This window comes from Phyllostomus discolor, chromosome 10 (assembly GCF_004126475.2).
Source record: "Phyllostomus discolor isolate MPI-MPIP mPhyDis1 chromosome 10, mPhyDis1.pri.v3, whole genome shotgun sequence".
Taxonomy (NCBI): Eukaryota; Metazoa; Chordata; class Mammalia; order Chiroptera; family Phyllostomidae; genus Phyllostomus; species Phyllostomus discolor.
The window spans coordinates 31,433,310-32,586,742 of NC_040912.2; the positions used below are offsets into that span (position 1 = coordinate 31,433,310).

The following is a 1,153,433-nucleotide window of genomic DNA, read 5'->3' on the forward strand; positions in this document are numbered from 1 at the left end:
CAAATACCAGTTGAGTACGTATGTAAGGGTTTATTTCTGGGTCCCTCTTTTATTTTAAAAATTACTTACTTGAATCTTCTTTTTCTTTTTTTTAAAAGATTTTATTTTATTTATTTTTAGAGAAAGAAGGGAGGAGAAAGAGAGAGAGAGAGAAACATCAATGTGCAGTTGCTGGGGGTCATGGCCTGCAACCCAGGCATATATCCTGGGAATTGAGCCTGCAACACTTTGGTTCGCAGCCTGTGCTCAGTCCACTGAGCTATACCAGCCAGGGTGCGAATCTTCTTTTTCTTAAGACTAAGGGTTTGTCAATTTTGTTTATCTTTTCAAAAGACCGATCTTAGTTAGTTTGTTTTTTTCCTATACTTTTTCTGGTCTCTATGTCATTTATTTCTGCTGTGATCTTTGTTATTTCCTTCCTTCTGCTAACTTTGGGCTTAGTTTGTTTTTCTTTTTCTAGTTCCTGGAGGAGTAAGCTTAAATTGTTTATTTGAGATACTTTTTGTTTCTTAATGTAGACCTTACTATAGACTTTCCATTCAGAAGTGCTTTTGCTGCATCCCATAAATTTTTGATGTGTTATGTTTCCATTTTTGTTTGTTTCTAGATCTTTTTTGATTTCCTTTGTGATTTCTTTGACCAATTGGTTGTTTAGGATCATGTTGTTTAATTTCCATATATTTGCAAATTTTCCTGTTTTCCTACTGTTTTTGATTTTTAATTTCATACCATTGTGGTTAGGAAATATATTTAGTATCTTTTTTGAAATCAAATGATTTAAATTTAATTTTCTTAAATTTGCTAAGACTATTATGACCTAACATTTGATCTAACATGGAGAATGTCCCGTGTGCACTTGAGAAGGATGTGGACTCTGTGGTTCTTGGATGAAATGATCTGTATTTTTCTATTAGGTACATTTGGTCTAAAGTACAATTCAAGTTAGATGTTTCCTTATTGATAACCTGCCTGGATGATTGGGTCACTTTCATTGTTGAAAGTAAGGTATTGAAGTCTCTTACTGTAATTGAATTGTTGTCTATTTTTCTCTTCAGATTTATTAGTATTTGCTTAATATAGTTAGGTGTTCCAATGTTGGGTGCATATATATTTATAATTATAACATTCTCTTGATTAATTGAGCTCTTTCTCATTATATATGACTTCCTTTGCTTCTTGTTACAGTTTTTGACTTCAGGTCTTATGTAAATATAGCTACTACTTCTCTCTTTTGGTTTTTATATGAATATCTTATTTCCTTCAAAGTCTTTAACTTTTAACCTATGTGTGTTCTTAAAGCTGAAGTGGATCTCTCGCAGGCATCATAGTTGGATTTTTTAAAATCCATTCAGCCACTGTCTGCCTTTAGATTAGAGAATTTATTGTATTCACACTTAAATAATCATTGATAGATAAGGACTTATTAATGCCATCTTATTGTTTTCTGGCTGTTTTGTAGTCCCCTGATCCTTTGCTTTTTCATTGTCTTCCTTTGTGGATTGATGATTTTCTTTCTTTTTTCATGTTTATTGATTTTAGAGAGAGAGAAAGGGAGAGAGAGAGAGAAGGAAACATCAATTGGTTGCCTCCCATGCCACCACAACTGGGGGAATTGAACCCACAACCTAGGCATGTGCCCTGATTGGGAATTGAACCGCAAACTTTTAGTGTATGGGGTGATGCTCCAACCAACTGAGCCACATCAGCCAGGGCATGAATTGATGATTTTTCATAGTGGTATGCTTTGATTCAATTCTCTTTATCTTTTGTGTATCTACTGTGGGTTTTTGCTTTGTGATTACCATGAAGCTTACATAAAACATCTTATAAACATAACTGAGCTTTTAAAGCTGATATCAGCATTTTAAGCTGACAACTTTGCATACAAAAAGCTCTACCCAAATTTTTGCATGCAAAAAACTCTACCCAGTTTTCCCCCAATCTGCCAGAGAAGTTATATTCTTTAACAGTATGAGTCTGGGAAAGTAGGGTGGGGAGATACGATAAAAGTTGGGGATGCTGGAGTAGATAAACCTGTGTCCCTTCCAGGAACAGGACACTGATCAAAGCAGTTTTCTCCAAGACAAAGAGGTTTGGGTCCCGTTAGTCCTGCCTGGAACTCTGAGGGTGGGCAACTTTGCCAACGTTCCTCCTGGCATATGGGCAGAAGAACTTACGATGCTAGTAGCTGAGAAGGGCACTAGAGCAGGCAGAAAAGCTGTTTGCAGTTCCTGTCTTTCCTGAAGCCTCATAAGGCACTACCCTTCCCTTTATTCTTGATCTCCCCTGAGCCCACAAGACAGAGAAGGAAGATCTGTCTGGGGGTGAAAAGATGATGATTCTGGGGCTTAGAATGAGGCGGCTTCAGAGGGCACAACTGCATAGACTTAGCAGTTTTCCCAGGATTGCAGCATCTCACATACACTTAAAAAAAGAGGGGTGAAGGAGATAGAGGCAGAGGCACCTGAGAACAGAGAGTTGGGACCATAGAGGCTAAAATGAGTCACTTCTGGCCCCAAAGACTCGTCCTGGCAGTTGCCCACACCACTAGGGATTTAAAATCAGCACCAGGAAGGGGGTGAAATAACTCGGAGAGGGCGAAAACTCCTGAATGGACTGTGTTTTAAACTTGTAATTCAAATTTCCCTTTGGAGTGAGGAAATCTCAACTGGAAATGAGAGCTCTGAATTTAAAATCAAAATGGTTAGATTGAGTTGAGATAGGGTGACCCTGCCTTAGGATGTGGGATTTTGGTGGCTAAAACCTAAAACATCTTGGGCAAACCTGGATGATTTGGTCATCCTCGTTGCAGACATAAGGAAAGTGGGATTTTTGCATGCTCAAGTTTGTGACTATGAAATTCATACCCATTGACATTTAAAAAGGCCAATCCTGAACTCTCCAATCTGGAGGGTTCCCACATACACACTGGAGTGGACCCTGATGCCACCACCGAATTTGTCTTTTAAAAAGGTCTTATTGTTCCAGCACCTGGGAGTGCTGTTGGTGGACAGCCTCAGCTCTCAGGCCCTACAGGGTTTGCCTCAGCAGTGAAGCCAGCTCACTCCTTCCTGTGGCGGTGCTCGTGCAGTGACTGACTGATCCACACAGGAGTATACAATCTGACTGTCTCCTCCCAGCTCAGGGCAACAGTGAAGGCCCTTCTAACTCTATAGCTTTCTGATGAGTAGACTGAGGTTGTTGTTGCACTGCAGCCCAGATTCTCCCTCTGCCCAACCATGCTTCCTTCCTTTCCCTTCCCTTCCCTTCCACAGGTGTTAATGCCAAGGGCACTCACTAATAGATTGTGCATATTAAGCTCTGTCTCAGAGACTGCTTCCTGAAGAATCCCACCTCAACCCAAACCAATGCCATTCTTCCAAATTGCTTTCAGTCTGTTGCCTGAGACCACCCCACAAGGACATGTAAGTCATGGGGACTCACTGGCTGAGCCTGAGGAAACTGGTCTGCCTTGGGAGCTGTCTAAGGAACTATCTTCTTTTATTCTGCTTTTAAAAAAATCAGCTTTTTAAAAAAATTATTGAATTTATTGTGGTGACATTGGTTAATAAATATAGGTTTCAAGTGCACAATCCTACAGGTGGTACATCACCTGTATATTATTATGCTGTGTGTTCACCATCCAAAGTCAAGTCCCCTTCTGTCACCATTTATGTCCCCTAAACCCTCTTCTACCTCCCCCTAACCCCTTTCCCTCTGGCAATCACCATACTGTGTCTGAGTTGTTGTTGTTGGGTTTTTTTTGCTTAATCCCATCACTTTTTTCTTTTATTAAGTTTTATTTTTAATTGTGGTAAAGTACATGTAATATACATTTTATCATCTTAACCATGTTGTAAGTGTGTAATTCAGTAGTGTTATGCATGTTCACACTGTTATATAAGCAATGCCGGGAACTCTTTTCATCTGTATACTGACAGTAGTATACGCAGCCTCTGGGACAACTTCAAGAAGTCTAACATTCACATCATAGGGGTGCCAGAAGGAGGTGAAACAGCAAGAAATTGGAAATCCATTTGAAAAAATAATGAAAGAAAACTCTCCTAATTTGACAAAGGAAATAGACGTGCGGGTCCAGGAAGCACAGAGAATCCCAATCAAGTTGGACCCAAAGAAGACCACACCAAGACACATCAAAATTAAAATGCCAAGGGTTAAAGATAAAGAGAGAACCTTACAAGCAGCAAGAGAAAAGCAGAGAGTTACCTACAAAGGAGTTCCCATCAGACTGTCAGCTGATTTCTCAAAAGGAACTTTGCAGGCAAGAAGGGACTGGCAAGAAATATTCAAAGTCATGAAAAACAAGGACCTTACAACAAAGATGACTCTATCCAGCAAAGCTATCATTTAGAATGGAAGGGCAGATAAAGTGTTTCCCAGACAAGATAAAGCTAAAGGAGTTCACCATCACCAAGCCATCATTACATGAAATATTAAAGGGACTTAAGAAAAAAATATAAAAACTATGAACATTAAAATGACAACAAACCCACAATTATCAACAACTAAAAACAAACTAAGCAAGCAGCAAGAGCAGGCACAGATTCATGAGTATGGGGATCATTTGGAGGGTTGTGAGCTGGGATGGGGAAGGGGGAGAGAGAGGGAAGTGGTGTAGAGATTGGGAAGCGTAGTTTGTAGGAATAGAGTGGACAGGGGGATGTTGAGAATAGTACAAGCAGGGAGAAGCCAGGGAGCTTACATGCACGACCATGGGTGTGAACTAAGGGGGGTGATTGCTGGAATGGGTGTGTTGCTGAGCAGAGGCGGACAATGGAAAAAAATTGGGGCAACTGTAACATCAAAATTAATGAAATATACTTTAAAAAGCCACTCCTTGTTCTCCGATCCTCCCACACCCTCACAACCACCATTCTACTTTCTGTCTCTATAATTTGACTACTCTAGGTACCTCATAATAACTATACTCATACAGTATTTGTAGTTTTGTGACTGGCTTATTTCATTTAGTATAATGTCCTGTAGCTTCATCTACGTTGTGGAATGTGCCAGAATTTTCTTTTTTAAGGTTGAATAATATTCCACTGTTTGTATACATCACATTTTGCTTATCCGTTCATCTGTTGATGGACACTTGGATTGTTTCCACCTTTTAGATATTGTGAATAATGCTGCTAGGAACATGAGTATGTGATTATTTCTCTTTATTGAATTTATTGGGGATGATATTGGTTAATAAAATTATATAGGTTTTAGATGTACAGTTCTATCATACATCATCTGTACATTGTATTGTGTGTTCGCTACCCCAAGCCAAGTCTCCTTCCATCACCACTTATCCCCCCTTTATCCTTTCCTACCTGCCCCCACCCCTCTTTCCCTCTGCTAACCACCGTGCTGCTGTCTGAGCCTGAAGTTTTTTGTTGTTGTTGTTAATCCCTTCAATTTTTTCACCCAGACCAGCAGCCCTCTCCCCTCTGACACTGTCAGACTCTTCTCTGTATCTATGAGTCTGTTTCTACTTTGTTTATTAGTTTAGAAAACTGAGTCCTGTTTCTGGCCATCCTTGCTTCAGCCTTGATTGCACCTCTCTCTGGGTCCCTTTTAGAATAACAAAATAACTAGAATAACTAGATCCCTAGATCCTCAGATAACTTTTGGTGGTTCTTTTAGAAAATCTCAGAGAGAAACAGGTGTGCACACTGTGCCAGGAGGAGAAGGAGAGCCAGCTTTTCCTGGGCCTCCATGTTTTATCTGAATGAGGGAGATTGGCAGCTTGCCAGGAGCCCAGGGGCAGTTCCTAGCCTCTCTGTTGCTGAGCTGGTGGTGAGCAGCCCTCCACCGCCACCTATGCTTTGCCCCATCTTCCTGGGTGACATCCATCTCTGAGGGAGGCTGAGTTTGGGGGCCTTTCCTAGTTTAATGGCTGAGGCAGAGTCTGGAGATTAGAAGGAGAAAGTCTGCAGAATACACGGTGAATTAAGAAACCCCAAGCCAGGTCTATGGGATAGAGAGACCTGGGGCCAGTGGGAGGAGGAGGTTAAACTGAGGGGGGCAATTTTGCCCTGTTTCCTTGCAGACCCTCTGCAGTGTGTCAGACTCTGCCCTGCTGTGAGGATATGCCACAGTTGGCCCTTGCCCTTTACAAATCTCTCTTATTTATTTATTTATTTACTTATTTTTTCAGAATGGCCTTGCTCTGGATTAGTGAAGAGATGCTGGACAGCTTTCTCTCTCTGCCTGGCATTATGCTTTCATAAGAATACTACCCTAAATTTTAATCAAGAGAGTGGAGAGGAAATAAAAAAAAAATTACAAAGAAAAAGTAAACCACCATAATTAAAAGAGACAGAGTTAGGCATAGAAGGAAGGACAGGGAAACACATGGCTAAAAATGTCATTTAATCAGGGATTTGGCAGGAAGTAGGTGAGACAATTCTAGAATGACAAAAACCAACCTGAACCCTTTAATGGAGGCTTTGTCAAGGTTTGCAAATAGTCCAGTGGGCTTTAAAAACCTTTCCCCCCTCTGCCCTTAAGTTTTTGTCTAGGCCCAGAGGTGAACGTGAAATAATCGAAAGAGAAATGCAGGTTCTGTTGACTTTTATTTTCCAAAGGGAAAACAGGCCACAAGTTTCATAGGAAATCCTCTTTGTGAGTGTCTGACCCTTGAGAACAGGACTGGCTACATAATTTACAAAGGTCACTGCAAAATAAAAACACGATTCTCTTGTTCAAATTATCAAAAATTCCAAGATGACAGGAGAGCAAATGTGGGCCCTTTCTGAGCCTGGGGGCCCTGTGTGGACTACACAGGGCACCCTCGCAGAAGCTGTCCCTGTGTAGGAGTCTCCAAAGGTTTGCATTGTTCGCATTTTCTGACTTAATGCTTCTTCTTCCACATTAAAAGCATCAGGAATATGATTATTGTGTTTGTGTACGTGTGTGTATTTCAATACTGTTTATAGGCACTGAATTTGATTTTCCAAATGGCTTTTTGAAACCTCAAATATTTCCTCAACAAAATTGATGATGTCAGTACTACTCTTAGATCTAAATCCGAGCAAGAGAGACTGGCCCTATACTTTGGAGGGCTCAGCTGTGACTCTTTTCCTGCTCAACTCAAATCTGAGGGGCCAAGAAGACATGCCCTCCCAGACAAATGCCCAAGTAGCTGAGGCTCCAGAATTCCCTGCCCAGATGGTTCTGACCTGCTACCAGGGATGGGCAGGCATCTTCCCTGGGTACTTGCTCCCAAGGGTGGACCTCACTACTAGTTAAGGACACCCCATGGACTAAGATTTGGTCAAAGGACGGCTATTTGTGGGGGGAGGGGTGCTGTTGACAGAGCTTGGTCACTGGCTAGTTTGGTAAGACTCCTCCCAACCCCCTGTGTGTGTATGAGGCCCCTCGCTGTGCCAGAGGGAGCTGGAGGAAGAGCTGTGGGTGGGTGTTTTCCCCAAACTGCCAGTACCAAGCAGGAATCCAAGGAGTCTGGGGATTCTAAATGATACCCTGACTTTTCAGGCCATTATTGAAGCTATGAGTATATTTGTCATGGTAGATCCACCACTTTATTTAACAATTTCTAGTTTGATTTACAACTTATAAACTTTAGAGTTACAGTATGTAGGCTTCCATTTCCATTCTTGCCATGGGTTCTGCAACATTAGGAATAGACCTGGGTGGTGGGGAGCAGAGAACATGTGTATTTCCATAGTAAAGTTGAATGGTAGCTTCCACATAAACCATTTTATAGTTCAATTACTCTAACTTTGTATGTGGTGTGTGTACTATTTAAACATTTTGACAAAGCTTCTATTTTGATTAATGGGATACAGGAGCTTTTGGGGATGCAATTATGAATTATATATGGATAGTTCTGCTCCAAAAGTTTCTCAATTTAGCAAAAATATTATTTTTTTTGCACACTGTTCTTCACTAAAATTTGTATTTACATACCAAAAAAAATTTATTTTTAATGTTGAAATTTTTACCCATGCTATAATATTAACAATAATGTCAGATATTTCTTTTTGGCAGAATGATTATCTGAAAAAAAGTATTTTTATTTATGAACTGAATAAAGAAAAACGAACTTTATTGGAACTGATTTTTGCTTTGCCGTACCCAGGACAATGGCACCAAATTGGCGTCCTTCAGCTGTTCGCACAGTCCTTCTGCCAGAGGAGCCAACACACGAATGGTTATTCCTTCTCTTCCATGTGTCCAAAAGTGGGTGAACTCACTGAAGAAGAGCAGTCATTTGAGGTAAGTGAAAAGTCCCGCTTCACCGGGTGATGTGAAAAGGCACTTCCTGGAGATGCGCATGTACAGCAGTCACTTTCAGATGAAGCTGCAAGGTAACTTCTCACTTTGGGAATAGATGCTGGTGCGTCACAAATAGAAGATTTGTGCCCTCTGGTTTTCATATGGTCAGTGGTATCACTGACCCTTCATAGCAAAGGCTTTCTTTGCAAGTTCCATACTCATCAACAACTTGATCGTGAAACTGAAATTCAGAATTTAGTTTTTTGCTTAAAATGTATGCTTTTGGTTTTTTGAGCTTTGTGCTGCAGAAAGAGCTTATGGCAAAATAAAAATGCATCATCAACTGATAATTGCTATTGATATATGTATATAAACCATACAATAAATAATGAAACCACGTAATGAGAGTAATCAGGCCACTCTCTGTGAGTTCTGTGACGAGATGGCCCAGGCTCTAGCTTACATGCATGTTTTCCACCTCACATTTCTTCTGATCTTGCCAGCTGATGGTTCGTGGAGTCGTGCCTTTTGAAGGGTGTAGGTGTGGTGAAGACCGCACAGTTGCCTAGCCCAACAATGACCAGGAGGAGCAGTGGTGTCGAGTCTTTCTCCCACCATCACCCAAATGGTAAGGAATTAGCTTCCTGAGCTCTCTCTTGCCTGAGGGCACTGCAATTACCAGCAAGTGCCATGCCTGCTGTCCTCGGAGAGGAGGTGCTTGTTATGCTCAGTCTGGAAAAAATAGGGAGAAGAGAAACGGATTTTTCTTGAGCATCTTTTAGATTTAATCACATATTAAAGTAAAGAGAAAAACCTGTTCATTTCGCATACAACTCTCACACTGCTACACAAAACCATGTCGGAAGCTGAAAATACAAAGCAGAGATCTACCAGTGCAGCTATGGAAATAATTCTGCATTAAAAAACTAAAAACCTGAAGGAAATGTTAGACCAGTTGGGACACTGAGACAACAGGTGTAAACTGGGATTGTCTCGCCTTGGGTCACCATAGTTACAGAAAAATAAAAAAGCTTCATTTTCTTTGCCTCTTTGAGAATGGTGTTTGTCATTTTGCTAGCTGGTATATGGCTGTACCTGGTTTTTCTAAAGGTGTGGTTTCCTGCATAAGCCCAGGATGCCTGCTTGATACCTGTGGCTGTGTGACCATCTGCCTATCTTTTCACCATTGAAAGTAATTTAAAAGACAGTAATTTAAGAGACAGTGATGCTGCTTGACGTACTGGGTTGTCTTTGTCATTAGTTAAAATGATAGAGCTGAGCAGGCCAGGGGACAGAAGACCCGCACATGGTGTGTTCTTAATAGATATTTCAGTAAGGGAATCCACTGCTGGAGATGTCACTGAAAGCTACCAGCTTCCTCAGGGCTATTTACCTTGTCACAGTGCTGGTTTCAAAAGTAGCTTCCATTCCCTGGCTGGGTGGTTCTGTTAGTTAGAGCATCATCTGGTACACTGGAAAGATGGGAGTTTGATTCCCACTCAGGGCACATACCTAGGCTGCAGGTTCTATCCCCTGTTGGAGTGCATACGGGAGGCAGCCGATTGATGTTTTTCTCTCACATTGATGTTCCTGTTTCTTTCTCTTTCTCTTTCCCTCCTTTCCTCTCTCTGGAATCAGTGAACATATCCTTGGATGAGGATAAAAAAAAGAAGTACCTTCCATGGTTATGTGTTTATGACTCATATGGTCATATGGATATTTCATGGACGTCTAAGTGAAGAATTGAAAAGTAATAGCCCTCTGATATTTCCAGTACCCAGCTCTATGATCGTCTAACCACTATGCTATATGCCTGAAACTAATACAAAATAATATTGAATGTAAAGTGTGATTGCAAAAATGTCTTAAATTTTTAAAAAATCAATAAAGTAATGTCAGTAGTTTCTTGAAAGTCATTGTAAAATGACCTTACACCATTCAAAATGTCAATGAATAGCTGTGCCATTAGGGCATCAGAACCACAATATTTTGCAAGGAGGCTTACAGCAAAAAAAGTGAGATAGACTGCTTCTCTCAGGATCACTGGTAAATTGCTGGGTGAAGACCTGCCTATCACATTCTACTGTTTCTGGAATGCTGACTGCAGTTTTTGCCTCTGCTTCACATGTCAAGCTAAGTAGCTAAATGCTGATATTCAGTATTATTTGATCTCCTAATCAGATGCTCATTCAATAGCAGTCACTGCTGAATTTTGCAGACTTGCAGAAATTAAAATTCGACTTGCTTATGTTATTCTTAGCTTACTGCTTTGGTTCCAGGCTTTAAGTTGATTTTCCCCGCCCCCCAGCCTTTTAATTAAGCAGATTAAGAAGAAAGTGGTGGGGCAGTGATTAACATTAGGATTAGTGTTACATCTCTCATCACTCACCAACCACATCCTGCTTCAAATCTTTTTTTAATTTTTATTTCCTCTGCACTGAGGAGAGCTGATATCATATACATATTTAGCCTATCCCAAGAATGTTATAGGGAGACCAGATATATTTTCTGAAAGGGCATAGAAGCACAAGGAAAAATTTCTAGTTAGTCTCTAAGAGTTAGTGATGCTGTCATGTGTTCTGGAATTGAGTTGCTTAAATTCTCTGACATAATAAAATAACTTGTGTTGCTACAAAAATGACACAGGTAGAAAAATACCACATTAGCATAGGCTTTACCAAAACATGTTGTATGGAATATGAGTCAGTCCATGAAAGGAGGGTTCTGTGGCCAAGACCCTCCCACCACGGTTTCTTAGAGGTTCTCAACACATGTTATACATAGTGAAGAATTTGATTGGTTATGTGATGTAGAAACCACTTACATTTGCTTAACCTGCAGTTTTCTAAAGCTTTCTAGATTGTATCACGAAGCTCTCCTTCTGTGTGACTTCCCACAGAAACACTGTAGTGGTATAGCATCATTTCTTTAAGTCTGTTTTTTTCCCATTCATTGGGCTAATGACATACACTCATTACAGACTCCAGTCCCAAGACATTATTGCCTATTTATTTTATCTACACTAAATCTAGACCTATTTTCTTTCACTTCTTTTCTGCCAAGAGACTGTGATAACCTCTCCAAATGCTCCTAGTATCATGTGATCTTATAAAATCAGTGACTGTCTCTCCAGAGCTCATGAATGTCTGTTACCTAATCTCATTTCTTACCTTTCCTTGCTTCTTGATTTTCAAAGCTTTGGTATCTTCTATCCCACACCAGAACCATTGCAATTTAGCTGGCATTTGGTCATTTTTGTTTTCATTCCCATTTCTCTTACTGCCAAATGTCACTTTGCTCTCAGATTTGATCAGTACCATAAACATTGGTCTATTTTATTTGTGTCAATCATTTTGATAAAAACAAAAACATTCCAGAATATGGATATAATCTCTCGACAGACCAATATTGACCTTATTCACATTCCCCGCCCCCATCCCAAATAGTAGCTATACTATACATTTTTCCCCTCAAGTGCAAGTTTCAATGCCTACTGAAAGTGCAGAATCCAGGCCAGCATCCTGGATGGTATGCTGTTGTAGGAGTGAAAATCTGGATTCAGTTAATTTGCTCAAAAAAATGTGAGTGTCTTCCACATGCTAGGCATTGGGTTATATCTGGGCATTGGGGTGCAGTGACAAGGAGAATGGTACAGGCAGGTTCCTACTTTCATGAAATGTAGATGAGGGTGTTGTGAATGAATTCTGTTATAGCATGTGACATAGTTCTTTTTAAAATGATGCCTTGATCTAATTTTGCAGCTCTGAGTATATAGGTTAGTCAGTTCTCCTTTTGAGCAGCTGATGAAGTTCACAAATCCAAGGACTTTCCTTAAGGAACTCTCACATTATTGGTGTCTGTGTAATAGGGAACTCAAGAGTTAAAGAGTTTAGCCTTTGTTGATAGGCTTAAGTGACTAATCCATGTGGAAAACTGTTATTCCAGGAACTGACTCCAGGAGGTGCACAAGCAATTCAACCTTTGTACCCAAGGGGGTTTGCAAGCTGGTGGAGGTGGTATCTGAGCCATTGAGTTCCAGGGAGGGGTTGACTGTGAGGCAGATAAAGAATTGTTGATCAACAGATAAAGAAATGCTGGGAAAATCATTGCTGGACCACAACTCTTACCCAATTAACCTTAAAAAAAAAACTTTACTTACCTTCTACCCAATTAACCTTTTCTCAAACCTCTTACCCACCCTTTCTTCTCCCTGTAAAAAGGTCAACTGAAAAGGGGTATTAAAATGGTTTTTGGCCATCTGAGTAAAGCTCACATAAGGACTCAACCCTTGTCTCTACTTATTGGTTCTGGTAGTGACAGGCAGCATGAACACCAACCCTTCTGGTTTCATATGCACTGGTCCTAGTCACCCCGGGGCCAGGCACCAGAGAATCTAGCAGTCTCTAAGTCCTGGAGCCTGTGAAATTAACCAGCCAATGCACAGGGAACGAGCCAAACCTGGTTAACCCCACCCTGCTTGCCATACAGAAGCTGCCCCAGCCCTGGGTGTAACCCTCTGTGTGGCCCAGCCTGGCAGCCCCCTCTGGTTGGGCAAGTAACAAAAAGTTCTGCTTTTCATCTATCTAAGTGTCAGTGTGTTGTGTCCTGCCATCAAAGAACCTTTAAATCCAATAAAACATAGCTGGAAGCAAAACTTTGGTTTTTCTCATTGTTACGAAAATTTCAAAGGACTTAGCGGTACTAATTGGTGGTAAAAAAGAGGTGGGATGAGGATTTGAAGGGAAGAATTCTTTTTTTTTTTATTAACTTTAGTGACCTAATTCCCCTACCAAGAACTTTAGCAGGTTAATTTGCTCCATGTAATCAGTGATTTTCTATGTGCTTATTAACAATTATTTGCTGTGGCCCTTGTATTATAATACTCTAGGAGGTATGCAGGAAAAGAATATGTGTATCTAACCTTGAGAAACCTACAGCTTAATTAAGAAGACATGGTATGTACCTAAAATGAGACAAAATCAAATGTGTAGTAATATAACTAAACCATCTCCAAGTCCTGAAAAATGACAAAACCATAAAAGAACTGGAGCAATAAATTTGCTTGTAATTTTCAAGGACTGCTAACTTAGAAATAATTTTTAACTTTTCTAGTTACTTTGCTGGAGAAATGTTTGTGTTGTTGTTCATGTCCTCAGTTAATTCTTCCCAGCTCTGAAACCCTTTCTCTGAGGAAGATAGGGCCTGGCTTTTTCTAGCTCTGCTGTGAAACGCTTAGATGCTTTGGAGTCATGTGGATTTTGAGCTGAAACAGGTAACAAGTTATCTTAAGGGATGGATTTTGGAACAATATGTTTGCAGTTCAGATCAGATGAAGCTATTTATTTTAAAACTTGGATATGTTTCAAAAAGCATAATGGTTTCAGCTCAAATCCATTTGCAATGCCAGCCTTCCTGGTTGGGGAATTGAATGCTTAGCTAATTTATTTTTGATGAGCAGGCTTCCGCGTGTTTTAAATGATGGTTGACAGGCCTGGAAGCTGGACTTCTCCAGAAGGCATTTGGTTTTGGTCCATGATCTTCAAGGGAACCCACAGTTTTCCAGGAGGAGAAGCAGGAAGCTGTAGTTGATCAAGCCTCTGCCCCTTCTCTAGACCCACTATCCAGTGACTTGCACTTAGTCCTCCTATTAATATTTTCTTTGAACATCTACTGTGGATAAAGGACTGCAGTGACTTCTTCAGGGAATGTCAGGCATGCCCACAAGCATGAACTCTGTACAAGGCAGCATGTGGGCACACCCATGAAAGGGACAGAAAGTGTTGTGTGCACGGAGCGAAGAAGAGTCTCTTCAAACTGGGTGGATCAAGGACAGCTTTACAGAGAGTAACACTTGAGCTGAGACTTGGAGAACAGGTTTGATTTGGCAGTGAGAGAAGGGATCGGCAAACTACAGCCTGTAGGCCAAATCCATTCTCTCTCCCTGTTTTAGAGATAGTTGTATTGGAAGTCAGCCACGCCCGCTCATTGATGTATTGTCTATGGCTGCTTTCATGCAACAGTGACAGAGCTGAGTAATTGTGACAGAGACTATATAGCCCTCAAAGCTTAAAAATTTTACTATCTGACTCTTTACAGAAAAAGTTTATGACCCTGGTTTAAAGTCAGTTGCTTGAGGGATTTAATATATGGCTTTGATATGTAGATTTGATGTAAGCCAAAATATGAGACTTCATTCCACAGACATTCTGGAAACAGAATGCTGCTGAGTCCCGGGAATATTTGAGTGTTCACGGTGGTACTGCACTTCAGGACAGGGAGCATGCTACATGGACTGTAGGAGGGAGGTGCTACCGGTAGGAAGAAAAATTGTGAAATTCCTTCTGTCACTAAGTAAAAAATAACAACTCTGGACCTGGAGGACAGCTGTGATGGAAGGGAGAGGATGCAAAAGACACTGTGGATAAAGCTGTAGGAGGGTGGACCAAAGGAAAGAGACAACTGAGGATGACTCTGGGTCTTGACCCTGGATAACCGAGTATGTCAGTGATCCCTTCTCTGAAAATGTATCCACCTGGTCCACGGGATGAATTGAACCTTCCTCCCACCTACCCCAGTGGGGAGGAGGAATAAAGATAAAGGAGCCCCATCTCACCAGGGTAGCTGGTATAGGGAGGAATGGGGGTCATAAGCTATTGTTATAGAGGAAGTGAGACCACAGCCTTGCTTAAGGAAAAACATCTGTCACTAGATAGAAAATCAGCCTATGTTGTCTCTGGGGAAAAAATATTTTGTGAGTTGGAGGGGTATCTTGTATTTTAGGTTACCTTGCAGGATTGCAAGATAAAATATAAAATGCCCAGTAAATTTGAATCTCAGATCAACAAGGCATAATAATATGTCCAAAAATATTATGTGAAACATATTTTTACTAAAAATTATTTGTTCCTGATCTGAAATTCAAGTTTAACTGGATCACTTGAAATCAACAGTGAATAACTTTTTAGTGTATGTCCTAATTATGGGATATATTTATACTAGAAAATTATCTGCTGGTTATTTAAAATTCAAATATATGTGGGCTTTTTCTTTCTTCTAAATCTGACAACCGTATTTGTAAAGTAAGCAGACAGATCTTTCACTTTGGCGGGGACTGAACAAGAATTGAGACCCCTGTATTTGCTTCACGTCGCAGGAGCGGAGCTGACTTTGCCAGCCCTTCTGGAGCCCACAGCTGAGCAGAAGAGATAGCTCAGTGAACACCAGGCCTGCATAGGGGGCGCTGTTTCAGAGTGAGGATAGAGGGTGGACCGCAGGGTGTGGTGGGGTGACGTTTCCAGTGGGGGCAGTTTGGGCATCTAACTGAGGGACCTGAATAAAAGGATGCGTGTAGTAAAGAGCGTTTGGATAAGAAAGGGGGCGTGAGTTCAGGGCAGGGATAGATTCTTTTGAGGAGCCTTCTTTCAAAGACTTACTTTTGGAAGGAATTTTCTCGGGGCAGAACACTTCTTTAACACTGGCATCTAAATCTTTGATATGTTGGCGTAGTGAAGGGATTGACATTATTCCGCCCAGTTATCTTACACAGCTGTGTGACGGTTCATTTTGTGTGTCGCCAGGCTAGGCCATGGCACCCAGCTGTTTGGTCAGACACCAGTCGAATGTTGCAGATTTTGGGCTTGCCAGCCCCCATAATGACGTTAGCCAATTCCTCAAAATAAACGCCTCCCACTCTCTCCTTTCTCCCCCCGCCTCTCTCTGTCTGTCTGCCTGCATGTTTATTCTCTCTGGTGTGCTTTTCCACGTTAGCCACTTTCCATTTGTGTGATCCCCTTTTGGCTGTAAGAGTTACAGCACTATTATGCAGCAAGCAGTCCTGCTTCCTAGCTCCCTTCGAGTACTAATGTTTCATGGTGGCAAAATACAGGTATATTCAACAGAGAAGTAAAATGCTTAGTGGGCAGGAGTGTGACCCGGTCAGATTTCCCCTCCTGGCAACAACAGAAGCCTGAGCATCTCTAAAGGAAGGCATATGTATCTGGGGGTGGCTGGTGATGTTTATCCTTAATCTGGTCTCTGTGAACCCCAAGAGTAAAGTTCTTAAAGAAAAAACAATAGTTATTCTTAATTTATGAAGGTTTTGTCATTGCCCTAAGAAACTTTGAAAATAGCAGATTTCAAAATCTGCTTTTACTTTTGCTCTTTTTCTTTGACAAAAATTGAAAAACAAAAATCAGACAATTTGAATTAATGAAGCCATCTAATTCTCTTTGTGCCTTAATGGCTGACATTTCTACATTGCATCAGAAAAGACCCAATTAGAGTTTAAAAAAAGAGAGAGAAAGAAATGACTTTCCTAGAGTCCTTTCCCTCTCTACCACTAAGAGAAGACAAAAAAAAAAAACCCAACAACTAATCTCCAAGAAATCTTCCAACCGAATGCTGTTTGCACACACACGTGTGCCTTCCTCTGGGTGCAGATGGCTACTCCAGGAGCAGCACCTGTGGGCTGTGTGTGTCTGAAGACTGGCTTGGTTGTGCACATGGAAAGAAGAAAACAAGAGAGTGAGGTAAAAGCCACACAGGCCGAAATCAAAAGCAACTGTTCTGCCATAAGGAAAGCAGGCAGCCCTTGCTCTGTGCACACGCCCACTCCTCTTTGCCGCCCAGACTGATCTTTGAAATAAATAATAGAAGTGTGGCAAACTAACTGAAACATAGGTAGAAATAATATATTTGGGTTTCAGAAAGGGAAAAAAAAATAACTTGGCATCGCTTAAAGGCGCCCATTTCATAACAACACATGTGCAAAGAATTACAATAATTGCAGTGCACACATCGGTAACAGACAGAGTGAACAATGAATATTAAAAACACATTCCTAGAGCTGGCTCCGTGGCTTGGCAGCCATGCACAGCGTGGAGACCTGCGCAGGAGTCAGGGAAGGCTCTCGGCTTCCAGAGCCATCAGGGCTTGGCAGGAAGAGAAACAGAGGAGAGAAGGAGGTGGCAGTGACTGTCCCCAGCACTGTGACTCCTGTCTCCCACTGGCAGAGCCCTAGGATGGCTTCAGGAGGGTTTCATAGAGGAAGTCTGCCTCGGCCCTTTGAGGCTCTGGTTCAGAGCTGAATTTGAGCCAGGCGGAGAAGGAGGAGGGATGGGGCTAGAAAAACAAACAGTAAAGAACAAACAGGCAGAAGGTAATGCCGGGAACACCCAGACAGTGGCCCGGACAGCATTCCAGTCTTCTCCTCTTAAGCGCTCGCCCACAGCGTGACCCAGCATGGTGGATCTCACTGCTGCAGAGGCAGAAACCGGGAAAGTGTTATCCTCCGTGGATTGAACGTATTGATCTGCCTTTCCCCCTTCAATATTTGCTGCGCTGTGGCATGAAAGTCTGTAGGGGGATGAATTCTCCCGATGGTGTGTTCCAGAGCCTTCAAAGGCACATTAACCAAACATCCAAGGTACACAATGATCTTTTCACTGTGAATCTCTTGCACTGTCAGCAAAGACAAAGGTCCTTCTCTTAAGTACAGCTTTGGCTTTGAGTGCTCAGATTTTGCCTCTTGCCATTGGCAAGGAATTGTTTCACACACTGGGAGTTGAGGCCTCAGGATTCTTCAACTATGTGCCACAAACATCCAAGAGGTCCGTGAGGTAGAATTCAGGGAAATGCATAAACTTGGGTGGGGAAAAATGACATTGTTTTATATTTGCTCATTGCTGAAATAAAGCATTCCTTTAATTACAAATGTAGGAAACAAACCCAGTATTATCAATAGTATTAGTGATATTTATGACTTGTACCTGTAAAAATTGTGGATATTTCCATGTATTTCACTGTGTTTCAGACATATCCAAATTTGTTATTACTGTTATATACCATTTCTGCTCATCAATACTTGGAATTATGATGATCAGACTTGGCACAAGGTCTTGTTTTAGGGTTAGTGAAGAAGCATGTAGCATGACAAAATAACTGTGATAACTATACTTCAACATATGGGTTTTCCCTTGACATAGTGTGTATTATGTTTTGTTCTTTTTAAAAAGATTATTCTGAGAAGGGTCCCAAAGACCACTGGGCTGCCACTGCAGGTAGGTTCCATGGCACACAACCACACTCCAGTCTCTAGAAGTCCACGGAGGAGCTTGGCGCTCCACACAGTGAATCCATACGGGGCTGGACGCACGTGTCTCGTCCCACACAGGGGAGGAGAAGGGAAAGGCACACATGTCTCCAGCCACAACACTGAGGTATTTAATCAAAGGAGCTTCATTTTTTAAAGATTTTATTTATTTTTAGAGAGAGAAGGGAAAGAGAGAGGGAGAGAAACATCAATGTGTGGTTGCCTCTTGCGTGCCCCCTACTGGGGATCTGGCCCACAACCCAGGCATGTGCCCTGACTGAGAATCAAACTGGTGACGCTTTGTTTTGCAGGCCGGTGCTCAATTCACAGAGCCACACCAGGCAGGACACAAAGGAACTTCTTGCATGTCCACTCTTCAGGTGTGCTCAACAAATGTTAGTATTTGCAACACAAAAATTAGCATTTTTCTCTTCAATGATTTGTAGCAGAGGTCCAAAATGATTTCATTAAAAAGAAAAGAAAAGAAAGAAAGCCTTCAAACAACTTCTTCAGTTTCACCAGATGCTAGCCAAGAGGGTTTGCCATTGAATCACAGTTGATAAGGTAGAGAAAGGCTGATGATGAACTAACTGTAGTTGCCAGTTTCTGCTCCAGGGATGGCAGGACAGAGAACAGCTGTAAGGGTAGTGGTGAAGACAACATAGCAGTGACAGCTCTTAAATCAAGGCATCAGCTAAGAGAACTGACAACACCCATCGATATCACAGAGGCAACTTGAAAGCCCTTTTACTTCTACTTGTCTTCATGCTGAAAGAGAGGATAGTTCAGATTTGGAAGCAATGATTCATTTGATTTACCAAAACCTGAAATCCAATTGAACTCTTGTACCAATGCAGAATCTAGAAGGGGTGTTGGGAGAAACCGTTTTCAAAGATATGAGTCTTGCCCTGGCCCATGTGGCTCAGGGGGTTGGAGTGTGGTCCCATAATCGAAGGGTTGAGGGTTTGGTTCCCGGTCAGGGCACATACCTTGGTGTTTTTCTCCTCCCCCTCTTTCTTCCTCTTTCTCTAAAAAGTGATGGAAAAAAATGTCATTGGGTGAGGATTAAAAAAAGTGTATATGAACCTTAACTTCTGGCTTACAAGGGACAAAAACTGTCCTGAAAGAAGATGTGTGAAATATTAGAAATCTTTATAGACACTTTTTTTTAACTTGGAGAGAAATATTGAGATAAGGTAAAGAAATAGATAGATGGATAGGGACAATAATTTTGGTGAGTCCTGGGACTATTGTTATATACCAGGACAGTGTACTGGTTTTAAAATACACTTACCTATTTCACTTAATCATTGCAACATTTCTATGAAATATTATTAGCCCCCAGTTTTCAGATGGGGGGCAAGCTTAGAGAATGACCCAACCTGGCTGAGGTCACAGAGCACACAGCAGTGTGATTTATAACTCAGGTTGTTGACCACCAAAGCTGCCATTTTCCATTATTTCAAGTGTTTCCAATATTAAAAAAAAAATCGCTGTGACTGAATCCTTAAAACCAAGAAGTTGTTATAGCCACTTGAAGGATCAACTTTCACAGTTAGGAACATATAATGGCAATGTGATAACAGATTACAGATGATAAAAGAAACTTTATGATATCAAACAAAATTGTTTCTAGGCTGTCCACCTATTTGAATCGTTAACTTAAGTAAATATAAAAGCAGGCACCTGGAAATAGGAGCTCCTCGGTGATTTCACTCACCAGCAGAGCAGTTCCCTTGTAGCTGTTGTCAGGACTGTCAGAGTGCAAGCCTGTCATCTCTATTACCTGTTTATAGGAAATAGGAGAACTGCCTGGTGCATGAAACCACATGTCATCGTGTTAAAAATGTGCTTCTGTGCCAATTGCCCTCTCTTACCTACTGGATCTGCATAGCACCCAGGGCTGGAGTGAAGGCCATGACCACAGCTATCAAAAATAAGGAATAAAGTAACAACAGCTCCAGGTCATGCCAGAATATCCACTAGAGAGGTACTGTTCTTCATCACCCATTTGCCTCCTCCCATTTTAAGAAGAGCCATAATGAGAGAGTGCATCTATTTTAGTCCTCTTAAAATAATTTCTCTCCAAATCACCACAAGATATTGTAGCATACGAGCTGCATACATTAAATGGCATTCCGGATGATCTCCAAGGCCTTGTCCAGCCCTAACTTTCTCTGATTTCAGGAAGTTAACAATTGCTAAGGTAGAAAAGTTGGCAGGGGGGTCTTTATAAGGTCTTGTAACCATCAGAATTTAAAGGGTCCTTGACTTGAGCTGTTTTATGCTGCAGGAGTTACTCAGTCAGTAAGACTAAGTGGGGCAAGTTAGAAGATCCTTCAAAGACCTAAACGAATAACCCTAATGATCAGATAATTCAATTTGTTCGTGAGGTGGAGAAAGGCCATTCCTGCCATTAAGTAGCTCAGATGGAAAGCATGCAAACCACAGTTCGTGGAAGAGAAAAGAACATGAAAACGCTTGCCCCAAAAGCCCAGGCAAGTTCAGGAAACATGCTCAGCAAAGTCACATGTCATTGTAAATGTGGAAGCGGAAGCCACAGCACTGATCTGAAATTCCAAACTGCGAATAACCAGAGACATGACTCGCAGGCCAATCCCCTCCCATGGTGACCACTGGGGAACCTCTGAGAGGCACTCATGGATGGGTTTGGAAGGGAGACTCTGGTCAGGTGTTCTGGGAACCAGGTACAGCCAGGCGGCAAATTCCAGTGATGGGCAAGATGGCAGAAGGCACAGTTTGACATGGCCACCGTGCCCTTGTTTGGCAAAAAGTTAAATCTTCTTTTAGGAATAGAAAAAAAGAACTAATGAAGCACATAGTTATTGCGTGTACAGCATCTCAGAGAATTGCTGTAAATGGGGTGGTAGCAACACTTGTATTTGCATTAAGAATTACTGCATATCCAAAAATGGATACTAGGTAGTGCTAAATTTGGCTGTCTTTTACTGCCCTATTTATTATTCTAGTGCACCCTCTTTTCCACACCCAAAACTCTGCAGTGTATAAAATCAGACCCTGTAAGGCTGATCTTGCTGTAGATTGGCGTCTGTTGTAATGTTAAGGTAGTGTTTGTTATTAGGGCCTCTGCTAGCCCCTTCGGCACTTTGGGGCTATTTTGAAAAAGAACTTCCCTTTTCCAGGTAGAGCTTCCATGCCAGAGCATACAGTTTAGTAACAGAATGGGGGCTGGATTTCAGTCCTACTCTCCCTGTCAGCTGGATGGCCTTGTGCAGCCCAGGTGCAACATTCTCTCAGTCTCTAGAGGGTGGGTCCTGCTAGGAATTAAGTTTCATTATATACCAGTGGATACAGCAGATGCTATGGGTGCCTGGCTCTATTCCCTGTTGCTCTAGAGGTCTCCTGCAGTGTCAGTGTTCAGCTTTCTGTATAAACAAAGACTTCTTACCTTAAGCTCCTGTTTCTCCCTGCCCAAGGGCATTTTCTAGCTCTCGGAGCATGTTGCATGAAACAGGAATTGATGTCCAAATAGTCTGCAGTTAAAAAGGGTGGAATGGAGTTGGTGGGTACATTCCTAGCACCTTGTACCAGGGGGTCTGCACAGAGTCTCATGGGGTCCTCAGCAAGATAGAGCCCTTGTGGACCAGAGTGGCTGCCTGCTCATCAGCTTACTATTTGGTACCTTACTTTCTTACCTTCTTTGTTTCACTTTCTTACTCCCTTCTCCTGTTTCCTGGGATCGCCTTCTAAATCCTTGCACCCAAATCCTTGTCTCTGAGTCTGCTTTGGGGAAACCCAAATGAAGACTCAGGGCATCCTTACTATAATTTTAACTCTTGGCTTGATGCAGCTGCCAATGTTTGGAGCTTTAAATCTCATTTGACCAGAATGTGAAATTCTTCATGAATGAGAGTACTCTTTCACAAATCAGATAACATTAAGAAAGGAACAAACCACATCATAAAGAGAGAAGAAATAAAATGGCCAGAGACCTTATGATGAAAAGAGACTTCTACCACTGTCTTAAAGAAAATGTGCTTCAAGGAAAAGCAACCAAGTGTCCTTGAGGTCAGCAGAGGATGGGGAGAGGGGGAGAGAATGGAATGACTGTGCTTACTAGTATCTATGCAGTGGAGCATGGGCTTCAGGTTTAGTGCTATTGTCTCAGTTGTGAGCTTAGGAAGACTGAATGAGTCAAGGGGCAGGAGCCCAGTTCACTGACCCTCATTGCAGAAGCTTGTGAAAGATGGCCAGAAAGAGAAGCAAATGAGTGTGGGCAAAGACAGTATGTGGAACAGGTGCTGTACACCCATCCATCAAGTTTTGACATAAATTCCAAAGTCTGGGGACTCAATTCCAGCATTCATGGAGCCATTACTGTACTGATCAGTTGGTACATGGTGGGCACGGCTTCATGGGGGACCAAGAGGGAACTGGACACAAACTATGGCAATGAGGATCCTGCAGTCTAGTAGAGGACATAAGACATCCCAAGCCATTTGGTACAGGACAAAATAACCATTCAGAAAAATAAATGCCTGCTACCCTCTAAGAATCTTAAGAGCAGGACTGTATTTTCTACATCTTTATACAGCCTGCAAGATAGTGCAATGATTACGGTAGGTGCTTATAGATGGGTAGTGTTTGAATAACCCAAGGAAGAATCTAATTCTATAACACAGAGTTGCATGAAAAAGCAGGGAAGGCAGAAACCCATTTTGCCTGGGGAATATGCGAAGGCTTGGAGCTGGTTGAAAGTTCCAAAGTAAAACATGCCAAGTAAAATGGACTCTATTGAATTTTCCTCGCTTGTCAGCAGAGATCTGGGCTTTATGTTGGGAGATATATTTATTCTTCCATTATCTCTTGGTATCTAACGGATACCTTTTTAACTTCGGTCTTTAATATTTTCTTAAGTGGTTAGCTGTCAAAACATCCAAAGTCGGAAGCTATTCTTCTCTTGATATCAATGGAAGGATATTATTTCTCTGCTTTTACTGAAGCTAAGGAGCCATTGTTAGTTTATTCTTCATTGTTGCTCAGAGATATGCTTATAGACATGAGGATACATTGAAGATGAGAAAACAAAAAGATGAGAAAATACACCCTATACAGGAGATGCCAAGCCTCCCAAAGAAGAAGCCAGGGGCTGCCAAGCAGACTTGTATTTTAACTTGTACTCCTTCCTGCTCCCAGCTTGTAGCCACCTAACTCCTTCACGCCCTCTCTCATTTTTCCTCTGCCAGGAATTACAACAGTGCCCGCAGTAGGTGCTTCGTGGATGGCAGGGGAATAGCAAGGGCTTATGTGGAGGATCTTAACTCAGGGAAACCCTTGACAGGCAGAGGTCCCTGCTCATCCAGCAGGGTCAGCATCTGTTAGGTGGCTAGACCATCTTTTCATTAGTTGGTAACAACACGACAATTGTCATTTCTGTGGTTCAACAAATGGTTAATAGCAGTGTTGTACATGGTTCTAGTTAATAGTCTTGTAGGACAACTATCCCCCTACTAAGAAATTAAAAATAAATAAATCTTGAGGTTTTTTCTTTTCTTCTCTGATTTCAGCTCTGGCATTGAAATCTGTCCATGCAGCAGGGATAGGCTGCATGAGAATTCTTAGTAAGTCTAATGAGGTCACCAGAGGAAGCGTAGATGTGAATCTCAGTCCATGGACAGAGATGGGCAGGAACATCAGAGGATGTGCCTATTCTTAGATCAATCTAGTGGTCATGCCTCTCTGGATGCTTCCTGGTGGTGCTGCCAGAATCCTCACCCCAGTTCCGGTCGCTCTGGGATCAGCCAACATCTCTGGCTCCTGCTCTCTTACTCTGGACATGAAGAAACTCTTTTATTTTGGTCTCCTGCTTTCTACCCACAGCTCCCTTCTCTTCCTTTACCTCTCACTTATGACTTTCTAAACATTTAGGCTTTTGGGAAGCAAAAGCCAGAAGCCTTGGAGACTTGCTACTTTAAAATGAACTTCTCCCAGGGCCAGGTAAAGCAGAGCCTAATTAAACGGGGAGGGGTACTGGGAGAAAAAGTGGAGGGAAAAAGTAATAAATAAATCACAAAATATTTAGACACAAAGAGAAGTTACAATAGAGTAGTTGGAAGTAGAAATGTATTAGGAACGTCATCTCCTTAATGATTTTGCCCAGGGCAGACTTTAAGTCTCTCGAGGCCTTAAGTGCTGTAAGAGCCAAAGAAGAAGGTCCTGCAACTCTTTTTCCAGGCACTCAGCCTCCGAGGAAGCAACTTAGCTCAGGCCACACTTCATGGAGCATGCGTGGCTGCTGTGGGTTTGTGAGATGGATTTGGGTGGCTTTACCTTCTCTGCCTTCTCTGAGCTGGTTCATGACAAATAATCCTAATAAAAGTACAAGACTCATCACCAGACATTCAGAAGCAGAGCGGGACAGGCCAAAGGCACTTCTTATCTAAGCCCTAAAGTATACCTCCCTCTTTGTATTTGGCTTTTTTAGGACCACTAAGAATTTTTTGTCTCAAGGCTGCTTCAGGCTCTTTGAGGCCCCACTGGTTTATGTTTAGATATATCTATATTTTTTACTTGACTCTCTATTTGTCCAGTTACCCAGGTGATGGATTCAGCTATTTTAAAAGCCACTTTCAGAAGCCTTAGCTTTCCATGCACCGTTGACAGCAAATATTTCAAGCCTGAGTCAGAGAGCCACGGGCTTTGCAGAGGGCGCCATGACGCAGACTTGTCTTCATTGGTGTTCTCTCCTGCATGTGGTCCTGCCAGGGAAGCTCTAAAGGGAGAATAGGGGACGCATTAAAAGTTAGGGTTTCAGCCAGGCCTCCTGACCGTCTGTACAAAGGTGCACTCGGGTTGCTATGGAGAAGACAGAGAACAGCAGAAATGAAAGGCTTCTCTGATATAACACTGCGTGAGTCTTCTGTCAAACTGTTGTTTTCTGACAACTTTGGGAAACAGATGCAAGGGCCACACAAGAGGCGTGTGTATCAATTAGAACACTTTTGTGCCAGATAAGAAATGAGATACAGTAAAAATGGGCTATAGTATCCTGTGGAGTTAGGAAGCAATAAAATGTTTATGGATAGATCTTCATTTGAGGCCAAGAGTCTGAATGCCAAGAAAAAACAAACCGAACCTGCATCTCACTGAGTCAGAACATGTTCTTTCCTTGGTTTCTCAGTGTGTGAGAGGAGGTGAGGAGTTTCCTGGCTCTTTGTGATGAAGAAGCTTCAGAGGGAAAGGAAGGAGGCAGGCCTGGGGCTTGTCGGGGTTGAGCCGCGAGCAGATGAGAAACTGAAACAACAGTTGGGATGATGAAATGCTTCTAAGTGGCCTCAGAAGGACTTGGAATGTGGCCCTGTGTGCGCTATCTGACTGTGCAATCTCTCCGAGCGAAAGAGGAGCCCAACACGATTTTCATCTTCCCTTCTGTGCAAAAGGTGGTAGAGGTTGAAAGATGGCAGTGAATGGCACCTTCACCTCATGAGTGTGGAACTGAAAGGTGTTGAAAACTGAGACAAAAATCTTTTTTTTTGTAATCTATTCAGTAGCACAATTATACAATTGTCAACCTTGAGGTCATAAGATTTCCCAAGCTTTTTTCTACTTACAGGAAAAAAAGGTTATGGTTGGGGGGAGGTGGAATTTAACCTTTTATTGTATTTTACCAAGCTCTTAGGCAAGTCATTTTTCACGGCACTCAGAGGTCTGGGGCATATTTGAACTTCCGTGCTCACTCACTGAGCAAAGTCGGCATGGGCACGCATCTCTGTTCTCATGACGCCACCTCAGGAGGATTGTCATTCCAAGCACGGCATCACGGCAGAGGGGTTCGAGGGGCCCTTCTCTGGGCTCGGGACGAGGACGATGAGACCCGAGGCCCAGAACCCAGAGAAGAACACAGATCTGCTTCGGGGCCTGGCCCCTTTCCTTTCACCGTTAGAGTTTGGGCAGTCTGGCAGACACCGAAATTGTCCTGGGGAAGATCAGCCTCTGATACTGATGAGACACCAAGGAATGAAGTTGCTTGTTACGGAAAGATCATGACCCTCTAAAGAAAGGTAATGAATAACTGTAAAGGGGATATTTTACAAGCGATATAAGCTAGATAATTGGGGGGAGGAGTTATTTCCTCCTGTGCACACATGACAAGTAGGAAGATTAAATCAAAGTTCTGGCTGGACTACAAATGTGTGCCTCAGAAATGGCCACTGACGGTCAGTTTTCCCCTCTGGTTCATGGCTACATCCCTCCCCCACTTTTCACATGGAGCCCTGGTACCTTCGATGACCATTGTGGCAGAATGGGGCGAGCTAGAATTTTATAACTGGGGCGTATAATCAAAATACGTGCTTCGTCACTGAGTAAATTCATTACCTTGGACAAATTGCTTACCTCACCCGAACCTCAGTCATCTTATCAATGAAATGAGGTATGCTCACCACTGGTCTGTACCAGAGGCCGCTCCGAGGTCAACTCTCTTTGGCAACTGAAGAGTGCTGTACTGCAAGTGTTGAGTTCGACAGAAAATCGAGCCGTGAGGCTGTCATTCTGTAGAACACTGCTTCCTGCATAGAGAATCCGATCAACCATGAAATGTAGAGAAAGCTAAGTGATGACACTTACAAGAGCTGTCGAAAGTGTCTGTGGACTTCCACTGTTTGACAGGCGTTCGTTCTTATGAGCATAGGTACTTTTAGCTTCTAGGCAAGACACCACGTGGCCGACACTCTGCCATTTATCCTTACGAGGTTTCCCGACCCTCTCTTTTGTTCCATGTCTGATTTTTTTAAATTGAGCCATAATTGACATATAACATATTAGTTTCAGGTGTACAGCATAATGAGTCAATATATGTATATATAACAAAATGATCACCACATAAATCTAGTTAACATCCATCAGTACATATAGTTAAAAATATTTTCTGTCATGAGAACCTTTAAGATCTTCTCTGTTAGTAGTAACTTTCAAATATACAAGATATTATTATGAACTCCAGTCTCTCTTCTTTATGTGTCACATAGTGCCCATTTTCCATGAAGGAAAGTAAGGATTTTTTTTTAACTTACCAGCATTACTTAATCTTCCCAACAATTGAGATTTTATAATTCTTTTCATCAAAGCTATATTTTTAGGACCATGCAGGAAAAAGGGGTTGTTTTCCATTGAGAACTGGCAAATTTGCATAAATCCTAAACCCTATGTTATTCAGATTTCAGACTCTGTAGATCACTCTCAGTGAAACAAAGAGGCAGAAGAAAAAGGACATCACCCTTGAACCATTTTGTCATCCGCTGAAAGCAGTGAGGTGTGTTTCCCTGCGCTCTGCCCCTCCATTTCAGTTTTATGTGCCTTTGCCCTGGGGCCAAATTTGGGGCAGGGCTGGGGAGAGAGAGTAGATGCCAGAGGAAACATACATTTTATTTTATATTCACACAAATCTCTTCTTCAACTTTTATTGCAGGGCTGTGAGCTCCCTAGGAAGAAGGAAATTTTCAATGAACTCAGCTTTTAGTGACCAGGAGTGGAGACATTAAAAGAGCTATTCAGCCTCTCTGGTTACAGAGATAAGTACAAAGGGTAACCGGCATTAAGTTGGTAGTAATAGCAGCTGTAAGTACTGACCATGATTTGAATCTCTCGATAACTGATTCTGGGGAGGCTGAAATATTTATCAAGCCATTAGGAGAAGCTGTTTCTTGCTGATAAGATGCCTACAACTGATGGGGTGCACCTGAAGATGGGAGGTGGTTGGGCTCAATTTATAGCCATTTGTAGCAAAAGCAAAAAAGCGTTCTCCTTAAGAACCACATGAGACATTCATCAGCAAATATCAATCTGTCCCCTGGGGCCAGCCTACAGAATCTTCACGAAACAGAGTTGGTGAACACCCTGACATATAAGGTGATTGGCTACCACACTGAGACTGGCCAGCAAGTCACAATTTCACTGATTTGGAGACCGAGGAACTATGGGGTGGGATAAAGGAGATGGAAGAGTTATTAATCTGTGGGTCTCAGTTTTCAGAAAAATCTCACACTGAATTATAAAGTGCCAGACATGTGATTATCCTCAGCTTTAAAATAATGAAATCACCAATTTTGTACAACTCTGGGGACTTTTTTGGTTCATTACTGCAGTAGAAGAAGTTGCAGTATAGGCAATATTGAAGTTAAAAACAAACAGGAGTAAAGCAGTCACCTGCATTTTATTTTCCACTACTGTGACATTTTCAACCGTGGGTCACCTCAGTGCTAGCTTTTAAATTTTGAAAATAATTGCCTATCTCACACTTAAAATTTATGACTTCAGTGACTTTTGAAATTTACACTTGTGTTTCCATATAAATTATATATTTAAAAATAGCCCCAGCTGGTGTGGCTCAGTGGATTCAGTGCTGGCCTGTGAATCAAAGGGTCGCTGGTTCGATTCCCAGGCAGGGCAAAAGCCTGGGTTGCTAGCTAGGTCCTTGGTGGGGGGCAAGCAAGAGGCAACCACACACTGATGTTTCTCTATCTTTCTCCCTAACTTCCCCTCTCTCTAAAAATAAATAAATAAAATCTTTTTTAAAACTTCAAAAAATTTTAAAAAATATAAATAAAATCTAGGATGAGAGGCAGATATGCCAGCAGTGTATGGCGGGTGGGTGCCTCTTCAGCAAACCATTGAGCCACATCCCTTAACGTCTTTAATGGAATAGCCTTCTTAGCTCTCTCTGGTTGATTTTTCAAAAGCATATAGATCTGCTCTTAATTAACAACACAAAATTTTCTTATATCTAGACTCAAACTATTTGCTGCTCAACATTTACCTAACATTTTCTTATGAGAAATGATATGTATGGAGAATTGCCTGGAGGATATGTAGTTATTTTACTCTACTTGATAGCCTAGATTTTTATCTCAGGATCAAACAAAATCATTAGAGAAATGGCTATTTGCATCTTCCTGGATTTCTGCTGCCCTTAAAGAACCATTTCAAGAATTTGGATTGGTATTATAGCTTTGGCCTGCTTTGAAGAGTTCTTTAACAAATAGCCCTGCTGTGGTAGAAGACATTGGCTTTCTCCCACCCTCCCCTCTGTCCCACCCAAACCCTTACTCTAGGGAAGGGGAGCTTAGTCTTCCAAGGTGGGCGAAGCGTGTGTGTGTTCATGCTTGTGTGTATGTATGTATGTCCCTAGCATCTAATACTTTCATGGGCATCTGTGGCCTCTTGGCTTCCTGTTTGGCTCTGGTTATGAAGACTGACAGCCACCCGTGTGGTAACTGCCTGTGACTGTCACACCTGTGATAGGCTCTTCTATTTCATCTTGCTCTTCTCATGGAGAGTATAGCATGGCTATGAGGAGCCTAAACTCTAAAGCCACATCTCCTGGGTCTGAATTCTGTTCCACCAAATGTGATTTAACCAAACATTAGGCTAGTAGGAATAATCCAACACTCAGTTGCCACTCCTAGAGCAATTTCCTCTCCTCTCCTACTGTGAATTGACTGGAGTACTTTTCATGTCTTCAAAATGTTGGAGGGGTTCATGACAAAAGTGCTTTTTTAAGCTCAAACTCCAGTTGTTGCTCTTCTGCCAATGACTTGGCAGCATTCGAACGAAGGACCACGGGATGGGTCGGGGGACCCGCCTCTGACTAGCTGCTGCTGCTGCACAGACAGCCTGGATCCCCTCTTTGGAGGCTCCACTCCTCCCAGGCCCCACAGGGCAGCTGTGCCCAGACAGCATGGACTTTGCTTCAGAAGCAGAGAAATGCAAGAGAAAAATGACTCCTCTTTCCCAATGTGCCTTGCTCTGGGACCAGTTCAGTGTCTTCTAGAGCAGCAATTTCAGACACTAGATTCTCAGTTTGGGGCTTGCTTGAGGTGTAGCCCTTACATTGGTGCTAAACAGATAAAATATTAAGCACCACTGTGCTCCCTGAATCATTAGCAGCGAGTCCACAGGTAATTAATTCAGCCCTAGGCTATTTTGGGGCCTGTTGTTTTTATTTCCCACCCACAGCACACAATTTTCAGTAATGAACTCTCTCTGTACAAGATGAGAGACATACACCGTGTCCCCAGAAGGCTTGGAATGTCTCATTTCTGCCAGAAACTCTGGCCCTGAGGGCTCCAAACTCTGTCAGGAGCAGAGAGGAAGAAAAGACAATCCTGTAGCTATCTAGCTTTACTGACTGACTGGATGAGAAAACTCTCTTTCTTAAAACAAATTACTGATTTGAAACAGTTTGGGGGGTTTACAAAATCTATAAAAATAAACTGAATTTAAAGTATACACCTTTTTCTTTTTTCATAATATTTTAAATTACTTCATTAGTTTGACCAACATTTTTCTTTAATCTTTATACTAGCCCTGGGAGGCTGATGGCTTTGACCCCCACCATTTTTGAGCTCCTGATGGAGAAACCAAGTCTCAGGACAAGTTACGTGGGTTTCCAGAGGTCTCCTGATAAGTGAGCGCAGATAGAATTTGAAGGTTGTCTCAGTTGCTGGTCTGGTATTGAAACTTCCAATGTCTTCACAGTCTAACATTAACAGCCCCCTGAGAAAAGATTAAGTGGGGAACAGCAGTTCACTTTACACAGGGCAATCCAAATACTTTCAGCAGAAGGGAGAAGCATATTTCTAATTTAGACAAGGTATCAGCTAGATGGATAAATTATGTAGCCCGAAGTGCATTGCTGAGTTGCAAGACTTTGGAATGGAGTAAACTCCATGCATTAAACTGTCAAAGAAACTTTGTTTCATGTACATTTGTAATCACTGGGTGTGTGTGTGGGAGGGTGTTGTAATATCAGAATTTTGCTGATTGCCCTTTGGAATATAAATATCATGCAGTTTAAATACAAGGTATTATGCGAAACTTGTTTCTCTGTACTAGACTCATGAAGTCAGCTACTAGTTATTTCCTGCCTGGCCTTTACAAAGGCCGTATTGATTTTTTAGTTTAATGTTCTGAATCATAGTGAGGGGTGTAGTGATTGTGTTTAAGGAATTATCTTCAAATATACAAAACAGTAAGTTAGTGTGTTAGTGTGGAGTGAACTTGGCTATTTGATCTTTAAATCCAGAAGAAAACTGAAAAAAAAAAGAATGAGGGGTGAAAATCGGGAGAGAAAATCATTCTGTGCTCCCGTAATGTGTTGGTGAATCCATTTGAGGATGAATGCATTATGGCTAAGGCTGAGCAGTGGCTGATGTAGTGTGCAGAACCATTTAAGTTTGTGAATGATTTTGCCTTCAGTAATTATGAGGTGTCGAGACTTTTTCTGTCATGACAGAAAACCCAACCCAACCTGATTTAAATAAAGAGGAATTTATTCACGGATATAACTAAGCATTCTAGGTAAATCTGGTTTCAGGCAAGTCTTTTACTTAGTAGGGATACCAAGACCCGATCTCTTTATTTCTGGGCTTGTCTCTGCTCTGTTATGTGTTGTATCCATTTCTGGGTTTCATCGGGTTTTGAGGTGGTTATTGCAACTATTTATTCTCAAGATGCTTAAATTAAGGTCCTAGAAGTTGCGCTGAGAGCTTCATGACAGACAGCTCATTGTCTCTGATGCCTTTTCCTGAACCAATCACTGTGGCCAGCAGAACCTGCCTCTCTGATTGGCTGGGATTAGGTCACATGACATCTATGGACTGGGGTGTTGAATCTGTCCTGCAGTTACTACTATGGATGGAGGGTGGAGGAAAGTGGGTGCTCAAAACAGAATGAGACGCTGGTAAAGAAATGAGGGCAAATGAATGCCAGAGGGCCCAAATGCAGTCATTAATGGTAGCAATAAAGGAAAAATACATTGCTACAAACATTTTTCAACAGCATTAAGAATAAAATAGCACCCCAATGAATATGAGTCCTCTGTGTTAAGAGACCCCCATGTATCTTTTTGTAGCATATATATGTCTCAAAGACCATGGCATTTAGTTGTGGTAGAAGACCTAAAGTGTTTCTAGAAGTTGTTACCAACTGGTACAGAAGGCTGTTACGATGAAAGTTTAGATGTACCTCGTTACGCTTAACTTTCCTGTATTGAGCCGGGATATTTGCAGTGAGAAAAATAATGACAGCGGGTTCAGGGAGTCTGCCGGTAGCACTTACGCTGGGACCTGATCATTGTCCCGACTGCTGCCTTTCAAGGGCATGCTGGGTGAGCCACCTGAGTGAGCCACCAGTCCCAAGGCGCCTGTCTTAGCTGGATGTGTGCCAGGGCGATGGAACAGTAACAAAAGCAACTTGAATGTGCTGCGCAAACTCCGGACATGGAGGCAGAAGTTGAGCTCTTGCAAAAAAGCTTGAGAAACAGCTTTTGGACTTAGTTTGCCAGCATTGTGACCTGCGGTGGCCAGTCTAGGGTGGAACACCATGGGTTTTGCAGCCTTGGTGCATTTGTATTTGCATTTCCTCTGCCTGGACTGTGTTGCCCACACCTTTTTCCGTGTTTGGTACGTGCTCGTTCTCCAGACCTCAACTTTTCAGAGTTTGCTGATCCTCCCACTCTGCCCCATTTACTTAATATTCTGTGGATTTCTTTTACAGAACTTTTTTCAGTTTGAAATGACAGAGTTTGTTTACTTGTCTACTGCTTCTATCTTCCCATAAGAATTATGCTCCTCCAAGGCAAAGGCCTTTCCTATAGCACTTAATTCCGAATCCCTAACATCTAGAATAGCGCCTGGCACACACAGAAGATCTACAAATGTTTGTTGAATAAAGTTTAGGACACAAAAAGAACAAACTGTGCTGGAGATAAAACAGCCCACTTTGCCAAATAAACTCAATAATATGAATGATTACCTCTTTTGACAGGGGGGATGAACTTTCTGTGTGCAGTGGACCCTTCTGGCAGTCTGTTTAAGCCTATTAATCCCTTCTGAGAATATTTTTTAAAACATCAAAAAATAAATAAATAGGGCTTTCCATTGAAGTCAATTATATAGGAGCACAGTTATAAAAATATTTAAAAATTTATGAAATAGTAAGATATGTGCTTTTTATTAAGGTATAAAATAAGACAGTGGTGGATCAAATAACTAACATAATTTCAAAGTAGTAATGGGAGTAAACACTATTTTGAGATATTTATATCACTTACAATGTGATATAAAAATATGTGTGGTTTCAACCACATTGGTGACAAAGTCACAGTTTTGCTAATACTACTGTGGCTTGTTCACTGCTGTCGTAATTGAAGGAAATGCTGAATGTCATTAGAAGTTAGTGAAAAATGATGTAATTTTTTCCCATCTAAGTTTGTGGACTTCCTAAATTCTATCTACAGACTTCCTAGGAGGACTCTGGACAAAAAGGTACAAACTTCCAGGTATGAAATAACTGAGTTATGTGGGTGTAATGTACAGCATGGTGGTTATAATGAATAATGTTGTGTTGTATATTTGAAAATTTTTAAGACTGTAGATCTTAAAAGTTCTCATCACAAGCATAAAATTGTAACTGTGCTTGGTGATGGGTGTTAACTAGACCTATTATGGTAGCCATTTCACCATACATGCAAATATCATTATGCTGTACAATGGAAACTCATACAATGTTATATGTCAGTTTTAAAAAAAGAACCTCTAGGCTAAGGACTTCAGCATTCTATAAATGTGGCAAGATTAAAAATAAATATTAAAACATTGGTAGTTATGCCTATGTCTTATCTTTAATCGCCCATTTGTGGCAATATTATATATATACACACACACACACTTTTTCTAATCATTAGAAAACTGTATATAGCTTATCCATAGAAATTGTTTAGCTCCTATTTAAACAAAATTTTCTCGTCCTCATGGAGTACCGAGTTAAAGGACTTCTCAAGCACTGCTAAGCAAAATAACCTGTCCAGGTAACCCCACACTGTTGCTGTTACTCTGCTGGTTCTGTGATTGGAGGAGAGAGAGAACAAAAATTTACAGACCAGATGCTCCTACAGGGATAAGCAGTGTAGCTCAGGCAGGTCAAGACCCTTAATATGTGCAGAGAAGAGTTTAGGACATCAGACAGTTCTCTTCTATCACATGCTCACACATCACATCTTCCTTTTGCATGAGAAAAGAATCCATTTAACCTGAGTTTTCTCTTTTCCAGTAAATAAAATATAAATCCCGGTGGCTGTGATGAAAGGCAGTTACCTTCCTGACGTTGTGTTTCATGATGATTTCTTTATTTCTGTCTCTGTAGCTTGTACTAAATTTCACAGGGGAAGAGATTCACTCACTGCTAGTTTGGAAAGTTGTCAAGGGCTGAGCATCACAGATTTTATTCTTTCTTTTCACTCTTGATCAGAAAAACATCATCCAACATAGGAAAGGCCCAAAAGAGAAACAAGAACTCAGAGGGCCTGCAGAAAAGCATCCTTGATGCTCCTCACACGGGCGAATGAGGCTCTGTGAGTGAGTGCATCCATTCCAATAGGGTCTCAAGGAGATATTTAAGAGTTTACTTTTCATTCCGACTCCAGGACAAACAGAGATTCTCATGCAAATTTTTTCTTGATTCTTCTAAGGTATCATTAAGAATTCAGCAACATGGTTATAACTTCAAAGCTTTTCACCCATTGTGCACTATAGTCATTTCTAATGTGAGTTTCTCATTTTTCAGGGTTTTTTTTTAACAACACCTATTCCACCAAGGGCCAGGATTTTCTAATTCATTTAAAAATGTGCATTAGTCATTGTATAAGTAGGTTTTGTCACAGTAACACAGAATCCCGAAATCTCTGTATCTTCAACCAAGAGAAGTTTACCTCACACATTTTTTTCTGTGGTCAAATATAGGGGCTTTTGCTCATCACAGTCACTTGGGGACATCCTGATGAAGGCTTCACCTTGGCTTGTTTCCATGATTTGTACGCACAGGGGAAGGGGATGGCAATAACGAACTGGCCCATAGAACCACCCATCTCTCCTGCTCATAGTTTGTTGCATAAGGAAAGTAGCAGGGCCACACTCAACTTCAAAGGGTAGGGAAAGTGCAGGTTTACCATGTGTCTGGGAGAAGGAGAGCTGGGCATGCTTGTGAAAGCCCTTAAGACTACTACAGCCCACCTTCTGGTTGCCATATATTCTGCCTACTTCCTGTGCCCCAGGGAGACAACCCAGAAGTCCCATTCACTGGGAACATCAAGCTCAGAGCTTAGAATCTCTGAGGGATAATCAGTAGCCTCTGTATCAGGTTTGGATGTGACTCTTCTTAAGCCAGAGATCTGTGCATTGAAAGATGTATTATATTCTCTCTATGCACTCTCTACATAACTTCAATAAATATTAACATTTAGAAAGGAAAGCACGGGCTACACATAGGAATTCTAAAACCTCTGTGAGCAAAAGGGGCAGGAGCCTCTTCCCCTGAGCGTGGGGGCTGTTCTTTCATTAGACCTGATTCTGCCCTTGTTTCTCCCTCTGAGATGCTCTCTCTTCCCCATGATCTTCTTGGTTACACTGGAAGTGAGCATCAGAGATTATGCTTTCCTTGGGCACTAGCAGCTTGTCCAGCCTGCCCATCCTCTTCTCCTCTTCCTCCTTTATTGTCTGTCAACCAGCTTTTCATTTTCCTACACACATGTTTTTTTGTTCTAACTCATGCTCCTCTGAAGTAGGTTCCTTTTTAAATTTGTTGGTTATTTTGGACTCAGATCCAATACCTTGAGTGCAGCAGCTCTTAAGGTGGAGAAAGATGGTGTAGTTTCTCCCTGCTGGGCCATTGGTGAAGAAGCAGGCAGGCACAAGTATCCTCACGATTGACTGGAGGAAGCCTCCCTAGTCTCCCGACATGCTTGCTAGCTCAGGCTTGGGAAAGCCACAGCCTGCCTGTTCAGTCAGCTCCTCTCAGCCTCTTATAGGGAGGAAGAACCACTCATGTACAGGAGACCACACCTGATCTTCCTCTCTGGGGTCCAGGTATGTTTCTGAGCCAAGCTTTCCAGAATCCACTACTTTGTGGTAAGCAGGAGAGTGTCTGATTATCTTCAATCATCCATGCGGCCTGCAGGTGAAAATCCTGATTTCCATGAAGGCTGAAGCTCTCTTGCCCAAGGACGACAGTGGGCTTTCCTCCAAGGAGAAGGATGAAGGAATGAGGTGGGTATAGCTTTCCATCAGGTCCTAAGTAATCTTGATGTATTCCAGGAAATAACCCCAAATGGCAAAATATAATTTTCGTGGTGGTTGTGTTTGTGGTGATGAAAAGTCAATATTTCATGACCACCCAAGAATATCACATTTTAAAAAATTTTCATATGAAACAGTATCTGTTTTCTATTATCTTGTTCTGAAACTTTTTATGCACATTTTTTGTGTGTCTGAGGTAGACAACATGATCAATTCCTGGCTTGATGACATTTCTTTAGTATATTATTAATTATGAAAAGATAATTCAACAGGTTGTTGCTGGAAATACTGAAATCAGGTAGATGTCAAGTGTTATTTTAGCCACGATTGAATAGTCAGATTGAAGCTTTTATGCTTACTATATTGGAGTTTAGGGAACTGCTCTTAAGCCCTGTAATGAGTGGACTGTTCTTGAACTCATTTCTCAATAAACTACTTTTCAATTAAAAATGCATGGAAAACAAGAGTAGCTGAAGACAATGGATAGCTTTTCAGTGTGATTCTGTTTATGGTGTGTGTGAGCAGATGACATGTCATTATGTACTAACAACTTCAAAAGTTACCAGGGAAGCAATTGGATTTAGTAAACAATTTGATCTTTCAATCCTTTTAAACTAATATTTTAAAAAAATTTTATTTATTTATTTTTAGAGAGGGAAGGGAGGGAGAAAGAGAGAGAGAGAGGGAAACATCAATGTGCGGTTGCTGGGGGCCATGGGCTGCAACCCAGGTATGCGCCCTGACTGGGAATTGAACCTGCGATGCTTTGGCTCACAGCTCACGCTCAATACACTGAGCTATGCCAGGCAGGGCCTTTTAAACTAATTTTTAAGTTTAGACAATATCTTGGCTCCTGAAAAAATGGTTTCTAGTTAGAAACCACTGGAAGGAACCTTATATCTTATTTTTGAAAAAAAATCTGAATTTTAATTTGTAGATAGGAGAATCTATTTTTAAATAATTAATAGGTTTAAATCCTCCAAAGTTTTCTTGACAGTAATATAACATTCTATAAAAATCTTGGTTAGCTCATGAGTTAAATTTATAAACACATTTTAAAAAATCATAGGTTTTTGCTGTGTTGTCATCAGCAAGTCTTTAATTGTTGCAAAACTTAACTTCATCTTACAACCTCTGCAGAATGTCTTTAGAGAACTGGAAAGGACCCAAAATAACGAGATGAAGGCACAGTTCTCCAGGCACATAAAATACTCACTCAGCTGCCTATACCTTCAGTTAACGAGATATTTGATTGTGCAAGGGGCATCCTTTTGTGACACTGCAGTGTCAGGTTCACAGGAACAGGGTCTAGGTCAACAGTGCCATGGCCAGAAAAGAGCATGTTTCTTTCCTTTGTGTCTCTTGTGAGTTGTGAAAAACGTGTAACAAAAATCACCAGCACGGTGCCAGTGAGGTGGTTTACAAATCAATTTGCTAATGCAGATGCGGTAGATTTGTCTAGAAAAAAAATATCATCATGTATTTTCTCATAGTTAATTGTAATAAAAACACCAATGCATAAAGACATAACATAATTAAGGTAGTGCTAGCTTGTTAGGTTTCTCCAGAGGATATGTTTCTATGTTTTTTCATTGTTCAGTCATCTGTGATTGATTGGTTGATTGATTGATCGACTGAATAACTTGGCAACACCACTTTTGATTCTCTGCATGCCTATGTTTTAGGGCACAGGGCCAGAGTGCCAGCTGCTGACTTGGTAGGCTCATTGCTTCTTCTCTCTTTCTGGCTCTAACAGGAACAGAACGGAATAGAGTCACTGCATTCATATCAAATACTCCCTAAACACCTTTCATATGCTTTACCTCCCACTTGCTGCTTTGGATGACAGAAGGATGAAGAATGGTCCCTGTATTCAGAGTGCTTGCAGCCAAGGGAAAGGACCCATACCTAAACCCTGGACTAGGAAGACCAGCCTGGTCACTTGTGCTTTTGATAAGCTCTAGGGTTGAATATGGTTCATGCCAAAATTTAATAATCCTGATTTTAGGATGAGTTTATAAACTTCACAAAGTTTTACCTTACTGATAACTTTTCTGGTGTTCACCATTGGTTTTGAGATCATTTCTTTGTTTAGAAGCTCAAAAGTTCCTTCACTCCCTTTCCATAGAAAAAATAAACATGATCAGCTTTAAAGTGACTTGATATAATGTCTCCCTTTTATAGGCTTGTAATTCTTCATTGCATAAAATTACAATTTGAGGGTTTTTACTAAGACACAAGTGCTTAGAGCACTGATTTCCATTGGTCTCATTCATTTAGTTCTTAAGAGACAATGGAGACATTGCATTATGGCTAATGAGAAGCTTGACCAATGAGGAGTTTATTCTTACAACTTTTGTTCTCATGATCTTCTCAGAAATCCTAAAGAATACAGCATGGCCTCAACAACTTGGGCAATGTGCTCTGAGGAAAATTACTATGGCTGCGTCCTCTTGACTGAATTATCCAAACACTGCAAAGAGAGCACAAACTCCATATTTCACTCACAGCCATAGATGGGCACTGCTGTGAATACAGAAATACCTTGCCCTAACATCTGGGCTTAGATCAGAGGTTCTCAGTCCTGGCATAAGTCAGTGTCTGGGGCAGGTGGAGGGGTGAGGCCTCAGTGTTTGATTCTGATGTGTGGCCGGGTTGAAACCCAGAGTCATAGGCCACCTGAATGGGACCGTCTTTTGTGAGTGCCGTTGCCTGTAATCAAAGTACGAAGCCAGAAGATGCTATGAAATTTCTTGGTTCTCGTTATGATAGCTTTCCAATGGTCTATTCTCTTACAGTGTTACTTTATTTGGCAGAAGACTTTGTCTTCTTGAATCTGTAGGCTGGGAAGGATAATTCTCTACATCTTGAGCTGTGGTAAGCATATACAATGATCTGCGGGTGCTATGAAGCAGAAACTCCCTGGAACTGTTGGTTGTTGGGTCAAGAGAGCATTCTGCTTGCATTTTATGACTGGTTTTGGAGGTAAAGGGGCCTTTCCTTTTGTTAAAATAATGATCAAAATTTTCATTATTCATCAGCTTTTCTTTTTTTCTTTTTTTGTTTTCATCAGCTTTTATTATGAGTTTAATTATGTCTTCTAAAAAGATATGTTGGAATCTTAGCCCCCAGTACCTTAGAATGACCTTGTTTGGAGACAGGGTCTTTTGAGAGACAATCAAATTAAAATGAGGTGTAGAATGGACCCCAGAAACAGAATAATAAAGTCCATTTGGAGTGTACATGTAAATACAGGGGAAAGATGAGAGAAATTACTGTGAAATTAGTTTATCTCATTGACAAGCACCTTAAATACCACAGCCAGAGGATTTCATATACAAACTGGCATTAAACAGGCCACAGGGAGAGGAGGGTTCTTAAACAAGGGCGTTTGAAGAGGCACCTCTACCAGCTTTTATGGGATGGATTAGTTTTGGGAAAGACTAGAAGCAGAGACTTAGTTGAGAGGCGACTGCAATAGCCCAGGCAAGTGGTGGTGGGGGTGATGACAGAGGGGATGGAGAGGATGAGGCAGGTTTAAGAGGCATTACCACAGAGGAAGAAAGATATGCAGGAGCTCCAGGCATGTGGCAGAAAGATGTGGAAATGTTTTAGCCATGTGGGATTTCCTTGCCAGTTACATCACACCTCTGTGGGCCTGGGCATAAAGCTAGCCTGCAGAGACTCTGCAATTGGAAAAGAATCAGGATTCTAACCCATCAGGATCCAAGAGGGAAATCCTCCCAGCGTTCTTGCAACCTGGAACATTCAAGATATGTGACAAAGGACATGGCAGTATGACACCAGTCAGGCAGCTGTGCTTGACACATCTGTATCATGGGGCATGTAGATATATGAGCGAGAGCATCTAGATATTTCAGTTCTACCCTAAGGCATCTGTTACACTGGCCAACTACGTAACACAGTCGAATCATTTGATATGTTCATGCCTGAAGTATAACCTAAGTTATTTCCCTTTTGCATAAAGAAGCCATTTGTTAGTTTTCACACTTCAATCATCTTTTTACCACTTTCTCCTGCAGCCAAAAATAAACCCCCAGCAAAGCAGGGCAACTCCCTTTGGAAGTACGGAACAGTCACAGGTTTCATGGATGACTAGGGTTTCCTTGGCCACAGTGCCGACGGCTGCCTAATCTGCTTAGGCAGCTCAGTGCTCACAGGTAAGTTAGAGATGACAGTGCCAACTGGATGGGTTATAGTGTTCAAGTTTGGGTCACTCTTTCACTTGCAGTTCTTTGTGAATATGGACAAGTCTGGAGCCACAGAAGCAGGACAATCCTCCGCCTTGGGCTCTGCAGCCTGAGCCAGCTCTGTGGCTGCCTGGCTCCCTCCTCTAGGCATTAGACATCAATTCTCCACAGCCTTAGTCCTGTCCTAAGGACAGAGCAGATTTTTGCTTGTTGCTAGAACAGTCCAGGTACAGGAGCCTGTAATAGGAGATGCTGGGGGCTGTGAACTGCTCTTCCTTATATATATATATATTATATATGCTCATATATTTTATTGTTGACACTGTTACAGTCGTCCTCCACTTCTCCCCACCTTTGGCCCCTCCACCCAGCCCCAACCCCCACCCCGTCCCCGGCCTTCACACTGTGTCTGTATTTACCATCACTGAGGGGAGGGCAGCAGCTCCCTCTAGGTGCTCTGTAAAGCAATCCTCAAGTCGAGTTGCTTACAGAGCCGGACTCTCTATCTGATCAGTAACTTCTCAGCAAATGCCTAAGAACAGGACTTTAGTCTATTCCTGCTGCCATTTTCATAACCTAAAATATGCACAGCTGAAACATTTGTAAATAAAAGCTCTTTGCATAAAGGATTAAGGATCTGGTGATCATGAAGAGGATGGAATCTACTCTCTCCTGTTTCTCAGAGGCGCAATCAAAGGCAGTCCCGAAGCAGAGTTCAGTCAATGACTGAGGGCATGAGTGCAGTGAGCCAGGGGTATACATTTCCCCTTGCAGCAAACGACAGATTCTATCTCTGCTAACCTCCGGAGTTGTGGGATTCACCATATACTATTGCTTTAAGGACAGAGAGGATGGGAGGATGGAGAGGCAAGGGAACTATTGGGGAACATAGATTGTGTGTGTGTGCGTGAAAGAGAGAGAGAGACAGAGAGAGAGAGGGAGACAGAGAGAGAGAGAGAGACAGAGACAGAGACAGAGACAGAGAGACAGAGACAGAGAGAAAGAAATCAAACCAACAGAGGAAAACAGAACTAACATAGAAGATTCCTTTTGGCTTTACAGTTTTTAGTTCCAACAATTTGTGGATTTTTTTTAACTCTGCCCTGGTATTCCAAAAGGTACTCTTATATCCTTATAGTAATTTCTCCCTTTTTTGTTTAGACTAGTTCAAGTAGGTTTCAGTTGTTACTGTCCAAGGGTCTTAACAAGTTATGGGTGTTTCTTATGGTAGACCAAGCTAATTTTCATGAAAATACAATTACAGCAGTCTCCTTCCAATTCTCAGAAAAAAATGTAAGTTAATGAATGATCTCCTTGATTTCATGTTTTGCTCTCATAAATTATTTCTCAAATCATTGATGCTTGTGACCTGTTGCCTGGTTGTGAGCACTAGCAGGTGACAAACTGAACAAGCTGAGAAATGTTAATCGGAGAATGGAGAACGAGTCCCATGTGTTGAGTGCACAGCTTGTTTCACTAGATGGACGGTAGTAATAATTTTGTGTTGTGTATTTATATACATATATATTTATATTTACAAATAAAACATATACCTATAGTCACCTTTTCTGCTAGTAAAACAGCTCCTAGTTTATGTGTTAGAAAGAAACAGATCAATAGGGGTGTTGGTGCCCGCACAGGTGTAGGAACCACCACTGCAGATCAACCTCACTCTTCCATTTCTTCATTCTCACCAACCACCCAGCCCCCAGGCACTAAGGAGCCATGTGGGACCTAATCTCTCTCTCTCACCACTGTTATCTCCGGCTGGCCTGATTTCTAGCCTTTCACAATGGGAGCATCCTCATAACCCTCACTGGCACTGCATGAACACAGGACTTCTGTTGTGTACTGCACAGAGGGCTGGAGCCTCGGCGCATATTTAATCGGGAGAGGAGCTAGTGCTCACGGTGATGTCGTGGGCAGGAGGCCAGACCATGAGAGCTGTAGGATGGATTTCTTAGCAGTTTGCTCAACCCTGGGTCAGTCCCTGTGGAGAACACCTACTCATTAGATTGTTTCTTTGTCTGGCTTAATGGTTTCCAGTATTTTTTAAGTTAGACCTGTGAATGGGGTTTGGAGGCCCTTATTAAATATAATGAAACTTTTCACATCAACCATAAACATAGGGTTCACTTGTTAGATGCTTTTCCTAAAATATTTATTGAACTCCTTATAAGTAGTGTTGTGAAAATAAATGATAGTTTTTATGTTTGTGGACTTCAGAACTAAGTTGATTTTTTCTCGTGTTTTAATCAAGAGCTAAATGCTAATTATTGAATCTCCCTTTCATGAACATCTCTGTTACTCATGTAGATAACTGGCAAGTTCAATATTAATGAAGCTTAGTTTTCCATAAATAAGGAGATCTGGCACTTATAACTCTATTTGCTAAAATTTCAAAGGAGCCAGTTTTCCCTTGGGAAGGTCATTTATTTATTCATTCTAATTTGGCATTTAAAACACCAATGATTATTGGATCTTCTACATAGTTCTTGTGGTTTAGAAAAACATATTGCTCCAAATGAAGTCCTTCCTTTTTATTTGGTATTTTTAGATAGCATTTAGATAGATAAATCTTTGTCTTTATTTTTTTTCAATCAAAGATGTTATTTATTTATTTTCAGAGAGAAGAGAAGGAGGGAGAAAGAGGCAGAGAGAAACATCGACATGTGAGAGAAGCACCTATCAATTGCCTCTCATATGTGCCCTTAGCAGGACCCAACCAGCAACCCAGGCATGTGCCCTGAGGAAGAATTGAACTGGTGACCTTTGGGTTTGCATGGACAATGCCCAACCAACTGAATCACACTGGTCAGGGGAATCTTTGTCTTTAAAACTACACTAATATATTGGGTTAGCCAAAGAGTCTGTATATTTTTCTTTGCATAAGATAAAATACATTTTCCGTTTTCCAATGACTTTATTGACCAATAACTTTATTGATTTGGATATTGTGAGAATGCCAGCTGTTTCCCATGTGTTATAATGTTGATTGTTCTCAATTAATGTCTCTTTTTGATCATTATCAACTTCAACTGGTCTACTCAAATGTGGAGCATTGTCCAGTGAGAAATCTCCAGCACGAAACTTCACAAATCACTTTGGACACATCAGATCAGTCACAGCACCTTCTCCATACACTGCCCAAATCTTCTTTTTCTATTTTTGCATTTCAGTTGTGTTTTTACCTTTCTTGAAATAATAGAGCATAGTGTGCCAAAAACATTGCTTAATTTCTTCCACCTTCAATATTAAAATAGCTACACAAAATTCACCAATTTTGACTTTTTTTAATGCACGCTGATATGACAGCTGTCACAGTACAATCTAACAAACTTGTTTTGAAGGAAGTTAAAGACAACTAAGCACTAGTAGAGTCACCTGATGGAAAAATTGCAAATGAACTTTTTGGCCAACCCAATAGTTCTCTGCTACATTAATATAGTTTAGAAGTTTACATTTTTAGAACTACTATGTGAGACACATGAAACATTTTAATAAGCTTTTTCTATTAAATGTTAATTTCTAGACATGAATTACAGTGTATGTTATTTTACAGTATTTGATATTACATGGTTTTGTTTTTTCCCCTCTGACTTACCACACTTTTACCTCTAATTGTTCAGGGCCTTTCTCCTAGTGAATCTGCTCTTTTCTATAGTGGCTCTCTCACTGGTGATCCAAAGGCTCTCATTGGTGATGGGAGGATGAGGGATAAAAATGGGGTTAATGGGCACCATTCAGGAGGTGATTTTCAAATAGCCACGCCTGGACCCAACCTCAGATATATGATCCATTTGGTCTGGGTGACACTCAGGATGTATATTTTTAAAAAAGCTTTCCAGGAGATTCTTTTATACTCTTGGTTTGGGACCACTGCTTTAGCGTCTGCCTCTGTCCTTGGTATATCCATCTGGTATCTTTCTTTCCTCCAATTTCTACAATTACAACTTATAGAACTCCATATGCAGGCCTTATGTAATTTGTATTCAATATCTCTTAATTGCAATCTGCTTTATCACCCCATTCATGTTAATTTTCTTAAAAATTTTTGTTTTATTCTGATTGCAAAGTGGTGTCTGTCATAAAAATTTCAAAAACCAGAAGTATAAATATGATACTTAAAGTGGAAGTTTACTACTAATCATATCTTCATATCTAAGCAGATCTAATCAGGGAAACAGAAACCTCTATGGCTATTTAAAATACAAGGAAGTTAATGGTGGTACTTCATTACAGCAGCAATAAAAGAGGATGAGAAGTTTATCAACGCTTTTGGGGCACCTCAGTGATTGGTGACATTAGGAAGCTGCCTGGGTCCCAAACTGTGAGAGAAAGGGAGAAGCAGTGTCACCAGAACTCAGGGCAAGAGTCACCGAGGGGAAGGGAAGAAAAGATGCGAAGGCAGTGACACAGTTGTCGCTGGAGAAGTGTAAGGAAAAGAAATAGGGTAGGAATACTCTGGCTTTCTTTGCCATTCACTCCTTAGCCTTATGCACCAGATTCAGCTAGTGGGATTAGCTCCACTATGATGCAGAGCAGGGAAAAGGCAAAAAATAGATCTGAGGGCAGATAGGCATTGCCACTATTCACAGTTTTATGTAAGATCGATTACTTCAACGTTGGCTCTGAAGTATCCATTACATGGTTACTACATTAACAATTGGTTTTGGGCTTTGAGTTAATGTCCATGTAAAGCCAAATTCCTAGACCCTCCAAGATACGGTGTTTTCCAAACTTTGTAATTTTTTTCTCTTGTTCTTAAATATGTGCCGTCTTTTGCTCACGGCATCTTCTTCTCACAAAGGCCTCCCTGTCCTTGCCTCATTTACTTTACATTTTCTTTTAGGCTAATTTGAAATCTTGTCTTCCTTACAAAGTCTTTTCTAATCCCCAGGGCTCATGCAGAATACTTCTTTTACTGAGCTATATTTATTTCTGGTCTCAGTCATTTGGCATATGACAAAACCTATTTTACCACATTTTAATGCCCTTGAAGGTAAGGATTTTAATGCCCTTGAAGGTTAGGAATGTCCATATAGCTTTTTGTGTTCCCAGACAGTTCAGCCTCCATAACGTTGGATATTCAGTATGTTTACACTGTAGTTGGTGCTTCTGTTCTGACTGAAAGCTGTGATCAGAAGAATTTTTGGAACTGTTTGCTTTTCAAGGAGATAACAAAAAATATATACCCTTCAATAAAATTTGAATACAGAAATAGCCATCCAGAAATTATAAACTTAAATCAATTTGGGGGAGTTTTGTAAATCATAGATAACGTCAATATAATTAAAAATTTAAATCTAGGAGAAATCTGTGCTATTAATACTTTATCTCTCTGTAACTACCAAAAAAATACCATACAGAGGAAAGAAAAATAAACAAAATAAAATAATGTTCTACTTGTTCTCGAAATCCCGTTACATGTTGTTCAGAATACAGTAAAAAACTTAACAAGATATATGATGAAGGAAAGAAGTGTGACCAAAAATCAAGAGAAAACATAGCAAATTGAAGGAAACACAAAGATGATTCAGTTTTAAGAATTAGTCAACAAGGACTTAAAATTTTTATAAATATATTAAAGAATTCACTTGGAATATTAACATCAAAGATGACAGGAATATAGACACGAAAGATGAATTTCATTGAGTATGCTGATATCAGTTTGGACACTGCATAGGAAAGAATTAGTAAACTTGAAGACAGATCTGAAGGAATTATTCAAACTGAAACAGATTTGTAATAAGATTTAACAGAAGAACAAAACATCAGTAACTTGTGAGAAAATATCAAGCAGTCTAACATATCCATAATTGGAATCCTGAAAGATGAGGAAAGAATGGGACAGAGATATATTTGAATAAATACTTGGTGAAAATTTTCCAAACAAGCAAATAGCATAATCTGGGTGGCTTAAACAACAGGAATTTGCCCTGGCTGGTGTAGCTCAGTGGATTGAGCATGGGCTGCAAACCAAAGTGTCGCAAGTTCAATTCCCAGTCAGGGCACATGCCTGGGTTGCAGGCCATGGCCCCCAACAACTGCACATTGATGTTTCTCTCTCTCTCTCTCTCTCTCTCTCTCTCTCTCTCTCTTTCTCCCTCCCTTCCCTCTCTAAAAAATAAATAAATAAAATCTTTTAAAAAAACAACAGGAATTTGTTTCTCTTAGTTCTGGAGGCTGGGAGTCCAAGATCAAGGTGCTGACCAATTCAGTTTCTGGTGAGAGCTCTCTTCCTGGCTTGCAGGCAGCTGCCTTCACACTTCATCCTCTCGTGCCCTTTCCTCGGTTAGTGCACGTGGAGAAAGAGCTCTTCCTTCCTTTTCTGCATCTGAATAAGGGCACCAGTTCTATCAGATTAAGACCCTACCTTATGACCTTGTTTAACCTTAATTATCTCATAAAAGCTCTGTCTCCTAATATAATCACATTGGGTATTAGGGATTCAATGTATAATTTGGGGGGACACAATTTCAGTACACAGAGGGTGTATTTATCCAGTGGAATATCACTAACAATGAAAATGAAAGCCAGACAGTCATAGACATTATGAATGAAAAAAGCCAGATGGTAAGGAGTAAATACTTTTTATTCAAATAATTGCAGAAATCAATTACAGAATGGTTGTCTGAGGAGGGTGTGGTTAACTGGGAAGGAGACAAGGGGAATCTTCTGGGAGGATGGCCATGCTATGTCTTGACTGGGATGATGTTTACATGGGGTTGTGTTTGTCAAAATACATTGACTATACATTTAAGATCTGTATATTTTACTGCATGTAAGCTATATCACGAAGAAAAGACAACTAAAGACAAATAACTGTGTTAAGTTATATCTTAACAAAGAAAGACAACCTTCCCTGGTGATTTTAATGTACTTCTAGGTCAGGGAGTACTCTTCTGTAGAAAGTTTTCCATTTTAAAGGTTCTTACAAATGATGAAGGAGTTAGGGGATTTCAGATTGACACAGTTATTCTCTGCCTTCATACAATAGACTCTCCAATTCACAGATGCAAATGAGAAGAAGGAACTTGTTCCAGATCACATTACTAACCAACTAATTATAGAATGGGGACCATAGTACTAGCTTTTAAGTTTAGACTATTTGGTATTAGAGAAAAAAATAGTACAGCACACCAAGTAGGTATAAAGAGGTTCAGGATATTAGAGCTTTTGGTCTCCCAGGATGTAATCCTCAACCTACGTTTGTGTTGCGAGGAGCAATTTAGGAGCAGGCAGATTTTCTGTGGTGCCGAAAAAGGCTCGTGCTGACCACACAGAGGCAGGGAATGTGATCTCAGCAGGAAGTGTCTCCCGTCTCCAGCGCACCTCTCAGTCCTGTAACTCTACCCGACTATTTCCCTGAGACTTTCAAGTTTTTCCTTCCAGGGATGGGTTTTTCAAGCTTAACCTCTGCGGCACTGGGTCCACCATTAGTACTTCCCTTTCTAAGGCATTTTCAGTGAATGTTTTACCACACATCTTTGCATTCTCCGGGGGCAGAAATCGCGGCTCGCACATCTAACACGATAGCGGGGGCTGAATGTTTGTGGAATCGCTGTAAGTATTTAACAACAAAGAGGAAACCATCCACATTTCCATCAGCAACAGCTTGCAGTGTTACTTACGCAAGCACTTTGACGCAGCTCCATGGACTGCAGAATTAAATCTGCAACCACAAAAGAAAGAAGCTGATTTCTTATGGCCCTTTTGTAATTTCAGAAAGGTTTTGGGAAGTCTCTAAATTGAATTTAACTGTTGAGCACAGGCTGAACTTAAAACCCTCATCTGTTTTAAGTCATCCCCTACCTCCCATACCCTGTAGGCTCATACAGGGTCTGAATCCTGAGTGCTTTGGCGAAGGACATGTGCCCTGTGTGAGAGGCCAAGGAACCCAAGGGGCTGAGATTACTTTACTGCCTGCATCACTGCATTCCTTTGTTTGAATTCACTGTGATGAAAACCACTGAGTGGCTGTAGAATGTCCTGTCTGGAGCACTGGGGTCCCATCAGGCCACAAAGGTGGGCGGGAAGAGCACAGCCCCTCAAAGGACGGCGTTATTCAGGAGGCAAAACAGGAAGATGGCAAGAAACATAGATATTTTGCAACAAAAAGGTGCCAAAAATTTCCTGCTTCAAAATAAGGGTGTAATTGGCTTCTACCTTGAAGCTAAACGCCATGTAGTTAATTTCATTGTGTCCTGGCATCAGCCATGCCAATTATCTCATTGATGCTTCATGAACCTTTCTGAATACAAGGGAAGTGCGTGTATTAATCAGGACAACTGTTGTAACATGCCACTGATATTTGGGGCAAGGAGAGTCCAATGATGGTAAGGAGGGGTATGGGTGGTAGCCACAGGAGGCTTAGGGGCCAGGTCCAGCACATCGCTTCTGCCCACATTCCATTGGCCGTGACTTTGTCATCTGGCTTCAACCATGTTCACTGGAAGCTGGAAAATGTGGACTAGGTTTAGGCCTAGAAGAAAAAAGTAAAGAGATTTCATGAACACATAGCATTGTCTTTGCCACAGTGTATGACTGTAGGTGGCAACAATATAAATTCTATCCTTACTAAGATACTTAAATATCTACTCAAAAGAGGAGGAAAAGTATGTTCCATTCTAATCTTCCCAGTTAGTGTTGGTGCTGTTTCTGAGGATGTTAATTGTAGACAGAGGCCCGATCACTCTTGAACCATCTTCCTGACCAATGACTATTCCTGAACTTACAATTTGATGATTAGCATTGATTATATAATGGTCGCACAGAACAGATTTTTGCTGCGGAACTAAAATCATGCATGTTTTGGGGGGTATTCAAAGCCTTTAGCTGATTGGGAGGCAGGACATAATACTCTATTTTAGGACGTCTAAATTGTTTTATTCCTTTGCTTTCTAATATTATACCACTAAGTAGAGTTATTAGCTAATATCCTATTGTAATTAAAATAGAAGATGGAAAAGATGAGTCGGAAAAGAATGCCTTCAAATTTCAGTTTTACTAGTTAGATGGTAACAGATCCAAAACCAAATCAGAAGCACGTGTTAGCAGGGAGGCCCTCACACAGGTGTGAGGTCCCGATCTGGAGCTCTGGGAGGCGACACATGGCTGGGAGGCCTCAGCAGCACGGGGGGAGGCTTGAGCCTGTATGAGTCCCTGCAGAAGTTGGAAGTAGGGAGAAAATACAAGAAGCAGAGTTGATAGGTGCTGTTTCTGCTTTCTCTGGGCCTGTGCCATATGCATTTCCCACTGGACTCACCTCTCTTGGTCTCCACTCAATGTCTGGATTAAGGATTGGTGAATTCCTTTCATCTCTCCCTCAGCTGGGTTCTCATGGATAATCGGGCATCTGAAACCTATAGGCACTGTTTTACACCGTGCCTCAGTCAAACCATATTCAAGTTTTTTTGTTTTGTTTTGTTTTGTTTTTAGGTTTTTTATTGAAGATCTGACATTGAGCTGGTGAATTAGAATAGTTACACTGGTGATAACTAAAAATCCAGGCCCAAGTCTTTTCCTGTCAGAGCTGTCACTCTCAGGAAAGTCACAATATCACTTCCTAATGAGAGACAGCATTCTCTTCCTAGGGCATTTTAAGTGCTTACGGCTCTCAACAAGCTCTGTGTGTTGTTGTATGGCAATGACTGAGTAACTGTGCAGGGCGCTGGCCTGCACATTCCCCTGTGGTTAATTGCAACAGCATGTGGCAGAAGTCCTAACTGAATATGTAATCTGATGCCACTAACCTGTGATGGTGTCAGGTGCATTAAATGCTCCAGATAGTTGAACCTTTTCCTTCCCCACTTCATTGGGAGTTTGGAAACTTGCCCAATAGTTTTTGAGGGCAGGGAAAAGTTTACCATTCACGGTGGTAGTAAGACGAGAAGGATAAAAGGAAAGGTATCTAGAAACCCCGCATATGGGAGTGATGAGGATAGAAGTGTGACTAATAGGAGGGAGCAAGGAGATCGAAGCCTTTGGGAGCAGAGAGGAAAGAACAGCATAGAGACTCTGTGTGGAAAGGGCTAAGTATATTTCATTCATTCAAAATAAATGCAATAAATGAAAAAATCATCCCATTAATATGAGGTCCCAAGTCAGAAATGTGGTTCCTTATCAGATACTTTAGCATAGACCAAAGAAACCCCCAAAATGGATATCATCATTACCAGTGGACAATTCATATAAGCTCTCCCAGTTTCAGTTTTCTCATATGCAAATTGGAGACACTAATAGTATCTACCTAATAAATGTGGGAAATTTCTAAGAGATGATTCATGTAAAGCACCTGCCATGGAACCTGGCATAGAGTGAGAGCTCAATGTAATTTAGTGAGGAAGGTGATGGTGATGAAGATGATGGAAGACATTCAAAGGATGCCAAAAGAATAAGCCAATAAATTTTATTTGAAACCATTGACATGCACTTAAATAAACATTTCATCGAACTTAAAAATTAGTGGGACACTTCCAGCCTCATGGGACAGCTAAATGGTAGCTCCAAGTTCATTTGCAGATTTTCCACCTCTTTTTCATTTTCACAATCCCCAAACACATGGACAAAAGTAAAAGCTCGAAGAAATGCCAGTGCCTGCATATTTGGGATATACAGTTACAGTGTTGGAGGAAACATCAAGAAATTGCCTTTTATGGGAAATTATATTTAAATAACCAAGACAGGTGAGTATCTACTGTGTCTTTAAAGACTTTTAAAGGTGTGGCTTTTCTTAATAGTTGGGTTTAGGCTCTAATTATGTAGATGTTTAACTTCAACAGCATTGCAATCTGGTTCTGATCTTTCCCTGGCAATGTGCAACAGCTGGAGTTCTATAAAATAACCCGTGACCCACTGGGTCGGAAGATAGGAATAACATCCATACTATAACCTTGCTGTGCTAAACCAGGCTTAATACAGATTCCTAAAGGTGAGCTTAAGGTCAGGTGTCATCTGCCTTCAATCAGGGATGTTTGTGGGGAAAATGAGAAGCATATCATGCCACAATGTAGTCCAGATGTCTGAAGAACCTCCAGGGAAGAGAATCAAGAGGCAATAATGCAAAGCAGGTGGAGTTTAAGGTGACTCATGCGAGCAGTTCTGCATTGGCCCATTCTGACATCAAAATAGCCACACACACAAAAAAAGATTAGAAATCCCATAGTGGAAGTTCAGTTTGGACAGTCCCTTTGGGGACTCTTATGGGGAACATGCTTTAATTCATGGTAGAGCTGAACGTGAATCCAGCTATGATGGGGACCTACTGTTTCTTCCACCAGCTCCTTCAGAGCGCTATTTAGCAGGCTTCATCAGCTCTGTGGATCTCCACCAGTCTCTCCCTAGGCTCCCTCCCACCTCTTAAGTGGCGGAGAACAAATCTGAACTCTGGGCTATAATTAGAGTCTGACTCATCATGCACGCAGCCCAAGGATGTCTCTTCAGGTGTTATATGCCACATGTCATGTAACATGTGATTCCTGCTAATTCATCTGAGGGCAATTCTCCCCCCCAAACAAATAAAACAAGAGTATGCTTTTTCTGACTCATATGCATCACGTGTTCCAACATGTGGATCTTTCCCATTTAATTAGTTGAATCTCTCACTCTTTATGTTTTAGTTGCATAGTTTGTTTGGGGTTCTTAAGCATATAACTTGTGCCTGGCTGGGGAAACAGGCACATATCTTTTATTTTTATTACCCCATTGTTTTAAACAGTGCTAACACCATAGCTGAATGGCAAATGCTTTTTGAGCACATGAATGAATGAGGCATGAACAAAAAGCATCCATCATTTTGCTCACACTGATTTTTATTTCATATCCTAGACCAGGGGCTTTCATTCACCAATACGCTTACACACAGCTGGATGCAATACCTTTAGTTTTCCTGGTACCATCTGCCAGCTAAGTCATCCCCTGAAGGCCAAAAAACACAGAACAAAAGGAGCATTGGAAAAGGGAGGAAGGAGGTGTGGAAGGTGGACAGGAAGAGGTGTTTAAGGGAAATGGAGTACATTAGCAAATGTCACAGAGATTTATTTCTTTTTCTACGGGGATTTACTTTAGTGAACGAATTCTGCTTTCAGGAGTTATTCCAAAAGGTTCTTGAAGCATTTATCATTTGCTATGGGGACTGCTGTGTTGGCTGTACTTTCCTTCTTCTCAGATTTTGGATTCAGGTTTTTGACTTGAAATATTAAGAAGAGCAACACCTCGATATTGCTGACAGAAAGAAAGGAGAAAGCTCAGGGTGGGGGAGGGAGTGGTCAGGGTAATTTCTCTGGGTACCTTTCTCAAAAGCATCACTTCTCCCACTCCTCACTCTTGGAGCAACCACTTCAAAGACATGTAAGGAGTGAAGGCCTCAGCCCCTCTGTGTGGCAGGGAGATGTGAGCGATTTGAGTGTTTGGCATGCATTTTAGGCCACATATTAAGACCAGTGGCCAGATAAAAGGTCCTGTGTGTTCTGGAAGGAGCATCCTCAGTGCTGAGGCTTGAAGGCCACCAACCAGCAGGGAGGCCCAGGGATGAGCTACACCCAGAAGAAGTAATAAATCCTCACTGACTAATTCCTAGCCCCCACTCCTTCCCCAGTCAGGGATGTAAATTTTGCTCAAAAAATGTTTTTGAGGATGGGAGGGATTTAAAAGATGGAAGTCTTTAAAATTATTTTTTGGTCAGGTATCTGTTTATTTTACAAATGACTATAACATAAACGTGTTTTTATGATATTTTTGTTTAGGTACCATAAATAGAATATAGGAAAGCAATGATCATTAACCTTCAACTAGTGGAAAATCAAGGAACAGAAAGGGAAGTCGCTGATAAATGGCGCTCCAGGGTCATTTTCATTTATCAAATAAAGTCAGCGAGTTAGTAAACAAGAATTTATAGAGATTTGACAGAAATAATAGAAATATGAATTCTATTCTTTAATGAAAAACATATTCATTTTAGACAGGGTACTTCCAGCTGCTATAATAGACAAGCACCTCAATTTCATTGGCTTTCATAAGAAACTTTTTTTTATAAGTTTATTTTTTTAAAGATTTTATTTATTTATTTTTAGAGAGGGAAGGGAGGGAGAAAGGGAGAGAGAGAGAGAAACATCAACGTGCAGTTGCTGGGGGCCGTGGCCTGCAACCCAGGCATGTGCCCTGACTGGGAATCAAACCTGCGACACTTTGGTTTGCAGCCTGTGCTCAATCCGCTGAGCTACGCCAGCCAGGGCTGTAAGAAACTTTTAAAACAGATTTTATTTATTTATTTTTAGAGAGAGGAGAAGGGAGGGAGAAAGAGAGGGAGGGAAACATCATTGTGTGGTTGCCTCTCACACACCTGCAACTGGGGACCTGACCTGCAACCCAGGCGTGTGCCCTGACTGACAATCAAGCTGGCAGCCCTTTGGTTCACAGGCCGGCACTCAGTCCACTGAGCCACACAAGCCAGGGTGAAACTTATTTTTTTTTCTCCTGTAATAGTCCATGGTGGATAGTACTGGTTAACAAGCAGAGTGGTGGAGGCACAATTGCTCTGTTTTTCAGGGACCCAGGCTCAGCGTCTCTGCCATCTCCTTCATGCGCCTTCTGAGGAAACTTGGGGCCCAACACAAGCCAATGGATGGGGAGAGATTGGAGAAGGCATATCTGCTTCTGACACAAAACACTTCTGCTGCTGAGTGCTTATCACAGGGCCGCACCCACAGGGGCGTTGGCTGAAAGTGCAGTTCCCTGCCTAGGCCCAACTCTCTGCTCTGGAATGGGTGAGCTTGAATCCACTGGGAGACAGTTAGGCAACTCCTCTATGAGGAGAATTTGGAAGTGTATTGAAATGGAAGAAGCAACGAAGTCAAGTTTTAAAGCCACGTTAGACTTCTGGCTCTGCCAACTGCCAGCTGGATAACTTAGTCTCTTGGATCCACACTTTCCTCATCCAAAAGTCACGGACACAAGCACAGCTTGCAGGATTTTAGTCCAGGATTGCACCAAGGACTAAATATAGCATTGAGTGGGATGGTTTTTGTAAACAAGAAAGGTTTATGGGGTGCCCCTGAAGCTGTGGAAAAGCAGAGTGGATTTTTAAAAATTGGATTTACTACAAATTATTGAAAGCTTACTATTCAAGTCACTGGCAAATTAATGACTGAAGAAAAATATCTGTCTTTATGCTTATATTATAGTTTTAATTGTTACATGAGAAAAGGATAGTGCATTTTCAAAAGTATAATTTAAAATTTGGGGGCTGTGGTAATGGAAAGAAAGCTGGTTTCTAATTGCAGCTGTGACTCTGGCCAGCTGACTGACCGCAATCTGGTCACTTTATCTGTCTGGGCTCCAGTTTCCTCAGAGGCAAAAAGGCAGTGGTTAGCTAAATGGTCCTTTCCTGATTGTGAATGAGATATTCTGAGGGGAAAACTCATCTAGATGACTAACCCACATTACCGGATTATGACCACGAGGATACCATTGGAGAAACAGCACCCAATTTATATAAATTTACAAATAATCTTTCCACAGACTGAGGGAAAAACAAATTTATTTGCTAGCCTCTTAATGTAATGACTTCATTACTGCATTTAAACAGGTCTAGCATTTCAAAATTTTATTGTGTCATTTGCCCCCACGTTCTCTCTCTGGACTTGCCTTTACGTTTTTCTTTCTTAGCTAATATGAGGGCAACTAGTGTATAAAACACAGATATGACTTGGTAGGACATGGTTTCAATAACAAGTGAGCATGAAACTCTCACAAAAAATGATCATTCGTAAATTATATATAATGATTTTAAAAGAAAGATGGAGACCAGAAAGATGTCTTATGTGATTGAACTGATTTATGGTGATTACCAGAGGGGAAGGGGGCTGGGGTGGGGGGTAGATGATGGTAACGGGGGAGATAAATGGTGATGCGGGAATACTTGACTTTGGGTGGTGAACACTCAGTAGCATGTGCAGATGATGTATTACAGAATTGTACACCTGAAACCTATATAATGTTATTAACCAATGTCACCCCAATAAATTTAATAAAAATTTAAAAAAACGAAATGACCATTCACACACGTTTAATTTCTTTTCTAGACACTAATGCAAAGCATTGGGTTGTGAGGTTAAGTAATACCCAAGGCAACTCCCTGATCCTAGCAGATGCTGAATAAATAGTTGATGAGGGTAGTGAATATGTCAGCAATTAAGTTATTAGCGATACTTTAATTTAGTCCCTGCTTTTCTAAACTGTTAACTCTGACCATCTAATTACTTAAAACATATTTTATTCATTACATGCATAATCATTTTTATTAAACTAGCAGTATAGCCTCAGCTTAGTCTCATAGTATCTCTGACCCTCAGTTTCTTGATCTATAAAATGGTGATCTTTTTTCTTTTGGAGTCACTGTTCAATTGTACAAATTAGAGACAGTGTTTGTAAAATGGCTGGTAAAGGATCTGTCACATGAAAGGGGACCAATAAATGACAGCTATTAGCTTTACCTTTATGATATAATCAATGATAACCTACCTTGTGCTTTCCATACTGTGCTAAGTAATGAAGGCTAAAAGAGAGTTAAGAAATTTGTACAGATGCACAGACTAGCTGGAGAGACAGGGCAGGCTAATAAAAATACAAGCGGGCCTTTGCCAAGTGCCAAACCACTGTTAGTAATGACACCCTCATTGTAGAGACAGCCAGTGTGACTGGCAGGGGTTTCATAATGTGTACGGCGTATTTAAATGGCAGCCATTATCCACATTTTAATTTCGGGGATGGTTCTTTTATTTGCAAAAAGTTTTGTTGGTGCTTTGTGATAAGCACTATGGCTATAACGGGACCAGCCAATTATCACCCATTTTACAGAGAGAGACCTGAGATGACAAGAGTCCAAGTTTTTGTGAAGTCGCTCAGGAGGGGCTTTGCAGAGGGGAAGATCAGAATGCAGATGTGCTGATACCTTTGTTTATGTTCCTCTCTCTGTGTCCCATTGGAGTTCGGAGGACTGAGGTTAAAAACTGAATCTTATTTTTCTGTCTTTTGAAATTAATTACATTTATTCTGAAAAGACTGATGACTCAGACAAACCCTGGAAACTGCCTCCACCTTTCATCTCCTTGCAATCCTGCCAGCAGAAGCCTCCAGCATGCTCCACTCCAGTTTACCTCCTCGAAAGTTTCTTCTTCCCTGGGTGACGGCAGTGAGAATCATCACTTGTTAACATGCAAAGGACTCCAGAAATTTCTGCACTTCAAAGTGAATCCTTTATTCACCTGAGTGCTTAACTGTGTCAATGAGTTCTCGTTATCAGGTTTAATTGAATAATTCAACAAGGAAATGTGCCCAGTGCACACACAGTACAGAGGTGTTTGCCAGAGTTGTCTTGGCTTGTGGAGAGAGTCACCCTCCAATGCCCTGAGTTACACAGAAGGCTATTGCCAATGTCAACATAAGATGGAGAAGAGAGATGCCCACAGTAATACGTAAATGGCAAAATTCATCGCTGTTTTATTCCCATATCATACCAGTAAGATGGTATGATATGCTGGAGGTGTATAAGTGAACACCTGGTCATGAGGAAGTTGCACTTCCTCTCCCACTGGGTAGTCTGTTATTCTCGGCCAACACGAAACTGTCAAGAGAGGCTGTGCTCTAAGGTGAAGTAGGGGGTCCTGCGTGTGTGAAGACCTTGCTGGGTTCCTGACCTGCAAGTACAAGCCATACATATTTCCACTGCATTCACCCTAGTGTGGTCATAAAAACTGTGCAGTACAAGCTACTTTTCTTTGCCAGTTCATATGGAGTCTTGCTTAAACTGGACAATCAGATACATGATTTGAATTAAACCTACTATGTACCAGGTAAAATGTAGAGTATGCAAGAATAATTTACTACAGGACTACTGTATTAGTCAGCTTTTTGCTGCAATAATGGTATATAACAAACAATCCCCCCAAATCTCACTTGACTTTTAACAATAAACATTGGTTTCTTGCTCACAGGTCTGTGGATATGGTGTGTGGCTCAGCTGGACTTGGTTGGGCTGGGCTTGGCATCAGGATATAAGTTGAATTCAGGTCTGTTCTCATGTCTCCTCATTCTGGGACTCAGAATGAAGAAACTGTGGCAAGATGGCAAACACGAGAATACACACAAATTTGAAATGTAGTTAAATGTAGTGCACATTATGTCTTCTTAATTTCACTGACCAAAGAAGTCACCTGGTCAAATTCCAAGCTAATGACATTAAGAAGTATCTCTGCTAAAAATATGTCTGGGCTGAGGAGGGAAGAAATATTGGTACTGAAACAATATAATTTACCACAGCTGATTATTGTAAGCAGCTAAATGAAGTTCAGAGCAACTGGACCTCAAAGAAATTTTAAGTGGGTATGTTTAAAAATATTAAGTCAAGGTATTTTAAAAGTACCTTTAAATCATTATGCCATGTGATTTCCCTTCCACCTAATCGATTGGTTTCAGTGGTTTAGGGCCAAAAGATACGTCATTACTCACCCTCAAGCTGGGCTTTTTGAATGGTAAGACATTCATTCTGAAGATTGAGATTCTGTAGGAAAGAGAACAGATTTCCAAATTCCAAAATCCCCTTTCTTATTCAGACACAGAGTTTAGGAATCTGAATGACTGTTTTTATTATAAGACACAATTAGAAAGAAAAAGGAAGTTCCTAACTGCCTTGGAGGAAGTGACCAGCTCCAGGTCTTAGAGATGGAAGGACATCAAAGAAGGGCAAATCACCATACAGGTGGGGCCTGGCAACCTCCTTGGTGGAGGGAGTGAGCGAGCATTTTCAGGTAGGCAGGGAGGTTTTAAAAATAGTGAGGCTTGCCCCAATGTACAACAGTATTATTGTAAAACCTTCTGAGGAGCTTCATGTTCATGCTAATGCTAGATCAACTTGTTGCAAATGTAGGTCAGTCTGTCAGTCATGATTTTCAAGAGAAACAAACCAGTAAATAAATGTGTGTGTGTATACTAACAGATTTAGTTAAAAGAATCAGTTTAAGTGATTTGGTGGACTGGCAAGTGCAAAACCTGTAGGACGGACTGAAATGCTCAAAATCCTCAAGTAGAAGCTAAGGCTGCAGTCTTGAGACAGAATTTCTTCTTTCTCAGGAGAACCTCAGTGTTGGTTTTAAGGTCTTTCAATTTATTGGATGAGGCCCATACACATTATGAAGGATAATTCCCTTTACTTCAAGTCAAGTGATTGTAGATGTTAACCACATCTACAAAATACCTTCACACTAACACCAAGATTAGTGTTAAACTGAATAACTGGGTACTGTTGCCTAGCCAAGTTGACACATAAAACTAACCATCACAGTTTCCAACATTTTAGGAAAATTTTTTTTTTTTTTTAAGATTTTATTTATTTATTTTTAGAGAGGGAAGGGAGGGAGATAGAGAGAGAGAGAGAGAAACATCAATGTGCGGTTGCTGGGGGTTATGGCCTGCAACCCAGGAATGTACCCTGGCTGGGAATCGAACCTGGGACACTTTGGTTCCCAGCCCGTGCTCAATCCACTGAGCTATGCCAGCCAGGGCTTAGGAAAATTTTTGATGTCTAGACAGGAATTTCGAGAACTCCTGCTTTCATGTGGTCTGTACTTGGTATATAAAAAATCCAGATATTCCTGTGTGGCTCACAGAAAGAAGATAGATAGATAGATAGATAGATAGATAGATAATAGATAGATAAACAGATAGAGGTGGGGAGAGAGAGAGAGGGAGAGAAAGAGAGAGAGAACATAACAAGGACAGGATGTTTTGAATCTGGGAATATAAAGAGTCAACTTTCAAAGACTATTTGTCCATGTTTAATGTTGGGGTCTCTCTAGCACCTGAGATGTCTTTATTGCCACTATAGTCTTGGAAGCAAGGGAAGACTCTTCTTCTCCTGATGGAGCAGCAAAACCTTTGTAAAAATGAGACTAATCCTTGGTCAGTCAAAGAAAACACTTCTGAATTCTAGGTTTTACATTTTAGGCAAATGGACACTATTATTAACAAGTGCGTTGAGCCACATCCATTTGGCCTAGCATTCTGAGCTAGGTTGGGTCATATGTGAATCTCAAAGCTTCCTGTCATCTAAATTAATTATTAATCCTTTTCCCTAAAGATTCCATCTTGGCCTGGTGCTATGTCCTAATACTCTGACTGAAAAAGAGACAGAAACAGGGTGTTTTCATCAGGCCTGGATCAGAGCTAGTTTAAACATATATTGCAAGCCTTCTTTTCCCAAGTTCCTACCCTGGTGGCCACTGGGACTTGAATCCCTACTCTAATCACATAATCATAGGAGAAGAATGAGAAAGATAGGTTGTATCATGAACAGGAGGTCTATTCTAAGCGATAAAAGGTGAACGCATAATGTCCCATTTAAATTCTTTGAGCATCACGGTTTAACTGAACACCTTTCCATTTGCTCAACTTTCTTAGGAGTAGCATGGATGATAGAAAAGGAAAGACTTGAGCTTTCTTAGAGGTTCAAGTTTGTGGTCAGGGCCATATTAATTCCATCTCTGGACTATTAGGCATCTGCAGGATCAAGATGTTTTAAGGTGAGTTTTGTTGGTTAGGAATCCGTTTTCTATTTAGCACTTGGAATAAAAATGTCAATTTTGAACTTTCTAGTTTAAGAGTAGTTGATCAATTATATGCTGTTTAATATATAGTGTTTTTTATTGTGCTTGGACTTTATAGTCAAGGAGATAGAATTAATATGGAATATTATCTATAATTTTATTTGTTAGCACTGCTAAGTACAGACACAATAATCATAATTTTATACCTGACACAAAGTGATTGAACCATTTGATTTGATCATATACCACATTTAACACTGATCATGTAAGTTCATGAATATAATTTTGAAATAAATAGGAATTATTTCTATCAGGTTTCACTGATAAAATTATTATCAGTATTTAAAGAAAACAATGTAGAAATGTATGTATATATTTGTATGTATGTGTAGAAATGTGTGTATATAAATGTATGTATGTATATAGAGTCAAATATCTTTGTACATAGAATTGATGAAGAAAGGCATTAAAAGAATGAAAAAAAATTTCAAGTTGATTTTTTTGAAAACAAACTATGAATAAAATATAATAGCTATGGACATTTTGTACTTAATTTAAAAATTGAAATATACAGCAAAAATGAGTAGAACTTGGTGGGCTAGAGCTCATCAAAATGAAAAAAATTTGTGTTTCAAAGGATACTATCATGAAAGTGAAAAGACAATGCACAGAGTGGTAGAAAATATTTGCAAATCGTATGTCTGATAAGGGACTGGTATCCAGAATATATAAAAATCTCTAAAATTTCAACAATAAAAATACAAATAACCTAATTTTGAAAATAGGCAAATTATTTGAATAGTCATTTCTCCAAAGATATACAAATGGTCAATAAACCACATGAAATGATGATCAATATTATTAGCCATTAGGAGAATGTAAATTAAAACCACACTGAGATGCTACTTTACATCCACTAGAATGGCTATAATAAAAAATACAGAAAACAACAGTTGTTGCTGAGGATGTGGAGAAATTGGAACCCTCATTTTATTGATGATAGGAATGTAAAGTGGTCCAGTCGCTTTGGCAAACAGTTTGGGACTTTCCTCAAAATGTTAGACGTAGAGCTGCTATGTGACCCAGTAATTCCACTCTTAGGCCCCGAAAGGAATGAAAATATATCTATACCAAAACAAGCACATGAAGAGTCATCAAAGCTTATTCATAATAGCCAAAAAGTAGAAACAACACAAATATCTATCAACTGATGAATGCAGTATATCCATACAGTGAAATACTATTTGGCAATAAAAAAGTATGAAGTACCAATACATGCTACAAGACAGATGAATGTTGGAAACATTATGCTAAGAGAAAGAAGCCAGATACAAAACTCCATATGACTCCACTTATAACAAAAGAGAGTAACTTGGTGATTGCCAGGGTCTGAGGAGAGGGGAGGGAATAGGCAGTTTCTACTAATGGGCATGTGGCTTCTTTTTGGATGAAAATATTCTGCAATTAGAATTGCACACCTGTCTAAATCACCTAAAACCCTCTGATGAGAATTATATGTGAATAAAAAATAAATAAATTGTAGCTGTAAGGGTAAATTGGCAAACATTAATTATGTAATTAATAAGCTTGGGCTGATTGATTTCTATTTAAATTTGTGCCCCTCAAAATAGAGAATATGTATCATTTTCAAACACATACAGAATCAATCACAATGATTTACTAATATAAGATGAACCATGTATTAGTATAAATAAGAAATACAAATTCTGATAGTTTATCATACATAGCCAAATTCACTGATGAAAATACAGAAAAAATTAGAAACAAACTAATTGACTGGTGTGCAAAAAAGTTTCCTGTACCATGCAAAAACACTTCTAGGTAACTTTTGGTTTTTAGAAAATAAAAATTAAGCTACAAAATATTTTGAAACTAAACAGTAACAAAAACATTTCATGTCAGATTTTATGGCATGTACCCAAAGAGCATGTTGAAGGAAAATTCAAAGTCTTGAATATCATTTTATTTGTTTAATAGGATATAAGAATTAATAAAAAGAAATTGGCTAATTTTTAAACTTAACACAAGAAAAGAGAAGGAAGGAGTTAATGAAGGTAAGAAAAAATATTATGGAAATAGAAAGCAAATATACAGCAAAGATAATTACAAAAATAAAATCTCATTATTTGAAAATACTCACAAACACCAAAAGATAGACATTTACACACAACAACAACAACAAAAAACAGGATACCCCCCAAATAACAAGATTTAGAAAAAATGGAACATATATATGGGAATAAAGTATTATAAATAGGAGCACCAATAAATGTAAATATCAAATGAAATGGACACTTTTTAAGAAAATGTAAATTGCTAAAATTATCCCAGTAGGATACTGAATACCAAGCTCAGAAAAGAAATCCAAATGGTAGTTATTGATTTGTGTCTACTAGGGTGACTCCTGTCAACTCTTCAAACAGCAGGTATAGTCAGTCCTCGTTATTTGTGGTAGTTAGGCATTGTAAAGTCCCTGCTAATGCTGCATTAGTACACATTGAGTCATTGCTCCCTGGGGAAAGGCAGGATTCGTTCTGTGAGCCCCTGGCCACAATATTTTTGTCAACTGATCAATATATAACTTGTTTTATGTATGTGTATATTTAAAGACACTTTAATATACTGTATATTATTGACATGTTAACATTGAACTCATGGCCAACAGCACAAAAACTAATGCTGGAAGAAAACTTGTATTTAACACACACATTTTCTCCATGAGGCACATCACACCTTGTTGTCCTCAGGAACACTAGACAACATGCCTTTACTATGCTTGAGGGCCATTTGAAACTGCAAAATCACCAACGAAAAAAAGCACAAGAATGCAAAAAACACATTATTTAAGTAGACCACAAAAAAAGACATTTGATCACAGCATGAGAGCTGAAACAAGAGACAAAGCATCCTCCTGTTTGACTTCAGCTGGGAATGAGCATGTAGGTTGGTTCAATTTTTCACCTCTCAGTGTTTGTCTGCAAATGACCACAAAAGTGCTGCAAGTATTGATTTTCAGGTTAAAAATCAATTTTAGCTAGTAGGAAAATTTACAAAAACAGGATGCATGAATAATGACATCACCTGTAATTTCTAATGTATCAAATTGCTCTAAACATAGGAAAAATATGTGAAATTGTGTCACTCTGCTTAACCCTAGTGCCAGATTAAGGTGAGGACCACAAAATGAACAAAAATTATTGGCTCATTTTGTTATAAACAAAAATCCAAAATATTATATAAAACATTAGCAAATTGAATTCAGCTAGAGATTAAAAGAACAAAACATTAGGAATATGCTCATCTGAGGAATTCAAGGACAGTTCAAAACTAGAACATATATTGGTTAACAAACTAACAGAAATGGAAATTAAGAAAACAATCCCATTCACAATTGCTTCAAAAAGAATAAAATACCTGGGAATAAACCTCAGCAAGGATGTAAAAGACCTGTACTCAGAAAATCATAAGACACTGAAGAGAAAACTGAAGAAGACACAAATAAGTGGAAGCACATACCATGTTCATGGGTAAGATAAATTCACATCACTAAAATGTCCATACTACCAAAAGCCATCTATAGATTCAACCAAATTTTTATCAAGATTCCAATGACATATTTCAGAGAAATAGAAAAAATTTTTCAAAAATTTATATGGAACCACAGAAGGCCCCGCATAGCAACAGCAATCTTGAGAAAGAAGAACAAAGTTAGAGGAATCATGCGACCTAATGTGAGACTATACTATAGAGCCATAGTCATCAAAACAGCATGGCACCGGCATAAAAACAGACACATAGATCAATGCAACATATTAGAAAACCCAGAAATAAACCCATACCTTTATAAACAATTAATATTTGACAGAGGACGCAAGACATACAATGGGCTAAAGATTGTTTATTAAATGATGTTGGGAAAATTGGACAGAAAAATGAAACTAGATCACCTTCTTACACCACACAAGAATAAACTCAAAATGGATTAAAGACCTAAATGTTAGACCAAAACCCATAAAAATCCTAGTAGAAAACATAGGCAGCAAAATCTCAGACATTGCTTGTAATAATATTTCATTGGATATATCTTCCCTGGCAAGAGAAACTACAGAAAAAATAAACAATTGGGACTACATCAAACTAAAAAAGTTTTTGCACAGCAAAGGAAAAATCAACAAAATGAAAAGACAACTCACAGAATGAGAGAACATATTTGCTGATACATCTGATAAATTTTGGATTAATATTCAAAATTTATAAAGAACTTACAAAACACACCAAAAAACCAAACAACCCAATTAAAAAATGGGCAAGGGTCCTGAATAGACACTTCTCCAAAGAGGACATACAGATGGCCAATAGATATATGAACAGATGCTCAATGTCTCTAATCACCAGAAAAATGCAAATTAAAACCACAATGAGATATCAACTCAAACCTGTCAGAATGGCTATCATCAATAAATCAACAAACAACAAATGCTGGCAAGGATGTGCAGAAAGGAGAATCTTTTTGCACTGTTGGTGGGAATGCAAACTGGTTCAGCCTCTGTGGAAAGCGGTATGGAGATACCTCAAAAAATTAAAAATGGATCTGCCTTTTGACCCAGTGATCCCACTTCTGGTAATATATCCAAAAGATCCTAAAACACTAATTATAAAGAACATAAGTACCCCTATGTTCACTGTAGCATTATTTACAATTGCCAAGATATGGAAGCAACCCAAGCATCCATCAGTAGATGAGTGGCTAAAACAACTATGGGACCTTTACACAATGGAATAGTTCATTTTTACACAGCTGTAAAAATGAAAATTTTACCTTCCCAGCAGCATGGATGGACCTGGAGAACATTATGTTAAGCAAAATAAAACAGTCAGAGAAAGACAAATACTTTATGATTTTACTCATATGTGGAATCTAACAAACTGAACTAACAAGCACAATAGTAACAGATTTATAGATAAAGAATAGGATGGCAGCTAAGGGGGTGGGAGGTTAGGGGGTGGAGGGATTGAGCAAAAAGGGAAAAGGACTCATGGACATGGACAACAGTGTGGTGATTGCTGGGAGCAGGTATAAGGGGACTAAATGGTAATGGAAAAAATACATTAAAGATCAGATCAAAAAGAAAAAAATACCCTGGTATATTAATTAACATTTTTAATGGAATATAATAGTATTAACTCAATAGATGTAGAAAAAGCACTTGATAACATTTAACATTCAATTATGGTGAAAAATTTCTTACAAATTTCTAGGAAACCAAGACTTGCTGTGATGGTTGGCGGACAGCCTGAGGATGAAGGCAACAGAGTATAACAAAGCAAAGAGACTTTCACAAAAGCAGAGCTGGAGCGTGACATGTTATACATGCAGCCACTAGATCTTGGGATTTCCTGGTACATAAAAGAATATATTCTTGTGTTATTTAAGCTAACTTTAGTCACGTGTTTCAATTTCTTCCTGACTAATATGAAAAAAGCAAGACCTCAGTCAATAATGTCAGATGATATGATTATCTACCTAAAAAGAAAAGGGAAAAAATGGATCTCATAACTATTGAAACAAATAAGGTTTTAATAAAGGGCCAGAAATGGGATGAAAGAAGTCAGCTATAAAAGAATTCATAATACATGAGTCCATTTATATGAAATTTAAAACCAGGCAAAATTATTACAGGTAGTAAATGCATTACAAGAAAACATCTCATTCAAAACAGGACTAATTTGTACAATGCACTTAGGAGCAAACCTATAAGAAAAGTTACACATACCTTTGGAAACAATGAAGACTTTTTGTTAAATTAAGATACATACTATGTTCATGATGAGGAAACTCCCTGTAGTTCAATTGCTCAGTCATGCCTGTGGAAACTGAGCTGCAGTGGGAAAAACCCTGCCCTCCTCTACCCAACATGGGAAGCTCTGAGATTAATGGAAGATCAGTGCCAGCTCTGAGACTCAGAAGAGTGTAGACTGTTGAAGAGTCTCTCAGTTATTTGGAAGGGTTGTAAGAAGAGCAGGAAATACATGGGCATTATGTGGCATTCTGCTTGATAAAAAATAAAGGGAAATTGAAACTTTCTGACTAGTGTATGTGTCCTGGTGTTGTGTAATTTCCATCTTATAAAAATGAATTAAAGTGTGTGTAGTACAGAAAGGAGAAATAGCTCTAATTTTGGCATCTTTTAAAGATATGACAAGATCCATATTGTGCTAGATATCAAGGTACAATATAAAACTCTAGAAGTTAAAACAACGTGGAATTATCTCAAGGATAGACCTCTTTAGAACCAGTGCTTTAAACTCTGCATCTAATAGATTGCTTATCTCCATTTTGTTTAGCTCTTTTTTGTGGAGTTTTGATCTGTTCTTTCATTTGGTCCACGTTTCTTTGTCTGCTCATTTTGGCTGCCTCCCTATGTTTGTGTCTATGTATTAGGTAGAGCTGCTTTGATTCCATGTCTTGGTAGTGTAGCTTACAACCCTTCCAAATAACTGAGAGATTCTTCAACAGTCTACACTCTTCTGAGTCTCAGAGCTGGCACTGATCTTCCATTAGTCTCAGAGCTTCCCATGTTGGGTAGAGGAGGGCAGGGTTTTTCCCACTGCAGCTCAGTTTTCGCAGGCATGACACCTAATGTAGTAGGTGTCCTGTAGGGTCCAGTGGTACAGCTTCCCCTATCACCCAAGCTGGGTATTTGAGGTGCACCCTTTGTGTGGGCTGAGTACACCCTCCTTTTGTAGTTGAGCCTTGGTTGCTGTTGGAAGATCAATGGAAGGGATTTACCCAGGCCAGTCAGCTGCAAGGACTGGCTGTGACCACTGACCGCCAGCATCCACCCTCCACGGAGGATCAGCTATGCAGGGGCGGGGTGGTGGTGCTCTGATATGGTCTGTTGCTGTCTGTGAGTGTGCTGGCCCTGGGGTTTTTCAGGTGGTGCAGGCCAAGGTCAGCTCCCACCTGTGTTTTGTCCTGGGCACTTGCCTGAGCTATAAAGCAATCTGAGATGGCTGCTACTTGTACTGGACTTGGAGGTTCCCAGTGGAAATCAAGCTGTGAGTCTAGGCTGGCTGCTGTTAGTGCTGAACCTGGGGCTCACTGAGGCCAGCTGTCGAGCTGTTGTTTGTTTGAGAGGATTTAGGAAATTGTGAAGCCTGTGCCAAGACCAGCCTTTCATATGGAAAAGCAGCTTATGGTGGCCCATAAGTTGGGTCGGGTGGAGTTTCTGGGGATCTCCTAGGTGGGTCAAATAGTGTTAGCCAAGTTGATGGAGTCTCAGATATGGCACCAGCTTGCCAGCTCTGTGGTCCTGTCGGGGGAAGGTTTAGAAAAGGGACAATGGCTTTTGCTTGCTTTGATGCCAGATACTTCAGTTTCTCCCAGCATGCCACTGGTACCTTTCAAGCTACTACCCAGTACTGGAGCTCAGAGGGAGTGAGTCTGAGTAGGTAAGTCTGTGTGTGTGTTCTTTAAGAGGAACTGCTTGGGACCCCAGAAGTTTCTTTCACTGACTCAGTCCTGGCTGGGATTTGAAGCCAGAAGTTGCCGGCATTTATCTTCCTGGCACTGGAACCATGGCCTGGGGGGCCTGGTGGGGGCTGGGACTCCTTGTTCCTGAGATATCCCCCCCAAATTTTTATCCAGCACAGTTGGGTGTGAGACCAGACTGTTGCGCATCTGTGCCACTCCTACCAGTCTGGATGGATGTGGTTTCTTTAATTCCATAATTTGTCAGACTTCCATTCAACTTGATTTCATCATTGTCAGACTTCCTCTTGACTCAATTTCAGATGGTTCTGAGTGATGGTTGTTCTATACTTTAGTTGTAATTTTGATGTGGTTGTGCAAAGAGGCAAGGCTTGTCTGCCTACGCTGTCATCTGACTGGAAGTTCGCATGACCTTTTTACATGCTTCTTCCCTTTCTCCATTTTATTGCAGCTGAGCCTAGTGAACCTTAAGTCCCATGTTCCACATAGCAGAGCCATAACATGGGAAAAAACCTGTAATCTTGAAAGACACTGAAGGCTACTGCCAGGAATTCCTCCTTGTACTATTATATGAGCAAGAAATAAAGTTAAGATACTAAAATTTTGGGAGTTGTTTGTTAAAACAACTAGTACTACTTTAATACAAATGCTAACATATGTATTCAGCACATAATTATTTGAATAAATATCTAACTATGTTTCCTTCTCCCCTAGGACCCTAGGAATAATTCAATTAGCAGACAATATAATTGCATTAGTATATTATATATAGGTTTTCCCTTTTCAATAGTTAGTAACGCATGATTCCTGAGTTCCTCTTAGTGCTACTTTTCATTTAGACAATTGTTTTGATCTACATTAAGATTTGCTTGCAAACAAGTAAGCTGGTAATTTTTTTGTAATGATGGGAAAAAGTATGAAGTTGAGAAATTCAAGTTGATGGCTAGTAAAATTCTGTGTCTTTGGGAAAATTTTGAGTCTTTTACATAGGCTACCTCAGACTAATTAATGGAAGGACCATCATTGTCCTGGAGAAGCATGGTGGGGACTGGTCTGAAGGGGCATAATGTGAGGTCCCCTGCCTGAATCCTGTGCATCTTACAGGAAATGACATTGTCCTGCCCATTAGTTCAATGATTTGACAATAAGTGAGCAGAGTCAAGCCACTGAGTGAAGTGCAAGACTATACCTGAGCTCTTGGCCCCCACTGTGGACACAGCCACATATGACAAAAATGACACAGACTTTGGTGAATTCAAACCCTAGTGAGAATCCTCATTCTTCCACTTGCCTTGGGTGCTTTTAAACGACTTGAACTTCAGTTTTTCTCTGTAAAAAGAAAGTGATAATATCCGACCCTCAAAAACGCTGTGAGATAATCATAATGACGTTGTTCAATGACTGAAGGTTACTGGAATTGGTGTGCTGACCACTTTAATGTCAAATCACTATGTTGTACACCTGAAGCTAATATAATATTGTATGTCAACTGTGCTTCAATTTTTGGAAATGCTGTGATTTTTAGAGGCACTGATTTTAATGTGTTAACAAATAAAGTAACTTAATATATGGTAGACTTATTAGATTTATTGTTAATTGCTCTGATGTTTGTAAAAAGCATACAAAGAAAGCTTGCACCGTTTGCATCAAGATGTAACATGCAACCACTACATGTTTGGGTGCTGATTTTACAGCTTCCTTTCCCATTTGTACAATAGCAAAATTAGGTTCAATTTATTCGGTATTATTCATTGATTAAGGCAAAACCATGGCAATTGTTTCTAGTAGTCTCTTGGAGATACAATTCAACAAAACTTTTCTAGTGCCTTTAGTATGCAACACAGGGTTGGTTTCTAAATATGTTGCACCCCACATTTTATTTGGCTCACAATGATTATTGCAACCCTCTCTTGTCACCAGGATATGAATTATTTTATCTCAGGACCATTGCAACATAAAAGGGTTTGTTGCTATTATTGCTAAAATTTTATTCAACAGTCAGTATGTCAAAGTAAATGAACCTCTTATAAAGGACTGAGAAGCAATGAGTAGAGGTTAATTTATATCATGTGTGTATTTAATGCTCAGGAATCATAAAATAACACTAAACAAATTAGTGAAAGAAGGACAAAGAACAAAGAAGACCCTTCCTTTTTATTCCCTTTTTGTCATTGAGTGAGTAAATTCCAACATTTCCATGACCTGGAGTTGACCAGACAGGGAGGCAGGTATGTTCAGTTTGGGCATGGTGTAATTTTGGGGTTCAAGATTTCCCAACGCTGGGACTCTGGTCTTGCAGATGTTTTAAGCTCTTATTAATCAGGCTTACTCCTTTATCATTCTCCAATATTTGTTCCACATCTACCCCATGGTGAACCATCACCTTGGTTGCCATTAAATGCAACTTTTGAGGGGACAAGAAATTCTTGCTTCCCCCACCTGCCTGGATCCCACCTCTGACCGATTGGAGAAGAAGGAGGAAAGTGTGAAGCTTTTGGGAGCAGGTTTGCGGGGCACGGGCAATAAATCATATTAGCGATAACAGAAGTGCACTGGTGTCCCCTCCCCCTACAGAGCGCCCTGGAAAGGCACTTCGCCGCACATCTCTTCGGAGAGCAGTAGTGATCTGAAGCAATGCTTCCTCTTGAAAGAACCCTTTTTGTTCACAGTGGAATACTCTTGAATTTTGCAGATCGTCAAACACACACAAAAAGTTTTTTCTTTAATAGTTGAGGAAATAAGCCTAAAGAAAATGTGTACCTAATCCTATTAGCTGACTTAATATAGAATTATTAAAAGCCTTGATATACAGGATTTAACACAATCTTTCTAGCAGGGTGTGATGTAATCTGTTTTTGTTCCTCAGCTAGCAGATGGCTTACCTTTAAGTAATTTCCAATATGTTAAGAGATCAAAAGCCATCCTCTCGCCACCGAGGCAGTAATCGTTCTTCTCTGCTGGGGGTTGCTTGGGACTGTGGTAGGGATATGCAAAGGCTCCTGGCATTTCCAAAGATAGAAGGGCGACATTTCTTCAGACTTTGAAGTTAATAATCCGTCAGAAGTTAAAAAACTGAGGGATTTTTCAAAACCCTTTTAATGTTCTATATGCCATGTGTGAAAGTAAATATCTGTAAGAATCACTGAGGGCTGGTGTGGAGCTCGGAGGAGCGCCCTGCCATCTCCCGAGTCCCGGACTGGTAAAATCTCTCGCTACTGAGAGAGGGAATAGGTTGTGCCTCCATCAAGTAGCGCTATTTGAGGATGTGTTTTCTCAGTTGAATGTTTTGTGAATGATGCTGGAAATCAAAATGTGAAATTTGTTGCCTGTGCTGTCATTGACGAGCCCAAGCAGTGGCATTTATGGCAGGCCTAGGCCCGCCATCAAGACGTGCCTCCTCCTGAGGCGTCACTTGCTTCCTCATGCATTTGTCTCATTGTTGGGAATGATCTATTGGCGAAGAGATGGGGTAAATTAGCATTTGGGATTCTGTTTGATATTTACCACAAGAAGGAAGAATATTCTGTATCTCAGCAGTTTAATATGTTCCTGATAGACCAGAGCCCAAAGTCCCTTTTTTATTGTTGTTGTCAAATCCGCTTCAGATCTTCATGATGTGCTGAGTGATAGAACCCTGCTGAATTTTGAGTTCAGACAAACCTAGGTGTCCCAGGGTTTGTTTAAGGCTCCTGCTTTTGCCGCAGAGAGGTTTCATTTTATTCCTTGCATAAAGGCTATTTTTTCTGCAAGGCTACTTGGGCTCACGATGTTATTTTCAGGCTACTTAAAATAAGAGAAAAATCTCAGTAGGAAAATATGCTCCTGGGCATGCAGGCCGGCTCTTCGTCTTGGTGATAAAATGAATTGCTTTAACTTAAATGCCAGGTCCCTCTGCTATCACCCCTCCTCCTTTCACCATTTTGGTTTATGAATTTGATGACCAGAATGTGATAGACAGTGGATGGATGAATGAGTACCTAATAGTCATTAAGAGAGATAGAAGAAAAAAGTCGAAATAGAAATTTAGATGTGTATGCAAGAAGCCTGCTGTCACCAAGTTTAACTTGGAAAGGGCAAGTGGCCTGGGAAAAGAAGGATCAGAAGATGAGAACCTGAAATGTCATAATATCATTATACTCCACCAGAAAATCACACATGAATAGAGAGTACCTGTTTCTTCAAAAGAGACTCACGTTCGGAGCTGTAAGTGATATCTGTTCTCTGTCCTAATCTACAGCCAACAAGGAGCACTATTATTCTTCATAGTCCTCAAAAGATTCCACCCCTACTATTCTACCATGTATTCTCTTTTTGAGAATTTTCTATTTTAAGTACCCTGAAATAACTGATCCAAGGAATAAAATGAAACTTCTCCATATCAAAAGCAAGTGCTGGTAAGAGGAACTGATTTATCCTGACTTACACAAATCTTTCCAGAATGATTTCAACACAGCTGCTTCTCATACTCTCTGGAATCTCTTTCCTTGTCCTTGAAAACCATTGTTATGCCTCTGCTGTCTTCTCTTTAGGATTAAAGGACCTATTGTTTCTTGATCTAGCTTTATTTAGGGCCTCTTGCTTCCTCATAGGTCTCCCCTGGGTACTACACTCCATGTTGTGAATGAGGGCACAGGATGTGGTCATTCAAGTAGAAGAAGACTATGGCAGGCCATGGATTTGTTCTTTCTTCAGCCACATACCTAAAAATAGTCTGACTTTAAATGGGGATGCCTAAAACCTAGTCATAAAAGACTGAGGAGTCTGGGAAATTTGGAAGGTCAGTGATTCTGTTGGAATTTTGGTGTATCGGCTTGGATAAGAATTGCTCATTCTGTTAGATGGGAGAGGTCAATGGTCAACTCTCACTGAACTGGGTACATGAGGTTGGGGCAGGAGTGGGAAAGTAGTCATGGAAAACAAAACATCAAGCATAAAGATGAAATGAATTATTGCCCAATTATTCAACATTGCCATAAATGTCATTAAGGAGCAGCACTATCCACGGCGTGTTCACCCATGAAGATTGCTTATCACTTCAGAAATAGTTCCCAGTTCTTCTCCTACCCCCACCCAAAAGAGATTCGAGGCTTGGAGTTTCTGGGCTTCCTGTTGGGAAAAAGAAATGAGTAGCAGGCTGGGTGGGGGGACTGTTTCTTTGGCTTCTATTCCTTGCAACCAGAGCTGCTCTGCTCACTGCACCCACCCCATGCTCATCTCCAAGGAAACTGCAATTAGCAATAATTAGCCAGTATCTAATTATTCAGCTCCCTCTTCCTATAGGTGTGTGCTCCACATCCCACCTGCATCTGAACCATAGTTAACTCATGAACCCATAAATTGACACTGAAAAATGTCAAATTGATTGCATAAGACATTTGTTGGATGCTGGGCATCTAGTTTTGAAAGATGGAAGAATTTTAGGTCATGCACCAGTGTGACACTCAGCTCACAGGAAAACTGTGACAATTCTCAAAGAGCTCTGGTTCCTTGAAAGAAAAATACCACATAAATCACGAGGCTAGCTCTCTTCCTGGCTCCTCGGGGCATAACAGTGTTCTCTCTCAAGCCGCTGGAGAGCATTGACAGCCACCAACATCCTCCCCCATCTTTCCATATCACAGGCCAGAGAAAGGGTTAATTTTCTACACTGTGGACTCAGACTTTGGATTCCTATTCTTGTCCCTTTGTTAAAATTACAGGGGGAAAAAAACCCTGCCCGTAAGGAATGCAGAAACACAGTACCAAGAAGGACTTTTGGAGGTCAATAAATTCATCTCTCTGTCTTTCTGTAGGACTGTACCCCTTGCTACTTGGTCAAGAGCTCCTGGGATTTTGAGGCAGTATAGGATGAATGCGGGATGTCTGACTCCAGCACACAGTCAAAAACTCAGCCCAGCAGTGGCTGCACAGCACTTTCTGTCTTCCTACTGTGCCCCGAGTAAAGACTTTTCACTTCATACATCATTCACAACTTGCTACAGGGATTTCACAAAGCCAGTACATACCCTTTACACAAAGAAAAGAAGAAAAAGAACAGGTCTAGGAAAAAAAGCATGTCTGCCAGGTGTAGCACTATGAACTGGGAAATTAACAAGGCACAATGTAGTTGAGGATGTTAATTAAACAAGTGGAGTTTCTCCTTCTGTTCACACATTTAAAGAAGTCTAAAGAACTTCAGAGTCAAACATAGTTAGGCACTTTCATTTACTTGCTCAGCTCTGGTGCCATGAGGTGCAAGAGAGAAGATGAAATTGAAAGCTATTCTTCCCCTAGAGAGATCTGGTAAACAGATACCGAGTCCTACCATATGGTTCAGAAAACTTCAGGGTCTCAGAGGAGGGTGCCACCTGGAGGTGCCAGAGATACTGTCAGTGGTGGGTGTGCTGCCCAGTGACTGAAGGGAGAGGACCCAGCGCACACAAGAGGATAGAATGTCTTCACCTGAGTCCTTGGATGTTACATGATAGGATTCTTCTCCACAAAAAGATGAAAGAACGGCTTATTTCTTGCTAATTCTTGAGGGATTTTTCTTTTTTCACAAGATGATTCCTTATGAATGTTCATGGTTATTTTCTAATTAGCACTTCTAAATGTTAATTGGAATTCTCCACCAATTTTATTATGTTATGTTATTTTACACTACATTATGTTATGTTGCATTGCGTAAATATTTTGATTGGGTTTCATAGTGGCTTGATGGGCAGATTTTCATGGAAGAAATTGAGCCATAGAGAATTAGTCAGATGAATTAATCAGACACAGAGTCATTAGTTTCCAAGTAGTGAATTAATTTAGGAAAACCACCAGATATGTTGTCTTCATTGTCTTTTCCTCTTGAGAAATAAAAAAATGTTTATCTTTGAAGCTTAGTGCAAAAGATCTGTTGTGTTATTAAACCGAGTCATCTTAAGCACCAATACCTTATTTCACTCTTCTCTCCACTTACACTCACCCATGTCCTTTTCCCTAAACCTTCACGAAGAATTTGGAGCAAGTTGTTTTCCATGTCTTGGTCCTAGACCTAGAAGCCCACCACATTCATGTCTATGAAGCTATAGACAGAGCCTGAGTTACCAAAAACAAGGTGCTGAGTATACAGGGTCCCCAGATGTGATGCCTGACTTCACTGTCCTTAGCCTCCAGGCCTGGGAATCCCTCCCACACCACACTGCACAAGCACACAAAGAGCCTAGGTAATGGCTCTACTTACTCACCTAGTTATGCCCCTTTCTTGACTCTTTGGCTTCCTGATCCCTGTCTTTTCTTGGTCTTTTCCTTGGCCTCCCACATTCTCTCTTGACCCTGAATTTGGGACATCTATTCTAATTACTCTTTCTGGATTAGGATAAAGGAATCCACAGGCTCCTTCACCACAACTCTGAGGTTGACCCGTTCCTCTGACTCTGGAATCCCCACAGTTCTGAACATATCTCCCTCCATCAGACCCACCCAGTGGGATCCTATTGCCTCTGATCCTATTTGGACAAAAAAGGGAGTTGAGGGTTTCCATCTTGCACTGAACACTTAGGGGAGTAGAGTGGAAACTTTTCAGAGAACTCTGAATTCAGCTTCCCATTCTCATACAAGAGGTCAGTCTTTCTAGAGCAAACTGAGGACTAGAAAATCTTTCAGGGAGAACAAAACTCACAGTGTCATTTATTCAATCATTCATTCAATAAACATTTGTTAAGTTTCCACTCTATGCCAAGCACTGTGTGAGATTTAAGATGCTGCTAGGTTCCCCCATGTTTGTGCTACTCAAGAGAATAAGGCTAACGCCTATCCCATATGAACAGGCTTGGAACGAAATCACTGCAGAGTATTGCAATTTTATTTGGACAACCACCAATCAAAGTGCCTGATTTTTATCATGGCCCAGATGCCAACAATATGTCACTCAAAGGTCACAATGACAGACTGCTTATAGGAAAAGTTATGTGTAAACCTTGGGCAGAATGCGTAATGTTAAGCTGATGTCCAATTCCATTTTCTCTTCCTGTGGTTACTTCTAATGATTATTCTGGGATGAGACATCCCTATATGAGTCAAACAGGGCTGACTCCTCTCTTTATCATCATTCCGCTTTTGGATTCTAATATTCACCATGTGTTTGATTGGCTTATCGCCTCTTGCCTGGAAACTTAGTCAGGAGGAAATCCAAGATCACAAGATGATGGAACAAATATTTAAATCTCTCAGTACAAGAGACTGGTTTTGTTTTTCTTTATTTTCCAGAAAAGAAAAGCAAGGCATAGCTGCTATTGGGTAGTGCAGTCTATAATAGTATTCACACATTTAGGCTCCCTATATTGAGTTACCCTTAAAAGAAACAGAAGCATCACAGTAAGGAATAAAATCCATGACAAGGGGAGAGTAATAGAGTACGCTCACATAAAAATAGGTTTTGAGTACCTCTCTGGGAGCTTAGAAATGTGACAAATAATGTAAGACTTAGAAATGAATAGGGTTCTAATGATTTCACCATAGAAACACTACAATGGTTTATTTTCAATGGTACTGCAGGTAGAGACCAACTTAATGGCACTTGTTCATAAAGGCAATGTAAATGCATAGTTTGGAAACTGAAGAGAGAAATCCTTTAGATAAAGAAAATGTATAGGGTTTTTATGGGTAGCTTCATTCGATCAACCATTATTCCCTCAGAAGTCTTTAATAACTGTGGTGCCTGTAATGAAAAGCTTTCCTTAACAAAGGTATTGTTACTTGAAAAAGAAAACTTTTTAAGACTAGCCTGAAAGATACAGAAAAGCTATTGAAAATCAATTGAAGAACCATAGGCTTGTTGCCTTATGGTGATTGCTAGAGATTTGGAAGGATTTTGTCCAAATTGTGCTAGATTTGTAAAGATTTTCATAATAGTGTTTAGATGCAGGCCAGCTTTTGTTCAAAGCGCTGAAACAATATAAGATGGGTATGCAGGAGAGGGGCACAATTAGGACAGTAGATTTTAACTTTGAGAACAGAATGGGTCTCCAGGGAGACACTGACTACATTTCCCCCACATATGTCGAAGGGAGAAATGCTGGATTCTTGGAAAGTGAGCAGAGGGCTGCCCAGCTTCCTGGTGTATGAGAGGAAAGAAACACCAACAAAACCCAGCAGTCATCCATGAGTGCTCCCAGCAGTGCTCTAATTAGAGTGTCAAGAGCAGGTGCTTGTAATGTGGGCCATGCTCTATCATTTGAATTAAAAGTCATCACACATCCTTGGCCACATGGGTCAGTTGATTGGGATGTCGTCTCATACACCAAAAGGTTGCGGGTTCAATCACCAACCAGGACACGTACAGGATGAGCTGATCAGTGTTTCTCTCTCACATTGATGTTTATCTTTCCCTTTCTCTGTTTCCCTTTCTCTCTCTAAAATCAATGAATAGGTCCTTGGGTGAGGATTTTTATAAAAAAGTCAATACACATGCACTGCTGGTGGGAATGTCAATCGACTCAACCATTTTGGAAATCTGTTTGGCAGTAGTTACTGATACAATACTGAATACACGTATACCACATCACCCAGACATTTCATGCCTAGGTATATACCTAATAGAAGTGTATACATGTATTCACATGCACACAAATGTTCACAGGAGCACTATTTAAAATGGCCTCAGAGTATAGACTACTTAAATGCCTATCAGCAGTAAAATGGACTAATTGAGGTAAATTTACAAAAGAAAATACTATTCACCAGTTAGTTCAACAACTACTTGCAACAACGTAAATGAATCTTATGAACATCATGTTGAATGCAAAAAGGCAGATACGAAATCCTGAATGAGTCCATTTCTTTAAGTTCTAAACAGGACAAGTTATTTCCTGATGCTAGAAGTCAGATAGTGGCTACCCTTAGGGGTGTAAGTGACAGAAGGGAGGCTTTTTGCTCTGATCTAGGTGTTGATTAAAGGGGTAAGTTGAGTTTGCAAAAATGTACTGATCTATCCACTTATGTTTTAAGCATTTTTGTATATATGTGTGTGTGTTAGGCCGTTTGGGCTGCTATAACAACATACCATAGACTTGGGGGCTTATCAGCAAAATTTACTTCTGCTAGTCAGACCATGGGAAGTCCACGATCCAGGTACCAGCAGACTTTGTGGCCTGAGAGAGCTTACTTCCTGGTTCCTAACAGCCAACTTTTCACTGTGTCTTCACATGGCACAGGGGACAAGGTAGCTTTTGGGGATCTCTAATCCCATTCTCAAAGGTGACCTAAGCACCTCCCAAAGGCCCCACCTCCAAATACCATCTCACTGGAGATCAGGTTTCAACATATGAATTTGGGGGAGGACACAAACATTCAGCCTACAGCAGTATGTTTTCCCTCTATGATCTCCCTTCCAAAAGACTGATGCAATAAAAAATCAATAACCTTCCTATACAGTACAAATGATGAATATATAACAGAAGAAAAGAACTTGCTTACATATCACAAAAAATACAAAATACCTAAGAACATACCTACAAGAAATTTTCAAGACATATTTGGAAACAAGAAGTTTTGAGTAAACAAAGATACATGCAATGTTCATAGATGAGAAAACTCTCTGTGGGTCAACGACAAACACTTTCCTGCAGAAACTTGGCTGCAAGAGTGGACCTCCCATCACGGGAGAGCAATGCCAGCTCCAGGGCTCAGACTAGGTCAGACTCAGAGTGGAAATGAATCCCACACTCGGCAGAGAGCTGGAGGCAGAAGTGGTAAAATATGGGAATCACCTGGCATTCCTTCCACTTGATAAAACATAAGCAGAAAGTGGAAATTCTCTGATCAGTGTCTGTGTCTTAATGTTATATAATTTCTACCTCCTTACATTTTTTAAAAAAGAACCAAAGTACAGTATGGTCCAGAAAGGAAAAATGTGTTTAATTTTAGAAGAACCTTAAGATAAAAATCATGTCCTATTAGATAGTAAGACAATAATAAAACTCTAGTGGTTAAAACAGTGTGGAATCATCACAGAAGTAGATCAATGGAAAACAATAAAGAGTTAAGAAAGTAATCCACATAAATGAGGAGATCGCATCTAACACCTGTCTTGGCAGACCATTCATTTATTTACTTTTATCATCAATTTAACTACATTTTCTAAGATAAGCACAAATTATAAGGTGTCAGACATACTATTTCTATTCTTGCTTTATCCCCAAATAATAGGGTTGAAATAATGGGTTCGGTTAAAAGAGAAATACCCGGATTGCCACCACCTTATTTAACCTGATGTTTACCCTGGTGTCAATAAAATATCTACATTTTTCTCTTCTGTTTTCTATTGGTTTGTTTTAGTTCCAAAAACTAGATTTAACTAATATTACATATAATTCCTCAGAAAAAGAATAGAAGTTAAACTTGTAACACTATACTCCCATCAAATTGGCAAAACCTGAAAGTCTGATAATAGCAAATACAGGTGATGATATGAAGCAATGACAACTCTCACACACTCCCTGTGAGAGTGTAAATTGACGCAATTCATTTGACATTATTTAGTTACATTAAATGGATGTCTAACCCATGATGCAGCAATCCCACCCCTAAGTGTGTATGCACTCTTTCCCACAGGTGCACCAGGAAACATGTATATGAAAGTCCATAGCAGCATTGTTTCCAAAATGCAGAAACAGCCTACATCTCCATCAATAGCAGAAAGGATAAAGAAACTGCAGTACAGCATGTAATGGTATACCATACAGCCATGAAAATCAATGAATCTCAGCTGCAGAAAACTTCATGATGTCGAGTGATAGAAGCCAGGCAGAAAAGAACATGTACAGTATGAGTGCATTTATATAAAACTTCGAAACAGGCACTATTACTCTTTAACAGAGATACACAATTAGGTGGCACGGGTATTGAGAAAAGCGAAGGAGTGACAACGAAAAGAGTCAGGACAGTGTAACCTTTGAGGGAGTGGAGGGGATTGAGTCTGAGAAGGAACCCACAGAAGCTTCTAGGGTATTGAGAATGGTTGGTTTCTTGATCTGGTTCATAGCCACACTTTCCTCATGACTTTATATTTTATCGCTTTTCTACATATGTGCTTTATTTTCTAATCCTTTCGTTGAAGTAAGTGAAACATTTTGGGTACTTTTTCTTGGGCGGGAGTAGAGGGCAAGGACATATGTCTCTGGACCCTGACTTTCCTCTCCCTTGGGCTGGGCTTCCCCCGAGGCCCAGAGCTCCTCGTAATTCAGGTTTACTGCCTGCAGCACTCAATGTTAGGGAATAAATAACGCTTGGTCCTGAGATACTTCACATTTCACATGCAACTGAGCTAGCTCAGCATTCTCTATTTTAGAAATTTGGATTTATTTCTCCTTATGGGATATATCATGAGCCTGTAATTGACTTTTTTTTTACTATACTTTTAAAATGAATCCAGGCTGTTTTGAAGTGTATTTTTGATCTAGTGAAATACAGAGTGCTATTGATTAGATACTCTGAATGTCATCTGTTTGTTATCATTTAGTAATGTGATATGCCTTGTATGTTCACTTTGGGGGCTTTTTTTTTATTTCTGTATTCACCACTATTGCAAAATCAATCAAATGTGAGCAAAAGCAAAGGCAACTTGAATGACCCAGAACTGAGATTTGAGCTGCCAAAACAAGCAATAAAACAATTTTTACTAGCTCTAGTGATTGTCAGAAAGATAAGAGTTATAAACTTTATTTCAAGTAAGTTTCTGAAAGATCTGGAAATGTGGTTATCAGAATGCAAAATGTACAGAACTTTATGTCCCTTGATTATTCACAGATGCAAATTATCATGCAATTGGAAGCATATTAAGATATTGCAAAGATGTTCTGACATTATTACTATGCTGCCTTTGTTAGTTTAGGGTTGGTCTGCTCATTCCTTCCAAAGGAAGAGCCTTAAAGTTTGTATTCTTCCACATATGGAAAGTGATCAGGTAAGAATTTTACTCAAACACACCCAACCAGTTAACTGCCCTTCCTTCCAGAGAATGGTAATTTGTTGGGGGAGAGGCAAAAAGCAGTCATTTTTTTTCTGTACACATTTTGAAATTGTTTGATTTTTATTAAAAGAGTATTTTATAGTTGTATTTCACTTCATATTTAAATTTTATGTTAAAATCAAGATTAAAGAAATGAAATTGATCCCCTTATCCCCATAGCTTCTCCTTATTTTCATGATTGGCTTCATTTGATTCTTCACTGCCAGTTTAAAAACCATCTCTCTTCCTAAAGTAGATTCTTTCTGTTATTCTCCGCCATGGTAACTTTTTCTTCCAGTTTTTAACATTTATCACATTTTTAATCACATGTTTATTTGACTGTTTATTTTGTCTTCTGTCATCCCCATTGACTGAAATCTCTGCCAGGGTAGCTATAGCATCTGTTTTACTCAGCATTCATAGCCCATGCCTAGCATAGTACAGTGTAGTCATTCAGATATGTGGTGAATGGATGGATGATGGATGGATAGATGGATGAAAGAAAATTAACAGATTGAAACTACCAGATGAAAACTGCCATTTTAGCCTCTTGAACAAACTATGATGTTGTAATCCCAGGTATGAATTCTTCCTTGCATTATTTTGCTAGACACTTGCTCACAGTACTAAAGGGAGTTTAGACTAGGAATCAGTATTATGGACTCCATTTGGCCATTGAACAAACCCCCTTCATTAAAGCAGGCATCACCTTCTGTCAGAGATGACTTTCTCCTCTCCTAATGCCATCATCTTACACGCTTACATGCTAACATGCATGTCCTCCTTCCTCCTCCCAAAAGCAAAGTAATGAAGATAAATGGAAATTTTACAGACAGGTAATCTCATGATAACAGACACTTGTTATTTACACCAGCAAAGCCATTTCTACAGTGTCGGGACTTGCCTGCACCCACTAGGGTCAGATCCTGCCAGTTCGTGATTTGTAAAGGTGGAGGGTTCATTAGGGCTCTGAGAACAGCTGTCCCTGATGGCTGTGGATCAGATTACAGGGATCTCATTAGTTTACCTTCCTTGCCTGCTTCAAGCCTTTTGTTAGGACCAAGACCTATTATTTCAACTTGTCTGGTATCAAGAGGGCCACAGGCTGAGAGTTTTGTTTTACCTACTTCTGGTCAGCATCATTTAAAAATATATGGTAAGGGAAAGCAATAACAATAACATTTATTGCAAATGTTGCCATGAAATATAGATTGTTTCATATCTTTGAGGAACTAGTTATTATTTGAAATTTCCTAGTTATCTAGTTAAGAATGACACAGTTTAAATATTAATCTGCAATAATCTGTGAAATATAAGGACATTAATAAAAATCCTAGGAAGTTTTATTGTTTCGTGTTGCTTTGTTTTTTTTTTTTTAAGTTTGCTTTGGTAACTTATCTGAGGAATGAAAGTGGCCTGAGTGTTATTAAAGGAATGTGTGTCTGCTTGGGGTTTACTCATGACAGACTCAGCTCAGAGAGTGGACCAGCATTTTAGTTCTTCAAAGCACAAGTGCAAGGGCATACTGGTCTTCTGCAAGAGTCTGCTGTGGATGAGTGGAGGGTGACTGGAGAATGTTCCAAGATAAGGGAAAATATATGTGTCCAGTCTTGGAGATGAGAGAACATAGAGAAATTCAGAAATTAAAGGAATGCTGTGTGCCAAAGACTAGAGTGCAGAGGAAAGAGTGGAGTTAAGACAGAGGAAGGATAGGTATAGGCCAGATTATGCATAGCTTTATAAAGTGTTTTAAGGATGTTGCTCTTTAACCCAGAAGCAAAGGAAGTGCCTTTGAATGGCTTCCACTGTGCATGAAGGTAAGAATATGATCAGATTTGTTTTCTGAGAAAACATATAGACTTAAATGGGTGATTAGTAAAAGTGAGGTTGGGATGCTATTGCAGTGATCCAGGTTGAGAAATCATGGTCGTTTGGATTGTGATGTTAACTGTGTAGATAAAGAAGAATGGAAATGAAAGGATTTAGGTCACATTAAGGCATAAAAATGTGTATTATTTGCTAGTGAACTGGGTATGTAGTATGAAGAGTAAGGAAGGGTCAAGAATGACTTCTATATAACTTTTCTGCAACTGGGTGAATAGTAATGCCATTCACTGAGAGATGACACTGGAGAAAACTGCATCTGAAAGAGGAGGGAAAGACTTCAGGCTTACACATGTTGAGCCTGAGGTCCTTATATCCAAGAGAAGATGTCGCATAAGCAGTCAGGTACAGGCCGAGGCTGCCATCAGCACTGGTAATTCAGGTGATGGGAATGGATGAGATGTCCTGGTAAGAGGGTACAAAGTGATAAAAGAGGGCCTGGATCTGAGGTCTAACAAATTCTAACATTTAGTAGTTGGGCAAAGAGTCAGAGAGTTAGAAGGAAACGTGAAGTGTGGGAGAGGGGAGAAGGAGAACAGAAGCCAAGGGAAGAGGGTGTTTCAAGATGGAGGGAGTGATGGATGGCGGTGGGCCAGGGTTAATGCTGCTGAGCTGCAAATAAGATGAGAACTGGAAATTTTTCACTGGATTTAGCAGTACGGTCACATGTAACTCTAGAAAGAGCCATTTTGTTGGCTGAAAGAACAAAGGCCAAAATGAAACGGGTCTTTAGAGGAGTTAGTGGCATGTGAGGAAATGGAGAAGGTGGATACAGGGTTTCGACACATTTCATTGCGAAGAGAAGAGGGAGTGTTGGAAGATGAAAGAAAAGCAACATAGAATGGGACTTCTTCACCTGTTATTAAACAGGAGAGGCCAGAGGCTATTTAAATATTGGTGACCACAGCCCAGGTGAGAGGAAGGGGTTGAACACAGGAAAGAGAAGGGTTCATTTGTTGTGTTGTCAAAAGATGTATGCTGTTGCTGATGTGTCATCCTGTGTTGGACTGAAGACTCCCCTGTATCTTCCTTTTTGTCTATTGGTGGACACTGCAAAAAAAGAGCCCCTTTGTCTTCCAAACATTGTCTCCATGTTCAACTTCCTGAATCAGCAACCTCTGCTTTGACCAAGTCTCCTGTTGATTCTTCCAATTTTAATGGGCTCTTACTTCCTGAGATTAATCCCGTCCAGCCCTCCAAATTTACTTCCCTTTTGCTCCAAGAATACAACCACAGAACCACCAATGCTTTAGCCATGGATCTTGGAAACTCATCTTTGGTTAGAGCCCCATCTTTTCACTTGCTCAAGATGGGAAGTGAAAAGAATAAACACTATGCTCACAAGATATTAGTACTGTTCAGTGGCTGAAAATACTTGCCCCATATCATAGAAAGGGCTTATGACCCATCTCTTACTCTATCTTAGAGAACACCCAACTTCAAGGACAACCTACAGTTGTAAGCCAGATGTTGTACACTCTTGAGATTCTTTATGCATGCTTAATGGATTTTCCTTTTGGGTTTCCCCCTAGCTAGGTTTCCATTAAATTCAATATGGCTGTAACTCCCACAAAAATATAGTCCCATCTGTTTTACGTTTCTTTCCTGGACCTTTAATGTCCTAACTTACTAGTTTGGAGAAAATATTGAAAGTTGAAAGTAGTAGATAAAGATTTGTGTTCAGGAAACAAGCTGTCAGCACAGATGTATGGTATAATTTTTACCAAAAGTTCAATATTACCTTAATGTGTATTCAGGGAAAAAGCCATAAATATAATGTTCACTCTAAATGGGATCATAAAACAATAGAATATTCTCATGGTTTTTTACTCAGACATTGGGTTGAGGCATTTTTATAGTCTATTATTTCTGATTCTTCTGTGATTACTATTGGGGTTTCATAATGAAAGAAAGAAAGAAAGAAAGAAAGAAAGAAAGAAAGAAAGAAAGAAAGAAAGAAAGAAAGAAAGAAAGAAAGAAAGAGGGAGGGAGGGAGGAAGGGAGGGAAGGCGGAGAGAGAGGGAGGGGACAGGGAGGGAGGGAAGGAGAAAGAACAGGAGGGAGGGAAGGTGAAAGGGGAAAAGAGAGGAGGGAAAAGATATGCTTTAAAATATGCTTTAGTTTTTGCTCTAACAAGCTGACAAGCACACAGGCATCTAGTTTAAAAATCCAGAATCCTGTGATATTTCCTTTGGTTTCATCTCTGCTCACCTCATGCTTAGAGGTAGCACAATACAGTGATAAAATCATGAACTTTAGAGACAGATAGATATGGGCTCAAATGCCAGCTCCATTGTTCACTGTCTATGAGAGCTTGGGCAATTTCTAACTCTCTGAGCCTCAGTTTCTTTGTGAAATGTTTAATAATATGAACCATGCTGGGTCACTGTGAGGATTACATAGGATTATGTGTGCAAAGTGAATTATATATCAATATATGGCAGCTATTGTTGTAAAATGGACTGAGACCTAACATATGCATGCTTGTCTATTCCCTTCATGAGAGAAAAATCTAATTGGGGTAAGAGCCACCTGTTGCAGATGGAGCCATTCACAATGAGTGGGATCATTCACACTCAAGTTGTGACTCTGATAATGGAGGGGGCCAGATGCTCCTTAGCATGATGATGTCAACATTATGGTTTCCCATGAAACACACTTTCTAAGAGATTGGACTGTGAGGTTTTGAGGAGGGGGTGGTAGGGGTGGTGGTGGTGAATGAAATTGAATGTTGCTTTGATGAATAAGCTTACTTTAAAAAGTAAGGGCCAGAGGAAATCGGCTGCAATTCCTGCTGGTAGGGAAATTGAATCAAGGCACTTTCTACTTCTTTAATGCATAAATCCAGGGCAAACCTCTATCCCTTTGGAGTCTGCAAAGCCTGAGAAGCTTGAGTTCATGACACCAGGAAGAACACAGAGGCGGAAACTGCAGTGAGGAGCAATAGAGATTCCTGCAGGGAGATCCGTGTCAGAATTCTGGCTTACACCACGAAGACAATACATCTGCATTGTTTTAGCTTCTAAATTTGTGGTATTTTGTGATGGCAGCAGTAGAAAACTATTGGTGAGAATGTGCAGGCACAGGAAGTCTCACAGATTCTGGTGGGAGTTTAAAATGGTACAACCACTTTAGAAAACAGATTTTTATATACCATATGTTTTTGGACTATAAGATGCACCTTCCCCACCCCAAATTCTGGAGGAATAATGGTTGTTAATGTTGCTGTTGAGTTCTGTTTACATTTACATTAGTGAAATATTATGTTATTTATGTTATTAAATATTTTACCACATTTTTTGTTTCAAAGTTTTTTCCCCTGTTTTCCTCCTCTAAACCCTAGGTGTGTCTTATGATCCGAAAAATATGGTAGTTAAATTTAAACTTACCCTGCGACTCAGCAAATCTACTCTTATGCATTTACCCAGAAAAGAGAACATATGTCCACAGAAAGACTTTTACATGAATGTTCACAGCAACTTTATGCATAATAACCCCAAACTAAAACAACTGGAATATCCATCAACAGATAAACGGGTATTATACATTTTGGTATACTCATACAATGGAATATTATTTAACAAGAAAAAGGAAGAACTACTCTTACAAGCAAAAACATGGATATATCTCAGAAATATTTAGCTGAACAACAACAACAACAAAAGCCAAAGATTACCTACTGGTATTTTGTTCCCATTTATATGAGGATAAAGAACAAATGAAACTAATCAGTCAGAATAGAGATCAGGTTAAAGATTGTTTGGGGCAGGAGGTGGAGTGGGATTGACTACAAGGGGCATGAAGGAACTTTGTGAGGTTTTGTGTATTGGTCAGGGAGGTGGTTACATAGTTATGTACCATAAAACAAAACTCATCAAGCCCTGGCCAGGTAGCTCAGTTGGTTAGAGCATTGTCCCGATAAGACAAGGTTGTGGGTGTGATCTCTGGTCAGGGCACATACAAGAATCAACCAATAAATGCATAATTATGTCAAATAACAAACTGATGAATTGATGTTGCTCTCTCCTCTTTCTTCCCCTCTCTCTAGAAGGAGTCAATAATAAAATTTAAAATGCAAAAACCAAAATTCATCAAGCTACATATTAAAATTGCACGTAAACTATACCTAAAAGAACTGATAATAAAGTTAAACATGCTAGGTGACATTGTACATGACATAAAATCTTGGCTGCATGTAGGCAGACAGACATAGGTATTCATTCTTACTTTGACATTAACTAGGCTGTATTAACTGGAACAAAACACTGAACTTCTCTGAACTCTCATCACATTCTTATTTGTAAAGGAATGGTTACACCAAATCAGAGGTCCTCAACCCTGTCTGCACATTACAATTATTTGGGAAGCTTTTAAGAAGTACTGATGTTTGGGTTACTTGCCCAAAGACTATCATTTTAATTGTCTCTGACATTGGGCTCAAGCACTGTCATTTTTTCCAGAAGTTTCTTAGCTGATAATAATGTGTATTGGTATGGGACTCAGAGCTTTAGAAAGTTTAGTCAAGGAGAAGTCTACAGTTTTGTCTCCATGGAAATTGGCCTCTGGTCTCCAAGAATAGCATTATGGAATACTGGACTATGGCTTAGAAATTGTGAAAATGTTAAATGAGAGACTTAGAATAAAATAAGTGACATACATGTTTCTAAAATATTAAATGGAGAGTCATTTTTCTATGAAGAATATTCAATAATCAGCACCAGGTTCCTCCATCATTATCCCAGACTAAATGAATATAAAAGATATATTATCTGATTTACAGAAACCACTTTCTAAGATAAAAAATCAGAATATTCTCAAATTTATAAAATTTTAGATTTATTTTGAATCTGTTGTAGTTCAAATTTCCTTTTTTATATAATAGACCTAACTGGTTAGGAAGCTGTATCTTTCCTGATGGCATCTTCCAAGAGGCGGTTTAATTGCTACACTCTTAAAACGATTGCAGATCTATGGAAAAAGCTTCTGAGCTGGTTCTCAGTGAGTCACCAGAAAGACTCAGGAGTTTCTCTAACATGTTACAGCTAGTCAAGAGTGCAATCCAGCTCGGTAATCCAAAGAGTAATTGTTCTCTTTGTGGATTATCGAGATGTCCTGTCTCCATTATTTCTTTGGTTGTTTGACCATCATTTGTCTGTTTCTCTGCTGGAAGAGAGGCGTGGGCACTTGAGAAAAACCAGGTCATAGTTAAATATATCTGTTTACTTGGCAAATAGCTCCCTTTGTGGGAAGAAAGGAAAGCTGTCTTTTAAATAGTGGTTTTCGAATTATCCTAAAATCATTTAATACAAACTTTCCACATGTGATGCTATTGATGTGGGGCATGTGTGTGTGTGAGTGTGTGTGTGTGTGTGCATTGGGATGGGGGATGGGAGAGATAGTTGTGATAAACAGTGGATCCCTTAAACAGCTCAAACCTGAAACATGGACTAATTCTATTTTTAAAAGCTGTTATTTGCTGAAGTGTTTTTCTATTTAACTTGCTCCCTCTTAGTCATGGAGTAGCTATGAACACAAGTCAATGTCATGCTTTTAAAAATTATCCCAATGGGGGCAATAGGGGCCTCGAGAAAGAAAGCCCACGCTGGTACAATAACACATGGTCTAACAAATTCACAACTGAGTGACTTTTCTTGCAGCTGTGGTTCAAATTATAGGCATTTCAGATGCTTAATGGTCACTTTAGTTTACAGTGAGGAAGTGTATGCTGAGCATCTGGAATGACATGGTTTTTCTTTAATCATTTTGATTTAGGTGACACTAATTACAAGTATCATCATGGTCTGTGGAGAAAACATTGGTTTTACTGTTACCTGCCAGGACTTGTTTCCGTCCTCCACTGGGGCATTTTTTCTGGGACCAAGAGGGGTTAAATCACTGCTCTTAAAATGCCCTTTGCTACCAAAGTGCCTGGCATGAGCATGGATTCATAACAATGGAGCAAATTGGTGAATTTGCTTAACCAAACTAACACATTAAAAGATTAAGAATAGTGGCATTTAAGGTAACTAGAAAAAGCAGTGTTCATCTGCCCTGGAAATTTTATAGCTAAATAGCTGTAGCAACTTGAAAGGCCTTGGAGTAACACAAATTGTTGCTGTCTCTGACTACACAGGTAGTTTTGTGAAAAGCTCCACTGGGTATCCTGCCAAGAAGGCATTAAGTATGGAATGGGGCAAATGCCTTAGTCTGAGCTCTTCAGTCGTTCTATTTCCTGTTTTAAAGGCATAGAATAGAAAGGTTGGAGTAATTGCTTAACTCTAAATCCCAAGAAGAGAGTTAAACTCAACATCAGAATATCCCAGACAACCAGAAGGGTTTTCAAAATAGAGGGAAGATCCAGAAGATATGAATAAACGTACTTCAATGGGGAGACATAATTAATGTGCCAATAAATATTTATTGAATGAATAACTAAGAATCTTAACCAATCAAATCTTTATTAGAAGCTGTTTAACAGTTCCTAGATCTTAAATGTGTCTTACAAATATGAGCACCTCAATTGTTTAAAAAATAGGTAGAATCCCACAAAGACGCTTTCTGTTAAAAAGATCCAGCTCCATTGCCAGCTCTGCCAGCATTGTGTTATAGCTCTGGGCTCGCTGAGTCTCGTAGTTTTTGTTTGAGGTATATAAGGGCCATAACATATATTTTTTCTTCATCAACAGGTTAAAGTGAAGATTGAATGAACAAATAAACTAAAAAAAAATTCAAAAAGGCAGTTTTCTATATTATTGGCAGTTTATGTTTTTCTATTTAAAAATGATCTTTCCCTCTGTTCCTCTCCCACACACACACTGATAAAGGTATTTGAGATCCAGACTCTGCATCTCTTCTGGACCTTATAAACAGCAATGCTTTCAGTCACGAGTTCATTCAGAGAGGTTGTGCTCAATCATTCCAGAGACGATCAGGCCCAGTCCTGTTCAGTTGGATTTGTTCTCCCTTGTTTATATGCTTTGAAGCAATTTTTTTCCTTATTAGCACATCCTTCCAAAAAGAGATAGCAGAAATTAAAGAACACCATCATATATGCTTAGAAGTAAAAAGGCATTAAAGACCCCAGCCCAGATCCTCCTGCTGCCTAAGCATAAGGTCATGAAAGACCACATCTGCCTACAGCAAAGCTGGGTGTTCCGCAGGCCCCTGGACAGAGCTGCTTTCATTACTGTAGTTAATTAATTTGACTGACAAAAATGCTGTTGGCATAGAGAGGTGGAAGGCCTAGTGAAAATGGGGATAATCATTTCCCCAACCCTCCTTGTCCTCCTCTTGGCATTGGCATTGATTGAGAAATCTCAGAGCCTATACTGAAGATATTTAAAACTATGGACCCTCTGTAGCTTTTTGGTTCTGTCCTTCAGTTTCATTCTTAGAGAATCCATAAGACAGAGATTCTATGAAGAGAAATCCCCTAATACTAGATGCTTTTAATATCTTGGTTATAAAAAATTATCAACTTCATTATAAACAACACTCAAATTAGAGTATAATCTGGATTGATAAATTATGAAATACATGCTCAAGGAGATTTATGTTACAGAAATTTGAACTAAATATTCCTCAGGTAAAGGTGTCATGGTGGCAGTCTCCCAACATAAATTCTTCTCTATCTGATTAGTCTACTGATCATGCGACCCCATTCACCTTGCCAGTGTGTGGGTGGTTCAAGAAAGACATGTGACCTATTCTATGAGGTAAGGTCTGCTAAGAGGAGCTAGGCTTTCTGGAAAGTATTTCCTTGCTCCTAAAAAAAAATCACAAGAAAGTTATGGTCCCTTTTCTTCCTGTGGACATAGTTATGTTTGCATGTGATGCCCAGGCTGCTGCGGCCATCTGGATGCCCATCTGGGGATGAATCCCACACGTAAGCATTGCAGAGCTAAGGAAGATGTCAGAGAGGTGGAGGTAGAGCCCTGAGGAGCTGTGTCTCTGGGAAATAAGTTATTTTAAACTGTTTAATGGAGGTTTCCTGTTAGCCTATAGCTAACTCTAATTGAAAATTTGGATGATGAAATTTTAACTTAATAATTTTACTTTACCTCTGTGCAAATGCAAAACAAGTAGTTTGCTGATCCATGACCATTCCTAGCAAGTTTCTCTGGAAGCAAATGTGAACCTCAGAGAAGATAAATGATATTTCTAATGATTCTTCCTGGATGCTTCAGGTGGGCTGCCCAAAGGATAAAATCAACTGGATATAAAGGGGAGGGAAGGACCAATCAATAAGTTTTTATTGAATATCTACTAGTGCCAATCTTTCATGAGAAAGATTGTTTATGCTCAATTATCCATTTCTAGAGGAAGTCTTTTTAATTTCCAATCAGACAGCTCTTATGCTGTCAGAACATACTTCAGAGAAATATGGCTGATGAATGTGTGTTGACTTTTCTTTGCTATCCAACATGAAGGTAGCCAGACCCTGCCAAAGTCAGCAATAAAACTATTTCTCCTGAGTGATAACAATAATATTCTTTTTCTTTGTAACACCTTTAATCCAAGAATCTCAAGCCTATATAAACATTTGCCCAAAACAATACACACAGCATTTCAGTATTTGGTTGATGGGGAAGTTCTTGTAGATGCAAGAACACGGAAATAAAAATAGAACCCAGAATCTTGACTCATACTGGTCTTTGAGTCTATTGTTCCTGCCTAATCATTGAAGAAAAATAAAAAATTACAGAGTTTCAGCAGGATAAACAACGAAGATTTTCCAACTCTAACTGATGATTCATTATTTCTCTTTTCCTGCCTTGTAAAATTATTTTTAATTTTAAAATTTGGGTTACATTTTGTTTTTGACAGTAGGAGTGCTGAATGTCAAAGAATGGGGAAATTAATCAGATTTGACTATCTCAATATCTTGGGTCTGCCAAAAAATTTGGCAATATGTGAGGAATGAGGTCTCTTTGGATATTTACTGAACTTCCTGTTGGACTGAAGTATTGTCAAAACAAACTCTCTCTTTGTTGTTAAGCAATTCTCTTTTTAAATTGAAAGAGAAGAGAAAATAATGGAATCAAATTTTGGAAGAATGAAAATGATGATTAATTAAATTTCTAATACTCTGAGGTTTAGCAGATTATGAAGAGAGCTTTGAATTCCACTACTTAAGATTGAGGATAAGTCAGCAGAAGTTAAGGAAAATTTATAGTGAAACTAAAATTTCATGTCATTATATTTGACAACAAACTCTTTGAAGACAAGTGAAAATTAATAAGCTAATTATAAATTAATAATTTTCTAATAAAGTAGACCCACCATGGTCTCAACTTGGCAACATTTTGATTAATCCTTTGTTGGTCGGTTGGTGATTACTCTGTTTTGATCCATAAAGGCTTTGAATGACAGTATCTTAGAAAGTAATATTGTATTAAAGAGTAATTCTATTTCACTCATTCCTTTGTATATCCCTCCACTTAGGGCTATGTTAGCAGCAGTCCAGTTCTGTGTAGCACACATCCAGTCAGCTTTCAGAAAGCAGCTTGCTAGTGAGGATCTTACTAAAACATCCCCACATTTCCCTAAAGCTGAGTTCACAAGGAGAGTACAGAGGAATGTGCAGATTTTCATCTACTTTATATTTTGAGCCTCCCATCAATAACTCTCAATGATCCTTGCCAAGGACCTACACTGAAGTTATGTCATAAACTGCTTAAAAGGGTATATTAAAGCTGAAGCTTAACATGGAAACCCAAGGTACCACAGGAAACAAATTTAGTAAGTGGTACCACTTACGTTTAGTGGAATGCCAAATCATATGTATTATGGAGGCATTTTTTTCTTAGATTGGGCAAGATCTGTCCATTTCTGATTGTTAATCCTGCTCTGAAATAACAACTGATGGGTAATTTCTAATTTTCAGAGAACTTTATTATTACCTAGTGCATTGACTGCTCACCTCACAACTGCCATAGGAAATCACATGGACAAGCATCACTGTCCCTGCCATTGTCACTTCTTCTAGGTGGGCTCAGCTGCAGAACTGGCCTTAGAGTCCAGTCTTCTGACTTTTCATCCATTTACCTTTTCTCTTCATTGTTGTTATTTTCTTAGAATCCTGAAATGATTGTGGATTAGCTCTAATTAATTCATTTCTATTAAAATGTTACAGTCTTTATCTTTATATTCCTGTATGTTACCACACAAATCTCCTTTTCTAGGTGTGATTTCTTTTTAGAGTTGCTATAAATTATTCAATAGATTTATGCTGCATCTCAAAGGCTGATCACCTTCCTTGTGGGGTATATCTCTCCTTCACTTAAAAACCACTCAAGACTTAAAAAAAAAAGAAACCACATGCTATTATTGTTACCCTATTGGACCAAGTCTGCAGACAAAATCCTCTGTAACAACTTTAAAACTTTCTGAAATTACTATAAGCTACCTCACTCAGAAGGGGGAAATACTAACACTTCACTCAGCTGCTTGAAATAGTTAAACCAAGTTTACTATTGTACCATGGGAGAAATACAAAGACCAACAAACCCAGGTCCTCTATAGGTCTCTTTATTATTATGCTCTCTGCTATAACAAAGTACTTTATCTGGCATCAAAATTACATTAATGCCCTATTCACACTGCTCTTGCAAAAAACAAATACTTCTTTGTGTCTGAGTTTTCCACATGGTTGCTCTGATGAAACATGTGCCATTGGAGGACCAATATATTGATGCAAATAAAAAAGAGCAAATTAATTCCAGAACCTAGTTAGAGATAAAAGATGCCATTTTCTTATTTTCTGAAATGCAATTTATATAAAATGTCACACTGGACTTTATTTGTGGAAGAAAAGCATGCTGAAACTTTGCAACTGGCAATTTTTCTAATTTGACACTTTATCCGTTCCAAAAATGCTGAGCAGAATTGTGGGCAACTTCTTCCTGCCACTTCTGGCTATAGCCCATTCAGTAAATCTTAATGTTATTTTGAAGATGAATGAGCCACCCAAGATTTTTAGCAAGTTGATTCCAAAAATCTCTGTAATGTGTTGGTACAAATGCAAAGAGCCAAATTTTGAAGTTTTCTGGATCAGCAAGAATACCCTTTCCTGGGAGGACTTGTAACGCTTCCTTTTTCTGGTTGATCTGGGATTCTACAAATCCTCCTTGAACATTTTGGTACCCCTGCCAGAAATTGGAGAATAAAGGGAAGAAACTGTAAACCTTTCTTAATTGTTATCCAAAAAATTATCAGTAAGCACATATTTCATTGAGTAATTATTTTCTGGAACACAAGATCAACAGAAGATAGATTTTTACACATGAATAAGATGCTTTTACTCTCAATCAGCACATCTGAGCCACTCTGCTTCCACATTTTAGACTGAAGCTCAGGTAAAACTATTTTCCAAATAACTGGGTGAAAAATGAAACTTAAAGCAAGTTTTAATAGTCATGCAGAGCGCAATCTGAATGAATTGAAGACTTGTGCATTTTTATTTTTATTCAGTTGACTTCTAACAGTTTGTAAGGTTAGACATAACCTTGGATATTTCCGTGGTCTCTGGCAGAAGCAACATGCTGACCCTGAATTTCTGAAACGGCATTCGCTCATTGAAAACAACACACACGTCTTCCATCACCGTGCAGCCCACTTCCTGGTGTATACAGGGCAACTCATAAACTATGAATGAATGAATAAATAAGCATGGAGTGTTGGCTGTTTGGTAAATGATGCCTTCCTTCTCTTAGGAGATATAGCCACTCATTCTCACACAGAGTGATCTTGGGGAAAAAAAAGATCTTGACACTCATGGTCAAAGTGCAAGTTGGGAGAAGCAGAGGGAAGCATTCAAACAAGTGCTAGTAAGAATTTAACTAAAACTGGTAGTCATTTCCTATGCCTGCTTCAGAATTTGTCTCTATATTAGTCAAGGAAAACAAGAAATTGATGGAAAAGACAACTGCTTTTAACTCCCAATTGAAGACATAAAACAAAAACCCAAACCATAACCCTTCTCTGAAATTTGAAAATTGATCTTGAAATAGTTTGGTCCATGGCATTTTGGAGTTGAAGCAGCACCATATCACATCCTGGAGCAATAGGACTTTTGCAGGTTTACAAAAGGTTTCTGTATCACCAACAGCTGAAAGTCTCTCTTGGGTAACATTTGCCTAGCATAACTGACTCTCCCATATGCTGTTGGTTTCAAGCGAATTTTGACTAGACGTAGATGTGAAATCCCAAATCCCACTTAAAAGAAAGAAACACATTTCTCTTCTGCTTTGACTTTCTACTCACAAGTATTTCTTATCTTGTTGAAATTAATTGAAAGGTAAATCATATCACATTAAAATAAGAAAATGTAAGAAACTGATGGATTGTCAAAATTCAAGCACAGTCAGTCATAGAAATGAGCCTTCCAATCAAAACTATGTTTGTGTTGGGTTTTGTCAGGTAAAGACAAAGAGAGGCACGGAATACAAATGGCTACAATATAATAAGAAGTAATAGACTACTATATGACAGAGTTACTAACTGTAAAATAATATGTGAGTGACAAAATGGTTTTGCTCTTCAGATAGAATTAGGTATGGAGCTTGTCATTTCTAATATGAAGGAGAGGTTGAGAGACTCAAGGGAGGAGAGAAAGAGGGATTTATTGAATATCTATTATGGGTCTACTACAGGTACTACTTTACTTACTTCTTGCACAAACTATTCAGAGGTGTAATTGCTTCTAGACACAGTTTATCTTGAGATTTACAATATTTTAATTTCTTGAATAGCTCACCCTGTTGGTGCTCTGTAGATGAATGAATCTGGTTATGTAGGCCACTTGCCTCTATATGACTGGGAATCTCCTTTAATTAGCAATCGTCTCGAGTTAATGAAAATGGCCTCCAGGTCAAAGGAATTGGATTGTATTCCCTGTCCTGTGTTTAATGCACTACAAGGCCTTTGGTGGTTAGTGTATACCTTCAACCTGCACTAGAGCCCTGAAAGCCTGACTCATGCCCACCAACTCACATTTGAAAACCGGCTGTTTTAGGGAAAGAATCAAGCAAGTTGCAACTGAATAAATATTAATTTATTCAAGTGCCTCATCATAAAACCCTAACAGATGTAAAATTTGACTCCTGGTATAATAGTATCAAGGCTCTAGGATATATTTTTCCTCTTTGTTAATGTTAATTGTCATCTTTCTAATAAAGCTTTGAATTTATATCGTTTTATTCCTAAAATGCAGCATCTCTTATATAGGAATTAGCCTAAGGATATGATCTATATAAATTCTGACTATGAAAGTGTTCACTATAGTGTTATTTATAATAGCCTCCATAAATATTCACAAATATAACATTCATTGACTAAATTAAGGTTAAGACAAGATATAATGGGAACTGATATTTTAAGAGAATGAAGAGATGTCAGTAGGAAACTCCAAGGGCTCATCCCTCAACAGAAACCCTGAAAAGGCCTGCTAAAACGGTCAGAATTAACTTTTTGGAGCTATGGAAGATAACCAAACATTTGTAGCCACCAAATAAATGCCTAATCAAGAAAGAGGTAACTGCCCTGGCTGGTGTAGCTCAGTGGATTGAGCACGGGCTGCGAACCACTCATTGCAGGTTCAATTCCCAGTCAGGGCACATGCCTAGGTTGCAGGCCACGGCCCCCAGCAACCACACATTGATGTTTCTCTCTCTCTCTCTCTCTCTCTCTCCCTCTCTTCCCTCTCTAAAAATAAATAAATAAAATCTTTAAAAAAACTAAAAAAAGGAAAGAAAGAAAGGGGTAACTGAAACCAAGTAAGAGAGGTTTGTGGTGTTTTACTTACATATGTGCCACCCCACATGCTCTGGGACAAATGCAGTCCTGAGGACAGCAGCCCACAAGCTGGTGTGGATTTCTGGTGCTGGTGGAAACAAAGAGGACTTAGTTCTCAAATAATTCATTACCTTACATGTAAATGGATCAAATGTTCCCATTTAAAAATGTGCAATTCAAAAGATTGGCAGAATGACTTTTTAAAAAATAATCAAACCAAATGCTGATTATAAGAGACTCACTTTAGATACAAAGACACAATTAGATTGAAAGTGAAAGGATGGGAGAAAAATCCATACAAATAGTAACCAAGAGAACTAGGGTTGCTCTACTAATACCAGATAAACTACATTATAGGTCAAAAGTTGTCATAAGAGATGAAAAAGGACATGATATATTGACAAAAGTATCAATACATCAAGAAGATATAATGATTATAGACATACGCACACCTAACAACAGAGCCCAAGATATGTGAGGTAAAAACTGATAGAATTGAAGGAAGAAATAAGCAGTCCTACATTGATAGTTGAAGACTTACATACCTCACTTTCATGAACAGAAGAACAACTAGACAGAAGATTAATAAGGAAATAGAGGGCTGGAACAATATCATAAGTCAACTAGGGCTAACAGACGTATACAGAACATTCCACCAAACAACAGTAGAACAGACATTCTTCTCAAGTGCACTTAGAAAATTCCCTGGGTTAGACCATATATTAGGCCATAAAAATACTCTCAACAAAGTTTAAGATTGAAATTATATGAAGCACCTTCATGGGCCACAATGGAATGAAACTGGAAATCAATAACAGATGGAAAACTGTATCTCACAAATATATGGAAATTAAACAACACATTCAAACAACCAATGGGTAAAAGAAGAAATTACATGAAAAATAAGAAAATACTTCGTTGAATGAAAGTGAATCTAACGACTCTGAAGGATTAAATAAAATCATTAAAGCTGAAGCAAAAGTATATATATTGACATGGAAAGATGTTCATATTATACCAAGTTTAAAAACAGAAAAACCAGCCTTGGCCAGTGTGGCTCAGTTGGTTGGAGTGTCCTCCCATAACCAAAGGCTCACTGGCTTGATTCCAGGTCAGGGTGCAGACTAGATACCTGGTTGGGGCTTGTGAAGTGTTTCTCTTCCCTCCTCTTTTATCTTCCATGAGACTAAAATAAACCTTTTAAAAAGAAAAAGGCAGCTAAAAAAATATAGGTATGTATAGGAGGATCCCACTAAAATACCTCATGCATGTGCATTTACGTAGAGAGAAAGGCAGCTGAATAGACTGTGGCAAGATGTCCATAATAATCATCTTCAGTTGATCACTTTTGATATTGTTATTTTCTTTCTATTTCTCTATAGTTTCTATTTTTCCTAATAAATGTGTATTAAGTAAATTTTAAATAACATTTGATAAAAATAAAATCAAATAAAAACTAAATAAGTGTTTTTTTTTGTTTTTTTGTTTTTTTTTAAAGATTTTATTTATTTTTAGGGAGGGAAGGGAGGGAGAGAGAGAGGGAGGGAGAGAGAGAGAGAGAGGGAGGGAGAGAGAGAGAGAAACATCAATGTGCGGTTGCTGGGGGTTATGGCCTGCAACCCAGGAATGTACCCTGGCTGGGAATCGAACCTGGGACACTTTGGTTCCCAGCCCGCGCTCAATCCACTGAGCTACGCCAGCCAGGGCTTAAATAAGTGTTTTTAATAAATGCTATTAAAAGCAGTTATTTATTTGACATGGTTTTGGACAGAATTTTTTCTTCAGTTACTAGTTTTTAAAGCATAAAGTCACCGAAACAAGCAGACAAAGAAAGAGACATGAGCATTATTTAAAAGCAGTAAAATATTGCATGTATGTAACAGGCAAATTTCAACAACATTATTACATAATATAGGCTTTTGAATAAATTTTCAACCAGAATATTTAGCTACTGCCCTGATTTCTCCCTGATATGATTTGCAGTTGGGAGACTGAGGCTTCAGGGAGAAAGTAAGTCCGAGCATCAAAAGCACCACTTCGGGTAATGAATTGTTTCACTGCTACCAGTATTTGGAGCAGGCATTTCAGCCTGATTGATCCTCTGGGGAAAAGAAAGGAATTTCCCCTCTTTGACAACCTGGGACTCTTTAAGACTGTCAGCAGGGCTTGCTGTGCTTCACATTGTCGGAAATTCAGTTTTACATTAGATTAGTTTCAAGGATAAAAATTTTACGGGCATAAAACATTGAAATACATTTTTCTCTCTGGAGCCTTGTCTTTATTCTAATATCAGGAAACGTTTATCATCTCAAAGTCATTGTAAATTTGGTAGAGAAAACCTCAAGTCATAAAATGCAAATCTAATCACAAAGAAGGACTTAACTGGCAAAAGGAAGGAAGGTTTCTTTTGTTCTTTTATTTCTGAGCTTAGTACCAAGTATGGATCATCTTTATGAAAGAATTAAACTTGAGAATCATTGTACCCAATCAAAGATCAGAGAACAAGGGAAGTGACAGTACTCTTTCCAGTATTTTCTGTAAAACAAGGTACTACTTTCTGGGCAAGTTAAAAAAAATTCTAAATTAAAAAATATAAGAAGAATACAAGAATTTAATCTATGTTTCTAAACACTTTCAAAATTTTTCAGAAGAAATTCAGTTCTACATGATCCCTTACATTTCTAAGCCCTAGTCAGAGAATTAGGACCTCATTTTTCTCCAAGTCCTTTACTCACCATGCTGCCTTTTCTAGTTTTCCACAGCACTTAGCTAAACATGGGCTTTCCCCATTTTTTTAAAAAAGATTTTATTTATTTATTTTTTAGAGAGAGGGGAAGGGAGGGAGAAAGAGAGGGAGAGAAACATCAATGTGTCGTTGCCTCTCAACTTGACCCCCCCCAACCCATTTTTTTGTGTGAAGTATGCCTTCCTCTTTGGCCACACATACATGTGTTAGCTGTTATTGAGATCTATTTTATGATGGTGACATGACATTGCATATTAAATTCAAAGGAGGACAAAAATGACAATTTGTAATGTCTCAGAGCTATCTTCCTCCCAAAGATGGGGCTCTGAAAATCCAAACAAAAGTGACCTGGATTTCTCCAGATTCCAGAGGATACTTTTGATTTACAATGCTGGAAGAAGAGCAACCCAATTGCAAAATTTTTTGCTTGTCTTTATCCCTTTTCATTATACTGTGGAGTTTCACAGTCAGAAACATTTCCTCAGACATATCCCAGTTCCCCATATGTATTAGACTCAATGAATTTTGTGAATTCTTGCCTCTAATGATTCCCTGCAGAGTTGGGAATTCAAATAGGCAGCAAGGGCAGAATCCAGCCAGGAGGCCAGCATAGGCTCCTCTCTGATTGCCAGTGTGGGGGCAGATGACAAAGCCAGCAGCAAAATCAGAGAGCCCTCTCCACAGGCTGATGCTGGTGTTTCATCCCCTACAGACCCACAGCTCTTTAATACTCAATCCATTCCTATTTGCTCTTCCTGGTTTCTGGTTTCTACCACAGGCAGTTTTTGAAATAAGATTCACTTTAATTATCTTTCTTAGAAATCATGTGATTTTTGTCTTTCATTTTTAAGTACACAAAATAATAGAAAAGCATTGGAATATAAAAATAGTGTTCAGGGGAAATAATAATTATTTACTATCAATTGAACTTTAATGACTGAGTGTACTATTCAGTACATTTTTCCTTCTGTTAAATCTGTTGTTCTTCAAACTAAAATTTAGAGGTAAACCAAGTGTTTTTGTTTGTTTGTTTTCTTTTTGTGAGTCTGTTTCTTAACTGTATTCTATTTCTTTGGTTAATGTGCTTAAGGAACTCAGTAAGGACCTCAACAGCATAAAAAAGATTCAGTCAGAAACAAAGGATACACTAATTGAATTAAAGAACAATTTATAGGGAAACAACAGTAGAGTGGATGAGGCTGAGAATCAAATCAATGATTTGGAACATAAGGAAGGAAAGAACAACCAATCAGAACAACAAGAAGAAAAAAGAATCCAAAAAGATGAAGATAATATGAGCAGCCTCTGGGATAACTTCAAGAGGTCCAACGTTCACATCATAGAGGTGCCAGAAGCAGAAGAGAAAGAGCAAGACATTGGAACTCTATTTGAAAGAATAGTAAAAGAAACCTCCCCTACTTTGGTGAAGGAAATGGACATGCAAGTCCAGGAAGCACAGAGAGTCCCAAACAAGATGGATGTGAAGAGGCCCACTCCAAGACATATCAAAATTCAAATGTCAAATGTTAAAAATAGAGAGAGAATCTTAAAAGCAGTGAGAGAAAAGAAATTAGGTATGTACAGGGGAGTTCCCATAAGACTGTCAGCTGATTTCTCAAAAGAAACTTTGCAGGCCTGAAGGGATTGGCAAGAAATATTCAAAGCCATGACAAGCAGAGACCTACAGCCAAGATTGCTCTGCCCAGCAAAGCTATCATTTAGAATCAAAGGGCAGATAAAGAGCTTCCCAGACAAAGAAAAACTAAAGGAGTTCATTATCACCAAACCACTATGTTAGGGGATATATAAGGGGATTTTTTAAGAAAAAGAAGATCAAAACTATAAACGATAAAATGGCAAAAATACGTATCTATAAACAATTGAGTCTAAAAAAGGAACCAAGCAAACAAGAAGAACAGAGACAGAATCATGGATACAGAGAGCATTTTGATGGTTGGCAGGTGGGAGGGGGATAAGGGAGAATGGGTGAAGAGGTGAGGGGATTAAGAAGCACAAACACATAGTTGCAGAATAGCCATGGGGATGAAAAATATGGTATAGGAGATGGAGTAGCCAAAGAACTTACACACATGACCCAGGGACATGAACAATGGTGGGGGGATTGCCTGAGGGAGTGGGGGCTGCTGAGTGGACAAGGGCAAAGGGAGAAAAATCAGGAAAATTGTAATAGCATAAGCAATAAAATATAATTTTTTAAAAAGACTTCCTTAGTGGCAGCCCTGTTGATTATGCATGCTCATATTGGCTCTCCCTCTTTTCCTGCTTCACTCCCTTTGCCCCTCTCTTTAGCTCCCTGGGAGCTGGGAAAGTAGTGGCACAGAAGCTTTTGCCTCAGGCTCTCCTTTCAGGAGAACCCAGCTCAAGCGACTGTCCCACTGGTAGGTTCAAATATACTTACTTGCTGGGACAAAATGTATATGCCAGCACTTTACTTAATCATCATGGTGATCTTGAGACGTAGAATCATTATTACTATTCTCCACATAAGGAGACAGGTTCAGATAAGTCAAGGATCTTGCCAAAGGACATAAAGTTTATAAGTTGCAGAGGCAGGTTTTTGGCCCAGGTTAGTGTCTCACTCTAAACCTCAATCTCTTTTCTTTACATTTTAATGTTTAGATCAGTGATAATACTGCACATTCACAAAGAAGGCAATTTCTTCTCTTATAACACTCTGATAACCCCCTTTATACTAGTAGTGATTGGTTTTCACCTTGAAGTTTACTTTTCTTTTCAATATGCATGTGAAGATACAGTGCACTTCTATACAGGCATTTTAGGAATGTTAAAGGAAATGGAAGGTTTTCATCTGAAACATGTTATGGAGGAAATCAGAGAATGTTCTTTTAACAAATCGAAATCTAAAAAGTACATATAAAGATAAAGCAAAGTCAGCTCATTAAAAATTTTCACCTTCAGAAAATAATTTGTTTCTAAATAAATTTAGCACAGTATAAACATGAGAGGAGAAGAAAAATGTGAAAACTTGTATAATTTTAGTTTGATTACATCACCAAATAACCTAAATGGTGGTAGAGTGGAAAGAAATATAATCCATAAAGGAAGTGAGAAAGGTTAAAGAAGTCAACACTAATTAAATAATGACTAAACTGAATGGATATTGATCTGTACTAGCTGGAGGCTATTCCTGCCTTTCAGAATGTTATATATCAGTAAAGAGAGAGAAAAAAGCTTCTGCTATTTTGATATGAAAATATGTCACTCCTGAGCCAGGTTTGCTAATTCAAGACAGCTGTAGATTCCCAGTACACACATTCTAATATTCCACACCTACTGGCAGGTATTGAAACAGATAAGATCCTTTAATAAGGCTGTGTGAGACTGAGTCATAAGAACCTATGATTTGCTGGCCGTTTACCCATGTAGAGGCTGAAAGCAGATGGACTTAATCTAATGTAAATTAGAGGCGAGAGTGACAGCTCGAGCTTTTAGCTATTATGGCCTCTGCTGGATGGTTACCTGTCCCCAGGGTTATATCCACTCAATAGAGGCTCAGGTGACAGCTGGGGTCTGGAAAAACTTGTGCTCCACGTAGGATTCTGTGATGGTGTTGCTCTTGGATGTTATGCATTCTTAGGAAACGCATCTAGTGGGAAATAAAACTATATGATGTTTACAATTTTTAATGCTAACATTATAAACAATCAGTTATAATTATTGATGATGATGTCAGTGACTATCATTTATTAGTGGCTACTATATTCTGGTTCTTTGATATGTAAATTGCTGTATCTACAACCCTGGAAGGTAGGTGTTATTATTCACACTTTCTACCTGAGGACACTGAGGCTCAGAGGGGAAGAATATCTTGCCTAAAGTGGACACTGAAATAGCAAATCAACTAGGCTCCTCTCTGTTCTTTCCATTATGCAACATGGCTGCCCATTCACTCCCCTGAGTCCAGGTAAGCAAAAGCAGACTTCAATAAAATCCTTCGTGTCACAGAGAAGAATTAATGCACATTTTTGGAGTGGTGAGTAAATATGGTTAAGACCACTGCCATAGAGTATGGTTGAATCAATAACAATAGCAAAAATAGAGTAGATTCATTATGATATTTGGACTGCAACTTTTGTCAAGTGATGCAAAAGATGCATAGTCAATCCTAGAAGGCTATTCATTCACATGAACACACATGCGTTAAGTGAATTCTAGGTGCTAGAGTTGTACTAGATGCTAGAGCTTAGAAAAAATAAGAAAAAATACAGAAATGCATGGCATTGTTAAAAGGAGTTCTCTTGCTTTAGAAGTATTCATTACATCAGAATGGCACTATACTTACGGTAACTCTTCTAACTTTTAGCAATCATACAAATAGCGGTCTGGGGCCAGTATTTCAATCTGAATAAAATTTCTAGATCTACACTTTGCTTCTAAGGTAATTCTTCCAGAACCAGGCGGTCAAGGTTCTCTTTATGGATCATCATCGAATACCATGGACAAGATGGCCAGTTTATCACTAAGCTTATTTTCTCTTCTTCCTGACTATGTAGTTACTACATAGTTAGACTATGTTTACCAGCCTCCTTTGCAGATATATATGGCCATATGAATGACTTTTAGCCAATGGAAAGTACATAGGGGTGATGGGCACCAATTCTTGTCCTAGTCCATAAACATCTCCCATGACCCCTTTTCCTTTATTGTATTTTACTGATTATGCTATTACAGTTGTCCTGATTTTTCTCCCTTTTCCCCCCTCCACTCAGCAGCCCCACTCCCTCAGGCAATCCCCCCACCATTGTTCATGTCCCTGGGTCATGTGTATAAGTTCTTTGGCTACTCCATCTCCTATACCATATTTTTCATCCCCATGGCTATTCTGCAACTATGTGTTTGTGCTTCTTAATCCCCTCACCTCTTCACCCATTCTCCCTTATCCCCCTCCCACCTGCCAACCATCAAAATGCTCTCTGTATCCATGATTCTGTCTCTGTTCTTCTTGTTTGCTTGGTTCCTTTTTTAGACTCAATTGTTTATAGATACGTATTTTTGCCATTTTATCGTTTATAGTTTTGATCTTCTTTTTCTTAAAAAATCCCCTTATATATCCCCTAACATAGTGGTTTGGTGATAATGAACTCCTTTAGTTTTTCTTTGTCTGGGAAGCTCTTTATCTGCCCTTTGATTCTAAATGATAGCTTTGCTGGGCAGAGCAATCTTGGCTGTAGGTCTCTGCTTGTCATGGCTTTGAATATTTCTTGCCAATCCCTTCAGGCCTGCAAAGTTTCTTTTGAGAAATCAGCTGACAGTCTTATGGGAACTCCCCTGTACATACCTAATTTCTTTTCTCTCACTGCTTTTAAGATTCTCTCTCTATTTTTAACATTTGACATTTGAATTTTGATATGTCTTGGAGTGGGCCTCTTCACAACCATCTTGTTTGGGACTCTCTGTGCTTCCTGGACTTGCATGTCCATTTCCTTCACCAAAGTAGGGGAGGTTTCTTTTACTATTCTTTCAAATAGAGTTCCAATGTCTTGCTCTTTCTCTTCTGCTTCTGGCACCTCTATGATGTGAACGTTGGACCTCTTGAAGTTGTCCCAGAGGCTGCTCACATTATCCTCATCTTTTTGGATTCTTTTTTCTTCTTGTTGTTCTGATTGGTTGTTCTTTCCTTCCTTATGTTCCAAATCATTGATTTGATTCTCAGCCTCATCCACTCTACTGTTGTTTCCCTGTAAACTGTTCTTTAATTTAATTAGTGTATCCTTTGTTTCTGTCTGAATCTTTTTTATGCTGTTGAGGTCCTTACTGAGTTCCTTAAGCATCCTTATAACCAGTGTTTTGAACTCTGCATTTAATAGATTGCTTACATCCATTCTGTTTAACTATTTTTCCTGGAGTTTTGATCTGTTCTTTGATTTGGGCCATGTTTCTCTGTCTCTTCATTTTGGCAGCCTCCTATGTTTGTTTCTATATATTGGGTAGAGTTGCTTTGGCTCCATATCTTGGTAGTGTGGCCTAATGTAGTAGATGTCTTATGGGGCCCAGTGGTACAACCTCCCTTATCACCCAAGCTGGACACTTGAGGTGTGCCCTTTGTGTGGGTTGAGTATACCCTCTTCTTGTAGTTGAGTCTTGGTTGCTGTTGAAAGATCAATAGGAAGGATTTATCCAGTTATGGGAACCAGTGTGAGGGAACCAGTGTGAGTTCTTTGTAAGCTGAAAAATATATTTATACCAAAGATAACACTCAGAATGTAACAAATAACCTCAAGATGGGCCTGTGAACACTTTGGACCCACTGTGAGACAACCTTGGACCAAAAGTTCATTATTATAGTGCTTAGATGAGATTCCACTCTAACTGGAGCACCTTGATGGTGCTTAAGGACCCTTGGTATTACTTCAGCCAAGACTCTATCTGAAAAACTTCAAAAGGTCTGGGTTTTCCTCTTTCAACAATATATAGTTAAACTAAGAAAGGGCCGAAGGTATATTTAGGAGAAGAATCAGAGGAAAATTTCCTGAATATACTTGTGGTGACATCAAAGTGTCCTTTCTCCAGGGATCCTTGCTTTCCCATCAATCACCGAATCCATTTAGATATGAAAACTGGGCAATGAGCTGTGATTTTCTACCATGGTAATTGATGTTAGTATTCTCTTCACCAAGCTTCAAAACACATCTAAACAGACTATTAGGGCTGGCTCCAGGTATTTTTTGTAGGATATAAAATCCCAATCATGGATGGGTGCCCCATGTCAATAACTTTTGTTCTATCCAATTTCATATTCTGACCTCCTCACTTTAGTTCAAGACCCTCAAGCTCCTTCTCTCACATGTAGCCTCTACTCTTACCAGATCATATTGGCAAATTTCTGCAATTCTTTTGGTCAGCTATTCCAGGACTAGTCCTTGAACTGGGCTGAAACTTCACCTTGGCCAACAGTTTAGAAAACAACAAGGGATGCTGGGTCATATCTCAAGGAGAAAAATTACCATTTTATGAGGGACTTGCCTTGGAAAAAATCCCTGAACTGTCTTCAGACATGCATCCACTTCTGTCCTCTAAGTGTCCTGGAAGGTTTAGTAGGAGCTTAAGATTCTCAGTCTGGTTTATCCAGACATTCCCATCCTTTTCCTGCCAAGGTCTTGACTTCAACATAAATTTATTAAAGCTGCATGTTTACTCTCCTTTGTGGTTCTGCCACCTTTACAATTAGATTTTCAGCATGGTCTTCCATGTTTCCAGGACCTGAACATTTTCACTGAAGCTGCTATAGAGGATTTCTGGCTTTCAAAGTTTGGCTTGAGTTGACAATTGGCTTCTCTGAGTCTTTTATTTTCTGAGGTTTTCAGGGCAGTTGACAGCAATTATCTCTATATCACAGTTTCTATTGTTATCATTTTTATTCCTGCTTTTAACCATCATGGTCCCTCATTTCCTACCTACATCACAGCTCAATTACCCGCAGGTGAAAGTCTTAGTTATTACAATGCCGCTACATCCCCAGGGTTATCATCACCATACTTTCTGCTAGCAATAAGGTCCTTCCAACCCAGATGCAAAATACCCCCTAAAGAGCTGCTTTCTGGAGCCACTCTGATATCAATTGTCTTAGCCCTGATTCTCCAGAAAGCAGATCTTGAAAAGTCCTTCATTATAGTGCTTTATTAGACAGTGTGATCCAGAATGGAATATGAGGAATAAGGTAGATAAGGATAGAGGAAAATATAAGAACACTAATCAAGCTGGCAGTTGCTAAGTTCAAATTATTGCTTGATGTTGCAAGGCCATCCTCTGAGAAGACATAACTGCTTCTCACGATACTCTCTAGGGGGAAAAAGAAAAAATAAATCAGTTCATGGCCTCTGGTCACACACTGGTCAAATTTTCATTCCACATGGGTGCAAATGTCATTGAAGTTCCAGATTGTATTTGCACGGGTACCTAGCAGGTCCTGTGGCATTTTCAACTTCTGCATTAATGTTGAGACCCTTCGGCAGAAGGTGCAAAGTCAGGATAGAGAGCACATCACTGTCAGGGTGAGCCTGGGTGAATTTTATTAGAAACCATATAGCAGTAGTCACCACAACAGGGGCTGGAGTTAGAGATGAGGAAGACAGAAAGTACTAGAAATGATGCATGTCAGGTATCTAATACAATGGTATTTACAGCTTCATGGGGTAAGAAATTACTTAGCATTACAGAAATACTCTGTATTTCTATGTCACCTCAAACAACCAAATAACATAGTTAAAGAAAAAGTACTGAGAGGTCAAAGGCCTGTGTGGTCATTCACTTTTTCCTCCAAAAAAAATCTAGTTAGGGGGTATGTTATAGTGATGTCTCATTTTATTTTCACATCAGAGCAATACCTGTTAGTCCTGTATGAAAAAAACAAACTAACTAAAGCTCAGAGAGGCTGCATATTACACAGTTAATATAGCAAGTGAGTAGCATGTCTGGAGTCATAATCTAATTTATTTACCCATAGTGTGTGTTTTTTCCATGCACCACATAGCCGATTCATCTTTTCTTTCTCTCTAGAAATTCTCGTGACTTTTATCTTTGAAAACAGGCAACGGTAGACATTCATACGTCGAAATGAGTCTAGGAGCTAGAGTGTTAAGGTAAGCTGGACTTTAAAACACCTTCTGTGGGGTTCTGCCTTAAATCTTATCTTTCTCAGTGTGCCTTTGCTTATTGTTTTTAGGGCAGAAGAGACTTGAGTGAGGAGGTAACACAGGAGAATGATCCAGACAAAGGGCAGCCACATGCCAACCATGTCCTGTTCTGCAATCCATATTCAGCTCTTCCCTTCCGAGCACTGTGGATGTCACTCTAAGTCTTCTTCAAGAAAGAACCATGCAGTCCCTCCCTCCATTTTCCTCACCCTTTAGGTACTTACCCACACACAGCAATGGCTTCATATAACTTTTGGAGGGAACACATAAAAAGTTCCTCTCCAAGCCCATGAAACAACCACTCCTTGCCCCCTGTCAGGGGTGAGGCTAGCCTTTCAGGCCGTATATTTTATAAAATGCCCCTCACCAGATGAAGCAATTTTCGAATGAGTAGAGTCATCTCAGACATTAGGAGGACAATTAGGGAGGACTTTGTATAAGAGGATTATTATAAAAGCCTCCTGTGGGTTTCAGGAAAACTCCAGCATCTTTTTAAAATGTTGAGTCCACACATGATGGTACTAGACAGCTAAGGAGTAGAAAGATTCAACTGCCTTTTTTTTCTAATGGCCCTAATAGTTTTGCACCAGCACTAAAAGTGACCTCTGAAGGGAACATGTAATTTCCCTTTGGGCTCTGGATCATGAGACCAGTGTCAGCACCACTTCTTTCCGGGATGACTTTTCCCGCTTCTGTGACATCCATCTCTTTAGGGTTCATGAAGCCCAGGAGTGGAGGCTGCTAAACACGCTCCACAGTTGCCCTCCCCTTGCCTCCTGCCTCTGCTGCAGTGACCAGTGCCAAGCAGGGGAAAACAGGAGTCTTGACTTGTTCCTGAGGGTTGAGTCATGATGAGATGCTGCCTAGAACACCTGCTGCTGCTGCTGTTCTCATTTTCTTGGTAGTTATTTTCCTAGACTTCTCATTAGCAAAGGAGAATGCTCAAAATTAGGGGGAGCCTATTTATTTTTCCTGATTTCTTTTTAGCCTTTGAAAGCTTCCACACCAGCCCCAAACCAGTGCAAAGGGGGACAAGCTGGGGTGAAAGTGATGGGATTCAGGACCTAACAGCCTGGGTTTGAGTTCTGTCTCTGCCACTGACTGGTTGCATGATGCTGCCCTCATTACTGCACATCTCCAAGCCTTAACACCCTTACCTATAAATACAGATAGAAGTATGAATACATAGATGAACGCAGGTAAAAATGTTGACTGCATGTGAAAAGAGAGGTCACATTTCTTTAAGACATTAGGTATCGTTTAGCACAAATCCCAGAGGGGATTTAAGTGAATATTCCTTTCTTCATATTTTCTCAAAGGATCAATCCTTCATTTGGGTAAATACCAGACTCCAACTCAGAAACCTTACTCAGATTGGCTCAACTGCTTTCCATCTTGAATTGGGACTATGTGCGATCCAGTCACTCTAGGCTCTCACTGTACTGTGAATTATTTTCAAAGAAGAGAGAAGCAAGAGAACCCAGTCACTATGACTCAGCAGAGTAGTCTTTAGGAATGGTCCTTAGTAGGGCAAGCTGTTTCTAAAGCAGCCTGTGTAAAGAACTTCGCCTTTTGAACCAACCAAACCATTTCTTTCCTTGAGTTGCAACTCTCCTAAATTCAACATGTATGACCACTGAATCAGACCCCTGGCAATCCAGTTTGTTTTAAACATATGCAAGTAAAGATGTATATATAAACACTCAGCTAAAATATTTCTAGATATGTATGTGCATGTATGACACATAAGCACATATAATATACATGCCTTTTTATGTAGAGAGAGGCTTGGTTTTATATTTTGCTTGCAGCCAGTTCTTACCTATCTTTTGGTCTTGTAATTAAACAATTAAGTGTCATTTCTTATAATTATGCACTTCAACAAAGTAGTAAGGTAGGCATTAACTCACTTGAGAAATATGTTCTATCTTAGAGCCAGCACAATATAGTAACCAAAGCCCAGAGAGCATTAGTGCTTGGCGCATGGCTCGGTGTTAGCATCCTTGTGGACAGACAGCATGTTACTCCACTCTCCAATGACTGCACCAGAACACCCTGCTAGTTTCACTTGTAAGTAGTTCATGAGATACCAATTTCTGTGCCACTCTTGAGAACTGGGGGCGGAGGTACATTTGCCCAGTCTTCCACATGCATTTAAAAAGATACTTTATTTATCTTAAACCCTGTATGTAGATGATTAAGACTGCCAGGCTTAAATTAGAGGAAGGAAAATGCTTGTTTTCTTAACTTCTCATCCTACACTGAATTTAAAGATACTTCATGAATCTCCGCTTTAGAGCTCAAGAAGTTCAAGGCTGCATTCCCATATGACCCCTGAGAGAAGAGGAAGTGAAGAGACTTGAAGTGGTAACACTCTACACCAACCTACCTGGCCAGTTCTTTCTCTGCCATGTGCTGCCCAGCCGTGCCAGCATCTGCGACCGATCAGGGCTGGATGCCTTCAGTGTGGCCAGGAGGATTAGAAGGACTGCAAGGATTGCAGCAAGCCCCTGCCCCGACTGGCCAGCTAGAAGACATAGACATTTTCACATGTCTTACTTTAATGTGTAAGGTCATAGAAAGCTTCTAGAAAATTATAACCTCTGGCAGGTGGATGATCATCATACCATTAATATTTGCTGCTGCTATTGATGAATAACAATACAGTAATAATAGGTCTTCTTGTTTGGGCCATTATTTACACTACAGTGTTTTAGTTATTGTGGTTTGACTTTAAGTCACATACTCTTAAGGGCTACACTATATTGTCCATGTAACCTAATCACATGTTGGTACATGAAATCTCTTACTGGTTACCTACAAGATCTTGAAGAAAAGGAACACAGGATACTAAAGTTTTGCTAGAGATCTGGCAGGCATTTCAGTAAAGGGGATGGAGTGACATTACTCAGAGAACTATTTAGGGGAGTCTGACACTGATCAGATGCTCCCATGAGGTTACTACTGGCCATTCAGGGATGAAGCATAAAGGGGTATCCGAGAAATAAGATATAAAGATGAGAAGTGTCCACAGACAAAAATCACCTGGGTTGCAACTTTGCCTTCTATGGTGTTGAGGTTCAACTTGAAGGCCCAGCCCAAGCCTGGCTGGAAATAAGACGGGCACTAAGATACTAACTCTGTCTATTAATTCTAGTAGTTTGGGTAATAACAGATAGGGTTGTTTTATAAAATAATTTACTAAGTTAGGGAAAATATTCTAAGGGTACAAAGTACCCTTTAAAGGGATCTATAAAGTTGCTGTCACAAAGAGCCATAGTTGTGGGGAACTTGTGTGACATCTCTGTTGTAGTTAGGCTGGAAAAAAAAGACTGAGGAAAACTTGGAAGAAGTTTTGAAGATGCATAATTTTTTAAAAAGATTTTATTTGTTTATTTTTAGGGAGGGGAATGGAGGGAGACAGGGAGAGAAACATCAATGTGTGACTGCTTCCTGAGTGCCCCCCTAATGGGGACCTGGCCTGCAACCCAGGCATGTGCCCTGACTGAGAATGGAACCTATGACTGTTTGGTTCACAGGCTGGCCCTCAATCCACTGAACCATACCAGCCAGGGCTGAAGATGCAGAATTCTTAAACATGGGTTTTATTTTCTAAAAACCATTGTGTTTTCTACAGCATTGTTTCTGCAAAAAGGTTGTGGGTGCCACACTTCCATAATCCTGGGACCTTGGCTATGACCACCAACAGCACCAGCTGACAGAAGTTGCAGAGAGTCAAACATGGCTGGTCATGGGCCGGTTGCCAATTAAATACCATAAAACTCATGATCTTTGCCCTTCCCTGTCAACAATAACAGAATCCAGAGCAAAGAGCCAATAATAAGATGAAGATGGTATGAAACTGGAACTTTGGAGGAAGGATCTCTCTCATCTGCCTTTCTAGAAAGATCTCAGAAATACAGCTGTGGTGGAAAAAGGTGGGAAACGGAGCAGAAGTGTGTGGGTCTGGAGAATGCATGGAAATTACCACTTGACCCTTTGTCTATAGACAGAAGAAGTTTGGTTTGAGGTAACCAGGACTTTAAAATACCTTTCTGGAGACAAAGCATGCCATATATCAAGTATGAAATCATAAAGTTGGATCTCTCTCTCTCCCTCACCCTTGTATTACATAAATCATATAGCTAGAGCTTTTGTTTTTCAACAAGCGATTCTCACCAACATTCAGAGAAAACTTAAAGCTGACCGGCTGGACAAGGAAACAGGAGAAGGGGAAGCTGAGGATGGTATAGATGAGTGTAAAGGGAGACAACTGTGAGTGTATAGTCTAGAGCCTGGGTTAATAGACCCACTGGTGCTAACAAGGGTCCAAGCTCTTGGGAATCAAGTCACACCAAGAAACTACTGAGCTGCTTTATTCTCAGTTTAAATCCAAAGCAACAAAGCCAGGTATTTGAAAATCCTTTTTTGAAACACTGATTTTTACTGTCCAGCTGACATTTTTATTGTGATATAATCTTCCATGCTTCAAAATGGTTTTGGGAAATTGTTTCGTTTACTTGGTAGACTGCCAATTTGAGGCAGAGCTGAAAGGATGGTGGCCACTGTGTTTCCCTTTAATTCTGTCCAGTACCAAAGATATCATATGGAGGCAGTTATTTATATGATTCTAGTCGCAACTATGGTGCAAGATTTTCCTCAGCAGATTCATGGGGGAAGGCTATGGGGTAGATCATCAGGAGTCCCAGGCTCATAGCTTTTTCCAGACGGGCCTTAGTTTCTATGAAATGAGACAGGATTAGCTTCCCTGCGGTCACTTTACAACTCTGATTTTCTAACCTGGGTAGTATTTTTTCAAAGATAAATTGCTTAAAATTTATTGTAGTATTTTCCTCTAAAACTCCATCACATCATTTCTTAAGACACTCAAAACATAGTTGCTCATTAGTTTCTGCCTGGTGAAAAGGCAGGTAAGCCTAACTACAAAACCCCTTTTCAAAGAGTAAAAATGAGAACCAGAAAGTCTTTCTGTGTGAAGGAGGCAACACCAAAGTGCTAAGTAACTCAGTATTAGTCCTGGACAAATCTGGACGTGGTCAACTCCCTCTTTGGCCTCTACTCAAATCCCTTTTCCTGATTGTTTTCTGTTTCTACAAAATGGTTTTTGTGCTCTGTTATAGTAGTGATTAAAAAAACAAAAACAACTCCCAGGGACATTGTGTGCAAATAAACTCTAGAAAGTGGAAAATCTTCACATTCCAAAGGTGGAATCTGAGGAAAGGAAAGTCCTTTGAGCAGAGAGTCAGGCCCACTAACAACCGCATAGGCTACCACACTCTGCTTTCATGTCTCGTCTCGATTTGTCTTCATGAAAGAAGTTTAGAGATTAGAAAGAAACAAAATGTACAGCTCTTCCCTTCCATGCCTGTAGCAGTCTCCTGAGCTGGCAGCTCCCTGTTCTCAAACTATGGTGATGAGGAAAGGGATACTACAGTCAGGCTTCTCTAGCTCCTCATAGGCTTTGACCCATTGCTCAAAATTCTCTCAAGGTGTTTGGATTCTCTTTAACTTGCTGCCTCCACAAGGAGAAGCTATGCCCAATGGTAACTCAGGACACATCTGACCAGTATAAATATTATTAATTTAATTAATCTACTTCTTTTTCAATTGATTTTTTAGAGAGAAAAAGGGAGAGGGAGGAAGAGAAACATTCTTCCACTTATTTATGCATCCATTGGTTGTTTTATACATGTGCCCTGACTGGAGATTGAACCCGCAACCTTGGCATTCTGGGACAACACTTTAACCAATCAAGCTACCTGACCAGGGGTTTCATTAATCTACTTCTAACTGCCCTTTCTGTTTATAGGGAGCATCAAAGCCCTGAGAAATAAACTACAAATAGCTCCACAATAGTAGCAGGATGGCACTTCAAAAGACAGCATTAAAGAAAGCTCACTAACAGTGATAATTTTTCCTAATGGTTCTGGGAGGATAATTAAGTTGTTTATCACCTTTGATGCTTATAACTCTAACACAGGTGTTCCCTGGAAACCAATTAAAAATACTTACAGCTGATAAAGAGTATCTCTTAGCTCAACAAATTTACTTATAATTCCAATCCCATTTGGAAAAAAGTCTTGTCAGGCCTTTTGACACCAAAAGACAACTTTCACACTCATTTACACTCGGTGATAAGCCATACAGGGCATTTACTCAGCCTCCCTTGATCCAACAGTAGTGTCCTCCAGAAAGCTTTCCTTGACTACTGAATGACAAACTTAGTTTCGAAGTATCAGTTGTGGTCAGTAGTTCCTTTCTGGATGATGGAAGGGATTTCCTTTCAAAGGAAATGGACTGGGATCTCTCCATGATATCTTTGCCTAATTGTCAGGAAAGAGTGGTGCCTTGGATCTCTTGCCCTCACTTTGCAGTGAACACCAGGTTGATGGTTTTTAGTTCCTTCAAAGACTCATGGGAGAAGAAAAGAGTTCCTTGTGAAAATCCCAGGTGTTAACAGGTGGCCTATGTGGCAGACTCATGAAGGTGAGCTGTCAATTAATAGTTTGGTTAAGACCCACTCATTTCCTTGTATGCTGAGTTGGTACACCAAGGCCCAACCCTGGCCCCATCCCTGGCCCCTTCCCTGTGTATTGACTATTATTCTGGAATCTGTCTATATCAGGCCTTTTCTACTATCTTTTTAAAATTATTTTTTATTTATTTATTTTTAATTATTATTTTATTTTAATTGTTGTTCAAATAGTTTTCTGCCTTTTACTCCCATCCTAGCCCACACCCCAGCCCTCCCTACCTCTCTCCCATTTCCACCTGCCCTGCCTTATTATTGTCCATGTGTCCTTTATATTTTTTTCCTGCAAACCCTTCCCCTTTTCCCCTGAAATTCCTTCCTCTCTCCGCTCTGTTCTTTATCAAGCCTTTCAACCTGGTTGAAAGTTTGTTGACAAAGTTCCTGATTTTTGTGTCTGAAGGCTCATGAGTTCTCTTGTGGGGCTGTTTGCTGCTTCATCGGTGGATTAGTTTTCATCTGCCTTAGCCTTATTTTGATCTACTCCTTCATGCCTTTAGAAGTATGCTAATTCACAGGCCACTTTATTTCTCATTAGTTATGCCTTCTTCAGTTGGGGCAAGGAGTATGACTTTGGATTCAGGCACTCCTGGCTCTGCCATTAAATAGCTAAGTGGCATTGGTTGTTTCCTTCTTCTCTCTTGAGCACTTACTTCCTCATTTCCTTATTTGGAGGGAGAGAATAAGACCAGGGGATGTATGAAGGACTTTTTAGCCCTTAAATTTATAGGATGTTTTTGGCAGATGACTGATTTTCACACGAAACACTATTCCTTACTACACACCTTTAAATTAGTTATTGTAATCAGTTTCTCATTTAGCCCTTTTTAATCTTTTATCTTCATCTGAGGACATGCTTATTGATTTTAGAGAGAGGGTAAGGGAGGGAAAAAGAGAGAGAGGAAGAGAAACCAATGTGAGAGAGAAACATCAATTGGTTGCTCCTTGCATTCACTCCTGACCAGGGACTGAACTGTAACCTAGGCATGTGCCCTGACTGGGAATTGAACCCATGAATTTGGGGGGCATGGGACACTGTTCCAACCAACTGAGCCACACCAGCCAGAGCTCATTTAGTCTTTTTGAATGTATAGTTTGCATTTAAGAAGCTGATTCCTGGGCAGTATTGCTGCAGTTGAGAGAACAAAGAAGAGAGTGGCATGAGATAAAGCTGGAAAGAGCTTGGAAAAATCACTTTAGCCATTAATGTGGAAAACAGATTCAAAGGAGTTCTGAGTTGGTGAATTTAGCTCTTTTGATTTAAGCGATTACAGTGCTCTAGCAAGAGGTAATAATACTCCTTTGTAGTAGGTGACTACGGAGATAAAGAGAAATGAGTTTTTTAAGAGCTATTGGGTGGTGAACACTCAGTACCGTCCATATTATAGAATCGTGGACTTGAAAGCTATTTAATTTTATTAACTAATGTCACTCCAATAAATTTAATAAAAATTATTTAAGACATAAATAAAGGAAGGTAATAGAAAGTATCTGAAGGGAGGAATACTGCTTTATACAGTGGGTGGTCTAAAATGAACTTTGGTGTGTGGCTGCCACATTTAGCAAATAAAGATACAGGAGATGCCCCATTAAATTTGAACTTCAGTTAAAGAACAAATACTTTTCAGTATAAGGATATATCCCATGCAGTGTTTGGGACATATTTGTACTAAAACATTATTTGTCGTTTATCCTTTATTTAATCTGGTACACCCACTCTGGAGAGATGACATTTTTGATATTTAATGTCAGTGGAAACCCTCCGGTTAAAAGGAATTAGTTAACTATAAAGAAGCAAAGGGAGGCTATACCTGAGACTGATACAAAGCACTTGAGAAATATGAGGGACTGGGATCCAGAGCCCAGGTGAAGGAGGGGTTTACCATAGACCAGAGAAGGAAGGGGGTGCATGTGGATGGGCAGTGGTTTGTTAGCATGGTGGGGGGGAAAGGGAAGGGTCCTGTGAAATAACTCTGATGTTTCTTTGTCAATAGGTTGGGAAAATGGGCTGAAAGGGAGAGGTGTGTAGACAGGGGAAGCACTTGAAGGTTGAAGAGAATGGAGACACTGAAAAAGGAGGAGCAGGAGTTGGCCTGACAGGTTGAGAGCTCTAAGGTACTACATGAAGTTGGTTGTTCATAGTCTCCATGACCATTACTGAGTGACCCACCCGGCCCATGGCTCTTGTATCGACAGAGCTTGCTAAATACTTACTCCTATGTCTTTGCCTCGGGGGGCCATTAAGTATTTTAGCGATTTTCCTTTCGTTGGAAAGATTGCTGCCACTGTAGAAGCTACTTTAATAGCCCTACTTAGGAAAGGAGATGAATCTGAAGATAACATCAAAAGATCCATTTATGAAGCATCTAATTTCAACACAAACACCATCCACACAGCCTGAAGTAAACTGGAGATTTGGCAATTAACCCACTAATTTGAACAATATTGACAGTCAGTCTGCATAGATAACACAGGGCGTGACTTTTTGTTTTTTTTCTCTGTGGTGTTTAAGTTTCTGCCTTTCCACACTCCTTCGATGTGGCATTTTTCCTTGTCTGAGCTGCACATACTGCCTTTTAAAAAGAAGCATATCATTTTAAACAAGTTAAAACGTATTTTATTCATTAACTCTTGACATTTCATAATCATATTAGTTCATTCTTAACAAGCATAATAATTGCTTTGCATTATTTCATTTATATGCAGAGCTTTTTTTTATGACATGTGTCTTCATGTTTCATAAACATGGGGCTGAATACAGAGCTCCTTTCCGGGGTGAGAGTAATGTGACATTTCCCTTGCACTTGTGCACTGGAGTGCACATGAGGTCACTGTTCTGCAGGAGAGGTGCCATGTTCACCGTCCCGAAAAGGAGTATTTGTGGTGGGAGAGTGCCCTGCAAAGAGCTCCACTCTTCCCATCTCCCATGGTGGTGAGGGCAGCACTGAGAGCTTTCAAAGGCATCCTTTTAGCACCATCTCTGGGAGAATTCAAATAGAAGAGATTATTTGTGAAAAACCTTTAGTTGGTGACTTAGAACCCCCTAAAAGGGAGTGTGGGGAGTGATCAAGAAGGGGAAATTTGATATTTTACTTTCCACTATTTGGCCTTGTTGGCTTCCTCTGAGTCGCAGGTGTTGTGCTCTGTGGGCCTTCCGGGCAGTACATGAGTGAACCCGGCTTTCATCCACTGTCTGTAACCATCTCATAACAGATGCAGCTCTAGGCAAAATAAGTCCTTGGGAGTTTGTTGAGGGGGTGGGAGAACATAGGGAAATTTTTTCCAGGCCACGTGTGGAAGAGAAAGCCTGTTTCTGAGCCAGCTTTCTGGGAGTTTCTGTGCAAATCACTATGCAAAATAATATCAAAAATTGCTGCTGGTTGTGGTTGAGATTATTGTATCTTTTATAGAGTCAGAGAGCTCAGATATGAAAGAGACCTAAATAGTTAACCTTGTTTAATGGTCTTCAGACATTGTATTGGCCATGCTGGTGGATCACAATCATTTGTGAACAAAATATCCAAGTTTTGCACATCAGAAGGCATTAAAGATTACCATCATGTTAATGTTACTTCCTCTCACTTGCATTCTGATGTATTTTCTTGACTGGGACAGAGTGAAGGCGCCACTTCCCATAGCCTGTGTATGTCTGCAAACAATATCCACCATTATGATATGGAGGACATAAACGTTGAGAATGACAAGCACCATTAACAGAAGTCCTCCTCACTGTCCACAGGCCCACCCACAGGGGTCTAGGCTGTGCTAGTGTTAACCCTCCTTCTGCTTGGGGGTGTAACGTCAGAGATATAACAGGCAGCCCGTGGTTTTGTACTTTTACCAGGGAGGTGGGCAGTAGCAGAAGCCACCTACTCTTGAACCTCTGACTTCCAGCCATTGGGCAAGAAAAAGGATCACACTGGTTTTTGGGGAATTGCAAACCAATATCCTAGTCCTGTCTTTAGGAGAGGGTCCCATTAGTTGTCACTGCTTTCCATAACTCATAGGAGTCAGACAAATTTTGTTGGGTACCACCTCTTACATTTGCATAGACAAATGAAGTGGAGAATGGTTCAGTTAATTGAAGTTCATTAATGCATATGAAGAACTTGGAAAATTAAGGCACCAGCCCACATAGCTCTCTTATAAGCAGGCTTGCTGGCCCTAATGTACAGTGAAAACTTTATTGCTCCATTTTATTTTACATCTGTGAATAGCATATCAGAGATAGAAAATTCAGCTTCTGTTTTCTTGGCAAAAAAATTCAATTCTGTCCCCTTACAAAGAGACCTGCTAATACTCAACTTCTAGTTCAGGGGCAATTTAAAATAAAGTAAAACAAACACAACACAGGCACATACTCAAAACAAACAAAGAAAAAGCTCATCTTTATTCTATATATCAGATGAAATCAATACATCTTTTTTTACACATGTCACTTTATAGTTTCTAACCTTCTGTTTTATAGTACTTATAAGAGCAAGGTGTTGGATTTATAATTTTTTGTAGAATATTATTTAACAGTTGAATAAATAGAGGTTACTCATTGAAAAAAAGATTTTCCCTTTTGAGAGAAACCACTAGACATTGCATTGTACACTCAATTATTAACAGTTCTTTCTGACTTCATGCGGTAAATCAATTTCCAAATGGTGGTGGTGACTCTGCGTTACAGCAGGGTGTCACTTCTCTGCACATCTACAACGTGCTACACACATTTAGAGCTTGGAAGCTAAAACCAATGCTATATATTAACTAAACATGCTATATATTAACTAAATATATAGCATGTTCTATATATTTAGTTAATAATCAAAATAAGACATAATATTTAAACCGTACTTTAAAGTTTACAAAGCACTTTGGCATGTATTATCTTCTTTTGGACATTGCAAAAGACCATCAAAAAAGAAACTGCTAAACAAATTATGTGAGACTCACGCAGTGTAATATTTTGCAGCCATTAAAGCAAGATGAGTGCAAAGTGAAACAATCCCATATTGTTAGTAAAAGAAGAAATTGCAGAACCACACCTACAGATGATTCTGTTTTTATTAAAGAGTTATAAAATATGAATATTACATGTACTTGTAAATATGTGTACATTATGTATTTGTATGAACTTAGAGAAATATGCTTCGAGCTCTGGGATGGCATTGGAGGGGCAGAGAAGGGGCATTGCTCCTACTTCTTTCCATATGTACTTCCAGAAGTGCAGTTAGATTATGGATGATTCAACGGCTTCATGGTTTTCTGCATTTTACTAAAGAAAGCTTTCAAAAATCTTGGCTTCATTTTAAGGATGAAAAAACAAAGCTCAGAGATTTTCAATGATTTTTGCAAAGTCATGCAGCTTATCCCTAAAATCCAGGCCCCTCCTTCTCCAGCACCTGCTTTGGCTACCACATCCCTGGGACAGAGCATCTGAACTGCAGACGAGGCTGAGGGATACTCACAAGTGTCCATCTCTGCCCCAAGGTGTGCTGCCACCTTAAGACATTTTGGCCTACAGCAGCAGTGTTTTAGCCTAGTTAGCATGGAAAAATGTAAGTTGCTAAATGCCTGTATTTTCTCTTTCTGTGAAGAAGGCAGACAAGTTAACTGTGTCTGGTTGGAAATTCAGAAGTCTGTGTTACTATCTGAGTGGCAGGTGTTGGGTGAGCCACTGAACACCGTATCTCAGTTTCTTCACCTGTGAAAATACTGGGCTGACCTACTTTCTCAGGATAGCTGGGTGGGCTATTCATGATTTAAAACTGCTTTGAAAATACAAAGCTCCATTGAAATTGTTTGTCAAGTTTCTCCTGGCTCACACCTTCCTTCCTTCCTTCTCATGCCCTCCTCTGGCATATGAGCCCTGAAGACTTGATATTTTTTCTATCTGATCTAAAAGCTTACAAAATTCAGCAGTAATTTTCCAATTGGAAAAATGTCTCCTAGTATTTTCTTCAAATGAGAATGGAGTTACTATTTCTTCCAAACCTGAATGTAAAGTGTGTGTGTGTGTGTGTGTGTGTGTGTGTACAGATTTTTAAGACAATCAAGCCTGAAGGCAGTGTGGGATTCTAGCACCAGGTGGGCACTTCCGGGTTTCATCTGGCATTGAGAGGCTTGACATCACCTGGACAGTAAGAATTAGTGGTAAAGTCTTCAGGGTAAGGGAAGAAACCATTATCTCTTCTTCTGTCTCCCATCATGCACTTTACCTGCCTGTTGTGGTTGCCCTCTCTGCCAGGCTGGGCAGAAAGTAGAGGCAAAGCACCAATAAAGCACCATGGAAATAAAGAAAAAAGATCAGGAAAAGGAAGGCAAGAGTTTGCTGGAGTTCCCCTCACCAACTGAAATGTTGTTGAGTGAAGAGAAAAGCCTGCACCAAGGCTAGAGTTCCTCCTCCTTCTACCACCCATCTCAGACCATGACAGGGCCAGGGATGCTAAGAAGGGGGTGTGGGTGGTCACATCACAGGCCTACACCCACGGAGCACTGCATCACAGGTATGGCGTGGTTTGGGGAGTGCTGGCCTTCTGTGTTACAACTGGAGCCCTCTTCAGTTTCCCTCTCTTCTTTCAAGTTTGCATAGTTTCAGAATTTTCTCAATGTCAATTTGAGTTTTTGGTTAGTGAAAATGCCCTTCCCTATATGTACTACACTCTCCTTGGACCATAAACATCTTGTAATTCTCTCAATACCTACAGCAATGCTTTGTGTATAGCAGGAAATTCAGAATGACTAATATGAATACTTCTAGATGCTGTCCAGGGTGCGTCAACTGCTCTGTGACTCTGGGATCATAGCTCCAGGCACCTGCCAGCCTGCTCCGGTATTGGGAATAATTTTTTGTTTAGGTGGTTTTCTTTAGTTAGTGATCATCCCCAAGCACACACATGAGGACCCCAGAGGATCTATTTTAAGCAAAAGAGAATTAAGCTTTCTTCCTCTCTGACATGCTGTTAGATTCTTTTAAGTTGTGTTTTCTTAGATTTTTGAGAAAGAAAGAACTCTTCATGGTGTTCTAGCCCAGTAGGCTTTCTGGACTACTGGTGGGCTTTCAAAGTCTCTTCCCAGCTTCTTCCTGAGGCAGGCTCCCAGTGTGTGGTTAACATCCTCTAGGGACGGGGACCACAGGCCCCCCTGCGGCAGCCCACTCCATTTCTGAACAGCTCTGTCTGAAAGACAGGTCTCCACCACAGTGAGTGGAAATATGTCCACCCTGGGATTCTGTCTTATGTGAGAATACGCCTGATCTTCTTGAAGACAACTCTCAAGTGCCTCCTCTACCGCGTAAGGCATCCCCACATCTCTCCTCCCAGCAAACAGCTGATTGGCTGCTGCAGGTGTCATGCTTGCCTTGTGGGGTAGAGAAGAATTTGTATGACTCCTAGAACCCCGGAGCAGGCCCGTTTATGGAAGAAATGTGAACATTCTGTACCTCTCTCCTTTGCATTTGAGGAGTCCATGCCCAGTACTTGTGCTGAGGACGGACGCTCAGGGCGTGTGCCCAGGCAGGGCCACCTCCCTTCGCATTATCCAAAAGTGCCCTGGGAGGCAGGCCAGTGCACACTCCACACCTGCTTCCTACCTGTGGCATGAGCAAGAGTGAGCCTTGGCCGGATGACTGACAGTAATAACACTAATGCCTGACTTCTTACACCACAGCCACCACCCTAGGAGCTCATATTTCAAAGTATAAGGAGAAGCATGGTTTTCTCTAATGTAAGACCTCAGTTTAATTTAGCTGGTAAGAGTGATTACAAGTCATCTATGTGTTTCTGGGTCTGGTGCACATCATGGTGAGGGGTCATCATGTTCTTCACCACTGGAGATGCTCATAAAGACAGCAGAAGGAGACCAGAAGGATTGTATAGAGCCAGGCCAATGGAGGTTTGGGTTCTCCTTTTGTTTTAAAGTTAGTCATAGAATTATGGCCTATGGAGATTAAAGCACCTAACACATCACCGGTTCCAGTCCTTAACAGTGAAGGATAAATAAGTAGGTAGTATGTTCTCTCTGGGCTCATGCAGTAAGGATTTTGATTTTGGGTGGTTTGTGTAGGACTGCAAGAGGCATATCCAAGTATATCTTGTGTGAACTATCCTATAATCTTTGGTTCTGGAGGCAACACGTCAAGAATTACTCAAGGCTTGAGCTACCTACAGCAGGAAATTCAAGTGCTGGCCTGTAACATTTAGTCAGTGTGATTCCCCCAGTCTCTTCTCCTCAGCCTCTCAGGTTGGGTCACTCTCTGGGTCCCAGCTGTGCTCCTTGGCAGCAAAGACAGGTCAGTGAATTGTGATAAAGTTTCCACTTTCCCCATTTTGATGTATTTACATAAATTGGGTCTCCAGCTGTAAGAACTAATGCAACAAATGACTTCCAACACATGCACAACAAATAAAACTCAAATGTACAGTATAGGGTCTTTTTTCTTCAGTGCATCTTCCTCTCTCCTTCCTTCCCTTTCCTTCCTTCCTTCCTTCCTTCCTTCCTTCCTTCCTTCCTTCCTTCCTTCCTCTGTCCCTCCCTCCCTCCCTTTCTTCCTTCATCCCTCAAACATTTTATGAATGCCTATTTCATGCCAGGCATTGTGCTGGGCACTGGGGACACAGGTGAGATGGTGTGAAGGTTCAGCTGTGAAAACCCAGTGTATGGACTGCTGCAACAGAGGGTGCAGGGGCACGCTGGGGAGAGGGCTGGGGTGATGAGGCTGGGGTGGAAGGCAATGGGGTAGACATGAACCTTCAACTGAATCTTGAAAGATAGAAAGGAGTCAGGCTAATGGCTGAAGTAAAGAAAAGCATAAGGGTAGAGGGAACAGCATATGCAAAGGCACTGCCAGGGAGGTAAGAGGAATATCAGAGAAAGGGCAGGAATAGGAACGTTAGGAAGAAGGGATGATGATTCATGTTAAATGGCACAGGGTCAGGTAAGAGCAGGACTGAAAAGTGTTCCCTGGTGACTAGCCAGAGCTCTTGTCCCTGCACATAAGCCTATGGCAGTTACAGCATCAATTGCATGGAATTGCAGAGTTGGGGGAGATCTTGGAGACCCTCAAGTCCAGTCTTCCCCCCAACATGGGAATCTTCCTATGACCTTCATATCAGGTTTTTCAGTCTTAGCTTCATCACTTCCAGAGTCATGAAGTACAACCAAGTCCCTTCTCACATCCCCCAACTGGGGACCTGACCCACAACCTAAGCATGTGCCCCAACTGAGAATTGAATCAGTGACCTTTTGGTTCCCAGTCTGATGCTCAATCCACTGAGCCCCACCAGCCCAGGCACAACAACTACCAATTATTGAACACCTATTATGTGCCAGATACTGTGGACACATAAGGACAGCTGGTTGTTTGTTTGGTTTTAGGGGATAAGCTGTGTTTATTATAGTCTAGGGCTTATAAAAAGAGACTGGTAAGCACTTAGAACTAGAACACACAATTTAAACAGCAAAAATTGGTAAAGCATACATAAGACAGTGTCAGGGGCTTTACGTATATTTTTCATTTCATCAACTTAGAAACTGTATTTAGGTACATGTACAGATACAGTTTTTTCTCTTTGCAAACCACAGAACCTGATGCAACTAACTTATGGAAAAACACAGTCTATTAGAAAAACATGGGTTAGCTCACAGAACTAAAGAAGAAGCTGAACAACCAGGCCCCAAAAAGGACAGCAACCTGGTAGCTCAGGAATGCAGCAGCAGGCTCTAAAGAGCAGCCGTTTTCAGGATGCCATCCTTAGAAGAAACCATTTTCCAACCATTTTATTTTCTTTTTAAAAAAATTATTTACTTATTTAGAAAATGTATTTTTCAATTATAATTGACACAGTCCAGTCACTTTCCTTCCTGGAGTCACTGTACCCAGGATTAGAAATCCACAGAGGCAAAGTTGGATCGTCCAGGCATTTGCAGGCCACCCTGATTGACGCCAGGACTTCACTTACACTGTGGAAAATCGAGGTGCTTTTACTAACACAGAGAGAGAGAATGCTGAGGGGACCTAAACAGCAGTCGTCCATCAGCACAGCTGATGCTATCCCCGTGCACAGATCAGGAAACTGCGACTCAGAGAAGCCAAACAACTCTCCCACAGCTATACAGACAGTGCACGACAGGACCAAGGGTTCAACTAGACCTTCTGACTCTAGAGTCTGGGTGCTTTCCATTCCTCCTCATTGACTGTTTGCCTGAACTGCATATGGATATTGCATTTGGAGTCAAGCCATATCTGGTAGGCTGAGACGTTGCTGTTAGTCCCAGAGCTGGGTCAGTCTCCTCAGTTCCTATCCCAATTTCTAGGGAATATCTCCAGAAATAGCTTCCTGTCTCTTTACAGGAGCCTATCTTGCTGTGAGGAAACAGCCATGTGCTGCTTTCCTAGTGGGAGACAAGAGAATGTTAAACCACAGCCTGTCTCTCCAGTGTCTACCCATTAACTCTGTTTTGCCCTGAGAGCAACACGCAATACTCCCTTCTCCACATACTGACCTTCCAAATATTTTAAAAGAGCTATTGTCTACCCAGATCCTGTCTTTACAAAGCTAAATATCCTCATGCCCTTAACGATTCCTCATCCTGCTATCCCATGTAACCACATGGGGATAATTTCCATATGTCGGCTAATTCTCCAAGACTTACATCAGATGAGAAACTGGCCCTGTATGAAAAGAAACCATTTCCCCTTGCTTTCTTTTTCTGATCCATTAGATTTCATATAAACCCTTCTGATGACTACCTGCTGTTTTCAAACTCAGCTGCAACCCAATATGACTCACTAGGTAAAGTCTTTCTTCAGTCTTCGTTTATTGTTTCCCACAGCCCAAGGCCCCCCAAAACGCCCTTCAGCAGCCACAGCCAATGGACAATATATGTTCACAAAAATGCCAACTTTGGGTTTCTTGCCATGTTTTAGTTTATATATAATCATATGACTTTTTTAAATCAAGGATTTTTTTGTTCAATGTAAATAATTTTAAGCTTAAATAGCTATAATCATATCCTCCAAAGAAAATATCCTGAAAGGTGGTTGAAAGTGTTGTATGCCAGGCCACCCCCCACAATCTCTTAATTGTTCTTTCCATTTTTTTAAAAAAGAAGAAAGTAGAGATTTGAACATTGTTTTGAGGTTTTGAGCATTTGCAGGGAATTTCCTCACAAAAACATTAGTTGTGCTGTGTCTGAAACAAAGTGTCTGATTATATAAACAGTCATGGAACCTCAAAGTTTGATTTGGAAGAAACAGAAGAGAAGGAAAATTGCAAATGTAGGGAATGAAGTTTAGAATTTTTTTGGTCAGAGTCCTATAGCGGTAGGCAGCGCTGAAGATTGGGTCTGGCATGTCACAAAATTAAGTAAATATTGGAAGAGTCGGACTGAGTGAATTTCTGTCCTAGGCTCAGCATGTGACCAGCCACAGTCAAATATTCCCATTCTCCTGCTCTTCAGAACATGAATCAAAATCAACCACACGCAATCTACACGTCATGGAAAATGAACTGAACTCAAACAGTGGAGGCTATTGTCTGAGCTCTGCCATCAACGAGTGATGTATCTTTGAACAAATTACTACATGATTTGGAGTGCCCCTGCCATAAAACAGTTGGTCAGTGACCAACACTCTAGAGAGATAATCTTTAAGGATAAGTTTGTGATAAGAGGAAAGAACAGTCTCTATTACCATATTGTGTTGTTTTTCTGAAACGAAAAAAAAGTCTTTCCCAGATCTCTGCTTGATAGACTTAATACATGCAGGCTAAAGAGTGAATTGCTAAATGCAAGTGGTAGCTTGAGCAGATTTATAAATATGGAACCTCAGGAGTGGAGGGCTTGCTAGAAGTCACTTGGTGCAAACCTCTGCCTGATGCAAAAATGCCTCTGCAAGACCACGGAGCGGTGGTGTCTAAGGTGGAGGCTACTTCAACACATGGGGGAAGGGCTCCTGTCGCTCTCCAAAGCAGCTCATTCTATTCTGACATGGTTCTAAATGTTATACCCTTCCTACTTTGAACTGAAATTCACTACCTGTTGGTCTAGGGCATACCCTCTAGAACTACAGAGAATAATACCTGCAACATCCCTAAACTTGCCAATTCCTTTCAAATGCTCTTCATAGCACATAATTCCCAGACCCTTTACTTTGTTGGTCACCCTTTTAGTGCACACCCCATTTTGCTGCAATCCTTTGTGCATAATTTGAATCTAATCCTTCCATTGGGTGAGCATCCCAAACATGTGGAAGCTGAGACTATAAGTTTTATGAGGGTAAGGGCAGTATTTGTTTCACCAGCAACTAGTAATTTCTGAAATGTTGTAGATACTCAAAAAATATTTTCTAAATGAACGACTCTGATCTTTTCTTTAACTGCCTTGGATAGAAGTGCAAGGAATGTCAAAAGTCTAGCTTCTCCTAATAGATTGGAAATCTAGCCTTTTGTGTTTTAACTTGAATAAAAGGAGTAGCTCTTTCTCTTGTAGGAAGAGCCATGTTAGACTTACTAGAAGGCTGGAAGGCTGGTAACTTGTGCTTTAAAATGTTAAACTATGTGGAAACATCTTTACCAGAGAATCATTTCAACATTGAACAACTTTGGCTCAACACATGTTGTACTGATGTTTTTCAGGGTTCCTCTGTGATTCCTACAACTAGTGTCTTTTGACTAATAAAAGAAAGATTTGTAAATCAGTAAAAGAGGAACAGTGGACTTTTGCCATGCTCCATATGTAAAGTAATCACCTGAAATCTGCAGAAGACCACCTCTGGCACCTGGCTCCAGAGCTAAAGTGGATAATTCACTAATTACTTTGTTGTGTACCCCTCTAAGTGACTTTTGGGATGGTTGTATGTTTGGGGAATTCCAGTGGACTGAAACACAGCTAATTTGACATTATTTGTGTTCACCTGAAAAGCACACAAAACAACACATGATTTCACCTCAACCAGCTTCCATGAACAGACTCTGGCTTTTCCTTAAGCAGGAGATCCAAGTCTTGTCTCTACCACACCCAAATACCAACAGAATATCTGACTTGACTCTCTGGGAAGTGCTGTCCATCAGCAAGAACTGCATTTTGAGGACAAGAAAACAATCTATCTATTAATGGGATTTATTATCCTCCTTATCATTTCCAGTTCTAATGGGATTAAGTTAACATCAACATACTTTTCTGTGGCGCTTTCTCACACTGGGCTGTGTGGGTGTGTAGACATGTGCACTTTGTCACATTTTATACTTTTGCAAATAGCCAGGAGAATGCAGAAGTCATGGCCAATCAGTCCTCTGGTTCCTGGCAAGAAACAAACTGAAGGAAATCAACTTTAAAAGCTTTTTTGGCCCCTCACATTATTATTAAGCTAAACTTAAAAATATATGAGACGCAAAAGTAGGCAGTATACTTTCCAAAGAAACTAGCCTGAAACTATTTAGAGACATATCCACAAATTCTATTTAAAAAAAGAGTTCTCAATATCTTCTCTTCCTAAGATTGAAAATAATCCTTAAAGCCAATATAACTACAGCATTTATTTCCAGTCAACATCTCTTTTGTTCGCCTTCTTTAACATCAACCTTACATATTTACCACCACTAGAAAACACCGCATATAATCTAAAACCCAACCAAAACCCAAACCAACAAAAAACCTTTTAAAACAGAAAAGCAAAGACTCAAAATCTTATATGGTTCTGATTCTTAGCAAAGACCAACAGTCTGATTGTCCCATAAAAATATAAATTAAATGGCTAATAACAAAATCTGTTTTTTACTTGGAAACCTTGGGCTGACCTTTTCCTAAGATGACTTCCATTGCTGACACAGGGAAGCAATTCCTATTGAGGGACAGGATTCAGTCTGTAAAGAAATTATTATAATTCAAAGAGGAGATGAAATGTTCACCAACAAACTTTCCATTTATCTTAAACTTCGTAGACCAAAGAAAGCCTGACTGGACTCCGCTTCTGCAACACCTGCGGAGGGATTTCACTAAATGCTTGGGCTCTCTTCCTACTGCTGTCGGTTGGAATCCTCCAGCAAGGTATCGCTACTCTGACTCACTCTAGGGACTGACGATGGGGGCCTCCACATTGCGATGTTCGCGGCTTCTGTTCAAGAAGGTCAGACAGAGTAACCACAATTGGTTAAATGAGGCCCCGGGGAAGAGGCAAAATCATTTTGGGGAAAACTCCCAGGTTTTACTGAGGACTTGTTGATTTTAGTTTTCCTTTTTGCTTTTATTCAAATAAAAGGTTTAGTGTAAGGTGTTTATATGTGGCTTCTTGACCTTCTAAGTGATTATTGAAAAGTATGCAGTGGGAAGACATTAATCCCAAACTTCCTGTCTCTATAGCATCGGATCATTACAATTTTTTTGGGTGCACAGAGGACAAGGCAGAGAGCAAAGCACTCCATTGTAATGTTATTTGCTTGTTTATATACGTCTGTCTCTCGTACTCAGCTGGAAGCTTTATCAAAGGCAAGCACTGTGCCCTTTGCATCTTTTTATCCCCAAAGACTTGTTTAATGCCTGGTACCTAGCCAATAGGTATTTGTTGAGTTAATCTATGAAGGTAAATAGAAAGTATGCCATCAGCGTTTAATTGTTATTACTGGCAAGACCTTCTGTGGGCAAGTAACGGGCCCACGATGGCCCTGGTGTCCACAGTGTCTTTTGAGGCCCAACATTAAGCCCCTTTTCATTCTCCTTGCCAAGCCTGGTGCCTAAGAAGGCCTCAGTTTGATTTCCATATTTGGATCATGCTGAGTGCAGACCCCAATTCTATAATCTATTTCTTTGTGAGGCTGTTGGCATCTATGGAGTCAGGAAGTAACATCTGCTTCAGTGAGTTGATTACCAATGAGAAAAAAGAGGTAAAGGCCAGCGTTAGGTGGGGTCTGGCTTAGCTTCAAAGGAGGCATATGGCTTGTATCTTAATGAGAGAGTTTACATATTCAGGGAAGATACATCTGAAGGGCAAATTAACTGGTTCAAGACTGAGTACATAAGTAAAATGTTCCCAATTACATTGCTTTAAGTCGATGGCACATTGTCCTGTGAAAGCCCTGAGTTCTAAGTTCCCACTGCAGCACTCTTATTGGGGTCTTGGTTGCTGAACTCTGGATTATTACAGTGGTTCCTCTTGTGATCTATCTTTGCTAGATGTCTCTTTGCACCAAATCCTGCTTCACAAAGTAATATGTTAATCTCTTTAAAACACCGTTTTTATTTGCTCAAACACCATCAAGCCTTCCCTCTGTTCCTGGCATTTAAGTATTTCCATGACTGTCTGGTCTTAATTCATATTTTCATTCTACCTCACAACAGAGTTTCAATCCAAATCTCCATCCCACCAGGCTGGTATACTGACTTACACATAGTTTCCTGATTCCTTTCTGCTGTCTCTGTCATATTTGCCTACAAATTTATATTGATGTTGCTTCATTTTTCCAAGTTCTGCCCATCCTTCCAGGTACAATTCTAGCTCCATTATGTACCAGGTCTTCTGTTGTCATTCTAGTCCTCAACATCACTTCCTTCTCTGAGAAGTTAAAGAACTGTAGGACACTGGGAAGGGACTCATATGTATCTATATTTTAAAATATCCTTTGATTCAAACATTATTAAGTTGGACAAAAGCATAGGTTCTTTAGAAATCTCTACATCAGCTTACACCCTGTATAATGTAGAGACCTCCTGTGATGCAGAGAACAGAGACTCCATCTAACACGATAAAACCTGTGTGGCAGGATGGGATGTTTTCTCCCCTTCATCTCATTTGTCCCTTCCCATCGTTGTTTCTTTTAATCACAACAACACATTAGAGTAAAGTTGTGAGGAGTGAGTGGCATCAGCCAGAGAGAGGTTTTAGTCTTACAGGGACTCTTAAGAATAGAAAGATCTAGCTGAAAAGAATCTGCTAACTCAGATTTGAGTGGCAACAGCTCAAAGTGGGACTAGCTGGCTTGAGTGTAAGGAGTGGTGGTAGAATGAAGTGGAGTTCCCCAAGAAGAAATGGGTAGAAAAGGATGGAGGAGGGAATCCCAAGGGAGAGGGTATTCCCAGGCACCCACGGCAAGGCAGGACAACACAGCTGAAGGGGACTTGAAGAGGAGAACAAAAGAGATGACAAACACCTGCCACATCCTTTACCGTATGTAGATTCCTGAGCAGCTATGAGTAAGACGGAGTTATTTCTGGTGGTGGTCTGATCATGTGCCCATTTTCAGGACACAGAGACTAACAGCAGGAGTGCTCCACCCTGTAAGGAACCAGATCTGGGGGCCCAGTCAAAGAGACTCCCCTATGGAAATATCAGGAAGAGGAGTAGGTGGTGGTAGAGATAAATATGACATCAAGGGAAAATCTAGCTGATTGGTTCATGCAGCTGTAACAGAAGGGAAGATCATTTATCTAATGGCGGTTACATTTACTTTAATGGAAATGTCTAGGAGAAAATAAGCTCTGAAGTATTAGAATTAAACCTAAAGTCTAAACCTTGCCACTTATTCCATGAGTATTCTTGGCACTTATATGTAAGATCTTGTTCTTCAGAACACGTTTTAACAACATTTTTGATGGCCACCCACACTTAAAATTATCTTACACAGGCTAACGTTTCATGGGAAAAAAATTCTTACTAAGGATAAGTGTGATGAATTTTGAGATTTCTATTCTAGTATTGTCTTTTTATTTAAAAAATGCTGGCCAACACCTGCTAAACTGACTTCACGACCTATTGATGAGAAAACTATGTTAGAGCAATTAGACATGGCTGATTTCGAAGGCCATAAGACAAATGCTGAGAGAAACACAGCAAACCTAGCTCTAAGAATTTCCTGAGGGATCACCAGTGGTATATGGGAGGGAGACTTTAAAGGTTTCTTATGAGTTTTAAACGGTATCTTTTATTGTTTTGACCCTAAGGTGCAGGCAAACTCCTCAAGAAGGCATACAAGGATAGATGGACTACTTAGGAACAGGGGCATAATCTAGAATTTGACAGTCTGCATCTCATTCCACAGTGGTCCTTGGAGGAAGAACAGACATTCCAAACAGACCAAAGCTCACTCTCTGCCCCTAGGACCATGTCTTCATGGAACACTTCCATAAAGAAAGGGTGCAATAAAATTTTCATCACACATTTTGAGATTAATGAAGTCTAGAATAGTGGTTTCCAATTTTAAAGGATACTCTTCCTTTTGATAACCATGTGCTCACATTTGTAATCATATACCCAGATTCAGACCCTAGATGTTTCTCTCCTACCACTCCATTGGTGGTTACCTGTTCTAGACAATGAATAGAAAAGGAAATGAGCATTTGCTAAAAACCATTAAGCTTCAAGCACATACTATAATTTATTTCACTTAAATTGTGTAGCAATTTTATGAGATAGGACTTATTTTTCCCATTTCAGATGAATAAACAAGAGCTCCATGAGTTTAGGAGATTTATCAAAGACTCAGGGCTAGGATGTTCCAGAGCCAGGACTGCATCCCCCATCTGGATGATTCAGAAGTCTACGTTCTTTCCATGCCTTCAAAATAGGTCATAAATGGAAGTTAGGCCTCAGGTGTTGGTGAGATGGATACTAGTCTGAGTACAAATGTCAGCTCTTCTGAAACTCCTGGTAATATTGGTCCACCCCCTGGAGTTTCAGCTTTTCCATTTCTAAAATTGGGATCATGCCCTCTTCACAACAGGACCATCACGAAGACTAAAGTGAGGTAATTTATATGAATTATAAGCTGTGGACTATTTTATTAATGTGGGTTACTGCTTAATGCTTTGGCTTCCTGTAAGAAGTGATGGCTTTTATAAATTACCTAGCTCAATAAATTTTCCTTTCCTTTCTTCTTCCTTAAAGTGTTATGTGAGAAATCCACACTGTAGCAACACAATAAAACCATGTAGATAAATGCTAGACTGGCAAGATACAGGGCAATATGTCAGGTGTACCCAGGAAGACAGGGTCCGGAGCTTGAAAGTCCCATGTTTGCTGACATACTTCTGCCTTGGATTCCTGTCTATAGATCACATGAGTGACATCCAATGGTGAAGGTTTAAATTCAGGTTGCCAAGAAGCAATTTTAGAAAGGGCCTCTTTCTTTACCTTTGGAGAATTAATGTGAAGCTGGCTCAAGTAACATTCCATCTCAGTCTGTCCCAGATAACCCCAGAAGTATGTATTAGCTTGGGGGGGGTGTCAAGGAGGTAAGAGACATTGAGTTCCTATTCAAATTAGAGGTCATTAATAATATTTAACTCCCCCCCTCCACAGTACCAGTAGGTGTTATCATCTTCTTCAAATGCTTTCCCAGTGCTCCAAGTGCTGCAATTCCACTTCACTACCAGAATACACTATAGTTTATTACAGATGTCTGAACTAGACTCTCTCAGTTGCCTGGAAGTCAGAGAACCAAAGGAATGAAGACTTGCTCTTTCAAAACCTCTTTCTCATCCAGCATTTCTGCTACAGCTGCTGGATTTCCACCCCAATCACTTACGAATCACATTCCTTTCTCCTGTCACTTCTTCTCAACTACATTTTATCTGCATCTTCTTCTACTTATGCAACTTTGTCCCTCAGTTCATAGGGAAGATCTGTTTGAGAGTGTTGCTGAGGAGAATTCTCAACTGCAGTTCAGAGGAACAGGACAAAAGGACTCTTGATCAAGTCACTGCCAAGGACCAACTTCAGGATACAGTAGAGAGAACATTTTCTTGGTGTCAGAAGACCTGAGTCCTTTGCCCTGAAAAGGGCAGGGGTAGGAAGGTCTTAACATATCTCTCAGCATTCTGAGGATAAGTGAGCTACCAAAAGTAAGTATGCCTTGTAAAGTATAAAATGCTTCGCAAATGTAAGAGAGTTTTTGTGTCAAAGGCTGGAGAGCCCAAGATTCACCTCTCCCCTTTTCTATGTTTTGACTGATAGAGAATAAGTGTAAAGATAACAAGCCAAAGGGAACCAGGTATAGTCTTTGCAAATGGCAGAGAATATACCCAACATTCCTCAAAAGTCAGCGGTTGGTAATATCTGGGTTAAAGAATACATCTTGGCCTGGAGGCCAACATGGAATCTTTTTAATACTTACCTGGAAACAGATCATATGTTTTACCTGATTGACTTGGTCTGTGGAACAGGCTCCAAATCCACTTTCCCAAACAACTGTGGTCCTAGGAGCAGAAAGGAGCTCTTCAACTGAACTATGGAGAGACTACTAAAACCATGGCTCCTGAGTGACATGGGCTTTGGCTAATCAGCTTACTCTTACTCCAATGGAGAGGAAAGCATTAGGTAAGTGAAGAAAAGCCCCCAACAATCCCCAAGGGATGAGAGAGCAGAATTTTAATGGAATATAGTCCTTTTTCAACATTTCCTGGAGGGACCAATGATATAAAAATTCATATTTGTACATGCAAAGCAAAAAGACTCATAATTAACTTAGATGACTGAGTTCTCTATTCCATCTTGGTCTCTCAATTACCCTCCCTAGATTTGGTTTATTGTGATTAGTTGGAAACTATATTGTATGTAAAAGTGCAAGTTCAGGATCAAGGGTGATAAAGATCAAGAAGCTCCAAATGGGGGGCTCAAAGGAAAGTGCAGAAGCCTTAGGTCCTTTTAATGAGTTACACTTACCAGTTATTATATCCACTCACAGTAACAAAATACACTTAGAGCTATTAAAAAAACCTTATCCTTACAATTCATGTAGGAAAAATAATTTATGACCTTAAATTTAACAGCTACACCCCCCATGTTCCATTAAAATAATTGTTTTTGTCACACAGGTTTTCTCAGGGACACAATGATCATATTATAGAAGACAAACAATATTTTATTCATCACATGTCTGCTATGTATCTGACATATGATAGATGTCATGAGGGATTCAGAATTGAACAAGACATGGTTTATACTCTCTAAATAGTCAGTATGAGAGACAATGGAAAGCCAAAACTAAAATAACATGAACTAAATGTATAGAGCTATAACTCAAGTTGGAATGGGGTAAGTGCTCAGAGTGGGGTTCATGGATATATTAATTAATAGAATGATTACTAGTTTAGGGATAGGAAGGACTGTGGGAAGGTCAGAGAGACTCATGAAGGACTTCAGGGAGGAGATAGCATTTTAGCTCAGTCTTTGAAAGGTGGGTATTATTTAGATGTATAAAGAGATAGGTAAGAAATGATAGGCAAAGGGAGTAATGAGAGAAAGGCACTGGGTAAGGTGCAAATCAGAGAGAGGAGCTCCCATTGGCTAGGTTGTGTGGCTCACCAAGAAGAGCATGAGAAATAGGAAATTCAGTAGACCACATAGAAGAGAACTCTTCATGCCAGGTAAGGGATCTCGGACTCTGGCTTCTATGGCAGTGTGGCTTTGTAGCAAAGCCTGGAGCAAAAACTGCAGGCTCTCTTGCCTATTTGGTATGTATAAACCTTGGCTTTCCCCGCAAAGAACTGGAGATGAAGGGAGGCTCTTTGGGAAGCTGCCAGGAAGGAGTTGTGTTTGCCTGAGCTAGGATGGCAGCTGTGAGAATGACAAGGAGAGAATAAATGAAAAATGTCGGTGCTGCTCAGAAAGAACTGATGGGATTTGATACACTTGTCAACCCAGTAACTCATGAACCATTTACTTTAACAGAAATTTCCCTCAGCCATATAAGTTATAAATCTTTTAAATTTTTTATTTTTATTTTTATTTTTTAATCTTCACCCAAGGATATGTTTACCAATTTTAGAGAGAGAGGAAAGGACAGAGAAAGAGAGAGAGAGAAACATCGATGTGAGAGAGAAACATCAATCGGTTGCCTCCTGTATGTGCCCACTGAAGGGGGGTTTGAACTTGCAACCTAAGTATGTGCCCTGATTGGAGAATCAACCTGCGGCCTTTTGGTGCATGAGTTGATGCTCAATCAACTGAACCACCCAGCCAGGGAAAAAATCTTTTTTAAAATCAAGAACAAATATTAAAATTATTCAGGCAAACAGAAGTTGGTTTTCATCCATTCATTTTCAAGGACGGTTTGTTGTGCTGCCCCATCCACAGAGCAAGGCAATACTCAGGGAGCACAGGAGTTTCAAACCTGGCGCTCACCTTAGCTTGCCCTCAAGAAGTGTCTTTTTATTTCTTTCGCATACACGGCCACATGTACTGTCTTCTTGGCACAAAGTGTTCCAAAGCTGTAAAGTAGTTTGAAGATCATTAGCTAATCCAAACTTTAGAGAAGAGGGAGTTGGAAGACACCCCAATTTCTGGACTCCAGGTCAGATCCCAAAAGAAGTAAATAATAAAACCCCTTTCAATAAGCTGAATTTTCTATTTCTCTGTCAATGTTGGGACCCCTGCTGTGTTTTATTATTCTCTTTTTCATTCTGGCACAATATTAACATCAGAGCTCATTATAGATCAGTATTCAGATGTGGAAAAATCAATCATTTACAAAAAGAATGCCAGTATCTTGATAGAGAACCCCGGAGCCACTGCTGTGGAGAAAAAGCAGAGATTCTGGGTGTTCGCTATCTTGTTTAATTAATTGTGTGCAGTAACTTTTTACTCAAACACCTAATATTTCATTTACAACTCACATTGTAGAGTCAGGTAATTATGACTTTCTGTTTGTGGCTGGAAATTAAAAATATAATTATAACTCAATAATGCCCATAGGAGGTTGTTGGCATAATCAAAACATAATTTAGAAATTCAGAAATGGGTCGGAAGAGTTAAAGAGAAAAAGATATGTAAAATGTATTATCCTTCTTTAAAAATCTTAACCCAAGGATATGTTTATTGATTTTAAAGACAGAGGAAGGGGAAGAGAGAGAGAGAGAGAGAGAGAGAGAGAAGCATTGATGTGAGAGAGGAACACTGACTGGTTGCCTCCCATCCACACTCCAAACTGGGGTTGAACCCACAGCATTTTGGTGTATGGGATGATGCTCCAACCAACTGAACCACCTGTCCAGGGCAAAGTGTATTATCTTTTTAATAAACTCGTACTACCTGAAGAAATTCAAAAAATGCTAATACTGTGACACGAGTCATTAAATTTATAAAGAGGATTAATGGAATGCAGCTTTGGCAAAGTTTAGCTGAGCTCTTTTTCTGTGCCTCATATTTTTGATGACTCTGTTGTGTGCTTTCTGCCCCTGTCCGAACACAGTACTAGGGTTTCTCAAACTCCAATGGGCTCACAGATCAGAAGAGCATCGTGTCAAAATGCAGATGCTCATTCGGGGGCCTGCATGAAGCCTGGGATTCAGGCAATGCTGCTGGTCCCAGGACTGTGTACTTCTCTGCTCTGACTCCATGGAACCTGGCCACCTTCCCAGGATTTCTACATCCACGATGCAATTTTTTCAGTGTTTCCTGAAATCCTAGGGAATACTGAGTATTGTCGAGGGTTCAGGGGAAAGTCCAGAAATAGACTCAGCAAACAGGGCTGGAAGCTGAACCACTCTGCTACAGTAGGCCCATGTTTTATGGGTTTAACTTACAGGCTATTGTTCAAAGAGTTTCGGTGCTTAAAAAGAAAAAATCTGGAAATGATGGCTCTACAGTTTCCATCTTCTCTTCAAGGAAAGCCAACCCTCACTGACAACTTACAGTGCAACAGGCTTAGGCCACAGGGTTGATCAAGGTCACACATTTGGGAAGCTGTGGAGAAGATAGGATGAGGTCCCAGAGCTACCTCCGCTTTCCTAGGCCTGGAGTATTTCGCAGCACCTTGCTTTTCCTCCTGTCCTGCTTCTGTGCTGTGTCTTAGCCTCAAGGGGTTTAGTTCTGCTTTCTCTGGTGGGAGCTAAATGTTATGAGAAACTGTTCAGCATTAGCCAATGCTGAACTCTGTAAACAAACAGTGGACAAGACTTTAATAAAAAGTAATATATTTAAAAACTAAAGTTAGGTTGTCAATTCATTTCATTTCTGTGATGCCGGGAAACGAGGGACATGGAGGCCAGGCAATTTGATACTGCTGTTCCCAGTGCGAGTTGCCAGAATTGAAGGCTTAGCAAGCCTCTGGGTCAGCAAACTGTGGTCCGTGGAAGGCCCACAAGCTGTTTTTTGTATGTTTTTAAGAGTTATAAAAAAGATTAAATGATAGAGACAATATATATCCAGAAAGTCTAAAATATTTATTGTTTGTTCTTTTATTGAAAAAGAGTATTGATTCCTGTTCCATTCCTGATTTGAACAAAACAAAACAAAACAAAAAAATCTTAATGGCTCGACCTAGATGGGAGTTCCCTCAACCTTATAAAATGTGTCCACAAAGAATCTATAATTAACATCATACCTAGTGGTGAAAATCTGAAAGTTTTCCTTCTAAGATCAGAAAAAGGGCTTGGATGTCCACTTTATTTCTATTCAGCATTGTAGCAGAAGTTCCTTTAGTTTAATAAGGAATGGAAAAATTCAAGGCAGTCAGATCGGAAAGAAAGAAGTAAAATTGTCTTTATCCACAGATGACTTTATAATCTAAATAGGAAATCCTGTAGAATCTGCCCAAAACTACAGTAAATGAGTTTGGCACAGTTACAAGATATCATATATAAACATTAATTATATGTCAATATATTAGCAACAAATAATAGGAACTTCAATTTTAACATTTTAAATAACATCAAAATGTGAAATACTTAGGGATCAAGTTCACAAAACACAAAAACATGGTGGAAAGAAATTGAAGAAGACCTAAATAAATGGAGAAATATAGTGTGTTCATGAATTTTAAAAATCAATATTGTTAAAATGTCAGTTTTACCTAGAATGGTGTATAGATTCAAATTTTAATACAAATTAAAATTCAGCAGGATCTTTTAGATAACCTAAGAAGCTAATTATGAATTTATATGGAAATGCAAAGGGCCTAGAATAGTCAAAACATCTTTTCAAAAGGACAAAGTTGGATGAATTACACTACCTGGTACAAATTTTTAGAAAACAAACAAACACCTGTGAAAGTGAACTGGGGGAGGTACTGAACTTCATTGCACTTTGCAATTGTAAGGATAAATTGAAATGTGTTTCAGCTCTGACATTGCATTTTAAGGCACACACTGCAAACATAAAGATGGGTGATATGGCTAAATATCATACTAGTTTGGAAACTGTTGAAGTAACTAGTAGCATTTAACCTAGAAGAACCAATGGTTCCTGAAGGAGACCCAAAGATTATATTGAAAATGTAATGGGCTATCATAACAGGAGAGATATTTGACTTATTCTGTGTAGCTTTAGAGGAAAGAGACTGGAAATATAGGAGGCCGAGAAGGACAAGGGAAAACTTGCTAAAAACGGAATGAGCTGCTTTGTGAGGTGGTGAGCTCTCCATGGCTAGAGGAATCCAAGCAGATACTAGAAGTCATGAAACAGACCAGGGTTTCTCACATTGTAGTTTGAGGTCCACTTGCACAGAGAAGTTGTTAAAAGTTCAGATTCTTGAGTCACATCCCAGACTGTAAATTTGCATCTCCGAGGATAGGATCTAAGAATTTGCACCTCAACAAGTGTACAGGTGATGTTTATGTTCATTAAATTTGGAAATTGCTGGTTGAGATAACTGACAGAGATCTTTTTGAATTCAAAAAATCTCTGATTTTCCCTCTCTTTTCCCAAATGTTTTTTTTAAATCATTTATTCTATTGGGTCAATATGAGAGGTATTCTATAATTTGCAATTAATTCTGCATCCTGAACAACTCCATGGCAAATGAACCTTTGGGCAATGTTGAATAGTGGGATGACTCAATGTGTTGTCGTGCATGTGATTACTGTCATGATAGAGCATCAGGACCGCATACCGATTGCTACCTCGACCTTGGTGTCAGGATTTCAGCAACGGGTGGAACCAACTGTAGCCTAACATCCACAAAGAAACACCAAAGGAATGGCCTCACCACAGGGTATGCTGTGGCCATGACATTAACTGCCTTGAGCTGTTGACCCAGCTTATTGTCCAAGTCACAACTCTTGGCTAAAGAATTCTTCAAAGGACATCCTTAAATATAGTTCATGAACTTGGAGTTACACCCATTAAAAAAAGTAACATTTTTACTTTCAAGTTAAAAAAGAAACAAAGAATTACCACCTGACATCCAAATGTAGTTTCATGGCAGGAAGACACATACCATTCAGCTGCATTGCGTATACAATTACACTCCCCATAAACATCATTTTAGTCATCTCTATACTCACAGCATTCCTCACTCTATGAGTACAACAGCCACAGAAGGTTAGGAGCTCTAAAAAAATAAGAAACTACTTCATCACTCAACTCAATTTTATATGCAGCTTAATGAATAGATGCAGGTACACTTACTATTATTGGGTCTTTTCATCATCATAAAATAATCTGTGTTTCTTGTAATACTCTGCCTGGAAGTCAAGTTTGTCAAATATTAATATGGCTATATCACCTTCCTGACAATGTATGTACATACTGTATCTTTTTTCCATCTTCTAACTTTCAATATGTCTTTATATTTAAAGTGCCTCTCTTGTAAATAGCATAGAGTCGTTTTTTTTTCCCAATCCGACAGTCTCTGCCTCTTAATTGGAGTGTTTAATCATTTCACATTTCATTTAATTATTAATATAGTTGGGTTTAAGTCTATCATTTTTCTATTTATTTTTATTTACCCCCACTGTCCTTTTGTTTCTCTTTTCCCGTGTTTGCGTGTGTGTGGTAATCAAATAATTTTTAATATTTTATTCCACTTCTCCTCTGTTGGCTTTTAATCTATACCTCTTTATATCTTTTTAATTTTTTTATTTTTAAAGATTTTATTTATTTATTTATTTTTAGAGATAGGGGAAGGGAAAGAGAGAGGAAAGAAACATCAATGTGTGGTTGCCTCTCAGATGCCCCCTACTGGGGAACTGGCTTGTAACCCAGGCATGTGCCCTGACTGGGAATTGAACCAGTGACCCTTTGGTTCTCAGGCCAGCACTCAATTCACTGAGCCACACCAGCCAGAATTCTTTACATTTATACCTACAATTTACATGCATAACCTATCATAGTCTATGTTGAATTAATATTCTAATAATGGGTTGGCCAAAACATACATTTGTTTTTTTTCCACGAGATGGCTATAGTAGAGCTTAGTTGTCTTTAACTTCATTCGAAACAATTTCGTTATATTGTATTGTGACAGCTGTCATATCAGCATGCATTTAAAAAGCTTGTCAAAATTGGTGGATCTTTGATTAGCCATTTTAATATTGACAATGGAAGAAAATATGCAACATTTTTGGCATATTATACTTTATTATTTCAAGAAAAGAAAAATGCAACTGAAACACAAAAAGAGATTTGTGTAGTATATAGGGAAGGTACTGTAACTGATCCAACATGTTAAGAGTGGTTTGTGAAGTTTCGTGCTAGATATTTCTGGCTGGAGGATGATCCTCAGCTGGGTATACCAGCTGAAGTTGATGGCGATCAAATTGAGACATTAATTGAGAACAATTAATATTATACTATGCGGGAGATAGACGACATACTCAAAATATCTTAATCAAGTGATGAAAATCATTTACACCAGCTTGGTTATGTTAATCACTTTGATGTTTGAGTTCCACATAAGTTAAGTGAAAAATACCTTCTTGACTCTGTTTCCACATGAGATTCTCTACTTAAATGTAACAAAAATGTTCCATTTTTAAAACAAGTTGTGATACGTAATGAAAAGTGGATACTTTACTATGATGTGGATCAGAAGAGATTGTGAGGCAAGTGAAATGAACTATCACCAAAGGTTAGTCTTCATCCAAAGAAGGTGACGGTGTGTATATGGTGGGATTGGGATAGAGTCCTCTACTATTATGAGCTCTTTCCAGAAAACTAAACAATTAATTACAACAAGCACTGCTCCCAATTAGACCAACTGAATGCAGCACTCAAGGAAAAGTGTCCAGAATTAATCAACAGAAAAAGTATAGTCTTCCATCAGGGTAACACAAGACCATGTGTTTCCTTGATGACCAGGCAAAAACTGTATTACAGTTTGGCTGGGAAGTTCTGATTCATCCGCTGTATTCACCAGACATTGCACCTGCAGATTTCCATTTATTTCAGTCTTTACAAAATTCTCTTAATGGAAAAAATTTCAATTCCCTGGAAGACTGCAAAAGGCACCTGGAAGAGTTCTTTGGTCAAAAAGATAAAAAGTTTTGGAAAGGTTGAATTATGAAGTTGCCTGAAATATGGCAGAAGGTAGTGAAACAAAACAGTGAATACATTGTTCAATAAAGTTATTGGTGAAAATGAAAAATGTGTCTTTTATTTTTACTTTAAAACCAAGTAAACTCAATACTTCATGGATAATGTAAGTACCTTGCAAAAGTACCATTCTATTTATATTCTGGCTTTTTTTTTTGCCATTTTTGTCATATGTTTTACTGCTACATATGTTATAACCCTCCACAATAAATTGTTTGTTGTAACTATGAGTTGACTCACAAAGATGTGTTTAAAGGCAAAGTAGTATTTTATAATTACCCACGTATTTACCATTACTAATACTCCTCCTTTCTTCCCATAGATCTGGATTTCCAACCTTATATCATTTCCCCTTTGAAGAACTTTAGCATTTTTAGACTTTACAAATTAAATTTTTTTAGACATTTAGAACCTTTAACATTGCTTGTAGTCAGTTCTGATGGTGCAAATGTTTTCAGCTTTTATCTGACTAAAAATGCCTGTATTTCATTAAAATTTTAAAAGATATTTTCCTAGGTATACAATTCTAGATGATGTGTTTGAAAAGATGTCATTCTATTGTGTTCTAGCTTCCATTACTTCTGAAGTCAGCAGTTACTATAATTATTATTCCCTTTGTTTAATGTATTTTTTCCTGGTTGTTTAAGATATTTTCCTTTATCACTGGTTTTCAGCCATCTGTCTATGATGCTCCTAAATGGGGTTATCTTAATATTTATCCTTTTGGAGTTCTTAAGATTTATCTACTGGAATTTATTCAACATCCTTGATTAATGGGATGCTTGGTATATTTTTTTAATTAAGTCTAAAAATGTTACACCATTATTTCTTAAATTATTTTTTCCTCTGTCTATCCTTTCTCTCTTCCCTTCCTGGAAATCAATTTACACTTATATGAGGTCACCTGATAGTGACCCACATATCACTGGGACTATTCATTTTCGTCCTTTTATTTCTTTCTGCATTTCAGTTTGGATGATTTCTATTGATCTGCCTTCAAGTGCTCTAATTTTTTTCTGTGTATGCTGTTAATTCCATTTAATTATTTTTTAAAGTGTCAGACTATGTATTTTTCAGTGTCAGGATTTACATTCAGTTCCTTTTCAATCTTTAAATGTCTTTTGAAATTCTTATCACAAATTCCAGTATTTGGATCACTTGTCAGTCTGTTTGTGCTCTTTGAGTTTTTTCTTGACTGCGCATCACAATAAAAATTTCTTTGTATGCCCACTAATTTTTAATTATTGAAATGACAATTGCAGAGACTGTATTCTGTAATCTTATTCTGAAGAGTGTCAAATTTTTGTTGAAGCAAGCAGTCAAATTACTAACAGATCACCGTTCATTTCTGGGGGCTTGAGTATGTGCTTTACTGATTCTGTTTTCATTTTCTCTTAGTTCCAGGGTGAACTCATTAGTTCTGTTATATGGTGTTTTGTCTTAAGGTCTCTCTGCTGTTTCAATGGAAATCTCAAAGAGTTTACCCAACTCTTTTTACCTTGTCAAGACTCCAACTACAACTTTCCTCTGTGGTCCAATTGCTGCAATCTTTCCTCAGCTCTTTTGGCTGGTCTGGATGTCATTTTCTCCTTGGGATATTTGGAATCCCATGAATTCCATTCATGCCTGTATTGCTCAGAAGTCAATTATGGATTTGAAGGGAGCTTATATGCAGAATTTACCCCCTTTGTCACATGGCTTCCTTCTTTCTGGGATCTCCACCCTCAATTACCAGCCATTCTGTCTATTCCACACTCTGCTCTCTGTCCCTTCACACCAAAAAGACTGAATGGTGGCTTTTTTTCTTTGAGTTCTAGCACCCCATATAGCATGCAGTGTGGGATTCTCCTCAAGGGAAAAACTCCCTTCTTTCATGGGTCAAATGCTCCCTGTTTCTACCTAATCTGGTCATTGTGCAGTGCCTTCAAAAAGGTGATATATATGTAATAGTGCAACAAAAGCTGTTCTTCCTTTGCAGGAATGGGGCCTCCAATATGTACTTTTGGTATTAATTATACTAATTCCTTCACAGGATCTTTTTCTAAGGACTGTTTTCTGCCCCCAGTTCAGAGATAACCAGTTAATGGTGTATGAAACTGCACCAAAATCTTTATAACTTTCAAGCCAATTATTTAGTGCTATAAATTGCCCACCCAGTTAAGGTTTATCAGTTTAATTATTTTCTCCTCTATTGTAAAGGAATATGTTGTATACCAAAATTCATAGGGCGTGTCCAAAATAGAGGTCCAACAAATCCAGTGCAACTGTCTTTAGCCACAATAACTGCTTCTTAGTATAATTTACCACTAATTTTTTTTCAAGATTCTTTGCCTCCAGCTTCTTCCTCTACTTCTTTTTCTTTCCTATTAAGATAGATTCATCAGATTTATCTTATAGGTTAGGAACCTGTTTTGTTCAGAACATATAGATTCATCATTGCTATTGCTTCCTGGTGAATTGATTCATCATTGAATCATGAGTGTCTTTATTCAAATAATGCTTTTCTGCCTTAATACTGATTTTCCAGCCTTATTAGTATTTTCCTGTTTTATCTTTTCCCACATCTTTTCATCTTTAAGCATCCTCATGGTTTAGGAATATCTCTTGCAAACAGCACATACATGAATTGTGTTTCTTAAACACTGATCTCTACCTTTGAACAAAGCAGTTGAAGATGTCTACACTTACTTAGAGTACTAATATATCTAGATTTTTCTACAATAGTTTTTTATATTTGTTACGGTTTCTCTTACCTTATTTTCTTTCTCTTCTTCTTCTTATGAGATCACTGTAGTGCTCCTTGATACTTTCTCTCATATACACTTGTTTAGACATTACATACCTTCTTTTTTCTATTTTTGAGCATTACTCTTAAACTTTAAGAGTTTAAAGTCATGCTTAAAGTATAAAATGAGCCTATTTCTCTTACTCCTAAATAATACAATGAACTTAGAGTTATAATTTCAGCCTCTCCAACTCCCTTTGCCCATATATTGTCATCTAGCATTTTAGTTTCTTGTTATTTGAATAACTGCCTAATTAATCTTGTTTTTTAAAAGAAAAAAACAGTGCTCCTTTAGATTTACAAACATGTTTACTGTCTTTTTTTTCTTTGCTCATCATCCTTTCTTGCTTTTTAGCTTTCGACTTAAAATTCCTGTTTCCTAAAGTATATTCATTACGTTACCCATATTTTCTGACTATAAGACACATGATCCTTCTCCCCGCCCCCCCAAATTTGGGAGGAAAATGAGAGTGTGTCTTAGAGTCTGAATGTGGCTTACCTGCTTCGCTGTGGAGGGGGTGGGCGGCTGTGGTGGAGCAGGGTCACAGGTTATTAAATACTATACCATGTTTTTGCTTCAAAATTTTTTTTCCTTTTTTCCTCCTCTAAAACCTAGATGTGTCTTATGGTCTGGTGTGTCTTATAGTCCAAAAAATATGGTATTTTAGTAGGGGTTTAAAGTTGGTGAACTCTCTCAATCTTTGTTTCTCTGAAAATGCCTTCTCTATTTCACCCCACGCTTGAATAATAATCAAGCTTTGTATATTATTTCAAGTAAATATTTATTTTCCATCAGCATTTTAAAGGCATCCTGTTATCCTGTGGCATCTATTTTTGCTAATGGGGGTATTGTTAGTTTAATTTTTGCAAGTCTTATTAGATAATCACATATAATTTTCAAAAGTGTTCATATTTCTTTATTCCACACATCTCTAAAGCAGTGTTTCTTCATCTTTTTTTTGAGAGTTCTGGAAGAATCTGATGGCAAATGTCATCCTCACATTCCCCTTTATACAAAATCAGGAGGCTCAAAGATCTTTCTTTTCACGTCTATATTTGAATCCTGTTGTGAATCTCTGCTTAGAACTACCCTCAAACAAAAGAGTATTCAATAAATATATGTTTGTTAAACTAATTAATTAATGGGTGTGAATCTGGATGGAGGTCTAGAGGTGTGGCGCAATGCATCCTGGGTGATCCTGTGCAGATGCCTTTACTTCAGACATTCTTGTCTGTTATCCTGTTAACATGACCAAGAAGAGATGATCTCTTAAGACTGTTAATGTGAAATGTTATTTGAACAAGAATAGAACAAATATCACTTCTTTAAAATACAGTTCTCCTTTAAAGTGGCAATTTGATTATTATTAATAGTACACTATAAAAAAGATAGCAAATGTTTGCTTTTTTAAAAGTTTCCGAAGCATTTTCACTATATTCTTTTAGTTCATTTGATTATCAGATAAACCTAGTGAGTTCGGAATACTTGCCCTCATTTTTTTCAGCTGAGGAAACCAAAGCTCTGAGAGAATTTGAGCAATTTGCTTAAAATTATACAACCAGATACCTGGACTCCACTCAGATTTTCATTCCAGGCTCTCTGACCTCTCCCTTGGCTGCTCTTCCCTTCTCATCCATCCTTCCCCTTGCCTCAGAGGGCCAGACACCAGCGCTAAGTATTTGCACGCCCCAGCAAGGGCAGCCAGATGAAAGGGGGGCATGCCCAAGGCTCCAGAGTGAACTTCAGACCTGAGTGACCCTTGAGCATGCACCGGGTGGACAGAAGCAAAAAGGAAAAGGCCTGGGGTGATTTTCTAAGACCATGATATGTGTTACAGAGGAAGACAGAGTGGACGATAAACATCCAGGGAGACCTCTCCCACCCACTAAATGACCCTAGATGTGACTACTTCCTCCCTCGGGCTACTTTCTCTGACTCCATCCTTTCCTATCAAGGCCATATTGCTAGAGTCCTTCTACTAGACTTACTCTTTACTCTTCTTCCTTACTCTGCTGTATTGTCCTTTTAAATTTAGCATGAAACATTTAAAATTCTTCAAAACCTTCATCCTAGTTTTCTACTAGTGCTGGTCGGAGTACACACTGGTAGGGACTGTTCAAGAGACTGGTGGTATCTACTAAAGCTAAAGATACACATACCCTAAAATTCCACTCCTGCATCCCATAGACCTGAGTGAAGTGTGTGCATCTGCTTACCAAGAGATGTGCATAGTACATACAGCAGCTTTAATCATAACATCCCCAAGCTAGAAACTATCCAAACACTTATGAGCAGTAGAATGATAAATAAATCATAATGTATTCACACAATGGGACACCATACAGCAACCAGGGCTAACAAATTGCAACATTGTAGATGAGTTTTACAAGCATGACATAAAATCAAGGCAGCCAGGCACAAAGCGACACGCACCGTGTGATTTCATTTAAGTGTAGTGTAAAACAGGTACAGCTGACCTCTGTTGGTAGAGGTCAGGATAAGAACTACCCCGGGAAGGAGTAGAAATTAGAAGGGCGACCAAGGAAGTTCTGAGCCCTTGGTAATATCCTGTTTCTTGCCTTGGGTGTTGCTTATTGGTTCATTTGTAAACTGTACAATTATGATATGTATACTTTTATATATGTAAGTTACATGTTTAATAAGTTAAAATATTTATCTGTATCCACACTGGACAATTTAAGCTTACATGTATAAGAGTTAGAGATACCACACAAATGTGCATACAATTCTTGTGCTTATTATCCTTCCATTATAGATAAATTTGAAGGCCCTGGTCTACTTACTCTCTCAAAAAATAATCACAGTGAATCACCAGAGCTGCAACTTGAACATGTCTATTTCAGGAGACATTATATCAGTGGCCTCCCACCACACCACACCGAGATCAGTAAAGGAATTATGTAAATACAATAGCCAGCCCTGGTGAAACAGCAATTATATATCTTAGCAGCTGTGTGCTTCTGTTCATGTTAGATAATTAGCCAGAAAATTGTTTGCATAATTATTTAACTCTGAAGGCTTATCCAAAAGTCATTAAACTGTTTAGAGTGGTAGAGATCAGAGTTGGTGCTGCTTCAGCACACATAACAAAACCCAAATGGCCTCAGAATTCCATGGATTTCTTCTGTGCAACCAATCACTGCAGCTGGCAGGTCCGAGCTAGCTTTTGCTTTTAAAGTTTTATTATTTTCTCTCTAAAGGACATATGCGTTGACTCTTTTAAAATGATATACAACCAAAATGAGTTCTTGGGGCTGCCACTGCTATTTCTGATGAGATGAAAGTGTACATGAGTCATTGCCTCGGTTATTAAATCCATGTGCTTCATTCCCTGTTTAAGGATAGGAAATACTGAGAAAGAGAAATCAGGAGAGGATGTGAAGGGAAGCAAAAATAAAGAAGGGAAAGGGAAAACTGACTTTGGAGACTGGTTTGAAAGGTACTTCTGGTTCACCAAAAGTATAGCCAATCTTATATTTTGGTAGCTTTCCCATGTACTATTAATGTCATAATAACAATATACTTGATAATATGAAGCTTCAGTAGGGAATATTTTCTATTCTCTCTTTGGGGAGTGGGGTTAGCCAAAGAACTTCATTCTGTGTACCTGGCAAGATACTGAACTGAGCCTAAGTCATTGATGGATGCATGTTGCCTCGTTAGAGTGTCGTGGGCTTGGGGTCCAAACGCTTGTATTCAAGTCCAGACTAGTTCCTTTCATAAAGTGTATCCTCCCAAAGCCTCAGTCCTTCATCTCAAATGGGAGCACTGAAAGAAATTAGAGTGGTGCTTTGCGTTCAGATTGGAATCAAAGTACATATGCTCACATCTCAGCTCTGTGTGCACGAGCGTAGACGCCCTTGGGCTTGTCATCATTTAACCTTCCGCATTTCTGGCTAATTTTAAGAGCCTGTCTCATCTGATGTTTGAGGATTAGATAAGTTAATGCATGTACGGGAACTACTTAGAACTGTCAGGCACAGAATAATAGACACTTTATAAGAGAATCCTATTGTTATTTCTGCTTCTAACTGCTGTTTGGGAGAATAAAATAACATCGCATACATGAAAGTGCTACTAGAACCATAAATCCTAGGAAAGATAATTCCCATAATCCTGTCATTTCCTAAGAATATGCCATTCATAATTCTCCAGAGAACAAGTGAGAAGAAATTCCCAGTCAAAATTCACTAAGCACAAGTTCAGGTTAGTGCTCCTTAGGGGAAAACCCCCACTGCATAGCCGCCATCAATTAGTTCTGTCTTTTCAGAGAGCCCGCTGCAGACACAGCTCATCTGGAAGATGGTGACTAAGTGCTCACGTGGTGGACAAGAACAAAAGACGGGTAACTGTTGCTCAAGAAACAGTGTCTGCCATTTTTTAAACAACCCCATGGGAGTTACTGCCAATGGGGGTGGGGTTTCTTTCGGGGGTGGTATATAGACCCTAAAATTGATTGCGGTGATGGTTGCACAACTCTGAGAATCTACTAATACCTTCAAATTGTACACTTCACATGGGCAAATAGTATGGTTGTGAGAACTAAATCTCAATAAAACTGTTATTTGAAAAAACAAACAACTTCTTGTATTTCAATTTGTATCATGGGTTGAGAGAGAGAGAGATGAAGACAGAGACAGAGAGACTGAGAGACGAGGGAAGAGAAGAGGCATTTGGCTTCTTCTGGAGTAGAGTGGGGCTGCCGCCACCAGGACTGAGCCCAGCAGCTCTGACACTGGACGCTAAGTGACTACAGCAGGTATTGTAGACAGAGGCAGCCTAAAATTCCACTGGACTATGGGAAGACAGAAAAGAATGACAACTCTTCTCTACTTAGTTTTCCCCCATTTGTTTCCAAATAAGAAAGCAGAATTTGAAAGGCAAAGGCCAACCCCAAGGGTGAGTTCTGTCAGACACAATGGTGGGCTCTCCCAGCAGGTAGGAATAGGAGGGGAAGGAAGTGGGGTGAGCACCCATAGGACTGTGGTGGAAAGATGTGTAAAAGGGGCAGGGATTCCTCCTGAGGAGAGGTGTCTTAAGACACAGCTGCCAAACTCTGAGCATTGTATAGTGTCTTCTGAGGAATAAAGGGACTGAGCTTTCACGCGGTAGTGGGTGGCTTTCTCCTCGCCCTTCTGATGGCCCCCCAACTGGTCATCAATCTAGTCTACCAGTTCAGCTGGGGCTCAGAGCTTAGGGCCCTGCCAGATGCTAGGGTTAACAATTTCCAATGTAAACAGTAAAAAACATCATAAAGAGATCCACAGACATGAAAACACAAAAGCACTGCAAAAACCCTCCAAAATAAACCACCAGACTGCAGTCTCAGGGATGGGAGAGTCTCTGGAGACCGGCAGGCAGGGGGCCAGTTTGTCCCAACGCCAGCTTGGGGGACCGACTGAGAGAGCCCTCTCCCAGGGGGAGTGGAAGGAAGTGTGAAGGACACAGTGAGCTTGTGAGACACCCAGAGAGAACAAGTCTGGTCTTCGGGCATCTGGGCTCTGTCACGGGGCTGCCTTGTGTGCCTTAAAGTGCACTCTTCCTATACATGGCTTTCTGTGGAGGTGGACTTTAATTAATAGTATAGCTTTGTTCATTTTAACCAAAAGTTATAAAAAGGGGCATGTTCTAAAACATTTTAGAAGATAAACCTAATAGATAAAAGTTTGAGGAGAAGCACAATATTTAGTCTCAAACTATGTATCTCCCCACCAGGTTTTTATGAATTACAAAGAGAAAGATAACATCGTGATGAGCATGGTGTAATAGGGCTAATGAACATCAGGTGCTGTCTGGCGTGATGTCTGAGAAAAGAGCCCACATATCTTGCGTGGTATTTCTGCCGAATTTGCATAACTGGAAAATGGCTGTGAGGAAACATCAGATAAATCCAAATTAAGGGGCATCCTAAAATATCAGTGTCCAGTACTCTTCAAAAACGCCAAGGTCCTAAAAGATCAAGACAGACAGAGGAAGAGTTCAAGGATGAGGGAGACTAGAGACCGAAGGCAATGCCTGATCCTGGGTTGGGTCCTTTAGCAATCAAGTCTATGGCAGAGACACTGGGGAAATTCAAGCAAGGACTGAAGATTAATAATGGTGTCATAGTCATGTTAATTTCATGATTACAATACTTGTACTGTGTTTATGTAAGAAAATGCCCTTGTTTTTTAAGAAATACACTAAAGTAGTTAGGGGCAAAGAGGCATTATATCTTCTACTCATTCTCAAATGATTTAAGAAAATAGTAATGATAATAATTATATATAATTAGAGGGAATAAATAAAGCAACTGTGTTACAATGTTTGAGGAATTTACATGAAGAGCATAGAAGATCCTTTTGTATTGTTATTGCACCTTCTTTGTAAGCTTGAAATATTTTTAAAAAACAGTTTTTTAAAAATTACTAAATTTCCTAGGAAGAAAAAATGAAGTAAAACCTCCAAAAGGTGGGTGCAATGTGGGTGAAGCCTATTTCTGGAGGTTCCACACACGGCGCTGTGTTCCCGGCAGGGCTCTGGAATTCCAGAGAAGCCTCCTCAGGAGGCTGCGCCGTGGGTTGCTAAAACTCATCTCTTCCCCGAAGGGATCCAAACTGTTTCATGGTTAGGGGAATAAGAAACACGCCCCTGATATTCAACACTTGGAAATAAAATCTAATGTGATAGAGAGGCTGGGCGCCCTGTCCAAGGAAATTATTTCCCATCCTCCTCCTGTGTGAGGCATCAGAGGGCTGTTGTTTGGATTATTAATGAGATGCAGATGAAAACTTAAATGACAAGATATAGGCTCTTGAAATGTTTTCTTAGCATATCTCCGCTACCTCCTCCTTCTTGTCCAATTTTTCTTTTATCTGTTTATGTTTATCAGTTCATTAGCTGCTATTCCCCAGGACACTGCAAAAAGAACCTTAGGACTTTGTAATTCATCATTTGCCAAATGCTTTTAGGAACTTCAGTATAACGTTGTGCCCTCCCAACTGTCTCTGCCCCCTGCAAGTTGTATTTTTAACTGGTGAAAGGAACAAAAGGGAAAGGAAGGGAAGAGATTTAACAAGTGGTTTACAGCAATACCTCATTTAATCCTCACACCGTCTTGGAAGGGACGTGGAAACATCCACTGATGGATGGAGACTGAGGTTCAGAGAGGTTAAGAAGAGGCTAAGACCACACAGATCATAAGGAACCAAGAACCGAGATTCAGTAGCCGGGTTTGTTTGAGTTTGTGGCTTGCATTTTACGTTTAATACTAATGAAATCTGATTTGTTCATTTCTCTTTAAAAATAGCACTTTCTAAGCTTGGGGCAATTATATTGAAAAAAAAACCTAGAAAACTTAGAAAACATGGAAAACCACAGTAAAATAAAAAATCCATTCATTCTACCACCCACAGTTAACCTGCATGGTTTGGAAATCAAGCCTAATTAAAAATAGCACCACATTTATCATTATTAACAATCCAAATCTGATATTAGGCATCTTTTCTCTTTTAAGTAAATCAAATTTCAGCAAAAAAAAAAAAAAAAGAAAATGCATTTTAGGTGATCCAGGCAAGAAGTCTCCTTTTCGGGGATGAGACTGCTTCTGCCTAGCAGGGATGCGGAAACATCAACTTGCTCAACTGAAAGAGAAGCTGGATCATATGACCTGAAAGTTTTCTTTAAACTCAAAAATTTATTGATTTGGAGGCTTGTGTTTGTGTGTGTGTGTGTGTGTGTGTGTGTGTGCTTTGCCTGTGCTGCTAACCTGGATTTCTAAACTGGACACTCACAGTTTTTCCATATCCAAGAAAGTGGAAACTCCTACCCACTGATACAATGAATTGTTGTTTTGTTTTTTAAATTTTAAAAATATTTTTAGTTATTTTTCAGAGAGAGGGGGAAAGAGGGAGAGAAACATCAACTGGTTGCCTCTTATATACCCCTAACTGGGGATGTGGCCCACAACCCAGGCATGTGCCCTGGCCGGGAATCAAACAGGTGACCTTTCAGTTTGCAGGCCAGTGCTCAATCCACCGAGCTGCACCAGCCAGGGCATATACAATGAAATTTTGAATATGACAGCAATCCATCAGTCTTTTCCACATCTCTTGTCTAAATAGCATACACAGAGGTTAAGAAAATGGGTTTCAAAGTCAGTCACTCTTGGGATCCAATTTGAGATCGACTACTTTCTAGCTGTGGAATGCTGGGCAAATCATTAAATCTCTCCAGAACTCCTTCCTTCTTCCATGAAATGGAGGTAAGTATAAAAAAAATGGAAAATACTTCAATGAGACAATGCATGTATAGGGTTCTGTACATTTCCTGACACACAGGGAGTGCGTAACAGTTAGTTCTTACTCTCAATAAATGCTGGGATTAATGTGGGTAGATAGCATCCCATCGTGAAATAAGTGTCGGTACAGGAGTAAAACAGGAACAGGTCAAATCTTGGCATAATTTTTCTACTTACAAGCTATATGACCTTGGTCAAGCAACAAACTCTATACACTTCAGTTTCGTCATTGGGAAAATACAGTAATAGTGATTCAATTCAGGTCTATTTGACTCACAAGCTTAAGCTCTCAACTACCACCCTGAGCATGAAAATGACACCTGCAGGGCTGATGTGAAGCGCTCTGTAGGGAAAGTGGCGCCCAGGTGGATTCAGTAGCAGCAGACGTGGTACTAATAGTGGAAGTAGATATTGTTAGTGCTGCAGGCACACTTATATTTGCCACAGTCCTCATTTGGTGGTCTAGAATGGTATTGAAAGACAGAGCCTGGCTGGTCTGAAGAGGTGATCAGGGTTGAGCCAACTGGTCAGAGACACAGCACTGACATGGCCCTGGTGGCAGGGTGGGCCCCCAGGTTGTGCATGCGCACTCCAGCTCAGATTCCCCACCCATGTGATGTAGACTATGGCGGGGGAGAGTCATTTCCACATTTCATAGGTTTGTGTTTGTGTTGCCAGTCCCGAAGGAGAAGTTGAATATCTAGTGAATCTAATAATATCCTTTAGGATACCCTGGTTCTGAGCCACTTAACCTCTCTGATCATACGTTGTCATCTGCCAAATGGTGATGAGACTGCCTCCCTCCCCATCCCTGGCGGGGACCACTTCTCCTGTGTTTCCTGAATGCCTAGGGCGGTGCCCGACCCTAGGGTAAGGATGTAAGTCTGTGCTTGAAGAATGCCAAAGAAAGGCAGGTGGGGAGAAGATAGGTCTCTGCCAAGGCATCTACCCTCTTACTGTCAACAAACAACCCTTTCAGATAAACCAAAAACACATAGAGGCCGTTCACCAGCTCTGTTCCTGGGAAATCTGTGCAGCTCCCCCCAGAGGAAGGCCCTTCGAGGATGGAGAACACCTGGGGTATCCACATGCTCTTACATACAAAGGAAATCGGCCTGCAACATTTGCAAGTAAAGTATAGCTCAGCACCTCTGAATTCCCCGTGGGGTGCCAGCTGAGCCTCCCTCAGTGCTCACAGACCAGAAGGTGATACCCAGGAAGGGGTGCTGGGCTTGCCCATGACGGCAAAACCCAGCCTCCTTAAGTGTTTCTCCACGCTGCTCACCAGCCACCCACGGGGGCTATTTTTTAGCATCAATGAAACTGTAGCCTCTGGTTTTGTGCTTCCACCTCCCATTCCTTCTCCCTCCCCAGTCCACATCATTATCATCATTCATTGCCTTTATTAAGGGCCCGTCTGTGGGCCTCTGGCCGTCTGTGCACAACAGTGGACGGGCGCCACTCTGCTCCAATGTCAAAGGGAAGTGCACCCCACTCCTCTCAGCCCCCAAGGGCCTTCACCACTGGTTTTACTTAGTTACACACACCACACTCACAAGTCACTATTTTCAGCCAAGGGGTAGAGAGCTAGTTAACTCGCAAATGTGACTAGAGATTGGGAGCACCTTAAAGCCAATTCAGTCCAGATTCTCCTGCCAATTCTTCAGGGCTGGGGGACTCAGAAGCAGGTATGAAAAGTGTCTTTATGGGTAGGGAGGGGTAGCTTTGGAAGGGGGAAGCCTGAGACAAAGATTTGCAACCAGGAGCAGGCCTGGAAGACAGCCCTCTGAGAGGAGGGGCGGGGGGGGGGAGCATCTTCAAGGTCATTTCTTTTCCCCAGAGCCAGCCTGCCGCTGCCTTCCAAGTACTTGTAGTAGGATGCAGGGAGTCATCCCCAAAATTGAGCTCAAATAGAAAAGGCGTTGGAAATAAAGTCAATGTGAGTGACAGCATTCCTTGAGGCAAAATCTCCCACACCAGATGGGAGAATATGTGGCCTCATTAGCCAAGCCCACGCAGTTCTCAGGGCTGCGTGGAACTAAGGCTTGGATGCAGCTGTGGAGGGTTGGTTCTCGAGGTCTGAGTCCAGGAGTTCATCCACACTTCCCAGTGTACTTGGAGACAGCCACGAAGGCAGCACAGTCCAACAGGGCACCCCCTGCTGACTGACTTCATGCTCCCAACACCTCGCAGTAGGCGTTTTCTAGAACTAGAAAAACAAAGAAAACCAAAACTGATGAGGAGAAAACACCTTTCTCCTTGTAAGAAAGAAGATTTGCTGTTGAACTGCTCTTAGGGTGTTAGCAATCTCATTATTAATTTCCTGCGGCCAAGTCTTGAGTCACAATGCTTTTATTTCTAACTCAGCCACCCTCATCTGGGTGGATGGCAATGCCATCTTAACCCTGATTTCCTAAGGGCATTTTTCCTGTTCTTGCCCTTGTGCAAAATAACACTATTCTTTCCAGCAGCGTTTCCAAGGAGCCGGAAATGCTGCCGTCTGACTTGAACTAACGAGTTCACTGTTGGGACAGCACCAAGAAAGAGTGGAGCTGGGGACCTCCTGGCTCGCTGTCGAAGGGTGTCATTTATGAGAACGCGTAAGCCATGATCAGAGCGAGACAGCAGAGGGTTATAAAAAGAACTTTGTATTGTTATTTGGGGTGAAGCGATGGGGTAATCTTACTGAGGAGTCCCTCAGCAGCATTGTTAAAGCTTCAAATGTACAAAGACGCTTACATGAGTTGATGTTTTCGAAGCCAGGGAAAACGAAACAGACACGAATGCGGGAAAGTGTTTGAATGGGGAGGTGCTGTGCTTGGCTTGCAGAAATGACTTTCAAGATCCCAAAGATGGGAGGAGTGGGAATTGCTCATTTCAAGACTTCAGAAATTTTCATCTTGCTGTTCTTGTGGAAGGAAAGCAAATCTGTCCTTGGGAGAACTTGTAAGACAACCTTCTCCTTAAAAAAAAATCTCAAAAAACAGATTAAGTGCCACAAAACTTTGAAAGAACTAAGATCAACTTGGTGTTTGACAAAGCTAATATAAGAATGGTAATCAATCCCATGGCAATGGAAATTTTAAATTTAAAATAAGCCTCAACAAAGCCTTTGAACCTTCAAACACTTTATCCTTAAGAAATTAATGGGTCCCTGAAGAAGTCACATTTCCTTTCTGTTTCTGTAATATATGCTTCGATTACATTAATCAACAATGCAGCAAAATAACTGACACCCACCAACTTCCAAGTCGCATTTCCAAACTGAATGCCCCTTTTCTCCAGCAGAGACTTAGCAGTTAAAGACAGCTGACTGAGGTTTAAATCAGCACGAACACATATTTGGTAGAGCTGGGTTTTCCCACAGTGCTGTTGCCCTTTGGTCACCCAGAACAGTTTTCCATCCTTTTCTGCCTTCTCCTGTCATTTCTGTTGAATGTGGTAAACTGTGTTACCGAGGGAGATATTGCATTAAACTCTCCTTCTGCGGTGTCTGCGAAGGTGCTGAAACACCGTTCAGGTGGGGTTCCTTTTAAAGCTCACTGGGATTTGTGAGACGTTTTCTTTTTCTCCACTGAAAAATCAGCTGAGGTTTCTCCAGTTCCCTGTGCTCTCCTTGCTCAGGACAAAATTAAAAAATGAAGTTTCATGTCATTAATCCTTTTAGATGTGATTGTCTTTGTAAATTGGATTTTGCTTTTATTGTATGTACCCTCAAGTCTATCCCTAGAAGAGTTTTGGTTTCACTTTTCTCAGAGAAAGTGACTCCAAGAGCCTTATTTTTCCATTTTGGTTTTATCTCTCTCTCTCTCAAAAATAAAAACCTCAGAAATAAAAAACTCCAGATATGAATTTTACTAGTATAGTATTATATGTGCACACACATGCATATGCAGAACTTTAGTTTTCTATTCGGGTATTTCCCTGTCTACCTGAGAGTGATCCCTGTCTGGTGGGAGGTCGCTTCTCCTTTTTGCTGATGGTTTATGGGAGAACACTGCTGGCACTCTGGGGACCACAGAGATGACCAGTCCCACTATGGGGCTCTTTCAGCCCCTGGTGGACATTTCCACATTTACGATTGTTACAGAACAAACAAGGGGGGCCTGGGACGATATACTATTATTGAAAAAAAAAGCACCCAGGTCCCTTATGTCCGCCGCCAGAGGAAAGACGTCTCTCAATGCCAGAGATTTGTGAAAAGGAAAGGAAATGTTTATTTAATGCTATACAGACTTAAAGTAGTGACCTAATGTCTTCACCAAAATCCCAAAGTCCCTTAAAGTACCCACAAACAGACACAGTCTTTCCTTCCTTCCCCCTTTGCCCAGTCCAGAGTACCATATCTCAGGAAAGGAAATAGAAGTCCATGGCTCAGGCAGTCCTCTGATTATTCCCAGTTAGTACTCCATCTCTACTGGGAGACCTCCCTGGGTTCCTGGCACCCTCAGCTGAGTCGCCGGGGTCTCTGCTAAAACCAGGTGGTGGTTCCCCCTTCTAAAGCTGCAGGGGTCCCTACTCTGGCAAAGGCACATGATCCTCTCTCCCAGGACCACGGGAGTCCCCACTCAACCAAAACTGTGTGCTTCTCCCTACAAAGCTGTGGGAAGGGGGAGTCCCCACTCTGCCAAAGCCATGTGGTTCTCCCCTCAATGGCTGCCGTGTCTGGGTTTAAATCCCCACGCCAATCTTCCTCTGCAGCCCCATTTCTGATTCCTCCTACACTCAGGCACACTTGCCCTCAATCTGCTGTCTTCTCCAGCTTTTCTGGTCACCATCATGGGTCTGGGCAGGTGTGACCCCATGTCATGGAGTCAATCTTATCCGAGCTCCCACGCAGGCACTGTAACTCGGGGGACCTGCCCCCCACTCCCATCTTGGGGGGAGGTCCCTTTCCATCCCCCTGGCCTTGAGCATGGCCATAGCTATTTAGCATATCTAAGTGACCAGCCAAAGGCTATAGGTATGTTAAATGACCACACCATGGATTAGCTGCAAAGCTGCCCTGCATGTTCTTACTCTGTGTGCCCCTTCCCCCATCTCACACCTGTGGGGGAAGGGGTGGAGACATCTTAAAATCTCCTGGACACCTTGAGTTCTGGACCCCATTTCGAATGCCCATTTGGGGTCCCCCCTCTTGGCTGCACCCTGTAACATCATCTCCTCTCCACAAGGCACAGCTGCTAAGTCCATTTCACTGAGACCCTTGCCTTACCCATCATCTTAGGAAACACTCTAAGAAAGTTACCCTTTCTAAGGTGAATCACCTCTTTCAGGGACTTTCAGATTTTAATAGGAAACTTCCTGAGGAAAAAAAAAACAAATTATTCTGGTTTCTAAGGAGGAATTACCTGCACAGGGCAGTGTAAGGGAATTTTCACAGCTTGTGGAATAAGGTAGACCTTTAAGTCATATCGACTCAGCAGCTTCAACCCATTCATTTACAAGGCTTATCCTTTGTAAAAATAATGATGGACTATCAACTATTTCAGAAGTTTCATGACTTATAGTTCAATATACTGCAGGAGAACTCCATGAAATGAGAGACCTGTTGCATGACTGATACTTCCATGGATACTCACCTCATTTTCAAGTCTGCTAGTCACCAAAGTGGAAATCAGGACATTTGGTACCACTCACAGAGCATTTGAACACACGAACTTTTCACATGGGCATTTCAATCAAAAGCTAAGATGCGGAAATTCATGATTCAGTTGGCAATGCTGACAACCCCCTCCAGTCCTATCTAATGGAATCAAGAGACTTGAATTCCTTCCCTCCAGCTCCTGGGAGAAGAGGCTTTTTTCATATGCTCTTTCCTTCCATGACTTGAACATCACTTTTGTTGTTGCATACCTGTGTTTTTGTTACTTTCTTCTACAGGTGTACCTCTTTTCATGGCACCTCACTTTATCGCACTTCACAGATGTTGTGTTTATTTATTATTTTTTCAAATTAAAGGTAAGACCGTCCACCGGCAGAAAGATTATGACTTGCTTCATTGTGATACTCACTTTAGTGCCGTGGTCTGGTACTAATCCAACAATATCTCCGAGGTTTGTCTGCATTTAATGAGTGGCAATATACGTAAATAGACCAAGTTGGATGAGACTATCTGCCCACAGAATCACACCCAAAGAGAAACTGTTTGGGTCCAGATCTTCACTAGAGTTTGAAACTGAAATTCAATAAAAGGACTCTATGAACAGAGAACGAGGTTCAGACCATGCCCAGAATTTGCACATCAAGGAAGGAAATGCTGCACATTCAGCTCCTCAACTTGGCCACAAGCAAAGCTCAATCTTCCACAGTCTCTGGGAAAATGAGATGTTACATGTTCTTAGCAGGAGCTGACAATTAAGCCAAGTGAACAATCATGCGAGGCAGGGGAGTGAGAGTTCATGCTGCTTAGCCACATGCCTCAGGTGTTCCGTGAGTGTGAGGCCCAGGGCCAAGCGCTTTCAACCACCCAAGAAGCTGGGGATCCTGAAATCTACAACCCTATGGCATGCTATTCTGTTTATTATCATGGAGGCTGCCCTGTTCCTTCCAACTATTTCCTTTGGCACGATAAGGATTTTGTGAGGTGCCAGGGGAGATATAATTTATTAGAATCAAGTAATGATTTGTAATATTTAAACTATTCCATTAAGCCAGGAAGCAGGTCAGAAACTAACCTTTAAATGCAGCCAAGGGAGAAAGTCAGCCCAGCAGCTTAAAATATATATCTTTTACAGGAAGCATGGAGCATATAATTAGCTGTAATTTCTGCAACTACTGTCAGGAAGCTCTAGTTTTTGGCTGATAGGCAGTGTTATCTCCTGATGGCCTGGGAAATGAAATCCTAGGGTTACATTCCTGGCTCCCATATGGACCCTCGTGGGTGGTTTTTGGGGAGAAAATGTGCAAAAGAGCAAAGGAAAGGAATGGGCAGGGTGGGGCTGGGAGCTGAAGAAGTTACAGGGAGGGATCTGGGGATAGCCTCTTTGATTCCTGTGTAAGGAGTCTCTAGGTGTTGTGAATTACAATCCAACATATTCTGATTTCCAGTGCGGCCACTTCCCCGAGACATTTTCAAATTTTAATATATTGGGCCAAAGCTGTGCTCCTTGGCTCCTGCTGGTAGTTGAGGAAGTTAAATGTGCTGCTGTTAGAGGATCACTTTTATTTTTGGCTGTTTCAACAAGCTCAGATTTTTATTTTTTATTATTATTGTTTTTTGCAGTGGGCAAATCTCAGTCTGGTTGAGGCATTAAAAATTAGTAAAGGTGGAAATGCTTTGAAACATTTGATCCCTTCTCAAGGAAGCTGAACAGAGGGGAGGGGAGTCCCTCAGGAAGCCTTGCTGTGTGGATGCACACACACCAACAATGAGGTTTTCTTCAGTAGCTCCTCTGGCCTTGAATTCTCCCCTCTAGTTAGGCACCAAAGGGGCGAAAATCCAGCTCTCCTTTCTGACATTTGATCTAAATCTCCCGGAGTCTCAGGGGATGGCAGGGAGGCCCAAGGTAGGGAGCACTAGAGCGAAAACAGCAACTTGGTTGTAAATAAATCTAATTTTTGTCCACTGCAAAAATGGACATTGCTGGCTTCGTTTGCTGAGAACGGAGTGCTCTCCCTTTTGTTTTTCTGCAGACTGTCAAAGCCTGCCTCACCTTGCCCTCTGAACTACAGAACCAGCCAATTATCCAACAAAGAGTTACACTAACAGAAATGTACCCTGTCTTTAACAAGAGAGACAGTAATTGGCATTTAAAAAAATTATGTCTCCCAGTTATTTATCAGGATTCTGCAGTGTATTAACCTCTTTCCTAATTATTTATATAAAAAAAATCTGCAGTCTTTTTGGGAAAGAAGAGATACGATTTTAAAGGATTTGATCTGTAAAAATAGTGTAGTCTTAGCCGAGCACCAGAAAAGCCCAAACACCATTTCTCTCTTCTGCTTCCCGGAATGGGTTCTCTTTGATGGCAATCACGTTCACATGTGTATTATACTGATATCCCCCAGATAACCCATCTTGAATTACAAACTCGGGCATCTTCCAGGTACAGAGGAGGAGAGGATAAAGCAAGAAGGTGAACAAACACTCATTAGACGAGAAATGGAGAGCGAGGGAGCATCTTTGCAGGGACCTCCATCGCCGGTATTTACCCGACATTCGCAAGACACAAATAATTGCCTCCCGGCCCTGACTTGGTCAGATAAATCTGCTCACTGCCTAATAGGAGCAGCCCGAGACCATTTCTCGGAAGGCTCCCGTCTCTTCCACAGCAGCTGCTCATCTCTAATGTAACAGTTCTGTGCTGTCCTCCGGAGTGGAGCGGCATTGTCCCAGCTATGAATAAATCATTAACCTATTTTATTAATAAGGCGAAGCGAACAATACTCCTAACCTGGCCCTGCCCTTCCTTCCAGCAGGGCTTCAGAAAGGAGAGCCACAGATCTTCCTGTGGGGAGAAAGGCTGTGAGTCAGGGATGCGCAGGCAGGATCTGGGGTGTGAGGAGCCAGCCAGCTGTCGGCAGATGAGACAGACTGACTCTGAAGCCTCAGAGGTTCGTGGCTGATGACAGTCTGCTTTCCACAGAGGCAACTTCCCTGGGAGAGCGCAGCTTTCATGGGACCACGGGAGAGGAGGGCACTGTGCAGTGTGTCGGGGGAAGAATGTGGGCAAGGAGGAGCAGAGAAACAGCTTACCTTGGTCTCATTTTTAAAATAAAGGAAAACAGGTTTTAGCCCTGGCCGGTGACTCATTTGGCAGGATCATTGTCCCATACACCAAAAGGTGGCAGGTTAGATGCCCCGTCAGAGCACAAACCTGGGGTGCCGGTTCCACTCCCCATTGGGGTGCATTTGGGAAGCAACTGATGGGAGGCAACGGATGGGTATTTCTCTGTCACATGTCTCTTTCATACATCTCTCTCTCTCTCTTTTTTCTCTCTCTCTCCAACACACAAACTCTCCTGCAAGAATATTTTTAAGGAAAAAAAAAAGAACAGTTTTTAAAAAATCGTTCCTTAATGAATAATATTTTTACATTGTCTCGCCTCTTGTACAGTCTCAAATTGTACCACCTCCCCCATTGGAAACAGGTGAAAACAGATTATAAATTTTATTTTAAGAAACTTTATTAAACGTAAAGTACTTTACTATGTCATCAGTTCTGTTATGCCATTGGCTGAGTTATATTTCTTATTGTACTGGAGGCAAGTGAGAGAAACCCAACTTACATACATTTAAACAGTAAGAAAAAGGGAGAAGTTGTTGACCCTGGTAAACAATACTTGAACAGGTGGGACAGACTTCAGGCATGGGCTGAATATAGGAGTTCAAAGAATGCATCAGACCGTTCTCTGTTTCTCCCCAGGCCTCATTTTCAGGGAGACTTTTTCCCATGGGGACTCCCAATGGGAGGCTGTTGAGGTTTTAGACACCTAGCTGCTCTCTGCACTACCCGAGGAGGGGACTTGACATTCCCATGGCAACTCTGATGAGGAAAGTCTTCAGCATCTCCGACCTACTCTTCTCCGAGTCTCCCCACTCGGTAAATGATAGCCGGCATCCACCCAGGGCTCCACCAGCACCCTTGGAGTCTTTCTTGGTTCCTCTCTTTTCTTTACCCTCTGCTGAAATCTACCAGCAAGTCCTACCAGCTCTATCTGCAACGTGTATTCCAACCACTTGTCACCACTTCTGTCACTACCATCCTTGTCTGAGCCACCAGCACCTTTTTCATAGACCAGGGAGAGAGTCACCATGCAGCAACGTGTCTCCCCACCAAAGCTTTTGCTCTCCCCAAACCATGTTTCCATGCTTAGCTACAGGGGTCATTTTCAACTGATCATAAGCAGGACTGTGTCCATATCTGATTAAGATCTTTTAAATGTATTTTCTCACTCTTTTAAAGGCTGGAATTGTTAAATCAAGGTGTTGGCAGGATCAGTTCCTTCTGGAAACTCTGAGGGAGTATCTGTTTCCTATCTCTCTCCTAGCTTCTGGAGGATGCTAACAATCCCTGGTGTTCCTTGGCTTGTAGCTGCATTATTCCAGTCTCTGCCTCCTTCACCCCCGGCATGTCTCTGTGCCCCGAACTCCCTCTTATAAAAATACCAACCATTGGGTTGGGTACCACCTTAAGCCAGTATTACCTCAACTTGATTACATCTACAAAAACACTATTTTCAAATAAGATCACAACCACAGGTACGAGGGGATAAAACCTGAATGTAACTGTCAGGGAGACACAATCACTTCAGTGCACTTATCCCCTCTGACCCTCCCAAAACTCATATGGGCAAAATACATTCACTTCCTTCCCAAATCCTGAAAAGCCTTAACCTATTCCAGGATCAACTCAAGTCTAAATATAAAGTCCCCATCTTATCTCCTAAATCATCTAAGTTAGGCATACAGGTGAGACTTTGAGCACGATTCATGCTGGAGAAAAGTTCCTCTCCATCTGTGGACCTGTGGAACTTAGGAAACAAATTATCTTTCCAAAATACAATGGTAGTACAGGCCAGTGAGAAGCATTTCCATCCTAAAAGCAGAAATTGGGAAGAAAATGGGGGTTACACATCCCAAACAAGCCCAAGACCCAGCTCAGCAAATTCCATTAGGTTTTAAGGGCCCAGAATAGTCCTCTGTGGCTCTACGCTCTGTCTGCTGGGCCAGCTGGCAGCGGGGCCCCACCCCTCAGGAAATTGTAGGAGGGCCTGGCTCCCTTGGAGATGGGGCTGAAGGGATGGTGGCATGCACTGAAAGGAGAAAATGGAAAATATCTGAAAATAAACTACTCATTTTTATATGTTGCTGAGGATGAAACCTGAGGAGGGTCCTTTGGACTGGCTTTAGCCACATCTGCAGCTGCAAACACTCTGGCAGCCCCTGAGCTGCCCTTGAGGCCAGGAGAAGGGAAGAAAGGAGACAGTCTCGCAGCTGGTAAATTGTTTATGCTGGAGGTTAGGGGACAAGCGGGATGACTTCATGGCTTCGCAGCCTGCACAAGGCCCCACACTTAGAAGGGCCCCACAGTTGGTTTAAAGTTCTTCTGTCACCATCTTGAAACTCTTAATATTAGAACAAGGAACTCCACATTTTAATTTTACACTGGGCCCCCTAAATAATGTAGCTGGTCCTGAGGGTAATCACTACCCTACACTTACGACAACTTTTTTTAGACATAAGAAAAAAAAACCTGGAATTGGTAGCAAATTATTGACATGGTTATTTTTGCAATGTGGGACTGAGATCCTTTTAAGTGCCCTTTTCGGTTTTTTTGCTTATCTATATTTTCTAATTTTCTATAAAGAATATGCATTACTGATACAGGGGAAGATATTTTCAAAATAAGCTTTGTAAATTATAGGTGAAATAAATTTCTCCTCAAGTATCTTCTCCATCTCTGACTCAACCAGGTGAGTCCCATAGGCCTTGTTTTGCATATAGAATTTCCAGGGAAGGAGTCAGCTATGGAGAAGAAGCCATGTCAGTCAAGAATGCCCCCCTTCAGAAGCATGAAATGGAGTAAAAATAGCCTCTTCAACAAATGGTGTAGGAGAGCTGGACAGCTACATGCAAAAGAATGAAACTTGATCACCATCTTACACCATACACAAAAATAAACTCAAGGTGGACAAAAGACATACATATAAGTTGCGACACCAAAAAAGTCCTAGAGGAGAACATAAGCAGGAAAATCTCAGATATTCCACGCAGCAATATTTTCATTGACATGTCCCCTAGAGCAAGGGACATAAAGAAAAGAATAAACAAATGGGACTTCATCAAAATAAAAAGTTTCTGCACAGCAAAAGAAAACATCAGGAAAATGAAAAGGAAACCAACTGTATGAAAAAATATATTTGTAATGATACCTCAGATGAGGATTTGATCTCTAAAATATCTAAGAACTCACATGACTCAATTCCAGGAAGACAAGCAACCCAATTAAAAAATGGGCAAAGGACCTGAACAGACACTTCTCCAAGGAGGACATACAGAGGGCCCAGAGATATATGAAGGGATGTTCAGCATCACTAGCCACCAGAGAGATGCAAATTAAAACCACAATGAGATATCACTTCACACTGGTCAGAATGGTCATCATAATCAAATCAGTAAACAATAAGTGCTGGTGGGAATGTGGAGAAAAGGGAACACTAGTGCACTCTTGGTGGGAATGCAGACTGGTGCAGCCACTGTGGAAAACAGTATGGAATTTCCTCAGAAAACTAAAAATGGAATTGCCTTATGACCTGGCAATTCCACAGCTTAGGGATTTTACCCTAAGAATCCCGAAATGCCAATTCAAAAGAACCTATGCATCCCAATGTTCATAGCAGCACAATTTACAATAAGCAAGTGCTGGAAGCAACCTAAGTGCCCATCAGTAAAAGAATGGACCAAAACACTGTGGTACATTTACGCAATGGAATACTATGCAGCAGAAGGAAAAAAGGAGCTCCTACCCTTCATGGCAGCATGGATGGATCTGGAAAGCATTATGCTAAGTGAAATAAGCCAGGTGGTAAAGGATAAATACCATATGATCTCATCTGTAAGTGGAAACTGATGAACAGAACAAACAAATGAGCAAAAAAGAACCAGAGACATGGAAATAAGGAACAAATTGACAGTACCCAGAAGAGAGGGAGGAGGGAAATAATGGAAGGAAAAAAGGGAAGGGTGGTTGAGGAGCATGTATAAAGGACCCATGGACAAAGCCAAAGAGGGGTAGGATTGAGGGTGGGAGGTGGGGATGGTTGGAGTGGTGGGGAGTGGGTGGGGGAAAATGGAAACAACTGTACTTAACAATAATAAGAAAAGTAAAAGTAAAAATAAATAAAATATATATTTTTTAAAAGAATTCCCCCCTTGGGGGCAGCTGATGGGTGGAGGGTCATGAAACGTGGAGCCTACAAGATCCCCAAGCTGTCTCCACAGACACTTCCCCAAGAAAGGAAAGAAAAACACACCTTCAGTGCTCACACCCATTCCTTCATGAAGACTTAACTGCCCATTTCTGTTTCTGTCCCTGCTGCCCGCGTGTTATAGAAGAAAACCATACAGCTCTGCCCACGGGCAATGCTGCACATTTATGAGTCCAGCCTCAGCGGGGCCCAGTGCTTGTCAGCATACCATGTCCCCATACTTGGAACCATTTCCCATTTTCCACAGCATATGCCAAACTTAACTCTGCCCTTCTCAACCCTGAGTAAACAATCATTCTTCTAACTACCTCAAGAAAATGAAGGGCATTCAGTAAGAACTTGCACAGCCTCTCCTCTAAGCTTTTCTTTAAAATGTCTCCCTCACCTCTGACTTCTCCCCTTAAACTTCCAGATGAATAAGGTCCTGTTTCTCTTTTCGTATGACAGCATGGTGCCATCCTCCCCTGGAGTACATTTCCAGGCTGAGAAACCCAAGGTCAACCTCATCCAATTCTTTGTCATGCAATAATATGCCTTTCAGGATTAAAAAAAAAAGTTCCCTACTCATGCATGGTATGATTTTCTGGACTGAGGCTATCTATGCTTATATGGTAGTTAACATGCACTAATCTACAGATGAATTAGCTCTTTCTGTCTGTCTAAGCTCAAAGCTTACCTTCTCTATATTTTTGTCACTGATATGACCTATGGTAGCCAGTATCCAAAGAGGGTTACCTGTGAACCACACCTCTCAGAACACATGGCCTTGTGTAGCCCCCATCTTTCGAATCTGGACTGGCCCTATGACTCGCTTTACCCCACAGAACACAGTGAGAGTGACATTGTGCACATAGGCAGTCTACACATTGAAAGAAATCCCAAGTGGCTGAAACTGTATCATGTATCTTTACTTACACAGTTTGAATTTCTTTTGGGAAGTTCCTTCCTAACCTTTGAAGGCCTAGCCCTGGGCTGCCATTCAAACATTGCCTATGATCTTGTAAGTTTAGCGGTTGTAGTTTGCCTGACATTTTTGTAGACCTCATTTATATTTAAACTACTTCAATATGGATATAGTAGTTATGGCTTAAAACACGGAATGCCTTTTAAAATTAATGTGTTTTGATTGCTGAGAATGCCCTGTCTGGTACTAAGGCAATTCATAGATGATATGAGACCATTTTTCCAGGGTTTCAGGCTGTTCTGTAAGTATATTATTTCTAGCAATGTTTTGCAAGCTTTTGAAAGTAGTAGTCTACAATGCATGCCAGGGGGAAATGCCAATTTGACAGATTGAAAAGAAAACTATAACAAACCGCCATATTTGTTAGCATTTTGAGGTACTAAAATCTTTGTGAAATTGCAAACAGTATTGATTTCCTCAGGCCTGTATGTTTCCAAGTAGTAACATTACAAATCAGAACTCATAGGCCTGCAGAAATATTTGCAAAGAAGGTCTCTGAGTCCCCAGTAAGGATCCTATGTCCACTGTAGTGGGCACCCCCTCTTCTCTGCTGTGTTTCCCCAGGAATCTGATGGTGCTGCCATAACTTCCCGGAACAGATGTTTTCCCCTCAGCTGAGGCACCAAACCCTCCATATGCCAAACTGTTCAGTGTTCTGTTTCATTTCACATCCTGTTAGGTAAACATAGCTGTGCTCCTTGGACAAAATTTTTGTAAAGTTTTCCTAAAACAAACCTTTCAGGTTTACTCACTGCTCCACTGCTTACCACAGGATTCACATATAAACTTACTGGGCTCTGAGAGGACTCGTCTTCATGGACATGAAATGACAGACACTGTTCTGCTCTCAGAGCTACTCTCTATCCCCAAAACCTCAAGTTTTAGGATTAGATCACACTTTTTGACTTTGTCTCCCCTTCAGAAGAGGCTTTTCTCTTCTGGTAGAGTCTTCTAGCTGACTGCTTCACCACTAACTCAGGAATACGCAGCCAGTCTGCATTGTAATCATGTGCCAGCTTAGGTTCGAAGTGGGTTTCCCATCACAAAGATGTATTATATATAATTGCATGAGACTCCGAAGACCTGAAATGTAGAAATCATTCACTACATTCTCCATGGGGAACGCAAAGAAAGTGGAAGCGGGAGACCAGAAGCTAGGTGTATTCCAAACTCACTCACTCGGATAACTCAGGTGAGTCAGTGAACCTCCTCAGCCTCATTCCCAGATGATTTCAGTGATATCATCCCATAATTCTGCCTGATGACCAAAGAGACATGGTTTTCCTTCTCTATTGCTGAGAACACCCATCCCAGGGAAGAATGTATACATGGATGAAGTCAAAGCAGGCTCCCTCCTCACTAATATAACACATGGTGCTATGATGCAGAGGGAACAGGCGGGCAGCCTAGTCCTTGGAAGGTAGTGTGGAATCTGTGAAACATAGAAGGTAGACATGGAAAATGCAAGTGTAAGGCAAAAAACTTTAACTTTCTTTTCTAAAGCAAGATGCAGAAAAAAAAGGTGAGAAAGAAACATGTAAGTGAGACAAAGATAACTGCTCCTGAACTTCCTAGTGGACTAAGATAAGACACTCTTTTAGGATTAAGATGAAGAAAAACTATTCCCTTGGATGGCATGAACTCAAGGTGTCTTCTTAAGACTAAAGAGAAGCCCAGCTGTGCCCCTAAGGCTAGAAGGGCTCCATATAATAAAACAGCAACTAACATATGGAGCGCCTTCATACCAGACATTGAGCTAAGCATTTTATGTATATTAATACATCCATGACATATTACTATTATCATCCCATTTTAAAGATAAAAAAACTGAACCATAAGGAATTTAAGCAAGTCACCCAAGGCCCATAGCTTGTAAGTTGCAGAAACAGGATTGGAATTTAGGCGATCAGGACAAGAGCACTAAAATCACGTGGCACCAGAGCTTCTCAAGCTTCATGCTAGTGACACTTTTGGCTGGATAGCTCTTCGTTGGTGGGGATTGACCTGTGCATTGTAGGATGTTTAGCAGCATCCCTTACCTCTACCCACCAGATGCCAGTAAGAACACCCTGCAGTTGAGACAATCAAAAATGTTTGCAGATATTGACAAAATTCCCCCTTGTTGAGAACCATCAGTTGGTACTAAAAGTCCCTACAGTCTGACTCTCACAGCTCTGACCGAAGTTCCTGTCCCCAGATTCTTTGGTATTACAAAGGAGTTTGGTGTAGGGATTAAATAAGGTAATATGTTATAAGGCTCAGGAGAGCTCTAGGCACATAGCAAGCACTAATAATGTAAGTATTAGCTATTATTGGTCCAACCATCAGCCTGGCCAGCAGTGAGAGCTTTGTAAACAGTCAAAACATGAGTTTTATCCAGGCAGAAGAGTAAATCATCAGGAAAAAAATTAATTTCTCTCAGTGAGTTTTCATTAAAAAGTCATTCTGAGTATGTAGTAACTTTCCCATTCTTGTAATTAATGCTTTTGATTTGAGTCTTGGTTATATCCTGCCTTGATGTAATCAGGCCACTGTGACCCAGACACTGGCCTGCAGTGTCCACGGTATTATGGATGAGATACAAGACAAATTCACATGGACTACTGAGTCCTGTGGAGGAAAAGGGATGGCACGGCCACTCTCTCAAGAAGAGAGCGACCCAACCCTTGCCTTGACAGATTTTTATTGGGTTTCAATTTGCACAGGAATATAGGCAAAGCTCATTAATCATTGTCAGGCAGTAAGGATCAAATAATCGATAGTATAAAAGAACTACAAGGGCTTATTCTGAGTCAGGGTCTGTTAGCTAAAGGGCTACAAAACTTTGGGAAACAAACTCATTTCCTTCTCAGACCCTTATCGTTTAATGGATAGCATTCTTAGCAAAGCAGGTTTCACAGGATTTTATGTATTTTTTCTTAGGCTTGATAGCCCTAGGGAACCTTCCCTTTCTAATGACAGAGCTGCACCCACTGCCGGCATTGTTTCAGGCTTAAGTCAGGCAGGGAAGTAAGGCAGCCAAGAGATTAGGAGACTTCTTGCAGACAGAAAGAGGACTCGGGCTATGTCAAAGCTGAGGGGTGAGGGTCCATCACCCCCTTTTGCTATAGCCCCCCAAGTCCTTCCCTGGGGCCTTCCCATGATCATGCCTGTCTTAGATTGTTCCTCCCTTGAGAAATCTTACCCGTCATTGGCTAACCGATAATGCATTGGGCCAGGCAGGGTGAAGTAAAAGGAGCAGAAGCGGCACTCTTGCCAGGAAGATAAGCTTTGTTTCCTTAGTGGCTTATGGTCTGAAGGTTGCTCACTCAGCCTTAGCCATGGGGGGGTTACAGCTTCTGATACCAGGCAGAGTAGTTCCCAGTACCACTGGGCTCATTGAGAAGCACATCTTGTGTCAAGTAGGCAATGAGTGAGGAAGGGAAAGGGTAGGTCTGCACAGGAGCAAGAAAAGGAGATCACATTGATGCATGAAAGGGCAACACAATAAAAGGAATCATCATATTTTGTTGCCCTATTGCTCATAATGAGTCTACAAGTAGGTGGCCATTTTTAGTTGGTGACTGAACAGGAAACCCTAAGTCAGGGAGGCTGGCGTATTAACACACATGTGTGCAGTAAGCACTGGGACTCATTCCAGAAACAGCCTCAACAGGCTTTCAAGACACACAGTGACTCTGAGACACTAGGGCTCCCCTGAGTCAGCTCGTGAACTGCTAAGTCAAGTACACCCTAAGCCTTCTCCACTAAGACCAAGACTGACAGGGTTCAATGACATCAGCTACTTGAAAGTGAGAAATGTAAAAAAATTCAAGGAACGTGAGAACACAGGACATGTGAAAGGATTTTGCCATTTTCACTAAGAGCATCGTGTCAGCTTGGTGATATTTACAGACACAGAAAAGCCACAGAGTTGGAAAGAAATCTACTCACCGCAATGAAACGACCACCTTTCTGGATGCCCATTTAACTTCCTGAAGTCTCAGTTTCTTTATCTGAAACTATAGCCACATTGTACAATACCTAGTTTTACTTTTTTCACATATAATATTTAATTCAGTTCTCTCTACTCCTTGAGAGATGGGCATTATTGTCCTTAATTGAGGCTCTGAGAGGTTAAGCTACTTATTCAAAATCCCATAAACTGTCCTGGGTACACCAGACTGTTTCCTTCTGCATATGAAACAAGACAGAAATGAGAGACAGGGAAATTACTCTTCTGGGATGCAGTTCAAAGAGGACCATATACATGGGGGAAGAGCCAAAACTGTCTGCAGGGTTATTTTAGAACAGGACACGGTTCTCCATTCAGGGGAAAAAATGAATTTTTAAAAGCTGCATAGCCTATCTTGAGGCACATTTTTTTTGGATTTGCAAACATTTTTAAAATTTGCTTTTACATGAAAAGCCAAGATTAAACTATACACAGAGCACCGAGTTGGTTCCCTGAGTTATGGAAGGGTCTGCGCTTAGTCTTTGGGCCCCATAAATATTAACGAAGGCCCAGATAACAGATGATAATGACTGTGGTTCTGGGTTGGTTCTCAGGCCTTATGTTTCTACCCAGGAGGGTTGGCGATGATTTCACATTTAAAGTGAGTTTCACAGGACAATATACAAGTCTCAGTGATGTATGTCTTCCTGCTACTGAACAATGAACTCTGCAAACTCCTAGCTAACAACATACACACACGCACACGCACACTGAAATCAGTAAAAACTGAACTTGTTAATATATGCAACTACTTATTTTGTGTCTGAGTTTCATTTTTGCCACTGAGACCACATTTTTGCTTTAATCTGATTATTTTATTGATGCTTAAAATGCCTAGACTTGGTGCTTTCTGGGAAAAGCAGCTAGCATCCCTAATTTTCCCCAACCTGTCCCCAAAGTGTCCTGTACTTTTCTGCCACCATGACTCCTTCACCCCTCCCCCATCACCACAGGACACTCTCAGTTCACCCACCTTCTGTTTATTCATGCGACTATGGACTTGTTTCTCTAGCAATGGGCATCTGTGTCTGCATTGGTCTTCATAGCAGGTTTGAACATATATGCTGCCTGCTGCCGGTCAGAGGCTCCATTTTCAGACTGAGTGGGGATGAGTCACCCCAGGCCTCTGTCTTGCATTCACATTACATTGTCCATAGGAATCATCTAGCCGTTTGGGAATGGAAACAGCAAAGCAAATCCAATATATCATATGCCTGCCTACAAACTATCCTAGTCACCATGCCCACGCAGCGTAATTACCTTGAAGGCACAAAATTATACTGAAAAGTATGGAGACACTTTTAAAAATGACCATTCACAATTTTACTTTTAACAGAAAATAATAAGTAAAATTCAGGAACTGTAAAAAGGCAATTAATTTGACAAAATAATTATCTGATTATAGTATACCTTTTCTTTCTAAAAGCATCTTTACATAGTATTTAGATTTTTTTTTCTGTACCTTGGAAAGGCAGGAAATAAATATCTAACTCCTTTTTTTAAAAGAACTTGATATATCCATGCTACTTATTATGAATGACTTTATAGAAGACAATATAACACATCCATATTTCAAACATTCTTAATCTTCAAATCAACAAGTCTACCTCTAGAAATTTACCCTTAAAATGTAATAAATGTGTGCAAATAAGTGCTCAAAAGTGCTTTATAATAATGAAGAAAGAAACTGTACAACTAATACTAAGAAGCCATTTGAGAGGATGGTGTAGAACTTAGTTATGGGCATGGGAGTTTGGGTATAATATGTTGCTAAATGAAAAAAAAAAGAGTTTTTTAAAAGAACATATGTATTTCTGTTTGTGTACATATATAGAAAAAATACCCAGAAAAATATTTATCAAAGTATTCAAAGGGTTACCACTGCGTGGTATGATTAAAGATTATTTTTACTTATTTTTTTACACCTCTTTTTATTGATAAGCTGTTTTGCAAGAGAATAAAAGTAAAGCGACTAAAATTTGGGGGTAAACATATAACAAGTATTAATGCCAAATTGAAATATGTTCAAATCAACCATCAGCATCTATGTATCACAGAATGTAAGGGGCCTTATGTAGTGATTAGACCCCCCTGTGCTTACCCAGGCCCACGGACTTGGCAGGGATTAGGGAATCACAACTGTAGAAGAGACTTGGAGCTTTTTCAATGGTGTCACTCCACACACAGCCTTGTCTCATTAGTGATTTAATATTTGCCACCTCCCCCCACCTTCCCCAATATTCCTGAGCAGGCTGCTGGGGACTGATGGTCTCTCTACTGCCAGAAAGATGAGCTGAGCTGTCAGGGGAGTGGAGGTGAAAACGAAGAGGGGTGCATCCCTCAAGGCAGAGGAGATCTGGGAGAGCCTGCCCACGCACCACAGGCCTACCACATCTGGAAATGCCTTCGCTCATTAGGATGCAACGAAGTAAAACATTCAATGCAGCCATTTAACCTTCCACTGCAAAAAATGAAACAGGCACAAAAAGTAAATCCAACCTTTACTTTTTTCTCTCTTTCTTTCTCTGGCTCTTCCTTTTAACTTTTCTCTCTCTTTTTCTCTCTGGCAAATTTCAAACATTTCTTCTAACCTGCCATATGGGCCAAGCCATCCCTGGAGAGAGATACTGAGCCTTTCTGAGTGGCATGTGGTCATATTCCAATATAAAATCTCCCTTTCCCCCCTGCATCCTGGTCCCAGAAATAGAGGGAGTCCACTTTGCACATTCTTGGCCACAGGCGTGACCAGCATCCAGTTTGTGCCTCCCAACACTTCTGCAAACATCTCCAAACTGATTGCTGCCTCATTTCTCACCTGTCTTGGGCTCAGACACTCCACAAGGCATATGATGGGCCAGTTAAAGCTGCATGCCGAGGAGAGAAAGAGCATGTAGGTTTTATTAAAAGGACACAGGGCTCTCCATGGAAGAGGAAGTGTTGTCATCCTGGTCAGGCCTGGATCCAATCTGTGTCAGAGAACATGAAAGGACCCGTGGCTACAATAAGGAATCGCCACATGCTAATAGAACCTAGTCAGGTTCACTGCTATTTCTTGCCATTTTCTTTTTTCGTGTAGGAAGGTTGCCATCATTTCACACACATTTGGCATTAAAAGGTAGTTCGGTTTCTACCTGTCTCATAGGGATAAAGGAGCAAGGCTTTTATAATTGGGTTTCGATAACTTTGAAGTTACTTCCTCAAATCTCTCTCCACCCTCACTCTGTCCTCTTTATGTGACTTTTTTCTTTAAATATGAATATTATGTTTTTCTCTGTGATGCACAAACATACAAAGTCTGGACAAATAGCCAAGGGTTTGGGAACTGTGCTCCATTTTTGAGTGCTGAAAATGGGATTAGGAAACTCAGACTGTGACTCAAAGCAATTTGGAGGTGAGCCATCACCAGATTAATGAGATGTAGGTGAAGCAACGACCCACTCAAAATGTCTCAGAAGTCAGGGATAGACCCCGCAGCCCCAAGTCTCTGAAATTCCACCACCCACGGATCCTGAGAAGGATCCACTCGCCTTCAGACCCAGAAGGGGACGGCCAGTGCCCAGAGAACATGGGTCTCACAGTGCCATTGTTTATTGTTGCTGTCGCTTCTGTGTTTTCAGCAACACGCTGCTCATGAGGTTCTTTTATGACATGTTCATTCTCCCCTCCGTGTTATTGTTGTGACACTCGGTGGAGAAGGGGAAACAGTCAGATGTGCAGTAACTACATATGCTGTTGGATTTTACAGATTGCCTCCCTCCTGCCAGAGGGGAATTGCTGTGCCTTTCACCTTTCAGGTGTGCTACAATGTGTTTGAGAAATACAAAGGGGATAGAACAAACAGTGTTCACCATCCAGCTAATCGACTAAAGGAGCAATCGTCGTTGGCAATGACATTCACAGATATGAACCCGCAGTGCTGAGCAACACAGAAACAGTGAGATTGCTTCCATTTCAGTTACAATCACAACAGGCACCAGGCCCAGGTGTTTGTATCTTAGCGGTGGCCGGGGACAGATTGCAAAGCAAGTCTAGATTCAATGATCAGACAGGAATGAAGCCCTCCTCCTGAAAATCAAAATGAAATAATTGCCAGTGGCGGCTTGCCCTAGGTTCTAAGAATTAGGAGGCAAATATTTTTTGTAAAAGGAACCATGAGGGAGCAAAATGAAAATAAATCATTCCAGTTCAAGGCTTTCTTCATGCCTGCGCACTGGCTCTCTTTTATACAACCCTCAGAAGAGTGGATGGTTCAAAAACAAAACCAAACCAAACATGTTAAAGGGCCATATTTTTATCGTCCAGCAAGTCAGGTCTCCCAAACAGGTGTCTAGGGTGTGATAAGGCTGAGAATTTGCCTTTAACATTTCTAGTATTTCCTCTCTACAGTTGAGTCAAAACAGAAAGAACTCCAGTTGCAATAGAACTTTCTAAATTAACGCTACACGGAAAAAGAGAAATCAATATTGAAAACTTTTTTTAAAAAAATGAGTATGTATTTAGCTTTCATGCCAGGCTGAAAACAAGCAACCCTGAGGAGGTCTGTTCACTTGGATTTGATTTTGACAGTTTGAAATCCACCTTCTCCTGCCTCTGCCAAGTCAACCCCACCCGTCCCTTCCACTCCCACTCACGGGCCCTTTATAATTTCCTCCCTCCTTTACACCCAGATGCAGTGTGAAGTGTGAAAAACTGTTTAAGCACTCTTAACTTACTTGGAAAGGAAACTATCTGGACATTTTTTATATTCTATGATATTAAAGTAATTCGTCTGAGTTTGTGCTAATGACAGTAAATCTCTCGTGCTGACAAGCTGTGGTCAATTATCCTTTCTACAGCCTTTTAAACCCGAAGCACTAGGAAGTGCGTCAGTGTTGGAAACTCGTGGCTTGCTAATTCAAATGAAGCAGCCAACCAACTGGAGAAGCACTTTCAATGGTTCAGCACCGTGCTCCTCCTGCAAACAGCTCTCCCAGGGGCCTGACAACGCTGGGGCCCTTCCGCTGGAATTTACATGAGCTCCATGAATGGAGGAAATGGTTTAAATGAAGTGGTGTGTTATTTATCCCTGTAATGAGTAGTTTGATGGCGACAATTAGGAAGGAAATTCTACAAGCCCGAACTCCAGTTACTTATTACTGCCACTGAGAGTCAATTAAAGTATCTAAGTAATTACAGGGATTGGGATCATCTGTCATCTGGCAAATCATGTGAGAGGGAAGAGGCACTCGGTTTGTTTTGAAGGTGTGTGATCTCGTCTTCGCCAAGTTGGTTAATTTTCGGACAAGGGAGTGTGCGAGGGGGCTTGCACCCACACATCTGAAGATTCGTTCACCTGGGAGTGCAACAAAAATGTTTGCTGGATTTCCATCCAACCTCAGCTGCTGTGCAAGGAGCAAGAGTCAGGCAGGAAGTGGGTGAGGAGGGGCCCACCCTGCCAGATCAGTCACCCAGGACATCTCTCTTCAACTCAAGGGCAATGGCGCCTTGTTCCTCCTTGTGCTCCTACTATGCCACGTCCTGTTCCCTTGCCCACTTCAGAGTGCTCTCTCCCACTCTCCTGCACCTCCCTCAGTCATCTGGGTCACCTCCCTGTCTCACACATGTTCACATCATGATTTAAAGCACTTCTGTGATTTGTTTCATCCTGTTACCTAAGATGCATTATGTCCCTCTCTTCTGTCCAGCCAAACCCTCGTCACCCTTCGAGGCCCAATCAGATTCCTGACTCCTGCTTCATGTGGAATCCAACATGAGACCTCTCCTCTGTGACTTGCCTGTGGAGTTCCATGCTTATTGCACCGTGATTCTCAGATTGAGAACACCTAGCAGGGGCTGCATCTTAAGTCTCCACTTCTTGCCCCACTCGTGGGAAGAGGTAACCTCCTGACCTTGGTTTTTGTGGTTGCTGAAGTTTAGGCTCAGGTTTGGTGAAATGTCTTCATCAGGCTTAGCTGACATTCCTTCATCTGTCTACTCCATCATTTATTCTATAGCATGTTTTGGATGGTTTCTTAGAGCAGGACACCAGACCTATGGCCTCTAAATTTGAATCTAGTGCTTACTCTTGTACCACTTGGCCTCGATGGGAAACTGCATTAGTTCACACCACGCTGTGCAAATTAAAGAGTCTGTCAACGCTCATCATTCCTTTCTTGGCTAATGCTTGCAGGGAAATGGTCATAAAAACACATACAAAAGAAAACATGAGCTCTTCTCCCCATGGTTCCACATGGCTCTCCTCAGAGCCCTCTCCGTCCAAATGAGAAGACAAGGAGAGGAAAATATTTTCAAATGATCTCCAAATGACTTAAGTTTCACATAAGGTTCAAGTTTAGTTCAAGGGATGGGCAAAACTTGGGTCAGCCAGCTATGTTAGGGTCAGCCAGACACTGGGGTCAGCCGGCCATGTTTGGGTTGAAGCAAGAACACTCGCTGTTCTTCACATCCCAAGACAGATATTGGAATTTTAACTTTCCTTCTTGCAGCCTCTTTATATTCTGAGAGTTCATTTCATCTTAGAGTGAGACTTCCCTGAGGAGCTATTTTCTCAGTCTCCCTTTTCATGCCATGTCCTTTCGTAGCTCCTGTTCTGCACCTGTGGTGTTTAGATTTCATATTTCCACTTGCATTTGCCACCAACATACTGTTTGTGTAAAAGTGAGCCTGCTGCATGTGTCCAAGGAAGCTGATGAGGAAGAAACAAGAAGTCTGCCTGATGGGAAAATCCACGAAATGTTTTCATTAAAGCTTCTCACTGTTTTCTGCAGGAGCCCAGCCGCAGCCCAGGCCGTCCACACTTCCCCCGGACGTAGGTGAGGACGGGGCATGAGGGCGCTGCCGCAGCCCCCGAAGTCTGTGTGGGGATGTGAAAGTCTGAGATTAGAAGGCTGAATCATACTCCCTCCAATGCCCATTGTTTCTCTTCCTCTGTGAACTCTGTGACTCACAGGAGCTTTTGGAGAAGCAAATGCTATAGCCAGAAGCATGAGTTCTATGACTTCTATGTTAGTCTGAGATTCTCTAGGAGCTCCAGTGTTTTTATTGGGGAAAGTTACATTTTGAAATAAAACCAACAAAAGTAAGGTTTCCTGTTCTGATGCTTACCAGAATAGGATCCATGAGAGCAAGTCCAAGTGGCCCCGCAAACCTTGAGGAAGAGCTGTGGAGGATGGCGCCGCTCTCAGCGGCTGCTGGCGAGGCTGCGTGTGCCTCTGCGCTGGTCATCCTCGGTCTCCATCAGGGGCTCTCCTTGTCCTTGTGAAGATCTACAGTTCCAGCCATTTGTGTTCCAACCGAAGAGGACATAGAGACGTTAAATAAAATGTCTTACCAACAAGGCGATCCACATTTTGTTATTTTTTTCAATCTGTGTTGTCATTATAGCCCTGATATTAATCTTTTTGTTAGGGCCTTACCATGAAAACAAACGTTCTTGTTGTGTAACCATCTGCTCCATAAGTGGAGTGATTTTAGCTGGTTATGTGCAGGGCCTGGGAATTGCTTTAGAGAACATTCTGCTGGAAAGGCTCAGCTGAAACACCCTTTGGCTTGGATTGCTCCTGCTAATCTGCATAGTCTCAGTGAGCACACAGATTAACTATCCAAACGGTTTCATGAACATATTGAACTCATATACAGAAATGCCAATGGATTATGTATTCTTTATAGTGTCAGTTTTAATTTGATCATCTTTTCTTAAGAAGGGGCAAGATGTACCTTTTGATGACATCGTTGATACCTGGAATGGCTTCCTTAAAATTCAGCAAGGGTGTCATAGTTGCATGCCTTTAAAAGTATGCATTTAGTCTGACAAGATTGCCCATGTAATTTTGATAAGTTGAAAAAGCAGTAGATGTAATCTCTCCAACATTCTTAATATCCCTAATAGAGTCAAACCTCGGTTCTCAAACAAGTTGTTCATGGGAAAAATGCCTTCGTTGTCTAACAAGACCTCAGGCCTCAGTTCTCTACCCGACAGCCCTTTCCTGCTGATACCTGTATGATCAGTCACACGTCTCTCAGGTGACAAAGATCTGTTTTTTGAACAAATCGCTTCTCCAACGGTTTCCTGGAACAAATTAAGTTTAACCTAGGTTCCACTGTATTCTTAACAGCAATGAATAAAGTTTAACCTGAGAAATTGAACAGCTAACTGGTGACAGTATCTCCCAAAGAACTGATGGGTTTTTTGAGCAATGAGTTTAATTAAGACATTATTCTTTAATTCTGCTGTGAAGTGAGTTTGAATTTCAGAATGTGTCTAAAAATAAATAATAAATAATTTCAGAATGTGTCTATCATTGTCCTCTTAAATGATATTCTCTAGATAATATTTTTTAAGATTTCACTAATTTGGACCAAGAAAAGTTAATTTGCTTATAGTTTAATTGTAGCAGTTAACTAAAATGACATATGTGGTATTTCTATTTTTATTAATATTATATTTTTGTAGATGTATTTTAAGCCTTCATTCCTTCATGAAAAACTAATGTATTGAAGCAACCTAGATGCCCATCAGTAAATGAATGGATTAAAAAACTATGGTACATTTACACAATGGAATTCTATGCAGCAGAGAGAAAGAAGGAGCTCCTACCCTTTGCAACAGCATGGATGAAGCTGGAAAGCATTATGCTAAGCAAAATAAGCCAGGCAGTGAAAGACAAATACCATATGATCTCACCTTTAACAGGAACCTAAACAACAAAACAAAGAAACAAGCAAAATATAGTCAAAAAACACTGAAATAGAGGACAGACTGACGGTGACCAGAGGGGAGAGAAGAGGGAATTTCAGGGGAGAAAGGGAAGGGTTTACAGGAACAAATCGAAAGGACACATGGACAAAAACTAGGGGGAGGGTGGTAATGGGAGGAAAGTGGGGATGGTTGGGTGGGTGGGCTGGAATGCGAGTAAAAGGGAGAAAACTGTACTTGAACAATGATTAAAATAAAATCGATAAAAGAACTAATGTATTAATGCCAGTTTTTACATGTAAAAATTAAATGCCCAATTTCTTTATTTTCAAAAATAAATACATGTCTCTGCAGCACAGGATTGGTGCAGAGCAACCCACTAGCCAGATAAGAGTAGATCTTTTTTCAAAATATTGGTGCAAATTTTTGTTTGTTTGGGGACATTAATTTTAGAGGATTTTTGAAAAGCCTCTGAAATGCTGTGGAGTCCGGTCTGATAGATGGAGTGGGTTTTCTAACTTTGTGATAACTTTTGGGGGGATCTGGGACTTATGAAGAGACTGATTTTCTTTTTGGCTCAGAGATGACTCTACCAAAGAGCAACTGTGATCTGTCTGGGGAAGGGGCAGAACTGGCAGAAGACACAGGATATGTGCCCTCGTGTGTGACTGCCTTGAGGTGACTCTCACTCAAAGTTAATGATTATAAGATGTTTACTAACATCAGTTAAGGAACAGAATGGGAGAGGCCATGTTTAAAGTGTCTGATTATCAAAAGTGAGAAGTTTGATTTCTTCAGTAAATAAAACTTTTTGCAAAGAATATCAGAATGAAATTATTCTAGGATCACATTTTAGAGACCTCAAGTACTTTTTATTTTCTAGGTTTGAAAAAATTCCCACACACCCAACATTCCTCTCTATGCCTGAGAGATTAATTTCTCACCACATTGAGTGATATCAGCAAAGTCATTCTGGGGTTAATCAAAAACTTTAATGCAGGGAATATATGATATGGAAACACTGGTATATATGTGCCACAATTAACGAAGAAGTGTTTTCTGTATGCATAAGTAACACCAGTAACTGAGCCATCCATTAAAAACAAGAATAAAAAAGCCTGGAAACTTGGCAAAGTCTTTGACTTAAAAATGCAGATTTATCTGTTCAGATACATCAAAAGAAATTCTGTCTGAATCTATCTGTTTTATAAGTTTATTGATGGTAAATTGGGTCTAAAATGAGGCACATATATCTAATTGTACAATTTAGTAACTTTTGTCACATGTAAATATCCATGAAACTATCACCACAATCAGTGCAATGAACACACTCATCACCTTAAACAGTTTCCTCTTGCCCTTTCTAATTCCTCCCTCCCCAGACAACCACTAATTTGCTTTCTATCATGATCCATTCTGACACTATAGGATTTCATATAAATGGACTTATATAATATCTACTCTCTTGTTCTGCTTCTTTTACTCACCATAATTATTTTGAAATTCATCCATGTTGTGTATATCAACATTTTATTTCTTTTTAATGCAGATGATTGTATTTATTCCACATATTCCTATTCATTTCATTTCTTTTTTAAAATGATAGCCGTATGGCTCATTTAGCTGTACCTCAGTTCAGGTGCGGGGCTTGCCCATGTTCCTGATGTACAAAAGCCCAGTTCTTTTTGAGCAGGGACACCAGGAAACCGACAGCTCAGTGGATGTGGTACACAAGCTCATCATCTGTCATCTTCACGTGGCCAATGGCCACTGCCAGACACAGCACTTTCTTCATCTGGAACTTGACTGGATTTCATTCCACCAACTCACCACGTTCTTACTATGAGTCAACAGACAAGGGGACTTGCCAGCTTTATTCAGGCCTAGGCCCAGGATTCCTGGGATCTGCTTGATCAGAGATTCCAAAGCCAAAAAGACATACTTCTTGACCAGCTCCTTGACAAGTTTCTTATTCTTGTTGAGTTTCTTCAGTACTTCAATGTCCATGGTGGAAAGCAGGGGGTACCTTTGGCCTTGGCCTTGTCACAGGACCGCTGGTCCTCCAAATGCAGACAGAGAGCTTGGAGTGGGGAGCAGATTTAAGCCTAACAGTGCCCAAGAGTGTGTGTCCTGATGGTCACAGTTCTTCCACTGTCTTCAAAAGCTTCCCACGCTTGTGCTGGCTCCTGAGCAGGACCTTCCGCCACCCTGTAAAGGTTGTCCTGAGAGACTGCTGCTCATGGTGCCACATGCACCATGGTGTCATGGTGTCATGGTGCAAAAAGTGGAGAAGACACTCATTTAATTTTGCTACACGGACCTACCAGAATTCCTTATTCATTCATCAGTTGATGGTCACTCGAGATGTTTCCAGTTTGTTATTTGTATTCATGAAGCTGCTATGAACATTTATGTACAAATCTTTCTAGAAACATACATGTTTTCTTTTCTCTCTGGGGCTCTACATAGATAATTTTTATGTAACTTTTTAAGAAACTGCCAGTTTTCAAAAGCAGTTATTGTACCATTTTACATTCCCATCAGTGGTGTATAAGATTTTTGGTTCCTTCATCTCCTTCCCAACACCTGCTACAGTCAACTTTTTTTCAATTTTAGCTGTTCTAATGGGTGTAAAGTGTATCTCATTGTGGTGTAATTTGCATTTCCTTAATGGTTAATGATGTCGAGCATCTTTACAAGTTTTTACTTGGCATCCATACGTCTTTAGTGATGTGTCTCCTCAAATCCTACCAATTTTTATCATTATACAAAGTCTGTCCACAACATATCCAGGCATATAAAATGAAAAATAGGGACATTTATTGAAGAAGAAACAAGATACAAGAAACACATAGGACAATGATACCTCAGTCCTTTCAAAGTAGGCAGCTTGGGACCACACTCAGTTCTCCCGACATCTCTTCCACTGTTCAAAACATTGCAAAATCCTTTGTTGGAATCGCTATTGGCTGCCTCATAATATTTTCCTGAATCTTATGGGTGGTCTGAAATTGCTTCCCTTTCAAACGTGATTTTAGTTTTGGGAAAAGCTAGAAGTCACAGGGAGCCAAATCTGGGCTGTAGGGGGCTGAGTCACCTGGGTGATGTGATGTTTCACCCAAACACTCTGCACGAGACATGATGCATGAGTGGGCATGTTGTCATAATCAAGCTCCAATCACCAGTTGCCCACAACTGTGGCTGTTTTCATCATATTGCATGTCTCAACTGACAAAGAACATTGAGGTGGTACTCCTTAGTAATTGTTTGGTCTGGAGGGGTGTACTTGTGGCAGACAATACCTTCCCAATCAAAAACACGGTTTACATGGCCTTGATCTTGCTGAGACTTTGCTGTTCCTTCTTTGGGTGCGGAGAAGCAGGTCACTTCCATAGGAATGACTGGGTCTTTGTTTCCAAATCATAGCCATAGTCCCAGGATTCTTCTTAAATTATAAGCTTTTTGAGGAAATCTGGTTCATTGGTAGTGGTTTGAATCAAGTCATTAGCAACTGTAGCATGATGTTCCTTCTGTTCTGGTAGCAAAAGTCACAGAATGAATTTTGCTATGACACATTTCATGCCAAGATCCTGTGTCAAAATATCGGACACAGTAGTTTTTGGAATCCCCAGATCAGCTTCTGGTTCTCACACTGTCAGTCATGATCTTTGTTAATTGCATCCTGCACATGTTCAACATTCTCCAGGGTTCTGCTTGTTGCAGGTCTTCCAGAATGTGGATGACTTTCAACAGATTCTTGACCATCTTTTAAGTGTTTTATTTGCACTGCACTCATTGCATCATCCTCGAAATCTTCTGAATCATCTGAATAGTTTCCACAGAGGAACGTTCAAGCTTAATGCAAAATGGGATGCAGATTCCTTGCTCTGTGTGCGCATTTTGAATGCGACAGCTGCACAGTACACATGCTCACTCAGCGGCATCTACCACCTTCCACTGACTAGTAAGTAAAGCTGTCATTGTTCACACATGTCCTTTCTAGTCCACTCCCCTTGGCTGCCAGGTTACATCAATGTCTAATAAACCGTTCTCGCTATGTTAACAATGGCTGGGCTTTTTCTGTACTGCAGAGTAGACTTTTAAAAAGACAAATGACTCAAAAAAAATGAGAAAAAGATATGAAGTTGCATTTGCAGAAGAATAAAAATGTTCAATTAGCATATTAAAAGATGCCCAATCTCAATTTTAATTAGAAAAAATCAAATTAAAACAATAGTATCATTCTTCTCAGCCATCAGATCAGCAAAAATTCAAAAGCTTAATCAGCCTAGTGAACTTGGCCTGTCACGTCTAGGATTTTGAGCCCACTGTTATAAACAGAAACATCATTTTTGACAAGATAGTTCAAAACAATGACAAAAATTCCACAAGTGGACACCGGGATAGTCTACAGTTGGAGCAAGAACAGTCTGTCGTTCATTGAGCAAATGCTTTTTGTCCCTCTGTTTTTTTTATTTATAAATTCATCCACTGATTTCTAAAGATACATAGGTTTTTATCTCCCATCGTTTCAACTTAATTCTGGATCTTCATTCTCCTCAGTTCTTGTAAATTCTTCCACTCATTTCTCTAGAAGACAAAGCAAGCAAGCAAACCATATACCCCCTTTATTTCTCATTTCCCCAGTCTCTAGTAAGCTGTCCATTTTATTATGGACAGCATTTATTAAGCATGAGTATATGGGTTCTCTAATGAGTAAATTGAGATGCCCTGCATTTTTATCTTCATGTCTGAGGTGATAACTCTGCCAGATACATGGCAAAAAAGGTAAACTTTGGACCCTAGCCAGAGTGGCTCAGTTGGTTGGAGTGTCTTCCTGTAGCCTAGAGGTTATGGGTTCGGTTCCCAGTCGGGGCATGTGTCTGGGTTGTGGGTCTGATCCCCAGTCTGGGTGAGTATGGGGACAGCAGGCCACTGCTCTCTCACATCTATGTTTCCCTCTCTTCCCTTCTCCCACAGGCTAATTACAACTTGCTCTCTCTCCTGACAGTCTTTGGTTTCTCTAACCTTCCTCCAAACTCCTGTTTTCCCTGATCTCCATCTCTGGCATCAGTAGGTATGACCCAAGGACAGTCCTTCTCCCTTCATCCTTTCCATTCTGTCATCCCCCCTCAGGTCTATTCTCCACTTCCTTGCCCCTTCAGACATGGATGATGACAACTGTTCCCCTCTCTTCAGTGAGTGGCATGGAACATTGCACAAGAGGCAATGGGGTATGGTAGTTTTAAGGCACACACTTTAGACTCTGGATTCAAATCTTGGCTCTACCACTTACTATGCATCATTGGACAAATGTTTTATCATTTTGTGCTTCAGTTTTCTCATCTGAAAATGAGAATAAAAGAATAGTACTTACTTCGTAGGATTGTGGCACGGGTTAAATGAGTTCATGCATGCCAAAGGCTTAGAATGTTATCTGGCACATGGTGCTATGTTTTTGTTCTTCTCTCTCAAGTGCCCTCAGAGCCCCCATTTTATGGTGACTCAATCAACAAATGCATAGTGAGTGCCTACGACCTTCCAGTCACTGAAACAAATTGCTCAAACTTTTGCAAAGTCCTTCCACCATTTTTTATGACTTGAGACCTGGCCTTCACTGGCATCAGGCCCCTTCAAACCTTCTCTAGGGAGAGTTTCACCTGCTAAGTTAATGGTAACAATTAGCAGTATCTGTGGCCGCTTCCAGACCCTTGCCTTCCCTGTCTCCAGCAAACCCCTTGTCTGAGGATGTTATTTCTAAATGGCAACCTCTCCTCTCCATTTTCACAGGGGCCCCCAAGTCCCAGACCAGTGTCCTTGTTCACAAGGGATGCCATTGCCAAGACCTCAGGCTTTCCCCCTTTTCCAGCATGTCAGTGGCCTTAATGCATGTTTTTTTTTTTTTTTATCTTCACCTGCGTATATATATTTTTCCATTGGATTTAGAAAAAGAGGAATGAGGAGAGAGAAACATTGATGTGAGAGAGAAACACAATCAGTTGCCTACCCTATACAACCTGACTGGGCATCAAACCCGCAACCTCTTGGTTAAGGGACAACACAAAACCAGCTGAACCACTCCAGCTGGGCTTAATGCATTTATGATGATGATCTTTCTGACACCCTGATCTCACAGTTCTTTAATCTTTTTAAGAAAAATGAATTTCACTTCACTCCACTTTAAATGGAACTATACTGTACATCATATTGTAAGATCATTTGAAACTTCCACTTCTGCTTTCCAAAATTCCGAAAACTATTCCTCTGATCATAGCCTGTTGCCCATCCAAACTGTGTCACTTAGGATTAGATCCTGTGCTTGTGACAGAAATGCTAACATAACAATGGCTTAATCAAGATAGATGTTAATTTCTCTTGGTGTGTCAATGAAGTCTGAACGTAGGTAACCCAGGAACCCAGGGCAGATTTGGAGATTCCATGATTATCAGAGACCCAGGTTCCTTCCAGCTCATTGCTCTGCCATTCTTAATGTAAAGAGTCTCATTTGCATGGTCCATTATGAAACCCAGAGTTCCAGCTGTCACATCCATCTTCCAGGCAATAGGAGAAAGAAAAGGGGAAAGAAGCAGTAAAGGTAATGTGCGGCCTGTTACGTAAAGAAGGTTTATTGGAAACAATGCATGATGCTTCTGCATCCCTTCTCTTCAATATTGCTGTGAACCTAAAACTGCTCTAAAAAATAAAGTTTTTTTAATGGAGCATAAAAAACAAACAAAAGGAACCCCCATTTTTACATGTTTTACTTGTTAGAATTTAGCCATAGGGAACAAGAATTTGGAAAATGTAGCCTTTATTTCCATTAGCCACAACCCCTGGTTGGGACGGGAAGTTCTAGTACCAAGGACAACGTGGAAAATGGATAACAGGGAGGCAAACAGCAGCCTTTACAACACACTTTCACCCATCTCTCCTTCTGAGCCTTTATCGATTCCAATTATACCAAGTCCCTCCCGTTCTGCCATCACCTGTATCCCTGCTGGCTTCATTTTTCTCCCTACCCAGCCCTGTATGGTCAAAACCACTACAAGCAAAGTCAAAATGCAAATAACAAATAGGGAACAAATACTTGTAATTCAAAGTGTTAATCACTTTGTTCACGTTTTTATTCATTTAAATATTGTACTAAGCTTTTTTTGTGGAATATAAAGAGCCTGGAAAACACTAAAGAAAAGGTCAATAGCCTCATAGAAAAATGGGCAAAGGCTATAAAGAGGTCATACCAAATGAAATGCAAGTGGCGCCTGAAAATAATGAAGTGGTTCTCAGCCTCACTCACAGTAAGAGAAATACAAATTATAACCATCCTGAAAATCCATTTTTCATGTAGAGTTTAGTAAAAGTTAAAAACTATGACAGCAACCTTGGTTGGCAAGGCTGTGGAGAAACAAACACCACTGCACATTGCTGACAAAATGTGTAAATTGGCACAAAGCCTATGGAGGCAATTCAGCAATGTCTTTCAAATCGCCAAGTGGAGATTCAGAGACTTCATGCTACAGATACACATAGGCATGTGTGATATGATGTAGCTATGAAGTTTTTCATCACAGCAATGCTTGCAAAACCAAAATTTTGAAATACTGTAATGTCAATCAATAGAGAGCTAGTTAAACGAGTTAGGGTACACCCACACAATGGAACAAACACTATGGCCCTGTTAAAGGCACAAAGAAGTCCTCTCCACAATAATCTGAAAAACTCTGCAAACTGCAATGTTAAATTTTTTTAAACCTACCAAATAATGTGTAAAATATGCCACCTTTAGAGTGAGGGAAATCATGTTTGCCTGCACATGCATGGAAAATCTCTGCAACAGTACATGCATAACTAATAACAATGGTTGCCTAAGGATGGAGTGCTGAGATCAGAAGGAAATTTTTCAGTAGATTTTTTTTTATACATCTTAATTTTTAAAACAGAAATAATTTACCTATTAAAAAATTCAAGAAACCATTAATAAATTTAGTTTACCATCAACAATAGTGGAAGAAGACGAAGATAGCTACACCAAACAATCATGAAGATCAGATGACATCCCAGCTCTACCTCATTCTCGTTATGTGACTCCAGAGATGTCACTTACCCTCAGGGAGCTGTCATTTCCACATCTGTAAAATGGGGTTTCATTTCTTCATCTCAAAAGTTGTTGTGGACACTAAATAACATAATACCTAGTACTATGTCTTGGAGGCAATTAATGAATATAATTCCCTTCCTACACTCCCTTGAAAAACTCTTTAAAAAACTATGAAATATTATTTACTGTGTATTAGAAAATGATTTATCACTTAGTACAAGATATAAATAAAGCAAATATGGTGAAACATTGGTGCCAGGAAGGTTTCCAGGGCGTATTTCATCTACCTCTCTTTTCACAGAGGGAGGTGAACCCAGGGCGCTGATGTGACCCACCCAATGCCATTCACCAAGAGGAGGCCCAGATGGGCTAGAACCCAACCCAATCCTTAACCCTCATCTTAGTTGTTGCCAATCATCACTTAATTGAAGAGTGGACTACAAACAACATTTCCAGAGTCAAAACCACCATGTGCATTGAAAAAGAACTGTCTTAAAAGAGACACATAGTAATTTCCTCACATAATTATTACTAATTACATCTTATAGCCTAAAAGTATTACCACACAATCTTCTAGCCAATAAAATTGAGTTCTTTATAGGTGGCTATTAAAATATTTGAAAATAAATGTTAGAAGTAGATTTATAACATTGCTGAATTTGTTTTAATTAAAAAGAGGAAAATATTTCTATATTTGGCTATGTGAAAAATTTCAGACTGGCAAAAAAAGACACAATAATAAGAATTTTTTAAAAAGAGACAATCTGACAGGCTATATAATAGGGAGTGGACTGATAATACAGAACAGGCTGTTGCAGATCTCCAGGAAAAACAGGAAGGCCCCAGCAGGAATAGGCAGAGGGTAGGTATAAGCATGTCTCAGATAAAGAAACACACAGAACCATTAGGCAAAAGGAAAGAGTGTCAACCCACTCATATTTAAAGAATCACATTTTAAAACAATGATATATACAATTACCTCAGACATTACCGAAGGTTAAAGAGGGTAATGATGTCCCACACTTTGGATCCAATGTGGGAAAAGGGACCTTTTCATACATGCTGTTGCCATGAGCCTTGTTATTGACATAACTTTCCTGGAGGGCAATTTGGCAATTTCTATGAAATTTCTGTGAAAAATGCTATGAAATTGTTGACCCAAAAATGCCATTGCCATGAATTTATCTTATAAAAATACCCAAGTGCCTAAAGATATTTTTATGAAGACATATATTGCAGGCTGGGTTATGATACCAAAACTGGGAAACCAACAAAATGCCCATTCATTGATGAAGAGTCTAAAAATAAATAGAGGAATGATGCATTCATCTGACATGCTCTGCTGACTTAAGAGTGAGGTTGCTCTAAATGTACTACCTGGAAAAGTGCCAGTGACGCAGTAAGTGAAAAAGCAATATATATAGAATGATCCTATTTCGTAGAAGTAGGGGAGGGGTCAATAGGTGTTTGAATATATGTCATTTTACCTTTGAATCCTTAGTTCAAAGTGGCAGAACTGAGCAGAACTGGCATGAGCCAAATGGGATGGTTTGGCTCACATCACGGGGAACCTATAAGTGGAGTTGGCTGAAGCAGCAGCCAGACTGGGAGCACAGGCAATGTCCTCAGATTGTCTCTCCACTGACTCTGCCTCTCTCTGTGTTTTGTTCTTCTTGTTTATTTCATTCCAGATAGCTACCTCCATCATGCAGACCCAAAGCAGAGCTACTGCTAAGGCTGACTTTACATCTTCTAATGAGATGACCGGCAAGTGCAAACTACAGAAATTTCCTGCTTGCTCTGGCAGGAGCCCCAGGTAGGACTCAGAAAGAACCTTCCTCCCAGTCAGTGAGGGACCAAATCCTCCTAGAAGCAGTGGCTGGGGCGGGAGCAGGGCCAGGGCCAGGGCCAGGGCTCATTCTCAGAGGCTGGTGAGGCTCCTGATTCCATCCCTGAGAGCAATGGGGCCATAGAAATGGGGTTGGTAGGTCGGCAGGTGGGGTATGGGGGTTGGGGGGGGATGCTGGTGGTTCTCCAGATGAAGGAAACAGCTAGTAAACAACCCGTCTGCTATGCCCTGGACATCTTTACTAACAATAACTTTAGGGAATGGGCTACTACTGTAGTTGGAAAAGTGCAAAGGTTGGAACCATAGAAAATGGAATTTAAACTGCCCCCCACAGCAAATGGGGAGTCCTACCTCACCTCTGATTTTGTTTTATGTAACAACTGAATTTGTAAAACAAAATGAACAAACAGAATAGAAACAGACTCAGATATGGAGAACATTTGGACTCCTGCTAGATGAGAGAAGAGTTGGGGGTTTGGATGAAAAAGGTGAAGGGATTTAGAAGTACAAATTGGTTGTTACAGAATAGTCACAGGGATGTAAAGTACAGCATAGCAGATACAGTCAATAATATTCTAATAACTATGTATGGTGTCAGATGGGCACGAGATTTATGGGGATGATCCCTTAGTAAGTTATGTAATGTCTAATCACTGGGGTGTACACCTGAAACCAATACAATAATGGATGCTAACTGTAACTGAAAAATAAAAGTTATTAAAAATTAAAAAAATAAAGCTGGGTTTAAAAAATATTTTAAAAACTAAATTCATGGCACTAGCATGTAGCTGGGTTTCTGGGCTCAGGCAATGTCTTCAGATGATGCCCCTTTTGAGATTTAAAAGCACAAAGAACACACACACACTTTTCCATTATTTGGTCAAATTGTGGCCTAATTCTTCCTTGGCAACAAATTGGTTAATTTCTTCTGGAAAGATACCGGGAGAGGAATTTTTATTGAAGAAGCTGATTCAACCTCTTTTTGTGAGCAGAGACTCGGCTTCCGTGACACAGGTGAAGGGAGTGCACAGGCCTGGGTCAGTGCTGGGGTGGCTCTGCCAAGCTTGTCCTGGAGGCCCCCTGGGGTAGGAGGACTGGAGGGCAGGGCCAGCCCCGTGGCTCCGCTGCAGCCCCCAGGGCTTCTGACAGGTTCTGAACAGGCTGTAAACAACCCCAGCTCTTCAGACTTTTCTCTCCAGTGAGCAGGCGGAGCTCTCTCTGTCACACTTGAGCTGACTGCCTTCTTTTTCATCTGCACAGGCACGTCAAAGAGAAACAGCAATGCAAGACCTACCAACCAGTTCAACACATTAGTTTGGATTCCACAAATCCAGCATTTGAGGTAATCAGATAGGAGCTATAATGAAGTTCCTGTATTTCTTACCTCTCAATGAAAGATTTATTTTGCAAATCACAGCATAAATAAGATTGCAGAGGAATGAGGAAAGCTAGTTTTGAAGCACCCTTCACTATTTCAGAAGCATCCATTGACAGGTAAATCAGCAGATAAACCAATGACTAATTATAAATCACTGCTGTCTATTCAAAGAAATATTTTTTTTAAATCCTCTTCTACTGGAAACATTGTAGCTGGGTTTCTAGTTATTTTATATATCCTCAAAAGTAATTAAACAAGGTATAATTCAGAATATTTTACTACTTCAGATTACTGGAGAGTTTTTATTATAGGGTGGGTAACACTGGTTTTCAAATATGATATCTGGCATAGTTATAGTGGTTAAAACTTTTGAGTCAGACAGGTCTGACTCAAGTTCAGGTTCTACCATTTCAAGCCACCTTGGGCAATTTGCTTGCCCTTCTGAGGCTGTTTTCTCATCTGTGTAATGGGATAATGGAAGTGCTGTGAGGATTCAGTGGGAAGCTTAACACATAGTAATCCATCAACAAATAATTAGCTTTTAATCTTTTTAGTTGCATATTGTGTTTTGAATGTACCTGACTCTCCTAGGTCCCCAGGACATTTTCTTAAAAAATTTTGGTCTAATAAGAACAGAGTAGGCCTGGTCCTAAATGCACTTCAGCCAAATGCTCAATTGAACACTCCTTAGTTCAGCACAACAGGTCGTGTAGTATCCGAGGGGCAAGTAATACCTCTCACTCTAAATCAATCTGTCATCATCAGTTCACTGATTTTGCAGGATCTGTGAATTCTTAAGAAACTAACGTTCCCTACTATCTTTCCATTAGCAAACAAACAAAACTCTTTTTTTTTTTTCACAGAGTTAGGTGTCTTTTGATCTATTCAACCTTGGAGGAGTCTACCAGCATAGCTCATTGCATTTCAGCAACATCCCAGTGTATGGCACATGCAGGCAGTGTTTACCCACAGGCAACACTGAGTGATGAGCTAGGAATTCGTGAGGCATATCAAGCAACTCCAATAAAGTAGAGTGAGTGGTGAGAAAGTAAAATGACAAGTGACAAATTGAGAAAAATATTTGGCATACACGTAACAAGCAAAGACTATAAAGTACTAATATCAAAATGTAAACATGTAAAAGACTCTACAAATCAATCAGAAATGTCAAACAATCCAACAGAAAAATGTACAGGGTATCTGCTGCCCAGTCAGAAAAGAAGTTCAAAGGGTCAGAAGCATATGAAAAGAACCCAAGCCTCATCAAGAATCAGGGAAATTCAAATAAAAGCAATAGTGGCTTGCCATTTTTTACTATCAAATTTGCAAAAGTTAAAAAGGCTGATAACTGTCTAATATTAAGAATTTTGAGAAATGGATATTCTCTTACATGAATTATATTTATTTTCTATTGCTGCAGTAGCAAATTGCCAAAAAACTTAGTTGCTTAAAGCAACAATAATTTGTTATCTGACAGTTCTGCAGTTCAGAAGCCCAACATGGGTCTCACTTGGATAAGATCAAGGTGTGGGACTGGGGTGCAATCCTTTCTGGGGGTTCCCTGGAGGGAACCCATTTCTGTGCCTGTTCCAGCTTCTAGAGGACAGCAGCACACCTGGCATCCTTCATCCATCTTTAAAGCCAGCAGTGCTGCATCTCTTTGATCACTCTTTGTAGTCGCATCTCCCTCTCAGACCACAGCTAGGAAAGATGCTCTGATTTTAAAGATTCACATGATTAGATCTGGCCCAATTAAATAATCCAGGACAATCTCGCCATCTCAAGATTCTTAACCTTAATCACATTTACTAAGTCCCTCTTGCCAAGTAAGGTAACCTATTCACAGAATTAGGACCCGGACATCATGGGAGGAAGCATATTCTGCCTCACACTAATGGTGATACTGTAGCCTATTTAGAGGACAGGCTGGCAGTATATGCATACCCACTGACACTGGGGTGTGTATGCTACAGAAACACATGCATCTTTGCATAAAAATGCATGTCCAAGGACATTCATTGCAGCATCATTTGTGGAAGCAAGGGATGAAAACAAATTAAATAGCCTGCAGAAAGGTTACCTAGGTAAATTATGGAATGCCCATATTGTGTTACTAGGTAGTAGTTTAAAATACAGGGAGATCTCAAGTGCTGATAAAAAGATCTCCAGAACATATGGTCATATGATTATATGAAAAAGAGAAGAAAGGAAACATCTGGAGGGATTCCCACCAAATCTTTAAGTAGAATGAAATTGAGAGTAGGGGATGGAGGGAATATTCACTTTTTCTTTCATAGATAGATAGATAGATAGATAGATAGATAGATGATAGAGACAGATATATGGATATCTGCATATCTGTATATCTGCAACGTTTGAATTTTCACAGGAGTATATTTACAGAGTCACATAGTATCTTTAAAATATTAAATTTCTTTTTAAAAACAAGTGCACTGAGCTCTATGTCGGAGCACAGCTTTGTGACTTGGGCTACTCTGTCTCTTAGTCTGTAAATTTAAGAGATGTACCCAAGGACTCTAAATTCCAACTCTAGATTATATGAATAGATGTAGCAGAAAAAAATTTTAACTCAATCTACTAGTATTTTGGTCATTTGTGAAAAGAAAATTAGTACTTCACTGATTCTTAATATCAAGTCCTAAATTTTCTGGACTTGAGTCATGAGTTTAAATACAATTTTTGATTCTGTAAATGTATTAGTGCTTTTCAAATTGTTAGACTCAGTTTGGATTTAGAAAACATTATCTTCACAGGCATTCTACTACACTGCTGGGTGGTAATGTCAATCTGTGCATCCTTTCTGAAAAGCAAATCTCAAAAGGCAAAAGATTTAAAGCAATTTAATCTTTCACTATTTAACCTAGTAATCCCAAGCAGTTTAAAGCACTTTAACCTGGTAATCTCACACTTATAACTTAGTTCTAAGAAAAATGTTAAAAGCAATCTAAATGTTCAGAGAGTAGGGGAGTGATTCAATAAATTAAGCTGTATGTTCAGGGGACATTATTATACAGCCATTAGAATTATCTCAAAGAAATGTTAATAACACGTGAGAATTTACAATCAAGTTTTGAGGGAAAAAACCTAGAGAGATTTATGTATATTTTCTGTCCACTGTGTAAGTTTTACACATATGAGCCTAAAATAAAGATTAGAAGGGATGTACCAAAATGTTAATGATGGTTAATTCTGGGTTGTGATATTTACAATACTTTTAGGGACTTCTTATTTTTAAACTTTATTTTTTAAAGATTTTATTTATTTATTTTAAGAGAGGGGAAGGGAAGAAGAGAGGGAGAGAAACATCAATGTGTGGTTGCCTCTTGTGTGCCCCCTACTGGGGAACTGGCCCACAATTCAGGCATGTGCTGACTAGGAATCAAACCAGCGACCCTTTGGTTTGCAGGCTGGCATTCAATCAATCCACTGAGCCACACCAGCCAGGGCAGGAATTTTTAATTTAGAGTCACTTTGGTAATCATAAAATAAAACTTCAAATGATCTCTATACATAAAAATTTATAGTGACCTCTTCAAATGAAAAATTTCACTGAGTTTATAGAGAAATCACTAATTCTCTTAACATTTGGAAAATCATTTTTCTTCTTCCTTCCTTCCTTCTTGCTTCCTTCTGCTTGCTTTGGGTTTACTCTTGGTTTTTCAGTTGGTTAAAATGGAAGGTTAGTTTTTGATTTGAGATCTTTCTTTTAAAATACAGGTCTTTATTTATTAGATTTCACATATAAGTGAGATCACATGGTAGTTGTCTTTCCCTGACTGGCTTATTTTGTTTAGCATAATAACCTTCAGGTCCATCCATGCTGTTACAAAATGTTGGGGGGCTGGATGAAAGAAGGTAAAGGGGTTAAAATATATGTATATACATAACATATAAAAAATAAAATATAGATCTTTAGGGCTATAAATTTCCTTCTAAGCACTAATTTAGCTGCATCTAAAAGATTTTGATATGATGTATACTTTATCAAAGTACTTCCTACTTTTCTTGTGATTTCTTCTTTGATCCATTGGTTATTTAGGAGTATGTATATATATATATATATAGTACTTATTATTTTATTATTTATTGTTTTTTTAAGATTTTATTTATTTATTTATTTTAGAGAGGGAAGGGAGGGAGACACACAGAGAGAGAGAGAGAGAGAGAGAGAGAGAGAGAGAGAGAAACATCAATGTGTGGTTGCTGGGGGCTGTGGCCTGCAACCTAGGCATGTGCCCTGACTGGGAATCGAACCTGCGATGCTTTGGTTTGCAGCCCGCTCTCAACCCACTGAGCTACGCCAGCCAGGGCAGGAGTATGTATTTTTTAAAAAAATTTTCCATATAATTGTGAATTTTCCAAATTTCCTTGTATTATAAAATTTTTAAATTTGTCCTGACTGGTGTGGCTCAGTGGATTGTGCATTGTCCTGGGGACTGAAAGATCAGCAGTTCGATTCCCAGTTAGGGAAGCCATATGCCTGGGTTGCAGACCAGGTTCCCGATTGGGAGTTTTCGAGAGCCAGTGCTTTCTCTCACACACTGATGTTCCTCTCTCTCTCTCCTTCTCCCTCTCTTCCCCTCTCTAAAAATAAATAAATAAATAAATAATCTTCAAAGTTTTTTTCAACTTAATTCTATTGTAGTTGGAGAACATACTTTGTATGTTTTCAGTCTTCTTAATGTATTGAGACTTGTTTTGTGGCTGACATTTAGTCTGTCCTGGAGACTGCTTCCTGTGAACATGAGAAGAATGTGTGTTTTGCTGCTGTTCATCAGTGTTTTCTATAGATGTCTGGTTGGTCTAATGGATTTATGGTGTTAGTCAAATCTTCCATTTCCATATTGATATTCTATTCATTTTTGAAAATGGCATATTGCAGTTCCCCCTATGATAGCTGAATTATTTATTTCTCCTTTCAATTTTGTCAGTTTCTGCTTGATGTACACTGGGGTTCTGTTATCAGATGCATATATGTTTATAATTGCTGTGTTGTCCTCATAGATTGACCATAAATTGATCCCTTTATCATTATAAAATGACCTGTTTCTCTCTAGTAACAAATTTTGTCTTTTTTTTCCTGATATTAATATAGCCACTCCACCTCTCTATTGGTTATTCCTTGCATGGTCTATTTTTTCCATCCTCTTCTCTTTCAACCTGTTTATATCCTTGAATATAAAATGTCTTTTGTAGCCAGCAAAAAGTTGGAACATTTTTTAAATCTATTCTGGCAATCTCTGGATTTTAACTGGACTGTTTAATCCATTTACATTTAATGTATTTACTGACAAAGTAGGATTTACAGCTACCATTTTGCATTTGCTTTTTATGTCTGATCTTCTTTATTCTTTGATTCATTTATTACTGCCTTATTTGTGTTAAATAGCTATTTTCTAGTATACCACTGTTTATATTACTACATTTGGGGAGTTGTTTTCTTAGTGGTTGTCCTGGAGATTACAATTAACATCTTAATTTTAAAATAATCTAGTTTGGAGTATTACCAATTTAATTATAATAGCATACAAAAATTTTGCTTCAATACAGCTCCATTTCAGCTATCACTCTTTCCTGTGGCAGACTAGCTTTTGAAGGCATGTTCACTGTCTCACTTCCACTACTGCACACTGGTTATGTCTCACTGCAACTAATAAGCATGTCCTAAAGAATTTCTAATTTCTAGTTAGGAGTGAAGTGAGGAGATCAAGTAACCAGCTTGGTCATTTAAGCAAGGAACATGGAAGCTCCATTCTACTTAGGGGTTTTAGAAGGAGGCATCCCCATTCACAGAGCCTTCCTAGCTTTCATTTGGTAGCTCATAGAGTGATTTTGTGTGAAACTAAAAAAAAAAAAAAAAAAGTAAAACTGTTTCCCACAGTGTTTTAAGCAAGGTATAATGCATTTTCAGACACAATAGGCTATGGGGAGATTTCCTGAAAAGCTTAAATAAAGGTGGGGATTTCAACTTTTTTAGAGATTCTTTAAGCACTGACTTTAATGTGGCAGCAGCAGGCTCGCTTTTGCTAGTTATGAGCACGTTGTAACTTCCAAGGTGAAAAGGGGTAAATGAGCCTTCCAGGATCTGCAAATGGAAAAATATATGTGCAATTTGTGTGCCACAGAAACAATTATTCTTCAAGGTTCATCATTGGGAAGTTAGAAAGGCAGATCAACTACTGCATATACATTTACACACACAAATTTGTACAATGTGTAACACATCATTTTGTACTGCAACAATATTTGGTCATAGACGGAAATACAATGTATGGCTGACATACAATACATTCTGCATTGTCTTCTAAACCATGTGTTTCATTTTGATTTGGAATAGCTTAGTGTTGGCTTTAGACATATCTGAACTTGAGACATAGTACTGCCACTTACTCCCAGTAAGTTTTGGTGCTTCATCTCTTGATCATTTAATCTCCCTGTGCCCCAGTTTCTTCAAGTGAAAGACAGACTTACAGATTTGGTGCCCACCTCAAAGAGCAATTGAGATAAGAAATCAATGTGATTAGCTATTGCTAATAATATAGATAATAAAAATAATGGCAGTAACTATTTTGCATACCCACTACATGCAAACCATTGTTCTAGGGCTTAAAGGCAAATGGCAGGTGGAATTTACTGAATGCATTCTATTCAAATATGCTTCAGGATGAGTGAGAGAAATGAGGAATAATGACATGGAGAATGCTGATGCAGATCAAAGCAAATCCAGTGGAACTTTTAGGGAAATTAGGGGGAATAGGATTAGTGTAGAGATAGAATTGGAGTTGGAATGTGTCTATTTACCAGTTTTCAACACACTAATAATAAGAAAATAACTTCACTGTACTTCTACTTTCTTTAATGCCCTGAAGAAATTCTATTAGTACTGTTTGGAATTCAAGGTCAATAATAGATTACCTTCATTTTTTTACAACAAAAGTTTCCTTAAAAGTATACATAAAAATATTTGTAAAATTAAATGTTTTAAATGGTTCTGAATGAGCTCTTATGCTTTCTAGTCATCACAAGTTGTTCATTTCACTCCCTATTTAAAATAATTTCCCACTTTTTCTCTGTCAACTCAAATCCTATCCAATCTTTCAAGCTCACCACTAACACCACTTCTCTGACCTTTCTCTAGTGTCATCCCAGTCCTCAGCTTTGTATACTCCTGTGAATTACTATAGGATCTGCATTTAATTATAAAGAAATCCAGCAAGCAACTGTTGTCCAATTATAATGAACCAGGCACTGGAATTGGTGCTGGAGACACAGAAATGAACAAGACAGTCCTTATCTTCCTCTTAGAGGGTATAGAGCCCAGTGGCTGGAGATAGACATACTAAAAAGTCATTATTTCAAGAAATATTTTTAGAAAATGAAGGGTACATTTATAGAGGAATAGTCCTTCAGAAAGAAAACCAATCACTCATTCATTTGTTTGGGTTTTTTTTGATAAATTTGGGTTTTCATCTATAGCATGTTGCTCAGCCGAGCTTTTAATTTTTTTCCAGAAGTGGGAAAGTGGTCATTTAAAAGTAGCTTCTGATTTACTGTCTCTATAATTAGAGGGAAAATTCAACTTTATAGGAAGACTTGTCTTTTTATTATGAGAAAGCATTAGAACATGCATTTGATTATGCAAGGATCAAGCCACAGTGCTACTCTGGAATGGGGATACTCAGTTGCCTAACTACTTTGCATAAGATGTAAATATTTGACTTTGCCATGGAAAGAGCTATATCTTATAATAATAGCTTTTGCCACAATAATGGTATATACCACACAACCTCAAAATGCAGTGACAAAAAAATTATTATAGTGTCACAGATCTGGGAGTCAGCTGGGCTGGTTTTGTTTCATATTGCAGTCTGCAGATCCGGGTCCTCTCAACATGGCTTTCATCTCCTTGGTCCCAGTGAACTATTCGGGACACATTCTTCTCGGTGATGGCACAGGCACATAAAAGGGCAAGTCCAACCATATAAGCATGTTTCAAGCTGAGTTTTGCATCACAGCTGCTAACATCTTACTAACCAAAGCAAGAACACATGCCCAAGCCCTGGACAGTGTGGCTTGGTTAGCAGGAGCGTTGTCCATAACCAAAAGGTTGTGGATTCAATTCCTGGTCAGGGCACATACCTAGGTTGCAGGTGGATCCAGATCCTTGGTCTGGGCACATAGGATCCCTGGTCCAGGTGTATAAGATCCAGTCCAGGTAAGCATGGGAGGCAAACAATTGATGCTTCTCTCTCAAGTTGATGTTTCCATCTCTCCCTTCCTCTCTCTCTCTAAAAGCAATGAAAAAATATCTTTGGGTGAGGATAAAAATAAAACAAAATGTATGGCCCAGCCAAAAGTTAAGAGACAGGGAAGTATACTCTATCTTTAATAGGAGAGAAGGCAAAATCATATGGCAAAGAATGTGTAGGAAATGATGAAGAGTTGGGTCCAATAATTCACTCTACCAGACACCTCCATAAAGATATTGATTGAAATGTGTTAGAAACTTGAGAAAAAGAGTTAGGGTTTGGGGTCCCTCTTAGTGGATCAGAGAAAGGAGTAATTTGAGAGATGTAGAAAAGACGTGCCTACAGCAGGATGTAAACAACCCTCACAATGGTGGAACAGGTGGAAACCAATGAAGCGCTGGCTGAGGCCATTTTGCTGTATCCAAGTTCCTTGGTAGTGCTTGTTAAATGTTCCTGCGTGGGATTAGCTGGGTTTGGGGAACTTAAGACAAGGCCATGAGCAAAACAAAGTCAGGAACATTGGATAGACAACTTATTTTTGGAATAATTTTGGTATTCATCTACAATAAGATGCCTGGTCAAGCAGCAATGAGAGTGCATGAAAGGAAACATGAGTTTTTCCTCCAGGGGGTTTAAAAATATTCAGGATGGACAACACTACAGAACACAAGACTTTGTGCTAATAGGGCATATAGAGTCTTCTTTTTGAGATAATCACAGTTGAGTAATAACTATGATACAGGATATAATTGGGGTTTGCTTAATTCAAGCATCTTCACCAGTGATTTTATTAATTACAACTGATCTGTTTGAGATTAGACCAAGTTTTAGTCACCTCCTGGACTTCTGAGCCCAAACTCATCTATTTGGATACACGAGTAACATTTCCCTGTAGGCTCAAATCACACATCTTATGATCACTTGTATCTCTTATTGTTTATTCATTTTCTAAATATGAAACCCAAGCTATACACAAGATAAACATCTATGCAAGGTAAAATTTCTAATTTCAAGTTATCAGTCTAAATAAAGTAAGAAGATTATGAGATAAAAGATGCCAAGTCTCTAAATGTTTTGAAGATACAGAGGCACAGTTCAATGAAAATCTTGACCTACAAAAGTCTAAAACAGACCTGATCATAGTAACAAATCCCTTAATGTTTTTAAATGAACCTTGACAATCAGTAAGTAGCTGGTTTGGCATTCAGAATATCAAGTAAATAAGTCAAGTATATATCATCTAAATGTCAGAACCTATCATAGGACTCTAAATGAAGAATATACCACAGAACCCCAAGACAAATATAGACATTCACACACACACACACACACACACACACACACACACACATATATATATATACACAAAAGCTCCATCGGCCTTTAGCTGGTTGAGGGAGGAGACATACAATTTACCAAGCAAACATACAAAGTAAACAAATGCATTTTAGGAAAACCTAACTACTAGTAAGAAATTAAAGCAGGATGCTATGGTGAGCATGATGTGGAGAGCTACTTTCTGCTGGGTTATCAGGGAAGGCCTCTCTGAAGAGTCACCCTTTGAATTGTGCCCTAATTGGAGCTAATTGTGCAAAGATGATCTGGGACAAGAGCACCTCAGGCAGAGGGAATAGCAACTGCAAAGGCTTTTAAGTAGGTATGACAGCAAGGAGAATTATTTGTTTTTGACATTTCTTACTTTTACTTTTTGCTTAGTTTAATAAAATTAGTTTTTAATGACTAATAATAATGGAGAGAGTCAATGACTCTTTTAGCCTAAGACTCATTTATATTTCTTAGTATTTTTAGATTTGCAATCAATTTTGTAGACAGTAGAAAAAGGCTATGTCTGACATTTTGGAAATTTAATACTTTTTCTTAAAAGAATGAAACAGTAGCATGAAGTGTCAACTTTGAAAAAAATGAAGATGCTGTCAAACCATCCCATCTGGTTTACCCTCTTTCTTCACAGGTTCTTACCTCACACTTGGGCTGCACAAAATCACCTCTTCACCTAGAAAAACAGCCCCAGCAGCAACCTTCCCTCCTTTGCTTTTTTTCTCTAAGCTTGCTGTTCAGAGTATCCTCCTGATGACTCCTCAGGACTGGGAGGAAGCAGGTAGTAGAAGAAGAAGGTTTTAAAAAAGCCTTGGGAAATGTTAACTTATCTCCATGGTAATGAAACTGGAAAAGTTGGCGTTCATGTTGCCTGTCACTACCAGAACCAGTAAGTAGAGGCAAGGATTGAATCTCTATGGGCACTTCATTCAGATGCCAGTGATCTGAGAAGACGATGGGTTATGCATCCTCAAAAACCATTTTAACATCTTTTGATGTTAAGATCTTATGATGTTAACATCTTTTGATGACCTTTTTATAAGGAGAAGGAAGGGGAGGTAAAGGGTTTGGAAAAAAGGTTAATCAGATAAAAACACCTGTGGTGATTTCCCTAGTACTTCTTTATCTGTTGATTAACAATTCTGCAGTCACTGTTGTTCCCTCCCTGGAACACAATGGCACAGATACCATCTCCATAGCTTGCAGACCTCCTGGGGCACAAAGGTTGATTTGCTTATGGACCTCCTGGAGTCATGCATTCCACTTCTTGGAACAACAGCTTTCCACAGGTGTTAATCCCTTAAGCCTATCAACTATGACTGAAGCTAAAATCTTTAACTCTTAAATTTCCCTACCAGTAAGGATGAATGCCAAATCATCTCCTCTCCTCTCCTCTCCTCTCTTCTGTTCTCTTCTCTTCTCTTCTGTTCATCTCCTTTTTTAATTTTTAGGTCCATTTTTAATTGAGAATAATGGCCCACAGCTTGAGTGGAATTTTGCCCCTGTCTGGCTGGTTAGAGCTGAAAGATCTGTACTATGGAGCCACAAAGCAGACACTATAAATTGTTTCTAGTGTGAAAGGATTTACACCTAAAATGGAACTGGAAGATATGAAATGAAGAATCTCACACATGTGCCCTCAGGAAAATGCAACTTCAGAATCAAAAGACTGATTTTCTATAAATCTCTGACTTACGGAAAACTGGAACTTATCTCCTGACCAATGAATATCTGCCAAGAATCTCCTCTCCATCCTCAAGATTGGGAGGAAGCAAGTCGTAGAAGTACAATCAATGTACTGCTTGCACACTGGCTGGACTTTCCCCCTCTTTGCTCTCCTTGCCTGTAGGAACAGCCCACCCCAAACCTTCTAGCCAGTAGCTTACTACAGTTTGAATTTCTGCAATTGCAGTTACTCTGCTATTCCAAAATAAACTCAATTTCTGGTAACGTGAGCTTTGCTCAACTCACTGTTTCATTTAGGTTGACACTAGACAACTGATTTTAACTATTTTTGTATCTAAAGCACAGCACCTGTACAAAGTAGGCATTCTACAGATATTTGTTGAAGTGATGAATAAATGGTTAAGTGACTATGAATCTATGGGTCAGTGAAGAAATATTCAAATAAAACAGAGGACAATAATAAATAACCCAATGTTTTCATTGTTCAATATTCAGTTTTCAACCTGAAGGTGTGGCCATCCTACATTTTGTCTTATACCAAATTTCCTGGTTCCATCTCACTCTTTTTAAAGTAAACTCTATTAACACAGGAAGTTTAAACTAAAACATATTCAAAGAAAATCCATAGCACTTTTGTTAAATTTTATTTTTTAATTACAGTTAGAAAATTCATAGCACTTAAAAGAAAAAAATCTTTTTCCAGCAAGCAAACATTTTAAGAATGTAATTGGAACAATTTTATATTGCAATCTTGTGTTATATTATAAAATAATTGCTAACCAACTACAGGGATTCTGTTGCTGATAAGGCATTGTTGTTGGCAAAATTCACTGACTTTTGTATATGTAAAAAGATAACACCTTCTAAAAACTGTTATGTATACTTTAAAACTCAGTTACTTTGAAACTAATGTTGGCAAAATGGTAGTCTAAGGGATTACTCAATTTATAATTTACCATTCTCATTGATAGATTAACTGACTATGTAAAGAAAATGCATACTCTTAAAGTGTTAAATTTTAAGAGTTGATTTTACGTAAGATCCTCTGATTGCAATTCAATTACATTAAAATTCTATAAACAGTTTCTTCCTGTTCTCAAGAAAACTTTCAGGAGTTTTGTGGAGCTGTTGTAAAAACATCAGTCCATTAATATAAATAAAAGTATGTAAACTTACAATTAAATTAAAAATAAAACAGTGGTAATAAATACTGAAAACTCATAATTTCTTATGACTTTACTACATCTTAATATTATTCATGTTCTCAAACTTATTTACACCCATCTATCTGTATGGAGGAAATATATATAATGGGATGCTATTGAGCAGCTTTTTCCAACTTTATGTTCAGTGATGTCACATTGAAGTTGGCCGTGGTAGGCATATTTACTCCATAAAAATTAGAGAACACTAGACATTGGGGCTTGATTTATTGTTTTCTTGATTGTCCAGACAAAGAAAGTATTAGAGATGATAAGAATAATAATAATAAGAAGAAGAAGAAGAAGAAGAAGAAGGGGGAGGAGGAGGAGGAGGAGAAGCAACAAATTTAAAAGTGTGTCCATTAAATACATTGGAGAGCCAGTTATGCAGGAAGAGCACTGTAGCTTAGGATTTGAAGCTTTCAGGTACATTAACTGGAAGTCCCACTCGATGTGTTAGGGTTCATTCTGTAATAATGAAGGTCCTGACCTTGGGATAGAAAACGATCTTTGGTTGGGAATTTAATATGCTTTGGGGTTTGTCATCTCCTGTAATCAAGTCATAGGCCCTTGATATATCTCCTTGGGCAAGGGAAACAAAGCTATAAATAAATAATGGAACAACACATAATTAAAAGGCTTTTACACAGCAAAAGAAATCATCAACAAAATGAAAAGGGAACCCACTGAATGGGAGAATATATTTGCCATGCCACATGTGATAAGGGGTTTAATTTCCAAAATATATAAAAAATGTATACAACTTAACACCAAGAAGACAACCAAACTAAAACATGGCCAAAGGACCTGCATAGATACTTTTCCAAGGAGGACATACTGAGGGCTCATAGACATATGAAAAAATACTCAGTATCACTCATCATCAGAAAGATGCAAGCTAAAACCACAATGAGATATCACCTCATGTCTGTTAGAATGGCTATTGTCAATAAAGAAACAAACAACAAGTGCTGATGAGGATGTGGGGAAAAGGGAACCCTAGTGCACTGTTGGTGGGAGTGCAGACTGGTGCAGCCACTGTGGAAAACAGTATGGAGTTTCCTCAGAAAACTAAAAGTGACCCAGGAATCCTATTTCTGGGAATATATCCAAAGAAACCTGAAACACTCACTTGTAAGAATATAGCACACCTACATTCATTGCAGCATTATTTACAATAGCCAAGATTGGAAAAAGCCCAAGTGTCCGTCAGTAGGTGAATGGATCAAAAAGTCATGGTACATAGACCCTGGCTGGTGTGGCTCATTGGATAAAAAGTTGTGGTACATTTTCACAATGGAATACTACTTGACCATAAAAAAGAAAAAATTATGGACCTGGAGATTATTATGCTAAGTTAAGTATGCCAGTAAGAAAAAGACAAATACCACATGATCTCAGTTATATGTGGAATCTAATGAAGAAAATAAACTGATGAACAAAATAGAAATAGAGGCATAGATACAATGAACAGACTCACAGCTGTCAGAGGGCAGGGGTGTTGGGGAGGCTGGATAAAAGAAGGTGAAGTGATTAAGCAAGAAAAAAAAACCCATGTATACGAATATATAACACAGATACGGACAATTGTGTGGCGATAGCCAGAGGGAAAGGGGAGTAAGGGGTGGTAGAGTTGGGCAAAGCAGGGATAAATTCGGATGAAAAGAGGCTTTGCTTAGGGCGATGGGCAAATTGAAAAACCTTTCCCCAGAATGTTAAGTTTAAGAACAGCCACCATCCAATTCCAAAGTCCTTATAAAATTGATTTGTTCCATAGTTCTCAAATGCTTATGCAATATACCAACTAATGCATTTAGTATCACTAGTATGAGGTCTGCCCAAAAAGTATCCAGCCATGTAATAAGAAAAATAGAGACGTTTATTGAAGAAGATACAAGACACAAGAAACATTGTGCATAGGACAATGATGCCTCAGTCCCCTTCAAAGTAGGTACCCTGGGAGCTCACACAGTTGCCATCAGCTGCCCCATTGTGTTTTCCTGAATTTCATTGATGGTCTGAAATCTCTCTCCTTTCAAAGGTAATTTTAGTTTTAGGAAAAGGCAGAAGTCACAGGGCACCAAATGTGGGCTGTAGTGGGGGTAATTCACCTGGTGATTTGATGTTTTACCAGAAAACTCTGCATGAGACTTAATGCATGAGCAGGCATGTTGTCATGATGAAGCTGCCAATCACCAGTTGCCCACAGCTGTGGTCTTATGAATCATCCAAATAGTTTCTGTGGAGGAATGTTCTAGCTTAATGCAAAATTTGATGCAGATTCGTTGCTCTATTCTCTCAGTCATTTTGAATGTGACAGGCACACAGTACACACATTCAGTCAGCACCTTCTACCACCCCCCGACCAGTACAGTGAAGTCGTCATTGTTCACACATGCACATTCCAGTCCACTCTCCTTGGGCGCCAGGTTACATCGATGTTGCACAAACTGTTCTCATCATATTAATAATAGCTGGACTTTTTCCGGACAGACCTCATATACCACCCTGATTTACCACCAATAAAAGTTTTCACAGTTGCATCGCTCCCTAGTGTGAGGGACATACCACATACCACCAGTGTTGGCGTCCTCACTGCCTGCCAGCTGGCATATGATTCTTCTCCAAAATCTCATTCACATCTATTTTCTCAGTGCCACTCTTGATGCCATCTCAGGTCGGGTGCCGTGGGAAGCAGACTATGAGACAGAGCTCAGCATGCAGCGCATCGACTAAGGAGTGCTCTTGAAATCAACACCTATACAAAAGAAGGAATGGAGGCAGACCTGGGCAGGAAAAATAAGTTGAGCTCTGGTATACTCTCAAGGAAAGCTTCAGCCAACCGTATGGAAAGTTCTGGAACTTGGGTGGCCTTTCAGGTTGTCTCAGTTTGGGGTTTGACCCTCCTGCATTGATCAATCTTTGCAAATGAGAAGGAGAGTGAGCTTGTGTGATTTTCTTGGCTCTAGGCAATCTTTAGCAAGGGCTGACAGCTGAGAACTGTCTTTCGTCAATACTCCCAGTAGTCTTCATTCCTGAAGGTGGATCTGGGTGGCAAAGCACCTACTATGTGCCAAGCATTATTCTAGATGCTGAGGGTGTGAACAATAAACAAATTAATAAGACACTATGAATGTCAGGTGGTGATGAGTGTTACAGGGAAAAACAAACCAGGGTCACTCAACTCCCACCATATAACATCTATGATGTTCTTCCAAATCAGCCTGCATGTTTCCAGTCCGGGATCTTTACTGTTGTCTGCCTAGAATGCTCTCCTTCCCACAGCTTAAGGTCTCACTCCCTTTAGGTCTTGGCTCAAATTTTATCTTCTCAATAAAGCATTGTCTGACATTCTATTGACAATTATAGTGTTTCTCCAACACAAACCATCCCAGCATTCTCTACCTTTTCCTCCTCACCTGGCAGTGATTTTTCTGTTCTCCTGAAAAACCTGTACTCTGCTCCCCTAACTACCTACAGCCCTGAGCATCCTTGTTAGGGCCTTGGTAAAATACTTCTTTTATTTTTCTTTAATTCCCCTAAACAAATCAAACATAGCGGCATTACAGAATGGGAGATATTACTCTGCTCAGCTCCCCCAATCCCTTTCCGGCCCCTCCTACCCCACCCTCACCATCAAGTGATAAAGTAATTTTTCTCAACACTGGAAATCTACTGGGAAAGAAACTAATACGGAACTGATTAAAGCAGATCAGGAGGAAATGATTTTAAATGGCTGTAGCACAGAGTGTAAGCACAGGGTGGGTTTCCTGTGAGGCAGTTTGGCTCCTGTCTTCTGCAGGAACACACTTTCCTCAGCAAAATCCTCCTGGGTAAGTCCAGTCTTACTTCTGAGTGCTCCTTGACTAAAGCAGGTGTTTGCTTAGTGCCTGCCCCTCCCGTCTCCCCGGCTGGATTCAAATGCTTTCACACTTGAAAAGGATCTCTTTAAATCCCTTTCAATCTGCTTTTCCCCAATAGATTAGTGGTAGCCTGAGCTCAGGCTCTGGAACATGGGGCGTAGGTGAAGTTTAAGCATATCCTTACAGTTCGTCTCTCAGTGTAAGTTCAAAGCAAACAAAATATTTCAGCTCTGAGGGGAAGAGGGATGCTGTGCTTCCTCAGTTGTGCAGTAAGTGTGCATCACAATTTTCTGTCAGGAAAACACAGGCATTTCCAACATGTGACGAAAGCCTGGTCATTTACAAGGGTTAGGTAGATAATGCCCTTTCTAGCACGTCTATTCTCCTTCTATTTCACTTTCCACTCCCTTTTCCCAGCCAGCCCCTTGCCAGGCCCCCAACCCACCACCCTCCATGCTCCAATTCACAAATTAAAGCATTTCTACTGGGAACTATATATTCCACTGGATGACAGGGGTTCACCGCAGGAGTTCATGTAGCTGAAATGTCCAGATGGTTGTCATAATTCTTCATTTTACTTTGCAGTGTGCCTGGCTATCTTTTCTCATTTTATCCATCACCAAAACATTTTGAGTCATCCTCTCCAAAGAATAGAAAGGCAAACCTTCAAGTCAGGTACTCCAAACCAAAATTAGGAACTACATTTGAATTCAGAAAGCAAGCTTTCCAAAAAAGAAAAACTGACTGAAGTAAGATTAACATGCCTTATTTATTAAAGTTCTTGAGCAAATATTTATTGAATACCCACTATATGCCAGACATTGTTTTTCAGCTCTTGGTATATCTCAGTGAACAAAATGAAGATCTGGATACCTTAAGAACTTACAGTTTAGATAAGAATGCTTATAATAAACACAAACATAATAAAGAGGTACATTACATAGCTTGTTAGAAGTTTCCATGTGATACAGGCAGCTTTCCCATACAACACAGGGATAAAGAGAAGAATGAAAAAACAGTAAGAAGGATCAGGGGAACAGCAGGTGTTGGCCACCAAGGGTTCATTGAGTTCATGCTTGCGAATTTAAGGTGAGAACAATCAGCCCCGGTGTGTTGTTCTTGGGCCGCGATAAGTTACCCGGGTGCAGATACAGTATAAAGTGGATTTAAGCAACATTGTGGTTTTGCCAAACAAACACGACAACAGAAAAAAGGGCAAGGGAATGGAAGGCGTGAGCAATTGAGAGTGACTGTTGTGGACGGAATTCAGCGGGGAAAAGGGAACGGGGCGTGAAGGAAGTAAGAGGTGTGAAAAGGTGGTAGAATTGGAGGTCCAAATGGGGCTAAAGGGCCTGAGTCACAATACTAGGAGAATGACTCAGCCAGTCAGGGGCACGCTGGCTAGAGTGGGATACATGACGTGTGGAGAGTGAGAAAGACACGATCTCTGAGGTCTGGCCTTAGAGTGTGTCGCTTTAGAAGAGAACAGCCAGGGTCCTAAGAACCCAAGTTATTGGAAGGATCATTCATTACATATTGAAACCATCAAGAAACTAAAATCCCAAATGCCAAACTGAGATAAACAAAGTTATGGTATGATGAAATATCATGCAGGTGTTAAAAACAGAATTTAGGAAAAACATTTAAAGACATGAGGAAATGATGAGAGAATGCTAAAAGAGGAAAAATCTAAGATACATAGTTTTACATGTACTATAATCTCATTACTTATAAAAGTATCTTTTATGCATAAAGAAAAGACTAGAAGACAAAAGAAAATGTCCATGGGATTTACCTTTGTGGGGAATTTATATTTTTATCTGTATGTATTGTGGTTTTTCTAAATTTTCTACAAAAAAAACCCTAACTATTAACAAAAAGTAACAAAAGAGAGTACATATTACATCTGATGCATTAAATTTCCTAAGAGCATTTTTCAAAATAAGAAAATTCGTCACAGCTCTCAGATTCCTACTGTCTTCTAGATGACAGTTTACATAGGTTATGTGAAATATGACACAATTTGTGACTAAAGTTTGAGTGTTTTTTCATCTTCAGAGGATTTTTTTACACAATAGATTTTTTTTCAGTCAATTGGGACTCTAGGAATTTGCTTTTCTGTCCAAAAGTTTTATAAATGGATGTTCAAATTTGAAATGATCTTTCCTCCTGGAGAGGACAAATGTCTTTTACAGAAGACATAGGAACACAGTAGCTATATTTCTAAAGCTTTAAGCATCCAGGTCTGGCATGGAGAACCAGCGTGGTTATAACTTGGATTACTTCTGTAGAGCTGCTGACAATCAAAGCTAAGTCAGGAGAATGAGGTTTCTCTTGAGGGGCTGGGGGGTCTTTGTCTCTTAGTAAGGCATATTGTGACTGGGCATGTTTAAATGCGGTTAATTTTAAATTTGCTATTAAGTCTGGCTGAAAATAAAAGCACACACACACACACACACAATTTTCTCTTCCCAGAAACAAATAAATGTCCGTGTTTGCCAATCTAGTGGTTGTCTTAGGTTGTTTTACGTTTACTTACAGCTTTCCCCAAAGGATTTTTTCCTGCCCTATTAAGGGAAACTACAGGGGAGAAGAAAAAGGCCTTCTTTTGACTCTCACTAGAATAATAGATTTCTACCAGTCCTTATCTCTAACACCCGTGGTAGTCTCATGTTGAAAACAGTGGAATAGGTTAGGGAAGATATTCTAAGAAAAGATTTAGGGTGAAAGCATATGTCATTTTGGAAAACATTAATCTCATACTGATCCAGCCTGAAAAAGAAATCCCGTTTACCATTTTAAAGATTTATTTTATTTTTAATATGTAAGGTTAAAGGGCAAATCTTTATTTTATTTTAAAGCCATTTACAGTACAGTTTACAAAAGGAAACTAAAAAAGGTAATTGAACTTTTGTCATCAAAAGTTTATGTAATCTCTGCAGAAAAGTCTCTGGGGGTAATTATGACAGGGGAAAAACATTTTCTAAAAGCTGAAAAATATCAGTTTTATACATAAAATGCTGTAACTCTTGGAGATCTGGAATCACATTGCTGTGTCCTCATAAAAGCTTTGGTACCCTTATCCAAACACCTGGTTCCTACAGGCTGGCCAGGGTATGTGATGGGATGGTCGACTGTAAAAGATGGCCTGTATCTCATCTTGTCATTGTCTCCATCCTAGTCACAAAGCCAAGGCAAGGGAAAAAGAAAACTCCTATTTCTACATTCACCTTGACTTAGATCTTCCACTGAAAAATGTAAGTTTGAAGTGTCTCATGATAATTTCACTTTTTTCATTCTACTTTTATGGTAGTATAAGCACCCTGAAAGAAGGATGAACGACCTAAGAAGCCATCTGGAGACTCAGGAGGCATGTGACTTATCCAAGGTCATGAGGCTGAGTAGCAACTCCTAAATGAAGACGCCAAAGTGGGTTCTCTTGTGTGCATGTAACTACACTAGAGATTCTCTCCCTCACACACATGCACAAACACACACTGCTTCAAAATCTTCAAATAGCTCTATATTAAAGAATAAAAGAAGCAAAAACTAAAAACTTGGCTCTAGTTACTGCTCAACCATTTATCTACCATAAACTGGAGTCTCTTCCTATTTAAATACAACATTTCAATTGCAAAAGTTCAGACACTTTGTATTCTGAACAACCCTAAACGTCCAAATTCTTCAAAATCATGTGTTAACTAGAAAAGCTTGTCTTTAGTATATTAACATGGAATTTTTCATTTTATTCTTTTGCAAGTTCATGAAATCTTATTGATTCTAAACGGAACAAGTACTTGGTTGCACAATACTGAATAGTCAAGAAATTTTGGCCTGCATTGTTCTAAGATAAGTAGAAGTTGGTACAACCAATGGGATTTGGACAAAAATATAATTTTGAAATTAAAAGAACTATATAATTATATAAAGAAGCTATTTATGTTGAAACTGAAGTCAATAACAGTAATGAAAGTCAATAACAATAAAAATATGGACCAAGTGATTATCATGCTCCAGACACTGTGCCTCGCATTTCACACACATTGTCTCATTTCGTTCTCCCAACAATCCATGGGGAGGACCACTGCAACTATGCTCATTTCATAGATGGAGGGACTGGAAAAACTACAGAATTTGTCAAGTTAACAACCTACCAAGTAGCAGAGCTGAGATTGGAACCAGGCAGTCTTAACCACTGCTTCAACCAGATAGAACAGAACAGTTATGACTCGTAATTAGAAAAGTATGCTTTTGTGTGAATTCAGTTCTCAGTTAAATGGGTTATATGTAACTGATGGCTGATTCTATGATTAGCACCATACATGCTTTGGAAATGTTGTTTGTCAAGCATGGAAAAGTAAAATATCTGTGCGTGCTCCTTGGTACCCAAGACTAATTTCCAAAAATTCCACTAACTTGTTAAGATAGCAATAATGAAAAAAATTAATTACATGATCAAACCATTAGGCTAAGAGTCTACACAAGCATGACCTACGAATTTTCCAAACTGATGGTAGAGATTAATGGGCTGATGGACTTTAACCATGGCATAAAAACAACCCAACATGCCCTTGTAAATCATTGTTGAACTCATTACTCATTACAGTTTGTAGTTCTCATGATTGCGCTGCATGCAAAATCTTGACAGGATTTGCCTGACACCCAAACCAACTCTTACAGCTCACACAGCACGTTTCCCTGGTGTGTCGGCCCACTGCAGGTGTTTCTCTATCACCATGAATAATTACATCAAACAAAGACAAGAAATGTTCTAAAGATGACAAAAACCACACATCTGAAATCTGTATTTTCTACCTCTTGGGAAATTAAAATCTACAAGCATAGGGGCTTCAGTGCCCATGTCTTGGGGCCATTCCAGGTTTATAAAGAAAGATCTTTTCTTTGCAAGCCCCAAAATTGCAATAATACAGGAAATTAAACTATATTTATAAACTGGACACCAGTACACCAGCATGCTTTCTCAGCTCCCTGAATCTTGCAACAAAAACACCAGCAATCAAACACGTGAGCAAGAAATGACAAGTGTTTTGACAGCTCTAGAATACTTTGAGGTATTTTTAGCGTATTTCTGAGTTGTATTAGCTTAACCTGTAATAGAATATAAATGAGCCCATATGGCACAGATGTAATTATGTTCCACGGGAGGAATCCCTGTGGTAGGTTGGGGAGGGGGGCTGGAGAGAAGAATACACCGACCCCATGCCCCCCACCCTCTCCCCCTCACCACATGTGCCTTCTGGAGGGCATGATTTACACATCATTTGCATTGAGAAGAATACGAAGAAACACAATGCTAACAACACAGCACTGAAAAGGGCAATGGAAAGATTGGGGATCCCTGGGGGTCCTGCTCTCTGTGACTGACATCCAGTCAGGAGCAGAGGCAGCTTCCCCTCGGGATCACGTGTGATGAAGCGATCTTTGATTATGTGGGCACAGCAATCATAAGGCGTAATTATTATTACTGCAAGAGAATGGGCAATGCATCTCTGGGGAGAGCCTCTGTCACAGACACTTTGCTGGCGCATGCTGGAAGCAAATGTTCTCCCAAGGATCATTTTCATTCCAACCTGATATTTAGCTGAAGCTTCTTTGACTACCAGTCATGAAACATTAAATATAGATTAGAGCCAGAGAGATGTTGAAAGTTGAAATTCACCGGAGGTGCATGCCTGTGTCCTTGAGAAACAAACCCGAATGCTGTCCAGATGTTACAGCAGCAAGGCAGAAGGTCCCAAGCTGCAAAGAGGCCACAACACAGGAGAGAGGGGGATGTTTAGCATTCCTCGGGCCTTCTGTTTGGTTTATTTGTACTACATTGATTTAGCAGAGGATCCTAACAGGCTGTTAGTGGTAGATGTTGCAAAGTGTTCACTCTCCCGAAAGAATGAAGAAATGCTTTTGTGCCAGGGAAGGGAGTAATTCAAAGCACGTAATTGATTTTCTGCAGTTTCAGATCGTGATAAGACTAAGGCGTAGCAACAGAAACATATGTTAGCAGTTTTGTCTGTGTCTCTCAATGAATCCACAATAAAGAGCACCCCCATAACTCGTAGATGGTTAACTTGCTTTGAACATCTCAGTAGATATTAACAGACACTTGTGCTGGAATTTGGAATAAATTGGCCCGCTCGGGAACAGTTTGCAGAGGGACAGCTGTGCTGTGCAAATTCATCCTCCAGGTGTGTGATGGGAACACCTCTTCCACTTCCTCAATGAATTTTGAGTGCTGCCTTCCCATGTGAGGATCTCCCCACTCCCCCAAGTTCCCTACCTCACCCACTTTTTCAGACCATGAATAGAAGTAGGCCCTTCTGGTATAAGTTAGAAACATGTAACTGGCGTTATTCAGGGAAGACTCTTACTTCCTAGAAATCCCAGTAAACAAGCAATATAGTACCAGTTGCCCTAGAGGCAGGAAATGGAGTTAGAAGTGAGAAGGCTGGCAGCACTGAGACCCAGGAAGTCCTTGCAGTTGAGGACTGACGGTGCTGGCTTGGATGAACAAAGGATTTTTTGTTCCTACAGACCTTTGGAAATAGGAGGCACTGGTTAGTTCCTTAGGTCTTTCTGGAAACAAAGAGTTGAGTTAGATGACACACTGATCCTCCCCATTTGAACTCTAAGATTTTACCTTTCTATCAAACTAGCTCCCAGGATTTCTGAATCTCTCTCCCACCCAAAGCAAGGGGGGACAAAAAGCTTTGTCTGAAGTTGCTAGAGTCATTAAGGGTCTCTCATGATTGTGCTTCAGGGCCTAAGGTGATCACTAAGAGTCAACAAGGCGTTAGAAAGCAGGGAGGTACAGAGAGGACTCTTACTTTTAAACATTCCTCCTCTAGCTCAAGATTTAGGGCCCTTCTGCAATGCCAATTCTTGTGTTTATACTGATGGTGAAAATAAATTTGTACTGAATAACCTTGAGGTCATGTTAAACAAATATAATTCACCAAAAATGTGGGGAGAGCCACTCCCTACCAGTTTTCATCAATCTTTGTTCCACTTATATAAGAACTCATAACTGCGCACAAAACTACAAAAAATATTGCCATACTCCATCACTGGATAGCCCTTCTTACAACAGTCTTATGGTAAGGGCAAGAGATGAAATGGGAAATGTTTCCCCAGAGAGGACCCCCTTCAGTTGGGTGTTTTTGTGGATGAATGGGGGTTGAAGGTCAGCGGTGCTAAGAAGGGCATTCCTATAGTTAAAACGGCACAAGGAAAAGCACAGGGACTTAGAATTACAAGTTATAAGGGAGCTGCAAATAGCCTGGTTTGGCTAGAAGGTAGCATGTAAGTGGGGAGGTTAAAATGAGAAGCTGGACAGAGAGACAGTGACCATCTTAAGGAGTTTCCCTGCCACTGAAGGGTTTTGAGTGGGTGGAGAAAGAATCGAGCAGAGGGGGTAAGATCAGTTTGATGGTGTTACCATGGTCCAGCTGAGAGAAGATGAATTCCTGAACTAGAGCAGTAACTGCAGATGGACAAGGAATGGACATGAGAGTAGTTAAGGTGGTGGAATCTACTGGACTCAGTGGATCTTAGAATGTGAGGAATGAGGGAAAGAAGTCTAGGATGATTTGTAGGTAGAGTGAGCAAATAATCTCCAATTCATTTAAACTTCAACTCCAAATTGATTAGTGGATTACTCAGGTGGCCTTTTATGCTCTTGCGTCCTCGGTGGCCAGTAGAAAGGAGGCACATGGAGGAAGGGGTGGGGAATGGGCACCTGGGCTGGGAGCCTCTGGATTGTGACAGAGGAGGAAAGGCGAGAATAGTCACTGATAGAGCCTTTTGGGAAAGTAGTGTGACAAAATGGACTAAAAGTCTTTAAAATTGTACTTTTTGAGCCAACAAATTACACTTATAGGAATCTGTCCTAAGAAAATGACCCAAACTACTTAAACTCTGTACAAATGCTAAACTGCAACATTCTAAGTGATCAATAATCAGGATATAGTTATGTAATTGTTCTAGAAGTAGTCCTTGATATAGTTACATAAGAGAACAATATATGAAACATAAAAATTGGAAAGGAGGAGGCAAAACATTCATTATTCACAAATGAGATGGATGTCTTTGTGGAAAACCCCAAGAGAATCAACTAAAAACAGCTATAAACTATAAGAAAGTGCAATAAAATGACATAATATTTATAAAAAAAATGTTCACAGCTTGAGTTAGAAATAGAATGAAAAAAATCTCATTTGCCAAGGGGACATAAAATGGTTGAAAAAATTAAAAGACATATCCTTACTGAAAAAAATTTAAATAGCCTATTTGGGGGAAAAATAATCCAACAGTAGCCAGATGTCAATTCTCCTTAAGCCCAGCTAGAAATTTCATGAGTTTCCCAATGAAGATACTAGTAGGTTTTTTGTTGGTGATAGTGGTTTGGGGGTGTTTCATTCTATTTTGCTTTTGAATAGGCAAAATGATTGTAAAGGTCACGGGAGGGGGAATGGAGTTCAGTAAATAGTCTGGACTTCTTTAATAAAATTAAAAATAATAAAGGGGGCTAGTTTTATCTGTCATAATAGTTCAGCAAATAAAGCCCTGTGCACTGGTAATCAAGTACGTGACCTGATCAATGGGAGAGGTTGAGAGTATAGAAATAGAACCAAACACTGGAATTTGGCTTATGATAATAGTCTAGCATTGGTCTGGTCTTAAATTCCAAGGAGATGACAGTCTCTTCAGTAGCAGTTGTACAGTATTTCAAAGTTCAGTAGGTTTTGAGTAATTATTTGCCTGTTGAAAAATATTATAATTTGTTTCCATTCTTTACAAAAATCAGGAGTGGGGAGTATGTTTGTTTCACTACCACTGTTTTGGACAGTTGATGTATATACTTAAATAGCCGTATGCATTCCCTCCATTTGTATTTGCACACAAACCTGAAACATGGTGAGCAGTGTGTGTGTGATGTTTTTGCTCGATGCATGCATTCTTGGGTTCCCAGAGAAACAAAGCCATTGCATTATCATCTTTAGCAGAGGGTTTGATAAGTGAGGCACTGAAAACTTCTGGCTAAAATAAGGTTTGGGGATTATTAACGGATTTAATTTCTGCAAGCCAGCCTCATGACACATTACCATGGCTAGCTAAGCATTAACCGGATTTTCTCTCCATTTCCCATATTGTTGGGCTCAACCTTAACTTGTCAGCTTGGGAAAAATCCCTTAACCCCTGTAAGTCTCAGTTTCTTCCTCTGTCAAGTGAAGGGGTTAGGCGAATTGATCCCTCAGGCTCTGCTCCCCGCAAAGTCTCTGTTATTCTGGGCACAGTCAACTGCGGCCACACTCTGGTGCGCTAAGCCTAAGGTGAAACAAAAGGAGAGGTGTGCTTAGTTAAAAATGGTGCAGACATTTTAGGGGAAGTGCTTACCAGCTAACAACAGTGGTTTCCAAGCTTTTTTGAGCCTGCAATTCTGTGTTGTTGTTTTTTTAAAAGAGCACGCATTCCAGTGTTTGTACATACACTTATAAATTGTACAATAAGTTACACACATTTATTGCTATACATATGTATGTATATATGTATTAAGGTATACTGTAATGCTATAGTATGTCCATTTAAACATATATAAGAATATAAAACTGAAAAACTAATATTTCCTTCCTATACCCATACAAAATGGATCATCTTTTGAATCCTCCAGAACTACTACTGGTCTAGAGAATAGAACTAGTTTGCTCTTCAATTAGTACATGTAATAAGGAGCAAACTGGTGGATGGAACACAGAATGTTTTCTATTTAATGGCAAAAAGAAAAAAATACTCTTTTTCAGCTTGCCAGATGCCACCAATTAATTTGTGGTTGAGAGGCAGCCAAATACAGTTAAAAAAAATCCTTGAATCTAAAGTCAGAAAACCATGGCTTGAGTGCCCATCTGCAGGGCCTTCTACCCCATCCTCACATCTTAATTGTTCGTTCCTTTGTTTCTTCATGTGTTAAATAGAGTTAATATTATATAAAATACAGAGCTATTGTGATAGATTGCATATGTTAGATTAGAATATATAAAGGAATTATATAATATATATTATTTATATTGCATATACAAATATGAAGTATGAAAATTATTATTACCAAACAAAATGTACAAATAGTATAAATTTCAAACCAACTTAACCTTCTCCAACTGATCTGGTTCTTACATACATAACTTAACAGAAGAGTAGCATGTACTGTATCCTAAGTTTAAAAAGCTATTAGGAAAAGGAACAGAGCAGTGAAATAGAAACCTGAGAATAATCTTGAGCTTCTCACCTTTGTAACATGATGTATCCCTAAGTAGACAATAGGTATTTTGGTAACAGATCCCTCCTACCTGTTCTGTTCACATATCTCTCCCTCCACCTCTCAACCTTAGCCGCCAGCAGCTGTCCACGGACAGCACTCCTCCCTGACAGGATGGGGCTGCCCCTTCTTGGGCACTGTTCTGTGCTCTGATGACCTCTGTGCCTCATTATCAAACTTACTTCCCACATGGTTTATTCTCTCAGAACTTTGCCATCTCCTCACCAAGAGAACAGTATGCCAGGGCAGATGAAATAAATGCCTTTTATTGAGAATGAGTTACTGTAGGACCTCCAGCCCCCACGTATTTGCCTGTCAACAGAGAATAGATACTGAATACACAATGTATTAAGTCAGAAGAATAGGGAACTGAGCCCTGGCTGGCGTAGCTCAGTGGATTGAGCGTGGGCTGCAAACCAAAGCATCACAGGTTCGATTCCCAGTCAGGGCACATGCCTAGGTTGCAGGCCATGGCCCCCAGCAACCACACATTGATGTTTCTCTCTCTCTCTCTCTCTCTTTCTCCCTCCCTTCCCTCTCTAAAAATAAATAAATAAAATCTTTAAAAAAATAGGGAACTAATGGTTGAATCATAAACAAGCTACTGGAGGGTGGGGGTGGGAGAGGGCATTTGACTGTATCTCCCACACCTTTGCCTTTGCTTCTATTGTCACCAGTTTTCTCAGACCCTGCCCCTTCCTCCATCCTGCTTATTCTGTAGTGAAGTTCAAGTTCAAACCTGGGCACAGGAGGCAAGGACTGTAGCATTCTAAGCAATTTTCCTTCCCCACAATCAAGTTGGACTCAGCAGGAGCCACTGTTACTGCTTCTCAGGCCCAGGGTTGCCCACTACTAGGCTCCTGCATTGTTCCCCAGTTTTCCTGGATGCCAGCCTCCCTGTCTTGCAACTGAGGACCACATGCTATGAGTCACATTCTATTTTAAGTTCTGTACCTGTTTGAACTCATACAATCCTTAAAACAACCCTGTGACATGGAAATTGTATGCTAGAATGGCAGATACTATTACTATCCCTGTTTTAAAGATGGAGAAATATTATTTTATTAAACAACTCTTCTTCAGCTTCTACTATGTACCAGGAACTGTTATAGAGATACTCCTGTAGACAAAACACAAAAATCTGTGCCCTCATAGTTTTTAGATTACTGGAAGGTTAATAAAGAGAACTTTTAGAAAGACTCTTAGCAGAGATCTTAAATCAAACCAAACAGTCAATGACCCGCCTTTCTAGGCCTCGCCTTTTGCAGTTGTAGCTGTTTCTCAACTTTTGTGGAGTGATCAGACCTGAGTCAGTGGATGAGCAGCCCCTCTGCTGTCAGATATCGACCGCATCAGCTCCAGCACCATGGGCACTTGCTTGGGCACTGGGGAGCTAAGTCGCCAAACGTCATCTCTCTCACAAAGGCTGTGGGTTGTTCAAAGAAGTCAGCTGGGACAAGGGCAGAGGACCGCAGAGTTCATCTGTAAGAGGAAGAGTTCAATTTTGGTTGCTGAAACTTTATAAAAGTTATGAAGTCACTTGAAACAAAACAAGTCAGTTTGTAATGGAAACTTTAAGCTGCATGTTAGGATTCATTCAAAATAAAACCTCCACTTAGTTTTTAAAAAAGAAGTCAACTTTGTGAATTAGGAACAAAAGTACATGAAGATCTTGATCTCATGGGGACTATATCTGTAAAGAAATTTTCTCCCATTAGTATCTTGACAGAACTGATGGATGTGACCAGCTGTGACGAGAGGCATTGTGTTTCTAAACTTGACCCCCAGGATTTTAATATAAAAACATCCCTTTGGGCCTTCAAAGGCTACTATCCCAGAAGGATCACAAAGCAGAGAGTAAAATCAAATAACAAAAGTGGGGCATACCACAATGGCAGAGACAGTGTGACCATGGTAGGCAAGATAGGATCCTTAGTGGTTGCTGGCGAGTGATGAATAACTGACAGACATAATAATTTTACAGGCACAATTTTTAAGACTATAATGTGGGGTCAGGAAGGGGGTTACTGGGGTCAGCAAAACAATGCAAATATTATGCTTCTATCTTTGCCTTGTCATTCTTGTGAGACCTCATTCTCCTTACTTCACTTAGATATATAAATTCACATATATTTTTCTAATTAAAAAAAATAGCTCTGGCTGGTGTGGCTCAATGGATTGAGTGCTGGCCTGCAAACCAGAAGGTCACTGGTTCGATTCCTGGTCAGGGCATGTGCCTGAATTACGGGCTGGGTCCCCAGTTGGGGACGTGCAAGAGGCAGCCGATCAATGTATCCCTCGCACACTGATGTTTCCCTCCATCTCTTTCTCCCTCCCTTCTCCTCTCTCTAAAAGTAAAGAAATAAAAACTTTAGGAAACACACACACACACACACACGCGTAGGCTAAAGCATCAAACCTTACTAAACTAACAGAGTTGGAAGTGACAGTCCTCATGATGTAATACATGATGCTATACATTCCAATTTGTCCAGGACAGTCTCTTTGCATCTGCTGTCTCAGCATCATTATTAGCAGTACACACCATTCATTCTCAAAATCATCCCTGATTGGATGACAAATTTCATGCTACCCTATTCATAACCCCAACCTAGACTTAACCATGGTTAACTCTTTCAGTCCATTTTCAAAATTCACCTTTGCCCAGTAATTTCAAGAGCTCTGTAAGCTGTCTCATGTGTTTAAGAATGTGATCCCCACAGCTATTGCATGATGCTATCACTTTCTTCCTCCTGAGATGTGCTTCTGAAGCTTGTGGCATCCGTGGAGCACCTATGAAGGCACTCCTGCTACCCCTCCACTGCCCCCATTGGCACTGGGCCACTTCCCTTTACTGTCAAAGGCAGTCCCTTCCTCCTGCTGTGATGATGCTGCAGTGTGACAGCTCTAAGTAAACCAGATGCACCCAAACAGCCAAAGCTGCCAGTGAGCCAATGCCATCAGTGCTACAAAGTCACAATGAACTCTCCAATGATGTAGGGTGCCCCGCTCATGGTGTGCTTTGTGAGTGTTATGGTCTTTTACAGATTTTAGTGAAAACAGCACTTTTTTAGTGTCCAGTTTCGGGCTGACTTCTTGGTAGGCTTTAGGTATGATTTCACGGGGATCATCCAAGGGCAGTGCCTGTAAATCTCACTTCTGATCCTTCATCACTAGTCCTCTACCAAACTGGGGGGATCTGACTCATCCTAAGGTGAGTTGTTTCCTAGAAGGTGCCTCAGTCCTCATTAAGACAAAATTTCGCCAGTGCTCTGGTTATTTGGACATGCTGGAATCCTCCTGTGGTCTCATTTGCTATTTGCAATCATTTCTTAATCTATTGATACCCTTGGTCTCCTTGTTCATTACCTTTTGCTTCATTTGTTTTCTTCCCCCTTCCACATTTTCTCAACAGTTTTCCAAACTGTGGATTTTTTAAATTTATGTAACATTTGTTCATTTCCTTAATTCCTGTACTTGTTTTTTTTTTATTATTTTTATGGTCGTAGAGGGAAGTTGGGGGAGGGTCTTTCTTGTTGAGTAATATCTTGTCAACTGTAAATTTCTAGAGAACAGAACCATGTCATGGCCCAGACTCAATGCTGTGTGAATGTGAATCCATACTGGTTGCTGTTCTGATTCAGAAAACAAAGCTCAGGATTTATAATAAATCCTTCTTATTGTTAATTTTGGGGCAGAACATAGATATAGCTGCCAAGATATTAAGAATATTAAAAATATTGAGTGGGTTCAGGAAATATAGACATATTTTCTCTTTCATGGCATCCAATAGCTAACTAAAAAGGAAGAAAGCAGACCAGAAGAATATTTTTGTCTCTTTGACACCTGCTAACAGATTTCCTACTTTTTAATAGAACTGCTTATGTGAATGTATGTTAGGAAGCGAACCATATCTGAAAAATTGTAGTTTTTGGTAGTTTTGCACTTCTTACATTTTTCTGTCTTGATGTTCCAGAAGTTTCTCTTGTCAGTTAGCCAGTACCTGGCTACTGCATCCTGATGATATATTCAAACCTAAGAATTCAGTGCAAGGTCAACAGAAAGGCTCTCTCAGATTCAAAGGGAGCTCGCACAGCCCGTCCACATTCCTGCATGCAGCAGCTCTGCGTTTCTTAAGGCCCCGGCTTGGTTTGTCAAGGGGACAAGTTAAAATAATTTTAAGCAGCCTTAAATGGCACTGCAGCATTTTGTATGAAGGAAGTGAAATTCTGTGCTCATTAGGGATATTTATATCATGGGGATGTGTTAACAGAGTGGAAATTTTAAAAACCGAATTATACTGAGTTCTCACCACACTTTCCTTAGACTCACCGCTGCAGGACCTCCGCTGGGGTGTGAGTGGCTTCTCAGGAGGTCCTCTTACTGCTTCAGGAGCAAACCCCTGGAATAGTGCCTAAGATCCCCGACCGATTCAGCATTGCAGCCTAGAATTATGTGAAAGTTTCAGATCGACAAATAAAAATAAACCTTGAAGTAATTAAATTCCAAATTACTGTTTTATTTATTGATACATGTTATATTCCATACTTTAGGAGGTTTTAAATTTTGCTGAATGTAAGTCCTTATTTGATTAGTTTATAGTAAACCTGAAAAATGGTACTATCAGAGAAATCGCTTGATTTGCTGACTGCCTTAACTGTTCCTCAAATAACGTCTGTCTTGCTATTTTGAGATAGCATACCTCCTCTGTTTAGTTACTGATCCAGTGGTGGAACCACATGAAAGAATGTAGTATTTGTACATACATATTATATAATTGATCTAAAGTAGACTTGGCTCCAATAAAATTTTAGACAGGCAATGTGCTAAGCTATTGAGATACTGAGTAAACCAGGTCGTCGTCCCAGAACCGTGGCAGGTTCTGGGAAATGAATGTGCAGGATGCTACAGGAGCGCCGAGTGGGGACACGCCAGGTGGCCCACGGAGGTCAGGGAGACACAGGGAGAGGACACACATATTAAATGGTGACATATTTTGTCACATCTATGTAAAGCTTTGGTGGGAGGCAGAGGGGGAGAGAAATGTGATGGTTTAGAATCTTAAGTCAGGAGAAGGACAAAAATTCCCCAGTAAATAATTAAATGGACTGGATATTTCTCCCCTTTGGCACTAAATCAATAATTACATGAAAAAGGCAAATAAACGCACATATTTCACACCATTCCCCCATACACAGATGACATCAAGCAGCTTGACACAGCAGATGTGACATGTGACAGAATTAAAAGTGAAGTTGATCGTTTTAGTCTGGCAAGATGAAGTTATCTTTTCCTGCAGGAAACAAGATTATGTTTATCAGGGATACAAATGAAGGCTTCCATTTAGGCCAGAAAGTGGAAGCTGAGGGAAACCTGGTTTCCAGAGCAGATGGTGAGCTAAAACCTGAAAAACATTTTTTTATTCTGGGGCCACTTTTCTAAAGGACAATAACGAAGCGATGTGCATTCAGAGCACGCCCTCACGACTTCATTCGCTGGGTGGGAAGTCAGGAGTGACAGAGTTAATCAACTTGACACAACCGCCCTCCGCCGAGTGCCCGCTTTGTGCCAGGGGCTGGCTGGGAGTGTGGAGATGAAGACACTTCCCTCTGTGGAAGCCATCGCTGTCTGCTGGAGAAGACTGACTCGTGAACAAATCACGATGAGAAATTCTGTGCAATGGCTGCTTACAAAGTGCTGTGGGAACACAGAGAAAGGAAAATTAATTCTGTCTGGGGGCATTAAGGACCAATGATGTCAAATAACACTGCAGTTTGCATTTCCTCAGGGGTAGAGGAGGCAGGACACAGAGAAAGAGTGCAGATAAGGACCAGTGGAGCGGAAGGAAGTTGGAGGCCACGTTTAGCTGTCTGTCACCTGCAATAGTCAGCAGTGGGAAGGGCTGCATCAAAATTAAGGATCTCCTTGATATTACAGGAAACATGTAGAGAATGATGACTCTAGATAGTGAAGAATTCTAACTTGTTTGTAATGCTATGAGCATTATGGGTTTTATAGTTTGTCTCTTCACCTTGGCTCCTGGGAAGCTCAGACACAAAATTTTAACCTGCCTCTGGTGAGCATACAAAATTTTATAATATGCCCATTGCACTTTACAAATTACCTCACCTGTGTTTTATTCACCCGATACAGTGAGTTCTATTACTATGTAGCAGTGATTTTCAATCAGTGTGCCACAGAATTTTTAAAACATGCAACTCCTGACTATTTAGTCAGGGGCACTGACTTCTTTTCTTTTAGATTTTCAAATTAAAAAAATGAAAACAGCCAACACAACAACATAGCACAACAGAGCTGTCTGGTGTGAATGAATCAAAATTATACCTATTTTTGTCAGATCAGCAAAAAATATATTTTTTGGTGTGCTACAGAATTTTAGTAGTTTATGTGTGCCATAAGATGAAAAAGGTTAAAAATCACTGCTATATCGTAACATTTTCTATTTTTCTATATTTGTTACACTACACATTTTGGAAGCCACATGCATCCTTTTTGTTAATAGTGATATCTAAATGAGTAGGTAAGTTACAAATGATTCTGGAGTTGCTTTCTTACTACAGTTTTGGAGGTGTGACGACCACCATGTGGTTCTTCCTTTCACCGTTGACTTAATTTCAAAATTAAGAAATTAATTTCAAAATTAATTTCTTTCAATATTGAAAGAAAGCAAAATGCAAATCAAAACCACAGTGAGATAACATTTATGCTTATAGAAATGGCTATGAGAAAAAGACAGTAACAAGTGCTGGAGATGATGTGGAGGAATTGGAACCCTTGTGCATTGTTGGTGGGGCTGAAACATGGTGAAAACACTTTGGGAAACAGTTTCACAGCTCCTCAATAAATTAAACAGAGTCACATGACCCAGCACCACTGTGAAGTGAAAACACATTTTCACACACACACTTGCACACAAATGTACATAGCAGCATCGTTCATGATAGTACAAAATGGCGACAACCCAACTTGATGACCAGGCAAGCAAAATGTGGTAAATCCATATAGTGGAATATTATTTGGCCATAAGAAGGAATGAAGTGAATGAACTTAGAAATCATCATGCTAGGGGAAAAAGCCTGACACAAAAGTCACATATGTGGTTTCATTTATAGGAAGTATCCAGACAGAAAACAGATGGGGAGAGGAAGGAGTGTTCACTAATGGGTCAGAGCCTCTTTTTGACATGATAAAATATTCTGAAATTAGGTAGTTGTGAGGTTGTACAACTTTGTGAAATTTCAAAAACACACTGACCTCTTCACTTTTTAAAGGGGTGACTTTTATGGTATGTGAATTATATGTCAATTTTAAAAAAGGAAGTTTGAAAAATTAATTGGGGCAAGTGGGATATGTGGGAGATAGATCAATTTTATTTCCCTACGAAGGACTTTATTTGATTATCATTTTGACCATATCTCTACTTAATTCAGGTACTTTCTGTTATAACTTTCTTTAAAAACCTTATAAAAATTTTGGGTTTTTTATCTTTGAAGTTTATACAATTTGTTATTTGGAAGGAATAATTGCTAAGTGACTAAATCTTTTTTTTTTCTTTTTAGTCATGAACTGTGTGTTCTTTGAATTTGGTATTCAGACTATGCATCAGTAATTAATTAGATCTAATAAATAGCTATTTTTTAAATCAATATCTGTCTTTACTTAGACCATGAAACATTTTAATAATTTAAAAAACTACCAAAAATTTTTCTCCGTATTCCCGAGCTGGACACTACACGGCATTCACTATACCTGGAGGAGGTATTTCTTCCCAGTGTATTCCCAGCACAGAGGAAGCGGCTGCTTGAAACTCTCCAAGCTCCAGTAAGTTGTGTGGAATAAAATTACTTCATTCTGAAAAGATAGGACGGCCCTCTCCTTTGTACTGTGATTATTCCTTCCTACGAAGCAAGTTCTTAACATGCTGAAGACAACATGAGTTTAGATATCTTAGGTTTGGGATTGTTTTTTAATCTTGTAAAATCAGCTGGGATATACTTTAGTCCTGTCTTACATTTCCCAGGAACCTGGATTAATTGATGTGAAGAGCGACAATGCTGCTTTGAAGCACCCGGTACAACAGTGGAAATGATCACATTTCTTAGTTAATGAAGGAACCGCTCTTTCATAGGCTTTGTTTATGAAAACAAATTGAGTGTTACCTTGATTAGTGAATTCCCTGGGAAGGAAGAGCCTTCTAAGAAGTCAGCTGTATGAAAAACCAAACCGAACAAAATCAGCAAGGATGGGAAACTGAGCCACCGGAGAAAACTCGGTGCCCAGCTTCTGCCCATGACTGCCCCACTGAAAGCAAATAGGCCCACCCCGGGGAGACCAGGAGCCTTTTGAAGTCCCTCCTCTGCCTGCCCATCGAGCCTCCACCTGCTGCACTGTTCCCCCTCTCCGTGTCGCTGTCAGAAGCTGCATCGTGGCAAGAGAGAATCCAGCTCCTTTTCCTTCCCTACCTAGTGACTGGTGAACAGATTTTACCCTGCAAGTCATCTAGGGATAACTAGAAGTTATCCCTTAGAATTTTAGGCCTGGGCAGACCACTCAGTGGTCTTGGAGAGAGGCTTGTTGGGCACACCAGGCTGTTCTCGATTTAAATCAGGACAAGCCTGGTCCGTATTGAGAATTTTAAAAGGCTAGTTCTTACAGTTTTCAGGCTCTGAATTCGGTGAGGTTCACACAAGTCATTATAAGAGGAGGCTTGTTTGGAAGTTGTGTTTGCTAAACACTTCACACAAGCTTGCGAAATACCATTTGTCCCTGTCAAAGACTGGAGGACAGGGTGGTGGAGCTGAAGGTCCTGCCAGTGCTGCCACTCTTGGGTACCTACCTTGTCACCATTTTCATCCGAGATCACCGTGCCCCACCTGGGTCTGCTAGTGTGTTCCTTCTCTAAGCCATTTTTCCCTTTCTATCCATCCTTTCCCCATTTCCTTAACTTTACCTGGCCCAGGATTTTGAAGACCATCTCAAGGGCCTCCAGCATCAGAATCATCAGAATGGAAGTTCCTGAATCTTTCCCCCTGGTCCACAAAACATCAGTGTCTCTGAAAACAAGCTCAGACATCCTCATATTCAATGAGCTCCTTGAGTGATTCTTATGCACAATCAGTTTTAAGAATTCCTGGTAACCCTTTGCCACCTCCAATAAATATTGTATCTTTTGAGGATCATCTGGTTTTATTTTAGTTAGCATTGAATGAGGTTTCATTATAACTTGCCCTACCTGAGATCTTTAACATGCCCTGCACCTCCCACATTAACTTGACTAGGCTCTAATGAAGCTCTATATTATTGAAACATATCTTTTTTATTTATAGAGCCATTACCTCGTTCAGGTGACCTCTGGTCTGTCACTGAATTATTCCTGCTCAGGAAAAAAGCTACAGGAAGTAAAATGATGTAAAATTTTAAAAGAAGATAAATGATCGTAGTATTAAATTCTTCATATATGTTACTCATTACTGATTTCTAGAAATACTACTATATTTTTATGTAAACCCTGCAAATCCAGATGCTTACAAATAATGTGTACTTGGGAATAGCTATAAAAATTTGAAATCCTTTCTCTTAAATAGCTGCTGAATAAGGCATATATTTGTCAGACAGATTTATATGCATATGGGAGGAAAAATGTAATTTTAGCCATAATAGTCTATATAGAAAAAAATCTTGCCCTTGGTTGCTAGTGTAGACTAAAAATTTCATTTTAAAGAACATTTTTACAGATGCATTTGTAATGCTGGAAAATTTTCTTCTCCAAAAATATCAACATAATATTTTAAACCAGGGCACACATATTCATTACTTGAATTCGTATAAAATGCAACTCAGGCAATCAATATTTCTCTTTTTTTAACAAAATATTTAAAGACCATGAGAAAAAAGTTTTCTCTATAAATGTCATGGTAACTTCACGAACAATTAAAATCCATGATCACAGCCAGAAACGCAGATGGGATTGCCAGAGACGAGACGTGCTGGCCCGCCGTCTCTCATATCCAGCCCTTCGCCGAAGGGCCGGCGTGCAGTAATTTGACAGACATGATAAAAACCATGTGGTTCTATCACCTGTAGTAAAAAAACATAGAGGGGTTATAAGTGTTCACTTGGTGATTTAGTCAATCACCATCTGTTTCTGAACTGTTTCTGGGATAGAAAGAAAATATAAATCTAGAGAGAGATGTCTTGAAACCACATATCAGGTAACAAAAGGGCAGCAAAGGAAAGGCTACATAGCAAGGAAGAGGAAGACAGATGACATCTGGAATATTAAGAAATACAGGAGACTTAGAGGATTAGGAGTGGTCTGCAGACTACTTACCAAGAAAGGGGGGTAAATGCAGAGGGAGAATCAATGAGGAATTGACCATTGATAAAAACATATTTTGAGCGAATGAAATGGAGAATAGAAGAAATTTAGGAAGCCAGTTTTAAAAATAAAGAATTATAAAGAATAAGAATGAGGTGGGAATACTTTGCAAGAGCAAGATCATCTATTTCCAACAGCTAAAAAGAGATGTGGCAGGTAGAGTGTTGGTCTTCCAAAGATGGGCGCACTCTGATCCTGGGAACCTTATTCTGTATCGATCAAATCATGTAAGTTCTTCATAGAAGGAGACCATTCCCAGCTGCAGAGAATCAGACAGTGAGAGAAAAGACTTAACCCAAGGCTGCTGGCTTTTAAGATGCGGAAGGTGCCACGACATAGGAGGCAACCTCTGGAAGCTGGAAAAGCCTCCAGAAAGGAACACAGCCCTGCAACACCCTGACTGTGTAGCCCAATGAAACCAATGTGAGACTTCCAACCTCACATTGGTTGTATATGGAACATTATTTGTGTTATTTAACCTTATGGCTTCCCACAAACTTAATCTTTTGTCTGAGTAAGTCCTGTAAAACATGCTTAGCCTGAAAAGAAGATGCAGGAAAAATACAACATCAATTTGCATTATGCCTTTTCAATTTCCATCAGCCATAATGGGGATGGAAGAAGGCAGTGAAGGGAGAGGAAATTCTGGGAGATGAGAGGGAAGGGAGGGGGAGTAAAGAATAGGTAGAAGAGGAAGAGAAAAGAAATATACAGGGGGGAGAGGAGGACTAAGATTTGTAGATGACTAATGCTAAAAAACCACTATACACTTTATTTCTTTGATCCTCCCAACAGCCAATTTAGTAAAGTATTGTTGTTGTTACCATTTTAGGTGAACGAATCTGAGGCTAAGAGCTAGTTGGGATTCAAGCCAGGTTTCACAAGCCCAACATTCTTTCCAAGATGACATTCAACTTCTCTGTTTTCAGTTCCCTATTATCTTGACATTGATTTTTTTTTTTAAGGAGAATGAGGAAAGAAGGTGTTATTTCCAATCCAGCCTTATGGCTTTATTCAAGAGATGTTTCCATTCAACTACTTTCCTCACCTCCATGAGGGCTAGCCCTGGGAAAGAATGGTTGACTTTGGTTTTCATTATACCCCTTTCTTTCTTGTCCCTTTCAATGACAAATGGCCTCAATGTGTCTGCCTTCAAGACAGAAAGACGACCCCCCTCCCCCTGCCCAGGCTGCTTCTTTCTTCTGCCTCAACTCCTCAATGAGCAAATGGACAAACGGAGCCTAGGACAGCTGGGCCACGCTGTGGGGGCTCTCAGTCGGAAGTGTCTGCTTGTGAATTTGCCACATTTGTACCTAGAACATCATCATAGCCCTCCCACTCCTCTGACCTTAAAACACCCCTGGAGCAGAATTCTTGCCTCAAACCAACCCTTGCAACAAGAGCCTCCTTTCTTCTAACCAGGGCCCTACCTCTCTCAAATGGCGCAGTAGCTGCACTGCATATTGATTTATTAAATTTAACCAGAGCCTCATAAAAAATGGGAAAATCCTACATGTGTTCAAGACAACCCAAGTACAGTGAGAAAGATAGGGGGTGGGTGGCCAGGAAAACTGCAGAAAGGCCCCCATCACCTTGGGCACCTTCAGCGACTAGAAGATCCTTTTCTAAAAGCTGGGGGAAGTGCGGCAGTCAAAACTGAGGAGGAGCCCTTAAGGTGCTTCAGTCTCCTCCTTACTTAATTAGCTCAATGCGGATGATAGTAAAAACCCTCACATTTGTACAGAGCTGTACTCTTTACAAAAGGACTTTCTCATTCATTTTGTCATTAGTGCCTCCACTAGACTCACGAAACCCTATGGGTGAGGCTCATCCAAAGTACCTTAACCTCGTTTCCCTAGCCAATGCTGGAGCCCAGGTTTTCTGGCTCCCCGGCCAGAGTAATTCCTCTGCACCACAACACCTTCAGTGATGCAGGGAAATGTGTAAAAGAAAATGAAAATATGGAATATAAAGTATAATAGCACAATACCGACAGCTTTAAGAGGTTTTTCAATAAATTTGTTATTTACAGATTGATTTCCACTGAAATTATGATGTTCCATGTCCCTGTCTAGATCTACATAATAAAAGCACATTTATATGATTGGCTGTTGAGGGTTGAATGTTTGCTTTCCCCTAGATTCTTATGTTGAAGTCCTAACCCCAAATGTGATGGTATTTGGAGGTGAGGTCTTGGGGAAATAATGAGGCTTAGATTTAGTCATGAGTATAGGACCTTCATGATGGAATTATTACCCTTACTTGAAGATATCTTTCTCTCTTTCTCCCCCTACCCCCATGAGAGCCTACCATGAGAAGGTGGCTGTCTATAAGCCTGGAAGCAGGATTAGAAACTGTCTCTGCTGGCACTTTGATCTTGGACTTCCCAGGTCTCCGAACTATGAGAAACAAATGTCTGTTGTTCAAGCTCCCCGGTCTATGATACATTGTGATAGCAGCCCAGGGAGAGGAAGATACAGACAGGTCTGCAATATCATTAGCTACTCATCAATTTAAAATGAAATTTGCAGGTCCAAAGTAAAGCCCACGCTGTAGGCACAATGAATCCGTATTTTCCTCAATTCTATTTTATAAATTTAAGATATTTCATTGTTCAAATATGTATTTTTCAAAATTTTAAGTATTCCTCTAAAGCAGGGTTTTTCAACTTTGGCACTTTGGGTCAGATAATTCTTTGCTGTTGGGGGCTGCCCTGTGACTTGTCCTGGTCTCCACTAACTAAACGGCCTTAGTAACCACACTCCCAGCCATGACAATCAAAAAGGTGTTTGAATATTGCCGAATGAAAACCATAGCTGTACAGTCTAATGTGTAGGTACCCCCTGAAATAATTACATTATCTGCACATCTTTTTTAATCCCTTTACATCGAGTTGAATTAAGAGATAGCAAGAATAGTATGTTTCAACCACAAAGGCAGTGCAATTTTATGTGCATTTCCGAGAAGGATGACAGGAATGGACAGATGAGAAGAATGACAAGGATGAACTTAGCATAGAAAGGGGTGGGCAATTCTGACCAAAGAGTTTGATGCAATGGAAACCTGAAGGCCCTGGAGCGCCCGGCCCACACACTACATCTGATGATGACCAATGATCACAGAACCCTACTTGTCTACTTTTTTCTTTCCTGTAGACAGAACTTTTCATCTTGGGAGAAGTTTGGGTGCTAAACTTAACTCACCTCTGAGAAAAAGTTTATGTTGATAAATAGCCATTTGGAGTAAATCCCTGCTTGAGTTTGTAATCTCATTCCTGCGGGTTGCATTATTATGCAGGAAAACATAAACACATGCAAAAACCAGACAGTTCCTCACAATTTGACAAACTGTAACATCAATTAAAAAAAACTCTATGCATTCCAAGGGAATACTTTTGAGAGACTTTTATAAAACTACCTCTTTACCCTGATTTCATAAGGAGCTGGAACAGAGCTCAGATTCCTTTATCTACAACCCCATTTTTTCAGGAGGCAGAAGGCTCAAGTAGAATGACCAAGATATCACTGTGGCTTGTTCCATTGCACCTTCGCCTTCCATTCAGCTTCTGTTGATCGGTTCTGGCTGTGAAGCCCAGCTACAAAGAGTTAGATTCACTGGCTTTTGATCCACTAAGGCTACAGTGGAACACTGTTAATGCTGAACTAGTCACCAACCTGCAAGCTTTTACTCTATCTTGGAAGAACAATTTAATCATTAACAGGGTGGCCCACTGTCCCAGTTTGCCCATAATGTCCCTTGTTTTACCACTGAGTTCCACATCCCAAGAAACAAACCCCTTGGCCCCAGGGCAAAGGTGGGTAGTGTGCCCCGCTCTGTGAGTTTTGGATAGAGTATTTATTAAAGTTAACTTTTAAAGGATGTTTTTCAAGAGTTGGAACTACAAGGTCTAGAATGGTCTCCAAATCTACCTTTAAAGAAAAAAAATCCTTATAAAAGTAGCACTGGGCATTTGGAATATGCATTTAACTAGCCTGTATGACTTCCAGGTATTTGCCGCCAGTTTGTGAAGATGAGCATTTCCAAGGGCGAGAGAACAGTCTGTCTCCGAGCACTTCGTTTCAGCAAGGACGCATTGCCAACTTGAAAAGAAATGAAGGCCACACTTTGTCTATGGGGGGATCCTGCAGTTATTCCCCTGCAAATTTAATTCAAACAGGTACTGACATCTGAAACATGGAGATACTCACAAATTAGAGGATACTTGGTTTTTAAAAAGAAAAGAAAAGAAATCCGGGCCAAAGAGAACTACCTCAAAGCAGCAGTAGTGGTTCCTTTTCATGTTCATCACTGTGTTCCTATGAACATGTTTTGAAAGTCAATACTGCGAATGAAAGCTCTTATGTGAAATATGCATATGATACATTTTAAAACTTAAAACTGTCTTCAAGCCAATTTTATTTTAAAAAATAGAATGCGTGTGTAAAATGTTCAAATCAATGCTATTCCAATACTTTGCTTTTAGAGTTATTATACAAACATGCCATTTAACTAGTGTATTAATGATCCCGTTAGAAAACGTAACTTGATTTTATCACCCCCAAATATGCCTCTTTAGAATATCACTATCTTAATATAAAATGTTTTAGAGAAATCTCTACTGGAAAATGCTCATTTTTTAAAGCAATCTACAAATCTGCTTGACATAAAACTGATGATAACCTTTAGGATGTTCCCTCTATGTCCATTATAGGATGTACTTGTAGATTGCACTTGAGACTATCTATTGCACGAGAAAGGTTTCTGTGAGGAGCCCTTTGATTTGACCTGCTATTAGGGTCCCACGCCAACTCATAAGTAAAATTACACAAAGGAAGTGTTATTATGTTTAAACAGAAACTTGATTCTATAATGGAACAGAGAGACCTGTCAGCACAAGTCATGATAAACCTTAATAAAATTAGTCTAGGGTCTATCTGTCTTTTAATCTCCAGGTTCCAAACAAGCTTGTCACTGTAATTGTTATGGTTTAATATACCCATTGTCAAAAAGGTACGACCAAAGTGAACAGTAATATTTAAGCCCAGAAAGCTTAAGGGAATTCTGAGTCATGACTGAAGCTCAAGTACTATTTTTGAAATTCTACTGGTACCTGCCAAAAGTTCAAAATATTGATGTAAATCTTAGGAGTCACCAAAATAAACAGCACCTTGTTTGGCACTACCCTTGTAAGACCCCCATGTCAAATGTAAGGGCCTTAAGATAAGAGCCTTGAATTTCACACAGTATTGCCATTTCTTCTTATAAGTATAGAGTTCTTATATGTAATCCATGTCTTATTTTGGCTCCTATAGGTTAATCCTACAAAATTTTGAAGTTAGCATATTCTGTGAAGTACTCAATAACTACATTAGTGTCCACCTTAAGACACAGGTAATGACCACGTTTGGATTCTTATCTCTCAGGCCCCGGTTACACAGAATATTATAATCAGAAATGTATCAGAGATACCCAGTGTCACACCACTGGTTTCAATTAACTGCATGTACGTTACACAAAATGTGGCCTACAGCCAATAGATGGATTAGAAAGCAATAAAAGCTAGAGTAGCTAGAGTTGAACTCACACATGCACACTAAATACATGGCAACTTTTAAAAAAACCAAAAGTACACCAAGATTGAAACACGATATCAGGGAGTGATTGGAAGCCATCCAGGTCCAGAAATGGTTTGTGGTTTAGGCAATTTTTTTCTCTTAATTGGACACCAAACTCTTCACTGTGGTCTCCTTTCCTAGTTAAATGCTGGACTTCAGAAATGATGCAACTATAACAGAAGGAGTCAGTGCTCACTGGAGACAAAAGGGCAAGGTCTGTAAACTCAGGCTGACAAGTGACTACCCCAGCCAAGATGAAAAATCTCTGGTCCAGCTGTTTTGCTATACTTGATACTGGCTGGCTTTGAGATTAAAAATACGACTTTCTGTCCCCACAACATTTAAGTTAAAAATGGCTTTTTTAAAAAAGAGCATCAGAAGGCTTTGTACTATGTATAAAAACTGAATCAAGCACACCGTAAGGGAGAAAACTGACTCCCATTGATAGCTGGTTCAAAAAAATAAAGTAAGCAAACCAAATCATCTGAAAATAGGTTTATCATGGAAACAGCATGTTAATGGAACCATATTCCCAGCAGCTTTACAATTTTCCAGGAAAGTCTTATTTTGCCACCAGTATTTAAAGAAACAAATTAATACACTGGCTTTCTATATTCTACATAACTTTAAATTAGTTGTTTCCTAAACACAAAGCCTGGTGTCGACTTAAATATCTTTTAAAGGTATTTAATTCCAGCATTATCAAATTTTTCTGCATCAAATTTATAGTTACATCACATTAAGGACACATACAATAAGAATGCTTTATATTTATTCCTTGGATAGAGAATAATAATCTTAAATTTTTTCCCCCAGAAATTATCTGATTGAATTATCTTGTGAGGAGACATGTTTTAATTTGTTGTAAGAATTGCTATTTTTTTGTGTGTGTCTATGTGATAAAACTTTCTCATCTATCTACTATAGTAGATTAATGTAACAAAGAACAAAATATGAAACTGCATCTTGGCACTTAAAACTGAATGCTATGTTTTCAATTAGATTTATCTTTTGCATTTGCCTTAAAATAAATAACGATGACTTATAGACTATTACCTTATAACCATGAAAGTAACTCTATTGTATCAATGGTCATTTTAGCCCCTTATCATTTTACCATGAAGTGTTTTCATGGAAAATGTAATCAAGATATTTCTAGACTGTAAAGAAATAAGAGACTTGTTTTTCAAAGGTATTTGAGGTTTTCTATCTGGTATTTTCCACTTCTTATAGCCTTATTTCCATATTTTAAAGTGTATAAGTAAACTTTGCATCTTTTTTAAAAAATTAATGTGTACATATACTTATATGTATACAGGTATTTGTGTATACACATATTATATATTTATACGTATTCATATACATAAATTCTGACTGAGAGTAGATCAACTAGATAATGCCTCTGGAGAAGGTTCCTTGAACAATATAAAAATGGAGTCTTCAGAAGCAAACAACAAAACAGTCTTATACACCCAAGAGCTGTTTAAAATGCTTATAAACACAGTCAGTTAACCATTTACTGAATACCTATGTATGGTTTTAGAATATCCAAGATTATGGAAAATATAAGATAATACTTCATAAAAATTGTGATAAAGAGGATGGCTGGTGATTTAAAAATAAACCTCCATATTATAAAAAGTCATGTCAATTTCCCCCTTGAAAGAAAAAAAGCTTTAGTATTAAAATTAGAGTTTTCTTTTTAATACTCTTCTTTGAGTAAAGAAATAATTTTCAAACTTCTATTTTATAGTTACTATCATGAATGCATATCTTTCCTAGGGAGTTCACAATGTCAATCACAATGCAAATAGGATAACTGCTCAGAAAGATGGCATGGAGGTTTAAAAACAGGCTTTTTCATTGAATTCCTGAATTTATATATGGTGGGACTGGCCACTAGACACTATAAAATATAAAGATAATTCATAGTTTAGACAGTTTCAACTCTATTATTTTCAGGCACAAAAACCATAGAATTTTGTACAAAACTTTGATTTTTTTATTTGCGAAATTAAAAATATGGTATTATATATATATAAACTTCTATTCCTCTATAAATATAAATGATTTTGTGATAGTGAACAGAATAAATGCATACCAAATTCAAAGACCATTGTCATTTTAGGGTATGACAGACATAGATAAATTTAGGTCCTAGGTACCGGCATTTTGATAAACTCTTAAAGTTTACAATACAATCAGGAGGATTGCTTTTCTCGTCTTTTTCACAGAGAACTAAAGTGAATATTTTAAAATGGCTTTGAAAGATTTACATTTGATACATTTCTGTAAATCCAAAAAAGGAGTGCACAGGGTTTGATGCAGCAGACCTGCTGATATTTTGAGCATGTATGCCCATATTTTGTTTATTTCAGGAGCTAATCCCATCAGTTATTCCACCTCCTTTACCAGGTTGTTACTAATGATGTGGATTATTCCTCCCTCAGAAGATGTTGCCGAGTAAGAATCGTAATACGTTGAAAATACAACTTTTACATTTTAAAGTTTCTGATATATGTCTAATTATTATTTCATTAAAAAATCGTAAAGTACCACTGCATTTTGAGGAAGCCCATTACACTGAAGTCTCCTTCAAGTTTTCATATTTAGTTTACGTTTTGCTGTTCCGTAAAGGAGAGCAAAGATCAACTCCTTGACAAAGCTTTGCAGGTGACCTCAACGTTTCCATTTTACGGAACGCTAAAATCTAAACGCGGACTCAGTCCTGAAGGCAAGTTGCCAGGCATCGGTGTACAATTAGAATGAGCATTTTATAACCCCCATCTTCAGTCTCTTCCAACCCACACAAAGCTTCGTGCCTCTTCCCAAATCTCAGTAACTACATCTTTCCATGACGCTGGCCAAACTCATACCAGGTTTTAGACGCTAGAGAATGAAATGAGCTCATCCACCAAAAATCAGACTTTAAAAAGTTTGGCATTGCTTATCCCACTCACCCTCTAACCGACTTAGGTGGAAGGAGGGAGTGTCTGGGCTTTGGAGGCCAGCGCGGAGGGCGGGAGTCTGGGACTTTCAGTAACCGCAAACCACCAGCCTCCTAGAAGCTAGGGGTAAGGTTCTCGACAGTGAAAAAATCAGCTTCGGCAAGTCAAAGGGACAAATCTGGGCCCGAACAAGGGCAGACTCGAAAGCTTGAACGGTCAGGACCTTAAGATCTCCAAACTCCAGCAAGAAGGGGAAGGGAGGGAGCAGAAGGAGGAGGCGGGAAGTGACCCGAACAGAGCAGTCCCAGGCGTACCCCCCCAGCGCTGCAGGGAGGGGCGCAAGCCAACCTGCCGGAGCACCCAGCGGGTGCGCTCCGCCGGTCTAGGCAGTACTCCAAAAAGGGAAAGGGAAAGCCTCAAATGGTTAGACCGCCCTAAATAATTCAAGTTAAATCAAGGAAAAAAAAAAAAGGAAAGGAAAAGAAAACGCAAGATCAGTCATTTAAATACAAATATACTTACAAAAATCTTACACAGGCTATTTACAATCATAAAAGCATACAGTGCTGGTACCAGCAAGAGAGGTCGGTCCATGCCCCCCCTCAAGAAATTGGGCCCTCAAGTCCGTTTGCCCCCAGGGACGGAAGCTTTTGCAGGAGTTACGCTGTTAAAAGAAGCCTGCGAAAGTGTCTAGTGAGGAAGCCTGTAGTAGCCAGGCTTGGTCAGAATTCCATGGGGGAAGGTTTTCGGGGTAGCTGGGGACGGGCTGAGGGCTGGGAATGGGCTGAGCAAGCCCCCCAGGTCTCAGACGGTGGTCTCCCCTTGTTTGCTGTTGGTGAGTCTGGTGTAGAACTTCCTCCAAGAGTTAAGGGTCTTGCCGGACCAGATCCAGAAGCCGGACGTGATGCCCACGATCAGCGTCATAAGATACTTGATCATGAAGACTGTGAAGTCGGGGCTCATGGGCGGGTGTGGTGGAGCCCCTCCACCGGCCTGGAGGTGGGGGCAGGGGATGGCGTAGGTCTTGCAGCTCTGGGCCACCCAGCTGCGCTCCCACTGGTCCCGGAAGGCCTGCTCGTAGAAGTAGCAGGCAATGACTATGGTGGCTGGCACGGTGTAAAGCACGCTGAAGACGCCGATGCGCACCATGAGCTTCTCCAGCTTCTCGGTCTTGGTGCCATCGTGCTTCATGATGGTGCGAATGCGGAAGAGTGACACGAAGCCGGCCAGCAGAAACGACGTGCCGATGAACAGGTACACGAAGAGAGGCGCCAGGACGAAGCCACGCAGCGCGTCCACGTTGTTAAGCCCCACGAAGCACACCCCGCTGAGCACGTCGCCATCCACCTGGCCCAGCGCCAGAATGGTGATGGTCTTTATTGCCGGCACAGCCCAGGCAGCCAGGTGAAAATACTGCGAGTTAGCCTCGATGGCTTCGTGGCCCCACTTCATGCCGGCCGCCAGGAACCAGGTAAGCGACAGGATCACCCACCAGATGGAGCTGGCCATGCTGAAGAAGTAAAGCATCATGAAGAGGATGGTGCAGCCCTCTTTCTTGGTGCCCTGCGCCACTGTGCGCGCCCCGTCCTCGGAGAACTTGTCGTTACACACCACCCGGTCCTCCAGCAGGAAGCCGGCGATGTAGGCCACGGCCACGGCGGTGTAACAGCCCGACAAAAAGATGATGGGCCGCTCCGGATAGCTGAAGCGCCGCATGTCCACCAAGTACGTGAGCACGGTGAAGAGCGTGGAGGCGCAGCACAGCACTGACCAGATGCCGATCCAGGTGCGCGAGAAGCGCAGCTCTTCGGGCCCAAAGTACATGAGCCCGTATACCTTGGTCGGCTCACAGGGCGCGCCGCAGTCCTTCTCCCCCAGGAAGTGGTAATTGAGGTAGGAAGGCACCTTGAGGGCGCGCGGGCAGGAGAATTTGCCTCTCTCCGATGCTCCGGCGCCCCCCGGGAAGCCGCCTCCGCGGTGTCCCCCGCCGCCGTGCTGGGGGTTGCTGGTCCAGAACTCCGGCAGCAGGGAGGGTGTCGGAGTGCCCTTGTCCGAGGTGTTCTGGCCCACGCACAGCTCGCCGGCGCCGTGCACCGGGAACTTCTCGCACTTGAGCGTGTCGGGCCACTGAAAGCCAAACTTGTTCATGAGCGCCTCGCAGCCCTGGCGCGCGCGCTCGCAGAGGGAGCGGCAGGGCGGCAGAGCCTGCTCCAGCACGGTGCACACTGGCGCGTACATGGAGCACAGGAAGAACTTGAGTTCGGCTGAGCACTGCACCTTCACCAGCGGGTAGAACTGGTGCACCTCAAGGCCCGCATCCTCCTGGTTCGTGTGGCCCAGCAGGTTGGGCATAATGGTCTGGTTGTACGCGATGTCCGTGCACAGCGGGATGGAGATGGGCTGGCAATAGCCGTGGTCCGGGATGGAGATGCCCCGCTCGCCGTTGTACTGCTGCCCGCTCTGTTGCTGCTGAGGCGGCGGCGGCGGGGGCTGCTGACCCGGCCCGGGCCCCTGGCCGGCTGCCTGCGCCCGGACCCCAAGCAGCAGAGGAGCCTCCAGTAGCCAAAGCAGCAGCAGTAGCCAGCGCGCAAAGCGCCGGGAGTCAGCTGGGGGGCAGCGGCGGCGGTGGCCAGCGTCCCAACTCCCCTCTGCCGCCAGCCCAGGCGGGAGAGACCCGGCACAAAGTTCCCAGCACCCGCCAGCAGCGGCGGCGGCCCGGGACTTTTTAGGCGCCTCCTCCTCAGCCATACTTTCTCGGCTCCTTTCTTTGCACGGCTCGGCTGCGGCTGGAGTTGGCGCGGCGGGCGGCGGCTCCCCCTGCGGCCGGGGATATCTCCTCCGCGCCGGTTCCCTCCGTCGAGCCTGTGCCGCGCTCTACCCGCTCCTCCGGCTCCCGTTCCGCGTCCTGCAGCCGCCGCTGCCGCGGAAACTTGCGATTCATGAAGCGCGGGCGGCGGGGAGAGCCCGGGTGGCTCGGGCGCGCCGGGGTCGCGTCCCGCCTTCCTGGCCCTGGGCTTGCTGGCTCCCGGCTGGCGGCGCCGCGCTAGTGGCCGCGGCGCGATAGAGCGCGCAACTCTCGGCAGCCCGGCGGCCTCCGCTCCCCCCTACGCCTCCGCCTCCTTCTCCGCCGCCTGACCATTTGTGTCTATCCCTCAACTCACTAGCTCTCTTCTCCCTCGCGCGCCCTCGGACCGGTTTCCAGGCGCCCCGCAGTCTGTCTTTCACCAGAAGGGAGGAGCCTTGAAACCGACGCGAAACTGGAGGCTCAGGGACCGTCGCCCAATCGCGGCTCTGGCTTCCCCGCGCAAAGGGCTCCCGCCGCCTTCTTCCCTGAGCGAAAGTCCGCAGCAGGCGGGAGGAGGAGGAGGAGGCAGGAGGCGGGGGCAGTAGTAGTGGTGGCAGAAGCACTGCTCAGGCACAAAGACTGGGTTTGCTGCGTAGCGGGACAGGCTCGGTTGCTTTTGCTTTTGAGGAAGAAAGGAAGAGGACAAGTAGGAGAATGGTCCCATATGCTGCTGGAGATAATGAATAGGAGTCGGCGGACCGCAGGACTTAGCTTTTCTTTTCTGCATTTTCATGTTTAAAAATCCTGCTCTTAATGCTGGTTACACAGGGCAAACCGAGCGAGGCAATCAGATGCCTTTGACTTAAGGAGCGCACGGCTTCTTTTGAGTTTATGTCTGTCGAGGTTTTGTTTAAAATATTACTCTTAATAAACCCTAGAGCTCTCAGGCTTGGCTTGGCGGACTGTGGATGCTCCTTTTCCCCCAAGGAGAAGTTCATGGGATCACTGTAAAATAAAAGCAAACACAAACAAAAAAGCAAAAACAAGAACAACAAAAACTTTGATGGAATTTTAAAATTCAAGCCAGATGCGTCGTCTGCTACTATTCTTGTAGTCAACTCCTTTTCCTCCTCTTTAATTAAGTCAGAAACAGAAGCACAGGGAAACTACCCATTAAATATTTAGAGAGAAACACTGAAGAACCCCACCCCCTTCCTCGGCCCCCAGCATCCTTGCTACCCAAGACCCTAGAGGTGGCTCCGAGCTCTGCTGGCCCAGGGCCTGGGCCCTGGGTAGCTACTAGGAGCCTCCCAAAGCCCAGGACACCCATAGCTCTAAGGGAATTTCTGGGAGTGTCAGACCTCGGCCAGTAGGTGCCAGAGGCGTGGTCTTCCGTCTGTCTGCAGGGCTGAGGATGCCAGTTTAGAGAACAAAACAACGCAGTATGAAGGCTGAAAGCAGACTGCACATCCTCTTCCTAATTTCAAGCAACACAATCAGTCTCAGCTGGCTTACATTCCTCTCGTTTTCTGTGTAAGATTTTTTTCAAATCATGGTTTAACTACATGACTCAGTTTTATCAGTAAAGTGCCATTGTGTTATTAATTCTATGTAGGATTTGTTGGCCTATGATTAGACTCTCCCTGCATTCTTTTCTACAATTATTTTCTTCCTTCCATCTTTCCTTTCTTTCTCCTCAGCCGATGACTTTTTTGTTGTTGTTGTTTTCACTGACTTTTAGAGAGAGAGGGGAAGGGAGAGATAGAAACATCGATTGAAGAGAAGCATCAGTTGGTTGCCTCCCAAATGCGCTGTCCAGGGATCAGAACCCACCACTTAGGTTTGCTCTGACTGGGAATCAAGCCTACAACCATTCAGTTACTGGATGATGCTCCAGCCGAGCCACACTGGTCAGAGCTACAATTATTTTCTATCTTTTGTTTATCCATGTATTTGTCTAATGACTTCTTACCAAGCACCTTTTATGCTATCAGCACTGTTAGGTAGAAGAGTACAAAAATAAAACATGGCCCAGCCCTGCAGGAGAGCAGAATACTGTGATGGCACCGGTGTGTAGATCAGTTATCTGAAGGCCCACCTCAAGCTGAAGGATCACAAGGGAAGCAGCCAGACTGTGGAAGGGGTGGGAAGGGTTCTGATGGAGAGGTGGGTGAAAGGGGCCAAAGACAGGAGGAGCTCTGAAATGCTTAAATTGCTCAAAGGAGTTGGGGGTGGGGAGGAGTGTGTTTGAGATATTTTGGGGAAGGCAGGAGAAAGTTTTAGTCCATGCTAAAAAAAAGGTTTGGGCTTAATTATACAGACAATAGGGAGCTACTAAAGGCCACTTTTACCCCACATAAGCAGGGGATAGCTTTAAGATGACTTTGAAAGAAGAGGACCTGAGACACACTGTTACTGAAAAGCTTGAAGAGTAGTCTATGCATGAAGGTCCCTACTTCAGATGGGTATGATTGTTAGATAGAACAAGTGTCTCAAGTTATGGGGGGTTCTTACTAAATGCTATTCTTGCTAAGTGTAAAATATAGCACAGTATTTTGCAGATGCAGCTGTAACTGAATGAGCTTGACCAGAACCCAGCCATAAGTTTAGCCAACTGTAAAGAAGGAATCAAAATGTAAGTGACTAAACAGTGTATGTAAGCAATGGCCAAGCCTCCTTGGGAGAGACAGAGCTTTGGATGTGAATCTCTTGTCTCCTTTACTCGCTGCAAGTAAATACAACTACCTAAAAACAACCATATTTCGTTCTTGAATGCAGTACCCCAGGCGGCAAACCCCTTGAGTTGGACAACATTGATGCCCAACTACACGCGAACAGCGCACTGCATTTCATCACCATGCAGGCTGGTGTCTCTAAAGAATGTGTAGTCATATTTTTATCCGTTAAAACAAAATGACACTGTTTCAGACACATATATTATTATCCTTCAATATCCACGGGTTCAGCAAATTCATAAAATATGTATTTGTTTTAAAGTGTTTAGGCTGAATGTCAGTAGTAACCAGGGCTAAAAATCCGGTTCCAATTACACACACTTGAATGCACATGGACACCCAAGCCGTCAGGTGAGTGCCCCAAGTTCTACCTGGCAGACCTTGAGCTTCTGGGTGAGTTGTTCATTGCTGGTTTGTGGGTGGGAGGCTTGAATCATCTTTGTCAAAAAAATAGAGATTGTGTACAACACTGGTTAAGACTAGATTTCTGAGCACCTACCATATGTATTTGGCATTGCCTTCCTTTTATTTTATTTTAGTTTAGTTTAGTTTAGTTTTAGGGAAGAAAAAGATTACATTTATTGCCTCATAAACTTGGTAATAAAAATCATGAAAATTCCCTCTGGAAAAAGTTATCACCACCCCCACCCCAATCTATACTGTCTAAACTTTGGACAGTTTAGACCTATTTTTTCTTTTTTCCCCTATTTACTTATTTGTTTGCAGAGTGTTTATTATATTTTTTCCATTGCCATTCAGTCACCTTATACCCGCTCCCCCGGCAATCCCCACACTCTGCCCCGTGTCCGTGGGCACCGCTCTGCTTAGCACACACATCGTGTCACTTCAACTTCGCCACGCTTCGAGGTAGGTACTAATTATTATGCTCATTTAACAGATGAAGAATCTAAGACTCATGGACCTTAAGTAATTTGTCCAAGGTCCTCTAGCCGGTAAGTGCCAGAGTAGGCCTTGTTTCTGACCAGAGTCCGTGGACTTCCATTGAGTCAGCACGTCTACTCCTAAAAATTATAGGAGAAAATGTGGTTTCTGGGTGTAGATGATGGAATTCCTCAGTGTTTAGCATAGTTTTCTACACTGGGATAGAGATCATAGGAGCATCAGTGGTGGGACTCACTGATGAGTTAGAGCAGCACTTTCCAAGCTGTATTCTGTGAAATACAGTAGCTTCCCCTGAGGGTATTCTGTGGAGTAAATTTGTTCCAGTAAGTTTGGAAAAGGCCATACTCTTTGTCCTTACTGGGGACTCCTGTTAACTTAATACAATCTGAGAAGAAGTAAGCTAGAGAACCCTTTTAAAATTTTATGTTACCTAGCATTTCCTACATTTGGAATATACTTATGTACCTATCCACTTATAATACACACACATACACATTACTGTATTTTTGGACTATAAGATGCACCCCCCAAATTTGGGAGGAAAGGGAGGTGCATTTTGTAGTCCAAATGTAGCTTTAAATTTACATTGGTGAAACATTATGTTATTTATGGTATTAAATATTTTTCCCACATTTTTTGCCTTAAAATTTTTTCCCCTATTTTCCTCCTCTAAAACCTAGGTGTGTCTTATGGTCCAAAAAATAAAATAGTACTCTGCTTGACACTCATGTATGATCGCATATATTATAGTTTGAGAGTTGCTGGACCAGACCTAACATATTTTGAAACTAAACTATAAGGTTGGATTCCCACCTTTGTATCACTTTTGTGTGTCCAGAGTGGAAAGTGAGAACTTGGCCTACTCTGCTTTGAGTTCTTCTCTTTCCCAGTGAAGGGTATTATTTGGGTAGGGAGCTGACAGTGATTGAGAAAGCTCAGACTATGTGATCCCCTCCTGCCTGGGAGGCACCACTAGGAGCCTATTAGGTTGTTTTTATAGAGATGCCTTAGGTGTAATTCCATCTAAGGTTTCAGCATAGATATCTACCTCATTTTTTTCTTGAATTTCCCACCCAGAAATTTCTACATTAGCTAATTCTTATCTTCCAAAACATCTGTATTCTTTTGCTACAATCCTAAATCTAAATGTCTTTCCTTTCTTTTTTGGTGCACAAATCTGTTCTTGACATTGGTGAGAGAGTTCTTGGATTTATTTACACACAGAGCCTCAATTTATAGACTCTCTTTGAAAGGTCCATCTTTTAAAAAAATACATTGCTTTCCTTAGAACAACTTATCAAAAGAGATTGTCAGTTTGATTATATTAACTTTTATCTCATAGGGCACTTCTGGCTGATTTATATTAAGATCCTAAGCTAACTTATCTTTTGAGAGTCATACTTTGTTAGAATTTACATATTAAACATGATAAGACTCAGAGATTTCATATAGATGAATATGTTCAGTAGGTCTTAATATGAATCATGGATTACTTACCCTACCAGGTAGGGTAATAATTATCCAAAATTTCTTATAATTCAAAGGTTAAACTACAAAAGAAGATTTTGCTAAAGCAAACCTCAGTATCTCAAAAAGTCCAGAAGAATTACCTTGTGACTCTGCTTTAATTAGTTGTTATTATGCAATTGGAAATAGTATATATGATCTGAGAAAACTTTTGCAAAACATACAGGCATTTGTATTGAATTTAAAATGTAGTCTTTCTGTGAGGCCCTGGAAAAGAAATATAGATGATCCCTTGTAAATTAAAACCTTATGTTTCATGAACTTGAAGAGGCCTCTCTGATTGGCCAAGATTTAGGGAACTGAGTTTGGAATCATTTTGGTGCAGAAAGAAGTTTTTAAGAGAACAAGTAAAACTTGTGCTTCTATAAGTGGGCATTTCTGTTCTACCTTGTGCATGACGTGATGTGTGTGTGTGTGTGTGTGTGTGTGTGTGTGTAAAGGAGGTAATATTATACATCTTTTAAAATCAGAGTCTGGCCCAGTTGGGGCTTTTTGTTTGTTACTTGCTTTAACCTGAGGTCCTCTGGCTGAAGGTGACATGAAAGTCCAGCCACAGTTTCTAAAGGACAGTACAAATTCTTCTTAAAATAACATCTTTGGAGTTATGGTTAAGAACAAATGGAAGATGCAACCAGGTATTGTCATTTTGGATTCGACAACCTTTTTTTCGGCCAGGGTAAAGAAAAACACTGGTTATTTATACTTTATTAGACATCTAAGGCTAAAAAGATCCTGGTACTTGATAAAATTTTTAAAAGAAAAAACAATTTTCACCCATGGAAGTCTGCATCATACCCTAGTGTGACTTAACCTTCACCACAATGCTGATGAAGGTGACAAGATGATGACTCCGAGTTAAGATGCAGAAATGGAGGTTTGCGAAGTTGATGTGTTCACACAGCTGGTCAGTTGGGGAAACCAGAATTCAAGTGTAGTTACCACATGCATTAACACAGTCCCACACCAGAGGAAACAAGCTAAATTCTGCAGGATTTACAATATAAAGAAAGTTCATTAAGAAATACAAAATTCTGCCTTGCTTTAAGACAGTTATTTGGATGTGTTAGTATACACGAGATCAAACACCTAGGGGCATTGTCAGATGACCATTTCTTATACCCACTCATGATAAAAACTGAGATATAATGATGCACCTTAGATGGGGAACATGTTTCTGTAAGGAGGCAAAAAAAAGATTCAAAGTATAGCTTTCCTGTGATCTGATTTGGTCCAGGGCGAGGCCTTTAGGGGATGTACTTGACATTCTTACATTTACTCTGCATCAGAAGGAAGGCCTCATCCTTGGCAGTTTTCTTCCAGGCTGGGTTAAAGGCACCATTGTTTCTTTTATCATGGCCAGTTTTCTTGCTTTCCTGAGTCTCAGGTTCTTCTTCACTATCAGATTAGTATGATACTCTAATGGGTATTGTTTATGTGTCTTGATGGCTTTACTATACCGTAATTCTAATCACAACAAAGAGATGTGCATGCTTACATTTAAAAGTCAGAATGTTAATCAGTAGGCAAGTGCATCTGATAAAATCGCCTCAACATATTGATTTTAGGAGTCTCTGCAATATTGATCTGATAGGTCGAAGTGCAGTTGGGGTCTGTTTAAACCGAGGTCTTTTCAGCTTTCATTTCCCCTCAGTTCTCTGCAGAACAGAAGAGACGCCTCTGTCCCCACGGGCTGGTGTGCTTCCCCTGCGGGCCTCTCTGTCCGTGGCATTTACATGGCATTCTGTGTGCTGCAGGCCCTTCAGGGGCCCTTCAGTCACGTTAACACGTGACTTTGAGCTTAGAAAGAAGAAAGTAAACTTTGCCATCATTAAAAACTGATATATATTTGAAAAATATGCACCTAGATCAAGATAGGTTCTGCTGATTTTTATATGGTTAATATTCCTTTTATCCCCTTATTACCCCCAGATCCATGATTTTATAAATGCTCCATATACCTATGGTTATGTAACAACCCCCTCCCCCAATTTAGCGATAAAATAATAGCTATTCTAGTATGCTCGGAATTCACGGAGCCAGGAATTTGGACAGGGACAGCAGGAATGACTTGAACTCAGCTGGGCAGACTCCAGCAGCTAGGGGGTGACACAGGCTGTTAAGAACTGGAACTGCTGGTACTGGAGGATCCACTTACCAAATACCTCCCCTAGTCAGGGACAGCTGGATTCTGATGGGACTGTCACCCAGAGTTCTTACAAGTGACCTCTCCAGACAGACTTTGTCCACGGCAGCTCCGTGTCCAGCAACCATGGCAGTCACTGTATGCTCTCTCATGGGCTGGCTTTGGAAGTCACAGAGTGCCATTTCCAAGATAGTCTAAGGTCAAAGCAGGCACAAACCTGATTAGGCTCAAGTGATGGAGACATATGACCCTGCTTCAATGGGAGCAGTGTCAAAGAATTTGTACCGATTTTTTGTTACACTGCCACACTAAAATATCTGAATTTATAAAATTATTTTATATGACAAGATTAGAGATGGCTATAATACGTTTACTGAGTGCTTACTATGTGCTTGTAATTCTCACAATCATTCCATGAAGAATGCTCTATTTTATCTCCATTTCACAGAGAGAAGAGAGAGGCTTAGAGAGCATGAGAAACTGGCCACACCCACATGAACAGGAGAACAGAGATTTGAATTGAGTTTGTCTGGCTGTAGACTCTTGAGAGCTTAACCACTGGGTTATATGATTTCTCCTTAGCCAACTACACTAGAGCTATTTTAGAACTATTAAGCAAAATTTTAAAGCTCTAGGTATTTACCAAATATTAAGAACTGTTTTAGATAAAATTGTTACTGAAACAAGTTTGATGGTCTCAGACACATAGTAATTGAAAAAAATGTCTCACCTCTACATAGACACCTGTGTGTTGGAAGAGTATTTTCCTAACAGGATCGGACAGGCTTGAACTTGTAGTGTTGGAACCTTCCCTAAGAAGAATGAGGTGAGTCATGAGGCTTGAGGGTGACTGTGTTGTGAATGCTGGGAAATTGAGCTTTCTTCTCTGACTCTTAGTTGAACATCATTCCAAAGTTCACAGATGGTTTTGCAACCAGAATTAGGCGGTTATCAAGACATATTCCAATGCAAATTTGTTTCATCTTTCAGGGCACTTGGGAAGTAGATAGCTAAAGCACAGACATATAAAGCTCCCATCTTTTAAACTCCATTTTCATACATCTGACCAAGTTGTCTAGCAGGTTCTTGTCCTACAAAAATTACAAAATTGCAAAGACACACCTCTGGGATGAATTAAAAACCTGTGTCTTGCTGGTTCCCTGCTTCTTACTAGAATACCTCGGCATGCAGCTCAGAGAGTGTAACCCTTGTGACACCAGCCTGGATATGCTAAGAGCTTGGGGGCAACCCCAGAACTCTGTGGTTGTAGAACCATGTGGATATTGAAATTTCAACTCTGCCAGCCCTGTTTCCAGAAAGTTGCAGCAGACAGAAAATGGGACCTCCTCCAGCCCCTCTCTTCCATCCACCCCTGGCTACTCTCCCTGCTGCAAACGGCTGGAAGTGTGGCTCTGCCCTCACGCACAGACCACCAGAGGCGTTCCTGCTGCACACCTGCCCACCCGCCAGTCAGGCGGTGATGGGCCACACAGCCCTGCAGGGCCCACTGCTTCACAAGGCCACCGTTCTCCTCTGCCACACTGCATGAGTTTCGAGAGTTTTTCCATCTGTGTAAGAAAACTTATTTCAGCAAATCTTAGCATCCAAAGGTAAACAGGGAATTTGTACTTTACTCTTATTGCCATCCGCTAATACAGGGTGTTTTTCAAAGGTTGAACTATGTGACTACCTGAGCAATTCAATGAAGGGTTTATATTCAAAGCACTTCTCACCAACTGTAATCCAAACCCAGGATGGTCCTTTGACCCTCCTGCCCAGCCTTAAGGAAGTCTCCTCCTTTCCCAGGTACTTCGGAAAGAGCTGTGTCAGTCTTGTACTTCCAGCACCAGTTCATGGCCTGGGGGTGGGGGACCCCTGCATTAGAGGAACCAGGAGAAGTTCTGATTTGGGCCAACAGCATGCCTTAATTCTGGTGGGTTGGAGGTCTTACTTCCAGCCTCATTATCTCTTTCATCAACCTCCCAGGAAGGCACGGAGACTCCTGGTGTCTAGTAAGGGTGCCACCAAGTTCCCGGATGGGCCGTCCAGAGCTGGCTCTTCTCTACTGTTAGTAATAGAGCTGTTTGACCCCCAATTTATGGTTGTTTTTGCCTTCCATACTCATCTTCTTTACAGAAATATATTGGCTTTTTTTAAAGGTTGATTAAAATTCACTTCACCTACTTTCTCTAGATTTATTAATATGCCACCTGATCTTTGTATCTACAAAACAGACCTACATAAATTCTAGCATAATTTTCAATAGTTTTGAGGGCAGCCCTTGAATTTTAAGCATCTACAAAATTACTTTTTCTAAGGCCAGAAATTGAGCTATTTTGTTTGGAGAACCAGTAACTATTAGGAGTCACATATGATGATCTGACGCAGATTTATGAACACTTTAAGGAATAATTCCAAATACCTATTTGTGATCATCGTGATGCTTTGGGCTAAGTGAATGTGGCGGTCTGTGGTAGGTTACAGATGACCGCAAACTCCTTGTCATTCCTCCCACTCAGAGATGGAGTCTATTTCTCCTCCCCTGGAGTCTGGATTGGCCCTCAGACTTGCTGTGTAACCAGTAGCACAAAGAAGAGGAAATGACAGTAAGCTAGTTGCAGGCCTAAGCCTCCAAAAGGCCGGAGGTTTCTGTTTCTGTGCTCTGGGAAGCCAGCCACCATGCTGCCCAGCAGCTCCGGGACTACTGAATGGGGAACGGGGACCCAGAAAGGGCCCGGAGGTTGAGGCGCCACCTTGTGCACTCCAGTGCCAGCCATGCTCCCAACTGAGTGCCGCTGTGGAGTGATCTCAGTTTATGCCTTGTGAGCAGGACGCTTGCCCGGTGGAGCCCAGGCAACCCACAGAATTGTAAGACATAATACATTTTCATTGTTTTAAGACATTAAGCTTCAGGTGGTTTTTACATAGTCACTGAAAAGTTTCCATGTGAATATTTCTTTTCCATTTCTTTAGGAGGCAGTGAATTTTCTGTTATTGTTGGGATTTTCTTAAACACATGTTTGTTTTGCTAATACTTTTTAATTGGTTTACTAAAAATTAATTGCCAAAAGTCATATAGCAAAAAAAATTTTTTTCCTCTGACCCTTTTTGAGTCACCCAGTTTCACCCCCAGAGGCAGACACTTTCAGCAGTTTCTTAGGTATTTAAAATATAGGCACAAAAAGAAAATTGTCTTTTTTTCATTTCTTTTCTTTATACACATGGTTTTATACCTTCCTCTCATTGCTTACTCTTATATGTTGGAGGTAGTGCCATACTCAGCATATGTAAAACTCCTTCCTTCCCTCCCTCCCTCCCTCCCTTCATTCCTTTCTTCCTCTCTCTCTCTTTCTTTCTTTCTAAATCCTCACCCAACCTGTATGCACCCTGACTGGGGATCAAACTTGCAACCTGTGTATGTGCCCTGACCAGAAATTGAACCTGCAACTTTTGGTGTCAGGATGATGCTCTGACTAACTGAGCCACCCAGCCTGAGCAAAGCTTCCTCATTCTTTTTAATAACTATAAAATATTCTACTGCATGATATAATGTATTTATTTAACCAGTCCTCTATTCATGGATGTTTGCCTCTAACCATTTATTACAAATAAAGCTGCAATAAATATTCTGTATTTGTATCATTTGTATATGTGCAAGTATATAACAGCATATTCTTAGAAATCAAATTGTTAAGTCAAAGGTTATGCATATTTTCATTCTGATAACTATTATCAAAATGCCCTTTATGTAAGTTGTACCCAATTATACTCTCACCAGTAAAGGTGAGAGCTGCCTGTATTTTATGCATTGTCTAATACAACTAGATCACATTTCTTAATTATGTTAAAATTTTCATTGATTCTCTAAGATTTCTGATAACCATTATTTTACCTCTTTCTCTTTGCTATTTTATATTTCATTTCTTTCTCTTATCTACTTGTGTTGGCAGGTACTTTTAGAATAATGTTAACTAATGCTAGTAATAATTGTCTTATTCTGATCTAATGAGAGTGTTTTCCCAGTAAAAATAAAGTAAAACATTTGAGATAAGAGACATTTATTTTATTATGTTAAAGAAATAATATCCATCTCTTCCAAATATTGAGAGTTATTATTAGAGCGGATGTTAAATTTTATCAAATTTCAAGGTCTGTGGGATAATTATGTGAGTTTTGTCTCCTTCAACCTGTAAATATGGTGAATTTATATTAATAACTTTCCTAATACTGAGCTATTCTCCATTCTTAGAGTAAGTCTCATACACTTAGTCATGGCATATTAGTCTCTTGATATTTTGCTGCTTCCTGTTTGCCAAAAATTTTATTTAGAACATTGCATTTTTATTTATAAATGAAACAAATCTGCTGTTTCAAAGTGAAATTGACAAAGAAAATATTACGTCAGACACAAAAGTGATAACAATGTGATGGATAAACCACCAAATGAGAAATTCTAGAACACAGAGAAAACACTGAGGACCAAATTTTGGAGCGTAACTATGTTTAGCTATGTTTTGGAGTAGAGGGAGAAATGTAACTGCAAAGAGACAAAAGTCAGTCTTTAATGACATAAAAGCCAGTAAAGACAGTGCACCGTGAAGAATGAAATAGGAAAGAATTAAACCTCTTGGCGGGTAAAGGAAAATACCCAGTAAAGAGAAAGGCTGAGCGCACAGTGGGACGAGAGTGTCAGGGAGAGACATTGGTAATGGATGGAGTAGAGTTCTCAAGGAGACAGAGGGTTAGGGAGGGGTCTCTAGCAGAAGGGGAAGTTGGATGAATGCAACCCCTCCATGAAAGAGGGACTGAGGGAGAAAATCCAGGGAACCCCGAGGTGGCAGATAAAAAAACCGAGGAAGCTGTCTTCAGACAATCTGATCCCAGGCAAGTGGAGGTTAACAATCTTATACAGAGGAGGGAAGGCACGATTGCTTGCAATAATGACCTTTTATTATTGGAGTAATGTCAATAATAAAAAAACTAATAAATAGGCAGACTAAGTATAAAAAATCTTAAATTATAAGTAGTAGATTCACTGCAATTGTTTCAGCAACTGGAAAGGAAAAAGAACCAATTTTCTAAAGAAAACACTTAATAGGAAAAGGAAAAGTTGCAGATTTGACCTCCAGGGGCAAATGACCAGCCCATATATTACTCATCCAAGGGAACTGCCTTTTCATTCCTTCTCTAGTGGAACTAATCTTCCGTCACTCAGTGTCTGTAACCAGGGAGAAGGGACACAGCCTGAAACGAGGCTCTTCTTCAGACCTCTTGACGATGGGCAGCCTCTGGGCCAGCAAGCCAGCCCAAGCCCCAGGTTTGGTGAAAGTGGCCTCATGGGAGCTTGTCTCTTTTTGATGACCCTGGAAAGTCAGTGTCATGTTCTCTCAAACAGGAGGAGGGAGCTGAACATGGGAATCATTAAATGTTCCAAAGTGTCCTGTCTGCAACTCTAAGAAGGAATCACTCTGACTTTTCTTTCAATGTCTGGTTTTAGCAATGATATCACCAGAAACTATTAAACTTAATAGGAGATGAGATAATTTACAGGGATTATTAAGATGTGACACTGGACATACTCTGTTCCTGTAGCTCATTAGCCGGTGGTTTTGGACAAGTTTGTTTAATGACGCTGAGCCTCAGTTTTCTCATCTATAAAATGGCTGTTATAAAAACAGCTTCCCTGATTATCTCACCGGACGGTTGTGTAACGATCAAATGAGATAATGAACATCTGTCACACTTTGAAAACCCTCTCTAAACATAAGGGGTATTGCGTAAGTCACTTGTAAAAAATATCTTTGCTTACTGTAAAAACTCATCCCAATCCTGGGGCAAACTGGTGGGAGAATTTCTGTCTTCTTCCTTTTCCAAAGCACAAATAAAGAATGCATTTCCTTTCTACTGCCCTTTTGAGAGGTGTCTTGTTGAACTGTGAATGGAATGGATTGATGATTTGCTGAGTTTCTGAAATCCCCTTTCTCAGTCACTGCTAGAATACCAGCAAGTCATCCATCTAGACTGTAAGCACAATTTGGGGAGCTGGGATTATTGGCCGAATGGGAAGTGTCTGCCTAGAATAAGGTTAAGAGGATAACCACTGACAGGAAAAATATAATTTTGGCATGAGAAAGAAAGAAATAGTACATTTTTAAACAAACAACTCCTAAACGCTTGATGGATACAGGATGTTCCGATTTACAGATGTGAACTCAGGAACCAGATTGTGCGCATTTGAATCCCAGCTCTGCTCCTTATCAGCTGCAAGAACTCGGGCGAGTGGTCGGCCTCTTCAGTTTTCTTCCCTGTGCAATGAGTCACATAATGGTACGCTCTTCACAGGGTTATTATGAGGTTTCAATGAGTTAATATTTGTAAAGCACTTGGAATGGCGCCTGGCACATGTAAATGCTACATGCGTTAATCTGGAAGGTATTTAGTATGTCAGACTCTGGCATTAGACCTCTATGTTTGTTTGCTAATTAGAGAAGGCACAACCCATCGATGCCACACTGCAAGGTTTAAAGAGTTTGAATTTGCAGCCCTACATGTAAATATTTTCAGAGACATGCCCCACGTTTTGTGTGAAATGAATACCCAAACATATTACAGACACCTTCTTTAGGCAACATCAAACCAGGGTGCAGATGTGGGATCTCAGATCTGGCGGCAGATTGGGCAGTGCATGTAACCTCCTGACGCCTTAGCTGCTCTCTCTGTAGCAATGCAGTAAAAATGCTGGCTTCACGAGGGTGTCATGAAGAGGAAAATGAGATAACGTTTGTAAAACTCTCAGCACTTACTGGGAGAGGCGCCACCTAAACACAGATTAAAATTATTAACAGCATCTCATATCCTAATGGAGACTGGTTTGAATGCCATTATCTTATTAAATGACTAAAGCTGGCCTTAGAAATTATAATGGTGGGGGGTTGGGTAGTTAGGAACACAGCACCAGACAGTTTCCTGTGGGAAAGCTGTTAAGAAGGCGACACCAGACCTCGCTGTGTGACAACTCACTAATAGCACTACCTTGGTTCCCCTGGGGCAACTGTAAGAGCAGAGCTCCAGCACTTTGCAAATATGGGTCTCTCGGGGTTACCCTCTGTGATTCCTGAGCATTACCTAGTACACAGGAATCTGGAGCCAGAAGATTTGGAGCGGGAGTTTCCTACTGGAAATTCAGTAGCCATATGGGCTCACGAAGCTTTTGAGAGTGGCTTAAGATTTTTGTGGAACCAATGATGTTAATCTTATCCTGCCTGTTCCAGTTTCAGATGAGATAGGCAGTAGGTGACAAATGCTCAATGAGTAAATTAATAAACTGAGAGATACAGAAAACATTCCCATGAAATTCTTTCCCTGAAAAGAAGAATATTCCAAAATCTTGGGACACATATAATTGCTGATAAGCAAGGTGATTAGGTGGTACACAGATGAATCTTGTATGCATTTATGTATATGCATATATATTAGGTCTGTCCAGAAGGTATCCAGCCATGTAATATGAAAAATAGAGACATTTACTGAAAAAGATACAACAAACATTGTGCATAGGAAAATGACACCACAGTCCCCTTTAAAGTAGGCACCTTGGGGCCTCACATAGTTCTCCCAGTCACCATTAGCTGCCCTGGTGTATTTTCCTGAATCTCACTAATGTCTGAAATCTCTTCCCTTTTAAAGGTGGTTTTAGTTTTGGGAAAAGCCAGAAATCACAGGGCGCCAAATCTGGGCTGTAGTAGGGCTGAGTCACCTGGGTGATTTAATGTTTCACGGTAAAACTCTGCACGAGACGTGAAGCATGAGTGGTCACGTTGTCTTGGTGAAGCTGCCAATTACCAGTTGCCCATAGCTGCAGCCTTCTGACTCATCTGAATAGTTTCCACAGAGGAATGTTCAAGCTTAATGCAAAATTTGATGCAGGTTCATTATTCACTCATTTTGAATGTGACAGCCACACAGTGCACATGCTCACTCACTAACGTCTACCACCCCCATTGACAAGTACAGTGAAGTCATCATTGTTCACACATGTGCATTCCAGTCCACTTTCTTTGGCTGCCAGGTTACATCAATGTCGTGCAAACCATTCTCGTTACATTAACAATGGCTGGATTTTTTCCGGACAGACTTTGTATATGTGCATACACACATACATACATATACATGTATGTGTGTATATAAAAGTTAAATATTAGGACCTGAAACCTGTGTATTCATGGATATTACTGCTTGGGACAAATAAACTTGATGGTTGGAAAAGATAGTTGGTAGTAAGGAAAAAATGTTATTTGACTTAAAGAAAAAGGCTAGGTAATTAATATTAATAGAAAATAATAATGCAGTTTTTATGGCAAAAATCATGACTAAAGTTAAGGAAACACCATCTTAGAAGAAAGATAAGAGAGCCTTTGTTCCTTGGTTTCAAATTTAGATTCCAGGGAAGAATTTAGAGAACAGTGAATTTTTTTTTTATATCTGGATTGATTGCCACTGTTTGTAAAACATTTTTACAAGCTTTCACTTATTTTCAGGTCAGGCATAATTATTTCTGTTTAATAGATGAGGAAATAGACGAAGTGTCCTTGAAAAGTTGTGCAATAGCAAGCTGGCAAATGAATAAAATTTGCATATGTTGAAATACTATTTAGGGAAAAGAACCATATGCGCAGTGGTTTTTACACGGTAGAGAATTATTTACTAAAACTAGGGATCAGTCTTTTAAGTTCTTGGAAACCTGCAGTGCTTGCGGCGGTCCTGTTTCTCCCCCGACTTTTCTCTGCCACTCGCTGAGTGCTGTGCAGGAAGCTGAGCCTGAAGGGGGGTTGCCAGGTCTGTTATGTGAGGGGATGAAATCTGGACCTCAGTAACACACCGCTAGCCCAATTGGGTCTTCTGTCATATTTTGCCTTAATAGTAGGGTGTTAATGATTTTTTAAGAGTGTGTCGTTAGAATCTAAGAATTGAGATTTCATATAAAAATCTGGTGCCCAGCTTGGCCTACAACCATATGAAGATCTGACAAGACCAGGTCGTGGGGTCCTGCTTAGTTGGCCCTTGGTGGGGGCTGGGTCCTCTCCAGGCTGACACAGCCCTCTGTGGACTCACATCTTCCTTTTGGTGCTTTACAAAATTGTACAGGAAGATTTTCTCCCTTTACCAGTTAATTAATTTACTAACTTTTTCATTCAATGCCTTTCACTTGGAGAGCCCAAGTACAGAGAATGATGTGGACAAGTCAGCTTTCATTAGAAAAGGGTAAAATGAGAGTGGCAGACATTAGCATCAAGTGTATAAAACACAAGTTGGGAGAGATCAACTGTATTCTCATAGAACATAAGGTTAAATATTACATTAATATATCATGTTGCCTGCAAAATATTTTTACTGCTTTGGCTGTTTACAGAATGTCTCCACATAATTTGCCATTCATACCACAACTTTGAGAAATAAACTAGGCAGGAATTGTTATTCACATTTTATTAATTAGGAAATTGAGCGTGTGAAGTTGAAAGTCATTTCCTAGAAGCAGGGCCTGAGGCAGGGGTTTGGGTGCAGGTAACTGCTTTTTGGGAGAATCTTGGGAGGAAAGGAGTGAAGCAGGAGGCGGAAAGGGAGAGATGTGGTCTCTCCTGGACAAAGTCCACCCTGGCCTGGACCATGGGGAGGATGCTGGAGCAGTAACACGCCACGGAATTGCTGCCTCTTGGAGTCAGGATGCCACCCTTTTGTGCCCCTTATCAATCAGTCACTGGGTATGGCCTCCCTCCACTAACTTCCTGGGTGAGGGGGCTCTTCACTTGGCCCAGGGCAACTTCCCCAGCAGTGGGGGCATCTGTGAGCCCTCAGCAGCCGTACACTCAGAGCAGCTGGGGGAGCTTCACCAGCCCAGCAAACAGATGCCGGTGGGGGTGGGGGGGCACCACAGGGCATGTTCCAAAGTACAGAGCACACAGCTAATCACAGGGAGATTCAACTAATGGCCCTCCCTCCCCAGAGAGTACATCACACACAGACACACACCGCACACCGTGGGTTTCATGGGGTGGAAATTAAAAAAAAACACACCGGAGTTCCTTCCAAAACCAGAACGTTCTCAATCTGCATTCTGAGAAATTGAGAGGAAATGGTACCACCTTTATAAAATAAAATCCAGTTTCATAGTTTATTCTGTGAAAACTATCAAAAGACTTGAAATGTAAAGTCTAAGATTTTATAAATTGATAAAGATGTATGTGTAGATATACATAAACATACGCATATGTAGAATGTATATGTACATAGACAAACACATACTACATACATAAAATATATGTATGGCTATGTAGTATATGTGTAGATATAAATATAGATATGAGATGTCATTGTTGATGTTTGTCTGGGAAAAGTATCTTGCCACAGAAAATGGAAAAAGCGTTGTGTTCAAAGGTTTAGAAAATAAATTCTTCTTCAACAGAGCCTAGCCCCTTGGGATTTGTTTTATGAAGGAAAAAAGCATTTTCAAGAAAACCAGGTTGTCCTCTGGCATATTCCTACTTTGTTGTGAAACAATTTGAGCTCAGAAGCATGTTTCATCAAGTAGAAGTTATAGGTTTTTCTAAGTGAAGAGAAAGAAATAAGATGCCGGATTATGTTTTAACCTTAAACATTTGGATCAAGATTTCACAGAGTGCTACTCCTTATTGAAGGATGCTAGTTAAGTGTCCATCCTTCATGACAGGACATTGTCAATATCAGAGATTGTGCTCTCAGGGAGAAAGCAAACAGGCACAAATTCAAGGTAGAAAACAGTTCATTTTGTTTTATTTCTTCCCTGATTTTTTTCCATAACACCTTCAAGATACCATCCCAAAGCTATTATCATAACTGCATATTTTACTTAATGGAAAGCACAGGCACCTCAGATCTTCTTTTGCATGACAAATGCTTAATTAGAAAAATAATAGGATGGAAATGAAATTGGTATTTACTATGACTGGAACAGAGACTTTTCCTAGAGAAGAAAATTCAGTTTTAATTCACCAAAGGCAAGAAAGAAAAAAGAAAAATAAGCAAGCAAGAAAGCAAAGACCTTACATGATGAATGCTGGAAACAAGCCGCCAGAGACAAAAGCATACGGCTCGTGCCTATAATTGGGATGCAGCCCCTCTCTCTCTCTCTGTCTCTCTTTCTCTCCCACCACGTGCACAGAGCCTAACACAATAATAAAAAAAGTGATATTAAAGTTCTTAAATTGAAGAAGTCCTATTTAATTGCTTATCAAAAAGTCAGGCCCTCTAAATGTTGCATCTATATCAGATTAGATAAAGTGTATACTAAATTAGTGTATTGTCCAATTCTGCACTGCATTAGCAACCTAATTATAACTGTGAAATAATTCAGTGTGGAACCACATGCTAAAATATGATAATTGCTATGGTATGGGTTTTTGAAGCAGTGGTTGTATTTTCCTTTGTCTTTTTGAGTTCTTGGTGGTGATTCGTTGCCTTTGGCTGGTGAGTCACAGGCCATAAGGCTCTTCCTTACCACAGAACCTGAGAACGACATTAGTTCTCCTCTGCAGTTACTTGTACATTTTCATTTCTTCAACAGGAATACATCTTGTCACAGGCAAGCAGATAGGGTTTCACATAAGTTGGGTCCCTGTATCCGATTTCTGTCCACCTGAGTTCTGCTCTTCTGAAGGTTTCTGTAAGTGTGCATGGGATGTACACAGTTGGTTGAAATTCTTCTTTTATTTGGAGGGGCGGGGGGGCATATGTACAAAAAGCCAGCCTTGAGTTATTTGCTAAAATGCTGGGCCATAGAACAGTATGTGCATTTCACTCCATCACAGCTGACATCACTGAGTTAATTCCACAGTTGTTTGCTCTGATTTAGTATGTTCTTGCCTTTTTTTTAAAGACAATTTTTAAAAGAGAAGTTTCAGGTTAACAATAAAATTGAGGGGAAAATTCAGAGATTTCCTGTACACCTCCTGCTTCCACACCTACATAGCCTCCCCTATTATTGGCATGACTCAAAAGAATGGTACATTTTTTCAATGAGGATGAACCTACATTTGACCAAAAGTTCACAGTGTATGTTACAGTTCACTCTATGGTTTGGACAAATGTATAATGACTTGTATCTATCACTGTAACATCAAAATATTGTCACTGCCCTAAAACCCCCCTGCGCTGTGCATGTTCAGCTCCGCACCCACCCTGAACCACTGATCTCTTACAGTCTCCATAATTTTGCCTTTTCCTGTTGGAATCATACTGTATGTAGCCTTTTTGGATTGGCTTATTTTACTTAGTAATATGCATTTAAATCTCTCCATGTATTTTCATGACTTGATAGCTCATTCCTTTTTAGTGCTAAATAATATTTCATTGCCTGGAGGTACCCCAGTTTATTTATCCAATCACCTGCTAAAGGACATCTTGGTTGCTTCCAAATTTTGACAATTGTGATGAGTGACTGCTATAAACACCTGCATGTAGGTTGTGTTTACTTTTTGACATTTTTACTTCTAGATCAAGGATCAATTAAGACTACCAGATAGGAGAAGCTATTCAAATTATTAGCTATAAATTGTGTTGCTTCAAAATGCTACATAGTAGGTCTGCAACTGATAGGAATGACCCAGCTACCTCTTTGTGTGCTTGCTCAATTCAAGTTGTCACCGTCCCACCAGATTTGACCCAATTAAAAAAAATTTACTGATTTGAGAGAGAAGGGGGGAGAGAGAGAGAGAGAGAGAGAGAGGGAGAGACATCAGTTTATTGTTCCACTCATTCATGCATTCATTGGTTGATTCTTGTATGTGCCCTGACTAGAGATTGAATCTGCAACTTTGGTGTATCAGGGCAAAGCTCTAACCAACTGAACCATCTGGCCAGGGCTGGCCCGGTTTTTAACTGGGAAAATTATGAAGAGAACCCATCCCTGCCTCTGAGTAAGTAGGAAATTGCACAGAATTACTCTCTTGTATTCCACTTCTTTCTCTTCTTGCTCTCTTCTTCTAGGGTCTGGGGTACATAATGTTTGACGTCTATCACGTAGTGTCAAATCCAAGACGGAGAACATGATACTGTGTATCAATCAAGCAGGATCTGCATTGTGATTGCCAGATTGCTCCTGTCTCAGTCTTGATCAAAACATCCATCCAGCTTTCATATCACCTTTGAATGAGGACAGCAGGAGGTCTTCAATGGTCAATACTGCAGGTTTTATTAAATAGGATTAAAATCAGAAACCATTTCAGTTCATTCATTCTTTCATTCAACACTTTTTTGTTTGTGTTTTGGTAAGTGCCTCCCTGCTATGCTAGGTTCTGGGAGTCAGAAACAAAATGAAACGAAGTAGAGGCTGTGGGGGTAAGGTAACCCCAGGTAGATTTAAAGATATGAGATTAAAAGGAGTCACCCTGACTGGTGTGGCTCAGTGGCTTGGGTGTCCTCCCACAAAACGAAAGGTCACCCATTCTTTCTGGTCAGGGTACATGCCTCGGTTATGAGCCAAGTCCCTGGCTGGGGGTGTGCAAGAGGCAACCAATCACTGTTTCTCTTGCACATCAATGTTTCTCTCCCTCTCTCTCCCTCCCTTCCCTTCTCTCTAAAAATAAATGAATAAAATCTTTTTTTAAAAACCCAAAACATTAAGAGGAATCCTGGAGCCTGAGCTGTAGGTACAATGTTGGAAGGAGGTGTCCAGTAGATGGAGCTACAAGGAAAAGGTGTGGGAGGTCCCTTCCTTTTTGTGCCTATTGCCTGGTGTCCAAATTCAGGCCACCATCACTTCTTATCAGGGCTACTGCAAGGGGCATCCAACTGATCTCCCTGTCCCTGGTTCTAATCCATCAAATCCATTCTCCTCACAGTTGCCAGAATGGTCTTTACAAAATGCAAATCAGACCATTCCCCAACATTACTCAAAACCCTTCACCAACCCTTCATGGCCTTCACCTTGAGGGCCATGGCCAACCTTACCAGCAGGGCCTCCGTGATCTGGCCCTGCCTGCCCCTCTCCATGCTTCACCCCACATGCATGTCCTGGCAAAAGCAACTGCTTGTGTGCCTATCACACAAGAGCCATAGGATTCCCCCTTCCACTCAGCCTATGTTTGAGATCCTGGACTTTGCTGTCACACAGCTCTGGGTTTGACCACAGGCTGTGCCACCTCCCGGCTCTGTAACTATGTGTGGGGAATTTTGACTCCCGAGTCTCAGTTCAAAATGTGGGCAGGATACTGGAATCTGCTCCATAGGACACTACTGTGGGAATTAAATTCAATAATGAATGTACAGTAAGTCTTCACTTGATGTTGTCAACGGGGTCTGTAAATTTGGCAAAGTGACAGATAATGAAACCAGTTTTACCACAGGCTCCTTGACCTAAACGAGAGTGAAGTTCCTGAGGTATCTCATCAATGCTGTAACAAAACAAAGGTGAATGAAATCACATTATTCGAGGACCTGATGTCCAACACATGTGAAATTCCTCATATACGTAAGTGTTCAATAGATGTCACCTATTTCTATTCTCTCTTTTCTTAAAACTTAATTTAAGCTCAATCTTCCCCAGTAACTTTTCCCTGGGTGCCTCCAGTTTCACAGGCTGCATTAGACTCTTCTCTCAAGTGGTCTTTATGACCTTGGGTATAGTTTCTATCGTAGTGTGCTTGCCACTTTGCCTTGCACCCAAATTATTGTTTCAGATTGTGAACCTCACAAGGGCAGGTACTATGTCATTGTAAACATCCTCAGACTCACAGTGTCTGGCCTTGTGACTGGTAAAATTAATTTCACTATATGCCATTTTGCTTAAAGTTACAGACCGCATTGACAATGTTGTGAGAACCTCTAGTATATTCATTGAATTTAATACCCACAACAGTATCCTATGAAGCAGATTCTAATATCGTGCCCACATTCCAAACCGAGGCTCACAAGTCACAACTCCTCACACACTGTCACGGAGCTGGGAAGTGACAGAGCCTGCAGTCAAAGCCAGAGCTGTGTGACAGCAGTCTGGGCAGTACTGTGTTTGTGCTCGTATGTTCGCTGGATGCAGCCCTGAGAAGACAGCTGATGCACGAAGGAGCCTGCATGTGCTTTGTATGCAGAGGGATGCTTTTGTAGCCACACCAAGGATCTAAGCCAGGAGATGGGGTCCCAGAGGGCAGGTACCACAGAAAGTGCCCAGGAGAGAAGCTGGCAAAATTCATCAAAAGAGACTCAGAATCAAGAGGCAAGACAGCAAGCTCAAGGCTTCCTGAGGCACGGCTGCCCCTGCTCCCTTTGGGGAGAGAGGCCCCTGGGGTTCATCCTGACTGGAGCTGGGAATTGGGGTAGGGAGTAGGGCAATTTCTCACAACAGACACTGAAAACAACAAAACCCTGGAAAATCATCAGAGCTTTCTCCACTTGATTAACGTTTTCTTTTTATAATTAGAACTATCAAGAAAAGAAAGGATGTCCCCATTTTGGAAGTGCCACATCAGAGCAAAGGTTATTTCACTTATGCAACCTGCATCCTGGTCTTGTCATTCCAGATTCTGACTAGAGGGGAAAAAGGAGTTCGGAGAAGGTTGTGGGCCTTTGCAGGTGCCCAGGCTCAGCCCTGCAGACAGAGAACAGGGCAGCAGGTTGAGAAGAGAAATGTGACGTCAGCAGAGACAAGCCACCCTCCTGCTTGTGGGTCACCAACTGTACGTGTGCCCCTTCTGGGTAGTCCTAGTCTGGGTGTTTTTTTCCACGTGACCAAGACTAAACAAAGTCAGAAAGGCAGGAAGTTCTGAGGGTCGCTTCGTGGTTATTGTTACTAAGGAAACCAGTTCTTTAGTATTCATGTGCTCAGCACACGGCCCGGCTGAATCTCTGAGGCTGAGGCAATATCACAGAATGGCATAAGAAAGGAGAAGGGATGAAAACAGCCAAACCGGTAAATACAGGAGCAGCTTAAGAATATGTTGATCATTTAGCCATCGCCTGTGGTTTCCAGTGGCTTTAAAAAGGAGAACGTTGTCAGCATCAAATAATTTAGAGAGTGGTCAGGAGCCTGTGGTCCTGCTGCATTTACGCGATCACATGCACACGCTATCTAGACACCGAGAAGAAAAGCCTCTCCGGAGGGGATGAAGATCCTTGACAACTTGGGTCCATTTTGAGAAAATCATTAGTGTGTGAAAAGGGCCTCTGTAATTAAACTCTGTCTGTTGTCCCTGTTCCAAAAGGCCTTTCCCTTAGTATCTAAAAATAGAGGTGGCAAGTATATTGTTAAGGACTCCAAAGGCAACATTTTCCCTAGCAGAGGGTGCAAGCCTTTACCATGATTGTTGAGCATCCATCCCAAAATATGAGAAGTCACAGTTCCAGAAGGACACCCATAATCCTGCTTACCAGCTTGCGCTGGGGCAAGGGCCTTCAGGACAGTGAGAGCAAAGCTGGGGAATATGGAGCCTGAGCTGCTGACCAGGCTCTGAGTGACAGAGCAGAGCTGAGAAGGACGAGGGAGAGAGCATCCACCCCACAGCCCCACTCGTCCCAATTGGCAGCGTGATGCTCAGTGAGTCTTGCCATTGAGACTGTGGCCAACTAGCGGCTCTCTTAATGAGAATCTGGACAAGGGGACAGCTAAGAACTCTTTGCCTCATGGAGAAGTATTTCTCAAGTGAGAAACAAGGCCCTGCCCCTTCATCTCTCATCTGCATGGGTGAGGGGAATCCACTGGGGGTTCTATGGTCTCTTGTTTTGGAGATACAAGTATCCACTGACCTAGGCCGTCATTCACATCCCAGTGCATGGTCACATCGCTGACATCCTTTCCCACGTTCAACCAGCAGTAATTCCTCACCACCTGCCTTCAAAGCCCTCTGCTGGATGTGGTCAGAGATGTGAAAATGAGTATGATGCAGCCCCCTAAGTCAAAGAATTTGCAACTTTGTTGCTGGACAACAGAATGAAAAATCGATCCTATCTTTCACCAACATCTTTAAACAGTAGTAATGTGATGTGAATTTCCCTGGACTCCATCCAAGTCTTGTCCTCAACTTTACCGGCCTGTAGTCTGGGCCACTCCCCACATTGGCTTCTTTGCTTCTCCTGCCCCTGCCTCCTCCTCGCAATGTTCAGACCTTGCTTCCAGGGTCCCTTCCTTTAGGAAGCTTTTCCTGATTCCCAGGCTGGGCCCCCTGCTATAACTTCTCATTGCATCCTTGTTTTCCTTTGTTGCAGTACTTATAGTTTGATTATATATTTATGTGGCTGTTTGATATTGTCTGTCCTCCCCCATTAGACTCCAAGTTTAATGGAATCAGAGGCCAAGGCAGTTTTTCTCGTCACTGAGTCCTAAGTGCCCATTGCCAGTCTCTTGGCAAATATTGTTAAATAAATGAATAAATGTATACAATGAAATAAGTTAGAAGATAAAAGAAAAAAGACCCTGAAGCAGAGGACTATTAAACAGTGTGTGGCTGTTCTTCTAAATGTTTGCTGTGTATACAGTGCCCTGTGCATAGAATGCTTGTGGAATGTGTAAAATGAATGGATAAATAAATGGCTTGTGAACTGGGTGAAGTCACCTCTCATTTTCCTCCTCTGTTTGTTTGCTTACATGATTTTACTTTACATAAACAATAATGTTCAAAAACCCACTTTTATGTGCCTCTACCTGGTGAAAATAGAATGAAAAATAAAAGACAATCAGTCAAAAACCCAGGATCTGGCTGAGTCACATCTCTTTGCCATTTCCATCGAAGGTAGATTCTGGCCCACAAACCCTGTGGTAAAACACTGGCATCTTCCATCCTCTAAGGAAGACCTCCTGTCTGCTGTGGCTGCGAACGCCGACCTGAGAAGCTTCGGCCTCGCGTATCTACAGAACCGGGGCTACAGTTCATTCATTCGTTGACTAGTTCACTCATTCACTGAGTCATTCAACACACGTTTATTGAGTATCTTCCAATACTAGTCACTGAACCCTCATATCCACCACAGAACAGGGAAGAAGAAAGCCAAGCCTTCTGACAGTTTACTTGGGAAACTGGATCTGCTGAGAGATGATTTTGCCCTTGCACGAGAGCTGGAAACAGATGCCCTTGGCACGTGGCACCTTCCTCACTGGTAACATTCGTCAGACTCATTTTCACACTTCCAGTATCTGATCTCCACAAATGTGAGCCTGCCTTTATCTGGCCCACCTTTGTACCTCCAACAACTGCCAATACTTCTCTATTGACTAACTGCAGCTAACATTTATTACATGAGCTAAGCCCTGTGTTCTGCATGTTAATGTGCAGTGGGTGTCATTTAGTCCTCATTTATGATGTAGTTGCCATTCTTATTTCCATTTTACACATAAGGAAACTGAGTCATGGAGAAGCTAAGGAGCTTGACAAGGACACATAGCAAGTGAAGTGACAGAGTCAGTATTCAATCTAGGTCTGTCTGATGTCTACCCACTATGTGTTCCTGCTTTTCTATTAGGTTGAACCATACGACATTGTTGATGTTTGGCCTTTTTAACCTACAGAAATAGCAAATACATAAGTAGATAAGTAATAATATAAAAACTTATGACCTGATATAAGGAGATGAAAGAAAATAAATGAAATGTTATACGAGGGGAGACCCCCGAAAACTGGAATTATCTTCTGGAGGGCGGGCCCCTTGTAGTGCAGGCTTCCCCCACTAGGTGAGGGTTCTAGGAGCCCATCTGTATCAGTGCACCAGCTGATGTTGTTGTGAGAGGCTGCACTCAGCTTCAGTGAATTTTTTTGAAGATTCTTTCAATGCTTTTGCCCATTTCATGATGGGTGATTTATGGGCACACCTGCCCACACCATGCTGAGTGTTCATCAGTTTTTGACCAAAAATGCCATGACCCCAGTGCCCCACCCTTCCTATTCACCCAATCTCCCCCTGAGGGATTTTTCTTTTGTTTCCCCAGATGAAAGGAGCCCTCAAAGAGAAACCTTTAGCCAATGTGGAAGAGGTGAAAGGAAGAACAGCAAAGGCACTAAAAAGCATCAAAATCAACGAGTTAAAAAACTGTTTTGAGCAGTGGAAAAAAAACGTCTCCATAGGTGCACTGCATCAAGTGGAGAGTACTTTGAAGGTGAATAAAGTTTAACCATGTAAGAATAAATGCACAAGTTTTTTACACATAAATTCCATTTTTGTTTTTGTTTTTGATCTCCCCCCATACTTGGGGTGTTAGGGAAGCAGAGGAGGGCAGGTCAGGGGAGGCCTCCTGGGGCAGCCTGCAGAGAGCCAGGGATTAACTGGCATTTCAAGTAGAAGAGCAGCATAGGCACTTACCACTTCCTCACTCAGTGCAACTTTGTTGTGGTCCTACTGTGTGCCAGACCCTGTGCTCATGTAGAGAGCCGGCAGAGCTTGGAGTCATGCAGAGTAGACAATCATCTAAAGAGTGTTAATGGTGTAATGCATTTAGTGAAGATCAGTCAACCAGAGGTTGTCACAGAACAAAAAAATTAGGACATTAAAAAATTAAGACAATTCACCAAAAAGCCATATTCTGGTTAAGTGCGTGATCATAAATTTAAACATGTTTTCTGAGATTCTCTGATCAAAAACAGGGCTTGACCATTGCACTTTCCCTGGCTGTAATCAAGGCAAGCTGTTAGCCAAGGGACTCTAGTCATGAACAAATTTTGGGGTAGAGGTGACCAGAGGTAACAACCTCCTCTGTTATCCTGGGAGGCTGAGCAGACAGGAAGCTGTAGAGTTGCTAATTGGTTAACTTTCATCCCAGCATTAGCTTTCTATTGCTGTTGTAACTCCCACAATCTCTGCCAACAAAATTCCCCCTGAAACAATGCAGCATCTTAACTTCCTGAAGGTAAATCTCAAAAGAGCCTTTGTGGGAAAGAGTCACCTCGAATGTCCCATTCACCGCAGACAGCAGCAGCAGCTCTGGGAATCCTCTGAGGGAGGAACAATAGAGATTTATGTTGCCATCTGTCTCTGGTAGATTTAAATGTTGATGTCACCTGTAGCTGAAGGGTTTTGGCAGCAATATTGTTGGTACCCAAGGAGGCAAAATGTGACTGAAATGAACAGATTAAGAGCTGGAAGTTGATCTGATTCAATATGATATTTTGTCATCATAGTCTGCTCTCTCCCTCTCTCTGTCTCTGTCTCTCTCTCTCTGTTTCTCTCTCTCTCTCCTTCTGTGTTCCTTAATGACTTTTTCCTTTCACTCATCTAAAATCTACACCAGTGTTACGATCTCTGAGGTTTACCTTTGCTGAATCCCTATCAAAACTGCCTAGGCTCCAAACAATACACGTTAACAGTGAAGGAAAGAAAATGAACAAGGTGGCACGGACCAGTTCCATGAAACAATAGATAGATCCTCAGCATTCAAAACAACACTGACATCATGAAGAAACTTTTTAATGAAAATTCCCCTGACTGCTTCCCCACAACTTTGTGGATTTCAGTCATTTTTTATCTGGTCTCCAATACAGTAGTCTTTCGTTTACTCAAAGTCTGTCTCGTTTTCTGCACAATTTATTTCAGTATAAAATAAATCTTTATTCACCAAATAAAGAATGTTCACAAAAAGTCTACACCCCATCCTTTGCCCACCCCAGAGTAACTCACTCTCCCTAAGGATGTGAACAATGGGATTTGTGTTTGAGCAAGTTGTTAAAAATAAGTCTTAAGCTTTAGGAATGAATCACATGTGACTTAGTTATTTTTAAAAATAAATAAATAAAGCCTGGATAGGGGTGGGGGCAAAGGGAGAGTCATTTAAGGGGGGAAAGAACAAGCAATTCATTTTCATGAATGGCAAGATGTAGTCTAAATATAGAAAAGAAGCCTCCCGTCAGTCATCTCAGAGGGGTGAACGTCACTCTGCACCCCCACACTCCCATAAAGCCACTTGCATTGGTCAGCCTGCGAAGACAATCTCTCCACGGCTGGAATTTCTTTACTCTTGGAAAATGGATTGCACACTATCCTAGTAACGGCCACAAAACTTGCATTCCACAGCATAAAAAACCTTGCGGAAGAGAGATTGTGTTGCCTTGAATGAGGTGGGCTTGAAAACTGGCTTGTCTGTCCCCAAAGTTGTTATTTTAGTCCCCTGTGAGGCATTTAAAGCTAGACAATGGCTTATTTAATTCTTTGGCACAGTGGGGTTTCTAAAAATTAGTATTACAAAGCTACTTACCCAGACTAAGTCAAGTCCAAGCATTAGGAAGTCTTAGAGACTAGAAATGGAGAGAATGCTGCGTGTTGGCTACTTGAGGAGGATTCTTTTTCCTTTGAGACAGTGGCTGCCTGGCTTTGGGAAGTAGGAAGCTAATGAGGGACAGAGAACAAAACTCCATTGTATAATGCATGGTTTCCTGTGAGGCAAGTTATCACCTCCAGATTCAAAAGCAACAGGGTAGGCAAAGGATTCCCAAGTGCTTATGGGGGATAATATTCACTTGCAGATAATTTTAAAAACAGACACCTAACTCCCAGAATTCCCAAAAAATCGCATTCTTGGATTTCTTCCCAGTCTACAAAACCTTCCCTGACCAGCAAGTGAATGCACACTAAGACAGAGCTTCTATGTTGCTCAACTCTGGAGGTGTGGTGGTCTTAACACAAGCGTGCAAGTGATTTGAAATACATCCTCATCAAGAGGTAGAATCAAATCCCCCTTCCCTTAAAATATCAGGCTGGCCTGAGTAACTTTCTCTTTTTTTTCCTTTTTATTGAATTTATTGGGGTGACACTGGTTAACAAAATTATACGGGTTTCAGGTGCATAATTCTACATCATCTGCACACTGTATCGTGTGTTCACTACCCCAAGTCAAGTCTCTGTCCATCGCCATTTATGCCCCCTTGACCCTCCTCCACTTCCCTCTACCTGCATTCTACTCCCCGTCCTTCCCCACCAGGCACTGTTGTCGGGGTCCACGAGTTTTTCTCTTGCTTTTTTTTTTTTTTTGCTCCATCCCTCTACCTCCTCTAACCCCACGCCCCCTCCCCCACAGCTATCAGCCTGTTGTCTGTCCCTGAGTCTGTGAGTGACTTGTTTCTGATTAAGGATAAGTAGCAGGAGTGATTCTTACTGTACATTCCTTTGGAGCATGGAAACCACTACGCTGGAGAAAGCACAGCGAGAGACCACGTAGGCAAACAGAAAGATGCCTGCAGAGACACAGCAGTCCTAGCCCCGGCCTTTCAAGTCTTCCCAGCCCACGTGCCACATATCTGAGTAATGAATCTTCCGAATTGGCCCCAGCCCCAGCAACATATGACTGTAAGAGATCTTGAGTGAAAACTGCTCAAACAAGCTGATCCAGAATGTTGGATCCCCAGAAACCACGAAAGACGACGCTCATTAATGCTGCTTTTGGCCCACCAGTATTGGGGGTGGTTTGTTTCACAACAATAGATGACTGGAATTTGGGGGTACCTAGAAGTGAGGCGTTGCCATTAGAAAATGTAAAACATGTGGCAGCGGCTCGGTGCCTGGGTGGAGGGTGGAGACTGCAAGAGCTTTGAAGAAGCTGTCTGTGAGCGATGAAAGCAAAGTGAGGAAAGTGTGTTGGAAGCTGGAAGAAAGCAGACCATGGCTTTAGGGCGATGGAAAGTTGAGCAATATTTTCACCAATGGTAAAGTGAAAAATAGAAAATATACCTTAGGAATTCATGATCTAGTGTAAGTGTTAAAGGTGTCCCCTGACTCGTCTACCTGCCCCTAGTAAAATATGAGAGGGATGACCTAACGACATTCAGAAAAAATTTGTTAAGTATAAGAGTCCAGCCCTGGCTGGTGTGGCTCAGTGGATTGAGCACTGGCCTGTGACCCAAAGGGTTGCTGGTTTGATTCCCAGTCAGGGCACGTGCCTGGGTTGCAGGGCCAGGGCCCTAGTGGGTGGCACACAAGAGGCAACCACACATTGATGTTTCTTTCCTTCTCTTTCTCTCTCCCTTTCCCTCTCTCCAAAAATAAATAAATAAAATCTCAAAAAAAGTGTCCACATTTTTGGAGTTCAAAAAATAAAACTGCTTCTCACATTCATCCACTCCAGACAGATAATGAGGCTAACATTAAAATAGTGATTTCCACCTGAACATGAAGACTCTGGTGTGGCTCTAGAACCCTTTGTTAAGATCTCAGACAGACTTAAGGTAGTACTTCATAGATTCTCTCAGTCAAAATTTCTCTAAAGATCTTAAGGGCATGCCTTTCAAATGTCTCCATTATACAGAAATGTCTCTAAAAATCTTAAGGGCCTTTGAATAAGTCTAAGGAAGAGAAAAGCTTACCTCAAGGAGATCTGTGGATGTGGTTTCTGTCCAATAGAGTGGATCTCAACAAGACTGATGGAAAACACATGAAGTGTTAGAAAGATTTGTGCTAATGAAAGCATTGCCCTTTTACAGGGGTAGTTAGAATAAAAGAAGATTTTAGACTCCCAAAATTCTATGGGAAAGAAGTGGGCTGAGAAAACTACTCAGCTATAAAAGTGGGGGTATAAAAATGATAGGACAGGAAGGATAATTCAGAGGGAGGGACCCAGAGCTTGGAGCCGGAGCCAGGAGACACAGAGAATCACTCCTAGGGAACAATATTGAGCGCTAATCAAGGAGTTGGCAACATGGGCCTGGCTGGATTTCAGACTTGCTACAGACTGCTGATTCCCTGATGGCCACAGGCCGCTGAGACGTCTGTAGCAGTAACCCATGCTTATACCACGAAAGTGTGTTGAGTGAAGGGAGCAAAAAACTCATCACTTGAGTTCACAGATCTGATTAAGAACGACACTCAAGAAGCTGTCACTGAGGCTCTGCACTTAAGGAGACCCACATGCAGCCCCTGAGCCTGGTTTGGATGATGAGATACCGGACGCCGAGCCCCCGATGGATGCCATCCAGGTGACACATTTGGGGGTTTTTGGAGGGGGAGTTTATTTTGCATGTGGGATCAATATAAATAACTTGTGGCTGGAGGGCAGAATGTTCTGGTTTTAAAACATGCCCATAATTCTTTGACATTCTTTCAATCAAAAGGTGCAGTCTGATTCTCCTTTTTAATATAGGTTGGCCTTAGTGACTCACTTCTAGCAAACAAAATGCTAGGTCATAAAAAGCAATATATCTTCCACCTGGTTCTCTTGTTCTCTTGGCACATGCACTTTAGAGCCCTGAGCCACCCTAGAAAATGCCCAGCTAACCCGAGTATCATGCTTCAGAGACCTTGTGAAGAAACCACATTAAGTTAGAAGTGCCCTGCTCTAGATGTTTCAGGCCCCAGCTTTGAGTGTTCCTGGCTCTGGCACCAGGTATATGAGTGATGAGCTTTAAAGATGACACCAAGCCCAGGCTGGATAGCTAAGTTGGAGCATCGTCCCAGTATGCCAAGGTTGTGGGTCCGATCCCCAGTTAAGGCTCATATAAGAATCAACTAATGAATGGGGTAAATAAGTGCAACAAGAAATCAATGTTTCTTTCTCTCTCTCTCTAAAATCAATCAACAAAAAAAGTTTGAAAATATGATTCCAGCTAAGCCCCCATCCGACTGCAGCCTCATGAGAATTCACAAGCCAGAAGCAGCTGGCCAAACTTCTCCTGACCCATGAAATTATGAGAGATAATAAATGATTTTTGTTTTAAGATACTAAATTTTGGGAGATTTGCTATACAGCAATAGATATTCAGAACAAGGGAATTCCAGTCACATTTTATTCTATGTGAGTAGAAATCCTTGGAAATCCTCGGCAAGCGACCCTAGCAGTCTGTGCAAACCCTGTCGTGTTGTTGGCATCTCCACACTTTGTCCAGGCTCCTCTGTTTCTCACTTTTTCTCTCCTCTTCCCTGTTTTTTAAAACCTATTATTTCAATCCATTTACCTTCATCTGACACTAAGCTTCAAGGCTAGCCCCTAATGAACAGGTAGCCTGGCTTTGCTAACCTCTTCCGGGCATTCTAGCCTGGTTCCCCTTGGGGATTCCCCCAAAGGCTGCCCTGCTGTCCACGTCAGCACGCCCATACTGGACAAACAGCAGATGGAGGCCCCTTCTCTCCCATTCCTGGTCCTCTCTGAACTGTGCAGGATCTGGGAGGTACACACATTCAAGTCTAGTCTCCACCCCATGCAAGCAGCTGTCTCTTGTCTATTCCCCAGCATGGGCTTGGAAGGTGGAGTGTCGCTCCAGGCTTCCCAGTGAATCCTCAGCCCAACCAAGCTGCTAGGATAGTCAGGACCTCAGCGAGTAACTGATAGATGGCCTCCATGGAAAGTGGTAACATGCAATTAAACTTCACCTGTACTCTCAGGTTCTGCTTACTGGCCCGCAAAATGAGATGACCCAAAATACTGTGAGTTTGATGACAAATAACTTATGAATAAACTTGAGCATAGAATGACATTGGATAAGCAGTAATGGGGATTCTTAGGTGGCATTATATAGAGCAACATATTGGGTTCTCAATTTTAGTAAAAACTGAAAGCATGCACACTCACCTGGACATTCATGACCTGCAGCAGAAAAAAAATATTACATTCTTCCGCCTACACTTGGCAGGTGATTAACACAGAGACTGAAGGGTCATTCAGCCTCCTTTCCCAGGACAGGGCACCCTTCTGGGGTCAGTAAGACAAGCATGTCAGAACCCATGTTATAACTCTGGCATCCGTATCAGAGGAACATACATTCAGTAATGTGCCCACTACTTCACAGAACATGGGGGAAAATGGGATTTTATTCTATTGTTTCACTTTGTCAAGACATAGGAAATAATTTGTCAACATGCTCTTCCCTGTGGGCTTACAGTGAATCTCTCTTTTTACCTCAGAAATCTGGGAGCACCTGAATTGTGCTGGATACAGCCACAGGAATGAGGAAGACTAGGTGACCACTCTAAGGAAGTTCAGGTTCCCCAGGAGGATCAGAGAGGTACCGCCCACGGTGGGAGGGCAGGAGGGAGGGGATGGCACTCCGAGGAAGGAGTGTGCAGAATTCCTTGGGCATGTTTATTATTTTATAAGGCACCTGGAATTATACCACCTAGCCCTGATAGATAAAATCAGGAACCGTGATGTTTTTACGACAGAATCTTTAAATTGGTGTTGAATTACTATGAGGGGAGCATCTGCTGTTCCATCCCTCTTCATGTTGGTATTTGCCCAGAAAAGCCTGTCCAGGCCCCTGGAAAACTCTGTGTGCCCTTCCCCAGACACCCTCCCCACTGCTCCTGTCTCCTGCCCCAGAACCAGGGCAAAATATCATGCCTTCTCTGTATACTTCTGTAACTCTCACAACTTTTGCTGCATTAAACTAATGTCTGCACCATTGTCTGCCCCAACTAAGTGGAGGGCAGGACAGTGTCTTACTGGTTCCTGTACCCTCAGCGCCCAGCCCAGTGTCTGGCACGTCAGCATTGAGCAGATGTTTGGTTCAGTGAAAAATGGTGAGCAACCTGTGCAGAGTGGTTGTTCCCAAAGTAGAATCCAGATTGTGCCGTTTCTTGGTGTGATAACTCAGAAGAAAGTTCACACTTCTTGGAGTCTGGCACTCCACACTCCTTCTCACACAGCTATGCTCCAGATAAGCGGAGTCCCTTGATAGTTTCCCAAATACCCTGCCTTTCTCTTGTATCTTTGTGTTCTCCCTCGTTTCTAGTGTGACTTTCTGCCTGACCTCAGTTTACAGATGCTGAAGTGGTCATCTGTTTTCAAAGCTCAGCTTCAGTGCCACCTCCTCCCTTAAGACTTTCCAGTTACTTTCAGCCAGAAGGGCCCTCCTCCTTTTAAGGTTTTCTCCCCTTACACTGTGCTTCATTGCCCCTGTCACATTATGCCTTGTGAGTTCATTTGTTTAGCCAACTTTATTGACAACTTACACTGGAGCAAGCTCTGTCCTAAGAATTAGATATAGAAAAATAAAAATTATCTATCTAGGACTTGCCTTCAAAAAAATAGGCACATAAAAAGGTAGTTTTCAGAAAGGGTGACAATTGATGTATTAGTAACTGGGAGTAAAATGATGAATAAGACCAGAAAAAGTAGTTATTTATGGAAAAAATGCACTGGTAGAGGAGTTCAGAGTTTTTTTGTGGCACTTATATGACAAAATGGTGTTCTGTAGTTTTAAATTCTCTCCCCCACTATGAGAGAAGGGCTGTTCACCACCGTGTATCTTCAGCACCCAGAACACTCCCGACATGTGGTAATCACTCAACTGTTATTTGTCGAATAAATTAGAGTAACACAGGTTTTGTTTTCATAATTAATTCCAATGGAAGTTTACATCTTGCTCACATAGAGTCCCTAAAAAACCTTCTTGACCATCACGTGGTTCCATCCCAAGTAGCAATTCTTCCACATTGTGGTCCAATCATCTAAAATATGTGATTTCCAACTGGCCATGCTCATGTGCATGAAGATGGCACAAGGGAAAAATACGTGGGAATTGTATATGAGACACTTTCATGGGCCAGGCCTGCAAGGGGTTTAATCATTTCTGTTGATATTCCATGGTCAGTCCTCGCAAGGGGAGATGTGAAATGTGCTTTAGCTGATCTAGTCCAGGAGAACACTTCGCCAGCCTCTACCACACTGTGTGAATAAAGGGAGGGAGTCATGAAGAGAAGTAGGTCAACTAGCCAGAAGAAGGCACTTCATCAGTGAAGGCTTCATGGAGGAGGGAATGCAAATGATAAGTCTTAAAAGAGGAGTAGGATGCAGCTACCTAAGGAGGAGGGAGAAGGTACCCCAGATAGAGGGAAGGAAAATGGGGGACCCAAGCCAGCATTCACTGGGGCTAGAAGACAAATGAGAGGTGAGGAGAGGAGATGAAAATGGAGAGGAAGTAAAGGGAGATCATAGGGCATGGGTGGGGGGAGCTCTTGATGCCATTCTACAGAGCTTGGACTCTACTTTGGAGGTCAAGAGGAGCCACAGAAAAGTTCGAAGCTGGAGTACCCTTCAACTGATTTGCAATGTGAACAGAGGCTTTAGGTGAAGAGTTTAGAGAGGAGACTTGAGAGGAAGTCAAACAAACTGGTTAGGAAGTTATGCATCTAAACTTCCCTACAGGGTGGTTCACGGTCATGGCTGACTATTGGTATCACTTGAGGAGATTTAAAAATGTACATACACCTGAGGCGCCACCCTGGCGACTGAAATTCAGTGGGAGTGTTTAGAAAGTCCCCAGATGATTCAGCCAAGTGTAGGATTCACTGCTTCAGTGAGCTCCTTGAGGACAAGCAGGGATCTTTTCTGGTTTCTTTCTCCCAGGGATCCAGGCAGTACCTTGCATAAAATTGGAGCATACACAATAGTATACATGTAGTATATTCACATTTTTTTGCAGATTTCTGAACCCTTTCTTAGGAGAGTAAACTAAATTATATTTGTGTTTAATCTGAATTATCCTTTAATAATTGATTCATTAAAAAATCATTAAACATCTATGGTGTCACCATTTTTGAGCTTGAGCATATAGAGATTGAAAAAAAAAGACTTGTGTTACTATTTTCAAAGTGATGAGGGGACGTGAAAGAAGGAGAAACTGTTCTGAGGAAGTTCTAAAATGGTTTATAGCAGAGATAGTTTGAAACAGGGTCTTAAAAGAATTACTAAGAACATGCCTGCTAGAGAAATGGGAAGCGAATTCCAAGCAGAGGAAACAGTGTGTGCAAACGAACAGGGCATGAGGGGGCTGGAGTGTCCTGGCAGCAGTGGGAAGCTCAGCACGGTGCGTGTGGAGGATGTGCGCACGGAGAGATGGGAGAGAATCCTGGAACAAAAGAGATCTGGAGGCAGTGGTGTGCTGGGCAACTGGCTCTCAAACAAATGAGCAAACAAACAAACAAAGGACCTGATTTGTAGAGTTTGCCGATTACTGTGGTGTAAGTATTCCCATCTGATTTCAAGTTATCTATGATTTAAGAACTGCCTCACAAAAACTCCTAAATTTTCAGCAATTAGATCTTGTGAACCGGTACCAGTAAGTCCCATTATACAACTGACAGGGGCCAGACCCTGACATTCTAAGCTTTGGGAGCAATGTGTTGCCTTTCCTCAGAATGGTTTTACTGCACATTATGAGGTCTGCTTTCATGGGTTTGGAGTAGGTCCCGCCAGTGCACCTGGGACCTGAAAACTCACGGCAGCTGATTCTCAGGCACCTATCACCCCCCACCCCCCAACGGGTGCCCTTAAACTCAGGCAAGAGGGCCCCTGTTTTGGTTCCCATGTTCAAAGGGCCTGACTCTGATCCTCCACAGGCATAGCCCTCCCCTCACAATAAGGAATCCATGGAGCCGTGACCAACGGGAGTCTACTTCCCCCACCCTTCACATATTCCAGATGCCCAGGACCCTGAGTTCTCTCTGCAAATGGCGTCTTCCCTAAAGCGCCCTCCCTGAGAGCGTGCACCTGATCCCCTTAGGGCTGGCCAAGGGGGCTGTGTAAGGGTATGGACAGGCAGTGGAAGTCCGGGCCGGGTGGCTCCTCACACTGGAGAGACACCCCTACAGGTAGGAGTGGGAAGTGAAGAGGAGGTGGTGTCTTGAACTGGGCCAACTTTCCGCTTGCCGCCACGTCTTGGTGAACTTTGAGGAGCCCAAGAATTCTAAGCAAAACCCTAGCCCTGTAGGTCATTCTGAAGACGTATGTGTCAAGGTAGGGGAATTGAACATATTTAACGTTCTGTTAGTCATGTTTGTATCACTAAATATTCAGATATATGGTATGTGAACCTCTATTGGCTCTACCCTGGGCCTGGCAAATGGTGGGGGTGGTCCTTCCCTCCCTCCCCCTTACCAGGGCTGCAGGCCATGCCAAGATAAGCAAGCTACAGCCCCAGGCAAACTCTTGCCCACTGCATGTTTTTATATAGGCTGTGAGCTAAGAATAGGTTTTACATTTTTAAATAGTTTTTAACAATCAAGAGAAAAATATTTCGTGACATGTGAAAATGATATGAAATCCAAACTTCAGTGCCCGTGTGCTATTTGGCTGGAAGCCAGCCCCGCTCATTCCTGTGTGCTGTGCGTGGCTGCTTTCAAAGTCCGACAGCAGAGCGAGCAGCTGCGACAGGCTGTCCAGCCTGGGAGACCAAATATACTTACTGTCCAGCTCTTCCAGAAAAGGTTTGCCTGCCCTCCTGTAGACAGACTGGAGGGAGGGAAGAGCCTAGTACTCCCGTGCAGGCTGTATAGTAGAATCACCTGTTGAGCTCCCAGAACAGGCCAATGACAGGGCCTCACCCTCAATATTTCTAGAATGAATCAGTCTGGGGTGGGGGTGTTTTGAACCCTTCATGATTCTAATGAAAGCCAGGGCTGCAAGCCACTAGGCTAGTGAAAGATACATGAGGGTCTGAGTTCCCCAAATGTTAGGCAGAATAATGTTTGCAGGACTTGTGACAGCTTTCCCCAAGGATCTGAGTGGATTACAGCCTTTCTTTGAGGATGCAAGATACCCAGTTCCCTGGCTTGGCTGGAGAAGGAGAGAGGAAAAGGAATCATTGATTGTTTCACACTGTATTATGATGCATAAAGCTAAGTTTCAATTGAATCCCTTTAAATCCTCGAACCCCTGGCTCAAACACGTGTCCCTAGCCGTCCCCAGCATTGTCTGCATCTTCCAGGAGGGCACACCTCAGACTGTCCTAGCCCAGACCTCTGTGGAGACCCCCACTGGGTCACTTCTCGGGATATACTCCAACAGGGAACCCTTACCCCATCTCTGCCGAGCGTGACCTCCGTAATTATTGGCGGTCTTGCAGGGAAGGAGGAAAAAAGACAACTCTATCAGAATCCCATTCTCCACCAGCACAGTCAGCACCACTGGCGGAGGCAGGCTCCAGGGCTCCGCGGCTGCTCCCAGCTATTATTGTGCAGGGTTCTCTCTCAGCAGGACTCAGCGCAGACAATATAGCACACGGAGAGCATGGGGGACGGGCGGTAAATATGAAGCCTTGGATTTTTTAAATCTTGTCAGTTTTCCCCCTGATTTGTGTCCTTTATCCTAGACCCCTCTGCTGTATAAGCTTCTCAAAGCTAATGCCCATAACGCCACCACCCACTGGTAGCAGCAGGCTGCTGGGCCACGGTGGGGTTCTCATTGCGGAGATTTACAATCCTGCCATTATGCGGCATCTGTACGTGTTAGCCCGGCGGCACAGGACTGCTCTCACACCTTCCCCACTGCTTTCTTTTTACTGGGGGCCCAACAGCAAGTATCGGAGCGCACAACTCCTGTCCCTCTCTGCCTTTTCGAGCACACACCACATCCTCCAACCTGGCAGAGTGGGCTACCCATTGCCTTAAAAAAAGGAACAGTGGGCCCTACGGAACTAGGAGCTGATTGTCATCTCTACTGCCGCATTTAAAGAGTTAAAAAATATTTTCCAAAGCTATTTCTTTGCCCCCTTGTAGACCAGTCCCTGCCTTCATCTTTCTGTTAAGGGCTCATGGGATTAAATCAACCCTGGCACATAGCCAGGCTCTAAAATGTGAGCCCACTGCTAAGGCTGCCGGGAAGACCTCGGAGGGGGGGGAGGTGCTCCTGTAGCTGGGTGGGGGAGGGGTGGGGCGGCAGTGACATACATTTTGCTCCCTTGAAACAACTCCGAGAAACAAATTGTTCTTTTGACATTCTATAATTTTAATCAGTTTCCAGGGTCATATTTCTTCCCCATTTGGAATTCATCTATTACCACTACCTTGGGTACCATGAAGTCTTCCCCATTTCATGTCCCCCAATCCACAGGTGGTGGCAGGACTGCGTGACAATGCAGTGCCTCTGGCACAGATGAGTCGCTGCTTTAGGGGAAGTGGCAGGGACAGGGGCAGGGAGGAGGATGCAGCGGCTCTTGTGAGCTTTGCTGGAGTGGAACATGCATCAGCTGAGAATGCTTTTGTTTGCTTTTGTGAGAATGTGAGTTTGTGGAGGGCCTGTACACTATGTAGACACAGAAGTTCTACCAGAGGAACCAGGGGAGGGAAGTCTGAGGCAGGTGACGGTCTGCTCAGGGGGAAGCCAGGGGTTCTGGGTCCTTTTTTGTTTTCTTTTTATTGTTGACACTATTACAGATGTTCCTCCCTCATCCTTTGCCCACCCTCAGAGGACTTTTAACATGAGACTTGAACTTTGATTTTTACCTTCAGGGGTAATTATTTTTAATTCACCAAATATCATAGTCATACACTGATGACTGTATCTGACATGAACTTTAGCCATTTATCAATTCATGGGGGTTCGTTTGGGGTTATTGAAGCTGACAGATCTGACAAGAAGTAAGTGATGATAGAAATGACACCAGTCTTCCAAGGCGACACTGTCAATCCCCGTAGAAGCTCCCTGCCCACTCAGGTGCAGGCCCCACTTAGCTGGTGCTCAGGTGTGCTCAGCAATGGGAACAGAAATGCTCTGGCAGAATGTCTGTGGGCTGAAGCCTTGATTTGTATTCAGTGGAGAGTAATCTATATACCTCATCTTAGGATATGTGCAAAAAAGAAAAGAGAGGGAAAAGAGGTAAAAAAAGATAAATAGGGTTGTCATTAAACAAAACCAGATTGGCTCCAGATGCGTAGAACACATGGTGAGTGTCAGTAAGGAGCTGGGGGGATACCGTGAAGATTCCATCCAGCTCACAAGATTTGATTTGCAGAGCCTCTACCAATTTACCTAGATCTGGCCTAGCAAATCAAGGACCAGGAGAGTTTCAAAGACTCCTGGAATGTTCCAGCTAACTCCCTCCTTCCCACACCCAAGAGCAGTGTGTGTTTGGTCTCTTATTTCCCTCTTTGAGAATGGTTGTGTCTAAGAGTTTTCAAGATGATGTTTATTTGACACAGTATATGGTGTTTTGGGTACCCACCAAGAAGATGTACCAAGAACATTTACAGAGATTCTGCTATATTTTATTCCATATCATGTTACAAGAAAACAACAGTGACAGCTGACAAACCATTACATCTTTCATAATACAGACAAATTACAATTGGTAACAAATATGCAACATGTATTATTCCATTCTCCTTGCTATGTGTCATTTTGAAGTATAATAGTTTTCTGAATGATGCTAGCACATTTCTTAGGTACCAACCCTTGTTAGAAAGTACACATCTCAGTGTATCAAACAGGAAAAAAAGATAAAAATAAAAATAAAAATAAATCCACTCCCAATTAGAGAATGTAGATTTTATATGTGCCTCTAAAATATGCTGCTGCAGGAAGGGAATGAGAATAGGAAATTGCTGATTTTTTTTTTGCCTTTTGTGTGTATGTGTGTGTATGAAAATTGCAAGGCAGTAACATATGTGGTTTCCCCTGCCTACAAGCCAGTAAAGGAGATGGAGGTTATGCACAATTATGCAGCATATTTCTATGTATAGGGGGCAGGCAATATTCTACCCCAGTATGTACAGCCTAAACATCCTCTTATATAACAAAGATTACAAAACCAGTAATATTCACAGATGAGTATCTTATAGAGACGCATAACCTAGGGTATGGATTACATTGCCATCAGGTACACACAGAGGAAAGGACAACCAGAGGCTTGCTGTCCCTGCAAGCCTGGAGGTGCCCCTGGAAACTTTTCTCATCGCTCTTACGAGGTAGAAATAGCTTCTCACCCTTGAATCAGTGGATGGACAGCCACCCCTGTTTTATGCCCCCCGTTTCTTTTGAGCACTGCAAAACAAACATTTTTTTCATGTCCTTCGTATCTTGTATTTTTAAGTCAGTCATACCGTTCCTTTAAGGACGTGGAAATGAAGCCCCACATATCCGGCCAGAATACTGTGTGTGCAGTGATGCCGCGCTGACATGATCCCCATGCTAACGCATTCTTACTAGTCCAGCTGTTTGAATTCAAACTACTCCTTCATATAAAAATATCTCACAAAACAGTCCAGTGCTTTCTCAACAGAATAATACATCTGCTAATGGACACATTCTGCCACGATTTTCATGGCCTTCCTCAGCTCCAGAAGGTGGGTAAAGAAGGCGAAGGAGAACGTGATTGCAAATGGGAGAGGGAAGGAGAGAGACAAACCAAACTCGGGATGTTCTGTCCTGGTGGCAGCGACGGGAACTGAAAGTTCCTAGGGAAGATCTTCTGAGTGGTATGTCTCTGCAATAAAACAGAGCCCCCCGCCCCGCCCCTGATGCTGAGTACTGTTCTGTTTCATTTCCCAAGGGAAGCTGCCTGTGACAGGGGCCTAGATCTCTGAATGACTCTAACATTCCTAATTGAAGTCTGTTAACACTGAATATTTATTAACAGCAAGATTTAATCATCAGTTGCTCTTGGTTTACACTTAGTAAAATACAAAGTTATGCTCTCCCACAAATGAATAATTCAAGACAAATCACAGGCCGGGCTGTTTTAAATTGCGCGTAAGGTTTTCTTCTCCATATTCACTGTAAAAAATACCGTAATTTCAATACATGTTAAGTCAAAATACCTCCAAAGACTTCCAGTGAGTTGGAATGTATGAAAGAAAAATGGGAAAGATTTTCAGATAGCGAAGAGTAAACACTCAGGCCTTGGGTAACCTTTGTTCTCTTTAACATCCACCAGTAAATAATGCATCACTTAACACTTAGAAGCTTACAATGAATGCTACTTCTGGATAGCATGGATTGTGGCCTTGAATATATTATATACTCACAACCCGCTCCAGGGAAGGTACCATTTTAATGTTTAGGAATTCTGGGTCCGATTCTCTAGGTTTACTGGGTTCAACTACAGAAGAGCTTTTCCCTTTCCTGACTCTCAGAGAAAATGTTTGTCAAACTGGCTCATAATTCCCAGACCTGATGCCCCAAAGTGTGGTGCATTTCAAGTTCTTGGTCTCTCCTTCTTTCTAATAGGAAAATGTAAAACAGTGTACATGAAGTATTTCCGTAGGAATTTGTGTCCTGAGGAGCTGGGTTGCATGCTTTAGATGAATTTCCCAACCACCCCCTCGGCCTCAATATTATCTGGGATTCTGCAGCGAGGCCTGTCCCCCTGGCAGACAGCCTACATCAGACAGCCTTCCCTCCGGATCAAAGCTCAGCAAATGCCCAACCCACTTTCCCTTCTATGTCACATACCTGCCTTCATCCTCCAACGTCTCTCAACTCCTTAAACGAGGGAAGCCGGGCCTTTCTTTTTCTCCTTCCCATGTTTAATGCAAGACTCCTGTATTGCTTCTAAAACCTGTATTCAAACAGTTTTTCCAGGAGACAGTTCAAAGTTAGCGTACCCAATGATGGCTTCCAGTCAGCTTGGAATGTTTAAAAAAATGTAATTGAAAGGTGCTCTGGTGTAAATGAGCCAATTTTTAACTCTGGATCACTGTGTAGTTTGCTTTTTAAATGTTAACTAGCAAAGATGGCTTTCCGAGCTCACCCAACAGATCCAATTCTTGTGCACCCAAGGTTTAAACATTCTGTTCCTCACTCGTTTCTCCACCAACAAAACACAAAGTGCAATAAAAGAGTGGATGGAAAAAAATAAGATGTTGACAAGACCCAGAAAACACATAAAAAGTTACTTCAATCTCCAGAGGTTGTAAAGTAAGTAAGCGATTTATCCCTGTCTTTGTTCTTAATGCTGGATAGTTGTTTCTTCACTTCCGACCTACTTGGAAAACAGTCATGCTATGCAGCTTGCAAATGCTAAGCAGATTCTGTTATCCTATATAAATGTGTGGTATTTCCAAGGGAAAAAAACCACACTTGCAAACGTCCTCAAAAGGTAGGTGAAAGTAGGGGCCCCAGGGCCCGGGACCAAGCTGTCAAGTCAGTGAGAGAACATGGGTTTGCTTTAGCTGCACATTTCCTTCCTAGTTGTTGCGAAATGTGCACCGCTGTCAAGGAAAGCACACATTGTTTCAGGCCCCCATGTGGCTTTCAAGTACAGATATTACTGAAGAAGTGTGAACTCCAAATGTGTTGTCTTAATGTATTTAAGACATGGTTGGTAAAAGCATAAAAACCTTTACAGAGACGCTGTGCTGCAGAGGGAAATCAAACAAAATCATACACAAAAGACTGAAAAATACATGCCATGTGTCAGTAAGCAAAGCTTAATCTTCACATAGTTCTTGGAAATCACAAGGTATCCAAATGCGTGCAAGGTTTTCAATAAATTGCAGAGAAAACAGGGTCTTGCCAGCTTCAATTTCCTTGTAAGGGAAATCCACCACAGGGAGAGAAAGGAAACCAATCCGCGATTCCTTTCCTATTATTGGCCACTTCGTTAATGCTTTTTTTTTTCTTCCCAGAATGATGACAACTTAATCCTGAAAGGAGGAAAAGAGCAAATTGTTATACAGTTAAAAAAAACCCCAAAACTTACATCATTCATTTTTCCTAAATTACATGAGACTTCAAAATTGGTTCAGCCAAAGGGAGCCAGCCTATCTGCTTTCTCCACAGCCAGCCACCCCGAGCGCATGTATCTGAGGCAAAGTTGTCTCTTTCACCAAACCAGTTCTTATAATACGGTAAACAAATGTTCTGACTGCACTCACTTTCCTTCAAAGAATTTAACTCCATGGACTGAAATGATCTAACATCCTCTTGGATTAATATAGAGGACTCAGCAAATTTCCTTCCCCAAATCATCAGTAGTGATACTGGCCTTAATTAAGTGTCCAGAGCACCATACAGACCATTCAAAGGACATAGTATCACATTCATTTTTATGAATAAGAAACAGAAAAATGGACCACATAATGCTTTTAAAAAAATCCAGCTGTCTATAACATCTCTATTGCCTATCATCAGACCTAGTTTCAGAAGAAAGAAAATTGGCCAGCAGGACCTGGACTGCCAGCCTCTTGCCGACTTCCTGTATGTGACTGTGCGTTTTCAATGATGCCTGCTTAAACTTGTAACTACTTCCACGTGGATGGTTCAAGAAGAGGGACGGTTTGCTCTGCTCCTGTCTACATTTCTTTTTGGTCCTTAAGCATTATCATTGAGTCTCTAGGATGGGGAAGAAAATGTCTTGCCAGGAAAGGTGAAAAGGAACACTCCTAGGTTCACGTCACATAACTCAAGAGTTTCGACCCATCAGTCCACCGAGTCCCAGAATCAACTCATCTCCATTCAGAAGCTCGAGGTCACACGACCAGATCAGGCCTGCCTGTCCCCTCTTACAGTGGCACACTGTCATCTTCTGGGGCAGAGAAGAAACCTTGGCTTCCTGTGGAGAGCTCACAGCGCAGTCACCCCTGCTGCCCATGGGGGCTGTGGTGCCAAGGACATCACCCCCGCACGGCGCTACCTTGACCGCGAGAACGCAAAACTCCAGCCTTACAGTTGAGAGTGGCACCCTCTCTACCGTCCACTCATATCTCCTGCTTACTATGATGATTTTTTGGAAGGTTAACCTTCCATCTTTTTTTTTTTAAAAAAGGAAATTGTGCTGAAATTCATACAACAAAATTAACCATTTTAAAGCATATATTGACAATGTTGTGCAATCATCATCTCTATCTTGTTCCAGAACATTTTGTCATCCCCCAAAGAGACCCCATATACTTTAAATGGTTACACCCTTTCTCCCCCTGTCCCAGCTCCTGACAACCATTGATCTACTTTCTGTTCTGTGTATTTATCTACTCTGGACATTTCATATAAATGGAATCATACAATATGTAGCCTATTGTATCTGGCTTCTTCCACCTAACATGATGTTCTTAAAAATCATCTGTATTTTTTCACGTATCAATACATTTTTTATGGTAAATAATATTCCATTTTACAGATATCCCACATTTTGTTGATCCATTCAGCAGCTGGTGCACATCTGGTCTGTTTTCAAATTTTGGATACTGTGAATAGTGCTGCTGTGAATATGCATGTACAAGTATTTATATGAATGCCTGTTTTCAATTCTTTTGGGTAAATAATACTTAGGAGCAACATTGCTGGGTCACATGGCAATTCTGTGTTTAACTTTTTGAGGAGCTGGCACACTGCTTCCCTTGGGGGCTGTACCATCTATATTCCCACCGGCCATGTACAAGTGCTCCAGTTTCTCCAAACCCTTGCCAACATTTGTCACTTTCTATTTTCCATTTTTTCTTGATTGTAGAGAAACATCCTTGTGGATGTGAACTGCCATCTCACCGTAGTGTTGATTTGCATTTCCCTAATTGTTAGTGATGTTGATCACCTTTTCATGTGCTTCTTGGCCAGTTGGCTATCTTGGGAGAAATATCTATTCTAGTCCTTTGCCCATTTTTAAATTGAGTTGTTTGTCTTTTTGTTGTTGAGGTGTGGTATTCTTTATAGAGTTGTATCTTTTTTTTTAACCCTCACCTGAGGATAATTTTTTCCCCATGCTTTTAAAGAGAGAGGAAGGGAGAGAGAGAAACAGTGATGTGAGCAAGCGAGAACAATCGACTGGTTGCCTCCTGCATGCACTTGCATGGGCCACTGCCTGAACTGGGACTCAAACTTGCAACCTAGGTATGTGTCCTGACCAGAAATCCAACCCACAACCTAGTGGCTATGAGCGGCACTCCAACCAACTGGGTCACCCTGGCCAGGGCTATATATTGTATCTTGATTTGGAAATATTTACTGACTTTCTGTAGATTGCCTTTCACTATGTTGATAGTGTTCTTTGATGCACAAAAACTTTTAATTTGTATGACATCCAATTTATCCATTTTTTATCTTGGTGTCGTATCTGAAAATCCATTGCCAAATCTAAGGTTATAAAGATTTACTCCTATATTTTGTTCTGAGAGTTTAGTTCTTAGATTTAGATCTTTAATTCGTTATGAGTTCATTTTGGTATGTGGTGTGAGGTAGGGGTAACATTCCATTCTTACGAGTTCTCTGTCCTCAGTGACTGAGCCAAATGTAAACAAAAGTCCTTACCTTAAGTTTCTAGGAAAGGTGTGGGGCCGGAGGGAGGTGCCTGGGGTAAATGGATACCACACAGGCACTCTTTGCTACCACTCAGTTTCAACTCCTAAGTTTTCATCTCAAATACCTGCTACTTGTGGAACAGTTCTCCACGTGGCTCACTTGGCCACCCCTCTCCTCTGCCAGGTTGCCCAGATGTACCTTTATCCAACCTTTTCTTAAAACGTCACTGCCCTGGCAGAAACAATTATATGGAAACTACTGCCTTAGCTCCCATCCCACACTGTGCTCTTCCAGGGAAATGAAGAAAATCTACCTTTTGCTTTACCTGTTGCTCCCATGTAATCCTGCATTCTGATCGAGACCTACGGCACCTTTTCTGCAGCCCAGAACATCAAGGTGAAAAAGAGCACTAGTCCCTGCAGCACTTGACCACACCTGTCTACAGGCATCTTCATCTGGTCCCCAATCCCACCACCAACCTTGATATTTTTATTAAGCAGATGACAGAAATGCCCTGTCTGTTCCATGTCACTTAGCAACCGAGATTCAAGCTCTTCCAGAATGCCTTCCCACCCTGGCCAAACCAGAGTGTGGGTTTGCCCTGATACCTGCTTGCCTAGGCATGGAGGTCCTCCAGCCACATCCAAATGATACTGTCATTCTCTGGCTCTCCTCCACTCCACCACTTTAATCAACAGGATGCAGACCTGGTCTTCAAACTGACCTTCTACACTAGTCACCCCGTTTAGTTCCTCTTCAGGTGTAGGATACTGCCTGCGAATGATCAAGTAAGGGGGCAGGTGGCATCATTGTGTCCTTGATTAAGCTTGGTTTTCTTGACCATTTTGCCTTTAAAGCGTAGCTCAGACCCAGCTCAGGTACGTGGTACACAGTTGTTGAACGGTGGAAAGGGAAAAGTTAGAATCTGAACACTTGGGAGTGGAAGATGTTCTCCGACGCAGAGTTTCCTCATGGCACACCAACTGAGGGTGAATGCTGTGCCTGCACTCTTGCTGGAAGAGCACGTTGCTGGGGACAGAGCAGGCCACCCACAGAGAGACTGAAGACCGAGAAAGGTGCGTAGGATTAACACCTTCCTGTAGGCCAACCTTTTAAAACCCCATGACATTCTACTTGAAAACCATGCTTTGCTTTTCAGTATATCTGATTTCAGGTAACAATAAACTACGTTGTCACCATAGTCCATGGCATGTCACTATCCTGTTGGGTTGATATAAAATTTTTATTTTTAGCCATTGATGGTGTTTCTCTTTGCCTCTGTCCTGATTCTTTAAGTGTAATCTCTAGAAGAATCATGTGTGCCTAACGCAGGGCATAAGCAGAACTGGATAATATGGGATAATATATAATAATAGTAATCGGATAAAAATGGCAAACACAGTGATTGTGGATAAGACCAGGTAGGTAGGTAGGAAGTCAGACATAGAATGAAAGGATCCTATAATTTTTAAAAAGAAGAGAGGTGTCAAAGAGAGCTAGGTGCTTTCCCACCTCTGTGAGGTGACTCTCCAGCCCACACTGTGCCAAGTGCCCTGACTGACGCTGTTCACCAGCGGCAGGTGCTGTCCCTTCTCCCTCCTTCGGCAACGTCTGTCTCAGTTTCAGTTTTCAAGGACTACATACAAGGTGGCTGAGTTTACTGCTAGAAAAATTCTTTCAAATTGAAATGTAATCTTACATGTGATGGGCAGGGATGTAGGTGGAAGGATAGAGGGTATATGACGTTCACAGACAAACAAAATATAATAGCAATGTGAATCCTTACCTTATAATTAATAGATTATTAAGAGACTACACACACAATACAAATGAATAGCGAAATAAATTATAAGCTCAACTATGCACACGTCAACTCATAGGTATATGAATCATTAGATTAATGGATGTAATTTTTTATCTTGCTTTCTGCTTTTACAGTGTTCTTTCTCCAGAAACGAATGTTTTAAATAAGAAATTGGATATTATTGATAGAATCCTTATTCAGAATATCTACATAGAGCTTCTTGGCTATAAATATTAATTAATTGGATTGCTGGTACCCATAATGCAACTTTGTTCTGACCCATGTGCCCTATGAACTAGATATTTTTTGGATTCAATTTTCTTAAAACCAACTGTCAGCATCACGTGACGGAGGAGATGAAAAACGAAAATGAGCGGCCCCGCTGTGCAGGTGGGTGACCCGTGGGAGAGAGTCTGCCCGGTAGGACTGTTACAGGAACCATCAGACACAGACCAATTGATTAGATCATCTCATACCCGCCACCAACCAGGCTCAAGAGACTAATTAGAGAGAGTACTGCCTGCGCAGGCACCCCATTGACACCTAATTTGCTCAGCCAAAGCCTTTGGGGAAAATGTATTATCTCTGCAGCTGCACTTCATGCATTTCTGATTTGAGGCATAAGCAAGGAGTGCTTCATCACTCTTTTGACCAAACCGAATACAGAGCCCTTAAGTGCTAAAAGCAAGCAAACAGACCCAAATTAAAAATGGGCCAGGCTCTTTCTAATTCCCTTGGTGCTCCCCGTTAAGTCTCCTTGTGTACATACACACGCACACCCCTGGCTTACACACGTGAAGTTTACTCGCCAGTGGGCTGATGCAGCCGAGGGCCCCAGCTCGGGGTGCTTCCGTGTGATCGGATGGTGTCTCTTTTGTTAGCCTATTTACCCACTCTAAGGTATTGTGTTTGTTTTATTGTTTTTCTTAAACTATCAAAAAATTTTTTTTCCTGCTGTATTGCCCCTCCACAAAGTATTCGTTTTTCTACAGGCAGACTCTGCCCCATTCTTTTCCCCCCTCTATGCCTTCACTGGGGAGAAGTGATTGTTTTGGTTTCAAATGAAAACAACTGTAGGTTTTCCTTTCATCGCCTACATTGTGAAGAGGATATTCACCAGGATGTATGTGGAGCTGTAGGGTAATCCGCTCATTTCTATCTGAGAGACTTCTTTGTAAAGGTGTCTAACAGAGAGGGTAAGATGACTAAATTTGATGGAAAGAAAGCTACCTCACGATAGTAAAGACAGTAGAGAATTATAAAGTAATTAAGTTTTCTTGAAGTTTCTCTTCAAGAAAAACAATGTACATCATTTGACCAAGTTTAGCTTTTATCTGCTTCTACCCCTGGAATAAAACTAATGCCAACCTTCTTTTCTAACGTAGAACCCAAGTGACTGGTATATCAGGAAGCATTTAAAGGTAGGTATGTAATTAATTACATGCTTTAAAAAAAGGAAGTAAAAAATTAAAAATCCAGAGAGTGTGAAAAAATTAGGGCACTTTTATGCCAAATCCAGTGGTTATGGCAAATGAAGTCCCCTGATGCTGGAATAAAAACAAAGCCAAAAAACAGGCAGGCACTGCTATGGCGGTGTTCTAGGGTAGACTTACTGACCACACGCCTTTCCACTCATGCACTGGAGGAATTATCGTACTCACATGTTCTGATAAATTAAAGTGCTGCTTTGTAATTTTCACATGTATCTTATTCTTAATAATTCAGTGAAGACTTTGGGAGATAATTTTAGGTACTTTTTAAAGCGCATCCAAAATTGGCCTAAATTGGCATCCAGGTATTCTGAGGATTTCAGTAACCATTGGAGTGAATGTTTGTTTTGAAGGTATTTGGAGAATGATTGTAGAGGGGAATGTTGGAAAATAGTTAGAAAACCTTGGCCTTAACTAACATATAAAACCATCTACAGAATTTATTCTGTTTTCGTGGAAAACAGAGCTCAGACAGCTTCTTTTCCTCAAGTACCATATTAATAAGAGTTCTTAGGAAAAATAAAAGCTATCAGGATGTGCCACCTTGGGTTCAATTTTACTTAAAATACTAAGAAAAATGCCCAAGCTAATATTTTGTAGCCAATTCATCTTCAAGCAGAGTTGGCTGAGTTGGCTACTGTAGAAAATTAAGTCTACAAGTAAGGTTGCTAAAACCTAAGCACCTAGGCAAGTCCAACTCTCTCCGAAGTAAAAATACCCTGTTATACACAAACACACACACGTGACCTTTACCAGTTCTATCTGCACAGCACATTCACCCCGATTTCGTCCTATAGCCCTTAGATGGATGTTGGACTCAAAATGACAAATTTTAAACTTCATATTGATTTCAAAAAATCTGCGACAGTTTACTTTCTTCACTTTTTTTTGAGTGAGTTTAATTATGTTACGATTTGGCTGAAATACAGGTTTCCTTTTAGAACACCTAAAATCAATGTTTTCCAGTTACTTGACATTGCATTGAAGCTCTTTGGGGGGTGGGAAGAAATGGGATGAAACAGAAGGGAATAGAAAATTAGTCAAATCTACTGCTGTAACTTATTTCTGATTTATGATAATCATGCTTCTTTCTCTCCTCGACGAGAGCTCATCTTTGAGACCAGCCAGAGAATATTAATTAAAATGAATGCAGAGATAGACAGGCTTTTGTTTTAGGCTTAACAGAAGGTCCATCATTCAAAATAGCCTAAATCCTTTAAGTTGAAAGCTGTTTGGTAACATCCATATGGATGTACAATGCACTAATTGCAGCGACTTTGCACATTTTAAGCTTCACGCCAAAGTGGTGATCTTCATTAAAATTTTTTAGGCAAAGCTATAAGTCTGACATTTCAAAACAAAGCATTTCTCACACGAGGAGACTGACTTAACATATCATTTTAATAATCATCATTATCAATGGACATTTATTGAAATCCCCATTAAAGACCAGGCATTATATGATGTGTAATTAGCTGTGGTTGAAAAGAATGCTCTATTTTAATGGTGTGACTACTTATTAAATCAAATTTATGTAAATAGAAAACACTGGTCATATTTTAGACACATGTGGACTAAAAGGATGGCAATTCTGGGAGTATGTCCTATCTCAGGGAGGCGGAAAAAAGTGCAGGGAAGGTAATGATCTAGGTCTTGTAAGAACTAGCAAGACACAGTTAATCTTTTTAAAAGATCATATATATGTATTCATGTACAAAATCATATACACATAAATATACTGTAAGGTTTGAAATAGCTCATTGAAACAGTTTTAATTGCAAAGCTAAGAATAGAAAAGGCTTCATCAAACATGGTTCATTCTTTTCAAGGATTTCATATTTGAAGCTTTATTTGTTTGGCATACCTTTACAATTGACTGGCTCCCAAGTGGGCATAAGTTAATTAAATAGGGTTCTATACTTTAACCTTTTTTATATATTATAATCCTACTAAACTATATTTGAATAAACCAAATACAAAGTCATGTAAGCCAGCAATGTGTGCATATTTAAAAACTTAAAACATAAATCTCATAAACACTTCTTAAGTATTTAGCAGTCAGAGAAACATAAGGGTTCAGGTCTGACTTTAATTAAAGATCTGAGAGATGTGACTTCACCTTTGGGTGGATTTTTTTCATATTAAAACTTGCCTAGTATTATTATCCAAAAAGTGTTGAGGCACAGAAAGTGTTCATGCTAAAGGCTTTGAATTAAATATATGTGATGACCTACAATTTGAATCTGTCTCATGAACCATCTGATTCAGCAGAAATTTGCAAAGCTAACACATGCATTTCTGGGGTGTAAAATAGATGACCCACGATTGGTAAATAGAGAATGGTGTCAGCATAAACTAAAAGCCATGTTGGTTCATGGGAGAGGTTCCTTTCCAATGTGAAGGTCTGAGCCACCAGCTGGCATTAGCCGTGTGCAGGGGACAAACACATTTGCCTGCCAGCTGAGGAGGTCTATGGAACGGCACTCGCGGTCCGTTTACCCCACATGCTTCCTCTTGCTTGGTTGGACCGCATGCTCTGTCTTGGAATTAACTGTTTATTGTACGGTTCTCCTGGATCTTGGCACATTTTGCCCTTTTATCCAAAGTTTGACATCCCCAAACCTTTCTTCCAGCTTCTTCCACCTGTAAGTTGTGCTAGTGTTTTTATTAGAGTTTTTTTAATGGCTTGTGTGAGTGCTACATGCTGGAGATGAAATGCTTGTATCCCCCAAGATTCATAAGTTGAAATCTAATCCATAACATGATCATGTTTCGAGGTGGAGCCTTTGGGAGGAAATGAGTCATGAGAGCAGAGACCACATGAATGGGACTTGTGCCTTTATAAAAGAGACCCCAGCAAGAAAGGGGAGAGAGTCCTCACCAGACACCATCTGCCAGTGCCTTGATCTTGGACTTCCTAGCCTCCAGACTGTGAGAAATAAATGTCTGTTGTCTACAAGCTGCCCAGTCCATAGTATTCTGTTACAGCAGCACGAACAGATCAAGTTAAGCACATTTTGATTGGTCTGCCCCTTATTCTATTTTTTCACGTAAGCTATAAATTTTTATTGTGGTGTTTTGCTGAACACAGGTAGGAGCATGGATGTCATATATCACAGAAACATCTGTTCTTGTGGGGCATATTCGGATACTGTCACGTGGTTACACATTATGGACACTGCCATAGCACATCATTTCCACCAGGACGTGTCTGCCGTCAGCAAGAAGGGTCCAACAAGGCCGCGCTGAGGGCCGCCGACACCAGAGAGCCAGCTATGTTCCCCACCAGCTCTTTCCCACGTAGTGTGCTCCAATACAAACAGTGCCAACGGACAACTCTTGACAAAGGACAAACCACTGGGTACCGCCTCACGGAGACTAAGCCTTTATCTACATGCAAAGTATCTGATATGTACTCTCCACAAAACTGTAGTTGGTTATTTTAAAGTATTCTGATACTAGTTATTTTACTCTAACAAGTTGCTATATTTCAATAATACCCAAGATGAATTCTAACACATATAATCATGACATCTAACAATCTAATGAGTATCATCAGGAGAAGCAAACACCAGCACTGTGCGCTCACGCAGCGTTTTCTCCTATCCAAAGTATACTTCCGCTTATTCCCTCATTCAGTGAAAGTGCCTGAGAAATAGAACCCTGACCTTCAGAAGAGAAAAGGTTTTCTAACTCACTTAAAAAAAAGCTCTAATCCTTGTAGTCGCTGGTTCAGTGTCTTCTGGCAAACCGGCAGCCAGAGGTCTGCTCCGGGTCCAACTGCCCACAGCACTCACTCTACAGCACTCCCAGACGGGAGCCACAGCCTTTACAGGAACTGGGCTGACTGCCTGTCCCAGGTTTTAGGATGAAGGGGGTTTCCAGGATGCAGAACTTTCTGTCTTGAAAGTGGGGAAAAACCAGAATGAGTCGGTCATCCTAACAGAAACAACAGGACTGATATGTTGTAATTTCCAAGTTTATTAGAAAAACAGAGCCAGCAAGCTTGGCACTTTACTACCTGAACTAAAACACATTGACATTCCAATCTCAACATGCGCGTCACCGAAGCATTACAGATGCTAAACACCGAGGGCGGCAAAAGATTTGATGATGAGAAGGTGGGAACTGAGCCTGAAGCCCTCTCTCCTCTCAACCCTTCCAAGGGAATTTTCACTTCTTGACTCTGTGTTTTAGGCTCTACCCTCCAAGTTTCTCATTGAAGCCACAGAGGATCCCGCTCCTCTCTAATGAGGCCACTGAGTTCAAGACCACAACTCTCAGTTGCACTGTCAATAAATCTATCTATTTAAACACACACATGTGTCATGGGGGAGATGGCTAAGGCCACCACTCTCAAGTGACAAGAAGTGTAAATACTGCCTGCATCTCTGCAGCAAATGCCCCCTGCTCAGTGTGCAGTGGCAGAGCCCATTTCAATGCAGGAAACACTTACTGAGCATCTATTTTTCAGCAAAGCCCCTGAGTTTAGCGTGAAAGGGGAGAATGATACAAAAACTGTTAAAGCAAATACGGTGGTGGTCTGGAGCTGGCTTGAGCTGGCTCACAAGTGTCGAATGCTAAAATTTTCAGGAATTTTGCAAGCTGGTTGTTAAACACAGTCACCCTTGAAATTGGCAATGGAGGGAGGGATTATACCATGAGCTACAAGACAAGCATGACCAATTAGGGCTTTTCGGCTTTCTTTCTGGAGAGCTGGCTGTTAAATATTTACCAACATCCCACTGCTGTCCTTAGGAGCCACAAAAGTTTGGAAGGGAATGCTGGCCAAGACAACCTCTGAGTCGAAATGGAAAGTGTCATCCTAGAGGTGCCATACAGTGAAGAAGAACTGGGCTTTGAAGGAAAAATGAAAGATTAATGTGTAGAAAGGGAGGAAGGAGGACATTCTCCAATGTCAAGGGCCTGCAAAGGGGTAAATGGCCAATGAATGGAGCAGGCGCATAATTGGATGTCAGGAAACATGCAGGGGAAGCTGAGACAGCAGGTGTGGGTGGCAGAGTAGAGGGCCTTCCGTGCCCTGATTACCAGTGGGGGTTTTATCTGTGTGTAGTGAGGAGGTCTTAGAGGCTGTTGAGTGGGGAGCCTCCAGGTTCTAACTCCAGGACAGCCACGTACTCTTCACACAGGTGAAGGCTCGGCTGCTTCTGTGAAGTCTGTAGGTGAGCAGCTGTCTTCTTCAGAATGCTATTGAATATGATAATACAACTGGTTCTTCAAATAACTGGTGGCACTGCCCACAATGTAGCACTTAATGGTGAAAGGTCCTGTTTGCCTGTGAGAAATACCCAGCGTGTCCTGGACTAACGATGACAGAGTAACCAAACTTTTTTCCAAGGACGGCATTTTTCAAAATGTAGCCCAGGGAGCTAATGTGGATATTTTCATGCACCAGAGAGATTCTTTAGAAAATATATAGTTTGTGTCTTATATTTATCCATGCACTTAAGAGAAAAGGAAAAAAGATGCACTAACTCCTAGCTATACTACTCTGCTGTCCTTTATAACTCAAACATGATTTACTGTTTTTGATTAGCACACAACCTCAGACAGACTTTAAATTGCAGCCTTTGGGGCTATGAAACACTGTCAAACCTTTTAAAAAGCAACTGCAATGAATTAGAAAACGTCATCACGGCAGTCTTGTCTTGCTTCACTGTGGTTGCACGATGTGGACTAGGAGTTTCAGCTCATTAAAAATGTGAAGCCCGTAATGTCTGATGAATAAGACATTCACATCAACCTAATTGGTTTCCTCCTGGTATAAAACAATTAAAGTGCCAACAGCTCAGTGGTTTAGTGGCAGAGCAAAGAACAGTGGTTGCAGGCCTGGGGTCAAACACTTCCCCTGGCAACAGAGCTGGAGAATGCAGTGGCAGTAGCCAGCATCCACCAGGCTCATGGGATTAAGCGATGCTTCACGCTTTTTTTAGTGTCCACTTGTGGCAGACTGAAACAAAATCACCAATGGAGTTAAGTGTATTGAACTCTGACTGTTCGAGGCAATGCAACGAATACCCTTTTGCCTGGCCCCAAAGCAGAATCCCACACACAACGTGGTGAGTCAGGAATGTGACGCCTTCTCTCCCACACCTGTGAATGGCAGCACATCCCAGAAAGCTCTTATTTCCTCTTCACACAGATGCTAAAGAACAAAGTCATGTCTCGTCTGGGGTATGTTGTTTGTTTTCCAGTCTGTTGGCATTAACATTGTACCCTAAGCACCCATCACGTCTCATGATGCTCTGTTAAGTTCTTTTCAAAAGTTGTGATTTTGAACACTGGGGTCTTTTGGAAGGAAAAAAAAAACCCAAACAGATTTAGTGACTTTGTAACACTGGGGTCATTTGGAAGAAGAAAGAAAAACAGGAATAGTGCTTCATGTTATCACGGGGTGGGGGTGGGGGGTGGGGGGTGGGAAATCACCACAATCCCATCTTAAACACAACAGCGAGATAGAAGGCATATTGTATGAAGCATACAAATGTGACACAAACAAAGCAAAATAGCCCAATTGGCTCCAATAGGCTGTTTTGGTTTTGTTCCTTTTGCAAGTCTTAGAAGTATTGGCTCTGCATGAGATGGTACGAACAATAAGCCAGAGCCTGAGATGCTGAAATGGAAAGGCTCTCTGTTTTCCAATTACTAATCTCCTGAATTTTGGTGTTAGGGTTTATAACATTCTCATAATCGATTGTTGAGTACCTTGGTCCAGTCAGGATATAAAACTACTCATGCATGGGTTAACATGGTAAAGCGAAATCTCATCTCTCTCAGTCCTTCCTTATTAGGAAAAACTCTAACAGGTTGATTTTTAGGGACTGACGTAAGTCTGGTAAAATGTAAAGAACAGAACAAATCTTTTTTTAGCTCCATGGGATATAGTACGTTTAAGGCCACATACTAGAGATGGGTGATTCAGATAAGATAAGACATATCTGTAGCAGATAGGGTAGAAGGGAATTACTAAGATTAATGGTGTGAAATCAAGCAAAGAAATATTTAGAGGGACTGAAAAACAAGTAATGGCAAGAAGAGTTTTATGGTAGAACAAGCTCCAAGTAAAACTGCAAACACTACCCAATCTGGAAAAAATATGCAATCGCGGTCGCTGTTGGAGGTCGCTGTTTGGAACACTACACACATATTACAGTAAACCTCTTGACCATAAGTTCTTTGCACTTGAAATCTGAATACAGTCCCTGACTTTCAAGTAGGAACTGGACTTTGAATTTTGATCTTTTCCTGGGCCAGCATTATTTGGCACAACTACTTTCTTGTGATGCTGGGCGGTGGCAGCAGCAAGATGGTTCTGCCCAACTGAAGGCCAGTGTCGGTGTTCTAAGCCTGTTTTAGGTAGGCTAGGCTAGGCTGTGGTATTCAGTTGGTTAGATATATAAAATGCATTTTCAACTTATCATATTTTCAACTTATGGTGGGTTTATTAAAATGTAACCCCATCACAAGTCCAGAAGCATCTGTATATGTAGATTTCTTTCTATGGACTAAAGAACTACTTCTGAATTAACTCAATAAATAAGTTACAAAACCAACTTTCATTCATCCTTTCGACACTTGTTCTGTCTACTGTGACATAAACAGTTGTAAGTACTCTAAATGTTATGGCCACATATTTCCCCAATGTTTTTTTTTAAATTTTCAAACAGAGAAAAATGAAAGAATTAATACAGTAACACCCATGTACCCACTACATAGATTCTTCAATTAATATTTTGAAATGTTTGCTTTGTAACATAACTACTCATCTGCCTTTCCTTCTATCCATCCACTAATTCATTCTATTTAAATGCATTTCAAAATAAGTTGCAGAAATCAGCACAATTCATCCCTAAACATTCATATCACTAATTAGAGCCTAATACAGATTTAGGATTTTTAGCATAAGTAAACTTTACTTATGCTAAAATGCACAAATTTTAAGAGCATGATTTGATGTTTTTAATAATATTATACACAAAATGTTACATTGCTATGTAATAGGAGAGATTTATTTATTTATTTATTTATTTATTTTTATTTATCTGAGAGAGGGGAAGGAAAGGAGGAAGAGAGGGAGAGAAATATTGATGTGAGAGAGAAATATCAGTTGGTTGCCTCTCACACATGCTCCAACTGGGGACAGAACCCACAATCCAGGCATGTGCCCTGACTGGGAATTGAACCTACAACCTTTTGGTTTATGGGATCACACTCCAACCAACTGAGCCACTCTGGCCAGGCCCCCCCATTTTATTTAATGTCACCCTTCTTTTCTACTCTCATCAACTCCTCAGGGGGCAAAACACTGATAAATACAATGTTAATTAAAAAAAAAGGCACACAGCACTCAGATTATGATAATTCCTAACCATTTTTGAGTGAGTGCTACACTTGAGAGCAGCTGAACACCAAGAAATTCTCTCCAGAAGAGAATTTCTGAGAATTCTCTCATGTAACTACATGCAGATTTTTTCATACCATTTCAGTTGGTTAGCAGACCTTCTGGATCCCATCAATAGACCAATTGGCCCAGCTCAAGGACCTCAGGATTGGCACGTGAGAGTGAAGCATCAAGCAGTATTTCCACCATCTAGCCATAATTTTAGAGCATATTGCAGAGAAAATACCTTCCATGAAAATCAAGTACTTCAAGGTAATTCCTTTCAAACAAGCGGCACAGTCTAGGGACACTCCTGTTAAGGGAAAAGGCTCCTGTGATTCCCTATACCCTTTCTCAATGATAAACATATAACCAACCAACCAAAACAAAACACAAGAAAACCAAAATCTCATCCAGTCTATGCATCGCGTTTCCCTCCAGAGGGGTGGAACCTAGACTATTCCATCTGATGAAGGACCTGCCAACAGGAGAAGCCTGAATGGGCGTTGTGGATCCCTATATAGGGATCTAAGTTGATGATCCTCTGAGCACAAGGAGCTTAGTCAAAAATCCTTTCCCTCCAAACACAATCCTCCACTCTTCCATCCTTTATCTTCTCTATTAGAGTCATCAATGATGTACCCACGTTAGTGTAGGATGAAAGATAAATGGAAACTAATTCCATAGTAGGCATTCTTACTAATTATATGAAATACCACTACTAAGCACTTTATTTCATGTGCTATGCTACTACTTTGTTGTTATGAATGCAAAAATTATTATGAGGGCTTCTCGTAGCTTTGTCAATAACCCTGAACTCTTATTTTCCCTTTTAAGGTAAAAATAGTATGTAATATACAGATTGTGTATCATAGTAATATACACTTGAAACCTATGAAACAATGTCCCCTCAGAAATAAAAATAGAAAACAAACAGTAGCAGCAGAGAGTTTGCCATTGGTTTTCATATGGCCACTCACTTGCCCCGTCAGAAGGGTCATGGACAACTCATCTGAGCAGCTGAAGGGGATTTCCTGGGCCTCTGCTGCCCACAGCACCCTTTAAGGCCGGTACTTTATTCTACGGTTGAGAAGCTGAAGCTGTTAGTGATGTACTCCCCATTTCTACTGTCTGGACAAAGCTTTGTTTCTCTTACCATTCATAGCATTTCTTCCTATCACCAGAAGACCAAGTCATGGTCTTCTTTATCTGCTCTCCTCAGACTGATCTGGCTTCTGTGGGCTGACTTTGGTTCTGTCTTTCAGAGTTGTGGTGTACCCAGACTTGACCTTGAACTTGGCATTCTAAGGATTATTGCTCATTTTCATCTCCTTGGTTAAATCTTATTTACATGTGTACCCTGTTCCTCCCAGGCACACAAATTGCTTGTGCCTTCCTTGCTAGGGGACAGCTGTACCTGGTTACACTGTGTTTCTCTGGGACGTGTCTTCATAGCACCGAGACCCCGAGGACTGCAAATCTGTAGGAGCCAGTTACGAAGGGAAAAAGAGAATGTAAAGTCGGAGGAATCATGATTCCTCAGTCTTATTCCAAGCAGCACAAGGTTGTCATGGCAACCACACTGAACTGTCCCTCTACCTTGTTCCTCCCACTGATCTGCTTGCTGCTTTGGGTGCTAAAGGGAATTTGCACAGAATTGCTGCCATTCTCTGATTCACATAATTTCACTTTTATATAACCTATTCTTATACCATTTCTTCCCTTGAGCATTAAATAGAGATTAAAGTCCAAAATCAAAATATACATTTTTTTGACCCCAGTTTCCATCTCATCAAATGCAACAAGACCAGTCCTCATTTGTCCTTCTCAAAGCTTCACATTTCCCTCGATTTGCCCTTTCCTCACCACACGCACACACACACATACACCCACAGCATGTGAGTGCCAGTTGTTGGTATTTTTGAAGGAATATGAGGTCTGTTTGGGAAAAGTCCAGTCATTGTTAATATGAGAATGATTGGTGTGACATCAATGTAACCTGCCAGGCAAGGAGAGTGGTCTGGAATGCACATGCATGAACAATGACAACTTCACTGTACTAGTCAGTGGGGGTGGCAGACACCACTGAGTGAGCATGTATACTGGGTGGTCGTTGCATTAAAAATGACTGAGCAATTACAGCAACAAATCTGCATCAAATTTTGCATTAAGCTTTAACATTCCTCCATGGAAACTACTGGGATGATTCAGAAGGCTGCAGTTATGGGGCAACTGGTGACTGGCAGCTTCATCAAGACAATGTGCCCACTCATGTATCACATCTCATGCAGAGTTTTTGGCAAAACATCAAATTACCCAGATGACTCAGCCCCGCTCCAGCCCAGATTTGGCACCCTGTGACTCCTGGCTTTTCCCAAAACTAAAATCGCCTTTGAAAGGAAAGATGTTTCAGACCATCGATGAGGTTCAGGAAAATATGATGGGGCAGCTGATGGCAATTTGGAGAACTGTGTGAAGTCTCAGTCTCCTTTAGGGGGACTGAGGCTTCATTGTTCTATGTATAGTATTTCTTATCTTGTGTCTTCAATAAATCTTTCTATTTTTCATATTACATGGCTGGATACCTTCTGGACAGACCTCATATCCTGAAGAGAAATTTTAAACATATAGATGTAAGATCTTAAGCATCTCGTAAACTTGTAATCCTTCTACAATTAACCAAAACAGGAAGTTTAAGGAAAAACTGGACTTGGCATAATGAAATCTAAGCTTTTTTCATTTGACATATCTTCCTCTTCAATACTAAGACAGGCTCACTTCCTTAAATTTTAAGCACCAAGGAAACAGGATGCTCTTTAGAAGGTGTGAGGGAATAGAGGGAGAGGAAACCCTGATCATTTTAGTGGCTTATAAGGTCTGGTGGCCACGGTGCTGCAAAGCCTGGACCAGTAAGTGATGTTCCACAACAGAGAAGCACCAGGCTGAGCAAAGGCCAACACAAAGACGCAGTGCTGACAGAGGCCAGATGCCAGAGACACTGCCAGGAACCGAGCACAACGACTGAGCCAAGTGGCTCTGAGCTCCTTTGTGTGGGCAAGCATGCTGCCTCTGACGGTGTACTGAGGAGGCTGAGGACGAGTTCACCTCGGCTGCAGCGTGCAACCCTCTTCAGGTCCAGGAGTGTGGGGCTCGATCCCTAGTCACACGTGGGGACACAGCTATTTCACTTTGATGCCATCTCTTCCCTCACTTTCTTTTCTTATTGCTTCCTCCATCTAGGTTCCTTTCCATGCCTGACACCCACACAAGACTCCTGTTTTTGTCCCCAGGCTTCTTTTCTTCCTCTAGAAAACTTTCTTGAATATGTCTGGGAGCAAAGAAAACTAGGAATGACTTTCACACCCTGCCCTAGAAATGCTTTACATTATCTTTAGTGTTTGCCAATATTCCTATGGGTGTGTTAGCACTCTTCACTAACGTCCAGCTCCCTGCTTTCTGGACCTTGGGTGGAAAGCCCTTCCCAGCCCCTTGGAAGTTAGGCATGCCATTTAACCTTCTCTGACCAATGAAATGTGCACATTCATGGGGCTGCTGTAAGGGCCACTACTCATCTTGCTGTGTCCCCTCCCCCTGCCAAGGTGACTGAAGAAGCATGTGTGGAGATGCAGCCTCTGTTAACCTGTGTCACTGCACAGAGTCCCCCAGTGACTCACACTGGACATAAAGTGTGAGCAACAAATAAACATCTATTATATTAAGCCATAGCAAACTGCAGCCCATCCTGAGTGATACAATGTCAATCACATCTAAGATAAATCATAGGTCCTTGGACAAAAACTGTAGCTGACCTGCTCTTCAAAGTAATCCTAGTGAGGTAGTTGGTTCTGTCATTCTTTATTCCAATAAGGAAACTGAAGGGTGGAGAGTACACATAAGTGAAGTTCCAATAATGGTATTCTTTGAAATACAAGCATGAAAGGTCAGGTATATCAAAAAGGATTTGGAAAGATACATACCAACTGTTAATAGTGGCTACCTTTGGGAAGGAGATCAAGATATACTGCAGGGTGGAAAACTGAAAGTTTTACTAGCTAGTCTTATGTGTTATTTGGATACTTTCTAAAAAGAATGCATTTGTTAATTATTTGTGTAATTCACACACACACACACACACACACGACAGATAACTGCTGACTCCATGATTGTGCCTTGTTGAGATGGTAACATTTGATAATTGCAATGAAAAACTGGACCTGTTTAGTGCTTGGTTTAGTTAAGCAGCATTGTTTAAGCTTTGCTAAATATCTCTGTATTTAAGAGAAAATTGTTCAGAGGGAAAAGTAAGAAGTAAAATATGGTTCATGCTGTACATTGCATACCCAAATTGAATTATTTTGTGATTTTTTGCTAATGATATTTATTAGAGACATTAACAATAAACTGAAGTGATAAAGAAGAAAAAGAAAGAGATGATACCAGATTAGAAAGTAATGATGAATATCAAATACTGAGCAACCTCTTTAACTACAAAAGCAGAAGACACATGTATAAAGAAAGAAAATCAAATAACTACATATTTGTAGGTACTTGGTCATTACTAAAATAAAGATGAACCTTTCAAATTTGCTTTTTCAAAGCATGTTTGAACCTTTCAGACATGCTTTTATCTTATCCTTTTCTTTACAGAATGAAAACTAGATTTGACTCTCTTCTAAACTGATCAACAATTACACAACATATTGACTGTTCCACAGTCACACCTTATTTTGAGGCATGATACAATGTTGGCAACAAGGCAATGAAATTATCTTTTTCATCCAATAACTAGTTTCTTTGTAACCATATTCTATAATGAGCACCAAGACAAAAGATTTGGATGTGGTAATTTTCATTTAAAACTTTAACTAGAGATTCTGCAATTCTCACTGTAAACATAATAATGTCATGCTTCTTATGATTATCTATCTACCATCTCTTTTTCCAATCTATATCTAAGCTACCCTATCTATCTAAACACATACTACACCTTGGTCCTGAGCCTCTAGCTCTTAGCTCATGAACTCAGAATTCAGGGGAAGAAATTGATAACTGAGTACAACTCTAGGGAATCCCACTAACACTGGGGCTCGATTTTGTCTAGAAATTGCTTTTTGTTTGGGAGGAAAGAAACACTAGATTCTCTCTTCTACTTCTCTCCTTTCAATTCCATCAAAGGTTAACACTTGCACCTTGTTATACTGTTCATCATTAGGGATAAAGAGCATGAGTTAAAATACCTGAGGAACGTTTGAAGTGACACTTCTTAAAATTATAGGAAATGATGGGAATGCAGACTGGTGCAGCCACTGTGGAAAACAATATGGAATTTCCTCAGAAAACTAAAAATGGAACTGCCTTTTGACTCAGCAATTCCACTGGTAGAACTATAGCCTAAGAACCCTGAAACATCAATCCAAAAGAGCCTATGCACCCCAATGTTCACAGCAGCACAATTTACAATAGCCAAGCACTGGAGCAACCTAAGTGCCCATCAGTAAATGAGTGGATCAAAAAACAATGGTACATTTACACAATGGAATTCTACACAGCAGAGAGAAAGGAGGAGCTCCTGCCCTTTGCAACAGCATGGATAGAGCTGGAGAGCATTATGCTAAGTGAAATAAGCTAGGTGGTGAGGGACAAATACCACATGATCTCACCTTTAACTGGGACATAATCAACAAGAAAAAAATCAAGCAAAATATAACCAGAGACACTGAAAGAAAGAACTATCTGACAGTAACTAGAGGGGAGGTGGGAGGGGATAATAGGGGGAAGGGTTTTCAGGAAGTACTATAAAGGACATGTGGACAAAAACAAGGGGGGTGGAAACAAAAGAGGGAGGGGGATTTGGCCTGGGTGGGTGGGGGGAACTGCGTGGGGGGGAATGCAGACAACTGCAATTGAACAACAATAAGAAAAAGGAAAAAAATAATTATAGGAAATCAAGTGTCTTTTTATTTCATTTATTTTTTAAAATTTTACTTTAATTGTTGTTCAAGTAGTTTTCTTTTACTCCCAGCCCAGTCCACCCATCCAACCTTCCCCAAAATCAAGATTCTTTAAAAAAATTACAATGGATCACACAGTGAGTCTCAGCACTCAGGGATCACTCAACAGACATTGGTTCCCTTACTTGTCCTCATCTGAAATTATTACAATTCTTGAGAAATAAAGGTAATATTTCATAGTAGAAAGAAGGAGAATCATGGGTTAATATGAAAGGAACACTACTGCGTTCAGAAATATGTTCAGAAGTTGTTGACCATGTGTCCCAAGAGACTTCCATGTACTCCTTGTAATATTTGCCTCCGCTGAAGTTTGGATGTACAGCTAACACTGAAGTGGCTGTTTATTGATTCTCATGCGCCTTGACTGCAAAATGAAAAAGAGAGGAATGTCTTCACTGTGGCATCTGGCAAAGAGTTTACCAGAGAAGTACTTGACTGTACTTAATTCTATATTTTTAATAAACTAGAATAATTTATTACAAGGGCAAAGAGTAATTATTATGTTTAAATGAGTTACAGAAAATTTTAAAGAGGTGATGATATAGACATAATTATGTACCATTTTTAATAATTTAAATGTTCTACATCACTGCTTTATTTAATCCTGACGCTGTTGTCATACTTTGATTGAGCTAATATTTCAACTTGAACCTGTTTCTGAAGGTATTTCTCTCCAGCAGACCTATTATAGTCTGTCATTTTCAGAAGTATTGCCAAGTATAAGATCTCATGTGCATGCTTTTCCTTTCCATTCAAGGGTATAACTAGCCCTCCAAGAGAATGTTTTAATAATCACAGATTCTATAGGATCAGCAATAGTCCAGAGCTACTGAGATCTAAATTCAGGCTCTTTCCCTGCGTCAGAATTAAGGAGAAAACAAACAAACAAACAAAAACACCTTTTTGGATTCATTTGATTGCTGAAAGAGAAAGACTACAATCCAAGCATGCTTCTTTGTTGAAGAACATTAACCCATACAAATATTTTTTTCCTTGAAGAGGAGCGTTCCCTCAAAAGCAGCTTTCCAGACTTTACTGTAACTTGGCAGACAAAGCATTCGTAATTTGCACATGGACAATGGACAGTGTCAGCAGCCATCCCGAGGACCTCAGGGCCTTCTATGCCAGGGTGCAGGCAGCTCCCTCTTTCAAAGGAACGTTATGAGAACGTGGAGGCACTGGAACTGCCCTTCATTGCTGGTGGAATGTAAAATGGCACAGCCACTTTTGTGTTCACACCAGCATTATTTGTAATGGCCAAAAAGAAATAACCCAAAGATTTGTCCACTAAAGAATGGATAAATAAATGTGGCATTCCCTAGAATGGAATATTACTTGGAAAAAGAAAAGAAAGAAGTATAATACTGGTGCATGTTATAACATTGATGAACCTTGGAAACATTATGCCAAGTGGAAGAAGACAGTCACCAATCATATTGTATGATTTCATTTACATGAAATGTTCAGAAATGGTCAAGTCACAGAAACAAAAGTACAACAGTGGCTGTCAGGGGTTGCGAGGATGAAGGGAAGTGGGAACGGGGAGTGACTGCTAATGGGTATGTGGTTTCTTTTTAGGGTGATGAAAATGTTCTAGAAACAGTAGACTGTGGTGGTGTTTGCACAACTCTGTGAATATACTAAAAACAACTGAACTATATACTTTAAATGAGTGAATTTTATGGTATGTGAAATATATCTCAATATGGTTGTAAAAATAAAAGAATTCTATCCTCTCTCCAGGAATAAAGTCTAAAGCCATAATTTCAGAAGTAATTTACCCATTTTATAACAATGATGATAGAGATGAAGATGATGTGAGGATGATACTGGGGCGGCAGGGAAGTAAAATATCAGAGGAATGCGTACTAATGGAAAGTGGCTGTGTTTAGTGAATGAGCTATAAATGTATTCTCCTCACACCATGTACTGGTGTTTGAATTTGTGTATTGAAAGCGTTATTTCTGTAATCAGAAAAGTTTAAGTATCAGAATTTTTAAAAAGTGTTTTAAAAGTAGAAGGTCTGGGGATGGCCATCAGTTGGAGCTACAGCTGGGGAAGGTGGTTGGGACTGAGCTGTAGGATGGGTAGAGCTGGAGAAAGACAGGCCAACAGCCTTTTAAATAGGTATTTTATTTCAAGCATCATCACTCATTTCCGCTGGGCTCTGAGGGTGGAGATGAATTTGTCTTACTTAGCACTGAGTCCCTAGGGTCTAGAATGCTGTCTGCGACAAAGGAAGGTCTCAATAAACATTAACTAAATCCATAAAAGAATATTTGTTGCTAGAATCCTTTTGCTAAAATACAGATAAGAACTAGGGTTACCACCTGCAACATATGTGTGCTTTTATGCAAACTCGGAAAAAGCTGTCCCCTTCTCTTAGGTTAATGCAGCTCCTCTCTAGGACTTGGGGCTGGGAGAGTCAATCATTTGTGCAACCATGACCTGTCCCAACCCTGCTGCTGGGCCAACCTTTCTTCTAATGGCCCCCAAATGCACACAGAATAAAGTCCATGCTCCTGGGGCTGGTGCTCAGAGCTCTTCTCAGCCTGACCCCAACTTTCCTGTCCTATCACCATTTCCATCACCTATTCTATGCTTAAGCTTTACTAATACTATGCTTCCACATGTTGGCCCCCACTACTGCCTTCATCCCACCGATTCAATGCTTTAAAGCCAAATAGCTACTACTCAATAAAGATGAGCCCTCCACATTCTAACGCTGCTTTCAGTGGCTGTCCAGGACTCACCCTCTCATCTGTTCTCCTCCCCTTCCATCTGATTCTTGATTGTTTCTGCATTGGAAGTTCTGGCCCTGTTCGTGGGGTTTAGATCTGGACTTTAGCACTAGGGAGGCACTCCAGCTTTTGGTTCTCAGCTTTTCCCTTCCTTTGGCCTGGCCTTGGCTCCCTTTCAACATCCCTCTGGATGAAGTCATCAACCTGCCTCCTCAAATGGCATCAGTAGTCACCTTCTTCTCTGAACTTACCCAGTGTATTGTGCAAACTTTTACAAAACCTTGATCATATTGTATTATGCCATCTCCTTACATCATTTCCATTTTCAGACTTTTGGAGATCCTAATGGAAGGAACCATATCTTATTCTTAGGTGCTTAGAACTATGCCTGACATACAGCAGGTGTTCAATGAATTAGTATGCAGAAAAGGAATAAATGAAACAGACACAGATTCTGGCCTGTGTAGAGAGAATAGAACTTCAGGGGCAAATTCTAGTAGAATGGGGTCAGAGTGTAAAAGGCCTTGATATTCAAAGAGAAGAGCCTAGAGTTGCAGTGGGAAAAAAAATAAGGGGTCACTCAGATACCTGAGAAGGGCAATGACATGATGCAAAACAGGATGCTGGAAGGCTTGTCATGTGTCACCACTCAGGGTGGAGGGGAACAAGCAAGAGCCTGTGGTCATAGCAAGCATGCAACAAATGTTTGTTGTTTGATTGGCTGAGCCAGAAGAATCTCTTACAGAAACACAGGTTTGAGGTGAGAGAATGAAGGAGAGTGTGGACATTCAAGAGACTGCTCAAAGCAAAGATGGGTGGGTCTTGGAGGCTGATATAGGCAAAAGGAGACTTAGAGTCACCATCCACAGAGTGGGACCAACATGCAGAGAAAAGCTGAGAGGCGTAGCTGACTTATAAGGGGAGAAGAACCCAGCTGTGACTATACTGAGGCGCGGTGGCTGGTCTGTGTGCACACATGTGCTTATGTGACTGTATAGTGAGGCATGTCTGTGACATAAACCCTGTGCTGTTCCAAGAAGTCCCCCCTCCCACTGTGCACCACTCCTGCCCCGGCTTTACTTTTCAGCCAACAAAAACAAAATTACTCATAAAATTAATGGAAACAATCTGCTTTTGAATCATATATCCTGTAGCTTGATTAAATCCCTTACAGTCGGCTAAGCATTAGAGGTTTGCAGTGTGAATCTCGGAGCTGATGTTTACTTGTCACATGTAAGCAGATCTGCCCTGGAAAGCTGCAATTCAGCTGGGGTAATGAACACATGCTCTCCCTCTCTGGTGCAAAATTCACTCCTCAACATCTTCAAACAACTAGGATCTGGTAAAATGTTAATAAAAACCGAGTCTCCGGATAATCTCTCAATGTAGAGTTAGGTTTTGTAATACAAATTTTTTTTATCCTCACCCAAGGACATTTATTCATTGCTTTTAAAGAGAGAGGAAGGTGGGTGGCAGAGAGAGAGAGAGAGAGAGAGCGTGCACATGTGCCTGTGAATGAGCCAACCGAGAATTGAACCAGCAGCCTTTCAGTGTGGGGGATGAGGCTCCAACCAACCGGGCCACACCCACCAGGGTTCTAATGCAAATTTTTAAACATCTGTATAGGTCTTTTTTTTAAAAAAAGTGCTTTTGTTGTCTCAAATTCTCCTAAAAGGAGGCATGGCAGGAGGTACAATCCCCATTTTAAAGATATCTCCTGATACAAACTGAGACATTAAAGAACCATCCAGATGATCTAGCTTGTAAGGGCTGGAGTCAGGTTTCAACTACAAGACCAAGTTCTCTCCATTCTACCAAGCTCCCTTCCCTAAACCACTGAGGGAAAAAACATCAACATATTTTTTAGCAACATATAAAGCTGAAAGCAGTGTAGGACAGAGGCCAAAGATAATGGGGCACTAGGGCGGTACACAGAGACCCTAACTGGATTCAGTCCAGTAGACCGTGGATGGCCAAGGCCACAGGAGACTCATGGTGGAGGGTTTGCTTCTGTCTCCTATCCTTCCTAGCTTTCCAGCAAGAATGGAATTTGTTGCCCAGGAACAGAGACCTGAATCTGGTTGACACGAGTAAGCAATGGATGCTTGGCCTTCTTTACGAGTAGGGTCATCTATGCTCTGACCGCCAAAAATGGTCTTAAGAGAGGTGGGTTCTCCTGTTTGTCTTCATAATCTATTTTCTTGTCTACAGCCCAGTGCCTCACACTCATATCCAAGAGTCATCCCCAGGCCCAGTGACAACAGCTTTATTACCAAAGGGATCCTCTCATTGTAGAAGTTACAAAGGAGCAAAAAAGCAGTTAAACTCACCCATGATTCTACTTGATCAAGAGAGAAATAGTGTTAATATTTAACTTCCATTTTTCTGTTTTCTTTCTATGCATACGGGAGTATATTTTAGTTAGTGAAATAGGCTTGTATTATACACAGCTGTTTTGCAACCTACATTTTGCACTCAGTGATAAGCACAGAGCGTATTTCAGCATGTCACTAAATATTGCTTTCATGACTATTTAATAGCCATGACATAAACTGCATTATCATTTAAACTTTTCATTGAAACAAAAAGTAAACTCCTTGAAGGCAGGAGTGATGTGAATTTGTAATGCATTTAGCATCCCAAGCCTCTAGCAAAGAATCTTTCACGGTAAACATTGATGAGGTTTACTCAAGGAGGGTCATCTGAAGGAGTTAATCATGTGGCTGTGCTCTGGCAGCTCAGCTGACAAGGCATCTGAAGATTGTGGATCCTGTTACACATTTAACCCAACATGCATCAGCTCCTGGTATTTGAGTGCAGTGAAAAAATTCAAGGCTAGAAAGTTGTATATTTAATGACAATGTTGGATGTCATTGATTTCTCAACTATGTAGTTCTAACCCCGCATAAGAACACTGAACTCTTGCCCTAGCTTCTTTCATGCGACATCAGCAGCAAGAACAGGAATTAATAAAGTTGGAAAGAGCAGTCATGTGCTTACATAAGAAATCCAGTAAGTTCTGTATCCACTGGAGATTAGTGGGGCCATTGGCTTAGGCCCAGCTACAGGGATTTGCAGAAGTCCTGCGTCCTGGGTGACCACCGATGGCCTTTGGATAATACAAGTTGTTTGCATAACTCGGTGGAAAGCAGTTTTGTCTACTTATCCATTTATCATACTAAAATAACGTTAAAACAACTCTCTTTAAGGTATAAACTTTCTATACATTTACTCAGCATTTCTAGGATTGGAATCTCATCATTTTAATAACTGTCAACATTTTTTGCTTGAATATCCCATGAATGTTTTAGTTAAACTATGTACTCTGTGCATTTTAGGTTGAAATAGGATATTTTTATCATAAATTTAAATAGTAGCAAAGGGGTATAATGTTTGGCTTACTGAAAATATTGGCATTTTATTTTATTTTTTAATTGTTGTTCTATTACAGTTTTTGTAATAGAACAGTTTTATTCTAGAACAGTTGTTCTATTACAGTTTTGTCCTGATTTTTCCCCATTGCTGTCCCCTGTCCCACCCTCCCCCTTCCCCCTCAGACAATCCCCATCCTGTTGTCCATGTCTGTGGGTCATTTATATTTTGTATCATTCTTTAAAATGGGTTCAATGGAATGTAAACAAATTTGATCTACCATCCTCCTTTTTAAAGAAGTATGTGAATAAATTATTCTTTAACAGTGAGATATTTTACATTATACATTTTTTCCTTTTAATAATATTTCCATTGTACTTCCCTAATAGGATTTTATCCTAATATACTCTTATCCTAGAATGTCTTTACCATTCTATAATACTTTATAGCATAAATATACATAGAAATTTAAATGTAATTTTAAAAATTTCCCCAGAAAAATTGATCAAAGTGACGAAATATTACAAAATTGAAAGTAATTATTAAACATAAAAGTAAACTTTTGTTGAAATGCTTTTCTTAATGAGGTAGAAGAGGGTGGCCCCTTGTCTCTCCGAATTAGTTGCTGCATCTCTGGAAGAAAAGTGTTTATTACCAGAATGAGTCTGGGTGCTTTGACTAGAGGAGGCTTTCTGGGCACCTATAAGGGGATCCAAGCCTTTGTTCATTAACTAGAGGTTTGTAAAGCTCAAGACAATTCCACACAGTAAGGCTGGGATGCACACAAAGATGCCTTCTTGGTAAAGAGGAAGAAGGGCCACTGGGAAAGGAGAAGCAGCAGGTCTGGGTTGAGAGGGGCACGATCAACCTAGGTCAAAAACTGCAGGGGTAGGAGGTAATCCATGCTTCATAGGCATTCATAATTTGACAGGAGAGGCATATAAATTCACAAAAATAAAATTTGATGTGAGTGTAGTGAGTGTAGGTCACAGAGAAAGGACAATTATCAATTCGTGGAGAAGTAAAACAAGGCTTCTTAAAAAAATGTCTGTAAGAATAAGGAAGGAGGCATTTCCATGCATGGGAAACCAGACTCAGGGAATGGGACTGTGAGGCCTGTGCAGCACCCCACGCATCTCCATGGCTGGAGCACTAAGCGGGTTTGGAGGAACAGGTGGGGGTTTAGGTGGGAAGATCAATCAGGCCAGATTATGTAGGTCTCAGTGTTTTTCTACTCCACCCTTTAGTCAATGGGACTCCCTGGAACATTTTAAAGCAAGGAATAACTGGTCAGATTGGTGTTTTGGAAAGTAAACTCTCTTAGCATTAAGGAAAACTGTTGGTGGTAAGGGACAGGGGCAGGAGTAGCTAGGGGCAGAGAAACAATTTAGGAAGCAGGTGAGGGATAAAGAGGACCTCAACAAGGCTAGAAGACAATGGGGAGTGTAGAAGAGGAAATGGATTCTGAGATAATATTAGAAGGGATTGACAAGTCTTGGTGGATCACTCAATGTCTTGTTAAGAGATTGGACAAGTCTTGGAGGATGCTGAGCTTTCTACTTTAGGCAACTGTACTGATGGTGATATAATCAACAGACAGGAAAGGAAAAGCAAAATCTTCCACTGATGGTAGCTCTCACTGCCTCATGTTTGTTCCTACACCACCTAACAGATATTACTGAATACATGAGTACATCTGTCAGTGTATTTGACCTCATTGACTCCAAGTACAATAACAAGGTGGTACCTCAAGACAGAATTTAAATATTGTTTTATGAAAAACTGTGGACTGCACATAACTGACCCTTAATAAAGCAACAATCTAAAATCGAGCCCAATTGTTGAAAATACTACTGCACATTTTGGAAAAATCTATAGTTGGTATATTCTTCAAGAAACAAAGTTGTCAATAATAGAAAGAAGAGTAAAGAGAGTAAAAAAGAATTACAAGCAAACTAAAGTTATTTTTAATTAACAAATCCATTTTCACTAAAGTGAAATGATTTAATTGTATGTCTCCATTTAAAAACTGTCTTCCTGTGTGGACAGGACCCAGGTGTCTAATACTGTGATCTTTAAACAACTCTAAATATTACTTTAATATCAGTAAAACTGAAAATTTAGAATGCATGTCACCTATTACACACACACAGGCACACATTTCTTTCTGCCGTCATCAGAACTGAGCGGTAGATTCTGACACAGTTAGTGGAATCCTCCATAATATGCAAACAAAATACTTAAAATCAAACATTTTCTCTGGCCTTGACCCATTTGGCTCAGCTGGTTGGAGCATCACCCTGCAACACAAAAGGAAGCCGATCCAATTCCCGGTCAGGGCACCTGCCTGGGTTGCGGTTTGGTCTTTGGTGGGGACACCTACAGGAGGCACCAGATCGATGACTCTCTCACATCGATGTTTTTCTCCTCTTTCTTCCTCCCTTTCCCCTCTCTGAAAATAAACGCATAAAGTCTTAACAATGTTTTTCTATGTATGTAAAATTAATACACAAGTACATATTTTAAAGAGACCCAGATCCAGTATTTTGGGGAGCAGGATGCTAACATGAGTGTTTGTCACTATTGTTAGGCTTGTGAAGGAGTTCGAACCCCAGCCCCTTCCCTGTCTGTGAGCACACAGGGATCAACTTATCCTGGAATCACTGTTTGACCTCAGAGGAACAGTGCATGTCATCGCAGAGCCAAAGTGCTGGCAAAACATTTATCTAGATGAAAGACCTCAAGCAGTTAACCTGCTCAGCAGAGGCAACGCAACCAGGCAACAGGATAATGACCTCTATCCAAATGTGGAAGGTACATCAATTTAATACCCTGACAGCCTGACAAAAGATGATGGCAGCTCAGCAGGAAGACATTAGCCATGATAACGCAGGGCACTGTATGTGAAAAGAATGAATTATAAAGCACAATGCTATTTGGACCGAGTAGGGATTTTTTTTCCAAACCAACTTTATATTTAGGACAGTAGTCATGTCTAAAGCCTCCTTCCATTCTTTTCTACCTGAAGAACACCCTGATAAAAGTAAAGAGGCAGTGTGGATTAAAGCGATAGCTTAAACACATCGACTTTCCTAACTAACCCAAGAGATGCTGCACCTGATTCCTGGCAGGCTGGTTACTGTCTCCGAGTGGGAAAATCTGGGTGTTGGTAAACGGCTTAACCCATTTGAAAAAGAAAGGTAACTCAAATAAGTGTGGACAAGACCAGGCTGATTGGGCATGTTATTTTATTTTGAAAGGGAGACGGCACGCGTAGGGGTGCTTTGGATTTTCAGCTGTACAATTTCTCCACTACAAATTCAGTTTAGAAAAATTAATTTTAGAGGACTAGCATGATCACGCTTGTATGTTTATTCAAGGGCCTTTCCTCTGTGACAGGGTTTCAGCCTGTGAGGTTTTCTCTACACATGGCAGGCAGCTGTCAGAACCAGTGTGAGGGGTGAAAGGGCAGCCCGGCTGCTCTGTTAAATCACGGGGTTCCATCAACATCTCAGAATTCCTGCCGAGTGGGAGCTGGGAGACCGCAGATTAGAGTACACTGGAGTGTGTATATTAGGTCACTCAGTGTCTATCAAAGCGATATCACGCCGGCGAGCTGTACAATAGATTTTACTGTGTTCTGTTCAAAGAAAATGCAAGGAAAGTGGACATGTGTGTAGCAGACCACAGCTGAACATTGAATTCTTCTTGTCTTTAAATGGATGGATTTATTATCCACAAGATGAACGAAGAAGGGGGACACAATCAATAGCTTTGGAAATCATGCAAAGCTGGTGGTTTTATTCAGTTCTTGGAAACGACTGTTCTGCAGACATGGGATGAAGCAGGAGTCCAGAGCCCGGCACAGTTAAGGGGCTGAAATCGAGGTCCTGTGCAACCGAGGGCTGGGTTGTGGCTGTGGCCCTGGACCATGAACTTGTTTGATAATCTTGGATAGTCACTTCACCATGGTTTCATAAAACTTCAGTGTCCTCATTTAAAAATGGGAAATAATAATGTCTTATTATTCCTGATTTATCTATCTCCCCAAATGGGTAAACAAAAAATGAACTCTTAAATGATAAAGGACTTCTAAAAATTTGAAAAGAAAGCAGCATGATGGTATAATGTGTGATATTTAAGAAATATTTAAGAAATGAAATGTAACTCATATCAAAGTATATTTGGTTTACATATAAAAATAAACACTATCTATTCTTTCTATATATAATTCTTTTTAACAAAGTAAAATATATGTTCCTCAAGGAATCATGTAGTTTTTAATAAGATAAGGGATATAAGGTGACTAGCAACATGCCTGACAAGTATAATGTTGAAAAGGTTAAATAATTTATTTTATATTTTATTTCTCAATTGTGAGTTCTGCAAGGGGCTCCTTGACTGTGATAAGTACATACAGAATTTATTTTTTAAAAGATTTGATTTATTTATTTTTAGAGAGAGGGGAAGGGAGGGAGAAAGAAAGGAAGGGAAACATCAGTGTGTGGTTGCCTCTCACATGCCCCACACTGGGGACCTGGCCCTGTAACCCAGGCATGTGCTCTGACTGGGAATTGAACTGGCAACACTTTGGTTCGCAGTCCACGCTCAATCTACTGAGCTACACCAGCCAGGGCTGGTATGAAATTTTATAAGATTAGAAAATGTATTTAACACAAAGGAAAATCATAATGCAGAGTCTGATTTTTTTTTATGTAAGATATGTATCAAGCCTAAAATCTGATGAAAGTACAGCCACTTTATATATGGTTATGACTTGGATAAATTAATTTTGTGAAGTGGTTAGAACAGTACCTGGTGCATAATCAACATTTTACTAGTGTTAGCTATTAATAAATTCAGGTATGCCCATAAAAATATATCATACCATATGGAATAGATACTACTCTGCACATTTTTTAAGATGAGAATTTACTTCCCTCAAAGTTAGGTGATTTTGCAAAGCAACTGAGTAGCAAACTCAGGATTCACTCACACACACACACACACACACACACACGTGCATGTGCACACACACACACACCTTTGTCTGGTCCTTACCATGCTCTACTACCTCTCTGCATCTGAGGCCCACAGCCCCCTCCGTGGGAGCAACATCATGGTGTTCACCAGGCTGATCTGGAATCCACAACCGAGATACCCAGTTGAGACCTAGTAAGTCACCTAGAAAATTGCTCAGATGCAACATGGCATTGAGACTGGGTTCACATTGGAACCTTGGCCCTGTCTACACTGTAGCAATCAGCAGGGCAGTTACTTGAAAAGACACCTATGGCCGCATGTCCACCTTCAACCAGGTGAACTGCACCTTCAAATGTACTTCTAACATGTGCCACTGGGAATGTAGAAAATTTATGTAATAAGGCAAATTCAGGGACCTTTGTCTTTTTCTTTTGTTTTAATTAGAAATATTTTTCATCATTGCTTGGAAATACGTCTGAAAAAATGCTTAAAAGGGTAAAGAAATTCTTAGATTTGATTCCATTTTATCTGTTACTGTGAGTGGGTGACAAAAGAGAGTGTGAAATACAAATAGGCATATACAGAGCTGCACGTAACAGCTTTGTAGCATTCCCTTCAATAAATTCAGAGACTGTCTTTGTAGCTAGTGACCTTTTAGGGGTAATTTAAAATAAGAACTCAAGAGACACAGTATAATTTGTCTATACCAAAGACCCAATTATAATTCTCAGCCTCAGCTTTCATGGTTACTTCTCAAAATTCAGTGTAGGTGAGCAAGAGCTGAAAATATTCCTCTTTCCCAGATAATATTCTGAAGTGAGGATGTGGGTGCTTCCTTCCCAAGCCCTTGTGAATGGATGCCCTCATTCGTGATTGATTCTTTAATGAGATTCACTAGCAGATCCAGGAGCAGAGGCTGCTCAGCTCTCTAAATTTGAATCAGTGATCAATTCAGACACATATTGAGCCGAGTTGTTGGGACAGGGCAGTGAAACCAGGGAGCATACTGGATGAATAACAAAAACCCAAATTCAGATGCATGTACAAACACAGTATCCATACTCGGAGACCTTATAAACAAACAGAGAAAATGCCACCTCATTTGGAAGGTAAAAGCAGCCCTAACTTTCAGCTCCTAGGCTGGATCAGCATCTTACTCAAAAACATAAGGCTCTGTATTATGATCTTACTCTAGGTTAAATTCATTTTCTAATCTTGCAAAATGTGAACAACCCAACTGCCTTCTACCAAACAATTTCATTTCACAGAGTTTGCCATCAGTAGGGCAGATACAGGCTGCTGTATTGCTCTAAAAACTAATTAAGAGGCACTTCAAGTATAGCTTCTTTGCAAGGCCATCCTATTTATTTATAAATTTGATTAATTCTGAAGCCAGTTGCTGCTCAATGGTGTATTCATGTTCAACTAGGTCAGGTCCGCTGGGATGGTGTTTGGTCTCACACAGCAGGCACACAGCGCCTGTGCGGGCAGCAGGCTCAAGCTACCGAGCGCACTTCCTCTCCGAAGATTTGACTACATGAATTTGTTAAGGCTTTTGTGAAAAAAATCTACATAGAAATTCAGATATGCATTTCATAAGTCTCTCTGCATGAGGCCTTCCACACATAAGGCTGTCACTGAACACATTGCCTCCTTGTGAGAAAAACCGGCACTGGGCAAACGGTCCATTTGTGATTCATGGGGCCTGATTGGTTTAACAGTGAAGGGCACCCACAAACACAAGTGAGGCAAACACTAAAAATGACTCCTCCACATCACCTTGGTTTTCTCGAAAAGTATGCACTTGCTGACCTAGCCTGTAAACCACAAATTTTCAAGTGTGCTGTAATAGAATAAAGTTTGGTATAATATAGACTTAGGTGAGATAAAAAACACTCATGTTTTTATTTCCCAATAATGCAGTAATTGACTAACTTTGGTATTGAAAATGCTGTAGAGTGAACTACAGCACTTTTTTTAAAGAAAAAAGAAATGCAGAGGCATTTGACATTTAAAACACTAATGTGAAAGAATCCTTGCAGCCCTATGCTCATTGCAGCATTATTTATAGTAGCCAAGATATAGAAGCAGCCCAAGTGCCCATCAGTAGATGAGTGGATGAAAAAGTTGTGGTACATATATACAATGGAATATTACTCAGCCATAAAGAAGAATGAAATTTTATCATTTGCAACAGCATGGGTGGACCTAGAGGGTATTATGCTAGTACAATGAGTTGGACAGAGAAAGACAAATGCCACATGACTTCACTTACATGTGGAATCTAAAAAACAATATAAACAAATGAAAAAGAAACAAACTCATAGATACAGACAAGAGACGGATGGTTTCCAGAGGCAATGGGGGTTGGAGACTAGGTGAAAAAGGTGACGGGGTTAAGAAGTAAAAATTGGTAGTTACAAAATAAGATACAGGGATGTACAGTACAGCATAGGGAAAGGAGTCAATAACGTTGTGATAATTATGTATGATGTCAGGTGGGTACCTGAAATGTCGAGGGACTGCTTTGTAAAGTACATGACTGTCCAACTACCATGCTGTATACCTGAAACTAACATGAAATAATATTGACTGTAATCGAAAATAAAATAAAAAATAAAACACCCAAAAGCACACCAACATTCTTGCTTCTCCTTTTAGGAAAGGAGTATGTGACTTGCTTTGGGAACTATTTGAGCCACCCCCGGGGGGACGGGTAAGCTGACAAGCACCTGGGATGTCCAATTTCTCAGTCTCCCCACTCTCTCACTTTACTCCATGGAATGAGAGTGGCATTCATTCCACTTTGAACCTGTTTTGAGCCAGGACTCACTGATGACCTCACATAGAATATTAGAGTTGAAAGAGCATCCAGAGACCCAACACTTTATCCTTATTTTACAGAGGGAGAGCCAGGGGCCTCTTAGAGATTGTGACACACTCCAGGTCACAGCTAGTTGGTGACAAGGTTAGATTTAGTTCCAAACCCACGTCTTTGGACTCCTAATATGGCGTCCTTCACCCTCACACCCTAAAGGCGATGAAACACAGTTATGACACAATTCCTTAGAGTTCCTATGTCAGCACGTGATTGTTAGATGTACACGGTTGACTGTGAATTCTCTGAGGATGGAAGAAATGTGCAGCAATCTAAATGTCACAGGCCTGGAAGTAATCAAAAGGAAGCTGAATGGTAGATACTACTGCGCATAATGCTTGCAACATATCTTGTGGTCGGTTGCAATGTATTATTAGAGCTCGGGTTTTGTTGTGACTGTATGAACCAAGCCACATAGGGAATGCTGAAGAATGATCACAAAAATACCTTCCTTCCCTACCGTCCCTCAAGCAGCAGGGATCAAATAACTCTTTCTCAGCTGTCTGTCTTTTAAATAAAAATATCTCCTTCACTCTACATATATCTGTGGTAAGTTGGTGTTTGCTTCCTCTTCTCAGTTATAGTCTATTTTTTAGACCCCAACCTTGGGTCACGCAGGGGATACTGGGACTAGAAAGGGCGTGACATGATGTTTTACAAATTTATCTCGGATTTCTTCAGTATATCACCATTTTTGTTCCATAAAGGCAGGCAGTGTTGAGCAGGCAGGCAGAAAATAGTCTGCAATTGAGTACTGGGCTTGCAGAATCACTGGCCCCCAATCTTGATACTTTAAGGGCTTTCCACTTCAAATACGGCAGTTTCCATCTGCATTTTGGGCCAACTGCTATAATGCCAACACTGCAATAATGGTGCATTTCATTCATCTAGGAAATCATAGAGCTAGATGAGACTTGGAGGAGGCATCTTTGGTCCAATGTACTTCCTAACAGCATACAAAGTTCCCAGTTCCTTTACCCTGACTCTGGCTGGCCACTTGCTGACTGGACATGTTTCTGATTCTTACTTTGTCCCATCTAGCCTCATGTGTAAAATGGGTATAGGTAATAATATTCTCTGTCTTAGGATTGTTCTGAGGATTGAATGAGTAGAACCTGGTATATAAGCACTATATAAATATTAGTTACTGTAATTATTCTTTTCACTCCACAAAGTTAAGATTTCCTCACAGTTTTGAAACTCAGCTGGCTGTAACTGCTTTCACATCAGGGTAGGAATAGCTGGTTAAGCTAATGAACATCATGTGGCTACACCATAATTGATTCAACCACTCACCTATTGTTGGACTTTGAGTGTTTCCAATGTTCTGCTATGTAGATAATGTTGTATGCTACCTGCCATGAACAGTAATCTATCCTTATAGCTTCCTTATGAAGTAGATGTTCTTAATACTGTCATTTCCCAAATAAGGAAACTAAGACTCACACAATAAATATATAATATGATCACACAATTAGGTAAGTGGTATATGTAAGATTCAGGCCCATGCTTTTGGATCCTTTCTATCTAAAAATTTTTTAAAAAGATTTTATTTATTTATTTTTAGGGAGGGAAGGGAGAGAGATGGAGAGAGAGAGACAGAGAGAGAGAAACAATCAATGTGCGGTTGCTGGGGGTTATGGCCTGCAACCCAGGAATGTACCCTGGCTGGGAATCGAACCTGGGACACTTTGGTTCCCAGCCCACGCTCAATCCACTGAGCTATGCCAGCCAGGTAAAATTTTTCTTATATGGACCATCTCATCCCTCAACAATTGAGAATAACTGCAGTGTCATTTTTCCCTTGTGCCCAAACTCCTCAATTTAAAACCTTGACCTATTATTAGGAATGCCCACATTGCAAAATCACCAGCAACTTCATGAAACCTTATACTGGCTTCTGAGGGACCTGGGCACTTCCTTGTACCAATTCATTCCAGAACACTTTGACCAGCAAGACACGGAGTGGACACGAACAGCCCGAAGAGAGAATATAATGACACTGCAGCAAGAAGACCTTCCCTGCTGCTTTCACCTGCTATGGGCTTGTACAGCACGCTCAGTAAGATCTGACTTATGGGCCTGGTTGTTCAGGAGGGAAATTCCTGTCCTCGCTATTGGGAGCAGTATGAATGAATCACACAGGTGCACTTTTAAGAACATACAGATATATTTGGCTTTTTGAAGATAGAAATAATAACTGAGGAACAATTATGTGAGTACACTAAGAGTATAATTTGTATTATCGCATATGTAATATTTCTCAGGGAAGGGAGTCTGGAATGGCTTTGACCACACTACACATCCAAGCTAGGGCTGTCCCCCCTGACTACCTGTGCCTTCTCCAAGAGGACCTATAGCTACAATAATAATGGCTAAAATTCATTGTTCATTTACTATGTACCCAACACTATTCTAACTACTTCATATGTACTAATGCCATTTAATCCTCACAACTACCCTATGAGATAGATACAATTTTTATTATTACTATTATTTCCCCATTGTATGCATGAAGGACTAGAGGTGCAGGAAGGGTAAGTAACTCCTTCAGATTACAGTCAGCAAGTGGTAAGGCCAGGATTTGACCCTGGCAGCCAGATCCTGGGGCCTTTGCTCTCTGTCACCAGCCTGGGCCTATATGCGCCCTTGATCCCTGGCTCCCTTGCCCTCCACCCTCTCAGACCAGTTCATGGCAACCTCCTTCCATCCAGTCCTCACATTTGTTCTTCAGCGGGTACCTTCACAGGGCACTCCCCCAGCCGAGACCTCTTAGTCTGCTACTGCCTACCTCCCTCTCACTCTCGTTTTTCTACCTGTTCTGTGGAACCTTCCCTGAGAGTGAAAAGAATTTAAATGTATCAGTGAAAGAGAAGAAAAATCACTTCCCCTAAACACAAAGCTTAAATGATTACTAGGAATACACGGAGAAGAAATATTTAATATAAAAAATGAAAAAGTTCTCATTAACACAAACACATATTTTCAGAGAAATCAGTGCTTAAAGAGACCACTGCAACTAGTAAAATGTCTTACACATGCATAAATAAGTGTGCACTGGGTGACTGGCTGAGGCCAACCTGGAACCATGGAATTTGGAGTTGGATGTTTCTGTTGGACTGCTTTAAGATGCTCTTCTGAAAGAAAGACCATCTTATCAGAATGTATATAATCTAATGTTCCCACGTTATAAAGTCCTTCATGGAGGGTTTTCTGCTAAGTCTGTCCACGCAAGTGCCACTTGCCCATCCGTCAAAGAAGGCTGTGACTGTTCTTTTACGTGCCCTGCTTTTACCAGTTTTTTAAAAAAATAACATACATTCAAGATACCAAGAGAAAAGTTAATCTTTTTAAAGTATCAAGCTTGGAGAAAGCAAAATAGCTAATTTGCTTTCTTAACTTTTGTAGAGATTTTATTACTTTAGTGTTATATAAAAAATGTACTTATAGTTCATGCTGACATGCCATTTTATGAACTGTTAATAGAAATTACTGACTCACAAATTGAGGGAAAAAACTAAGACCAGTATTTTATTTATTATGTTCTAGCCATATGCTCAATGCCAAGAAGCATTTAACAGCATTTATGGCTTTGTTGTTTTAATATTCAGTTTATTTTGCAATTATATCTCGGACTTTAAAAGTCATTTTAGGCTCCTTGGTTTTATTTATTAAATACAAGTTGTTGCCTCAAACTGTTTTGAAACTGTAAAGGCAAGGAGTAATTTGAAAGGTCATCATTAAAATTATGAAGTTGATGACTTCATTGTAAAAACATGATTTTGGTACTTTTCTTCCACACCTGTTTCAGGACTAACCTACCACAGAAATAGCTTGTGCAGTTACCTAGAATCAACATACATTAAGTCTTCAACATTGTTGATAGTTCCATGACTTTCAGCAAAACAATGATGCATAAGGAAAGCAATTTTACCATAGGTTAATTGATATAAACAAGAGTCAAGTTAGTGTGGCATCTCATTAACATTATAATACAATGACATTGAACAAAGAAGAATGTTATTCAAGCATCTGCTGTATAAAGTTAATTTTCACTCTGCTCTGGTATTCTAGAAAAATGAGCAATAAACCTTACATTTTGGGAACCACACCTGTCAGATTTTTCTTGGCATATAATAGATGTACACATATATGTAAATTATATGGAGACTGACTTGATTTATAAAAGAAGTGAAGTCAGAATTTTGGCTTTATCTTCCACTCTAAGAAACGCATGCTCTGGCATCTGCCTGCGCTGCCTCGTCATACCCTACCTGTTTCACCCCGGATTCTGTGGGGGGACAGCTCCTGCCTGAATCTTGTCCCCACACCTATTTCTAACCCACAATATGCATTTTCCTACTGACTTGTCCAGATCCAGCTCAAATTCTGCCTCCACTGAGCCTTCTAAGACAGGAGCAGTGTCCCCACATTCAGGATACTGACACCCAGGTCAGTATCTCTTCACATTGTCTTTCCACGGCTGATGTGGTCTCCTTATCTCCTTGCCAACTAAAATGGTAACTCCTGCAGATAAGTGACTCTGCAGACTGCTAATAATTTATCTTCGTATTTTATATGAATTTGTGAGCTGCCGTCAATCACATAACAAATGACCGAAAGCTTATGAAAGGATTATAAAATTAAAAATTGTGGATGGTCACATATGGCCTGTAGGAGCAATTGCGTTATTGTGTAGTGATACCTTGTACTCTGTCAAATTTGTAGCATCCTTGTATGTAAGTGGAGCTGATAAACACATTATAACAAAGGACATTAAAAATAAGAACATAGCAGGTATAGAATATAGCAAAAGATGTTGGAAATAGATGAGGAAAATCTTTAAAAATACACACAGTGCAGAGCAAGCACTTGATCACCTGGAAACCTGGGCAAGTGAAATCAATAGATAACTACAAACTAAATTTTAGCTATAGTTTCAATCATCTGTTGAAATGGACATTTCTGTATAAGTTAACTCTAAGCCACAAGTTGCTTATTTGACTTTATCTCTCCTCGCTGTCATAACCCAATCTTTATATTACCCAGATAGTAGCTGGAACTTTCCTGCCTTTAAGTCTGGGTAAAGAGGGCAGGGAGCCTCCAATTCCTCAGCCCCCAGTCCATGGAATTGGGAGCCCAGAGTCTCCAAGATGTTTCTAACTGGCAAGGACAGGGGTGTGGCTTATGCTCTCAGGGCTCTCCCCGCCCCCCAGGACACGCACACACACTGGCATTCCGCTCGCAGTCCATGCTCAGTGAAACTGGTTGAAGATCTGGCAAAGGCAGAGCCAAGAGCACATGGTCTATCACTGCCTAGATGGCTCCTTTCTCCCTATTATCTTCTGGTCATTCTCTCCATCCTGGATAGAGTAATTCAGGTTTTCAAGAGGGAAGTTTGCTACCATCTCACTCTCCCAGCTAGGTGAATCTCATTTTTAAAAGGAACCTCTAATCAATATTTCTCAGACAAAAGTAGTGTCCTTGAGGCTAATTCTGATTAGCTGTTCGACAAAAACATGTCTCCCCATTACACTAATGTTCTAAGAAAGTAGTACACGGCCAAAAAGCTGGAAACCGGGGGAGAACCGGGAGCTCATCTGCCCTGTTGCCCGAACCCTCCCTCGCCACCCGTGAACGAAGCTCAGGTGCCCTGTAAACACCACTGCGGGCAGACGCTAGACCCACCATCGAGCTGCATTGGGAACCTCCTGTTCTGGGCTGGTACCCCCAGTTTTGGCCCCATTGTATGTCTTCTGGATTCTTCCCTTCTTTTTTTGTAGACTCTCAGTTGTGATGTGCAACTCAGACTTATGTCCAGTTTTGTCTCCTGTCCTCCCTCCTGAGGCCCGTGGGCCAGTGTCACATCTCCTTGCTCCCAGCACAACCTCTGCTCACATCCGTCCAGACAGCAAGCTTGGGACAGTGCTTTCGATAATATGGTTCTACTTTAGATTTCAGATATCATGTTCAAATATCCAAGTGTTCATGATTCGTATAATGGTACGCTATTCATCTTTGCAGTAGGCTCTCTTTTTCAGCGAGACATTAGGCGGAAAGAAGGGTCAGTGACTGTACCTTAGAAAATCACAGCAGACGACAGCGTCACCATGCTGAGCCCTTTAGTGAGCAGAGCAGTCTATGGCCGTGAGGCTGTCAGATACGAGCCTCGGACGCGCTCCATTCCATACCTCCCAACCACCTTCATTGTTCTTGGCAAAACTGTCTCCACAATTTGTTTTTAGTTAGAAAACACAATATCCTGTAGTCATGACACCAGGCCAGCATTTTCTCTGCTTCCAGTTAAAGGAAATATAAAGATGCCAGAAATTATTGCCCAAGCAGCACTGTTTTTCATTAGAAGGGTAGTTTTAGAGCCTAGTTACTGCACTATCAATTCTGTATTGTTCTGTTACCATGAAGCACAAGACTGAAATAGGCATTTTTTTTCTTCTCTATCAGCAGCATATAATATTTATTGGGTATTAAAGAAAGAGTTCACAGATATTAAAAGTTTTTCTCCTCCTGAGAGAGGCATATCATTGAGAATGTAACACAAATTCCATTCTCTCTTGGAGCTCTGAAGTTTAAGGATGTAATTTTTCTGAGTTGCTTCAGAATAGCCAGGACATTAAAGAGCCCCTCCCCACCCCACCCCACCCCACCCCATGACCTGGCTATGTCTGAGCTGGAGAAAGACGTCACCACTTTGCTCGTCAGTTTTCTAGCCCCGGTCAGGGCAGAAGGCTCGCACACTCGTACACCTGTCTTGGAATGGCTGCTCACAGTCCTCCTTTTCTACAGCAGTTTGCAATATAACGTAACTTATCTTGGAAAGGACATATTACTTTTCAGAGAAAACTGCTCAGAAATTAGAGAACATTTCCCAGTCCATTTCTATGTAAGCTGTGACCAAGTCCACATCTCCAAAGGAACACGTCTAGAAGTGCCAGAGCCTGACTGGATGCCAAAAACGTCTGTGTTTGACAAATGGCTATCAGGAGAGAAAAAGAAAGTTTCCTGGGAGCTGTGGAACTCACCACGGCTTTGGAGAAGGAGAGCCACATCACAGATGGTAAGTGCCGGAGCAGATGCTTCTGTGGCCACGATGAACTCCAGATTGCCATCCAGGGGTGTCAAATCCAGAGTGCTCACCATGAGGTGGGACCCCGCATTGGATTGCTTTTGGAGGACAGGGATCGCAGCTGCTATTGACTGTTTGTTCATGATGTGACAGGAATCATAGACCCATCGGCCCAACCACCCTATGGGAGTGCTGAGCACTTTCCACGTACCAGGTAAGCACTGGTCTAAGTACCCACAAGGATCATCCCACTCAATGCTCATCACAATGAGCTATGGAGATGATTACTATCACTGGAGATAGGAAATGGGGACTCTGTTCCCAAGGCCACAGAGTTGGGCTTTGGAAACAGAACTCTCGATGGCCATGCCACACTGCCTTGCTGCCTCTCAGGTAATGAGGCATCGACGGCTCTTCTCTCTTATGTAATTCTCTGACAGTTTTGTAAGATGAGTGTTACTATCCATACTTGGAACTGAAGAAAACTAGCCTCCGAGAGATTTAGGGACTTGCCCGTGGACACCCAGTTAGCAGAAACATGTTGCTGGGATTTGAGCCCAGGTCTGTAAGAATCTGAAGTACAGCTAGGAGCCCTGTGTGTGTGGCTTCTGCAGGACAAGCCACAGCGAGCCTCTTGCTTGTCATGGACAAAAGCTGATTGTGGCCAGGGTCCAGCTGCTCATATCCCCAAATCTCCGCCAACATGAGATCATTTTAGTTAGACTGCCTTTCATTCTCACACACATCTCTTCTTCTTACAGAGAAAACATGAAACGTGTGATTCAGCAACTTCCCTGACGAACTTTACCCTCCCTCCTAATCTGGACCCAAGTTCACAACTCCCTTTCCACATTTTTCACTGTTTGAAAATTTTTGAGCACTTAAGACACCTCAGTCACAAGGGTAAAAATTAATCACTGGAGATATGTAATGCACAAAATATGGAAATGATAGCTGCTTATAATAAAATGTAGGTTGTCTCATCCAAACGAAGGCCGATCCAAAAATGGCGAGTCAAACTGCTAACATTTCCTCAAGTGCTATTTGCATATTTTTTACTTTCGTCTCCAGTGCTTGCAAGGGTCTGCCCAGGCTCCAAGTGGAGGCTGTGCCAAGAAGCTCAACATTAGTGCTTTCAAATGCACAGAATGTGATGGGAATCTCATTTGAAACCATATGGCTTTTCACAAATGCTCCAAATGGCCACTACTCAAAGGTACAAGATTTTAAAAACCACCCTGCCACCATTAAAAATATATGAATAAATAAATGACGGCAATGACTTCCTTTTCCCTATTGAATTTGTGGATGGGTTGAGGACTATGAATCGCTTCTGTTCTGTGGCTGATTTTCAGTTCAGATAACTCATCTTTATTCATTTCCTTTCAGTCGTGATGGGCCATATTGAGAGCAGCTGTAGGCAAGAGGAAAAAAAAAGGATCTCCTCACTCCCTCCTTCAAATTGTTGTCAAACAGCCCTTATAAAAGAATCCATCTGGGATCAGTGCTGTGCTGGGCACCCAAGAAATAATAGGAAACAGGAGAAAAAAAAAACAGTTTAAGCTGAATCTAACAAAGAGATTTAATAATTATCCAACCACATGTTTTGGGAAAAATCAACCTCAGGATGATTTAATGCAAAGTCAGATATACCAGACCTACAGGAAAATAGCATCTCAAATTAAATTCAGAAGTAAGACAAAGCAAAGTATACTTTAAAGGTGATGGGGAACCCCAGTAGGCAGGTAACCAGTAACAAGAAGTCTGGTAGCCAGTTCCAGTAAGAGCCGCATACAAGTTAGAAGGTGATAAGTGAGTGCCAATAAGCTGAGCCTTAAAATGCAAGAGTGAAAATGGCCATGGGAAAACCACTCGCACACAGTGGGATAAAATAAGACGATTTACATTCGTGATTGAGTTTTTATATCTGAAAAAGTCTTTCCAGGATTACACAGCAAATGAATTGGGGATCAAAAAACACTCAGTTTTGTTTTGTCTTTTTAAATTTTGGATACATGATGGATATTTTTTGGATCAAGCTTGGTCTGAATTAGGAAGTAAATGCTTTTAACATTTTACTTAAAATGATTTCATCTGTTTTATTATATAAACCCAACAGAAATCTTGTTTATGGATCATTCTACTATACTTAATGACACAAAAATGGCTTCAGTTTCAAAGGAGAGACTTGGCAAGTGATTACTGCATAAAATATTGCAGCCTTGTTTATTTTACAGCATTTTTGTTCCTGCGTTTTTAATGCTTACATGAACCAAATGCTTAAGCAACTGCGCCGAATGAACACGGTGAGGGAGAAATGGAGGTTTGTTCATCGGTGAATTGGATGACTAACTGCTGTGCAAGTTTTCTTGTAACTTATAACTGACATAGTAAAAGAGAATCCTAAGTAATGTTTGAAGGTGTCCAAGAAAACCTGATGACTAAAATTCACAAAGAATGTTTTAAAAAACTAGAAGGAAAATCCACAAAAAAGAGCCATCATAGAACACACAAAGAAAGTTCAAACTGTCTTGCCTTCAATTGATGAACTACATTTAGTAACGGTTTTTCTTCCCCATCGTGTCTGAACTCTCTGCCATTTGGCACTGCAGAAGCCCCTCTCCTCTGAGACATTACCCCTCCCTGGAACCCACAATTCGATCCTCTGTCCGCCTCTGCAATGGCATCTTCTCAGTCTCCACAGCTGGTTTCCCTTCCTTCCTACCACACCCTAGCTCCACCCACTGCCAGCAGTCTGGGATCCTAGGCCTTGCTCTCTCCACCCTCACTTTTCCTGGAGTCCATCCACTTCTGCTTGGCAGGTCCCTTCTGATCATTCCCACATCGACATGTCCTTCCTCATTCTCCACCCTGTAACCTACGGACACCAAGCAGCCTATGTCCCTCTCCTGCTGTGTCACCTTTGGTACAGTCATAGCCACCTCTACCACTGAGAGATGCACACCTCTGGATGGCTGAGGTTTAAAACCTCTGACTCGTTTTTAACTCTTTTCTTCTCCTTTGGCTGGGACAGCCCATCAGTCGCTGAGTTCTACTGATTTGTCAAAGGTTTCTCTCTGTGTATGTTTCCTCTCGGTCACTGAATATAGGTTCTCATCACTTCAAACCTAAATCACTGTCATAATAATACTAACAACAACTCAGTGATGTTGGTTATTTGGTGCCAAGCACTGCTCTAATTGCTTCATGTTAATCACAGAAAGGAACCAAAGCATGGACATGAACTTATCATACCCCAAGGACAGCCAGGATTAGAACCAAAGCCATCTGATCTTAGAATTCTTCAGCACTAGATTGAATGCCTTCCCGCTGAATCTTTCATCCACACCATGTTGCTCCCTACATCCACTTTATTATTCTAAAATAGTGTTTTCCGTGTGCCACTGTGTATGAGTAACCACAGTTATCCATACCTGTTGGCTTAAAATCTGAGTTAAAATTTCTGAAAATTTATCTTATATAAATAATTAGTAATGTGTGGGAAGATTTATATATAGGGATCTTCCCTACAAGGTGATTTATAATGGTTCAAAGTTGGAAGCCACTTTAGTGTTGGACCGACGGTTGGCTAAATAGAACTATGGCATATTCATATGAGGGAATACACATCATTAAGAATGAAATCATATAAAGAAAGAATGGCGTTGCAGAAGAGTATAGAAGAGTATTTGATGACATGTGAAAATGATCAAGATTTACTAGGTGAAAAAATTATAAAAACAATATTGTAATAACTATGATGTATGGTGCCAGGTGGGCACCAAAAATATCGGGGGGAACACTTTGTAAGGTACGTATTTGTGCCTGACCCTTGCAACTGCACACTTGAAATTAACACAAAATAATACTGAACGTAAACTGCAACTTAAAAAAATAAAATTAAAAAAATAAGTTATATGGAGTAATCTAAAGTATGAATACAATTTTTTAAAAGAAGCAAACACAACCCTTCAAACCCCCAAACACAGCAAAATAGCAACTAAAACTATTTCTCAGGTACTAGGACCCTAAGGGACTTATTTTCATGTTTTTCCAATATTTTACAATGAATGTATAACACATGACAATCAGAGTCTCCTCCCATGATAAACACTATTTTAAAAATAACATTCTAATCCCAAGACTTTTATGGTGTCATTTCCCTGCTCAGTGACATAACAATAAACACTTACTCTCTGTGACATTGGGCTGAAAGTTTTTCTGCCTCCAGTCCAAGCTCTTTATCTAGGGCGACTTGTTGGTTCTTCAGTCCCAACCTTTGCATTTTGCCAGGAGTATGTTGATCCCAGCCAGACCGGTGTCTTCATTATGCCTCCCTCCCCCGTCCCCTCCCAGCCCTGCAGTTGGTCAGGGCCCAGCCAGAGCCCCACTCCATCACTCACCTCTCAGAGGCACAGATGCATCAATTTCTCCATTGGATTTTTAGAGGATAACTTGGATTGACTTATAAACGTTTGGTACCTCTTTCTAATTTTACCATGTGTGGAAAATGGCCCACTCAACCTGGGCGCCATGCAGTTATTACAAAAAGTCACCATCACCATACACAGAGCAGGCAAATGGTGTTAATAATGCTTCCCACATTTATGCACTCTTTTCTTATTTATGTGCTGGTCTTAGTTGCTATCCTGTCTCCTACACGACATTTTTCACATTTGGGCTACAGCACTTCCCACCTAAATTAAGCTGAGATATTTACATGTATGTCTCTCTTGCTCAATTGTCAGCTCCTTTAGCTAATTAATAACATTAGCTAATTAAGTTTTACAGCCCCGACACATAATAATAAGTATCTGTTGAATGAATTATAAAATTAGAGGAAATGGGTGAACCTGTATCTAAAATAAATATAAGATACTGGAGGAAAACCCTGGAAGCAACTTTCACATGACTTATAACTAGAGTATAACACCAACACCAGAAATGATTAAAATCTCCAACAGTGAAACTAGTAAAGCTAAAAAAAATGTGCTATGTCTACTTAGCTCTACCAGATATCCACGAGATGAATAAAAGTTAACCTGAAATATAATATAGATTTATCCATCATAATGATTTCTTACATTATGAGGTTGTTCCTATCTATGATTTGGTGATAAAATGACTGAGGAGGGAGGAGGAAGGAAAAAGAACTTTACTGGTTGTGAAAATTCCCAAATGGTAATTCCAGTTGCTACTTTTCCCCACTATATTCTAAATGACTCTGAAGTTCCTATGTATCTGTGGAGACCGAAAGACCACACCACAACTCACAAGACACAACGCTGCCTGAAGAAGTGGTCTATATGGGAAGCTGTAATTTTTCTGTGGTGTTTTGGAGAAGTTGTAACCACATGAGGAAAGTCTGACTGGTTAATATGCCAGTTGAGCCACTGGTTGCATTTAAGGATACCATAATCCCTAACACACAGGTTTGGTTTTATATAATGTATGGGTACAACTCCAACCGAGTAGGCAAGTATTTTTCCATTTCATGTTGGCTCTTATTTCCATTTCTTTAGACTACTTTGCTTCTTTGAGCTCTGTGGGCCATAACATTACATCATAAGTGGGCAAAACTAGGCTCCTTTCTACCTTAGTGGCCACGAAATCTAGTTATTTAGCTACAGTGAATCAAAGGGCGAATACGCAGAAAGAAAAAGAAAGTCATTTTCCTCTTCTTCAACTGTGGGATAAGGAACCAAAATGCCTTTTTAGAGCCAAATGCGAAACTCCAAGGGGGAAGCCATTCCAAACCGGTTTTTATTTAGATTGCTGTAAAATCATGGCAAACATTATTTAAAATAGAAGTGCTAAGAATCAGAAAAATAAAAATCAGGAAACAAAAAAAGTTTGGTTTTAAATGAAACCTCATCACCATTCTAGAGTTATGGAAACTCAGGTCCAGCCCCCCACTTTATAAGCTAACTGTTGATGCATTCACTCGGGCTTTTAACTGGTGCAGTTATTTCGGTTGAGTCAGAGCAGGAGGAGATCTATAGTATCTGGATTTGAATAACAATGAGCCACTTTTAACAGGGCCATTCTGTACCAAGGATATGGACTTGGATGAGGATGCTCCCCCTGGACCTGTAACATTGAACTGGAAGCAAACACCATAGTCTGCAAGAGAACTCCAGTTTTAAGAACAAATTATGCCTGCTTCATGAGATGCACAATCCTCGGAACATGGCGGGCATTGAATAGCCAACATTAATGACATCTGTGTCCTTCGCTGAAGCGTTCCCCATATAAAATAACAAAATACTTTATGCATTACTGAGGCAAATAATAAAGGAATATCAGTCTTGTGTTTATTATAGTAAAATCTAATTTGAAAGACAGAGCTTAATCAGAGTCCAAATTCTGATACTCTTTAAAGAGTTACAATTGTAATAAGTACACATGGAAACTAGATGATGAAATTTTTATTAATTTTATCAAGTGGCGGTCCTTTACAGGCTCACTCGGACTTAGCATATTAACAGTATTTTAACACGCCTGAAAACGGTTTTCTTAATAGGATAAACATTCTCCCTCGTGTTCCTCTTCGGAACCTTAATTGACTTAGCAAATGACCTTTGTAGATGGAGGAAAGGCCAAATTCAGCAAGCTGTTCAACGTAACAAATATTATTATATACTACAGTTTAAATGTTTAAAAAGTTGCGAACCTTTAGTGGTGGCCCCACGCACCCTCGCAGACACGGTTGCACGTGACTGCACACACACAACTGGCACAGAAACATTCAGTGCTTTTAGTTCTTTTACCCTAATGTGTAAAAAAAGTCACCAATTGTCTGACAAAGAATGCAAATATATTACATTATCACATTATCTTGCTACAGAACAACTTAAGAGAATGGATTTCACCTTAATAGATAATTAGTTGATCTCATATATTTTAATTTAAAAGAAGACTTAGAGGAATTACTTTTAAAAAATGCTTTAAACACAAAACACCCCCTTATAAAAAACCAGCAAGCGGGAGGTCTAACATCCGTGGCATTAAAAGGGTTAAGTGCACCACTGAAGATCTCTTCTACTTCCTCCCACCTGGAGGATGTTGTAATTTTTCGGATTTATGAATTGGCCAGGCCAGTTAGCATCTTGAACACGACAGACTTTGTCTAGATCTATCCCTTACCTGCTGGGAAGAGACAATTCCCTTCACACTTGGAACCCTGAGGCTTTAAGCTGCTTGCTCTGTAACCGTGGCAGCTGGGCCTCACACAATCCTTCATCTCCTGCCACTGGGTCTCACTAAATAAAAACTGTGGTGCCTTGTTAGCCAACAACAGAGCGTGAAATCACTACATTGCAATCCCCTACTCTCTGAGTCAATCAATTTTTTTTTTCCATTATAGATCTGGAGGCATTGGGTCAATAAAGAGAGGGAGGAAAAGTGGAGTAGAGTAAAATGAATGCATCAGGCCAACTAAAACACACCCAAAAGGCATATTTAATTCCATATGGTGAAATTAGTGCCTTCATATAAAAGACTTCAGAGCTAGAGAACAAAACCAAGACACGTGCTATTTAATGTCATCATCATGCTTTGAACTTGCACAGGATGCACAATGGAGACAGATACGCGGCCAAGAACAAGCTTTTGTCAGGTCTAAAATTGCTAACAGATTGGAGTGTGTTTGACAAGGCATGGAGATTGTAACATATGTTCTTTTTAAGAAATATTAACATTTTATGCACTAGCTACAAGCTCACTGAGAGAGCCTGGGCAGCTAGAAACGATTAGACTCCCATATGCATCCGTCGCAGCTCTCCGGCACATTGGGGGATCCTGTGTGCGCATGCGCAGAGGACGGAGGGCGCAAGGAGGGTGGCAGGAAGGGGGTCAAAAAGGACAGAACACGGAGAAGCAGGCATGTGCTGACGTGGGGCCAGTTTTTTCTTAAAGAAGCTCCCAATGTGGAGGGCGTGTTCAGAAAAGGGAAGGGATATTTTGAAATAAAGCTCTTTTCAGCATTTTGTCCCTTCTAAATAATATCTCATACCTAGTACTCCTTTCCTTGTTGCAGGGCCATTTACTCAGTATCCTGAACTGGCCCTTTCACTTCTATTATTGAAATGATTCTTTTTCAAGAGGGCAAAAATCAGAGTATTGAGTGAATATTTGTATTAAAAAGGAGCTAGAACTACTGGTCCATCCAGAACACTCAAAATTCATTAGGCCCCTAATACATAGTAGAAATAATCTCCCTAATTGTAAATTTTCACATATGGCATGTTATGTTTTTATATAAAATTTCAACAACTCTTGCTGTTACAAACAGCCGCTGTCTATACATAACTCATCCCCCTAGGTGCCTGGCATATAGCAACAACTGAACAGTTATTTGTTGACCTGTATTGATGCAGGAAATGGAGTAAACAGAGTAAGACTGCTCATTGAGGAGTCCCACGCGCAGCCTTCCTGACACAGCCCTCTTTGGTGCTCCCACGGGGCTCCTGGGCACGCTGACCACTGTCTTCATCACTGTGGCAAGGCTCACTGGCTGCTGGCTGCCTTCCCCACAAGACTGCACTATCCCTAAGGGTGGCCACTCAGACTTACTTGAATTTGTAGCTTGAACATCCAGAACAGAGGTGTGGTCACAGGGGTCACTCCCCTTTCTGCCCTAAGGCACAAAGCTAATTATTACCTCACAAACTTCATACTCACCAAAGCAGCTACAGTCCTATCTTACTAAAGGGACTGGAAATGGAACATTTTTGTACAAGTGAAATGATGTGTCCATCACATCTGATTTACGAGTTCTCTTTTAAAATAAATTTTTCACTTTATATTGCATAGCTTTTTATTATTTACATGTTATTCAGAGTCCTCAAGTAGTTACTGATTATATATGTACATGTGAAAATACACATATGTATGTGTAGGTAAATACAGAAAAAGATACATAAACTTTTGACCTTAGGTCTCTTTTTACTTCTTGACTGATTCCCTGGTGGTGATTTTAATGTTAAACATGCTCGTTTTAAGGTTAGACACCATTAGAAACACAGGTTGGAAGAATAAAAGTGATGAAGTATTATTGCATCAAAGGAGGAATAATTTCTGAGGTGGTGGTTGTTATCCTGGATAATTTAAGCACCTATCCAAATTTTTATGAAAGAAAAAGAGTTCAGTTTGGATCCTGGAACTAATAGCCTCACTTCATATGTGGCAAGTTGGTAACACCTATGATATGGTACAAGATACTTATCATATAAGCAAGCATAATCTGTTAGGGAAAAGCAACACGGTTTATATATAGAGAGGGCATGTCTCTGCAATCATTTAGAATTCTTTGAGATGGTAAATAAGCAGGGCACATAATTTATTTAAACTTTCCAAAACCATTGACGAGGTTCCACTTCAAAGACAGATTTTAATAAGGGTTAACATTGGACTGGGGAGAGTGTTTTCTCAGGGAGAGGTACCCGATTAAAGATGGGAGATAATGAGTAGAGCCCACAGTTTCCATTGGAGAAGTGTGAAAACTTACTAGGAGCCAGCATTGGCTGCATTTTCTTTTTAATATTAAAAATTACCTTGGAGAGAAAGAGAGAGAACACTCCCCCCACCGCAAAATAACCAACCAAACAAAAAAAACCCCACCAAATCTACAGGACCCATCTGCCTCTTAAACCATGAAAAGCTCTGTGTGTATGTAAGGAAGAGACAGACAGAGGTACAGAGAGAGAGCCTGGAGATTCAGATGCCAGTGGAGGTGCGGCTGTTGGCCCCAGAAAAATGAGGAGTAGAAGATGCCCTTACTGTTGTACCAAGGTGGCTTATCTGCACCCGCCTGACATGTACAAATTCAATTATACTATGTCCGGCAAGAATCTTGACTTAAAATGTCCAGTGAAATTGGGAAAATGAAATATAGTAGTAGTTTTAAACATGGAAGCAAAAAAAAATCCCCTCATTGATATAGTTGTGTGTGTGTGTGTGTGTGTGTGCATGCACGCAAGTGCATGATAAAAAAAAATCAGGGGCATAAAACAGGATAGAAAATAAAGATTGTTCGGCATAGGGACACAGAAGCTGGGAGGAGCATCTGGAAAAGTTTATACAGTCACAAAGGACACGAGTGGGGGTATCCATTGTACACATTGTCTGAACAGCAAAGCCAGGTAAACCCCTTTGAAGTTTAAAAGGCTCTCTTAGGACACCTGATAGGGTGGGTGAGTGTAGATTTACACAACAGGTGTCTCTTCAAGAGAAAGCATCCAGGGAGAAATGGAAATAGGCTTAAGATGTTTGAGACGTTCAGGGACGTCAGGAAATCAAGAGCTTGGAGCTGTATCCCCCACCTTTTGAACTTGCCCTGCTCTCCCACCCTCCCAGACAGCGGCTGGAGAGTGGCGGGCCCACCGCCTGGCTGCTGTTCCCCTCCACTAATGCAGAAAATTGAGCGTGGATTATGAATGTTGCATTAGCCACTGATGTTGTCAACACCAGTCACTAACGACCCAATTTGGGAGAAAGAGGGGCAGAAGAGAGAAGCTTCCAGTCAAACAACAGCACTGTCTAAAGATGTAAAAAATCTTTTTTTTCCAGGTAATTAAAAAAATTTTTGGCAACTTTAAAGACTGGCTTTCTCAGGTGCAACACGGCCTAGAACAGCTTGTAGGCTGCAGATCAATAAATTCCAGTTAACTTTCAAGTCATGTCGGCATGCAGCCCTGGCTGGTTTATTAATTTGAATTTCAGCCGTCTAAAAAGGTATGTTTTAAGAAATAAGGCACTATATGGATCGCAGTGAGACTGCTCAATCAGAACAGCCCTCGCCGCTCCTGGCGATCAACATCAATAGGAAGTCTCACCATACTGAGGACCACGGGTCACCCCTCCTCCGTCTCATTCAGCCAGTGTTTTTCTTAGCAGACTGGAGTACCATTCCCTTTGGCTTTGAAGAGCACTTGGTACCTGTGCAGCAAACACCTATGGCTTTCCTCATGAGAGCGGCAGCAATCAATTTAGTAAGAATTTTAAAAAGGTAAAAACAAAAAAGAGAACACACCACCTCAAGATTCAAGTCCCTGTGTAGGGAAGGGATGTCTATGAGAGTCTCCCTTCGTCTATCCCTTGTCCTTATCGTGTCCCTGGTACTACTATATCTAACTATAAGGGTATAACCTAAAAGTCTGATAGTAAAAGTGAAAAGCTAGCAAGTTTGTTTCTCCTTCCAGTCACCTTTCCCTTGCATGTTTTCTTCTCTTTGATTTTTTTTAACTTTATTTCCTTTAGTATATATATTTTTTAATGCCCTCAAATATCTGTCAGTGGATTATCTCTTTTGTGGACTTGCTCCAGGCCTCAGGACATTCTAGAATTCTTGCTCCAAAATGGTTAGTATTTGAAGAAGCACAGATTAAGCCATGGCTGGGTAGCTCAGTTGGTTAGAGAATCTCCTAATACGCTAATGTTGCAGGTTCGATCTCCAGTTAGGGCACATACAAGAATCAACCAATACATGTACCTCCCAATCAATCAATCAATACAATTTTTTAAATGTTTTAAAAAGCACAAACTAACTTTACCATGAGACTATGCCTAAAATTACTAAGATACTACAGCTGCAGTCCAAATAGCGCAGCCTCCAATACACTGATTTCTGAATTCTCTGCCATTTTTCCTCTGTGTTGACAGAAATAAAACTGCCTGAATCTATGGATACTGGTCAGAGATGAGAGCTGCAGCTGAATTCTACAGTAGCTACTGCATTTTTAATTCTGAAAGAAATATTTATAAAATGATAATACCATCTGAATATGCCCCATAATAATAGTATCTTAAGAATATGTTGTAAAACATCAATGCTGATGTAGAAATCTCAGGCGTTTTCAGACCAATTGTAGCTTCATGAAATTTATATAGAACATTGTCACTTTATTAATAACTGTGACATGTATTTTAAGAGCCAACTGAAACAATAGGAGACACCACATTTTCGTGCTGAGAATTTTAAAGACAAATTTCTACATTTTATTTCTGACTGCTTCAGTTTTAATCAAGGTTCCTGGAGCTGCTCAGTAACAGTGAGATTGTATTTAAATAGGGCCTTTAGGGTGTTGGAGTTACGGATTAATTAACTCAATTTGGACAGGGTTTGGGGGGCTCTGTAGTTCTTGCATTTCTAATTTTATCTCCAGAGGTAGTCAAAGTTCCTCTAGACATGAGCAACTAAATAACTGCATAGTCTTAGACTGGTTATGATTGAAACATCCAAAATGAGGCAGGCCTGTCAGAGTCAGACCGGAGATGAGGGCCGCCAGATGACACGACACCCCCTGCATCTCGAGCACTTTGCTGAACTGGGTACCATTGCAGCTCCACCACTTAGCTGTGCGAGGCCGGGGATGTGAACAGACAGCTCATGTCTCAGTCCCCTCCTCTGCAAAATGGAGATGAGAATGCCAACCGTCAAGGGCTGGTGTGGGGACACATTGAGAGTATTCATGTCACGTGCTCGACATGATGCCTGGCGCACAGTAAGCCTCACAAAGTGAGAAGGTGTCACTGTCGTTGTTAGTAAGCTGATTACCGTGCTTTATGGCAGAGCAGAGTTCTCTAGAAACAGTAGGCATAGAGAAAAGATTAAGGAAAAGAGGAGCTGGTGCTTGTTTGGACATTATAGTAAACGGTCTTCAGTCAGATTTTCTTTCCAGACCTTCCCCAGGTACCCATGTACCCACGCATACACACTGCTGTTAGAACCATTACCTTTCTTGGTCAAGCTTCTAACACATCCACACAAAACGGATTTGCAGCGTTCAAACTCGACTGACGGAGAACCATAAGAACTGTAAACTGAAACTAGAAGTATCTGGGAAGAATGTGAAAAGACAACGCTGGAAGTAAAAAGGAAAGAAAAAGCAAGATGGATGATGGAAGAAACACCAAAAATTGTTAGAGATAGGCAGGAGGCAACTGTAAAAGGTGATGATAGCCAGGTTAGAATGAGGAATGCAGTTTTTCAATGACTATCACAGAGAGAGAGAGAACTATTGCAATAGTAAAGTGATAGAAGAGGACAACAAGAATGGAAAAATAAGAGATCTCTACCAGGAGATTCGAGAAACAAAAGGGAAATCCAAACTTAAACCTGAAATGCTGAATGACCCACAGGGGAAGACATTATGTAACCAGGAGAAAATGAAGGGAAGGGAGAAACAATTTACTGAAAATCTAAACAGAAGACACAGAAGGATGAGAGATACCTTAGAAGAAGATCCCTATGAGGAAAAACCTGTAATTCTAGAAAGTGAAGCAAAAGCTGCCCTGAAAATATTGGGAGGAAATAAGCCACCAGCGTTAGATGGGATGCCGACAGACTTATTTCAAGCCATAGAAGATGGAACCTGTCAACATCCTAACAAGATTATGTCAACAAAAATGGAAAACAAAACAATGGCCTACAGGCGGGAATGTTCAATATACATCCAATCTTCAAGAAAAGAGACGCCAAGGAGTGCAGTAACTTCAGGACCACTGTTCTCATTTCCACATGAGTAAAGTGATGCTAAAGGTGGTGCAACAAAGACCTCTGCCTTACAGAAAGCAAGAAATGCCAGATGATCAAGCTGGATTTGGAAGAGGAAGAGCCACTTGAGAGCTAACTGCAAGCATCTGTTGGATGCTGGAGGGCTCCAGAGAATTTCAGAAGCTTAGTGTATGTCTCACAGACCACAGTGCAGCCTTTGACTGCAGGGATCATGAGCAGCTCTGGGTTGCTCTGAAAGGAATGGGTGGGTCTCAGCATTTGATTGTCCTGACATGTAACCTGTATTGTGGTCAGGAAGTCACTGTCAGGACAGAATATATATAGAGAAAATGGTTTCCTATGGGCAAAGGTGTCAGACAAAGGTGCACTCCATTTTCCCATTTGTTTAATCTGTATGTAGAACATATATGAAAAACCTGGTGAGGCTCCAAGGAAGGAGGAGTGCAAACTGGTGGAAGAAATCTCAAGATATACAGATGGCATCGTCTTACTGGCAGAAAGTAGCGATGCTTTGAAATGACTTTTGATGAAAGTGAAAGAAGAAAATGCCAAAGCCGGATTGCACTTCAACCTCAAAAAGACAAAAATTATGACTACAAAAGAAATACACAACTTTAACAATGGAGGCATTGAAACCATTAAAGACTTTGCTTACCTCGGTTCAGTCATCAATTCAAATGGTTTCTCTTGACTTGAGCCAAGAAGTCAAGAGAAGGCTGGGACTCAGAAGGGCAACAATGGAAAAATTAGGGAAGATCATCAAGGACAAAGATGTGTCATTAGAGAACAAAGCTAAGATTATTTATACCTTCGTTTCCCCAATTACTATGCATGGATGTGAAATTTAGACAGTAAAGAAGGCTGATAGGGAAGAAATTGACTCATTTGAAATGTGGGGTTGGAGGAGAGCTCTAACAGTTACCCTGGACCCTCAGAAAGATGAACTAGTGGGTCCTAGAGCAAACTGAGCCTGAAACATCTCTGAAGGCAAAAATGACAAAACTGAAGCTGCTCTACTCTGAGTACATCATGAGAGTGCAGGGTTCTTGGGAAAAGACAATACTGCCAGGAAACTAGAAAGCAGCAGGGAAACAGGAAGACCAAATGTGAGATGGGGTGACTCCACAGGAGAAGCCTCAGGCATGAGTCTGCAGGAGCCGAGCAGGGCCGCTGAGGACAGGGCCTTGTGGGCACCACTCATTCATAGTCTCCAGGAGACAGAGCCCACTCAGAAGCACGTAACACACACAAGAGTGTCTAGCTTTTTTCCCCCCATTTTAGGTAAAGGGAATGGAAAGACAAGTAAAAAAATTATCATAAAAGAGTTCAAATAAATCTTTCATTTCTCATGAACTTCTTGAAATTCAGGATCCACAACAGTCATTAAACACATTTAGTACAGGGCTTGCTTGTTATGAGCAGCAGGGAAACAGGAAGACCAAATGCTTTACATTTGTCATCCCATTTACTATCCACAGCAAGCTGATAATATAGGCACTGTTCCTAATCCTGACTTATAGATGAGGAAACTGAGGCCTAGAAAGGTTCAGACTTAGCCCAGGTCGCAGAGGTAGTAAATGCAGTGAAGTATCAAAATTCAGGCTGCTGGTCCAAGCCAAAGATTTTAATCCCTACCCTACAAGGCTTCGGGAGTTAAAGAATTTGCTACACTGAGTGGAGTCTACTGCTAACAGGACTGAAGTTAATGAAATGAGTGACTAATAAAAGGTTCACCAACATAATGACCAAATAAAGGAAGCCTGTAACTGCTTCGCATGTTTTTGGAAATAGGCACAACAGAACTCATAATTAAACAGAAGAGCTCAAAGTCAGATTCCAGAGCTTTCTGCACACTGCGTGTCACTTACATCCCCCAACAACGTCAAGGACTGAGAAAGCAATTGCTAAACCTATTTCAACTTTTTGAAGGAAATCATATAACGAGCACTTTTAAGAGAAGTCAGTTTGTTTTTCTCATTTAGTCTTTCTCCTCTTACTATTTCTATTAGAGAGAGTGCCTCTCTCCGTGACCCTCAGTTCCAAGCACCTCATTCGGGTGTGTGAGGAGGCTGCCCAGATCCTTCCCACTCACATCACCATTGCTCACTTCTGCCTTTCATTCCTCCCCAAAGAAATGAACAGGAAAAAGTGCAGGGAGAAGGACTCACTGCTTCCCCCTTTTTAAATTGTAAGCTGTTTAAAATCCATTCAGATTTAGTGTTGTCCTGGTTATATGCTAAGTCTCAGAGTTCTTTTTTTCATGGGATTAAGTAGGGAAACTGCATGTCATCTTTAGAAAGAAAGGGGAAAAAAACCCCAAATAACTGAGGGCTGGATGGTTTCCCAAGCCCTCCCTAATACAGAAAACCAAAATAATGCTGATCTGATTCCTGTGGCTACTATACTTAGCTCTAAAAATCCCAGGAAGGGACCTGAGAAGTCATTTATTCAAACTTCTGTCTGCTGCATCCTTTGTTTAAAAGACATCTTAGGTGGAAACATGAAGTATAAAGCAGATTAAAGTAGAGCTACTTTGATGGGGAGAGTGATGGGCTTGGAGCCCTGCCCAGTGTTGACTTCCCTCCCCCTGCCTCCCAGGAGAAGCCTTTCTGAAAGGGATCTGAAGAGCAGTCACTGGCGTTCAAACTTCTTGTGGCCACCACTGACTGTAAAAACACATTTTATTAAGTGACTCAGTATAGGTACACACACACACACAACTGAAACAAAAAATCCTTAAAACTATACTTATTATTTTTCTTCTTTAGATTATTTATTTATTTTTAGGAGAAGGGCAAGGGAGAGAGAAAAAGAGGTAGAGAAACATCAATGTGTGAGAGAAACATTGATTGGATGGTTGCCTCTCACAGGCCCCCAAGACAGGACCTGGCTCACAACTCAGGCATGGGCCTTGACTGGGAATCAAACTAGCAACCTTTCTGTTCACAGCCTGGAGCTCAATCCACTGAGCCACAACAGTCAGGGCAATACTTATTCTTATTACACATGCAATCTCTGAAATTTTCTTTTCTCAGCTAGTCCATTCCACTTAAGAAACACTATTTCCAATCCACTAGATTGATATCACTACCCATCAGGGGAGTTGAAAAAAACCATATTCAATGACTTTGCCCTCACAGAAATTCTACAAACTTTTGCTTATGTCTCTATTTCCTCCCTCTCTAAGGAACTGAAGAGGAAAAAGTGCAGTAACAAGTGATAAGTAGTACTTCTAGACAAGACAGAGGCGTGGATAGACATGCTTCACCTCCTCGCACAACTGTAAAAAGGATCAAAGCAGCTCTATCCAGTACGTAGAAGCAAACACAAAGAGGCTGCCAAACTGAGGAGACAAAGAAATATGGCCCAAATGAAAGAACAGATCAAAACTCCAGAAAAATAACTAAGCGAAATGGAGTTAGCCAACCCATCAGGTGCAGAGTTCAAAACACTGATGAAAAGGGTGCTTAGAGATCTCATTGAGTATAGCAAATTGATAAAGGAAGAAATGAAGGACACACTAAGTGAAACAAAGAAAAATCTGTAGGTAACCAACAGTGAAGGGAAGGAAGCCAGAGTTCAAATCAACAATTTGGAATATAAGGAAGAAATAAACAGTCAACCAGTACAGAATAAAGAAATAAGAGTTAAAAAAAAAGTAGAGAATAAGAAGACTCTGGGATATTTCCAAACGTGCCAACATCCAAAACATAGGGATACCAGAAGGAGAAGAGGAAGAGCAAGAAATTGAAAAATTATTTGAAAAAAAAAATGAATGAAAACTTTCCCAAGTTGGTGAAGGAAATAAACATATAAGTCCAGAAAACACAGAGAGTCCCAAACAAGTTGGATCCAAAGAGGCCCACACCAAGACACATCATAATTAAAATGCCAAAAGTTAAAGATAAAGAGAGAATCTTAAAAGCAGCAAGAGAAAAGCAGAGAGTTACCTACACATGAGTTCCCATAAGACGATCAGCTGATTTCTCAAAAGGAACTCTGCAGGTAACAAGGGACTGGCAAGAAATATTCCAAGTGATGAAAAGCAAGGACCTACAACCTAGATTACTCTACCAGCAAAGGTATTATTTAGAATGGAAGGGCAGATAAAGTGCTTCCTAGACAAGGTCAAGTTAAAGGAGTTCATCATCCTTAAGCCCTTATTATATAAAATGTTAAAGGGACTTATTTAAGAAAAAGAAGAAGATCAGAACTATGATCAGTCAAATGACAACAAACCCACAACTATCAACAAATGAATCTAAAAAAATAAAAACAAAAACAAACTAAGCAAACAACTACAATAGGAACAGAATCATAGAAATGGAGATTACATGGAGGGTTATCAGTGGGGAGGTGAAGAGGGAGAATGGGGGAAAAGGTACAGGGAATAAGAAGCATAATTGGTAGGTACAAAATACCTACCAATATTAAGAATATTATAGGAAATAGAGAAGCCAAAGAGCTTATATGCATGACCTGTGGACATGAAGTAAGGTGGGGAGGGTTGCTGGAGGGAAGTGGGGGAACTGGGTGAAGGGGGTCAAGGGGGAAAATATTTGGACAACTGTAATAGCATAATCAATAAAGTATACTTGAAAAAAGAAGTGACAAATAGAGGCACCTAAAATTTAGATGTTGGACTAATTCACTTGATCCAAGAAGGGCAGATTCCCCTCGGAGGGATTGGGAATGCTGACCTAGAGTGATGCCTGGCCTTTTATGACAAACCGTGAGACAAGTCAACTTGGTTTCCACCACATGGACCAGAGAAGCAGGGAGCTTCAGAATGAAGGCAATAGGAAAAGACAGACAAAGAGAGAAAGCCTCTCTGTGCTTAGGTCCCTGCTTCCAGTTTATGCCTGAGGCCTATTTTTATTTTTGTCCTTGGCTTTATAAAACATCCTGTGTCCTTGTGATCTCCCATTGACTCAAAACAAAAGAAGGAGAAAGGAAAAGAAGTCACAGGACAGTTGTGACAATAAGTTCCAAAACAAATGGTCATTAATACATATAAACTCTTTTCATGCTACAAAGTTATCATGAACATTAAGGGGGAAAAACCAACCCCCTTTCAAAGAACAATTCAAAACATATTTCTGGTGGACTCAGGGAAGGTGAAAGAGAATGCAAATGCACATTTGGGAAAATTTGCAAATGTCTACTACTTTTTCCCCCTTTAGGGACTGTGCACTCATATGTCAATCCAGGGGCAGGCACAGACCCTAAAGATTTCATTGATCTTTCTTCACTAACTTAAAAGATCATCTCAAATGCCAACTATTTAAATGTGTGTCCCTTTTCACCTTCCATGTTAGCAAGGGGCTATAAAAAATACACCTTAAAAAAATCTCGCCATGTTAAATCTATGACAAGCCTTCAAACATATGTACTCCCACACCAAGTCACAAAATGTACTTTTACAAATTTCTTTCTACAAAAACAAATCAGAGAAAGTAATAAAAAAAGATAAAGCCTCCACACAGAATTGCAGCAATTATATCCCCACAGCTACACTATAACCCAAAACTCTGCAAAAGCTTTGATTACTGAACCGTGGCTGAAGTGAATAATTTGCTTTTCACTAAGAAAACAAGCACATTCATTCTCACCACAATGGAGAGAGGCAGTTTTAATTAAACCTTATCAAAAGATGAATAAAGAATAAGCTCAATACCCATTCCACAGAACTCTATTTTCGTCTGTTTAGTTTAAGCTTGCCATGTTCATGCAATAATTATCCACTATCCAAGGAATGCTGGAGTTGTGTTAATGTTGGTAAAGATTTAATTAGCTCAATTATCTGGAGAGTATTGAAGTGAGGCTCAGCACAGTACAAATTTCTTCAGGCTTTATACATACCCCTGATCAAAATACATGAAACTGAAATCTAAGTGAACAAAAGACTCTTACTTCTACAATTCTACTATTGAAACAGTTCCATACTTCATAATTTTCTTACTCCAATTAAAAAAACCCCACAACATAAGTCTTTAGAAGTATAAATCACAAGTGAATGCTTACCTTGGGGTGTGTGTGTGGTGCACACAGTGCCTATAGTTAACTTCCTGAATCTGTAAATACATTCTTAGAAAGTTAATTAAATTTTCCTCTTAGATAAATATTAACATCCAAAGTCCAGTCCCTTCTAAACATTTTATCTTTTCAACGTAGCCTATATATAGTACCATTTCCCTGGAAAACGAGGCATTTAGTCAGCATTGAAAGCACAGTAACACAGACAACTGTTTCGATCTGTCAGACACCAGGGACAGACAGTAGGGTTCATTTCAGCAAACAGATTGGCCCCCAGCGGCCTGACCTTCCTGGTGGGAAAGAGAACACAGCGCTGTGCTTGACAAGCTCAGCAACAAAGAGATATATTCAAGTCCCCCCCGATTCAGACACGCTTCTCACAGGGAAAAATGCAAAGCAGGAAAAAGAAATGCACCATTTCCAGCAAAGCAGAGTTTACTTAGATCAGAGACAAGCAGTTCAACCATGACAAAAACATAACGCATTTAGGAAAGTAGCAGGCACATTTTATCCACTCATTTATAACTTCAGAAAGCTCTCATTTGGCCATTGTCAATGTCCTAGCTTCCAACTTCACCTGTGATCCATAGTCACTGGCATCATTAACATCAGTGGAAACCCAAAAATATGATTACCATGATAAAAAGTTTTCCCAATTTACTAATGAAGAGGGCATAACTTTTCTCTCAGAAGCTGGCTCATGTTAATTTCAAAGTAATCTTTCTCTTTCTTTTAACATGTTGCAGGTTTTGCCTTTATTTTGAAACTCAGATGGATACTTCCTTGTCTTTTAGACCATAGACAAACAGATTTTTCATTACTTATTTTTATTTTGAATCTGTATAGGATCTTTCATGAAGATCTCCAGATGTGCCAAAAATCCAGGAAAAGGATCAACAATAATAACAAAAAAGGATAAAGCAATATCCTTAAAAAAATCTAAAGCTAAATCAGTTGGTATATATAAATACATGTTTTTTTCTAACCTCCAAAATCAAGTTTTATTGTATATCCTGCTTGATCAGCTACCAGCTATATTTTGTTTGTATGTTTTCAATTCTACACATAACGTGTTAAGATCATACATTTACAAGGCACTCACAACTGTCCACACTACCCTTATAAACATGCTCATTGTTATATTTAATACTCAGATTCTGTGTTTTCAATACATACTTTCCCCGAGTATAAGGATTATGGGTACTTAGGCTCAAACCAACTAGTGAAGTTGAAATGAGTCCTGATTTCTCGTGTTTACTGGGTAAGCAGGTATTACAGATCTACATCTTCACTATAAATGTGTAGATTATTAGAAAAACTTGTGGTGAAGAGTGGAGTGTCATTGTTTAGGAAAAAAGGCACAGTTTTGAAAATTGGACGCAGACCGGAAGCATCAGCTTGGGTTACCAGATAAAACAGAAGGTTGGTGGTGTGGTCACAACAGTTGCACTGCTTAGTGATGCAAATAATCTGCCTCAACGTTAGACTTAAACACTTCCATCACAAACACTTTGTAAGGAAATAGGGCAAAAATGATCCAAGCCAATCAAAAACTGCTTGTTATCGGCCATATTATTTTGAGCCATCTTGTTTTTGGGCAATTACATTATGGCCTTTTCCGAGCTGTCAAAGGAAGACGTAAGTGTGGGTTGGTTTTTCCTTGTTTTCTAGCCTGCAAACCCCTTTATGCTACAACTCACTCAGTCTGCCTCGGAAAGACATCCTTGGAACTTCAGAGTATTTTGTGCAAGAACAAAAGGTGCTTGGGTTCAGTTTGCAACACGAGTCATTTTTACCACACAAATTCCCCTCTTTTGTGCCGGCAAAGGAGGATACTTTGAGCCCTTTGGGTTTAGAAGATCTTCAAACACACAATAGTGTGCAAACAGCCCTCAAGAACATAACTTTAGTAGAACAACCTCAAGGCTGAGACCAAGGCTTTGAGAAGGGCCCCTTCAGCAGATTTCCTTCTGCTCTTCCCCCTGAACAAAGCCTGCCTGACAATACTGAAACCTCCTTCTTTCTTTGGATTAAACCTCCTTTGCAGGAAAAGTATGCAAATGCTATCCGTGGCTCCCTCATCCCAGGCTACTCTCACCCAGCTATCTTTTCTCTGGCTCTCCGCAGACCATCCACTGCCTGACATGGAGACCAGCCTTCTAATTCCACATCCTTCACAGCTCTGACAGTCAGCTCCCTGGGCCTAAAAAGGGGGCTCATTTAGTTGTAATTAACTATTACATAATTAATTCCCTGCATAATTCCTAAGGTGCTAAAAGCCAACAAGTGAAAGCATTCATTCCATTTCTCCTTTAAATCTTTTTTCCCCCCAGCAGTCTTCCTCCCGCTGCCTTGTTTTCACCTCCCAGCAAATACACACATTTTGCTTTTCTTTTTGATCCTCTCTGGTAACATTTCAAGTCAAGAAATGGATTGAAGGTCGAAATTGGAAAATGCAAAAAAAAAGTTCAAAAAGCAAAGCTTTCTGAACGGTGAAGTACCGCAGAAAGTCACAAAGGAAGTGAAAACAAATTGCTTTTGTGACACAAACATATAAATACAAGTTTTTATGTTTGAAAATTATTTATGTAAAATGACCACATACTAAGCTGGTTTCAGGTCTCAAATATGTTTGTGCAAACACACAATATAACAATTTTGCAAACTCACTTTCTGCACATATATCTTTTCAAAATTCATTTGTACCCTGTGTTACAAATATAAAAGGTACAAATAAGTGGAAATGACTTTTGTCTCACCAGCCTCTCTCCCTTACCCTCAAACTTAGGACATGACAGAGGTAAGGGTAAGGATCTTAATTTCTGACCTCTTGCAAACCTTTCAGGTCCTGGCAGGTGGGTAGTGGACCACTAAGGATTGTATTAAGTTCTCACAGGCAGACTAACACCTATCATGATGAGGAGATATTTGGGGGTGGGGGTTAATAAAGAAATTATTTACCTTGAAGTCCTTCCATCAGCCAAGAGCTGTTGAACTATAGTTAAATGGATCAAACTGGGAGACAGTCATGGCTTTCTTGCAATGCCTCCATCCTCTCAACCCACAAAACAACACTGAGCAGTTAGTGTTGGCATAGGAAAGATGATGATGTTCCAAAAAAAAAAGACTCAAAAAGCAGTCTTTGGGAAAATGTATTGAAATAAGCAGTAGGTTGAAGGAAAGATCTGGAGTCTCAAATTCTTATCTGATGTGCTTACTCTAGCTCTTCTATTTGCTTTGGGCTAAATTATGGTCTCATGTTGTTCCTTAATCATGTGGACATTGCTATCTCCAGTGTTAATGTACCAGCATTTCTTAGTATTAAGACAAATACTTTAAATGTTAATCATGAAATGCTCTGTGGTTGTAAATAAGTTTGTTGGCTTGGTATTTGGTTCTTCACCATATACTACTATCTACAGAGGAAAGTCTGATAATGAGACAGCATCAAAAAACTTGGCCTTGCCCTGGCTTGTGTGGCTTAGTTGTTTGAAGCATCAGCCTCCATACCAATAGGTTGGTGGTTCCATTCTCCACCAGGGCACATCCCTGGGTTGTAAGTTTGATCTCTAGTTGTGGTGAGTATGGGAGGCAACCAATCGATGTTTCTCTCTCTCTTCCCTCCTTCCTCTCTCTCTAAAATCAATAAATATACTTTAAAAAACCAAACTCAAACACATCTAAGGAGAGTCTGAGGTTGGAATTACAGTGAGAAACTACTTTGGCTACAAAACTGTACAATTATTAACTTTATTAAATATACAATAAAATTGTAAAAACCATTTTTTCTGCTAAAACAGGTATATAACAGTTTAATGTATTTCCTTTGTCATTTTTCTTTACATACATATTTTATATGTGCAAGTATTATACTTTTTCACATTATTACATGTATTTCTCCTTGTTATTTGCTCTTGACTGCAATTTTTGGCTGCATAATATTCTAGCTAGTTTGGTATACTTTAGTGTACTTAAAAACTCCTTTTAAAATATTTAAGTCATCAATTCTAAATGATTTATGTTTAATCTGTCTTATGTTAGTCATTTTAACATCTTTTTATTTGTCACTATCAGCACTACCATCAAAAAGTTATTGAGTTACTAAATATTAGGTGGTTTAAAAAACTGGTTAGACACATTTTAAGATCCTCAAATACTTAAAATTTTATTTGTATTTAGGCAAAATGGACATAAAAACTGGAGTTAATTCTTATAGATACTTAAAGTACATAAACATTAGTATGAATTTCTTCATGAAAAAACTTTTGCACACCTACTGAGTGCTAAGAACATTACAAGCAAGATCATGAAGATACTAAATTCTTTAATATTTCTTTCAACTTCAAAAACTGCCCATTTTATTCCTGAAAAATCAGTTATCTCATTTTTTAGTTTTGCATTTCTCCTAAATGTTGTCAATATATCTTAACATGTAAAATTCTACGTATTCACAAAAATTAAATTAAATGGGTCATCATTCATTTTACAAATAGGATATGAACACAGAAAACATATTCTTTTAACTAAAATAATTTGTGCATAACTTTTCAAGAAGTACATTACATGCATATTGAAAAAATGTATACTAGGGGAGCCATTCCCAAAATAGATTCACATAATTTTAGGGCTAGGGGATGAATAGGTTTCAGCTAAAGAGAAGGGTAAGTGTTGGTTTAATTTCTAATATTCTAATACTATGTTAGATACAAGTGTGAATAAAATTTTATGCATTTTCTTTACTTACTTTCAAGACATGATGGACCATAATCAGAAGTTCCAAAAAAAAAAATCACATCTTCCTTGAAGGTTGTTATATGATCCTTAAAGAATCTTCCAACTTTAAGATGTTTGATGGCCCCGTGCCTGACCAGGAGGTCATGTATATTTCCCCACGGGCAATCGCATTAAAATCCAAACTCTTTAACGTGTCATTCCAGACCCTCCACAATGTAGCTTCAATCACTTTTTCAGTCCTGCCTCTTCTCATGCCCCCTCCCAGTGCCCTGTAGCTTCACAGACATTCCCTAAGATGCTTTGTGACATGGCTTCACTCCCAATGTTTCCTCTGCTTGCAAACACACTTCTTTTCCTCATTTTGTACCCATGGAAAACCTAATTCCTTCTTTTGCTCAAAATCTCTTCTTTGGTGAAATATTTTCAAGGATATCTAGAGTACTTATTTCAAGAAAATAAAAAATTAATTTTTACCTCCTGTGTCCTCCCATGTAGATTCATGGGAACTCCTGCTGTAGCCTATCCTGAAATTTAAATGTATCTGTCTCTCTAAATTGTGTCTTCCAAAAGCAAAAAAAAAACCAAAAAACAACCAAACAGAAAAACACCCACAAACAATCCAATTATAAAATGGTCCAAAAATCCCAAACAGACACTTTTCCAAAGAGGACATACAGATGGTCGATAGACATATGAAAAGATGCTCAATGTCACTGATCAGCAGAGAAATGCAAATCAAAACTACAGTGAGATACCACATCACGCCTGCCAGAATGGCCATCATCAGTAAATCAACAAATAATAAATGTTGTGAGAATGTGGAGAAAAGAGGTACCCTGTTGGTGGGAATGCAGACTGGTGTAGTCACTGTGGAAAAGAGTATGGAGGTTTATCAAAAAATTAAAAATGAAACTGCCTTATGATCCAGCAATCCCATTTCTGGGTATATAGCCAAAAAAACCACAAAACACTGATTTGAAAGACTATATACACCCCCATGTTTATTGCAGTGTTATTTATAACAGCCAAGCTATGGAGGCAACCCAAGTGCCCACCAAATGACGACTGGATATTTATATACACTGGAATATTATTCAGCCATAAAAAAGAACAAAAACCTTGCCATTTGTGACAGCATGAACAAACCTAGGGGGTATTATGCTAAGTAAAATGTCCATCAGAGAAAGACAAATATCATATGATTTGACTTATATGTGGAGTCTGAAGAACAATATAAATAAGCAAACAAACAAACAAACCAGACTCACAGATACAAAGAACAGACTGATAGTTGTCAGAGGGGAGGTGGATTGGGGACTGAAAAATGTGAAGGGATTGAGAAGTACATGTTGGTAGTTACAAAACAGTCACAGGGGTATAAAGCACAGCATAGAACATACAGTCTATAGCATTGTAGTAACTATGTCAGGTGCTAGGTGGGTACTGGAAATATAGGGGAATACTTAATAAAGTACATGATTGTCTAACTGCTGTGCTGTACACCTGAAACTAATACAATATAATATTAAATGTAAGCTGCAATTGAAAAAAAATTTAAAAATTAAAAAAATTGTGTGAAGTTAGACACTTTCTTACTCACTGCTGCCTAAAACAACACCCATATAATGGCTACTCAAAAACTGCTTGCAGAGAGGACAGAAGATTTTGGTATGGTGAGTTTGTTGGATATTCACTAATTCCAACAATGTCTAAAAAATATTTAATGGGCATAAATTATGTTCCATACTAGGAGATGGAGATACAATAGTGAAATGGGGATAAGGCAGTAAACAAATTCCTCTTTTCTGAGACTGGATTCTGGTGAGGAAGACAGACTCCCAACAGGGGACTTCAGTATGGAGAAGCAGAAGCTCTGGCTTTGTTCCCAACATGTGTGAGATAGCCACACATTTATTCATGTCCACAAAATATATTTCACCCTCTGTTGGGCATCTTGCTAAATTCTACCACTGATCCTGAGTCACAGGCTGGGACATTTCAGGACACTGTCCTCTCCATCCATGAACTCCTCTCCTCCATTTCTGACAATTTTTGGCCAGGCCTAACCCTTGAGAGTCATTTCTCTGTCTCTCTTCTGAATCTGTCACCAGGTGGCTCTGTCCTCAGTTCAGTAACTCATCTTGAATTCCTTCCATTGATTGAGAACCCATCCCAGACCTTCTGCCTCTCGGATTTTACTTTCTGGATGTCATGTGGTCTGTGGAACCGAAAATAGTGATCAAGGTCAACAGGACCAGTGATAGGTCATGTGGGTGTCATGTACTTCCTGACATGATGTGATGAGAAGAACATTTCATTTTGGTGGTATTCTTCTCCAAAACCCATAACCCCATCTAACCATGAGAAAACATCACACAGAACATTCTATAAAATACTTGAACGGTACTCTTCAAAAGCTTCAAGGTGATGGAGAAAAAAGGGAAGATTGGGAAACTGCCACAGACCAGAGGAGACTAAGGAGACTTTATGATAAATGCAATATGGTACCCTGGATGCAGTCCTGGGGTAGAAGAAGGACATGAGTGTGAAAATAGGTAAACTACAAATAAAGTTGTATGGGACTTAAGTTAATCTCTTAAGGTGATAACTGTACCATGGTTATAAAGGTTGTTAATACTCAAAGTTGGTGAAGCGTATAGCTTTCTACAAGTATTTCAAAACAAAGAATTAAAAATAACCCACAACCCTAATCTGACTGCTACTTGTGCTGAGTAGGAACTGTCAATTAGCAACCCCACAAGGCATGCCGATTTCCACAAGCTGCTGTCTAGTAGGTGGGCGGAGAAAAACCTGAGTCCCTTCTGAGAGAAACTGCATTTACACTAAGTCTGATCCAGGCGCTGTACTGAAAGTCCTCCTGAGTCCTATAAACCAGCTACGAAAATGGCCTGACGATTTAGTGTTTTACAATCAGAGCCTCTCCAGACAAGGTCAAATCTAATGCACATAAAAAAGGAAAAGTTACAGCCCAAACCACTAATATATGGCAAAGGTCTTTTAAGACTTGGTCTACTAACCATCAAGGGTGTAGTAAATGGCACTATACTGTAGGTATTTGTGTGAACATAAGAACAGGGATTTTTACCCACTGTGCCCTCAGAAAAACCGAGATATTCAATCAGATGCATAGAACTGGAATAATTTTATATAGCCAAAACATTTCAGTGAACAGTCATTTATACATGGAGAAAAAAATGTTACCCACATAATTAGCATGTTAGGGTTAATACTTAGCCCTAGTAATACAGGGTGGTGGTTCTCACGCTTTCTGATCTTAAGGACACTTGATATTTTAAAAATTATAGAAGATCCCCAAAGAACTTTTCTTTACATGGGTTACAGCTATTGATATTTACCATATTTATAATTAAAACTATTTAAAATATTTATTAATTCATTAAAAATACATCCATTACATGTTAATATAAAACCACTATTTGAATAAAAAGAACTATCTTTTCCAAATGCAATTAGTGAGAGGGGTGGCACTGCTTTATTACAGAAATCTTTTTAATGTCTGCTGAACAGAGAACAGCTAAATTCGCTATCCGCTTCTGCACTTAATCTGTTCTATGATATGTTGTTTTGGGTGAGGCAACTGAAGGAAATATGGCCTCTTACAGATATGCAGTTGGAAAAGAAAGAAGTGTTTTACTAGCCCTTTCAGCTAACTGTAGGTATACATTCTTCTTCTACATTACAGCAACCCTCAGGCAGTGGTAGTTTCTTTAGGGTTAGTTGCACTGGGAAATCTGAAACCATATCAATGAATTCGAGTTCTGTTACTTTAAAACTTCTTGGTTAATTTTACAATTTTAGTAAATATTTTATTCATGCAATGATTTTCTAAATCATGCATTGGCCCTTTGGAAAACCCTGGTTGAATGAGTTACGTGGATCTTTCAAGTGCTGACACATTTCACTACACAATATAAAAAATTCCCACTTGCTTATATCACCGTCCATCTCACTTGAAAAGCATTTGGGAAATTGACAAGCTCAGAGTGCCAAACACTGTTTTCTAGAGTTTCCCCGAACTCTAATTTTCTATTGAAAGCTTTAATTTTGTCTTTGGCAGCAAACACTATGAGCTGTTTTCCTCAGGTGACGGGCTCAATTTTTTATTATTTTTAAGAAAATGTCTGCCAAATATCCCAGTTTAAATAACCACATTTCTCTGTCAGTTAGTCATTCTTTCAAGTTGAAAACCATGTTTCAGGAAATAAAAGAGCTTATTCACCTTGCAACTCAAATACCTGCACCAGAGCTTTCCCTGAGACAGCCTGAGCGACTGTGGGGATGGTTTATGCAAACTTCCCACTGAGTCGCAACGAACTCTAAAAACATATTTACTCAAAATGAGAGACTAACAAAATGAATGATTTTTACCTCTTCATCAAGAACAGCATTAAGTGGAACTGACTTTTAAAAACAATTACCATTGTGAGGTGGTAAAGGAAACAGTGCCTAGGAATACAGTTTGGTGGCACCACCTTGATTCGTGCCAAGGAGACAGTGGTTTTTCTCACCAAGCTTTGCACCCTCAGGGCAAATGTCAACACAGTGCAAAGGGCAAAGAACATCTTAGTACTTTCAGGAAAACAAGTTTTGACCCCATGGAGTCTCTGAGAACCCCCAGGGTACTTGAGCCGCACATTGAGAACCGTTGAGAACCGATACAGAGGACAATTACAAGGATGCCATTTCTTCAGAACCTAGGGGCCTTATCTAGTGGAACCCACAAATCTGAAGGTGAAAATTTAACAACAGGGCCAGTCAATCCATATTGTGGAAAGATGCAAACCAGGGAATGATAAATATACGAATGTCAATATGTACCAGGCACTACTTTAATGAGTGGAGAGGGGGTTAACTGAGAAGAATGCAAGATCAGTGGAGAGGAAGGCCTGGTGGAGGGCAGGGAATGGTGAAAGGGGCGGGCAGTGAGCGGAGGCCTGCGCAGACACCGCCCTCCACCTGTGGCTCTGAATGCAGGACACCTGTGGCTTGCCCATCCGAGAAGTAAGGACATCTTACTTAAAACTAGTCTGAAACTGCAAAATCCACTTGGACCCAACTTAGACCCAAATGTCTTACTTAAAACTTCTTCACAATGTTTTCTCTTAAAATAGTTGATTTATTCATTCTTCTAATAAATCTGTCAGTTACGAACAAATTGAGTTACTGTGGAAGAATAAAAAAATCTTAACTGTAGACGAACTGTTTCAAACACTATTTCGTAATTTTTTTTTCAAAGGCCAGCTTTTGAACCACACAATAAAACTCCCAAACGAGGGGATGAGTGGATTCATACTGATGTTTAAATTTTTAGATTTGACAAAACGAACACAGTACATCTTGACAGCTATATTCAGTAGCTTAATGCTAAGCTTTTTATGCTGAATACAGAACAGAATGAATTTTCCAGCAGTGTTTTGACTAGGAGGTTTTCAGATTCCTCCTCACTTAAGGCAGCAGTCTGAGGCTGCTTGATAAAACAAGCTTTAGCTACTTCATATCTGCCTCATAAACTGTCTCAATATTTAAGAGAAAGAAGAGAAACTCAAGGCAAAGACATTTTGAAAATATGTCTAAACCAAAATCTGGATGCTAAGTAAACATCCTTTAGTGCTCATCCAGAAAGACGTACAGCTGTGGCGTTTGTGACTTAACAAATGAAGACCTCCACGTGAAAAATAAATGATATCATAAAAGTTTCTTATCAAAAGAAACACTTTCTGTTGGAATATATGCAGAAAAGGCTTTACACTAAAGCCCATTTAACATATTGTATGAATACTGGAACCTTTAAATTTGGAGTTTAATTTGAGTACATACTAGGCATATTATTTTTTGTTTTGCCATTACATTCTCCTTTTACAAACTGCTCATTAATTTTCCCTGTTAGGACATCTTTGTAGCTTCCTTTTGTTGACAGATATGGCTACTGTAATTTGCTAAGTTTATGGTAAAATATCGAATTCTAGATGAACTGACAACTAGGAAGCCATGAAACTGGAGAGCCCCCCCCTTTAAAAAACAGATCAAAATTTTAACATTGTACCAAAATATGATACAGTCATATCCTAAAATATACATATATATTTTAACATGGATTGGATCTAAATCTCCCAAAGGGTTTGCATAAGAATCAGGAAGCCCAGGTTTGACTGGTGCAGCCTAGCTCACCACAGCCCTTTTATAATTCAGTATGCAACTGAGCTAGTCTTCCACACCAGCAGAGGAAAAAAAAAATCCCTCTTATTTTCTAAAGTTGCCCATCTCTGTTTCTCTTGAATTGCCACATCGCCCAGATAAAACATTTGAGAGTATGTCAGCTTTAATTAATGTAACATGACCTGATCATTTCCACAGTTAAGAATAAAGAAGTTTGCATTCTTTAAATCCAAAGCTCAACCTGGAGATTATGCTAAGTGGCTTCATTCATAGTCCACACTTCTCTGCTCATGTCAGAAGGACAGCATTTGTCCCCTCTAGTGATAAACAAATTATACATGAAATCAATTCCACTTCACAATCATTTTTCCTATTGGGTATTATCTTTCCTCCTCTGCTCCCTCCAGTTAAGCCCGCATCCTGTAACTTGCTAATGAGCTGGGGGCCTTCTGTTCCAGGTGGCACCCCCTGCCTCGAAGTCATGACATTTCCCATTTCGAATGCTGCTGGCATTTTTCGACAGCTCCTGCTAACTAGCCTTTTTGACCTGCACTAAGAGGAACTCATCTGATCGAATCCTCTAACCTGCCAATCATTCCAGCAAATGATCTTCACAGTCACTCCCAAGGCAGGAATGAAAAAAAAAAAAGGAAATTCGAGTGAGAGAATAAGGGAGTAGGCAAGCGGCTGCCTCCGCAGCTACCTAATGAGAATACTTTAAGTCTCTGAGGCAGCTGAAATACTGAAAAACTGATGGGAAAATTAGGACACAACTGAATGCCTGGCTCTGTAATTACTGATTTCTTTCCATCCTGAGATCATTTTGAGAGCAACACCTCTGAGATGTGCCAGTTTCTGAAGAACACCCTACCTGACGTAGAGAAAATAGATTTATTTCTCCTGCAACTATCAGTATGCAATTCTCATATCCCACTGTCAAAAAGCATCCTTTGCAGAATTAATTATGTGTTATAAGCTTGTTAAGTGTGCATTTGTAAACTAGGGGTGATTATCATGTTTGCCACAATGAAGGAAAGACCTCTTTCCCCCACCCCCATCCTCAGGCATGTTTTAAATGTTACCATCATTTAGGGGTGTTGATTTTTGCTCATTTACATAAAAACAAACAGGTATGGTAGAACTTGGCATTGGGCTCAAGAACAACTGAACACTGAACACAGGATAATCTGGACATTGTTAATTAATGGAGGTAAAATATATTTTTTTCTTTCCAGATTTTTTCTTGTTCATGCACAATCAATAGAGGAACTCAATTACCTTAGGAAAAAAGATCCAGTACCCAGGTCTTTGACAATGGATCACAATTCTAGGTATCTTAATGTAAAATAGATTTCTTGACCAAGAAATGATACAATATAATTAATCACTACACCATTGTATGTAATAATGCAAAATAAACACTGTACATGATTTAATTGCACATGATAATCACACATCTTTCCTCATTTATAGTAATTAGGCCAGTAGCCCCATTTACAGTAATAATTATATGTAATTGAGGGCCTTTTACTAATTGCATTGAATATGATAATCCAGAGCAATTAAAAATCCAAGGGCACTGTACATAATGCAAACTACATTAAAAAATGGTAATAATTTAAAGGGGAAAAATTCATCCAAGTATGGCAGTTAATAGCCACAATATTTGATTTCACGCTTGGCATACATGGTGATATTTCTTAGGAGTCATATTTCCATCCATTTCTCCTACGTTTGCATTGTTTTCTGTTTGAGACCTTGTGCATTATTTCCTTAGGTGGAAAAGCAACCCTTTGATAATCTATGATGTTATCCTAGCAACTCCAGGACTGTTGAAAAATGATTCTGTTTGGCTGTGTGAGCGTACAGAGTGCGTGTGTTTGCATGCGCGAGTGTGTGTGCTGGTAGAGGAAACAGCTATCCTAAATTCCAAATGAGACCTGGTAAATTATTCATTTGCACAACCGATTTGATGTTTTTAAAAGGTTTATTCATAGAAGCATCTCAGAGTATTGCAAACATTTTGTTAAATATACTTGCAATAATTTAGCTAAGATGTTTAACTTTGTTAAGACTTGAAATACATTTGGGTTGTGCTTTTCATTACATCTGCTATCTGTCTAGAATGTTAATGCATCTAAGAACCTGAACCCCTGGCTTTTGTCCCAAAGCCCCAGTGAGCACCCTTCCTGGTCCCACTCCCCTTTTCTGCTCAGACAGAGCTCCCACGGGAGGAACAGCTCAGGAGGAGTGATGAGCGTCACTCCTCCTGGAGTGGCAGGACAATGGGAGTAGTTTCAAGCTTCCTTTTGCCTTCCCTTCCCGACATTATCATCTCGACATTGCCCTCCATGCATTCAAATGTCATCCCAGACCATCAGCCCACCTCAACTCAATCAGCCTCCTTTCATGCTCAGACATTTCTCAGGGTATCTGCAGACCACAAAGACTGTTAGGGGGACTCGGCTGCTCTCCTGGTATTAATAATACAATACAGTGTGCTTAGGGCAGAGACGATTCCCTCTGTATCCCAAATTCGTAAGACTCAACATTAAATCAAAAGGAAAATAGAGCACCTGAATCGATTATAACTACCTATTACAATATACGTGACTGCTAATTTCATCACAGTGTGGCCAAGCATTGTAACACACTTCTTGCTTACCAGCCACATCCCATCCCCTGCCCACTATTTTTATAAGAAAGCTTCACTCATATTATGCTGCTGGCAAAACAGTCCCTAAGAAATTAATTTGGGTTTAAAAAGACAGAGATACAAGTTGCAGTGCCATTCCCACCCCCATTTTGAAAGCTCATCTGACCTAAAACACTGAATCACAAAAATATAGCCAATTTTTTAGCATTTTTGGGCTGATGAACCAGTTTGCAAAGCATTAAACATTTCTTCTCTTTTGGCCAGTTTGCTTTTAAAAATTCTCAATCACAGAAGGGAAAGCAAGGGCAAAAACTATTATTGTTTTTAATTAAAAATATCACTCTGAATTCTTAAGAAAAACACATTGAAATATTTAAAGGTAATGGAATGTCATGTAAGTTAAAAAGATGGTTTAGCAAAACAACATATATGTACACACATTTGTGTGTGTATGTGTGAGAGGGAGAGAGTAAAAGAGAGAGAGGGAGAGAAAATGAATACAAAATAGCAAATGTTGTAAAATGCAAATATTTGGGGAAAGTGGATAAAGGGTATCAGGAATTCTTTGTACTATTCTTGCAACTTTTCTATAAATCGGAAATTATGTCAACATTAAAAAACTGAATAAATACTTAAAAATGCACTCTGAATGAAGCATGATACCTATATTGAACTTTATTTTCATTCTGCTTTGTCACAATCCCAGGATATGATTAAGCAGATTAGACAGCGAAGGCCTTAGAGTCCTTTGCAAACCCCTACACAGGGTTGGCAGCGATGGTGCAGAGCACAGATCAGAGGGGATTCACAGAAAGGGAGAAGAGGAGAGGCAGAAAAGGGAGAGGGAAGGGAGAAGAGACGAACTTCCATGTCGTACTAATTTGTATCACAGTTTAGAGGAGACAACGGACTCTCCAGGGTAGAGGGGACACGGAGGAAAGGGGGTGGGGATGGGGTGGGGAATCTAAACCACATTCTAGCCTCTTCTCTGTCAGGTGTTCATACGCATTATGCGTTTGTGGTTTGAAGCACTGTCAGTTTTGGAATAAGATGTATTTTTTAATGTGCAGCAATGTAGGGGTAATGACACGAACCAGGGATCCTTTCCGAGAAAACCTTCGAGGAACACTAAGGTTTGTTTCCCTCTCTCCCTGTTATTTCCAGAACTAGTCTTGTCAACTACATGAGATGACAGGGAATAAAAATGTAGATGTTTCAGAGGAAAAAAAATTGCAGAATCATGCAGAAAATAACAATTCTTGCAGGAAAAAAATCAGAAGACGTCCTGCTACTGAAAGAAAGCTAGATCCAACCTTTGACTTTTTTATAGTATGATAAATACTAACTGGTGTGTTTATAGTTGAGAAAATGCAACACAGCCTTAAAAAGACCTTTAGGCAAAAATACCACACCATGAGGATGAACACTGGAGTGTCCCTCTGTAGTGGACTGATGTTTTCTTTGGTAGTGTCCAGGCAAGGTACCTTCAGACTATGCAGCTTGTTTCACAGAAGCTTCAGAGACTGCTAAGCCCAGAGCCCTCTCCCCAGGCATCCTGATGAAAAGGCTGGCCACCCAATTCACAGCTCAGCTGATTGAATCAGGGCTCTGCACCCGACCCAGTGTTCCACCGTCTGCCAGCAGCTTCTGGGGGAGACTCACAAAACAGCCTCGCTTGACGCCTTGCTCTCTACTTTATGATAATGACCAGACCAATCAGAAAAGCTTCTGTGGACCAACTGAATCTGAGGAAAGGAGCTCAGCAACAGACCGCCCCAGAACAAGAGAGACAAAGAGCAGGATTCATGCACAAGCAGAGACAAGTCAGCACAAGCTATGAGAGGAGAAGATGAAAGCCATGTTAGTGGATGCAGCAACATGAAAACTGAGCTGTGTAAAGCAGAGCAACAGGTGGCTGTTTCTCCAGGAGCAGGTAGCAGAGCTGAGGTGGCGGTTGAGGGGGCAGACAAGCTAAAGCCCCTGTTGGATTCTGAGGGGCATTCTGTTTTTGTGCACATACGTGGACTGTCAGCCTGTTCCTCCTTACTTCCCAGAAGCAATCTCAGCGAAGACTGCCATTAACCGAGGAAAGCTGACCGTGTCTCTTTCTCCTGAAAGATCCCCAAACCCACTTTCTTGTGGTCTGTCCTGTTCCCGGGGCAAAGCCTTTTCTGTCACTCTAAATCATCCATCTCCGTTCTTCTCACTTCGCTACCTGCCTCTTTCCTCATCTGAGAGTTTCTCTTCCTCAAACATTTCAAGCTTCTCTTAGGAGGCTATAATCTAGAACTGACACATCTTTTTACTGATTGAATCAGTTTAGTTTTCCTGATTCCTCCGTTAACAGGCAGGCAGGCAGGCAGGCAGGAGAAATGCTCTTCACCAGTTGTCCTCTAGACTGTCCTGTGGTGTTGGAAAGGTTCCACATTCGTCCCGGCTAATTGGGTGGCCACTACCCACATGTGGCTATGAGCACTCGAAATGTGGTATTGCTACTGAGGAAACAAAACTGTAACTTAACTTAATTTTAATTAATTAAAAATTAAATTAAAAAAGGCACATGAGGCTAGTGGTTACCTTATTAGTACAAGTCTACACTGCTCTTCCTTTAGAAAAAGGAACAGTTAGGTGAGATTTTCCTAGTTTGCCTATATCTAGTCCTGACCCAAATAGTTGATTATTTTACTTTATAAACATGCAACTCTTGATATTTACTAAATATTTCATTATATGCAGTTGAGACACTTGTATCGACATGCTTTGGGGGTCTTTAAAATGCAGATTCATGGACTTCAGGAACCTGGATTTTTAAAAAATCTCCAGGGTTTTAGCACCCTGGGGTGTGTGCATACAGCTCTACTGAATGTTTAGCACCAGTGCAGTGCATTCGGTTTGGAGTTTGCTTTTTAAAAAATCTTTACCTCATTTGATCAGAATTCTTAGCAATTTATGCATTCTACTGTTTACCTGGAAGACCACTTGTAGCTAATTATTGCTTGATGACTAAGTCAAGCTGAGAGAGTCTAACACTTTTTTTTGGTTGTCATATAATACTTAAATAATGTTGATTAGCAAAGATAATATTCTATAAGGCAATGGGAAGGTCTTTAAAATGTGCATGCAGTTAACTTCTTGCACTTGAACCAACTACAATTTTTTTCATGCACTACACAGATAGTTGTATATTTAGTACACATTTAACAGGGTCTGAAGACCAACTGATTCATCAAAAAGAGATGTACCATAATGAGCACATATCATTTCAGAAAAAATCATAAAGCATCTGTTTAAAAGATTAGAGGTCCTTCTTATTTCTTGTCTTCAGCAAAAAAAGTAGTAGACAGAGCGCCTGTGCACTTCCTGTCTGTTTAGAATGACTGGAAAATTAAGCTCAACATAGGGCTGTGTTTGCATGTAAGTGATACTAATGGATGTGGTATTCCATATAGCTTCTAGTCTGTTCCTTGGGGGAAATGTCTATGCACACTTAAGGCATTGAGAGCGTCTTACCCTTCAATGCGGATTAAAAGAGTGGGGGCAATCTGTGAACTCCTGAGTCTGTCGTATCTTCAGAGGATAACAGAGTGCAGGGAGCACGGTGCTTCGGTCCTTCAGCGGCACCGATCCCATGTTTACCTTGGCTGCATGTGGTTTTTCTTTTATTTAATTTGGTCACAGGACTAGGAAACCAAATTGCTTTCTGCTGCAGTGGAAATGCTTCTCATTATCCAGTTTATGCAAATCCAGTTCTCTTAACTAAATAATGAAGTGACCTTAGTATGCAAGTACAGAAACAATTTGGCACTGAAGTATCATCGGGAAAAAAATTAGGACCTAAGACATGCCTGTCTATCAGCCCTCCCTCATTTCAAAAACAGAAGTGATACCATGTATTTCCCACTGTCTTACCTCCCAGGAGAGCTGGCTGAAATGCCAGCCTCAGCCTATTTGGGCCCCAACCCCTCCCACTGCCCTCTCCTTTCCAATCCTTCTGGACTTTACAAAGAACTGGGACATCTGAGAAAAATTTAAGATGCCACACCCTGCTCTAGACAGTTAATTAATTCATCTACAGTGAAATTAAAATCTAGGAAATTCCATGTTTTTTTTACGAATACCTTTATTTGTGTAGAATTTTTGCTCTGTATGTCTATAACTTGATATTCAAGTATTGGTCAGAATAAGCTCTATTGTGCAGGTTGCATTAGAACAATGTATAGGCTGTATATATTGATCTCCAAGATGGCTCCCTTTGATTAAAATTCAAAATCCACACAGAGGAGAAATTACAATGATTTCTTTTGCTGCTGAGAGAAAACTCTTAGAGTCCAGTCTCCTTGCAGCTTTTCTAAGAAAAAAAAAATCAGATGTTTTCTCAGTATACTGTTGAATCAAGGTGAGGTATTTAGATGTATAAGAAAACAACAAAAACAGTAATGATATTAAAGCTTTACAAGTTGATGTGAAAAAGACAAAACTCATAGAGAAAATATCTGTATCATTACCAAACAATTCTAGAGGAAGAGCTTCCACCATGCAGACATACCCTGACATTAGTTTGTAAAATATACTGCAAAGAAAATGCATTTTAAAAAGGCTTTCAAATTCTAACAACTGCAGTTCTGAGCACCTTTTAAAATCTTTTTTCAAATAGTGGTTGATGTTCTGTGAACCTGATTTCATTTTACCAGAAGCTGCCCTGACCTGCGTTCCAGCAACTTCGACCGGCCAGGCTCAGGTCGTAGAGATCTCCGAAGAGCAGAGAGGAAAGAACACGGCCTTGCCGCTGACATCCGTGTGTGCTTGTGTGCTTGTGTGTTTGAGAGAGCAACCCAGATGAAGTCCACTTTCTGCTTTGCTGAAGGACTTATAAAGCCAGGGGCCCTCATTATGGTAATGTAGGTTAAAGACTTTCAAAGGCCTATGCTGCAACCCTCGTGAATTAAAACCACTCTCAGAACCAGGAATGGTCAAAAACTCAGCCCACTCTCTCCTGGTCTGACCAACTGAAATTCAGAATGGGAGTATGAATGCTACAGGGCGGTACAGTTGTGCTTCCAGGTTACATTGTATCCAGCAGGGAAAACTGGCCTGAGGAATGAAGAATCTCACTCATACCAACAAACGACGTGGCAGGTTTACCAGTCCTGGCTGATATTTACTCATCCCCTTTCACCTGGGGATCTTCTCTCTCCAGCCATTCGTTAACTCATCACCATACTCCCAAGAAGCCAGCATTGGCCCCCACACTGAGTGCCGGCAAAATCTAAAACCAAAAATAGCTCAGGGTACTGGCATTTCACCCATAAGACAAGGTAGACAATATTTCTTTATAGAAATAATATTTCTTTGTTACCCTCACCTAAGGACATATTTTTTTTTAACCTGAGAGAAAGAGAGGCACTGATCTCTTGCTTCCCATACACACCCTCATTGGGGACTGACTGGGAACTGAACCCACAACCTAAGCATGTGTCCTGACCAGGGATACACCCGAAACTGTTGGGTGTACAGGATGATGTTCCACCCAAATGAGCCATCTGGCCAGGACGAGGTGGACCATTGAATTTGCTCTCTTTGCCAGGCTGACAAATCAGCCTGTAAATCTTTTTCATACTAAGAGACAGAGGAAAAGAAGGAGGAGCTCCTGCAATGCTGTATCCATCCTCCAGTTTGCTCGAATGTTGAACTACTGAGCATCCACATGAGCAAGGAACAGATAAGGACTAGCAAAGAAAAAGCTTTCCCCATAAAAAAGTCGATTCTCTATTTGCTTAAGAGGGTCATGTGACATTGACAGGGGCACACAATTCCAAAAACCCAGACCTTTCCACCTGACAGTAAGGAGGGACACAGCCTTTTCCCAAGCTGCTGTCTTGTGCTCGTGTCTGGGAGGTGTGTGTGGTGTCTGAGACAGGCTGACGGGCCTGGAGAGTGCCCTGTTTAGATGCTGCTGCCCATCTGCAGAACAGCAGAGGTCACCAAGCCATAGAGGAAGACGAGCAAAGCTGCATCATGATAAGGTGTGTACGGGGCCTGGTGGGAGTCAGACCTTGGATGGAGTGGCCCACATGGCCCTTGGACAACACCAGGGAGCAGGGAGCACACGCCCTTCCCCAGGGAGGCAGCCACCATCCACTCAGACTTCCAGACTTCCGGCAGGGGTAGGAGCAAGGAACCGCAGAGTTGCTGACTTTTCAAGAAAAGCCAGAAATCCAGATTTTGTATAAAATCTCCCCATTGTAAAATGAGAGCATCTAATTTAAAAAATTGTGTGGGTCAAACAAAGCAGGTCTGTGGCTCAGATACAGCCCAAGGTTAACCTTTTTCTCTCCTCAATGAAGAATGTGTGACTAGTTAAAATGACTTGCTTGGACTAAATGGTTTGCTCCTAACTCTACACATGAAGTAAAATTTTGGTTGGGATCTGGAAGTGCTGGAAAACATGTAAAAATGACTGACTGTACCCTGCCTCAGCAGGATCTGTGAGGGATGCCACAGTGAACATGAGAGACTTGTAAGATGGGGAAAAGGAACCTGAAATATTCCATTTAAAAGATCTCTTTCACGTCTATTCAGTGTTACTTTCCAAGTAAAGTGGGTCATCTTACCTGTGCTCTCTCGAGGATGCTGTGCTCATCAGTGCTTGCTGTTCGATAGACTTTTCCCATAACTATTGTTTTTCCCAAAGGCCCGCATGCTTTCTCCGGATTCTGGTTGCAATCTTACATTTGGGACGGTAAAAATAGAAGACACTGTGGACAGAATGAAAAGTTATCATTTACATATTTATTGATGTATTTATAATCTTCTCTTTTTAAACATGGATACTGAGCTGCAATTTTGTACAGCTGGCCCAGGGAACAGTATTAGCCTCTGAAAGTCAAGCAATCGAGCCCTGGCTGGTGTGGCTCAGTGGATGAAAGTCAAGCAATCGCAGCCACAAACACGTGTACACCGATGCACACGCACATGACAGGACAGTCTGCCTTCCCCACAGAAGCACCGCTCAGGTGACAGAAACAACATACTGCCCTCCCCGCATCCTTCCTTCCCTCCCTCCCTCTCTCCCTCTCCTCCTCCTTTCCTCCCTCCTTCCTTTCTTCCCTCTGTCTTTCTCTCATTCTCTTTCTTTCTGAATTCTCACTTGATATTTTTTATTGATCCTAGAGAGAGAAGGGGGAGGAAAGAGAGAAAGAGGGAGGGAGAGTGGGGAGCAGGGGGAACTGGAGTGGGGAGAGAGAGAGAGAGAGAGAGAGAGAGAGAGGGAGAGATCAGCTGCCTCTTGTACGTGCTCTTACCTGGGATGGAACCTACAACTTCAGTATATGCCCTAACTGGGAAATAGAACCCACAACGTTTTTGTACATGGGACAGCACACCAACCAACTGAGCCACCCAGCCAGGGCTATTTTTTCCTTTCTTTATGGCATACTTTCATTCATTCATTAAAGAAATATTTATTGAGCCCACACGGTTCTAGAACTTCAGAATCCTGCAGTGTATAAATGAGAATGAAAAGAAATCCCTGTTCTTGTAGATCCATTTGGGGGAGAGAGATGAAGACAAACAAATATAAAATATCAACTAGTAGTAAATGTCACGATGAAAAATAAGTCAAGGCAGAGAAACTGGACATGTAGCTACATTTGAGCAGAAACCCAAAGGAGGTGAGAGGGCAAGCCATGCCCGTGGAGAGGAACAGGGAGTGCTAACGCAGAAAGAGGAAGTGGCAGGAGCTGACTCTCAGGGAGCAAGAAGAAAGGCAGGCCAAACAGCAAGCTATTGTAAAAATACCAGTGACACATGGGTAAAAAGCTGTGGTACATGAATACAACGGATTATTACTCGGCCATGAAAAAGAAAAAACTCTTACCCTTTGTGACAGTATGGATGAACCTAGAGGACATTATATTCAGTGAAATAAGCTAGTCACAGAAAGACAAATACCATATGATTTCACTTATACGTGGAATCTAATGAACAAAATAAACTAACAAACAAAAGAGAACAGGCCTTGCAGACACAGACAACAGACTGAAAGTTGCCAGATGGGATGGGTGTTGGGGGACTGGATGAAAAGGTGAAGGGGTTGAGAAGCACAGACTGGTAGTGATAGGGAGGTAAAGCACAGCATAAGGAATGGAGTCAATAATACTGTCATAACTATGTGTGGTGTCAGGTGGGCATTGAAAATTTGGGGGGAACACTTTGTAAAATATGACTATCTAACCACTATACTGTATACCTGAAACCAATACAAAATAAATTGAAAATAAAAAAATAAAAAATAACAGGCGAAAGAAGACAGTGAGTGACTTGGAGCACAGTGAAAGCAGGAGAAGTGAAAAGAGGTGTGATTCTGGGTACGTGAGGCCTATCTGGAAAAAGACCAACCACTGCTAATATAACGAGAATGGTTCATGCAACATCAATATAACCTGGCAGCCAAGGAGAGTGGACTGGAATGCACATGAGTGAACAATGACAACTTCACTGTACTAGTCAGTGGGGGTGGTAAGACGCTGTTGAGTGAGCATGTGTACTGTGTGGCTATCGCATTCTAAATGACTGAGCGAGTGGAGCAATGAATCTGCACCAAATTTTGTGTTGAGCTTGAACATTCTTCTGTGGAAACTATTCAGATGATTCAGAAGTCTGCAGCTATGGGCAGCTTGAGATTGGCAGCTTCATCACAACAACTCGCCTCCTCACACATCACGTCTCCTGCATGGTTTTTTTTTTGAGACACATCAAATCACCCAGGTGACTCAGTCCCCCTATAGCCCAGATTTGGTGCCCTGTGATCTCTGACTTTTCCCAAAACTAAAATCACCTTTGAAAGGGAAGAGATTTTATAGACTGTCAGTGAGATTCAGGAAAATATGATAGGGCAGCTGATGGCAACTGGGAGAACTGTGTGAGGTCCCAAGGTGCCTACTTTGAAGGGGACAGAGGTGTCATTGTCCTATGCACAGTGTTTCTTATATCTTGTATCTTCTTCAGTAAATGTCTCTATTTTTCATATTACATGGCTGTATACCTTCTGTACAGACCTTTTGAAGCTAATACCAACAGGGTCTGTGGGGGAAGCGAGTGTGGTTGTGACAAAAGAAGGTGTCAGAGATAACTTTCACTAGATGGAAGACAATATTGCCATTTATTGACAAGGGGAACAGAAGGAGCAAGTCTCGGGGGAAAGATCAGGAGTTCAGTTTTGGTAATACTAAATTTGAGAAGCTTAGTGGATGGCCAAAGACAGGATCTGAGTAATCAGTGGGATATGTGATCTGGAGTCAGGGAAGATGGGACTGGAGATATAAATTTGGAAGCTGTCAAAGTATAAGTGATATTTAAATCATGAGACTGGATGAGATCATCTGAGCTCTACCGAGTGAATTATAGATAGAAAGATTTGAGGATTAAGCCCCAGGGCTCTCTATCAGTGAGAGGTCTGGCAGATTAGAAAAAATCCACCAGAACCTGCAAAGCAGAAGCAAAAGCAAAACCACGGGAGAGCCCTGTCCTAGAATCCAAGTGAAGGAAACATTACTAAGAGGAGATGGTGGTCACTCGTGTTAAATTCTGCTGATGGATTGAGATCAGGGCTGGGGAGGGTCATGGATAGAGACTTTGAAAACAGTGGTTTTGGAGTCTTGGGTGCCAAAGCCTGGTTCAAAAGGATCCACGAGCGTATGGAAATCTAGGAACTGGAGACAGCAAGCATATTTGAATTGGGTGTGGCTTTTTTTTTTTTTAAAAAAGATGACATGGAGGTATGGCTACAAAGTTGCCCGGCTGCTCCACAGCAGAGCTGAAGCCAGACCCCGGGGGTCTGAAGAATCCCGGGGGACCGGTCTCCAGTTCAGGGCTTCTCAACACGGCACCAATTTGTTGACCCTCTTTATGGCGGATCTGAGTTTTGTGAATTAACAAACGGATGTAATAAAATCAAGGACTCTGCGCTATGAAGTGTATTTTGTTCATTTACTTTGACAAGGGTAGTTCAGCTTCAATAATTTATGTTACTTGATAGTATACACAGGAGAATGCCCTATGGTGTATTTGGGAAAAGTAATGAATTTCTTCCAAATCAGCCTTCCATTTACTTCCTTGCAATTAAAATCTTTGTGAGGAAGTGGGGCAAGGCTGTTGGGGTTTCAGGACAGAGGGAGAATGGCAAGGTGCCATCAGAATTAGCCAGCTTTTACCACGAGATCCCCAGGTAACTGTACCATTATTCTTGCTTGATAAACTTGTAATTCCTGCCTCACTGGCACACTAACACATTGCTTCTAAGTTTTGGTATTATGTAAACTGGTGAGGTTTTAACGAACAGCATAATAAAGAAAGGCACTCTATTGTTACATGTTCTGCCAAAGCAAAGAGGAGTCTGGCATAAGTATACAACTTCAGTTTTGTGTATACCCCATGAACGACTACAATATTCTATGTAACTGAGACACTTGATTACTTGACACTCTTTTCTCAGGGTCTGATATATTAAAGTGGCCAAGAAGGCTGGGGCCCACTTTGAACTTATTTTTATTGCACTCTTCTTCCTTTCCTACTGGTTTTACTTTGTGCTTGCATAAATGTTTTCTTTTTGTGGACATTCTTTTTTTAAAAAATGCTATGAGCTGTCTTTAAGAATGTAAGTGCTCTGGACCGAAATATGTCCTCCGGATTCACACGTGGAAGCCTTGAACCCACAGTGCTCCGGTATTTGGAGGTGGGCCTTTGACTACGAATCACAGCTCGATGAGGTCATGAGGGCGGGGCTCTGATGAGATTAGTGGTTTTATAACAGGAGGAAGAAAGACCACTCTCTTTCTGCCGCGGGAAGGTACAGCAAGGTAACTGTCCACAGTCAGGAAGAAAATCTCACCAGGAACCCAATTTGCTAGCACTTTGATCTTGGACTTCCCAGTGCCCAGAACTGTGAGAAATGGTTTGTTGTTTAAGCACCCCTGCCCCCACTCCTTCCCACCTTTTATGGTATTTTGTTATAGCAGCCTGGGCCAACAATGCAGTGAGGTTCCTGGAACTGATGATCTAAACGGTGACCTGGTTGCTAAGACAATCCATTTATTGGTTCTGTGACTCATCTCCCCAGGTGGACCTCCTACTGAGTCTCCTTGAAAAGGAAGTGCCACGCCACTGCTGTTTGCCGGGTGGTGAACTTCTATGAGACTCCATCCTGATGTAAAATTGGATGCTAAGAATTTCTGAATACAGCCTGCAGAGTATTAGCCGAGATAACGGTCACCAAAACTAGTCACCTCACCTAAAAGGACTGGTTTGCAAAGTCTCCAAAGTCTTGGAATTCTTTGTTTTGTAAACATGTTTACAAGGACTACCACGTTGTTCAAAATGGAAATGACTCCAGTATTTAATACTGGGATTGTCCTTTCTTGAGACTGGATTTATGCTTCATAATGATTATCTACTAGACACAGAAATAGCATTTCTGTAACTCAAAATTTTTACCAGAGGCATTTAGCAGAATCGTGCTTTAAAAATATAATGATTTTTCATCTTTATTCTCCCCCCTTCAAAAGGTTCCCCTGCTCCTGATGTTTAACGTTATGCAAAGACGTGTTTCTGCCAACGAATATCACCTTATGGTTATGCTTCTGCAAATAGCCTGCTGTGAGCTGATAAAGGGATTAATGCAGCCAAAATTCTTAATCTGTGAAATTACAAATTAAATTCTCATATTAAAAATACCACCCCAAGGTATTTTTTGTGGTTTTAATTCCCCTCTGGTGTTCTGCATACATTGTGCGTGTTAATGACGGGGACAAGGCCGTCTCCGTTGGCAGCCTGCTACCCAGTGATAATGTGTAGGCATTTACTGACTGATAGGACCTGGGTTTATCCACCGGCTGATAAACTAAGTGGCAAGTGGGTAATAAGCCCATATTAACAGAAAAGTACGGCTGCAAAATTCAGGATTCATCGACCATCAAAATCCTGGCTTAAACGCAGTCATCAAGTCCGATGGGACTGGGATGGTACCGGGGAGGCGCGACATCGAGTTACAAGTTGTTCTCCAAGGAAAACAAACCGTACGTTTCAGTTGGATGAGCCATAAACTAATAAGCCCATTTGCATCTTTTTTTTTTTAGTATAAAAGGATGTATCACCAAATCATTATTTTCCATAGGGATTTCATCTTTAATTTTTTAAAATAGAGGTAGCTGTGGTAGTGGTCAGTGAGTAAACTTTCAGAAAGGAAGTAGAGCTGAATACAAAATGTGTGATGTTAGAAAGGGCTGACAAAGCCTAGGGATCAGCGGATCACAGATCTGCCATCACTTCAGGGTGAAAAAGTACCACATGTTGCCGTGCATAACTCGCTCCCATGTATAATGTGCACCCATGTGCTCGTGTGTGTGATACATGGGATTATTACACCCATGTATAATACATACCCATGTGCTCATGTGCATGATACATGGGATCATTACTCCCATGTATGATGCACACCCTTAATTTTCCCTCAGAAATGTAGGCAAAAAAAGTGCATGTTATACACGGCAAAATATGGGTAATTAGAATTAATTGTAGGGTTATAAAAAAAATTGGGATCAGGATACCCAAGAGTAGTTGTTACTTTTATGACCTAGTTGCAAAATAAAAGGGTTACTGTTGTCAAGGTGACTCTGATACAATTGGCGGGGGTGGCCGGGGTGGGGGAGTCCAAATTCCAAAAGATTAAGGAAATAACTGTGCATATCCATGATAAGTGATGTATATCAAAGAATTAATAAGTATATTATAAATATCTATGCGTATATGGAGCACATTAATTTCAAGGCAATGAGACTGGGAAGAAATACGTGTAACCAGCATGTGGGAAGAACGTGTCACCACTGAACAACAACGTTCTTACTACAACAGTGTTTTGCAAAATTTCACAAGAATTCTGTTTCACACTTTGGAAGAAAGATGAGGTCCTCCCAGCCATAAATCCTCCCCCAAATATTTAAAATGTAATTGAAAGAGGCTGTGTAAATATGAACACTTTTGTAAAAGCAAAACAAAAACCCACTCAGGAATGTGTTTTGTTTTAAGAGATCTAGAGAAGATCTGTCTGCATGAACACCAAGAGCATTTGCAGTTGAAATGAATTATGTCTTCGTTTCTTACATGTCAATTCAGTGCATTAGCCAACTGCCAACTCTGTTCGTCAGCTCGCTGCATAGCAGCCCTTTTTAAGGTTATTGTTACAACCAAGATGGTCTCTGAGAATCAAACAGAAATGAATCATTTCTCCTCTGTACTGCAGCCAGTTAAAAAGTACTGTATGCATAAATATGTAAATCATATTTTCCTTTGCGTTTACGACTGCTCAGATCATTTTTTGGACACACACATAATCAAATACAAAGACTTGCGGCTGCAAACTGCACAGCAGAGATAGCAAAGAGGGAATCCATTTTCTTCCTGTGTCTAGTAAGCTGGCGTTTGAATGGCAGGATTCCATTAAACACACACACACACACACACACAGACACACACACACACACACAAAACCCCCTTCCCCTGTGTGTTCTCCCCCCCACATGCACATACATATACACAAACGCATACACAAGCTCATAATCTCACACATGCACATGTAAGCATCAACCTCTCTACATGTATGTTATACACAGATGCTAAAACAATGTCCTTGTTTTGACTGGATGGTGTGGATTTGTCCTACTCACTGTCAGTCAGTTCCCATAGCCGTGGGGGCAGGTCACTAAAATACTCGTGGCTCAAGGCAGCCTGTGCCGATAGTCTGTTCTTTGGGGAACATTGTAGGAGCTTGGAGGCCAGATCCTCTGCATGATTCACATAGCTGAGCCTGAAAATGTAAGCACAAAGGAGAGGAATCAGACCAAACAGGAAAAGTCACTAAATAAGACATAAGGCTCACCCAAATGTTCTGGACTTATTTATCCCTGGCCAAGAAAACAAGTTAAATTACCCACTGAAAATAAACAGAAGGTGAATTCATGTTGGTTTTTAGAGTATTTATTTGTTACTCTAAACTGGCTTTCACTCTGGTAATCTCGTCTCATTGACTTAAAATATTCCTACTATAAGCAAAGGGTTGATACTTTCAGGCTAGTACTAGGTCCAGAGGTAGAAAACTTCAGACGATAATTTATCAAATAGATGCCAGAATTTGTTCAGAGGACCCATGTAGTACAGACACATCTGGATACATTTATAGGAAAATTAATACAAAATAACTAGGAGAATTAAAAATAAAACTGCTATTAAATTCTTTAGTTACTAAAGTTACTCTTTCTCTAAGAATTCACATCTTCTTACATTGAAGATAAAATTATTGGAATAAGTACCCTGTCAAATGTCAACAATCAAAATATTAACATGCAGGTTAACAAAGGGGATATGCTTAAACCATATGGGGCTGAATCAATTCAAGACGACCTTTAAAACAACAGTAGACAGAAAATATGTGTCTCAAGATTACAAAAAAAAAAGCAGAGAAGTCAAGTCCTCCATGTGGTACAGCTTTCAGATGGGCAGCAGAGCACACAGCCCAGCCCAGCCCCGCTTTGCATGGAGTCTCTGTTTCACTGCTCAGGGCCATCAAACCCAGATAATTCACATAACAATAATGGAAGTCTTCCTGATAACAGCTGCCATTTACGGATAGTTGGCTATGTGTCCAGCACTTTCCCAAGTACTTTCTGCACTCTCTCCCTTATGATAGCCCACTGAGATAATTCCCGTCCCATCCAGTCACAGGAGAAGGTAAGAGGGAGTCAGAGGAGGTACTGGGTGGCTCAATTAGCAGGCTGGGTGGATTCAAACTTATCCAGAATTATGACTCTAACATGGTAGGAGGTGTAAAGTACAGCACAGAGGAACAGTTAATAACACTGAAACAACTAGCTATGGTGCCAGGTGGAAACTGGCTTACTGGGGGCATAACTTCCTAAGTTATGTAAATGTCTAACCACTATGCTGTACACCTGAACCTAACATGATATTGAATGCCAGCTATAATTTAAAAATAAAAATGTTTAATAAGTAAAGTGGTTAGCATTTGCCAGGCTCTCATATTGTTTCTAAAGGCTTTTATCCTTGGATTCCTGCGTTTCTGCAATGAGGTGCAGTAAGCACAGGCTCAGAGGCAGCCAGACAACTGTGAAGAAAGTTGCACCTGCCAGTGGGTATTTGTGCAAAAGCCTTGAAGCTACTAAACACACAATCAGCCAATAAACATCTTTCCTGGTGACCAATGACTCTCCCCACTCCCCCCCTCAAGCAGCTTTTTAGTATTGATTTTAAATTGTTATGGGGGCAGGGAGGATTGAGAATGCGAAAGAGGAAAGGAAGCAATGAACTTGAGTAGAAGAAGACAAAGGGAAAAGAGCAAAGAAAAGAGTTACTCCAGAGATCCAATCTAAGAGAACTTCTCTCTAAATGGTCACCCATGAAGGTCTCACAGATGGGCTCAGTGTTTGGCTGCTGCAATGACTATTTTTAAAAATACTGATCATTAGATTTGCTTTAAATGTCTCTGCCTGGCAAAGAGAAGTTTGCCCACAGGAAAAGGAGGCATTGCCAAGATTCTCTATAGTTTTTTTTCCCTTTCTTTTAAGAAGGGCCAGGGCCATCCAAAGTGTTCTTTCCTCTTCCTAAGACACTCTCACTATTATAAACCATTCATTAATAGTTTAAAACTATTAAATGTAAAGCTTCAGATAGGTAGACTTCATGCTGAAAAATGCACTTCCACTGGATGTACAGTTTATACATAATCATGGTAAAAAACACGCTTGTACTCATTTTCTACAGCTTTGATAGAACAGAACAAGGCCGGCCTAGGCTAGGTGTGCACTTTGGTCCTGAGTCTGTCACGGGAATGACGAGTTGCATACTGGGCAGTCCCTGCGGCTCCAGTGAGCCCTGGTCATGCTTGGGGCCTTGGCGTCACCATGTTGAAGAGTTAGATTAGATTTGCAGTTGTAGCTTTGTTTTTGCAATAGATTGCTGGTTATGTTTAAATTTGTTTTCTACTACATTTTTATTTATAGATTTTAGAGAGAAAGAGGAAAGGAGAGAGGAGTGGGGAGTGAGAAACATTGGTTTTGTTGTTCTACTTATCTGTGCATTCATTGGTTGATTCCCATATGTGCTCTGACTGGGGATTGAGCCCACAGCCTTGTCGTATCAGGACAATGCTCCAAATGACTGAGCTACCTGGACAGGGCTGGTCACATTTAAATTTTATACATATGTACCTAAATATAAGGCATTTACCAGTATAAGACAATCTTATTTCTCATGTCCCCATCTTACTACCCTTTAATAATGTCAATGAAATAATCCAATGCTTAATTGTGATATTCTGTGTACAAATATACACATTATATATATAATTTTAATTTAGAAAGTTTTCTGTTTCCTCACTTGCATTTTAAGAACCACTTTTATTCCAGCTCTCCATATGCATTTTCAATATCAGAGTCTTTGTCATTACCAGAACCACTTTTTGAGTTCATCTAAGTGGTTTGAGACATGATACTTCCAGGATATCATACTTGGAAGTTTTACCCCCAGCCATAGGTATACCTTATCAGAATGTTACAATGACTGTGGCTATTGTTTGCAATCTCCCATTGTGATGGTAGATTTTTTAAAATGTTCTTGTAATTCCATCAAGCCTTATTTTATATACTCTAGAGCTGAGTAATTAAATGCCTAATAATGTAGCACTGTTATCTCTTCCTGGTAAATGAACTCATCAATCTTTTTGTAATGACTGTTTTCCTTTTTAATAAAGCTTTCTGGGCTAAAGTTCATTCTTCTTCTCATATTAATTTAATGACTTTAGTTTTCTTTTTAAAGATTTTATTTATTTACTTTTAGAGAGAGGGGAAGGGAGAGAGAAAGAGAGGGAAAGAAACAGCAATGTGCTAGAAATACACCAATCAGTTGTCTCTCGAATGCCCCCAGGCGGGGACCTGGCCCACAATCCAGGCATGTGCCCTGACTGGGAATTGAACCAGTGACTCTTTGGCTCCCAGTCTGGCAGTCAGTCCACTGAACCACACCAGCCAGGGCTGACTTCAATTTTTTTTAATTCACTATTTGCCTAACATACTTTTTGTAACCCTATTACTTTTAATTTTTTGTATCTATAATTTTAAGGTATCTTTTTCATAAATACCATATCTCTGAGTTTGTACTTATTTAATTAAATAATCCCGATATTCTAAAAAAAATTTAGTCCATTTACATTCTGTGATTACTGGCATATTTATGTATGTATTTATTTTTTGATGTAATCTTTATTGTATTTTTTCCATTACCATTTAGTCCCCTTACAGCATCCTTCCCCCAGCAATTACCACACTGTTGTCCGTGTCCATGAGTCCTTTTTCCTTTTTTGCTTAATCCCTCCACCTGCAACCTACCCACCCACTGGCTGTCATCCTGCTCTCCATCAATGGGTCTGTCCCCATTTTCCTTGTTCGTTCAGTTTGTTCATTGGATTCCACGTATGAATAAAATAAAATGGAATTTGTCTTTCTCTTATTGGCTTATTTCACTTAGCATAAGGTTCTCCAGGTCCATCCATACTGTCATAAAGGGTCAAATGTCCCATAATTGTTTTATCTACTCATCTACTGATGGACACTTGGGCATTACTGATAGAGCTAAATTACTGCTACCATCTTAATCTTGCATTCCATTTTGACCTGCTTTACCTTTTTTTCTTTTTCTGCCTTGTTTGGATTGAATTTTAAAATTCTAGATTTCCATCTTCTGTTTTAGAAGTTATATATTCTATTTCCATGTGTTTAGTAATTACTTTTAACTTTTTAGTTTTTGCACTTCAATATTTATTTAGATATTTAAACTCTCACAGTGAGTTTTTACAAAGCTGAAGGACACTGAGAAATTATTTTTCCCAAATAACTATAATCATACATCCAGACAATATAAATATGTGATTGCATTAACAGCAGTACACAGTACCATTTTATCAATTACATAATAAGACAAATTGTCATGTATTCAAATATAAAATTACACAGTTTAACAGGCACATAAAATGTTATATATGTATTCTATATATATATTCAATTTACTGAATATAACTTCTCTTTATGGGGGCATATTCCATATGTCCTGCATAAGACAAGCAAACTATTTGGCTAAAAATCCTGTAACAGCTCACTCCCACTCTTTCCTAGGCCCTCTCTTTTAAGTTGCACCCAAAGTGCAAACATTAAATCAGTTTTCAGACGTTCTGTCTGGAGACAGTAAGGATATGTGCTTCTGTACAGTGTGGATTTTACATGAACTTTTCCACCAGAGGTTTGTGATTTTCAAAATGGAGGTTTTCATAACAGCACAAAATGAGATTTATAGAAAGACATTAAAAAATCATCATAGACTTGGTCCCAAGCCAACAAAATCAGCAGTTACACAAACCTGATGTCTCCTGTTTTAAGTGCTGGAGTTATAAACATAGAGTAGCAGGCAAGTAGCCATAAAAGCCCCACTATCAATGCTTGACACAAATGAAGGGATAAACCACAGGCAATCGACACTGGTTTTCATAGTTCCTGAGATTTTAATGCTGTGTGATATTAAAAACACGTACGCATTGTGCCAGGTATTTCAGCACCCACTCTCTCTAAATTCCTAACATTTTGATAAGATTCTGGCACGGAACTAGATTTGAAGAAGATATACCTCAATACTGCATGGTTTCAGGAAAGGTCAATTGATAAAAATGATAAGCATGTCTCAAATGCTGAACAGCAAGAAATTTTTTGCTATGTTTCCAGCTAGGCTGTTCATAATCCAAACAGAGAGGCTGAAATTCTGCCAAGCTTGAGGCCTGATAAAACTGCTTATCAATGCTCCCATGAAAGCTTCATTAGATTTATCATTCACCAAGCCTACATTTTGGCTAATAGTGATGATAAATTGGATGCTGTCTGACGTTCCATTTCCAAGGCAATAATACCCAGCAGCCCAGTTTCATTGATTGTAATGGTAATTTCTATGACTACTGGTATCTATGAAGGGGAGCAAGATTTTAGGACAGTGCTTCTCCAAATACAAAAGTTGGCTGCTTTTAAATGCTCCTTTCTACTTTTGTCTTATGAACTTGACCACATGTTCATATTTCATTCCATCTTCAATTAATGCTAAGGCAACAAGCATTAGTGCTCTCCCGAGACCTGCAGCACAATGACGACAATACAACCTCCAGGGTCTTCAAGAAACAAGGCATAACTAATCAATCATCTGTTTGGATGGCAGCGGGCCATCAGATGGTCAGTCCAGAACCCGACTCCTTCTTCTCTACATGATCAGTGCTGTAAGTTGCTTCACATGGTCTTGTGTTGTGTTAATGCCACACACTTTAAATTCCTCTATACATTTATTTAAGGTTGCACTCGTTGGACTGTCTTACGTATGATGTCACAAGAGTTGGTTCATCCTCTTGAGCCACATTAACTAAGAAACACTTTATAGGATCATGAGAGAAGTGAAATAGTTTGATACAGAAGTAAGCGAAGAATGATAGAGAAACTGAAGTCATTATCTAGAGATACTTCACTGCACTATGCACTTGAACTTCTCAGCACTTTGAGTATGAGGTTGGGCATAATGGGAAGTGAAATGAAACTCCTAGCAAACAGCAGCAGATTTTTAATTCAGTAATGAGGAGACAGGAAGGATGTTCCCTCAGGTTTAGGCCATCTAGGTTAGAACTCTTGCAAAACATTTTCCTCATTTTAATTCAATCCTCTTGTGCCCCAGTTAAGTCCTTTTATGGAGCTTCTTGGTGGAATAGTAATGAACTTCTATAGTTTCACTTGTCTGTATAGAAGTTATACTGTGTTCCAGGTAATAATGTCCACTGCCACCAGAAACTTAATAAACATCTGAACAAGGATGTCACAGACCCACCCAGTCTGTGGCTAGCGACGTTCTCTTTGGGGGTAAGTTAGCTTAGTGTTTTGTTTTGTTCTTAACCATTCTGTTAACCATAACAGAAGAAACTTCCACACTTTTTGCCTTCCTCCTCAGTTCTCTAAGTGAATGGCTCTTTACCTTTTTAACATTTAACTATTTAGAGTTAAACTTTATCTTTACCATCCTGCCAAACAATACAAGAACATTAGACCACTTTAATTCTGATGAGATGGGTTCCATCTCTCCTGTTGTTATTGTCTAGTATTTTATTTCTATTTTCTATGCTTTTAAGGACACAGATTAAACAGTTATTGTTATTATTATTCAGATTTACCCATGTTTATCATTTATTCAGTCACCTTAGTTCTCATGTTTCAGATATTCTTTCTCAGATTATTATTTCTGTATCTGAAATACAAACTTTAAAAGTTCTTTCCATGATGAAAGAACTCAGTGGCAAATTCTGTTTTGTTTTCATATAGGATAATAGTTAGCTGGGAATTAATTCTAGGTTCAAAGCATTTTCTCTTAACTCTGAATACATTATTTCACAGGCTTCTGTTTGTCTCAGCCTGATAGCTCTTCTCTCCTTCCTTAGAGGTCTGTTACTGCAATGTAAGATATTCTTTTGATTTAACCTGCTTGGTATTCATAGTGTTTCCTGAATTTGAAACTTCATGTCTTTCACCAACTCTGGAAATAATCTCAGCCATTACTTTTAAACAGTTGCCTGTCCTCAATTCTCTCTTTTCTCATTTTCTAACGCCAATGCAATGCCACCTTATCACATTTCCCATGTATTCATGCATTCTCTCCTATTCTCCATCTGTGAGTCCCCCTGTTCTCCACTCTACGTGATGAGATCAGAGCCATCTCCCAGTTCAACCAATTCTCTAATCAGCTGCACCTAATATGCTGCTTTCACTGTTTATTTTCATTCCTGCCAGTTCTTTTGACAAATTTACATGTCAATTTTGGATGGCTTCAGTTTCAAGTTTTAAATTTGATCTTTTATTTCTTTACAACAGTTTAAATGCAGTTATGCTCTATGTCTCATAATTCCCAACAGCCGGAGCTTCAGGTGAGGGAGGAGTCCAATTTTGTGGCTTATGCTACTGACTCTCACTCATGGTGACTTTTTCTCATATGTTTTACAATTCTGAATTGTGAGCTCATGCTCAGCTCATATTAATCTTTGGAAATGCTGAGGAGCCCAGGTGAAGAATATCCTTCTCCACAGACATTTCCTTCCACCAGGAGTCCTGGGGTTCTCTCAACAACTGGGCACTCCATGTTCTTTCTATTGGCTTCTAAGACCATGGCTTTTGTACAGATTCTAACCTAAACTCCAAGAATTCTCAGGGGAGACGGTTTCATTCCCATGCAGAACCAAGGCCAACACAATAAACTGGCCCTTGCAATCTCCTTTTGCTGGAAGCAGATTTTATTTCTTTTGAGTCAGCCTATTACCGAGCTAAAGTGCTTTGAGGGTCTTGACTCTACCTGAGGAATCTTAATTCCTATGTTCCACCTGTCTCAGTCCCAAAGCCTTGTTTCCCGACCCCCTTAAGTGGTTCCATTTCCTGTTGTAGCAACACTACCACGAGGCAGCTGCACTTAAGCACTTACTTATCCTCTGGTTTCTTCATCCTAGGCCCCTGGAGGTTTCATTTATTTTCTTCTTGGTTCAGGTATGCATATATATATATCTGGACAGATGTACTTGAGGTATTTTACCCAATATTTTAGGTGATTTTTAGTGATGGTAGAAGATAATCCCAAATCCCCCACCTCACAGGTGTATATTTATAATCTCCACCATCTAATTAGTTACTATAAAATAGTTTACACTTGTAATTTTTAGGTCTTTCTCCTTGGAATAATCACTAAATCAGTATTGTTTCTTTGACTTAAAAAAAAACCTATTTCTTTTAGGTCACCTCTATTAAGCTTCAAAAACTAGCTAAATGAAGTTGTTTCAGGCTACTCTTCCTTTACCCCTTGATTTATAGATGCCTCTCAAATGCATCATCCTAAGTGAAAGACGCCAAAGCCTGCATAATATATAATTCCATTTACATGACACTCTGGAAAAGGCAAACTTATAGAAACAGAAAAGTGAGCCGTGGTTGCCCAAGCCTGGGGGTGGGAAGAGTTAACAAAGAATGCAGAGAATTTTTTCAGATGGCTCTGCATCTGGATCGAGAAGGCTGGGCATCGGGCCATCTAGAGATGTGAGAGGGCAGGGTCAAGGGACCAGTCAAGGAAGTTCAGTGGAGGGAACTGTTTAGAGAGATGGGTGTGCAGGTCTTTCATATGGAGCATTCAGGCACTAGGGGAGGAGTGCAGACCCTCTGTGAGTGGCTGCACAGGGACTTGGGGAGGAGGGACCCTGATGCCTCAAAAGGAATGTTCTGGCAAATGGGGCAATCCTACTGCCAATGGCAAGGCCACTCTTTTTATTTCAAGGCTCAAACCCAGGTCACTGAGAGGGGATCGGCCTCATGCTACCAGAATTGTGCCCATTCACTCAGAAGCATACTCAGTAAACTGTGTTCGTGAAGGGTCATATAATCCTGGCAGGGTGTGTGGGACAGGAGACTGTCATCTTCATTCCATATTCATTTTCTAAAAAGTAAAAGATGTGTTTGTGGAAACTCTCTGGGAAAAAATCTAAGAAATTTTTAAATTATAAATCTTCATGACAACGAAGAGAAACAATCCCTACTGAATTCAAAGTGTGTGTGAAGAGAATCTTATGAGTAACTTTCAAACAAATGCTTTTAATGTAGTTGAAAATAAAGGAACACTGCTATTCTAACCATAATGAATTTTCATTTTCCTAGTCCTTATCCATGCAACACACACACACACACACACACACACACACACTCTACCTGCCTATGCGAGAGGGCACACAAAACACCTGAAATTATCTTCTGGAGGGCGGGCTCCTTAAAATAAAGGCTTCCCCCGATAGGTGAGCATTATACAAACCCATCTGTATCAGGGTACCAGCTGGCATTGTTGTGAAAGGCTGTGTTCTGCTTCTGTAAATTTTTTTGGAACACTCTCTCAATGCGTTTGCCCATTTCATGATGGTGCATGAGCACACCTGCCCACACTGTGCTGAGTGTTCAACAGTATTTGACCAAGAAGCGGCACAACCTCCATACCTCTCCCTTTCTATTCTCCTGATTTCACCCCTAGCAACTTGTTTTTTGTTTCCAGGAATGAAAAAAGTCTTCAAAGGGAAATGTTTTGCAGATATGGGGGAGGTGAAACAAAAAATGGCAGAAGAATGGCATCAAAATCAACAAGTTCAAAAACTGTTTTGAGCAGTGGAAAAAAATCTTAATAGTGTATTGAATCAAATGGAGAGCACTTTGAAGGTGACTGATGTTTAAACATTTAAGAATAGATATACATTTTTTGACAAATTCCATTTTTAGTCCCCTTCATATAAATATAGATTACATATACATAAATCATATATATAATCTATGATGATAGATTATATGAAAGAAGATAACATGTTTAGTGAAAAACAGCCTTTAAAAGCTCACCCAAATCTCTAAGGCATCCTTAAAACAGACAAAAAGAAAAGCAAACACAGACTCTTTTGCCAGACTAAAGAAGACAGTCAAAGTTAAGAAGAGGAAATTAAAAGTGGAGAATAAAAATAAAGGTGCGAAAGGAGGAAGACCTGTTCTACAGCAAGGTAGAAAGGGCCACTTCCTATGAGGCATGGTTGCTGGCACAGTGAAGGGCACGGTGTTTGTTGACTGACCAAGTGTTTGCTTGAGGACTAAGTATATCAATTGTTACACTTACAAAAGTTTTGCCTTACCTGAGAAACACACATTTAAAAACTAAACAATCATTTTTTAGCACAAAGACCTTAAGGTCATGTCGTGGTCCTTAAGGAACATTCAGAGCACACACTCTTCCAGAGGATGGCATTTTCATTTTTTTTGGAATGGGAAGAAAATTTGTCCTTGTCTTTTTAAAGTTACTTCAAAAACTGGGACGGTATGTTTTTGCTTTTTTTTTTGGTTCCTTATACTGTTCCAAAAGATTCCCTCTAAAATTGATGATATGTCTGCTTCTTGAAAACTAAGATCAGTTACATTTTGTTCTCAAGAGCTGACTTGTAAATATCTCTATAAAAGTCTTCATTGGGACTTATTAATGTTTTAGCTCATGAAAGCTGGACATAAAGTATAAAGGTGTAGTAGGATCAACTTATTAGAGCATTCAATGGCAATGCTGATTTCCATAGGAAAGCTTAAAAGGAAACAAAAGGGAACAGAAAAGTTCTAGAATATTCCTCACTTGCACTCCATGGTGAGACAGAACTGCACACACTGTGGGCCTGTGTCTGAAGCACAGTAGCGTGCTTCGTCTCTGAGAGTTGGACTCAAGTGGCCTGGAGGGGGTGATGTGGAGGGTGTCCCTCTTCATGCTTCCTTTACGGTCACACTCTTCACAGAGCAAAGCCACGGGCAGGATCCTTTCATTAGACAGTGGACATATTGTCTCTGTGCAAAGTTGCCGGCACGGGCACTGGCCACTGGATGATATAACTGATCTCCTGAAAATGATTTGTGAGGAAGTCCACCCGCCCATAAAGACAAGCCTGACTGGTTCCTCAGCTGAACCGCACAGACCTGTCAGGGGCTGCACGCTTTCTGTCTGTACATCAGAAGCAAAATGGTCACTTAATCACCTTCTTATCAAAGCTTCTGACATGGAGGGAGAACTGTGGTCATAAAACCACTCTGATTTTTCAAAAAGTGGCTTATTTTTACAAAATATGCTCAAATCTATTCATTTTGCAAAGAGGGGTCAGTTATTGGTCAAGTAGAACAGGAAGGGAATCCCTAACATTGGAATAAACTCTTGGGGAAAATAAAGACTAATATAAGGAAAGACTCAGGCCAGTGCAGTGAACTTCTCTGTTCACTGGGCTGTGCAGTGAAATGAGAGGCAAGACTCTTAGTTACATTAAAAATGAAGAGACACAGAGTTATTCGATGCTGAGATTTTCTTTGTCAATGCACTGCTGTAAAAAATAAAGGAAATACAACCAACCTGAGATTAGTTTTTATATGAGTCTTCCTAAACAGGTTGTGTTTTGTTGTGCATAGAAAACTGTTTGGTTCTCATTCATTTACTCCAGTGAAACTGTTTAATGACACCCTCTCCCTGCCAGACAGTCAGTCACTCCTACCATGGTCAACTCACCTGACTGTCAAATGAGTATAACAATAATGTTATTTGTAAGGACCTCCACAGTTACAGAGTGCTTTCACATGTATTATTTTATTTGATCCAGATAATCAAAGGGTCATATTTACAAAATGGGGGGCATCCAGATTCTGACTCTCAAATTTTAGGGTCCATTACATTCTCTGCTAAAGATTTGTTGCTAAAATGTACATATACTGAGAACTTGCTAAATCCTCTTAAATAAGCAACAGCCAGCCTCAGGGAGGCCCCAGCCCCTGTACCTCTTGTTAAGTGGCCCCAGGCCCAGCGCTAGCAGCAGCCAATTTAGATTCACAGTGTGGCTTCACCTGGGAATCTACAAGTCCAGCAAAAAGTAGCAGCCATCTCAAACTGCTCTACAGTCCAGGCAGGATGGCCCCAGGCAACATAGGGAACTGACCTTGGCCTGCACCACCCAGGAAACCCCAGAGCTTGCCACCCAGTGGACAGCTACAGACCTCATTGGAATACCACTACCCTGTTCCTGCACAGCTGATCCTCAATGGAGGGCAGAAGTTGGTGATCAGTGGTCACAGCTAGTCCCTGCAGTGACTGGCCTGGCTAACTCCCTCCCATTGACCTGCCATCAGCAATCAAGGCTCAACTACAAGAGGAGAGTGATCTCAGACCACATGAAGGGTGCACCCTGAGTACCAATCCTGGGTGATAGGGGAGGCTGTGCCACTAGACACTACAGAACACCTACTACATTAGGCCATGCTACCAAGACAGAGAGTCATAACAGCTCTATTAGTACATAGAAACAAACACAGGGAGGCTGCCAAAATAAGGAGATAAAGCAACATGGCCCAAATGAAAGAACAAATCAAAACTCTAGAAAAAGAACTAATCAAAAGGGAGGTAAGCAATCTACCAAATGCAGAGTTCAAAGATTTGTTGCTAAAATTTACTGGTTATAAAGTTGCTTACAGAACTTAGTGAGGACCTCAGCAGCGTAAAAAAGATCCAGTCAGAAATGAAGAATTCACTAACTGCAATAAAGGACAGTTTACAGGGAAACAACAGTAGAGTGGATGAAGCTGAGAATCAAATCAATGATTTGGAACATAAGGAAGGAAAAAACAACCAATCAGAACAAGAAGAAAAAGGAATTGAAAAAACAAGGATAGTGTAAGAAGCTTCTGGGACCACTTCAAATGTTCCAACATTTGCATCATAGGGGTTACAGAAGGAGAAGAGAAAGAACAAGAAATCGGAAATCTATTTGAAAAAATAGTGAAAGAAAACTTCCCTAATTTGGTGAAGGAAATAGACATGGAAGTCCAGGAAGCACAGAGAGTCCCAAACAAGATGGATGCAAAGAGGCCCATTCAAAGATACATCATAATTAAAATACCAGAAGTTAAAGATAAAGAGAGACTCTTAAAAACAGCAAGAGAAAAGAAATTAGTTGCATACAGGGGAGTTCCCATAAGACTATCAGCTGATTTCTCAAAAGAAACTTTGCACGCTAGAAGAGATTGGCAAGATATATATTCAAAGTCATGAAAAGCAGAGATCTACAGCCAAGACTACTCTACCCAGCAAAGATATCATGTAGAATAGAAGGGCAGACAAAGAACTTCCCAGACAAGAAAAGACTAAAGGAGTTCATAATCACAAAACCATTAATGTATGAAATGTTAAAGGGGCTTTTTTAAGAAAAAGAAGATCAAACCTATGAGTGACAAAGTGGCAATAAATATACATCTATTAACAATTGAATCTAAAAAAGAAACCAGCAAACAAGAAGAACAGAGACAGAATCATGGATCCAGACAGTATTTTGATAGTAGCCAGATGGGTAGGAGATGTGGGGGAATGGGTGAAGAGGTGAGGGGATTAAGAAGTACAAATAGGTAGTCACAGAACAGCCATGGGGATGTAAAGTAAGTGTAGGAAATGGAGGAGCCAAAGAATATACACATGACCCATGGACATGAACAATGGTGGGGGGATTGCCTGAGGGAGTAGGGAGTGCTGGTGGAAGGAGGGCAAGGGGGAAAAACTGGGACAACTATAATAGCATAGTCAATACAATATCATTAAAAAATAAACTGTATATAATCCAAGCTGTACATCACCCAGTTAGTAAAGGGATTATTGGGTTATTTTAAAATTTTCCATAAGAACACCTTACATTTTTCAACATTTCTCTCTTCCTTTAACTTTGAACTCCACTGTTGTAGAGAATATTCTTGTTAACACCCCAACTGCCCTATATTAAATAAATAGAACAGGGAGCATATACCATTAACATGGACAAGACGAAAACTCCCCGAAGTCCACCATAGTAACCTGCCCAGCTCGGGTAGGTCTCTCTTTCAGATCTACCCCTACTCAGTACACAGCCACCCCTGCAGTAAGCCAGATCTGGTGGAAAAGTACAGAAAGTACTAAACAGCCCTCAGCAGGATGTTTGGAAAACGTTAGCACTGACACTCTTAAAGTTATTATAAACTGCCAAAAAGCGGGCCAGTAAAAGGAAAACATTAAATTCTTGCTTTGGATTTCAAAGCTCAGCTAGATATTTACCCCAAATTTTCTAGCTTTGCTTTTTTTACTATTTTTCCTGGAAAAAGAGATGTCATTGAATATGTAAGTTTACCCTGAAATCAAAAAAAGGGTGGTTTGGTTTAAAAAAATTGGTTAAACTATGAAGTAATTACATTAGCCTTTCCAATGTACTAATATGAACCTATAGATTTCCATATTCATACTTCATAAATCCACTGATGTAGATATTATCATAAAATATTCAAAAGCTAATGTAAGTGAACTTGATGTTATATTCTTTTCAATACAAGTCCTTGTGTGAATATTTAAACTTATTTATACTTAATAACCACAAAAGAAGATCACACTTCCACTCAACCCGATCCTTATGGGAAAGGATCAGTTAACTACTTCACTACATTGTGTATGTGGTTCTTTTTTAAGATTTTATTTATTTATTTTTAGACAGAGGGGAAGGGAGAAAGAGAGGGAGAGAAACATCAGTGTGTGGTTGTCTTTTGCATGCCCCCTACTGGGGACCTGGCCCACAACCCAGGCATGTGCCCTGATGGGGAACCCAACCGGTGACACTTTGGCTCTCGGGGCGGTGCTAAATCCGTTGAGCCACACCAGCCAGGACCACTGAATTGTTTTTAAGAGATTCCATTTTAATGCCCTCTCCTTTTCCAGAGCCTAGCAGTAGTGAATTTTGTGAGTTGTAAAATTTTATTTTTTAATAGCTTATATAAAATGCTACAACCCATATGCACTTAACCTATAATTCTACATGCTTAAATAATATAATTTAAAGAAAATCACTCTAAGATTTGTTAGAGCTTGCCAAACTTTGACATTTTTTCTCATATAGGATAGTACAAACCTGTCATGAATTACACTTGCACCTCAGTTCTGTTTTAGAAAAGATTCTTAGATTTAGCAGAGTAGTGATTATGTGATTCTATAATTGTTGTTCAATGTCTTACTTTAATAATATGGTTAACAGCAGAAAAAGCACAAGTAGTTACTTTTGAATCCTCTGACTGAAGGATATGATAGGAGGGGATATATTTTATTTTGTTAAAGGAAATAATAATAACTACCCCTTCTAATCAGAAGGCTAAAACTTATAGAATACTTATAAGAAAATTCTAAATTCACAAGTCCGTGTAGAATATCCTCAAAACCAAAAGGCTGTGCATCCACCAGAACTGATTTCCAGCTTGCCAGTTATTCTGCTTCCAGTTCCTTCCAATCATAAACCCTACACCTTCAAAGGCACATGATCTTGCCCCACATGGAATTCCACTGTTACCCGAAGGACATCAGGCAACTCGTAACCTTTCCAACTTCTGGATATAGATCAGGATAAAATTAATACCCTCTCCCACTTCACAGGACTGCTATGAAGATTGACCTTTTCCTACTGTAACTTGCTTAAGTCTTATTATTTCACCTATTTCACAAGTTTTCAAAACATTTTTAGGCCATCAAGAGTGAAGCAAAATAAATTGCCAGTGAATGTTCTACCCTGTGGTGTCATTGAGATTCATGTTATTTAGAGAATAAAGATTATCCAATTTTTCTGAATTCACAGTAGTTGATGACAGCATTATTTCGGGTGAAACAGATGACTCACATTTTTGATTATAAAAGATGAATTGGGAGTTTAAATTCAAATCTTCATTTATCAAAAAAAAATCAATGTATATTAAACCTTAGTTATTGCTTATGCTTTACATTTGGAGGGACAGATTATAAATATTTAGTTCCAATTGCATGGACAGCGGGTAAAACATATTGGTGCTCCTGAAAAACTTATTGCTCCTGAAAAACTTATTGGTGCATCTGTATTATGGTCAATCAAGCTAATGGAAATGGTAACTTACAGCCTTTCAGTCCCCTGAAGCCCTATAGAAGTTACGACTCTGGCCATCGGAGACCAGCTTGGGAGGCTGGTGCCTGCTTCACAGGAATGGCCTGATGTGTCCCTTGACTGTAAACAGTGCTAAAAATAGCTCCTGAAAGGCATCGTTTTGCTGTGATATTATTTTGCCAAAAGAGATGGGGAAAAAAATCTCTAATCCCGAACAAAACCTCTTCAAAGTTTATGTTCTCAATAAACCTTTCACTGAGAACTGAAAATATAACTTGGTAATGCAATAAATACCCTAACAAATATATCAGATTTTTCACTTAATGCTTTTTACAGGCTTAAACCGAATGGAGTAAAAGGAAGTCACCTTTTACAGTCTGACTCCTGCAGGAAGAATGCCTTGCTGTTACGCTTTTTAAAGAAGGCATGGTGAATTTATATCAACTTTGGTGAATCTTGGGGCATGATAAAAGGAAGAAAAATACCAGTGCAGTTAACATTCCACAGAACTCTTTCTTCACATGTTTATTTCCTTAGAGACTGGACATGATCCAAGATAATAAGAAAAATGTAAAAAGGAAAGTATTTTTTAAGTCAAAAGATACAGAGCTTAGCATCCAATGATGATATAGGATAAATAATGTTTCCCTATTCCTTAAAAAAATAACTGTCTTGCAAAGATATGATGTGCTTAGGATTGGAGGAAATCACCAATAACAGTTCTCTCATTCAAACCGATGTGAAAGAAAATTCGGTTAGGTCAGAGCTTATGGCTTATTGAAGTTTTAATTCAAGGCAAATGAGGAATCGATTGCTGGGGACTAATTTCAGCTTCCTTCTCTTACAATATCGCATTTGGGATTTGAAACTATCAGTTCATTATGATAGAAGAAGAAATGGTCTGCGTGTGCTTATGTCTAAAACAAGGTCTGGATGAAGACTGCTGAATGGTTGGGCAGCCTCTACGAGGGTCTGATGCTCCAACAAGAAAAATCAAAATACCTTTTAGTGCCTATGAATAAACACTACAAGGAGCCTCCTGTCTGTCTCTGTCACGCCGTGTCTTCTAGGCTGCACTCTGAACCAACTACCTGTTGAACTGTCTGGTCTCTGATTCTCACAGAAGACGTGGCACACCAGCAAACGACACCCTTGTCTAAATACAGCTGTGGGAAGATAGACAATGGAGATGAAGCATTTACTATGTGCAAGAGACTTTGCATATGTTCTCTCTCTTATTCTACATACCCAGCTACAAGGTGATTCTCATTATCCCTCAGCATGCACGGGGGAACTGAGACTCAGAGGGGAGGAGCAACACCGCAAGTGAGGGGTGAGCATGTCAGGGTGTCTCGTATGCCGATGCTGTCTTCGCCGTGTCATCCTACTGAAGACTCTATTTATATCCTACAGTTTCCTCACTATAAAAGTAAGATATGATCACTCTAGAGAATTTTAAAAATCTTGAAACATTCAAAAAAATAAAAACATGTTATAAGTCTGTCTGTCATCCTGAGATTATGACTTTTTTTGTCAGGTTTACTCTTGTGTGTATACATCTGAGCACATATATAAGTTTATTTCTTTGTAATTTTTACCACTATGTACATTTGTTCTCATGGTAAAATTTCTTCCTAAAACCTGAATTTTGAAAGCTCTCTTCGAACTCCTGAGAGTCAGACTTACTCCCATTTTGAGGTCATTTTAGCTTTTCGTTTATCCCCTAGTCATCAAAAACAATTTTTTATGGAACCAAAAAATTCAGATCCATAAATACTGTATTCTGTTGAGGGTGTATTTTTCCCCCACTTGGGGTATTTACATTGACTCTCACTTTGCCCATCGATATTCCTTTAACAGTATAGTTAGTTTTGCCAAATCTCTTTCCCCATGCAAAAGCATGACAGGCACTTTATATTAGACCAAGTCCTAATGGTGCTCTCTGCTCTGTGACTCTCATACTATGGGTGCCATGATGAAATTTCTTTTCCGTTTTACTACAGCTTTCTTAATACACTTGTATTTATAAGGTTGGCTGCACCAAGAACTTCCACTAAATGAGGAGAAGATAAGACTTCAAGGACAGGAAAAACAACAGTGGGTAATTATTGCATACCCATGAGAACATACCCATGGAAATTCTATTGGAATTTTTGCATTTTCTTTGTATAAAACCCCAAATATTCATTATTACATACTTTCAGGTCAGAAATCCTGAAGCAGCCTGACTGGGTATTTCTGGTTCAGGGTCTGTCACAAGCTGGCAGTCAAGTTGATGTCCAAGGCTACGGTCATTTGGATCTTGACCGGGCCTAGTGAATCCACCCCCATGGTGGCTCGCTCACATGGCTGTTGGCAGGAGGCCTTAGTTCGCCACCACCTGGGCTTCTCCACAGGACTATTAATGAAACGTGGCATCTGGCTTCCCCACAGCCAATGCTTAGAGGGTGGGCAGGGATGGGGAGAGTCAGAGCTAAGATAGGAGCCTCTATCTTTTGCAACCTAACCTCAGAAGTAATGTGCCATCATTTCTGCAATATGCTCTTGGTCATCAAGACCAGTCCTGATGCATTGTGGGAGGAAGACCCAAGGGTGTGCAGACTAGAAGAGGGGGACCATTGGGGTCATCTTGGAGGCTGCTGACCATGCTGATGATTATAAAAGACACCTGTTTTTTAAAATTGTGGCAAAACATATATAATCTGAAATTAGCCATTTTAACCATTTTTAAGTGTGCAATTCAGTGGCGTTAATTATATTCACAATATTATTCAACACTCACAAATATCTATTTCAAATCTTTTTCATCACCCAAAGAGAAACCTTATACTAGGTAAGCAACATATTTTATTATTAAAATAGTGACAATAATATTAAAGATAATTTTTGGAAAGCAGAAAAATAATCACCCAAAATTCTACTACCCTAACACCATTATTTTCATCTTATATATTACATTTTAGTCTCAGTGCACAATATAATTCTACAGTTAATGTTACTGTGTATATAATTTTTCATTCTGCTTTTTTTCAGAAAACATATGAAACATTCTTTGTGTTTTCAGAATCTTCATGATACCATCTTAACACTGTTGTGTAATATTTCACTGGGTTCATGAATCATGACTTATTAAACCCTTCTCCATTCCTTTAATCTTAGTTAGGTTAGTACAAAGTCTTTTTAAAAAAGTTAACATGCAGTTAGGTAATGAGAATTTTTGGACAACTAGGATTTTACTCTGTTGATTTACTTCTTTGGCAGACACCAAAGAGTGAAATTACTAGGTCAAAAACATAGTACTCCAGGCTTCTTGATGGGAGGCAGGTGAAATCCCAGCTGTAGCCTAGGAGACCGTGCTGCACCTGACCTCTGCCTCCAGCCTGCAATCTCCTCTCCTCTCCCCCTCCTCACACTCGCTTTCTTCTGACCACTGAGCACCTTCATTCTTCCACTCCTAGTTCCAGAGTGCCTGCTGTGTGATGGGCTCTGTCCTAGGTGCGAAGACTACAGGAGTCAACAAAATGGTCAAAATCCCAGCCTCATATGGCTTACAGCGTGCCCGTGCTATTCCTTTTCCTCAGACTGCCCTGTTATTGTCTTCATGTATTATCGCTCTTTGAGATGGCTTTGTATATTTTATTACTTGTTTATTGTCCTTGGTGCTCTAGAAGGTAAGCTCTATGAGCACAAGAACCTCATCTGTGCACTCCCAACTGCCCAGAACATTCAGATGATGTTAAATTAAATTCTTCAATGTGCCACAGATGAATATGTTACACCTTATAACACATTTCCATAATGTTTTCCTCATTGTTTACCAGTTTACAGTGCCCCCGGCAGTAAATAAATGGGGCCATTTTTCCATGACCTCCGCAGCTTCGGTGTTTAAGGAGGAGGAGGCTGTGGGTCTGGGGGAGGGGGTGCTCATGAACCATTGTTTGATGGACAGCAAAGAAAACACTGAGCTATGGCTTGACTTTTTAAAATATTGCATTAAACTTTTATTTATCTCATTTACTCTATTTCAGGCGGGGCACCACCATAAATTCTGAATCCCGAGAGAATGCCTTACCTGCCTCACCCTAGGCTCAGCCCTGCTCTGTATAAAATGACGAATGAGGGATTTATTTATAGATTTGCTCTGAGGCTATGATATAATTGAAGAAAGGGAAATCAACTTTCTAAAATAAGATTAACTGTTCCTATCTGAAAAAGATGGAAAACGATTTGAGCGTTCTGTTCAGGATTAAATTAGATAGTGCAGACCAAGCATCTGGCCCGCTGCCGGCACACCCGTGTGCGCCACGGACAAGCGCAGCTGCTCGTATCCGCAGTCAGCACTGCTGCTACGTCTGCGCCCCTCTGTGCATGTGAAACACTAAGCTGACCCTACTAAGTGCAGTAACACAAGTGTTTTTAAAGGCAGGTTTGGAGACTGGGTGAAAGAGGTGAAGGGACTAAGTGCAAGTTGGTAGTTACAAAACGGTCTCAGGATGTAAAGCACAGCACAGGGAACACAGTCAACGATGTTGGAATAACCATTTGTGGGGCCAGGCGGTATTGAAAACGTCGGGGAAACGCTTTGTGAAGTATATGGTTGTTTAACCACTATGCTGTACCCCTGCAACTAACACAAAGTAATACTGAAAAAAAGTAAATAAAAAGTGATTTAAAAAAAGATTAATATTCTTTTCCAAATCAGAGTACATCCCTGAAAATCCTTTGGTAGAAAACACCTCATGGTGAGATTTACAACGAATGGAAAAAATAGGAGGATTAAGGTCATGAGTAAATTTATACCAAAAAGGTCTCATACTTTTTAAATCTTCATTAAAATAAAACATAATGATAGTTATACTTTAGGACCTGCCTCTTCATTTTAAGATTTTGTCCGTGTGTCCTGCTGTGTGTCACGCGCCAAGGCGTACCCCCCTCTCTGCCCATCTCCACTTCACTCCAGCTGCGTTTGCCCGCTTTCTAAGTGCCCAATGTCCTCCTCATTTTATGGCTCGACGTGATTGCTTCCTGTTTTCTGGGCCTGTCTCACATGTCTGGATTTCCTCCCACCGAGCAGGCACTGGGGCGCTGGCTGACCTTCAGTCAGATTTATCAAGACAACAGTAAGAAATCACGCCTCCTGCGCAGCCATCCTCATTCCTCCTTGCCTAATCCCAGTCCTTCTGTCCCAACAGTCCCCAGAGAAGTGACTTGCAAACATCTGAACCAGAGCCTCAGAGCTGTGGACTATCACATGGACATCTACTAGCATTCTGAGTAACCGTAACCTGGGTTTGGAAGGGATTACCGTAACTTCATATGCAGCTGGCCTCATATGTGGCTAATGCTAAAGCTGGTATGGAGAAAACACTTTTTTGTTGTGTTTTAGTTTTGTGGTTCAAGAACTGGAAAGTAATAATTTATTCTACTCTGTGATGTGATGTATACTACCAATATGAGAAGCCATTAGAGAAAACATTTTTAAACTCTTGGGGAAAAAAAGTCATCCATTTCTACTACAAGTTATCATTTCCTCCTACATTAAAATGTGTAATTTAAGGAGTGATTTTTAGCAAGAAATCATCAGGATGTATTCCAACTCAAAAAGAGATAAAAACTGGCATCTTACATTCTTCTCCTAGTTCCAAGCCCTTGCCTTTGCCTATTCACTTTCTCTGTCTTAGCACCTACATGAACCTGCAGGATTGCATCTCTGTTAACAAATAATCTTTTAAAGTGCTTCTGGAGTGCGCAAATGGCATTCCCAACGCAGAAACAGTTGCTACATTATGGAGACTTCAGTCTGTACCTGCAGTAACTCACATGTCCATTGACAGGGAGCCCACCAGTCTGAGAACGTCAGGGACCCGGCTTTGTGCCTGGGAGCCCAGTCCCACAGCCCGCTCCTAACAAAGTATCGATGCTGACAAGAACTTCATGACCTTTCTCTCTTTCTTTCGCTCTGTTGTGCCCTGTGGTGCAGGCATTCCTATGCTTTCCCAGGAGGCTGGTCTCTTAAAGAACCATGTGACTACCAAGCGTCCCTGCTTTCCTCTCTCGCTGAGTGGAGAAGGCTGTGGATCTGGGGGTACGGGTGCTCCAAAGGGTGGTTTGATGGTGAGCACATAATAGTCTGAGGCTGTCTTCACTGAAAGCCAACACAACCTTTGAGTGACACGTTCCTTTATTCTTGCCTTTAACTCTGCATCTGGCTCTTTATAGAAAGTGATGTATAACGGAAGGATGCTGATGTACACCATGGTTTAAGGAAACCCCAAGTTGGCATGATTGATAGAGCTGTTTGTCTCTTTGAGCACTAATTTTATCTTTACAGCTAAAATGCAGATAAATGAATAGCATTAAAAAGCTGCACACTTATCTTTTGGGGGTGCAACTACTCATAATTACTAGGAACACGTAGCGAAGAGTGTTTTCTGGCATGTCTGTGACATGAGGCAGAAGTTGGTGGCATGACACAAACCATTATACAAAACCAACCGCATCAGCATAATGTAGAAAACTGAAGACATGCATTTGCAGATCACGTGTAAAGATATGGAAGCATTTAAAAAATGATGGCTTGGGTTTTCATAAGAACATGTTAAAAGAATATTGAGGTTGCTTCAGAATGGATGAAACAAAAACAGGCTTTATTTGTAGTCAATATAAATAATTATTTTACCTATCTATCTGTCCATCTATCTGTGGAGTGGGGAGGGGGTGCACATGTGCTCCAATTCAGGAAATATGCTAATTTGTATTGAGCTTATATGTAGCTTGACAGATACTTGCACACTTCCTAAATTTGTGTCTGCATTTAGAAAATAACTAGATGTAAAGAGGAGACTGAGCTTAGACCAAGAAATGGCCCATGCCCACAGAATCAGAGATGCTGAAATGCCACGCTTTGAAACTCCATTCTGGGTACCCAAGAGAGATATGTTCAATATTCAACAAAATCGAAGAATTTGAAAACTGAAAATCTCTCAGATGTTCTGAGAGAGGAAAACTCTTGGAGCCGAGTCAGAGGATTTGGATTTAAGCCTACAGCTATATGAGAAAAAATAAGCAAGAGAATGAAAGCCTGGGCAGTAGGTTTTTAGCTGCAAAATCTAATCTACCTCACAATACAGCTTGTTAAAACATTTGTTATAAAGTGATCAGAAGTCATGTTCTATTCTGCACTGCCCAATTCGGTAGCCACAAGTCCCATGTGACTGTTCAAATTTAAATTAGTTAAAATTAAATATGATAAAAAATTCAGGTCCTTGGTCGCACCAACCTCTTTTTAAGTTACTTGCGAGCCACGTGTGGTGAGGAGCTACCGTACCGGGCAGAGCAGGTACAGGACCTTTCCATCAAGGCACAAGAGCTGCTGGATGGTGCTACTCTATTATCCTTAAGCAATCTGCTGCAGCTTCTAGAAATTTCTAAAATTTTTAAAAAGACCTGTGTAGTTTATACACCAGGAGGATTTGGTTCTCTAGATGAAGAGGGAAGATTGGATTGACAGACTCTGTGAATGTATTTATAGGGAAGAGCGCTGGGTCAGGGATTACTCCAAAGATGAGCAGGCTGGTAAGAAAAGGAGCTTAAAATCATGATGGAAAGAAAATGTCCCTGTGGAAATGTTTTTCACCCCCTTGGGAAAAGTAACAGACATTAGAATTCTTTCCACAATCCCAACGAAAAAGTAAGGGATGTGAGGTAGCTGGATTCTAAGATAGGAGAGGAAAGCCTCTTTTAACCACCCAATAAAATTAGAACTGTGGGTATAATTTGACTCAAATTCTAAACTTCAGTCCAGGGTGACAAAAACGGGAGACAAATGGAAAATCCCATTTGTATTTATCTTTATAGATAAAATGATGTGCTTAGTTCCACTTGGTGGCAAAGGCATGGAGCCTTGTGTAATCCTTAATCCAGTAGCCTCCAAGACAGCGCAGCCAAGTCATAAAAATATCCACCAGCAGAGGCCGAAAGTGGCAGAGAGGGGCAGCCAATCAAAGCATGAGGCAGCTCAGGTTTTTCTACTGGAGATATGTGACCCATTTTACTAAAGCAAAAAAAGTCAGTTGCTTATCTCATCTTTTATGGTGGTAAGTAGATGTCCTCTAACCGACCCCCCCCCCCAAACATGCTGCCCTCTGCAGGACACATGAATCTACACACATGTAAAGATATGTAGAAATCAGGGTTCGATTATATTCACAATAGTAGGATCAGTAGTAAGGTGTGATAGAAAAGAGGGGAGGTGGTTGGTTATATCTGTTGTCTGAAATGCTTTAGGATCAAGATGAGAGACGATCAACATTTATAAGCCTCTAATAAGTCTTACCTCTTGAGCTTTGCATATGAGAAACCATACATAGCACTACAGTCCTATTATGGCATTTTTCCCTGAGAAACTTAGCAGTGTGTGTCGATAGCCATTTTTCTTTTGTTTTAACTGGAGAGAAGAAAGTATGGAAAAAAGAGGAAAAGGAATGGTTGACATGGTTTGACAGCTTTCACTAACATCTCCAACGTACATCAGTTTTGATGGAAAATTCGATGTGTTAAAACTGGGCTCTAAGTTGGGAAATAAAAGCCAACACATTGAAATGAATACAACATACATGATTTTATTCCTGCTATGAGTTTAATCTTTTAAACCTTGGCTGCAGGAAAGTGGGCAAAATCTGGCCTCAGAAAGGAAAACTACTCGTCATCTTTACTGCAAATCAATTCTTCCCCAACAGTCATGCCATAAACATGCACACACACACACACACACACACACACACACATCTGGGATGTTTATTGGTTTAGTCACTAAAGGATTTAGCTGGACAAACATCACAAAGATGATGGCTTATTTAACTGAATTTATGATCAAATGTTTTCTCCATTGCAGGAAGAGTGGGAAATCACTTATGGGGAGATTTGAATAATTTAAGGCAAGTTCTCTACTTGGCATTATGTTTGTATATTGAGTCTTGAGGGATTAAATACAGCTGAGGACTAGCAGAGAATTCACATGCAGATACACAAAGATATGCTGTATAACAATGCAATGAGGGCCGGAATACTGATCCCCTTGTGTTAATATTTCTATTCATTTATGTCTTATTTATAGTCTGAGTAATAACACCCACACACAAATATACTCCCTGACTGTGAGACTTCAGTTGTAAATTGTCACTAGATTTTTCTGAGACCCTAAAAATGTCAAAATGGTCTAAAAATGCTCTTTTAGATAAGACAAAAAAATAACTTGGGGGTAGTATATGTGTGCATTTAAGGCATTTAAAAATCTTTATTGTTAAAGACAATGAAAGTTGCTCCCAAAGATGGATATAATGAGGTAACACGGGATTTGTGCCTAAGGGCATGAACTTGGCGCAGGGTCTGAAGGAAAGAGGCCAGTTACCTTCAGAGTCTCCTACTTACTTGCTCCCAAGCCATGACAGGTGCGCCAAACCAAGGCCACGCTCCCAGCCTTTATTCACTGTTTCTTGAGATAAGTCATCTACCCTCCCTGTTTAAAAGCTGTAACCACTACAAATAATTACTTTCCTTTTCACCACTAAACCCCTCAGGTTACGTGGACATCCAGGGGCTACCCACCTGGTTTAGACTTCCCCATCAGTTCATGTACACAGAGCATCAAGGTAAAGGTCTACCAGATGCTTTGAATTTGGTAATAGTGTTTTTCTATGGGTTTCTTTCATTGTAATTAGAAAAACTGACCAATTAACATGTTTCAAGACTTAGGATAAATCACAGTTTTACATTAAGTATATACAATGCTATTTGTTAACATACCACTCTTCCGAAGGAACTGTTAGGGAAGAGGGAATCTTGTTTCTACATGAGAAGTATTTTAAAAATGATTTGGTGACTGAGCTGTTTAGTACCCGCTCCTAGAAAGGTGGGAGGAACATTCCAGACGTCTGGGGAACCTGTACAGCAGTGGCATTCATGTTGAAGGACAATTCCTTATTTGGAACTGAATGAAATGCTCTGACTGGCAGGGGAGTCAAAGTGTGATAAAAAAGTAGAAGTCGGGAAAGCTCATGTTCACCGCAGGCGCCCCGTCCTTTACTCCCCTGCCCTCTTCAGTCCTTGCAAAATCCTGAACAGGGTTCTGAAGATGGAAAAGCTGGGGATCAGACTGGTTAGTGAGCTTCCTGAATATTATATGATTCAGAAGTGGATCTACTGTGGGAACTTGGCCTCTGTGATATCAGAGATTATGCTGTTTTCAAGTGTTTTCTTGCCATTTGTGCCAATAATAGGCTTTTGCAGTCTTCCTCTTTCCTACTTTTTGAGGGTTCCTCTCAACAATGTATATTCTTACTCGGTCAGTAGGACCACTGTCTGCACAGCAGATGTCAGCCACACATGTCAACACGAACAAGTCTACTGACCGTGTCTTCACAACGAGCGGAATTTGAGCCCCCAAATGATGGTGGGGGGGGGACTTTTTCCTATAAATGACTAGGACCCTTGTCCAATCCTAATTTTCATAATAGGCAACCAAGGTAAAGTGTGAGGTAGGTAACAGTGGATACAAAAGATGATGTTGCTAAAATCATATTACTCCAGTGACTCTTATATTCACCTTAATTTTTAGGCTGACAGTTTATTAAATTCATATTCATTTTCTTGCCCTGGCTGTTGTGGCTCAGTGGGTTGAGTGTGAACCTATAAACCAAAAGGTTGCTGGTTCAATTTCCAGTCAGGGCACATGTCTGGGTTGTGGGCCAGGTCCCCAGCTGGAGGTATGTGAGAAGCAACCAATCTAAGTTTCTCTCTTACACTGATGTTTCTCTCCCTCTCTTTCTCTCTCTCTTCCCATCTCTCTAAAAATAAATATATAAAACCTTTAAAAATGTTTCAAAATCAAAAGAAAATGATATAAACTAATGTTGAGGAAAGGGATCTCATATATGGTGTTTCTTATACATAACGAGCAGTAAAAACTTCTGCATTTCTGTTCGTACTTCACTTTTTCAAGTGTGGCAATTTTCAATGCCTGAAGCTGAAGAATTAACATATATACCCACAGAGGCCTGTAGGGGGCTCACTGAGGAAATGGCGCCCCTCTCAATAGTACCTTATAGGTGGGGAAGCGGCAGCTGAGTCTTTATAGCATTTTTTGAGTCGAGTTAGGGAAGATCAAGGGGGCTGAGAACAACAGCAGAGAGGTGAATTCTTAAGGGAGTTCAAAAGGGGAGAGAGCTGTGTGTCTAACCCCTAGCAGTTCCCAAGAGAAGAGAGAGAGAGAGAGAACAGGAGAAGGAGAAAGGAACAGAGACGCTCGCAACAAGCAGTGCCCCTCAGGAGGGAGCAGCCCGGCTTCCCGAGGGGAGGAGGGGGGAAGAGTATATGCTTGATGGTTTTTGATGCTTCCACCATTCCCCCTGCAGATTCATTACACTTATTTGGTCCTCCAGAGCTATTATCTCTCAGAGTGTTTACAAATAAAAGACAGGGGCGAGAAACAAAAATATAAAGCAAGATCTCTGGATACTTGGGTGCAACATGCAAGGGCTCTTGAATGTACATTTCCCAAAGCATCTGTCGCCCACATGTGTCTGACACTGGTGGCACCTGAAAGGAAGGGACAGTTTACACGTGATCTGTAGCTGTGCTGCCCAGCATGGCTGCTGAGCACGTGGGTGTTTACATTTAAGTTGATTATGTTTACATGAAATATAAAATTCTGTTCCCGAGGCGCACTTAGCCACATGTCACGTGCTCAACAGTCGCAGGGGGCTAGCAGTCGCTGCCGTGCAGAGAGGCTGTCGTCAACGAGAAGGTTCTGTTGGACAGCACTGACCTAGAGGGGACAGACATGTCAGGACACACTTTCAGTTCTCTCAGTGACTACCAGCTTTCCTGAGAACAATCTCTTTTTTCTCTCTGCTGGAGGTAGAAAATAACTTCTCCCTCACATAGAATTTTGAGAGTAACGACTGTGAACCAGGCCACGTGGAACCATCAGTCCAAGGCCTATCCTGGTCACCGAATGGGCCAGAGACTGGGCACAGCAGTGACTGCCACTGAGGAAGGGGCCTGCGCCTCTGCTCCTCCTACCCCCGTGACTCTGCATGGGATAGGAAACCCCGGCACCAACACGTGGAAGGCAATGACCCAAAGATGGACAATGCCGGAAGCCTGTGAATACGTCACCTTTTATGGCAGAGACTTTCAAGATGTAATGATGGCTACACCTTAAAGTAGGGAGATGAACCTGGACTATACTGGGGGGCCTTTGAAGCAGAAAGCTGTCTCTCGCTGGTGGCAGATGTGGGAGTGGAAGGGGAAGCGAGAGAGTTGAAGCATGAGAAAGCCTTGCTGCACTGCTGCTGGCTGGAAGGAGGGGACGCGTGAGGAGGACAGTGGTCTCCGGGAGCTGGTTGAGGCTCCCAGCTGACACCCAGCAGGGACACAGGGCCTCAGCCTGATGACCACAAGAAACTTAATGCTGCCAACAGCCCAAATAAGCCTGGGAACAGAGCCTCCCTGAAAGCCTCCCAACAGAGCCCGGGCCTTCCAGCACCTTGACTTTGGCCTTGTGACACCCAGATCAGGGAATCTGCTGAGCCCTCCAGCCTCTGCCCAACAGAACTCTGAGATGACACCCTGCGGTGTTTTCTGTTAATACATTTGTGGTAACTTGCTATGGCAGTCACAGCGTAGAAATACACTGTTTTATATTTTGGAGAAGCCAAGATTTTCTTCAGTTCATGCTTCCAGAGTCTGTCCAGAATCGGAGAGCAGTCTGAAGAAGCCTAATTCTATGGGTCTCCTTTCCAGGAACGGTGTAGCCCAGCGGCTCCGGGAAGCTCTGTGCCGCCTCAGAATTGTGGCTGGGTTTCATTCCTTAATGAGCTGGACGCAGGAGGGAGGTGTTAGCTGTACCAAGAGTGCGCTTTTGGATGAGGAATCCAACACATAATCTGAAAGGATGAAAAACAATGGCCATTGCCAACTCCTAGGTCTGGCACATACTGCCAATTAGTGAGCAAAAAGATGGATATTTTTTATCAGAAACTCGTGCCCGACAGCTAACAAACAGCATGGGGCCTGCCCTTGGCCATCACCAGGGGTTATTAATGACAGTGAATTCTTCGCTTCAGAAAGAAGGACATGGACAAGAAAGCCGGCAATGACACAAAATGACAAAGGATGATCCCCTGGGTTCAGTGGGAGCTGAGTGGAATGGGCAACAAATCTCACTACCAGGGTCTGAGTGGGTGGCCGGCAGACCTGCTGTCTGTAGCTCCGAGACACAAGCCCACCTTTATCTGAATGGCACACTACCCAGCGGTGGCACCGGAGAGGCGTGAGAGGGTGGGGGTGGTCAGCCTGCTGCCAACACTACTCCCCAGGACAGAGGAAGTCAAGTTTCCACTCCATCCCAACTGTCCAGATGCCTAAAAACTAGGCTGAGAATGAATGACTTCAGTTCCCAGAAGAGCTCTCTCTGCCCAGAATGGTAGTGAGAACAAAATAAAGCCAGATATCGATAGGCCCGCTCAAACATCAGGGTTCTTAAACTGGTAATATTTCTTTCCAAAGACTCACAATAGGGTATAGATTCCAAGTTACAATTTCTAATAGCATTGATCACATAACCTCACTGAGTAAGTTTTTTTATTCAAGCTACAAAATGTCGATGTATCTTCCATGACTACCTCCCAAGGGTGTATAAGGATATGAGGATGGGACAACATATGTGAAAGTAAATTCTATATTGCCAAAGGCTGCCCCAGCGTTAATTACCATCCTGTCCCCATCACAGCTGTGCCTATGAATCAATGAGTGCACGTGAGGTCTCTGACTAGTAACATTTCCTATGTGATTGCATTAATGCTTTGCTGGTGTTAGTGATTAGGACTAGGCCTTGGGCAAACTTGCCAGCTCTCTGAGATGGCTTTCTGTCTGTGCTGCCGGCATCTGTCCCCGGCCCACATCTTTGGACAGACCTTCATGCCGTCTACTTTGAGGCTCTCTGGTTCTGCCATCAGAGCCCGGAAAGCAGCTCCTATTTTAGAGCTTCCTCTTTTCCCTTTCAAAATTCCACTCTGCAATTCTAGAATTATTCTCCATTCGGTGGCAAGAATTTTAATGGATCCAATAAACATCACTGAACTGTAACTTTCAAGGAGGCAGGTGACAGTACGAGGTCTCCCAACAAGACCATGTGTGGATATCCACAGTCAGGACAAGAGACCTGTTTTGATTTGAATGCCCAAGTGTGGGAGACAATATTTTCAAGGGTGTGGTGAGGAACTAGCCCCCACGTGGCCACCTAAGCAGGCTGGACTCAGATCCAAAGAGCTGGGAAGTTGAACCTGGTGACCCCAGCTCATCCTCTGAACTAAGAGAATGAATTCAGAAATGTCTGCGTAGGGTCTGCTTTAGAGCTTGTGACCCGCACCCCCTCCCCAAATAAAGTCATCCCCCCAAAAGTGCATTGATGATGTAAAGAATAATGTCTTTGAAAATATTGTGAGAAAACTCTCCAGGCACTAAATAAATTAAAACTTTTACTTTGAAGTAAGGAGAATTATAACAAAAATGATCAACAATGAAAAAAATGTGAAAGTGGAGAAAGATAAAGGTTTGGCTCAACTCAACTGCTCCCCCTAGTGTCAATAACTGCTACCTTCCTCGAACATTTCTAAACTGGCAAAGAAATTGAAAGTTCTATCTTTCTTTGCAAGATATTATTTTAGAAAATCTTAGATCAACCTAGAGTAAGTTAGAGTAGAAAGCAGGGCTATTTTTTTCTTGAGAAGGCAATTATTGAATCCTTAATGATAAGCAATTGAATATGACAATAAGAAAAATACAGTAGAGAATATGAACACTGAGTGAAATTTGTTATTGTTCCGTACATTATTTTAAGTACTTTTTGTTTATGCACATGTGACACAACTGCCTAGCAAATCATCTTTAAAATATGTATTGGAAATTAATCATTAAGTTAGATAAAATATTTTAACAAAAGTTCAAAAACACAATGTGAGGGCCTGTGACTCGCCAATACATTCAAATACACACAGGTACATGTTTTGTCCCCCGTCTTTGCACTTTCATGAAGGTAGCTTATTTGCAACATCTCTGTGTTTATTAGACAAAGTATCAATTTCTTTTTTTGTTCTTAGGAGAAACCCAGTTGGACCTAACTAACCAAAAGGAAGGATTACAAGGAGAACCAGAGCATGGGAGGGAGGGCAGCCAGCAAGACGAGGTCCGCCTGCACCTCCGCGAGCCTGTGGGCCGGCTCTGCTCTATCAGCCAGGAGCTGTGTTTTCAAGTCTTGTCTTCTGTGACTTTGGTGCTTTATCCTTAGTTCTCTTTTTGCTACTTTCAAACCTCCAAAAATTGTTCAGCTGTTAAAAGTTCCAAAACAAGCAAATGGGTTCCTGGAATCCTACTCTTAACTTTTCTGGAGAACATATACGAAGGCTTCTTCTACAGCCAAAATAATAAAAGATCTTTCTTTTAAGTGGCTGAAATTCTTCGTTGATTGCACATACATGCCAATGTCAAACAACTATAAATAGAGAGATTTGGAAGAAAAATAGGGAGAGTCTTTATAACGCCAATGAAATAAAATGGAATGTTTTGAAGGCAGTCAGAAAACAGTACACGCATTTATAAAATTAAGATTTGTGTCCCTTCAGTCCAAAATCCCCTCTGAGCAGGAAGAGCCCACCCAGATCACGCACTTTCGGTGTAAGGGAATAAAACAACTTTCTTTTCTTTATTACTGTATGTTTATTATTCTCAACCCTATAATTAAGATTTCTTATTTATATTATCCTCTTGAGTTTAGATAGCTGGCAGATCTTTTGATATTTCTCTCCCATCAGTGCTTTGTTTGCCCAGAGTACTGAAAAATCCTTCAAAGGATAACAGTGCGCCCAGGGTTATTGGTATAAGTGAAGTCAGCAGGGAGTTGCCTGGGTGTCACTGGGGCAGACCAGGCCCCCAATAATCTGGGTCACATGTTAGAGCTATTCAAAGAGACTTGAGGACTCATTTCTCAAGAAATTCTTACTCTCTTAGACAGGTTAACATATTCACTAGCTTTAATAGCTGAGTAAATACATACTTTAAAAGACATTGTTACTTAATTTTGAACAGTGACTTCCTTCTTTTTGTTAACCTACCCATCTTTTATTCACCCATCTAAACTGAATTCAAATTAGTTCTTGCGAGTTCCCTTGATTTTGAACCTATTACTGTTGTATAAGAGAATTTAGCAATTGCTACAGTTTCATAATTGTGCTGTAGACAAGCAAATTAGTTAGTTAGCAGCGATTGAGAAAGTCAGCTCTTGCTTAATAGTGTTTAAATGCAGTTCTTCTGAATCCAGGCCTCATTCTGAAGTAAGAAATGCTGAAATGTCACACGATGGTTGCAGGGTCACAAGTCCACTTGGAGGAAGAATCAATAGGATAATTAATGTCTCTGAATTCTCAGTTCCCTCTAAATTGCGTGGGGCTTGAATTGGCTGGAGGCTACCGCTTGGCTCTAAGGATTCAGTATGTAACACTGGATAACCAGAAAGTAATGTTTTTATAATATTTTTGGTGATGATTTTATTACTTAATGCTTTCTGAAATAAATCCTTAAGGCAATAAAAAATAAGACTTACAGGGACTTAAAATTAGCATGTTTCTAAACAAGTCATGTTTATAATTTAAAAATTTTACCTCAAGCTCAGCTTTTAATATTCTCCCTAAAATGTTAAAAAGTAATCTAAGATTGGAACTCAGTGTATTAAACAACTGAATTAATTCTCAATTTTTTTAAAAAAGCACATGTGATGGTGGAGATTAAAAGAAAACCATTAACTACAATTCTATCAGCTGATTAAAAAACTTCATATAAAAATGTCATACTTCCTTCAGTATTTTAGACCTTATTTTTGGTAGAAAAATTATAAATCTTATATTCATGGAAAATGCAATAAAGTAAGGTCAAGATAATAAATAAAGCAAGGTAATAGATAAAGTAATCTCTTAAAGAGACACTGTATTCTTATTTTGTGAATAATAATATGCCTAAGAATTCTTATTTGCCCTCACAAGTAAAAGCACATTTACTAGTATGTAGCACCTTTTAAGAAAAATTTAAAGACTGAGCACAACACACATAGTTTTTTAAAATTTCTAAAGCAGCAGTACCAGAGGACTGTACACCCTACTTTGGTCGATGAAGTTACCACTTTTGTTGTGCCATAAACAATACCTCCCAGAGAGAGAATCTGGTGGCAGTTGGTCAGACTGAGGCAAAACAACGCAAAGCTCAAATACAACTTTAATTTTCTTTTTCTTCTTAGAGGACATGAAATAACCCGGTTTCTCCTGGGATAGAGTAATGTAAATGGATGAAAATCTCTTCTTGGAGAGGCATCCCACCAGTCACCACGCAAGGAGGGAACAGGAAAGGCCACTCGTGGCAAAGGTGTGTCAGTGTGCCCACGGTGGCAGGAGCTGAATACAAGTTGCAGCAATGAGTGACTGCACAGGCCACATGTAAACGGTGAGGGGTCATATCCACAAGAGGGCGGTGACAGGAATATCACAGCAGCATCCACAGACCCTCCCTCCCCCATCTACTATTTTGAGTGGATAAGAATTGCTATGTATTTTTTTCTTGGGCAATTTCCAGGCCATTCTGGCTTTGTCTGTCAGAAAGAAGGAAAAGGAGTTACCTAAACTGGAGGTGATTCTCCACAAATGCTATTACGTGTGGATGTGCCAGATTTTCCTGTTCCTTTAAAGATAGGGCTAGAGATGCAACTGCCTTATCACAAATTGTTTCATAAAGTGGTCGCCTGGCTGAACAAAGCTTTCTGAGCAATTACGAGAGAGGAATGTGTTGGATCATTTCACTAAGGTAGGAACCGCATACTGTATGTAGCCCCGACGGAGGGAAGTAGGTGAGACCACTGGTCAGTGAAGTGGTGGGGGGGTGGGCGGAGGCTCAGAGAAAGGGTGAGGAAGACACACAGGATGCTCCCGGCACAGGGCGAGCCTCCCTCCACAGCACAGAGACTCCAGATCTGGAGAACCGACTCCTCAAAGGCAAATGCAAGGCCTCATGTGAGACAACAAGAATTATACTAGAATGTTCTTTTAAGTATGAATTTAATCAAAATAAACTGCCAAATCTTTCAAATAAACAACTGCAGAACTTAACGTATTCATTCCACGAGTTCCTCACAATAAGCTGTCCACTGGATCACCCGACAGTATTGATGAGAGACATTTTTATTCAAAAAGGTTTTGTCTTACTACTTATTTTCATAACTTATGGCATCTGTAATTAAAATGTGATAACAGTAAAAAGGGAGACAATAACACTAAATTCCTCAGAGAACAAAACATTGTTATGACAAGTTATAGTATGTTTTATCAAAGCAGTTCTAGTTACCTTTTTTCTAGCATAATGCTTGAAATGTGATACCCACCATAACATGAGTGACTCAATTACTCCGCTTTTCAACTTCCAATGATTTACTAACAGGTTGGCTTGCAATAAAAGACCTCTGTGTAACTTGAGAAACCCAGATCTACTGATTTCATCAAATTTTGAAACCAATAAATAAAACTATTTTAACAAGGTCAGGTGACTGAAATTAAATAAGTGGAGTCCATATACTTCGAGTGATGTATGTACTTAGTTTCCCAATAAGGCTTAGTGGAAAAATAAGTAAACTGGAAAAATTTGGAAGATTGATTTTTATCTAGTTCAAAAGCTGTCGCCAATTTTATTTTGATTGTAAAGTCAATCATTGTACTTAATAAATGCTGTTTTGCTGATGCCAAAATGCCCCTTGAAATCAAGTCACAAGGGAATTGACCAAATCACGCTTAGGCTTCGCAGCCCTGAAGCAGCACCACACGGCTCTGGGAATGCCAGCTCATGGGTGCGACGGTGTCGGCGCAGGCAGACCCCGGACGGAGGCTGGCACCTGGTCGGGGCTGAACAGCTGGTTAACGGTGAAATGAGTGGATGAGTGAATAATTGAGTGAACAAATGAAACAACGGATGGCAACTTATCAGGAGCGTTTTTAAAAGTTAGAAGAGAGGGAGAATGAGCACGGTCTACCAGAAGACTTACTTATTCCAGGCTTGTCTAAGGTGTTTAGAGCTGTACACGGTGAAGCGTTCTGAAACAGAAAGAAAAACGATAAGCAATCTTTGTTTCAAGTGCATATATTGTTCAAAAAGTATGTTAAAAAACTGAACTTTTAAAAACACAGGGGTTGATGCAGCCACCTTGTACTAGCCACATAGCAGTCTTCACCTTTAAAATCAGAAGACCTTAACATTTGAAACGACGAATCATCGTTTTCTTTTGTCTAAAATGACTTGTTTCATAATCTGGTCTTGTGATTATTTCTCAGAGTAGCTAAGTTTTAACTGGGTTGAGAAAGGAAACGTAAGCTCCAACCCTCCAACCTTGAAGCAGGTTTCCAGGAGAAGACTGGCCCAGCAGTCGAGTGGGACTCGCTGTTCTCCTTACGGCCAACCCACCAACACCCGCTTTCCTCTCCTTTCTTTCTCCTTCCTTTTTTTCTCTTTCTGGTGCCCTGACTGGGGATCCACCCCCACAACACCGGCACGGCAGGAGACGCACTAGTCCTGGGGGGCTGTCCTTCCTTACACGGTGACATTTACACTTGCTCAAAGGCAAACTATCCATGCCCTATACTGCAGATTTATATTTATCATTGAATGACCTTCACCACATTTTAAATGAAAACATAACGCTTGTTTTACCGAGTTAAACAACAAAGTGGCGTAGACCAGATATAGATAACCTCTCTGCTCCCATTGTTCACTCCCGATGATAAAGCAACTGCTAATGGCTTCGAACGTCTCTTTCCACATTATTTCTTATGTTAATAAACATGAACCCATTCGTATATGCAAATATATATATACCATATATGCTATTTTAATTTTTGGATAGATTGTATAATAAACATTCCCTAAAAATCTTTATGTACTTAGTAATATATAGTAGATTATCCTTCAAATCAAGAAAATAGATGTAGACATTGTTCTAAAACTCTTAATGTCCCATAGGATAGGAGCACCATAAATCACTTGATCGCTCTCAAGCTGATGGAAATTGAGGTGGCTTTCTGTTCTTTCTCCTTAGAAACAATGTTTTAGTGAATAGCCTTGCACATCTACCCCTGTCCTCTGAGGCTTTCATATCTTTTGGGTGGATCCCCCGAATAGTAGAACTGCTTGGCAAACTGTATGCACATTTTACATTTAAATAGATGTCAACAGATGTCGACTTTACATTTTCCCACAAGCAATGAAAAAAATAATGTCTCTTTAGTAGTATGCATCCTGGGATGTAAGAATGATTCAACATATGCAAGTCAGAAATATATCACATTAATAGAAAGATAAAAATCACACAATCATCTCAATGTAGAAAAAATCTTACAAAATTCAACATCCATCCACACACAATAATAACTCTCAACAAATTGGATACAGGAGGAAAGTACCTCAACACAATAAAGTCCGTGTATGACAAGCCCACAGCTAACACTATAGTTAACAGTGAAAGGTAGAAAGGTTTCCCGTGAGATCAGGGAAGAAGACAAGGGTGCCGATCTCACCACCCCTGTACAGCATAGTACTGGAAGTCCAAGCCAGAGACATTTGGCAAGAAAACAAACAAACAAATAAATAGTATCTAAAACAGAAGGGAAGAAGTAAAATCATCTCTGTTTGCAGATGACATTTTATATATAAAACATCTTAAAGACTCCACAAAATAAGTTAGAACTAATAAACTCAGTAAAGTTGCAGAATTCAAAATCAGTATACAAAAATTAGTTGCGCTTCCATATACTGACAACTTAACCAAGAAAGAAATAAAGAAAGCAATTCCATTTTTAATAGCACAAACAATAAAATACCTCAGAATAAATCTAAGCATGGAGGTGAAAGATCTGTTCAGTGAAATGGATAAGACAGTGCTGAAAGAAGCTGAAGAAGATACAAATAAATGAAAAGATTTTCCATGTTCATAACTGAAAAAAATAATATTGGTAAAAGTTTCATACTACTGAAAGTCACTCATAGATTTAATGCAATCCCTATCAAGATTCCAGGGGCTTTTTTTCACAGAAACAAACAAAAATCCTAAAATTTTTATGGAATCAGAAAAGACCCTCAATAGTCCAAGCAATCTTGAGAAAGAACAGAGTTGGAAGTTTCAAACTTCCTGGCTTCAAACTGTATTACAAAGCTATAGGAATCAAAACAGTATGGTACTAGCATAAAAACAGACATACAGAGTAATGAAACAGAAGACAGGGCCCAGAAATCAATTCATGCGGATAAAGTCAACTAATATTTGACAAGGAGCTAAAGTAGTCAATGGAGGAAAGATAGTCTCTTCAACAAATGGTGCTGGGGGAACTGGATATTCACATGCAAATAAATTAAAACTAAAACTGGATACCTATCTTACACTGCTTATAAAAATTAACTCAAACCCCTCCTCAAAACAAAACAAAAACTAAAAAATGTAAGACCTGAAACCACAGTAAAAAACAGGGAATCTTGGCAATGATTTTATGGATACAATACACACAGCACAAGCAAAAGAAGCAAAATAAACAATCAACAACACAACAAGTGGGACTATAACAAACTAAAAACTTCTGTACAACAACACAATCAATCAACAAAATGAAGGGCAACCTAAGAAATGGGAGAAAATATTTGCAAACTTCATACCTGATAAGAAGTTTTTCTCAAAATACATAAGAAACTCATATAACTCAATAGCAAAGAAACCCCCAAATAATCCAATTTTAAAAATGGACAAAGGACCTGAACAGACATTTTTTTCCAAGGAAGCTATTCACATAGGCAACAGACACATGAAAAGGTGCTCAACACCACTAATCATCTGGGAAATGTCCATCAAAACCATAATGAGACATCACCTCATTCCTGCTCAAATGATTATTATCAAGAAGAGAAGAGAAAAGTTCCAGTGAGGATGTGGAGTAAAGGGAACCCTTGTACACCCTTGGGAGGAATATAAATTGGTGTAGCCACTATGGAAAACGGTATGGAACTTTTTCAACAAAAGTTAAAAATAGCCCTGGATGGTGTTGCTCAGTGGATTGAGTGCCAGCCTGTGAACCTAAAGGTCACTGGTTCGATTCCCAGTCTGGGCATATGCCTGGGTTGTGGGCCAGGTGCCAGGTCCCTGGTTGGGGGCGAGCAAGAGTCAATTGATGGATGTATGTCTCACACAATGATGTTTCTCTCCCTCTTGTTCTCCTTTCTTTCCCTCCTCTGTAGAAATAAGTGAATAAAATCTTAAAAAAATAACAATGGCCCTGGCTGGCGTAGCTCAGTGGATGGAGCGCGGGCTGGGAACCAAAGTGTCCCAGGTTCGATTCCCAGCCAGGGTACATGCCTAGGTTGCAGGTCATAACCCCCAGCAACCGCACATTGATGTTTCTCTCTCTCTCTCTCTCTCTCTCTCTCTCTCTCTCTCTCCCCCTTCCCTCTCTAAAAATAAATAAAAATTAAAAAAAAATAACAATGGAACTACCATATAATCCACTTGTTGGTACATATCTGAAGGTAACAAAATCACTATCTCGAGGAGATTTCTGTATCCCTATGTTCATGGCAGCATTATTTACAATAACCAAGATATGGAAACAACCTAGGTATCCACTGGTGGATAAATGGATAAAGCAAGTATGGTGTACATATACAATGTAATAGTATTCACCATAAAAAGAAGAAAATCCTGCTATTTGCAACAACATAGATGGGCTGTGAGGGCATAATTATGCCAGGTGAGGTCAGTCAGACAGAGGAAGATAAATACTCTAGATGATTGCTTCCATGTGAAATCTAAGAACAAACAAACAAACAAAAAACAAAACAAAACTAATAATAGTAGAGAACAGAATGATCATTGCATGGGGGTGAGGGGGTGGGTGGGTGGGAGGGAAAGGTGAAGGTAGGCAACAGGTACACACTTCCAGTTATAAGGTAAGAAAGTTCTGGGGATGTAATGCACAGTGTGGTGACTACTGATAGCAACACTGCATGGTATATTTGAAACTTGCTAAGAGAACAGATTTTAAAATTTCTTACCACACACAAAAAAAATAATTAGGTGAAGTGATGGATGTGGTCAACTAAACTTACTGTGGTTGATCCCTCTGTAATATATACATATATGGAGCCACTATGTTGTGCACCTTAAACTTATACAATGTTATATGTCAATTATTTCTCCATAAAGCTGGGTGGGGGGGGGCAGTGTTCTGGCAAAGTAAAACAAGATGTGTAGAGTGACCCCCGCAGGTGCCGAGGAAAGGGGAGTTTCAAACAAAACAGACACCAACAAAATAAACCCAGTTTCCATTGCAAATCTGGCTGGAGTTTCATTAAAATATATATATTTTATCTGAAAAGGATAACACAAATCTCTACTCATAACAACATAATGTGTTTTTCCATTTAAACAGGATTTGTGTGTACATCCTCCAGCAAAATTGAATGGTTTCTTTTTTTCATAGTGACCTAATTTCTTTCTAATAATTTATCATTCAAAAGGCATAAACTTGCTTAACATGTACTGGTGTCTTTTGTCAGTGTTGTCTGCTTTTAATTATAAGTTTTTGAATGAGAGACTAAACATTATTTGTATTGTTTTTGTTACAATATGATTCATGTAGAAGAATACCATTAGACAAGAACAAAAGAAATTTAAGAACACACTCAGCTTCCTATCTCCAAACACAGAGCTTATTCAAAGGAATCACTGGAAATACTGTGCAGCGATTCATTCATTCAATTACTGCTTATTGAGCAACAGCTGTGCTTCAGGTATGTCAACTGGGGCAGAGGATACAGGAGGGAGCAGACAGAAAACTTTCCTGCCTGCAATCTGGTAGGGACTGTGCCCGGCTGGAGTGAGCCTGGAGGACGGGTGGCTGGAGCAAAGAGCCCGGGCAAGATGAGTGGAGGCTGAGACAGAGACAGGCAGAAGACCTGTTCAGGAGACAGATGACTTGGGCTCTGGCAACAGCATGAACATAGTGAGAAAGGGTCAATCTGAGACTTAGGGAGAGCCAGTACAATTTCTTGACAAATTGGCCACGGGGTATGACAGAAAGGTAGGGTCCAGGATGACTAGTGGAACACTTGTTGATCTCCGATTTCCAGATTTCAAAGATCTGGAATGACATATACAACTCAGACATTCCCCTCAGAATACATTAATCTTTCCATGATGATTCTGAGGTTGTTTCAAGTTCTCGTGAAGCCTCAGAGTCATCACTCAAGCAGGCGTAATTGTCAACATGCTTAATAACCTGTGAGGCACAGGTGCTGGCCGACCAGTGCAGAAACTAGCCGCCGTGCTATAATGATGCGCACTGGCTGGAGATCAGGCCTGATGACACTTGTCCAATGTTCTAAAGCTACAGGCAAAAGTGCTTGCCAACAATGTATGTACTTGTTTCCAAAGACTGTCTAATGTCTGCATCATTCTCTAGCAGACTGCACTATATAAGATGCAACAGAATTCAGCCAGTTGGTGTAGAGTAGCAATTTTCAACCTATGAACTAATTACTAAAATTCTGTGGCAGAAGAAAAAAAATTTTTTTTGCCTTGCTGACAAAAAATGGATACAATTTTTATTCATTCACACTGGATACCTATTGTTGTGTTGACTGTTGTCATTTTTTTAAATTTGACAATCTAAGGGAAAAGAGGTGGGTGTCCCTGGCTAAATGGTCAGGTACTGCATGTTTTAAGAATTCTTACAGCACACCAGTTGAAAATTGCTGATGTAGGGCAAAAATGTAAAGGCATATTCCAGATTTGAGGATTAACTGACAACGTAAGGAGGAATGGGAAGAATATTTCTTTTTATAATGTTTTTAAAAATTATAATCTAAAGCCTCATATTAAAAAAGCAAGATATATTTTAAAATTTCATTATATCAAGTGTCCTTGTAAAACAAATTTGATCTCCTTACCTTTGCACTACCCACAAAGCAATTTCAATAATTTGCTAAGATTTGGGGACGAACAAGAATTCCATTACAGATAAAGTTAATACAATCTTGCATTTACAAGTAAATTATTATTCTTAGCAATTAACGATTACACATAAATATTAGTTCCAAGAATTGCTTCTATTTAGAACTTGACAGGATATGCTAATAGAATTTTTTCCCAAAATACAGCACGTCAATTTTAGCTGTGCATAAAAGAGCCAAAATTGACAGAAACCTGCTACATGAAAGTAGACAAAATAAGGAAGAATGAAGTCTTCCTATATTTCCCTTCTACTTTACACAAACTCTTAATTCTTTTAGCGATGGTCACCAGGGTGCCTGCCTGTGCGCCAGGCATTGCACAGGGCAGCGGGCACACGAGAATGAGCAAGACCTGGTGATGTAGTTCAGTGGCACAGAAACTAAGTACAGAATTACAAACACAGGGTCAGAAGTGCTACAGTGTGGGTATGGACCCCGTTCCCCGAGAGCCCCGAGACATGGCTGCTAACTGCATGTATCTCTTTTGCAAATGAAGACAAGACAAACTCAGACACCAGCAGCTAGTTGGAGTAACACACAGGACCTGAAGTCTTGCAATCAATAGCATCTTTCAGATCTCAACCACTCAAGCACACAACTCTAAATGGAGCCATTTCTAACATTTCCTGCCATAAGCACACACTACATTTGAATTGTATTTTAAAACTATTTCCATCATAACTAAAAGTAATGTTCCATCAGAATGAAAGCAACATAATTAGCCATGCAAGTTTTGAAAATAAAAAGGGGCTTACATTAGTGCCCCAAATTAATAACAGGTGTGTTCAATAAAATATGCAACTGCCTATGAGTAAATTTATCACATTGTTCGAGCATGTGCCTGTGCGTGTTTTACACTGTTCTTCAGCTAAGTTTACACTGTCACTTGGTACTTTAATGTCAGCTTTCTCTTTCCAATTATGTTTAAACTAGAAGTTTAGAATGTTGTGATTTAAAGCATTGGCTAACTCATAGCATGACTGGGGAGTGCAATTAATTTAAACCTGCAGGCTGAGTTTACCTTCGCTTATTGCAGGGACACTGCAGAGGATGGTCACACACAGCGGGAGACCAGGGAACAAATCACTTGCTCTGCGGCATGATGGGGATGGACTGGGGACAGAAGGCTGGGAAGGTTTTCCCTCAAACTGCCAGCTATGTTTGTGTATTGCAATTCATTGAAATTCCATAGGAAAAGGACTGGAGAACAATGCTGTAGATTCCAAGTCTCCCAGCTTAAAAGAGCTACACCTAAAATGGCCCAAGGCACTGTGAAAACAGACTTGAATTCAGGTGAAGATACAACCTAATTTGGAAATTACTTATTTCCTTATCGGTATGTACAGTACAGCACAGGAGAATTATTTCGTTATTCTCCACACTCTTTTTTCATCAATGGTTGTGTGTGTGTGTACACATTATAAGACAGTGCTGTGTTTTTAACTTCAAGAACAAGAAAACAAATAGTTAAATCAACCAACAAATAAAAAAACATCAGTATGTTCAAAGGACTTGAAAGGTGAAACCAGAATTTGTAAACTAACATTTTCTTTCCCTCCCTCCCCTCCCCTCCCCTCCCCTCCCCTCCCCTCTCTTCCTTCCTTCCTTCCTTCCTTCCTTCCTTCCTTCCTTCCTTCCTTCCTTCCTTCCTAGTGGGGAGCTGGGAGGGAGGGAGGTGAAGGACAACTAGCAATGGTGGCAAAATGGTAAGAAGTCTCAAACTTTAGTATATCTTTTGCAAATGGATTTAACATTATCCAATTTAATATAATACCATGGAATAAGTATAAGTCAATATAAAAATGAGTTTGTACAAAATGCCATAAAGAATATTAGATGGATGACATCTGTCCAGAAAAAAGTCCAACCATTGTTAATATAATGAGAACAGTTTGCACACCATCAATGTAACCTGGCAGCCAACAAGAGTGGGCTGGAATGTGTGTGAATGAACAATAATGACTTTACTGTACTAGTCAGTGGGGGCAATAGATGCCACTGAGTGAGCATGTGTACTATGTGGCCATCACATTCAAAATGACTGAGCAAGGAGAGCAACAAATTTGCATCAAATTTTGTGTTAAGCTTGAACATTCCTCCACAGAAACTATTTAGATGATTCAGAAGGACACAGCTATGGGCAACTAACTGGTGATTGGCAGCTTCATCATGACAATGTGCTCACTCATGTATCACGTCTCATGCAGAGGTTTTTTGAGAAACATCAAATCAACCAGATGACTCAGTCCCCCTACAGCCCAGATTTGATGCCCTGTGACTTCTGGATTTTCCCAAAACTAAAATCACCTTTGGAAGAGAAGAGATTTCAGACTGCCAATGAGACTCAGGAGAATACGATGGGGCAGCTGATGGCAATTGGGAGAATTGCGTGAGGTCCCAAGGTGCCTACTTTGAAGGGGACTGAGTCATTATTGTCCTATGTACAATGTTTCTTATATCTTCTATCTCCTTCAATAAGTGTTTCTATTTTTCACATTACATAGCTGGATACTTTCCAAACAGACCTAGTGTTTTATAATTAACTCTTCTAAACCAGAGATTTTGAACTGGTATGCCACAAGAATTTTTAAAATTTGCTATATTTGACTGTTTAGTCAGGGATAGTGCCCTCTTTTCCCTTAGATTGTCAAATTAAAAAAAATGACAATAGCCAACACAACAATAACCATATGGTGTGAATGAATCAAAAATATACCTATTTTTGTCAGATCAGCAAAAAACATTTTTGTGGTGTGCTGCAGAATTTTAGTAATTAGTTTATGTGTACCATGAGATAAAAAAGGTTGAAAATCTCCACTCAAAACCATATTTTCAACTATTCACAATTGAATTCCTGGGGATTCTTTTGTATTTAAACAGATGCATTTACTCTTTCTCACTGACCTTGTATGAGTAGTAACGATATAAGCAAAGAGCTGTGGGCATCCTATTACCTGGCCGAAGTGTGGAACCTGAAGCCTCTCTCAAGACTGCTTCAGTAGAAGGAAAAGGCTCCCGTCCTTTGTCACAGTGAACCATGAACATGGTCACAGTCATGAGTCACTCTGGTGACATTTCAGATCATCACTCTAGTTAGTTGTTTACGCAACAGATGACATCCCTCAATCCCTCAGGACAGAAGGCACGAGTATTCATCCATTTTCTTATCCATTCTACAAATACTTACCGTGTACCTGCTGTTTGCCAGGCACTGCTCTAGGCACTGTGGATAGAGTAATGTGCAAAACACACACGCTCATAAGTGGCCCACAGTAAATCATGGGAACCAATACTATGGGACCATCAATAGAAGAAAACTATATTTACAGGTGTTCACAAAATGTTACCTTCTTATATTTATTAGGAAAACCAAGCCAATGGTATCAGTTCATACTCTGATCACGATACGACAAAGCCGGATTGAAATGCTCTATAGAGCTCAGAACCAAAGTAAAGTGGAATCCACGCACAGTAGAAGGTCTACCCCAATTAGAGAAGGCTAAGCCTGTTCCAAAGTGTGCAGACTTTAGATATCTCAGCTCCAAAACAGCATAGTGATCCAAACAGGGCATTTTAGAAACTGCGCAGTTGCAAATCACATCTCTAAAACACTTGATATCCCCAAAATATATGACCGAGATAAGACATGGCTCTCGTGTTTATCAGTGAGAGGCTCTGATGCGACATACTAACACTGAACAAAACTGCACAGCCCTGTAACTGTCACCCAGAGCAGCTTCCTGGAATGCCGATAAGCCTTCAGTCCCGACACCAGGAGACTGCAGCATCCCGCCCCGCACTGGCTGCCGCAAACTATCCTTCCATCACCAGGGGTGCACACTGTAAAGTGAGTAATCTTTGAGCAACTTTTAGAAACGAACTTTCTGCTATGTTCATTAAACTCTGACTTTGGACAGCATTTGGCTCTTCTAGTACACATGCAAATGTGGGCTTGTGAGCATATATTCTCATGTGAGGTCTTCGACTATCCACATCTTTCTTACCCTAAAAGTTAGGGAGCACTTCTCTTTCCATAAGACATTTTTCTCTAGAGAGGTAAAGTTTAATCACTTAGGCATTTACTAAAGTCTAAAGTAGTACACTTTAGACTTTATGAATCAGAATGAATCTGTACAGGTCCCAGAACAGACAGGAGAAGGGAGATTTTGTGTCTTACTCTTCATGTGTCCTCACCCATCCCTCCATCCAAACTCTGCAAAGGGGGAAAGAGATCAGATCAGACAGGGCACTCAGAACCTCCTCAGGGCAGTGTGAGCTGGGCAGGACCCCAGCAATCAGGTAGTCTAACCACTTCATGTTACAAGAAAGTAAACTGAAGTAAGAAAAGTCGAGTTGCCTGAGGCCCTGATGCAAGGGCTGAACGGGGACTCTGCTCCCAGCCTACCGTTACCAAAGAGCTGGAACACATAAGAAGCACAAACAAATCAAAGCTTTAACCAGCAATAAAACACTCACTTGCAACTCCGTGACAGTCTGGAAAAGGCAAACTCTGGAGGCAGTAAAAAATCAGTGGTGGCTAGGGGCTAAGTGGGAGGGAGGGCACAGAGGATTTTTGTGGGGCAGTGAAACTACTCCGAATGACACTGTAATCAGGAATACACGTCATCTCACATTTGACCGAACCTACTGAATGCACAGCACCAACAGTGAACCCTAATGAAAACCACAGACTCTGGGTTATAATGATGTTTCAATGCAGGCTCATCGGTTGTAAACAATGTACCCCTCTGGAAGGGGATGCTGATGTTGGGGAGGCTGTGCATGTGTGGGGACAAGGGGCATTCGGGAAATCTCTGTACCTTCTGCTCAGTGTTGCGGTGAACATAACACTTCTCTAACAAATAAAGTCTGCTAAAACACACATGCGAACAAGCACACAAGCAATGCTCTCCTTGCTCCCAACTCTCCATGTGCTTCGAGCGTCTCGCCCTTTTAAGTCCAGGAGAACAAATCCTTCTTGTGTACACAGGACATGTCAGACAAATGTCTTGCAAGCTCTAGTGACTTTAGATATATTAGTTAAGCCCTCCCCTCAAAAAAAACACAACCTTTCAGTGCCTCAATTTCCCTGTATTACATATACCATCATAGCAGGACTTACCTCGAAGAGTTAACTATGAATGTTCAATAAGAAAATGCATCTCAAGAGCTAATAAGAGTGCCTGACACATAATAAACATTCAATACCTGTTAGCTATTATTACTACCACAACTGTTATTAATAATATGCTTGAAAAGCTGAGCATCTGGTGCAGTTATGTTATATGTATACAAGGCAGACATGTGGTATATAAAAAGCAATATTACTCCAGGGAGGGTAAATGCTAAGCTACCCTAAATATCCATCTTGAAGCAACAGTTAAATGAATAAAATCCCAGACATGTCGATGCTTTTCTAACTCCTCATATGTGATGCCGTGATTCTAATGCACTGGTGGTGAGCAAGGACTGGCATTCTGAGAGAGTATCAACTGTCCTTTTTTACAGTCAAGAGATTATTAATTACGTTTACAAGGCTGGCTTTTAGAAGCAAAAGCACCTGTGTACATACATACTTAGGTCCTTTTAAAATAATCTCCTCTGCAAACGTCATTGAGTGTTAGCCTCAAAGGTGTTCTGACAGCACTGTATGAAGGACACATGTGAGGAAAGAAAGTTTCATCAGATCTTACAGCTGAGCTCATCATTAGTAGTCATAGTTATCACCTTGTGTATTGGTCTGACTTGAATATTGTGGTGGGGGAAGCTAAAACATTACTCGAGTATAAACAGAAACCAAGACTTTTTCTTTCACCCATTAGCATAAGTTATTATTGCATAGTCATGCATCTGTCTTGCAGTGAAGCTTGATGATAATGGCTTAAATGGGTTTTAAAAGCAACATCATTTTAAACAGAAATGAATTTGACTCACTTATTTTAGCCTGGCGTAGCCAACAAGCCTCCTAAGTTAGAGGACCTAGTATGGGACACTCAGAGATTTCCTTTCCCCCATTTCCCGCCTTCACGAGTGGGGTATACCTCTCCTGCCCCACTGGTATTTTGTGTGTGTGATGGGACATTAGTGGCATTGATGCAAACCAGGGCTTGAAACGTGCCTGTGGTGGCAGGTGCCCCATGCCCCTGTCTCTTGCCACAAGAAGAGCGCTATTCTGCATCTGCCGTGCACATACCTGTGGAACGACCTGAACCAAACCTGCAGCTCTGAGGCAAGCCCCAGGCAGGATTGGCTGGCCCAGCTCACCACACAGGTGTCCACAGTTAGCGAACACTGCTGGGCCTACAAAACTAGCTTTGGAGTGGCGTGTTTTGAGCTCAATCAGTAGAATTGACTCTGACGTCTGGTTCTGGCCCCAGGCTACTTTGGACCATGAAGTCGGTCTTTCCTCAACAGCCTTCAGCCTCATCCGTCTTCCCGTCTACCTGCCCCGATGAGAACCTCGTGAGGTGGTGCATGTGAAAGCATTTGGCAAACCGCGAAAAACTGTACAATGCAAACACCATCACCAACCAGCACTTAAATTTGTCATCATTATTCTGTGTTTCCAAGAATTTCCAAATGCAAAAAACTGACACAAATTCTCAGATTACAAACACCATGCTGTTCTCTGGGCTTCCAATGCCGCAGAGACAGAGGAGAGAAAATCCTCCCTTCATCGGACCCCTGGTTCATCCACTGGGCCCCACAGAGGCGTGGGATCTCTGCTCAAGAGGCCCGACCGCCCGAGGCTCTGAGCTCCTGTGGAATCCTGCTCCTTTCCTGGAGGCAGCTTCCTACTCGAGGTGCTGAAGTCAAGACTCAAACTGAAAACAGGTATCAAGTTTTCTTGTTTTAAACTTTCAATCCCCTGTCCCTCTTCCTGAAATCTTGATGTTTTACAAGTTTTTAGAAAGATGTTTAAAAGGTCAGGAACAGGAGATATGGAGGACTATTTTGCAATGCATAGGTTTCTAGCTATGCATTTGCTGGCATGCATCATGAGCAGGATAAATATAAACTATCAAGTTACAAATTTAAGAAAGCAGTAAGAAGTGTATGGCTGGTTTACGGTAATGCCAATGGTATGTAACAACTTCAATGTTCTACATTTAAGGAGATGACAATTCTTTCAGCACCTTGAAAATTTTTCTCATCTTCACTTAATTCTAATCTCTACCCTTAGGCTAAAACTGTAATTCTTTTCTTAGATATGATATTAACCGAATTATGCAAATCGGACAGTGTACAAGGACTTTAATCCTCTTGTGGGGGGAGAAGGATTATTGAAGAGACACAGAAATCTTTATGTAGTGACTGGCATTCGATATCAACTTTGGTGGGATGAAGTCTGCAGAACTACCAGACTGAATTTTACAACATTCCAAAAGTAGGAATATGAACCCAGTCTACATAGGACTTCATTGTTGTTATTGTTGTTAAGGCTGAAATTAGAAGTTCACTTCTCCTTGAAAATTCAATCTCACTACTACATTTCTCAGACATTTCCTAGACAGTCTGGCAGTCTCCAACGTTACCGATGCCCTCTAGTGAAAATAAATGTAAAATTCTTCAAGCAGATACAGAGCAAGTCAGTACAGAGAATCTCTCTACTTTGCACTGAAATGGATTCCTATAATTCACAAAGATAATTTCATGCATAGGCCTGTCTTTTGGGGAGGATGTGAATTGTTACAGACGTCCCCCTGACCCATCGGGAATGTGGTCCAGGATCCAGCAAATGCCTGAAACTGTGGATAAATACCTAACCCTGTACACACTGTTTTCCCCTATACATGCACACCCTTCACTTAAAGGAAGCAGTTTCCAGCTTCTCTTTGCTATGTCTGAATCGTCAGCATCACTACTCTTACACTTCTGGGCCATTATTAAGTAAAATAAGAGCTATTTGTACATAAGTCCTGTGTTACAGGACACTCGAGCTGATGAGCCATTAAGTAACTAAGGGGTGGGGGCATCTACAGTGTGGAGACAGGGACGAAGGGGCGGTTCCTGTCCTGGGTGGGACGGGGCGGGACACAGCAAGGATCAATCACAGGGCGGGACACAGCAAGGATCAATCACGCCACACAGAACTGCACAGGACTTAGAACTTATGAATTGTTTATTTCTGGAATTCAGCGCTTTCAAGCCTCGGTTGAGCACAGGTAACCGAAATGCAGAAAACAAAAACTGAGGGGCAAGGAGGGATTGCTGCTGTATTTTACTTTTGAGTGGCTATCAAGATTTTTGGCCGTTTCTTATTTTCATATTATAGCACTGGCCATATCTATGACTTATCTCAAATTCTTGGTCAGCTATGGACCTGGGGGGAAAAAAACGCCCCCATGTCTATGACATCACTGCTAACTGGGGGAGAGTAATTTCTCCCCAGCCAGGACTTGCCCTCACAGGCCCCTGTCAGCCCGGAGCTGTGGGCAGGGACTGTACTCAAGGGGAACAGATGGAGATGAAGCCTCTTCCATTTCCTCGACAGGTCTGTGAGTTTTGTAGCCAGAGGTCCTTCTGAAACCATAAAACATCAATCTCTTTCTCTTCTCAAAACCCTCCAATGGATCATCTCATACTTCAAATCAATCGCAATTCCTCACCTTGGCCTTTCAGGACCAGCGCCTCCCAATCGTCCCCTGCCCTCTCTGTGGTCCCACTTCTGCAGCCTCACAAACTCGCAGTTTGTCTGTTATCTGTCTCCAGCTGGCACGTCAGCTCCACACGGCCAGGGGCTGTTCTGCTTTGCGCACGACTGACCTTCAGCACCCAAGACCCTTGGGCACCAGGTGCCCAGAAGCACCGTGGCCACTGACCACAGAGAGGCCTCTGGGTGTCCACGCTCTCCCCCGGCCTGCAGCCACCCGTGCCCTTTCAGTGGGACTGTTCCAATCAGAACGTACAACAGTGCTGACAGTCTGTCCTTCCTGTCATGTTTAATGTTTTTATTTTTTCACTTCCTCTGCTCTATAAAGTTCACTTATTCCATGCATTTATTTACTAACTAACTGGCTTTTTCAGCATGTGGCCGAGCTGAAGAAGATGCTGGGTGGTGGTGGGGTGGGGGGAGCACAAAACGTCCTTCCTAAGCAGACCCACAGGGTTTGGGCAATAAAATCTGAGATGAGTCAGATATTTATTTACATCATAATGTTTGAAGTCCATTGTATAACCATCACATAGTTACACTCTCACACATTCAGATGCAACCCGTGATCATTATAGCTGCTCTCAATCAATTTTAAAAAGACATAAAAAATAAAATCAAGGCATAAAGAAAGGTTCTTGAGGTAAAGCATAAAGGACCAGTGGGCAAGGAGGTACTGGACAGAGAACACTGTGGGAATGATACAAATTGTTCTTTTGTAGTTAGTTGCCCTTCACAGCTTAAAAGCACTTTTATATCAATTGTTCACTTAGCTCAAATCTTCTTAAAAATAGAGTATAAGTAAATAAAAATCAATAAAGAGAATGTAAAAAGGGATGATCTCATTTAATTTCCACAGGCGTTCGGGGAGTCGGAGACAGCAGATGTGGTTCTTCTGGGAGCGGGAGGCAGGTGTCCCCTCACCACAGGGGCGGTCTGGGCAGGACGGCATGGTGGCTCGAAGACGCCCTGTACTCACGCTTCCTGCACTGGACACGCCCCACCCAACCACGTCAGCGGCTTCTGCAGCTTTTCCCACTTTCTCAAAGACGAGGGGAAAGCCCAGAGCGTGACTGAGGCTAAGGGCTCACTTCTTCAGGGCTGCAAACCATGGACGTGGGCAGTCTCCACACCAGGTACTAAGGACTGCACATGTGAAACTAAAGGTCCCCAGAGGGCATTCTGGAGGCGACAATTTACTGGAAGCGCAGGTTTAAAGGCCTTAAGAAGACACAGGTGGACGGTGGGTTCTAGCGTCCCCCAGAAGACACACATCTGTGCCAGAGTGCCACAGGGCAGGCCGAGAGGAGCCTAACAGTTCCCCTGAGTGCTTCTTTGTCTGCACTCAGGGAAGCTCGCTTGGAGGGGTGTGGGCAGCTCCAGGTGGGGACTTGAAAGACCTGGTTTTGATTTTGGCTGTGCTATGTATTGGAGATGTGGCCTTGGCCAAGCCCCACAATCTCTCTGAGCCTCAGTTTCCTAGTCTGTAAAGTGGGATAATGGAATTAGGACAATAAAATTATAATGGCTCAGACTTATTTTAAATACCAATTGAGATAATGTATTAAATTGCTTTGTAAATAGTGAAAGACATGATAAAACGTAAGCCATTATCACCATAGTGATGGGGGGGAGAGGGAGAAGAAGGTAGTAGAGAGAGGGGACACGTTTACTTTTGAGACCATCAGCCACAACACCATGGGGGTGAAGGAAAGGAAATGCAAAGGCAGTCAGGTGCAGAAAAGGGACAGAAACACATTCCATTTCACTTAAGAGAAATTTACATGGAAGTAATGACGGACGAGCAGCCGCTCCCAAGTCTGGGCTCGCTGTGTGCAGTACACACACTTCCACACACGCGTGTGCATTCCTTAGCTACCTACTTTATGCAGCCGTGCTCTGTCCCAGCTGCTTGGCTGCTGTGGGGAAACACTGAGGTTAAAGCATTTAGCATAAATGTAAGAGCAGAAGAGGATATACATAGGCTAGGTACTACAGAATGAAACACAGTTGTCATCTAATTGTGCTTTTAATATTCTAACAGTTCTTCTTACAACGTTGCTCCAGTTTTGCCCTACTTTCCAAGGGAAAACCACGCAAAGTTCTGACTGAAACAGAGCAGCTGAGAAGGTAGGTAACTGAATTCATGGCACGTCTCCTCGCCTCTGCCCTACGTTCCTGTCTGGTCCCTTCGCTGGTCTCCCTGACCCTGCCCTGCCCCCACTCTGGACACAAGAGCCAGGCACTCTTACCATAACCCCCAGGTCAGGTACTGTCTTGATCAAAACCCTCCAGAGCTTTCTATCTAATGCAGAATAAATGATGAACACTACTAGCAGCCCTCAAGATGCTACACAACCTGCCCCAGTCCCTGTTGCCTCTGATTTCATGTTCTACCCCCTTCCTCCCACTTCAGGCCCTTGTACTGGGTCATTCTGCAAAGTTCCTCCCTCAAATACCTAGATGGCTCTTTCATGTCCTTCGGTCAAATGTCATCTTTTCCGTGGGGGCTTCCTTGATCCCAATTACAATTAAAAACTGTGAACACCCCCTTCCCTGGCACTTCCTGAACCCATTTCTAGCTCTGTTTCCCTCCCAGGACCCTTCAGCACCTGCACCATCGCTGGTAACAGGGCCCGGGTGCCCCCTCTTTGGACAGCTTGCCAGAAGTGTTCAAAGTTGTAACCACATACACTTATTCATTCTTTAACCTTACTTCTGGTCATTTATAACAGCAAAATGCTAGAAACAACCCAAGTGTCCCTAAGCAGGGCATAGGTGAAGGCCCCAGAACAGCAAACAGTGTGGCTGTAAGAGGACAAGGGAGCCCCACCGGCCTCCTCTGTGCAGTGACAGGAAAGCCTTGCCGGATGCATGAGTAAGAAAAGTGATACTGGAAACTGTGTTTAGTATGAGAAACTCTATCATCTATCTATCTATGTATCTATGTATCTATCTATAAATAATTTCCTACAGTTACATAAGAAAAGACACATAAGAAACTAATAAAATAAGCCTGAGCTGGGGGCAGTGATTCTGGGGAAATGGGCACATGGGAGGAGTTACACCACACTCCTTTTAATATTGTTTGATATCCTGAATTGATTAAATGTATTACTGTTCAAAAATCAAGCAAACCATGTCTGACCTATCAGTCACACCCCTTCATATTTGCCCAAAGGAACGGAAAATGTATGCCCACACAGACACCTGCCCACAGGTTTGTGTAGCAGGTTATTTATGTATAACAGCCCAAACGTGGAGCAACTGGGGTGGCCGTCAGCAGGAGAACAAACACCCAGACAATGGAATATTCAACTCTAAAAAGAAATCAGCTGTCCAGCCACAAGGAAACACGAAGGAACTGAAATGCATGTTACTAAGTGAAAGAAGCCAGTCTGACAAGGCAACACCCTGTATGATTCCAACTGTATGACTGTCTGGAAGAGGCACACGTGTGGAGACAGTCGAAAGATCGGGGCTGGCAGGAGGGAGGGATAAAAGACGGAGCACAGGGGATTTTTAGGGCAGGGAAACCACTCTGTATGATACTATCATGGTGGATACATTTGTCCAAACCCACAGAATACAAAACACCAAGAATGAATCCAAATGTAAACCATGGACTCTGGGTGACACTGATGTGTCCACGAAGGCCCATCAGTGGGACAAACTGCCACTCTGGTGCGGGTGACGGGGAGGCTGTCTGCACATGTGTGGGGGCCTTGGTACATGGGAAATCCCTGCACCTTCCACTTAATTTTGCTATGAACAAAAACTGCTCCAAAAATCAGACTATTAAACAAAAGAAAACAAAACAAAGTACGGCCTCAAGGCTCAGGCTTTTCCGTTTTCCCTCGAATTTCTGAGGCACTCCTGGGGGTAAAATAAGGAGGTGAAGAGTCGGGGTAGGACAATAGGATGGAAGGACCCCGCCACTGATACTTCCTCCTCTGGGACTGTGCGTCTTCCTCCCCTGGAGTATGAGGTCCAGGCGGCAGAGGCTAGGACCCCCAGGTGGTCTGGCTGCTGGGCTGCATGAAAGGACTCACAGACTGGCTTCCTTTGCCTCAGTCTACTAGCTTGTCTTCCCCTGACCCCTCTCAAGCCAACTCAGGAAGCACTGACCACATCTGCTCTCATCCTCAAGCCCCAAGCTTTGCCCATCATGTCTTCCTTGTCTGTCGGCTCCCATGCCTCACGCCACCTGAACATGTGATTCTTCCAGACGCCCACTGCTGATCTGTTGTGTCTGCAGTGACACTTGTCCATAATAGTAATGGCTAAACACGTATAACCTAACTTACATATGTCTGTCAGAAGGGTCACATAAGTAAGGTCTGTTTTAATCAATATAATTCAGGACAATAAACATTTGTGGAACACCAGAATATGGATTATGTGCAGCCACTGATCTCATGAAGTTCCCAAGCTGTTAGCTTATTTTCCACTACATCATATTACTTCCCAGGAAGCATTTAATAAATGCTTTTGTATGTTGTTAGTGAAGATAAATTGTATTTGCACCCAAATAAACAAATTGCTAGAGGTTTTCTGGTGCAGAAACTTGGCAGGCCAAGTGACTACCTTAATTGTTCCTTTCTGCAGCCATCTTTACTCATTTAATTTTTTTTCATACTCTCCTCTGTTTTATTACCTTTTTCAATTTTTTATTTATTGATTTTAGAAAGAAAGAGGGAAAGAGAGTGACAGAAAGAGAGAAGAGGTGGGAAAAAGAGGAAGAGAGGGAGAGAGAAACACTGATTTGTTGTTCCACTTATTTATGCATTCATTGGTTGCTTCTTGTTTGTGCCCTGACTGGGGATCGAACCCACAACCTTGACATATCAGGACAACGCTCTAGCCAACTAGCCTATCTGGCCAGGGCTCCTTGCTTCATTTCTTCAGGGCTTAATATTTTAGATACTAACATGTGGTAGCTAACCTTCTTTAAGAGCCACATTTAGAACATTTATAAAGAGCTTTGTTCTCACTTAGACTCCTGAGAGACAACTGGAGCAGTTAGAGGGTGATTCTTGGTTGGTTAGAAAAAAAGAAGGGAAAAAATCCATCTAAATTGTTAAGTCACTACAGTCTTTCAGAACATAGAAGTTATTTAAAAATTTCAGTAAAAGTACAAAGAGTCCTTGGGCCACTGAAGAAGATAAAAGAATTCTCAGTACACTACACTTGCAGAAGAAAAATATTAAGACTAAAAATAGTTTCCTAACTCAGTCATTCTTTAGGGTTGATAATTTATTCCTGATGGTCCCCCAAAAGAGGGGAAGAGGAGAGAAAGAATATACTTGGCTCTCACAACAGAAATTATTCATAGCTCTTTTCCCTCATAAAATAATGAACTATTAGATCTCCCATAAAATCCCTTTCAGTAATTTTATGGTGGGTCTGCATTTTATAATGCACGTTTTGTAACCAAGAATTTTTTTAAAAAACCAAGAGAATCATTTTACAATAATTCATTCCACTGATTTTTATTAAATTTCCAATTCCAAACCTTTCATCCCTCCTCTAAAAGTTAAATAGACCAAGTTTGAGATTCTTCTGGTTAGTGTAATTATTAAAACTGAAAGTTTCTTGACTGCCACCTACTGGTGAGAAAAAAAGTGACAGCTTATTTTTATAAATTCTGCATTTTTCCGATTTTCTGGTTTGGGTGTTTACATATTTTACATTAAAAAAAACACAGAATACTGTACAATAGGACATTTGGAACATTTCACATGTTTAAAGTCAAATTAACTGACCATAAATTTCTAGTTTTTAAAAAGGAAATTAAAATGTGACATTTTCCTTTGTTGCTATTTAATACTTTTCCTAGTATTAGAACAAGAATTCACACATCGTTGTACCCCAATTTAAATTTTGTTTCCATAGATGTGGATACTAGTCTAGCTGATGATAGCATGAATGCTTACTTCACAAGTAGCCCATCAAATGAAATGCAGTACTATCCTCAGAATGAGAATCTCTCATCGTGAGTGACGTCATTTATTGTATCTTTACAGGCAAATAAAATGTGAAAATAAAAGGACACATCCACTAACAGGTGGGATACACAATGGCACAAGTAACTAGAATTCTTCAAGGTAATATATTAGCTTGAGGGTTAGCATTTGTATCTTCAGCCTTTGCATATAGGAAGCACACAGTCATTTATAATTAATGAAACATACCTGGCTTAAAATGTGGTAAAGAATGAACTCCAGGCCAGGTGTCCTCATTTGGTGTTCCAAGAACCTAGTGAAGAGCAGGAAATTGTGGAAACAGACTTATTATTTCCAAAGCACTCAAAATTCTCCAGTGTAGAAAACAGCACACTGCATATGATGAAACTCTGAATTTTTTTTTCCATTATCGTGTGCCAGGAATTTTATTTCAGTAAAAAAACAAACCCGGCTAAAGAGCCACCCAAGACGAATGTCTGTGTTTTAACAAGTATAGCCGAATGAGGTAAGACAAGTTAAATCGGCTGCATTTTATCAACTCCAAACTTCATAAGTAGATTTGGGACTCAAACAATAAGGTCATCTTCATGGAACTGAATAAGGTATGTCCCTGTCCCTCATGATTCTTTCAGGAGCTTTTGTCCTTCATGCTCGTATCAGATGTCTTGTCAGTGAATGGTTCTAAGGATTCTGTCATTTCTTACCCCACACCCTCCGTCTGAGCATCGTTAAGTGTCAAAGAAACAGGACAGCCAGCTTGGGAGGCTCCCAGTCTCTACTGCCACGTGCTCATTACAGTTACCATCTTTAATCATGTGATTTACAGGTTCCTTGTCCCAATACTGTTTTCTCTAGACTTTTTCCATTCTTTCCCCCCACACTTCTACCTTCTTTCCCTGTGTGCTTTTCTCTCACCACAGTGCTTGACCTGGTTACAGGAATGAAAGGGCAATCCCAGCTTACACGGCACTGGGCACACTCCGTTTGAATTTCCAACTCCACCATCTGTGACTATTACACTCAGTGACCACGGCAAGTCACTGAGAGAGAACGGTGGGGTCGAACGGTTCAGAGCCCAGACCCTGGAGTCTGTCTTGCACCTCTTCTTACTTACTAGTTACGGGACCGTGGGCAAGAAACAACTGCCCTGAGCTTCAGCCTCCTCTTCTGTAAACTGGAGGTGAGAACACCACCTGGCATGCAGCAAGCACCGCGTCCCTATTAGATGTTACTCAAAGCGCCCACAGAAAATGGGGTCAGGTGAAGGAGGTGCTGGCCCTGTGGGAGAACCTCGTCCGCCTACTTTTTCTGTAGTGACTCCTGGTCCTGGTCAGGGGAGGCAGTGAGTGCCACATGCTCTGACTTCAACCATGAACCAGGACAAACAGTCGGAGGCTAGAGAGGGCAAGAGATAAAGCCAGGAGCTGGCAAAACAGGAGGAATGGCAGGTTTCATGGGAGGAAATGAGGCATATCTGCTTCACCTCTGAGGGTTAGCAGGCACTTCTAGGCGATATGGAAACAGAGAGCTCTGATCATTGGTGCATTTCTTTTCTGAGGGGACGAGGTGTTGCGTAAAGGAGGGCACACACACAGTGAGCGTGTCCCTCACTGCTTCCCATCTGGTGAGTCAGGGTGAAACACATACATTATGTTCCTCACGGAAACACTGAATCTGAGTTTTTCTTTAAAATTGTGGTTGGTTAATTTTGTAAGCACTAATTAACATGAACATTAATAGGCAGATCTACATAAACTGGGTCACACTCCGGATGGCTGGTGGGAGTGGGAAGGAAAACTGGCGAGAGGGCCAGAAGAGTTGTAAGACAGGGAAAGAGACACGGACACTGGGTCTGACAAGAACAAGTGTGACAACAGTGTCTCAGGAAAAGGCCTTCCCCCATTTCTGTTCACTAACTCCGACCACCGTTTCAAGACGGGGAGACAACTAGGTGCGCAGACAGTGCACACAGCTCATCAGGGAAGCTCTGCATGGAGCTCACACTGAGTGAGTTCTGATGCAGGGCAAAGGAGTTCAATGGTATTAAACGTTAGCAACTAACGAGGTGAACTTTCAGCTCAGAATCATGACTTGATCACAACTAACCCATCAATATGAAACACACACTCCAAAAGTTTCATGAACAACAAAAAGCCCAGCCAGAAGCTGAATCTCCTTCTCTCCCTGCTAATAAAGGCACATTGTTACCCTGACTGTATGTTTCTACAATGTTTGTGTTTGAAAAACTTTTTATAGGCATTACCCTCATCCAGATCCAGGGTTCTGTTTCAAAGTGATTATCAAACATCATGGCCATCTCATAAAATTTATTTGCAAAGAAGAAGTATATGACTTTTTTATGAGTTATTATAGCACTGACTGATGAGGTTCCAGACCTCAAATTCTCCTCCTGCTTATATCTCCTGGGCCATTGGCACAGGAAATCCAAGCTGGACAGCTAGTGGGCAAAAGAAAAGAAGAATTAAAAGTCAATTCTGCTTCTTATAAAAGCCATTTTGGGAAAGACAGTTTGGGTAAAACACATGATTAGAGACGACAGGGTACTTGAGCAATAGAGAGAGTGGGCGTGTGTTGTCTCTGATGTCAGAATTTCATTTATATTAATCAACTAAGAAATTCCACAACCATGATGCTTTTAAGTTAGAAAGAAAAGAAGTATTCTCTAAAAGCGAAAAACAGTCTTTTGCAAATAAAACAATGAAAACAATTGCATCCAGTGTGCCATCAACATCTAAATTGTAGTTACCACATCTGTAAATAAGCATCCCAGGCCCTGTTTAATCTTTTTTTGTAAATCCTCACCTGAGGATATGCTTTTATTGTTTTTAGAGAAAGAGAGAGAGAGAGAAATGTCACTGTGAGAGAGAAACACTGACAGGCTGCCTCTCATACATGCCCTGACTGGAGATCTAACCCACAGCCTGATCAAGAATGGAACCCACAGTCTTCTGGTGTACAGAACTGACTCCAACAAACTGAGCCAACTGGCCAGAGCATGCCTGGTTTAAGATTAGAACAGCATGCTTTGATATACTCAGAACTCTTCTACATATTCATCTAAGCACTTCACCTTAAACCTGTGCTGTGGCTTATACATCTCCCTGTTCATTTATTGGTACATCTCTTCACTAGGCTGACATTTTCTGTGTTCACAGAAGACAGAGGGAGGGCCCTGGGGCTCTGCCTGGAGGTGCTCCTGCTCTGCTGGGGCAGATGACCGGGGCAGTGATGAACTGTCTTCAGTAAGTACAGTAAGTGTTCTCTCAGAGGGAGAGGGAGGGGAGTGTGCAAGGCAGGGAGTGCTGGAGTCTGAGGGTGGGGAGGAAAACTACACTGCAGAGACTGTTTGTGTGGTGGGAGAAGGAACCCCGACTAATGGTTGGCCAGCTGAAGAAAGGCTGGGAGTGACAGGATAGTATTCTGGTTAAAAGGAAAGGCTTATGTCAAAATACTTTCTCCAAATACCCATGCTGCTCATGCCCCCTAACTGGTCGGGGTAACTCCTAGCTCTGATTCTCACTTCAGGTCATGGTTCCCTTTTCCTGAAAGACTTTCTGGATTCTCTGGTCCAAGTTACAGGTGGTGATCTTTGTAATCTCTGAGGGCTCTTTACAGACTTTTATAAGACCTACCCACTGCCTTGTAATTGTTAGGTCACTTGTCTATCTTCTCACTAGACTGTGAACTGCAGGGTGGAGACCATGATGTTTGTCCTTGGATCCCTAGCACCTGCCATGTGCCACACACTCAGTAAATGTTGACTGACTGACTGACTGACTGACTGACTGAATGAATGAATGAATGATGTTTCTGGGCAACAGTGTGAAGTTTGGTGTGACTCAGCTATAGACTAGGTTATAGGATGGGAGACTAGGGCCAGAATCAACTCCAAAGAAACTATATTCTGTTTCAGATTTTCCCAAATTACAGATCCCACGACCCACTGGGGATTGTAAATATCATTCAGTGTAACATCAGCATTTTTCAAAAGAGGAAGTAAAGAGAAAATGTCAGCGGGCCACACACATGGGGAAGAGACGCAGTGCTTTATGAGACTTCTGTTCAGGTTGCACGTGAGTATGTGAGTGCACATTGTGAGTCATGATGTAAAATGAATCTCTTACCACTTCAGAGCCATTCTGTAGGGAACAAAAAGCTATCAGCTGAAATCAAGAATGCAGGCTGTAAAGTGAGTTTGAGGCCTGGGGGCAATGAGTTTAGTTCTGGGCCTGTTAGTGTCAGAAATGCCTGCAGGTCAAGGTAGGGATACGTAAAGGGCAGTCAGAAGTACAGACATGGATCTGAGGAGGGGATTTAAGATCCAGAAAAACATGTGGAGGTTTCTAGCATACATAGTAGTGGAAAGCAAGTGTCAAATTACAGCAACAAAATGGTCTTCCCCATAGTCACATATATACAGCTCCCAGAAGCCTGTCACTGTGAATTCCTGGACTTCTAGTATCTGTTAAGAAAAACAAGAGGGGCTCTCACCTTGTCAGTAAGGGTCTGCACTGCCTGGCCCCGAAGAACTAGGATCTAATGCCCTCAAATTTACACTCCCAGACTTATCTACGGGCCGACAGGTACGGCTTGAATCTCACCAGTCATGACGGCCTCTGTGAGGGGCAGAGGAAGAGGCTAAGAAAAAAGGGCCTCTGCTAAAACATTTACTTTACAAATTCTAGAGTTCAGAGTCCAAGAACTACTGTTTGTCAGAAACATTTATTTACCCTTCTAAATTTTCTAAATCTTTATTGTGTTTTTTCCATTACCAGTTAGTCCCATTATCTTCCCCTCCCCCCAGCAATCACCACACTGTGGTCCACATCCACAAGTCCTTTTTCCTTGATCCCTCCACCCGTAACCCCCTGCCCCAACATCTGTCATCCTGCTCTCCATCTATGAGTCTGTCCACATTTTCCTTGTTAGTTTATTTTGTTCCATCTGAGTGAAATCACATAGTATTTGTCTTTCTCTGACTTGCTTATCTCACTTAGCATAATGTTCTCTAGGTCCATCCATGCTATCACAAAGGGTAAAATTTGCATCATTTTTATGGCTGAGTAGTATTCCCTTGTGTAAATGTCCCATAGTTGTTTTATCCACTCATCTACTGATGGACACTTGGGCTGATTCCACATCTTGGCAATTGTAAATAATGCTGCAATGAACATAGGGGTGCTTATGTTGTTTCGAATTAGTGTTTTGGGTTCCTTTGGATATATTCCCAGAAGTGGGATTGCTGGGTTTACCATTCTAAATTATTAACCACTCCACTAATCCTCACATTTGCTAGCTTTCGCTTTGGCCCAGGCCCTGGGGCTGCTAAAGGGAGTCCATGGGTTTTCCCTGGGTAAAGCCCGGAGTGTAAGTGGACCACGGGATGCTGACAGTTCTTCCTGGACCAAGGGATTCAGAGAATATGTAGCAGATGGATTCTGACCAATCAAACGCAGAGAAAACTGGGTCATCCAAGTATGTCCTGGCGAAGTGGAACATACTGGGTTCCCTCTTTAGTTCTCCGTTTGATGAGACGGGCACTCTACAGGAGTGCTGGTGATTCCAAACTGACTTAGTGATGAATCTAAGGAAATGGAGAACATCCAAATAGCTTTTATAGTTTTTAAACAGAGTCTCTGAAAGACGACATATACCATATATCTCTAAAATAATGATTTGCTGTACTACTTTAGGTTCTGGAAATTTTTTCCTGGTTCCTCGGTGAGAAGTTGTAAATGAAACCTGTGCAGAGGCTCAGCACAACTCGACTTGGCCATCACTCACTCCAATCTGGAAGAGATGGTGTCAAGTTCAAAGATGAGCCAGAGAGAAAACAGAACTTCCTAACTCTTATCCTGCTGTGTGCTCTTTATCTAGAAAAATAATTGTCACGTGGAGCTGGCGTTCCAAACCAGGTTGGTTTGACTAGAAAGACTACGCCCTTGAGAGATGCCCAGTACGCTCCCGGGAGGACGCGGTGGAGAGACAGGGCTCGGATGGTATTAAATGACGCACAGCCACTGACCAGATGCTACAGAGAGGGAGTGGGTGTTAGAAACTAGGCCCTTTCATTCTCTCTCTCCCTCCAGCAGGCACGTGCACACACACAGACATATCCATACATACCTCTTCAGCGACTTAAACACAGACATAGAAAAATGTCTTAATTCTCCGATGACACAAAATAAAAGGACTGCATACTATTCTGATGGCTGAGTCAGGATTAACACAAAATATTTAATCAGGAAGGAACAAGTGCCTGAACCTAACACAGGGAAACCTAATACCAATAAACATAAAGTCCACTACTTATAGTAGGTTCTATTCATTAGCTATTCAAGATGGGAAGACCTGGCTGGCAACCATTTGTGTAGAAAAAGACTCATGATTTTCAGCTGATGCAAATTCCATGCGACCTCCCAGTGGATATCAAATGAGACTGGGGTGGACTGACTTTAAGGTGGCCTGTTGTCCCCACCTGCTGGTGTTCATACTCTTTCTCTTGAGTGTCAATAGTACTAGGGACTAGTCAACACAATATGACAAATGTCACAAGATGTCACTTCTGTGATTATATTGTATAAGATGCTAACTCCCATTTTGCTGGGAGACTCCCCCTTGCTGGTTTAAGTAAGCAAGTTTTCATGCAGGAAGGACACAAGACAAGAAAACGAAGGTGGTCTCAGCCAACAGCCAGCAAGAACCTGAGGCCCTCCACCCAACAACCTATGAGAAAGTGAATGAAGGTTGCCAATGACCACAGGAGCCTGGAAGTGGACCTTTCCCCAGCTGCCCTCACATAAGATTGCAGGCCCAACTGACACTGTTATTGCTGCCATGGAGGACCCTAAAGCAGACCCCCCAGCTAAGTGAGGCCTAAGTGTGGGTCTCTTGGCCCACAGAAATTGAGAGCTGATAAACATGTGCTATTGTTAAGTTTGCAGTAATATGGCTATGCAGCAACAAACAGCAAATACAGATGTAATCACTGAATCATATCATATAAAAATGGGCAAAAATAAACATGGCAGTCTTCTACAGGATGCACCCAGAAAAGTCAGGGAATGGTGGACCCATGTGCTGTGAGGTGGACTGGAAATGCTTACTCTCGATGAGACTGGGACATCACCTTGAATAAACCCAGTGCTGCAGAGTCCGTGTGGGGCTGACTCCTGCTGTGCTGAGTCAGATGGGAAACAAGGGCAATGGGGTGAAATATCAGTACACAGCAAAGAAGGGCACGCTAATGACAAGAGCTGTACAAGAGGGAACAGACAGCCCTACAAGGTCTAATTGGCACTGAGGGTTGGACTGCACCACAGTTTGTGTTCAGATATAGTAAGAATCAAATTCTGCCTCCACGGACACAAGGGTCCTGGGCAGTCACATTCTGATGTAATGCTGCAGCAAACAGTCTGGACAATGGGAGGGGGTCATGCATTTACAGCTACCTTTGTTTTCATCTGTCCTAATGAGGGTCCCTAGGGAGAAGTGAATGGAAGAGGAAAAGGGTGTGACTAAGTGAAGAAGGGTAGAGAAGGTACGAATGAAAGCTTTCCTTCCCCATTTTCTATGCAAAGTAGGTATCAATGTCCATTATTTTGCAGAGAACCAGCACAATCAATGGAAATTACCAAAATATTTTCTAGTAGCAAGATAAACAAAATATATGCACCTACGTGGTGTGTGCACACATGTACACACACGTATAGCTCCTCTCCCTTATCATTCCCTTAGGCTTCAACTAAAGTGCCACGAGACAAGGGGCTAGACTTCGAATTGTTCATTTTGGTCAACAGCCAACAGTGTACAGGCGGATGCAGGATGAGAAAAGCTGCTTTAAAATGCTGATTTGGGGTTGTGTTTCACAGAGCAGTCGAACCTGTAGTGAGATTCTACAGAGCAGGGAGCTTTACCTAGGAAAAGCCAGGAGGGGGAGCTACTGGACTGAGAAAATGAAAAGCTGCAGTGGCTTCAGAAATCTTCTTGAAGGTTTAATCGGCTGTTCCAGGGAAGGTGCTGGATTAAAGAAGATGGTGCTTCCAAAATATTATGCGGAGTTTTCAACATGGCAAAGGTCTAGAGGAGAAGTAATCCAAGGAAGTAAAGGATAGCTCTTAGAGTTTTATTTTAAGTGAATTCAATTCACATGCCAGAAAGTAAAGGTCGGGCTTAGTGGTACTTGGGTGACCATGAGAACCATCTGGGAAGTATTAAAAAAAAAAGCAGATACAAAAGACTAGGACACATCCCAAAGATTGCCATTTAACTGGCCGAGTTGCGGCCAACAAATGTGGAATTTTCTAAACATCCCCAGTGATTCTAAAGTCAGATAAGGTTGGGACCACTGAGTAGCCCAGTGTACCTAGAAGTCTCTTAGACGGCCTCAGTTTAGTTGGGTGGTTTATAGATTTTTTTTAAAGCCTTTGACCTGGATCCAGGGGCCCACAAAAGATTTTCAGTAGATGAATGAGCAAAATAAACAGTTGACTATTAGAGAAATTAGAAAAAGCTCTTAACTGGAAAATTCTGCAGCTGATTTAAAATGTTTTCCTTCAACTAAATTTTCATTTGTTCCCTCTTTTTTCTCCTACTGTTCTATTCCCTGTTTCCCTAAACCCTAACTCCCTCATCAATGTCACTCATCTCAACAGCTTCTCTTCCTTTCCATTGATCAGTGCTATCATGGTTTCAGCCCATCAGTCCCTAAGTGTGGGCTGTGGGAGCCGTGACAACAGCAGAAAGGTTCACGTGGCCAAGGAGCCAGAGGGTGGAGGCTGCAGAGGCAAAGGGGTGATGTCGCAAAGTGAAGGCTGCAGAACTAGATTGACTGCCCAAGACAGTGGCACAAATGCAGAAAAATGAAGCCAGGGACAGGGACCTGGAGGGTGGAGCACTGGGCACTAGAGCACAGGCGGCCCTCCACCTTTTTTTATCCAGCCCAGCACCTTGTTTCTACCCGGCGGCAGTGCTGAGCTCCTTGCCCCTAGTTAAGGAGTAGTTACATTTACACAGTCCTAAAATTACATCTGGCCTTTTGAAGGCAACCTCAAGGCTGATGTGGCCCCCAGTGAAAATGAGTTTAACGCCCCTGCGCTAGAGCCTTGCTACTCAAAACGTGGTCCAAACCAGCAGCAGCAGCCACTGCAGAAGCAGCAGCAGCGAAGAAGGCTGCTCGGGCTCCACTCCCCACCTGGTTCCACTCCCCACTGAGCTCCACTCCCCACCAGGCTCCACTCCCCACCAGGCTCCACTCCCCACCAGGCTCTACTCTCCACCAGAAGAATCAGAACCTAGAATTCAACATGGGCCTCAGGTGATGCGTTTGCACACGGACGTTTGAAAAGTACTGTTTCCAAAAATTCAACTGGACTTTTTAACCTAAAAAGCACAAGCAGTACAAGAAAGTTAGGGCCACGGGTCCACTTTCATCCTCATTTGTTAAAATAAGCATTTGGAAAGGAGCAGTTGTGGGCAATTTCACGTTCAGCAGCATGGGCAGCTCACAGGAGGAGCTGCTGCAGGTGGTCGCTCGGAGGGCTGGCTCAGCAGTCCACCACCCAGAGCTCACCCCCAGCACCTGCCCTCCTGTCCTTGCTTTAATGGTCTTGTACCCCAGGTGTCTCTTACTGCAAGGGGCTTCAGATTATTTCTGGAAACTTGCAGGATATAAATAGTGATCATTTAAAAAACGCTGAGTTCATCCACTGATGCTCCTTACTTCAGCTGCAAACTTGAGGCCAGTTAAAATCCTATGACAAATATGTGCCATACGGGACACATAACACATATCCAAGCCCATCGCTATTTTCTTTTTCTTGAATGAAAGTTTTCCTATCGACTGTGTACAATTGTGTTGATTATGGGGAAACACAAAACTGCAAAACTGCAACTTTTTCCCTCAAAAATGTAGTATTGTATTTCTTTTTATCACATTAAAATTTAAAATGACAGAGCTATTGAACTGATTCATAACACTATGAAGCTTTGTGTTTTAGAAAACTGTTACCTTCAAAAACATGTTAATGGGAATGTCTTCATCTCTTGTGGCTGCTGTAACAAACAACCACGAACTTGGTGGCTTAAAAGAACAGAAATTTAATTCTCTCAAAGAAGTTCTGAGGTTGGAATCGGAAATCAGTGTCATTGGGCTGCAATCAAGATGTCGGCAGGGTCGCTCTCCCTGGCCCTCGGGGAGAGCTTGTTTCTTGCCACTTCCGGTTCCTGGGGCTAAGAGTGCTCCTTGGTCTGTGGCCACATCACCCCGATGTCTGCCTGTCTTCACCCTGCCTTCTCCTCTCCTGGATCGAATCTCCTCCTGCCTCTCTCTTATAAGGATGCTAAGAGCTGTATGTAGGGCCCACCTGAATAACACAGACAAATCTCATTTCAGATCCTTAATCCCATTTGCAAAAATCCCATTTTCCGAATAAGGTAAAATAAGGTCTAGGAATAAGGGTAGAATATCTTTGGGTGTTCTCTATTCAGCCCCCTACAGAGCAAAATTACAACATATTATTTCTAAATGATACTCTAATGGGTTATTTATACATAGAAAGCAGAAAGTATCTATTTATAAGTTTGTTTTTTAGAATCTATATATAAATGAAATAATATGGTATTTGTCCTTTTCTGACTGACTTATTTCACTTAGCATAGTACCTTCTAGGTCTATCCATGCTGTCACAGTGGTAAGATTTCCCTTTTTCTTTTTTTTTTAATTTTTATGGCTGAGTGATATTCCATTGTATTTATGTATCACCTCTTCTTTATCCAATCACCTATTGATGGGCACTTAGGTTGCTTCCATGTCTTGGCCATTACAAATAATGCTGCAATTAGTGTTTCGGATTTCTTTGGACGGTTACCCAGAAGTGGGATTGCTGGATCATATGGTAGTGCTATTTTTAATTTTTTAAGGAACCTCTATACTGCTCTCCACAGTGGCTGCATCAGTCTGCATTCTCACCCACAGTGCACTAGGGTTCCCTTCTCTCCACACCCTTGCCAACACTTGTTGTTTGTTGATTTTTTTATGATACCCATTCTGACTGGTGTGAGGTAGTACCTCATTGTGGTTTTAATTTGCATGCCTCTGAGGATGAGTGACATTGAGCATCTTTTCATATGTCTATTGGCCCTCTGTACATCCTCTTTCAAGAAGTATCTATTCAGGTTGTCTGCCCATTTTCAATCAAATTGTTTATCTTTTGGTGCTAAATTGTATGTGTTCTTTATATATTTTAGATATTAATCTCTCTTCAGATATACCATAGGCAAATATCTTCTTGCATTCAATAGGCAGTCTTTTCATTTTTATGATGGTTTCCTTCACTATGCAAAAACTTTTTAGTTTGATGCAATCCCATTTGTTTATTTTTTCTTTTGCTTCTCTTGCCTGAGGAGATATGTCAGAAAAAAATATTGCTAAGAGCAATGTCAGAGTTTACTTGCCTATGTTTCCTCCTAGGAGTTTTATAGTTTTGGGTCCTACATTTCAGAGTTTAATACATTTTGAGTTTACTGTGGTACACGGTAAAAAGTGGTCTAGTTTCACTTTATGCAAGTATCTGTCCAGTTTTCCCAACACCATTTATTGAAGAGACTGTCTTTACTCCACAGTGTATTCTTTTCTCCTTTGTCAGAGATTAATTGACCACATAGGTGTGGGTTTATTTCTGGGTTCTCTCTTCTGTTCTATTGATCTACGGAACACAACCTGGATTCATGCCTGGTGCCCTTCCCACCCCATCGCTCAGATGCTGGTGCAACATTATTAATAAGGCTGTTAATTCATCTCAGTTGATCCCTAAATCAAGTTACACATGCAGGACCAGCAGAGACGGAGAGGCTGGAGCTGAGCGGTCAGTCAGTCAGGCGACCTCCTAGGTAAGGGACTCCGTTCCCCCCAGCTGGCGCAGCTGTGCTTCTGCCGACCTACTGGACCCACTTAGAGTGGTTTCAAAGTCAAGGACTGATGGTCCTATAATGCTATTTACTAAGAAAACCAATTTTGTTATTCATTCTTATTCAATCCTGAGAGTCATAGAAGTGTTTTTCCCTCAAACAAAAGAGAAAAGAATGTACTTATTATTTGTCTTTTCTGTGGACCTAGTGCATAGAATTTTGTTTTAATTAATGTAATAAGCCCCCATGTGCTCACCACCGCAGACAAGAGCTGGGTTATTTAGCTTTCAACAACCACCAGCAAGTTCCTTCCTGAATCAGATTCATTATTCTTTCCTACTTATATAATTTTATTGTCCTTGTAAACATTATAAAACATTTTTATTTTATTTTAAATACAAAACATAATGCTGTGGCTAATCTTTTTTTAAAGATTTTATTTATTTATCATTAGACAGAGGAGAAGGGAGGGAGAGAAACACTGATGTGTGCTTGCCTCTTGTGCTCCCCCACTGCGGGGACCTGGCCCACAACCCAGGCACGTGCCCTGACTGGGAATCAAGCCAGCGACCCTTTGGTTTGCAGAACAGTACTCAATCCACTGAGCTATATCAGCCAGGACTCATCTTTTGGGATTATTGTTTGTAACTTATGTTGCTAAAATTCATCCAAACTCTTTTGTAACTGCTATATGAATGGAATATTATTCATCTACTCTCTTACTGATGGGCATTTGTGTTGCTTATAAGTTTCTACCCAGGATTCAGGATTCGGGAAGGAAAACTGCATTAAATAAAAATGACAAGTTGAAAGCTCTTCAGCCATCTCATTATCCCTTTACCACCATAAAATTCCACAATGAAAAAAAATAAATAAAAGATTGACTCCTAGAATGAGGCCGTGTTCCACCAGTTTGAGAGCTGTTGGGACTTACAATACATTTCTCCAAAGAAAAGATTCTGTATACAGTGGTTAGTCCCCTGGGTGACACACAGAAGGCTGGTAAATTCATAACAAACCAGAGAGCACTGCAGAGGGAAACCATCACGTACTACAGCACTTCCGATGAAAATGCAGCCATCAGGGAAATCACAAGACTCCTTCAGTGGAGAAGACTGGGGAGCAGGACAGGGCTCCTGTCCCCAGGACTCCTGAAGCTCTAGCCTGGGGCAGCCACCCCAGCCTGGAGCAGGAAACAGGCTGGCCTGAGGCTTCCAAGCCCAGGGGAGGCTGGGAAAAGACTGGGGTCAAGACCACAAAGGGAGCTATGACTTGGGAGAAGTGACAAGAGCTCTCCTGCGAAGGATGAGGGACGGTCAAAAGGTGAATCATTTTCCCTGCCTTTTTGGTTAGTAGGGGCTACACAACAGCAAGGTGGGGTCCAGAGGCTGCCGGCACGGGGATGGGCTGAATTTTCTTTCTCCTCTTCACAGCCTTTTACCTCTTCTTTCACAGAAGCACCTACTTGCACTTAGAATGGGGCACTGTGAGGCAGCAAACAGGGCTCCTGAAAGAAGTGGAGAGTGTGAAAAGGGGTGACCCACCCCTGCGTTGTGTCCGCAGTGGTGGAGCTGGGTTGGGGGAGGGGGGACAGGACAGAGAGAGAGGGCTGTGCCTGTCCTGGGAGTATGTAGGTCAGGGCCTGCCCAGAAAGGAGATCCATACATTATCTGCTCTAAAGAAAGATGTTGCTATTTTTAGAGCTTTGAACAAGGGTATGCAGGAATGTGTGAATTGCAACTAAACCTCTGGTAAGTTTACCAGCACAAAGGCTGTTAAAAAATTTAGGTCAAGAGAATTCTACAATATGTGCTACATTGGCAATATTTTATTATAGCTTTTGCAACTGCATACATACTATTTGGATATATACAATTACAATTTCAACATATGTGAGTATTATATATTTATTCATAAAAGAACACTGCAAGCCTGTTATGGATAAGGACTCTGCTGTGGATGCTAGGATACATCTACAGAAAAGATAGTCCCTGGTAAAGGGACTGTCTTTCATGAGAAGAGACCTTCACTGTAAGTGGTAGGTCCACCAGCCACAGAGGCCCAGCAGACTCCCTGGATGCATCACTCTCTTGGCAACTGACCTGCGATACCACAGACTCACCGACAAATGAGCTACTTATTTCTAACCAGTTGAGTGGGTCAAGAGATGGTATTTAGAGCACCAATGTTAAATTTGGTATTTCTCTTTTAAATGAGCAAATCAGAGTGGGAAATGAGGGATTGCCTCTGGAAGTACAACTGCAACTCGGGCCTGACAGCTCTGGCTGCTCACGCCAGCCACCTGCATGTGAAGGGAGCTGGAGACCGGCAGCTCCCCAGAGAACCCGGACTATGGGCTCCTCATCAGAGTCATGACGAGTTGGGTGGAGCTTTCAGCTGCTGTTATTCTTGACTGTAAATGCTAAAGTGCTGTTCATTTAGCCTCATCAGCACCAGCTTAGACTTCTGTGAGCTCTCTGGTTAATTTCACATTATATATATATATATATATTTCACACATTTTCATGCATTCCTGCATCAATGGTATATGTAGCCAATTATTTTCCAATAACCGGAAATTATTACTTATGCATTGTGGGTTATATATGAACCAGCTAAGAGACTAATGCAAAAGTAGACATATACCTATATCTTCCCCACTCCTTACTGTTTTATGTAAACATTTATTTCTATGGACTGAATATCTGTGGGCTCCCAACCCCAAACTCATTATGTTAAAACCCTAACCCCCGATGTAATGGTATTTGGAGATGGAGTCTTGGGAAATTAGAATTGGACTAAGTCAGGAAGGTGGGCCCTCATCACGGGATTAAGGTCCTTACTTTTTAAAAAGGAGATGTGGGACCTCTCTGAGCACTCCCTACAAGCCAAGTCCTGTAAAGACATAACCAGGACAAGGGGCCTCACCTGGAAGCTGATTATGCTGGCACCCTGATTGTGGACTTGCGGCCTCCAGAACTATGAGACATAGATGTTTGTTATGTAAGCCACCAGATCTATATTCTGTTAGAGCAGCCAGTACAGACTGAGACACTACGCACTGTTATCTCCACAGTTAAACAGGAAAGGGTGAGGTTGGCAGCCGAGGGGTCTGCTGCCTGCCTGACTGCACCGCGGAGGGAAGGTGTGAGCCTGTCCTGGGGCGCCAGGCGAGGAACACATGACTCCACTCATCCCGAGTCACTGAGAGTTTGGATGGAAAGTTTTATAACATTCACCGGGGCTAGGGGAAGGGGCTTCAGTATATGGGAATATGAGATGTGATATAATGAATAATAAACCCTGAATAGGGATCTCTGATTTCTATAGAGATATACAAATGATGTCTGGACCAGGCTGAGTGACTGGCAAGGGTCGCACAGCTAGTGGTGACTGGTGTGGGGAGGGGAGACAAGGTGGTTGGTCTCTGAACTCCAAAGAACTGATAGGTTCCTTCCTATTGGACGGTACCATCAAAATAATTTAAACACATGTGTTGGCCTTTGAGCATGAATTGTATCCTCATTGAAGGACAAAGTGTAAGGTTATAGATGGGCAGGCAAATCAGGGGTTGGGCCAACGACGAGCGTCTCTTCCCAGGCCCCATCATACTGCCCTTAGACCATCCTGCTTTCTTAGTTCTTGAGAACTGGCTTCCACTCTGGACTGTCAACACCCCGCAGAGCACTGCCTGGATGCTTTCTTATTTTCAGTAGAGAGTAAGGTTGCCCCCGAGTTAGGAATCTCAATATCGATGCAGCGCAGCTTCCCTACACAGCTGAAGATGTCAGCAGCTGCTCTTCCTCCGATCTCTCAGGAAGGCAGTGTCTCATCATTCCCTCTCCTGTTCTGCCACCAACAGGTTACAAGGGACAAAGGACAGCCTTACAAGACAGCCTGTCAACAAACAGGAGCGAAGGGCCAGTCCAACCAAGATGCAACGTCATCTAATGATCACATTCACTACAAAGGCACAGGGTGACAGTGCTTTCAAAGAGCTCACCAAGTTTTTAAAACATTCAGCCACCTCTGTCTTACAGATTCTTGTGATTAAAATAGGCTCCTAGCACAACAAAGTGAGGAATGGAGATTAGTGTGGGTAGGCATTTTTGAATGATACAAAATTAGGGCTTTGACCTATGACACCGCTGCCTAAGAGTACTGGGGACTCATTCTTTTAGTAGATGTGAAATTAAATCCAAAAGGAGGAAAACACTAATTGCCCTCTTATTTTCCTCATGTTGTGTTAGAGACAGTGCACAGGCAGTTAGCTCCAAGTCTTGCCTGTACAAGATCGTCCTCCGCAGATGCATTTATGGGCTGCACTATAATTTACAAACAGAGCTATTGTGCCTGTCTTTCTCCTACCAGCCTTGTCAGCAGCAGCCGTATGATCGAGTCACGCACTGCCCCTTAAAGTACCAGACTTGAGTCCAAGAACAATCACCCTAATTTTTAGCACTTTCTCATTCCACGTATTGTACTATGCTTGTATGCATGCAAATTAATGAGACTTAAATCATAAAATTACTGCCCTCTACCAAATTATTCACTGAGTAAGCCTTAAACCACCTTCTACTTGAAGTGACAAGCTTGGTTTCCCCAAGATGCCCTTGAAAATGTGCTTTTCTATTTTTGAACAATCTGCTGCTAGAAACCCAGCTCTTCCTTGATTAAGGCTCTTCTGTCATTGACTTTAGAGTTAAGAGATCTGAACACAGTGGCAGGTACTATAGTACAGAACAAGGCAACTGAGTTTTGTTATAGCGGTGTTCATAATATAAAGCAGAATTTGATTCCCTTAATAATATGTGCTATGAAAAGTTCCGTTACTAAACTAGAAATAAACGCTTTGAAAACACACAGACCGTCCCACCTCCGACCAAGGAAACCTCGCTTATTATAGATGATGCCAGTGGTGATGCAGGTGCGGCAACAGAACACCTCAAGACACGGACCCCCAATTCTCAAGTTACTTGAAAATTATTCATCATGTGCATTTCAGGCCAGTTTGGAGTGAGGGGAGGGGAGGAAACTCTTGGTTGGTTGGGTACAAGAAATGTTTATGGTTACAGACTTCAGGGGGGGCATAACAAAGAGTGCCTGCTTCATTAGGCTCCTGATAAGAAGATTAAATAAGGTGGTATATGTATAGTACTTAAGTACCAGAGGACACATAGTAGTACTCAGTGAATGTTAGTGGCCATCACAATCGAATCACCATCGTCATCATTATCTTTTTGATGGCTTTCTTAGCTTCTTTAAGACACACTTTTCTTTTATGGCTATGGGACAATAACACCTATTACACAACATTGTGAGAGTTAATGAGATAATGCTTAAAAATGCTCACTATGTCATTTTGATAGCTAATAGTAGTAGTAACAATAAAAATAATTTACCTATCTAGTTCCCCATTGTTGGACTTTTCTAGTCAGAAGTCTTTGTGTCATTGTGACAATTTAGCAACTCTGAGAAGGCTAGTTTCTGAGCCAAATGATATGAATGGTTTAAAATGTTCCTAATTTATTCTGTATAATCATTAAGCCAATTTATAATCCCATCAGTAGCATGAGAGTACTTATTTTACCTTGCCAAGAGTAGGAGTCATTAATTTGAAAAATCTTCCCTGAATTATATAATACATACACAGTTGAAGATACGTATTTTGCTGAAGCTGTGAAAGTCAACTTTATGGGCAGATCACCACCACCATTACTATGACCAACAAAAATCAAACTTAAACTTCATGTCCCTATAATACAGAAAAGGGATTTATGAAGTAGCAGAAACAGCAGTGCACTTGCTATGAGAACGGTACACCAAGTGCATACTGACAGGTGAGCACGCCTTGATAAGAACACGTGTTCCACTGTGTGAGAAGGTGCTGTGCTGTGAGAACTACAACCTCATGAGGCAGGAAGTATCCTCAACAGGACGAGGAAATCAATAAAAATCATGGTTCCCATACTCCCCACAAAAACCCAGCTGTTAGTACTTTTGAAGGATTCCGTTGTTTCATTAGATGAAAAATGTCTCCATGGAGGGCTTCACATGTTGAGGCCCCAAAGAGTTCCTCCTTCCTGCCACATGGCCCCCGCCCTAAATGAGATCACTGTGAGAGGCTCCAGAGGCCCCGGGGGTTCGATAAGGGGACGCAGCTTCTCACTGCGCAGGAAGTGATTCTTCTTGAGGGACTATCAGTCCAGAAAGAGCTGACAAACTTTTTCTAAAAAGCACAATGGAAAGAAAGGAAAGGAGATTCATTCCAGTCATTTCCTTTTCATCTTGAACATGGATGAAAAAATTGCTAATAAAAACGTGATACACATGCCTGCGTGTCTTGCAGTGACTGGATACCCAGATCTGCATTTAAATCAGTTTTGGTGCCATCTCCAAGACCTCTGGTGGCTACATAATGGTGACAGGTTTGCCTCTGCAGGGAGACACCTGGTGCTGGGGTAGTGGGGCAAGAGACATATTTTTACTCTTTACCATTTTGCACTGTTTGAATTTTTAAAAACCATGCCCGTTTTTAGTTATTTCTTTAAAACACAGGATAATGGTGTAAATGAATAAGTGTCTAAAATGTATTGGGACATTTGGCAAGATCTGTAGACATTTTTGGTTGTCACGGTGCGGGGCAGGGATTGCCTTTAGTGGAGAGAGACCAGGTTTGCTGTTAAACACCCTGTAGTGCACAGGGCAGCCCCTAAAGGTCCAGCTCAAAAGGTCAGTAGTGCTGCCGCTCTAAATCATGGGCCTTTACATGGAGAACATTAACACACAGGGTGTGAATTATACAAACAACAATGACCGACATTGCCTCTTGGCTCCTTGCTACTCCAGACAGAGTAGATCATCCAAAGAGACAGGGAGTGGGGAGACTGCCCAGCCCCCAGCCCCCACACCCAAGCTGTTTCCTGTCTGGCTGGGGACAACCAGCTTTCATCACGGGCCCTTAGCAGGGAAGGAGTAATAACAGCAAGCCTGGACCTGTCCTGCAGCCTCAGGAAGACGTGACCATAAGGTCCTCTCTCCATGGGCCATGTGGGTGGGAGACGGCATTTAGGGGCCGTAGTTCTTCAGTTATTCATGTTTAAGCAAGTTTGGTTAAAAGTCAACCACACTTTCACCTCCCAAACATGGCACTAGCGCCTCTATTCAAACTGTTACATTATATAATTCACTGGCATCATCCAATGGTCTGTGTGACATCCATAGGCTTCAGTTACTTTAGGGACAGTATGGAGACCAAAGGAGGAAACTTTCTTACACAGCACGACTTGCTTGGAGAGTCTCTGGTCCCCCAAAAGATCCCTGGCAAGACAACCCACAAAACTTCACATCAGGAAGTACTTAGGGAGGTTCTTCTGTCAGCAACATACAGGAGGAATGGCTCTTGCCTCCTTGAAATGAGGTCTATTTAGGTTAATTTAAAATTGTCCCTATATTGTGCCTTCTCTCACTCTCTTTTTAAATCAGTTTCTTGTCCTTGTTCATTTTTGCAATATAGTGTATTATAATGAAACCATATAATGTTTGAGCTGAAAGGGATCTTAAAAATCATCTAACAAAATCCTCACATTTTACAGATAACAAAATAGCTAACACATATAGGAATTTCTCTGCAGCAGGCATTGCTCTGAGTTACTTCAGTTAATACCTTTAATCCTCAAAACCACCTCGTGAAGTAGATATCATCATTATCACCCCCATTTTACTGATAAGGAAAGTGAGACACAGAAAGGTTAATTCCCACATTGTAGCAGACAGAATTTTAAGTGGCCTTCAGTGAGCCATGCCCTTGTCCAAGCGCCCCTGCTGCAAGCAGGCAGAAGCTGTGACTTGCTTCAAGTCAGTAGTCAATAGCAATAGTGATGGGAGAGTCCCCGCCATGGTTACATTATGTTATGTAAGACTTTATCTTAGCAGACGTGGTAGACTAAAGGAAGATTCTCCCACTGGCCTAAGTCTGTAGGGGCCAAGAGCAAACAGTAATAAAATGAGGACATCATTCCCATAACCATGAAGAAATAAATTCCGCCAGCTACACCATGAGTTGAACAGGAGATCCTGAGTTCCAGAAAGAAATGCGGTCCAGCCAACACCTAGACTGTGGCCTCGTGAGACCCCTGATCAAAAGACCCAGCTATGCTGTGGCCTGGACTCCTGACCCCCACACACTATGAGGTCATACATGTATGCTTCTCCAAGGCGGTAGTTAACTTGGTGGGAATCTGTAATGCAGCAGTGGAAAAATAGCAGACATGCCCAAGATCACAAAGCAAGTGAAAGGAACAGCAGGATTCAAACCCCAGTGGTCAGACTCCACAAACCACAAATACTGAACTGTTAATAATGGCAGTCTACAGGGCTTGGAGAGGTGGATTACATTACTTAGCCTATTTAATTTTTTTCATTGCACTTTTTTACTCTCTGATATGTTATACACTCATGAACGCATGTACAAACATATACATTATTTAGTTTCTGTCTCTATGACTAGAACATGGAACCTACACGGGTGAGGATTTCTCATCATTTTGTTCACTGTTGTATTCCCAACACCTAGACCAATGCCTGGCACCCAGTAGATGGTAAAATTATTTGTTGGGTGCCATGAATGAATGCAACCACCGAGAAGCTGAGGCTTGGAGACTTGTTTGAAGTCCCTGCCTGGCTGGTGGCAAAGCCAGATGTGGTTGGTTGTCTTACTGATCTTGCCTCCTCACCTGCTCCCGTAACTGCCCCCTCTTCCATGCAACTGCGCGGCTCCTCTGTGGTGCTTGCCCTAGTTTGGCCAAAGGCTGGATGTGAAAGGCACAGTTATAAACTCAAAACTTAGGAGGCAACACCTGTTTCCATTCACCCTTCTTGCCCTTTGCAATTGCCAGAGAAAAGCATGCCCTGATTAGCCCGCTAGCCCAAAGAAGAAGAAAATACGTGGAGTGAGCCTGGTTGACGAGCTGAGTTTGAATCAGCCAATTCCAACTAACCCATGGGCATTTGAACAAGAAGAAATCATTGTTCTTAAGCCACTGAATTTTGAAGTTATACAGCATTATCAAGGATGAGGAAGAGCTCTTTGCACTTCTAGTCCACCTGAGGAGTTATTAACGTGAAATTTCACACAATGGCATCATGGGGAAGACAGCCCTAAGCAGTAAAGGAGGATATGATTAATGCTTTAATAGTCCCTTTGTTGGCTATAGGGAGCTTTGTAACCATTACACATTTTAGGATAGAATATACTAAAGATCATAATTTGTTTCTTAACAAAACAAATACATAGATATCCTCCTGAAATTAAGGCACTACAAAAAAAAATTATACAGGATTAAAGGGAGAATGGAGGCGTGAATTGGAGCCAGGAGTTCAATAGCCCAAGTCAATGCAGAGCTGACAATGGTTAATCATCTACTTTCAAGATCTGAAAGGACTAAAAGGGGCTTGAAATTTTGTAGCCTGGAGCCTCTGGCTATCCTTTAAAATACAGTATTATTGTCCATAATTCAGTCAAAAATTGAAAATAGATCAAAGCTAGGTCTATTTGGTGTAATTTTCCCTGGATAAGGTGTACAAGGAGCATCAAAGCTTAATACTATAGACATGAAAGAAGAAATGGCATAAAGCTGCTAGCTGGATGGGGCTGTCCATTCACAGAGCTGAGCCAGCCCACTGGGGCCGATGCAGACAATGTGAGTGGGAGCCCGCTTAGCCCAGGGGCTGCTCTCTCTCTCTGTCAGTAAGAACAGCAGAGTTATTCTTACTCACTGGGGATGACTATATGGCAGGCGCCCTCTCCTACAAAGTCTCTCTGTATATTATCTTCAATCATCACAATAATCATAACAGGTTAGGTACTCTTGTGTTAATGATGCAGACAAGGCTGAGAAAGTGAAGTTTGCTCTATGAAGACAAAGAGCTAAGTAAATGAAGAATGATGAAACACAACAGTGAGCTCTGGCCCCAAGGCCCAAATCTTTCTGCAATATCACGACACTCCTGAGGTTTCGGAACAAGGATGGCTCCCTTTCCTTTCTCTTTCTTCTTGCTTCTTTTGTATTGAGGACTTCAAATTTACCCAGTGTATATCTGCTCATCATTAACATTATGAATTGTATCATAAATTCACTCAGAAATACCGCTGTCCCTTTGTTTAGGAAACAACACCACAGTTATCACAATCATTTGTCTACTGTTTGCCAGCACAACCTCTGGCTGATGGAAAGACAATCTACTTTGGTTTCAAGTCCTGAAATTGGATGAAGCTGGTTAGCAGCACTGTCTTTAGTTATAGAAATCATCTGGCTGGCTCCTGCACCCTGGTGGCCCTGTCATTCAAAATGCTCTGTTATCTTTGTGCACAGATTCGCCTACTTACAGAACACGGGTAAGCTCGGAATACAGTGGGGTTGGCCCTTCCTAACAGAGCTCCTTGAATGCAAGGCCTTTCCAGAAGCTCTGACACTCATACATCATAAAGCATTGCTCATCTGCCCTGCTTATGTGAAGCACAAACGCCTATTCAGGCAGCTGAAGCAATCAACGACAGCAACACACTGACCGAAAGTCCCGCATTCGAGTGAGCATCACCAAGCATTCGGCCTACTGTCCGGCTGAAAGTTTATATGAAAGCTGACGGGGAGATATGTTGTTTTCCAAGGGCTCTCGTCTCCAAGAACTTTAACTTTAATCTGTAACATTTTTAATGAAAACATTATATGCAAACAGATAATAATAATAATAAACAGTACATAAGATTATTTGATAAAAAGTGACTCTGTCAGCACCGCACAGTCCTGAACCCTGCAGGAAGCCTCCATCTGGAAGCAGCTCTGCGCCCTGGCTGGCGTCACGGCAAACCCATCTGTTCAGCAGAACATTCTTCTTTCCACTAATGGGCACTTAGACATATTTTATACTTTGCCTTTTTTCTTTTACATATCTTAGAAATCTTTCTATATTGTAGGAAGCAGTGGGGAACAATCTCTTTTCAAAAGGTTAATCTCTTTTGAAAATTGGAATGTATGTCACTAAGAAAGGCTAACTTCGGAGGAACTAGCCCTGTGTCCTTAAACCACTCTTGCTCGTTACAAACGGATTCCAGCAGATAGAGTGAAGCTCAGGCACACCGCTGGGCACCCGAAACAGACACCCAAGCGTCCTGCATGGAGTGAGACTGCTTTCTTCCTTGATGTACAGATTTGTTTCTTATTTCCTTTTCCTGTTTTTCTTAACAGGAACACTAGGCATATTGATGTTGGTGGAAGGCTTTAACAAAGGTCCCTTCTAAGTCCCTCTCCGTGTCTCTGTAGACACTCAGCATGTGCATCTACAGTTACCATAGACAATGCTTTGTTGAGTTTTGTTCCATAGTTTAACAGATGAATGAAAGTCATACACACACACACACACACCCTCCCACTTCTGTAGAATTTGGTTTCCAAAACCTTCAAACCTGCCATAAGTGATGAACATAAAAGGTATCTTGCATATGGTAGCACTAGATTCATCACAGCAAGGCCTAAGATAAGATGTACATAGATTTCAAACACACCTGCAATTCTGCTTACGATCTGGTTGGAGATGGGCTGGGTGGGCTGCAGAGGAGCAGTAAGAACGCACAACTCACGTTTCAACAGAGGCTGGCCATCTGGGTGGAGCCGCATGGAGCACATTAAATAGAGTGTGATCGATAAAGAATATAAATGAATACATGTAAACATCTGTCTAGTGGACTGAACCACCTCTGCTAGCGGTTTGAGGGGTTTTCATCAATCCTAGAGAGCCTGTTTGGAATAGTCTTCCCTAAAATGGACAGAATCACAAAACTCAGACCCTGAGGACTGAAGGGCTGCCCCAGTCACAGTAAAATGAGAGGCTTGTGTGAAGGGAGACCGGTGGAAACATGCTTGAGTATTATGGCTTGCTGGCAGAGAAAACGTGTCAGATTTCAAATGTTCCAGATCAAAATCCACAAGGGCAGAGCTCTGACCTGCAGGGGTCTGGCTGGCAGGCGGAGACTACCCGGAGGGCTGATTCCCCCTGGGCAGCTCTCTGTCGTTCCACAGCACCCTCCTGCGTGACAGTGGGAGGGATCTGTTTATTTAGTGACTGTTAGCATGAGCCTTGCTCACTTTTGGTTGGTAATCCACATCTGGAAAGCCAACGTTCTGCATTAAGTGCTAACTGAGAGCCAATTCTCCATTACTTTACGTGGGAGAAATTTCAGCATGCTACATGCCAATCCTAACTCCCTCCTAACCTCATGATCAAGACTTCAAAATGTGACTGAAACACAGTCAGCTACTAACACATGTCACCAACTATCATTTTTAGAATACATCCTGTAAAAGAAAACATGTTTCGTGGGATGTTCAAATAAATTTATTTTCATATGAACATAGAACTGAGTCTTACCTATATTTTAAGAAGTAGGGTATGAAAAATAAGTATGTGTTTGGGGAAGAAAACGCTGTCTATTGGGACGGGAAATGCTGCTGGATACATCTGCAGCTGCTGAGAGCAATGCTGGGTGCAGGTGGCACATTGGATAAGTACAACCTGTGTGATCTGAATTGTGAGTGAAGAGGCATTAGCAAAGGAGGAGCTTCCTGAGGCTGCAGATGCCACAGTGGCAAAAATGGATGGAATGTTAAGTTAGGGAGCAAAATCAGGGAGTGCTTTGAGGAAGGGGCAATGGCCTGAAAAAAGAAAGAGAAATAAGCCCTGACCGGTGTGGCTCGGTTGGTTAGGTGTCGTTCTACAAAGCAAAAGGCCACCAGTTGGATTCCTGGTGAGGGCACGTCCTTTGATTGAGGGTTCAGTTCCATGTCACGCACTGATTGATATTTCCCTCCCTTGTCTTTCTCCCTGTCTTCTCTCTCTAAAGAAAAATACATACATACGTACATATGTACATACATGCATACATACATACATAAAACAAGCTTTGCAAATAAGGGGGTTTAGTAAAGAGACTGACCAGATTTGATTTAAAAAAAAGGCATGGGAGCTTGAGTCACATAAGGAGAGATTAAGGTGTCTGGACCTCACCTAAGCAGAGAGGCAGCAAGCGAAAGCACAGTAGACTAAGGCAAACTCAATTACACATTACACAGACCTCTCTCTGTTAGATGAAGACAGCATGCTCGAAGAGTAATACAGTATAAGTATGTCAATAAATATTAGTGACAGTGGACAGACTTTTCAAAATTTAGCTTCAAGAATTATGTGTTTTAATAAGAATAAAAAACAAATCAAAGACTTTGAGAACTTTAAAGGGCCTTCACAGTTTGCCGCATTCAACAGTGAAACTTTATCAATGGTTGGTCCTTACGGCTGGGCAAGTGGGCACTCAGGCTGCACCTGAGTAGGCTGCCCCCTCGCACGCGCTGGGTATGCACCCCAGTGGGATTTAATGCTTATATCTCAAGTGAAACAAGACTGTTAACAACAACAATGATGGCGAAGCTTTACTGGCAGCTAACTTAGTTCAATGACAATTAACCTATGGTTAAGTTTGTGCAAAATATTAGATGCACAAAAAATCCCTTTGCTTTGTTAGTACTATTGCTACCTCTCCATCACATTCATCCTGGTGACAATATATGGTCTTCTAATAAAGATCTGAAAAAAACCATTGTATACAATGGCATGTTCAATGCTGTGGTGTTGGTGACATTTATAAGAAATCAAGGACAGCCCTGGCTGGCATGGTACAGTGGACCAAGTGTCAGCTTACCGACTGAAAGGTCACTGGATCGACTCCCAGTCAGGGCGCGTGCCTGGGATGCAGGCTGGGCCCCCAGTTGGGGGCATGCAAGAGGCAACCAGTCAATGTTTCTCTCACACATTGATGTTTCTTTCCCTCTTTCTCCTTTCCTCTTTTCTCTCTAAAATTAAATAATTTTTTAAAAACTGAGAAAAAAAACATAGACTAGACCATCATTCTAAGAATGATCTCATGTTTTGACTCCAAGAAAAGAGTGAGAAGTTCACAAAGTAATCTCTATTTCTGTTCTGGACTGCCTTTGTGTTTTAGTTTTCCCATGTCTATAATAAAGCATTGAGTTATGAAATGGAAAAACACAGAAAATCCCTGAAATAGAAACTAATTTGAGAAAGCAAGGGGAGGCAAATAGTAACACCTTAATGTAAGCAAAAGGAAGTCTTGCAATTAAATTACGTTCCCCTCTTCCCCAGCCCTCAACTCCCCTCATATCAGGATTATAAGTATCAAAAATTGGTCAACCTAGTGTGTGACTTCAAATATCAGCATTGGATTAGGATAATCTGAAGGCAAAGTTTGGTGATGGGACCAGCAGAAAGACATGTCATTGAGTGTGATGTTTTAAGGTTACGCTATCTTGAAAACTAACAAAGATGTCATCAGCTTAAACACTAGAAGGGTTTATGTGAGATACTCTCAGCACACGCGTAACTATAAAAGAAATAAAATTAGGTCACCTACTTTCCAGTCTGATTTTCTGAATGTGAATGGCTGTTTCACTGTCATAGAAACTGATGCAGGGCTGGAAATCCTCTCCAGCATTCTCTCCTGTGAAGGGCTGACCCTCTTTAGACTGAGTCTTAGTTACATGTTACCTCAAAGTAATCCTGTTATATACAGTTCGTGATGATTATAATTCAACACTAAGATTCTCCTGACACAGAACTGCCTTTTCTTACCTCGAGGTAAATAAAGAAGAAACATCAGGAATAGAACACAACAAGGACAACGAGACTGTGTGGTCTACAGAAAGAAAGATTTTTCTTAAAAAGCACTGGAGTATTAATAGGATAGGAACCTAGGCTTCAGCCAGGTTCACTGGAGTTATTTGTGAAGAACAGAAACTCAAATATTCTCGGTGCTAGAGTGACATTTCAGGAGACAAGGAAAAGAAGGAGACAAGGAAAAGAAAAAGGCCCCATGCAGAAAATAACCTGGCAGTTTGCTTTGAAGATTTCTAGAATGCCTTTCTTTCAAACTTGACAGTTTCTGGCCTTGTAAAATTTTGAGAGGCATAAGGAATAAAATAAAATACCAAGTTCTAATAATTGGTAGAAGCAAGTGGACATAAGCAAAGAACAATCAACTGCCAGAAAGCAGAACTCCCAGTACGAGGGCAGTGAAAAATGTTATCAGTTCAACAGTAGCTGATGTAGAGGCATCTGTCTCTCACTGAAGGACAAATCAGAGGCCCTGGCAAGACCTCCCTGGTAGGAACCTGGAAAGGAGAAAGGGAGGGAACAAAGGAAGGGGTGAGTTTGGCTTTTGTTTACTATGTAAATTTGAGCCTGTGTTTGGGGTGGTGATAACTTGATGCCTTTTGTGGTGGCTTGGATCAACCAGGTTAAGTAATAAACTCCCTACTTTCATTCCCACATTAATTGTACTATCTGGCAGCTCTGGAAGAAGGTAAAATTCAGATGCCCTGGTGCTCTATAACTGGCCAGGGCATGGAGTCGTCCGGGAAAGCCGGGCTCAGAAAAGCCCTGTGGGCTGACATTTCTTATTTACTGCCACATCCTCTCAGTAAGTTACATATTCTTTCATGTGCACACCACCCACTTACTTGTATGTGAGTCTATGTAAGTGACTCATTATAGTCACTCCTTGAGGAATATCCACTGTATCCTCAGCAGCATGCTAAATACCCAGGGCCTAAGGAAACCTTCACAACTTTCAGCCACAATCAAATAACACAGATCAAAGTTTTCTTCCTGCCTGAAACAACTAAAACACCAGTGAAAATATGTGACATGCTGGCTCTCAAGTATGTAAATATCAGGCCATAATGGACAGTGATTACAAGAGACAGAAAATAAGCCAGGTGAAATCTACTTTTATGCCTGGAGAACATTTCTAGGTCACAATGCAGACAGGGGAAAATCTAGGAGAGTTTAGTGACCTCTCTCCATTGAAAACACGCAGCTGACAATCAAGGGAAGCAAAGGCTGCTGGAAGTTGTAGCGCAGACTGTCAGAGAGGAGAAATCAGTGTTGAAAAAAACTCTGATGGTTCTGATGATTCAGCTAAGTACTTCCCAATGCGAGGGAAAGAACTACCCAAATGATTGAACAGTGCCCAGAGCTCACACAGGGCTGAAAAGAGAACATATTCTCAAGAGTCGAGTAGAAAACCTCTTAATTCACAAAGCATTGTTTGGACTACTAAGCAGGATCTTGCTTCAGTTGTAGAGAAAACTTCATCCCAGGCTAAACACAGCTTGGGACCTGCCTACCAAAACCCAACAGCAAGACCTGAAAGAGTAAAACTATTTCAAGTAACCTCACCATGTCACAGAACAAGCTGAAGAATATTTATTGGACTACAAAAATACACAGCACCGGGAAAGGGAAAAAAAATCGCCCTTCATGACACTGAATAAAAAAGTTACCAGTCATACAAAGATGGAGGAAAATACAACTCATGAGAAGAAAAATTAATCAAAAAAGCAAACTGACTCAGAAAGGAGAAAGATGGTAGAATTTTTAAAAAAGGAAAGCTGTGGAAGAGATAAAAACCAAACTCCTACACAGAAAACCCACAATGTGAGAGATGTAAGGTGCACTGGATGAGATGAATGGCAACTTAAACAGCAAGAAGAAAAGATGAAAAACCTGAAGACACAGCAACAGAAGGCTCCAAACGGAAAAACATGAGGAAAAAAGAAAAATGCCAACAGAATATCAGGGGCAATCAGTGATTCAAGTGGCCAAACAGACATGCAATTGTAATTCCTGGAGAAGACCGGTAGAATAAAATGTATTTAAAAACAACAGCCTCAAAATTTTCTAATTTGATGAAGATTTTAAACTGACATACAAATTTAATGAACTGTAAGCACAAAAGTAAAGCAAAACCACATTGCAATCTAATTATTTAAAGCTAGTGATGAGGAGAATATTTTAAAAGTAGCCAGAGACAAGACACACAATCCATGCAGCGCAACACAGGTAAGAAAAACAGCATATTTTTTTTGTCCAAGATGATGCAAGATAATATGATCATCTCAATGGATGAGAAAAAAAAACATGTTTAACAAGATCCAACATCCATTCCTAGTAAAAACTCTCAACAAAGTAGGAATAGAAAGGAACCTCCTCATCCGACAAAGCACACCTGCAAAAATCTAAAGCTAGCATCATGCTTAATTGTCAAAGATCAAACGCTTTCCCTGAAGATCAAAACAAAGACAAATATGTCCACTCTTGCCACTTCTATTCATTATTGTACTGGAGATTCTAGCCAGTAAAATAGAGCAGCAAAAGAAACAAAAAAAACTACATGGTGTAAAGGAAGAGGAAAACTATTCAGAGATGACATTATTTGCATAGAAAATCTATGGAAGCTACAAAAAAATGCCACTAGGGCAGGTTGATTTTAACAAAGTTGCAAGATATAAGATCGATATGAAAAAACCAATGATATATTTATATACTCGCAGTAAACAACTAGAATTTTAAATAAAATACCATTTATGAAAGCATAAAAATATTAAATAATTACAAATCTGTCAAAAGATGCATTAAGACCTGTACATTTCCAACTATGAACCACTGGTGAGAGGTACAAAAGATGATCTAAATCAAGGTAGACATTCACTATATTTATAGATTGGAAGGTTCAAGATTACAAAAAATGCCAGTTATCTCCAAACTGATCCATAAATTCAACATGAGCCCATTCAAAAATCAGTAAGCTTTCAGTGGAAACCAACAGGCAGATTCTAAAACTCATATGGGAATGCAAAGGATCTAGATAGACTAGCTAATCAACTGTGGGGAAAAAAGTTGAAAGAGGTACAAAACGTGACTTCAAGACCGATTATGAAATTACAGCAATCAAGGCAGTGTGGTATTGGCATCCAGATGGAACAAAAAGCAATATGCATACACGGTCAATGGATTTTCATTAGGTTGCAACGACAATTCAGTGAAGAAAGAATAGTCTTTTCCTTTAGTCTTCTGTTTTCCACAAATGGTGCTGAAACAACTGGATAACTCTATAAGGAATTTTGATCTATCCTTGATCTATCCCAATTTTGATCTATCCTACAAAAATTAACCAAAAGTGGATCTGAGACCTAAATATAAAACCCAAAGTTATAAAATTTCTAGAAGAAAATCTTAGTGGCCATGAAATAGACTCAAGATTTCTTTGGACTTCATCAAAATTACATACTTTTGCTCTTTGAAAGAAACTGTTAAGAGTGACAAAAAGACAAGTCAAAGAATGAGAGAAAAAACTATAAAATCACATATCTGATAAAGTTATCTATTTAGAATGTATTTTTAAGAACTCTCAAAACTTAACTGTCATGAAAAAATAAAAAATGCACTAAAGGTTGGAACAGACACTTCATCAAAGGAGACATACAAGGGCAAGTAAGCACATAAAAATGCTCAAAATTATTAGTCATTAGAGAAATGCAAGTAAAACCATTATGATATCACTACACACCCATTAAATTGTATAAAATTATGATGTAGAGCTGGAACCCTCATACACAGCCACTGGCAATGTAATATGGTACAACAACTTTGAAAAACAGATTGGCAAGGTTTTTTTAGTTAAACATACACCTGCCATACGATTTGGCCTTTCCAATTCTAGGTGTTTACCCAAGGAAAAAGGAAACATTGTCCGTATTAGAATTCATTCACAACAACTTCATGGAAACAACCAAAATGTCAATAAGTGAATGGATAATCAAATGGTGGTATATCCATACAATGGAATGCCATTCAGCAATAAAAAGACTGAACTACTGACATTAACAACAACATAAATGAATCTACATAGTTATGCTCACTAAAACGCACCAGACTCCCTCATCAAAAAAGAAGGAAGTGCAGACTCTGCATTTCCATTTATACAAAATTTAAGAAAATGCAAACTCACTCTAGTGACAGAGAGCACATCAGTGGCGGCCTGGGGATGGAAGGGAAGAAAAGGAAAAGGGAGGAGGGATCACAAGGAGGTATGGGGGTGGGACGTGCAGGGATGAGGGGATGCGTTTGCTAGCTTGATTACGGCGGTGGTTTCATGGCAAAATTGATTGTGCTGTGTACTTTACACATAGCATGTCAATCATACCTCAAAAGCAGTTAAACTTTTTGAAAACAGTCATCTTTAAAAGGTAAAAATTTAGCATGAAATGCAACTACAAAGCATAAACTCTTGTTCTAGGGTACTGTTTCTAAAACCTTAGTTAAGTCAACATCCCCTTTTAAACATACAATCCTCATGCCTTCCACAAATGTTATGTAATATTTCGCAAATAATTAAGCATTCTGACAGGAACAAAGACAAGGTAACTGAACGTGCTTTTTTAAACTACAAATTTTCCTTCCGTCACTTTGACATGCACCAGTCCTTTTGAGATTATGATTTTAAGGGTTTTTTTAGCACTGCCAATTAAGCATTGGAGAATATACTCCGAATACAAGGAAGAAAGGAAGTAAGGAAGGAGCAAGATTAACCGCTAACAACACGCAAGAAAAACTTCAAAGAATGACCTCAAATGTAGTCTGAATTCGAGAAGATTAAGTTTTGGCCTTTATTCTAAACTTGAATCAAAAGCTGTGATGCTTATTTTGTAGTTCTTTGTTCATTTTCCCTCACCTGCCTGTCTTCCACTCACCCCTGGTTACTCTGATTAGCCCTGCAGCCGCACTAAATTCACAATTTCAGGCAGCTAGTTGGCTTCGCCTTTAGTCAGCAGAGCTTTATGACCTGTCAGACAAATTCCTGAGTGTAATTACTGCCACTAATGCCACCGCCACCGTGGCTGCTTTCTGGCGTTTTCCCTCCCCTGGCTCACATTTCCAGACTCTCTGTAAGGCTCTGAGGTGCCCCGAATGAGCAATTCTAGTCCAGCAGTAGCACTTTTAAAGTGGCATGTGTATTTTCTGGGGGGGCCACCACTATCCTTACCTCAACTAACACACACTGACTTCAAAGGTTGCAACTATTACTTAAAATATCTAACAAAATGTCATGTTGAAAGTGGAAAAAAATCAAAGTGTAAAATGATATTCATAAAAGAATTTTAACCACATAAAATTACTGACAGATGAAATACATTAGGACATGTGTAAAGATGAAAATAAAGTAGTTGTTAGGTTTTTTTCCCCATTCCCTCCTGTTTTCACTGCCTTTATTGATGTTATATTGTCTTTATGGGGAAAAAAGTTTATTAACAGATGCTAGCTTGAAGGGTTTTTTATTCTATCCACTGAAATGACTCTGAGGCTTCTATTCATCTGGGAAAAAAGGAAAAATAACAAATTTATTTTGCTCCTGTGGTGGGCGGCTGTAACTATGGTGGATTTGTCTGACTGCCAATTACTGGTAACAGTTATCTGATTGTTATACATTTTATAAATATGTCTAGCAGTGTTCTGTCTGGAAATGCATATGGTTTGGGGGGAAAAAAACTATCATAACTTTGTCTCCCATTCACCGAGATGAAGAAAATGGACCCTGGTTAATTTAGTAACATGGCACATACTTTTTACTTCAAGACCACTCCTAGGAAGGTCCAGTCTCCAGGGAACAGTGCTGCCATGGCAAATTGTCCGAGACAGAAAACAAGCTTTTGTTGGCTTTATTCTGAAAGGTAGCAGAATGTGCCATCCCAAAATATACCGCTTTGTTATATTGATTATTTTGAGCTGGAGGCACCTGAAAAACAGCAAATGCAGGGAGAGGCTTTCTCTGAATCCCCCTTACATGCCTACGGACGCATCTGCCAAAAGGAGTGCAAAGGTCATCGATCCCTCCATGGGAGGGATGTCATCAAGCAGTGAAGAGGGACTCTTGTCACACAACGGGAGTCTAGAAGTTGACACCACACCTAGATAAACTGTGTCACAAACTATCACACTTCCCACCCATTCACCTTTCCTAAAAATCGTTTACTCTGCTCTACGAGGCCCACATCTCCCCCACTCCTTTCCTTATTAAGAAGGCACACTCTTTAAGTCTGAATTCTCAGATAACTTGGGGAGTTCTTCAATTTTCCCTGGGCATCTCCCATGTGTACATGAGGTACACATGTTAATGAACTTTTGTTTGTTATTCTCTTAATAATCTTTCATTACAAGGGTCTCAGCTAAGAGTTCAGAACAGTAAGGGAAAACCACTTTTCCTCCCCCACAATTCTGTCACAGGAAAGCAAATCACAGGCTGAACAATGAGGTGGGCCTGAGTGCTGAGGAGTCCCAGTGGAAGGGAGGACAGCTTTTAGGGGGAATCCATAATATCGGCATCAGAGTGGGACAGGAGGGCATGTATGTCGTTGCTGATGGGAGCAGAAGCTGGTCCAACATTTTTGGAGGATGATTTGTCAAAATCTATGAAATGTTTAAAGTGCACCCAACAGTGCTCTAGGAATCATGTCTGCTGAGATAACGCACGACTGCACAGAGCCGTGGTGGTAAACCAGGCTGCTATCATCCATGAAAGGAAAAACCCGAGAACAGCCTGATTTCAAGGACGAGGTGGTATAAATGTGTGACAGCCATAGACTAGATTATCATGCAGCAGTTAAAGCAAAGTAGAGTGAGTTGAAAACAATGCCTGTAACATTTTTTAGCAAAATACGTATCACTCATGAACACGTACTATTTATGCATAGACACAGAGGAAAGAATGTGCATAAAGTTTTTAATCAGAGTTACCAGGGAGGGGATTACTGTGATGTTGGAGAGAATTTTAACTTTTACATGCACATACTTGCGTAATAGGGTGGAATTCTAAGAGCTTTTTAATTAAATAATTCAAAAGAGATAAGATTAAATAAATGTAAAATAATGGAACAGGATATTAATATGGAGAACCAATGGTAAGAACGATGGAACATAATCCAATTAAGAATATGTACTGGGGTTGGCAGTAAGGGATTTCTATCAAGGAGAATGTGTAATGTTTTGGGGTGGGGGAGGAAGAGCACATGTTAAATGACTTTCTCTCCCCCTCCCTGCTGACAGCTACAATCCAAGTTTCTAGATCAATGCAGTCCAGGTAACAGAGAGAATCGACCAGTAAACAATGAAACAAGGGGACCTACAGGGAAGGGGGGTTTCAACATTAAGTTATACCTTTAAGAACTAAAAAGAGCTATGGTGAACAAAATGTTCCTATTTCCTTTTCAGATCAAAATAGGCATGGTTATGCTAATTATGAACACTGCCAGCAGGCTGAGCTCCCTGGCAGTCTAGTCTGGGGCACTACCAGTCAGCAGGGTGCAGCCGGTCCGCCTACAGGGATGGCTGGTGCCACCTTGCAGCAGAGTCTCCGGAGTCAGCCTGCAGCCATCACCACCTCTAGGGTGGGGCAGGACAAGCCTGGTGTCTTTCCGAACCACTTCAGATCTCAAACCACAGCCGCCCACATCACCATCTGTTTTGTGCCATGTGGGCCCGAAAAGAAAAATCCGGTTTGGTCCTAAAAATACTATTTTGCCTCACAAGGAACGTCTCCTCGGGCTCTGCCTCCCAGTCCCCTGTTTTACATAACGTTAATTCGAGATGCTAATTCTGTGTCAGAACGGTACAGTGGCCACACCCTGGAATGGGAAACTGTAGACCTTAAAATTCTGCCAGAATGTGTCATTTTTTCCAACTGTAGCAGTTTGAAATTGCTTGTGTCCCAAGCCTCACTGACCAGAAGTTCTAACTGGACTGGAGTCAGAACCTTGGACTGGAGTCCACTGTGCTCGTCCTTTGATTCACAATGTGTAAGATTTTCTTCCTCTTATTTAATAATAAAACTACCATTTAATAATGAAATGAGCCTATGTATTCACATTTCACTTTGAAGGAAATATAGTCCCTCAAATTATTAATGAGTACTCAGGGCAGAAGTGAAGAACTGTTTCCTTTATTAATGTAATGTTACCTGGCTCCAAATGTACCTCCCGCTGCCTGCGTGTGATGCTGGAGTGTTTCTCCCTTGCCAGCAGGCACAATTTTAAATTTTGTCAGTAGATGGTGCTGGAGGGATCATAGAGGAAGAAGGATCTTAGCTTGATCCAGTGATGCCTGACCCCAGCAATGCACAGCCATAGCACCCAGCGGCCTTCACCTTCCAGCTTACCAGCTCTAGCCAGAAGTTCCCTGTCTGCCTGCCAGAACCAACAGGGCATGCATCCTGCTTACAACGCCCTGCCCGCAGCCTAGGCCCACTGGTTCCCCAGGGGCAGGCTCCCAGCTAGCTCGTCTTGATTGGAAGTTCCAAGCCACCTGTGGACCAGCTCTGGCCCTGGGTGACCCAAGCAGCTTCCCTGACATCCAGGGGGCTGAGCAACATCTTTCCCACTGAGATCTGAAACTCACATTTGGGAATGGAGATTCCTTCCAAGTTTGTTCCCTTCTTGGATTCTGTTCCTTCAGCCTTAGGATAGTTTTTAGAATTCTCTTAATAGAAAATCTCTTGCAAATAGTTAATGACTCTCTATATGAAATCATCCTTGTTTAAATTACAGTGTGGTTTCTGATTCCAGACGGGACCCTGACTGGTAGTCATCCACTAAAGGGAGCGCAGCTTTAAACCTCGCTTGCTCTCAATGCGGTTCATTAATTTCATCATTCATTTCTCACTGTTGGTCCAGCACATTGCTCACCAGGTTACTGCAGACCTTCCCTTGTATCCTTTAGGCTTTGATTCAACCAACTTACCAACAAACTAACTACCAGAAGATGACATCCACTGATACTCATTGAGCAAAAGTAAGAGCTTCCTTCAAAATCCAAATTTCTAAATCCTTGATTTGCCCTCATATTGATCTTGCTTACATTCTTGTCAGGTTAAGGGAAAAAGCCAGTGGCACTACATCAAACTAAAAAGCTTCTGCACAACAAACGAGACCATCAACAAAATGAAGAGGGAACCCACTGTGTGAGAGAACATACTCAACAATATATATCTGATAAGGGGTTAATTTCCAAAATATATAAGGAACTCATATCACTTCACTCCAGGAAGACAAACCCAATTTAAAAAATGGGCAAAGGACCTACAAAGACACTTCTCCAAAGAGGACATACAAATGGTCAACAGACATATGAAAAGATGCTCAACATCACTAATCATCAGAGACATGCAAATTAAAACCACAATGAGACATCACCTCACACCTGCCAGAATGGCTGTCATCAATAAATTGAGAGACAAGAAGTGCTGGCCAGGATGTGGAGAAAAGGGAGACCTCACACACTGCTGGTGGGAATGCAGACTGGTGCAGCCACTGTAGAAAGCAGTGTGGAGATACCTCAAAAAATTAAAAATGGATCTGCCTTTTAACCCAGCGATCCTACTTCTGGGAATAATCCTAAGAATCCTGAAACACCACTCAGAAAGAATATATGCACCCCTATGTTCATAGCAGCACTATTTACAATAGCCAAGATCTGGAAACACCCCAAGTGCCCATCAGTAGACGAGTGGATAAAAAAAGCTGTGGTGCACTTACACAATGGCATACAACACAGCTGTGAAAAGAAGGAACTCTTACCTTTTGTCACAGCATGGGTGGACCTGGAGATTATTATGCTAAACTAAAAAAGCCAGTCAGAGAAAGACAAATACCTTATGATCTCACTCATATGTGGAAGCTAAAGAACAAAATAAACCTATGAACAAAATAGGACCAGAGGTACTGCTATATGGAACAGACTGACAGATCTCAGAGGGGTAGGGGATGGCAGGGCTGGGAGAGATTAGCCAAAGAACACATATTCATATATGAGTAGCCCATGGACACAGATAATAACGTGGTAAAGGCTGGGGGGGACTTAATGAGGGGGAAAATGGGGACAAGGGGGACCTCTATAATAGGGGCAACAATAACAATAAATAAAATAAGAAAGTCAGAATTTCCTATTACCAAAGCTCATCCCCCCTCCAACTTGATACTAACATAGCAGTTCTTTATTTTAGATTTTATCAGTCAGGACCCTCCTTATAGTTGTTGCCTTTTCTTTCAAAAGATTAAAGTAGGAGATCAACTGAGAGACTTGACAACAATATTGAGTCTTCTAGCTGATGAACACAACATATCTCTCCACTTATGGTTTCATACTATATTTCTTGGAATTGTGTAAGTTCTTGGAAGCACACCCTGGCTATTGTCGTTGGGGGTGGGGAGGGAGGTCAAGCAGGTGGGAATTGGGGTCTCGGGATTATAGGTGAAGTTTATTTCAAAAAGAATTACATTACTGAGTTTTGGAGGGGGGGAGCTGTGGATGCTCTGCAGCCCTGCTCCTTGGTGGAGATGGGTGAAGGGGCCCTTCAGATCTTCAGACGGGGGAGGAGAGGGCTATACTCTGCAGGGGCACCGTGGCTTCAGGTTAATATATCCAAAATACACCACACCTAGCAAAAGTGACATCCTGCATTTATTGTACTAAAACAACATGTCTGCGTCTGTGACAGTCACCTCCCAGATGGCCCCAGTATTCCTGCTTCCTGGCATTCCCACCCATGTTGTCCCTTCCCACAATGTACCAGGGTGGGTCTGTATGAAGAATTGAATATGGCAGAAGTGATACTATGTCACCTTCAGGGCTAGGTTATAAAATGTACTTCGAATTTTCGATATTGTCCCTATAGGTACAATATTGTCCCTATAGGTACAATATTGTCCCTATAGCTAAAATACTATAATATGCACTTAAAATGTTTTTAAAAAGATACTTGGGCTCAGCCTTGCTCTGTCTTAGATTACTCTGGGGAAAACCAGCTGCCATGTGATGCGGACAGTCGAGTGCCCTATGAAGAGGACCATGTGTCCAGGGACTGAGGCCTCCTGCTCACCACCGTGTGAGTGACTGTCTGTCTCGGAAGCAGACCCTCCAGCCCCAGGCAAACCTCAGGTGACCGCAGCTCTGGCCAACGCCTTGAATGAGGCTTTGTACCAGACCCTGAGCCACAACCACTCATCTAAGCTCTTCTGATTTCCTCAGAAAATGTGTGAAATAAAACATTTGTCGTTTTAAAGCACTAAGTGTATGACTTGTGACACAACAACAGATAATGAACACATTCTCTACCCTGAATTTCATTAGAAATGACCCTCATCCTCGAGCCATAGCCTCAATTTTTGCCAAACTGGCAAAAAAAAAAAAGAAAAAAAAAGAAAAAAAAAGGAATGGGTGGCTTATGGCAGGAAAAGCCTGACCAGCCACAAAACAGCATGGCTCTGCACTCTGAGTCATAGCTCCTCCACAGGAGCCCTGGGCCCAGACCCTCTCTGAGCACTCAGTACCAGGAGCCTGCATCTCAGTGTCAGCCCTTCCGGAAGTCTAAAGAGTGACACTCAAAGACAGGCCGGTATCTCCTTTCCTTCCTCCTTAAGGTCAAAATAAAGGCTGCAGGAAACCCTTCCGGGTCTGGAACTCCCACCTGCACTGGGTCCTTCTCCATGCAGGACTGCCCGTGGCAGCACCAGCAGAAACTTTAAAACTAAAATTCCAAATTCTGAAAGTATGTTCACGCACTTCCTACACTCAGGCCTATCTACTTGCTCTTCTTTCTCTCCATCCTCCCTGCCCCTGTATGACAGCTTTGAAAACTCCCCCCTCCCCCCGCTTCTGCCCTTCACCCTGTCTCAGGTGAAGAGAAACAGAATTCGATGGAAGGGGTGAGCTGAGACAGCGAGACACCAGGTGTCTTCGGACATAAGCTCCCCAGGGTTGACAGGATCCTGCCTGGCCTAAGCTTATATCCAAGGGCAAAATGTTCTTCATTAATCACATGGGTTAAAGATACCGCTGGAGCCCAGGTCTAAGCATCATCTTCAGGATCCACGACCTCGTCCTTTTAATCTAGTCTGGGGGTGTTTAACCTTTTGGCATCTCTGGGCCACATTGGAAGGAGAAGAGTTGTCTTGGGCCGCATTAAATACATTGCACATTAAATACATTGCAACACATACTCACAAAAAATCTCATTATGTTTAAGTAAATTTATGATTTTGTGTTGGGCCACATTCAAAGACATCCTGGACTGCGTGCCTGCGGACCGTGGGCTGGACACTCCTGCTTAGCCTCACTCTATGGCTGAAGAAATGAATCCTGTTTAAGTGCGTCCAGTTACAAATAGAGACAAGACTGAAAGTCAAGTCTTCCGGTAAGATATCATAAGCTTTCATTCCAGAATAAAAAAAATCTCCACATACTTTCATATTTACTATCTATCACAACTTAACATCATAAATTCCATCAATGTGTTACAGATGGTTATGTTGCATCACTCACATTGGGCTTGAACACAGTGTAAGGCAAAGAGAAAGAGCTTTGAGGACAGCAATTGGGTTTAAGCTGTGCTGGCCACAGTAGCGGGGAAGATTTATGTGTTATTTTGATGGGGGCAGCAGAGAGCCCAGGCCAACCAACTCTGTTCTTCAGATGTGCCCGGAGGTGAAAACACAGATTACTGCAACATATCCTAATTTTGCCCTTGGGTGTCAGTGGAATTAACTAACTACTAATCTTCTGATTAAAGTATGGAGTGAAAGGAAAAAAAGAAAATCTCTTTCTCTGTTCACATTTTTTTTTAAAGGATTGCCTTTTTCAAGAAAGGAGAAAATAGAAAGCAGAGCTACTACTGAAGGTACCTTCACGTTATGTTTCCATTATCACAACGTTACTCCTACAGCAGGTTATGCCACAACACACGGTTGATAAAAATCTCTTTGTTTGCTTTCTTCTTTCTTTCCTGAGTGAGTGTTTTATCTTAGCATCTGAAATGAAAGGCTGGTATTATCAAAGCTGTGCATCCTGAGAGTCAGCAGCGGGCCTGGATTTCCTTTATTCATTATTTTTGGTAGAACATACAGGCCTTAGGGGTAAGCCATCAGCATCCCTATGTCTTCAGATCCTTACCAGGTTTGCTTAATGGGAAATGAAGGTAATTAATCTGTCATCCTAGACAGTGTACCATTCCTTCAAAATATTTAAAAACCTTTATCATAAATAGACTAACTAGAATAAAAGAGGAAGCATTTCTAACCAAGAGTTGCTGAAAAGCAAAAAGGTAAACACTGAGTTTTCAGAAATTCTAAAAGTAAAACTCGAAAACAAAACAAAACAAAAACAAAAAATAATACGTTTTCCTGCTGATTTGTACTTCCTTTCCTCAGTTACATATTTCTGAAAACGGACCTGCCGTTTGACTACCTTGCTCCCATAAGTGTTATTCTAATGAAGACCAAACAAATATTAATAGAAGATTTGGCATTGCATTGATTTTTAAAATGTGCCACCCTCTGAGTTAACATGTTGGTCTTGGTTAATATGCTGAGTTTCCTGAAGCACAAAGAAGCATTCTGAATCATTCCCTTTATGAGCTACTCTTCTGATGTCTCTAAATGTGAAGACCTCACTTAGAATACCTGTATCTCCTTTAAGAGTTTGAGAGAGGCTCTTAACATGAAATCTCAGGCCCTGGCTGCATGGCTCAGTTGGTTGGAATATCAGCTGGTAGGTACACCAAAGGGTTCTGGGTTCGATCCTTGGTCAGGGTGCATACAGGAGGCAGCTGATTGTTTTTCTCTTGCTCGCTCTCTCTCTCTCCACCCCACCTTCCCTCCCTCCCTCTCTCAAATCAATAAATATATTTGAGGGATGGGTTAAAAAAAGAAACCTTATTTTTTTTCTACTTTCTAAAACAATATGTCCTCAATATCATCACAGGCAGCTCAGAAGCATCAAAGAGCATCTGGGGAATATGGGAGGAAAAAGTCAGAGTGGTCGTCTTTGTCCTTGGAGAGCACCATGATAAACTACTTACACCAATGGGAATCTCAGCGTCTTTTCTTGTACCTGCAGGAAAGGCCATGTCCTTCTAATACCTGCTTGGCTCCTATCCCAGTGCCATAAACATGAGGCTTAGCCCGTCAGGCCCGACTGACACTGGTGGAAATAATCTGGGATAAGCGTGCACATCAGCGAAAACAAAGCACAGTTGTTTGGGGGCCGGGTCACATGAGAAGAGACAGTAAAATACCGAGCAGTGAAATGCAAGTAGCCAACAGGAGACACATCTGTAGTTCTTTTTACCTTAACACAAAATTCCTCTTGTGGAAGGTAAGACAAAAGGCTAGAAGAAATGAGAATTCTGTTGTGTTTCATTCAGCTCCAACTTTCCGAACAAAGGAACAGCAAGTATTAGTTGGTTTAAAAAACAAAACAAAACAAAACAAAACACCTTGCTTCTTGCAGGACCTCATAAACAAAATCATTACTTTGGAAACTGAAGACAAAGAAACACATATATCAGAGAAAATGAAATCATTTATGGTATACTTGAATCATTTTTTTCAAAATGGTATTAAAAAATGCTAAGTGGTGGCTGGGACAGAATAGTTTACTAGTAAATAACAATTCAATATTTTTTTTTAGTCAGGAAATAATCTGTTTTAACATACAGACCACTCTTTATCTTAAAACTCAAAAGTAAACAGTTCACTGATTTCTATTAAAGTCACTGAGTTTACATGATGGACAATATGGTATAGCATCTCTTACCTTTTTTGAAATAATATTGATATAGCTCTGTTCAAATAAGTCAGTGCTCCCATTTTAAGCAATTCATAGCAATGTAAATACACAGGAAGAAGGATCATCAGCAATGCCCCCCCAGCCCTGTTCTGTACTCCCAAAGTAATGATTACAGGTTCTCAATGCCTAAACTTGACCTTGTTACTATCCAGCTAGCCATGTTGCTTCAGGATATGTGCACTGCCTTGCCCCGTCTAGCACAGCTTTCATTCAGTTGCCAGGCAATAAATATTTTTACTGCCTAAGTGTCTATTTCCTTGTACAAAGTGGCTCACTGATAGAAGTAAGACAAGATTCCTGAAAGGAGAAACCTTCCTACTGACTCAGAAGAGGAGAACTGATTCTTTTGGACAGTGTTCCAATGTGATTTATCTACAGCATCATTCCCCCCGCCGCCCCCCCCCCGCAACAGGCTGTATTTTAGAGAGCAGTTTCAGGTTCACAGCAAAACTGGGTGGAAGTTACAGAGATTTCCTGTGGAATATTATCTTTACTATTTATAAAAATTGAGGTTAATGTTTGAAAAGATAAACAAATACTGTTTTCCATTTGTTGAATTTTTTTGCTAGCTGGAGGATTATAATCTCACTGAAGTTAGTGCCCGTCCCATGTCAGACCCAGTTTGGTACCAGGGTGTATCAGGAAGCTCATGATGATGAGACAAGCCACTGTGTGCACTACCTGGTATTTATGTCTAAGTGTGTTATTCATTATAAGGAAGAAAATTAATAACGACTTGGTAACCATACGGTTTTAGCTTGTGTATTTCCACTAAGTAGTATTCCTAGTACTAAGTACTAAAAAGAAAACTCAATAAAAATTGTGCTAAACTTCTTCAAAGTAGAAATTGACTGAAGCCCACTGCTGGGCATATCATAGGCACTCACAACCGCTTTACAAAATGAACCACATCCAAAGAGTCAATAATCAGATCAAAATGGGCATTTATCACTACTCTGTGTGAGAGAGAAACAGTATTTTACTTTATTGGGAATAAGATGGGATCTGAGAAATGAGCCCAAATATTATCCTCACAAAAAGGTTTTATTAACACTTTTTAGCTCTTTACTTTTCACATGGCAAACATGAAACATTTTTAATTAGAGCATATTGATAGTGATTTGTTCTACAGAGCTTCAATAAAATGAACTATGTAACTGAATGTTAGATGACAGTGACTTACATATTATTAGAACAAGAACTGCAAAAGGAGAAACTAAAGGAAAATAAGAACTCACATCTATTTTTAAACACATAAATGAAAGAAAGAAAACTGTCATTTTTAAAGTGGTTTTTAATGTCATCCCCATAGAGTTTCCCCCAAAGGTGCATTTTTAAGAAGAACCCAGTGAAGAATTGGGCGTGCAAATCGGTGCAACCACAGTGGAAAAGCATGGAGGTTCCTATAAACATGAAAAATGAAACTGCCTTATGACCCAGTGATCCCACTTCTGGGCATATATCCAAAGAAGCCCAAACCACTAATTCAAAATAATATATGCACCAACATGTTCATAGCAGCATTATTTACAATAGCTGAGATGTGAAAACAACTCAAATGCGCATCAATAAGACAAGAGAATAAAAAAGCTGTGGCATATATATACAATGGAACAGTACCCGGCCATAAAAAGAAGGAAATCTCACCATTGGCAACAACATGGATGGACCTCGAGTGTATTATGCTAAGGAGATAAGTCAGTCAGTCAAAGACAAGTACCATGTGATATCACTTACATGTGGAATCTAAAGAACAAAACAAACAAACAAACAAACAAAATAGAAACAGACTTACAGATACAGAGAACAAACTGAAGGAGGCCAGAGTGGAGTGGTGTTGAAGAACGGGGTAAAAAAGGTGATGGGATTAAGAAGTATGAACTGGTAGTTAGAAAACAGGCATGGGGATATAAGGTACAGCATAGAGAATATAGTTAACAACACTGTAATAATTATCTATGGTGGCAGGAGAGCATTTGAATTATCAGAGGGGACACTTTGTAACCTATATGAACATCTACCTGCTGTGCTGTACACCTGAAACTAATAACCAAAAAAAAAAAGGGTTAAATACAAACTGTAATAAAAAATAAAATAAAATGATGCAATAATTCTCCACAATAATTCTATCATTGTGAGTCTATTTCTGCAGCATGAGGGTGCATGCTAATGCTTGATTTGCACAAAGTACTCCTTTCTCCCCAACCCCTACTCCCTAGTCCTAAACTCTATTAGGGAACTAACAGCAAAAATAACAGTACTGCAAGGTCAGAATTGAAGGGAGAAAGCAGAAAGGTCTGGGTAAAGAAGCCAGGAGGTCTAGGAAAAGAAGAGAGAATTTATAATTGGGAAATCAGAGAAAAATTCCCTAGAGGGGGAAATGTTTCTAATATTTAGAATGATGGGCTGTATTTAGACATTCGGGATAGAAGAAGTGTGATTCCTGGCAGCTGTAAAGGCACAGAAGGTTGCTAGCACAGGGTGTACCCCTAAACCAGTTTCTGCATCTTTCTCACGGACTGGCCAACATGAAAGGCAAAGTAAGACACTGACATTTGCTCTTGTCCTGAAGAAGAATGTATTCCCAAGTAGAAGCTCAAATTCACTGGCAATTTTAATATTTAGAGTTATTCAAAAATAACAACACCAAGTAGAAATTTTTAAAAAATGGTACATTTAAAATAGACAATTCTTAGGAAAATGTGACATATATGTGTGTGTATAAATACTACTCAGTCCTAAAAAAGAAGGAAATCTTGCCACCTGCAACTACATGGATAAACCATGAGGGTATTATGCCAAATGAAGTAAGTCAGACAGAGAAGGACAAATACCGTATGACCTTACTTCTATGTGGAATCTAAATAACACAAAACACCAACCCCACAGACAACAGAGGACAGACTGGCAGTTGGCAGAGGTAGGGGTGAGGGGTGTGTAAACTTCCATTTATAAAATAAGTAAGTTGGGGATGTCAAGAAACACATAAATAATAACATAAAATAAAAAGTAGGCAGTTCTCCACACCTGTCCAGTAGGACTGAATTCCCAAAGAGACTTTAGGAGAATACAGAACGCCAGAGCCACCACACTCCCTGGTAAGCACAGGCCTGTCCTTTTCAAAAGAAATGAGGGAGGTGAGTGAGACAGAGGACAGAGTCAGCTCCAAGGTGAGGCGATCAGTTAACCTGACTTAGGATGAGACTGCTCTCCAGGGGACATGCTCCAATGACTTGGGCAGATTATTCTTATGAGAAATTTCAATCAAACAGCCATAGCATAGTTTTCTATCATGATACATGATAATGAGACAGGAGAGATCAATTTAGGATAGAATGATTTGAGGTGGCTTTTTTTTTCTTGTACAGGGTTGGGCAAGAGATGATACAAGGTCAGATTTTAAATGAACTCATGCCTCACAAAAGATTAACAGCCTGGACAGATGTATCCTTGAGAGTAAAGTCTTCTGAGGCATAAGGAAAGGGAGGGAGCCAGAATGTTAATCAAGTGATCAGAACAGATATGAGCTTATAGCTCTGGGATATGATGATTACAGATCTTCATTTGCTGTGTACACAATTCAAATAATAGTCACCCAATATTACTAACACAACACCATGTGAAAGAAACCTTCAAAGATACTTGTTATAAAAGCATGTCCCAAGAAGGTCTCACCAAAAGTGTCCCTGTAAGAAACATAGGACTTAGTTTGACTGCATAATGATTTCTATATTCTAGAGAGTATGTGTACACTATGTAGGTTTTTAGGTTGCCACAAAAGGCCAGAAAATTTAAAACATGCATAACATTTTGAAGCCCGATATGTATCTTTAAGGTGGAGTTTCTTAACCAGGAGGACCCCTCAGGCACAGCTTGCCTGTGTGACTGCCCAGAGGCCTATGCCCGGAGACTCTGAGGCCCCATGTGGGGCCTGAGACTGTGCACTCAGAAAACGATTCTCAAGTCATTCTCATGCACACTCCTGGTTACAAATCGGAGCAAAACAATCAACAAAATAACTACAAAACAGTATTTTGGTGGAAGGGTCAGTGAATTTAGGATTTAGTCTCAGTTCTGGCACTTATTAAACATGCCTTCTTAAGCAAATTCTTAATCTCTGAAGATAGTTTCCTCAGCTACAAGACAAGAGCAGTAGTACCTACCCTTTCTTGGTCATGGGATCAAAGGAAATGTATTAGTTACCTACTGCTGTGGAACAAGTTACTCCAAAACTTAGTGGCTTTAAGTAACACACATTTATAATATCACAGTTTCTGTTGGTCAGGAACCCAGGAGCACCTCAGCTGGGTGCTGCTGCTCAGGGTCTCTCACAAGGTAGCAATGGAAGTGTTAACTATGGCTGTGGATTCCCAGGAATGCTCAGCGAGGGGAGGAGCCCCTTCCAAGCTCACTCACAGGGTCGCTGCCAAGTCTCTGGTTTTCACTGTTTGCGGGCTAGAAACAGCTCCTTGACATGCAGGCCCCTGCACAGAACAACTTACAACATGGCCGCTGGCTCACCTCAGAGTGAGCCGCAAGACGGTAAGAGAGGACAAGAGAGAAGGAAGTAGGGATCTTTTTGTAATGCAGTCTCAGAAGTAATATCTCATCACTTTTGCTGTAGCCTGTCCATTAGAAGCAAGTTCCTAGGTCCAGCTCACACTCAAGGGGAAGGGAGGACATTAAGACATGAATACCAAGAGGAGGGGGCGTTGCTGGGAGCCAACTTCCATACCACCTTCCACAAGAGATAACACATGTGATGTTCTGAAGAATAAAAGACTTATGTGGAAGCACACTGCAAGGGAAAAAAATTAAGGCATAATTTGAATTATAAAAATCTACTTTAAGGATAACATTCTGAGAATTTGCTATAAGTATCACCACCTCCTCACTTGCCTCAGATGTGTCACAGTGTGGCGGTATTTCACCACCCTCTTCAGTCTGACACATCTGTGACCCTGTTAGTAAAAAAAGGATGAAAAGGGGGGTGAGCAAATGAGGGACCTCATGACCCACCAGATAACACTCTGTGACAATTCACACTTTCATATTGTCCTGGGAAACAGTACTGCAACAGCTGTCAGGAGCATGGGGAAAACAACAACAAAAAATTAGCAGCTTGAAAAATTGTTCCACAGATTATTTTTTCCTACAAAGCTGTTTATCAGCTCAACTTGGTGATATGACTTAATGAAAAATTACATAATTTCAGTTTTGGAGTTTTAAAACATAGCCTTAGCATTGTTGCCTTTCTTTCTGTCTAGAACGAGGGTTGATGTCCCCTCCCCTCTACTCTGGGTGAGGATTTGTCACTGCTTGGGTGGACAGAGAGCCGCTCTATGACTTCTGAGGCTAAGCTAAGAGAAACAATGAAGGTTCCGGGTGGTCCTTTTAATGGAACCCAATCAGCAGACCATGAGGAAGCTCAGACTAGTCTCCCCGGAGAGAACCATTTAGGACCTTAAGACTCCATGAGGAGAGAGGTGTTGGCCAGTTCCCAACTGCTCCAGTTTCCCGTTGTTTCCACTCTGCCCACCATCTGTCTGAAACCATTTGAGAGTTCCCAAGCCCAGAACCACCCTGCCGACTCCTCACTGAATTCGTGACTCTGAAACTATGACAAATAACTTTTTAAATGACTGTTATTGGTTTTACTCAGAGTTCTCAGGTGGTTACATGAAAAGAAATAATTGTGACAGCCAGTAAGTAGTCATATATTGACAATAAAGTCATGAATAAACAAAATGGTAGTCTAACACAGAAATATATTAGGTTGAAACATTATTGGAACATGTAAGACTGTCAGACCACAGATGTGAACCACTGCCTCCAGGAATGTCTTTGGTAAAACCACTACAGTTGGGAAATAGTTACAGGTAGGATGGATACGCCTAAAACCAATCTTATGTTAATACGATGAACATAATCCATCATATAAAGAACATAACCTATAAAGAATTACAGAAATTAGAAAGAGAGCATTCCTATTTCTGTAAAAATGTATCAGATCAACAACTGGCCAACAAAATATGGTCAGCAACTATCTCCTTCTCCTGTCCTATCACAGTTGCAAACCATTCGGTATTACACCAGCACTTCAAATATTACCTGTAACCTCCAACACCTGCCCACAGTGTCTACCACAGCACCACCCTTTCATTTAAGAGTCAGGCGCATCATTGATGCAGTCGATAAATTTTTTCTTGAAATTCTCCTTCTGATTTTACAAAGCAAGTGCCCTCTGTCTCTCTTCATCCTCTGGATAGTCCTTTTCTGTTCTCTCCTGTAAACCAACACCCGCTCTCCAAAACAGAAACATTTCCCGCTTTCTTCTGTCTACACTGACATTTCTGGTGAAGTCAATCAGGAAGCCCACATCTCTAGCTGCAGCATAATTCCACCCAAAACATGCACACGGGTATTCTCAGACTCCCTTTGTTGATGTTCCCAATCTGCTTTCTGAAGAGTAAACAATACAGGAATTCCGATGCTTCACAAAAAGCAAAGACTTCTCATATATGAAATACTTTATATAAAGGAGGGCAAAGTAACAAGAATATTAGAAATCACCTTCATGGACTAGCAAGAATGATCCTTAATTCACCAAATCTGGACTTGAGAACTCAAATATTATTATCAATAAGCACACACAAACTGCTATTCCCTCCTCTTAATGCTCTGATCCCAGGAGTCTGCATGTATTGTGCCTTCACTAACTTCCCTCAATGCACACGTCATCACCTTCTGAGCGAGACCTCCCCCGAATGCCATATGTAAAGTATGATCTCTCCTGCAACACTTAGGAGTCACGTGACATATGCACTTGTTTATCGTCTATCTTCCTGCACAGGAGTACAGGTTCCCTGAGAGCAGGGGCTTCGTTTTGTGCACCGCTGTCTCCTCACATTATGGAAGAATATTTAGCCCATAATAGCCACATAATAAATATTTGTTGAAGATATAAATAACTGAACGAGAAAGTGATTCATGAAAATGTTCTCACTTTCCATTTATAGAATAGTAATACCATAATGTAAATGCAAGAACATGGGGTAAAAAATATTTTTTCATCATGTGACCTAATTCCAATCTCTACATCACAACCAGCTAGTCTTCAAATAGAAGTTTCTTTGCGAAAAGGAATGTGATTAGCTAATCTATAGTGGGATATCCCACTGTCCTGGTTTTTTCTTAAGACCCTACTAAAGTTTGCTACTGACGCTTCTATTGGCTTATTAGCACAGGACTTTATTAGACTATCTACCTAATGTCTCTGTGTATAATCTCTCAACTTTTCTTTCCCTAACATCTTCATTTGTACCAGATCTCTCTTCATTTTTCTTCTATGTGGACTTTTTTTCTCCCACAGAACTTTTGACCTGGGAGGACCTGAAGGCATTATTCGTGTGGGGTTTTTCACCCTTTCTTTCAGCAGTGGGATCTGTTTCACAATCAAAGCCTGAAAGAAAGCAGAGCCAGGGCTGGAGGGCCTGGAACAGGCCTCCTTTAGGCCACGCCCACCCTCACCCCAGCATCTCCCAGACACCGAGGAGGACCCTAAGCCTCCTTTAAAAATCAGGGACAGTCTTAGCTTCCCTAATGAAACCCAGATGTGTCTTCTGTGTCAACTTTTCCATTCCTTCAGCAGAAAACCCTTCCCCTCCTTTAGACTAGGAGCATCTGATGAACAAACACACTGTGCCACCCCCTTGCGGCACAGGCAGTGAGAGGGGCGTGCTGTGGGACACAAAGGGAAGGCTCAGGCCTTGTAATTCCCATCCACCATCTAAACAGACCTGAGTTCATCTACAGCTTCCCGCAAGGGAGTGATGTCTCTCTCCCTCCTGTCTTTCTCTTCCCTTGGACTTTTATGCCACTGTGCTGTTCTCTACTGGTCTAGCTCCCACCCACGCCCCATGCTGACAAGCTGTGAGCATCTCTAAGGTTTGGGCAAGGCTCCCTGGCACTTCCCCCTCCACCTTCTCCTTAGTCGAGAACTGCTATGGTTTGGGCAAATGAGCCCTTGGTCCTCATCTTTCTCCTCCTTCTGTATGTTTTGTGTACTGGACATGTCCACCTGGGCTTACCTGCTATCACAGGAAGTGCAGGAACCTAGCTTGCTTCTTCAGGTCCCTCCACTGGCACTCTTTTTCAATGTTCCCATTATTTCAATGATCTCACTAATCACTATGTCCACGAGCTCGAAACTCTGTGGGTATCTTTAATTCCTTTCTTTTCTGTGCCCTTTCTAACTAGGATGTAGCAAAACAATGTTGCAACAAAAGCCTTCTGTTCCGACTTTCTAGAAGCTATTCAAATGTAGCCCAGATGACAGTACTTTTGCAGGGAGCAGAGCCGGTGTCTGCTGGTTCACCATCATGTGCAGGCACAGTGCCTGGAACAGAACAGATGTGCAATAATCCTGCTGAAAGAATAATGGAATGGGATAAAACTATGTGATGCTTACTGCAGCATAAAAACCGCGAGCAAATTACCTAATAATAGGGCAATGTATTAGTACATTTGGGCACATTTATAAGACATTATAGTATAATTAAAATAATATTTTCAAGTATATTTTAATGGCTTGGAAATGGTTCCTTATTTAATGTGAAAAGAAAGAGAAGCTGGATACAAAAACCATACATTTATTATCAACCCAATTGTGAAAAACTAAAAAAAATAACAAAAATGTATAACACTGGTTATCACTGAATGGTGATTTTTATTTATTTTCATACTGCTTTTAAATCTAACTGCTTTATTTTTTATAAACTTAAGAATCTGAAGATTTGCCTCTGTGTAGAAAACTATGCCTACTGCTAAGGCTTGAGAGAAGCATGCACAAATTAAAAAAGGCATTTGTTCTCCTACTTTGTTTTGCTAAAATAGACTTTAAAAATTGTTATTTAGTATTCTCAATATCCTTCACCCCAACATGTATTGCTTAGCTCTCTAACTCTGTCAGTCTTTGTACAGTTGAGTTTTTCACTACATCATACTACGTTAATTTTGCTAAATTCATTTTAACATTATTATTCTCTTGTTAAGATATTGTATTATCTCATTATCACTTCATAGGTAAAATAAGGTAAAAAGTCCTTACTCCATCGAAGTCCAGTCCTGAACATCCACGCTCACCTTCCACCCACACAGAACACACCCCACTCCTGCCCACTGCCCGAGGTCTGCTGTCTCCCTTGTTCCACTCAAACCTGCACTTTAAAACTTTTTCCAGTGCTTCTCAAACATACACAAACAAACTTTATGCATAATCCTGTGATATCATGCAGTTTAGAATTTAAAATGATTAGAGTTGCAAGACATTACTAAAATCATTTAATTCAATTCCTCCCTTTATAGATGCAGAAACTACAACACAATTCGAAAAGTGAACTTGTTTAGGGGGAAAAAAAACACCTAGGATTAGAACCCAATATTCAACTCTTAGAGTGCAGTATTTTTAACTAATATAGGATCTATTACTAATACTGACTCTTCCATTTGCTGATCAACTGTTCAGCCATTATTTATGGATCCATTCTTAGCAATAATCGCGCCTCGGATAAACCTCATTGGCTATGATACTGCCACTGCGCAAAACTATGGCTCCATTCTTAAAGATATGCTCGCCTGCCCACCTTCATTGTTGTTACTCCCCCAGGGCAGACACCCAGCACACATTCCTTCACATCTCCATGGTGCCTTGTGCGGCAGAGTGGGTGCTGAAGAAGGATGGTGGAAATGACCTCAAGTAAATCTAATAATGGTAGTGAAGGACACAAATGTGTGATGTCAACATTTGATCTTAACAAGGTGGATGTTCCATCCAATTGGATGGTGATGGCCATCTGAGGAGCCAGTGTTGGCTTTCTCCTACATTCTGCACAGCTGTCCTAGCCAATCGGGAAACCTCGGGGTGATGGTGCCAGGTTAGATCCTGGACACGGAGCCAGGATTGGGAAACGGGACTGGAAGCAGGTCTGCAGACTACTTCTCTGCAGTCAGTCCGCTGCAGACAGAGGCTGGCTTCAGGAATGATCTAACTCAAAGGCCAGTCTGAGTGGTAGCTTTCTAAGTTGCAAGTGGGACTTTTCACACAGTCTCATACACATACACACTTTTAAATCTTGAATCGGACACACACACGGGAGAAAACATTTTAACAACTGTACCGATCAAATAATGTGAACTAGGTTAACAAACAACTGGTGCAGCCAGAAGACTCAGGAGACAGGGAAAGGTGAGACCCTCAGGGCTAACAGCAAAGGTGGAGAAAACAGGACAGGCTCCCCAAACAGAATCCTGCCAGTCCTCTGTCCTGCCTGCTGTACACAGGGCTCTGGACCACCTAAGCCCCGAGTGTCTGCCAAAGGCCGCAGGCAGCTGTGCAAGCACTCCCTGCCATTTGTTCAGCTGTTGTGAAGTGGGAGAGAAGCGTATTCCCAGGCTCCAACAAGCAGATTTTTTTTTTTAATTCAGAATAATGTGATTAGAATGCAGGTTTTTTCTTAAATTCTCATTTTGTCACTCTGAGCATATATTTATTTGGATGAATTCAACTACTGCTTATTTTTGCAATTAATGGAGGTGAATATAATATATGATGCCACATTAAAAAATGGGTAGAGCCGAAAAAAGAAAACAAATCACTCTTCACCTAAGCACAGAGTTATTGCTTAGAGAACTAGGTGCCCATCAACCTGGCATTTCAAAGAATCTTAAATATAATTTGCCAAAATTCTATCACTTTCCTTCTTTCTTGCAAATGAGCATCACAATTTCAAGGAAAATGATTTGATGGTGAAATCTTAACTTATAGCACAGCCAGATCAATTTCTATGTATCAACAATTCTTATTTTGTAGAAAGGGATTCATTGGACTTGTTAAAAATATGAACTTCTCCTTTCCACCACAACAGAGGAAGAGAAACAAGAAAGAAAAAACCATCAAAAGAAAAAATAAAGGCTTTACTCATCTTTGTTTCTTTTTGCATTTGTTATAAAGACTCAGTGCGGGGGAGTTAATTATATTAGTTACCTTGGGTAACAAGCTATTAATTTTGTACTTCAAAGTTATTAACCACCTTTATATACACAGTTCACAGGGGAATAAACAGACTTAATCTTGGTATTAAAATACAACCAAACCAAACAATCCCATGTTTTATGACTTCTCAAATTTGATTATCTCCTTGGCAGAGCTTTTACCAGAGGCCAGGTACATGGCTGCTGCTTAAAACACAGTCTCTGATTCTACAAAGAATTTAAGGAAGAGCTAACCCACATCCTTCACAGACTATTCTAAAAAATCCAAGAAGATGGAAGACTCCCAAACTCTTTTTATGAAGCCAGCATCATCCTAATCCCAAAACCAGATAAAGACACAACAAAGAAAAAAACTTCAGGCCATTATGCTCATTGCCAATGAACACAGACGCTAAAATCCTCAACAAAATATTGGCAAACTGCATCCAACAATACATTAAAAAGATCATATACCATGACCAAGTGGGATTCATCCCAGGGATGCAAGGATGGTACGATATTCACAAATCAGTAAACATATTACACCAAATAACAAAAGCAAAGACAAAAATCACATGATTATATCAATAGATGCCGAAAAAGCATTTGATAAGGTACAGCACCCATTTATGATAAAAACACTTAGCAAGGTGGGAATAGAGGGAACATACCTCAACATAATAAAAGCCATATATGAGAAACCTACAGCCAACATCATACTCAATGGGCAAAAACTAAAAACTTTCCCACTAAGGTCAGGAACAAGAGAAGGTTGTCCACTTTCATCACTTCTATTCAACATAGTATTGGAAGTTTTAGCCACAGCAACCAGACAAGAAAAGGAAATAAAAGACATCCAAATTGGAAAGGAGGAAAAAATACTTATTGTTTGAAGATGACATGATAGTGTACATAGAAAATCCTATAGACTCCACAAAAAAACTGCTTGACCTAATAAATGAATTTGGCAAAACAGCAGGACACAAAGTCAATAACCAGAAATCAAAAGCATTTTTGTATAACAACAATGAAACAGCAGAATTAGAAATCAAGAAAAAATCCCATTTGATATAGCAAAAAGAAAAATAAAATACCTAGGAGTAAACCTAGCCAAGGAGGTAAAAGACCTGTACTCAGAAAACTACACAACACTGAAGAAAGAAATTAAGGAAGACACAAAGAAATGGAAACATATACCACATTCATGGATCAGAAGAATTAACATCATCAAATTGTCCATACTACCCAAAGCAATTTATAGATTCAGTGTAATATCTATTAAAGTACCAATGGCATATTTCACCAATATAGAACAAATACTTCAAAAATGTATATGGAACCATGAACAACTCCAAATAGCTGCTGCAATTTTGAGAAAGAAGAGCAAAGCAGGATGGATCACAATACCTGATATCAAACTGTATTACAAGTCCACTGTAATCAAAACAGCCTGGTACTGGCATAAGAACAGACACATAGACCAATGGAACAAACAGAGAGCCCCAAAATAAACCCAAGTCTCTATGGTCAATTAATATTTCACAAAGGGGGCAGCAGCATAAAATACAGTAAAAATAGTTTCTTCAACAAATGGTGCTGGGAGAGCTGGAAAGCTACAGGCAAAAAAAAAAAAATGAAATGATCACCAACTTACACACCATACACAAAAATAAATTCAAGGTGGATAAAAGATTTAAATGTAAGTTGTGACACCATTAAAGTCCTAGAGGAGAACATAGGCAGGAAAATCTCAGATATTTCATGCAGCAATATTTTCACTGATATGTCCCTTAGAGGAAGGGACATGAAGGAAAGAATAAACAAACAGGACTTCATCAAAATACAAAGCTTCTGCACAGCTAAAGAAAACATCAGGAAAATGAAAAGGGAACCAACTGTATGGGAAAATATATTTGTAAATGATACCTCAGACAAGGATTTGATCTCTAAAATATATAAGAACTCACACAACTCCATTCCAGGAAGACAAGCAACCCAATTAAAAAATGGGCAAAGGACCTGAACAGACACTTCTCCAAGGAGGACATACAGAGGGCCCAGAGACACATGAAGGGATGCTCAGCATCACTAGCCACCAGAGAGATGCAAATTAAAACCACAATGAGATACCACCTCACACCATTGGGAATGGCCATCATAAACAAAGCAACAATCAAGTGTTGGAGAGGCTGTGGAGAAAAGGGGAACCTAGCGCACTGTTGGTGGGAATGCAGACTGGTGCAGTCACTGTGCAAAACAGTATGGAACTTCCTCAGAAAACTAAAAATGGATCTGCCTTTTGACCCAGCAATTCCACTGATAATAGTATATGCTAAGAACCCTGAAACACCAATCCAAAAGAACCTATACACCCCAATGTTCATAGCAGCACAATTTACAATAGCCAAGTGCTGGAAGCTACCTAAGTGCCCATCAGTAAATGAGTGGATCAAAAAACTGTGGTACATTTACACAATGGAATTTTATGCAGCAGAAAGAAAGAAGGAGCTCCTACCCTTTGCAACAGACAGCATGGATAGAACTGGAAAGCATTATGCTAAGTGAAATAAGCCAGGCGGTAAAAGACAAATACCATATGATCTCACCTATAACAGGAACCTAATCAACAAAATGAACAAGCAAGCAAAATATAACCAAAGACACTGAAATTGAGAACAGGCTGACAGTGACCAGAGGGGAGGGGGGGAGGGGATTATAGGGGAAAAGGGTGAAGGGTTTGCAGGAACAATTATAAAGGACACATGAACAACAAGAGGGAGGGTTGGAAACAGGGAAGGGAGGGGGGGAGGGATGGGGGAAAGGCAGAAAACTGTACTTGAACAACCGTAAAAAAATGAAAAGTAATAATAAAACATAGTCTCCAGTCCTTTATATGAGAACCTTGTGAAAGTGGATTTAATTACACATTACTAGTCATTTCTCTTCAGACCACACATAATAGGTCACCAAGGAAAAACATTTTTTTCCAGTGATTCGGTCCTACCGGGTTAGTAGAATGTCTTTCTCTGGTGATCACATGACTCGGGAGAGAGTCTGCTTGTAGAACACGGCATAGAGCTAGCGTTTGCAAATTTAAACAATTCAGTGGAGGGTATTAAATATGTAAGAGGATAACATTTACTGTCAAAAGTCTATAGATTTCTTTTTTTGATCATGTGGAATTCTTCAGGGTAAACATAACATTTCAATTCTACAGCATCAATTTTAGATGATGATATTTATCTCCTAATTACCAAAGGACAATTTACTTGTAAAAAGCACTACATATACAGTAACTACAGTGAGAGGCAGAGTTATTACCATCAATCACGATGCTCATCTGCATTTAGGGGCCTCTGTGCTCTAGCAAGAGCACACAGGAGGTCGGGATGCCAATGTTGTCATGGGAAATTTGTAATGATTTCTTTCTTTGATTTATTAAAAGCCTAGTCATAAATCAAAGGCCTCAGAATACCCATAAAGTTAGGAAACTATTGCCATAAAATGAAGAAATAATAACAAAATCTCCATACAGGAAGTAATTCAACAGGATATGACTTATTGGAAATTACTTGTATTACAAAAAGGTATTTAAAACTAAAATTCTGACCATGCAACATCAATAAGCTAGGATTTCATAAAACTCATTTCTTTGTTCTATTGCTACAGAAAATACTTCATTTCTGGCATAACCAGGCACCTTTTCTTTTGAATTCACTATGAAATAATGTGTAAGTAAAGATACTTCTTTCTATATGATTCCCTTTTGAAGTTTTCTGATTTCAAATATAGTAAATTCATGATTTTAGCATAAATGTCAGTAATTTGACAAGGTTATATAAGTATTGTTGGTAGCTATCAGAAAGTGAACAGTTAAGTAGAATCTAAAGTTTTTAAAATTATTCTCAGAGTAATTAAGTGGTATTATAATTATCATGAGCTTTAATTAAATTAAAAAGCTAAATATTTAAAGGTGTAACATAATAATTTGTGATGCAAACATTAACCTTTCCTCTTCTGCTATTATTTTTCAACGATACAATATATGAATGAGTTTATTATATTTTTAAGAAAATAACTGGAGAAAAGTTATTTAAAATAATTGAATGAAAATAAAGAGTAGAGTAGAAAAAAGGAAATGAAGGTAAGTCGATAAAAACAGAACATTTATGCTAAAGGCCATAAAATATGAATGAAGGAATATAATTTATTCCTAGATAGAAAAGGTCAATTTTATGTCATTTCTTCCCAATGTAATTTACAGGCTCAGTACAACCTCAGTGAGATCAGTAAGAAGAGATTTTCTTGGGAACAGGGAGAAGGAACTGTTCCATGAGTTTAGACAACGGGATGGATGTGTAAGAATAGATTTAATAGATTTATGAAAATTGAATTTTAATAAATTAAGAACTTTCAATTCTAATAATTCTTAAGCAAAAGGCAAAGGATTGGTTCACTTTGAAGAGAAACCATAGTATTAATTCTTAAGTAATAGGATAACTATACAAAGGGTAGAACACTCTAGAAAAGGGTGTTTCTAGTAGCACCTCCTAACAGTTGATAACTTTAAACAAACTATGCAAATAATATCTCATCCATACAGTAAAACACTCTCCTGTCATTAAGAATGATGTTTCTAGATTTATTTTTCAATGAAAGATATTGAATACACATTGTTAAGTAAAAAAGCATTACAAAACAGTACATGAGATATGACTCAATTTTCTTAACATGTATAGAAATGGAGGATATCACAGTACTAAATATGGTTCTCTCTGGATAGTAGAACAAAAGGTAATTTTTCAACTTTTATACTTTTTAATGTGGGAATCTTCAATTATAAAGATACATTATTCTTATAATCATAAAACACTATTTTATTATTCTGTGTGAGAATTTATGAATAAGAAATAATAAGCAGAATTGAAAAGAAGGAGCTACAAAACAAGACCTGTACAGAGGTTGGGCAAAAGTTGTTTTTTTTTGCATACGGTTGTGAGTATGCAAAACACAGTTTATTCTTATATTATTATTTATTAATTATTGTATTATTTTCCATATGAATAACTATAGCCCTACTTTTGTCCCACCCTACATATGCTGTTTAGAAGAGACCCACTTCAGACTGAAAGACACACAAAGTAAAGGGATGAAAAAAGATACCTCATAGAAATGGAAACAGCACGCTCGAGTAGCAATACTTATATGAGAAAAAATAGGTTTTAAAACAAAGGCTGTAATAAGAGTCAAAGAAGGATATGACATAATGACAAAGAGATCAATACAACAAGAAGATGTGATCATTACAAATATTTATATACCCAACATAGGAACACCCAAGTATATAAAGCAAACACTGATGGACAAAAAGGGAGAGAAGACTAAAGCAGTCACAATAGGGGACTTCAATGTCCCATTGACAGCAATGGTAGATCTTCCAGACAGGTAACCAACAGAGAGTCTTTATTATGTGTGCCAGACATTGTTCTAAAAGCACTTTATGTATATTAAGTCAATATTCCTTAAAACAACTGATGAGGTAGGTGTTACTATTGTTCCTCATTTCCCCCATGGGAAAACTAAGGTTCACAGAGCCACGTCCCTTACCCAAGGTGACAGAGCAGGTGATAAAACCAGGTCATCTGGCTCTAGGACACACTTTATCTTTATTTTTTGCATATTTAAAAAAATTTAATATTTTAAATTTTAAAATAATTTTAGACAAGTCACATAAAATAACACAGAGAGTTCCTGTATACCCCCACCAGTTTTCCCTACTGCAAAAGTCGTACATGACACGGAACATTTGTCACAGCTGGGAAACACACGTTGGCATCCTGATCCTAACTGAACTGCACGCTCTCCTGAGGTTTAACTGGCTCTTTTTCTAATGTTCTCTTTCTGCTCCAGGATTCCATCCAGGGTACCACATTCCAGTGAGTTATCATGTCTTTGTAGCCTCCTCTGGGCTACGACAGCTTCTCAGACTGTCCTTGTTTTTGATGGCCTTGACAATTTTAAAGAGTACTACTCAGGTATTGCGTAGACTGTTCCTCAGTTTGGGTTTGTGTGATGCATTTTCCATGATCAGACCTCAGTTATGGTTTTGGGAGAAAGATTACAGAAGTGAAGCGTCACTCTCTATACACTGGCTCAAGAGTACTGATGACGACAGCCTTGAAGTCCTGGCTGAGACACTGTTTGTCTGGCTTCCTTCTCCTCCCCGCACCCTTTTCCGATGCTCTGCTTTATGGGGAAAAGGCTATGGATCAAAGCCTGCATTTACGTTGGTGGAGACAGGAGGAAGTTAAGCTACACTTACTTGAAGGGGAGACATCTATATAAATAATTTGCAATTTTTCTGTCAGAGCTCTCATTTTTATCCGTGATTCTATATCGCCTCTGACCTCCTGTCCTTTCTTACCATTTTGCCATATTATTAATGTGCAGTAGTTTAAAAACATAACAATTATTAACAAATGTCTTGCTTTTTCAAAGGTCCAAAAATATGTTAGAATTAAATGTGATGATCAATGCTTTGTTTAAAATTATTTTCCACTACCCCTGCGGAATGTGTCACTAAGGGATGGATTAGAAACCAATGTTTCTCAAAAGCACTCTGTAAAGAACTTACCAGAAATATCCGTTCAAGTTGATCCTGAATGTCTTTCATTCCAGGAAAAGCAGCAACTCCTTGGATCATTTCTACAAAGATGCAGCCAACTCCCCTAAGGAGAAGAGAAATACGGTTACAGAAACCGGTGGATTCTGCTTAGAAAACTAAATCTGGAATTAGAACCTCTCTTCTTACGGAGGAGAAAGAATGAATAAATAACATTCTCAATGAGCACAAGGGCTGTGATACACCCCTAACCCAGCACACCCAGTGTTTTTGCTGGACTTCTCTATCTTCCAGCAATTCTCCAGGACTTTTTTTTAATGGCTCTACCTTGAATGAGTTCATTTCCTGAAAGTATCCTAATAAAATTATGAACATATTGGGGTACTTCTTTAATTGTTACACTCAGATTCAGTTCAAAGTGAGCAAATCCTTGTGTCTACCTTATTTCACACCCTCTAGAGGTTAAAGACAAGGGGACTACTTCTCTAGAGCTGCCCTGGTTGTTATCGCGATTGTATGTAATTAGTGCTTTGAATTAAAGAAGTAATGCATTTACAGAACTCTCATCTCTATTATACCACATAATTTGTATCCAAATTAAACACCAATGGTACATAAAGTCAAAATGAATAAAAGCAAATGGTACTTTATATAGAAAAATAATTCAAGTAGTAAACAATTAATTCCAAAATCAATGTTCATGGCAGATGGCATTGTAACATTTTTTTCATATAAGATTTGAGAGACAACATAGGTATCAAGAATTATTCTATTAGCATATTAAAATGCAATGATATTGGGGCTTTAGAGGTCCAGTTAGGTATAAGGTTTCAATCTGGTGATTTTCTACATTTTAATGCAACAAATTCATTTCTAAGACTATATTTTTCATTGTCTTCTTATTTAACTTTACATGAAATACCTTGGGACTTAAGTAGCTACCCACACCTTTTTTAATATTCAGAACATATCCTCTATTTCTCCACCTTTCAGCCTTAGTATCTCCCACCACAAGCTCCAACTCAAGGTGCGAAGACCCTCAGTAGAACACACCACCACACTGCCCTCCAGCCAGCCTGCCCTGCTAGGCTGGCCAGTGAGGTAACCATACACTGTCAAGACCACTTACAGAAATTCCTTTACCACTGCTTGTGCTTAGTCTATATCATCTCCATAATATGATACTTAGAACAATTAAAAGACAAATCTGTGGTGTAATTCTACTCAGTTGGAAGGTGATGATGCAGCACACCTATAGGCTCTTATCTGCTTAGCTAGCTAAGGGACTTGAACTCTCATTTCTAATGGATGTTTCCAATGACATCATTTTTCAAAGATGCATTAGGGTACACTAATAAAGCTGAGAGAATTGTACTTAAAGGCTTTTTAAAAAGAGATAGGAAGCTCAAGAAAATTAAAAAGTAGAAGTATAAAATATATCAACATATTAACATAGCAGAATACTTTATTACTGGAGCTGCTTTACTGTCAAACAGCAATAAAAGCCCTTCAATTTCAAATGAAGGAACTATTACCTGCTTTCCTTTTATTTTCTTCACACTACATTAGCTGTGTGCTCCCTCTCTTGATGGATTAGGTTGAGTGGCCTTAGTAATTTACTTAGAATTCATCCACTTAAGTTCTATACTTATGATATATAAACATTTCATGAAAGGTCCCCTTTAATTTGTTGCTTCTATTGATAATTTGAATAATTACATAATTATCACTCAGTCTAAATTTTTCAAGAATAAGAACTGGTCACAAAAACCTACAATTAAAGCTGTCATAGAATACAGTGTTTTTAAATTCTTACTTTAGGGTTAGTTACCTGGTAAGGTAATATGTAAAACATCCAGCCATGCTTACTCACCTTTCACTTCTTTTGAACTCAAAAGTTCCAAATTTAATTTATGTCACAGATGTATAATTTGTTTTTTAAATCACAATTAATAAAAGTTTAAGCCAAACTGGTAATTTTTGTGATTATGAGCAGCAATGAATAATTTTTTAGGCCCGAAGTTCATACAGTTTGGGAGTTCTTATTTTGACAAAGAATACAAAATCTTGAATAAAAAATTGGGTACAAAAGTGAATTTAGAATGAGAAAATAAATCAAAAGAACTCATATATTTTTTTAAACCTAACAAGTGTGACAAATAATATAAAATTTAGAAAAGTACTATAACATTATTATCATTTATTGACATACCTCTCCAATACTTTTCTTTCTAAAATCTTGTCTGCATAATCTTTGTTTATGTTTTCTATAAAAATTCTATAATATTAAATGTAAAGAAAATACAGAGAATACAGAGATAAAACTTAGTCTTTCCTTTAGCATAGTGATGACCTTCTTTTCTGATAGTATAGAGCTTCTTGGTTTTCTTTCAGCTTCGCTCCCCATTATTGATATAGCCATGGAAACTTTTAGGATGGCTGTCAATTTGGGGGAAACTTCTATGAAGTTCCTTACAAGTATGTCTGTATACTATAAACAGTAATTCTAAAACACCCAACCCATTTCCCAGGTAAGGTACCAGAGGCACATGAGAGGATATGCTCAGCTCAATGTGCAGAGTGGACTTGCACTCCCGATCACTTAAAGGACAAGAAAAGTGGAACGTGATGGATTATGGGGTGAGGGTGCCAGGGGTCAGAATGGGGCATCAGGTAGAGAAGACAGGAGCCAGTAAGTGCGAAATCTTGAGAGAGCCATGTGCTATTGTTTTGTCTCTATGTGGAAAATGGAAGGGAAAGTTAAAAAAAGAGAAACCCATATTCTATTCTAAGAAGTTTGTGTTTTATTCCTAGGTTGGAAAGTCAATTTTTTTCTGCATCCCAATGCAGTGGATAAAGAAAGCTCCCTGGACGCATATATGGAGAACCCAGATTATAGGCACATAAGCAGATAAAATGGCTTTGAGGACAGAAGCAATTACAACCACTAGTTGTAAAGCCACTTTGTTCTTTCCCACCCATGGCAGCAAATGAATGAGATAAAGAGTAGTATGAGCCCTCCCTCAACTGGGCGCAGAGGGACGACATGCAATAATGCACGGGGGCCCACAAACTGTGGACCACAGGCCAAATCCACCCCAGTGCCTGTTTTAAACAGATTACAAGGCAAGAATGCCTTTTACATTTTTAAATGTTTCAAAAATAAAAATGAAGACTAGTTGGCGAAAGATGCACATTATAGGAAATTCATGCTTCAGTGTTCATAAACAAGGCTGTACTGGAACACAGCCACGGTCATTCATTCACGCTGCCTATGCTGCTTTCTCATCGTCCTGGCAGAGTTGAAGAGCTGTGCCAGAGACTGCACACCCCGAAAAGCTGAAAACATTTCCTATCTGGTCCTTTACAAAAATTGCCAAACCCTTTTCCACATTACGCTCCACCTGCATAAAACTTACTTAGAAATAGAAGAAAAACCACCATTACCAGTTATGTAAAAAAAAAATCATATATTACGATTATTTGTGAATAAGTAATAGAAATGGGCTCTCAACTACGAGCTGGTTTTTCACTATTTTCCTCAGCAGTTTTCCTGTGATAGCTGTTCTTTAAAAGTTTCCATGCATTTTGCCAAAAATTGGTAGATTTCTTGAACTTGATTTAAGGTGAATATTTTGATCTTTAAAGTATTTTTAACTTAGAAATAAATTGGGAGAAAATATATATGGTGATTTTTAATAATAGTGCTTCTACAATAAGCACTATAAGAATTTATTCTCAAAATGAGGATTTGGTGAGATCATTTCAATAATGCGTTGGATGGAAGGAGAAGAGTTTACTTTATGAACTTTTAAATTTGCACTTAGAAGACTGGGGAGCAAAATCTTATTGAAAATACTACCTACTATTTTCATAAACAATAGGAAATGTCACTTGGCAAATGCAAGAGTGCTGTGTTCTGAAACGATTCCAAGTTCTTTTCTATCCACATCCAGTGTCAGTGTGTCTGTGTTGATGAAAAGAGAAATCAGATTTTTAAAATGACACCTGAGCCTTTTCTCTTCCTTAAAACAAGAGTGGAGACTGGGGAGAATGAAGGCCCCACATGTTCTCCAATTGCCTGTAAACGCCTTTTGCCACGAGACGTCCTCTCCGGCAGTGCTGCTGCCCCAAGGCCTGTCCCTGAAACATGCAGCACTCTCTCCCGTGTCAGGACCTCTGCTGTAGCTTTTGTTTGCTCTGCCCACAACACACCCCTCACTCTGTGCACGGACAACTGCTTCTGGTTATTCACGGGTGGGGGTGGTTAGTAACTTTACAATGGAAAAAACTGGCAAACGTTACCTTGACCATGTGAACAAGGTTAGCACCATCACTGATAAGTCATGTGGATAGCAGGTACCCTTGATACAGTGTGATGATAAAGTCATTTAAACTCTGTAGTCTTCCTCCTACAAACATTAGACAACTCCAAGTAGAAGAATATTCTACAAAATGCCTGACTAATACCCTGAAAACTGTCAAGGACATGAAAAACAAGGACAGTCTGAGACACTGCCATAATAAGGACATAGGACAGCTATATATAATGTGGTATCTTGAATGGGATCTTAAGATAGAAAAGGGAAATTAGGGAAACACCAGTAAAATCAAAATAAAGTTGTAAATAGTAATGTATCACTGTGGTTTCCTTAGTTGTGACAAATGTACAATAGGAGAAACCAGGTAAGAAGTATATGGGAACTCTCTATTGTCTTTGCAAGTTTTCTATAAATCTAAAGTTATTCTACAATCAAAAGACAACCCACAGAATTGGGAGAACATGTTTGCTGACACATCTGATAAGGGGTTAATATCCAAAATTTATAAAGTACTTATGAAATGCAACACCCAAAAAACAAACAACCCAATTACAAAATGGGCAAAAAATCTGAACAGACACTTCTTCAAAGGGACATAGAGGTGGCCAATAGTCATATGAGAAGATGCTCAATGTCATTGATCATCAGAGAGATGCAAATTAAAACCATAATGAGATACTATCTCACATCTGTCAAAATGGCCATCATCAATTAATCAACAAGCAAGTGCTGACAAGCCTTTAGAGAAAGCGGAACTCTTTTGCACTGTTGGTGAGAATGCAGACGGGTACAGCCACTGTGGAAAGCAGTAGGGAGATACCTTAAAAAATTAAAATAGAACTGCCTTTTGACCCAGTGATCCCACTTCTGGGAATACATCTGAAGGAACCCAAAACTCTAATTCAAAAGAGCACTAATAAGCACCCCTATGTTCATTGCAGTGTTATTTACAATCGCCAAGATATGGAAGCAGCCCAAGTGTCCATCAACAGATGAGTGGAAAAAACAACTATAGGACATTTACACAATGGAATACCACTCAGCTGTAAAAAGGAGAAAATTTTATCCTTTGTAACAGTATAGGTGGACCTGGAGAACAGTATGCTAAGTGAAATAAGCCAGTCAGAGAAAGACAAATACCATATGATTTCCCTCATATTTGGAATCTAATGAACAAACTGAACTAACAAGCAAAACAGAGACAGACTCACAGATTGAGAGAAAATGACAGCTAGAGTGTGTGTTGGGGGTGTTAGCAGGTTTGAGCAAAAAGGAAAAAAGGACTCATGGGCATGGAAAACAGTGTAGTGATTGCTAGGGGTGGGGGCTTTAAGCAAACCAAATGGTAATAAAAAACACAATGAAAATTAAATTAAGAAAAAGAAAAATGACACATTTAAAATATTTTCTACAAAAATCTTCCTTCAGAAACAATGTTTCATCAATTTTTGTTGACATCCATAATAATGACAAAGTATCCTTATATATTTTCATGTTTTATTTTCTAAATAGTATAATAAAAGCTGTCAGTTACCCTCTCCCTCTGCAAAAAATAAAAAAAGTTTATTTTTTAAAAAGAATGAAGAAGCAAAGCATCTTTTTGGGACAGTATATAGAATGAAGTCATTTAAATAGAAGGCCCACAGCATTTTGAATTTTCCCCATATGAGAAAAAAAGAACCCCACTGCATTTTGATGAATTTTTTCTTGAAAGCAGTGTGAGCCACTGAAGGCTAGAATATAAATGACAGTAAGAGGTAAACTTAACTTGGTCAGCAAGCTAATTGACGAATAAGTTGGATGCGAAGGTATTCGAAAGCTGACATACATTCCCCATGGTAAAGAAATTCAGGATGAAAAAATGTATCTAAACTATTGATTTTGGGAAATGGGGGAAGTTTGGAATGCAGAGAAAAAATAGTATTCACATGGAAGGGGCAAGAAACTTCCCTCCATCTGAGTAGGGAAGAACAAGTTCATTGTCACTTCCCTGGGAAGGCTGCCTGTTCTCTCGGGCTGGCTGGGTCAGTAATCTCCTAATTTCATGCTTCTCATAGCTCTTCCTGCTACTGTAATTTATTAACTTGTAAGTATATTAGCCACTATCATCTTTCTCAGAACATAAGCTGTTAGTTTTAAATACAAAGTTCAAAAAAGCCGAGGAGTTATGGCACTGTAACAGCCCTCCCAGACCTGGATCAAAGAGGGTTGGGTCACTCCATCACCAGCTAAGACACAGTGTTACCTACCTGTGCATGAACTACCTATTTTATTAAAGTCCTGTTGGGACGCCATGGTGCAGGGCAACTTCGTTTCTTTCAACTACAACAGGGATTAACTGAATCCATCACCTCTCTACTCCAATAATATCTGCATTTGACACATGGCATTTCAATTGTAGTGTACTCAATTTTCTCATGAAGACATTGATGTTGCAAGATGCCAATTAACCCAATAAATGAAGTATATTATAGGACCTAGACATTATTATTTATCTAAACGACACTAATCTTGTTTTGGCCATCACAAAATAAAACACTGTTCTCCTTCTCCCTCATTCTCAGGGCACTTCTGGGGAAACGGTCTGGTTTGCTTCCATCTCGGTAGACAATGTAAAAAGACTTTAATATTTGAAAGCATGGTTCAATTAAAATCTCAAAAAAAAACCCTCTTAGATTAAAGCTTCTAATTTCATCCATTTATTACCAAAGGCTTAAGATTCCCCAGGGTAGAGAACTTCAAGCAGAGAGTGACAGTTTCGTTCCCATGGGGCAGCATTTGACCAGAGCCTGGATTCGGACACATTGCAGCCTGGGCATTTGAGTTATGTACAGAGAGGGCAGTGACCCCGCCAGCTCACGCTCTCACCATGGGGGAGACCTGCCTGCCCCTTCTCATTCCACGCTCCCTAATTGAAAGTTATGAGGCCTCTACTTCAGTTCAGAGAATCGGGAAGAGGGCTGGAGATAAAGACGGTGTCAAGCTGCTTCTGCCAGGAGGACAGATGAACAGAACCATAACTCGCCGCAGGTTTTGCCTTCCCCTCTTTCAACATTATGCCACCAGGAGAAATCCCCTGAAAGCCTGTGTGTCTGCTGTGAAAACAAAAAAGCATCTGAAAGCAGCTCTGCTCAGTCTTTCATGTGGACGCCCATCGCATGGGGACCTGCTTAGAGGAGGGCTGTGACTGGGCGGAGGACTCAGATCCTGCAGCTCTAACAAGCCTGGAGGGAGGGCTGATGTTGCAGGTTGAAGACCAGAACCTGAGCAGCCAGAATGGACAGGAATCTAGGTAATTCTGTTTTGAAGGGAGTTTTATAGCTTGGATTCATTCTCTGAATAAAGATTCAGGCTCCAGTCAAGGGAACAACAACAAAAAATAGTAGACTAGTGAAATAAATTATGTCAAATGCTAAACACAAGCTGAACTTAATATGCAATAGGAACTCAGAGAGGTTCCTCATTAATTAACCTAGTAGGTCATTTTATTTAGCCATGGTCCACGGAAGTAAGCCATTATGCAATCACAGCTAGTGCGAGCCGATGTACCAAGACGTCCATTTGTTTATCTCACTTCTCTCTGTTGAAATGTATATGTTTGTATAACAGACTGGGGTTTTGTTCCCTAGGAGGTTATCTTCAAAAAGATCAAAATTTTAAAAAAAATGTTTTTGCAATAACTTATAAGGAAATTTATTACACATAACAGATGTGTTCTTTTCAAGTTGGTACTTGCAGTATTTGAAAAGTGAATGATTAAAAAATTACATTCCACATGCCCTTGGTGACTACTGAAGGGACTGAATTGATTAAACTGTCACTCAGCAGTCACCGTGGTTAGTGCTTCATTAGGCACAGATAGGCACAATACATCTTAGTCAAATACTTCTACGGAGTGCTTCGTTCTCCAGGAATGAAAGCCAAACCAAATTTATACTGTGGGTAAAAGCCCATCTCAAAAAACATTCAATTCAAAAAATAGACTTTTTATATAATGGGCAACTCTTTATTTTTCAAATGATGAGACAAAATTATATCTCTAAGAAGGCACACTTACAAATTAAGCCCATCAGAACAAAAGCATGAAGTCCAGGCAGCTAATATAGTTGAGTAAGGCCAAGGCCCAGGGTGGCCGGCTGCTGACTTGGGAAGAGGTAGCAGGCAGGTGAGTGGGACCCCCCTTACCAGTGTTGACATCTAAAATAGGAGTTCCAAGGGAGCTCAAGAACCCAACCACTGAACATAGCAACCAGCATCAATGCTCCAGTTACAGTAATAATTCTTGCTCACACATATTAACATAAATCTATCTCTCTTATATATATATTTCAGTACACATATATTCTAGGATATATATATTTGGATGTAATTGTAATATAGTATATGTATAATATAAATATATAAAATATATGTATATATATTTTAATCAAATGGCAAAGCTTTTGCTTTCTGGTCCAGTTCCCTGAGCCAGAACATGGAATCACCCAAAACCCTTGTCTTCCTTTACTGCTCTCATTCCTTTATCACGTTGTCATACCCTGACTATTCCTAAATATCCCTCCACTGTGGTCTCCAACCACCATGCCCACCCCCGTCCTTCTTTTGCCTCTACCTACTTCTTAAACAATGTCCTTCTCCCACCCACAAATATCAGCTGTTTCCCCAGCTGGTGGGATAGTCTATCTACAGCATGGCCTTCATGACCTTCAACCCCGGCTTTGTCAACTGCAGATGGCTTTGACAAGTCAGCCCACATAAATACCACTTTGTGACACCTTCTCTGAACCCCCACCTCTCCTCAACAATCCAAGGATAAATTTATCACCGTCACCTTGGAGCCACCAGTGTACCAACTGTATGCCTGTGTTATAGCTCATCACACTCTTTCCATCAGACCTTGAGGGCATGAATGGGTCCTTTTCATCTCTATAAGGCCCAGGACCTGACCCAGTGCCTGGTGCAAAATACGTGTTCAATAAATAACTTTAAAATAAATGAGTGGGTTTCATAAACTAATCTGAGCAGTACACAGAATAAACTGCAATAGAGAAAGAAACCTGTTGTAGAATAAATAGTATTATATAAAATTAAACACTAAAGAAAAATCAGTTCAGTTAATTTCATCAAAATACCTAAACCCTAACTTGATTTATAAGTCACTCTGAAGGAATTCCAGCAGTCTCCATGGAAACCACTGGTTCAGCAGCACAATTCACTCGAATGGTAAAATTTAGAGATAGGGGAATTTCAGAGAATGCCTAAGACAATGCTGTGGCTTTTACATCTAAGGAAACTGTATTACATGTTTCAATGTCTTAGTTTCAGTCTCAGAACCTGAAACCTTGACTCCGACTTTGGGGCCAATGGTCCCTTCATGATGCCGTGCTGCCTCTGCAGGTAGAACAAAGGGGTTTTATTTGGTCGGTCTGTTGAGAGCACAAAAGAAGAAATAGAGAAAAAAAAGAAGAAATAGAGGTAGCAAATTTGTTCTTGTTCCTGGTGGCATAAGTGTTATGAAAGACAAATATAATACCAAAATCAAGTCCTCAAAAATCAGGTTTGAGCACACAATGAAACTACCCTTAAAAACTAGCCTACCACCATTGCCAATGTACTGAAAACAGGCTGGCTATCTTTGTTTAAAAATGCTTGAGAACTCAAAGCAGACTCCTATAGATAACGAGGATCCTATGAAGTATTAAAATAATAGCCCCAGTTTCTATAGATAACTGAGAACATCCAAACTGGGAACATCCAGAGCCAGGCACAATTAATTTTAAAAAATGTAAATAGGAAAAGTCCTTACCGAAAGTCTTCAACAAGTAAACAATGTAAAACTCCAAAGCTTGCATTCAATAGCAGAGAAACACTGTCTTGTACTTTGGAACAACCAAGGAAGAGCACAGCCCCATTTGATTAGTCATTTAAAATGCTACCAGCGAAAGCACTTCTCCAAGGAATAACCGCAGACCAGTCAGGACAAGAAAAAAATTAATAAGACTTGTACGTCTTTAGTTTTTGTTTATGTGACAGCTGATGTAGGACAAGGAAGTCATATTATAAGATTTCTCCTGCAAATGTATTAATCCTCCTGCATGAATGTGGGGAATTAGGAAAAAAACTGTTCATGGTTAACTATGTTAAAGGTCTTTTTAGAGAAATTATATCTAGCATATCATGAAGTGAGTAACTGAGAGAATATTTGACAGTAAAATATTTGACAACCATCTGATGTCTTAGATAATATATGCAAAATCTGAAGGCAAATACCTTTGCATTGTAAATCCTCATTGTCCATTTTTTGGTGAAGTTTGTGGGCTTCTTGAAATAGTCTCAAAGACTTTCCCCAGAACATGGCTATGTAAACTGGACATTGTACATAGAGTGGAATGTGAATGAAGCCCCCTGGAGTTGTGCAGAGTAGTAGCACCAGTGAGTGGTGATTGAGGACAGGAACTAGGTCTTTTCACTGCCAAACCTCTAAAAATTCCGTAAGGTTCTGTTGAATGAATGAATGAATGAATGAAGATACTCATATTGTGTAAGAGAGACCTTTGTGGGCAGGGGGCTGCCCTGGGAATCTGGAGGTGTGTCTGCTGTTGTTGTTTTAATTCTGTGCTACCACCAACCAGCTAGTGTGCGCAGCATAAGCAAGCCCCATCAGAGTCTGGTGAGTCGGGTATAAAACAACCATACAACAACAATAAAAAATCATGAATTTTTCACTGGGTTACTAAAATTCTGAAACAATTTCTAAATTGAATATGCTACGCTTAAATATATGAGACAGATGAAAATTTATATAGTTGATAATTATTTTTAATTTGTTGAGTTTACCTTAGACCATAAATATACTGTTTTCAAAAGCGAACCTGGTAAAAGCTAGCAATCAAGGAAGAACATTAAAGTATCAATGAGAAAGAACAGAAAACCCTTTCTAGATTTCTATACAAAATGCAATTGTATATAAACACATCATTCTTGGAGTCTGCTGTCTCACACGGAAATACAGAGAAACATAAAATGGCAGAGCAAAAGATAAACAACCCACACATGCATAAAAAATGAGGATGCTACTCAGATTCTGTCTTTAGTAATTTACTCAATGCTTGTAAGGCACTATGATTAAGTTTTATTGTTTAATGGAATTTAGCAGGTTGGCCACTAGTAGGTTATTTTAGTTAAGTTTGACTTTAATTCTTTTTCAATTACTGTATTATTTCTTTTTTACCCTTGATGGCATCTTTTACCAATAGGAATCCAAGGACAATACGTTTGATGAGCAAAAATAAAAAAATAAAACAAAACAAATATCTAAGTTTATCAGTTATATAACATGGCATCTAAAATCAATAAAGCTACTAGTAAATTGAGTTATATTAATTCACACAGCAGAATACCAGTAAGTAAAAATGTGACTCTTAATGAAAATACACTGCAGATAATGCAGTGTCCAAAGGAATTAATTCAAATGTCACAACAGAATAGAAGTCCCTACTTCCATCCTTCAAGGAATAGTATGAGCTAGACACCCAAACCCCTTTACTAACCATAGTCACACAACAATGTTTACCCAAGCTCTCAGTTTCTCTCCTATCACATTCCCATTCAATCATACCTTTCCTGTGGATATAAATTAACAGTCTACCTTTTCACCATCTTTAGATTAGAAACTTTATATTAAGTGGAACATTTATCGAAAGTTTCACTAATTGCTTCTGATCTTTTTGATAGCAAGTTAATATTGGATTCACATATATCATTGATCCAAAAGTCTACTTTCTACAATCAATTCTTTAAATTCATGTAAAACTTTATCTTTTTAAGAAGTATCACTTCACAGTCAATTCCCTTTTACCACTAGCTCATCAAAAAGCATATGCCTTTCTTTTTAAGTTTTTTTTTCATAAGTAAGATGCCACTATTTCACTAACACTTAAGTGATTGGGATTACAAATTTCCACCACCACTCTAAGATGCTGGCAGTCAGGCTCTTGCCTGCATTTTGCTGTTTGACTCTCACCCATCAGAACCTGCAGTTCAAATCTGTGTCTAAGAAAGTCACAAATTTCTGCAGGGCAAAGACCTTAGCAGTCAATCACCCATAGTTAAAGCCACAAATATTAAATTGTCACCATAAGCAGGACAGGCAGACAAATGTGCATAGACACCCCTTCTCTCCCCAAAGTGACCAAAGTGTCAGTTAAGGAATAACATTTTAAACAAGGATAAAATAAATAGATGAGGGGACAAGTGAATGAGGGAGAACCTTTTTCCAGAAACTGTGGATGAAGTTGTGGTAATCTAGGCAGACCATAGGGAGTTACATTAAAGGTAGAAATCATTAAAAAACAAATTCAAGGCCCTGGCCAGGTAGCTTAGGCAGTTAGAGCGCCATCCCTATACACCAAGGTTGCGGGTTCAATTCCCCTGAGGGCACATATGAGAAGGAACCAATGAATGAGTAAATAAGTAGAATGACAAATTGATGTCTCTCCCCACACCCTTCCTCTCATTTTCTAAAATCAATGAGTAAAAAAAATTGAAGAAACTTTCTAAGAACTGAAACAGATATCTTTATATTTCAAATTGAAGGAAACATACCCAGCACCAACAGAAAAAGACACATCTAAACTGAATTATCATAAAATTTCAGAACACCAGAGATAGAGAGAGCCTAATGTTCTCCAGAGAGAAAGTATGAGAGGCACACAAGTGGGTGCAAATCAATCGGAGTCAGACTTCTCAGCAGCAATACTAGAAGCTTGGAAGAAATTAAGCAAGGCATGCAGAACTCTGAGAGGAAAAGCCTAACTACATAGTCTGTTTGAAACTTTATCGAGCATGCGTGGGAAGTAGAAGAAAGAGATTTTCAGAAAACTACGAATTTGAAAACTGTAACTCTAATGGATTCTTTCTTAGAAAACTAGAGGAGGAAGACAAGGAGTTCAGGAAAAGGGGGACTCTGTAAGTAGTAAAGGAGAATCCAACCCAGAATAGACTTGAATGAAGCGACCACCTCCAGAGGTGTGAGGGAACCAATAGGACATTGAAACACTAAGAGGCTGGCCCCAGCAGAAAGCCATGACCTGCCTTAGACCTAAATGCCATTATTCCCCCTAGAATTAAAAAGGTCAAGTGTTATTGAAATCTTCTGACAGTGAGATCCATGGAAAAGGAGGGGCTTCCCCATACAAGCTGTATGGGGAGTCAGCCATTTCCAGAAATACGGGCTGAAAGTAGGGAAGAATTAGGAAAAGAATATTCCATCTCCCTCTCTTCCCACTTGTCCATTGCCTGAACTCAACTGGAATTATAGCCAAGACAGCTTGGAGGATGTTGGATGTATTCCCTAGGGGTTGGCCATCCAGGACACAGGGCAGAACAGAAGAGGGTGGAGAACAGACTTGAAGAGAAAGAGAATAACCAACTTAGGACCTACAACAACAGGAGAGGGGCAGGCAGAAGTCGAAAAATGGCAGCTGTGCTAAAGCGAGAAATCAAAGTGCTGAGAGAGCAAAACTCCAAGGAAAAGGTTGACAGAGCAATGGCAAGAAAATTTAATGGGACTGAGAGTTTTGCTGATATGTTTGAGCATTTGGAATTTTTTCATACATAATTAACATATCTCTCATACCTATAAATAATTAAGAATAAGAACAAAGACAACTAATAACAATCAGAGACAATTATAAAGTCTAGGAAGAACAAAAGGTTATATAAGAAAATATACACATCATGAACACTAGTTGACTTAAGTATGAATATTCACATATTAATGTTTCAAAATGTGATATAGCCTCTATATTGGGAGAATGGGGTGAACTGGGGGGCAGCTGATGGAAGAAAATTAAATCTATATTTATCATAACACCTACCTAGTAGATAACATCTAAAACAGTAAATCAATAAATAACAATATAAACAATTATTTAAGACATATAGAGGTAGACACGAAAAGAGCTGAAAGTAGTTATTTCTGGGAAATTAGAGGGTGAGCATGAGTGAGGCAGGAAATTACTATTTTTGCTACTGCTACTGTTGTGCAGCTATTAATTATTAGTTGTACCTGAAATTGGTTTCATTGTCAGAGTTTTCTGAATAGGACACTGAAGATAAAGACGGTTAATGGATGTGGTCAACCAAGGTCATGTGGGAAGGTGTGGAGGCGACAGAATCTAATTTAGGCTTCCAATGTGTCTTCTGCTACAAGACTGACTCTCCTTTACACAGCAAACCACGGGCATGACCAGAGAACTGATTTCTACATGAATACATACACAACTTAAAACACAAAAGGTGCCAGTATACACCCAATGTTCTCTAAACTTTGAGCACTAATTTAGGTATTTACGAATTAGCCCCTCTCCTCCCCACCCTCGCACACATGATGAGAGCATCCTGGGCCAAATTTCTAAGTCTCTAGACAGAAATGGTATGCTGATTTCTCAAAAACCTAATATAGCAGCTTCTATTGTCTTCAATATATCCTGTGACACCCTTGGATGCTATACAGGCACACTTGGATTTATTGTGCTTCACAGATGTGTTTTTTACAAATTGAGGGCAAGGCCCTCCACCAGCAAAATGTGTACAGCTCGCATTAGTGTGATACTTGCTTCGTCGTGGTGGTTTAGAAACACACCCGCAGTATCTCTGTGGCATGCCTGTACTCCAATAAAAATGCAATGTATTTTGCTTGGCTGATAGACTAAGACCAAATAAGAACACTATTCTCAACATTTGTGGAGTCATATTTCTTAAAGAATTTCACATTTAAGCATCTCTTGCTATTCTCACAAACCAGTGAAGCAGGTGAGTATACAAGGGCTATCTCAGTATCATGAAAGTTAGTAATGGGGATCGGCTATTTAAAACCCATCCAAAAACTAATTTGTGGGTTCCAATTACTTTGCCAACATTGATAAAAGCAGGGACATTTTTATGCAAAAAAATGATTAGTAGTGAAAACTACATACAATGCCTCGCTTTATATATTATTATTCAGCAAACATCACTAATGACTGACCAAACATATCCACTGAAAACACACACACACTCTTTCTCTCACAAACACACACTGATAAACAACATGAGGTGTGAAAACCATACCATGCTAAGCTTTTGACAGAAAAATAGAACTGCTTCCCTTCAGCACACCAAAGCCATCGCTATATTCTGCACTTCAGCAGCCACTCAATAATACTAAAAAAATCTAATGTTAGAGAATTGCACTTTTGGAGATTATTCATTATTAATCAATGTTACAGAAGTTTCCCACAAGAAATTTGACTTTGTAGCCAGCAGTCCTTTGTTGTGAATTAAGCACTCACATGCATGAGGTCTCTTCTGATTACTAGTACTTAACGAATTACTGCTCCAGTGCTTTATGAGAAAGATGACCACATGTCACGGTTAAATCTCTGTTTTTACATCTACTGTTCTGGCAGAATTATTATTAATTCTCAAAGGTACTTTGGAATGGATAATGTACTGTATGGTCACCCTAATTTTAAGAAACGTAAATAGTAGAGGTGGACTCAGAAACCACGGCTGCCACAACGAGCTCAGCTTTCAAGCACCCAGAGGCCTGCTGACTGCCCCTGTTCCTTTGTTGGATGTCAATGACGACACTGGCAAGTCACCTGGCTCATGTACTATTTGAGAAACTCTCCAAAGCCTTAAAGAGTCTTTTGACCAATTCAATCTTCTTTGGGTCTTATGACCTGATTAATTATAAATGTGTAAATAGTGTCAGCGGCTAGTTGACCTGATGTAGCTCATGGACTCAAATGCTCATGCTTACCAGCACTCTTTTTTCAAATGGACTCATTCATTTTAGCAGAAGTGATAAAACAGTAATGGTTAGGAGGTGGGAAAATACATGCCAGCAAAGATATTGGTCCCATAAAATGTGTTCCATCCAGTGACTCACGGTTTAAATTTATTTTCAAGAACCTCCTCCTTGATACAACTATATAATACAGAATACTAATGGCGGGGGGAAGGCGGTCCTCAAGGCTGCTGAGTGAGAGTGAAAGCCATACCCTTTCTCTGAGGCACACAAAGGATTCAACATGACCCAGAGTACAATCTAAATTAAAAAACAGGAATTTTACTGTATTTGTGCCTTTGAATAACTTTACTGGTAAAAGAAAAACCAATGTCTTACAATCTTACGCAGTATGTTGTAAAGGAAAGGGCTTCGGAGTGGGTTAGCAGTAAATTCAGATGTTGGCTCTACTCTCCGACTATATGACCTTACTTACTATCTTACTTGGTTGGCCTGGGTTTTGCTCTCTTCCACTGTTTGATAGTACATAGTTAAAATGCATGAGAGCTTAGAATACAGTTTGTGTTCAATAAAAGTGTCTACTGTTATTATTATTACTATTACTTATGTTAAACTATTTTTATTGCCACTCTTACTCAATTACTCAAGTCAGGACTTCACATGTAACACATTTATTTTCAGGATGGGGCTATAGTAGGATCCATCTATGATTCTCTCTCTTAAAACACTGGTAAACAAACCTGAGTCTTCAAAAACCTCATTTTATTACATAAATTTCCTTCATCCAAGAGAGATCATTGAGAATGATGGCAACTCTGTATGTTGCCAATATGTATGGTAACCAAGCTTACTGAATGAAAAGCAATGCTAAATGGCCTTATAACAGTCAATGAATAGGCCATTTCTTTTCTGATATATGTAAAATCAATTTTGATGCAGATGCATTTCTATATATTAAGACTGGTATGGAAATTTTTTTCTAACCACCCAGCTGCTACAATGTTAAATAAATTAATTTTAATCTTAAATCAGAGATGGAATACAGAAAAGGGTGATTTAATATGCAATCTCATTACATTTGACAGGCTTATTTATAAATGATTTGCCCCACATTTTGACACGTGTAGTTAATATGTTAATTAGCTTTCAAACAGATGAGGAGAGGAAGGAACTGACACACTATCATTCTTCACACAGCATGTTGGGGAGCACGATGCACGATACCACGAGGTAGTGTTAGTAAATACGGTGGCCCCCCAAAGCACTGGGATCTTGACGAGATAATTATTTATTAGCTAACGATAACTTAGTCACCTTATGTTAAAAATTAATCCCTTCAAATAATCCCAAGTGACCTTCTGCTTTAGAAAACAAATGCTACTCTAAGCATATTTACGAGCTTCGATAAAGGAATGGAAAGCTTATTTAGAGCAATGACCTCCATGGTTAGAACAGAACTTCCTGACCAGGGAGGAACTAACTACCCAGATCATCTGCCTTTCACCTCTGTACTTCTCTTAATATGGTTTTCAGCACTTGGTAAGCCTCTTTGGTTTAGAAACTTAAAGGCTATTTCCAACACTTTGACTTTCAAAGAGTTATAAAATCCAAGAATTAAGAGAAGTTATACACGAGACAATGTCCAATTTGATTCCTCTGCCTCCTTCATGGAGGGAGACCGAGGTATCAGAAACGATCTTGCTTGGTGAGCACTCAAATCGCATGGCATATTCACACCCTCCACAGGGCTGGAGACCTTGAGCAGTAAATGATAATGCAGTGAGCTGATTTCCCTCCCCTGCTGCCAATGTTAATGCATATGTGTCTTCAGTAATAGTTTTATTGCCTACGGCTATTAAACAGAAAACTGGAAAATGTAACACTATGTAGGAATCGTTAGGTTTTAGTTACTACCCTACTGCCCCAGGATAGTAAATGAACTGTAAAACTCACCTGAAACTGTTGCCACCTGCCTCCCTGCTAGTGTCCATGGGTTAATATTTGCACTTCTCTTTGGTGCTGCTGAGCCATGACTCAATTACAGCCCCATTTCTAGATCTTCATGTAACCAGCATTGATGTCACTGGTCATGCAAAAATCAGTGCCTTGTGAACTTCTCTCTCACTGGAAAAATACATATATTTTACCTGATTTATAGGATAATAACAAAATGGCTTTTAGAAAACAGCTTGGAATGAAATCAGATGCAGAATGACAGGCATAGCATTGACATAACTCAGATTTTAGGGCTTGGGAATGAAGAGCCAAGAAGCATAGGAAACAGCTCAAACAACACATTTATTTCTTGCTTTTGCCAATGAATAATTTTTGCATGCAGACAAAAGGGCATTTGGGGTCTACTATTTTGTATCGGTTTTCCTCCCTTCAACTTAAGTAGCAGTCTTCTTCTTCTTATGCTTCACTATGTCTGTTCAAAGCAAATGGGCAGAAAGTGCCCAAGCCTTCTTCCTTAAGAGAACGAGCACACATGTGCACACACAGGCAAAAGAAAAAATGGGAGGTGTGGAGGAAGACAAAGACTGCAGATCAAATACTAATTATCAGAAACAGATGTATGAGCAAGTCACAATCCATGTGGCTCTCTGTAATGTAAACAGCACTTTTAAGGTTTGGGAAAATTAGTCAATAGTGTATAAAAAAACAGCTTCTTCCGATTATGAGGGTAGAGTCTTCATGGAACTGCCAAGCACTATGACAAAGCTGGCTCCAAGCCACACATGTTTCCAAACTATATCCCATTAGCAGAGTCCTTAACTGACCTCACTGAAAGGAAATCCAGAATTTCCATACTCAAAAAACAGAGAAAACCACTCTATAACTCAAGAATATTAAGTAATGATCACTTGCACAAGCCTACTATAAAGCATAAGGTAGAAGGAACGAAGGGAATTGGAAAGTAACTAATGTATTGATGCATTCTTTGACCTTTATTTACAATTTTCTCCTCTATTATGGCTAATGATCAAAATGTCTATTTTGCCCAAGTGCCTGTCTTGAGGGGAAAAAATTTCCAAAGAAAACCAACAAAGAAGCCAGAAGTGGGATGAAAAAAATGATTAGCTCAGCTCCTCAATGAGATGGTCATCTTTCCTCTCAGTGTGCTGGGACATGCGTGATGGTATTACATGTATTATAAGGCATCACAAAATTTATGGCAATGGATCTTAGGCTGCTTGATGACCCAGATTCTTTCATAGCTTTACTGAAAGCTAACAATCTACACCCCATAAAAATAAATATGTCCATGTGTACACAAAATATTGCATATAATTTCAGTGGTTTCAAAGATCCCGAAATTCTACTCCTAGGGGGTTTGCTGGAACCTAAATTAAGAAAAATCTATGCTGTGCCCTACATCACAAGGAACTTATTTTCCAACCATAAAATATCTGAATCACAAACATAAGGGAAGAAGCCAGACCTCATCACAGCCAAATTTGCTAAAAGCCAAGATAACTGAGGGCAGAGCTGTGAAGTAAGCACAAGGCAGTAAGACAAACAAAATGTGCTACAGTTTTATTGAGGTCATAAACATTATATGAACATGTAGCTGAATTCTGTATATGGGCACAGTCATTCATGGAAGATGCTTCCTGCTAGAAAATAACCACATGCTATTGTGAACTGTTTTGTTTTAAATACAGTTGAAAGTTTAGAAAGGGATTTTTTTCTATTAATAAAGGACATTCTCAGCAGTCACTAGTAAGCCTTTCCTGAGTGCTAAAAAATATTCTCTTACTTGATTATTTGATTTAGATTACACTGGACTGGGAACTCATTTGTATTTCTTTTTCCTTTCTTTCTTTTTTTTCACTAAATCTTTAAAATCTACTGGTATTTTATTTATTTATTTTCTTTTTTAAATTTAAAAAAATTGATTGTTGTTCAAGTACAGTTTTCTGCCTTTTACTCCCATCCCAGCCCACCCCACCTTCATTTGTATTTCATCATTAATAATAATTATGCATTAAATCTCACCAGTCTCCGGGCCTCCTGTTACAATCGATTTTTAAGTTATGCTAAACCATTGTCTGAAACTGAGACTGTATCGAATTAAATTTACTGTGAACCTTTCAAAGAGTAGTTGTTTTATTTTAGATAATTGGTACCAACAGTTCTCAGAAGCACACTGCACCGAATTTAGTGCCTGTCAGTGACAGTGACACCAAAATTTTCAGACCACTTATGTGAGCTTTGTTGTGAATTGAAATGTGCTTGCTACTACTTCCAACCCATACTGTTGTTTGGAGATATAAATATACATCCTTGTTATACAATAGAGCTATAAATTAAGACCCTTAGGGGGAAAAAAACCACCACACTGACAGTTAGAAAAAGGTCTCTGCTCCTGTCCATCAAGAACCATTACCAGACCCCATCTGCAAGGCAGTCTCTGATTAGGGAAGAGTCCCAATCATGTTTTTTAGAAGTCCAGCATCATTGCCACACACAGGCAAACACTCCTCTGCCATTAATCTTCATTCAGACTGTTAGAATGTTTGTCTAGTCTTGACCCTGGCCAAGCACCAGAGAGAGATTAGCTGGAGAAAAGCTTCCATTTCTCACCACATGTCAAGGCAGGTGGAATACTCTGTGGAGCCCAGGAGGACATCTGGAGGTCTGTACCATAGGGTAACCACTTCATTGGAGTATGTGTGGCTAGGGACCGATTTTGCTCTTGCAAGACCTGTGGGTTACATAAAACATAAAGAAGTTTAATAGGCATTAATGGGACAAGGGAATTTAAGTTTGAATCTTCACAATTTCAAAAGGTCAAACATGACATTGTAATACAGAATCATGAATTCGATGTCAAGGTTACAAGAGAAGTCTACCCGTTTGAAGCACATGCTAATAAATCATTTACATTCCTAATAAAGCATCAAGAATTTAATAAAATCCCAGGAGAGTGAACAAACAATTCATCAACGATTAGATATGACACAGAAGCACAGAAATCTTCTGGACTTTCCAAAGAAGGTGTCACGGAGCTTTAGTTCTGAGAGTTATAAATAATGTTATTAGAGAGACTTCCATACAGCGAGACTGCTCAGTGCCCTTAGTTTTCCTACCGTGTACTGTGAATCTGAAAGAAGAGCTATGACAGTTTTCTGAAGGGATGTTCCCCAAACTCCTTTTGGTTTCAGTCTTCTGCCAAACACTCACTAGGAAATGCTACCTGGGAAGCTCATCTGAAAACTACCTAAATAAATGATTATAAAGGAATATATTTAAGTCAATTAAAATGTTTTCTAAGAATTTTTTTAAACTGGGAAAATGGTCACAGTACAGTGATCCCTCACCTATCTCGGGAGTTACATTCCAGAGACCCCCACAATAGGTGAAAATCCTTGAAGTAGCAGCATTATATTTATTTTATTATTTATATATATTTAAGGTTGTATAAACACTTCCCACACTCCTATAAACCTTTCCCATTCTCTTATTAACTTTTTCCACACTCTTATAAACACTTCATATGCTCTTAAACACTTTCTACACTCTTAAACCTACATAGTTTTAACAACATATGAAATTCTATATGGGTACTCACCAGTGAAGTATACCAGTCGTCCCTCGCTATATCGAGGTTCACTGATCTCGGGCTACCATGAAGTGAACCTCGATATAGCGAGGGACGACTGTAATATGTTAACCGATCATGTATGTGCAGTCTGCCCTCACAACCATCAATACTTATGCACAGGAAAAAGAATGACAGAAAATATATTTTCCAAGTTTTTTGCAATGACTGTACTTCTTTTGAAAACACAAAATTGAAAGGTGTTATTTTTAAAAGAATAAAAACTGCATGACAGCCTCCTATCTGGGTGTGTTCATTAATGACAAGTGTGAAGCGTTAGTTGTTACTGTGGTGCTGAAAGCACATGTAACATCTTCATAGTATTTTACCATAAAAATTCATTTTCATGTTCTGCTTATTTAAATTGTTATGTAGTACTTAGAAATGTGGCTTCTTCCTGTTTATTAAACACTTGGTATTCCCTTTAGTACATTCTATGTACATGTTAAAATTAATAGAACAGCTGGTGAGAAAAAAATTTCTAATTAATTCAACTATGGTCACAGTACCTCAATTTTCCTACAATGTAGTTTCTATAATGATACAAAGGCATGTTATAAATTGGTTAACATCTATAAGTATTCCATACTACAATGTACAGATCATAAACACACATACATAAATATATGTGGTCCCCAAGTTTTTTTCACATAAATAGAATAGCTTTTTGACAACAGATTTCTGAAACCTCTACTTCTTTTTTTTTTAGTTTGTGGTAATTAGGCAGTTATACACTTACGAAGTGGAAACCCCGATAAGTCCAGTACCCATCCGATACCACACATAGTTACTACATTATTATTGATTATATCGGCTATGCTGTACTTCACACTCCTGTGACTATTTTTATAACAGGCGATTTGTACTTCTTAATCCCTCTCATCTTTTCCCTGCAAGGTTTTCCCTACCTCAATTCAGGCAAAACTGAAAAACAGGACAACAGTGAGGGTCCTTGTGTTTCCAGAACTTAGTAATCCCATCAAAAGGTCTAGTTCCTCAAACGAGCATGTTTCTGTACAGAGAACAAACAGCTCAGCACCAGTCCTGAAACAGGACCTGACTAGTTCCATATGCTGCTGTCAAGTCAAAAGGGACGCCGAAGACACCCAAGCTGGCTTCCCTTGGCTTTCCTGAGGCCCTGTGACAGAAAGCAAGGCCAGAGGGGTGGGAGAAGGAAAACATCTGAGATTTTCTTTGACAGTTCAGAAAACCAGGCTAGTGATAGAAAATTATGATTTTCCCAGTTTTAAAGGAAGAACGAACGTGACCTGAAAATAACGTAGAAATAGTATAAATCTAAATAATTATACATGATTTCAGGTCCATTATGTGCACTCTGACTATAAGTTTATAAAACTGGTTAAATGTATCTGGAAAGTATAATTAGAAAAGGCTTTGTCTACATTATTTTCCTCTTTCCCATATGTTTAGGTCAAGGACTGCCCAAACTCTATTCATGTGGGCCACATAATTTCCCAAATTAACAGCAAAAATGAGTTTTCCATTTCTAACTTTTCAATGTGTTAAGACAGTTTCTTCTTAAAATAATTTCCATGTAAAGGTACCATGTATTAAAGAATGTTATAATTTTAAGATATGGTCTTTTGCATTGTTTGAGAAAACATCATCTCACTTTAATAAAATCAATTAAAACTCTTTCTTGTGGGAAGCATCCTATATCCTGATAAACAAAAGACTTTCACCCTACTAATATTGCTGTTCAGTTAAAAAGATAAGTAAATCCCACAACTTTTTAGGGAAGGAGCAAATTATTAAAACAATGACTCAAAAACAAGAAAGTATACTTTGAAGTAGGAATATATAACTGTACTTTCTACAAATATTTTTAGTAAAGATATTGTTAGGTATTTATACAGTTCATGCATCAAAACACACTTACGCATGCAAAATTTATTGAACTGCATCTTCCAGCTGAAGGAAAACTGTAGGACAGGATTAATTAGCACAGCATGTGTGAAAGCTTTCTTTCTCTGGTCCTTGTCAGTTGCTATGGTTACACTACAGGAAGAGAGCTACACTACCTTTTAAAGAGGATGAAATTCATGGGTTATTATCAAAACTTCTAGCATTAATGTTTAGTGTGAATTAAAAGTCAAAAACAGCTGAGTGAAATGCTAACCAGATGGGTCCAGGTTACGTGCATGCTGCTGCCTTGGCTGAGTGGGTGTGCACGTGAGCAGGTGTGTGTTGCTATGGACACCTAGAGTGGTTCGATTAACAACTGAGTATCCAACTTTAAAATGTTACCATTTGTAACAGTCAAAGACCTTAAGTACAGTTAAAAAATCCTGCTATTCAAGCCCTGTTGCCCATTATTCAAAAGTGGGCAACCTCTGAATAATAGCTAACACAGCAGAATCTTAGATTTCCAGAAGAGTTCAAAGCTTTATAGTTCACCTCCTTACCCAATGAAATAATTCATTTTCATACATATTTAAGATGGTTCTCCAATGTCTTCTGCTGCCTTGAGCCTGGTTCTGCCCTCTTGCAGGGACACAGAATAAATCACAGGGCTTCTAACATTTGTCCTAAACTGACCAGTCATCCAGCCTCGATCGATGCAGTCTCTCCAGACCTTATCTTAACAGCTCTCTCAGCTGCAGTGGACTTGACCACTCTTCTCCTTTTAAGTCTACTCCTGTGACTACTCAGATATAGAAGTTAACAGGAGTGACTTGGTCTCTTCCCGGGATCTTCTTCTATATGCTGGTTTTGTCTAGGGTTTTATTTCAAACCAGCTCTTTCTCAAATGTATATACTCTGTAGGCAACTGTCGCTAATGCCCTGTTTGACTGTCATGGACAGTGATTTCTCATAAGAGTTCATCTCCAGCTTCTACTTGTCCATGGGCTTCAGATCTGGGTCTATCCAAGTCCCCAGCAGACACAGGAACAAGGACGCCCTGCAGGCACTCCACACAACCCCAACCATAAGCCCCTACGGCCATCCGCACTGTGAATACAGGCATCTGCCCTGAGTCCGGAAGTAAACGCTTTTCACTAGTCAACTGTCACACGTTCCCAAAACAGTAAAAGTTTGTTTTAGCCATACACAGATATATATTGGATTTTATATTCCCTGTGTAATTATTATTTCAAATTCCAATCCATCCTTTTTGCAGGTGGTAAAATTGCTTGGAGACTTTGAGTACTATCTCCAATGCTATGGAGAAAAATCACCAAGCCCAGGTTAGGAGCTCAAGAATGATAATGCCCATATGTCTACCTTGACTAAGGGATTGAAAAAGAACTGGTAATAATGGCAAAAGCTATATGAATTTGCAAAAGTCAACTCAAATAAGATACAAAGGAGCATCTTTCACAACCTCAGTCTCTCCAGAGAGTGGGCCACTGTTTGGTGCTTGTCATTGGTTTCTTTTGTTGGTGGTGGTGGTTTTTATTAGAGCAGCTCCCATACCCCTCTCTCAACACACTTTATTCTCCAAATTAAACAACCAGGAAAAAACGGTTATGCTCTTAGTTCATCACAAAATCAATATGTCTGAACCAGGGGCTCCTTTCTTCACAACAGGAATCCAAACACACGTGAATTATTTGGGTAACAGTTTACCACCTGGCAGTTAGGCGAGAAAGGGAGGTCTGCAGGAGGGCGGAGGGAGGCTTTTCCATTTCCTTCCCATGCCACAGTCCTGGGGGCCGACCAGCAGTTTCCTCTTTCACACCAATTTTTAACGCAGTCCTTCTACGGAATTTACGTTAAGTATCTTAGGATGTACTAAAGCTGTTTCAAAATCCTTTATTGCCGCTCTTAAAGTATATCAATAAACAACCACCAAAACAAAACAAAAAGATTTTTTCTGGTGTTTTCTTGAGTTCTGGCTTTAACCTCTTTCCTCCGTGCTTGACAAATTCTCCTGAATGATCTGATTTAATCCTGTGGCTCTAGCTACTCTCTATATGCTGACGATCTCGAACACATTATCTTTAAAGTTAATCTTCCCTAAATCTTTACATTTCTACATAAAAAAGAGCCACTTGGATCTTCCATGGCTATCTTGAACATAACTCACCACTAATTTTTGTCTATCTATTCATCAAAACCAGAAGTCTTGTTTCATTATAGGCTCCTTCTACTTAAAAAATTATAAAATTTGGTGGATTTTACTTTATAATTTCCCTCTTTTCTTCCTTGTCCTTAGGCATTCCTCATCATCTCTTACTGGATTGTTCCACTAGCCTCATGTCTGTCCATGGCAAATAGTTATCACCTTCAAAATACCTTCTAGATCTAGACAATAAATTATCTACATTTATTAACATTAATTTTACTGACAAATCAAAGTTTAATGGAAACACTTTAAAAATGTTTAAAATATGTTTACTGATTTTAGACAGAGATGAAGGGGTATAAAGAGAGAAAGAGAGCGAGAGAGACATCAATATGAGAAAATCGATTGGTTGCCTCCCCTGAGTCTCAACCAAGTACCAAACCTGCAACATAAGTATGCACCCTGACTGGGAATCGAACCCCCAGCCTTTGGGTGTACCGAACAATGCTCCAACTGAGCAGATGGGTCAGGGCTGGAACACTCTTCATTGTGAAGAATAATAAAAGACTTCAATGCCCAGTATTCCCCAGTAAGCACTATGAAAGTTGGACATCCACCAATTTTTGCCCCATATTTACCATCACAGGAAGCAGGAAATGAGGGCATTTTAGGGCCAGGTCTCTGTTTTCTCATACTGCTGATGATGGAACAACATGGGTTTGAACTTATAAGTGCAAGCCCACTTATATGTGGGTTTTCTCAATAGATACTATAAATATATTTTCTCTTCCTTACAAGTTTCTTACATTTTTCCTCTAGCTTACTTTATTGTAAGAGCACAGTTACATACACACACAGGGTGGGACAAAGGTAGGTTTACAGTTGTGAGTACGTGAAATAGTCTATTCTTGTATTACTATTATTTAGTATTATATTTTCCATATGGGCAGTGTTAACCTACTTTTGCCCCACCCTGTATATATATAATCAAGAAAAATATGCATTTTGACTGTTATGACTAAAGCTTTTAGTCAGCAGTAAGCTATTAGTTGTTAAGTTTTGGGGGAGTCAAAAGTTATATATAGATTTTTAACTGTGTGGGGGTGTTGATACCCCCAGTCTCTACACTGTTCAAGAGTCAAATGCATTTAACAACATGGTGTTGAAACTGGAAAAAAGTTTTGAGAATAGAATTAGATATTTTTCTTTCTTTGAATGCAACCTTTTTGGTTTGTTTGTATCCAGACTTCTACTTTAACAGAAACTACTCTTGCAGGATAACAAAATCCCTTAAAAATGTTTTGTTTGGCACTTCTCAGAGTCTTTCAATTGAATAAGAGGGGTTTTTGAAAGTCAAATCTAATAAAATAAAATTAAGTTCAGAAGACATTTAAACATGTTAAGACAATGGGGTTTTTTTGCTCTGATTTTATTTAATCATCTTTGAAATTTTTTAAGTAAAGCCTAATTTCTGGCTATCTTAAAGAGCATAGATTTTTTTATATATAACGGAAATTATCATAATACTTTAATACATTCTAAATAAGAAAAAATATTCAAGTAATTAGATTTCATATATAGAACATTTTTATTTTTTTCTATTTTGTATAGAAGATAAAAAATATACTTCTTTGGTAAATACTGCATTAAATGAAATTAATAGGTGTGATGGGAAGACCAATTAGTCAAAATTCTTTGGCTGAACACCATATAAGGAACATGCCTCTTTTGATCAGAGCATTAGGCTACATATTGGAAGACTTATAATATGAAAAAACTAAATTCCTAATAGTGGTTTAGACACAATTTATGTCTTCTTGATGAAGTCACTTAAGCAGTCTAGCTTATGTTATATGTAAAATAATGAGGCGGAGATCAAAGTCAGCAAACTATGGCATATAGGCCACTTACCGTTTTCTTTGAAGACAAATTTTGCTGACACACAGTTACACACATTCCTTCACATACTGTCTATGGCTGCATTTGCACTAAATAGCAGAGCTGAGGAGTTGACAGACACATAAGGCTACAATAAATAATGTCTGGCCTTTTAAGAAAAAAAATGTGCGGACCCATGGGCCAGACAGGAAACTCCAGAGTCCATCCAACTACAAGCATACCTCATTTTATTGCACTTCACTTTATTGCACTTCACAGAGTTTTTTTTTTCAAATTGAAGGTTTGTGGCAACACTGCAAGAAGCATGTCCATTTGCACAGTTTTTTCAACAGCATTTGCTCACTTCATGTTCTGTGACACATTTTGGTAATTCTCACGATACTTCAAACTTTTTCATTATTTTTATCTTTGTTATGGTGGTCTGTGATCAGTTACTTTTGATGTTACTTCTGTAATTGTTTGGGGCACCAAGAACCTCACCCACATAAGGCGGCAAAGTTAATCATTAATGTCATGAGTGTTCTGACTGCCCCACAGACCAGCCATTCCCCCATCTCTCTCCCTCTCCTCGGCCTCCCTATTCCCTGAGACACAACAATATTAAAATTAGGTTAATTTTAATGGCCTACAATGGCCTCAATGTTCAAGGAAAAGGAAGAGTCACATGTCTCTTACTTTAAATCAAAAGCTAGAAATTACTTAGTGAGGAAGGCATGTCAAAAGCCAAGACAGGCTGGAAGCTGGGCCTCTTGTTCCAGTCCGCCAAGTTGGGAGTGCAAAGGAAAAGTTCTTGAAGGAAATCAAAAGTGCCACTGTAGTGAACACATGAATAATAAGAAAGAAAAACAGCCTTACTGGGGAAAGTTTTAGTGGTCTGGATAGATCAAACTACCCACAACATTCCCGTAGGCCAAAGCCTAATCCACTGCAAGGCCCACACTCTCTCCCATTCTATGAAGACTGAGAGAGGTGAGAAAGCTGCAGAAGGAAAGTTTCAAGCTAACAGAGGTTGGTTCATGAGGTTTAAGGAAAAAGGCCATGCCCATAACATAAAAGTGCAAGGCGAAATAGCAAGTGCCGATGTAGAAGCTGCAGCAAATTATCCAGAAGATTTAATTAATGAAGGTGGCTACACTGAAAACACATTTTCAATGTAGACACAATAGCCCTATATTGGAAGACGATGCCATCTAGGACTTTCAAACTATAGAGAAGTTAAGGCCTGCCTTCAGAGCTTCAAAGGACAGGCTGACTCTCTTTGTCAGGGGCACATGCACCTGGTGACTTTAATGTGAAACCAATGCTCATGTAGCATTCCAGAAGTACTAGGGCCCTTATGAATTATGCTACATCTATTCTGCCTGTGCTCTGTAAATAGAACAACAAAGCCTGAATGACAGCACATCTTTTTACAACATGGTTTACTGACGTTTTAAAGCCCACTGTTTCAATCTACTTCTCAGAAAAAGATTCCTTTCAAAATACTACTATTCACTGACAATTGCCCTGGCCACCCAAGAGCTCTGATGAAGATATAAAACAAGATTAATGTTGTTTTCATGTCTGTTAACACAACATCCATTTTGCAGCCTAAGGGTCAATGAGTAATTCACCTTTCGAGTCTTATTTATTTAGGAAATACATCTTGTAATGTTATAGCTGCCACAGATAGTGATTCCTCTGATGGACCTGGGAAAAGTACATTGAAAACCTTCTGGAAAGGATTCACCATTCCAGAGGTCAGTAAGAACATTTGTGGTTCATGGGAAGATGTCAAATATGTGAACATTAATAAGAGATTGGAAGAAGTTGATTTCAACCCTCATGAATGACTGTGAGGAACTCAAGGCTTCAGTGGAGGAAGAAACTCAAGATGTGGTGAAAATAACAAGAGAAGTAGAATTAGGAGCGAGCTTGAAGATACGACTGAGTTGCGGCAATCTCGTGATAAAACTTGAATGAAGAGTTGCTTCTTATGCATGAGTGAAAAAAGTAGTCTCTTCTGAAGGAATCTACTCCTGATGAAGATGCTGTGAAGATAGTTGAAATGAAGACCAAGGATTTAGATTTTATGTAATATCTAAAGCCATGGCAGAGTTTCATAGGATTGACTCTAATTTTGAAAGAAGTCGTACTGTGGGTAAAAGGCTATAAAACAGTATTGCATAATAGAAATTATTTGTGAAAGGAAGAGTCAATCAATGCTACAACCTTCACTGTTGTCTTAAGAAACTGCCACAGCCACCCCAGCCTTAAGCAACTTCCATGCTGATCAGTCAGCAGCTGTCAACATTGAGGCAAGACCCTTGACCAGCAGAAAGATTACAGCTCACTGAAGGCTCAGATAATAGTTAGCCTATCATAGAAATGAAGTATTTTTTAATGAAGGCATGTACATTGTTTTCTTATACATAGTACTATTACTGGACACTTAGTAGATTGTAGTATGGTGCAAATATAACTATTGTTTTATCATTTACAGTTTGTGTATATAAATATTTTATTGGTATATTGTAATAAATTGGATAAAAATAGAGATATGACTGGAATTCATAGCCAGAATCCATGATATCAGTTGTACACATGCCAAAACAGCCTTATTATTCTCAATGGATGATGTTTAATCATTTTAATGTATTTTAACTTACAACAGTACAGAATACAATGGTGCCTTTTTATACAGATGTAGTTAAAAAGATGTTATTTCAAATAACAAGGATTCTTCTGCTATGTGAAATAAGCCACAGAAAGATAAATTCCTTATGATTTCACTTATATGTGGAATCTAAAGAACAAAATAAAGCAACAAACAAAACAGAAACAGATTCATAGCTACAGAGACCAAACTGATGGTTGCCAGAGGGGAGAGGAGTTGGGGGCTGGGTAGAAAAGGTGAAGGGATTAAGAATCTACAAAATAGTCATGGGGATATAAAGCACACCATAGAGAATATAGTCAATGATATTTTAATAACCATGTGTGGTGCCAGGCGGGTTCTAGAATTATTAGGGGGATCACTTCATAAATTATGTAATTGTCTAACCACTATGCTGTACATCTGAAATGAATATAAAATAATACTGAATGTCAAACTGTAATTCAAAATTAAGAAAATAAATGAACTTTTTTTAAAAAAGGAAAGCGAAATGAAGGCACATTCTAACATAAACGAAACCAGAAAGTTCGTGTGACTCTCTGCCTCGCGGTGGTCCGGAAGCGAGCCTGCAGCAGCGCCTCCGACATGCCTGTACCAAAGCTCAGTGACCCTGAGAAACTATTACTAAAAATCTTGTTCATTAAATGTATGCAGGTCATATGTGCTTAAGTTCTTTATAAAAGCCCTTAAATAATTTCGCCTCAATGATCCTATCGCATCACATCTGCATTAGCCGAGAATGCAAAATCATTTTCAATCAACTGTATGTGACTATATCAGCATTTTCACAGTTCACTGGTTTACATTTCATTTTGTAGTTTCTGCTGCTCAGTTTATGAAATCTGGTGTTATTATTCTAAGACTGGATGACAACACAATAAAGAAAATTAATTTCATAACCTGACAAAATCAGCAATTTTGATGAATTTCCATTGTTCATGCTGATTTGTTTCCAACTTTTTAAAATTAAAAATAAACCATTCTAAATTCATCATAAGAATCTAAGTTTCAAATCAAGACAGAAGATTCAAAACTTTCAGGACATTTGCTTATACATTAATATGTACCCCAAATATTATATAAGTATGGACCTGTATGTGTTAAAGAGAGATTATTAACTGAATGGTCACATACATAACTAAGTCAAATGACACACAAACAGTTATAATTTTATGCCAGAAGTATGCTTTGAACTTAATAGGAAAGGAGCCAACCTACAAAGATATAAATTACCACATGTACATGACATTTGAGATGACAATATATGCTTTAATTTTTTTTTTTAGTTTTTAAGAAAAGAAATTAGAGTGAGTGGCTTAGGAGAAAGCATTCCTATTTCCTTCCTAAACCACTCAATTAAAACCGAAGTGTGTGTGTGTGTGTTGGGGGGCAATGTCCTTAGCTGGCCTTACTATGGATAATACTAAAATATGGAAATCAGCGGACATGCCAGTACTTAGAGGCAAACTGGTGAGAATTTATTGGGCAGAATCTGTTAGGTACTCTAAGGGTTTTTAAATGTACGATATAATTTAATCATTACAACAACCCAGACAGTAGTATGATTACTAGCACCCCAATTCAACAGAAAGGAGACTCATGTACTCCAGGTCACACAGCTGTCAGTGGCCGTGCCAGGATCTGAATGCAGGAGGTGCCACCGTCTCCCCAGGAAGACTGGGAATTAGGGGACCAATGTGTTCCTGGGCTCCAGGTGTGCAGGGGCACAGACCAGTGGGCCCGAGAATGGTGACAGCCAGTCTGGTAAGGGAGGGAGATAGGTGGGGTGAGAAAAGGGGGGCAGGGGAGATGGGAAAGACAAGTGATGGAAAAACACAAGCTGGAAGGAGGTTCCAAAAATACAAGCAAAGAGAAAATGACTGATGTTGCCCAGAAAGCTGCAGGGTTGGTTGTCAGACAAAAAGTCCTCAAGGAAAAGAGACATTTGATAAGGAAGTACTCAGGAGAAACACTCGGGAACCTTCAAGTAGGGTCTGGGTGCTGAAATGGGAACATTTCTTATCTGCCGTTTGCTTTCTTTTAAAGTAGAAATGATAGAGGGCTTGGGGGTTGGGGAGGCCTATTATCTTACAGGACCCTGAGGGCCCCCTTTTTATTCCCCCAGAAACCTCAAACCTGGATGTGGTTATAGCTAATCTGAAGAATATATAACGACACATTAAAAAAAAGTTCTGAGGTATCCTTTCTGAAGTGAATTTTTACAATATTTCATGAGACGAAAACAGGCAATTACTTTCAAATTGAACTAAGAGGTTTTTATGTTTTTACAACAGTAACGTCCAACTGAATCCATTCAAATTAACGAGGCAGTTATTGAGCCAATGCAAGGAAAAAGAGGTTTGAGTCATACTGAATCATTACATTTTTTAATTTTATGGTTGCTGCCCAATTTTTCTGAATATTTTCTCTCATGCTTTCAGCTTTGTCTTTTATCATACTCTTTGAGCAGAGGTCAAGCTAAATTTGGGGGAGTCTCAACACTGTCCTCAATACAGGATTGCATACACTATAGTCAAAAGAAAAAGTCTATGAACAGATATGCAAGTTTGTTTGATAATCCTATGAAAAGTGACACTTGGTGACAATCTTGGTTAACCTGTAATTGGAGTTGGGCACCAGTATGTAGTAAATAAATAAACTGCAAATCTCCTCTAAAAGGGGGTATATTGAGCACTTAGGGGATAATTTTAAAGACGCATTAATTGCAAAAAATAAATACGTATCACAGTCACTACAGAGAAGAGTCGCAGAGCTCCCATGCTGGGAAGGGTGTAAGACGGTCTGTTTCAGAGCTCATGAGAAGGAAGCTGAGGTCCACAGTTCGGTCTGTTCTGCCTCCACTGTTTCAAACCCTTTCCCTTTTTTTCTGTCCTCACTGCCACTGCCACTTTAGACCAAAACTTACTCTTCCAGGTCTCTAACCCATTGGGTCTCCCAGCTGCCATGTTCGCTGTCCTATTCCTTTTCCCCAGTCCCAGGAAGAGACAGATCCATGTAGCTAAGGAGAGCATCCTCTGTGGGCTCACGTGGGACCACCCACCAGCTGTGTGATTTCTTGACTCTCCCCCTGATGCCCCACCCCAGAGGCTGACCTTAAAGACTAATTACAGAGTCCGTGGGCCCTGGTCTCAAGTTGGGTTTGGCCAGTGGGAGGCACACTGCCCAAAGATCACAGGGAAAGGAAAGAGTGAGGGCGGCGTATTTGTTCCCTGGCTCCTTCCCAGCTGGACGGGGAAATGGCAGTGACTAAGTCCTCCCCTGGAAGGCTACTGCTCTTCCTCAGGGGGTTGCAGAATCTCATCCTCTCTTAATCCTGCAGTGGAGGAGTGGCAAACGCTTCCCACATTGCCAACCCGAAGGGGCTTCGCATCTTTAACCCTGTCCATTTTCATCAAATTCTCCATCAAATTCTCCTCGATCACCCCATTTGAGACAATAGGCCCCCGAGACAATGATCACATCTGAGTCATAGGGTATTTGCGTGAGTTAAATGAGAAATGCACGGAAAATGCTTAATTGGGCACTTGGCCTACGGAGGCACCAAATGCAGAGTGGCTGTTATCAATCTGATCAGGTCGCTCCTCAGCCAGCCAGCTTAATGGATCCCCTGGGCTTTATCCTGAATGTCTAAACTCCAATAAATAACCCCCTTGCAATTACTCCCTGGTTTCTTCTTATTCCTCTCTCTGTTCTAGCCATCTGTTAGCAGCCCATCCTATTACCTGCCCGTACCTGCTTTCGCATCAGTTTCTTTGCACAGCATAGTCTCACATCTTGAAATGCCTTACTCAGCTGTGGATTCTACATGTCTTTCTAAACCACACTCTGGCCGAGTCCTCCAAAAGCTTCCCTGATTTGCCCTCTCCTCCCTGGTCCAGGTAATGAGCCTTCCTCTGTTCTCTGATGGACTGCAGCCTTGAGCTTGCACAGACATCCTAAGTCATTCATTTACACGCCAGCCCCCACCTGCCCAATACAAGACTACAGTTTCCCCGAAAGTAGGATCATGGTTCATTCACCTCCTTGTCCTAGTTCCTGGTGTGGTGCTGGGCCCTAAAGAGCCTACTGCTGGACTGACACATATAGGAAAGATGGCCACTGATCGTGAAGCCTGCCCACGGTGTTCCCAGAGCAGGTGGCATGTGTACGCTGCCCTGGCCAACAGGGAGAAGAACCCAGCCTGGCCTCAGCCGGCGTCCCTCTGCTTTTACCTGTTTACACCTGGGGACTGGGTGTCAGGTTTCCATCGAAAATCAGTCCCTGGATTTTAAAATGTCTATAAACCTAATGTGAGTAGAACTGAATCACAAAGAAGGTCATGATCCATATTTTTTGTTAATAAGTACACAAAAACATACACAAAATACTTTAATCCCTTTATGATGCTCACATATATGTTAAATGAAAATACAAAAAAGATGTCATACCATAAGTCTAACAAAATACAAACTACTGGTTCCTAACCAACTTTCCTAACAAATGCCATAATTTCTAAACTGTATCTAATATGATATTTAAAATTTAAATAAATGAAACTTCAAGAATCAATTTCTCCTCCAAATTTTTACATTACATCTGGCTCTCTATTCGGCTCACTTGACAGTAAGCATGGAAAACTGTTTCATTCATCTTCTTATCTCTATGTTTATCCCTCCATCTATATTAGAAACCCCAAGAGCAAGTACCATTTCTTATGATTGCCCCACCCCTTACCACCACTCCCCACCCTTCTGCATCCTCACCTGACACTGAGTCTTCTGTCCAGTGCAATACTTGAGCCAAGACTAGGCCTGTCTAAAGCACATTAAGACACAGGATCAACTTGCCTCTGCTTCCTAGAGCCCACCCAGGAACGGCAGATGTGCTAAACCTGCTTGGACCCCTGCTACTGCAAGGTCGGCCGTCTCTGACACTGCATGGCAGCTTAGCTGCCTCTCAAAGAGTTACCCTAAGCACAGAAAGAAGTGCGTCCAGACCCGAGAGGTTTTTTTTAAACCTTGATGAGCAGAAGTACAAAAACATTCATTTCAAAGGTTGCAGCTGTTCAGTTTTACTGAAGGATGATACCTGAGTTTACCTGTGAGGCTCACCATTCCTTTAATCTAAGAAAACCAACTCAATGGCAATTTCTGTTATGTAAATGTAAAGCAAGTCCCTACTCACTGTTCTGGGGCAAGTTGTGAAATTAACCTGGATCTTGACTTTCAAAAAGAACAAAAAGCTTCATGTAAACTGGGTGCATGTTTTGTCAGATCTGATAGGTTTCTGAGGCTCTGGGTTTCTTTGAAGATGTTTGCTGCCTCGAGAAATACGACATGTAAATATTTCCCCCAATTGTTGCGCAGAGGGTTTTAGGAAGCCAGAGGACTGAAAAAAAAAAAAAAGGTAGGTGATGAGAGCTGTTCTCCGCCCTGCAAAGGACTGGACCAATAAAGACCAACTTGTAGGAACACTTAAGTCTAAATCCCATTGAGCATGCTAATACTGTGTTATTTGTTGTGTTTGGGTACAAATATTAAGTGCTCTGATTCTTCACTAGGGCTGCAGGCCAATGTCCCCAGTCCTGGGGCTAGGGGATGAAAGGGGGGATCCCATGACCTGAAATTAGACCTTCCAGGGCCTTAGATTCTTAGAAGGAGAGAACTTCCTCTTTCTAGCGTCTTGAGGCTTAAATTCCAGGTGCATCACCAGGGTGCACTCACATTGGGGAGACAGAAGTCAGGGTTAGGCAGAGAGAAACATAAGCAGGAGATAAACAGAGAACCTTTTTCTTTCACACTGGGGTGGGGCCTCTAGGTGCTGAGCAGAAGACTTCAAACAGGAGCAAGTGGTACCTCTGAGTGGCAGTGCACAGCCGTTCACCAAATGCTCAATCTTCATTAAATCTGCTTGGAAATGACAGCCTGATGTCGACTACAGTGCCGCAGCCGAAGGGGAAGGCCTTCCCTTCCTTGGGCAGATGGCCGAGGAGTCTGGAATGGCCACGACAGTACACAACACCAGGCAGGAAGCAGCTGTTCCATGAGGCCATCATGAGAGGCACCTCCATGGGCCTGGAGCACTCGGGCAAATAACCAGATTCCGTGCTGAGGCACCCCAATGCCCTGTGGGCATTACTGTAAACCAAGAAGGCCATAAAGAAATCTAGGAGAAGTATTTCAGGCAGAGGGCACAGTGATTGCCAACGTTCTGCAGTGGGGCGGGCCTGGCACATCACAGGCGTGGCGAGAGGCCCGTGTGGCGGAGGTCAGTGCACCTAGGGCAGCCACACTTCCTGTCCCCTCCCCACATGCCCTTCTCTGCCACCTCCCACATCTAATTCTAATTCTAGCTCACCCTCAAACTCCTCCATGACCCCCAAGGTCAGAAGTCCTTCTTGTTGTCGGGGATATCCACAAGATTCAGCTGCACCTTGAATGTGTCTTGAGGCACCTTACCTTGAAGCACTGCAGTCACTGGAGAGTGACACTAATCTATTTAAAGAAAGGCCTGTCTGAGGCTTGCAAGTCCCCAGGGTCAGCACAGGTATAGGATAGGTGATGCGTTCACCGAGTGGACTAGCTGAACTGAATGTGAAAGTCACTGGGTATGTTTCAGAAGTTTCAGAAAGTGATCAATGGCACCTTTATTCTACACGTTTATCCTCTGTTTATACCCACAAAGACTCATGTGCATGGATATTCACTGTGACATTGTTTATAGCAAAACACTAAAATTCCAGGAAGAAAATAGCTGAATAAATTATGATATAGCTACAAAATGCAGCCAATGAGGCCGGTAAGTCTGTATGTACTAATATGAAACCAACTATTGTCAAGGGAAAAGGCAAAAAAAGAAAGAACAATGGGCATGTTACGTACTATCAGCATAAAAAAATAATAGCTTGTATATGCATATTATATCTCTGGAGGACCTACGAAACTAGTAAAAGCCACTGGCTGTGGGGAAAAGAAGGGAGAAGGAACTTAATTTTCACTTTACTACTCTTCCCATTTCTTATTCTTTGAAATGTCTATTACTGTTTGTGCATTTTGCCTATTGAAAAAAAATAAGATGCTGTTTTTAAAAGAGAGAAAGAGAAAGGGTCAAATGAGTCCTCACCCAGCTCTGTGCGGTCTTAGCACACCCACCCTGCCTCGGACCTACGATTCCAGTGTGTTTCTTTCTATTGTATCATTTGAGTCCCGAAATAGTCATCAGTTCTAAATGCCAAGCTTTTGTGCAGCAGGGAAACTCACAGCACTGAGCTAATGACTGGGTGGCATGAGATGAAATAAACTATTATTTAAATATTTTCACCACTACAACCAAATTGCCTTCTAAAGCTTAGGCTTTCTGCATAATAGCCAGTTTAGCTACAAGACCTAGGATAAGCTGGCATGAGCAATTTGAATCATTAGGCAATTTCCAAGTTTTTTAAAAAGTCTTCCTTGAAGGGAATCTTGGTTGCAAGTATAAAACTTATAATAGATTTCCCTAAGATGAAAGTGTCAAAACTGCCCAGGCAGCTAAAATTTGTTACAAAATGTATAATTCATACAATGAAGCTTTCATTTCTACATCCAATCTAACTACGTGAAGTCATGCCATCTAAATAATTAAGGACTAATGGGTGTAAGAATATACTGGAGTTGGGTAGATGTTGAGAAGTTCAGACTCCGAATCAGCAACCTGACAATCTATTTATCTGTACTTGTCAGCAAACATCACACATGCTAAGTTTGAGAGGCCGGAGAATGCTCCCAGAAGACTGCCATGGTTTTAAAAGAGCTGTCAGCTATAAAATGTAAATCCATCTAGGGCTATACGAGACAAATGTCTTATCCTTTCAGAATGAAAGACAGAAACCTAACATTTGAAGCACATGCCCTTTTTAGAATCTGTTAAATATATTTGAATATTCCCATCTTGTTAGTCTAAATAACTTGTCTTTCAAAGCATTCATCTTCACCAATAAAGCTTTATTTAAAATCTTACAATGCAGATGAAGCCATTTTAAATTTAGAATCTTTCTTCGAGCCAAACTTGAGTTCCAGAACCAGACAAGTGCTTTCTCTTTTGCTAGCCACTTGTTTATTGACCTCACTGTTTCCATCATTGAAGATTTCATTGAAAGAGCACAAAGGGGAAATTCTATTTGAAATATAGACCTGGAAGTTAAGTAAAACTTGCTATATGAAAATCGATTAATCTTCAAACTCATGACTGCACATTAAAATTCGAAAGTACAAAATAATACTTCATGGGTACTAAATTGTTCTAAACCCATGAATGGCTTTAAAGATGACACTACATTAAATGTCATCAACAAATGCAGTATACATTTCTCAAAGTAAATTTCAAGGGTTTTAATCTTCAAAAAAAAACACCCACAAACTTTTTAAAGAGATATCCTTTACATTATCAAGCATTTTCTATAAAACTTTTTTGTCTTAAAAAATAGCAACTTTGCACATTACTCACTTTTAAGTCAAAAGGTAAGTCATATGACAGTTTTCCTTAAAAATACTTTTTCTATGTTAACATCCATTTTGGGGGGCAACATTTTTATTATGAAGTAACAAGTGGCTGTTTTCTATTGCAAATTGTGGACTTTACCTAGCTCCTATAATAAGCCCATTCTTGTGTGAAATAATAAATTCGGGCTGAGTTTTTATGAGATTACTAGGTTTCAACTTAAAAATGGTCTGGTAGAGCCCTGGATGGTGTAGTTCAGTGGACTGAGTGCGGGCCTGCCAAGCAAAGCATTGCCGGTTCAATTCCCAGTCAGGGCACGTGCCTGGGTTGGCAGGCCACGTCCCCAACTGGGGACATGTGAGGGGCAACCACACATGATGTATCTTTCCTTCTCTTTCTCCTTCCCTTCCCCTCGCTCTAAATAAATAAATAAAACATTTTAAAGAAACGGTCTGGTAAAGACAATATAACATTGGACTTTTTCAAGCTGGACTTCTGAGACAAGAGAAGATGGACATGACGAAGGCCACATGCTCAGGAATTAAGAGCCCAGTGAGTCTGGGCACCCCGCCCCCGCAGCCCGGTCTGCAGGTGTGCTCCAGGCTCCGGGCTGACGCTCTGTGTCCACAGCTCTCAGGCCTCAGGACTGAGTGAGACTGTCTGGATGGCGATGAAACACTGACAGAACAAAGGCAAGCTATTCATTTTCCAAATGTGCCCTTCAGTGCAGCCACATTACATGAAAAGAAGATACAGTGTGACGTAGGTCAACAATTGCTGAAATGTTTATGGGTTAGCGGCATGATTTAGGGTTTACAATTTGCATTTTAGTTTTCAATTCAAGTACAGATTCCATACTATTTGTTTCCATGATCCCTTTGCTATTACAAAAAAAAAAATTGGGCAACATCAACTTATTCTTGTTGCTCTTTGTGGGTTTTTAAAATACCACATATATTGGACACTTCCAGAAATAACTGCTTTTAAAAGACAAGTGTACTAAATTAAAAACACTACAAATTATTTCATTATCTGATGCATTCTCTGAAAAACTCACTGAGCTAAATGTTTTATATACCGCTCATTGGCTATTAGAAAGAAAAACTGAATTACAAGGTCTAGAACAGAGGTTGGAAAATTACATCTCACAGACCCCAGCCAGCCACATCCATCTGATGAAATGGTTAGGGCCTATGGCTGCCTTTTCACTAAAACAACAGATTTGTGTCGTTGCTACAGAGACTTTTGGGATCTAAAAATTTTTTATTATCTGGTCCTTTACAGAAAATGTTTGCCAACCCCAGTGTAGAATATCTCATGAGACAGAGATTTTGTTTTCCAATCAGTGTTTTATTACTTGGGATTCCACTCTCCCAGACTGACTAAAGTCTGAAAAAATTAAAAAAATAAAATAATAGTAAGAAAATTAATATTTACTTGACTGTTCTAGGGAGCCAGGTGAGTTTCTGAAGTGACAAAAGTGTTCTAAAACTCAACTTGTGGAGGTGGTTTTACCAAAACCAGACCATACATTTATCAAACTCATCAAATTGTAATAGGTAAATTTCATTTTAGATAAAATACAATGCAATAAAAATACTAAAAACATTTGAAGACAAATTCACCTCGTTGTAGTTGGATAATAAAATATTAAAACCTAAAAGTACTAGAAGAACATAATGAGGAAAATCAGCTAGTGATGGGATCTATGTGATTTCTGAGAGAAGTATTTCTAGTGTATGATATGAATTATAAAACACATGAAAAACTATTCTTAAATATTATTTATAATGCCCTGCACTTCGAGTTGTTAAAAATAATTTAGGATCCAGATTCAACTGGAGTATTGATCCTACCACCGGTGTTGGTGGTGGTGGGGGGGGGGGGAGCAAGAAATGAGGGAGCAGGAATTAATTGTTTAGTGATAAAAACTCTTCCTGAGGGCAGCCAAGCTGAAGTTTCAGAATCCAGAATCAAAGGGTTTGAATAACTATTCAGCTTTAGATACACATTAAAATTAAAAATAACACCCATTTAACAAGTTTGAACAAATCTATTATCTATGAAGAGAATCTAATAACTACAGTGAGTTCCGAGAGAGAGAGAGAGAGCGCGCAATATAGGAGACTACCCAGGTTTTCTGCATTAAAGTTTTCTCTTCTTAAAATCTGAGCAGTATGTGTTATGCATATTGAAATAAAAGGAAGCAAATGACATATTCAAGTTGAAATACAATATTACTAGATTTAAATATAAAGTGTGTGAGCATTTTAGAAAAATGTTTGTCCATTTTCTACTGCATTTCCAGCATGTCACATCAATCTCCATTTTACTATGAATGTCATTGGTGATTGCTTGGTGAGAAAATTCACCAATTTAATAAAATCATACAGCATTCAGAGACCATGTATGTGCTGTTAAACAATAAAGCAAGTTACCTTTTTTAAAAAGTATGTCATTATGTGAGGTATGTTAATAGGGGCTATCTGAGCAATGAAGGGTAATAGGTAATGCTTATTTTCTTCTTTATAGTTGCTTATAATGTCTATGTTAAAGCAAAGAACACGTACTACTTATAACTGTAGAAGTCAATATATGCAAATAAAATATGAAAAATCTCACTGTCTCTGATAAAAACAGAATGCATGGTCTTGATGATGTAATTGCTAATATGTGAAGAAGTGTATGTACATCATCAGGAAACTGAAGAAATTTTGAAAAATTTTCAATGGCTACTGTAATTAGATTCACAAGATTATGAGCCAATATTTTTAGATTTTTTTCCCTCTGGCATTTTATTTTTGTTCTATTCTTGATGTTTAGAACAATACGTATGGAAAGAAAAATACAGAAAGGATTTTACAGTCTCTTTTGGCTTTCTAGATTTGGCTTGAATTTACTTTAAAAAATGACACTTTCTGAAATCATTAAAAGTTCTTCACCATTCCTTTTCCTAATTATCTAGTAATAGTCATTGGAATGATTACACTAAGAAAGGTAATAAAATCTCCATTCCAGATAAGCCTGACAGTCACAAAATTTTGTACTTGTTGGGTCCCTTTACTTCTTCATGGGAAAAGCAGAGAAGATTGTTTTGAAGCTGGTAAAGGTATTTTTAAGAAAATGACTATAAACTGTATAAACACATGGCAACAAACAGAGTAAACTCTTTCAGGAGAAGAGTTTCTAAGAAAAATTTGGAAATGTTAAAAAATAAAATTTAAAGAGCATTCAATCTAGTTTTATTTTAACTTACAGAAGACAAAACTGCCCCTTTAATTGACTAGTCCAGGGTCAGACAGCTAATTAGTGAAAACAGGAAAGCAAGTGCCTAGACTTCTCACTTTGGCTACCCTGTTCTTTTTACTAAACTGCGCCTTTTTTAAAAAAGATTTTATTTATTTTTTTAGAGAGGGAAGGGAATGAGAGAGGGGGGAGAGAGAAGAGAGAGATAGATAGAGAGAGAGAGAAACATCAATGTGCGGTTGCTGGGGGCTGTGGCCTGCAACTCAGGCATGTGCCCTGACTGGGAATCAAACCTGCAATATTTTGGTTTGCAGCCCACGCTCAATCCACTGAGCTATGCCAGCCAGGGCTTAAACTTCACCTTTTGCCATTATCTCTGCTCAAGGATTGGCTTCCAAAGAAGCCACTGGCTACCTGGCTTTTCACCCCAGCCTTGCCCATCATTCTGCTCTTCCAGAGGACTCATAAACTGGACCAGGACTTACTCTAGCAGCTCCCAGATCTGTCAACAGGCTCTGCGTGGCAAACTCTGTGTTGCAGATGCCTGGCTCGGTGCCCTGCTACATACCCCAGGGGCTATCTGTGAAGGAATTGGGCCTGGCCCAGGTCCTGCCTAAGAGGCAGCAGGTTCTAGATGATAGGAAGCAGGAGACACAAGTGCTAAAACCATCTGTGTGCAGCCCTCCAGCCCCTGGGACCTTCCAGCACTGGTAGCCCGTGCCCATCCAGTTACAAGTGACTGAAGGTAGAACTTGAAGACCAAACCTGGAGGGTGGGGGCAGAGCAGGGCACATGGTGGATGGAAACAAGTCTCCCTAGAGCAGCCAGCAGGCTAACTAAAGATAAAGCAAGCAGACCATTCGATCAGCAGCTGCTTCAGTGACATTTTGGAAGGAGGCCAAGGATAAATAAATAATAAAAAACATAACCAAATAGTCGCCATCTGCTACTGTGGCCACCACCTAATTGACATTTAATCTGCGCTCTGGCTTTGAAGCCCATATGTCCACCAACATCTCTGTCTGTGGCTAAACTGTAAAGGCTCTGTTCTTTGTCACGTTACTTGTAGAGGGACTGTAGGCTTACCGTTACACAAACCTACTTACCTTTACTTTTACTGGACCCTATCCCTGCCCTTGTCTCAGAAACCCCATAAAACCCTCATCTTCCTTTGAAAAGACTTATCTGGGTTGTCCCCTCTAAGTCTCTCAAGCAAAAAGTGCGGCACCCTTTTCTGGCCTCCCTTCCTGTCACCTGTTGGAAAACATAATTAGGAGCATAAATTGTCTCGTCTCAGTAAGCTGCTTGAGAATAACCTCTAGACCTATTTACTGTCTACTTAACTTCTCAAGCTTTTATAGTTTTTTGTTTTTGTTTTTTTGGAAAGGAGGCTTGTTAAGTAAGATACTTAAGCAGAGTTCTCACCCCAGTATCTGACACATGCATCAGTTAATACGGCCTACTTATCATTAGCATTTATCATCATCATCACCACTACCGATACTCTTTATACACCTTTACACCCTAGCTGAATGCTTTATCAGTCCAGTTCATTGTTATTGTTTATGGAAAATTATATCACACGGTAGAACGACCATGAAACAACTGGGTAGTACTTTTTTATATCAACAGCAGCTGGCAGACTCTGGTTTCCCTGAACCCCCTGACTCCTGGTATTCAGACTTTTGTGGAATCTCCTTTCCTTGAGTATGGGCAGGACCTGTTACTTGTTTCTAAAATATAGAATATGTCAAAGGTGATGGGATATCATTTTCATGACTAGATTTACTTAAGAGTGTAACTGACTGGCTACACACTCTCTATGTATTGCCTTCTTGGTTTGCATGCTTTAATGAAGCAGGCAGCTGAGTTGGAGAGGTCCTCATGGCAAGAAACTGAGGGTGATGTCCAGCCAACAGCTTGCTTGCAACTGAGGCCCTCAGTCCACCGTACTACCAGGAACTGAACTCTGACAACAACCATGTGAGCTTGGAAATACATCCTTTCCCAGCAGACCCTACAGATGACACTGTGATTACAGCCTTGTGACAGACCTGGACACAGAGGCTCCTGGCTAAACCACACCCAGATCCCTAATCCACAGAAACAGAGAGATGATGAGAGTGTGTTGTTTTAAACAGCTTGGTTTGTGGTAACTCATTATACAGCCTAAGATAACTAATACACTAACACTTCCCCAATTTAAGTTTTATAGAGTCAAAAATTTGTCCTTAATGAAATAAATCTGGGAGCTACAATGTTCAATTTTATTTTAATTGCAGAAAGTTAAAAAAATAAATTTTTATATGTGCTTTTAAAAAAATTATTGTTTTTTTTCACTGATTTAATCTTTATTGTATTTCTTCCATACCATTTAGTCCCCTTACACCTCCCTCCCCCAGCAATCGCCACACTGCTGTCCACGTCCAGGGGTCCTTTTCCTTTCTGCTCACTCTGTCCACCCTCTCACTCCCCGCCCCACTAGCTGTCGTTCTACTCTCCATCTATGAAAATTTCACTTCTATTCATTTTTTAAAAATATTTATTTAAAAAATATTTGTTTAGAGCTCTGGTTGGTGTAGCTCAGTGGATTGAGCGTGGGCTGTGAACCAAAGCATCGCAGGTTCGATTCCCAGTCAGGGCACATGCCTGGGTTGCTGGCCACGGCCCCCAGCAACCGCACACTGATGTTTCTCTCTCTCTCTTTTTCTCCCTCCCTTCCCTCTCTAAAAATAAATAAATAAAATCTTTAAAAAATATATTTGTTTATGCTATTACAGTTGTCCCAATTTGTCACCCTGTGTCCCCCTCCACCCAGCCCACCTCCCATTCCCGTAGTCCATCCCCACACCATTGTCCAAGACCGTGGGGCTTCCATGAGTGTTCTTTGATTAGTCCCTTCCCTTCTCTCAACTAGTCCCTTCCCCTTCTCTCAACTAGTCCCCACTTCTCCCTCCCCTCTTATAGCTGTCAGTCTGTTCCATGTTTCCATGCCTATGGTTCTGGTTTGCTCATTAGTTTATTTTGTTCATTAGATTCCTCTTATAGGTGAGATCATATAGCATTTGTCTTTCACCGACTGGCTTATTGCACTTAGTATAATAGACTCCAGTTCCATCCATGCCGTTGCAAAAGGTAAGAATTCCTTCTTTTTTTACTTCCAATATTTCTATAGTTTTCTCTGGTCTTTTACCTCTCTAAACATACCAAGTATGACATTTTTTCTGAGCAAAAGCCACAACTTTTTCTCAACAAAACAATTTACCACTATGAAAAGGACAAACAGTAGTTCTCATTCTTTCCTGCGCCTTCCCTTCCTCAGGGACAGTGACGTGTCTCATCTGTAACCAGCATCAACAGTAACAGGGGGCTGGGGTGGGGGTGAGGGGCAGCCCGGAAAGAGGATGAAGTGGAAAGTAGTTTAATGAGCATTGTGTTTGATGTCTCATATGTTTGAAAAAGGTTTTAAGTTTGTTTTTTGCTTTTTAACGCCTTCTTGATTTCCAGAAATTTCATCTTTGGCAATGAAATGAATACACCTCAATGTTTTACTGCCTTCAATGTTTGTGCTTTTAGTTTCTAGACAACCCTTTAGATCTGGTGGGTACAAATGCTGTTTATTTTGCATTCACTTAGTGATTAAAGGACAGTTTCACATTTGCATCAAAATTTCTCTACTTATCAGGGGGAGATCAAAGAGCTCATTTATAGCTATTCCCATGGATAAAGTGCTGGATAGCAAAACGTATTTATCTATAATTTTCATATTTAAAAGATCACTGATCAGAATAGTAATAAGAATCATTTGAACACTCTTCATGATGTTATTTAAAAGATATAAAAAGAGTTATATGATCTTATAAAATGATTTCAAGATGAGTTATTTTTTAGTGTACAGACTCAACAGAAATGCCAATGTTAAAATGTTGGTCAATCTGATGTCCACGTTGAGCTAATATTGCAAGCATAAATCAATCTTCCCATATTAAAAAGAGAGCAATGAGACCTGTACTGTCTACTTCACAGGGTTAAAGGATAAATAAAATAACAGCTATGAAATCACTTCATGAACTATAAAGGGCTGTTATTATTATTAGCAGTAGAAATGACAGAGGTTTGAATCAATTTCATTTCCTAAAAGCAATCGAATGTCAAGTGCTTCAAATAACATGTTTCAATGATTCAACTATGAGAATGCTTTCAAAGGTTGGATTCAATGTTCAAAACTAGAAGTGCTTCAGAAACTGGAGTCTCAGCAAAATGCTCATCCTTTGTTTCAATGTTGTACAGCACAGATGCCCATGTCCAAAGCAGATCAAGACATGTCACTCACAAAGAAGGTAAAATAAGCCTTTCTTAAAATTTAAGAAGTGACTAAGTTCGCTGTCACAGCCACACTAACAAAAGGTAGGCTGTTGATACTTTTATTGGAATGAAGGCTGCATGCTACAAAAGTGTTAAATGTATAAATTTGCTTTATAATATCTACAATCTATCATTATCTTGAATCATTCATTTTCACAATCTATGCATCCCCCTTTTTTTGAAGATTACAAGTGTATTCCTTTCTTTATGCATACTTCTAGTTGTGTGTTTTACCTCTTGAGATTTTAAAGAATGGTCAAATGAACTTTGACATCAAATCTAATTTCAAAAAAAACCTTGCCACATAAATCTTATAAAACAAGTTATAGAGGTCTGACATTGTTTTCTAGAAACTAATTTCATTGCTTTACACAGCATCAAGCCTCTGAAGACTCTTAAAAATCAATACGCCATTTTTCATTTAGATTTCTGCATTACCTGACAAGGTAAAAATAATTTCCACAGCAAGATCTATGCCTAAGAGACTATAAGCATTGAGACCAGATGGAAGTCGTGTTCATTCTAGTAGTGTTCAAGGGTTTACTCATTTCTTTATTAAAATGTACACGAAGGTGTAATTATAGTTTCAACTAAGACTGGTTTTTCTTGTGGTTCACAAAATTTTCTTATCTCACAGGTCTCTCCTAATGAAACATCTGACAGAAGGATTCAGTTGTTTACAAAAAGAGAAATGCATAATACCAGTAGATTCTTGGTTAGTTAACAAAGTGTTCTGCCACTTCAAACATTAACATAAGTATAATTTTCTTCTCAAAGAATGACATTAGTGCTATATATCTGTCATAAAATTTTACAAGAACAATGCCTTTTTATTAAATTATCCTTAGTTCCTCTGCCAGAGAAGCTAAACTGAATGTTTCTACGATGAGATATTTTTAAGTCTGAACTGCAAACCACAGAAAGATTTTAACATTGATTTGTAGATAATTGCTTTTAAAATCTTACCCTGCCCAGTAGTTATATTTTAAAATTGACAAATGATAATTTCCATGAAATATACAAGACTGGTTTAAAAATCAGATTGTTTAAAAGTTCATTAGTTCCCAGGGCATCTCTGTACACCACAATAACTGATACTCAAAATGGTGACCACAAGACTGCAACAAAAGTTTACAGCAGGACAACCACAGCAGTGCTACCGAGATTTACCATCCAGCCAAAACACAGTGCTGGGGATACAGCAGGCACTCAGTGAGGATCTGTTGAATGAAAAAGTGGGCAAAGGACCTGAACAGACACTTCTCCAAGGAGGACGTACAGACAGCCCATAGGCATACGAAAGGATGCTCAGCATCACCAGCCATCAGGGAGATGCCAATTAAAACCACAATGAGATATCACTTCACACCAGTGGGAATGGCCATTGTAAACAAAGCAACAAACAAGTGCTGGTGAGGGTGTGGAGAAAAGGGAACCCTAATGCACTGTTGGTGGGAATGCAGACTGGTGCAGCCACTGTGGAAAACAGTCTGGAATTTCCTAAGAAAATTTAAAATGGAACTGCCTTTTGATCTAGTGATTCCACTGCTGGGATTATACCCTAAAGGCCCTGAAACACCAATTCAAAAGAACCTATGCACCCCAATGTTCACAGCAGCTCAATTTACAATAGCCAAGTGCTGGAAGCAACCTAAGTGCCCATCAGTAAATGAGTGAGTCAAAAAACAATGGTACATTTACACAATGGAATTCTATGCTTAAGAAAGAAAGAGGGAGTTCCCACCCTTCACAACAGCATGGATGGAACTGGAGAGCATTATGCCAAGTGAAATAAGCCAGGTGGTGAAAGACAAATACCATATGATCTCACCTATAAGTGGAACCTAATAACAAAACAAACAAATGAATAAAAAAGAAGCAGTGACATGGAAATAAAGAACACACTGACAGCGACCAGAGGGGAGGGGGAGTAATGGGGGAAAGAAGAGGAACATGTACAAAGGACCCACGGACAAGGACAATGGGGTAGGCATTGTCTTTGGAAGCAGGGCTGGACAGGGCAGGGGAGAGCAACGCGGCGAAAAATCGGAACTGTAACTGAACAACAATAAAAAATAAATTAATAAAATAAAATGGAAAAAATCTGTTAAATGAACTATTGAAGAATATTTCATATTATATCCTTGTTCAAGAAAACAAAAAAGTACATTAAGCATTTTAGGAAGAAAGTCACATTAAAAATAAAAATTTCTAAATCTTCACCTGAGGATATATTTATTGGGGGGGAGGGAGAGAGAGAGAGATAGAGAAGGAGAGAGAGAGGCATTGATTGGTTGCTTCAGGGATGAAACCACAACCCGGGTACATGTCCTGACTGGGGTCCAAACCCACAACATTTTTGGTGTTACAGTATGATGCTCTAACCAACTGAGCCACCTGGCCAGGGCAAAAATAAATAACACTTTGAACACTTAAACCCTAAATCATAAACAGTTAATAATAAACAAGGCATTTACAGGACTATCTATAAGCCAAGCACTGTCCTTACATGATTTATAAGTATTGAGTTATTTAACTCCTTAAACAATTTTTGAGGTGCCCAGTATTACTATCATCATCCCCATTTTCAAACAAGGAAATTGAGGCACAGAGAATTTCAATAACTCACCCAAGGACATAAGATTTGGAATCTGACCCTGAGTTGAATCAGACTTCAACTTGGGCATCTGACTCCAGAATGCTCACCCTAAACATTCTGAGATATTGTTCTTTATCCTGTCTTTTCACGTGGGTATATTTGCTTCCATGTTAAAAGTTTCCTCTTTCAGACTTAAACGTTTTTAGTCAGTACTTCTGGTACTGCTCACCTTCCTGGAGTTGTGTACTGTTTATTTCCAACCCGTGGGAAAGGTAACATTTGAACAGAGGATTCTTCTTCCCACTGGGGGCATGAAGAGCATTTTTCAGCTGCTGCCCAGCACTGCTGAGTCCTAAGGGGAACACTGATAAAGCCAATTCAGCTTTCATATGTCCAGAGGGCTTCTCAACACTTTAATTTATACCAGGAATATAATTAGAGAGGTGGTTCTTTCTAATTCTTAAATTACTGAGGCTCCATTCCAACCTGTATTTCCAACCAGGCTACTCACACGTCTGCTGTGAAAATCACTCTTTATATTGTTTCCTGTGGTTATCTCAAGACCCACGTTCTATGCAGGTCCAGTGTTTAGGGGTGAGTGACAGCTAGTATTCTGGATCCCAGTCTCCTGACAGGGATCTTGCTGTTTTGCTCACAGAGGTCATCAGACCAGCAGGGGTTACTCTGAGCCTGACGTCTGCTTCCGGTTCACACTTCTACCTTCTCAAGTGTTTGGGAAACCGAGACTACATGTGTGCTAAATAAGGTATCAATATTCTAATGGGGGCTACACTGGGGTTCCAAAGGTGTCAGTAATAAAAATAAGTTAACACATCACTTACTAAATAACAGGCACGGTAGTTAACTTCTTTTCCATTCTCTGGGTGGGCCAAAGTAAGTACATTTTTATGATGAAAGTTTGAAGTAGATAATCTCAACGGTTCCTTCAAAATTCAGAGAATATCTAAAATAAAAAATTCTGAAAATGTCTGTCATAGGTTTTCCTTTTCTCTCATATAGTTATCACATATTTATTTTAATTTTCCCATCATAGATTTGCAACTTTTATTCTGGAAAAAAAATCACACAAGCCTTTCTCCATGACATGATTCTATCAATATGTGAATGATAATATATAATATTATCAACAATCATATTACATTTTGCTTCTAACTGTTTGGGCAAACACTTGAATATCATACCTATTTTATGTTGTTCTTATAATGTTAATACTAGTGATTCTTATTAAATGCTTCCAAATTATTCTAAGTAGGGTATGAGCTTACTGGTAATTTTTCAGAAACTATCATGACCACATAATCCTAAAATCTCCCAACTTCCTCCTGCCTCTGTGCCTCTGTTGCCGCCCACCACTCCCCATTCTACTCCTTGCAGGTGGTTCTACACAGTTTCCACCTTTACCATCAGCTTCCAGATTAAAAATTGAAATTTCAATTAACTTAGCAGATATTTAATAGATGTCTTACTTTTAAAGTTTGAATCTTTGCAAAAAAAGTTGTATTACTTTAGATTTGTAAGCTTGATTATGCACATCAAAGTTATTTTTATAGTATGTGATAAAATAAACATAGATTGTTTTTCAGACATGTATCTAAAATTCCTAAAGCAGCACCACCCTGGCTGGTGTGGCCCAGTTGGTTGGAACACTGAACCATAAACCAAAGGATCAGAGGTTCCATTCCCAGTGAGGGCACATGCCTAGGCTGTGGTTTGGTCCCATCAGCATGTGTCCCCTGTTGGGACTCACACAAGAGTCAAGTGAGCAATGTTTCTCTCTCACATTGATGTTTTCCTTCCTTCCCCTTCCCCCCAGTCCCCTCTCTCTAAAATCAATAAGCATGCCCTCTAGTGAAGATAAAAAAATCACAATAAAATAAAATTCCTAAAACAGCACAGATTATGTTCTTGTATTTTTTCAAAAAAAAATTTCCATTCATTATAATAAAAAAGTCCTAGTTTCTATGTTTATCTATTACAACAGAAAAAAAATCACTCAAGGTGAGAAGGAAGTTTTTAAATATTACTGTAAATGCACACTACTTCAAAAGTAAACCAACATATGTGGCATTTAAAAACTTACAGAACAAACAGGAAAGCAAACTAATATTAAACTGAGAGTATTAAAGTGAGAAAATAAAGGTTCAAAATTACACATTTTTCCAGTATGTCTACCTTTCAGAACTTATAGCATATCTCAGATTTCCTGTATCACTGGTCAGTTTTTCTTGCTTCCACTAAAACTTTCAGAGATGTTCTTTAGACTACAATGACTCACTGTCTACAAGATTCCAGTATAAATCAGGCACATTGACATTTGGATCAGTGAAGTCTGGTTTTGGCTGCATTTTAAAATGTGTCTTCTTGGAAGGTAAGGAGCAGGAGATGAAGGAAGATCCATAAATAAGGGACATTAATGAATTGCTAAACTCTAAGTAACCTTTTACACATACCCGTTGGCTAACACAACTCATGTTCAAGTGCAATCATTGTTGTCTCGAATAGCACATGAGTGTTACATAATTCTAATGTTCATTTCAGTGCTATTCCTGCAAACATCATCCGTACTGTTTCCTATCTGGTCGTCATGAGGGTTCCAGTTGTCCCCTATACAGATTTTTTTAAGAGTACATTGGTATATTTCAACACATATCCTGCATCACGTATCTGATTTACTGCCAACAATTTTGTTCTCATATTATATAAGGAAAAAATATTTTTGCATATTGAACTTCTTTGCCCAGAAAGTTTCCATTGACATAGAGAATAAGACAACTGGTCATATTTGTAGCAGTCTGTTCTACATTTAAAATGTTTTGCTATGCATGATATGGCTAAAAACGAACGAAACTGTTTTGAATTTTCTCATTTCCATGGAGTATGAAACTGCCATTTTAAGCAATCAACCCCTATCCACATTGCTGCAGTCTGTTTAATGGTGACTGAAGAGATTTCTTACAGAGTAGAATATGTATATTAGTTGCAGTTCATATATTTCCTTCTTATTCCCATTTACAGCTTCTAAAAAACTCATGCAGATGAGATTTTAGGATATATTTAGGGGCAGGGAAATTCTTCTGCATGATACTATAATGCCAAATAAATTATATGTCATTATAAATTATCAAAACTCATAGAATTTACAACACCAAGAGTGAACCCCTCATGTAAACTAAGGACACTGGCTGATACTGATGTGTCAGTGTAGATTCATCAATTATAACAAACATACCACTCTGGCGGGGGATGGTGATAACGGGAAAGGCCATCCAGGTGTGGGTGCAAGGGATATGGGGGAATTCTCTGTAATTCCAGCTCAACTGTACTAGGACCTTAAAATTGTTCTTAAAAATAAAGTCTATTTAAAAGGAGAAAAAAAGCTCACATATGTAGCATGTTAGTGTACCTGGGAAAAGTCCTACTGTGATAACACAAAACAATACAAATGAATCTCATCATCATCCCTCTTGAATGCAAGGAAACTTGGGAGGAGAGGAGTGGAATACTAAACAAGACTTAAATAATGAAGCCAAGTGATGATTTCACGGTCAGGGAGAAGACAATTTCCGTTTCAAAAGGGTTACCACATCAATAAAATAATGAGTGGGGAAAATACCTTTGTGTAGCTCACAATCAAAATTATACCTAACATGTAATCTTGATAGTCTGATAGATTTTAAGACATGCAGATTTTGATCTGGAGATTAATGAATTCTTGATAAATTAGGAGGGGATCTCTTCTTTTGGTTCATATTGTAGCATCAATTATTCTAAAAATATTCTTTGGTTTTCAGATCTATACAAAAGCACCTTCCTGAACTTGGCATTAAAATTGCTTATGCATTAAACTGTTCAAAAGGCATTTTAAAAAGTACAGTGGTACCTCACTACTAGTAAATATATTTACTAGTAAATATATTTACTAGTAGATAGTAAAGATATTTTTGCTAACAGAAAATATATTCCAAAATAAAGATATAGCAAAATGGAATCCTACAGGCCATAATGAATGGACTAAGTGATATCTAACCTTGAATGTATAACTATGGCTTCAATGGTGAATTTTATTTGCTAATGATAACAACATAGCTAAAGGTCTATACTTTTGGGACTCATGGGCTTTTTTATTCAGAGACTTTATATTTATCAAGCTGACAGACTCCTCTCTGCATCTGAAAGCCCTCGATTTCCTTGTTTTCTAGTATTCCCTATGTGAATTCTGAGAGGCACATTACAGACAAATCCTGCTTCACCATGGCCTCTGCAGAGTTACCACTCTGGTGTGTTCTGCAAATTAATCTAAAATGTGATTTACAGTAATCTCCGTTCTCACATTAAGACAAGGAACAGCCTGGAGGAGGAAACTACCAACATTAAGATGGTAATATTTTAGACTTCTGGTGGGAGAGACCTGTGTAATTTTACTTGATTAAAACCACTGAGCTATTTAACTTGGTTCCTACATTAAGAAAGTCAGTGCAATAAGCCAAGACATTAAATACTTCTATTACAGAATTGTCACTGTCTCTTTTGCACAGGGGCAAATTTAACCCCGCTGCCCTTCCATGTAGCAAGGCCATGACCTTTAAAAATAGCAGAGGAATGGCTGGGGGATGTGAATGACACCATCATTATCTTGCAAGATTTGCAGGAAGCTATAACTCTATGGAATCATCTATTTTGTTTTAATCTCATTTATATGAAAAAAAATACCTTTGAGTTTTAATACTATCATACTGTGAATGAACATTAATTTCTTGGTGAATTTTTTTATGCACTTACTTGTCATACTTGGATAATTTTCTTTTAATGTGATCTCAATGCACATCACAAAAGTGTTGCTCTCATCTATTTGAACTTTGAGAAGCTAGAATAAAACATTAGATTCTAGGGAGAGATGGTATAGCGTTGATTCCAGAATCAATGGACTGATGTTTATCCACCAGTGAACATCTGGTTATTAGAAAATAAGTTGACAATTTCAAAATGTACAACATAAAAAACCAGCACTGAAAAGGGTTTTAGACCCTTTCAGTGTAGGTTCAATATTCTTATTTTTCCATTGAGGAGGCTAAGGCTTAGAGGGTATAAATCATTTCTCTCTTTCTTTTTTTTTAGCATCATGAATAATGACTTCTTAAATGTCATACGCTATTTACAGGCAGAGCCAGGCCTCCTAATTCAATGTCCAACACACTTTGTTCCCAACAACAGTACAATTAGACAATCATTCAAGGTCTGCAGAGCAGGAGCATCAAATCTTATACATCTTCTGTACGTGTTTCCATTCACTCAGTGGCATTTGTCTCTGCAGCCTGAGGCAGAAACATAGTAAATACTAAACAGGTGTGTAGAGCCCATGTGTGAGAACCTCCGCACAGGAGAAGCTCCAACACCATCCAAAATCATTGAATCCCATTTACACTCCCGACTGTGCCTGGCCAGGGCAGCTTGGGTGAAGGGAAAATTCATCGGTGAGCTGCTGGTGTGCCAAAATAAGTCAAGCAGAAACCAGTCAATTCAAGTGGATCCTCATCTTCACACTAATAATCATGGTAATTGTGCCTTTTTTTGTTTATTCCACCAATATTTACTGAGCAGCTACTATGTGCTAAATGTGGTTCTAGACATAGCACAGACAAGAGTGAGCAAGAAAGGACAAGTCCCTGCCCTCAAGGAACTTAGAAGTAGTAGAATAAAATAAAAACCAAGTAAACAAATGAACAAAATAATTTCAGTGCGCTGTAAGTGCTAATAAAGAAGTTAGACTACCGGATGACAGTAATGGGGAAGGTCAGATTTTTGGAAAGGTGGCCTCTTTGAACAGGTGACATCTGACCTACATTCTGATGATGAGAAAGTAATAACCACAGTGAGAATGGAGGAAGAGTGTTCCAAGCAAAGAGGAAGGCCAAGTAAGAGGGTCTGATAGGGGAACCAATTTGGGTTTGATTGTACCAGAGCAGGCAAAAAGAAGCAAGGTGGTGAAGGCAGGCTGGACGAGAGACTCGAAATGTTCTTTTCTCAGAGATAATGTAAAGACGAACCCCTCTTTAGAAATGAGTCTAAATGCCTCTACATAATTTTATCATCATACACTGGCAGGACAAACCTATGTATTAGGAAAGCCACAGTGACTCTAAGTCATGTGTAATTTATGCATAGAGAAAATAAGCCTCAGCTAAGTCCTTAAATATGACTTTGCTTACAAGAAAAAAAAAACAGTTACAGTGCTCTGACCACCTGGAATTCAGAGCTGCCCTTTGTTTAAACTTGAACAGGTCCATAAATACATCATTGTGTGGTTTACTTTGGCCAGCAGGTAAAATCTCCAAAGGACTCAGGTTAAATTCACTTATTTCTATTGAATTATTCAAATGGTAAAATGTTCTTTCAATTATGTGATACTTTTTTGGCATTAGTGCAATTTCCTTTCATAGCATGGGTATCATATTTGTTGTATGTAGAAAATTGCACATACATGTGTAATGACTGATAATTTACTAGAAATTAGGCAGCTCAAGAAAATTGCACATACATGTGTAATGACTGATAATTTACTAGAAATTAGGCAGCCCTGTAAGGTAACATGTCTATGTGTATAAATACAAAGGCTCTGGGCCACCTGAGATTGAAGGATCAGGAACCTGAAGGCCAGCTCTTCAACCACAGACCTGTGTGATCAAGCCCGGGCATCCTAATCCTCCCTGAATCTCATGCCTCTCTCAGAAACACATGTGTCTAGAGCTTAATAAATTGAAGAGGCAATGAAACAAAAACATCTATGTGCTGGCACCTAGAGTAAGTTTAGTGTTTTTTCCCCAATATAGTTTTCTAATAAAGGTAGTAGCATTTACAATATGGGAGCAATAATCATGCAGATTTCCTTTGTCTCTTTTAATGAAAACTCTGTGGTATTTTTCACATACAAAAAGGATGTAGGACAAAGAAGCTGTTTCTAAAGCTCTTCATACATCAAATCTGAATTAAGACCTAATTTTCTAATTGTTCTGCTGCCTGGCATCACCCTATTTTGACTGTCTAGTTTCTCTGCAGCTTCCACTGTGTTTCCTTCATCTCAGACACAAACACGTGCCCCAGCACAGTAAATCATAGTTAATTGCATGTCTTAAATTAAAAGACAAAAAATAATGCACAATTAATTGGGGGAAATTGTCAGTTGGTGAATGAATCTCGCTCATTACACTTCAGGCACAGGATGCACGCCAAGTGTGTGTCCCCGGCAAGATGGTTCGGTCCCCGACGCTGAGGGGAGGGCACCACGCAACCTCTCTGCAGAGCAGGCTGGTCTTCAGATTTACACGCTTTAATACATTCAATGTTGCAGTGCAGCATCTATAGCTTTCTCTGCAAGGGTGCTCCACACAAGACTGTGCATCACAGTGAGCAATAAGAACGAACTAGAATTTTAGTTCATAAGGGCTAGAATAAAGAGACTGAGTTTGGGCCATTTAGAGAAAAATCTAAGCTGTCACAAATGATTTTTCCATATTTGATAATATGCAAAAATATTTGTAACATATTCTTATGTGAAAATGACTTACAAAACAAACTGGTTTTTGAGGACTTATAACAGGTGGAAGAAGCAAGAAAAGAGAGGAAGAGAAAGGTACTTGGAAAATATATAACAAAAATGTTAGCATTTGCTATCCCTGAGTAGTTTATACTTTCTACATTTTCATTAAAACTTTCTAAGTTGTTTAAAATTATACTTCAATTTATTTCTAAATCTGATATTGTAAAATGTCAGTTTTAAATGTCCATAAGAATCTTTTAAAATAAACTTAACTGCTATGTTAAAATGTCATCATAAAATTAAAAAATAGCCCCAGTAAACACCTACACACAATTCCACTATATCCTTCATTATACAAACAAAAATCAATTCTGTAAAAATGTATTTTAAAAATATTTAACAAAACCATGTTCAATGAAATTGAATGTTTAATGCAATAACTTATTCCAACATGTACCTTATCATATATTAACACACCAGAAGAAAATCACTATAAATCCTTATTAATTTACTGATACTGACAAACTACAAATATGCTCATAACAAATTCAATAACCTTGAATGTAAGGAATTGCAAATCTCTCCTCCCACCTACTTTCCCATTATTTTCCACCCAGTAACAGAAAGACCCAGTATCATTCTGATGCTAAAATCTGCAATAAACAACACACACACACACACACACACACACACACACACACAGTGTCATCATTTTTACCAAACTACATGAGGACAGATGACAACATTTTATAAAATACAAATGCTAACTTTTGTTTTATTTTAAATATAAAAGAAAAGAATATACAACACCCAACAGTGTAGATTCATCTGAAAGATACTGAACAGCCTACTAACCTTGAAATAAAAAAATAAACATTGCCTGCTGCCTTTTATTTATTGGGAGGGGCGGAAGTAGAGTGGGAAAAGCTAATAATATTTCAGCCAAAGCCCAGAGCTCAACCTCAGGCATCTTTATGTCCCAAGGGTAATATTTCCATTCCATTCTTAATGGAACAAATTTCTAATCAGAATATGTATTCAAAAATAATTGAGGCAAGGCCGTGTCAACACATCATGCTGCCGTCAGCATCCCCTGGTGCTAGGAATCAACTCAGCGCACTCTCTGGCGTGACGGAGAGCCAGGGCCACGCGGAAACGTCAGACCTGACCACGGGAGGGGAGCTCACAAGGGCGATGCAAGCACTCGGCTCCTCACTGGGTGCTGCAGACAGTGTTTGGGAGAGAGCTTCTCTGCTGGAAAGCGCCAACCTCAGAATGTTTCCTTAAACCTCAAAGCCTTCAAAGAGATGACTTCAAATGGGTCCAGACCAGGAACTCAACTTTTGAATGAGAAGCAATGTCCACTTTTATAACATTACTGAGAATTCTTAAAACAACGGTCACTTCCAAAAAGGTGAACACTGCCCCTAGATTTTTAAAAATTTTAAAACCTTAGGGTACCACGTACTTTTGAATATATTTTGTGATGCCCTGAAAAAGTCCAGAGGCTTAAACTCAGGTTTCTTCAAGTGAGCCAGTATACTGATCATCATAGTGGCTGGGTGGTGAATAGTGGGAGTTCATTATACTAACCTTCCACTTTTAATGGGTTGACATTTTCTTAATAAAAAGTGAAAACAGATATCTTTGATACATTTTATGTTCACAATTTTATGCTTTTCCTTTGGATCTATGTGATATATGAGATGTGATATATGCTTATGATTACTTAAGACTCTAACAAGCAGTCTGAAATTTTTAAAAATCCACCAAGCATAATGTTGATCATAAAAAAAAATTCCTTCATTCCTGAAAAAACTGTACCATAATCTCTAATGATAGAAGAAGTGCACCTAAACAAATGCAGTGCCACCATCTGCCTGGCATTCTCACAGTGTGACAAAATAGACTGGTAATTAACTGCTTTCCTACCGAAATCTGCCAGCTTTAACTCCCCCGTGTCACTGATCAGAAGGTTCTGTGGTTTCAGGTCTCTGTGCAAAATATAACGCTGGTGGATGTAAGACAGCCCTCGCAGCAACTGAAATAAAAACAACTGAAAAATAGGGAGACAAAAGTTAAAATCTGAACACAGATAAATGCCAGTTTCTACATACAGTCTGCCAAGTACTTGCATTTACTGAAAATGGGTACCCATCACTGAATTGCCTACCAATTTATTCAAGCGAAATGTGTATAAAGGTATGGAAATCCCTCATTTATTAAGAAATAAATCTGAAAATTTCTAACAAGCTATCATATCAACCCAGGGAGCAATACCTCCAATCTATATTCTATAAGTCTAACAAAACATAAAGAATCAATTCTTTATAATATTTTATTTTCTCAGGCCTAAGTTAATGTTTGAGAAAAAACACTACCTGTAACATTATAAAAAGTAAAATATTTTTACCAAGTTTATGTAAATGCGTGCATATTTAACTCTATAGAAATGGTATAAACATGATACCCAAGGTTCGCCCATTAACATGCTTTAAGGAATGAAAAGATAAGATGATCTGAAATAATTAAAACAAAAACAGTCACATGGTCCAATTAATACTACATTGTAATTATATTGCTTTTACGCGTATGGCCACAGAGATTAGCCCATTGCCTAAAGAAAGACATGTCCCTTCACTAATTACAGAGCAGACCCTTCCAAAGGGAAAAGAAACTCAGCAAACAGAAAAATCAAGAATTCAAGAATAATGCTTTTATAAGAAATCATTTTTAAGAAGTGATGGCCGTGCCTGTTTAGTTTCATGTTGGATCATAATCAAATGTTTCTATTCTGATAACAAAAAAAAAATGTGATTCACTAGGCTTTCCAATATTCTGTTTATGAAAAAACGGAATACTTTTAAACAATTTACTTGCCAAAATAGTCCTAATTGATATAGTTTTTAAAAATCAATCTCCCCAAACAAAAATAAAAACAAATGCTTGATATGCCATCAGTGAGCTGAGCGATATAGTCAGCTGGTAACAAAAGGGCAGTTTCAGAAAACTCTTAAATGAGTTAGTTGTCATTGATAGTATCAGGATTCCAGGATATTCAAATGGAAAAAAGACTGGCAAATCCTTAAGGACCCTGAAAGTCCGCATTTGTGGAACATTTTCCAACTAACTAGGGACTGTAAAAGCCAAGTAAATTGTTTGCAGGGTAGATACCTTGAAATAATGGTAAAATGAATTCATTTCAAACTGTCTGTAATAATATGCTGTGGGGCAGTCAAAACCAAGGGTCGTTATTTCCAGAACCTAGGCATGAGAAAGCAGAAGTCCATTCTGTATTATACCCCATTACACTACTGGCTCAACAACCTTGGGAAGCAGACATTTTTCTAAGAGTCCCCCTCTCGATCCTTCCTGGGCAGCAGATGGAAAGACTTAACACCATCACCGGCGGCTCCCAGCCTCCTTCTTCCCTTCGAATAACCTCTGCATCCTGAAGCCTACAACTGAGGCGAACAATTTCTAAGAAAATTCATATTCCTTCAGTTCAGAAGGGAAAGAGAGTGAGCAAATAAAGCCACTTTGTTTCTCCAAAAGCTAAAAACAACAACAACAACAACAATAACAAAACCCACAAAGGCAGGCCACATAAATTTAATTGGTGAGCACACAATGCAATAGTATACAGATGATGTATTCTAGAATTGTACACCTGAAACTTATATAATGTTATTAGCCAATGCTACCCCAATACATTTAATTACATTTTTTAAAATTTCAAAATCTGATTTGGACAAAAAAGCGTTCAGCAAGGTGCTAATTTGGGTGGCGGAGCAGAGGCTTCTCACAATGTGATTATCTAGCCATGACAGTGCATGTTAGTGTAACAAACACACTCCCAGTGCCAGCTGCCATTCTATGCATCACAGGATATGAGCCCATTTAATCTCTGTAACCATTTTAATGAAGAAGGCACTTCAATCATCTCTGCATTAGTGAGGAGGAAACTGCACATTTCCTCAAAGTCACACAGCAATTAAGGGGCAGAGCCGGGACTCACAACAGGCAGCCGGGCCCCACAGGCCATGCCCTTCAACACTGCACTACAGGAATGTTGGCCGAAAATCAAAACAAGGAGGCGAAGTGTTGCTATGGAAGCTGCTTTACAGGATAAAGCCTGGGCAACAGGTACCATGGCCTTCAAGGCCACTGAGCTGAGCCCTGATCCCTCTGAGCACCTCCCCAGGCCTTCGCTCCCTTCCAGGTGTATGTGAGGTGTGCCACCTTTGGGCGCTGATGGCAGCCTCCACACATGTCTTGGGCAGTGTGGCATCAGCCTACCCACCGCAGACTGTGTGCCTTTACCACCCTCCTAATGTGGCACGCAGCCAACACTCATGCCAGAAATGTGAGTTCTGAATGAACGTAGAGACTTCTGGGCTAAGCAGGTACAAAAATAACAGGAATGATAGGATAGAATTCTGTAGAAGCTAAGTGCAGCAGTGGGCACATCAAACCATCACAAAAGGCTCTTCTTTTCCTATCTTTGCTAACTAGTGAAAATATGTAACCCATGTGCTGATAATACAGAAGCTATTCAAATGGATGCCGTATTACAGAAGATTACAAAAACCAGTGTTACGAAATGACACAATTACCACTTCAATAACAACTACACAAACCAGGCTCCAAACATGGCAAACAGAGCCACAAGCATTAAGTTATAGCCCCAAACAAACGTTTAGACCTCTGAGCAATACACAAAGGAAGAACGAATCCTCAGAATAAATTCACAAAGGATTTATTAGGTGTCAACCATGTGCCAGGTGCTGTTATGTAAGAGGGAGGCGAAGATGAGCAGAAAATAAGATGTGTTCCCTGGACTCTCAAACTCGCAGCCCGCAGGGTGTGAGGGGCAGATTAACAGACAATCACCACTTACGGAGGTCTGTACTGTGACAGCCACACAGCGTGTACCGAAGACACAGAAGGAACAGGATCTAGCAACAACAACAACAAAAATATAGAACTGATCCTGCCCTTATACGAAGAGTAGCCCCATGGAAGGGATGAATGACAGGAAGCTAGTCACTCTAAAAGCAGAATTCGTTACACATAAAATTTTAATAGAAAACCAAGTGGATCATTCACTAGATGCACAAGTTGAAATGATATGTCATACGACAAACCCCCTTGTTTTACTGAGGGAAAATATTGAGGAAGCCAAGCAAGTAGATCACTAGATAAATTAAGAAGAAAAACTTAGGTAAATGAAGATAACAGCCCTGGCTAGTTGGTTAGAACCTCAACAATACACCAAAGTTGTGGGTTCAATCCCCTGTCAGCGCAGATACAAGAAACGATCCATGAATGCATAAATAAGTGGAGCAACAAATCAACGTTTCTCTCCCTCTCTCTCAAATCAATAAATAAAATTTTTAAAAATATAATCTATGAAACTGTAAAGCTACCAATTCACCATCATAAAAGTACTGGTGACCAGAGGACCATAGCAGGCTTACTGGAAACATTAGAAAATACATCCGAACGTGAGGAACAGAGCATGCGTTGTTCACTAAGGGTGGGGAGGCTGTAAGGCAGCCGAGGTCATCTTGACTTAGACAGAATGTCCTACAGAAAGTCCTGAGAACTCAAGTCTTGGGGATTTCTTCCTTTAGACAATTAGGCAAGTACCTAACTTTCCCATGTAAATTTCTGAGAAAGCCACTTCACCTCCTTAAATCACCGCACAAGGTACACCTGATCTTTGTGAAAACCAGAGGACACATGAGAACAACAGGAACCACCAAAGAGGGGTCGCATGCAAAGAAAGAATAAAAAATCCATCTTTGGTATTTGCGAATAAAACAGTAACAATCGAAGGAATCTCAGTTCCTCAAAGAAAAGAAGGAGGACTGACAGTAACCAAAGGCCAGCTCCAGGTCGAAGGCTGTTGCAAGTACTTTTACATACATCTTCAGTCCTTTCCATCTATGATGCTGTGGTTTTCCATTTCATCAAAACAAATGAGGAAACTAAAGCTCTAAAGGCACAAGAAACTTTCTCAAATTCACCCAACCATCACACAGTGCTTGTGAACTTTCTACTACCCCCCATCTTAATGAAGTCGATGCTTAATAAATCCATGGACGAATAGTTATGTGCCCAATATAAGCAAAATACTTTTATCAAGTGAACCCAAGTTTGTAAAAGTCCCAATTAGCATGTCGTTTAAAGAACATGTGATTCTTGTATCATGATTCTTGAACTTAATTTTTGCTGTTTAAAATCCTCTTAGAAATAAATAACAGTGGAAGACAGCTACTGTATTGAAGCTGATAATTCAACATATTTGAAACTTTTTGTCTTTTTATTATAGTAGCCACAAGATCTTCCTAAGAATGCTTTGTCACCTCAGGATATTATATACTCAACTTTCTAAAAGGAGACTCCTCCAAATTCTTCACTATGATCACTTAAAATCTGTATGCTAGTTTGAGTATGTTCTCCTTCTACAATAAAAACCCCAAAAGGGAAATGCCTGAAATAGCAGTGGTACGATGAACAGGGACATGTGCCAGCAGCAGATCCATCTCTAGCCCGGCTGTCCTGCCACCTCCACGGGAAGTGCCACGGCGTACACTGCTTGAGAAGAGCCTTTAATACTTCATCTATTCCCTTCTGAAATGCTTTGGACTTCAAGTAGGTAAAAAATACCAAGATAAGGCCTTTGCTCAAAACTTTTAGAGTAAGTTGGTAAAGATATGTTGTGTACAAATATGTTGTATTTAGTACTGAGAAAATTTACTGGCACTTGCAACAAGCAACAAGTTTTATATTTCCCTCTCCTTCAAGGTCTAAAGGTGTGTGATCCCACGGTCTTTGTCTCAGTGTTTAGTCACTGAGTTCCAGGAACAGTCTAAAATGCATGCATTATTTAACATATGTGGTTCCACTTAATATGATACTAAGCACAGGGGTCATCTTCCTTTAAGGAATGTCCAGGTTCTCTTAGGGCTTATAGAGCCATTAGCAATGAAAGTCATGCCTCATGGCACACAACCAATTATTATAAAACCGTTAGTTAAGCTACTTTTCTGCCACCTGGGGACCAAGCTTATTAGCACCTCTGTTTTTAGGTTTCTCATCTTGAAACTGGCTGACAGAGTCTTAGATACCTTTGATAGTTAATCACGCTGTAACATTGTATCATCCCATTATTGCCCGAGTAACAGAAATGGAAGGCATCTACCAATCAACAACTATAACAACTGCCATTTATTAAGTGCTCACTATGACAGACACTGCACTGCTTTATATTCATGTAGATAATTTAATCCTCCTGACACCTCTGACAGGCAGATATTATTATTCCTAAGATTCAGAGAAATTAAATGAATTGGCCAAAGGGACACATCACAAGTTAAGAGCTATTACTGGTAATTTGAACCCATTTTTTGTCTGGTTCTGACACCCACAATTAAGAGAATGGCTTCTGTACTATTTGATTTTTTAAAGTATGTGTACTATTTAATTAAAGTAGTTCAAATTATGTGAACCCAAGGCTAGAAAATACGACGCTAGCAAATAAAGCAAAGTTATAAATTGATAATAAATACTTCAAATAATATGCTCCACGTTTAACACTGTATTATTTAAAAACCCATAAACCACACAAACATTAAATTATCCATCCATGCATCAAATTTCCTAAAAATAATTAGAAACTTAGAGACACTAAAATATCTAATAAGAGTCAAAATATTTTATAATATGCATCAGATAATGGTTCCATTATATAAGGTCTTCTTCAATTTTTAAAAGACACAGAATAATTCATCACAACTCACACCATTCAGTTGAATTTCAAATTTGCAAATGCTTAATGCAAATATCATATCATAATTTGTAGTACAATGTACACAATTCACACTTGGTTTCTATTTTTCAAAGCATCATTACAATTCCACATGTTGAATTTTTTAAAAAGAACACTTAGGTTGTACAAAGATATAAAGGAGCCCTGGCTGGTGTGGCTCAGTGGATTGAGCGTCAGCCTGTGAACCAAAGATATAAAGGAGACAGAAATAAAATCCTACATATTCGACATTATGGTATAATCCATGTGTCACTTTGGATATATGTGACAATATTAAGTCTGCTACTGGGATGACGTAAGACAGAAATGGCATCAGGCTGGTTTCCCTTCCTGGTGTCTCATGTTTGTCTTAGGAAACATGCAAACCAAGGGGTCACATGCAGAATCCACCTTAAAGGAAGGAAGCCAGGTGAGTGGTTTGAAGCTTGAAATCCAGGAGGGTGTACTATTTCCACTGGGTGCTCCCCAAACAGGGTGTGCCCATCTTAGAAGTAAGGTATCACATGGCACGCTTCCAGTGATGGTCTCTTATAAATCTTTGGGGTGATTTCTTTTCAGTCTGGCTTTTAAAGCGGCTCCAGGATCAGCCGATGATGCCAAAAATACAAAAGACGTGTTCTGAACATTGGCTGCAGGCACCGCATCTTAACCAGAAATCCACTGCTTAGACCCCCGCTCTGACTGTCCAACACAATATGAATTGATACATGAAATTATACTTTATTGTTAATCCTATACTTTTTAGATACAAAAGATTATTTTGTTATAACAAAATAGTATATAAAGGCTCAAAGGAAACCTAGACAGGTGCTGAGACTTGGTGTCAAATTTTTAAAACAATCTTTAATGGCATCATAAAATAGTCATATTTCTCAAAATACAGAATGAGGAAAGGCACCATAATATTCACAGTAATGAGCACTAGAAAATCATTACCGGCTAACTGAAAGCTCTAATTCAGAACATGGAGAAAATCAGGTGTTATCTGATTTTCTATTTGAACATCAGAAAGTCTCATTTAGGAATCAATTCTCAGTGCCATCTGTATGAGACAATCTTAATTTGGCATAACATCATTTTGTCTGTTACACACCTGCTTGTTCTCTGGACGATGAAAGAAAAACAGCAATTTTTCAACTATAATGACTCTCATCTTTATAATTAATATAGATACTGAAATAAAAAAATAAAACACAGCTTTACGCCAACAGGAATTCAGACACTTCACAGAATAAGGTAGAGAACTCAGAATTATTTTGGTTATTTTGAATTATTCCAAAACAGTTCTGTAAAAAAAAAAGAAGAAGAAAGAAAGAAAGGAAACAAAGAAAGATCCAACATCATAATGGTAATAAGATTTAAGCATCTATATTTCTGGATATCAACTGGAGATAGCATCAATTAATCTCTTCTTTTTGAATGAACCTTGGCTTTCATTCTCTCATGCTTATCAATTTTTAAAGACCACATGAAAAACTGAACAAAGGACAAAACTTAGATTAAGGTCATTTTTTAATACAGTGATCAATCTGGACATCACTGAGAATTATGAAATGAAGAACTAATACAAGTTCTGCATTTGACTCAACTATGAGGCCAAAACCCTATAAAATTCACAGCAAATGGTTTGTGAAAAGGGGAAAAAAACTGAACTACTCTACCAAAACTTTTTAACCAGTTTCTTATATACCAATTATCATGTTCTAACAATCAATTGCTATACCTTTAATCATCATAAATATTTATAACAAGGCCAATGCCCTCAGGCTTTTGATTCAGGTTTTAAATTGCCCTCTAAGTAATTAACTGCCAAAATTACCCATTTGTCTAAAATTGATGTTATACCAAGAAAGGAACCATTAGTTAATAGTGAATATTTATTTCAGAATGCCACATTGAGAAGATACATTTTGTAGGCAATTAAAGTAGCAAAGTGATTCTAGAAATTTAGTTAAGTTGTCGATTTTTCTTATGAGTTTATTCCAGTACATACAAGAAATACACATCAAGAAAGATAAAACTTTAACAGATGTTTTGCTGGGAATTGGTACAAAATTTCCATGGACCATTCCATGCTTTATTATGAAACCACAAATTACATGCTGTTCCAATTGTTCTTTCCCCTCCATTCTTCAGTGATACGTGACCTTTGGAATGCTTGGACTTCTACCAGAGTCACACTAAAGAACTATCTTCTCAATTCTTAGGTGCAGGACACTCCATATTTTTACAATAACCAAAGATATATGAAATATAAACAAAGATATGTACATTTTTAGAATCCAAGAAAAATATTCAAATGCTTCTATATATTGCCATACCGCATAGTGATGAAAGTCAAAATTGCCACATTCAGAAGCAAATGTATTTGGTCATTGTGTTTTCCTTCTGTTCGCCATAATAAATATTCAGTATTTATTATGATTCAGTCATTTAATGATCTACGAACAACTTAGCCAAATACAAAGTGTTGGAGTTATTAAAAGAACACTGTCTTTCAAAGATAATGGCTTGTCTCACTTGGTTTTCACATCTCCTTAAATTTATAGAGAACCGTTACAAGGTCTTATTTTAGCTCAACTGTTGTTGTTTCTTTTTAATTAACATCTGGCCCACCATTATGAACAGCTATTAACTTAGTAAATATTATTCTTACATTCTTCATTTTGCATTCATAGATTTAAGTGACAATAAATATCACCCCATGAAAAAAATATGCCAACACATCAAACAGAAATACCCATGAGACATCTGTCACTATGTCATAGTCAGACTTCTTTGAGAATAATTTCACCTGCAGTGCAGATCCTAAATGTAACCCCGAAGGAGGGAACTGTCTCTAAGCAGATGCACGGTGAAGAAAGTCAGTGCATAATTAGGTGAGTGGCCTCCCATGGAAACCAACATGTAACAAGGGCGGTCTGCTTCCATGCACTGCAGTTCAAATGCCAAAGCACAGGCATTAGCAAGCTGCTTTCTATTTTTTAACTTTCCATACGCTCAGAGAAGGTGAACCTATTGTCTCCAAGAAGAAAATGATGTTAAACCTATATGACTGCATATAAAGTCACAAATAATAAGCTAATGACAGTAATTGAATGTATTAATCATGGCATGTAGAGAAAAGAATGATGGACAGTCAAAGAGCCCTTTTTAATTTCAATGATCCTGATCTTTATTTTATATGAAACGTGGCTGCTGAAGTGGACAGCTATTCTAGGATGCTAACCCTGAATGGGCTTGGCTTCAGCAGGATCACTTAAAGACGCATTTTTATTTTTAAATTATATCAACATTTAATGTTGAAATGATAACGACCATGGAAATGCTATTTTCAGCCGAGGCATTGTTTAGTATGAATACTTTCCTTTTCCCCTGTACAATAATTTGTTTTGTTCTGGCGTTAGCAATGATCTAGTTCTTTTGCTTATGGGTTTGTTTTTCTTTGTTTAGTTTTCTTGTAGTTACCACCAATCCAACACCAAACTCTTCTCTACTCCTGTAAATCTGCTTAAACACATTACGTGATCTACCAAACAACTTCATCTTCTCGGAAATCTCTCCTGGAGAGTTCTGACTTGCTCCACCTGGACTGGTGGGTCACCCTCCCAGGCAGGCAGACATAACTGGCATCCTGGGATTGTTTCCATCATTGTCCTCAGGATTCCCTTCACCTCTCTCCTGTGGTGGCTGCTGTTACCTGGTTTCCTTGTCTTCTCTGCCTTGGCTTATGCTGAATTCTAGTGAGGTAGTACATGCTGAAGTAGCATCCTGAGAAAAAATTCAAGGTGGGCAAGATTTCCAATTCCTTGAACATCTGAAAACATTTATTTTACCCTCACTCTTCATTGACGGCCTGTATAGAATATTAGGTTGGAAATAATTCACATCAGAACTTTCAAGCCATTGCCCACTGCCGTCTCCCTTCCAGGGCTGCTGTGGAGAAGCTGATTGCCACTGCAATTCTTGAACCTTGCAGTAAACCTGCTTCCTTTATGTCGGACTTTTCTTTGAAAACAGTGTTCTGAAATTCAGCAGCAATGAACACTACTGTCAGTCTCTTCTCATTCAATGTTCTGGGCATTTAGTGGGCCCTCTTAGTCTTGAAATTCTCATCCTTCACATCTTAAAAAAAGTATATTTTAATGATTTTAACTTAAATGATTCCCTCTTGTCTATTTTCTCCAATTGTTCAGATGTTAGCTACCCTGGCCTAGACTTTTGGATTTACTGATACTTTCTCACTTTCCAGATTTGTATTTTAGGCTCTGTTTTCTGGCAAACTTCTTCAACTTTATCTTTCATTCTTTTTTTATTTCTGTTGTTTTAATTTCTGTCATCCCATTGGGTTGGCCAAAAAATCTGTTTAGTTTATTCTGTAAAATAAAACATACATTTTTCATTTTCAACAATAACTTTACTAATTTGGATACTTTGAGTATGTCATCTATCTCCCACTATTGGCTATTAGAGGCCAGGGGTGCTGCTGAACACTTCCAATGCATACAACGGCCCCACAGCAAAGAATTATTGGCAAAAATGTCAATAGTACCAAGAAGCTTTGCAAACCACTTCTGACATGTTCCTTCACTCACTGCACCTTGCCATACACTGCACAAATCTTTTTCTGTGTTTCAGTTGTGTTTTTATCTTTCTTGGAATAATATAGCATAATACACAGAAAATGTTGCCTATTTTCTTCCATCATCAACATTAAAATGGCTGCACAAAAATTCACCAATTTGGTAATTTTTTTAAATGCACCCTGATATGACAGCTGTCATAATACAATCTAACAAAATTGTTCTGAATGAAGTTAAAAACAAGTGAGCACTACTAGAGCCATCCTACAGAAGAAATGAAATGAACTTTTTGGTCAACCCAATATTTTTCATTTCCAAAGCTACTTTTGTTCACTAAGTTCTTTTTTAAAATAACATATTCTTATTTTATAGATGTACTATTTTCTTCTACCTCTTTGAGAATACTAATTGTAATTTCTTTCAAAGTTTTCTCTCCTATCTTTTTCTACCTAATCAATGCAAGAAACATTTCATTGCCCAAATTACTCATTTGTCAACTGCGATCTTCACTGTAGTCTCCTAGATTCTTCAGGTCTGTTCCCTGGGACGGACCTGACTCTCCACCAAAGATACTTATAATTTTCTGCCTTGTGGCGTGGGTCTGACACCTGTTTTTGAAGCACCACAAGCTGTTCCTATCTCTCGTGGTCTCCCCTAGCCCCTCCCACCTGCCCAGCTCTGCCATACTCTGGGATGCCCCAATACGACCACCTGGATGCAGAGTGAGGAGCAATGGAGACAGGAAGGCTGTCTGGCCGTGAGAGTGCGACAGGCCAGGACTGCCAGCAAGCATTCATGGCCTCTAGGCTGGCAGTAGAGCCATGTAGGGGCACAGGAAAGCGAGGGGAGGCTGTGCGTCCTGAGAGGAACCCTGGGCTCTCAGGCTCGGGTCTGAGAAAATGCATACTTTTTTCTACTTCAGTGATTTTTTTAAAAATTTGATTGTGATTTTGGGAAATGAGGATATATTTTATACACACACATAAAAATACATATATATTATATATTATAGATACAATATATATATTATATATTATAGATACATAGAACAAAAAGGAGTTATATGAAAGAAACCAACAAATTATAAGTGCCAAATCAATTCTATTATTTATAAAACAAGGTATTTCAGAGGTTTTGTATTTTAAAATTTGTAAAACATAACTGACCATCAGAAACACCCTCATTGTTAATGCCACACATATTATTAAGCACTTGCAATGTATTAAGAGAAAACCCCAACAAATTATGTGTATATATATATATGTGTGTGTGTATGTATGTGTGTGTGTGTGTGTGTATACATTTAAAGCTTCACAGGCAACTCTGCTGTCTAGATGGCTACTGAGGCTTCTTGTCCTTGTGTGCCCTTAAATCTTCCAAGAACTAAGACTGTCCAGTGCATTTTGGCAAATCCTCAAGGAGCCAGGACTTCAATAGCTACAAGGAAAGGAATCCCATATATCCACATATTCGCTGCCTTTCAGTTATTGCAAACAGCATAAGAAGTAAATCACATCACGTTCTTTCAGAAGCAAAAAATGTGTAGGACATCAATCGTGAGCACATTAAACCACTTCTGTGTGGGAACAAGGAGTACTCCCTGCTCTGCATGACTAATATCTAGACCTGCTTTTGGTGTTGCATTTAAATTTTGTAATACTATTTTTACGCTCACTGCACATCTCATTCACCATTAAGTTTCTCACCACACCCCAAAGGATACCGAATCTTGCAGGAGTAAATCCTATTTACTGCCATAGTACAACCTGTACTTGGAATAAGTAGTAAACATGAAGCATTTAAAGTCTAACAAACAATCACGGGGTGAAAGAAAAGTTTACAAAACTTGAATAAGAGCCACTGAAATACAATTTCAAGGAGGGAACTTAAAAATGCTACAAAAATCGCCAGTGACAGTGACTGAAGGAGAGTGAACACAGAGATACTTTGTGGAATGATCTTTCTTCCTTTGTTTCACCAACAAAATGTTTCATTAATACCTGCCCAAAACTAATGACATGCATTTAGTGGGTGAGAAAACCAAGCAAGAACAGTAACAATCCAGTGATGCCATCATTCTTTGAAAAGATTCATTCAGATCTTTAATCTCACTCCTGTCACTGAATTTGTAAGTCAGTAAATCAAAACTAATTTAGAGTAGCTGTTGATTTCTGCTGAGGCTGCTAGTCCCCTGGGCTCCCAGAGCAAAAGATCTCACTGGGTGGCCTCTCTACATATTCCCAGGTTTGAAGTGGGAAACACACAACTCCACTCCAGGAAGGCAAAAAAAAAAAACCCCAGTTATAAAATGGGCAAAAGATTTGAACAGACACTTCTCCAAGGAGGACATATAGAGGGCCCAGAGACACATGAAAAGATGCTCAGCATCACTAGCCATCAGAGAGATGCAAATTAAAACCACAATGAGATACCACTTCACACCAGTCAGAATGGCCAACATAAACAAATCAACAAACAAGTGTTGGAGAAGATGCGGAGAAAAGGGAACCCTAGTGCACTGTTGGTGGGAATGCAGACTGGTGCAGCCACTGTGGGAAACAATAAGGAATTTCCTCAGAAAACTAAAAATGGATCTGCCTTTTGACCAAGGAATTCTACTGCTGGGATTATATCCTAAGAATCCTTCGACACCAGTCCAAAAGAACCTATGCACACCAATGTTCATAGCAGTGTTATTTACAATAGTCAAGTGCTGGAAGCAACCTAAGTGCCCATCAGCAAATGAGTGAATCAAAAAACTATGGTACATTTACACAATGGAATTCTACACAGCAGAGAGAAAGAAGGAGCTTATACCATTTGCGACAGCATGGATGGAACTGGAGAGAATTATGCTAAGTGAAATAAGCCAGGTGGTGAGGCACAAATACTATATGATCTCACCTTTAACTGGAACATAATCAACAAAAGAAAAAAGCAAACAAAATATAACCAGAGTCACTGAAATTAACAATAGCCAGAGAGGAAGGGAGAGGGGGCAGTGGGAAGAAGAGTTTTCAGGAACTACTGTAAAGGACACATGGACAAAACCAAGGGGAGGGTGGAAGCAAGGAAGGGAGGTGGGTTTGGAGGGGGTCAAGGGCAGGGGTGGGGAGAAAAATACAGATAACTGTAACTAAACAACAATAAAATAATTTAAATTAAGAAATAATAAATAAGTAAAGTGGGAAACAGGGATAAGGATGTACCATGTGGTTGAGTTTGAACCCAATCAGCCCTAGGGAGAAGACATTCAGTGTATAAATGAGACAATGTGAGATGTTTAATTGTAAAAAAGTAAAATAAAATTATGCTCATATTATGACAGTAATGTTTATTAAACATGGGCAAGATTAATAAAAAGAGTCTCTTCATCTGATGATTTTTCCCCAATCTAACTACTAAAAAAACTATGTCAACAGATACAGATTTTGAAAAAAAAATGAATAGTGAAAAATTTTAAAGAAAGCTATCAATAACACTAAATTTAAAAAAGGAGGTATATGAAAGGAGCCAACAAACTATAAGTGCCAAATCAATTCTATTATTTATTTAAAAAACAAGGTATTTCATAGGTCCTGTGTTTCAGAATTGTACAATGTGACTGACCACCATAAACACCTTCATTATCAATGCCACACATATTATTAAGCACTTGTAACTTATTAAGAAAAAGAAAAACCCAATAAAAATGGACAATATATAAGAACGGGCAACTTATAAAAGCAGAATTACGAATAGCCAAGAAACTTAATAAAAATTGCTCATGGTCACTAGCAGAAAACACCAACATAGTAGTCATTCCATTTGTACTTATCAGAGTGGCAAAAATTGAAATAATTGGTTACAGTCACTGCCAATGAGAGCAGAGAAAAAAATTCTTCTTTAATTTACAACCTTGTGGAAAATATTCCAGTCAAATGCATTCAAACTGAAATCATGCTCTTTATGTAGTCAAGAGAACCCATTAACTAGGTATCCAAGAGAATGAAGAATTTAAAAGTGTTATTATACTAATATTTACTCTAAAATTATTCATATCATTAACATTTTAGAAACAACCCAAAGATCTGTTTGTAAGAAACAACTGAAAATTATCCATACTATGGACTAATCAGCAGCTATTAAAAAGACTGAATGACACAGTCATGTGATGATTTTAAAGGAATACTAATGATACATTTTACATTAAAAATAACACACATAATATATAAATTGTTTTATGAAACAAAAAATAAATACAAAAACTCATATCAGTGTATACACTTCTACAAGCAAAAGGAAAAGTACAATACAAGAGAAAAAAACATGCCATGTTGTAAAGAACGGTGCAGATAAAGAACGAGAGGAAACGGAGACAATGTTACTACTCAGCTGATTCTCAGGGTCATGAAATGTAGGCAACTGAATTACAAAGTGAGAGCACATCATTAAACATTCAGATGTAACTCTTCTAACTCCCTAACTTATGCCAAAGAAGACTCTTCTATTTTAAGCCTGAAGTTTTGGGATAACTTCCCAAGTTAATTGAGATCAAATCATTAAAACTCAGTTCTCTGGACACAGTAATCCTATTTGTAGTAAAAGAAATAAAAGAGAGTGGTAGGAAAGAGAACCATTTTTATCTGTTTGTACATACAAGTGAAAAGTTTGCTCTGTGAACTCACCACAATAGTATGTGGGGTCATAATAATTCTTTCTATTGAATCAACTGGTACGACAGTATGGGGTTCCCAGGTAGAGCTACCTGAGATTCTCCTCTACTATAAACAGTGCTACAGTAGGATTCCAGTGGACCTCACCCATTATTGGTGAATGTCTATCCCTGAAGAAAAAATACAATATGACCTAAACAATAACACTCCAGTGAAAATACTTAATTGTTAGAGCTTGGTTTCCAACTACAAATAACAGCTATGGTTCACTTTGACATTCTCTTTACATAAAAATTTTTTTAAAAGGAAAAGTATGGCAGAGAGATTAGACTTAGGCTAAAAACATGCACCTGAAGAATGCTAATACTTGGCTTAAAAAGCTCTTTTCCTACCTTCACGTTGTCGGGATGGAGCCCCCCGGGGTGCTTGTCCATGTACTGACACAAGTCAGTGTGCTAGAAGACAAAAGGGAGACACGTGAACATCCCTCTGGCTCTAACATAATGAGTCAATATTTTTCTACTTCAAAGGCACCATTACCTGTGAAACAAAGCGAATATAAGACAAGTGGGTAGATTTTTTACTTTATGCAATCACGTGCCCCTCCAACCCCCATGTTTAATCAAACTGAATCATTACCTTTACCTCAAGGCTCTGTCTTATGTTAAACATATCTGTGTATTAGAAGGAATCCATGTCTATAAGTTAAGTGCCTAATTTCCACCCCATTGAATATAAATCCTTTAATTAACTCCCCCGCCAAAAACTAAAAAGAAATTCCTTAGCTATAAAAACTAAACACAACACACAATTAACCAATCCATTAACAATTTCAATTATCTTCTATTTTTCAAGTGCAAATGCAGGTTATGATTCTTGTGTGAAGTGAAAAATACTAGGTCATTATAGTAAAATTACTTACTGGATTTATTTAAATTTCTCTTAGATGTATTCATTAAAAATAATTTTCATGTTTCCAAAACTGCTGAACATGTTTCAAAAAATATACTTTATAAAAGAAAAATACTCTCAAAATTATAAATTAAGACAAAAATGCAGCTAGATATAACAAAAAAAATCCCTAAGAAACATGTTATTATTCTTTTAAATATCCCAAACTTGATTTGCCCAGAATTATGTATTTGCTTCTTAAAACTTTTTGTTTCTGAACTATGAGGAATTTTGAAGAAAAAAAAGTAAAGTTCCTATTTCAATTTTTCTTGTCTTATTGGAAGATACCATAAAATTTATAACACTTAAGCCCTGGCTGGCATAGCTCAGTGGATTGAGCACGGACTGGGAACCAAAGTGTCCCAGGTTCGATTCCCAGCCAGGGTACATGCCTGGGTTGCAGGCCATAAAACCCCCAGCAACCGCACATTGATGTTTCTCTCTCTGTCTATCTCCCTCCCTTCCCCTCTAAAAATAAACAAATAAAATCTTTTAAAAAATTAACTATTATAAAAAAAATTTATAACACTTAATTATTCTGTAAAAGCCAATAAGCATGAGTATATGAGTCCCAATATCAGTAGTTAATTATTGAGAAATCATGAGTTTTATGACCTATTTTAGAACCTTGCTGTGGCTGTGGTAATTGATGAGGATATAGAGCAGAATTTAGCATTCATTTACTACCCATCATGCATTTCTTCAACTCTTATTATGTTTCAGGCACTACTCTAATCATTAAGGACACATCAATTGGCCCACTGAAGTGCACAGGGAAAGAAAATAGGCTGCAGAAATGCTCTTAGATATGTTCTGAGACAATTTTGCCTTTATTTTGAACTATACTCAAGGTGTTTAACTTCTAAATCAAAGGCAAACTCCCTGATGATAGAAACTATGTTTAATTTGAAAATTACTGTCTCCACTCCAATGAAAATGTCAGACACAGGGAACTGAGTATATACAAGTAGAAACAGTTTTACATTAGTGAAGCTCATTAAAAGTGACTGTAAAATGTAATTATAATGAGTTCCATGGAATTTTTCCTGAGCAACTAAAGTTTGTATATGACATATTTAATAAACTAATAAATGGAATCTCTACTCCAAATGGCCACTTTATAACTCCATATTATTAATTTCTCTGTCCTTCCAAGGATAATATCCCCCTTGAAAAGATTTCTGAAGAATAAATAAATAGTACATAAGAAGTACTTTCAACCTATAACATGATACACAAAAATAAGATATTATTTAAGATAGTGGCCATCACACAAGATCCACGATAGAAACAACTACCTAATTAGTTTACTGCTACTCACACAACAAATAAAGTGGTAAATAGAAAGTACATCCAATCATATCAATTATTATATATCCATGACATGCTAAAATTCTTATTAAAAATGTAAAAACTCAATTTACAAAACAAAGAAAATCATATTCCACTGTTCCAAGATACAAACTAAGAATAAAAAAATAACAGAAAATAAAGAAATAATATATTTTCTATTATGCATTTATATTTCATGTTAGTTATACTGGTAAATATCAATAAAAATGAATCAGCATATCAACATAAATATCAAATAGAATTTAAGAAAAATTTAGTAAACACTGGTACATTTAACAGCATGACATATCTATATAAAACAATATAAAGATCTAATACAACATAAAAATATAAAACAATATAAAAATAAAAGAAGAAACAAAACTTCACAAAATCATGAGTGGTTTAGCTCAGTTCTATCAAAAATAAATAAATAGAATTAAAAAAAGAAAGGTTATAAAGGACATGAATACCACAGTTAAATAGCATGTTTACTTTTGTGCCCAATAAACTTGTGCTATGGGTTTTTAAAATATAAATGGAATATTCACAAAAACTGACCATGTATTAAACATAGAGGAAATCTCAAAAGTTATTAGAACACAGAAGTCACATTATATCTTCTCCCACAAATAAAATAAGCATCAATGTACACTACTTCATAAACTCTAAGACATACATTTTTTCCATTTCTGACATTGCAATAATAGCATTAATTCCTATAACCCAGTCAGTAGTTGGAATATAGATGTCACTGCCTAAACAGTATTTTAAACATCTTTGAAGCAATACATTTGATATCTAGAGAAAACATATGTCTTTAAAAAAAATGAAGGGGACTAAATTTGATTCCATGAGAGACAAGAATGGAAGAATTATACCTAAAAAGGTACCAAGTTGAGGGAGTTTTCATGAAAAATGTTCCAAAATTTCAAATAATGGGAATAAATTACTCCAGAACAAAAGAAAAAGATGCTTCCCACCCTTTCTTTAAGGTTACCATGTCAAAGCAGGCAAACCCAAAGGACAGCTGGAGAGAACTCAGCCAACCTCTTCGTGATAACAGATGTATACATTCCAATCAGAGTAGGTACTGGAGTTCAATAATGTGCATATTGAAAGACTAATACATTAACAAGGTGACACCTAAGAATGCAAAAATAGTTCCACATAAGAACACCTGTTAATGTGATCCACTAGGACTTTTGTGGTATTATATATGACATATATGTATTAAATGCTAATTTTTCATAAATAAATAAGACAAATGTTTACATTCTGTGGATTTTACATTCTTCTATGAGATATCTCTAGAAGGTATCCAGCCATGTAATATGAAAAAGAGACATTTACTGAAGAAAATACAAGAAACATTGTACACAGGACAATGGCACCTCCATCCCCTTCAAAGTAGGCACCTTGGGACCTCACACAGTTCTCCCAAATGCCATCAGCTGCCCCATCATATTTTCCTGAATCTCATCAGAGTCTGACATACCTTTCTTTTTAAAGGTCATCTTAGTTTTGGGAAAAGCCAGAAGTCACAGGGTGCCAAATGTGGGCTGTAGTGGGGCTGAACCACCAACTACTACAGTGAAGTTGCCATTGTTCATGCGTGCACATTCCAGTGCACTCTCCTTGGCTGCCAGGTTACATGATGTGGCACAGACTGTTCTCACTATTAACAGTGGCTGGACTTTTTCTGGACCAACCTCGTAAATTATTATAGTTTTTTACCCAGAGCAAAGTATTCAAGATTTTTTTTTAATAAAAAAAGCAAAACTATAAAGAAGGAAACATATCAGGAATGGGGAGCAGATTCCTGATCCTCAGGGTACATGCGATGTCCTTCTGAGTCTATGCCCAATGGCATGAGCATCATGAATCATGGAAAGGAAGCTTCTACAGAAATGAGATCTTGGGACATTTAACAACAATTTTAAATTTTTTAAAGAAATCTTTAACATTTTTAAATTCATATTTACTTAGATATATGGTACAGAAATGTGTATGCGTGCATGCACATCACATGCACACACATAGCTGGATTTACTGTGTAACCTTGGGCACATTCTGTCATCTCTGTATATCAGTGTCTTCATCTAGTGAAGATAGCTACTACTACACCTACTCATAGACATATTGTGAAAACCAGTGACTAAGAATGGTTCCAGAACACTGCCCAGCACATGGGAGACAGTATAGATGATGATGCTAGTGATGATTTTCTGTGGTGTGTTGAGAAGAGAGAGAAATATTTGGAAGGACAGCAGTTAAAAACTGAATGATAATGATCATTATCATTAGACTGGAAGCTCTACCAGAAGCTCTACCAGTCATACCAGAAGACTGGAGCTCTTAAGGGTAGCATCACGTTCTATCATATGCCTTCCCATTGGCATGCCCAGACATTCTCATTCACACTCCACTGCTCTGGGTACATTACCACTGAGGCTACACCTAGCAGGCATACTATTAACCTTCGATTGCTCGGTGGGATTAAGAGTTAGAACCTGAAGAATCTCAGATGGAGGAAGAGAGATGAGATAGTACAAGGTCCCACTTTGTACCCTAGCAAACTTCTGTTCCACCTGCATTAAAAATTATTTATTTTCTCTCTGTTTTTTAACATATAGCACTACATCTGGGACTGCATTGGAGGTGGCAAAATTACAAATTTCTTTACAGCTCCTTTGTTTTTCGCTTCTCTCCTTAGCACAAACCATTGGATTATGTGCTCCTTATGATTTGTTCTGACCCATAAACATGAACTAAACAATAATACTAGAAGGCACCTTGTCATCCCATTTTCTAAAGTCACCCTGGATAGAAAACTTCTGAACAGAAGGCCCCTAAGACACACAACCAACAGATCAGTGTCCTCCCATGACACATGAATAATCTCAGATCTACATGGCTTGATCTACTCTGGCTATTTTTGCTGTAATAATAAAAGGGGCACCTTTAGACTCGATGCCTGGTGCCTGCAGATCACACACAATCACTCTTTGCCTTTCAATCTCTACCTTGGCCATTGGACATTTCTAATCGATGGTCTGAAATCTCTTCCCTTTCAAAGGTGATTGGGGAAAAGCTATAAGTCAAAGGGCACCAAATCTGGGTTCAGGGGGCTGAGTCGCCTGGATGATTCAACGTTTCACCAAAAATCTCTACATGAGATGTGATCGTTGTTATGATGAAGCTGCCAATCAGCAGCTGCCCACAGCTGTGGTCTTGTGAATCATCTGAATAGTTTCAGTGGAGGAATGTTCAAGCTTAACACAAAATTTGATGCAGATTTGTTGCTCTACTTGCTCAGTCATTTTGAATGTGACAGTCACACAGTACACATGCTCACTCAATGGCATCTACCATCCCCACTGACTACTATCATGAAGTCATCATTGTTCACACATGCTCATTCCAGTCCATTCTCCTTGGCTGCCAAGTTACATAGATGTCACACAAAATGTTCTCATTATATTAACAATGGCTGGGCTTTTCCGGACAGACTTTGTATTTCTTTCACATTTAGGTTCCTCCTTCCTCACTGTTGATTGCCCATGCATTTGGTTATTTATATAGGTTCAGGAGTGTTTCTAGGGGAGGGAATTTGAGGAACAGATCTGAAATCATAACAGCTTGTACAGAAATGTTCTCTGTAAAGTCTGCTACATTTACAAAATGGCTTTCCCCATATTGATTTGATTACTCTGTGGTTGGATCAATTTAGAAGGAAGGAAAGAAATTTCCCTTTGTAAAAAGGCAGGATATAGAAAGACCACAGAAAATCGAAGGGTTTTTACTCATAAGTACTTTCACACAGTAGAGTCTCAGTTAAGTTCAATCACGTGTAGTGCTGAGGGCTCCATGACTAATAGTACACAGCCATGAGACTTAAAAGAGAAGACATGAAAGGAAACTACAAAGATAAATTATGACTATAATGACAATTTCAAAACGAGCCAGAGTGGAGAACAGCCCTTTAAAAGAGGACTAGGAAAGAGAGGCCTGAGGAAAAGATGAGGAACAAGCTGAACTAGGACATTCATTTTGCCGTGTTTGCCTACTCTCTACCCCTCATTCTTTCTGAAATTCACGTTGGGTCAGGGGAAAGAAACCACCTCCACCCTGACCGGTGTGGCTCAATTTGTTTGGGTGACGTTCTATAAACCTAAAGGTCACTGGTTCCATTCATGGTCAGGGCACATGCCTGGGATGTGGGTTGGGTCCCTGGTCAGGGTATGTGCTAAAAGCAACTAATTAATGTTTCTCTCTCACGTCCATCTTCCTCTCCCTCTCTTCTCCTCTCTCTAAACATAAATAAATAAAATCTTAAACAAAAAAAAAGAAGCAGCAACATCCCTTCACTGAAAACTACTGGCAAAAAGGCTCTCTGAATACCACAAGCTCCAACGACCCCTTGGAGATGACAGTTACCGCTACATATGCCAGGGTGCAAACAGTTATGAGTCAATTGTTAAGTCAGCTTAACCCTTCAGTATGTGCTTATGTTTCTTATTAATCAATGTAGTATCCACAAGGTGAAGTTTTTCAATTGTTGCTTCTTTATATGATCAAATTCCCTATTCAAGAGATACCAATATCCTCAGAGAAATTATGCTTTTGCATTAGCACTGGCCTCGAGACTGGACTTGCCTCATTAAGCAGCAATCCAAATAAAGCCCTTCCCCCAAAACATGCATCGGTTCCAGTCCCCTATAACATTAATTAAGCATGGTGTCCCCAATATTTGTCAGCTAATTTGGAGGCTCTTCAGAAGCATTGCCAAAATATGACATTGAAAATAGCACAGACCTATTTTTAGTATCCAGACTAAAAATAAGAAAGTCTTTCTGGGGATAACCAACAGAAATCCTGACTGACGTTATGTTTACCATAGCCTCACATCCCTTACTGCTCTTTTATTTAGTTCTCCATTTTGAGAGCAACGGGGAGTAAGTATATTCAAGCTTGGTATAATTTTTATGATATTAAAAAAACCCTCTGCTTTACAACAACAGGACTATGGAAAGATTCCTGAAAATAAAACTAATTCTGAATTTCTTTGTTCTGAAAGGATAGGTTTATGTTATGTTTAAATAGCAAGGTTCACTTATACTTTCATTTTGAAATAAATGAAAACTTGTTTTTATAAAACAAAAAAATTAAGTGGAACCATGTGGTAAGAGCTAGTTGATAACATGTGCAAATTGAAAGCATAAAAATGTAGAGCCGCCCCCCCCACCCCAGTAACTGATTTCTGATTGTCTAAGAAGCTCCCTCGTCTTCATCCTGGTTTGGCTGCAGACACCCCTCCAGTAAGTGACCCCATTATAAGGAATCTCCAGGTAAGTGACCCCATTATAAGGAATCTTTAAATAGTACTCTGCCTGGTAAAAGATCGTATCAATAAAGTTGCAAATTCCTAAAGGACAAGACCAATTATTGTGACTCCTCAGTGGTACTGTATGTGGTCCCCAAATTAGCGGCAACCACGGTCACTGTTGCTGTGACTGCGATGACGTGTAGCAGGTGCTTACTTGAGCTACTTACTCCTCTAGTGGCTAAGGCCACCTTCACTACCGCTGTCCCAGGTCTGGGACGCACCACACACCTTCTAAAGAGAACCACACTTGAAGGGTAGGTACTTTGGTAGAAATCACTATCATTTTAGTTTTTAATCTATTTCACCTGTAGCTCATGAAAGTTGTGCAATTCACTGGGGAGTAGTTGCTACTAGAGGCAACTGAAAACTTACAGACATTCAGCCCTCCTGTCTTCTATACTGTAATCAATGCCATTTTCCTCTAGCTCTAATCTGTTTTAATCAGCCTGCATTCCTGTAAGAATTAATACGTCAAATTACTGAGCAGTTAGTTTCAAACTGCTCTTATATAAAGTCCACAGGTTTAAATTGACTTTGAAATTGCATTTTTTCTCATTAAGCTTTATACTACTCATCTATTTCATTCCCAAATTATAACTAATGAAATTTCACATTATGAGTTCCAACATGTGAGCATCATTCATTAGTAAGAAAAAGATGAAAAGAAACATTAATCAACCTTCCTTTAAATCAAAATCACAGCCACTCGAGATACTTTGTAGAGGAAGTTTGTACCCACCATATATCAAAGGGATCAATTTTTCAAACAGTGGTTAAAAAAATAAAACTTTGTAAGTATTCTATCAAATGTTATTTAGGCTTTATACTAATGCATTGAAATCCCTTATCTTTAATGGCAAAAAAAAAAGACATTCACAAACAAGCACAAAATTGCTCTCTCTGCCTTCTGAAGGAGAATGGCTGATTACAACTAGACTATTCTGCATCATGTTGCATCACAGGGCATGATACAACAATAGAGAGAATAAGGTCTTCCGATGTATTCCATCATCCCCCAAAATATGTTCTCAAAGAAATAGTCCCAAATATTCCCCTGTTCCTGAGCAGATTTATTTTTCATATTTCAGAGCCTTTTTCTGGATTGCTTTATTTTTACCTGGTTCTCAGCCACTTAGGAAATGTTTGAAATTCTACGAATAAACCACACGCATTCCCCAGGGAGGGCAAGGGTAAATAACCCACACACATGCAATCGTAGCACTATGGTTTATTCCTAATTCAATTAGTTGTTGTTTTGTTAAAGTATAATGTATTCTCCTTCTTTATGGTCATGATAAACCTACATGTGACTTAGCTATCCCATAATTCTGCCTAACTGGTTTCAGCTGTCATTTCTGAGTCCGAAATGCATGGGCAGCCCGAGGCTGGTGACTGGACGGGAAGCACTTCCAGCCACAGTCTCATCATGTAAAACCAGCAACCTAAAAGATCTTTCCCATTGCAACAAAAAGCCTTACTATTTGGCTTCTGGCAATGGTATCAGGGGTAGACAGATTGTGTAGCTGTACCCAGGCAGTAAGACTGCCGTGGGCCATTCTTCTCACATCAACCAAAAGAATGCAGACATTCATGCTCCAATAGTTCAAGTGCCTGAAGTATTTCAGTATCAGAGGGGCCAGTTCACAAACCTAACATATATCTATATCTATGTCTCTATATCTAGATCTATATAATTTATATACATATCAATAATATCTACATTTATATAATGTATAGCCATATTTCTATATCTATGTAATGTATTACTTTATACAACTTCTAGGAGATATAAATGATTTTCCTTTGTGAAATTAAATTCAAAGTATAGATTTAGGAAGTTTCAAGAAATTTACAAAACTCTGTAGAAGTAGAACGTAGTGGTTCTTCAGCTCGGTATGCTATTCCTACATTTAAAAGGATGTGTAAAATATGCTCTCTCAAAACAGTGTTGGGAAGAGCGACCCAGGATGGTTTCTACACCCTCTGGCAAACCACTCACAAGCCAAAACCATACAATAAATTTTAATACAGTCAGATAGCCACTTTAAAAAGGTGTTCATGTTATTTTGAAGCCAGGTGGATTTTTAAAAGGAAAAATAAAACGTCAGTGGGTATAAAGAATGGAATGCTCTGATCATCCAATAGCCTCAAGAATTTGAGAAAAATATATAAAAAAGATTAACAAAGTGAGCCATGTAAAATTCTTGAGCCAAAGTATGTGATGGAAGAGAAATAAAGGAACTGGAATAGTTTTCAGGAACACTTTAACTCAAAAATATCTTCTGGATTTGCTCTGTAAGAAATATAGAACATTTTGAAATTACAAGGTAAAAGCAACAAACACAGAAAAACTTAAAAGCAGAGAACTGAAGTGGAAGAGAGGAGAGAAAGAGGGGAAGGGAACATACAGAAATCAAAAGTGGCCATTCTGGAATTACTTTTCCTGATTACAAAGTAGAATGGAGGGGTCTTTTTTATAATCTTGGTTCTAAAGGGTAAGAGTAAGAATCACAGAGAGACAATCATACACTAGATGTGCGCATTAGAACTTTATGAACTATACTATAATGAGGTTCAGGTACATATTTTCCTTTTCTTTTTTTTTACTGTTGTTCAATTATAGTTGTCCCACTTTTTCCCCTCCCCCCATTGCTCTTCTCTGCACCACTCCTCTCCCCACCCCCAGCTCCACAGTCAACTCCCACCCCATCATCCATGCCCACGCGTCCTTTACACATGCTCCTTGACTTGCCCCTTCCCCTTCTTTCCCCGTTATCTCTCTCCCTCCTCCCCTGTCAGTTTGTTCTTTATTTCAATGTCTCTGGTTATATTTTGCTTGTTTGTTTTGTTGATTAGGTTCCACTTACAGATGAGATCATATGATAATTAGCTTTCACCACCTGGCTTATTTCACTTAGTATAATGCTCTCCAGTTCCATCCATGCTGTTGCAAAGGGTAGGAGTTCTTTCTTTCTTTCTGCTGTGTAGAATTCCATTGTGTAAATACACCAGTTTTTCTTGATCCATTCATTTATTGATGGGCACTGAGGCTGTTTCCAGTGCTTGGCTATTGTAAATAACACTGCTATGAACATTGGGGTGCATAGGTTCTTAGGATATAATCTCAGCAGCTGAATTGCTGGGTCAAAAGGCAGATCCATTTTTAGTTTTCTGAGGAAATTCCATACTGTTTCCCACAGTGGCTGCACCAGTCTGCAGTCCCACCAACAGTGCATTAGGGTCCCCTTCTCTGCACAATAATTTTAAAAATACTAGTTTTGGAACACAATCATAACAATAAAAGTAAACAATTATAGTTTGTTAACTTGTCATCTACCTTTTTTTCATAATACTAACTGAAAATTAAAATATATTTTCAAACTCTTGTAATGGGTGAAGTATTTAAAAATATATAAAGATGAATAAAAATGTATATAATATTTAGGAGCTTACTGATGACTCAAAGGAAAATAAGAATAACAATCAAATAAATGTGAATAATCTTCCTCCTCTTACATACAATGAAACATTTATAACTTTTTGTTCACATCACTTCACCAAGCAATAATGATTTTAGGAGGTTTTTATCCCCTGCAAGGAAATACAGGGGGAAGTACTAGAAGTAATGTTTTACAATTTTACAATCCAAAGTACTTTGAATTTCTTAAACATGGTTATGATTATCTGATTATTTATGGTGTAAGGGTTGTAGGCTATCGACTGCAAAATGGGATAAATAAAAAACTCTTTAATTGGGACAATAGTTGAAAAATAAACATATCACAAAGTCAGAGTTCATTTACTCTTTCTGGCAGTTGGGAATACATAGAGTACAGAATGACAAAGCTTTTGGAAAAAGTCCTGGCAAAATAGCAAAGTCTGCGAAATGTCTGCTTGTTATGCATGATTAAAGAGACCACTTATATTGTTATTCTTTTTTTAAAGTATATTTTATTGATTATGCTATTATAGTTGTCCCATTTTTCTCCCCTTTACCTCCCTCCATCCTACATACCCCCTCCCACGAGCATTCCCCCCCACCCTTAGTTCATGTCTATGGGTTGTACATATAAGTTCTTTGGCTTCTCCATTTCCTATACTATTCTTAACCTCCTCCTGTCTATTTTGTACCTACCATTTGTGCTTCTTATTCCCTGTACCTTTTCCCCCATTCCTCTTCCCCCTCCCTGCTGATAACCCTCCATGTGATCTCCATTTCTGTGAGTTCCTGTTCTAGTTATTTGCTTTGTTTGTTTTTGTTTTCTTTTTAAGGTTTATTGTTGATAGTTGTGAGTTTGTTGTCACTTTACTGTTCATAGTTTTGATCATCTTCTTTTTCTTAGATAAGTCCCTTTAACATTTCATATAACAAAGGCTTGGTGATGATGAACTCCTTTAACTTGACCTTATCTGGGAAGCACTTTATCTACCCTTCCATTCTAAATAATAGCTATATTGTTATTCTTGTGACATACCCAAAGCATAAGCAAATTTATATAAGTTCTCTGCTTCGAAGAAATATTTTGCCATTATTTTAATTTAGTAGATAAAGAGGCCTAAGTAATTTATATTTCTCAAACTCAATGAGTTCAAGGATCACACCAACATTATTTTAAATTCTCACTCAAGGATATGTTTATTGATTTCAGAGAGGGAGGAGGTGGGACAGAAACATCGATGTGACAGAAACACAGATCAATTGCCAGCCATAGGTGCCCCGACTGGGGATGGAACCCACAACCCTTTGGTGTATGGGATGACGCTCCAACCACCTGAGCCACCCAACCAGGGCAACATTTTTTTAAATGCATATTTTTACCTGCAGAATGTGATGCTCTGAAGCACAGGAAATTGAGGAGTAGTGAAACATGGTAAGAAGCCACAAAAACCGTAGAAGTTTTGTTTTAAGTGGCTCTTTAAGATTTTACTTATTTATTTTTATAGAGAGGGGATGGGAGGGAGAAAGTGAGGGAGTGAAGCATTAATGTACAAGTTAATCAGTTGCCTCTCATATGCTTCCAACTAGGCACCTGAACCGCAACCCAGGCATGTGCCCTGACTGGGATTTGAACCAGTGGCCTTTCAGTTCACAGGCCAGCACTCAATCCACTGAGCCACACTAGCCAGGTTTTAAGGAACTCTTAATAGCAAACAATAAAAAGACCTCACATCACACAGGGAAAAAAAGCAAGCCTCATGAATTTTTTTATTCTGAGTATTACCAAGTTAAACTGTAGTAGAAATTCCAAAGTATTTCTTTTTCAGGATCTATAACCAAATATCAAATTGCTGACTTACCTGTCATTAAAAAAAAATTTTGCCAGAAATAAAACCATCACTTTTTTTTTGCTACTAGCTTTGCTGAATTTGTAGATAAAGAAAATGCACTTAATTCCTTGTTAGGCATGAGTATAAAATTTAAAATACTGGTACCTTGGAAAAAATCTCTTACTTTTCCCCCTCAATCATTAGACACTTGCACACTTGCCAAGATAATAACTTTCCTAGGAACTTGACATATTTGGCAGATACAGTTGATGTTTTGAATAGGAATCCTGAAACTTCAAAAAGCAAAGACCTACATTATTGCTCCTCATCTGTTTTAAACTTTTATGCCAAAATCTAGATATGTATTCAGTGAATCAGAGCTAAATATATCTTTTCATGCTCTTGAATTAGTGCCATTTGCCATAAAAAGGTTACTAAAAAATTTTCAAGAGAAAGAATAAAATTTCACCAAGTCTGTTGGGGATGAAGTCAGGTAGTACTTTTCTCAAGCTGTGGTTGAAAGTACCATTTGAAAGTCAGTCTTAGCAAAATTTAGAAGTTATTGGTGCTCAAATTTAAAACAATTACAATTCTTTTTTTTTTTTTTTCAGAAAATCATACTGGAGAATTTTGCATGAAATATGTGAATATTGTCTTCAAAATAAATTAGTAGGCCTGGCATGTAATTATCATAATCAACCTACACAGCTAGCTGTAGTAGTTACCATTGAGAAAAGCAGAGCAGAAACCATACTTGACAGGGAAGGCGACCGCACTGAAGCCTGACACTGGACACTGTGATACAAAGCTTGTGGTGAGCAAGCTGACTCAGAGCCAGAATTAAGTATCTAACAAAACCTTTTAAAATCATCATTATTTGAATGTATTTTATTAACAATTTTAAATTTATCCTAGACTTAAAATGATATCAAAGCATGGGATTTTATCAATATAAAACGTACAGGCCTTTTAAAATGGATAAACATTGATACATAACTACATTTACTGATTTGAAACAATAGTAGCATTGACTTCTGTGAGTACAGATGGTCAAGGAAACAGCTAAAAGTTTAAGAAAACATTGTATGTAGTATATGAATATATCATACATATAAATAACTATACATGGACACGTACACCATGCATATGAGTATGAATCATAAAAGGAGGTAGCAATTGGTAACACTGGCTTCCTCTGGGGTGGCTGGAAAGTACACAATTTGGGACATACCAGCAGGATTATGCTGGGTTATGCTGAGATAATAGATGACACTTGCTCACAATTTATTAGCTAAGGCAAGTCATGTGGCCACATCTATATTCAAGGAGATAAACATAATCTTCCTGCAGGTATTGGGATCCAGATATCAGAGAATAGTCATAGTTTTCTACAGTAAGTAAATCACATCCAACTGTTCACTGATAATACACAGTAAGAATATTAGATACACATATGTATGTATTTGCATTAATTTTTTTCATTTTTTATTTTTTAAACTTTATTTTAATTATTGTTCATGTACAATTTTCTATCTTTTACTCCCATCCCGGCCCACCCTCCCAGCTCTCCCCACCTCCCTCCCATTTCCACCCAGCCCTAGTTTTTGTCCATGTGTCCTTTATATTTGTTCCTGTAATCCCTTCCCCTCTTCCCCTGAAATTCCCTCCCCTCTCCCCTCTGAACACTGTCAGCCTGTCCTCTATTTCAGTGTCTTTGGTTATATTTTGCTTGCTTCTCCGTTTTGTTGACTAGGTTCCTGTTAAAGGGAGATCATATGGTATTTGTCTTTCACCATTTGGCTTATTTTGCTTAGCATAATGCTTTCCAGCTCCATCCATATTGTTGCAAAGGGTAGGAGCTCCTTCTTTCTTTCTGCTGCATAGAATTCCATTGTGTAAATGTACCATAGTTTTCTGATCCATTCATTTACTGATGGGCACCTAGGCTGCTCCCAACACTTGGCTATTGTAAATTGTGCTGCTGTGTACATTGGGATGCATAGGTTCTTTTGTATTGGTGTTTCAGGGTTCTTAGAATATAGTCCCAGCAGTGGAATTGCTGGGTCAAAAGGCAGATCCATTTTTAGTTTTCTGAGGAAATTCCAGACTGTTTTCCATAGTAGTTGTACCAGTCTGCAATCCCACCAACAGTGCACTAGGGCTCCCTTTTCTCCACAACCTCTCCAACACTTGTTATTTGTTGATTTGTTTATGATGGCCATTCTGACTGGTGTGAAGTGGCATCTCATTGTGGTTTTAATTTGCATCTCTCTGATACTTAGTGATATTGAGCATCTTTTCATGCATCTCTGGATCCTCTGAATGTCCACCTTGGAGAAGTGTCTTTCAAGTCCCTTGCCCATTTTTTAATTGGGTTGCTTGTCTTCTTAGACTGGAGCTGTGTAAGTTTTTTGTATATTTTGGAGATTAAACCCTTGTCTGAGGTATCATTGGCAAATATGTCTTCCTATACAGTTGGTTCTCTTTTTATTTTGATACTGTTTTCTTTAGCTGTGCAGAAGCTTTTTATTTTGATGAGATCCCATTTGTTTATTTTTCCAGTTGTGTCCCTTGCTCTAAGGGACATATATCTGAGATTTTCCTGTCTATGTTTTCCTCTAGGACTTTAAATTTTAATAGAATATTTTGTCAAGAATTTGGTGACTTCAAAAGGATGCTACAATTTTACAAATTAAATTACTGCTTATCAAAGCTAACTTTCTAGAATTCTTGCAAAGCCATGTTATTTTTTCCACTCCAGATTCTAAAAATCTTTTTCATTTTCTAATATGATATCTAGTACACTTGGAAGCTTAAGTCAGAACCCTGTATTCTAACAGTAACTTCCCTGAAAGATAACACATCCTTGTTAAATGAATGGGTTAGATGTGTTTTTTAATTAATCTATATGACTCTGTGTTATAAGTTGGGTTCTCCATATGGAGTCTGGGGGTACTATATGCTTATTATGTGAAAGAAAGGCAATATGTTAATTAGATGGAAGGAAGGAGAAGGGAACAGGACTGGACATAGGATGTCGACCTGCAATGCAAGACAACAAAGCCTTGGCCAACCTGGCCCAGAGTCACTGGCACTGGGCAGAAACGACCAGGCCTTTACACCCCTGACTTACGCAGTCACCAGATACAGGATGTCTGAGGAAAGCCTTGACCTCAGTCAAAGTCAGTCTCCGAGGCTGACACAGAGCTGGATATGGAATGCTTCCATAACTGGAAGCATTCTGATAGTCATATTTCCTGGAGCTATGTAGCAAGTCCCCATATCTCTGTGTGACACAATCCCTAATGATGTTTTAATAAAAATCTTGAAAAACGACTCCACATTTGTGACACACAGGCGCACACATAATATGTCTGATGCATCTATTCTATGGGAATAACCATATCAATCTAGCACATATCTACAGTTCCCACTGTAACTGTCCTATGAAGAACACCAAATGAGAAACTCAGCCCGGGCCCTCAGGGAGGCTGGCTGCCCACTCCTCTTACACAGTGTCACGATGACAGATGAGAGTGACTGTCTTGCCCTTTAACCCTTTGCAGGATGCCACTCAGTTCATGGTATTTTTACTCAGATGAATTCTGATTACATTAAAAAAATCTTTAGTCCTTTTCTTCTCTTCTAATAAATATTTTGTCACTAGTCATCTCTCTCCTCTTCCTCTTTCCCCCTGCATTGTTGACTTTCTATCTAGTTATTAGAATAAGATCTCTTTCCTCAGTATATTTTCCCCAAATTCTAGACAATGTGCTCAACATTTTGTCTTTACTTGCTGTGTCTAACTTTCTTATTCAAGTAGAAAGGGTACAGAAATAGGAGGAGAAAAAGAGAACCAATTCTATCTTCTGAATGCCCCTGACAACGGCTGAAATGAAAGCTACTAACTGAGATCCAAAGCTTTAAAATGCAATCACATATTCAAGAAAAAAAGGGAAAACACAAAGATGGAAAATTCTTACTCGGCAAATAACTGCCATGACAAATTAGTTTTTCCGTTCCTGAATTACACAATAGAAATGAGGCATGAGCATCTGTTGGGAATTTGTAACTGGACTTGTATCTGCCAGTGAGAAAGGAGCAAGTTATTCACTTGAATTTGGATGTTCACACAAAACACTAAGCTTCGCTTTCTAAATAAGAGGTTTCTAATCATATACTACACTCAAAAACCCAATGAACCTGCAAAATGGGCAATGTATACATTCTTAATATTAAGTTTTAAAATCAGACCTCTTTAGCATTATTTCCTCATGCATACACTTACATTGTAGAAGTGTTGTTGTTGGCTTCAAAACACTATCAGATGTATGAGCGTGCCTCCACACAGTGCATCAACATTCCACAGTCATCAAAACAAATTAAAGCAAAAAAAAGAAAGAAAGCTCCACAAAAAACTAAAAGACCATAACGAGAATAAGTATTTTCCATCAAGATAGGACACTGTAATAAAGGCACTTTCACATTTTAGACACTGCTGGTGTGACAAAAATTTTACTGATGGAACCATAATCTAATAATAGTTCAAATACCTTCAGTTCCAATTGCCTTATCATATTTAATAATTTCTGACAACTGATAAATAGCAAAGATTCATATACTTCACAACCATTAATGTAAAAGAATATCTTTTTACATAATGGTATACACAATGACAAGCTCAAGCATTTGTTCATATTTTAAACTTACTAAGAATGGATGAGATTCCAAGGTAAACATGGCAAAATGAACACATGCACCTACATTTTACTCTCTTTAATCCCCACTCACCAAAACATAGAAGTTTCAAAACATCAAGTTCAGCACCAAGAAACAAACCAATGGATTATTAACCTGGCTGTGGGGAAAGCACAGACACAGTCCCATTCGTACAACAGAGCAACCAAAAGGCCCCCTGGGACAGTGGCGCCAGGATGTGGGAATGGATACATATGGTCTCACATACGTGAGGGTATAAAATAGGAAAAATTGTTGAAAGTCTTTTCTGTAGTTATTTAATCCTTAGATCCCTTCCCTATCTGTTTGCATAGATAACTGCCTGTCCAAAACGCAGACGGTGTAAAACAGAGACTGTCTAAAGTAGACAATCAACCAGTTAGGGAGAAGGATCACCATCCTAAAACAAGAGGATTATGAGAGGTCCTGTCCCCCATTCTACTGCACAAGCCTGGCAGCTAGACCTCCATCCTCCAGGCAGGAGTTTAGAAGAAAGTACACGGGTAGTCTCACGGCACTGCGGGGAAGGTGGATACGCATATCAAGGGTTTCTAAACAAAATGGTTTAGTCGGTTTCTGTGGTGAAACGCATGGTGAGCCAGCCACCCCACACACTGGGAGCTCCCAATCAGGTCATTCTGTACCACTTTCAAGTATGACTAGACAGCCAAGAACCACAGCTATCAAAAACCAAAGCCTATAATATTAAAGACAGACAACAAAGCAAACTGAAAGATAAAAACAGCTTGGCTGAAACAGAGAATACACTGCTAGAAAAGCTTCACAAAAACTATTATTAATATTTCCAGTGAGGTAAGAAAAAAATATTGCAGCCTTGAAACAAGAAAAGGGTATTATAAAATGGAATATGTTGAGAACAAAAAAGTTATCTTGAAATTAATAATAATAAAACTTAAAAATTTCAATTGAATATATGAAACACAAAGTTGAGAAAATGTCCCTAAACACTCAGCTAAAAGAAAAAAAAATAATTTAAAAGTAAAAGAGAAAACACAAGAAAATTAGAAGAGCAGTCTAGGAGGTCTAAAGTTTACATAAAATAAAATATCCAAAGAGAAAAAAAGATAATGATGAGAGGAGATCATAACTAGTCAATTTAAGGCAAATTTTTGAAACAGAAGAAATGCAGACTGGTGCAGCCACTGTGGAAAGCAGTATGGAGATACCTCAAAAAATTCAAAATGGATCTGCCTTTTGACCCAGCAATCCCACTCCTGGGAATATATCTGAAGCAGCCCAAAACACTAATTCAAAAGAACATAAGCACCCCTATGTTCATTGCAGCTTTACTTACAATCACCAAGATACAAAACCAGACCAAGCATCCATCAATTGAGTGGATAAAACAACTATGGGACATTTACACAATGGAATTCTATTTGTCCATGAAAAAGAAGAAAATTTTATACTTTGCAACAGTGTAGATGGACCTGGAGAACATTATACTAAGTGAAATAAGCCAGTAAGAGAAACACAAAGACCATATGATTTTCCTCATATGTGGAATCTAATGAACAAACTGAACTAACAAGGAAAATGGGGACAGACTCAGAGATACAGAGCAGGATGACAGCCCTGGGGCAGGGGGGCAAGGAGGTTAGGGGAAGAGGCACTGAGCAAAAAGGAAAAAGGACTCATGGACATGGACAACAGTGTGGCGATTGCTATGGGGAGGGGTAGTACATGGGCTAAATGGTAATGGAAAAAGAATGCAAAAAAAGATTAAATTTTCAAAAAAGATGGTTAACATCATTAGTCATGAAGAAAATGCAAAACAAATGACCATGACAAACCACAAAACACCCACTGTAATAAAAAAGACAGACAGTAACAAGTACTGGCAAGGGTGAGGAAGACCTGAAACCTCCGCACACTGCTGGTTAGATTTTAAAGGGGTGCATGCACTTCAGAGAGTAGACTGACAGCCCCACAAAACTTAAAGATAGAGTCCTCTGATGGCTCAGCACCCAGCTCAAGAGAACTGAAGACAGGTCCTCAAACAAATGCTTGCATACAAATGTTCATAGCTGCACTATTTGCAACAGCTAATAGGAAAAAACAACCTAAATGTCTACCAGCTGATGAACTGATAGACAAATGTGGTATCTCCATACCATGAAATATTACTCAGCCATAAGAAAGAATACTGATATATGCTGCAACATGGATAAACTTCAAAAACATTATGCTAAGTGAAAGAAGCCTACCAGAAAACTAACATATTAATGATTAATTTATATGAAACATCCCAGGAAATCTATAGAGACATAAAAGCTAGGGGTTGCCAGGGTAGAGAATTTGAAGAGACTGCTAACATATTTGGGGCTTCTGTTAGGACAATGAAATTTTCTAAAACCAGTTAGTAGTAGTGGCTCTAAAACTCTGTGAATATACTAAAACCCACTGAATTATGCACTTTAAAAGTATAAATTCTGAATGGTGAATTGAATCTCAATAAAATGGTTATATATTTTTAAAAGGGGTGAAAGACATGAGTTTCCAGATTGAAAAGCGGCACCCAATGAAAATAAAGCTGCACACTGATCTATTTCTTGCTTCATCATAAAATTTCAGAAGTCTGGAAATAGAAGTATTTCAAAAGAACAGTAGAAACTAGACAACAATGGAGTGAGGCCATTGAAATATTCATGGAATTATTTCCAACCAAGAATTCTATAACTAGCCAAAATGTCAATCAAGCATGAGTGCAGAATATAGATATTTTCAGAAATGCAACGTCTCAACAACAGCAAAAAATCATCCACACACTATTTCCCAGGAAGCTATTAAGAGATTCTGTTCCCCCAAAACAAAAAACAGTTTGAAATGGAAGTAAAAAAAGAGCTCCAGCCCGGGAGAGCAGGGAGGGAATCCCAGGAAATCTGTGAAGGGGATGAATCAAGCAGAGGTTTGGGAAGGTCTTGAATTAATAACATAAATAAAAAATGGGAAATTATTATTAATTTCAGGGAAACCTAGAGTTGAACTGAAGGGGAAAAGGAATCACAATATACTACAGACCTCAGCTACAGACAAGATTTATATCAACATAACAGTGCAAATACTGAATTTTGGATTTAATCAAAATTATGCAATATTAAGAGAATAGGAGGTTGGAAGGAGGACAGGATAGGATGAGTTCACTTGTTTGAGAGTGGAAGAATGAAAAGAGTCTATTGAATTTCATTTTTCAACAGATGATGCCAAAATGTGAATAATCAAAAGGAGGCAATAAAAGAAAGTCCTCTTAGATATGCAGAGGAAATCCTAAAGAATTAGCTGAAAGAGTTGAAAGTTGAAAGGAAAAACTGCTGTTTTTCACAACAAACCACAGAACTGAATCTACACTCATGTGATGCATAACTTGCACAAAACAGTCAATCACATCAACAAAGATGAATGATGAAGTGGGTTTAATGTCCCTTTACCAAAGCATAAAATGCACATTAAACTAAAACATGTTAACCAAAGATTCTTGAATTGCAAGAAACAATAAGGAGGAGGAGGAAAGAGAATCTTAAATGGTCATTATAAGGACATGCATATATCAATTTACTAAATCTGAAAATTGGTGGAAATAGCAGATACCCTGTTTTGTATAATATATAATAATGTAAACTTTCTCACTCAAAGGTAAATTTGCTATTGATTTTTTTCTCCAATTATTCAATGGCCTAGTCAAACAAAATGTAAAGGAAACTGGAATTTTTTCTCACTTTCATCCTGACCTCTGGCCCTTCCATCAGACAGCAACTTGAGGACCTCAGCTGGATGGCTTCTCTGATTTCTCCACACTTACCATCACTGTCAGTTTCATTACACTTAATGTATCACTCTCTTGCCTCCCAATGCCCCCTGATACATGAGCAGTTTTTAAAAGATTATTGTTTTCCTAAGAAATATGGAGATAACGCCTATGAAAAAAACAACTAATTAATATGTGCAATGTGTTCTTTCCTTTCCAAAGAAATTCTCTTTCTATTACTGGTCTTATGTTCCCCGTGTTTCCCCTCTTTTGGTGGGGAGGGGTCTGTTCTCTGCAAATAATACACATCACAGCTCCTCCCCATTAAACGTCTCTAAGTTTAAATAATAAAATTCTAAATTAAAGAAAGAAAAATAATAAAATTTTTAAAGGCCCATAAACGTACAGTATACCTTCATAAAGGTTTCATTTATAGTGAAATATAGTCATAAATCTTTGTGTTTTTGTGGGTCAGCCAAGATTTACTATAGCAGAGTCAGAGATCTGACATGCTTCATCATAAATCATGTGAATTAAACTAATATATGATGAATACTTGCTAATAACCATAATTATAACCAGTGTTTTGAATTACTACATCTGATAGATTGCTTATCTCCATTTCATTTAGCTCTTTTTCTGGAGTTTTGATCTGTTCTTTCATTTGGGCCATGTTTCTTTGTCTCTTCATTTTGGCAGTCTCCCTGTGCATGTTTCTTTGTGTCAGGTACAGCTGTTATGACTCCCTCTCTTGGTAGTGTAGCCTAATGTAGTAGGTGTCCTGGTGGGTCCAGTGCCACAGCCTCCCCTATCACCCAAGTTGGGTACTCTGACGTGTCCTTCCTATTTACTGAGTGAACATTCCTGCTATAGTTGACCCTTGGTTGCTGTTGGCAGATCAATGGGAGGAATTTACTTAGGTCAGTCAGCTGCAAGGATTGACTGTGACCACTGACCACCAACATCCACCCTCTGTGGAGGATCAGCTGCGTGGGAGCAGGGTGGTGGTGCTCCTATGTGGTCTGTAGCTATCCACTAGGTGTGCAGGCCCTGTGGTTTCCAGGGTGGTGAAGACCAAGGTCCGTGCCCACTTGTATTTTGCCTGGGGCTACCCTGCATGAACTGTAAAGCAATCTGAGAAGGCTGCTACTTGTACTGGACTTGGAGATTCCCAGGCAAAGCCAAGCTGTGCATCTAGGCTGACCGTTGCTAGTGTCAGTCTTGGAGCCCCTTAGCAAGATATATGGGGGCTGGGAGCTTAAAAGAAGCCAGCTGTTGCTTATTTGATAGAATTTAGGAAGTTGTGGAGCATGACCAAGACCAGCCATTTGTATAAAAAAGACACGGATAACAGTTTGGGTGGCCCCATAAGTTGGGTGAGATGGAGTATCAGGGGATCTCCAGGGCAGGACCAAGAGAGTTAGCCAGGCTGATGGAGTCTCAGATATGGCACCCCTCTGCCAATCTGTGGACGGACAACTACACAGACAACTACAATAGCGCAATCAATAAAATATAAATAAAAACTAAATAAAATACAAAAAAGTGACTTCCTAATAAGGATGACAACCATATGAAATAAAACTAAAACATAGAGAAAATGAGTATGATGTAAAGAGAGAGAAAAAACTAAAACTAAAATCTCATCCAACATGATAGTGAACAAACACAGTTGAAAATAAGTGAAAGACCATGGTTCCTCACTAGATGAGGAGAAGCCATTAGGGGAAAGGACAGTAAGTTAACTGACTTTATCCTACCAATCAGGGAAAAGAAGTTGTTCCAAATAGAGCACCGATTGAAAGCTAGTTGGTTTCCTTTTTATTTCTTTAGTTTCTCCTTATGGTTCAGAATGCTTTTACCTTCTGCTGCCCACACACTCAGCCATCCACAAGGTTTACATTTGTTCACATTGGTACTTGGTTCTGAATAACCACCCACCCCTTCAGAATACAGAATCAGAGTATTACACTGTATTAACTAGTTCTCCTCATAGGAAACTACAACATCTTTGAAATTCTTCCAGAATGAAAAGTCCTTGAATCAAGTCCAGTTTTCCTATTGTTTTCACTACAACACAAATACATTGTACTTCCATGACACATAAAGATCTGTGACAGCAACGTATAACCTAAACGGCACATACAGATTATCTTGTCTAAGACTGCAGTTCTCCACAGGATTTCAACCTCTTTAAATACAAGGGCTGTATCTTTGTATCTCTAGAGTTCAAGGATAAACCCTGGCACAGAGAAGGCAGCTCATATATGTTAGAGGGGAAAAGTGAATGAATGAATGAATGAATGAGCAAGTGAATGAACATAACAAGTCATTTTTCTACTCCCAAAAATAATGCCAAAGGGGATGAGTTTAGATAACAGTTGCAAAAGTTTGGCAGTCCATTACTACAGACACTTGGAGTTACCTGGATTCCTGCCTGACACAGGAAATGATGGGGTGCAGCCACTGGAAAGGGTGTGCGTGGACTGCAGGAGACCCCTGAACAACACGAGGCTTTGGGGTACCAATCCCCTGCACAGCTCAAATTCTCCATACAACTTTGACTCCCCCAAAACTTAACTGCTAATAGCCTACTGCTGACAGGTTTTACTGATAATGGTCCATTAATACTTGTCTTGTATGTTATATGTGTTATATCCTCCATTTTTACAGCAAAGCTATAGAAAAGAAAATGTTACTTCAAACCTTCTAAGGAAAAGAAAATACATTTACAGTACTGTATGGATTTATTGAAAAAAATCTGCATATAAGTGGACTCAAGCAGTTCAAACCTCTGTTGTTCAAGAGTCAACTGTATTTGAAATCTTTGCCTGAATCTCCTCACCTGTGAAAAGAGAGGGAACTACACCACTTCCAGGTTTCAGTCGGGACTACATGGAACAGCACAGCTAAACTACTTGTTTCAACCCCCAGTGCGGGTTAGGAGCCCGCCCTCCAGTATTTCCGATGTGGATCCTTCTGTCCACCTCCTGAATACTTTCAGGGACAACATGCTCATTCCGTCCAAGGCACCGAATTTATTTTACCAGTAACACAAAACATTTGAACATTCTTCCCAGGATTAAGCCCAAACTAGCCTCCCCAAGACACTCACACTTGGGTTTCTCCCTCTGTCTGGAACAGATACGTTAGTTTTTCTGTACTCTCCAGTATGTCTTTAATTCTCCTGAATAAGTCTTCTTGGAACTTTTCCTGGTTTCATGTTGTATACCAGTGGTTTTCACCCCCTTACATCTCATGGCACACATAAACTAATCACAGAATTCTGTGAACACCAAAAAAAGTTTTATTTTTTGCTGATCTGACCCAAAAAAATATAGGTATAATTTTGATTCATTCACACCAGCTATTATTATGTTGGTTGTTGTCATTTTTTTTATTTGACACTCTAAGAGAAAAGAGGTCAGTGCCCCTGACTAAATAGTCAGGTATTGCATGTCTTAAATATTCTTGTGGGGAGACCGGGTGAAAGAAGGTGAAGGAATTAGACAAAGAAAAGGCATGCATAACCCACAGACAACAGTGCGGTGATGGTGGGTGCGGGCTGGGTGGAAGTGGGCAAAGGCAGGGGTGGTGGGGAAGTGGGCAAAACGGGGACATCTGTAATAGTGTCAACAATAAAAATAAAGGTAAAAAAATTCTTGCGGCACACTGGTTGAAAATCGCTGTTGTACACGGTTCACAGACCTCTTGCCATCCATTGTACTGGCCCTCCTCGGTATACACTCCTGTTCACTGCAGTTCTCTCAGCCAAAGAAATAACTAGTCTCTTTCCAATGAGTTGTTCTCTTTTTGTCTTTGTAGAATTTCCTGTGGTGACACTGGCTAACAAAATTCCCCAGGTTTCAGGTGCACGGTTCCAACACATCATCTGCACTCTGCACTGCATGTCCATCACCCCAAGGTGGGTCTCTGTCCATCACCATCAGATGAACTGTTTTTAATTTAACGTTCCTCTGCTCTGTTTTCCTGTATTAGGTTGGGCTCCTTTTTCTTGTTTTTAAACTGAGCAGACTATTTTACTGTTCACCACAGCAATTCATCTTGTAGCTTCAGCCAGTCATTTCATCAGATTCCTTTCTGACAATCCAAGTATTAACTATGGCTCCCAGTTACAGCACACATACAAATAGGTCAAGCACATCATCCCCATGTCTTTATCTGAGTATTAATGAAAAGAGCAAATAGGGAAAGGTCAAGGACAATGCCCTCCAGCACAGCCTGATAGACTCTCCTCCACCCTGATGTCAATTCATTAATCAATATGCTTTGGGTGAAGTTTTTCAACCAGAAATAAACTGAAAGGATAATAATCTTCTAAAAAGTGAATTTCAATTTTATTCTATTTATAAGGATCTCATGAGAGTCCCTGTCATAAGCTTTGCTGAAATCAAGAAATACCACTGTTTCTTACTAAAAGAAAATGAAGATTATTAGACTTTAATGTCTGAAAATCTATTTTAGAATTTCACTAATGTTCTTTGGTAAACTTATGTGTCTATAGATTCAGAGGTTTGTTCCCTGCCACCCTTTAAAAATCAGCATTACTTTTGCTGTCTTTCTTGATGATTTCTTAAAGATTATAAACAATCGTTCTATGAATATACCACCCACAATTCTTTTCACATTCTAGATGTAATTTACCTGGGACTACATGATGAACTTATGGATGTTCATGAGGTGTGTTTTGGGGGGCAAGGAGGTTGGGAAGAGCAGAGACCTGGGGGAGTGCAGTCCTGCATCTCAATGTATTCCCTATGCTGGGAAAACCCCCTGCATTGTAAGTCTGGGTGAGAGGCAAGACCCACCAGCCATTCCAAAAGCCTGAAGGTCAGACTGTTTCTCAGGGGGCTGTGCAGTCAGAGCATGGTGGGCATGCGACCTAGTACCAGCTAACCAAACACAGACAGCCCTCGCTTAACCACTAGGAGCTAGCAACCCAAAGGTATAGGAAGAATGTAGATGCCATTCTGACATCCCCAGCAGAGGTAATAACACTGGTCACCCAGGGCAGTGGGCCAACGAAGGAAGAGGCACTGTCTGTGGCTCACAGCCCTGGTGGCGGCAGGGTGCTCAGTGCCCAGTTCCACAGCACAGTTTCGGTTCTCCTGCCTCATGCTACTTTTGTCCAGTGTTTCGTCTTCCCAGCAGGTCCGTCAGCCACATGACATCCTCTCAATACACTTTTCTGATTAATTCAGCCAAAAAGAATTTCTTTTGCTTGCAATAGAGAACTCTGACTGGTAAATTTGTTCAGAGTGGCCAGACACTTTAACTCATTTGACACAACTGGGTAGCATTGTCTTCAGCCTGCTCTAACTGCTATAAAGTTGTAATTGTTCTAAATCTTCTGCTTAGAAGACCATTTGCTTTCATAGAAAAAATAAAGACTATACATAGAAACTAAAGATGGAATATAGATAAGTAGAAAGAGAAGCTTCAAAAATATGAATTAAGTAGTTCTGCTTTCACTGTGGTTTGCTTTAAGTAGTCAAACTATTATAGTCTCTTGCTCTTCCTGAGAAAAACATCAATCAGTTGCCTCCCATATGTGCCCCAGCCAGGGATTGAACCTGCAACCTTTTAATGTACGGGACAACGCTCCAACCAACTGAGCCACCCAGCCAGGGCCCTTCAGTCTATTCTTAATAAAGCTGCCAGAGAGATCCAATTAAAATATAAGTCAGATCAAATCATTTCTCTGTCCAGAACCCTTTGATGGCTTCCCAACTCATTTCTGAGTTACATCAAAATTCACTGAAACAAAACCTTACAAGGCCTGACAGCATCCAGACCCTGCTGTGTCTCGGACTCAGTCTCATCCTTGCCTGCTCCGTTCCAGCCACAGGTACCCTGCTGCTCCTCACACAGTCTCCGCCACGGAAGACCCTTGCCTAGAATACGCGTCTCCCTCCTTCACCTCCTGAACACCTCTCACTCTTTCAGCAAGGCCTTCCCTGGTACCCCCATTTAAAGTTTGTATGTGAATGGACATGTGTGCCTATATTTTTTTCTCATAGGAAAGCAGAAAAACATTCAATTGCCCCAGGATAGTTTAATATGGAAACCAGAATGCTGATGGAGAGCTGCAGTTTTTGAGAACAGATGTGTCATAAAATCATGCAAATTAAAGCATTCTTCATAGATTTAGAAATCAAGATGTATGAGGCAGAGAAGCCAAACAATTAGGTAGATTGTGTGACTGAGTTAAAAGACAGGATATAACTTTCAGCTGAGAGTTCCAGATCCTAAACTCACACATACCTCAGACCATTACATCAAGCTACGCAGATGGCTAACGCCAGCAGGCTGCAGGGTGAAACGCAGCGGCAACAACCTTCAGGCAGAGAAGACTTCGAGGAAAGTCTTATCTGTGCCCTGTTAACTTATCTGAGTGAGTTTAGTAAATCTGTTTTGAATTCTCCCTAGGCATTATTTTCCCTCATCAATAAAAACCTGGATAACAATATTCATGTCTTCTATACCTCAAAGGGGTATAAGGGGAGTCTACTGGAATAATATTTATGAGAAAGTGCTTTGTAGAATGTAAAGCAATATAAAAATAAATTACGTGATTTTTGGTAATACATAATTCATTTTCTATGACTTTTGGTGACAGCTTTATTTTCATGTGGAACACAGATTTTTGTCTGACTTGATGTTGCACATTACTTTTCAATACTTCATGAGTGTATTGCACAGAAGAATAAATGAAATGATTGCTCCAATGAATATCATGATTAGCTATAAGTCTGTGCTTTTCTTCTTATACATAATTATTAAATATGTAATGAAAAGTGCTGCTGCATATAGTTTGTTCTCATTTCGTTGAAAATAAAACACAGTAGTTATGCACTGAAGCTAATTATAATATATATTTATGTAATCATGTTTACTATTAATATTCTCATTTCCACTAATGGAATCTGTTTCAAATTTTTTAGCATGGTGTTAAATAGGGTAACGTGGCACTTATTTTTCTCTGGCAAAAAATAAAAACTGAATTGCTTTGCTTTCTGGTTAAGTAGGAAAAGAACTGTGTTAGCACTTTCATTATTTTTTATATTTCTTTTTCAAGTCCCAAACCTATGCAGAAAAAAAGATAGCAATAACAGTTTTAGAGTTTTATGAAACCAGTTGCCTTTTCGAGCTAACTGAGCCTCACCTTCGTGGACAAGGCCCCTTCGCATTTAACAACTGGAGGGGAGCCGTGTCTCAAATTGCACATGTCGCTGGGTCACGTGAGCGATGTCACAACTGGGACGTGAGCAGCCTGGGCAGCACTTTCCCATTGTGTTCCCACCCGTCAGCTTTCAGGTCATTATAGCTACACATTTTGAAAATGTGTAAGAATCTGTATTTCAAGATGTTTAAGGAGCTCTTCCCAGTACTTAAGAGAGTAACAACACGCTATCCAAATCACTGTAATAATGGCCTTCCAAGTCACTTCCTCAAGTATTCTTTCACATCACAAACTTTTCACCACTTATGTCATTATTCTGGCCCTCAGAAAGCTTTTATGTAACTTGACATGTCACTGGTGGGGATAATAAAAAGCAGTTAGGCTTAGAATTCTCTTTTAAAGTAAAGAAAAGAAATATATTATACAATGTATAAAATATCATAAATAACAATCTTTCAATTTGTGGAACTCAAATTAAATAGGTACCTCAAAAAAGAAAAAAAACAAACCTTGAATACTTAATTAATTCTAGTCCAAAGAAAAGTTCCAATAATACCTAATGAATTTTAAATTATTTTACTTTCCTTTCATATCTAGGGTTTTAATGGGAATGATTTACTAATTTTTCTTACACTGTTTAAATTATTCCCCTCTCTCAAAAAGAGGTACTATAAATTAATGAAACTACAAAATCAACATATTTTTACATTAACAATTTTGAAATGTGACAATATTATCAAGTCCAGGGAACTGCAGACTAGAATGTTTGGTGCTGATTTGGGGGCTTGCCAGATAACACAGTCTCCGCATGGGTGTCTGTCTGTGTGTGCGTGTGGTTAAGTAGACCTAGTGACATGCATGGGACAACACTGTCACAAGTTTGCTTTATTGAAACTCAAACATTTCATGATTAAAATAAAATCTTAAATGGCTAGACTTGTGCCCAGTCTATAAAACTGATTCAGGTTAGGAAGCAGTTTAACTGTACGTAGGGTTTGCTGCACTCCAGACCTGCTTAAGTGCAGATGGTTGTGCAAAGAGGAGTGTGAAGGGAGAGAAGATTTCCTTTCCCTCCACGACCAAAGTCTCCACCTCAGTAAAGCTGTGAAAACAAACAGGAGGTATAATATTGCAATTAGGGCTCAGAGTAAGGTGGGTCTGAGGCTATCTTAATCTACAAGACCTGGAGAATCACTTATTCTCTTTAATCTTTGGGTTTTTCCTTTGTAAAGCAGTGATATTCACAGTTCCATAAGGCTGCTGAGAACATCAAAAGCAATAATGACTGTAAAGCACAGTGCTTGACATAAAACAACAAATTTTAGTTGTGGTCTTTAGCGTTGTGGTCATACTTGTCAAACATTCTTTCTTTTCCCTTTCTGACCCTTCACCATCAGCCCAAGCTCCCAGCGTGCTCCTGTGTCTGACCAATGTCCCTCACCGGACAGGCGCTAACTGCCCAGGCAGGTCCTGCTTTGAAACTGCCATTGCCTTTCCACTGCCATAAAGCATGTAAGGAAAGAACAGAATTTGTTTCTGCTACTTCCTGTGAGGAAAGCCATCTGATTAAACTAATCCATTAAAGCATGTAATAACCTTGATTTTCCTCAAGATATTGGTATATATATATATATATATATATATATGTACAACAAGAATGAAAAAGCAATGTACTTCACAAAAATAACAACTTCAGGAAATATTCAGCGAAGTTACTTTTGTACTGGGAAGTCATACCTTTGCCACTCTAACTGGGAAGGCTCCCACCCCAACTCTGATTTCAGATATTCATTGAAACGTATTTAAAATAAACAAAACCAGACAAACTTCAGTTGTAGCAGCAAAATGTGCTTCAACTGACAGCAAAGGGATAGATAAATAAAAGAGAGACAAAAAAAGGCAGAAAGGAGAATGGACAAGAAAAATGGGAAAGTAAGGAACTAATGCAGAGTGGAGGACTGAAGAGGCAAGGCCGGGCAATCGGAAACCATGAACAATAGAAGGTTGCCTCGTTTTCTAGAAGAGAACGGGTTCATCTATGTCTTACCTCCCACGGAGAAGTTAGGAATGAAATGTTGGGACTGCATTCATGGATGCTATCATGTGGTAGAGTTAAGAGGACTTAGGATGTATCCACAAGAATTGGGACCACAGAAAATTTCACTCACACAAAAAGAGAATGATTGTTTAAAAGTTGCTCTTAACCAGTTAGCAAATATTGCAGTGCAGTGAATTTCTTCTCCTTGTATGTGACAACTTCCACAGAAAATCATCAAATGACATCTGACTTACTGTACCTTTTTTAACGTCTCAAATATGTTTAATTTTCTTTTAATATTTGGAAGACATATTTTCACTTTATTTTTGTTAGTTTATTATTGTTTTTTATTTTGGGGGCCAAACTACTTTTCTTCGTTTTAATTTAATTATTCAATATTGGGAGAGGGGATAAGTATACTTTTGAAATATATTTTCTACAAAACATTACAAAAGTTAATTGTATACTAAGCAAAAAAACTAGATTTAATAGAAATGTTGCAACTAGACACACAAGACAAAAATGAAACAAAAACTCCAGTTCTAAGTCAGCTGAATACATTATTAATTCCAACATCATCGATTAAACAAAAGAAATTATATTCGCATTGATGTGTGAATCTGCATCCATTCTTGGTAGCATGTAATATATTCAACTGCTCGGCTCTAGCTGTCCTTGTAGCCACATTACCATATTATTCAAATGTATCTATCATTTATATGTAAATAGACAATATGAATGGCTTCTTCGTAAGACAACAATTTTTCAAATGACACATAGACACAGGCAGACATTATTAGCAAGATAAAAATGTTGCAAATATTCATTCCGTTATGTATTTTTAAGGAAAACTGAAAACTATTTCAAGTGTTTAAAAAAGCAGCATGGTAATTATAAGTGGGATCTTAATACAGTCACAATACCAACAGCTCTTCTCCTCAATAAAAGTCTCCACCAGTGTCATCTGTGTCTTACAAATTACACGTTCTCAGATCCATCTGTGAAAATTGAGATGCTAATTATCATGGTTACATTTCATGATTCCACAGTTAAATGCTGAACTGGTGCTATACAAATACCATATGTTTTTCTAAGAGAAATGGAGAAAGATTAATTAGGAGTTCAAGTCCAAGTCTTGTAAAAGTAATACTCTTAACACAATAAGATCATTACACTATATTATACAAATTGGAAGTTTTAATTAATAGCTGAAATACCATGTGGGGGGGGACCTATGAAACCTAAATTGTAAGTATCGGGCATTCCTACACACACACATACACAATCCCAATAAGTATGCTTTTGAGAAACAAAGTTAAAAATCCCCCTCCCCAAAATAACACTTTTTGACCTGTTCTTTTGACGGAGCGATCACCATCGTGCTGTTTAATCTTATTTGCTAAACTTAAAATTTATATTGTATCCTAGTAACAAACAGGTTATACATAGATAATACATCTGATGAAAACTCAAATTAACATTTTAAGAATTTTTTCTTTGAGATACATATCATTCCAAATTATGCAAAATTATAAGTCTCATGTACTCAGCAAAAATGCTCATTAATATAGCAACCTAAAAAAACAAACTCTCTGACAATACTAAAGATTTCTATTCCTATTTATAAAATCTGATTTCTTATTTTACTCACCACATATTCAAACACAAGCGTCAGGGTCTCCTTAGTGTGGATGATATCATGAAGCAACACTATGTTAGCATGTTTTAGTCCTTTTAACAGAGAAGCTGTAAAATAAAGTGGACAGAGAGACCCTTTATCATTGGTAACAATCAAATGACATGTTTCATTATCATTTTGAGACACTGTCAGATGAAATGCACCTATTTTCTGATTTTCCAAGTCAATAACAATTCCAGATCAAGGGCCAAGGAACTAGGTTTTCATTTAGATGAAGCTCCCAATCCCCCAAACCCTCCCACAGTTATTCCACCTGTTATTTGTTATTATTAATCTCTAGTTAGAGTCCAGTACAGTCAGAAAACATGCTTGGTGTGATTGTAATTCCTTTAAATGTATTAAGCTTTATTTCATTAGCCAGGATATGGTTTATCCTGGTAGGTGTGACAAATGCATGCAATGTCCAGGGTAGGGCAAAAGGAGGTTTACAGTTGTGAGTATGCAAAACACAGAGTGTATTCCTGTGTTATTATCTATTAATTACTGAATTATTTTCCATACAAATAACTGTATTTTGCAGGTGTTGGATGGAGAGTTCTGTAACAGTCCAGTAGATCCTGCTGGTTGACAGGTTCCATCAATGGCTAAGAGAGGAGTGTTGACATCCCCAAACGTAATGGGATTTGTCATTTTCTCATTTAAATTCTACCAGTTTTTGCTTTTTCTTTACTATATATACATTTAGGATAACTATGTTTTCTTTGTGAATTTGCCTCTTTATCAAAAATATAATGTCTCTCTTTGTCCCTGGTAATTTTCTTTGCCCTGAAGTCTGTTTGGTGTGATATGACTATAGCTACTCCAGCTTGCTTTTGTTTAGTGTCTACATGGTATATCTTTAAGTCTACCAATATCGTCATATTGGAAATGAGTTCCTTATAGACAGCATATTGTTTGGTCATGTGGTTTTTTAAAACCATTGTGCCAATCTCTAACTTTTAACTAATATTAGACCATTTAAATTTAATGTAAATATTAATATATTGGGTCACCTGTTATTTGAATATATTTTCCCTCAGACACCATGTAGCCCTTCTTTCTTTTTTTAAAGAGTTTTTAAAAGATTTTATTTATTTATTTTTAGAGAGGGAAGGGAGGGAGAAAGAGAGAGAGAAACATCAATGTCCGGTTGCTGGGGGCTGTGGCCTGCAACCCAGGCATGTACCCTGGCTGGGAATCGAACCTGCGACACTTTGGTTCGCAGCTCACGCTCAATCCACTGAGCTACGCCAGCCAGGGCTTTTTTAAAGATTTTTTTAAAAGATTTTATTTACTCATTTTTAGAAAGAGGGTAAGAGAAGGAGAGAAACATCAATGTGTGATTGCCTCTTGCACACCCTCTACTGGGAACCTGGCCCACAACCCAGGCATGTGTCCTGACTGGGAATTGAACTGGCAACCCTTTGGTTCACAGCCCACAGTCAATCCACTGAGCTACACCAGCCAGGACTAGCCTTTGTTTCTGATTGGATTTTGTCTTTTCTCCTATATTTCCCAGGAGTTCAATGAACTCTAATTTCACTTCACTTTGGCTTTTGCTCATTTCTATTGTTAGAATTTGTATATCCAATTCAAAGTGGGTTTTTAATTTGTTAGTTTCATATAGAGCCTGAATTAAAGTTTAATTTTGAATTCAGCACTGTGTACCCTTTTCTTTTAATTTCATGACTGATTTTCTAAAAAGCATTTTTATCAGCAGAAATATAGTGACTTATATTTTCTGATTTTTTACAGCAGTCTTGTAGTAATGCGGACCACTTTGTTTTATTCCTATTCATTCAGTGGACTGGGTTCTTAGTTTGAGGGGTGTTTTCCATCAGTTCTTCCCTCTTCTACGCAGTTTTTTATGGGTGGTGGTAGCAGGAGAAAGGGGAGGGGTTACTGTGTCTTGTTTCTTGTTTCTGCTGAATCCTTAATTTCTCCCCTTTCTTTCCTTCTCTACTTTCACTGCCATGTCTTCAAGGGGTGGCATCCTTTCCTCTGTAGTACTGATACGCCTGAATCTCTCCCAGAAGCAATGTTCCCAGTCGCTGCCAGCTTCGGTCCCGCTCCCTTTTGACCACCTTCCTGTAGTCGGTGCCGGGAACTGTATGGAGTCCCAGCTTTCTCTTTCTGGAGTGATTTTCTCTGCACTTTCTCTAAGGCCTCCATGCCCCTCCACTTTTTTTTACAGTCTCTTAAACCTCTTAGATGCCTTGTCCTAGACCAAGGCCTGATAAACAACAGCAAATCAATAAATTTACTGAACACCATTCATCTAAGGTCCCCAGTGGGAAACACACATGTAAAGACTGACTCCCCTGCCCACTGTGGGCTGGGCCTGGATTAATCCTTGAATGGCAAAGGGGCCTGCTGTCATCTAGCAGGTCTTCCTCAAGTCTGACTTCCTTCCCTTTAGACTACGAGGCCAGCGCCAGCCCCAGGTCGCAGTCTGACGACAGATAACACTCATCTTTCAGCACAAGTCCCCTTGATATCTATGCCCAAAAAACCTGGGGAGGACCAACTCACAATATAGGCAATTTCAAGATCTGAGCAGGAACAGTTGGTTATGGCCCTTAAATTCCCCTTCTTCTTCATGCAAGCGTCCTTTCTAAAAAAAGGAATGAGACAACACCAACCCCACCCCCAGACTCACTGAGACACTGCTCATCCCCCCAAAAAAGCATTCGATTGTTTAAAATTTCAGTTTTTATAAATAATACCACAAAGGATATACTGAGCTTTGAAAAAATATTTTTAGGATTATCTCCCTATAATGAATTATGAAAAATGGAGTTCCAGGGTAAAAAGACATGACACATGTGTAAGACATTTCTTATAATTAAATGATAAGTGGATTTGGTCTTACATCTTTCTCTGTATATGAATTGTACATGAAAGATGGGGAACATACATAAAAATTACTGAGCCATGCAAGGAACCCATTTATCAAATAATCAAATCCAAAACCCTTATTAATACATTCATGAGCATTTTATATACTAAACTCACAAGTATTAATTTAGGAATGAATTCCTATTCATTCCTCAGTAAGACCAGAAATAAACAGGATTATCCCCCTTTAATCCATGGCTATTCAGGTATAATACTCAAAAAATAAAAGCTTCCTCTATCATCATTATTTATTTTAGTGACACTATATCTTCAATTTTGGGTTTTGGTATAAAACTTGACAGAAAAAAATGTTCTGCATGTGTTCTGTCAAACTTGTAATCACTCATATTTCAAGTATTTACTCAGAACCCAGTAACTGGCATTTCTGGCTCTGGACAAACTAGGAACCCTTGACACTCAACAATACTGTGAAACCACATCTTTAAAACAAGGCTTATAACATTGAGCATGAGCCCTGATGTAAACTGTAAGCTCTGGACAATAATGATGTGTCAGTGTAGGTTCCTCAGATGTAACAAGCATGCCCCTCTGGTGAGAGATGCGGACAGTAGGGAAGGCTTGTGTGGGTGGGGAGGGGTCAACAAGGGGTATGTGACAATTCTTTGTATTTTCCACCCAATTTTGATGTGAACCTCTAAAACTGTTTTAAAAAAAATCTATTTTAAAAAATAAAAGCTATACCCATGTTTTAACATACTAAAAGAAAGAAAATCTAACTTATTTGATCTAAATATTTTAGATTAAATATTTTAGAAAATCTAAATATTTTCCTCAAATAAAATGGTGTTTTAGATACACAATCACCATGCAAAAGAGGCTGTACTGGGCAGTCCCCAAAGAAGAGAGAGAGAGAAAGCATGTGGATGGTTGAGTTCTGGTAGGACCTCAATAAATGTGAGCTCCTGTTCTTAGAGTTACTGTAATTGCTATGAATTTCCATTGTTTTCCCTAGGCAAGTCTGTTTGAGGACAACACACTATCTCTATAATCCCAAGACAAACTTTAATAAATACATAGTTGGCCCAAAGAAGGCTATTCGAACTGAAAATTATTTGGTGTGGATGGTTCCAACACTACAAGACAAGAAATGTGTTCCTTGTGAAAGGAAATCAGAAACATCACTGTATACACATAGTTCAAGGCCAAGAAGTCTAAGGTACCAGCCACTACTGTGAGGAGGCCAGAGGCCTTCTCTTTTGCCTCATGTATACATGCCATGGCGAAGTTAGTTTTACACACTATAAACCTTAGGGTTAAAATATCTACAAATTAATTTTATCTCAGCTTTGTAAATTAGCATGCATGAGAAAATACTTACAAAAATCAAAATTAAATCACAGCATATGAACTTTGAAGAAAAAACCAATACACAGACTTAAGGTAGTTTAATATTGTTCATTCCAATAATTTATAGGCTTCCTTCTTCTACTTAATCTAGCCTATCAGCCTAAAAAAATTAAAGCTTTATAGAAAACTTCTAGTCAAGATGGTGATGTAAGTACACATGGTTCACCTCTTCACTCAACCACATCAAAATTACAACTAAAATACAGAACAATCATCACTCAGGAATGTGTGAAATAGAGTTGAATGAAAGTCTGACAACTACAGAGTCGAAGAAATCATATCCATCCAGACTGGTAGGAGGGGTGCAGATGCAGGACAGGCTGATCTCTTACTCATGAGTGGTGGACAAAAATTTGGGAGGGATATCTCAAAAGTGAGGAATTCCAGTCCCACACCAGGCCCCCCAGCCCAGGGTACCAGTTCTGGGAAGATAAGTCCCCACAACTTCTGGCTATGAAAACAAGTGGGGATTGAGTTGGTGGAGCAGGCTGCTGGAGCCCTAAGCAGTTCCTCTTGGGGAACCGACACATAGACTCACCTACTCCGACTCGTTCCCTCTGAGCTCCAGCACTGGGGTGGCAGCTTGAAGGACATCAGTGGTACACAGGGAGAGACTGAAGTGTCTTCCATCAGGGTGAGCAGAGGCCACTGTCCCTTTGTGGAGCCCTCCCCTCCACTGAGCTCCACAGGAGATCCACAGAGGCTCTACCCCACCCAATTTATGGGCCTACTCAAGCTGCTTTTCCATAAGAACGACTGGTCCTGGCTCCTAAATCCTATCAAACATACTTCTATTTGCTCAACAGCTGGCTTCAGTGAGCCCTAGACTAGAGTCACGGCTTGGCTTCACCTGAGAATCTCCAAGCCCAGCACAAGTAGCAGCCACCTCAGATTGCTTTACTCCTCAGGCAAGGTGCTCCAGGCAAAACACAGGTGGGGGCTGACATTAGCCTGCATCACCCAAGAAGCCCCAGGGCCAGCATACCCAGTGGACAGCTACAGACCATGTTAAAGCACCACCACCCTGCGCCTGCACAGCTGATCCTCCACAGAGAATGGAGGTTGGTATTCAGTGGCCATAGCCAGTCCTTGCTGGTGACTGGCCTTGCTTGGTACATCCCTCCCACTGACCTGCCAACGGCAACCATGCTCAACTACAACAGAAGGGTGTACTCGGCCTACACAAAGGGTGCACCTTGAGTACCCAGCTTGGGTGATAGCAGAGCCTGTGCCACTGGATCCTACAGGACACCTACTACATTAGACTATACTACCAAGACATGGAGTCAAAGTAGCTCTACCTAATACACAGACACAAACACAGGGAGGCTGCCAAAATGAAGAGACAAAGAAACATGGCTCAAATGAAAGAACAGATCAAAACTCCAGAAAAAGAGCTAAGCAAAATGGAGATAAGCAATCTATCTGATGCAGAGTTCAAAACATTATTTATAAGCCTGCTCAAGGAACTTACTGAGGACATCAGAAGCATAAGAAAGACCCAGTCAGAAATGACGGGTACACTAATTGAAGTAAAGTAAAATCTATAGGGGAACAACAGTAGAATAGATGAAGCCTAGAATCAAATCAATGATTTGGAACATAAGGAAGCAAAAAACAACCACGTATAACAAGAAGAAAAAAAGAATCCAAAAACATGAGGATAGAACAAATAGCCTCTGAGATAAGTTCAACAAGTCCAATATTCACCTCATAGGGGTGCCAGAAAGAGAAGAGAAAGAGCAAGATATTGGAAATCTGTCTGAAAATACAGTGAAAGAAAACTTCCCTAATTTGATGAAGGAAATAGACATGCAAGTCCAGGCAATGCAGAGAATCCCAACTATGATGGATGCAAAGAGGCCCACTCCAAGACACATCATTATTAAAAGGCCAAAGGTTAAAGATAGAGACTCTCAAAAGCAAGAGAAAAGAAGTTAGTTACTGGAAGGTTGCCAGACGGGAGGAGACTTTGGGGGAATGCGTGAAGAGGTGAGGGGATTATGAAGTATAAATAGGTAGTTACAGAACAGCCATGGGGATGTACAGTGCAGTACAGGAAACGGAGCAGCCAAAGAACTTACACACATGACCCACGGACATGAATAATGGTGCGGGGATTGCCTGAGGGAGTCGGGGGTGCTGGGTTAAGGGCAGCACAGTGGGAAAAACCAGTACAACTGTAATAGCATAATCAATAAAATATTTTAAAATGAAAGAAATTAAAGCTTTCTTAAATAGCTACCTTTCAAATATTAACCTGGGGACCACCTGCACATTTGCTCGTTTTTAAAATGGACATCTGAAATGTTAAATGGCATTTTAAAAAGGACAGTTGCCCCTGCACTGGTCTTCTGAGGCAGGCTCGTCCTCAGAGATCGATACTTCAGACCACGACTGGCCCTTTGAAAATGATGACCAGGTGCTGCATTTCACACCTAGTCCACAGGAACGTGCAAAGGTGAAATGAATTAAGGGCCAATGAATCTCATGCTGTATGAAAGGAACCTGGCTTTGCGAGGCATGTTTTAGAAATGTATTACATTGTATCGTTTGTAATCCTGTCCAGTTTCATTTTGCAGGTTATCCCTCAGCTTGTCAAATTAACTGATGACCTGTCCTGCCAGCAACGAGTGCAAAACTGAACCGAAGCTGAGACTGCAGTGAGAATCCCATCCCCTGAGGATCCTTCACTTTGGATATTTAAAAGTTTATTTATATTGATTTATCTATTTATTCCTCCTCCCCAACTTTCTCCTCTCACCACTTACATCTAAATTCTTTCTCATTTCTCAAAGTAATGTCTTCATACCCATCACTTCCCATTGTGTTTTTCCTACAGTTTCAGTAAAATCAAATTACTGCCATCAGTCATCTTGGGGGAAAATACTTTTCCCTGACAGTGACTAATATAGAAAAAATTCATAACATTTTTATATGGTAGTTTTGACCATTTCTACAAGAGGACTCAAAGCCTCCATATTTAATTCTAATAAGCTTCCTTTACTACAGATTTTAGTTTTCTAAATACCTTTACATACACTTTATAAACACACTATCAAGCCCTGGCTGGCGTAGCTCAGTGGATTGAGCATGGGCTGCAAACCAAAGTGTCTCAGGTTTGATTCCCAGTCAGGGCACATGCCTGGGTTGCAGGCCATGGCCCCCAGCAACCACACATCATTGATGTTTCTCTCTCTCTCTTTCTCTCTCTGTCCCTCCCTCCCTTCCCTGTCTAAAAATATATAAATAAAATCTTTAAAAAAATACACACTATCAGTTACACAAGTACTGATATCTGCATTTGAAAACAAGCCCTCGGTCTTTTGAGATTAACATAAAGAATGCACATTTGGAAAAGTCTAGCAACAGTTATGCAAAGTTGATGGCAGAAAAACGGCCAGGAAGGGCAGAAACCCTGCCGAGACACCCACCACCATCAGGGCAGGGGGCAGACCCAACTGACTTGGAGGCTCCCGTGCGCTGCCAGATGCTGTAATCCTGTGTCTCCAGGGCTTGCCAAATCGGCTCAGTGATTAACACCTACCACTCCTAGCACCAGTATGTCTCCCCTTTCAAGACAAACACTGTCAAAATAATATTCCATGTAATCCCAATAACACCATAAATATGCCACATGTTATTTTCTTTCCGTGTACACACAGGACAAATCCTGTAATGCTAGCATTAGTAATTGCGGCATGCCTGGCTTCCTCACAGATTTTAAGTAAACATATGGCAGCCTTTAAAATTCATTTCCCCAGTGAGGTTTGAAAAGGTGTAATTGTACATGATGTAAAAGACCTGTAATTAGGGTTGAGGGTGAAAAATTCTAACAGTAGTTTGGGGGTTGGGATGTTAAAACAATACAAAAACAGAAAACACTGTTGCTCATCGAGATAACTGTGTCTCTGACGAAGTCCCAGTGGGATGTAAGGACACAGGGAGTCTTCCTTTAGTTCGGTGGCAGGATTCAGAAATCCACCCATTAGCCACATTGGAACCTGGACTTCTCACTCGAGAGTAAACATCTCAGGTTTTCACTCCCATTTGAAAGAGATAAATTCCACCTTACTCCAACCTCATCATGATTAAAATGGATTTTGAGTTAATAGAAAAATTCAGAGCACACTGAATTTCATTTTATCAGGTTCACATTGCAGGGGCTATTTTATTTTTATTATTATTATTTTTAAATCCTCACCCAAGGACATGTTTATTGATTTCAGAGAGAGGAAGTGAGAGAGAGAGAGGAAACATTGATGTGAGAAAAAAATATCAAGTTGATTGCCTCTCATACATGCCCTGACCAGGGATGGAACCTACAACCTAGGTATGTGCCCTGACTGGGAATCAAACCCGCAACCTTTCAATGTATGGGACAATGCTCCAATCAACTGAACCACCCAGCCAGGACTGTAGTGGCTATTCAAAACAACAACAACAACAACAACACAAAAACAATGTTAATGAAGAAAAGATATAACCTCTCTTTAAAATTTCAGAGAGTTTTCTTGGCCATTATGTGACATGCTACTAAAAAAGAGGAGATCACAAATAAATACCTCCCATCCTTGCCTACCCACCCTGCTTTGGCCTCTGGAAAGAGTATATTTACATTTTCCTTCCAACTTTTGTATGTGCTCTTTCTCAGTGGGGCAGACTGGAGGGGCTGCTGCCTGACTTCCCTCAAAGTCAAAAATTACTGCCCAAGGCGTCAACCACGTCTCAACCACAATGGACAGGAACTTTTTCTTCAAGCCCACAGCTAGACAGCTCTAAGGCTATAAAATTCACTGTGTACTAGAAATAGTAAAGCTATATATATGTATAGACTGAGCACCCCCTCGCCCATATGGGGCACGGGCTCAGTCTAATCCTTGAATGAGAAATGGGCCTGCTGTCATCTGAGGTTTTCCTCAGGTCTGATCTATTGTCCTTTTCCTGTGAGGCCAGTACCAGCCCCTGATCTCAGTCTGAGGACTGACGACACTCGTTTTCAACACCAACCTCTTTGGTAGCTACGCCTCCAAAACCCCAGGGGGGACCAACTAACCATATTGGCAAGGAGAAGCTGGTTCTGCCTCTTAAATTCCACTCTGTCCCCACGCAAGCTTCCTTTCCTCTGATTAAAAACAGGAATGAGACAACCTCATCCCACCCCAACCCCAGTGATCGGACTCACTGTGACATTGCTCATCTCAAAAAAAGAAATAATTAGATTGTTTAAGATTTCAGTGTTTATAAATAATACCACAAAGGACATAACTGAGCTTTTAAAATATATATCTTTCAAATTATTTCCCTATAATGAATTTTGAGAAATGAAATTTGCAGGATAAAAAGCCATGAACATAGTTATAAGATATTACTTATTAATTAAATAGTAAGTGGATTTAGTCTTATATCTTTCTAATTCTGTGTAAGAATCAAAGAACCATGAAAGATGGGGGGGAATCTAATAAATAATGAAGAACTCCTCACTAGCAATGAGAAGTTCTGTCTCACTTACTTGCCAGCGGGTTCTGAATATTTTCACCAGGAAAATATTCTGGATGGGAAAATCTTAAAGGCAAAGACAGCAAAAAAAGAATACACGCAGAGACAAGACAAGGCTGTTTAATGGTGTCGGTGATGAGGAGATGGTCTAGGCAGAGAAAGCCACGTACATGTGCGTACCCTGAGAACGGGCATGCAGCTCCGGGTGAACCTGCGTGTAGTGCTGCGTGGTGTGCTGCCTGCTTCAGCCACATACTAGGAGAAACGCTGTGGTTCTACGCCCCTTATGATATATTATCTGATGCCCCCCGCACACAACACACATGTGCATACATACATCATAAACCACTAAATGAGAAAGTGAAATAGTGAGGTTAAAAAATGACATTGCTAGCCCTGGCTGGTGTAGCTCAGTGGATTGAGCGCCGACTGGGAACCAAAGTGTCCCAGGTTCGATTCCCAGCCAGGGTACATTCCTGGGTTGCAGGCCATAACCCCCTGCAACCGCACATTGATGTTTCTCTCTCTCTCTCTCTTTATCTCCCTCCCTTCCCTCTCTAAAAATAAATAAATAAAATCTTTAAAAAATGACATTGCATTGCCCTGGCCGGGTGGCTCAGTCAGTTGGAGCTCATCCCATTCACCAAAGGGTTACAGGCCCAGTCCTTGGCCAGGACACATACCTCAGTTGCTGGTTCAATCCCCAGGTGGGGCACATATGGGAAGCAACTGATCGATGTTTCTCTTTGCATCAGTGTTTTCTCTCTCTCTTTCTCTCTCTCTGTCTCTGTCTCTCTCTCTCTCTGTCTCTCTCTCTCTCAAATCAATAAACATATCCTCAAGTGAGGACTTTAAAAACATGGAATTTTATTTTTGACTCAGTTTTTGCTTTTTATACTTTATACACTCATACAGACAAAGTGAACTCTATCATGGGAAAACGAGGTCATAGCTAACCCAAAGCAAAGTTAAAACAAATGTGATGTCATATAAACTTAATTTAGCTAAAATCACATCCAGAGTTTAGAAACATGTTTTTTGTTCACCAGATGTTGACCAAATGTGGAAAGATAATACAGTACAATCAGTTGGGAGTATCTTATAAGTATCATATATTGTTTTATATCCATCAAAAAGTGCACCGTTTTTATTTGCTTCTTAGCTGAGTTTTTCTATTTTGAAATGGGAAAAATTTCAACCCCGCTTCACATTCCTCCTGCTCTGCTACCCTCCTGAGTTCCCCAGTGTCGCAGACTTGAAATGAAGTATTGGAAATTACAATCTCAACCATCCCCCCAGCCATCGATACCTGTTATCCACTTGACTACTGGCAAAGAGCAGTCACCTGGGGGCTGTTTCCACACGCAGCTTCACATGACCACATCGACTGTACTAAATCACCTCAAAGGACAAATTCCTCCTGATACTATCGCTTAACCACATTAAATTGCCAATATTTGATTGATATTTCTGACCTACTAACACAGCTGTTTTGCATGGTTCAACCTAACTGAGTTTACTTGGTTCAAAGCAATTTTCACTTTTTCACAAATGCATTGCTGCTTTTACTACTGTTAACATTCAACCCAATTAATCTGCCACCAAATGACCAAGGATGAACTCTGCATACAGCAAAAAAGTTAGGAAAAATCTGTTCATCAAACTATAGTTTTGGCCGAGGGGAGGGATACAGAAACAACTTACTTTTCTGCATGTGCCTTTCTATATAATTTGAATTGTTTGTGATAAAGAACGAAAAGTTTTATTCCTTTTTAAATAAAAAAAGTTTCTTCTAAAGTTCTTGATAACAAGCTAATTGGTTAAAGAGACAGAAATAACACTGTAAAAGGCATACAGATGCTTAATTGAGAAATGAAATGCAACCACCATGCAATGACAATGATGAATCATTACAACTGCAGTGTGATTCTTCTCTACTAACCCACCCTCACTGGGGGACTGGTACAAATCCTTGCACTGTAAGAGTCTCTTTTCCTATCCTGGAAACACAGCAGGTCCTGTATCCATCTCTAATTTGTTCTATCACATATTAATCCAAAATGCAGAAACTATTTCTTGTCCAAAGTTACATCCCTGCATTAAGATTAATTTGCTCAATGCCAAAGACACCTACTTTTATTGTCTCTGATTATCTCCAGTTGAACTTGTAAATGACCCAGCTGCCACTCCATACTCTAACTCAGGGGTGTCAAACTCATTTTCACTGGGGACCACATCAGCTTTGTGGTTGCCTTCAAAGGGCTGAATGTAATTTCAACTCCTTAATGGTTAAGGAGTAGTTACATTTATACAGTCCTAAAATTATTTTGGGCCTTTGAAGGCAATCGTGAGGCTGATGTGGTCCCTGGTGAAAATAAGTTTGACACTCTGCTCTAAGTAATCTCATTCCTATTTGCCACTGGAAAGATCCACGCATATGCAGGTAGTATGTGAATGATATACACGTGTTTATTCTTGAATGTCAATATCTTGCTAGTAAGTTCTGCAAAAACAAATCTTGTTAAATAAGTAACAGGGTTGGAAATAATGCTGGTTATGCTCCAAGTATTGTCTTTAGGCAGAAAAGAGACCACTTAAGAGCTAAGGGTTACTAAAAGGCTTGATAATAGGAGAGTTGTTTTTTTGTCTGGCTATAAAATCTGGGTTTAGCAGCTGTTAGGTGGTTTGCTTTATTTGAATTACTACATACTACTATACATACATGTGGGCTGCATGTACAGTTAGTAAGACTAGTACAAAGTATGGAATAAAAAAGACAGGTTGTTTGGCACCAACCCCTTTACGTCCTCTGGTTAAGAAAAATAAACATTTATATCCAAATAGCTATCACTGTTTGACTGTACTTAAATCAACCTCTCCTTACACAGAAAGTATAAGTGAATAGCTACTATCATAGTCCCTTACAAATATAAAGAGAAGTTGAAAGTATGAAAAAAACTTTCTTTGCCGTGACTGCAAGTCCTAGTGCCTGAGGGCCCATACATGGGACACTCGACTTTGTAAGACACCAGTCAAGTGTGGAGCACTGTCAGAACCCTCCAGAATCTTCTATAAGGCAGGGCAATTAGGCAGTAGGTTTCCAGCACATGGGACTCTATTCCCCCTGCCCTTCGTCAGGAGGTAGGCTGTTCATGCCACCACAGCCACGGCCACAGGTCCGCAACCAGGTGCTTCTCAAAGTGTGGTTCTTCGGCATCTACATCAAAGTCAGTTGTTGTGCTCCTCCCAAGGCAAATTCACTGGGTTCTATTCCAGACCTGCCAGACTGTAATAGATGGGGATGGGACCCGAAAACCATCCAATAAATACTTAGTTAATATCTACTGCATGTCAATCACTACTCAATGCTTATGCATCCTCAAGTTTAAAAGTCACTGTGTATGGTTTGACATGGAGGAATGGGTGGTGTGTTTATGAGTGTGCAGAAGGGTGGGCGGATGTGTGTATGTTTACGCATCTAGTTACATTGAGTCTACTTACTGTTCCACAAGCAAATCAATAAGAACAGTAGTCAGTTAATGAGTTCATTTACCTAGTGCCCATCCCTCCCTCTCTCATCCTCTCTCTCCTCCTCTCTCCTCTCTCCTCTCCTCTCTCTCTCTCTCTCTCTGTCTCTCATACACACACACACACACACAAAGCCACTGAGGCAGATTCCACTGAAAGACACAAAGTCTTGAGCTAGAAAGCAGAGAAAAACCTTTATTCTGAAAATTTGATGGTATTTTGATGTGTGTGGGTTTTTTCTGTTCATTTCAAATCCTCAAAAAATGTCAGGTCATAACATTTTTCAATATGAATAAAATGTTGATAAGGTCATGAGTATATGGCCTTTTCAATCCCCCAACAATTTCTAAAATCTGTGAAAGAGTAAGGTTTTATGTGAAAGCACTATACCAGACCCAGTGCTTTCAGAAACAGATACAATTAGAAGGGTTGAGACACTGTAAACAGACAGTGAGCACAGTAGGAAGAGAAGTGAAAAACTATTTAAAAACTGAATATAAATTTTGATGGGGTTAACTCTTGCCCTTGAATATCCCGAGTTGAAATTCCAAATACACCACTACTTCATTTGACTGAATAACAAAACCCAAGGTATGAACATCACAAACAACAGTATAATTCAGTGGGAAGTGCACAGTCCCAGAGCCCTAAGTGTCTCATGGCATCAGTTAACCTCCACACAGCCATGTGGTCTTCACCCCTGCAACTCTGTGACGAAACTCAGTCACCTGTCCATAGGCCTGGAGAAGGTCCTGAAACCCTCCATGCTGCCTCCAGTCAGCAGGGACCTGGTGGGAACCCGAGTTCATTTCAGCTCTGAGGGCGCTTTGCCACCGTGGGCAGGTCACTGCGTCCCATTTCCCTGCCCCCACCCATGCGTCCTCCTGCTCAGTGTCCAGTGATGCTTGGCTACTCATGACACAGCGCTGAGCCCATTCTGGCACCACTGAAATAGTCAGAAGCTTTACAAGGTATTTAATTTAAGAGAAGCAATTAAGGACCCAGTCAGGGACTGCCTTCCCATCACATGCTGGCAGGCCAGCAAAGCCCAGGTGCTAACTGCTCTCATTTCTCTCTCCTCACATTCTGCCAGCTCCTGCAGCATATGAAGGAGACTTGTCTATATTGGGAAACACACAGAAGCAAGAAAGAAAAACAAATACACCTATGCGAAGGGCAGAGGGACTCTCAAGTGTTCAGTACTCAGGAGTCTATTGGTGGTAAAAATAAAGCTGTTTATTCAAATTACATGGGCAGGATGTTATTTGATAAAGTGGGAAAGGCTCCTCCCAACCTTGCCAACTCTCTTCTACACTAGAGAAGCCACTTTGGTACAAAAATAATAAAAATAACTTAAAATTTTTATTAAAGTCTCATTATCTTTCCTAAAGTCACTACCTACTTGTCAGAAACTGGCAACTCCTTAGCAGGGCTAGATTTCATGAAGTGTATTACAGAAATGCTTAAGATAAAATATTTATCTACCATGGTAACTATATAAAGTAAAAGAAAGTTGTACATTATATATTTTATGTTCCTAAATTAGCAAGGTAACTTCAGATTGTTGTGGTTGTTAAAAACAAAAAAAACCAAAGCAAAACAAACAAACAAACCAGCCATTAAAGGAAATAACAGAAGGGAAGAAAACAGGTTTCTCTAACATGGTATCAAATTTTCTAGAAATTATGCACTTCTGTCTCTGCCACTGCCAACCAGGGAATTGGATGAAGGATAATTTGAACATACATTCACGTAGCAAGGAACCTGTCTGAGTCCTGACACTTTGAGACTAAAATGTTGTGACAATGAAGGAGCTTTTCTTACTGTCTCTATCCCTCAGATGAAATCACCCTCGCAGAACTGTAAACCTGAGTGTCACCTTCAAGAGTATCTAATCCAGGGCTTCATTAGACAATTGGGAAAATAAAATATACAGAAAGTTGGCCAGAGGCCTCAAACCCCGATGCCCTGACTCCTAACAGTACAATTCTGTTTCTCCAATCAAAATAAGCACCTTCTGCTTCTTTCATTGTCTTAGTTTTCTCATCTTTCTTCCCAGTGTTTTGCTGTGACTGTAGTTTCCCTTTATCTTCACATCTTCCCAGATGTTTAAGGAAGAGAAACCTGAAGCTAAGAAGACTAGAAGAACATCAGATACCTGAGATACATAAGTGCAACTGCTCAGTTGCAGCATTAACACCGAGACTAAAGAGGTTTGAAGAGATAGTAATATGTAAAGAAGAGAGCCAAAGGAGAGTTTGCTGTTCAAATTGGTTTTCGGAAATTGCCTTAATCACCCTGGCTGGGTGACTCAGTTGTTGGAGCATCGTCCTGTACACCAGAAGGTTATGAGTTCAATCCCCAGTCAGGGCACATGTGAGAGGCAGCCCATTGGTATTTCTCTCTCACAGTGATATCTGTCTGTCTCTCTCTCCCCCTTCCTCTCTCCCTCCCTTCCTTCTGTCTCTAAAATCAATAAAAACATAGCCTCTGGTGACAATTAAAATTGCCTTTATCTGATCAAAACCGCTCCATTTCTCTTAAACCGCTCCATTAGCTGCTTCACAGGACTTACAAGGACCTGCACAACAGGACTCCTGAGGGAGCTCTGCCCTCAGCTCCTCTGACCCCCATCCCACTCTGTGCTCCAGCCATATGGTGCTTCCTGCAGATCTCCAATTCACTATGTCCCCTCAGACCTCGAGGGTGTTGTCTCTTCTGTTCCCTCTGCCACAGCTCTGAGCCTCACACATTCTGACCATCTCTTCAGATCTTAACCTAGCTATCACTTCCTTTGGAAGCCTCTGCTGACCCCCAAGGCTCAAGGTAGGAGCACTTTCTATCAATCTCTCAGCACAAGTTATCCTGTTATAATTACCTGATGACCCATTTCCACCCATCTGCATCCCCCACTCACTCATTATCTGCTCTTACTCCTGCTGTGCTCATTGCACTCAAATCAGTGCTGAGTTTAGAGAAGATGCCTATTAAGTAAGTGAAGGTTGACTAATGCATGCACAAATGAGAAAAATAAAATCCTGAAATGATCTCCCACAAATAGCCGTAAGCGGCCCGATTCCTTGTATCGCACTCCGCTGCAGCTCGGTTACCTCGTCACACTGTGTTTAGTTCAGCCCAGAGACGTTGATCAAAACAGATCCATTCTTATTTCTGTAATAACTGATGAACACACTGAGGCCATATATTTCACTCAGTTTTAAAGAGAAGCAGAGAAGCATGGCATAGGATATCATTAAGAGTTCTCCCTTCATAAGGAAATGAAATGCATCTACTAATGCTGTAACTACAAGGCACTATGTTATTTCCACTCATTTCAGATTGTGAAAAGATGGTAAAATGTTTGTTTGAAACTATAATTTATTTCTAAAAATTCACGTTAGAAACTAAAATTACATCGTAACATTTTACCCAGCATGAGTTAAGCTTATAAACAAGAAGGCATTATCAATGACAGAGGGAAGAAGATGTTCTAAACCACATGTGGGTTTACAGCACAGTCAAATCCAACCTACAGACCTGGTGTGGTTGACCTGTGCGCTGCTTTAAAACTTTATTAAGTGTTTTAAAGTTGGAGGATTTCACACAAAATGCACAACTTCGGATTTTTTAGAAAAACCAAATGAGGGTAAAAGTTATGTGTCTAAAGCTATACATGCAGCCCCCTCATAAAAGACATCACCACTATGGTCCCCGACTTCTGTACCCGCCACAGTGACAGAGGCTCTTATAGCCTGTTATATGATGTCCCTCGAAATTTGTGATCTCTGAATTAATGTTTGAATGTCTTGTGTAAAAGTCCAACATCACCTTGACAAGCTATAGTGACAATTATGACACGACAGGAAGCAACCAGTTTAAAGTGGGCTTTATGAATCCCACGAACCAAGAGCAAGAACAGGGGCTGGAAGCAGAAGAAGAAAGGAGTATCTGTTATAGGAAGATCGCAGTCTCTACCAAAGAGGGGCAGGCAGAAATGAAATTACAGCCATTTGAAATTGTTCATCTCAAAGTCCCAATAAGGCCCACCTGGTAGAACAGAAATCCCTAGGATTACTAAAATGAGATTTTTTTCCATGACATTTTGAATAGAGACTCATTGACAGAGCTACACCTACTTTAGAGGTATAGACCTACTGATGCAGAGAAGAATACAAGGGCGGACAAAAGTAGGTTTACAGTTGTATCATATTAATAATATAATAATTAAATAATAACAATAAAAGAACAAACTACCTGTTTCGTGTATTCACAACTGTAAACCTACTTTTGCCCACCCATGTACTGTGGTCCCGAGAGACTGTCAAAAGTCACGTAATTTGGTGTGTCGCTTCCCCTCTCTGGCCCTCATTCTCTGTAATTCATTCTCAGAAACTTAGAACAAATGTCAGGTAAGTATCAACCATCTGGTATTTATATCTTAGGAAAATGAGAAACAGAGAAACAAAGTGGAGTTATGCAAGGTTGCAGGAGCAGGTTTATAGCCGGAGCCACTGCACCCAGGCTCCTGCCTGTGCAACTGCAGGTCTGAACACTCCAGGCCATGCTTATGGCCTGACGACCCCACCCCAACATGGGAATGGAAGGATGCCACTGGGCAGGAAGGCAACCCTCAGGGAAGAACCTGAAGCATGAAACTCAGAGCGAATTTATCTAAATAATATTTAGCAATGATAAGGATGTAGGAAATAAATATATTCCTGCACTGTATGAGGCCAGATGTTACTGGGAGAAAGATGGGTCAACATCTCTCAAAAATTAAAATATTTCTTTTTTTAAAGCTTTTATTTATTTACTTTTAGACACAGGGGAGGGGAGGAAGAGAGCGAGAAAAACATCAGTGTATGGTTGCCCCTCATGCACCCTCTAGTGGGGACATGGTCTGCATCCCAGGCATGTGCCCCAACTGGGAATCAAACCAGCGACCCTTTGGTTCACAGGCCAGTACTCAATTCATTGAGCCACACCAGCCAGGCAAATTAAAATATTTCTTATTGCCCTTGAACCAATATTTCTCCTAGGGATTTACAGACAGATGCAAAAATAAGCAAAGATACCTTAATAAAAATATTCTCTGCAATGTTTTAATAAACATTGCAGTGAACAATCTGAAATAATCTAAGCTGCCCATTCATGGCATTCTACTTAAGTAAAATATGACACATTCATGTGACAAAAAATTTGTGTAGCCATTAAAAAATGCAGTAGTTATAATTAAAGGACTATCATCTAAACACGTCTATGAAATATTTAGTGGGGAAAGTAAACATCACGTTGAAAGCGATACATATGTAAAAGGGCAGTGAGAAGGGGTGCACATACGCAGAGGCTGTGACCAGAGGCTTCCTGCGCTGAATGCCTCTCGGTCCAGGGAGGTATAAGTGGAGCGGTAGCTTACTTTTTCTCTTAGACTCATTTAGTTTAATGCTTTTTACCTAGATCATCTATTATTTTATATTATAAATGTAGCTAATAATAGTGAAAAATATTTTCAAAATTCTCTTGCTTTTTATTCTCTTCTTAGGCAGATATCTATTTAACAAAGTACTTATTCATTCAATATTTATGGTACACCCATGATCTCTAACTCATGCAATTCTCTAACCTTGAAAGATGTGGAAAAGCATCATTAAGTACCATCAGACTTTAAAGATTTAACTCCTGTAGCAATGCAAGCCAAAATCATACCACAGGTAGTTTAACTATGGAGTAGATAAGCATCCAAAAAACATTCCATATTGTCTGTTATGACCTGCCTAGGGAAATATTTTGACAAGTACAATTACCAGCCCTGCTTTCCTAAGTAAGCTAAAGCAACTCGTTTCCTTGTTACATGCTACTCCCCTGCCAAATCTGATGGAGTCTTGAAAGGAAAGATGGCAATGGGTCCTGCTTGCCCCTCCCCCATTCATATGCAACAACTCTGGAAAAGGCACCAGCCAGAAAGCAAATTGCTCCTGATGAAGGTAAGGGGAGAGGAGGGCAGGATAGAGGCTGAGCCTCAACATGAGACCACCAGAGCCATTCTGGTTACTCAGATGATGTCCATTTATTTCTCAACGAGTTACTTCATAAAACCAAGGCATGTGATGGACCCACAACAGGTGATGATGGATCATATCCGCAGCTGGCCACACCTATCCTCTGCCAAGATCACAGTCCTAACCTGCCCTGCTGTAGGGGACTAGGCAACTGAGCTGTCTGTATCTTTTCCCTCTTTTCCTGCTACCTCATTAAACAGATTTCTTCTTCCCACATCAGCACCTGAGGTACCGCTCAGGTTGTTGGATACGTAGCAGTGAACCAAAATGCTTCCTGCAAACAGGCCTGGAGCTTGTGCACAGAACATTCGGTGCCGCCACACACTGTGGCACCTAAGAGATCATCTTACCTAGACCCTCGCTTTAAGCCAAATGCCTACACTCAAGTGGGTGAGAAGAAGCACACAGATAATTTTATTGCCACAGAGGTATGTAAGTGCCAAGGGAGAGTAACAACTGAACAACAAGAATACTAAGGCAGTGAAGAGGAAGGAGAGAGAACTGCAACTGAAACAAAACATGGAAATTTTGTAACACAGGTGGTAGGGACCTTCTCAGGAAGAACCTGTGTGTGTGCTATAAGGAGGGGGAACATCCCAAGCCCAAGGCACATGTCTGTGGGGAAAGAACAAGAGTCATAAAGGGAGGATCTTATGTACCTTAGTTTATTTTGGCTAAAAAATAAAATGTCTGAAGGGAAGTAATAAGGACAAGGTTTGAGACAAAGGTTTGCATTCCCATTTCTCAGGTTCTCATGGAGCTTAATTATTTTAGTATACAAAAAAAAAAAGGGAAGGAAGGAAGGTTAAATGGGCCCCGATCTTCTAGAAAATTCACCCAGCAGGAACAGACAGAAAGGACTATTGTCTGAAAGGAAGAGGCCCTTTCCCATAAAAGTAACCGCCTGAATGTACTGTTCTAGTGACAATCTGACCGAACAGCAGTTAATGGTCACAAATCAGATTACTGCCATCCTACCTCTGTGACATAACAGTGTCACCAAGGGGGATAAGCAATTCTCATTGTATTTTTCAGGAAAATTCATATACGTATTATACTAACTGAAATGAAAATGTACGTGTCTAATAAAAGGTTAGCATTGAGTGGTGGCTGCTACTTGTCATTTAAATAATATAATTTACTACAAGTCTTATAAGAAGGTTTGTTGGGAATGTATTCAAACCAATGGCACTAGAAAAGAGAGCTAGCAAAAACAATCTCCGCTTGCCTGCACAACTGTGCATTTGAAATTGGACATTTTATTTCCTGCTAGTTTTTCATTACCACTTGATTTTGAAGAAAAAAATGGATTACAAGTAAGAATTCAAGTAAGAAACCCATTCAATTTTCTGATGGAAATTTCCCCCAGAAAATAATGTTTCCATTTAAAGACTTTATTTTATTTATTTATTTTTAAATAATTTTTATTTTTCAATTACAGTCGACATACAATATTTTATTAATTCCAGGTGTACGGTACAATGATTAAACATTTAAATAACTTACAAAATGATCACTCCAATAAGTCTAGTACCCATCTGGCATCATATATAGTTATTACAACATTTATTGACTATATTCACTATGCTGTACTGTTTTTATAACTGGCAATTTGCACATCTTAATCACCTCATTTAATGATTTTAAAAGATGAAGAGTAAAATGAAACCTTTAAAATAAGTGAAATAAAAACACTCATATCCATGATAACACTTCACACGGATCAGAATGGCCATCATAACCAAATCGACAAACCACAAATGCTGGCAAGGCTGTGAAGAAAAGGGAACCCTAGTGCACTGTTGATGGGAATGCAGACTGGTACAGTCACTGTGGAAAACAAGATGGAATTTCCTCAGAAAGCTAAAAATGGAACTGCCTTTTGATCCACCAATCCTACTGCTGGGATTATAACCTAAGAATCTTGAAACACCAGTTTGGAAGGACCTATGCACCCCAATGTTCATAGCAGCGTTATTTACAATAGCCAAGTGCCAGAAGCAACCTAAGAGCCCATCAGTAAATGAGTGGATCAAAAAACAATGGTACATTTACACAATGGTATACTACACAGCAAAAAGAAAGAAGGAGCTCCTACCCTTTGCAACAGCATGGATGGGACTGGAAAGCATTATGCTAAGTGAAATAAGCCAGGCAGTGAAAGACAAATACCATATGATCTCACCTATAAGTGGAACCTAATCAACAAAACAAACAAACGAGCAAAAAAGAACCGGTGACATGGAAATAAAGAACAACTGACAGTGACCAGAGGGGAGTAACAGGGGAAAAGGAGAAAGGCCATCAAGGAACATGTATAAAGGACACATGGACAAAGCCAAAGGGAGCTAGGATTGAGGGAGGGAGGTGGAGATGGGTGGGACAGGGGGAGTATTGGGAGAAGAATGGAAACAACTATACTTGAACAGCAATAAAAAAAAGAAATATAATTTAAAAAGAAAACCACTCATATCCAAAAACATTTAACCAGATTTACATAATATAGTTTATATCATTTAAATACCTTCAACAAACAAGCAAGAAAAATAACCAGAGATATTGAAATTAAGAACAATCTGAGTAACCAGAAGGGAGGTGGGAGGGGATAGTCGGGGGGAAAGGTTGGAGGGTTTTCAAGAACAACTATAAAGGACACATGGACAAAACCCAGGGCGGGGTGGAAGCAGGGGATGGAGGTGGGGATGGCTGGGGTGGGGGGAGTGGCGGGGGGTAAATGCAGACAACTGTACTTGAACAACAGTAAAATAAAATAAAATGGAAGAAAAAATGTAAAAAAAAATACCTTCAAAATTTAGACTATATAGTTTTAAAGCTCAAAGATATATGTAATGCAATACTTTCTTATAAAAGGTTGAGAAAACTCATTCATTCACTCAATAGAAATTCACCAAGAAGATACTACGGGGGGGCGGGCACTGGAGACACATAAGTGAACAGGACAAAAACAGCAAAAATCCTGCTCTCATGATGTTTATCTTCTGCTAGTGAAGAACAAATAAAAAATAAATACAAAAATAAAAATGCAAAGTATATAATTTGTTAGAGTATGGTAAGTGCTAAGGAGAAAAATAAAAGACTTCGTGCTTGGGATTTCTCTCTCATTCCTTGCTAGACATGACAAGGGAGCATTCAGCCACCGATGGCCATCGTGGAAAGGAGTCAGACTCGCCGTTTTAGTTCAGGAAAGATCAAACTTCATTAGCTGAGGCAGAACTAATATATAAGAACTATCTAGATTATTTACTGACTATTGAATCTTCCTGTAAAAGGGTTCTCCTCCCTCTCATCAGAAACTAGACTTTGGCTTCCAGACTAGAAAGTTCTCAAGAGATGGCTCCTGGCTCCCTTAAGCACAGGGCAGCAGTGGGGGGGGGGGGGGGGGGGTTGTTCTTCATTTCCAGGGAACTGGCCTCCTGCTCCGGGCAGCCTCAGCACAGGTGCGAGTCCAAAAGTGCCACCATCTTCGCACTAAGGAGACCAGAGCCACAGTGGCTTTCACATCCAGATGCTTTTCCTTCAAGAATGTGGTTAGAACGCTTGCTGGTGTGGCTCAGTGGATTGAGCACCAGCCTGAAAACCAAAAGGTCACCAGTTTGATTCCCAGTCAGGGCACATGTCTGGGTTGTAGACCAGGTGCCCAGTAGGGGATGTGTGAGAGGCAACCACACATTGGTGTTTCCCTCTCTTTCTCTCTCCCTTCCCCTCTGTCTTAAATAAATAAAATCTTTTTTAAAAAAGCATATGGTTAGGTAGGTTGTTTGTTCCTAACAAACATTATGCTGAAAATTCAGAGCTGTACAAATATCTCCCACACATACAAGGTCAACCTACTGAGATGGAGATTGTTCATTCCCAGTGGTTTAAGAATATCACCATCAGTAAACCTTAATGAATAAAATAATCGTCATTAATCAATTTTCTGATAAAATTACAAAATGAAAATAAAAATATCAAAATAAATCACTACTTTTAAATTTGAACTTGCATCTCACTGTGTGTGACACATATAGGTAGTGTACATTGAACTATAAATATGTACTTTTTGAAGGGGAAAAAAGGCTGAAAATGATGACTAGCAAGCCAGATGAGAGCTGAAAGAGAAACAGCATTATTTTATGCCAATTTTTGGTTTATATCAAATTCATATGACCCCTAAGCAAACATCAGAAGCTCCTGTTGTTATTGAAGATATGAATTTAAGGAGTAATTACAATTTATGTCACCTACTTAAGACAAGTAAACTAAATAATTAACAACAGGACAATAATAATGTCTTGATCCAAATAAAACAAAGTGGGAAAATTACCATCACTGTGCAAATCTCTCTAATAAAATCTACATTAGCAATAAGGAAGCTTGGCATTCCTGTGTGAGATACCTACACTTACAATCAGCCAACGCCATGATGCTGCTTCTGTCAGACCCATCCAACCCAGACCCTAAGAGGAGGGTTAAGGAGTTTTACAAAGCAGGATTCTAGGCCCTAACCTTTATTTCTAACTAAAAGAGTGCTCAGTACTCAACCATACCCTTGTTAATTGTGATACCGACTGTTGCTATGGAGAGTGTCAATTGTGTGTGTGTGTGCGAACATGTTCGGTCACACATAGATGTGGGTGTTTAACTGTCAGACTTTGTCTAACACACTTTGGTACTTCTGAGGGAAAGACGTGTTTATTGATGGAAAAGCTTTTCCAAGCCACTGCTGCTTTCTCCGGTGTGTGTCACTTGTTTCTAGCCCCCTTCCTATCTGCCTTCCTTTTCCTAAGCTGTATCACCAAACTGTTTGTTGGTGCATACTCTCACTGCCCTCTTTTGCACAGTTCACTATTAAGTAAACATTTCCCACCTTGTGCTGGCTTCTTTCAAACTGTTCCCAAGGCCTTCTCTTGGAGATCATTAGACAAGAATAAAGAAAAGGAAGTTAGATGCCTAATATTATTGCCAAAATGTCAAATGAGAGTTTATAGGATCAAAAATGGCATCTTGTGGGAAAATACATAAAGTCAGGGGCTAAACTTTTGGCTACTGCATAACTGAGGATTAGCACTATAGGAAGTCAAATGAACATAGGGGGCTGGATACACCTGAATTTTAAGCTCTGGCCTCTGCTAGCTTGTGACGTTGCTCAGGTTCTTTCCCATCTATAACATGAGGAGCACAAAATCTATGTCACAAGGATGCTACAAAGGGGAGTTGAGGACAAGTGAAACGCCAGCACAGTGTCCACCACAGAGGGGCCACTGTATAACGTTTAGGTTCCTCCTTTGCATAAGCACGTGTCTGGAACTACTAGGGATCTAAGAGGTACCCTCGGTTTACCACAGTCCATCCTCTAATCCTCCCAGTATGTGTTGTGCCCCTGGGGAAAGCTGATAGCTGGGCATATACAGTGACAACACACTACTCCATCAGAAACAGGCACTGTTACAGGTGAAGTTTTGTAACAGAGGCAAGCAAGCAACAAGATCAGTTACCATAAAAAATTTAACAATATTCTATTACTTTTATTGTTAAATAATAGAATGTACTTTTAAAGCAGTTTTTAGGTTTATAAAAAATTGATCAGAAAGTTCAGAGGGTTCCTATACACCATATACCCTTTTCTTCTCCCCTCTGCTTTCCACAGTTTCTCCTGTTATTAACGCCTTTCATTAGTGTGCTACGTTTGTTACAGTAGATGAACTACTACTGATCATCGTTTTAATTAAGCCCATAGGTCATGCTCTGTGCTGAACGTTCTCTGGGGGTTGACAAATGTGTCCACCATGACAGCATTACACAGAAGTTTCACTACGCTAAAAATGCCCTGTGACTTTTAGTTTTAAACAGAAATAATATATTCACTTCAAAAATTTTTTAACAATTTCAAAAAGTAAAAAGCAAAAAGTTCCATCATAATCTCAGCTGGCAGATAACTGCCAGGAGCCATTCTTCCTTTTTTCTCCTACACATACAGTACATATTATACATGTAGTGTGCATGTGTGTGTAGTCTCTCGTATCTTCTCTCTATTCACTTGCATTTCAATTTCAATAGACATAATGTCAATGAAAACATAAAGAGAAACCCCTCAGAATTTCTATAAATACAGTGTGGCTTAAATCTCTCAATGGAGACTGGTTGTATACTTTTCTTTATATGAGAATCCATTTGTTAAGTGGTCCGACTCAGTTTGAATTTATACAACCCTTTCTTTTTACTTTTATTTATTTATTTACTTACTTACTTACTTATTTATTTTTAGGAGTGCATGATAGATGACAAAATTATATTAAATATTATCAATTAACATCATTTAACTTCACTGTCTTTTTTAACCCTTATAATTAAATAACTTATTTTACTTTCTAAGAACTTCAGTTACAAAGCAAAAAAGAAAGAAAATATTATACATGAGAAAAATTTAGTAAGTAAATGAAGCTGTTTCCTTGTTACTAATCATTTCCTCTGTAATAAATTTAAAAACTTCTAAAGCTTCATTACTTTTTAATTTAATTCATCACCCACTTATTGTATTCCTACCTGGTGTAAAAAATACCAGGCTCTTTAAAATTATTAATATATAATATAGTAGTAGCTGATGAAGAACAACTAATTGACATGGGAAAGAATAAAGACATATAATAGTATTTCTCTACCCTTTTCCTTAAAACTAGTCTTATAAAACTATTTATTGGTGACATTTACCTAATGTGTTGATCTCAATCAGGCTGAGTGTACTTTTTCTTTCTTTCTTTTCATAAAGACTTTATTTATTTACTTTTTAGAGAGAGGGGAAGGGAGGGAGAAAGAGAGAGAATCAATGTGCAAAAGATAAACCAATTGGTTGCCTCCTGCATACCCCCCAGGAGGGACCTGGGCTGCAACCCAGACATGTGCCCTGCCTGGGAATCAAACCAGTGACCCTTTGGTTTGCAGGCTGGTGCTCAATCCACTGAATCACACCAGCCAGGGCTCTTTCTTTCTTTAAAAAAATTGTTATTATATGTTATTCTATTGCCATTTAGTCCCCTTGAACTCAGGCTGAAATTTCCCCTTTGTTTTCAACTGCCAGCCAAGCAGCGCTGCCCAAGCAAAGGAAGGGATGAGCGAGACAACAGTTAAAAGACAATAAATTATTCTAATTCCTGTTCTCCTGCCTACCTAAGTTTTAGCATATCTAAAGGGGTTTTATCATTGTTTTTAGAGAACATCCCGTTCTAGCAGTTCTTTTAGGTGCTTCTGGCAAATCGGTGAGGCTTTAAAGAAAACTAAAAGCCTTCTGATACTTGTGTGTCATGCACTTTCCAAACTTTACTGTCCAAATGACAAGGAGAAGTTGAGCTCTGGTCATCCCTCGGTTCTTGAAAATCGCTGTGACAACCTTCCCAATGGGGATAACTATGCAGCTATCTTTTTCACTCATTTAAAATAACTAGGGGCTTTGGAAGGAAGATAGAGATTTGCTAGGCTAGAGAGGATAGGAGAAAAGAATATCTTGGTTTGAGGGTGACAGTTTCTGGTGACAGTGACAAGGTAATAAGACAGCTGGTCCCTTCTGAGATGGAAAGTAGATGTAGCCTGTCCTGAGAAGCAATTTATTCCCAGCCTCTCATCCATCTATCTCAAAGTTTAAATGACAGCTTAACTCTCACCCTTCAATCTTTCATACCTTTCCAGATGTCCACACAGTAGGCACACTGTAAACGTTAGATGCACTGCGCTGAGCATCCCAGCAAGCAGCCCTGTGTGCCAGGCCAGAAAGGGCGGGGGGCAAGAATCACCGTGATGCTGAGGAACAATGTCAAGCAGGGAAAACATTCACTATTCACAAGCATTCCACTTTGATTCTGAATGAAAACCATGAATAAAACTGTAATAAATTACATTTCACTAAAACCAGTGGTTTATACTAGATTAGTGAAAGCAAGCACAGTACTGAGTAATGCTATTTGGGAGCAGTCTGATAGATGACCAGAAAATACAAGTATTTGTTTCTTACAGGTAATATGTGGTTTGTATAAGCCCTTTCTAAACTCCTGAGGCACAAATGTGCCATTCGTTTCTGAACCTTGAGAAACACAACACAGCAGGTAAAAGAACAGATGGGGTGGGAGGTGGTAAGCAAATGGGCTTCCCTACTTACAACCTTTAGCACTAGAAAGCTGGCTTGCTGTGGATTCCACCACACCGGAACAGTGGGACTGTTCATTACGGCTAATGAACTTCTCTGTGGGGAGCCAAGGGCGTAAGCACAGGGGGAAAAGGACAGGAGCAGAACTCTGGAGACCAGCGAGAGTCTCAATCCTATACTACTAGCTATGCAACCTCGACTAAGTCATTTTCACCTCTGGGATTTGCCTGAGTCCTTTCCTTACCTCTTACATAAATAGATGGGACCAGATCTCAACATTTTTTCACTCTAGTGTTATAGAAAACTTCTTCACTTCACCATCAGCACATCCGCTGCAGCCTAAAGGATTTCTATTATGGACAAAACAGTCATACTGTACATGTTTTATTATTATTATTAAAAATTTTATTTATTTATTATTAGAGAAAGGGGAAGAGAGGGAGACAGAGAGGGAGAGAAACACTGATCAGTTGCCTCTCACACACGCCCTGACTGGTGCCCTAACCAGGAATCAAACCAGTGACCTTTTGCTTTGCAGAACAATGCCCAACCAAGCTACACCAGTCAGGACTATATATGTTTTTTTTAAACAACACAAGCTTTTCCCTCCACAACTCTTATATGCAACCCACACCAGGCTTGAAAATCACTATATTAAAAGATGTTCAATATGACTTCTAACACTAAAGTTTTCACAATCTATAAATCTAGGGCTCGTACTACAGAACCCAGGAACACCTTCAGGCCAGAGATGGTGTCCACACATCCCTCTGAATCTGTCTGCTCACCTGCCCTGACAGGGGCAGGCAAGAACCTGAAATGTAGAGTCTGGTGGGGAATAAAAAGTTAGAAAAGGATGGCTCTTAGAGCTTCCAAATCCAACTCTGATACTACGGCCATGCTCCTCTGGGCCTAACATGGCTTTCTTCCCTCCAGAAATGACACGTGTGGACACAAAGGACAGAGGCATTGATGGGAGAGTGGCCACTGACCTGTCTCTAGTACCCTCTGTGCAATCTGTTATGACTCCTATGTCATGTTCTCATATACTAAGCTGATCATTCTACATTCTAGAATATTATTTCATTTGTACATATTACTCAAAAATATTTTTCAGAAGCATACCACATCTAAAAACAAACTCTCCATGTCACAGAAACTTTCACACACATCTGGCACTCGGTCACGGTGCCCAGGAATGATCACTGCTCTGCAGTCCACAGGACTGAGGGGCATGGCTCTGTTATTTCATTAAACTCAAACACTGAGTCTTCAGCTGGGGACACAGGAAAGTGCCAAGTGTTCAAGAAACCCCTGAAGTGTGTGCTAATTTTTGTGACTTTGTAATTTCCTGATAGCATACAGTTGATTGGTTATATCAGGCTTTAATAGTCTGTAATCCAAAAGAAGTGATCCAATAAAATTAACAAAATAAATAATTTTTAAAAAATCCTGCTATCCCAGTGAGTTTACTATGTACTCTCTTACCCAACTCTCTAACCCAAGAATAAATCAAAGACACCCAACCCCATGGTGTCTTCTCCTGACTCCCCTTCATTCCCATCAACCAAATAAACCAAAAAATCAAATTAATCACATTGTCTAATTGTGTCATTCATTTTTATTTTTTTCTAACTAGACACAAGAATCTTTTCTAAAAAAAACTGAGTGACACTGGTTAATAAAATTATATAGGTTTCAAGTGTACAATTCTATGATACATCATCTGTAAATTGCACTATTTGGGTGTTCACCACACAAAGTCAAATCTTCTGTCACCATATATCTGACCCCTTTTATCTTTTATTACCTCTGCCCCCTTGCCTCTGGTACCATACTGTTGTCAGTGTCTATGAGCTTTTATTTATTTTTCTTGTTTATTCATTTGTTGCTTTACATTTTTATAACCCAAATATGAGTGAGATCACATGGTTGACTTCTTCGGTCTGACATATTTCTCTTGGCATGACACAAGCATCCTGAAGGCAGACTCTATGCCCTTTAATTCTCAGTGTGTCCCCGGAACAGTGGTTTAAACATCAAAACTTAAGAAATGAGGACCATGTAGCTCAGCCCCAAAGACTCTGAGTCAGCCTAGCTGGGTGCATGCTGGGCACTATGGAGTCATGCTCCCACTGTTGCCCACAGGGTTCTGGGGTGCAGGATGTTCGAGTATCACGGCCCCAGAGCCCTTCCATGGCCTTCAAATCATAGTCATCATGTGCTTAATGGTTTCACAAATCTTAAAAATGAGGCGGTTTCCAATATCAATCTATAAAATGTTGGAAGGACGGGTTTCCATAGAACGTAAACGAGATCTGAAGTGAAATAAGCCTGGGAAACAGTAAGCAGCAGAAGCAGAGGCTGCCCTCAGACCCGGTGACCCTGAGCCTCACTCTTCTGCTGCTTCCCCGGAGAAGACAAGGGCAGGGTCCGGAGCTAAGTGCTGATGTGGCGGATGACCAGGTGCGGACTGAAGGCATGGGAGGCACAGGGCTGCTAGGATGAGAAGAGACGGGCAGGCTGCCATGGACAGATCTAAAAAGTTCACCGAGTCCTTACCTGCGTGACCTTCCCCTGTCCACTGCACCACCCCAGGGCTGGGAGCCACTAGTCTAAGTGCCTTTCTCTACAAAAACTGCTCCAAAGCCGTTTATGGAAACTCCTCTTAAGGACCTGCATTCTAAGCTAAAGTATTTTTATCAATTCTGATCTCAGGCCCACATCCACTTAAGATACAGGAGGGGAACTTGCTTCATGTGGCTCTATTCAAACATAAGGGTTCGTTTTGTCCTACTGATACTTTGATATTTAGCAACATGTCCTTTTTTTCATCTTGGATAATATTTAAAACATTCAAACTTTAAGGGATTCTCAGATTTTTTAAAACAGTTTTAAATAGTAGGTATTTACTATAAATTACACTGTATATGTAAAATGGCTCTAAAAAACCGTACATGGCAACATCTAATGTAAATTCCATGCTGAAGATGTCAAATTACTTTAGCAACCCTAAGTCTTCAATAATTTCAAATTTTCCATTTTATTCTCATCTCGATGCTTATACCACTGATTTTGCTTCTGGTTTTATACAATACAAAGATGCAGGACACAAAGAAAACTAAATCAATGAGCTAAGGGCCCAATGACAAGTGCCTCAATCAGGCTTTCTTATGTGTAACTTCCAGAAGACTCCCTTCAGCCACTTCATCATTGGGGAGGGGGGCAAGCAGCAAAGGAGTTAGGGGAAAAGGTTACTGTAAGTAAGACAAGGTAAAATGCCTCATAGATGCCTGAGCCCAAATCCACCCATCATTCCTTCAGTAAATATTTACTGAGTGATTGCTATAAACCAGGCAGGCAAAACCCCTGCTTTTATTGGACTTTCATATATACTAAGGAAGTCATTCATTCATTCATTTACTCATTCAGCAAGTATGTTGTGTTACTTACTAGTGCCAGGAGCTATGGTAGGTGCTGAGGATATAGTAATAAGCTAAAAACTATGAACAAATAAATACAGGGGAAATGCTAGCTAATGGTAAAAATTGTGAACACAAATTAATCAGTAAGAGACCACAGAATGATGGAGGCCAGGGCAGGGTGTGGGGGGTGCGCAGGGAAGGAGTTCAAATGGAATGGCGATGAGGTACATTCTGACTACGTCCCTGAAGAGGCGATCCATGATGTGAGGGGCAGGCTAAAATGCCAGGGCAGAGAGTTGCAGGAAGAGGCACAGTAAGTCCAAATGTCCTGAGAGAAAACCTCGCATGTTCAAGGAACAACAAAGAGGCCAGTCCGGTTAAGGACACTGATTGGACATGAGGTTGGAGAGAAGCCAGGATCTGCAACATAGAGGCAAAGAATCTCAATTTCAGTCCATTATGATAAAGCCATTGGGCTCATAGTGGAAGAAAAACTATCTGATCTATGTTCTTAAAAGTCATGCCAACTGGTGCGTAGAAGGTAGACATGGACAGAAGGGGGTAACTATGGAAACGAACTAGCATAAAGCCATCAAGAGGTCGTTTAACAGCAGGGCCCAAGATGGAGATAATGGCAACCACAGATGTGGTGAGAAGTTACTAGATTCCAGAAATTTCTGCAGATAAAGCCAACAGAATTCATCAATAGACTACCTGTGGGGACTGAGAGAAAGAGGCAAGCCAATCCTAATAACCAAATCTAAAATTGTACTTCATAGTGAGTCTTTTGAGAAAAACCTTTAGTTCTGTTTGACACTCATTCTATCCCTTGTAGATACCCTTACATACAATATAAATGTCACACAAGACCCCATTATCTGAATTCTAAAAGGACCCTACTTCTCTACTTTTCCTCAGTAAGAATGATCCATGCCCACTGTTCTGTCATTCAACAAGCAGACGAGTATCTCAGTCAGACAGAGCTGGAGACCAACAGCACAGCCGTCGCGAGCAAGACGTTAGTGCAGTGGCTGGAGACAGACTGAGGAGTGAGAGAGAGGGGGCATTAAGGGCCCTGTATCAGCTTAAAATGTCTTTCAGAGTTCTGACCTAATGAGACAGGGAAAGTATCAAAAGAATACAGAATTTCATGGGAAGACGAAGAGTTTAGTGGAAAGTGAAGTGCCTCCTGCTTTGGAGAACTGCAGGTCCAAATGGAATAAAAGAATTATTTTAAAGTATAGTCCTAGAATTCTCTGGTTGTCAAACTGACTACACAAAATAGTCCAGCTTGTCCTTCAGTGGCTTGGGGAGGTGCCCCTGGGCGTCTGCAGCAGCTCTCCACCAGGTCTCAGGTCTCGACTGGTAAGTTACCTAACTCTCATTATGTAACAAGCCTGCTTCTCCTGGGATGCTAACTACAAATCACTCTAGGTGACAAGAACTCTGGGAATACTTAGTTTTAAATAGAGGTGTAAGGATCAAATCAAACCACAGTGTTAAAACCTCTGAGGTTAAGTTTAGAAATCAATGTGTAATCATTTGGACATAGTTTGATATTTACTTGATATAGTATTTATCTTGTTTTAAGAAACTGTGATACATTGACTGAGTAGGCTAGTAGTTCCAATTTAATTTATTGTAAAATTGTGATTTTAGCCCTGACTGGTGTGGCTCAGTGGATTGTGCACCAGACTGCAAATGGAAGGGTCGCCAGTCAGGGCATGTGCCTAGGTTGCAGGGCAGGTCCCCAATAAGGGGGCACATGAGAGGCAACCACACATTGATGTTTCTCTCCTTCTCTTTCCCCCCTCCCTTCCCCTGTGTCTAAAAATAAATAAATAAACTCTAAAAAAAATTGTGATTTTAAATGGAAAGGTGTAAGAGAGTTTTACTAGGTTCTTACCAGCACTAGAATTCTTAAGAGAAACTATATAAATTTTGTTTTATCAGATTTACAAGAATAGTTTAAGACTTGGAAAAGTTCTGGTTGTTAGAACAAGGCATCTGAATGCTTAAAAGAACTAAATATATTAAATGTATAAACATAATTTAAAAGTGTTTATGGGAATTTAATTATAGGACTCTAACTGGAACTGATTAAAATTGTTTATTGGTACTCCTCTCAATTGTTTTAAATGGTAACCATGCAGGGAAAAACATCCTTCCAGCCTCTCCACCTTCACCTCCACGCCAGTAACCCACAGGCAGGAGACAGTCCTGCGTTTGCAAACCTTTGCTGGGCCCAAACTTTACATATGAATAGTCAATCTTCCCTGCCCTCCCAGCCCACCAGAATGGTTTATCTTGATCCTCATCTCTATACTCAGTGTGTTCTCATTCTCGAAGTAAGAATAAATTAAACACCTAAAGGGGTTGCAAACTTGTGTCCACACCACATCCTGCACAAGAACACAAATAGCAGCTTTGTTCATAGTTGCCAAAAGTTGGAAGCAACAAAGATATCCTTTCTGGATAATAAAACTGTGTTACATCCCTACGATGCAATATTACGCAGCACTAAAAGGGAACAGGAGAAAGCTTAAATGCATAGTAAGTGAAAAAAGGCAATCTGAAAAGCTACATAGTCTGTGGTTCCAACTGTGTGACATTCTGGAGCAGGCCAAACCACAGACAGCGGAAAATATCGGCTGCTGCCAGGCGGTGACCGGGTGGAACACAGGGCAGCTTTAAGGCGGTAAAGCTATTCTGTGAGAGATGGTGATGGTGGGTACGTGCGACTATGCATTTGTCAACTCCCACAGAACTGCACAACACAGAGTGAACCCCAATGTGAGATATGGACTTTCGCTAATAATAATGCATCGATATTTGTTCAACGATAATAAATCCCATGCCAGAAGAAAAGGAGTATGTGGAAACTGTCTATGCTTTCTGCTCAATTTTTCTATAGATCTAAAACTATTCTAAAGAAAAAAAAATATGTTAATTTTTTTTTGAAAAACCATACATATACAACTGGTATTTAAGTTTAGAGAGAAAAAATTTAATAATAATAAGTATAAAAATTAGAAATGAAGGCTTTTTTTTTTTCACTTCCCTCAACATTATCTTCCTACCAGAACTGGCAACTCCACAGAGACAACCAACAGCAGCCAGAAACACTGAGCTCATGGAAAAGGAAATAGAGAAATCAGTGCTTCAGTCAAATGAGGGGACAAATGGCCCATAAAGCTTTTTGGTTGCTAAATTATAGCATTTAAGGGCTTCTCCCTAAGTTACTGGAGGTTGAACTCAGATTATGTACATACAATTCACTCCAACAGCTGGAATTAATTGGCATCCTTGCTTAGCTTCTCTAGAAAGAATTCTTTTAAGATACCTATAATTGTAAAAGCAATTTCTTGAAATTTCTATCCAGATGACTGATAAAAACTTTAACTTGAAAAATAGAACTGCTACGAGTTTTGACTAACAAAAGCAACACTACCACATTCTGAATGGTCATTTTTATGTTAATCTGCTCTCAAAGGATCCTTTCCAAAACATGAGTAATAAAGTTTTTAAGCAATGATAAATTTATGATACAAGAATTTTGCCAAACAGAATAAGTTCTACTATCAAGAGTTTATTAAAAATAATTCACACTTTTTTCCAAGTCCTTAATATTAAAGTCCATACAATCTGAAAAATTCTGTTAGTAAGTACTATACTTGTTATAATTTACATATTGAGGTATCTTTTTAAAAAAATTATCCAAAAAATTTTGATCTAAAAACAATTATGTCTCCACTACTTATATCACAGCAAGAGGACTTTCAAGTGTTCTGAATACAGTTTTACCAAAGTGCAGGCAGGCATGTACACACACATGCACATAGTTTGGGTTTTTGTTGTTTTGTTTTGTTTTTGAGAAAACCAAAACAGAAAACCACACAAAGGAAGCAGAAGCGTAGTCTTTGACAAGAGGTGAAGTCTTGCTTCCTTCTAGACTCTCAAAAGCACCGACCTAGTTTTAAGATGTGGGATAAGACAAAGAGTTCATCCAAAGTGAGGCCCAATTTTTTTTTCCGAAGTTTTGAAATACAGGGACTAACTGTCAAATATTTAAAGTTTGGAAAAATGGCTACAATGGCAGGCATTTGAGAAACAGGAATAATTCTTTTTTTTTAGAGAGAGAGAGAGGACGGCAGGCAGAGAGAGAGGGAGAGAAACATCACTCTCATGAGAGAGAGAAACACTGATCGGTTGATTCTAGTACATGCCCCAGCGAAGGACAGAATCCACAACCCAGACACATGCCTTGACCCGGAATCGAACCAGTGACCTTTTCACTTTCTGGGATGACGCCCAACAACTGAACCACACTGGCAGGGTAAGACACAGGACTAATTCCTGAGTGACTTTTATGATCATCTGTTTCATCTCCCACTGACACCTATTCGGCACCTCTGCAGGGGCAGGTCTGGGCACTGCTGAGTGGCGCCCAGGAAAATCTCCAGTCCAGTGACAGCTTGGACTCCGTGCTAGAAGCTAGTCCCTTAAATATCAGAGTAAATGTAAAATCCTGTTAGTACAATTCATCATAGTAAAATTGGCCTATAATATCTAAAGTAAAATAAAAACTAAATTTTTAAAAAATCATTTCCAAGACATCAGTTTGTATACACATCTTCACTACTTATACCCCATCAAAAAAGACCAGAGCAATGACTACTGAATGTCTGAGACAAACGTTCTCTAGCTCTGAAGAAGTCCTTCTAAGAGTACTTGAATTTAATTTTTAGAAATAGTGATGCTATGGTTTTAGTGGTTTTCACAAGGCATTTTACTCTAAGAGGCGATTTGCAAATGACTGAAATATTGCTATTATCTCTCCTCTATACAAAAATTTTCCTGGAGTGCCCTAGGGGCCCTTTACAAATCTCAATTGCTAAATTAGAGCATCTTTCGTTAAATTTAGCAAGCTCTGGCCCTAGTCAGATGCTCACTTACATCTAAACACAATCCGACCCCAGATGGCTGCATTTCAGTATTCGAAACAGAGTACAGAGTATAGAATACAGTCTCTATCTCCTGGCAACACTATGAAACTCGAGTCACTTTAGCTAAGTACATAAACTTTAGTTATGTCCATAATCCTCCTCTTTATGAATAGGCCTCAAGTGATTCAGATGTTCATTTGGCCATGAATCTTGAACTGAAGCCAAAATTTTAGCAGTGTCGGCTGTACACTAAAGGTAACCTTTCATGATTTCCTGAGGAGAATTTAATTGCTTGTTTGAGCCAAGAAGGGCATAAACTGCAAATCTACCAAAACAACTTAATCAGCATATATTTGAACCATTGCCAGCAAGGGCAGTTCAATCCTTGTGGCCATCTGATGCAAGGCATTACTGTCTATTTTTTTACCACTATTTAAAATTATTATTATAGTTGTCATCATATCATCACCAGCATGTCTATTACTTATACTATTAACACAAATAACTACTTGGTAGCACTTGACCATCTCATAAATCCAGGAGATATTTACAATGAACCTACAGAGCAAAATGACAAAGTACATTATTTCTTAATCCTTTAAAACAATTTTTATTGTTGACACTATTACAGATGTCCCTCATTTCCCCCCACCCTTTTCCCCCTTTACCAAGCCCTGGCCCCCCCTTCACCACATTGTTGTCTGTGCCCAGAGGCTCAACATACATGCGTACAAGCAGGGCACATATACCTGCTTTGGCTAATCTCTCCCAGTCTCCCCCAACACCCCTGCCCCCTGAGATCTGTCAGTCTGCACTACGTGTCTATGCCCCTGGTTTTATTTTGTTCATTGTTTTACTTTTTTACCCCCACATATGAGTGAGATCATATATGGTATTCGTCTTTCTCTGACTGGCTTACTTCACTGAGCAAAATATTTTCTAGATCCAAAGAGTAAGAGCTCCTTTTTTACAGCTGTGCAGAATTCCATTGTGTAAATGTACCATAGCTTTTTTATCCACTCACCTACTGCTGGGCACTTGGGCTGCTTCCAGATCTCGGCTATTGAAAATAACACTGCTATAAATATAATGGTGCATATATTCTTACTGATCAGTGTTTTGGGATTCCTGGGATATATTCCCAGAAATGGGCTCACTGGGTCAAAAGGCAGTTCCATGACTGAACTGCTGTTTTCCACAGTGGCTTTTTGAAGATGCAAACAGTCAGCTCTGTGGAGGACCTTGTCCTTGGACACACAGCAACCAACAAGCAGCAGGAGCTTGAAACTGGTTCTGTTTACTCAACATCCACATTCTTTCCGCTACACCAGGCTACCTTTCATTAGTTACTATTCTGTGGGGCTTCATGAGAACAAAGGTAGAATTATTAATTACCCAAAGGACTCACAGCTCCCCTGACAGCCATGGCTTCCCTAACAACTTCAATGATGCCACTGCAGACACCACGGTCACTCTTAGAATAAGGCCACCGGCTGCCAGGGTTTGGACGTCTGCCACGCTCCTTCACTCGAGCTATGGTTTTCCTTGCCTGCAAAATGAAGATATCCAGGAGGTATACCTCACAGGACAGTTCTGTGGACTGGATGCGATAACACATATGAAGCAGGACCTCAGGTACTTATCACCTTGGAGTCCATGAAGAATCAGCATGGTCTGTCATCATTATGATCACCGGTACTTTCCCAAACTCCGCTCCGGGCACACACTTCTGTCAGCACCTGCCTTTCCAGACAAACTGCATCTCATGAGAATCTTCATTTACTTTGAATCACCTTTGCATTTATCAAAGATTTTGTACTACTTGCTGATATGAAGGAGAATCCCCCCTAAATGGAATTTTTATAAAAAATTATGTGTATTCGTACATATTTAAACTTCAGTCACCCTCAAAGCTCACTCCATTTGATGCAATCACCTATCAAGACAGTTTTCTCCATTGCTCAAAACAGTTTTTGAACTCATCGGTTTTGATGCCTTGTAGTACTTCTGACATTTTTTGTTTCACCTTTCCCACATCGGCCAAATGTTTCCCTTAAAGGGCATTTTTTCATCCTGGGAAATGAAAAACAAAGTTGCTCTGGGAGGATGGGACATGGGGGTCATGCCGTTTTTGGTCAAAAACTGCTCAACACTCAGCATTGTGTGGGCAGGTGTGCTTATAAATCAGGTGGGTTTGTCTCTTTTGTGAAGGTGTGTCCCATCACAAAAGAGACAAACCCTTTGAAAGAGTGCAAAAAAACCTCACTGAAGCCAAATTCCGCCTCTCACAACACCAGCAGCGGGTACACTGATACAGATGGGTTCCTAGAATACACCTAGCAAGGGAAGCCTGTACTACAAGGGGCCCGCCCTCCAGAAGATAATTCCGGAGTTTTTTAGGTCCCCCCTCATATGTGACCATAAAATCGTTGTCCAGTTCTTTCACAAAATTCTGTGTTACTGAAGGCCAGAATCCAGATTAGAGACTAGGTTTGGCATTTTAGAAAAGGGCCCAAACCTCCTCTTCCTCACTAAGGCCTGCTATCCACACTTTTCCCGTCTGTGCCCTTCCAATCCGATTACATTCATTTACACCACCCAGGTGAAAGGGAAAGTTCCAACAGGGTCTCTTCTCCGTTGCTAGAAACCTTTGTACCATAGGTTCTATTGGAAAAAAAATTCAAGACTTCGAACCAAGGTTTTTTATTATTAATGTATAATAATGTCCAGTAGCAAATGGATAACTTCGATGAGCCCTCACTGCTCCCCAGAGCCCCTGGGACGAGGGCGAACAGAGAGCCAGCCTCATGCCTCCTCTTGTCCCGTCACCTCTACCCCGGTGCTTCTGGGAGGAGTGCCACATGCCCCTCGTCTCAGAACAGCCCCTAAAGTGATCAGCTTGCCAGTTAGAAAGATAATTTTTAAAAGCTTTTGTAATAGGAATAACATACATGTAAAGAAGTGCCAATCCTAAGTACATAGCTCACATCACTGCAGTTAGCACTAGATCAAGAAATAAAGACTTGCTAGCATTCCAGAAACCCTCCCATGTGCCCTTCTAAAGACTCTCTCCCCTAAGTTACCGTCATCCTGATTATAATGAATCATAACATCACAGATTGGCTTTGCCTACTTTTGTGACAATTATCATGTACTCTTTTGTGTCTGGCTTCTTTCAGCCAACATTACACTTTGTTGCCTGTAAATGTAGTTTGTTCGCTGATACACATAAATTTGGAAGAGGAGTTGGCCAGACAGATGTTCAGGAGCAAAGCCTAGGGGAGGACGCTCTGGGGGTTGAGGGGGTTACTGGACCACAGTGCTGGGTTGAGAGATAGGGAGAACGTTCCTCGAGTGGGACTGGGGTTGCAGGCTGGAACTGCAGGCTGCCATTGGCCCCAGCACAGGGCGGGAAAGTGAACTGGGGCAAGAGGGTGAGGAAACTGCTGTGAATGCATCATTTTACTTCTGGAGCCACACAAACCCTTAGAAACTTATCACTCTGAAATTCTTTAAGAAAATGTCAGCCCTTAAGCTTAATCTTGTATTATCTCACCAATCTGTGTATTAATTTTTTAAATATTTTATTTATTTATTTTTAGAGAGAGGGGAACGGAGGGAGAGAGAGAGGGAGAGAAACGTTGATATGCAAAAGATACATCGACTGAGGACTCAGCCTGCAGCCCAGGCATGTCCCCTGACGGTTTGCAGGCCAGCACTCAGTCCACTGAGCCACACCAGCCAGAGCCTGAGTATTAATTTTTTTTGGCTGTGTCACTTATAAAACAACCAGGAAATAAAACAACCATAAATCAATCCTCTATTAAAGGAGTAGCATTTTGCTAGATTCTATCAAGAATACCAAAGAAATCAAATGTCTCACCTTCCAAAATAGTGTTAAGGAAAGCACCCACAAAACTAATGAAAATCATGATAAAATAGACAATGAAGTCCAGAATTGTCAGGTACTCACAGACTGGGAGTGAAAACAGAATAGAAGACATGGAAGAGAAAGACACTGCAGGAGGGAGGAGAGCAGAAGCAAAGGCCTGAAGGCCCAGGGGAAGCGGCAGAGTGGACAATGGGTGGGCGGGGATTTCAAGGAGGCTGCAGACCAGACTTCTTCAGTGAGGCAGCACTGAGCGACTGGAGGGCAGGCAGGAAAGATGGTAACTGAACTGAAGTTCAAAACCAAGTAAGAAAAAAAAAACAGGTAAGCTGAGACTGAACAATGGAGGGATCCTCAAAGTCAGACAGAGACATCCACCTTGGTGAAGCAGACAGAGGGGTTCCTACACAGGGAAGTGAAACGTTGAATGCGACTGTGGTGGAGCCTGCGGGGCTCAGCTCGGGCCCTCTTCAGCGTGGACACACCATCCATTGGCTGCGGCTCCACAGTGTCCCCTGCCTCCATGCCTCTTCCCAGGGGGAGCTGGCTCACAGGCAGAGAGGAGATGAAATTAGAGGATCTTTGAAATGGATCACACCAGCCAGGGACAGCTAATTGGCATAAGAGTCTGGCTGTTTGCCTCAATTTGCAACTGTGAAAGCCCACTCCAGCTGTAGGACACACCGTAGGATCAGCCAAGGCTTCAGGTACAACTACACTGAAGGTCAGCCTCTCTTTCTGTCCAGTCCTTCCTTCCTCACCTTCTTGAAGGTTCATCTCCTGAAGCACTCCCCAATAAACCTGCATGCAACGTTGCCTCCGGGACTGTTTCCAGAGAACCCCACCTAACACTGTGCTTAAAGGGGACTAATCTTGTGGTACAATGTAGGAGCAACTGAAAGGAGGAACACTCGAATCAGAAGGACTCAGAAAGGATATTATTTCAAGGGCCTTCACTACTTCATACCTGGGCAGGAAAATAGCAATGAGAAGGGGGAAAGGGAAGGGACAAAAGGAACAGCCATTCTGACGAAAACTCTGCAATGGTGACAGATTCCTTACAAGGCAAGAGAGGAGTCTAACGTGACCCCAGCACAGAAAACCTGATTTCTTTCAGTCTGTGAAACTAATGTTGACCTTGAATGCCATGGGATCATTGGTCCAGGGCATTCAAAATAGAATTTGGTTTGTTCACGTTGAGTTGGAGACAGTGCCAACACATTCAGTAAAGTTATACTGAGGTGTCTGGATTCGGAGGCTAAACTAGTCAAGGCTAGAGATGTGGACAGGGAAATCAGCACAGAGAGGTGACGGCTACCACCACGGGCGAGAGGGACTCTGGCGAGGAAGTGAAGGGAGCAAGCCCGTGGGTCTGTGGGATGCCCAAAGGAAGTGGAAAGAGGAGGAAGACTTCACGGAGAAGAGAGGGGATTTCAGGATGGCAGATGTAACAAACAAAAATACAATACAGGAGAGCCGGTTACATACTGCCAGGGTCCTACATTTCCTCGTGGCAGCAGCAAACAGTGTCAAATAACAAATACAGTGAAGGATAACCCAAAATTTGAGAAGTACATGAGTTTTTGCTAAGTGGAAGAAACTAGTTATGTTTAAGGAAAAACATTCCCGTTGTTATTTGAAAAATCCTATACAATATTAATTGATTCCTATGTTTGAATTACTGTGTGTGCTTTCTTAATTTGATTTCTAATCAAATTATTCTTTTACCAAAATTATCTCAAAGGGGAGGAATTTCGCTGCCCCTCAAGAGAAGGGGCGAATATTCAGCATTAAAGTCCTCCTCATCCTACTGAGGAAGGTTAATATTCCCCCCAAAGCTGAAAACTCTCAGAGGACTAGCTGTCTACCGTAATATTATAAATGACTATTTAAAACATAAAAGAAATATCTTCTCTTTCTTCTCTAAGGGCCACAGATTGCTGAGAGTGATTTCCTGAACTCAGGGAGGCCCACGGCAATTAAAAAGAAGACAGTTTCCTACATGTTTATTTTCTATGAAATTAAGAAAAAAGTCACACTCACCAGGGAAATGAATTGAATCACACTTATTAAAGCTGAGTTATCTAAAATAAGCTTTCAGTTTGCAGGGGTGTGCCGATGTATACAGTTATGTGCACGCAGGCAAGGCTGTGTCCTGGACATGGCGGCACTAAAGAAAGCTTGCTAGATATCCCCTGGGTCACTCATGCATAACAAATCACCTCAGTTTCTTCCTTATAAACAAAGAAAAATAAACATTTCATAAGAAAAGTCTATAGGCGTGAAAATCTCAGCTCTTGACTGTCGTCTCAAATTTGCTTTTGCATTACAATTCATCTGTGATATATAAAACGCCGTGCACTGCCCTCCAATGACACATAAAGCTTCCACTAACAACTCCACGCACACACCAAAGCACTATATCACCATACTTAAGGATTTTCTTAGATGCTTTATGAAGCCCAAAAGCAATACATGGATTAATCAAATCACTGAAATAATTTACCCACATATTTCTTTGGTCATATTTTTGCTCCAAGTGCCATAATATATGTAGCAAAATGACAGCAGATAAAATGTTTCAGTTGCAAATTACAGACATACAAAAATATTGGTCATATGCTCTTTATGGGTTTTAAAATTTTGTTGTATCCAAAACCTTTTAGATTGATGAAGGTTCACTAGAGCAGTAAGGCAAGCCTTCCTGTTCCACATGGCAGATTTAATGCCAGTGATTTTTCCATCTCATGCATAAAATTCAGAGTTGAGCAAAAATATTCCTAACAAATCAAATTTACTATAATTCACTTGCTTAGAATATTTTTATTACTTTATTTTTAATGGCTTAGGTAAATCTGAAATTATGATAGGATCAGCTTAATGGCAATATTTGCAATAATCTACTGCTGACGTCAAAGTCTTCTGGAAATATATATATATCTGGAAGTGTACTTTTTCAAGCTGTAGCTAAGCTACCAGAGTTCCCCAATTTTGAAAATTTTCAAGCAGGCATTTGTAAATAAAATTGTATAATATGCAGCTGTACTTTCATGGTTTTCCATTTTCAGTTTGATTTAGTTCCCCGGATAGAGCACCAGTTCAAAAATATTTTCTTTTGCAGTAATTACTCCACCATGTATGACATCAGTAAATGCTGCCATAGTAATCGCCTTATGAAATAGCAGGGTCTAGTAACTGGTTAATCTGTGTTTCCAAAATTTAACTGATTATGGGTGAAGCCCTGTCAGGTGAGTTTTGATTGTTTTCTATTACATTCATGATTCTGCTAGAGAAGGCTGCATGTGTTGGGCTAGGAAAGGAACTCTGGAACTGGAGCTGAGTACTGGTCCGTGGCTCTGGGCCAATCAAATAGCACATCACTTGGAAGTCAAGTCTTAACCTCTATGATTCGGCCTCTGAGAAGTGGCATGTCCTCGTGGTAAGTAAAAGCTGTGCTATCGATGGGCTGGACTAGGTTTGAATCTATCTGGCAATCCATCCTATGGGTTTATGATCTGCTGGTGACAATGGGTATGCAGGAGGATTTACTGGTTCCCTTTACCCTCATCAACCATCTGCAACATTCCATATATACAAACATAAGAGGGGCAGATCCAAATCCACCCTGGAAGTCCCTGAGAGAGTAGAAATGTATCTCTTTCAGCAAAGCTTACAATCATTGTAGCATTAGGTTGGCCAAAGAGTCTGTTTGATTTTTCCTGTAAGATGGCTCTAGTAGCTCTTAGTTGTCTTGAACTTCATTCAAAACAATTTTATTTGATTGTATTGTGATAGCTGTCATATATCAGCATGCATTTACAAAAAAACTTATCAAAATTGGTGAATTTTTGTGTTGCCATTTTAGTATTGAAGATGAAAGAAAATATACAACACTTTCAGCATATAATGGTCTATTATTTCAAGAAAGGCAAATATAAGACATTCAGAAAAAGATTTGTGCAGTGTATAGAGAAGGTGTTGTGACTGATTGAACATGTCAAGAGTGGTTTGTGAAGTTTTGTGCTGGAGATTTCTCACTGGACAATGCTCCAGGTTGGGTAGACCAGTTAAAGTTGATAGCAATCAAATAGAGATATTAATTTCTGCTGTTTATTAGCTAATGAGTGTACAACATTTTGTTACAGCAGCCTGAACCAAGGCACTATCATTTAAGCTCAGCCCAAATCCTATCTCTCTGACGACCACACCAGAGGTCTTTGTCCCTTTAATTCAAAAACTACTATGACTGTTTTCATTACTGCTTCAATTCCATGAAAACGCAGACTGGACTCTGTGTTAGTTGCATTTTGGTGTAAGTAGGGAAAGAGCTGGGATGTGAGTAGTCAAAGCTCAATTCCCACCACAACCCTCAGAATAACAATCAATATCATACCATGCAGGAGAGAGCTGACATACTCAAAATATCCAAAAAATAAGGTTATTGGTAAAAATGAAAAAAATGTGTCTTTTATTTTACAGAAAAAAGCCAAACGGACTTTTTGGTCAACCCAATATGAGGCATTCAGAAAGCAGTGACACAGGCAACTACTTATGAAATGACTATTATGCATATAGAACTTCTTAAAAATATTACCCAGATCATCTTAAATAAACAAACACAACCAATTTGCTACTCACAACAAAAACTGCCTCAAATCTGGCACACACACCAAAAAATGATGTCCTTACAGAAAACTGAATACTGGTCTTCATCAAGAAGATGTGATAATCATAAGTACTTCTATGAAACCAAATTGTCACCATTAAAACTGACCCCTGGTTGCTGGTTCCTACGCACACTAGCCCTAAACTAAAGGGCAGAAGGAAGGAGTCTCATGAACGACAGAACCACTGCCAAGTTCTTGCTTATTATTTCCTTTAATTCTTTTTCTTGGGCCCTATTCAAATTGTTAGGGCTGTGTGTGTGTGTGTGTGTGTGCGCGCGCGTGTGCGCGCTATCATCAATTCAATTCTTATGAGTGTACTACTCAGGGACTTGACTCAGATGGCATGTGTCCAAACAATATAAATGTCCTACATGAACTTTCTACTTCTAATCTTTTCCCGTTATAAACTATATGGTACATTTTCTCCACATATGGTATTAATTTGCTTTTAAAAAATTAAAATGAGAATTACTTGATGGTCTTTTGAAGAGTTCCACCACATTCCAAAATGTCAGAGGAAAATGAGAAATACAGAGAAACCCAAATGACATATCTTTTTGGCACGTCACACCGAGATCAGATGCGTTCTGTGGTGAGGGCTGCATTTTAAAGCTGTGATTCACGCCAATCTCTGACCGTCTTCTCTACAGTAACGACTCCCAGGACTTTCACTCCATGCCTGAACTCTTCTGATCTTCGCCGTTCAAATGACCTACTGCACTCTCCAGGTCTCAGTTGGTTCTTTTGTAAAATGAAGGAACCAGACCACATAATAACTACAGTTCTTCTCAGCTCAAAATCTATTCAAACACTGACCCCAAAACTAGGGCCACTCCTGGCTCCTTGTTTCTGTAAATGGTTCTATCCACTTCAAAGATGCGCTGCTTAAGACATACACATCCTCAGCGCCTCTGGTTGGGTGTTCTGCCCAACCAGGCACATTCTTCCTTTTCAGCATCTTGGTTTTTTCTCCTCTTTCCCAGCCTTCATGACATTCACTTATAGGTCTGTGGTCCCTTGGTTTTTCCCTCACCTATTATCCCAGATGTGCTGGCCATATTAATGACCCAGCATCAACAGTGAAGCTCACGCCACAGGAACAAATGTGAGAGGAATAAAAAACAAAAGAACAGAACTCCTAGAAACTAAGATTTTGCACAAAACAGCACCAACATTATCTTTTTAGTATAATAACAGTGAACTCAACAACTAGAGTTTTCATCAGAAAACATTTACGAGCAACCCATACATCTCACCAAGATCTTTAACTTCCTCTAGATCAGTCACACTGCTGATGGAGTTGGGGGAGGAAGCGGTATTTCCCATGTTAGCCTGCTACCCTAGCAGGCATGCCTTTCTCTGTTCATTTCCCCTTGTATGAATCCTATCTATCTGTGATAGTATGAATATTTGTGCAACCCTCCCCCTGCCTCCAATTCCTAGGTTGTAATGCTCATCCCCAAAGGCAATGGTATTAGTAGGTAGAGCCTTTGGAAGCTATTAGGTCATTAAGATATTACCCACAAGGATGGGATTAATGCTCTTAAAAAAGATCCCACAGAGCTCTCTAGCCTCTTCCACTACAGAAGGACACAAGGAGAAGTCTTCAACCCTGTAAAGGGCCTTCACCCACCCATCCAGGAACCCTGGTGTCAGACTTCCAGACTCCAGAAATGTGACCAATAAATTTCTGCTGTTTATAAACTAATGAATGTACAACATTTTGTTACAGCAGCCTGAACCAAGGCACTATCATTTAAGCTCAGCCCAAATGCCACCTCTTCCATGACCACACCAGAGGTCTTTCCCTTTAATTCAAAAACTACTATGGCCCTTTTCATTACTGCTTCAATTCCATGAAAACACAGACTGGACCCTGAATTAGTTCCATTTTGGTGTAAGTAGGGAAAGAGCTGGGATGTGACTAGTCAAAGCTCAATTCCCACTACAACCCTCAGAATATAAAGGCTTAAGGGTTATCAATAGTTAATGATCAAACACAATTGACCATATCATAAAATATAATGGAAGTGCTAAAAGATAAGTTTATAAACAAAAAACAACAAAACAAGCAAGCAAAGAAGAACACAAAAAGAAAAGTATTCCTCTGTGAAAGCCAGGAAGTTTTCAGGGAAAAAAAACCCAAGCACCTTAACAAGGTCTTAAAAAATGGTCATAGCAGAGATGAGGAGGGGTTGGAAGGCCTTGGGCTTGAGAAGGGACAAGGGACAAGGCTCCAAGATACAGCTTCTCTGGTTGATTCTCCACAATGGAGTCATTAAGTTCAACCTGTCATTTCCAAGCAGAAAGTTCAGTTGCCATCTACACGCGGCTTCTTGGCTGTGTAAGTTATATAGTGATTTTTGGCAGGTATTGGGTTACTTTATCTCCCTGAACAAGCAGTATGCTGTGATGAAAGCTGTTTGTCACAAACGGACAGCAATGACATACAGCTTCAAAAGCGCAGCTGTAGGAGATGTCTCTATCCCCTCTTCCCGTGGCCAGGGCAGGCCACGCAGGTGCTGCCCTGCTGGTGCTGCCCCGCTGGAATGAGGAAGGCCACCAGAGGACGGATGCCAAAGCTGTCAACCAGGAGACTTCATTTCTCACTAGTGACACAGATGACGATTCTTAAGTTCTGATGTAAAATGTGACCCGTGTGCCTTGTAATGACAGGACAGGGTGGGTGGGACCAATGTGAGACCCACAGAACCTTCCTTCTGACCACAGTACTGCTCGGGTGTTGCCTCTTCTGTCATGACTGTAAAGGCTCTTTGACTTACCAACAGTCTCCCTCTCTTTCTTTCCCTCAACAGGCTTTTGTGACCACGGTTCTATAATTCAACTGATAAAGCTTTGTCTTCTCCACTAAGAAATTTTAATATCTTTGAGAACAGGAGGTATCCGTTTTTATATGCAACAAAATGAGTTAATTTCTGTTAATAAAAGCAACACGAGTTTACGGAAATTGGAAGAAACAAAGATTTTATAGATTTTATAATTTAATAATTAATTTATTATTAATTAAGACTTAATACTCACTAGTTGCTAACAAACTAATTTTCTTTTATTGTAGCTAAGCATATATTTTAATGAAATTAGGTGAAAATTTGAGGTATAATTCATAAATCATAAAATATGCCTACTGTAAGTATAAAATTCAAGGATTTTTAGTAAATGTAGAGAATCCTGCAGCCATTACCATGACTCAGATTTGCCCCACCGAAGAACACTCCGGCAGTGGAACAAGTTCATGTTATCAGAGAGCGGTCAGAACTTACAGTCAATCCCCCTCCCAACTCCAGAAGGAGGCAGCCGCCAATCTTTCTGTCTTTATGGATTCGCCTTTGCTGTAAATTTTATGTGTGTACACAGGGTTTAAATTTCAAAGTATAATGTTTTTGACGTTTAGATATTCAACATTTTGTTTAAGAATTCCAAGTAGATGGGTGTTTAAACTGTTCCCTGATTTGGGCTATTCTTCATAGTAATGTTAGAGGCATTCACATATGTGTCTTTGTGTGGAAGTATTTTTTTCTTTTTTCCTGGGTAGATAATACCAGGAGTGGAGGTGCTGGGTTGTATGGCAATTTAATATTCAATTAAAAAAAAACTTTCAACATGTTTTCCAAGGTGGCTGTACCATTTGACATTCTTATCAGCCACGTATGTGGGTGCAGTTATTCTACATCCTTGGCAATGCAGTGTAGTTGGTCATTTCAATTACAGCCATGTACCATGTGTATAGCCACTTCTCACTGTGGTTTTAATTTTCATTTCCTTTATATCTGACAACTTTACGCGTCACTTCATGGGCTCATTAGCCATTTGTATATCTTGTTTGGTGAAATATCTGTTCAAATTGTTTAGCCATTTAGAAAATTTTGGGGGTCTTCTAATTACTGAGTTTTGAACCTTTTTAAATATTTTATATATGTTACATATAAATCCTTTATCAGATATATTATTTTGAAATACTGTCTCCTAATATGCAGCTGATCTGAAATGTCTTTAGCCTTTATTTCTGAAGGACAGTTCTGTTGGATGTGGAAGTTTTGGTGAATAGATTGTTTGTTTTGAATATGCCTTACATTGCCTTCTTGTCTCTACTAGTTTGGATGAGAGGTTAAATCTTAAACTATTTTTTTCTCTTCCATGTAATGAGTTGCTTTACTCCTATTTTTTTTTCAAGATTTTCTCTTTGTCTTTCAAAAGTAAGACTACAATGGTTGTAAGTTAGGGTTCATTTATCTTCTTTGATTAATAGGTTAATCATATTTTCCAATAAATTTACAAAGTTTTGTAGCAATTATTTCTTCAAATATGTTTTTGCTCCTTCTCCCTCCCTCCTCTCTTTCTAGGGCTGCAAAATTCCTTTCTATAAAGTTTGTTCCAATATACATGACATATCTTTTTTTAAATGAAGATTAGAAGTCTCCTTGTTTACTATTGTCCTTGACTGTTCCTTAAACATTCAAGGAAATTTACCTTAATTTAGAACTTGAAAATACATGACATTGAATCCTATCAGTGGTCATGAATTACTGCTCGTAGTGTGTCATCCTTTGATTTTTCTGTGATACTAGACAGTGTATAGTTTAGGCAGCAAAACAATGTAACAGCTTCTCAAATATTGAATAGTTCAAAGATATGCCAATGGACTGCATTTTTACAAAGCAACTTGTAGAGGCTATGGCAATTTAATAACATCATAAGAAATTTATACATAGATTATGAATTCCCATCGCGTTTCTAAATTAGTCAAGAAATTTTGAAGGGAAGAGGTATCATCTTTGGAACAAGCACCTGAGTTAAAAGACCCCACCCCGTTAAAATCCTAACAGCCATTTACTAGCAAATGGTTTGAAAAAATGCAATTTATTTATCTGTAGGCCTCAATTCCTCATCTGTAATTCTGAGATGGTGATACCTATATATACCATAGGATTATTGTGGGAATTAAATGAGGGAACGTTTTCAAAAGATTAGCACAAAAAAAGTCCATGCAGATTCTTAGCCAGTTATAAACGCCTTCAGATTAGAGCTAGTTACATAATCTTTCTAAAAAGGTTTGAAATATAAATGTATTATAGTTTAATTTATATTTCCAAGAAAATATTTATATATCCAAGTAATTTAAAATTTATATTTCCAAATAAAAGAGGACAAAATGCAATATAAATTTTTTACTAATTTAAAACAGATAAGAAATAAGTTACTTGGTTAAAAAAAGCTTTACCCTTAAAATTAGACATAAAAATAAAACATATGACTTTCATAGTTTTTGAAGTCATGATATAACAGCTTGCAAATTTTTCATTGATATCGATGGGCAGAAATCCATCAAATTACTCATACTTACAAAGAATAACAATTTTGTCAATTTACATAAACTTACTTAGAATCAAAGTCTAGATTCATGGATCTTTATCTTCCATTTACAAAGTTTTTGTCTGTCAATAGTCAAATGCTCTGAAGCACTTCATGTTAATTTTTGTAGCAACAGACATAAAGCATTATTAGAAGTTTTCAAAGACATATTTTAAACACAGTAAAGGTGCATCATAAAGGTGCAACATGTGTGTATGAAGAATACTGATGATAGAATTCTGGAACTTTTATCCAGGTAAAAATTCATGGTAGTGCTAATCAGATAGTCTAACCCCCTCATTTGAAAGAAAAACATGTCAAGTGACTCATTCATAATCACAGAGCCAGCAGCACAGGCTCTATCAAGACTCAAAGTTCTTCGCCTTGCTCTATGGTGCTTTCCCAACCTCACCTCCATGCTTCTTAGTAGCCTGAAAAGATCTATGTACAACTTCGATCATACCGGTTTCTGTGTCACCCATAATGCAGTGCAGTAGAATGAAAGAAGTGATCCGGAGTTTACTGACTCGCTCATTCATCTGCTCACTCACCCGCATGTACTGAGCGGCTATCATGTGCCAGGCACTGCTCTGGGTGCCGGGGAGAAGACTCAAATCGACTGCACATCTGCCACATGATTATTTGCATAATTCTGTACAAAAAGTTCTTTAGATCCCAGCTTCTTAATTACTAAAATGAAGATAATAATATCAGCCTTCCTCATAATGTTGAAAGATTAAATGAGACCATGCACTTGAAAATGCCAAGTAAGGTCCCTAACACAGGTAACAAATGACCTATATATAAATTGTACCACCATATAAACAACTGCCACATGAATATCGGACCTCAAATTAAACACGTGAAGACTGTGCTGTTATCCTTCCCTTCTGATACCTGCCGCCACTCTGTGGTCCCTTTCCTATTATTGGCTCCACTATCTACCCAATTACTCAGGCCAGAATCCTGGAAGTTGTTCTGCACACCTCCATCTCTGTTGAGCTCCGTGCCCAAACACAAAGCTCCACAAGGTGTCCCTCTTAAGTCCCTCCCAAACACATTCATCTATCTCTCTCTGCTGCCAAGGCCTTGTATAATGAGGCCATCATTTTTTTTGCATTAAGTACTTCAAAACTTTTTAGTCCCTCTATACTAGCAGCATGACCTGGACTGAAAATAAGGAGATTCATTAAAACTCTGCAAGTTGAAAAGAGAGAATCCCCCCACAAACCTGGTCCCTTACTCAATCACTATGATCTGGGTGGCGAACTTAAAATCCTCCAGGCAGGAGATTAAATAATCCCTTCTACAAAAAATTAAGCCTCTTCCCAAAAGAACACCCTCACATACTGATGTCTGAGGGGGCTGTGAGGGAGAAAAAACTGGTTAACTCACCCTCACCACCCTACAATCAACAGCATTCCCCACCTAAGAACCGAGTTTCTGTTCAGCATATCAGAGTCTCACTCTATAACTTGACAATCAAGCTGAAGAATGCTTCCAATAAGAAAGAGGCAGAAAATAAGTGAACCAAAGACAATAGAGAAGAAAATTAACAGGAACTGTATTGCTTATCCTCAAAGAGATAAGAGACAATACCTTTTCTTGATCTTCTTTTGGGAGTTTTCCTTGAGATTACCATCCAAATCTTCTGAATTTTTAATTCTTGTTCATAAATTTTTTATTAGCAAGAAACCATCATTATTTCTTGATTGGTTTCTATTTTATGGCCTCATCCTTGTACTGAATGATTGCAATATCCCAACAATCCTGGGAGGTTAGTAGGATTTGCATCCTTCTTTTACAGATGAGGAATCTGACGCACAGGAAGTGTAATAGACTTGCTCAAAATCACACATTTAGGTGGGAATGGAGGCCAAATCTGAACCCTGGCTTTTAGCCACAAGTGAAACTAACTCTTGCTGTCTGGTCATTTGTCCAACTTATTACAATCGAATGCAAGAGCCAAACATGCAGTCTGAGCACCACCGGTATGCAGCTGAGAGACCCTCACACAAGGTGATCTCTCAAGTCTGACTTAGTTTCCAAATTAGCTCCTACAGGATTAATAGATCTCAAACAATAGTGGCATGAGGAGTGCCTTAAAAAACATTTCCCACTAACACAGCTGATATCAGAAATGTCTAAGCTGAGCACAGAAGTACTGAATCCAAAGAGTTATTAAGACCCTTCTAGCCCTGTCTGGTGTGGCTCTGTGGATTGAGCACCAGACTGTGAATCCAAGGGTCACCAATTGGACTCCAAGTCAGGACACATGCCTGGGTTATGGGCCAGGTCCCAGTGGGGGCGTGTGAGAGGCAACCGTGTTTTGATGTTTCTTTCCCTCTTTTTCTCCTTCCTTTCCCCTCTCTAAAAATAAATAAAATCTTTTTTTAAAAAAGACCCCTCCTTGAAAGATACCTAATTTAACCTGCCACCCAATGCATAGGTAGGGTAAGATGTTGCATTATCACAGGGGAAAGCCTCACTAAAAATGTTTATAATCTACTTGTTAATGTAGAAACGATTACAAGATGATGAACAATTCACAATGCTGCTATTGATACAATGCAACCAGGGGAACAGATGGCCACCTCTCTGCTCCTGCCCCAGCACTGTGGTCTGCCTCTATTACAGAAGGAGCTTATGCTCCGGGAGCCCCACTTCCCATCTGTGCCCACCTTCTCACACTCAGCTTCCAGGGGCCTGAAAGAGAGATTCCAGGTCCAGGGGAAGGAGGGAATGAAAGACCCGACTTCGCTGGCAGAGTCCCTCTCTCACCAGGAAGGTGTCCAAACATTTGAAATTCAGAAATCATCTTGTCAAAGAGAAGCTATTACAAAGAATACTTAGGTTCTATTTGATCCTAAGAGCTCTATAAGTTGTTGGGACTGCATATCTGGATTAAAAGAGACTCCTGTGGAACAGCATAGGATCCCAATAAAAATTTATACTTTGTCTTCGAATAAATGTGATTCAAGTCCCAATAATCAATAAACAGAGTTGTGGAAGTAGACATTGCCAACATTTCATATCTACTTAGTAGCCTTAGGGATCTCTATTGTATCAGCTCCCTCTGCTTCCACCCTAACTACCAATGCCTCAGTCACATCCATACCCTGCCTGGCGTAATCTCTCTCCACACAAGCTACAGTTCATGAGTCCTTCAATCATTCAGGAAAGTGATGCTTTTTAAAACACAAAAATTCAAAGCAACTATAGAAGAGCCTATGTAGAAAGGACAAGAACTAATCACCTAGAAGAAAGTTAACACATCCATTCATTTGTCTAATATATATACACTTAGTAAAAAGAAAAAAAATGAAGAATATGATCAAAGACACTGTATGGTCCATTTTTTTAAATCTTATTTATTTGTTAGAGATGGGGGAAGGGAGGGAGAAAGAGAGGGAGACAAATGCTAATGTGTGAGAGAAACATCGATCAGTTGCCTCTCGCACGCCCCCAACTGGGAGCCTGGCCCGTGACCCAGGCTTGTGCCCTGACCGGTAATCAAACCAGTGACCTCTCCGTTCACAGGCCGGCACTCAACCCGCTGAGCCACACCAGCCAAAGCTATATGATCCATTTTTCTCCTAAGCTCTACAAGGTGCAATGCCTGTCCCAGTCCACTATTACCTATAACTCCCTCTGTGAAACAGAGAGGAATGAACACCTGTAGGCGGTTGAATTAGTGTCTTCCCAATATTCATGTCCACTCAGAACCTCAGAATGTAACCTTACTTGCAAATAGTGTCTTTGTGGATATAATTAGCTTAGATGAAGACGTAGGGTATTAAGATAGGCCAAATCCAGCAACTAGTGTTCTTATAAGAATAGATGACACCAGGAAGAAGGCCACAGATTGCAGAAACAAAACACCCAGGATTACTGGGAGCCAACGCAAGCCAGGAAGAGGCAAGAAAGGATTCCCCCCTAGATCCTTCAGCATGTCCTGCCGACACCTCGATTTTGAACTTCTAGCTTTCAGAACTCTGAGGGTTTAAAGGAACATTTTTCCTGTTCTTTTAAACCATCAAGTTTGTGGTAATCTATTACAGCAGCCCTAGGAAGGTAATCCAATACTGCAAACATGAAATGCAAAAAATGAAACTTACATTGGTTAATTACCAACTGAATAACAACTCGGATATCAAACACTCAATCTTTATAAGCAATCGTATCAGACAGCTACAAGAAAAAGGAATTGCATGCTTTGAAAAAAAACAAAAATAAATAAAGAACCTGTGACATAAGATTGATGTGATAACAAAAACCAAAAGCAGTCAAACACAAAAATTTTTAATGCTCAATTAAATCAGCCTTATTTTCCATTTAACAACTTTATAAGATTTATAAAAATGATACCAATATGTTAGATAATTTATATACCAAACTCACTATGCTATTAAAATATTTAATTATATAATTAAAATATAATTACACATTTAAGTAACAATTAAAAGATCAATTATTCATTTTACTAGCAGCTTAACTGTTTCCACATTAAAAAATGTTATTTTTCTTCCTTAATGTCCTCTTTCCTTTCTATCTATCTCTGCCTTCCTAAGTACTTCCATTTTTATTAGAAGCCTAAAATGTTTCCCCAGAATTCCAATACGATAAACAGTGGGGGTAGGGACCAACTGAGGAATAAACCAAACAAAAGGCTTGGTTTCTGGGAAAGGGTAGAGTGGGAGCGAGAGAAAAGCTGGGTAAAACATATGGGACTATTCAAACAGGTATTAAAGAACACTATATTCAATAATGAGCACACTACACAGTTTACCATTACAGGGTCCTTTCTTCCACACGCCTAGACGGCCCCAGAGCCACACTGCCGCTCCTGTTTCCTACCCACCTGCCCTGCATGGGTGCTGCCCCACCGTATTCAGTGAATAATGTGCCTTCAGTTTCATAAACAAGCTTCCTGCCATGTTCCCCCCCGCAAAATCTTTTTTGCTTACCTTAATATAATGGCCTAATGTGACCCTCTGCATGAAACAAAAATGCAGTATAAATTCAAAATTTCTACTTAAAATCTCTTTATCAGAGTATAATGTTTAAGTGTAGGCTCTGGGGTGTAACTGGCTGGATTCAACCTTGAGCGCTGCCACACACTAGCTGTGACTGTGGGTGAGTGACTTAAGCTCTCTGTGTTCTACTTTCTACACCTTAAACTAGAAATAATGGAACTGTACACCTTAAGGGTTTAGTGAGCAATAGGTAAGACTAGGCCCTGGCTGTGCATGTACAACGTGTAAGCACAAACTCAGTACTATTCCTTGATATTTCTACTATTGTTCACTCTAATAGAGAATAATTGTTCTCTATTAGAATATCTAGATTTCTCTTTAAGCATAACTCTCACCTAAGGAAATCATTAGATATTCAAGAATTCACAAAAGGAGACATTGGTTCCCTCACGTTTATTCCTTGTCTGGGAAAATCTTGGCCAAAAAAATACTTGGACATCTACAATATAACATCATAGAGTAAGAACATACACATTTTCAAGGGGACTTAAAGCTGGAATATCCTAAGAAATTCCATCTACTCCCTTTCAAGTCTATCTCCTGATTCTTTAGCAGTACCATTACAAACCATGACGATATCATATAAAGATTTTAAATTAAAAGAGAAAAGCTGGCCCTCAGTGCTGCTACTTAATTCTCTAAGCTGCCACCAAAGATGAAATGAGTTTCAAAGCACCTGACACTGAATTAAGACATTAAGCACTCTAGCACGATGAGATAAAATTCAAAGTTCACCTTTGGACATAAATCTAGTAAGATTAGGGTTGCTTACACGCATTTCCACTTCAGGTGAAAATTATGTGTTAACATCTAAATTCCCAGGTAAGCTTGTAAGTGGCAAACAGCCACTTGAAAACTGTCTTACTGTGAACAGGGCTTTCCTACTTCGAAATCTTCCTGCTGTTGACATTCTGTGAATAAGGAAATTGACCACAACAGCAGAAAAGAGGCAAACCAAAATTGAAGTGTTTCGTTGCAACTGAGCAAGCCATGCTACTCCCTCATCAATGCAAAAATGTAAAAATGAACACATCCCAAGCATCCTCCACTTTCGTCCTAAAATATTTCACTCTAACACTAGCCACACAGAGGAGTTACTGTGCCAGATTTCTTGGAGTATTAAAGGCAAAAGATTACGAACACTGGTGATAGCTTTCGTTTCCACACATAAATAGCAGACAAATAAGACTACAAAAGGCAGAAATAGGCACAAATAACCAAAAGGCAAAAGAGGAACAAATAACCAAAATTAGCTCAGAGTTTAATTCTTCTTTTTATCAGAGGGCCATTTATTTCCACTAAAAATCACTCAGAAGTCAGCTTTTATTAGGAAAAGCTCAAAATACTTTTATTCCAAAAAAAAAAATTCAGTGCCATTTTGTGATCAGTTCCTCCAGGCTTCAACAATTTCTGTATCATTTTCTGATATCCAGGACAGTCTAACCCTGAGTTTGAAGAGCACTTGGGGCCCTGGCCAACTGACTTAGTTGGTTGGAATGTCATCCCACACGCAGAAGGTTGCGGGTTCAATTCTTGGTCAGGGCACATAGGTAGATTGCAGATACGATCCCCAGTTGGGGCACATGTGGAAGGTGACTGATCTCTCTCTCCCTCTCTCTCCCATCCCCCTTCTTTTCCCTCTAAAAACCAATAAATATAGCCTTGAGTGAGGATTAATAAAAAATAAAAATAAAGACTCCTTGGGAAAAGGCACCCACAATGCAGAGGTACACAGTTTCTAAGATACAACACAAACCAGCCCTTGTGTTCCACAAGCGGTGGAGTTATGGACTGAACTGTATCCCCTAAAATTCATACGTTGAAGTGTTAACCCAGCACCTCAAAATGTGACTATAGTTGAAGATAAGAATTTTTCGGTGGTAATTAAGTTAAGGAGAGGTCATTAGAGGGGACCCTAATCCAGTGTGACTAGTGTCCTCACAACCAAAAAAAATTTGGACACAGGCAGGTATGGAGGGAAGGTGATGGGAAGACATGGGAGAAGGCCAAGGAGAGAGCCTTGAAACAGATCCTTCCCTGGTGGCTCCCAGTAAGAGGGCCTTGACCTTGAACTGGTAAACCCCAAAACGATGAGATGATACATTTCTGTTGTTTAAGCCTTTCAATCTGTGGTACTTTGTCACAACCCTAGCAAACTAATACAGGTGACTTGCCTTTTATTGTACAGTGATGAAAAGCAAAATCAGAACTAAACCCAGTTCTCCAGACTCTAATACCCACAGGGCCTTTCACACTGCCTTGCAGCTCAACTCCCTGTTTTCACTCAAAGTTTTCTCCCACAAAAATATGATGCTTGTTCAACTTGTTAAGAACTATGCTAAATATACACTATTTAAGCTGAATTCTTGTGAGCTATACTCCCACACTGCCAACAAGACATTGCCATATAGATGTCTCATGGACTCAAAATGACTAAAACCCAAATCAACTACCCCTCAAAGTTAGCATGACACTGTTTTGATCTAAGACCATCTTGGTCCAAAATGCAGCTCCTTGGACAAGTCATCTGACTTCTCTGAGCTTCAATTATAGCCTGAAGCATATTGATAATACAGGTTCTATAATCAATATGAATTCTATACAAAAAAAAAACCTTCGAAGAGCTAAGGTGAAGATTAAATCAGATAACAACCCTTTCTTTTTTTCTTTTTTTTTTATTTTAATCTTTGTTCAAGTACAGTTTTCTCCCTTTTACTCCCATTCCAGCCCACCCACCCAACCCTCCCCACTTCCCTCCCATTACCACCCTCCCCCTAGTTTTTGTCCATGTATCCTTTAAATTTGTTCCTATAAACCCTACCCATTCTCCCCTGAAATTCCCTCTTCTCTCCCCTCTGGTCACTATCAGCCTGTCCTCTATTTCAGTGTCTTTGGTTATATTTTGCTTGTTTCTTTCTTTTGTTGTTTAGGTTCCTGTTAAAGGTGAGATTATATGGTATTTGTCTTTCACTGCCTGGCTTATTTTGCTTAGCATAATGCTTTCCAGCTCCATCCAAGCTGTTGCAAAGGGCAGGAGCTCCTTCTTTCTTTCTGCTGCATAGAATTCCATTGTGTAAATGTACCATAGTTTTTTGATCCATTCATTCATGGATGGGCATCTAGGTTGCTTCCAGCACCTAGCTATTGTAAATTGTGCTGCTATGAACAACACTTTCAAAAAGTAAAGTGTTAAAAGCAATTCTCCAGGCAGTCACAAACGATTTCTCCCTGTGGTGTCATTTTTTTTCTCATTCAAAACCATTGATATTTCCCGCTCAAATCATCTGTAACCAATAATTCACCTAGCTCTGACAGCTTTTCCTCTACCCATCATTTCTTGTCACTGCTTTCCAATAAACTGGATCCTCATAATTTCAAATCTATACTACTCTGAATGACTGATTTATCAGCTTTCAAGCTCCTTCTTATCTAATGAGATTTATCTTTCTAATACACTCAATTCAAAAGTCTTCAGAGGCTCTCTAACCCACCAAACAAGGTCCCAGCTACAGAGCCCGGCATTCTACAGCAGAACTGAATCCTAGAGCTGGTTCCTAAGCTTATTATCTCAAGGCTCACATGCGCCCAAGGGCCTTGCCTTATATCCAGGCAGTATAGACAGCTCACCAACCACTTCACTTGACTCTACCTGCTTCTTTCCTTGAACTTCCCACTGAATGATCCAGCTGTCACAACTGGAGGCAGTAGTGTCATTATGAAATGTCTCTTAACGGGCACCAAACAGCAAGGTTGGGCTGGTTAATTCCAGCGCACAGCCCACATGCCAGGGAGCATGCTTGCTACGCAGTTTCATTTTCCTCCTGCTTCTCTCCTGACCCAGCACCTCTTCCCCTCTCTCCTACTCCCTAACACTCAGGGTCTACCATAAGCAAATTCAATACACTCTTAACCTTGCCTCCCGCCACAGCTCAACTGGGACTCACTGCTCCATCTCAGCCCAATGGTTGAGACTGTGGTTTCCAGTCTCATCAGACCCAATACCCTCTGTATAACAAATAGTTTATAAAGATGCTATACCACAATGAAATGAAATTCATAGATAATAGGGTCTGTGTGCACACATAATTTCAAATATTTATATATAGAATTTCAAATATATATATACATAAATGAAATGCAAAAGAGATACAAAAAATAATTTATAATAAAATGATGTACTTAAATACATAAATAGTAGGCACTGGAAATCATAATAAAGAGTGATTCTCACATCTGTGTATAGAACCAGCATGAACAAAACCACTACAATTTCACACTGTTTGAGATGGTTACATTAGTGACTTGAAGTGCAAGGAGTACTGTCATCAGATAAGTAATTTTTCAAAATGGTAAACAAATTTTAGTAAAGTGTTAAATAAAACAAAATACAACTTTCCTTCGACCTATACTGTAGTTGTACCCCTGGAAAATGTGTTGCATATTATCTGTGTGCGGCACGTACTTTGGGTTTACAGTAGTTGGCTCATGGTCGAAGACAAATATAAACAGGTTTTCACCTGCATGAATGCCCAGCAGGACATTCAAAAGGCTTATGGGGCATGAAACAATTGTTCATTGTACTAAAGCAGGGGGTGGGGAACTGTGTGAAGGGCCAGTCGGTACACACTTGAGGTTTTTGTGGACCACGCGCTCTGTCACGACCACCAGATTCTAAGAAAGCAGCCACTGACAATACATAAATGAATGGGAGTGCTGGGTTCAAATGGAGTTTATTTTTAAAAACTGGCAGAGGACTCACATTGTGGTTTCCCTATGTCTGTGTTAGAGTGTCCTACATATCCCTGAATGTCCAGCGCCGACACACTGAACAGCAGTTGCACTGACCAATTATGGTTGGTGGTATCTTCTGTGGGGCAACAACCATCCCGTCCTCCCACATCCACCAAATGAGAACTCCTGACCTATTCACTGCACTTGAGCTTTCTGGCCTGAGCTCCTTCTACGGCTCTCTGGAAGGCAACTTGTCCTCAATCTACCCTTCACTTCTTTTGCCTAATTCAAGACCCAGCTGACACCTTACCTCTGTTGACAAATGGAGGAATTTCTTTAAAACTTACATTCTTTTAGAAATGATTTGACATTGAAATGCCACCTAATATTATTTCTCAAATTATTATCTATCTGTTCTGTCTCCCACCTGGAAGGCCGGTTCCTTGAGGGAGAATCTGCGTCTCATACTCGGTTGTATATACAGACTATAACTCAATGATTTCGCTTAAGTCACAGAATGAATATTATGATTACCATGCTAGATGTTGAGGACACAGCAGTGAACTGTCATACAAGGTCAAATCTCACTGAGATTACATACTAGTAGAGAGGAGTGAAAATAATTAATTTCAGATTCCAATAGGAACTCTAAAGAAAATAGGTGAAACGGTGAGTAAAAACGAGGAAGACGATGGTCAGCTGCCAATTTAGATGTAACAGCCAAAGGAAATCTGTGTGAAAAGAAAACAGCTGAACTGACACGTGGCCTAAGAGCAGAGCAGGGAAGAGCACGCCGACCATGAGGAACAGCACGTGTTCAATCCCTGACGCAGAAAACCCTGCAGCATGTTTGGGGACAAACAGGTCATATGGTACTTGAAACTGAAGCTTTCAGATAAGAAGTGATGTAACACAATTTAGGTTTGTTAAAAGATTATATTGATTACAGAGTAGAGAGGGGATAACAGGAAGGTAAGAGACAATATGGAGAGAGCAATCAGAGCTCTTACGAAGTCCAAGCAAGAACTGGTGACACCCAGACCTGGAGGTGGCAGTAAGGGCAGAAAAGTAGACGGACTTGAGACATGTTTTAGTGAAGTAACTTACAGGACTCCTTCACGGGCAGGATCTGAGGAGGAGGAACACTGGTTGCACTTTTACTAATATTGGGTGGAAACGATGTGAGTGATGGTAGGTAGGGGGACCATGAGTTCCATTTGGATGCATTAGGTTTGAGATGACTGTTACACATCAACTGATTCTTAAGGTTGAACCAGCCTTGCATTCCTGGAAAAAACCTCACTTGGTAGTTAAATATTAACCTTTTTATATATTACTGGATTCAAGAGGAAATGCCAAGTAATGGATATATGAGAATGTAGACAAAGACAAAGTCTTAGCTAAAGAGTGGCATGTGTAGGTCATCAGCTCATAGTTGCTATTTTAACTCATGAAATAATAAGTCACATTGAAAATGTGCTCATTAGAGAAAAGGAGGCCCCTTCTGTGTCCCAAAATTCCCTAATATTTAGAAAAGAAACCAGCATAAGAGAAAGGGAAAAAGCTACCTACTTGGAAAATCCAGTATCACAGAGGACAATGATTCAACCACTTATGAACTGCTAAAAGCTTTGGTAAATCAAGAAGGAGAGGTGTCTATTTGATCTGGCAATACAGAGGTCATTGATTAACTTCATAAGAATATTTTTAGCTAAATAGGAATTATAGAAACCAAATTGAAGTGGTATGAAAAAGAGAATGAAAGGTAAAAAAGTGAAAACAGAAAGACTTTCAAAAATAATGTAAATCATAAAAATAATTGTGGAAAACAATCAGACCAGTAATAGACTACAGTGAGGTCATGAGTACATTTATAGTACAATTGCAGCAAACCATGGATATTTATACCATATTGTGGTTCAGCAGAACCAGTAGCTATGGTTCCTTCGGTGCAAAAATAAACTGAAGTTTTATGTCAAGATAATTTGTACTTTTAAAGATGTAGTAAAGGGAAAGCTATTAATACTAAAAGTTCTAAAACCGAACTTCAAAGATCTCACTAATAAAAGACGATATTTTATCATCTTGGAGCAGAGCTACTGTCTCCTTCCCACACATGAGTATGCAGCAGGGTGCTCCTGTCTTATCTAACGGGACTTCATACGACTGCAAGAGGTGCTGACCTTTAAACTTCAGTTTACACACTCCAAGAGATATAAGCATATAATTTAGAAACTCAGCCTATTCAGAGGTGCATAATATTTGAACAGCTATGGACATCATGCAAACACAAAAGCAGAGAGAAAAGGAAATGCCTACCTTCCCTGATAGCTGTAAAAGGTGTACCTTCTTCTTCCTGCAGCCTGATCACCTTCAGGGCTACCAACTTCCCATTAACCCTGGAAGAAACAAAAGAGAAAATGAGAAGCAAATTCATGAAAATCTGTTCCTGTTATGGTTCTAATTTTCCTCATTACAATATATATTTTTGCACTGAAAATTTCAGTGACTCAATTATGCCGCCACAACAAGATTAATTTCAGGAAGTCTGGGAATTCTATATCATCCTCATAAATATTCACACTTTAAACACTCACATATTAAATATTCACTTGCACAGCCTAAAAGTTAACTGAAGTTTTTCTGTGATTCACTCAGTGTTCCTTCCAGAATGAAACTAGTGCTTAACAAGATCACCATATTCTGTCAGTTATTCTCAGATTAATTAAAATCAAGAAGTCAAATTCATGTTCTTTGTTTCTCCGATAACACCTCTGTTTCTTTTGTTGAAATGTCTTCATCTTAAGTCCTAAACTGAGGTCATTCAACCCCCAAGGACAGAAACTTGGCACTCGACTTACTCTCTTCCTGCTCCTCCCCTCCGCTCCCCTCCCCTCCCCTCTCCTCCCCTCACTTCCCTTCCCTTCCCTCCTCCCTTCTTCTCTCTCCTCTTCTTTTCACCCTCTCTTTCCTCCTTTTCACAATTATTTTCTTACTAGAGCATCCTAAAATTATATTTGGTCTGACTGTGTTTTATAATACAGTGTATCATCAAAATAAAAGTTATGAATAGTTTACTGGTACAAGGTTACACAAGACCTATCCAAAGCAGATGGTTCCTCTAGATGCATTCTAAATGTGTATTGGCTCTAATTAAAAGTAAGAATGCGCTAGGCAGACAACTTTCTACCAAGTCAATTCCGTTAACAAAGACATGTCTAGCTGTTATTAGTCTCCTCTAAAGTTGAGTGCTCAACTCTCTCTCTCTACCTTTACTGGGCTTAGAAGCATATTTTGTTAATTTAAATAGGTAAAACATGCACACATTAAAAATTCTGTAAAAGATATAAAACAGCATTTGATGAAAAGTAAATCTCCCTGCCACACCCTCCCTCAACCACCCACCTCCCATCCTCTGAAGTCACCACTTGCCGTGGTTCATACTAACACACACACACACATACACACACATACACAAGAGTGGGCAAAGTAGAGTTACAGTTGTCCATATGGGAAACAACACAATACTACATAATACAATAAACTCTGTTTTGCATACTTACAACTGTAACCCTATGTTTGCCCACCATCTACATGTACACACACACAAAAACACACATACATACATAGAATACATACACACGCACATATACAAATGGCAGTGCGCCATACAGAGTACACTGCATATAGTTTTTATCACTTAATACATGTTTTGGCAACTTCCTCTTAAAATCATAGGCATGCTCCCAATTTTTTGTTACTAAGGCAATGATGCAATAAATATTTCTGGACATGTAATTTCATCTACATAAAAATATGTCTGTAAATTCCTGCAAATGAAATTGCAAGATCAAAATGCACATGCATGTCTAAATTCTAATTCTGATGAATATTGGGAAATCATCCGGCACAGTCTGCACAATTTACACTTCCCGGAGCGAATGACATGAGACCCTGTTCCCGCTTACTACACCAATTCAATAGATGAAAAACGGTTTTTATTTGCTATTTAAATTGCAACCAAAGTGAGGTTATGGAACTTGCAAAGGAAAACTGAGTCTGAAATAAAGAATATGAATATCTCTTTTTAAGAACTGAATCCACTTGGTCTGTTTTTACTCAAAAAAATGGCCATAGACGCGAAACTTGAAGGGCCAAGGAATGTACCAGAGCCCAAGCATCCTAGTGGCCTTCCTCATTAAACTCATTGCTGAAATGCATTAGTGGTTACAGTAATCAAATGAGGATATCTGATTATAAGGCTCACAATGTGCCATCTACATTGTGTTTACTCTTCCTTGTATTTCAGCTGGAAGGTCAGACCTGCTGCCTTTCTGCCCTGCAATTCTCCACTCTGAATATATGACTTAAATATTCTAATCCAGATTGCGCTGTAGGTACCCAGGTGCAGGCAGAACATTAATATGCATACAGGGTTCAGCTGGAGACTGTACCTGTGCTCTCACTGTGTCCTCTACGATGAAGGGAGACCTCTGGCAGGGCCCAAGCCCAGGATGCAGTCACTGCTGACATCTGCACCGGTTTTTCTCAGCCAAGTTGAGCTCATCACTAGCTCCCTGAGGAGGCAGTAACTGGTTCCAGGAACTGCTGGGAATTTTCCCTTCATTTACTGATATTTTCCCCTCACCCATAAATACACACACACACACACACACACACACACACACACACACACCCCCTTCTTCCCACAAAACTTTCCCATTTCCCTTGAGTCTGTTAATGTATATGTACCATGAACTGAATCCCAGGATGCAAGGAATCCATGTTTTTCAAAGGTTATATACTTAAAACACTCTTCAGACCATGAAGCTATGAGGGTCTTATAATGAACCTTCCCCAAACTCACTTTTCACATGCAACTAGAAGTGGAACAGCTCCAAGTAATCTCATAGACTGATGGGCATGATTTTTGTTGTGAAAATATTTCTGAACATATTTACTGTGAAAACTGTGTAAAAGAACAAGATCCAGATTAAAGGGATTCTGATTCTGAAGCATAATTCCCCAAGAATTAAACCTTCAAATGTTAATTTCTTAGTTATGATAATCACAACAGAGACACTGAGACTGCTTATATCATATGAAATTAACATTTCCTTAAGATTTATACGAAAATATTAGCTCCGGGAGCAAAGGGAGTTTTTCTGTTTTGTTAATTTTTATGTGCCCAGTGCCTAAAACTGCCTGCTATAGAGTAGACTCTCAAAGTATTTTATTGAAAGAATATTAATAATGTTAATATACTGACATTTCCTTCCTTATACCTGCAAGATAACTCAAGAATAAAGAACCTTACTCAACATCACTAATCATCAGGGAATTACAAATCAAAAACCACATGACATGTCACCTCACACCTGTCAGAATGGCTGTCATGATGAAGAAGACAAGAGCCAAAGGCTGCTAGAGAGGATGTGGCGAAAAAGGAACCTTCAGACATTGTCAGTGGGACTGTGAATTGATCCAACCACTGTGGAAAACAATATGGAGGTTCCTCAAAAATTCAAAATAGATCTACCATATGATTTAGCAATCTCCACTTCTGGGTACATGGCCAAAGGCAATGAAAGAATTTTGACGAGATATGTGCACTCTCTCATTTATTATAGCATTACTCACAATAGCCAAGACATAGAAACAACCCAAATGCCCATCAACAAGTGAATGGATAAAAAAGAAGTGATACACATACACAATAGAATACTATTCAGCCATGAGAAAGGAAGATATCCTCCCACTCGTGAAAACACAGATGGACCTGGAACATATTATGGTAAGTGAGAGAAGCCAGTGAAACACAAGTACTGAATAATATTACTTCTGTAAAATCTAGAGAAGTTAAACATGTTAAAAAAAAAACAAAGTAAAATAGTAGTGACCAGGGTATTGCAGGGGTGGTGAGGGGCGGTGAGAGATAACAGTGATTGGTTTTGTGGGCACGCATTTGTAGTGAGTAGCATACAAGCCATAGAGATCTACTGTACAGTATAATGAACACAGACAATAACACTGTACTGTAATTATATGATGTGATAAATATCCCTACATTGGCAGTCATATTGCAATAGATAAATGTATCAAAGTAACTTGTTGGACATCGACACTTATACACTATTGCATGTCAAATTCCTTCAATCACTGCTTTCAAAAATTTCAGAAATCTCAAATTTTTATAAAGTGTGGACATCTTTCATGTTTGGTTTAAATACTTATTTTTTCAAATTAAAGATGCAGTTTCTTTGTTTTTGATGCACGCAGATAAAGAAATTTTTCATTTCCTTAAAGTTTGATAATTTAGAATGACTTGCTAATTAACCATTTTGCATCTAACAGACTTGTTTCGAAACTCTCACTCTCCTTTAATAATATGAGCCCAGATCCCTGCATCTTCCTCTTCTCCAACTGCTTCATTGGTTTCCCATTAAGAATCATATTGATTATCAAGTTGCTCTTTAACCTAAAAGCCTTTGTGACTTTTTCTTTCCTTAATTAGTTTTCCCTACATGTCTAGACATTCACCAACTACTGAATCACTCAGTTCTAAAATCCAGTAAAAATGTTAAGTCACTGGCTCTACTTTTGGGAAAGATACTTTTGAAAAAACAGTATGAATATTCTAACATTCAATTTTTGGTGCATATATTTTTTAGTATGCATGCTTTTGGTGCATATAACTTTAGTATGGACTGAAATAATTGAAATTCTGAGTTACTACTCTAACAAAATGTCGGTTTTTAAAGATATCTAAGGAAGACAGCTGTTACTCTATGAAAAACAAACTAAACATTGTATCTAATAATTACCTGTGGGTTTACACTATTTTATTAAAGATTCAAAACATACACTTCAAACACTGATTTAAGTTCTTTAGAATAATTACAAAATTCAAATTGAATCAATAAATTAGAGCTGTTTACAAGAAAACATTTGATTCCTCTTTAACGAGTCTTATTAATTAAATCAAAAGCTAATAACAGAAGGCAATCAAGTCTTGATTGGCAATGGAGACATAAGTCAGGTAAATAATGCGATTAAAAATAAATGCCTTAAATTGTGCTAATATTACCACAGAACATTCTGTCAGAGATAATTGTCAGGTTAGGGTCTAGTTGCTCTAAACTATATAGGGAGCCTTTTTCATTTCAAAGATTCTTCTCTATTCCCTAATTCTTCCAACAACTACCACTCCCAGCTTGGTCTCACTGTGAAGCTCACGTCAGGCCTAAGGATGAGTGACTCACTGCTCTACTCTGTCCATCCAAGTGGACAAGCTGTCGAGTGCGGCAGGAGGAAGCGCTGGGGAATGCCCACACCTGCACAGAGCTGTCCACGCACAGAGACATGGGGACACTGGGTGTCCCAGCCGAGCCACGCTAGAGTGGACCCGGCTTTCAAAGTGGTTCTAATCACAAATGCCAATCCCTGTCAACTACACAACTCTATCCACAGTTCTGTGTGCCCCAAATTTGTAAATAATACAATTCTCTTGTGAAAGTGAAGTTTTTAATATGAATAGCCTATTCATTTTTTCACTCATTCCTTCAATACCTTCACTTGTCCAGTCAACATTTTGTAAAACATATAATGGGAAACGCCTCAGTTAGCTCAGGGTACATTTTCCAGGTTCAAAAGGTGATGCACAAAGAGAATTTCGTTACAGGCAAGCAACTCTCACAGGAAAGGCTGAAGATTTTCCACTTTATTAGGTACCTGAAATTAATAGGGTAAGTTCGTATAATAAAACAAAATTACAAATATTATCCAGGTCATCTTTGAAAATAGTGTCCATGTGCTAACACCTAGAAGAAATTATGTCTAGAGGATATAAAGGAAATTAAGGCAATATACCTGAAAGAAATTTAATATACTCTGGGAAATTTAATATATTCTCCCTCACTCTTCCATTATGATTTTGCCTCAAGAGAAACTGCTAAGGAAAATAATACCGAGTTCAGGCAGATACAATACTTTTGTTTCCTTACTGTGCTGGCTTAGAAGCAACAGAAGAAAATATAGATTATCACTAGGGGAGTTACAATGACAAGACGCAGTATGTCCAGGACAATATTTTGGACCAAATTTTTAAGTTTTTGGCAAAGTCACTAAAATATTTTAAAGGTTTTCCTAATACCACTTCTGTTAAGATGCTAACAATGCTGTATGACCTACATAGTCAAAAAACTAAAAACTAAGTATTCATGGACTTGCTGTCACTAAATTCAATTTTTTATTCACGTGTGAATGAGAAATCATTTCAGTACTATTTAACCTTTGCTGTTCTGAACTATTCTAACGGTGCTATCTACTATACTTTATTCTCAAAAAATAAATAAGAATTTCTCAGTAAGTTCTCAGTAATTACACCTCATCCTAATCATCAAAATACTATAGAGAGGAGTAGAAGAAGACTAATGCTATTTCTGTTAAATTTTTTAACAAAACCCAAAGATTAATAATGGAGTGTAATGGCCCTTTATTAGGAGGTGCCCAACGGTACAAAAGGTCTGAAGACTTAGCACAATGGGAAAAGGGTTTGCTCAAGCAACCATCACATATAAAAGAAATGACGACCGCTGAAGCAGAACGCATCGTTCTCAATGCCTTCAGTGTACACACTCATAATACTCTAAACATAAACATAAACTTAGAGTGACATCGTAACATTCAGAGGAGAAAACAGAATTATGTACATTTCAACAATTTTAAACCAGCCAATTTTGCACCTTTCCAAAAATAAAATCTGTCAACAAAGAATTCGAGAGTCTTATTACCTTGTGGACAAAAAGGTCCTTTCTGGCCTGATTGTCTATCTTGGTTCTCTCACTGCCTGGAGATAAGTAGCCCCCCAAAAGACCCTGATAGAACTCAAACTCCCTTAAAATGCCCCCCAAATGATTTAGTGCTTCATTACATTGAGCCAAAATTTGCTTCCTATAACTTGTACTCTCTGATTCAAGTTCTGACTCCACAAAGACTAAATTAAACTAAAATGTTCTTCTACAAGACAGACTTTCACTTAATTAAATATGAATATCCTGCCTCTCATCCAACAAATATTCATCGAGAGATGAAGATTCTGTGCTTAGAATTAAGAAGGAACGACACAGACATGGCCCATGCCTGTACATACACCTCACCAAGGAGACAGGCATCAGGCATGTGACTACAGCAACGGTTGAAACGTCAAAGGCAGGCAGGGGGCTCCCACTCATCAAAGACAGGACAATTTGAGCATCAATAAAATAATACCCATGAGAGAAAGGTGTCAAATATGCTTAAAGCTGTAAGTTTATAATGAGACTTAAAAAGCTCATCAACTCTGGCTGGTGTGGCTGGGTGGTTGAGTGTTGGCTTGTGAATTAAAGGGTCGCCAGTTCTATTCCCAGTCTAGCAAACATGCCTGGGTTGTGGGGCATGTGAGAGGCAACCACACACTGATGTTTCTCTCCCTCTTTTTCTCCCTCCCTTCCACTCTGTCTAATAAAATCTTTTAAAAAAACTCACCAGTTATATCTGCAGGGTACTACAGAATCATCTCATTAGTTTAAAAACTGTTAATATGGACATATACCAAGCATTTACCCTTCCTGTCATATATTTTCAGATCTCAATATAACCAGCTTGTTGACATGTGAAAGTTTCTCTTTACAAATACATTGCATGTAACAAGTGAAGAAGAAATGACAGAATTTGAATAATACCATTTTGCTAATCATAATCATTTAACAGGTTAGTAAAAATTACTGAAATCACCAAAAAAGAAAACCCTATCAGATATTACATGCCTCTTGATAGAAGAACACATCCCCCTTCAGAATTAACCCAAATTGAATCTGACCAAGTCTATATCTATTTATTTATTTTAAAGAGATAGGGGAAATGCTAAATAACATTACTGGAATACATCATAAAACTCCAAACAGCAGGTGCCTCTTCATACAGGAGAAATGAATGTGTCTCTTAACAAATACATTTCATGAAAAATGGGAGGGGTTCCAGTGTATAAATCCAAGTATATCTTTACTCCAACAGTGTATTTTGACAGTGCCTATATGTATATTTGATGATATAAAGGAACTGTTAAATTTTTTAGATGTGATAATGGTATTGCAGTTAAGTGTTTTAAAATAGAGTTATATTTTAAAAAATAAACGTACCATGAAATAACATCATGTTTGCAGTTTGTTTCAAAATGATTGGTGGAAACAAATATAGATAAAACAGTCAATCATACATGGGTCATCAATGTCTGAAATCAGGTGATGGGCTCATTGGGATTTATCATAACTATGTTCTCTACTAATTTTCCATAACAAGTTCTATAAATTTTTAAAAACACCTAATATGAAGTGGGATAAATGCAAGTAACTTTAATGTGCTATTAAAAATATAAAGAACCTATTTTAAATTAAATAGTTAAAGAAGGTTTCTCTGAAAATATGACATTTAAGCTGAAATAAGAAATAAGAGTAAGCAAAGAACATTCCAGGCAGATGAAACAACCTGTACAAAAGCCCAGAAGCAAAGAACACAATGCGTTAAACCAAAATGCGAAAAAGAGTGGCTGGAGCTTCTTGGCCAGGAGCGTGCTAGGGGCTGCACCTCGAGGGAGGGGCAGGAAAGGTCCTGATCATGGAGGTCCTGAAGGACCACAAAAAGGACTGACAAAAAACCACTGGAGGACCTTAAGAAAGGCAATGATATGATTAAATTAAGCGCCTGCAGCTCACTCTCTATAGCATAAAGAATGGCCTGAAGGACACAGCAGTGGGGGGCGGGGGTCAGGGAGCTGTCCCAGTGGTCCAGGAGACAGACAGTGGCCACAATGAACCAGGGTGCTGCAGAGAGAACGATGAAGAAAAAGGAAAGTAGTATTCCGAAGGCAGAAGTAACATGCTGTAGGAATAAGTCAGATTGGGTGTAGAGAAAAGTGTAAAGGATAACTCCTGACTTCAGGTCGGGGTGGATGGAGGTACCACTTATCATTTAATATTTGAGAGTTGAGAAAAAATAAAGCAGAGGAGATTTACACCAAGGGCACCGAGAGTCCTGGGTGGGAGCCTCTAAGTCTGGGAACAGCCAAGTGGAGACATGAAGGAAGTGTTGGTATGTATGGCTTCGGCTCACAGTACAAAAGTCTAGGCCAGGTATAAAAATTTGAGTTCCTTGGAAGACTTCAAAGAAGTAATAACCTCAAGAGAGAGCCAGTTTTCTGTTAAGGCTGGAGTGAAGAAAGCAGAAAGAGGTAGAGTATATGCAATTTGCTGATCACAGAGTACTGTCCTAGATCCAGAAAATAAGGAAAGAGTCTGAAGGAGAGGGAAAAGGACAGCTCAGGAGGTGTAGTAAGAAATATTGGGGCAAGGTCCGAGAGACTGGCTGATCGGGCAGTTTTACGCCTTGGGCAGTGCCTGGGTAAACAGTGATGTGAGGCGGAGGAGACTCCGTGCTGCGAGCCTCTCAGAATCCGGTGGAATAGGGGCTGCTGTGTGGCTGCTGCTCAGTGTGGCTGCCCGTGGGAATTAGGCAAGGCCTGAGAAGGGATGGGTCACCCGATTGCCTACCTCTCCCTTATCAATCAGAACATAACCAGGAACATTAACCTGCTGTAGGCTGTTAGACAGACATGAGCAGAGCAAGGAAGATGAGCCAGGCGCAGAAGGTCACCAGGGAAGAAAGTGTTAGGTGCCTAGAAATGGTCAAAACTGGGAAAACAAGGACCTTGACCCCAGGGTAACCTCCCCTCCCCTAGTATATCACTGGACATGGGATTTAGACCCCCTGACCCTTCATATAGCTAGTCAGACTTTTCCCCGGCCTTTCTTCCTCTGGCATATTGCTAGTCATGTGTTAGATCCCCTTAGAGAGAGCCCTTAAGCATTAAGCCCCCAAAATAATGAAGTTCTGACCCACTTCAAATACATCTAGGCCTCAGCTGTGTTTCAGCTCCAGGCCCAGAAAAAGCAAAATCAAAGGCACACAACAGCTGACATCAGGACCAGCAGCATTGACTAATGACTCCCTGCCCTTACACCAACCGGCCTTTGCACCAACCAGCCCTTGCACCAACCAATCAGTGGAGACCATGACCCTGAAAGGATACACCTTGAAAGCTGATGAATACTCTATTGAGATTGTACCCTGGGACCTCTCCTAAAATCATCACCCTTGAAAGCCCTTAGCACAAAGGACCCAGCATGTCTCCCTCTCAGGAGCACGCCCACACCTTCCCGTGTCCCCCTCATCCCCACAAGGAACCTTACCTTTACCCTTCTCTCTCCTAAACTCCAAGGGCTCCTTTTTTCTGCCTTTGTAACTTCCTTCCTGAGCCCATTTCTTCTACTGCTCACTCCTACCTCCTGTGACTTTCTAAATAAACTTTCTCTTATAGTTCAAGTCTTAGCTCTGAATTCTTAGTGAGAACTCAAGTGCCAAGGTTGCTGAACCAACGTCCAATCTGACTCCACTGGTCTAACACCTGGTGCCGCTCTCACCGCCAACAAATCTACATTCGGACACCCAGTATCCACAGTATTCTGCTAGTCTACTAGCTTAACCATCTGACCAAAAAAGGAATTACAGTTATTTAGGCATGACATAATTTTTTATGAACTCCTAGGGCCACTAATTTGCTTTCTAACTACTCAGAAATCATCAGAACAATCAGCTGTCCTACAATTTCCCACTGGAGGAGGGGGAATAAGAAGGGAATGCAGAGGAAAGGTCAGACCATTGCCCCCGGCTCTGGTTCACACAATCCATCTTCTTCTGTGAATATTTGGACAGCTCAAGGCTGCTAATGCCTCTCCCATTTTTCATAGCTCCTCCAAGACTGACAGTGATAGGACAATCACAACCCCCAATTTCTTTCAAATCTTGCAAAATGGTCTTCTCAGGTCTTAAATCAGAACTCCTGAGAGGACCATAGTACTATTAAACTGCCTAAGACATATAATTTAATTCACTCCTGTATTTTTCCTATATTCCGGTACCAGAAGCTACATCTCCTGGGTAGCAATGATGTAAGCAAAACAGAAGGCAAGTTATTGTACTTGTTCTCTATTACCTTTCTACCCAAGTGGCATCTTCGGTGTGTAAACTTCAAACCCCAGATTTTCCTGGATTTCCAATGCTTCCTCTCCTTCCATCACTGAGCTGAACTGTACTACTTATCTGGTCTAATGTTTGTTTGGTTTTAAGAGATTTTTATTATCCATTTTGATACATTAACCTTCTGGAGTTTTAAAGCAATGGATTATACTCTTCTTGATATCTTATCTTTGAATACCTCCAGATGCAAGGAACCACTCCAAATAGAGCAAATAGTCACATGCATACAGCCCTTGAGGGAATTACTCACCAAAGAAGAAACAAAACAGGACCAAACAAGTAAAATGCATGAATAACACGAGTATCTTTATTTTTAAAAAGTACGGCCAAGTTATCCAAGACAAAGAATGTTACCATATCAAGAGAAGGCACAAAGCATGGAAAAGATGCCGGGACACCCACGGAAGTAACGGTAACTGGTTACACACACTCCCGGAATGACTAGGGAAGGGCTGTGATTGTTTCATGGGATGGAAGGGTTTCATAAAAAATAAATAAAATCTCTGTTATGAGGAGTTTTCACAGATCAATATTTCACAAGGCGAGATGTGAAGCTTACTGTGTTAATTAGTTCCGAAGGTTTTTATCTATAACTTACAACAGTTTATATCCTTAAATATATAATACCCTAAATATATAAGCACTCATATGCTATGATAACTAAGAATAAAGGGCTGGTGTAAAGATAAAGAAAAACAGAAGTTGGGATTTTCTTTTTCATTTCTCCCTAGTCCCACTCTGAAACACATTTATCTGGAGAAACATATTACTGTGGTCCCTGAAAAGGCTGCATTTTACGTTTCTAGGGAAATCACGTTTTCTTCTTCTGAGGTCAAGTTGCCACTTCAGATAGATTTTTAACTTCAGTAGCTTTTTTTCCCATAGAAAATTCTTCACAAAAACAGAAAAAAAATAGATGTACTTCTGGATGATATTATTTTTCCCTATCTTAGGTTACTTATTACAATCCCCAACTTACAATGGTTCAAATTCCAATTTTTTGATTTTATGATACTGCAAAAGCAATACACATCCAGTACAATTCTGATCTTTTCCCAGGCCAGTGATATGTGGTACAATAACTCTCTTCTGATGCTGTGCAGCAGCAGCGAGGTGATTTTGCCCAACTACAGGCTAAAGGACGTGTCCTGAGCACATTTAAAGTACACACGACGGTTAAGCTATGACGTCCACAGATTAGGTGTACTAAATGCATTTTCGATTTTCAATAATTCTACTTATGATGAGTTTATCGGGATGTAATCCCATCATACATTGAGAAGCATCTATATTTTCTGCCAAATTGTTAAATACTCTATCTCAAACTGGACCTAAAAATAAAAATCAAATACGCTCGTTCATAATTTTCTTTTTTAAAAGCCTAACTACGGTATCACAATCAGAGGAAGTCAACACATGAGCTGGGACTAAAGGAAAGACAATAAAATCCGATGTTCAGCCTCACAGTATTTCAAGCTTCCCAGTTCAAAGATACATTTAAGGCATGATGGTCCCATTTCTCTCTCAGAGTCATAAATGATCCCCTTTTTCTTGTAGAGACACACCTGTTCAGTGTCATTAGAGAGAAGTCAAGCTTCTACTCTCAGGAAAAAAACTATCTCCAAGAAGTTACATGAGACACACCAGAAAGCACACCTCACTGACTGACTGCGCGAGGCCTGAGCAGTCCCCAAATACTCATTGCCAAGTATGGTTAACCACAGAGATCTTGCATTTTCCACTCAAATACAGTCATACAAAATTAAATGAAGTTTGCAACAGCAGGCCAAAACAATTAAAGCAGCCCTGGAGGGCCATTAAGTCAGGGGTATTCAGAGTTCAGACTGTTCTCAACCCAATTCTAATAAAGACACGCACGCACGCACACACACTTTAAGTTTATTTTATAATTGGGATACAAAGCTAGTATTTCCTTTTTGGGGTTTGGCTGTAAAGGCCCAGGAAGAAGCAAAAATAAAATTATCATAAATGCATAGTACCTTGATTAAAGGACTAGAAGACACATCAAGCAAAGAGTATTATGAGTAGTTTTCATGTTCTCCAACAAAAATATATTACTTTTATAATTATAGAAAATATTTCATTAAATATCTTTAACATGAAATTAAAAAACAATATAAAGTAAGATCCAATTATTTAGTTTGATTTGTCTTTTATGACAAAAAGGATTGGAGAACAAGGCTATAGCATCATGAATTATCTAAATCTAAAAAGACAGAACACTAATTAGACTGCTTTGTGGACAAGCAGTAAAGGATTCAATTAAACATATAAAGTTGAAAACAATATAAATATATTGTTGAAAGATTGTTTTATTGAAGACAATAAAAACATAAAGTTGAAAACAATCTACCTACACATGTTGGAGATCAGGTTTTGTATTAATCAGCTCTTTAGCAATATGTAAATTAATATAAAATATAAGGAAAGACCATCACAAAAATTGTGTATAATTGGTATGATAAGATCTATGCTAGTATTACTACTTCCAAAACATAGCAATAGAGACAGAGTACATACGAATTAGCCTAATTTGGAATGTAATGATTGTATACACAGGCAATAATTTAGAATTGAGGCAGTTATCTTTAAGTCAGTAAGTCAAAAGGACCACTGGTGTTGAACACCCCTGTTGTTGACATGCCTACAGTGTGGCAGGCCCTGGGCCACAGACTTGACTTACACTGTCTCATTTAATCCCTGAAACACCTCTATGTGATTGATACTACTATGATCTCCACTTTATTAAGAAAGGGAGGCACGTGCCTAACAACCAGAAGTGACAAGTCCACAATTTGGATCTAGGGTGTCCAACTCATATAAGTTCTGTGTGTGGGAGCAACAATTAAAGTGTAAAACACAGAAGAACGGTGTACGGTCCACACGCTCATGCTGGGTCTTCCTTCAACAGAGGCTCTCTGCTTGCACTTGGTATCAGATTATTTACTACCAAAGCAGTGTCATTGTGTTCTACTAATATTTCACAAATTTCAAAGTAAATCAATATATTTTACAATGGATTAATAAGTTTTATCCAATTGTAAAAGAATATATATTTATGGAGGAATAGTTGAAAATACAGAAAACTTTTATATCAGTAATAATCCCACTATTCAGAGGTAAATTCTTCAATATGTATCTTCTGGAGTTTTTTATGTGTAGATTTTTATTAATGCCATTCTACTTTTATATTTTGTTATTTACTTTTTTTCTTTTGATTTAACAATACACATATATCCTTTTACTAGACTGGCTGAAATAAGAACCCAGGGAGTGTCAAGTTCAAAGAATTTTACACTCACCTTTCAAGGAAAATGGCCCCAGTACTTCTTTCCTCCTAAAAATGTCACAACTCCTGAATTTTGACTTGTTGGTGAAACCAACCCTATTAGCCAAATAATAAACGCTTGTATGGCCCTGACAGTCCCATGGGGGCAGGAGCCATGGGGCAGCTCCTCTGAGTTGACCTGGATAGAATTCAGATGAATGGGTGTGCTCCATTCCCAGTGATGGAAAACAACCCATCAAATTGTCTCCAGGGCAGATACTCTATAAACTGAGATACACGATCTTAGACTCAGAAGAAGTGAAACCCACAGTATTCAAATGTCATCTGAAGAACAAACTTGCTACGTCCCAACTATAAATCAGTATTCCCAAGGACCACCTGTCAAAGTCCCTTCTCTTCACACTTAAAGAGCTCGATGAGAGTGTACCTAAACATTTTCCCCAGTCAACACTTAGTTAACAACTATGAGTTAAGCATCTATTAATAGTACTGTGACCGGTACTGAAGAATAAGATATATAAAGCTGACCTTTGAACAACACGAATTTGAACTACACAGTCTTAAACAAAAAAATCTCAGTGACATTAACATCTAGCTTAATAAGAAATTTAATTCCACTCAGAAGACATAATGTAGCCACTCTGAGGAGGAACCATGTTGTATGGCTTTTTCTTGTAATGAATGGTTTTTGTGGAGTCTGGCTTCAATAAACTCTGCATGCTGTAGCTGTTTCCTGGTTTAGGCAGACAAGAACTAAACCAGGAAACAGCTACAGATAGGAGAGATCACATCAGCTTTCCCTGTTAGAACAATTTCTTTAACTAAAAAAATCACAAAAGTCAGCTTTCCAAATGTTCCTCCTTTGTGTGTGTCAATCTTCCCACTCATTAACAGAAAGCCGTCTGATATGACCTTCATTTAAGCTCACAGTGAGCACTGGAGGAGTAAAGTGGCTGACTTCGGGGGCAGCATTTACTCAAAAGCAGTTAGGTATTTGCTCAGTTTTCATGAAAAAGAGGAATGAATACAACGGCCATCACTCTTCTCCAAGGAAGCAGATGGGAAATCATCAGCAGTCATCCCACCGAGGGATTCTTCCATGACGGCAGCGTATATACAAATCCCAGTTCAGAAAATAAATGTGACTTCAGCTAGTGTAACAGTTACCTTATAATGAGTTTTTAAAATTGAGAAGTGTATCTGTAAATTGGGTAAACTGCATACAAATATCTAAACTTTCTCTGTCAAATATCTGTAGATAATTAAGTCAGTAACTACCATTTCTCTTTTTCCTAAGATTTTATTTATACTATTTTCTTATTAAAATTGAATGTGTCTAAATATAAAATTATTATAAAACTAATAACCTGTGTCCATGGTAAATAAACAACTGTGTCTAGTTATAACACATAGGACTACTTTTCCTTTTTTTCCTTTTGTTTTTAAATACACACATTTTTCAAGAAAATGCATTCCTTACTTTCTTATTTTTACCACAATCTTAAAAATCGAAACCACTAATCAGTCAAGTGAAATTCAGATTCTGAATTTCAGAAGGTGAGAAAACAAGATTAATCATGTGTCAGATAAGCACGCAATCACCATGCTTCAAAACTCATTCATTTGAGTCACTAAGGAGAAAGTATGGCTGAGTTATAGAGGATATTTTTCAAAAACAGGGAGATCGACTTATCTCGATAGACGGAATGGCTCCAATTCTGAAGCACAGTAAGAAAATGACAGATGAGAGGTTGCGGACACCCAAGTTTTCATTGCTGCTCTGTTACTACTCTCGGGTGTATAAACTTAGCCCATCGCTCAGCCTGTCAACTCTGCGTTTTCCTTTTCATATATGTATGTGTATGTTCATATATTATGTAAATACATGTAACACAACAGAAAAGTTTTGAAAAGTAACAAGTGAAACATGTATGTATACACACACACACACACACATATATATGACTGTAAAGACTGACTATTAAGTGGCCACTAATATTGTTCCTATTTAGAGATCTGACCATGTTAGCTTCAACAGTTGTATTTTTAATGAAGCATCACCCACATACTCATTTTTACTAGACAAAAATAAGCTTAAATACATTTGTTCTCCCCAGGTCTTATCAGTTAAATGAGACTTTTTGTTTAATAGGTAGGTCAATGGTAAATTACCTCAGGTAACACCAACCACCACAAAAATGATTCATAAATTGATTAAGTCATCTAAAAGTTTGTGTGAATAAATACATACAAATATAAATGTACTTACTTAAATATGAATACATAAGGAAGTGGCTAAAAATAAGAACAAAGACTGTGAAAATTTCGCAGAACTTTCTAATAGCTTAACAGGTAGAGACAACCATTTTTTCCTCTTAATCTAAATTTGAAGGCTTAACTACACTCACAGCCAGGGGCAGGCATGTGCTTGGGGAGGGGGACGGCTCAAGAGTGCTGAGTTCCTGACTTACTAAAAACCTATATCAAAGAATTTTACTTTTTAACATACTGTGCTTTCTATCATATTAGATATTAGTTCCTCCATCACTTATGAGAAGGATAAAAGGGCTGTCAAGGTGCTGGCAGATCAGGAGTTATGTTTGCCGTCTGAGTGGAATAAAAAGGCAGTGAAAGAAACGGGTGCCACCAACCTTGCGCTGAGGCGCACAATGAAAAGGCAGCCATGGAATGAAAACCTTGTCCAAGGTAAACATGTGCAACAGAAGGGAAAGCGGAACAGCAAGTGTTCCACTTCACTCAGGCACCTGCTCTAGGGAATGCCACCCATCACTTGGGTGAAATGGGGCAGAGGGGACACCGGTGATGTCACTGCACAGTTGCCTAGAACAGCGGAGAATACGGATGACAAGTAACTAAAGAGAAATGACAACACCGGCACCCAGAAAATATGAGAATCATTGGAGAAACTAGCTATATACCCCCAGAGTTGATCCTTAACAAAAGGGTAGAGAATAGGTTTTAATTTCAATTTTCAATTTTCCCCCCAAAAAGAAAGTAAATGAAAATTATAACTCAGCTCCCAAGTTGGAATTGACTGGGCCTGAACCTTGGCTCTACCATTTAGTTGTGTGATCGTGGGCAAGCTACCCAAACTTAATGGGCCTCAGTTTCTCAATCTGTAAAATGGGAAACAGTCCTATTTCAAAGATGTTTCTGGGATTGTTATTAGAAACACATAGAAAAGTAATAGCTGATATTCACTGACCATGTACTATATGGAAGACAATGTCCTGAACACCCCAAACATATCCATTCACACGTATTCCTCACAGCCGTATGAAATCAAGTAGCCCTGTTTTTATAGGTGAAAAAATGAGGCTTAACTCAGTGTTCAATAAATATCAACTTTATTTCATAACCCTAAATTGCAAGAGAAAGGTAACACCAAAAAAGGAGTCACAAAAGTTGACATTGTTATCTAAAAATCACAACTAGTATCAACAGAGTAACAGGGGCCAAGAAGGGACACCAATGTTCTGCATCACAGGTGGCAGACACAAGGCCCTCGGGCCGAATCCGGCCCTCCACCTTGTTTTATCCGGCTCCACACCTTGTTTCTGCCCTGCGGCAGCACTGAGCTCCTTGCCCCTCATTAAGGAGTAGTTACATTTATACAGTCCTAAAATTACATTTGGCCCTTTGAAGGCAACCACGAGGCTGATGTGGCCCCCGGTGAAAATTAGTTTGACACCCCTGTTCTACACAGAGTTCAGTGAGGTAACTGCAGCTTTAAAGAACACAAATAAAGAGAGAAGAGAGATTTCAGAAGGATAATATTCTTATAGATCTAAGTCCTAAATGAGATGGAGCTGGCAATAAAGACAGCTATTTTAGATGTACAAGTAGTATTAGAACAAGAAAAGGGGAGTCCAATTATTTGTGACATATGAAAAAGGTTCAAGCGACAGACGAAACAGAGCTCCTCAGATTTCTAAATCAAGATCGTATTCTCCAAGTGTTTTCCTTAATCATTTTCTCTCTCCCATTTTACTGACTCCTTTGTTATAATGTATGCCACACTCACTTCTTTCCCATTTAGTTTTAAAGTAAAACAACAACAAAAAATTGCTTCTCTCCCTTATTCTTAATCTTTCTGCCCCTGCCTGAACTCTCCAAGTAACACCTTGCCCTTCAGTCTCCACTTCCTTCGTCCCTTCCTCTCTCTCCAACCCAAAGTAAGCAGGTTGCTTTCCCCACCAACCCTCCACACATGTTCTTCGGAAACACCTTCCCAATTGCAAATTTAGTGGATTCTTCTGAGATTTGTCCAATCTGACCTTGCTGAAAACTTGACCTCAACATCCATAGTCTTCTGCAGCTCTCTTCCCTCCTTGGTGCTTGCCTGGTTCTCTCGTCACCTCTCCAGCAATCCCTCTCACCCTCTTTGGTTCTTCCTTTGTCCAATTTGAAATGCTTGTGTTCTGTTATTTTATCTCTTGTTCTGTTATTTTATCTATTTGGCTCAGAGATGAGATATATTCCACTTTAATTTAAAAATCTTCTATGCTTTACTTGGGCACAGTCCCAGGGGCCCTCAACCCTCCAGAGCTTAACCTGAAACTCTCCCTGGAACATGAAGTGAAACTCAGTTAAACCTAGCCCATTGTCTTCCCATTAGCAACTCAGCTTCCTCTGGGATCCCCAACAGGGCTCCTTTGTAAGGTTTATTTGGTTTCTCAGTATCTCCACTTCCCTGTTCCTTTTCCTAAGAGGTTTTATCAGAGGCACAACAGAAGCCTTTGGTTCCTTCTCTGCTTCCTCAGGGGCTTTTTCATCTGCATGTACCTGTGCTGGCTGCTAAGCTGCTTCCAAATTCTCTCTCGTCTCACCCATCAGGCCAATTAGGAATGACTTCTATCTTCTTCTCTGTTGAGTTACAATGGGGCTTTCAACTGTTAACCAAAGTACCTAGTGTTTACAATTTTCCACAGCTCAGGCAATGCTGGTGGATCTGGGGGACCATTGATTTAAATCCTTGGAAACAGAGACAATTAAAAACACAGCAATCCCAAGGAGACCATTTTGAACTAGAGGTAGAATTATCTTTTAAATTTGCAAAGAATTTGTTTATACAGGGAAAAGATGTCTGTTTTCTTGAATCAACCATTAAGCATGAAAAACATCTCATGCCTGAAATCCCTAAAATGATTTCCTTTCTGTCTGAGATTTTTTTTAAGCTCAGATGTTTTTCTGGCTAGAAGGCAGAGTCTGTTCTATCTTTTCCATTTTCAGATTTTACTGACACGAGTATATATCGCTCTTGAGCCCAATGATGAGACAACAAACCAGGGCCTAAAGCTGAACTTCCTCAGCAACGGGAGAATACTTAGGGAACAAATCAGACCAAACCCAACTCTTTCTTGTTTCTCATCCTGTTGGGACCTCATATTCCTCAACACTGTCGCCATTAACAGTGTCCACAATCCAATGTAGTGCTTGATTCCTCTATGCCATTGGTAGTCCTAGATTTTTCAGCAACATGCCATCTCTCCATTATGATAGTTGTTCCTACTGGTATAGTATACTTCTTTTGTATGCATCAATGCTCAACAGACTCTAAGTCTTTGACTGAAACTCACTGATGCTGTAACCTGTCAGCTTGGAGCTCTCATAGCACCTGATTTCACTCAAGCCCCAGTTTACTCATTAATTCCTGCTTCAAATTTCCAGCATTTCCACTACCTGAAATTACTGTGAGCCTGTCACTCATGCTATGGGCAGCAAGGGATCTAGGAAGTCATTATGTTAACATCTATCCTGCTTGTAACTGTTTTCTGTTCATTGTATTTGTCCTTTTCTGCCCTTTTTTTCTGCCTCCTCTGATTTATTTCTAACTAATCTAAGTCCCCTTTCAAATAACACTATAGTGCTTCATGTGTAGCACAAATACCTTATTACAGACTATTCTCAATTCCGACCACCATCCCTTGCAACACTGCTGTCATTCATTTCACTTCTCAATGTACTATAATAACCCAATACACTGTCACTACTATTGTTTTAAATAGTTTGCTGTTAGATCACCTAAGAAAAATAAAAGATTTTATTTTACTTTCATTTATTCCTTCTCTGACATTCTTCTTTCTTTATGTTGATCCAAGTTTCTAATCTATATAATTTTCCTTTTACCTGAAGAACTCCTCTTGGCATTTCTTACTGGGCAAGTCTACTAGCAATGGGCTCCCTTGATTGGTTTTGTTTTTGGTTTTTTTTCTGAGAAAGTTTTATTTCTCCTTCACTTTTGAAGGATATTTATTAATATAGAGTTGTAGATTGGTGATTTTTTAAAAGTATTTTCTTGAAGTAGGCCACTCCACTCTCTTCTTGCTTGCTTGATCTCTGACGAAAAGTATGATGTAATTTTTTGTTATTATATTAATTTTTTATTGGGGTGGCACTATTTAACAGAATTATACAGGTTTCAGGTGCACAATACCACAACATATCACCTGTACACTACATTGAGTGTTCACCACCCCAAGTCTCCTCCCATCACCATTTATCTCCCCTTTACCCTCCTCTACCTCCCCCCACCCCCTCCCACAGACAATCACACTGTTGTCTGTGTCCATATATTTTTATCCTTGTTCCTTTATAGGTAAAGTATTTTTTCCTCTAGCTTCATTCAAGATTTTGTTTTTCTGCAGTTTGAATATCATATGCCTAGGTGTGGGCATTTGTGTGTGTGTGTGTTTTTATATATTTATATACAGCCTATTCAGTGTGCTCTGAGCTTCATGAATCTGTGGTTTGATGCCTGTCATGAATTCTAAAAAGTTTTCAGCCATTATTACTTCAAATATTTCTGCCCCATTCTCTCTTCTGCGGGTGTTCCAATTACGATACAGCCTTTTTCCTTGCAACCCCTACGTCCTTCCCTGACCGCAGTGTTCCCAATCTCCTTCCTTGAGGCCCTGACTGTTATGAACCATGGCTTCTCCCGCTTCGGTGAGACAGACAGGAGGCTGCAGAGAGACTGAGTAGGAGAAAAGCTCCCACAAGTCGGGGTGAAGTTCCAGCAAAGGCTTTTCCCTGCAGAGGAGGCTTTTGTGATGGAGAACGCTCTGGGTATACTTTACAAAGACTCCTCTCCCACAGCCAGAGATGCAAAACTATCTACTTTCCCGGATCTTCACTGTGAGGCCCTGGTGGGATTCCTGGAGGCAAAGTCTGAGAAAATGTGAGGGTTTCTACAGCTGCAGCCCCCAGGAGTGTTCACTCTCATAATAGACCACACTCAGTCTCCAGCAACCCATCAAAATTACTATGTAGGCATCCCACCAGTTTGGGGCTCCAGCAGCCTGTGCTCCAGGTAAGGAGGCTATGGCAACATCTACCCTGGTGTGCCTGTCTCTGCAGAGTTAAGTAGAGTGGTTTTCCTTGTGGTATCTGTTCTTGGATGAATTGAAGAAAACATGTTGATTTTCAGTTTGCCCAGCTTTTTCTCTTTGTAAGGATGAGAGCAACAACTCTAACACATTGGAGCTGAAGCCAGACACCTCACTCCCCAAGTCATGGGACGTTCACCCTGAGGCAGGATGCTATGAGAAAGCCCAAACCACGTGGACAGCCAGTTGCAGCTTTGCAGCCACGTAAGTGAACCACATGACTGTGACCCCCCATTCCCCAGTCAAGCTGCACAAAATGATACCATGTGGAACGGAAACCTCTCCTGCCCAGCCCTTCCCCAACTGCAGCAAATTAAATACAGAGTTGTTTTAATGTCTCTAAGTTTGGGGGTAGTTCACTTCGCTGCAATGTATACATGGAATAGTCCTAAGATAACTGTCAAGGCTTTATCAGCCTCTCCAAATCCAATTCATACAAGTCTCCCTGAACACATCGGATGCACCCATCAGAAATCCCCTCTGCAGGGCTCTCTGAGTCTGCAGAGCCTACCAAGCTCTGCTCCAGATCTGGCCTGAACACGCTTGTCCTTGGCTGCAGGCTACTTTTTACCTGGTCAGTCACACCTCCTCTTTCACATCTAAGCATAACTCTCCCCTTCTCAGCAAGTCTTCCAATGTCCATCCACGGAAAGTATACCTATTGCCTACCCTTCTCTCATGCAAACAGATAGAACCTGCCACTCTCTGTCTTGATTCTTTCTCATAGATCTTTTTTCCTTTACACAATTTAAAATCACACATATGCCCGCTAACTTGATTAATTTTGCCTCCCCAGCTAGATGATGGCTCCATGAGAAGAGGAACTCAGTTCTGCTCACCACCACATACCCTTTGCCTGGCCTAGCACGCAGAGCACCACAGGGGCTTAGGAAATACCTCTAAAGGAAGGAGATCTTTTATTTTTAAAGATTTTATTTATTTATCTTTAGAGAGGGGAAAGGAGGGAGAAAGAAAGGGAGAGAAACATGATGTACAAGAGAAACAGAGATCAGTTCCCTCCTTCATGCCCCCTACTAGGGACCTGGCCTGCAGCCCAGGCATGTACCCTGACTGGGAATCAAACCGGAAACCTTTTAGTCCTCAGACCAGCACTCAATCCATGGAGCAATGCCAACCATGGCAGGACATCTTTTAATAACACCGCCTCCATGCATTCATTGTTGAGACAAGCATTTCTCAACCTTGGTAACTATGACGCTTGGGATAAATAATTCTCTGCTGCAGAAGACTGCTCTGCTCATTTGTAGGTGGTTCAACAGCATCCCTGGCCTCTACTCTCTAGGTGAGAGTAATACAACCACCTCTCCCCAACCTGTGAAAACCAAAAATGTTTCCAGATATCATCAAACATATCCTGAGGAGAAACTTTGAGAACCAGTTGAGAACCACTGGCTTAGACTAGAAAGATGCTACTTGCCTAGCATCCTGGTTTACACTAAAAGGATGACAATAATAATGGAACAACTCAGAAACGTGGGTAGTTTTCAACTGAAACCAGTCTTATCATCATGTCCTTCCTCCAGTCCTCCTCAAAAACTATTTAAATTGGACTATGGGAGAGAGATTCTAGGAGCCCTATCACTATAATGATTGGAAATTTCCACACCACCTCTTTCAAAAAATTCTTCTACTATCCACAGAATGCCTCCACTTTCACCAGCGGGCTATAGCTGATATACGACCTCAACTTGGAAGACAGAAAATATCACTGGTTGTTTTGAGGGGCTCTCACTCAAATGATCACAGAACCCTAGTAACGAAATGACCAGTAGAGGCCAAAACATTTAAACATTGTCTGACAGGACAGGTATCCCTGTACAGGTTAGTCTAACAATGGAAACCGTGCCTCTTGCCTAAACAATAGCCTCACTGTCACCTTCGTCTACAAGATTAGGCACTGCCTCTCGGCTGCAGGCTGAGTGACAGCGGCTGCGCCCAGAGCCAGACTCTCAGGCCTTGCATCCCTCCTCTGAAGGACGTCTGGACTGAATCTGCGATTTGAATGGACTTTCCGGATTTTTAAAAATAAAGTCAGCAGATGCTGGTGGGTGGGCTACTATCCTCCTTGGCCTAGGTAAGGGTATGAACTCCACTCTTTCAACTTTTACCTATGCATAAGGAGCACCATATCTGAAAATTACATGGAATAAAATCCATGTAGTCCGTTAGGTTCTTTTAAAGATTCAATTATCTTATATGTTGGCATGTATTATGTGCATTAAACTATAAAACACTGATTGCATTATCATAGCACTCTGGTATTTTCAGATGCTGTGACTAATAATGTGGATACAGGCTTGATCTTGGGAGTGAGCTGTGATATAAGCTTTGGCCCACGGAGCCAGAGTCTAAAAGAAATCAAAGCGGCCCTAATGAGAAACAGAGAGGGGGCCTCGGGAGCAGCCTGTGACAGAGCTCGTGCAGAGTCATCCAGATGTGCCTCCCTCCGCTCGAGTTCCCATTCATGGGCAGAAACCTCTCAGGACACTGGGAGTCAGCATGACACTCCAGGCGTCAACACTAAAGACGGAAACTTCAGTGAACCAGGAGTCCAGTGTTTTCCATCTGAGCATTTCTGACTTTTAGAATTCTTCAAATTCCTCCTGATAGTGTTGCAACAGAGTTGACCTTCAGGGAGAGCAGTAAAAGCCACTTTTTTAATCTCACATATTCTGAAAAGGTAGTTACCCGCCACTGTCTCTCTTCTGACTGCTGCTTGTTTTAATTAACAGCATTTCTTCCCACTATTTCCCCCAGGGGCTTTGAAGAGCTCTTTGAAAAGTATTTAGTATATTTCAGTCTTGGTTTGGGTTAGTCTCTCAATTTATGAGGTCATTTCATTCAAGTTCAATAATCCGGCACCAATTAGGATGAAATGCTAAAAGATTGGCACTTTCAATCACGTAAGTTTTGTGTTACATGGAGTGAGCAAATTCCTGCACTGTCCTTATTCACCTCTGAGATAGCAATTTAGGGCTGGCACAAACCAGTGTGGGCAGGCTTCTGTGCTTAGCAGGCTCCCCCAGGAGTAAAGCTTTGCATCTTCACCTCAACCAAAACTGAAGATAAACAGAAAAAAAATGACCAGAAATCAGGGTCATCTGTGGAATGGCTCTGTCAGAGTAAGTCCAGTACTCTAATTCCAGAGATGGAAACAAGAGCAAGGCTTTTCTTTGTCTAAATGACACCAGAAGTAGGAAAAAAACTAAAGCAAGCAGCTACAGCCTCACACCCCCTAGATGAAGTAGGAAGGAAAAGAGAGGGCTCTGGCCTGGGCAGGTGTTAAGGCTCACGGTGTCTCACCAGTGGTGGCAGGGTTAAGAGCCTGCGGGACTCGGAAGGACTGGGATGTGCTCTTCCAACAGATCCTGGGCCCCGAGGAACGTGTGGCTCCCACCATGTCTCACGTTTCGGAGTTGAGGTGGCCAGCAATTGCTGCTTTTAACTACCATAGACACCTTCGGGGGTGCTCACATAGTAACGACCCACCGACCCTCTCCCAAATTATTTGGCTTAAAGGCAATTCCACTTTACCAAACAAAACACCCTTGCTTAATCAAAATTCACACAATAATCAAAATGAATCAGTCTGCTTTTACTTTAAGGCCCTTAGCCTTTAACAAATTGAATGAAGAGCCTATGAACACAGGGTGAAAATCTTACGGTAAAGTCTTATACTATTTACTTGGAGAACAAAGCACCAAAAGGGAACTGTCCCAAGGAGTGCTACAAATACACACCGTGACAAGGGAGGCTTGATTTTAAAGCAAATGACCTAAGTGTCTGTGTTTACATCAGTGCCATGCTGTTTTGATTACTATAGCCTTGAGGTATCGTTTGATATCAGATAGCGTGATACCTCCCATTTTGTTCTTCTTTTTCAAGATTGCTGTCACTGTTCAGGGTCTTGTGTTTCCACACAAATTTTTGGATTATGTACTCTGGTTCTGTGAGAAATGCCATTGGTATTTTGATAGGAATGGCTTAAATCCATAGATTGCTTCTATTTCTGGGTATATATGCAAAGAAACTCAAAACACTAACTCAAAAGAATATATGTACCCCTGTATCCACTGCAGCATTATTTACAATAGTCAAGCTCTGGAAGCAAACCAAGTGCCTATCACAGACGATTGTATAGAAAAGCTGTGCTACACACATCCACTGGAATATCACTGGAAAAACAAACGAAATTTTACCATCCGTGATAGCATGGATGGACCTAGAGGATAATATTATGCTAAGTGAAATAAGTCAGTCAGGGAAAGAAAAATATCATATAAATTCACTTATATGTAGACTCTACAGAATGAAATGAACAAACAAAATAGAAATAGACTTACACATAGAACAGATTGACAGATGTCACAGCGAAGGGGTCTCGGGGGTTGGGTGAAAAAGGGGAAGAAATCAGGAGTACTAACTGGCATTTACAGAACACACAGGGGTGTAAAACACAGCATCGAGAATACGGTCAACAATATCATAGCTACTCTGCATAGTGCCAGATGGCTACTGAAAATATCAGGGGGAGCACTTTGCTAAGTATGTGACTGTCTAACTACTGATAGACAAAATAATGCTGAATGCAAACTGATACAAAATAATGCTGAATGCAAACTGTAATTGTAAAATAAAATTTAAAAAGAAGCAAATGAAATCCGTGATTCAAACACCACTAGAGAGAACATATTTAAAATACTTTAGTCGACACCATCCTCCCTTCCTTCCTGTTGAGTCCACGCACCATTTTACCTCGTCTTGTTTACCGCATTCTGGCTCACACAGACTACGGTCCTTTCTCACTCTAGAGATTTAGTTACATGTTTGGACCATCTCCCTGCAAGACTGTTAACTTTCCTGGCATCAGAATCCACATCTCAGATACCTATTTTTCACCTATAGCATAGAAAAGGCATAAAAACAACATAATAAACACTCATCATCAGTTGAATAAGCTCAGAAAATATGTTAACAAGTGTCTTAATATACAAACATCCTTGGAAAACTGAGAGGTAAAAAGATGACTGCAAGGTGTTGAATTAAAGAGGTTTTAAAATGCCACATGTTTTGAAATGTGAAGTGTTATACAATGCATGTTGTTAAAAATCCTGTATTCAATGTTAAAGGAATTTAGAAGAAAGACTCTCATCAGAAAACCAAACCAGCAAGGAGATTAGTAGAGGGAGTGATGATAAACCACCTCCCTGCCCCAAACATAGACACACATGTGCACAAAGAAATCATTTTGAAGCTGGGGAACACTTGTTTTAAAAACAATCTCTGCTCAAACATAAAAAGTTTAAAGCTTTGAAAAAGAACACTTTGTTTTTGAGCGTTGCATTTTTTGGGATTTTTTTTTTAGATTTTATTTATTTATTTTTAGAGAGAAGGGAGGGAGAAAGAGAGAGAGAGAGAAACATCAATGTGTGGTTGCTGGGGGCCGTGGCCTGCAACCCAGGCATGTGCCCTGATTGGGAATCGAACCTGCGATGCTTTGGTTCGCAGCCCACACTCAATCCACTGAGCTACACCAGCCAGGGCTGAGTGTTGCATTTTTTATGTGGTTGCAGCTACTCAGCCGTTACCTTCAGAATCAAATTCATTACCAAAGGGGTTACACAGTACAGGCCTCATGGTCAACTCCCCAACCTATGTGTCCCTACAGCAAAAAGAAACTCAAAAGAATTCAAGGGTATGAAAATCCTTTCTATTCCTTTTCAAGCTTCTAAATTTTGGCTAATAGCAACGACTATACCAAAATCAACAATGACACAAACCTCTTGCTGGGGGGTGGGGGGTATCGTTGCTTATATTATAATATATAAAGAAGAACCATGAAATAAAAGATGGTAGCCCTGGCTGGCATAGCTCAGTGGATTGAGCGTGGGCTGCGAACCAAAGTGTCCCAGGTTCAATTCCCAGTCAGGGCACATGCCTGGGTTGCAGGCCATGGCCCCCAGCAACTGCACATTGATGTTTCTCTCTCTCTCTCTATCTCCCTCCCTTCCCTCTCTAACAATAAATAAATAAAATCTTTTAAAAAAAAGATGACTTATATATATCATAAGTAGGAAAAGAAAAACACTGTTAAAAATACACTGTCAAATTAGTGAAGTCTGAAATTCGTAAGTGTTATGGATTGAATTGTGTCCTTCAAAAGAGATATGTTGATATGCTAACTCCCAGTAGCTCAGGATGCAGCCTTATGTAGACACAGGGTCTTCACAGAGGTTATCAAGTTACACTGAGGTCATGCAATGTGATCAGAGTCCTTATAAAAAGGGGAGTCTGGACACTGAGACAGACACACACAGGGAGCACACCATGTGAACACAAAGGCAGAGATCAAGGCAATGCGCTTACAAGCCAGCAAAGCCACAGACTGCCAGCCCCCGGCAGAGGCCGGGAGAGAGGCAGGGCTCAGGGTCTCCCTCAGGGAACCAACCCACAGAAGGAACCAACTCTGCCAGCACCTTGATCTGAGACTCTGGTCTCCAGAACTGTACGAGGATCCATTTCTCGTTGAAGCCACCCAGTTTGTGGTATTTTGTGTCAGTAGCCCTTGCAGACTAAATGCAATGAGGTTCGTGGCAAATTCCAAACTTGACCTGTGTAAATGGACATACGTAAAATGCTCTCAAACCAAAAATCAGTGAGATCCCAACGAATGCCAGGCAGCTTTAGTGCGAGGTAACAATAGCTGCTCTTGGAGAAGAAAGGCAATGTTTAAAGATGGAGGCAGGGCTGCAGACATTTATGGGAGAGTGGTGAGGATACTCCAACAGGGATCCCAACATTCAGCCAGCTCTAATTTATGTAGCTCTTCGGGGGATGTACCAACCAACACAGCTCTCAAGTTTTGTGGGATGGCACATAACTATTGTTCTTTGGCCTGGCCTTGCACCTTAAAGCAGGCAGGCACAGCAGCTTCCGTCTCTTAAAGGAAATAAGTGGCCAGTGGCTTTCATCTCGAGCTGGAGGAAATTAAACACTACGTGTGACCAGCAGGCTTGAAACTGCTTGAGAAATGCTGACAAGATACATTTAGACCCACTGGAGTGAAAAGTATTAACTGTCCAGAACCATCCTTCTCAAAGATTGCAAGTACTTAGAAGGCAGTCTTCCTTTGATTCAGGCATAATAGATGGAGGATTTTTTCAACCATCAGGATTATGATATAAATCTTAAAGTTAAACATTTAATAGAGTTATTAACTTACATTTGGAAATCAGCCGAGCACATCTTTGTGGGAAGACACTTCAAAGTGATTGGTTTGTTTCCTGATAATGCAATTGTACATTTGCTTCCGTTTGATTCATGATTAAGCCAAGTCAGAGCATATGTGAGAACCATCTGGAATACTCAGCAAGGTTCAACTCTTCGCAAGGAGGGCCATGCACTGAGGAAGTGCTAGAGTGGACTGGTTAGGAAAATCATGGCTTCAAACCTGAGAGATACGACCCAAAACATGTACTGCCAATGAGTACCTGTCTGAACTTGGACGAGTGGCTAACACTGTCTAAGCACAAAGTTTCCTGGTCCAGCAGAGATGGCGGTGTGGGACCTTACAGGGCCTTGTGAGGAGTGAGCAAGACAATGCAGATGCCATATTATATTTAACCTACCTGCTTAGTCCAGAATGAGTACCTTCACATTATTAACATTAAATGTACAAGTTAATTTTATGCAATAGAGTACTAAATGTTTTTCTTCAGGAAAAATTTCAAGCCTGGGACATAACCCTACTGAAATCAGCTCAGCCATCCAGGCCATTACCATGACACTCTGCTATGCTCAAGCAACAGGGTGAACTCATACACAGCCCTCTAGATGTTGTTTTGTTTTTTATACCCCGTAATGCTCACTTTTTCATTCAAATAAAAAGACCTTTTTTTCAAATATCTGAGATCTCAAAATTTATACCAGTATTTTTGACTTACAGCACTTTTGCACTTCCTTCCTTAGCTTCCTTTATCAGGAATATTTCTTCACCTTCTTAACTCAAAAGCCATTAAAAAGGGTATAAGAATACATTCCATAAAAACCAAAAACCACTGAAATCAGCATACAGTCAAAATTTCCAATTATGTCTTTTAAATGATACTTCAGAGAATTTTCTTTTGTATTTCTTTTTATTTAATTACTTAGCTTAAAATTCCCTAATTTTTATGCCTGAAAAGGATACAAAAACAGGAATAATTTAGGAATTTATTTTTCAACATTATTTGGTAATGTGACTAAGGTAAAACAAGCCTTGTGTCTACTGCAGTTATTTCAGGAATAGCATTAAGTTTTCTATGAGCTACATCCCACCAAATACAGTAACATTGTATTAATAACACTTAATCATTTGGGGAGAGAGGGAAAGCCTATCAGGAACACGTGGGGGGTGAGCTTGCTAAGGATCCAAACATGTACCCTGACCCCAGGGTAGCATGGGAGAAGGGGGGAAATGGGGAAAGGGTTGATTCTCTTTGTAAAAATATATGCAGCATGATGCCAAAGCAGACAGGTAGGAAAAAAGAAAGATTATGCAGTATTTTTCATTAACTTTTGAAAGATGTAGTAAAAGTTCATTTGAAAAGAAGTTGCCCTGGCTGGTGTGGCTCAGTGGATTGAGCGCAGGCTGCAAACCAAAGAGTCGCCAGTTTGATTCCAAATCGGGGCATATGCCTGGGTTTCAGGCCAGGTCCCCAGTAGGGGGCATGCAGGAGGCAACCACACTTTGATATTTCTCTCCCTCTCTTTCTCCTTCCCTTCCCTTCTCTCTAAAAATAAATAAATAAAATCTTAAAAATAAACATAGAAGAAAAAAAATTTTAAAAAAGAAAAGAAGTCAAGAACAGCCAATACCTTTGGTTTTGTCAAACCATTACTCTTATGCAAACACTAAACCTCCGTGAGAAATTAATTAATCATATCATTCACCTGGAAATGGATTCTCCTGGTAGGGCTCCAACTACAGAGAAAGAGAGAACAAATGGGGAAGGAGTAGGGCCAAAAAAAAAGATAAATTGGACAAGTCTGCAAAACTGTTTGCTAACAGAAAAAAATTCTACTGACTTTTACACTTGGTAAAGAACAACAACAACAAAAACTTGAGGGAGGGAAATGTATTACATATTAAATGAAAATTATTTAAATGTACTGTGACTTAGTATTAAGAGAGTAGGTACATTGCACATGAGAAATGTTAAAAAACTAATGAACTTACTTGCTTTTTCCTTTGTATACTGTAGCATAAGATCCTTCCCCTAGCTTTTCCAGTTTTTCATATGAGTCAGCTTTTCCAAATTTGGGACTTGTTGGCTAAAAATGGAGCAGAGGGTAAACAAAATAGATTTCATCAAACTAATCAACAATAAATAAGCCAGTTTTGCTAGAAATATACAGATCCTCTGTCACTTTTTAAATAATGTTTTTCTGGTATAGGAATGCTTATTTAAAAAACAACATAAATACTCAGGGTACAAAATTCCAAATATACAAATGAACAGTACAGAAGTTTAAATCATCCCATAATCTAACCACCAAGAGGGAATCACCATTAATATTTTGATATCTCTTCTTCCAATGCTATCTGTATACTGACTACTGCTTTTTATATACATGGAATTGCACACTATACATACTATCTTATAGCCTCCTGATTTCACTCAAAATATTATGAATATTTTCCATGTCATTACATAATCTTCTAAATTAAGGCCTGGCAAAACCCACCCACCACCTCTTTTCATATATCCCATAAGCTTAGAAAGGTTTTATATTTTTTTAATGGGGAAGGATCAAACAAAAAATAAAAGTTCATAGCACATGAAAATTACATGAAAATCAAACTTAGGTCCCATAAAGCTTACTGGAACCCAGTCACTCATTCATTTACCTGTTGTGGTATGACTTTCAAGCTACAACAGAGTTGGAGGTGCAACAGAGATCATGTGACCAAGAGAGCTGAAAATAGTTACTATCTGACCCCTGTTGTAAAGCATGACTGTATAAAATTCAGTCATGTAAAGGTATCCTCCAATACCTTTCTGTGATAATGCAAACAGATAATCAAAGACATATCATTCAGACGTCACCAATTAATACAAAGGGAACACTCACGTCTACATAAGCCAATCCCTAAGACAGGTGCAACAAAATAACTCTTCCTTAAGAAGTGGCATACCCCGTCATGACCTGAGAGTGCTGAGAGTGGTCTCACCACACTTGCTGTGCTCAACTGCCACCCCAACTTCACCAGAGAGCACTGCCCTCCAGGGAAGCAAACTGTCTATTATTTTAATGTCACTATAAAAGTGTAAAACCAAAACATATTTGAAAATGATAATTATAAAAGGAATTAAGAGCATCTTAAAGGGATTATCTGATAACAGTTATAAGCACATACATAATTGATAAAAAGCTGCTGCTGATGGCTGGACTTTGTAAGTAACCAACGGTAGAAGCTTAGGGAATAAGTTCCTGCAAAGAGTTTACAGAACACTATTCCTGAGCATATGGTCTTGTACCACTTATGAAACAACGTAACACACTGCCAACGCATCTGACTCCCACCATTTGTAAGGATTCTGTGTGGCAAGTTGAGCACATGCTTCTTTCCTCCTTGACATCTAAAATGCCACGCAGTGACTGAAATGATCTATCTCGAAAATAATAGATCAGAAACAGGAATGGGAAACAAACAAAAAAGAGTACCAATATCTAATCAGAAATTTTGAGGAATTCTGAAAGATGGATGTAATCAGGACCAAAACTTTGGAGAAATAATTGGGTGAACTTAAAGCTCCAACATGCGGGCAAAGACTATTACAGACTCGTTAGGTAAATATGAGACCGATCAACACAGCTGAGCATGTGGTGTCTTCCCGAGCAAACTGCAGGGACATGTGCACAGAGGGGACGGCTGAGAATGTGGGGTGTCAGCCTGGTGGGGCAGAGCAAGGACCTACAAACAACGTGACAGGCCCACACCCCCAAGCTGTGACCCCTGCCTCTCTCATGCAATCACTGGAGACAATGTACAGAAAACAGAATAAGCTGACAGCAGTTCACAAACACAAGAATGAGTATACAACTAAAAATCACCAATCATTTCAGGAAAATCAATAAGAGAAGCATAAAATTCAATGGGCAGTTAAATTAAACCCCTAGTAAGAGAGTTGCTATTGCAAAGGTAAAAATAACTTTGAATAAAAACAATAGTATCGTCAGAGACACTTGAGAAGATATATCATTCAAAAAGAAACAGAGATTTAGAGATTAAATATTTAAAGGTAAAATAAAGCACTTAATGGGCAGTGAAGGAAAGAAGGGACATAGGTGAAAACATAATAAATCCAGTGTTTGAACAGAATTGTCTCAGAAAACTTTGAGTTTTCTCCAATGAGTTTGCATCTAAAAGAAAAAGTATGCAATGAGCATGATATTTTTATAAGCAATACTGGCTGAAGAAAGGCAATCCATCGATATTTTCAAAATAAAAAGGGAAATGATTTTGAATCACGAATACTGTACTCAAGATAGTTCCTCAAGAGGGATGGAAAAGCCACAACCTTACCATCAACAGAAAAAAATCTATATATAAAATTCCCTATTATCTCAATGTAAAATGAAGTTGGAGTGATGGGAGAATTGCAGGAAGGCAAGGAACAGTAGAATAGAAGAACTAAATAAAGCCTGTTGAGATTCACTGGATTGACTGCAGAGACTGATTAACTACAATGTGTAAGTTTTAATATGGTACAATTACAAATGGGCAAAGGGCCTGAGTAGACACTTCTCCAAAGAGGACATACAGGTGGCTAACTGGCATATGAAAAGATGTTCAATGTCACTAATCATCAGAGAAACAAAAGCACAATGAGATATCATCTCACACCTGTCAGAAATAATATCATCAATAAATCAATAAACAACAAGTGCTGGTGAGGATGTGGAGAAAGGGGAACACTTTAGCACTATTGGTGGGAATGCAGACTGGTGCAGCCACTGTGAAAAGAGTATGGAGATACCTCAAAAAATTAATGGATCTGCCTTTTGACCCAGCAATCCCACTTCTGGGAATATATCCAAAAGAACCCAAAACACTAATTCAAAAGAACACAAACACCCCTATGTTCATTGCAGGATTATTTATAATCACTAAGATATGGAATCAGCCCAAGTGTCCATCAGTAGATGAGTGGATAAAACAACTATGGGACATTTACACAATGGAATACTACTTGTCTATAAAAAAGAAGAAAATTTTACCCTTTGCAACAGCATGGATGGACCTGGAGAACACCATGCTAAGTGAAATAAGCTAGTCAGAGAAAGACAAATACCATATGATTTCACTCATATGTAGAATCTAATGAACAAACTGAACTAACAAGGGAAACACAGGCAGGCTTAGATGCAGGATGACAGCTACAGGCAGGGGGTAGTTAGAGAGTACAGGGACTGAGCAAAAAGGAAAAGGACTCATGGGCATGGACAACAGTGTGGTGATCACAGGGGGAGAGAGGTATAAGGTTGTAAATGGTAATGGAAAAAAATATAATTAAAAAGTTTTAGTAAGTTTTTAACACTTAAAAGGTAATCCCTAGAATAACATAAATAAGATATACAAATTCTAAACAAATTTTCAAGGAAAGGGAATGAAACAATTGCCAAGGAAGAAGAGGGAGGAGGGTATACAGTGAAAGGCTAGAGGAGGCAGGGTAATCATTAGGAAAGCATATTAAGTGAAAAATCATAAAGTAAGAAGGAAGTTAAGTCTAAATATATCAATCTTTATAGTAAACATAAATTTCTCCTATTAGTAGAACATTTCCAGATTGAAAAACAAAGATATCTAGCCATATGCTGTTGACAAGAGGCAAAATTAAAGCAATTGAGTAAATTTGAAAATAAAGTACAGAAAAATATAGCAAAAAAAGTATTTTTGCAAAATCATGCACAATAACAATATTGATAGCAGACAAGACAGAATATACAAAATGGATTAAATTAGTATACTCATTAAAATTAACATTAAAATCCACCAAGAAACTTAATAAGCATAAACTACTTTGCACCAAATAACATAGTTTTGAAACATATGAAACTGCTGACACCAATAAAATGAGAAATTATCAAATCCATGGTGATAATGGGAGAGATACATTGCGCAGACATCATCAAAGCAAGCAGACAACTAGTAAGTACAGGATATGCGGGCTTGTATATTAGAGTTAACATTTTAATCTAATACACAAATTAATATGTATTTTTCAAGTACATATTTAACATTCACAAAGAAATTGACCATAGATTAGCCCACAAAGAAAATCACAGTATTCAAAATCACAAAAATATTCCGTTACTTTTTCTGAACACAATGCAATTAATTAGAAATAAAAGGGAAAATAAATAGTTTAGCCATGCAGCTTAATAAGAAAATCAAAACTGAAAATTCATAAATAAATATGTGGCCCTGAGGACATGACATTTTAAGACCCATGAGTTGCAGCCAAATCAATAAATACATGAGGGAAAATGTAAATATACATGTACATAATGGAAAAGAAGAAAGCTTCAAAGTAATATGAGTTCGACATTTAACTGCATCTAGAAAAGGGTCACAAAGTACAGAGTAGGAAGGGATCAATGCGGACAATGGACCACCTATTCTTTTCTTCAAGAAACTTGCAATGTACAGACCATGTGTTGAGTTGAATCAAGTAAAACTTAATGGAAAATTACATTCAAAATCACCTGACGAGTCCCGTGTGGGTTATGTTCTCATGCATTTTTCATCACCAGGAACAGCTTGCAAATGTCGCACTTTACCATCACCCTCCTGAGCCCAAGTTTTAAACAGAAATTTTAAAACCTATATTAAACTTCAGTATAAAATGTTCTTCAATGGGGAAAATATTGTGTTCACAGTTCCACTCTAAATTATTTAAAATCAGAATGAGAAGTCTGTATGTCTGCTTTGGTGTTCCTTTACAAATAAATCCAACTTATCCAACAAAAAGCAGCAACAGAAAATCACCTCTTTATTCATATCGCGATAAACTGCTAATGTGTATGTATTTAGACCAAGTACAAGACATGCTCATGAAAAGTTTGTAAGAGAGTATTTTCTCTGCCAGGAAGGCACAACTAATTTTCTAAAAATTATTCACTCTTCATAAACTGCTTTACATCATAGAGTTGATGTGATCATTTGAGACACAGACCATACCACATTTATGACAAAAAAAATGAACTGAGGAAATTAGAAAAACAAGGGGAATATTTTAAAAAACCAACCCTATTTATTCACAAGAAAAATCAAGTAAGAGAAAATGCTAATGGCACAAAGTAGTCTATTCATCTAATTAAATGGATTTGGATGCATTGACTGCCATGGTTAAAATACATTCTATGAACTCTATGATGGCAGAAAAATTAATATTTCCCTACCTTTGGTGGTCATACAATCAATGTTAATTGCCCTGCAAAACTGATATGTAGACATTATGGAAATACATTGTTAACTTACAGATCAATTATGCTAGCTCCACAGCAAGAACTACATACATATAACGCCTCTCTAAAAGTTGTTCCATTCTGCAAAAGAATAGGCTTATGGAATAGGACAAGTCTATGAGACAGTCTGAGCTTTAAATGTTAAGATCCTTATAAAGGATCTCCTACCTTAAGTAAGCACAAAGGTTCTGATCTGTTATTGTTATGTAAATAAATAAGGAATCCAAGTGCTAAGTCCTTACAGAGGCCGATAATAAAACCCTTCCTATGAAATGAGCAAAACTAAGAATAGTTCAGAAGGAGAGGTCTTCTTTTGTTTAATAATTAAAGTTCAAGTCTTTGATTCGCCTTTTTTCCCCTTGCAACTTTATTAAATCACGACATTTAAATAAAGATGCTAGATCAAACCAGTGTGTTGTCAACCCTGAACATCATCTTTGACCCTGATGTCAGATGTATGCATGAGTGGGAAACAGCTTCATGGGGCAACCATTCCCTGTTTTTCACTCTCCTACTTTCGTTTGAGATAGCACTTTAGAGAACTGGAAATACAGAGGGCTAATCAGCAATTACTGACAGACACTAACTGCATAGAGACATGGAATTTAATGAGATAACGTAAAGGTTCAGAGAATTGTCAATTGTCTGGACCAGTGGAGGGGAACATTGGCATGGATAATAAAAAGGCGAAGATAGTATTCCAGCTGAACAGTGTTTGCCACCCTGACCTTGCTACCCCTAGTTCATTGTGTAATCAACAAAAACTAGCTAATATCCAACATTTACTGTGTGCCAGACTTTGAGCTAATCACTTTAAATACACTAACTAAATTCAGTCCTTGCAATACCACCCTGAGGTTGGTTCTGTTAGTATCCATGCTTGAATCTGAAAAAATTAAAGACTGGAGAAATAAAGTAATTCATCCAAGATCCACAGTGAATGGCAGGGCTAGAATTCAAGCCAAGTTAACTGGAATCAAAAATTGACTTTTCTTTTCTACCAGTATTACATTGGTGGAATCATCATGAACACCTACCTCCCACCTAAAAGGAGGAAATACTAAATGATAACTAAGTCTGTCACCTACTGAAACCTTATTTCTACAAGCAGGGATGGGTTTTGAACTGTATATTTAAAAACTGCATGAGTATACCTCTGTGTTCACTGTAATGACACTGGGATGTGACTACAAAAACATCCATAGTTTCATACTGAATTCACTGAAATAGATTTTAACCTTTGTACATAACCCCTTGATTAAGTCTGTTGATGACACCTGACTTGCAGGAAAACCACAAGGAAGAATCACCACTCTATTACATTACACTACAATTGTGAGAGTGGGTGTGGGGATGAGGTGGGAAGGGTTCCACCAGAACTCCGTGACCTCATTAAACAACCAGGATTTGGAATGAGAGCTACCTTGCCTAATTTCTCTACTGCCTTTGATCTCCAGAACAGGCTCTATCATCCTGCATTTCCATTAAACACAGCCACACTAAGGTCATCCATAGTTGGATGGATAACTTGGTTACCAAACAGATCTAGATGCTAGACAGAGGGACAGACCCAAGAACTATGCATGGTGACAACCTGACCAGGGGACTTGGTTCTATCTGGGAATTACCTCGTCCCCATAAGAAGAAGGCAATGCCAAGATGAGACCCCCCAAGGAGAACCATCTGAGAATGGAAGTGGGACCCTCATTTTCAAGTTTGCACCTTTCTCCCCTCTCTCTAGACTGGGCTTGCCTATCACAGGATGTGGGGTTGAGGGGGCAAGGTTTGGGGGGGTGGTGATAGAAGGAAGTAAATTTTGAGGAATTTTTGGAATGTATCAAGGACAATAATCTCAATACGAATACCTGAACAGACATTCTCTTTAAACTCAGATTATGACAGCACAGCTCAATAAAATCCCGTCTAAACTGGGCCAACGAGACAGGCAGGCAGTCTCCAACAGCGACTCCCAGCCCCACTACTGAAGAGCACAGCTGGCTGGAGGGGTCGGCAGAAAGAGGGGAGGGAAAGTCTATCCTGTAAGTTAAGAATACGAACACTACCCAGGGATCAGGCCCAGGAAGAGGAGGCACTCAAAAAATGTCTGAAACAAATAAGCCTGTCAAACACCTCTTGAAATATACCAATTTAGATAAAAATCACATTCTTTACAGTTTGCCTGAATTTTAGAGTGCCACTGCCTGGACAAAATCAGGAGGAACAGGTAAATGTAACGGTCACTGAAGTCAGGCAGTCTTGGTTCCATGACACTAGTCCCAGCTCCTAACACAGATAATGGCCAGTGTGTGAGCAGCAGAGAAGGAGGTACACAGGCGGGAAGACACGGTGTGTGTAACGGTTTCTACAACAGTTTTTATAAGTGTTAGAATTGGGCTTTGTATGTTAATTTCATGACTTGCTATTTAGGTAACTCTCATTTTTTTGTAGTAGTTCCATTGATTCTTTTGGATTTACCAGATACATCATTAAAAATCCACTTACTTGGCTTTCATTATCTGTAAAGATATTATTCAGCTCCTTATTCCTCCCCGCCCTGCCCCCATGGTTTTCTATGGGATTCAACCAGTAACTTTTCTACTGGTTGTTTTTAAGTAACCTGAGATTTTCTGTAGTTTAAGAATAGAGGCATGTGGCCCAGATAGCTTTTCCAGCTTTATGGAATAATCGACTTTATTTCCATGAAGTTTAAAAAAAAAGAGAAAGACAATCTAGCACACACTATCTTGCCCCATCTGCTTCTCTCAACACTCCCTTCTGGGCCTTCTACTTCCTTTGTCCCTGGCGGACCTGCCCGGCATGCAAGTCTGTCTCCCCCAGCACTTCCTCTTCGCCGCAGGGCTGTGTCCTGGAAGGGGCACCAACTGGACAGTCTACAGAAGTCACAGGAGAAAGACCAGCAAACCACATCATGGTCTCCTTGCACTCATCCACTCAAAGAAGCCATCAAAGTCCCATCTCAGTGGTTGTCGTTGTCCTAAGAATGGCCTGACAAGCTGCCAGTATGCCTCACCGATGGCAATGTGGAAGTTTCCTGGCTCTGAGGGTAGTCACGAGGCCCTTGCCTTCCCTGACTTTCCTCCCTCACACTTTCAGGTACCACACAGCTCTTAACACTGTTCACGGTTTGTTTCCCTCACCACTATTTTAAGGTTCATGGAGATGCCTTGTCTGCTACACAAAGTGGGGCAAGAGTAGGTTTATAGTTGTACGGGGAAACAGAGTTTATTCTTGTATTATTATTAATTATTGTATTGCTTCCCATATGAACAACAGTAAACCCACTTTCACCTCGCCCTCTGTTTGTTGTCAACGTTATCCATTGCTCTGGTTTTACTATACTGGTTGCTCAAATTATACGAGCTCCTTCAGAACCTATGCCACTATCACACTCCCAAAATCCTCTCCCATTTGATCTTTCAAGCTATGTTCAAACATTACTTTAATAAAAATAAAATTTAACTTTAAAGATAGAAATACAAAGAATATCAGACCTAAGCCTCAACTTTTCTTAATAAGGATTTTAATCTTTATTAAAAATTAAAAATAAATATTGAAACCCCTTTGTCATTTATACTAGAGGTACTCTGACTTTTAAAACTACATAACCCCCAATAGCAACAAGCATACCCAGGACCCACATCCTAGCTTCTATATACCATTTTTTAATCAGTGGAACCAGAACTGATTCTGAGTGCAGGGCTTGGAAAGTACGATATAAGCCAAGACTGTTCCGTAGGGCTAGGAAGCAAGGATGTGCTCAAAACACAAAGGAATAAAGACATCTCAGAAAGACACAGAGCTCCCAATGACCAAAGCAGAAATAGTCTGAGCAACAAACAAAATAACACAGCAGATTATAACTGGTATTTCAGATAAAATACAAGACTAGTTAAATTTATATTACATTTAAATAGTGAATAATTTTTTAGTGTAAGTATGCCTTACTGCAATACCTGGAAACACTAATTTCTCTATTATTTAGAAGGTGACATAATAATAATAAAGTTAATATATAATAGAAATATGTAATTCTCTTTCCATGATACAGGCTTGATCATTCACAACAGCTCCTTTCATTTCTTCTAAATGACACTGAACCTAAGTGTTCTCCCAGGAGTTAGTGCTAGAACTCGACGCAGATGTGTCCGCCTTGCTGTCACAGACAAGATTATGGGGTCAGTTTGGGGAAAACCAGATAATCAATTCTCCTCACAGATGTTTTACATTAACAATATTTATTTCAGCTTCATTAGCACAAAATGTGACACAAAATTTGTGTAGTGTCATACAGTTTAATTGAATTGTCTAGCAGTGACATTTCTTGCTCTGTTTTGGCTCTCGTGGAAATTAATATTTAAAACTTGTGAAATGGCATGATTTTCTTAGGAAGATGACAGAGTTAAAATTCCCTTAGCATACGCCTCTTACCTTTTAAGAGCATTTGTTCAAAAGGTCCTTAAGTGTAAGTTAAATCTGAAAATTACTTAATTTAGAAGATCGTGAGGATTCTTTAATAATGCTAAATGCGGGCCAGTCTTGGAAATATGGGTTTCAGTAAAAATTTTACAGTCAAAAGCAGCAATAACCTCAGATCTTTATACCCCTAAGGGTCAAAAGGCAAGACTTGATATGGTTTGAATTTAGAAAATTCTATTTTAATGAAAAGGATTTCTCTTTAAGAAGATTCAATGTCTAGCTCTTACATTTTTAAATACTTACACTGGAAACAGACTGGAATAAGACAAGTGAGCACATTTTAACATTCATTCCAAAATGACTTTCTTCATGAACTTGCCAAATTCAAAACTATCCTTACTGTCTGCACAACAAAGTTCAGTATCTTCTCCAAGGGTCTGAGATACCAAAGAGTTTTCAATTACAAATTCCTCTAACTGAAAACAAGTAGAAAAAATGATTTTTCCAAAAATAAGTTGAATCATATCTTGTTTGCTTGCTGGGTGCTTATGGATAAAGAGTCTGCACATAGTTTGCTCAAGTACACAGTCTCTCTTCTAAGACATTAAACCACCCCAGGACAGGATGCATCATAATGCACTGAAGGAGCAACCTGCCCTCTTGAAGCACAGCATGCTACTCCTCTAAGAGGGCTACTCTTTCTGTCTCCCCACTGATAAGGGAGGTGACTGCACTTACCGAGCTGGGGCTGGAGTGCCGCCTAACTTTAGGAGACTCTTTGCCAGTAGAGGACGTCTTGAAGTTAATGCAAGCATTGTTCTCTGAATGGACCCTCTTTACTTGATTAGTCGGTTTCTCAAATGGGTCAAAAGTGCTCTGTGTCCTCTGAACCCTGACTTTTTTATCCTCAGGAATTGTGTCCAGGGGTTTGATCACTGAGTCCATTCCCTGGCAGTTCCGTGTAGACATCTTTGTGACACATATCTGGGGAAAAAAAAGAAAGAAAGAAATTAAACTCAGAACTCTGCCCTGAAACTTTAACATCAAAAACATGCTCATTTCGCTATTCCCTTAACTTCAGGGAACACTCAAAAAGGCCACATTCTAAAAGCTACACCAGGTTCAGTCACAGAGGCATTGACACAGGGAGCAGGCTGACAGCCATCAGGAGGGAAGTGGGGGCTGGATGCAGGAAGGTAAAGGGATTGACCAAAAAACCTATACACACATAACTCCTACACACAGACAACAGTGTGGGGATGGCCACAGGGAAAGGGGGGCTGGGGCTGGGTGGATACAGGCAAAGGGGGAGGAGGGGGACATCTATAATAGTGTTAACAATAAAAATAAAGTTTAAAAAAGTTCCTCATACTTATTTTGCTCATACTCACTTAGGGCTGGCACTAAAAATGTATCCCTAAAATGGGAAACTTAAGGCCTCGACTGCTAATGCCCCAGGTGGTTCCTGAACTCTGTCACATGTTTTACCACCTGACTGCCAAGTGAGACTATTTCTGAATTAAGAAGTTGGATAACTTGCCTTAATAAAAAAGAAAATCAGTTGAGCTAAATTTTAGTCCATGGATCATCTAGAAGCAGTTAACACAAGCTAGAGAAAAAGATTATGTTCTTCAAAAGTTTTATTCTCAAATATGAATGTTTAAAATCAGTCCCTATATGGTACATTTACACAATGGAATTCTATGCAGCAGAAAGAAAGAAGGAGCTCCTACCCTTTGTGACAGCATGGATGGAGCTGGAAAGCATTATGCTAAGTGAAATAAGCCAGGCAGTGAAACACAAATACCATATGATCTCACCTACAAGTGGAACCCTAATCAACACAACAAACAAGCAAGCAAAATAGAACTAGAGACACTGAAACAAAGAACAAACTGACAGTAACGACAGGGGATGGGAAGAGGGATAATGGGGGAAAATAGGGGAAGGGTTGTCAAGGAACATGTATAAAGGACCTGTGGACAAAGCCAAAGGATGGGGGGAGTAGGAGTGGTGGGGGGAAAATGGAGACAACTGTACTTGAACAACAATAAAATAAATAAAGAAAAAGAAAAATTCTCTACAGAAGAAAAACAAAATATGTCCCCATCTTGATTTCACCCCCAAACTGGAATGGGACATATTCAAAAGCTAATATGGTTAAAGATGTTGAAATTTTAAAAAATAATTTTTTAAATACCAAAAATAATGGATAAAAAGGAATAATACTGTAAAAGAAAAACATCAACTAATACATTTCAAGATTTTGGTTACATTTCTCCACTAAACCCCTACCCCTTCCCAACTTCTCCACTCGCTCTCTGCCCACACAGCCCGCCCCCCTCTCTCAGCTCATCTCAGTCTCTCTGGCTTTTGCTGCTTGTTTTCTGCTTTAAGTTCTAACTCCTTCATTCTCCCTATACTCTAGAGACTTTATTGTTCTTATTAAATAACCTGATGGCCTCTAGCTTGTCTGTAAAGCAAGGTAGCTTTATCATTCCCTCTAGAGAAAAGATAACTCTTAAATTGCTTTTGAAGTTTTTTTTCTTCTTGGGCAGTTTCCACACCCCTATTTAAAAACACAGGGAAAGAAGATACTTCAGATATGTTTGTTAAAGTAAAACTATAAAGTGTCTGAGATCTATATGTGATTCCACATGGGAACTAACATATCTGTGTTTATGAATAGATATCAGTAAATACGGACCAAAGTAAAACTATAAAGTGTCTGAGATCTACATGTGATTCCACATGGGAACTAACGTATCCGTGTGCATGAATAGATATCGGTAGATACGGACACACCTGCAGACAGGTACGGACACAGACACAGACATCTGCGAACATACGTCTGAGCTCCGTGAAACGTACAGGAGGAAACACACCAAACTCTGTGTGCTATTCAGCATTAACTCTGTCCTAAGAATGTGTCTTAACTACTCGGCACAGATTGGACTCCAACTAAGTCAAATGGGAAGGGTATCATCATTCTTTCTGATGAGAGCAGAAAATAGAGGCCTTTAAAAGACACAGTCCTCTACTCATAATCAAAAACTCACCACTTATCACCAGGAGATTAGAGGCACTAGGTATTTCTAAGGGTTTATGTGTCCTTAAGGAAGTGAAAGTAACACTCAATACAGGTAATGTGGATGTGAAACCACCCACATAACTGAAGCAACTGAATTATGATTATAAAATATACACACATGGGCCTGAGAAGTCAATGAACCCCAAGCACAAGAAATACAAAGAAAACAACACAAAGGCAAAACCAATGTTGAAGAAAATATCTTTAAAAAAAGCTGGAGATGGAGAGGGAAGTACTTTAAAAGATAAGCATGACAGCAAATATTTGGAAACTAAATAATGTAAAAGGAGAATCAGAAAGTATCTTGACTAAATGTAGATAAAACAAAATATTGAAATGGCAGGATGCTAAAGTAGTACTTAAGCTGTAGAAAAGCTATAGTATGAAGTGCGCACAGAAGAAAAGACAAAAGGTCTCAAAGCAATGAGATTGCACCTTAAAGTACCAGAAAAAGAAAAGCAATTGAAGCCCCAGATAAGCACAAGAATAAAAATAATGAATAAATATCAGAGTGGAAATAAATGAAATAGAAAACAATACAGAATACCAATGAAACCAAAAGCTAGTTTTCAGAAAAGACTAAAAAAAAAAAAAGATACAGCTCTAGCCAGATTGATAAGATAAAAGGTAAAAATATATACATTGCCAAGGTTAGATATGAAAGCAGTGACTTCACTACAGAGTCTACAGATATTGGGAACAACCTTATGCCAATAAGTCAGCCACACAAATGTAACGAATTCCTTAAATGACAAAAGTTACTGAAGCTCACTCAAAAATAATAATAAAAATTTAAAAAAAAAAACAGAATAGGCCAATGTCTGGTAATAAACTTAAATCTTAACAAAAAACCTTATGAAAAAGAAAATTCCAGGACCAGAGAAAATCACTGCTGAAGTAAACCCAACATTTAAGGAACAAATAATACCAATTCTGCAGAAACTCTTCCAAAAAACTGAAGAGGAGGGACTACTTCCCAACTCATGATAGGAAACTAGCATCATTCCAACACCAAAACCAGACAAAAACATTACAGGAAAACTACAGACCAATTTCTCTTATAAATATAGATGCAAAAATTATTGGCACATTTTTAACAAATTGAATCCAGTAATATATAAAAAGGATAATAAATCATGAAAAAGTAGTGTTAATCCCAGGAAGGCAAGGTTGACATTCAAAAATGGGTAATTCATCATTTTCATGTACAGTGGGAGAAAGTCTCACAAGCTGCTCCCCATGTTGGCCACTTTCCAAGCTTTCTCACCCTTATTTAGTCCCCAGATCTTGAGTGCAGGCTGCACCTGTTGACCTGTACCCAATAAATCGTGCATGGCGGAGATCCTGGGCTACCGCTTCTGGGAAAAGATTAGCAACGATGACGACTTGTGCTTTGGTACTCTCCTCCTCCCAGTCCTTCTCTCTGAGTTCTCTAGGTCTGGGGGAGCCAGCTGCCACAGCAGACGGCACAGGCTCATGTGCACTAAGACTGAGGCTTCAAACAATCACGTGAATTGTGCCTTCAAGTGCCAGCACAGTCCCGGCCTTCTGCTTGAGGCCAGGAGAGACCCTGAGAGACCCTTACGAGAGACCCTGAGCCAGAGGCACCCAGCTCGGGAGCACCTAGATTCTAATTCCACAGATAATGTGAGATAAAATAAATATTTGTTGTTTTAAAGATGCTACATTTTAGGGTAATTTTGTATGCAGCAGCAGATAACTAATACACAGATCCTTTCAAAAATTGTATGATCATCTCAGTAGACTCAAAAAAAGCATATGACAAAATATAGTATCCATTCATGACAAAAACTAAACACATTGAGAAATAGAAGGAAATTCCCTCAACCTGATAAAGGGCATCTAAAAAAAAAAACCAAAAAAACAAAAACAAACAAAAAAAACCCTATAGCTAACATAAAAGTTAATAGTGAGAAACTTAACATCTTTTACCGAAGAAGCAGAACAAATCAAGGATGTACACTCATCACTTTGATTCAATTGTTGTATTATAACTTCTAGACAATACCACAAGGCAAGAAAAAGGAAATAAAAAGCATTCACATTGGAAAAGGAAAAAAAAACCTTTATTCACAGAAGACCATTACAGTCCATGTAGAAAATCCAATGAAATCTACCAAAATAAACCAAAAAGACCACTAGAATTAATGCATAAGTTTATCAAGGGTGTAAAATACAAAATCAATATGCAAAACATCATTTGTATTTGTAGATACTAGTCACAATCAGAAAAACACAATTTGCAACAGCTTCAAACAGTATAAAACATTTAGTGATAAATCTGACAAAATATGTGCAAGATCTATACACAGCAACTACAAAACAAGGCTGAAAAGAAGCAAAAATTAAAGGGTGAAGAACAAAACACAGGAAGCAGTGCATCATGGATCTTTCAATTTACCAAGACACTCTCAGAAAGAAGGTAATCTCTCTGTTTGAGCCATAAATATTGTTTCTCACTTAACCTGAAAGAAGACTTACATATGCATACATAAATCCAAAGAGGTGATAAATGTGTATAGAATATACAACGTGGAATGATGTAAGTGAGGATGGAATTGACACATAAATGATGGGAAAGCAGTGATCATGGTCTGGCCTCAACTCCATCCTTAAGAACAGCACAAATCGCACAGAAACAGCTCTTGGTTTTGCCAAGAAAAATGCGATACATTCTTCCGTTTGTTAGTTAGTTTTATCTTATTTTTACTTATTTTCTTTTTTGTTAAACTTATTGGGATGACACTGGCTAACAAAATCATACAGGTTTCAGGTGCACAATTCCGCAACACACCACCTGCATGCTTCATTGTGAATATAATATGTTCTATTCAACCCCCCATTCTTTTTTTATTTGAGGTGTTTGAGCTCTCTTAGTAAAATGGGCTTCTTTTTTATATAGAACACTTTTTTTCCTATTTGTCTAGGAAAATACATGGTGAACATTTTTTTCTAGATATATGTGGAAGTTTTCACTATAAAATATAAATGTGCAGCACATGTACACTGACACAGCCACAGCACAAAATATGAGCAAGGGCTCAATGACAAATGTGACCCCAACCTGTCAGCTGAGAAAAGAAGAGCTGGAAGGACACCGTAAAGCGAAGAGAATGAACCTAATTCTTAACCAGTCCATGAAATCGTATAAACTCATGTAAGCCTTTTGTCTGCTGCCCTTCCTGCTCCCAATTCTAACAAAACTGAGACTCACAAGGCTGTTAACTTTAGGAGACAGAGGCACTCCAACTGAAAGTTGTAAAAACTCTCTGAGTCAGTACAATTTAAGCAAGAGAAACTGTAACAAAACCTACTGGGAGTAAACCCTCATCTCCTTCCTCGTGCCTTATATTAAGGGTCCTATATTAACGTTTTTTCAGTCAGGTTAGCCTCTCACTTGATGGAGGTGACACTGGCACACTTGATAATTGTAAACATTCGAAAAAACCATGCAACGGCCAAAAACTGGCTTGTCTAAGGTATTCTACATTAAGACAGAGCAGCTTTTTTTTATTTTAAGAGGAAAATGCATTTCAACAAAATTTTCTAAATTTAAAACATTTCCCACAAACATTTGTAAGCATTTCACATGGATCAGTTTTATCATCTACTAGCAAGTGACAAAATACAAGCAGAAAACAACCATTAACATAAAATAAACTTCTTAGAAACAGTATACTTATATGAGAACGTGCCTATGGTTGTGATTTTACTACATTCAGAAACATATATCTTGCTAGTTAGTTTCTAGTTCATATACAATTTTTAAAATATATCACCACCCACAGTGGTTTCTTGGCACCATGTTCTCCTGGCACCCTGTCAACAGGACACATTCCAGATGCAGTGTCTTCCCACCCAGCTGCACGTAGGCAAAGGCGTGCACATTGTTGCACCCTTTCCCTACAGTGTCTTGCTCAGTGCCTGGCCCACAGGAAAGCTCAATAAGGTACTCCGAATTCATAAATCAGATTTAAGAACATTCACTCAAATTAGTAGTTTTCATGCTCTCTTGCTCAAAAGGGCAAAAACTCTGAAACATTACCCAAAAGCAATTGTCCAAAAACAATAAGCATATATACACGCATAAAATGCTATCAACAAAAGTAAGATTTTTTAAACCACAAGCTGACTATGATCAGCAGAATTCTAACATGATACCCAATGTCCCCCATCTTTGAATAATCCTCTCTCCTCCAAGATGAATATGATGATGAGATAGAACTCCCATGATTATATTACGTTATGTGATAGAGCGAATGAGATTGTCCTGGGTGGGCCTGACCTAATCAAAAGAGTCCTTTAAAAGCAGTGAGTTTTTCCAATTAGCCACAGAAAAGAAGAGAGAGGTCACCTGGCTAGCCTGCAAGAAAGCAAACATTTCATGGCATAGTCTATGGAGCAGTCCCTAGGAGCTGAGAGTGGTCACTGGCTGATAGCCAGCAGGAAAATGGGGACCATGAAACTACAACTACAAGAAAGAAAGTTCTGCTGACAACTAGTGAGCTTGTAAGGAAATCTCAAGCTCCAGGTCGGAACCACAACCACACCCAATGCCTTGATTTCAGCCCAATAAGACCGGGCGCAGAAAAATGTCGTGCCTGGACCTCTAAACTATAGAAACTGGGATAATAACCTGGTTGAGTTTGTGGTGGTGTGTCACACAGCAACAGAAAACTAATACACTCGCCTTACTGGAATTGCTTGAAGCACTTTGATATTTGAGCAGAATGTTCTTAGGAACATGTTGCAGATACCACTTTCTGAATTTGATACACTGTATCAGATCCAGGAGAAAACAAGGATGACTCTAGGACCACTATCAATAAACAACCACACACTGAAACTTTTCTGCCGGGCCTAACTCCATCAGCATTATAAAGCCTGGGACTAAACTCTGCCCATAATTATATGCTGCTCTCCACTTGGTCTGGGGTTCACGTGAATAATACCTATATCGGCACCTGCCTTGTGCATGCATCTTCATCCAGGAAAGTAATCTATACTTGAGTTTTCCACATAGGGCAAAGTGACTGTTCTGGAAAAGTTTCAGGTTTCCAATCTTTGGGACAAACAACTTAAACGTGACCTGGTCATCTCTGTTAACCGCAAGCACAAGAGAAAGCAGAATCCAAACCTTCCATAAAGATGCAAGAAAGGAATCAACCTTGTGTCTGACCTCATGAGCTTGTCAGGCAACTCCCCCAGCAGACCCCAAATTGGATAAAGCAAGGTTTGGCCTACAGAAGAATGAGCATGGTAAAAAGTAAGAATTGTACTATTTCCCTCAGAAAGCTGCAATTTCTGGCAGCTTGTAGAATAAAATCATTGAAGTGTCCGGGGTACATGAAGAGAAGAGTGAGTGGACTGGAGTTCTAGCAATGAAAGAGGATTCTAGAAAACAGATTATGCACGAGTGCTTGGCCTTGCTGCTCAATCTTCACTTGAATCTTTCTTTCAATCTGTCGGCAACCTAAAGAAACTTTTCCCCTCCTCAAATAGAATCTTTCCTCCCACAAGAAAATGCTTATTAAGGTTGGTGCAGTAGAAAGCCTGACAACAGATAAAACCTCATAAGAAAGTAGAGGGCAGAAGCATGGTGTGTCCAGATGGAAATAATTAATGGGAACCCATAACCTCAAAAAGGCAGCTTTTTCCAACCACCAAACAGTAGCCCTTTGATCCACTTAGTGACTTTTGTGTACATCCCCAGTCCCCAGATTTGGGCCTATGTTCCAATTCTCCACTATGAAAAAGAGGAACCCAGAGAGATCCAAGACAGCGGAGGAGTAAGGGGAAGCTACACTAACCTCCTCCCAGGACCAATCTGCAATTACAACCAAATTGGAGAGAAATCATCCTGAATAACCAACTGAACACTAGCTGGAGAGAAGCCTCATAACCAAGGACAGACAAAAGAGGAGCCCTTGGGAAGTGACCTGATTCCAGTTCACAGAGCAGGAAGCACAAAACAGCTGTGAAATAAACAGCTGTTACCAGAAAACTAGGATCCTTTCCAAAATGTCAGGGACAACACGAGAAGGACAGAGGAATCTGCCTATCAGGGTTCTCACTGGCTAACCTGTGATTATATATCTGAGCATCAAAAGGAAGATAAAATTATGGTTAAATGGAGTAGGTTGAGGTATTGAAAAACCATGAGTTTGTTATGGTTTCAAGAGAGAAAAGTTAATATAAAGGGCAGACGGCAGTTATAAAGGAAGGATGAACACGAGAGGACACGGTTGGTTCCTGAACACATGGAACTGTGAGCCGAGGATCCCAAGCAGGAACGGCACCAAGGGTAAGAATGGCTAACCCGAGCCAGGGAGAGAGGGTATAAGCGGCACAAGTGCGGAAAGATCAGCAACACAGGATGTGCCAGTGATGGCAGACCAGGTCAGTGCAACTCAACGACAGACCAAAGGGTATGTGACAGAGGCTCAGCGATGTTTTATAGAGAACGCATGTACCTGGTGGACAGACACCAGATTGATTGCAAAGAGGACTTACGTGCAACCATGTAAGCATTTTCAAAAGCATTGCTTTGGAAATAAGTTAAATTTTAATAACTCTGGGAAATGTAACCCTTAGAAAGAAAACTCAACTCCACTGCTAACCAGTGACTCAGATCTGAATCACTTTGGAAAAAAGCAACCAAGACCCCAATGGTCCACAGCTCAGATCCTATCACCCTAGCTATTCGGAGAAGGCATTGTGTTACCTGTAGATTTGTATACATTACACAACACCAGGATGATTCAAAAAATATTCCTGAAACCCCTGGAAGGTATCTAAATAAGTAAAGCTATAATCCTAGGAAGGTATACAAAGAAATACACAAATGATATTGAAATTCATTAAATCGACTGAGTTGGTATTTTGAAATAGGGTAAGAGTAGTTTAGTAACGTGACTTGCAATAATCATATTTGTGCCTGTTTTCTTTGCTGAAGGTGTCTGAAATAGGTTCACATAATCAGTTATACTAAATTAGCATTTGAAATTAAAGAAATTTAACTGTCAGCAATCACTGCTGAAAGGATTGAGAAAATTGTTTTCAGAATTATATTTTTAATAGCTCTCTATATGTTTAAGGACGTGGGCACTTGGCCAAGTACAAAAGCCAGTGACTGTGGATTTCCCAGGCACAGAAGACCCTTGGACATGTCATACACCATCAGCTCTCACTGTCCTTTACACATTCTTTGTCTGTGCCCTCAGCATAGGCACACCCACACCAAGCCATGGACCGACAATTATATTATTCAAGAATCTTCTCAAAAATTGCTCTTGTTGATTGAATCTCACACACTCAGACAAATCCTTTATTAAGAATTCACCTCAGTGACTGTGCATTTATTCTGCTCCAATATTTTGTATAGCCTGGGTTGTAATTATTCTTCTGGAGATACTTTAATCTCAGCAACATGACTGTCTCCGCCAAAGGGCAAAGACTGTTTTTTAACCCTTTATTTTATAACTCCCAACAGCATCTCTCCCTTCAAATCTCTGCTTGAAGAAGGGTCTGGTCAAGGTTTTTTATTAATTTATGTGGGTCTTCCATTGGTTTAAGTGGTTTTTGCCGATCATGAGTTCAGAAGAAAACACCTTTGGTTCCTCAGCCCAAAGCCCATCCCAGTAAACAGCTATCCTATCAGCACCGCCTGAAAGCAACAGGCATTCCCGTAGTAATAGGAATAAGGATATACATAATTTCTCTGTGGCTGCATTTTTTCACACTTCCTTGTTCCATTTAGAAACTGAAGTGACAAAATTTACATACGCAACAATGTCTCGTGGTATTTGAAGATAGACAAAGAGAAGAAATCATCACAAATACCAAAATAAATCCCTGAACTTCTTTTTTGCCAGTAAATTCAATAGAGGCTAGAATTTTGAACAAGGATAGAGGGGCACACCCTTGAGTGTTCATCTGATTCAATTATTTTGGTTCACTCTTTATTAACAGGGGTCTGTACTGTAGCTAGCAGACTCAAAATTCAGTAAAAATTGTTACAAATTCAAACAGTGTTGGAAGCTCCAAAAGTCACAGTTTGACCTACAGTTTTAGCTTGGAGCTATGTAAAAGCCAGACAACTGTCTCCCATACTCACAGCAGTGGATTTGAAAGAGCACAACTTAATTAAGTTACGGTTGGCATTCATTTCAAGTGAATTCATTTGGGCTGAAAACTGTCCCTTTGAATCACCCGTTTCCTGGTGATCGGCATTTTACTGAGTCAGAATGTGATCTTCTTCTCTGCCTCTTCACACTCTTCATGAAGGCAGAAGCCAGAAAAAGAACTGCTTGAAAAGACTCCAAGTTGACCCACAGAAAATATACATCATGCATCATACATTAAACTAAGTCACAGTCTTTTGAGATTCGTAAAAGAAATATGCATCACAAGTCTGATGCAAAAGTGAAATAAGCAAAAACCTTCACATTCCAACAACCTCTTACACTTGTTTTTCCCTTCACCCATTACCCAGTGAGGGCCTGTGGGCTTTCTCCTACTCAGTATCTTCTCTCAAAATCTGCTCCCAATTAAAAAAAAACAACACTGTCACTCATTTCTAAGTTTTTGAACACTTAAATGAGAGTATTATTTCTCCCAGAATTATTTGAACTTTAACAATATAGAATACAAAGCTTCATCACTTGTAAAAGGAATGTCATCCACCACGGGATAGGCGGACTGGGTATTTGGGGTGGGGGTAGAGATTTCTAATGCCACTGGAATCACAACTCATGACAGCTACCTTCACCTCTAACCTCAACCTGTAAGATCTAAAAGTACACTGTCCTGCCCTGACCAGTGTAGCTCAGTTGGTTGGCTGTCATCCCGCAAATTGAAAGGTCACTCGTTCAATTCCTGGTCATGGCACATGCCTGGGTTGAGGGTTTGGTCTCCAGTCGGGGCGCATGAGGCAATTGATCAATGATTCTCTCTCACATTGATTCGCTCCCTCTCTTCTCTTTCTCCCTCCCTTTCCCTCTCTCAAAAAATAAACCAACAAAATCTTTTTTTTATTTTTTTAAAAATAAGAGTAAGCTGTACTTTCTTTGGTTATAGTCTCTTTCTTCTCCTCTTCTCTCGTGTGTGTGGAGGTGGCAGTGTGCCTGGCTAAATGGAATGAAGACACAGGATGTGTTAGCTATATGTATACAGAGGGATACATGCATGAGTGTACTTTTACTTCTAGCTACGTTTTATCAGAACCAAGACTTCCCAAAGTCACACTCAGAACATTAGCTAACACACAAGCAAACCTGTTGCTCACCTAAGTCAGAACTAAGTGACTTTAAACAAGTCACTTAAACTCTCGGGGTCTCAATTTTCTCATCTGTAAAATGAGGCAGGTGGAGTAAACAGCTCTTAAGATCTTTTACATCTCAAACATTCTATTACAAACTCTAGGCAGTGATTTGCAGCTGGTAAATGATTGTAAATAGATTCACTGGACAAGGGCAGACACATAAATTCACCCTGTGCTTCCTTGTACATTCCATTTCCCTTAGGATCTCAGCATTTAGAACAGCAGCAGACAGGTTCGCACCATGAACACCTTGGATGGTTCAGTCTCTGCGGGTCTTCCTTAACTCTTAAGATCCTGGCACTGTGTCTCAGGGCTGGAGTCCTGAGCCTCCAGGCTGAGGAGTTATTTGTGAGCAGCACAGCACAGCAGTCACATTGTAGGACATTTGGCAACCTTGGCCCCGCCTACTTAATGCTAGTTTTGACCCTATGTCATTGTCACTGTTGCAACCAAAATGCCCTGAGAGCTACGTCATTTTTAGATTGTACCTCATAATTTGTCACTTAAATATATGCTGTCTTATACTCTTTTATAAGAACCCTGAAATTTGTTTTCATGCCTTTGATTAATTTTACTGGGGTGGAAGGAGGTCTTTGTTTTGCTGTGTCTCTCATGTGTTCCTCATATTTCTATGGCCAGACTGTACACAAAAATCGTATCTTCCATTTCTTCAATGTTCTCAAAGCCCAAAAGACAGTGTGAAATGGTGTTCTATTAATATTTACTCAAAAATGGGGTGTTTAACTTATTAGAAGCCTTCCCCTTTAACTAAACACAGGCCATTTTTGAAACACTCAGCCCTTAGAAGACCACACAACAATGAGGTGCCTCCCAAGCCTAGATCCTTTCCAGTCAATGAAAAGGCTTCCCCGGCTGCTCCCACTCACCAGAATTCAATGTCTATTATTGTGAGTCAATTGAAAAATGCTTATTTTTCTACTGACCGGTTTCTTTGGGGTCTGACCTAATTTTATTTAAATCCCGAATCCATGGCTAATGGACACAGCTGAATGCAGAACCCTTGAGGACATTACATTCCTTTATGCGGCCACTTCAGTGACTGCGGTTTTGTTACAGCCCTTACAGCGCTTCAGAGCTTACTTACCACTGAGAGGCCTGGTCATTGTTTTGCTAACTCTATTATGAAATACTTAGGTGGTCTTCCCAGCAGCTTAAATTTTTAGTGTATATTGTTAAAATAATTTTATTTAGTTGCGTTCTCTTCTGTTATACTTATTCACTTGATATAGATATAAAAGATACAATGTTAATCATAGGCTCCCATAGATAGATGAGTATATTGATGACCTGTATAGGTGTTTCTTTCTCTATGTGGCCTATACAGGTGTTTCAGAATGTAGTTATCTTTGGGGATCAGAATTTTATCTGGAATATTCTCCAACACCATGCTGGCCACAGACCAGCAAGGCCTGGCATCACCTGGGATTTCAGGCCTCTCCCCGGCCCTTCCCACAGTTCCACTGAGTCAAAACCCAGATTTTAACAAGGTCCCTGGAGGATGGGTGCGCACATTCAAGGCTGAGGCACAGCGCTCTAAGCTGTGTAAATGACAGGTGCTGCTACCACAGTCAAAGACGGACCTGAGATTGTGAGAAAGGTCAAGTCCTTCAGAGGCAGAATCTGCTTTAGTCTCTGGGTACAACGTGGGTGATCATCATTTCAATATTCCTTGGGTAAATATTACACTCAAATGTCCCACAAAAACTCATGGTAACTTCAAATAATCCTTTAATATAATTCTGAACACTGACATAAGTTTTTTGATAAGGTACACAAATATGTTTATAGTGGGTGCACCCAATATACTTATACATTTTTAAAAACCAATAGGATAGAGTGGGTGAGGAAGAAAAAACAGGAAAATATACATGGGTTATAACAGCATATGTAACATTACTTCCTGCACAGAAATGCGTGATTTAGTGGGGAGGTAGGAGGGATAAACAGGGATACACGGTGATGGAGGGAAACTTGACTTGGGGTGGTGAACACACAATACAATATAAAGGTGATGCATTATAGATTTGTACACCTGAAACTTACATAACTTTATTAACTGATGTCACCTCAATTGAATTTATAAATTCAATAAAAGAAAAAGAAATTTATGGATTATATGTTTTAATACAGGAGCATTATTTTGCCATTGGCCACCATATTTGTAAAAACAATTACCACAAAATTATTCGAAGGAGAACTGAATCCAGAATCTTGCTTTGCTCTTTATTTACCAGAGTTTATTTAGTAGCTTTGAAAAGAAATAGAAGGAAGTCACTCCAGGACTCAGAAACAAGATTTTAAAAGGAACTTACACCTGTTAAGAGTACAGTGTATCCTAAAACAGATCCTTCCCTGGGTAGGGAGTCGGGGGAGAGCCTTTTGTCTGCCAGGCATAACTGAACACACCCAACCCCAGAATGGACAGAGGATATGAGCCCCTAATCCAACACAAAAGGACACGGCAATGCTGTGGAAGTCTAGGTCACTGTTTCCACTAAAAACTTACTAAATATCCCAAAAAGTTTGAAGGGAAAAAAGAAGAAAATACATGAGTTTTCTGACCCCACTTGACATCCATAATTACATGCTGGTGAAAAGCCCATCATGACACAAAGACAGAGTCAGGAGTGCAGCACTCACGTCCCCTGGCCACATGAATACACACTGTTGGGAAGTGTAATAAAGTGGACATCTGTATTGCCTCCCCCACCCATTTGCAGCCTTCGGGCTCTAAAGTGGGTACATGCAGCGAGAATCCCCACACACAACAAGGGAGTGGCTTTGCTGCGATGCCACAAAGCACAGCGGATTCTAACCCACAAAATTCCCGGAGCTGCAGTGGAAAGTGGAATACCCACTCTTGGTAAAGCAGAAGAATCCAGCTACAAAGTGGCTCACACTGCACGGCTGATTAGTCTCTTCATCGAGACACAGCATTCCCTTAAAGCTCTTACCTTGAAAAAACTTCTGTGCCTGCAAATAGAGACTCCCTCCTCCCTCACTGTAGACTTTACAGGTTTAAATATAGATTTTCTTTTCATTAGATTTTTATATTGGGCCCTATTTGAGAAGGGGAAACCAAGGTGTGTTTTCACCGTGCAGAAGGTATGAAATAACCTGGCATGGGGAACTGACCGAAATGAACTACAGAAATTTAAAAATAGCTACCATGTCAGAAGCACTCATAACCAATAAACAGATGAGGCTGAACTCAGATTCACAGATGTTTGAAAGGGACAGCACAGTCCAGCACGCTTTCTACCTGTACGCATATGCTTAGTGTTTGAGGGGTTTTTTAAACATTATGAGAACCAGAGAAGCTGTCATTTGGCTCAGAGGCTGTGCAAATAACAGTCTCAGGTGCCTTCTGAAATCTGTCTTGTTTCTCTTCTGAGTTTCACTGCACCACCCATGGCTTCTTTGTACAAAACCAAGCTAGCTGTTCCTTCATACTTATACCTTTCAAATACCCGTAGCTCACTATTCTCTCCCTCAAGTAAGATACAGCATCCAGAAGGCACAATAACATTAAAAATGGAAACTGAGAAGACACTACCGGAGGTACTGACTGATCCATCAGGGCCTGGATTTCTTTCCCCTGGTAACCATATGAACAGCATTTAAAAATAAATATTATAAATATTTTTAAATTCCTTTCCTGAAGGAGAAATAAAATTGTGTACTAACTTCTCACTCTGAAACAGATGGCTATATAAATAAAGACAACTCACATCTCCTCACCTACAATAACTATCTTTTTAATAAAATTTAAATGCATTATCAATGTTTAGATAATAATTTAGCAGTTAATGTCATGAGTGATGTCACAAAGTTTAAAAGTTTAGTGTTTTTATTCCCATAAAATAAATCTAGATGCAAACCCCACTGAAGAATTCAGAAAAAATATAGGGCATCATTCAATGTACAATTGACTTTTGAAGCTCTTAAATTTTTCAGGGAATCATATATGGGTCACTAGCCACAGAGAGCTTATGAAGAGGGAACAATGAACCACGGGGAGAAAATAGAATGCAGCCTTCAGTGCAGCTTTAACAACTGTCTATCCATTGTAAAGAGCTGAAATTTTAGCAATAATAGATTTGGCAGCAATCCATTAATAATAAAGTCCTGACTGATTTCATGAGGACTGGTTCTATAAACCTTCCCTGTGACGGAGACAAGTCAATAATGAATCCTAACTGAGATGTGCAAGGTGAATGGAGCAGAGCCCTGGGACACACACACCCTGCTGCTCGTCTGCCACCTGAAAGGACCCCCCAGTGCTCCAGGAGCATGTCACTGTCATCTTTGTATTTTCAGTGAGATCTCATTTTGCTGAAGGATAAGCAGCGGGGGAAAACTTGTAGCTGGGCAGGGGAAGAAGTTACAGAATCTCTCTCCTTCCCAAACCTGCCAGACAATAAACAGAACACTGGAACATCCTTTCATATCCTCCTCCTATACACGCAAACTCAGGAACATTAAGGAATGTCATGTATGCTCAATCATCAAGCAAACTGGAGAAGGAGCCTGGGCAAGATACACTGCAAGTTGATCTTGCAGTGTAAGATCAGTCAGATGGGAACGCAAGATTTCTATGATGATGACAATGATGATGATGGCTACTATTGAGCTCTTACATAACAGTTTCTATGAAAAAAAAATGCTTTATATGTAGTTTCTCAATTAATTTTAAAACAAGCCCATGGGTTACTATTATTATCCCACTTTTACAGATGATTACATTGAGGCATATAAGAATTAAGTTCCATGTCCAAGGCCACACAGAGAGTGAACATAGGAAACAAGATTTGTCCCAGGACCCTGACCACAAAGCCCAAGCTGTTGACCATCAGGTTGTCTTCCCTGGGACTCCTATCCTGAGAGAAATATGCAATTAATAGACCTGATCTACAACACTTCTCTCATTCTTTCTTCTGGTGAAAAAAAAAAAAAAGTACTTTTAAAGCTGAGCAAAGGAACAGCTTTGTGGTGTAACATTTTCTGACCCATCTTCTCCTCTGCTCAGTTTCCACCACCCAAATGTCACCTCTTATCAAAAGTCAGAAATGAAAATCTAAAAAGTATTTGGGGGTGGAGGAAGAGAGCACAAGATTCATTGACCAGGACAAGCTGAGGGGACTGGGACAATGAGACACCGCCAGTTGACTCTTCCTCCTGCATACATGTCTGGGTTTCATGACTCCTTTACTAAACGCTAAGAATCAGCAAATTAGCTAACAGCAGGTCAATGAACAGCTCTGGGAACACTTATTTTGCTTTCTAAAAAGAACCCTCTATCAGAAAAACCAGAAATTTGAGAAAGAGAATGTTATATGATGGAGTCAGGCTGACCTCATCCCATGGAAAACTGCTTAACTGACACTGAAGCTTACACCCTCTGTCATTCCTCTCCGTCTAACTCAGAGGATAACTGGGGTTTTCAGACTGAGTGTCCACCGAGTGCAGCCACGGCACGTGAAAGAAGGCTCGCAGCGGGACTCAGGAGACTCTCCCATCGGCAGAATGTATGATTCTGAGAAGCCAACGAGGTAATACAATGGCTGAAATACCTGCCGGTTCTAAGAGTCTCTGATTCTGTAAGAGAACCTCAACAAGATCAGCCTTTGCTTCTAAAGTTAGATAGAATAAGGTGCTAGAAGCAGAGAAGGTGCAATTCAAATGTTAATAGCAAAAGAAGCTATAGGCCAGCCTTCCCCTTAACATTTCCCTGGTTGCTGCTCTCCATCAGGGAAGAACTGACTTGATAGTGTAAGCAGCCCAATTACCATGCTCAGTTACCAGGCCATGTAAAAAATCCAAATGTAATACATCCATAAATCATTCCCTCAGAGCATTTCTAACCCTCTTACCTCACCCCTGCCCCTGCCCCTGCCCACCAGGTCTTTGTTTTTAGTATCTCTAAATTATCTATTATGGTGTTCATATGGAAACTTGATTTAGTGAAATCATGTAAAGGTAGGGGAACACAGATTGCTGTCTTTTCCATATAAAAAGCAAAGCATACATCAAAAAGGAGTGAAATTCTGACACGCGCCACAACATGGATGAACCTCAAAACCAAGCTAAGTGAAATAAGCCAAGCACAAAAGGACAAATACTATGTGATTCCACCTCATATCATATGAGGTACCTTGACGAGGCAAATTCACAGACACAGAAAGGAGACTGCAGACTACCAGAACCTGTGGGGAGGGGCACTGGGGAGTTATTATTCAATGGGCAGGGTTTCTGCCTGAGATGAAGAAAAAGTTCTAAAAATGGATAGTGGCGATGGTAGCAAAACACTGTGATATATTCGCTGTCAATAAAATGTACACTTGAAAATGATGAATTTTATTATGTACACTTTATACTACAACATAAAAATGAAAAAAATCAAAGCATATACTATCTGTTTCACAAGTGGCCAAAAAATTAAAGCTAAATTAAGTGCTCTAAAATTTCTCCACGAAATACTTTAAAAGAAGTAGACTGTAAGTTCCCTGGGGACAGGGGCCAGACCTACTTTACTTCCTGACACACGGCAGCTGCACCACTACACAGTAGGCTCTTCATAAAGGTTTGTAAATAAATGATTAAATGAAAATTGACAAAGCACTCTCCTAAATGGGAAACAGAATATTCAAAACGCATTAAATTTACTAATTCATTAGAAAGCGTAATGCAGCATATTCCAGAGGAAAGTACCAATATTACTATACCTAAGCTCCTTCAGTGCAAGGAAGAGAGGGTGGCTCCTTCACCTGTACTTCCATGTGGCAAGTCCTACAATTTCTTACCCATGGTAGATGGCTAATACATGTTTGTACAATGAGGAATAAAAAATGCATGATTGTAAAATCAATGTTATATTATTGCTCTACTGTTTAGTCCCCTTTTAAAAATTGCTTACTTTTTGCAAATGTACAACTCCTTCTGTCACGGGCCAAAAGAATAAACCTCACAGCTTACACAGAGTGAAGGTAAAAATATAAATAGCTAGAACATATCACTCTCAGAAACAGAAGCACCAAATGCAGGGCATGTCCTTTTCTGCTTAGAAAAAGAGTTAATTAAAGAAAAACTTAAAGAACAACTGATATATTGGAAAACTAAAAATAATTTAAAATGTCAAAATAGAAAAAAATCTGAACTCTTTTTGGAAGAAAATTCAAATGTTTATTCCCAAAAATCAATGTCCAACCATTACAATAAGCAGTTGAGTATATTCAGAAGCAATATTGAAGGCTCCTCCCCCCAAAAGAAATTCTAGTGAATCCTAATATATTATCAATATTTCTCTCAATTAGCCTATCAAGCAATCAGGTGTCCTTTCTTAAAAACGCCTATGACACAAAGTGATACACAACTGGCTTATGGCCAGCATGCTGCCGCAAGTTCCGATGATGCTCTCCACTAACATCCACTACCTTCATCACTTACATTTTACAGGAGTTACTGAGTTAGACATACATAAGTGGAATGTTGTTAAAGCAAAAAATCAAATGCTGACATCCTTAACATTCAGCACCTATATAATAGAGGCATCCTAATAAATGCACCAGGACCATGTAATGTAGTAGCCTCACTTTGAACAATATGAAAACATGCCCTTCAACTTCACCCAACCCACCCGCACTCTGTGCCAATTAACAAAGGAAACAGGAATGCAACCTCTGTAGACATATCAAGGTTTACATTTCTCTCTCTCGATTGTTTCTTCTTTATGAGCTGGTAAAGCATCGTTTCAAAGCAGCCTGTCTGCTGCCCCAGTCTTCGTGCATGCAGGGGTTCTCCATTTGCATCCAAAATGCTCATGGTCCACTACTGGAGCCAGCACTTCAAGCAGACCTGCATGACGAATCACCACTTCCATACATGAAAGCATAACCACGACAGGTATAACGATGCAAAACACCAGCACACTGACCTCTGCCAGGCAGCACACACTTACAGCAGGTGCGTTTCTGTGCCAGAAGGGAACAGGGGTGGGATGAGCAGGGAGGAAGCCCCAGATCCTTAATATATCAGAGATGTTTATTCCACTCAGATCCAACCCAGCTCATTCACAGGCATCAGTTTACCCAAATGAAAAAAAGTGGTCTCCTGTCCTTCACTAGCTTGACTCAGAGGGCATGCAGCCAAGCCTAGCCAAGCAAAACAATCTGCAAGATCTCTTTAAGCTGTAATAAATAAGACAAGTTTCAGAAGAAATAAGACTCAGCTATGGCAAAGCAGCACAGTCGCGAAACCTTTTCCTCATCTTATCGCTGCCACTGGTGTTTACAAACTATAAGCAGTAGCCTCCGGAGCCTCAAGAGACTCTCCCGTGAGTAACCTCCTGCCAGATCCCTAATTTAAATACCCCCTTGATCAATCTGTGCCGGTTTTGGCAGTTAAATGGAAAGGGATGAGTAAAATGACATGCAGAAAATGAATCCTTTTCAAGTTGTAAATGAGTGAGTCAGGATTCAGACTTGCCGAGATGTTCCAAATTAAAAACCCTGCTCTAATTTTAAGCATGCTCCCTCTTACCGTTCTGTTGTTGTCTCCCTCAGGCTCGGTTCACCTGGAACTCTTTAACATGTCTCTAGCAATGTGTTTGCACCAGGCCAGGCGCATCCAGTAACTGAATTCACATCTTTCTGCACTAGCAAGCTGAAATGGTACGGCCGTACTACAACCAAGACAGGGGGAAGCAGAAGAAAAAAAAACCCACACACACACAACCCAGAAATTACCCCAGAGAAGCTACTCTTGATGCAATCAGACAAAAAATGGTTCAGAAGAACACAACAGACATGCTAACATTCAGTAGCAATAGCTCTAACAGTTCAATATTTTTTCCCAAAAAAAATCTAATTTTTTTTCTCCAGACACGATGGACTTGCCTGTGGAGTTCCCAGGAAGGCAGAGTAACCGGGCTCTGCAGCAGCATTGCAGCCAAAGTAACTGTGCATATGCTGCCCAGGCAATTCACAGCACACTGTCTCTTCAGAGAGATATTGATTTGCAATGCAGGGCTGCTTCAAAAGAATACAGAATTGGAGCCAAACAGCTAATGGTGATTGCATGGAAGGAAAAACATTTAATCAAGGGGATGCACCTCATCATGTTCAATTCAATTTTTTAAAAGCACTGGAGGAAGCCAGTAAGTATCTTGAGTGACAACCCCATTAAACAATAATCTGAGGTCCTACAGAAGGCCAAGTTTAGGCTACCATCATGCATGCTGCAAAAGCCACTGAAATGGTTTAATGGGTCTATCTGCATATATTTGTCATAGGCAAATGGGGCATGAGAATTCTAAAATAATGCACCAGATACGTGAGGTAAAAAAAAGCACAGGTAGCATTTATGAACTAAAATGATAAAATACAGTTATGAACCTGCAGAATTCTTGGTGGGTTAGGTTCATAACACTCTCAAAAGTAAAACAGCAACCCCAACCAGATCTCACTGTCCTTAGGCTAATTGTGTCAAGTCATGCCACATGGTGCCGGGTGGCAGGGAAAAATGCCAAACTACTACTCTCATAGCGACCCCTACGGGAGAGTGGTCGATCAACAATTCATCCTCGCTCACACAGTCCCTGTCCTCAGAAAACAGAACCACAAAAGGGCATAAATTAGATTAAGACACAAGGAAACAACTGAGAAATAGGCAGGAAATTAAACAAAAAAAGAGTCAGGCATAAAATGTGACCTCATAGATATTCAGTTAATTAAGAAATTGAAGTACAAGAGGAGGTGACTATTCTGTCAGTGATGAGTGGCCAATATTCCCATAGCTCCCAGGACTGAGTGCACACTTATAAATCAGAAAGCTCAGGGAAAAGCATTTTCCCTTCACATCCTAATTGGTTTAAAGGAATTATCTCCTCCATCCCCCATTTGAGAACCATCCTTACTTCACCTCCACCCTTCTGAGTGACCTGTGAACACTCATACACACACAAAGCTCGCTACAAAGTCTTTAAAAAGTTCTTCAAACACAAATATTATGTATGCCCTCCTCCACCAAAGCCAAGAGAGAGACCTATCTCCTTAATAGCTGGAAACTATTAAGTTATATGAACATCATTTATGTGTAAGAATTTCATTTCAATAAGTTTTTCAGACATCTGAGGTTTTGCTTATGACTGCTGAGCCCTCCCGCCTACAAAGACTCCTTTCCCAGAGCCGACTTCTTATTTGAGTCATTTAGGATTTAGTCACGTGATGCCTCATAAAACCCTCCTGTATTATCAGCATTTTCCCCACCTTGAGGCCCTTGAGGAACAAATGGTATCGACCGCATTGTTTTCTATTCCCCCGAAGCATATGATGCAACATTGGGCATCTAGCAAATATAAAATAAATATTTAACAAATTAATGAATTTCACAACTCTGTATATTAGGGCATCAATAATTTCCCCTCCCCAAATGTTCAATGTTCCCTGGGGAAAATCCACATTAAAAGTGTTATCTTTAGTCACCTAATTTAACTAGATCCTATTTTCTATAGCGTTGGTGGGTAAGAGCACGTACAGCATTGGTATCCACTAAGCTGTCTTGTATAAAAGTCAAAAAACTTAACACAAAGTTTCTCCTTTATTCTTTCCTTTACTCAGTCAAACAGAAGGTACTGCTCTGCCCAGCAGTATAAACAACCATGTTCTCTGCATTCCAAGAACCAACCACTGTTTAAAAATAAAGCAAGTCACCTTGAACGGTGTGGCTCAGTTGGTTGGGTGTAATCCTGCAAACCAAAAGGTTGCCAGTTCCATTCCTGGTCAGGACACATGCTTGGGTTGTGGGTTCAGTCCTCAGTTGGCAGGAGGACAAGAGGCAACCGACTGATGATTCTCTCTCACATTAAGGTTTCTTTCCCTCACTTTCCCCCTACCTTCCCCTCTAGAATCAATATAAGAAAATATTTTTAATTTATTAAAAAATAATAAAGCAAGTGACCACAATACACTGAACTGAGTGTTTTCAGAGCACTTTGTTAGACACAAATGCTGTTCCTTGGGCAGCTCACAGAGGGCTTCCCAGAGGAGGCAGCCCAAGCTGAGGCTTCCAGGCACTGCCCAGGAGCGGGTGGGCACCTGAGGAATGGCAGGGCAGGACTAACGGGCCAGAGGCCTGACACTGGAAGCTGTCTGAGGAAACCACCAAGCAGTGCACAAAGCAGTGCACACAGCGGTGGCAGCTGCGAAGAATGAGGGAGAGGTCGCCAAGCCAAAATATAACAGGCACTGGAAGCCCCACCAGGAAATTAGGTGTCTGTTCCTGCAGGAAGCTGCCATTTAATCCAATAGGAAGGCACTAACGGACTAACGGCAGAAGAGTGGCTGGATGGGACTTTTCATTTTATAATGGGGTAACTTGTGGAAATGGGCGGGAGGAGTGAGCAAGGGGAGGTGAGGGGGCCGCTTGGGAGACTAAGACAACGGTTCGGCCAAGGCCCTGGGCTAAAGCAATAAAAGTGGGGATGGAGGAGGGGAGAGACCTTCAAGAGGGATGACTCACTGAGTGACTGGACATGAGTCAAATGGAAAGGGAAAATCCAAGCTCAATTCTGAATTCTTGGCATAATTAGGTGAAACGTGGGGTCACAACTAAAGGAGTGGGTACAGGAAGAACCAAAGCTTGAGGAGAAGGGGAAATTTTCTTGCATTCCATTTTTATGCATGTGGAGTTTCAGATACCTTTGGAACATTCTGGTGGACATATAAGGCAGGCACCTATCTAAGGATCTGGAGCCCAGGGGTGAGGGTGGGGGGGAATAAAAGGTCAGAAAGTTCACTGATGTGTCTTAGGCCAGGGTTCCCTAGAAACAGAGCTCAGCCAGGATTCCTATTCACCTAATTTATTGAGGACATGCTCTCAGAGGAAAGGGGTGAGGAGGCAGGGCTGGAGGATGGGGAAAAGCCAAGGAAAAATGGGGCCTCGGATAAAACAAACACACCCACCGTTAGTCCCACTGAGGCAAGAGGGCCAGCCTCATGTACACCTGGCGGATGCCCCCAACTGGGGCCTGGAGAGGAAGGGCCACCATTCAGCCTGGGGACTATGTGAGCAGGGAACCCACAGCATTCCCCACACTAAGCTTCGGGCAAAAGAAACAAGTTCCTTTTCCACAAAGCTGATTCTTGCCTCAGGAATCTTTGTCTTTGCTGCTCTGTATACCTAGAATGTTCTTCCCCAGCCAATTCCTTCTCGTTACTCAGTTGGATCTCAGGAATCTCTGCCTCAAGGTCCTGCTTGGGTCCCCGCCTCTTCTGTTGCTGTTCCTCCTTCCCCTATGACACTGCACTGGTTTGGCTTCACTGTTGACTTTGTTGAGTTCTTTGTCTCCCTTCCCCACTGGGATGTAAACTGCTCAAGAGCATGAAATTCTGTGCATTCATTCTGTGTTTCTCCAGCCCTCAGACCAGCACTGGTACTTGCTGAGTAAATAAATATTAGAAGGAGCTGCTGATGACAGTAGCTCAAAGTAATTATTTGAACTCCTGTAGAGGGGAAATGGACAGGAAGCTTGAGAAATGTGTAGGGCAAAAAAAAGTCTCAACAAATGCCTACAACTATGCAAGGAGTTTGGCCACAGGGCAGAAGTACAGGGGCGAGAGGGCAAAGCTGCCAGAAGTTAACCACTGTGTTCACATCACACAGGATTCACAGTCTACCCCCAGGAAGAATATCTTCATTAGGGGACACTGAGACATATCTGAAAGCGCGCCATAAAAGAGCAACAGGAGAGGTTAAAACGAAGGGTCTATCTTTAAAGGGAAGAGACAAAAAGTCTTTTGTGAAAGTAGCATCTCAGTGGATATAGAAGAAAAGGCAGGAAAGAAAACTGCTGACAAAAATGCTGGAATCTGACATCTGCTTAGGTCATTTTCGAAGAAACATTTAAATTAATTTCTTGAATTACCTGCCTTTATATGTGATATTTAATAATTCTAAAGTGTTATACAGTTCCCTGACTTTTTAAATGGGTTACAATAAACACGATCTGATCTTCAACTGATGATGAGGTCAATGGCGAACATGACTGATAGCCATCAGGGTTCAGTGGGTGCACAAAGGACCACTGGGTGGTGCTCTCAGCAACTGACATCTACGCGCTTCTCTGCTTCATTTTTATGGTTCGTTCTCTCTTTGCCTGTAGGCTTTCCTTCCTGGGGTTCTAAATGTGCCTCCTCCTTCTAACACCACCACACTCTTCTCAGTCTTGCCATAAACTTCTTCAACCATCCTTGTACTGCACAACTATATAAGCAGGCTTATTGGAAAACTGAGTGAACAGGGGTTTGAGGTGATGGATGGGTTCAAAGCAGAGCTGGGAGCTTTCTCCTGAGTAGATAACTATTAGCCTAGACACCCACCCACTGCAGGCTGTGCCCTATACACCTTGTGGTTCTTCTCATTTGTGCAGAAACTCTTGTGACATATCAAACTCTCTCAGACTTATGAGGCTGCCAGATGTCTGACCTTTACTTACGTAGCAGGACATTACACACAGGTGTGCCAGCCCTCCCCTCCCCCCAGCACCTGCCAAGAAGATGAATCTGGGAAAAAAAGAAGTAATTGAAGGAAGAAAGATGTAGAGAAAGATTTTAACTGAGAAAAAACATTAAATATGAAAAGCTTAAAAAATAGGAAAGAGGTAAGAATAGACTATTTTATGCATATAAATCTGATACAAGTCATCTACTTTATGAATTAATTTCATTAAACCTTTAAGCTTTTAAAGAGAGAAAATCTCTTATTTTGAAAAGTGATAAAGACAACATAAAACCCCAAAATAGTTTGAATTTCAAATTACTGTACTCCATGTAACCTTAGAAGTATCTTTCTTTTGTGAATTTTTCCAGTGAAATGTCCAAGATATGATTGATTAAAAATGTTCATAATGTTTTAGAAAAGCTAGACTAATTTTTTTAAGAAACCCTAAACATTTTAGGACTTAATTCTTCTCTAGGGACGCCATTCATTACTTACATTCCTATACATTCAAAGAACTCTTAGTTTAATAAATGTTTAAAAGCCATTATTTAACCACAGCACCAAAAATATCCATATGTCACTCATGGCATTTCAAATTTTATCAGTAAACACATGTAATTCTATCACAGCCCAATAATGTGTGCCTGAAAAACATTGTATTCTCTTAAAGTGCACCCTAAAAACAAGAGGGCTTATAGGGAAAATAAGGTTGAGGGCACACCATTCAAAACCCTACTGCGGGTACTTCTGGCCAAGATAGAGTCGTAGGTAGACACACTGTGACTCCTCGCACAACCAAAATAAGGACAACAACAATTTAGAAACAAAATAGCAACCAGGACAGAAAATTGAACTGTATGGAAGTCCGAATACCAAGGAGTTAAAATAGACACATTCATCCAGACCAGTAGGCAGGGCAGAGACAGCCAGCCAGGCAGAGAGGGGTGGCAGCACAAAAAGCAGTGGAACTGGGCGTGTAAGAAATCCTGGCACACAAGACTGCAGCGGGTGAACCCTGGGCACGCAGGCAGCAGCTGGCAGGCCCTGGGTGCAGGGTGGCAATGAGCAGATTGTGAAGTGAGGCACTGCATGCAAGGTGGCTGGATGACCAGGAGGTCCCACATTCGCACACGAAACTTGGAAGCAAGACAGACCGCGCAGCCCAGGGGCCCAGCACCAGGAAATAAGGTCTCGAAACACTGATTGAAAACACCTGTGGGGGCTGAGGTGCAGGGAGAGACTCCCAGCCTCACAGGAGAGTTCGTTGGAGAGACCCACAGGGTCCTAAAATGTTCACAAGCCCACCCACATGGGAATCAGCACCAGAAGGTCCCAGTTTGCTTGGGGGAAGCAGTGGAGGGGACTGGGATCTGACAAAGAGCTGTGTGGGTGCCATTGTTCCCTCTCAGATCCTGCCCCCACATATAGCATCACAACCCAGTGACTGGGTTGCCCCTCCCTGGTGAACACCTAAGGCTCCGAACCTCATACGTAACAGGCGAGACAAGACCAAAAAAAATGGCCCAAACAGAACAGATCAAAGCTCCACAACAAATACAACTAAGCAATGAAGAGATAGTCAACCCATCAGATGCACAGTTCAAAGCACTGGTGACCAGAACACTCACAGAATTGGCTGAATTTGGTTGCAAATTAGAAGAAAAAATGAAGGCTACACTAAGTGAAACGGAGGAAAATGCACAAGGAACCAAAGGTGATGGGAAGAAAACTGGGACTCAATCAATGGAGTGGACCAGAAGGAAGAAAGAAACAACCAAACAGAAAAGAATGAAGAAATAAGAATTTAAAAAAATGAGGAGACGCTTAGGAACCTCCACAACATTTTTAAATGTTCCAACATCTGAATTATAGGGGTGCCATAAGGGGAAGAGGAAGAGCAACAAGTGGAAAAGCTATCTGAACAAATAATAAAGGAGAACTTCCCCAATCTGGCAAAGGAAATGGACTTCCAGGGAGTTCAGGAAGCTCAGAGAGTCCCAATTGGACCCAAGGAGGAACACACCAAGGCACATCATAATTACATTAGCCAAGATAAAAATGAAGGAGAGAATCCTAGAAGCAGCAAGAGATAAGGAGACAGTAACCTACCAAGGAGTTCTCATCAGACTGTCAGCTGATTTCTCAAAAGAGACCTTACAGGCAAGAAGGGGTTGGAAAGAAGTATTCCAAGTCATGAAAGGCAAGGACCTACATCCAAGATTGCTCTATCCAGCAAAGCTTTCATTTAGAATGGAAGGGCAGATAAAGTGCTTCTCAGATAAGGTCAAGTTAAAGGAGTTCATCATCACCAAGCCCTTATTTTATGAACGTTAAAGGGACTTATCTAAGAAAAAAGAAGATAAAAACAAGTATAGTAAAATGACAGCAAACTCACAATTATTAACAACCACACCTAAAACAAAAACAAAAAGAAACTAAGCAAACAACTAGAAAAGGAACAGAACCACAGAAATGGAGATCACATGGAGGGTTAGCAACAGGGGAGTGGGAGGAGGAGAGGGCGAAAAAGGTACAGAGAATAAGTAGCATAGATGGTAGGTAGAAAATAGACAGAGGGAGGGCAAGAATAGTATGAGAAATGTAGAAGCTAAAGAACTTATGACACATGGACATGAACTAAAGGTGGGGAATGTGGGTGGGAGAGGGTGTGCAGGGTGAAGGGGAATGAAAGGGAGGAAATGGCAACTGTAATAGCATAATCAATAAAATATATTTAAAAATAAAAATAAAAAATAAAAGTACAAAAACTAAATTAATTAATTAATTTTTAAAAAAACCCTACTGTGTCCAGAACACTAATTATAAATAAGACACTCCTATAAAATACCCACATGAGCCATATTGTCTTCATTTGCCACAGTGCCGACACCAGGGCTTACATAGGACAGATGTTCTGTTTTTGTTTCTTGGCTGAAGATATATCCTGGGCTGAGGAACTGCAGAAAATATGTCCAGGTGAAAACAGCTCAGTTATGAACTTCCTACAGGTTGGAAATTAAAGCCCAAAGACAGACCTCTAACAGGAGAACTTTAAACTATGTTAATAAAAAGCAGCATAGAAGGCTGTCATTCATGAACCTAATATCAGAAACAGGTAGATACAGAGTACGATAATAGAAAGGTCTTGTCCTGGCTGCTGTTTGAAGTGTCATCCCGCACATCAAAAAAGATTGCAGATTTGATCCCCAGTCAGGACACATACCCAGTCTGCAGGTTCGATCCCTGCTTGGATACCTACAGGAGACAATCAATTTTTCTCTCTCACATCAATGTTTCTCTCTCTCAGATCAATAATATCCACAATTGAGAACTTTAAAAAAGGGCTTATTTTTTGCCCACATTTCAAAAACATGAAACCTGACACTCCTATCCAAGGTTTAAGCCTACTCCTCTTCAGAGAACAATTTTCCTCTGCCCTGTATGTCGTGTTTTCTGGTTTTTGGCTCTCAGTGACCCCAAGAAACAACATGTCTGCACCTCAGTCTTTGCGTTCCTCAAATTCCTAATCCTTTTCACCTAAGACTTGTATTTGCATTAAAACATACATTACATGGTTTCTACATACATACACATACACATTTGTGTAGCTATTATTTATTCAGATGATATGTAAAACACATGGGCATTTCCATGGCCCGGTACAGTTTTTCCTACTCACGCCCCAGCAAAAACGCAACTGAATTTTTGACATGGTACCATGTCCCACATGTGAAATGAATCAGAAGACCCAAATGTACAAGGGATTTTATTATGACCGCATTCACAAAAAAGCAGTATCAGAGAGTTCCAAATGTGCAGTGCTAATACGATCTGAGAAATGTGCATTAAATTATAAGGCTTCAGAGGCAGACACAAAATCCTCAGTAGCAGCAAGAAGAAAGGCAGAAGGCTCTGAGAACAGATGTGAGGATCTTCTCTCATCCTGATGTCAGGATGCCAGTGAGGAGAGAGCCGACAAATCCTGGACTATCACAAAGCCTCTTAAGGAGCTAAGGCTCGTTTTTTTAAAACTTACCTAAGTTTTTGAGTTAACTAGGAAAAGGGGAGAGACAAGGTTTTCTAGTTTGGGATTATAAGTCAGCTCTATTGCTTTTAAAAACTTTATCCCAGCTTTGTAAAATTTCACTTAGTTAGAAAAACAGAAAAAAAAAAACCCAAAAGGAAGAAAGCTTCCTGCCAAATGGACAAATAAGAAATAATTTCAAATTACATTTGACATTTTAAAATCTAGGAATTCCCCAAAACTGATCTATTGTGTACTTTAAAATATTAAAATAAGGCAAACAATATGGAATTTCCTCAGAAAACTAAAAATGTAACTGCCTTTTGACTTGGCAATTCCACTGCTAGGATTATTTATACTCTAAGAATCCTGAAACACTGATTCAAAAGAACCTATGCACCCCAATGTTCATAGTAGCACAATTTACACTAGTCAAGTGCTAGAAGCCACCTAAGTGTCCATCAGTAAATGAGTGAGTCAAAAACCTATGGTACACTAACACAATGGAACACTATGCAACAGGAAGAAAGAAGGAACTCCTGCCCTTCATGACAGCATGGGTGGAACTAGAAAGCATTATGCTAAGTGAAAAAAGCGAGGCGGTGAAAAACAAATACTGTATAATCTCACCTATAAGTGGGACCTAATCAACAAAACAAACAAGCAAGCAAAATGTAACCAGAGACGTGCAAATAAAGAACTGATTGTAACCAGTGGGGAGGGGCTGGGAGGATAATAGGGGAAAGAAGGGCAAGGGTCATCAAGGAACATGTATAAAGGATCCATGGACAAAGCCAAAGGTGGGCAGGATTGAGGGTGGGATGTAGGGGTGGATGGGGAGGGGGAGTTTAGTGGGAGGAAAATAGAGACAACTGTACTTGAACAGCAATTAAAAAAAGAAAAGAAAATATTAAAATTAAAAGTATTCATTAAATAATTTGCTTCCTTTGTCTTACTCTATACACCTAAGAAATAAAATGAAACAGGAAGCAGGACCATGGAAAAATATTAATAACAATACTGTACAATCAACAATAAACACAGCAATGAAAAGATAACCCACAACTGAAATTAAAATACGTGCTCCTGTGTAATTTAATTAACTTTCCTGTGGCCAATGTCTTAGTATTTGCCTTTTCCAGCTAACACTGGTATTAATTTAGATCATTCTAAAACTACATGTGCATCACTCTGAAAGACCAGAAAGCAAAACGAAGTCATCATTTCTCTAAGGAAGCATCACCAGATGACTGTACCACCAGTCCAGTCTCACCGGCATAACAGAGAGCAAGGTTCACTATTTTAACTTACTCCTACCCTCCTTTTGTAACCAGTAAAGCAGTGACAACAGCAGCACACAGGTTGGTTGAATCCTTTCTGCCTCTCCCTGTGGAATGTTGGCTCCTTCCCCAGCAGCCTCCCCTGCAGTCCAGGGAGGGTTGCACCTGGGACTTTTCCAACCAGAGCTGAGTTGCACCCCATCCTTCCTTCTTGATGGTTACAAAGCAGAGAAAGTATCAGATTAGCCAGCGGTGTTAATGTCTCTAGCCCTGAAGAGAAGCTCGACTGACATCCGGAAACCACCAAGAGTAAGAATCTAGAGATGAGGACAAGAGACAGACAGCACTGGACACATGGAATCCCTGGTCCCGGCTGCCGGGTCCTTGGCACTGCCTGGTTGCCTGACTTCCTAAAGTGTGCCTGCTCAGCCCTTGTTTCTACTCTGCCATACCATCCTCCCAATGAGTCCCATTTTTTTCCTTCAGGTTGGTTTTCAGTTCCTAGTAACCAACAGTGCTGGTAACCATGGAAATAACATGTACAAAAGGATACAGAGGTGCTGTGAGGCCCTAATGCCAGAACTAGAGCTAAGTTACTAATAAGTGTGTTGCTTTCAATTCTAGGAAAAACAGACTTCAGATTCATGTGGACTTACATGATGGAAGGAAAGGATGGGCCTAATAGCAACCAAAGGTTTTTACAAAGCTACTTCACACACCCACAATGTATAATAATGTTTCAATAAAGTTATACTAAATTATCATGTATATTAAAATTTTTTCAATTTATTGTTATAACTTACAGGGGAAATTGCATAACTGCCATAAGTCATGGAGCACTACCTATTAATCAGTTATCTGTACCTTTCGGAAGCCTGAATGCTTGGACCAATTAGCTTAACCAGGCACCCAAGCTGCTGTGGCAGCAGGAATTCAAATTCTAGGCACATTACCTAAAGGGACACAGACTAACTTAGCCTTACAAACTCCATTATAAAGTGTCAGTAAATATCACCACCCATAAGGAGCTAAGAAATGTCATAGGATTTTTGAAAGGGAAATCAGTCTGGTCACACCAACTCTGGTTATGAAGGAAAGAGAGTTATTAAAAATTAAAGAAGTGGATTTTGGAAGAAGCCACAAAGATACACTAGGGAATTATGGAACATATAAAGAAAGCACTAAGAAGACTTTATAAAGTAAACTACATTTCCTGTATTTCATTACTAAGGAATTTTTGTCATGTTCTATTCATCTGCCAGCCATTTATTAACCTTTGTATGAAGCACTATAGGGGGTACAACAAAGAATGAGACACAATTGCTGCTTTCACAGACAGTTACACAAATAAATATAATACAAGAAATAATTGCCACAGAGAAATACAGAAAATGGCACAAGAGTTCAGGAGGAGGGAGGCCTCAGAACGCTGGATCAAGCAAAATTGGCAGATGTTCACTTTCGGTAATCGAATTCTGAATACTAGAGCCACAAAGAATTCAATAGGTAAGATGTTGCGCAGCGGGGGACGAATATTCAAACACTAGCAATGATCACTCTTAGCGCAAGAATTGTTATCTGTATCTGGATTTAATTTGATAATTTAACAAAGACCCTCTGTCATCTGATAGGAGCACAGCCTAGAAGGGTTGAACAATTTCCGCGATCTGAACCCTCATGAACAATGGTTCTTTTCTCCTCGCTAGTGGAAGATTATTTGGATGGACTCCAAGTCCACTGCCTGCCCATATGGTTCCAAGATGTGGTTTTTCCTACTCGTCCTGGATGCAGACAGCCTAAACCCTTTTCCATATTCCTTAAGGAAAACTGAGCTTTGGGAAGTGCTACATCAGCTAGTCCTGGGGAACTTGGAGGCCCTCCTTCCCTCCCATTCCTCTCCCCAATATTTACTCTGCTTTAGGGGAGATAGAGTTTTACTTACCACAAAACAAAGGCCAGTTGAATAGCTTAATTTTATGAATCATCCCCTGGGCTTACCTCAGTAGTCACTATTTCTCTTAATCGTCCAAGAAGATTCAGTACATATGAAAGTTCACATCCAAAACAATTCATACTTCCTGACTGAGCCCACCAGGACCAGCACCTTCTATGGGCACGTAGTCACTGCAGGCTGGACCACCTGACTTCAAGGGCCACACCCGGCAGGGGCCCACCTTGGTTCAGATAGTTCCTCTCCACCTGCCAAGGTTCTTTACCTCAGAATTCTAAGGAATGAAGCAGGTTTGATACGGAGAAAAGAAACATGAAGGATGAAACCCTATAAACAGGTTCTCTTGCCTCACATCAGCCGTGGCACTGCCCTCTGTAACAGCCGGGGCTCTCAGGCTCATTTTCTCAGTCACTCCTTAATTGGCTCCTACTGATGTGGTTCTTCTTCAGCATCTATATTCCCATTTCTATTGCCATTGCACTTTGTTTTCTCACTATTCCATGAAATTCGACCACCTTTTTAACAGCTACAGGTGCTACCTTATTAGAACCTTTCTCCTTGATACCTCCTTTGGCTAAAGGTAGAAGGCACTATTTACAGTTCTCTATGAGTTTTAATGAAAAAAATCTAGCTCGCTCTTATTCTTCTCTCTCTCAATTTTCTTATTTTTCTATCATATGTCTCCATTGTAACTACAGAGCTGCAGCTTAAGGATAGGTTTATTGACGAGATCAGAATAAGAGACGTTCCCACCATGAGGACACACACAGGAAACATCAGGGACAGTGAATGCTGGAGGAGGTGAGCTTTACACTCACCAGCGGGAAACCCAGCCACATAATGTATTCTTACCTGCCTGCCACCTCAAACTTTGGAAAAGAGCAGATTAAAAAAACAAAAACTCTTCAAGAATCAATTTTGCCAGTAGCAACCAACTAACTTTTCAAATAAATAGTCCTAAATTGGCAGGCACACATTTCCAGAAAATTTAAGGTTGTTTTAAGAAAATTGGTGCCAATCAGCAAGTAGGACTCCATCTTCTCAGATCAAACTAAATAAAATGTTCCCTCTGATCAGAGAAGGAATAAAATTCGGAGACATCGGCTTACAAAACATACACAAATAATTGGCTTCCTCATTAAAATTTGGTGGTTTATCCATGATGACGTCTGTGCAGAAGTGGTATCTACCCACAGGTGCTAAGTCTCAATCACAAGAAGCCTCCACCATTCTGTTCTCTCATTTACAAAGTCTTTTACGGCAACGTGCAAATAGCTTAAGGTAGTACAACCAACAAATTGCATTTTAAGAGTTGGCACCATAATTAATTGATAGAATTCATTATTGTGCTATTATTGCAATTAGCATGAAATTAGAGCAAGAATACACCCTAATATAACTAATGTGAGAAAAGTATATAAAAGCACAGGTGGAAATACCACGCCCACAGGACTCTGAAGATGGCCCCTTCTCTAAGATATTCTTCATACGCACTGAAAGTGTAAGGTAAACATGTATTTGTGTGGGCAATTCATTTTGAACAAAATTAACCCAATCCTCCCTGTCAAACAAACATCAAGTAGCATGTATCTGCTACTTTTCTTCAATTATTTAAGTACTCTAAAGAAATTTTTGTGTCACGGATTTTGCTTCAGACACAGAAGCCCCCTCTAGAATTATTATCCTGAAATTGCTTCTACGCTCATAGAAAATCTCACACAGGGCAGTTCAGCTCTCTGTCAGTTCAAAGACACCATCTCACATCCGAGAAGGTAAAAAGGAAAACCACATTGTCAATGCTCTAAAGGCTGCTACTTTATAAAAAGATTTTTAACACCGTAGAGAATATAAAAGGCTCTATGTCTTTCAACGACAATTTTCCCGGGTTTACGGGAACTGTCGATACAGGAGCGAAGGACTGCTTCAGCCCAGCACGTCTTCTTGTTTAACAGGCAGACGGTAGGGAACAACACTGTCATCATTCCCAGTTATCTTCCACCTTAAATCTCCTTTTATCTCTCAGCCCTCCCAACTATAACTTTATTGCTATGGTCCCTTTATAACAAAATGCCTCAAAAAAAAAACAGTTTATCCAAATTGGCTCCCCTGCCTCTCCTCATTTCCACTGGGGCCCAGGGTGGTATGGAGATATAAATAACATATAACATTATATTAGTTTTAGGTTTACAACATAATCATTTGATATATGTATATATTGTGAAATGATTACAACACATCAATCTTAGCAACAATTTTTTGAGACCAAAAGCAAAGGCAACAAAAGCAAAAACTGCCCTTCATTCTGCAGCTCATTTTAATGAGGCTTCTGTCCTCTCCACTCCACCATGATGAGCAGAGGTCTCCACGAGGCCAAGCCCAGTGTACAACTCCCAGACCTCACCTGGACCGCTCAGCACTGATCTCCGCCTCCATTCGGAACCTCTCTCTTTTCCCACCTTACGACCTCTGTCTTCTCAGTCTCTTTTGCTGGAAGTTTCTCTTCTTCCCAAACTCTAAAGATGGAGGTGTTCCAGTCTTGGAACACCTTGGACCTCTTTTCATCTCTCCTTAGTTGATCTTAAATGTAATGGTTTTAATGTCATCGATACACTGAGTGTCCCCAAACTTATAATCTCCAGGCCCTAGACTCCTATATCCAGCTTTCATGACAATTCCTTTCATATACAGAATATGAATCTCAAATTTAACAAGTCCAAAACCAAAATCCTGATTCCATACCTTCCCAGTGCTGCTCACCTCCCACTCCCCCGAATATTCTTCATCTCAACTAATGGTCCTTCTATTAATACACTTGATTTCTCCAGTCAAAACCTTGAGCATCCTTGATTGTTCTCTCTGATCTCCTACATCCAATCCAACAGCTGGTTCTCTTCACTCTAATTTCAGAACATATTTCAAATCCAACCACTTCTTACACCTCCATGGCTTCCATTCCAGTCCAAGTCACCATGATGACCAAAACGACCTCCTGACTAGTCTTTCTGATGCTACTTTCCTGTTCTTCTCCCTGCCCTGGTCTATACACAGCAGCCAGGGTTTTAAAAACTATCACTGTCCTACTCAAAATCTGAAAGTTTCTGACTTAGAACGAAACGCTACATGCTAACCATGACCTTCTCACAAGTCCCCTTGTTCGCTGTCCTCCAGCCACCCTGAACTCCCTCCTGGTTCTTAAGGGCATGAAGCCCCTCCAGTTCAGTGATTTTTAATTTTTATTTACTGATGGGTTTGAGAGAGAAAGAGAGAGAGAGAGATTTGGTCTACTTATTTTTCATTGGTTGATTCTTATTTTGTTCCCTGACTGGAGATCAAACCCACAACCTCGGTGTATGGGCACGATGCTCTAACCAAGTGAGCTATCCGGCCAGGGGTAAGCTCCTCTGTATCTCAAAGCCGCTGCACCCTCTTCCTCCACATATTCCCACAGTCTGCTCCCTCCCTTCTCTAAGATCTACACTCAGATGACAACTTCCCAGAAATAGTTTCCCTGATCATTCTATCAACACTTCCTCTCATGTCCCTCTTTCCCCTTTCCTTTCTTTGGTTTACCTTCCTGGCACTTCTTCTTGGCCATTAGATGATATTTCTAATTCCTGTCTGTCATCCCCACTAAAGTAAAAGTTCTGTGATATCAGACATTTCTCTATCTTGTTCACTCTTAAATCTCCAGGGCCAAGAATAGTGCCTGGCAAATAATAGGTGCTCAATAAATAGTTGTTGAATAAACGCATGAATAAGCATTCCTATACTATTACTCTTTGCTAACTGGGGTAGAGAATAGATATTTCAAGTCTTTATTACTGCAATACATATGGTATAATGCCAAAAGGAACCATTAAAGACTCTTGGAGTTATATTTTTAGAGCCTCATAATGCTAGCTAGGGGGGTTTTAGACAGAAAGAGCAGCATGGGTATGAGAAAGAGGTAGGAAATAGCAGAACATCTTTTGGGGAGTATAGGCAGTTCCCTACAGGAGATCTGAGGAAAGCTGGGGGAGAAGGAAGCAGGACAGGTGAGAGGTGAGGCCTGGAATAAGGCTGGAAGCAGACAATGGGCGACCATGAAGGGTTTTGTGTGCCTTCTGAATTTTGGGTTTATCTTTTAGCAAAGGAAGCATATGCAAGGAAACAGCAATAAGAATTTCATTTGGGGAAAAATTACACTTGTCACATAAGATTACATAACCCACGTAATCATATCTGTTCTTAGTTAAGTAGCAGCTCAGCTGCTCAAATTCTGCATAGAAATAAGACATGCCATGTAAGTCTTAAATGATTCTTTCACCCCTACCATTCATACCTAAAAGGTATTTACAGTTTCTTGCTCAAAAATCTTTAGTTAGTTTTCCAAATGAAACATTTTCTCAGCAGGCTCCTATTTGAGTATTTTCAACTTTTGATCAATTAGGTCTTTAATTCAAGAACACTTACATGATAGTTGTTAATTAATGCACACATCTAGTGCATGCACGGTGAATCAGTTAACTCGCTTATAATACTAAATATCAATACCACATTGCATAGGGAAATATTCAACAAGGTTTTTCAGTAATTTTTTAATTAGCAAAAAATTGACATCTGATCATTCAGATACTGAAACAGTCTAGTTTACCCAATATAAGCCTCCACTCAAAACAAAAGAGTTCAGTTAGTCAAAACAAGGGCCATATAAAAAGTCCTATATTTTTCAGGTTAAAACAGTAAGTTTGATTTTAATATTTAGTACTTACTTATATAAAGAAGTTTAATATAGAATGCTAAGTTTCTTTTTTAATTAAAGGCCTTTCAATTAATGTTAAATGATTACTTTTCATCGGTTTGTTAAAAAATCATTATTTGCCTTCTATCCCTCTTGGCTTTCTCCATATCCTTGGAATGTGTAATGTAATCATTACTTTCCCTCTCACCTTACAGCTTCCTCTCAACAACTCATTTGACAGTTACTCCACCTGTGACTGCTTCAAAAGACATATACCAAATCCTTACTACACGTCCAAGCACTGAGGCACAAAAATGAACACAACAGCTCCACCCCAAAGCAGATCCTGATGACAGTGATCCATTCTTGTTTCCCTTCCACCCCTTAGGTATCCACCTCAGTGTGGACCATCCCTTTAATTTATATGACCCACCTCCATCTGCTTTAATCTCTTTATGCAAATCACTTAGTTCCAATGACACACTGGATCTTCCCTCCAAGATCTTTCTTACATTAGCATCCTTATGCTATAAGTTCATTTTTATTATTTTAAAGATTTTATTGATTTTTTAGAAAGAAGAGAAGGGAGGGAAAAAGAAAGCGAGAAAAACATCTGCGTGAGAGAGAAACATCAGTTGGTTGCATCTTGTATGTAGCCCAACCAGGGAACTGAACCTGCAACCCAGGCACGTGTCCTGATTGGGAATCAAACCAGAGCCCCTTCTCTTTGCAGGATGATATCCAACCAACTAAGCCACACCAGTCAGGGCTGTAAGTCCAAATTTTAAAGGAAGCAAAATAACTCTGATAAATAAACAATGGTATGGTATCAGAGCCAGCTAAACCACTCCTCTCTGCTCAGAAACCAGGTTTGTGACTAATACCAAGTCAGAGAGAATCTTAAAGGATATCATTAAGAAGAATGAAAAAAGCAGCCCTGGCCAGCATGGCTCAGTTGGTCGGGCATTGTGCTGTGAAGCAGAAGGTCACCAGTTTGATTCCCGGTCAGAGCACATGTCTGTGTTGCGGGTTCAGTCTCCATCAGGGAGCATGAGAGGCAAACTGATGGATGTTTCTCTCACACATCGATGTTTCTCTACTTCTCTTTCACCTTGCCTTCCTCTCTCACTATATATACGTATATATTTTTTTAAAAGAATGAAAAAGCAGAGGCCCCAAAGTCAATGACCAAGTAGATGCTCTCTCACTGACACTTCATATGCATCTGAGACAGCCATTGAACCGACTCTAGGGACAAAGAATCCACATGGCACAGTTATGCTGCGGCACAAACTAATTCAAACTCTGCTCTTCTGACCCACTTCCCTTACAAGCCTTTCCTGATAGTGCCCAACAACACAACCACGAGCATATGATGTTGCAGAGAAAGCTAAAAGAAAGGTACCTGCACATGTTATTCATCACAAAGACTCGAGTTACAAGAGATGGGGGAAACCTCTGGAGATGCTGTCCCAGGGGAACACTTACACAGCGGGGCCCATTCTGCCCCGTTTCCTCCACGTCAGTGCAGGCATTGCAGACTAGGGTCTGTGCCAGGGCTCACCAGCAGCTCACATAACTTCACACTTTCTGTTTAATAAATATTTAAGCACAAAGGAGTGAAGGTGTTTAAAATTTTAAAAACGACCTTTAGACATCAACCTTAATATTTACATTCCACAGAAGTCATCACATTTTTAATACCTTCGGGAAGAATACACAGAGCAACCATATCAAAATAGAAAAAAGCAAATATGTACAAAACCTAAAATATTTCTTATAAGAGCATGAAAAGGAATTCTGGAATTTCACACACAGGCTAAATGAACTATCCTTTCATTCACGTGCTTCCCATTTTGATGTACCTTTTCCCAATACACCCCACAAGCTACCGAACCCTGCTGGCAAAATGTTTGTCTCTGGGGAGAACTTTTTCTAACTTGACAGAAGCAATGCCTTGAATTTAAAGCAGTTTTTCTTTCTCATCATAACAGTGCAATGACCTCTATGCAAAATATATTGAAAAATGCAAGACAATGCTATAAGGTAGAAAATAAAACTTGGGTTTATGTCTATAAAGATATCAAATCCATAACTTTAGAGTACACACAACTGAAATGAAGAAAATATAAAGTAATCCTGTTCATGAGGGACCCCTCCTGATGGTGTCTCCTGAGGGAGACCCAGATACTGCTGAGAAGCCAATTCTGACTATAAGCCTTCTTCTCAAATCTTCTATACTGTCAAAACAGAGATATAGAAATGCTGGCGGAGTCAAAATAAGATCAAAATTTACTCATACACACACTCTACCATGCATTTTGATAAAATGTAAAACTCACAGTAAAGTGAGAAATTATTTAAATGAATAAACAGGGCATCAGCCTGAGATTCAGAAAGAAGAAGTCCAGTCTTGTTTGTTAACTTCATGCACAGTATTCTATACATACGTATTGACTCGCCTACAGAGCCATATGATCATGTGTAGGAGGTCTCAAGATCATTATTTGTTCTTCATAAGCAAGCCAATGTCGCAATGAGAAGTGCTAAGTGGGTTGGCTTTAGGATCTAAGACACAGCAAGGAAGCACATCAGAACCATCGTTCCATTCTCCGAGACTGGGAACGGTAGCCTAGAAGAGCTAAAAATAACCACCTGGGCTTAAATCTGGGGAGAGAATCTCTTCTTGCAACTATGAGAAGGATCATCTTTACCCAGAAGGCTCTGAAGAGTACTGAAGGGGACTCAGCAGTGAGGGGCGTGGTCACACTTGAGTGTTAAAAAGAGCACTAGTAAGAATTTTGAGGATGGATTATAGGGGTATAGAATGAGTCACAGAAGCCAAACAGGGCACTACTGGAGTCATAACATGAGTGAAAGATGAAAACTAAAACTGAGGTGACAGAAATAGAATAGACATTTGAGCAATAGCACATGAAATCAATAGGATGAGTATGTGCATGAGAGGGAGATGCTGTAACTGACGATGACGATGAAGATAGCTGCAACTAACAATATCAACATTAAAATGTACTGCGTGTTTCAACGTGCCAGTCACTGTACTACATGCTTGTCCATTTTATCTCATTTAATCCTATTGATTATTCTAGGAGGCAGGTACTATTATTATTCTCAATTTCACGTATGAGAAAAATGGAGCTCAGAGAGCCTGAACACCATGTCCAAAATCACATAAGTGGTGGAGTCAAGATTCAAGCGAGAGTCTTACGATGCCAAAGCCTCACTGTAGGCCAAATTATTCCTTTGCTCCAAACCTCCCAGGAATCTGAATTTGTGAGAACTAGAAAGCATTATTTGCCTAAAAGTACCTAGAGTGTTTATTATAAGAAACTTTAATTCCATACTGTCCCTCAAACTCTGGTTTTTATGAGTATCATCATGGCACTATTTTTCACAATTATGCTAGTCTCCCCTTAACACAACACATGGGGGTGCCATGCTGGCTTCAGAGGCAAACAGGGATATTCTCTCTCTCTAACTGAGCCATGAGGACTGGTGGCTCTAGCAGCTCTGGGATTAAATTGTGCATGTTCCTCCATCCAGCATACTCTTGTCTTTAAACACAGGAACCAGATAATTACATTCCCTCCTTGCCTGGAAGACTTTTCCATTTTTCCCCAAATTTATTTAAGATCTGGGTAATTCTGACATCTATCTGCTGACCCACAAATGTGGGAAGGACCCCCACATCACGCTGTCTATCAAAGTCTACCGCGTATATGCACATTTTAGGTCCTCATAAAGAGAAAATACAGATATTCCAAGGTGACAGCATATAGATTTATTTCACCACTTCTGCAAATGTACCCTCCAGTCTATCCTTTGCCAATCAAACAATGTGGATGGTTGCAGAGAGAGCAAGGTTGTACCCCATGCTGGAGGAACCCATTGGGTTTTGGTCAATAATCCATTCCTCTGAGACACCATTGTTATACCTCCTACCATCTGAGTAGTTAATTGTTTATGGAAGGATAATAAAATCCCCCAGATTCCGATCATACCAAATTGGTCCTTGCCTGCTTTTAAGACAGCCAAAGGGCCTCAATATTGTGACAGGGAGTTCTGTCTCTGTGAGTGCTGGCTGCAATCACAGCAGAACCGCTGGGTGTTACCTGCTCTATTCCCCTACCTTCAGAGAGGGATACATGCATAAACAATTTATACGGCTTCATGTTTTCCTTTTTTAGCATTATTAAGTTAAATTATTATTGTACTAGCATCAAGAAAGTAAACAGCTTTTTGGTTTGGTTTTGTTTTGTAGTCTTTTACTTTATTTGGAATCTTAGGGTTACTCCACAAGCCCTTTAGTGTCTATCATGGTTGAGATGAAGCCTAAACAAGCTGTAACAGCTTTATGTTGACCCAGAGTGGTCACTGTGGTACAAGTAACTAATCTGGGTCAAGATCATGAACTCAGAAGCTAGACTACCTGGGCTCACATCATGACTCTGCTGTAACTAGTTATTCCAGCAAGTTCCTTCCTCTGAGAAAATCAGAATAACAGTGCCAACATCAGATGATTGCTGAGAAGTTAATCTAGTTTATCTTTGTAAAGGACTTGGAACAAAGCCTTGCACAGTAAACACAATATAAGTGTTCAATCCAAAATTTTTTTAATTAAAAACAAAAACAATCCTGGCCAAACATTGAGCATTTGCTGAGGCACTAAACAATGAGAAGGTACAACCAATTATGACACACTCAAAAGCTAATTATCCTTCAAATAAAGTTTTTTATATGTATATAGCAATATGAGAAATATACTCTAGCAAGGAAACTGCATTTATACAAATGCATTATTCCCTGTTTTGAATATGTATACAAAATGTGCTAAATCTATACAATGCAGAAAAAAATATGAGGAGGAGCTGTCTGTTCCTTTTTTATATTAAGTGTAATCATCCTACAATATTATGTCAGTTTTAGGTATACATTCTAGTGACTTGACATTTATATACCTGACAGTGTGAAGTTTATTATTGATTAGACTCTAAATAAATAGGTAACCTGTATCCTATTAGAGCAAGCACAAACATAAAATGGTTATATAGTATATTTTTACTCGTCTGTCTAAAGTTAAGTCATATGACCACTAAAGATTAAGCTTATCTTTGAAAATTAACAGGATGGTTATTCATCATTGTGAGTCTTCATAAACTAATCCTGTCAGAAAAATACATATAGGTCAAGCCTACAACCTATAAAATTTGAATTATTTTTATTTTTAAATCTACTATGTAATATAATCTATTATCCATATTTTTAAACTATGGTGGTCAGCAATAATCACATAGCTATCTTTTTCAGCATGCCCACATCTCTAAAGTACACAAAAAGCATTGAAAAATGGGTAGAAAATATGCCCAAAGGTGTACTCTATTATTCTTCGGGACTTTTTCCTTTCCTTTTGGAGGTAGGGGATAACCTGGGTAGAAGGAATGGTGATTATATACTTCAGATATCTAAAAGTGCAAAGGTTTTTCATCAGACTGAATTCTCTTCACTCTATAACTGTATTAAGATTTTATTAACGTTCAATTCTGTGTTCCACTCCATGCTGCATTTTTATGCCCATACACAGCACCATCCTTCACAGGGAGCTTTTCAAACATTTTACACCCAGTCTTATTTCAGAAATGATTTTTAAGGTGGACAGTAAAATACTTACAACCTAGCAAGATAAAATAAAAATTCAAAGAGTTACACGGGACATTTGTTAAACATAGCAGATTAACCTCTCAGATTTTTCTCCCCTCTCCCTCTCCACACACACATGTTAGAAAGGGAATAAAAAGGGTGTAGCATGAGGACAAAGGGAAAGTTACAGCAGAGGGAGCTTCAGGCCAAGTGCCCATGGGGAAGATGCCAATGAGATGGAAACCAATTCACGTGCAAAACTCAGACAGACCAGGTGAATCAAGGACAGAGACAATGTGGAGCCGAACAGAAAGCAGGAAAGCTGGATGAAGCCTCCCCAGGCCTCCGCCCCCACCCAATGCACCAGGTTATTCTCTGGAGAAACCGACCTGTAGAGCCTGAGGACCCGTTAGCCACATTGGACTCAGAATCATGGAGGAACAGCGAGGGACTGAGTGAAAAGGTACAAACTGAAAAACACTAGGACCCTCACATCTACCCCTTCAATCTGCTCCCACATACAGGGGCCTAATTTCTCCAAACAAGAGGTTAGAAGGGCCTTCTCTGGAACAATTAAACCTCTCTATGAAAAAAGGTTTCACATACTGACATTTGTGAGACCCCTGATGAAGAGCTGGCTTGCCATTTCATCACCATACAAACAAACCAATCTGCCAATAAGCTTTATACACAGAGGGTGTTCATCAGCATGTCAGGACTCATTCTTGGAAGTGATAACCATACATTCAAGAATGGCCTCCTACATCACCAAGCCACTATTATATGAAACGTTAAAGGGACTTATCTAAGAAAAAGAAGATAAAAAATATGAACAATAAAATGACAACAAACTCATAAGTCTCAACAAATGAACCTAAAAGAAAAGAAAAACAATGAAAACAATAACTAAACAAACAACTAGAACAGGAATAGAATCAGAGAAATGGACATCACAAAGAGGGAGTTCAGTGGGGAGGGGGAGGGGCGAAATGGGGCGGAAGGTACAAGAGAAGAAGAAGCATAATTAGTAGGCATAAAATAGATGGGGAAAGATAAAAATGGTACAGGAAACAGAATTCAAAGAACTTATATGTACAACCCATGGACATGAACTAGGTGGGGGGAAATGCTGGAGGGTTGGGGGATACAGGACAGAGGAGGATTAAAGGGGGAAAAATTGGGAAAACTGTAATAGCATAATCAATAAAAAAACTAAAAAAAAGAATGGCCTCCTACATATAAGAGCAACATACAAATATAAACAGGAAAAAAGGCTCTGAATGTAACATAGACACTGTACAGAATAGAAGAATACTTTAGAGAAACTTGTATTTAAAAATATATATTTAATATTCCCTAGAAAATAATTTAAATATAGACAAAACAAATAGAACCTATAATTAATTTTGTCAGAGAAAGAAGATATCACATACATTAAATGAGAACAAGGAGCTATGTAAAAAATATAATCAATGACCAAGCGAAAGATCTCTGAGATTAAAAATATAATTAGCAGTTTTGGGATCCACAAAAACTATGGTACATTTACACAATGGAATTCTATGCAGCAGAAAGAAAGAAGGAGCTCCTACCCTTTATGACAGCATGGATGGAACTGGAAAGCATTATGCTAAGCAAAATAAGCCAGGCGGTGAAAGACAAATAGCATATGATCTCACCTTTAGCAAAAATCTAATCAACAAAACAAACAAACAAGCAAAATATAACCAAAGGCACTGAAATGAGAACAGGTTGACAGTGACCAGAAGAAGGGAATTTCAGGGGAAGGGGGGAAGGGTTTGAAGGAACTAGTATAAAGGGCACATGGACAATAACAAGAGTGGGGGGGTAGAGACAGGAGGGAGGTGGGGGGGGCTGGGGGGGGCTGGAATTGGGGTAAAGGACAGAAAGCTGTACTTGAACAACAATTAAAATTTAAAAAGAGTGAAAAAATATAATTAGCAAATAAAAAGTTAAAGCAAGGAATTCAAAAACTAAGTTAAATCTCTTGGAAAATAGAAACAAAAGATCAAAGGGGAAAAACCCAAGTGAACAAATAAAAAACTCAGAATATCGATTCCATAAACCAGTAGATCCAAAGTCCAACTAACAGGAATTCCAGAAAGAGTAGGGAAAATTGAAGAGAGGTGATTAGTAAAGTAATAAAACCAGAAAATTTCCCAGACAAAACAGAAGTCTCCACATTCATCCCATAAGCAATTGCATGGCAAGAAGTTCTTGAAAGTAAAAATGGAATCTAGAGGACAATACACAGCAATGATTTTTAAATTCTATGAGAAAAAAATTATTTCCAACATAAAATCCTATTCCTAGCCAAACTATCATTAGAGTGTGGGAACAGAAAACATGTCAGCTTCAGCCACAAAAGGAACAGGAACTTAGCCTCCAACATCCCTTCCTTTAGGAAGCTCCCGAGTGTCCCACAAACCAAGAAAGCACAAGCCGTGCCATCCAACATGACAAAGCACTGAGGGAAGTCTCGGGAACAGTGGAGACTCTTCAGACCCAAGGAATAAGCCATCTATCATGCAGCTGGAAAAGTAGGAGCTGCAAGGCCCCCAAATCATTTCATTATTTAAAATACTGCCGGCACATTTGGAGGGGAGAAAAGGGGTAGGGACCTTAGAAAAGTAAACAAATAGGTAACAAATGTTCACTATTAACTCAAGTTGAAACAAAAAAATCATGCAAGAATGGCAACTTGGCATAATCGACCATTTTACTAGTAGTGAATACTGATTACACAGTCTTCATAATGAAAACACACACTACTGATTTAAATAAGAACTGTGATATAATTTTGCTGAGGAGTAGCAAAAAAAAAAAGAGTTGAATGGCATGGTCTACACAGATCAAGACGAGTAGAGGAAGACACACGGGAAACACGAACCCGCTGTTTTACGACAGCCATCCAGTTGGTATAATTTGACAGTTTAGTTTCTGTGTATGTGTGAGATTTTTAAAGTAATTTTTAAAAATAAACGATGAGAGGGGGGAGAAAACGGGAAGTTGCTATTCAATGGGGAGAGTTTGCATCCTGCCAGACAGAAAAGCTCTAGCGATCTGCTGCACAACCAGTTAGACAGTTAACACAGCTGAACTGTGCACTCAGAAACAGTTAAGATGGTAAATTTGATGTTATATGCTTTTTACCACAATTTAAAAATAAAAGTGCATGAGAAAATTAAGCCAAAGGAAAAGCATTTTACTTTTGCTAGACAACAAATTTGACCAAGCTTTTTAGTAGCCATGATAATAAGTGACATGATTCCATGTCCCTAAAGATTTTTTAAAATAAAGCCATAACCCATAAATCCCAAGGGAATTATAACTAATCCTGATATGGGAAACAAGGAAATTTTGTGGCAAAGATTCCCCTGAGATGATATGATATAATTAAAGAATATCCCTCCCTTAGGAAATACAGCAAATGTTTCACTTACATTGGGAATAAGTAGATTTTAAATGTATAATGTCTATTTTCAGAAAAATAAAAAGGTAGCAAATGCTTAGTAACAGTTTCTGCAAACCCTGGCCTCCCTAGGCCTGGGAAGTGAAATGAGTCACAGTGCCAGCCAGTCCTGGGGCAGGAGGCAGAGGACAGTAAGGGCCTGGCCTGCTCCCCAGCACCGTCCCAGCAGGCAGAGCCCCCATGCACTCCCATTAGTCCACATCATTAGTCTACTGACGGGCAAAAGACTGAATCTGGCACAGTAAAAGCTGTTGGCTCCTTAGGAGTATCAATGTGCAATGTGCCAAAGCAGAGGGTGAATGAAAGTCAATGTCTAAAAACTGAAAACCCCATTCAAGACTAATTTTCTTATGCAGCTTATAAGTTACTTTTTGAAACATAATTCCAAATATAATTGAGCAATTGTGGCATCATTTTGCAATAAACACATAGCTACTCAACATGGGTTATATTTGAAAGACAATCTCTGAAATACAGATATGTAATGGAAGGCTTGGGTATACATGTCTAAAAACCAAACCAACAAAATAAAATAAACTCTTCAACTATAGAAAAGGGAGTACTGGATGGAATAATGACATAAGGAAGCAAGCCAGAAATGCAAATTTCTAAATACTTACAATCAAGTATATCTCAAAACAATTCCCTATGTAAAATGCATATATTTCTCAAATTGGAGCACACCATATCTAATTTTCCTTTATTTTTTATGTCTTTAAGGATAACACACAGGTGCTATGGGATTATATGTTGAAAGCTGCCCCTTTCCACTCAAACTCAATGCATGTGAAACAAAACGGCTGACCTCCTGCTCCACAAAGATCCTAAAGTAGACTCTCCGACAGTCTTCCCATGAGTCTGTTCGTGGTGATTCCATCTTTCAGGTTACTCAGACCCAAAGACTGGTGACTGTAACTTGATATCCAAGCTGTGTAGCAAATCCTATTGACTCTGCCCCAAAGTAAATGAGGACTCCAACCACCTGTCAGTATCTTCAGAGCAGCCACCTAGTAGGATGGCGACCTGATCCACCAGCAGCTCAGGCTGCCGGAGCTTCTCAACTGGTCTCCTGCTGCTCCCTACTGTCTTGTCTCAGGATAGCTGATGGAGCAACTCAAAATGGAAGCCAAATCGCCTTATTCTGCTATAAACTGTCCAATAGCTTCCCAGTTCATTGAGAGTAATTCCATTTTACAGCAGCCTACAAGGCCCCCTAAAATGCTGCTTATGTTTCTGACCTCCTTCCTATTGCTCCCCCCTTTCTTCATTCTGTTCCACCCCAAACCGTCTTTGTTCCCTGACCTAAAATACACTTCACCCATGCAGCCAGCCACAAGGCTCGCTCCCTCGTGGCTGCCAAGTCTATGCTCAAAGTCACATTTTTCTGTGCAGTCTTGTCTGACCATCCCATTTAAAATTACAAGCTTTCCCATATACTCCCTTGCTTTATTTTTCCCCAGAGTACTTGCTACCACCTGACCATCAAGGTTTACCTATGTGTTTATTACCTGCCATCCCTCCCAGTTAAGTTCCATGATACCCTGACTGGTGTGGCTCAGCTGGTTGGGTGTCATCCCACAAAGTGAATGGTCACCAGTTTGATTCCCAGTCAGGACACATGCCTTGGTTGCTGGTTCAGTCCCCGTCATGGCCTGTGCGGGTCAGGGAGAGTGCAGGAGGCAACCAGTCGATGTTTCTTTCTCACATCAATGTTCCTCTCTCCCTCTTTTTCCCTCCCTTCTCCTCTCTCTAACGATAAGTAAATAAAATCTTTTTAAAAAGCATTCCATGATGGCAGGGATTTTTGTGTAAGTTTTGTCTCATGGTTCAATAAATACTTGTGAACAAAGTGATTTTCTGTTTGCAAATCACCAAATTGCATGTGACCCATTAGGAAGTACATTTAGAATTTTTAAAAATACATTTTCAAGTAATTATTATCATGAATAAAATAAAAAGTCACAATACAGAGTACACTGAGGACAAATCTAAATTGAGTATCGATAGAATGATGGGCATATTTATAATTAGACTTACAGGCTTTTTTGTTTTTACTTTTATTTGCTTACTTTCTAAAGTAATCTTTGTCAAAACAAACCCTTACAAGTATTTACTTCAATGCACCTTTCTTTAACACTCTTAAAAAATACCTAGATGTAAACATAATTCTCTTACAACCTAGTAAAAACTCTGTACACTTGCCATACACCAATTTTTTTAAGTCCTTGTTAATTTCATTTTAAAGAAATGTCTGTGGCAGCTACCAAAATGACACACAGCTAAAGGATTCTTTATTCTGTAGCTAGAGAACGCCATCTGGCTCAATGTGAGAGAAACCACACTATCATACTGAATAGTTTCAAAGGAATCTCCTTGGAACATAAATTAAGTTGTGCTAGTCTATTCAATTCACTTTCTAAATAAAATTACATACACGTAGCAAAAGAAGTTAGTAGTGACATAAATAATAAGAATACTAGGTAGTTCTAAGCACTTTTCATGAATTGCCGTATTTCACCTGTACAACAATCCTCTGAGGTAGGAAGGTACTATTATTACTTCTATCTTACAGGTGAGGGAACGAGAGCACTAAAAAATAAGCCACTCAACAGGAATCCTAGTAGAGCCAGAATTTAGACTGGAACACGCCCTATCTGGAGATGGGGGCTCTGGCTCCACCGCACACACACTTATGTGTTACACGACCTGCTTCCTCTAACACAGCAAATACCAAGCAAACCCACCCTGCCTGCCCTTCAGAGCATGAAATACTGGGTGAGATGTGCGTCAGAGGCTTTACAGTCTAAAGGTGTGGGCCCTCAATTTTGGTGGCATATCACTTTATTAAAAATTAAGATTCTGAGAACAAATGATCAGATTCTTCTAATGTAGCTTCATATATATCCATTAAAAAGTACATTAACTTTAGAAATTTTAAATAAAACCCGAAAATGTAAGTTCAGTTTTATAGGAGCATCAGTAAAGCAGTTAGACTACCTAAGTCTCATACCAATCACAAATTCTATAAACATTTTCTCAAAAAGACAAGACCATAAGTTTATCTTCTTACTGGATCATCAAAGAATGATTTCCAAGTAATTCGCAATTTACTGGGAACTTTCGAATTATTCCATCATTCAGCAATGACTCAGTGCCTGGAACCTACCCAGAGAGGGACTGAAACTTGGGGAAGATATATTTCGTGTCTTCAAAGTAATTGCAGTAAATTCTGTAAGTTTTCAAATATTATTTTCAGGTATAAATTCCTTAACTTATGAAAAGCAAATTTATGAACACTGAATATCGAAAAGCAGTCTATCTCCAACAACCATGAACTTGCTAGTCTTCCCCAAGGAACAGACTTCTAGTTGGCAACTAAACTACCCTGGGTTAACAGTTCCCCCTAGTGGCCAGTATGGGAAGACAAGAATTGGAAAAACACCTTCAGTGTTCCTCTAACTCAAAAGATCAAGCTTCACAGGCCACAACTCACTTAAACCTTTATTTTCATCACTGCATACCCTCCCACATTAATCTTTTTCTTGCATTCACTGTCATTCTTGCTCAACAACTTAGAGATTCTCTACCCACACCCAGCCTCCCTAAAAACCTTTTCAGTCCATATCCAAAACAACAATTGATCCCAAAGATAAAAAAAAATAAAGGCAGTGTTTAATCTGTACCAGCACAAATTTTTGTGAGCCATAAATCTGTGCTTAAATTAGTCATTAAAACCAGCACCATCATCATCTATGGCTCCTGAAAATAACCACAACTCCCTTTACAAACTCCACAGTCTTTTCTACATTTTCAACCACATTTAGCCATATTTGCTTCTCCTGAACACCTAATTATATAATGACACCAATATTCATATTAGCATTGTACTATAACTGCATGCTTAGCTTGTCTGAAAACTGGGGGCACTGAGGGTGGAGGAATGTGAGAGCAGATTTCAAGCTCCATGAAGGTGAGCAGATGTGAGGGCAAGACTCCTCTGTCCTGTTTAGTTACGGCTGCAACCCTGGACTCAATGTGTGGTAGATTTTTAGGAGCACGGTCATTTTGATGGGTGGGATGGGGGAAAGGCGATCAGGATAAAGGAAGGGAAAGAGGGAAGGACTCTGCAAATTCATTGTGACGTATGGGATGGTGGTGTAATGTCATCACATCGTAAGCATTGTTTCTACACATGAATGCTATTCAAAACTGCCTCTGAAATCAGCACTGATTTCATCAGTGTTGGTGTTAATGTCTGCTGTCTCAGAGATCCCCTGTCTCAGGACTCCCTCCCACTGGGTCCCTTTGTATGACAGTCTTCATTACAATAACACATTTTCAATATATAATGTTTACTTACATCATATTGTGTTTTCTGGTCCCCTTTTGCAACAATCTGTTAGCCACAGGGTTTTTGTTAATAGCTGTTACTGTCCTTGCCCATGAATTACTGACTCGGTACTTTAAACTGCATGGTTACTATGCCATTTCCACATGCTATGTAAACAAGGAAAAACAATTTGTTGTAAAACAAACTGTTAAATTTTTAATTAAGCAGTTTAATAGTACTGACATACAGAGAAAGCTAATTACGACTTAAATGAGAAAGATTAGCTTTTCAGGTTGTTAGATTTCTTTTAGTATGATCACAAAATGACATGCTACTTCAAGTTATACTTCCATTCCTTATTTATTTCCATAGGTCTCATTACTAACTTCCATTAGAAATCTGTATCCACTGGTCTATGATCCCAGGCATCTAAACCACACACAGGAAATCTGTGAAGCAATAATTTTCTTCAGTTCATTTCAGATGCAGGAAAGGGTCATAGGAACGTGACCCATTCCAACTGCTCTGTGGGATCACCACAATCCAACCTGGATTTCTCGAACATCCTCTCTAATATTTTCCTTATAGCCTGAGCTTTATAACTTTATACTTTGCCATTCTAATACTGTTGGCATTGATTTAGGTGACATTGAGAAAAAAGAAACCATAATTCTAAATCACATTTCTCCGTTGTCAGATGTGGTGACTTAAATCAAGTATTTATTGGCTGTCTTTTCTGTCCTTTGGCAGTTATTGCTTTTGGCTATAGCAACCGCTCCTGTTTGCTTTAGGCCATCAGCAAGAGGTGCTGCCATTGCACAATTTCATCAGTATCTCAGAAATTGCTGTTGTAATTCAAGTTTCTTCATGACTGATAATGCCTTTCTCTGTCCTTTCAAATTCCTCTGGGAAAAGTTAATTATATTTTAATGGTAAAATTCTGGTTTAAAGAATGGTCTAAATCTTTCTTTGGGAGTTGGGTAGAAGTGTTACCCAAAGTAGTACAGGTGAAAAAAACCTGCCTGGTTATCAAGACACCCCAATATCCCAACACACCGCTTCCCCATCCTATCACGCAGAGTCATCAGTGTGCCTCTCCATCAGTCCCTGCCCTCATCCCTCACTACTACTCCTTTCAGTATGTCTGTTCCCATCTTCTACCCCTACCCCCAAAGCCTCCCTTTTCTACCTTCTACCTAAACCCTACTCACCCTTCAGAACTCAATTTAAATCTTACCTCTTAGGTAAAGCCTTTCTTCTCACGATTCTTACTTTAAAGGAGACTACCTCAACCCAAGAGTCCACAAGCCCAGAGCTGCTTCTTACCCAGCCTGTCCTTCAAATCAGCCTTCAACAGATCCTTATTACTGGCTGACTAATGTAACAGGCCCACATTCAAAATGATTTTTGAGGTGCAAGGGGAAAAAATACACTTCACTACTCTTGATATCCCTTAAATCTTCCTACTTCTCATGTTTACATGGGGTTTGCAGGCCACCCAGATTATAAATTAAGAAATAGTGAGATCCCTTTTTGAATAAATTATCCCTTCTGCTCTGATGTGGATGGTTTGATCCAGTTGCAAGTTCACATTTCTAAATTGCGTAAGTCACAGCTGCTGCACTGAAAAAACACTCACTCCCAGTCGGATCCCACATTCACTCACTAGAGGCAGCCACGATGAATGGGTGTTTGAGACTTCCTGCCTCCTCAGTCTTCAGTTCAGGAACAATTTGGTAGTTGGTTAGAGCTTTTCATTTTCTCTTGCTCACACAATATAATGGAACTGCATTACTCACTTAAAACACACTTGAAGCATGACAGAATGTTTAACACATGGAAAATTTTAATTGGAGACAATAATATTCCACTGACTCCCTAACAAATCTCTAGCTCAAGATCAATGGCCATGAGCAGCAATTTCAATTTATCATGTTCCCCACAACATCTTACTTTTAGGAAATAATAACAAATGCTTTAATACCATCTTATGCACTCCATATAATAATTTCTGGTGGTTCCATTTATTTGACAATATTTACCAGCACTTGTGCAGGGAGACGGGATACACTGAGAGACGAAACAATCCTCTTTTCATAAGATAAGGGTGACTTCAGTTTTTAACAAGGCCATTCTTAACAATACAGAACTTGCTTACAGGGCATGTCTTCCAGAAGCTTCTCAACAAATAAACAAAACCATATTATATAATTTGTTTTTCACAAGTGAATTCCTCAAATTATTCACTAGGAGATAATTGATATTTTGACCCAGAAGTCAAAGGGCCTAAAAGCAGATTCCTGGAAGCCACGAACATACCCATCTAGAATTTAATTTCTAACACCATTCTCCACTCAAAGGCATCAGAGCTCCTTGGGGAAATGCTGGGGTGGAAGTCCTAAGATAAGCCTTAACATCCAGTTATGCCATGAAGTTACAAAGTGCTAAAATGAAATGGTTTGGCACATCATGGAAACATAGGAGCCAGCTTGAAGAGGCTCCCACTGCTGATTCAGACAATTTGAGCACCAAAATAATTTTAAAAACAGGAGTGAATTATAAACACTTGGGGGAAATTGGCAAACTATGAGTTCCCACCAATAATAAATGGGCAGAAAAATAAGAGGAAAGGGGGAGGTCAGTGTGGAGTGAAACACCATCATTGTGCAACCACCACAAAGAATGACTGATGGACACTAACTCTAGGAGGTGGGGGGATATTTTGATGAGGAACAACATATCTGTATGGACATAAAACGTCTCCCACATATTGCCTATTAGTTGGATGGAAAAAAATTGTATCCAGAAATCAGCTAACACCTTGACTGGATGATCACAATTAACATCAGAACTAAGGAGCAGATGGACACCATGTGCCTCCACATGTGGGACCCTGAGGACATAACATCAGTTAAGAAATATTTTGGCAGCAAACAAATAACCTGCATTTTTAATGGACAGTCCATTAAAAAAACCTGTATTTAAATATGTTGATGTCATAGCATATAGAATTCTGAAGAACTGTGTCAGATTAAAGAAGACTACCAAGACATGACAAGCAAATGCAGTTGTGGACCTAGGCTTGGTTTTTCACTGGAGAGAAGAAAATGCCATAAAAAGATACAGGGTCATTTGAAAACACTGGAAAACATGCCATTGATTAGATCAGCAATTTTCTACTTTTTCCATCCCATGGAACACATAATTACTAAAATTCTGCAGCACACCAAAAAATACACGTTTTTGCTGATCTGACAAAAATCGGTGTAATTTTGACTTATTCACACCAGACGGCTATTGTGTTGGCTGTTTCATTTATGATTTGACAATCTAAGGGAAAAGAAGTCAGCGGCCCCGACTAAACAGTCGGTATTGCACGTTTTAGAAATTCTTGCAGAGAACTGGTTTGAGTAGGCTGGGTTTACATGAAAAGATGAGAGGTCTTCTGGCCAAGATGGAGGCATAGGTGGACATACTTTGCCTCCTCGCACAACCATAAGAAGGATCACAACTAACCTCAAAACAGGAAACAACCAGAACTGCTAGGAAATCAAACTGTATGGAAGTCTGACAACTAAGGATTTAAAGAAGAAATATTCATCCAGGTGGGTCGGGGGTGGAGATGGGGAGCCGGGGTGGAGAAGCCTCAGTGTGGTCGAAGCAGCGAGGCAGTGACGGTGGCAGCCTGTGGAATGGGTGTCCCACATTCACGTGTGGAGGACAGAAACTGGGAGGGGCACCTGGGGAGTGAGTGACCCCTGCCCCAGGACAGACCTCACAGCCCAGTGTTCCAGCTCCACAAAATAAAGCCTCATAACTTCTGGATATAAAAACCAGTGGGGGGTGGGGCGGCAGAAGAAACTACTGGCCTCTCAGGAGTGTCCATTTAAAGGGACCCACAGTACTAGAACCTATGTGAACCCACCCACTCTGGGAACCACCACCAGGGAAACAGCAAGAGGGGCTCTAGTCGCACATGGGAAGTGGGTGAAGCGACTAGAACAGGACGAGTGCCAAGCAAGCAATTTTGTTCCTCTCCCACACTTCCCCCACATACACTGCCATAAAGAAGTGAAGTAGATTACCCCACCCTGGTGAATACCTAAGGCTCTGCCCCTTACAACATAACAGGTACACCAAGACAGGGAGTCAAAGCAGCTTTACCCAATACACAGAAACAAACACAGGGAGGCTGCCAAGTTGAGGGGACAAAGAAATATGGCTCAAAGGAAAGAACAGATCAAAGTTCCAGAAAAAGAACTAAGAGAAACAGAAATAGCCAACCTATCAGATGCAGAGTTCAAAATACTGGTGCTAATGATGCTCAGAGACTCATTCAGTATGGCAAATGCATAAGGGAAGAAATGAAAACCACACTATGTGAAATAAAGAAAAACCCCAAGGGAACCAACAGTGAAGGGAAGGAAGCCGGAGTTCAAATCAACAATTTGGAACATAAAGAAAAATAAACATTCAACTGGTACAGAAGGAAGAAACAAGAATTCAAAAAAAAAAACAAGGAGAGAATAAGAAAACTCTGGGACATCTCCAAACATGCCCACATCTGAATCATAGGGATTCCAGAAGGAGAAAAGGAAGAAGAAGAAATTAAAAACTTATTTGAAAAAATAACGAAAGAAAACTTCCCTAATATTGGCAAAGGAAATAGACATGACATATAAGTCTAGGAAGCACAGAGAGTCCCAAACAAGTTGGACCCAAAGAGGACCACACAAAGACATATCATAATTAAAATGCCAAAGGTTAAAAATGAGGAGAGAATCTTAAAATCAGCAAGAAAAGAGTTACCTACAAAGGAGTTCCCATAAGGCTGTCAGCTGATTTCTCAAAAGAAGCTTTGCAAGCAAGAAGGGACTAGCAGGAAGCATTCACAGTGATGAAAAGAAAGGACCTACAACCAAGATTACTCTAACCAGCAAAACTATCATTTAGAATGGAAGGGCAGATATAATGTTTCCCAGATAAGGGAAAGCTAAAGGAGTTCATCACCACCAAACTATCATTATATGAAATGTTAAGGGACTTATTTAAGAAAAAGAAGAAGGTCAAAAATATGAACACAAAATGACAACAAACTTACAACTAGCAACAACTGAATCTAAAACAAAAACAAACTAATCAAACTAGAACAAGAACAGAATCAAAGTTATGGAGATCATATGGAGGGTTATCAGTGGGGAGGAGAAAAGGGGAGAATAGGGGGAAAGGTACAGGGATTAAGAGCCATAACTGGGCCCTGGCTGGTGTAGCTCAATGGATTGAGCATAGGCTGAGAACCAAAGGGTTGCCAGTTCAATTCCCAGTCAGGGCACATGTCTGGGTTGCAGGCCAGGTGCCCAGGACCAGGTCCCCAGCGGGGGCATGTGAGAGGCAACCACAAATTGATGTTTCTCTCCCTCCCTCCCCTCTCTCTAAAAATAAATAAATAAAATTCTTCAAAAGAAGCATAACTGGTAGGTACAAGAGACTGTGTGTGTATCTATACATACATCTACATATATCAGCTAGGTAACAGAAAGCTAGAACAAATAACAATGGAAATAGTAAGAGATATTTAAATGTTCTTTGTACTATTCTTACAACTTTTCTGTAAGTTTAAATTATTTCAAAAAAAATGTTAAAATGCATTTAGCATGCTTCTACCATAAAAGAAAACCCTTCTTTAAGATAATTATACACTCTACCTAAAGGCTTTTTTTTAGGTTATTGTCTTTCTCTAGATATTTTCTTACTAGATAGTGAAAGTGTAAACTTTAGTATTTGGGACTGTAACTGGACTATTAAAAATAAAAAAAATGAGTAAGACTCAAATATAAGCTCAGTGCATGAACAGATACAAGTAAATGAATGTAGAAAGCAAAGTAATACTCTACCACTAATGGATGTCACTACTAAATGGACAAAGCAAAATGTTATTTAAAGCAGTGGTTGACCAAAGTATAATATATGCCTTAAACATTTTAATTCTTATAAACGGATATTTATTCAAGTATCTTTTTAAATAAAGGATTTTTCTTTGAAGATGATCCAGGAATTCAGTCCTTTTTCCACACACTAATCATAACCATAAAGCATCATCTACAAATGCCAGCACTGAGTTTCGTAAGGGGGAGAGTTACAGACACTTGAGCTAAAGTCTTCTATACTTATACAATCTTTAGAGCTCTCTCACTTACACCCAAATCAACAGAAGAAAAAAGCGTTTAGGACATGCCTGGATCTTGCCAATGCATTTAACTTTTCATAGGAGCAGTCATTCTTTCTTCATGCACTTATATTTTCCCATTCATTGCTAATTATATTATATTATTAGAAACACAAGTACAATTAGCAAAATATGCTGTTCAACCAATGAGAGCACCAGTGCACAGGTATCCTGGAGACTAGCTGAGCATTGCCAGTCCATATGTTCTCAGAACAAATGGAGAATAATTACCTGTTAATCCCACAAGTCTATTAAGTGGAGATCAGTATGAAAGTGCCTGGTAGATATCCAAATGGAGCCACCTCTACCGAGTATGCAATGAAAATATTTGTCTCCAACAAGTGAACTAAGCATTTCATGAATAGCTCCTAGTTTGCCAGAAGTGCACAGGGATTAAAGTGACATTTGATCAAGGTTACAGGCAAGTAGGCTCAATTTAAGAGTCTCACTGTTTTCTTAGAGACCAGCAATATGAGAGAGCAGAAATGTCTTCTCCGAGACAATAAACAATAGTTTAAAATCTGTGCCCCAAGACAGACTCATAGATGGAGAGCAGGATGACAGCTGGATGGGAGTAGGTGAGGCTAGGGGTGGAGGGACTGAGCAAAAATGAAAAAGGACTCATGGATACAGACAACAGTGTGGGGATTGCTGGGGGGAGGAGAGTGTAAGAGGGGACTAAATGGTAATGGAAAAAATACAATAAATTTTAAATTAAAAAATAATAAATTAAAATAAATAAATAAAATGTGTGCCTCACGTAGTCAATTCTTAAAGTATTTCCTAAAAAAAAATTTAAAATACATACAAGTCAAAAAGGAATAACAAGAACACAGGATAAGAGGGGAATAAAAACTCTGACTTTGACACCCTTATAAAGTAAAACCAAGCATCCACACTTTCAAATACATGCACTACTCCCCGATGCAGCAATTTGTCTCTTTGTAGAATCCATAAAAGAGCCTTTAATTATCCCACAGAGTTTGGGGGACATGTGTTAAGTGTGTGCATAGTCACATTCTAAAGCACACCCATACATGGGTGGGATGTTCTGCTGCACAAAATTTTAAACCATTAAAAATGAGTTCTTTAGTCTTCTAATTTGTGATCCCAGCGTGTCTCCATTAGAAACATGTACCAGTAAATACTGATAACTGTCAGGGCAGCTGGAGCTAACTTCTGTCACACCCACCTCGTCTCCACCCTCAAGGACTCAAAGGAACAGAAGTGCCCAAACGCTCCAGCACCTGACCGGAATCACCATGTACTCTGCACGTCTGACAAGTGATGATGAAACGTGCAACTTAATGTGCTGTCTTGTTAGGGAAAGCCTACAGAGGAAATTTGATTAATTTGCCTAATAAATTTCCAACACAGAACAGTGTGTTTGAGAGCAAGACAAATAGAAACTCATTCCATCTGACCCCAGGGTGTCATCTGGCTTCTTCTCGACTGTGATTTCAAATTTATTATTCATTCTATATTTTACTTCTACAATCAATGAACAATGGTGCTCTTCTATCCACATGGTTTCACAAAGAAATTAATTATATTAAATAATATTTGACAATTTAACATAACAAATAAACTATTTTTAATCAGACATTAGAAAATATGTCTAAGGATGCAAGAAAATTCAAATTCACCTCAAAGAAGTTGTTATAAAACCCAAGCAAGATATAAACTGATATCCTTCTAATATCATTAGTCGAGTTAATATTCACAACATAAATTTAGATGCTACATAAAATGGCATTTTCTTAGTCCTCAAATGATCATATATATGCATATATATGTAGTATAGTATATATACATGTGTATGTGTATGTATATGTACATGTACAAAGTATCTATGTAAAATATAAATGAATATGTGTACAAATATATATAAACTCAGTACGTATAAATAAAATTTATGCACACACACAAAGGGGATACTAACCTGACAATCCCCTCACACCCGACTACACAGCATCATTTTTAATCACATCTAAAGCGTGAGGAGTAAGATAATGGAGATAATGGCCTCCGCGAGCCACAGCACATTTCTGAGTTGGAGACATCCATCCATAACATTCTAAGGCAGCTTCTTCAATAGCCTATGGTGACTATGAATCCATAGAGCAAAAGATCATTTAAAAAATTCATTCTTACAGATCAGAGTTCCAATGACTTATACAGCAAATCACATAACATTCCTGTACTAGCCAACAATAGTGGATTGATTAAAAAAGAAAACTATCTCCTTTTATTCAAAAAATCTACTGGAGCCCCTTAACTGCATGCCTTGCCCATTCACAATGTGCAGAGTATTTTAAGACATTAAAAAGCATACCAATTGTATCTTTCTCTGTTCTTAGCAATTTTACCTATAATTCTCTTTTAAAATAAACTGCCTCAGGGACTGGTGTCTCTAGAAGTCCTTGGAAGGACTAACCAATTTGACAAAATGTACATTTATTCAGCTTGAGATAATTTCCATTAGAGGCCATTAAAGAGAGAATATATTACCCACCCTAATGAGTCATTAGTATTAGTATAAAACACAAACAGAATTACTTTGGGTAAATTATCAAAAAAATGTATCTTAAGTAACAAGCTTTAGAATGTTATATCTGAACATGTAACTGAATTCATTTTGTTAATTCAAGTTACTATCAGTTAATACAGTCTAAGCTGATCATACAATATTATACCCAAGCTCAGTTTCCTAAGATCTGTTCCCAATTCTCTTTGCAACTCTTCCTAATACAAATCCTTTAGAAATAATTTTGGTGGATGATGGATGATTATTCTCTCTTGTTCTTTTTATTTCAAATACAGAAGTCTGTGAGCTCCTTCTTAAACCACTCATCATGTTGTGGTTTGCATCCCCAGCACCTGGCACATAATAGGTAGTGTATGTCTGATAAACAAACGAACAAATGAACAAACAATGAAGATGCCACCGCCCTCTGGTCTTCTGCAACCTTCTTCACCAAATCCCATACATTTGAAAGGAAGAAAAGTGATGTTACATACTGGGCTTTTTTATAATGTATATGAATAACAAGTTACCCTCAAATAAAGAGGTTTAAAAAAATGACATTGAAAAGAGGGATTCATCCCGCCCTTTAGTTCCTTTCAGTACATAGAAATGATATAAAGTAAATAAGCACGAACACCACCCTCAGGGCACCCACAAGTCTAGTGGAGGAGACATAAACATAAGCAAATAATCACACAGGTGGTAAATCTTCCCTTGGTTCTTGCTATTACGCTCTTTCTCTGAAGCTTTGGGTCATATTTATTCATTCGTGTACCAATTGATGGGACTGTGAAAGATCTCAGCAAACAACACCTTGCTTTTACCCCAAGTGCTGGCCAAGGGTACCAGGAAAACCACTTCCACTCTGTCACCTCCTCTGACCCTCTGCTCAGCTTTGGAAAACTTACCAAGCACTTATCTGCCAATGCCATGGCTTTGTTTGAAATTCTGAATGTAAACCACTTCCCTTAAAGACCCTATATTGCATACTTCTAATAGCACTGTTCTCCTACCAAAGCCTCAGCTTCCCTCCACTTCACTTTTATAATCAGTTAATAACCAGGGACCAGACGCTCTGTTCCTAATCATTCCAACTAAACAAATGTTTACATTCATCGCTGAGTCACAGCCTTCCTGGCCCAACTGTTGACTCTGTCAAAGTGGCGCCTATGTGGTCCAGCTCCTGCCAGCCACACAGCTGGCACTGTCGGGCATCATCCTAACCCGCTCCCCTGACAGTCTAAGGAAACAACATTCCCTGGAGTAAGGCATCAATCCATCAGCCACAGGCACCAGACATTCATAACATTTGCCCCATCTTCCCTTTCCATAAACAAACAATAAAAATCACAAATGTCACTAAAATAGAAAAAATCAAATCGTCTTAGGCACCAATCATCAACCTCAGAGGAAACAGGCTTGATTATATATGCATCAGGGTGCAGACAGTAGACTTCCTCCTCCTATTCACAAGAAGAAAACATTATGTATTCTTCCCCATCACCTCAAAGCTGCAAAGTGAGCTGGTGTTTTCCCCTTAGAAAATACAGAGAAGAGACCTCAGTAAAATGACTACTGGGCTAGACTTCTGGAATGGAACTGAAGCCATGCTTTTATAAACATCACTCTATTTTCTTTAAATAAGCAGATAATGGACACCAACAATACAACAAGACAGTGTGAAAATGACTACAGAACTTCAGGGGCATAATTTTAAGACACCTTTTGTCTGAAAAATGTATAAAATTAGTCTGAAATTGACTATTACAAGCATCCTGAGTTTCACAGTAAGTTTTACAGGAACCGATAAATTTAGGGGGAAATTGGCAGGTACGTGAACGACGGGAAATTATATTTCAGAGATCACTATTTGCAACTCTGACTGTTTAAACAAGATTACAAACCACAGGGTTCATCAGCTTCTAGCACAACACTCCTCTAGTGGGTATTTGTCTAAGTGTTCATAATGCCAAGTGGATCGACAGGTCTTTTCCCTTTTCCTTTCCAAAATAAACAGTGATGAAACAAATTTGAAGTACGTCCTAAAATGTTTGCTAAAATTTCAAAATGGCCTACGTCAAAGTAAATAGAGGGGGAAAAACCTGTAAACTTGTGCCCAGATACGCCATTACTTCTCATTGTCTGAGGTGCTGGGAACTCCAAAGCACATAGAAAACCTGTTAGACAACCGAATAAATGCTGGAAATGCAGTGAGGCTGGTTTCTTTGCCCTTTCTCATCTGAAGAGCCTCAGAACACCCAGGATGGTCCTGGAATTGCGGGTGCCACTCCTACCAGTCTCCCCTCACTCAGTCTCCCCAGTCTAGTTCTAAATAGTCTACCCCAACATTCATTTGGGGGTGGAGGGGCTTTATTCAGACCTTAAAACCAAAGCACTCAACCAGATGGAAATAGTTCAAAGAAATTTGAAAACAATGAATTAAAGGTCAGACTGACCATATCACATATTAGAATATGATATATGCTTACAATAAACAAAATAGCACAGTTTGGGCACAAGAATATACATGCAGGGCCTCTGCACAAGCTGCTCCCTCGGCCAGTGCCTCTCTTCCCCCAACATCCCTACCACTCATTAAGGCTTTCTAGCCATTGTCCCAAAGTCAGTGTGTCAAGCAGGCCCTCCCTGACCACTCCACCAAAGATGGAAGCCTCCCCCCAACACTTCCTATCTCCCCCCCATGCTTTATTTCTTTTTCTCCCTAGCAATTAGTATTATCTCACATACCACACAGATTGTATATGCTGTTTATTGGTGCACCTTCTCTAAAATGTAAGCTCTATGAGGGCAGGAATTTGTGTCTAATTTGCTCACTGTTGTATTTCCAATGCCTAAAAGAGCGCCAGGCATATAGTAGGTGCTCAATACTTATTTCCTGACTAACTGAGCAAGTCAACACAAAGACTGTTCACACACTGGTCTACCAGTTGGCCTTCCTGATGAGCTGTGAAGTTGGCTAACTCCACTCACAGAACTTTTGCCTATCCAAAAATTCTCAACATAGAACCTCACCTTCAACCGTCTCCTCTCCTAGTTTTCTTCTTTTTTCCTGTACTCATTGTTTTAACTCCTATTTAAAATGGCATTCCACTGTAAGCAACCTGAAATTATTTGTGAAAGTAAGCAAGATGCCAAGAAATCAGTAAATAGAAGCAAGATTGCTGTTGCTGTGAAAGGCTTTCTCTCTACAGTTTACATGCTTTTGCAATCTTTGAATCATATTATAAGCTCACAGGAAGGTGGCTGATATCTAGCTGATGTAGAAAAAAGCTAAGTTATCTATCTGTTTGCATATACAGAAAAGAATAAATTACACTGGTGAACTGCATCGATTCCATTTCTGAGTGCAATTCAAGATGGTGCTGTTTATAAGTTAAGTATGTAAACCCTTTAACAGAGTTATAGTTGGCTGGATATTTCATAAGGCACATCCCCTCAATCAATTTCATGATACCCAAAATTGACTATTGATACTTTGCTAGCAATGACCAAATTTATATTTCAGGGAAAAAGCTCTAAATAGTCTATGCCAACATTCATTTGAGGATGGGAGAGCTTTATTCACACCTTAAAAGCAAAGCATTCAGACAGACAAAAATAGATAAAAGAAACTTGAAAAGAATGAATTAAAGGACAGACTAGCCATTCCAGATATTAGAATTGCTATATGCCTACAATAAATAAAAGAGTATAGTCTGGACCCAAGAAGATATATGCAGATAAATGGAAAATAATACCTCAAGAAAAAAATCCTGCTATAAATAAAAGGTTAATATATGAAAGGTAGGTTGAATGAGCAAGATTTTAGGCTTTCTGATCCTCAAAACCAACCCCAACCCAAAACCATGTCAGTACTAATGAGATCCATATTGTTGATAAGCCAGTACGAATATGAATTCCCCTATCATGGCCAAATACTACACAATAAGAATGAACTATGCTGAATAAATAGAATTCCTAAAATTGACTATTGCAGGGGAGTGTTTTCTAAACCTTCTACACCATAGGTGAAAATAAGTCCCAGCTGGGGCAGGGCTGTGCACTGCCTTCTGAGAAGGGTGGGGTGCCCCCTGCAGGTAGGGAAGGAGAGGTCAGAGGAGAGCCGGGTTGGGCAGCACAGCCAGACTGGGATTGCTGGGAGAGGTCCTGGCATGCCCCAGGTGATCTGGAGCTGCCAGCGCGCAGGGTAGGAGGGGGCGGTGCTTCCTGAGAGGAGGTAAGTGTATCTCTGTGGTTTCTACTCACCGTTTGTAAAACTGCCTAGACAAAATGTTTTGGAAAAACATGCTTGCACAAACCATAATTATGCATTTTATGATATTTTTAGCCCTCTGAGAATCATCCCTAAAATATCTAAAACTAAAAGTTTAATTTTTTTTTACCTTCCCATTTAGAGGTATAATTATGGAAGCAAATTAAGTTGTTGAGGTTACTCTAGCTCACTTCTCACCTTGAACATGTCTACATCTGCAATATTCATCTTTCATATTCTTCTGCGGGATTCTGCAGCCCCATCTTCCCCAACGGACAGTCTCTCTGCAGCTACGGCTACACCATCTCTAGGTTGATAAGACCTCTTCAGATGAAACCCCCCAACACAAGCCCTGACATCCCACCCAGTGCTCCCCAGCCATCTCTCTACTAGCCGAGGTCCGACTCTACAGATCCTCTCCCGTGAACCTCCCCTGAAGGAGCCACAGCCCAATAATTAACGCATGGCTTTGTTTGAAATGCTTTGTTTTTCTTCTTGCTATATATAAACATATTCTTAAAAACACTGTTCCATCTTTGGAAGCAGCCCTTTTGTAAGACTCATTCAGAACTTCCGTGCCATTTCATATCCCCCTTCACTGTGAACAACAGACCCTCTCAGTACAGAACTAGAGCTGAAGACAGCCAGCTTCGTTAAATGCCCAAATGGCAAAGAGCAATTCCATGACAGGCATCCATCCCAATGCAGTCAGCACGGTCGAACCCTCTGGAAAAGCAGTAAGTGGTGGAGTGACAAACAAGTTTTTTATTTAGTTTATTAGATCCTGATGGCTATGTAAAAATAAGGTTTAACCTTGATGTAAATTCAGTAGATGTCAGAATATTTAAAAATGCATCAATACTAGTATTCCAATATTGTATTATATAGTAGTAATCATGAAAGCAAAGTAAGGATGTATTGAATAATAAATAAAGCCTGGTATTTACAGTTTTGTGATTCATGAAAAATGGATTTGTGGTTATTCACATCTGAATTTTTTCTCAGTGTAATGATGCGAATAATTATCATCTTGAAGTCAGGGCACTTCTAGAGAAAATCTTATAAGCACTATCTACTGTGTCTCTGAGCAATGAATTAACCAATTTTAAGAGTTTCTTCCAAATTCTATAGCTTTTAATATAATGAAGTAAGCAATTCTCATTATATCTATAAATAAGAAAATAATGAGTGTTTAACTTAATGAGTGTTTAACACTAACTTAAAATTTAAAATGTCATTTTGGTAGTAAAAATACACTGAGACAACTTATGCAAAAAAAATGGTATTAATTATAACACTAGGACTGACATTTTGAAACTCTAGTAAAAAATATTTTTAACACTAACAACTTAGCCTTCCCAAGTAAAGCTTTATATATTCCACTTCTTTATCCAGGAGTTGGATAAAAGAATAAAAATATTAGCCCAAATATAAAGATAAAAGCTCAAAAGAAAAGTATCGCAATAATAAAAGTTCATATTTTTTAATTCTGTGCAACTGACAGGGTTTGATAATTTGTTATATAAACATGATTTTTTTAATGTTGTCTCTCTAACAAAAAGGGGGGAAATTGTGGCTTAAAAAAAAGAAAATGTATTGAGTGCTTAAAATAGTTATTATAATGGTAACAAAAAAAAATCAGTGGGAAAATTTTTAAACTATTTTATATTGTGGCCAAAAAAATCTCAGTTTTCATTCAGTTTTTAAAAACTCAAATTTGACCATGACCACACCTGTGAAGTCAAGTATTCCCTGACCCTTCTGGGATGTGGGCATCACTCTGTCCTCTTTCTCCTACCACTGGTACCCATGATGCACCTGACACACTGAAGCACATCTGCATGTCTATCTCCTCCCTTACTGCCCCTCCCTGCTTCTTGAGAACCACTACTGCAGAGTCCCACAGTGTCTGCTCTGATGGGAGAAGGTCCCATCCCTTAGACAAAGTGAAATGGAAAGAGTGTGAGAATCATGGTCTTAGACTGCGGTGTGTCTGAGGGAAGAAATTTAGTAAGTCCTGAGATTGGAACCAGTTGAAAAGTTCCAGCTCTATCACTTGAACCAAAATCAGTCTTCTGAATTTTATCAAATCCTTAGAAGTAAATACAGAGCTTTTGTGTTCTAAGAGGTCAGTCAGCATTTAAGCGATGGCCAACTAAAATGTTTCTGACCCAGCAACTCCACTTCTAGCTATTTATGCAAAGAAACTCAAAACACTAAACTAAAAGACATATACAACCATATGTTCATTACAGCATTATTTACAATAGCCAAGATATGGAAGCAACCTAAGTGTCCAATGACAAATGAATAGATAAAGAAGTGGTGCATATATATAATGGAGTATGATTCAAGCTGGCCATCTGCAACAACATGGCTGGACCTAGAAGGTATCGTGCTAAATAAAATAAGGCAGACAGAAAAAAACACATGCCAGATGATTTCACTTATAGGTAGAATCTAAATAACAAAATAAAGGGACAAGCAAAACAGAAACAGACTCATAGACAGAACATTTTGAAGGTTGTCAGAGGAGAGGAGGGGCTGGGGGATGGGTTAAAAAATAAAGGTAAATAGAAGTAGAAGTTGGTAATTACAAAATAGCCATGGGGATGTAAAGTACAGCACAGGAAATACAGTCCATGATGCTGTAATAACTATGTATGGTGTCAGATGGGCACCAGATTTCTCAGGGTGATGGCTATGTAAGTATATAGATGTCTAATCACAGGGTTGCACACTTGAAACTAGTATAATATTGTACATCAACTACTAATTTAAAAATTAAAAATTATTTTTTAAAAAGGAGAAAAATGTTTCTGACATCTTAGAATAATTTTCTACAGACCTCTGTATTGTATCTGTGTAAGAGTGAAACGTACACACAGATGCTTAAAGCAACTGTATTCCTAATAAGCAGAAGGTGAAAACAACACAAAGTTGCATCAACTGATGAATGGATAAACAAAATGTAATATATAATGAAATACTGCTCAGCCGCAAAAAGAAACGCAGTACTGATGTACTCGACACTATGGAGGAACCCTGGAGACACACCAAGTGAAAGAAGTCAGACACAAAAGGCTGCATATTGTAATTGTATGATCCCACTTGTATAAAAATATTCAGAATGGGTAAATCCATAGGGACAGAAAAAATTGTTAGAGACTATTTAGGGCTGGGGGTGGGGCAAAGGGAAAGGGAGGTGGCAGGGAGAGCATCTGACATTTCTTTTTGAGTGACGCAGTGTTCTCCAATTGACTGGGGCAACGGTTGCACAGCCCTGAATAAATAAGCACTGAATTGTATACTTTAAATGGGTGGATTGTATGTTTTATCAATAATGTCTCAGTAATGCTATTACTAAAAAAAATAGGAACTTCTAGATTTACATATGCTTCCATATTCACCTATCTTAGCTTAACTCAGATTTCACCTCACCCAGTCACCTTCCCACAGCAGGTCCAGGTCATTCCGGAAGGTGGTTTTCCTCCCCCTCCACTTGTCCCCGCCAAAGTAAACTACATTCATCGTGAGCAGACCTGACAGCCGGTCCCACCCCGGACACCAAAGGCAACCGAACACTTGCCAGCAGAGCACGAACGCAGTCGTCTTCTGTGTCCTCCTCGGCTGCAGACAGCAAACTGTCGTGGGCGCATGTCACATCGATTCAGTTTTCGCTTTTACACAACAGTAAAGATTCTAAAGGAACTTCTTATCTTAGGCAAGTTTCATAACCACAGCAGTGGCAAATTCACTAGAAACAATTTCATTGAGCATCAGGAAAGATACAAAGAATTAGCCAGGGTGGTATATATCAACATTTGCTGGGGGGGAGGTGAGGGTTGGGTAGAGCATTCCCCTTCCTTCCCCAATGCCATCAACTGCCCCCTATTCAGCCACCCCAAATAACATATAATTTTTTTAAAATATTGGCTTTCCATCCAAATAAAACTTCTAGACAAGCCATTTTGATTGCCATGGACAGGTTTCCCCTCCTTAGCCTATTCTAAGGTGAAGATTTTGAGTGCCCACTACTGGAAAAATCAAACACGGGCATCAACTTTTCCTTAAGAAAAAAAGATTCTAACTTTATGTCATCTGCTTACACCATAATATTTTCATACTTACTCTGATAATCTCATTCAAAGCTACAAATGAGTCTGTATAATCTTCTTATGCAATTGGCAGAGGGGAGAAGATGGAGGTTCAGTAAAGATTTAAAAAAATAATCATTTTGAGAATTGGGAGAAACAAATCTGTGACTACTAATAATTGCTTGACCTTACATTCAGTATGCTGGCCATTCCCAATGCTGGAAGTGGGCGTGCTGAAGGTCTACGTGAAGGACCAGCTTTCACTGGACTCAACAGGCCCAGGGAGTACCGACAGGACGGGACGGGGCAGCTGTGCGGCCATTCCAGTGGAGCCTGAGCACCGAACTTGGAACGATGAAAACATCCAGCTGGCAATTCCCTAAACAAAAGGCTCATCCATGTAAAACCCTCCCTTATTCTTCATTTTTTTCCTCAAGAATTTTACTAGGCATCGAGCAAAAAGGAAGAAGGACCCGGATGGACATGAACAGTGTGGTGATTGCTGCGGGGAGGGGGTATAAGGGGGATAAATGGCAATGGGAAAAACACAATTAAAAAATCTTGCAAAAAAATAATTTTACTGCCAGCCTCACCAGCTTTTCTTCTTAAGAAAGACGTTCTTTCTAAAAACAAGCATCAACTGCCTTGTTTGGAGAAGATGTAAAGTAGCAGAAAGACTGCACCAAGAAGGAGACCAAGATTCTACGTCAGATCCTTCTGTGTGAACTTGAGCACATTTGATAGCTTATATGGGTCATAAAATTTTCTCTGAAATGAATGAGTTGGAGGAAATGACCCCAAGTCCACAGGGTTAGAGTAACCTGAGGCACAATACTGCACTGGGCCTTTTCCTAAAAAATATACTACCTAAAATAAAATAATGTTCTGAAAACCTTAACGCTACTTCCCCAATTATGAATTTTCGAACTAACCTGCTATAGTTAGTTCGCACCTTCTCCTCATGGCTATTAGAAAAGTGCTACAGTGTAGCTCACTTGGTGGGCAGCGCCATAACACTTGTAAAATGTAACAACACATCCATCTTCAATAAGATAACAGAAATGACTCCTGCAGCTGCAGCGGGAAAATCAGTTTTGTGGTTTACAGAAAGCCTTAGTGAATGCCTATCCATCTGTCAATTTAAGACGAACCTTTTTGAGGCCCCTCCCCAATAGCTGTGTTATCCATCTCTTTCATAGCTCTGTCTGCTCTTGCATTTGCCATTCATTCATTCATTCATTCACGTCTCTCTGTCTCCCTGCTGGGTTGTCATGTCCATGAAGGCAGAAAGTATCTTTTGTATCTTCTCTCCAGCTTCTAGCACTCTATCTTTGTAATAACCACCACTCTTTCGGCTGTGACTAAAAAGAGGAATATACAGACTCACGCACCTGATGGGTAGAGAAATAGTCTAACCTTCAGGCAATGCTAGGTCCAGCTGTTCAAAGGATAGTTAAGAACCCATCTCACAGCTCGCCTTTCCTCCTCCTGGATTTACAGACAGACAGACATCCCTCCCTGGAGGTAAGACAGCAGTATCTGCAGGCTGTGCCAGTTTCCTTTCCTACTAATCACAGGAATCTCTCATTAGCCTTTTTGGGTCTATGTCCATCTCTGAACCAGCATTGTGGTTCTGGAGACACCATCCTCACTGGCCAAGTCGGCACGCTTTGCCCACTCCCCACGCCTCGAGCAGGAGTATGTGTTATAAGGTCAGCCTGTAGACGGAGAGACCATGGAAAAGGGATTCCACAAAGAACAAACCAGCCCCATTTCCAGAAAAATAGAAAAAGTAGACAAGAATGGCAAATACAGCAGATGTCCATACAACTTGGTAGTTTGCCTAAGTAAATGTAATAACATGTGCAACAGAGACTTTGTCCTGTCATAAACTCTGACTGCACTCCCCATTACAGAAACAGATTCTAATAAATTATGTCGTGACCAGTTACAGATGGAGGAACGGGGATGGGTTACACAAACTGATGTCGGCAAAGAAAAATAGCTATCTTTCTAAGTCATCCTAAAAGCTAACGCTAAAATTTTACCTTCATGAATGTGGCCCCTTCCTAACACTGCATGTGAAAATTAACTTGAAATGTATGAAAGACCTAAATGCATGAGCTAAAACTATAAACTCTCAGGAAAAAATAGGCATAAATCTACATGAACTTGGATTAGAATAATTTCCTAGGTATGACACTAAAACCACAAGCAACAAAAGATGAAATAGATAAATTAGACTTAAACAAAATTTAAAACTTTCATGCTTCAAAGGACATCATCCAGAGAATAAAAAGACAACCCAAAGAATGAAGTAAAATATTTCCAACTAATACAAGGTCAGTCCAGAAGGTATCCAGCCATGTTATATAAAAAATAGAGACATTTATTGAAGAAGCTACAAGGTGTAAGAAATATTGTACATGGGACAATGATGCCTCAGTCCACTTCAAAGTAGACACCTTGGAACCTCACACAGTTCTCTCGATCACCATCAGCTGCCCTATCATATTTTCCTGAATCTCATCAATGGTCTGAAATCTCTTCCCTTTCAAAGGTGATTTTAGTTTTTAGAAAAGCCAGAAGTTGCAGGACACCAAATCTGGGCTGTAGGGGGCCTCAGTCACCTGGGTGATTTGATGATTCATCAAAAAACTCTGCACAAGATGTGATGCATGAGTGGGCGCATTGTTGTGATGAAGCTGCCAATCATCGGTTGCCCATAACTGCAGCCTTCTGAGTCATCCAAATAGTTTCCACAGAGGAATGTTCAAGCTTCATGCAAAATTTAGTGTAGATTCATTGCTCTTCTTGCTCAATTATTTTGAATATGACAGCCACACAGTACACATGCTCACTCAACAGTGTCTGCTGTCCCCACTGACTAGTACAGTAAAGTCATCATTGTTCACCCATGCACATTCCATCCACTCTCCTTGGCTGCCATTGTTGTCACACAAACCATTCTCATTATATTAACAATAACTGGACTTTTTATGGAGAGACCTCTTATATCTGGTAAGGGACTAGTATTTAGAACATACAAAGAACTCTTGCAACTCAGTAATAAAAACACAAATAACCTACTTAAAAACTAGGCAAGTATTTAAATAGATATTTCTCCAAAGACTGTAATGTGGTACAAATGGTCAATAGCTAAATGAAAAGATGCTTAACATCCTCAGTCACTAGGGGAATACAAATCAAAACAACAATGTCATACCACCTTATATCTACTACGATGGCAAAAATATAACAGACAGAAAATAACAGGTATTGGTGAGGATGTGGAGAAATTGGAACCACCATAAACTGCTGATGGGAATGTAAAATGTCACCATCACTTCAGTAGTCCCTCAAAAAACATGTATAAAGTTATCATATGACCCACCAATTCCATTCTTAGGGATATACAATGAAAAACTTGTCAACACAAAAACTTGTGCATGAATGTTCATCACAGCACATTTTATAACATCGAAAAGGTGGAAACACAGGAAATGCCCACCAACTGCTGAACAGATAAGCAAACTGTGACATACCCACACCATGGGAGATTACTCAGCTATAAAGAGGAATAAAGTGCCACCGGACGCTACAATATGGACAAACTTTTAAAACATGAAGCTAAATGAAAGAAGCCAGTCACAAAAAAATCATATAATGCCCAGAATAAGCAAAACCTAAAGAGAGTATTTAAGTTGAGGGGGAGGAGAAAATGGATGACTGCTAATACATGTGGATTTCTTTTGGGGTAGTAAAAATGTTCTGAAATTAGTGGTAACTGCATTAACTTTGTAAATATCCTAAAACCACTAAATTGTGCATGAAAAGAAAGAATTTTATGGCATGTAAACTACCTCTCAATATTTTCTAAAGCTTTAATATGGACTGAGTATTTAACATTACCAAAAAATTACTTTAATTTCGATAAATGCAACAATTTTATTGAAGTCATACAAGGCCATGCCCCCTTTTGTAAAGATGCAAGCTGAAGAGTGTAGAAATGAAATGACACAATGAAAATTTCAGCAAAAGAGGGTACATGATAAAGAAAAAAAATGTAGCAAACCTTTAGCTATTGAATCTGGGTAATAAGTATTTTTGGGTTAAACATACCCTCTTCTCTACTTCTGTTCATTTGAAAATTTTCAAATAAAAATTATTAAAAGAGCTTATGATATAGGTTTGCATTTCTTGTGGTTGGACTATGTGACAATTAAGCCAGTCAAAACTTCAGTGGGTCTCCACTAGTAATGAGTAAACAGCAAAATACTGAAACCAGGTTGTGAAGTCCATTCAAAGAAATGAACAAAGTATGTCTGCTGTTTCCTCTACTGCTAAGACATTCCTTCCTAAGCTATTTCCTCTTATAAACCAAAACCACACTTAAAGGCAATATGTTCCCGAACTATATTCCCAAACCAGATATTCCTTAAGACATTAACAGATGTACTCCAAGCGAAGGGTTCCATTGTCAAAAAAGTTTGAGAACTACTAAGTCAAAGTGAATGTATTGGCTACACTATTTTCAGAGTCATTAACATGTTCACATGCACTGGGAGTCATCCAAGGGAGCTGTAATATCCCTAATTCGGGAAACTCATGTAAATCAATTTATTTATACAGCGTACTTATGAAGTTCATGAAATAGTTCTCTTGCAATCCTGGCAGAAAATCAAATCACTTCTAGAGCCTGACATAAATACAATTTTTTTTCTGTATTTTAGGATCTACTCAAACCAGAGTTTATGAAATGTTGGTTTATAGATAAGAAAATATCTTCTTTGTTTAAAAAATGGTATTCAAGCTGAGTCTGGAAATCAGAGAAGAAGGCAACCAGGCAACATTGTATTTATGGCAAAGGGAATAACAGGTATGGGGATGCAAAAGTGAAGGAACCCACGAATCATTTGGGAACCGAGAGCAGCCCCCTATTACTGGAAGATGGGAGTGCCTGGGGGAAGAGGGGCTGACAGGAGATGAGGAGAAAGGGGAGGGTAGGGAAAGGCTTGCAGAGCTGCTGACTTCGACCTGTGAGTCACGGAAAGCCCCTGAAGCACTAAACGGGAATAACGTGGCCAAACCTGCAGTTCTGTTTGGTGTCCCCAGATACGCCACACATTCATAACCTGGAAGCGTGATGGTTTGCTCTGTCTGGATAAGTCACATGTCCATATTAGAATTGCCTTGCTAAATGAAGCCACTTCCCAGGCCCACATTTATAATTATTCAAACTGCAGCCCATGAATATAATTCAGTCATGCAACACTACTACTATTCCAACTCCTACTACTGACTGCAAATGCTGAAATTTTTAAACGTTTGATTCTCCTGTATTGCATACATGGAAAATACGTCTCCAAAATCGCTTTTTCTCTCTGATGCTTGGATTTCTAGAAAGAGGAGAAAAGCTTCCAGGACATGCTGCCACTTAAAAAGTATTCCCCCTCATTACTTAAAAGCTACTCTGCAGTTATTTCTCGAGTTGCACTTTCAATTATCGACCCTGGCTGCAGCTGAGGTTAAAAACCGTCCCCTTGCTGCCTGGCTGGGAATTAGCTTTTTAACTGGTTTGTAGGCCATCCATCATGCTTTTAAAAAAATGAATTAGTTGAGAACATCTGAAGATCTACTGATTTAATATAAAGCCTGGATTTCTTGAGTCCCTTGATATTTTTTAAGATCTGTCCTTACTGAGCTCGGAGTTTTGCAGGATACAATCAGCTAAAGATAAAATAACAGCACCCCCACGCTCCTTAGAGGAGCCTTTCAAATACGCCAGGCACCCCATCCACCCTGCACTTGGACCATTTACATTCATGCAGTGTAAATTGCAATGCCTGGTTTTATTTTTATTAAATAGGATTATACTGATCGAAATTTCATCCAAAAATTTAAGTAGTTTATCAAATTAAATACATAACATAATTAACAATAAAAACAATACCCATGAATTAAAAGGAACAAGCAAATAGATTTTCCATGCATCTGGTGGATATAAGGACATAAAACTCAATAAGTAATTACTGTAGTTGAATCATGACCTTGCCAAAGTGAAATATGACTTCAAATTCTTTTCCCCTGAGTAAAAATATTAGGGTTCCAAGACAGGGCTGAGCTCATCATCAACTGAGATTTACCAAAATTTCCTTGCAACAGGACAGTTCCTTCCACAGCTTTACAATTCCCCTCAAGCACAGAGCAGACTTCAGATTGCTATGCTCTTGCTATCAGTTACCAACTTAATCCATGTAGGTAATGTCTAACAGAAGATAAAGCCCTAAATCATTTACTATTGATAAACGTTTTCAAATGTATTAAATTCTCTTGGCTCTTCCTTTAGCTACTGAAGTCTTTAAAAATCTATCCGCCTTAGCTCTTTCAAAAAGGGAAAACATTTTATGCTGGATGTAAGTATAGCTTTCATAATCTCACTAAACTGCCGAGAAGCAAGGGGGAACTAGAAGGGATTATTTGCTGGTGCTTTTTTGCCTTCAGGAGAGTGCCTGTAATAATTCAACATTATAATTATCAGATGAATATCTAGCACAGAGCAGAGGACTCCAAGATATCATCTAAATGTGGGTGGTCCATCTTCTGGTGAAGACAGGAGAGTCACTTGTCTCTACTTGTGGTCTTAAGTTTCATAGAAAGATGCTCTTTCCTTTGCCTTGACTGCTGCACCCTGAAGCTCCACTGAGCTTGAGCTAAGATCCTTGAGTTCTCTCCCACGTAAAGTAAGGAGACAAAAATTATTACTGTCACTGCAATAGTAAACAATCATGGAGAAAAAAAATGCATTCACCTTGACCTACTTTCCTAGTTCACCACATCTTGAACAGTTTTTTTTAATATTCTTTAGTTTCAGTACTAGTGCAATTTAGCCACTTCAGCTGACTGTAACATTTCCTTATGCATCACTTCATCTGAAGGCTAAGCTTTTCCTACTTTCCTCTAGACTGTAAATTCCACAAGGACTAAGATACCAAGTTTTTGTCATTCACTACTATACTCCTACAACCCAGCATGCCATCTGCCATAGAGTGTACATTAAATATTGAATGAATGAATGCTCCTTACACATTTATTAACACCAACATCATTTTAAGCGACATTCAGAGAAAAAAAATCCATTGAGAAAGGTTTTAAGCAAAATATAAAAAGTAAGATATAAAAATGTTTTACCAAAAAACAGAAGATATTATATTTAAAACCCCTTCAGATTGATAATGTAAACAATTTCCAGGGGCTTCAGACTCTATAACTATAAAACCCCAGTATTTTTAGAAAGCCATTTCTATTCTGCAGAGTAAAAGTACTATAAAATACAAGCATTGCCAAGAAGCTCTTGAACCATGAAAATGGTGGAAATTTATTTTTGTTTCATTAAAGGTCAATAAAGGTTGCAATGAGTTTTTAGATTAACATCCCGAAGAAAGGAATATGGCCAAAACTCTTAGGCAGGAATTTTTTGCTAATAAATATTCAATGACGGGGAATAGTCCTGGTTTCCTGCACTAGAACAACAGGGATGAAGAAACCACAGCTTCTCCACAGAGATCAGAAGCAGAAGGCACGAACGCAGACATGCTGAGGTTAACAACAGTGATGGAGAAAAAGGAAGCTGAAGAGAGCAGGTCCCGAACACTCCGGTAGGAGAAGATCCCTGCTCGGTTACTGCGATGGACTGTTCCATCAACATCGACAGTTCCCTCCTGAGCACCTGTCACACCCTCAGTACTGAGGAGACAGTGACCCAAAATCAGTACAAACCGTAATGCTTTTTTCTCAAGAAGCCCTCCATTTCAGAGATAAAGCGAATGCACAACGAACTATTTTAAATACCCAAGGCATTATATATGAAGTGAAGGAAAGTGATGTAGATGTGTTATAATCTATACGGAGAGATTCATGAAAGAGAGCAATGGGGGAATGAGGGCTCCGTGGAAAAAATAGAAGAGTGTGTGTGTGTGTGTGTGTGTGTAGACATTTCACTCATTCCACTCAACAGAACACACCTCCCACTTGTGTGCTCAGGCTGGGTTTCACATCCACTTCCTCTAACCCTCACACCTAATGAATATATAGATGTGCATTCACGTCTCCATCTGACAGAGGAGCAAACTGAACAGGTGGCATAAGCTGAATCAGGTCACACAGCTAGAAAGCAGAGGAGCCCAGATTCCAATGTACCATCATCTGGTGGCAAAGTTTCGCCCCTTTTCAAAACTCTTCAGAGCAAGGTCACAAGTTGATGACTATACAAATCTCTCTAAAGATACTTCTTCTCTTATACAAAAACTTAAAAGGCACCTTTCAACACATAACCCTGATAGCTTATGGTTCTACAGCACCTACTCTGCGCCCAGAACTGCTGTACTTTACAAGCATTCACTCGCAGCATCCTTGCATTCATGCAAGTATATGTGATTTTGCAGATTAAGAAACTGAAGCACAGAGAGGTTAACTACTCAAGTCACTCTTCCAGTAAGTAACAGGGCCTCTTATCAGCATTACTCCATACCACCCCCGACAGAGCGTTGTTCAAATGAAAATCATCCCCACTGCACAGAGCGGTTCTTGAAACGCCCCAGGCAGGTCTGTCTTCCCCAGGGCACCTGACCCAGGGGGAGAACTGAGCGGGACTGCATCTCACTGGCACAGCACAGCCTGGGTGCTGGCTCAGATGCCACCGCCCCTCGGCTGTCACTGCACACAGTTATAGCTTCTCAGGGTCTCAGCTTTGATACCTACAAAATGAGTCTTTCACAACGATAGCAGAATTTCTTCCAGTTCTGTGGTTTAAATCAACAGACTTGCTTTCTACCACCACTCCTAATTATAAAATGTGAAGAAAAAGAAATCTGGGCATGAACTGTGATATACTATGTTTAGGAATAGATGTAAATTTCTAACGACCTACATGCACAAAATACATCATCGTGGTTCCAATCACCATAAAATTAGTGTTCTAATTTCTCTAAGTTAGAATCACAAGCTTAAAGTACTCCTGGGGGTACCTACAAAACTGGTTAAAATAAAGAGCACACAAACTTTTCGTCCCAAGTGAAGTGACCTCATGGAGATAAGGGCCTACTTTTCTTACTCCTTTGTTGAAATACGATTTTGTTTTTCTTTCCTGGAAGTGTTCTAAGACTCCTGCCAGACACAGCTCTAGCAAATAGCATGCTTAATCCCTCTGTAATGCCGGCAAGGGCCTCAGCGGCTCCCAGGACAGCTGGTGCAATTGCTGGGGACCCCGCCTAGAGCAGCTGGGAGCCCAGCCGCCTTGCTGCATAAAGTAGAAGCAGCCTCTTGCACACAACCATCAATACATTTGTAACCTCCCAGCCCTTCAAGTGACAACAGAAGGATCGACCCCAGCAACAGCGGCTGTAGTAACCAACCAAGCTTTAAAGTGAAGAATGCTTAGTGAAGTCCCAGCATGCAAGGGTCAGAAATCCTTCAAACCAGCCACCAGATGAATCATGCAGAGAGGGCATCTGATCCTAACCTGGGTGATAACAATGAGAGCTGGGACTGACGCCACCAGGCATAGAAGGTACATGGTCAAAAAAGGGTTATCTGAGTCTTTGGAGCTGAAGGCCGAGTCTAGTGAAAGACCTAATTTCATCTGTAGTATCAGCACACATTCCAAAGAACTTGTGACAATAGGCTCTAAAACAAGACTAAGAGCCAAATTTAGCAGGAGGGCCTCCACTTGCAGCTGTGCTGGCCAGATACTGCACGATTCATTCTAGGGGCTGCACTTCACATAAACTGTCTATGACCATCACCCCTGGAGCTGCGCACTGCAGTGGCCCTCCTCAGCGCGCCTCTAAAATGGCACCAAAGCCAGAAAGAGAGCAGTAGTAGCCACAGGTACCTTCTGCTAACAGAAAGGTTGCAAAATATAGTCGTTTTTCATTTCAGCTTGAGTAGATCTCAGCAGGCAAACCTCAGACTCTCAAGAGGTTTCACTGGAATCTTGTGACGGACACAGAATTCAATTTACTGTCTCAACATTTTGTCAGGAAAGGTTTCAGAGTCACTGGGAAATGACCCAATGACCAATGTCTGTCCTGTCTCTAGGGGCCAAGTGGTGCAGCTGAGGGCCCCTCATGTGGTGGCTTCGTGCCATGGTTTTCCCAGTCACTACTTCTCAGACTCAGCAGCCATGGGGTTGTAGCTGGGCTGTACGAGAATATTCAAGAGATCTTCATGCTCTCCTGGGATGTGAGGGTAAAGGTTGGTGTGCATTTCCCCAGTGGGCCGAATAGGCAAATTTCACTAAATCAGTCCAACTAGGGGAAGGTCACATTTAGAACTCTTGGGAAAGTCTAAACCACAAAGAATGTTAGATGAAAAGCTACTACTTTTCTGTTATCTGAAGGGATTCAAACTAGGTTTTGAAAGTCCACTGAATTGATCACCATTCTTAGACATTATAAACTAGAAAGTAAGTATGCACCTATCTGCACTGTATTTTACTACAGCTGTATGAACATTATACAGCCATACGTGCTCTTCTGCCTGCTAGTCTGTACAATTTTTATTGCCAGAAATTCTCCTACATCTCTCCTCTGCACTTAGCACAGCGCTAGAACACATTACTAATGGTTACCACTTAATGAGTGTTCACCAGGTACCAAGCAAGGATCTAAGTAGTCACGGTTATTAATACATTCAATCCTCAATGCAATGCTATGAGGTAATAAGCAAGATTATTATTACCATTTTACGGAAGAAGAAACTGAGGCTCAGAGAAGTTAAGTAACTTGCCCAAGCCAAACAATAGAGCCAATATTTAAATCCAGGGAGTCTGGGGCTAGAATCTATGTTCTTAGCCCTCACACTCTTCTTTCTCAACATGCTACATGCTCAGCAAATGTCACTGGAATGTTTATCCACAGTAAGTAAGTGTCAGGGGAGAGTCAATCCAAGATTTATCCTTGGTTAAAAAAAAAGAAAGAAAGAAAGAAAATAGTACCATTCTGGGAGTGACATTGGTAACAGGAGAGACTATGCATGTGTAGAGACAGGAGAAATATGGGGAGTCTCTGCCTTCTCCTCAATTTGAGTATAAAGCTAAAGCTGCTCTAAAAACAGTCTTTTAAAAGTCAACCAAAGACTTAAACTAACTCTCTCTCCCCCCACACCCAGCTCCAGGATTCCATCCCCTCCAAGGACCCCAGACGGCCGCGTTCTTTCTGAACCACTTGAAACTTTCCCACAGCCCTTTGTTATCATTCCTGGAGCTTTCTCTCCATTTCTTTCTTGTATCATTTTCATAAATTCCCTAAGGACAAGTATAACATATAGTTTGATTCCTTAGCACCTAGTAGAAAATAAACAACAGAAAATATTTGGATAAAACAGGGAACATTAGGAAACATCACAAGTGTGGGTTTTGGGGTTTTTTTCCCTATGACTTTTTCCCCTTGTTAAACCAACTGTACTATAATTTGGGGCAGTATTCATGCAGACCCAAATACATTCTAACTTTATTTTAATAAGGTCATTCCTAGCAACCTTCACAGAGTTAAACTACATGTAGTTTTTTAAAGTCATTTCAGACTTCTGTTGTCTCAGCAAGAAATGTCTATTTATTGAATAAAAAGAAGCTATAGTGCCTTAAAATTCTGCTGTTTCTTGCAGACAGTTCAACAGGGAGGCATGTAGTGCAGCCCTTCGGAGTATGGACACAGTAAGGAAAAGAAAAATGCCACAGACCGACAGAGATGACTGCACTGCTTTAGGTTCATAAACCCCCTCCCCTCAACCATCTTTAAAATTTATTCAGGAGTGCAGATTCTTATTCCAACTGATATTCCACCGACAATCTGCAGACTCCTGCTGTCCACATTATATTGGGAATGCCACTTACGAAAACCAGCCTATTTATGTATTTTCTAAAACAAAACCATGAAGAAAGACACAAGAAGGAACACTGCCAGGCATTTTTTAATCCCAAATGTGTGTGCAGAAATCTTTTTTAAAAAAGTATTGATTAGTTTTTAAAATGTCTTACCTGGCACTAAAGGAGAGTTTCAGATACACTACTATCATATTCTGGAATCTACACCCCACTGTGATCCTAATTCACTAGTAGACAGAAACCACAAGAAAGAATGAAGAACAAGTCACATTTAGTCCAAAAGAAACTACCCCTGCTTTAGAAGGTAAACAGAGAGTTGCCGTCTGACCCAGCAATTCCACTTACAGGCATTCACCCAAGCAAAATGAAACTATGTATCCCCACAAAAACTCTATATGAATGCTTATAGTAGCATTATTCATAACAAGCAAAAACCATTATAGTTACAACCCAAATTACCAGCTGATGAATGAGTAAACAAAATGTGACCTATCCGTGTGGAGGAATATTATTCAGCCATAAAAAGGAACCAAGTACTAATTCACATTTCAAGGATGAACCTTGAAAACATTACAGTAATTGAAAGAAGCCAGTCATAACGACTGGATAAAATTATTTCATTTAAATAAAGTCTCCAAAAGAGGGAAATCTATAAAGAAGGAAAGATTCATGGTTCCTAGGGGCTGGGGGAAAAGAGGGATGGGCGGCGACTGCTAGTGGGTGTGGGGTTTCATTTAAGGGTGATAAAAATATAAAACTTCAATTTAATCATAAGGAACCCAAATTGAGAGGCATTCTACAAGAAAACTGACCCAACAGTTGGAACTGAAATTAGACCCTGTGATAAAACAGCAAGAACAAACACGTGGACCAGCCCTATGACCCTGGTGGAGGGGCACATGCCCCCTGGGCCGTGGTTTCCTCCCAGTAAAACAGGCATTCGTGGGACTGTTGTAAACAATGAAAATTAAACACCCAGTGTTGTCTCTAGCATGAGGTAAACAGATGCTCGATAAATTTTTATTTTTGTTGTTGTTAAGTCTGCGAGGACATTAAGATAAACTTTAAGACAGGCCTTTAGTGACGAAATGACTCATCTGACCTGTGCTATCCCATCCAGTAGCCATTAGCCACATGCAGCTATTTCAATGTAAATTAATTAAAATTAAAAATTCAGTTCTGCAGCCTCATGAGCTGCATTTCATGTGAGTAGTAGTCACAGGTGTCTGGTGGCTACAGCATTGGACAGGACAGATTGAGGAAAAACATCAAAAGATGAATGTCTGCAGATCCAGAACATTTTTACCATCACTGCACTAGAGACCTGGAGACACTCACATGAGCTATTGTTAACCTTTCCATCCAGCTTTAAACTTCTACGTCTGGCTGAAGAAACTCATGGCGTCAACTACCAAAAGCTGCCTGCCTATTACACAAACACTTCCAAAGTGTAAAACTGTGACAGTCTCCTATTACTGCAAAATGAAAAGGAGAAGGAATTGAGTACCATATTTTGCCATATATAATGTGCACTTCTTTGCTCAAATTTTTGAGGGAAAAATAAGGGTACTCATTATACATGGGTAGTGCCTGAAATACCTTGTATCTGTTCCTCTGCTTTGTAATTATTTGTTACATAAAATTTCTTGTACCATAACATGTTCAAAAATAAATGCTAAAATTCCTTTATAATACAAAAAAGTATCTAAATATAAATAAATAACCAGAAAAAAAATAAAACAAAAGATTTTTTTCCTGAAAGTATGGGCCAAAAACACGGGTGCGCATTATACACAGCAAAATATGGTAAGTGAACAACAGTGGTCTCTGAGATCAACCAAAGATTTGTGATGCCAATTTCTCACCCATAAACTATAATTTTTAGAAAATATTTTTAAATATCTATTTCTCTGCAACTATCTCCAGTTCACACTTGACTGCTGACAGCAAGAGAAAGAGGCTCCAACTCTGCCTGCTGTGTCACTGTTTTGGCCAGCCATTTTCTGTGAAACAGGAAAAAATGGCACAGATATAAAAGACTTTCTTGTCATTTATGATTTTCATTAATAATTGTAAGAAACGAGAAAAGCGCTCTCCAATGTTCACACCAGATGCTTTGGGCTACATGGAGAATACTGCAGACGGGAACGGTTCCATTACACCGGCCAGACCAGATGGAGAAGCTCCGCCTAGGGGCTCTGCAGAACCAGGCAGGAGGAGCACCTGTCCACCCTTGGTTAGGATGAGGAAGATTCTGGGCCACCGTGCATGATGCCTTTAGGTCCAGATACCAAAATGATGAGTCCAGATTTATGATTGAATTAGAAATCAAAACATCCCCCACTGCAACTCAAATGCTTTCACGTTCAAGATCTATTACCCCCATGAAGGAGCTAAGTGGCGTCCTCGGAAGAAAAGGGTGAGAGCGTTTGACTTTAAAGGGAGTGCACTTTGCTGGCCTTATTCCAGCTGGAATATACCCAGTAATGGTGCCTGGAAGTTGCAAGGCCCTTTTTCCCTAGGGAACTTTAAGTGCTTTAAAAAACCTGGGCTAATCCACCTTCATAACGTCCCCGGCAGCAGAGGGAACTTGGTAATCTCTAAACATAAAAAAGTTCAAGTGATTTTCCTGAAGTTACACCACTCAGAGTTAGGTGATTTGAGATGGGAATTTATATGTTCTGGCTCAGCACCCACCAACACTACTGATCCAGAAGATTTAAACAGGCCACTAGAAACTCTAAGGGTGTTTAAGTGTGAGTCAACGTCTCTGAAGAAAGGCTGGCAAATTCCCAGGCCATCAGACCCCTTGGCAGAAATACTGTGGCCACAGGAAGTCTTGAAAGAATGGCTCTTTGCTTACTCAAAAGCAAGGGAGAGTTACATTAACATTCCAGAGATGTGTTCATACACTAGATATGCATTTGTAATGTGTTTACTTTCCTCAATTTGAAATAAGTCATCACATAAATTGCTCCTATAAAATTATAAAGGTGAGTATTTTCCTTTTGATTTGTTAATGTCAGATATTTGGTATGTGATTAAGTGATTAACTAAGCTTCAGTGTGTCTGGCACTATCTGCCCTCCACTGTGACTGGTTCAAAGAAACTCCTCTTCTGGATTAGAGACTGGACTTCACATCTGAGAATGAGTCATTTAGTCCAGAAATACTTCCTTTTCCTGTGTTATCTTTTTTTTCCCCTGTGTTATCATTGGATGTTGGGTCCTTGGCCTTACTGGTTATCTAATCAATCAAGTCATTATAACAGGGTGAGAACTGAACATTGACAGAGACAAAAACTACATTTTTTTCGGGCCGTTAAAAAAAAAGCCTGATAGATCTTCCCAAATTCCAGTTATATCTTAAATCCTGGGAGGCTAGTCCAAAATTTGTGTCCACACAAAAATCTACACACAAAAGAGCAGCTTTATTCACAGCTGCCAAAAACTGAAAACAAGCAAGATTTCCTTCAATAGGTAAACGGGTAAACAAACTGTGGTACACTCATACAATGGAATGCGAATCAGCCATAAAAAGAAATGAGCTATCAAGCCACAGAAATACACAGAGGAACCTTAAGTGTTAAGTGAAAGAAGCCAAACTGGAAAGGCAATGTAGTGTGTGAATCCCATGTAAGCGCCTGGAAAAGGCACAAATATGGAGACAGTAGAAAGACTAATGTTGCCAAGGCTGAGGGGAGGGGAGCAGGGGTGAACTGGTGGAGCAGAGAGGATTTTGGGGGCAGTGAAACTATTCTGTATGATGCTGCAAGAGTGGATACACGTCATTACAGTACATTTGTCAAAACCCATAGGACTGTATAACACAAACAGTGAATCCCCATGGAAACTACGGACTTCAGCTACTGTATTTGGCCATGCATAATACGCTCCCCTGTATAATGCACACCCACATCTTGGGCTCAAACCTTCAGGAAAAATATCTTAAGTTTTAATGTTTTAATTCAATTTTTATTTATTTACATTTAGATACTTGTTTTTTGTATTATAAAGGAACTTGAGCGTTTATCTTTGAACATGTTATAGTACAAGTAATATTATGTAACAAACAATTATAAAACACGAGAACAGGTACCAGGTATGGACTGATAGACTTTATCAAACTTTATATGCATCCTAAATCCAGGGGTGCAAGCAGAGAAGTTTCTTTGACAACTCCAACCTTTGCAGTGAGCATGATGAGTTTTAAAACCACACTTCCAGTTACTTTTTCAAAAAGACTTACACCATTCTTGATGTTTTATTAAATTAAATAAAGATACGCTTTTTCTAAATTCTGTCCAGGGGACAAAGCTAATGTACATGTAGAAAGAATAAGCAACCAACTCGTGAACCACTGCCTACATTTCACATCATGTGCTAGAGCATCCCATCACTCCGCCTCTCAAATACATTAGTTTTCATTTCTGTTATTATTAATAAAATACTATTATTTTCACCTTTAAGTTCCCTGAGTGTAAGGACCATGTCTCAGCTATTTCTTATCCTCTCTGCAGGACATACTGAGAAAGGACGGAAGGGAGAAAGGAAGGAGTGCCGTACCAGGATCTCCTCACACCAGTCTCAGTAGGAAGCACATGACACACTCAAACTGGGAAGAATACATTCAAACTGAGTTTGATCAAGAGACAACTTTTAAAGTCAGGGCAGAGTTAGTGCTACCAACAAGGAATCATTAGCCCCTCTGTGCTGGAAGGGTCAAAGGGTGAGAGTGATTCCTGGAATTCAGACACAGAGGCCCAGAGAAAAGTCAGGGGGAAGACAGCTATGGAGCCAACAGGCTGAGAATTAGTAGGAAAGATGTGGAGGAGTAAAGACCCAACGTCATTCTCCACCTGCCCTCTGGTCTCCTGCGTCCTTCCCATGGTGCAATTTGTCTGCAAGCTAAAGGGCAAGGGCGTGCACAGGCATAACCTACACAGGTCAGCCACTCAGGGCACAGAGCAGGATGGAGAAGGATGGAGAACGGACCCAGGCAAGTAAACAGAAGTTGCCCAGCCCCTCTTAAAACATACATGCATGCAAGCACAACACAAGAGCACACAACCTTCACTTCTACCTATTACAGTCTTCAGACTCAGGTCCACCAAGGGTTCAAATTCTAAACTGTGTCACTTTGTAGATGTGCATCCTCAGGCGAATGATTTACCCTCCAAGATTCAGATTCACCAGTTACAAACAGGACTAACTGGAGGAACTGCGTGAGAGTTGCATGGACTAAGTCAGACCACATACAGCGCTTGGTGCCTGCATGTGGGAAGCAGCATTACTATATGCCCCACAACACATCAGTCCCTATGGTTTTGATCACATCATCTTACACTTATCTTGGTCCTGTAGGCGTTCAATGCATGTGTTACATCTCCCGAGGTACACGGCACAGTCTTTCAAGGGGCAAGAGCGGGGTCATTTGACTCCTTTGCCATCCCTCAATGCCCCTCCATTGTAGAGTGCTATGCAAACAGGGCAACAAGATAAATGTTTACTAAAGAATCATGTAACCCCTCTAGTAAAAACAAAAAGGCTTAATTAACATATTAATCTGCAGAACAGAGGTATCATGAATGAAATCACCAGCTATTTTCCTCTGGTCTATAAAATGCTCACTTGATTCAGTAATTATGCCTCCTCATGCAGAAGTTCTTATGTAAAATTCCAGTAATTCAGCACATATAACATCTCAGCAAGTGCTTTGAATTTTAATATACACAAACTATGAGTAATTCCAATTAAGGATAATAAGAAAAAGAGGGATGTGGAGTTGGCCATAGAAACGGAAATAGCCCTGGCCAGTTGGCTCAGTAGGTTGAAGCATCAGCCTGTAGACCAACAGGCGGCAGGTCTGATTCCCAGTCGGGCACATACCCAGGTTGTGGATTCAATTCCTAGTTAGGGCGCATGTGACAAGGCAACTAATCAGTGTCTCTGTCTCTCCCTCTCTCCCCACACCTTCCTCTCTCACAAAAGCAATGAAAAGGAAAGAAAGAAAAGACTCAAACAGCAGGTGCTCAGGCAAGCCCAAGTAGAGCCAAGGATACATAGATTCCTTTGTATTGAGAATGAATGAGGAAAGTGGTGGGGTTAAATAGACTAGTGGAAACTACTCAGGCAGCCTACCTAGCTAACCTGCATCGCTAAGACCATGGCAGAAAGAGGAAGCAGGATCCCAGAGGCATGCTCAGGAGCATACATCCATAAAATGAAGTCAACCACTAGGAGCACTAAAAATCAGAAGCACGCTAACCACCTGGACAAAGAACCAGATGAAGAACAGTGGCTTTTTGCTATGACCTTGCAAGAAAGAAAGCTATAAACAGGTCACTGTAATTGTGAGGATGACGTATTTAGAAACCTTAGTAACTGTTTCAGTCAACAGCAATGCAAAAACCTCAGACATTAGGTATTTGAAATGTCAAGGACTAAACAGAGGAAACTAATGACATAGGTGTTGGAAGACTGAAAAAGTAAAAAGGGAATGGAGAGATAACAGTGATATTAGTAACTGCTAGAAGCAGCTACAACCTTAGGGCCGAAGAAGCAAAGGGGGTTATGGGGCTAAGAGAGTCTATACTGTTGTTCATGTCCATGAGTCCTTTTTCCTTTTTGCTCTATGCCTCCACCCCAAAACTCCCCCCACTCTTAGCTATCATCCTGCTCTCTGTGAGTCTGTCTGTACATAACTTGTTAGTTCAGTTTGTTCATTAGATTCCACATCTGAGCGAGATCATATGGTATTTGTCTTCGTCTGACTGGCTTCTTTCACTCAGCATAATGTTCTCCAGGTTTACCCATGCTGTTGCAAAGGGTAAAATTTTCTTTTTTATGGCTTAGGAGTATTCCACTGTATAAATGTTTTAGCCACTCATCTACTGATGGACACTTGCACTGCTTTCATTACTTAGCAATTGCAAATAATGCTGCAATGAACACAGGGGTGCTTATGTTCTTTCGAATTAGTGTTTTGGGTCCCTTTGGATATATTCCCAGAAGTGGGATCGCTGGGTCAAAAAGATACTGAAAATCTTAAAGAGCCCTGACCGGTGTGGTTCAGTTGGTTGGGCATCATCCTGCAAAGCAAAAGGTCACCAGCCCGATTCCCAGTCAGGACACATACCTAGGACACAGGTTCCGTCCCTGATTGTGGTACGTACAAGAGACAACCAAACAATTTTTCTCACTTACATCAATATTTCTCTCCCTCTCTTTCTCCTGCCCTTCCCCTCTCAAAAAATAAATAAATAAAATCTTTTTTTTCATCTTAAAGCTATAGAATTCAAAGTTCTAGCAGGCCACAGGAAAAATGCTGACAGGAGCTGAAATCAGCAAAACCCTTCTCCCCCTTCCTCCTACATTTTAATGTCCCACCAGTGTCTCCTCCTGCCAGAAGCCTACAGGAATCCAGCTGGCAAGGGAACCTGGGAAATGTATTTCACAGAACTCCAGCCCTAGTCTCACAAAACAAAATATAAAACGGCGGGCTTGAAGCTGAACCACAAGCAAACAGCCAGCAGTTTAATGTCCTTATTTTCCCTATTAGGTTTCAAGTTCCTCGACTAAGAACTCTCCAATATGGGATTTCCAGGAACCTAACCTTCATTTTCGAGAACCAGAGAATGTCATAAAGCTTTCCTGACTAAAAATAAGTTGGAATATTTCACTAGAACTCCTTTCCTCTCTTAGGATTATAAATTTATTTCCTATTTATTTTGGCCAGAAATTTTGTAGGATAGAGCCTAAGAAAAAAATACTACCCAAATGCAACAATTTCTTCCAACAAAGAAAAGTTCTTCATAGAGTCCTACATTTCCAAAATCCGTTAAAATATCTCCTAATGATCCTATACAAAGAGGCGGCCTCTGGATGAGATTTGGGGACCCTGAGAGGAATGAGTGTATCTTGCTTTGCAGATAAGAGAGGGGCGAGCCCTCAGGGGCCAGAGAGCAATCATTCCCCTAGAATGCCCCCAGTGATCGCTGCCTCCCAGCAATCAGACTCCTGCATAGTCGCCTCTATACTGAGTAGGGCTGACCTTTGTAACCCAAAGGATGCTGCAGAAATGACTATGTGGGACATCTGAGGTCACAGAAGACACTGTAGCACCCATCTTGCTTTCTCCTGTGTTACTCACTCTGAAAGAAGCCACCAGATCCTAAGGACATTCTCTGTAGCTCTGAGGAGATCTCATGTGGCAAAGAACCGGGGCCTTCTGCCAACAGCCAGGTCAGTGAGCCATGGTGCAAGCAGACCCTCCAGCCCCGGAAAGCCTTTGGGTGACTGCAGCCCCAAACAACAACCTTGACTACAGCCTCTGAAACACCCAGAGCCAGAACCACCCAGCTAGGTTGCTCTCCCTACTTCCTGACCAACAGAAACTCTGTGAGGTACTAGATGTGGATTGTTTGTCTTAATAAGTTTAGGGGTAACTTATTATGGAGCAATAGATAATTAACTAATAATCCCCAAAGAATTTTCCTTGGTTATGTCTCATTGGGCAGTCAAACGAACAAGATTCACTAAACATGAACGCTCTGGTCTCCAGATTGGGCCTGAGAGAATCTTCTAGCTTCATTACTGTGGTTTATTTAAAGAGCCCACCTGCTCCCAGCCTCTCTATAAATTCAACTACTCTTTTAACATATCTTGAATGTTCTGTCACTTATAGCCAACAGAAGAATTAGATGCCCATGAGGTTTTAAGCCCCCTAACACTAAAAACATTTGAGCAGATGATGAAAGGTTACGAAATATTCCTTACACCAATTAGAAGCTGGGATGAGATAAGACACAGGTCTCTACGTGTCCCCCAAAACACTGTGCAGTAATTCTCATCAGTATTGAAAGAAGCCTGGACTTCACAGGGAAAAAAATTTAAATGATTTATAAGCTTAAAAAGAAAAGATGTTCCACCTTGGGGAGTGGTTCAGTTGTTTGGAGCATTGTCCTGTATACCAAAAAGATTGCAGGTTCAATCCAAGGGTCAAGGCAAGTACAAGAGGCAACCAATCAGTGTTTCTCTCTTCCCTCCTCTCCTCCTCTCCCCCCTCCTCATCAATAAACATATCCTTGGGCAAGGATTAAAAAAATAGAAAATATGTTCAACCTAGCTAATAACGAAAGTATGCAAATTTAAAACAACCAGTAGAGCATTAATTTGCATGTGCCAGACTGGAAAAGCCTGCAAGATTCAGAAAACACATCAGAACATAGGGTGGAGAAAAAGACATGGTGGGTAGGGGTGTGAATCAGCATACTCCTCCGAAGGCAAGTTTGGCCATATATATTAAAGTTGTAAGTCTACCTAGCCTTGCGACTCAGCATTTCCCATTGTGAGCAAAGCTGTTCATTCACCTTTGTTTTTAAGGACAAAATCCTGTGAGTGACCTAAACATTCACCAGTTTTCAACAATGGGGAAGTAAGCTGCTGTGCAACCATACAGTGAATAGCATGCAACTTGCAAACAGAATGAGTTGGATTTACATATGAGCTAATATGAAACACCCACAAGATATATCAATAGAAAGAAAAACAAGATATGTCCCATTACTATAAAGGTGTAGGGGGGATTTATAAGCATAGAAAATGTCTGGAGGGAGTTTTTAAAATGCTGTTGAAAGCCACCTCTAGGGAGGGATACTAGAAACTTGGGAGAAGGAAAACTTTTTACTATGCTCTTTTGTAATTATTTAAGCAATGTACTGCATGCATATTTATATCCTTAATTTTTTAAGGGAAAGAGTTTAATGCAGCAGAGAAGAAAAAATATAAAGGCTTAAGTTATGTTTTTCAACTACTTTGTAATGCAGTCCACCAAGGCATCCAGACTTTGGGCTTAAGACCCTCTCATGCACTTCAATCACTAAAACCGTCTCTGGGAGACAGAAGGCCCTTCACACGGTCCAGTTCGTATCCTCTCACTCACTAGGGAATGAGAACTGTCTTCCCATCTTAATGCAAACCACGACTTCAACAACCAAAGGCTTCCACGAGATGAACGTCTCCCTGCCCTAGGCCCTGTGAATCATGAAAGGTGCTACAATTGCCTTTCTTTGAATGTTTGGGCAAAGCGTGGCAAGGTTAAAGAAGTTTTCAAAAAGTCAGCACTCACTTTACCAGCGAGGGGGAGTCACCGCTAGCGCAGACAACTGCTGTGAAAAGTCTGGCTGTTCCTGCCCATGGCCTCTGGCCATAAATGTCAGTGAGATTTCCTTCTCCATTGACCAAACCCTTTCTGAGACTAAGTGAACACTTCCCAAATCAATGATCTGCTGAAAAGACGTCTAATAAGTGACTGTTAATTATTCTAGGTACATGTATGACTAGAAAGGAAACTGACTGAAGGAAGACAATCAAAAGAACCTTCCTTTTCTCTTTTGGCCAAAATGCCAAAGACAAGACCTCTTATGTCTTGAAACGAGTTTGTATCTGCTAACAGGTGAGGGCGTGTTTGTTCACCTAACTAAAAATAAGCGTACCTGTCTAAAATCACTCATGTAAGTGTCATCAAACATGTGTCATGACCTAAGTAAAAAGGAGGAAAATGCCCAGAGTTTGCTTTATAAATTATTTAAGCAATGTCCTCATGAGGGTCAAGAGAAATGCCCCAGGCAACTGCCCCTGCCTTCACGCAGATGTCCAGATTCTTTTTCAGTGCAAACCTGGCCAACGTCTAGAATGTTAAAGCTCCTTCTGAGTTACAGAAAAAGGAAAAAAAATGTAGAACAAGTTTCTTTAGTGATTTTAAAGGATTTGGGGCTGTTTAAAGGGAAATCACCATTTGTTTAATTAGAAATAAGATTTACAGTATTTGTAGATACATTGTAAACCAAGCACAGACCCAAAAACTGAAGACTTATTTATCAAGAAAGGCCAAGTGTCCGAAGTCGCAATGTGCAGAAAACCTTCCAACCATAATAATTTGTAAGGATTTACAGGGTGAGGCAAAAGTAGGTTTACAGTTGTTATTATGGAAAATAGTACAATAATTAATAAGTAATAATACAAAGGATAAACTGTGTTTGGCATACTCACAACTATAAACCTTTTTTTGCCCACTCTGTGTGTGTATGTTATATAAATAAAAGCATGTTGAGCCCCCAGCTTGTGTGGCTCAGTGGCTGAGTGCCAGCCTGTGAATCAAAGGGTCACCAGTTCAATTCCTTGTCAGGGCACATGCCTGGGTTCCAGGCTAGGTCCCCATTAGGGGGTGTGCAAGAGACAACCACATATTGATGTTTCTCTCCCTTTCTTTCTCCCTTCCTTCCCATCTCTAAAAATAAATACAATCTTTAAAAAATAAAAAGCATGTTGAAAAGGACATCAGTCACTCCTAATCTCCACATCTCTGGAGAGTGTACATTCCAAATGATGAGGACCCTCATCTTTTCCTACAAAAAGCCTGATACATGGCAGGTGCTCAATAAAATCAAAGCAGCTCAGTTTTATAAAGGCATCTACTTTCTTCTCTTATAGGTAACACGTTTAAAGTTTATAACTATCTACCCTGTGATTTTTGCCTCATCTTCATGAAAAACAAAAGCTAAATTCAACTGAATTTTTTGAAGCAACAAAAATACATAGTCTTATTACATTTTTTAGTTCAATCAATTCTAGCAGGTGTCCATGCTCAAATGTGTAGGTACATGATAAATTAAACAGACCTCTGGCGGCCCAGTGCAGGAATCTATGACCCTCCCGCCTGGGTGTCCATGGAAGGTTCTCCACAGCGAACCACAGGGGGCGGGGAAGGATGCCCCTGGGAACTGGTCTAAAATACACAAGGGTAAAGTTAAAGTTCAACATGTTTCTTCACCAAAAAATTTCTCAGACTTGAATATTAAATGTTCATCCCAAGCGTATTTGAGCAGGAAACACGCCGTACTCTATCTGTTGTTGGTTATTGTTTAGGTTTTTCCCCACTAAAATATGTAAATGAACTATACAGAGCTACTTCCTCAAATTGGACTTGAGCTCAACAGGGATTCACAGAGTCACTTCCCCACACAGAGACCTCCGACAAGTTACTTAATCATCCCATTCCCTGCCTGTAAAATGGAAATAAAGATAAGGTTTAACTCATACTTTGCTGGGAGGAAATCCAAAATTAATATATATTATGAATTTTAATGATCATTATTCCTGTTTTATACTGCTCAAGCTGCCATACAAAATACCATAAACTATGTGGTTTAGCAACAAAAAATGTATCATCTCACAGTTCTGGAAGCGGGATAATCCAACAGCAAGATCTGAAAGGATTCAGTTTCTGGTAAGGGCTCCCTCCCTGGGTTGCAGGCGACCACCTTCGCGCTGTGTCCTCACATGGTGGAGAGAGAGCAAGCTCTCTGGCCCAGGGCCCCTTCTGATGAGAACACTCATGCTAGCCAGTCAAAGCCAACCCAACGCACTCTTTTAACTTTGCTTCCATAGAGGCTCTGTCTCCAAATACAGTCCCACTGCAGGTTAAGGCTTCAGCAGAGGAATCTGAGGGGGACACAGTTCAGTCCACAGCAATTCCCTTTCCACCTGAGGTCTATTCTCACTCCTTAGTATCTACCGTGTTGCCGAAACACTAACAAGTCTCAGGGTGTTGAGATGTGAACAAGTTTGTCCCTTGACTGCTGCCAGAAATCAATCCACAGACTATAGGTTGTTGGTTTGGTTCTTCAGGCCAACAAGTTAAGCTGCCCTACCTTCAGAAGATGGGCACAAGAAGAGAACTGCCCTCTGGCTTCCTGGCTCAGCAGCCACCAGCTAATGTCAGGCTGCACTGTGATAAAGGGGTCAGACACGGAAAGAGCGTGGGTGTGGGAAATACAGGTTCCATGGACATTTTACAATCTTCTCCTCACTTAGTGGGAAAAGCACTTTCAGAAATAAAATTTTGCTACTGCTGGATCAGCCAAACTTATAGTTTTATGAATTATGAAGTTTCCATATGGTACACATCAAAACAAGAAACCATAATCCTATGTGATGAGCATGTAAAAGATGGGAAATGGCTAAAATACAAAGTCAAAGAACATACTAAAACAAAATGCGTTAAATGTGACAAAAATTAACATTAACCTTTGAATGGAATACAAAGGATGGGAGCATATTAAAAACAACAAAAACTGCACATGCTAATGCGTAAACAGGAAACACAAAGGCTCAGGGAACCTCTGAGAACGGTCAGAGGTGTTTGCCGGCTGCACTGGTAACACACACCCTACACAGAACGCCCTCTCTTCGCCCCTCATTTTTCCTCCAGGCCAACGGTGGCTCATCTTTCCAGCGGGAACTCCACGTCACACCTCCTCTGAGACTGGCCACATGCCCCAGGTTCCTGCTCAAATGCTTTTTATCACTTTGATTTAAGCCCTCAGCAGATCTACTGTAAGTAATTATTTCCCTGTGGAGTGTGGGATTTTTTTTGAGTGCCTAGGCAAAATAAGTCTTTCTCATCTGTATGTCTCTAGTATCTGGCACAGTCCTGACACAGAGTTGGTACTCAGTAAATACCTGTTGAATGAATAAAAATGCTCATCATTCATAAGGTCATAATGGGAAATAAATGCAGGCTCAGTAACAATTTACTTAGTCATAGAAATACAATTTAAGTTGACCTTTACTGTGGTATGGAGCACAATATACTTAACAAAACAGTAAAATTTTACTTCATATGATAAAAACTGGTTCAGCCTTGAGAAAAGGAATGTTAAAATCTCAGAAATCCAGTCATTCCTGAATGTCAGCTGGAATTTCATCCAAAGGGAATAGCCAAAAGAAAAAGAATTTCAGTGTACAAAAATTTTCTTTATTTAAAATACCAAAATATGAGGAAGTCCTTATACAGGAGAATGAGCCAAGTATCATGCATCAGTTCAAGGAAATGCTATGCACCCAAAAAGCTGGGAATTTAGGACTGCGGAAATACAGTGCTTTTAAAAATTTTTATGGCTACATCTGGAACACTTTATCATAAGTTTATTAAAAGATGCAAAGTATGTTACTTCTGGCATATTTTAAACATTAGCATTTTTAAAATAAAATTATTACATTGTTTTTTAAACAGCTCTATTGAGGTATAATTCACTTGGCATACAATTTACCCAATGAAAGAATACAATTCAATGGCTTTTAATATATTGACAAAGTTGTGCAAACACCAACACAATTTTAGGACAATTCTACAACTCCATTTCTTCAAAAAGAAACTCCACACTCCTTAGCTCTCCATCCCCAGTCTTCTCACCACCCTCCACCCGGGTGTAGGCAACCATTAATCTTCTTTCTGTCTCTACAGATTTACGTGTTTTGGACATTTAACATAAGTGGAATCACACAATATGTAGTCCTTTATGACCTGCTTCTTTCTTTTAGTGTAACATTCGTTATCCAAGTTCATTCATGTTTTAGCATCTATCAACACTTCATTTCTTTTTATTAACTAATAACATTCCATTGTACAGATACACCTCATTTTATATTTATTCACTCATCAGTTGATGGACATTTGGATTGTTCTCACTTTGGGGCCATTATGAACAGTGCTGCTGTGAACATTTGGATAGAAGATTTTGTGTGGACATTATTCATTTCTCTTGGGCATACACCTAGGAGCGGAATCACTGGATCATGTTGTAACTCTATGTTAGCCATTTAAGCAACTAAAGACCATTTCCCAAAGGACCTGAAAGACAGACTCGCGCCAGCACTTGTGATGATCTTTTCCAGACTAGTCATCCTGGTAGGTGTCAGGTGGTGTCGCACTGTGGTTCTGGCTCGCACTTCTCCGATGGCTCATCACGGTGAGCAGCTCTGTGTATGTTTGTTGGTGATTTGTATGTCTTCTTTAGATAAATGTCTTTTTAGATCCTTTGCCAATTTTTAATGGGATCATTTGTCTTTTTATTACTGAGTTATAATATTTCTTTATATATTATGGATACTAGTCCATAATCAGACATACAATGTGCAAGTATTTTCTCTCATTCCATGGGCTGTCTTTTAACTTTCTTAACATTATTCTTTTTAATGTGTCCAGGGAAGCCTAAATACCATGGAGATTTCATTTCGACCATAATCCATGTGTTATATGAATAAGGACTAAGAAAATTTACATCATACCCTTTTCTCTTTGAAATCATATTTCACTCCTCTTTTCCCTCAGAATTTCATCCTCATATATCTACACTTGAAAACCTTTTGCTGATTTAGGAATACTCTATTGTGCTTCTCTGGAGCAAAAAGTTTCATACATAGTTTAAACTGTTTAAATGGCCCTGGCTGGTGTGGCTCAGTGGATTGAGTGCTGGCCTGCAAACCAAAGGGTCACCAGTTTAATTCCTAGTCAGAGCACACGCCTGGGTTGCAGACCAGGTCCCCAGTGAGGGGCGTGCAAGAGGCAACCACACATCAATATTTCTATCCCTCTCTTTCTCCCTCCCTTCCCCTCTCTCTAAAAGTATAAAATCTTTTAAAAATTGTTTAAATGCCTTTGATTTCCTATTGCCACAAAACTAAGCTTTAGTATTTGCCTTCTGGATTCAGTTATTATGATTATTTTCCTATCTTTCCATTTTTAATTTTTATTCTAATTACTAATAATTATTAATAGGCACAATAAACAATATAGACTTGATAATTATTAAACATATGAAATAAATTTTACTAATAATGTATTGCTCACTAAGATGGATGGATGGATGGAGTAGGGAATAGCCGAGAGGCCTTAAGATCTGCCTGACCTCAAAACTATGACCTGGTCCTTCACTGGATGAGCAGGCCTCTGAAAATCTTGAGCTGGTATGCCGTCATAAGATTATGGATGGAGGACAGTGTGTTTTTATGTAAAACAGAAGAAGCCTGCACAAGAAGGACAGGTGGGAAAGAAGATTCTGCATGATGCCAATTGTGGGTGTGTTTTCAGAGAGAGCAATTTTCTGAAAGAATACATCAGAAGTTTAGGAGCTAGAAAGAGATTATCTTAAAACTACTCAGGACTACATACCCCTTGGAAAGTCTCTTCTACTCCCATCAGTGTACATGGTCCCCAGGTGGGAGGTAGCTGCTTCCGGGGCTTGTGCTCCCTTGTATGACAGGTATGATGAATACTTGTTACATTACACAAAGCCTCTCTCTGTTTGCACATCTGTTGTATAGGATAGAAGTGGTACTACAGGTGGAGAAAGCAGTTTACTTCCTCCAATACTTTGTAATGAAATAGGATGGGTCAAAGCACTCAAGATAATTCAAATAACCAAGGTTCTCCTCTAGCAGTTGGTAGGAAGAGATCCAAATGCTGACTAATTATACACAATTTTCTATCTTTTACCCTAAAAGTTTGATGGCTTCAAATCACTTGCTACACTAGACAGCGATACACAAATAAGCCTAAAATAGCTACTTTTAAAATTAGACTTAAGCTTGACAACAGCTATGACTGGATTAATATTGCTTACAGTTGTCTAAATGTCACTTTGACAGATGACGTGTTTGTCCTGATGACATCTCCCCCCCAGGCATATGGCGCTTGCATTAGCTCTGGTGTTATCTCTGCAGCAGGAGAATACGCCTTGCTGTTTTCAGAATATTCATAATTCACCAGGCCTTTCTTTGGTCGTGTTTCTTAATTGCTCATAATGTTGAGGGGAAAGTTCTCTGCACAGATGCTATTTAGTGTGTGTGTGTTTGTGTGGTTTCTTTTAATTATTATTAATTTCAAAGAATGAACTGTTCTCTTTGAAGCAAACATTTAACAGTCATGATCCAAATTTTAGGTAAAAACATGACTTTATAAAGTGTAACATAAAAAGGATGTGAGGCTAAGTTTTATCATGTCAACCTTGAGCAATGCAGAACACCTTTGCAATTATGAAGTCATGGAAAAATATAAATTCATGATATTCAATAATTCCATTCAACAAGCATTTATTAAAAACATACTTTGCATAATATTCTATGATATTATAAAGGGTATGTATATCCTTTATATGTATAAAGGATAAACATATATCAGCCCTTGATTCTATCACAAAATTGGCATTACAAAGTACACAAAGAATGAAGGGATATAAGGGAATTGGTGATCCAAACATTTATCTCTAAATGCAGTTTATCATAATTCAAACATGTTCTCTGGAGAACTAATGAATTTTAAAATCAGTTCCACACTCAAATACTCCTCCCTATTTTCCCTTCCCACCAGTGGCATGAAAATGCAAACAAACCAACTACAAATCTTGCAAAATAGACATTTCATGAGATTAATGAAAGTGATTTTGGAAAACTGCTTGTCACATATAAGACCACAGAGAATGAGGGTCTCTGCATCCTTGTTATAATGAGCAATTAAAGATGGGAAAAATCTATAATTTTATAGATGCTTTGCAAGAGAATGAAATGATTACCAAATTTTTATGAATCCCTTGGAAAAATGAAAGATGAATAAATAGGGACCCTCTATATAATTACGCATAAATGAAGGATAGCATATGTGTTACCTTATAATTATCAGAAATTATTTTTATGAAAAAACCTCATTTCTTTTCTCTAAGAATTAGCACAGGGTTGCACATAAAAACTAGAACAAGTCTTATTTTCATGATTATCAGATTATTTTCTAAAATACCAAATCCTAATCAAACCTTAAATGCATATTAGCCATGAAATGCTGATCTCCATTTTAAGCGGATTCACCCTTAGTGACCTTCTTCCAGTGCCAATTACCCCCAAGCCTCCTGTATCTCTCTAGTTCCAATTAATGAGCAGCATCCTAGCCCCATCGAAGTGCACTTGAATTATCTGTGCTGGCAGGGCTTTTCTGTGGAACCCACTGCCATCTTTCCTCAACTCGGTCCCAGGAGCCTCTCCCGGCACCACTGTGGACTCCCCCTTGGCCTCTCAGCCCGTAGCCCACCCAAGCCAACTGCTGAGCAAGATATACAAGTCTCCCCAGTCCATGAGTCTCAATGGGTTTTGTTGTTAACTCTGAAACAGACAACCTAATTGCAAAAAAACATCTTATAACAGCGGCCCCTGGTCTGAGGACCTTAAATTTTTCCTGGAAGACTAAAACATTCTATGGTTTTATTCACTTAACAAACCTAACAGAAAAACCATCTTACCACCACCACCCTTTGCACTCTGCACACCCTTTCATACCTCAGCGCTTGACAAATCCCTTGCTCCAAAATGGTCTGTCTTCCCACACTGAAAACACAAGGGAAGCAGTGCAGTGGGTCTTGGGTGGGCAGTCTGCCTTTCTGAGAAGCTCTGAGCAAACAGTCACCAACTAAGCTAGGGCATCTGACCATGTGTGGCATCTTTCCCAAAACACATTCTGTACTTTGTATGGTGCAGGTCGTCTAGTGCAGGGGTGTCAGACTCATTTTCACCACAGGTCACATCAGCCTCGAGGTTGCCTTCAAAGGGCCAAAATAATTTTAGGACTGTATAAACACAACTACTTCTTAATTGTTAGGGAGCTGAAATTACATTCAGCCCTTTGAAGGCAACCACGAGGCTGCTGTGGCCCCAGTGAAAATGAGTTTGACACCCCTGTTCTAGTGAATTCAGAGGCTTTAAATGAGCAGCTTGGGGAAACAAGACAAAGCCAGGACTCGGGAATCTTTGATTCCAGGGTGCTTCCACAGAAAGAGGGTCTCGGCCCCGTCAGTGCCAAATGTTTGCTATCCAACGCAGCACCACCTTTCAATAGCAAACATTTGGAATCCAGAGAAATTGTGTGCACACACAGAAAGAGAGAGAAACTGTAATATAATTACAAAACAAGGAAAGTAATTTTTACTGTCTTTCATTGTGTGTGTATATACAAGGTCTGTGCAGAAGGTATCCAACCATGTACTATGAAAAATAGACACATTTACTGAAGAAGAAACAAGATATAAGAAGCTTGTACATAAGGCAATAACACCTCAGTCCCTTCAAAGTAGGCACCTTGGGACCTCACACAGTTCTCCCAATTGCGATCAGCTGCCCCATTGTATTTTCCTGAATCTCACTGACAGTGTGAAATCTCTTCCTTTTCAAAGGTGACTTGAGTTTTGGGAAAAGCCAGAAGTCACAGGGCACCAAATCTGGGATGTAGGGGAGCTAAGTCACCTGAGTGATTTGATGTTTCACCAAAAACCCCTGCACGAGACAAGATGCATGAATGGGCAGGTTGTCATGATGAAGCTGCCAATCACCAGTTACCCATAGCTGCAGCCTTCTGAATCATCTGAATAGTTTCTGTGGAGGAATGTTCAAGCTTAACACAAAATTTGATGCAGATTTGTTGCTCTACTTGCTCAGTCATTTTGAATGCAATGGCCACACAGTACACATGCTCACTCAATGGCATCTATTGCCCCCACTGACTAGTACAGTGAAGTCGTCATTCACACATGTGCATTCTACCTTCCTTGCCTGCCAGGTTACATCAGTGTGGCAGAAACTATTCTTGTTATATTAACAGTGGCTGGACTTTTTCCAGACAGACCTCGTAAATACGTATTTTAAGAAGTAAATAGGCATGACAGCACTATGATTTAATGATGTAGTAAGATGTTTGCAACTATTTTTAATGAGTAAATTTGAACTTAAAAGAAGTAAAGATATTTACCTGAATATATGCAACACTTTTTATAGGATTTTTTTTAATCCTCATCCAAGGACATTTTTTATTGCTTTTAGAAAGAGAGTAACAGGGAAGGAGAGAGAGAGAGAGAAACATTGATTGGCTGCCTCCCATATGCACTCCAACCAGGGTCAACCCCAAGACCTAGGTATGTGCCCTGACTGGGGATCAAACTCACAACCTTTCAATTTATGGGATGATACCCCACCCAACTAAGCCACACAAGCCAGGGCATGGGATATTTTAAATTTTTTTTCATCCCCACCTGAGGACATTTTTTCATTGCTTTTAGGGAGAGGAAGGGGGACAGGGAGAGAAACATTAATGTAAGATAGAAGCATTGACTAGTTGCCTTCTTGTACCCACCTGACTGAGGATTGAATCCACAACCCACGCATGTGCCCTGACCAAGAATCAAACCCACAACCCCTTAGTCTACGGGTGGATGCTCCGACTAACTGAGCCACACCAGCCAGGGTAGACAAGCACTATTTTTAAATAAAGGCCAGGTGGGGGGTGGGGGAGAAGAAAACAGACGTATATTCATAATCATCACATTGCCCACAAATCTGTACTGGTACAATTCAAATACCACAAGCAGCACTGCTACTGGTGATGGGATTTGCCAAAATTTCCTTGTTAAGTTACGAATAGATCAAAGTACAACTTCTAACCTACTTAGCAGTTACATTACTGAAAATTTCGTATATTAACATAGGCCCAAAAATTGCTTGTCTTTATATGCTAAATGGGTTAGGGTTTTGGCCCAGGGAATTATATGTAGGTTTTTCACCAACAGACTCTCCAATAAGGGCATTCTGAGATTTTGCAGAATGCATAGTATAAGCTATTCTGTATACTACACAATGTTAGCACCCCCGGTTCCCCACCCACCAAACACCAGTACGTACTCCATTCTTTTGTGTTTTTTAAAGATTTTATTTATTTATTCTTACAGAGAAGGGAAGGGAGGGACAAAGAGAGGGACATAAATATCAACTAGTTGTCTCTCACATGCACCCCAACTGGGCACCAGGCCCACAACCCAGGCATATATCCTGACCAGGAATTAAACCAGTATCCTTTTGCTTTGTGGGATGACACTCAACCAACTGAGCCACACTGGTTGGGGCCACACTCCATGCTTTTGGACAACAAGTTAGCTTCTCCCCAATTTCTGTGAACTCCCCGCAGAAGCAGTACCAGTCCCACTGGGATGCAATGCATGAAGCCACCCTAACAATATTGACGGGAAACTGACAGACACCAGACCCAGTGCTGGACAGGAGGGACAAAGTGGTGGGAAAAAACAGAGCTTAGAGAAGAGTGGAGAAAGTGACACTGAACAAGTCCCCATGTAATTACAGCAATACAAAATCCTGCAAGTGCTTGGAAAGAAAATTATAAACCACTAGTTTAGACAGTGCGGTGGCCTCAGACTTTAGGAGTTTGTAGATAGTTAAAATTATTTTCTTTCATTAACGTGGAGGTATACATAGGGATGTCAGCTTCTTAAATTTACCGTGAAAGGATATTTTTTAAAACAGTAACTACCATGATAACAAGAAGGCAGGATAGAAATTATTTCTGAATTTTAAGAAATTGAAAAATGGAAGAGTACTTTTAGCACGGTGGAAAACTTCACTCACTGCAGTATTAGTTTTCTCTTTTTTTTGCTGCAGGCTGATAAAAACTTAACAAACACTGGCATTTTCTTTTTTTTAATTTTATTTTAATCACTGTTCAAGTAAACTGACAATGACCAGAGGGGAGAGAAGAGGGAATTTCCGGGGAGAATGGGAAGGGTTTACAGGAACAACACTGGCATTTTCTTACCACAGCACAGGACCCTGGCCTCTCCGTGGCCTGAGGACCAGTGCCATTGGCATCCCATGAAGATTTTTCAGGAATGCAAAGTCTGAGGCTCCACCTCCTATCTACTGCACCAAAATCTCACTGTGATAAGGTCCCCAGGTGATTCACATCCACATCAAAGTTGGAGATGGTTGTGCTGGAATAGATTATAATGACCCTTCCAAGGCTGAAATGTAATGACCCTTAGCACACAATAACCATTTTTGCAAAGAAGGTAATTGAGGGGCCCTAGAAAAATGAGGGCGCAAAATGAAACATAAAGCAAATGAGCTGGTACCCTAAAGATCAATCATCTTTCACCTTTTAAACCTCAGGACCTTGAAAAGTAATTGGGGGCAGGGGGGCGGTGACAATAAAGTGTTGATCACAAACAAAGCGCACAGCTCGGCAGCAGACTTCAGCAGCTTCGAAGTGAGCTCTGTGACTGCTGTGTGAGTGCGTCCAGGGTCTGTGGGAAATGCGGACTCTTCTCCTGACTACTAAGTCTAGCCATAGGGCGGAGCAATTTATTCCAGGCAGTCAGTTGTTTAGGTGACCTGACACGTGCTACTTCGGAACTCGTGTTTTAAGATATTTTATCCCACAATTAGTTTTTCTGACAAAGGAAATCTCTCTAGATATGTGTTAAATATGGGCAAAAAGACATGGACTTGTGTCTGTTTTCTAAGCCACTTTTATCAGAAAATAGTTGCCAGACAGTGCATTGCCTTTCTGAGACAGAAGAAAAGTCACAGTAAGACCCGTGCTGACCAGGAAGGAGGCCATTAGCCACATACACGACCACTGGCCACCTGAAATGTGGCTAGTCCAAACTGAGATGTGCTATAAGTATAAAAGACGCAAGCATATTTTGAAACATAATACAAAAAACTAAAAATCTTGATAATAATTTTTATATTGATTATGTCCAAATCGTAATGGATACATAGTCCCTCTTTTCTGAGGTTTTACTTTCCATGGTTTCACCATGGTCTGAAAATATTAAATAGAAAATTGCAGGGGAGGGGATAATGGGGGGAAGATGGGGAAGGGTCAAGGAGCATGTGTAAAGGACACATGGACAAAACCAAAGGGCGGTAGGATTGAAGGAGGGAGGTGAGAATGGGCGGGGTGGGGGGAGTAGTGGGGGGAAGACGGAGACAACTGTACTTGAACAACAATTAAAAAAAGAATATTCCAGAAATAAACCATTCGTAAGTTTCAAACTGCAGGCCATTCTGAGTAACATGACGAAATTTTGCACTGTCCGGTTCTGTCCCACCCAGGACATCGTTTGCTCAGAGTGTCCACTCTGTAGAAGCTCCCCGCCCAGGAGTCACTTAGTAACCGTCTCAGCTCTCACGCTGTTGCAACCCTGAGGCGCTTATGTTCAGGTCACCTTTATTTTACGTAATGCCATGTTTGTTTGACTTTTATTACAGGGTATGGTTATAATTCTTTGATTTATTGTTAGTTATTATTAACCTCTTACTGTGCCTAATGCATACATTAAACTTTATCATAGGTATGTGTACATAAAGGAAAAAACGGAGAGAGAGAGAGTTTGGTGCTTTCTGGTTTCAGGCATCCACTGGGGATCTTGGAACACGTCTCCTTCAATTAAAGAGGACTACTATATATTGAGTTAAGAAACATATACTAAAATTAAAGTAATCTTATTTCTTTTACTTTTTTGATAGGACTACCAGAAAAAAAATGTTAATTATGTGTGGCTTGCATTATGGTTCTACTGGATGGTGCTGGTCTAGAAGCTTACTATGTGCATCGACCTCAAGTGTAAAAAAGTTATGTAGATAGACAAATCCTAACTCCTAAATCCTAAAGAATACCTGCAGAAAATATGTATGTAGGAGGTAGGCAAATAAAAAGAGTACAGGAGGTATTCAGCGGTAAATATTTTTATTTTAACAAATGCTGAGCAAGAGAACCCTTTCTGAGATGTCTGCAGGGGGGTCCCTGAATTCACATCCTAAGAAGAGGGAAATATCAAGTGTTTCATAAAAATAGAGCCAGGGGAGGGGCTGACACACTGAAGTGCCATCACAGTGATGATGAGTTTGCTCAGAGTCCAGGAATGCAGAGGAGTGGAAAAGATAAACAAATTCCATTGACAACAGCCAATAATTTCCTGGCCTGAGCCATTCAGATAACTAAACCTTCCCAGCCCTAAGTAAATGGGGAAAGTACAACCACAATCTCAACCCTTGAGTCAGATTAAGAAAGGAGCTACACGTGGAAAACACAGACGGAGGCTGGCCGTGCTCCTGTGTAGAGATGTAACTGTAAATTAACATGAGCTCACAGTTCTTCTTCCACAGCACAAAGAAAAAAGCAAAACTTCATGAGATTAAAGAGCAGGCTCAAAGGTCTTCTCTCAATAGCAAGACCTCTGCACACACCACTGTTAAAATAGCGTTCTGAACAATGGCATTGGTGCCAGGTCAGTTAGTCTGGCAACCAGACTGCGAATGGGAAGCAAGCAGAGTGGCTGAAGCCATCTCCAGTCCAGGCAGATTCCTCTCATTCCTGGCCCCGGGAACAATCCCATCACTTAGGAAATCTGGACCTCTGCCAACTCGCTGCTCCTGCTGGGGGATGGGTGAAGGGGTGGAAATGTCTGGGCAGCTGGCTTTTATCACAAAGCCTTCTCTCTTCCAAAGGCTTATAATGAATTTCCTAGACATGATAGAACACAATATTTTAAGTGATTAATAGTACAAAATTATCACATTTAAAAAAATGTATGTTTAAGGTATAACAGGCCAATAGCTCCATCAATAAAATCTGATGCAGATACTAAAAAATTATATTCCAGTGGATTTAAATTCCTTTCACCAGGCATAACCTCAACAAACCTACGGAGAAGAGAAAAAGACTAACACAGTGAGAGTTTAATAGAGGTGTCAGGCTCTTCCCTACATCACCATCACCATCGCCAACACCATCACCAACACCATCACCAACACCATCCCCATCCCCCCATTCCAAAATGCACAGAGAGGTTAAGTATCGCACAGCCGAGAAAAGTCGGAGCCTGGACAAGACTGCAGGTTGGTGACACCAGGCAGCGAGCACCTGGACTTCTCAGCCAGTCCATGCGGCTGCCTCCCAGCCTTCACTCTCCGATGAGGCCTCTGAGGCTCAGGGGAAATTGAGAGACTGTCCCTTGTAACTAAGCTACTAAATGGTGGAGCAAAAACTCGAATCCACATCTAACACTAAATTCTTCTCACATGCAGCTTCCTGTTTCCGCCAAACCTTTGCCCTAGTTTGTGACGTTGTCAGAGTGTCTTACTCTCTCCTTATTCTCAAGTGGGTGGCGGCTAGCCATTTCCCTTCTTTCCTCCCAGCCCAACGGCCCTATTCCTAGCACCTCTTGAGCTGTTGGCTCCTGAGGCATCTGAAGAATACAAAACAGGATTTATGCTCTTCATAGCTACAGAAAATTAAGTATACGGGTCTATAAATCTGTCACGAAATATGGAAAATAAAATGCATTTGTTTGAATGGGCACACTAATGGATGATTCGTAGTATTTGTCATCCCTGTTACAATAGTGCAGAAATGACTGTCATTTTGAAGTCCACATCGCGAGGGCTTTTAGGTCACACACGTCCCCTGATTTGAGCCTGAATTCAACGTCCTTAAACCCCGACTCTCTCGGGTGAGGCAGGAAAAAAGAGTGAGGTTAGGTGGGTGGGAAACCTGGTCCTGGGCCCAGCATCACTGGGACAGCACAAACTCATGGCCTGAGGCACAGACTCACCTTCTCGGGAGTAAAATTTCCTCCTCGCCCAAGCAGGGACTGAAATATTTATCCACCACTTCACAGGGCTGCTGCAAGAATGTACTGACATCACATGAGAAACTGTTTTGTAAACTCTGAAGCCTTATACAAATCTGCTATGATACGAATGTGCACTGACATTGTTGCTGATATGAACCGGCCTGACATGGGGTTGCAGGACCCCCGATGACGGCAGAGGGAGACAGCAGTCCTGCCCTTGGATCCTACCCACCCCCCACCCCAGCTGAATCATCACTGGATCTTAAGGTCCAGGCACTGTGTTCTCCAACAACAGTGAGAGTTAATAAGCACTGATTTAAATGAAAGGCTTGAAAACCCCAGGAAGGCACCAACAGTCACCACGGGAACTGCCATCCTAATCAAATCTCCAAGGGGTGTCTGAGGCTGCTTTCGGGGAGCTTTCATTGCTAGACCTTCTGATCAGGTGAGAGATGGGTGGAATTTTACCTGAAAAGCAACTCAAAAACGAATTGACATGAATAACACTTAGGTGTTTTGCTTTTTTTAATAAACTGGGAAAAAAATTAAGAAAACACACTGGATACCTTAACATCTAATGTTCAGAACACTTCCCAGATCCTTTTCAATTTTTTTCCCTCCTTGTTTCACATCATCAACACGCCCCCTCCCCCCATCTGCTATCTGCCCTGCCAAGGAGAGGCATCTATGGACAATGGCTCTTTAAAGAAAGGAGCAAAATAACGAAAGATCTTCAAATTCAACTACAGCAACAGCTGCCCCTCTCTTAAAATAAAAGATGTCTAATTATTGGTATTCATGTGGTCAGACTGTACCCTCAGAAGGCACAGATCCGCTCTTTTCAGTCCATGACAGAAATCCTTTTAAGTCATTTGACATCCTGTACTGTGCAGTTTCAGACCTGCGCATATGTCTCTGTTAGGGGCACAAGACTCACATAATTACAAACTCTAGAGTCTAGAAGGAAAAAATTTAAAGAAGACAAAGAAAGACGACAAAACGTGTAAGATAACTAAATAAATCATATATTTTTAAAATTATAGTACAGGGAAGCCAGTGAGTTGACAAATGGTATGCTACAACAATAGTGGAAACTATGAATATTCATTACATAATAGTCATAATAAAAGGAAGAAAAACCAGAGTGCAGATGGGATAAAATTCAGAAAGCTTTTAAAAGGAAAGGAAAAAAAAAAAAAAAAAACAAGAAAAAAGAAGGAAAGAAACACACACAGCCTCAGGCAATGCTACTTAGGTAAAGGTCCCTGGGTGGAAATTTGATCTAAGATAAGTTGTGCCAATAAAGAAGGAACTTCTTTACATAAAAGTAAATAAATACACAATATAAACTAGCCTGAATGACTGGAAGGCTTTCGGTAACAATAGTCAAGGTAGCCTTTGCTAGATGTTTGGGATCAGGATAACACCTCTTCCAAATCACGGATGAGGTCAGTAGGTAGGTACTGCCCCACTCTCCCACACCCGCACTCCCCCTGTAGAGAAAGGACAAGCTTCAATAAAAAATCCAACGCACCAATATGTAATCTCTAATGTTTCATTTCTTATATGTCTTGGGAACAAGGAGGGAAAAACAAAGATATAAACAAAATTAACCCCAAAACACATGCTCATACGTCACAGCTTGTTTTCCCTTTATTACAAGCTGGAAACTTCTGGAAAAGGTCACCACACTGGATCCTCAGTTTTTCTACAAGGTCATTTCAAGGTAAGGACAAAAACCCCACAGGATCTACCTGAGCAAAAACACTGCCACACAAATGAACGGTCACTTCATGTTTTTTTTTAAAAATGTGCACAGATTATTCTAAATTGTGTCCAAACTAACAACAGGGGTGAGAGGCAGGATACTGAATTATTGACAGTGTACAACATCTGGCCTGTACTTCTTAATTAGATCATAAAGAATCCCGGAGGCAAATGCAAGAGGATCCTTAGAATTGGAGCAAGCACCTACTCTAAGCAGGAAAATCAATTTGTTTGCAGCACTGTCATTTTGTTTCTCAACTGGTCCCACAGCCAAGGACCACCTAATACACATTTAGTGTTAAATTGCAACTTAAAATTCACACAATTCAACAATGAATGTAACTCAGCATCATTTAAATGCAAAGAACTTCCATTCCTTTTAGCAAGCCAACAATCCAGCAGGTCCCTCCCAGCTGCTCCTCCAGCTGCTGGCAAGGGTCTAAGTCACCCACCCCCCCCCCCCAATGCCACCACATCACTAACCCTGCACTACTTGCTGAACTCCTCCAAACCTCAGCTTCCCCATCTGCAAAAGTAGCAATAATAATGCCAACACTATTGGGAAGATTAAACAATCTTGTGTATAAAGAAAAAAACATTTAAGGATAAAGGTGGTCAGATATACATTGACAGAAAATTAGACTTTTGGTGGTGAGCACGCAATACAATGTACAGAGGGGGTATTATACATGTTTACACTTGAAATTTATATATTATTAACCAATGTTACCCCAATAAATTTAATTTCAAAAAAGAAAAGTAATTTTAGGGTTTGTTTGGGTTTTGGGGTTTTTTTTGGGGGGGTTGTCTCATCATCAATAAACAATTGAATTCCAATGGCATTCTAAAAAAGAGGGAAGAAGAAATAATGTCATGTCTGGATCATGGAAATATGGTCATCAAAAAGACCCCAAAAGTGTTGTCTGTTTATTCCTCCAAGCAAAACGCGTTCAGCACATGCTACGTGCAAACACTGTGCTGAACGAACGAGATAACCAACACCCACCCCGAAGCCAAGCTCCACCAGTGGCCATTCCTTCCGCACCGGTTACAGCGGGGCCGCTGTGATGGGGGAGGGGGAGAGCAGTGCAGGAGGCGGCCTAAGTTTGGACTTCACAGCCTCAGCTGCCCCATCTTTAAAATGAGGAGGTTCCTAAAATGAGATCACCCGTGCCCCATGACAAAGCTAAACAGGCACCACATGACCCTGGCTTGTTCCCCACAGATGTGAGGGTTCACGTGGACAGAAGGATGACACAAATGTCACTGACGGATGCGGACCCTGTGAGGGGCACAGTCACGCCTTGTGAAGGAGAGTGCCTGCTGTGTGCGGTTAAAGGATTTACAAGCATTATCCGATTAATCTTCACCATAAATATGCCAGGCAGAGATTACAGTCATTGTTTGGACAGATAAGGAAAAGGAGGCACCCAAAGGTTGTCGGGGTGCAGGAGGGATCCCAGCCAGAATCCCAGGAGAAGGGAGATCCCAAAGCTCACCACCCTCCAGCAGAGGGAGCTCAGGGGGGAAAGCCCTGGAGAGCAGGCAGCGTCACAGCGGAGAGCCAGTGCCAATCACTAGAAAACAAAGAAATCTCCAAGAAAAATACCCAGCCCTCAACCAGTGAATAAATAATTCCTGTGACTCACCCCCAAATCAGTGATGCTCACTGATCCCCAAAATGGTAGTAAATGTCCCACCAAAAGTCCATAAACATTTGCAGGTTTCTGAGTGAACAAAAATATTATGTGCTAATTGCAACATCTTGCAGGGTGTATTTGTGGCTTTCATTACACGACCATTTAAATATACAGACTCTTGAGGGCAAAGGAACATCAAGAAGATATTGAATAAAGAAGTATATCTCTCTTTTTTGAAATAAGTAAATTAAAAATTCCTCAACACAGCCTTCAAATAATTAAACTTAATCAGCAGCTCTCTCATATAGGATGCTTTAAAAATTCACCAAAAAAACTTACAATAAAATGTACCTGAGGCCCCTTTGGTTATTAAATACCTAAGAGTTGAAATAATCAACATTTTATATTCACTGCAATTGCTTATATTGGAAAAATACTCACCGGAGATCTAAAGAAAATAACAGCTTTAATTTAGAAAGTTACAGGCGTCAAGAGAAAAAAATAACTGATAAAAACAGGAAAAGAAGAGAGAAAAATAGCACTTGCAGATGATATGTTATACACCTAGAAAACCCATAGGAAACCTCTGAAAAATACTGAAACCAATGGAGTTCAGTAAAGTAGCAATATACAAAATAAATATATAAAATCTATGGGAGCAGAAACAACAAAAATTGAGTCTCATTCTTAATTAGCATTTTTAAAAAGATGTCTCAAAATAACATGAATGACAAATGAAAAAGGCAAGTCACAAAGATTAAGAAAACTACAATACTTCGTAAAAAGGACTTGAACAATAGCAAGATATACCATGTTCATGCATTAAAACAATAATACTGTAAACTGAAAAGAATATTCTTTTAAATGTATTGAAAGAAATCTTTTACTAAACATAAAATATTTATTTTTATAAATTCCTAATTTTTCTCTATTATCTGTATATTTTATCTTTTTGTTAGTATCAGGTATTATTTTATATCTTGTTAAAATATAATACCTTATTAGAATAACAAATGAATATCAAAATTCTGAAATGTAATCTGTTTTGAGGCTGTATTTTAATTGAATTTCCAATTGTCTTAAATACTTCAGTATGTGTTAACTGAGTTATTAGAAGAAATAGGTTTAATAAGATTGAGCAGTAGACACAGTGAGCCAGGAAAAAAAGTGGCTAGCTTCATTTCTGTCCCTTCTTTCACTCTCAAGATAAATGTGATTTGCAGTAAAATAACAGCAATGATAGGTACTGTAACCACGATCCGCACATCACACTGCCACTGGCCTCAGAGGTAAAACACCCAAATGGAAGTGGAAACCAGTCAGAGGCCCTCACATGTAAGTTAAATGCTCCCCAAATAAACAGCAGGAAGGACTGGCAAATACATTCATTTTCAAAGTAAATATTAACTTAATGAGCTTGGTGACCGGAAAACTGATTCTGCTCTCTCGAGATTTTCACTTCCCTGCTCCTTGTCATCAAAAAGAAAAAGAAAAAAACACCAAGCGGGCACAAATTCTCCTACGTCTGAGCCCAATTGGTACCAGGAGAGGATCTAAAAATAACTCCTTATGTCCTCAGATCTTCCCAACTCGAAGTAAACCAAACCACACACACACACACACACACACACACACACACACACAAGACAGAACTAGTGTCTGAAATGCAGTGGGGAACCCAGAATGCTCAGGTCTTTTCCAAAGGTCATAATTCTGCTAACTGCAGAACAGAGGCCAATCATGACAAAGCATCAGCATCTCCTGCCTGCTACTCTGCTCTCCTCCTTCCCTGGCCTGCTCTGGTCACCCAGGACAGAGTTACGTCTGTCACAGCAGCAGGATGGCACAAGCAGCCAAAAGGTCATAAACTGACTGGGCCCACTGCCAGGGCTGTGAATGGGCCCCAGGTGAAGGAAATGCAGTGGTTTGTGGCTACACATGGTCCCTACCAAGACCGAGCAGTTTCGGGGAGGGGGGGGAGTGGGGGGAAGGAAAGAATACCCGATGATACTGGGAGGGTCAGGAAAAAGAGAAAGAAAGAAAAAAAGGGTCTGTTTTTCTCAGCACCCACTTACCAATAAAAAGGAATACAAAGCATTCACGGTCTCTCTTCCTGCCCACCTAAAATCCCTTTTCTTACAGAGATGTAAATATTTAAAAGCTCAGCCCATTTCCTCGATCTTCTTAACCTTCACAAAGGTTTCAGGTGTCACAATATGAAATAAAAATGAAGCTAGAATCACTTCACATGCATAAGCTAATAGTCAGGATTTGAAGAGAAAGAATAAATATATTATCTCATGTATTCTGCTCAATAGTAACTATTTGCCTTGCTGAAGGGAGGCGATTTAAACCCATTGAAAGATCCTCTGAGACTGTTTTCTGAACACACCAGTTAAAACACATACCAGTTACAACACATACCAGCATCACTCTCACAATGTCTCCCAGCAGGCTGCTGATTCACGATACCTCATCCATCCGTTAACCTTCCATAACCCTCATTGTCTGCTGAACCCTAATGTCTCACCGGAAATTTATATTAAACTATTACTACTAGAAGGAGGAAGCTTATATCTTCAACAGTTCCACCCGGTCCCCACCCAGATACAGAGAAAACCAGCAATACCAGCAATGTAAAGAGTAATTTAAAAAAGAGACCTGCTTGATCTCACACCAAACAACTATATTCTCTCTGGCAATTTATTTAATCTCTCTGCACCTCAGCTTCCCCTTGGTAAAATGGGTGGAACTTGGCTCAAAAATGACATAGGCATCTACTGCAGGAATCTTTTCAGTTCACTTGCCCTTATGTCTTAGTGGGAAATCATTCACCTACTGGAATTACTACCAAATATCAGCTGCGTCTTTGCATGAACTGTAGGTGCATCCCCATCTACACACCGAGTGTCACTCACATAGTGCCCGTGTGCTGTCTCTCCCTTCTCCTGCGACGAGGCCCAGTAAAATGCTAAGCACACGCTGGAATCAGAGAGACTAGGTTAGAATCACAGATTAAACCACTTTCTAGCTGAGGGGCACTGAGCAAGTCACAACTTCGATGAACCTCAATTTCCATATTATCCTTTTGTATTTCCTTTTTTCAGATGTTTGCCCCATGCAGAAAATACATGTTTTACAAAGCTAAGATTTTCCTCCTCTACACACAATGGTGTTTTCACTTAACACTGTCATTTTTATTTAATGCTTTTTACTATTCTGTAAATTTTTCTGCAATGAGAATTACTTTTTTAGTAGCAAACATTCAAATTATTTAGTGAAAAATATGTAACTGCGATAAAAAGGAAAAATTCAGAACCTGATAAAAGCCCAGGGTGAGTTAAATAGGCCTACATTGCCTGAAAAAAATGTTTTTCAAATTGAGGGAAATGCATATATATAACACAATATAAGAAGGGGAATGAAGGGAATGCTGTAGATACTAAAAGTACCTGAAACTGTTGTCATCCGATTATGGTCATTCATACGTGTTTTAAGATTTTCATCTTCTATTAACTGTAGAGAAATTAATGTAAAGCTGACCAGTATACCTTGCAAAGTACATATTTATTTATATTTTCCTTTTATGACTAAAGCACCTTTTCCTTGCACATATAACACATCATGTAGACAAAGTAATGCAAACCTCTTGAGGGAAGTTCTGAGCTCAATTAAGGCATCTGGGGACAGGCCATATGTTACCAAGCATTTTGCACACCTGAACCCCAATATCTAATGACTCAAGGATGCTCATTTATAAAATTAAATAGTCTGCTTTTTAAGGGAAGAGAAGCAAGCACTGCAGACACTCTTCATCATATTCACCTAAGACAATATAAAGAAGCTATATAGCTGATTGAAAATAAATGAGCACGTACAACACAAAAGAACTTGTGAATTCATGCCTTGAGTGACTGTTACAAACCCACAATTTTATCTCATCAATTTTATCTCTCCTTTATAATTTCTTAATTAATAAAATTTTCATTAAAATTTTAAAAATAACCATAAGTTATCCTTATTCGTTTTTAATCTGTTATGGAATAATGTCTACTTAGCCCTTCTTTGTTTAAAATTTCTTTATCACTGCCTTAGCTTTTCTTTTGGCTAATATAGCTGGAAAATTAATAAGATATCAAGCAACATACAATTGTGGATCTGGGGCTCTATTTTCTGAGCCAAAATCAGGATGCATGATCTCAAATCAAGAGCTGTTCAAAAAAAATTCAGGCTGCGTGTGACTACACCAATATCCATCTTCAATCCCTTCCTAAGAGTTCAGTAATAGGTATTTTAGAAGAGTGGCTATCAATCTTTTTATCATCAAAATATGCTTGTAGGCTGTGACACACTCAAAAACTAACCCCGGTAACTGCAGCAGCAGTATTTTCAAGGTGTGGTTTGGGGTAGGGTGGTAGAGAAGCCCACACCAATATCTCAGGGAGCTTTTAGAAAACTCTTACCCTCTGTGCCCAACACTGTTTAACAGCACTGTGCAAGCTCCTTCCTTTTTGAAAATCCTTTACAGCAGAAGAAATAATGCTCTAAGGCAACTAAGCTATAATCATAGCCCAGCCTTAAGGCGAAGAACAGACTAGAAGAACATATTTCAGTTTGTTGCCACCAAGACATATGTCACGGGTGATAACTTCCTACTTGGCACATTCCTACGGGCAAACTCTGAAATATGCCAAATTCCTGATACTGTAACTGCAACTTAGCCCCTTACTTCCCCACAGAAATACATCAACGCAGCACGGAGAGACTGACGTCAGTCTGCTCTACAGTATTTTAAGGAAATTATTTGCATACTTCAACAGGCCAGCTGATCAGAACACAGAGTTGGAACACTGTGTTTGAGGTCAGCTAGACTAGAATGGTAATTCCCTGAAGGTAAAGGTATCTTCTCGAATCACACTTCACAGACCTCTCACCTGAGGGTACCCACAGGTTCAGAGAACACAAAGAAGAACATGGAATTGGTGACTCTAGAACTCCCCGGGTTCTCTGTACAATTTCAAGTCTCTTTCAATACTTACAAGTCAGATCTGCTAGGCTGGAAAAACGTGTATCAGTGAAAAGTCAAATAAGTACTCTACCTGACACAATGTTGGCTGAATACACAGTTACATGTTGAAACAATTTTTGTACTTTATTTTAACTGGTCATAAGAGCCTTAAAAAGCTTTTTTCCACACATTCCTTATCCATGCATACAAGATTTAATATTATGGAATTTAGAATCTAATGAGTAGCTATTTAAAAGAACATACATATAAAAACCATTAATCTCATTTTTTAAAAAGCACATAATATTGTATTACAAGACACTATAGTAAAAAGTACTGCCATATATTTTTAATTTTCAATAAAATCCCCAGGCTCATATGTTAAAACAAAAGAAAGAGGAAAGGGGAAAGAGGAGGGCAAGGAAGGATAGAGACGGGAGGGGAGGGGAGAGTACAGCTTCAGACCACATGTGAAGCACCACCCAAGCACTTCCACAAGCAACACACTCAAGGGGCCGACTCAGGGGACATCAGAGCTCTGCTGAAGAAAGTCCTGCTCCATGGAATGGGCCCCAGCACAGCTGGTCCTCCACAGTGGTCGCAGCCGAGGAGATGTAACAACTCTACCTAATCCATAGAAACAAGCACAGGGCGGCTGCCAAAGTGAGCCAAAGAAACACATCACAAATGAAAGAAAAGAACAGAACTCCACAAAAAAAGCCTAAACAAAATAGAGACAAGCAATCTACTAGACTGAAAACTAACTGAAATGAAAACAATTCACGGGGAATCAACGGTAGAGTGGATGAAGCTGAGAATCAAATCAACAATCTGCAATATAAGGAAGCAAAAAAAACACCCAATCAAAACAGTGAGAAGAAAAAAAGAATCCAAAAAATGTGGATAGGGTAAGGATCCTCTGGGACAACTTTAAGTGTACGAACATCTGCATCATGGGGGTGCCAGAAGGAGATGAGAGAGCAAGAAATTGAAAACATTTGAAAAAATAATGACAGAAAATGTCCCTTGCCTGGTAAAAGAAATAGACCTTCAAGTCCAGGAAGCACAGAGAGTCCCAAACAAGATGAACCCAAAGAGGCCCATACCAAGACACGTCATAATTAAAACACCAAAGGTTAAAGGCAAAGAGAGAATCTTAAAAGCAGAAAGAAAAAAACAGTTAACTATCTACAAGAGAGCTCCCATAAGACTGTTAGCTAATTTCTCAACAGAAACTTTGCAAGCTAAAAGGGACTGGCAAGAAATATTCAAAGATATGAAAAGCAAGGACCTACAACCAAGATTACTCTACCCAGCAAAGCTATTATTTAGAATCAAAAGAAAGATAAAGAACTTTCCAGATAAGAAAAGCTGAATAAGTTCATCACCACCAAGCCAACCAGTATTACATAAAATGTCTAAGAGAGGAAGAGGAGGAGAAGAAAGGGAAGGGGGGGGGAAGAAGAAGAAAGGGAAAAAGAATAAGAATATGAATAATAAAATGGCAACAAATACATATCTATCAACAACTGACTCTAAAAACAAAATAAACAAACAAGCAAACCAATTCATAGACAATGTTTTAAAGGTTGCCAGATGGGAGGGGGGTTGAGAGGTTGAGTAAAAATGGTGAAGGGATTAAGAAGTATAAATTAGTAGTTATAAAACAGTCACAAGGAGGAAAAGTACAGCGTAAGTAATATAGTTAACAATATTGTGCCCTGGCTGGTATAGCTCAGTGGATTGGGCATGGGCCTGCAAACTGAATGGTGGCTGGTTCGATTCCCAGTCAGGGCACATGCCTGGGTTGCAGGCCAGTTTCCCAGTAGGGGATGCATGAGAGGCAACCACACATTGATGTTGCTCTCCCTCCCTTCCCTTCTCTCTAAAAATAAATAAGTAAAATATTTTTAAATAAAACAATATTGTGATAACCATGTACGGTATCAGATGGGTACAACATGTATCAGAATGATCATTTAGTTATTATATAATGTCCAATCATTGGGGTGTACCCTTGAAACTAATATAATATTGTATGTCAACTGCACTTGAAAAATAAAAAAATGATTTAAAAGGAAAAAGAAAAAACCTGACTCCTGACTTAGCTGATTTCAATTATCATTATGGCTCCTAGCATAAAAGCCATCTCAAATACAAGCAAACAATTTAAGGATTTGGAGATTATAAATTAGTGGCTCAAATTTCAGTCAGAAGGAAGATGGGTATAATGTACTCCCTGCAGCTGGGCCCATTTTGTACTTGAGGAAAACTGCTAAGCACCTAGGCTGTAGGGAGCCTTCCTACACCACAAGTTAGCTTCCCGGAAGGGACTTAAGCAAGCAAATCAAAGCGCTGCCCAGAAGGGAACACCAGCCACCCTCACAGGACGGACTCCCTGCAGGCTAACGGCCAGTGCCTGGGATGCATGATGCTCATGAAGAGAAAATAGGCACTACTCATGCTCCCAACTTCTGTAACATTCTGTCCAGTGGGAATTAAGAATATAAAAGTGACTAATTCTCCTCTAAATGTGTATATTTTGCATTTTGTGACATGAACTTACTCCCTGAATCTTTACACTTCCCAGACATTCTAGCCACAGTCTGGGACAAGACTTAATTATGGTAATTATGCCACCATAATTAGGGAGATGGTAAATGTGATCGAACTAAAGGAAAAAGTGAAGCACAGAAAGTTTCAGGCATCCAAAAATTTCACCTAAATTTCCAATGAGAGAGCTAGAGAGGAAGTAAAGTTCCTTTTTAGTCATCCAAAATGTTGAATTTGAAACATAATGACTTACTGGCATAATCAGAACAGTCTGTAAATTTCTAGACATCTTGCATGGAATAGGTTTGTATCTTCCAGGATTGGCAGACACGACCATGATGAAAACAAAACAGGATATAAAGTTACAAAAAATCTGTCTCTAAAGGGTGACGTTGCATCTGTGCCCAAGTCCCACAATGAAAGATGACAGGAGCTGGTCAACCTATAAATGTCATGGGATTAAATTCTTCGAGACTGGCTGGATTGAGAGTCAAGTTCAGCACACAAATAGAGCCTCACATAAAACAAACATTGATAAATACTTGATGTACACATCTCTGAACTGAAGGAAAGTATCATGACGAGAAAGACATTTGGGAAGGTGGGAGTAGAAGAGTAACAAACGAAACAGTGAGATCAATTAAGAGTCCTGCACTCAGGTCACGGTAGCTGGAACGCCAATGACAATATTCAAATAAGAGATGACTATTTGATAAGGTAGAAAGGCAGGCAAAAGATAGATCATGAAAAGCCTTGAAAGCCAAGCTAGGAGTTTGGACTTGAACCTCCAGCTGACAGGAAGACGGGTTTGTATTTCAGACCTGTCATTCATTTGGAACGGGAAGCAAGCTCTAGGCAGGGCAGCCAGTCAGACCACTGCAAGTCCAGGCAGCACAAGATGAGGCTGAGTGTGCACCTCAGCAGTGGGAACAGAGATGGCAGGAGCAGACAAGAGCCAATTCCTGGACTTAAGGCTCGGAGGGAAATTTAGGACGGTGTCAAGTTTTTGCCTTGGAAATTCATGTGGCTGTTAATGCTAATCACTGAAATAGGACAGAGAACAGGTGCAGGTTCAGGGAATATAAGAATTGGTAACATTGTGTAAGTGCTGAGATCGAGGTGCAGAGGCAAAAACCTCTGTCGGGCAGCTGGAGTTGAGTCAGCCACACTGATGTGAGTATAACCCATAGGGTAGTCAAAAGCAAGAGACAGGCACGCCACTCGAGGAGAGCTCACAAAAACAACCACGCAGAACACAGGGTTTCCGTTATGATGAAAGAGATAGGGGAGACTTAACCACGCTCGGAGCCTATGGTGAAATACCTACATACAAAGGAAGAGACAGAAAATGTAGATAAGAAAAACTCAATTACACAAGTTTCTGGCACAGAAAGGAATCAAGAGGAGAGGAGGAGGGACGAGCCTAGAACAGAAGACAATCCTCTGAGATGGGGGGCGGGGGGTGAGGGGTAAGATGGGAGCAAATCAAGGCACCTGCGTGGGCACGGCGCAGATGCCCGATAGTACTCAGTGTTGCAAGAACTGGGAGACTGTTATGAGTTGAATCATGCCCACTAAAAATTCCTATGCTGAAGTCAACCCCCAGTGCCTCCAAATGTGATCTAGTTTAGAAACAGGGTCATTGCAGGTGTAACTAGTTACATTAAGATGAGGTCACCCTGGAGTAGAATGGCCCCCAATTCATTATGACTGATATCCTCATAGAAAGGGGAAATTTGGACATGCAAACGTTCACTGAGGGAAGACTGTGTGAAGACACCCAGGAAGGAGAGGGCCATCCACAAGCTAAGGAAAGAGGCTTGTTTGGGATAGATCCTTCTCTCACAGCCCTCAGGAGAAAGCAACCCTGCCAACACTTTGACTTTGGACTTCTGGTCTGCAGAACTGTGAGACGATAAATTTGTGTTGTTTAAGTCACCCAGTTTGTAGTAATTTTCTGTGGCAACTCCAGCAAACAAATATTCAGGGAAAGTCATCTACTTAAAGGAAGGAGGAGTGGAGGAGAGTTGCTAGAGGTTTCGGGGGAGTGGAAAGGTTTCGGCAGGAAACAGGCCAGCCATACACTGTAAGTTGTACACGGTTGCCTCGGGTTCCAGCTAAGGCTGGAGACAATAAATTTATTTATAGAGTGATTTCCTCAAGCAGCTCTTGGCAGCCACTGGGCAAAAAAGGAAAAGATGCCAGGTCAAAATCAAGAGCTGGCAGAGTAGATTGCAAGGAAAGTACAAAGGGGCAAGGCCATTGAGGATACTTGCAAGAAAGTGATGGACCGCAAGTGAACAGAGAAGGAGTGGCTGGGCTGTGGACTGGAAGAAAGGGACAGGGCAGGCGAAGGAGGGGTTATCTTGAAACTGGAGGCCAGTGAAGAAGAAGAAGAAATAGAGGGAGTTTGGCAGGAGTGAGAGAGCTAGAAAGGCAAGACTGTAACTGTTAACTGGGGTTTGTTAGTTTGGAGGAGGAAGTCAGGGAAACTGAAGCTAGTCTGTTGCACGCAATGTATACATCATGCACAGACACTGAGGCCTCCAATGATGACGACAGTTAGGGTGGGAAAAGACTGCAACAGCTTTCCCCAACCTCAGCGTATGAAGAAGAATGACCAAGAATTTCCCAAAATCATATTGGTACCGAAGCCCTGGACTCTAGATCTCAAAAATCACCGCCACATTTATCATTGCAGGTATTATAGTTATGTGTTTCTACAAAATCACAACAGGGAACATGGACTAGAAGCTGAAGGCAATGAACACTGTCCCCATATAGGAGGTCTGTCCAGAAGGTTTCCTGCCATGTACTATGAAAAATAGAGACATTTATTGAAGAATGTACAAGATAAAAGAAACGTTGCACATAAGACAATGATGCCTCAGTCCCCTTCAAAGTAGACACTTTGGGACCTCACACAGTTCTCTCAATATTTTCCTGAATCTTATCAGTATCTGAAATCCCTTCCCTTTCAAAGGTGTTTTTAACTTTGGGAAAAGCCAGAAGTCCAGGGTACCAAATCTGGGCTTTAGGGGGGCTGAGTCACCTGGGTGATTTGATGTTTCACCAAAAAATTCTGCATGAAACATGATGCATTAGCCGACATATTGTTGTGATGAAGCTGCCAATCACCAGCGGCCCATAGCTGTGGCCTTCTGAATCATCTGAATAGTTTCCACAGAGGAATGTTCAAGCTTCGTGCAAAAGTTGGTACAGATTCATTGCTCAAGTTCACTCAGTCATTTTCAATGAGATGGCCACACAGTACACATGCTCACTCAATGCATCTAATACCCCCCACTGACTAGTACAGTGAAGTCATCATTGTTCATGCATATGAACAGTGTTCCAGCCCACTCTCCTTGGCTGCCAGGTTACACTGATGTCATGCAAACTGTTCTTGTTATATTAACAATGGCTGGACTTTTTTCCAGACATAAGTCATCATATCTCACAAAATGATTACACTGAGCAGATAGGAAGCAAGCTAACCTATAAGAAGGTACCTGAAGAAGTTACAGATCAGATGTAAAAATGTGAAGTTATTTGATAGGCTCTGTACACATTTATCTGATATACAAAAGATAAAGCAGCTGGATAACACCAAAATGTGTTGGCAGCCCCTGACACTTTGCAAACATCAAATAGCTGAGCACAGAGAATAATTAAACTCATAAATGACCACCCATTTTTTTTCAAACAATAAGGACTTAACTTTCTGGATCATATACCGTAAACAGATAAAACTCCTTGCATTTTGAAGGTTTATTTCAATCACTAAAATTTCTGTATTTCTCCCCAAAAAGCCAAGCACAGTCAATACTTTGTTCTGACTGAGCTAAAATAACAGAAGCATGAAGCAGAGCTAAAACTAAACAATTTAACCTCTTAATTTAGACACAGAATCATTCATGAATTGCTGTGGCTTTAGACTTTTCCAAGTCTTTCTATACATATATATATTTACATTTAATTGGAGCTTTTTGCTTCCAAAGTTCAAATGGTTTTAATGTGGTGATTTCACATTGGGGCAGATTAACTGTACTTGTGACCTTTTACATTTTAGATATCATTACTATTTTAAAACAAATGAAATTTAAAAAATAAGATTCAAAAATTCACCAGAAGTCACAGTGTAGCCATTGTTCATTCTTCCTGGGAAGAAAGGAGCCACCAAGGGGACACGCCATGGCCATTCATGGGGGGGACCAAAGGTGAGAAAGAAATTTGGAAAGTTCTGCAATAGTATCACAGACAGGAAGTTGACACTTACTAGGAGCTCTCATCACAATGTCACCACAAACACTGTGTGCCCTTTAAGCCGTGACACAAAACAGCAACCTGCTTTCATCCTGCAATCTGGCCGAAGCATCTGTCTCTCCAGCTACTATTTACTTAGCCCCTTCGTTTTAGCCGTGTGCTGGGTCAAACCCTACGGCTCCCAACAGCAGAGAGTTCTGTGGGGAAAAACAATAAAAGGACAAACTAAAACCAATAAAACTTATTTGGAATATCCTTATGACGAGTTTGTCCACCTCAAATGTGTAGATTAAACCCACAGGACATAAAATGCTTTGCATTTTAATCAGGACCCAGATACACAATGAATGAAAGGCAAAATGATCATTCTTAGAACGTCCTCTCTCCAAATACAATGACTTCAGCAAAACTCCCTATTCTAACAGAAGCGCTATCAGTGTAACAGTCCGAGACCCACAGTACTTAACTTCCAGAGCACCTCATTTTCTCTCTGCAAGCATTTGCACACAGTTCCTGAATGTAATTCCAAGCTGTTTATGAAAATTAACAGTCATGATATTTCAGCCTATTTAAGAACAAGTAAATGAACATTTTTCAAACAGTTCCCTATTTTTTTTCTTCTCCTCAAGGTCAAACATGTGTACACACCCTAGAAAAATCCTCTACGTAAATCAGCCCATAGCAACTAAACTCAGCTCCAGGCACACTGGAGGAGGCCACTCCTTTAGACCAGGAGCCCTCCCACTCACGAAGATGGAGAAGGGAGGAAGCTGCCACACCTCTCTGCCCATCTAAGAAGCTGACCCTGGCCTGGGTTTTAAGACTCAAGTCCTAACTGAATTCCAACACACAGCAGAGCTCCCCTCACTTTGAGAGGAAGAACACAAAACAAGTTCAAAAAACTTCTATCACTATAATCTGAAGACGATCTTAAAAGAAGTCATGACTTCCTGTTTATATAACTACTTTATGCTCTTTTCTCACCTTGGTAAAACTATAATTTTATGTTGATTATTACACAGGATTCTACCATACACCTAAGCATAGAAAGCAACTTGAAGACCACAGTCTTAACCGATTGATTTTACAAATAAGAATGAAACCCTGGGTAAATTAAATGGCTGGCCCCAAAAGGTAGGAACCAGCAAACGAGAAGTCACTTTGTTTGACATTCAGCTCAACACTCTCCTTATTGGCAACAGATATTTACTCTCATTCCAGTTACTGAATGTTTACCACATTCAAAACACCTGAGGGATTACAGAGCCTCATGCAGTCATCCTCTGAAGGAACATGAAACATGGCAGGTTTTAGACAATATTCTCACAGTTTTAACTACTGTGAAAATCACCAAAAAAGCTTTATATGGAATTGTAGGGGAATATTTGAAAATAACTCTCCTCAGAGCCCCATTTCTTCATTTCGAACTAAATCCTTCATCCTCCTGGTAGCCCTCCCAACTGCAGAAGGTGGATGTCATGGCGAGAGCACGGGTGTGGAGGAGGAGGAAGACCAGGACAATGATAAAACCAATTCAGAGACAGGTACTTTGCGCCCATCACAATTCTGGAACCTTTGTAAACTGAGCTTATTTAACCCTCACAACAATTCTGTAACAGGAAAGAGTCCATCAACGGCTCGAGAGGATGGCTAAGTTAGGGTTTATTTATACACAGGCATGCCTTCACTACCACTGCCTCCCAGGCCCCGGCCCTGGGTCTTCTCCGGACTACCTGGAAACCACCTGGCCCCTCTGGACCTCAGTTTCTTCATCTGTGAGGTGACGCAGGGGCCCCATGACCTCCACGGTCTCTTCTAGAGACCTACTGATGTGAGGTATTTATGCAACCTCTTGTGGTAGAGAGGAAGGAAAACACTCTGTAAAAGCTATGGATAAATTTTCCTCAAATTACAAAATCCAGACTTTGAGTGTACAGAGGTTTAGGGGTAATGGCGGGTGGGTGGGTAGTTGTGGGTTTGATAGCTTCATCGTTAACTTTCATCTAGGCTCCAGCCTCAGGTGATTTTGAAAGCCACGTGTCACAGCCACAGGACAGAAGAACATGCAATCGTGAACAACGGTATTTAAACAAGACGAGGGCTTTTTTACATCCCTAATGATGATTAGAAGTCATCTGTAAAAACACAGGAAAATGACATGTTTGTCACAGGTTAGAAGGAAAAAAGCAAGATATAATATGTGGACTATGGGTTGTTTTTTTGTTTTTTGGTTGGTTTCTTTTTTTGCTTGTTTTTTAACATGAGGAAACAAGCAAGAACTTTCAACAATGGTTGTAACTGGATAATAGGATTTGGGAGATTTTTTCTTTCTCCTTTTCCTTATATTTCTTTTTTATGTGATCTTAAATTACCTCCATAATTGGAGGAGAGACTTTTCTTTATAAAGAAAGAAAAGGTACCCAATATTCTCACATTGGTTTCTTCTGAGAAGAAAGAAAATGCTTTCCTAACAACATCTCGGTTAACACTGCCGAAATTCCTGAAATGCAGGTTTAGGGAAACCATCATTATTACCTGGTACACATGGGCAAGAACAGATTCCTCTATCGCTTCCGGCCTGGAGTGACTAAGTTTCATAGGATGCTTCAGGAATGCTGGCAGGGGAAGTTGCTCTGCAGTCCAGGACACACAGCTTCGCAGAGCTGGGCCCGGAAAAAGAACAGGTGCAGCTGACAGAGCAGCAGACCGTGAGAGCCCAGGGACGCTGGCCCCGCCCAGAAATCCCAGTCTGAGCGGGTTCTCCCTGGATGGTCCTGCCCTGCACCACAACCAGCCACAGGGCCAAGGGGACTTTCCGTGAGCACAAATGTCCTTTCCTCTCTGAAGCACTACAGCAAAGGTAGCATATCCCATGGATCCCACAGCTGTTAAATCATCACACCAAACTACTCTACGCTTTCATTAGGCCTCAGGATAAGCACACTGTGTAGATACATCTGTGTTCATACATAAACACACAATAAATATGTATACACATGTGGCCCAGTTTACAACACAGATCAATTACTGTGGCTTTGGACGGCGACAGTGAACCACCACTCTATAGCACTCTTGAGAGCGTTTTGTAAACACATTATTTCTCTGGTGACTCCCACTGATACAGAAAAAACTCAGGAAAGAGTGCAATTGAAAAATCACATTCACAATGCTATTAATTACCTCTGCCTGACTTGAACAGGGTTTTTTTGCTACTTTGTAGCAGGTAGATAAAGGCAGATCTGATATACAAAGAATAGGAAAACTAGAACAGGAAAAGTCAGCTCCTCCTCTGGGAGTCTGAGAGAAGACCTGTGGCGTCAACAGCGCATCACACCCCGGTTCAGAGGAGGTCTGAGAGGAGCTGAGGAGCCGAGGAACCGAGGTGCCCGGCTCCTGCCAGCTCCAGGCCTGTCCTGAGCGCCTGCATCGCCCTGGGCTGGGCAGCACTGCCACCACTGAGAAGGCAACACCACCGAGGCCTGCAGTGTCCTTTGTGTGTCTGTTAATTTAAAAAGACATATTTCTGTTCATTCACTTGACTAAGCATTTAAAATCAGAAAACAGTATGATGTAACTATAGGGACATCATCCCTTGTTGGGTTTTTTTAAAGGCATTTATTTTTCTGTTTCTAAGTGCAAAGTTGGCACCTATTGACTTGACCTGACAGTAATTAAATACATCTAACATTAGATAAAGAAATTTAACCTACCTCGTCAAAGGTGGTGTCGTCTTTCTTCAAAGCTGCAAAATAAAAAGGGAAAGTAAACAGTTATTGTGAAACATCTCAAAGAGACCAGGTATCTAAGTTCTAAAAAACAGAAGGAATACCAAAGCAGTATGGTGTTTTCATTTCAAAAGTAAAAGTGTACCCCAACCTGAATAACAATGTTACAATACAAAGATGAAAACTGCAAATGAGAGAGAAAATTGCCCAGCATGCATCTTTGCGAAACACTCTCACAGGTATGTAAATGATACTGTCCTCCCAAGTAGGGAAAAGAAGTATGCATATCTCCCCCTTATCTTCTTTAGTAGGAAAATGTTTAAATGGAAGTATGAAAGAATCAAAAAGTAATATTAAAGAAATTTCCCTTGAACTTCCGGTTTTTGAGCACATATCATTATGCATGGTATATGGTCCTCCCAAACCAACAGTGTGGCCCCCACTCTGCACAGTGCCCTGAATGAAATTTTCATACTGAGAGAAGTTTAAATACGGTGATAAAAGACCCAGCATATACAGTCAGCACTGCAGAGACATAACTCAAACATTTTAACATGAGAAATTTTATAACAAAGTATCAACACAGAAAGCAATACATTTGTAGTATCTTATAGGAACTAGTAAATACTCGAAATTTATTTTAAATGTATATGGCTTCAGAACTGGAAAAGAGAAAAAGTATTTCATGAATAGCTGGCAAACACCGAGTTCCTTAAGTCCTTCAATTCCTTAGAATGTTTCACACTAAGGTAATGCACAAAGTAGCTAAATTAGCTGAAACCACTCATTGGAGAAATGTTTCAAATTTATGGAATTGTGCATAGGCATTTATGGTCTACACACCGGTTAGTTCCACTCCACTGAGAAGTACCTGGGTAGCTCTTACTGAGAAAGCAACGTTCTGACAAAAGCAAGGGAAAGCAAATTATTTTGGCAATTGAGCTCTGAGACAAGTCATGGGCCTAAACTGAAATATTGTATCAAAGTTTATATTATATAGTCTAGCAATCTTAAAGACATCATTTTTTCCTGTTTCATACTATAAATTTGTCTTTTTTAAAACATCAGTAAGTATGTGGTTGTGGAGGTGAGTGCGTCAAGGGGGATGAGGGCAGGTTGAGGGACAGAGAATGTTTCTGAAAGTTTAATTCTTAGTCACTTCCTTTTGCCTAAGAAACTGATCTATAATAGATTTCCCTACTTCCTTTATTTGAGAACAATTTCTTCTCAGTGGAAAATTAGAAGACAGCCTTTTCTTACATACAATTACATATTTTATTATATATTTGATTAAACTTACATTAAATCTAAAATTACCTATTTCCATCAAAATGATAGAAATGATAGAAATACAGGGTGGAAAAAATGTAGGTTTACAGTTGTGAGCACACAAACAGAGTATATTCTCTTATTATTTTTATTAATTATTGTATTATTTTCCATACAAACAACTGTGAACCTACTTTTGCTACACCCAGTATATAGGATCCTAGATGTTTTTGATGGTTAGTGTTCATTCTTAATCATTAAATTTTAACTCAGAATGTAAAACTCGTCCTCTGGGAGGCTCTCTTTAAGCACCAGTCAACAGTCTTGCTGGACTACACCCCTCGCTCAAACCAAAGCCTGTCCTTCTTTAATTAACATACTTGACTACTGATTCCACTACAAAATATTAATGACCTATGTAAATATAGACAAGTGGGTCCATCTTAAAAAAACAACAACAACATTTTTCTGGAATAAGAAATGATTAGATCATTGACTCCAAATATAAAGTCAATTAGCCTACCATATTTAACAAAGATGAATGGAAAACATTATGTGGCTACCATACAAGAGACAAATAGCAGCAAGCTTATAATTCACAATACAAACTCTTACATATATTTACTTTGGACATGATAAAAGTTCTGGAAATTTAGCCATGGTTTTTCTTAAGCAAAGTATCCAATAAAAGCCACAGCTGATACTACCCCTTAGAGAAGTGCAAATATGGAATGAAGACCCTCAAGTTGAGAGATGAAGAAAGCAGAAAGCTAGAACGTCTTCAACACTCAGAGTGAACTGTTTTCTTCTTGCCCCTGAGGTCCTGCCAATTCCTTCAACATTCTAGATAAAGAAGTGGGGTCTGTAAATAGAAAAGGAGGAAATAGAAGAGGGGATTGCAGGTGTATTTTCTAAGATGTAAGTGCAGAAGCCAAACTCTCTCCCCCAGATACTACACTTTTCTCAAACCCTGGATACTAGAGGTAGGAATGTTTTAAGACCTACCGCTTCATTGAAACCCTCCATTACTAGACTGACACATTACACAGTTTCTTCTAAATACTGAATCATTGCCCTGAATAACAGTTAATAGTAACAACAAAGGCCAAGTAAAGGTGTCATTTCAAAATATTTATCAGGTCACTGATGACCTAAACAAGCACACAACGTCTTGTCTTTTATTACATTCCGTGACTGTCATTAATCCTTCACACAAATGTAAGCCCACAATTGCCTTCAGGGATGTCATGGAATAATAAGCACATTACATGCTTCTGGGTTAACAGAGGGGCATGTATTAAACCATTTAAGGTAATCAGATATTCTAATCCGTCCTCTGCTCAGACACTGCTTGCTCTAAAAAGCTTTCCATGATCTCACCAAGGCTCAAAGTGGTGCCCCTCCTATGTTCTTCAGTAGCAAATCACGCTATTCTTCAAGGTAGCATTTTTTACTCTATACATATTGCCAATCTCATTCATTGGCCTGTCTTCTCAAAGTCCTGAGGACAAGGACCAGAAACAATGGTCATGGAATCTGAAAGCTAGAGTAGTATCTAGAACATAGGAGGTACTCAACAATTATTTGTTGAATTAAATGAGTTACACAAGGATACCTCAATGGCAAAAAGATAACACCTTACATTTCGAGGCACTTGAAAGTTTTGACATACGAAAGCCATACACTATTCTCTCCTATGAAAGGATCCTAGATGTGAATTCCATTTCATAGTTTTCAAATTAAAATCTTTTGAAATGACATTGGGAGAGGTACAACAGTTAAATTTCATCTGACCCTTCAACCTTACCGTCCTCTTTTCTGACAGGATGGACTTATCCAGTGACAACTGGCCTCTAGAATTACACACTGACGGCACATGGTTACAAACCCGAAAATTCATTTGACTCTTTAAAAATTAAAAATTTATTTAACCACAGACTCTTCCTTTGACTCAGTTCTCACAAAAACTCTTCTAAAGAAATGGTATACGTGGGTTTCATCTCATATATCACAAAGTATAAACTTCTGTTCTCTCAAAAAAATCCAAATAAAGGTGAAGAAATGCATTCAAATGAATATGAAGAAATGTCACCTGGACCTTAATCTTACACCAGATATTTCAGAAAGCTTTTCTCCTCCTAGGCTGATATTCAAAAAGAAAAAAAAAGAGGAAATAGATTTTAATATAAATGTCTTGAACAATTAGCAAATTCCATTTTGTCTTTGTTTATGCTAACTTAAATTTTTAAAAAGCAGGACAACTGTAGTAATTTCTAAATAAGTCCACAGGCTGACACTATGGATTTAGCAGAAAACCATAAATACTACTGAAATCAGTGAATGACTCTGAAATTCAATTACCCCCATATTGTAAAAGAACCATAGCTGTGTAATAGTCACTCCCTGGCAGATGTCATAAATTAGAGTGCGATGCCTTGAAAGCCAGTGTGTTTTATTAGACCTTTTATAATACAGTGATCTCAGATTAGCTGTATTTGAGGTGGGCAGTGACCAAGCTGGCATGCCCTTTCATGTAGGAATAATTTACACATTAGCATTGCCACTTTTATATAGTCAGAATTATTAATAAACATTTATTAGATATCACATACTTTCAAAAATAGCCTTTATTTTCTTATGGCTAGACATTAATACTGTACACTTTTTCGTACGCTTTTGAATCATACTAAAAAAGCAAAATAAAATTGCTATGTTTACTTCAAAAGCCATCGCATATTAGTTAAAGGGAACGAATATATTGTAATGTTAGATTATTCAGTAGGAGCAAGCACTTCTTCTTTTATCTCCTCCTGAAGTGTCAATGAAGAAAGGAGGAAGACAGGGGATAAACAAAAAACTGGACAGAATAATAAGCCTCCAGCAACGATTTCCACCATATGACAGATATTACACTAGATATTTTATGTACTTCATCTGATTTAATCTTCGAGACAACCTTAAAAAATGTTTACAACCGAGACCTCTGAGGTTTACAGAAACTCTGCTAGTTGCCCAAGGTGCACAGCAAGCAGAGAAAAATGGGCTCAACCCCAGACCAGCCCAACTCTAAAACCAATCCTATTTCCAGCCTGGCTCTACTGTAAAGTCGGTGGCCACTTCTTCCCTTACTTATCTTGCTTTCCACTTAGAAGATAATTACGTCAGTATGATGGAATATGCAATCACGAATAATGATCTTAAATGATATTAACATATTATGAACATCTATTGAGTCTTTATTACATACCACACAGGACCTCACATGTATTATTTCACTAAATGCCAATAGCAAAAATCATTTGCACATAAAAAAATACCTGAAGCTCAGAAGTTGAGGGACCTGTCCAAGGTCACTCTGTTCCAAGTGGAAACACCAGAAATCCCAAGTGCATCTGACACACAGTCCACAATACCCTTAATCTATGCACTGTATAATCCCATTGTAAACCTCAATTCAACAGCCTCCAGGACCTTCAAAACCCTTAAGTAATCAGATTGATTTCACTGACTTTTTATTTTGCAAAGAAAACATCAACAAAATACATAGATAACAAAGATTCACATTTCTGTAATGCTACTTCTAGTAAATGCCTCGAGCTTAATATTCAATCATAATCACTTTAAATCTCTTTATCTCCTTTTACAGTATTCCACAATGAGAGCTGCTGTTCAGAATCAAGATCTTCATCAGTACAATCACCAGTTATGTTTTACTGCACTGTACTGTTTCTGGAAGGAAGTAAAATATAATAGATCTTAGAAGACACTTTAACAAGAGTCAGACTCAAAAGGAGTTTCACATCACTAAATCTCAGGATCCTAGAAGGTCCAATTAACTATAATACCCCGTTTGACAGCACTGTAGTTAACCCAAATTTTACTGATGGCCGATCAAATTCTTGAAATTATTTAAACAGAAGGATTTTTATATTAATGTTCTTGGTTTCTTACTGAGATTCAAGTGCAATGAATTATTTAACACAAAACTGGAAGAGCTCCAACAGAGTCATTAGCATTAGTAAATATACAGTAAATGTGTTTTAGAACAGGGCTTAATGGACTCCAGAACCGACTCTGGGACAGTCTGGGTGAGGGGGCTGAAACATCCTCCTGAATAATAAACACCAACTCAACACCTTTCTCTTCCACTCTTCTTGGTTTAAAACTTCATTAGAATGTGCAGACTCTTCATGTGCATCCCTAACCTGTAAAAATGACTAAATACTGGTTTCATACCATAACCATACAGTCATCTTGGGTAAGATTTTGTATCCTAATACTAAAGTTTAAGTTAAAAAAAAAAGAAAACTAAACACTGACCATGTTTTCTTTTACTTGAAGAAAGTTTGCATATTTTACAATGCACGTATGCAATGATTTTTAAATAAATGGATAGAAGGATGACTACAATACTCACACACACTCCAGGGTTTTATTTTAAAGAATTAAGCACCTTTTGCTTAATTTCCATTAACGCCCTCATTAACGATGATGACAAGTTAAACAAATGAAACAAAAGCTAGAAGGCTTCTTAGGGGCTCTAAGAGGTTATTTTTAGTGCCAGCACTATTTTCTGGCAGAAGACAGTTACCTGTGTGTATGAAAGTTATGCTAGAGGTGGTAGCCACTGTCTTAGAGTTTAAAATGGTTTTCTAAGGCCAACCCTAGAGATCTAGCAAACCCAGTCCACGTGATCCTGTTGTCACCCTGCTAAAATCTGTCACATGGATTTATTCTTAAATGTCCTAAACATTTCTCAGTCGGTTTTTATTTGTTGGTCAGTTGTTTGGTTGGTTGAAAGACAATAGCCCCGGAGCTCTAATAAATGGAAGTTTGAGAGACATTCCTAAATGTTCCGACAAGTTCACGGCGCGCATTTCTCTGCAGCAAATGGAAAAATTCAGAGACCTGGGGACTGAACACCCAAATCTCGCTTTCGAGGACCTGAAGTGCCGAACAAAAGGTCCCAAGGTATCTGTCCCACTTCTCTTTAGATTAGCTGTGTTAAACAATACCAAGACACAACTGAACGTTTCGCCAATTTCCAAAGCTAAATTATTGACTAAACACCCAATACCAAAGACTGCGCGGAAAAAATAACTGGCCCACGCGGCCGCAGAGTCCCGTGTGTGTCTGGGGCCGGGGCGTCACTTCGCCTGTCCCCTGCGGGCGCGAAAGCCTCAGCGTAGTGTCGAGGACACGAAACCCAAATTGTAGGCTTAAGATCATCCACAAATGAAACCCCACATCCTGAAAGAAAAGGGTGTCTCTCCTTTCCGTCATCAGCCCCTCGCCCCGGTCCCGGGCACTGTTCCCTCTACCATACGTGTGCAGCTCAGTGCACCCCACGGGAGCCCCGGGTGGCCACGGCGTCGCTGGTGCTAGAAGCGCGGGGCTGAACGAGCGGGCGCGGGGGCGCGGGGTTAGGTGCCCTGGGCAGCGCGCCACTCACCGATGCGACTGAAACTCTCTGACAAAGTTCTCCGCAACTTCTTCATCTTGCCGATCTTCTCGGCCGGCTGCGGTTCAATGAGATCGCACATCTGGGCGACACCGGGCCACAGCAACTTCCCCAAACTGGTCCAGAGCGGAGCGCAGACAACGAGAGCGCGGCGCGGGGAAGGCGGCTCCTCCTCCTCCTCCACCTCCTCCTCCTCCTCCTCCAGCCGGGAGGCGACGCGCAGGGCTCGGGAGGCGAGCGGCGAGCTGCAGGCTCGGCTCAGGCCTGTGCCACCGCTGGGCAGGCGGGGGCGTCCTACGTGGTGCCGGGGGCGGCCACGATCGCCGCGGCCGTGGTGGCTGTGCACAGCACCGCCGCCGCCCGGCTCATTTTCCCTCCTTTGTAACCCGGAGCGGCTCCGCCGGCAGTGGGGGCGGTGCAGCCGGAGGCGAAGAGGGGGGTGGGCGGGGGACAAAGTGCGGGAGCCTGGGGTCTCCGAGGGCGCAGGGCTAGGACCTGAGCATTCCCAGCAGCTTTCCGGCGCTCAGGTGAAAGAGCCAAGGCGTAGAACTGCCGCCCGGCCCCGCCCTCCTCGCCCCTGCTGCCGTCTCCCCCGCCCCGCCCTCCCTCCCTTCGGGCGACGGCCGCAGGAGCGGGACCCAGGGGTGACCTCGACTCCCTACTCTAAGCCCGTGTCCTCTGCGGCCTCCCCCGCCCCGCTGGTGTCCCCGCAGCGCCCCCTCCAGGCCGCCCCCCACCCTCCTCCCGGGGCCCTGCAGCCCCGCCCTCACTGGAGGATCCGGACGGCCCTAGGAGGGCCGTGAACCCACAGGGCTAGGAGGCGTCCACGCCTGGTGACCGCGTCTGGGACTGTGGAGAGGCCACCGAAAGGAAAGAAACTGAGTGTGGATCGTTTTATCTGAGCAGTTTGCTCTCTGCCACGAACGCGTGTGAAAAGAGCGCGGACTTGGGGGGAAAAGGAGGTGGCCACCTCTGCTGCCTCCCATCTGGGGGAGTGGGAAGGCTTCAAGGATACTCTCAGGCTTAACGGTGACTTTTTTTTTTTTTCCTTGATTTTGCCAAGCAAGCTGGGAAGTGGAAGATGCAAGGGGAAAGGTGGGCCCGTTTAGAGCCAAGAGCAAAAGTGGAAGCTTCAACTGTAACCCCGCAAGGCAGGGCTAGGACTGTGTCCTTCATCCCCTGTCACACTGAGCCACAGACATTGGAATGTGGATGTGAGTGATTTCTGATATGAATACTCAGTTCTACAGTAAGGAGCAAACAGAAGTCCTTAGTCAGTTTCCCATGCTCAGAATATGTTTCTAAACTAGAAGATTTAGAGTCCAGAAAGATTCTGACCTCCTCTTACCCCAACTCAAAAAAATGAACTTTAAAGGGGGGTCAGGGTGGGGGGAGGCAGGAGGTGCTTTATAAAATACCAGAACAAACAGTTCAGGCAGCAAACACACATCATCTTCATTCTACTAAAAGGAGGGTTCCAAATGTCAGTCTCCCAGGGGAGAGAGGAGGAAGATGGGGGAGGGCCTGAATATGTTGATTTGGGGCCAGCAAACTCCTTATGAATAGAAATTTAGTAATCTTGAGTCATCTGGCTGTGCAACAAGAGCCTGTGAACATGTGACAATGCAGTTTGGTTTAAAGGAAGTTTTGGGGAGTTTGTGTTTTGTTAATAGATCTTTATCTTAAAACAAAAACTAGCCCCCCGCCTTCCTTATATTGTGAGGCAGAACTCAGATTTGTTCTCAGTACTGAGCATATTATAGGGTTTTGATAGATTACAGCTAAAAGACCGGAAGCCAAGCCAAGTGGGAGCCCTGGAGGGTGGGGAATTGCCAGGAAGTCAATGAGTTCAAATGCAGGGATGTTGGTTACTGGTGACCATATCTGGATATTACAGACAGCACTAAGTGTGGCCTCAGGCAGAAAAAGTTTCACTTTTATCACTTCCTCAGGTTGGTTAGGGAGAAAGCTATCAGCAGCTAAGAATGAAGACAAAAGCAACCAATCAAATTATTGATAGGTTCTAAGAGTCAACAAAGATAAAGAAATAGTCATTAATTTAGTAAACTCTGACTAGTATATGTCTGTGGCTGTTCTTTATTTACTCTGAAAATGGCTATATGTATACATATATTCCTCTGTTTTATCTCCCCAGTATTTAGTATTTACAAATCTTTAAAAGGTCAACCTTTGCTTAAATAAATTATGATATATGCATACAAAGGCATAATAAGCAAACATTTGTAAAAATGAGATAGCTCAATATATACCAATGTATAAAGATATCTAGGGTAAGTGAAAAAAAAACCCTTTATCATTAAGTACATTTTTGTGCGAACAAAAATATACATGTATATGTTTCTATATGCATAGGAAATTTATGAGCGGAAAAAAGCCAGAATTCTGTTAAGTGTGCATACCCAGAATAGGAAGAACATTTTCTTTGGCCTTTGAACCTTTAGGTTTCATTTGAATGTTTTACCCAAAGAATGCATTGCTTATAATAATAGAAGTACTAATTTAAAACATTAAAAAATATTTACTTTAGTTTTACCTGCCTCACTCCAAAACTTCAGCTCTCTCACCTCCAAAAATACTTCACCAAATTACAACACTTTATCTGGCAGAAGAAACAGCTGGTAGTAATGGACTAGGTAAACTCTGGCAATTGTGAATAACCAACTTCCCATGATGCTTATCTGCTTCCTTTGTTGATTATATGTTAAAATGACTGGTTTTGCAAAGAAGTGTGATAACAAAGGAGAAAATTCTAAGTGGATTTTTTAAAAATATGTATTCTTATGTTACAGGACTCAACTCTTGATACAGTTGTTTCACACTTGCCTTCATCTTAGATTGCAAGGTCCCTGAGGGCAGGGACGCTCTGTATGACACAAAAGGTACAATACCCAGGTTTCACAATGGGTGTGAATCGAATGTTTGTCAAATGAATGTAGAATGTAGTGCTGCTGCTACTGACAAGTGAGATGTTGTCCTCAGAAACCCAGATGACTATCCAGCATCCATATGGCATGTGTATCTTCAGTGGGAAGAAGGATCAGAGGCAGGTCTCCATCTGAACTTCTGGTTCACAAGGTTTTGGCTGGCCTGAATGAAAGGTGCAGTGTCTGAATACAGACAAGCTTACCTAGGGACATACTCAGCATGGGTTGACCTTAATCCAATTCATCAATTAGAGCATACACATGTATTAATTAGGCCTGAAGTAGTAGAAACAGTAGCTGGAGACCCAGGTTCATGAGTTCTCATCCCCACTTTATTGCCAAGTATTGTATGGCCTTAGACAAGTAAGTGACTTACCCACTTTCTTATCTTTAAAATAAGGGGCTTGAACTATATGACCAGTCATAGCGGCAAAATTCTGATTCTGACTTAAATGGTTAAATTGCTCCTCTTTTAGCTTGTGTACTAAAAAGTAGGTACATTAGTAAAGAGTAATTAATACACAAAGGAGAGAGACAAAAAACTATGTGCAATGTAATACATAAATTGTGGTTTTATTATAAATGGGTCTTATCCACTTAAGAAAAATAGTAGGCTAATATGCTGGCAGTAAGTTTCAATGGAAGGGACCCTAATCGAAATCAGATGAAACAGGGAGAGGATTTGGTTAGAATCAGAGGCAGATTTACTGACCTGAAACAATATGAAAAGATATTATCAGGAAATAAGAAATCCGTGAAACAAGGATGATAAGAATATGGAGAATAGAGTTGGAAAATGAAGTTAAAGAGAAAAAACATTTATTTACTAATGTAAATTTTTAGAATTTAGCCAAAGCATAGACAGTTAAAGATTAAGACATAGAGTTGAGGTTTCATTATTAAAGTGGTGGAAATTACGTAATTAAATATCCTCTTAGAATTCTAGTCACCCGAGTCAATTATTTTTGGGATCAGATATTCTCCTGTTTGACCACATCCAGGAACTGAAGCAGCACAGGATTAAGTGACCTATACCAGTTTTCCAGTGAGTGACATGGAATCCAAAACTCCTCTCACCAACTTGTATGTTCCAACTGTCAGATAATTTCCAGTCTTAAGTGTTCCTCCTCCTCCTCCTTATTTTTTGACAAAGAACAAGTTAAAATCAAAAAGGGAGGAAAATGGAAAGTTGCAGGAAACACTCTAAGCCGTTGTACTCACATTCAGATGGACACAGCCTCCCCTCGTTTCTCCCCTCCCTCTTCTATCCGCCATCCTCTGCCTAGTTCTAATTCGTGTCCTTTTACATTTACAGAAATCACTTCCTGCTGACACAAACCTCCAGGCTTGTTCAGGACTAAGGGCTATATTTGTCTTACAGGTCATTCTACTTTTCATTATATATTCCAAGAGACTTAGTGAACTGAGTAAATTGGTGTACTTGCAAGTGACTGTAGGAAAAACAAAGAAGTCGCTGAAATATCCAAATGATGTCAATCATAAATTAGTTCAGAGTAGTCTTAAAGAAAAACTACCAGAGTCAAAGTGTACATTCAAATACTAATAAATTCACCTCTCCTATTAAGCATGCATAAATATTATACTGGCATCTTATTCCTCTTATTGATTGTTACATAATTTGTACAATAGAAATTTGTATAAGAAAGTATCTACCCCTGTTTCTAACAACTTACATTATGTTACACAAGGAAATGTGCTTCGAGATGCCACCAGGATGTCCCCAAGATCTTCACACAGTTTCCGGTTTTAGATTGAAACACATTTGGGTTACCAAAATCTTTTATAAAACATTTTTTGTAGCATGATATGTGGCTTTTTTTTTCTTTTGCTATACTTTGAGTGCAATTATGGTTGTCCTTATGGTATAGATAGTAACTATTCTGAAGAAGCGAGAGTTCAAGGAATTGGCCAAATTCAAACAGGTTAATAAGTGGATCAAAACTACTAAATGCCAGCACTGAATTTTGCTTTCCCTACATTAGGAAAAGAAATTAAAGGTGTGGTATTGAAAACGAACAACTGACTGGGAAAAGACACTCCTTTCTAAACCGGCGTAAATGAACCGAACACGCTAAGACTAGCACTTGCTGAGCCGCGGGAGCAGACGGCAGTCGTGTATGAATAAAACGCAGTTTGGTCACAACTACCATTAATGCAATAGTCCTCATCTGTGAAGATGAGTCACATCAAAATTACTTGGTGTTTCAGTCTGTTTGGCTTGCTGTAACTGACCACCACAGGCTGAGTGGCTTGTAAACAACAGACCTTTATTTCTCACAGTTCTGCAGGCTGGAAGTCCATGATCAGAGGCACTGTGGAGCCCCTTCCATCAGAGCACTAATCCCATTCATGACAGCTTCACCCTGCTATCCTAACCATCTTCCCAATGCCCTCCAAATACCATCACAGTGGGATTACATTTCAATGTATGAATTGGAAGGGGAGGGAGTTTACAAATATTCACTCTAGAGTACTTGGGGAGCATTTTCAAAGGTCTACTCCCGAACTTCCTAGTCAGGAACTGGAGGGGCAGGAGGAGAAAGAAGCACTTATAAATTGAGGAAGCTTCTGAGGTCATTCTTGTACAACCCCACCAAGTATGAACTGCTGATGTACTGCCTAAAACAGCGATGTGATGATGGCAGATGTTTGACGAGAGTCAGATATAAAAGGCAACAATATAGAAGACACCACAGAAATACCCATGGAGTGTAAGACAATAAGATTGGACAGGGGACATCCTAGGTGTGTTTCAAACAGTAGAAATAATACATACATACATACATGCATACATACAGGGATAGGAGCCTGAAAATATTAATGCTCACTTCTAGAACCTCCTCTCATGAACTATATAGCATCACCAATTCTCTGCTTCCTCCTCTATAAACTAGAGAGAGATGATTATCCTGGTCCTACCCACCAACAAATTGAAGAGGTCGTTAACTCCTTTTGTTAGTCAAGTGTGATTGATTTCTTCTAACCACAAACCAAGAAACCAGGGATAGGCCAAGGTAGTTGAACAGAAAGGACTGAGAGGATCAGTTTTCAGTACTACCTCTGTTCTCTCAGCATAAGCAAGTAACTTCACTGTCCTCATTTGTCCATTCATCCAATGCACTTTGAGCACCTCCAGTGTCCTGGGCTCTGAGCTCAGAGCTGAATTTACTGCAATGAAAGAGGTTGAGCACGGTCACCACCCCTGCCTGCACAGGGCTGACAGGCTAGCAAGGGAAAGTAAAAAGTGACCCCTTTTACAGTCAGGGAAGGAGTGGGTCCTGTTGATGCCCTTCAGAAGGTAGAGTTCACCCCAATCTGAGAATAAGAGATGTTCACCCCAAGCAATCACACCTGAACTGAGACTTGCAAGATCCACAGAGGTAGCTGGACAGCCAGTAGGAGTTCCTTGCAGAGGGATCAGTACTTGAGGGGGCCACCAAATGGCAGAGGGAGAACATGGTGCTTTCAAGAGACTGAAAGGAGGTCTGAGTATAGAATGAATGTGAGATAAGGCTGGTGAATGCAGCAAGGGCCAAAGGTAGATAGAGCGCAGGCTGGGTGTGCTTCCTATTAGAAGTGTCAGACAACACTTATGGCAGTTTCTGCTCTTCTTGAAAACTCACTAACACTATAATGAATTTTTTTTTAGTATAATTTCACAAATGCATAAAAATTAATGAAGAACCATACTAACCTAATTTTAAATGCTAAAAAAATTATAATTGAGGAGTAACTAACTTGTCAATCCCAAGAAAGCTAATCCTAAACCAACAGTTGGCAAGGCTGAGAGTCAGCCTATTGAAAGTTTATAATTGAATATCAAGACACCTGGCCTTCTTTCTTCACCGTCTTCTCATGAAACCCACAGTGGACAGGCTCATCCATATAAACTGAGCTTGCCCCAAATTTTGTAGTGTTTCTCTCCTAAATATGGGCAGACAGCCAAGGGTACCCAGGCAGTTGATGAAATATTCTAATAAGAGAGAGAGAAACCAAAGCCAAGTAACCAGAAGAGTAACGAGCAAAACATAAAGACTATACAGGAGAAAAAAAAAAGAAAAACCTATTATGAATATCTCCAAAGATTCAAAGATAGAGGAAATATTATAAGATATTATAGTCATTACACAAGAATTGGATCCTATAAATGTTTTTAAAAGTAGCAGTCAGAGGGCAAAAATGAGCTCTTGGATATTGAAATAATCATAGTATAAAAGAAAATTTCAAGTGAAGGTTTAAGTAAACTGGTAAAGATGGCAAAATCTCGGGAAGTAAAACAAAAAGATGAAAAGAGAAGTGATAAAAAGATGAGAGAGGTACAGACTAGTCCAGAAAGTTCAATATCTGAATAATGGGAGTTCTAGAAAAAGAGAACAGAGAAAATAGAGGGGGAAAAATTACCAAAAAAAACAATTCAAGAACTTTTCCAGGAATGAAAACATTTGACTTTCATGACTTTCCAAATTGCCTATTGAGCTCCCAGGCTAAAATAAATCCACATTGGATGAAAATAAATCCACATTGACACATCTTATTGTTTATTTTTTAAGTATTGTCTTATTTGCATTACAACTGTAAACCTACTTTTGTCCACCCTATATTCTAAATACTTTCAGAGAAGAAAAACAGGATTCTTAAAAGAATCAGGTATCAGAATAGCCTCAGACTTTTTGACAACCACACTGGATGCTAGAAAATAGAAGAAGGAAATGATCTCTGATGTGCTATTTCCCAGCCAAAGTATTAATTAAGTGGGAGGGTAGAATATAGATTTTTCAGACATGAAAGGTCAAAAACATTAGCTCATGGGTCCATGTCTCAGGGAGCCATCAAGGATTTGTTCAACCAAAATAAGAGAAGAGAAAACGGAATCATACATGAGAAAGGCAGGTTGATGATGCAGGGAAAATCTAAGCCCACAGCCCTGAAGGAAACCTATACAGATCAACCAGTCTGTGAACTGGAGCAGGGCAGGGGCACTGGGAGAAAGATCATTAAGAAAATGACTTGAATAAAATGACTGGTATTAAAGCATGTTGAGGGCAGATTTACAAAACTGGGGGCAGGGCCACTTGGGGGATGTATTAATGATAAGTACATAGAAATTTCATAGATCAGTGTGCCCAGGAGTGGGCATGATTACTCACTCAGGAATGTATTTGGATGTCTAGAAACACAGCCTAATGCATCCCACCGGTGAATATAAATAAAGTGTATTTAGTGTTAGCACTAAGCTGGGGTTCCCAGAAAAGGAAAGGCTCATACAACAGTCAGATGAGGCCCTGGCTGGTGTGGCTCAGTAGATTGAATGCAGGCCTGCAAAGCAAGAGTCTCTGGTTCAAATCCCAGAGAGTCAGATGAGAAGATGAGCAAAGGGCTGGGGTGGTTTGGGGCTTTAACTGTAGTTAAAGGGTAGAGTCAGAATAGTGGGGAATTCTGCTAGCACGGGCTAGAGTCTGCGCTGCTTGAGATTCTCATCAGCTATCGGAGGTAAATGCCTGCAGATGTCTTCTTCTCTTGGCTGCCCAGATGTGGAGCAGACAAGAAAGGGAAGGGTGGAAACTGAAAGCTGTCAGACATCAGACATGGAGTCAAGCCTCTTTGTTACAAAATACAAGTTAAGGGGGAGAAAGACAGTTATTAATCCAAGAAAAAACAAAAACAAAAAAGGATGTACAGGAAAAGTAAAGTATTAATAGGATAGTATAGTCTATGGTGTACGTGTAAATGACAGAAAGTCAAATCAGTGCGGACACTGAATTCAATATATACTTAAATCATGGCCATGTGGAGAAGATGAGGAAGGGAAGTGTTCCATATGCGGTGGGCATCATAGGATTTGGTGAAGATAAGCTAAATCTTCATCTTCTAGAGTTGGAAGTCATTGAATTTTTTTTTAATAGCAATGGCTGCAGTGTCATCCCATACTCCAAAAGGTTGCTGGCTCATTCCCCAATCAGGGCACATACCCGGTTTGCAGGGTGGATCTCCAGTCAGGGCACATGCAAGAGGCAACCAACAGATGTTTCTCTCTCACATCAATGTTTCTCTCTTTCTCTAAAATCAGTTCACATATCCTCATGTGAAATTTTTTAAAAAAGAAATAAAAATAGCAATGCAAACATGTTCTCTAGAGATAGGGAGATAATTCCGAAGGAATTGGGTGAAATAGTCGACAGTGGTCACCTCTTGGGAGTCAAAGAAATGGTGGACAGTGATGTGGAAGAGGGTCTGTGGGACGACTGCTGTTTGTTTGTAACAAAGTACCGAAATCTGACTTTATCCCAAAGGCAATGGTGAATTACCCAGCACCTTGGAGCTCTAAGCAGCTGGGCTCTGAGCATGATAGTATGCTCTAGTTACTTCGTGGAGAAGAATTAGAGGAGGAAAGAATGGATGTGGAGGGGTCTATGAGGAAGCTTAGCTAGTCTAGCCTGGGATCTGGACAGAAAATGATTTTGGTCTGGGTTCAGGTGTGGTGACAGGGGCATGTAAAGGTGGACAGATTCGTGAGTATGTTCTGATTGACTGTATTGTGGAATAGAAGAGGGAGGACTTAAGGCTGGCATTGTATTTCCTGGTTTGGAAAATGGGTGGGTGAGTGATAGAGATCTGATCTGATCAGATTACTGGGGAGAAGTAGGAAGGAGCCATAGGAGGAGTTTGCCTAGGCAATGGTAAACAGAGTTTGGCTGAGAAGTTGAATGCCTCCAGAGCACATGGAATTATGGGCCAGAAGATTTCAAGCAAAAGGAGGGCAGAGACTGGCTCTCTGGCTCTCTTCCTGGAAGATGCTTGGATGACCGTGCTGCAGCTGCCTGTGTTCCCCAAAGGACAGTATCTTGGTTGTGAAGGAACTCCAGGCACTGCCTAGAGTCAGGGTGGGTGGTCAGGGTATTCTAAAGGGGACAGGCTCTGAGGCAGAAGCCTGCCATTCTTCCAAAATTGTGTAGCTTTTGTATCTTATGTTGTTTTAGTTTGGAAACTAATCCTATAGAAATAAGATAATTAAAAACTAGCAGGGGGTGGGGGATGGAGTGATGGGGAACTCAAGAGTTAAAGACTTTAGCCTTAATTAATAGGCATAAGTAGATTAAAGCTATAACTAAAGAGTTAGAGTTTAGCCTTAATTGATAAGCTTAACTAATGAAAGCTGTAACTAAAGAGTTAAAGATTTCAGCCTCAGTGGATAGGCTTAAGTGACTAATGCACGTGGACAGCTGTTATTCCAAAATTGTGTAGCTTTTCAATAAAGACTCCTTTCCTTTCTCACCAAACCTCTGCTTCTGGAATTTTGCCTGGAGGGTGACTGTAGGAAATGGATTAACTTCAGCTTGGAATATCTAAGTGGAAAGGCTGCAAGGCCATTGCAGATATAGACCTGGAGCTCAGGAGAGAAATTGGGCTGGAGATGTAGATTTTAAATCAGCAGCATAAAAGATGGCTGAAGTCCTGGGGGTGGATGAGGTTGCTCAGGAGGTGGGCAAGGAGTAACCAGCCAGCATCAAAGGCAGAGCCTGAAGGAATGTAAACAAGGGAAGAGAAAGAGGAGTCAGCAAAGAAGGGTGAGAGGCAGGAGGAAGGCCAATGTGCAGTGGAAGTCAGGGAAGAGAATGTTCAACAGTATTCAATGGAGCTGAAAGGGTGACTGGGGAGGTGCCCTTTTGCCCTGGAGAGGCAAAGAGGAAGGAGCATTAGTAACCTGATAAAAGCTGTGTCTGCAGGGTGGTGGGGTAGGTTGAGCCGTACCTCTGAGCCATAACACTCACTTTAATCTCCAACTAAAGATAATAATAGGACATTTTCTTGAGTGCTTATTGTGAGCTAGATACTGTATGAGGTACTTTACATACCTTATCTCATTTAATCCCCGAAGCAATATAATTTCTATGAAACAGATGCTATAGTTAACACCCTCAGTTTCCAGATGAGGAAGCTGAAGTTTTAAAGAAGTTAAAGAGTTACTCAAAGGAACAAAGACAGTAAGCAGATAGGCTAAAATTCAATCTCCAAGAGTCTGACTCTGGGGTGTACATTCTTAAACACTGCACTGTACCCTCTAAACAATCTGCCCAAAATAACACTCTTCAGTCATCCTTGCATTGAACCCGCCGTGTGCCAGGTCCTCTTCCCAGAGCTGGTGATCCAACAGTGCACGAATCAACACCCTGACCTCACAGAACTTACTTTCTGGTGCAGGAGATAGACAGTAAACAAATTTAAAAAGTGCATGTGCACCTTCAGTGCCTAGTGTAATGATCACTAAGAAAGCAGACAAGTAGCTGGAGACCAGCTAGAGAGGAGTGCTATTGTAGATCAAAGGCCTCCCTAGGATGACATTTCAACAAATACCTGAATGAATTCAAGGATTGAGCCATGAGAAAATGCATTCCAGACTGGACGAGGAGGAAGTGCCAGGACCCTGAGGTAAGGGTGAGTGTGGGGGTGGGAGCAGAATGAAGAAGGGGAAATTGTTAGACCACAAAGTCAGCAAAGGAGACATAGCTGTGTCGTGTTCCGTCTCATAGGTAAGAGTTTAACTGTTGTTCTAGGAATGGTGGGAAGTCTTGGGAGGATTTTGAGTAGGAAAATGACAAATTGTGACTCATATTATATTACCTTGCAGTACAGCCTGGACTTTGGATTCTGGGACCTTCCCAGAATCCATTACCATTTCTAGTATTCTCTAAAAGTGAGATGCCATGTGGCTTCTGAGCACTTGAAATGTGGCCGGTCCAAACTGAGATTGTTCTAAGTATTAAATGCACACTGGATTTCAAACTCATAGTACAAACGAAAGAATGTAATATATCTCATGAACAAGTTTTTAATATTTACTACATGTTGATGCAATAATTTAGATATATTGGATTAAATCAATAAAAGATTCAAATTAATTTCACCTATTTCTTTTTACTTTCTTAATGTAGGTGCTAGAAATTTTACAATTTTTATTGGTTTTGAAAGAGAGAGAGGGAGAGAGAAAAATATCAGGTTTGTTATTCCACTTATTTATGCATTCATTGGTTGATCTGGTATGTGCCCTGACTGGGCATAGAACCTGCAATTTTGGCATATCAGGACGATGCTCTAATCAACTGAGTTACCTGGCCAGGACAGTACTAGTAAACTTTAAACTGCACATGTGGTGGTGTCATATTTCTATTGACAGCACTGGCCTAAACAGCTGCTCTCAGCTTCAGAAGGTTATGAAGACAAATGAAATAACTTGTGTAGGGCTCTCCAAGTTTTCTTAAGGAAACACATTGTGTAACAGCAAGATAAATTATTGAGGATCCTAGTCAGCCAGAAAATGTACCATTCTTTACAGGCCAAAGATAATATTACCAGCTTGGTCGTGGTTTTCTGTTGTTTTTCCAACAGTGGTGATGAGTTTGCACAAAGCCCTGTGCAATGTTTCTCTCCCCACCCATTCTATCCCCATCTGGTGCTCCCTTATGACCAAGCAACATATTTCTGAAATACCTGGCCCAGGTTAAGAATGTAGTTCTCTAGCCATGGAATTTTTACTCCGTGCAAGGTACTCAGTCCTGTATGGGTTTCGGAACTGAGTCCTGAACCTCAGCCTAGTTAACAAATTCTAAGTATCAGGTTTACTCAACCAAGCAGATTTCAAATGTCAGTGATTATATCTATAAGTATAGAATACTCTTGGTTCTTTTTTATTTAATTCTAAATATAGTTGATTAGATTGTACTTATAGTGAAAAAATGTGCACACATGTTCTGACCAAGAAAGCTGTTTCTCTTTGTGAATTTGTATCTATGAAAATCCCACAGTGTTATAAATCAGATCATGTTTTGATTTACAAATGACAGCATTAAAATGTTATTTTAAGGTGTTGGTATTATTGGGGATGATATATCTGTATTACTTTACCCTAGGTCTTGAATAACAGTGGAGAAACAGAAGCATCAGGTGGAAGCTTCCTCAGCTTTTTTGCCTGCTCACTTCTGCTCCCTTCTCCCTTCTCTCCTGTTAGGGAGAGGGCAGGCCTTTAATCTTCATTTGCAGTCTCAACCCTTGTGTTCTGGATGCTCAAGGACCTCGTTGCTTTGCTTAGCCCTTCTTTTCTGCATGTCACTCTCTCCTATCTACTGGATCATCTCTAACAGCAAACAAACAGCTTTAAAATCTCCCCTCTTCAAACACACACACACACACACACACACACCCCTTCCTCCCTTGACCCCACATTTTCTCCCTTTCAGATCTTCTCTACTCCCCTTCACAGCAAAATCTTTCAGAAAGGTTGCCTAAAACTGTTTCCATTTCTCCACCTCCCAGTCTTTCTTCAAAGCATTACAATTAGGTTTTCTTCCCCCAGTGAAATTGCTCTTATCAAGGGCAAGGTAAGACCTCCATGGGACCAAATGCAGAAAGCCTCTCTGTCCCCATCTTACCATGCTCTGGTAGTCCATGTGGTACAGCTGGCCCCTGCCTTTGAAATACTCTTCTTTTGACTTCCACAATGCTATACTCTGGCTTTCCACCTGTCCAACTGGCTACTTGTTCTCAGTCTCTCTCCAGCACATTTGTTCCTATCAGACCTCTAAATGTCATAGACCATCTGATTCCTCAGTGCCTTCTCTTTCTCTGCACGCTCCCTAGGTGCCCTCGGCCATTCCCATGGTCTTAAATGCCAACCATTGCTGATAATTTCCAAATGCATGCTCCAAATGTAAGTTCTAGATTCACATATCCATATAGCTGAATCTCAATTATGTATCTCAAACCTACCATGTCTACAAATACATAAAATATTTGTGTGTTCTTCCCATACTAAGAGGAATAAGAAGACAAAGAGGAGGAGGAGGAAACAAGGAAAGAAGGAAGGAAGAAAGAAGGAAATGTTATGTTTTTGCTCTAACCAAAAATAAAGATGTCCCTTACTTCCCATACTTAATCATATTTAATCATTCAGCAAACTGTCTAGCCCTCTGTTTATCTCCACTGCTCACACGGACTACTGCTATATCTTCCCAACTGACCTGGCTGTCTCAGCTCTCATACCTGCACAGTTCACTTTCAAAACAGGGATCTTTTTACATCATAAACCAGTTCATGCCACTCTCCTATTTAAACTCTTCAATGGTTTGGCAACTTCCCATTGCACTTGGAATGAAATCCAAAACCTGACCATCGCTCACAGCTCTACATGGTTAGGCCCTTCCCTAACTCTCCAGCTTCATCTTGTGCCACCTGCCCTCCATTCCCACTCCTCCCTACCCTGGGACCTTTGTACCTGCTGACCTTTCTACCTGGAATGCTGCTGGACTCCAGCCTCATCCCTTCATTTGAATAACAGGCTTCCATTCATCCTTCAAGTCTCAATTTAAATGTCATCTCACAGAGCCTTTCTAGATTACCTGTTTTTAAACAACCTCACCCATTTTTTTTAATAGAGTGGAAGGGAGGGAGAGAAAAGCCAGTGAGAGAAAAAAACATCTGATTGGCTGCCTCTCACACACCCACAACCAGGGACCTGGCCCTCAACTCAGGCATGTGCCATGACTGGGAATAGAACTGGTGACCTTTCAGCTTGCAGGATGGTGCTCAACCCACTAAGCCACCGCCAGTCAGGGCTCACCCACTTACTCTTCTACAAGGCCTTGTTTCTTTCTTTCCCACTATTTGCCACAGTTCTAATTTGTTTATTTGCTTTCCTGACTTTCAGCCTCTGCCTCTCACTCATCTTATTCTAGATAAGAGGTTGGGATTAGACACTGAGTACCATTTCCATGCCCCTCCTTTCTCCCTGCTCTTGGAAGCTAGCCTGTGCACTGAGTGTGTACCTGTCTGTACTCTCTTGTCATGAGTTTCATAAGAGCAAGCCTGTGCTGGCTTAGCACTGCCTGTGGCTAAGTGTAAAGTCCAGTTCAGAACTGAAGTATTAGGAAAACCACTATGACTATACAGCTAAGTCATGACCACAGCAGACCCATCAGTGAAGAATGCTGACATTTTCATCTGGATCAGGTACAAGAAAAATAAGTGCAATATGTATTGACCCTTATGAACAACAATGTCTCTTTCCTGAAATTAATTAAACTTCTTTCAATCTTCTTAAGCAATGGTATTCTTTGTTAAACAATGTATATATTAGTCACAATATGTGAAAAAAATAACTAACAAAGTAAATGCAGAGATGTTCTGATTGCAATAATGATTATAATAATTATCACTTTTTATGTAGTAACAGGAAACTTGTTCAGATGAACAAAAAGAAAAAAATTATTAGTTCATATAAAAGAGTATTTGGGAATGTATCAGTCAGAAGTTGATCCTAGGTCAACTATGACTAGTTCCCAGTTTCTTTGTCTGTGTTTTCTGGCTCTGCCAAGAGCTCTGGGAAACTCAAACTGGAAAAAGAAATTGTATGACAGTGTTGGGTCTTTTTTAAAGAGATCTCTGCTCTCCTGGTTGCAAGATGGCTGCCAGAGGCTCCCAGGGCTACTTTTCTTCACTCACAGTCATAGCAAAGAAAGCATCTCTTTTAGGCAAAAGCATCTGCCAAAACATACATTTGAAAAGAAATTGGCTCTGGCTATGCAGGTCAGTTGGTTAGAGCATAATCTTGATATGCCAAGATTGCGGGTTCTATCCCTGGTCAGGGCACATATAAGAATCAACTGATGAAAAATAAATAAGTGAAACAACAAATTGATGTTTCTCTCTCCCTCTTTCTCTAATGATCAACAACATTTTTCAAAAATCTTATATGCTTTCTTTCTCCCTAGAGGCATAGCAAAATCTCTTGGATTGAATTGTGTGCTATCTTAAACCAATCAATTCCTACAGTCAGGAATATAGGACATACTGACTAGGTCAAAAACCAAATCTTACTCACGGTGTCCTAGAACATACACAAGCCCACCCACCCAGGAATCAGCACCAGAAGGATGTAGCTCGCTTGTGTGTAGCAGAGGGAAGTGACTGAAAATAGGGCAAGAGCTAAGCAAGTGGCATTGTTCCCTGTCTGACCCCTCCTCCACATACAACACCACAACACAGCAATGTGGGTTGCTCTGCCCAGGTGAATAGCTAAGGCTCCACCATTACAAAGTAACAAAAGCTCCAAGATAAAGAAATATGGCCCAAATGAGAAAAAAAAAGACAGATCAAAACTCCGGAAGAAGAACTAAGCAATGAGGAGATAGTCACCTATCAGGTACAGAGTTGAAAACATTGGTAATCAGAATGCTCACAGAAATGATTGAGAATGGTCACAAAATGAAGAAGTGAAGGCTATACAAAGTGAAATAAAGAAAAATATCTAGGGAACCAATAGTGATGGGAAGGAAGCCAGGACTGAAATCAACAATTTGGAACAAAAGGAAGAATTAAACATCCAGCTGAAAGAGAATGAAGAAATAAGAATTCAAAAAAATGAGGAGAGGCTGAGGAGGCTCTGGGCAATTTTATACATTCTAACATCTGAATCACAGGGATGCCAGGAGGAAAAGAGGAAGAGCAAAAAAATTGAAAGTTTATTTGAAAAAAAATATTAAAAGAAAAATTCCCCAATCTGTTGAAGGGAATAGACATACAAGTTCAGGCAACTTAGAGAAGTTGGACCCAAGGAGGAACACACCAAGACACATCATCATTACATTACTCAAGATTAAAATGAAGGAGAGAATCCTAAAAGCAGCAAGAGGAAAGGAGACAGTTACCTACAAAGGAATTCCCATAAGACTCTCAGCTGATTTCTCAAAAGAAACCTTACAGGCAAGGAGGCTGGAAAGAAGTATTCAAAGCCATGAAAGGCAACAACCTACATCCAAGATTACTCTACCCAGCAAAGCTATCATTTAGGATAGAAGGGCAGATAAAGTGCTTCCCACACAAGATCAAGTTAAAGGAGTTCATCATCACCAAGCTCTTATGGTATGAAATGTTAAAGGAACTTATCTAGATAGAAGTTCAGAAACTATAACAGTAAAATGACAACAAACTCACAAATATCAACAACTGAACTTAAAAAACAAAAACTAAGCAAACAACTAGAACAGGAAGAGAATCACAGAAATGGAGACAACATGGAGGGTTATCAGTGGAGAGGGGAAGTCAGAGAATGGGGAAAAAAGGTACAGAGAATAAGAAGTATAATTTGTAGGCACAAAATAGACAGAGGGAGGTTAAGAATAGTCTAGGAAATGGAGAAGCTAAAGAACTTATATGTACAACCAATGGACTTGAACTAAGGTTGCAGGGGAGGATGCTGGAGGGAGGGAGGTGCAGGGCAGAGGTGGATAAAGGAGAGAAAAAATGGGACAAGTGTAATAGCATAATCAGTAAAATATACTTAATTTTTTTAAGACATTCAGAGCCAAGAACTCAAATTATAAGAGAACATTTATTTAGAAAGTTCCAGAGGTAGTAGAAGTGAGCCAGCTGGACTTCTGAAACAAATTACAGAAGCAAAAGAAGAGCCCTTGGAGCTTATGAGAGAGAGAGGCAAAGGTAACGCACCTGGGGGAAAAAAGAGGGGGAAAGTGTGGGAGTGTTCCCAAGAGGGAAAGCACACTGAGTCCTTTGTCTTGAGAGTTTTAAAGGCTGGGAGTTTAGGGGAGGTCTTAGGGGAGGATCTCCATAGAATAATCATCAGCTTTATGCAGAGGAGCCAAGATGAGATCCCCCCCCCCACACACACACACACTTTATCTGTTCTTGGGTGTGGTTAGCACAAATGGCACTAATTGGGTTTTTGTTATCTGTCTCCCTGGATAGAGTGATTTAAGCTATTTACCCTCTGGTTGGGGAGAAGTAGTGTAAACCATTTACTCTTCAGTGTTCTTGGTTTAAGGAAGATAGAATTTTGATTTGCTAGATGGCTATAAACTGCTTAGCTGATTAGCTATCTGCCTCAGTTTCCCTATTCCACTTGTCCTGGAAGAGTTAAGAACAGATGTTGAATGGAAGCAACCAGTCAATGTCTATGTGAGCCCAGGGGCCCTGAACACCGCAGCCTGATAGACAGCCCTCTGTACAGAATCAACCCCATGATTTAAAATCCCCTCTCTGTCTTCAAGAGTATTTTGTGATCTTTCTTCCTCCCTCCTTTGCTTTTCCTTTTCTCTTACTTTTTTTCTATTCTTTTCTTTCTTTTCTTTTCCTTGCCTCTTTCTCTCTTTCTTCTCTTTCTTTCTTCCTTTCAGTTGGGTTGGTTAGGATACTTAAACATCTGTGCCCACATGAAACCATAAAAGTCAGTGTTCATGCTGTCTGTCACTACCAAAACCAGTAGTGACAAAACAAAGATTGAATCTTTATGTCCACTTCATTCAGATGCCAGCAATCTGAGAAAATGGTAGGTCATGTACCCTTAAAAACCATCTTAACAGCTCATCTCAAGCTGAAATTTTTGTAAGAAAGGGTAGGTAAGGGGTTTGGGGAAAGGGTTAATTGGATAAGAGTTGCAGACTGGGGTGATTTTCCTAGTATTTCTTTACCTGTTGCTCAACAACTTAGATGCCATCTACAATCACCTGCACACACCCTGGGGCACAAGGGTAGATTGGCTTGTAGACCTCCTAGAGTCTTGCATTCTAGTTCCTGAAACAACAGCTTCCCACAAGCCTATCTACTAAGATTAAAATCTTTAATTCTTGAGTTCCCCTATGCCATATAGTTGCCCTAAGGCAGCTTTTGGACAGGCTTGAGGTTTAAGAACTAAACATGGTGGGAAAAAAAGGCCCATTTCACAGGACAAATATCAAAGACCAGCCACAGCATTTACCAGGGGTGCTAGCAAGGGTGCTGAAGTGTCAAATGAGCTACAGGCTGGATAAACAAATGCTAGAGAAAATGAGTCCTGAACAGGGAGGTGAGGAGGGGGTGTGAAGTCTTCACAAGGGGCATGAATTATTTCAAGGGATGCCTTCTCCAGATAAGCTTTCCTAAACTGGACAGACCCGGGAAAGGGAATGATCACCCTTTATCCTGTGATGAGAGAAAGGCAAACCTCACACTCACCCCAAACCTCCTAATGCATCGCCTGAGGTGTAAAACCTTCAGTGTGCTCCAGAAAGAGGGAGCAAGTGACTCTAATGATGGTGTGATTTGTCCTTTTGCAAATCTGATGGACTCCAGTTCTCTGCTTTCCACCAGAGAGAAGGGCACCTAATCAAGTCATCAGATGAGAGGTTATTAAAAATAATCTAGATAATAGATTACCATGAATTTTTTTGGCATGTAACTGAGAAGAATTCAAAGAATTGAGCCCTGTTGCTATAATGAAACTCCGTCATTTTCATTTACTAACTCATTTAAGTGAGGAGTTTTTCAACCTATAGCCACCAAATCATGCAGTCAGCACTGATGTTTAACCATGTTATATTTATTCCTGAATATATGAAGGGAAAAAAAGCATTACCCACCTCATTAAGAACGGCAATTCCAACACAATTTTATATTTTATGTTTAGTAATTATTCACCAGTATTTGTAATGCATTTATGATGTTATGAGGAATTGTGCGAAAATTTCTAACACTTTGAACCTACTATGGTCACAGAAAAGTTAAAATTGTTCCTATTTATTTATATACTTTTGTTGCCTAAAATTATGTTGTTTGTGAGATAAATATTTTAAAAATAAAGTATGTTAAGAAGTAGAATGAGAATATTATTTCAAGAAGGAACATGAACAAAACAAATTTCCTAGAAGTATGGAAGAACTGAATTGTGTACAGTTTAAAAGTATGGTGGGTATTGAATTACTACATTATTTAGATTCTACTGCATAGATATCAAATAGTGATGTGACAGTTTATTTTCAAAGGTCATTATGATGTGTTGAAACATATACATATATATTTGCAACTCCTTTAACATAATAAAATTTTAAGTATCAACTTAAAAAATGTGGTGAGAAATGTATTGCTTCTTAAAATATTTTAGGCAAAAAAAACATAAAATATCTTAGGTGTACTTAAGTGCAAATGTCTGGGGACAATGAAAGGAGAAAATTATGTTAGACAAGAAAATGATCTAGGTAAGAACAGGCCCACCTTTGAGACTGAGTGTGCAATGAAATCTTATCATGAAGGACCTGTCTGCCCACATTTGCTTTTGTGTCTTGTACCCAAGAGAAAGATCTAACTGAGAATGATGGAGTGGGCATCAGTAAAGGAAAAGAGAACTCAAGATGGAAGAAGAAATTGTAACAGTGTACCCATCTCCCTGGAGAGCCAACAGAGGTTAATAAGAATAGCAAGGATTTGAGTCAGCCAGAACTGACTCAGAACTCTGACTCTGCTCATTATTATCTATGTGACCATGGGCAAGGTGCTTAACCCACCTCATCTGTATTATGGGCATAATGCAATTTATCACAAGGGGTTAAATTTCACAGAAGATGTAAAATGCATTGCACAGAATCAAGCAAAGAATTACAATAACTGGTGGTTATTGTGATTCTTACATAGCTGTGGGCCTTGGAACCATCATCTACCTCAAGCTTCACTTTCCTCCTATATAACACAGTAATAAGAACATCTACCCCCTAGAAGTACTGTGAAGGTTAAATTGATAATAAACCTGAGAGCACTTATCACACAAAGAAGACATTCAATAAATATTAGTTCTTCCCCCACCTCTTCCTTCCTCAGGTTCCTATTGACTTAGACAATTCTATGGCATCCTTGTTGGGATGTGACGAAAAACAGTCTAATTCCAAATGCCCATGTACAAAATAGTCTACTACTTTTATTGTGTCTACTAGTAAAAAGACTAAATCTGAAATGATTCTTTTTTTTTTTTTGCTGAGAAGAGTCCAGGGTCTCATAGTACAGATAACAGTATCTTTGTAGATATGACTTTTCTGCTTTACTAGCAAATCTCATTAGTAACAAAATCATTTTCTTGAAATTGTGGAAGACAGATATGTTGCTGACATTGACGAAGTAATCAACCCTCTCACCAAAAGGACCTACTTACAAACACACACATGCACACACACACAAATCTGCCTGAGCATTTCCTTTTCTCTTATGAGTGAAAAGATAAAGTGCTCATTTTCTATGGGAATAAAGTCTACTGATTGATGTGATTCCCTTATTCTAGATGACACCAAGTATGCCCTGTCTTTGCAACTGGGTGTATGAAATGAAGCCTGGTGTAAGATGAGCTAGGATACTGGGGAGGCAGTTAAGGAACCAAGTTTCATTGAACAAGCAGGGACTGTATATAAAGCCACTTTTCTCGTTTTAATTTGTGGGATGATGTCCTGTTGGTTCTTTCCAAAACCAGGCTGCCACATTGCTGTTCCCTGTTGAGGAGAGGGGTGCAGTGACCCTGAATAGACAAAGTGAACAGGAAGGTCCCAGATCAGCCAGGATCCCAGCGAGAAACAAACGGTACACTCCAAGGGAGTGAAACAAGTATTGTTGAGGTTGGATAATGGGTATGTAGGCATCTGTTACACTGGTGCCTGTTTGAAATTGTCTATAATAAAATATATAGAGACAAAGGGAGGAGTACAAAAACGAGAGACTAGTGATAGTGATTTACAAAGGTGGACAGAGGTTAAAGGAAAACAAAGCAAGGTGAAGTCTCGCTCTTTTCCCTCCACGTCCCCACCGCACCCAGGACTGGTGACAGTGGGAAGTGCTCCCAGGAGCAGCTGGAAGGCACAGGGACCCAGGGAGACCCCCAGCTATAGGAAAGCCCCACCCACCAGGGGTCGTGGCCTTGAGGGGAGGAATGCAGCCACTGTCAGGCAAGGCCCAGTCCATAATTTGTGAAGTCCACGAAAATTTTTAAAAGCAAGAAAAAATTGTGGTTAAGGGTCCTAAAATATAAAACTTTAGCTTTTTTGCCACAGCCTCTTTCTTCCACTCTTGTTTTTTTTAAATTTCCTCTCTAATACCATTCTAAATTTTAAAAAATTATAAGTTTAAATTAGTAGTCTGAATTTTGCCATTTACACTGTGCAATGTCAGTTTTAAATGTTATATATGGGCACTTAACAGCAGAATCACCAAAATTACGTAATTTGTATTTCATCATTTGCATGTACATATGTATTTTTTTCCTACTGGGACAGTGGAAATGTTGCACAAACTCAACTGTTTTCACTTCTTTATACACACACATTATTGCCAATACTCTTAACCTTTGGCTTACTGATGAGTAAAAAGGGCTGAAAGAAAAAGGAAGTATGGCTTGTTCTTTCTCTTTCCTTCTATGGCATCATTTTTAGTGCAAGTAGTTTGCTAAGATAGGGAAGTAACATGGGTAAGAAAGGGCATGGTAGAGTTCCTTGGTTGTTTGTGTTTCTTAGAATGCCATTGCCCTTTTTTTTCTGAATTTGAAGCAAGTTTTTCCAGGTGGCTACCATCAATAAGCCAATAAACAAGTGCTGGTGAGGATGCAGAGAAAAGTGAACCCTAGTGCATTGTTGGTGGGAATGCAGACTGGTGCAGCCACTGTGGAAAACAGTATACAGTTAACTCAAAAAATTAACAATGGAACTGCCTTATGACCCAGTGATTCCACTGCTGGCAATATAACTTAAGAATCATAAAATACCAATACAAAGAACTATATGCATCCCTGTGTTCACACCAGTGTTATTTACAACATCCAAAATCTGAAAATGCCTAAGTGCCCAGGAGTAGATGAATAGATCAAAAGAAAAATAAAACCAAAACTGTGGTACATTTATACAATGGAATACTATGCAGCATTAAAAAAAAAAAGCAACTCTCACCTTTTGCAACAGCCAGGATGGAACTGGAGAGTATCATGCTAAGTGAAATAAGCCAGTTAGTGAAAGACAAAAACCATAGGTTCCTGCTTATATGCAGAATCTAATGAACAAAATAAACTAATCAATAAGATAAAAGCAGAAGCATGGATACATGGAACAGACTGACAGCTGTTGGGGGAGGGGGCACTGGATGAAAGAAGGTGAAGGGATTAGCTAAAGAATGTATGTGCAAGCCTGGCTGGCACGGCTCAGCAGATGGACTGCTGGCCAGCAGACCAACGGGTTGCTGGTCTGATTTCCAGTCAGGAAAGGAAAAAAGGGCACATGCGTGGTTTCGGGTCAGGGCCCCACGCTGATGTGTCTCTCCCTCTCTCCCTTCCTTCCTCTCTCTCTACAAATAAATAAATAAAATCTTTAAAAAAGAGAGAGAGAAAGTATATGCATGGCCCTTGGACATGAGCATAGTGTGGGGATTGACTGAGAAAGCGGGGAGCAAGAGCAAAGGCTGGGTGGAAGCAGGCAAAGGGAGAAAAAGCAGGGACAACTGTAATAGTATAAGCAATGGCAATTAAAATTTTTAAAGAAAGTTTTAATTAAAATGGAAAGAGGCATTTCTGAGCTTAATCAACTGTAGATGTAACGTGTTTACCTTGTATTTGTTTTGAGTCTCCCTGGACTCCCAGGCATCCCAGGCACACACGGGACTTCCATGCTTGCGAGGCCCTGGAAATGCTAACGGGGAGACAGAAGTGGCAGATACATACTGTGCACATCTCCTCTGTTTACATATGAAACTTTATTCACTAAATACACGTTCAAAGAAAAAATTCGGAATTCCAAAATGGTGGCAGCAAAGCAGTAAACCAAGTGTGGGGCCCGTCTGAGCATGGGGCCTGTTGCCTGCACAGGTCATACCCCTGCTGGGATATGTGACCAGCCAAGAAGGGGTCAAGGTAACCGGTGCTCCCTCCCCCATCCTCCCATCTTCTGCAGCTGCCCCACTGCCAGACGCGGACTAGACAGTGAGGAAGCTGGGACACGTCTGAAGAGGGTGAACTCCTGAGCCCCTGACTGGGGAGATTAGGGTGCAGAGTGCATCTGGAGGAGCAAACAGAAGACCCAGCAGAGGCTACTGGCTTCCAAATATCATTCCAACAAATTTGGTTTCTATTTAACTCGGCTAACAGAGTGAACTGCTAACAAGGACAACATAACAAGGACCAGGAAGACAGGCCCCACTGAGGTGTGGCTCCAGATTCTTGTGGGGCCCAATGCTCATGCAATTTTGTGAGCCCTCTTTCAAAAGGAAGGAAGTAACGGAAGGAGGGACGGAGGGAGGGAGAGATGGAGGGAGGGAAGGAGGGAGGGAGGAAAAAATTATATATATAAATTAGGTATGAAACTAGCTATTTATTTAGAAGGGAAAGAAAATCACAGTAAAACACTGGAACTTGGGAGATTCAGTTCCTTTTCTTCTGAGAGTCTCTAGGAAATAGACCAGAAATGCCTGCACACATACGCTTCCTGATTGCACCTTGGCTTTTCCTCCCCACCTAAGACACTCACACAACTCCAGGCAGCTCCCACCACATGCATGGGCCTGGGAACTGCGGAATCCTGAAGATTAAACTTTGTTAGCTTTATGGCAAATCTCTCTAGAGGCCCAGAAACTTAGAATATAGAGTGAAGTGGCTGTGGAGCAGCAAGCATTTCCTTGCAAAAAGCGTAGGCCCTTGAGTCGTGATGTGACCCCTCCCCCTACCATGCATGCCAGAAGCAGCAACACACATGATGGGCTCCTCTGACACACAGCTTTCTGGCTGTCATCAGAAAATTCCTTTGAATTTCAGGGACACTACAGAGGGAAGTGAGGATGTAGTGGACAGTCATGGCCACTCCTGTGCACCTTGCTCTCTTGTCTATCCCTTGTGCTGCTTGTTGGCTAAGTTGGAATAAGCCAAAGGGAAAATGCCCTTGTCATCTTCAAATCCTGACCAGGCCTTGTGCTCTGACCTGATCCATGGATTCTTCTGTAGACATAAAATACTACTGAGCTTTTCTCACAGCAGCTGAGGCAACAGTAGAGGCAGCTTAGATTCAGAAGAAAGGAGGAGTAGGTCAGTTAGATGGAAGCGCTGCTCTGGACGGGGCTCTGGGTCAGGGCTTAGGAGCCCCAGGGGCTGAGCAGGGGGCCCATGGAAGGAGGTAAGGAGTAGATAAGGACCAAAAATCGAATCACAGGCATGTGTAGGGAAATGGAAAAATGCTCAAGAAAGATTTCAAACTTTGCTAAAGCTCTGATGTTGGAGAACTCACTATTTGCTTTTGGTAAGTATGAGGATAGTTCCTATATCTGAACAAAGAACTTGTGCTTAACATGAGAGCGTGCATCTAAACAAGGTAGTGCTTAAGTGCCTACTTTAAAGTATTGACCTTATTTCTTAAAAGTTATGAAACTCATTCTTCCTGTGTCTTAGTTTCTTCATTGATAAGATGAAGGTGTGTTATATTACATGACATCGTGTTATGTCATATCACATCATGTCATATCATGTTATGTCATGGCACATCATGTAATATCATGTTATGTCATTAAATTATGGTTTTTGCAGCTCACTTCATAGTGTTGTATGAGAATTAGGTAAGCTAAACTTAAAGCCACTTATAAGAGTTCTCAGTACATGTGAGATAATAGAATATATATATCTGCCCCAGCACTAGGAGCATCTTCTGTTCTAATACTTGGTCTTTGACCCAAGTTCCTGATGCACAGCTCCTAAATTCCTTGGGACTACCTGGGTGATAGCAGTGTCTTTTGTTCTAATAGGCGCCTCTTCGGGGGCTCCTGAATGGCTCCTGAATGGGGGCTACTCACTGGAAAGACCAAGCCAAATTCCCGAAACCTGGAATTTGCAGCCCACCTCCCATTCTTCAGAGAGGGGAGGTGCACTGGAAATGGAGTTCATTATCAAATAGTGCTATAATGAATGCTTCATTAAAACCCCCAAAGTAAAGCATTTGGAGAGCTTCTAGGTTGCTGAATGCACACAGGCACTGTGAGACTGGAGAGCCGGCAGAGAGCACAGAAGCTCATGCCCCTTCCCACACACATTGCCCTACGTATCCCTTCCATCTGAATGTTCATCTGTATCCTTTATCATATCTTTCATAAACTGTTAAATGCAAGTAAGGGGGTTTCCCTGAGTTCTGTGAGCTGTTCTAGTAAATAATTGAATCCAAGAGGGAGAAGTCATGGGAACCTCTGCTTTTAGCTGAGGTGACAGAAATTGTGGATAACCTGGGAACCTATTACTTCTGATTGGACAGCCTTGTGGGCCTGAGTCTTTAGCTTGTAGGATGTGTTGCTATGTCCACATAGATACTGTCAGAATGGAGTTAAATTGTAGGAAACTTGGCTGATGTTCCAGAATTGCTTAGTGTGAGAACAAAACCCACACATCTGGTGTCGGGAGTGTTGTGAGTGTGGCAGTAGTGTGAGTGGAAGAGACACACAGGAGAAGTAGTGAGGGTTTTTCCTATAGCACAGTTAGTGCTTGATAAAAATGAGAAATTGTTATGAAAATGACTCCAAATAACAGCATTTATCCACATCTGGGCAATATTTAAGGTTGTAAAGTTTCTGCAACAGAAGAATCTCATCCATTGGGGTTTTTTCTATATCTAATTTTACCAAATTTTGAATGGATGAAATCGTTTATGCGCAATCTCTAGCCAAAGATAAGTATTGTAAGGTTTTCATGAACTAAATACAGTCATTTCTGAATTTTTCTCACCAAAAAGGCACATTTTATTTTTTTATACCTTGCAGATAAATTGTCCCAAACATTGAGGAAAGATTTTGTTTTCTTTTTAACCTTGGTCAATTTATACAGACATATGGAGATTGGCTGAGATACTGGGTTCTATGCAGGAAATAGCTGGGGGGGGGGGAGGCTCTCTCTTTATTAAATACAACTTGAGATTAGAATCAAATATGAGTAAAATAGACAGTAAAGACAATATTAGAAAGGCTTGGTCATTTACGTTTGCTTCTAGAGGTCAAGTTGAAATAAAACAGTAAGAGTTCAACTTTCTGGATCCTATGACCTTCTATCAGGCTCATCATATAACCTCCTTGACTTCCATGTCCTCGCCAACTGAAGAATCATGGGAAAAGTATTGCCCAGCCTCACTAATGAGGTTCGTAGGAGGATTTAAAAAAATGTTTAAAACCCCCTGAAAAACAAAAGTACATTACTAATGTAAAAATAATTTACTCAAATAATAGTCTTCTTACCCAAACTCTTTTTTGCATGTCATTCTCAAGCAGATGGACTGGCTTATCCATCCGGAGGAACAGCCCTGAATTAATCCCATTCACATCTTTGAAGTGCTCTTACAATACCTGTAAGAGAAAAATCACACTTGGTTAATCAACCCTAGTTCTTTTTTTTTAAAGAACTGTAACATTTTATTTTTTTTTTAAATGTTAAATTACCATAGTTTTTTAAGATTATTTATTTATTTATTTTTAGAGAGGGAAGGCAGAGAGAGAGAGAGAGAGAAACATCAATGTGTGGTTGCTGGGGGTCATGGCCTGCAACCTAGGCATGTGTCCTGACTGGGAATCAAACCTGCGATGCCTGGTTTGCAGCCCATGCTCAATCCACTGAGCTACGTCAGCCAGGGCCAATCCTAGTTCTTTAATGATCATTATAAATAAATAGGCACCCAGTAAATATTTGCTGAATGAATTTGGAAGTGCTATTACGTAATTTAAAACATTTGACAATTTTCCACTTCCCAAGCTGTTGAAAGCCTAAACAATAGTTCAAAAGCCTAGTTACCAGGGAGACATAATTTTCATAGAGAGTTGAATAATAACAAGAACCAATGCCTACTGTTCAATGGTTTTCTTCCGGCAGAATCAACCATTGTGGTGCCAGAATGGCATGAATGCATACTACCAATATCATTTAGCATTTCTATATTTTTAAAAAAGAGAGCAAGGTAAAGCAAAAAATTGGCACTGGACCTTTTATTGTAGTAGAGTATAATATTGTGCAAAAAACACATGTGGATTTCATAAATTCTGTGAGTAAGCAGAATATTTGCAATGTGCACAAGCATAGAACAGTGAATCATAAATCCATGAGGGGGGAAAATGAGGCAATAATCCTAATATACTGAAGATTTATAACAGGGTTAAAGGAGTCATTACAGATTCAGGATATTGGTAAATGCTGGTTATCATTCATGAAGAAGGTTGTGAAAGGAAAAGAGGATTCTTTTTTCAACATTATCTTCTATCATCTGTCTTTCTTCAACATTAGTCTCAACATTTTGTAACTATTTGTTAGCATTTTTTCTTTATTTTTTAAAAAACTATTTTATTGTTGTTCAATTACAGTTGTCTTCATTTTCTCCCCAGGACTCCCTCACAACCCCAGCCAAACCTATCTCCCTCTCTTGCTTCCACCCTGTCCCTTGGTTTTGTCCATGTGTCCTTTATAGTAGTTCCTGAAAACCCTTCCCTCCACTATCCCCTCCCACCTCCCTTCTGGTTACTGTCAAATTATTCTTACTTTCAATATCTCTGATTTTATTTTGCTTGCTTTTTTCTTTTGTTGATTATGTTCCAGTTAAAGATGAGATCATATGGTATTTGTCCCTCACCACCTGGCTTATTTCACTTAGCATAATGCTCTCCAGCTCCATCCATGCTGTTGCAAAGGGTAGGAGCTCCTTCTTTCTCTCTGCTGTGTAGTATTCCATTGTGTTAATGTACCACAGTTTTTTTATCCACTCATTTACTGATGGGCACTTAGGTTGCTTCTAGTACTTGGCTATTGTAAATTGTGCTGCTATGAACATTGGGGTGCATAGATTCTTAAAAACCTTTATTGAGATACAGTTCTCACATATCACACAATTCACTCATTTAAAGTATTCAGTTCAATGGTTTTTAGTATATTCACAAGATTGTGTAAACATCACCATATAATTTCAGAACCTTTTCAGCACTCCTGAAAGAGAAGCCCCTACCTATTAACAGTCACTCCCCACTTTCTCTCCTCCTCCCAAAACAACCATTAATTTACTTTCTACATCTATAATTCTATCTATTCTGGGCATTTCATAAAAATGGAATTATACAACATGTGGCCTTTGTGATAGGCTTTGTTCACGTAGCATAGTGTCTGCAAGGTTCATCTTGCTGCAGTATGTACTGGTATTTCATTTCTCTTTATTGCTGAGTAATATTCCATTGTATGGATATACCACATTTTATTTATCCTTTTATCAGTTAATAGACATTTGAGTTGTTTTTACTGCTATGACCATTTGTTACAATTCTGTGTGGATGTGCTTCCATTCATCTTGGGGATGAGATAGCTGGGTTGTATAGTAACTCTGGGCCAACTTGAAAAAGAACTTTAAAATTTGAGATATAATTTATATACCATAAAATTCACCATTTTAATTTTCTAAAACTCTCACCTAAGGAGATTTGTTCATTGCTTTTAGAGAGAGACAAAGGGAGAGAAAAAAACATCATTTGGTTGCCTCCCAAATGCCTCAGGATCAGGGATCAGCTCACAACATTTCTTATGGGACAATACTCCAACCAAATGAGCCACAATGGCCACGGCTAAAATTTGCCACTTTAAAGTGTAGACTTTATTGGGCTTTAGTATATTCACAAGGCTATCAACCATCATGACATCTAATTTTAGAAAAATCTCACCACCCCAAATAGAAAAGCTGTACCCATTGTCCTTGAATTAATGTTGGATCAGCAAGCCTAGAGTCCTCTGATCTTTCTTTTGTTTGGGAAAATGATTTGAAACACACTGTCCTTTTTATTCAAATTGAAATATCATCTGTATATTTGAAAAATAATTACACTGACTTTTTAAAATAACAGGTTCGTTGAGATTTAATTCATATACCATAAGATCCACCAATTTAAAATGTACATGGTTTTTGGTAAGTTCACAAAGTTGTGCAACCATTACCACTGACTAATTCAGAACATTTTTATCATGCCAAAAAGCAACCCTGTACCCATTAGCAGTCACTCCCCATTCTCCATCCCCCTGGCCTCTGGCAACCACTCATTTACTCTCTGTCTCAATGGACTTCTCTATTCTGGACTATGTTTTACTTATTGAAAGTAGAAAGAGGATTCTTATATCACTGGCCAACAACGACTTCTTTGGAGCATAAATAATTGTTTGCATACACACATGCCAACACACACCTATTGCTTTTATTACTGACATTTTATACCATGCTACTTTTCTGTACTCACAGATGAGCTCAGTATCTGTTAAAGCACCGAAATGGGAAAAATACTGGCAGCACATGGCAAATTATTGGTATCCTCAATAGAGAGATTTATCCATCCATAAGAACCGTGCCATCTCCCTAGTTGTCATATAATTACAAATGCAAACTAGATATTTTTTCAACCAAAAGTATTTTTTCAACCAAAAGTATATTTTTCAAAAGAGAATTTCAATACTATAATACCCAGCGTTGCCAGAGAAGTACAGAAAGGCATTCCATATGATGTCAGTTGGAATTTAAAGTGGTTAATGTTTCTCAATGATAATTTGGCTACATGTATCTACCTTTAAAATATTCATACTTTTTGATCCAGAAATTTTACCTTAAGGAGTTTGTTTTAAATAAATTATCCAAGGGACCCTTAAAGACATATGTATAGGATTTTACATTCTCTTATTGGTATTCTAAATAGCAACAAATAGGAAATGACCTAAATACGGTTTCGAAGAAAGAGGTTAGTTAACTTACTAACTAGCCAGATGATCAATTACTATGCTGCTGTTAAAAATATGTTGAGGATTGACTTTCAGCCAAGATGGAGGCATAGGTAGACACACTGTGTCTCCTTGCACAATCAAAAGGACAACAACAAATGAAAAAACAAAAACAACCAGAAATGACCGAAAATCGAACTATATAGAAGTTGGACAACCAAGGAGTTCAAGAAGAAACATTCATCCAGACCAGTAGGAGGGGCGGAGTCAGGTGGCTCAGGTGGAGAGGACTCACAGCAAGGCAGTGGATTGAGGACCCGGTGGTCCCACATTCGCGCACAGATAAAGTGGGAGGAACAACTGGGGAGTAAGACAGACTGCATAACCCAGGGTCCCAGTGCAAAGAAATAAAGCCTAAATACCTCTGACAGAAAACACCTGTGAGGGTTGAGACAGCAGCAGGAGAAACTCCCAGCCTCACAGGAGAGTTCATTGGAGAGACCCACAGGGTCCTAGAATGTACACAAACCCAGCCACCTGGGAATCAGTACCAAAATTTGATTCTGGGAGGGGCCAATTTGATTGTGGGAAGTGGGGGAAGTGACTGAAATCCAGCAGAGAGCAGAGCAAGCAGCATTGTTCCCTCCTGGAACCCTCCCCAACATACAGCATTACAACTCGGCGACTGGGTTGCCCTGCCCTGGTGAACACCTAAGGCTCTGCCCCTCATACGTAACAGGCACACAGAGTCAAAAAAAAAAAAAAAAGTGGCCCAAATGAAAGAACAGATCAAAGCTCCAGAAAAAATACAAGTAAGCAACAAAGAAATAGCCAACCTATCAGATTCACAGTTCAAAACACTGGTAATCAGGATGCTCACAGAATTGATTGAATATGGTCACAAATTAGATGAAAAAATGAAAGCTACACCAAGTGAAATAAAGGAAAATGTACAGGAACCAACAGTGATAGGAAGGAAACCAGGACTCAAATCAATGGTGTGGTCCAGAAGGAAGAAAGAAATATTCAACTGGAAGAGAATGAAGAAACAAGAATTCAAAAAAAATGAGGAGAGGTTTAGGAACTTCTGGGACAACTTTACACATCCCAATGTCCAAATCATAAGGGTACCAGAAGAAGAGGAAGAGCAATAAATTGAAAACTTATTTGAACAAATAATGGAGAACTTCCCCAATCTGGCAAAGGAAATAGACTTCCAGGAAGTTCAGGAAGTTCAGAGAGTCCCAAAGAAGTTGGACCCAAGGAGGAACACACCAAGACACATCAGAATTACATTAGCCAAAATTAAAGATAAAGAAAGATTCTTAAAAGCAGCAAGAGAAAAGGAGACAGTTACCTACAAAGGAGTTCCCATAAGACTCTCAGCTGATTTCTCAAAAGAAACCTTACAGGCAAGGAGGCTGGAAAGAAGTATTCAAAGCCATAAAAGGCAACAACCTACATCCAAGATTACTCTACCCAGAAAAGTTTTCATTTAGAATGGAAAGGCAGATGCAGTGCTTCCCAGATAAGGTCAAGTTAAAGGAGCTCATCATCACCAAGCCCTTATTATATGAAATGTTAAAGGGACCTAAGAAAAAAAACTCACAGTTATTAACAACCAAAACTAAAATAAAAACAAAAACAAACTAAGCAAACAACTAGAACAGGGACAGAATCACAGAAGTGGAGATCACATAGAGGGTTATCAGTGGGGGAGTGGGTGCAGAGAAAGGGGGAAAAGGTAAAGAGAATAAGTAGCATAAATGGTAGGTAGAAGATAGACGGGGGAGGTTAAGAATAGTATAGGAAATGTAGAAGCCAAAGAACTTATATATATGAACCATGGACATGAACTAAAGGCAGGGAATGTGGGTGGGAGGGGGTACGCAGGGTGGAGGATAATAAAGAGGGGAATGGGACAACTGTAATAGCATAATCAATAAAATATATTTTAAAAAAATATGTTGAGGATCAGCAATGGACAGTGGAACTTAAAAACACAGTACACTCACATTAGCACCTCCCAAAATTAAATACTTAGGTATAAATCTAATAAAATATGTACAAGATCTATATGAGGGAAAACTACAAAAATCTGATTAATGAAATCAAAGAACTAAACAAGGGGAGAGATATTTTGCATTCGCAGATAAAAAGACTCAATATTGCCAAGATGTTAGTTCTTCCCAACTTGATCTACAGATGCAACCCCAGTCAAAATTTCAACATGTTGTCTGGGATAGACACAGACTGATCCTAAAGTTTATATGCAGAGGGAAGAGACTGAGAATAGCCAGCACGATATTGACGAAGAACAAAGTTGGAAGAATAACACTATCCAACTTCAAAACTTACTATAAAACTATAGTAATTAAGTCAGTGTGATATTAATGAAAGAATATACAGAATACAGAATTCAGAAATAGATTTGTATAAATATAATCAAATGATCTTTGACAAAGAAGTACAGGAAATACAGTGGGGCAGAGTCTTTTCAACAAATAGTCCTGAAACAACTAGGCATCCACATGCAAAAAGTAAATAAATAAATCAAAAGAGGGATCTTAGCTCTGGCTGGCATGGCTCAGTGGACTGAGTGCCAGCCTCAAATCAAAAGGTCGCAGATTTGATTCTCAATAAGGGCACATGCCTGGGCTGCCGGCCATGCCCCCAGGTAAGAGGGTGAAAGAGAAAACTGGTCGATGTATCTCTCAGACGACAATGATTCTCTCCCTCGATTCCCCTGTCTCTAAAAATAAGTAAACAAACAAAATCTTTTTCTAAAAAGAGTGATTTTACATCCTTCACAAAAATTCAAAATAAATCATAGAGCTAAACATCTAATGTGAAATTATAAAACTTCTAGAAGATAACATAGAAGAAAACCTGTATGACATTGGGTATGGTGATAACTTTTCAGATAGAACACCAAAGGCATACTCCATGAAAGAAATCATCAATAAGCTAAATTTCATTAAAATTGAAAACTTCTGGTACCCAAAAAGTGATGTCAAGAGAATAAAAGGCAAGTCACAGACTGGGAGAAAATATTTATGAAAGACACATATGAGCCCTGGATGTGTGGTTCATTGGCTGCAACATTGTCCTGATATGCCAAGATTGAAGGTTCGATCTACAGGCAGGGCACATACAAGAAGCAACCAATAAGTGTGTAAGTTAGTGGAACAACAAATCAATGTCTCTCTCTCTCTCTCCCTTCCTTTCTCTCTAAAATCAACAAAATTTTAAAAAGACACATCTGATAAAGGACTGTTATCCAAAATATACAAAGAACTCATAAAGCACAACAAGAAGAAAACAAACAACAGTTTAAAACTGGGCCAAAGAATTTGATACCTCACCAAAGAAATACACAGATGGCAAAAAAAGCATATGAAATGAAGCTTCATAACATATGTCATCAGGGAAATGCAAATTAAAACAACAGTGCGATACCACTGCAATCTAGCATGGCCAAAGTCCAGAACACTGACAGCACCAAATGCTGGAGAGGATGTGCGGCAACAGATATTCTCGTTCCTTGCTTGTGGAAATGCAAAATGGTACAGCCTCTTTGAAAGACACTTTGGTGGTTTCTCATAAAACTAAATATACTCTTATCATTACCATCCAGCAACTTACTCCTTGGTATTTGCCCAAACGAGTTGAAAGCATATGTCCATACAAAAACCTGCACATGGATGTCTATAACAGCTTTATTCATAAGCGCCAAAACTTGGAGGCAACCAAGATGCCCTTTAGTGGGTGAATGGATGCATAAACTGTGGTATGTCCAGACATGGAGTATTATTCAACACTGAAAAGAAATGAACCATCAGGCCACAAAAAGACACAGAAGAACCTTAAATGCATATTTCCAAGTTAAAGAAACCAATCTGAAAAGGCTACATACTGTATAATTCCAACTATATGACATTCTGGAGAAGGCAAAACTGTGGAGAGAGTAAAAAGGTCAGTGGTTGTCAGAGGTTCAGCTGGGGTGAAAGGGCGGTGGCAGTGAATAAGTATAGCACAGAAGATTTTTAGAGCAATGAAAATATTCTGCATGATACTATGATGGGTACATGTCATTATACACTTGTCCAAACTCGAAGAAGGCACAACACTAAGTGTGAACTCTAAGACAGACTACGGACTTACAGTGATTACGAGGTGTCAGTGTAGGTTCATCAGTTTTAACCAGTGTACCACTCTGATGCTACATGATGGCACTGAAGGCAGAACTCCAGCTCTCGATCCTTCCTTACTGGTTCTTACTGACCACAGGTGAGGGGTGTCTTGTTGGCCCATCTGCACTGCATGAGCTCATTTAGTACCTGGACAGTGTGACTTCTGGTCTCTGCTCCTGGCAAACACTGTTGAGGACCTGTGTTTGTCCTTTCTACCCCCAATTCCTGACCCACCTTTCCTACCCCATCACTCCACCATTCCCTTACTTGCCTCACCTCAGTCCTCTTGGGGAGGTTGATACCCCTCTGCCACTTAGCCCCCAGTTCTAGGTGACCCCTCATAGCAATGCCTAGCAGGACACTGGCTCAATCCTCAGCATCCCCAAAGCTCAGCATCTGGAACTTTTACATCCTTTCTCTGCTTCAAGCCAGCCTTGAGGAACCTGGGGTGGGTTGTCGTCTCCAGTCTTTCTTTCTGCCTAAAAAAATGACACCCTGGCATTTTTCCTCCCTCAGGCTGCCTCATGCTGCCAAGAAGAAGAGGTGGAAGGTAAACTCTACAAAAACATCCATGTTCTCTAGTCTGTCTTCTTTCTTCTTGCTTTCCTTCCCTTCCCACTCTGGATGGGAGGTGGCTGTAGGTCATCTGGGTGGTACAGAAGCCTGAAGTTTTGGAAAGCAGTCCCAGTACAGCTCCAAGTACAGATTTGGAAGGCATCAGCATAGACATGGTGGAGAATGCTGTGAGTTACAAGTGAGGAGAAATCATGGTCCAGGGCACAGTCCTAGTGCTCATTTTTTTTTAATTAAGAAGCCATAAGAGTGGCAATACATTTTCTACAAAAACTCTGGCATATTACAAAATAAATAACATAAATCCTGTGACAGGAGAAAGGCTTCATCTTTCAGTCTGTCAAAAAGTAGTTCCTAACCAGCAACCAAGGCTTTAGGGAGGGAAACAAGGCATAATGAACCCTTACACACTCTTTCCGCACGGCATTGGCGGTCTCCCCAATGGACTTCCCCCCACAGGAAGAGTTGAGGAAGGCTGTCAGTCTTTAAAATGAGGCTGCTCCCATCAGAAAGACTGCTCAAGCAACTTTATGTATTCTAGAAGGAAGGTCTTTTAGCTGGGAATTCATCACTGAGGAAGTTTTTCAATTATTAAATAGAAAGCAACCCATTCTGAAGACTGTCTCTGGGGGTTAGATGTGGGGATGGATGGATGGATGGATGGATGGATGGGTAGGTGAGTAGATGCATGGGTGCAAGGCATTGAAATGAAAACATGGGATGGTCCAGAAGTGTTAGTCCCTTAAGAATTTAGAGTGACTTGCTTAATTAAGACAACAAAAATTATTAAAAACCAACTGCTAGCTGCTGTGTTTGGCAAGGTCTCTGAAGTGCATAACCTTCACTTCATGGAGCATTCAAACTAGAGGAAGAAACAAAGTGCAAAGAAATTAATATATCAATTATTTTAAAAGTATGAAAATTAGTTTAAATGGAATTATCGCCATCTTCATTTTCATTTTTAATTCCATTAAATTAGAAAGAATAAATGGTGCCACTTCCTTCTTACAGGAGGAGTGCAGGCCACTAGAGAGAGGGGAGAACCTAAAATCACATTTAAAAAATTTTAATATTGGCCAAGTTGCTTAACATCCTGGGCAGTTTCACTACTGCCAAAAACAAGAAGGGAGGCCGATCATTTTACTTCACATTTGTAGCTGAAGATCAACTTTAAAAGTGCACTAAATATAAAATATAATGCAAATATGCCAAACTCAGAAACATTTGTTATAAATTAAATTTTAAAATATTAAATGTGCCTGTTTTCATTCTCTTTTTTCTATATCTAACTTATTGGAATTATTTTTAAAATACTACCATACTTTTAAGTATTCCATCACTATTGTCTTAAGCTGCCCTCTGGTGGTTTTTAATTTAGTAAATATCCTTAACTAACTACCTTAATATCTGATGTATAGTATAGTTCAAGTACTGTTGTTTGCCTAATACCATATTAATTCCTACATTCTATACATACTTATTTGGCAGGACCTTTGAAATGTTCATTTAATTAGAACAGACACTGGCTAATGTCCTGAACCGGGAAGACAGTTAGTAACCTCATGAAGCAGAGTCCGGGCACCGGGTGTGAGGAACCACGGCTCACCAGTGTTGCTCCTCTGGTCACCATTATAGAGCAGGACTGACTGATGTGAACCTCAGGCATAAAGTAAAGAATGTAAGAGCAAAAAAACCCACCTGAAAACTAAAATATACTTATTCAGTGATGATTCTTAATACGTGCTAAAGGCTCCCACACAACACAATATAACTAACCTTTGCAATAAAAGTAGAAACTATTCTTATTAATGAATTGGCTAAATATTTGCCACTGCCAGGAAGAATTTGAAATACAGAGCTGTCTTCATACAGAGCTGTCATAAATATATGATGTGCCTGTTTAAAATAGATACTTCTAGTCTAACCAGTCTCTTGTCTTTGGATAAAATGGAAATTCTCAGTCACTTTTGTTTTATTTTGTTGAACTTTCTGCAGGGTAATAACTATAATGTATAAAAGAACGATAAGAACAATATACTTCAACCATAAGAGTTTTAAACTTAGAGTATTATTCAACTTTTCTTATTATTAATTCTTTCCAAATAAGGCAAGACCCATTTGATGCACTTAAATTATCTTTTTACATGTATGCTCTGATTTAAAGGAAAGGAGATCCATAGTATATGAGGTTAAATATTTTTTTGAGTTCAAACATTTATTTGAATACCTTCTGTGGCTTTACCCTGTGTGGCCTGAACTCTAGAAAAGGAGGCCATTCCAGAAAAGAAGTTGCAAATATATTTTAAGCTGTTGTATCATCGTGGGAGTTAGAACTTGAGAGAAAATTTGCGTTAGTAGTTCAGGGAAGAATGGAGAGCTATGTCAGCTGCAGGGGAGAGTAACAGCTTCACAGTGGAAATGACACTCGAGCTGGGCTGTGAGGAACTGATGGGATTGAGGTGGCAAGGCATAAACTGCTGAAGACATTTCAGATCAGAAAATAAAGATGAACAAAAACATGTAAGAAGGCCGTACATTGGTGAAAAGAATTGAGGGAATTGAGTTGAAAAATCAGCTCAATTGTTTATAGTAAATCTATAGTGTGTTGCAGTTGAACACAGAAGTTAAAATAAATCTGCAGCTCTGTTTAACAAAATTCAGAAGATTCATAGCAACAATGGTTTAGCTAATTAGGCAACACATATGAACTGCTATTCATCACCAACATTGGGTAGTTGACCATTATTAGAGTTAGTAGGATCAATGGATCAATGTAACTGAGGCTAAGTGAGATTATTATATTATTTTAAGACAGCACTTCAATGGAGGGAAATGTATAGCTCTTAAGTGTGCATTTGATCAGTTTGGAGGAAACCGACACACAGGTTTCAGCCTGACACCCAGGCAATGCACACTCCTACCGAGGGATGGAAGGTTCTATCATTGCAGGCAGTTCTCTCGGCCTGGTCCCAGTCATTCCCCACCGCCTCCGCCCCAAGCAACTTTTGTTCCGATTCCTGTAACTGTAGATGAATTTTGCCTGTCCTGGAGCTTCCTGTAAGTAGAATCATACACTATGTATCTTTTCTGAGCCCGGCTTCTTATACCCAAGCGTGTTCCTGAGATTCATCCATGTCCTACCACTAGTTAGTTCCTGTGTATTTCTGAGTTGAATTCTACTGTATGACTAATAGCACAGTTTATTTATCCATTCTCTTGTTTATGGATACCTGGGCTCATTCAAATTTAGGGCTACGGGAATAAAGTTGCTATAAACATTTGCATGTAGGTCTTTGTGTAGTCACCTTTTCACTCACTGGGTACATATTTATGAGTGTGATTGCTGAACTGTATGGTGAGTATGTGTTGAACTTCATAAGAAACTGCTGAAATACCCCCAGAGTGGTTATGTCACTTCACACTGCCACTAGCAATATATGAGAATTTGGAGTTTTTATTATCTTTCATTTTTGCCTTTCTAATGGATGGATAGTGTCTTGTTGCAGTTTAAAATTGTATATTTATAAGAGCTTAGTGATGAGCATTTTCAAGTGCCTATTGGCCATTTATTATCTTTTTTGTGGAGTATCTATTCAAATCTTCTCATCTATTTTTAAGATTGGCTTTTCAAAATTATTATTAAGTTGTAGTTGTACTTTATATATTTTTGGTGCGTGTGTTTGGTCAGATGTATGTGTTACAAACATACTCTCCCATTCTGTGTCTCCTGTATTCATTCTCTTAACAGTGTTTTTTGGAAATGTTTAATTTTGATGAAGTCCAATTTACCTTTCTTTTTTTTTTTTTTTTTTTTTTTGGTTAGTACTTTCTGCCTTTTCCTCAGGAAGTCTTTGCCTATCCCAACAGTGCAAAGATATTTTTCTATGATTTCTTCTGGAAGCTCTATAATTTTAGATTCTATGTTTAGGTATATAATCCATCTCAAATTAATTTTTGTGTAGGCTTTGAGGTATGAGTTGGGGGTCATTTTTCTCCTTCATGAATATCTAGTTGCTCCATCACTGCCTGATGAAATAACTTTGTTCAAGTTTAATTTCACTGAAATTATGTCAAGAAACAGGAAGCTTTAGAAAGATTACAGGAGAAAAGAAAATAAGGAGTAAAAAAGGGGGCACTTGACTCACACTTGAGTCATTTTTTGTATTCACACAGTAAGCGTGCACAAATGACCATTAATATTTTTAAAAATACAACCATCACACATATGAATCTCTGATAGCTCAATCTGTTCCCTGAATAAACTAACAAAAGCTATTTTATATGGAAAGGGTGATCTATCTACAGCAGAATTTTAACTTTTAAAAAAACTCGTAGCATCTTTCTATTTCACTAAGTGCCTCTGAAGGCAGGTAAATATTCTGGGGGCAGGTGGAGGAGGGATTGGAAACTTCTAGCCCACCTTTTGACTGGACAAAGATAAAGCTAAATCCCTTCTGGATCAGAGAGGTTTAAGGACGCCAAGGCGCTGAACTGCAAATGATGCCACATCCTGCGCTGGGGCTGGCTTTGAACCACGACAAGACGGGGAAACAGATTTTTCTCTGTCGTTGGTCCTCAGATGAGATGGGGGCTTGTGTTCTGGATAGGCTGTAGTTTGGAGGAGGCACAAACATTGGGTAAAAGGAGGGGTTGAGGTTGGGCAGGTGAACCGTCTTAGCAACAGGTCAAGAAGTAAAGTCAGTGGTCAGCATACTCCTCTGGAAAGGTGTGGTTAGGAACTCCTGAAGCACTCCTTTCCAGTGTCTGGCTTTCTGCCTATGTTTCCATCCCATAGACCCCCAAGTCTTTGGTTAAGTGCTTTGGGAAGTTAAGAGAATGACTGAAGGGGTAGGAGAAGCAACCTGTGAAAAACCTAAAGATAAACTGAAAAACTGTGCAAGCAGAATGCAAACCACAGAGACGATACCGCGTGTTTGTTTTAGCTGTAATATATCGTGATTTGTGTAAAGCCTGTGTATCTACTGTTAGGATTTCTATGTTTTCAAGAGGGAAATTTAGATCTAAAGAAGGATTAACTAATGAGTCAAAGAGTAGGGTGGCACACATGGTTTGACTCTTTTTTAAAAACCAGTTTGGAAGGTGAAGGCTAAATGAGGGCATGACAGTAATTTCAGAGCACAAAAGCTGTGGTCAGGGAGGAACTTGGAATTGTCTGATTTATACAAGAGCATCCAAATGAGTGCTTCTCAAGCTTTAATGTTCATCCCGAAACTAATGGGATGTTACACATCAATTATACCTCAATAAAAGACTCTAATGTTCGTACAAATCATCTGAGGATTTCATTTAAATGCTGAAGGTGGAAATAGGTAGAAGTAGGATAGGGCCTAAGAGGCTGTGTTTTTGACAAGTTGGAAGTGTGGAGCCTGGACCAGCATCATCAGTGCCCTTGGGAACTGGCTAGAAGGCAAATTCTCAGACCCCACTTCAGAACTACGTGCAGAATTGGAAACGCTAGAGGTGGGGTCCAGCAACCTGTGACTTCACAAACCCTCTGGGTGATTCTGAAGGACACTCACATTGGGGAACCACTTTCTAGAGCTGTCCTGTAGATATCCACTAGTCACGTGTATAAATTTAAAATGTATAAAATTAAATAAAAGTAAAAATTCACTTCTTTAGTGGTGCTAGCCACGTTACAGATACTCAATAGCTGCATGGGGCTAAAAGCTACCCAATACATAAAGAAGACATAGAACATTTCCCGCATTTTAAGAATTCCCATCGGACAGCACTACTCTAAGACTACTACTTGCAATCTTGGCTTCATGTTAGAATTATACAGTGAGATTTTTTTTAAGTACTGATTTTTAAGTCAGTGTCTCTCAGGGTAAAATCTTAATCTTCAAAAATTCCTACTGTGTTTAATTTCCACCCCAGGCTATGAAAATCCCCAGCCAGTAGTAGTGGGAATGGGAGGTTGGGAAGATAATCCCATCTATTGTAGTATCAAAGAATGGGAGATTTTTTTTAAATCCCACACAGGCACTTTGAGTGTTTACGTCTATAAATAGCTTTCTTCTCGTGGTTCAGGGGTGAACAAAAAGAGACAATATCTTTGTTCAAAGATCTTACAGTCTGGTTGGGAAGTCAAGTAAGTCATTATGAATGAGAAAAGAAGCAACACGCACAGTCTGAGGTGCTCTATGTGCTTTAGGATCCCACAGCACAGGGTTCTGTGTGTCAGCAACGATCTCTCTGGACAAGGGACATTTCTGTCAGGACTTGAAGGATGAATAGAAGTTTTTCAGAAGAAGAGGAGGACTGAGAAAGTTCCCAGGCGAAAAGAACAGTATGTCCAAAAGCTTAAAGCAAGAGTGACCATGCTGAGTCCAAGGAACTGAATGCAGTTCAGAACAGCTGGCGTGTGCAGCCGCACAGGAGACGGGCTGCTGTCGGGGACCAAATCTCACATGGCTCTACAAATAAGGTGGCCTTCTATCCTGTATTTCCAGACAGTTTCGGTTTACACATCTGTTCCTCCATAATTGTTAACAGCCCTTCCTTTTACTCTCCGCTGTGCCCCGCATGGATGATAAATTAAATGGCCCACTACCTATGTGCTCTGACATAAAACTTTGCCTTTTTCCTAAGGGCAATGGAAAAATACCAAGAACCTTAGCAGGGAACTGACATTTTGAAAGGGCTGTAAAATAATCCATAGGCTGCAGAGAGAACAATGAATGCAGGACCAGTAATCAATAAAATATAATTTTTTTTTTAAAAAAAGAAGGCTGTTACAGTTATCTAAGCAAGAGATAATCGTGTCTTGGACCATGGTCGTGGCATTGCGAATGGAGGGAAGTGGACAGAATTGTAAAATATTAAGAAAAGAGCAAGGTAACAATTTAGTATATGGACAGATGGGAGTTAAGCTGACTAATTTTTGAGCTGGGGCAAAAATGGCCAGGTAGTAATGTCACTTGCTGAGACAGAAGGAAGAAGAAAAGGAGGACAGGGGTGGGGCAGTAGTTAATGGTAAATATAGTTCTATATTTGCTGAGTGGAACCATTTGGTCTACGTGTCTGGAGCACAGGAGGGAGCTGGGGTATCGATCGGGATTCATCAGAAGTGGGTTTGCCCAGGTAGAGTATGCAGAATGAGAAGTGCAAACAACCTTGGGCTGAGTCCCAAGGAGCACAGGCTTTTAGAGCAGAGTAAAAAGACCCTGCAAAAGAGGCTGAATTGGAATGTTCCAAAAGGTAGGAGGAAAGCCAGAGAATGTGGTATAATTGATATCAAGGGAGGAAAACACTTTGAGAGGAATGAGGTATACTGAGTGACACAAACATGTCGGGTGAAATCGGATTTATCGGAGGCCTTGGGGAGAGAAGCTCCTGTGGAGTTCGCGGGGCCAAGGGCTGCACTGCAGTGGACTGAGCAGGAGGTGGCTGAAATGGAAGGGGGGCAAGGGGGAAGGAGTTGAATAAGTGTAGAAACCTCAAGGAGTTTGACTCTGAAGAGGAGGGCAGAAATGTAGTTGTAGCTGAAAGAGGAATTCAAATAGATTGAAGGTTTTCTTGCTTTTAAATAGTTTTTTTTTCCCGCGTTTAATTGCTAATTAGAAGCAATGGTTAGATCTAGAAGATTGGAAGATGTGGGAAAAAGAATCAGGAGAATAGGATCCAAAGCATAGATGAAATTTGTATTAGTTATCTATTACTACATAATAAATTGTCCCCAACTTTAGCCACATAAAACAGCCAGTGTTTATTGTACAGTGCCTGTGGGTCCAACACCAGGGAAGGGCTTAGCTGGATGCATCTGGCTTAAAGTCCCCCGTGAAGATGCTGCCAGGCTATTTGCTTGGGCTGTGGTCTCATCTGATGACCCAACACTGCGGGGAAGGGAAAGGGCCTGCTCCTAAACTCACTCATGTGGCTACTGTCAGCATTCAGTTCCTCACAGGCTGTTCATCTAAGGGCCTCAGTTCCTTGCTGGGCTGCAGCCACAGGCCTCTCTTGGCAATGTTTCCACAGGGAAGCTCACAACATAGCAGCTGACTTCCTTCAGGGTCAGTAAGTGAGAGACAAAGAGAGCGCTAGAGACTACCCAAGACAGAAGTCACAATGTTTTTGTTAACCTAACCCCAGAAGTGACATGCTCTTACTTTTGCTGTATGTTCTTTGTTGGGAGCAAGTCACTATGTCTGACTTTCATTCAAAGGAAGGGGCTTACAGAAGTGTATGAATATCAATGAGTGGGGATCATTGGGAGCCATTTACCGACTACCTGCCACAGAGTGATCAACTTTAAACAGGAGGAGATCTCTTCTATGGCAATAGAACAGAAGGAAGAAGAGTTGGATCGAGAGTATAATTATACTGAGAATGGAGACAGCACTTTTTTAAAAAAAAAAAAGATTTTATTTATTTAATTTTAGAGAGGGGAAGCGGGGGAGAAAGAGGGAGAGAAACATCAACGTGTGGTTGCTTCTTGCACACCCCCCACTGGGGACCTTGCCTGCAGCCAGGCATGCACCCTGACTGGGAATCGAACTGGTGGCCCTTTGATTCACAGGCCGACACTCAGTCCACTGAGACACATCAGCCAGGGCAAGGAGAGCACTTTTCATGTGGCTTCTATTTCCCAAGCATGAACTGGAGTTTTGATAGTAGAGGAGGTATTGCTGAGAACAAGAGAAAGGAGTTGGGAAACACAGGTTCCCTGGGAATGTTGTGGGCCCAGCTGGAGTGAGTGTCCACAGATTTATAGTGAAGTCATCTGACCCTAAGGTGATGATTTTTCTCCAGAAGCACTTAGAAATAAGCAAGAGGAAGTTCTCCATGGCTACTTTCTGATAATTGTCCACTTTCCCTTAGGGGAACAAGGAGAGTATGAAAAATTGCTGAGACTGATACCAAAATTTATATAACCATAAAACTGAACAAAATAGCTTCCAGTTTCAGAGTCTAAAAAAGCAGGCTGTCACGCAGAGTTTCATTTGCCACAAAATTCATGGAGAGTCAGGTGAGCACAAAACAGACCAGGCTGTTCAGTTACATGCCAGACAGTTGCCCACTGATCTGCCTTCACTGGAACTCGCTCTTGCTAAAGATAGTTACGCCCATCAACCAGAGGAGAGTGTTACAAGTTTTTCATTGATTATTTTGCCAAAGATTGTCTTACAAACAATCCCCCCCAAATTTTTGAGAAATAGGTTTACCTGTTTACTCCAGCTTCTAAATAAAACCTAATTAAAACTCTATTCCGGTGAGTTTTCTTCTTTATATATCAAACTTAGCCCTTTCCCCAAAAGAGTGAGACAACTTCCCCAGACTGGAGGCTCACTATAGGGAATGGGTGTCACCCTCTTGCTGTTGGCTTTCTGCCAAGTGAGCTAATGTGTGTCAGCTGCCTGGATGACACCGGACCGCTGGGGTGGAAGGAAAGCTCTGACAGAAACTAACATGCACAACGCTGTCTCCCACCCTCATGGGTGTGTGTTGTTGGCTCGGGAAAGTGAAAGCATCCAGGCTCCGCAGCCCGACTTCACTCAGCCACGCCTCACCTCTTTCTTTTTGTTCAAGGAGCTATGAACAAGGCACAACCCGACACTGGAGCATAAAAAGGCAATCCAAGACAAAAGGTGACAAAATTTTCCACTCCAGAGACAGCTTAAAGCCAAGACACAAACGTGGAGAAGACTGGCGGCTGAGATTACAGTTGAGATTTTCTCATGCAGGAGGGTCTGAAGAACAGAGAAACAAGGAAGTTCAGGGCTCACCAGTGAGAGCGGTTGACACATGGATCAGGACAGGGTAGGACACGGAGCAGGAGGCGCTGAGAGATGTGAAGAGAGCTGCTGGGAGGGTGGTTGCCAAGGCAAACCAGAGGAGCTGAGAGTGACTAAACCCCTGAGCCAGCGGGGGAGGCAGGTGTAGCCATCAAATAGCCTTTGAATTCATGATCTCTTTGAGTCTCACAGAGTGCTATCATGGTAAAATGGGTTTTGCGCATGACATGATTTATATGAGAGAATTATTCCCAGATTCATGTGCTTTTACAGACATTTAATTCACATCTCTCTGTGGAGTGCAGACTTCTATCTAGATTTTGTACAAGGAATAAAATAGCCAAAATAGGCCTGGATAATTACTAGATATGACAATTGAGAGGGCTTAAGCTACATAACAGGTGGACATCTGTCCTGACACAAGATTGTCCTTTGAGCAACAAATTTCTCCCAAATATCTCTTCCTTACTACAAAAGGGCACGAGCTCACTGCAGAAAACTCAGCAAATGGACTCGTCCATTCAGTGAGAACAGAGCCTTGGTGGCTTTGTTGGAGTCCCACAGGGGTACAGCTACAAATAGGACAGATAAGATCCCTGTTGTCATGGGCTCTGCTGGCTAGTGAGGAAGACTGCTATGTAAAAAGCATAATAATTTTGGCTCAGGAAAAAATTAGTGGGGCAGTGAGGTGGGGAGTGAGTGCTGGGTGTGGTGGGGAATGACACAGGGTAGAGATGGGGCTCAGAGACAGGCCTCGTAGAGGAGGCGACATTTGAGCTGAGATGAATGAGAAAGGGCCAGTTAGGATCTGGGCCACAAGCATGTGAAGTGAGAGTAATAATTGCCAAGCCCTTATGGTAGGAGAGCTGTTAGCCTACGCTAGGAACTGGCTTTCAAAGCTCATTGGGGCTGGAGTTGAATAAGCCAAGCAATGAGGGGCCAAAGATTCAGCTAGAGCCACCAGCAAAGACAGGATCCGGAAGGACCTCACAGACAATGGGACGAGATGGCATTTGGTTTGCAGTGTGGTAGGATTTCAGGCAAGGGAGACATGTGATTTGGTCCATATTTTTTAAAAATGAGTTTGACTACTTTGTGAAGAATGGAAAGGGTATACAGAAGTATAAGAAGAAAATTAAATCAATGAATACATTTCCAAACTCCTAATTCTAATGTAGGTATAGTTTTGTGTCTACTTTTTCCATTCTATACCATGAGAACACAACCATGTCAAAGTCATTTGAAATAACTTTTTAAATGAGTTCATGAAAGTCTCGTTTGACGTGCCTTTATCTACAGTGTCTGGCATGAATAGCACCTCTTTTTTATTACAAAATCTTTTATTATAAAATCATAAGCATGTAATTCTGTAACATAACAATATCACAATCAAGCACACCATATGACATTTTTGTCTCTCTCTCTTTTTTTATTGTTGTTCAAGTACAATTGTCTCCATTTCCCCCTCCGACATTTTAGGTGAAATGTTTGAATTAAAACTATAAATTTTATACCCATATTATTACCCTACCAATCACACTCAAGCAGGCCTTACTTCTGCCGGCCCCTGTACATTGCCATTCTCCTATTGTTGGACAATTAACTCATTTCTAATTTTGTCTGTTTTAACTATGGCCGCTGTAGTTCTATTTTTATTTAATCTTCAGTTACATTATCCACTTCATTAGGATTTATTCCTAAATGCAGAATGAGACTACAGGATAAAAAGATATGAGCACTGGATTGTGCTACGATCCAATTGGTTAAGCTGACAACTAGGATACCCAGAATTCCTTTCTCTGCACAATTAAGAGGTACAGTTGGCTGAAAGAGGAATTCATTTGAAATGTGGGCAGCAGAAGTGAGGCAGCACTTCACCTACTCGTTGAAGGTCTTTGTTGTCAGTAACTGAGCTGCTCAGTGGGTTCCAAGTGATCCTCACTCCGCAGTTGGCACGCAGCCCTGCTTCCCACCCGCCGGCCCTGCTGGTGGACAGCGGTTCCTGATTATCAGTCAGCCCATGCCTGGCTGGGGGTTCCCAGAGGCAGTGGCCTCCCAGAGACCACCCCAGAAATCTGAATCCCCCTTTGCATGTCCACATCAATGTCTCAGATTTTCTCTACTTTGTCCCCCAATCCAAAGACTTCAGGACTGGTTAGTGACTCATTCTCAACTCCTGTCCAGCTGTCACTTCCCCAGCTTCCCCCACAATGGTGTAAGGTCTATTTACATAACAATAAATCCCACATTCTGTAGCCCTCATACTAGCTCTGCTTGCCTGACTGGGACAATATATAAATATTTTGATGGTTCTTGTTACATATTGTCAGACAGCTTTCCTGAAAACTCACAATCATTTATACACCCACCAGAACTTTATGAAAATGTTCATCCCACCATCCCTCAACAGTATGAATGTTTAAATCACTTTTGATTTTAAGGGAAAACATTGGTGTCTAGTTTTAATTTATATATCTTTGATGACTGATGAAGTTGACTATTTTTTAGGAACAATCACCAATCTTTGTAAAGATTTTTTAAAATTTTGAAAAAATTTGCAGCAACATCCCTTTTTGTCTGTCTTTTCAATTGTTGCTACTTGCAAAGTTCCTTCATAGGTTGTAGGGTTGTTGTTGTTCTGTGTGTTATTTTGGCTTTTTCCCCCCAGTCTTGTTGTGATAGTTCAATACAGTCAATTTATAAATCAGTAGATAGAAGGTGAATCAGTTAGGGCTTTTGAATTGAAAACAACACAACTCAAATCTGCTAAATTTAAGGACAACGGAATTGTATGGGAACTCATGGAATTGATGTAAATCTTTGGAGACCTAGGCTTAGATTCAATGAGCAGGCACTGGTGCAGGAATGAGTAAATCCTACCAACGTTGGTTTCATTTTCACTCTTCACGATTTAAATTCCCAGGAGTGAGGTTAGACTTGAACTAGCTTACATCAAGTGCCAGCCCCCAGCTCCATCTGCTTGTTGAATGAAAGGCTCTTGTGGAAAGAGCCTTTAGAGGCCCCTTTCTCATACATAATGGGAAAAAAGGGACCTACACTGACCATTTTACCAATAGTATTTCCGAAGCAGAAGGAGTAATTTCCCAAAGGATACTGGGGTGATGTTCAGTGGCCAAAGTCCAAATACCCATAAGCAAATTTGGAATCTCAGATTTCTTTTTAACTACACTCTTTTTGCTTATTTTATGAACCACCATTTAGAAATCTATCTAGAAAATACTTGAATTAAATTTATTTCCCTTTTAAACATGTATGAGATCATCTGAATTTATAGGCTTTATGGTTTTCAACAACCACTAGTAGATCAAGACTTTCGATTGGAATATTTTGTGTGTATTTATCACACCGTACAGGAAAACCTTATTTTAAAAAATAACTATACAGTCCTATGGTACCAATTTCTAATATGTATGGAAACTTTTGTAATGAGGACTATTTCTTTAAGAGGCCGTTTCACTAAAAAATACTATGGAAGGGTTTAACACATTTGGTAAGCCTTACCAGTAACTTCCAGCCCTTTCTATACCTACCTTCATTTTTTTATACATCCCTCTGTTCATGGTTGTGTAGTTAAAATATCAATGTATATTATAACATTAAGAAACTGTGGAGCTGATGTCTTTCCCACTTGCTATTACAGCAATTTCTGTGCAGTAAGAATAAGACCCAGTTTTCTGAATTGTTCGTTGAAAGCAAGTACTTATTTGGCAGGTTAATTGGGAACCATAAATAAGAAAGTCACTTTAAAAAGAAACTAAAACCTGAATTCATAAGCAATTTAGGATTATGAAATAAAGAATAAGAAAGCTCGGGGAACCCAGGCAGCTTCTCTCTCGTTTGCCCTCTCTCTGGCCTTGGTCTCTCGTTTCCACTTCCTTTCCACTTCTTTCTTTACTCCAGCCTTTGCTGTCTTCTGCACGGAGCGCCCTTTTCTTCCTTACTACACCGCATACAGCTGGCGCCTGTTTCTGGCCTCTGTCCCCATCCACTGTCCCCTCACACCCATCTGCCCTTCCTTCCACAGTAATGGTGTTGGGCCCCTGACCACTCCCACACAGATCACATTTCTTCAACCTTCCTCACAGCCACCTGCGGATGAGTGTCTCTCTTTTGACCAGAACTAATAAGCACCATGTCCTGGTCATGCCCTTAGAATGAGTGTGCATCTCCTGTCCTCCTTCCTGCTGGTGGGGGTGTCAGGGACCCGGTGGGAGCCAGAGCGGCTACCCTGTGCCCGGGGAGGGAGCTGGTTCGGGGCTGGCCCAGCCACGCTGCAGGCCTGGGCTGTCCGCCTAGAGCTCTCATGTGGGAAAAAAATTGCCACCTCTTTTACTCTGGGGTCTCTGTCGCAGAGGCTTAGACAGCATCCTAAATAAAAGACCCCCATCAAGACTTAGACCTTTAGAAGGGTGGGCGGGAGGACTTTTCTTTTTCTTAGTTGTTCCCAATCTTTGAAACTGATCATATTGGGCACTGAAAAAAATGTTGGTTAAATGTTGAAATGAACTGAATTGTCTCTCCATTCACCAAAACACACACACACACACACACACACACACACACACACACAAAACAATTGTGTTGAAGTCGTACCCTCAAGTACCTCAGAATGAGACTGTACTTGGAAATAGGATCTTTAAAGAGATAGTTAAGGTTAAATGATGTCATTAGAGGGCTTTAATCCATTACAACTGGTGTCCTTAAAAGAAGAGGAAATTGGGCACAGATACACCTGGAGAAGAAACCATGTGGAGACCCAGGAAGAAAACAGCCATCTACAAGCCAAGAAGAGAGGCCTTAGAAAAAACTAACCCCATCGACACCTTGAGTTCAGACTTCTAGCTTTCAGAATTGTGGGAAAATAAAGTTCTGTTGTTTAAGCCACCCAGTGGTACTTTGTTATGACAGCCCTAGCAAACCGATACAAGTGTTTAAATGATCGGGAGGTTTTTATAGAAGTTTTCTCTTGTTTTTTAAAAAAGAAGGTGTGGGGCATTAATCAAGATTAGAAAAAAGCAGGGAGATAGAGAATGTTTCTTTTCTTTTACTCAGGGACAGCTTCAACATGTACTACAATCACTTAAATATAGAGTACATAAAGACCATTAAAACCAAGAGGTAAAGTTCAATATATTCAAGTTTACTGATGATTTGAGTTACTGTGGACATTAGCAATTGATTAGACATCTAATTATTGCTGAGAAATTCAGGGGAGGGATCTTTGTTTTGAAACCCCAAGAACATTGCAAATTGTACCACTCACATTACCCACAGTAAAAATGACCTTTGAATAGACCTTTCTTATGTATCAGGAGCAAATTCTTGTACAAGTCACAGTAATTGCAGAACTTCAGAATGTGCTCAGACCAAAATCCATGACTGCATACAACTTAAAAGACAAACTTTTAAAAAGCATATGTTTGTTAAGATTTGTACTTAAAATAGAAAAATCCTACTAGAGCTAGCTTAAAAGAAGAAAAAAACAGATTTTATTGGAAAGCTGTGGTGGGGCTGTCTCTCAGAACAAACAGGAAAGAACTGAAGGTGGCCCCAGGTGAGAGTGGAACCAGGAACTGGGACGCCACCAAGACCCTTGGCCATTACTCTTGCTTTGTGTGTGCAGGTCCCTCTCGGGGTCCTCTTGGTCTCTCATCTCTGTTTCTTTGCTCCTCAGCTTTATTCCTGCTCATACCCCCTTCCTCGCTGCAGCCAGAGACAAGAAGGGTGGTGGCGCAGCATGTTGCATAAAGAGAACAGAGAGAGACCCTGCATCTGTGGGAGCAGGGAAGTTGTTTCTTAGACAACTAGGGAGGAGCTGTGATAGGAGTAATACCCTACAAAGTTTATGTGACAATATTCACTTTTGAAAACCCACATGTATGACTTCTCATCCTCACATTTTTATTTTTATTTAAAAAAAAGGGGGCCCTGGCTGGTGTGGCTCAGTGGATGGAGTGCCAGCCTGAGAACCAAGGGGTCACTGGTCCGATTCCCAGTCAGGGCACATGCCTGGGTTGCAGGCCAGGTCCCCAGTAGGGGGTGCGCAAGAGGCAATCACACATTGATCTTTCTCTCCCTCTCTTTCTCCCTCCCTTCCTCTCTCTCTAAAAATAAATAAATAAAATCTTTTAAAAATAAGGTGACACACTTCATTAGGGCATGATTTCATAGGGAACATAGTTATACCTTAAATAAAATTGATAAAATATTACATGCTTTTTCATTCATTCATTCACTCATTCATTTATTCATTCATTCTGTTTATTCTCATAGTGATCCATATGACCTCAAGAAGTTAATTTCTGGGGTTTAGAGTCTCTGCTGGGGGCCAGAATTCTGAGCTGAACTTTCATTAACTGGTACTAAACTCAGACAAGTCATTGGAGAGGGGGAAGAGAAAACATATGTTTACACACAAATATACATCTTCCTAAATGATGAACACAACTTGTCAATAAACAAAAGAACTGGTTTTCCAAAGAGCATTTATTTCCTTCCCATATGTTTGGATGCCCTTACTAAAGCCGCTGATAATGAAGAATCAATGCTTTCCAGACTCTAGCCTTCGTAGTTGTTTGAGTCTTTTCTTTGCGGTTTATCACATTGTAGAATATCTTCAATTGGCTCAACTGTTGGGTGTTGTGATTTTAGCAAAACTGTAATGAGGGGATTATTGTTTGGCAGTTTATAGCTCCTTCCCCTTGTAAACTAGGAGGATTAGGTATAAGACAGACTACTGCCTCAGCATAACAGGGCTGACAAGGAAGCGACTTAACACTAGACACAGAACTGCCTCCCCACCAGGCTGTGTGTGGGGGAAACTCTATCATTTGCAGAGATTGATTGGATCAAGGTTAATCTCACAGTTTGAGGAAGCAGAGCAGCCCAGACATGAGTCATCCACACACCATCATCAAGAAGCCTATCAGACATGATTCTTAAAGTCTTCAAGTGAAAGAAACCTCACCCCAAATTGGCTTGAGCAAAAACCAGTGAATTAGCTCATAAAACTGGACAGTCCCAGGATAGGGTTGGCTGCAGGTGTAGCTTGTTCAGGGACTCACATGATGTAACCATAACCAGTTCTCTCAATCTTTTGGTTTGGCTCGTTCTTCTCTGGGCTGTTAGATTTTTTTTTCTAAGGCAACTGCCCTCAAGATTGTGAGATGGTGGCCTGTGACTAAGTGACACCTTTAGAGCCTCTCCTGGACCCTAACTACAGAGCGCTCTGCTCTGGCTCTCCTCCAGCCAGGTGCCTCCTGTGGTGTGAAGAGCCTCTAAAGCCCAAGGACATCCTCCCCTGGAACTTCCTCACATACTTCTGATCACACTCCGGGTACCATGGACCAGGTACAATTCCCTGCCAAAAATCCCCAAGTTAGTTCTCAGCCCTGTGTGGGCCTCCTCCTTGAGTCCATTTACCTGAGAGTGAACTAAACTGCCAGTTTATATACTTTAGGGCCAAGAGGTAGCTTTTGTTTGCAGAGGGTGTGTATGGAATTCAGATGAGCAGTCTACAATATTCATACATGGCTTATGAGTCCCCTTGTGATACAGAATTGAGGCAGGAGGGAGAAGAGGAGAGGGCCAAAGTATGTGTGAGGTTTTCATTCAGCCATGCATGTTCCAAAGTGGAAATCTCAGTCTGAGAATTTGAACCTGGACTTCCAGGTCATTATGAAAGTATATATGTCCAGATAGGGAAAATAAAAATTTGCACTTAACAATGTGTGTGATTTTATAATTTTTACCTATTTAAGCATATGGTTCTATGTTTAGAACATAGGCCTCCATTTGTTCTCTTGCTCCGTGACCCGCAAAGGTTAGTGTCAAACTTGCTTCAGTTACAACCTTTCAGGTTTAAATTTAACCAAAGAAGTGGGAGCAATCACCCTGCTACTTCCAGGGGAAGTCTGATATTTTCTCTGCTTGGGTCACTTTAGGTCATGTTTCCACCCCTGAACCAATCCAATCACCTGGTAATAGCCTTTCTTGGTTTCAAGCTCCATCCCCTAGCACTTAGAACAGGGGCTCACTCAGACTAAATTGAGGAGAAGGTGGATTCTAAGCAAAAGTCAGAACTTCTGCTGAAAGAAGGAGAAATTGGTGTTTGAGCTAGGAGGCCAGCCACAATCCTGGAAAATCATATCTCATGCTCAGTTCCAAAATACTGATGGCTTATTTCACAGGATGGCCCGGCAAGACTTGGCTGATCCTAGGAGGAGGGTAAGGAAGGTGAAAAGGCAGACAGGGCAGCTGAGGCAGATGCTGTATCTGTGGACAAGCCAACCAGGAGACAAGGGGCGGGGAGAAAGGATGCACTAACTCAGGAGTACCCAGGCATCCAGGGTGTACCAGAGACTCCAGGCTTGTGGGAAACATGCTTGAGAGAAGAACCCAGGGATTCAGGTCTGGTATGAGGAGTTAATTCTGGCAGATAGTTTGAAGAATTTGTGATTAGACAGAAACGGGTGCAGTTGTGCCTGTGCACAGAGGGCATCATGGAAAAGACAAAGGAAAGGAGATGAGGCAGGGATACTGAATAGAATAAAATATTTGCAAATCATGTATATGATAAGGAAATAATATCCCAAATGTGTAAATAATTCATACAACTCAACAGCAAAAAAAAAAGTTCAATTAAGCCCTGACCAGGTAGCTCAGTTGGTTAGAGCATCATCCCAATAAGCCAAGGTTGTGGGTTCAATCCTCAGTCAAGGCACATACAAAAATCAACCAATGAATGCATAAATAAGTGGAACAACAAATCAATGTTTCTGTCTCTCTCTTTCCGTGTCTCCCCCTTCCTCTCTCTCTAAAAGCAACTAATTTTTTTTAAATTTAATTAAAGATGGGCATAGAAACTGAATAGACATTTTTCCAAAGAAAAACTGGCCAACAGGTACATGAGAAGGTGCTTAACATGACTAATGGTCAGAGAAACACAAATCAAAACCACCATGAGATATAATTTCACACTTGTTAGAATGGCTGTTATTTTTTTAAAAAAAGACAAGAGATAACATGTGTTGACAAGGATGTGGAGAAAATGGGACCATCTGCACTCTTGGTAGAATGCAAATTGGTGCAGCCACCATGGAAATCAGTTTGGAGATATGACAAAAAAATTAAAAATAAAACTACCATATGATTCACCAATTCCACCTCTGGGCATTTATTTGAGGTAAACAAAACCACTATCTCAAAAAGACATCCGCACCCCACAACCATTGCAGTATTATTTATAATAGCCAAGACATGAGGCAGCCTAAGTGTGCATGGACTGACGAGTGGATTAAAAGAATGTGGTGTATATTTACATGCAACGGGATGTTTATTCAGTCATAAAAAAGGAACCCTGCCATTTGCAAAAGCATGAATGGACCTTGAGAGCATAATCCTAAGTGAAATAATTCAGACAAAGACAAACACTGTTTGCTTTCCGTTATATATAAAATCTAAAAGAACCCACGAACTCACAGACGCAGAGAGCAGATTGGTGGTTGCCAGAGGCATGGGATAGGAGGTGGGTGAAATAGGTAAAGGGGGTTAAAAGATACAAAGTTCTAGTTGTAAAATGAGAAAGTTCTGAGTATGAAATGTACAGCATGGTGAGAATAGTTAACAGTACTATACTGCATATTTGAAAGTTGCCCAAAGAGTAGATCCTAAAAGTTCTAATCATAAGATAGAAAATTAGCTGTGTGAGGTGACAGATGTTAACTAAATTATTGTAGTAATCATTTTGCAGTATATATATAGTATATCAAATCATTATGTTGTACATTAATGCTAATACTAATACTAAATGTCATGCAATGTTATATGTCAATTATGTCTGAGTAAAACTGGAAAAAAGAAGGAAGGAGATAAACGGAGAGAACTATGGGAAAAGAAGAAAACAGCCTCTCATTGGGTTATATGTTTGTGATAATGCTTTGTTAACATAAAGTTATATAAAATTTTATTCTTGTTATTATAAGCTAATAAAAATAATAATTCAAATTGATGTTTTCCTCCCAAAGGAAAAATATGGCATGAGTTACATTCTTGATTAAGAGCCAATATTTTTATAAAATTTAGCAAAATGTATATCAAATGGTACCTGCTATAACACTTCAAAGGGTATATACTGAATAGTACAGTAATGTAACCATCTCATAACATTGTACTTAATAGGGCTCGATTTCCATGACCATTGTAAATGCTTTTTTCTCCTAAGGCAATTCTAGCCTTCCTTTTTCCTTTTGCAACAATTCAGGATGTGTGAGGTTAGAAAACGCTGAAGGCTCTTTTGGAGAAACTTTGCCAGGCATCTTTGAGGAGACAATTGGAGAGAATGAGAGATATTTGATTAAACATTTTGAACCATGGATGTTTTGCTCTTATACATTCTTCTTATTAAAAAACAAACAAAAAAAACATTGGCAGTTGCAGATGTTTATGAACACTCCATCAATTTTTTCTGTTGTAATTATATTTTCAAGTGAAATACCTCTGTCTATAAGCTTCAGCAGTAAGTTTATGCAAGGGGGCATGAAACTATCCTATTAATTAGAATCTACATCTGTAGCGCATGCTGTCCAGGGGCATTATGTACTATTTTTATATGCAGTGTTTTTACTGCAATTATTCTGAACAACCTATAATGCTTTGTACACAGTCAGGTCTCAAATGTTGTCAGCTGGGATTAAACAGTGGACATAAAACCATTCCTAAATATGAAAACTGATTCCCTAAGGTTTTAGTATTTGATTTCCAGATGACCAGAAGACTTCCTTTCATATAATCTTCAGTTCTTTGAAATTTTCACAGTAATGAACAAAGTAAACATCTGAGCTGGAAATCACCGGAAGTGTTTGAACCAAATACAAGGGTAATAAAAAGTAAACCTATCCTTAACTTTATAACCAAATGTGGGTTTTTTGTTTTACTGTTGTACAGTTGAGAGAAAGCATTTTCCTCCAGTACTGTTCAGTTTCACTGACAGGGAAGTTTATTCTAGCATAATAACCTCTTTCTTGAATGATTTCAGAAAAATTCAAGGGAAATTGTTGAGCTGTAATCTCACAGAGAATTAGCTTCTTTAAAGATAAGAGCTGTGTCCTTCCGATCGCAACTCCACCTCTGGACACCAAATGATCTTGGGGAATTTAATTTGTGGTGGCTGGCTTGTTTCTTAAATTCCTTATCTATACAATAGGGGCACTAATTTTTTCCAGTCTCAAAGGATTCATTTAGAAAAATAGAAAACTGCCATTTTCCAGAACTAATTGGTAAAGATCATAAATAATTTAGAGTCGAACTAAATTAGAAGTAGGTCTCCTAAACCCAAATCTTGATGTCCTCTTCCCAGCATACCATTCAAGCTCATCAAGTACGACACAAAGAAGCTTGGATAATTAGTATGAAATTTAGGCTAGCGACTGGTATTAAATTGATCACTTTTTGTCCCTTTCCAGATTGCACCTCCCTAATGTGAAAATCCATCCAAAGTTCAGATTAGAATGGTGGCTCTCTCTCTGAATCTAGGCATCTTTCCCTCTTTCCTAAATTGACTTTGCTTCGTCTGTCCAAAGGCAACACTTCCTGGAGCCACTGTCCTTCAGTGCTGTCTACGCAACTCAAGAGTGTTCAGAAACTCAACGAGGTTAAGATGTCTCCCCATTAGGAATCAAACATGAAGGTGCTGGGTAGAAAGTAAGATTTTTGGCCAGACTGATGCTAGGCGGGTCGAAGAGCTTAGAAAGAAGTAATCAGATTCAGTTTGAATGCTTACCACTTTAAACCCTAATGCAGATATAATGAGCTCACTCCATGGGCTGCTGGTACTTCTAAATGACTGCATTCCTTCAAAACAGTCACCACGGAAAACTCAAAGCTTTTCAACCACTGCTGAAACCAGTTTGTACTTTGCTTTTTAAATTGCCATTATATGCATCTCAGCCCTTCCTTTTCCTCCTGTTTTTCCTTTTTTACCCGCCCCCCTCACACAACAGATTCTTCATAGCCCATCCCCAACACTGGCCAGAAACAAATTATCTGGAACGTTCAATTACCTGTTCATCACCACATCCCTGAACACCTCTCCACTACTTCAAAAACAAATCCTGTGTTCTGTTTCTCAACGGTCCTCCAAAAATGGGAGCTTCCCCCACTGAAGATGTAGTTTAAATGTTTTGCAGATTTTTAAGGAAATTTCAAAGAAAGAGGTCCAAAGACTTTTAAGCAATAGCAGCAGCACTGAAATAAGTGAATAATTTTTAATAGTGAATATTCTTAAGGGGAAAAATTAATTAGGGTTCTTAATTTTAGTGTTTGTTAAAAGACGAGTCAGATTAATCTTTGCTAAACTTTATGCATGCATACACACTATGTGTGTGAGTGTGTATTTACAATCTTAAAGTCTCTTGAATATTTTAAAAAGGAAAATTAAAATTGAAAGACAGCAGCATGAGAGAAATCAGCATGTCACACGCCATGGGAGGCAATGTAAATGTACAAGAGATCCGAGAGATTTCCTCCGTAGTTTTCCCCAATAAAGCGGTAATAGTTAGGAATAAAAATGCTGTGGAAAAAGCATAGCATTTCAGTATTTTTAAAAAATATTTCAGGACTCTGGCTTCATAGTCAATCTATCAGGAATCTAAAAACTTATAAGAATGTTTTGTTCTTCTAATAATCAATTTCAATATGCACTTAATTCCACTTTAACATTTATTTTATTTAGGGAAATTTTAGGAGTACATTTTAGCTTTATCAACTTTAAATTTTATGTCTTACTGACATACTTGTAAAAACTGCATTTACATTTTATCTAGGTGTTTCATTTTGTTACATGCCACTGAAAATTCAGTAACCATAAAGACCTAACCTTTTACTCACACGGCGTGCACACAAGCCCTCTTTAATAATTCAAAGAGCTTTCCATAATGATGAAGTCATACTGATGAACTCAATAGGGAAATTCTAATAATATTCAATATAACTTAAATAATTCACTGTAGAAACCAGGCCTAATCGAACAGGAAGAATAAATCCCAAGTGCTCAAAATATTTTCCTTTTTCTTATGCCAATGCATATTTTTAAAATCATAGTGACAGTTTTTCCTCTCTTTTGTTGGAGTACATGACAGCTATTCATCTCCCGGAGCAGGTGCGGAAGCTAAATGCTTTCCTATTAAAGCCAAGAATGGCAGCATTCTGTGTGAGATGATGGGCAGGCCTCCATCACTTTTGCATGAGATATCTCCTGGGAAAGCTATCGCCAGACCTTATTACTACACTATCAACTTACTCTCATTTCAAATTGTTATCCTTCAAAGACAAACAGCTGAGTTGCACTTTAGTTTTTTAGATTCCCTGATAGGGGAGGAAAGGATAAAAGTCAAACAGAGCACAGAAAACAAGGTTATTCATAATTTCATTTAACATCAAACAACTCCAAAGTCACTAATCCTTTAAATATAGTACTGTGCATTTCAGAATTTTGATATAGCAGTATTGACTCAATCTGTATAAAATAAGTGATTGAGAAAAAAATTAAAAAGAACCAGTCAGTAAATTATTTTTATAATTATAGAACTATGGTAGATTCTAAAATAAATGAATTAAGGACAATAAAGAAATTAATTTTTAAAATATATTGTAATTATAATAAAATAAATAAAATATGGTTTAATATTTTATTATTTCCTTTGGTGTTATTTATAGAGGCCTTTTCAGATGATTATAAATCAAGAGTCATACTCAGGTTGTATAATTAAAGGGTGATTTTTCATAACTTATTGAAGGGGACATGACATTCTACAGAAGATAACACAGACTGTCCTGAATTATTTTGAGCTAAGAAGATAAATTGCAAATTGTCACAGTGAAGGGAGAAAAAAAGAAAACTCCCTCAAAGACATTAATTGGAATTTTTGAAAGATGTGTGAATATGGCCATAGAGAGAGAGAGAATTAACACAGAATGGATGCATTTTTAACCTTCTCAAAGTTAGCATGCTTTTGAGATATAATTTTCTCTAATAAAAAATAAGATGTATTTAAACCTGGCAATGGTAATTTTAGAGTCAAACAAATAGCCCTTCTGTATTGCTTGTTGCATTTCTATAGCCCAAAACAAACTTTCTGTACAAAAGAGAAATCAATCTTTGACCCAGTGCAAGATCTGTCTTGCTGCATTTACAGTTGCCTCAACTTACTGCAAATTTAGTTTTTCTTAGCTCAGGTAATTGCAGCCTTGATATCTTGGGGAAAAACTTCTAAACTTACAGAGAATCAAGCTTTCCTTACCCCCATTATTTAACATGGACTTTGTATATCACACGTCCCCTCACCAAGGTCTTCACAATTTTTTCTTCACAATTTTTGATAGCACATGTCCCACCCACCAAGTTCAACTGAAGCCATAGTAGTTTTATATCAAACTACTGCAAGTAATAGCATTATAAAATTTAAGTTTACACTTTCTGTTTCCAAATTTTGCCTAACAGATAGAAGTTTTTTAAAAAGTTGATGACATACACTTATTAAAGAATGTGTCAGAAAATACTGACTTTTAAAAAGGAAATTATGTCTTTAATAAGGAAAACAAGCCTGGCATAATTTTGTTCTATTTAAAAATCTATATTTTTCTAAAATTGTTAAAAGTCTTCACCTCTTTTATTTGAAAGTATCTACAGCATTAAACATATATTATCAGTGATCCATTCAAAAAACTGTGGTACATTTACACAATGGAATACTACATAGCAGAAGTAAAGAAGGAATGGATGAAACTGGAGAGCATTATGCTAAGTCAAATATGCCAGGAGGCAAAAGACAAGTACCATATAATTTTACCTTTAAGTGGAACCTAATTAACAAAACAAACAAACAAGCAAAATATAACCAGAGACACTGAAATAAAGAACAAACTGACAAAAACCAGAGGGGAGATGGGAGGAGGTAATGCGGGGAGGGGCAAAAAGGGGGAAGCGTGGTCAAGGAACCAGTATAAAGGACACAAGAACAAAGCCAAGGTGGGTAGGATCAAGGGTGGGTGGTAGGGATGGCTGGGGTCGGGGGGAGTGGTGGAGGAAAATGGAGACAACTGTACTTGAACAACAATAAAAATAAGTTATAAAAATCTTGTTTCATTAAACAATGAATGGGTCAAGAATGAAATTAGGGAAGAAATCAAAAGGTTTCTGGAAACAAATGAAAATGAACTCACAACAACCCAAAGCTTATGGGACACAGCCAAGGCAGTCCTGAGAGGGAAGTTCATAGCAATACAGGCATACCTAAAAAAGATAGAAATATTTCAAACAAACAACCTAACCCTACATCTACAAGAACTCGAGTAACAACAACAAAGACAGTCCAGAGCAAGTAGAAGGAAGGAAATAACCAAGATCAGAGCAGAATTAAATGACATAGAGACTAAAAGCACAATTCTAAGGATCAATGAATCCAAGAGCTGGTTCTTTGAAAAGATAAACAAAATCGACAAGCCTTTAAGCAGACTCATCAAGAAAAAAAGAGAGAAGACCCAAATAAACACAATCAGAAATGAAAGAGGAGAGATTACAATTGATACCACAGAAATACAAAGGATTGTAAGAAATTACTACGAAGAACTGTATGCCAAGAAATTTGAGAACCTAGGTGAAATGGACAACTTTCTAGAAAAATATAATCTTCCAAAACTCAGTGAAGAAGAAGCAGAAAGCCTGAACAGACCAATAACAACAAAAGAAATTGAAGCAGTAATCAAAAAACTCCAAACACACAAAAGCCCTGGAGTGGATGGTTTCACAGGAGAATTCTACAAAGCATTTAAGGAAGAGCTAACCCCTATCTCTCCAGACTATTCCAAGAAATCCAAAATGATGGAAGACTCCCAAACTCTTTTTATAAAGCCAACATCATCCTAATCCCAAACCAGATAAAGACACAAGAAATAAATAAAACTTCAGGCCAATATTGCTGATGAACATAGGCACTAAAGTCTTCAAAAAATATTGGCAAACTGCATCCAGCAATACATTAAAAAGATCCTACACCATGACCAAGTAGGATTTAACCCAGGGATGTAAGGATGGCTCAATATTCACAAATCAGTAAATGTAATACATCACATAAACAAAAGCAAAGACAAAAACCACATGATCATATCAATAGATGCAGAAAAAGCATTTGATAAAGTACAGCACCCATGTATGACAAAAACACTCAGCAAAGTGGGAATAGAGGGAGCATTCCTCAACATAACAAAGGCCATATATGAGGGACCTACAGCCAACATCATACTCAATGGGCAAAAACTAAAATCTTTTCCACTAAGATCAGGAACAAGGCAAGGCTGTCCACTTTCACCACTTCTGGAAGTGGTACTGGAAGTTTTAGCCACAGCTATCAGACAAGAAAAAAAAATAAAAGGCATCCATATAGGAAAGGAGGAAACAAAACTGTCACTGTTCGCAGATGACATGATAGTGTACACAGAAAATCCTATAGACTCCACCAAAAAACTGCTTGACCTAATAAATGAATTTGGCAAAACAGCGGGATACAAAGTCAATACACAGAAATCAAAGGCATTTCTGTACACCAACAATGAAACAGCAGAAGCAGAAATCATGAAAAAAATCCCATTTGAAATAGCAAAAAGAAAAATAAAATACCTAGGAATAAACCTAACCAAAGAGGTAAAAGACCTGTATTCAGAAAACTACACAACACTGAAGAAAGAAATCAAGGAAGACACAAACAAATGGAAACATATACCATGTTCATGGATTAGGAGAATTAATATCATCAAAATGTCCCCACTACCCAAAGCAATTTACACATTCAATGCAATACCTATTAAAGTACCAATGGCTTATTTCACAGACATAGGACAAACACTTCAAAAATTTATATGGAACCATAAATGACCCCGAATAACTGCTGCAATTTTGAGAAAGAAGAGTAAAGTAGGAGGGATCACAATACCTGACACTAAACTATACTACAAGGCCACTGTAATCAAAACAGCCTAGTACTGGCATAAAAACAGGTACAGGGACCAATGGAACAGAACAGAGAGCCCAGAAATAAACCCAAGTCTCTATGGTCAATTAATATTTGACAAAGGAGGCAGCAACATAAAATGGAGTAAAAATAGCCTCTTCAATAAATGGCAGAACTGAACAGCTACGTGCAAAAAAAATGAAATTAGAGCACCAACTTACACCTTATACAAAAATAGATTCAAGGTGGATAAAAGACTTAAATATAAACCATGACACTATTGAAGTCCTAGAGGAGAACGTAGGTAGGAAAATCTCAGATATTTCACGCAGAAACTTTTTTACTGACATGTCCCCTAGAGCAAGGGACATAAAGGAAAGAATAAACAAATGGGACCTCATCAAAATAAAAAGCTTCTGCACAGCTAAAGAAAACAGTATCAAAATAAAAAGAGAACCAACTGTATAGGAAAACATATTTGCCAATGATACCTCAAACAAGGGTTTAATCTCCAAAATATATAAAGAAGTTACATGACTCCACTCTAAGAAGACAAGCAACCCAATTAAAAAATGGACCTGGCTGGCATAGATCAGTGGATTGAGCACAGGCTGCAAACCAAAGTGTCGCAGTTTCCATTCCCACTCAGGGTACATGTCTGGGTTACAGGCCATTACCCCCAGCAACTGCACATTGATGTTTCTCTCTCTTTCTCTTTCTCCCTCCTTTCCCTCTCTGAAGAATGAATGAATAAAATCTTTAAAAGAAAAATGGGCAAAGGACTTGAACAGACACTTCTCCAAGGAGGACATACAGAAAATACAAAAACACATGAAACAACATTCAATATTGCTAGCAATCGGAGAGATGCAAATTAAAACCACAATGAGATACCACTTCACACCAGTCAGAATGGCCATCATAAACAAAGCAACAAACAACAAGTGTTGGGAAGGTTGTGGAGAAAAGGGGACCCTAGTGCACGGTTGGTGGGACTGCAGACTGGTACAACCACTATGGAAAACAGTATGGAACTTCCTCAGAAAACTAAAAATGGATGTGCCTTTTGACCCAGCAATTCCACTGCTGGGACTCTATCCTAAGAACACTAAAACACCAATACAAAAGAACCTTTGCACCCCAATGTTCATAGCAGCACAATTTACAATAGCTAAGTGCTGGAAGCAACCTAGATGCCCATCAGTAAATGAATGGATCAAAAAACTATGGTACATTTACACAATGGAATTCTATGCAGCAGAAAGAAAGAAGGAGCTCCTACCCTTTGCAACAGCATGGATGGAGCTGGAAAGCATTATGCTAAGTGAAACAAGCCAGGCAGTGAAAGACAAATACCATATGATTTCACCTTTAACAGCAACCTAAACAACAAAACAAAGAAACAAGTAAAATATAGTCAAAGACACTGAAATAGAGGACAGGCTGACAGTGACCACAGGGGAGAGAAGAGGGAATTTCAGGGGAGAATGGGAAGGGTTTACAGGAGCAAATTTAAAGGACACATGGACAAAAAATAAGGGGAGGGTGGTAATGGGAGGGAAGTGGGGAGGGATGGGTGGGTGGGCTGGGATGGGGGTAAAAGGAGGAAAAATGTACTTGAACAATGATTAAAATAAAATTTAAAAAAAAAACTTGTTTCAAGAGCTTTTTAAACCCTTATGATCTTAAATTACCACACAAGTCATACCGTAAAAGCAATAAAATACAAAGAAGTTCAGTAGAATTTAAAATTTTAACTTAAGGGAATTTGGAAGTTCAGTCGTTCTCAAAGAGGCTGTAAGGATAATTAAAATCCTGAAGGAAGTCTGAAAAAAAAGGACGCGGTCATTATTGGAAATGTAATACAACGTTAATGCTCAGGTTTCACGTTTACACTAGAAAGCTTAAGTTCAAGGTTGTTACAACCATTTTACGGAAATGCAATGTTTCCCAACTTGTGGTCTATCCCTTAGAAAGTTGTACGTGGTTAACAATGATTACCAACTCAAATTAGTCACACACACACCGGGGTAAATTGGAAATGAAAAGCTTCAATTACCCAAACTAACATAAACTATTTATTTCCTTCTGAGGCCATGACAGGAAAAGAGTTGAATGTTCGTGAAGGATAGCATTGACACACCATACACCAAGGTCAGATAGCTCACTCAGCAAAAACATTCACAGAAGAGGAATCATCTATTCCACATCAGCTCAGCTTTTCGTCTGCTATGAGAAAAATCCCGTCAAAGCTCCTCACAGTAAGGCAGCAGCTGTTGTGTGGAAGGGGACCCTCCGAAAGAGAATAGTTTCTCACATTCCCCTATGCAACTCCCCCACATCACAGACTATTCTAGTCTCCTTTGACACCAGACTTAGTTACTACCCCGTGCCGTTGCTCTTACATCTCAGTGCCTACTCCCAAACATTTCTTTACATGTTCCATTCTTAAGCACAGTTGAAAATCACACAGTCTCAGTCAAGCCTAGTGCAACCCAAACCCCTTCTAATGGCCTATAAATCCCTACACATTCTGATTCCTGCTTATGTCTCCAGCTCAACCTTCAGCTCCAACCTTGTTGGAGAAACTCAAGACTTGTTTCTCCAACACCCCAAACTCTGTCTCGCCCTGCAACCTCTGCCTGGTATGTTCCTTCCCACAACTCTGCTCCTGGCTAACTCCTAACCATACTTTGGTCTTTGCTTAAATATCGCTGAAAAAGGCCTTTCCTGTGTATCTCAAGTAGGCTCCCCACCTTTATTGTCCCTATTTCGATTCCTCTTTTTCTTTGCCACAGTGCCACACTTTTTTTTCTCTGCTCTTGACATTTTTCAGTATCCACATTGTCTTTTTCCAGAAGTTTTGAGATGCAATTGACGTAACCTGGACATAAGTTTCACATGTACAACAAGTTGATTTGAAATTGTAAAATGATTACCACAGTAGTATTAGCTAACAACTCTATCATGTCATATAATTATCATTTCTTTTTTGTGGTAAGAACAATTCAGATCTACTCTCTTAGCAATTATCAAGTATAGAATACAGTATTATTAGCTATAACCACTATGCTATATTCATCCCGTACATTAGATGCATCTTTAAACTGGAAGTTTGTATCCTTTGACCAAAAACCTCCCCGCTCCAATGTTATCTGTCTGGTCCACACTGTATCCCCAGTGCTGGCACAGAGGGAAAATACAATAAATGCTTATCCAAGCAAATCCTTCCTACCCTAATCTATTTTTCTTTACCCCCTTTTTTCTCACAGGAAACAAACTAAAATAAATTCATCATTTATGCAATTTTTGTCATTATTACTCAAGTCAACAAATACACTTACTATATGCCAGACACAGGAAGGTGCTGCCATAACAGCTATTACCATATTTTGCTGTGTATAATGTGCACCAATATTTTTGGCCCAAACTTTCAAGGGAACAAAAATCTTTCATTTTATTTTTTTAATTCAACTATTTATTTACTTATATTTAGAAACAAAACCAACTATCATACTCCAGGGTATCATTTTGCATACGGACATCGTTATTGTTTTCTAGAGTTACACTTTTAATGCATAAGCATAAATAAAAGGATTAAAAACATTTATATAGATACAGAATTAGTACTGCGCATGTACAATGCACATTCTTATTATTCCTAAAAAATGTGGGCAAAAAGTGCACATTATGCATGGCAAAACATATTCTGACACAGAGATGAAATGGTCGGTGTAAATTCCTACAATACAGTGAATGTGTTAGAAGAAATACAAAGGACTACAGCTCTAGAATTCCACAAAGCAAAATTATTTTTAAATTAATTCCAATAAGTATTTAAATAATAATGATATTTTCCAAAAGTGGTTATGTGCAACTTTTTCAAGACTAAGAAGAGTAAATGTCTATAATAATGAGTAATCACACGATAAAAGCTTTTTTCAAGTTATTTATATAGAAAACTAGAGAGTCTCATCTACAATTTTATTAATGTGGTTACTATGAATTCTCCTCAGAGAACAATTCAAGTCAGCATTTGCTTTTATGTTCCCTACCTGTGGCTATCTGTAATCAAAGTGCTTAACTGGAGAAACTTAAATAACTTTATTCCTCTCTCAGTAAAAAGCAATTACTTCCAGTTCCCTTCACACACTCCCACCAGAACATTCACTCACCGTCCCAAACAGCTGAACACACACGCTCACACACACGCACTGACGCCTGCATTCAAAGGGCTGAGTGGAAGGTGTGTGGTGACTCTTTGTTATTTATCATATTGGATACACATTTTTTTTATCCATTCCTCTTAGAGAGCCTGACATTCAGCTTTGTTGTAGTGTGCGAGTCCTGGCACTGGGGAATTGTGCTTGAAATCATGAGGACACATTTGCCCCCAACCCCCACTTTTGAGGTGATGCGTGTAATAATTACATTCTGATAATCATAGAACTTTATATGGAGTTTCACCAGCACCCTAGAAAGCATGTAATGAAGGGAAGGCTGGTTAGACACTGTACCCCCACTCCCTCCACAGAGAACAGATGCTGCTCACAGAGGCCAGTGCTGTTTCCCACTGAGCCTGGGCATCACCCAGATTCCTTCTCTACGTGACGCTCTAGGCAACTTCTGTCCTGTAAGACAAAACCTTTACTGTGCACCCCCTTTTCACAGGGAAGAAAATGCATCCTGAGATTCAAGACACTTTGGAAATCTACAATCTGTTTTCAGCTACCATGATGCCTAACATTTAGCAAGGTGTTCCCTAGTATCCTGAAACATCCTAATAGTTTAAAAGCATCACTGCAGTTTGCAAGATAGCTACGTCTATGAGCAACATCTATCTGCCTGTGCTATGCACTTGGTGCTGTCAGCCACCCTTATCCTGCATCTCAATCCTGCATCTCAGCACTGGTGTGCACTGGCTCACTCCAGAGTCACTGCTCCATCTTCTTGGGGGCGGACGAGGGTGGGGCAGCATAACTTCTTTCCGCAATGAGATTAAGGCCATGCTGAAGGATTCATTCTTGATCTTCTTTACTTCTCTTGACACACTCCCTGATCACTCTCTCCCACACCCATGGTTTCATGTTGATTGTTTCCTCATTGATGTCTTCAGCTCTAATTTCCCAGCTCTGGACTCCAATCTCAACTCTTGGTTGGGGTTTCTACATGCGTGTCTTACTATTACCACAAATTCAACATGAAAACTCGATTCTTCTCACCAGAACTTCCTTGCCCTTCCTCCTATTTGTTGTCTTTATATCAACAGCATCATTATCTTCCAATGACTCAAGTTGGAAATTTTGGGGTCTCCTTCAGCTCCTCCTATTCCCTCTCTACTTCTGTATGATCACTAGGGCTTGCCAATTCTCATCTGAAATGTCACTCAAGCCTGTGCCCGTCTCCTTTTCCCAATGTCAACAGTCCTCACTTTGGCTTTCAGCTGTTCCCACTGCAGTGCCTGGCACTCTCTTTCTAACTGGTCTTCCCGCTTGAATCTCCCCTCTCTGAGCCACCCACCCTCCCATCTCCCTGTCCCCCCAGTAGCACCATCAAGGTATGTTTCCTTACCAATGTGATTCTGTTATTCTCCCTCTCTGCTAAAAAGTGCCTCTGCATTTCTTCAGAATAATATCAATGTCTCCCAGTAACTTTAAAATACAGCTCAGATTCCTAATCGTGGGTTTCAGAGTTCTCCACAAATAAGGACCAGGTGCCTTTCTCACCACCTAATGTCTTTTTTTTCTGTTTATTTTATTTTATTTTATTTTATTTTATTTTATTTTATTTTAATTGTTGTTCAAGTACAATTTTCTGTCCTTTACTTCCATCCCAGCCCACCCACCTATCCCTCCCTACCTCCCTCCCATTTCCACCCCCTCTAATTTTTGTCCATGTGTCCTTTATATTTATTCCTGTAAACCCTTCCCATTCTGCCCTGAAATTCCCTCCCCTCTCCTCTCTGGTCACCGTCACATAATGCCTTGATTAAAGGCTCAGGCTCTGAGGCCAGACTGCCCTGCTTGGTGACATTAAGCAAGTTGAGGGGTCCTGAGTGGGGCATCTGGCTGAGCAGAGAGGTGTGAGCCAGGGTAGAAGCGTAGCCCGGGCCCCACTTACCACACTATGTCTCTGCACAGGGCTGCTATAGGCTCAGAGGAAGTGGCACCCATTTCTACTTCACTTACAGGCACTAGAAGGGCTCTGTTTCCTTATCTGTAAAGTGGGGCTAATGCTAAGACTTATTTCATGGGATTGTGGTGAAAAATTTTTAAGTATAGTTTATTGATTATGCTACTACGGTTCTCCCAATTCTTTTCTCTCCTTTCTCCCTCCTCTGCCCTGCACCCTCCCCACCCTCCAGCATTCCCGCCCACCTTAGTTCATGTCCATGGGTTGTACATATAAGTTCTTTAGCTTCTCTATTTCCTATCCCATTCTTATCCTCCCCCTGTTTATTTTATGCCTGCCAATTATGCTTCTTATACCCTGTACTCTTCCCTCCCATTCTTCCCCTCGCCCTCTCCACTGAAAAACCTCCATGTGATCTCCAGTTCTGTAATTCTGTTCCTGTTCTAGTTGTTTGCCTTTTTGCAACTAGTTGTTCTAGTTGTTTTTTAGGTTCAGTTGCTGATAGTTGTGAGTTTGTTGTCATTTTACTGTTCATAGTTTTTTAACTTGTTCTATTTCTTAGACAAGTCCCTTGAACATTTCATATAACAATGGCTTGGTGATGATGAACTCCTTTAACTTGACCTTATCTGGGAAGCACTTTATCTGCCCTCCCATTCTAAATGATAACTTTGCTGGATAGAGTAATCTGGGATGTAGGTCCTTGCCTTTCACAACTTCAAATAATTCTTTCCAGCCCTTGTTGCCTGTAAGGTTTCTTTTGGGAAATGAATGGATGAATATGTGTGAAGCCCTGAGAACAGTGCTAGGCAGAGAAGTGCCCAATAAGTATCAGCTGTCAATCCCACACCATCCTCTTCCCATATACTTTAAATAAATAGTAGAATTTATGTATTATTTTACTCGTGTGTAATCTGTGCTTTTCCACCATTGCAACTTTCATGGCTCATTCTGCTTCCTCTCCCCAGAATCCCCTCAGGCAACCCCAACCTCTGCCTCTTGATGTCCTGTCCACTGTTTAAACTCTGCTGACATACTGTGACCACCTCCATTAAGTCGTACTTGATCCCTGTCAATAGGAGTTCTCCAGACTTGAACTCTTAGGTACCTGCATACCCCTATTGTGGAACTTACTGTAGTATATTTTATACCATCTAAACTTACACCTACCTCCATGCCTTATCTTCCTAGAAAGATTTTAAGTGTCTTAAGGTACCCTATATGGTTCCTCTTTCTGTTCCCATAGTGACTACAGACCTACAGTGACTTAATAGGCTCATCATCAGCCATAATAGAACTAGTTATTGACTACCAACTATGTGCCAGGCACTATAAAAAGTGTCTTACATACAATACTTAAATTCTCATATAACTTTTATAGTGTTATTTACCTTTTACATAGGGAGACAGTATTTAAATAATTGGTTTAGTATTAAGCAGCTAAAAAGTGGTGTAGAGAGATTAGAATCCAGGATCATACTGATTCCGGAACTGTACTCTTCCTACTTTATGGTGGTTATCTTGTCTGGCTCCTTCTCCAGCTCCAGAGCTACTACTTATTGGTTATATATTATATTCCAGGAGTCTTTTTACATTATTTTTTAGCTCCTTTGCAAAGTTGTTATTACAATATAATTCTTATATGCATACAGAAACCAAAGCTCACAAATGTTAAGCAATTTACCTTTGTTCTCGCATCTAGTAAATGTGAGATGTAACTTTTAAACCTGCCCACAGAACTTCCTGCCCTCAAAAAAGGACTTATCCCATTTCAGAAGTCCCTTGAGAAATGTCACTGCCTTCATTATCCTTATTCTTATATTGTTGTTATGCACAGGGTCTCTTTGTGGTTTTATTTCATTTAGACACCCCCTTTGATAGAAATCTTCACTAACTTATAGAAAAAATGTTATTCCTGCATTATAGTTTATCAGCTTTTATCCTTATATATTGACTACTTAAGCCTACTTATTACAAATAACTTGGCAAAAAAAAAATGCTTTTCTACCTAGAATTTGATGGAGATTTACATTAAAATGATCTTTATATAGAAAGATAAAAGTTATTGATATTAAATGATCAAGTACATAAACACTAGGTCAGAAATATGTTGAGGGAGCCATACTTAGTACTCGTGATTATTACTTTCACAGGATCATTAGGTTTTTGCCTGGTAATTCTATTGCATTTAAGTCATTTGAAAGGTTGTGGTAAAACACTATACCTAAACAAACAAATAGACACTGATATGAACACCAAATGAACCTGAAACTAAACACCATTCACAAAAAGAAGAGGGGGAAAGGAAAGATACAGAAACAGAATTAAGTATTAGATTCTAAAAATAATATAAGAATATAATTTTGAAAATAAAAAATTGAGGGGCATGGTGACCTTACTGGAAATTAGTCTAATTTGTTTGGGAGAAAACAATAGCCAACACCAAATTAAAATGTATGCAGTAACTATCAAGGTAATTAAAAGTTACTTAAAATAGGTCCTGACTAGATAGCTCAGTTGGCTAGAGCATCAGCCTGATACCTGAAGGTTGCAGGTTCTAGTTCCAGTCAGGCACATACAACAAGCAACCAATGAATGCATGGGTAAGTGGAACAACAAATCAATGTTTCTCTTTCTCTCTCTCAAAATCAATTTTTAAAAAGAATCAAGAAATTATCAAATAAATAAGTAAAACAACAAATCAATCTTTCTCCCTTCTTCTTCTAAAATCAATAAAGAAAAATTTTTAAAAAAATAAGTTACTTGAAATACAGATATTTAAAGTAAATGACTGCAATATCATTCATTAATTTTGCCAGTGCTCATTATTTAATTGGAAGAATCCTATTAGTTTTGAAGAAAAAAAAACATATGCAAGTATAAATTAAAAAAATAATAGAACCAAAATCTTCCCAAGCAAAGAAATAACTCTAAAAGAATATCCATTATTATGAAAGTACTGGTTTCTGGAGCTCCCAGAGGATTCTGAGTAAAACCAGACACACCTGCAATGCATTATAAATGTGTAATTACCATTTAAATGGAGGGAGAGAAGCTGGTGAGTGAAATGAGAAAAGGGCATTTCCTTACGGCCAACCAGAAGCTGGCATGTAGGGCAATGATCATCTAATCTACAGGGTCAGGTTAGCAAAGCTATTGTCATTCTGCCACTCACCCTCAGCCTTTGAACTCCTGCTATCCTCTACCAGAATGAAACAGCAGGTGATGGTTTTCCGCAATTTTCAGGCGCAACTTATGCCTCAGGCTTTGGCTTGCTCAATATATAATTTTTTAAAAAAAACACACATTTACCAAAAGACAGCTAAGACACATAAAGGCTTCTCTTAATTTTCCCTTTTTAATTATTGGGGCATCCAGATAATGAAAGCAAATGAAACTTTGGAGTCAATTTCCACTGTTTGTACCATCGTGGTGGTTAGGGTCATCTCAACTCACCTACAGTCCAGCAAAGGCTGTCCTTAATAACATCCCTGTTTGCAGATTTGGCTGAGCCTCAACTTGAATGTGAAAATTGTTTGCCTTATACTAAAAAGACAATGAACATCCTTTTCAAATGAGTTTAAAATTTGTCATATAGATTTCAAAACTCTGGAAACATATCAAAAATGTTTTCATTGGACAGCTGTAAAATTAAGTATAGAGGGTAAAAGATTTGTCGAGAATCACACAAAGAGCAAAGAGCCCATTCCCTGTCCCATGTGTATTTCAGAAGGCTGATCGATTCCTCCCGTGTCACTGCTACATTTCTTACCTTGAGATTAGCTACTTTTTATGGTGTGCTTGTCAAAACCCACTTGTATTTATCAAGGTGGCATATGCTGGTTGTTTTAATCATTGCTTCTATCTAAAAAAAAAAGTATTTCTTCAGTAAGACTATAAATGCGAAGCATGAAAAATTAGCAAACCATGAAAGGAAAGGCTGCTGCACACATAATCACCCACGTGACAAAAGTATTGGGATGAGAAGCTACACATTGGCTATTTTATTCTAGTTTTCCCTTGGTATCTTCTTGTGGCTTTTATCTGGTGGCTTTGAAACAATTGTTACAGCCCTGGCTGGGTTGCTCAGTTGGTTGGAGCATCATCCTATACCAAAAGATTGCAAATTCAATTCCACATACCTAGGGTATGTGGGTAGGGTATTAGGGGTTGAGGGTTCCACCCCTGGTTGAGGTGCAAATGGGAGGCAATTGATCAATATTTCTCTTTCTCTCTCTCTCTCTCTCCCTTCCTCCCTCTCTAAAATCAGTAGAACACAACCTCAGGGGCTTAAAAATAAATAAATAAAAATAAAATTGTTACATGTTAGCGTGACAAGTTAGGCAAACATTGGTTAGCCATTCTGTGCTCTTTTTCATCATCTAAACCAAGAGTCCCCATGCAATGCTTGCAGACCAAATCTGGCCTCTGCATGACTTTGTAAATAAAACCGTACTGGAACACAGCCATATACGAGTACATTTGTTTAAGTATTTTTTCTGGCTGATTTTGCACAATGACAATAACGTTGAGTAGACCACAAGGCCTGAAAAGCCTAAAATATTTACTGCCTGGCCCTTTACAGAAGAATTTGCCAATCCCTGATATAAATTATTCCATCTCTTAGTGTTCAGAAGAGAAATCATAATTTCTGGCCACAGCCTTCCATGCCCCCACTCTTGGTGCTATTAGATCTGCTTTTTCTACTTTTCCCAAACTCCTCATTGTTAATTGCCTTATTTTTCTAGTAAACCTACCATATTCTGTCTACATATCTTTCCCTTCTCACTCACCATCACGGTTAATTCCACCCCAAAATTTATGTAACCTGAAAAAAAAAAACCAAACCTAGACAAATGTGGCTTAATCTCTGCATTGGATCAATCAAAAAAAAAAGAAGAAATCAGTTCAATGACAATGGGAAGATAATTGAAAGAATTTAAATATTTACTTAGGCTATAAAGAAAATGCTTAAGTAATAAGGAAGGAGTGTGCTCTTATTGGTAGTAGACATGTCAAAATCCTATCCTTTTTTTTAAAGATTTTATTTTATTTACTTTTAGAGAGGGAAGGGAGGAGGCAGAGAGAGAGAGAAACATCAATGTGCGGTTGCTGGGGGTCATGGCCTGCAACCCAGGCATGTACCCTGACTGGGAATCAAACCTGCAACACTTTGGTTCTCAGCCCACACTCAGTCCACTGAGCTATGCCAGCCAGGGCAAAATCCTATCTTCTCAGATCGCCATTCTCAATATTCCCCCCAATCAGGGCAGCTGCTGTGGTAGGTGCTATGGTGTGCTGCCTAGACCTATTTTCAGGGACAGAGTGCTGGTTCCTCTGGCTCCCTGGCTCTCTTTGGGAATTGCCCTCAGCCAGAGGGAGACACTTCAATCAAAATTCAGCCTCCTTTTGGGAAGTATCCCATATTTAATGATGGCTGATGCAGAGATCTGGGCCTCTTGGCCTCAATTAGGGAGGCCATCCAAGTTCCTGAGCTCCCTAGAGGGTTGATGGAGGCCTCTGTTGGGACTGTAAGAACATTCAACTACTCCCATTGCCCAAGTCTGCTTCTCTTTCTCCCCTATGTGTGTTAGTCCTAAGAGCATTCCCCAACAAACTCCTGAAGGCAGTCTCTGCCTTGCAGCCTGTTTCCCATGGACCCAATTTAAAATAGCTGCTCTCTTCATACTTTCTCTCAACCTGTTCTCACCGCCCAGGCACAGACTTCTCCCTGTCCCAGCCTTCCAGGCTCTTCATTTCCCTCTCCTCACAGTCCGGTTTCTTCACAATCTGCATTCAATTCCTTTTTGCTATCTTTAAGCATACTAATTAGATATGAAAAAGAATCCATAACTAGTTCTATAATTTATGACAGTGTGTTTTAATGCCTTATTCTGAGATTTCAAAATATTGCCTTAGAAGTCAATTTTGGACTGGACTATTAGGTCTAATGTTTTAAACATTTCACTGTTTTATTTTTAACAGATATATAACCAAAAAGCGTTAAAATTGTGTCTTTTTTTTTTTTTTTTTTTTTTTTTTAAATTTTATTTTACTTATTTTTAGAGAGGGAAGGGAGGGAGAGGGAGGGAGAGAGAGAGAGAGAGAGAGAGAGAGAGAGAAACATCAATGTGCAGTTGCTGGGGGTTATGGCCTGCAACCCAGGCATGTACCCTGGCTGGGAATCGAACCTGGGACACTTTGGTTCCCAGCTCGCGCTCAATCCACTGAGCTATGCCAGCCAGGGCTAAAATTGTGTCTTTTACATTGAAACCCTTTATGTGATTACTATGGTCAGCAGTATGGTGAACACACTTCTCCAGGAGTGCTTCCCTCCTGCATCTGCATTTGGATTCAAAATGGGGTCTCCTGGTACAAAAGTTGGACAACTTCATGGGCAGCATGAGGACAAAGTTTTTTAAATTTTCTAATATTATCAAGTTCTTCTTTGGTAAGTCTGCTTCTGAAAAAAGTAAGAAAGGAGAAAAAAAGGAAGGAAGGAGGGGGAAAAGGAAAGAAGGAGGGAAAAAAGGAAAGAAGGAAAATAGAGGAAGAGAAAGAGAGAAGAGAGGGGAGGGAAAGAGAAAAGAACAGAGGGGTGGAAAACTAAGTTGAAACAAATCAAGAGGAAATCATTGTAAATTCATGAATTACTTTGCATGCCGTACCTCTGAAGTTCTAGAATGACTATATATTTCAGAGAACAAATGTTTAATTGTTTGAAACTTCCAGCACTGGCATAAGTTAGAATTAACAGCTTATCTTTATTCTGCTTGAATTTAAATTTTTTTTAATAGAAACAAAAGTCATGATTTAATATGATTTCCAGATGTTAACATAACTTATATATTTTCCATAATTAAATAACTATGGTATTATGGAATGATTAGCCAGACAACCAATGGCACTGAATAGAACATACAAACATATCCTCAAATGTGTATGGAAATTTAATCTATGAAAAAGATTCCATTTCATATGACTGGCATAAAGACGGGCTTTTAAAACAAATTGTGTTGGGACAATTGAACAGCCATTTGGAAGGAGAAAAAATTGTAGCTGAATCTCACACTATATACCATGACCAGTTCTAAATGGTCAATAGAGCTAAATGTTAAAAAAATAATAAAACTATTCATCTTATTTTTATAGGATAAATCCCTAATTGTGACATTATTGGGATAAAAAAGTAAAAAAAAAAAATGTTAAGACTCTTGATTCAGCCCTGGCTGGCATAGCTCAGCGGATTGAGCATGAGCTGCAAACCAAAGTGTCACAGGTTCGATTCCCAGTCAGGGTACATGCCTGGGTTGCAGGCCATGATCCCCAGCAACCACACATTGATGTTTCTCTCTCTCTCTTTCTCCCTCCATTCTCTCTCTAAAAATAAATAAATAACATCTTAAAAGAAAAAAGACTCTTGATTCATATTAGCAAACTGATTTTTAGAATTCTTGTCCTGATTTACATCCCCAAATGTAGTACATTGCAGTTTCGTTCTTATTCAAGTCTAGTCAAGGATGTTTGTGTAGAATATTTGAAAATATTTCATAGCATATGTACGTGTGTAATGTAGCTGAAACTTAGGAGCCCTTGCTTGCCCTAGTCCTTTCAAGGCCCTGAAAATATGTATTATTAGAATCAAATCCTTTTTTGCAACATAACATTAGAAAGATTAAAAATAATTTTGTTTAGGGAAGGTTCCAAAATTCCATAAGCTTCAGGCCCCACAAAACCTAGATTGACTCCTGATCATTTTATTAGTTGGAACCACATGAAATTGCCCCTGATGTCATAAATGGAAAAATCCAGGAATTTCATGTGGTTCAAACACACACATAATTTTGGTAGCTCATGAAGTATTTCTATAAAGGAAAGAAAATCTCTAATAACAGAATTACCGGGTCAGAGAGTACCAAAAGAATAAAACAGTGATAGCTATTTTGTTGCCTTCTGAAAAGGTTGGCAGATGGCCAGTCACCCCTACAACAATAAATGAGCACATTTCCCTCACGACAGTGGGCATTAGCTAGCAGGACCACACACACTTGTTTGCCCAGCATAGCCTGGGTCACTCCTGTCCTCACAGCCCAATTACTACTAGTACCCCTCTCACTCTAAATAGTCCCAGATTGGATGATATAGGATCACCTTAGTGTCACTGATCTTTTGTTTTATTTTTAAATTTTTTAATGATCAGCCAAGGATATGCCTATTGGTTTATTTATTTATTTATCTATTTATTTAAGAGAAAGAAAGGAATGGAGAGAGAGAAACATCCATGGCAGAAACATAAATTGGTCTCCTTCTATATGCTCCCTGACCAGGGATTGAACCCATAACCTTTTGGTGCAGGGGACTACACTCCAACCACCTGGGGCACCTGCCAGGGCATCACTGATCTTTTACACTGATATGTATTATCTCTCCCCTGGAGATTATTTTAGCTTCTGGGGGGTAGGTTTCTGGGAGGTAATGTCATTGGCCTTCCCCTCCCTCTCTGTTAACCTGCACTGACTACTTCAGGAGCCATAGAAGTATGGTGCGTGCCTCTAGCTAGGGACTCTCCCTCCGTATAGGCAGATGTAGGAGAGGGCAATAAAAATGATCCTTGTGTTTACCTTGGTGTAAGTCAAGCACACATAAGCACATGCACATACACACACAAAGCCAGGTTAGTAACTGTTTTAATTCAAGTGAAAGACAGTCCCTAGCGGTTCATCACCCCACATGACAGAGATCTTCATGGAATTTCCATTGCACTGTCTTCCAGCAATACAGACTCAAGTTCTGTTCAAAATAATGGTAAATTTAGAATTAGACAGGTTTATTTTCAGAATAGTTAAGGTTATAATTGAAACTATCTCATTAGAAGACTACACTTAGGTAAGTTTTTATTACCATTGCTCTATCACATTGCTGTTCTATTTATGAGGGGTTGGGCGGGATGACCTTACTATGCCTTCAAGTGCTGAGATTCTATGACTAGACTAGTAGCAATGGACACTTACTGAGGACTTAGTGTCAGAAACAATTCTAAATATTTTACCTGTAAAATCTCACTTTGCTCTTAGAGCTACCAAGTGATTTAGTCACTATTGTTAGATAATATTAACAATTGAGTAAACGAAGTCACAGACAGCTTGTTACTCACCCAATAGGACATGGTACTCAGTAAACGAAGCTCAGATTTCAACTATGGCGGCCTGACTGAGGAGCTGTTGTAGCTCCCTTTTATGCTGCTTTGTCGTACACATTTTCAGGCATTGAAAATCTGGTTGCATTTTATAGATTTTATTTCCACTTACTTTCTTAATAATTTTTATTATATTTCTAAAAATTTGCTGAATGGGAGGGAAAGCCATGTAGAAAATTCATGCAATATAGTTTGAAACCTTACCGTTATGGAAACTTCCTCCTTGTCTCTCTAGAAGATCTATCTTTTCAGCTATCTATTCACCATCATACACTGTGAGAAGAGAAAATCAGTTTACCTTTTCAAAGTCTTTCTGAGTGAATGATGACTTACCGAACGTTTTAAAATGCTAAACACAAAATATTGATAAATAATCATATGATTTCTATTCTGAGATGTTAATGTTACTGCTTGTTACTGCTATTTTAATATTTAGAGTTCAAGTGACTTAAGGTATTACTGACTTGAGTATAAATTCGACAAAGAGGAAAAGGTCAAATATTTTGTGGTGACAAGACTAGTCTCCAGGGAGAGAATGCCTGTGGACACTCAATGAATCCCTAACCAGCAAATCATGTGAAGTCAATTCTAGAGAAGTTTGGTCCCAGGGCTGAGGAAAAAGAGAGGGGGCAGTGCAACTAGATGCCAACACTGTGGATGAGGAGCATCGGGGTCAAATAACACACCGTGTATAACATTGCTCAGGTTCCATATTTTTCTATTCTCTGAGTCAGAAGTCTGCTTGTTCTCTGTCCTGAATAAACACCCCTAAAGATAGGTTCCCAGTAGCCTCCCAATTTAAGTCCCAAGGACACTCATGAATCTCTCCCCACCCATAGGCAGACCCTCCTCTCTTGACCTTTGTGACAGCCCTGTCTCCCACTTTGCCATCTTCTCAGCCCCTTTTGGAGAATCCTTTTCCTTAGTTCAAACCTTTAATACAGGCTTTCCCCTTGGGCTCTGAGTTTATTCTCCCGGGCAGAAAATCTTCCTGCCTTGGGAAATTCATGACCTTTTATTCCCTACAATGAATCTAGTATAACTCGTTGTTCTCAATCAGTGAATACACCCTGGTTTGTACCTAAAATAAATACTCAACTTTGTGCTCCTTTTAGAGCATTTCTCCTGGCCCAGTCCTCTGTCGAATTTAAAATGGATGGAGAGAAATAGAAATGCAGAAGCATTCTCTGCAGTCCCCTGGTTTGATTTCAACTCCAGGAAGTACTTCAGCTCCCTTCCTCAAATAGCTTTTGAAAGAGTTCAGCATCTTGTTACAACCAAAACAATTTCTACATAACAAGATCTAGAACTGGCAATGGAGTGCGTGTGTGCTGGACATTGCATCTGTGCCCTTGGGAGGTTTACCTGCTTCCCATTCAGGTTTATTATTCTGTCTCAAAGGCCCAGAGCAGCAGAATAACCTGGATGCTCCCCTAAAGTGATTTTTAATGGTAATTATGAAGGACCTTGCAGGACCTTTCTTGGTCATATTCTGATCTAAAATTTTTCATGACCCAATTACCCAAGTGAAAAGGGGGGTCATGGTTCTGACCTCAGTTGGGTTCTGGGATCCAGGCCTGGGCAGGGAAGTGGGAGGGCCTGCCAGGAGCTGTGAGCAATGAGCTGAAGGAAACCAAGATTTTGGTCCTGGGTAAGAGAGTGCCTTGTAACTAAGGCAAAGGTTAACGAATCAAGTTGAGAAGAGTAGGTAAGAGGGTCAGCCAACTGGTAAGATGAAGTGAATTAATCTGGGAAAAGCCTACAATGATTCCTTAAGGCAAAGGTCATCTTCTGTTGAGTCGTTTTGTGGAATGGGAGTTGGAGGGAACTGGGAAGACTATTAATACCCAATTTGGGTTGGAATTTTTAACAACTTGTAAAGTCAAAATTGTGGTTTTACCCATCCTAGACTATTGAAGTTACAAGGATATATCTATCTTAGAAATGAGAACAATGAAATGTGCTGTCATATTTTCTACTCATACTTTAATTTTGATTCCTGGAATAAGTAAGGGAAAGACTTCCAGCTGTGAATTACAAAAAGGGTCTGGGGCATCTTATAAAAATAAATTAAAAACACTTGCCAGAATTCCCATGGGGGAGAGCAAAAGCGAGTGGTCTTCTACCATAGGCTTGATTTCTGTTTAGAATGATGGTAAGTTCAGAATTAGTGAGGTTTATTTCCGGAATAGTTAAGGTTACAATTGGAATTATTTTATTTCACTAGAAGAGTACACTTATGCGATATTTTTATTATCATTGCTGTATTAAAGCTCTCCTTTTATTTATTCACAAGGAGAATGAAAGTGTGTAAGAAAGAACAACACAATTAAAGTAAATGGAATATCATTGAAAATATTAACAAGTTAAGAACAGAATTAGAAATTGTTTGTTTCTTGTCGGTGTCCCCTTAGTCGGATATAAACTCTTAGCAGGAAGGCAAGGGCTTGATCTGTCCTGTTCACAATTATGTCCCTCGTGACAACAGCCCCGCCTGGGCCTGGCACGTGTGCAATGAATAGTCACTGAATGAGATGAGAGTCCAGGAGGAGCTGAGTGGGTGAGCGGTTCAACATTTATATTCTCTAGCTTTGGAACTTTTAAGAGTGCTTTAACTTTTAAATCATATGTGCTAGTAACAAGAATATTAAATCAAATGTAGTAATCCATATTCTGATGTGCCATCGATCATTCAAGGGTATTTTTTAAAATGAAAGATGGATGTTTCTGGAACTCCACCAAGATCTTTGGATCATGAAGTGAAATAAATCCTTAATAAGAAATTCCTCTAACAGAATACAATGCTCGTTGGATTAACTAGGTCTAGAAGAAACGGAAAAAGAAGAGATGGTGGGTAAATAGCAGAGCTAAACCAGAACTGAGTATCTTAGTGGTTCTTCCTGCTGAATAAAGTTATATTGGAGGTAAAGAATAAAAAGTTATCTTCCATCTTACCCTTTCTTTTATCTTTGTATGTTAATAAAAAAGGATTCAAAACCCCAAAAACAGAAAAATACAAAATCCTATACAAAGTAGAGGTCTTGAGAAAGCAAACAGGCATATTTTACTCACAGGTGTGCCTACTAGCATGCATCTATCTTATCTGTGGGTGCTTCTTGGAAAAGGCTTACAATCTGAAGAAAGAAAATTATCCTGGACTGTGCGGAATGATCATGGAGGAAAACAAATTGCTTGTCATGTGTGACTACAAAAATACTTTCCATACTTCTGTGAACTCCTTTTGAAAAGCATTACTTGAGTAAAAGGAAAAACAATCAATCCTAAGAAGAGGAAGATATGAGATTCAAAAAATTCTTCTAACTCAGTAGAGCACTGGAAAGAAACTAAGTTTTATGAAGTAGAACAGGAAGTCAGGACTTTTACAAAAATGCCTATAAGAAGAAAATGAATATATGTTTACCAAATAGTAAGATGAATAATTATAATGATGGGAATAAAGATATATGTGTTTTTTTTGACAAGAAATAACAAAGATAATTAAAAACTCTAGAGAATGCAAAAATCTGCACAGGAAAGTCACAATGTAAACATGGAACAGGCTGAAAAGTAGCATGACTTGAGAAACAGAAAGTAAGTGAAGCCAGACTTGATCTTGGTACTAGATGCTTGTCTTTCAAGTAATCCCTTCAAGCAATAGAATTACATTTCCTATTTCCATTTTGGTCCTTTATAAGTAATATTTACACAATCATAATATGTTCTATAACTTTTATTCATTTAAAAATGTTAGATACAAACTATAGAGTAAGCATTTCAAGATATAAGTATAGGTACAGAATAGAATGTAAATATAAACTTGAAAAGGTCAAATGAGTGAGAAAGTTTACAGAGTTTAGAAGATAAAGGAAGAGCATTTCCAAATTTTCTTATCTTAAATAATGGGAGAACTATAGAAACAAAGATTATGTTACTCAAAATCAAAAAGATAACCAACAGAAGAAGTATTAGTAATCTTAAGAGCTAATAATTACAATTAAAAAATAAAATTATAATATCCACTAATAGCAAAATAACAATAATATGGGCAATGCAAAAGTTTTTCAGCTTATAGGTAACATCTCAAGTAAATGAATCATAAAAAGGAGATATAGTCATATTGTTCAAATATTGGAGGTAACAAAAGAACTAGAAATAAAAGCGTACTAAAAAAAGTATTTCTGGGAGTAAATATCAGAGGTGGAGTAGAGGGTGGGAAAATTCATTTTATAATATTCTGTATTTTTTTAACTTTCTTCCTTATCATATGGATATATTATTTTTATTATACAAAAAAAGGAAAAGCATTCCTGATAGCTGGTTTTGTATTTTCTTCAATATCCTGAAGTGCATTCTTACTAACGATTAAATGAACATACCTCTGCAGGTAACATTGAAAGATGCAGCAATGCCAAATGAATGCTATAAGTAATATTGCAATGAGCAGCAGCATCAGAAATCCAAACAAGTCAACTGAAATGTAAAGAAATATATTTTAAACTAACAGATTAATAATTTCTTACATTTTCATCTTTTCTAGCATCACACAGTCTGATTCTTAAATACAAGTTCAGTTGTCACTGAAAATGCCTTAACATACATCACATACTCCAATAAAATTACTATTAACACAGTAGTCGCTAACATTTAAAAATAATCTGGGTTGCTAAAAGGAGGTAACATTGTCTCCAGTTGGTAAACTGTTATGCCACTGGCTACTTTTTCCCTAACCTCCTTCCAGGCAATATCTCAGCAGATAAAATAGCAGATTCCTCGGGTTGCCTTTAAGTTTGTATACAGATGCACAGGATGCTTTGTTGATTGAGTTTAGACAGTTCCTTATCAGAGAGACAACAAATGCTTGCTTGTAAACTTCCCCTCTTCCCTCCATGCTATGTGAAACTATAAGGACCAAACATGAAATAGGAGACTAGGGTTCCCACTCACACTGAATTTATGAAGTGTTACTTGTTTATAAGCTCTTTGATGTAAACAATTCAGATTTAAATATACCTAATAGGATCTGAAGAAAACAGGGACTTGAGGGCAAAATTTATGTTTTTCACTTCAATTAAGAAAAAAACATAGATAACTGGTTGTTCTAAATAGGATTTCCTTATATAGTTAGGGTTCCCCTGGAAAGCCTTTTAACTCTTTTTGAAAACTTCTTTTTTTTTTTAAATTTTAATCATTGTTCAAGTACAGTTTTCTCCCCCCTACTCCCATTCCAGCCCACCCACCCAACCCACCCCCCTTCCCCCCATTACCCCCCACCGCTAGTTTTTGTCCATGTGTCCTCCAAATTTGTTCCTGTAATCCCTACCCATTCCCCGCTGGAATTCCCTCTTCTCTCCCCTCTGGCCACTGTCAGACTATCCCTTATTTCAGTGTCTTTGGTTGTATTTTGCTAGTTTTTTTGTTTTGTTTTGTTTTGTTGTTTAGATTCCCGTTAAAGGTGATATCATGTGGTATTTGTCTTTCACTGCCTGGCTTGTTTCACTTAGCATAATGCTTTCCAGCTCCATCCATGCTGTTGCAAAGGGTAGGAGCTCCTTCTTTCTTTCTGCTGCATAGAATTCCATTGTGTAAATGTACCATAGTTTTTTGATCCATTCATTTACTGATGGGCATCCAGGTTGCTTCCAGCACCTAGCTATTGTAAATTGTGCTGCTATGAACATCGGGGTGCAAAGGTTCTTTTGTATTGGTGTTTTAGTGTTCTTAGGATAGAGTCCCAGCAATGGAATTGCTGGGTCATAAGGCAGATCCATTTTTAGTTTTCTGAGGAAGTTCCAAACTGCTTTCCATAGTGGTTGTACCAGTCTGCAGTCCCACCAACAGTGCACTAGGGACCCCCTTTCTCCACATCGTCTCCAACACTTGTTGTTTGTTGCTTTGTTTATGATGGCCATTCTGACTGGTGTGAAGTGGTATCTCATTGTGGTTTTAATCTGCATCTCTCTGATGGCTAGTGATATTGAGCATCGCTTCATGTGTCTTTGGATTTTCTGTATGTCCTCCTTGGAGAAGTGTCTGTTCAAGTCCTTTGCCCATTTTTTAATTGGGTTACTTGTCTTCTTAGAGTAGAGTCGTGTAAGTTCTTTATATATTTTGGAGATTAAACCCTTGTCTGAGGTATCATTGGCAAATATGTTTTCCCATACAGTTGGTTCTCTTTTTATTTTGATACTGTTTTCCTTAGCTGTGCAAAAGCTTTTTATTTTGATGAGGTCCCATTTGTTTATTCTTTCCTTTATGTCCCTTGCTCTAGGAGACAAGTCAGTGAAAAAGTTTCTGCATAAAATATCTGAGATTTTCCTACATATGTTCTCTTCTAGGACTTTAATGGTGTCACGTTTTATATTTAAGTCTTTTATCCACCTTGAATCTATTTTTGTATAAGGTGTAAGTTGGTGCTCGAGTTTCATTTTTTTGCACGTAGCTGTCCAGTTCTCCCAACACCATTTGTTGAAGAGGCTATTTTTATTCCATTTTATGTTGCTGCTTCCTTTGTCAAATATTAATTGACCGTAGAGGCTTGGGTTTATTTCTGGGCTCTCTGTTCTGTTCCATTGGTCCCTGTACCTGTTTTTATGCCAGTACCAGGCTATTTTGATTACAGTGGCCTTGTAGTATAGTTTAGTGTCAGGTATTGTGATTCCTCCTACTTTACTCTTCTTTCTCAAAATTGCAGCAGCTATTCGGGGTCGTTTATGGTTCCATATAAATTGTTGAAGTGTTTGTTCTATGTCTGTGAAATATGCCATTGGTACTTTAATAGGTATTGCATTGAATGTGTAAATTGCTTTTGGTAGTATGGACATTTTAATGATATTAATTCTTCCAATCCATGAACACGGTATATGTTTCCATTTGTTTGTGTCTTCCTTGATTTCTCTCCTCAGTGTTATGTAGTTTTCTGAATACAGGTCTTTTACCTCTTTGGTTAGGTTTATTCCTAGGTATTTTATTTTTCTTTTTGCTATTTCAAATGGAATTTTTTTCTTGATTTCTGCTTCTGCTGTTTCATTGTTGGTGTACAGAAATGCCTTTGATTTCTGGATATTGACTTTGTATCCCGCTGTTTTACCAAATTCATTTATTAGGTCAAGCAGTTTTTTGGTGGAGTCTATAGGATTTTCTATGTACACTATCATGTCATCTGCAAACAGTGACAGTTTTGTTTCCTCCTTTCCGATTTGGATTCCTTTTATTCCTTTTTCTTGTCTGATTGCTGTGGCTAGAACTTCCAGTACTATATTGAATAGAAGTGGTGAAAGTGGACATCCTTGTCTTGTTCCTGTTCTTAGTGGAAAAGATTTTAATTTTTGTCCATTGAGTATAATGTTGGCTGTAGGTTTCTCATATATGGCCTTTATTATGTTGAGGAATGCTCCCTCTATTCCCACTTTACTGAGTGTTTTTATCATAAATGGGTGCTGTACCTTATCAAATGCTTTTTCTGCATCTATTGATATGATCATGTGGTTTTTGTCTTTGCTTTTGTTTATGTGATGTATTACATTTACTGATTTGCGAATATTGTACCATCCTTGCATACCTGGAATGAATCCCACTTGGTCATGGTGTATGATCTTCTTAATGTACTGTTGGATGCGGTTTGCCAGTATCTTGTTGAGGATTTTAGCGTCAATGTTCATCAGCGATATTGGCCTGTAGTTTTCTTTCTCTGTTGTGTCTTTATCTGGTTTTGGAATTAAGATGATGTTGGCCTCATAAAAAGAGTTTGGGAGTCTTCCATCATTTTGGATTTTTTGAAATAGTCTGTGAAGGATAGGTGTTAGTTCTTCCTTAAATGCTTTGTAGAATTCTCCTGTGAAACCATCTGGTCCAGGGCTTTTGTGTGCTGGGAGTTTTTTGATTACTGCTTCAATTTCTTTTGCTGTTATTGGATTGTTCAGGCTTTCTGCTTCCATTTTGTTGAGTTTTGGGAGGTTATATTTTTCTAGAAATTTGTCCATTTCATCTAGGTTTTCAAATTTCTTGGCATACAGCTCTTTGTAGTAATTTGTTACAATCCTTTGTATTTCTGTGGTATCTGTTGTAATCTCTCCTCTTTCATTTCTGATTGTGTTTATTTGGGTTTTCTCTCTTTTTTTCTTGATGAGTCTGCTTAAAGGCTTGTTGATTTTGTTTATCTTTTCAAAGAACCAGCTCTTGGATTCATTGATCCTTAGAATTGTGCTTTTAGTCTCTATGTCATTTAATTCTGCTCTGATCTTGGTTATTTCCTTCCTTCTGCTTGCTCTGGGCTGTCTTTGTTGTTGTTCCTCAAGTTCTTGTAGACGTAGGGTTAGGTTGTTTGTTTGAAATGTTTCTAACTTTTTTAGGTGGGCCTGTATCGCTATGATCTTCCCTCTCAGGACTGCCTTGGCTGTGTCCCATAAGTTTGGGTTGTTGTGAGTTCGTTTTCATTTGTTTCCAAAAACCGTTTGATTTCTTCCCTAATATCATTCTTGACCCATTCATTGTTTAATAGCATGCTGTTTAATCTCCATGAATTTGAGTGTTTTGGGTTTTTTTCCTTGTGGTTGGTTTCTAGTTTCAGTCCCTTGTGATCCGAGAAATTGCTTGGTATGATTTCAATTTTTTTGAAATTGTTGAGGCTTGTTTTGTGTCCTATCATGTGGTCAATCTTTGAAAATGTTCCATGTACATTTGAAAAAAAATGTGTATTTAGCTTCTTTGGGATGGAGGGTTCTGTAAATATCGGTAAAGCCCAGTTCGTCTAGTGTATTGTTCAATGCCTCAATATCTTTGTTGATATTTTGTTTGGAAGATCTGTCCATTTTGATAGAGGGGTGTTAAAATCCCCCACAATTATTGTGTTGCTGTCCATATCTTTCTTGAAGTCCTCGAAGATTTTCTTTATGTATTTGGGTGCTCCTATGTTGGGTGCATATATATTTACAATATTTATGTCTTCTTGGTGAATTCTTCCCTCGAGTATTATGAAATGACCTTCTGGGTCTCTCTTTATCGTCCTTCTTTGGAAGTCTATTTTGTCAGATATGAGTATTGCTACCCCGGCTTTTTTTTCCTGTCCATTTGCTTGGAAAATTTGTTTCCAGCCCTTCACTTTCAACCTGTGCAGATCTTTTATCCTGAGGTGGGTCTCTTGTAGACAGCATATGTGTGGGTCATGTTTTCTTATCCAATCAGCTATTCTATGTCTTTTGATTGGAGCGTTTAATCCATTTACATTTAAGGTTATTATTGATAGGTACTTATTCATTGCCTTTTATGTACGTGTGATCCTCTCTGACTCTCTCTTTTCCTTTTTTTCCTTAAAGCAGTCCCTTCAGCATCTCTTGCAGAGCTGGTTTAGTGGAGGTGTATTCTTTTAGACTTCTTTTGTCTGAGAAGCTTCTTATTTGGCCTTCTATCTTAATTGAGAGCCTTGCTGGGTAAAGTAGTCGTGGTTGCAGGCCTCTGGTTCTCATTACTTGGATTATTTCTTGCCATTCTCTTCTGGCTTGGAGTGTTTCCATTGAGAAGTCAGCTGTTAGCCTTATTGGGGCCCCCTTGTATGTTACTTCCTTCTTCTCCCTTGCTGCCTTTAAGATTCTCTCTTTGTCTTGAAATTTTGCCATTTTAATTACAATGTGTCTTGAGGTGGGCCTCTTTGGGTTCCTCTTGATTGGGACTCTCTGTGTTTCCTGTATTTGTGTGACTTTTTGTCTCATCAAATTAGGGAAGTTTTCCATCATCACTTGTTCAACTAGGTTTTCTATCCCTTGTTCTTCTTCTTCTCCTTCTGGTATCCCTATTATGCGGATATTATTACATTTCATATTGTCTTGCATTTCTCTTAATCCCTCTTCATTTTTTCTGAGCCTCTTTTCCTTTTCTTGCTCTTTCTGGGTGTTTTCTTCTATTTTGTCCTCTAGCTCGCTGATCCGATCTTCTGCTTCATTGATCCTGCTTTTCATTCCTTCTACTGTGTTCTTCAGTTCAGAAATTGTATTCTTCATTTCCTCTTGGCCCTTGTTGAGAGTTTCTATTTCCTTTTTTATGCTGATGTAGTTTTCGCTGAGTTCATTGTAGCTTCCCTGTAGACTCTCGTAGCTCATTGTGAGCTCATTGAGCTTCCTGACAATCACTGCTTTGAATTCAATATCTGATAGTTGAATTACCTCTGTTTCATTCAGCATTGTTTTTGAGGCTTCCTCCTTTCCTTTCATTTGGGGATTATTTCTTTGTCTTCCCATTGTTTGTGGGACTCTTCTTGTTTGCCTCAGCTTCTTATATTGATCTGTTCTGGCTCCCTGGGTTTATGATGTGAACTTCTTTAGTAGAGTAGCAGTGAGTTTCAGTGGTGCTATTTCCTTGACCCCCCACGCTCGCTGGTCTTGGGCTGTCGTTTAAGTTGGCTTTGTGTTTGCCTTTGGGTTTTGATTGTTGTTGAGTCTTTCTTTGGTGGTTCCTTCCCGCCAGCTGGTTAAATGTGGGTCACTCTGTCCACCACCTTCTGTATTTTGCTGTGCTGGTGAGGGAAGGTTGTGTTGAAGCTGGATCTTTTGTGTGTACAAGGTTTAAAGAAATCTTGTTCAGTTGTTTGTATTGGGTACTGTCTCTACTGTTTAGTTGTATTTCCAGATAAGTCCTGGATTGAGGTTTGTGTGGTTACTACTCCCTCCTTCACCTTCTTCTGCTGCTATCTGTTAGTGGTTCCTTTGTTGTTGGGTTTCCTCTTCCAGTGGGTATCCTGGTGTTCACCTCCTCCACCTATTCTTTTTTGTCTTGTTGTAGCACTCCCCTTAGGATCTGTTCTTTGTTCTTTCGGATCTGCCACAATCCTTGGTCCTCTGTTTTCAAAAATGCTGAAATATGTTGGTTGCTTGCCTTTCTACTCCATAGATTGGTCAGGATTTTCTCCCCTGAGCAGAGGAAAGCCAAATCTGCTCCTTCCTACTCCGACGCCATCTTAGATCCCCCGAAAACTTCTTAAAAGGTTCTAATACATGTTCCTGCCTTAGCAGCTACCACCTAACAAACCAAAAATATAATAGTATAGATATAACTTAAAGATTCTTTGATGCTGGAGATTGGCTCAGCCCTAGGGGGTCATTGTTCCGAATGGAAATTCTCAGTACGAGATACATTAGCTGAGGAAGTATAAGCAGTAGTTACGTTACTGGGCTCAGTACGTCCTCACCCCAGGACCAGCTTAAAAGAAACTCCTGGAGTTCCTAAAACAACACACCAATAATACAACCCACTTTTCTCTGGGTCATGGTTATCATTCATCAGAATAGAACTGAAATGTAAAGCATTTAACAACCAATCAGAGTGAATGCTGACCTGGTAGAACCAACAGAGGATGGAAAGGACCCATATCAGCCTATATTAGGGAAAACATTGATAAACAGATTGGCTATTATGGCTATTATTTTAATAAAACAAATAAAATAATTTCTAATCCTTCAAATACAGCAAATCACTAGTATTTGTGAGTCAATTTTAAAAATACGTACAAATTCTAATAGGGACAACTCACCTGTACAGTTCAACCAAAATACCAAACTTATCGAACACCCCAAACGCAAAAGACAAAACTTTTTGCAAGTCTGTTCTTCACTGCACCAAAAACACTGTATTTGGAAAGAAAAAAATAGAAGCAGTGTACAAGGATAACAATCACAATTCCTGTAAGTTTTTACTGCCAGTTCAATAAATAACAGTCATCGACATCATCAGCCGTCATCATCATTATCATCATTTTATTATTATTCGTGCTGTTGTAGGTGGTGTGCCCGGATCCCCCTTACCAGGCCTGTGCACCCAATCCCAGCTGCAGTGAGTGTTGGCTGCAAGCAGCTCAAGCCACCCTCCTGGAGTTGTCCTCAGTGGATAGGAACCATCCACTGAGGTAATGCTCCTACCCCTCCCCACCAGTAACTGACTGATGGATAGGACTCCAAACAGCAGGCATCCTTGCCTGAAGGCAGGAACAACTGTGCTACGTGATTCCCCACTCCCCACCCCAAGGGCTGCCCCTGGTTCAGCCAAATGTAGACTTTAGCTGAGATCACAACTTTGCTTGGCTTGTGTCCCTTACATACCCTGAGTCCCTCAGCTGAGGGGCCGTCACTCAAGAAATGGCATGTGCTTGCATCCTTTCCTCAGGCTCTGTATTTAGGGAACTAAACCTGAGACACCACTCACAAAATAGTAATAAGGACTTCGGCACTCGGGACTTTAATCTCTCTCTCTCCGACGCTCTTTCCCGTTCCCCTTGTCCACAGCACCCACTCTTTCCTCTGTTACATGTGGGCCAATGGTGATGTTAATCAGCCTCACCTCTTCCCCCTCCCTCTTCCTGCTCACAAGTGGTCAGATAATCATGTGGAAATCAGAAAATGGAATTGTCAGCCCCTTGCTGAAGTAAGCAAAATCTAGGTACAAAGGTGGAAACCATTGTGGGAGATAAGACTAGAACCTGGATAAGTCATGAAAATGAGGACAAAGTAGTAAAAAAGGCTGTTACTTACATAGGGCTTACCATGTGACAGGCACCATTTTAAGTCCCTTTTATGTACTAAGTCATTTCATCCTCAGGACAATCCTGTGAGCTAGGTACTATTGTGCCCACTTTATAGATGAAGACAATAAGCCACCAAGTGGTCAAATGACTTACGTGAGATTACACACGCCTAGTAAACAGGGGAGCTGGAGCACCGTGGTTCTGTGCTCGTAACCAGGCCTATAAGACTGATTTCAGACCTCTCTCAGTCACTCTGGCTGTACATCGGGAGACCAGCAGAGGTAATGACTCGGCCCTGAGACACAGCCTGAGAGCAGAAGGTATTCACAGGCCAGTTTTTGCTTCATGCACACCAAGACCAAAGGTCAAATGAAGCCATTTAGGCAAGTATGAGATTGAAGCCAGTGTTGACAAATGCATCCTGTCCTTTTAAATTGAGGTATCAGGTTGTTATGTTTTGTTTTGCATCTAGCAGGTTTTTAAGGGAGCCTGTCAGAGGAGCTTGTGGTTCCTCAGCACTGAGCTGAATCCCAAGGGCCCAGTCACCAAGTTCACAACAGGTGAGATTCTAAAGCAGTGCTGTCCTCAGTAGAAACATTCTCTCCTGCGCCTCCCTCTGAGGGCTCAGGATGGGGGCTCGGAAAATAATGGAAAAGAGAGCCCCTGCAGAGCTTAAGCCTGGGGCAGCCTCGTGACTCACTGGGCCAGGGAGACTCCACAGAACATCTGCACATTATCCCAACTCTCTGAGTTTCCAGACCTAGAGCTGGGGCTGGGGAGGCAGATAAGTTCAATTTTAGTTGAGCGTTAGTTGCATTATTTTGCAGGAACATTTTTTAAATGTAGGCATAGCGAAAATAAAATGTGCGCGTCCTAAAAGGTAAGGATAGAATACAGTAGACTAAGGGAGTACATTTTTTCACTCTCTGTCTGCCCTGCTCAAGTAGCATCCTTCTCCTTCTGGGAGATTTCTCTCTTTTGTGGGCCTCTTCCCCCAGCCCCACGTGGCTCTGCAGCTGTCAGCCAGCTTGGCCCACCTACCACTTTCCCACCACTGAACTCACAGGGCCCGGGTGGAGGCACTCAGGGAAGCCCAGCCTGCTGGCCCAGTAACTAATGCTGAGCTGGGCATAATTCCCAAACTGAGCCAATCAGAATCTTCTCTGGAGTTGTATACAGGCTCTGGGAGAGATCTACTGGGAGCCAGCTTCTTTCCCAGCTTTGTGGAGAATGTCCATTTGCTGTAGAAGAGAATGAGGTCAATGCACAGGGAGGCAGGACTGGGAGGCCAGGGGAGAGAGAGAAAGAAGAAACAACACGCTTTAGGATTCAGCTGTGTGTGAATCCAAGGCCACTCCTGGGCTTCCCAATTCTGCGAGTCAGAAATCCCCTTTTATTACATTTGTCTAAGTGGGGTTTCTGTCACTTACCACAAAAATGTTTGACTACTATCTTGACTAAATCTAAAAGTCTTCAAAGAGCAGAACTTCACATTACCCAGAGGAAAAGAATAATATATTCAACATCCCTAAATTGGTAATTCATAATTAAAGACAAATTGCATGGATGTTTTCTTGTAGTTTAAGAAGATTGTCTATATAAATACAAAGCCATGCCTACCTCAGCTCCTTCCGAGAAGTCAGCTAAAAAAAAGGCTTTAGAATGATAATTAATATTGTTCTATAGGAAAACTAGAGTATTTGTTCTGGGGTAGAACTGTTAATAAGTTTAAACATCAAAATTGATGTTTTTATGAGCTAATTTCATTAAAATGAAAAAATAGAGAAAGGGGGAGGTACACAATAATATTTAATAGTTCGTTAATGTTATAAAAGATTTAATATTATACTTCAAAACATATCATACTAAGTAAGTACAATATGTGCAAAGGGTGTTTAAAGTAATGGACATAGAAAGGACCCAGAGCGCATTTCCTAATCATTTATGGGCAAGTGGCGGTTACACAGATATATAGAGTGCTATTTTTCCTTTGTTTGGCATGTACAATATGTACAGTCTGCAAAACACAAGTCTAAAAGCAAGAATATTATATTCAAAAGGAGTGGAACAGATATAAAATGTAACTGAACTTTGTAAGAGAAAGTATTCACTTCTGACTGGTCTGACCAGGTCAGATTTCTTTCAGGGAACAGGCAGAACTCGGTCTGAGCCTGTAGCTGAGCCTGTAGGGTTAGGTAAGGTCTGTCCAGGAAAGAGACGGTCTTAGACACACAAGCCATGGCAGAATGAAAGAACAGTGTCCACCGTGGCAGGAGTGAAAATCTGTTGTGGTGGGCCTTTGTGGATTTATTTGGAAGGTCAATTTCCCTCATACTGGGATGGGGTTGGAATGCCAGGCTATGGAGTTTTTGTTTTAACAATAAAGAGTCAACTAAATTATTTTGAGCTGACAGGTGACATAATGAAAGTCCTAATTGATGATAATGAATAAAGTATCAAGAGGGACTGGAGGGACTGAAGGCAGGGAAGCCTAGGATTGTTCCAGTTGCAAGAAAAAACTGGAGGGACTGATAGGGCTTGGTGAACTGCAGGTAGCAAAAAAGTAAGAACAAGGAACCAAAGATTTTGAAAATTATGTTTGAGTGCATGCTGCCAGAAGTAAAGAAGTCAATAAAAAATGCTTCTTTGTGGAAGAAAAATGATAGATTTAGTTGTAGAAAATCTGAACTTGAGACAAGGGAAAAACGTCAATCAAGAACTATGTCACCCTGAGGCCCAGGGGCTATTAGGTCTGGGAATATGAATTTGGGGTTTTGTGGTGCAGGTACTAGTGGAAGTCATAGCAGTAGGTGAGGTGGCACAGGGGTGAGAAGGGGTATAAAGAACGCTTTGGAGTATGAGGAAAGATGAGGAAGAGGAGCTGGTGAAGAAGATGAAGAGGTGAAGGAAAGAAGCAGGCAGGGGAACACCTAAAGTCCAGATGCTGTTCCCATAAGGAGTGACTAATTTGAAAGGTCATTGCATTAGGCTATGAAGAGTCTTTTGTGAGCTCTAGATCAGCTTGCTAAGGATTAAATCAAGGGGATAAGGAAGCAAAGGTAGCATAAGAACTTTAGCTGCTAGAAAGAAACAAGATTTTCTTTTCATTTCATCTGAACTGATAAGAAAGGGGCTGATGCAGAGAACTAGACTGAATTTGTCACAGAGGGAACAAGGAAACGAGAAAGGTTCTGAGTTTGTGAATGTGTTTCTGAGCATGATGCATGCGTGGAGGTAAAGACTTGGGGGTTAACCTTAGAACTGAAAATCAACTTCCTAGGGGAAAATGAGTGTAAGAAAATACAAATGGAATTGGTTCAGAAGAAAAAGGAGGGAACTTGAACCTGACGGATGACCTTAAACTTCTCAAGGAAAATCAAGCTCCAGAAGGATGGTCATGCCGAGAGCGATTAAGGTGTTGGGAATAGTTGCCTTGGAGAAGAACCCAGGCAACTAGTCCTCCAATTTTTTTCAGCTGAGAGACACTTGACAGGTGATAACAACATGGTCACTGTCATCCAAATTTGAATCCATGACCCTGTCCACTCTCCCTTACTCTATGCCCTAGCACACACCCACACACATTTTTCAGAAGAATAAATATCAAACGGGCATCCTTGTGAGGTTGGAGGTATGGCACTTACAAATGCATTTTACAAGTCCATGAATAATGGTCACTTCCTGCGAAGTGTTATAGATGAGGCAGGCTATGGGAGATTCAATAAAACCCCACTGGGCTTGCTGTAACTTCATTTTTTGCTGTCTGAACCAATAATCCGTATCAAGATGCAATGAATGAGAAAGATGTGATTAATTGAGAAAATATGTACTCTAATGCATTTTTAAGTCAGTTGCAAAACTCAGTCTCTTAACTGTCATTAGCACACAAAAAAAATTACTTACAACAAATATCATCATAGTGACACCATAATTGAAATCTATCACTCCAAGGAATCAACAGTGACACATAATGATTCTGAACAAAAACAAAAGCTGAAAGTTCACTAAGTTTCTTTTTTTAATGTGATTTTTTAAAGGTTTTATTTATTTATTTTTAGAGAGGGAGAAAAAGAGAGAAAGAGAGAGAAACATCAATGTGCGGTTGCTGGGGGCCATGGCCTGCAACCCAGGCACGTGCCCTGACTGGGAATCGAACCTACGATGCCTGGTTCACGGCCCACGCTCAATCCACTGAGCTACGTCAGCCAAGGCTTGAAAGTTTACTGAGTTTTTTAGCTAGCATGATTTTATTTCTAGGGGAAGAGAAAATATCAAGAAAAATATGTTTTTCATATGTTGTGTTAATGAAATGTGTATTGGGGTAGAACTGTAACTTAGTTGCTTTTAATGGATTTGCTTTCCGTAAGAATGTTTTCTAACTCTAGGAAGGCCAGTCACATACAATTGGATCACTAGGAAATACTTATGATAGAATCTGAGGCAGATGCCCTTGTACTTGAGAAAGATAAGCATATTATCATTCAAACTGGAATATTTGGGGGGATGAAAAGGAGTTTGTACACTCTCTATCTATCTATATATCTATCTGTCTCTATATATCCATATACACACACACTGTTGGGCAATATAAGTTTATAGTTGTGCGCATTGCAAAACTGAATTTATTCTTGTATTCTTGTATTATTAATCATTGTATTATTTTCCATACAAAGTGAGATATTTGCAAATAAAATGATACAGTATATCATTTTTGCTTTAGAACAATCCATTTTGGAGGAGAGGGCACATATGAAATAAGATTAGCTAAGATGGATCTTGGGTGGGTATAAAGTTTTACTATACTGTTTTCGTGCATGAATATTTTCATTGTAACAAACGAGGAAAGGTGTCTATCAAGTATCAAGTAAACAGCTGTGTGAAGTCACAAGAAGGAAAGGAGTTCGTACAAGGCTTCAAAAATGAGGGATTAAAGAGCTAGAGAATGGTCTTGTCTTGTTGAGGCCCAAAAGTATATACAGTGTAAGGGGATGAGAATGCAGGAGTCATTGTGGATACACAGAGTACAGGGTGTGGCCTTGGAAATGACTTCCTAATGCACCAAGCTGAGGAAGTCGGGACACAGCAGGACCGAGTATGTCAGGGCCATTGCCAAGTATGGCAAGCACATTAGATTGTGGCAGGAACTGGGTAGAGAAGTCCAAGAGCCCTGAGCCCAAGTCTCCATTGAAGCAGAGGAATGTTCTGGATGAAGATAAGTAGGGGCACAGAGTGGTCCATCCAGCTCATTATGACAGATAGCAATGACTAGAGTGTGCCCTTTTCTAATTAGTATTTTGTGTCACTCTATCTATGGTGTTAATTTTCAGTTCTCCAATACTTGTTAAAGTAGAATGGTTTTGGCTGGGGGGGCGGGGGGGGGGGGGTGCGTGCTGCCAACCTCTCCGTAACGCCATTTACTTCATTACAACATTTCTGCTTTTTTCCAAATCTGAAGTGAAGAATAATGGTGCCAGACACTTAATCATCAGAGAAGGGGTGTTAGATATTATACATTGCAGTTAAAGAGCAGTATGTCATCCTTTCTAGTTTTCAGGGGATAGAGTATCAAGAAAATTTTCACTATATCTCAAAAGGCTTATCTTCTTCCCTGACACAGAAAAAATTCTTCCCAAAGGTCACTATGATCTTTTCCATGCAAAAAAATTGTTTTGTTTTTGAAGCATAATTTTTTAGAAGGGAGCACATGTTCGTACTAAATTGTTTCTTGTTTATTTCTAAATCCTTGAAGAACGGTTTGAAACGTAGAAATACATCTTAACTGCTACTAGCCATTCACACAACAGAAATTGTGTAAAACGAAGTTTAGCATGCTTTTTGAACTGCAGCTGTAAATTATGTGGCTTTATAACATCCCCAAGATAATATCCTCACATTAAAGTTAACTAACTTACTGTTCTATCTTCTGTGCACAACTGACAATTTTTCTTTAATGAACATCCTACAAGAAAAAATATTAAGTACAAAAATGTAAATACAAGTCTGTTTATTGCACAAGAGTATATAAAAGTTCATTTCAGTTAGCCATTCCTGTTTCTTAGCATATTTATCCATACCCAGCATTTTCCTTCATTATTTTCATGTATCTAGAAAATGTTCCCATTGGTGCTATTTAAATCTTAACTCTTTATTTTCTCCTATTACTTGGAAAATTAAGAAATGGCACCATCCAGCTTTGATTAGCCAAGTAAGTTCTAAAAAAACGGCTTCTAAAAAACAATAAGAAAAAAATGCACAATATCACTGTACATTTAAAACATCATACTTTAAAAATCTCTTTTAATAATTCTTTTGTTGCCCAGGCTGGTATAGCTCAGTGGATTGAGCACAGGCAGCATACCAAAGGGTCACAGGTTCAATTCCTGGTCAGGGCACATGCTTGGGTTGTGGGCCAGGTCCCCAGTGGAGACCATGTAAGAGGCAACCACACAATGAAGTTTCTCTCTCACTCTTAAAAAAATAAAAAATAAAATAATTCTTTTGTTATTCAGTATGGTTTTACTAAGATAGACCTAGTTAACTATCTTTATGGAGTTATAAAAGTGATACAAGTTCAATATAAGAAATAAATATATATCAAAAATAAAAAATGAACTGAAACTGTACCATACAGAAAAACTTTGATTCTTCACTTTATGTTAAGCAAATGAGTTCTATGATCTGAAGTTAGGTTTTGCCATCATCCCAGATGTCTCTGGCCATGAACTCCTAAATTGCAATGTTCTGTTCTCTGATTAGCACCTTCTTTCCTCTCTCACATGCATTTTGACATCACTAAGCTCTCAAATATAAATGAATTAAAGGCCTAGGGATCCAAGCAACCTGCTTTGGGGGAGGTCTCACTTGATCCGGGGTCATTTGCAAAGTCCTGCAGTTGCCTGTGTCAAAGGCCTACCACTCAGAGCTCCTCCAGGGATGGAGGTGGGGAGCACAGTGAGGGGTCAGAACCCCTTTTCAGTTTTTGTAAGTGAAGGAATCACGTCTAGGAAACCATATCCTTGTTGGAAAGTTTTATGCAAGCACGAAGGGGAAGCTGCCCCAGACTGGGGAGCAATGCTCAGGGGAGGCCTAAGACTGGCCGAACCAGGCTTTTCCTCACAAAAGGAAGCTGTTTCCTCAGCAACAGTGAACAGGGCTGGTCAGCCCCAGAACTGTCTGTGTTATCTATGATTCTTGACTTGCTTTGTTGACACCCTTTTTGTTCTGCCTCAAGCATTTTAATAAGATATTTTGAAAAAAATCTGGTATGACTCCAATTTGCTAGGGAGCAAAGGGGAGGATGTGTTTCTCTGTGTGGCCTGTGATTTTAGGCACTGTGGGTGGGTTGGGGGGGGGGCAGGAGGTGGCTACAGGGCAGGATGGTGCTAGATCAGTGTTCCTTTTGGAGTGTGTGACCGAGAGAGAAACCCATGGGGGAGGTGGCCCCAGAGGAAAACAGCTGAGCCTCTTACCTCAGTCTCTCCCCACTCCCATGCTCCTGAAGCTGCGAGCTTGGGTTTGGCTTTAGTAAGAAGACAGACTCTGTAACAGATATTAACATGCTTGTAGACTAGACATTGGATGGCACTAATTATTCCATCTCACGGCCTTCATAAAAATGGCAATTTTGGCTTTACAGGGTATTTTTCCAAGTCATTCAAATTTTGCCCTTCTATCTATACAGTTAATTTAGGATTCTAAAGACCTTACTTCCAAGCCCATGAGTTCAACTCAGCATGATTTTGAATGCTGCAAAATTTCTTCATTTGGGGAGGAGAACCAAGGGAAGAATCTAAACCAAAGTAATTATTTCTTAAGATAAGACTCAAATTAAGCAATTTGTTACCTCAGAACTTAAAACACAGACTGGTTATGGCACTGAGTGAAGTCTGATTAGGGCAAAAACCAACAGCATATTATTCACAGCTGAAAGCTTATGTGCTGTATAGATCGTGGGAAGAGTGAGGGGACAGACCTCCTTTCCCAAATTTAAAACTATTTAAACCCACTGTTTTCATTTCAGGTAAGGCAAATTCATTCAAGCCCAGTTTAATTGGATTTTGCCCAAATCGTCAGGAGCCTTTAAATATGTTTTCTCGCCAACACTGGAACAGCAGCTTTACAGATGAAAACTTCAGCCTACCAGGTTGACACACTTGAGAGTTAGTAGGGGCGGCAGTGGCACTGGGGCACCAGCCTCTGTCTCAGGAGGGCTCACCGTCATCATCCACAGCTTTTGGTCTCAGCTTGCCCCTGTGCCTGGACACTTGGGAATAACCGTTCTCTGAGAAGCTGATGAGCAGTTGGATGAGAAAGATAGAGACGAAAATGGGCAGGAGGATTTGGCCACAAACCCGCAGCGAGCACATGGCTGCTCAGGCCTGGGTTCCACAAGTCCCCAGCCAGTGCGACTGTGAGGGGCACCTGGCACTGGGGTGCGCCGGGGGACCCCGCTCAGGGACTGTGACCTGTTGCAGCCCCGGGTCCTGAGGCAGCTCCTTCCAAGTCTTGGACCTCAGAATAATTCACAGAACCTCAGAACTCCTAATATTCTAGCCAGAACACAGAATGTTCATAGAGCAATCTCCGTGAGCACAAGGCTCTGGCTTCCTAGGGCCCTGATCACCAGGTACAACCGGGGACTGTTCATCCACTGGACATGATTGATCCTTGCTATACCGCTGTTTTTGGAAAAAGGCCTGGAATGTAATTTTCACCACTCAGAAAATGTGTAAAGCATGGCACTTTTCTGTCCTCCTTTCCTCAGGTGTAAATGAATCTACCCTGCCCCTGACCCCCACCCTGTGAGGATGTTGTGTGATAAACTGGAGAGTCCTGAAACTCTATACATCCTTGATCTTGTCCTTGACTGGTCTGGCCCCGTGGCATGCTTTAACCAGTTTCCCAAAATATGGTGTATTTTAGGTATACAGATGAATATTTTTTTATTTTCATAGCTATGAACATGATTAGTAGTTATAATTAAATAGTGGCAACAATATAAAGTTTCAGAACTATAATAGTAGTACATGATTCAAAGGATAAGGCAAAATGGTGCAGATGGTTGCAGAATGACTAAAATTTGAGCAATATTGCCCCAACGTGGGGTTGGGGGTGGGTGGGTCAGGAAATGGAAACTTGTCTTTGACTGGGGCCTATCTTGTTTTGTTTCTCAAAAATGAAGAGTGCAGTTGTCTGTGACATTCCTGGCATATTGCTCTCGACTGCAGCCTGAGGGCTATGGACCTGATAGTAAAGATGGAGAAAGGGATGGCTATGGATAGTTCCAGGCGGCTCTTTCCTTCCCTGTTTGCAGTGCAGATGAGAGTTAGCAACTGTAACAGGAAAAGTGCTCTTATAAGCCGGCGAGAAAAGGACCCCCCCTAAAAAAGGAAACCAGAAGAGGAATGTGAAGAGGCCATCTACAGAAATGCAAATCCAAGCAGCCAATGAATATGCCAAAATGAGTAGCACTTTGTACCCATCTGGTCAGCAAAAAACTTGAAACAAAGCTAGCACAGAATGCTGGTGAAGATGTAGGGAAAAATACCATTACAACTTTTGGTGGACGAATTGTTATAGTGTCCTTGGAAAACAAACTGGCAGCAGCCATCAATATAAAAAAAATATATATATATATATATATATGTATATATATATATTCTTTTTTTTCCTGTTTTGTTTTTTAATTATATTTTATTGACTATGCTATTAACAGTTGCCCCAATTGTCCCTCCTTTGTCCCCCTCCATCCAGCACCCCCCACTCCCTCAGGGCAGTCCCCACACTTTTGTTCATGTCCCTAGGTCTTGCATGTAAGTTCTTTGGCTACTCTATTTCCTACACTGTACTTTACATCCCCATGGCTATTCTGTGTCTACTAATGTGTACTTCTTAATCCCTCACCTCTTACCCACACTTTCCTCCCATCTGGCAACCATCACAACATTCTCTGTATCCATGATTCTGTCTCTGTTCTTGTTTCCTTAGTTTGTTTTTTAGTTTTAATTGTAGATAGATACATATTTATTGCCATTTTACTGTTCATAGTTTTGATCTTCTTCTTTTTCTTAAATAAGTCTCTTTAACATTTCATATAATGGTTTGGTGGCAATGAACTCCTTTAAATTTTTTCTTGTCTGGGAAGGTCCTTATCTGCCCTTTGATTCTAAATGATGGCTTGGCCGTGTAGAGCAATCTTGGCTGTAGGTCCCTGCTTTTCATGACTTTGAATATGTCTTGCTGGTCCCTTCTAACATCCAAAGTTTCTTTTGAGAAATCAGCTGACAGTCTCATGGGAACTCACATGTAGGTAGCTAATTGCTTTTTTCTTGCTGCTTTTATGATTCTCCCCTTATCTTTAACCTTTGGGTTTTTAATTATGATATGTCTTGGAGTGGGCCTGTTTACATCTCTCTTGTTTGAGACTCTGCTTCCTGGACTTTGCATGTCTATTTCCTTCACCAATTAGGGCAGTTTGCTTTCATTATTTTTTCAAATAGATTTGCAGTTTTTTGCTCTTTCTCTTCTCCTGCTGGCACCCCTATGATGGGAATGTTGAAACACTTGAAGTTATCCCAGAGGGTGCTTACACTATCCTCACTTTTTTGGAACCTTTTTCTTCTTGTTGTTCTGATTGATTATTTTTTGCTTCCTTATGTTTCAAACCATTGATTTGATTCTCAGCTTCATCCATTCAACTGTTGTTTCCCTGTAAATTATTCTTTATTGCAATTAGTGAATCCTTCATTCCTGACTGGATCTTTTTTATGCTGTTGATGTCTTCATTAAGTTTTTTGAGCATCCTTATTACCAGTGTTTTCAGCTCTGCATCTGATAGATTGTTTATCTTCCTTTTGTTTAGTTCTTTTTCTGGAGGTTTGATCTGTTCTTTCATTGGGGCCATGTTCTTTTGTCTCCTCATTTTGGCAGCCTCCCTCTGTTTGTTTCTATGTATTAGGTAGAGCTGCTATGACTCCCTGTCTTGGTAGTGTGGTCTAATATATTAGGTGTCCTATAGGGTCCAGTGGCACAGCTTCCCTTGTCACCCAAAGCTGGGCACTTGAGGTGTGCCCTACATGTGGGCTGCGTATACCCTCCTCTTATAGTTCAGTGTTGGTTGCTTGGTTGGAAGGTAAATGGGAGGGATTTACCCATGCCAATCAGTTGCAAGGCCTGGCTGTGACCAATGAACACCAACCTCCACTCTCCATGAAGGATCATCTGTGCAGGGGCAGGGTGATGGTGTTCCAATGGGGTCTGTAGCTCTCTACTGGGTGCGCATGCTCTGGGGTTTCTCAGGTGGTGCAGGTCACAGTCAGCCCCCACCTGTGTTTTACCTAGGGCCATCCTGCATGAACTACAAAGCAATCTGCAGATGATTGCCACTTGTGCTGGGCTTAGAGGTTCCCAGGTAAAGCCAAGCTATGAACCTAGGCTGGCTGCTGCCTAGTGCCAGGCATGGGGCCACTTAGCAAGAGGTATGGGGGCTGGAGGCTTGCAGAGGCCAGCTGTTGCTTGTTTGAGAGAATTTAGGAAGTTGTAAAGCATGAGCCAAGACCAGCCATTCATATAAAAAAGCCACTATTAACATATGTTGGGTGGGGTGGAGCCTCAGAGAAACTTTAGGGTGGGAAAAACAGTGTATACCAGGTTGATGGAGTCTCAGATATGGCACCTACATGTGGCTCTGTGGCTCTGTGTGGGGAAGGTTCAGAAAAGGAACAATGGCCTCTGCCCACCTTTCTGTCTAGGAAAAAGCTGTTTCCCAGCTCTTGCCTTGATGCCAGACACTTCAAGTCCTCTGTATACTCTACTGATGCCTTTCAAGTTGCTGCTCCGGTACTGGAGCTCAGAGGGCATGAGTCTGGGTAAGTTTGTGTATGGATTCTTTAAGAGGAACTGCTTGGGACTCCAGAAGTCTGTTCCACCAACCCAATCCCTACTGGTTTTTGCAGCCAGAAGTTATGGAAACTTACCTTCCTGGCACTGGAACCCTGGGCTGGGGGGCCTGGTATGAGACTGGGGTTATTCAGTCCCAAGATATTTCCTTCTGAATTTTTATCCACCACACAGGGTGTAGGACCAAACCATTCAGAAGTCTGAATGGATGTGGTTTCTTTAGTTCCATCATTGTCAGGCTTCCATTCAACTAGATTTCTGATGGTTTTGAGTGATGGTTATTTTACAGTTTAGTTGTAATTTTGATGTGATTGTGTGAGGAGGCAAGCCATGTTTACCTATGCCTCCATCTTGACTATAAATTAAATATATATATGTTCTTTATGTGCATTTTTGTTTGGGAATCTGCCCTATACCACTTCTCAATTCTCACAGAGTAAGTGGGGCTCCAACACCTACCCTGGGAATGGAGCTTGAAAACCAGACATGAACAAGTCAGAACATGGCATTTACCTGGCTATCATGACTGTGTCAGAGGTAGGTACATGACCAAAACTGGTCCAATCCAAATCAGTCTCAGGGCTTTTGCAGGAATGCTGAGACAAAGATGCTTTCTCTGATTTGATCTGGAAAGATTTAATCCCCATGGCTGCTAAAAGCCATCTTGAGACAATGCAGACTATGACAGTGAAAATGCCCTGCTCAGAGCATAATTGACTGATGGCCTCAGCTGTTGTCCTTCAGATTCTTCCATCATATTAGTGCCAAGGCCATGCTTCCTACAAGCTGCTCCTGTCCAAGACTAAACATGGCAGGAGTGCTAATGCAGGATGCCTCCAATGGAAGATTTTGGCTTCAGGACTGCCCTTCAGTCTGCAGCTTTCTCAGAACTGGGCTATACTCTTAAGTGCTACCAAACAAATCCTCCTTTGTCCTCCTTCACAGGATTCATGTCTTTATTGCTATGTGAAGTTTCTCCTCACCTTCACTAATCCCCTCCCCTTTATCTTTCCCAATTGCTTCCCCAATAAACCTCTTATAATCTCATCTTGGTAGCTAATTTTTGAAGGATTAAAACTAACACAATGGCACTGGAATTGTTCTCAGAAAACAAGCAGTTAGATAAGATTTGAGACCCATATATTGACTATCCAATGGGTAAAAAAGATGCCATCTTGAGCTGTCTGTAGAGTACGGATAGTCCCTGAAAAGAGGTGACAGTTGAATTGCTAAAAATTTCATTGGTGGTGAAATGTTTTCCACTTAAGAAGATGAACTAGTGAAAAAATGCCCTGGTAGGTATAAAAATTCAATCATCTAAAGAATAGGGTAGCAGTACCTATAATAACAACAAAGTTAGTTATAGAATTGTATTGATGCCCTGCACAGGGGTAATGAGAAAACGAGGGCCACTAGCAAGTCAAAGACTAAGTGTGAAATTAGAGGGCCTCTTTGGTAGCCCCCATCTGCTGTCATGGAAGAATGGACAAAGCTAAGCAGCAGACTGAGGATCTGATAGTTAGAGAGCTCCAGGAACATTTACATGCCATCAGGAACGTGTTGGGAAGAAGCATACTGGTGTCACCAAGAAGTTCAGTGATGGCTCTCCAATGCAGGCTAAGGCTGGGAGTAGGAGCAGTCATGGACCTGGGCTTGGTAATATCCAATTGGAATGATAGAGCCCCCAAAGTAATAATGGTCAGGTAGTGGTCCTTAAGTGCAAGAAGCCAGAAGGCCACAATTGGCATAACAGCCTCCAAAGTCAGAGGGGCAGCCAGTGGGGGTTTGACCCATGGTGGAGCAAAATGGAGGGGCAGTCCGCAAGGTGCTGTTCAACATCCACAAGAAAAGGACAAGGATGGATGAGCAGGAGGCTGAGGCAATAGCCCCCCTAAAAAATCATGATCCCTTCCACAGTTCCCAAATTAGAGCCAATTTTCAAATCTAGAACCCATTGACTGAAGGGATGTCCACATTTTAGAAGGGACTCCACAATACTGCCTCAAAAATATACTATAATGATTCTCCCAGTCCTTCCCCAAAGGGACTCATAACCATTTACTAGGGTGACTGTACACTGGGAAAAGAGGACTGCCCAACCTTTTGAGGACTTTTGGACACCAAGCGTGAGTGGACACTGATGCATGAAGACCCAAAGCACCACCCTGTCTAATCCTGTCTTGGCATCTGCTTCTCAGAGAACTGCGCTGAATAAGGGAATAGCCAGCATGAGAATTGCATCATTTCAGAGGAAACAGGTTCCTGCCGATCTATCTGGCACTGGATCAGACAATCCCTGGAGTCAAATTGTTCTACTCTGAGTTCATAATTCCCCCTTTGCTTAAGCCAGTGGTAGTTATGTGTTTTATCTCTTGAGCATTCCTTGACAACCACAGATCAAGACTCGTCAGAGGAAGGGAAAATGGTGGCAACGTTTGTGTTAGTAATTCTTAAGCAAGGTCCCTGTGTTCCTTCCTAGGGTTGATCTGAATATCTGCAGTGAAGAAGGAGACTATGTAAGTCTGCAAGTCCCATGTATAAAGCTCCTTTGTTCTGAAACCAAGCTTGCACTCTTGCTCTTTTTATCTATATACAATTTCCATATATGTATTCATATACTTATTATACATATGCACACAAAATAAACAAAAGTTCTCTATCCAAATTAATAAATAATACAGGGAAAGTTTTTTACATTTTTTCCAAATTAAGAACAGTAGATTATGATAGCTGTCTGGTACAGAAGACCCTTAATTTCTGGAGCAGAATAGTAGGGGAGATCAGGACACTCCCTCAGAGTATCACAGCAGTAAAAGAGAAAACCACAGGCCCAAATGGCATCACTTGCGCTAAAGCCCATGATACTGAACCTAGATTTCATACCTGACCTAATTGCTGTTTCAACCTCTGCCAGAAATATACACTTAATTAACCTGTCTGGAATTTTCTGGCCAACACCAATGAGGTCATCTGTCTCATGGCCCTTTCCACCCCCATAGTGAGAAGAGGCAAACTACATGATAAAAATCCTTGCAGTTCTCTCTGCAACCCCCAATCTGTCCTGATCTAAAAATAATCTTTTATTTTCTTTGGTTAACAGCTCCCTTGCCTCATCCTTCCCATAAAAACTTTCTGTTTTGTGCACCCCTTGGAGCATACTTCTACTTACTACATGAGACTGCTGCCTGATTCATGAATCATTTAATAAAGCCAATTAGATCTTCAAATTTACTTGGTTGAATTTTGTTCTTTAACACTCTGCTGTGCCTACTGATCCCTCCCCTGGCCCAAAAGGTATGCATATACCTCACTAGTCCTGAATCTATTCAGGTGATGGCAACATGCGACCTCAGGCAGCACCTTGGGAAAGTGATGTTACCACTCATGAAGCCTGAAAACCCTTGGATCGACCTCAGTCTCTTGGTACCTAGTGAGTGAGGTTTCATTCTTTATCAAAAGTACTATCTCACCCTGGCCAAATGGCTCAGCTGGTTGGAGCATCATCCCATACACCAAAATGTTGTGGGTTTGATTCCCAGTCAGGTCACGTACCTAGGTGGCAGTTTTGATCCCTGGTCGTTATGTGTGTGGGAAGCAACTGATCAATGTTTCTCTCTCACATCTCTCACATCTCTCTCTCTCTCTCTTTCTTTGCTCTCTCTTTCTCCTTCTGTTTCTAAACTCAGTGAACATATCCTCAGTGAGGATTTTTTTTAAAAAAGTACTATCTTGCCTAGAGAGGTAGCCCCAAGTCTGGCTGACTTGGAACCAGCAGTCTCACACACTCAATAATAAGTGCCACTATTCATCAGCCACCCAAAGCACTCTTAGATGATGACCTTGTTTACTACCAGAAAAAATGGAACCAGTCAGAAGGACACTGACTTGGTCCCCAGCCCCACATTCACCACAGCATGTACACTCACATTCTCTGCTTTCCTGCCTGTCACTACAGAGGAGCTTTTCCTCCTTCTACTCAAAGGCAAACCCGACCCAAGGACCGGATCCCACCTTCCTCGTCTTTTCAACAGCACGGCACTCTCATTCTTCTTCAGCATCATTTGTTTTTTAGACTCTATTGCATCATTCTCAATAGTATCAGTATGCTGTTATTGGTCCTGTCTTTTAAAATACATACAAACCTTGTCCTAACACTGCCTCCTTAACTAGATATCACCTTATTTTCCCCTTGGAAGAAAATTTCCCAAGAGTAGTCTATATTCATTGACTTTAATTTTCATCCAATTGTCTCTTTAATTAAATCTATACCCCCAAATCATTTGTCATCTTAGTTCTGGGCTCATATTTCAGTTTCTTTCTGGAAATCTCTACTTAAATGTTCTTCGGACACCTTAAATTCAGCATGCCCAAAGTCAGAGTCATATTCCCCATCAAACTGGTACTTACTCCTGTATTGCTACTTTGACTCATAACACCAATATCCATCCAGTCACCTAAGAGAACAGCTTCAAAGTCACTCCTCATTTCAAGTTTTAGAACAAACTCTTAGCCCTCTCCTATTCTAACAGGCATTTAATATTTATTATTATCCTGTAGCCACACACACAAATACTTCCTTTCATTGTCTCAATCACTTGTTCTAGTCTTTGTGGATTATTGTCCATTGGTTAGTGCATATGTCTGCATAATAACAATACCACAGGCTGGTGGCTTACACAACAGAAGTTTGTTTCTCACAGTTCTGGAGGCTGGAAGTCCGAGTTCAGGTGCCGGCAGGGTTGGTTTCTCCCCGAGGCCCCTTTCCATGGTTTATAGACAGCCCCCTTCCCACTGACCTGCCTTTCCTTTGTGGTACACACTGCTGGTGTCTCTTCCTCTTCCCATAAAGACACCAGGTAACTGGATTAGGGCTCTACCCTTATGATCTCTTTAACCTAAATTGCCCCCTCAAAGGCCCTATCTCCAAAACAGTCACATTGGGGTTTAAGGATTCAACAGAAGTCACCTCATTAACATAACAAAAGAGAACTTAAAGTTTTCAGAAACAAGCAGGAAGACCAACTACATGTTTCTTACTACAAATCACAATGCAATGGTCTCCCCTTATCCACGGAAAACAAACTCCAAGATCCCGCACTTGCCTGAAACTGTGGATGACGCTGAGCCCTAGAGATACTACGCTTTTCCTGTGCACGTGAATAATTGAAACAGAGAAACCCGGGGTAAGTGTAACTTACCACAACACCCAGCAGACTCAAGAAAAGAACAATGCACAGCCCTAAATGACTGACATGACTGCTGATGCCATCTGTTGGTGGCAGCAAAAATGACATGTTTTGAGTCTGGATAATCGCTTTGTTCAGCTCTATCCAAGTATGTATGTTGGTAAAGGAACCTCCGCATTACCTTTCTTGACCTTCTTCATTCCTCTGTCTGTCAATTTAGGGCCCAGCAGGAGGGTAAACTGAAGAGACTAAGTACAGAGGTGTGGGCAGGAGTAACAAGAACAAAGGATAGTGAAGCACCCAGAAACAAGTAACAACAAAGGGAAGCTATTACCAGCCCTGAACTGAAGGGGCAAAGCAGGAGCAACAGGCTGAAATTCAGAGAACTGGAGAGGGACTGCTTGACAGGAGCTGTAGCCATAAGGTAGAGGAAAAATAATTTGGCTAAGGGAGTAGGGGGAATAAATACCCTGACCTCTTTCTTTTCTTAATACCTATCCTCCCAAAGCCAGAGAGGCAAGGTCACTCAGGCAATGCATTCCATAGAGGTCAGAGTAGGGCAGAGAAGGGTAGAGAATGAATTTGGAGGGTTAGCTGGTGATTCACCAGCATATCTTTCCTTCACAAACTGAGTTTCCTTTCCTCTATTAATTTGTGTGTGTGTGTGCATACATATACATATATATTTGTACATATGTATAAATATACATGTAGATTACCTTGTATTATGGATATTTATTTTATGTATTTGGTTCTCTATATTAATCCAAGATTGAGTTCTTATATGTTTCATTCACAGTGGTAACTATTCTAGCACCTATTATAGGAGGAAATCATAAATAAATATTTTTTGAATAAATAAGTGAATGAGTGAATACTTATTATCTATCTCCATGGCTTAAAACCTTGCTGGGGAAAATGTACCCTACTTTATGTTATGTCTTAATGCCCAGCAAATTTTATCTGGCTCCTGAATGCAATAAGGAAATCAATAAAGCAAACAGGATAATTTACCCAGATTCCCAGCTATAAGTTTATATGGAAAAACAAATTCAAATAACAGACTCTAAGAGAGTTTCCCCCATGGTTTAGCTATTTTTTAAACATTTTTTATTTTATTTTTTATAATTATTGAATTTATTGGGGTAACGCTGGTTAATAAAATTGCACAGGCTTCAAGGGCACTGTCCTACAACGCGTCATCCGCACACTGCAGCGAGTGTTCTCCACCCCAAGCCAAACCCCCTTCCACCACCGTTTACCCCCCTTGCCCTCTTCTGCCTCCCCCACCCCGCTCCCCTCTGGGGATCACCACACTGTTGTCTGTGTATGAGGGGTTTTTTCTTAATCCCTTTACCTTTTTGGCTTAGTTTTCAAAATAAAATTTGCAGTATACGTTAAAAATAAGACTAACTCACTTATCTTTACTTCCAGCTTTAAAACTTCATGTTTTTATGTGGAAGTGGAGAATTGAGTTTATCTCCAAAAGAAGCATTGAAGTCCACATTTGAAGCATTCGACACAAGTCTGACAGCTGAAGTTCAGTACCCAAACAGCCTGTTGAAAACAAGCAAATGAAAGGTCTCCCGGGCACCACAGATGAATTAGTGAGCACGTTCAGGTCGATGCCCCGTTCCCCCAAACACACAGAGAAATCGTGTTTATGGTGATAGATGTTCCTTTGTACGGACGTACCTGTCGATTTCTGAGTTGTGGAAGCTGTTTGATGTAACATTTAAGACAAACACGTAAGTGTATTCATCTCTCTAATTACTCCGGTTGCCTTAATGACCAGGTTGCACCAATTTTTCAGCAGTATTGCAGAAGCGGAGCATACAGTTCTCCAAGCTCTTGTTCCCTTTTATGTGCCCGGTGCAGGAAAAGAGTACAGTGGAGATGGTCTTATAGATATTTTGTTGTTATAGAAAAAGAATGTTTGTAATCTACTGGACATTTTTGAAGGCACATAAAACATGAAAAGGTCAGTTTCGATGGAAAATGTACATTCTGGTCAGTCATTGCTGTTAAGTGCATTGTTCAGCAAAAGTTCCACTATATTGAGTTTCAGGCATCAGTTGAATTGTATTATGGTGAAATTTTTGATTAAGGTAAGCTAACTCAAAATGACAGCCAAGGGCTTTTAAAACTCATATTTCAATGAAATCTGGCGGCACAAAAACAGCTGCTCTAAGTCCCCTCCTCTAGTATTTCAAAGAAAGAATAGCAATGGATTTCTGATACCACATGTGCCAACTGCAGAAATCCTAGACCAGCCTGAGAGACCCAGGGTGAAAGGTCACACTCTGCCTTATACAGATGGCACGTTTAATTATTAAACAGCAATTTTAATCATTTAATCATTTCAGACTCTGAAATGAGAGGTCTTCTCAGGTATCTTGAAGCTTGTTGCAACCTAAACTCTGCTGTCAAACTTCTATGGAGTCAGTAGGTAGCAGATGTGATTTCATACCCTAAGTTGATTTACACTCTCATGTGAGTTGAATTTGTTTTGCAGGCTCTAAAACACATTTCTTAGAAACAAAGAAACTGAAGGTCATGTCTTTGGCAGAGAATATACCAACCCCTAGCAGGAAAGTTAAATCTAAATCCTTGCTCAGACTTAAATCAGAATCAAATTTTTCAGGAGGATGACTGAATGGGCCCCCTTTTCCAGCAAAATTATTTGCAGTTCTCCTGGAAAATTTTGCATATAGCCTTAAAAAATGTTTCAGAAAAATTTCCTTAGCTTAATGCACTACAAAAAACTAAACAGTCCCAGCAAAGTGTCTGGTATGTAATGCTCAGTGAATGTTGGCCCCTCCTCCCATCAAGTGAGAGCTTGCACACACTCCCACGCATACTCTGGAACTCAAGTGGATGTGGTTTGGCAAGAACTATAGGAAAAAAATCAAGGATAATGCCACTAATCTCTAATGGCAAAGTCAAATGCAAATCTTAGAGTTAATGTGTTCATTAGATGAAGGAAGTTATACTATTACTGAGCCAATAATAATAGCAAGTATTGATCGACAACTTATATGTCAGGCACTGTGCTAAGTTCTTTACATGTTAATACTCCTAACAGTTTGATGAAAAGATGCTGTAATTATCTTCATTGTACACATGAGGAAACTGAGACAGAGAGAAGTTTAGATGCCTCTCAGGTCACACAGCGGTAAGTGGTAGAGCCAGGACGGCAAAGCAGGGCACTCAGATTTCAAAACCCACGACTGTGCCGACACACCCCAGCTGGAAACCAGCAGGAACACCCGCTGTTGGACAAGCTGGGCGTGTTCCTCGCTGCCGAGAGGGAGCACGCACAGCATGGGGCCGTGTGGGTGTCTCAGTAAGGTTTTGGAAAGGACTTAGGAAGAATTTGGTTTCACGTTAGGTGATTTGGGGGAGGGCTTAGGAAGCAGGGCTTCTCTGTGGATTACCTGGATGCTCCCAGGAAGTGGGGGTAACATCGTGATTGGGTATTTTAATGAATGTTACAAAGAAAGAGAAAGATTAGAGAGTTGGCAGTGGTAAAGCAGCAGCAGTCACACCTGGAAAGCAGGTGGGAGAGTCAAGAGTTGAACTCAGGTGGTCCACTCTGGAATCTGCACATTTCCCTGCTGTTAGGCTAAGGCAATGGGAGCAGCAGCAGAAGCGAGGCAGGGGTGATGGGAGAGACGTTTCCCAAATAACCAGCTGAGGCGTCCAAGTGGCAGATGGGCACCACAGAAGTCTCCGGGGGAGCTCACTGCTCTAACAACAGTCTGAAGTTAAAAACAAAGGTCCCAGTCCCTTTAGCGGACGTTTTCGCTTTCCTGAAAGCCTTCTAGGCCCGCCTGCTCACAGGGGCCCACTGAACACTCTTCTGGGTTTCAAAAGCCTCAGTCCCATTATTTGTGCGTGTGATCAGGCAACTTTTCCCCAGGAGACTCAGGGCCGTGCTGGCAGCCCGATGTCCCCAGTGGATTGGACTGGGGCTCCCCTCCCGGCACTCCCGGACCCACTTGCAGCGGGGTCACCTCCTTCTGGGGTCTCGGACCCTTCTCGTGCTGCTGCCAGGAGGCTGCTGTGTTAAGGTTTGATAGAAATCTCCTTAGGAGGAGTGAAATGAGTATCTGTCGTTCTGTCGTGAACAGCAATTCTCCCCCTTTCTTGGATAAGAAACCCTGATTTCCCTTGGGACCTCCCCTTTCCCCAGCACAGAGTCCTGGAAGGACATGAAATGAAGGTGCCCTCCCGGCAGCCCCCTCTGGCCAACTGACTCACAGACCGACTCACAGACCAACGCGGGGGGGGGGGGGGGGGGTGCTGCTCCACCGAATAGGGCAGATCAGTCCCTCTCCTGACCCTGAGTGCAGTGAGGCCGACAGGACTGGGTGCAGAGCAGATGGGTGGTGGTTCTCTGCGGAGGCTGTCCAGATCCCCAGAGCTGCTTCCGTCCCTCTCCTTCCTGAGGCCTAACTGTTCAGCATCTCCTGCGACTCTCAGCTGCCTAGAATACTTCCAATAACGTGTTGGCTTAAGTTTGTCAGTTCTTATTGTTTGCCTCAAAAAAACAAAACAAAACAAAACAAAACCCTAATTGACACATAGAGTTTATTGGATAATGTCTTCTATTGAGCAGAGGTTTGGGAAAATGTCCTTTAACAGTGTCAGTTCAAAACAGCGAGACAGGACATGCAGTTAAAGCTCTGGTTTCTGGCTCACATGGAAACCGACTATGCTTTTCCAGACGGCTCTTGCTTTATTAAGGCTATTAGTCATTTTTGCCCAGCACTGATAGGTGGTCAGAATAAATGGTCACAAAGATAATGGGTCTTTGACCTTGATTTTCATTATGTGACTCTTTACCTTTCTTCTCAATGGGAACAGATGATGTTGAATTCACAGCCCTTCTTCAGCTTGTTTTATTGACCAACAAAAAATGGGAGAAACAGATTTCTTTAAATCTACTCACAGGAAGATGTGATTAAGAGCTTCCTAAATCTAAAGACTATTTCTCCAAAAAGTGTACTGCTCTCCAAAGTCACAGATGTCCTCAAATGGGGTCATATGCTCTCTTGACACAAAAATAACCCATTTGCTTCCAGTTGTTTGGCCTTGTGCTGATTCATTTGAAGCCGCACCAAGCAGTCCTCGGGAAAGAAAGTCTTTGGTGACAGAGCGGGAAAGAACAGGGCTATAACCACACCTCTTGAAACACATTCAGGGCGGCGAACAGGAGGCACTGACTGAATCTCTGCATGGGAACATGTGCTTGCAGATACAGGCGAGTGGTTTTATTTTAGAAATGAGATATCCTGGGAGCTTTATTCTGTAAAGTAGCAGGATACACTGAGAAATACGATCATTCTCAAATACTTGCCTGTTCTTACTTTCAAATTGCCTAAAAAGTCAAGTTATTTAAGCTCTCTTAGCCTCAGTCTCTTCCTTGGAAAAAACGGGGATAGTAAGGGTACCTACCATTACGGTACTGGGGTTTTAGGGAAGGCAATCAAACCTGTCTCCAGGGGTGGGCCTCAGTTTTGTGGAGCCTGAAGCTTCTGATTTTTAGAGGTGTCTTTAAACATATATATAAAATAAGTTATAAGGCTATCAGGGGAGGGCCCAGCAGCTGAAGCTTTATTACCTTCAAGGTACCTCTACCTCGGCCATCCTCCATTCTCCAAGCCAGGAACCAGCTGAGAAGGTAGACACAGAAGTCAGACACTGAACAATTCAAAATCGAAAAGGTTCTAAAAACCAAAAGTAGTTTGTAACTCAATTGGCATTAAATCCAACTCATTTGACAGTAAACTCTGATCTGAGTTGGTGTGATATAGTCTTCATTTATCTCATTCTGTGAATATGTTGCAGAAATAAAATATGCTCGATGATGGGGGGTTGTCACAAAACCTGCAGAAGACCATATAACCTTTCGAAATGGGAAAACATCCGAGTTTTGAAATGCACGTGGCCCCAGGAATTTTAGATAAGGGATTGTGGACAGTGTCGGTTTCTTCCCTACACAGCTGAATTGGGGAACACGTCAGAAGTCCAGAAGTCGGGGCAGAGGTCTCCAGAGCAAGCCTTGTGCCTGGAAGACCAGAGAGCCTCCAGGCTGCAGAACAGGCCTCCCTGGGGAAGGGCTGCAGCTGCTCCTTCTCTCAAGCTCACCAACTCTCCCAAACTTCTCCTGAGGAGGAAGAAATTATGTAAGGGGCAGATTTGAGAAGCCTGAAGAGTGACTCCTAATTGTTTTCCTCCTAGGAAGTCCAGAAAAACATACACATAAATACCCCCCACTAACAATGGGGATATTGTGAAGTTTAAACAAAACCACTATGTAGAGCCTTTTTCCTGACCCATAGGAAGCCCCAGTAAGTACAGTGACTGTCGCACATGAATCTCGTGCACTGGAGTCATTTCCCTCTGGACTCAGTCCCAGAGAGTGACTCCCACTCTGGTCTCTCTGGGCAGCTGAGGAGGCTGCTTAGAAGAGTCAGTATTGCCCTCAAGAAGAGTGCTGGCCCTTAAGGGATAGGTTTTGTCTCACGATTTCATGCTCTCTCTCCTTCTCTTGTATTCCCTTTGTCCTGATTTCTTCACCCACTCATTTCACATTGACTTTATCTGGTTACATTTTATTTATTTTTAAACTGTGTGTGTGTTTATTAAATACTTTCAATCCTTTCTGGAACAAGGATGAGTATAATTATATAAATAAAAAGAATTCAAAAGTGTCAGGAGTATTTACTACTTACTCCACATAAAATATAGATGATGTCAGTCAACCATGGTGGAGAAATCCAGTGATTAAGAGGTCTTGCATGACTGAAATGTGGTGGAAGAAATAGCCTATGGGTCAGATATTTTTGTACCCAATTATCTTCTGGCTCCCTTTAAAGGCATTAATGAAGTAATTCATCTGTTTTTATGAGATATGCCTGATGAATCAAACTTTTTTTAAAGATTTTATTTATTTATTTTTAGAGAGGGAAGGGAGGGAGAAAGAGAGAGAGCGAGACACACATCAATGTGCGGTTGCTGGGGACCTGGCCTGCAACCCAGGCATGTGCCCTGACTGCGATGCTTTGGTTCGCAGCCCGCGCTCAATCCACTGAGCTACGCCAGCCAGGGCTGAATCAAATGTTTTAAGAATGAAAAAAGGCACTGGAGTGGGGAAGAGAGAGGAGCAATGTGAGGCTTTGGGGTAAGTAAAACATAAGCTATGTGAAATTAAAATTAGGGATTAATCCATTCTGACATAATTATTTTTACTTTTTTATAACTACAAAATTAACATATGTCTATTGTAGAGTATTTAGGAAATAAATATTCATACAAAAGAAAATAATAAAAATCACCCAACTCCTTCAACTATTAGATCATTGTTAACATTTTGATGTAGTATATCTACCAAGTCTTTTTTTATTTGCATAGATACTATTTTATTTTTCTAAAGTAGGATCATATTTTATTTATTGTTTTATTACTTGCTTTTTCAGTTAACTACGGATCTTAAATATCCTCCCATATTATTAAATAGTCCTTTAAAATAATTTTTGTAACATAAGTAATACCTACTCATAGTAATATGTTTAAATAATAGAGAATTGTATGGAGACAAAAGTAAAGTTCTGCTTATTTCACCAATATCCCATTTTAAATATGAGAAAAGACTAAAATTATACAGGAGAAACTGATATACTTGACTTCATAAACATTAAAAACTTTACAAAGCAAAAGACACTCACGAAACATAAACAATAAACAACAAACTAGGAAAAATATTTTCAATGGAAATGACAGATAAATGACTACCTTACTACACAAAAACCTTTTACAAAAAAAGATGTTCAAAAACAGGTATATTTTTAAAAATAGGATAAAGATGTGGTTTGCACCTCACTAATAAAGAACTGCAAGTGGCTAAAGAAATAAACAAAAAAAAAGAAAAGAAAATTTAAAAGGCAGTAGAAAATCAACTCCCTCATTCATAAGGAAGTGAAAATTAAAACAGAAAAGAACAGGCTTTGGTAATACTCATTGTTGGGATGATGTGAGGACTCTTTTCAATCACAGTGGAAGTGATGCAACCCTTTTGAAGGATGAATTGGCAATATCAACATCCTAAATACACATAGGTTGTCTTTATCCCATTTAGTTATGTAAAAAGATATATACAAGGACATTTGTTACAGTAATGCTTGAATGTGAAGTTCTCATATTTAAATGAACTTGTCAGAAACATTATGCCTTGGAATTACTTAGATTAACCGCTAGATGTCACAATTGTTCCACAAGAATAGAGCTACAGCCTGCTAAATCAAATGAATTCGAAGGCTAAAAACTTTTCCATATATACCCTAACTCTGTTCTTTTAGAATAATTGGTACTTATAGCATGCCACCCAGTGCAACTCTAAAACAAGGACCATTTTCCATACCACAAAGTATTTTGCAAAAGAGCATTTCACAAAGTGATCTTCAAATTATCTTAAAAAAAATCTTTTCTCACACTTCCAGTCAAGATGGAGGCATGGGTAAACACGGCTCACCTCCTCACACAACCACAGAAAAGTTACAGCTAAACAATAGAACAATCATCACTCAGAACTGTCAGAAAATCAAGCTGTATGGAAGTCTGATGACTAAAGAATTAAACCACATTTGCCCTGGCTGGTGTAGCTCAGTGGATTGAGTGCCGGCTGTGAACCAAAGCATCGCAGGTTCGATTCCCAGTTGGGGCACATGCCTGGGTTGCAGGCCACAGCTCCCAGCAACTGCACACTGATGTTTCCCTCTCTCTCTCTTTCTCCTTCCCTTCCTTCTCTAAAAATAAATAAAAATAAAATATTTTAAAAAAAGAATCCACATTTATCTAGATGGGTAGGAGGACCGGAGGGGCAGAGGTGCAGAGATACATAACCAGCTGGTCCCAAACCCATGTGTGGTGGATATAAAACAGAGGGCTATCTCAGGAGCCAGGGGTCCCAGCCCCACACCAGACCACCCAGCCCAACATTCCAGTGCCAGGAAGGTAAGTCCCCATAACTCCTGGCTGTAAAAACCAATGGGAGTTGGGGTGGTAGAAGAAACTGCGGGATTTTGAAGCCTCTCCTCTTAAAGGGCCTCACACAGCAAATGGACTTACACAGACTCACTGTCTGGGCTCGGGCACTGAGGCGGCAGCTTGAAGGGCACCACTGCTGTGGCATACGGGGAGAAACCAAAGAGTCTGGCATCAGGGTGACAGCTGGGGGACAGGTCCCTACCAGACAGAAATGCAGACAGAGGCCATCCTACCTTTTCTGAGCCTTGCCCCCACACAGCCACAGTGCAGTGGCACCAATATCTGAGTCTCCATCAACCTGGCTCACATGGAAGCCTCACCCTGACAATTACCCAAGGGTCCACTCCATCCAACTAACGGGCCCACCCCAGCTGGTAACAGTGGCTTTTCCATATGAGGGGCTGGGCCAGGTGCAGGCTTCAGACCTCCTAAATTCTCTCAAACAACAGCTGAGCCCAGCCCCTGTACCTTTCACTGAGTGGTCCCAGATCTGGCACGAGGGGCAGCCACCTGCAGGTTGCTTTATAGCAGATGCCAAGGAGCTCCAGACAGAACACAGGTGGAGGCTGATCTCGGCCTGCACCACCCAGGAAAACCCAGAGCCTATGCACCCAGGGGACAGTTACAGACCATGTCAGAGCTCCACCCAACCACTTCCACAAGCCATGGAGGGAGGTAGTTGCTGGCCAGGGGTCACAGCCAGTCCTACCAGCTGTCTGGCCTGGGTAAATCCCTCCCATTGACCTGCTGACAGCAACCAAGACTCATCTACAAGAGAGAGTACACGACTCACACGGAATACTTCTCAAGTACACAACTTGGAAGACAGGGGAGGCGGTGCCACTGGACATGAAGAACAGAACCACTCTACGTGATGTAGCTAATACTTAAGAGGATTGCTAATTTTCTTAGTCTCTCCTAATGACTTCAATAGAAATAGTAAGTCAGGAGGATCCTGGCAAAAGTGACAGCAGTCATGACGTAAACCTATAGCTACCTGTAAAATGTAAAACAAAAATAGATTTGTTTTTATAAACTTATTTTTATGACCAGCAGTCATATATTTTGGATCTCACATCTGGACTTATGAATAATCATCACGGTGAAGCCAGGCACACTGTATGAGGTGCTTCATCTGCCGTTCTTCACAAACACATCTACTGCACACGGCAATAACCCTAGGAGTAGATGGCACTGTTCTTGCTGCAGATGGAAAGGTAAGTAACTTTCCCCTTGCAGAGCAAGCAAGAGGCAGTTTGGATAACATGACAACTCGGCATGCCCCCCAAGCTGGCGTATTGCCTTCCTGAGTGCCCTCGTGCAGACCAGCTACAGAGTGTGTGGAGTCCAGCACCAGAATGAAAACGCAGGGCACCTAGTTCAAAAATTAAGAAATTTCCAAGTGACCACAGAACACTGAACCAAGGGCAGGACCCTTCTGAGCACAAGGCCTTGTGTGAATGTGCAGGTCTCATGCCCATGACACCAGTCCTGCTCTGAAGTCACAATTCCTACAAAAAGCACAGATCTGGTGGGAACTGGGGGAGGGGGCGGGTGCTTCCTAGCTGCCCGCAGTTTAATATGGTTCCAGTCTGTGCCACTGTGGAAGCATTGCTAATTCTCTTGGCAGTCTGAGTGACTTTGCTTGTGACAAAAAATTCAGAGCATCTGTAGAAACAAAAACAAATACATAAACACAGACGGCTAGGCTGCCAGTCTCTTGATATGTTCCTGACAATAACAGGATTTTAAAGTAAAACATAAGAGTAAGATGATTTTATTTTCTTTGCCACTTTTCTCTTTTGACATCTTAAAAGTCTAAATAAAGTCAATTTTTGTCCATCATTCTGTCACAATTTCACTTCTAAGGACACAGAATTTCACTTGAGCTGAACTACAGATACTTCTTTTACCACCAGGTGTCAGTACTCATTTCCCGCTCGCTTCTCTGTCGAAACTAGCCTAATTCCATGGCCCTTGTGGTTCTACCTGGGGAAGTTCACTCATTTCCCCCTAGTCTACTTTTGGCTTTCTCCACCTTAGTGCCTGACAAGCTGTGCAGGCCAAGTGGAGAGAGAAGCAGTCTAAAACGAGTAGGAAGCTCTGAGGTGTTGCTCAGTGAGTTGGGCCTCCTCCTGCAAACTGAAAGGTTGCTGGTTCAATTCCTGGTCAGGGCGCATGCTGGGTTGCAGGTTCAGTCCCTGGTCAGGGTGCATGGGGAAGGCAACCAATCGATGTTTTTCTCTCACATCAATGTTTCTCTCCCTCTCTTCTCCTTTCTCTAAAATCAAAAATTAAAAACAACATTTTTTAAAGAGTAGGAAAAGTTGGTTTTTGGTGTTTTCCACTGTTGTGCCATTTTCCACTTGGGTCACATTTGCTTCTGCAAATCTCCTTTTTCCTGCAACCAAAGAGCCCAGTGTCCTTAGGCTTCTGTCCCCCAACCCCACCCCTCACCCGACGGGAGCCCAAAACCACCTTGTTGGGTCCCTTTTCAGGCCAAGTGTTAGCAAGACACTCAGATAACATGCACTGTACTGAAATGTCAATACAATTTGGGTTCTCTGTCCCAAACCTTTTTTCTTAGTAAAGGGAGGTATAGCTTGTTACCTCAACTGCCTAGTGAGTCTTAGAATCAGCTATTTCCTCTCCTACCTAGGAAATTATCAGCTTTATTTTCTTCCTGAAAACTAACCCCATAAATAATCAAATAGATAAAAATAAATGATGTATTCTCATTGTTTATTTTTATATGGTAGTCAATAGTAATCATATAACTATTATGAATATCAGATTCGTTTCCTTATAACTGTATTTAACTTTTATCCCAAACTCCATGTATGTTTACCCTTCAGTTTATTTCTCTAATATTAGTAGTCACTCACCACCTAACCAAAATTAGAGAGAACTCTGCTCCCAATCTAAGCTCAGGTATCTCTCACCTCCCACCCCCAACATACACACTTCAGATTAGGCTGTTTTATCACATGTTGGTAATGAATATTCAGCACTCCCCAAAGGAAGCTGAGATTGCGAGATTTTTTTTTATGATACGGAGCAAGGAGAGCTCACACACCTCTTCACAGCATAAAAACAAATATTCTTCAAAATCAATCCCCTCCATTTGCTTTAGCTCTGTGTATTAGTCATCTATTACTGTAAAATAAATCACTCCAAGACTTATCCTCTTAAAACAACAACGAGCATTATTTTACACAGTTTGTGGGGGTCGGGAGTTGGGGGCAGCTCACTGGCGGACTCTGGCTTGGGGTCTTTCTTTCACACAGGCAGCAATCACACTGTCACCATGGCTGCAGTCATCGGAAGGCTTCGCTGGGGTTGAGGAACTCTGCTTCCCACTCGGCTCCCTAACATACGTGGCCAGCAACTTGACACCCGCTGTTAGTTAACGGGAGGCCTCAGTCCCTCCTACAATAACCACGGGGCTGTGCCTGTTCTTGCAACATGGCAGCTGGATTTGCCCAAAGCAAGTGATCCCAGAGAGAAAGGCAGAAACTACAATGTTTTATGACCAATAACCTCAGAAGTCACACACTACCATTTCTACAAAATCTTATTGGTAACTTAGGTCAGCCCTGCTCAGGGCTGGATGGAACCACACAAGGGTACGAGTACCAGGAAGCAGGCATCATTGGGGGCATCTTACAGGCTAGGTATCTCTTTCCATCAAAAAGGAAACAGAAATTCCCTGAATAAGGATGTAACCAATCTAGTGGTCGCTGCAAAGGGATATTCCTTACTATTATTAAATCTGCATTCTTTGTTACATTCGATTTGTGAGCTATCATGTCAATAATCGTTGCAAGTCTTATAAGCTATGGGCACAGTGAGAAAAACCTTCCTTCCAGATAATGCTTGTGTTGCTATGCTGTGAGGAGCACTCCGCTTTTCCTGGGTCTGTATTCTTTGATGTACTCCTGTGTGTGCCACTGCTCAAGACCTCCCTTCTACTCAGACCTAAAGGGCCTAGTCTCTGTGCTGACAGTTGCTGAGATACTTTAAGGAGGTGAGAGGCTGGGTCATATTCGAATTTTATTAGGTTCAGGATGGATTGGTGGTAGGGAGGGAAATGGAGCAATACTGGAGACAGTCCCTTTATCACAGTTTTACAGCTCTCAGCACTCAGTATGATTCCTAATTTCCTCATGAACTAACCTGAAGCTCAGCAAATTGATTCTGCCTGGGCAATGGAGTGTGCTGGTAAAGGTTTAACAAACAGCTCTCAAAAATAAAGAAGAGACGGAGTGAAGGAAGGGGTGGGGAAGGAGAGGAAGGAAAAGAGAAACAGAATCTAGTTTGTACTATTGGCCAATATCTGCGGCATAAATGCTCCCACCACGGCCAATTTCAAGCAACTGATGTCACTGAACAGGAAGTTTGGAAGAGGTGTGCACAACTGACCACTAACACCTGGCTCCAGTGGCCAGGAGCAGGTTAGCAGGTTGGAAACACGAGGGACCAGCTGAGCCAAAGCCCTGACTCACATGGCCAGCAAGGGGGAGGGTGGGCTTCCTGCTCACCCCAGAGTGGCGCTGCCGGGACCTGGGCCTCCCCACTCCCTGCAGCAGCCTCCTGGTGCTGAAAACCCCACCGGGACCTTCCAGACCACAGGGCTAGCCTGAGAGTGAAGGCAAGAAAAGAGACGTGGGGGTAGAGGAAAACCTATTTTAAAATACAACCAAATGATCTTGATTTACTGAAAGTATCCTTTCAAACTGAGGAGTGTGAATCTTGGATTGAAGCCACTAGTATAACGCAGTTTAAGTATTGGTAACACCTTTTCTCTTAATGAAAAGTTACCCTTTTATATTAAACGACACCCCCCTCCTCCCCCGCTTTATATACTCTCTACAGAGGATTTTAGTGAACGAGCCCTCCTCAGAATCACAATTACTAGTCTCCTACTCACGGGACTTGGTCACACCAGTTTTTTCATACAAAACACAGAACGTTTCCTTTCCTCATTCACTGCCTCACTTTCTTCCTTAAAATTAGAAGAATTTGTTTTGTAAGACAGTGTGGAATTTGGCGTGTTTCCAAACAATATACAACAAGCCCAAATTCCCTGTTAACAGCAGACTGGGTGTGAACAGCAGTGCTGTGGCCCATAGACCATCCTGGGCTGGAGGGTGGCATTTACTGCTTTCCTTTCTTCTCCACTTATTTACATCAGTACGGACACATGGATTTTTGCTCTATTCATTGGGTTTTAAGCCATTACTGCGTTCTCTTTCGATGCTCAGATTTCCTGGATCTGGCCATTGAGGACCTCTCTGAGACTGGCCCCTGTGTAACTTGATAAGCCCCCAACATTCCTTGAGCATTTCCTTCCTTTCTGGAAGAACAAGATGTATTGGGCTCATCTTGTACTTTCCTAGCCCAGGACTAGAATCAGTCTATTCTCCAAGGAGTTATGTGTGGAATGTTTTCAATAACTGGTCTTGGATAACAGTTGCAAATAATCTGTATTTCTCATTTCTGGTTGGCAAATCCATCTCCTTTGAGTTTCATTAGCAAGAAAGGCTTCTCTTGCACTTTGTCACCCTCAATGAGCCTGCCCAGCTGAGGGGCGATCTCTACATTGTGGGGTGTTAGCATCATCAGCTGGGGATACCCGGCCTGGTGCAGCTCCCCATTTCCAGTGCAACACACGGCTCTGCCAACCAAGGTGCCGTGGGTTCAGTGAGGAGTACACATGAGAACTAGCCCCAGAAGGCTGTAATCCAAAAGTCGAAAAGCTCATTCCAGGTTTCAGAAATTGTAAGGTGACTCACCTGTCAGGACCACTTCTCCTGGCGACCTCATTCTGCAGGGTAAGGAAAGGTCCTCCTACTTAACCACTGGGTAACTCCCACTCTCCAGAATCACAGACCATTATTAGGTAATGCCACTGATGAGGCGTATCTGGCACAGTGATTCCAATTAGTGCTTTTTCGTGGAATGCTGAAACAGCAAACTTCTAGGACCACTCTTAGAAGTGGGAAAAAAGGGGTCCATGCTTCTGAAATAATAAATCCAGTCTCCAATTCCTTTACAATTGCTATTCTATACAGCTTTAAATGGGGTGTGTCTTCTTAAATTAGCATATATTTGAAAAATATTTCTCAAAATATTTTACCTTAAAGCATGGAGGAAAATGAGGATAGAAATAGAAACTTGTAAAAATACATCTTTTAATAACATCAAGAAGTACAGTGCAATTTTATCGAGGTTTTTACATTGCAGCTTACAACAAACATATTATCTATTACAGTGAATATTTACAAGTAAAGTAAACTTAGGGTTCTTTTCTCCCACACAGGATAAACCAAATCTGGTGCATCATACAACATTTAAGGTTTCTCTTCAAGCTGGCTTCTGTAAAAGGCCCTTAATTTAAGCTTGTGAAAACAAAAAAGATCCCCCATCACAATGACAGCCTGATGAGTGCTCAAAAGTTACAAAAAGGAGTTGTAAATGCTTGCTTTCCTTTGATGGCTTTGAAGAATAGCTACTGATAGCAAATCTGAAATATTAAAAAGAGGGAAACAGCTGTTTGTTTTGTCTGGTGAATCTGTAATAAATACCGATTTAAGGTGACATTATGTAGAGAATCGAAAAGATTCTTGCAGGAAAAGTTAACATTTATATTTATGATCCCATGGGCTAAAACTCTGATATATTAATGGTTAATTCTACCTTTCCTTAACATTGTTTATACAAAGAACAGAGAGAAGGTTGAATTCTTGACACTTCTGGACAAAGTGAGTGAGAGAGGGGACTGAAATTAATTAGTAAAGGGGGAAATTAATATTAATACCAAAATTCTACCTGCCACTGTCTTGGAATGATCAAGATTCAGCTCAGTCTGAGAAGAGTTAAAAGGAAGAGAACTGAAGGAAATCGGGAGCTGTAACTAAAAGCCCACAGTCATGCATGCTTTCTCCGAACGACATTTAGAGATTATAGACCTGGATTTACTTGCTACATACATAAACTAGTGTTGGTATTAGGGGGAAAAAAGTACCACTTACATCCACGAAGTACCAGAGTCATACTCAGATTTGCAAAGAGGCATAAGAATCTGTTTACCATGCAACTGGCCATTTGTACAATGCTAAAACAGCCCAGTAATGGGTAATGGTTACTGGAACAAAATCCTTGTGAACACAGTACCGATGTGTAGCAAATTACACCAATTAAGTAAGCAGCTCAAATTCACACGGGCAAAGACCCAATATCCCTGAATTTCTAAGCATCTGTCTCAGTGCTAACAATTTCATCTAAATCCTAGCCCATTTGAAGAGATTTTAAATACTCCTCCCTCATCAATACACTTTTAGAGGTGAAAAGTAAACAGTTAATTTCTCTACCACTTTTTCCTGTTCTCGTGAAGCTTATATAGTGTTATTACAGTTTCTAGGCTAAGGTAGGTGCTCTAAATGATCCAAAAAATTGAATTTCTAGGTTCCAGAACATTTCTGGCACTGCTCAATAAGCTTGTCTACCAGAAAGCCATGTCTCTGCTTAAAATATATTCCTGCATCAATGATTACGGAGTTAAGACCAGCTACCAATGAAGTCAGACTGTTCCCATTTCTTAGTGAATGGGACGTGGTCGCACACTTTTCATGTAACCTCTGTAGCACCTACTGAAGGGCTGGGCATAGATCCGTGCTCAAGGAAACGCTCAGTGATGGGGGCAGGCACTGAGTCAAGAGAGAACGTGGTCATGGTGAAGACAAACCTTACTTCACCCTTCACTTGGCAGTCACGAGAGTGAACCTCTGACGTTTGTCACTGAAGAACAGAGGCTTGTCCCCTGCCACTGTCTAAAAGAGAACAAACCACTTCAGCCTCTTGATTTCTTTTCTCTTAGTCACTAAGAGATTATACATGGGCATGAGTACCACTTGGTGGATGGTATCTGTAAAAAATGTTTTTCTGCCTCAGAGGAAGCACCAATCCATCTCATGGCACATTTTAACTCCAAGAATACAATTTATAAAATTATTAACTCTTAAAATTGTTAAATGTTATCCATACCAATATATATTTCTAATGCTAGGCTTATTTTCTCTATTACTTAAAATGCATTTTATTTTTAAACACTGGCATGAGGTAGAAGGAACTCAGAAAAAAAAAGTAATCTTCAAAATACCAAACTCTATCCAATACAATTAGCCCCAAGAGAGAACTAAGAAAATTCACAGCCTTAAGCTGGTAGTCTAGTTGGACTACTGTAAAGGTATCAATTACCCTTACTGAAAGAAGTTTCTTATATCTGAAATTGCCCTTTTTTGTTTTTTACTGGTTTAAGGTAGTATAGAAAAAGGACCACACACATTCTGAAATATTCATAAAGATCATATATAACAGCTTCTCTCAGCCATCATTTTTTACACAATCATGTTGCCCTAAATCACTTCAATTGAGACACGGGTCCTTTCCACTTGAATTACTGATCAGGTATCAATATGGAAGTTAAAAGTCCTCCTAGCATAAGAAGCAAGATACAAGGAATGACTCACATTTAAAATAAAGTACTTTCCATAAAACTAGCAGCACTTCATTCTACCAGAACATACAGATTTGGCTTCAGAGACTGGTCAGAAACAAGGGAAAATGTGTAACTGTCTGAAACAGCTCCTTGTACAAGAGAAATGTGAGGCTAAAAGTTTTCTTTTAACAACTATTTCTCCATTAAGTGGTGTGAGAAACTACTGGAATGTCAATTTCAATGGCAGAGAGGCGGGAGCGTGCTGAATAGGGCTGTGAGTAAGTGTGCATACTGGGAGGATGGGAGTACAGTGGTTGCCAGAAAGGAGAAGGCAAAGATTTGCACGCACAATACCAAACAAACAGGAGAAGGGAGGTCATAAACAGGCCCCCAGCACTAGCGATTGTGACATACACTGCATAGTCAAACGTAAAGACTGGCTCGAACTTCCTGTTCAGGTGAATGTTGTAAAAGAAGACCCAGATGGATGGGGAGAGGCTCACAGTACCTGCCAGGAAAAAGAGCAGCCCGGCCACCAGGTGGCAGCCTGCACTATTGACTAGACACTTGGCCAGTTTGATGTTGGGCACCGAGGACCTGAAAGCCGTGTTACACATTCCAATCAGGCAGAGCACCAGGGCACCCACTGCGATCAGGATGCTGAGGGGCAGGGCAAACTGGAGGACCCGCAGGTCCAGCTGGTCAACCGATGAGTACCAAGTAGTGTCGTACATCAGGCAGTCGCTGCTCCCGTCGTATCGGGCACACTTCACCCACAGGCCTGTGTAAACAGTCAGGTTCTTCTCATTTTTGTTGAATGTGATCAGTCGTAATTTTCTCCAGTTGGGAAGCAGAGTCCCCGCAAACAGGCCGGCTACCGAGGCAATTCCACACAGGAAGGAGAGGACCGTGGCTGCATGGACGTCCCGACAGCCCATGGCAGGCAGGCTTGTGCAGCACTGTCAGTCAGACTAGGGGTGACACACAAGAGAACAACGCATGAGGGGACAGTAAGAGAGCAACATAACTAATGATGTCACTGAGAAGAGGAAATTCTGTCCTTGCAGCCTCCATACGTGCAATAAAACTGTCGATAAATACAAGTGTGTGAGACCTCAGGGCACAGGTGCGCACACATTTGCTCGCTTACCACTCGCTGACTGGGTCATGTAGCAACTGAAGCCTTTAGACATGAGTATTTTTCTTCACAGCAAATCAGAGGATCCACCAAAATAATTTCGAATTCTCTTAACATCACATCTGAAATTCTTTTGGTTGTTAATAATTGTTCAACACACATATATTGAGTACTTTCACATGTCAGGCATTCAAATATACAGGGTCAGGGCATTCAACAACCATCAACTACAAACACCACAAATTCAGCCTCAAATGCTCATGCAAATGTAAAATGAGACTAGCACACAGCAGAGGGGAAGGCAGCTGTAAGGACACAGGTGCAGGGAAAGGAGCACACCAGGGCGGCAGACTGCCTGGGTTCTAATCCCCACGTTCTCACTTACTAGCCCCGTGACCTTATCTACTAACTTCTCTGTGCCTCATTTTTCTCATCTGTAATATGTGAAAAGCAACAGTGTCTACCTCACAGAACCGTTCTAAGTATTTAATGAGTTAATATAGCATCAAATACTTAAAACACATCAAGTGCACTGTAAGCACAAGGCAAATGTTAATGAATTACTTCTCAGTGACCAGCTCAATGCTTGGCACACTGAAGCAGTTCAGAAAACATGTGCTGCATAAATGGTAAAGAAGAGAAAGCAAACACCTCATTCTTTTACACTGGGCACACTGGAAAATTACAAAATGTAAATGGACTCCTCTCCACTGAGTTTGCCAAAAGAAAAGACAAAGGTCCCTGAAATTATTCTGCTCAGCTACTTCCTGGCTGCTTCAAGATTACCTGCGTGCTTCGCAAATTATTGTACCACTGGTTACTGGTTATTACATTAGTACATTACTACTGCCTCTTATACTGTTACTGCTCACGTAAGATGAACGCTAACATTTCTGAAGTAAGGGTTACCTATTTCTATTAATGCTATTATAAGGAAAAGATGTGGCCAAGCCTTTCTCTCATCCCAAATTAAAAGGCGGTGTCCTCTTTCTGTATATGACAAACTATAACCAGTACCTTATTCAGTTTTAATTTTTTCAAAAGTTTGAAATTCACTCTCCAAACACTACTTTCTCTCCGCCTTCTCTCATGCCCCTATGAGGCAAAAGGACAGACCACTTTAATAAGGTAGCACGTTTACTTCTTTCAGTCAGATCACGAGGAGGCGGCAAGATTGAGAATATTCTTACTTCTGGATACAGTACAGGTTTACGAATCCATCACCTTTTGCAGGGCCAAATCTTATCTACTGAGATGATGGAGTAGCATTCCCAAGGGGTTCAGGGATCAGAAAGAAAAACACGACCAAAATGCTACAAAACTGGGTTAGGACTTGACCAAATGTATTCAGATGAGAAGACCAATGTTCTTTGGAAAATTATGTGTTTGCATATTTAATCTACTCATGTAAACCAGGAATAACTTTAGTAGCAGAAAATACAGGTATGTGTACACACTGACCTATACACACATATATATAAAAATATACAATATAAAGTCAGAGTTTAAGCACAAGAGACCATATTTAAAATCCTCAAATTTACATATAATTAGTTCTCAGTTACTCTATTATATTAATTTATTATTGGTTTCTCATGCTGCTTTCTGTCAATGTTACCAGAAGTAGCAACTGTTTAAGAAAATGTTATACATGAAAAGAAAACAAGGATTATAACCGTTATTTATTTTTCTGTGCAAACTGGGGAGAAAAACTGTCTTGCTTAAATTTAGCAACCAACCACCTTGGTCCAGCAATGGAAACTCTAGTGCAGGTTCAAGAATATTTACACTGGAAAATGCCTAATGAAACTGAGGGTTCTCACGACTTTTATTAAATTTAGGTTTAAATCCTACCTCTAGTAATAACACCTCCCTCTCTCTCCCTCTCCATGTATATATACACACATACATATACATACAGACACAGACACACACACAGACACACACATACACACACAGCCTCCCCTAAGAGAGACCTAACTGTTTCCCGGGGAACTAGCATCCCCCAGGGAAGCAGAAAACAGTATCCTGGGCCTGACTAATGATCACAGCACCCAGACCTCTGGCAGACTAAAGGTAGCACCTTGACCTAAGTTATGTTTCAGCTCCTGAACCCTAAGGAGCAACGACCACTCCCCACCCAGCCACTTCCCCATGAACCATATAAAGGGACACCAGAACAAACCTCAGAACTGTCCTCAAGAACTCAAGAAATCATTTATTACCCTTACCTCGCTTCCAACCAATCAGCTACCAGCATGACCCCAAACCTTCTAACCCATGGTGTTTGATTTTGCCCTTCTAATCTGTAACCTACACAGCATCCAGGAGTCCAAGCTTCTGAGCATTAGCTTTCCGTTCTCCTGGGTGGCACCATTCATAATAAAATAGCCAGTATTTCCCCACTGCAATTCCTGGCGTCTGGTGTTTGGCTCTGCTAGCACCAGGAGGACAAACTCCTTTCTGTTCGGTAACTCTAATGATGTCAAGCTCTAGAATTCGGCTCCCTGTTGGCTTTTGTTCATCCACCTGTCTCCCCCACACACTGTAAGCAACTTGCACAGTCATTTGAGGAAGATTTGAATAGATGAGTGCCAGGCCCTGTTCCAAGACCACAGTACTCACGAAGTCTACTGCTAATGTAGACGTGAACAAGGAAGCACCACTGCGGAGCAACCACTCATTCAACAGGTATTTCCTGAGCATTTAGCACTGTGTTAGGCCCTGGAGGAACACTGAGGCCACTACAATCTGGACTCTGCTCCAGTATGTAATAGTATACTGTTTTGTAAGAACTCAAAATACTGATAGTGAACCAGTTGTATGATTACTACATATCAAGCAATTATTGTTCAGTATTTAGCAAAGTGAACCAATAATGTATCTGTTTATAAAAATGTATCATCCAGGGTTAAAAAAAACCTGAGCAATGAAAGACAATAATGATTTGATTCAAGTTGTGAAGACATAAAAAAAACCCCAAACCCTCTCTTTCAAAATTTGAGAACTTCAGGTGACCCGTCCTGAGTCCTAACCCAATCACAATTCCTCCTTGTCTTCAGAGCCAGGGTTCAGATACTGGGGGTAGCAATGTAATCGAGATTCTCCAACCAAAATGCCCTGTATCACTGGTTCCTAAATGCAAATGGATTGAGAAACAAGATCAGGATGAACGACTTTATTATTAATAAATAAATTCCTGTATTTCTTTGCCTATAGACCAGCAAAAAATGCTAATGAACAGAGGTGGGTCAATATTTCGGTATAAAGTGTGTTCAAATTTATCCTGCATCAAATCAATACAAGTGATGTATCAGTCCCCTGAAACTGCTTTTGCTGAAGCATTCTTAGCTCAGATCAAAGAGATGGCCTAAAAGTTGTATTTACAAAGCCAAAAGGATGCAGCATTCTTAGGAAAGGAAATACTATTAACTCCAACACTTTAGATGAATTTCAACCTCAGTGCTGGAATTAATATCCTTGCTCTTTGTACCTTCCTTTGGCTGCCTTACTTTTTTAGAAGATTTTCTTTATTTATTTTTAAAGAGAGAAGAAGGGAGAGAGGAACAGGGAGAGAAATGTGAATGTGTGGTTGCCTCTCATGCACCCCCAACTGGAGACCTGGCCTGCAACTCAGGCATGTGCCCTGACTGGGAATTGAACCAGTGACCCTTTGATTCACAGGCCGGCACTTAATCCACTGAGCCACACCAGCCAGGGCTGCTTTACTTTTTATGGTGTTCTTAACTCCATATACATATGACTGGGTAAGTCATATATCCCACTAGAGGGATAAGTAATACCTCCCTTTATAGGGACAGTTAGGAGAAGGAATTTGTTAAGTGATTTAAAACTGAAAGATAATGCTGACTCTCAGGTTAAGATTTGTGTGTACTGAGGGTAAAAAGACCTCTACTCTTGTGCTATGCACCAACTAATTTTGAATCATAAATAATTTTTTTCAAGTGCAAATCTGATCATTCCTGTACATTTCTTACTATTCAGTAACTTCTTATTTCCCTCAGAATAAAGGTTTTAAAGTTTCAAATCCCATGAATTAGTTGCTAAATTCTCAATCTCCTTACATGTCACTCTCCCACCTTACACACTGTAGTCTACACAGCTATACTGCTTTTCTTTTAACTTCTCAAATTTTCCATTTTAAACAAAGATTTTATTTATTTTTAGAGAGAAGGGAAGGGAAGGAGAGAGGGAGAGAAAGTTTGATAGGTTACCTCTCACATGCCCCCAACTGGGCACTGGCCTGCAACCCAGGCATGTGCCCTGACCAGGAATCAAACCTGCAACCCAGGTCACAGGCTGGCGCTCAATTCACTGAGCCACACCAACCAGGGCTAATTTTCCACTTTTTAATTTTGCCAAAGTCTTTTCTTCATGCTTTTCTTCCTCCTAAAACTTCCTTAATCCCATCCTAGTCTTCGCTTAGCTATCACATATTCATCTTTCTAGTTTCCAGTTTCCTGGCCCTAACCCTGCCCTTCCCACCCTTCTCTTTAATCTTCCTCATGCCCCTAGTTACATGCTCTGGTAGCACCTTTGTACTTTTTCTTTGGTAGCAGCAATTGCACTAACGCCTTGTTCGGTATTTATCTTTCCCATCAGACTGTGAATTCCAGGAGGACAAAGAGCCTCCTGTTTTATTCACTTTGTCCAACACTGGCACATGGAAGGCACTCAGTTACTGATACATGAGTGAACAAACAAACAAATGAAAGGCCCATAAGATCTGGTCAGGATACAGAGAGAGTATTATACAAATCTGCTCTATTCCCCACAGTCCCATTCATTCATACTGTTTTCTGACGCCACCAAGCTTCTTCTAGACTGTGCCCCTGCTTGCCACCTTTTACTGGCAAAGCCTTTCCTTTTTTTTTTCAAACAAAAGTTCATTTTCTTCCCCTAGAAACTTCCCAAGAAAAATGAAGCCTTTGCCAGGTATTTACATACAAACTATGCTTCTAGAAATATCCAAGTTTGGCAACACTAATTAAGTTCCACAGTGGCTAGGGAGTCAATCTTTTATGACTTTGTTGCTGTTTATGTATTCAACTTAGTAAGTATGTTATGCATTGGATATACCACCTCTTCATTAATGGTAGTGAATAGATCAAATTAATGTTTGCTTATCAAAACTAAATACTTTATTATATTTGCCCTTATATTTTCTTTTTAAAATAGCAATGGGGGAAAACTAAACATCTCTTTGTCATATGAAAACCCCTTGTTAGGCACTACAGAAAACATGCAAAGCCAAGCACACATTTTAACAGATCTCATTAACACCAGCTGGAGGCAGCCTTGAGCTGGGATACATATCCTTGTTGTTTCCTTGGCAGAGCAGCTAGGCACTGCAGTCCCAGGGGTGAGAGACCCAAACTGGACTGGATATCTATTTCCTCTGACCCTCGGTACTCGTCTGTAAAGTGTGCCCCCGGTAATTGTCAGACCATGAATAGTAAAGCCCTTTGTAAAACAGAATATGGTCAGATATTTAAGTTTATAATGATGAGTAGCAGGACTTTTTACTTTCTTTAGTCAGGAACATGCCTTTATTCTGAACTATCAGCAAGCAACCACAGATGACTACAGCCACGTAACAAAAGTGACAGAGCATTCCCTCTGAAGTAGTTACTGACCAAAGCAAAGAAGGATTATTTCAAAACACCCACTTCATATCAGTCATGTGACTATCTGTTCCACAGTGATTTCAGAGAAGTAAATGGATAAAATCTGATACACAATAAAAGGTTATCAAAGATATCATGTCCAATAAAAATATTTTCAAAAGGATATCTGTTCTGTGGTTTTGAATAGAGTTCAAAGTAGTATGGAGAAGAACAGTGGCTAAGAGCTATAGAAATTCACAGATCCATTACTACATATTTTTTCAGGGACAATTCTAAGGAATAGCTATATGAGAAGACATGTAACAGCAGCTACATTAATTCTTGATGGTAACAGTAGCAGTCCTTTCCACCTGTAACTTGGATTTTCTTAGAAACTTGTAAGTTAATCATTGCACTCACAAAGGTCTGTCCTATAACTCAACTTTGCTAAAGAGAAAAATGTGTCATCTGATATATAGTAGCAAAAAGAAGAGAAATGTAATCAAAGGATGTACTTACTCTTTGAGGTACCTGATAGTTCTACAACTTTGATCAACTTAGGAGAAATATATGCACCTCTGAACAGAGTAGAGATGGTCTGGGCCTAAAGACATAGGAAAAATGCCTCAAATTAATACAATACTTCTTTAAAGCTCAATTTGGATTCACATGAAATTAAGAAAAATATTTTGCAATCATATAAAACCAATGCTATACCAAATGCTATATATTTGAAATGCTATATCAAAGAAAGGTAGGTAGGAAGTTTTTTTTTAAGGCAGTTTATCCCTGAGGCCAAGAGTATTCAATTAAAAAAATATATATTACACTGTCCTGCTTTATAGAAAAGAAGACCCAGGATACACTACCCTCAAATATGGCACCTTGGCAGCCTGTACATTTCAAGCTGAAGGGATCTGAGAAACAGCACCAGCAGGGAGGGCTTTCTGACCTTACCCAGAAGCAGGTCAGTAAACCTTCAGGTGAGGGCTACCCTTCCTGCACCAAGATGCTGGGAGGAATCTGAATGAACAGGCCTTGCTGCTTCCCCCAGTTTAATACATTTTGCTCCCACAGTATTTTACAGGATCACATTTTCCCAAGACTTTCCACTTCTCATCAAAACTAGCATAAAAATACTCAGGTTTAACCACTTTTGGGGGTCTTCACTTCTGTATGAAGGCTTCCATGTCACATAGAACATATTAAATCTGTATGCACTTAAAAAGTAAAGGTAGTTTATTCGTAAATTCACACACATAACAAACAGAAGAAAAATTAACTCACTTTATGAGAAGATAGGAGAAACAAGAATAAAAATATTACTTTACTGTCTGGCAATAAATTATCAACATCTGATGAATTTTTAAATCATTTTCATAACTATAGTGAAAGAATAAAGAGGACTGAGGAAACACTGTGCATTTAGTTGTCTGGGAAGTAAAAGAAACTCATCATGTTTCTTTTATGCCTTTTAGTAGAATAATGACCACAAAACTAGGCAAAGTTGATTCTCATTTTGCATGCTAAAATTTGCAATTAGAGTGCTTTTTGAGTTTACAGTTCCACCAATGGCTTCAATCTGCTGTTTAAATGTTTCCATATATCTTTTTTAAGCATCAGCAACTTCCTCTTCAAATACTATTTATCTCAATAGGCAGGATGAGGATGAAAACTTGTAAACGCCAGATAACTTCCTGGATCAAGGCGTTTATCACTAACCCTATTATGATTATTATATATATATATAGCATGTTGTCCGATGCAGTTTGTACCTTGGAGATTACAATCAAATTACTTTACTTCCTAAATGTATGTTTCTTGAGTTGGTATCAAGCATAATTGCTCACTCCAAAATTGGGTGAATCACTTTACAATTAAAAACACACCCTAGGATCCCTGAGCAAGTATTTTAAGTGCGGTCACCAAGGAAAGCAAACCAAGCTTCCAGAGCCATCCGCTTTCCCCCACCCCTCTCTCCCTCCTCCGGTGCTGTGTCCTCAGCCGCACCGGAGCCCTGAGAAAGAAAAGGGGGAGGGGGCTCGCTCTCAGTTCGAGCCAATGGGGAGCCCGCAGCAGTGACTGTGGAGCGCACTCAGAACAAGCCCCTGCCGGCAACAGTGAGTGGGTTTGAACAGCGCGCAGGTCATCATTACACAACCACCAGCAGCTGGGGATTCTGAAATAGCAGCCTGCAGTTGCACAGAGCACACCCAGCCAGCCAAGCCGCAGCTCTGGGCTGCTCCCGCAAGACACTGCGACATTTCCATACTTTTTGTATACAAAATAAATTTTTAAAGCTTTATCAAATACCTCTCCTCGCTCAATTTTCATGCCCACCAATGTGGTCAGCATTTTTCAATGTCCCCGATTCCCTTCGAGTTACCTGTTTTACACAAAATCCTCAACTATTTATGCAAAAGACCCAGAAATCGGAACATTCTCCACTTACACCTACCTGTTCCTCACATCCAAGACATTCTTCTCGCCCACACCGAGGAGCCTCTCAAAGAATCTCCCTCTCAGTTTCCCAGGAAGTGCGTTCCTTGCGAACCGCCCCGGAGGCTTCTGGGAGCCGACTCACTTCTCCCGAGGACAAAACTGGAATGCCCTGGATAACTAAGAGACTACAATTCCCAGAATTCACTGGGCCTCCGGCCACGGCAACATCCTGCGGTCACCTCCCCCGCCTTTCTCCCAGTTCCTCCATTCATCCTGCACCTTCAGTTCCGTCTAGATTTGAGTTAGTGGTCTAAAAAAAAAAATTCAACGAAAAAAACCTGAAGTACTGTTGAATGGGTATTTACGACTAAATGTGATTTGTCTATAAAGTTTGTTAGCAAATAATCCTTAAATACTTCCCCCCCTCAAATCATTTAGCAAGGCACAAAGTGGTGTAAAGAAGTCGAACTCTATTATTTTGAAAGTGTTCAAAGGTACAGAGAACTTATACAGTACGACAAATACCCATAGACTCACCTTCTATGTTCAACAATTATCAACATTTGCCACATTTATCTCATCTCCATTTATTGTGTGTAATCATTTGAAAGTAGTAAGCATCATTACACTTCAGCATCCTTTAAATTTTTAAAAATCATATTTAACTGCCTAGGTTTATATGGGGTTCTGCTATTGTACATATCAGTTGGGTGGTCCTAAGCAACTTCCTTCTCTCTGACATTATCTTTAAGAGGAGGGCAAGATGATCTACATCGTAGGTTGGTCTTGAAAATTGAGAGACTTGCCCTGGCTCCATAGGTCAGTTGGTTGGAGCATCCTTTCAATGCTGAAAGAGAGACAGCATTGGGTGGTAAAAGGATGTGGGTACAGGTAGGTTCTGGGTCCCAGGCCAGCTCTGACAACAGCAGATGGATGATGATAGCAATGTAACACAGTATAACTCACTCTTTTGCTCCAAATTCCAGTTCTCTCATCTATAAAGCTGAATTGAATCAAATAGCTGTGTACCAAATATTTTATTGTGTACCAAAATATTTTATAATGTATTTCTCAATCAGTAATGAATACCACCTAGTTAATAGACTTTAGCTGGGATGTACAGGCAATTGATTACAATTTAAGAATAACAGCTCCAAAAATATGGGGGCGGGGGGAAGGGATTCATTTCTAGACTGAACTGATCAAGTTTGGGTCCTTCAGTATAACAAAGATGGAACAATATTTTTACATGCCCTAGTGGGACTACAATATTAAAGTATCATTCTCAAAATTACTTTAGGAAATGCTTTAGATAGCAATTAACAATCCTGGCTTTCCAGTTTTTCTCAACAGAGACTTTTTAAGGAGTAAGACAAAACAAATTCATTGCAATATACCATCATCAAAGTTCTACAAAGATTCCTGTTTCATTACTATATTAGTTTCTTATTGTTACTGTAACAAATTATCCTAAACTTAGTGGCTTAAAATCCCATACATTTATTAACTTACAGTTCTGGCATGGGTCTCACTGGGCTAAAATCAAGGTGTCCACAGTGCTGCATTCTTTCTAGAGGCTCAAGGGGAAGATCAGGTTCCTTCCCTCTTCCAGTTTCCTGAGGATACCTGTGTTCCTTGGCTTGTGGCCCCTTCCATCGTCAAACCCTGCAATGGCTGGTTGAGTCTTTCATCATGAAATCACATCACTCTGATATTCTTCTGCCTCCATCTTTAACCTTTTAAGAATTCTTCTGATTACATTTGACCCATCCAAACCACCCAGAATAATTTCTCTATTTTATGGTCATCTGACTAGCAACCTTAGCACCTCCTAGCCACGTGCAGAACTTATTCAGAGTCTGGAGGTGAGGATGAGAACGTCTTAGGGGAACATTATTCTGCCTTCCACAGTTTCCAACCTCTTTCTAGTTGAATCCACAAGCCTCTTTTTGGTCTTAATTCTCTCCCGCCTGTCCTGCCCACCCCCACCCCCATCCATAATGCACAATTCTATATGCCTCTTTTTTCCCTTGAACTCTTCTTTCTTGGATGTGAAAACATCAACATTTCCACTTCTCTTCTCTTCTGATTATTTCCTTTTCTACCTGTTGCTTTCACTTCCTTCTTTCCACTCCCCAGTTATCAAGTCTTTGTCCCAGGCCCTATCAATAAAAAATGTCCTCAGAGGGCAATCTGTTTTCTATCTCCCCAAATCCACATCTCTTGCCATGACTCTCCATAACTTTAATACTATTTCTAATTACCAACTCGTAAGGGTAACTGTTATTACTTCAATTTCAGGAGTTGCCGCATACAAATTAATCATTGTACCCTTATTTCTTCAATCATTCCTATTTTGTCAATGGTTTCTTATGTTCTTCTTTATTTCTTATCTCCTGTGATATTTTCTTCATACCTTTTCATTCAAATTAGGAACCCCATTCTCTGACTTCTTCATTTGAAATATGCGCTTGCCACTTACTCACTTATGTTACTGGTTCAAAGTCCACATGTCTGACACTCTAATAGGTCAAACTCAAAATGTCAGAGTTTGGAATGATAAAAACTTTATTGATCAATAAGGTGCCAGCTGAAAAGATGGGAGTGCTAGCAGTTTCTCAAATCCATCTTTTAAAATTAGAGGTTACGTCAAGGGAAGAGAAAATGGGAGGGGCTGTTTTTGTACAAACTGGAGCCCCAAGCAGAATTCCTCTAGTGATCAATGTGTCTAAAGAGCAGCCACTGGCCTAAAGGCCTTGGGCACAGTGCAGGCTGGACTCAGATGGAGTCAGAGAGACCTAGCATTTCACTTTGTTTTAAATACAAAAAAAATTGACCTCTTCACATTAAAATACACACAATAATTTCCTTACATATATACTTATGTGAATTTAAAAATAATGGATAACATTTATTATGTGCATAGATATCACTGTATATGTATTACATACCAAGCATTTTTAATGGATTACTTATATAATCATAATAACCCTATATTAATGACAAGGAAAGAAATTGAGATCAGGGACATCAAATAATTTGCCCATGGTCAAGAAGTAGTAAGTGGTAAATATGCCTAAAATGTTGCTGTCACTATTTAGAACTGTGCAGCCTCAGAACCGTCTCCTTTATTTTGGATGTCTGCCTCTAATACATTACATACCCTAAATGCTCATTGATGCTATTCCTGACCTTAGAATGAATGGCCTGTGTCAATGTAAGAAAAGGTCCAAACCTGTAGAGAATTTTAATGAGTTTATTTAAGCCAAACTGATAATTGCCAGCAAGCAAACATCTCAATGAACTGAGAAAATGCTCTGGAAAAGAGCAGTTTTACCACTTATTTTATACATCAGAATCCAAGGAGAAGATGGAGGGAGTTACAAGAAATCCACTGGTGATAGATTATGGAGGTGGGAAAAAGAAAAGTGGGGAAATCTCTGAGACTGGATAAAAAGGAAGAGGGATAGACACGTACTTCTTTCACATAGGTGGGTATAGAACAGTTCACAATGAACTTTTAAAGCCCATAGAAATGGTGTGCGGGAGAACGAGGTAAGAATGAGGGGTTCTGTGGTGTCCTGTTCTGGTGGGAAACTGTGATCTGAGAGGTCTGGAGTCATAGTCAGGGGTCTATGCTTCTCTGTAATCGACTGTACAGAACCTCTCCTCCCACCCACCCCTTCACACAGGACCCAGGTAATTGCTAGCCTATTTTCTGTCACTATTTAATTTGCATCACTGGTTAAGTTTTTAAATGTTAAACTAACCTTCCATTTCTGAAATAAACTCACCTTAATCATTACACATTAGCTCTCTTACATATTTCTGTATTCATTTACCTAACACATTTAGCTTAGGATTTTTGTATCTGTTTATAAATGGAAATTTGGACTGCAAATTTTCCTCCTACTAATGCCCTTGTCATACTTTGATGTCAGGGTTACCCTGGCCTCATAAAGTGGGCTGGAGGGTGTTCTCCATTCTCTTTTCTATTCTCTAGAAGAATTTGTGTAAGGTAGATGTTATTTTTTCCTTATTTGAATCAACCAGCAAAACCAACTGACCTAGAGTTTTCTTTGTGGGAAGGTTAATTTTAAAATACATATAGAACTATTCACATCATGTTTCTTCTTTGCTGATTTTGTGTATTTTCTTTTCACTGAAATATGACATTAAGCATGAAGCTTGATTTCTGACAAATGCACAATTGATGTAAAGTTTATGTCCCTGTTTTAAAATATCTGTGGACTGTTAATGATATCCTTTTATTCCTGATATTGTGTATTTAAGCTTACTCTGTATTTCTTTGCTACTGCTCACAGTGCTGGTTGGTGGGGGGGTGAGTTATAAACTTGTCATTTCAAAGAACCAAGTTTTATCTTCATTGATCTTCTCTATTGTACGTTAGTTTTCTATTTTACTTGTTGCTGTTCTTATTTTTTGTCTTTTTATTTTCTTTAGGTGTTAAGTTCATTTTATAACTTTTTATTATAGATGTTCAGTTCATTGCCTTACAGCTTTTCTTCATTATATATATTTGGGTAAAATTTCCTTTTAGAATGGGTTAAATATATCTCATAAATTTTCAGAACATTCACTACAAAATATGTTCTAATTTCCATTGTGATTTCTTCTTTGACCCACTGGTTGTTAGGATGTATAGTTGTTAATCTACAGGCATTCTAAGCATATTTTTATTACTGACTTCTAGTCTAATTTCTTAGTAGTCAAAGGACTTACTTTGTGTGAACTTCATTTGTTGGAACTTGCAGCTATTTGCTTTTAAATGCTTGACTTTTTATAATGATCCATACGTGTTTGAAAGCAATGTGTATTCTACAGTTTCAGGATACAGTGTTTATACGCATGACAATTAGGTCAAATATGTAAATTCTGTTGTTCAATCTTGCATTATCTTTATAAATTATTTTCTCTGTTGTATCTGAAAAAGGTATGTTAAAATTTCTTCATGGCCCTGGCTGGAGTGGTTCAGGCGGTTGGGTGTCCTTCCTCAAACTGAAAGGTGGCCAGTTCACTTCCTGGTCTGCAGACACACCTGGGTTGCAGGCCAGGTCCCCGGTTGGTGGGGTGCAAAAGGCAACCAATTCATGTCCTCTCACACATCAATGTTTCTCTCCCTCTTTTTTTCCCTTCCTTTCCCTCTCTAAAAATAATAAAATCTTTTTTAAAAATCTGAAAGTTTCATTAACTTTGTGACAAAACATAAGACATACAATTCCTCTTAATCCTCAATACACATTTACTATCCTTTGCCAAAAGCAGAGAATAAAATTATGGTGTCAGAGCTTCAGAAATCCACCTGATGCAGCTGTCCTCACATTGCTACTTGTTTATATTTAGGAAATAATGAAGTAAAAACAAATGACCCTGAAGTTGTAAGTGTAAAACATACCCAATATGAAACAGTCATTATGATCAGACGTTCGAATTCCAAATACCTTCCTCACTTTTATTCCTTTGTTAGAAAGTGAAACCAAGCTACTTCAACCCCCTGTAGTTTGTACTAAATAATGTGCAATCCACGAGGGCCGCAGATCCTGTCTGTCCTCTTCAACACTGTACATGAAACCATGAAACGTCCTGCACAGTGCCAGGTACAGAAGAGACACTCAATAAATAAACACCTGTGCAATGAAGAACAAAGAAGTACAAGAAAAGCCAGTAATCTGGGGAAAGGGATGAGGCGTGGGAGTGGGCTACATAGAACAGAACAAGTAAAAGTGAAATACTTGTAAAAAGTCATTCAGTGTCATATCAGATGAAATTTAAGTAGAATACTTACACCATTTTTATTTAATACTTATACCATATGTAATGGCTTCACTAAGCCTTAAATTCCAAAATAATTCCTAATAATTTAAAAGCAGCATTGAAGAATAATTATTAAAAGCTCATTAACTTGTTACTATTTTATAAAAAAAAACTTGTAAAGGTTTACATAATAAACTCATTTTGGTAAAAAGATACTTAGATTTAAAAATTCTGCAAAATCATAGGAAACTATTAACAGTGGTTTTGTCTAGGAAGGTCTGGAGTGCCTAATACAGAAAGATGGAACTTTTAATTTTATGTGCTTTTGCACTGTTTAAATTTTACATTTTACAAATAAGATATATTTTATAATAAAATTCATATAGAGAAAATATTCAATTGGTAAATATTTTTGAAACTCAGATAGAAATTATAATCTCAAGAATATATCTATGATTGATAACACTGTTTGAAGTTTGCATGTCCTATTCTCTTTTTACTAAAATGTAAAAAGTAGACAATGAAACAGACTAAGACATAAGAAAATGAGTCACACATCAGTCTGCTTCAACGCAGGAAAAAATACTCTTATACTTCACAAAGAAAATTTTCCAAAAGTTGAAATCACAAACATCTGCAGTGGTACCTCCGTACCTGTTGTTAATTCATTCCAGAACTCACGACGAGCGCCCAAACCGAGGAGTGCTGAGCAAACCACAAGTGATGAAGCATTTCCTCTTACAGCGTGACTGGTCGTGACTCACACCAGTTCTATCCAGTGCGACCAGTCCTGAGCAAGCACTGAGCACTGAAACATTTTTCTCGTCAAAATGCGACGAATGCCGGGTTTGATGAATGCTGAAGCCGACAATTACCGAGGTATGACTGTTATTTCCTGGTTTCTGTTAACCATTATGAGTGATCTTTGTTATCACTGAACATATGTTCAAATTTAGAGTTTTTCAATTTTCTAAAAATGAGAACTATTATATAGACTAGTTGAACCAGATACATAACAGACCCCAAGACAAACAAAACCCAGTTGCTCATTCTCGTAACATCCTACAAATCGGTTTACATAAAAAAGACCTCACTAAAGACATCCTAAGTACAGGACTATCAGAGGACTTTATTATAGGTGGATTGGCCATAAAATTATAAACTGTCATTTTAGCTTTCAGTCACTTTTTTATTGTTGATACACTTAACTATAAAACTTAAAAAGATATGGTTTTCAAATGATGGTGTATATATATATATATATACATATATATATATGAGAAGGTTAGTAATAACTAACATTCTAAAATATACATGTCAGTGGAAAAGATTTCAAATGAACGCAATTTCAGTATCATTTTGAATAGATTTAAATTATATCCATTTTAGAACTAGTAACAGTATTCTTTGATAGTGGCTCCCTATAAGATATTGTATTAGAAATCTGTAAATTAAGCAACTGTTTCCTATGATATGCATCATTTTCCTGGTCTGCATATTCATCCACAGATTTCCTTATGCAGTTCTTTAATTCGTCAGTTCCTTCTCCAGTAACTGCAGAGATGGGGATGATATGTTGGAACTCCACCGTCCTCTCTGGAATCATGTGTTTTTCAAATAAATGCAGAAAATCTGAAACAAAACCCACAAAACTATGATGATTTTCATTGTCTTTGAAAGTAAGTTAAAATTGTACTTCCAATTAAGATGGCAGAACAGGCATACATGGTTTGCCTCTTTGCACAACCACATCAAAATTACAATATAGAACAAGCATCAGAAATCGAGTTGAATGGAAGTCTGGCAACTACAGAATTAAAGAAACCACATCCATCCAGACTGGTAGGAGGGCCACAGATGCAGAACAGGCTGATCTCTCACCCATGAGTAGTGGATAAAAATTTGGGAGGGATATCTCAGGAGTGAGGAATCCCAGTCCTACACCAGGCCCCTCAGCCCAGGGTTCCAGTGCTGGAAAGATAAGCCCCCACAACTTCTGGCTGCAAATACCAGTGGGGATTGAGTTGGTAGAAGAAAATGCTGGAGCCCTAAGCAGTTCCTCTTAAAAGAATCCACACACACAGACTCACTTTCATAGACTCACTTACTCTGAGCTCCAGCACCAGGGTAGCAGCCTGAAAGGAACCAGTGGCATACAGGAAGGAACTGAAGTATCTGGCATCAAGGCAAGTAGAGGCTATTGTCCCTTTTCTAAACCCTCCCCCACAGAGCTGGCAAGCTGGTGCCATATCTAAGACTCCATCAAACTGGATAACACTGTTTGATGCCCCCCTTTTAAGTCCCCAAAGACTCTGCCCCACCCAACTTATGAGCACACCCAAGCTGCTTTTCCCTGTGAAGGACTGGTCCTGGCTCATGCTGCACAACTTCATAAAACCTCTCAAACAAGCAACAGCTGGCCTTGGTGAGCCCCAGGCATGGCACTAGCAGCAGCCAGCCTAGATTCATTGCTTAGCTTTACCTGGGAATCTCCAAGCCCAGCACATGTAGCAGCTATTTCAGATTGCTTTGTAGCTCAGGCAGGGTGGCCCTTGGGCAAAAGAGGTGGGGGCTGACCTTGGCCTGCACTACCCAGGGAAACCCCAGGGCCAGTGCACCCAGTAGACAGCTACAGACCACATCGGAGCACCGCCAACCTGCCGCTGCACAGCTGAGCTGATCCTCAACAGAGGGCAGAGATTAGTGGTTAAGTGGTCACAGCCAATCCTTGCCATTGACTGGCCTCCCACTGATCTGCTGACAGCAACAAAGGTTCAACTGCAAGAGGAAGGCGTACTCAGCCCACACAAAGGGTGTACCTTTATAGGGGAGGCTATGCCACCGAACCCTAGAGGACACCTACAATCTTAGTCCACACTACCAAGACACAGAGTCAAAACAGCTCTACCTAATACATAGAAACAGAGTAGCTGCCAGAACAAGGAAACAAAGAAAACATGGTTCAAGTGAAAAACAGATCAAAACTCCAGAAAAAGAGCTAAATGAAACAGAGATAAGCAATCTATCAGATGCAGAGTTCAAAACAATGGTTACAAGGATGCTCAAGGAACTTAGTGAGGACCTCAGCAGCATAAAAGTGATCCAGTCAGAAACAAAAGATACACTAATTGCAATAAAGAACAATTTACAGGGAAACAACAGTAGAGTGGATGAAGCTGAGAACAAATCAATGATTTGGAACATAAGGAAGCAAAAAACAAGCAATCAGAACGAGAAGGAAAAGAATCTAAAAAAATGAGGAAAGTATAAGCAGCCTCTGGGACAACTTCAAGAGGTCTAACAATTCAGAAGGAGAAGAGAAAGAGCAAGAAACTGGATATCTAGTTGAAAAAATAATGAAAGAAAACTTCTCTAATTTGGTGAAGGAAATAGATATGCAAGTCCCAAACAAGATGGATGCAAGGAAGCCCACTCTAAGACACATCATAATTAAAATGCCAAAGATTAAAGATAAAGACGACTCTTAAAAGCAGCAAAGGAAAAGCAGTTAGTTACCCACACATGAGTTCCCATAAGACTGTCAACTGATTTCTTAAAAGAAACTCTGCAGGCAAAAGGAACTAGCAAGAAATATTCAAACTGATGAAAAGTAGAGACCTATAGTCAAGATTGCTCCACCCAGCAAAGCTATCATTTAGAATCAAAGGGCAGATAAGGAACTTCCCAGACAAGAAAAAACTAAAGGAGTTCTAAACCATTATTATATGAAATGTTAAAGGGACTTATTTAGAAAAAGAAGATCAAAACTATGAACAGTAAAATGGCAATAAATATATATGTATCAACAACAGAAGCTAAAAAACAAACTAAGCACACAAGAACAACAGAGACAGAATCATGGACACAGAGAGTGTTTTGATGGTTGCCAGATGGGAGGGACGTGTGGGGGAATAGGTGAAAAGGTGAGGGGATTAAGAAGTATAAATTGGTAGACACAGAATAGCCATGGGGATGTAAAATATAGTATAGGAAATGGAGCAGCCTAAGGAGTAGCCAAAGAACTTACACACATGACCCAGGGACATGAACAATGGTGGGGGGATTGCCTGAGGGAGTGTGGTGTGCTGGTGGAGGGGGAAAGGGGGAGAAATCAGAACAACTGCAATAACATCAATAAAATTTAATTTAAAAAAAGTAAGTCAAAACTATGTTAAAGGTTTGATTTGTGAACCAAGGAACTGAAAACTTAGCAGTTTCAATTCTTTTTCCATTTCTAATAAATTCTCAGAACCCTTGGTTTTTACTACTGACGTGTGTCAAGGTTCTTGGCACATGTTAGATACTTAGTAAATATTTGCTGGATGAAGATATTTTAAACCAAATTAAGTATAAATCAGAGAATCACAGAAGATGATTTACCTACAGAAGCAAGTTGCTTTGGCAGGGTGAGGTTTGATAAAATGAGGCAACATAGATTATACAAAAGAACCTTTCAATAAAAATAATATCATTTGTGATTTGGAATTCTCTAGCTTGCCACAGTACACAGATGGTCCTTAACTGCTCTAAAGTATAGGCTTATCACCATTGGTACAAGGAGCCCTACTAAACTGAAAAAGGTGTGGGGTAGTTCAAGGGGAGATCATTTCAGACCAGTCCATTCTATCACTGCACAGGGGCTGAGAGCTGTTATATTACATTTCCCTCTCCCCTGGCCCCAAGGCAATGGGATGAGGGATGGCCCACTGATGAGATGGGCTAACACTGATATGAACTGGAAAGGCAGGGCTGAAAGAGAATGGACAAGCTAACATGGAGCTTGGTTTCTAAGATTCATCTGCTCCAAGGAGTCCAGAGAGGTTAATTCAGGAATTCTCACTGATGGGACTGTATTTTGTTTTTTGACAGTCCAAAATAGCCACGAACTCTTGAGTTACTCTCCCTTCTGGTACCTATTCTGAAATGCCCTTTCCTGTAAAACGAACCAGCAAATAGATCTAATGGGCTCATAAAGCAAATGACATTAAAAAATAAAGACTATTTACTAATTCCAGGGAGTATTCATATCCCAAAAGTAACTCAGTAACTCAAGGGCAGCTCCTATATGTAAATTATAATGGGAACATATTTTTGAGGGGAGAAAGAACTTTTCCTCATATGTGTAGCGGCTCCTCTAGACTCAGAGAAACAGAAGCATCCTCATCACTGAAGAACAGAGTTCCACAGAGCCCAATGTTCAAGACAGTGGCAAGTCCCTTTAAGTTCCTTTACACGAAATGGTTCATTTAGGAACAAATTTCAAATAAATAAATCCTTTTGGAGTAACAGCATCATTTTTCTGTGTTATACATACACAGGTACATGTACTCAAAGATTTTTTTGAAGATTAGTGCTCTTCAAAGATCCAACGCAGCTGACATTGAAAGAGACACACCTCAACAGTTAGCTGTTTTTACATTCAGGGTGTACTAGGGGGATGAAGGTCTAAAACCTGTGAAATACGTTGAAGTGAAAGACTTGACAGGCAGATGCTGACTTTTGCCTCTTCTGATCCAAATCCCATTAGCTTATTAAGGACCCCATTTAAGTTTTACTTCTTCATGAAACCTTTTCAGTTCAAATTATCTTTTTCTTTCTTGTTACCTCTCACTATTTACATTACACATTCTGAAACTTGGTACTACATTACTACATTACATTACAATGTTATTTAAATGTTTCTACATTACTACATTAGTACTACATTACAATGTTATTTAAATGTTTCATATGGTATGGATTCTTGAAACACATGTTTTTTAAGAGTAACGATGCTAGTTTTCTTTTCCACTGATTACACCACTTAAAGCACTCTGCACTTACTAGGTATTCGTTTAACTGGCATTAAAGGAATGAACGGATTTTACCTTTAGGATTCTGGAGTTGGTTCATCAGCACATGGAATTTATTTTGGGCACCTGGTAAGTCCATTTTATTTACTGCCAGGAGTGCAGGTTTTGTCTGAAGTTCCTCTTTGTACAATTCTAGCTCCTTTAAATAAAAAAAAAAAAGAAAAACAAATAATTTATTTAAATCCTCACTGGAGGATGTATCCCTTGATTCCAGAGAGAGGAAGAAAGATAGGGAGACAGGGAAAGGGAGGGAGAGAGACAGGCAGACAGGTATTGGTTCCCTCCTGCACATGCCCCAGCTGGGGATCGAATCCATAACCTAGGTATGTGCCCTGATTGGGGCTCAAATCTATGAGCTTTCGGTTTACAGGATGATGCTCCAACCAACTAAGCCACACTGGCCAGGCTGAAAAACCAAATAATTTTATTAAAATACCTGTATAGAGTACCTGTTTGGGAATATCTTTCTTTACCTTGTTGGCCTGTATAATCTAGAGCTCAGTCATATCTCCGAAATGCAGTAAATCTCAACAACCACAAAGTTAATCAGCAAAGGAAACTCAGAAAATGTTTAATAGTTAGGTCACATGTTAATATATTTTAACTCATATGACATTCTAGAAACAACTGTGATTTGTACCTTGAATCAAATACAAACAACTGGACTTCTAGTTTTTTAAGGTTTTATTTATTTTCTTTAGAGAGAGGGGAACGGAGGGAGAAAGAATGGGAGAGAAACATTGATGTGCAAGAGAAACACTGATTGGTCGCCTGTAACACACCCACAACAGGGGACATGGTCTGCAACCCAGGCATGAGCCCTGACTGGGAATCAAACTCACGACTTTTCAGTTCACAGGCTGGTGCTCAACCCACTATGAGCTATACCAGCTAGGGTCAAATATCTGGACTTCTATTAAGCACACACATACAATTCAAAAGTGACTAGAAAAAAAATCTTCGTAACTGTGGATTAGTGTATGTGTGTATGTATATATACATACACACACACATATTTATTTGTTTACTTATCTATGATACCAAGAAGCATAAGCAATAGAAAAAATAGACAAATGGGAATTCATGAAAATGTAAAATTCTGTGTTTCAAAAGATATCATAAAGAAAGTGGAAAGACAACTGGCAGAAGAGGAGAAAATATTTGCAAATCATGTATCTCATAAGGGATTTGTATCCAAAATATATCCAAAATATAACAAACTCTTACAATTTGACAATAAAAAGAAAAATAACTCAATTAAAAAATAGGCAAAGAATCTGAACAGGCATTTCTCCAAAGACAACAAATGGCTAATAAGCACTTGGAAAGACAATCATCATCATCACTCACTAGAGAAAGGCAAATAAAAACAACAATGAAACACCACGTCATTCCCACTAGGGTGGCTAAAATAAGAAGATAGACAATAACCAGTGTTCACATTAATGTGGAAAAACTGGAACCCTCATACATTGCAAGTAGAACTGTAAAACGGTGCAACAGTGCACCCAGTTTGGAAAACAGTTTGGCAGTTCCTCAAAATGTTAAACACAGAGCTACCATAGTATCTAGCGATTGCACTCCTAAGTACATACTCAAGAGAAATGAAAACCAGTCCATACAAAAAACCTGTGCACAAATGCTCACAGCAGGATTATTCATAATAGGCAAAAAGTGGCAAAGGAAAGAGGATATACAAAGTCCTGGAGGTAGGAAACATTATCCCACTGTGTTAGAGGGAGATCACGGGGCTGGGCATGAAATGTGAGGGGGCAGGAGGAAAAAGAGATGGACTGCTAGGCAGGAGCCCAGCACTGCCAGACCTCATAAACCAAGTTCAGGTTAGACTTCAACCTACAACAATGGGGCACCACTGAAGTGTTTTAAGCAGGGAACAAACATCAGCCTGGTTCTTTTACAAAGCTTACTGTGGCTGTCACAAAAAAATGGACTGCACAGAAATGAAACTGGAAGCAAGAAGACCACACAGGAGGGACTCACAACATTCTAATGAGAAGGGCTGATGATCATACAGTGGGAACGAAGACAAGCAGATGGACTTCAGTGAGACTCAGGATATGAACCTGACAGGGCTCGACACCGGTGGTGAGAAAGGGAGAACCAAGACCACCACCCAAGTTTCCAGCTTCCGTACTCAATCAAGTTCTGGAGGAGGCTGGAGAGTTTTAAAAAAAAAAGAGTTCAGTTTTACACATATTAAGTCTGAGAAGTTAATGGGATGCCTAGTCAAAGGTGTCTATGAGGCAACTGGTCTAACACTTAACCGAAAGATCTGGGTATCAGACACAGTCACTGGTGTATTTACTGTAACTGAAAGCTAATTAAATAATAACAGGAAAGAGTATAAATGATAGACTGAGAAATAGTCTAGGAAGTAGGAATAAAAGTCAAGCAAGATAAAGTCTAAGAAGTATGCAATAAGGAGGGTTTTACTGGTTGCAATAGTTTGAGGAGCAGGGTAATATTGAAAAACTGAAACAAGATTAGAAAATTCTTTAACATCAAAGGTTCAAAAAGTAGAGGTGGAATATATATTTATTTTACTTATCATCTGCTATTTCATACAGTCTTATGTGCCTATATTAGACCAAATGCAGCACATAGTAAAACTGAAACAGAAACCTACTTTTGTCAGCAGTATTATGGTTTCAAAAGCAGTTCTGTATTGAGTTTTGGCAGAAAGCTGAAATCCAAAAACATCAACCTAAAAAAAAAAAGAGGGAAAGAAACAGCCTTTAACACAACATTAGCTGTACATTTGCTTTGAAATGTTTTATTCTCTCAAGCTAAAAATAATTTCTCAATCTATACTCTACTGGTGATTTAGTAATTCAAAATAAATAAGAGAAACTGAAGTGTCAAGATAACTATAATTATTCTGATAGTCACAACCATTAATAAAATGAAAAACCAGTACAGATAAGACAATTTATATGAATATGTACATCTCATAAACAGCTGACCCTTGAACAATGCAGGGGTTAGGGGCACCAACATCTGCCCTACCCAGCACAGTTGAAAATCCGTATATAGTTTTTCCCTCCCCCAGAACTTAATTACAGCCCCTCGGTATTTGTCGGGGATTAGGATATCAGTTCTAGGACCCCTACAAGAATACCAAGATCTGTGGATGGTAGTTCCTATATGTAAAATGGAATGCTGTCCAGGCCAGTGTGGCTCAGTTGGTTGAGCACTGGCCCATAAACTGAAAGGTTGCAGGTTCAATTCCCAGTCAGGACAAGTGCCTAGGCTGAGCGTTTGGTCCTAGTTAGAGCGGGTTCAGTCCTGCTTGGGGCACCTGTGAGGGACAACTGATTGACCTTTCTTTCTCACATTGATGTTACTCTCCCTCTCTCTTTCCCTCCCTTCCCTCCTCTCTAAAATCAATAAATACATTAAAAACACTTAAATGGTGTAGATGAATGCATACAGCAGGCCTCCACATCAGCAGACTCCCAACACTGGATCAAAAACAGTACAGGTATTTATCGAAGAAAATCCTCATGTAAGTGGACCCACACAGTTTGAACCCATGTTGTTTGAGGGTCAGCTGTATAACTCTAGCACCACCAATAAAGCAGGAAAAAGACACCATATGACATGGACTATGTTGAAAATCTTAAGGAATTAAACCTTGACAAGTACGGCCAAAATTACATCTGATATAGTAAGTAATGCCATTTCTACTCCCATGTTACGAAGATCATTTACTGTATTTGACTCCCATTTACACAGACTCAATGGAGTCACATATGTTACCACTTTAAACATATAGACAGTTTCTAGGAAAACTAAATTCATTGATTTTTCACATTCAGTTGAACAGTGCATTGATATACATATGACTTACAACAAAAAGCAGCTGTTTAGTTCTTTCTATATGCTTGAGGAATTTGTGGCCCATTCCTTTGTTCATATGTGCTCCTTCTATTAAACCAGGAAGATCAGCTACTGATATCTAATACAAAGTTAAATGTTTGATAAGAAAAAAAAATACATAAAAACTCTAAGTAAAATTACATCCAAAAATGTTCATGGTATTTCAAATATAAACAGTTCCTGATTTGTAATTACCACTGCATCCTTATAAAGCCAAGATACCTTTACAACAGAATCAAAATCCCTTGTTATCAGAAATTAGTCCCATTTTTAATTATTAATCTAACAATCTAGAACTTTAGGGATTAGTTATTAATCACAAAATTCTATTAAGAATTCTATAAATTATATTATTTAATATGAACTTTTCAGAGTATTTCAACTTTCTGAATTTTTAAGTGTTTAAGGATATTAAGTCAACTGCTATTTACTTAGTAAATTCTATAGTTTTAAGTTTTCAATTCTATATGTAGGTAACGTTCCTTTTCTGTTCATATTCCACCAGGAGGACTACTGACCATTCTTAAGTACAGGATATAGTTAGTGTTCCTATGCTCCTTTGGAGATGATAAGCATTATTAACCATTAGTCTGCACTCGTAGTTTTCGAACCTCGCTGTGCACGATAATCGGTTGTATAAACTACAGTTACTCAGGCCCTACCCTTAAGGGATTTGGTTTCAAATCTCTGGGGCACGGGCTTCATTTATCATTGCTATTCTTAAGCCACCAAAATAATTCTGATGTATATATAGTAAGGGATGGGAAGCACTGTTCTATATGCACTGCTTGTGTGAATAAAGATTTCAGAGGTTTAAAGGAAGTATGGCTATGTGACAAAGTAGCATACACTACAGAGGTCTCATGTCCTCAAATTTTGTTTGAAGGTTCTCTACTAATTTCCCTTAAAAATTATAAATAGTGCCACTGCCAAGTAGCTTAGCTGGTTAGAGTGTTGTCCAGATACACTAAGGTTATGGGTTCAATCCCTGGTCAGGGCACATACAAGAAGCAACCAATGAATGCACAAATAAGTGGAAAAACAAATCAATGTCTGTCTGTCTCTCTTCCCCTGTTCTTTCCTGCCTCTCTAAAACTCAATTTAAAAAAGTTTTTAAATCATAATATTCTCTTTTTCACTAAATATTGTATACACAATTTTACTTATTATTTAATATTCTATATAATTGTTGAAGTTTAATTAACTGTCACTGTTATGCCACTGATATAAATGAGTATAATTCCTGTATCTTATTTCTTTTGAATTACATCAATAGATTATATGAAACCACACTGATACATCATCACCACTAGTCCATTAGGGTTCCCTCTTGGTACTGCACATTCTATGAGTTTGGACAAATGTATAACACCATATGCAGCATTACAGAATCGTGCAGAATAGTTTCACTGCTCTAAACACACACTGTGCTCCATTATTCCCTTCCTTCCTCCCCATCCTTAGCAACCACTGATTTTTTTCCCTATCTCCATAGTTTTGTCTTTTTTCCAGAATCTCATATCATTAGAATCATACAGCAAGCAACCATGTCAGATTGGCTTCTTCTACTTAGTAATATGCATTTAAGGTTCCTCTGTGTCTTCTCATAGCTTATGGCACATTTCCGTTTAGTGCTGAATAATATTCCATTTCCTGGATATACCACAGTTTATCCATTCACCTACTGCAGGACATCTAGGTTGATTCCAGATTTTGGCACATACTAACAAAGCTGCTACAAACGTGTGAGTGCAGGCTTCGGTTTGCACATAAGTTTTCAACTCATTTGGGTAAATGCCAAGGAGCATCATTGCTAATTGTACATTACATATTTTTGTTTTATGTAATCTTCCTTATCAAGGAAAAATAAATTTTAATAGATAAAGCCAGAATCCCACTCAATTAAAAGTTTTAAAAAGAGAAAGTTGGAATAAAATCATTTACATGAACTTTAGAAAATAATTTTACTTAACAAAAATCAATAATCAAATTGGAAACAAATACAAACTTGCAACGAGAATGAACAGAGATTAAGGAAATAAAGAAGATATGTTCTGCCCTGGCTGGTGTGGCTCAGTGGACTGAGTGCCAACCTGCAAACCAAAGGGTCACAGGTTCGATTCCCAGTCAGGGCACATGACTGGGTTGCGGGCCAGGTCCCCCGTTGGAGGCACCTGAGTGGCAACCACACATTGATGTTTCTCTTCCTCTCTTCCCCTCTGTCTAAAAATAAATAAATACATAAGATATGATGTTGTAAAGAAAAAATGGACTTAAGGCTTTCTAAGAATAAGAAGTTACATTCTCATGTGTGAGTAAAATCCCAGATGAGTGATGAGTGAAATCAAGTGTGGGCTATAAAACTGAAAGCAACAAATGAACAAGAACAATAAACAAAAACTCACAGACACACATAACAGTACGGTGGACACCAGAAGGAAAGGCGTAAGGTGCAGTAAAGGGTAAAAGGGGTCAAGTATATGGTGACAGAAGATCTGACTTTGGGTGGTGGGCACACAATACAATATAAAGATCATGTATCATACAAATGTACACTTGGAAACTATACAATCTTATTAATCAATGATAGCCCAATACATTTTAAAAATATAAGAATAAATATTTTTAAAAGTTACATTCTCATGCAATATTCTATTATGATAGTGCTCATTATTGATTTGATCAGTTTTCACTTACTAAAAATAAAATCTTGCAACTGCCCCACCCTAACACCCCAGAAGCAGTCAAATATGAAGTCCAAGCACCAAAAGCCAGTACTTTTACTTCTAACCAAGGGTCTTACTCTAAAAACACCCACCTGTTTGAAATCTTTATACATAATCTTTCCAAGTTCAGGCTTTAATGTTGTAACTAAAAGAAAAAAGCCACAGTAAGTTAAGGCTAGAATAAAGACTGGTACTCTCAAATTTGTTTTAGCATTATGTATAAAATAAACATTTCTTTTGTGATTAATTCAGATTATGTTCTCATTGGTTGAATGGAAGGTACAATTATCTTTGCTATTTACATTATCTTTGCTATTATACCTGGAAAAGGACCATGAAGATTTTTGTAATAGTCATAGTCTAATCTAATTAATGGGCCTCAAAGTTCCTCTGTCACACCACGTGAAGAATCATGGGGAGCGGGAGGCAGAATTTAGCTTTCTGTCACCAGGTCTGATCTAGTCCCTTCTCATTCATTTTCCTCAAGCCTCACCAATCCTGCACTAGCCTCCTTCCTATGACTTTTTGCTTTTCTTCCTCTTTCCTTCTCAACAGTACCCTGTATTATAGCAATAAATACTGGCCTAATTTATAGCAGTTAGTTAAAATAAACTCTGTAAGAGTCTAATTTTAGAATGGCTTAATTTTATTTTCCAGGTTAATGTCATTTTGTACCTTTTTCTTTAATGATGGCAGAGATCCTATCATATTCATTCACTGTTCTTAGTTTAAGCTTCCATTATATCTCATCTTGCTGCTACAACAGCCTACTAACTATTCTTCCCACATCCACTCATGTCCCACACTAATCCAGTTTCTGTATTTATGCAGAAATCTTTTTAAAGTAAATAATCATTTTTTCCCTTGCTTAACAGGCAATCAACTGTTCTTATGACATGAAGATCAAATAGAACCTACGCGTCAGTAAGATGCAGTCTCTACCTACATCCCGGGCCTCACCTCGTCTCCCTCCTTCCCTGACCACGTTCTCTAGATCCGCAAACCCACTGCCTGCCACCAGAAGGCCTTTGCGTACATGCTACTTCCTCTGACTGAAAGACCCTTCACCTGTACTATGTCACTGATTACCTCACATTTATTCTCTGAACCTCAGCCTGGCATCACACTTCCACAAAGAAGTCCAAAGCAGTCACCTATACTCTTTCATCGAACCGTATTATATTTCCTTGCATTCACTGGAGAGCTACGTGCCTTCCCCCTTTTTTGAGAATAGTCTGTATTCTCAGTAAAAGTCAGGATAGTATCTGTTTCTGCTTACCAGACTTTGTAACTCTAGAACCTACTACAGTTCCCAGAAAAATATACTTGCTGTATTTTTGAGCGAAAGAACTCATCTCTGCCTTCCTAGTATTTACCACTGTGCTTCACAAAGGACAGGTGCTCATAAAATTCTAACTAAACCAAATAAGTGATTATGTACCAGGAAAGTACACGTAACAAAGTAAGTAGTAAGTACCAGAAACTTTGCTGAGGGGTAGAGAGGTTTCAGATTAATGGGAAATACATCTATTCTGCCAAGAGTTTTCAAACTAAGGCTACCCTCAGAGTTGTCATTTTATTCATACTAAAAGATTAGTCTTTAAAAATTCACCATCACACATTAAAATACAAAATAAATTATACCTACATGCATAATCTGCAACTGCAGGTTTTGCATGAGAAATCTGACTTAGCAAAGAGGATTTTCCGGCATTTGGGAATCTGAAATGAGAAAATTTATACATTACAGCAAATATCAGTACTATTAATACTTATTTATCTTTGAATTCTAAAAATTTTAAGAAGCAAACTTCTTGAGTATTTCTGGGATTAAAAATAGAGTATAAATTTAAAATAATTTTTGAAAAACTTGAAGAACAAAATATACTCATGAAATAGGTGAAGATAAATTCATACTGCCCTGACCAGTGTGGCAGTTGGCTGGGAGTTGTCCCACACAGTGAAAGGTCGCAGGTGTGATTCCTGGTCAGGGCACATTGCCTGGGTTACAGCTGGGGACACGGACAAAAGGCAACGACCCGATGTTTCTTTTAGACATCAACAGTACAAGTAGAAAGCTATATACCTTTCTTCTCAGGTTCAGTTCTAAGATCAGCTTTGACAACAGCAGTACCCGTGTTTTAGTTATGTATCTGTCTTTTAAGATTCAATTCATTTCTGAAACCAGCTAAAAAAATCTGCTTATGCTCATATTCACATGTAGTAACTTAAATAGCTGCCTCATTTAAAAGCACTAGAAACATGTTAAACATTATGCTTAAGAATCACGATGTGTTAATTACTGTAATTTCAAACCCATTTCTGAAAAGCTGAAGTGTTTCACTACAGTCGTGTCTAGTAAGTTGGCAACATAAGGACCATGACAGCAGCTACAGTTCATTTACTGAGCGTTCACAAGTCCAAGGCATGGGCTGCACTGCAAATGCAGTATCTTACCAACATTTTAAAGTGCGGACTCTCCATTCACTATTGAAGATGAGTAAGTAAAAACTTAGAGAAACTGTACAACATATCCAAGACTAGCCAGCTGGCCTCCCGAGGATTTGAGATTCTAACCCAGATAGTCTCACTTGAGTTCCCCACCCCCACCCAACTTTTACTACTCAGCCTTTCAAGGGTCTTCTTGGTCTGTAAAGCTGTCTCCATGGAACTCGAAACTCATTTTTCTACCAAATGAGAAAGTCAATGCCTGGATTCTTAACTGTATCCATAAAACCCTATTAAACCGATAATGTTTGAAAAATATATGTTACAGAACCTATGACTCATAAATGTCATAACTATGTTTTATTGGGGGAAAAAAAAACATGCGAATGGCAGGCTTGAAAGCCAGGATCACATCTTTCCCTGTTACAACCTCAGCAGGAATGGGACCTCTGCAAACCCCAAATGTCTGCTGTAAGACTAGGCAGGCGCAGCAAGGGCGACAGGCTGAGACTGAAGAGTCTGGTACGGAAGCAGTGAGATTGGCTGGGGAGGAAGATGAGAAGAGCCTAGAAAGCACCTATGGGAAGGCAAGGAATGGAATGGCAGTTTGGTGCTCAGTTTGACAGCAGTTTCCCTTACACCTTCCTTTGTCCTTCCGTCTGACGACTGTAACACTGTAGGGCCAGGGAGAGGAAGAGGGAGGAGAGGAGAAACACAAAGTTGAAGTTTTCTCTCCCTAAATTTATCTACTCTCCATCACGCTATCTAGCTCTCTCCAATTGGCTGGGTGCCAGCACTGCAAACCCAAAGCCACACAGCTTTGTTTCATGAAAAAGTGGAGGCTTATGGAACAGGACGACATTGTAACGTTGTCTACCGTACTGAGAATGGACAGATCCTAAGCAGAGCACAAAGATCCAACTTGGTGCTCAACAGCGTGTAAGTCTGAGGAGCTGAGATTGTCTGTACTGGCCTTGAGCCATCTGATTAATGATACATCAATAGGTCTATTAATATTTGTAAGCATATCTTAACTATTTGTCCCTTCTTTTTATTTCCTTGAATACACTTTTTAAAATGTGGTTTGGCCCTGGCTGGTGTAGTTCAGTGGACTGAGCGCGGGCTGCGAACCAAAGTGTCGCAGGTTCGATTCCCAGTCAGGGTACATGCCTGGGTTGCAGGCCACGGCCCCCAGCAACCGTACATTGGTGTCTCTCTCTCTCTCTCTCTCTCTCTCTCTCTCTCCCTCCCTTCCCTCTCTAAAAATAAATAAATAAAAATCTTAAAAAAAATAAAAAAAATAAAATGTGGTTTGTTCAGATTTATTTTACTCCTTAATATCTGGTAACATTCTTTTACCTTCTTGTATTACTGGATTTAATCTTTTTATTTATTCATTTTCTAACATTTCACTGGCCTACTCAATTGCTATGACCATTGGCAAATGCCTATGAAGTAAATATGAAACTCTACGCTGACATCATGAAAATAACTACATTTTACAGCATTGTCTCTAAGTACACAAACCATGCACAAATTCCATAAACTAGAAATAATGCTGGCACCAAATTACCATTTATATTTATTTCCTATTTGTGAACTCTCTGGAAGTATAAAAATAAACATATGAATGATACTTACCCCACTAGACCTACATCAGCTATGAGTTTTAGGTCAAGGTGAATTATTCGTTTCTGGCCTTTCAATGGTAAGAAATTTGTAAGGAATTTACCACCAAGACCTCCTTCCGCTACCAAAATTCTATCTTTCTCTTTATCGAGTTCTCCTTAAAAAGAGAGATAAAGATATTTAGAGCCAAGATTAGTAAGTAGAGTTAATCACTAATGACATTTTTCTTTCAAAATAGATACCAAAAGTTTCTATTAAAAGCTGGTCCCTGGAAAAACCTTGCTAAGTGGATGAGAGACTAGTTTATGTTTTAAAACCAAGTAAATACGCTAATATTTTAAAAATCTGAAATCTAGCAGTTAATATTGAACAACCTTTACAGAAGATTTTTAAAAGTTGTTTTATAAATTAGCAGCTGAAATAGTTAATGCTTCTAAAAAATTCTGAAACTCAAGAGGTACTATTCCCCACAGCTCCCAAACAATTCAGAAAATATGCACATTTTTCACAACCTCAGGACCTACAGTACACATACCTATAATTTTACCATTTTCATCAGTTACTGAAATACCCACGGGTACAGGAATTTCACAGTCTTTTCCTTTGGAGCCTTTCAGCGCACTAAGCCTACCAAAAAATAAAGCTAAATTAAAATAAGGAAAACCCACAAAATTAAATGGCTTATTTTTCAAGCAAACATAATGGTCTATAAAGAGGACTATCAACCAATTCTTCTAACAGAGATGTTACATGGCCAAATACTAGAGCAAAAATAAACTTATTTCTAATTATTTATTTGCACTTTAGACTCTCATATCCCAATAAAAATAATATTAAGTAATGATTTAAGTTATCAAGCTAACCACAAAAAGTCACTGGGAAGTTTTCAATTAGCAATAATTATGCCTCAGATAAACCTCATTGGCTACGATACAGCCACTGTGCAAATCTACCACCAAAAGACATTACAAATTATAATGAACTGATATATTGTACACCTGAAATGAAGAGATCATCAATAACTAGAAAAAATGATAAAGCAATTGAATAACAAAGCTTTTAAAAAACTGACCTCCAATGGGAGCACTTTAATTAGAGGGGGCTCATCTAGCTACTCTCAAATTACTCATGAGAGAATAAATTGGTAAAAACTTCTAACTAGCAGATTCACTTCTGGGAATAACTGAACCACCATGTAAACTACTATACACACATGGGTGTGTGTTGCTTTGTTGAACGTAACAGTAAAAAACCAATTAATTACCTACACAGATGAGTGACAACATAGTTCTTTCCAATACTATGCAGACATTTTGAACAATCTTCTGGCACAGGAAAAAAGTTAAGTAAAAAGAGGAGCCTACAAAATACTGTCCTCTCAGTTTTGAACCCCCAAACTATACAGACACAATTAAATTTGTGTAAACACACACAAGAGTATGACAAAAGTCAAGAAAAGGTTAATAGTGGTTATCTGTGACTTGATAGATGGTTGACCTTTTATAAAACCTTTTTATTCCTGACCTCCATGATTAGGTTAGAATTCTCACACATGTGCAGGCTCTCATCATTTTCCATTTTTCACACATTCGATTAATGTTTACTCTCCCACTACACTACAGTAACTTCCTGAAGGGCAGGGAATACATTAGTTTAGATCATCATTATATCCTAGGCATGCACTACAGTGATTAGTACATAGTAGATACTCAGTATTAGTTGAATGAATGACCTGGACTGACAGAAATGGATGACTTAGAAATATACTAAAGAAAGATTTAAATAGAACATCTCTCTTACTGGGATGTGTGTTGCAATTTTTAGAATGTAGAGGCAAGATTTAATTTTCATTCTTATTTGTTACTAGTGGTGAACTTGCTATTAAAATACTTTATTAAAAACATTTCCACTTAAATTTCAAAAAAACTTTGGATAGTTTTTAAAAATTTTTTATTGATTTATAAAGAAAGAGAAAGGAGAGAACATCCACTTATTGTTCCACTTACTTATACGCTCATTGGTGATTCTTATACATGCCCTGACAGGGAATGGAACCTGCAACCTTGGTGTACTGAGACAATGCTCTATCCAACTGAGCTACCCGGCCAGGGCCAGAACTTTGGATAATTTTTAAATAGCTGAAATAATATTTGATAATTTTCATAGTTGAGCAAGCATAAACCAATTTTCTAGGAGATGATTTCATGAAGAACAAAAGCAGTTTTACTAGACATTATTAGACATCTGAAATTAAAATCTTACGCAGATACCAATATTTTGAAGGCAGTGCTTAAACCAAGTCTTAAAAAGCCAATAGGAGCCCTGGCTGGCGTAGCTCAGTGGATTGAGCGTGGGCTGGGAACCAAAGTGTCCCAGGTTCGATTCCCAGCCAGGGTACATTCCTGGGTTGCAGGCCATAACCCCCAGCAACCGCACATTGATGTTTCTCTCTCTCTCTCTCTATCTCTATCTCCCTCCCTTCCCTCTCTAAAAATAAATAAATAAAATATTTAAAAAAAAAAAAAAAAAAGCCAATAGGGCCTTGCCAGATAATCAAGGTGGGAAAAGATGCATTGACAAACTGAATACACCTATGTATATCTAAATATGTGTATATGTGTGTATATATGTGTGTATATATACATACACACACACACATATGCACACACAAACACCCTAGATTAGAAGGGAAAAAGCTGTTTGAAGAGATAACAGTTATTTCTAGCCTAACACTGGCACAAGTGGGGTGGCATGTTGTAAAATAAAGACAATGTGGTCCAGATTGCAAAGGGTCTAACATGCTGTTATGAGAGTTTGAAGATTATCTTAGAGTGATGGGAAACACTGAAGAATTTTAAATAGGCAAGTGACATTAATACGTTGGTGTTTTAGAAAAACCACTCTAGAAATAATGGAATAAAGAATGGACTGAGGGTGATGACTGAGATTGGGGTCAGCAGACCAAATCAGACAATAATGCAACATTTCAGAAATAATGATGGTCTGAATGAAAGTCTGGCCTGCACCTGTCTTTGTAGTCTCATGTTCCTCCCCGTTCTGAGTCTTCTGCATTCCAGCCACACTGGCCTTCTTTCAGTGTCTAATAGGGTACTTGTCTTCTATCACTGGGCCCTTCTCCATGTTACCTCTCCTGTAATGCTTTTACTCCCCTTCACCCAGCTGGCTCCTATTCGTCCTTTAGATTTAAACCTCTCTATTCTAAAAATTGCAACACACAATCCCAGTAAGAAATATGTTCTATTTAAATATCTCTTAACATTTAAACATTGTATACCATCTTTAGTACACCACTGATCTGAACACAGAACAGTACTGAAACTATAATAGCAACTTTATTTTTCAAAAGAAATTATAAAATGGGAAGAAAATTTACTTTAGGATGTAAACTGCTGTTACTTCCCACCTGTAACCTCAAAATAATAAAGTTAACATTTGATACTCAAAACTTTGATTACTGAATTCTATAACAAATATAAGGCTCTCAAAATTTGTCTTATAAAATGGTTTTGCCCAGGCTGGTGTGATTCAGTTGGTTGGAGTGTGGTTCGGTAAACTGAAAGGTCACAGGTTCAATTCCTAGTCAGGGCTCATGCCTAGGCTGCAAATTCAGTGCCTGGTTGCCGCGTGTATGAGAGGCATCCGATCCATGTTTCTCTCTCCCTTCATTCCCCTCTTAAGAATCAATAAGCATGTCCTCAAGGTGAGGATAAACAGTTTCAGATTACTCATAAATAAAAATGCTCAAAAGAAATTTAAGGGGTTTCCCTAAGGATACGTTTACAAGCAGGTGATGCTGCTGCATATTTCGGGCAGCATAATTTACTGTTGTTTTTGTTGTTTGGAATGTCTGTGTTATAGGCTGTTTATTATGCCAGCCTCTACCCTTTGTATATATTCATCCCCCAAGCAAGTGCCACATTCCATCATCTGGTATTGTGACAAATAAATGTATCAAAACACTTCCATGGGGGCCCTTGCCGGGTAGTGCAGTTGGTTAGAGCATCATCCCCACACACCAAGGTTGTGATCCATCCTGGTCAGGGCACACACAAGAAACAATGAATGCATAAATAAGTGGAAGAACAACTAGGTGTCCCTCTACCTCTCCTTTCCTCTCTAAATCAGACTGATTCGTGTTTTTGTTTGTTGTTTTTAAACATTGGTTTGGGAAGAAAAAAAAAGGGACATAATCTAGCCTTTATACCAACACCTCCTATGGAATAATAGAATGAGATAGGTCTGAGGAATCACAGCAGGCGTTTTGATGGAAGCTTTAAGAATTTTTTTCTTCATTTTCTTTGTAAGAAAAGAAAAAGTTCTTTTCATATTTTGATGCCAACATAGTCTATTCCACAGAGAACAACAAATGTTAGTGAAAAATAAAGGCAAGGCTTTGCTGTCATAGAAAGAACAGAATAGAAGCAAAGGGAAAACACACAAAAGATTTATCAGTGAAACAGGTTCTAAACATTCAGCACTGCCTATGAGATGCACACAGAACTACTGGTGGCGACGAGATGGAGTAGCTCATTTGAGATTTGAGAGAGGTTTCTTAAGGACTGTTACAGATAATTTCAGAAGAAAACAGTGGGAATTCAGATCACTTTTTGTTTCTACAGAGGAAGTGCAAAAGAATCTAAACAGAAACTGGGAGAAAAGGATAAAAAGTTGGAAAGCTCCAAAACATTTCTTAGAACCTATCTCTTACCTTTACTAGAGTTGAGACAAATATAGATTTTTGCTCAGTTACAAATATGGGATATAATTTAAATCAAATTTCTAATTACACTTTTATCTTTTAACTGTTTTTCTTCTGGGGGGGATTACTTTTATAAAATCAAGTCAATCAGTAAATACTCACCGACTGTTGGCTCCTTCTCCAGCCACAAACCGCTTCTGAGGATATTTGTCTTTAAGTTGTTTTAAAGTCATTTTCTTATGGGCTACAACCCATACGTCACCACCTTTTCCACCTTCTCCACCTAAACGAGGATAGCCCATTCCTCCACTTCCTCCCCTGGTGAAGAGTCTCAGGTTATCAACGAAGTTTCCATACTTAAAAAAAGGAGAAAGAGAACATCTGTACACCAAGTGTGCTTACCGATTTAGAACTCCTTTCTAGTTCTTTGTTGCCACTAAAATGCCTCAAGTTGTCAGTAATGACTTCCTGTATGCCAAAGTTCATCTTTTCTCAGTTCATCTCCTATCTGACCTCTTTGATTAAACTCTTAAACCCTCCCTCTTTTTCCCAATTATCAATTGTGGTCCCACATATCCTCAAGGTCTCTGACACTGGTCCACTTTTCAATCTAGACTGCCTCCTCTGGGCGACCTCAGCCTGCATCAGTAACTATCACCTAGGTGAGATATTTTCTAGGTCCAGTCTGTTAGACATCATCAGGATGTAAGGTTAACAGTCTAAACCAACTGAGAATAAGATCTGTACTTAACTTATATCTGAAACCCCTCAAATATGTAACTTGTTCATGAGTACTGATAAGTCATTTCAAATATGAATTAATGTGACAAAACCAAACTTTTCCTTAAAGTCTGTTCCACCAATGTCCTTTCAAATAAAGGAACCATAGTTTCCTACTCATTTGGTATGGGAATCTTTCACTAACCTGCTTCTCCCCTCAATGGCACCCCACCCCGAAGCCCTAGCTCTTTCCTTTTTGGTACAAACTGCCCTAGTATCTTAGCCAGTCTATATTCAAAGCCCTTGAGCTACCCTCAGTTCCACTTCCATTCGTTCAGCCCCTCCTGTGTCCTCTTCCTCTTTTGCTCTGTTCATGTTATACTTTCACATCTCCATGCCACTCTGCTCACACTTTTCCTCTACTTATGTCATTTGTTCTTTTTCATTATTCTATTACAGTTGTCCCAATTTTTCACTCTTTGCCCTCCTCTGACCAGGCTGCCCCCTATATTTGTTCTCTTCTGTTATAAACCCACCTAAATGTCATATTTGCTGATGTCTCTTATTTTTTAATTGAATTCTTCCATTACCATTTGTCCCCTTTATACACCCCCCTGCACCCACCAACCCTCCATGATGTCTTTCTTAATTCCTCTAATCAACACTTACCATCAACTTTGCTGGGCTCTTAGCAATTTGATTATATATCTATTAATACACTTTTTGAAATCTTATATTTTTGTTACCCTCATTAAGTCAACACCTTCTTGTAGGTAAAGAATCTATGTATTAACCTCTCAGACTATGGAGATTCTTTGGAGTAATTTCTTAAATTCATAATCTTCACATCTTTAGTCATTTGAGATAGTTGTAAGTATCAAAAATACCTGGAAACACTTTGCAAAATACATATGCTCCACTGACCATTCTGATATACTCTGGAGGGGTGGATGAGGATAGGTCAAGCCAGCACACTTAGCAAAAGCCAGCACACTTAGCAAAAGCTCTAGGTCCAGTCTGTTGGATATCACCAGGACATCACTGCACACTTAGCAAAAGCTCCCTCAGTGATTCTGATGCAGCCTAGATCTAATATTGCAGTGGATGGGTCCTAGCAAAAAATCAAAGTGCAGGGATTCATTTAAATATGCAAATGTAGTCATGAAGCCATATTGTATGAGAACAGGATGGGAAGAATACATAAAAGATAAATGTGAGAACCAACCAGAGTATTTTTCTCTGGGAGTGAAGAACTTCTTGGTTTATGCAAGGCTAGATCAGAAAAGCATCGCAGGCAAGTAGAGGCAGATTCCACTTGCAAACGACATCGACTGGAAGTGACTTTCAATGACAGTAAGGCTACACAAGTAGTCTTTAATAACTTATCCACAAAAAAATGCAGTTTATAAATTTTTACTGTCCTGGATTGATCAGATTCAAAGATTCAGAACCCAAACTTAAAAGAGTATCTCAATCTCCTCATTGGTGATAGAGTAATGGCTAAACTGTGATGTCGGCTAGTTTCAAAAGACGTTACTAGTAAGGCTCTAAGAGGGGCCTTGAAATTTGAAGCAACTGTAAATTTTTTGCAGAAACAATTCTAAAACTGACCTAAATTTCTCGCAAGAAGGCAAGCTTATTATTATGTATTTTCACTTATTGATGAAAATCGTTTTTAGAAAGCTCTTAAAAACAATGCACTCAAGGAAAAATATACGTAGATGTAAATGGACTATGGATATTATTACTGAAAAGGGAAATACACCATCTGAGCCAATAGAAAAAGCAAACCTATACTCCACGTACACCATATTGCACGTCTAAGAGCAGGCAAGTGTCCCCGCTCTGCATCCCACGTGCACACAATTCTCCAAGGAAACCTCACACCTTGTACCCAAACAACTCTCCTAACGTAGCGGGACAGACCACCTCCCCACCCCCCACCGGTCAACACCGAGTCCTGCAGGGGCGGAATTAAGGCTGTGGTAGAAAAAAAGCCGGAAAGAGGCCCCCAAATAGAAAAAGTTGGGAGGCAGAGAAGGAGCACCAGCGTCCCCAGGTGGGGCTAGAAGCACCTGGCCCTCGGGATTCAGGTGACGGACACGGGTCACGGACCTTTCTGAACAACGCGCAACTGCAGTGCACCATTACTGCGGTGGAGCCGGATTCACTCCCGTGGACTGCTAATGCGAAGAAACACCGCGCGGCCTTCTGACGTCACCGCGGGACGCAGGCGCTGTTTTCCGGAGCGCGCTCCCGCGGGCAGAACCGCCAGCGCCGTACAGGATACGCGCATGCGCTGTGTGATGAGCCCTACCAGGGTGAGAGGTGTCTATCTGTTTACGCGAAAACAACCTAAAACTAAGAAAATGTCGAGAGCACCGTGGCCAGGATCAGTGGGATGTAGAGTGTATACCTCAGGAATTAACATTTTGAGTGGAAACGTTTTGTGTTTAGCTGCCTCGGAGGAAATTTTATGCTAATTTAGGAAACCATAAAGTACCTCAGTCTGAATGAAAAACAACAGAACTACGACAATAAAACCAAACTCGTGAAAGAAAGACAGAAATTCAGGGGCCTGACAAAGCTGTTAGCTCACTGGCAAGTTGAGTGATCTCTAGCAAAAATTTCCAGGAGACAATTTAAAATTTGTGACACAAGTGTCAGGATCTGAGAATTGCTTTGTACGAACTGGGGAAGGGAACTTGGAATTAATTGTTTTGCCACAAAGTAGCTTCTTGGAGTCGTGTAGCTGAGGGTCTTTATCGAATTGTTATCAGAAGCGCGCCTTTGACAGAATTAGAGATTACCTTTCCCTAACCTGGCTCTGCAGGTGGGTCTGCCCCCCTCACCTTTCCCCAGGTCCTCGTGCAGTGAAAAATGCTCACAGCCATAGTGGGCGACCCTGCACTGCACTGCCAGTCTTAAAATCTTCCTTAATCACGGAGACTGTTAATTTCTACAAGCCTTTTCACCTATTTACCCCTTGTTTATTGCAGATTCTTTGGAAATACACAACGTGAAAACTGGCTTGAATCCTTTGCTGCTACTGAACCTCCCTCTTCCCCACCAGTCCATAAAGCTGTGATTGTCACTTAACCTGTAATGATTAATTAATCAGGACATTAGGTTGTTACTGTGTAAATGTTTAATCTTGAAAACATTTGCTGCCTTTTGGACACATGGCAAGTGTCAAAACAGAATTGGGGCAATTACCTTTTGACCCTAAACATTGACCATCGTGATTAAGTTAAATTAGAAAACTAACAAATATGGATGCTTTCTACAATGTTTGGTGTTGAAACTAGGATGAGATGATTGAGATAACAATGTCTTCTTATTTCTAAGTATCAGTTTGATAACTATTATTACTCGTAAGTGTCAAGCAAAAGCTTACTAACCTGCTGTTGTTTAGCTTTGCCTAATATTTTTTGGCACTGGAAATGTTCAACTGTACTTCTGTTAAAGAAACAAGGCACAGGCCCTAGCTGGCATAGTTCAGTGGATTGAGCTCGGGCTGCGAACCAAAGTATCGCAGGTTCGATTCCCAGTCAGGGCACATACCTGGGTTGCAGGCCCGGTTCCCAGCAACTGCACATTGATGTCGCTCTCTCTTTCTCCCTCCCTTCCCTCTCTAAAAATAGATAAATAAAATCTTTAAAAAAAAAAAGAAACAAGGCACACAACAAATTTCGTGCATGAAATGAGACTTCCTTTCAGTGTATGAGTTTAAAGCACGCCCAAATAATACATGACAAACTAGTTAACACTGATATTTGTGTTAATTTTGCAGTTGAGCTTGATAAGAGTGCACTGTGATGGAATTTCTTCTTTAACATTTTATAATCTTTCTCTTCTTGTCTTTTTGTGGGTTCAAGAGCCTGTTGACTTCTGAAGAATTTGCTGCCTTCTTATGAGCTTGCTGACTTGTCTCTTATGAAATTTCTTGCACATCTGAATATTGTGGAAGAAACAATAAAACTGCACCATGAAGAAAACTAAAAATAAAAATAAAAAAAATTTGCTGTTTTTTGTATTATCATCTTTACTACTAGGTCTTCTTATGTCAGAATTGTATTAACCCCAATATATTTATTTATTTTCTAAGGTTTTATTTCTTATTAGTGAATACAAGCCCACATTGTTTTCTTTCCCATTTTATATATAAACATGATAACAGAAAATAAAATGTAAATGGGAAATGGATATAAAAGATCTCAAAATAAAGGAAAAATTATAATACCTTTTTTGAACAAAATATGATCATGGCCTGAAGTATTTATTACAGCTCTGGTCACCAGATAGTAAAAGAAACATGAGCCTAGAACTTGTCTCCTTTAAAATGTGTGGCTAAAATGAAGATGAGGTGAAATGACCCAAGGTATTATCCAACCTGAAGCAGAAATCTTTATTAAAGAAAATACTGCCCTGGCTGGCGTAGCTCAGTGGATTGAGCGGATTGAGCTCGGGCTGTGAACCAAAGCATCGCAGGTTCGATTCCCAGTCAGGGCACATGCCTGGGTTGCAGGCCAGGTCCCCAGTGGGGGCCACATGAGAGGCAACCACACATTGATGTTTCTCTCTCTCTTTCTCTCTCTCTAAACATCTCATATAACCATTTGTGAAAACTAGGAAAATAATGTTGGTACAATACTAGTAACTAAACTACAGACTTCATTTCATCTCACTAGTATTTCAACTAACTATAACCTTTTTCTGTTCCAGGACCCATTCCTGGACACTACATTATATTTAATCTAATAAACATTTTAGTATAATTATTTTAAGAATAAAATGAATGAACATATAATTCAGAAATCTAATAGTTTATAATGTTAAACTGTCTGTTTTGTCAGCAGGCTAAAAGGAAAGTTGTCTAATTTGATTCTCTCCTTTGTAGGTTATGTAAATTGATCTTGAAGCCTTCTCACCTTCTTAATTAGATTTCCACTTTTTGTCTATCATGCTTTGGTCCTGCTTGTCCAAGAGGAGTCGATATAAGTAGGTTAGAGGGACCGTAAGTGCAACAGCAGAGGTAGAGTTTGTCCTCAGTTTCATACCACTCTGTCTGGTGTTCATTTACTTTCTAGAAGTGACAGGGTCTTCCCCTCCACACCAAAAACCCACTTCCCAGGGCTCACAAGGGAACTCATAAATTGGACTTTTTTCCCTAGTAGGCATCTTTAGTTTACTTTTTCTTTACTCTCATGTCAAAACTTACCCAGCCCATACTTTATTTTGAGTACATTAGCAAGGAGTGCTGAGCCAGTCTAACTAGTTGAATGTGTCAAGATGTTTCTAGGTGACCCTGACCGATGGGGCTCAGTTGCTTGGACGTCATCCTGCAAAGCAAACGTTGCTGGTTTGATTCCCAGATGGGGCACAGGCCTGGGGTGTGGGTTCCATCCCCGATTGGCCAATCAATGTTCCTCTCTTAAATCAATGTTTTTTTTCCCCTCTCTTTCTCTCTCCCTCTAAAAATAAATAAATAAAATCTTTTAAAAAAAGATGTTTCTAGGTGGCATCAGCATAATGTTACTCCTTAAAAATAATTGCCTACTAAGCAGCTTCTGGTTACTTCAGTTCAAAGAAAAGACTCTATTGCTGGAATTTTGGGGTACCGTGGCAGGTCAGTGGAAGACATTTCTGGTGGACAGGCAAGTCTTTCAGATCTGCTCAGGTCAGAGGTTTCCTGTGACATAGAACGCAGGCCTAACCCAGATGGAAAAGAAGAGTAGGTGTGTGATATAAATAAGCCTTTATAAGAGAGTAGTCAAGTTTCTTTTCATGAGATAATAACTACTCAAATTCCCAGGAATTTTTCTATACAACATATAAATTGAAGTACATCACTACATGTAGAACCATACACATGACTTTGCTGTTTTATATTATTCATCCCACTTCTCTATGGTAACATAGTTACTAAAGAGGTAAATAGTTTATCTCAGCATATGCTGTAAGGTTAACTTTTTGATCTCTTCATCTATAATTTTTGTTATGAGCATTAAGCAAGCAGTAATCATTAAATTGGATTTACTAGTAGTTATGAGCAAAATACTTCATTTCTGCATTTCCTTTTCCAAAATGATTCCAGAGACAAAACGTTGAAATGATAGTTTTTACTTTTCATACCTCCCTTTTATGCACCGCCCCCCCACCCCATATAATTACTTCTTCTTACTACTGGTACCAAGTTTCTTCTGCCTTCCTCTCATACTGCCCATGAAACCTGGATCTCAGGCATGGATTTGATACCTGTATTTTACAAGTTGACATGATTTTAAGTCAGTGTGTTAATTTTCTCAGAGCATTTACTTTTTAGTTTTTAAGTCTAATTGGGGAATAAACAAAAGGCCTCAGCATCTACTAAAAGAATTTCAAGCTTTGTGTAGGACAGCCTTCAGTGTGGAGAATACTTGGAAACAGAGGCAGCTTCTTGGTCTCCTTAATATATCACAACATCGCAACTCTCGTTGCTTCTCTAAGATTCATTCTAACCTTAATTATTTTATGGATTCTATAACCTGTCATCAGGCCTTCACCAGCTTTCATATAAAAAAAAAATAATATAACCCAAGCTCTTCTTCTCTGTAATCCTTTATCCATAATGATCTCCAGAGGAGCTTTTCCCCCTTAAACAACAGATTTGATCATATCACTGTATTCAAGACCCCTTATGGTCTCAGAATAGCTGCTGTAGTTCCAGCCATTACATCCATGTTCCAGTTTGAAACATTTATGAAGCTGTTGTCTTAGAAGTTCTGTTCTTATATCTTTTGCCACTTCAAACTTGAAAAAATCTTTTTTAAAAGCTGGATACTTTGCCATCTCCAACTATTTAACTGCCTACATCTCACCCTTTTTAATATCTTTTAACAAGGTCCATCTGGCTCAAGCCTTGGACTCAGTATATAGTCTCTGAAAATTTGTTAATTAATCAGTTTATTCTTAAAAAAGACAGTAGTTGGATTGCTAACATATGACATATGAATCACTTGAAGTGGGGCATGGAGTTATTTTCATTCATTGGCCTTATAATCCCCTAAAGTAACATCAAATATTCTTTTAGTTTCATGCTACTCAAATATTGTTACTCTGAGAACCATTATAAGTTGGGATCTTACATTATATAATTAAATCAAGTTCTAGGTATAAAGGTAAGTAGATTGAACAAATGAGACCTCCTGGTATATTCCTGCTGAGCTCTTCAACTCTCTAAATTAAAATGTAACATTGTCAAAGTGAAGGCCTCACGTCATTTAATTTTTGTCTGAAAATAAAACCTATTCAAAGAAAATGGAAGTAGATTTATCTTATTGCCTTTCTTTCTAGGTAGTTATGGTTTGATCATTCATCCATTTATATAATAATTACTGAGTTCCTAATTATCTCTTACATACAGATATATGCTAAAAAACTGTCATGATTTTTAGAATTATTAAGCAAGAATAGGCAGAGTAGTGGTGTTAATGAAAGAAAGAAGCAAATTTTAATATTTGTAATACCTGAATTCATACTGAGTAGGGAAAATTTATTCCTATGGAACGTGAATTTGCTTTGCTCTTAATGCATCCTGTTTTTAATTTGAAAGATATCATTGAAAGGTTACTTTCTTAGAAATATTTATAGAAATCCTAAGAATTAGTTGAATCAATGTTTTTAAGACACTCCCCACCACCCTACCCAATGTCAACCACTGGTATTAGATCAATAAATTTTAAGAGGCTATTCCTATACTATGAGTCATTGACTACTCTTTTTATACTCCCTTTTAATCATCTACAGGTATAAGAATGGCAGTGGAGTTATCAGAAGGGCCTTTGATGATGATGCTTCCTGCTTGTTGAAAATGAGTGCTCACACAGCAGGCAAGTCAGTAGTGTATTCAGGATTCTCACGTACCTAATCCATTTTCTTTGTTGCTCGTTACTAATACTTCATAAAGCAGTAACCATTTACAATAATATAGAATTCTTAGATATCTTCAATAATAATTCAAAATAAAGAAATTAATATTTATTTTAGCATATTCATGTATAGTTTAAGTCTTTATTACTACCACATTATAAATTAACCAGCTAGAATATTCTTCTCTAGAAAGGCATTGGCAGACTACTATAGTCATTATGCCTCACCACGGCAGGGGAAGACAGCACGCACTCTCTCCACAGGATTCTTGGAGACTCTGTACACCTAAATGAGGATGAGGAAAGGGACCAGGCACCTCTACTCACCACCCATTGGAGCTGGAGAACATCAGCATAGAACGTCCAAGAATTTTGTGATCATTTCCTTTAAAAATCCGAATTTGGGTCTGGCATCTTACTAAAGCATTTACTTCATCTTGATGTAACAGCTATAACTTGTCATTTAGTGTTCTGTGATATTCCCTTTTTGGGAAATTTGAAACTTGGAACTGGAATGAGCTCTGACTGAAACATAAACACATTATTTTCTATTCTTTTTTGTATCTCTGCAGGATTCAAAACTCTTATCATTTCTCTTCTTCTTTCAAAAGATTTTATTTATTTATTTTTAGAGAGAGAAAAAGAGAGGGAAAGAGAGGCAGAGAGGGAGGGGAACATCAATGTGTGGTTGTCTCTTGCACCCCCAACTGGGGGGCCTGGCCTACAACCTAGGCATGTGCCCTGACTGGGAATCAAACCTGTGACCCTTTGGTTAGCAGACTGGCATTCAGTCCACTGAGCCACACCAGCCAGGGCTCTCTTCTTAATTAATAATTGAGTTATGGGCAGTTGGAGAAGGTGTTAAAATAATTTTTTTTGTTTTACAACTTTTCTATTACAATAACTGATATTTATTTGGGGATGAATTTCCCACCTCTTTTTTCCTTTTTTATTTTTATTCCTTCTGAAATATAAGGGAAATAATTATCTTTCCAGTAAACCTCTATGGACTGATCTTGGACTGTGAGAACTGCTGTTGCATGCCGTTAATTTCAAATTTGGATTTCTCTTTACCTCCTGTGTAAATGTTCTCTCCAATAGGTAGGAATGATTGCCTCTCCTCATTAAAGAAACCATCTCTCACATGAAACTTCATCTAAGGAAAAGTATTAACATTGTAATCTTGCCATGTAAGACTTCTGACAGAAAATTCTTGTAGATGAAAGGTAGTTTATTTTTATCAAAGAAAAATTGTATTTTATTAGCTGATGAGCACTCTTTGTTAAAAGAAGATGAGATCTGTGATGTATAGAAGTTACTTACAGTTCACACAGGAGAAAAGCCAATAACTACATCAAATTTATATTATTTCCTACTAAGAAATTGTAGTGTTTCAACAAGAAAGGAAAGCTTTCTTATAAAACATTACTGTGAGGCTAGATATAAGACTGTAGTAAAATTGGATGGTACATAAACGAGTAATTTTGACCCATTTTATTTGGCATTACCACTGAGTCAAAGAAATAATCCATCTAGTCCCACATCTTACTGATCATAGTAGCCCAAGTTTACAAACAGAAAACAGCCCTGGTGCTATGTTAGTGCTAGTCATGTCTGATCATTTCCCGTGGAATTGTTGGATGGATGGAATGAGAAAGTTGTGTTCATTGAGTTATTTTGTCCCATCACATACTGTGGGTCTTAAATTTATCCAGTCTCATTTCATGTCTTTTTCAACAGGGCCATGGTTGGGGTCAAGGTGAATTACTGCCATCTTTTTCATGGTATGTTTGGCGACAAGCATGACTGTGGTAATTTAGTACTGTGTCCATTCAGGATAGGTACATGTCCCAAGAGAATGGCCTTTCCATAGGTCCCGAGTCCCAAGAGTCCAGACAGAGTCCAGGTCTACAAAGCAGCAAGTCAGCATCTTGCAGGTCACAGTCCTTGGTGGCTTTGGAGTCCACTCAAGGAAGCACGATTAGAGCAGCAGCATAGCTCCCTCCTTACTACACCAGGCTGCGTGGTGGAATCCTGACTACAAACTACACTGCTGCTACTTCACTACCGGCCGCATGTCTGGGTCCTTTTCTGGCTCGTGGCTCCTTCCTCATGGCTACTCCTCTTCCTTCCCTGTACCTACTCCCCCTGCATGGCTCTCCCCCACGGTGGACCAGCTCTCCTCCAAATTGCCTTGCTGCTACATCATGACTATCCCTCCTCATGGCTACCCACCCTTATTTCAAATTTTGACTGAGCTGCCTATGTAGCCTCACCTGGACTCCTCCCACAATGTGCTACATTTGCCAGTTTCCATTCCTTCTACATTTTTTCAGCTGCCATCTTTAGTCAGAGTAAGAGCAACTCAGTGCCACAGGGGGAACCACCTTCCTGCCTACGTCAGGAGTCAGGATACGCCCTTAAAGTCAGTAGGCCTTTTGCCTTAGGGCAGCTGCACAGCTATTAACTAGCTATCAAGTTGCCATAGATATGCAAGGTATCTTAAGCCTATCAACTGCTCTCCCTTCCCCTAACCCCCAACCGTGGGCTGCAGGGGGGAATATCTCTGTTTCAGGGACCTCTCGCTCTGCACCCCATTTCATATTCAAGGATATAAAAGAAAATATGTACACCATAAGTGAATTATAGAAAATCTAACAGAGAAATCGAAACTACAAAAATAAAAAAATGGAAATTCCTGACAAAACCACATCAACTCAGAATTCTACATCCAATAAAAACGATCTTCCATGAGTGAAGGTGAAATAAAATACATTTGCAAATGAAGAAAAATAAAAGAATATGTTGACAGTGGACACACACTATAAGAAATTACTAAAGTTCTTCAGGCTAAAGAATGTTTTAATGTATAATGTGCATTGTACCATGGGTTTATAGTGTATGTAGATGTAATGTATTTGACAACTATAGCAAAAAGGATGGAAAAGTTATTAAATTCAGTCATACCTTGTAAGGTTTCTAAATTTTACCTGACTTGATTTTATATTAACCCTAAGTAGCCTATGAAAAATTAAGGGTATCTATTGTGATTCTTAAAGAAATCCCCTCCACCCCCACTAAACGCAAACAGACATACTGAGGATCCCAGAATACATGCTGTTTATCCACTTTCTATGTCTCAGCTCAACTACAAATAAAGTAAACCTAAGATAAACTTTAATTTCTTATCTTTTTAAAAAAGTGACAGCAAATTATTTCATACTAATGGTCGTTTTGGGCAATGATCTTTCTTCAGCTTCTCTCCTGCATTGATTCTTTTCCTCCTATCTCAGAGACATGACTTCATTCATCATTGTCTCCCGTGTTCCTGAAGATAAATAAATAAATAATGTCTTCACTCCCTTCTGTTAGTCAGCAGCCAAGGAGTGCTTGTTTTCTCTGCAGGGCACTCATTTGTTTCATCTTCATTTCCTGCTTTCTCCCCAAGGTCATTGAATCTCTCTTTGATAAATACATTGTTATTAAGGTTTACTCTAGGCGATTGCAATGGTAAATGTCTTAAATTAATGTCTTTCATTATAATGAGTCAGAAAGTCACTGAATTGAAAATTTCTTTTTTGTAGATACTCAGTGCTAGCCAGTCAACATCTTTCTGCTGTGTGTAGAGTGCTTTTCTGAATTCTGCGGGGTGTGATGATGGCAGTATTTCCTGGAGAAGCGTGCTGTATAAAGGAGAAACGGAATAAACACAACAAGTACAACCGAACTGCGACTAAGTGATTGGAAGGCAGGAAGCATGGGGACAAATGAGTAGGCCACTGGCCTGACTAAATCAGGGAACCGTCACTCCATTCTTGTTCCTGTTTCTAAAACAGGAACACGAGTAGAAATCAGCTAAAAATATTTATTGAGTGCATTATATGTCAGTCACTAGAAAAACATGAAATAAAGATAGTATTTTTATAAGTCATAGGGAAGATCATACGTTCGGATGGAAAAAAAGACAACATATGTAGTAGTAGATGACAAATAGAAACTGCCCTGGCTACTGTGGCTGAGTGGATTGAGTGCCAGACTGTGAACCAGAGGGTCACTGGTTTGATTCCCAGTCAGGGCACATGCCTGGGTTGCAGGCTGGGTTCCCAGTGGGGGGTGCATGAGAGGCAACCACACATTGATGGTTCTTTCCCTCTCTTTAAATAAAAGAAAAGAAAGAAATAGATGCCCAGTAATGGAGTGAAAATGAACACTTAATCGTAGAAGCAAGGCTAAATTAGTGGGACTCTGAAATGGGATGAGGGCCTAAAGTAAGAGAGAAAGGAGAATGCTCTGTGATATTAACTCAGAGATGAAGTCTATGGACAATGGGAATATACTGGGAACAGGATGATCATGATATGATAGTGATGAATATATTGCTTCTGAAGGAGATGATTTAAAAAGCAACATTCCTGCCAGTGTGTATATCAATCATATTTTCTTTTTAAATTATGTTTATTGGGGGTAACATTGGTTAATAACATTATATTAGGTTGGCCAAACAGTTGCTATGTTTTTTTTCTGTAAAAGACATTTTTCATTTTCACCAATAATTTTATTGATGTGGATATTTTGAGTATGTTGGCTATTTCCTGCATGGTGTGACATTGATTATTCTCAGTTAATATCTCGATTTGATTGCTATCAATTTCTAGTCTACCCAACCATAGAGGATCATCCAGGGAGAAATCTCCAGCACAAATCTTTGCAAACAACATTTGACATGTTTGATCAGTCACAGCACCTTCTCCATACACTGCACAAATCTTTTTCTGCATTTCAGTTGTATTTTTACATTTCTTGAAATAATAAAGCATAATATGCTGGAAATGTTGCCATAATTTTCCATCTTCATTATTAAAATGGCTACCCACAATTCACCAATTTTGATAATTTTTTAAATGTACACTGATATGACAGCTATCACAAAACAATCTAACAAAATTGTTTCTAATAAAGTTCAAGACAGCACAACTGAGCACTACTTGAGCCATCTTATGGGAAAAACCAAACTTTTTGGCCAATCCAATATAAGTTCTAGGCATACATTCTACAACACATCATTTGTATATTGCATTATATGCTCACCATCCAAAGCCTAGTTTCCTATCATTTCTCCTCCGACAACCACCATACTGTGGCGTGCCTGTGTTTGTTTGCTTTGTTTGTTTGTTTGTTTTTGCTTTTGTTTTTAGATCCCACATATGAGTGAAATCATATGGTTCTTACCATTTTTCATCTGACTTGTTTCACTTAAGTTGATATCCTCAAGATCCAACCATGTTGTTGCAAATGGCAATTTTTCATCTTTTTTTAAGGCTGAGTATATTCTATTGAGCATGTGTTCCACATTTTATCTAATTACCCATCGAAATACATTTAGGTTGTTCTCATGTCTTGGCTATTGTGAATAACGCTGCAATGAACATGGGGTTCAATGAACAATGAATATATCTTTACAAATACAAGTAAGTGTTTTCAAATTTTGGGGGGCTAGATGCCCAGAAGAGAGATTTCTGGGTCAGATGATATAACCCTATTGTTAATTTCTTGAGGAAGCTCCACACTGTTTTCCACAATGGCTGCACCACTTTCCATTCCCACCAGCAGTGCACAAGGGTTCCCTTTCCTCCACAGCCTTTCCAGCACTTGTTCTTCCTTGTCTTATTGATAATAGCCATTCTGACAAGCGGGAGGTGGTATCTCATTGTGAAAATATGGTGGTTAAACTCAAAAGAACACAGTACATTTTAAAATAGATATGATAAATTCATGTAGAAGTTTAGATTTAACAGTAGGTTAACTAATCCATCTAATTTATATCCAAAACAAACCCTATCGTAAGCTAACATGCATTATTTTTTGTTAAAATCATCTTAAAGAAATCAACAACAAAACAAAAAAGCAACCAAGCAAATGGGAGTATATATTTATAAATGATACCTTCCATGAGGCGCGAATACCCCAAATATGTAAAGAACCCATACAACTCAACAACACATCTTCCAAGTTTTTCTCTGGATAGAATAGGGCGTGTTGGCTGGGTGGGTAGAGGGAGGTGATAGCTTGGGTATGTATAGACCACTGCCTTGATGGATCATCTTAAGGAGGGAAAGGAAAAAAAGTGAGAAAGATGAGAGAGGAAGACATTGAACCTCTGTAATTTGAAGAAATTCGACAACAAACGGGAGAAGCAGGAACTGCAGCCGAGGCAGTGGCGCCTGACGCCGGGTCTCTGGGCTGGGAAGGTGGGCAATTGAGGGCGCGGCCCCTGGAGCGCGTCCACCCACTCTCTGCCCCCTCACTCTGTCCCTAGAAAAGGAGGGCGGTTCTGACGGTGGGGGCTGAGTTCGGAGTCTCCTGCTGGCGCCGAAGTAATCACAACGCCGCCACTTTCGGAGAACCAGCGCCTCCCAGCCAGGAGCGTGGTGCGGCGAGACAGTTCAGTTGGGTGGACTCAGGGCGCCTGGTGAACGCTGCTTCCCGTCTTTCGCCTGCTCCAGCGGTGGGTTCGGCTGGACGAGAGGTGAGGGCTTAGAGGGCCGGGGGTCGTCCCAAGCCCGCGCTGAGACCTCTGGTCCCTCCCAGGCTGGAGCAGCCCGCGTTCCCCTAGAGAGTGAAGCGCACGCAGGACATCGCCAGTGACGCGCGCTTTGGCGGCGGGCGAGAGGTACTTCACTGGCGCGCCGGCTCCCTTTTCTGCGTCCAGGTGACCCCATCTGGGAGAAGGGCACTCACTGGTCGAGGAACGTCACCTGAAAGTTAAAAGGGAAAAAAAATTCTCCTGTCCTAACCAGTATCTTCCTTTTAGATCTTTATAAAGTGATTAATTTGGGTAGTCTGCACAATTTTCGACGACGTAAAATGAACTTAATAACCTAAATTTAAATTCGTTTCGTTTGACTTGTCTCTTCATCCTGTATTTTTTTTTGGGGGGGGGGGGGGAGACGTGGCAGACGGCGGTATAGAGGAAAGGAGACGAGTGTTGTCTCATAAATCTGTCGTCTCCTGCTGTCAAGCTTGTGTTAGGGACAGTTCCAATGCCGGCCTGTGAACAGGTGCTCTGTGGCAGCCTTCACTCCCACCTCGGTGCTTTTAGGCTGACTTACTGAACAACCGATCAGTTGGCAAGGAAACTTGTGCAAAGGGCCGTTAGAAAATGCCAAGATTTTGCTGAATATCGTTGGCTCTACAACATGCCGCGTTAGCATGTATCATCTTCATTGTCTTCCTGCGTGTTAATCTCTACCCAGCTCCTGAGCAACCCCAGAGAAGCCAGGGAACCACCGGACATCAATACCTAACAAATACTTTCCAATGAATAAAAGTGAAAAATTTTCAGTATCCGTAACTATGAAACTTAAAACGGTGCTTAAGTGTCCAGCACCATTTGGGTAAACTGTTTCTGGTGGTCACACACATAACGGGCTGCACTTTGATCCACTCAGTTGGAAAGTGTTGTGGTAGGAGTCTCGGCCAGGCAGACAGGAGACCTGAGCACTTCCTGAGCCACGTGGCTGAGAATTGTCTAATCTGTAAAGGGAGAAGGTTGGAGCACATGCTTTTTAAGGGTTCTCCCAGCTCTAAAGGTGTGTGATGAAATAAGGCCTGCCTGTCATTGGTAGGGTAATAATATGGGTGTAATAATTTATAGTTTTACTCAAACATTTCACCTATATATATATATATTTCTATATATAATTATGTGACATATATTTCTATGTCACATAATTACTTATGATTTTGTAATAAAGGAGTTTGTAATAAAAAGGGGCGTTATTTATGTCAGACCCTGTATATATCTACAGCATCTTCCCTTGAGCTGGATTTCAGTGGCTCCTGAGGACTGCTTATCAGAATGTTGTTAAACAAACTGTAACTGTAATATCCTTTCAAAGGACGGTCTGCGAGTTGGCAACCGAGAGGAAAACCAGCAGATACATAGTTGGCAAATTTGACTGGATCAAAAACAAATACACATTATTTATAATTTTTTAGGTTTTAGCCCTGGCTGGCATAGCTCAGTGGATTGAGCGCGGGCTGCAAACCAAAGTGTCACAGGTTCGATTCCCAGTCAGGGTACATGCCTGGGTTGCAGGCCATGACCCCCAGCAACCACACATTGATGTTTCTCTCTCTCTGTCTCCCTCCCTTCCCTCTCTAAAAATAAAAATAAATAAAATCTTAAAAAAATTTTTTTTAGGTTTCAAGAGATTGAGTAGTTTTCTTTTTAAGTTAAAAAATACATTATTTTTTTCTGCATAGAATATGGATTTTGCCATGAGAAGATGGTTCTGCCTACCACTGGGGTGCATGGTGCTGATCCATCTGATTAATGCAGATTTTGAATTTCAAAAGGGAGTGCTTGCCAGCATCAGCCCAGGGATCACGGAAGACATTGACCACCAGTGCTGGGACGCTTGCTCTTTGATGCTGATAGATCTCAAGGAACTCAAGATAGAGCATGATGTGGATGCTTTCTGGAATTTCATGTTGTTCTTACAAAAATCCCAGTGGCCGAGACAGTATAATGTCTTCTTAAGCATAGCTCAGGATTTCTGGAACATGTATGTAGACTGCTTACTTTCCAGATCTCATGGGATGGGCAGAAGACGGGCGATGCCTCCCAAGTATGAATTTCCACAGAAGATAACAGGAGGTAATTTAAATGTATGCTTAAGAGAATAGCAATTTGGTTTTCTTAAAAACTAAATATTTAATCATTTTGATTTTTCAAGTTTATCCAACAAGCTAGCAAACTTGAGATATTTTTTCCTAGTGTGATCAGCTTCAACTTCCATTTTTACTGATTTTATATTATGTAGAAACCATGGGAGCTCTGATATCAAATGCTTGATTCTATATGACCTTGGATTATAGTATATTTTGATAGATCCATAAAATTATCCTTATTTTTCCCCACAAATAGTTCAGAAAGCCATTTAATGTTGTAATTATTCATATTACATTTGTTGAAGAAATTGTTAAACATTGGCCATGTATTTAGCTTTTTAAAATTAACTTTTTCAATAGGGTTCTTTAAAAGGAGGGAATCTTAAGAGTCATATTAGAATAAAAATTAACAATTTCTCCTCTGTAAACTTATAGGACTGGATTTTACAAAGCGTGACTTTTACATCTAAGAGAGAACACAGAAAATATTTCAAGCAAGATGACACCAACCTGAATGATTAACTGTCAGTATTTATGAGGTCAACTATTTCCTGTAGTATTTATTAAAATTGTTATTTCCAATTTTTCAATATTGACAAAGATTGTATTTTTGTTGATGTGTAATTGCTTTGTGGCTATTGAGTAATCATTTCCATCTTTTCAGATAATTTGTTAATAATTTTTTACTTAGAAGACATCTTTGTAAAGCAGCTTCAAAGAAAACTCTACTTAAAATGCAAATGTAACACATTTTTTAAAGAACAGTCAATGTAGTATAATTGTAACCCATTTTATGAGGTATGTCATATATCATATTGACTTTAAAATTGTGCCAAGACCAATCAATGCCAGTACTGTCCTAAAAATATTTAATTTGATGCAGTGTTCTGTGTGGCTTCTGATATGTGCATTTCATCACTAAGACATCTTATATATTAAAGTATTTTTCTATGCATTAAGGACTAATTTTTTTTAATTTTCTCATTTTTACTATCTTCATTTTTTAAAAGGAATAACAGAAAGGCAGTAAGAAATTTTATTTTAGTAAAGTGCAGTTTGATAAAATTTTTGTTTTCAGGTGTTAGCTCAGTTTTTTCTAAGATTTCATTTATTTATTTAAATTTTTAGAAGATTTTATTTATTTATTTTTAGAGAGAGGGGAAGGGACAGAGAAAGAGGAGAGAAACATCAGTGTGTGGTTGCCTCTTGCTCGCTCCCTACTGGGGACCTGGCCTGCAACCCAGGCATGGGCCCTGACTGGGAATCAAACCTGCAACCCTTTCCTTTGCAGTCCGGCGCTCAATCCATTAAGCCACACCAGCCAGGGCTTCATTTATTTATTTTTAGAGAGGGGGTGGCAAGGAGAAAGAGAGGGAGAGAAACATTAGTGTGTGATTACCTCTCATGCACCCCCTTCTGGGGATCGGGCCTGCAACCCAGGCATGTGCCCTGACTGGGAGTTAAGCCTGCGACCCTTTGGTTCACAGGCAGGCACTTAATCCACTGAGCCACACCAGTCATGGCTTAGTTGGTTTTTATATTCCCTATTTATCTCTCACATATAAATATGAGAACCAAAAAAGATTATTCCAAAAAAGATACGAAGCTTTAAAGAAATATACCAAATGATAGGGGAATATGAAGTAGAGGAAGAAATGGGGATGGTGGGAAATAAAGACAGGAAACTAATATGCCAATTTAGTTTAGATTAATACTTCAAAATGCTTTAAAATGTCATAAAAACCTGTACCTTTGATAAAGGGTAGCTGTAAATTTGGTCCAAATTATACTTCTCTATGTGAAGAGGGACTCATGAGCAGTTTCAAGATTCACAATGCTGGTAAGAAAAACCAAACATGTTTGGGAGAAGCCCAGCTTTTCCTAGGACTAAGTTCCAATAGAAATCAGTCGCACAGGGTTTCATAATGGCTACCATGGTGCACAGCACCGTTTCCAAGTATCCTGACAATGACAGATTCCCTTTAATGCAGGTTGATTCCAGCACACCCAAATGCAGTTAAATATAAACACTTTTAAACCAGCAAAAATAATACTGAACAATATGCAGCTGTCTGATGGTTTGACTTTGAATTAAGAATAAACTTTGAATTGAGTGAGGAGGACTGACATTCTTTGAGTCATGGGCCACTCTGGAGTCCTGGTAAAGCCACAGACCTTTCACCAGGTGGTGTGGATACACACACTCATCATTATACACACGTATAATTTTGGTGGTGGGGTGTTTGCCCGTGAACCTCAGGCTAAGAATCACTGATATTAAAGAATGAATGAACTGCCTAGCTTTTGGGTATCTTTTACAAATATTATTTCATACGACTGAGAGTTTTATATAACCGGTTGCAGAGAATATGAGTTTATAAGTCCAATGAATTCCTACATTAAAAATATTTTATCTTGCTAATGAAAGGTGGATCCCTAAGCTTAGAAAATCAACTGGTTGAAGGGTAGGGCTTATGTTCTTTAATAAAAATGACCAGACACCCAAGAAGGTATTCACTTCTTGAGGGAAAAGGCACAGGATCATGATTTTCCCAAGAAAACAGTTCTTGTTTACAACCCATAGACAAATCATTGAAGCTCAAAAGTTCAATGCCATAAATCAAGACAATATAATTTTAGCCTAAAAACTAGCCCTGGGTATCTCAGTTGGTTAGAGCATCGTCCTGATACACCGAGGTTGCAGGTTTGATCCCAGTCAGGGCACACACAAGAATCAACCAATGAGTGCATAAATAGGTAGAACAGCAAATCAATGTTTCTCTTTCTTTGTCCCACTTTTGCCTTTCTCTCTAAAATAAATAAAAAACTTAAAAATAAAAATATTTAGCCTAAAATTTGTCCCACCACTTGTTATCACAGTTACATAAAAATTTTGTTGCATTAAAAATGAACTTTAAAAAAAAAATGAACTTTTTAGTGTTAATCAATATAACTGTTAGCCTTCCAAAGTAAGTTAATTACAATTAGTTTCCTTTCTCCTAGTTGAATTTACATGTTATACTAGATTATTAAAAATACTAAAAATAAGGACATATGCCAAAAAAAGGCATTCTAGTTTTAGAGCAGTTCATCTTAAGCCTTTTACATATCATGTTCTATTAAACTTTCCCAAGTTTTTGCTCCAAATCATGTCATTCTGTATAGAAAAAATTTTTTTCCATCATTCATTCATTCATTCATTCGTTCATTCATTCCTTCACCTAACAAAAATGAATTGAGGTTGGAAGTACACTGCTGAACCACTGGCTCACAGCGCTGTCAGGGCAATAGGACTACGGTCCAGTAGGAAATATAACTAATTCAAAAGCAGTTTCTTGATATCAAAATATAAGTTAAAAAGAGAAATGGTGACCAAAATGGGGTTGAGTGGGGGAAAAAAAAGTATTCCTTTGACCTATTCAAAATCATTTGATTAGATCAGTCAAGAGCAAGAGATCGTCGAAAATCAAACCAAGCAAACCCTCCCCGCAGCAGCTCAGGCGCTGGTATTATGGCAAGTACTCAACCTCTTTCACAGCCAGAGCGTGCACTGGGCTCACACAGCTCAGCTTCCAGCCAGTTACCTTCCAGGGAGCTTAAGGCCAAGGAGAAAAAACAGGCAGCACATCTGAAACTGCTCCCAAATATTTCTTTACAAGGTGACGAAATGGACAGTAATTGAGTGTCTATACCTAAAGCTTCTCTGTTCTTCCTATAGAATGTTTGTTTTTTTTTTCCACTTCAAATATTTTATTTTAGAATAGTTTTAGTTTTTCAGGAAAGTTGATAGTGCAGAGTTCTTCTATACTCCCCACCCACTTTTTCCCTATTATTATCTTACGTTAGTATGATGTGTTTGTCATAACTAATGAACCAGTACTATTCTATTGTGAACTAAATTTCCTATTTTATTTGGATCTCACAGTTCTTCCCTGTTTTTCTGTTCTAGGACCCCATCCAGGACACCACAATCACACTGAGCTGTCACGTCTCCTTAGGCTCTAAGATGATGATGTACTTGGTGATCTTGATGATTTTGCAGAATGTTCCTCAATTTGGGTTTGCTTGATGTTTCTCGTATGATTGTATTAGGGTTATAGATTGGTTTGGATGAAAACCACAGAGGTAAAGAACTTTTCTCAATGTTTTATACAAAGGTACATGTTATCAACATCACTTACATGATGATGTTAACATGGCTAAAGGAATGTTTAACAGGTTTCTTTGCTGTAAAGTTACTTTCCAGTCTGTTCCATACTGTATTCTTTGGAAGTAAGTCACTAAGCATAACCCACATTTAAGGGGGTGTTCCACCTCCTGGAGGAGGGGATGTCTACATAAATTACTTGGAATTCTTTGCATGGGGGGATTTGTCTCCCCTTGCTCCCTGCTTCTCTTCCTTCTTTCTCTTTCATCATTATTTATATAGATATGGATTTATGGATATTTATTTATACTTTGGGTTATAATCCAATGCTACATTTTGTTGTTCAAATTATTCAAGCTTCAGCCATTGGGAGCTCAATAGGATGCTCCAGACACATCCTGTATATTTCTGCCCATCTCCAGAACCAGCCATTTCTCCAAGGAGCCCTTGTTTCTTTCATTGGAGAATATTGTTAGAAATAAGACTTGGGCACTGGGTCTATCGAATTTTGACCTGATAGGACCACCAAGCCAGTTTCTGGATGTCAGGAGCTGCCTTTTTTCTTTCACAGAAAGCATCTTTGACATTTTCCTTGACTATAAACTAAAAACAAGCAATCACGAAACATGACTGCTAGTGAAACTCGGGTTGTGTGGGCTGAAAGTATGTAAAAATGAGCGGAACTAGTTCCATCATGCTACCTTCCATGAGTCTGGCGAGTCTGGCTCGGCCTGGAAATCTTCGGCTCTGCAGGGCACAGTACAGAGGGGTAACAGATTGCAGCACTTCAGGAGGGGCGGGCCAGATTCATAGTCTGGAAAACCGCCCATTTAACCTGAAAAGACTTAGGGTGAACACCTTACTTTTTCCCTCTATGAAATGTACCTCGTGTGGCAAGAAGGCAGACTGGGAACCAGAAAAATGAAGTTATTCACCTAGTTATTCACTGGTTGCAGGCTATCCCTGGCTAACAGATTCAACCAAGGAATGGAAAAAGTCTCATTGCTGACAGGTGTTGAAACATCTGTGCTCACTAAACTCAATTAGTTTTATCCTTTTGACTTTCTTTCCATTTAGTTAGCAAAAGTTTCCACTTGAAATCTTCTCTTGGCTGAGTCATGGAAGGGAGTACACAGCGCAGCTCTCAGTCAGGCTGGATAGGTGAGGCAGTACATCCCCTGTGCGTCGGGAGTGGGGTGGGCGCACAGGATGTGAGGCAAGACCCAGAGACGTAAAGAGTTAGTGTTATTGTCAGATGGACTGATTCATTCAGTCCCTGCAGGTGGCTGCAATTATAACAGGCACACTTGGGTACAGTCTGCCTACCAAGTGCAAGTGTCCGGATTAAACATTGCGACCCTCCACCCACCTACGCTTACTCAGCTGTTAAGTGGCTGCTAGGTAATGACCTGCCCTCTTTTACCTTTCCTCTTCCTGAGAGGTTAAGATCTACATGACAGGGGAAAGGTGCACAGACATCACAGAGTTGGGTTTTATTAATCCTCACCTGAAAACATTTTCTTCTTTGCTTTTAGAAAGAGAAGGGGGGAAGAAAGAGTGAGGATGAGAGAGACTGAGGGAGAGAGAGAAAAAGACAGAGAGAGAGAGAAACTTTGATTGGTTGCCTCTCATAGGCGACCTAGGTATGTGCTATGACTGGGAATCGAACCTGTGACCCTTTGGTGTACAGGATGCTCCAATGAACTAAGCCACACTGGCCAGGGCCATCACACAGTATTTTGACTGCAGTCAGTCTTAATTAATCTGGAGCTATGAAGTCATATTACAGACAAAAAATGATATTCAACCAAGTGATATTGATTCTATTTCTACACATGCTTTATTAATGTAATGGTATTTACGCCTCATCATTTTAGAAGACGTCTATCACTGTCATGGAATGAATACACTTGGACTACTTTAACATGTCCGAGTTTAGCATTACTTGTATAGTATTCCAGTGACTGAATTTTCTCTTTGAGCTCAGGACTCTGCTGCACTTGCAGAGCTCAAGGGAAAGGCTGCCAGGAGCTAAGGCTGCCTTTCCATTTAGTTGGCTGACTCAGTAATTAATTTACTGAGGTACTGGTTACAATAATGAATGAGATATGGTTTCTGCCTTGTCCTTACGGAGCTGAGAGTCTGGGGAAGAAGCTTATACAAAACGGGGCAAAGATTCATGGTTCTTGGCCATGCACAATTCATCTTGATCCTCTGTGTATCATCTGAGATGCATATGAAGGGAATGTGGTGTTTTGGTATGGGCATCTCATCACTGCATGTTTCTACTCACATCCATTCTTGTACCTCAGTGACTCCCCTTTACCTGGAATCTCTGTGCTTAAGGCTTCCTGTGAAGAGGAGGAACAAATTATGTCTTCTAATGTCTTGTTGTGGGTGGTGGTAACAGAGAAAGGGATTCAGGAGGGGAAAAAGCACACAGCTAAGTTGACACATATAACCTACTCCTGTGGGCCACAAGAATGGGTATTGGGACCAGGCGCAAGGCTGCTGGCCAGAGGTGAACTGGCAACTCATTTTAATTAAAACAGTAACAACAGCTGCAATTTCTTCCTTCACTGCAGATATTACTATCCCCACAGATGAGGACAGAGGAAAGTTCCTGGAGGAATATGAGTTGGGGGCAGGAGTGGAGATGAAGGAAGAAGAAAATAAAAGATGGGTCTAGCCATGAACGAGTAGCTTAGTTGGTTAAAGCATCATCCCTGTTACTCCAAAGTTGTGGGTTCAAACCCCAGTCAGAGCACATACAGGGGTCAACTAGTGAACGCATGAATGGACGGAACAACAAATCAATGTTGATCTTTCTCTTTCTCTCTTTAAAATCAATACAATTAAAAAAAAATGGCCCTGGCTGGTGTGGCTCAGTGGGTTGAATGCTGGACTGTGACCTGCAAGGTCGCTGGTTCCATTCCTACACAGAGCACATGTCTGGGTTGTGGGCCAGGTCCTCAGTTAAGGACATGCAAGAGGCAACCGATCAATGTTTTTCTCCCTCTGTCTTCTGCCCTTCTCACTTCTCTAAAAATAAATAAAATCTTAAATTTTTTAAAAAAATTAGAATAAAACAAAGAAGATTGGCCTAGTGGGATGTTGAGCCCTCTCTTATCTGATATTGAAAGTGGATTCTATGAATGTCTTCCCAACTCTGCATTTAGTACCATCATACTGGTAGCGTGGTGGAACGCAAACTGGCAAACACTACCAATGAGGGCTTCTTGCCCCCTGAAGAGCTAGTTGTTCAGGTACCAGGACACTGCTGAGTGTGCCCATGGGCCTGGAATCTAGACAAATTCCAGCATGTCTTCCTGTCTGAGAAAACAGGTTCTTTTTTTCTCCTAGCCCAGGACATGAACTCAACTTTGGGATTTCCTGGTGGACAAAGGGTTTGACGGGGAAAGAGACAGGCTATGGAAACCTCATAATGGTACACAGTAACGCAGGTACTACTCTACATCCAGCAACAAGGCATCTACCCACTATGCTTTGGCAAGGTACCTCCACCGTGAAAGGAGGGAAAACACTTCTCCCACTCTTCCTTTCCCTTCCCCATTAAAAAAGAGAAAGAAGTGGCATAGTTTGCTTTGCATATTTATATATTAAAAGTAAATTCATCCGTTTTTTAATTTTATTGCTTACCTCATAACATTTGCTTTTTAAAACAAAGATATCTTACTTTGACTAACATATTTGTTGCTAATGTTTTTGCCACCCAGTAGTTATATGTACTCATGACAACAATATCCTGAGTCTCTACTCCACTCCATCCACACGCTTTGGGTGGGTCGGCCTGCTTCTGGCTCCGGGAGCGGGCAGTACTCAGATCTGGCCAGAGTCATGGTGAATGGCTCAGGAAGGAATGGCATGTAGCCAGTCAGGGGTCCTGAAATGCAGAGGCAGTTGCAGGACAGTTGAGGGACAGGTGCGCATTCTTCTCTACTGGATATCAACCTGGGAAAGAATAATCCAGGAGCTGCTAGGGGAGGAGAAGAGCCAGAGTTTCAGCCTCTAGATCCAACAATACCTGTAGTCTTAATTCCTCCTAGATATGATAACTACAGAGCCTGTAACAGTTTTATTCGTATTTTCTCTCTTTGGCTTAAATCAGTTGGAATAGTTCAGATGTGACCAAGAGCCTGAACTGAGACAATATGTTTTGTAGTTTCAGTTGAGACAGTCAGTCATCTTTCCAAAAAAATTGGTGACAATCCTTCTGATACTCTGTGTTAATATTTTCAATAAAAATAAATTATATTTGTTTGCTTTTATTTTCAATAGTATTTTACTAAAATATTCTAAAACATTTGCCTTAAGTTTATATGAAGATATATTTCACTAAAAAATTATAAGCAGAATTTATCTCAAAACTCCCCTAGAGAGCAGTTTATGTAGGAATGCTCTTTCTTGGGTCATCCACAATTTTTGCTGCTTTCACTCTTTGTAAGGCTCCTCCTCGAATGGGAAGTTTTTTGAGAGCAATGTCTGTGTCAGCCAGAGGTCCTCCCACTAATCGGGCAGGAGTGCTTTCCACCACTACCACCCGACCAGAGGGCACCTAAAAAAGCAAAAGCAAATATCTGTAAGTCAATTTACAAAACTTTTCAATGGGAGAAAAGCTCATTCATCCTTGAGTTTAGTACTCTGGAAAAGACATGAAAAGTACATGTAAGTAACTAGGAGGTAGCATGACATTGGAAAGATCAGGGCTTTGGAGCGGGGCAAATGGGTCTGAATTCTACTTCTACCACTTATCAGCTTTGCAATCATGAGGGCCGAATTATGTCTAGAAGAGGACACCAGAAACACAGGAATATGGCATAGATCTTTGGCACATCTTCTGTCAAGGGAGGTAGAGAAATAATCTGACTCGTGCTTGCAGTAGTTTCTTGGGGATCCCGGAGGGCTGGGCCTACTCTAAAGCAGCACTGGACAAGGGTGGAGGCACTCTGAAGACACATCTGCCTTAACTACATGAAATTTGAACAGCAAAAATAAAAAATATGAGATCAACTCCATGGAAACAACACTCTGGGGACTAAATTCAGTATCTACTAAGCAAAGTAATGGAGGAAAAAAACCTTACCGTTGTATTAAGGCCTTTAATATCTGTCTGGTGAAATATTGCATTTGGTGGTCGCTCACTGTGTCTAGAGGATTCTATAGCTTTTTCCTGAAGTCTTTTTGCTTTCTAAAGATTTTAAATTAGAAAGAAAATAATATTGCTGTTAAAGTTAATAATGTATTAACTGTGATACTTAATAATTAAGTATACAAATTACATTTGATTGTGTCTGACTTCTTCTTTTTTTTATTAGTTAGCACTGGAATCTGCATTTACTCATTTAAGCTAAGAAGATAGTTATTAGCAGAAGACACTGGTCACCTAAAAACATCACTGAGATTTCCTGAAGTGCTGGTCATATACCAAGGAATAAAGCGGGTCCTACAGAAGCTAGGTTCAATTTTTAATGCATAATTGAGTAAGCTACTGAATTTACATCAGGTGATGCATGTTTTTCAAAGTATTTTGTGTAAATTAAATATTAATTTCATACACTTAAATGTTTCAAGCATTTATAATGCAAATGATATATCTCATTGCAGTTATATTCAAGCTTAATAGCTGAGGCACTAGAACAGGTGCACTTCAAGGTAACTAATCATCTGCTTGGAAGGGGCTGATTTCCATCATCTATTCCTTAAAAGTACAGGTAGTTATGAGCATGTTTATAAGTAAAGTTGGGAAGAACCTTCAGTGTGAGGAGGGGGAGACATGGAACTTTGAATAACCATGTTCTTAGCTTTGATTTTGCTATCTTAACATGGTTCCACTATTTTCATGGACTAACATAACATTTAACAATTGCACATCTAAAGGAAGAATTGTAACATTATGTAAAAGTCTTTTTAAAGTTTTAATGGAAAAGTTGGATAAAAGTAATGAGATTTGGGAAATCCATGGTGCTTCCAACATATTTCATGTGAACAATTAGCATTATAAATGTTTTAGCTTATAGTTTATAACTGAAGCAGCTTCCAAATGGGTGTTTATTCCAAATTCCATATAGACTTTAATATAATGTGATGTTTAGTGGTTATGGAGGGGAAACATCCTTGGGGGAGAGAAAAATATGGATGATAATTTTTTCTGTTCTTCACTCCGCTTCCTACGGAACAGCTCAATGAATAAGGCTCAGAATGGAAAGTAGAAACTCATTCCTGGCTAACTATCATCTCCTTTATGCAAGCCAAGAATCACCACCACTCTTGCTTTCTGCTGCTAAATCAAATAAAACTCAGAGTGGCACCTTCTGCAACTATAAAAATTCGTATTTTTTGTTATCATTCAAAATTGCATATGAGGATCTACAAGTGTTAGAATTTTACAGAAAGATCAACTGAAAAAGGTGAATAAATATTTATTCCTGAAAATGTCTGTCAGAGTTAGCTATTTGCTGTGGATACTATAATATTTCAAAAATCCTACCTTTAAAGTTTTAGCATTTGATGTTCTAGCCAAGAAATTTTCCCAGGACTTATTAGCCAGTTCTCTTTGCTTGTGTGTGGCTTGTATCTGAAATGAGAAAGATAATTAAGGGTTCAAGTTTCTATGGAAGAACCACAAAGGGCTTAAAAGCCCTTATTTTGAAGGAAGACCTAGTTTTTGCCAAAGTAAATTTTAAGGCTGTTTAGCAAAAGGATTAGAATAATCATAAAGTCCAACAACTTAAAAAAACCAAAGTATTAAAATGAAAACAAAAACAAAACCAAAAACCTTCCTTCATGTGTCTAGGGTTTGAGTTGTTTTCCATGAAATGTAATACAAAGTGTTGTTGTACAAATATAAAATGTAAAAATAACAACAATCACTCTCAGCAAGACTGATTGTTTTACATGATTATCAGCTGTGGAGGTAGACAGCAATCCAGAACAAAATATATGAATTACCCAACATCAAATTCACAGGAGAAAGTAGATTCCTGCTGCTACTGATAATTGTTTAACCAAGATTATACAGGTAAAACTACTTCTAATTTATGACTGCAGCTAGATGAACAACTTTGGGAGAGTGCTGATTTGTTATGGTGATGCAGTCTAGGGAGGTAACTCCTAGCAAACTGCAAAAACTATACTTCTCAACAGGCTACCCCCTACATATATAATCATGCCTTTGGTTGGTATAAAATATACTATTAAGTTTAAGTCACACACACAAAAAGTTTAAATCATGAACCTAAGAGTATTTAATTAAGTGACTGCTAAAAAATAAGTGGGGCAGAGCCATGATAACAAATCAACAATAGACTTCCGGCCAAGATGGAGGCAAAGGTGGATGCACCATATCTCCACACACAACTAAGATAGGGACAACAACAATTTACAGCCAGAATAACACCCAGAAATGACAGAAAATTGATCTGATTGGAAGTCGGACAAGCAAGAAATTGAATTAGACCCGTGCATCTAGACCGGTCGGAGGAGCGGAGGAGCAGAATTTTAGCAGACAGGTGCGGGTCGGGTCACAGCGCTGAGAGCAGAGAGCAGTGAGACCGGCGCATAAGACATCTGGGGGCGCGTAAGGTGTCCAGGTCGTGCAGGACCGCAGCGGGCAGACCCCAAGTGTGCAGGCGGCAACTGGCAGATCCCAGCCCAGGGGTGGCAACCAGCAACCAACAGACCCAGTGAGGCAGCGATTTCAAAACAAGGCAGGGCACGAAACCCAGGATCACAGTGCTGGGAAATAGAACCTCGGGACACTGATTGAGGACATCTGTGGGAATTGAGGCGCATGGAGAGACACCCATCCTCACGGGGGAGGTCCTTGGAGGGTCCCACAGCGTGCACAAGCCCACCCACATGGGAATTGGTACCAGAGGGGCCCAGTTTGCTTGGGGGAAGCAGCAGAGGGGACTGAGGTCCCAAGAAGAACAGAGCACTCACCATTGTTCCCTCTCAACCCGGCCCCCACATACAATGTCACAACCCAGCGACTGTGGTGCCCTGCCCTTGTGAACACCTAAGGCTCCTCCCCTTACTGTAACCGGTGTGACCAGACCAAAAAAAAAAAAAAAAAAAAAAAAAAGAGATGGCTCAAACAGAAGAACAAATCAAAACCCCAGAATCCATCCTTTTGAGCGATCAGGAGGATCAAGAGATAGCTGACCACCCTGGCTGGCGTAGCTCAGTGGATTGAGCGCGGGCTGTGAACCAAAGTGTCACAGGTTCGATTCCCAGTCAGGGTACATGCCTGGCTTGCAGGCCATGGCCCCCAGCAACCACACATTAATATTTCTCTCTCTCTCTCTTTCTCCCTCCCTTCCCTCTCTAAAAAATAAATAAATAAAATCTTTTTTAAAAAAAGAGATAGCTAACCTATCAGATGCACCGTTCAAAGCATTGGTGATCAGGATGCTCATAGAATTGGTTGATTTTGGTCGCAAATTAGATGAACATATGCAGGCTACAATTAGAGAAATGAAGAAAAATGCACAGGAAACCGGTAGTGATGAGAGGGAAACTGGGACTCAAAACAGAGTGGACCAGAAGGAAGAAAGAAACAACCAAACAGGAAAGAATGGAGAAATAAGAATTCAAAAAAAATGAGGAGAAGCTTAGGAACCTCCAGGACATCCTTAAACATTCCAACATCCGAATTATAGGGGTACCAGAAGGAGAAGAGGAAGAGTCAGAAATTGAAAACTTATTTGAACAAATAATAAAGGAGAACTTCCCCATTTTGGCAAAGGAAATAGACTTCCAGGAAGTCCAGGAAGCTCAGAGTACCAAAGAAGTTGGACCCAAGAAGGAACACACCAAGGCACATCATAATTACATTAGCCAAGGTAAAAATGAAGGAGAGAATCCTAGAAGCAGCAAGAGATAAGAGGACAGTCACCTACAAAGGGGTTCCCATCAGACTGGCAGCTGATTTCTCAAAAGAGACCTTACAGGCAAGAAGGGGCTGGAAAGAAGTATTCCAAGTCATGAAAGGCAGGGACCTACATCCAAGATTGTTCTATCCAGCAAAGCTTTCATTTAGAATGGAAGGGCAGATAAAGTGCTTCTCAGATAAGGTCAAGTTGAAGGAGTTCATCATCACCAAGCCCTTATTTTATGAAATGTTAAAGGGACTTATCTAAGAAAAGAAGATAAAAAAAACATGTATAGTAAAATGAGAGCAAACTCACAATTATTAACAACCACACCTAAAACAAAAACAAAGGAAACTAAGCAAACAACTAGAACAGGAACAGAACCACAGAAATGGAGATCACATGGAGGGTTAGCAACAGGGGAGTGGGAGGAGAAGAGAGGGGGAAAAAGTACAGAGAATAAGTGGCATAGATGATAGGTAGAAAATAGGGGGAGGGCAAGAATAGTATGAGAAATGTAGAAGCTAAAGAACTTATGACACATGGACATGAACTAAAGGGGGGAATGTGGGTGGGAGAAGGGGGGTGCAGGGTGGAGGGGAGTGAAGGGGGGAAATGGGAAAACTGTAATAGCATAATCAATAAAATATATTAAAAAAAAGAAAAAGAAAAGGCCAAAACTAAAGAAAATACAGGAAAGAAAAACAACTCACTGATAAAGGCAAACATTCAGTAATTGTAGTGGATCAACAGACTACAAATTTAGTATGAAGGTTAAACGATGAAAGTAGTAAGAGCAAATGCAACTACAGTAATGAATTAAGAGATACAACTACACACAAAAAGATGTAAATATGAAATAAAAAACAAATGTTGGGGTGAATTAAAAAAACAAAAAAAATAAATCAACAATAACTGACATACGGACAATAGCTACTCTACAGGGCAGACATTATGTCATTCAACAGAACTAATGAGGCAGCAGAACTTCCAATAGGGCTACCCCACTTAAGAGCAAATAAATGGGTTAAATGGCAGCATCCACACAATAAAAATTCTTAACAAAACTTTCAGCAAGGAGGTGTCTAAAACAGAACAAAATTCATAGGTGCAGGTAGAGTTCCGCTAGGCTAAAGATGTAAATTTTAATAATAGTCTATGTGAAGGGAGCGGGCAATAGAAAACACTTTGGAAATCACCTTAAAGGGTTTTAAATATTTAATTGCAGCTGTAAAGGATCACCACTCGTAAGTGGGGAGTCTACGTCATCTTTGTGTCTGTGGACAAATTAATTTAAACAGCCACAACCTGTTTGCTCGAAAGCTTCTGAGGTGTCAGTGTCCCACCTGTGTAGAGTTTCAGACAAATGGCTTGTATTTCCCTCACAGGCTCTTTCTGCTTAGCTAAAGCCAGAGACCAGTTACCTCTGGACTTAGAGAACGCTCCCAGTGTGCAGGCACTGCAGTGAGGATGCCGCTCATCGCAAGGTGGTTGGCCTACCGGTAAGGGCTTATCGCTGAGGCAGGGATGAGGAGCAACTTTGTCAGTGAAGTTACACTCAGAGTTACAGAGCTATACCATTTGCCAGAATTTGCGAAATGTACACATTTAAATAGCCAGCAATTTTGGAATTCTGTTTGACATTTCAAAACAGGGAAGTGTCTCAGGTGTCTTTACCTTTTGAAATGTAAGCCTGTAGAAATCAAATCACAATGCCATGAAACAGCACTGAATATAGTAATTGAGTATTTTAAGCTCTTAACTCCATCCTGACTTTAAAAACTGTACAAAGACAGTGAAAGTAACATAAGAGAAAAACAAAAAATAACTTTAAGTGCTGAAACATTCACAAGTACGGCAAATATATCCTATGGAGAACTTCAACTAATTTATACAATGAAATTATCATCTTGTGACTCAGTGGCATCCATGGCTTACTTTTGCATACACTTTTTGTTCATTTTGTACATCTTGGCGTGCTTGGCTTTCAATCATCTCCCTTTGCAGAGAAGCAACCATGTTTCCAATATTTTCTGAAGCTGTTGTAATAGCTTCCAAAACATTTTTATCTGAAGTGACTGGTATTAACCTTTCTAATTTTATTTCTTCACATATTTCACTCCATATTTCTCCAATCTGTTATAACAAAGTTTAAGTTTAAAAAAGTTAAATTTAGTGAAAATAAAAGATACAATTTTAGGTAGTACTTTATTTCGATTATTGTTCCCAAGTTAACACTTATCAAACCAGCTTTTCCTAACTTACTCCTTAGGAATAATCCGAGGTAGGAACACTGGGAATGACTTGGAGAACCAGTTACACATGAGTTTTCAGAAGTAATTGACCAAACGCTTTTCAGTGATAAGGCCTTCACAGACGAGGCTCCACTGCCTCGGTCTAGTTCACTGCCATCTGCCCTCTGGTTTCCAGTCACTCTTTTCACAGCCGCAGAAACTGCTGCTGTAGTCTCATTCTCCTGCACTACTGACGTTTTTCTTCCTACAGCTTTATATTGCAGGGTGGTGAGTCGAGCTGAATTTATAGGAACGCAGGAATGAGCACAGGAATCCCTGGAACCCTAGAACCTAGCCACCCTGAGAAACAGGGCCCTGACCCGCTTCACCTTCTTGCTAAAGCAGCAGTTGGATCTCAAGCTCTCAACTCCACGGTTCTATCAAGCTGACAGCTCCATAGCATATTCTGGGCTGTCTGCAGATTAAGGTGCTTGAGTACATTTAAACTTAAAGAAAAATTTATATATCCAGGATAGGATATATAAATTCAGTCCTATTTTCACTTGAAAATAGAAGTTTATTCATTTACAACATTCAAATACACAGTATATTAGTATTATTAGAAGAAAATATTTACTTGAAAAGACATCCCTGAAACTTCAAAAGCATTTATTTACTAAAATATAACCAGCAAGGTAAGCAACCTAGTATCCTTTAATTGATATTTGATCATCATATAGTGATAAAATAATACTTTAATAAGAATTAATAATTTATTTTAATAAGCAATTCACTTAATTCTAGCTTCTAATGTTTTATAAAGAGAAGAAATCATATTTTAAACATTCTGTGAAGCTTCTTAATAGCTCTCAGTAGCACCAATCTTCTTTCACAAACTAATAGTTGGATGAAATCTTACCCCATTGAAAATACACAATTATTTTTTGTATGCTTTTTTGAATAGTATCAAATACAAAATGGAAAATGGGGAAATGCTTACAACCACAAACAGATATTTTATTTCCCAACTGTTTTTTTTTTGCCATACTATATTTTAATAACAAGGTTAAGAAGGTACTCACTTTAAAATCAAGATATCTATGTATGATGCAAAGGGTGACAAAATCTTCAGTAGATAAGCCAGGTAAATTTTCAAAATCTAAACAAAAATTCATAAAGAGAGACTTTAACAGAGCAAGTGATTAAAAAATATATATCATAAAAATGCAAACAGTTACTTTTGAACTCTTTTTGTTTTATGAAAAAGTTACTCTGTGAGCTTCTGACTTCCTCCTATAACAAACCTGCCAGGTCGTCCTCATCCAGTCATTAAAGAGGAATACTTTCTGTGCTGTGGTCAGGCATGATCCCATACTGTGGGAACCTGAACAGTGAGGACTTACTTCTTCCTTAACAAAATCAAGGACTTAAAAAAAAAACAAAACCTCAGGTGATTTAGAATCTAGTGTTTAAGCCAAGTCATCTAAACTATCTGCCATTAATCCTGGCTGCACATTGGAATTGCCTGAGGAGATGTAAAAATATCACTGTTCGGGTCCCTCACACCCTGACTGGATTGACCAGGGGTGCAGCCTGGACACTGGGATAACGATGGCACAAGCATTTATCTGTATAAAGGGACTTTTGTTCATCATCTTTGAAAAATGGGCAAAATCATCTTCCGTACTTGGCAGAACAGAGAGGCTCTTGTGAATCTGAGAGCAGCTTCTTACCCAGTTTGCCCAACACGGCATAAATCTTCGCTCTGATGTTCTCTGCCACGTCCATGACGGCGACTGTCGGGCAGTTGGCGGGCAGGGGCATGACTTTCTGCTCTTCTTGAAAACTAGTAAATAGAGGTCTCTTTGTGTCTAATAGTCAGATGTCATCGAAACATAGAAGCAATAGGTAAAAACCATAGTAAATTAATTTTGAGATTTCAGTCCAGACATCATAAATACATAAAAACATTATATAACACAGTAAAACAGTGCCTTATAGATGGTTAATCTTTTGAAAGCATAAGTAACCTGTGGTTTCTTCCCCATTCTGTGGCAAAACTTATAGCTTTCATTTTTATCATCTAGTAAAATATGAAAATTTCACAAAATTACTTTTTAAAGAGTGAAACTCTGATGTAACTTTACTAGCTTTGAAATCCAGATTTTGAACAATGTCAGTTTCACAATGATGTATCTCCTTTGCTTTGCATTTCTACATATTATGCTGTAAATATAAAAACTATTTTATGATGTGACAGATCAAAACTCAGACATAATAAAACCAGATTGAAGATAGAAATCATCAGAAGTTAAAGCATAAGTATTTTCATTTAAAAATAAACAATACTGCCTCGGCCAGGGGGCTCAGTTGGTTGAAGCATCATCCTTTACACCAGAAGGTTACTAGTTTGATTCCTGGTCAGGGCACAAACCTAGGCTGCAGGCTCCACCCCCGACTGGGGCCTGTATGGGAGGAACTGATCAAGGTTTCTCTTTCACATCAGTGTTTCTCTCTCTCCCTTCCTCTCTCTCTAAAATCAATAAATATGTCCTTGGGTGAGGATAAAAAATAAATAAATGATACCAACAGTTTAGATGAAACCAGAGTAAGAATATTAAGAGGTTTAGAAAATGTAATGTAGCACTGTGGGATAGATAAATGAACTCTAAATTCTGATACTGTAAACTTCATTAACTTCAAATCTAGTAATTACAATTTATGAAACATTTGATTTACTTTAGAAAAGTTTCTTCATATAAAAAGTAAATTATATAAATATGAATCAACAAAAATGTACAAAATACTATAAAAATTGTTTTCAAGTACTCTATTTACATCCCAAATTTATTGGTAAATGAAATACTACTGAATCTACTTGTAAAAGCAGGTAACCCAAAGAAACTTCTTTAGGAAGTACTGTCAGTTTTTTCAAGTTAAAAAATATAATCAAATACCATTCCTGAAAATTTCTATAAAAATATGAATCTGCTGCTAAAATGCTTAAGTTTTACGATGGCAAGCCCCTGTGAAAGAACTTTAAACAAAGTCCTTTTCTAATATCTTATTTTTTTCAAACTAAATTTATTGGAGTAATATTACATAAGTTAATAAAACATTATGTAAGTTATTAATAACATTATATAAGTTTCAAGTTTGAAATCCTATAACACATCACCTGTATATTGCACTGTGGGCTCATCACAAAGTCCAGTCTCCCTCCGGCACCAATACAGCTGACACCCCCTTTAGCCTCTTCGTCCTGCCCCCACACCCCCTTTGGTGACCACCACACTATAAGTTGTGTCCATTATTTTACTACTCTTTTAAAGATCTCTTTTTAAAAGTATGCATCTAATTGCTTGAACTAATGACTATAAATACACTCACCAATAATCATTCCATGTTTATCACGTTTTACTCCTAGTTCTTTTTCTTCCTTTCTCCACAATTTAATTAAAAGGCTGGCAGCTGTTTGGTCCTTCTTTCCCCGCCAAGTATTGACATGAGCCGCAGTTTTGGGATTATCACAAAATTCAACCATTATTCCAAGTATTAGATTACAGAATTTTTTTTGGTTCAACTTTTGCAAGAAACAGAAAAAGAAAAAAGGTGCAATATATATTAAGACTATTACCTTAAAGAGAGAAACACTTGTATTAAGTTTATTCTAAATGATTGCCTTATACAATCTGCTTAAGTATGATTTGTGCTAATTTACTATGAAAACAGATGTTAATAGCACTGGCCAGTGTGGCTCAGTTGGTTGGAGCATCATCCCTTAACTGAAAGGCTGCAGTTCGATTCTGGGTCAAGGCACACACCTAGGATGCGGATTCAATCCGCAGTCGGAGTGCTTATGGAAGACAACCAGTTGAAGTTTCTCTCTCCTTTCCTCACTTTCTAAAAGCAATGAAAAAATATCTTCAGTGAGGATAAAAAAAAAAATGACACCACAACAGATGTCCATTGTAATGAATAAATTTTCAAACAGTGGAAATTTAAAAAAGAAAAAGAAAAAAGATTCAATGTAATCTGATGAAGCTACAAACATACATCATGACCAAAAATGTAATTGATCTGGTTGGCTAGGAAAAAGAGAGAGTGTAACAGTAAGTCAAGATGTCTATTTTAGGGGAGCAAGGTCCACAGTGCTGTATACAAGTCACTGTAGCTACAGGATCTTTCCAATTTATATACTTTAATGTTTGTAATGCTTCATAGTAGTTGCAGCCTCATCATTACTAAGAACTGATGGTAACTGCAAGTGATAGTCATATTTTCACATATGAAAATAACTCTAAATGAAGTATAATTTTGTATTTTGAAAAGCAGCATCCATAAGAGTATTTAAGAATTTAAGAAACATTTTCAAGCATATTTCCTTTGTTTTGTTAAACTAGTTTTCAACAAACTAAAATTTAGGTAGAGAAAAGTGATGCAGAGCAATGGGCTTGTGTGTGACAGATTTTTTAAATGGTTAACTCTTACAGTACACTCCTAATAGAACAGAACAGGAAACATGTAACCTGTTGTTTGAATTATAAACATTATCAGTTTCCTCTTTGGTTAAATGAAGGCAAATAGTATTTACCTGCTTTAGAGAGTTATTACGATGAGTTATATGAAACTGCCCGTCACATAACAACCTCTCAGTAATATTTAACTACTATTAGCAACTACTGCACACTGAATAAATATTGGCCTGGCCAAAAAGTTTATTTAGTTTTTTCCGTATGATGGCTCTAGTAGTGCTTGGTTGTCTTCAACTTCATTTGAAATAATTCTGTTAGATTGTATTGTGACAGCTGTCATATCAGTGTGCATTAAAAAAAAGCCTTATCAAAATTGGTGAATTTTTGTGCAGCTACTTTAATATTCAAGATGGAAGAAGATACACAGCATTTTTGGTGTATTATGCTTTATTATTTCAAGCAAGGTAAAAACTCAACTGAAAGGCAAAAAAAATTGTGCAGTGTATGGAGAAGGTGCTGTGACTGATCAAATGTGTCAAAAATAGTTTGCAAAGTTTCTTGGAACTACTGACATTTTGTCTAAATAATTCTTTGCTGTGGGGCTGTCTTATGCATTGGAAGATGTTTAGCAGCACCCCTGGCTTCTACCCACTAGATGGCAATAACAGGAGGTAGCCACCCACATACTAAAAAATATAATCAATAAAGTTATTGGTGAAAATGAAAAATGTGTCTTTTATTTTACAGAAAAAGCTAAAAGGACTTTTTGGCCATGCCAATATTTTTACACATTATGTTAAGCAGAACTATCAATAAAATGAGTTTTTTATTTCTATACTCCACTTTTAGGAGAAGGGTTAAAGTTAATATAAAAACTTCATTAAAGAATGTTTGTAATTATAATTTAACTTGACTGGTTCAAACTACATTAAGCACAATTCAATGATTACATTAACTGTGGAAAAACACAGCAAAAGTGTGTCAAAAACTATTTTTAACTAATGTTAGAATAACATTGTGTATATATATGAACATAAAGTGTACATATATGAGGTCTGTCCAGAAGGTATCCAGCCATGTTATATGAAAAAGAGACACTTATGAAGACACAAACACTGTAGATAGGACAATGACACCGCAGTCCCCTTCAAAGTAGGCCCCTTGGGACCTCACACAGTTCTCCCAATTGCCATCAGCTGCCCTGTTCTATTCCCCTGAATCTCATTGATGGTCTGAAATCTCTCCCCTTTCAAAGGTGATTTTAGTTTTGGGAAAAACCAGAAGTCACAGAAGCCAAATCTGGGCTGTAGGGGGGCTGAGTCACCTAGGTGATTTGATGTTTCGCAAAAAAAACCCCCAAAAACAAAAACCCTCTGCACGAGATGTGGTACATGAGTGGGCACACTGTCATGATGAAGCTGCCAATAATCAGCTGCCCATAGCTGCAGACTTCTGAGTCATCTAAATAGAGGAATGTTCAAGCTTAGTGCAAAATCCGATGTAGATTCATTGCTCTACTCATGCAGTCATTTTGAATGTGACAGCCACACAGTACACATGGTTACGCATTGGCATCTACGGCCCCCAGTGACTAGTAGAGTGAAGTTATCATTGTTCACACATGCACATTCTACTCCACTCCCCTTGGCTGTCAAGTTACATCAGTGTCCTGCAAACTGTTCTCATTGTATTAGCAATGGCTGAACTTTTTCTGGACCTCATATATATGTATATACACATACACACACATGTGCACATGTGTGTATGCATAAACATAATCACTCCAAGCCTTCCCAATAGAGTATGAGGTAGACAGTGTTATTTGTTTTAAAGAAGTTGATATCAGAAATGTTAAATAAATTGTCCAGGTTACACAGCTAACAAGCAGTGGATTCCAGCCTATGCTCACAACTATTGTGCTATATGACTTTTCCTACCAGCCTTTGCATCTTTCTATCAAAGAAATCCTAATTGTGAATGAGAGTGAACACAAATGAGAAATGTCTTTGAAGCCTTCTATCTAATTTTTAATGATAATATAAAATTTAAGTATTTAATATATGTACACATATTTAATACGACTCCTCACTTCCAAATATTCAGGTAAAAGAGAGGTTCCAGGAAGATGTGCCGAATTAATGTTGGGACTTTGAGAACCCCCTGACACATCACCACGTACCTCTGGGCATATCTGTACTGCACTCAGAGAAACACGGTGGGCTGTACATCATTTAGGACTACATTAGTAGAGCTACACAGATTCTTCTGTATATGTTCAATCTTCTGAACTTTCCAAGGATTTCTGGTTATGACTCATTCCTGTTTCTCAAGGTGGGTTATTTTAATTATTACAATTATTATTCACTTAATTTTGTTTGTAGTGTTTTACATCTAATAAAATCTTATCCCTAGTACAATTAACTTTTTAAATCCTTATCTGATGGCATGCTTATTGATTTTTAGAGAGAGGGGAAGGAAGAGAGAGAGAGAAACACTGATATGAGAAAACACCAATTGGTTGCTTCTCGTATGCACCTCGACCTGGGACCTAATTTGCAACCAAGATATGTGCCCTGATCCAGAATTGAACCCTTGACCTTTCAGTTTACAGTATGACACTCCAACGGAGCCAAACCGGCCAGCATACATTTTTTAATGTAATTTATTTGTTTTTTTCCCAGTTGAGTTTTTAAAAACTATTTTTTTCAATTACAGTTTACATTCAACTAATTTTTTTTCAGAGAGATGGAAGAACTCATATAACTTTAGTACCTTTGGTATGTCAAAGTAGGTTTGTTGTTCTGTTAATAAAATCAAGAATGGTGGCGATCGACAGTGACACAGCCAGAACTCTGTGACAGTATCTCCCAAAGTTCTATGAAAACAAAATTATCCCTTTCTCCCCACATTATCCTGACTATGGGTGACTCACTTCTCACTAAGGCCAGTAGGAGGTTACTCTGCAGATAAATCAGGGTCTTTGCCCATCCTTCCAGCTGCTAACTGGCAACCGTCTGTTCTGGAAGGCTTAGTGTGTTCCTGCTTTTTCTGTAAAATGGTCCATGACATACTAGCTTCCTCACAGTACCTCCAAATTATACAGTTCTTAAAAATGTTGATCTTTACTCCTTTCACTAATGTGGCCCTTAACTTTTAATACTACAAAAAGAAGCTACAAGTTATTAATAAAAATTATAGGTTTGATATAGTCTAGCACTTCACAAAGTATTTCTTTAAAGGCTGGTGGGGGGAAAACCATAAAGCAAATTCCCTGCTGTCATGTGTTTGAAAACACGGTCCTAAATTTCTTCACTGGAGGAATTTTCAGAGCCTTCAATTTGTAATATAAATCTCCAAGAGGGATTTTGACTAAAACAAACATTTGAATACTGTGGGGACACATTTAATTACAGAATAATGTTTTGTGGTACTCACTTTGGAAAAGTTAATAAAGATATTTTTGTTTCACAACTGTTATAATCATACTTACTGCCAATAAATCCAAAAGAAGAAAAATGCCTTCTTTTTCAAGAAAGTAATCCTCTGAGGCATAACAAGCCAAAATGCAGCACCTTAAATAAAAAAGGAAGCTATTCATTTAACAAGGACTTACTGTTAAACTAATTTGTCAGGTTATTTCTATCAAAAGTTTTTTCAAAGTACTTTTCTTCATTCCCTGAACTCAAGTAATTTTTTTGCTTAAAAAATGAATTTTGAAGAGACTTTGTCAGTGTAGCTTAATTTGAACTATTTTAAAACCAGTGTCAATTCTTTCTCAAAACTGCCTATTTCTTTTCTATAGATACAATATGTTCCTTTGCTTTCATGATATTATTCTTAAAGGTCTCTTCTGGGTTACTCTAGTAACTGTTTCTTCAAAATTTATCCATTCATTGTCTCTTTCACAGGGTTGGTATGACTCATTTGATGACTCTTAATTTCACCTTATCTTTGCAGTTAAGATTACCCACTCAGGTGCCTGCTGCTTAAGCCTGTGCAGTTGACAGGGAGTGCGGGGTTGAAGATGCTGCAGGGGCTGTGTTCAGTGTTTCCCTGGGTAGGGGATGGATCCAGGCTGAACAGGCCATTGCTGCTGCTGCTGCTGCTGCTGCTGCTGCTGCTGCTGCTCAAGGATAACAGGCTGGCCTCTGTTCTCTCTCCCAGGCCTGCTGGAGTCAACTTTGTGTCACATTCCTATTTCCTATGGCTATTATTTATGGTTCAGTATTAATTTAATTATTTAATATGGCCCCTTCTTTAAAAAAAAAGAGAGCCTTGTTTCTCCTGCCTGTTTTTTGATGGGTGTGTGTGTGGTGGTGGTTGGGGGGTTGGCGCATAAAGGCCATCAGCTTGGCCGCTCCCACTCAGGTGGTTCCAGGTTTTACCACCTCATTTTGTTCCTACTTTTGACTTAGTACTTGCGGGTGCCTATCATGGGCTGACTTCTACCTGTTTAATTCACAACAATTAGAACAAAAGAAAAAAATACAACACCCTCCTCTGTCCAGAAATTAAACAATATACTTTTAAATGTCCCAAAGGTCAAAAAAGGAAATCACAATGAAAATAAGAAAATAATTTAAACTTAATGTTGACAAAACAGAGCATACTAAAACACAGTTGGAGCTAAAACCACATGATTAGAGAATTTACAGTCTTGGCTATACTAGAGCAGAAGAAGGTTGACAATCTATGATCCAGGCATCTGTCACAAGAAATAGAAAAGGTAAAACTGAATGAAAGAAAAGAACATAGAAATTAATGATATACAAACTAATATAAAATAGAATCAACAAAGCACACAAATGCATTCCTTGAAAAGGCTAATAATTATTGATTAACTCCTGGTGAAAACCATCAGGGAAAAATAATGGAGAGAAGGAAGAAATGACTAATGTCAGGGAAGAAAGAAAAGGCATCGTGTATCCTGCAGACACTGAAGATACCAAGAGGGCATTACATATGACCACATGAAAGTAAATTTGAAAATTTAGACAAAATAAATTCCTACAAAACATTTTTCTAAAACATATTTTATTGATTAAGCTGTTAGAGTTGTCCCACTTTTTTCTCCCCTATATTCCCCTCCACCCGCCTCCCACCAGCATTCCTCCCTCACCCTGCCAACCCCAGTTCATGTCCATGGGTGGTACAGGTAAGTTCTTTGGCTTCTCCATTTCCTATACTATTCTTAACCTCTCCCTGTCTATTTTGTACCTACCATTTATGCTTCTTATTCCCTGCACCTTTTCCCCCATTCCTCCCCTCCATTTCCCTGCTGATATCCCTCCATGTGATCTCCATTTCTGTGATTCTGTTCCTGCTCTAGTTGTTTCCTTACTTTGGTTTGTTTCTTTTCTTTCTTTCTTTTTTTTTTAGGTTCAGTTGTTGATAGTTGTGTTTGTTGTCATTTTACTGTTCCTATTTTTGAGCATCTTTTTCTTAGATAAGTGCCTTTAACATTTCATATAATAAGGGCTTGGTGATGGTGAACTCCTTTAACTTGACCTTATCTGGGAAGTGCTTTATCTGCCCTTCCATTTCAAATGCCAGCTTTGCTGGATAGAGTAATCTTGGATGTAGGTCTTTGCCTTTCATGACTCTGAATACTTTTTTCCAGCCCCTTCTTGCCTGCAAGGTTTCTTTTGAGAAATCAGCTGAGAGTCTCATGGAAACTCCTTTGTAGGTAACTCTCTTACTGATTTTGTCTTGCTGCTTTTAAAATTCTCTTCTTATCTTTTATCTTGGGTAACTTAATTATGATGTGTTTTGATGTGCTCCTCCTTGGGGTCCAATGTCTTTGGGACTCTCTGAGCTTCTTAGACTTCCTGGAAGTCTATTTCCTTCCAAGATTGGGGAAGTTCTCCTTCATATTTCTTCAAATAAGTTTTCAATTTCTTGCTCTTCCTCTTCTCCTTCTGGCACCACTATGATTCAGATGTTGGGACATTTAATGTTATCCCAGAGGTTCCAAAGCCTCTTCTCATTTTTGTGAATTCTTGTTTCTTCATTCTGTTCCAGTTGAATGTTTATTTCTTCCTTCTGCTCCAAACCATTGATTTGAGTCCTGGTTTCCCTCCCTTCACTGTTGGTTCCCTGTACGTTTTGCTTTATTTCACTTTGCACAGCCTTCACTTTTTCCTCTATTTTGTGACCATACTCAACCATTTCTGTGAGCATCCTGATTACCAGTGTTTTGAACTCTGCATCTGATAGGTTAGCTATCTCTTCATTGCTTAGTTCTTTTGTCATTGTTCTATTTTTGGAGATTTGATCTGTTCTTTCATTTGGGCTGTATTTTTTTTTTTCTCTAGGCTCCTGTTATGTAGTAAGGGGTGTAGCCTTAGGTATTCACCAGGGAGGGGCAACTCACATTGCTGTGTTGTGGTGCTTTATGTGGGAGACGGGTCTGAGAGGGAACAATGCTGCTTGCTCCGCTCCTGGCCAGCTATCAGTCACTTTCCCCTGCCAGCCACAAGCAAACTGGGCTCTTCTGGTGCTGATTCCCAGGTGGGTGGGCTTGTATGCATTCTAGGACCTTGTGGGTCTCTCCAATGAACTCTCCTGTGAGGCTGGGAGCTTCTCCCGCCACCCCAACTCCCGCAGGTTTTCTTAGCCAGAAGTTTTGAGGCTTTAGTTTCCTGTGCTGAAATCCTGGGTTGTGTGGTTTGTCTCGCTCCCCAGTTGTTCCTTCTGGTTTATCCTCACAGGAATGTGAGACCACCCATTCCTCCAGCCACCGCCTTGCCACGTGTCCTCTCTGCCCTGGCTGCCTGTCTCTGCCCCTCCTACCAGTCTGAATGAATGTTTCTTCTTTAATTCCTTGGTTGTTGGACTTCCACACAGTTTGATTTTCTGATTATTTTTTGTTTTTAAATTTGTTGTTCATCTTTTAGTCATGTAAGAAGACAAAGTGTATCTACCTACACCTGCATCTTGGCCCAAAAAAGTACATCTTATCAGAACCCTCAAAAGAAGGAATAAAATATCTTAATGGACATGTTATTATATTACATATTAAAGAAATGAAAACTATGTTTCAGAACCTTCCTGAAAAGTACATTCTAGTGACACATGACTTAACTGGTGAATTCCGCTAATTATTTAAGAAATATATAACAACAACCTTATACAAATACTTTCTATAGAATATAAAAGATGGGGTGGTAAACACACAATACAATATACAGATGATATATAATTGTGCACTTAAACCTATATTATTATTAACCAATATGACCCCAATAAATTCAATTAAAAAGGAATAACAAAGAATACTTCCACCCTGGCTGGTGTGGATCAGTGGACTGAGTGCCGGCCTGTGAACCAAAGGGTCATTGGTTGGATTCCCAGTCAGGGCACAGGCCTGGACTTCGAGCCAGGTCCCCAGTAGGGGGTGTGAGAGAGGCAACTACACATCGATGTTTCTCTCCCTCTTTCTCCTTCCCTCCCCCTCTCTAAAAAGAAGTAAAATCTTTTTAAAAGCCTATAAAAGAAAGAATACTTCCTAACTTGTTTTATTATGTCAATGTTAACTACACTGTAGAACTTACCTCAGTTTAAGTTCCTGAGAAGAAGAAGAAGAGACTCCTGCTATCACCAATTAAAACACTGAACTTATTTATTACTTCTACCTTATCTCTTATCCAAAGGATTTGAGATTGTGTTATAATCAAAGACACAGATAAATAAACCCATAATTTATTAATTTTTATCTTAGTATAATTGTGATGGACTAAACAAGGAAGAAAACATTAAGACATTTTCTGTAGTAACATCTGAATCCCAATATATTGGTAGATAGTAAAGGTAGAACTTATTAATACTCATCTCTGAATCCTTTACTACGCTTAATACAGTGCTTTGGTCAATAAACATTTGCCCCTGAAACTTAAGATCAGGTTTTCATGTTATCATTGTGTCTCTCTTCACTACAGTAAAAAAAACTAGATAGCTGATTGGCCCCATTGCCTATGTGTATTTGGATGAAAGCTGAGTAGTTCTAATGTTTTTTTGCTGGAGCTTGTAGAGTTTTCTATATATAAGATCATGTCATCTGCAAACCGGTATTTATTTCCCCTTTCTGATTTGGATACTTTTATTCTAGAGTTTATAGTATATATTAAATAGAAGTGGTGAGAGTGGGCATTCTTGCCTTGTTAGATATCTCAAGAGGAAAAGCTTTCAGCTTTTCACCACTCAATGTGATGTTAGTTGTGAGCTTTTTATATATGGCCTTGATTTGTTGACGTAAGTTCCTTCTCTATCTAATTTGGTTGAGTTTTTATCATGAAAGCATGCTGAATTTTGTCAAATGTATTTTCTGCATCTATTGAGAATTATATGTAATTTTTCTTTCATTCTGTTAATATGGTGTGTCACACTGATTGCTTTGCATGTACTGAATCATTCTTGCATCCCAGGGATAAATCCCAATCGGTCATGGTGTGTGATCCTTTTAATGTGATATTGAATTCAGTTTGCTAATATATTTTAGAGGATTTTTGTATTTGGATTCATCAGGGAAACTGGTCTATAATTTTTTCTTAGTGTCTTTGTCTGACTTTAGTATCATGGTGATACTGTGAATTTGGAAGTGTTTCCTCTTCTATGTTCTGGAAGAGTTTTAGAAGGATTGATATTAATTATTAATACCAATAATTATATAATTAAATATATTTGGTAAAATTTACCTGTGAAGTTACCTGTTCCTGGGCATTTTTTGTTGAGAAATTTTGACTGCTGATTCAGTCTTCTTACTATTATTGATCTGTCCAGCATTTCTAGTTCTTTTTGACTTAGTCTTGGTAGGTTGTATGTTTCTAGGAATTTATCCATTTCTTCTGTGTTGTCTAATTTGTTGGCATATATTTATTTATAATAGTACTTTATAATTTTCTGTGGTGTTTGTTGTAATGTCTTCTCTTTCATTTATTATTTTGTTTGTCCTCTGCCTTTTTTCCCCTAATCTAGGTAAAGGTTTGTAGATTTTGTTATCTTTCCAAAAAACCAACTTAGTCCTCTTGACTTTTTTCTACTATCTATTTCATTTACCTGCTATAATCTTTATTACTTCCTTTCTTCTGCTAATTAAAGTTTATTTTGTACTTTGCTTTCTAGTTCCATATGGTATAAAGTTAGGGTGTTCAAATATTTGTTCTTTCAATATATGCATTTATCACAGCAAACTTTCTTGTTAGTACTGCTTTTGCTGTATTAGATAAGTTTTGGTGTGTTGTCTTTCCATTTTAGTTTATCTTGAGAAATTTCCTAATTTCCCTTTTGCTCCCTTTGTTTTTGTCTTCAACCCAATGGTTATTTGAAGACTTTAATGTTGAATTTTGATTCATTTGTGAGTTTTCCTGATTTTCTTTTGTAATTGATTCCTAGTTTTATTCCATTGTAGCTAGTTTTATTCCATTGTAGCTAGAAGAAATATGGGGAATGATTTCTGCCTTCTAAAATTTGTTAAGGCCTATTTTGTGACCTGGCATGTAGCATGCCATAGAGAATATTGCATGCATGCTTGTTAAAACAAAATAAAACAAAACAAACAACTCTGAGTCTCCCTTCACACTATGCTGTCAATAACTCACTCTTGGCCACCAAACATGTGGGTTGTTCCCCACACCAACCAAATTTCCAGTTCTTTGCAGATGTCAGGTGGGTGTCCCATAATCAATTTGATTCTGACACTTTCTACGTGGAATTAGCATCAGAGCCCACAGGTGAAGGGCTCAGTCTTGTAAGATTACTTGCCTCCCTGGCTCCACCTTGGATTCCAGGCCAGGCTGCCACCCATGCTTCTGAACAGCCAGCTATATATTAGATGTTCCACACCTCCTTGAAATGGAAAATTTATTAGAGAGACTCATAATACTAAGGAAAACTGTACTCACTAGGTTACTGTTCTGTTATAAAAGCATACAACCTGGAAACAGACAGATGGAAGAGATGCACAGCACAAGGTATGGGAGAAGCTCCATACTGTCTACAGAAACCATATGTTCAACAAGCTGGAAGTTCTTTCAATCTTGTAGTTTAGGATTTTTATGGATGCTTCATTAAGTAGGCATAATTGATTAAATCATTGGCCACAGGTGACTAAACTCATTCACCAGCTTCTCTCCCTCCCTGGATGCTGAAGGTGGGGGTGAAATTTCCAACTCTCTAATCAATTATATGGTTGGTGGTTCTGTCAACCAGTGCCCCATTCAGTTGCTGTCTAGGGGCTTTCCAAAAAAATCTTATTAACATGAACTCATATATGGTTGAAAAGGACTTGTTATGAATAACAAAATATTTATTACTCTGGAGCTATTATAGAAACTGAGAGAGAAAGACCAAATGTTATAACAATAGATGCTCCCATTGTTTTCACTGACTTGGAAATTACAAGTGTTTCAGGAACTTGGTACTAGGAATTGACCAAATCTACATACCTTGTTATAAATCACAATACCACAACACTTGAAAAGAATATGTATTCTGCTGCAATTAGGTAGAATATTCTGTATATATCTATTAGGTTCATTTGATCTATAGTTTCATTGGTGTTTTTACAATGTGCTACAGCGTGGCTTTCATGAATACCACCTAAATAGAACTAAAGAAATACATTAGGTGTTAATGGTATATAAAACTCAATTAATTTTCTCCAAGACAAATTTTGTAAATTAATATTAAGAAAAGCAATATTTTTTACCCTTAGAAATGCTACAAAGTTTGGAAAACAATATTGGTTAGGAAACACCTCATCAATTGGTTGAGGTATTTTCTTCACTCAGTGAAGAAAAGATAAATGAGCAATTCAACAGCCTTCAAGTATAAGAATAACACTATATATGTAATAGATGCTAATGTTTTCCCAGACTAGGCCAAAACAGAATGTGTTCAAATCACAAAAACAAGAATTTAAGTTTAGATACAAGAATTTTATATTTGAGTGACAGGCAATATTACTTTCCAAAGGATATTTTTAAGTGTCACTTCTAGACTATTGAAAAAAATGGCACCGAGAGAAGAAAATTGGCATACATAGCGCTCAAGGTAATTTTCTTGTATTGTGATTCCATCTAACTTGGGTGCAGTAATACTCACCAAATGCTGTCCAATGTACTGAAAAGAAGCACACTATAGCCTACTCCGCTCTGGAACTTCTTTGGGTCTGTTTTCATTACATGAAGAATTATATCCACTCCTTCAGTCCCAAAAATTTCCTAAAAGATTTAAAATTATTTCTTGAAATAAATAAACAAACCCTTCCTTTACCATTTTATTCTGCCCCCTAAAACTTTTTTAATAAGGTAAATACACATTGTTAGGAAAATAGTATTTTTATTTTTATTTATTTTTTCCATCAATAAAACAATTTAGGGAGGCAACAAACTGAAGAGAGAAGCAAAGATCCAAGCCCATGCAAGCCTGAAACAAGGGCCAGAGGGCTCTGTGGCTCTCCTGCCCTTGCTTTGGTTTCTCTGAAACCTGGTTGTTTTCTCTACCTTTGGTTCTGTGAGATGCTTTTCCAGTAATCTCTCCCCCACCATCTTCTTTTTTATAAGCTACCCAAACAAACCTTGAAAGTATTTCCTCAATTTGGAACTTTTTTTAATTAAAAAAAAAATTATTTTTTTATTGTTGTTCAAGTATAGTTTTCTGCCTTTTCTACCCACCCCTCCCCACCACCCCCAACCCTTCCCGCCTCCCTCCCCTGTTTCCACCCCTCCTTGTTATTGTCCATGTGTCCTTTATAATTGTTCCTGCAAACCCTTCCCCTTTCCCCCTACAGTCCCCTCCCTTTTCCCCTCTGGTCACTGTCAGCCTGTCCTTAATTTCAGTGTCTTTGGTTATATTTTGCTTGCTTATTCGATTTGTTGATTAGGTTCCTGTTAAAGGTGAGATCATATGGTATTTGTCTTTCACTGCCTGGCTTAGGAAAACAGTATTTTTATACAGATTTTTGTTTCTGAATTTGTACTCACTTGTTATCAGGAATTTAAGACAAACTATTGTAAAACAAATCATTTTAAGAGAGGGAATCAATCAATAGCCCAGTTAATGTTCCTTTATATGTCTTTTCCCTTTTTCTCTTTTAGAAAAATAAGCCATAAGATGTGTCCCATAATTTTCTTTCACAGTATAATGAAGGTAGTCAATCATCATGTCAGATGAATACTAGATAGCAATAATTTAAGAGAAAATTCTATCACAGATTTTCTAATGCTCCCAAAAGAGAAATTAATATATAAATGGTCATTAAAACTTTAATAATTTTTAAAAAAGATTTTATTTATTTATTTTTAGAGAGAGGGGAAGGGAGGGAGAAAGAGAGGGAGAGAAACATCAACGTGTGGTTGCCTCTCCCACGCCCCCTACTGGGGACCTGGTGGGCAACCCAAGCATGTGACCTGACTGCGAATTGAACCAGCATCTCTTTGGTTCCCAGGCCAGCAACTCAATCCACTGCGCCACACCAGACAGGGCAAAATGTTAATAATTTATATGACGTTATTATTAGTTAATATTTGTCCCTTACCAATTACCTTTCTCATTTCCTTATTGTTCAGTTCTAGTTCCCAATAAGCAAGACTGAGTATTTTCCCAGAAGAGCACAGGCACAGAGTGGTGGAATGTAAGGAGTTGCATCAAAGCTTGGAGCTAAGGATGCATTTGTTGTTCCTGGTGCCTCTCTCTAAAATCCTGTTATTGAAATCTTCATAACTTTTTATTTTTATCTTTCTAATTCTGTCTCTTGCTATGTAAGTTATCAATTTCTAAGACTCAGAATTTGCTATGGAGTTAAAAAAGATCAAAGGAAATCAGTTCTTTTTCTAACTTATAGTTTTAGGTATGAACCTGATTCAAGCCCAAAACAGCATTTATAATGGTACAACTCACTAAGGAAAACTGTTTGCCAGTTTCTTAAAAACCTACACCTATTTTACGACCCATCTATTTATACTACTAGTAATTTACCCAAAAAAGACATGAAAGCATTATGTCCACAAAAAGACTAGTACAATAATGTTCCTTGATGCTTTATATGTAATAGTCCCAAAGAAAAATAAGTGTTTACGAATAAGGGAATGAAGAAACAAATTTTGGCATATTCATATAATGAAATACTATTTAGGCAATAAAAAGGAATGACCTACTGATACACGCAACAACATGGATATATTTCAGAAACATGATGGCCAGATGACAGGAACCAGATATAAAAGAGTAAATACTATGATTCTACTAATATAAAGTTAAAAAATAGGTAAAACTACTTTATGGAGATAGAATTCAGAATAGTGGTTTCCTTGAGGCAAGTGGAATGACTGCTAAGGGGGCATGAATGAATTTCATAGGGAGATGACAATACTCTACTTTTTAATGACCGAATTGGTTGAATGAGTGTATAAATTTGTCAAAACCTACTGAACTATATACTTAACATCTATACACTTTACTGTATATGATTATACCCTATACAAAAGAATATTAAATTAAATCTTCCCAAGATTAAAGAACACCAACATCTATGGACACTTACTGAGAAAAAGTTTATAGATAGGTGACTGGGAGATCTAAACAAAACTTTTGATTCATGGGCATACATACCTTCCTAGAAATATTATTTTCACAAAGACCCGACAAGATAAGTAATATATCAGATTGAATTTCCAAAATAATGGCCTCTTCCTTGTCATTAAACTTGCTTATTGTATTTTTAAAGATTCCTGGTATGAAAAAATTTAAAGAATATAAAGTTATTGGACACTATATTTTTATTTTGATCAATTAATGTTTTAAAATTCTTTCTTATAAAATTTAAGCTAGAGAAATGATTTCAAAAGGGGCTACTTTTCATTGAATATTTGCCTAGAAGATGTAGACAGAAGATGCTAAATAGATTCATTGAGTTCTCAACAAATCAGCGGTCCCATCTATATAGTTCTAGTACAGAATTAATGGAGTATCATTAAGATGTCCTAACAACCTGAAACTTTGCTCAGCAAATAAAACCACTTAAAATATGCAGTATCACGGGGCAGAAGTGGGAGCCTTTGCAAATAAATGACCCAAATGCCTGATCACAGCTTGCCTCATCTTTTTCTCATGGTTAACAGGGTCAGTTTTAAGCAAAGGTGGAAGAGCTCCATAAGCATGTTTTGTATTCTTTTTACTTCTTGCTTCATTCTCTCCTTATGTCTATGCAAAGGTATCTTCAACAACTTCAGATAGCAGTTTTTCCATGTCCTTTAAAATTTCGCCTTTGGCCTTGGCCAGGTGGCTTGGTTAGAGTGTTGTCCTGTAAACTGAAGTGTCGTGGGTTCAATTCCTGATCAGAGCACATACTTAGCTTGCTGCTCATCCTGGGGTCAGGGTACATAAGACGGGGAAACTGATTGATGTTTCCCTCACATAAATGTTTCTCTCCCTACCTCTCTCTTTAAAATCAATAAGTATGTCTTTGGGTGAGGATAGGAGAAAAAAATCTCTCCTTTGCTTCTAATCAGAATTTTAAAAGACTTGAAAATAGCCATTTACATTGACAGAATGACATCCACAATAAAATTCTGTGTCGGAAAGGATTTTTCTTTTAAGCTCTAAACAAGGACCAAGAGTCATTTTCACTGTGTTAAAAGGGTCACTGGCAGATGGTGTGGAGCTATGCTCCAAAGTAGAAGGACCGTGGAAATCACAGCCTATCTCCACAGTTGGCCCGGGAGGGGCGCTTCTTGGTTCTGTGAGGATGAATTATGGGGGGGAGGGGGGCCAGCCTGTAGGGAGGCTAGTAGAGCCGCTGGGGCAGGCCATGGACAGAGGGGTCTGTGTGCCTTTATCAGGAGCATCTTTCAGAAATCCAGGCTGGCTGCCCATAGGTCTGCTTCTGCTTTCTGGGTTATCTCCTCCTCCTCCCTACCTTGTGAAAGTGACATGCAGACATGTCACTTTCATTGTCTGTACCACATGTTATGTTCATATTGAATTGTTTTCTCCATATTTCAGTATCTTTTAATTCCCTGTCTTTATCCTCTGTTCTATTCTAAATAGTCTGATAGATTTCTAGATTCCTTTTCTTAAAATGGCATTTTATATATATAACTTCCCTGATCCAAGCCACTAGTGGCTCCCCATGTCTAAAGAGGGTGGAGTTTAAACTCTGTTATCTGCCACTCAAGCTTTCTAGCTTGGCCCTGACTAGACAGACAAACTTACCTTCATAAAACTCTGACTGCACTTAAGCTGGTTCTGAACATACTATCAGGCATATTTTAGCCTCATGTCTCTGCTCATACTATCCCTTTGCTTGAAAGACCATCTCTCCTTCTCTCTCTCTTTCTTAAGTAGCCTTACACCCCAACTCAATAAAGGATCCTGTTAAGATTGCCCAGACCTTGAAAGTGTTGAAGAGATTGAGAAGTACAAATTGGTAGTTAAAAAATTGCCATGGGAATGTGAAGTACAGTATAGGGAATGTAGTCAATCATATTGTGGTAACTATGTATGGGGCCAGGTGGGTACTAGAAGTATCAGAGGGGGACACTTTGTAAAGTATATGATGGTCGTCGAGACAGTATGATATACACCTGAAACCAATACAAAGTAATATTGAAACTAGACAATTTTTTATAAAAAGATGAGCACACAAATCAAATTAAGATTAAGCAATACAAAATTTTTATAGTAATTTGACAAAAAAAGTTGAAAATTTCTGTGTATCAAAGGATACAATCAACAGACTGAAAAGGCAACTTAATGGATTGGGAGAAAATATTAGCAAATCATATATATGATACAGGGTTAATACCCAAAACATATAAAGAATTCCTAAAATTCAACAACAAAAAAATAAGCAACCAATTTAAAAACTGGCAAAGTGCTTACTGATAACTAGACATTTCTCCAAAGAAGATATACAAATGACAAGAATCTCATGCAAAGATATTCAACACCACTAATCATTAGGAAAATGCAAATCAAAACCACAACAAGATTCCACCTTATTATATCCATTAGGATGGCTACTATAAAAGAAAACAAGCATTGGAAAGGATGTGGCAAAACTGGAAAACTTGTGCACTGTTGGTGGGAATGTATAATGATGCAGCCACTGTAGAAAAAGTATGGTGATTCTGCCCTGGCTTGCAGGCCACGGACCCCAGCAACTGCACACTGATGTTTCTCTCTCTCTCTCTTTCTCCCTCCCCTCTCTAAAAATAAATAAATAAAATCTTTTTAAAAAAAAGAAAAAAAAACTATGGTGATTCTTTTAAAAAATTAAAAATAGAATTTCCATATGATTCAGTAATTCTACTTCTGGGTATAATCCAAAATAACTGAAACCAGGGTTTCAAAGAAATATTTTTATACCTATGTTTATAGCAGCCTTATTCACAATAGCCAAAAGGTGGAAATAACCTAAGTCTCCATTGATGGGTGAATGGATAAACTAAATGTAGTGTATACATACAATGGAATATTATCCATTCTTTAAAAGTGAGTATTTTCTGAGAGTCCCAGTCAGGGGAACTGAGAAAAACTCAACTGGCCTAAGGAGGACGGAGGAAGGGGACCATAAACCAAGAAAAGCAGGTGGCCTCCAAAAGCTAGGAAAGGCAAGGAAACAGATTCCCCCCTCAGAACCTCCAGATGTATATCTAACCCATTAAGTAATAATTCCCTAATTCCCCTCAGTCCCTGATGGATAGCTTCTGGCAAGTTTATTAACTTTCTTATCTATAAAATAAGTACCTGCACCAAGAATTATCAGGAGAATTAAATGAGATTATGTATCTAAAGTACCTGGAACAGTTTCCTGTCTATAATAAGCCCTTCATAAATGTTAATTAGATTAAAATAATTGCTCAGCCTTGAAAACTACCCAAGCCCTTTAGTTTCTATGGCATTTATCCTATGACTCAATAGTCTTATTAATGGTGTCTGGTAATACATGCTATCTTTGTATGACAGACATCTTCCTTTTGTCCTCATTAAGGCAGGTCCCCAGGGTCCTGCTCTGCATTTGTAATCCCAGTGTCTGCACAGAAGGTGTATAAATATCCACACTCACAATGCAGTTACTGTTTGTTGAGCACTTTATCACTAGGGAGCCCTCTGTTAGATTCAGGAAGAGAAGGTCCCTGCCTCTAATAACCCACACATGATAAAGATCAGCTTTTTTTCATGTTAAGGGGAAAAGGTCCTAAGAAAAGAACCCTTGTTGCCTGTTTCCCCATTTCCCTATCCCCTCCCACCCAGAGAAGATTAAGACTTGTTTGTGGATACAGGGAAAACTGCATTTCCTGTGCTCCCTCCAGTTAGGTCGGGCTCTTATACTGACTTCTGTACAATGGGGTGCGCACGGATGTGAGAAAGTCTATGTTCAGGTTTGGTCATCCTAAGCAAACTCACCATAAAGTGAATGTTTCTCCCTAGCCCCCTTTTCAACACCCTTATTTTGCTTACCTGTATTTTTATGAGAGAGCACCACTCTACTAAGGATGGAAGAGTAGGCACTTTAACAGGAGAGTTTTTGAGAAGGCATTTTAATTGATTGACATCCAGCAAATTATATCACTTACTCATAAGTCAATCAGTGAATATGAATAGGACTAAAATAGCTCTTACTTTTCTAAGTGAGGGCAGGTTAGGGCTGGCAGTCTACTTGTTTTTTTATTTAACAAAAGGTCAAAACTTTTTAAAAAGGGATTCTGAATTTTACACTGAGCTCACATGTATATATATATTTTGGGGATACTACAACTCAGCATAATTAATTCTAAGTTAAAAATCAAGGGTATCCTGATATTTCATATCAGAAAAGAATCTCCTGTGTACATTTCTGTCTATACCAGTGTCCCAGTGTCCTGGTTTGTCAGGTGCACTGGAAAAGGTAATGCCGTCCTCTTTAAATTGAATCCGACAGGCTGGGCCAGAAAGTGATAATCTTATTACTACAAGAATGAAACAGCCACCCACTTAAAAAAGAAAAGTAGAGATAATCCTAAATGATATGGTATCTGAACTGAGAAAACAAATGTTTAAAAAGCAGGAGTTTCTCAGCTATAAAAACAAAATCAATTTGTAGAAAAACATTTTAAACAAAACCTAATTTGTAAATATTCTACTTTCACCAGGACTAAACATGTTCAATTTTACCTATCAGTTGCTGAATTGCTCCCTGTTCACAAAGATCCTGGTTTACAGTCTCTTCCTCAAGGTAGACCATAGCTCTCAGGAGTCTCAGAGTGTACCGCAGGTGGGCAAACTTGTTGCCGCGGCCGCCTGTACCGTGAAAACTGTTTCCATGACTAAAGAAGGAATCTGTGCAGAAATAGTAATAATTTACTTTAATCAAGAAATTTAAAACATAAAACATTTCAAATAAACTAAATATATCAGACACAGAAATATTTGCTTTAACACTTTTTCAAATGTATCATATCGTATGGATCTTTTGTAACTTCCATTAATTTATGTTTTAAAAAATTTATTCAAATTGTCAAAAGTAGATCTACCTCATTCATTTTAACTGCCTTCTGTACTCATTTTATATATAAATCACAGATTTTCCATTCACTAGTACAGACTGCTACAATGAACATTCTGGTGCACGTCCTCTTAGTCCCACGTCCTCTTAGTCCCACCGAGCAGTTTTGTTACGTGACACAAGAATCACAAGGTACAGCACTGAATTTTAATAAAGTTGCCAAATTGTTGCCCAAAGTGGTTATATGGATATAATGTATAAGACTAGTAGAGCCTTCCCGATCTGTTAAATGTGAAATGGTAGTTCACTGTAATATTAATTTGCATTTCTCTGATTAACAATGGGGTTGAATGTCTTTTTGCAATTTTGAAAATTCGAGATTTTTCTCCGATACTTGGCAGTCTTGATTCTTTATTTTCTTCTCTGTTGAGTTTTCTTTCAATATGTATTTCTTTTTGAACCTTGATTCTAAGCCTTTATCAGACACAGGGGTAGTAAATGACTCCTCTTAATTTGTAGATTGTTATTTTATTCTGATTTTGTCATAAAGACATTTTGAAATTTTACAGTAGTTAACTGCATTAATCTTCTCCTGTGTAGCTGAAGCTGTTCTAGTTTTTTAGAGTCTTCTTGTACCCTGTTATTATAAAGTTATTTTCCCATTATTTTTTTTCTAAAATTTCTACAGTTTAACCCTTCATATCAAGAGCTTTAACTATTTTGTCATTGATTTTTTTAACAAGGAGAAAGAATCTACTTTTTATTTTTTTGCGTGGAGGGCCATATTTTTTTGCCTCAGCACCATCTCTCACTGATCAGCAATATCATGTCTGATGAAACCAACCTCCCACGCATTCCATCCCATTGGTCTGTTCCTGGCCTACAATGACACAGCTTTCATTACTGTGGTTTTATGTCAGGTCTTGATAAACAGCAGGGCCAGCCCGCTTTTCTTCTCTACAATATGCATTCTTTAAAAGTTTCTTTTAGAAGTATCTTTACGTTTCAAGCCTTTTAAAAAGTTCGAAATAATCTTCTGAGTACTGTGTATTAGTTGAAAGTGTGGGTTCTGGAGCCAGACTGTCTGCATTAAATCTTGGCTCTGCCACTTACCATGTAGCCGGGAACAAATTATTTAACTTCTCGTACTGATTTACAGTCATCTGATAAACAGGAATAATCATAGTACCTGTAAGTCCTAGATTTTTGTGAAGATTAAATTAATTAATACTTGTTAGGTGCTTAGGGCCCATCACATAGAATGCACTCAGTAACTGTTAGCTGTCAGTCTTCTCTTGTTAGGCAGCATTTCCTCTTTGCCTTATATTCTTTTGTAACATAAATAATGTTATAATGATATAGTCTTCTGTAATCATCAATATCAAGAATAGACAGAAGAATTATTTTCTTTAACAAGACTAAATTTAGTATTGCAGCATCTTAGAAACTAGAGAATAAAAAAAGCTGTAATATTTTTACTCCCTCATGGATGAAATGAGTGATATTACTGATCTAAAGAAAATGTGCCACATAAAATTATTTCTAGAGCAAAGTTACTACCAGAAAAGAATGTAGTATCTTCCTTATAGATTGTTTTCAAGAAGAATGGTTATCTTATTTCCTTTCTAAGAATTATGGGAATTGGAATAAAACAGGCAGCAAATGCGGGCTCTACTAATGTGGTAGACTTCATGTGCAACCGTTAACTTTGCATTTGGTTTCAAGCTACATGAAGGTAGAGATTTTATTTATTTGGAACATAAACGTATCTTTAGCAGCTAAAACAGTATCTGGTACTTAGCAGGCATCAATAAATATTTATTGAATGAACATTTAAAATATTGCAGGGCTTAGTATTGTATAATTGTTGGATAGGACTGATAATATAAAACTTTAAGTCAGATTTTATGTATAGTTTCTTTTACTGAGAGTTGTACATCAACTATAGTTACGACTTTCACTAATGCCTGGTTTTAAATGAAATCTAAGATTGTGAGCCCTGGCTGGCGTAGCTCAGTGGATTGAGCGCGGGCTGGGAACTAAAGTGTCTCAGGTTCGATTCCCAGCCAGGGTACATTCCTGGGTTGCAGGCCATAACCCCCAGCAACCGCACATTGATGTTTCTCTCCCTCTCTCTCTTCCCCCCTCCCTTCTCTCCCTAAAAATGGATGAATAAAAAATCTTTAAAAAAAAAAAAATCCTTGAGGTTTTCCATCAAGGTTTATAAAAAAAAAATAAAAAATAAAAAATAAAAAATAAAAAAAATAAAAAAAAAATAAAAAAAAAAAAATCTAAGATTGTTTTTTCCTTAAAAAAATCACAAAAATTATATTTTTATTTCTCTTTGCCATAATTTTATAACTTTTCCTATGCATATATTGAGAATTCAGTTGAAATATGCAGATTAAACTTTGACAGGACTCTGTGGAGGCCACTCACCTTCACTCTCACACCATTCCAGGAATGCCAGGATTCGGGCATTGCCCTGGCAGGACATGTACTCTTCTATCAATAATGGAGCCACTGATGACAAAGTGGCAATGGCATGCAGTTGTAATTCTTCACTCTGTGCTGCAGACCATTCAGTTATTTTGTGTTTCTCGGGCTTTTTCACATAGGTAAACAAGGCCAAAACCACTCTGCCATCGATTAGTAGCTATGAGAAAGGAGCAAAAAGTACTTTGTCAGAAACATAAATAAAACAGTTTTATTTAATCTAAAAAAATTAAATTTTTTATTTTGATTTTCTATTCATAATAATTTCAAAGCATTTCCTTCCTAAAGATCTCAAACTACGTTAACTACCCAAAATGCAAACAATAAAAAAACCCTGCAAAAACTCAATAATAACAATAGTCGGCTGGTATCCTTTTACTAGGATGTGTACTCTCTAGCTGACAATAATATTATAAAGTATTAATTTTTTGTCTAATATGGTTTAGTTCTTCCTTACGATAGAACCACAGGAGTAGAAAATTTGAGACAAGTAAACTGCTGGCATTTTTTTCTTCCCTCCCTCTTTTTATAAAGGAAACATTTTACAGACTCAATTGAATACTATAAAAATCCATTTTGTTTGAAGTAATAACTATGGCTAATCTTTAAGCACACAAAATATAACTATACAAATATTCTGTCCATCCAATGAATGCCAGTCAGCTCATAAGCCATGTTTAATTACATGCCTAGAATTTCAGTCATATTGAATCTATGACTTCAATAAAAATAAAACAAAAATGCAGAACTATTTATGAAAATTAAGTTAATATTATAGCTGATTCTCACTGATACATATCTGTGGTGCACAAGACAGCAGCACGCCATGTGCTATATTCTATTCAATGTTCTTTTCATTTGGCATTATTCTATACAGACTTTCACAATAATTTCTATGAATTTTCCTAAATTTTCTACTAGTCCACACAGAAAGAATACAAGATTTAGAACTGAGAAGATAGGAATAAGGATAACAAGTAGTTCTAGCACTACTATAAGTATTAAGTGGATAATGTTTTTGAAATACTCTGTGAACTGCAGATAACAGGACACATATTCATTATTACTACTATTACTGGGTCACCAGTATAAGACATAAAAAAAAAAATCAGTTGATTCCACTGCACGCACAGTGCTTTAAGAAGCTCACCATAGTCTTTGTACCATTTGACTTATAAATTGTAGTGTAAATTTTATTAATTGTCTTTGTATCTATCGGTTTTATCATTATGTAATACTCCACTATAATAAGCCATGTTTTATTGAATATTTTCTACCCTGCATTTCAGAAAATATTCTTAGGTTGTACGGAGTGTATATACATTTGATATAACTAATAAAGTTATAACCATTTTTTCTTTTTCTGAGCATTTTTTTGTATATATTCCTCAAAGTCACAGTACCAAGACATTTCTGAACTCTTTTAATCCTCATAATAATTGCATAAGGTAGCTGTTATATGCATTTGGAAATGCAGATACATGGAATTCAGAGAAACTAAACAACCTGTTCGAGATCACACAGCTGGAGAGTAACAGCACTGATGTGCATCTGACTGAAGCCTGAACCCCCGTGGTAAACTGCCTGTCTCTCATCATTAACAATATTATCGATCCCCAGTTCTTTTTCATGGTAAACCCTGGAGCTTGAAAGAGTTTTAGGACTAAAATGAAATTTCACTTAACGCAGGAAATAACTAAACTAATGGAATTGTTAGCAGTACGTTTTTTGTCACTTTACAGTTTATGAAGCCTTCATCTGTATCCCATGAATCCATCTGACAACAGCCTTGTGAGCAGGGCAGATGTATCACAGCCTTCCTTCCACAGAGGGAGGAACTGAGCCTCACAACGCTGGGGTCATTTGGCCAAGGCCACATAGCTAGTAGGTAACAAGACTGAAGTCAGGTTCAGTTCCAATGTTCTTCAAATTATATCATGCCGATATGTATAAAGTATTAAGATACATTTACGGGTAATTAAAAAAAACCATAAGGACATTAGGTTGGTGTAGAGAACAGGCAGCTCAGGAGGGTTTGAGACTGGCAGCGGAGGTCAGCTTTCCCCCAGCGACACAGCCCTCGTTGCTACGGTCGAGGCAGACTGCTGGGCTGACTGGGCCCACCTGGGTCTTCCTTCATCTGCGTTCTCTTACTGAGAAGATCTAAATACACAAATAAATCTCTAAGGTTCTCTTGCTTTTCTTTGGTTTCCGCGGTTTAAATTTGGGTACATTCACCATTTATATACAGATCAGCAAAGAAAATTTTAAAAAGGTGAAATTCCAGCCAATCACAGTTTGTTACTCTTTATGGTAAAAACATATGGGCTGATGAAAGACGTGCAGCCATGACTTATAGAAGGTTATACTGCAAAGTGAGGCCATTTAAATTTTTGTTTTGATCACTCTTTACCTGTAGAGTAGGTAAATCTTTAGATAAGATCACAATTAGATTGAATAGTAATTTTTTCAACTCAAAATCTTCATAGGAATTAGAAAGCTTAAGACCTTTTACCAAAGGATTTTGACTTTTAACTGTGAGGAGAAAAAGAAAAAAAGAGTAAAATAAAAGCCAATATGACATATAAAACTCATCAAGTTAATTGTAAGTTGAAAGTGTTATGATTTTTACCTTCATTAAAGGTTGCAAATAGTATCAACTCCCTGGTAAAGCCACATTCCTAATGTAAATACATAAAACAAACAGAGGGATAAATTAATTAGGGGAAATTTAAGTTACAGATGCCCATATTTACCTAGTATTTAAGTATCTTTACCTGATTCCCCTTGTCATTCATCTGAAATCATAAAGCACTAATAATAGGAAGGGATGAAAGCAAGAAAATAAAAGAATATAAACTTATAATTTATTTAATATTAACTTACTTCTGTAGGTTCTAAGAAATATTTTAGAAATATATTATTGGAGACTATTTTATAAGAAGCTATTTAAAATTGATTGAGAACCCAAAATACATTAACATTACAAGTTACTTATGTCATTATTTATACCTTCAAGTGACCCAAGAAGGAAAGAAAGTAGTTATTTTTAACAGCTTTTCTTCTTAACAACCCTGTTCCCCACTCCAAACCAAATCGCTCTCATTTTGTCAAAAAGGTAGTCAAGAGATAACAGAACAGTCCTACTTAACATGAAGAGCCCTGAAGAAAGACCAAAATTGCAAACATTTCGCTGTGAGGGAACTCATTCCTGGCAGAGATGTCCTGATTGGATTTTGTATATTAGGTAGAACTTACAGGGACAAACCCTGGACCTTTGAGCTTAGTGCTTTATATACTCACTGCTTACAGTAACGATGTTTCATTACAATGTTTCATTAAAATGTGAAGATGTTATTCCTTTGACTCACATTCAGGGAGTTCACCTGAATGTTTACAAGGATGGTAATGAGAACGTCCTGACTGACAGGGCTTCCAGAGAAACATGTATGCCCACACACACATTGTAGCCTTGATGAGGGAGCCATGTAAGACTATTTCCCCATCTCCTAGTATGAATCCTATAACTGTTCTCTTATGTTGGAACAACTCGATGCCCATTAACATGGGGTTGAGGCCTTCACTACCAAATTTCCTTTAAGTAAGACTTAGAAAGTAAGACTTTCTAAAAGTATGTGGCTGATATGTGAACACTGTTGGCAAAGGTCTCTACTCTAGCATGTCAATCATCCAATAACTTTTACATCATAAAATATGGGGAAGCTCAGCTTCTGATATAGCTGAGAAGCTTCTATGAGAAACCCTCCTGCAGGTAACAATTATAAATTCTGAACAAAATATAAAAACAACTTTCTGCTCAAACCAAGCAGATACTGGAGGGGAGCCAGGACGCTGAGGAAGGAAGTGGCTGTGAGTGAGTTTTCATTTAAAAACTAAATGTCTTTGAGGATAAGCCCAGGCTATTGTCTGCACCTCGAGGGGATGCTGTGTCTGAGGGTAAGCTTGTGTCTTAGCAGCTTGAAGAACCAGATGACAGAAGCAATCACAGGGTAACCACTGCTATGGGGAAGTGATGGGAGAAATCCCATACAGGAGAGAGCCAGAGGAAGGGAATTCCAAATTCTGTGGATAAAATTCCTCAGTCTCTGGCTGAGGCCTGAAGCACGCAAGGGCAGGGCCTACTCAAGCGTCCCACATGAGACTGAAAGAAGTGAACTGAGATTTGAGCTGCCATTTACCACTGGGATGAATATAGTCAAACTGAATGCTTATTAACTGAAAACAATGCTTTTCGGAGGAATATACCAGATGCTCATAATGAATGGAAAGACAGCAACTCTCAGCCAAGAAAGAGAAACTACAAAAAGGAACCAAAAGAAATTCTAAAACCGAAAAATGTAACATCTGAAATAAAAATGTATTGGATGGGATTAACAGCAGAATGGAGGTGACCAAAAGAAAAAACTCAGTGAATTTAAATACACAGACCAATGTCAACTATCCAATCTTAAGAATAAAGAGAAAAATGATTGAAAAAAAGTAAACGGAGCTTCACAAACCTGTGGGACAATATTCAAAAAAGGTGAATCATACATGTAATCAGAGTTCTAAATGAGGAGACTGCGGTTGGAAACACTTGAAGAATAATGGCCAAAAATTCTTCAATTTTAGTGAAATACATAAATTTACATTTTCAGGAAGTTCTATGAACCTTAAGAAGGACAAATACAAAGAAAATTACATCTTGGCTTATCATAGTAAAACTGCTGAAAACCAAAGATAGAGTGAAAATTTTGAAAAACAGCCAAAAAACAAAATGATACATTGTACACGGGAACAACAATTTGAAATAATGAATACTTCTTATCAGAAACAATGGAGGCCAAAGGACAGTGGAACAATGTTTTTAAAGTGCTAAACGAGAAAAACTTTAACCTAGAATTCTGTATTCTGAGAACACAGATTTCAAGAACTAAGGTGAATTAAAGATATTTTCAGATAAAAGAAACAGAAAGAATATGTTTGCCAGCAGCCAGCAGATCTGCATCATGAAAAATAGTACAGGAAGTTCTTTAGGTGAAGGAGAAATGATACCAGATAAAACTTCATATCATCAGGAAGGAAAGAAACACATCACAAATGGTAAATATGTGAATAAATGATAAAACATGAGGACCTCGAGTTTCCAAAGGCAACAGGAAGAAGAGCTGGCAGAGGGTGACGATGCTGGGGCCATCTCTACATTACAACATAACTTGGCATCACAGCAAAGTATATACATATTATGACACAGTCAAGTGCTCCTTCCCCCCATGCCCACAATTAAATTAGTACAATTTGTTCATACTTACTATCATTGGTGCTTCAGGATTTTGAGCTATAATTGTAGTGATCACTAATATATCGTTTCTGAGCTGACGATCGTAATGACTAAAACCTCTCATAAACAGATGTTTAAATGCTTCCTTTAAAGCCCTGGGAGGTAAAATCATACTTTTAGAACCATATTCTATGGAAATACTTGTGTCTCTATCAATAAAATCTCCCTTTTACATTATTAATTTCAAAATATTACTAATCTTTTCTGTATTTTCAAATCTGCCTCTAATTCACTGTAGTGAGAATCCATCAATCCAATTTAGGCATGGTGGTCAAAGTGCTCTAAAATAAAGATTCAATCACATCATTTTCCTTCTTAAAGCTACTTAAAGGCTTTTCTTTGTTCTTAGCATAAAGCCCTACCTTCTTACCAAAACTTATCAGGCTTTTCATGGTATATTGTCCCTGGTAATACTGTTAGCTGCTTCTCTCACTATTGTACCCTGTACTTTCTGCTCTCACCATATTGAATTTCTTTCAGTTTTTTGATTTTGCTAAATTCTATTTTCACTTTTCTTCCCCTATCTAGGATGCTCTCTGCATGCAGAACTCTTCTGTGTTGCCAATTCATACTTATCATTCAGATACCAGATTAGGGTTCATCAGGAGGCACTTACTAACTCTCCAGGTTCCCTGTCCAATGGGCATTTGTGGCTTTGCTTCCTAGAATCGACTTGCCTGTCTTGTGACAACAGTAGTACCCTTATGTTTATTTAGGCTTCACGCTTTCGTCACTTTTGGTCTTATCAGCTGCCTTCAGTAATTCACTCTGGAATGGGCATATGGCCAACTCTGAATGCTCAGGGCCAACAGGGACTCAGTCCAAAGAGCTTTCTTTGTGATTTCAGAAAGCAAGCTCTTTCTCCTTCTTGATATGGGGTTATGATGTTGTGAACCTTCTTAGGTCTCACCAGGTGGAGCTTGTGAATAAAGCCAACACAGTGAAGACAGAACAGAGAGAAGAGGACCCAAGTCCCAATATTTGGTAAGCCTTGAACACAGCTGCACGTGAAACCAGTTTGATCCTTGACTTCACAGTAATATTCACCCATAAATTTCCTATAATTGCTTAGATCAGCCAGGTTGGGTGTTCAGTCACTTGGAAACAACAATGTACTGATTCACCCTCTTCTGGAAAACAGGTAGCACCTTAAGATAATCTCTTTCATAACATTTGGTACACTTGCAGTTAGTTGCCTATTTACTACTTGTCCATCTCTCCTAACACAACACAAATTCCATGAAAGCAGAGACCTATTTGTACTGTTTTCAATTGTCTTCTATGGCCTAGTATAGAACTTGGCACAGAGCAGACAATTACTTGATGAATAAATGAATAAGTCACTTAAAGGCTTACTCATATTATTGCTAATGCTTATTGCAGTAACTAGAAGATAGTAAGTATTCAAAAATACATTTACTGAATAAAAAATGAGTTCTTGTAAATGCTAATTTTACTTTATAAATATTCAAAGACATAATTTAGTTTTGTTAACAAGCTCCTCTAAATGCCTTCTACATAGAAAAAAAATGGCTTCTTATTGTGCAATAATGTAAACCATGGCATGAACAAGATGTCCTAAAACACAGCCATTACAAGAATTAAAAGCCTACTGGAACACAAAGTCAAATGACAATGTTAGTAATATCATAAGGCAAAAAATGTTAGTCACGTCACAAGGTTAAAAAACATTCCTAGCTAACCACAAATACTTACAGCAAACATTCCAAGTTACTAAGCTGTTGTACAATCTCTTCTTTTGACGATTTTTCCAGTAAGTTCCAAAGTATTTCTGATGAACGAAAGAGGAGCTGTCCGGAGGGATCTGGGTCATTGAGGTGAACACAGATGCCACTGGCTGCTTGTGCTTTCATCATTAAAGTACAATTAACTTCTGAAAATCAATTTATAAGTTGTTTATGTTACAGTTATGACATTATTAGATAGAAACAAAACAGGCTTAGAATAAAAAGTTTGAATTGAATAATATACAAACCAGAAGTTGAGAGATGTTGCAGAGCTTTAAGTACCCAAAGTTTCTCAACTAGTTGATTTTCAAGCAAGGCCAATGACTCAACCATCATTTTTGCCAATCCTCCGACTTCAGCCATTTGAATTTTATATGTTGAGCTAGCTTGCTGGTAACCTAACAACAATTAGTTAATAAATAGGTACAGTTATTTCACACAGTAATCATCTACATTAAGACAAAGGAATGAGTAATTGATCATTAAACAGCAGCAACAAAACAAAACTGTTAAAAAGTATATGGCATTTTAAAATGTTGTAGCACAGGGATAGGCAAACTTTTACTACAAAGGGCCAGGTATTAAGTATTTCAGGCCTTATAGATCATAAGGATTCTGTCGCAAATACTCAACTCTGCTTGAAAACAGGCATAAACAATAGAAAAATAAATGGATATGGTTGTGTTCCAATAAAACTTTATTCAGAGTGGGCCAGTTTTGGCTTGTAGTCCATAGTTTGCTGATTCTTGGTGTAACATTTAAAACAGGACCACAAATTTGGCGGCACACTTTAAATTCTAAAAGAGAACACTATTTCTTATTTGCCGTAGATATGCTGTCCATAAAGAAAAATGCCATGATTACAAACATGGAATGTTTTCACTATTCAAGTCAATGCATTACTTCAGTGTTTTCAAGAGATGGCAATTATGTGATGCTGGCAGTGAAATGAGGGATAAAAAATGTAATGCTGTTGTGATAAGTGCTAATAAATATGGTATTTTAGGGAAGTTTGATTCTTGGTGATGTGTCCTATAAGAATTTCCTTCTGCTGTGGGAGGGGGAAAATGGAGGAGGGTACTGGGAGATCAATGGTGATGGAAGGAGACTTGACTTGGGGTGGTGAACACACAGCACAGTGTACAGATGATGTACTGTAGAATTGTGCACCTGAAATCTGTATAATTTTGTTAACCAGTGTCACCCCGATAAATTTTTTAAAAAAGAACAACAAATTGGTAGTTACAAAATAGTCATGGGGATGTAAGTACATTATAGGGAATATAGTCAATAATATTGCAATAGCTGTGTATAAGCAGATGCCAGGTAGGTTCTAGGCTTAGTGGGGGATCACTCTGTAAATTATATAAATGTCTACAATGTTATAAACCTAAAACTAATTTAATACTGAATGTCAACTGTAACTGAAAAAATAAAATCAAACAAAAATGAAATTTAAAAATTTTTTCTTCTGCCTTAGCTTTCATGAGAATAGTGCTGCTCCTTCTGACACAGTTGCACAGGTGCCTGTCCAACTGCACCTAACGAGATTAAATGAACATCACAGGATGCTCACTCACCTGAGGTGCAGCTATTTTCTGATATCCCTCGTCTACCTCCCTGACTTCTAGACTTTTGAGACCAACTAGATTTCTCACTAAAGTTCTGAGATGCCTGTCTGGTTATCTTTCTGAATTTGAGGTCTGATCCTGGACAAGGCCCTGTCCCTTCCTATGATGGGTTTGGCATTTTAAAAAGGTATTTTTTTAAGCACTTAAGAAGTACAAAGAGGAAAACAAAAATTGCCTGGACTATCACCATCCAGAGATAACAACATTAACACTTTGGTCTATTTTCTGCTCATATTAATGTATGCATATTACTTTAACAGTATACTACATATATGCAGAATTTTATAATCTACTGCAACCACTAAGCATTTTATTTTAAGCTTTTTCCCATTCTGCAACATATTGTTCCAAAACAGGGTTTTTATTTGAATAATAGTCTATATGTATAGTTTATATTCACTGTATCTGTCTGTTGAGTTTACAATTCTATAAGAAGACATAATAAGACTAAGGCTCCTAGACTTGATTCCTATCTCCAGGGCTATATCTGTTACAATTGCTCTCTTGAGGACTTTTCAGCTGTGGTCCCAGATATCCATCCATGCCCATTACTTAAAATCAACTGTGTGACCACGAGAGCATTGCTTAAGACTCCTAATTTTCAGAGCCTGATCAAATTAAGCTCCAGCTCACTTCTTGGCACCTTCACTCCTCTTTTGTATCTCATATATCATTTATCTCCTTTTCATTCTTAAAGAAGGGTGTATGTATCTTACCAAGGCTAACCCTAAGCTTTTTTGTTCTTAATTCCATCCTCTCCTGCTTTCTTTGGGAATTTCCTATTTACTAGTTTCTTATTCTACAAACTCCATTTTAAATAAATTAAAAACAACAACATAACCTAAATATTTTCTTTGATCTTGCTACCAGTTAAGCTGTTCTCCATCTTGCTTCTTTTCTTTCACCATTTGATCTTAAAATATAGGGTCCAGCAAAAGTAATGCTTGCTTGAGTGTGATTGATAGGGTAGTAATATGGGTATAATAACGTATATAGTTTTAATTTGAATATTTCACCTAAAATGTATTATGGTGTGCTTGAGTGTGATTGATAGGGTAGTAATATGGGTATAATAACGTATATAGTTTTAATTTGAATATTTCACCTAAAATGTATTATGGTGTGCTTGAGTGTGATACTGTTGTGTTACAGAATTACATGCTTATGATTTTGTAATGAAAAAGGGGCATTATTTGGCTGGACCCTGTATAAGTCTGCACTCACTGCCTCTACGCCCTCACTCCCACCGCCTCCACTCTCACAGCACTCTCATTCTTTAACCCTACATCTGCCCTGACCATTTTAGGGCAACAATCTGACAAAGATTAACTTCAACTTTCCAGACAGCACGTTAGCTTGGCCTTTTCATTCCTCGATTATAGAAGCCTCCGCAGTATTTGCCACTGAGGCCCCTTCCTCCTTCATCAAAGCACACCTCATTCACTGGCACACCAGACATGGCAACTGTTAGGGTTTTCTTCCTCCCCTTTAAAGATCCCTTCACTGCCAACTTCCTTGGATAATTTTCTCTCCCAAATTTCAGTACGGGCACACTCCAGGATGTTATTCTTGCTCCCGTGCTCTTTCCTAGAGAATGCAACCTTACTGACAGCTTCAATTTTCATCTCTGGTTGAATTTCAAACCTGTATCTCTGGTCTCTGTTCCCTCTCTACTACATATGTCCACTATCTAGCAAATATTTCCATTTGTCTATCTCATCAGTAGTTCAAATTTGGCATTTAATAATCTCCTATTCATTTCTTACTTCAGAAGACTTCCCATTTTTCCCAAGTCATGTAAATAATCTTTCTTTTCTATCACAGAGATTTTTTCCAGCTATCTTAAAAAACACATAACTTAAAGAATATGATTTATATCCTCTCTCCATTCCTAGGTTGATTATAAATCACAGAAACTATGAAGGAAGGAAGTGTGTTTTATAGTGCAAGTGCCCTTTGCCTTAATATCATCCACATCAGTACAATTCACTTATCATCATATATTAAGATCTCTTAGCTGTAATATACAGAATTGTTTTCCCAAACATGATGGAGAATGTTATTATTAAGACCGTAACATCTAATTGGGTGGGACTGATATTATAAATAATTATGTTAGAGAACAATAAATAATATTACCAACACTATTACATTGACTAATAGAAATAAGTACAATTAAACTAATTTGGGTATGACTTTAACATTATATCATAAATATTTAGCACTAGAATAAAAATAGCATGCAAATCTAAAATGAAAAAATATGTACATATAATTACTTGTTTAGAAAGACCTAAAAGCTTGAAATGACAAAAAAACCTTTGTTTTTGAGATGGTGCATTTATGATCCTACTCTCTTTCCAAGTTCAAAGAGAAATGGGACAGATTATTCTGTTTTATAAAAACATAAGTTATTATTAAAAGACCATTGAAAATTTTACCTGTAATACGCTTCTTTGGTGGTTCTGCATGATAAAAGTCAACAATACACTTACAAATTTGTATCCTCAATTCAGAACTTGGTATTTTCATTAAATCACCTGACAGAAAGATAAATGAATACTATTTAATAAAACTGTCATAAATTTATTTGAAAATGTAAGCATAAAGTGTTAGTAATATGATCATTAAGGATATTGTCATCAGCCCTGGCTGGTATGGTTCAGTAGATTTAGCGGCAGCCTGTGAGCCAAGGGGTCACTTGTTTGACTCCCAGTCAGGTCTCCTGCCTGAGTTGCCAGCCAGGTCCTCAGTTGGGGGCACACAGGAGGCAACCACACCTTGATGTTTCTCTCTCACTTCCCCTCTCTCTGAAAATAAATAAAATCTTTAAAAAAATTCTCATCAGAAAATCAATGCAGCATTATTTACAATACCCAAAATTTGGAAGCAGCCCAAGTGCCCATAAGCAGATGAGTGGATAAAAAAAGTGTGGTACCTTTACACAATAGAATACTACTCAGCCATAAAAAAGAATTGATATTTACAGAATATTTCACCCCAAAGGAGCAAAATATACATTTTTCTCAACGCATATGGATCATCTTCAACGAGAGACCACATGGTAGGACACAAAACAAGCCTCAACAAATTCAAGAACATTGAAATCATATTAAGCATCTTCGCAGATCACAACGGCTTGAAACTAGAAGCCACCTCAAGGAAAAAACTCTAAAACACTCAAATACATTGAGGCTGAATAACATGTTATTAAATAATGAATAGGTTAACAATGAGATCAAGGAAGACATCAGAAAGTATCTGGAAACAAATGAAAATGAACACACAACAACCCAAAACCTATGGGACACAGCAAAGGCAGTCCTGGTAGGGAAGTTCATAGCAATATAACCTAAAGAAGATAGAAAATTCTCAAATAAACAACCTAACCCTACATCTACAAGAATTAGAGGATCAAAAACAAACAAATCCTAGAGTACAAGGAAGAAAATAATCAAGGACAGAGCAGAATTAAATGATACAGAGACCAAACAAACAAACAACAACAAAAAACAATTCAAAGGACTAATGAATCCAGGAGCTGGTTCTTTGAAAAGATTGACAAACCATTAACCAGAATCATCAAGATAAAAAGAGAGGAGCTAGATAAAATCAGAAATGAAAAGGAGAAATTACAACGGATACCACTGAAATATAAAAGATTGTAAGAAATTGCTATGAGCAACTATATACCAGGAAACTAGACTACCTGGATGAAGTGAATAAATTTCTAGAAACATATAATCTTCCAAAACTGAATCAGGAAGAAGCAGAAAACCTGAATAGACTGATAACTACCAAATTGAAGCAATAATCAAAAAACTCCCGGCACACAAAAGCCCTGGACCAGATGGCTTTGCAGGTGAATTTTACCAATCATTCAAAGAAGAATTAATACCTACCCTTCTGAAACTATTCCAAAAATTCAAAAAGAGGGGAGACTTCCAAACTCTTTTTATGAGGCCAGTATCATCCTAATCCCAAAACCAGGTAAAGACACAACAAAGAAAGAAAATTGCAGGCCAGTATCTCTGATGAACTTAGATGCTAAAGTCCTCAACAAAATAATAGCAAACCACATCCAGCAATATATTAAAAAGACCATACTTTGTGATCAAGTGAGATTTATTCCAGTGATGCAAGAATAGTACAATATTCACAAATCAATAAATGTGATAGATCACAAAAACAAAATGAAAGACAAAAATCACATGATCATATCAATAGATGCTGAAAAAGCTTTTTATAAATTCCAGCACCTATTTATGATAAGAACACTCAGCAAAGTGAAAATAGAGGGAGCATATCTCAACATAATAAATGACACATACAAAAAACCAACTGCCAACATCATCCCTAATGAACAAAAACTAAAAGCATTTCCATTAAGATCAGGAACAAAACAAGGGTGTTTGTTTTTAACACTCATATTCAACATAGTACTGGAAGTCCTAGCCATAGTGATCAGACAAGAAGAAGAAATAAAAGGCTTCCAAATTGGAAAGGAGGAAGTAAAAGTGTCATAATTTACAGATGACATGACGTTGTACATAGAAAACCCTATAGGCTCCACCAGAAAACTACCTGATCAAATAAGAGAATTTGGCAAAGTAGCAGTATACAAAGTCAATATTCAGAAACCAATGGCAATTTTGTATACCAAAATGAACTATCAGAAAGAGAAACTAAGAAAAAAATCCCATTTACTATAGTTACAATAACAAAAAAGGACCTAGGAATAAATTTAACCAAGGAGACAAAAGACCTATACTCAGAACTTCATAGTATACAGAGGAAAGCAATTGAGGAAGGTACAAATAAATGGAAGCATATACCGTGTTCATGGAGAGAAGAATTAGCATCATTAAAATGTCCATACTCCCCAAGTATTCTATAGATTCAATGCAATTCCTATTAAAATACCAATGGAATATTTAACAGATCTAGAACAAATATTTCAAAAATGTATATGGAACCAAAGACCCTGAACAGCCTCAGCAATCCCAAGAAAGAAGAACAAAGTTGGAAGGATCACAATAGCTGAAATCAAACTATACTACAAGGCCACTGTAATCAAAACAGTCTAGTACTGACATAAGAACAGACACCTAGCTCAATGGAACAGAATAGAAAGTCCAGAAATAAACCCACATCTCCATGGCCAATACATATTTGACAAAGGGGACACGAACATACAATGGAGTAAAGACAGTCTTCAATAAATGGTGTGTGGTACATGCAATTTACTGTGTACAAGAACTAGGCTGCCAATTTATAGCATACACCAGAATAAACTCAAAATGGATAAAAAACTTAAAATTAAGTCATGATACCATAAAAATCTTAGTGAAAAACATAGATGGTAAAATTTTAGATATCTCATATACCAATATTTTTGCTGATATGTCTCCTAGGGCAAGGGAAATAAAGGAAAAAAAATAAACAAATGGGACTATATCAAATTAAAAACCTTCTGCTTATTTGGGGGAAGGGGGTATAAGGGGACTAAATGGTAATAGAAAAAATACAATTAAGATTGTATAAAGAAGAATAAATTAAATTAGAAAAAAAGAAAGCATGATCAAAATGAGAAGGGTATTGACTGCATAGGAAAACATATTTGCAATGATACATAGGACAAGGGTTTAATCTCCAAAATATATAAAGAACTCATATAACTCAACAGCTGTAAGACAAACAATTCAATTAAAAAATGGGCATAGGACCTGAACAGACACTTCTCCTGGGAGGACATACAGAGGGCCTAGAGAAATATGAAAAGATGCTCAACATCACTAGCCATCAGAGAGATGAAAATTAAAACCACAACAAGATACCACCTTACACCTGCCAAAATGGCTATCATTAATAAATCAACAAATAAGGGCTGGTGAGGATGTGGAGAAAAGGGAACCCTAGTGCATTGTTGGTAGGAATACAGATGGTGCAGCCACTGTGGAAAGCAGTATGGAGTTTCATCAAAAAATTAAAAATGGAACTGCCACTTGTCCCAGTGATTCCACTGCTGGGAACATGCCCTAAGAACCCTGAAACATCAATTCAAAAGAATTTATGTACCCCTACGTTCACAGCAGCTCTATTTACAATAGCCAAGGTTTGGTTAGTGCCCCTCAGTAGATAAGTGGATTAAAAAACTGGTACATTTACACAATGGAGTATTACACAGCAGAAAAAAGAAGGAATTCCTGTCTTTTGCAATAGCATGGATGGAACTGCAGATTATTATGCAAGTAAGATAATTCAGTCGGTGAAAAACAAGTATCATATGATCTATAAGAGGAAACTAATGCACAGCATAAACTGATTAGCAAAACAGAACCAGAGGCATGGAATCACGGAATAGACTGACAGCTGTAAGAGCGGAGAGGGGAGGTGGGGACTGATCAAAAGAAGGTGAAGGCATCAGTCAAAGAACACACATGAAAGACCCATGGACATGGACAATGGTGTGGGGATTGACTATGGAAGTGTGGGTGGGCTGGGTGGAGGTGGGCCAAGGGAGAAAATATGGGACATTTGTAATAGCATAAACAATAAAACATTTTTTTCAAAAATGAAAAAAGAGAAAAGAAAAAAAAGACAGTTTCAAGATTATTTTCTTAATTTTATTTTTTGGGACTCTTGCTCTGAAATTGCAAAAATCATGTATTGAGAAAACTGTAGGCAAGAGGAAGAACTAAACTTTTCCAACAAAATTAACCAAATGTTCAAGTTTATGGGAAATTCTAAGGTTTCTCATCTGCTTCTCTACCCTTTTAGTGCCTGTAAGTTTAGATAATTTTTCAGTTTCTTGTTATATAATCTCAGGGAAGAGTACCAACTTCTTCATATGTTTTTGGAATCCTGTTCTTGAACCAGAGATATCTATCATTTTATATGAAAGAGTACGTAATTACTACTACATAATATAAACTAGAAGTTATTAGTAAAAATAAATAGCTTTTGTTTAACAGTTTATACTATCTAAAGTTATTTTAGCTTAAACCCATGTTTCCAGCAATGAAAAAATTGGGGACAGAACGGCAGTACTCGCAGTCAGCAATCAGTGAAGAGAGTTCGTTTTAAACCAAGAGTCCACAGGCCCTCAAGTGAGATACTGCTGTGTTCTGCAGGCAGGCAGTCATTCAGCAAAGAGCGATCTACACACTAAGAAATGGGCCGTGTGTTTGTCATACAAATGTCTGCCAACAGTCTTGGAGGTAACAGTTTAAAATAATAAGGGGAACAGAGGCACTTAAAAAATGTTATCAACCAAACCTACATTTTTTATCTGTTACAGTATGTCTTCTTTCTGTTGGCTTCCGATTGTAAACTTGTACTGATGACAGAGATCCACATAATTTAAGTTTCCCCTTAGTTTTTATCCTACTTGCTCCTTAAGGTCATCTTATCTATTTCCCCATGTGTATTCTAATTTTCTTCATACCTTCACCTACTCTAAGCCATAATATTTTTTCCTGTTATCTACAGTTAAGGTCTATGAATTATATTTAGATACAAAAGGGTCAGAGTCTATGTTAAAGATTAAAAATGCTTTTGGCCCTGGCCAGTGTGGCTCAGTTGGTTGGGGCATCGTCTTGTAACTGAAAGGCTGCAGGTTCAATTCCCAGTCAGGGCACATACCTAGGTTGAGGGTTCCATCCCTGGTCAGGCATGTATGATCTCTGTTCCAAAGGCATATGGGAAGCAACCAATAGATGCTTCTCTCTTACATTGATGTTTCTCATAAAACAATGGGGAAAAAACCGTCCTTGGGTGAGGATAAAAAAAATTTTAAATGCTTTTTACTTGTTCCAGTTGAGTCTCTAAAATCTCTCAGTGTGGAATATAATACTGGGTACATAACAATTCAGCAAATAGTTATTTTTTATTTGTTGGGCCAATTCTGTATCTTTTAGTTCTCTTATACAGAGATCTAAATTAATAAGTAACATTTAATGTAGGATTTGTTTGGGGAATATGCTCTCGTGTATTTAAGGGCTGATTCTAAAAGCTAGTGTTTGATCTTATTTCCTGGAAAATTATTTTCTCTCTCTAGAAAATCGAGCAATAACCAAAATACAAAAACCTGCTGTTTTATATTTTTTTCATAGTTTGAATACAAAATACAAGCATCTTCATCTTTATGTTATATTATGCTCCACTTGTTAATGCTCTACCATTTTATGATTTTATTTTAAATTTTAGGTTATTTACTGAACAATTTGGCTCTCGACAATTCTAGCAATTATTAGAATTCAAAGTTGAAAATATTTTGTGATTATTGGGACACACACTTCTAAATAATTTACAAAAAAAGGTAACAAATATTTTATCAACTAAGTAACTGAAGGAAAATAAGTGCACAGAAGCATCTCCAGTCCTAATATTAAGGAACACAGAATCTTGGTGGTGGTATCATATACAACACCGGAGGGGAAAACAATACAAAAATTATCACCAAGCATACTATGATTAATTCCCAACCAGAAAACAAGAAAAGATACTACATCTTAGTAAATCAGTGAGAGAGATATTTTTGTCTTGTTAATCAGACCTGTTATGTTACAATACTCCATCATAAGAAAACCTCAACTTACCCAGAAGCGCGATTGAATTAGCAGTATCTTCAGCATATGTTATTTCATCTGATACTTTCTTTTTCAAAAATGGCAAGCTTCAATAAGAATAAAGAATGTACAAGTTAGGTCTCACAAAATTCTTAAAGCATCATTTGCAAAGTACGGAAAAATGTATTTTCTAAAGAATAAAATGAGAATAATGTTCTGTTCTTTAGCCCGGGGGAACTGACAACTATCAAAAACATTCTTGTGTTTCTATGTAACTGTCCAAAAAAACAAAATAAAATAGGTTTATAAAAATGAAGAGAGATGGACAAGGGTTAAGAAAGCCATCTTGCAACACTGTATAAATAAAAAACTTAAAAATCCTCTTTCTCTCTGAGGGCAAAATAATAAGGGAATATAGGTGTACTTCTATCAAAATTAGGAAGACATTGGATAATCTAAAACAAATCACAGATCTAGACTTACCTATAATTTAAAAGCTGTTCAAGGATTCTTCTGAAATTTTTGATACTATAGTTATTATTTAATGGCCTATTTGTTCTTAAAGTGAAGTGACTTTTCCCTTATTAACTGGATTAGTTATTGTCCACAAAATAACAGATATACTTTTTTGAGACAGTAAGAAATTAAAGTTAAGAAATATTAATTATATTAGAATCACATTTCACAGTTACTATAACCAAAGTTATTTGAAAATAATTTACAAATAATAAAAGATAAGGCACTCGAGAACCTAGGTCCTTAGTCTAAATGTCAAAGGAAAGATAAAAGTTCTTAAATATAATATATACAGCAAAATATTTTGGCATTTCATGAGTTTAAAATTTGAGTCTTCTATACTATTTATTGAAGATATAATATATTCTATATATATAGGACTTTTAAGTAATTTTTTTCAAGAAAAATTAACCAAGTGATTAAAAGCAGCATTTAGAACACACGTGGAGATTTTATATTCATTTATTTTTGTACATATAGTCTGTCCAGAAAAAGTCCAGCCATTGTTAATATAACAAGAATGCAGGGGGAAAAAAAAAGAATGGTTTGCACCACATCAATATGACCTGGCGGCCAAGGAGAGTGGACTGGAATGTGCATGTGTGAACAACGATGACTTCACTGTACTAGTCATTGGGGGTGACAGACGCCATTGAGTGAGCATGTGCAGTGTGTTGCTGTTGAATTCAAAATGACTTGTGTATAGAGAAATGAATCTGCATCAAATTTTGTGTTAAGCCTGAACTTTCCTATGCAGAAAGTATTCAGATGATTCTGAAAGTCACAGCTAAGTGATTAGCAGCTTCATCACGACAACTCACCTGCCCATGTGTCTTATGCAAAACTTTTGGTGAAACATCAAATCACCCAGGTGACTCAGCTCCCCTACAACCCATATTTGGTGCCCTGTGACTTCTGGCTTTCCCCCAAACTAAGTCAACTTTGAAAGGGAAGAGATATCAGACCATCGATGAGATTTGGGAAAATACAACCAGGCAGTTGATGGCAATTGGGAGAACTGTGTAAGGTCCCAAGGGGCCTACTTTGAAGGGGACTGAGGTGTCATTGTCCTGTGTACAATGTTTCTTGTATCTTGTATCTTCTTCAGTAAATGTCTCTATTTTTTTATATTGCATGACTGGATACCTTCTGGACAGACTATAAGCCATTTGGTACTGAAAGATATTTCAAGGGCAAGCTATGAAAATTACAATTTTATAAATGCCACAGAGGTTCATTACAAGTGTTTGTTAGAATTCTTCATTTGAAACAAATAACTTATTACTCATTATCCAACTCACTGTTAAAACTCTAAAAACTAGTTCTACTTGTCCTCAAACCATTTCCTTCATTATTAAAGGGAATAACCTAAAGGATAAAGCATCAGAAGAGTTTTTTCCCAAAACTTATGAAAAAAATTAGCATTTTACTTCCGATGCAGTGAGAAAAGCATACTATTGATAGGCTGAAACAAAAAGACTTTATTTATTTTTTTTATTTTCAATGTTTTTATCTCCTAAAAATGTCTTCAAAAGGGAATCAAGTGAAGGTGAGGTATGGAGAAATGCAGGAAAAAAAGCAAAAATTAGGGAAGTAGAAAAATGAAATATGAATAATTATAAAATATAAAGGAAAGGAAAGAGTGTAATTCAAAAGATTTGTCATATTAGTGGTGAAATGCTTAGTCACAGCTTTCACAGAAAACCAGTTCTTGATGGAGCTCTGTAGGAGCATTGATGTTGAAAGTTATACTTAAAAACCTGGTGTTCTTGTACAGCCTCAAAATTTGAAAATGTTCTATGACCTCATATAATATAATAATTTCCAATTTATACATTAAAGTTCCTTGAAAGCACCAGAGCAATAATTTACATCTTTATTTTCCATGGTCTCTATTAAAAAGTAAGGCATGAGCCCTGGCTGGTGTGGCTCAATGGAGTGAGCAACAGACTGTGAGGCAAAGGGTCACTGATTCAATTCCCAGTCAGGGCACATGCCTGGGTTGCAGGCCAGGTCCCCAGTAGAGGGTGCATGAGAGGCAACCACACATTGATGTTTCTCTCCCTTTCTTTCTCCCTCCCTTCCCTTCTCTCTAAAAATAAATAAGTAAAATCTTAAAAATAAAAATAAAAAGAAAGGCATGGTAAAGGCATTCAATAAGTTATTTTTGACTGTTTTGTTCAGCTATCAGAAACATTAAATGTAATTACAAAATTTTAAATATTATTGCTGCTAAATTTAAAAGTGTTAGTTAAAACCTACTATATATACAGTTTTACCAATATTATTTGCACATTAAAAGGAACACTATTTAAAAAGCTAAATTAGTAGAAAGGTTTAGCAGGTTAAATTGTCAGGAAGGTTTATTTCTATTTTAAGAAATTTCCTCTACTACGTTATATTGAAAACTAAAAACAGATATTTTAATAAATATATTGATTAGCCACTATGTGGCAGCAAGGTGGCAGAGATATTCCTAGCTCCCTCAAATGGCTGGAAGAAACATTAATGCAGAGGATAGGGCACATATTAATTTTATAATTCTGCCCTTTAACATTTAAAAATATATCAAAAATAATTGTTGACATTTTATTCTTCATTCAAATTTGGAAAATCAAATAAACAGGAATCAGGACCTAATACATCTTTGGGAGTCAAATTTTCTAAAGAGAGAAAAAAACTGAACTGAAACTATTAAGTATTGTCCATAAAATTTCTCAAAGAGTTTCTAAAAATATTATAATTTCTTGGTTTCCTCTCATATTTACCATTACTGTGAGAGCAATTTATTATGAAAAAACATTTTAATGTACTTACAGTTTAGTCTCTTGTGACTAGTGTGGTCTCAGACTACACTAAAACTGACTACCTTTGAAACACCAGCTGCTGGAATCAAGTGGTCAAGTGAAGGTTCTGAGTTCTGCATCACTTTGCTACACCATCTGCATAGTATTTTTGTAATACAAAATAAAATGTAATAAAATACTGCATGCTAATATAAAATAAAGTTAAAGAAACACAACTTACCGACATAATTTTATAATATCATGTGCAGGTTCTATAAAACAGGGCTGGTTTTCAATTTTTCCTGCACACAGATTCAGAATTGTAAATATCTGTGCTACATCCCTTAGGGGCTTCAATATCTTTAGTTAAGAAATAAAATTAATAATATTTTCATTAACATATTCTTTATAGCACTTATGCCAGGAAAGTCCACAGAATTCCTATTTTGTTCAATGTGGTTGATACTATTTTAATTACACTAATTTTGAAGACTAACGGAGAAAAGTTAGAACTGTATTTTTTAAGGAATATTATTTAATTTTTGTCTTAGTAACCTCTTACTCAAAATATTTTTTTCTCAGCCCTGGCTGGCATAGCTCAGTGGATTGAGTGCAGGCTGTGAACCAAAGTGTTGCAGGTTCAATTCCCACATGCCTGGGTTGCAGGCCACAGCCCCCAGCAACTGCACATTGATGTTTCTCTCTCTCTCTCTCTCTTTCTCCTTCCCCACCCTCTAAAAAATAATAAATAAATAAAATCTTTAAAATATATATATATATTTTTCTCCTCTCATGACACCTTTAGAATTTGATTATCAACTAGTACACCAGAGTCAGTTGAGCAATAACTTACTATTGGCCATGAGTAATACCACATTGAAAAAATTAACTTAATAGCTCAATCTTATCCTTCATCTCCACCCACCCCTGCAAAACACTAACTGCTCTCAAATAAGCAACCCAAAACTACCTTACATTTTCTTAGTCATTTTATTAATATTACTCAGATGCACTTTCTCGTTTTTAAGGTTTAAATTGGTTGAGATTTTATTCCATTTAAAACTAGTATGAAAGCAAAATGTACTGTCTGTAGATGTTCAGGGAAAAGCACCTTTTATTTTACCTATTTAAAGAACCCAGTTGGTACATAAACAAATTTTGTAAATTTTGTTTTACAGCTAAGGGGACATGGGAGCTGTCCCTTGCACTTCTTGGTCAAATCCTATCACTTCTAGTCTCTTTCTAGGAGCTTCTTAGGAAAAGATGAGAGAGCTGGGTACAAACCTCTGTTAAATTCCTAGAGAAGTGACCAAGATACTTTTCTAACAAATCTTTGCTTTAAGTTTTATGACCTCTGAAGCCAGCCTACTAAAGACATTCAGAAACAGAGCCATTTCCTGTTCTTCAACCCGAAGAGAAAAAGTGATGATTAAAGGAGGGAAAGAAGTCACTTGCCAGCAGACTTTCTTGGCTACCAGTAAATAGTGCTTGATATCCACCCACAAGTCCTCAGGTACCCGACTGACCCAACAAATTCATATAAAACAAGGCTAAAATAAGGCAAGAAAACAGTTAAAATTACAAGGCACATTTCCCTGCCTATGGAACTCTGCCAGTCCTGAAATTGTATGTTACCAGCCTGTGGCAAGACGACTACAGAAAGTGATGGTCTCCTGTGGCAGTTTTATTGCATGTTACAACAGCATTTACATGCAAAGGTTAGAACAGCAACAGCAGCCACCCAACAAAGAACTGGATCTTAAGCATCCTAGTTTTGAGACACCTAAGTTTCCCCATATTCTGGTCAGGGTGGTATGTTTTTTAGGGATAATATATTTATGTAATGTTTTGCAGGTTATCGAGCACTTGCATGCACATGATCTCATCTGGTCTTCCTAATGTCTTCATGAAGTGCTGTTGTCCCCATTTTATAAAGGCGGAGGAGTTGAGAAACTTATTAACAGTATAAAACTGAAGTACATTGGTGGAAACAAGACTGACTTGGCTCTCCTACCTACATCCATGGTCTCTTTGAGTTTATAGGACTGACATTATCTGTACAGAGTTAGCTGCATTGAACTGTTTTCTTCAATTTTACATTTTCTGCTAAACAAAAAACACAGTTTTGTAAAAACACAAAACATGTTAAATATTTGCTGTGGGAGACAGAATAATGGCGTGCCCAAAGACTCCTGCAACCTAATCCCCAGAACTGGTGAATGTGACCTTACAAGGCAAAGGGACTTTTCAGTAATTAAGTTAAAAACCTTGAAGTGGGAAAGTTACCCTAGATTATCCAGGTAGGGCCAGTATAATCACAGGGTCCTTACATGGAAAAGAGAGAGGCAGGAGACTGCCTGAGACGAAAACAGGACGGCAGAAGCGGAGGTGGGAGCGCTGACACTCTGAGGGAGGGGCCGGGGCCAAGGAATGCAGGCCACCCCTAGAAGCCGAGAGAGGCAAGCAAGTGAACAGTCAGTCCTGTGGAACCTTCAAAAGGAACAGGCCCAGTAACACCTTAACTTGAGCCCAGTGAAGCTGATTTTGGAATCTGACCTCTAGACCATAAGGCAAAAAATTATGTTCTTTTAAGGAACTCTATGGTATCTTGTTACAGTAGCAATAGGAAACAAATACATTTTCTAATAAAAATTCTCCCATTCCAGAGTGTAAAGGATACAAATCCATTCTGATAATATTGCACCAGTTTCTTGACACATTTAAGTTGTTTTTCTTCTAAATCATCCTAAAACAAATGATCTGTTTTAGTTTTTCTGTGCTGTTGTTGAGATTTTAAAAGTTTTCATTAATGTAAAAAGAAAACAGACATTAAAATTATCAAATTATAAATTGTTTCCTGAAACAGTGAAGGTAAAAATAAACTACCATTCAAATGTAGTTAGGACATTGCAAATTAAAACTAGATTACCATAAGAGCAGCAATTGTTTCCAGAAATGGTATTAACAGCACCTGAAGCATGTTGAGCAGTTCTCTGTGCCTCGCACCACTCAGGCACCACACATACACACCCCTCCCCGAAACAACCCTGTTAGGAAAGTACTATTGACAAGAACCTCAAGCCGAAACACAAAGGAATTTGTTCAAAATCAGACAGATAGTAAGTGGTGGTGTTAGGAGTCAAATTTGGCAACCTGACTCCATAAATTGTATTTTTAACCTCTAAAATATGCCCAGTGCACTGGTGCAAACCAAAAAGCCTCAGCCAATTAAAACAGAACAAAACTCTATACACTGACATCTTTTCATGACTGAATCACTTCTGTCCTTTTAATCTTAAATTGTTCGTAAGAGGCTGTGGCATTTTCTATACCTTTTTTTCCTATCCTTACTAACAACTCGTAGGAGTTTTTTTTTATATAAAAAGGCACATATGAGCATAATTAAAAATAACTTTCACAAGAAACAGAGCCAGAAAAAGGTAAATTCTTATAGAGTTACTAGTTTTATGTGTTTTCTTTTTCCATGTAAAAATGCAGAGACAGAAAAATGTTAAAACAATGACTAAAATTTTGTCAGCTAAAATTTTGTGGTTTGCCTGCTAACCACAGGACACTGTTTTGTTTTGTTCTGTTCTGTTCTGATCAGCTTTACCACTGCCAACCCGCATCCCACCCACTAAACGCACGCAATCGCCATCCTGCGGTATCTCTAGAGAGCCTGCGCCAGCGTGCAGGCTCTCCGTCAGTCCCTGGGTGACCGCAGGGCTGTGGTGTGGGAGCGTATGTGCACGTCCATTTACTTTCCTTTTTCCCAACGCTCAGACTCTTAATTTTGAGTCTCAATCTAAAATAATTTTGTTTTCATAACATTCTATGTGAGAATTCTCTCAAAATAACCTATGAGCAACTATGAGTATGTATACATGTCCTGATTTCATGTCAGAACAACTTAAGTAGGACGTCACGACACTTCTGCTCTCGCCCCCCTCAGCGTACTTGAACAAGCAAACGCAGAGGCTAGCTGAGTCATCGCTACTCTTACGGTTCCTTCGGTTTCTATCCACCATGGATTTGTCCATCTCACGAACCTGAATCTACTCTCCTCTTCCACCATCCCTGCCAGGTTCAATACGTTCATACTAAATTTAAACAGTCCTTGATTATAAAACAGATACCATTTAAAATGTTTTCAAGAGGAGAGAATTCAGACTTATTTCAGGGAGAATGCATGTTACCTTTCAGGGCAATCACAGTTTATAAGTGACAGAGCAGAGAAATTTTCTCTCAAAACTTACTTTGCCGGTCTCTTCAAGCAGTTTGGTAATCCGAGTTAGGTCCGTAGGCTTTAAAGCACCCTGAAAGACATACCATTCTTAGTATTCTAAACAATGACAAATCAAGAAATTACATCAAACACACGATTTTCATATGTAATTATTTATTCCTTGGCAATTTAAATATCTTATGACAAAAAGATAGAGGGGAGAATGAAAAGCAGATGAGCCCTTACTGGAGTGAATAAATTTTGGAATTAAAAAAAAAAACCCTCTCTTGAATTCTAGCATTACTTTATAATGTTAATATCTTTAAATTTCACTGGTCCCAAAAGGCCCAAGAGAGCATCTGGAATAATAGCACTGTGTATGAAGTGAAAAAAAAATCATCCTCTTCATACACATTATACATCTCATGCATACACATCACACTGAGTTTACCTATGAGACATGCACAAGACTAACTTCTAAACTACAGGTAGGGATCCCCTTCTTGAACTAAGTATCCCCCTCTCAGTTGGTACCAGCATTCTTAGTGATGCACACTGAAAACAGGAACCTTCAAGTTCTATACAGTTTACATCTTAAATATTTCTTGAGTCCATTCTCTCTTACTGATTTATTCAACGCTCATCCTTGCCCAATTGCTTTCTTGCCTTCTCCCTGCTTCCACCTACTCTAGTACTTTTCAACATCACTCTCTCTCTATCTTGTGGTAAGGTTAATAAAACTCAAATCTGAACAAAGCCAGTCAAAGCCTCTCTATGAATGCCCCTCACCCCCTCCACTATTTTCATTCGCGTTGTTACAGTCCTCTTCCACTCCTCAGTTAACCCCCCACGTGTCAGTCCTTCAGGACACAGCTCAGTGTCACTTCCCCAAGGAATGAAAAAAGGAGAGAACAAATGTCCCTCCTCTGTGCTCCCACAGCACCCTAAGTGTATACATTACATTTCCCATCAGTGTTGTTCTAAGATGGTTAACGTATTTATTCCCTACCACCCCCTGCCCCAAAACTCCCTTGGGGGCCAAGACTTGCTTTGTGGCATCCTCAGCACCAAACACTGGGCCTAGCATACAAAGTTAATTGTAGGCCTTGGCTGCTATGGCTCAGTGGATTGAGTGCCAGCCTGCAAACCAAGGGGCCATGAATTCCTGGCCAGGGCACATGCCTGGGTTGTGGTCCAGGTCCCCAGTTGTGAGGAGTGTGAGAGGCAACTGATTAATGTTTCTCTCCTTCTTTTCTCCCTCCCTGCCCCTCTCTCTGAAAGTAAATAAATAAAATCTTTAAGAAAAATAAACAAAGTTAATTATAGGTAAGCAGGGAAGGAAATAGGAGGAGCTATCATCCAAAGTTTAAGTATCTCTTGATGGTGGCCAGAAGGGATGGGGGCGTAGGGGAATGGGTGAAGCAGTACATTAGGTAGTTACAGAACAGCCATGGGGACGTATAGTGTAGTATTAGAAATGGAGTAGCCAAAGAACTTACACACATGACCCACGGACATGAACAATGGTGGGGGGATTGTCCGAGGGAGTGGGGGGTGCTGTGTGGAGAGGGGTAAAGGGGGAAAATTGGGACAACTGTAATAGCATAATCAATAAAATACAACTTAAAAAAAACAAAGTTTAAGTATTTAAGACAATACCTAAGTCCAAAAATTCTAAATAGTTTTGCCTATATTTAACTAGGGGATCAATGGTTTGTTATATAACATTTTCTTTTTAATTAAAATGTTGTATCAAAACTGCTTATTCCTCTTATATAAATTAAGCTTTCCCAAGCTCCTTTTTTCCTTCCTCTTGTCAGCTCTCCTTTCACATTTACTTCTATTTGAAAATATCCATTTAAAAAGATGATGGAATGATGATACAAAAAAATATTCAAAAGGGAAAAAACCCTACTTATTCCTATCATCTAAATATACCTATATTTATTTTTATGTTATTTTCTGGTTTTATATATTTTTACATATTATTTTGGGGTTTTATTTACATGTATAAATACGCTACACAGTTTCACTTAATGTTAACACCATTATATTTCCTGACTTTTAAATCTATAATAAACACATTTCTATATTTCTACATAGTCATTATTCCTCTTTAGGTCTAGAATTTCCTTTCCTTTCACAATTACAAAAGCATATATTCTGACCTTTAAAAATGTCTTTAAAAAAGTTTTCAGTTAAGCAATCTGACTTTAAGTCTGCCGAATAAGTATCAGAATGAATTTATTTACTCAAAATGACTTTTACTTTAAAAATTAACAATCAAAAAGGATTTCCTAAATATTTTTCTATACCTGATACTATGGTTAACATAAAAATGGTTACACTTCACTATTAAATTGTTTACATTGTTAAATTTACTGTCACCAACAACTCTGCAGACAGAATTTTGCCCTTAAGGTTTGGGTATTTAACAGCAGCATCTGCCACTTCCTCAGTTGTCCTTTCTCTTTTCCTTCTGTGTTCCTAGGGAGTTTTTATTTTCTAATTCTCTGCAATATTGGTTTTGAGGGTTGGGAGGGATATTAAAATGAAAGTTCAATACATGATTTTCCTTTAAATACCTATATGTATTATTAGATTTTTTTCTTCCTACTGAGCAGGTATAACTCTCACAAGAAACAGAGAGTAGTAAAGATTAAAGCATAGATTCCGCTTAGATTTATCTTGTAGTACCACTTTATGTTACTCCGTGTTTTACTTGCTTGGCATATATTATATTTTGAAGATTTCTTCCTGCCCTCCTCCCATCCCTCTCTTATCGTCTGCTTCCTTCTGTGTTTTAGAAACCGTGCTGGGCGTGGGGAACACACTGCCCTGACCTCGAGCAGGTACCAGTCTGGCATGAGATGGAGGTCTAGAGATACCATACTACAAAATGTTTCACAAATGCTGAGCGGTGTGCTCTGGTAGCATGCTGAAGAGGCACAGTATGGCAAGGGGAGGAGGAGAGGGAATCTGGGACAGCTTCGGAAAATGTAATCTGCAGGCAGAGGCGAGAGGAAGTAGGATTTGTGGGAGGAACGGAAGGTGTAACGGGTGGAGGCAGAGGCAATGGTGCCTGTGAAGGCCTGGTGGCAAGAGGAAAGATGGCATTTAGAGGGTCTGTGAGTCACCCAGTACGTGAGTGCAGAAGACAGTGGTACAGATGCTGCTGATGAGGGAAGCAAGGTCAAATCACAAATAATGACAATGACAATGACAATGATAGCTAACACTTAAACATCTGCTTCCAGGAACAGTTATAAGCACTTTCCATGTATTTACTAATTAAATTCTAAGAGGTAGGTACTATTATTAACAACACTATTTTACAAAAGGCCTTGTATGCTATGTGAAAGATCTTCAGAAGCTATTGAATGGTGTGAGGAACTGGATATGTGAACAGACAATGGCCAGGCTGCATGGCAGTGGAACTATGGCCCACAGCCTCTGCAGCAACCAACCTGGGGCACCAAACCACAGTTTCTGTAGCATTTGGCTCAGAAAAGTCAGGATTTGGTTCATGACTGCCAGAATCCCTATTTTTTACCCCCTCATTTGCCAATTGGAACCCAGAAAAAGCCAAATGTGCTCCCCTATTCAATCATATAGAATGCCCTGCTTCTAGCTGGCTCACCTCTGGCTTCCCCATGGCAACTGCCTCCAACCAGAGCAAACTAGAAGGCTTCCCCCTTTTCACTATAAAACTTCCCTGCCTGCCTCAGTCTCTGCCAAATGCAAGTAAACCTGGCTGACACTCTTTCTAAGGACAAGCTTTGAATAAACAGCCTCTGTTCATTCTCATTAGGGTGGCCATTTATTTTCATAGGTTTTAACCAGAGGAATGTAACAAAAAGATGATTTTGTCTCTTGAGTGGAGACTGAACTGGAAAGGTCTAGACGGCGGGAGGAGAGCGGTCTGTGACTTCAGGCCTTGACTACGGCAGAGGCAGCTGGGATAGGCAGACAACAGTGAACAGAATGAAAAACGTCAACGAGGGACCATGAGCAGGAACTAAGGAGTGATTAGGCTTGGTGGGAAAGAAAAAAGTAAAAAGTTGTGGGTGACTCCTGGGCTTGAGGAATTATACAAGTGGTGGGTAAAGGAGATCATACAAGCAGAGTGTAGAAGCAAAGGAGAATATACACACATAAATATCAAAATAATTGCTGTTATTATTATGTTTATGGAGAAATTATAAAAACATTAACAAAACCTTTTAAGAACAAACATTTAGTACACTGCTTTGAAGCAAATTAGACCTCCTGTTACTTTGAGTTATAGGATGAACTAATTTTCTCACTTTACCAAGGGACATTTCAAAAGGGAGAAATCTTGCTCATTTGATACTTATAGAGAAAGGAACTAACATTTACTGTGGTCCTTTTATGTGGCTGACACTTTACATCTTAATCCTCAAATCTACTGCATCTGTTGATGAAACTGAGGCTCTGAGACTTAACTTGTTAAAGTCACAGAGCTAGAAAATGGGCCAGCAGGTCAGTCTGGTGCAGGAATGCTGGTTTTTTGCACCTTAGTTCTCTGCCTGACTTCTCAACTGACCACAGAGGTTATTTCTAACAATTACTCCAAAACAGGGGTAGACAAGTTTAAAGACATAGTCAACAGAATCTTGTAGACAGTGGCAGAGTATGACTGATGCAGACACCAGCCCACAGTGTCCGGGTCATTATGGATGAGATGAAACATTCACACAGACCACTGAGTCTGGTGGAGGGAAAGGGACAGCATGGCTTTTCTCTCAAGGGGAGCCAAAGCCTTGGCCCTTGCCATGACCTGCCTTTATTGGGTTTCTTGGCTCATTACATGATGGTCCTCTTTAATATGCTCAGGTTAGCTTTAGGTGGTTACCTTTTACAGAAAACAAAGGAGCCAATGCCACTAATCACATCACAGAAGAGGGATATTTGCAAATGAAAAGGCAAAAGTGGTTGAACCAGTTACACTCATCCTTGGAAGGTTTAGCATGGTTTTTAGGAAGTTACTTTGCAGTAAATATCCTCAATTCAGGGTGAGGGAGTTTTTTTTTTTTTTAGCAAGAGCAAGACTCAAAGCGGCCTAGGCACATTGCAGGCCTGATTTCCCATGGGAGAACCTATCTGTAGGTGTGGGTCCTGTGCATCTCCCAGTGGGAGCTGGGCCCACGCCACGCAGAATGGTCTCTTACATATAACATCAACTAGAAGGTTGTGGAGGTTCCCAGAAGTCTCTGAGGGAGTGTAAATTTGGGCAAGGAAGCTCAGCCATGATACATATGCAACTGAACTAAGCACCATTTATTATTTCTTCTACAAATATTTATTGATAGCTTATACCGTGTCAGACATTGTTCTAGATACTGAAAGATATGGTATCGAATAAAACAAAATCTGCACTGGCTGGTGTGGCTCAGTGGACTGAGTGCCAGCCTGCGAACCACTGGGTCACCAGTTCAATTCCCAGTCAGGGCACACGTCTGGGTTGCGGGCCAAGTCCCCAGTGGGTGGATGTGAGAGGCTACTGAACATTGATGTTTCTCTCCCTCTCTTTTTCCCTCCCTTCCTCTCTCTCTAAAAATAAATAAATAAAATCTTTAAGAAAAAAAGAAACAAGCCTAAAGAGGGTTTGTGTTAAACAAAAAAACCTGTTTTCATAAAGCATTGTTTTTTAAAAAAAATCTTTACCTGAGGATATGTTCACTGACTTTAGGGGGAGAGAGGGAGAGAGAAAATGAATGAATCATCGATGTGAGGGAGAAACACTGATCACTTGCCTTCCCTACACACACTGACTAAGGGACCAAGGATCGAACCTGCAATCTTTCAGTGCATGGGACAACGCTCCAAACAACCAAGCCATCCGGGAGGCAACATCAATGTTATGCAGTGTGGTACAAGATGATAACACTCTGGAGAAAAGGGAGAAGTGCCAGGATGCTCGAGCAGTGGTCCGCAAAACACTCACAGAGAGGATACTATTCAGTATCTCAGCAAAGTCTTTTTTCAAATTTATTTTTATTAAAATAATTTTTTTTCTTTTACTGAATCCAGAGAGAGGGGAAGGGAGGGAGAAAGAGGAAGAGAGAAACATCGCCCCGTCTGGGGACTGAACCAGCAACCGAGGCTTGTGCCCTGTCTGGTAACCGAACCTGCGCCCTATTAGTTTGTGGGAGGACGCCCAGCCAACTGAGCTGGCCAAGTCCTGAAGAGGGTGAGGGAAAAAGTCATGAATATCAAGGGGAAAGCTCACCAGCAAAGACCCTCGGGCAGACGTACACCCAGTACGGTTGGGGAGAAGCCAGAAGGCCAGTGTGGCTGGAACACAGAAGGCTTTGTAAGCGACTCATAAGGACTTAAATTTCTACTCTGAGCTCAGAATTAAGGGGAAAAGAAGAAATGAGTATTAAAATATATTTGCTATACTTAAGAAACCCAGATTCTAGTGGGAGAGACAAAACTGCGACAAATGACACAGTGGCCGACATAAAACAAGTGTTAATTGGGTGCGAAACTGAGCGACTCGGCCCTGGGAACAGGCCGCCTGTGAGACCATGTGTGAGAGTGAGAACAGACAGGCAGAGCTTCCCCCTGGGGGAGCACTTCACGTTGCTGCAGGAGTTGGATCTGAAGGCAGGGCAAGGTTTAAGTTGGGAAAAGGGAGAGGGGAACTCAGTAAACATTCACCGTCACCTGCTGGGCGCCAGGTGTTGTGCTGGATGTTGCTGGCGAACACTGGAGGAAATGGGGGACACTACAGAAAAACAACAAAGTCCCCGTCCTCATGAAGGTGGCACTAAGCAGGGCATATGTTACAGAGAAAGCACGGATTATGCTTTAAAACCCCTAAAAACAGCACAGCGAAGTGGAAGTGGAATGGAAGTACTTTAGGAAGGGCAGAGACCTTGATTATCACTTACTTCAGTGGTTCTGAGGCTGAATGTCACCTGGGGAAGTTTTGTAAGAGCCCCAGGCTCCGCACTGGGGATGGTACTGAGTGGATCTGGGGTAGGGCCCATTTGTGTGCATGACGATGGTTTCTAAACACTCCTGAGATGACTATGATGGTCACTCAGGCTTGGGGACTGCTCATCTAATACAGGCTTGTTTTATAGTGTCAGGGAGAAAATGCTGAGATGTCCTAAATTAAATACAGCTGGCAGAAGGATGGGGGAGGAGACAAGAGAGGTTAATCAGTTAACAACTGCAGTGCAAAACCAACAAAGTACTGCTTACCTTCCTGAGCTATGTTGAAACTCTGAATTAACTTCTGTTGCTGTGATTATCTAAAGAGGACAGCCAGGCACCACTGCCCACCTATAGAGAACTGTTCTTGTGACGTGGAAAATGTAGCCCAGCCCCCACTCAAGAAGGCCAGTGGGGAGTGTGGTCCAACCCACAGGACCCACATCCACGGATAGGTTCTCCCATGGGGAATCAGGCCTGCATTGTACCTAGGCTGCTATGAGGCTTGCTTTTGCTAAAACTCCCTCACCCTGAATTGAGGCAGCAAATGTTTATTGCATATCTTTAAAATAACTTCCTAAAATCTATGTTAAACCTCCCAAGGGTGAGTATAACCAGTTTAACCACTTTTCCCTTTGCATTTGCAAATATCCTTCTTCTTTAATGTAATTAGCAACATCCTCTCCTTTGTTTTCTGTCAAAGGTAACCACCTAAAGCGACCATGTGCATAGTAAATGAGGACCACCCATGAAGTAATGTGCCCAGAAAAGCAATAAAAGCCCATCCAGGAAAGGGTCAGGGCCCTCTCTTTCACTGAGAGAGTGGCAGTCCCTTTTCTCCACAGGATTTCTGTAGCCCCTGTGAATTTGTTCATCGCTACCACAAAACATGGACCCTGCTGGCCAGGGTCTGCATCACCCACCAGGAGACTGGTTCTTGCTTACACTGAACTTTCTGAACTGTTGCCTGCGACCAACCCAAAGGAACAAACACTCTCCATTACAGACTATGAACCACTCCCAGAACTAGCCCCACGTCACCCTCTCCCACCCCCTTTATCTACAGCCAGCATAAACTGACTTCCATCTTTCTCCCCCGTACTGGATGTGTGAAAAAGCCCGTCAGCTCCAGGAGGGCGTCAACACCAGGAAGGTGGATACGCAGTCTTCTCCATCTAGCCCTGCTGCTTGTTTACACTTCCTGCCCCACGACCTGGTGCTTTTCCTCCGGCTAGCACATGGCTCAATAAACTCTTTCTTTTGGAAATACCTTTAGCCCTGAAAGCTTTGTTTAACAATAGAAAAGGGAACAGGCATAGAGAGGTTAAGTGATTTGGTCAATGTAATTGCATTAGATGAAGTAGGCAATAAGGAGTTAATGTGGAATCCTGAAAGAAGGAGGGGTGGGACCTGGAGGAATGAGGATAACAAAGGGGTGTTTGTGGGCACTAGATTGGGAAAAGGAACAGGAGCAAACCCAAGAGCTGACTAGAAGGATGAGACAGGAATCCAGGACTGACTGAGGCACTGTGGTGACAAGGAAGAATGAATAGTTGAATTTTTTTTTTCACATCTTCACCCGAGGATATACAAGGAAGGAGAACAAATAGTTTTTTTTTCTTTCAAACCCTCACTCAAGGATGTGTTTATTGATTTTAGAGGGAGAGAGAGGGAGTGGTGAGATCAACGTGAAAGAAAAACATATATCAGTTGCCTTCGTAGGCGCCTCCACCAGGGATAAAACTTGCAACCTAGGTATGTGACCCTCTCTGGTGTACAGGATGAGCTCCAAACAAGGAGCCACCCAGCCAGGGCACAAGTAGTTCTTTTTTTTTTTTAAAGATTTTATGTATTTATTTTTAGAGAGAAGGGAAGGGAGGGAGAAAGAGAGGGAGAGAAACATCAATGTGTGGTCGTCTCTCACGTGTCCCCTACTGGGGACCCGGCTTGCAACCCAGGCACGTGTCCTGACTGGGAATCAAACCAGCGACCCTTTGCTTCGCAGACCTGCGCTCAGTCCACTGAGCTATACCAGCCAGAGCCAAGTAGTTCTTTTAAAGCCCCATTTAGTACCCCTTGGTTTTTTTTTTTACCATATCATCTGACCTACTGGGAGAGGGTTAGGATTTTCTTTTATTGTTGTTATTGTTTATTTTATTTTATAATCTGAATACATATGAAACTATCTCCTACAGCTTCCCAGGAGTTAGCTGTGAAACTCTGCAGCACTGTTCACAACACATACTGCAGCTGTAATGCACTACGCATGGCTACCCAAAGTGGGAAATGGGGTCCTCTAATCAGTTACAACTGCATCACCTCCAATCCTGTTAGAAAAGCAGAATCTGGAGCTCTACTCCAGACCTACAGAATATAAATCTGAATTTAAATAAGATCCCCAGATGCTTCAAATGTACAGTAAACTTTGAGAAACTGCTGTAAAGGGTTTCTGATTCTTTAGAACAAGAGGAACAGCATTAAAATAAATAGAAAGTAGGTAGAGGGTAAACCACTTGTGATTTCAAGCCCATGGTGGAGCTGGCTTAATGACCTGAGGTAGAGCCCACAGCCTCATTTTTAGGATAGGCCGAGGAGGAGGCTGCAAATGTGGAATGGTTGAAAGGACTGAAAACATTTAGATTTCCAAGAGTATTTCCTCTACTGGTTTGAGGCTGAGGTCTAAAAGGTTATTTTAATGATAGCAAAGAGCACTACAGGCCACTCTGAGTAAAGAAATCAAGTAACTCTCAATTAACTTCTCACTAGGGTCCTCATTTGTGAAAGCAACCACAAACAAAACCCGAGAAGGCTGAGTGATCATTTCTCCCAGCTCTTAGTTTTTATTCTATTTCATTTCTTTTGGTAGATACTTTTTCTTTGGTGCCTTATAAAATGTTAATACTCCTGACGTACTTAGTTATTGTTAAACAAACAAACAAAAGAAACTTTCGCAGCTGAGAGGTTTTCTGAAAGAAAGATTTATTGAGCCACATGCTAGCCAAAACAAGGCCAGATCCTAGGGAAGGAAGTCTAAACCACCAGCAGCAGGACAGAAAACATGTCCACCATTCTAGAATTGATGGGAGCTTTTAAACGTATCTGGGGAAGAAAGATGTAAGTAGTTCGGAAAGAATTTACATTGGCTACAGATAAAGGGGTGGGGAAAAGGAAAAGTGGGGTCAGTTCCATGACAGGTGCACTGTTTGTAGGTAGGAAATTTGACAACTGTAACAACAGTCTTGAAGCTCATGCATATGCAGGATATGGTGGGTCTAGCTCATAGGCGCCTGGAGGTTGGCTCCCAGCTCCAACATGCATTCAGGGTGTGAGCAGTCTTTTGTTAGTTGGCCCACAGCTGCTAACCGCTTGACTAGTTCTGTCTTTTGCTCTCACACCCGGCCTCATGTAATTTAATGCAGGGCATCTCAGAATTTTTTTCTTGTCATTATTAACAAGGTAGAAACTTTAATTAATACAAATTGATTTCTTTTTGGAAGAGAATCCTAGGCCCTAGAAGGAGAGGTAGCATTCAAAGAAAAGGAAATCAAAGGAAAAAAGGAGGGAAGAAAATACACACACATATATACAAAGGTATACTTGCTCTGCTTTATTCGATATGTTGTAGACTATTTTGGCAATGGTTTATTAAAGGTATTTCCTTTTTCCTTTTACTATGTGACCCATGCTTGCCTGTGTAATATCTCCTTCTCCCTGCCAGCCACCTGCCTTTACACCAAGGAAGAATGAATGAGAACCGTTAAGATACAAAATCCACCTGCTTCCCAATTTTGCCACATGTGTGGGAGAACAGTGGTATTGTTGAGCCTCCTTGCAGCCTTGGGAATGGGGCTGCTGTTCCTCAAAGTTCTTCTTTGGAGAACACTTCCACAAAACTGACGAGGTAAATTCCCCTTGTTCCTCCTCATGCAAAAATGCTGTTGCTCTACAGGTTACTGTGTAAACGTCTGACTGTAACTGAACCCCAACCAGGGCAGGGCGGGGGGTGGGAGCCCTACCATGCACCACGTACCAGGCAAATCTACAAAGACAGAGGTTGGTGGAAAAGAAAGGGATCTTTTATTTAATGGAAAGTTTCTGCCTAAAATATCTGGGTAACAAAAGTAAAAGGAAAGAAGAAGTCAGGATATGACATCAATAATAGCTATTTAAATATTTGTCAATACAATTAATTACTACATAGGTTCAGGAACTGAAAAATAACACAAGAACAGAAATCTGTTCACACTGCTGACTGTTACCACCAAGGTCTTTGGAAATAATGGCACGTTTCTGCCTCAAAGCCCATTCCCTCTAAGACACCCAAAGAAAAATCACCCTGTCACCCCCTGCCAGCTCAGTTCAAGGTTGTGTCACGAACCTCTTTTTGCACCCAAAAGTACCATAAACGCAGGTGGCTTACCTGGTCTCCAGTCACTGTCCAGCTTCAGGCTCTTTTGGAGTCTGAGCCCCCAGGCCTCTGTTCACAGGCCCACCCTGGCCACCACTGATCCGCCCCCCAACGGGGAGGGGAAAGGACCAACAGCCTTTTTGCTTTCCTGTGCACTCCGTTTCAAAAGTCCTCTCCTGAAAAGTCCGTGCGAGTGTTCAGCCTTCCCACCAATGAGGGTCAATGTCAGCTATATTTGCCTCTCTCCTAGCCACCATGTTTAGCAAGGGGGCATCACACATTCACAGTTCAAACCCCCCCATTTCCAGGGGTATGTCCCCCCTTTACATGAGCATCCTCAGAGAGCTCAACCCTATTCTCACAGTAGAACTGGTCCCCAGTCAACTGGCCACTCCCAAGGAATTCTCCAAGGCTCCAGGATGTTGACTCAAGAGACAGGGTTCCTTACGCAGCCTGAGACTTCTGAAGTCTCCACAGCAATTCCCACAGTGGCCCCATGTCATTAGTGTGAACAGCCAGGGCAGGATTCCTCCATAGAATTCACGCTTTGAGACTTGATCAGGGTTCTCTGGGGAGGAGCAATGGAACCCTTGCATGAAACAAATGACTTGGAATTTCTAAACACCCCAGCCACAAAGGAGATCCAAGCAAGCCTTCAAAGTTAAATTTCTCAACAGACCAGCTTGGAAGAATTAATTTTGTATAACAAAAATAAATTCAAAACCAAATAAAAGCACAATAAAATAAATCAACTGCAAGTACCATATGATTTCATTTATATGTGGAATCTAATGAGCAAAACTCACAAACAAAATAGAAACAGACTCAGAGATAGAGAAAATAGTGACAGCTGTCATAGGAGAGGGGGACTGTGGGGCTGGGTGAAAAGGAATTATGCGGGGGAAAAAAAAACAAGAAATAAAAAAAAGCCCTCAGACACTGACAATAGATAGTATGGTGATGACCAGAGGGAAAGGAGTGGGGGGAGGTGGAAGAGGGTAAAGAGGGATAAATGGTGATGGAAGGAGAAGACTGGGGACAGTGAACACACAATACATTACACAATGATGTGTAACAGAATTGTACACCTGAAGCCTATATAATTGTATTAACCAATGTCGCTGCAGTAAATTCAATTAAAAATCAATGAAATAAAAAGAGAAACACAAAAATCAATTCTATTCTCTGCTAATCTTCTCTGACCCACCCTATTGTCGGCTTCGAATTTCATATAAAAACGAGGCTTTGTTTCTAATTTTAACACCACTTCCTCTGCTCCAGGTGCAGGTTTTAGTAAGCAGCAAATTTAAACATAAAAGACTTTATATGCCTCTATTAAAAACATCATTATGTAAACGGGATCTACATACAAAAACACAGTACAAACAAGTTGCTCAAATTAGCACAAATATGCACAAATTGCAGATTTTTGCTAAGAATGTTTTCTTCCTTGAGACCCTTCATAGTCACTTTTGTAAGAAGAGTGGCAAATCTATAGATGCAATGTAATTCCTATGAAGAGACCAATGTCATATTTCACAGAACTAGAACAAATATTTCAAAGATTTATATGGAACCACAAAAGGCCCTGTGGAGCAACAATGATCCTAAAAAAGAAGAACAAAGTGGGAGGAATTATGCTACCTAATATCAAACCATACTATAAGGCCATAGTAAACAAAACAGCATGGTACTGCCATAAATACAGACACATAAGTCAATGGAACAGAATAGAGAATCAGAAATAAGCCCACACCTTTATAGTCAATTAATATTCAACAGAGAAAGTGAGCACATACAATGGCCTAAAGATAGTTTATTCAATAAATGGTGTGGGGGAAATTGGACAGACATATGCAGAAAAATGAAACTAGATCACCTTCTTACACCACACACAAGAATACATTCAAAATGAATCAAAGACTTAAGTTTTAGACCCAAAACCATAAAAATCCTAGAAGCATAGGCAGCAAAACTTCAGACATTGCTCATAGCAATTTTTTTTAATCTGATCTATCTCCCCAGGCAAGGAAACAAAAGAAAAAAAATAAACATATGGGACTATATGAAACTACATTTTTGCACAGCAAAGGAAATCATCAACAAAATAAAAAGACAACCCACAGAATGGGAGAACACATTTGCCGATACATCTGGTAAGTGTTAATATCCAAAATTTATGAAGAACTTACAAAATTCAACACCAAAAAAACTATCCAATTAAAAAATGGGCAAAGAACCTGAATAGCCAGTTCTCCAAAGGGGACATACAGATGGCCAATAGACATATGAAAAGACACTCAACATTACTAATCACCAGAGAAATGCAGATTAAAACCACAATGAGATACCATCTCACACTGGTCAGAATGGCTATCATCAATAAATCAAAAAACAAGTGCTAGCCAGGATGTGGAGAAAGGGGAACTCTTTTGCATTGTTGGTGGGAATGCAGACTGGTGCAGCCACTGTGCAAAACAGTATGGAGTTCCCTCAAAAAATTAAAAATGGATCTAGCTTTTGACCCTGTGATCACACTTCTGGGAATACAGCTGAAGGAATCCAAAACACTAATTCTAAAGAACATAAGCACTTCTATGTTCATTGCAGCGTTATTTACAATTGCCAAGAATGGGAAGCAGCCCAACTGTCCATCAACAGATAAGCGGATAAAACAAAGATGAGTAACACAATGCAACGTTACCTGGCCATAAAAAAGAAAATTTACCCTTGGAGACAGCATGATTGGACCTGGAGAATATTATGATAAGTGAAATAAGCCAGTCAGAGAAAAACAAATACCATAAGATTTCACTTATACGTGGAATCTAATGAACAAACTGAACTAACAAGCAAAACAGAGACAGACTCCTAGAGAGCAGGATGCCAGCTACTGGGCGGGAGCGGGGCACGAGGTCAGGGAGTGGAGGGATAGAGGAAAAAGGACTCATTGCCATGGACAAGAGTGGTCACTTGCAGCGGGGGGGGGGGGGGTATAAGGTTGTTAAATGGTAGTGCAAAAATATAATTAAAAAGAAAGCGAAGAAGAAGACATCTCGGAGACGAAAAAGAGCTGCAAAGCCTCACCCACTGAGTTTGGTGGGAACGCTCCAGCGAGAACCTCGTGGCGTGAGTGCCCAGGCGGGTTGGTTGACGACAACCACACCCGCTAGAAAGGGGCGCAGTTCTCCGAGGGATCAGGTTGAGCTTGGAACCCGCGTCCCAAGGAATCCCCCCGTTTCCACTTGGGCCCCCATTTCTGAGGGGCCCCTGCTCTGCCGCCCTTGCTGCCCCCGGCCTCCTCCCGGCTTCTAGATCTCAATCTACCCCTCCACAGCTCCCAAAGCACCTACACGATCCCATACCTGAGCGTCCTCGTCCTCCGTCACCACCCCGACTACCGGGATCCGTCGAGGGCTGCCGGACTTGCCCCTGCCGCCGGGTCCCTGGGGCCCAGCGGTCGCCGGAGCCTCCGCAGCAGACATGGCTGAGGCGCTGGAGTGAGGGACTGGGGCGGGGGTGTCTTCTATCCTACACCGTGCCCACGGCTGCGGGATCCAAAGAGGCCCAGCCTCCGAAAAGGGAAGGCCACCTGAGAGCCGCTAGAGGCAAGAAAGTCCCTGGGGTTAGCCCACCCGCTCCGCACCACGGCGGCTGGACCTTGGCTCCCGCAAGCTGGCTCGTTGTTAACACAAGCCGGTGTGTTGCTAAGGGCGGGGCCACAGGCGGTGGAGCACCGGCTCCTACGGAAACCCAGGGAGCCAAATTATTTCTCAAAGCCTATTCTGCGCCTCCCCGGTTGGACTAGCTTGGTTGGTTTCCGCGCTAGACTTCGGCAGGTAGCCCAGGAGTGTTACGCGGGCGCCGTGTGTCTCGGCGTTGGTCGTTTGCGCTGCGCCTTCTGGAAAGGGGAGAGTGGGTGCAGCGGTGAGGTGTGGGTGGGGGTAAGTGGCGGGTAATGGTTGGAGAGTGTTGGAAGTGGAGTTTATCTCACCCCAGAGAAGTGATCAGTGCCATCCACATTTCCCAGCCTACTACCTCTTCTGTACTTGAGTGGCCCGACGAGGCAGCTAGTAAGGCATTTTAGGCAACATTAGAGGACTTCTGAGTCAAATCATTGAATCTAGAACAAGTTAACCCCTGGAAGCCTCACTTTTCTGATGTCACATAAGATAGCTGTGAGAGCATAGAATGGTAGATGATAGTTTTGTCAAGTGTTGATTGGCACATAATAAGCCCCAAGGGGTCAAGATTATCATTACCTTTATTATTACTGTTATCTTTTCATTGTTTCCTCAGTAATAGTCCAAGAAGGGTGGGAACTTTTAGTGGAAAGCTTCTCATGAAATCACCAGTATAACTTAATCTAAACACCTTGGCTGTGAAAGCCTATTTAAGAATCCTTTAAATCTTTTAATCTTTTTTAAACTTCCAGAAAATTTTTAAGATTTAAATGTGAGTTTTAATATAATTCATGGAGTAAAAAGTTACACAGAAACTCCACTAAAAATAAATTTCATTTCACTTCTCGGGGTTTCTCTCATTTGCGGAATAAGCAAGTTGATCCATGATCTCTAAGGTTTCTTAACCAGTTCAGACACTGAATGACATTTTTGGGTCCCCAAATATAAAGACGTGGAAAAACTAGATTGGGCATGGCAGTGCTTAATATAAATGATAGCCAAAATAGCCCAAGCTTCTTTGAAAGATTACTGAGCATTTTCAGTCCCTATTTTTTCATTTCAGTGCATTTTTTTACTTTCTCATCCTCACTCCTCTGAAACAGATCCGAGGTCAGTCTGTAGACACTTTCCTGACCTCATCTTGCTGTACTTGTCTGTATTTGTTAACCACTCTTCCCTGCTTTAAACTCCCTTGCCTGGGCTTCAGCGTTGTTTTTTTCCTTTATCTTTAGCTACCTATTGGTACTTTTAGAGCACCTCATAGGGCTTACACCTTGAATTAGGTTCAGTAGATCTAAGTTTGCTATCACCCAGGGACAGTGCAATGGGTTTGTCAAGTGTATTAATGTAACCTAAGTTGATGCCGCACATTCCAAGTTCATCACATCAAAAGCAGACAAGCCACTTGGATAAACGCCAAGTAACCTTGTGAGAATGGCACCTGAAAGCAAGATGGTGGTGAATGGACAACTGGATGACTTGCTTATCCTGTGTGCATTTATCCTGGCATCTCAGTATGAAAGATGAACAGGAGGGAATGCAAAGGAAAATTTTCCACTTAAAGCAGAGCTTGCCTAGGAGATGTCAACTACTGTTGTGTTTCAGCACAACAGGCTGACAGCTGTTACTGATCCATAAACCTCCATGGCTCTGGAAAGTCAGACCCTTCTCCTTGGACTTAACCGAAGACACTTTCCTGACAAATGAACAGGACTTTTATTTTATTTTAACCAATTGTGTATAGACCTATACATTCATTTTGTCCTATAACCAGAGTACCACTTTGCAATGCTTAATTAGCGTAACTCCCATGAATGCCCCCTTTCTAGCACTTAAAAACCCTTGACTTTTTTTCCGTTTCAATCAGGTAGTAGATTTAAGTTTATTCATTATTCACTGATCCCTTTTAATAGATTTTTGTGTAAGTTAAGAGTACAGCACCCATTTTTATAACACTAAAACAAATATAAGGGTAAAATGACTATTAAAATGGCAAACTACTTCAGAACAAAGTTAAACTAACAGTTGAGAAACACCAGAAATGACAGAATGTTTCAATCTGATAACAATTCTGCAGATTTAACATCTGTTAACTTACAAACTGCAATTTCTTAAAACAAGCAGCTGGAAATTTTAATATGTTGACCTACACATGATTTTTAATTTTTAAAGTAACAAAGTTAAATGTTTTGAACATAAATAAATGTGCAATATTGTTCAGATTTTCTCCTGATACTTCTTTGCATATTGCCTAATTAATGTTTAGTAAAATTAAAATTATTCATTATCATGAGTTAGGAACATTTCTAATAAGGATTTTAGATTAAATATGAATTTTGTAGTCTCTAATGCCAGATACTCTAAATGTTCAAATAAATATTATTCCTTTCTGAGTCATAGTTTTTTTTAAACAGAATTTTTATAGCACATATGAAATGTAATTAGAATATAGTGTTAGCAGGTTAGCTTTGGGAAAAGAAAAGAAATACACACACACACACACATATATAAATAAAATGTTGGAATTCAATCTAGTGTTTTAAAAATTTGTTCAGGTTGATTGTGAAACAAAGCCTAAAAAAGAAACAAAACTAGTTACCTCTTTCCAACAGAATCATTAATATAAATTTGAGAGTAATAAATACATGCAACAAAAAAAACAAAAGAACAGCCACCCCTGAAGTCAACCATTCTAATGAAAAGTGTGCTGATAATCTAAATTGTGAGTGATTTTTAAATAGGAAGCTGGAGGAACTCTTTATGTTTGGTGGAGAAACTAAATAAATGGTAGTAAATGAATTTATGAAGAGTGACTTTTACCTGGTTAAAGCTTCAGTTCCATAATATATGAATACTTCTGTGAAATGAAAATGTTCTCAAGCTTTTAGAACTAAAAACTATTTGCCGTGTTTACATGGTGGAAAATTAAAGTATGCCCAGGATGTTAACTGTCTTTATTGTGGAGCAGGATTAATCAGACATTTTACTCTAATAATGTTAGTTATTTAAGCTCTGTAACTTGACTTACTCTGATTCTGCATTAGTTTTCTAGGGCTGCTGGAACAAATAGCACAAACTGGGTGGCTTACACAAGACATTTTATTTTCTTACAGCCTGGAGGCTAGAGGTCCAAGGTCAAGGTGCTCAAGATTGGTTTCCTTCTGAAGTCTCTCTCCTTGGCTTGCAGATGGCTCCCCTTTGCCTTTGTCATCACATGCTCTTCCCTCTCTTACTCTCCTCTTATAAAGATGCCAGTCATATTGGCTTAGGGCCTACTGATATAACCTCATTTTACTTTAATTACCTCTTTAAAGGTCTTATCTCCAAGCATAGTCATTCTAAGGTACTGGGGTTTAAGACTTCCAACATGGATTTTAGGGGGACACAATTCAGCCCATAACTAATTCCAACATCCTTTGGGTTATTCTTAAAACAGATTCAGTAATAGAATATGCTATTTAAGGCAATATTGGTATTCTTGCCTATAGGGCATTGATTATTTCTCACAGTAGTGAGAAATAACTCTTCTGATTTAACAATTTATCACTGTACATTTACTTGATTAATGAAAATCTGTCCCTGGCAAATGTATTGAGTTGGCCAAAAAGTCCATCTGGCTTTCTCTGTGAAATAAGACTCATTTTTTCATTTTTATCAATAACTTTATTGATTTTGGGTCTTTTGAGTATGTCAGCTATCTTCTGTGTGGTATAACACGGATGGTTCTCAATTAATGTCTCAACTTGATCACTATCAACTTCAATGGGCCTACCTGACTGTGGAGCATAGTCCAGTGAGAAATCTCCAGCACAATACTTCACAAACCACTTCTGACACATTCAATCAGCCACAGCGCCTTCTCCATACACTGCACAAATCTTTTTTTTTGCATTCAGTTGAGTTTTTACCTTTCTTGAAATAATAAAGCATAATATGCCAAAAATGTTGCTTATTTTCTTCCATCTTCAATATTAAAATGGCTACACAGAAATCCACTGATTTTGATGTCTTTTTTTAAATGCATGCTGACATGACAGCTGTCACAATACAACCTAACAAAAATTGTTTTGAATGAAGTTAAAAACAACTAAGTGCTGCTAGAACATCTTATGGAAAAAACCAAATGGACTTTTTTGCTAACCCAATATTCCCTTCCAGGGCTCCCAACCAATCTGAATTTTGGGCCTGCTTTATCAAATCATTTATTTCATGTTTCATTTTCCATTTGAAGAATCCACTACTGTGCTAGCTAGGTTCCCTACAGCCTGCCATAAGCAACAATAAACATTTAAGTGCTGCCACTTTATTGCAAGACACTATTTCTGGGATGCAGAAGTTAGGAAAAGATGGAAGTGAGGCAGGCAGTGGAGAAGGGAGCAGAAACATAGGTGTTACTGAGCTGGGCATAGCTTTGGAATAAGTGCAGTTAATTCCTCAGTCTTTTAGGGTATTTTCATGGAGGTCTACATAGACTATTCCACTTTGGAACAGCCTATATAGGGGAAAGCAAGGGAGAAGAATTTATCCACCAGCTCCTTCTTGTGCTGCACTCTTCTGTAAAGTTCACCTCTTAAGGATTGCCAAATTCAGCAAATAAATAAATAATAAATAATAAATAATAAATAATAAATATCCCCATGCAATATTAGTTAACAGAATTACACTAGAAAGTTATTCATTGATTTCCTGCAATTCAAATTTAACTAAGTGTCCAGGCAATTCTATGCTCAGGACACTAAAACCCACGCATTGCCAGGCAGCTTCGGGGGAAGCTGAGCCTCCGCAGACACGGTGCACAGGCACCAAGGTTGGTCTCTCCTCCTCAGTACAGCAGTGTGGTCGTGGTGGTGATGGTGGCAGTGAAGCAGTAGCAGTGACTCCACTCTGACACCACAGGGCAGCTCCAGGCCACCAGCCAGGGGGCAAGGCAAGAGGTGTGGGCAGGAGGGTTGCAGGCCTGGCTGCAGGGATGTGGGGTGATAAATAACAACACTTTCTGTAAAGATGAATCAATATTCATTATACTATCTTCTTAGTATCTGTAGGGCCGTGTTGCACTAGTCAACAGAAATATATCAGTAAATAAGGCAGGCAGAGTTCCTGCTGTCAGGGAGCTTATAGAATATAGCTTGAATATTGCATTGAGTTATGGTTAAAGGAACATAATGCTAATGAAAAGAAATAATTTTAAGAATAGCAACTCATTAGATAGATGTTTTTCTAAATGGCTACTTTGGCAAAAACTTGTTACAAAACCTCCAAGACTCTGAAACTATTACATGTATTTCTTTTTGGATGCTTCTAAAAAGATATAGAAAAGTATTACATGGCCTCCATTACATATTGTAATTATTATTTAGTAAGAAAGAAAAATGTTTATATACAACATTTCAAAGAAGTTAAAACACATTAAATAGTACTTTTTATTTATAAGGCAGATCTATGAGAATGATATAAAAACATGGCATGTAATGTGATAGCAATATTTGGAGATTACAGAGTTTTAGCAAATATCTGTTACATAGTTACGAAGACTATTTTCTAAGCATATACAAAATATCAAATCACATATCTAGGCAGGAAGATGAGTATAATTAGTTTACAATGGAAAATCAATCCTAATGTGAACTGCACATTACCTTTTAAAAACTTTTAAAGGTAAGAATTATTGTGTTCTAGTTTATTCAAACAGTGTTAAACAGTATCATGACAAAAAACTGAAGCCAGAATGGATGGATTTTGACCTCATAGAAAGAAACCCAAGTTTACAGTGGCTTAAAACTAGGAAAAGACAGTCCAAGCAGTGAACTAGTCAAAGATCTCCACGAGATCTTTTTAGTCTCCACGATCTTCTCCTCAGGGCATGGCCTTGGTTCTCTCGGATATGCCAAAGCTCCCGCAATTCTGGCAGCGAGATGGAGGAGTAAGATAAAGGACACGTGCTTTCCTCCGAAGAGACTTCCACTCCAGGAAGTCATTCATCCATCCCCCTACTTCTCACTGTTGAACAGCAGACACTAAGTCACAGGGGAATGCCTGACTACAAGCAGCTGAGGAACTGGATGGACAGCAGCTTTTAAAGAAGTAGGGTAACTAAACACTGGGAGACAACTTCCAGTCCCTGTTCGGGCTGGATATATCTGATAAACTATGTAAAACCTTTTAAAAAAAATCTTAAGAGAATATTTCCTAGAAGTTGGCATTTTGGAAATCATACAAAAGCACCTGCTTTGGTGATTTAACTTAGCCCGTCTAGTCACTGGGAGTATCCGTACCATCAGCCCTAATTTTAAATGACAGCGTGATGGAAATCCCATGGTTCTGAAAACTAACCATCTCAGCATGTACATGTGCCAGGCTGAACTAAACATTTTTTTTTTTTGCTATCATGTGGGCGGAATATTAGCACTTTATAATTTTTCACACTAAAAAAAATTGAAGAACCTTCCCATTCCTGTAGAATTCACTGTTCAAAGGTAAAAAAGGAGTGTGTTTCCACTAAAATTACTCAGAGTGTCATTTAGAGCAATTACATATATTGAATACCATACCAGAATTTGTTTTACTGGCTTGCTGACTTACAATCATTCCAAGGTGGAGCATCTCCTTTCCTTGATGACACATCACAAATATTAATCTTAACACTGGACAACATGTGTTATACTACGTGTAGTGCTGCTTTAAGTCATGAATTTACAAAATAACTTCAACATGACATTTTAAGCTGTTTAATACTTACTGCAAAACAGATTTGGTAGGCTGATACAGGTTCAGTGTTTATAGTATTCCTAAAGAAATACTTATGAATTACATTTATGGTATTTTATTTAAAATATCACATAAGAAACCTTAAGTTTCACAAATAAAACCCTTTTGTGGGGGGGAACTCTCTGTACAGAATTTATTATGAAATAGATTAATGGCAAAAGGCAATTAAAAAGAATTAAGGTTTCATCATATTACATAGGAGATACACAATACACAAATCGGATATATTCTTGAAGCCCTTTTACACAAATTATTTTCATAATTTGTATGAATTTACCTTATGTTACTATTATCAAATTAATTTTGAAAGCAAAATTCCTTAGGTTCATGCCAATTTATAAGAAAATAATCAAGCAGCTCAACACTGCAGCTCATCCGCCAGTCCCATAGGCAGCACAAAATAATCATCTCTGATAAATACCTATAAATAGAATTTAGTCATAGTTTAAAATATTTTAAAATTTAAATAAAAATCTCTCCATGTTGGCAATCTCAGCTAAATATCCATATATGTTTTGAAAAATATATGCCAGCACGAATATATTCATATTTAAACATTTTAAAAATTACTAATAGAGGAAACATAAGACACGTGCACAATAAAAGCTTAGTAGCATGATTCCATCCAGGATTATTTTCTTCTTAGGAAAAAATTACTAAATTTTCTTTTTTTGCATAGGCTAAGACTGGATATATTTTCTACATTCTTATCATTTTTGCAGGGGCACTTCTCCAAATACAGATTAGAGAACAAATCCCTGTTACTCCACAGTACCCAGCACTTTCTCACACCCAGAAAAGAAAGAATTCAGTCCTACTTCTGAGGCCAGAGTAATGATTTTTTAAAAAAATAATTATGAAAAATACTGATGAAGAAAAACAATCATGTAGGAAATAGTAAAATTAGGTTATTAAAAGTCAATTAAATAAAGCAATTAAGTCAATATTTTTGCATTTTAGAAAGGCTTTTAAATATTTAGAATTACAATGAATATATTATATTTATTCTAAAGCTTCAAAATTAATTTCATTTTTGTAAAGGAGAAAAGGAAATAGTATTGGAAACAGTTACATCTTATATACATTTTCATAAACTGTTTTTTTTCATATTTTTAAAGACCCCATTTATCTCTCATAGTTATTTATATTATTGGCCACTTAATATATATGTGCAACAATATACTTCAATAATCACCTAACTTTTAAAAATATTTCACTGCCTTTTCACATTAAATGGTGATCATCTTAAGACAGTAAAACTTAAGGAACAAGAAAGTATTGAAAATATTCTGTTAATTTCACTAGTCCACTACAATAGTTTATAGGTATTTACCTTTAAAAGTTATTTTCCAACTGAATTCCTACTAAGAACTAACAAGAAAGTGATTATCAAGAGGAGAAGACTATAACTAAAGAAAACAAAGAGCTCGGTTGAAAAGTAAAAGCTATTTTAAAACTCACCAAGAGCATCAAGAGATTCACGATGATTTACCAAACTGACATCACGTACAGTAGGGGAAGAGCCACTGGGGGACAAGGTAGCCTCCGCAAGTACAATTCCTTTTATTTTTGGCAGCTGAATTCAGTAGTACTTCAGAGGGTAAGTTTAGCAATGTTATAATTTTGGAGGAATGTATATAATGTTACCTTGTCTGCAATTTTTTAATAGGAAAGAGCACATGGGAAAAAAAATGTAGGGCATTCCAACCAAAATTTGAATGAAATGCAATTTTAATGTGGAATGTCAGCACTGAAAAATTTATGAATAATTTGTGTGACTATATGCCTCTAGAGGAGATTTATAATTAACTTACCCTAATATCCTTCATGCTTGCGAACTGCTTCCGAATGAATGGCTGAGCACATAGGAGGGCTTCTCAAAAGAGAAAAGGAGACGACTAACCTACTGGGGCTGTTTAAGCCTCTGTAGGACCATTTATTAAAACTGCCACGGTCCTACCTCTGCTGGGGTCCCTCACCCCAGTGAGAGGCACATGGGCTGCCATGGGTTTCCAGGGTCATGTCCCAGGCACGATCCTCCCCACAGGTAAGTCACTATGGATTACCCCACAATTTAATAACCACACTCACTCTCGAGGATGTCAATACCTTTGTACAAAAGAGAAAGCACATAGACTGGCACTGTGACTGTAATGCATGGGGGTGAAGCAGGGGCCGTGCAACCTAGTGGTTACAATCACAGCCTCTGGAAAATTACTGCCTGGACTTGAAGGCTAGCTCTGGCCTAACTCCATGACCTTGGGCAAACTGCTTAACTTTCTATCCTTCAGTTTCTCCTTTGTAAAATGAGGATAATAACTACCTCTGTCATGGGATTATTTAAAGTATTAAATGGGATAATACAGCTAAAGTGCTCAGAACAGTTTGTGGCATGTTCTAACCCCTCAATGAACTTCTGTAAAATCCTGCGTGGTAGAGAGCGATGGCTGGCTGAGCTGCAATGGCACATGCCAGGTGGCAAGCAACTACTTGTGTGGAAACCTAACACTTTCCTTCTAACGAGGAACAAAGAGAAGATTTCCAGGACTGGTACTGTAAGAAAAGTCAGTTTGGGAGGCCACATATTACAGTCTTCTCCCTGACAACACACTGATATTCAAATGGGACTGCTTTGTAACAAGATAAAGAGGAAAATCTTTCATGAGGTTCGCATTATCAGTGTATCTTTCCTGTCTCCAATGCATTTTAAATATAATTTCAGGTACAGTGTATCTTCTCTGTTTGTGGTGGTTCACATAATCACATTGATTCACAAAAATCAATGACATTTTTCAAATCCTGTCTTATGAGACAAGTACAGGAACATTGCCATGCATCCTTACCTAGATGCTAATATAATGCGCCCTTTCTTAAAAAGTATGATTATGCATTTCTAGTTCTTACACTGGATAATCATTAAAACCTTACTTGAGCTTCAGAAAAAAACTTATGTATTGAATTGTATTAAAACTTAAATTTGGCTGTTTTGCAAAGTGTTTTTAATATTATATTGTATCTATATTATTAACTATAAATATTTTTGCCTGACTGTGGAATAGTTTGTTAAAATAACAATGTCAGAATGTGCAAAACAAAAAAAAACACACCTAAATTTCAACAATAAGTTAACTACAAAAATTCATTTTCACACATGACATTTGTGAAAATTAATCTGAAGAAGATTCTACCACTATTTGGCTGAGATCACACTGAACAAGTTTCAGCCCACAGCAATTTGACAGTGTGCTGGCAACTGAACACAGACAAAGTCGTAGAAACAACGGCATGAGTAAGAGCTCTTTATGGCATCCGCCAGCACCATTTACTCTCACATAACCGTGACCCTCTCCGGTGAGAGGTGAGGAACTGCTCCTCCAATACCTTCTTCTCGCAATTGGCTCTTTTCCCAGCCTTTTTTAATTCTCCTTAGCTTTTGGCTTATACACGGAAGTAGTAAAATGCTCTTACCCAGAATTACAATTGAGGGCAAAACAAGAGCAAGCACGAAGTTTGGCGGTGTATAAAACCTGTAGTACTCTTCTTCGAAAGCTCGTTTCCATCCATAAATTAAAACATGGAAAGTGCTTATGAGCAGAGCAACATAACCGAGTGTAGACTTTGGGTAGGGAGGAAGAAAAAACACAGAATAAGAAACAAATTATTCAAACTCATACATACACCTCTCCAGCTCTACCATGTTTGTATTTTGATAAAACTATTTTATCTGAAATTGTTGAGCTACTTTTTGTTCTCTACTAAATCAAACAATTTAAACATTTTCATATATATTTATATGCATACTCTATTTTACACAAAAAGGCCATACTACAAATAGTTTAATATTCTAATTATTTTGTTTATTAGATGAAGAGATTTTTTCTTCATGTCATTAAGTGTGAAAACGTGACTCCAACGCTGTATTCTATTCCACTGACCGGATGTGCTATCTACACTTTATACAGCCATTCCTTGGGTCGAACATTTACTGTGTCCAGATTTCCTCAACTATAACTAATGCCACTTTAAGCCCTTTTCTTTATTTTGGTTTATTTCCTTAGACCCGATTTCTTATGGTGGGATTGCTGGTCAAAACATCTGGTTTTACCTTAAGGGTGTTGATAAAAACTGCTAAACTTCTTATAAAGGTTATCCACATTTCTGCCAATTGTGTATATTAGAAAAAATGAGTGTGTTTGCATATGTATGCTTCCATATATATACATACATACATACAAAATTAAATGATGAAGAGCATTCTCATGGGGGCATGCACATATTCATACGTACTAACTGAAAGTTAATATAAGATTAAGATTAAGATTAATTAATCTTAATATATCAATTAATCTCGATAAATTAATATATTAATTAATTAATCTTAATATATTAATCTTAATATAAGATTAAGATTTTATATGAAAAATCTTAATATAAGATTAAGATTTTATATGAAAAATCTTATATTAATATGCAATATAAATAGCATTTCAAATATGTGGCTTAACTGACCTTATTAAATGAGATTATTAACAGCACTTCAGTTAAGCAGTTTACAGGTTAAAATCTAAAAGGTCAGCATTCCTGGTTCCCTAGATTATTATGTTCAATTGCTTACTATGAGAAATAGTGTGTTACATAAATGTAACATTACATCTGTAGACTGATGGAACGTCTAACTTTAGTGGGAAAGGGTCAGAACTCTAGCAGAAAATTGTTCTGTTTGCCAAGTCACTCATCTAAGTTTATAATGATAATTTATAACCATCTAGCACCCTTCACCAGAGGGCCTTCTATTCTTTTCGGTGTGATTAAACTAGCAGTTAGGAAAAAGACTTTTAGATAATTTTAAAATAAAAAAATAAAAATAAAAACAAAAAAGCTCAAGCAAAAAGGCAAAACACCCTAAATTAGTGTATCACCAATGAGACTCATCGGCCTGATGGTGCCGTGAACCATGTGGGTACAGCCAATACTGATTCTGTGATGATACAGGCAGGGTCTATGTTTGAGTTATGTATTTATAAATATACAAATGTATTAAATAACAATAAATGGAGGTGAATATTCAACTTATTAAAGAACAATGGTGTTTTGAAACTCCTTTGGAGACACTATATATATATATATATATATATATATATATATATATATATATATATGAAATGCATACTAACAGGTTCATAAGGCTGGTTCCTTGTCATAATCTACTAACCTAGATACCTGGTTTGTCATGGCTCATGTTTGTGTGTGTGCATACACATTCACTTGAAAATATTTGACTGACCTTCTCTCTGCCTTAATTCAAATTAATGAGATTTTTCTGGGTAAATCAAGATGACTCAACATATAAAATAATTCTTCATTCATTCGTGTGGCTAATACATTGACTTTTGGCATTAAACTTGTCTTAAGCTCATACACCCCCACTTTCATTATTTTTCCTTAATAAAATGCTCTTTACCTGCAGCATAGCAGGCAATGCTATCAAAGCCTTCCAGTCAGTTCCTGTACTGGCCTTTCACTTACTAAACCAGAACAGTCCTAAGCTAGCCTCCCACACATGTGTTCCCCGAGCTTCCATGCATAAACGCAGCCCCCAAAGGCACTCTTCTTAAAGGAAGCACATCTAAAATTCAAACAGATGTAACACAAATTCTGTGCAGCCCATCCCTTCACCAAACAAAACCCCAAGTACCTGAATGAAACTGAACTCCCTCCAGTTGAGGGCATTGCTCACTGAAGGGATGGAGGTGACGGCCAGGAGGGAGAGCAAGCCCAGGCTCATTATGCCGAAGGAGATGTACATTTCAATTCTCCAAACTTCTTCTTCATTCCAAGAGTTTTCAATATTTGCATGAACCTAACAAGACAGCAAATGTGAATTTCCCTTATTTGGTAGAACATTAGCTGGTTCAGCACAGAGTTCACTCTTGGCATAAGAAAACATCACACATGGACATATTTAAGTTGTCCATGGACATAATAACAATTTAACAAACTGCTCTGGAGAACCTGTTACTGGATGGTGTTGTCCTCCATGTGGGAGAAAGAGAATGCAGTGTTAAACAAAAAGAGGACTAAGATTCTTTCCTTGCATACTTGTGAGGAGAGTGGATAAACCTGCAATTACATTTGTTTGTTGTTGTTTTTTCAATCCTCACCTGAGGATATGTTCGTTGATTTTAGAGAGAGGAGAGGTGAAGGGAGAGAAACACTGGTCACTTGCCTCCCGCACATGCCCCGACTGGGGACTGAACCCTTAACCTAAGTATGTGCCCTAACAGACAATCGAACCCATAACTTTTGGTGTACGGGGTGCTACAACTGAGCAACCTGGCCAGGACATGCTGTCACATGTGTAACACATCATGATTACAGAGATTCTGGTGTCCCAAGACCATGAAATGTTGAGGGTGACCCAGAAGAAGTATTGGCAGTTAGACTTACTTTTGAGGTACTTTTATAAGTTGGTTTATAGTTGATTGAATATTTTGGGTACATTCTGGACTTAGTTCAACTTAGAATCCAGAAAGGGAATTTCTAAACTACTTCTGTATGTTCCTTTCTCACATCAGGAGTATTTATATGTTTATTCATCTTTCTTCTTATCTTCTTTTCTACCAGGAAGGTGACATTTTCTTGGGAATAAAACCCTACCAAATGCAAATATCTGTCCACTTGAATTGTCTCATTATTTAATATACTTTTCCAACTGTCCAATGCCTCATTCTTTAATTTTTTTTTTTTTTTTTTAGAGAGAGAGGGCAAGGGAAGGAGAAAGAGAGGGAGAGAAACATCTATGTGTGGTTGGCAATCACATACCCCTTACTGGGGACCTGGCTCACAACCCAGGTATGTGCCCTGACTAGGAATTGAACCAGTGACCCTTTGGTTCACAGACAGGCATTCAATCCATTGAGCCACACCAGTCAGGGCAATTGCCTCACTCTTGTACAGTACTTTTCCAAATGCCTTTCCTTTACATTAATGATGCATATATAATTAAGTAAGACTTGATGAATTCTGAATGTGCAGTATTCTGCATAGGGCTACTTTAGAATAGTCTGTTTACATGCAAACAATATCAGAATATAAATCAAGGGTTAGACTCCTTGGGCTAAAGCTTTGATCTAAGTATCTATTCATGGAAAACAGATTCTAATTTAGTAAAAGCTTAATGTTGTCCAGTTCCAGTTAACCAAACATACTTGGTTTCCAGTGTTGTATTAATACCTGGATACACACCTGGACCTCCAGGTAACCCTCTAATTATCCCTGGAAGGACTCACTCATCTGGGCCACCTGATTACCCCCTGAATGACTCTCGTATGCATCCACCTGATACCTGTTATCCAGACACCTGGGACCTGAACTGGACCTCCTGCGCCCATCTTCTAGACCACCTGCCATCCGTCATGCCGACAGCTGATCTCAGGCTGGTAACTGTCCTGAAGCAATCTTAGGGCTAAGAATGCAGGATTGATAATTCTCAAGAACACACTTTCTACCATAAGAACTCTGAACTTTTCTTTTCCTCTTTGGGTTTTTGCCTAGTTGCATTCCCAGACTGCAAACTCCAAGACCCTTGAATAAATCTCAATCACTTCTAGCAAAGCTCCAGACTCAATTCGTTCAGCATTACATTCTGGTGACAGAGGGCAGACAACAGGAAGTATCACGAACAAGGAAAACATAAAAGGTGCTAAAAGATGGTAAACTGCTATAGACAAAAGAGAGAGGGCAGAGTAAGAGGGACTGGGACTTCCAGGGGGTTGAGTCAGAAGCAGATTTTAAAATGTAGGCCTCACCAAGGGGGTAAGATCTGAGCAAATGACTTGAAGGACAGAGAAAACAGATGTCAAAGCCTCAGTATTCAGTTAAGAGAAGTAGTAATTTTAGGGAAAGAATGGCTTAAAAAACATTAATGTATTATTTTTCAAATTATTTTAAGTTGAAATTGTTGAAACAACATATTAAGTGCGAGATGCTACATACTTGGACCATGATGCCTTGGTTCCTTATAAAAAGAAAAGGCTTTTACACATTTGTTTTGGTGCAGTGTCCTTTCATTGAGAAGTGCTACATTGGAGGCCTTTATTTGCATTTGCTGAATGGGAATTACTGAGGAAATCATAATCTATGCCATCCTTAAGTTTCTTCCGTGGAGCTCTCCTTGAGATTTTCTTGAGCTAAGTACTAGAAAAGCTTCACCTGAGGAACTAGTATCTTTTTCACTTTTTGATAACAAAAACCTTGTAGGTATATGAGGTCTGTCCAGAAAATATCCAGCCACATCCTATGACAAACAGACACTTATCGAAGAAGATACAAGAAACACTGTACAGAGGACACTGACACCTTAGTCTCCTTCAAAGTAGGCACCTTGGGACCTCACACAGTTCTCCCAGTTGCCATCAGCTGCCCTGTTGTATTTTCCTGAATCTCATCGATAGTCTGAAATCTCCCTTTCGAAGGTGATTTAGTTTTGGGAAAAGCCAGAAATCACAGGGCATCCAATCTGGGCTGTAGGGGGGGCTGATTCACCTGAGTGGTTTGATGTTTTTCAAAAAAATTCTGCATGAGATGTGATGCATGAGGAGGCGCATTGTCATGATGAAGCTGCCAACCACCAGCTGCCTATAGCTACAGTCTTCTGAAGCATGTGAATAGTTTTCATGAAGGAGTGTTCAAGCTTCACTCAAAATTTGATGCAGATTGGTCACTTTACTTGCTATCATTTTTGAATGCCATGGCCACACAATACTCATGCTCACTCAACAGTGTCTACTGCCCCCACTGACTAGTACAGTGACATAGTCACTGTTCACACATGCATATTCCAGTCCACCCTCTTTGGCTGCCAGGTTACACAGATGTCACCCATACTGTTCTTGTTATATTAACAATGGCTGGACTTTTTCTGGACAGACCTTGTATGTCTCCTGATCTTGACTTCCTACTGTTTTATGTTTTCACCGGTTCTAATTTTATTGCATAGTTTTACTAAGAATTGCTTTAACATTTTGCAGAACACAATTTACAAAACATTAAAATAATGAACTGTTCATTACTGAGAACAGTCACTGCAATAATGACTTAAAAAAAAAGCCAATCATTTATTTCTCTGCTTTTATTTTGCAAAGAAAGGGATGATTGATGCTTTTACCATAAGTGATTTTGCATTAGCCACATAATTCTTATGCAGAAACATTGTTTAAAGAACAAGACTTGCCCTGCCCTACATATATCAAGGTATGCAAAGTTGTACCCTATTTTAATCTTACACTTTACAAATCATATTAAGCATCAGATAAATAACAAGCATGTTCCATACCTGCTGATAAGCCATGTTGAGAAATAAGTATCTCTCTGACCTTCTCATTGGTAAGCAGAGGCTGTAGGCAACATGGACTGAAGCAAAGAAAAAACTTAGTAATCCAAGCTGTTTTCTACACTGTAACCAGGTCTCCAACCAAGGTGGAAATCTCCTATACTTGGTTCCATAATAAAGTTGATAGGCAGCTGCCAGGAGACCTGCTAGGTACACGAGGGACAGCAAAGTAATGGCAACTATGGGCAAGGTTTTATTCACAATCTCAATAGGAATCTTGTAGAAGTCACTCTGCTGGTTTCTAGCATATGGATGTATCACATCTCGGACAAAGGAATAAAGAAAGAAAAACGTGGCCAGACTGATGGCTACCACCACGGGCCCTCTCCAGAGAGTAAACAGTCGCAGAGGTAAATTTTCAATCTCCCTGGCTGATGATAATGATCCCAAGTCAATGGGTATAAAATTCAAATGCCGAGCAAGTTCAATAACCTGTTGTCGAGCTTGAATATTGTTGCTGCAAATATAGACCTGAAGCAAAAACAGAAGACACATCAATACATTACTTATATAATAATTATTAAAAAATTCAACCTTATAATCATTAAGAAATAGTTCTACATATTCTGAACTGCATATAAAAAAGAACTGCTAGTCCTAAAAAAAAAATGGCGATGATCCCATGCTCCACTTAATCTATGGAGCATCACTTGTGATGACTTTAAGTGATGCAAAAAATGAAGGACATAAAGCATTTATTAATTTATTTATTAATACATTAAAAAATAGTGTCATTAAAAACAAAGTCCCTGCTACCTGAGATGACATGAAAACAAAATGCAAAAAAAAACACAAGCAAAATGCAAAAAAAAACACAAGCACTTCCTGAACCTGAGGTCAGGAAGTGCTTAGGGAAGGCAGGCAGGCAGGAAGAAAGGTTTCTAGACCATGTGGTTCAGGGGCCCTGGTCTCCCCTTCAGTGGGGGCTGGGTGTACTTGGAGCTGCTGGTTCAGCCCCTTCCGGCTCCAGCTCTCTCTCTCCCCAACGGGGAACAGGGTGGGGTTGGCTCTCCAGGCTTTCCTGGGTAATATTTAGTTGTTGGACTATAGTGATTCTGCCTAGTAGAGTGATTACAAGCACTGCCCTGTACAGGTATTCAGCAAGAGAGAAGTTAAGCATGGACTCTAGACTGAATTTGCAATTAAATCTTCTAAATTATATCACGATGCTGTATTATTCATAAAATTTATCTTTTGGCTTAGAAGCTAATTCACGAAGTAAGTATCTCTAAAACCCCATCTCAAGTATATTATTTCACTGGTCAGAATATGAGATTCTTTCATCTTTAAATTATGATTATATACCTGCAGAGTGGAAAAGTGGTATTATAAGGCTTAGTTTCATTTAAAAAGTAAATCAACCACCATTTTCTAACACTAAGGTGTCAGCTCCACAGGAACACTAATGATGGGGAGACTGGGGGTGAGGGGAGGCTTGCAAACCACCGAAGCCTCTGAGATGCACCACTGCAGGTGAGAAGTCAACAAATATTTGTAGAGCACCAAATTCACTACTGGAGTGCGTCATCTCCCTGCAAGAAAAATACTGCTATTAAGTCTCTGAGTAATGTCTGGGGAAAACACTCCTGAAGAGATCTATCCCTGAAGGCGTTTATATAAGGGTTCTGGAACAGACCACACTGAAACATTTGCATGCTAAACCTATGCACATTGTGCTCACAATGTAAAGCTCTTTGGATTATTAATTTTACCTAATGTAGGCAGATAGGTGACAAAGTCTATACTATTATACAAATGTTCATGACCTTCTAAAATGGAGTGAGGAACATTACCGACATAACAAAGAAATGAGAAAAAGCATTCTAAATTAATTTATTATGGTTATGACAATGGTAAACTCTTTTTTATGATATTCATTGGAAAAAACTAGACATTATGAAATTTTATCATAAACCTAAAAATATAAATCAAACATTCATAATAAGGACACGAGGACTATGAAATACAAATGAAACGATTTCTGCAGCTCACTTTGAATTAAATCATTGTCCACCATTTTTTGTTGTTCAAGAATTAAAATTATCACAAATATGGGCAAAGGATTAAATTCAGTTTCATCCCTAATTTAGCCTGTATCCATTACTGAACTTTTTTGGATATGCAAAAGGAAAGAAAGATTCAGAAATAGCTTCTAGGAAAGCTGGAAAATACATATTCTTTCACTAGAATAAAATTAGACTTGTGAAAATGAGTGGTTATCATGATTGATATGCAGCATACACTGATATAATACTTAAATATATTGTCTTTAATTTTTTAAATAAACATTTCTTTATCCTTATCCAAGGACTTATTTTTTTCATTGGTTTTAGAGAGAAAGGGAGAGAGAAAAACATTGATGCAAGATTGCCTCAGTCAGCACCTAGTCCAGGGATCCATGCTGGGACCAGGAGTCAGCTGCATTTGGACCAGGTGTGTGAGGTTGCACATAGGCACACCTGGACCGGGTCTCTAACCCAAAACCTAGATATGTGCCCTGATCGGGAATCGAACATGCAACCTTTTGGTTACAGGGATGATGCTCCTACTAACTGAACCATATCAGCCAGGGCTTAAATTTATTTTCTAAGGTCCTTAGTCAACTGTCTTTATGGAAAAAATAATTAAAGTATTTTATCATCATGCTTAATTATAATGCATAACCACATCTTTAAAAAAATTGTATTTATTTAATCTTCAGCTGAGGATATGTTTATTGATTTTAGAGCAAGAGGAAGGTTAAGCGAGAGAAGAGTGGGGAGAGTGAGAGAGAGAGAGAGGAACACAGGTTGGTTGCCTCCCATATGCTCGCGGACCAGGGATTGAACCCTCAACCTAGGCATGTGCACTGACAGGGAGATCCACCCTGCAACCTCTGAGTGCACGGGAGGATGCTCTGACTAACTGAGCCACCCTGCCAGGCTTAAAAAAGATTTTTAATGTACACTATTTTATATGTTTACTTATAAAAGCTATCATTGCCCAAATGCATTGGTGGAGTTCCGCATCTTCTTTTATTTTCAAGTTGAAGTAAACAGAACCCTAGACTAAAAGAGAACCTGAGAAATCCAATCTGTCTCTATCTTCCCCATATGGATTAAAATCTACACTTAAAAAATATGTACTACTTTAATAAGTTCTATGAACAATGTATGTAAAATAAAATGGTCTGTACTTCCAAAGCTATTTATATTAAACATTAAATAGTATTTCATACAGAGATGGAATACTGTTACCCAAACACCTGCAAGAAAGAAGGAGGGAAGAACGAAGAAGAGGGAGGACAGAAGGCTGGGAGGGAAGGAGGGGAAGCAAGAGGACATGTTTGCTGTATTTGTTTTTGAGGAAGGAGAGACTCGATGCCATGCAATGTGTCCCATTATTTACCAGCCAACCTTGCCTTTTCTTGAATTAGCTGGTTATGACAGAAAAGTCCAAGTTATTTTCTCAGCTTTCCACATGATTTCGAGAACAGAAATGTGCCCCTACAAGATCAGCAAATGTGCCCCTACAAGATCAGCACGTGAACTTTCAGGTTCTTATACATAGTTTCCAAAATGATAATCAGTGGAGGGTGTCAGAATTTGGTTTTTAAATATATGATATTTGTTTAACTACATAACTACAAAATACCAGGTAGGAAGAAAATTTAAAAATACCTACCTGCCGGCTGGCATCCTTAGGTCCCAGCTGAAGTGTCCAAGCTGAGATGACATTAAACCCTTTGACAATCAGTGAATCCGGGAACAAGGAAGCCAAATATTCAGCATTGGATTCTGGGTACTGGTTTATCCTCATGTTATTGCTCACATCAATCAGGATTTTACCCACAAGCAGGTGTCTCAGGTCCCACAGGGAGGTGTAATGTTCTCGGTGTATAGCGATGAATATTATATTTGTTTTTGTTAGTGCATCTTCATGATGAGTGACATCTACCACATGAGGAAAAAATTCAGAAGCAAATTTAGGATTTCTACTTCCTATGACCACATGATAGCCACATCTAATAAGTCGGATGGTTAAGGATTTGGCGAAATCTCCACTTCCAATTACACCCACAGTGACCTTCCTTGCATCTTTGATACCATTTATGCCATTAGGCAAAAATGTCTCACTAAGGCTCTTAGGGCTTCCCATCATAGAGATCGATTCCATGATACAGATTCTTCAGAGATCACCAGGGATATCCTAGGGGAGAGAAAATAAAACGCTCGTTGATTACCTCTTACCAAACATTAATACACTTCTAGGCATTATAATATGTGCCTTGTTTCTAGAGGTAAAATATTTTGGCAAGCTAGATCACCTAGAACACAGCAAGACAATTGGTAAGCTAAAAAAAAAGGATCTCGAAATAGAAAAATGAACTGTCACAGAGTTGATACGCTCAAGTGGGGCTTCTCAAATTTTAATGTGCTCATGAATCACCTGAGAATCTTATTAAAACATTGTTTCTGATTCAGGAAATCTGGAATGAGGCCCAAGATTCTGCATTTCTAATAAGGTGAGCTGATATTGCTGGTCTGCAGGCCCCTCTGAGCAGCAAGGCACTAGAGCACAGAAGGAAGACACTAATGTCTTTATCTAGAACTTTTCCCCAGCAGATCAGAGGCAGCAAATCAGAAACGCTGCTAGAGGTAGAAAGGACTGTGACAGGACATGATAGCACAAAGGACAACAGAGACAGAAAACAAGGAGCCCTGGCCAGGTAGCCCAGCTGGTTAGGGTTTTGTCCTGATGGCCAAGGTTGCAGGTTCGATACCTGTTCAGGGCACATGAGAATAAGTTACGCATTTATAAGTAGTTATACATGTTATCAACCAATGAATGCACAAGTGAGGGGAACAACAAATCGGTGTTTCTCTCTCTCTCATATCAATAAATAAAAATAAATTTAAAAAACTACTTAAATCCAAACCGTCCAGAGACACTAGGGGTGAAGTCTGTAAACTATCCTATAAATCTCAGTAGTTAGTGCATGACTTTATTAAATGAAAATAAGAAAAATAATCTATTTAAAAAAGGAACCTTAGTACTTAGGTAATAGCCTAAGAAAAACAGGCATCAAAATATAACAAAGGATTAATTAAATATCCTTGGCTTCCACTTAGGCACCCTGAATACTATAACGTATCACTGAGAAAGACAGCTTCTCTATGAAAAGGATGTTAACAAAGTGTTTATGGTTTTACACTACACAATACTTATAAAATCTTTTTCTTCTCCTTTTATTCATCGTTGGAATAGAATACGATGCAGTTACTCTTTCTGGAAAAAACTGGTCAAATTCTTTTGTAAGTGACTAACATCTGAAATGTTTGTAATAACTTGCTCAAGAATACCAATCCGATTGCCATGAAGCAGTTTCACTAATGGGACTGAATGAGAATATCTTCCCTTCCTCTCCCCACTGCACAATTTATTTTCTGCTGAAAATGGATGTGGATCACTTCAGAGGATTTAATAGATTTTACAGGAATAGGTAGAATATTTCCAAAATGTGGTTTGGGGGCTTTTACTAAATGAAATTTGAAATTACTAAAGCCAGGAATACTTAACTTTTTACCCTAGAAATGGATCACATTCAATGCCTCCAAAAAAAAAAAAAAAAAAAAACCCAAAACCCAGTAAAGTATTCTTTAGAAAGACAATATAATATTACCTAATAGTCATTACAGCACATTCTTTGTCAGCTGTGTTTGTGTTTTATACATTAACTGACTGAATCCCCACGACCACCCTGGAGAGAGCTGCTAATAATGCCATGCCCCGTTGGAAGATGAAGAAACTGAGACATGCAGAAGATAATTCATTTCTCTAAGGTCCTAAGAGAGAAAGTCGGGGAGCCAGGATTAGAATCCAAGCAGTCCAGCTAAGGCTGTGTCATCTGGACACACAGAAGGAATTTAAGAAAGGGCTTCTCTATGGGCCTGGGGGAAGGGGGAGAGTTGTGCTCCTACTAGCATATTCTTCTTCTTTGGCCACATCATTACTCCTCAGCATTACCTAGGCTAACTCAGATCCTGGGAAAGGAGAAAACTCACTATTTTTAATATATTGCACATGCTTCACACTTCTCAAGATGGAAGGGACAGTAATTATCTGCTTCCCTTTGGAGTGATTCCAGGTACCCAGAAGGCCAGGAGGGGCTCAGGTGCACCAGCACAGTACAAAAACATCAATGTCCTCTTGGAGAAATCAGGGGCTGTCTTGTTTATTCAGGAAGAGTTAAAAGAACCAGAAGTAATTTAGTGAATTTCATTCGACAATCCAAGGTGAACTGACAAACCTACCCCTAGTTATACATGTTATCTAAGGGTACAAGGGTTATTAGACTCACACACAGGAACCCAAGTGTCCTACACCCCAGCCCTGAGTTCTTCTGAGTAGAGATTGCAGCATCTCCCGAAGTATGAGAACTGAAAAATCTTTAAATCTAAGAAACCATGAAGATCAAGGCCTTTTCAAACTAAAAACAAAACAATTTATCAACTATCTGCTAATATTACAAAGCAAATTAACCCCTTCAGGGAATCAAATGTGAACAGGTAAAAATACATTAGGACCTAATAATGCCACCTATGGGCTTCTCACTATACCTTGTATTTTTATGCATATTTACAGGTAACTGTTCTAACACGTTTGGGCCTTATTCACATTATATTTCTGATGGCAAGTTCTAACTGAATACTTAAATGGTGTGACTGTGACTACAAATAAAAATTGGCCTAATAACTGAGATTCTTTTTATTAAGTATTTTTAAGGAATGTGAAAGTTATCAAGTGGGGGGGCAGGAAATGCCCATAAAGAATCTGAGAGATGGAATATTTGTGTATTGTTGAAAGCATATACTAAAATATGCTTGTGTGCTATTTAATAGTCCACAATGTTTTTACATATAGTATTATCTTATTGAAGTCTAAAATGGCTGTGGAGCACATATTATGCCCATTTTAAACATGAGGAAATAGGCTGAGAGAATTCGAGTGGTTTTCTTAAGACAATGCAGTTTGTAATGACCCAATCAGGATTCAAATCTGAGTCTTCCCACCCCTCCTCGTTCTAAAACTGCAATGCAAGCATCTATGGGGAATCTTAAAATTGTCTGGATCTCCAAACGTCATCTGCAACTATATTCTCTAAAATCAATACTAACTTTAAACAGTTTCAATATGAATCTCAGCTTAGGATAATTTTATGTAAATCCAGAGCTATACACTTAGGAATTCCAGCTACAAAATGGATAAAATGTTGAAACAATTCCAATTTCTGGATCAAAACCAAAGAACTGAGTTTAGTAATACTAGAGTAAAACAAAACATGAATGGTTGCTGGGTAACCTTGGAAGAACCCAGGCTAGCAACCCATTTGTCTTCTGGGGACTCTGCAGAGCACCCTGCTTTCAGTGGGAGGGAGGAAGGGGAAAGAAATGTGTCCGTATCCTAGGGAACTCGGCCATACACAGACCTAAGAGCAACTCATCTCCACAAGCTATACTCGCTACCCGGTGCTGAGACACCGCAGCAAAATCTCATCAATCAATTTCTAATTTGCCACACTATGATTTGGGTCACTTGCTTAACCGCTGGGTTTAATTAACACTTTTGATATCCATAAAAATGGGGTTATAAAAAAAGGAATAATGTCAATATCTGAAAAAGGTTTACCTAGTATTTACAAAAAAGAAAACTAACAACCTTACATTGTACATTTCCACTGACAAGAAACAATGCGACTGTAATTTAAAGACAGATCTACCCTGCTGTGACCCAGCATGAATTTATTGAGGCCGCTGTGTGCTGTGCACGTGAGACATAAAGGACAAAGGAAGAACAGTGCTTACACTCAAGAAATTTACATTCTATTTAGGAAGAGACAAGCTGTACTTAGAATAAAAAGCAAAAAACCCTCACATCTTCATATAATAAACAGCTAGATTGTACAACCAGAATGTAGTTACTCTGGAAAATCAGGAAATAGAAATACCACCTGGTGTTCTCTAACCCTTACCTCAAGTCATTCATATATATAAAATTGTACCTATAAAATAATCTCTGAATTACACAGGACTGGCCCTGGCTGGGTGGCTAAGCTGGTAAAAGCGTTGTCCTGATATGCCAAGATGGCTGGTTCAGTCTTGGTTGGGGCACATACAGGAAGCAACCAATGAACAAATGAATGAATAAGTGGAACAACAAATCTCTCTGTCCCTTTCTCTCTCTCAAATCAATAAATAAAAATAATGAAAATAAAAATAAATTACACAGGACTACTTCAACCCATGTTGATGACAGCACACTACAGGTTCATTTAAGCTTAAAACTATAAGAACCAACGGTTAAATTTGGTGTTCTGTGACCTTACCTTAAAAGTGCTAGGGCATTGGCTTCCAAATACAAAGTCATCACTAGTTTACCGCAATTAAAAAGTACATGGAACAACTAAATATTAAAAAAAAGCACACATCAAACAATCTGACTTAAAAATGGGCAGACGATCTCTCTCTCAAAGATTTTATTTATTTTTAGAGAGAGGGGTAGGGAGAGAGAAAGAGAGGGAGAGAAACATCAATCAGTTGCCTCTCATACTCCCCCCAACTGGGGGCCTGGCTCACAACCCAGGCATGTGCCCTGACTGGGAATTGAACCAGCAGCCTTTTGGTTCACAGGCTGGCACTCAATCCACTGAGGCACACCAGTCAGGGCAAAAAATGGGCAGAAGATCTTAAAAGACATTTTTTCATTGTCTATGAAGACACAGAGATGACCAATAGGCATATGAAAAGTTACTCAACATCACAATGAGACACCACGTCACACCCATCAGGACTATTAGTGAAAAGACAAAAAGATAACAGGTGTTGGCAAGGATGTGGAGAAAAAGAAACCCGTGTGCATTGTTAGTGGGAATGGAAACTGGTGTGGCCACTGTGGAAAACACCTGAAACTAAAATAATATCGTAAGTTGGTTATACTTCAATAGATTTTTGAGCATAGGGACATAGTAGGAAGTCTTCCTTAAAATTACTCAACTTAAAGAATTGCCCTTTATTCTGACAGAAAGTCTTTCCTACTTTATGTGGACAAAATGTCCTTTTTTCATAAAAGAACAGTGATAATAACAGTTGCTGGAGTTGGAGTTGTCAGTCCTATAAAGATCCCCTCCTTCCTTTCCATTTTACTGGTCTGTAACATCTGCAAGTCTGAAGGCGACTGACTCAGACGTTCTGAAGCTCTCTATAGGAAAGTGCCTCTGAGATCTGCTGGGAGAGAAAACCTTTCTGGAGAGGGGAGAAAAGCTCCCTACAGGTGGAGATGTCTGCTGAATTCTCAGGTGAATGCATTCGGGAGGTGAAACACCAAATCTCCCTATCTCAATTCCTATAACTAAGTGGTAATTTTTATTTTCATAACCTGTAAGTTGCACAAAGACAACCTAAATTCTCTTGGTATTCAAATAAATAAAATCCAACTGTTTGTTTATAAAATTTCTCTGAGGGAAGAAGTTTTTTTTTTTTAGGTTTTTATTTTTTGGAAGAGGTTCTTAAGTCCTTTAGAAACCCTTAGAGGTGGGGCTGCAATTCCACTTGACAAAACAGAATGGGATCTCCTGGGCAGCAGTGGTCCAAGTGTGCTTCCCCCACCAGCAGCATCAGCATCCCTGGGGGAACCTGTTAGATGTAAATTCCCTGGCCTTTCCCCAGAACCAAAATGAGAAATCCTGGGCCTGGAGCCCAGCAGTCAGTATTTTAAGAAACCCACAGGTGATTCCTATGCTTGTCCAAGTTTGAGAATAACTGCCCTAACGTAATGCAGTTCAGCTATTTGCTGTTTGTTTGAATGTTAAAATCCCCTTAAGTTAGATTATTAAATTCTTTCCCTCAGCTGAAACTCTGGGGTAATTGGTATGCATCCTTAGTTGAAAAGCATTTTCAAAAAATTATGAAATAGTAATAAATGATTTAGTAATATTTCACACTTGGATCTGAGTGGCTTTTGGTATTCGAGTTTACAGAAGAAAAAAACAGAATTTTCAGAAAAAAAAATAATACTCTTCAAGACTCTTCGAATAACCAGGATTTTAATGAGACAAACTTAAAGTAACCAATAATTTCCAAAATATTTCCTAAGTTTAGTATGAATTCCATATATACTTTTATATATCGGTATGATTTTATGACATTTCTAGGTCCTAAATCACCCAAACAAAACTTTGTATGTTTATTACAGTGCAATTTCTAGGCCAGGAAAGCAGTCCAATTCATATTAGGAAGAATTTCATCAAAAAAGCTTTCTGGTTAAATTTAGGTTTAGAAATTTAATTTAAAAATGTATTTCCAAGGATTTCAGTTAATAAAATTTTAGGATCCTTTTCAATAAATTAAAACAACACCCTCCTCCAACACTTCCCCACCCATTTTTCTTCAATGGATGGGACAGAAGAGACTGCTACGCACATCCCCCATCCCACTCTCGGTGTAGCCTCCTAGGTCGAATGGAGCCACGTATGCTGAGCGTACACAGGCTTTCATAACACTGCAAGTGGGAACCACTGAGGTGTATGTCAAAAATAAAGCTGGCAGTAGTGGGTCACAGTATGACTGAAATAACTTCCCTATCCGATAATCTTGTTGTAGATGTAACTTTGAAATGAGATATATATATATATATATATTTATATATTAGCTAGCAAATAAAACTTTTTCTGTGTTACAGTAAAGAACTGTAAATAAAAAAGCTCTATGAAAGGCATGACATTCTAGCATCTACACAAACCCCCTTCTCTAATTTCAATGCCATACCAGAAAACAGGTTACAAATGGCTCCAATGCCCAATGTGTGCTGCGAACCTTAGGGCTCTCCGGTGATTGGCACTGATTTAGAAATCAGCCCACAACCCAAGATTATAATGATAATCATCTATCATCCGTCCATCCACCCACCCCGAACCATTCACTCACCCAGTGTCATATTCAGCCCTGTACACTTAGGCTTTGGGCTAGATGCTGACATTTCAATTACACAGAACAGACACTGGCTTCCTAGCTATCTAAATAATTAATGTGATGAAATCATGAATGTTGAAGCGTACACAGCAACTAAAAAAAAGCTTTATTGAGGTGTAACTTATACATCATAGAGTTTACCCACATTAAGGGTATAAATGAATAATTTTCAGTCAATTTACAGTTATGCAACGATCACCACAATCCAAGTTTAGAACATTTCATCAGCAGTAAATGCTATTACTCAAATTTTAACAAAATTGGCTGAGAGTAAGTGCCTCTTTTTGAAAATCCTGCCTCCTTCGATGTCCTGAGAGCCCCACTGGCTTTCACATGCACAGCACAGTGTGACTGGAGTTTTGTTGACTCTGCTCGGTGCTACGGGAGGAAGAGAGGGTTCCACTGTCGGGGCAGATGGACAAGCAGAATTGCAATCTCAGAGCTGCCTCTTCCATCAAGGAGGAATGACCTGCTAACGCAGTGGTTCTCAACCTCAGCTGCACAGTGGATTGACCCGAGAAGCTTTATAACATAGTGACACTTAGACCCCACCGTCACTCTGCCTAGAGCTTTGCTTAATTGGTCTGGGATTCGGCCTGGGCATCAGAATTTGTTTTTTAGACCGTTAGGTATTTTAATATGCAGTCAAGATTAAAAACACCTCTCCTAAAGGATTCGGGATTCCACCTAATATTTTATTTTGGTATTTGGAGATAACGGATGTAGCTATTTGATCCTCAATTATGCTCATTGTTGTTTTTGTCAGCCAATAGTCAACACTGCCAATTCAATGCCCACAGAATTCCCAGTTTGGGGTGTGGTGAAGAAGGAATCTTTATTCAGTGTGAAGCAGCTCAATTGTGATACAGCCCAGCTGTGAAGGACCCTCTCTGGCTAGACAGGTCTGCTCATATCCGTTCCAGCCAGGCAGCACAGTCTTTGGTGGAAAGGGAAAATGCATTCTCACAGCCAGAGAGCTGACTTATACAGACAGGGGTCCCTGCCCTTGGTCCCTGATTGGTCTGTTCTCATGCAAATGAGGACTCCAAATCCTCACAGTTGGATTGGTCCAAAAGGCACTGTCCTCATTGGTCAGAATGGAGCCACCCAGTGAAGAAGCTCATAGGGGACACAGCTGTGTGACTCTGATTAGATGGGAAAGCCTCAGTCCTACAGGCTGAAATAGGATTCCAGGAACTCTTTTATAAGTGCTAGCTCAGATGGCAGGAACCCAGTGTGGGCCTGGCCCTGAAGTACAGTTTGCAGGAGAGGCCCCTGTGTAGATGGCCGCTAGGCTCTTTTTTTTTAATAAAGTTTTTATTAATTTATTTTATTGATTTTTAGAGAGAGGGGAAAGGAGGGAGAAAGAGAGTAAGAGAAACATCAATTAGTTGCCTCTTGCTAGCCCCCAACTGAGGACCTGGCCCTCAACCCAGCACGTGCCCTGAACGGGAATTCAAACTGGCAACCTTTTGGTCTGCAGGCCAGCACGCAGTCCACCAGCCAGGGCTGTTTTGTTTTGTTTTGTTTTGTTTTGTTTGAGCGCAGTTACCCACTGGGAGCCCTTTTTTTTCCTTTTTGACACCATGTTATTTCCTTTCTCAGGGTCCATATTTGTAATAATGAAAAATAATACTGGAGGAAGAATAACAGTTGCCCTTGAATGGGGGAAGCTGAAGAATTTGCATGCAGTCCTTTCCCTTTTTCCACTCAGGCAATAAGAGTATCAGCAAGTCCACTCACTCTTTTGTAATTTCCTCTCTTCACTTTCTGGGAAGGACTACGTCTTTCTTAAGATGTGTCATCCATCCAACAGGAAGCACAGCATGTAATGTTCCTGTTGTTGCATAACATTCAAAATTCAGAATGTCCCAGAGAGGTATCCCTGTATTCTGTCTGCCGAGCGGCTCCTCGCCTCAGTTCTCCAGGTGTCATAGGTTCTGCTGACCACAGCAGATGAGAGTTTCCAAGAGGACTGACTGGCTCTGGAATAGCACCTATCAGATTTTAATGTGAATGTGATCACCTGGGAGTATTGTTAAAATGCACATTCTTATTCTCTACATCTGCAATGAGGGCTCAAGATTTAGCATTTCTTGCAAGCTCCCATGTGGTCCATAGGTCACACCTGGATGAGCCCTGCTACCTTCTCATTGATGTCACTCACAGGCAATACAGCCTAAATAACTGAGAAGACTAAAATGGCAATTGTGGAAGTTTGTTTACATGGTGTCAAGAAGAAAGAACAGGCCTAAGCTTCTGAAATCTGCTTGTTTTTTGAGTAGGTTTTCCTTGTAAAATGGAAAGCGAAGAAGTTGTATTTGACTCCTGTGGTCCTTTCCAACACTAAAATTCTTTGTTTCCAAGTCTTAAAGTTAAATAATAATGGTAATACCATTGTCTTATACTTAACACCATGAAACTTCAATATTGAGATCAATCTAAAAGTATAATTTTAGCGGCATATGGGCTCCTTGAAACGTCAAGGTCACAGTCTTGGGGAATCGACATTTGACTCACTGTATGCATCTAATACTTGAAGAATATTGTCAAGGTAAGAGAATTTGATTACTCTCAACTACATGGCCTCCTAGATTTTCAGTTTAGGAAGTTTTCTTGACATTCCTCTGACCAAATGACAGCTGCAGTGCTGTATTTATTTTGAAAAATAGAGCCTCATTTCTTTCACATATAAAGATCTAGGGCATTAATTTACTGGATGACAGTAACTCTGAAAGAGCTCTAAGAGATCTTTTTTTAAAAAAATGTTTCAATTACAGTTTACATTCAATATTATTTTGTACTAGTTTCAGGTGTACAGTGTATTGATTAAATAATCATAAACTTTACAAAGTGGTCCCCTTAATTTTTCAAGTACCCACCTAGCACCACATATTGTTGTTACAATATTATCAACTATATTGCCTATGCTGTAATTTACATCCTTGTGATTACTGTGTCCTCAGAGATCTTGATTACATTCCTAATTTGCTGATTTACACATGCCAACAAGAAAATGCAGTCTTCCAGGGCCATCAGATGGGGTAGATGAAATTTTAACTTTTAAAGGCTACATATGAATCTTTCTTCCTTTTGTTTCCTGCAAACACCCAGTTCTTTAGAGACTCATGGCACCTCATAATACCCTCTCCCCATACTCACTCCTGCCACCTACTGACTTCTAGCTTATTCTTTATCACTGGTGGCTTAGGCCCCCAATACACACAGTCTTCCTCTATGCCAACAGTTGTCATCCTTCTCCAGTACGTCATTGTTCAAGTGGATGAAACATTCGACCTCACAACCTCTTGTTTACTTATTCATCAAAGGCAGTGATTCTTTGCCTCTATCCCATCTCAGTGACTTTCTGACGTCTCCAAATACTATATCCTAACCTTGCAACAGTCCTAGTCAAATATTCACACTGATAAATCTAGACAGCAAAAAAAATCTGATTCATTGACCCAATAGTTTCTCACTCTCCAATGACATACTCCTGGTTTTTCTTTATCCATTCGAGATTCTATACTGTATATTTATCTCCACTTTCTTTAAAAAAAAAAAAAAGAAAAGATCCACTTCTGTTATGGACTAAATGTTTGTCTCCCCACCAGCAATTCATATGTTGAAATCCTAACTCTTACGGTGAAGGTATTAGGTGTGGCCTTTGGGAGGTGATCAGATGATGAGCTAGAATCCTGATGAATGAGATCAGTGCCTTTACAGAATAGACCTTAGAGAGCTGCTCTCCCCTTCTGCCGAGTGAAGACCCAGCAAGAAGATGGCACTACAAACCAGGAAGTGGGCCCCCACTAGACAATGCATCTGCCAGTGTCTTGATGTTGAATTTCCCAGCCTCCTGAACTGCGGGCAATAAATGTCTGTTGTTTAAGCCACCCAGTCTATGTTGTTCTGTCACAGCTGCCTGAATGGACTAGGATGACTCTCTTGCTCTCCACCACATCCACCTGGCAATAACCTAGTCCTGGAAGAACCCAACTACCCATTTTCTGCATCCAAGTTGGTGAAGGTTGCTGAAGAAAAAAATCAGACAACGGAGCTCATTAATTTCACCTTAAAGTCGTGATCATCAGCTTCACCTATCAAAGGCCAGTGTGTCCACTTCTGGAGACCATCCCTTTCCTCCTTCCAAGGGGCTGTGGTTATGATCTCATTAGACACAGCTCACACTCAACAGGTTCAAAATAGAACTTGTTTTCCATCCAGACCTGTTCATTCTTTCAGATTATCTTATTTCAGTAAATGGTACCATTATCCACAGGTTGCTTAATGCAAACACCTGGGAGTCATTCTTGAGTCCTTGCTTTCCCTCACCCCTGACAAAATCCACACCAAGTCCTATTCCCCAAAATATTTCTTAAATTCCTCTCCATTAAAACCAGTTTAATCCAAGTCTTTCCCATCTCTCCTCTAAACTCTGGAAACACTTTTTAAATAAGCCTCTCCACTTATTCTTTTGCCTCTTTCCAAATCATTCTCCACAGAGGGGCTAAGATCATCTTAAAATATTCATAAGATGATGCCTTATCCCCTCTTCAAAATTCAGTGGTTTTCTGTGGCACTCAGAACTACAGCTACCTTCCTGACCATGACCTGAAAGGCCCTGAATGAGCTGGGCAGCCCCTGGACACCTCTCAGCCCCGTCCTGTGTGGTTGTTATTCCCTGCAGTCCAGACAAAGCATCCTTTTCTGGAAATGGAAAAAAACGATCTTGTCCCATACAGCTCTTAAGTTTCTCTTGTAATTATCTTATGTAATTGTTTCTTTATTCACTGTTATTTCCCCATTAGACAAAAAGCTCCCTGAGGTCAGAACCAGGTTTATCTTGTCCATCACTGCCTCCACAATGCCTGGCACGTAGTTAATAAGAATCCAATAAATATTCCTTGTTGTTGAATACCTCAAAAATGTCAAGACCAAAAGAGATGTACTAGGTCTCTAGGTAAAATACCTCTTTTTACTCATCAAGATATGTAGGCCCAAAGGGGGTGATACATCAATGTCATGGTTACTGGCTGAGCACATAATAAATGCATCTCCTGATGTCCTGATTGTGTCCCAAAGGCCTAGTCTTTCAAATTTTCGTTGCATCTTCTTTCTCACCTTTCTAACTCATTAACAATCCTTTCTCTAAACATTTGTTTGCCTTTATCTATGCTACTTTTTCAGTATTAAAATGTAATTATGCTCATTTACTACATTTTCTATGTCATTAGCGCAATAAAAAAGTGACTTTGATACAGCTTTTCTTTTTTTTTGCAAAATTAGCTCAATTTATCATTACTGATGTTGTCTCTCCCCTCCCCCCTCTCCCCAAAAGACTTACTAGATAAGAGAAATAAACTGCAAACTACTCCTAAATACTCGGAAACAATATCTAGGATGGGTATCTTTATTCCGTAAATAGCTTTTAATTTTTGAAACAACAGAAGAGAGGTGCAAAGTAAAAAAAAAGTATCTTAGAGAAAGAAGAAATAAATGGAGATTAACACAATGAAGAAATATTGAAGGTGGGAAAAGTGGGGGCAGGAGGGGCAGGATGGCGGAAAGTGTTTGGAAAGAACTAAAAAGGTTCCCAGTAGGGGGGCTGCTAACTGGACTGTAGTCTCATCAAAGTCACAGGGGTGGAACGGTGGAGGTAGCGGCAGGAGTTCGAATTCCGCTTCTCCCAATTTCACCCGTAGTGCTGAGTGATAATTAACCATGGCCCATAATAAGTTTTTTTCCATCTAAAAAACGAACTGCCTGAGGAGTAAAAACTGACACCAATTCTTCTCCAAAGGGTGGGAAAGATAATGGAAATTTCTTGACAAAAATCCTCTATCTCTCTGCCCTATTTTAAGAGAAATATTTTTAGGGCATAACTTTTAACAAGTTTCAGCTGAGGCTGAACACAGGGTTCAAACATAATTTAGGACACGTAAAGACGAAGCCAATTACTTCCTAACGTATAATGGCCTAAACACACCATGGTCACATAATTGGGTAATAAATAAAATGACTCCTAGAAATACCCCCTTGTTCGCAAAGCAGTGATGTGTGATTTTCGATGAAATGCGCTGCATCAACCCAAAAAGTGGAAGATAGGCAATCGGGGAGGCTAAGGTAACCTGACCGTCCTTCCCCTCCGGGGCACATCCTACCTGGGATGATGTGGCTCCTGGCCTCCTTTCTCCTGGGCCCAACCTCCGGACGACTCTCTGGGAGCTAAGGGAAGAGCGAGAGGAGTTGGGGGCGGAATCGGTGGAGTAGACACCTTTCGGTTCCCTTCTCACTCCCCGCATCAAGATGCCAGGACCTCAGGAACCCCGCCAGCTCAGGACGGACGCCCGCAGAGGGCGCGGGACCCGGGGAGGACGGACGCAGCGCGTGGCGCCGACTGCATCTTGACCCTCAACTCCGGGGCCGCCCCCTCGTTTGGCGCCCTTCTCCGACCCGCTCACCTCCGCGCCCTCCGCGCCGGGCAGAGGCCAGCCTGCGAGACTCTCGCAGCGGCGCCGACTCCCCGGGGGCGGCCGGGGCTCCAGGGCCTAGGGACGGCGCCTCCGACCCACGGCTGCAGGGTGGCTGCCGCGGCGTTCGTGCTCCGCCGCCTGCCCGCCTCCGGAGGCTGGATCGCGTAGAACCCGCGGGGAGGCGGGCGGGGAGTGCAAGAGGCGGGGGTGGGAAGCGCGCGGAGGCCGGCCTCGCGGTGACGCGCCCCTAGGGGCTGCGCTCGGGAAGGGTGCGGAGCGCGATCCGGTCCAGGCGGCCGGGACTAGAGGGCCCGGCGGGGGAGGAGGTGGGGCGGTGGGGCGGTGGGGCGGTGGGGCGCAGGGAACAGTCGCGGAGTTCGGAGGGGTCAGGGGAGAGCCTGGGAGGACGAAGAACGCCGCGTGGGGCGAGCCGCCGGAGTCCCGGCCGCGGCTCCAGTTTTGAGCTCCCACCCCGCCCCCAACGGGAGCAACTGAGCATCTACCCCTGGCCTTTGCCCCTCTGCAGGGCTCACCCAGGGCTCCTTTGAAACAGCTCTGGAAAAATGAAGCCCACTTTTCCATTTCACTGCTTTTGTGCTTTGTGGTCGCCTTTCCGCTCTAGACTTAGCTTCTTACTACGCCGCAACTCCCAGATTTCCTCTACCCTCAGCTCCTGTCAAGTCTCCAAGAAACTGCGCTTTCTCTACTGGACGTGTTTTTTCTCTCACCTCTAACTGTCTTTTGGCTGGACAGCGTTTTGTTAAAAAATGCTCTTCCCAGCCACATTTTAAAACTCCCCCACAGCCAACTGTCTGTTGACTTTGACCCTCACTCTAGCCGTTGCCACTGGAACTTTGGTCTTGGGGAAAAGAGGGTTAAGGCCGGAGTCAGGAGACCTGCATTCCTGGTAAAGCTTCTTAAAGCTTCTTAAACTCCAGGGGCCAAAATGGCCTTAAGTGTCCAGGAAATGTCTCCCTGCAGATTACCAAAGTAGTCAGGTATCCTTTATCTTTTGTGTAGAAGACGTTGTAACAGTGGGGAATTGTAACCCACCCCACCATTCTTCTAACTAATTCTGTGAGTGCTGACTCTGACTCATATGTGGCTTGTAGATGAACAGCATGTTACTATAAGAATTCTAAGAACTAACTTCCAAAGATACAGACTCTGTCTTGCAGGCATTCCAGCTCTGGGAGATTTTCTGACTCTCAAACAAAAACCAGGCGGATGCATACCAGACCATGTCTTGACCAGTTTCAAGGTCTTTCAGGATCAGAATAAACTGTGCTGGTCTGCAGGAGAGAACTTTTCACTGCCCTGGCCTTGGTCTCTTGTGCTTTCTTTCCCTCCGCCTCCTTATAAAAACCTCTGCCTGCACTGAGATGTTAAGATGGGCTCAGGACACAAGTCCTCCACCTCTCTGGTCGCTAGCACCTGAATAAACCCCTTTCCTTTTTCCACCAGCACGTGCCTCATGAGTTCAGCTTTCTTTGTGTCAGGCAGCCAAAGCTGGGCTCAGAGACAGTGTCAGTAGAAGAAACGATAGATCTTTATTCTCAGATATAAGACAATTTACAAGTAATTCTCAAATTTGGGGATTTTTTCATATGTTAGTAAATTTCCATTTCAGGAAATTAAGTTTAAAAATTATCTCTCCCTGTGGTTTATTAACCAGGTAACAGCCAAGAAGGGGGTCTTGGATCGATCAGTGGACACTGCACTTTCCCCTGTGAGGCCCACAAACAGATTAACCTTTGCAAATGCTGCTTTGTACATCCCAGTACATCCGGTACCCGGTCAAATACTGGTACATCTCTTATTTGACCTGACATGTGCCCTCTCTCCCACTGCCAAATATTATTAAGGACTAAGGTTTAGGCATAAACTAAGCTTTTAGTTATGTGTCAGGGTGTTGGGCGTTGACAACTAGTAAAATCCTACCCATTTTGGTAACTGGGAAAAATTAAATTTTATATCAGTTTTTGTTATTTCACTTCCACACTACTCTCAAATAATGAAAGCAGCATTTTTTTCCTAGCACTTCTGGAGGACAATTGGAGGACATTCATGAATCTTAGCAGTTAATGAAAGTGTGTAGCTTTAAAAAAAAGCATTATGTAACTTTCATAAAGGGTTATTACAAAATATATCATTTTCAACTATCCTAAAACCATAAATTATTATATAAAACATATAGGTAAACCATGTATTTCAAATATTTTTAAAAGCTGTCTTAACGGGAACAATCCAAAAAATAAAAATAAAATCAAGTAACAGGTAAAATCATTATCCTACAAGAATCAATGAGTCAATAATTTGCAGTTTTCAAAAGGAATATTTGCTTTTCATTCTTAAACTATTAAAATAAGGAAACATTCTTGGTGGAAAATTTCATGTAGTGAAATGAGTTCCCTGAAAATTGTTGGCATTGATGCAAAGCAGGATGCCTTTCTGCTCATCCCAGGGTAACTGTAATTTTTACTACTGCATTCCAGTTGGAGTTTCTGAGAGTAAAAATGACTTTGCAAGATTCTTCCATATCATGACATGTCCACTGAGAAATCTCTTCAGTTCCTTGAAGTAGTAATTGATTCCACTGAAGTGCAGCAATAATTTATTAAATGAACCTCTCTCTAGTGGCCTAAAGGTGTTAACAAAATTTCTTCTTTGAAAGTATTCTACAACTGAGTAACTTGAGAGTGGCAGTTTCCAAACTGTGTAACTTGAAGCACTAGTCCCTCCAGATGCGCCTCCAGTAATTCATTCACTAGAAAGTATTGATTGAGCTCCTGCTGTATGCTCTGGCTGGGGCACTAGGAACAATGGGGGAAGAACCCAGATATACAAGCAGGACACTAAAAAACTGGAATTTATTTATAGAAATTGAGTATTCTTAAATGTTTAAATTTCAGTCACCTTTAACGTACTCTTCATTTGATGCAATACACCTATCGAGAGAATTTTTTCACTGCTAAAAACAGCTTTTGAACTGATCATTTTAATGCTGTTTAGTGCTGCTGTTTTTTTCACTTCTTCCACATGGGCAAAATGTTTCCCTTTGAAGACTTTTTCATTGAGGAAACAAAAAAAGTCACTGGGGTGAGACTGGGTGAATAAGGAGGGTGAGGCATGGGAGTCATGCTGTTTTTGGTAAAAAACTGCTGGACAGTCAGCGCAGTGTGGGCATGTGCGCTCATAAAGCACCCATCATGAAATGGGCCAATATATATCATCCATAACATTGGTGTAGAATAGTTTTCTTAACCCTAAACATTAGGAAAATACATTTTCTGATTCATTTTACTGAAAAGTGATAATTTAAAAAATTTCGGTATAAACAGGTTTGATTATGGATCTCATGGGTGACCCATCTTCTAACTCAGTATAACTGTGCAATATTTTTTGCGTTATCATTGCATCGGTGCCTAGCAGTATCACTGTGTCAAACCTTAATGAGAGAACTCTCACAGATGAACAATAAGAGACAACCCAATTATAAAATGGTCAAGGGATTTGAACTTGAACGCACATTTCTCCAAAGAAGATATACAAATGAACAATCATTATTTCATGGTTTCATGTTATTTCATCATCTTTTTGATGCCTGGATTAAGATGTAAGTTCTGGAAATAATTGAATCATCACCAACATTAGAGATCCTGTTGTTAGTATTCAGCAAATGAAACCAGCTTTAAGAAACAAAACCTAACTGCTATTTTTATAAACATAAAGGCTTGATCTTCAAAGGAATCAAAGAGGATTAGAAATGGAAGATATATTAAATACAAATCTTTCTTAATCTCTATTTTATTATTTTAAAATATATATTTAACTTTATTTTAAAAACATTTAAGAAAACTTGAAATGTTCTTTAAAGTGTTGTAATTGTTCTCAAACTATCTCTGAGGAGAGATTGCCATTTATTTTTAAACAAAAGTTATAAGAACTGATCACAATGCTTATAAATAACAAAGTACTAATACTTCATTCCATACAATACAGTACACCAAAATAGATTCTATTTAGGTCAAAGCATTAAAATTTAAAAGTCACCTGATAAAGAAAAATTTTAAAAAGCAGAAATGAATATTTGCTTGATTTCTAGTCAGAAAGGTAAGTTTGAATAGATGGAAGAAATCCCAAAATAAAGATTTATAATTTTGACTAAATAAAATTTAAAGTTCTATGTGTTTTTTAAAAATCGTAAAAATGAATGAAAATGTTTGCTGTAAATTTAACAAAAAATTAATGTCTTAAATATTTAAAAGAGGTCACAAAAATTCAGAACAGAAGCAAAAATTTAAGCTCCAATAAATAGGCAAGAGAATTTAATGAACTTTTTTTAAAGATTTTGTTTATTTATTTTTAGAGAAGGGAAGGAAGGGAGAAAGAGGAGAGAAACATCAATGTGTGGTTGCCCCTCATGCACTCCCCCACTGGGGACCTGGCCTGCAGCCCAGGCATGTACTCTGACTGGGAATTGAACTGGCAGTACTTTAGTTTGCAGGCCTGCACTCAATCCACTGAGCCACACCAGCCAGGTAATGAACATTTCTTTTAATAAAGAGAAAATACAACTGTTTAGTGAACAGAGACACTGAGAAAGATACAATCTACAGTCTTCCTATAATCTGTAGTCTTTTCCTGTTTATAAATTTTTAGCAATCAAGTATTTCCCTCTTTAAACAAATCATCAAAAGTTTTACCTCTTAACAATTTGCACTGTATCTTTGTCAAAGCAAAAAGTAAAATTCAGGCCATTGGTTTACAAATGCCAAGGACAAGATTTTTCCTGTTCTTAGTTTTATTATGCAATTGTATGTTAAAGTGCTTTCCAATATTCAACATATATACTTGGCCTTATCTTAATTCCTAGACAATTTTACAGTAATAAATTTGCACAGAGAATTTAGGTAAATTTATGAGAATCATAAATGTTTTGAGGCCATGTTTTCCAGGATTATGTCCTTTAGTTTAGAGGGTGCATATTCTATTTTAAAACCATAACTTTCATTCTTGTGTTTTTTAAAACTATTAATTTGTTCTCCAAGTTGAGTGTATTTTGTGCACCACTCTGTAAGGGGCTGGGGACACTAGCAGCAAAGCGGATCCTGACCCCAGAAAATATTTTACTTGGGGCTGTCAATCATGTGTGTGATAAGGTACTGTCCAAAGACACCTGGCTGAGGAATTAAATAGGGGCCGGAGCCTTGGGGAGTGAGTACAATTCATCCTGTACTCGGCTCCCACCTATGCCTTTTTTTTTGCACAAACGTAGTTGCTAACCAAACCCTGTGCATAAGTAGGATGGGTGTATTTGTGTGCAAACACGTACATGCTTGAATCTTTTTCTAATTTGCACCTAAGTGCCAAATCTGAGACACCAATTCTACTTGGGGAAGACAGCCAATAAAGAAACTACATAAATAAAGATATGGAATGTGTCTGAGGATAATAGGTGCTATAGGAAAAATAAACTGAGAAAGAGAAATAAGGAGTGGGGTCAGTAAAGGCCTCCAAGGTGACATTTTAAAAGTGAAAGAGATGAGTAAGTGAGCCATGCAGACAGCCAGGGAAAAGTGTCCCAAGAGGGACTAACCCAACGCCTGGCTGGAGCCCCATGCAGAGGGCAGACCAGCTTGGCTGGAACAGGTTGGGTGAGACCAACAGTGGAGGTAAGGTCGGAGATCTCGAATAGAGGGTGAGATGTGGGGAAGGGGGTGGGCCTAGTTGTTTAGGTCTTTATAGGCTAATGTATGGAATTTAGTTTTTATGAAGAGTGATTTGAGAAACCTTGGAAGATTTTAAGTAGGCATGATAAAATCAGATTTGTATTTTAACAGACTAACTGTGGCTACAGTGTTGAAAATAGACTGAAGGGAGACACTGGCAAAAGCTGGGAAAACAGGGGCTATTTTAACAGTCCAGGTAAGAGGTGATAGTGGTGTTGATGAGGGTGGTAGAATGGAGCTGGGGGAAATGTAAGACTCTCAATGCATTCTAAAAGTAGAGCCAACTGAACTTGATGGTAGATTGGATGTGGGTCTGAAGAAAGAATGGAATCAAGGATAATGGCCAAGGGTTTAGGTCTGACCAACAGCAGTACTGACATTGCCATTCAGTGAGAAGGGGGAAATTTTGCCTAGATCTGATCAGAAAGGAGGAAAGATCAGGAGTTCAGTCTGGGGAATGTTTCAATATAGATGACAAATGGGGATTTGGGGTTCATATGTGAGTCTGGGTTCAGGAAGGAGGTCTGGCCTAGAGATATCGATTTGGTAATTATTGGCAGGTAACACATTTAAGCCATGCAATAACCAACAGAGTAAGAGTAGTTATTAAAAACTTCCAAGGATTGAGCTTTGGAACATTGCACTGTATGTTGGTGAGAGAGATAAGGAGTAAAAAACAAAGATTAAAATCCCACTAATAAGGTACAAGAAAGAGTGGGACAGTTGTGTCCTGGAAACCAAGGGAAATGACTATTTTAAGGAAAGGGGAATAATCAGCTGTTTCAAATGTTTTGTGTGATTAAGCAGGATGAAAAATGAGAACAAGGTTTAAAAGACTACCAATAACTTAGCTCATGGGAGCTGGTTTACAGCAGGGATGTCAAACTCATTTTCACTGGGGGCCACATCAACCTTGGGGTTGCCTTCAAAGGGCTGAATGCAATTTTAGGACTGCGTAAATGTAACTACTCTGTAACAGTTAAGTGAGAGTGTGGTGCTGCCTCTGAGTAGAAACAAGGTGCCTGTCCAGATAAAACAAGGTGGAGGGCCATATTTGGCCCATGGGCCTTGCGTTTGCCACCTGGGATTTAGAGAATGGGAGAACTAAAGCTGTAGACAACAATGATAGACAACTCTTCTATTAAGAAATTCTGCTGTAAAATAAGGAAAAATGGAGTGGTAGCTGGAGGGGAAGTAGGGTCCAGACACAAGAATGTTGTAAGATGGGGAAACATCGTATACCTATGCTTATGGAGAAGAGCACATAAAGAACAGAAGGTCACTGATGGAGAACAGAGAGTGGAGAATTGCTAGAACAAGATTGCTGAGGAGGCAAGAAAGGATGGGATTTTGCCAGGAGAACAAACAGTGTATCCTTAGTAGAAGAAAAGGCACTGCAGATGGTCCAGGCGCAGCCAAGTGGTGAGATGTCATGGGTAAGCTTGTGGAAATCTCCTTTGACTGCTTTTTTTTTTTTGTCAGTGAAATAGGAAGCAAAATTGCCTGCTGAGAGTAAGGATGAGCAAGAAGGGAAATTTTGGAAAAGAGGAAAAGGCTTGAAAAATGGGACAAAGAGAAAGCACATTATAAGAAGGTGGAAATGTATCCGAATGTACCAGTCGCTACCATAACTCTGTATGAAATAAACTTTTCAGCTGAAAACTCAAAAATTTCAGGCTGGATTGAAACAAACATTTATATTATTTATAAGAGTTAGATGTAGAATGCAAGGACATAGAAAATCTAAAAATCAAGGATTCAAAAGTGGTACAAGCAAATATCAAGTAAAAGAAACGTATGTCTATCAGAAAAAGGACTTTATAGATGTTTATTATATAAAGGTAAATATTCAGTTCACCAAGAAGATAAAATAATTCTGAATCTGCATGCCTCTAATAACAGAGCCTTGAAACATACTGACAGAACTATGAATAGATTTTTAAAAATGTACCACCACAGTAAGAGATTTTAACACATTTTTTGAGAAATTGAATCTTTTATTAAAATCTGTCCATAAAGTAAAAACATAAGGAACAAACAAAGAAACAGAATCAGGCCCAGGAGGCTTCAGTAATCCAAACATTCAAAGAACAGGCCAGTCTAATATAACACAAACTATTCTGGAAGGCAGAATTAGAAAGAATGATTCCCAATTCCTTTGATGAGGTTACTATAGCCTTGAAACCTAAATTTGCCAAAAATATTATAATTGCTTTTTAATATCAATGCAAAAATTAAAGATGAATAAGTGAAATACACTGTAAATAACATTTACATTATGATATATTATGATTACATGATGATACATTATGGTTAAGTTTATTATACAAGTGTTAGATGATTTAACATTAGAAATATATTAATGTAATTCACCATAGTAACAGTTCAAAGGAGATAATTATGTGGTCATCTCAACAGATGCAGAAAAAGCATTCTGCACATCTCTATTCGTGAAAAATGATAACCTCTCAGTAAACAAAATGAAAGAGAATTCCTTAACCTACTATCAGGCCTGCCCCAAACCCTACAAAACTTCCCAGTGTAGTGTTGAAAGTGTGTCCTTAAGTCAGAAACAGGACAAAGATGTCTGCCATCATCATCTCCGTTCAGTATCGTACCTGTGGAACTAGCTCGTGTAGTAGGGAAAGAAAAAATAAAATGTAAAATGATTAAAGAGAAGGAAACGAAATTGTCATTATTTATAGATCAAGTGACTTTATGTGGAAAACTGGAGTCCACACATAAAGTATGGGATTTAATAAGAGAGTTTAGCAAGACTGCTAGATAAAAACATGAATATATAAAATCCATTTGCATATCTATGCAGCCGTAATAAGCAGTTAAATAATGCAATTAGGAAAGATACCATAGCAACTCAGGGCACCAAGTAACTACTGAATAAATGTAACAGAATATATGCAAGCTGTTTGTGGGAAAAGTAAAACCATGTGGGAAAAATTTTAAAGAATATCTTAATGAACATAAAGACCTTCCATGATCTTGGATAGAAGGACTTAGTATTGTAAAAATGTAGTTCTCCCCAAGTATATGTGTAAGTTCAGTGTGGTTCCAAAGGGTGTCCTGTCAGGATTTTTCAAGCAACTAGATGTATTGATTCTAAAATTGACCTGGAAGAGCCAGAGGTCAAGAACACTCATGAATTTCCAGAGAAGAATAATGTAAGATGATTTTCCCCTGTAGATAATAAGGCTGTGAAAACTAAAACACAGGGTTAGACAAACAGACCAAGGGAATAGAACAGAGATCTTCAAAAGTGACTCAGACATGGAGGAAAACTTAATTTATGACAGAGCAGGCCTTTATGTCAGTGGGAAGGAAAAGCTGTTGTTTGTGTTAACTTATGAAAAATCATTTTATGAAAAAATTGTACTTTACCCTGTAAAAATAAGTTCAAGAGGAATGAAAGACTATGAAAGGCAAGCTTGAAAACATAGGAAAATATCTTAAAAAAAGAAAACATAGGAAAAAATTTGTGACCTTTAAGTAAAGGTAGATCTATTAAATAAGACACACATGGAAAGTTGTGAACCAAAAGAGGAAAAGGTTATCCATTGACACTAAAATTAAAACTCCTCATAATTAAAAGAAACTATAGAGGGACTGAGAAATACTAGCCACTTTGTAAATAGGTATTTGCCTTATGTATAAGCAAATGATTAGTATCCAAAAATAAAACCTATGCAATTAAAAAGAGTGGGAAGCCAGCTGTAATAAAGAAGGGTGCTTAGGAGCCTCTGACATTATTATTTTATTTCTTAAGTTGGATGTCTGCTACATGAGTGTTCATTTCATTATTATTATATTAATTATAATACATATACATGGTTCATATACATTATATGTAAACCATATTCTATAATGTAATAAAAGTCCACTTAAAATGACTTAAACAATAAAGAAACACATTGGCTTTCATAATTGAAAGATCCAGGAGTAAAGAGAATTTCAGGTGTGGTTTGAACTGGAGTCCACCCCTATGGCTGGGGAAGAGGTCATCTGATGAGCATCCGGGCTATGTTGGGAAAGGTTGAATACCAGAATGAAGAATCACTGAGAGAGGAACAGTCTAGGCAGGAAAAAATAGTGAATGTCCAGAGCCACAGCACGTAAAACGAGTGCCATAAATAATTCAGTTAGCATTTCTCATCTCCTGTCCAACATTTTAAATCTTTGTCTTTCCTGTTTGACTTTTGCTAACCTGGATTTCCTGCTGTAATGAAACATTAAGAGACATAAAGATTCTATAATATCCCTTAATTATTTTGTACCCATAACATTCCAACTTATGCTCTAACTTTTCACTAGAAAGATGTTTTGATTCATCTTTGATTCATCTTATAAGCGTGGTGGCATTCTGCCTGAGAATAGTGTTAAAAACTTGTTAAAATAGTGACTTCTGTGCCTGTGTCCCTGTATTCCAGATGTTTCTATAGGTTATAATTAGGACCATATTGACTTTTGATATAATTGCAACTTTATTTTATATTGTTACTTAGTTTTTCATATTTTTCCAACTTTAAAAATGTTATTATAATAGACAACTTTCTCAAGCTAATTATTATTATCAGTTTATCATTACTTTCAAATAATTATGGAATTATTTAAATTGAAAATTTCTCTTTTAAAGTCCATAACTTATCTAAAAACTTATTCTTGATAGCAATCTCTCAAGGCTTTGAATAAATTAAATGCTATGTAATTTTATGTTTTCTTTGTGACTCAGAGTCATTAGAAATATAAATTACTTTATTATAATTACAATAATTTTAGATGCAAGTAGTTATTACTTATTTGCTTCTATACATAGGGAACTATTCTAACTGGTAAATGTAATCTTTTTCCCCTTTTTTCTTTCTTTCTTTTTTTGGCCTCTACTCTTACAGAGTGTTTCAACTTTCTGACAGCATTAATACACCAGTATCTAGCAGTAAAACTCTCTTAAGTTGTTGCATTTAAAGAGCTATAAACTGATAAACTAGTAACCATGTCAAAAGTATCCGTAAATAGGTTTTAAATGAAGTTCTCATTAAAAATAGCATTTGAATTTTAGAACAAAGATTTTTGATATTTCTTTTATATCATAACAGCTTTTAAATTTATATAACTTATATTTTTCTTTTTACTAAGTTCCAGTTATATCTTATGTAGTTAAAATTTCTAAGACATTTTGCTAAACAATAAATATGGATTGTCTTACAGTCAGGAAAAAGCACTTAATGTGGGTCAAAGTGCCGATTTAATTTGTGTAATATTGTTACTTTTTATGGCCCAGCCACTATAATCTTTGAATTCTATGTTTTCTACTCATAATGCTGACATTGAGCTTTATTAATCTCTTTTCAGCTGTGATTTTTATTAAAAATGATTGGTTTTCATTGTCTCTTTTTAAAGTTATTTTAGTGATTTGATTATTTCTCATTTTGATATTAAAGCACTATTTTGTAGGTGATCTAAACTTTCAGAAATTTCCATTATCTATAGAATAAAACTCAGACTGTTAAAACTCTTCTCTAGTGTATTTCCAAATTACCTAGCTTTTTAAACTTACCATAGCCCCATTTAAGCTGTTTTTACATCCTATTAGCCTAAAATATGCCATTTGCAAAACTCTCTCCTGGTGGGACTCTATTAAATAACTCACCTCTACCAAGTCATCCCCTGGTTAGATTCCTCTTTTGTATGAAACCTTTCTTGAGTTCTCTCAGCCCACACAAAACTCTCTCGTCTCTCATTATGCATGGCACTTATTATCCTTATTACTGATGTTGAGCATGCCTACTATTTTCTAATGCTAATCTTTTTAAGTATCCTTTAGATGACCTTGTATATCTGCAACACTTACCACAGTATTTATCCAGGCAGTGTCTTTACATAGAGCAGGGTGTTACTACATACTAGGTGAGGATGTAATGATGGTTAGGTTCATTTCATTAAGAGTACACACCAAGAATATCTGAGAGACCTCTTGTCTTTTCATGAGTCTTACTGGTTTCCTGTGGGGGGGGTGCTCTGCCCACAGGGCCACCCCCCGCCCCACCACGGATGAGAATAAGTCTACCAAGACATGATCTGTTTGGGGAGGAAAGGTGGCTGATGTCTCAAAGGAGAAGGGCCAAGAACCTTTTCCTCAAAGGGCTTTTATTGGGTTCGTTTGCACAAGAATACAGGTAAAGCTCATTCATCATTGTCAGGCAGTAAGGATCAGACAATAGATAACAAAAACTCTGAGGGTCTATTTTGAGTCAGGATCAGATACCTAAAGAACTATAAAACTTTGAGGAACAAACTCACTTTTTGCTTGGACCCTTATCATTTAATTGAGAACATTCTAAACAAAGCAGGTTTCACAGGATTTTACATATTCTTTCTTAGGCCTGATTGCCTAGGGAACTTGCCTTTTCCAGCACAGGGCTGTACCACCCTCTGTCATTGTTTCAGGCTTAGGTGGAGCAAGGGAAGTAAGGCAGCCAAGAGAGTAGGAGACTTCTTGAAGACAGAATGAGGACTCAGGCTTTGTCAAAGCTGAGGGGCAAGGGTCCATCACCCCTTTTTGCTGTAGCCTCCCAAGTCCTTCCTTGGGGGCCTCCCATGTGATCATGCCTGGCTTAGGTCATTCCCCCTTTTGGGGAATCTTACCCATCGTTGGCTAACTGACCAAGCACTGGGGGCCAGTTATGGATGAAATAAAAGGAGCAGAAGCAGGGCCCCTGCCAGGGAGGTAAGCTTTGTCTCCTTAGTGGCTTATGGTCCAAGATCGCTCCCTCAGCCTTAGCCTTGGTGGAGGTTACAGCTTCTGAAACCAGGCAGGACAGTTCCCAACAGTTTCCTTTTGGCAAGACATCTTTGCAGACAGGATTCTATGGGCATACATTTCTACCAGGAATCTAAAATAGAGACTGCAAGCCAAAACTCAAGTAATTCTGGCCAAAGACATAAACAGCCAAGTTCTTTTAGAAATGGATTCTTAGAAGCATTTTGCATTGACTGTGCTTTGGTCCAAAAAGGCTCATTTAAAAGTGATAAAGTAATATGCAGTAAATCTAATCATTGTAGATGGCCAGCTTGGAGTAGTAGTACACATCTTTTTAAAACTGGAGTACCTTTCTAATTACTGAATAGCCCTTCCTCTGGTGTAGACTTTGGTTGAAGCTCGTGTGTTGAAGAAATTAAAAAAAAATACATATGAGTGTTATTTCATGATGGTTAAAGAGTCAGTGGAAACTTGGCAATTTCCCTTAATGTGTACATTGATCAGAAAGAAGAATTCTTAAACTGGATTAAAGACATTTATATTTTTAAATTACTCAGAGGTATACAATAAAAATCAAATGAACAAGTGTTTATTGATTGTAAGCTAAGCCTTAATTGGGATGAAAACATATATAAGCCATAATCTTTGCCTTTAAGAAGTTTGCAATCTGGATAAGTAAATACAGGTAGATAATATGTGTAATTTATTAAAATATGAACCCTTGATGGACTAAAGTAGTGCATCATATTTGTCAAAGAAGGATACAACAAAATTATTATCATGAGAGAGGAGAGAGGAGTTCCTTTGGGCTGGGATGACTAGACCTGAATAATGGGCAGAGTCTGAATAATGGAAGAAGAGAGAAAAAGGCATTCTCAGAGAGTAAAGAATGCGAACAGTGTGAACCAGGCCATGGAGTCAAAACAATTTTTAGAGGAGAGTGAGTAAATTGTTTTTTCAGAGAGGTGAAAAATTGTAGAAAAGGAGTTTTGGGTCAGATTGTAGAAAAGTGTGAAGGCCAAGTTAAAGAACGTGTGTACTAATTTTGTAAGCAGGAAAGGAATTATTTGAACAAGATTTTATTTTTCATCCTCACCTGAGGATACATTCATTGATTTTTAGAGAGAGAGAGAGAAACATTGATGTGAGTAAGAAACATTGATCTGTTGTCTCCTGTTAGTGCCCTGATTGGGAATTGAACCCACAACCTTTTGGTGTACAGGACAATGCTCCAACCAAGTACCTGGCCAAGGCAATTTGGGTAAGACTTTGATTTAAAAAAAAAAAAAAAGAAGTCTTCATCCAAGTTGAGTTTTAGGAAGAATAATTTGTTAGCCATATGCCATTTGAAAAGGAAGGCAAAGAGATGGGGTAATATAAGAATATTTAGAAGACTGATAAAGCAACTGAAGTACAAGATAGAACAGAGGGCATATGTAATTTTTCTGTTTACCATTCTGTCCTTTCTGATTCAATGATATCTGCATGCCCACTCTCAAGAGCCACAGCTAGGCACATGATCTGCTCAACTAAAGGAGTCCACTCTTTGGTTCATAATTATTGGTGCACAGATGGGCATATCACTTAAACTGAGCCAATTCATGTTGTCTTCTAGAACGCTTCCTGCTAGACCTATCAGGAAAGATACCCTCTTCTTCAGGGACCCTAACATTGTCTGTGGTCCTCTTTCCTGTCACACTGTGTAATAGACAACCTCCAAGATGGTCCTCAATGTTCACTCCTGATATTCATGCGCTTGTAAAATTTCCTTTCATACTGTGTTATGGTTGCTCTATGTGATGAGTATACAGAAGAAGTGATGGTATGTTATAAGCACTGATATGGAACTGGGAAAGTATAGAAATCAAAGATTCCCAGATGGAATCAATAAAGCTAGGTAATTGGTTGGATTTTTAGATGTGTGGGAAGACAAGTTTTGAGTTTGACAAAATGGTGATGTCATTAACAGACGTAGCGATGTCAGGAAGGAGGATTTGTTGTATTGTTTTAAGAAATAAGAAGGAAAAATAAGGAATTTATTTTAAGCTTGAGACTCTGGATAGCAGTATTAGGAAAAATGACTGGTATTCACAAAAATGAAATAGAGTGCTTCAAAAAAGTGAGATTTCTGTCTCTGTATGATTCCTTATTGAGAATGTTTGAGACTAGACTTACTATAATAATAATACAGCATTTAAAAGCACTAGCAAGTAAGTGATTTAATTTCTATTAGTTGTTACACACACACACACACACACACACACACACTCAAAAGAAGGAATACTAAAAATAAATGGAGGGAATAGCCATAACCCTTCCTACCATAAAGCTCTTAACAGTTTTCTCTTTGTTTCTCACTTGTTGCCTTAGGTGAATTATAATCTCCCTTGCAGGTATTAGACGGGCTGGAGCCAGGTATTAGACCCAGGTACCTGTATTAGACAGGCTGGAGCCAGGACTAGGGGATTTGTGGTCACACCCATCTCCCAATTTTACAAATCACTTCAGCTCTACTTTTACTTGATTCTATACTGTATAAAACTGACCATCTCACAAAATGCTCAGGAAATCAGAGGAAACCAACAGATAGTCTAACAAACCCGTATGTCTTATTTCCACAGAAATTATTGTATGCCCTGTAATATCATTCCTGTATTGTGCCTTACCCTTTTCCTTTCATTTCTTTTTCTTTTATTAGAAGTTATCATCTATTTATTGTTTCTGAAAATTTTTATCTTTTTAAAAAATATAATCCTCAAGCGAAAAAAGTAAACTGGTTTTCTTTGGAGAAAATAAAATGAAAATGTAGAACAGAAAATTAGACTCTGCAATTGCTAAGATTCCTTTCAGCTCATAAACTCAGTAAATTTAGTTTAAAAATAGTCAATCTTATTAGTGTATTAATAGTAAGTAATGTATGATTATTTTGTATTCAGCATCACTAAATTCATTTACTAATAGTAAAAAATATTTTAATAATACAATTATATAAGTTATGGTTTTTTGATGCTTTTTTATTAAATTGTAAAATTCTGTGAACATTTAAAAAGCATTTATGGGCTTGAAAAAATTAACATGCTTCTCTATGATATATCATTCATAAGGAGCCAAATCTTGATATTCAGTAGGGTTTATGCAATACAGCAAATCAGGAAGTGGGGAAATGCAAAAAAACAGATCCATTAGATTCTTGCCTCTGTCTTCGGCCTACCTTTGCCCTCCATTTTAAATATGTTGAGCACTTTTTTCTTTAAAGTCTAAAAAAATCTCGTCTGTTTGCATAATTTGGTGGATGACTATCCTAGAGAATTACTATTTACCTTCCCTACATCAAGTTGAAAATTTTAGTGATAAAATAGAGATTTTTTTTTAAAAAAATACTTGTTTTGGCAAGTATGAAAGGATTAGCAAAAATAGTGATTAATTTCAGTGACTTTCTAAAACCACACAGGAGAGATTTTCATCACAGGAAACATACTTAAAATATTAAGGTTTTCTTGACGTCTGAGAACATCAAAAAGACCAAGCTGATGCAATATTCACTCATCAATTGTTTGATGAAAGGGGAATTCCTAGTCAGCCAGGTCTAATGACACTGCATCTGGCTAAAGGACCTTATTTGACTCTTTAGAACTTTTTGCACAAATACATACAAACCAAGAGAGTATCATGAATCTGTTGGCTTCATAATTTTCCTTTCATCATGCTGTGTTTTTCTCTGTCCCTTACTCCAACCTCCCTCCTTTTGTTGACAGTTCATTTTACGATAAGCTATTATAACGCAGAAGATGCTATCTTTCAGGATAAAGGCAGAATGCCAAAATGGGAGGCAGAATTTGGCAGTGTTCTGGATTTTCTTAAAGACAATGTTCATTCTTCTTCCTTTATTCCTTTAGGAGTGAAAAGTAAATTTCACCAGCTTTTATGGAACAAATTTAGCTCAGCCCTCAGTGGACAAAGTATTTCTTTTCCTATAGTCACTTCAGGGAGAAGATTCCTAAACATTCATTGTACAAGATATTTAAAAAAAATATTTAACTCTTTCTTTTAAAATGACTTGTGCAGTATACTAGAGTAAATTAATAAGGGAATTTTGGTTTTCTTGTCGCAAATCAGGTAGCTCTAGTTTAAAGTTATATGTTGGTTGCCAAGGAGAAAAGAGAATTTTATCTTTGAATTGTTTAATTATGCAGGCTTAGTGTATTTCCCTTTTTGTTGTTGTTGTTGTTTGTATTCCTGTTCCAGAAAGTTTTCTAGAAAGCGATTCTTCCTCTTCTGGTGATATTGCACAAATGTAATGAAAACCTAAAATAATTTTGGTTTTCACTGACCTCTTATGAATTAATCAGTTTCTGTTTTATTCTCTGGAACAAATGAATTGTGTTCCAGAGAATAAAACAGAACAAAGAACAGAACAAAGAACAGAACAAAGAACAAAATGAATTTTCAGGTATGAACTAGGAAATGTATTTTGGGGTTGACTAACAGAGATAAGAAAAGAGGGTAAAAACTGGTCTATTTTTCAAAGGACTATTACAAAGAAGGAAATGTGGTTTGGGATTGACTATAGAGATAATAAGAAGGTAAAAAACTAGTCTATATTAAAATAGTTGACTGTAAAGAAAACTTACAGAGTTTAGATTTGCCTTGAATAGAATGAAGATATTTTATTCTATCACCTATGTAATATGAATTTAAGAAGCTGTACTAGGTATTAAAAACTAAAGTAATAGGCTATTTTGTATTTGAATTTCAAGTTTTTAAAATAATGTTTAATAATTTTTACATTAGTTTTTCCTTTTGGTAGGTTAAAAAACAATTTTTTTTTGAAAAAAGAAAGGATACTTCTTAATTTGAAGCATAAATCAATCACTCTCTTGACCAGTCCATGAGATTTCAATGATTACCCTGAAGTTGCTTTTGAAGAGAGACTATTGTTAGAGTTATTGCATGAAATTTATTCACAAGGTCCTGTGATCTGAGAACAGAAATGAGTCAGGAAGTCACAGTGATAACTAATGGAAGTGTCAGATATTTTGTCTTCTATCTCAATAGAAGGAAGACTTTTGCCACAAAGTATTTTTATTAGTAGTCATTGAATGGTGCCCTGATGTGGATTTTCAAGGGACTGCTTTCCCAGCACTAATATGCCCCAGCATCCTGGTAACCTGAAGCAACCTCAGATTTACTGCCTGTGACCAGCCGGCTTGTTAAGCCAGGAATGAGGATTTCTGCAAAGGACAAGATTTACTCTGTTTTGGGTCTCTCGACTCTTCATCAGCCCTCACAAAGGTACAAATACATATCATATCCGCCATCACAAAGGAGACCAAATACAAAATGTAGGAGAATCAGAGCTAAGCTCTCGGCGTGACATGGAGCAAAGTCATGAGCTTCGAGTGTCAGATGTTGTCCTGCTACCTACAAGTGCGTGACTTGGAAACAGTCTCCTCTCCTAGCCTTCGGTGTCACATCGTGGGGGATTTATGGTAAGAACTTATTTAGAATTGACAAAAATTATTTTGGATTATGTATATAAAGACTAAAGGAAATAGTATGGTTTTTTTTCTATGGATGTTTTTGGGATTTATTCACCAAGACAGTATAGGTGTAGATTTCTGCCTTTCCCCACCCCTTAATTTATCTTAGGGAGCACTTTGACCTGAAGTCTAGTGTCTGTTTTTAGCTGTAGGAAATTTTGTTGTGTTATTTATTCTCATTTTATTGCTTTCATTCCATTTTTCTGAAATTTACCTGAGAGGTATTTGAAATAATCTAGATCTCTTTTCCATGTCTTTTAACTTTTCTTTAACATTTTTCATTTTATGAATTTTTGTTTGACTGCATTCTGGGACACTTCCTCATGTAGTCTTTTGTTTCTGTAAATTAATCTGAAGCTCTATCTATTCTGGAATTCAGTTCCTCCATTAATATTTAATTTTTTTCTTTTTTGAATCCTTAGTCTAAAGACGTGACAATTATAACACCTTAGAACATAGCACAGTGCTATCATTTGTGTAAGAGTCCTGTTACACTCATTTACTTTTTAAAACTTTACCCCTGATCTGCATTTCCATTCTCCCCATCACTGTTTATATTTGAAGATATTTGATATACACTTCTTCTTGTATGCTTAAAGATATTTTGTTGTCTTCTGTGCATGTTTTTTTCTTAGCTTAATAAATATACAATATTGTACTATACAGCATAGATTTTTAAAATTTTGGCAATAATAGTTTTTTTCATGATTTTTCATCATTCCTGAAGAAAAAGTATTTTTATTCAGTAATTACCATATACAATACCAAACTGTTCATTTGGGTACATAAATTTCAAGGAGACTGGCTCAGCACATGAATATTACAGAAACTGACATTAAATTCCAGGTCGTTTTGTAGCAAAACTGCTACAAAATTAAATAAAATTATTATTTTATGTAACACTGGTACTCTTGGGGTACATTTTTTAGTCTGACATTTGGAGTTTGGGCTTTGTTCACAGACTGGAAATGAGTAGATCTAAGTTCATGTTTGCTTAGGCAAAATGATGAGGATATGGGCCTAAGGCAAATTAAATTAAAATTTGAATTTTAAAGAAATTCAGATAAATCTGACTCCAGTTCAAATGTTTTGTTTGCTTACTGTGGTTTCATTAAAAAGAAACAATAAACACACCAATTTTATAACATTTATCTGGTGTGTGTTTGTGTGTACATATACATTTTATTTATTTATTTTTTTCTTTTTCCCCTTACAAAACACATCTGTAACACTTGGGCTGTAAATTGGAGTTCCCATGCTCCTCTCCTTGGGTTCAGTAATTTGCTGGGATGGCTCATAGACCTCAAGGAAACACTTTGAATTATGCTTACTGGTTTATTATACAGAGCATATTAAAAGATGTGAATGAGTAGCCAGATTCAGAGATATGCAAGGCAAGGTGCAGACATGTCTCAAGCACAGGGGCCTCTGTCCCTGGGGAATTGGGTGTGCTACCCTCCGGGCATGTAGATGCGCTCACCAACCCAAAAGCCCTCCAAACACCATACTGTTGGGACTTTTATGAGGGCTTCACCACACAGGCATGATCAATCATTACTTCAATTACCAGCTCCTCTCCCTTGTCTGAAAGTTGACAGGGGAAGACTGAAACTTCCAAGATTCTAATCATGGCTTTGGCTTTCTGGGGACCAGCCTTTATCCAGGAACCAACTGTGAGTCACCTCATTAGAACCAAAGACATTCTCACCACTCAGGAAATTCCAAAGACTTTAGGAGATCAGTGTCAGGCTTTCCTATCAGGAAATTGCTTGGCTCTTGGGAGTTCTGTGTCAGCAATTGGGACCAAAGACTGAACATTAGAACAAAAGATTCCTTGAGTACTACTATTTTAATTTTATTATTCGTTTCCACCACCATTTGTCCCTCTTAAACCCTCTTCCACCTCTACCGACCCATCTCCCTGCCACAATCACCACCCTGTTGTTGGTGTCCATGAGTTTTTTCCCTTTTTTGCTCAATCCCTGTATTTCCCTCCTCCCACAACAGTCAGCCTGCTCTCTGAGTCTGCCTCTATTTTGCTCATTAGTTCAGTTTGTTAATTAGATTCTACATGTGAGTGAAATTATATGAACTTTGTGCCAGGAACTGGGAGTAGAAACCAATATATATCTTACTATTTTTATAAGATGGTATCTCACTTTAAAATTTAATTTTTATTATGTTTTATTTTTTAAATATATAATCTTTATTATATATTTTCCATTACCATTTAGTCCCCTTATATCCCCCACCCCCCAGCAATCTCCACCCTGTAGTCCATGTCCATGAGTCCTTTTTCTTTTCTGTTCAATCCTTCCATGCCCTAATTTCCTCCCCCTCCACTAGCTGTCATCTGTTCTCCATCTATGAGCCTGTCTGTTTTGCTTGTTAGTTCAGTGTGTTCATTAGATCCCATATGTGAATGAAATCATATGGTATTTGTCTTTCTCTTAATGGCTTATTTCACTTAGCATGATGCTCATCAGGTCCATCCATGCTGTTGCAAAGGAGTGAACTTTTCTTCTTTTTTACGGCTAAGTAGAATTCCATTGTGTAAATGTCCCATAGTTGTTTTATCCACCCATCTGTTGATGGATACTCGGGCTGCTTCTATATCTTGGTGATTGTAAATAATACTTCAATGAACATAGGGGTGTTCAAATATTTATTGAAGCTAAAATATCAACATTAAGTTTATCCAAAGGTCATCGGGCCCTAGGATATATTAGGTCATGGTGGCCAAACTGATTTATAACATAGGCAATTAAATAACTTACAATAAAAAGCACAGCTGTTAAGCAGACAGCTGTTGGCATTGGTAGGTCAACACATTTTGTTGCTTTGGGGTAAAGCATTCTCGATGAAGCAAGCTTTCAAATCACAAGGCGTGTGTTTGTCATCACTTAGCATAATGTCATCACTTAGCATCACTTAGCACCACATCAACAGAAAGGTTGCTTTTCCCGTATCTTCTATGTTTTTCATTGCCACTTTTTAATATAGTCCAGACTTTATTAAAAGTGGAATTCTTCCTGGCTGGCGTAGCTCAGTGGATTGAGCGCGGGCTGGGAACCAAAGTGTCCCAGGTTCGATTCCCAGCCAGGGTACAATCCTAGGTTGCAGGCCACAGCCCCCAGCAACCACACATTGATGTTTCTCTCTCTCTCTCTCTCTCTCCTTCCCTTCCCTCTCTAAAAATAAATAAATAAAATCTTTTAAAAAAGTGGAATTCTTTTAAAAATATAAATATTGGGCCCTTGCTAAGACTAAATTCAAACTTCTGAGGGTAAGACTTGTAAATCTCTATTTTTTAACAGCTTCACCACTCCATCCAAATGATTTTGAGGCACATTAGAGAATTTTTGGTACAGTCTATACTCACTTCCACTTCTTTACCTCATATTTCTTATTCAATTCATCTGGCTTCTACTGCCCCACTCTGTTCCTCTCTTATTGAAATATCCCACAGCATCTTAATTTTCAGCTTCCGTGGCATTGTTCTTATTAATTATTTTAAAACAGTGAAGATTTTTGCCCCTCTCTCTTTCTTGGGCCTCTCTACTTCTCGGTGTCCAAGGTGGCATTCACTCCAGGTCCTCTTCCTATTCACTTGACTTTGTTTGCTTTCTTTGCTGAATCCTCTTCCACTGCCTTGGCCCATGCAATTGTGGTTTTCCCAGAATCCAGTCCTTGTTCTTTCCTTTGTTATTTCTAAACATGTCTCTAAACGTAATTTCATTCATTTCCATTTCTTTTTCCATTAACTGCATTTTTATAATTCCCGAGTCTTTATTTCTGTTGGGAACCTCCTTGCCTGGTTTCAGAAGCTGTAACCCCCACCAAGGCTAAGGCTGAGGGAACGATCTTGGACCATAACCCACTAAGGAGACAAAGCTTACCTCCCTGGCAGGAGCACTGCTTCTGCTCCTTTTACTTCATCCATAACTGGCCCCCAGTGCTTGGTCGGTTAGCTAATGATGGGTAAGATTCTCCAAAAGGGGGAATGACCTAAGCCAGGCATGATCACGTGGGAGGCCCCCAACTAAAGACTTGGGGGGCTACAGCAAAAGGGGGTGATGGACCCTTGCCCCTCGGCTTTGACAAAGCCTGAGTCCTCATTCTGTCTTCGAGAAGTCTCCTACTCTCTTGGCTGCCTTACTTCCCTTGCTCCACCTAAGCCTCAAACAATGACAGAGGGTGGTACAGCCCTGTGCTGGAAAGGGCAGGTTCCCTAGGCCTAAGAAAGAATATGTAAAATCCTGTGAAACCTGTTTTGTTTAGAATGCTCTCAATTAAATGATAAGGGTCCAAGCAAGAAGTGAATTTGTTTCTCAAAGTTTTATAGTTCTTTAGGTATCTGACCCTGACTCAAAATAGGCCCTCAGAGTTCTTTGCTATCTATTATTTGATCCTTACTGCCTGACAATGATTAATGAGCTTTACCTGAATTCTTGTGCAAATGAACCCAATAAAAGCCCATTGAGGAAAAGGCTCCTGGCCCTTCTCCTTTGAGAGATCAGCCACCTTTCCTTCCCAAGCAGATCAAGTCTTGGTAGACTTTTTCTTATCTGTGGTGGCTGGGGGGTGGGGGGGCCCCTGAGGGCAGAACGCCCCTAAAATTTCCAAACTCGAGTCTTTTCTTAACCGTGGTCATTAACTTCCAGTGCTCACCTAGCTGCTTTCAATAATTAAGTAAATTTGAGACAGGAGTAGCAAATATGGCTCTGAGTAGAGCTGCTTGCATAAAGTCTCGGAAAGGTTGGGAAAGTGCTCTGGCAGAACTGCCTAAGATTAGATAGACCCAGTATATAAGAAAGGTAATAAGACCCAGGTGATATCAGCCCAAGAAACACAGAGCTAGTGATTGAGTAGGTGGATTCAATCCGGAGAGCCTAAAGATTGTGTCAGTGTCAAGCAATTGGGGGTTGTGAGCAAGGGGTAATGAAGCTGGTTGCAGACCTGAACAGAAGCAGGAGCTGAGGCAACAGCTTAGTCAGGAACAAGGCTGAGAACTACACATGTATTGATCCAGGTGACTGTAAAACACAGGAGCATAGTGCTAAAGCAGTTAGCAAGAGGATAACCTATCCATTGACAGGGAAGCTTAAAGGGATAAAAAGCTCAGTTAGGTTATCTATAAAACCTTTAAAAAATCACCTAGAGATCTTGGATTTACTATGTGTTTAACCTAAGGTGGTCAGAATGTTCCAGGATTATCCTATTTGAGAGCAATTTCTCTTCCTCCACTCTTCTTTTTAAGGTCTAATCATAAAATATTTTAAATAGAAAATATTTCTTTAGCTGTGCAAAAGCTTTTAATTTTGATAAGGTCCCATTTGTTTATTCTTTCCTTTATGTCCCTTGCTCTAGGAGACACGTCAGTAAAAAAGTTTCTGCGTGAAATATCTGAGATTTTCCTACCTACGTTCTCTTCTAGGACTTTAATGGTGTCACGCTTTGTATTTAAGTTTTTTGCACAGCTAAAGAAAACAGTATCAAAATAAAAAGAGAACCAACTGTATGGGAAAACATATTTGCCAATGATACCTCAGACAAGGGTTTAATCTCCAAAATATATAAAGAACTTACACGACTCAACTCTAAGAAGACAAGTAACCCAATTAAAAAATGGGCAAGGGACTTGAACAGACACTTCTCCAAGGAGGACATACAGAAAATCCAAAGACACATGAAACGATGCTCAATATCGCTAGCCATCAGAGAGATGCAGATTAAAACCACAATGAGATACCACTTCACACCAGTCAGAATGGCCATCATAAACAAAGCAACAAACAACAAGTGTTGGAGAGGCTGTGGAGAAAGGGGGTCCCTAGTGCACTGTTGGTGGGACTGCAGACTGGTACAACCACTATGGAAAGCAGTTTGGAACTTCCTCAGAAAACTAAAAATGGATCTGCCTTTTGACCCGGCAATTCCACTGCTGGGACTCTATCCTAAGAAGACTAAAACACCAATACAAAAGAACCTATGCATCCCAATGTTCATAGCAGAACAATTTACAATAGCTAGGTGCTGGAAGCAACCTAGATGCCCATCAGTAAATGAATGGATCAAAAAACTATGGTACATTTACACAATGGAATTCTATGCAGCAGAAAGAAAGAAGGAGCTCCTACCCTTTGCAACAGCATGGATGGAGCTGGAAAGCATTATGCTAAGTGAAACAAGCCAGGCAGTGAAAGACAAATACCACATGATATCACCTTTAACAGGAATCTAAACAACAAAACAAAAAAAACCTAGCAAAATATAACCAAAGACACTGAAATAGGGGATAGTCTGACAGTGACCAGAGGGGAGAGAAGAGGGAATTTCAGGGGGGAATGGGTAGGGTTTACAGGAACAAATTCGGAGGACACATGGACAAAAACTAGGGGTGGGGGGTAATGGGGGGGAAGGGGGGAGGGTTGGGTGGGTGGCCTGGAATGGGAGTAGGGGGGAGAAAACTGTACTTGAACAATGATTAAAATAAAAAAAATTCACCTGTGAAGCCAAAAAAAAAAAATATTTCAATACATATGTAACCTCCACAGAGATTAAATAAATATTAGTATCTTACTATAATTGTGTCAGATTTCTGTCCTTATTTATTTTTATGTCAAATTAAAAAATATTGTTTAATTACAGTTGTCCCCATTTTTTCCCCATTACTCTCTCCTGTCCTACCCACCCCACACCTACCACATTCAGTCCTCTCCCCTGTTGTCTTTGTCCATGTGTCCTTTATACATATTCCTTGACAACCCTTCCTCCCCCCACATTATTCCACTCCCCCTTCCCCTCTGGTTACTCTCAGTTTGTTCTTGATTTCAATGTCTCTGGTTTTATTTTGCTTGCTTGTTTGTTTTGTTGAGGTTCCACTTACAGGTGAAATCATATGGTATTTGTCTTTCACATCCTGGCTTATTTCACTTATCGTACTGCTTTCTAGTTTCATTCATGCTGTTGTGAAGGGTAGGAGCTCCTTCTTTCTGTTGCATAGTATTCCATTGTGTAAAGATACCATACTTTTTTGATACACTCATTTACTGACAGGTACTTAGGCCATTTCTAGCACTTGGTAATTTACATAGGTAAATTGTGCTGCTCTGAACATTGGGGTGCATAGATTCTTTTGAATTGGCGTTTCAGGATTCTTAGGGTATAATCCCATCAGTGGAATTACTAGCTCAAAAGACAGTTCTATTTTTAGGTTTTTGAGGAAATTCCATACAGTTTTCCACATTGGCTGTACCTGTCTGCAGCCCCATCAACAGTGCACTAGGGTTCCCTTTTCTCTACAACCTCGCCAGCACTTATTTGTTGATTTGTTTATGATGGCCATTTGGACCATTGTGAAGTGATATCTCATTATGGTTTTAATTTGCATCTCTCTGATAGCTAGTGCTACTGAGCACCCTTTCATATGTCTCTGGGCCCTCTGTATGTCCTCATTAGAGAAGTGTCTCTTCAGGTCTTTTGCCCATCAACTGGGTTTTTTAACTGTTTTTTTTTTTTTTTTCCTTCAATGGAGTCGTGTGAGTTCTTTGTACATTTTGGAGATCAAACCCTTGTCCAAGGTATTGTTTGCAATATATTTTCCCATATGGTTGGTTCCCTTTTCATTCTGCTGATGTTTTCTTTAGCTGTGAGAAGGTTTTTATTTTGATGAAGTCTCATTTGTTTATTCTTTCCTTTATGTCTCTTGCTCTAGGGGACATATCGGTGAAAATATTGCTGCATGTAATGTCTGAGATTTTCCTGCCTATGTTCTCCCTAGGACTTGTATGGTGTCACGACTTCTATTTAAGTATTTTATCCATCTTGAGTTTATTTTGGTGTATGGTGTAAGTTGGTGCTCGAGTTTCATTTTTTTGCAGGTAGCTGTCCAGATCTCCCAACACCATTTGTTGAGGAGGCTATTTTTACTCCATTTTATGCTCCTGTCCACTTTATCAAATATAAATTGATCATAGAGACATGGATTTATTCCTGGGCTCTCTATACTGTCCCATTGATCTATGTGTCTGTTCATATGCCAGCACCAGACTGTGTTGATTACAGTGGCCTTGGCCTTGTAATATAATTTGATATCAGGTATTGTGATCCCTCCTAATGTGTTCCTTTTTCTCAAAATTGCTGAGGCAATTTGGGGTCATTTATGGTTCCATATAAATTTTTGAAATGTGTTGTTCTACATCTGTGAAATATTTCATTGGTATTTTAATAGGGATTGCATTGAATCTATACATTTTGGGGGTTGTATGGATATTTTGATGATGTTAATTTTTCCAATCCATAAACATTGTATATGCTTCCATTTATGTATGTCTTCCTTAATTTCTTTCTTCAGTGTAGTTTTCTGAGTATAGGCCTTTTATTGCTTTGGTTAGGTTTATTCCTAGGTATTTTATTTTTCTTATTGCTATAAGAAATGAGAGTTTCCCCCCTAATTTCTTTTTCTGATATTTCATTGTTGGTGTACAAAAATGCCTTCAATTTCTGAATCCTGACTTGGTATCCCATTGTTTTGCCAAATTCTCTTATTAGCTCAAGTAGTTTTATTGGTGGAGTCTATAGGGTTTTCTATGTACTCTATCATGTCACCTGCAAATAATGACAGTTTTACTTCCTCCTTCCAACTTGAATGCCTTTTCTTTTTCTTATCTGATATTTGTGGCTAGAACTTCCAATACTATGTTGAATAGAAGTGGTAAAAGCAAACACTCTTGTCTTGTTCCTGATCTTAGTGGGAAAGCTTTTAGTTTTTGTCCATTGAATATGATGTTGGCTGTAGGTCTCTCATATATGGTCTTTATTACATTGAGGTATGCTCCCTCTACTCCCACTTTGCTGAGTGTTTTTATCATGAATGGGTGCTGTACCTTATCAAATGCTTGTTCAGCATCTATTGATATGATCATGTGATTTTTGTCTTTCCTTTTGTTTGTGATGTATTATGTTTATTGATATGCAAATATTGTACCATCCTTGCATCCCTGGATGCATCCCACTAGATCATGGTGTATGATCTTTTTAATGTATTGTTGGAAGCAGTATGCCAATATTTTGTTAAGAATTTTAGTGTCTATTGTTCACCAGCGATATTGACCTGTAGTTTTCTTTCTTTGTTGTGTCTTTATCTAGTTTTTGGATAGGATGATGCTGGCCTCATATAAAGAGTTTGGGAGTCTTCCCTCTTTTTGGATTTTTTGCAATAGTTTGAGAAGGATAGGGGTTAGCTCTTCCTTAAAGGTTTTGTAGTATTCTCCTGTGAAACAATCCAGTCCAGGGCTTTTGTGTGCCAGGAGTTTTTTGATTATTGCTTCAATTTCACTAATTGTTATTGGTCTGTCCAGGCTTTCTGCTTCTTCTTCATTCAGTTTTGAAGAATGATATGTTTCTAGGAATCTGTCCATTTCACCTAGGTTTTCAGATTTCTTGCTACAGTTGTTTATATTAATTTCTTACAATCCTTTGTATTTCTGTGGTATTAGTTGTAATTTCTCCTCTTTCATTTCTAATTTTATTTATTTGGGTCCTCTCTCTTTTTCTCTTGAGGAGTCTGCTTAAAGACTTGTCAATTTTGTTTATCCTTTCAAAGAACCAGCTCCTGTATTTATTGATCCTTTGAATAGATTTTTTAGTCTCTATGTCATTTAATTCTGCTTTGATTTTCATTATTGCCTTTATTCTACTTGCCCTGGGCTTTGTTTGTTGTTGTTCCTTCATTTCTTTTAGATGTAGCATTAGGCTGTTTATTTGAAATGTTTCTATGTTTTTTAGGTAGACCTGTATTGTTATGAACTTCCCTCTCAGTTCCACCTTCACTGTGCCCCATAAGTTTTGGACTGTTTCTGTTCATTTTCATTTGTTTCCAGAAACTTTTTTATTTCCCCCTTGATCTAATTATTAACCCATTCATTGTTTAATAGCATGCTATTCAGTCTCCATGAATTTGAATGTTTGAGTGTTTTCCTTGAGGTTGGTTTCTAGTTTCAAGATCTTGTGATCTGTGAAAATGCTCGATATGATTTCAGTTTTGTTGAATTTGTTGAGGGTTGTTTTCTGCCTTATCATGTATTCTATCTTTGAAAATGATCCATGTACATTTGAAAAGAATGTGTATTTTGCTTCTTTGGGATGAAAGGTTCTATATATGTATAGACTTAACTGGTATATATATTATATATATGTGTTATATATGTTAATATGTAAATGTAAATAACTGTATATGTAAATATAGCTAATATATATAATCATGTATTGAATGTAACCCAATATGAATGGGTTACATATAAATATACATTTAAATATATTTATAAATATATGTATACTAGTTATATATATCAGTTAAGTCCATTTGATCTAGTACATCATTCAGTGCCCAAATATCCTTGTTGATATTTTGTTTGGAAGATCTATCCATTGTTGACAGTGGGAGGAGGGTGGTTAAAACCCCCTAGTATAAATGTGTTGCTTCAGTATGTTTCTTGAAGTCCTCCAAAATTTTTCTTATATATTTGGGTGCTCCTATGTTGGGTGCATATATGTTTACAATGTTTATGCCTTCTTTCTTTTTTTAAAATATTTTATTTATTTATTTATTTATTTATTTTATTTTTAGAGAGGGGAGGGAAGGAGAAAGAGAGAGAGAGAGAGAGAGAGAGAGGGAGAGGGAGAAACATCAATGTGCAGTTGCTGGGGGTCATGGCATGCAACCCAGGCATGTACCCTGACTGGGAATCGAACCTGTGACACTTTGGTTCACAGCCCGCACTCAATCCACTGAGCTACACCAGCCAGGGCTTGTTTATGCCTTCTTGATGGATTCTTCCCTTGAGTTTTATGGAGTATCCTTCTCTGTCTCTTTTAATGGCCTTTGTTTTGAAGTCTATTTTGTTTGATATAAGTATTGCTACTCCCACTTTTTTTTCACATGCATTTGCTTGGAATATTTTTTTCCAACCCTTCACTTTCAGTCTGTGCAGGTCTTTGTTCTGAGGTGGATCTCTTGTAGGCAGCATATGTGCAGGTCCTGTTTTCTTATCCATTCAGCTTCCCTATGTCTTTTGATTGCAGCATTTAATACATTTACATTTAAGGTTATTGTTGATAGGTACTTAATCCATTGCCATTTTTCTTTGTAACTGTGTTCCTCTCCCTCTTTTTTTCTTCATCTTCTTAAAGCAATCCCTTTACCATCTGTTGCAATGCTAGTGTGGTGGAGGTGTATTCTTTGAGCCTTTTTTTTTTGTCCTGGAAGCTTCTTATTTGGCCTTCCATTTTAATTTAGAGCCTCACTGGATAGAGTAGTCTCAGTTGCAGGCCTCTGGTTTTCATTACTTGGAATATTTCTTGCCATTCCCTTCTGGCTTGGAGTATTTCCATTGAGAAGTCAGCTGCTAGCCTTATCGGGGCTCCCTTGTATGTTACTTCCTGTTTCTCCCTTGCTGCCTGTAAGAGTCTCTCTCTGTCTTTGTATTTTGCCATTTTAATTATGATGTGTCTGGGAGTGGGTCTCTTTAGGTTCATCTTGATTGGGACCCTCTGTGCTTCCTGGATTTGTGCAAATTTTTCTCTCACCATATTAGGGAAGTTTTCCATCATTACTTTTCCAAACTGGATTTCTATCCCTTGATCTTCTTCTTCTGGTATCCCTATTATAGGGATATTATTCCACTTTGTGTTGTCCTGCATTTCCCTTAACACCTCTTTGTTCTTTTTGAGGCTTTTTTCCTTTTCTTGCTCTTTCTAAGAATTTTTTTTCTACCTTTTCCTCCAGCTGGTTGATTTGATTCTCTGCTTCATCTAGCCTACTTTTGATTTCTTCTACTGTGTCCTTCAATTCAGAAATTGTATTCTTCATTTCCTCCTGGCCTTTGTTGATAGTTTCTAAGTCCTTTTTCATGCTGATGTAATTCACAGTAAGTTCCTTATAGCTTCCCTGTGTTTTTTTGTAATTCTCACTGAGCTCATTGAGCTTCCTTATAACTATTGTTTTGAACTCAATATCTGATAGTTTAGTTGCCTCTATTTCATTTAGCACTCTTTCTGTGGATTCTTTCTTTCCTTTCCATTGGGGGTTGTTTCTTTGTCTTCCCATTTTGGGGGAATTCTTCTAATTTGCATCTGCTTCTTAAATTGACCTGCTTTGACTCCCTGTCTTTGTGAACTTCTATGGTAGGAGACCTGTGAGATTCAGTGGTGCAGTCTTCTTGATCTCCTGAACCTGATGCTTGTGGGATTCCCTTTATGCCATTTATGTTGGGTCTGGATGTAATTGGGTTTTTACTGTTTTGGGGGTCATTCTTTGGTGGGTCCTTCCCTCCAGCTGATTGACTGAGGGTCACTCCACACACCAGGTCTTGTATACTGTTGTGCAGAAGCTGCCAGAACAAAACCACAAAGCCAGGAAACAAACCCCTACCTGCAAAAATAACTTTCACCTGCAATCCCGTTATCAACAGCAAATGAACCATTACTAATAAGGGTGTTAAGAGATTAAGACTATTATAAGAAAGGTGAGCAACTATTAGATGTCCTACTGAAAAAAAAGATTTTGAGAGGGTAGAGGGAGGAGCACTAATGAGAGTAGGTAATCGGAGCAATGTGAAGAGAGAATGTATAATTTATGTCATAAATAAAAAAGGAATGAAGAAGGCAGAATGGAGTAAGAGAAGGGAAGTGTATAGTATTCAGTTTAAACAGAAAATAAAACAAAATAATGTGGGAGAGGAAGAAAAAGGAAAAAAAGTAAATAAATAATAAAAAAATAGGAACCAAACTGAAGAGAAAGATCCACCACAGCACTATCAATAACAAGTGAACTAAAATTAATATAGGTGGGATGGGAATAAGAGGGGGAAGCTTAAGAGATATCTAGAGGACAGGGAAGTGATTTTGAGATGAGAGGGAGAGGGAATACTAGGAGTGAGGAACAAAAATCAGGCTAAGACAGGAAAAATTAAAATTTGAGGTGAAAAGTAAAAGAAAAAAAGGACAAGAGGAAATAAAAGGGCAGGATGAAAGAGAAAAAAAAAACAGTCCAAGACAGAGCAAAATTAAAATTTGAGATGAAAAATGAGTAGAAGAATGGAATGGTAAAATTTGAGATTTGAATTATAAAAAATTAGTGAAGATCTAGACATAAAATTGAAAAAATGCAACAACTACCCTATCCACAACCACTAAACAAAGATTGCTAAAGGTGGAGAGATAATGTGATTATTTTAAGCATGGAAAAAAGAATGTGAGATTACCATTGACAAGAAAATTGATTTTGAGAGGCTGGACAGGCAAGACATAGTAAGAGTGTAGAATCAAAATAAGTTGTAGCAAGAGAGAAAGCAAAATTTAAAATGAAAGTAAGAGGAAAGAAGAAGGTAAAATGGAGTAAGAGAAATGGACAAAATATGTGAATTGAAATAAGCTATAATATAAAATCTAGTGACTTAATAAGCACAAACTTGAAGGACAAGAAATGAATGTTAAAAAGCCATGCAGGAAAGAAAATATTATAAATCATGGAGAAGACCATGGTGGATTTTGTCTTCATAACATCTAGTATTTACCATGTTTTTTCTTTCTCTGTCTGCCTCTGGTGATGACAGATGGTGACCCCATCTGACCTTAGGCAGCCAGTTTGAGACTACCAGGGATCTACTGTCTGTGGCTGACTCCTTCAGTTGTTAATCTAGTCACTCTGCACTCAGCAGTCAGGCTTAATCTCCACAGGGCAGGGCAAAATCCCTCCTTCGGGTAGGGCAATTGTTTTCCCTCGGGCTGCTGCTGCTGGGAGGGGAGTGGCCTGCCTAAGCAAGATGGGTGCTGCAGTATGGGGGATGTCTCAGCCCTGGGATCCTGGTGGCTGTTCTCTCAGTTCTCTCCCCAAGCCTCTGTCCCCAGTCTCTCTTCAGGTGTCTCTGGTCCACTCTGTCTACCTTTATGCCAGAGGCCTGGGTAAGTGGCTGCAACTAAAAATGTATTCATTGACCCTTTAAACAACTCTCTGTGTCTCCAGCTGTCCCTCTTTGGCAGAGAGCAACCCCGCTGCTTTTCGCAGCTTGATGTTATCTGTGTACTTTTCAGGCTCTGTTGCTCTAGGTTGGGGATCCCAGCTTAGGGCTTAGACTGCACTCTTCTCAGGGGGACCCAACTGGCCATGTAAATATCCCTCCAGCACTTCAGCTACCACGTGTGGGAGCCCAGCCAGCCCTCCCATGTCTCCACCCCACTCCTTACCAGTCATGTCGTCCTGAAGCAGATTCTTCTGTCTGTCCATGGTTATAAGGCTTCTCTCACTCCTGTTCAGTTGTTTGTTCCGAGTGACTTGCAGATTGGTCCTGGAGGGAGGTTAGTGTAATTTCCACTCACTCCTCTGCCATATTCTCTGACTCTAGGTTTCTGTCCTTTTTTAAAACAGATACATTTGTATATAGAGAGAGCTAAAGATACATGCCAAAAACTTTCTCTTCACCCTGTTCCCCAGAAGTTGTCACTTGCTGAAGTCAGTGTATGTCTTTATTGTGCCTGCTTTATTTCTTTTACTACAGTGGAAATACTAATAATAAATCTATAATATTCAATTCAGCATTAGGTAAAATTAATGGAAAAATGCATGTCACAGTGGTATTTGGGAGAAACCTTGGCTTGAACAAATTGGCTGAAATAAGTACTTTTAGAAGCCAAAGCATTGTCCTGACCATTGCTTGCCTCAGGAAGAGACAGAAATGCTTAGAAAATATTAATATTTTACCAACCACTGAAGTACAATGAATAAATATGTAAGAAACTGGCTAATCAAGGCAATGATATTATTTAAATCTAAATCAATATAAGTTTTGCTTACTATTTCCATTAAAGTAAAAACCTTTCTTTAGTGTTTACTGAAAAGAAAGAAGATTCTCAAGTTATTCAACAAAGAATAACTCTTTGGGTTGCTCATCAAAGAATGTGACCTTTAGCCCTAAAGCATATGAAAACTCCAAATATTTTCATAGAAATTCTTACTTCTCATCCAAATGATAATTTTGTGATATTTAAGTTTGGCCATCTGAGCTATAATGCCTTCACATATTTTACTGTAATTATTACCCCAACGGTCTCTATATAAGGGTAATTTCTCTTGTTCATCAGAAAGCTTCAGTCTCATTGGGCTTAGATTTTCTTGGTGAACAGAAAATTTTGTTTTAATTTTAATTTATATTCTTTTAAATATATAATCTTTATTATACTTTTTGCATTACCATTTTGTCCCCTTATACCAATATCTCCCTGGCCATCAATACCCTATTCTCCCTTTCTATGGGTCCTTTTGATTTTTTGCTCAATCCCTCCACCCCATAACTTCCCCCTTGCTCCCAACTAGCTGTCATCTGTTCTCCATCTATAAGTCTGTCTTTGTTTTGCTTGTTAGTTCAGTTTGTTCATTAGATTCCACATATGAGTGAAATCATATGGTATTTGTCTTCTCTGACTGGCTTATTTCACTTGGCATAATGTTCTCCGGGTCCATCCACACTGTTGCAAAGGATAAAATTTTCTTCTTTTTTTACAGCCTAGTAATATCCCATTGTGTAAATGTCCCAGGGTTTTTTTTAAGGTTTTATTTATTTTATTTTTTCAGTAGGGGAAGGGAGAGAAAGGGAGAGAAACATCAATGTGTGGTCCCCTCCCATGCACCTGCCACCCAGGATCCTGGCCTGCAACCCAGACATGTGCCCCAGAATGGGAATCAAACTGGTGACCCTTCGATTCTCTGGCCAGCACTCAACCACTAAGCCACACCAACTAGGGCCCATAGTTGTTTTATCTACTCATCTATTGATGGACACTTGGGCTGCTTCCCTATCTTGGTGATTGTAAATAATGCTGCAGTGAACACAGGGGTGCTTTATGTACTTTCAAATTATTGTTTTGGGTTTCTTCAGATATATTCCCAGAAGTGGTATTGCTGGATTGAAAGGGAGATCCATTTTTAATTTTTTGAGATATCTCTATACTGCTTTCTACAGTGGCTGCACCAGTCTACATTCTCAGCAACAGCATAAAAGGATTCCCCTTTCTCCACATCCTCACCAGCACTTGTTTTTTGATTAATTGTTGATAGCCATTCTGACAGGTGTGAGATGGTATCTCACTGTGGTTTTTATTTGAATTTCTCTGTTGATTAGTGATGATGAGCATTTTTTCTTATGTTTATTGTCCATCTGTATGTCCTCTTTGGAGAACTGTCTATTCAGGTCTTTTGCCCATTTTTAAATTGGATTGTTTGTTTTTTTGGTGTTGCATTTTGCAAGTTCTTCATAAATTTTGGATATTAACACCTCATCAGATGTATCAACAAATATGTTCTCCCATTCTGTAGGTTGTCTTGTTTTGTTGATGACTTCCTTCTCTGTGCAAAAACTTTTTAGTTTGGTGAAGTTCCATTTGTTTATTTTTACTTTTGTTTCCCTTACCTGGGGAGACATAGCTGGTAAAAAATTGCTATGAGCAGTGTTCAGAATTTTGCTGCTTATGTTTCCTTCTAGGATTTTTATGGTTTGGGGTCTAACATTTAAGTATTTGATCATTTTGAATTTAGTCTTGTGTATGGTGTAAACAGGTTGTCTAGTTTCATTTTTCTGCACCTATCTGTCCAATTCTTCCCACATCATTTATTGAATAAACTATCTTTAGCCCACTGTATGTGTTTACTTCCTCTTTTGAATATTAATTAATTTTAAAGGTGTGGGTTTATTTCTGGCTCTCTATTCTGTTCCATTGATCCATATGTCTGTTTTTATGCCAGTACCTGTCTGTTTTCACTACTACGGCCTTGTAGTATTGTTTGATATTAGGTAGTGTGATTCCTCTAACTTTGTTTTTCTTTTATAAGGATTGCTGTTGCTCTGTGGTGCCTTTTGTGGTTCCATATAAATTTTTGAAATATTTGTTCTAGTTCTGTGAAATACGTCATTGGAATCTTGATAGGAATTGTGTTGAATCTATAGATTGCTTTAGGAAGTATGGACATTTGAATGATGTTAATTCATCCTATCCATGAACATGATACATGCTACCACTTATTTGTATCTTCTTCAATGTCTTTCTTTGGTGTCTTATAATTTTTCAAGTATAGGTCTTTCACATCCTTGGTTAGGTTTGTTTCTGGGTAATTTATTCTTTTTGAAGCAATTGTGAATGGGATTGTTTTCTTAATTTCTCTTTATGTTAGTTTGTTATTGGCATATAAAAATGCAACTGATTTCTGAATATTAAGTTTGTATCCTGCTCCTTTGCTGAATTCATTTATCAGTTCTAATAGTTTCTTGGTGGAATCTTTGATGTTCTCTATGTATAGTATCATGTCATCTGCAAATAAGACAGTTTTACTTCTTCCTTTCCAATTTGGATGTCGTTAATGTCTTCTTCTTGTCTGATTGCTGTGACTAAGACTTCCAATACTATGTTGAATAAAATAGGGGAACATGGATATCCCTGTTTTTTTCTCAGTCTTAAGGGGAATGCTTGTAGTTTTTGCCCACTGAGTATGATGCTGGCAGTGGGTTTGTCATATATGGCTTTTACTATGTTTAGGTATGTTTCCTCTATTTCCACTTTGCTGAGAGTTTTATCATAAAAG

At 39.7% G+C, this 1,153,433-nt stretch overlaps 8 protein-coding genes, 1 non-coding gene and 1 pseudogene across 22 annotated transcripts; 1 reads left to right on the forward strand and 9 right to left on the reverse strand.

Annotated features, from left to right (window-relative positions):
* Window positions 1–233,694: 233,694 nt before the first annotated feature.
* FZD1 (frizzled class receptor 1) lies at window positions 233,695–239,538 on the reverse strand. Its single transcript, XM_028525648.2, has one exon. It carries the CDS (start codon window positions 239,022–239,024, stop codon window positions 237,081–237,083), a length of 1,944 nt encoding a protein of 647 aa, XP_028381449.1. The 5' UTR covers window positions 239,025–239,538; the 3' UTR covers window positions 233,695–237,080.
* Window positions 239,539–279,254: 39,716 nt separating this feature from the next.
* Window positions 279,255–825,987, reverse strand: CDK14 (cyclin dependent kinase 14). 2 transcript variants are annotated; one of them, XM_028525494.2, is made up of 15 exons: window positions 825,439–825,987; window positions 818,703–818,734; window positions 694,777–695,022; window positions 684,305–684,399; window positions 653,536–653,615; window positions 591,637–591,731; window positions 559,693–559,755; window positions 544,158–544,281; window positions 506,380–506,500; window positions 485,689–485,782; window positions 426,744–426,807; window positions 405,895–405,943; window positions 370,864–371,003; window positions 363,757–363,900; window positions 279,255–282,654 (listed from the first exon to the last, which is right to left on the reverse strand). In XM_028525494.2, exons 1-14 carry the CDS (start codon window positions 825,527–825,529, stop codon window positions 363,785–363,787), a joined length of 1,410 nt encoding a protein of 469 aa, XP_028381295.1. In that variant the 5' UTR covers window positions 825,530–825,987; the 3' UTR covers window positions 279,255–282,654; window positions 363,757–363,784. The 2 variants fall into 2 exon arrangements, with proteins under 2 accessions (XP_028381295.1, XP_028381297.1); XM_028525496.2 differs by lacking the exons at window positions 818,703–818,734; window positions 825,439–825,987 and adding an exon at window positions 715,032–715,188.
* Window positions 477,496–477,631, reverse strand: LOC114508306. The gene has a single exon (XR_003685536.1). It is a non-coding gene; the product is annotated as a U4 spliceosomal RNA (small nuclear RNA).
* Window positions 825,988–907,094: 81,107 nt separating the features above from the next.
* LOC118496947 lies at window positions 907,095–923,853 on the reverse strand. The gene is made up of 4 exons (XM_036010267.1): window positions 923,533–923,853; window positions 921,230–921,276; window positions 914,331–914,424; window positions 907,095–907,282 (listed from the first exon to the last, which is right to left on the reverse strand). Exons 1-4 carry the CDS (start codon window positions 923,681–923,683, stop codon window positions 907,095–907,097), a joined length of 480 nt encoding a protein of 159 aa, XP_035866160.1. The 5' UTR covers window positions 923,684–923,853.
* Window positions 923,854–947,629: 23,776 nt separating this feature from the next.
* CLDN12 (claudin 12) lies at window positions 947,630–959,320 on the reverse strand. Its single transcript, XM_028525888.2, has 3 exons — window positions 959,176–959,320; window positions 957,237–957,321; window positions 947,630–950,923 (listed from the first exon to the last, which is right to left on the reverse strand). The coding sequence occupies exon 3, from the start codon at window positions 950,888–950,890 to the stop codon at window positions 950,156–950,158; it is 735 nt and encodes a 244-aa protein (XP_028381689.1). The 5' UTR covers window positions 950,891–950,923; window positions 957,237–957,321; window positions 959,176–959,320; the 3' UTR covers window positions 947,630–950,155.
* A 5,289-nt stretch (window positions 959,321–964,609) lies between these two features.
* GTPBP10 (GTP binding protein 10) lies at window positions 964,610–989,181 on the reverse strand. Of its 5 annotated transcripts, none has more exons than XM_028525482.2 (10): window positions 989,045–989,181; window positions 986,372–986,565; window positions 982,025–982,116; window positions 981,502–981,646; window positions 979,061–979,134; window positions 977,505–977,557; window positions 974,658–974,765; window positions 973,434–973,511; window positions 970,802–970,925; window positions 964,610–966,566 (listed from the first exon to the last, which is right to left on the reverse strand). In XM_028525482.2, the coding sequence occupies exons 1-10, from the start codon at window positions 989,075–989,077 to the stop codon at window positions 966,304–966,306; spliced, it is 1,164 nt and encodes a 387-aa protein (XP_028381283.1). In that variant the 5' UTR covers window positions 989,078–989,181; the 3' UTR covers window positions 964,610–966,303. The 5 variants fall into 5 exon arrangements, with proteins under 5 accessions (XP_028381283.1, XP_035866527.1, XP_035866525.1 ...); XM_036010634.1 differs by having other exon boundaries at window positions 989,005–989,109; XM_036010632.1 differs by lacking the exon at window positions 989,045–989,181 and adding an exon at window positions 987,854–987,873.
* LOC114508302 lies at window positions 982,309–982,440 on the reverse strand (annotated as a pseudogene).
* Window positions 989,182–1,003,058: 13,877 nt separating the features above from the next.
* FAM237B (family with sequence similarity 237 member B) lies at window positions 1,003,059–1,004,519 on the forward strand. The gene is made up of 2 exons (XM_036010325.1): window positions 1,003,059–1,003,498; window positions 1,003,948–1,004,519. Exons 1-2 carry the CDS (start codon window positions 1,003,108–1,003,110, stop codon window positions 1,003,980–1,003,982), a joined length of 426 nt encoding a protein of 141 aa, XP_035866218.1. The 5' UTR covers window positions 1,003,059–1,003,107; the 3' UTR covers window positions 1,003,983–1,004,519.
* Window positions 1,004,520–1,011,305: 6,786 nt separating this feature from the next.
* Window positions 1,011,306–1,084,328, reverse strand: CFAP69 (cilia and flagella associated protein 69). Of its 4 annotated transcripts, XM_028525691.2 has the most exons (23): window positions 1,083,799–1,084,328; window positions 1,069,091–1,069,150; window positions 1,067,515–1,067,580; window positions 1,065,076–1,065,185; window positions 1,061,563–1,061,639; window positions 1,055,404–1,055,502; window positions 1,051,580–1,051,729; window positions 1,051,300–1,051,477; window positions 1,049,555–1,049,678; window positions 1,046,875–1,046,923; window positions 1,046,656–1,046,777; window positions 1,044,186–1,044,402; window positions 1,041,416–1,041,580; window positions 1,036,871–1,036,989; window positions 1,034,363–1,034,481; window positions 1,026,753–1,026,834; window positions 1,022,178–1,022,370; window positions 1,020,521–1,020,658; window positions 1,019,870–1,019,946; window positions 1,018,492–1,018,689; window positions 1,014,168–1,014,254; window positions 1,012,764–1,012,868; window positions 1,011,306–1,012,235 (listed from the first exon to the last, which is right to left on the reverse strand). In XM_028525691.2, the coding sequence occupies exons 1-23, from the start codon at window positions 1,083,916–1,083,918 to the stop codon at window positions 1,012,065–1,012,067; spliced, it is 2,826 nt and encodes a 941-aa protein (XP_028381492.1). In that variant the 5' UTR covers window positions 1,083,919–1,084,328; the 3' UTR covers window positions 1,011,306–1,012,064. The 4 variants fall into 4 exon arrangements, with proteins under 4 accessions (XP_028381492.1, XP_035866529.1, XP_035866530.1 ...); XM_036010636.1 differs by lacking the exon at window positions 1,018,492–1,018,689 and having other exon boundaries at window positions 1,083,799–1,084,105; XM_036010637.1 differs by lacking the exons at window positions 1,067,515–1,067,580; window positions 1,083,799–1,084,328 and adding an exon at window positions 1,083,521–1,083,603 and having other exon boundaries at window positions 1,065,076–1,065,136.
* A 5,187-nt stretch (window positions 1,084,329–1,089,515) lies between these two features.
* Window positions 1,089,516–1,119,017, reverse strand: STEAP2 (STEAP2 metalloreductase). Of its 6 annotated transcripts, none has more exons than XM_028526173.2 (6): window positions 1,117,746–1,117,885; window positions 1,117,446–1,117,509; window positions 1,103,939–1,104,463; window positions 1,100,219–1,100,746; window positions 1,096,580–1,096,744; window positions 1,089,516–1,094,500 (listed from the first exon to the last, which is right to left on the reverse strand). In XM_028526173.2, the coding sequence occupies exons 3-6, from the start codon at window positions 1,104,428–1,104,430 to the stop codon at window positions 1,094,213–1,094,215; spliced, it is 1,473 nt and encodes a 490-aa protein (XP_028381974.1). In that variant the 5' UTR covers window positions 1,104,431–1,104,463; window positions 1,117,446–1,117,509; window positions 1,117,746–1,117,885; the 3' UTR covers window positions 1,089,516–1,094,212. The 6 variants fall into 6 exon arrangements, with proteins under 6 accessions (XP_028381974.1, XP_035866533.1, XP_035866532.1 ...); XM_036010640.1 differs by lacking the exon at window positions 1,117,746–1,117,885 and adding an exon at window positions 1,118,486–1,119,017 and having other exon boundaries at window positions 1,092,100–1,094,500; XM_036010639.1 differs by lacking the exon at window positions 1,117,746–1,117,885 and adding an exon at window positions 1,118,261–1,118,461 and having other exon boundaries at window positions 1,092,100–1,094,500.
* Window positions 1,119,018–1,153,433: the final 34,416 nt, after the last annotated feature.

Coding starts and splice junctions, on each gene's coding strand:
- FZD1 (XM_028525648.2), bottom strand. CDS start 239,024: ATGGCTGAGGAGGAGGCGCCTAAAAAGTCCCGGGCCGCCGCCGCTGCT.
- CDK14 (XM_028525494.2), bottom strand. CDS start 825,529: ATGTGCGATCTCATTGAACCGCAGCCGGCCGAGAAGATCGGCAAGATG. Junction 818,735..825,438: donor AGAGAGTTTCAGTCGCATCG/GTGAGTGGCGCG, acceptor TTTATTTTGCAG/CTTTGAAGAAAGACGACACC. Junction 544,282..559,692: donor TCCATCCCGACAACGTGAAG/GTAGGAAAAGAG, acceptor CCTATTTTTCAG/TTGTTTTTATTTCAGTTGCT.
- LOC118496947 (XM_036010267.1), bottom strand. CDS start 923,683: ATGTGCTCGCTGCGGGTTTGTGGCCAAATCCTCCTGCCCATTTTCGTC. Junction 921,277..923,532: donor AAAAGCTGTGGATGATGACG/GTGAGCCCTCCT, acceptor TTTTTCTTGTAG/GATGTTCATTAAAGAAAAAT. Junction 914,425..921,229: donor TGTGCACAGAAGATAGAACA/GTAAGTTAGTTA, acceptor TTCCAAATACAG/TGTTTTTGGTGCAGTGAAGA.
- CLDN12 (XM_028525888.2), bottom strand. CDS start 950,890: ATGGGCTGTCGGGACGTCCATGCAGCCACGGTCCTCTCCTTCCTGTGT.
- GTPBP10 (XM_028525482.2), bottom strand. CDS start 989,077: ATGGTGCACTGCAGTTGCGCGTTGTTCAGAAAG. Junction 979,135..981,501: donor GCTGATGTAGGTCTAGTGGG/GTAAGTATCATT, acceptor TTCTCATTTCAG/ATTCCCAAATGCCGGAAAAT. Junction 977,558..979,060: donor TGCAGTTGCAGATTATGCAT/GTAGGTATAATT, acceptor TTTTTCTTTTAG/TTACAACATTAAAGCCTGAA.
- FAM237B (XM_036010325.1), top strand. CDS start 1,003,108: ATGGATTTTGCCATGAGAAGATGGTTCTGCCTACCACTGGGGTGCATG. Junction 1,003,499..1,003,947: donor TCCACAGAAGATAACAGGAG/GTAATTTAAATG, acceptor GTAAACTTATAG/GACTGGATTTTACAAAGCGT.
- CFAP69 (XM_028525691.2), bottom strand. CDS start 1,083,918: ATGTCTGCTGCGGAGGCTCCGGCGACCGCTGGGCCCCAGGGACCCGGC. Junction 1,069,151..1,083,798: donor CGGAGGACGAGGACGCTCAG/GTATGGGATCGT, acceptor TATGTCTTTCAG/GGTGCTTTAAAGCCTACGGA. Junction 1,020,659..1,022,177: donor TAAACATGGAATGATTATTG/GTGAGTGTATTT, acceptor TCTGACTATTAG/ACACAAAGAGACCTCTATTT.
- STEAP2 (XM_028526173.2), bottom strand. CDS start 1,104,430: ATGGAATCGATCTCTATGATGGGAAGCCCTAAGAGCCTTAGTGAGACA. Junction 1,096,745..1,100,218: donor TCAACATGGCTTATCAGCAG/GTATGGAACATG, acceptor CTGTCTTGTTAG/GTTCATGCAAATATTGAAAA. Junction 1,094,501..1,096,579: donor GGGAGTTCAGTTTCATTCAG/GTACTTGGGGTT, acceptor CCCTACCCAAAG/TCTACACTCGGTTATGTTGC.